General features: G+C 46.1%; 36 protein-coding genes and 1 long non-coding RNA gene across 71 annotated transcripts; 28 read left to right on the forward strand and 9 right to left on the reverse strand.

The window, feature by feature from the left end:
- The first annotated feature begins 1,758 nt into the window (after positions 1-1,758).
- RAD54L2 (RAD54 like 2) lies at positions 1,759-69,569 on the forward strand. 6 transcript variants are annotated; one of them, XM_051627392.1, is made up of 24 exons: positions 1,759-1,864; positions 16,951-17,059; positions 24,972-25,178; positions 46,811-47,009; positions 48,416-48,555; positions 50,228-50,359; positions 51,118-51,350; positions 52,087-52,269; positions 52,458-52,591; positions 53,868-54,064; positions 54,596-54,938; positions 56,576-56,753; positions 57,327-57,578; positions 58,240-58,358; positions 58,669-58,784; positions 59,496-59,595; positions 59,925-60,130; positions 61,101-61,276; positions 62,001-62,197; positions 62,304-62,500; positions 62,990-63,079; positions 63,630-63,722; positions 63,930-64,394; positions 67,017-69,569. In XM_051627392.1, exons 3-24 carry the CDS (start codon positions 25,028-25,030, stop codon positions 67,082-67,084), a joined length of 3,969 nt encoding a protein of 1,322 aa, XP_051483352.1. In that variant the 5' UTR covers positions 1,759-1,864; positions 16,951-17,059; positions 24,972-25,027; the 3' UTR covers positions 67,085-69,569. The 6 variants fall into 6 exon arrangements, with proteins under 6 accessions (XP_051483352.1, XP_051483345.1, XP_051483348.1 ...); XM_051627385.1 differs by having other exon boundaries at positions 63,930-69,569; XM_051627386.1 differs by lacking the exon at positions 1,759-1,864 and adding an exon at positions 16,023-16,099 and having other exon boundaries at positions 63,930-69,569.
- On the reverse strand, positions 66,937-90,765 carry LOC127388180 (semaphorin-3D-like). Of its 3 annotated transcripts, XR_007890331.1 has the most exons (19): positions 90,616-90,765; positions 79,917-80,122; positions 76,263-76,423; positions 75,477-75,539; positions 75,120-75,239; positions 74,696-74,798; positions 74,204-74,332; positions 73,724-73,869; positions 73,348-73,462; positions 73,127-73,196; positions 72,613-72,757; positions 72,308-72,530; positions 72,099-72,187; positions 71,674-71,715; positions 71,297-71,454; positions 70,971-71,035; positions 70,598-70,728; positions 68,568-70,513; positions 66,937-68,091 (listed from the first exon to the last, which is right to left on the reverse strand). XR_007890331.1 is itself a non-coding variant. In XM_051627394.1 (18 exons), the coding sequence occupies exons 2-18, from the start codon at positions 80,038-80,040 to the stop codon at positions 70,097-70,099; spliced, it is 2,298 nt and encodes a 765-aa protein (XP_051483354.1). In that variant the 5' UTR covers positions 80,041-80,122; positions 90,616-90,765; the 3' UTR covers positions 66,937-70,096. The 3 variants fall into 3 exon arrangements, 2 of the variants coding, with proteins under 2 accessions (XP_051483354.1, XP_051483353.1); XM_051627394.1 differs by having other exon boundaries at positions 66,937-70,513; positions 71,297-71,451; XM_051627393.1 differs by having other exon boundaries at positions 66,937-70,513.
- A 3,448-nt stretch (positions 90,766-94,213) lies between these two features.
- Positions 94,214-152,098, reverse strand: RBM6 (RNA binding motif protein 6). Its single transcript, XM_051627360.1, has 23 exons — positions 152,041-152,098; positions 147,072-147,181; positions 143,546-144,890; positions 142,705-142,794; positions 141,656-141,725; positions 129,365-129,438; positions 111,096-111,170; positions 109,275-109,335; positions 108,129-108,197; positions 106,802-107,053; positions 106,120-106,280; positions 105,298-105,395; positions 104,766-104,808; positions 104,141-104,201; positions 103,106-103,197; positions 101,498-101,650; positions 100,669-100,758; positions 99,814-99,903; positions 99,079-99,348; positions 98,043-98,117; positions 97,546-97,643; positions 96,167-96,278; positions 94,214-94,521 (listed from the first exon to the last, which is right to left on the reverse strand). The coding sequence occupies exons 2-23, from the start codon at positions 147,113-147,115 to the stop codon at positions 94,396-94,398; spliced, it is 3,549 nt and encodes a 1,182-aa protein (XP_051483320.1). The 5' UTR covers positions 147,116-147,181; positions 152,041-152,098; the 3' UTR covers positions 94,214-94,395.
- A 242-nt stretch (positions 152,099-152,340) lies between these two features.
- On the forward strand, positions 152,341-157,369 carry MON1A (MON1 homolog A, secretory trafficking associated). The gene is made up of 6 exons (XM_051627869.1): positions 152,341-152,543; positions 153,568-153,709; positions 153,978-154,445; positions 154,630-155,395; positions 155,495-155,642; positions 156,100-157,369. The coding sequence occupies exons 2-6, from the start codon at positions 153,583-153,585 to the stop codon at positions 156,238-156,240; spliced, it is 1,650 nt and encodes a 549-aa protein (XP_051483829.1). The 5' UTR covers positions 152,341-152,543; positions 153,568-153,582; the 3' UTR covers positions 156,241-157,369.
- Positions 157,370-159,996: 2,627 nt separating this feature from the next.
- MST1R (macrophage stimulating 1 receptor) lies at positions 159,997-167,271 on the forward strand. Its single transcript, XM_051627876.1, has 20 exons — positions 159,997-161,220; positions 162,364-162,552; positions 162,635-162,760; positions 162,838-163,008; positions 163,214-163,383; positions 163,477-163,654; positions 163,734-163,879; positions 163,977-164,138; positions 164,493-164,586; positions 164,690-164,917; positions 164,998-165,144; positions 165,214-165,373; positions 165,459-165,551; positions 165,627-165,848; positions 165,929-166,009; positions 166,101-166,282; positions 166,352-166,461; positions 166,567-166,732; positions 166,815-166,951; positions 167,031-167,271. The coding sequence occupies exons 1-20, from the start codon at positions 159,997-159,999 to the stop codon at positions 167,269-167,271; spliced, it is 4,227 nt and encodes a 1,408-aa protein (XP_051483836.1).
- Positions 167,272-175,842: 8,571 nt separating this feature from the next.
- CAMKV (CaM kinase like vesicle associated) lies at positions 175,843-180,497 on the forward strand. Its single transcript, XM_051627877.1, has 11 exons — positions 175,843-175,922; positions 177,165-177,273; positions 178,470-178,601; positions 178,692-178,766; positions 178,848-178,986; positions 179,066-179,186; positions 179,458-179,533; positions 179,614-179,750; positions 179,830-179,908; positions 179,989-180,076; positions 180,240-180,497. The coding sequence occupies exons 2-11, from the start codon at positions 177,179-177,181 to the stop codon at positions 180,495-180,497; spliced, it is 1,200 nt and encodes a 399-aa protein (XP_051483837.1). The 5' UTR covers positions 175,843-175,922; positions 177,165-177,178.
- Positions 180,498-181,358: 861 nt separating this feature from the next.
- On the forward strand, positions 181,359-201,244 carry TRAIP (TRAF interacting protein). Its single transcript, XM_051627878.1, is given in 18 exon segments — positions 181,359-181,456; positions 182,015-182,094; positions 182,472-182,526; positions 182,528-182,645; positions 182,648-182,725; positions 183,952-184,035; positions 188,049-188,088; positions 190,680-190,807; positions 193,523-193,617; positions 194,223-194,336; positions 195,254-195,341; positions 196,825-196,914; positions 197,128-197,216; positions 197,972-198,127; positions 198,328-198,376; positions 198,917-199,042; positions 199,572-199,622; positions 200,459-201,244. Coding segments are annotated over 18 exon segments (1,668 nt in total). The 3' UTR covers positions 200,588-201,244.
- Positions 201,245-203,176: 1,932 nt separating this feature from the next.
- BSN (bassoon presynaptic cytomatrix protein) lies at positions 203,177-291,396 on the forward strand (the record flags this gene model as incomplete). Its single annotated transcript, XM_051627879.1, is given in 15 exon segments — positions 203,177-203,256; positions 223,172-223,571; positions 247,135-247,917; positions 275,758-275,970; positions 275,972-276,214; positions 277,294-281,751; positions 281,753-283,936; positions 284,667-286,607; positions 286,609-286,777; positions 287,072-287,808; positions 288,137-288,230; positions 288,352-288,495; positions 288,684-288,738; positions 288,826-288,922; positions 289,450-291,396. Coding segments are annotated over 13 exon segments (11,487 nt in total), but the record flags the coding sequence as incomplete, so codon positions are not given.
- An 880-nt stretch (positions 291,397-292,276) lies between these two features.
- On the forward strand, positions 292,277-296,955 carry LOC127388128 (acylamino-acid-releasing enzyme-like). Its single transcript, XM_051627229.1, has 22 exons — positions 292,277-292,313; positions 292,991-293,120; positions 293,214-293,340; positions 293,422-293,521; positions 293,616-293,691; positions 293,764-293,927; positions 293,999-294,136; positions 294,225-294,316; positions 294,393-294,433; positions 294,517-294,638; positions 294,804-294,864; positions 294,957-295,054; positions 295,137-295,188; positions 295,275-295,363; positions 295,437-295,575; positions 295,657-295,740; positions 295,815-295,895; positions 295,997-296,085; positions 296,197-296,387; positions 296,458-296,560; positions 296,628-296,734; positions 296,803-296,955. Exons 1-22 carry the CDS (start codon positions 292,302-292,304, stop codon positions 296,906-296,908), a joined length of 2,202 nt encoding a protein of 733 aa, XP_051483189.1. The 5' UTR covers positions 292,277-292,301; the 3' UTR covers positions 296,909-296,955.
- Positions 296,956-297,036: 81 nt separating this feature from the next.
- LOC127388126 (acylamino-acid-releasing enzyme-like) lies at positions 297,037-301,911 on the forward strand. 2 transcript variants are annotated; one of them, XM_051627227.1, is made up of 22 exons: positions 297,037-297,270; positions 297,386-297,494; positions 297,574-297,700; positions 297,823-297,904; positions 298,003-298,078; positions 298,209-298,351; positions 298,479-298,616; positions 298,688-298,779; positions 298,882-298,922; positions 298,997-299,118; positions 299,243-299,303; positions 299,422-299,516; positions 299,601-299,652; positions 299,726-299,814; positions 300,266-300,386; positions 300,508-300,585; positions 300,658-300,738; positions 300,818-300,906; positions 300,986-301,176; positions 301,254-301,356; positions 301,430-301,536; positions 301,613-301,911. In XM_051627227.1, the coding sequence occupies exons 1-22, from the start codon at positions 297,172-297,174 to the stop codon at positions 301,749-301,751; spliced, it is 2,235 nt and encodes a 744-aa protein (XP_051483187.1). In that variant the 5' UTR covers positions 297,037-297,171; the 3' UTR covers positions 301,752-301,911. The 2 variants fall into 2 exon arrangements, with proteins under 2 accessions (XP_051483187.1, XP_051483188.1); XM_051627228.1 differs by having other exon boundaries at positions 301,780-301,911.
- On the reverse strand, positions 301,898-306,717 carry MST1 (macrophage stimulating 1). 3 transcript variants are annotated; one of them, XM_051627231.1, is made up of 18 exons: positions 306,607-306,717; positions 306,094-306,229; positions 305,850-305,962; positions 305,626-305,740; positions 305,288-305,424; positions 305,095-305,215; positions 304,875-304,993; positions 304,628-304,790; positions 304,415-304,545; positions 304,242-304,344; positions 303,884-304,020; positions 303,727-303,762; positions 303,543-303,654; positions 303,383-303,460; positions 303,166-303,312; positions 302,977-303,083; positions 302,219-302,358; positions 301,898-302,136 (listed from the first exon to the last, which is right to left on the reverse strand). In XM_051627231.1, the coding sequence occupies exons 1-18, from the start codon at positions 306,656-306,658 to the stop codon at positions 301,975-301,977; spliced, it is 2,109 nt and encodes a 702-aa protein (XP_051483191.1). In that variant the 5' UTR covers positions 306,659-306,717; the 3' UTR covers positions 301,898-301,974. The 3 variants fall into 3 exon arrangements, with proteins under 3 accessions (XP_051483191.1, XP_051483190.1, XP_051483192.1); XM_051627230.1 differs by having other exon boundaries at positions 304,628-304,793; XM_051627232.1 differs by lacking the exon at positions 303,383-303,460 and having other exon boundaries at positions 304,628-304,793.
- A 314-nt stretch (positions 306,718-307,031) lies between these two features.
- DAG1 (dystroglycan 1) lies at positions 307,032-356,291 on the forward strand. Its single transcript, XM_051627226.1, is given in 4 exon segments — positions 307,032-307,116; positions 340,993-341,401; positions 353,797-355,995; positions 355,997-356,291. Coding segments are annotated over 3 exon segments (2,691 nt in total). The 5' UTR covers positions 307,032-307,116; positions 340,993-341,119; the 3' UTR covers positions 356,207-356,291.
- A 1,284-nt stretch (positions 356,292-357,575) lies between these two features.
- Positions 357,576-361,744, forward strand: NICN1 (nicolin 1, tubulin polyglutamylase complex subunit). The gene is made up of 7 exons (XM_051627881.1): positions 357,576-357,672; positions 357,985-358,058; positions 358,603-358,776; positions 359,132-359,245; positions 359,671-359,742; positions 361,051-361,155; positions 361,292-361,744. The coding sequence occupies exons 1-7, from the start codon at positions 357,576-357,578 to the stop codon at positions 361,331-361,333; spliced, it is 678 nt and encodes a 225-aa protein (XP_051483841.1). The 3' UTR covers positions 361,334-361,744.
- Positions 361,745-361,868: 124 nt separating this feature from the next.
- Positions 361,869-364,109, forward strand: AMT (aminomethyltransferase). The gene is made up of 8 exons (XM_051627803.1): positions 361,869-362,182; positions 362,295-362,375; positions 362,494-362,622; positions 362,783-362,861; positions 363,020-363,165; positions 363,254-363,434; positions 363,600-363,755; positions 363,875-364,109. The coding sequence occupies exons 1-8, from the start codon at positions 361,925-361,927 to the stop codon at positions 364,051-364,053; spliced, it is 1,209 nt and encodes a 402-aa protein (XP_051483763.1). The 5' UTR covers positions 361,869-361,924; the 3' UTR covers positions 364,054-364,109.
- A 48-nt stretch (positions 364,110-364,157) lies between these two features.
- TCTA (T cell leukemia translocation altered) lies at positions 364,158-365,178 on the reverse strand. Its single transcript, XM_051627804.1, has 2 exons — positions 364,819-365,178; positions 364,158-364,324 (listed from the first exon to the last, which is right to left on the reverse strand). The coding sequence occupies exons 1-2, from the start codon at positions 365,148-365,150 to the stop codon at positions 364,282-364,284; spliced, it is 375 nt and encodes a 124-aa protein (XP_051483764.1). The 5' UTR covers positions 365,151-365,178; the 3' UTR covers positions 364,158-364,281.
- A 126-nt stretch (positions 365,179-365,304) lies between these two features.
- UBA7 (ubiquitin like modifier activating enzyme 7) lies at positions 365,305-373,599 on the forward strand. Of its 2 annotated transcripts, XM_051627812.1 has the most exons (24): positions 365,305-365,352; positions 365,428-365,593; positions 366,311-366,445; positions 366,512-366,618; positions 366,776-366,866; positions 366,971-367,112; positions 367,207-367,304; positions 367,416-367,562; positions 367,644-367,802; positions 367,912-368,019; positions 368,101-368,181; positions 368,259-368,414; positions 368,517-368,682; positions 368,759-368,955; positions 369,200-369,264; positions 369,395-369,578; positions 369,686-369,760; positions 370,277-370,463; positions 370,654-370,763; positions 370,874-370,960; positions 371,035-371,226; positions 372,880-372,981; positions 373,067-373,167; positions 373,417-373,599. In XM_051627812.1, the coding sequence occupies exons 1-24, from the start codon at positions 365,312-365,314 to the stop codon at positions 373,541-373,543; spliced, it is 3,024 nt and encodes a 1,007-aa protein (XP_051483772.1). In that variant the 5' UTR covers positions 365,305-365,311; the 3' UTR covers positions 373,544-373,599. The 2 variants fall into 2 exon arrangements, with proteins under 2 accessions (XP_051483772.1, XP_051483773.1); XM_051627813.1 differs by lacking the exons at positions 365,305-365,352; positions 365,428-365,593 and having other exon boundaries at positions 366,359-366,618; positions 366,796-366,866.
- A 103-nt stretch (positions 373,600-373,702) lies between these two features.
- INKA1 (inka box actin regulator 1) lies at positions 373,703-376,080 on the reverse strand. Its single transcript, XM_051627561.1, has 2 exons — positions 375,903-376,080; positions 373,703-374,611 (listed from the first exon to the last, which is right to left on the reverse strand). The coding sequence occupies exons 1-2, from the start codon at positions 375,951-375,953 to the stop codon at positions 373,742-373,744; spliced, it is 921 nt and encodes a 306-aa protein (XP_051483521.1). The 5' UTR covers positions 375,954-376,080; the 3' UTR covers positions 373,703-373,741.
- A 719-nt stretch (positions 376,081-376,799) lies between these two features.
- On the forward strand, positions 376,800-382,722 carry CDHR4 (cadherin related family member 4). Its single transcript, XM_051627882.1, has 20 exons — positions 376,800-376,857; positions 377,200-377,220; positions 377,360-377,556; positions 377,629-377,791; positions 377,878-377,963; positions 378,102-378,197; positions 378,660-378,763; positions 378,836-378,972; positions 379,047-379,212; positions 379,303-379,453; positions 379,673-379,775; positions 380,035-380,250; positions 380,321-380,460; positions 380,542-380,686; positions 380,757-380,959; positions 381,043-381,182; positions 381,267-381,302; positions 382,271-382,337; positions 382,435-382,465; positions 382,611-382,722. The coding sequence occupies exons 1-20, from the start codon at positions 376,800-376,802 to the stop codon at positions 382,664-382,666; spliced, it is 2,316 nt and encodes a 771-aa protein (XP_051483842.1). The 3' UTR covers positions 382,667-382,722.
- Positions 382,723-384,053: 1,331 nt separating this feature from the next.
- Positions 384,054-418,001, forward strand: IP6K1 (inositol hexakisphosphate kinase 1). Of its 8 annotated transcripts, none has more exons than XM_051627066.1 (8): positions 384,054-384,138; positions 384,634-384,682; positions 386,961-389,200; positions 408,469-408,814; positions 411,089-411,299; positions 411,882-412,066; positions 414,321-414,496; positions 415,364-418,001. In XM_051627066.1, the coding sequence occupies exons 4-8, from the start codon at positions 408,592-408,594 to the stop codon at positions 415,871-415,873; spliced, it is 1,305 nt and encodes a 434-aa protein (XP_051483026.1). In that variant the 5' UTR covers positions 384,054-384,138; positions 384,634-384,682; positions 386,961-389,200; positions 408,469-408,591; the 3' UTR covers positions 415,874-418,001. The 8 variants fall into 8 exon arrangements, with proteins under 8 accessions (XP_051483026.1, XP_051483027.1, XP_051483025.1 ...); XM_051627067.1 differs by having other exon boundaries at positions 386,981-389,200; XM_051627065.1 differs by having other exon boundaries at positions 389,101-389,200.
- A 177-nt stretch (positions 418,002-418,178) lies between these two features.
- On the forward strand, positions 418,179-420,403 carry GMPPB (GDP-mannose pyrophosphorylase B). The gene is made up of 8 exons (XM_051627079.1): positions 418,179-418,355; positions 418,439-418,519; positions 418,596-418,644; positions 419,033-419,334; positions 419,409-419,487; positions 419,581-419,708; positions 419,894-420,076; positions 420,210-420,403. Exons 1-8 carry the CDS (start codon positions 418,227-418,229, stop codon positions 420,339-420,341), a joined length of 1,083 nt encoding a protein of 360 aa, XP_051483039.1. The 5' UTR covers positions 418,179-418,226; the 3' UTR covers positions 420,342-420,403.
- A 90-nt stretch (positions 420,404-420,493) lies between these two features.
- RNF123 (ring finger protein 123) lies at positions 420,494-469,737 on the reverse strand. 3 transcript variants are annotated; one of them, XM_051627076.1, is made up of 40 exons: positions 467,701-467,731; positions 466,986-467,098; positions 465,342-465,535; positions 464,222-464,306; positions 461,632-461,711; positions 460,977-461,074; positions 459,844-459,898; positions 459,450-459,535; positions 458,609-458,695; positions 458,019-458,086; positions 457,035-457,160; positions 456,201-456,315; positions 455,555-455,659; positions 455,306-455,431; positions 454,034-454,126; positions 453,767-453,840; positions 453,188-453,305; positions 452,630-452,729; positions 451,664-451,725; positions 451,511-451,582; positions 450,592-450,712; positions 449,796-449,897; positions 448,523-448,629; positions 447,779-447,980; positions 447,051-447,196; positions 446,769-446,852; positions 446,023-446,130; positions 443,202-443,379; positions 442,108-442,182; positions 441,603-441,690; positions 441,285-441,372; positions 441,076-441,160; positions 434,186-434,325; positions 433,800-433,988; positions 432,685-432,760; positions 431,763-431,847; positions 421,665-421,807; positions 421,236-421,330; positions 421,022-421,107; positions 420,494-420,916 (listed from the first exon to the last, which is right to left on the reverse strand). In XM_051627076.1, exons 3-40 carry the CDS (start codon positions 465,421-465,423, stop codon positions 420,817-420,819), a joined length of 3,930 nt encoding a protein of 1,309 aa, XP_051483036.1. In that variant the 5' UTR covers positions 465,424-465,535; positions 466,986-467,098; positions 467,701-467,731; the 3' UTR covers positions 420,494-420,816. The 3 variants fall into 3 exon arrangements, with proteins under 3 accessions (XP_051483036.1, XP_051483037.1, XP_051483035.1); XM_051627077.1 differs by lacking the exons at positions 466,986-467,098; positions 467,701-467,731 and adding an exon at positions 469,698-469,737; XM_051627075.1 differs by lacking the exon at positions 466,986-467,098 and having other exon boundaries at positions 467,701-467,764.
- AMIGO3 (adhesion molecule with Ig like domain 3) lies at positions 423,239-425,307 on the forward strand. The gene has a single exon (XM_051627078.1). It carries the CDS (start codon positions 423,771-423,773, stop codon positions 425,274-425,276), a length of 1,506 nt encoding a protein of 501 aa, XP_051483038.1. The 5' UTR covers positions 423,239-423,770; the 3' UTR covers positions 425,277-425,307.
- A 930-nt stretch (positions 469,738-470,667) lies between the features above and the next one.
- On the forward strand, positions 470,668-492,824 carry SHISA5 (shisa family member 5). Of its 2 annotated transcripts, XM_051627756.1 has the most exons (6): positions 470,668-470,751; positions 472,940-473,108; positions 473,455-473,529; positions 486,333-486,448; positions 487,528-487,746; positions 489,655-492,824. In XM_051627756.1, the coding sequence occupies exons 1-6, from the start codon at positions 470,697-470,699 to the stop codon at positions 489,732-489,734; spliced, it is 714 nt and encodes a 237-aa protein (XP_051483716.1). In that variant the 5' UTR covers positions 470,668-470,696; the 3' UTR covers positions 489,735-492,824. The 2 variants fall into 2 exon arrangements, with proteins under 2 accessions (XP_051483716.1, XP_051483718.1); XM_051627758.1 differs by lacking the exons at positions 470,668-470,751; positions 472,940-473,108; positions 473,455-473,529 and adding an exon at positions 474,228-474,248.
- Positions 492,825-497,101: 4,277 nt separating this feature from the next.
- ATRIP (ATR interacting protein) lies at positions 497,102-509,263 on the reverse strand. Of its 5 annotated transcripts, none has more exons than XM_051627686.1 (13): positions 508,934-509,263; positions 508,689-508,771; positions 507,055-507,225; positions 506,279-506,394; positions 505,801-505,961; positions 504,356-504,451; positions 503,451-503,580; positions 501,602-502,333; positions 500,833-500,975; positions 500,142-500,233; positions 499,182-499,265; positions 498,693-498,942; positions 497,102-497,659 (listed from the first exon to the last, which is right to left on the reverse strand). In XM_051627686.1, exons 1-13 carry the CDS (start codon positions 509,229-509,231, stop codon positions 497,592-497,594), a joined length of 2,424 nt encoding a protein of 807 aa, XP_051483646.1. In that variant the 5' UTR covers positions 509,232-509,263; the 3' UTR covers positions 497,102-497,591. The 5 variants fall into 5 exon arrangements, with proteins under 5 accessions (XP_051483646.1, XP_051483648.1, XP_051483647.1 ...); XM_051627688.1 differs by having other exon boundaries at positions 498,693-498,814; positions 499,138-499,265; XM_051627687.1 differs by lacking the exon at positions 499,182-499,265.
- A 533-nt stretch (positions 509,264-509,796) lies between these two features.
- LOC127388282 (uncharacterized) lies at positions 509,797-512,784 on the forward strand. Of its 2 annotated transcripts, none has more exons than XR_007890348.1 (4): positions 509,797-509,885; positions 510,592-510,713; positions 511,491-511,538; positions 512,517-512,784. It is a non-coding gene; the product is annotated as an uncharacterized LOC127388282 (long non-coding RNA). The 2 variants fall into 2 exon arrangements; XR_007890349.1 differs by lacking the exon at positions 509,797-509,885 and adding an exon at positions 510,043-510,086.
- A 1,063-nt stretch (positions 512,785-513,847) lies between these two features.
- LOC127388219 (protein BTG2-like) lies at positions 513,848-515,057 on the forward strand. The gene is made up of 2 exons (XM_051627495.1): positions 513,848-513,985; positions 514,095-515,057. The coding sequence occupies exons 1-2, from the start codon at positions 513,868-513,870 to the stop codon at positions 514,463-514,465; spliced, it is 489 nt and encodes a 162-aa protein (XP_051483455.1). The 5' UTR covers positions 513,848-513,867; the 3' UTR covers positions 514,466-515,057.
- A 9,519-nt stretch (positions 515,058-524,576) lies between these two features.
- On the forward strand, positions 524,577-555,154 carry IPPK (inositol-pentakisphosphate 2-kinase). Its single transcript, XM_051627277.1, has 13 exons — positions 524,577-524,716; positions 537,865-537,912; positions 542,603-542,698; positions 543,467-543,533; positions 544,696-544,817; positions 545,250-545,339; positions 545,905-545,963; positions 546,333-546,405; positions 547,351-547,630; positions 548,747-548,897; positions 550,278-550,380; positions 550,796-550,875; positions 551,814-555,154. Exons 1-13 carry the CDS (start codon positions 524,636-524,638, stop codon positions 552,037-552,039), a joined length of 1,476 nt encoding a protein of 491 aa, XP_051483237.1. The 5' UTR covers positions 524,577-524,635; the 3' UTR covers positions 552,040-555,154.
- Positions 554,907-665,890, reverse strand: CENPP (centromere protein P). Its single transcript, XM_051627283.1, has 9 exons — positions 665,382-665,890; positions 663,310-663,464; positions 662,376-662,533; positions 661,936-662,024; positions 660,021-660,109; positions 656,198-656,294; positions 557,815-557,894; positions 555,635-555,726; positions 554,907-555,299 (listed from the first exon to the last, which is right to left on the reverse strand). The coding sequence occupies exons 2-9, from the start codon at positions 663,444-663,446 to the stop codon at positions 555,178-555,180; spliced, it is 864 nt and encodes a 287-aa protein (XP_051483243.1). The 5' UTR covers positions 663,447-663,464; positions 665,382-665,890; the 3' UTR covers positions 554,907-555,177.
- ECM2 (extracellular matrix protein 2) lies at positions 577,270-595,468 on the forward strand. Of its 2 annotated transcripts, XM_051627276.1 has the most exons (11): positions 577,270-577,303; positions 578,047-578,126; positions 581,554-581,859; positions 586,993-587,181; positions 588,256-588,735; positions 589,035-589,150; positions 590,108-590,243; positions 591,181-591,338; positions 592,969-593,108; positions 594,235-594,561; positions 594,821-595,468. In XM_051627276.1, the coding sequence occupies exons 3-11, from the start codon at positions 581,577-581,579 to the stop codon at positions 595,023-595,025; spliced, it is 2,034 nt and encodes a 677-aa protein (XP_051483236.1). In that variant the 5' UTR covers positions 577,270-577,303; positions 578,047-578,126; positions 581,554-581,576; the 3' UTR covers positions 595,026-595,468. The 2 variants fall into 2 exon arrangements, with proteins under 2 accessions (XP_051483236.1, XP_051483235.1); XM_051627275.1 differs by lacking the exon at positions 577,270-577,303 and having other exon boundaries at positions 577,918-578,126.
- ASPN (asporin) lies at positions 603,500-619,520 on the forward strand. 2 transcript variants are annotated; one of them, XM_051627280.1, is made up of 10 exons: positions 603,500-603,747; positions 607,767-607,864; positions 608,119-608,157; positions 608,523-608,787; positions 610,649-610,761; positions 612,878-613,091; positions 613,449-613,559; positions 615,530-615,623; positions 617,011-617,149; positions 618,341-619,520. In XM_051627280.1, exons 4-10 carry the CDS (start codon positions 608,547-608,549, stop codon positions 618,536-618,538), a joined length of 1,110 nt encoding a protein of 369 aa, XP_051483240.1. In that variant the 5' UTR covers positions 603,500-603,747; positions 607,767-607,864; positions 608,119-608,157; positions 608,523-608,546; the 3' UTR covers positions 618,539-619,520. The 2 variants fall into 2 exon arrangements, with proteins under 2 accessions (XP_051483240.1, XP_051483239.1); XM_051627279.1 differs by lacking the exon at positions 607,767-607,864.
- OMD (osteomodulin) lies at positions 634,039-637,750 on the forward strand. The gene is made up of 2 exons (XM_051627278.1): positions 634,039-634,972; positions 636,423-637,750. Exons 1-2 carry the CDS (start codon positions 634,039-634,041, stop codon positions 636,740-636,742), a joined length of 1,254 nt encoding a protein of 417 aa, XP_051483238.1. The 3' UTR covers positions 636,743-637,750.
- Positions 642,693-654,561, forward strand: OGN (osteoglycin). Its single transcript, XM_051627281.1, has 7 exons — positions 642,693-642,864; positions 643,483-643,725; positions 647,917-648,001; positions 649,795-649,953; positions 650,557-650,759; positions 651,338-651,433; positions 651,901-654,561. Exons 2-7 carry the CDS (start codon positions 643,543-643,545, stop codon positions 652,069-652,071), a joined length of 897 nt encoding a protein of 298 aa, XP_051483241.1. The 5' UTR covers positions 642,693-642,864; positions 643,483-643,542; the 3' UTR covers positions 652,072-654,561.
- Positions 665,891-666,202: 312 nt separating the features above from the next.
- Positions 666,203-677,415, forward strand: NOL8 (nucleolar protein 8). 2 transcript variants are annotated; one of them, XM_051627762.1, is made up of 16 exons: positions 666,203-666,510; positions 666,672-666,734; positions 667,606-667,684; positions 667,992-668,139; positions 669,055-669,123; positions 669,441-671,387; positions 671,669-671,785; positions 672,444-672,563; positions 672,906-672,990; positions 673,248-673,392; positions 674,401-674,484; positions 674,669-674,946; positions 675,308-675,434; positions 675,869-675,939; positions 676,930-677,012; positions 677,335-677,415. In XM_051627762.1, exons 1-16 carry the CDS (start codon positions 666,369-666,371, stop codon positions 677,386-677,388), a joined length of 3,612 nt encoding a protein of 1,203 aa, XP_051483722.1. In that variant the 5' UTR covers positions 666,203-666,368; the 3' UTR covers positions 677,389-677,415. The 2 variants fall into 2 exon arrangements, with proteins under 2 accessions (XP_051483722.1, XP_051483723.1); XM_051627763.1 differs by having other exon boundaries at positions 673,251-673,392.
- Positions 677,416-690,993: 13,578 nt separating this feature from the next.
- SLC25A26 (solute carrier family 25 member 26) lies at positions 690,994-774,027 on the forward strand. Of its 5 annotated transcripts, XM_051627157.1 has the most exons (11): positions 690,994-691,149; positions 692,887-693,043; positions 694,592-694,701; positions 708,064-708,168; positions 709,551-709,598; positions 747,329-747,373; positions 759,115-759,184; positions 767,261-767,325; positions 768,739-768,812; positions 770,973-771,013; positions 773,550-773,641. In XM_051627157.1, the coding sequence occupies exons 1-10, from the start codon at positions 691,117-691,119 to the stop codon at positions 771,004-771,006; spliced, it is 741 nt and encodes a 246-aa protein (XP_051483117.1). In that variant the 5' UTR covers positions 690,994-691,116; the 3' UTR covers positions 771,007-771,013; positions 773,550-773,641. The 5 variants fall into 5 exon arrangements, with proteins under 5 accessions (XP_051483117.1, XP_051483115.1, XP_051483116.1 ...); XM_051627155.1 differs by lacking the exon at positions 770,973-771,013 and having other exon boundaries at positions 773,550-774,027; XM_051627156.1 differs by lacking the exons at positions 768,739-768,812; positions 770,973-771,013 and having other exon boundaries at positions 773,550-773,858.
- Positions 774,028-776,678: 2,651 nt separating this feature from the next.
- LRIG1 (leucine rich repeats and immunoglobulin like domains 1) lies at positions 776,679-867,015 on the reverse strand. Its single transcript, XM_051627153.1, has 19 exons — positions 866,737-867,015; positions 832,175-832,246; positions 827,294-827,368; positions 808,577-808,714; positions 807,403-807,546; positions 805,060-805,203; positions 804,086-804,229; positions 800,424-800,567; positions 796,474-796,554; positions 791,025-791,096; positions 789,654-789,725; positions 787,310-787,473; positions 785,369-785,689; positions 784,444-784,725; positions 783,453-783,872; positions 782,065-782,187; positions 781,312-781,458; positions 779,890-780,198; positions 776,679-779,693 (listed from the first exon to the last, which is right to left on the reverse strand). Exons 1-19 carry the CDS (start codon positions 866,910-866,912, stop codon positions 779,482-779,484), a joined length of 3,240 nt encoding a protein of 1,079 aa, XP_051483113.1. The 5' UTR covers positions 866,913-867,015; the 3' UTR covers positions 776,679-779,481.
- A 104,620-nt stretch (positions 867,016-971,635) lies between these two features.
- On the forward strand, positions 971,636-979,601 carry KBTBD8 (kelch repeat and BTB domain containing 8). The gene is given in 5 exon segments (XM_051627701.1): positions 971,636-971,762; positions 971,765-971,899; positions 974,241-974,451; positions 975,057-976,171; positions 978,691-979,601. Coding segments are annotated over 5 exon segments (2,034 nt in total). The 5' UTR covers positions 971,636-971,653; the 3' UTR covers positions 979,155-979,601.
- A 14,724-nt stretch (positions 979,602-994,325) lies between these two features.
- On the forward strand, positions 994,326-1,024,285 carry LOC127388252 (monocarboxylate transporter 2-like). 2 transcript variants are annotated; one of them, XM_051627562.1, is made up of 5 exons: positions 1,000,090-1,000,201; positions 1,000,580-1,000,812; positions 1,013,197-1,013,340; positions 1,018,119-1,018,982; positions 1,021,641-1,024,285. In XM_051627562.1, exons 2-5 carry the CDS (start codon positions 1,000,617-1,000,619, stop codon positions 1,021,931-1,021,933), a joined length of 1,497 nt encoding a protein of 498 aa, XP_051483522.1. In that variant the 5' UTR covers positions 1,000,090-1,000,201; positions 1,000,580-1,000,616; the 3' UTR covers positions 1,021,934-1,024,285. The 2 variants fall into 2 exon arrangements, with proteins under 2 accessions (XP_051483523.1, XP_051483522.1); XM_051627563.1 differs by lacking the exons at positions 1,000,090-1,000,201; positions 1,000,580-1,000,812 and adding an exon at positions 994,326-994,350.
- Positions 1,024,286-1,118,793: the final 94,508 nt, after the last annotated feature.

The following is a 1,118,793-nucleotide window of genomic DNA, read 5'->3' on the forward strand; positions in this document are numbered from 1 at the left end:
ATATCTGATTGCAAAGGTTCATTGACTTTGAAAGGTAACGGTTAGATATTTGTAGAAATTAATAATTTTCTAGGTCTGTTTTAGCTGCTTTAGTTCTTTAGCTACTTCATAGAAATCATGAGAAGGTGCTAGCTACTGGAGTGCTCACAGCAGCCCTTGTAGCAGCCATCCTTACTGAACCATGCTTGTCAGTGCTATTGTGGAGAAAATCCCTGAAACATGACATTTATTCCACATTACAACATAACAAAAAAAAAAAAAAAGCCAAAAAGAACTCCTTACTGCTCTGCTGGGGGATCTTCTGCCTGCTATAACTTGCACTTGTTCCTTTCTGCCTCTGAGGCCTTTGCCATCATCCCTCTCTCTCTGAGCATCTCCTCTGTGTGACGGGCAGGGAAGGAAAACCTGGAATTTTGTGTCAGGTTTAAGACAAATGTCCTATGGATGATTTGGATGTATCTAGGTGGGGAGAAGAGTGAAGGCTTTCTGTGGTTCCTCATGCCTTTGCAAAGTCCCCAGGGGCACGCTGTGAGATGGCTCCCATGGTGTCATGGTCCTTTTGCTCTGGATCAGCTCTGGCTTCTCTGAAATCCAGGAGAGCCCTGAAGGACAAAGGATTGAGTTACACTGACCATGCCCAGGCTGATGCTACATAGTCAGAGGCAGATACCAGGCTCCCACATCTATTCTTCATGCTCTGCATATTTGAGTGCGGGCCTGAAGAACCAGACAGGCACTTTTTGCTGGTCTTGCTCTTTTTCTTCCCTCTAACAAAGGGAACATCAGGCCCTGCTGCTGCACGGGGTGTGGTGTCAGCACCGGGTCCTGGCTGCCACCAGGGCTGTAGGGTGCTGGAGATGATCCATGAGCTCCCCTTCGACTTGGTGCTCGCGCCATCACATCTGAAGGGCTGCGCGCTGGTTTGTCCCCCCGTCCCCACACATGGAGGAGGTGAATTTAAGCGAGTCCTTAAGTGGAGGCTGTGAAAGGGCTGGGCACAGCAGGCTGAGGGGGCAGGGTGAGATCAGCTGCAGAAGGGCTTGGGTGGGCTCGGTGGAGGTGGCCCGGTAGCTGTGGGGAGGGCAGGGAGGCGGCGGGGCCAGGCTCAGGCCAGAGTAAGAGACAATGGCTGTAGGTGCAAATGGCTCTTGTACCGGACTGGACGGAAGGGGACAGATCTCCCCCGCGAAGCCCCGCGCTGGGGCCGGGGCTGAGAGAGGCCGGTGGAACTTCACGAGAGGAGGGTTGGAAGCTCTGGCAGGACAAGGCCGGGAGCCGAGCTGCCTTGTTCCCGCCTCGGGCGGATGGTGGAGCAGAGACCCCGGGAGGCTCCGCAGCTCCATTCCCGTCTCGCAGGGGATCGGCGCAGTGACTCCCCTGGCAGCCGCCGGCACCGGCAGAAGCAGCCGAGGCTCCCTCCGGGGCGCGGGGCGGCCGCGCCGCTCCTGCCGCCGCTACCGGCCCCGGCCCTGGGGGGGCTCCCGGCCCCGCTCCCGGGCGGCGAGTGGGGCCCGCGGGACTCCGGCGGCCGGGAGAGCCCCGGCAGCTGGGAGCAGCCCGGTCCCGGGGCCAGCGGAGCCCGGGGGCCGCCGAGGGGAGCGGGAACCCCCTGCGGGCCGGGCGCCCCGTTCCCGCCGCCCCGTTTCCCGCCCTGTGGGGCCAGGGGGAACCTTTCTCCGCCCTGCGGAACCTTTGCGGCGGAGGCGCCTGTTGCTGCCCGGGGGATCCTGCGGCTGCTCCGGCGGGGGGTGGGGGGGCCGGACGCTGGTGATGCGGCCCCCGAGCGGCGGCTGAAGCGCCGAGGCCGGGACGGAGGCGGCCGCCAGCTCCCGGGGCTCGCCGCGCCCCGCCGCCCCCCGCCGAGGTGAGAGCGCGGCGGTGCCGTGCGGAGCCGCCGCCGCCACAACGGGAGCGCGCTGGGGAGGGGCGCGCCGGCGGAGGCCCGCGGCCGCCCGCCCCGCCCCGCCGGGGGTGTGCGGGGAGCAGCGTGGGGCGATGGCCGCCCGGCCCGGGGGGCTGCGGCGGTGGGCGAGCGGGCTGCGGAGAGTGTCGGGGCGGCGGGGAGATGCCCCCCCCCCCCCGAGGAGGGCATGGGGTGAACACCGAGCACCCCCAGCGAGCAGCCGGGCTGGGCAGCGCGCCGGGCTCGGGGGCCGGTTCCCGGTGCGAGGGAAGCCGGGAGCTGCGCGGCTGCCGGGCCCGGGGCTGAGCCTGGGGGTGTGGGTCGGGCTGAGGCTGTACCCCCCGCCCGGGGCCCCGCCGGCTGCCGTGGGAGCGGGACGACCGGCGCGGGGACCGCCGAGCCCCCGGGCTCCGGGAGCGGCGGGGCAGCGCGGCTCGGCCCCCTCCGGCTCCCGCCCAGCTTCGGGCGGTGCGCGCCGCGTTTCGGGGCCTAAGCGAGGGTCTGGGTGTGGGCGGGCCCCTCGGGGGGCTGCGCCGAGCTCCTCGGGGTCCAGCCGTGCTGCAGGGAGGGAGCCGGGGCACCGGGGCGGGCACACACGGTCCCGCTGTCCCTGAGACTGTGGGACTGGCAAACAGACGCGCCGAGTGATGGGATGGTGGTGTCTGTGTGGGACTTGGTGAGCTTCGGAGGCAGAAGGCTCGATGTGCTGACCTGCTGTCTCTTCTCGCTTGATCCTGCCGCACTGCTTTAAAACTTGCTCCCTCCGTGGAATAGTTTATGGGTTACTTCTGGTGGTGGTTACACTGGTGACTGGGCGTTTCAGTGCTCATGTTTATGAGGCGCTCGTAAACTCCATTGATTTCCCCTCCTGCCCCTTTATCGATTTGTACAACACTGGCGCTTTAAAAAGTTCTTAGTGGGTTGCTTTAGACTATACGCAGGTGCGGGATTTTAATTGGAAAAAAAATTTTCAAAGAAAATAATGGCGCTCTTTTCCCCCTTTATTATGCCAATAAGATGCTAATGATCAGATTTGCATGGCTTTTTAACTTTCTTAACGTTGGATATTCTTTGTGTGCTTATCCAAGCATTGTGCCTACCAAATAACTGCTTAGCCTATAGCAAATCACTGCAGAAACTTCTGTGTTGGTTTAAGATGTTCCTGCTGCCTGGCTGGAGGTGGTAGCTCCTTTCCCTGACTGAGTGTAATGGACGTTGTGAGCACTCTCTGTCAATGCAAAATCAATTAGTTTTAAATAAACAGCCTTTGTTTTGGTAGTTCTACTCTAGGGGCAGTAGCACCCTGCGAAGGAATGAAAACTAAGCAGCCTGCTTAGACCGGGCAGGTGGTTCTGATGGGAGCTTTGTGGTGGTTTTATTGGTTTGCTAAGTGAGGCTTTTTTCCCTTGTTGTGAAGTTGTACATCCTGAATATACATGGCAAATAGAGTAGCTTCTTATCCTGCCACCTAATCAGCATCAGAATACAGGGGTTGTTCATTAACGGTGGGTGCTGAATGTGAAATTTCCAAGAAAAAGGCAGTTGCTGCTTTAGGGAGGAGCTGTTGTGGATGTATATTTTCTAGGTTAACATCACCTGAGAGGAGTACCACACTCTCCTCTTCTAAAAAAAAAGCTGAGTGTTTATCCACTGAGTTCTACTTGTATGAGGTAACTTCTGCATCCCTAAAATCTCTTGAAATTCCAATTTTGGTATTCAAGTGTATTGCAGATCCTGGACTGGAATGTCATGTGCTCTTTTGAGAAAGAACCAAACAAGATGTTTTCTGTCTCATCTCAATAGTGGTTGCATTTTAGTGGATATTTGAGAGGTATAGTCTGGCATAGAAAATTGTACCAGGCCATTATAGTGCTCTCTGGGATCCAAGTTTGTGTCACAGAATAATTCAGGTTGGAAAAGGTCTCAGGAGATGTCTAGTCCAGGCTGTTACTCAGAGTGGGATCAACACCAAGTGCACACTAGGGCTTTATTCATTGAGGTCTTAGACCATCCAAAGATAAAGATTAATCAGTCATATGTTCTTGTTCAGTGCTTGACAATGTTCACAGGAAAAAGCCTTTTCTTTATGTTAGGTCAGAACCTCCTTTGTTGCAGTTTGTATCTCATTTCCTCCTGCCTCACCCCTCTGTGCTCAACCTTCCACCTTGCTAACCTCCAGGGCTGGGCAGCCTCAGCTCTTGCAGCCTCTCTTCATGCAGCAAGTGAAGCGTCTTGGTAGCCACTCAACTCATTCTGGTTTATCTGTGCCTTTGTGGTACTGGTGCCCAAAACTGGACGTGGTGTTTCAGGTGGGTCTGAATAGCATTCAGTGAGAGGGAATTATGAGCTTGTGTGGTCAGCAGGCTGTACTCCTGCTGATACAGCCCAGTGTGCTGTTAGCTCACACCACTGCCAGGGTGCACTGCTGGCTCATTATTAGCCTGCTGTCCACCATGCCTTAGGTTTTGTGTTTGAGTGTGCATATACATGGGTGTGCATATATGGATTTGTACACCCACACACACAGCTGTTGGCTCTCATCCCCCTGCCATGCATCTCTGGAAAGAGCCTCATTACCGTGCATGTGTGCACATACATGACACACGGCCACATGCTTCAAATTACACCTTCTGCATGTTGAGCAGCAGTTTTTCTATCCTTCCCCCACATTCCAGTTGTCACCAGTGGTGGCTTTTGACTACCTGGCCTTTCCTAACTCTTCTGCTCTCACCCATCCCCTGCCTGGCTGTGCCTCCCAGCCCCTGCGCCCTGTCACTTTGTTTCTCAAAAATTGCATTGTTTCAAATACCTCTTTGAGTTGTATCGGATTACTGGGTTAAGAAGGGAGTGGCAGGGGAGTGACATTTCTCCCGTGAGGATTGAATTGAATCTCATTTGATCAAATAAAAATCCAGACATTAATAGCGTAGGAAGCGTGTTTTGTTGCTTGTATTTGTGAGTTAAATGAAACATTTAGATGTAATATTTTAAAGAATGCAGTTAGTTGCAGTGTGATTACACTCATGTCACTTCTTTGAATTTGTTTCCTTCATGTGGTTAGAAGTTTTTGGGAGATAATACCCTGTAGGATAAATATCCTCTGCTGACAAAGTTTCCTAGTTTAAACTTAATTCTGGAGAACTTAGTGTCTATGTTAAGTACTGTTTGATATTCCTAGATACTTGGCACAAATATAATTTTGAGATGTGTGCTTTATGTTTACACAAAATAATCTCTATATAGTATTTTTTTTTTTATTCTCAAGTATGTTAAGTTGATTACAGCTGGGTTTGTTTCAGAGAATGCTTATTGCAAGCTAAGGATTTGTTGTGTTTAAGCAAAATTTGTAGCTACATAAAACCAAAATAATTTATAGAGCTGCAGTTTTTCTCCTGCCCCCCCAGTCAGTGTTTATTAAGTATTTGCATCAACACAGAAGAAGTAGAAATCAATATTTAGGTTCAGACTTGTAGAACAGCATTTGTAGAATCTGGTATTTTGTTAATTTGAAATAATGAATGAAAATTTCATTTCTTATTCACTTTTAGAAACCTTTAGTGTCTAGGGTTTTATGCTTAATAAGAAACTGAATTGTGAAGATGAAGGGGAATGATAAAGAAACACTTTGTTATTTGAGAAATGGGCAGAATTAGTTGATAAAATCAAGTATCATAACATACTGTGAGAAGGAAGAAGGTGAAATTACAGGTAGCCGTGGAAGGGGAAAATTATTGAACAGGCACCTTTAGAAACTGGTCGGACTTCTGAGAATATGGTGGTGGGATTTTTGTTTTGTTTAAGTCATTGTTCCAGTCAGCTGATGACTTCTCATTCAGAGTAATACCCAGAAAGTTACCAATCATTATTAGCAAACACTAGTTTTGCTAACAAAATTAGTATATCTTAAGGTGAAACAAGTTTCTGGGGGAAAAAAATAGGTACGAAAGTATATATGTTGCTTTCAACTTATAAGACTTAACAAGAATTGTTGCTTTGAAAAACACCTGAAGGTATAGAAAATAGGCTTTTGGAAATTCTTGAAGGTCAGATGTGCCATTGACTCAATTTTATGTCTGAAGTGGAATAGCAGGATGTCAGTTTAGTCCTGCAAGCGAGACTGATTTGGTGCTTTTGTAATCTTGGAGCAGGTGTGATAATTTAAATCTTATCCTTGCTCAGCGGTAGTGCTAGAGTTGGGGTCAGTCTGACACCTCCAAACATATTGTGGCATTTGGGAGGTATCTAGAACTCACTTAAGGGGAAAAAAAAAAAAAAAGTTACATCACTGAAATTCAATAACAGCATTTTCAGCATGCTCTAAAATGTGTAAGTAGAGGCAGTGATTTGAAGCACTCTGTGGTGGCCTGTCAGCTTGTCCCAAAGCTGCTGTTCTGCTGGTGTATCCACAAATTTGATTGCAGAAACAAAGGAAGAATGAACCAATGGAGGTATTAGTGAGACCTGATTATTCACACATCAGAAAAGGCATAAAGGCTGGTACCTGTCCAGAGGAAGGATTGATTCTGTGCTCGAGAGAAGTGCTGAATAACTTAATGGCTGAAGATATCAGCCAAGGGTGCAGAAATCTTAAGGGGCAGACTTTTAGCCAGTTTGTTCCAAAGGAGGCTGAAGAAATGTGAGATGTTATCAGCACGGCTTGTGGTATAAACATGGAGCACAGCATTCAAACCTTGTGAGCAGTGCCCTCTGCTACTGTCCTACGTTCTAGGAGGAGTGTTTGAGCCGTGAAGTACAGTTACACGTAGCTTCTTGAGCACCTGTTTGGTGAGATGAACCAGCTTCTTGCTGATAGGACTTGATGTGACACTGTCCTCCTCTACATGTGGTGGTACTGGTAGAAGTCTTAGGAGATACAATACACTGGCACAAAACACTTTCTACTGCTATAACTGATTCTAGCCAGGGATTAAGCATATTAACAGAAGCTCTCTTGTGACACTGTAATTGATGCTACACTGGTGGACTTTTGCTGGCAAAGAAGTAGAAAATCAAAGCTGGAAAAGCTCAATATGCCCACATACTTTCTTGTGTTACAGATACATCAAAATTTATACTGAACGAGAGGACTTTGATCCAGGCTTAAGGTGCAAAACAATGCGCTTTACATAACAAGAGAGCCTTAGGAAAGGCACTAAACTTATAGAAGCAATTAAAGAGGTTTTGTAGTGATTTGGCAGATGACAGACAGATAACTTTACTCTGGCATTCTCTGTGGAAAGCTAGCTTGATCTAATTAACAAAGAGCAGGAGCTCCACAAGGGCAGAATTGATTAACAGACACTACAGTCTGTTACTTAGCCAGTATGGGTGGCCAGGTATGAAGAGTTTGTAGGGCAAGGGCAGTATGGGAAAGAACTGAAACATGGTGGAGGTAATAGAATCATGACTTGTGTCTTCTTCTCTTGGCAATGAAAATTTTTACCTAACGTTTTACTTGCAAATAAAGCTGTTCTGGCCCATCAGAGCCCAGGAAATAACGTTTTAGAGAAATGGTAATTCATCAGAGATTTTTCTGCAGTCTCTGAGAAACTCAATCTTATCCAGGATTTCGGCATCAATTAAGTATGGGTTGTATTTGGAGTTGTTGAATTCAGAATAAAGAAGTGCTTTACAGTTCATCCATTTCAGGGAAGTGCTGTAGTTGTGTGTTGCACCCAAAGGCAAATACACCAACCAACCAAACACAAAAAAATCTAAGAACCTGACAAAGAGGGATAATGGGGTGGAGGTGCTCGTGCAGCCGGTTGACTCAACATGGAAAGTGGAATGCTGCTTAAAAAGGAGTTGACTGGGGAGGGCTGGTGGTAGGATTTACTCAAAATTAGTGAAATAAAGGAAACTGCTACATAGTTGGTGACTGTCAATGCTCTGGAAGATCAACAAATTGTAATTAAAACTCCTGGATCAAACATATACTTACATAGTGGATTTGTGTGATAATTATATTCCCATTCCTCTTTCAATGCTAATCAATAAGGATATTGTTGCAAAGTGAATCTTGTTCAACTGGTACAATTTCATGTGTGGTCAGTGAGTCAAAACCTAGATTAAAAATAGGATGTGGGGAAAATAATATGAATGGAGGATTTTTCAGGGATTTGTAGTAGTCTAGTGCTTTGTAGTATTTTGATCAGTGGCCTGGAAGAAAACATGGAATTAGAGCTGATCAAATTTGTGAATTATGTAAAGGTTGCATGCGCTGAGTGGTGAAGCATGAAGAAGGAGTGACAGCTGTACAGTGGCCTCTGAATTGTTTGGGTAACTGGGTCTAATATGGCCAAATGGGTTTGTATAGAGCTGGAGCACAAGGTTATACATGTTGTGGGAAAGACTGGAGGCTGTGGGTCTAGAATAAAGAATCCTGCTTCCAGGAACCAGTGACCTTGGAAAGGATGGCAGGAGTGGAGCAGATCTGTGACAGTCCTTAGAGTAGCACTGTGATATGAAGGCTATTAAATAAGCTAATTACTATTTAAATACTAAATATATCCATAATAACAGGAAATGCAGAATAAGGACAGTGTGATCAAATCAGTTGGGGTGTATTTTGACTAGGTTTAATGTTAATGTTCTTAAAGAAATATTCAAAAGCAAGGAGGATGTTGTAGCATTCAGTGTTGCTTGAGTAATTAAGTCACTCATTATAAAACCTTTCCTTGAAGTGCTCAAATGGTTTAGCTTATCATGAGGCATTTTAAAGTTTCTCAGTTTTCTGTGGGCAAAATAGGCTGTGTACCAAAGGGCTCTTCAATTTGCTGGAAAAATATATGAAAGCAAACAGTGCCTGGAAATTAAAAGATTATTTCAAATTAGGAAGAAGGCACAGATTGTTAAAAATGAGTGTGATTAACCACTGAAGTCACTGGGAAGATGCTTTTCACTGTTAAGGGAAATTAGGATGTCTCCATCTCTTGAAGTCATCAGGTCAGGATGAAATCCCATTTGAAAGATATGCATGAGGATAGTATTTACACAAGTGCCCTGTGCATGTTATTGTCTATGTATGAGTGTTCGTGTCGCCGTACAAGTACAGGAGTATTTGTACATGCCAAACAGATTCACCAGGTCACCCAGTTGTGTTCAGACTAGGTCTCTTCTCTTGCCCAAACTGGACTTAGTCAAATGATCTCATTACATTGTTCATTTATAACACTCTTTGAAATCTATTAACTACACATTTTGTGTCAAGGAAATAAATATGCTTGTATGAACCATGCTCTTATATCAAATGTATGTGACCTCTTCTTTTGGAAGTACTGTCATTTTTGAGAATGTGGAAGGTAAGGGACTGTAAGGGGAAGGACAGGGGTGGCTGTTTAATTTCCTGAACAAACTGAAATATCTGCCCCAGTCTTCCCAAAAATCTGTTAATGTGCTCTTAAGAAGTCTGCTCACCAGTAGTGAGAGGTAAACTTGTTATTATTGATGTTGGGGGCTAAGTAATTACATTCTGTAAAAATTACTTTGTAACTGAGGGAAGAAATGGCTTGAGCTCAGGGTGGTGGAGGTAGTTTTCACTGGGAATGGGTAAGGATACATTGTCTTTTGTTTCTCTGCCAGTGTGAAATCAGTGTGTGTCTTGTCCACCAAAAGAAACAGTTTCTGTGCCTTGTCTGCCAAAGTGGTGAAAGACATACTGCGGAAAAAAAACAACAAAACTGCGAGTACAAGCTGGAGAAGTGGGCCCAGGTGAATCTCATGAGGTTCAACAAGGCCAAGTGCAGGGTCCTGCACCTGGGCAACCAGAGATATGAATACAGGCTGCAGGAAGACAGGCTAGAGAGCAGCCCTGGTGGAAAAAGACCTAGGGGTACTAGTGGATCAAAAGCTGGACACAAGCCACCAATGTGCAATTGCAGTTAAGGGGGCCAGCTGCATCCTGGGCTGCATCAAAAGAAGTGTGGCCAGCAGATCGAGAGAGGTGATTCTGCCCCTCTACTCTGCCCTGGTGAGACCTCATCTGGAGTGCTGTGTCCAGCTCGAGCCCCCAGCACAAGAAGGATGTGGACCTGTTGGAGCATGTCCAGAGGAGGGCAACAAAAATTATCAGAGGGGAGGGCGGGAGCACCTCTCTTGTGAAGACAGGCTGAGTTGAGGTTGTTCAGCCTGAAGAAGAGAAGACTCTGGGGGGATCTTATAGCAGCCTTCAAGTACCTGAAAGGAGCCTATAAAGAGGCTGGGGAAGAGCTGTTCACAAGGGCATGTAACAATAGGTAATGGTTTCAAGCTAGAGAAGGGTAGATTTAGGTTGGACATTAGGAAGCAGTTCATTAATATGAAGGTGGTGGATCACTGGGAAGGGTTGCCTAGAGAGGTGGTGGTGGCCCCATCCCTGGAGACATTCAAGGTCAGGCTTGATGGGGCTCTGAACAATCTGTTCTAGTTGGAGATGTCCCTTCTTATTGTTGGGGGGTTGGACTAGATGACTTGATTCCTCTCCTGCCTTGGCTGTTATGGAAATGATTGATTGTCTGTGGGTCCTCTATGGCCTATTAGGATGGTTTGTTCGGGATGTTTTCCTAAACTCCTGGGAATGTGATGGGAACTAGTCTAGTCCTGGCAGCAGCTTACTCCTGGTAGGCAACTTTCCAGACATCTTTTCCCCCATCAGAGGACGGGTGCCTGCCAGGCATGTGGCAGAGGAGCAGCCCTGGCAAACAGTCTGCAGAAGCTGGATGCTTTGCTCACGGCAAATTGCTGCTAAACTGCCTCTTCCCCGGGTGTTCCCTCAGCTTGGGTAGGAATGGGTGGGTACACCAAGCAGCTCCTGTGCAGAAAACACATTTTCAGCAAACATCAGATGTATGTTCAGTAGCTCTGCTTTTGGGAAAGAGAATAACTTCCTTATCTCTGAAAGAGTCTGTCCTGAAAGAAGTTACCACCTCAGAGCATTTTCCTGCTCTATTGCATGTTTTATTATTTCATCAAGACAGGCAAGGTCTTGAGTTATTTTCGTTGCACTCTTGGGCTGCCCTGTGCAGGAAGACTTAGAGATAAAGTTCTTTTGTTGAGGGAAGCTGTTTATATCTTAATAATTGAATTTCCTTGCCTCTTGGAGGGGGTGTGTTTCTCCTCTGTCTCTGGCTCTCTTTAGTGTTATCTTGTCTGACCATTTTGGTGACAAGAGAGGACAATGAAGAGAGGCAGAAGTGGTTATAAGTGAACAGTTTCTTTACTTGCAGTCTTACAATGACTTCATTTTCTTGATTTGTTGTTTGTTTTTTAAAGTAATCTTTTGACTTCATGGTTACTTCTGCTCTAGGAGTGTTTTAAGTTAGAAAGCACTTCCCATGTGTGTGTTTCTCTCCTTGCCAGTGGCTGTTGAAGGCAGTTGCATCACTAAAGGGCTGGTGAAGTCTTGCATCTGGCCTGGGGTCTCATACCTCAGTGCAAGCTTTGCAGACTTAATGCAACTAGTTGTGCAGCCCCGAGCTTCTGGTGGTTGGCAAGATCCAGGCAGCAATGATTAATTATAATCCTAGTCTAGACAACATTTCTGAGCTCTGTATATCATTCTGGAGGGCTCTCAGTCTCCACAGCAGAAAAGGCTAGGGAGGACACAGCTGAAATTCGAGGCTTGTCTTTGCTTTTTCTCTTAATCATTGTAGAATTATAGAATGGTTCTGAAAGTAATGATCTTTCTCTTTCTAAATCTACTGCAGGTGTCTTCCAGTTTTTAAATATTTGGAATATACATTTCCTTAAAACATACTGTCATGTGCTTTTAATGGAAATCTCTAGTTTTTCAAGCCTTGCTGCTTTAACTACAGCTATTATTATTGTGCAAGGATTGCACCACAAGAACTGGAGTAGAGTGACAGATGAAGAAGCTGCAGTTCAGCTAACCTTTTTTCCCTGATTTCCTTAAGGAAACTCCTAACTGGTACAAGCCCCCAAACTTTCAATACAGATGCTGTTTCTACATTTCCAGAAATAATTAATTTTCCTTTTAAACCTCAACTTGTATTTTTAAAAAACTTAATTAAAAAAAAACTTTTCCTTATAGAAAATGAATATGAAAGTTGAAATTTCTGATGTTTTTTTTCCTTGAATAAAAATAAGATTGCTGTCTTGACTTCATATTTTACTGTATTTAGATGTCAGGTTAGCCAGGTTGTATTTGTAATTTGCTAGCCAGAAGAAAATCAAACCTTCCCTTTCATGGGCTTTTTGAACTCTTACAGATTCTAGTTTTTGTTTTCTTCATTGGTGGCTTTTTATTTGTGTGTGTTGCCTTAGAAAGTAGAAAAGCACAATAAAAGAAGGATGGGGCAGGAGGGAAACAAATGGATTTTGGCAGTTGTTCTGTGAAATCCCATCAGTTTCATGCTGCTGCTCCCCATGAGATTTATCAACTAATTCCTCTCCTTATTTATGGCAGGGAAGACTGAGGATGAATGGAGTTAATGGTTCAGGAGTCCAGATGAGGTTTTGGGGATGCGGGAGTGATTGTAGAACTCAGGAGATAAGGATTTCAGTTTTCTTAACTTAATTTTGTCCTACTGTGCTGGAACTTCTACATCCTGTATCAGACAGGTGTCTTTGTTAGGGCTGCTGAGGGGACCCATTTCTTCTCTCCTCACCAGTATCTTCACTTGTCTGTGACATTATTTAGTCAGAGGCTGTAAAATGTGGAGGGGAATACCTGTGGCCTGGGTCAGAAAATGGAGGCCAAGAGTAGTGGTTTCTGGAGTGGCAACTTCATTTCTAGCAGGAGAAAGGATGAGAAGGCTTTTAGGACTTCATGGTGAAGGTGATTATGCCTCCTTGAGCATTTTGGGGCAAGTTCAAGTGTTGAGTGAAACAAAGCCACAAAGCAAGGAGGGAACGTGCAGGAGAGGCTACGTGTGCCTGTATGTATGTATGGCCAGAACTCCACAGTGGTCTTTGGTTGTGTAGGGTGGGTTGGGAGGCCCCACTCTTGTTGGAAGGCTAGTCCTCAAGTGGAGAAAGCAGTGCATGCCAGGAGACATACTTTAAAAGTATAGTGTACACTGGGATCAAAGCAAAAGTTTCTGAAAACAAGAATAAAATATTGATTCCCTCAAGAAAGTCTTGGGAAAAGTTCTGTGTTCTACGACAGCCCAGGAATATCTAATTATCCCAGACATAGTAAGACAGAATATGAAAACAGAGAAAGGTAGAGGACTGCAGGAAGTGATTTTCAGGTATTAAAAATTAGCCCATGATCTCAGGCAAGGGCATAATGGCTAAGGCAGATTTCTCTTCATGAGGTTGAAGAAAGTACCCGTGTGTTCTCATGGTTCAGATTGCATTACTTCCCTCTGTCACCACACAGAGGTGTCCCTTTCACAAGTCTTGCTTGAGTGCAATTAGGAGAGGACCTGCTCTGACCTGGAGAAACTTTTGTCAGTGCTAGTTACCAGTTTCTCTAGGTCAGGGCAGCTTATCTTCCTGCTCCCTAGAGCAGATCCTTGTCCTTTCTTTGCCCCTTTAATGCCAGTACCCACACGTAATTGCAAGGACCTGTTCATAGAGGTCACCATTAAATATGTTAAAAGTTAAGGACTTATAGTGGTGAGGTCTGTTGATATTTTGCTTGGAGCTCTGGGCAGTATGGAAGTATTTACTGTGAGGAGAGAGATTTTAACAGTGCACAGCGAGGGTCTGAGAGAGGTGTGATGGATGGTAATTTTGCCCTTTGAGTGGCAATTGCATCGATTTTTCAATTTAAAAAAAGTGCCAACAAAATGAACTTCAGAAATAGATACCTCTCCACACAAACCACAGAATAATGCCATGACTATTTAAAGAAGGGGACAAATGAGAGGATTAAACATGAGAATGTCCATGTCTCATCTCAGATACATCCACCATCCTTTTGATCAGTGTTTGTAACAAAGGTCAGACAGTTTTTTTTTCTCAAGGACCATCTCACTTTCTCAAACCAAAATGCTGTCCTCCCCCTGTTCTGAAGCACTATTTTGACTGCTCAGGGCATGGTCCTATGGACAGGCCATACCCAGGGCTGCTTGTTCCCTCCCTCTGACGGTTTGTTCTTTGTGCCCACACAGCTGTTTGTGCAACTTTGTATTAAATTACATTTGGGAACTGAATTTTGTTTCTGGGTTGTTCTTCAGCTGAACCAGTTTGCTGCCCAACCATGCAGATAGTTGTGCTGGCACAGGGCAGCAGGGCTGTGCTAGTGGGAAAGAGCAGCTGCTGCAGAGAGGGTGTCTGAGGCCTGAGAAAGTGCAATCACCGAGAGAGGAAAGGGGTAATTTATTCAAGGCCAAATGTTTATTACCCTTCTGATGTCTGTGAAATCTGAAAACTGTCTGTCAATGTCAGAGCATGGTCACTGTCTCTCTAATTGGTAGGATTAGCATCAGGTTTTGGTTGCCATCTTCTGTTTATCACTCTCTCCTCTTTCATTTAGTCTTTGCATTTATTATTTGCATCACTCACTGATGAAAACAAGAGAAACAGCATTCACAGTGTGATGTAACTGTCCAGAGGTTTAGATGACTCTTGCAGCATCACTACTTCACACTTGTGGGAAAAGGTGGCTGGCTGTGGCTTCTCCATTCCAGAAGTAGTGCACAAGCTGTATATTCCTTCCATTAAAAAAGTGCCAGGGTTGTGGAGTGCACCTCAGTGACCAAATAGAAGCTTCTGGGTATAGGAAATAAGAAAAGTCAGATTGTTTTTGCAGAAGATGTTGGGGTGTGGGAGACAGCAGGAACAAAGAATATCTTCTTAAATGAAAAAGTTATTGTAGGAGTGGTGTAGTTGGTTGAGTTTTCAGTTGCTTGTCCGTAGGTGTCAAAAAATTGAGGGAACAGGACCAAAAATTAAACCTTACAAAATCAGTGCCTTTCAATACTTTGTGTTGGAGTGTATCACAAGCTCTAAACAGGGTGAAGTGATTGCCTGGAAAACTGGATGACAAGCTGACTGTGGCAAAAAATGGAGAAGATTTGAGGTTGAAGAAGTTAGCTGCTTTTGACATGAGATATTTGGGGAAACATGTTTATCCTAAAAGAGGTTTGTTTCTGGTTTTCCTTCAGTCCGGTGATGAGGTCCTGTTATCTCTGGAGAATACTTTCCTGGGGAAGCTGGGTTTTGTAGTTTTTGTTGTTTGGTTGGTTTTTGTTTTGTTGGGGTTTTTGTTTGTTTGTTTGTGTTTTTTGGGGGAAGCTCTTAGCTCTGGACAATGCATGGTAAGATTTTTCCTAGCCAGCATTTTAAAGTTTCAGTCCACTGTAACTTCACATCCTGTTCTCCAAGGAGTGTTGGTAGCTAAGGCCTTTACTATGTGATCTGGATTTGTTTATTCTATAACAACAATAGTTAACTACTTGAGAGAAATATGATCCAGATAATGAGTAGAGAACACTAAGGGAATGGAGGATCTGCTTAGTCATGCAGGTTTTTTTTCTGATTCTTCCTTAAAAAAAATAGAGGTGCCTTTTCCTTCCTCCTGTACTTACCATAGAACTTGTGAAAAACAGGAGAGATCTTATATTTCAGCTAAATCAATACTTCTGGTTAGTGAAGTGCTTATTTTAACAGAATGAGATGCAGAGCTGTTAGGCTTTGCTGCTGCTGTGAAACCTGGTTGTGAATGTATATATGCTTTTATTGTGGTGAAAAGGTGCATCCTCTAAAAAGTCTCCTTCATTCCTAACAGAAAGAGAGCTATGAATGAAATTGAGTGAGATATTACAGCATTTCTGGTAAATCTGCTCTGGAAGTCCCGTGAAACTAGTTTTCTCTGTTAAAGAATGCTATGATCTTAGAGGTCCTTTCCAACCATGATGTTTCCGTGCTTAATTATGCCAATTAGTTGCACCAAAAAAAAAGTTACAGTTACTATTTGAATTTGTAAGTTCAGCCCAGATCAATAATGATCAGGAATTCCTACAATTAGACAAACTGATATTTTGAGTAAGATGACTTGGCAACCTTGATTCAAGACTAATAATTCAGTAATTTGACTAATACTTCAATAACCCAAGTAATAATTCAAGAGGAGGAGAAACAGAGATGGGACAAGAAGTTTTGTTCCTGGTATATTTTGGTGGATAGCGGCAGCTGAGCATAGGGATGTTGACTCTTCCAGCAGAGTCTCCTTTGCTCAGGATGGTGACACATCAAGAGGATGCTGGAAGAACTGGCTTCCCTGTAGTTCCTTCTGGACCTGCTCGCTGGGTACGGCTGCCGGCCAAGCAGCATTTGCAAACACTAAATGGGCTTGGATAACAAAAGTGGTCACTGGGGGAAAGCAAACTTCCACTTAACTTCGAAAGAAAGAGTACCCAAAAGGTTATGGTTGTTTGAAGATCACAGCTGAATGCCTTTTATCATTCTGCTTCTGAATCTTGGAAACATAACATTTGGATTCTGCCTGGCTATGAATATCTATGCAGTGTTGTCTGCTCAGTAAGAACCAGTACTCCAAAAGACATGCTAGCATTTATGGAAGTTAGGGGAATTTATACATTTTGGGGGGAGATAGTGACATTTTTACTCTTTTAGAGTTGCGTCTAGTAGCCAGCAGCTACTTCTGTAGATCACTGTCATGGTGCTTATTCACCATACTGTGTTTTTTAATCATTTGCCAATCTGTTCCTTTTCAATGGCACCTTCCTGTCCTGGCACTGGATATGCTTGTGCATGTTCATAAGGGTAATTAATGTTCTGTTTAATGTATGTTGGGACTGGACAGTTGCGTATGTTTACCAAAAGGGTATGGTGACCCACAGGATATATTATCTTTCTGTTAGTATATGCGTATCTCCTTAAGCAAACTTGTTTTGTGCTGCTTTAAAGCTCTTTTGAAAACAAGGTCAAGTATGTAGAGGTCATACACTCACAATTTTATAAGCTAAAAATGTAATATGTATATCATGAGATTCAGAGCTCAGTTTCTTTTGTGAAATAATTCTTATCTCTAATTGTGGTGGGTTTTTTGTGTGTATGCAAATGATCCCCTGAACAGTGTGTTGGATTGTTTGTGCTGTGTGGTGAGAGGCAGTAAGCTACATTCTTTTTCCTTGCAGGCCTGTCCAAACCATTGGGAGGTTTTGAGCCAGCGAAATGCAACCAAAGAGGAGCTTCCATTACTAAGGACAAAACCACAGGAGGCTTTTTCATCCAGTTGCTTTCCATGTGAGCTGCCTATAGAGTCAATCTTAAGTGTTATTTAAACATATGTATTTGTGCAAGGTAGATAAGGATCGGTGTTTTATTTTTACCTGTTTAAGTGGGAAAGGAAAAGATTGACAAGTTTTGATGACCTTGTTCTCAAAATCAGCAGAGAAGTGACCTTTATAAGTGGCACTTACCATAAGTTTTTCCAGCACTGTGCAAGTAGAATATTCTGTTGGAGGGACTGACTCTGAAAGAAACCCCTGTTTCTGACAGTTTTTAATCCTTTAATGGATTTATTTAATCTCCAGTGGAATCCAATAAAAATTAGTGTGATGTCTGGTTGCTTGACAGACTGGAGCAACTTGAGCCTAACATATGCTAAGGGTCATCTTCATATCATGTGAGTTTAAAACTGTTTATTTCCACTTCCTCCTACTTCAGGATTTTTTGGTTTTCTCCTTTTTTTGCTTATGTTCAAGTTTCTCTGGTAAACTGTAGGTGGCATAAGTAATGCTTTCTCAGGGCTAGTGTAATTACCATTGCTGGAGGTGGGGTAGGGAATAAAGAGGAAGAAAACCATGTTGAATTCTGCCTTTTTCTAAAAAACTGCATGAACCAAAACCTCATATTTCAAGTGCAGTTCTGAAGAGGAAGAAAGATGAGTCATCGGAAACAAACTCCAAGTTCTCTGCAATGCTTTGTAGTCAAATGCAGATGTAGACCAAGGGAAGAATTAAGTTGTGTTTACTTTGTGACCTATTGATGACAGTGTTCAACATGACTGGCATCTGTCTCACAGGGGATGGTGGGTTGTCCTGGATAGCTGCTGGTGGGAAAGCTTGTTTCCTGAGCAAAGGCACAGTCAGGGGCAGTGAATCATTCCCCCCTAATGGAAATGTACTTATCTGGGAGGCAAAGAGAGAAGAGTGTGTGAATAGGGTGATACTGAGAAAACAGTATAAATCAGCTAGGCCTTTCAGCATCAAAACATGCAGTTTTCCTCATTCTGAAGGATGCAAACGTTGTTTATGAGCCGTATGAGTCTGTTGGATGCTCGTCAAGGAGGTAAGCCCTAATGGTAGCATATCTCAGTGACCAAAGCCATAGCTTGTCTTCACAGAGTGACAGCAATTGATCTTTGCTCTAGAGGGGATTAGCTCTTTGCCTTCTCGCTCCTCTCTGCTCCACTGCTTCTGTTTATGTAATTTATTCTTGATTTATTACATAACTTCTTCTCTGGCACCTATGTATAAGAAGAGCTTAAACTAGTGAGATCTCTCAGTTATCTGGGTCTTCCTTGCTTGTGGACATTGACTCATCTCTTGACATAATTTGGGTGCTTACAAAGAGAAGGCTTGGTATACCTCTCCTCTGCTATGACCTGACTTTTAAAAATCTGTCCTTTAGCATTTGAGTACGGTTATTTTCAACACAGGGCGGGCAAATTTGCCTCAAATTAATCTGCTATATAAAATGCATTTAATATAATTTGGAGTGCTGACATGCCATGCCCCACTATTGGGTCTTCCCCGTAATTTGAAATCTTTTCTTGGGATTTTATTCCTCTCACAGGTAATGATTTTTTTTCTACAGTTATAGCACCAGGGACAAAACCTGTAAAACCACATTTGAAAGTGGCTTTTATGTTGAAATGCTGTTTGCTTTGTAAGCAGAAATAGTGACCAGAGAAGGAAAGTTTCCTTTTCCCAATGTTTTCTTTAGCAGGGAATGCAGGGAATGCAAATGCTATTTATACAGCAGTTGCCAGAGCTGAAAACATAAATGGGGATTCTGTAAAGTAAAAGGCAAAAATTTTGTTCATTTGTGATGGTGTTAATCCAGATGAGTATCAGTAATTACTGGAGGCAAAACTGATCACATGCTTCTTACCTCAGATAGCCTGAATTTCTGTGCAGTGCAAAACAAACTGCTCTTCTAGGTAGGGCAGTTCACTGGTGAGGATGTTTCTAGGATTTCAAAGGAAAGAGTTGATTTGTAAGAAGCCAGTTTCTATTTTAATATGATCAAATAAAATTGCTTTTAAAAGCAATGCAATGTTGTTTAGGCAAATAGTTGTATACACATATATATGCCAACACAAAAATAGTTTGTGCCCAACAAAGTCTAGGTGGAGGTGAGTGCTGCCTCTTCCTATTTGGGGTCGCAGAGGGAGCCAGGCCTTATATAATGTTCCAGCACTGTCATGTCAGCAGAGGGGAAGGATTAGCTCTCTGTTTTCTTTAGGGGTTGGTTTTAGGGGTGTGGTGGGGTTTTTTTGTTTTGTTTTTTGTTTTCTCCCACCCCTTCTTGCAGCAGCTTTTTTTTTTTTTTTCTGTCAGAGGACAACCAGTTTCATGCTGTTTTTAGTACTGTAGTGCCTTTTAGGAAGGAGATTGTTCACCTAGAGAGAATAAAAGAGCAGATCCCCTGCAACTCAAAGTGTTTTTTAACACCCTCTGTTATTCTTTCTCTTGATTCCTGCTCCCCACAAATCACAACGGGCTCCTTAATAGTTGCATCAAATGGGGGCAGAGACTAGATCCATGGTGTGTATGTTTGCATGAGGAGAAGCACACTTGCCTTCCTCAGAAGGGTGGTCCAAGACAAGAAGATGCCCCCCAGTTTGTGATTTTACAGGCTGCTGCTTTTTCCTTCCTTCTTCCTGTAGGAAACACATCACTTAGAGAGAAGATCAATGCCTCTTAGTTTTGTTGTGATTTGAACAAGATAAAATGAAGGAGAATTGTTTTCTTCCTTCCCAGCTTGCAGTTTGTGGCCACCAGTTATCCATGAGTCACAGCTGAAAAACTATTGCTCCAGTCTTAACATCCCAAGACTGCAAGGGAAGAAGGGATTTAAATCAGAAAGTAATCAATTAAGGGTGGCTTTAAATCCAATTTGTGGGAGTTATCACTGGGGAAAAGAAACTTGTGTTTGTCTTTTGGTTAACACTTCAGTTGGCATTGTTAAAAAAATAAAGGAGATCTGCTGAATTGGTCATTAACACTGGTAGCTCTTTTTTGACAAAATACTTATGCTTTTAATTTCTGCCCCTCCAGTTTTTTTACAGGATAATGTGAAATGCAGATGTTAATCTATTACTTAATGTGAATTAGAGAAGTTCTCATGTTTGTTAGAATCAATCTGTCCAAACCCACTGCTATCAGTTTTATTTCTTATTAGATTTTTAAATTGAATGGAAAAGTAGTCTCTGTTATCTTACAATAACATTGCAAGTTACTACTTAAATATGTTTTTTGTTATTTTACAAAGAATCTTAAGCTCATGACTTCTTTAGTGATCCATCTGTATGTTTTATAATGATTTTCCATGTGTTACTGAAGGCTACCTAGAGGATACCAAATCTAGCTGGCATGTAATCTAGCAAAAAGATGAGATTTGTCTCAGGGAGCCAGCAGTGACATTCATACACCTCCAGTTTGAAGTGCTGGTGTGTGAGCTGAGTGTGTAAGAGAAATCTTGTGGCCTAAACCAACCATTTTGCTGTTTTGCAGCCAAACAAGAAAAAAAGAGAAAGGAAATTATTATGAATATAAAACATGGCTGTAGAGCAGGAACTGAAGAGTGTTATGCAGCACTGACTTTGACATACCTGGTTTTATTAAACTGTCTGTGCAAATCCTCTTGTGATTTGCCAGCGTAACTGATCCTGTTTCTATGGCCAGGCACCACAAGGACCAGTGTGAAGTGTTGGTTACAAAACAGGCTTTAAGGGACAAATCTTGATGAGTCCCAGATATTGGGCTTGGCTGGAGGCTGGGGAGGTGATGGAATCCTCTTTACTATTCAGCCCTATAGTAGCATTAGTGTTAAACCTGCCCTTTCTGAAGGGATTTGTATGGGATGGGTGTGTACTGGGAATGAGCATGTCCTGTGCCTCAATCACGTGTGTCATAGCAGGCAAAGAGCTTCTGTAAAGCCATGCTGGCTTCTGTGGCTTCCTGGAGGTACAGGGGAATCCTGCTCCTCCTTGATCAGGTGGGGAAGGACTCCAGTCTGCTGTGTCCTGCATCCTTCCTTTTTATTTGTTTGAATTTGAATTAAGTAATGTGTCATCTAGTGGAAGTCGTGATGTTGTCCAGAAGTGGACAAGTCACCAGATCCCATTATGTTTGCTGTTTCACTTAATAGTTTGGCTTGTGGCATGCATGACCCTGTGGTGAAAAACTATCACTTAAAAGATGAAAAAGTTTGCTTTCACATTTCCCTCTCAATTTCATGTGTAAGAAGAAATGGTTATTTTAAACCTTTGCAGAGTGAAAAACATGAGGACAACAGAAATGTGTCCAAATCTGCGAATCCTTGAAGTTTCCTAGTCCAGAACTGGGCCTCCTTTCTGTGCAGGCTGAGGAGAAGGCAGTCATCACCACATGGCATTTACTTACTATCTGTAATGTTCTACCTTAAAAAAGCAAAGCCCAAAAAACTTCTGAACTATTTTTATCGTTGTTGAAAGACAGGACATAATACATGACAGAGGCTGTCTTCGATGTTAATTTGATGTGCAGTTGATTGCAGGAATAAACTTCCTGAGTAGGATAAACATGACAACTCTTTTCTGCTCCCTGAGTAAGCAAGACGAATTTTCAAAGTGTTTTCACCAAATACTCCACTCTGTTTTCTCAGTGGCCTCATGACTTACTTGTGTTGGAAGCTGTGGTGCAGCAGGTTGTTTGTTGGTGACCCTCCTTCTGGCATAGCTCTCCAGGGGCACATCCCCTTTTTGCAGCAGGGCAGGAGCCTCGTGGGACAGCTGGGAAGTCCAGATACGTGGTACCTTTACGTAGTTGAAGGTAATCTGTTTATCTCCCACAAAGTGCCCTTCCTGCAGCGATTACATGTAGAGCATGGTGCACCTGGTGTGCCGAGACAAGAGAATGGGGCAGGTTGGACTACCTCAGCCATCGAACAGTGGCAGCTGCAGTCTGCCCCTGTTGTGTAATTCCCCTTGGTGGAAGGCTCCAAACTGGGTCAGATCAGTGTGAGAAATGAGGGCAGCCCTGTGGCTGTGTAATGCCTACCTGCCATGTCCCTGCTGCCTGCCCAAGGTGCCACCAGGCAGGGCGGGAGCCCTTCCGGGACCAAGGCTGAGGAGGAGGATGGGAGGTGGGAAAACAGACAGCAAGCAGCAGAACAGTAAGCACAGAGGAGCTAACCATCTTTGTTTCAGCCAGCTTCTGCAAGATTTAATTAAGTCTTTTTGAAAGCTTCTGTTTAACTCTCCTGCATATGGCTGGGGCTGCTGAGCGGGTGTCAAGAGTTGGCTTATAAAGAGTGTGTACTTACTGCTCAACAAAAATAAAGCTTAGATTAGAGCCCTTTTGTACTCCAGCCTGAGAGATAGCTGCTCTCCACTGGGTTTGATTTTATTTATAGAAGTACACAGACCATATCCTTTCCTTTAAACAATTTTCAGAAGTGTTTTTTGGTGTTAGGGTTGGGTTTTTTTAAGGGTTTGCAACAAACAGTGAAACATGAGCGATGATACCGAGGAGGACAGTGATGTGAGAAACTGTATCATCTGTCGTTCTTTGACCTGGAGGGTTCAGTGGCATTACAGCACTTCTGCTTTTCCTGTTCGCCGATGAGAATTCATTCCTGCCATTTCAGTAGTGTTTGTATTTCTTTTTTCTGTTGCTGGTGGTGTTTTGGGTGTTTTTCCAGTTGGTGCTTATTGTGCTGGGATAGCAAAACATGGACGTTTTAACACACACTTCTGTTGATGCGGTTTCTCGCAGATAGCATGTGAGGTGCTTTCTAGCACAGTGTAGACAACATGGGAATAAATAAATCCCCTTGAAATCTGAGGTGACCTATGGAGATCCACCAAAGGTAACAGTAATGACCATATCCTTCTGAAATGTAAGTGAACATGAGCAGCTTTTCAGTTACAGGTTTGGGTACAACCTGTAAAGAATAAAGCAGTTTGTTTTCCTTAGGGCTGACTTTCAGCTGGAAGGGAACTTTGTTTCTATTTAAAAGTAAAAATAAGCTGCCATTTTGAAATACACATACACTTTAGCACAGTGTTTGTCAGGAAGAACTTCTGATAATGGGCTGCTTTGGGTCTGCAGTCCTTGGCTGAAGTCACTGGATGTCAGTGAGCAGGGCCAGACCCTGCAGTGCTGGGGGTCACCATATTGCAGCAGGCTGACAGCAGCAGATCTTGGTACCTGCCTACCAGCAGACCACAGAAGCTGAATGGATCTCTTCAGCTTGTATAAACTGGCACAGTTCCACTTAAGCTAATTTAGATTTTGGCCTTTTCTCCCATCTGCTTGACTAAGGCAACTTACTTTGTGTGACACATGTAATAGTGTAGGGACTTCAGTTGTCTCTGCCTGGTGGTGAAGTGCTCCTGGGACCTAGAGGTGAAATGCTTCCTATTCCAGTCCCAATCTTTGCAAATCCCCTTCCTCCCTTGTGATTCTTTTCTTTTAGACACTTCAGTGTTATTGAGGAGCTGAGAGAGGCAAAGCAGGAATTGATGACTTCAGCTAGAATAATTCAGCATACTTGACAGCCCTGCTACAGGAGTGTCAAGATGTGTCTTTAAGTTTCTGAGCTCCTATAGTTACTGCTGAAACAGAGCTGAAAATAAAATGTTTCTGTTTCTTGAAGAGTTTGTAGATATGTATGCTTCTTTATCTGCTTAGAAATTTCTGGAGTTTTTTTAAATGACTGATAAGTTCTCAAACATTTTATGGTGTACACTGAGAATGTGGTGTATGTAGGGGACAATGGAAAATGAATATTGAGGAAATATTTCCTTATTTATTTAAAGCTTTCTGGGGAATGTGTGGATCGTAATTCTTCTGATGCCTGATTTTTGGACTCATCTTTTACTTTATGTTCCTTGAGATCAAGGTGGCTTATTTATGTTCCTTTCTTGTTTTGTGTGTTTATTTCTTCTCAGCCATCTTACATAGCTCCCTTATGAGAATTCTTTGCAGATGGAAGTAGCAAGTCCAGATAGACATCACCGCCCAGAAGTGGTAGTGTATGATCTGAGCAGATAAACTTGTGTCTTGGTGATTGCCCTGGCCCTCTCTTTAGGCTTCATTGTTGTTTGGTGCCATGGTTTCTGCTGTGATGCACTGGAGTTGGCATAACAGAGGAATTATGCACAGGCAGCTCTGGTCTTGCCTTTAGAGGAAGGAAATGCAAATCTCTCTGATCCATCCTTCATGTTTGCTTTTCTTCTTACCCCGCTTTACAAAGGGACATTCAACCTTTAAAAACTGGATCTTCGTTGTCTTCTGTCTGTACTGTCATTAGGGCGATGCTGTCTCTGCTCTGTTGGTTGGAACAGAGACTTCAGACAGTCTGTGATGAGTAGCTGGGTGACCTTGGCAGCAGGTACAGCTGAGCCAGGAGGGTGGTTTCTGTCTGCATCCTGCGACCACTGCAATGGTGTTTGCAGTGCTCAGGGCTGGGGTAACAGGTATCCATGTGGGATTCTGAGACTGATCCTTCGTTTGTACTTCATGTTTGGACAGTAGTGTTCTGGAATTGTTCACATAATGTATGTATTTTTTATTTTTGTACAATCAGATATTGATTTTAGGAGTCTTTCTGCTGTGTACATGTCAGGGATACCAAGAAAGAGATGATTTTTTGACCGATTAGTTAATATATATTGGTTCTGATACTAAAGTGGTTTTTTTGAGTAATTAGTTAATATATTGGTTCTGATAATGCATGTACAGTGCTGGGCCTGTATCTTTATGATGCATTGCTTATGGCATCCATTTTCTTCACAGGATTTTGTTCACAGTCTGATATTACTGTTATTTAAAAGACTGATGGCAGATTTGTGTTTTTATATGCAGTAATCCTGCTATGATTTGAGCCTGGAGGCTCAAAGGTTGGGAATTACCAGGCTCATTATATGCCTCTTTTGTTGTAGGGCTGCCTCACGGTAGAATATGAGCAGGTAATGCACAAGGAGCACCACTGGGAATCATGTCAGACGAGTCAATCTCAGGGAGTGATCCGGACCTGGACCCGGACTTGGAGCAGGAGGATATGGAAGAGGAGGAGGAGGAAGATGAGGAGGAGGCGATGGAGGAGGACAATGATGGGGATGACGAGGAGGACTTACTTGATGAAAGTGGTAAGTGAACGGGGTGGTGAATCTCTGCATACATTTGTTATATCAAACTAGTGTTACTAATTTTGGTGAGTGACACCTTGGTATATAGCAGAAGGGTTAGGATTTGTCCAGCAGTTGATAGGTAGAAGTGCTTATGTGGGTGTTTAGCTTAAATAGGGATTTAATGTAGGTTAAGTTTGGACTCCTCGCCAAAAAAAATTTCCGTCATAAAAACAAGCCACAAGCATAAATTGTAAGGAGGATAGAATTTTTTAAATAGCTGTGGATTCTGGGGAAGCAATTATATAAAGAAGGAAATAAATCCATTTATAATTACTTGTATTATTAAAAGCATCCAGTGAAATTAAATAGATTAACATCACTAGCTTGCCCACAGCTAAACACTTTAGTGGATGCTATGGGCAATTATTGCTTACTTGCAATAATTATCTTTAACAACTGGAAAATGATCTTTTATCACAGCATACAGGTTGAGTTTGTTTTTGTTTGTTTGCTTTACAATATGAAATGTGTCAGTGCTAACTAAGTAAGTTGTCATCTTCTATCCTTACCTAGTTAGTTATAACTGCCCCACTCTCCTCTTCAGTTAGGACCAGTATAGCTGTTTGTGGACCTGTGCTGTGCAGGTTACATTTAAGCAAAATTAGGTAACTGTTCTGGTTCATGGCATGATCCTAGAAATATGGTGGTTAGTCCAGCAGAAGGGCTGGTATTGTAGGGCAGACAGGAGCACGTGGCTCAGGTGGGAATGCCTGGTGCTGTATTTGCCACCAAACTCCATGTATCATAAAACTACAGCCCAACCCTAAGGAGATGCTGTATTTGCTTCCTTTAAAATTGTGATTTTTAAAAAATTTCCAAGGGTGTGCAGATTTTTGAATGCACTTACTTCAACCTACTAAAATAGTTTTCCTTTTCTTGTGTAGAATGTGTTGAAGACAGATACTTCTCTCTTCTTATAGTTACTAAAGTGTTTTTGGTTTCATGTACATTGTTGTCCTCAAGTGTTGTTTGATTTGCAGTTTTTTATATTCTTTCAGCCACGTGCTACTTGAATATGCTGTTTTGATTTAAAATGCTTGTGAATTGTTTACACAGATGAATTTTATTAATGTGATGGCTTTTTCTAATGAGAGAGTGGCAGAAATAGAAGTGTCAGTTCAGGTAAGAAACAAGGGAATTCCTGGGAGATGGAGTTACAGGGCCACAGACTACTTTGTCTCAGAGAGACTGATGGTTACCTTGTCACTTTGTCCACAGGGACCTGCACCCAGCAGATAAGTAGAAAGCATGATGTTATAGATAATTTTTTATTATCAGAGAAGAATGTCTGTATGTCATGTCCAAGTGGGTCATTCCCCATGGTTATTTCATCATAGACCATATGTATGTTATCATCTACATCTATATTATTGTGGCTGAATACTTGTCTTTTGTCAGGATTGTTCTTTCCAAAACAGACAAAGTTAATGTAGGGATACCAGAACATTGCTAACCATAAATGACAGCTGCTTCTTTTCATATGAAAACACTAGAAACATGTTTATGCTTTGTATTTCTTTAGTGACTAATTAAAAATAAATTTTAGTGAATGTAGGAAATAATGAGGAAGAGTAAAAGGACAATTTATGTATAGCTAACATAAAACATGTTTATGGCTGTTCATTAGGTACAGGAAAAACTCGTACACAATCTGAGCAAACTAGATTGCCCCTGAGGCTTCAGATTGTTTCAGCTTTAATTCTGTCTGCCAGAATATCAGGATGCATCCTGTGTGTTCACCTGGATGTTGTTTTCTGTGGAGGTGTCCACTCTGCTTTTTCTGGTATGTCTTTACAGCTACATATTGCCTCAGAAGTGTAATTTGATGTCTGTTTTATCTGAGATCTAATATAAAACCAGTCTCCTGCTATTTGGCCTGTGAAATATGACTAGCTTCAGATTTATGGAGATCATTTTATTTTGCCATTCTGATGTTTATAGTCCTGTCTCTTTGTAGATGACCCTCATTTTTAAAAATCCTCTTAGGAACAGACAGTTGCTGTTACTCACAGGAGGGAAGTGTGTGCTCTAATGTGTATACTATGGGGCTTTATAAAGCTTAATTGTAATAATTTCTGTTAGAAGTTTGTTTTGTTCCCAGCTGTGCTGTTCTCCTCCCCTTATGGTATTGTGGTTGTTCTGTAGATGTTCCACTGAGGATCCTGGAGGTATCCTTCCTTTGTGGATGGGCTCTTGCTTATTTCTAGCACAAGATTTAGAAGATTATTAATCTTTCAGTTATTTCCTGGGAAGGGCGACAGGCTGCATTTACATTTTCTCCAAACTGAAATAGATTTTTTTGTTTTAAATAACAGTGATTATAACAATTATAAAACTAGTATTTTTACTGCTTGCTTGCAAAATAGTGGCTTTGTTTTGGGAACATAGATTTTCTGTGGTTGCTGGTGACTCAGATTCCTTATGAACCTTCCAGGGTTATTGTGATATTGTCCACACCTGCTGATGGTGGATAGTCTGGTCTCAGAATTAGCAGTGACTTGTGTTTTGTGCATTTAACCTATTTTTGTCTTTTTGATACAGGCTGTGTGTGGAATTAACACTTGTGGTAGTTCCAGCTTCAGAATTTTCTTTGAGTTCTTTTACATTCTGTAGTTAAGAGTGCTATCTTCAGCTGTGGTGCAGTTTTTCTCATTTCTGCTCTGAGAAGCTGAAGTTTTGTTTGCATTTGTATAAACTCTCCTACAGGTGTTCTGGAGTTCTCTTTAGCTTGGCCTTTTATGGTACTAACTTTCAGTCTTGATAAAAGCAGCTCTTTAACCTTTTTCCTCTGCCCTCAAGGAAAAAAAGAACACAGAAGGGTAGTTTTCTGAATATCTCTGAGTGAGTGGGAGTCAGTAACCACACAGCTTACATACTGACACAGCTTTCTGCCTCAGACTGGTTGCTTTGATCTCTTATCCTTGATGTTTAGCCGAGGCTGGTAGCAGGGCTGAGGAAAGGCACAGTCCTGTTGGAGTAAGCTTGGAGTAGAGAGGAGGCTCTTTTTGTGGATTGAAAGTGGATGAGTTAGAGAAAAAGGTGTGAAAACAAAAGTCAGGACATCCCTAAATCCAGAAAAGCATTGGAGACAAGTAGGAGGGTTCCTTTAATTTCAAGCTCCACTGTATTCTGTCTACGCATGGCAGAGTGGTGGGTGACGAAGGCAAGGTGGATTTCTTGGGGGGGGGGAGGGGGGAAGGGAAGAGTGGTGATTGACATCTTTCCATTTTGCCCTTTCCTATCTTGCTTCTTTTGTTTGGTTACTTTTGACTGGATGCAGCTCCCTCTAGAGTCCGTCAGTCTAAGGAAGCTAGAAGGGCATATCCTCTGCTAGAAGAGCAGACCTCTTCTCTACAGAAACTTTTTTGCCTCTGCATTTGGGCCCTGATCTTTGTAAGCCTGGGAAGCTAATCCATGTACCTCTCACCACGTAGATTTTAATGTTTGTAGTGACTTTTTGCAGACTGTCTTCCAAGCCAATAATTGTGTGCAGGGATGATGGCATGTTTGGTATCACAGAGGTACAAAAATAATTGCTATATGTCAAAGAATTTACTTGTCAATATCCTGCATATTGGCATATGTTTAAACTGTATAAAAATGTTATGGGAAACTGCATTACCTTAGAAAATTATCCTGGTGGATCAGAGTGTTTAAATATGCTTTATCATCTAGGTCCAACTGTGGGGCTTAACTTCAAGTCAGCTTGTTGTCGATAACTCAGTCAGCAAATGTACATCTAACTGCAGACCTTGGATGTGTTTCTCAGGTGGCTTGCTATAACTAAGAAGTTGAGGGATTTTAATTGTGTTCTCATTTCCTGAAAGGGATAAGAGCATCTCAGAAGTTGCTTTGTGTCTGTTAAGCATCCGCTCTCCGCCTCCGCAAATCTTACATTGGAGATTTGTGTTGTTCCCTAAGACCCAGAAAGTGAGGAGCTGGCTGCCTTCTGTTTCCACGAGGCAGCTGAATAAGATACAGAAGTTATTGTTAGTATCAGAGGTAAAAAGGGACTGATACTAGTGTTTTTAGCAATCCAAGTTACTGATTAATGTAGAAAGGTTACAGTGAAGTTGCAGGGAAGAAGGTTTGCCTCTCATTTAAGCAAAAACCCCCACTGATTTCTCTAGGAACTTTGCGTAGTTACAGACGGCTTCATATTTTACCCATTATTTTTATTCTGGCAGTTTCCTTGTAGTACAGTCTGTCTTTCAGAACAAATGGTGTTTCTGTCTGCAGTCTGAGGGGTTTTGACCTGCCCAGCACATTGGATGGGAGCTGCGACTGCCTGTGCAGACCCTGTGGCAGGCACCCAGCTCCCCTGAAATGGCTTTACTGGTATCACTAAATGGTGACATTAAAAAGTATAAATAAATCCTTTTGGGTGCTTTGCTGGGAACAGCCAGTACAGTATGCTTTGTTAGCTCCTTTTCTGCCGAACCCAAAGATGCAGATTGCCTTGCTGGGCATTTTGATTGTGTTAGGGCAGTTTCAGTTGTTGCAGGGTGATAGAGGCAGGTGGAAGTCCCTTTTCTACAGGCTCCTTGCCCATAATTCTTGGGGGAATAGAAGAAGGCAACAGGTTGGAGATGAGTGGAGTGTGGGAGGAGTGGCTCTGCAGCTTGGGGGATTTATTGACTGATTCCAGCAGTTTAACTGACCCTTTGAACTAGGTTATTCTCAGCAGGGTGAGGGGTGGCTTGATGGCTGCTGTGGGAGGGAAGGATGAGACCCTGAGGAGCACTGTCCCCCCAACCCCCTTCGCAGGGGGTTTCAGACTGACGATGGAGCAAGTCAGTCGCTGAGCCTTTGGCTGCCTGCCTGCTCCCTGCCAAAGTGCCGCCTCTGTCCCGGTTTCCTCTGCTTATCCTGAGCAGAGGGAAGCTCGGCATGAAACCGTTAGTGACTCCTGCCCCTCACAGGCTCTGGCAGCAGCTTCCTTTGCGAGAGGGTGGCACGAAGTCTGGCACAGTCTGAGCGTTATATAACCCGGAGTAGTGACTTGCTTTTCTTCTTTAAAAGGAGGTGATGACGCCAGAGCTCTGCTTCCTTCAGACCCACCGATCGGGCACAGGGCCTGGCTGAGCTCATGCAATGATGTGGTATAACCAGCTACACTTTTTTTTTTTTTCCTTTTTTCTTTCTCCTTCCCTTTGATCTATTGTGTATGGTGGAATATAAAATAGAAATCCTTCTCCACGATTCAAGAGCAGCCCATGTCCATGGCTCTCCACTTTCTATATATATGGATATGGATTATTTAAATTTTTTTAATTTTTTTTTTTTACCTTTAGCTACATGCTTTCTTTTCTCAAAGTTGCCATAAATGTGAGAGTAGCATGAATGCATGGGGAGCAGGGCCACTGAGCAAGCAGTTATTAGCTAAGCAAAGGATTGCTCCAAGTCTTCCATGGAGAGGAGCAGTATCTTGTTTGCTCCTGCTTTTCTAATAGGCTTTGCAGGATATGGGGGTTGTGCTTTATTGGCAAAAAACTTGCTTTTCTCTTTTCACAAAGCAGCCAGAGCTATGTACCACACCTAGTAGTTGTTAGTAAATACTGTACTCCGTCATCTACAGCTTCTGAAACCATGATACAATAACAAGGAAACACGTTAGCAAATTTGTAACATGGTATTTTCCCTCTTGAACAGGTGAGGAGTGGCAAAGTGACTTTGCCAAGGTCACCCCATGAGTGTGATGAAGCTAAAGTGAAAATCCTTTGCTCTGGATTTTAGGCAGTGTCCCTTTTATTTCCAGATACTGGGTGAAATGCTTCTCTGCTTTGCATTTGAGCTTAATCTATGCAAGGAGTTCTTCTAATTTTTCTTTAATTTATCTGATAGCATGCTGGTTTAAATGATTAAATAAAATGTGCATGTAGCTATATATTGTACATGTGTATTTGTAGCCAAGAAACAACAACCAGATTGGAAGGAGGGGGAGCTGTTTTAATTAATGTAGAAGTATTCCTCTGATTTTAAAACACAGTATCACATCATAGTTATTTGCTTTTTTTGTTGTTTTAATTTCCTGCTTAGTCTTTATAGAAAACTGCAACAATGAACTTTCAGAAATGTCTGGCTTGTTGTTTGGATCAAAGTGGTTTTTGATGCCATACCCATTTTTTTATTTTAATAAGAGTAGTTTGTGCTACAGATGTTGAAAATGTCTTGTTCACATTTTTTCCAACATGCAGTTCACTGACTCAGTCTCAAAAAAATTCTCAGTAGGAGTCAGAAGACATTATTTTCACTTGAAAATATGCAAATAGGGATGAGACAGGAGAAAACTACAAGATAAAATCTTTTTGGGCTAGATGAACAGAAATATTTAGTTTAAATCTCTGTCAAAACAAATTTTGCAATTAAAGCACCTGTAGCTAATCTTCATCTATGTAAAATATTTAAATACTTGGACTATGAGAAGCAATTTTAAAATAACACTTGTGTACTCTTAGCTTTTGATTTATGTCAAATTTGCACTTAGATGAATACTGGAAATAAATTAAAAGTTGTAGTGCACAAGTACATTGTGTCATCTTCAGCAGCAGAAATGTAGCAAGTTAGAGGAGGAGACAGGAATTGGTTTCTTGAATGTAACTGGGATTGTAGCTCAACAGATTTAGCTTTATTATGATGATGGTAAGAATCTATTATATAAATCCTTTGCCTTAAAATCATTGTATCTTGTATAATTAACGAGAATTGTTTTCTTCAATAGATTTAAACAGCCTTTGAAATCCTGGGACTGAAGTGTGAAGCAGTATATATTTTGCCATAGTGACAGTCTGAAAAGCATTTTCAGAAAGCCTTTCATCACTTACCTGTGTTTTTTGTGATTGGATTTTTGTTACATTATGTACAATTCCACCCACCTCCTCCCCCCTGCCCCTGGTTATGATTTAGATGAGTGTAGGAAAGAAAATACATCAAGATTTATATGAATACAAATAAAATGAGAAAAAAAAGATTGATTAAATTTTATGCCTTACGGTTCAGTCCAAAGCTCACTAAAATCAATGCAAAGATGCCTCTTGTTTTCCATGGTTGGTTTAGATCTTGCTCAAGAAGAGTTTTTATTTACAGTGTCGTGTTGGTTTAGAAAGCAAATGATTCTCAAAGCCCAGGAGTACTTAGTTGCCAACAAGTACTGTTGTGAGTTTGATTCTGTTTTAGGGATGGGGAAGACACCACACAGCCAGCGTGGAGCAGTCAAGGGTAGGCAAGGAAGGTCTTTTCTGTTCTGCAGGGCAGCAATGAGGGTGAAAGGCACGTGAAACTGTCCTTGGAGAGAAGAAAACCACCCCAGCTTGCAGGGACCAAGAGCACAGTGGCACATCACAGATCCACCACTTCTCACCCGTGCTGTTCTTGGTGGGCTTGGATCAGGTCAGTTCTGAGCAGTCCTGGAGCTGTTGGGCCTGCAGAGCTCAGGAAGAGGGAGCAGTGGGTTGCGAGAAGCAGGTTCAAGGTGGAGAACAGGCATAGGAATAAGGAAGGAGTTACTCCAGCTTGAAAGGATGGGGAAGGAGTCACTTCTGATATGTTTTGGGATATTTTGTTGAAACTTTTTAGTTGACCTGAGTTTAGGTTTCATTAACCCTTCCCCCTCTCTAGTGTTCTCTGCTATACAGAGCAACTAATGCCCTGAAAAACTTTTATCAAGCTTCTTGTCTGTGTAGGCAATTTTAGGTGTGAGTTTTAACCCTAATGAATTTGCTGCACTCAGGGATGCTGACATTGCTGCTGAAAAAACTTGCCAGTTGAATTAAAACCATGTTCTGATGGGCCTTTATCTTGATACTTAATGAAAATATGAACTTGACAGTGATTTTTTTTTAAATTTTTTTTTAAACAGAGGAATCTCTTATTTGCTAGGGAACCTCTCAAATGAAAACAGTTTCTTGAGAAGTCTTTTCTGATGTATAACGCTTGTGGTTTGAGAATGAGGTAGGTGAGGTATGACAGCTTGGTAAGATTTCAGACCCTGTAGGGGAGGGAGAACGTTATTCCTTGCTGCCAAGGCTGGCCTCCCAGAAAAGCTCTTCTGTAAATGAGCTTATCTATAACAAGATTACCTTCCATGAGGAGATCATTTTATAAACTGACTGTTTCTGGTAGATCTAATTCTTGGCTTTCTGAGTACATATTTATAATGGATAACAGTGATGGCCTCACCAACTCACAACAGGCTGTTGTGAGTAGAAAACCTAGACAATTTCCTTTCTGTTTTGCACACTAAGGTGAAGAAGGGAATTCCCCCCCTTTTTTTTTTCTTTTTTCTTTTCTTTTTTGGCTGTGTGTGTAAAGACACTGTTTCCCCCAGTGTATTGAACTTCCATTTTCCTCATGCTTGATTGCTGCAATAAGCATGCCTTGGAAATTACCCAGTTGTATTTACACAGATACTTGTCTTTAAATCTTTCTTCCCAGTTTCATAAATCTGTGAGGTCATGTTTGTTTATTTATTGCAAACCTACAAAGTCCTTATAAGGCTTCGTGCAAGATTTTTGCTGTGTGCTTTTCTTAATATATTTGTCCCTCTTTTCCCCCTTGATAAACACTGTATGTCCTTGTGTACCAGCCAGGCTGTTTGTATCTGTGACATAGGTGACAGGCTGTCTTGTTACAGAGCCTCTTAATTTTAGTACAGTATATCTTTTCTTTGGTAAAATGTATATGGCTGCAGTTGTGAAAATAGCATGTTGGGTCTGTTCCAAAGTTGTGATGTACCTGAAAGCAATGAGGATATTTTGATGGTAGCAACCATTCCCTGTCCCTCACCACCCTCACAAATGAAAGCTCTAATAAAAATGACTGGAGTCACACAAGGGGTGACAGGGCTGTGCCCTGGCTGTGTTTGCAGACCTTTAGATCAACCTTTACTGTTATGAGTGCAGCATGTCATCCTCGAGTCCTGCAGATCTGTGCCAAGGCTGTTCAGATGCAGCCTGCTTCCGGCTGCTTGTGTCTGTCCTGGTTTTCCCAACTCTCACTTGCCAGTTGTTTCAAGCAAAGAGCTGGCTTTGTTCCGGGGGCAAATGCTTGCTAGGAGTGAGCTGGTTTAATTGTGTCTATCAGCCCAGGTTTGCTGTGTGTTACTGGCATGGGCTGTGGTTGTTAAGGGAATCGGGCATGGAAAAAGTCTCTGTAGCACTGAAGAAGGCTAAACATGATGGTTAGCCTTTAGGGGTTCAGCCACAGCTTTAAAGTACTTATTCTCTCTTGTACTTATTCTCTCCTGTACCTGTCCTTCTGGTGCGGTTGGATGATGGGGAGGAAGACTTGCTTAGAATAAGTTTGCACTCCACAAATTCTGAATGGTTCTTTCCTAAAAGCTGGGAAATCTCATTCATAGCCCGTTTGCTGCACTGAGAGCCTCCTGCAGACCAGTGGTGCTGTAGGAGCTGCTGATTAAATGAAGCGGAGGGGAAGCTCTTTTGCCTATTATTGTGCAAACAGGTTACCAGCTCCCAGCCAGCTGCTCAGGTTTCAGTCTCAAATGTCCCGGTTCCTTAAAAGTTAGCAGGCATCGTGCAAATAGTCCATGAAATCACAGATACTGAGGTTATGTACAAAGCCAAAAAGGCTGTGCCCCTTTTTGCAACTCGCTCCCCCCTCTTTTCCTTTTGCCCTGTGAAACTCGGAAGCGGGGTTACGGTGCCCTCTGCCCTGATTGTCCTGTTGTCTGTTGGGATTCCCCTTGCGTGGGGCCCCGCCGGAGCTTGGCTGGTTATGTAAGGATTTTTATTTTATTCTCAGTCTTGGTCTCTGCCACTAGTTGAACTGGATCACAGGCTGAGTGAATAGGATCCGATCGGAACGGCGTGCAGCGCCGCTGCTCCAGCCGAGGGAGAGACCTCCCCCGTACACACCCACTCGGGCTCCCTGCTCTTCTCTGTTTTAGAACTCTTTTCCCAGGCGTAACCGGGGTTCCTCCCGCGGATCGGGAGCACGTACGGAAGCCAAACCAGCCAGGCAGCCACAGCTCCAGGCATCGGTCCGCAGTGGAGCAGCAGCTACCTCGGGCTGTGTTGTTTGACTCTCCAAACAGGGGAGGAGATAGTGACAATTTTTATTTAGGCTGAACACGAGGCATATTTAACTAGTTATATAACAGTGACCCTGGTCCGTCTCGGCTGGGTGCAGGGAGGATATATGTGTTCTGATTCCCATCGCACTGGCTGGGTGGATTCAAGCACTAGGAGCTATTTACCAAAGTTATTTTCAGAAACCTTAAGTGCAGGTTTCCCTGCTGTACCCTGGACTCTTTTATCAGGACGCATTTCCCGCTTGTGAACTGAACAGCCAGTGAGAGTGGATTTAGTGCTTGCTGGGCTGCCGGCAGAGATAAGGAGTTGTCGGGAGTCACTGGAATCGTTTGTCCTGAAGACCCTGAGGCAAGAATAGCAGAAGGGCTGAGAACATACGGCCACATTGAACAAGAGTTGGGGCAGAGCTCTTGCCCCGGTGCACTGGGCAGCATGTTACTCTTGGATGAGTCTCAGCAGTTTTCAGGTAGGACACAGGTTGTTGGGGGAGGGCGTTGTTGGGTTTTTTTCCCCTTTATTTTCGTTTCCCTTTTGCTTTCCTGTTACAGGCCATCCATTCTCCCACTCCTGTGCTTGACCCCAGTCAGTGGCTAGCAAAGTGCATCAGGAACAGAGACTCTTCTCTGGGGCTCAGGTTTTAATTTGCTACCTACCGGGCAGGGATGGAAATTCTTGAATGTTCAGAGTTTTGCTGTGGTTAATGGAGTGGATAAGAGGAAGACACTCTTCCTTTGTGCTTTTAATTCTAAAGACTTCGGTGCTGTGACATCCTGGGTCTGGCTGTTACTGTTTCAGCTGTCACATTGTAATGCTGCAAAAGTAATTTTCAGCAAGGAAGGAGGCAGTGGTTAATATCAGTATGACTTCATATCCAGTGTCCTCTTCCCTGCCTCCTTCAACTTTTTGTGTATGCTTTCCCCCAATGTCCTACATGATAAAAGTTTTGAAAGCTTCTTTTGTCAGTGAAATATTTGGTGTCTTGCTGACCAGGCAGCAGTTGGGGCATCAGGCAGAGCTGTTGGTGCTTGCTCCGGATCCCCTAAATTGTGCCTGATAGACTTAAGAGCTACTTGGCTCTTTTCCCTTTCTCTTTCCCCCCCTGTACCATCAAATGGAAGATGCTGGTGAAACCCTAACACCAGTTTACAGTTTTGGAATGGTTACTGCTTAGTTTGGTTGCTGGTGGGAGGGCATTGTGTGTTGCAGAATCAACTTTGTTCAGATTTGAAGAACTTTTAAAATTTGTAATTTAACTTGTTACTTTGAGGTCAAGCACTTGGGACAGCTAAGCTTCTTCCACCTTGTTGATGTGGCAAATACCTCTGAAGTTCATGCTCTGAAGGTAATACGATGGCAAAAAAATGGTCCCCAGGAGTTCCAGCCCTGGATTCCTGGTTTATGATAGGAGTTCAGTGCAGTGTGGTCTTTGTGAGGAGTTTTTATAGAACTGAGCCATGAATTGTTTGTTATCCATAAGTGGGAGGGGTTGATTCTAGCAAAAAAGAAAATCTGTCTTTTCTTGCTTTCTTAGTTCTCTGGTTGTGGTGACAGGACAAAGAAGCTAATTCTGGGAGAGTGTGAACTGAAAAGAGAAAGGAATTGCAATGCAAAATGAGTTTGGATAAATGAGGAATCTGGGTGATACAAATGGCTTATGTAACTCAGTCTAGATAATAGGTATAAAAAGAGAAGAGAGAGGAGGGGAAGATGCTTTTTTAAGTTAGACTGTAGGTCATAGATGGAGGGAGAATGCAAGGTTAGAGGCCTTCCAAAAGTTTGGGATGAAAAGGTCATTTTGAGGATCATTTGTACAAATGTAAGAAAGCAAGAGTACAAATTAACTCCTCCTTGTACAGCATTGCTCATCAAGTTGTAAAGTCTGGGTCAAGGTTTATCATAGTCTGGTCTACCAGTGGGAAATTGTCTATTTGAGGAAGCATTTTTAAGTGATCTAACATGGTTGTGTTCTGGCTGGTGGACCCAGGAGGGTCTTCATCCCACTTCTCCATAGCCTTGTTGCCCCCGGAGAGGATTATAATGCTGCACATGGTCACAGAGAGAGTCTGGGTCAGAACTGAGACATCATGTTGCTCTCTTCCCTTGTGCTTCCATTACTGGTCAGTATTTGTTTTCCTCTGGTTTACATGTGCCAGAACACTTCTTTGGGGCATTCAAAGTAGCAAGTGGGTGTATATGCAGCACTGCACTATCTCTTTAGTGTTTTATAAATGTTTCTGGAACATTAGAGAGCATTTTAATTATTTTTATGGTAGCATCCACCAGCTAGTAAATCAAGGGTTGTTGCAGTACACTATCTATGCCCCATTTGAAAAGAGTCTGTTGCCCTGCAAGAAAAATTCCTCTTATTAAAAAAGAGCCATGTCTCCTCCCCACATACACATATTTATTTATTTATTTATTTAACCATAAAGGTAGTTATAGTTTTAGCAGCTTTATGAAGGAACTAGTGCTTGTCTTTTTTTTTTCCAGGCTGTAATGAGCTGAGCTGTTGGAGTGTTAGGTATTTGGGATGGAGGTGTCCTTGTGACATCGTGGCTTCAATTTATGTGTGAGTCTGATTGCCACAAACAACTTTGCAGCCCTTTGTCAAACTCCTTTAGCAGCACACAAAGTATTACCAATATTTTGAAAAGAAAATCTAGAAAGAGATTGTTGTTTGAGTGATGGTGTTTCATCTTGGTCTTATTAGCTTTCTCCAGTGCTCTTGGTCACTCTTCTGGCTGCACTTGATGGGAGAAGTGCCAGTGGAATGTGGTGGCACACAGGCTCAAACTCAACAATTTGCATTTTTCTCCCAAGTGATGACTCCCTCATTAAATAGAGTCCTTAAAAATTCCTCTGAAATCACTTTAGAGACTGAAGCAGAGAAAGGGAATGCAGCTGGAGTTCTGTGCTTTGTTAGAGTTCTAAAAAAAATCCACAACTGTGTTTTGTTTTTCCAAGTAAGAAATTTTACTGTTGACCTGTTGGTCAGAGGATAGGACAGGGGGCCGAACAGCTTGGGAGTTACTCTGCACAGATATCTACCTAATTTCTTTGCTTCGGTTTCCTCCTCTGCAAGGTGGACATGAGGGTGTTTTGCAGGTTAATGTGAGGACTGTGTCATGCTTATGAACTCCTTTGAGACTGAACTAGAGTGCAAATGCCAGGTATTATAATTTTGAAATCTCTCCTTTCTTGTACCATTGCCACCATGAGCAACAACAAAGGAGCACTCAGATGCTGAAGGATGCTTTACACTGGGATTATTTCCCATGCTGCTCTTTTAAATTAGGAGCAAGTGTCAAATATCTTCTCCCCCTCCCTTTTAACAGGTCCTGAAAGAAGCTCTAGTGAGGGCTTGGGGCAGAGATTAGACTTCGGCTTGTGCTCATGGTTTGTTTGCCATTTTGGTGGCCTTGGAAGCGTGTGGCAGCAATAATCCCTTCTTTATTATTTCTCATTGCTCTGAGGGTATCCTGGTATAAAGCTAATACCACAACTCCCAGCTACCTAGTGTAAACTAATGCTTATGTAAGCATTGCATAATGCAGAATGCTTGCTCCCCTACTCGTCCTCTTTTCTTAGTCCCTGAAATTTATCACTTAGAAGAGTCACGGTAGCAGCCAGCTGGATTCACTGTTCTGGGAGCATGTCAAGCCCCCATATGCATCTATTTTCTCAAGTTGAGAGGGGAAATTTTTCTTTGTTACCTAAGTCTGTATTTATCCACCTTAATAGAACAGACCAGATTTTTTTCTTTTTAAGTTTTGAACTGTTGTGAAAATAAGGTCTGACAGTTAAATCTGATTACTTGTGGTTTAGATCCCTACGGTATTTTTTGTAATCTGGCTGGCAAAGCTATATTCTGGGTTACTAGTTAACTGGGATAAGCAGAAAGGGGAGGTTTCAGTTTCCTCCCGCGCGCAGCTTGTTGAAAACTTTCCAGCACTCAAGCCTGAAACACTTCCTGACTCTGGTGCTGTAGTTTTATGTAACTCGGTTGCTCTCACACACACACCCCCAGCTAAAGGACAAACGTAACCCATCCCTGCTCCACTTGCTGCCTTAATGGGTGCCTTTCCTGGCTTTCTTTCCCTGTCTTGAGGGGAGATGGGGAAGGGAGGGGAGGGTGTGCTCGTGAGGAGGAGGCAGTTTACATTTTAGGTTTAAGGACTTTCATTGGGAAGTTATTTTGGTTGTATACCTAGCAGAGGGATGCTAAGTAGCAGCATTCTGTATTTCTCCAGCTCTTACCATCTCAAAGCCCTGTGGAAATCTTTGATTTGAAATTTCACAGCCCTCCTTAGAGCACATCAGATCTGGAAACAGACACGAGATTGCCTGGTGCTCTGGAATAACCATCAGCCCCTCCTTCATGGTGCCCGTGAGAGGGAGGACAAGCTGAGGGGTGCCCCACCTGGGCTGCATTTCAGGGGCTTGTGCGGGTCCCGGGGGGCTGGGTGCAGGTGCCCGGGCGCGGGGCTGCCCGCAGCAGCCACCTGCGGTGTCACAGGGTGCCAGGGCTGCCAGCTGGGCCATACAATAGTTATATAAGTGCTCTCGGGTGTTTATGTAACCCGGGTCTCAGCACTGAGGCCCGGCCAGAACAAGAGCTCTCGGGTATTCAGAGCCTGGTTCTGCTTGCATAATCCCAGGCTAGAAGATATAGTGTCTGTCACCAAAGTTGGCTGTTTGATGTTTCAGTTTGCCTCTCGGCGCTTCTTGGCTGCTTCCTTTCCCTTTGGTTTCTGGGTAGTGTCCTCCTTGCTCCTGCCCTTTAGTGCTGCTGCCTTTTGCTCCTGAAGGATTCCTTCAGGCCAGGAAAGCAGTTTTATTCTGTAGCATAACTGTGTCAGTAACTGATATGCTGAACGACCTCCAAAAGAAAAAAAGAAAGGCAGTGCTGCCTTATAATTGATCTTTTAAAGTTTTCCATTGATGGGGGATTACTTCCTGCCCAAGAATGAGTCTGAAGATGGGTTTGGCTTTTTTGTGTTCCTGGTCTGGCTCCCTCCTTGTGCTCTGGCCCGCAGAGCCTGTGCTGGTGGTGTTTTCTTCAGAGCTGGTTTCATGTCTCTGTCCTCTGGTCCTGTGCTGGGGATGGAGGCAGCCTGCCATCCCTCACTGGCAGCCTGCAGGTTGCTTGTAGATGTCTTGAACCTGCAGTGACTGATGGCTTTACAGATACCTCAAGAAATGAAAAATGCCTTACTCAGACTTCAAGCAGTGCTGTTAGTTATACCAATATGACAGCTGCTGTGTCTGGTTACAGTGACAAGTATGAACGTCAAACCTGAGGTGGTTAACTCCTAGATAAATCAGCAGCAGGAATTAAGATGTTAGAGCTGATTTACGTGCCATTTGACAGGCGAGGGAAGCTTCCTCTGGGAGCCAGCAAGCTCTGGGGCTGGGCAGGCTCAGCCCAGAAGATGCCTTTGTGTCTCACAGCACCGTGGCTGTGACTCAGCAGGACACCAGCAGTGGAGCCAGGGCAAGGGCGATGATGGAAATCCATCATTCCTCGGATCAGCAGGCTGCATTTTGCTGGAGTTGAGTGGGGACAGGAGGCAGCGAGGGGCTGGGGGCTGCAGGTCCCACTGCCCGAGGTGGGTGGCGTGGCTGCCCGCTTGGCTGGGGCACAGCACGCCAGGCCTGGGAGCCCCCCGCAAGGAGAGGACATTCACGAGGGGCATCCAGACAAGCACAGGAGTACCCCGTGCACTCAGGAAACCAGGGGTGTAGACGGAAGGCTGATGCTGTCTCTCATGTTGTCAGGAGTGGGTGGCTGGAGAGGGCCGGGCCCTGTGCTGGGCCCTGTGTGGGGAGCGCGGGGGGGCAGGTGTGCCGGGTTATAGAATGCTTATATAATTAGGGCTTTGTTAAAGAGTCGAGGCGGGGAGGGGCGTCCTGCCGCTGAACACTGAGCCTGATTATTTTCCAAACAAAGTCTCATTGGTAATTAGCTGCCCTGATAGCGGCTGCAGGGGGTGGCCACAGCCTGGGGCCGCCGGAGGGGCTGCGTCCCCTCGGTCCCCCCTGCAGGTTGGCTTTCCGGGTGCTCCAGGAGGAAGGAACCAGGTGGCCATGGGAGGGGGCCTTGTGGAGGAAGGGAGCCTGAGCTTCCCCCTTGCTTTTTACACTGTCTTTGAGGGGTTTCACAGGAATTTCCTGCCTCCAGCCTTGGGGTGCTTGAGTGTTCTTGCCATGCCACCTCTATGAGAGGGTGCACTCTGCAGACACCTCTCCTTCCCTCTTACGTGACATCCATGCAACAGCTGCACACAGAGAGAGAATGTTCTGAAAATACTTTGTGTCCTTCTTCAGCTGAATGCAACAGGATGAACCAGAGCGCTCTGGCTGTTGCCAGCCTCTGAGATTACTGCTGTGCCGCAGTTAAAGAACAGTTGTTTTTCAGGTGCCAAGTACAGCTGAACTCTGGCATCACCTACACACCTCTCCAGTGCCCAGTGCCCTGGGAAAACATCATGTAACCTTAGAGAACATCTTCCAGCCTGTCAATGCCTTTGCAGTCGGGCTCACTCTGCAGAGTCACTTCTCTAGCCCTTGGCACTGTTGTAGTTCAGTGTGTCAGCGACTGCGAGTGTTGCAGCTGGAGCTGTGCAATTAGTCTTCCTTCTGCTACCCCTCAGTGCTCCTCCCATTCTTGCTTTGACAGCTCAGTACCGGCTGTAGTAGTACTAGCTAGTACTAGCTAGTCTCTGACAAGCTATTGCCCACAAACTCCATGGAAGTTCCCACAACGCCTGCAGTAATATTTAACAGCTCCCTGCTCTTTGTGTGGGACAAAAGAGAGCTCTCAAAGCAAGAATTAACTCCTTGCTGCTCTGCATACAGCTACCTTCCTCACCATGTGTGCACATCCCTATCCTTGGAGTAGGAAATAGAGCCCAGAGACACAGCAAAAGAATGCTATTAGGCATCCTGAGTTTCTGCAGTCAAATGATTTTAGAAATAAACAAGTGTCTGGTTTTCAGTGGTATGCCTTCCCTGGAGTCATGGCAGTTACCCTGGCAGAGAAGTTGGCCTTCCAGGAGGAAGGTAAACCTCTACTTAGCTGCATTATTGAGCTAGTAATTGAGCATGCAAGGAAGTAACCATCTTACAAATGTTTGGTCTGTTGAAGGGTCTCTTGCACCTTCTTGTGCAACAGCTCAGGTAAGGGACTTTTGGGTCTTGTCCTGAATGGCAATTTCTATACTCCTGGGAGTGCTGGACTTCTTGCTAGAGCTGTGGATGTGTGCACAGATACTTGGAGTGATTGGGGTTTGTGTTGCAAATTGGATGTAGCTGTAGTGCTGTTTCTCACACACCTCAGTGTCAGGAGAAGACTCTGTTAGTTACAGAAATCTCACGCCCCAAAAAATGTACCTGCAGCTTTATGGCACTTCACAGCACCCTGCACCCCCTTGCAAAGCAGACTCTGTGTGCCAGGAGCAACTCACCACTGAGTCAAAGGTGCTAGAGAATATTTTCCAGTCTGCATCCCATGCTGTTTTACAGGAAGCTTGCGAATATTCTGCAGAAAGATGAGCTGGGTTTTGTAAGCTTGGGTGCAATAGGAAGTGCCCCACTGTGGGACAGATCTTTGGCTGTGTTATGCATCATGAGTCACACCTCTGTGTGGTGCTTAGGGGCAGCTCTGACACTCATACCACAGGGGAGCATCTGAGCAGAGTTACAGTCTCTTCCATGCAGAGACTTCTAAACTGTAACACACAAATTGGTTGAGAAGCCAAACACCTCCCCCTGCTTATATGTACAGCTGGGGGTGGTGGTTCCTGCAGGTTAGTGAGCAAAGAAAACTAGCAACCCCTGGTTTGCAGCACAAACCAGAGCTGTGCTGTGATCAGATCTATTTGGTTTTGATATTGCAGGCATATTTTAATCATCTGAAGTGCATGAGAAAGGCCCCTCTTGGTGGTGTTCAAGGTACCTTGCAGGATGGTATGCCTGGGTGTGTGCAGATGTCTGCAAGAAAGGATGGGTGCGAACTGCCTGGGGACCTGTCAGCTGGAGAACTGTGATTCACCTGAAGGGCAGCTGCTTGACAAGCTTGTAGTCTGCATTGGTGCTGTCACCACTATGCTCAGCAAACCCTCTTTGTGCCTGGTCTGGTGAGCACAGTGCAAAACATGCAACAGAGCTGGTGTGAACCCAGTAGCTGGTGTTTCAGATGATTCTTGGTGACCACAGCGTGTAAGGGTGGTGTGGATGGATTTACATCCCTGTTGGGGACCACGGCTGTCTTCTGCTGAGTGGACTTGGGCCTGCTCTTGCCCCAGCTGTACTGGTGTATATGTGGCTGATCTCCCTGTGCAAGGCTATGCTATCCGTGGGCTGGTGGCAATGCTTTTCTCATTGAGGCAGTGTGGATAACTGCCCAGGTCTTCCTAGAGTGCACCAATAATGGCTTAAGCATGATCAGGCAATTGTGAACATGCAAACATGGCTGGGGAATTTTTGTCTTGTGTAAAAAGCTACATGTATAGCCATGTCAGAGTAGCGTGTTGAGTTCTTGTTACAAAACCATAATTGCCTTTCTGTTGTAAATGTAGGCTTGGAAGAATTGGGGCAGGAATTATTCCACTGATTACCTGATGGCACCTGCTTTCAACCTCTTCTTGTACAAAATAGATTTTTGTGTGTGTAGTTACTGTTTCCTGATGTATTTCTGTTTGACTGTGGGTCCCAGTTACATGGCTTGGAGCTCAACCATGCTGGAGCACAGCCACATGAACGCACAGGGAGCCTTGCTTTCCGTATGCAGTAAGATTTAGGCTGTGCACACAACCAGGAATTCAATGTAAAACAGCAAATCAATTCCTGGTAGTAACTGCCAGCTTATGTCACAGGTGTGGTGGGACCCATTGCATGGTTAGATGGAAGTGACTCTTATTTTTACCACTGTGTTAGTTAAGCTTTGGGAAAAGCAGCTTTATTCATTGTAGTGGCAAGGACGGGACCAGGCTCAGAAGCTGGCTGTCCTCTGAATCCCATTGCAGCTGAATCAGTGAGATGTTTAGTAATATCACCAGTGTGGAAGAGGTATCAGTATCTGGATGCATGTGTCAGGAATGTGGTCTGAGGCACAGACTGTGTTCCTCACCTCAGAACTTGTACTGGCAGGACAAACACTAGCCTGAGCAGACATGGCTGTGGCAGATGACGGCCTGTACTCAGTGCAGGGCCAAATTTATAATCAGATTTTAGGCTTCAGGCTCCTGCTCAGATGAGAATTCTCTTCTTAAAAATACCTGTCTGATCTGACTGCATGTATGTTTCACCAGAGCTTGTATTACACATTGTTAAGGGGAAAGAAAAATAAAATGAAGAGGTGGAATGAGTATACCTAGGGCTTGCGTAACAAATATGAAACATGCAGAAAAGAGATGTCGTGGCCTCACCTTTGGGCTTCTGAGCCTTTTGATTCTGTTAGCATCACCCTTGTCCTGAAGGCATCCTTTCATACCATGCTGCAGGTGGCAGACTCACTGCTGAAGGTGATGTGGGTGATTGCTAGGGTGTGGGGGGAAAAGTGCTTCCTCTTCCAAACAAGCATGACTTTGTGTTCTCTGATGCCTTGTCAAGGTCCCCTGGGCCCAGGGTGAGATGGCAGCAGTGTAACCATGGCAGTGTTTGTCTCCGGGATAGTCACTGGCTTAATGACTCATCCCAGAGAATGTGATCACGTGTGCAGCCTCCCTGCTTCCCTTTGCCCTATTTCATCCAATTTTTTGATCTAGTTATATAACCAGGAGTCGAGAGGGGTGGAGGAAGAAAACAGTGCTGAAGAATCACAGGTGATGTGACCAAAATGTGTCTGTAGCTCAAAGAGCAGAGCTGTTGTCTGGAAAGCCTGGGAAACTGGGTTTATTCCCAGCACAGTTCCCTGTCTTCAAGTTGATGTGATTTGTGATGTCTGAGCTTGTAAGTTTAAGCAGATATGGTAGGAGGACAGGGCTCCAAGACCTTGGCTGTGGTAGGAGAACTACTGACTGTAGCAGCAAACTCCTTTGCCTTTATCTTCACATGCAACATAACTCTTCCCTGCATTCAGCAAGAGCTCTCCTTCATCACATAAGTTGTGAGGAAGACGCATACCTCTATCTGTCATATGCGTAACACTTGCTGGGACTCATGTTCACAGAAGTGTTTGAGCTGCTCTGCTGGCATTGACCCATGGTGTGGTGAGCCCTGAAGTCCTAACTGGATTCTGACACAGGCTTCAAGCAAGTGCTGGGACAGGTCTGGTGGGATGTGTGGAGAGGAAGCTTACAAAGATGGTGCTTTTGACCAAGTTGTGAATCTAGTTCTTGTCATCTCAATTCTAAGATATGGTATTGGTGGTAAGGTTAATTTAAAGGCATTAATAAATCAATGTGGCAGCTGTAGAGGTGCCTGTACACACACTGTGCTGGACTGGAGCACGTTCATTTAAGCTCCCAGCTTTTTGAGAAGGGATGTTCTTTGTCTCCAGATCCCATGGAGTCACAATGTGATGCTTGTTGGTTCTGTATTACTTCATCTGCCACATTCTTCTATGCTGATGTCTTCTTTCCTTCCTTCCTTCAAAGTTCTAAGTGTCATTTCAGTTCAGTCATGAGCTCAGATACACAATATGTATAAGCAAGAAAGCTGCTGATGAGATGAGGTTCAGAGTATCTCTTTGTCTGACACAGGGACAAGATGCTTCAAAGCAGCTATTACAAGACTTGTCAGAAACAGTTTATTTCAAGGGAAGCTTTTGAACAGAAACATTTCCTTTCTGTGCTCTGCAAGCATTAGCTTGGTCACTGGCAGCCTGTTGAAGAGCAAAATGTCACATAGAACAAGGTGTCATTTCATATAGTGCTTTAAGAGTGAAACCAACCATTAATGCAAGTCTGAAAAGAGAATAATGTAGAGAAAAAGGAGTGTGTGTGGTTTATAATGTGGAAAAGGTATTGTCACTTATTTTTTGTTTTTAAAAAAGTTTGTCTGAAATTACCATTTAAATCATGAGAGTGGAGCCTGGTGACAAAACCACTAAGTTGCCTGCTAAGCCATGACCCAGTGTTTGAACCAGCTAGACTCTTGCATGGTGTGCTCTGTTAACTTGGAAGATGGTTACACAGGTGTCATCAATTTCTGCCCACTTAAATGTTGTGAAACAAAGTAAAAGTGATTTGATCTCCTTGTTTTAGTTGGAGCTCATTTGGCCCCTGTAGGAAAACAGGCCCTTGGAGACAGCAAATGCTCTATGTGGACTGAAATAATTTTGCCTTGTTTTTTCTTGGCAGGACACTTTTGGGCTGTGTTGAGTGACATTAGTCTTGGCTTTTGCTGGGAGCAGACTCTTAGCGTAAAACTTTTTGGCACTCTTTGAGTGGCACTATCAGAAAGGACCCGGGTTTTGACCCTCAGAGAAACGTGCTTGCAAATGATTGAGAATGGGGATTGTTGGCTGATGAATGCTTGTGCAAAAAGCAGGTGCCAGCCTGGCACAGTTGTGTCAGGACCTCCCTGTCTTTTCAGACCAACCCCAGGACGCCGTGTTCAGCGGTGACCATGTTGAACACGCCGAAGATGGAGAATGGCAGCGCTCTACTTCAACTACCTCATCTCAGAGTGAGCGGGCAGAGCGACTCTCGCAGAACCAGCACAAGAGCCTGGCCTCTGAGGACACCAAAAAGAAGAGGGCTCAGAAACCGTCTCACATGCGGAGGAACATAAGGTCAGTAGCAGCAGGACAGAAGGAGTGAGGGTCCTGAATAGCCTTTTGGGCAAAAATGGAATCTCTGGACTTTTACTTCTGAGCTGCATTTTGCCACTGCTGGCAAACCAGATGGCTTTTCTTTTCCAAAACCTTAGGATTTCACCAGTGGGAGTAGTATGATCTCAGACTGGAGTGCTGCATGTGGGTGCAGACTTGTTTGGTATTTCAGAAGAGCGAATATCTGGTTATGGAATATATTGCAAAAAAACACTGCTGGCTTTTAAGACATGTAATTGAAAAACAGCACCACCATTAAGTAAATGTCCAGTTTCAGATAGCTGCTGCTGAGGATCCTGCTACAAACAGCCTAAAATGTAGTCCTTCCCTCTACTATCCTGAGTACTTGCTGGCAGGAATGCTGATGCTGTGACTGGTGACTGAAGTGTTGAAAACCAATTTTACCTGAATTTTATAAAGCAGTAATTATTTGATTATGTAAGTCACCACATACATTCTGGGAGAGGTTGTGAGGTGGTAATTCAAGATGAAATTTTGTTCAAGGGGATCTAAAATGCTCAGAGGAGTCATAGTGGAGCAGAAACTCCTATGGCGGCAAGTGGCTCTTTTGCCCTGTGTGCTGATGGTCTTTGGTTCATATTTAAGCTTGTGCAGATTGATGTTCTTGGAATGAGCATTCAGTAGGCCTTGGAAAATGAGACTTCATTGGGATGCAGGGGATGTCCCTGCAGTGTAGCGTTGGGTGGGATAAAGTGTAGTTTGAGGCAGCTGGATTTTGCCCCTGCTTGTACTGCACCTCTCCTCTGGCAAAAGAGCCTTCATTTCCAGGGCTGCAAATGTGAAAGTGAAGCAGAGAAAAAGCAACTTTTGGAAGTCATGAAAACTACCGGTAAAAGTAAGGTTCTTTGGGAGCATCCTTTGAAACAATTGTAAAAGCCACTAAAGGTCCTAATTCTGGAAAATACTATGTTGGAGAATCAGGGTAATGGCTTTTTGTGGGGGAATTGATGCCTTTTCTTCCCATACATCTTCTTTGTATGATTTTATACATTTTCTCTTTATAAACTGCATAGCAATAAATAGGATCCATCCAGATAGAACTAATCTATGATAACCTAGCTTAAATATATACTTACCCACTCAAACTTTTCCTCCTTTCATTATTTTGATTCTTTCAAATTTTTACTTTTTCTTGACTGCTGGTCAACCTGTAGTTGGGAAGCACAGTCTTGAAATAGCTGTAGAGTTTGTCTGTAGCTTTTGGTGAGGATGTTCCTAGTCTGTGTAGCTGACAGACTACCTAGAGCTTGTCAATCATCTTTTGAGCTAGCTATACAGCCATTCAGGTTTTTGGAAGAAATTGAGTGTAACCAAATCCATGTTTCTCTGTGTGCTCCTATGTTCAGAAAGCTGTTGCGTGAGGACCAACTGGAAGCCGTGACAAAAGCAGCCCAGCAGGAGGAGTTGGAGAGAAGGAAACGGCTAGAGCAGCAGCGGAAGGATTATCCAGCCACTATCCCAACTGTACCCCTAGAGTTTCTTCCTGGTAAGCGGTGGGAGATGCCACCTGACATAAGATTCTTAAGGATAGAGGCTGAATAAAGAAGGTAGTGCCATGCTTGACCATGGTAGGATAAGGGATAATGATTTTGGACTCAAAGATTCAGACTAGATATAAGGAAGAAATTTTTTTAAGATGAGGGTGATAAAACACTGGCCTAGGTTGCCCAGAGAGGTGGTAGATGCCTCATCCTTGGAAACATTCATGGTCAGGTTGGACAGAGCTCTGAGCAACCTGATCTGGTTGAAGGTGTCCCTGTTTATTGAAGGGAGGGTGGATTAGATGGGCTCTAAAGGTCCCTTCCAAACCAGACCATTCTAGGATTCTATGCTGCTCTTGGACTTTCGAGTGTAAATTCTTGAAATAGCAGTTCCAAAGCACTTGTCGGTTCAGTGTGGCCAATTCCACTTCTGAGCTAGTTCAGAAACAAGATGCTGTGGCTGCACAGTGGAAGGTGCCAGCTCACTTTTTTTTGGAGATATTTTGACAAGTTAATTGTGTGGAAGAAAAGGATGCTGGAACAGGTCTTTCTTGCCTTTCCAACTAGTACGAAAGCTTAAACCAACAGACTTGACAGAAGTGCCATGTCCTTGGTCCAGATCATGTTTGTACTTTGAATGGTCTGATAATAAATGGGTCAGGCACTAGGGACAGTGGAACAATAGACTGGGTGTACATATGTTTATGATGTTAGACTGGGTGCACGTATGTTCATGATGTAACCTTGTCCTTTCTTGCATGTTTCAGCAAGCAGAGAAATAGCAGGCAGTATAAATGATTAAGCATCACCCTTGTCTTCCAGTGAATATGTCATCTTGCATTGTCTTCTAACCTGGATCATTTCAGTGATCTAGTTTATAGCATAGCCTCTCAGACTGGTGTAAAGGGCAGAGAAGTGCAGTTGGAAGTTGTGTCAGTGGTAAGGAGTTCTTGAGTTGACTTTGCCTCTTGAGAAAAATGTATATTCTCCCTTAAATGCAAGTGTTCAAAACATTTTTGCACGGGGGGAGGGGAGCGTGGAGGGGGGGGGAGATACAAGCTATTAAAAACACTAACTGTTGCAGAGGAGGTTGCAGCCCCAGAAGAACATCGTTGCTTTCTGAGTCACTGCAGTGGCTCTAGTTTGGCCCCATTAGCTGGGCTCTCTCCCCACATGGCAATATTTAAACACACAAACAAATGGTCTGGTTCAGCAAAAGTTGTTTATGATATGTGGGATAGAATTATTACAGTGTCCCCACTAACAAAGGGTAGTTATCCCTTCAGCAGTTGGTACTTTCTCTGCTGGATGAAAACCAGCTTTTACTTCTGAGACCCAACCAAAAAAGAATTAAAAAGAATTAAAAAGAATTAAAAAGAAAAAAGGGGGGGTGGGGGTACTTAAGCATGTCTCATGGTCAGTGTACCCCAGCCAGGCATGCAGTAGAGAGGGTGCCATCAGCAATGGGCTATTGTTTTGGCATATTGAGAAAGGAGGAGATTGTGACCCAGGAAGCTGAGTCATAGGAGTATTGTAGACAGTGAGAATCTGTTATGGAAAATTCCAGGGCTAAGTTATTGGAGCAAAAGTGGAAGGAAATACTGTCTGGTTTCTGAACAGTTTTGTCTCCTTCCCCATTATTATGAATTACTTATTGTTTGTAATTTATGTTTGTAGAGGACATCGTTTTCAGAACAGCAGAGGCTACCCAGCTCCCCCCTCAGGTTCTGGCTGAGGAAGTGATCTGCCTGGACAGTACCAGCAGTGGCAGTGAAGATGATGCTAAAGGAAAAAATAGCATTAAAGATGGTAAGTGACCAACTGCTTCACACTGGTCTCACAATATGCTGTTTATTTAGCCTCAAGTCTCCTGTTTTCATCTAGTCAGATGCTCCAGTAGTGAATCACTTCAGATTTTTGCAGGCCTGTTGGTTTCCAATTACATGGCTAGTTCTGACCTTTGAGTCCAAACTGACATTTATAACTTGGCCTACCAGGCTCTCTTGTGAATTTGTGTATATTTCTACCTTATAAATGCTCTTAAGTCTGCTCAGTGCTCTGCTGAAGAATGCTTGCATGAGGTGAGACATCATCTGCTGTGTATAAAAAGAGCATCTAAGTATTCAGATCTGCAACTGAAAGTGCGTTTTGTGTCCTTTGACCCGAATGGGTCTAACCTGACTCCTTTATACCACTCTGGTTGAGTACTTCTCCCTGATTTCCTTGGTGGTCCTTAGTCAGATAAAATGCTTGTCTGGATTTGGGAGTGAAGAGAACACATGAAGGAGAACATAAAGCACGTAAAACTGTCTCATGTTCTGTTTGGATCAGCCCAAGTTAATGTTCCCTTAAGCATGGGAAACTCAGTCTTTTACATGCTGGCCTGGGGAGCCTGATGTGTGCCTGTGTTGTGCCTGCTTGCTCAGAATAGGTCATTAGGCCATTGTGGAACTGCAAAATATGGTAGCCTAGTTTTCCAGATATAAGGGTTTTTTTTCTGTGCATAATCAGTCCTAATGTCAATTTAACCTTTGCCCTTATTCCCTTTTGCTTTGGTTACTTTACAGAAGTGATTGAGCTGAGTTCAGGAGAGGATGATGCCCTCCAAATTGTGGACAGCAGTGACTCTGGCAATGAAGGGGAGGAGGATGGCAGTGAAGAGAGCAGTGGCTCTCATGTGAATGATGACTTAAATCAGTTGGATGCTCTGGGGCAAGTCATTGTCAACATCAATCATCCACCAAACGAGGAGGACATTTTCCTGGCTCCTCAGCTTGCACATGCAGTAAAACCCCATCAGGTAGGCTTTATTAGCCTTGAAAATGTTATGAGTTCAGGCAAGCTGGCCTTGTAATTACAGAGAACTTCTTTGCTGAGGTCTGTGATCAGTCTTGTCGTGGTGGTGGCTGTTGTGGACAGTGAAGTGATAGGGACAAATTAAAGGAAGGCCAGGACTGTGTGTAACTCTGGCTGTTGTTATCATATCATAACCAGAGTAGTTATTGAAGTATTAGAATTTAGAGAAATTCTTATTTCAAGAACCCAGTACTGACAAAATAAAAGAGATGAGAATGTACTGCTTGTTTCTGGCTGAACTTGTAACAGAATTCCTTCAGTGCTCAAAGGCAAAATATTTTATAAGAATTAGAGTTTATTGTCATGCCCAAGAAGTTTTTTACCTGAGTGATGTCCTGGTAATGGGCAGTGTGGTGATATCTGGCACAGACAGGAATCTTTTCCTTTTTATCTTTAGGTGAATATTTTAAAAATAAAAAAATACTTATAAACAAACTAATTAACCCCAAATCACATTCTCTGGCTGCAAATTAATTTTGATTTATTGTTACCGTCTCAGGAAGTTTTATGAGTATCTAAAAATACTGACTTTCTGAGCCTTCCCTAGATTAGAATATAGTAGTGAGCTTGAAACATCCCCTTCTCATGCAGTCCTGACGTGCTTGCCACTCCATTCTGCAGATACACACCCATCTTGTTTTCTCCCACTATTCTAATACCTTTTCTACTTTTCTGTCTAGATTGGTGGGATCCGATTCCTCTATGACAACTTGGTTGAGTCCTTGGAGAGATTTAAAACCAGCAGTGGGTTTGGGTGTATTTTAGCACATAGCATGGGCCTGGGCAAGACCATACAAGTCATCTCTTTCTTGGATGTTCTTTTCCGGCACACGGAGGCAAAGACTGTTCTTGCCATTGTACCTGTAAGTAGCTCATGTGACAGGCTGACTGTTACACCCTTGCTGCTCTTCTCCCTCTTTCATTCCCTGTGTCCCTGAGTTTGCATGCCATGGTCTGTTCCTTCTGCCGGACCCAGCTGTCCTAATTTCTGCTCTTAAAATCCTGGGTGACTCAATTTGGTTTTTAATCCTTCTCTGGCTAACTTTTTCAGGTGAATACGCTCCAAAACTGGCTAGCAGAGTTCAACATGTGGCTCCCAGCACCTGAAAATCTTCCTGCTGATTATAACTCCAAAGAGGTCCAACCCCGCACCTTCAAAGTCCACATCCTGAATGATGAACACAAGTAGGTGCCAACAAGAGACCTTTTGAGCTCTTGGAGGACTTGATCTTATGGATCTGTTACTAGATTTGCTGTTGCAGACTGTTTAGTTTGGACTAATTCTGTGCCCTCAACTCCCAGATCTTTCCTACGCTGTATTTATTGTGGATACTGTCTTGAGTGGAAGATTTTGGTACCTGGGAGAGAAGTACTGTCTCTTTCATTGAGTTTGTAACTTGTACTTCCTTCTCACACTTCTGATGCACCTTTCTGATCTTCCACATACGCTGAGATCAGGAACCCAGTTCCAGAGACAGAGCTACTTGTGCAGGGAGGAGCAGAAGTGCTGTGGTTTGTTTCTGGTGGTACTGCTAGTCCTGTCAGAGTCCTGGGACTCATAAGGCATGTGCCCCCTATACCACATGTCTCTTGTATTTTGAATACTGTGGGTTTTTCCTGAGATTTTTCACACACTTAGGGATTACTGTACCTGACTCTGTGACTTTTCGTGAATTGTGTTGTCCTTGTGGGATTCTGGCAAGCTATATAAAACCCCCTTGTCCAGAAAGGAGAAATCAGTGGAGTTACAGCCTGGTGTGGAGTGTATTCTTGGTTCGTGGATCTCTGCTTCATTCTGGGTCAGCTCTCTGGTACAGATCAGGACAGTGTAGTGATTGTAGGAAACTCTCAGTTCATCAGCTGTGTTCATATACTTGCCTGTTGAGGTCTTTACCCTCTGAAAGGAATGTACTTTGAATCTGCTAATGCTGCTCCATCCAGGTGTTTACTGTTGGATGGGATCTGGTGTGCTCTGGCAAGACTGAATGGGGACAGTGTCTTGACCTGAACCAATTCTGTGCAGACTAGCAGGGAAGGAATAATTGAGGGACACTAGCACTGAAAGAGACAACAACAAGGCATAAATGACTAGACTGTTACGACTACATACATTAGCAGCTCATTCTGAAAATGGGTTTTGCAGAGGCAGTCTCCTCAACAGATCTTTAGAAAGGATCCTCTTAAGTCTCATGTGCTTTTGTACATGACAAACATCTACAGCTCCTGTGAGGATTTCTCATTCTTAACCCTGCTACCCATTGCATGTCAAAGGCTTTTTTCTTTTCCTCTGTACCAGATTGTCTCCTGAAGAAATTTCACCATGTTCCTCTGTCTGGTTTGATGCAAGAAAATGCTTTATGTAATTGAACGGGTCTTTTTTTGTCAGCAGGCTCCAATGCAGTGATTCAAACTGAAACTGGAAAGAAAGCTTAACAGTTCATTTGGTTGGTTTGTTTTGCAGGACAACAGCTGCACGTGCAAAGGTGGTGAATGACTGGGTGATAGAGGGCGGTGTGCTGCTGATGGGATACGAGATGTACCGTCTCCTCTCACTGAAGAAGTCCTTTGCCACTGGCAGGAAGAAGAAAACAAAGAAGCAAGCTGGCCCTGTTATTATTGACTTGGATGAGGAAGACAGGCAGCAAGAGCTTCTGAAAGGTAGGAGACCAGTTGTCAAGAGAGAGTGATCCTTTTGTCCAGCTGACTATCAATTGTGGCAGCACAGAGAAAGAACCTAGAACTTGCTTTTAGCATCACTGACATAACCAGACTTCGGTGGGCAGGATTGTATCTTTGGAGGCAGAAGGTTGTTGAGCTTTGGTTGAGGCTTTTGTTTCTTGCAGTAGCTGCAAGTAAGTGTGGAAGTTAGTAAACTGAACTTGGAGGTTTGTCTGTATGGGATTTACCAATCTGGTCTGATTTGAGACACTGAACTTGATGCAGAGCAGGTCATTGAGCAGAAATCAAGGGACAGTCATGCCTGATCATTACCACATCATGCTAAATTGGAGCTATTGTCTAGTTATGTTTTATTTCCTGCATCAGCCTTGCTCTCTGCCACCCATGAATACTGCTTTTTTTGTCTTTCAGGGCTACCCCTTTTTTTCTTTTTGTGAAGTTGGTGACCATATAAAACCAGAACTTTATCTTACTCATCTCTGACTAACACTTAATATTCCTTGTCCTCAGGGATTGAGAAAGCTTTGTCTCGCCCGGGCCCAGATGTGGTCATTTGTGATGAGGGACACCGGATCAAGAACTGCCACGCCAGCACCTCGCAGGCCCTGAAGAACATCCGCTCCCGCCGGCGGGTGGTGCTGACTGGCTACCCTCTCCAGAACAACCTCATTGAGTATTGGTGCATGGTGGACTTTGTCCGACCTGACTTTCTAGGCTCCCGGCAGGAATTCAGCAACATGTTTGAGCGCCCCATCCTGAACGGGCAGTGTATTGACAGCACCCCTCAAGATGTTCGCCTCATGAGGTATCGCAGTCATGTCCTGCATAGCCTGCTGGAAGGCTTTGTGCAGCGGTGAGTCCACAAGGAGTTCTTCGTGGTGTAGCCCATGCAAACAGCTCCTTCATCACAAATTAACTTTCTTGTTTGCTGAGTTTGTGTAGTACAGCTAATCTTGCTGCCTTAGAGAATCACAGAATCATGTAGATTGGAAAAGACCCTTAAGATCGTCAAGTCCAACCGTTAAACTACCACACTGCCAAGTCTATGGCTAAACCATGGCCCTAAGTCCCACATCTACATGCCTTTTAAATACTTACAGGGATGGTGACTTAACCACTTCCCTGTTCCAGTGCCTGACAACCCTTTTGGTGAAGAATTTTTTCCAAGTATTCAATCTAAAAATCCCATGGCACAACTTGAGGCCATTTCCTCTTGGCCTATTGCTTGTAACTTGGGAAAGGATGCCAGTCACCTCACTCCAGCCTCCTTTCAGGTAGTTGTAGAGAGCAAGATGATCTCCCCTTAGTCTACTTTTCTCCAGACTAAATATTCCCAGTTCCCTCGGATGCTCCTCATAGGACTTGTCCTCCAGACCTTTCACCAGCTTCATTGCTCTTCTCTGGACACGCTCCAGCCCCTCATTGTCCTTCTTGTACTGAGGGGCCCAAAACTGAACACAGGATTCAAGGTGTGACCTCACCAGTGCTGAGTACAGGGGGACAATCCCTGCCCTGGTCCTGCTGGCTACACTGTTTCAGATACAAGCCAAGATGCTGTTGGCTGCCTTGGCCACTTGGGCCCCCAGGTCCTTTTCCTCTGGGCACCTTTCCAGCCACTCTTCCCCAAGCCTGGAGCATTGCATGGGGTTATTGTGACCCAAGTGCAGGCTCCAGCACTGAGCCTTGTTGAACCTCATACAGTTGGCTCATTGGTACAGCCTCTCAGGCTTGAGTTTTAATCATGCACCTATCTTTGTGGGAGGATCTTAAGCATACAGAGAAAACCACAGGGGAGATCCTTGAGTTAGCAACCATATTTCTCTCAGAATCTCTGTCTTGTTCAATCTGTCAACTTCAGAGTGGTCCTTATGGCTCTGTTTTCCCTTGGGAGTAGAAGGAAAATTGGTTTGCTTTGGTACCACAGACTGATAATGGAGAACACTACCTCCAATGGCACCGGGGTGACCTCAGGCTTATTTTGATGTCTTAGTAGTTAATTTGGATGTGCACTTTCTTACATCCTCTACCCCAGGATCTGAAAGCATTTCAGAAACCCTCAGGAAAAGTGTCAGTGTCTCTACCATTCTGGAAATGAATCAGCTTTGTTCTCAAATGAGGGTTCTAAGATGCTGGACCAGTAATTTGGATGGAGTGTGTTAGTCATTGGCAGAGCTAAAGAGAGACCTTAGGTCTTACTTCTGCTTTTCAGCTACCATGTAAAGCAGGACTTCATCACCCTCTTAACATTGTGACCTGTACTAGAGCTTTGTAACATTTGAGATCTCTGTAATTGTGCTTACAGCTGGTGTTTGGCTGCAGGGAGGGTGTCTCAGAAGTGTCATGCATTAGAGGAGCATGCAACTAGAGCTCTTTCTCTCTGCAGCCAGGTGGGCAAGAAGTCAAAATCTTACCCTCCAGGCAGCCACAGAGAGATCAGATTGGGAAAGTCCCTTCCCTCTTTTTATCTCTCTCTCTTTACTTCCTCCACAGGCGAGGGCACAATGTGCTGAAGGTTCAACTCCCATCTAAGGAGGAACATGTCATTTTGGTACGGCTTTCAAAGATCCAGCGGGCCCTCTATACTGAGTTCATGAACCGGTTCCGAGATGCAGGCAACAGTGGCTGGCTGGGACTGAACCCACTCAAAGCTTTCTGTGTCTGTTGTAAGGTAGGTTTGGGCAGGAGCTGCAAAGAAATATTCTGGCATGTAAGGGAGAGGCAGAAATATGAGTGAAAATAGGACATAAAAGTATGGTTAACCAGGAGCATCTTCTCTCCTCAGAGTGCCCTGCAGTGGCCCAGCAGAATTGTTATCCCCACTTGCAGAACTGGGGTGCAGGGGTGTTAAATGTCTTGTTCAAATTTGTACAAGAAACCTGCAGCCACCAGATGGACTGGGCTGATACTGTAACCATTTTCCTGCTGCAATGCAAACAAGCAGCTTCCTCTGCATTTGTGCTGTGAGAAGTGCATAGTGGCCTTCTGTTTTGTTCCCAAGGAAGGAATTCAGCAGTTATAGAGTCAGGAGAGCCTTGGTTAAGATGGTTTTTACCTTGTGTCATAGCAGAGTCATGTTTTCTGTTTTCACTACTTTGATAGACTGGCTTTCTCTGCAGTACCTTCCAGTTCCACGTGGGGTGGTGATGAGTTGATTGAATTGCTGTGGGGACTTTCAGTCCATAATTTTTAGTGGGCATCAGGCCAGTGCAGGTCTAACCACTTTCTTTTCTTATTCCTTCAGATCTGGAACCATCCAGATGTGTTGTATGAAGCTCTGCAAAAGGAGAATCTGGCAAATGAGCAGGATTTGGATGTGGATGACCTTGGCACAGCAAGTACTAATTCCCGCTGCCAGCCTCAGGGAATTAAAGTCAAAACAGAGAGTAATGCTTTGGCATCACCAGTTGGAGAAGCTACCAATAGCAAGTTTCTGCAGAGTGTTGGCTTCAACCCCTTTCAGGAGAGAGCAAATCAGGTCGTTACTTATGAGTGGGTGAGTACCACCTCTGGAAAACTCTTCATTTGGAGAGTTATGACAAACATAGACTAGATACTTACTCTGAAAAGACTGCACCTTTTTTTGTTGGACAGTTTTCTGAACTAGGGCAAAGAAAATACTCTTCTGTTTAAAAGCTGGGGATTTCTCATCCAGTTTCTTTACCACAGAGCATCTTGAGAAGCATGTCTGCATGGCACTGGGTAGGGATTTTGGAGCTCTTGTGGAGCTGGAGTCCAGGCAACACTCGTCTGTACCATTGTTTTCATCTGACCAAATTCTATAAAAAGGTGTTTGGGTGAAGTTTAATCTAGATAAGATGGGGGTAAATCTAGTGGGTTGGAGGAGAGGTCTTGAGACAGGGTAGAATGTCTTGAGAGGTTAAGAAGATGCTCATTCATCCATACTCCAAGAAGTTTGTCATTTGCAGCTTCTGGAATGAGAGGTAGCAGCAGTTTTTGTTGTTGCACTCGGTGATCTCAGAGGTCCTTTCTAGCCATGACTATTCTGTGAATTGGGAGTGACATTGTCACCTGGACCTGGCTGGATGTACATAACCTCTCTGCAATGACTTATTTCTCTCATCTTGAGACAGGATTGTTGAACTAAACAGGGAATGAGCAACTCCTCTTGTAATAGGTCTCCTGTTTCTCGGTAGGCCAAAGACATCTTGTGTGATTACCAGACGGGAGTCTTGGAGAACTCACCCAAGATGGTGTTACTGTTCCACCTAATTGAGGAAAGTGTGAAGCTTGGAGACAAGATCTTGGTCTTCAGGTAAGCAAAGTATCAACAGCTGCTCCTACAGTCACTTAAATCCTGAAACAGTTAAACCCTTCCTGGTACTAGGAGGTTGTTACATGGAGTGAGTGGTGTGGTAGTTCCTCTTTTCCCCTCTGTTGTATTAGATCCTGGTTTTCCTCCATGGATTTTACACTTCTGCCACTATCAAGTTTACTAGTGAGAGGTGTGCTGCCAGAAGCAGGGTTTGACAACTGTCAGTGCTGTCATGGCTGGGGAAGAGTTCTGACACTCCACTTTTGCTGCTGTGGGGGCTTTCTCCTGAACAGAGATCTTGGTTTTGCAGCCAGAGCTTGTCCACGTTATCTGTCATTGAAGAGTTTTTGGCAAAGAGACCAATGCCAAGCCCTCCAGGCTCAGATGGAGGAGTTCACAGCTGGGTCCGAAACATCAGCTATTACAGTGAGTGCAGCCAATTGTGTGTGAAACTGTTTGATCTTCTGTGATGGACTGAAATTCCTGAAGGGCACCCACCATCTTCTTCTGGTTGTCTCTGGGGGTGAAAGTGTTCTTCTGAAGCATTCTTCTGATGAAATCTCTTTCAGATGACTCTTACTTTAGTTGCTTGGGAAGACAGTGTCAGTTGTTCCTGGGTTTTGCAGAGCTGCCATAAGCAAGCTGCTGCCCAGGAACAGAGACATGATCCCCCCCTGCACTCCTTTAGACCAGTACTCGCTGTGCTCCGATCCAGTCTATGGGGTTTTGCCAAAGGCTTTCACAATTTGCTTTCTCTGGGTTCCCTAAGCTTCCAGCATACCTGAGGCCTCTGTGCCTGCTGCTCTTGCTTGCTCTCTGTCTTGCCTCATATGGGGCCCTAAGGAGCTCATTGTGTTGTAGCACTCCCAGTCTTGGCCTTGCCAAACATGAGCAGTGGTTTGCTTGGTCTTTCAGTTCAACAAATCCCAACCTGGCTGGCTGTATTGCACTTGCCTGGCTGGGCAAATTAGATCTACAAAGTGATCTGGTTGAGGTCCCAGAGTGCATGACTTGAGGAAGATCTAGAATTCGTTGGGAACCAGTGTCAAAGCTCAGTGTTTGGGAAGTGGGTTTTTTTCTGATGGGATTCCACCAAGCACAGAGAGCTTTTAAATGTGTCCTTAATTTCCTTCATAGGACTGGATGGCAGCACCTCTGCCTCAGAAAGGGAACGACTGATTAACCAGTTCAATGACCCCAGCAACACCTCAGTTTGGCTCTTCCTTTTGTCCACACGGTAAGTTGGCTGGAGCAGAAGGACGCAGGGGAGGACTCATGCTGGTGCTTGGTTTTCAATTCTTAACTGCCTTTGTAATGTGCTCTCAGGACACTATGGGGTGATGGTGCTATCTGCTTTTGAATTCCCTGGGGGCATAAAGTTTTAGCTTTAGTCCTTTGCAGCAACTTAACAAGTCTTGGAAACCAAACACAGGTTTGAAATTGCTGGTATGACTGGAAGGAACTTTCTGTAGACACCTCATGAACTCTTGGCTGTGATGGCTGTCCTGCCTGGAAGCTTTGAAAATTGGCCAGGACAGCAATTTGAAATTTGCCTTTAATTTCCAGTGCTGGCTGTTTGGGTGTCAACCTCATTGGAGCCAACAGAGTGGTGGTGTTTGATGCTTCTTGGAACCCGTGCCATGACGCCCAGGCCGTGTGCCGTGTGTACCGCTACGGGCAGAAGAAGCCGTGCCACATCTACAGACTGGTTTCTGATTACACCCTTGAGAAGAAGATCTATGACCGTCAGATCTCCAAGCAGGGCATGTCGGGTATGTGTGGATGGACATGGCACTCCACTCTTGGCTTTCACTCCTTTTAGCTTCCTTAAGTCCCGTTTCTGTAGCTTTTGTAACTTCTTTTTTCTAAGATTGAGAAACAGCCAAAGAAGTGATGGCAACACTATCCTAGGGCTATGTTTGTGCTTATGAGCTGACAGTAACATGAGACCCTAGAAGAAAATGGCATGAAAATCCATGACAGAGTACTAGGGGTTGTAGAGCCAGCATCCTGCAGCAGGGTTGTGCTACCAGTCAAATGCAGTGATGTTTACTTTCTTTGCTACTCTCCTGACTGCTGAAAGAGACTGGAGGCTTGGGGAGCGCTAATCTTGTTTTCCCCTGTGCCTGGGCATTACTTGTTAAATAGCTTTGTACCTCCGTTTCTCCACCAGCAAGAGAGGAAAAATAGCAAAATTAAAATATATATTGTGCCTTTGACTGATAGTGCTTGCTTAGGAGCCAAGAATATTTAATTCATTCCAGTTCTGACCTGCCCTTGTACCAAAAGTAACTTTTTGTGCTGACTTGTGCCAGCTGTCAGGCTGCTCTTGTAAAGCGTGCATCTGAGGGTTATGGTGACCCAAAAAGGGTTCTGCCTGTGTCCTTTGTCTCAAAATCCAGCTTCAGAGGCAGCAGCCCAGGGTGAATGGCTCAGTATGCTTTCTTGTACTTGAGGTGGAGTCCCCTGGCAGCTGGCCTGGATCCCAGGAGAGTCCAGGATATACGTGTTTTCTCCATGTGCTCCCATTTGCCCTGTGTGCAGGAAGAAATGTCCAAGGAAAACTTTCAGGTCCTTACAAGGCAGGGCTGGTTTTCTGAGATTTTGATTCAAAGGGGTTTTGTAAATTTCAGCACCTGGTTATTAATTTGAGCTCTATTAGGACAGGAGTGCAGGAAGGGCAGCAGGCAGCTGTACCTGTCTCACCCCTTCTCTGCTCACTCTGTTCCCTTTCTTTTCCAGATCGGGTGGTGGATGATCTGAACCCAGTGCTGAACTTCACCCGACGGGAGGTGGAGAACCTGCTGCATTTTGTGGAAGAGGAATCTGACCCTGCTCAGCTCTCCCTCAATCCATGCAAGATGAAGGAGTCTGTTTTACAATTAGCCTGTCTCAAGTATCCTCACCTCATCACCAAGGTAAGACCAATGCTCTCCCTTACTGACACCACACTGGACAAGCATGAGTAGGGCTAGAGGAGTCTGGCTGTGTGATGAGGACGTGGTGACAAGAAGGATGCATATGTGTACTGGTGGGAATAGGTAAAAAAATCTCTAGAGAGGGCTCTAAGAGCCCTTCCCTTTCCTGCGGTGTCTTCTATACATTTAGTGGCACTTCTGTCCTGGACAGGTTTGGGGACAACCCTTTCTTCAGTTTGATGCTGTGCCAGGAAGGTGGCAGTGGCATATCCCAGCTTGCTGCCAGCTCTCTTCCTGGGGTGGCTTTAAACCAAAGCTGGGATGGCCAGCACTTGCCTGTGAAGAGTGTCACTGGTAGGGTGGTGCTGCAGAGCAGGCCTGTGACCGGGTGCCATGGGGCTGTGTGACATCCTGGCAGGCCCCGTCCTTGTGCTCTTCCCCTGGCCTTTGGCTCGTGGGTTTTGCTGGGTGCTCATGGTAAGCGATGGCCTTGGCTGGGCAGCCTTAGCTGACGCTGTCACTCCTCAAGACGAGCCTTGGCTACACCCACAGTTTCCCCACGCTTGCTTTGCTGTGACCGGCTCTGTCTCCCAGCTCCCCTCTTCCTTGCTCCAGCCCGCATGGAGAGAGCGTGGATGAAGGGACCAGGTGGCAGCCATTTGGGGCATGTTGGTTCCCTCTTGTGGTGTGTTGGTGTCAAAACCTTAGTGCTGTGGGGTTGCAGGAGCCTTTTCAGCATGAATCACTGCTGATCGACCGGAAGGAGCACAAGCTGACCAAGGCAGAGAAGAAAGCAGCCAAGAAGAGCTATGAGGAGGAAAAGCGAGCATCCGTCCCCTACACCCGGCCGTCCTACGCACAGTATTACCCAGCCAGTGACCAGAGTCTGACGAGCATCCCTGCCTTCAGCCAGAGGAACTGGTGAGTACCTGCCTCTTCCCCTTCCTCCTGTGCTGTAGTCATGAAATGAGGGGGCAGAGGAGCTTAGCCCTGTCAGTGGGGGCACTGCACTTTCCTCTCTCACTAGGCGACCAGCTCTCAAGGGTGAGGACAAGCCGGTGGCGAGTGTCCGCCCAGTTCAATCCACCCCCATCCCCATGATGCCCCGGCACGTCCCCATGGGCAGCGTGGGATCAACCTCAAGTTCCAACACCACTGTCAACTTCCCCATCAACTATCTACAGCGAGCTGGTGTCTTTGTGCAGAAGATTGTCACCACCACAGGTGAGTTGCTGATGGTCACAGGGACATGACCATCACAGAATTGTGATGCTCATGGTGAATTGAGGAGCAAAGTGAGTTGTTGATGCCCACATGGGCTGTGGTCAGATGAGCATCAGAGCCACTGAGACTGCCTCTCTGCATTTCAGTGGTTCCCTTGCTCTCAGAGGACTTTCCCTGCAGGTGTGCAAGGGGCATGGGCCTGGTGGGGTTTCAGGAATGAGTTCCCTTTGAAAGGGCCTGCACACTGTCACCAGTTGTCCTTTTTTGGGATAGGAGAGATGCTGTACCAGAGCTCCACGGTATTTGCCTCCTTGGAGCCTCTTACCTTCCTGTGCTGTTCAGAAATAAACCCAGGGCTTACTTCTAGCGCAGTGCACAGGAGTGACAGCTGCACTGCAAGCAAAGGGCTTTGGTGATGCACCTCTTTGATCCTGAATGTGCTTGTGTGTAGTTTCATGGACACTGTTCTCTTTCTTCCCTCACTGCCAGATATTGTGATTCCGGGTACAAACACATCCACTGATGTACAGGCAAGAATCAGTGCTGGAGAGAGCATCCACATCATCCGAGGGACAAAAGGTAAGTCTCTCTGTCTGGGTAAGAATTGTGGATAGGGTCCTAGCCAATGCTAATTAGCACGGAAAAGGAAATTAAAGCATGAATCCATCTCCTGAGAGAAAAAGAAACAAGAAGGGGAAGAGATCTGGACTCATCAGTGGCTCTGTTGCAGCCTGTGCTTTGAGTGTGCTGTTGTAGCTTACTCTTGAGGACTATTGCAGCAGTGGCTGCTGCTGCCTCTGAGAGGAGCTGTTGAACTTTGTGGCTGAGTGTCCCATTCTCACAACGCCCACTTTATGTACTGTGCACTTCCTGGTGCTCCCAGAGCAAGCTCAGTCCCAAGCATGAAGTTCCACATTTCCCACCGGCAGCACATTGGGAAGGGGTGAGCTCCAATCTGGGAAAGCTAAAAGGGTGGAAATGAGGAGGAAGGAGGCAGAAGCCACCCACTAATCTGCCTCCCTGCATGGTCTGTGGGTTGGCTTCCTGCAGCACTGCTGTCCTGTTCCTGTCTGGGCAGCCTCACGGGCTCACAGGAATCATGTATGAAGTTTTTCTGCCTCTATTCCAGGGACATATATCCGGACCAGCGACGGGCGAATCTTTGCTATCCGGACCACTGGGAAGCCAAAGGGCAATGAAGACCGTCAGACTGCTGCCTCAGGTAGGGGCTTGTGAGTGCTGTGTGAGGCTTGCTCCTGTGCTGTCCTACCGGAGTGTCTGGGACATGTTCCCTGGCTGCCTTCCATCACATCTGTGTTCAGAGCTCATCCCACAGTCTTCCCATAATATCCCCACCTTCCTTTCACCTTCCTGACCTCAGGTTTTTCAAGACTTTCCTTCTCAGCGTCCTCCATCTGCTTGTTTCCAGGCTCCCAGAGCTCTTCACTGGAGTCCACAAGCAATGGCAGACACAGTGCCTCATCACCACAGCTCCCCAGCGCTGAGGAGCTCACTCGGCCCATATCCCCCGACAGCCCCGAGATCATCAGTGAGCTGCAGCAGTACGCGGAGGCAGCGGCTGCCCGCGAGTCCCGGCACGGCTCTCCCAGCACCAACGCAGCGCAAGGACCCTCCGCTCGCACGGACAACGCACCTGGCCTGGCAGCCCGAGGAGCTGAGCAGCGTGTGGGCGTTCACTGCGTGGCTCCCTCTGTGTCCTCAGCCCTGCCAGCCACCAGCCAGCACGTCGATGCCCACTCGGTGTTGGACTTAAGGGGCAACAAGCGCAAGTCGACCTCGCCCTCGGCTCCGGAGGAGCAAGCCCGCAGGCAGCAGAAGAAGCGTCAGTTGCCATCGTCCGTGCAGCCCTACGAACACGGGTACCCCGTCTCTGGTGGGTTCGCCATGCCTCCTGTCTCTTTAAACCACAACCTAACCCATCCATTTGCCTCCCAACCAGGAAACTCCTTGTACATGGGCACTGGCTCCTCTTATTACCAGCTGCCCAATTTACTCTCAGACCCTCATCTGATGTTCCCTGTGACTACTGACCCTCTGCTGACAGCCGGCACCGCCAGCTCTTCTGCTGCTACCTCAGCCACCGCCAGCGTCCCCTCATTCATGCTAAACCCTTCTCTGACAGGGGTGCTGCCCAATTACTCGCTTCCCTTCACGCAGTCACTCCTGCCCGAGCCCAGGATGTTTGCTCCTTTCCCAGCCCCCGTCTTGCCTAGCAGCCTTCCCAGGAGCATGGCATCTGCCTACCCTGGCTACATGTCCCCTCACTCGGGTTACCCGGCCGGGGGCCTCCTTCGGTCCCAGGTGCCTCAGTTTGAACCCCAGGAGGTCCCAGAGGTGGGATGCAGCTCTAATGACGAGGACAAAGACGATGATGTTATAGAGATCACAGGGAAATAATGGGCCCAGCTCCTGCTCAGTGTCAGCTCTGCTAGGAGGCAAAAGTTTTGGGACCTTTTTGGGGGTCAGAATTTCCCCTCTGGGCTATGACGGTGGAGAAGGATGCAAAGGGTGTGGTGTGGGGGTTGTTTTGTTCTTTTCATTTTGTTTTATTGTTTTTTAGCTGTCAAGGATCTGAATTGTATTAGGGGCTGGGAGATGGGAGGGGGATAGAGTGGACCTAGAGGGAGGAGGGAAGCAGCAGTGCAAACCCTAGGAGTGCCTCCCCCTCCCTCCCACGCTCTGTCTGTCTGTCTGTCTCTGTTCTCTGTCTTGTCTGGAAGGGGGAGGCTTGATGTTGCGAGTCACTGCTCTTCTCAGGCCTGGAGACATGGGCTTGACCGCTGGCAGGGCCCAGCTCCCTCTCACATGAACTGCCTTATCTGTGAACTTCTCTCACTCCAGGAGGTGTGGGCCAGGGAGTGACTCCAACAGAGGTTGGGGATGAAGCATTTTTTCCAGGGAGGGACAGGGGGGCCTTCTATGTCGTGTATGTTGGGATGGGGGGGAGGGGGAATTGATGTAAAAAAGAAAAAAAAAAAAGAAGAAAAAAAAAAGAAAAAAAGAAAAAAGAAACAAAACACCCACAAGCAATTTGTCATCCTCTTCAAATTCACATGAAACTAGTGTGAGGGCTCCAGGCAGGCTCCTGCCACAGCAAGGAGAGCAGGGCTCTGCTGGGCAGCTTCCACAGGCCCTTTTGGAAGGTCTCATCCAAGGTAGGTTGGTCCCATGTGCCAGATGAGTGGAGCATTCCCAGATGTCTCGGTGGCTGTTGGAGGGGAATCAGGGTGACTTCCCGAGCTCCACGGCCCTGCCAGGCTGTGTGAAAGCCACACCTCACCCTGCCGTGGCCCACCAGATCCAGGGGTAGGTGGGCTTACTGCTGCTTCTCCGCTGCACCAGGCAGTGGAGAAGGTTGGGGGGGTACGCTGGACCCAGTGCCGCTTGCTGTTGAATCTGATTGGAGCAACTGCCCCCTGCAGAGAATCTCGACGTTAATTTATTTCATGAAGGCATAATATTTATTGTTTGGGGGACTCTTTCTTACTACTTTTAAATTAATTTCCATATTAAAAAAAAATAAAATGCTGGCCTCCATCACACAGTGGTTGCTTGTTGGGTTGTCTGTGTGGGAAGGAGCAGCTGGTTGACCAAAGTGTAGCCTAGAAGCAGGTCCAGCTGTGGAGACTGTCTGGATGTGCCCCATCGGGGGATCATGCCAGAGCAGGGAGGAGCTGCTCTGGGTGTTCTGCAGCAGCTGGAGGGAGGATGAAGTCCTCTTGTCATGTTGGTGCAGGTGGAGGAGCTTGTGTGGGAGCCTCCTGTGCTCTTTCCCAGTGATGAGGAGGTGCTGCAAGATGTGTGGAGTTGCCAAGGCAGAGCTCCTGCCAGGGAAGCCTTTCTCCAGGCAGGGAGTGGTGCCCAGCCCTGCTCTGCCCCACGGGTGCAGAGGCTGCCCCAGCCCTGGCAGCAAACATGCCACCTGCTTGCCATGGTGCCAGGGCTCCTGAGGAGGGGCTGGTCTACCCACACGCAGCTGGCCTGGTGAGTGTGACTGGGTGTGTGTGAACGTGCCAGGATGGAGGCTGGAAATCCGGGAACCTTGTCACGTCTGGGTATCAGCAGGCAGATGTGCTTCGTCTGTGTGGGATGTCTCTGGAGTGTGGCTGGGTCCTTGGAGCAGTGGTAGCTTGTAGGGGACCTACAGGGCCGTGGAAGCTGCAGTCACTGGTGTTTGCTGGGACCAACTGGATGTAGGAAAGGGCAGGATGTCCTGACATCCTTCATCAAAGGGGGTACTGGAAGATGGGGACCTCCCTTCCTGGGAGAGAGAGAGAGAGAGAGGTGTGTGTGCACACGTGTGTTACAAAAACATAATAAAAAATGTTATGGGGCTTTCCTAGTGTCTTTCTCTGTTTAATGGACATTGTCTGTCAAACATAACCACACCATTCATAGAAGCCTTAGATCAACAGTTTAGCTATGCAAATTATTTTAATTATTTTTTTTAAAAAACAAACATTAAAATAGTGCTTTCTTCTTTAACATATCCTAGGAGTTGAAAACCGAGGGGTTCTGAGCAAACTGCTGGACAACTTGTCTTTGGATGCACCATGGAAATAAAAATCAAACCCCCCCACAAAAGTAACAAAGCAAATTAACTGATGGTGTTCATGCAAGTTTCTCCAAAGACTTGACAGTGCTGCGTCTGTGAGTCATGCCCTCCTGTGCTCTGTATGTCCACCTCATGCACAACCGTGTGCCACTGATTGTATGACCAGCTTGCCCAGATGTCTCTTGCATCCCTGTGAGGCTGTCAGTTTTCCGGTGGATTTGGGGAACGGACCTAGGCAAGGGCTTTCCTTGTCAAGAGTAGCAAGTGTTGAGACCTGTGGGGATGTGGGAGAGGCTGGAGCATGAGTAGACCCTCACCAGAGCCTTGATCCTCACTGGTGGTGGTCAGGGTAGTGGAGCTCATCTGAAAGGCCCTCCTGAGTCCTCTCTGAGTGGGGCTTTTTTTGTGGCTGTGTGTTGAGACAAAGCATGGAGATTCGTCTGGGGACGGTTGGCACCGTGGCTCTGGATGTGGTACCCTTTGCCTTGCCAGGAGAGCAGGCCCTGGCATGTCCCCATGCTGCTGTCTGAAGTCCTCCTGAGGGTTCCTGGCATAGCCCAAGCCCAGTGGCCATAGAAGATGGAGGCATCGGGTGCTTGGCTGCCAGAGGGCACACACTTTGTGCTGGGAGCCAGCTGGAAACCTCCCTGTGTCAGGGTGAGAAGTGAGAGCTCTCCTGGCTCCTGTGTGGCTGTGGTGGCTTGGAGACCTCTGGCTGCCCCCCGGTGGTGGGGCTGTCCCTGGATGCAAACAGCTGCGAGGAGCTTCCTCTCCCTGGCAAATACCCATGGATGGGACAACCACAGCATGGTGCCCTGAGCACAACCCCAGCCACCCTCACTGAGTGTGGTGTGGTGTGGTGTGGCACTGCTCCACCCCACACACTGCCCCCCTTAACAAGGGGCTGGGTCTGCTCTTCTGAGAAGTGGTTGCAGAGTTAGCTGTGATGTCCTGACCATGGGGCTCCCATGGGGGCTGGCAGAGACTGGGGCTGCTCCAAGGAGACTGGAGGTACCTGTGGAAAGGACTTCCTTCACCCCACAGAACCTGTGTGGGTTATCCAGGGGCTTTCAAAGTCGGGGGACCTCTCTGAACCCCCTCCCATGGGTCTCCCTCTAACCCCTCATCTTCCCTCCCCCCCCAGCCTTTTTTCCTCTTCAGCACATGGCTCTTGTGCAGAGAATCTGGTCTTGATTTTCCTGAGCCTGGAACAGGGACTTTCACTGCACGGGTTAAATTTTTCTTTTGCTGCTGGATTTCTGTCTCCAAGTGACTGGACGGAAGCAGCTGCCAGTTCCCTGCAGGGCTGCGGGTGACAACAAGGAGAACAGTGCAGGACTCTCTGCTGAGGATTTTTGGACACTAAAGTGGATTTTTTGAGCACTAAAATGGAATTTTGAGCACAGCTGAGATGCTGGGGCAGAGCCACATGGGCCTCAGGTGAGCCAGCTGCCTCCTACATCAGCACCCAGCCCTCAGCCCTTCCCTTACCTGAGCGTCTCCTGCTCCTGGGGACAGTGGGGGTACTGCTGTGGGACATGGTGGCACGGGGAGAGCTGAGGCTGCTGTGTGCCTTGGTCTCTGGTCTTGTTGCTTGCCTACCCATGTGGCTTTTGAGGCCAGGTGGGGGCAACACAGCCCAGCCTGGCCCATGGAGGATCTGTTCCACTTTTGCCCCCAGAGTGCCTGGGAGGTTGGCGGCTTGGCTGTAGTTACTCACAGAAAGCAAATATTCAGGCAAGCAAAGGACGGGATTTCCATGGGGCTTCACCAGGAATTATGTATCTTTTGGCTAAATGATGTCAGCAAATGGTGGAATACAAGAGAATTGCTCTTGGTTTGTGGATGGCCAGAAGGAACAAGTACAGCAAATACTTTCACAGCTGGTGTTTCTCATCACTCTGGGATGAATTTTGTTAATCCAGTCTTGGAAGGACCAAGGGGGGAGGGCTGGGGTGGGGGGCAGAGGCTGAAAGGGGAACATAGTCCAGCTAGATGACAGTGAGGGTGATGGCTCCTTGCAGCTGGAGTAGAGCAAGTGCTCCCTTTGAAGGGCTGATGGTGCAAGCTCGGGTGAGCAGCCTCTGCCACCTCCCAGACCACCACCACCACTGCTGCTGCCTGGCTCCCACTGTGGTGGCACCCGGCTTGGAGCTGGAGTCTTTGGCAGATGCAGGGGAGCCTGAAGGAATCCATCGCTGAGTCTCATTTTGGGCTTTCTGTTGTCTTGGGGTGCTTTTCTGTTTTATTACTGCCTTAGTTTGTGGCCTGTCTTTTTGTGGTTGGAAAGAGGAGTCTTGCTAGCAGGGTGGGTCGGTTGGTTGGCCCCACGCATGATCATGTGCTTCCCTCTTCTCTCTGTCGAATGGGATGTGCTTGTCTGGTCTCCCAGAACAGAGACTTTGAACAATTTGTTGTTTATATGATGTATTTATTTTTACTTGTGTTTCATGTCATTTTTTAAAAAAAATAATAAATTGTAAGTTGGTATAACTGCCTGTTGGTTCTTTTTTTTTTTTTTCCTGGTAAAAAAAAGGTTAAAATTTTAAAAAGCCCTGTGGTTTGAAGCAGATGGGAGCTGGGCTGGGCATGGGCATCTCTGAAAATTGAAGGTGCCCAGTTGCTTCCAGAGGCATTTGGACTCTCCAGCAGCTTCAGGGGTGTCCATGGCAGGGCCAGGTGCTGCCAGGTGTTAGAAACCATTTGTGAGAGCTGGCTATTTCCCTTCTCTGCCTTCTGTGCTTACTGCTGCTGGTAACAGCATTAAGGGCTAGGGGAAAACAAGGAGAATAAATACTGAGCAGGGTGTAAGTAGCTTTGAGCCTCAGGGCACCAGAGCGGGCTGTGTGCCCCGCAGGTGCACGGGGAGGCAGCGGGGCTGGCAGGGCTTGAGGTAGTAACAGCGAGGCGTTTCTGCACAGGGAGCTGGGAGGTGTCTCGGAGCTGATGCCCAAGTGCCGGGAGGGCCCTGTAGAGAACAGCAAGAGAGCTGTGGGGCTGCTCCGGGCCCCTCTGCCCTCTCACAGGGGCTGCGGGTGCCTCCGCACGCGGCCGTTCTTGCTGTCCGGGGATGGGTGCTGCCACTTCTGGTGCCAGGCTCTCTGCCGCTGCCGCTCCTGCTGCCGCAGGGCATTGCAGTAGGCATCCAGGCTGGTGCCCGGCGCCCCCAGGGCCCGCGGGAACCCCTTGTAGCCCGGGTACAGGTCAATGTGGGGTCGGGGGCTCTGGTGGGTCCCTCCCAGCTCGGCCCCTTTGCTCCGTTTGTAAGGTGGCACCTCCATGGCTTCATGTCTGATGACTCTGAGGCTGTATCGGGTGAGGGGCCGGGAGAAGGAGCGTTCCACAGCCTGGCACTCGTAAGTGCCCACGTCCTCCCTTGCCAGCTGGCGGATCAGCAGCCCCTGCTCCAGCACCAAGAAGTGCCCATTGTTCCTGACCTGGGGCAAAGGCAGAGCACCGCAGGTCAGTCCCCGGGGACAGAAGCAGCCCTGCGCCTCATCCCCACTGCCATGTCCCCTTACCTCGCTCAGGGCCATCTCCTCACCGTGCTGCACCACCCACCGGATGGTCGTCTGCGGGGAGCGCGCCAGGCACTCGAGGAAGGTTGAGTTCTTCTCCACCCCAAAAATTAGCTTCTCCACAGCAGTGGTCCCTGCACAGGGGACAGAACAGAGGAAAGGGTGAGTACCTTGCACATGAGCGGGGTGACAGACAGGGAGGGAGGACAGCAGGGAGCATTCAGCACATGGTTGGTGGCATGGGGTCTGCAATGAATGGTGCTAGTGGACACCGGTTTCCCAGCACCGTGCTGTTGACCATCCTGGTCATTGCTGACCCTGAGCAGAGCTGGCTGCCTGCCCTGGGGCTACTGGAGGGGCTGGGGATGGCTCTCACCCTCTGAGGTGTCCTGGCACTGGCTGAGAGGGTCAGACTTCAGCACATCCTGGCAGCGGGCACGTCTGTGGGAGAGCAAACAGGGCTGTCGGATGGCACCCAAGTAGGCTTTGGGGTGGTACCTGACTGGGCTGTTGGATGGCACCACCCTGGGCTGTGGAACCCCACTGTGGTAGAGCACCCAGGGAGAAGGGAAGGGCTGGGAGACAGACAGGGTAGCAGTAGGGGTCTGGACTGATGGATAAAGCTCCAGGGATGGCATTTCCCTGCTCCAAATGCCATCCCTTTGTATAGGGACAACAGGGCTGGCTTGGGCAGATGCTTACCTCTTCTCGGTGAGCAGGTGAGGGGCACAGGTCTTGCTGTCCCAGGTGCAGTAAGGGTCCCTGGCTAGGCAGCAGTCCATGCAGGTTTTGCCATAGAGCTCGCAGCGGTACAGGGAGAGCTGGAGCAGCCCGTGGGTGCTGCTCACAAACAGCTCCTGCTGCTCAGGCAAGCAGAACAGCATCAGTCAGCACCCCCAAGCTGGGAAACACACGAAGTGGGGGGCAGAGCCTGCCACCCCCCAGGCTACCCTGGCTGGAGCCCATTCCCTAATGTCCAAGCTCTGAGGCCAAGGGACACAGGCAGAGGGGCTGGGGCCAGGTGCCCTCTGTTCCTTGTCCCTCGACTGGTTTAGAAAGAAGCAGGAGGGAGGACTCACCCTCTTCGGTGATAACTTCATGTCCAGGATGGGAGAAGGTACCTGGAGGGGAAGGAGAGGTCACTGCAGCTGTGTTGGCCCCTCCTGGATGCCCCAGCCTGCCAGTGTGGCTGGGCTCCTGGAGTGGCAGGGTGCCAGGGCCTGGCTCTGCTCCCTGGTCCCAGCTCATGCTTCTCATGGCAGCAGCCTGGGCAGCCTACCCTGTCAGCCCCAGGGACTGGATGGGCAGATGACTTGGCTGCCACCCCCTTGGCTCCCCTCTGTGCTAATGGCATCTCCTGCTGGTCAGGGCAGGTGGGGGCCACCAGCTGTGAGATGAGGGAGTGCCCTGATACAGGACAGTGACGTGCTGCAGGAGCCTGCATGGGGGATGCCACTGGGAGCGAGGAGGCTGCATGGTCCAGCCCAGCTATGGCCTCCCGTACCTTGGTGACGCTGATCTCCTCCAGGCTGATCACCTCAGTGCCACGGCTCACCCCACCAGCCAGCCCCACCTTCAGGACTTTACCTTCATCTGTAAAGGCAGTGGTAGAAGGAGCTGTCAGGGCTGGGAGCCACCGAAGCCAGCAGGACTGGTGTCCTTGATGAGCTGCCCGGTGGTGACAGCACCCTCAGAGCCAGGGCGAGTTCCCACCTGTGCCAAGGAAGAGCACGTCGTAGTGCCTGCTCTCCGTCTCCAGCCTGTGCACCAGCAGCCGCCGCAGCCGGTAGGGGACGTTGACCCTCACCAGGATGGGCTGGTGGCCCTGTGGGTACACGGGCTCCCACATCAGCTGGTGGCTGCGCATGAAGCTGATCACCTCATCGGGGAAGTCCTTGGTGGACCGCAGCAGGGGGTCGTACGTCTCGCTGGGGCACTGCGTGGCAATGCGGGGAGACCACGTCAGGGCCAGGCCAGCCTGTCCTCCTCCCATCCCACCCTGCCCACCAGCCCCTTACCGTGCCAGGACGAGGATAGGGGACACGCCCCTTGTATTCCACCCAGCGGTAGTCAAATCCCTCCTTGTGAGCAAAGGGGCCACTGAAGGCAGCTCTCACAGCAGCCATGGAGTAGATACAGACAGCAGAGCCACTGAAGACACCACTGCAGGGGGGACGTGGGGCTGTCAGTGTTCCTGCTGGTCCATGGGGGACAGGCACATGCACACCCATGACACTGTCCCCTGCCAGCCCCCAGGTTGTGCACAGCAGCCGGGGGGTGACAGGGATCCCCTTGGCACAGCCAGGCCAACCTCAGGGGCAGCTGGCTGTGCTGATGCCAAAGCTGGTGGTTTGGCAGACGAGCTGGTGAACCAGCAGCAGGGAGAGCAGTGAAATGGCTGGTGGCCCTTCTTCTCCCAGTTGGGTGCTCATCCTGCTCTTCTCCCTGCCCAGGGCTTCCCATGGGGAGCACTGTGAGGAGCTGGGGGCTGCACTGACCCACAACACAGGTGCTAGCCAGAGCTTTGCTCACCTGGAGACAGTGAAGAGGCCAAAGATGAGAGGATTCTGGGGGTCTCGGGTGCGGAGAAGGAAAACATCCTCTGCAAAGAGACAGGTGGAGGGTGAGACCCCCAGGATTTGGAGCACTGGTCACAGGGATGTGGGTGGACAGCCTTGGCTGGCCATCTGGGGTGAAGGGGAAGGAGCAGCCATGGCAGAGCAGTGTTGCTGCTGAGCTGGCTGTGTACTCACCCAGCTGCTCAAAGTGGGTCTCGGTGCCCTGGGGCCCAGGTATGGAGCACACCAGGCGGGCCTTGAGGAACGTGCTCCAGCGGTTGATGAGGCTGCGCTTCCCTCCTACATCGTTCTGCCACACACCAAGACCTGGGCTCAGCCCAGCATCTCCAAGCATCCCCTACCAAAGCCTTCCCCACCACCACATCCTACTCCATCCCCACCACCACATCCTACTCCATCCCCACAGTGAGACACCCCTAGACCTGAGCCCTCTGCTCTGTGGTGGGGGTGGTGACAACCTTATGTCTTGTGTTGCCCCTGTGGCCCAGAAGAGGTAAAAGCCCACCTGGTAGGACATCCAGCCATGGCATGCTGGCCTTTGGTGACTGACCTTGCAGACCCGGGCCACCCTGGCGTGGATGTGCCGCCGCTCCCACTGCCCAGCTTCCATGGCTGTCTCACGGAAGAAGATGTAGACCTTGTCATCGTGCGAGTTGTAGGTATCAGGGATGGCATAGGCGCCAACAAACGCGGGCTCTGTGGGTGGAAAGAGAAGCACATGGCCATGGGCCCTCTTCCAACTGTGTTGTGCTGCTCTTGGAAGCCCTTGGGAGCAGCATGAGATGCTGAGGGTACACAAGGTGCCCCATGGAGACCCCACTGCCCAGAAGGTAGAGCCCACATTTTGGTGCTCAGGCACCAAGAGAGTGTGCTGAAGCATGGGTCCCACCAAAGGCTTCGTCTGAGCTTCTCCTCATAGAGGTGAAGGCCTGAAAGCTCTGCTCTGAGCTCTGGCTTCAGTACTGGCCCCAGGCTCTCCCCAGCAGGCATGAGAGCCTCTGCATCCCATGGGTCCTGCCTGTGCTCATACCATGTAGCCAGTGGTCCTGGTTCTGCTCTGTCCGGATGTAGCTCTGCTCGGCGCCGTGGACCCAGGTCCGGAAGAAGGCAGCGCTGCTGCCCATGAAGTCACTGGAGGTGCCCGAATAGAGCTCCCCATCTGTGTAGTCAGAGGGGAGAGTGGGTGGGTTTGGTACCACTGCTGGAGGTACCCCGGCACACTGCTCTGTCCTCAGAGGCTTGGGGAGGGTGGAGGTGGCACACCCTGGCTGGGAGCCTCCTCCAGACCCATGACCCAGCACAGCTTCTAGCCACCATTCTGCCTCATCAGTCCACAGTGGTGGGAGCAGGTGGGTAGGCTGGTGGCACCACACCCCCCATGTGCCTTCAGAGAATCAGTTTTTCTGGTTGGAAAATACCTTTGAGATCATGGAGTCCAACCATTAACCTAACTCTGCTGACTCCAGTGCTAAACCATGTCCCTCAGCACCACATCTACATATCTTTTTAAAGAGCCTCTTACCAACAAGAAGTCCTGTGAAGGGTTCATGGGGGCTGTAGGGGCACCGTCCTCGCCCTGATTCCAAGGAGTGGGTCACTAACCGCATGGCTGGAGCCCCAGGACCCTGATAGAGCCAGAAGGGAGATGTCAGCCCAGGGGGAGGCTGGAAACAAGCTGGCCACGTGGAATAGGCTGGAAAGGAGGCTGGTGAGCTTAGCTCTGCAACCAGACAGTCCCCCAGGGGGGCTGCCAGGACCCTGTCTCTTCCCTATGGGTCACACTGGCACTGCCAAGCCAGGGATGGTTCTTGCCACACACAGCAAGGCCACGGAAGGGTCAGGGACTGCACTGGGCTGGCTGACCCCACTCCCCACACCCTGGGGCTCCCTCTGTCCTCCACCCTCTGGGGTAGAATCTTGCCACCTTCTGCAGTGGTGCTCCTCACCTTCCCCCTGGCTCCCAGCTGGATGAAGGCACAGACAGGCTGGTAGGAGCCAGTCCCACAGGCGAACACATGGGTCCTGTTGAAGGGCTGGAGGAGGCGGATGAAGTTGGCACACTCCGTCTGCTCGGGGGGAGATGGTTGTGAGTGGGCTGAGCTCAGGTCTGGGCACTTGTGCCCAGCCCCATGGCATGTCTGCCAGGGATGCAGGAGCCTGGCCAGATCCTGCCCTGGCCAGGTAGCAAACTGACAGCCTTATCTCAGTGAGCTTCAAAAGCCCCCTTTCTGGGGGGATGTGGGTGTTCAATATTTATAGTAAGCTGCAAAAGGCATGAGCCAGGGGCTGCTAGTCCTGCTTACCTCCACGTTCTTCCCCGCCAGCTGGCAGTGTTCCACCTGCTCCCTGGAGGCTGGCCAGAAAATCTGCAACACAGAGTAGAGACCCCACCAATGCCACCCCTGCTGTCCTTCACCTCCTGGGGCAGCACTGGTAGGAGTGGGCTTGGCCAAAAGGCACTGCCAGGCTCAGGAGGACACAGGGCTGTTCTGCAACTGGTCTGACACCTTTGGGTCCCCACGGCCCACCCAGCTCACTGGGCAACCTGCCAAATAGGGTCAGATCAGCTCTGGTGTGGGGACAGAGCCTGGGTGGGACACGGCACGCCCAGGAGGCAGGCAGGCTCCCTGGACCCCAGCCCATGGGAACACCAGGCTGCGGCGCCTGGACGGGCTGTTCTTTTGTTGGGCCTGGGCCAAGCACCTTGCCAGCAGGATGTCTTGGGATGACATTACTGGGCTGGAGTTGTTCAAGTTCTTGCAGCAGCAGCAGGGACTCAATGTGACAGCAGGGCTATGGGCACTGCCCTTCCACCTTGCCCAGGGTCCACCCAGGTCTCTTCTCCTGGCCAAGCTGCCCTGTCCCTCCCTGGTGTCAGCCCATCCCCATGGGGCTCAACACCGCCAGGGATGGGTTGACCCCACTGATTGGGACATCCTGGTGTAAATGTGTCCCTGGTGACACTAGAACAGCCCAGCCGGGAGCACATCCACCTCCACGCCCCGGCACTGGAAGGAGGAGCAGCTCCCGGGGAGGAAAAGAACAGCCTGGCCAGGGTCACACTCACACCCTCCTCCCAGCACACTGACCTTCTCAGGCTCTCTGCTGGGATGGTCCAGGTGGAGCAGGAAGATGTGGTTTTTTGCTCCCACCATCAGCCAGGCTCTGTCTTCATCCACCAAGAGGGCTTGGAAATCCAGCCCATCCCCAGAGGCCAGCAACAGGTGAGAGCTGTTGGATTTCAGCAGATCTGAGGAGCACAAAGTAGGAGAAAGAGAAACCAATCCATGAGCAACTCAGTGAGCAGGCAGGGGTCCTGTGCTCCCCCTCACCAGGACAGCTCTGCCTCCCCAGCCCTTCCCCAAAGGAATGCAACTCTCCTGCCCCTGCCTCAGCAGGAAAACACCACCCTCAGTGCCCCAAGCTCATAATGAAGCCTCCTCCCGCGAGCCATGCTGGAGAAAACTGAGTCACTCTACAAAGACAAGAACTACCCTGGCCTTGCCCTGGGCATGGGGCAGAAGAGAGGTCAGCCCTAGAAGCCTGGGCTGCTCAGCTTCCACCTGCCTGTCAGATGAGCTCTTGAAGGCCCAAAGCCTCTGCACCCAGAAATCACAGGGAGAAAGCTGAGAACACAGGAGACTGCCCCATCCCTGGAAGTGTTCAGGACTAGGTTAGGTTAGATGGGGCTTGGAGCAGCCTGGTCTAGTGGAAGGTGTCCCTGCCCATGGTAGGGGATTTGGAACTAGATGATCTATAAGGTCCCAACCCAAGCCAGTCTGAGATCCTGTGACTTTATGAAAATCACGTGGATTGAAGCAGTGTGCCAGGAACAGGAGGAGGGAAGCTGTCAAGGGGAGCTGGTGCTGGCTGGTGTGGTTGGGATCACAGGTGGGTGTGCAGCCCCAGGCACAGGTGGGGTGTACGTGGGCACGGGCAGGACTCTGCTCAAAGGGGCCCGGCTGACCCGGCAGATGGTGTCTCTCTTCCTTCCCCCCAGTTTCCAGGGCAGAGGGGAAGTGGGGCCAGTGCCTGGAAGCTGGAAATGCCACTGACGTCTGCTCATCCCCACGGGGGAAGGAGCTGCTGGGCTGCAGGCGGCGGGCAGGGTCCCTGCCCGGATCCAGGCTGACGCAGCCGGGCTCGCTCCCAGCCAGCGCTTCCTTCTCCCCTTCCGCCAGGGTCAGAGCTCCAGTTACTGTGAGAAGCAGATCCTGCTCTGCCAGGAGACTCTTCCAGATGTGTTGGGGAGTTCCTGGCATTCCCACAAAAATTGTGCACACCCTCACTTCGCTCCCTATTATTCCCAAGGGGTGCCATGGATATGGAACAGATTTCCAAACCTTTTCCTACCAACTAAATGGGATTAGCAGCTGCATTCCTGTCCCTACCTGGAGGCCATTGTCACCACTGGGTGTTATTCATTGCCCACCTTCCTGTACCTGCCAGTGCTCCCAGAACCTGCCAGGCATTTGATCCAGCAGCAGCTGAGGGGTGGCTGCACCCGTGAGCAACAAGCTTCCTCTCCTTTGTCTTCATTATCTCCCAAGGTCACGGTGTTTTTCTTTACTGTTGGGACTGCTATAACCGCCTCATCCCATCCATCATCTCCGCGTGCCCCTGAGCCACAGCATCCTCAGTGCTGGGTGACCCTGGGCTTCCTGGGGTCACAGCCCGGCTGTGCTGGGGGGCTGCCCTCTCCCCTGCCCCCAGCCTTCAGACAGAGCAGACCATACAGGAGATCCCTGAAGCTCAGGGGAAGCTTGGTGCTAAATTGGGTTCCAGCCCCTCACTGGCCGCTGGCTGACAGGACATGTGCCAGGGCAGCTTTTGTTGCCAATAACCAGAGACCCACCAGCCTCCCACACTCCTGAGAACTTGCTGCATGGTGATGGCTGCTGGGTCCTGCCTGGCTGGCCTGGCCACGGGTGATAGGCTGGAAGAAGACCCATTTGCCACCTCCTGGCTATGCCTACCCAGAGTTATGGCTTGAGAGGAGGTGGAAGGTGCGTTGGGGTTCACTGCAGAGCTGCACTGCTGCCTGGCCTGAGGACACAGAGGCTCAGCTCGGGGCAGTGCAGGGCTGACCCAGCTCACCTGCAGGCTGTGAGTGCCTTGTTATAAACCTCCTCACCTCCTCAGCAAGATGGGAGTTGCTGCTGCTGTTCCTGGCCCTGTGCCCCCTGCCCCATCCTTCCTTTGCTCTCCCAGCCTTTGGTGCAGTCACTTCCTTCTCACGGGGCTGCCTGCGTCTCCTCCCCTGCCCCCAGGGCCCTGCCTGCCTCCCCCATGCTGGGATCTGAAGGCAAGGCTGAGCCCATAGGCAGATGCTCAAAGGCCTCCTTTTATTATTTATTTTTTCTAAGGGTTTTTAAACCTAAACTTCTCAAGGCATTGTGTCCTTGAACCTGCCCAGAGCTGTCCGTGAGTCACATCCCCTGCCATTGTTCACATTGTCCTTGAGCCCTTCTGAGGCTGGGAGCTTCCTCTCCTGCCTCTGCCCAAGACTTGAGGGCTTTTGGCATGTCTGGCCCCAGCACACAGAGGGGCTTTGAAGTCAGCAACCCCTCTGTACCCTGTCTGCCCCAGTAACTCTGCTCTGCCTCCTCCAGCTCCAAGGAAAGGCAGACCCAGCCCTGTGTTTCCGAGTTGGGCTATCAGCAGGGACCATCTCCCTGCAGGGATATCCTGCATCTTCTGGGAGGTCCAGCCCCCTCCAACCACAAGCTGGGGGCATTTTTCCACTGCTCGGGGAGCAGCTTCCCAGGGTGATGGAGCAGAGCAGGAGGCTGGCCCCAGAGCTCTGAGCGCAATGCCCATGGGAATGCTACACTGCCACCTCAGAGATGTGGAGGTTGAACTCTGCCAACTGCCATGTTCAGGGCAGCAACAGGAATGTGCTGAGGTCTCTGTCCTTCAAGCCACTTGCTCTTTTTCACATAGGAGAAGCTAAAAGCAGGTAAATTGGCTAAGTCCATGCTGCAAGTCCATGGCAGGATGACCAGGTGCTGGCCTAGCAGGGCTCTGCTCTAACTGTTCAGGTCACTCCTCTGCAGAGACCCTTTCCCTGAAGATTCCCTTTTTGCACTTCCCTGCTGGGACACACACTGTGCTACCTGTCAGTCTGCTCCTGTTGCATCTTTAGATGGCTGAGAAGAAGCTCTGGCCTTTGCATCAGGCATGAGAAGAGCAAACTGTGCCTGCCCTGAGGAGCTCATAATCTAAACAGAAAGACAAGTGCAGGGGGAAGAGTAAAACACAGCAGGAAAAAGATCTGTACAAGGAATTAGCCTCTCCTCAGCAGGCAAAGAGGGGTGAGGGCTGGAGGGTTGGTCTGGGGCTGGACTGTGCTGGTGGGAGGCAGGTGAAGGGGCCGGCAGCTCAGTCCCCATTGCACAGTGAGTGTGAAGGCTGCCCAGGTCAACTCCAGCCCAGGACACGTTGTGAGATGCCCAGAGTGACTCTGAGCCGAGGGAGGCATCGCTGCTGACCCGGCCTTGCACTGAACCAGGGCAGGGTGTTCCCTGCTCAGCCCGCTCTGCTGCCGGTGCCTCCCCAGGGGCCGCGCTCGGGGCCGCAGCCGCGAAACATCCCAAGGGCCCAAGGCGTTAAGATGCTGCAGCCACCACGGCAGGGCTGCTGCCCTGCTCCCCAGTGCCCTGGCCTCCCGCTCCGCTCCCTGCCCGCGGGATGCTCTCCCAGCCCTCCCAGGCAAGGTGCAGCCCCCAGGGCAACCCCCTTACCTTTGTACGGGAGGCGAAGGCGCGGGACGTGCTGCTTCCAAGCTGTGCTGCTGCCCGGCTGCTGCAGGAGGAGGCAGAGGAGAAGGCTGGCGAGGGGCAGCCCGCGGCCGGGGGGCACCTGCATCCTGGGGCTCGGCAGCGGGGAGGGGGCAGCTGGCCCCTCACAGCACCATGGTCCAGCGCCGAGATGCCACCTCTGATACCAGCTGCAAGCAGAAAAGAGGAGAGGCTGCACCCCAGTGGGCTTGGGTGTGGGTCAAGACCCCCCCCGTCCCTCTGGTCCCTGGCTAGGCAGGGTGCTCCAGGGATGACAAGTGGTGCCTCAGCAGGTCAGCTTGTCAACGGAAGACCTAAAGCCAACCTCCTCGTGGAAAGGAGCCACCAAGAGCAAGTGTCCAGCCCCTCACACAACCACAGCACTGCAAAAGGAGCTGTGGGTGCTGTGCAGCCTGCTTGGGGAGGGGGGGGAGGTCACAGCCACGGCCAGCAAGGCAGAGGCTGGGGATCCTGCAGCCCCTGTCACAAGTGCCTGGTCAGGGTTTATCTGAGCAGAGAACCCACTTGCTGCCCAGAGCCAGGGCCACCCCTGCCTGGGCAGTGCAGGCTCAGGGGGACAAGCTCTGACTAACTCCCCTTCTTGCTGTGTTGTAAGTTCTTTCAGTCCCATGGCTGAAAGATTTAGAATGAGCTTTTTGGCTCATTCCTGGCCAGAGCCTCTTGGCTCAAGGAGTGGGGTATTTCTGCCACCCTGGTGAAGCCCATGTAGGAGGGAAGGTGCAGCCAAGCCTTTCCAGCTGCCTTGGTCTCTGCCTTCCACAAGAAGGAGCACTTGGCTCTGCTTTGGGAGGAGGTTTTGGGCTGCTGGAGTTGGGGTTTGCCAGCAGACAGGAGCCAGCAGCAGCTGGTGCCGGGGCATGGGAGCAGCTCCTCTCCTTTCCCTTCCCTTCCCTGCCCTCTCATCACAACCTGCAGTGCTCCAGAGCATCCCTCCATCCCGGAAGACCTGGCACCACCCTGGGGCCTGGATGTGACCTCAGGGTGGAGGCTGTACTGTTTTCTGTCTGTCCTTGGCTTGGGACTGCTCTCTGAACCCATCTACCCCTTTCCTGGGCAGGAAATTTTTGACAGGCCAGCCACTGCCTGGGGAAAAAAATCAAACCAAAACCAAACCAAAACACCCCACAATCTGATGGGTTTATCTGGGTTTAAATCGCTTGTTGCTTGACAAATTGATCATGGAGAGTGTGGGTTCCCAGGTAAGAAGTCCACCAGCCACCCTGGGGACCTGCTAACAGGCAGTGCTGCCCTCCCTTCCCCCACAAACACCTTCCAAGGCAACTTTCCTGTGCTGGGGATGCTCCAGCAATAATTTTAGCTCTTCCCCATGCTCAGTTGTCTGCAGACAGGTCTCCCAGACCCATTCTGCTGCTGGTGACCATGCCCAGAGTGAGCACTGCTGTCCTGGGGGTCATCACAAGGACGTGCCTGGGATTTGACATGGAATATTGTTGGGGTTTTTTTTGCCAACATGCATTCAGTTGCCAGAAGACTTGGGAAAATGCTGGCCTTTAATTGCAGCTTTCTATAAATGGAGCAGGGCCTGTGCTAGGCTTAGGTTTGGAGTAAGCTGGCTCTGGGAGGAACCTTTCATGACCCGGTGCTCCAGGGGATGCCAGGGCGGGTCAGGATTCTGCAGATGGCAGGCAGGGCACTGCTCCTGCCTGTGGGACATGCTCCTTCTTGGCCATGGGGCCAGCTTTAGGGATGCTTTGCATGCCAGCAGGAGGGGCCAAGGCAATGGGGGAGCTGTGCATGCTCCCACGGACAGCTCGGTTGTACCCGCGCCTCATCTCCTCACCCTGGGGCTGCCAAGGGCAGGTCGGATGGTGGCAGGAGCAGCAGCCACAGCAACCCAGAGCCCTGGCAGACCTGGTGGCAGGGTCAGAAAAAATTAGGATCTTGCTTGAGGGGCTAATAGTGGCTAAGCAAAGAAAAAAAGTCAGAGGAAATTTTCTAGTAAGGCTTACACCAAGCCTCCAGGGCTCCCCACAGTGGTGCCCAGGCAGTGGTGAGGGACTTGGCATGTCCATCCCAGCTGAAATCCCAGCAGCAGCTCCCACCTGGGCTGTGCCTGCAGCCCCTGGCACAGGAGCATCCCAGTCTGTGCCAGTCAGAGCAGGGACAGTGGGGGAAACGTGGTGGGGTCATGTCCCCTGCCTGTAAACCTCTGCCTGAATCTGCCTGGAGGTGAAGAGCTCAGGAGAGTCTGAGTTTACACTCAGAGGGGGAGCACGGGTGTCTCCTGGATGGAAACAAGCTGCAGATGATGAATCCAGGGTTAAATTAAACACTCCCGACAGCTTTAAATAATCAACTGTCCGGAGCTGCAAGTATTTCTATCTCAGTTTGGAGAGGGAAGTGCTGATGAAGGCAGGCTGCTGGGTGAGGGGATATCTGGGGGGTTAAGATTTCATGCTCTGGGCACCATGGGGCCTGGGGGGAGCGTGGGTGATTGCAACCCTGTTTTGGGAGGCTGGCAGTCACCAGGAGTGCCTTGGTGTGGGAGGCACAGGTGGTGACAGCCACCTACAGCACTAGGCTGACTTTGTGCCAGCTGCCCAGCAGATGCCCTGGTTCCAGTGGTTATCCTGTGCCCTCCCTTCTCTCCCCTTCCACCAGTGCCCTGCAAAAGTCCAGCAGGCTTAAGACACTGGGCTGTCATCTAGATTTACCATTCCATGGCATGGCACTGAATTTTTCCTTCAGAAACAAAGTCCCCTGGAAGGTCTTGCTAGAGCAGCCCAGGGAAGAGCCAAATCCCTCCTGTTTGAGACATGTGGGTAGGGGAGGAAATTGCTTTATCCATGAAAACACCAATTTCCTCCTGATAATGCCTGGTTGCTGTGATGCAGCAAACAGTGTAAAACAGCCCGAATTTCAGAGGGGGAAGGGCCCTGGCAGTGGATTTCTCAAGCTATGCATTATCTCCCGAGAGGCAAGAGTATGCTGAACTCCAGCTCCTCAGCCATCCTGCAGCTACCAGCACCCTTCGGCAGCTCACCATGTGCTTCACCACTTCCACAGCCCCCATTGTGTCCCAGCTAATCCCCCCAGGCTATTTGCAGCCTAGTGCCTTCTTCAATTACAGGCAGGGCTGGCTGGGCCATGGGCAAGGGGTGAAAAGCTGACTCCTAACAGCTGGGGCACCTCAAAGGATCAATAGGGGGGAAGGAGAGGAGCTGCACCCTGTGTCATTCCTTTGTTCATGGACTGGCACTGCCCATGTCTCCAAAGAAGCCAAATTCTGGCTCCCAGACCTGAGCCTCACACTCTTGATACTATTCTCTCCCAACAGAAGCCCTGGGTGTGGGTGATCTCCTCTCTGCCACCTTTGGGAGCTGCAAGAAATTAGTCTCCAAAGCAAAAAAACCAAAACCTGAACGGCAAAGCCAGGCAGCCAGCAAGGGCTTCAGGCAGGCAGGACAGCTGTGCCCTGCCATCAGGGAGTCTCTTCCCATTCCATGCCTTCCCACAGCCCATCTCTGCATGCACATCTGCACGTTGGGTGTCTGCACATGGTGTGAACACCTGGAGCTGTGGGTCGTGGGCCTTGGCACACGCCTCTGCCCATGGCTGTTCCTTTTCCTAGCACCCTGCCTGCCCCTCCTCCTGTGCTCAGGCAGGCACAGACACCCTCCCTGCCCAGCCTGGGGCTTTGGCTGCTCCCCTCCAGCCCTGCAGGATGATGGATGTCCCAGCAGCTGCAGGGAGAGGCAGCTGTCATCCTTCTCCAACCAGGGGGGGCAAAGCCACCGAGTGGGCTCTGCTCCCTCCCTGCCTTCCCCCAGAGCTGGGGCAGGCCCGACACCAGGAAAAGCCTGTGGTGCTGAGCTGCTGGTGGGACAGGGATAGAGGTACAGGATGCTCCTGAAGTGTGTCACACATTGGGACCACAAAAGCCAGCACCAGAGCTTGAGTGGCACTGGGGTGTCACGTTGTGCCCTACAAAACGGATGAACCGCTCAGTAACACAGGCCTCACGAGCTCATGCAGAGCCCCAGGGATGGAGGGGGAGCCAATTTGGAGGGTTTGAAAGGAGGAAGTGTTCAACAGCAGAGCAAGGCTGAGGTTGCTCAAGCTTGGCCCATGTTTCTCTGCCACTGCAGAGCAGGGCTGGCTAAGGGGCTCCCTTCCAGCCAGGACATCTCCCAACAGCCTCCCATGCTCCTGCATCCTTAGATTAAAGCCCATGATCACAATCAGTCCCTGCTCACCCTTCCTTACCAAGCTCTGTGAGCAGGGAGGAATGAGTTCCAGTTGCTGCTGGTACACTGCAGCCTGTCAGCCCTGCCAGGCTGGGAATGGCAACGGGGCAGGGACAGCTCTGTGGGATGGCTGGACTGGGGGGACTTCATCACCTGTGGTGACACAGGTGTGACAGCTCTTTGTTCCCTTTTTCACACATGCTGGTGCGCAAACACTCCTGATCCCTGAGACCTGGTGTCACATTAGGCACACTCCAGCTGCACTGCTGCACAAACAGACCTGAGCCTCTGCAGCTGACTGTCCTCCTCCCCTGCTGTACAGACAAATCCATCTCCATCCCAAGCTGTGATCTGCCCGGCCGTGCTGCCCCAGCAGAGCCCAGCTGCCCCTGTCCCTCTGCAGACAGTTTTCTCTCTGCTTGGGGCCTAGGCAGGCTCCTTAACTTTTCAGGGGGGGAGGGGGGTAAACCTTTATGTTTGGAAGGGCAAATACAGCACCTCCTCTAATGGTGTTTGTCTCCTTGAAGTTTCAGTATCTTAAGGCACACTCCAGTTGAGACCACATCCTTTGAAAGCAAGTGGGGAATTGCCAAGCTCAAGGCTGGCCAGGATATTTAAAAACTGTTTATGAAGGGATAAGGAGCTGGCTTCACTTAACATCTTGCTAATCCCTTCCTCGGGAGATTGTTGGCTCAGCCCCTACCTTTCCCTTGCTACTGAGAGAGAGGTGAAGCCTGCTCTGGCTTGGCTCTGGGTCTTGGGCTGGGAAGGTGACCCAGCAGTTGGTCTTGTCTCACTGCATGGTGAGACAGTGACAGCACAGTGCCTGGCAGGGTGCTGGGAACAGTAAGGGGCATGCTGACGGGCTGGATGGGCCCATGCTTTCAGGCAGCAGGTCCCACAGTGCTTTTCTGTGTTCCTGAACATCCTACTTGAGCCAGGCAGTGCCAGTTGAGTAACCTCCACCATTCCTGCCTCTGGTTCACCCCAAGGGGGTGAGGCATGTCCAATGTTCAGAGAGAGCTGAATGGAGAAGCAGAGCAATTGCACCCTGCAAGTCTCCTCTTATCTAAAATGCTGCCCAAGTACATTTCCAGTGCCACTGAACTCAGCAAATATACCTTGGGAAAAACCTAGGCAGCTAGGGACGCTGTGCACCCTCCTGCTCTCTCCTTGCCGTACCACTGCCACACTTCAAGGCCTTCACGTCTGCATCCCTGGTACAGAGCCTTTTCCAGCACCCTCACCCAGAGCCTGTTGCCACCTTCAGCTGCCAAGGCATCTTGCAACAAACCTGCACCGTTTCTAACACCCATTTCCTTCATTCACAACAGGATTCTTTCTCCTGGTTGGAGACATCATGTGGGTTTGCTCAGCCCCTCTCAGAGACCTGCTGGCTTCACCACATTTCCCCAGCTACGATCCTGAACCATTCCAGGTGGGAACAAGCTGCGAAGCACCTGCTCTGCTGCTCAGTGACCTGGCTCATCCCGTTCACCACCCCCAGCCAGCGACACGGCTGCTGGTCACCCTCCCAGGGCCTCTGTGTCACTGTCCCAGCCAGGCCACGGGCCTCCCCTGACACTTGAAAGCTCCGCAGTGTTTTCTTTCCATCCCGGGATGCCGGCCCCGGCTGCGGCGCTAATTGGAACAGGATGGGCAGGCGTGGGGGTTGTTGCTGGAGAAAGTATTTTAATGAGGCTGGAGGGTGGCTGCCCTGCTATCTGCTTCTTCTCAGAGCCTCTTGGCTGGGCTCCTGGATAATCACTGCCAGGATTGCCAGGAAAGCTCTCTGGATTGCTGGCCTCAGACCCCTGCAGAGCACCACGCTCCGGCAGCCGGCTCCACGGACCACCCTGTGCTCCAGCGCTGCTGGCGTGGGGACCACAGGCGTGTCCCTCAGCCTAGGAAACACCCTGCACAGGGGGTTGCCCAGGCCACGCTGCTGCCCCTGTGCAGGGTGTTTCCTAGGCTCAGGGAGGCTGGGGACGATCACCAGGACACTCACCCCACCCGGCTGCTCCCTCACTCTTGCCCGGGAGCCAGCGGGTCAGCTCCAGGCTGAGCTGAAGCTTGAAGGCACATCTGGCAGGGGCTGAAGCAGGTCAGTCACCGATCGGCTGCTGTAGCTTCGGTGCGAGGGGAGGTGGGGGAGCTCTGCAGGCAGCAGCACCCTCCGAGGGAGGCAGCTCCCCTTGCTGCCTGGGCAGCACAGAGACAAACCAGCCCCAGGGATGGTCACAAGTGGAGGTACCTCCTCACAACATGGATCCCTCTGCCAGTGTCTCCAGCTGTCCAGCATGGCCCAAAACCAGCCACCATCACACACCACAGCCAAGACACTCCTCGCAAGACATATCCTGCCTGTCCAACCTCCATTTCATGTGAAGGCCTCTCAGTCCTCCATGTACTCATCTGCAGTGCCTCACTATGTAAGACCGCTTTGGTTGTCAGCCTCCAAGTGTGGAGCTGAGATGTAGATCAGAGAATCACAGAATGGTTTGGGTTGGGACCTTAAAAATCATCTAGTTCCAACCCCCCCCGTCATAGGCAGGGACGCCTCCCACTAGACTAGGTTTCTCCAAGCCTCATCCAACCTGGCCCTGAACACTTCCAGGGATGGGGCTTCCACAGCTTTGCTGGGCAGCCTGGGCCAGTGTCTCACCAGCCACACAGGAAAAAATTCTTGCTAATATCTCATCTGAATCTCCCCTCTTTCAGCTGGACTCCGTGACCTGCCCGTGGCCAAACAGGAACCATAGCAGGGCAGGGATCAACTCCAAGAGTCCCACCTTCTCCAAGTAGCAGAGCATCCTCCTGCAGCACAGAACAAAGCTCTGAGAAACCTTGGTGCTGATCCTGACCCTACCACCACCCGTGCACAAGGGAGCACGTAGCAGCAGGTGGTGGCAGAGCTGTGGGATCACACACCGTGGGAAGACCAGCTCTTCCCAGTGGACAATGGACAGATTGAAACCAAAAGTCCTTTTTTTCCCCCCCCTCCCCCGTTTAGCACCACGAAGTGCTCCAGCCAAATGAGCTGACATCAGTGATCTCCTCCTGGAAAATGGGGAGATCAACCTGAACTTGGCGGTGGGAGAAGCCGGGCGGTTCCTGCGCACAATACATGGCAGCTGGCCAGTGTGCAGGGCAAGAACAATGACCCCACATGGCTTGTGAAGGGCATTGTTTTAGGGGAACCATATCCTAGGGAGGCTCCCAAGTCCATAACTGTGCCTCGTGCTGTATCATTCTGCTGGCAGAGCCAGGTTGTGCCAGCCCGGAGCACACACATGGCATGACTGCAGGTACAGCAGAGCTGGGGATGGACTGGGGAGTACTCAGGGTCTCTGAGCATGAAGTTGGCAGAGTCCAAGTGTCCTACTGTGCTCACATCAGGGAATAATAAAGATTTATCCTGGCTAGGGATATGGAGTGGTCCCTCCCAGGTACCAGGAAATCTCTGCCATTGTGGAATCCCCGACTGGTTTGGGCTGGAAAGGAGCTTAAAGATTATCTAGTGCCAACCCCACTGCCATGAGCAGGGACACCTCCCACTAGACCAGGTTTCTCCAAGCCCCATCCCACCTGGCCCTGAACACTTCCAGGGATGGGACAGCCACAGCTTCTCTGGGCAACCTGGGCCAGGGTCTCACCAGCCTCACATGAAAGAATGTCTTCCTAACATCCAATCTAAATCTCTCCTTTCAGTTTGAAATTGTTCTGTCATTCCTCGGCACCTAGTTACAGGTAAATGGTGGATTGTTACAGCAGATGGAGAGGCCACGGGGAGCTTGCTGGGACCAGAGGGGCCCAAAGGTGAGACCTGGGCCAGAAGAGGTAATGCTGCTTATTCTCCATCCTGGTGCAGCAGCTCCTTGTCCCTTGAGCAGGGTGAAATGGGTCCCCCTGGGCAGAACCCCTTCCAGGGAAAGGCTCCTCAACAAGAGCAGGTGAGGCTGGGTATGTCCCCCATTCCCTAGCCAAAAGCCATTCCCAGCTGCCCCCAGGGCCAGGGGGTTACTCAGCTGACTGGTCTCTCTGTCTTCACTTTCAACACCAGGTTTGTAACTGCACGAGCCAGTGCCCCTGAACACCTAATTACCCCCTGCTCTCAAAGCTGCCTCTCACTGTAATCCCAGCTGGAATGGGGATAGACTGAGCTTGGAGGAAGAAGCAGCTCTGACAGCCCAGCAGCCAAGGTTTACAATAAATCTTCATCCTTTCTGTAAACAGCCCCTGAGAGGGTGTCACAGGAGCTCAGCAGAGATGGAGGCAGCCAGAAATCCTGGCTGGCCAGAATATCTGCCAGGCTTGGTTAGAATATCTGGCTCAAGGGCTTGGTTTGGCAAAGAGCATAATTAGCAGTAAGTCCTGCTGAGGACCCCAGGCTTGGCTCCTGCTCCCTCTGCTTGGCAGCCTCCCTGCCATCACATCTCCTTCAGCAACTTGAGATGTCAGCCTGTGGCAACCCCTCTCTGACCTCCTCACACAACCACACTGGTATTTAGGAGAACAACTTACATCCTTGGGGGTTTCCTGTTTAATTCTCAACCTAAGGAACCAGAGACAAAAATCCCTGTCTGCATCCTTGTGGAATTCAGTGAGATTAGATTAGGGATGAATTCTTCCCATATTTCTTATAGAGCTGATATCTCTGCCCTAGCTTTCAAATTGATTTCCCTATCCCCAGCTCATAAATCACACAGATGTTTGAGTCTCTGTCATTTTCAACACCATTAACTCAGCAGGAGAGACCTATACCTTACAGCAACCCACCAGGTCAAGTCAGTGACCCACCAGGGCTGCCAGACCCCCCCTCCCTTTGAAGGCTGTGTGAGGACTGGCTGGTGGAAAGCTGCAACAAGTTCTGCTGGGCAAAGGGAACACTCCCGGTGGCTTGTGGGCAGGTCACGTGGCCACCATGCATGCAGGATGGCTGCAATTTGGTGACCAACTCTCCTAGAGCACTTCCCCCTCTTCCCTTGGGCATGGGGCTGCATAAAAAATTGCTGGTTTCCAGCTTAGCAGCAATTCTGTGCTGATGCTCAGCAGCCAGATTAATGCAGTGGTTCCTTATGGGCAATAAAACACTTACATATAAGAAAATACTTCTTTACTCTGAGGGCAACAGAGCACTGGAACAAGATACCCAGGGAGGTTGTGGAGTCTGCATCCCTGGAGACATTCAAAACCCACCTGGATATGTGCTTGTGTAATCTGCTCTAGGGGGTCCTGCTCTAGCAGGGAGGGTTGGACTAGGTGATCTCCAGAGGTCCTTTTCAACCCTGACCATTCTGTGATTCTGTGAACTGAACACAGCAGCAGCAGCAACCCGAGGCCTGGGGCTTGCACCCTGCCTGTGAAATGCCTCCCAATGATCTCCAGGGGACAGTGCATCCCCTGGCCAGGCTGTCCTGTGCCATGCACACTGGCAGGAGTCACAACTCACACCAGAAGCAGTCTTATTTCAAGGATAGGAAGAAACAACCCTCTTTGTCTTAACTGAAGTTCTTCAAGTGCTTTGTTACTTGCTTCTAGACAAAAACAAACATTCAGGCTTCTCCCACCCTCACTCTGAGCATCACAACCCCATTGCACTGAAACAAGGCTCCTGACTCCCAGCCATCTGTACCCAGGCTCTGCAATGCTTCCCAGCAGAAGGATCATCAGTCAAAGGACTCCTTCAGAGAGCACCCAGCATTTCTCAGGCTCTGTTTCTTTTCTACCTGCTATATTGGACATCCTGAGCTTTCTGAGAGCTCAGGCATTGCAGAGAGGGAGGTTTAACATGTCCCAGCTGATTTCAAGAAGCCTGACCTGGGGACAATTCCCCCCCGTGGGCTGTTTTTTCTCCTCAGACCAAGGCTGTCACAACTGCTTGGAGGCAGTTGATTGATGGGTGGATGGAAATCTTACAAAAGCTGTCTTTGAGCAGTGGAAAAGTCCCCACCACAGACTAGGCATTTAGTGACAATCTGGTCAATATGGGCTTTTGGGCAGTTCAACCTTAGGAGCAAAGCAGACCATCAAAGCCATCGAGCCTCAGAAAAACCAGCCCTGGAGACAGGGAGCTTTTCCACAGTGGCAGAACCTCCCACAACTCAAGTTAAGGCGTTAATAGATAGAACCATAAAAGATGATTACCACAAAATTCTCATTGCATACTATGGCAAACTGAGTGGCAGAGTAAGCTTTGCCATCTCTGTAAGAGCTGGGAAAAGACCAGTCACTCATTAATTACTGTGTGCATCGATGCAAATGAAGCAGCCTGTGGAAGCAGACAAGTTTGTAACGGGTCAGACCCGGTTCTGCCGCCCGGACTGAGCGGCTCCCAGTGGGAAGGCCACCCCAGTTGGTTGTCCCCAAAGCAGCGTGGTCCAGCCCGAGCTACAAAGCTGATCAACAATGAAAATCCCCTCTGGGCTACTCACCAGGCACGGAGCAGCAGGTCCCGGTGGCCAGCAGCCCTCCTTGTGGCCAGCCCGCAGCTTCCCCGCACAGCCCGAGCCCCGCAGCCTGCAGGGAGGAGCCGGGGGTGGCAGCCGGGGGTGGCAGCGGGGTCAGCCCCTCATGGATGAAAGCAGCCCAGGCTGCCGGCAAGACCTGCGTCCCGCTCCCCGGGGTGCGGGGCCGGATCCCGGGCAGCCGGTGCCATCTAGTGGCACACGGAGCGGTGGGACCGGGGCTTCCCGGGAGCCAGGGCCGAGTCGGGCGGCTTCTTGTGGATCTACCAACACAGGAAGGACACGGAGCGGTTGGAGCGAGTCCAGAGGAGGCCACGAAGATGATCCGAAGGCTGGAGCTCCTCTGCTATGGGCACAGGGTGAGAGAGCTGAGGTACTTCAGCCTGGAGAAGAGAAGGGAGATCTGAGGGCACCCTCAGTGGGTACAGCAGCCATCGCATCGTGAAACAGGACAGGGGAATAAGGAATGCCCTTGGGCTACTACAGAAACACATCTTGAGCAATCTTCATGTCACAAATACAGAACACGGTTCTAAACTGAATGAGAGCAGATTTAGACTAGATTACAAAGATCTCTCTGCTCCTGAATCTTGTTTCCTCACTGGAGAACATATTTTCTTCAGACAGAAGCAGCTGTTGCTGCCTGGTGCCATCGTGTCCTGGTCCTGGTCAACTCCTCCTCCCAGCAGCAACTTGGCCAAACCATATCCCCTTCAAAATATGCTGGGAAAAAAAATAATCAATATACAATTTGGACAAGGGCTTGTGTCTGTGCTTATCTCAGCTGTTCTGGTCATTATGTGAGTTATTAGAATCTCATTTATCTTCCTTTGAATCTTTGTGCTATTGGATGGAAGTCTCTGAAAGTAGTTTCACAAAGATTGCACTTGTTGACATTCAAAAGCATAATGTTCCCAGTGCAAGGAACAAAGAATTGAATGGTATTTCTTTCATTTATGGATAAATGCAGAAGTGTATAACCTACACTGAAATGGGGGCATGATGTGAGCAACAACCTCCTCTGAACGTTAAGCTTCCCCGTTAGAACATTAAAGGAGTAAACTTGTTCATGATACTCACTGGGTATCTTGCCATGTTTAACTAGGGGCATGTCCCAATGTTCATTATGTCTCTCATTTCAGAAAAAGAGAAGGCCTATGGATTTGCTTGAAAATACATTAAAAATGGCTTATTGTAACATGTTCACCCCTAAAGATTTGACCAGTAGAAGAAATGTTGCTCACTCCTGTTGTGCTGGTGTCCCTGTGCTTTTGGCGGTGTCCTTGCAGAGCTCTGCATGCTGAGGACCTGCCTGAGTGCCAAGCCCAGCCATGCCTGTACAAGTGTGCAATGCCCTTCATGTCCAGCAGTGGCTGCACTTGTTATATGAGGCAAGAAATCCCCAGGGCTGAGGTTTTTGTTCACTTGCAGCTGAGCGGTACAAACCCAATTTGTGGAGCATCAGGTTTTGGCTCCGTTTGAGAAAAACAGGGGGTGTTGAGGCCACAGTGGCTTGAGTGGGTGTGCCAGGGCTGCAGAGATGTGATATTTTTCTATGCCAAACTATGTGAAGCATTTCAGAGGGGGTCCCCAAACAGTAAGGGAGATGCAACCAGCTCTGGTCTCAGTCTTTGCAGTACCCTAGCATTTGCTCTTTCAGGTTCCTGTGGCAGGACAGGTACCTCACCCCTTGCCCACCCCTTGACTGGTTTTCAGAGCCATCTTTGCACACTCCAGCCAGAGCTGCAGCCAGTGTGCAGATCCTGCACCCATGGATCTGTGAACATCTGCTGAGGAGCGTTTGTTCTGCTGCTTCACTCTGCTCCCTGCAGCCCGAGTTCCCCTTGGTCTGGAGATGACCCCAGTCTTCCTCCTGTGGATAATGTCTCCATGGCCATCAACTGCTCCAACACAGGACTCACCTTGTCATCTGTCCCAACACTCTTTACAGTTTATATTTGGAAGGTCCTGATACCTTCAGTCATACCCATCACCACAGGATGACAGGCCAGGCAACAGGCTGTACATGGCAACAGCACCCACACAGTTGTGAAATACAAACTAATTATAAGATATAAAGGTAGTTGCAATAGAGCTGTGGCTTTCTGTGACAACCCTTTAAAACATATTAAAGACATCAAAACCAATGATAAATAGTTGGGGTTTCCACAGCACCACCTATGTTGGTGTTTTCCTACGAGAACATATTAAAACACAAGCAAGATTTCTGATCAAGTATTTCTAGGATTAATGTAACTAATGGGAGGTAGATCTGCCTTCATGGAGAGAAAAAGGATTTATCTTGATTGGAGACAGATGCACCCTGCATTTAGATTTTTATAATTGATTCTTTTTCCTCTTTTCACTGCAGTCTGTTCCTCTGCTCTTGTTCCTGACTGGAGCCCTGGTAATTGGCCTACAAGAAAGTGTTGTCTTGCCTCTCCATCCACATATGCACATCACACTGACTACAAGCGAGCAAGAGAACAGCCAAGCCAAGGAACATACATTATTTAGTGAGGTCCATCTGTACACAGGAAGCTGCTCTTACATTTATCTGGCTTATTATCTTCTAATTAATTACTTATCATCAGTCCTTAACAGGTTTTCACTAAGATGGATGTACCCACTTAGTAAATTAATAAAATCAGATAAAGGGTTCCTGCAGTTGGTGGTTATGAAGGCTCCCTCCTGTTTTGTTTGGGAAGGAGGCCCTGTGGGTGCTCATTTTACATGGGTGCCTGGTGCACCCTGACACAGGACAGCCTGTGCAAATCTGCTCCCAAAGTCCCCACTTCCCTCCAGTGCCACTGAAAATGAAGTCCCATCACCATCACCCTTCTTTCCCCTTTGTGTGTGAATCATTTCCAGACCTGAGAGCACCAGCTTGCTCCTCCAGACCTCACACCACCACAACTGCTCCTTTTCAGGGAGCTCATCCCCAGGAGCCCATTGCCTTCCCTGTTCTTCCCCCATGTGCCCTGGACTCCCAGGAGAACCAAAGCCCTGGCCTGCCACCCAGCCTGCAGAACTGCACCAGCAGCACTTGCTCAAAATGGCAACACAGTCCCTTGCATGCCACTACTGCCCTGCCACCCTGGACCAGCACAGCCATGTCTCCACGAGGGTCCCCAACAACACTGCCCCCAGACCCAGCCCTCCCCCTGCTCTGTGGGGAGGAAGGGAAGGGGCTCCAGGAAGCCCAGATGACACCCAGAGTTAGACCACCTTTAGCCATTAAGCTCTTGCTATTAATTCAATCAAATTGTCCTTGCTAACAGCCAGGATGAATCCCACACAGGTCGTTCCTGCTCTTGCATTCCTGTCAGGACTCAGGGCTGTCCCCTGCTCCCAGCTCACATCCTGACCTACAAGTACATGGCACCAGGAGCATTGATCCCTGAGCCAGCAGGGAACAAATGGCAGCACAGTGACCAAACCTGAGCCAGTCCCACTGACACAGCCACAATCCCCAGGGACCTCATCAGCAGAAAGCAAAACACTACAGGAATCTTCCCAAGCATCACCTGCTTTTAAAACATGCCACTTCAAGCAAGAAACAAGCTCTGACGAATTTTCAGTTTTATTAAAAAAATTCTAGCAGCAAAACCTGTAACAACTCAAAAAAAAAACAACAAACAACCAAAACAAAACAAAAAAACAAACAAACAACAACCAAACCCCCAAGAGAACATAACACAGAGAGAAAGAGACAGAGAGAGACAGGCTGGCAGGTTTCTCCACCATTCACTCAAGTTCCTTGTAGCGGGCAAACATGACTCTCCTGACGGCATCGCGGTAGGTCTCGTTGGATTGCCTCTTGGGGGGCTTCCCTTGGGGCCCCAGGCCAGGGCCCTTCTTCCGATTTTCTGCCTGAAAACACACAGCTTGTGTTAGTGATTTCTGCTCCTCCCCTGCAGATCTGGGAGAGGAGAAAGAGCAAGTGCACTGTGTTCCTCTGAAAGCTGCTTGGGAGAAACCATCGGCCCTTGGTGGGCAACAAAAAGCCAGACAGCAAACGCCTGGTGAGATCAAACCAGAGGGGTGGGCTGTGGAGACCAAGCCCAGCACACGGAGGGTGGGAGAGGGCAGCCAGAACCAGCAGTGAGTGAGGACTGAAACAGAGCAACAGAAAGTGCCAGCAAGAGAGCTGGGCTCCCGGGGAGCTGTTTGCAGTTAGTCTGCATTTACACAAGCTCAGCTGTTCTCTCCTCTAATAGAGTTCCCAAGGGCTCTGGTAGCTCACTTTGAATTTCAACCAGTTTTTAACGACTGGCTTTTGCTGCCAGTGCCTGAATTATTCAGTAATACCTGCCCAGAGTTGGCCCAGGAGAGCAGGCCCAAGGCAGGAAGTTTTTCTTAGCTTTTATGTCCAACTTATCTCAATGTCAGTGATGTGATCAATTAGGCCAAGAGATCAAAGTCCTGTGGGGCTGAAGTGGGCACATGGCTTTGCCCAGCATGGCTTGGAAGTGGAAAGAAAGCACATCTTGAGGGCTCTTTTGGGAGCCCATTGTAGGAATTGTACCAGGGCTGTGCTTTGCAATCAGCTCCCCACGCTGGTGCAGGGAGCCCTGATGGGAGGTCAGGCCTTCCAGGGAACATGGCTGGAGCTGGCTCTTCCACAAAGCCCGTTGTATGGCCACAGGAAACTCCATGAGGACCGAGCAACAGCTGGGACTGGTCCCTGCTGTCTGCACTGAACAGGGAATCTCGCCTCGTGTGCGTGGGCTCAAGCAAACACACATCACGAAGCCTCAAATATCTGCCTTTAATGATATACTGGACTGCAAGCTGAATGTCACAGTGTGAGCTGCACTGCAGGCTGCCTGTGCCCCTCAGCAAGGCGCTGCCACCACAGCAGAGGGGACAAACCCACCACCACAGCAACTGCAGCCTATCTTGGCACTGCTCGCGTGGCCCTTGGCAAGGGGGAGCTGTCCCTGCCCCAGGCCACTGGCCAGATAAACCCCCTCCAGCAAATTAAGGTCCACGGAGAGATCAGCCTGCCCCAGAAGCTCTCTGCCAATGGGGACTCTGCTCCTCATCAGACAACATATCCTGGTATTCCCTTCCCAAGTCCAGAGTCCAGAACAGCAGCGAGAGCCTCACAAGCAGAGCAGACAAACAGTACCACATGCCCTGGGGCTCTGGATGTGCTCTCAGCTCCCCAGAGGAGGTTCACCTTTTCCCCCAGCTCGCATGGCTGCAGAGCACTGAGCAGTGACCTGCTCAAACCCCCACCTGGCTTTGTGCAGGTATCAATCAGATGCTCACACCCTCCCTGCTCACTGTTCCTCTCTTCTCAACCCCTCCAGATCCATACAAATTCTAACCATTTCTACTGCCAACACATTTGCAGCCCTTCCCAGCCCGCAAAGTTAATCAGGGCACACATATCACTCCATCAAGTGGGTGCAGCCCAGTGACTCTTGTTCCAACTGGGAACTCCTTCCAGCTGTCTTGGGAGACATTACCAGCTGCAGGATCACGATGTGTTTGGGAAGGAAAGACTCACCTCCATTGGTGATGTTGTGCCCTGCTGGTTGTGGCCAAAGCCTTTCTTCCACCCCGTGGATTGCAGCATTCTGTTCCCTTTGTTGTTACTATCAGTCCTAGAGTCATAGTCACTGCAAAAGAGGCAGAATCAGTTTTCCAGTTTTGCAGTGCTTCAAACACATGCCAGGGATTTTTAGCCCTGCTAACAGCACCTGCGCTGACATCCCAGCTGCTCCTGAGGGATGCCCAAGTTGCTTGCAAGAAGCCCCTCACCCGAGGAACCAACACAGTGGATTCTGTGGGCAGGGCTCAGACACCTTTGACCGCATAACTTCTTGTCCCACCTCAGGGGAAAACACACCAGGGTGCAGGAAATGAGCTCAGGCTCCAAAATATTTACAGTACAAACAAGCCAGGAGCGTTCTGTGCCTGCAATTCTGAATCCAAATTTTAGCAATAGCAAGAAAGTGAAGTCTAATCCCTGCTGCTCTCTTATGAGCTTTCTTTTCTCTCAGCACTGTGGTCACTGAGTTCAGTAGATGCAGCATTGATCCAGACACCCTTTGTCCCACCTGGTCATTACTAATCCAAGACTATTAACCAAAACCCATAGGTTTGAAAACTGCTGAGTGCAAAACCAGCTTCCTTCAGGCAACTTCCACAGTCTGGCTGCTGATGAGACTGCAGACAAACTGCTTTAGTTTATCCACAACTATTCCAGGAAAACAGAGGGAAGAGAAGATGTGGATTTTTAAACTGCAAGACATGGAGGAAAGGTCTCCTTCTGAGGTGCTGTACCAGAAAGGAACATAACCAGTTTTGTCTCCAACACATGCCAGCAGCTCCTCAGCCCACTGGAACACACAAGCTTGCAGCAGGCACAGGCCTTCCGAGAGCTCTGCACAGCACGCACTTTCTTCCTCCACCTACTCTGAACAAGATGGAAACAGCTCCCAGTGTTCCTCTGAGTCAGTGGAACAGATGAAACACAGCTTTGCTCTTTCTTTCAATGGCTAGATGCCAGGATAAGAGGACAGTAAGTGCCTTAAGGATGAGGTGGATGGGAAGAGGCTGCATTCTGCTACCTGTGCCTGGCCAGGCCCACTCAGACCCTACACCTCACCCCTCCAGTTTGTCTCTGCTTTCCCCTAAACCCTCGTGTCCATCCCTGCACTACACACCCCTGACCCTCTCCTGCCCTCTCCAAGAAGTGCTGCAGTTCAACAGGCTCACATTTTGGGGAACTCTACCCACAGAAATCACAGCTTTCCTGGCTTTTACACTTGCAGATCTATCCCACTGGCTGCTCCCTGGCCTTGGGGTGCCAGCAGCACCCAAGTACCCTCCCAGCAGCAGCAGCAGCAGCAGCAGTGAGATCAAACCAGGAGCAGCCATTACCTCTCTGAGTCCCGGTCGTATCTGAGTCGTTTCCTCTCTGGTGAATCCATCTGCTGGAACTTCTCTCTCCGGTCATTGCCCTTGTCTTTATATCTCCCCTTCAAAACAGAGAGAACAAAGTAAGTCTGGGAGCTACCAAGGATTCAACACTGCACAGGAGACTGCTCTGCAGCCAGGTCTTATTTAATCCTTGGCTGGCTGGAAATCTGACCTGAGAACCCACAATCCCTGGATGTTTCTGGGACCCACAATCCTCTCATTCTGTCCTGACAGCATCTGTTTGGCTGTCCCAGACCTGTGGTTGCAGCCTTCCAGCAATGGCACTGGGAGTAGCTCTGCTACCTTCCAAACAAGGAACAGGTACAGCTCTCCCATTCCTGGCCAGATGGTAGCAGCCCATACACTGCTTCAATTTTAGATGGAAATCTGGATCCCACTTAGTCCAAAGCTGGCTTGCAGGACCACAAACAGGAGTCTGCCCACCACCACAGACCCACCTCACGTTCTCTCTTCTCCAAATATGCCAGTTCCTGCTCAGATCGTTTGATCTTCATATGTATCTCCAGGTTTTGCTGGAAGGAGGAAAACAGAAGACAGTGTCAGCAGAGGATACTGCTGAAAGAGCTGCCAGGGCCATTTGCTCTGCCCGTAAGGGGTACAGGTAAGCAGCATGCTCCTACACCTGCACTATATCAGATGCAGCAGCTTCCCTTGCAGCCCTCAGGGGCCAGGAGCCCCTTCTCTCCACATTAAGAAAGTCACCCAGTCCTATTTTAACCGCACGCAGTTTGGCCCTCCTAAAAGCAAGAGCTCAAAGGCAGTGCAGAACACAGGGAAGCATGTGCAAAGTTCTTACTGCTACCACACTTGTGTGCCGGCACCCTCCGCTCCCCAAGACTTAGTTATCTCACAATGGCTTAAAAAGTCACACCTTGATGTTACAGCACTGCCATGGCAGGAAGAAGCAGCTCACACAATGCTCTGAACAGCTCTTTGATGGGAACTTTGCCTGCTACTGTGTGAAACAGCACAGCTCTTCCCACCCACCCGCTGCACTTTTCAAAGAATGGAATCCTAGAATGGTTTGGGTTGGAAGGGATCTTAAAGATTTTCTAGTTCCAACCCCCCTGCATGGGCAGGGACACCTTCCACGAGACCAGACTGCTCGAAGTCCCATCCAACCTGGCCTCGGACACTTCCAGGCAGAGGACACCCACAACTTCCCTGGGCAATCTGTTCCAGTGTCTCATCACCCTCACGGGAGAGAACTTCTTCCTAATGTCTAAGCTAAATCTCCTCTCTTCCAGTTTAAAGACATTAACCCTTCTCTTGTCACTCCATACCCTTGTAAAAAGTCCCTCCCCAGCTTTCTTGTAGGTCCCCTTCAGGTACTGGAAGGTGCTCTAAGTTCTCCTTGGAGCTCTCTCTTCTCCAGGCTGAAAAACCCCAACTCACTCAGCCTGTTCCCCACAGACCACAAGGCTGTGTAGCCAAAGGCAGCTTGTGACACACGCAGCCCCCAGCCCTCATTACCTTGTGCAGGTTGGAAAGCTGCTGGTGCTTGATGAGCACTTCCTTGTTGGGAAACTGCCTCCTGCAGAGCAAGCAGGCCAGCTTGTTCCAGTCAGTCAGCTTGTCATCGTTGGCCTTGGCCTTCCTGGGCTGCTCCTCACGTTGTGCTGGGGGGTGGGGAGGCGGCAGCCACTGCGCCGGTGACTGCTCCTCCTCTTCCTCCTCCTCTTCATTGTCACTGTCTCCTCCATACTCTCCCAGAAGTCCTATCAGAGGGTTCACCACCTTGGGCTGAGGGAAGAGGCAGAAAAGCATGACAATTCACAGCATCAAGCCTTGCCCTACCATGCAGAGCTCCCATTCCCTAATCAATCTGTTGGTGAAACCCTGGCACAGGTTACTCAGAGAGTAGAAGCCCTGTCCCTGGAAACATTCAAGGTCAGGTTGGATGGGGCTCTGAGCAACCTGACCTGGTTGAAGACATCCCTGATGACTGCAAAGGGGCTGGACTAGATGGCCTCAGTGAGGAGATCCTGCTTAAATTCAGGTATCAAATTTTGCCCATGCTAGAAGCCTGCAAACGAGCTCAGAGTTATAAAAGAAACTACCTTTGCCATTCCACCTCCAGTGCTGCCTTCTCTGGCATGAAAAACCTGCACCTTTGCCACCCAGGGTCATGGCCAGGCTTTGGTGACCCTCCCTAGTCTTCTACCCAGGTTCAAACAACTTAAAAGGCAATCCTATCGAGCCACTTACTGGGGCTGTGCTCTCATCCTTTTTCACAGAGGGGGGTAATGGTTTTTTAAAGACGTCTTCTGCAGAGAACTTCTCCTCTCCAGTCTCATTCTGAAACAGTCAAGATGAAGTGTTAAGACCACCATAGCATGGACTCAGTGCACAACAGCTAAGCACCCATTTAAGAGGCCTCCAAGGAAGACAGTCAGTTGGTAAAAATGAGGTGGTATTTCTGATGGGAGATATTCCCATTCTGGGGAATTCATAGTTCTCCTGGAGCTATGTCCATGTTTCAGAGACAGCTGCAGCAGCTCCCCATGCTGTCCCAGTCTGCTCTACTTTCTGCTGGACTGTGATGCTGATAGCAGCCCCAGCCCTGCTTCAGAGCAGTGAGGGAGCTGGGGAAAGGCCAGGTCATATCTGGACACCCCTATGTGTACACAACATGGAGATCACGTGAAAGGCCACCCCCACAGCCAGCCAGCATGGGGGCAGAGAAACCCACCTCTCCAGGAAGAGTTACAGCCCTGCTCGCCTGTGAGACAAGGCAAAGTATAACTACTGTAGATGGGGAGGGGAACAGACAGCACCAGTTTTCTCTGCTGTGTCTGTGGCACAACACACAGCCAGGCTCAGCTAGCCTGGTGGTGTTTTCAGGATCTTCTTGATACTGGACAGGGAACACCAGAGTGCAGTCCCCCAGCACTGTGGCAAGATGAGCCTGCAGTGCTCACTCATGCTCAGCAGCACAAAGTGTAGGCTGGGGTGAAGCTTCACATCGATCTGGTCTGAAGCCCTGGACATGCTCTCATTTAGCAGTTCATTACCTACTCATGCTTGACTGTTGAAGACAAGTGCTGCTATGGAACATCTTACCAGGCCTGCGCCCTCGTCCTTTTTCACAGAGGGAGGCAATGGCTTTTTGAAGACATCTTCTGCAAAGAACCTCTCCTCCCCAGGCTCATTCTGAAAAACCCAAGATTAGGCATTAGGCTACCAGCAACACAGAGGTCAGAGAGTGCACAGAGAAGCCAGGAAGCCACTTTGGGGCATCCACTGAATCTAGGCAGCCCGGAAAAACAATGGGAAAATTTCTAGTGGAGATGTTTTGACCCCCCCCATTCAGACAAGACCGTGTTTCTCCTAGGTCAGTGCCCTTGAAAGCAGGCATCCTTCATGCCAGGGAGTGGGCTCCGGGAGGGACTGTACAGGACCTTCTTCACAGGCTCCTATCTGCACTTGATCTCGTTTTACCTTTGGAGTCCACCTCCACCACCTTCCTGCCTGCTTCTGGTGTTTGGAGAAGGCAGGAACTGCCATTAGGGGAGAGCTGAGTCTCAGTTGTTATCTGACTTGGTGTGTTCAAACATCTCTGCTACTTTTCTGTTGGCTCTGTTACAACAGCTGGGTGCTTTCAGCAGTGGGACTGAAATGTGTGTCTCAGCTACCTGATGCTTCTGAATGCTTTACCATAAAGAAGGGATGAGAAGCTCTGTCACAAGAGGAAAATTTCAGGAACTTGCTCCCACCTGGCCAAACAGTAACCACATTCCTGGCCTGCTGGTGAACCCATCTATTTCATAATTTTCTCTCACTGTCCCTCTCTTTCTGAATCCTCTATAAATTACTCTCTGTTTCCTAACCTCTCTTACCTCAGCCTCCTGGCCTCAGATCTCTGATTGTTCTGATGCCTGGAGGGACCTACCTTACCAGGAGTACTTTTCCCTTTCTCCTTTTTGTCCCTGTTGTCCCTGCTGTGTGGTTCCCTCCTTTCATTTGTCCGCTCTTGGCTCCCGTGCCGCCGCCTCCTGCTCTCTGTGGGTGATGAGCAGGCTTCTCGATCTACTGTCACTTCTCTCTGAAAGAGGCAGTTGGAACAGATTTAGCAAAACCTCTAAGAAGCTGCTTCTTTGGCTTATTGTCCTTATTGGGCTGGGGAGACCAGCAGAGTAGGGACAGCTGAGAGCAAAGGCTTCAGGACTTTGCTAGGGCAGAAGGTCACCACAGTCAGGTCATCAGAGCACTACCCTGCTCACCCAGAATATGAGCAACCCCAGTGTCAAGAAAAGACAATAGTCCCAGAGAACCTCTGCTGATGGCTCTTTTTTGGCATCCTTGTAACTGTTGCTGGCTGGAGTCAGTGAGCAAAGAGACCACAGATGAAAACTGAGCTCTGTTGACTGTCTTTGAATACAAAGAGTCATATATCACACATCTTCAGTAAAATCTATGAAGTCTACTCAGTGAAGAGGGGACCACAGAGTCATAGAATCATTAAGGTTGGAAAAGACCTCTAAGGTCATCAAGTCCACCTGTCATCCCTACGCCCGTGTGACCACTAAACCACCTCCCAAAGCACCATGTCTACCATTTTTTGAACACCTCCAGGGACAGTGCCTCTACCACCTCCCTGGGCAGCCTGTTCCAAGGCCTCATCACCCTTTCTGTGAATAAATTTTTCCTCTTATCCAATCTGAACCTCCCCTGGTGCAACTTGACCCCATTTCCTCTTGTCCTATCACTAGTCACTATGTAGAAGAGGCCAACAACTGCCTCACTATAACCTCCTTCAGTTTAGAGAGCAATGAGGTCTCCCCTCAGCCTCCTCTTCTCCAGGCTGAAAAGCCTCAGCTACCTCAGCCTCTCCTCATAAGACCTGTTCTCCAGACCCCTAATCAGCCTAGTTGCCCTTCTCTGCACCCTCTCCAGCACCTCAATGTCCTTATACTGTGGTGCCCAAAACTGCACACAGTGCTCGAGGTGCAGCCTCACCAAGGCTGAGCAGAGGGGCAGGATCACCTCCCCAGTCCTGCTGGTCACACTGTTCCTGATGCAGGCCAGGATGGTGTTGGCCTTCTTGGCCACCTGGGCACACGATGGCTCATGTTCAGCTGGCTGTCAATCAGCACCCCCAGGTCCATCTCTGCTGGGCAGCTCTCCAGCCACTCCTCCCCCAGCCTGTAGCACTGCCAGGGGTTGTTGTGATGGAAATGCAGGACCTGACACTTGGCTTTATCGAAGCTCATACAACTGGCCTTGACCCACCAATCCAGCCTGTCCAGGTCCCTCTGCAGAGCCAAAGAGGCAGCTACAGTAGCTGGTTCAACACAAGGTAATGGGTTCCTAGCTTCTCATTAAGTTGATATTTTGGACCATGGATCCCTTCTCTAGAGGCCACAAGACTGAGTGAGATGAAGTCACCCCTGCAGTGTCCTAAGCTGGCCTGTCCTCAGGGTCTAGCTGCTAAATCTCTCCAGAGATGGGTAGTTTGCAAGAACATACAATGTGCAAAGCTTTCTTCCTATGCACTCACCTGAGTCCTGGGGTCATAGTATGTCCCAGCTATGGGATCATAGTAATTCCCAGTTTCAGGATCATAGATGTATGTGGACACATCTGATGGAGCTGAACAGAGATACAAAAGTTAACACCAGAACACCTGCCTTTTACAAAGACAAAGCATGAGCAAATACTACACTGATGAAAGGATCAAGAGTGGAAAAAAAGAATTTTTCTCTCCTGGCAAAAGAGGTATGAGTATCCTCACATCATTCAACCTTCATCATATTTTCTTTAAGGAGTAAAAAGGGAGACAGATTTTCACAGTTCTTCTGTTTTAGGACTCTGGCAAAACTTCCACATCAAAACACACAGGGGCTGTGCTGAGATCACCAGACCACAAGCTTGATCAGACAAAGACATGAAATTCAGTAATTTCCCTAAGAATGGGGTAATGAGTACCAGGATCTGTGTCCACCAACCCGTGTGAACAAGGAGGATCTGTGCTCTTTCAAACACTCTCCTGTTTGAAGTGATGACACTCCCCACATCCCTACTGCCCCGTGGGTGCATGAAAGCTCCTGACTAGAAAGGGGAGCAAACTGTTTCTACAGGAAAAGCCAAAGGCTTTAAGGGCAGGTCCATAATGTGAGGAATACTTCTCATTTCCAAAGTGGCATTAAACAGAGCTCAGGAATACTACATGTAAGTCAGTAAAACAATCAGGAGTGTTCCTCCAGCTACCAGCATTGCTGCATAAAGTGTATTTTTTTCTGTCTCATCTGGTAATTGCTTGGATCACTCTATCCCACCAGTTTACCACAACAAAGAAAAGCATGCAGCAAGTTTCCTTTATCTGCATGTAGTTTCGTACAGTAAGAGCAGATAGAAACACATCATCAGATAGGAAAATATGACTAAACAAAGTTGGCAAAGAAACGCAGAAGTGGGTGTAGCAAACAAACCTACTCTTGGCCTTTAAAAATCTTTTTGGGCTGATTTCTACATGTCAGTGCCCTTTTAAGGAAGAGAAGTCTCCACAGGAGGAGTGAGGCAGAGCTTAACTTACACTGTGCTCTGGTGCGTCTCTGTGATTCGTTGCCCCTCCTGTCCCTCATGCCTCTTCTGCCCTGGAGTAAATGAACAACACAAACAGATCAGAGACCCTTTGACAAACATTATATTGCTTCTCCTCCCTCTCACAGGCCCAAAGTTCTGGAAAACAGCTCATTTAGGTACCCTAAACAGAGCACAAGCAGACACAGTTTTCCACAGAGCAATGGACAGTGTTGCAAAGCACGAGACCTCTGTAGCTTTCAATTGAAGCCTCCAGCCCATTGAGTACAAGAAAAGCCCTGTAGGCTAGTAACAAGCACTAGAGAAGAGACATCCACCCCAGGAACTGAGATCAGTCATCAATGAAGTCACTCTGTAAAAGCATGGTAGAGATTAACCCAGCCCAGAACTCCCCCAGACAGCATCTGTGCTCTGACTTGCACTTCTGTGCACACTATAAACACAGCCCCAGGGGCACAGGAGCAGTGAAGAGCACAACTGAGCAGTATCATCCCATCTTCAAACACGTTGAAAGTTCATTTCAGCAGCCCAAAGGGAAGAAGTCAAAAAAAGTCAGGCCTCTCATCCCAGCCCCCCCTCCCTTTCCAGCTGCCTGCAGGGAAGCTGTGCAGACCTACCGGGCCATAGTAGGAATTGTCACCATGCTCCCCATAGTCATTCCTGTTAAGAGAAAGGTTACAGGTTAATGTCAAGCTGCCTTCACACCCAGCATACTCAAAATGATCAGCATGGCCAATAAAGGCAGAAAAATAATCTTTGCTGGCCACATGTGGGATTGTGCCCATCCCAGGAGACGAAGTAGCTTTGCAGGTCACTGTCTCCACAGGAGTTAGGATCACACTCTCTCCTGTGTTCATAAAGATGAATCTCTCCACTTGCTTTTTAACAGCTGAACCCATCAATTCCTTCAAAATGGGATCTGATGGCTGGACAAGAAGAGACCATGCAATATTATGATTAATTCCACAGTGCTTAATCACTGAAGCTTCTTCTAGCTCCAATGCCTTTACCTCTCCAAGACATTTTTAGGTTGTAGGAACAGATGTGCTAATTCATTTTGCCAGCCTTTAGGCATCTGGTCTGATAACACAGCTCTGGCCTCGCAGTACGTCACACAAAGGACAACCCCGCTGCCTCATCTGTCTATACCTTCTCCTCCCTGTGGCAAGATTCACTTCCACCGTGCGTCCATCAATGCAGATAGGGGGATCCAGGTTCTGCAGGATCTTCAGCAACCTCAGCGCCTCCTGTAAAAGGAAAGGAGAATTTCACATCCATGAGAAGGAAACATAAGCCCATTTCCCAAATCCAGTCTGCCTGAAAGGAGGGCCTCCTTTGTTTACACAACGGCTGCAGTAGGACAGGAAACACAACACTTCAGTCCAAATATTAGTGAAAGGTATTTAAGATGCAACAAAAAGGACATATGCATTGTTAGGTTCTGCTTGTCCTGGGGCCATTTTCAGGAGCCAGCTTGGGACTATATTCTCCTAGGGCTCCTAGACAATGCAGCACTATGGCTGCTGCTGCTCCAAGGAGCTTTGGTGAACACCCTCTGGACCAAAGCCAAAGCACAGCTATGGAATCTGGGAGTCACTCAAAAAATGTAAACCCTCCAACATGGAACTGTCTGTTGATTAAGATTCTTGCCTTTTGCAGAAACCATTGAATTCAAGTTCTCTGCAAACAAAGTATCTGTGCAAGAAGTGTTCACGTTTAGGATCTACAAAGAAAGGTACTGAGGCAAGAAACTCAGTATCACAGCTTGTGGTAACAGACAATCTTTGGCTCCTAAGGCCAGAGAGCAACAGCTGTATCTGACATTCCCTGTACCCAGCCAGTGTAGGAGAGGATTCCCTCCAGGACAGCCACCTCACCAATACAGCCATTTCTTATATTCCTGTAGTTTCTCCACTTCTACAGGCTCGAGATGCCAACTGGGGGAGCATGTGAAAGCAGGAACCTACTTACAGCATGTGAATCCAGTTCAATGAAGCCATAGGTCTGCCCCATCCGGCCTGCCTTGTTCTTCATGATGCGCACGCTGGATGTGGAGAGACGCACGTACGGGGCCAGGAGCCCCACGATCACTTCAGGTGGGGTGAATCGAGTTATACGCTTCAGCATAATTGCTGTGGAGCACACGAGGGAGGCGGCCAGGGAAGAAAAAGTAATAAAAAGAGAAAATGATTCAGATCTAAGTTTATTGTAACAGCACAGGTAAAACTAAACCCACTCAAAGCAGCAGCATGGCTTCGGGCAGTTGAATCTGGAAGCCACCATTGGTTTTTATCTCCACACTGCAAGATGTTCAAAGTACAGCCTCCAATTGCTGGACTTTCCTTCCCAGAAAACAAAGCAGGAAGCAGGCTCCTGTTAGGAGGAGCTCAGCCCAGGGAAACTCCTAGACTAAGAGACTTTTGCTGCTGTGCTAAGTTAGCTGCACCATCCTGAAACCAGCTTGCCCTGAATTAGCTTTCCTAAAGGCAACTCTCCAGCACCTTTGGAGCTGGTAGCCCACCATTACTTGAGGCCATGGTTTGCACAACATGGAAACAGCGTCCAGAGGTTTTAGTGAACTGCTGCCCTTCCAGCAGATGGCCTCATGGCCTGCAAGCAAGAGTAATCCAAAATTGGACCCTATGTCACTCACTTCTGCTTCCTCCACCATCCTGTGGTGTGGCTTCCTCTGCTTCTCTCTGAGAAGGCAGCTCCTGGTGCCGGTCTATGTCCCTTCTCTTCTCCTGCATGGGCCGCCGCTCTCTCCCTTCATCTCTTTTCCTTGGCTCCTGTTCCTGAGGCTGACACTCCTGCTGTGGAGCAGGAACTGAGGGCTGCATAGGCTGCTTTGGAGATCCAGGTTGTCCTGATAACTCTTGCTCAGGTTTTTCAAGCTTTGTCTCTGCTGTTGGAGAGGAGAGACAGATTCAGCATGTATTTTTCTTCTGCTATTTTTTGGCCACTGCAGCAGCACTCCTTAGGAAAGGCCAACCTGCTCTGCCCTTGCATAATCCGAGTCCTAAAACTCTGCAGACACAAGGTGTGTAAAGGACAAGTTAGGTTCTGCTCATCTTTCCATTGTCTTGTTTCATGTTGGGCTCCTTTACCTGACCTCTTCTGTCATTGACGAGCGCCTTTCTGGCCTCTTTTTGGGACGGGTTCCTGCCTGGGTAGAAATGAATCAGGGATGGGTTTGGATATGTCCCTCCCACGTCCAGGACAACCTCCACAGCAGCAATATCCTTACTATGCCTGATGTATTCTTGAACACCCACAGCTGAGCAGTGTCAACTATTAACTGTCACCCTTTCTCTACGCTAGAGGAAAACTGGGTTCACACCCCTATGATCACAGAGTAAAAAGCCTCATAACATAATCTCTGATTTTATCAGGTCCCTGCTTCCCACAGGCAAGGCAGATAGGACATGGAAACACGCTGCCCACCAGCCTACCTATGCAGCACAGAGAAGAAAAATCCCATTAAGTTTCTGTGCTTGGAGGCCTCTGACACATCTGGCTTCACTTCAAAAGAGATCCCTACCTGAGCTTCTAAAAATGTTGGAAAGGAAGGCAAAGCTGTGTGGCTGCAAAGCCAGACATCACCACCCCTGTGGCTGCTGCTGAAGCCTCTTCCCACGAAGAGAAATAAACAAGAGTGCAAGACTTGGCACAGCAAAGCTTCCCTCTTTAATATCCCCTGGAGCACCCTCGTTCTGTTTGGGAAGGGCAGCAGGGCAGAGCACACGACCACTTTGCACATAGAAGTTGGGCAAGCTGCAGGCTGACCTGCTTGGCTGTCAGCACAGCCCATGTTGGACAGGGCTAATCTGTCTGCAGAGTCCTGGCTACACTTCATGAGCAGAACCTCATGTCAAACTGGCACATGAAACAAGTCTGCACGTGCAGCTGCGAGAACTGCCCGTCCAAACCACACAGAGACAAGCACAAAACCCCACAGCTGGGGAGAGCAATTCTCTTACTGAATTCTTGCTCAGCTGATGCATCCTCTCCCTCAGAACCACCTCGGGACTCAGGGCCTGCTCTGCTCCCTGCAAGAGAGGCAAATTAAAGTCCATTTCAAGACCATCAGTCACAATGCACACAAGAACTCATGCAAAGCTGCAGTACCAACTGTATATACCTAGAGAGCTGTTTTGTTTCACCCAGCAATTAAAGGATGGGCGTACAGAGGTTACCTTATTACACACTTTCACAAGCAACAAAATCAGGCCAGTGAGAAACATGCACCACAATCTGTCTTCACAGCATCTTAGAGGCTCTGTTTATTTTGCCCCTGGGCAGTTTATTGCAGCCCACAGCTGTTCTGGGCCAGCTATGCAAATTCTTCCTAACACTGACAAAGGAACCACGGTGCAATGAGAGCAGAACCACAGGGACAGTGCTTCAGTAAGCAGAGCTCTGCATCAGCAGTTATTTTCATGCTCTTCTGCCTGAGGTATGCAGGTAAGAAATGCAGAATGTCAGAAATCTGCCCAGAGATACAGAGCTGTGCCTGGAATACCTGCTAATGCCAAAGAAATCAGTTCCTCCTGGGAACATGTTTTGGCTTTTGTGCCCTCCCACCCCAAAAAGCAGAGGTGCTGGTGGGGTGAGGAGAAGCTCCTGGAGGAGCAGAACTCCTTTCCATGCACTTCTTACGGTCAGCAAGGTGAGTTCAGCAATTCAAATCCTGGATTCACCTCTAAACTGAAAGCCCTAGAAGAATAAACCTATAAACATGCAGCCACATCTCTCAAGGAAGGTGTTGAGGAGGAGCCATCTCACCTACAGCCAGCAGTACTTGCTCACAAGCCTGGAGGACACACAACCTGTAACTCCATGGATGAAGGACAATGCCAGAGTAATAGGAAGGAAAGGCTTTGTGTAGTAAGACACCCCTCCACCAAGCCTCACAAGAACAGAGAACCTGGTAGCAACACATCCACATGTAACCTCTTTCGTGTGGACAGGGAAAAGGGTCTAAATGAAGCAAAACTAATAAATCTCCTACACAGTGCTCAGCTAATCCACCAAGAGGGATGCCACAGGAAAGCCAGAAGAGAAACTTACTTGTCAGGGCAGATGAAACTTTTAACCAACCAAGCACAGGGACCAGATATACTCACCATCTCTCGGGAGCTTGCAATAGGAGCAGGAAGATCTGTAGCCCACAGTACACACCTTACACTGCAATGGAAGATGGACAGCATGAGGAAGTCCTGTTTGGAATGCAGTGGATGCAACCTACTCCAGAGCACGAGGCTGCAGTGCTTATGAAAGTAACAGCCCCAGAAAAGTTACAGCAAGAGCTTGAGTGATGGGCTGGAATGGAAATGCTCATATGGCTCAGCACTGGGATTGCCTTAGGAACAGGATTTTCACACAACTTCTGAGCACAGGTTTGTTCACACCATGGATGTACTTCACTAGTGCTTGAGATGGGACCCTTGCCCCTCTAAAGTGACAATGGGTCAAAAGGCACCATGCTAGGACTCACACTCCTGGCCACCCTGTTGTTTCAAAGGATCCAAAATTACCTTAAGCTACCTTTGTATTCTCTAATCTCAACTCACCCATAAAGCAGTGACAAAGTCCTTTTCTGGGCTAAACTGCAGATACTGATGTAATCTGCTGCCTGCAGAGTCCACGAAGAGGCAGCTGCTGACCAAGAGGCAGAGTTGCACAGGCTGGGGTGGATATCCTGCCATGGAGAGCAAGTGCCTTTTCTCCACAGCTCTCTGAACACAGCACTCCTAACTTCCTCTTCAAGCTCTCTATAAAAGTGTTGTTTCTCTTTCATACCATTTTTTCCCTCTAACTGAAGCCCTGCAAGTGCTTTGGGGCACAAGGAAGCTCTTTCAGGCCACGTCTGTGCACAGCAACAGTAGGGAGATACACTCCAGATACTCCTCTTTGCACTGAAAGATGCTGTGAAACCCCACCTGAAGCTACTGTCTCTACTTGATCTCTGGAGCACTGCAAGCACAGGCAAGGCCCCAGACAATGGCTCTGCTGGCAACTGGAGTGCATCCCATTAGCCTGGATGAGGGGCTTTGTAGCCCAATGTGATCCAGTGGCCCAGGTGTGAGTCTAACCAGAACTGGTCCTTTCCTGCCCTGCTGCAACCTCTTGATCTGCACTCAGTGGGAATGCAGGCAGCAACTCTGCCCTTTACTCTAGCTCCCCTTCCCTGCTTTCTGCAGCTGACAGCACCTGTTCTGGGAGAACCGTGGGAAGGGCATGGGAACAAAACCAACCCTGGAGCCACTGTACCTCCCCAGAAACAGGACAGTTTCAGTCTGGACCAACTGCTGCCTTGACTTGGACTCATTTCCACACTGCCTTCCTTGTTGCACTTATTACACTCAAATCTAGAAGGCAGGATCCTGCGTGAGACAGAGGGGTGGTTTGCACTGTTAGGCTGGAGAAAGGTCTGGTCACCTGGGCAGTGAAGGCACTTGCTCTTTACATGAACCAGAGTGCAAGCCTGTTGCATTTTGGTTGGCACAATCACTGTCTCATGTTGGTTTTTAAGGAAAAAGGATACACACACTATTTCCCCCACAGGTTAAAAGGGAAACACTGCACAGGGACAAAATTGTTCTGTGCATAAAGCACTTGCTACCTGTACCAAAGCAACATGCACTCGTAAGTATCAAAACCAAGGTAGAGAAAGCCACAGAAGTGTAGGAGAGGCAAGAGCTTCAGGATGGATGTTACTCTTAGGGGTCTTCAGGATCTCTCTGCTGCCACTGCCATGTCTCCTTCACTGGAGACATTCAAAACCCACCTGGACGTGTTCCTGTGTGATGTGTTCTAGGTGATCCTGCTCTGGCAGGGGGGTTGGACTCGATGATCTTTTGAGGTCCCTTCCGACCCCTAAGATTCTGTGATTCTGTGAAAGCCAGCAGGGGAAGCACAACACAGCTCTCTGGTCACATACTTACACGTTTGCAGCGCCAAAACTCTGGGCATGGAGTGTACTCAAGGGTCACTTCTTTGCCTCCGATGGAAAGAGTTCCCTGTGGAGACAAGGGGGTAAGTGACCCACGTGCCCCGCACACACCCATTACTCAGAGGCAACAAAAGGGGTTAAAGCTCTGGTTCCTAAAGGTTTTGCAAATGAAACGGGATGAAAGGGGGAGAAAGTCTCCCAGTTCAGTTAGCAGGAGCTTTGCCATGGAAGTGGAAGGGAAACTGCCTCTGCCCTGCTCTAGCACGGGGCTACAAAGCTGCATGTTGGCTCCAGAGGAACTAGGCAGAAGAGGCTTTGCTACTTCTCAGGAGGAGCAGAGACAGAATCACCAGAGGGTGAGAGGGAAACTGCTGTCACCAGCTTTTGTCCACGTGCTGGAAAGGGGAAGCTGGGAAGCCTTCTTCACACCAGCCACCACCAGGCTGGCCTCAAGGCAGCTCCTTGAGGAAGAATACAAGGAAAAATACCACCAAGGTGAGAGAATTTTCATACTTGGGTTAGTCTTCACACCGCTTATAAAACCCTGGCTGTCCTTCAGAGAAGGCTACCAGAACATGGCAAGGCCACTGGCTCCATGGCCAGCAGAACTGCTGCTCTGCAGCTCATCCTTGGTGGGGCCTGGCCTCCAGTGCTGGTTCAGCAGCAACAGAGGATCCACACTGCCTAGAAAGACACACTGCTCTCAGCTCCACACATGATAGTTTGGAGAGATGTCAGGAGACCAACAAATCTACAAGCTTTGCTGAAATGCAGATGATTTAAGGGTGAAATGAAGACACAGGCGTAAGTCCCCCAGCTCCTGCCTGGAGCAGCCCATAAAAGCACTGAGCAGCAAGGATTCCTGGTGGTTCTCATCTGCTGTGGACAACGTGCCTGGGCATGCAGGGTGCAGGCTGAGCCACGAAAGCATGGAGCCATGAGACACCTCATGTCATTGGAGGCACTGCCAGACCACGCAGTCTGTACTTCCCAGTACCACAATATGAGATTTGGAGACAATAATGAGACTCAGACCCAGGTTTCCCAAGCCCCAGGAGAGCAGCTGCTCTTCTGGCCATTCCTGGATGCTGCAGACAGATGTCAGGGAGCTGAACACTGCACCAAGCTATTTTGGGTATTTCAGGTACTCTGACCCAGCAGCCAGGTCACACAAGAGCTCCCAGAGAAAACCATGAGCTTGAGAAAACATGTTCCCAGAGTTATTATTCAGAAGTCATGATACACCCATGCATAAATTGCTGTGCAGAATGTGAGGGAGATGCTAGGGAGTATGTAAAGTAAGAGGCAGGAGTTCATGGGAGGGAATCACTCTGGAGTGGTGCAACAACAATCCTTTAACCTCTACAAAAAAACGCTGCAGAGAAAGTTGGAGACCAAAGACACTGCCCTGTCACATCGGGTTCCACCACCTCACCTCTCCACAGCCTGCCTTTTGTGGACCAAAGTCTGCAGGCCTGGAACACTTCAAGGGTTTCCTTCCTGCTGCCCAGCTGCTCAAGTGCTGCTTTCCAGCATGGATTTGCCTTTGCCTCATCCAAAGTTCCTAGGCCTTGCTGAGGGCTGGCGTGTGCACCCAGAGCACAGTGCTGCAACCTCAGCCACAAGGAACCTCCTAGGGGGTCCGTCCACAGCATGGAAAACTGCCTACATCACATGTTCTGGAGAAGATCTGCACCTTCTTTAAGGCATGTGAAGAAACACAAGTAAAAAAGTCGGGGAGGTGGAATCAAGGCTGTCCCGCAGGGACTGCTGGTCCCTCTGAGATGGACATGCTCCCTCTCCCAGGCAGGGCACCCATCACATCACATCATTCACTCAAGAGATTGGCAGTGCCAGGAGAGCAGGCTAGAAACACCAAAATCTGCCTCAGGACCCACTGAGCACAGGCAGGGAGAGAAGGCAGGGTGCACATCCTCACCTCATGGAGCTGCAGCCACCCCATGGGCCCAGAAAGGGCCTCAGAATCAGCAGCTCCTCAGCAGGCAGTTGCAGCCCTGCCTGTGAGCTGGGGAAAGAAGGACAACTAGATTTGAGGACACTTCCTCTGGTAATCATACAGCTTCATCCTCCTACCAGCCACTGAGGAAAAAAATTTGCCAGGAAGCCTTCAGACTATTTTGGGGTTTATGGAAAATGGTTTTTAAGTGCATGTGGTGCTGGTCTCCACTGCAAATTCCGTTCTTGGAGACTGCAAAGAGTGTCACTTGCATAATTACTCCCTAATTTCCTTAACACCCTGCTGATTGCCTGCTCACTTTTCCAACAAGCTCTCTTACTGATTTCTTCTTGATAAAGTAATTTTCATGGTTGCAATCATCATTTAACACACCAAAACGAGTCCTTCATTTAGGACACACATTGTCAGAATGTAGTGACTTTAAATTCCTCATTCCTCCACTTAGTTACAAGATTCCATCCCAAATATTTTCAGAACCTTTATTTCCTCTAGTCTCTGTCACTGCTTATTCTTTTTCATCTACATCTTCTTCCTTTTCTCTGCAAAATGTTTTGGACAATACTGTGATTTTCTGGCCACTGCTTTCAGTTGAGTAGAAGTTCTGAGAATTTCAGGGATCAGTACTAGGGGGAGGAAGAAAAAAAGGCAAGCCCAAGGTCACATGTACTGTCTGCTACCCAGATGGTTAACAATCTCTTCCCTATTCAGGCTTTTTATCCTGGACCTCTTTCACAGACTCACGTGCACCATGTCCATTAATTCTCCCCAGGGATTTTCAACATCCTATATTTTGAGCTGCTCCTCATTTTAAGCAGCTCAGCCTTTTCTTTCTACATCAGAAATGCTACAGAAATGTCTCTCGCCCTCACAACCAGCAGTAAATACACAGTTGACTCACCAGTGAAGGGTTTAAAAGGCAGCACAGCTCTGCAGTACTAGAACACTGAGCTCTCAGCCATGGAAACACCCAGATTTCCACAGGCACAAGCAGATTCTACTGTTTTTTCTGAGCTTCCAAATTCATTAAAACAGAGCGTCAGGACTTTACTGCTGGGAGCAAGGATTTATGCTACTGTTTGATATCTTTCAAACACAGTTATGTATGTTTTTTTGCTTAAAGGTCTGTTGGAAATGCATTACTGGATTCTAGTCTAAGTGATCCAATTCAGCTAAAGCTAAAAATCTGCATCATCTGGAATAACAGCCGATGGCCTAGTATGCAAATATTACTGGCAGCAGACTCTGTTCGACTGAGTGATCCCATCATGAGGAGGTTTTAGAGAGTGATGCCACAGAACGATAAGACCTGTTTGCAGAAAGTACATCCAGCAAGCAGCAATGCCCCCAAGTCCCTCCTTGAGCAGGAATAGAACACACAAGAACAGGTTACTTCAAAAGAGGGAAAGAAAAAGTGAAAATGCCTTAGCTGTGACATCCATGGGTGATGAAATCCTCCCAAAAGGCACTTTGGAGACTGCATGTCAGCTGGGCACAAGGCTTCAGCAACAAAACTCCAGTTTTATTGGAACAGTTTCCATGCTCTTTGTCACCAAAGGCCATTACACCGGAAGCATTCAAAGAATATCAACAAGATCCAAGTAGTAAAGGATCTTGTTGATACTCTTTTAATATTTGTATGGAAAAAAAAACAACAGACCATGCTCCAAGCACATGAAATGTCCACTCACGACGTTGGTTTAAAATCATCTCTAGTTTAACCTCTTCTCAACTGTACTGTTTTAGCACGGAAAGAACCTAGTTCCTGCTCCAAAAAGAGCACAGCTAACCCATGTGGGCAGAAGAAGCTGTCCATGCTACTGAGTAGAGTCCATGGTACATGAGCACATCTTGCTGTGACCACGCTTCCTAGGGAAGCAAGGCAGCCACTGACAGGGCCAGGAGACAGCCTGCTGCAGGTCAGGCATGGCACGAGTTACCCCCTTCAGCTCTTCTCTGTCAATTAGCATTTACAGTTGGCATGCTGTATTTCTCATGCTTGTTGACAGCCTTCTAATGATGATAACTGGGGGTTGAGGAGGGGGAAAACTTGCCAAAAAAGAATCTCTATGCTCTCCAAGACTGACATGACAGAAGAATAGAAATCATCAATGTCAAAGTTTTTGTTAACTGTTTCTCTGAAAAAAATGTAAGGCATCAAAGAGTGACCTAGAAAATGTGAAACATGGAGAGATTTCAGAGCACGACACACTCTCTCAAATCTCAATTCAGAGCCTCTTAACAATTAGTTATGTGGATGTAGCAACCAGTGCCACTGTGGATTGCTGCAGAGGACATGTACTCTGACTTGTCCAGGGGGATGACAACCACATGCCATTGTCCCTGGTCACAAGAAAGGCCATGGGTAGCTCAGTGGGATAGAAACTATCAGTCTCAGTTTTACAGATTACACACATGGAGTGGTGCAGGTCATTTCTGGAACAAAACCAAGGCTCAGCTCTGCAGCCCCCAAATCCACAACCAAGGGTGTGCAGGAGGTGCCTGCACCACAAGCCAACCATATTCAGATCTCCTCCAGCCACTGGCTCCTGCACAAAACCAAACAGCACTTCAGCTAATTATTTCCTTACATTGTTCATAGTTTGATTAAATGGAAAACACCCGTGCCATTAGCTGAACGGTTCTGGTATCCTTCTTGATAAGTAATAACCAAGTCAGAAGACTGACATGGTTCCACACGTTAAAAATTAACTGAAAATATCATTTGCAAACAGATATAAAATGGCATCCAAAGATTACGACAAAAGAATGCTTAAGGGCAGCCCAGCAAAGCAGTCACGCTAAAATACCAGAATTAACCTTATTTACATGATGTTAATTCAGCCCTCTTATGCATATTTACTACAATTAAGATGGTTATTCAAAAATCATTATACATCCATCACTTAAAAATTATTTAAGCCAATTAATGATGAGTGTTTATTGCCTGGGGTAGGCTCAGCCAGCCCCCCAGGAGGCAGGCTGGGAATGCAGAGGGAGCTCACAGTCCCAGCAGCACTCCCAGCGAGCTATTCCCATCCCCAGGGTGTTTTCCAGTCCTGGTGTCCAAAGGCACCGGACAGCACAGCATGGAGAAACAAATGGCTAAGAGCACAAGTTGGGTTATCTAATTGTAATAACAAGCCCGACTGCTTTCAGGTTCTTATCCTATTTAAATATGGATTATAAAAGCAGATTTAACAATTCCAACCCCAACGCAATGCAAATGATGCAATCACATCCTGGCACGGTGCTCATCCCTGTACAGAGGCTGGGGGGAAGCTGGCAGGGAGAGCACCAGGCTCTCTCCCTTGTGGTATTCTTCTTTGGATAAAGCAGGAAGATGGGGTCGAACACCAAAGGTCCCCTCTACCCACACATCCCCAGCTGCCCATGGAATTCAGGAAGCAGCAGCTCCTGGGGATGGAGCAGAGGCCCAACACCAAGACACCCAGGAAGACAAGAGACCAGCTAGATATATTGCAAAACAAGATGATCTCAGCCACAGAAACTGGCTTCTCATCCCATTTTTTCCATATGCTGAAGTTTTTCTCTCAGAGCTCCTTGGCAGCTGCTGTATAAGGGACTCAACTCTACAGAGCATCAGGCAGTACATCTGCTTACCTCTGACAAGAAGCAGATGAGAAAAGCTGTGAACCCACAAACCACAATCCATCTGTAATTAAACATTTAGAAAACAGAGTGTGACATGGAGAGATGAAGAAATGAGAGTAATCCAGCATGCTGCAGGGTATTGCAGCAATCTGACATTCCCTACAGGAAAAGTAACTACTAGCAAATTCCTAGTGTAGAGGGACCTTCAGCCACCTTTCTCCAGCTCCCTAACCATTTGCAGCACAGCACTTTTTATTGGCCTGATCTGTCAGTGTCTAACACTCTTCTGCTGAGCAGCTGACAGTCAAGGCAGAAGTTTCAAGATACAGAGGGGAAAAGGATGGTCCAACAAGCAGTGGATCCCTGGGAAAGGGTTACATCAGTAAATGATTCCAAACAACTTTCCTGTCTATTATTATTACAGGTCTTTATCAAGACTAACATGGAGATGCAAGAGCTGTGTTAGTGGTCACCTGGAAAGAATGACATGTGGCTCCTGAGCACCAGTGATGCCTCAAGCTCAAAAGCCCACTTATCACTTTGAACCATCCAGCACAGCATTGAGGCACTATCTCAACAGTGATCTGATGCTAACCAGCATGGCACACAAAGGGCTCAGGGTCTTCTAGATCAGAGGGGGCCCAAGACTCGCAGCCCACAGGTGTCATCATCAATCCTGCATTAACAGAACATAATTTCAAGCACACCACTGACGGACACGCTAAACAAAATTGGCACTAACACACAACTGAGACATCAGGAGGATAACTTAGAAAGTCCTAAAGCTGTAGTAGCTAAATACAGATTCAGATGCTACATAAGGATTATTTCAACTCAGATAGCTCTCGGTGCCTCTTTTTCAAACTCCTTCTATACAAAACCCATTACCCACTTGCATTGGGACCATTTACCATGACACACAAGTTTCCATTTGTACTTGCTCCCAGACAGCCCTCCTCATGCCTCCCTGTCTGCTTCATTATCCAGGTGATTTGTGCTTTAGCAGAAGGTGCCAGTCTGCATCCTTTCACTGCCTTATTTCCACAGACACCCCTTCTAGCCTGCTGAGACACCTCCAGTTTTCTTCCTACAATTTCTCAGTTTCTTGGATACCAGCCATATTCTTTTTAAGCAAGTCCCAGTATCTTTCTACAACTCACCTCCCTCCACCAACATCCTTTTCACAAATATACACAGAAATTGCCTTTCATTCTGTGCCAGCTCTCTACATTTAATTGCCTGAATTCTCAACTTCAGTTCCACATTAGGACTCTCAAAGTGCTTATTTTTTAAAGGCAGCATTTGCTGCACTTGTCAGCACTCTCAGCCCTGCTCTGAGAACACCACCAAAACAGTTGGTACAGGCAAGCTCCCAATTACAGCTCCAGGAAGGGCAAGAGCGATGTCACAGCTTGAGAAAAAACATACCCTGTGCCTTGGCCTTCATATGCTCTAGGGCCAGCTTTAGGTAGTAGGTGATATGAATGGCTTCTGCCTTTCATGTCTTAAGGGTATTTCAACAAATCTGGAAGTTTTCTTTGATCCAGTGAAACAAAGTAGACTGTTCACCTGCCACTGAAAGCCCCATGTCTCCCAGTCTGGCTAATTCTAACCTCCAGCTTCCCTCAACCCTCTGGAGAGGGCACCTTAGCACATCAGCATTATAGGATCACTGGGAAAATGTGGACATTTTAAAATTAAAGCCTTTCCTATAAAGTACCAAGATTTCTGAGTTCAGACAGTGAGAGTTTGGAGGCATCAGGAGGTAACAGCTCCAAGGGGCACACGTTCCATGCTCTAGTGTCATTGGCTGAGCGCCCATTCCACAGCTAAATAAAAGCACGGATGGTTAAGGACTTACACCAAGATGTAAGCTAAGAAGGTCATGCATACCAAACACTTGTTCCCATGCCCAAAAAAGTATGAATCAGGTTGAATCCTCTATTTGAAAAGTACACTTAAAACTATGAAAACTGAAGAGTCTTTAAATATTTAGCATATTCACAGATGGCTCTATGGAAGGGTCCACATGGCTCTGCCTCATCCATCTTCCTTTTCTGATTCATCACCATCTACTGCCTGGATACTGTGCTTGAACAACAGCTGCTTCCAAGACTCCCTTTGCTCCCAATACAAGGGATTTCCCTTCTCCGTCCAAAATGCTGCCCTAGTGCCTGGACATATTTCTTAATATTTTTTTATATGGCCACCTTCTTCCTCAAAGGTCATCTCATCCCATAGTGCTGTTAAACAATATAAAGATTAAGGACATTAGCACAATGCACTAATCCACCCCAGGACCTTCCTGTGCATTTCCCCAAGGGGTGCTTTACAATTAGCAATGGCCATAAGGAAGCTGGGAGAACAATGAGGAAAGGGTCAGCTCCTTACTCATAGATCGAAACACTATTAAAACACTAAAAATCACACTGGAAAAAAGTCAGGCTGGAAAGCTCTGCCTTGAAGGGGGAAATTTATTCCTAGACAATTCAGCCTGTTTGATTAAGCATTTCAAGGCCTCACACCTAAACAAAAGCATGTCCTTTTGCTGAGGCTTGTAACCATGGGATTACATACCAATTCCAACAGGGCTTGATGTGTGTGGTTAGCAGAGCACAGGATGTTCTGTGCAGCAGCAAACGCTCTCTCAGAACGTGTCAACTGTAAATGGGGAGGAGAGCAGTCCAGAGGCTTCTCAGACATGAGTCCAAACTCACTTCTGCACCCATGGAATTAAGCACTCAGAGCCTCCACTAGCAACACTCTGTCTGCAGGTAGTGCTCAGGAAAGATCCCTGCAGGACAGCCTCTCTACTGAAAGGAAAAGACCCAAGAACCCTGGGGAAAGGGAGCAGCTCTGTGGATGAAGAGAGGGTTTTGTCCTTGGAGACATCATTTTTCAACATCCCTAAATTCCCAATGGATGTCAAAATTAGGTGTCTGATACTGACTCCCAAAGGATGTCAGGAAGAACCCAGCCAGCTGCCAGAAGAAACACAACAGCAGCACAAAACTCACCTGTGCCATCTCAGTGATGATTCCCAGCACATCACTGTGACCCTGTCTGAAAGCTAAATCTAGATCCTGAACAATCACACCTGGACAGAACCATGAGGCAGCTGGCACATTTTCAAGCTGGCACCTTTACCCATTTCTACATCTGAGCAGGTGCAACCCCTTAATATAGCTCTTCTTAGGAACTGCTTTAACCTCTTTGGTCAGTATTTGCCCATGAAACCTGGCATGATGTGAGAGCAGAGCTATGGGAGCACTTTGGAAGGAAGCAAATCTCTCCTGCCAGCCCAGCTTGGGTGCAATGTAACACTAGTGGGTGTTACAGCTCCTCAGAGGAACTGGCAGCTCCTCCTTTACAGGGGCACTGAGGCATAAGGGGTTCATCCAGGCAGCTGCACTGCACAACATCCAGAGGTACATCCAGATCCCTCCTTCCTGGAAAATTCCCGGAATTGCTGAAGAACGAGGCTTAGCGCAGGTGCAAGAGGCAGCAGCAATGGCTCTCCTATATGGTTATCCGGGCTCCAAAGCCTGGAGCTGACCTGAGGTCTCCAAGAGAGTCTAGCCAGAGAGGTGAGTGTGCAGGAGTTCAATCCCTATGATCACCCTACCACCGAGGAAGGAAAACAACACGACTGTGTTGTGCTCCAGCTCATCTGAACCCCTAAGGGATCCAGAAGAGGAAAGAGCATGCAGAGACATGTCCTTAGACTGTCACATCTCAGCAGCCAGTTGCTCAGGAATTGCCACTTGGACCTCTTCTGGTACTCCAGGGGATGTATCAAGGCACGCAGCGAGGCGCAGCCTTGCACAGAGCCCGACCTGCAGCGCCTCATCTGCTGCCTCTCCTCTCTCAGCAACCACCAGAGAGGTGATGCTTTCACCTGTTTCTCTCCTTTATTTGTCACTAAGAGATGTCTATTAAACATTTTGAAAATAACTTCTTGCATTTAATGGCTGGCCCAGGACATACCAGTAGGAAGAAAACCAGACAAGCTAAATTAGTGCAGTGGGTGGAGCAGCAGGCGGTGGGAGGACAAACAATGATCTCTCTCACACAGACCAGGCAAAAAGGAATGTCTTGTCAGGGGAGGAAAAAAAGCCCAAACCACCTCAGCTCTCTTCTCCAGTGGTATCACAAGTTGGTAAGAATCAATCAGGCTTTCAAAAACCTAGGACTATGAACACTAAAATACCTTAGTCATTAATGTACAACTTCACACCCATGAGACAGCTTCCTAGTGAGACTTCTCAACCTGATTTTAAGTGTAAGAAAACACACCTCAGGATTCTGAAGACTTAAAACTACTTTCTCTGTTAACTCTGCTCCTGAGATCCTTAATAGAAAAGTACGTAAAATGTCTGCTTGGGCTTTTATTGCCATCCTGGATCAAACCTGGTACATGAAGCCCATCTGAATGTTGCTCATTTCCTACTAAGACATGAACTGTGTATCACAAAAATTAAGATTTCCCCTGCTATGATAGCAGGAGAGAAATACTTTCCTCTTTCTACTCTAAAGACGACCATTTCAGAGACTTAAATCTCATGTTTACAGCTTCACAGCTTTGACCCTCATTAAAAACATGATTCATTGCATGATGCACTTGATTTTAGACCGCTGTCCTTTGGGGAATCTGTTTCTGAAAGCTGTTTGTTCATCCTGTGGAATACATAACTAACTGAAACTCTAGGTGCCCTGAAGTGATGGAGATACAGGAGGACACTTGGGTTCAACATCTGTTGATTGTCAATGCCTACACACAGTGCAACAGTGCAGGAAAACAGGTCTTCAGGCAGAATATATTAGACACTTCACTGCAACAAGTCAACAGCACATTGTATGGCTTCTGGCACTGCAGAAGTCAGGAAGAACTTCCCACTTCCCTCCTGTGGCTCTTTGTACAAAGCAGCTCCAGGATTTTTCCTCACTGCCTTTTTCTAGGAGCAGGCATAGCCAAAGACAAGCAACTGAGGTGGTACTGAGGACCTCTCAGTTGCTGCCCCATTCACACATGCTGGGCTCAGCAGGTCACCAGGTATGATGCCAGAAAAAAATCCCCCTCTCTCAAACGAGAGAGGATTGAGGGAAGTTAGTGCCTGGCCTCAGACGTGCAGAGGGCTGCTGTCTGCCAGCTCCCCCTGTGCTCTTCCCCCTAACATGCTTTCCTGTCCTGCACTGATGTAGAGTGACAGCAATGCTCCTGATCCCTGCTCCTGTAGCATACAGTGATCTCTGTAGGTATTAAAGCTTTAATAAGAGAGTCTTGGAAGTGCCCTGTGGCTTGCAGGGGAATGGGGTGGGTAATAGCTCTGTGTCCCTCTGTGTTAAATACCTGCTTCATTGTCGCCTGTGATTGATGGATAATGACACAATAGCCCATTCAAGGCCTACCAGCCCCCCTTTTCCACTGAAATTATGTTTCATTTCTAGTCAAGAACATTAGCAGCTCTGTTACAGTCAAACGGAAACAAAAACTCACAAATAAAAGTTGCTGACTGTTTGCCATAGCTTTGAATTTCCATCTTCAAATTTTAAACATCTGAATTTAACCTCTTCATCGTGTGATTCTCATAACCCAAGCAGGAAATAGCAAAATCCAAGGTACTCTTCTTGAATGTACTCCAATTCAAGGTACCCAAACTTCCACAATTTATATTAAAAAGGTGTCACACAAACTCAGCTGGGAAGAAAACAGATGAAAATCCACATCTACAGAGAATTCCAGCTCGCTCTCACTGTCTATCGTAGCCATAATGCAAATCCAAGAAGTTTCTGCAGAAAAGCAGCCTGACCATCACCCTTCTCAGAAAAGGAAACAGAGCTTCTGCCTTCCTTAACCCCTGGGAGTGTGCAGTTGGACTTTTTTTTTTTTTTCCTAGGCTCTAGACTGAACCTTTTACCTTCCTGCTCCAGCAATCCAACATCAACAAGTGCACCAAGGAATGAAAAAGCAACTGCTGCCAAGAGAGCACAAAAGCATCAGGGAACAGTTCTGAGGCTGCAGCTGACAAAAACAACTCACCAAGTGGAAGTTGCATCAACATTTTGGTGTGCTCCCACTTATCAAAACAGCCCAGAGGGAACCTTATTGCTATAAGTTGGCTCATACCTGATGCCCCCCTGACCTTGCTGGGGTTGGGTTGAGAATGGCTGCCATCCCTTTCCCAGTGGCAGGTCTCATGCAAACCATAATGGCAAAACCCCCCAAAAAAGGGTCTTGCTCTGGAAATGAAAGTTACGGTGTGCTCACTGAGATGCTTTTGTGTAAACAGAGCCCATACAGACATTTCCCTCTCCCTCTCTCTGTGTCTCCTTTAAGTAACTTCAATCGGTATCACCAGCACCATCCACTTCCCAGAGTATAGAGGGAATTTCTGATAGTGTATCTGCAGTTTACTGAAAGGACCAGCTTACTGAAAGGACAACTTCAAAAGCATCAAAGCAAATAAATTAGTGGCATGAGTCCTGCTAACTTCATATGGGAGCCTGATGAAGGGATTTTACGTCTTAATCCAAAACCACCTTCTGACCACATACACAATCAATTGTAGCAACACACTATGTGTCCTACAGCTGATTTCACCTTACTCCTCTGAAGCTCTTTGATGCTACAGTGATAAACACCTTCCAAATGGTAACACAAGAACATACATAGAGTTTCTATAGATCTTAACAGAAAATCAACCCATCATGAATGTAAACACAATAAACATACAATCTGAGAGTAAGAGCAGCTCAGCAGTAAAACTCTTACACTTAACTCAGCAACACTCATGGATCAAGTTATTCAAACAAACGTCAGCAAATCACAATTATTCCTTAACATTTGCCAGCTCAAGCTCCTGGCATTGTAAACAAAGCAACTATCCCAACAGAGAATTACTTGATTAACAAGGCATTTGAGATCTACAGGGAAAGAAGGGGCATTTCAGAGATATATCATGATATTAATGTCAGCTGGCAAAAAACCCCAACAAACTCATAATCTGAACATAAATGCCCAGGGCCAGAGGCAGAGCAGTTTCATTTTGGAGTAAGGAAGGATGCTTTACCTTGAACAATCTATTTATACAGTAGCCCAAGAGAGCTTCAGCGCATGAAGTAGGTAATTCTGCAACACACAATAATATTTCAGTCCTGAGATAACCCTGCTGGGCCATACGTCCCCAGCAGCAACCAGGGACACTAAGGAGGTCCTGCTTAAACATCTGCTCCATGCTCCAAGCAGCTCACTTAGAAGCTGTCCTCTGAGACAATCCCATTACTGAGCAGCACTACAGCAGCAGAAACAAGCACACAATCCTCAGCACATGGGTGAGGCTGAAGAAAAAAAGGACAGGATTTTGGAGTAAGAGCCAGAAGGCAGAGGAACACGGCAAGCTGGGATCACGCAAGCAGAGCAAGAAGACACAGCTTCACAACTCTTCCAGTTAAAAGTGCATTTATTTTAAAATGTTGTTTAGCATGGTTTGCTTCCTGAAGCAAGGCAGGACAGCACTGCCAAAAATGTAGTTTTTTATCCAGATAGGGCTAGAAAAAAAACAGCTATCATTGGCTGAAGGAAGAGTGTGTGAAGTCTTTGGCAGAAGATCTCTTATGACCTCCTGTGCTAAAGGAGAAAAGACTAAGAGGATTCACATGGCTGGAACAGGTGAGATGACCACAAATGCTTAGGTGACAGAAGAAGGTATTTTCAGCACAAGAATGTTTTGGCAGTTACATTTTGCAACAAAAGACACTCTCTTCTGAATGAAGAAAGGTCTCTGTAGCACACAGGGATGTAGTCAGTCCTTCCGAACAGAGAAGCAGACAGTGCAGTTATCACAACATCCCTGCAGGACAGACACCCGAACACCCACGCACCCAGCCCTGCTGCCGGACATCGCAGGCAGACCCAACTGCTTGCTCACAGGCAAACCTCTGCCCAGCACAAGGAGCCTCCCTCTGCAGGCTTCCCTATGGATCTCAGAGGCTTACAACTCCAATTACATGATGGTATGATGCAGTGATTAGTGACACACAAGTAGGAATGAACAAATGATTGACTCAACATGTCAAGCCTCAGTGATGTAAGCCCCAAGTGAGCTCGTGACAAGGTCACACCCTGAATCAGACACAAAAAAACCCACCCAAATCAGCTCTGCTGCCTGGAAATCCACTCATTTCATTACAAGGTAGCCTTTGGAGAGAACATTCCATAGGTCACCTGGATCATAAAAATTACTCCATTACAACCACATTTCCCAAACCATGAAGAAAATGACAGATCCCACAACTCAGCATATCCTACCAAAAGGAAAACAATTATCTTTGATGTTTGGCCACACATTTTCTCTTACAGATTGCAACACACTCCTTGCACCACAGGCTTCAATAAATACTCCAAGTACAGGTCACCGGAACAGAAGCATTCCCAGGATAACCACAAGCTCCTTCAGTATTTAACTGGGAAGCCACAGAGAGTTGTGCCTGGCTACTGCAAATGTTTTCAGGACAGAAAGTCTTAGGCTTTGCCTACTTGTCAAAGCATCTTGTGGATCTTAACACCAGCAGTGAAAGGCCTGTAAAGTCTGATCTGTACCAGAGCTCTGCTCACACTAGCTGCAGGAAAGTGCGGCAGGGAATGGATACGAGGGAGTGGGCTCAAAGCAGAAGAAAAACACAGCTGCTGTTTCCAGTTGCATGGTGGTGGGATGTACTCAAGCACAGAATGTGCCTCTCCAACAAGAAACAAGCAGGGAATTGAGGTATCACTGTGCTCAGCAAGCTGAAACAGGGGAAACCACTCTCTGAAATGTGCCGGTTTCGGTGCAGGAAGGCGCAAGGCTTGGAACAACTACTTCAGCACATGTCTGGAGAACTCCACAAAGTACGTATTTTTGAAAGTTCACGCTATAGCTCTCCCATTTCTGCCTTCTCACTTAAGAAACAGGAGGGAAGGATGACAAAGATGCTAGTTTATGCCAACAAAACCCAGGCCATGGTCACACTGCCAGTGTTTCTAAGTTCGAGGCCTGAGAGGATTTCAAGACAATACTACATAGACCATCAAGACTAATAATTTGCTCCTAAGTGTAAAAGCTGCTTCTGCTTCCATATGTATGACAACCAGCTCCATACCTCAACTAAAACAGTAAAATATCCAAGCAGAAGAGACAGGATCTCTCCATTTATCCTCCTTCACCTGCTTTTATGACACGTGGCACCCAATTTTCTTGCACCCTGTAACAAGATTATGTGTGTCTCTTCTACAGATGAACACGAAGTGCAAGACAGATTTCAGATATATCAGCAGGATACGGAAAACAAGAGCTGTGGGATGTATTCCCAATGTTTTAAGAAATGGTGGCCCAAGACAGGAACACTACACCATCAAGCAGCTAAATCAACCCTCAATGCAAAGAAAATGCAATAAGATAAATGCCACACCACATTACAACATTTCAAAGTGAGAATAAAGAAGGGAATGATTCTTTTGGAGAAACTATGTGACTTGGCAAACAGAAACCCCATTTTCCATTACAAATCCTTGTGCCTCCCCAAAGGAAAAGCAGCTCATCACAGACAGAAAAGAGGTCTCCTCTCATAAAACAACAGCCAACTTGTAGCAAAAGACCAACAGGAACACCACAAACATCAGGCTGCAACAAGGTTCTGCAAAACAACTCAACAGCCCATTGGTCCTACTGGGGCAAAGAGCCTCCCAAACCAGCAGGACAGCTGGCCCAACCTACCCCCAACACCTCTGCACTAGCAATAACCACTATCCATCACGTTTCACAGACAGTAGATAGGACCTTTGAGCTGTAATAAATTGCCAAATCAACAAAGGGGAGTATCTTCGTTACTTTAGCTGTGGCAATTAACACAAGTGGAATGAAAAGCCCCTACAAAATTAGGGCAGCACAGAAGATGGATGCTTCTTTATCATGATGTAGTTACTACAAAGCCCCCTCAAATGGCAGCAGTCACATACACATGCTAGACCTACTGAATGGAGGCAGTTGGACCTGGTAAATCTGTAGTTAACAAATTTGGGAATGATCTGAAGCGGGTGCTGGTCTGTTTAGAGTAAAACAAAAGGACTTAACAATATAGGAATTCTACAAGATAGGGAAATAAATGATTGTTCTTCAGGCAGGACAGTTAAACAGGCACTAAGCACCATCAGAAAATGTAGTCTCTGCAGAAGCTATTTATTCCCAGCCTCGAGATGACTCAGAAAGCAGGTTGACTAGCAAGGGGCTAGGATGTCACTGTGGGCTGACACTGTTTTGCTATTTACGCTCTCACAAGCGAGTGAATTTGACAGGGATAGCTGATAAAACTTCTGAAAATAACTGAACTATCAAAGAACCTTGGTCTTAGCTAACACAGGTTTTGGTTTTTGCAGCTTGTAAAACTGCAGATTAATTCTCAGCCTAAGGAGATGATCTTGCAGCTCTACCCTGGAAGATCTTAAAATGGAATATCTGTTGAATAAGGACAACCAAATTGCATAACCGCCTTTCTAAAAATCTCTATTTGGCCTTTACTGAGAACTTAAAAGTCAGCTCCCTCCCTTGCAGCAGGTCAGATACAAACCTTACTACTTCTCTATTTTTTCTTATTTAAATAATAAGAAGGCCTTTTTTTTTTTTTTTTCTTTCCGTGTTCAATCAACAGCAACACAGGGAAATTAACTTATGTGAGCCAATCCAGAGGTTAAAACTCTCCCTGTCAAATTCATACAGCTTGGGTCACCCTGAGCCAAAAAGCACATTTCTTGCTTCACTAATTACAAACTGTTGCAGCTCTACTAAAACACAGTGAAGACAGGCACATGCAGGTTTTGGAGATGGTCTCATCTAACCCCTCTGTCTTCTATGTTTGCTCTGCTCACACAAAGAGCCATGCAGAGCAGGAAGGAAACCAGGAAGACTCCATACCCTATCTGTTTTTAACACATAGAGAACTGAACTGGGACCATCACCCCATCGCTACTAGGGCTCTGGCTCTGGCCCAGGATGGGCTGCACCTGAAGGTCTAATATAACTTCTGCTGGGGAGGGTCAACATAAGCCAGCCAGCTCCTCCTCATGTGCCTGTGTGTACAGAGATTTACTGGGCACCTCTAGGCACTCAGTTCAGTTTAAGAACTGGTGCTTAAATGCTCTTTGCTGTAGGAACAGACCCATTTTGATCAAGTCAAACACCTGTCCAAGTACATAGGGATGCTCCAAAGAAGGGGCAAAGCAGGTGTCAACAACAGGTAAAAGAGGAATCCCCAAATTGCCAAGTATTTGGGAATTGCTCTCATGTGGGGAGACATTATTTCATGTGAGGAGAACTGGGGAGAGAATATGGAGAAGCATTTGGTTAAAAGGAGTGTCACACATAATTACAGATCCCTCAGTGACAACAAAATAAATTGAGAATTGTAGCAACACTGAAGGGGAAATAAAAGTTGTCACTGATGGTAAAAGCAATAATTAATTCTGGAGCCTCCTCTCCCTGCTCCCCACCACCACCCCAGTGGGAATGTGCCAGGCTCCTTTCCAGCAACAGAACTATCTCTGTAAAACATTTTTATAAATTGCAATACCTCTGTAACTGAAAATAGAGGCAAATGCGAACACTTAGAGGGACCTTTGAAACCCCAGCTGTGAAGACTCATTAACTGTAAGTACATTTTCACAGAGGCACAGCTCTGAATCTGACTCATGCTTCTCCTCCCATGACAGCCAGACTTGGGATTCAGGTAAAAAAGGCTTTAGATAATTGATATGGATTCTTACTCAGGCAAATTAGGAGGAAGAAGGCAACGGAGAGGAGACTTAAGGGATGTAGTGAAGGAAGGGGCATCAGTTGTTTAGTAGTTTTTCTTGGGTGATCCATCACCTGCAGTTCCAAGGGGTGGGGGCTGTGAGGGGGGAATCTCTGTTTTTCCTAACAAATCTTATGCTTCTTGCTTTTGTATGGTGGACAACAGTCCTAGCCTCAAACATCAGGTCAGAGTAAAGGCTGCCTTTGGGTACCTATTCCATAGGGATTTAAGCCATCTTTGCATTTTAATGGCTGGAAACGTTCAGATTTACCAGGCACAACTGCATGTAGGGTAGTCCTCATGTTTGCAGCTCCAGTTTCCCGAAGGATAGGGTAGATATGGGAGAGATGCACAATCAAGAATCTTGCCCACACACCAGGCACATGGAAAAGGGGAGTGTGCAAGTCACAGTTGACTCAGAGCTGCATACCAGAGGCTTCACCTACAGTCACATGTGTATGTGTGCACACAGCCGGAGGAGGCATTTAATGCTAGCAGAGCTCTTCCCAACTGTCTTTCAGTGTGAGCAAAAAAGCATCAGGCCAAAACCTGCATGAGGAGTCTGTCAGCTACCAGCCTCTGACTCAAGCCAGTGTGTGGACACAGGCCAGGGAGGAGGGCAGACCCTTTGGTGTCCAGCAGCTCCTTCACACTGGCATTTCTAAGCCTTTTACAGGTTTCTGGAAACAACATTTAAACCACAGCGTTATGCATTATACAACAGATCTTCCTTTGAATGGTTCAAGAAAAACTCACTGGCTTTCCACCACCCCACAAAAAAAAAAAAAAAAATTAAAAAAAAGTTTTAAAAAAATCTTCTAGCAGCATTGACCGAAGTGTAAAGCAACCTGGTTGGCTTCCATGCATCCGATGGCCTCTTCCAAGAGTGAAAACTCCACGCAGACATAGCCATAGTCGTAACCTGGGGACAGCATTTAAATACAGACGGGAGTCATGTTAGTGCCTTGTCATAAAGAAAGCCACATTAAATATTCAATTTCCCTTTCCCTCCAATGACAAACCCTCTAACCACCACCCCTTTATTCCAGAATGAAAAGGAGAGAAATCAGGGACTAGCTGGATGATGATTAACTGTGCAGTTTATCATGAATGTTAATAGTACAGTGTTCCCACTTCCCCTTACACAACCAGTGACAGGCACACCCTTCCTTTGGCCAAGAAGTAATTGCTTTGTGGTTTTTTTTAAAGGCATAGTGATTTTCCATTGCTAGTTTCACATTCTGTGCTACCTTGGAGGCTGTGTTCTCCAAAGAAGTGTGGATAAATCATTTCTAAGTACCTTGCTGCAAATGTATTTTACAAGAATAGCCAGCATTTTAATTGGGCAATATTTCAGAAGGAACTAACATGATTCCTTTGCCTTCACTATTCTTCCTTCAACACAGCTTTACTTTTGAAGTCCAATCCCTTCTATTATGAAAAAGTGCAGTGGAGCAGGAATGAGAATGCCAACTTTCTCATTTTGGTATAGATGTTATTGCACATGTACCAAGAGTGTGTGGGAGCTTAAGCTTAGATGTAAGAAGTTAGGGAGCCTTTACTCTTCTTGCTCCTTGGAAATCTGTCGTCTCAGCCAGTGGCAGAGGGACATACTGATTCAACCATGTACTCCAGACCCCTGAGTTGAAACGTTGTGTCTCACAGTAAAATACAGTGCAAACACTACAGAAGCTAAGAGCATCCTAAGAGTCATCCTTGATGTTGAAAATAGCTCCAAGAACTGAAGTGCTGAGGAACAACCTCAAGCCACAACCTCACCCTTCACACGCCAAGGTCATTCACTCCAAATCAGTGTTTTCCAGATGATCATGGGCTGACATGCTTCTACATGGACAAACAGCGAGAGGAAAGGCTTGGTTCCCTCCTCCTGCTGCTCTTTTGGCTGGTTAGGAGCAAAAGGAAAGCTGGTCTGCACATGGTTTGTACCATTTTAGGCACCTAGATGTCCTGGCGAAGAGCTTGTCCTCTCTTAAAGATGCACATCTTAACACTGGTACCTTCAAACCAGGTACATATCTGTTCCTAGCCCCTCACCTTCCACAGGAAGGTAACTCCAAGTGCACTTCTTAGAGGCAAGACATTCCAGTCTGCTGGAAAACAGCCCCTATCTCCCCTGGAGCCTATGGTGAAGAACACATGTTGCACCCTCCAATTTTTCCTTCTCTGTTTCTTTACCATCTTTGTACTTAACCATATCAGAGACAAGGCCATACAAAAAGTATTTCCTCACCAAACCTACTGATTTTGATTTGTTATCATTCTAAGAGCTCTTTGCACACTATTCTTATGACACAAACCTGGCTTTATATATTTGCCTTCATAAGGAGACTTCTATTTGAACCTAGTTCCTCCTCTACCTCATGCAGGAATTTATTCCCCCTCCCCATATTATTTTAGTCAATACAGTTACACTAGAGGTAAATTTCTGAATCTGGGTGCTTTTCAGTTGAGTGACAGACCACTGTCTGTGGTGGAATGCAGCTAAAGCCACTCAACATTCTTACATGAAGTGGGCACCTGGACGTAGATGTACAGTTTCAGCTGGCAGAATCGACAGAACCAAATTGTCCCAGCTGTTCCCGTAGCGTCCACCCTCTGCAGTTCCACACACAGTAAATCACATTTGCAAATGAAGCAGTCCCCCCCATCTCCGCAGAGAAGAGCTGCTCTCCAGGAGCAGTGCTGCCCCTTGCTGGGAGCCTGTTTTGCATTCTGGGCAGGCACCCCTGCTACTTCACGGCGCAGCATGCAGGCTCACACGGTACATTTTAAAGTCTTATTCAAATCCAGAACTCGAGTCACTTCACTCCGTCCTGTTCAGAAAAAGGCGGCATGAATGATATTTGTCAGCCTGCAAAGCTCCTGATTCCTCTTCACAGGGAGGATTTTTGAAAGCAGTTATAATCAGCAAGCTAGGATCAGAGTGTTATCTTATTTCCATGTGCATAGGAAGCAGGGGGACTCCTGACAGACAGAAAGCTAGATTGCAGAAGTTTCCACTCTTTGCTCTACAGTGATAGGCAGTTTACATCCCAGTCCTCAGGAAGTGAATGAGTGGTTTAGCCATGGATTTAATCCAGCATGACACAACTGAGAGTGCAATACTGAATATTATACCCGCATACACAAGCTGAGATACTTGGAGGAACATACACTAGAGGATTGTTCAATTACGTGGTGACAGTTCAGAGGAAGACCAGCATATTTCTCCTTGCGCACTTTCTCACCTCTGCCCACCCCCTCAAACACACCTCCCCTCGCTTAGCATAGCTGCAATAACATGTACAGTGAGAATCAAAACCAGAAACTGTGGCCCCATATCCTGCCAAAAAGCCGCTTCAGGCCAGATGTTCAGCTCTTGTGGTCAGTTTTCAGAGGGGACACAGTGTTCTGCAATTCACCGTGAGCTGTCTTTGTACACATAGCACCCAAGCAGTGATGCAAGAGGAGAGCAGCCTGGAGCTGCTGCTCTGCCCTGAACTGCTGATGAAGATCTGGGGGGGTTGGCTTTTTCCCCCATGCCCAGATCCAGCCCTTTGCAGAGATCAGACAAGCAAGCTCAGGATGTGAGACCAACAGAGTAACACCAGCCTTAGATGGTATGGTCCCCCTGCCCCCAGCTCCACCAGAGCATCCTTCCATTTTAGACCATGATGGAAAGGCCACTGGAATGAAGGGCTGGAAACAGAACAATGTCACTGCTACAGAGCACCTTCCAAACGCAATGTATGCTCGTTTTTCCATAACTTGCAATAAAATCACACTACCTGGGGCACAACACTTGAAACAAAACCAAAGGGAAGCAGCTAAAGAGGCTCCTGCCACCAACCGCTGTCCCTCTTCCCTGCCTCCTCTGTGGGGCTGGTTCAGCTCTTTGTGTCAGCTGCTGAACTTGCATATTTTTATTCCTGAATCCTTCATACAGTTTCCCTGTCAGAATGCAGCAATTGAACTGAATTACCAAAAGCAAGAGATGGGGTTTGGACAGAGTCACGGGTCCAGGCCCCTAAAGGCAGGAATTGGTTCAAGAGGCATCCCAAGGTAAGCTGATGTCCCCTGGCAGTGAGAACTCTCTGACACCCACTGGCATCCTTCAGGTCATAATAGGAAAACAAAAGTGATCACACCAGCAAAACAAAATCACAGCTGAAGGCTACAGGATGGTGGTTCATATTTTTCTTTGACTCAAGGTGGCCTAAATCCATCTGCAATGTTTCACATGGAGACACAAAACATGTTATCTTCTTAATTTGATCCTTTGCTTACTGATTAGTTCAATGCTAGTTTTGGGATCCACCAAAAAGCAGAACAGAGAAGTGCTTTATGCTTGGGCAGAAGCATATGTGATCCACACAGACTCTGTCAAAAAGGAAAGAAATCAGTATTTCCTCCCACGCAACCTCTGAGCACACACAGTTACACTGTCCAAAGGAACTTTCCAATAGAAACAGCCCTCCAACACTTAAACTCAGCCAGATTTTGGCCCTAGCACAGTCAGAAAGTATGCATGTCCTCATCTCCCCCCAAGTTTTAGGTCAACCACATAAAAAGGACTTTTGTACCTTATTTAACTACACCTCAGCTGTGGGAGTTTACAGTACCACATGCTGTATACGACGGGTGAAAGCAGAACACAAGGAAAACATGCACATAAAATTCAGAAGACTTCTGTTTTCCCTTAAGTGCTTCTGTGTATACACAATGCTTTATGGATGTCCCCAAAGCATGCTCAGTTGCTTTCCGCACTGAAAGTGGGCACAATTGCTTAATACTTAGGATTAAGAACATATTTAGAGCTCCAGGAAGCTCCTCTGCAAACACTTGAATAAGGAATATTTTGCCTCTGAAACAGAGGTGTTTTAGTGAAGTGAAATCTGACAACAAATAGCAGGTTCCTGTTAGCATGTCATGGTTTGGCTAAAAAACCCTGAAAACCTGACTTAAAATTATTGTTCTTTGGCTTCAGATAAAAAAGATCAAAGACTTGGGTTCTAAAATAAGACTTGCTTCTATACTCACACAGTTCCTACTGAACAACTGACACACAGAAATGTGTTACTTCATGATAGTTTGTTATGTCAAAGATCTAAATAAAGGAAAACCATAATGCTGTTCTGATAGGGCTGTATGTAGTTTGAAGACTTTAAAAAAATATGTGTGTCTGGAATTTTAGGAGGCCAGATGAAAAGATCACACAGAGACAGCAGCCCTGCCTCTGCCAAACCAGAGATACTTTTGGACAGAAGGCATGATGGCAACATGATAAAGGATCCAATCTGAGAGGTGACCCAGCTCCTTGAGTCTAGGAATGAGTCACTTTACTGCCTGTCCCTATAAGCTTAAGGCATGAGGTAACTTTAAGTCCATGGTGAACCATTGCCTGCCTTCTCCAAAACGACTGCCACAGAACCCGTCTGCTGTGGTGCAATACAAAGACATTATCCCACCTCTGGCCAGGAAGGTTAGAAGGTAGCTCCCTATTAAAGTAATTCTATATAACACGTTGCCAAAAGACACTATGCCAAACTGAATGTGGTGGAGGTCCCTGCATCTGCCAGGTGGGGCCGAGCAGCCTGAGGGCAGAAGACACTGTTGATGGCATCTCCACAGGCAGAGAGCTTCTCAACCATCCCAGCAACACTTCATTCTTGTTCATTCCTGTAGGATGAGTCAGAACTACCACAGAAGAAAAACATTTGCAGTTTGGAGAACTTGTAGAGCTCAGAGAGACAGCACATGGAAGCAGAGCCATTGCCAGCCTTCTGAAGCAAGGACATTCTTGCTGCTTGCTCTCTCCTAAGACAGCATGGCAGAGCTGAGAGCTGCTGGGGAAATCCTCTGTAGAGTTTCATGCACATTACAGAAGACAGTTCTGTTGCTTCATAGGCAATTAAAGCATGAAGTATGGAGTGAATATGAAGGACTTCCACATGCCCATCCCTTGAAAGAATCTGCAATCTCACACACTGATCTTTGCACAGCTCAGGAAGGAGAAAGAATTTTACACACTGTTCTCAGAGAATCCACAATTCCTTGGTTGACAGGAAGAGCTAACTCATCTGAGATGACATACAAGTTGTCCTGTTTCCTCCAAGGAAAGATGCAGATGCAGTTCATCCATACTGAAGAGAGAATACCTTATAACAAGAAAAAACTGGAAAACTCTGGATTTTCTATCTCTGTGCTATTGCAGTGTAATACTATTAGCAGACATAATATGCTCGATGCTTCCAAGAAGCCAGGAGCTCCTGAACTTGCACAGTAGTGGCTGTACCTGTGCTTCTGCAGCAAGGACAGGGAACAGTGTAGTGCATTCTGTGGTGAGCTGGGAAAATTAAGCTGTGTGCACAGCCTGAAAGCTTGGAGGCTGCCCTGCAGCCCAGCTGGGAAGGGCAGCAATCTATCTGGGCTAACATAAGCTCAGAAGCCAAACCCGGCAACTCTCTTGGTACCAGCTGGTGAATTCTCAGCATCCATAAATTTGTCAGATCTCTTTACTGCACAAATAAATTGGTCTTCAGAGCTACTAAAGCTGAAGAGCTGTACCAGAAAAGCCTGCTGTTGAATACTAAACAGGATGATCTGCAACAAGCTGTAGCAGCAATTCCTTTCAAAGGGTGAGCATTTACAAGCCACACCTGGCTGCTGGGAAAAGGCCTGTCACTTCATACTGTGCCTCTGCGTGAACAAGTACATCCACATGCACTCACTCCTGACAGCACTGCACAAGAGAACAGCACTGAAACCACAGGGTATGAAACAGCTACATGCTGAAAGGCAGAGCACTACAGACCATTCTCCTCCCTCTATCCAGGAAGACAAGATCCAGAAAAAACTGCCTGAGATGCCTCAAGGGCAGCCACAGGTACCTCCATGACATATAGGAACAATAGTCAGAGCCCCAGTGGCTGTCAACCCTCCTTGGCTCAGAAGGGCAGTCTGTACACCAGCACAGGAAGGGGGGAAAAACCCACAACACTAGGATCATACACAATGTAGCTTTATTAAAGACAAAGTATTAGATTACACTCATACAGAAGGCTGGGACCACCACAAAACCCTACAAGAGGACTGCAAGCTGCATACGTGGGAAAATGTCGCAGACAGGAACTTGGTTTTAAAGTGCTGCTAAAGTGAATGTGGTCTCCAGGACATCTGCTCTGTTGCTTGGCACACACGACTCTGTGAAAAGCCCTCAAGCTTTGTGCTGGAGATGCAAAAAAGGTTGAAAGCATTTGTAAAAAGGGTTACAGAGAGAAGGATTTTGCATGTTGAAAAGGCTGTGAGCACGTTTTGTAGATGAACATTGCTGTCTTTTCTGTTGAACTGATCTTATAACCCTGAACCAAGGCTGATCACTACCACAAACACTGGCTTAAAACAGACTTGTACTTCCTATTTCCTAAGTAACCACATCACAGATGAGCAAAGATGGGCAAGAATGCCTTTTGCTTCCAAGAGACAAGACACTACTGCCCTGCCATCAAGCAAGACAAGCCAAAAGCCCACTGCCCACACAGCTGGCAAAACTGGCAGGGACTGGTGTCAATGACCAGGGACAATTCCAACCAAGTGCTTTTTCAGTCCTTGTTGGGCTGTTCTGGCTACAAACAAGAATCCATTGCTTCCCAGAGATCAGCACTGGAAATACTTCCCCAGCTTCTGAGAGGTGAGCCTCTCCAGACTGAAGAATCCTGCTGATGAGTGGGTGATCTGGTCATGCCTTGAGAGGAAACTCCATGTGTGCTGCATCTTGTGAGCTCATGGATGATCCCTTCAGGTCTCAGCAAGAGCCCAAGGTCTGCATGCCTTTATTTGTGGCTGATGCAGCAGTGGGCCACACAGTCTTCACTGTGCAAAGCACTAAACACAGCAACAGGAGATTGTTCTTCCTGTGCTGCACCACCATAAGCCTTGAGGGTGAGCCAAGTTGTCTTCTGCGTAATTAGCACAACAGGCAAGATGCACCTCTGCACCACAGCGTGTACCAGAGATGATTCCAATCAACCCACAGCAAACCAAAGAATACAAGTCCCTGTGGGGCCTAATCACACTCCACAGGTTTGGTGCCAAGCCATCTCCATGAGGTGGCCACCAGCTGCCCACAAATCCACCCTTCAGAGGGGTTTCCCCAGGGTCACTGCATCACTCCTGGAAGGGAACAAAAGGTCTCAGTTTAGCACAATTCTGCTGCACACATCCAGAAACATCCCCTCCTCATGCAGGGCAGTTCAGCTCTCCAGCCCTCCCCAAGGCTGGAAGCTGCAGCACAAGGGGCACTTCTGGCATGCAGGAGGTGGGGCAAGCTCACTATTTCACCAGCACCTCTGACCTCCAGGTGCATCCCTAGCCCAAAGCCACCACACAGACAGCTACAGTATGGGAGCCAAGACACTGTTCTACGTGGCCCAGACAATGCAGAGCCATGCCCACCACAACAGGAGCTCTGCTTTAAGGGAGAGATCTCACTGCCTTCAGCTGTGGAAAATGGAGAGCTTATCCCTAGTATGGAGAGGTGCACCAATAAAAACCTGCACTAATTTTTCCATCATTAAGTTTCAACTTCTGGACCTTATGAGTTTTAGCAAAATGCAACACTAAAGAATGCAATTAGAAATTTCAGAGGCTTCCTGAAATATTCCTGTGATTCACTGCTCTGATATACAGGACAGACTGCATTGGAGAAAAAAAAAACCAGTATGTTTTAAAGGTTTATCTAAGAACCTTATTAATATTTAACAGGGCACCAGTGTGAGAGAGCTTAGTGAGAACAAGCAAGATAATCCAGTTTCTTCCAGGACTTGGCCAAGGCAGTTTAAGTTTAACAAAGGGAGGGATAAGGGGAGCAGTTCCAAGCACCACATGAGGGCCAGGTCTGGAGAAACGAAACAAGAAATAAATGCTACTGTAAGAAGGTGGCTAAGCAAGCAGCAAAGTACCTTTGGTGCCAATAGTACTTGCAAAAACAAAGGCTTTTCAAAATGGAGCAGGCAGCTGCCATTAAGTAGCTGTTAGGTTAGTCACATTTTTAGGTTAAACTATGTTTCCTGCAGATCTCTCCAGCACAGGAGGGTGCCTGTCCTTTAGCATCAGTATGTAGACATCGCTCTGGTCCCAAGCATTACTGCTGCTCAGAGATACTTCCCGTCCATCATCCCACTCTCATGGGTGCTTTGCTCCCCAGGGGTGCAGCACTGCATTTCCACATCAGCTCCCAGGGTTCAAAAGTGAGTATTCAGAAGAGGGCTAACAAGCCCAAATCTCCCAAGTTCTGAAGTACTGCACTAACGTAAAGGGTACATAAAGGGGCTGGGGTAGATCTCACTGCAATGCAGCTCACCTGGTCCCTCCAGGTCCGTGCCACAGAGCTCCTCTCCACTCATGCTGCTCTCCATCATGGTCAGCGTGTCCACTTTCCATCGGGCTCTCCCAGCTCAGCAAAAGCTCCTCTCAGTTCCCCAGATGGGCTTGTAGAGTAAGCTAGAAAAGCTTCATGGGCTGCCAGCAATTTCTCAAGCTCGCTTTCCCAGAACAGCTTTTCCCAGCTGCTGGTATTAACCCTAACGTGAATCCTGGTTGGAAAACACATGTTCTAAGCTTGTCCCACTGCAGACTGTCCAGGAGAACAACTTGAACAGGAGACTAAGAGTATGCTTCATGTTTTCACTTATTACTTGGACATAACCTTTTAAGGGTGAACGACACATCATAAAAAGCCCTTTCAGATAAAGATAGCTCCAAGTGCTCTCTTCTCCAGGGCACATGTGTGTTCAGCCAAAGAGTTCTGTGCAGGTCAGACTTTGCTTATGTTTGACATTAGTCAGTAAAGTGGAAGTAAAGCTTGATGAGAATCAGACAGGAGATAAGTTGAAAACACAATCAAAATCCAAACCAGGAGAAGGTGTGTTCACGTTAAACTCCTCAAAGGTCAGGAGGCATGGGAGTGAAGTTCCTGGCCATCAGCACCAATGCAAGCACACAGACAGTAACAGAATGACAGACATAGTGCCACAAGGTGCCTGGTGCTGTCACATGCTGGACAAGGTGACAGCTCCTCACGGGGAGGTCCACACTGTAAAGCCACTTGACCCCTGGGAGCAGGGGCAAGTACCTTCAAATAGGAAAGGGCAGCTCACCAGCCATTACCGAGCTGCTGACAAGTCACCGCCAGCAGCTACAGAGGCAGCAGAACATCCATGGCACTGCCTCCACATGAGGCAGCCAGAGGCACCAGGAGATGCTGCAGACCTTAGCAGCTGATGGTCTTAGAGAAGATTCCACTGTCACCTCAGGGTTTATTCTTTGTAATGATTAATTGAACAGACATGACCAAACACACTTGAAAAGGCAAGCTGAAAGATAAGCAAACAATCTAATAGTTATTTCTGCCCAGGCTTACACATTGGGTTGGAAGAAGCCCTCTTCCTCCCACAAATGGATCTGATCCTTTCAGTCTGAACATGCAGGCATCAATTCAAAACTCTAACTGATGGAAATTACAAGTTAATATTCTGTAGGGTAATACTATAAAGTCTGACTATTTTATTTACACAGAATTACTATGTCATTTCTTCAGGTCTTTCCCTTCAATACCTTGTTTAACATCTAGCCACCATTTCAGTCTGTGGGCTTCAGAGACAAAATGATCTAAAGAATAAACAGCTTGAACGCACACCAAAGTCACACCAAGTATATTAAGAACAGTGTTCCATGCTCAGCACAACCTTCAGTGAAAATACAGTTCCTTTAGCACATACACAGTATGTAAAAAGAAAGGGCTTTATAGAGAAATTGAGCTGCTTTGTCCAAGAAAAATCAACCATATATTTTCCCCCAAAAACAGCAAGAGTCTTGAGAAAGATCATACAGTGGAATCATCACATCATAGCTGCTGAGATAAGCTTTATGGTAAGTGTTATAATTCTGTGAAACTGCTCTGAACCTCACTTATTTCGAATTAATTGTGTGTTATTTGTTATGGCTGTTATTGTTCTCCAACAGCTGCAGGCATTCTTCTTTCCAGCACACTCAACATGCATACTCATGATTAATGTTATTTTTAACATTTCTGGGTAGCACTCAAAAAACAAACAACCCCCTCAGACAGGCACCAGTTACTCCTCCAAGCCAGGCAGCAGCCGTGCCACTGCACTGACACAGCAAGGCAGGCAGTGGGCCCAGATGTATCCATGAGAAATCCCATAAGTTTGCTTGTAATTCTGGTTAATATTCACATACACCATAAAAGCATTGTTTAGCCCATGACTGGACTCTGGGTTTCAGAAGTTTGCATGAATTCAATTTCATACACTTCTCTATAGGATGACCTAATGTAAAAAGCTGAGCTAAATTTACTACCGCTTCTAGTTACCCACTTTCAACAAGAAGTTGTCACAATTCAGGAATTTTTATTGTCCTTAGACATACCCATCTTGCTCAGAAAGCTGTTTAAATTAGCAGCTGCATTTGCAGCCTCAGGACATAACACAAAACAAAGACATTGGAGTATCCATGTAACCTAGAATAAGGCTACACCTACTATGACTGCTCACCAGACAGGGTTAAACAACAGCTTTAAATAGCTCATAAAATATGAGCTAATTTTAACTTCATTCTTTCCCTCCTCACAATTGCTAGAAAAACTTACAAAAAAACCCCAACTTTGCAGCTGACAAGACAGACTGAAACAGAATGCAGTTTTTAAAAGTGCCAGCAGAAAACTGCAACCCCATATTACCAGTGACCACCAGCAGATACCAAGGCTTCTGCACAAAACCTCAGACACTGCATCTCATCCCGAGTAGCCTCTGAAATGGGAAATGGGAAGGAGGAGACAACCATTCTCTGATGAGGGCAGTATGTCCTCATAATGTACATGAGAAGACCTCCAAAGAGACTCCCAGTTTTAGGTTGCTTCATTACTGAAAAGAGATGTGTTTCAGGAAATAAACAACTGACAAATCACATCAGCACCAGTAAAGAAATGAGGATGTTGCAATTACTGGGTGCAGTCGGTGTGAGTGACGACCTCCCTGCTGTACTGCCCTTAGGAAAGAGGAAAGGAAGCAAGATTGACTTGCCCCTTAAGCCCTGCTTGTTGGGCCAGACCAGGTTATGTGACACAGGGGTGTTCTTTAGTTCAAAGGTTCACGAGAAGGTTGTGAAATCCTCTCTGACAGTTTCCAGAAACAAAAATATACTTGGGAAATACTCAACTGCCCCAGTTTCTATCTCCATCTACTAAACACATAGGAAGCCTTTATATAACATAATGACACCAGGAGCTCCAGCTGCTTCACGTGCAACCCATACTGGTAATAAGAAAAAGCACTGATGAAAGTACATGTTTCTGCTTTCCTAGGTTTAGAAAACAAAATTGTTTGTTTCCAAGTATTTTCTACCAGTATCAACAAAACAATCCACAGGACTCATCCTGAATTTCCTACCATCACACATCTTTGTTCCAGCACAACGTTCTCACAAAGCAGCCTTGTAAAATATTTCCTTCTTCAGAATCCTTTATATACTGATCAGAAGTACAGCAAAACTTTATTCTTAAAATGAGGAAAAGCATCTAGACCCAGTATTTGGGTATTTGCTCATAAAACTTACTTTTTCTTTTTTAACCTGTCTTCATATCTAAGGAGGGCAACAGTTTCATGTTACTGAAGGAGAAGTGTTAGGATGTACCAGGTTTCCTGAGGGCTATTCATGCAGGACATGTTCCACAGCAAGACCATCTCAGAAAAAAGATGTAGAATAAACCAGAAGTATTTAATAATAATTTAAAAAACCTGTCAGGAAATTAACCTAATGTCCCATGTCAGTCAGTATCAGCTTTACTCTCGATGGCTGTTAGAACAGTCTTACTGTTCTTCCTGCTTTTCCTACCTCTCTCTAGAGGCACCAGGACATATGCTTTACCTCTGAAGTAGCAGTGAGCCACCGCCATCAGTTTCGAAGACATGAGGACAAACAACTAAACTCAGTAGGCATTTTCATTCCAAAATACCTGCAATAATGGCACCAAAGACTTTAAACGAAAGTGCCTTAGGGAGTAGTGTGAAAAACACCCTTTTGTAAACTTGAAACCAGAAGCACTGGAAAAGCATTCTCACCTGAACTGTAATCTTTCAGTCTCAAGTCCTTCACAGGTGTCCCATCAGGCCCTCGGAAAGCATTGAGAATCTACAAAAAAAAAAAAAAAAATCCCCTTCAGGCTTCAGAATCAAACCTTGGAAAGTGAAGCACTTGCATTTCTCCCCCCCAATACTTCTTTTCCTTCTAGGTTAACTCTGTAACAAACTGACACATTTTCCTGATTAAGTTCCAGCAGTAACTGGATTATTGAGTTGGGGGAAGTATTTTTGGGTTTTGTTTAAAGAAAAGAGCAACATTCACACCATAATTCAGCTGTGCAAAGGCTTATCATGCTTCTTTCAACCAGACAGTTCACCTCTGATCCTTATTTAAAGTCAGACACATCTTAACTGCCTTTAAGAAAACCAAGGGACATGGGGTGACTGTTCTGAGTTTTATCATCCCCTGATGGACAACATTTTTGCCTGAGTTCTCCAGCATCAGGCCTCAGAAGCTCTGATCACATAGACAACCCCTGCAAAAACTGTTGCACGTAGGCATTCTTATGTCTGGAACTGTCACCAAAAAACCCATCCTAATTCAGAGTGGAAGCTTTTGGAAAGAGACCTTGTAACCTAGGTTATTTTTTTGGTTTTTACTGAAATCAGCAGTAGTAGCAGACATCTTTTCCATCTTTGTAAGATCTCATTTAAGCAGTTTCAAGTACCTACGAATGAACAAGTTCACCGAGAGACGACATGTCTCCTGAGCCCAAAATATAGTAATAAATTAATCAAAATATTTGGTATATATAAAACAATGCTGGAAGTAAGGCATGTTAAAGAGAGTCTCGAGTCAAGGGTTTTAGCCACCGATACCCCACACGTGACTGCAAAAAAACCTCGTCACTTCCAGACCCCCCAATAAACAGAATAATCAGATTACAAAAATAACATTGCTATCACTTCTAAATCTAGATTTTCCCTGAGGAAAATGGCAAACCAACTGAACTACATTAACCAGGCTTAAAAATGGTACATTTAGAAACCCCCGAGAGAATTTTCTGGATGAAAAACATCCCACTTACATCATCCTTTGTGGCAGTTTCAGGCACTCCTCCCAGCCGAATGAGCTTGCTTGGCTTCACATACTTGGTGCAGGTCCGGTAATCTTGGTCCTTGAGTTCACACAATCAAGAGGGTTTTTAAAAATAAGAGATGCCAGCTCCAAAGATACACAAACAGTAACAAAACACAACAAAAAAAAGCAAGGTATAATTCAAAGGAAAGGCCCATAAGCAGGCTGGCTCAAATCCTTAAGCACAGCACTCTTAGATTCAGAGAGCTCTGGAGGACTGGCATCCATACGCTCACTGAGCCTGACAATGAGATCTAGGTCCAGGAAAAAAAAAACAACAGGCAAATCACCTCTCTCTGCTTTGCAGCAGTGGGAGATTCAAATTTAATAGTAGTTATTAACTCAGTAGTTACCATTACCTTCAGATTTCAAAGTTAACTCTGAAGGAAAACAAAGAGTGCACGAGAACAGCTTTACTGCTCTACACAGGTCCATCTAGGGCAGCAGCTTCTCTCTGGTAGTGCTTGTAAGCAACGTCCAAGAGAAAACAAGAAGATAAGTTCTTCTGTATACTTCTTTCCCCCAACAACCTCTCTATGTTTTGGTCATTTTCAACTTAGGGGCTTTCTGAACCCAAACGCTAAACTGCATTTCTCGTGAGGAGGAAGCACTTCTGAGATAGAAAGGGGGTCTGTTAAAACAACCTGGAGCATGAGGATGACCTCAGAGAAGGACAGTGAATTAGGAGAGAACTGAAGTGATGGGATATGAACAGACAACTCCCTCCCAGCTCCTTCCATTCTTTGGCCAACACACATTTAACAAAAACATCAACTGACAAAGCCACCTACCTGAAGGTTCTTATAGGGCCTAGAATCTTTGCTGGGTTTTCCTTCTGAAAAGGACTTGCCATGCTCATAATCAAACATCTGGTGCCCTGGCAGCCGGTGATCCACATCACGATACTCAATGTTCCGGTAGTCAGTATCTTGCCTTCCAAGGAAATCCAGGCCACCTTCATCCTTCAACCCAAGATCAGAATCGGATCTTTGCTGTTCCCCCCCAGAAAGCTGCTGCTGCTGCTGTTGCTGCTTGTTAGCAAAGGTATGAGGTTGCTCCTCTTGGTCCTGAAGAGTAGGAAGAGGTCCACGGCTATTTTGGAAATTGTGTGAAGTGTCATCTTCAAGACCCAATCCAAGGGATTCCTCTTCTCTGGCTGGTGCTTCTGAATGTTGAAATTCTCCTTTTTGGCTACCGAAGGGAGCTCTATCTAGACCGAGTGCAGACTCCTCTCTCTTGCTGGTGCTTAAACCAGAGCCCTCTCTTTCTGCTAGAGGCACAGTAGATTGGTTGTGCCTAAAATCTACAAGGCTTTGGTCCACAGGAGGCATTTCCCTATCTGAAAAGTCCATAGGAGGAGCCACATCTCTGTTCCTAAAATCCTGGTCAGATCGGGACCTGTGCCTATTTCTGAAGTCTGATGATGGTGCATTTCTGTTTCTGAAGTCCAGATCAGAGGTGCCCATACCCCTGAAGTCCAGATCAGGTACATCTCTATTTCTGAAGTCTGAATAGGAATGCTCTCTGCCCCTGTAGTCTAACTCAGACACATCTCTTGCCCTGAAATCTGAGTGAGGTCCATCTCGACCTCTGAAGTCTAGATCAAAAGACCCCCGACCCCTGAAGTCTGATGGAGGTTCATCTCTGCCCCTGTAATCCATATTATGTGCTTCTCTATCCCTGTAGTTCATACGGAACTGTTCCCTGTTCCTATAGTCCACTGAAGGAACTTCCCCACCCCTGAAGTCCATAGGTGGCCCTTCTCTCTCCCGGAAGGCTCCGGAGTACATATCCCCACCCCTATACTCAGAAGAGGGTGGCTCCCTACCTCTGAAATCCATCTGAGACTCATCTCTGCCCTGGAAGTCAGATGGTGGGAAATCTCTGCCCCTGAAATCATGGTGCCCCTCCCCACCTCTGAAGTCACTACGTGGTCCATCTCTAGCTCCAAAGCTGAAAGAAGGTTCCTCTCTGTTGGCAAACTGAGGATTGAGGAGGCCTGTGAGTGCCTGGATATCAAAAGGAAGTGATTCTCTGCCAGAGAAGTTGCCAGAGTGTCTTTCTTGAGCAAGACTATCAAGGGAAGGAGGATATTCCCTGTTCCACCCGGGAGCAAACCTTTCTTCTTGGCTCCCACTGTAGAAATAAAGACAGTATTATTCATAACGTGCTTAGAGTCTGAAATCTACACAGCAGCACATTCTCTTCTAAACTTTTATAGAGTTGTGTAACAGTCTAAGATCCGCAGAAGATATTGATGTTTGGCAGTTTAAGATGAGGCAGCATACGACAGATGTGAGAAAGTAAACTTGGGTGCTCCCATTTCAGCACAATTTCCAGAAGCACTCAACAGGGAATACCTGCAATATTAATGGGTTAATGATGGTAGCAATCCACATAGTCCTGCACTGCACACAGCTCTGCAGCTGTTCATGGTTCCATCAGCTGGTGTGTTTGTTCGTTAGCATCACCAGCACATGCCTGTGAGGCACCGCTTGAGCTTAAGCTCTCTGGGCAGAATCACGAACGACTAACTTCACACGTCCTCCTGAGGCACATAAAAGCAGAGGTCACCAAACATTCTCTATTAATCTACTACAGAGACTCCTTTACGCTTCCTTGTGCTGGAGTCTCAGGTGGCAAAACACTGAAAGCCATCAGCTCAGGCTTTGAGGATGTCACACAGGAGCACGACAACAATCAATGTTGAAGATGATTCTGCACCTGTACCTCCAGAATGGCTCTTACACCAAGTTTCCAACACTACAGCTACGAGCACTCCTGATACCTGCATAAAACCACTCAGGGATAGGTTTCTCTTAAGACAGTTTTGAAAAACCCAACTCATTGGGTTTTCCTGAGATAGAGCTACCTGATTTTTCATCTAAGTGAGGCTCCAATACCATTTAAAAAAAAACAAAACAGAATAATGAAGTATCAATACATTTCAAAATAACACCAAATGCTACCCAAATCAGTGGACATTTCCTTAGAAACTACAGCAAGTCATGTTCTTTGAGTTTCACTACAGAATCACTCACCAACAGCATGCACACCTGCACAGTTAATCAAACCACACACAGATTTCCTAATCTACACGTCCTCATTTCACCACCATATAGAATTAAAACTTGGTTCAAGGTTAGAATCCTCCACCCAGTATAGTAAATAATTATGCCAACAAAATCTACTTAAAATTCAGCAGAACAGCATTATTGATATAATCGTAAAACATAACCATGTTCCTATCAATACCATTAGGACATATTCTGGAGGATACTGGTTTTTGTAGCTCAGATGTCACCAGCTTTCTCAACACATCACAGCTGGAAAATTATTTGAAGTATTCTTATTGCAGAAACCTGAAGCACTCCATGAGGAAGCACCTTTACCATGCTGATATTCAAGTAACTGAGGTGGACATATGAGTAAAGGATGAAAGGTTTATTTATGCACAACAGAGGAAAACCTTGGCTCTTGGTGCCTCCATTTTATTTCATGTTTAATACCCAGAACCCTCTTGCAAACAGGGCCTATTAACAACCAGAGGAATATAAACTAAGCAAAGTATGATGCCATGCAGGTTTATCATTTAAAACAGTTTCACTGACATTCAAAAATGTCTTATGAAGGCCAAGAACATGGGGATATCTGGTCTACTCAGCCCCATGGAGAGAACTAAACTCTTAGAGTTTTCATAAAATCCTGTGTGCGATGAAAGTGAAAGTGCTGGTACTTCTGAAGTTAAGGTGAGCACCATGGTTGAAGAGAATCAATGTCACACTAGTAGGTGCTTCTCTTCTGCATCTTAACAGCACATGGTCTAGAGGGAGGTGTCCCTGCCCGTGGCAGTGGGGTTGGATCTCCATGATCTTTTAGGTCCTTTCCAACCCAAGCCATTCTATGATTCTATGGCATCAAAATCCACATTGCACATAATCATCTTAGCTTACAACAGCTACACAAAGTACCGCTAGAAAAGGTGGTGTGGAGAAGGAACAGAAATACTAAAAGCAGCTCTTTCTAAAAACAAACAAAACAACAAAAAAAAAAAAACCACAAAAAACCCACAAAAAACCCAAACAAACAAAACAAAAAAAAGAGAAATAAACTTGACAGAAATGCAGAGTGTTACACTGTCACTTAATTTGCCCATTCTTTTGCAATCTAACCTAATCCCACACAGACCTCAGAACTTTCAACAAAGTAATCTGCTTATGGGAGACGTGCAGAAATACTGACAAACAGAATGGCTTTCCCATGGGTCTCTAATTTTTAAGAACGTTGCTGAAACAAAGGGTACATTTCAATACTTACCGAAAAGATCCCATTCTGTTGCCTTGTCGATGGTCTCCCCACATTTTGATCTTGTCTGGTAGCTTTCCAGAAAAGGATAATTCACTCTAAGAACACCAAGACAGCACAACCTGTTGAATAAATAATGTTACAATAATCCACAAGGCATGAAAATACACATCATGTAAGAACAGACTCTGCTAGTCAGGAGAAGAGGTATCTGGAACAACTGATCAGGATCCACAAATACACAGGACCACACGTGAAGGACTTAACTGTTGCATTTTTCCACATACAAATTTGCAAGCTTCAAATGACTTCTGAAATCAAACTGTCAATATGGGTGGGCAAACAACTCGATATTTGCTTTGATTACCCTAAAGCTTTCCAACATGCTGTGCTGTCTGACACTGCTCCGAGCACAACTAGAAATGTGAGAACACCACAGTCTATAAACAAGGGCCGTTACCGAACAACAGTTTGTAATTAATGTTTAATCCAAGCTACTTTTGCCAAAAGCTCTTTGCTGTTCAAGACAGTGATCACTACTGTTGGTCTGCTCTGCTCACTCTCCCCTCAAAAGCATGTAGATAACAGGGGGAACTTTGCCAATAAATCTTTACAGGCACTGTTCTCCAATGCTGAGTGTCACAAGTAACACTTGCCTCAACAGAAATCTAAATTGTCATCCACTTCCCCCCACCAGCGGAAAAGGCGAGGATTTCCTGGCAATTGCCAAAGCTGGACTTGGAAGAGGAAGAACTTCCGTCTTCCACCCAAAAAAGAAAAGGCTGCAGCAAAGAACAGAAAGAATAGAGCAAGATAAGGTAGATAGTGACCTGATGGTCTCAGACCTGCTCTGGCTAGTCCAGACACAGAGGTTCAGGAAGGCTGTTGTGCCACCAGACCAAGGCCAGGAGACCTGGGGCTGACGTGCTGCTACAAAGCAGCTTGACAGCAGGAACAAACAAACAGCAGAGATGAGGCAGAAGGCAGCACAGACACTGCCAGGCCAGGCAAGAGCAGCTCCTGTTCAACAAAAACACACAAGATCCTGTTCCTGCTGCCTTCCAAAGGTCAGTGCCAACATACGGGTGGCAGGTTGACAGAGCAGGTTATGCCAGACCTTACTCCAGGAAGCAATTCCAGATGTTAAGGAAGTAAAGGGAGTTGCCCTGCTGAGAGAGAACACCCACTCCTGCTGGGGTCCATGGGTAGCCAGCAAATGCTCCCAGGGCAGCAGGGATGGCAGCCCAGGCAGGTCTTGGCCCATGGGTATGGAGGCTGAAGAAGGCAATGTGGACAACCATGGCTGACCACAGAATCATAAAGGTTGGAAGGGACCTTAAAGATCACCAGATCAACCTCCCTGCTATGAACAGGGACACCCCACACTAGACCAGGCTGCACAAGCCTCATTCAACCTGGCCTTTAACACCTCCAGGGTGGGGGCTTCCAAAACCTTCCTAGGCAACCTATTTCAGTACCTTACTACCCTCATGGTGAAGAATTTCTTCCAAATATCTAACCTAAATCCACCCTCTTTCAGGGTACAATCTACCCTTTGTTCTTTCACTGCCCTCTCTGGTGAAAAGCCCCTTCCCAGCAGGCCCCCTTCAGGTACTGGCAGGCCACTAGAAGGTCTCCCCATTATGAAGAAACAGGCTCACTCAGCTTGCCACCTAAGCCCAAGAGCATGGTCTTACTGCCATTTTACAGGGGTCTCCATGAAATAAGCACGTCCCTGGTCCCAAGGACTTCCTCCACAAGCTCTATCATTTTTTTCTTTCTCAGAAGTGAATCTAAGGGAACTGACTCTGCACCCTCCATGGAGAGCCCAGTTGAGCAGAGATGGTTATGGCAGTCACCATTATGGTCAGCTGTTACCAGCCAGACCTTTTATCTGAGATCTTTTGCAGCCTGCAGACCTGCTGCTTCTTCTTCTTCCCCCTTGAATTTCCTTCCCTACTCCAGTTCTCATTAAGTCAACAAGCTTACTGATGCCTAAAATAAATAATAATAATAATCCCTTGCTAGCTGGGAACTGTTTGGACATAAACAGGAAAAAAAATACCGTTAGACTGGCACAGATCAGCTGAGCCACTTGGCAACATCCATGGGTGTGAGGCCACGGTTCAATAACACAGGCAGCAATCCCAGCAGGGACAGTCCCCTGCTCAGCCTGATACAATTTGTTCCCCCTGCTCTGCCTTTGGCAACGTGCAATGTGTTAGCTGAGCCAGCTTGTACTTTTCTGGGTCTGCACCATGGGTGACCCTCCAAAAAGAGTTATATTTAACCCAGGTCATTTCAGTGATGCAGTTTACTACACAGCCCCAGAAAACAAGGTGACAGCCAACTGCAGGACAGGGACAGACACTTCTCAGACTGGCTTTCATCAACACCTAGGTCTCCTGAAGGTATGCTCTACTACAACTGCTCCAGAAGGTGCACGCTGTGATGAGAGGCCATCAGGATTTACCCTCCAGGTAACAGCCAGCTCAGCTCCTACGCCCCTGGCTCCCAGCTGGGACATGGGTCAGTGTGAGTAAGGCTGTTTGCCAAAAGCACACCATCAGAGCCTGGGGCTGGGGCCAGGCCACCAGCAAAGCACGGGAAAAATCCACCCTAGAGTGCTAGGGATTCCACATCAATTAGTTTTGCCATGCCTGGTCACAACCACGCATCTGAGGGTGATGGCAACAAAGGACATCTCAGAGTGACACAGTAACACAGAAGCACAACATGGTCCAATTACTCTCATGGCCCGATTTAGAGTCCTTTTAAGACAGTAATTAGCTGCTACTATTATACTGAATATTCAGGAGAGCCAACGTGCATCCTGAAAGTAGTTGTTTTGTTTCCCTCCTCTTCTCCCTGCTGGCAAAGCCCCAGCTCCAGTGAAGATACAGGTGAGTCTCAAAGGATGGGAACCTCTTCTGTGATCTTAGTTCCTCCAAGGACCAGTGGTCCCACAGCCCTCCCAGCAGACAGGAGAGACTGACAGAGCTCCAGATGTTACCTGGCAACTATACCCAAGGGTTTCCTCAGCACCGTGGCCCTGTCCTCCCCAGAGCACCTCTGGACAGCCCAGCACCTGGCACTGCTGCTCAGGGGACTGTCCCCATTCTGCTCTCCAAATGCACATGCTAAGCCCAATGCCAGACTCTTTGGGAACCTCTTATTTCAATTTACATCTCACTATGGTCAAATAATGGCATCGCACATCAGAAGCATGCAACTGAGCCAGGCTAAGAAGCTGGCCTTTTGAAGGAATAATTACAGACTTCTGGCAAGGGGCAGAGTGAGAAACGCCAGCACAGTCCTCCAGCATCTACTCACTGAATCACAGCCAATTTCACACCTTGTTTTCCAAATCCAGGTGGAGAGAGGAGAAATTGGTCATGGATTAGGCAAGGAGAAGTTTCAGAGAGATGCTATTTTCAGAAAAATACTCTGACAGCCACAACTTCTCTCCAGACAAATTTTGCCAAGGCTGCCAGACTTGGCATTTAGAGACCATGAGGAATTCACAGACATAACTACACACCAGACTCTGGACAGAGAACAGAGGAAGTAATTTGCTGCAGAACAACTTTTTGCATCTACTAGAGTTTTACTAAGGCTGAAGAAAAGAAAAAGCCTCTGTAAAATTAAACTACTACATGAGGTACAAAAGAAAGCATTTCCTCAAGCTACAGAAACTGCAAATATCCAAGAAAGCATGTTACTTCCAATGTTAAAGTCTAAGTGAAGAAGTATCAAAAAAAGCATGTATTAGAAACCAGCAGGTGAATTTTCATCACTCCCCCCATCACTATCTTGACCTTGCCTGTCCCACAGGACTTCAAAATCCATTCCAAACAAGGGAGTGTTGTGAGAGACTTTCACACCACCAGAGCCCTGCTGTGACAGGGAAGTGGATTCCACCTTCAGCAGTAGTTCCAAAATTAACACACACATGAGCAATACCCCAAAACTCTTGTGGTACCAATTGTTTTAAAAAGCAAAACATGAGAACCACGATTATCACCCCCAGTAGCTCAGCCACTGCACCACCTGGCAGCCTCCTGCACAAAATGGGCCACATCCTGCTCCTCCTCAGCCTTTATTTACAGTCCAAAACCCGATCCAGCCCTTCACTGTGCCTTACTATCACCTAACACATCCCCAGCAACAGCTCCCATCACCTCTCTCTGCACCCCAAGTGTGAATCCAACCCGCTTTTTGTCCATCTCTTTTAAAAACAGAAGTGCCCAGAGACATTTTTCACTGAAACACATACAACACGGTGAGAAAAAAGCCCTAATTCTGACCAGGGCCTCAGAATACCACAGAGATATCCAGAAACACCAACGCAGAGGACAGGCCACAGCCGTGTGGGACACCCCTGGTGCTCCGGTACCGGGGACCAAGCTGCCCAAGCCGGTGGACACCTTCCACCGGGGCTCCGAAGAGCAGACCGAGCCTGCAGCCAGACGCGGGGCCACCCCGGGGCCCGGAGCCGGGACCGGCTCCCTCACAGCTCGCAGCTGTGAGAGTCCCCGGTGCGAGGGACACAGGGTGCCCCAACGCGACACACGCTACCCTCCCTGATCCCCACGGACCCCAGGGGAAACCCTGGCTCCTCCATCCCAGCGGCCCTTAGAGCAGCCGCCCCCGCACACCCCTTCTCCCGGGAAGCCCGACAGGAGGGAACCCCCACGCAACTCCGGGCAGCTGTAAATACCTCCCCATCCCGGGAGGAGCCCCGCAGACCCCCGCCGCGCTCCCCTATCACTGCACCAACGGGGACCCCCTCTTTATCGCCGGGAACACCCCAGAAACACCCCCCCCCGCCCCCCCCTTCCCTGTTGCGGTTGGCCGCACGGCAGGCTCAGCTCCCCGGGTGCCGCCCTGGCGGCCCCCGTCAGACTCCGCGCGTCTTCCCAGGCACGACCCGCCAGCTCCGCGCCGCAGAGCCCGCACCCGCGGCCGGGGCCGCCCTCACCTCCGCCACCGCCGCTCCCGCCGCGCCAGGCCCAGCGCAACCGCGGCAAGAAGCCGGAAGTTCCGCTGCCTCCCGCCCGCCGCACGGCACGCCGGGAAGTGGAGTCCAGCCCGCCCGGCCACCTCACTACCTGTCCCGCCATGCTCCGCGCCCCGCGGACTCCACTTCCCGGCACGCTCTGCGCGGCCGCCCGGGGCCTGCCGGGAGTTGTAGTGGCGGCGGGGCGGGCGGCAGCGGCGGGCGGCGGGCGCTGCCTACAGCCCCCGTGGTGCAGCGCGCTCTGCCCGGCCAGCCGCGGGGCGGGCCCGCCGGGGCGGGGTGCCGCGATGCCGCGGGCACCGGGGCCGGGACCGGGGTCAGGAGCGGGGGCAGGGCGGGAGGCGGCTGGTCGCCGCCGGCATCGTGCCCCCTGCCCTGCCTAGGCCGTGCCGGGGGCTGCTGAGCCGCTCCCGCCGCCGCGCAGTTCGCCCGGGCCTCCGGTGCCGTCGGGAGGAGCCGCGAAGGTCGGTCCCTGCGCCTTGTCCTTCGGGGGGTCCGGGCCTGGCGGTGCTCCGGGGCACGGCGGTGCGCCGGGAGCGGTGACCCCTGGGCGGGGAGGGAGCGGTGCGGGCCCCGCAGCCGGGCCGCTGGCGCCCCGGAGAGACCCTCACCCCTGGGGTCTCCGAGAGGGGCCGGGGCTGGCAGAGCCGGGGCCAGGAGTGGCCGGGCCTGGCCAGGACGGGTCCCTCATCCGGCCCCCTCCAGGGCCTTTGGGGTGGGCGTCCCAGCACCCGCCCCCCCGGGCTGGCGTTGCCCGCCGGCCGTGGAGCCGGGGGCAGGGGGTGTGTCCCAGAGCGCCGGGCGGAGCCGGGGCTCCCCGGGCCTCCCCGCCAGCTGCTTTCAGAGACTGGGGAGACTCCGGCAGCAAAGGGGTGCAGGGTCCCGGGCCAGCCTGCCTTCCTGCTGCTGCCTTCGCTTCTGTTCCCTTTGGGGAGGGAAGCTTGGGCTGGAGGGACGAACAGGCTCTGCCCAGGAGGGCTGACCCGCCGGGCGGGGGCTGGAGAGGGCACTCAGCTCCCCGGGGCTCACACCATCTGGGCTGCCGTGACCTCTGGAGGAAACGTCACCAGCCTGGTCTCATCTCAGCCACCTAATCCGGGCTGAGGAGAGCCATAAAACCCGCCCTTAGCAAACATCAGGCCCTCTGGAATCATCAGTGTGCGGGACCAGCCCCATCTAGGGCCAGCTCCCTTCCACCTGGCTGCTGGGAAGGCTGAGCGGCTTTCCCAGAGCTCAGGGGAAATCGGGGCCAAGCCTGGATGAAAGGTGCTGGGACTGGGGAGATGAAAGGAGCTTGGGCCATGGGGGTGGAGGAAATTCTGCTGGATTAGAGCAGCTCTCCTGACGTCTCAACAGGGCTTGGTGCTGCCTGCTGAGGCAGCACGATTGAGCCGAGGATGCTGGAGCAGCCCCTCTTGAAAGCAGAGCGTTTCGGGACCTATTTTGTGGGAAAGGGAACAGAGGGGTGAGGCTGTGGGTCACACGCAGGTCTTGCCCTGAGGAATGGCTGCAGATGTCCACAAGAAGAAAGGCTGGGAAGTGCCCAATGGGTCCCTGGCGCCAGGAGATGGGCAGCACACGGAGCGGTCCGAGAGCCCCACACCGGGGCTGGCGCAGGGGACAGAGCCAGGTATGGGGCAGAGCTCCTTGCAGGGGGAAGCGAGGGGAAAAAGCAGCTCCTCGTTATAGGGGCTGGGCCCTCCAAAGCCCTGTGGGCAGGGGAACACAGACCCACTGGTGACTCCCTACCAGTAGCACCTGCACTTCTGGGTGCTGCAGGATGGGGAAAGGGGGACAGGTCCCTTCCTGCACCCCCCTGTCCCTTTTGTCCCCTCTGTCTGCCTGCTGCCTCAGCATGGGGGACAGGCAGATGGAAGCTGCATGCCCGTTGTTCCCAGGGGCGGGCCAGGAGGGAGCCATGTTTGTGCACACCTGCTCCTATGAGGACTTGACAAGTCCCGAGGACGGGGCGGCCGCGACGCGGAGCCCAGAAGAGAGGCAGGGGGAGCCGGCTGAGCCGACCAGCATGGAGCAGATCAGCAAGGACTTCAGCGAGCTGAGCACACAGCTCACGGGCATGGCCCTCGACCTGGAGGAAGAGATGAGGCAGAGCCAGGAGGGGAAGCTGGAGCCGTCCCCACAGACCACCCGCCGCGACTCAGTGCTGTCGAGCAAAGAGGAGGAGGACGTGACCATGGACGCCTGGCGCATGCACCGGAAGCACGTCTTCGTGCTGAGTGAGGCGGGCAAGCCCGTGTACTCCCGCTACGGCTCTGAGGAGGCCCTCTCCAGCACCATGGGTGTCATGATGGCCTTGGTGTCCTTCCTGGAGGCTGAGAAAAATGCCATCCGGTCTATCCATGCAGGTACTGCCCAGGGGGTGGTGGGTCTGGGGGATGTCACAGCCTGCCTGTCCATGCCCATGCCACTGTGGGCCACATTAGGTCTCGCTGGGGGCAGATTGGTGGGAAGAGGGGAAGGCTGTAGCCTCAGGGAACCAGGCTTACAGATCTGTCCCCGGCTCCTCCCCGGGGACTCCTTCCCAAGCAGATGGCTACAAGGTGGTCTTTGTGCGGAGGAGCCCACTGGTGCTGGTGGCAGTGGCGCGGACCCAGCAGTCAGAGCAGGAGATCGCCCACGAGCTGCTCTACATCTACTACCAGATCCTGAGCCTGCTCACCTGGACCCAGCTCAACCACATCTTCCAGCAGAAGCAGAACTATGACCTGCGCAGACTCCTGGCTGGCTCCGAGCGCATCACCGACAACCTGCTGGACCTCATGGCCCATGACCCCAGCTTCCTGATGGGCGCCGTGCGCTGCCTGCCCCTGGCCGCCAGCGTCCGGGACGCTGTCAGCACCAGCCTCCAGCAGGCCAAGGCCAAGAGCCTGGTCTTCTCTATCCTCCTATCAGGGAACCAGCTTGTGTCTCTTGTGAGAAAGAAGGATCAGTTCCTCCACCCTATTGATCTCCATCTGCTCTTTAACCTCATCAGCTCTTCTTCCTCTTTCCGGGAGGGTGAAGCCTGGACTCCCATTTGCCTCCCTAAGTTCAACTCCAGTGGCTTCTTCCATGCCCACATCTCCTACCTGGAACAGGAGATGGATCTGTGCCTCCTGCTGGTCTCCACTGACCGCGAGGACTTCTTCACCGTCTCCGACTGCAAGCGGCGCTTCCAGGAGCGCCTGCGGCGGCGCGGGGTGCACCACGCTCTGCAGGAGGCCCTGCGTGCCCCCTTCTACAGTGTTGCCCAGGTGGGCATCCCTGACCTCCGGCACTTCATCTATAAGTCCAAGAGCTCTGGGCTCTTCACCAGGTGAGCCATCAGGCCAAGGCCATGGATGTGGGTTGTGGGGCAAGCCTTCTCCATGAGCCCCCTTCTCCAGGGGGCTAACAGGGTGCTGTGTTCCTCCAGCCCAGAGATTGAGGCACCCTATGTGTTGGAGGAGGAGAAGGAAAGGCTCTTGGGTCTCTACCAGTACCTCCACAGCCGGGCTCACAATTCTTCACGCCCTCTGAAGAACATCTACTTCACAGGCCCCCGGGAGAACCTTCTGGCGTGGGTAAGGACCATCTGCAGGATTTGGGTGAGCCTGTCTTCTCTGGTCCTGCATGGTGGAGTAAGGGGTGGGTGGCACAATACAGCATCAGCTTTCTGGTCCCCAGGGTGGCCTCCAGCTCATACATGATCCTTTTGGTGGCCAGCCTGCCTCTCTGCACCCCTGTGCCAGGCAGGGACGGGCAGGGATAGCAGCAGGGGGCTGGTGAGTGCCAGCGCAAGGCTCTGTTGTGAATTCCCCTAGTGCCACAGAGAAAACCCACTCTGGGGGCATCCCCTGGGCCTTGGTCTCCTGACTTATGAGCAAACCAGTTGCCAGGTATTTAGGGTACCACACTGGCAGCCCACATCCCTGTCCTGGAGCACCTGTGCCTGTTCACAGTGCCCATGGGGGGAAGATGCAGTGCCAGCCCCAAGCAGGGTGCAGATGTGTCCAGCCCGTACCCTGCTTTTTCACCCAGGTAACCAGCGCCTTCGAGCTCTATGTATGCTACAGTCCCCTGGGGACCAAGGCCGGTGCCATCAGTGCTGTCAACAAGCTCATGAAGTGGATCCGCAAGGAGGAAGACCGTCTCTTCATCCTCACGCCCCAGACATACTGACGGGCATCACCCAGGGCATGGTGCCAGCTGGGGGAGCCCCCACTGTGCTGGGGAGTCCTTCCCTTGGGGAAGCCTGGGCTGTGAGTCCTGGGGAGAGGGCATGGTGGGACCCCAGAGCACAGGGAAGAGACCCATCCATGGGCGTGTCCAACCTGTGTGTTCAAGACAAGGTGGACAGCTGCCTGTGGAAGGGGTGAGGACTTTCTCATCTGCAGGCAATGCCCCCCCAGCTAGGAGGGCTGCCCTTCCTCTGTGAACCCCTCTCTGTCCCTCCTTGTGGGGGCCCTGGAGCAGGGCTACTGGTACCCTGGGTCACTGGAGGGGAGCTGAGCCCCCGGGTCCTGCTGCCTGTGGCACCCTCCTCTCAGCCATCCTGTGGCTGTGCCAAGGATTGGGGGGTTCCCAGGAGAGACATGGCAGCACTTAGGAGGACCCTTTTGCTGCTGTGGCTGCAGAGGGTGGGTGACACCATCCAGGTGGGGGACAGGGCTGGCCTGCTCTCCCTGCCCTGGGGGAGCTGGACTCCCCATGTGCCAGGCAGCCCTGGAGCCCTGCCCTGGTGTATTTTACCCCTTCCACTGTGGCTGTCCCTGGGGATGCTGACAGGCAGGGTGGTGTGTCAGCCTGCCCTGGCCAGGGCAGCAGGGTCCTGCCCACCTCCACACGGGGACACAGAACAGCCCCAGAGAGACTTGGGGTACCAGGGTGTCCATAGGGGTGCTTGTGGGCTTGCAGTGATGGCTCCTGGGCAACAGACCCTAAAGGGGCAGCTCATGCACAGCCCTGAGCAGATTCTGCTGGCACAAGGCCCTGGTGCTCCCCAGCCCAAGGAAGGTCATCCGCTCGGTGCAGGGGCACCTGCCCCCCAATCCCAGCCCCTCAAGCTTGCTGCACAATGGCTGCCTCCTCCCTGACCGTCCCCAGTTTCCGGTGTGGGGCTGGGGCACAGCCTGAGCCCCTGTTGGGGTCTTTCTGGTGGGGTGTGCAAGGAGGGGCAGAGCCACCGGGGTGACACCGAGGGAGCTGGGAAGGACCTGGCAGGGCTAATGCAAGGACTCTGCTCCCGTATTTAAGCTCCTGCCAGAGTGTAATCACTTGTCTTTGCTCATAAACATTATCTGGACCCGAAGTCAAGTCTTGTCACTTTGTGTCTGCTTGGGCCGGCGCAAGTGGCCAAACCGGCTGGGGGGATGTTTTATCCAAGTTTGGGTACGGTGCAGTCCAGCTCCGGAGATCTGCTTGAGGGCCGGGAAAGCCGCCGGGAAGCGGTGTGAAGCAGCCGGGGCTGTGCTGGCAAGAGGGTGGGAGTGGCGAAAACCCTGGGACGAGCTGGCTGGGACCAGCTAATGTCGAAACGGCGTCGGGAGACGTGCAGCCGGGGGAAGGAGCTGTTGGGTAAGGCGTGGGGCCAGCCTAACCGCGGGCTTTGCACAACGCGGGGCTGGGGCTGGCCAGGTGGCCAGGCGAGGGGAGCCTAGTTTTGGTGTGTTCGGCCCCTCCTGGGACCAAAGTCTCCGAGGCAGCGTGAGGCAGCGCCCTGCTAGGCGTGAGGGGAAGTCCGTGTATGCGGCTGGAACCCGCCGCCCCACCACCCCAGGGCAATTGGGCCCTTGAGGGGCAAATCCCTGTGATACGCCGGCATGAAGCATCTTCTCTTATCCCTGGGAAGAGTAGCAAGTCCCGGCACGGCTGGCAGCCCTTGGTGATGGGGGGGTAAGGGACATGAGGCAAAGAGCAGGCACAATCAGAATAGCCCCCACGGCTCCCCTCACAAAGCTGCAGCTGCCCTGGCCCTGCTTTTGCCCCCCCGCCTCCCCGGGCTGGAAACCCCCGTGCTGAGCCGGCCTGGAAGTGAATTGCCAGTGCGGGCAGCTTCGGGGAAGCGGTGATTTCGTGTGCCAGGGTGTCGACAGCTCCTGCCGATGGTGGCAGCGGGGCCAGTGGGTGCCGACGTGCCCAGACCCTGCACTCACCCCGGGGTGCTGGCAGAGCCCTCCGGGCAGAGCCACCGGGACCTTCTGACAGCCACCCCTGTCTCCCACTTGGGGGTCCTGACTCACACCCGTGGCCCTCCAGGGCACAATGCTGACCCGAGCTTGTTCCCCTGGGGTACACAGAGTCCCCCTGGAACCGTGTCAGCCCTGGGCTCCCTGGGCACCCCAGGACCATCTCCCCCCCAGTTTCACCGTTCCCCGGGCACCCCAGGGCCGTGTCGTCCCGTCCCGGACTCTCCATTCCCCCCAGCACCCCGACCCCCCTTGCACCCCGGAATCGTGTTTCCTTTGGGCTCCCTGTCCCCCTGGGGGCCCTGGGACCTTGTATCCCCCGGACTCCCTGTCCATCCAAGCACACCGGTGTTATAGATTGTGTCCCAATAATTGACAGGAACCAGTCCAATTAATCAAATTTGTTTATTAAGCAAGCGGCAGCAAGCAAAACAGCGCTGGGCGGCCGGGGAGTCTTTGCTCCGCCAACGGCGCGCACCCACTTCCCGAAAGTAGCTGATTATATACTCTTCTGGTTCCCGTATATGTGTCAATCCTGGTATACTTTGTATCTCAGCGACGTATTGCTAGAGGATCGGTCTTGTCCCACCTCCTGATGGTCGTGAGGCTGAAGGCTCCTCATCTTTATCAGTGTCCTATGGGTGAACCTTTACAGCTTATCGCACAGCTTAGCTCTTCCCTTTGAAGTGTTAAAGAACACCAGATGCCTGTGATTTAGGTATTGAGGTGTCAAAGCACACTAGATATCTTGTGATTTAAGTATGTGAAGGGTCAAAACTTTGTAATTTTTCACCAGCCTTTAAGAAAGCCTGATTTGATTAACAAACATAATTTTATTTATTACACCGGGACTGTGTCTCCCCGGGATTCTACGTCTCCCCTAGCACCCCGGTCATCCCGGGCTGTCGGTGCCGCCCTAAGGGAGCCCCGCGCGGCCCGGGGGCCGGGCTCTCCCGCCCCGCCCCGCCCCGCCCCGTCCCATCTCGGCTGCTCCCTCCCGGCCCCACTCCGCCCCGGCACGGCACGGCACGGTCCAGCAGCGCCCAGGTGAGCGTCTTGTCGTTCGTCACGACTCAGAACGGCACCAGACGGAAACGAGGCGGCCCAGGGGAGTGGCGGGCAGGGGAAGCTGGACCCGACGGGGACCCCGGCTGGGGACAGGAACCGGCCCTGGTGAGTTGGGAGTGTGCCCGGCCCAGGCAGTACGTTGGGGTCCCTGGCCTGGGGGGCTGGCAGGGAACTCATCCCGGTCCCACGGGGATCTCCTGTGGCCATTGCTGGCCCGGGGGACTGGCGGGGTCCCAAATCCCAGCCCCAGGAGGCTCTCGGTTTTCTTGTTCCCAGGGGTCGGGGAACATGGGAACCCTTGGCAGGGTCCCAAGGAGGGCGGTGGTGTGGGGCAGGAGTGTCCTCGGGGTACAGGTGAGGGTGTCTGGGTAATGGCAGCTGGCAGGATTTGTCCCACTGCCATAAGCAGCTTGGCTTCACCTCCCACACCCAGCGTCTGGGAAAAGGTTTGGCATGGCTGATCCTCCCCCAGCAGCACCCATTGTTGTCTGGCCCTAAGGGACCCTGGCACCCCCAGTCCCACACAGAGCTGCGCCATGCCCCTCACCCTCACCTAATGCTGCAGGTACGACCCTTTCTCCTTTATTTTGGCAGATGTGATGGTGACCTGTTCTCTACCTGTTCTCCACCTCTCTCGGTGTTGAGCACCATCAATAACCCCATGCTGGTGGCACTGCATAGCATGGAGCTGTTGTGCCACATGTGCCTCTTGCTGGTGTTCACCCTGGTCCCGCTGGACGCTGGCGCCTGGCAGTGTCCCCGCATCCCATACAGCTCCACTAGGAACTTCTCTGTCCCCTACACACTGCCCAGCCTTGATGCTGGCAGCCCCGTGCAGAACGTTGCCATCTTCACCGACTCCAATGGCCCGGCTGCCATATTTGTGGCTATTCGCAACCGCATCCTGGTGGCCAGCCCCGAGCTGCGCCTTCTGTCTGTCCTCGTCACTGGCCCAGTGGGCAGCGCTGAGTGCGAGATCTGCCGCTTGTGCCCAGATGCAGCTGGTGGCCCCGAGGACTCAGACAATGTCCTGCTGCTGCTTGACCCACTGGAGCCATGGCTGTACAGCTGTGGCACAGCACAGCATGGGCTGTGCTACCAGCACCAACTGGAGGTGTGGAACGGTGAGGTGGCCATCACGACCACACACTGTCTGTATACAGCCACAGGCAACAGCCCCGTGTCTTGCCCTGACTGCGTGGCCAGCCCTCTGGGGACAAGTGCCACTGTGGTGGCCACCTCCTATGCCTCTTTCTTCTATCTCGGCTCTACCATCAACAGCAGTGTGGCAGCAAGGTACAGCCCGCAGTCAGTGTCTGTCCGCAGGCTGAAGGGCACCTTGGATGGCTTTTCGGATGACTTCCAGTGGCTGACAGTGCTGCCGCAATATCGGGACAATTACACCATCCACTACGTGCACTCCTTCACTGATGGGGACCACGTCTACTTCCTGACAGTGCAGCCAGAGTGGCCGGGCTCAGCGACGTACCACACGCGCCTGGCACGGCTCAGCACCCATGAGCACAACCTCCACCGCTACCGCGAGCTCGTCCTCGACTGCCGCTTTGAGTCCAAGCGGCGGCGGCGGCGGCGTGGCAGCGGCGAGGGGGACGCTGAGCGCGACATCGCCTACAACGTACTGCAGGCTGCCCATGCCGCCCGCCCCGGCACCCGCTTGGCCCGTGACCTTGGCATCAACAACACCGACACGGTGCTCTTCGGCGCCTTCGCTGAGAGCCAGCCAGAGAGCTGGCTGCCACGGGAGGACTCGGCCGTCTGTGCCTTCCCGCTCCACCTCCTCAACCAGGCCATGGAGGAGGGCATGGAGAAGTGCTGTGGAACCGGGCACCGGCCGCTGCTGCGGGGGCTCAGCTTCTTCCAACCGGTGGAATACTGCCCGCACAACGTGAGTCCCCTGCCCCAGGCTGCGTCCATCCCGGGGGCTCAGCTGGGATGCGGGGAGGTGGATCTGGGATGCTAGGAAGCACTGGTGAAGTGGGGGAGCTGAGGGGTGGGGTGGGCAGTGGGAGAGCAGTATGACCCTGGTGTGTCAGCCCTGCCAGCCACTGCTGTGCTGAGGAGGTGCTGGACATGCTCTCCACCCTGGGCAGCCCATGCTTACCTGAGCTGTGTGCCACAGACACACGTCCCAGCACAGAGGCATTTGCCATGCAGCATGCCAGACCTCCCTCTCGGTGTGGCTCCCCAGGGAGCACCCCATGGTGACCATCCCCATTCCGAGTTGTTGGTGGTCACCCTCTCCAGCTGTTTAGGGACAGGGAGGCTGTGGGGCCGTGGTGCTCCCTGGCTGGGATGCACGGGGTGCCCAGCTGCTCCAGCATTGCCCTCCCCCGGCTGCAGGGCCACCGCCTTCTCTGGGCAAATAAACTGCAGGCGGAAGCGCAATTAGTCACTGGGGTTTCTCGTCTGCAGCAGCCGCAGGGCAGGAACCCTGTGTTCCCAGGACAAGCCCCAGCATGGCTGGGACAGGGACAGGAGGGCGTGCTGGCAGGGCCCCTTCTGCAGGTGGGGTCCCACCAAGCACCCGTGACACAAGTCGTGGCATTTTCAGCCAGGCATGAGGCAAGGTGCAGCCAAATCCCCTCCTCTTCCCGTGCCGGAGAAGACAGTGAGCTGCTGCTGACTCACACAGCTGGCAGGGTGAGCCAGGAGGGAACCCCCAGCCCCATACATCAGTGGGGGGTGAGGGAGGACCCCCTAGTGTCTGGTGTCCCCCTTCATCCCCAGCCCTTTGGTGAGACCTGGAGATGGGGAGGGCTAGTTTTGGGGTGGTCACCCTGTGGTGCTGATCCAAATAACCACATCCAGATGGGACGGGAAGGCAGGGCAGGATCTGACGCTGCATGCGGTGGCTGCGGGAGGGGCCATGGATGTGTTTTTTTCCCCAAAATTTTTCCCAGCCTGGAGGGAAGTTTGAGCAGTTGGGCACTCCCCCAAATGCCTTGGGGCTGGAGCTGCTGCCCACCTGTGAGAGTATGGACATCTTGGGGTGCTGGCTTCAAGGCACCCACCCTGTGTTTGGCTGCAGGTGAACCTCTCGGCTCCGGTGACTGATACCAGCTGCTGGAACAAGCCAACCCTCATACCTGCCGCCTCCCATAAGGTGGATCTGTTCAACGGACACCTGACCGGTGTCCTCCTCACCTCCATCTTTGTGACCGCCCTGGGGGATGTCACTGTGGCCCACCTGGGCACAGAGGAGGGACGTGTCTTCCAGGTGGGATGGGGGGCCAGGTTGAGGTAGAGGTGTCCTGGTGGGACAGGGGCTGTGCTCAGCCCCTTGCTCTGTCTCACTGCAGATGGTGCTTCAACGCTCCAGCTCCTACCTCCTCACTTTGGCCAACTTCTCCCTGGGGGAGCCAGGGCCAGTGCGAGGTGCCATGGGGCTGCAGAGCCACTCACTCTTCTTCACCGCCGGCACCAAGGTAAGTGAAGTGTCCAGGTGACACAGGGCAGGTGCTGAGCCCCAGGTGCCCCACTCCCCTCTGCTCTCTGTCCCCAGGTATGGCAGCTGAACATCACCGGCCCTGGCTGCCGCCACTTCTCCACATGCCAGCGCTGCCTGCAGGCCGAGCGCTTCATGGGCTGCGGCTGGTGTGGGGACAGCTGCCGGCGCCAGCACGAGTGCCACAGCCCCTGGATCCAGGACAGCTGCCCTCCCCACCTCACTGACGTAGGTCTGCGCCGCCATCCCCCTGCACCCCACACCTCCTGGGCACACAGATGGGGTGGGAAGTGACATGTAGGGTAGCACATGGGGGGACCTTGTCTGGAGGCCCCCTCCCCAGAATGGGTCTTGTACCCCCTGGGGAAGGGGTTTTCCGGACCTTTGATGGTGACTTTTGGGGCTCAGGGTGACGTGGCTGCCTGTCCCACAGTTCCACCCCCGGAGTGCCCCATTGCGGGGCCGGACGCGGGTGACGCTCTGCGGCATGACTTTCCGCTCCCACCTGGACCCTGACCCCCACCACAGCCCCCCCAGTGCCTACCGGGTGGCAGTGGGACAGCGAAGCTGCACTGTGCTGCCAGAGGAGAGCAAGAGCCACAGGTGGGTGGCAGTGCCAGTGGGGGGGATGGCAGCAGAAAGGGCTCTGGGGCTGCCCCCCAGGCCCTGGGGCTGACCCCCATCACTGTCTCACAGACCCCTGCCCACCTCCCGCCGCAAGGAATTTGTGGATGTGCTGGTGTGTGAGCTGGATCCAGGAGGTCCAGCAGTGGTGGCGGGCCCAGCCGACGTGGTGCTCACTGTGGAGGAACCCGCTGGACCCTCCAGCTTCCGTGTGCATGGCTCAGCCACCCTTGGTGGCTTCTTCTTTGTGGTATGGCCCTCCACCAATGGTCACTCTGGGGGGGTTTGATGGCTCACTCACCCACTCCTTTGATCCTGTCTCTACCCAGGAACCCCGTGTCAGTGCCTTGCACCCCCCGTTTGGCCCCCTGGGGGGTGGCACCCACCTCTCCCTCCATGGCACCCACCTCTCAGCAGGGAGCAGCTGGCAGGTGATGGTCAACAGCTCTGAGTGTCCCCTGACTGAGCAGCCCAGGTACGGCCCTGTCCTGCCCCCAGTGGGCACAGTGGGGTCCCTGGCATGGGGATGGCACAGGGACCCCCCTGTGGTCCCACTGTCCCCATGTCCCCAGGCAGGGCGACAGGGCGATTAGGTGCATGGCTCCAGCTGCCAGTGGCTTGGGCACAGCCCAGGTGTCCCTGTGGATCGATGGGGAGGAGTTCCCTGCTCCGCTGCCCTTCCAGTACCGTCCCAATCCCTCCGTATCTGCCATCGTCCCCAGCTGCAGCTATGAGTGAGTATGTGAGCTCCCTTCCCCTGGGGGGGACAGCCCTGGCCTACCCTACCCTGTCTGGGCGCGATGATGTGCTGGGAACTGCATGCTCCCCAGGGGCCGCAGACACCCTGGGGACCATAGGCACTCCAGGGAACATCTTAATACTGTGGGCTACATGTACCTGGGGAGACCAATGTGCACCCCAAGGACCATGTGCACCCTGGGGACCGTGTACTTTGGGAACCACATGCACCCCAGAAACCATGTGCACCCCACAGCCCATGCCAACCGTGGGTGCCACATGCACTCTGGGGACTGCATGCACCCTGGGGACCATGTACACCCTGGGGCCCTGACCCCTGCCCACCGCAGGGGCTCAGTGCTTACTGTCATTGGCACCCACCTGGACTCCGTGTATCACGCCAAGATCCGCTTCGAGGCCGGTGGCGTGAGGACTGAAGCCATGGTAAGTGCCAGGGCAGGAGCCCATCACCCCCTGGCCCTGCCCTGGCTGCCCCGATCCCCAGAGCACTGTGCCGTGCTGGCACTCAGCATCCCACTGCCCGCAGGAGTGCCGGGGCCCGCGGGCACCGGAGCGGCTGCTGTGCCACAGCCCGGCCTTCCCGTTTGAGAGCAAGGTGGAGACAGCGCTGGGGAACCTCAGCGTGCTGCTGGACAGCGCCACCGACCACTGGCTCTTCCGCCTCCGCTACTACCCCCGGCCCCAGGTCTTCCCCTTCGAGCAGGAGGGCGGGCGCCTGCGCCTCAAACCCGGCGATGACGAGATCGAGGTGCACGTACGTGGGGCGCTGGGGTGAGCTGGGGTGGGGGGTCCTGCTGCCAGGACCACCAGGCTCAGGGCACTGTGTCTGGGCAGCAATTGGGGCTGGACGCCGTGGCCACCTGTGTGAACATCACCATGACGGTGGGGGAGCGGGACTGCCACCCCAACGTGCTGAAAAATGAGGTGACATGCCGCCTGCCCCGCGAGCTGCACTTATCCCCGTCTGGGGCCCCCGTGAAGGTAAGCACCCCCTTGGGTGGGTGTTCCTCCTCTGTGTGGCCCAACCCCGCTGAGCCCCTGCTTCCCCAGATCTGTGTGAACAATGCCTGTGAAGAGCTGGGCTGGGTACTGCCTGCTGCCACCTCGCTGGACATGGCTGCCAGCCTGGCCCTCGGCACCGGTGTCACCTTCCTGCTCTGCTGCATCCTGGCTGCCGTGCTGTTCCGATGGCACTGGAGGAAGAGGGGGGGTGAGTGCCATGCTCGCCAGGTACCCCACTGCCCCCAGCCCCTGCTGTGCCATGCCACATGCATTCACCCCGCTGCTGCCCACAGGGACAGAGAACCTGGAGCTGCTGGTGCAGCCCGGCCGCAGGGACATCCCTGCCACCACCCAGCGCCCTGGCGTTGACTACAGGGAGGTGCTGGGTACGTGAACGTCATCAGTGGGTGGTGGGGTGCTGGGTGCCCACCCAGCCCTCACCCTGCCTCTGCCTGTCACAGTGCTGCCCACAGCAGGCAGTCCCGGCCCCGTGGGGCCCCGGGCACGATTCACCAGTGCCAGTGCTGGTGCTGGCATGGCGAGTGGCGGGTCCCCCATGCCCCTGCTCAGGGCCACATCCTACTGCCTGGAGGACCTGCGGCCAGAGCTGTTGGAAGAGGTGAAGGACATCCTCATCCCCGAGGACCGGCTCATCACCCACCGCAACCAGGTCATCGGCAAAGGTGATGCCATGTGCTGATTTGGCTGTAGCATCACCCACTCACCACGTGTGATGCCAGCTTCATTCTGCCTGTCCCCACAGGTCACTTTGGCAGTGTCTACCATGGCACCTATATGGACCCACTGCTGGGGGATCTCCACTGTGCCGTCAAGTCCCTGCACCGTGAGTAGTGCCCACACCCACTGCATGGTCTTCTGCTGTGGTCCCACAGCACGGCACAGTGGTGGGTGCCCCACGGCTCTGCTTTTGGCAGGCATCACGGACCTGGAAGAGGTGGAGGAGTTCCTGCGTGAGGGCATCCTCATGAAGAGCTTCCACCACCCCCAGGTGCTCTCACTGCTGGGGGTGTGCTTGCCCCGACATGGGCTGCCCCTTGTTGTCCTGCCCTACATGCGCCATGGGGACCTGCGCCACTTCATCCGCACCCAGGAGAAGGTACGGGGACACCCTGGGAGGGATGCAGTGGGTGGCTGAGCACCCCCATTTACTGTTGCCACCCCACAGAGCCCCACGGTGAAGGACCTCATCGGCTTTGGGCTGCAGGTGGCCCTGGGCATGGAGTACCTGGCTGAGAAGAAGTTTGTGCATCGGGACCTGGCGGCAAGAAACTGCATGTGAGTGTGACCATGACTGCCAGAGCCCTGCCATGGAGGCGGGCCTTGGGGTGGGCATGGGGAGTGCTGCGTGGTGGCCTTCCCCCCTGAACTGATGTCCCACAGGCTGGATGAGACGCTGACGGTGAAGGTGGCTGACTTTGGGCTGGCGCGGGATGTGTTTGGCAAGGAGTACTACAGTATCCAGCAGCACCGGCACGCCAAGCTGCCCGTCAAGTGGATGGCACTAGAGAGCCTCCAGACTCAAAAATTCACCACCAAGTCGGATGTGGTAGGCACAGCCCCTGTCTTCATCCCCCGCCTTCCCGTGTCCATTCCGCCTGCCCCCACCATGGTGGCTCTCTGCTTGACAGTGGTCCTTCGGGGTGCTCATGTGGGAGCTGCTGACGCGAGGGGCATCACCGTACCCCGGCGTGGACCCCTATGACATGACCCGCTACCTGCTGCGGGGAAGGCGGCTGCCACAGCCCTGCCACTGCCCTGACAGCCTGTGAGTGGGGCTGGGGAGTGGGCAGGGGGTGAGGGGGTGTCCCAGGTGGCTGCCAGCACTGACAGGGGTGTTGGGGCAGGTATGAGGTGATGCTGAGCTGCTGGACACCAGTGCCCGAGGAGAGGCCATCCTTCCTGGAGCTGGTGAGCGAACTGGAGCGTGTCCTGGCCACACTGGAGGGTGAGCACTACGTCAACCTGGCTGTCACCTATGTCAACCTGGAGCGTGGCCCCCCGTTCCCACCTGCCCCCCCAGGGCAGCTGCCCGATGGTGAGGAGGAGACAGAGGAAGAAGAGGAGGAAGATACAGCTGTGTGCTGATGGGGTGCCCTGCACCATGGGGGCTCCCAGACCCCCAACACATTCCCCTAGGAGGGATGCAGCGCCCTCCAGGTGCTATGGGGCACCCTCCCTATGGGAAGGGTGCTGGAAGGCAGCTGGGTGCTGTGGGGTGCTCTCTCACAGCTCATACCCAGACCCTGATGGCTGTTCCACAGGCCTGGCTCAGTCCTGCACTGGATGGGTGCTGGGGGACTCAGCCCCACACCAGCAAGGCTGTGCTGTGGGGCCCGGGACTCAGCCCCACACCAGTGGGGCTGTGCCATGGGGGCTGGGGCTCAGCCCCAGTGGGTGCTGTGGGGTGCCCTGGCCCATCCAGGGTTCCCATAGGGTTTCCATCCCCTTGAATTGTTCATTAAAACTTAATTATATTTTTTCCCAGGCTGGGAATGTGTCTTCAGTGGGGCTGTGCCTGGGCTGGCAGCAGCCTGCCCCCTGTGTGTGGGGCTCCCCACCCTGGGTCCCCACATCAGGGACACCTACCTGCTGGAGGGGCGTGGGGGAGTGTGCACCCATCATTCCCGTGTCAGCCACGGGAGGGCACCTGCACACCGGTGCTGGCACAGCCACCCCAGCAACCATCCCCCATGCCTGCCACCACAGGGCCACCCCATAGCCCTGGGTCAAGGGGGCACCCCGGCATCCAGGACATGAAGCTGGCACCGACAAAAAGGATTTTCCTGAAAGTCTCCCTCCCACTCTCCTTAGCTGTGGTTAAATATAGCCACAGTGAGAGCTCTGGCAGTGGGTGGGCTTGAGCCTATGGTGCACTGTGGGGTGCAAGATGTTTGGGGGCTGACTGTTCTCCTGGGATCCCACTGCCCAGGGTGGGGGGTATGGTGCCCTTGGGATCACAGTATGATGGGTGCTTGGGGCATGGGATCGCAGTGTCCCTGGGATCACAATGCTCTGGGGAGGATGACATGGGATCAGGGTGTCCTTGAGCTCATGAGTGCCAGGGATCACAGTTTCACTGGTATCACAGAGCCCAGATACACTGAAGTGCCCAAAAGACTGGTGCCCAGGCAGGACATGGGATCATGGTGGTGGACATAGTAACACTCAGCCCAAAGTACCCACCTGCCTGCTGCCTGCTCTGCCTGCTTGCACAGGGCACTGGGAGAGAACACCAGACCAGGCTTGGAGCTGCTGCATGGTGACCAAGAGTTGTTACCAGCCAGACCAAATTGCACCCTGATTACTTCAGCCATTGCCTGTGCAGAGGCTGGCATCAGGGCTGCCCAAAGGCCAGGGAGGGTGGCTGAGCCCCATACCCATGCTCACCTCCTGCTTTCTCCACTTCTTTTGGTGGCAGTGGTGGCAGATACCACATCTGCAAGGAGCTTGTCCTGATGAGAAGGGCCTCTCTGCCCCTGTTTGGGGGTAAAAATACCCTAGAACAAGACACTGGGAAAGAGGAGGAGGCCAGTGATGGCCCTGGGTGTACATCCAGAGCTGGGGGCAAGGGCAGGGCTTGGGGCAGGGAATGTGCAGGGAAAGTCCAGGACAGGCAGGGGATGCTGAAACATGCCCTAGTCCCGTGGTCACAGCCAGCTCGACTCCTGGGTCCATGACCGGCCACGCGAGCCCTGCAGCCAGTGTTGGCTTTAAATAAAACCTCCTCAGCTGCTCATTAGTTGGCGCCGGAGCCCGGGGCCGCGTCAGCTCCCATCAGCCAAGCTGTCTGTCTCCGCCGGCGCCTCACACCTGCACGGCTCCGCCTCCGCTCGCAGGAGGGTATTTTTAGCACGGTTGGGTCCTGGCACCCTGCAGTTGGGAGGTCTGCCCGGACTGTGCCTCAGTTTTCCCACGGTGGGATGAAACTGCCACCCTCACCCAGGTTTTGGGGTGGCCGTGCCCCAGGTGTGGGTACTGGCCCTGCCTGGGTGAGGCCAAGCAGCACAGCTTAGGCTGTGCTGCTGAGTTGCTCCGTCAACGGGAGGGGCCCGGCATGGCACAGTTATTATGGGCTGGATCAGAAACAGGAGGTGCTGGGGATGCTGCGTGCAAGGATGTCAGTAGGGCTGCAGCCAGGGTTGCCAGCTGGGGCGCTGCCAGGAGCTGGGATGCAGAGAGGGATGGATGGATGGATGGATGGATGGATGGATGGATGGATGGATGGATGGATGGACGGATGGACAGACAGACAGGCACCCTGGGTGTTGCCCTCCTAAGCACAGGGTAGGGTGGGTGCCCAGGATCCCAGTCAGGTGGCAGATGGGTGCCAGGCCCACTGTCCATGATGCAGTGGGTAGCCCTGGGGCACCCCACATGAGCAGGGCTGTCAGTGCCCTGCGGTGGGTCAGTGCAGTGAGTCGTGATGAGGCTGGCATGGTTATGGTGACATGCATGAGGAGGGCCCCTGCCTTAGGCTGACAACCCCCCTCCCCGCAAATGTGCTGGTGGAGATGACAGATTTCATGCTAATACGCATTTATCCTGCCCTAATTACGCTGCAGGAGGCGAGGAGCAAGCACTTGGACTTTAATGCCATGGCCCAGTCCTGCCTGTCCCTGCCTGCCATGCCAGCCGGGATTGGTGCTGGGGCTGTGCATGCCACCGTGGCATAGAGGACAGGTAGGGGCACCCCGGGGTGGCATTTCCCACAGCACCCAGTGCCCCTGGTCCCACCTGGAGGGCTGAGGGCATCTCAGAGGCACTGCTTGGGTAGGCACCCAAGCATGGGCAGCGGGTAGGCAACACCACAAGGTGGCTGGGCATGGTTGGTGGAGCACCAGGTCGACCTGTGGGCATGTGTGACCATGCCATACCAAGCTGTGCTATGCCACATCGTGCTAATGCTGCGCCGTGCCCCTGTGCTATGCTGTGCCCTGCCATGCTGTCCCACACTGTGCCATGCCATGCCATGCTGTGACACTCTGTGCCATGCCATGCTGTCCCACACTGTGCCATGCCATGCCATGCTGTGGCACTCTGTGCCATGCCGTGCTGTGCCATACTGTGCCATGCCCACCCACCCCGGCTGCGGCAGAGTAGCCTCTGTCCCACCCCAGCAGCGCGCTTTGCACACACAGCACTTTAAATGTTTTATTTGGGGAAAGTGCTGTCGTTAGCAGGGATTAATTATTAAAATCAGAGCCATCTATAAAACATGAGTGGCCGCGTGGGGGGCTGCGGGCGCGCAGGCAGAGCCGGGCAGGGTCGCGCTGCTGCCAGTGGCCGGGGACGCTGCCACGGTGTTTGCCAGTGCTACCGCGCTGGCACCTCGCTTTGGAGGTGACTTTGGGCTCCTTGCAGGGAAAGGGGTGCAGAGGATGGGTGCAGGCAGCTGGTGCTTCCCAGGCAGGCAGCCTGCCCCCCTTTGATTTCTGCTGTGACCCACCCAGCAGACGAGGTGGGGACAAAATTGTGCCAAATCAGCCTTGGTGGGAAGGGGGGCTCTGGGTGCCAGCCGGCACAGCAAGAGGTGGCAGGAGGCATCTGGCAGTGCCGAGGAGCGAGTGTGAGGAGCAGCCACAGAGCCATTTTTAGAAATCAGCAGGTTTTGCTAATGATGCTGGCAAGCAGAAGGGGTGCTGCCTGCACTCTGCTACCTCCCCAGCCCTGGCAGCCAGCCTGGTCCATCCCTGTCCTCCCCATTTGCAGCTGGCAGCCCAACCTGGGGGCAGCCACATTGCCTGTGACACCTCTGCACCCACCTGGGGCTCTACTGTCCCCTGAGGAGCTTTGGTGTTGCCTGCGGAGCTTTGGTGGTCCTGAGGGTTTCTGCTGGCCCCTGTGGAGTTTTGGTGGCCTGTGGGGAACTCTGCTGGCCCCCAAACAGCTTTGCTGGCCACTCAGGGAGCTTTTGTGCACTACTTTCATCTACACGAGGGCTGGCCACACCAGGAGCAGGCTGGCCGGTGATGAGCAATTGTGATTGGTGGTGCTCAGTCAGGTGAGGGGTGGCCCTGTCCTCACCCATGATGTGGTCACCGACAGGGATGGGCTCGAGGAGCTGTGGCACCACATCTTCTACCAGGAGCTGGTGGAGAAGGTGGCCAACCTTCTTTTTGAGGGCTCCAGTGTCCTGGCCGTGCTGGTGCTGCCCTGCTCCCATGGTGGTGGGTTCCTGCTGCTGGTGGGGGGACCATACCAGCACCTGCCCACTGAGCTGGGATCCCCTTGCCATCATGTGGCCATATGGCTCACTAGCCACCTCCCTCAATGTGTTCCAGGGTGCAAGGGTGCCACAGGACACCGACAGGGAGTGTGGCCCTGTTGCCATGCACCCCTGCTGCTGCTGACCCTGAGAAAGGCCTGCACCCCTTTTTTTGTGTCTGCACACACCCCCCCCCCAGTCCCCTGAAAGGAGGGATGGGGTTTATTTGGCCCCGTTGCTAGGCCGACACACGCAATTATCGCTGATTGCCTGGCGGTTGCCATGGCAATGGTGAGCACGCAGGGATGCAGTGCCGTGTGGCGCTTGAGTCACGGACACACTGCACCCCCCCACTGCACCCCACACCCTACTGCCCCCCACTGCACCCCACTGCCTGCCCTCCAGCACTGGGCTGCCAGGCTGGGCTGATCCTACATCCCTCCACCCCAGGCAGAGGAGTACAGTCTGTGCCCCCCACCCTATGTCCCCCAACCCCAGGCAGAGTGATAGGGCGGATGTCCCTCACCCCATGTCCCCCCCACCAGGCAGAGGGGTACAGCTGGGTGCCCCCAGCCCTGGCAGCCCCATCTCGGGCAGCCCAGGCTCACTCACTGCAGTGGCCCTGCAGGAAGTAACACCCCAGACTGCCCATGTCACCTGCACCTGGTTCTGGGCTCACCACAGGACAGTGGGAAGGGTGGTGGGTGCACAGGTTGGTGGGTGCACAGGGTGGGTGCACAAGGTGGTGGAGCAGGGCACATCAGGAACACACACCATTGGGCTCAGCAGAGCTGATCACCCCAAAACGGGGCACAGGGTAGCCTGGGAACCCAGGCTGAGCCGGTGCCAGGAGGGGAGGGCTGGGCAGTGCCAGGAGGCTGGGGCTGTTCTGGCGCAGGTACAAGCCAGGCCGAGGAGCGATGGAGGCGTGTGCCCATCCCTTGTGCCGGAGCCGTGCCGGGCGGTGGTGAGTTACGCTCCGGGTTCCCACGAGGTGCCAAGATTAATAACGGTGCTGCACTGCTGCCAGCAGCTCTGATTAAAAACTTGATTAGAAGCTCAAACTACAGTGCCCTGCTAATTCCCCTGCTCTCACGCGCTGTTAATTACCTGGCACGGGTGATGGTGGGCCTGGGGCTCAGTGATGCACAGGGGACAGGCACAGGGGTTGCCCTGAGATGCCTCTGCCTTGGGGTGCTGGCCACTCTCCCTGTGCATGGAAGGGAGGTGCTGGCTTTGGGGAAGGGACCTTGTTGTCCCCCATCTGTGGCTGGGGTGCCTTGCCTGACCTGGGGGGGCTGTGTGTCCTGGGAGACCAGAAGCATATCCCCAAGGGGGCTCAGCACTGCATGGGCTGGGTAGTTTTGGGGAGCTGGGGTTTGGTGGGTGCTCGGGTGGGGAGGGAGGAAAGGGGGTGCAGCTGGGAAGTGGCAGTATGTGGGCTGCAAACAGTTGGGAGCCTCCAAGCACATGGCTGTGCTGCCTGAGGAGTGAGGAACTCCAGGGCTGGGGGAAGAGGCTAAGGGTCCTGCTGAGTCCCCAGAGATGTGCTGGGTGCCCAGCCCAGGCTGTGAGAAGAGTGAAGGGTATTGGGTTGTCCAATTCCTTGCTCCTTTCTTGCCCCTTGGCCAATGCCATGAGGCACAGACAATCCCTGCACGTGGGGAAGTGAAGCCTTTGGTCTCACAGCTGGGGAAGGAGGATGAGGGAAGTTGTCTGGTTCCCATGGGATCACGGCATGGAAGCAGGACAGCGTGCCTGTCCACCTTTTCATGCCGCCTCTTTGTACCCTTTGGAGATACCTGTGACACCAAGCCCACATTCAGCACTGCTAATAAGCTGCTCTCGTCCCATTCTATTTGTCTCATCCATCCCACCCCATCCCATCCCATTGCATCCACCACGTTATCCCACCCATCCTGTCTATCCCACCTCATCCACTCCACCCCATCTCTTCCTGTCTCATCCTAAACAGGGCCGGTGGCCATGGCACAGGCCAGGGGACCCCGGCTGACCCCAGTGCTTTACTGGGGACTTGTCTCAGTCCCCACCACCTGCTGTGACACCACAGCTGCCCCTGCTCTGAGGGCTCAGCACGATGGTCCCGCCGGGCGCAGCGTACCCAGGGCGGCCACTACCCGGGGCGAGGAGCTCGTATGGGGACAGCGGGGGCTCAGGGGACACAGGCAGCAGGTCCGTCTCACCCGGACTCAGCAAAGACCCTCGAGCTGCTGCCAGGTGGGCGACGGCGCGGGCTCCGCGGGCTCGCTCTGTCCCCACGGCGCAGCAATGCCCTGACCCGGCTTCAGCGGCTTTGCCGCGAGGGTCACCCCGGGGGACACGGCGGCCCGGCCCGGGAACCACGCCAGGCGCGTGCCCGCCGCTCCCGGTCCCTCTCCCGCGACAAACGGGCGGGGCGCGAAGTTTGGTGGTGACGTCAGGAGCGGGGCGGGGCGGCCCCGGGGGCGGGGCCACGCGGTCCCGTCCCCCCAACTTGCCGCGCCGGGCGCGCGGGGCCGCGCCGGGACGGACCGACGGCTCGGCAGGGCTGCGCTCCGCTCCGCTGGGCTCGGTTCTACTCAGCTCCGCTCGGCTCGGTTCTATTCGGCTCCCGTCGGCTCGGTTCTCTCCTCTCGGCTCCCTTCAGCTCCTCTCGGCTCAGCTCGGTTCGGCTGGGTTCGGTTCGGCTCGGCTCGGCTTGGAGGAGGGAGGGGCTTGCGGCCCCCCCCGAGCGGCGGCCCCGGGCCGCGGCCCCCCTTTGCGTTCGGAGAGGCGAGCAGGTGAGCGCGGCTCCGCGCCGGGACAGCCCCGAGACGAGCCGGTCCGTGCCGTGCCGGGGACGAGGGGGCCGGGCTGTGGGTGGAGGCGTTACAGAGATTTGACACCTGTTGGCCCGGGGGTGCCCCCCACTATACCCCCCTGCCACGGCGGCCTGGGACACTCCGACAGGGCCGTGCCGGTCCGTGCCCGGCTGCCTGTGCGCCCCGACGACTGCCCGCACCGCCGCATCCCGCGTCCCGCACACTCGAGCTCCGACGGGCGCCGCGGCCAAGGCGAGAGCCTGGTTTCCCCGCGCTCCCTGCTCGCTCCCCCAGGCCAGCCCCGCGTCCGACGGCTCCGTGGCGGGGGATGCTGCCGACCCGAGCCCCCGCCGCCGCACCACTCCTGCTCCGCTCTCCCGCAGCTCGCTCCCTTCCCGCTGCCGCATCGCTCCCAGCCCGCCACGGCGGAGCCATCCTCCGCGGTGCGCGGCCCCCCCGTACCCTCCCCGGGGCTGGCGGTCGGTGGGCTCCGGCCCGACCCTGCGGGGCAGGGGGGCTCCCCACACCCTGGGTCACTCCTGCGGGCAGCGCGGGGCTGGCGCTGTCCCCCCAACCCCCCGCTGCCCGCCTGCTGTCCGCACTGGCAGGATTTCAGTCCGGCTCGGCCCAGCTGCGTTTTCTGCCTCTCCCCGCACATCCTTCCCCCGGGATGGGATTCGGGGGGTGGGATGGCAGTGGGATTCCCCCCCCCCCCCCATGGACACGTCCAGGGTGGCTGCAGGTGAAAGCAGGACCAGAGATGGGGTGCAGGACGGTGGCACCCCACACCATGGGGCAGACCCGGGGTTCAGGGGTCTAGGGGGACTGAGGGGACCCCGCTGGGGAGGGATGCGCGGCTGCGTCATCCCTCCGTGCCATCCGCACCCAGCCACCCACTTCTCTGCTATTGTCTTACACCCGCTGTTGCTTCTGCTCCCAAATTAGATGCTTTGGGGAGGGGGGGGGTTGGCTGCATGCGGGTGTCAGTGCAGCACCCAGGCCCCCACCCAACCCAGCACCACCAGGAGGGAGCGCTCACCCCTTTGTCCACCCCTTGCCTGGGTGCCCCTGCCACACCAAGGAGGTTTTCACCCGTGGGGCACAGGTGCTGGTCCTGATGTGGGTCTCAGTGCCCACAAGCCTGCCTTGTGGAGTATCCCAGGTGTGCTGGGCCCCCCCCCGAACCAGCCCAGGGCAGAGGAGAGTGCTGGTGCTCAGCATTGGCAGAATGGGTCCCTGCTAAACCAACGGGAACTAATTTTATGAGCTCAGATTAGCTGAGGGCTTGCAGAGACAGCAATAAAATCCCAATGTATCATCCCACCCGGGTCCCCTTCCTGGCTAATCCTGGCATCATGCTGCCAGTTCTGGCAGCCTTCCCACCTGCCCACAGGCCAGCCCCGGCCCTGCTGGCCCACGGCACTGAGCCCACCGCCACGCCAGTGCCTGCCAGGACAGCACTGGCACCCCTTGGCAGGGCATGGTGGCACAGCAGAGCTGGCATCGCATGGTGTGAGGTTGTAGGGATGAGCCGAGCATGGGCTGGAAAGCCTCACCTGGTCTGCAACACGGGGAAAAGTGTCCTGTGGGTGCTCTGCTTCTCTTCCAGGAGCAAGTGCACCCTGAGCGGGACGGGGACAGGTGGTCTTTCCTGGAAGGAGGGTGCCCAGGTGTCACGCAAGCTGAGGGCACCCATCTTGCAGGCATTGCTTGGGCAGACACAGAGGCAGGTTAGCCCTGAGGCATGGAGGCAGGAAGGAGCATCCCCCCATTCCTCAGCTCACCATACCCATGTCCCACCCCAATTTGGGGTCAATCACCCCAGGGAGCATTTAGGTGCATACCCTGGGTGCTGCAGGCTGGACCACGCTCCCCTCAGGGCCCGTGTGGTGGGGGGGGGGGGCCGGGCACCCGCAGGTGGGTCAGGTGCTGCCCGTCCCTGCCCCCTCCAAAGGATGTGCCGCTTTCCGCATCTCCAGCTCCCATTGCCATAGCAACAGGCTCGGTGCTTGGGTACCCGCCATGCCGGCTCCTGCATCCCGCACTCCCATCCTGCCCGCTGCCCTTGCCACCGAGCCCAGGTGCTGCTGGCACAGCGAGGCCGGCACGGCGCAGCGCGGTGTTTCAGGAGCTGTAGCAGTGGGTGATGGGTGAACTCCAGCATCGTGTCAGCATCCTGGGGCAGGGTCCTGCTCAGGCCCAACCAAGAGGGTTGGGGGGACCCAGGGAACCCTTTCTCCTTCTGAGCCATCAGAAAATCATCTCAGTTGAAACTTTTTCCTCTGCAGGGTGGGGAACAGAAAAAAAACAGAAATACTTCATGGGGTCAGTTTTTGGCTGGGAAGCTTCTGAGCAGGGTTCAGTTTCAAAGGGTTCCCAGCAGGAAAGGAGAAAAATGGGATTATTCCTAAAGCAGCAGAGAAGCTGGTGTGTGCTGGGGCCAGTGTCCTGCCTGCTGCCGGCAGCAGGAGGGCAGGCACTGCTGAACTGTGTGCCCACCTGCCTGCGGCTTGTAAGGAATGGGGAGCTGAGGCTGGTGTAACTTGCTGCACATGTGATGGTGAGTGCAAGTGCTCTGCTGGGGGAAGCCCTGCCTATAGAAATGTCACCATAGGGCAAAACTGGGCTAAGGAAGGGAAAGGGGTCCATTCACCTCTGCTTGCCTCCCCGGTGGGTGCTCTATGCTAGCCCTGGCTACTTAATGAATCATTAATGATCCACAAATGAAGGCCGGAGGAGTCAGTTTGTGGCTGCCCTGGGTGGCCTGAGCCTGGGCAGAACATCTGGACACCACAGCAATGGTTGCACGTTGGTGTGGCTGGGCATGTGGTGGCTTGCAGCAGCCAGGGAGCAATAGCAGCCGCTGTGCTTCGTCAGGTCTTACATTAATTAGCGCGGCTCAGGGGGGGTTGGTGTGGCTCCAGGGGGGCTGGTGGTGCCAGGGTGCTCATGGCCTCTCCCTGCCCTGCCAGCACCGGGCTCTGCGATGCCGTTTGGCTGCGTGACGCTGGGAGACAAGAAAGATTATAACCAGCCGTCCGAGGTGACCGACAGATATGACCTGGGCCAGGTCATCAAAACGTGAGTTGGTCCCTCCCCGGCACTGGGGGTGTCCCGGGGACCCCAACCACTGGGTGCCCCAGGCTGAGTGGGACGGTGCTGCCCACAGGGGATTTCAGGGTACCGGTCCCTGGCTGGGACAGGCAGGGTGTATTTTGGGGTGTCTGTCCCCTCATTAATCTCCATGGCTGGTACGTGGGGGGATTCACTGCCAGCTCTGACGAGGGCAGTGAGGTTTTGGCTGCAGCCAGGCAGCTCCCCATATCCCTCCCTCCTCCCTGCCAAGATCTGCAGGAATTGCAGCAATTCCACACGATCCCAGCTCGCCCGAGCACTTCAGGAAGAAGCAGGGCTCTGCTCCAGCAAAGGAAAGGGCAGATGTAATGGGTGGGGGGGACAGCAGAACGCTGCTGCTTCCCCCCAACTTTTCTTGCCATGCTGGGGGACCCATTAGGAAGTGCTCCACAAAGGCAGCCCTCAGCCCCAGTGAGAGCAGTTTGACCCCGTAACACCTGCCAGAAATTTTTCCATCAGCCACCAAAAGACAGGGGCTGCTTGGCTGTGGGTCTCACCTGGTAGGGTGACGCTGGCACCTTTTTGGGTGCTCTCAGAGCTTCAGTCCATCCTCCCAGAAGCCTGTTCCAAACCCCATGGGTCCCAGCTCCCCTGCACCCGGGACAATGGCCACCAGGATTTTGGCATGGCTGGGGCAGGGGTGGGGTTTGAAAAGCCAAAGGCTTTGTTGGAGTGGTGCTGAGTGCCCCCTGCGAGCTCCCCTGCGGCTCCTGCTGGGCCGATGGGCAGGAGCACCATGAATAATAGAACAGAAATATTGCAGCATCCCCTGGCAACTGGCACCTTTTCCCTTCTTTCTTCCCGACCGTGGTGCTCGCATCCATGTCAGGAAGTGCTGCTGTTCCACCTCAGCATGAGAGGCTTCACAGGGGGTCCCACCCCAGCTCCCATGGGGAGGGGGCTTTTAAATCAGCAGATACTTCCCCTTCCCTATCAATTTGTTTATTCCATATCAATTCCTTCTCTCTGCCTGTTTCTGCTCCCCCCCCGACTCTGGAGGGGTTTTTAGCCAGTTTCCTTCCACCCTTGCGGCATCTCCTCTTGCTGCTGAGATGGGAGGATGTTGGTGGGTCTGGGGACCACCTGAGTGTCCCAAGCTCAGCAGTCCCCTGCGGGGGTGATGGCTGTGGGCACCCTTCCAGGGAGGAGTTCTGCGAAATCTTCCGGGCCAAGGAGAAGACAACGGGGAAGCTGTACACCTGCAAGAAGTTTCTGAAGCGGGATGGGCGGAAAGTGCGGAAGGCGGCCAAAAATGAGATCATCATCCTCAAAATGTGGGTGCTGGGGCTGGGGGGACTCCCATGCCACCAGGCAAAGCAGGGAGCCCCTGCTCACCCCCCCCCCCCTCCCGCATCTCTCTGCAGGGTGAAGCACCCCAATATCCTGCAGCTGGTGGATGTCTACATCACCCGCAAGGAGTATTTCATCTTCCTGGAGCTGTAAGTTAGGGGGGCATGGGGGAGGTCTGGCTGGGGGTGTCCCTGCTGGGGGCGGGGTCTCGGCAGAGCTGCTGTCGGCAGGGCCACCGGCCGGGAGGTCTTCGACTGGATCCTGGACCAGGGTTACTACTCGGAGAAGGACACCAGCAACGTCATCCGGCAGGTGCTGGAGGCTGTCGCCTACCTGCACTCACTCAAAATTGTCCACAGGAATCTCAAGGTGGGTTGTGGGGAGGTTGGAGCACCCATGGGTGCTGGTATGCCCCCCGTCCCGGTGCTCATGGCCCCTGTTCCGGCAGCTGGAGAACCTGGTGTACTATAACCGCCTGAAGAACTCCAAGATTGTCATCAGTGACTTCCACCTGGCCAAGCTGGAGAACGGGCTCATCAAGGAACCCTGCGGCACCCCGGAGTACCTGGGTGGGTGAGAGCCAGCTGGGCAGGCACAGGGCACCCCCTGCTGGGCTCCAAGCATGTCCCTAATGTCCCCTGCCAACCTGCCAGTCCTGGGGGCTCCCATCAGGTCCTTCCTCATGGTCATGGGTGCTCCTGGCAGGTCTCTCCTGCTCCCCATTACCCCAGGGCTGATCCTGGGTGCTCCCGGTGGGTCCCTCCTGCTCCCCATCACCATGGGGGTGAGGGGCTAGGGGTTGAGGACCCTGAGGCAGGGTAGTTCTCCTGTCCCTTGCAGCTCCAGAGGTGGTGGGGCGGCAGCGGTATGGGCGGCCGGTGGACTGCTGGGCCATCGGTGTCATCATGTACATCCTGTGAGTGTGGGATGAGGGTCGGGGTGGCTATGGGGGCCAGGGGCTAGGGGCAAGGCTGAGCCCCCTGTTGTCTTCCCCAGCCTTTCTGGGAACCCCCCCTTCTATGAGGAGACAGATGAGGAAGACTATGAGAACCATGACAAGAATCTCTTCCGCAAAATCCTGGCTGGGGACTATGAGTTTGACCCACCATACTGGGATGACATCTCGCAGGCAGGTGAGTCCCACTCCAGAGGAGATGCACGGGGTCTCATATTGTCCCCCCTGGTGCTGACTTCCCCCCCCCATGTCCCCAGCCAAGGAGCTGGTGACGCGCCTGATGGAGGTGGAGCAGGACCAGCGGATCACGGCGGAAGAGGCCATCTCCCACGAGTGGTGAGGGGTCGTGGGGGTGGGCAGGGTACCGGGGTGGGGGGGAGGCTGGGGGTGCCACTCACTCCTCCTCACCTCCCCAGGATCTCTGGCAATGCCGCCTCTGACAAGAACATCAAGGATGGTGTCTGCGCCCAGATTGAGAAGAACTTCGCTCGGGCCAAGTGGAAGGTGGGTGTGGGGGGGACCCGTGCCTCAGTTTCCCCTCTCAGCTGAGCGTAGCTCGGGGCTGTCAGCCTCGGGCGCGGTGGGCTGCGAGCCTGCAAGCCCCCAGCAGAGGGGCCCAGGGGCGGGCAGTGCCCGCACCCCACGGTCTCCCGCCTCTGCCCCGCAGAAAGCCGTGCGAGTGACCACGCTCATGAAACGCCTGCGGGCGCCTGAGCAGACAGAGACGGCTTCGGCCCCGGCCACCACCGCTGCCACCACCGCTGCCACCGCCGCCACGGAAACGGCGGCCCCCGCGGACTCCAGCCCGCCGCCCGCAGCCGCGCAGCCCCCGGCCCCCGCCACGCCGCCCGCCACCACGTGTAACGGGGACGGGGCTGCTACCGATGACACCGCCACCGAGTCTCCCGGCGAGCAGACCGGCTGAGCGGCCCCCGCACCCCCTGTACATACCCCCGGCATGGCCCCCCCCGCCCCTGCCTGCGCCCCTTTTCTACGTGCCCCGTTGGAGAGCCGGCCGCGGGGCAGAGCCCTGCATGGAGCCCGTCCTCCCGGCCCCCTGCCCCCCCGGCGGCGCTGCCGCTCGGTCCGTCCGTCCCGCCCCTCCGCTCTCTCAGTCTGTCCCCCGCTGCCGTCCCCCTCCCCCGGGGATGCCCAGAGATACGGGGCCGCGCCCCACTCCCCCTCCACCCCCCCCCCCCCGGCCGCCCACCCCGCCGGGCTTGGGGCGGTTGCGCGGGTCCTCCCGGGACGCGCGTGCACGTGCGGGGCCGCGGGTGGGATGGAAGGGGGGGCGGAGCACCGGGCACCCCTGCTCCATCCCGGGGCTCTAGGGCGTGGGGGTTGCAGGGTGCACCGGGACCCCTTTCCTGGGGGGAACCACCCGGCCCCCCACGCGTCGTGTCTGGAGGATCCCGAATGCCCCGGCCCCGCCGCCCTCCCCGCAGCCGCATGCCTGCAGGGTCGGCTCTGCCCGCGGCCGCCGCCGCCGCCCCCCCCGCGCTGTATCTCTGGCAAATAAAGACCCCGCTGAGGACACACTGGGACAGCACCAGCGCCGCCTGCCCTGTGTCTCTGTGGGGCCGGTGCCCGCGCCCGGTGCCCGCGCCCGGCGGCTCCGCAGCTCCCGGGGCGCGAGGCCCCGCCCCCCGGCCCCGCCCCCGGGCGGGGCGCGCCCCGGCGTCCTGAGGTCACTTCCGCGCCGGGCCGGAAGTGGCGGGAGCGCGGCCGGATTTGAACCGCCCGTTGCCGCGCGCGGCCCCGGCCCCGGGCCCCCCCCCCCCCCGCCATGCCCATCCGCGCCTACTGCACCATCTGCTCCGACTTCTTCGACAACGAGCGGGACGTGGCGGCCGTGCCCTGCGGACACACCTTCCACTGCGCGTGGTGAGCGCCCGGCGGGCCCGGGCCCTGCGCGGCGCCCGTGCGGCTGCGGGGTCCCAGGGACGGGCGAGGCGGGGCCCTGTCCCCTCCCCGCCTCCCTCCCCTCCGCCTCCCTCCCCCGACGCCCCCGTTCCCTCCCCGGTGGCCCCCAGGCCCCGGGTGTGTGTCCCGCCGCCAGGCCCTGCTCCCCTCTCAGGGGCTCCGAGTCCCCGCCGTGCCCTCCTCGCTCGGGCCCGTTGCCGAGGCCCTGGCAGCCGCCGCGCTCTGCTTTGCAGGCGTTTCTCGGAGCTCCTCGGCGTTGCTGTCGCTCCTCTGCCTGCGGCCCCGCTTCCCCGGGAGGGCCGGTGCCAGCAGATGGCTCCTACACAGGGTGTTTATCTGGAAGGAGCCGCGTTAGATTAGAAGTGAAGCCTCCCAGGCGATTTCATGCTTTTGCTGGAACTGTTTTGTGAGTGTTTGTGTTGGAAGGAAATGGTTCTTCTGAGGAAATAAACTCGGCGTGTGTGGGAAGGGGGCCGGCAGCTGCTGTTCTGGCTAACTAACCTGGGGGGGAACTGGCAGGTGCCACAGCCGTTTAGCCAGCAGCAGCGCCCGGGCTCACTTCGCCTCCAGCTACCGACAGAGGAGGAAGAGCTTCCAGAGTAACCTGCCAGCTCCGGCTTGCTGCCTTGCTCCAAAAATAAACTGTTCTGAGCCTGGCGTGATGGCTCGGTTGCAGGATGCATTAGTAGCTTTCCTGTGGAGCCCCACAGGTTTGCATTCATCCCCTCACAGAGCAGAGACCAGCCCGGTCTCCCCGCAGCGTGTCCGGGGGCACCGGCGCCTTTCAGAGCTGGTCAGACTGGGCTCTCATGTCCTGCTGTGGCAGCTCTTGTGCTGCTCTGCCTGTGCATCCCTTCACTCCTGCCATGCTGCAGTTGTTCAAACAGCCTCTCCCAGGGAGATCTGAGCTCTCTAAAGACTCTGCCCTGGTAAAGATAAGCTGGTGTGCTAAATTCAGCTGGGAATTGTCTTGGAGGCGAAGGTAGCGTGCGCGTGCTGGAATGCGGCGTTCCCGTTAGCTGCACCTCTGGGTAGGATTTGTGGATTTCTATTCTTAATTTCTAAGGAGTGGTATCCTGCTGTCCCCTGGTGAGCTGGGGGGTGGCCCCTGGGAGCAGCGCTCCTGGGTTTTAAGGATTCACTGTATGTTTTCTTTTCTTTTCCTTCCTCAGTCTCATCCAGTGGTTTGACACAGCACCAAGCCGGACTTGTCCGCAGTGCAGAATCCAGGTAAAGCCATCACATCTGTACACATCTGTGCTATGGCACAATGCTCTGCTTGGCAGCACTGAGGAGCCATGGTCTGCACCAGTGGTGAGGCCAGGACAAGGTTCATAGAGAGAACTTTCTCTCCCCCAAAATGTCTCCCCAAAGGCCTCAAGGGTGAAATCCCATGAGCCAGCCTTCTGATCAGAAGGAGTGGTGTGAGGATGCCCTGCTGCTGGCCACACTTCAGCTTCTCTAGGAAGGGTCATTGGGTTTTCATGGCTGAGTATTGGCATAATGGTGGCAAGGGCTGGAAGGAGTTAATCGGGACATCTGAATTGTGTTTCTGGAGTACCCTTCTGCTTCCCTTCAGGTCAGCAGCCCATTTTGCTGGTCTTTATATGGAATACCTGTTTGGCAGCCCTCAGCCCTTCCTTGAGGAAAGCAAAGGCTGGGGAGGGAAGGAAGGATGTGCTTGTCTTTGGAGATGGGAAGCCAAGGCTTGGGGATCCAGTGGCTTAATTGAGACCTGAACTTCTCTGAAGCTTGTGTCACTGGCCTTGAAGCCCCCAGCAGATGGGGGCTGCAGGAGAAGCTGCCTCATGCTCAGATGTGGATCTTTAGCCAGCTGCAGCTTGGGCTTGTTCTGTGTTTGTGCTGCTTTCCTTCTTTCAAGGTCTTGGCCCTTGTTCCTTCCCTGACTTGTTGATTCCCTCTGTTCTTCACTGCCTCTTACATCTCTGGGTTACCATGGAGTTATCGCGAAATAACATCTTCTGTAGCAGTAACTATGCAATTAGCTGGTGTCATGACTGTATATAATACTTAAAACACAAAGCTGTAACTGCATGGGGGAGGTGTGGAGAGCTATCAAATTCAATTACAGCACCTTCTGCCTGCAGAAAGCAGCACGTACTTCTGTCTTAGGATCTGGCACTGTGTTAGCTCAGCGTCAGCTGCTTGGGCCTTGGCTGCCAGAGAACAGGCTGCACTTGGTTCAGAAATGTCTGAGTCTTCCTGCTGCAGCTCAGGAGTTTGGTTGTGGTCTTACTCCCAAAACTGAGGGGGAGGTCTGCTGCTTTTCTGAGGATCCAAAGCAGAGCCTCGTAGCTGATGGTGTTGAGCACATGACCTGACTTGTCTTTCATGGCCTTGTCACAACATGGTATCTTCTCCTCCTCCACCTGTCTTCCGTATCCGTTGTGTTTCCATAGCTGTGCCCATCACCCTCTTCTGTCTTCTGTGTTTAGGTCAGCAAAAGACACATCATCAGTAAGCTGTTTTTTGATGTTGCCCCAGAGGAGCAGACAGCACCAGATGCAGAGACTTTGCAGGTAATGTAACTGGGTGGTTCATCCATTGTGTTCTGCTCCAGTATCTTGAAGAGCGGCCTGGGCTGCTTGTCCTCTGCCAACTGCTGCTTCTTGTGGTGGTGCTTGCTGTGCTGGGCTCGTGTTTCAGACCTGGAGTGTCTCCTGCCTGTCTCTGTTCTGCCTCTGGGCCCTGGCCCAGTCTTGGCTTGGTTGTCAGAAAGTCTCCATGCTGTGGGTTGGAATTCCCCCTGACCAAATCTCCTGTGGTGACTCCTCCTGATTCAGCACCAAATAAATATCCAGCTACTGCTTCTCACTAAGGTCTCAAAGCCTTTAGGGTGAGGCTACAGAGCTTTTCCAAAAGGCGGGAGAGAAGGAAATTCCCACATGCAGTGAACTGCTGCAGGTGTCTGTGGCTCAGCTGCATGTGAGCCCTGCTAACCCCTCTGGAAAGGAGGGGCTGTTGGAGGAAGTGCCACCTCCTTCCTTCTCTGCAGGTAGGTTTGTTTGTGTGAGGAAGCAGGGGCAGGGTGGTCATAAAGTTGTGCTTTCCCAAGAGAATTTAGGAGAGGGACTGCCTGAAGGTGCCCCAGCAGTGATGGACAGTGGTGAGGCTGGGGCCCTGGTGGGGGGGTCCTGGCTAGAGCTGGGCTGCTGGGTGGTGTTCGCCCAGTGCCACCTTTAGGTGTGGACAACTAGGGGTAAGAGGAGAGGACACAGAGAGGCTGTTCCATAGTCTTCTTAGTTTAGTGTGGCTGAAACACGGCTCCTTATGTCTTGGAGTTATCTGTTCCAAGAAAAGTCATAGGTTGACCTTGGTATAACGGGACGCTTGTACCCTCTTGTGTTTAGGATCAGCATGTGCAGCAATTACCATAATTAGCAGTTGCCATGGCAATGCTTTATGTATATCATATGCTTTTAAAATCAAGCCAGCCAGACTCATGCCTGTGGCAGCACCACTCATGAAGGAGCTGAAGGCCAGAGCCTGTGCTGGGGAAGTGAAAAGCCCCCTCTGGGCCCTTGGAGCCACGTGCCCCAGAAGCAGCGTTTTGGCTTGGGGCAGATAAACATGCCTTGAGTGCACATCCAGATCTGTGCTCACAAGTGTAAATAGAGGAGTGACTCAGAACTGGGCTGGCTGGAGAAAATTGCCCTAGAAAGGATTTTTGTTCCCTCTCCCCCCTGCCCCAGGAGCTCGGGTGGGTTCCTGCAGCCTTCCCCTCCTTCATCCCCTCATTGTTGAAGAGCTGCTCCCTTGCTTGAGGGCAGGACTGGAGCCACTCTTGCTCAACAAGCTTGATGGTACCTCATCCTGCAGGGTTCCTTGTGTGGCTGTCAGAGCAACATCCAGGCCTGAGTGTGCAGGCACTGAGGGCACTATCTAACAGGAAAACCAAATATTTTCTGTGTAGATTCATATAGTTAATTTGTATGGGCGTTTGCCGCCCTGTGCTCTGATTCAGGTTTACTGCTGGGCTGATGCTGGTTTGTCACCAGTTCCATGCTCTGTGCTGCCTTGTTTCTGGAGGACATGGAGTGCCTTGGGAACATGGGTGACCATTGTGGGTGGGATTTAATGTCCAGCTAGATTGGAGTTTTGTCTGCAATGGGGTACCTGCTTTTGGCCTAGGTGGGAGTTCAACAAGGAAGGCACATGGTGGACTGTCCTTGGGCTCTTTAGAAGCTGAGAAAATGATTGGCAACTTCCTGGGCCTGAAGTGATTTCACCTGGAAGAGCCCCACATCCAGGGATTGTTGCCATCCAGTGCCTGTTCCTCCAACAGCCTGGGCACAGAGCAGCACTTGACTGTAATCAACAGGAGCTGTGTCTGTGCAGCCTGCAGATGTCCTGAAATGAATATTTGGCCTCCTGCCATGAAAAGGTTGGCCTGGAGTGAGGGAGAGTGCTTCAGTGAGAAAGCTGTTTGTTGTCCTGGGGAGACAAGCTTGGGGTGCTGTTCTGAGAACAAGTCTTACACTCCCAGTTAAAAGTGGTTGGAATAGCTCCCTCATAATCTGAAACATATTCCTATTGTTGCAGAATTCTCCAAATTGTCTTTGGTGGTGTTCTTCACTCTTGCTTCTGCTCTGAAATGTGTATGATCAAAGGAGTGCTGGGGCTGCTCTGCTTCCCACCACCAGGCATCAGTTTCAGCTGAAACATGGGAGGGAATTGGTTCCCTGGAGCAGCTGCAGACCACGGGCTGAATGCTGCAATGTGTCCAGGCATTTCTGGGTGCCGAGTCTGGGTTTATCTTGCATTGCTCTTAAGGATGGTCCTCAGTGATCAGGGCAGTCTCCATGTTGCTGTTCCCAAAACAGGAAAAGTGAGTTTTGGGAGTAACACCATGGTAAAGCTGTCTGGAACCTGACATTTCCAGTCACTTGTGATCTGAGGAGCTAAGAGCCTATCTTCCAAAGGAGACTAGGAGCCTTCAGCTTGTTCAGCTTGGCAGAAAGGAGTCAGAAGGAGGAGGATTCCTGCCTGTAAACCTGCTGGGGGGGGTAGGAACCTGAGAGGAGAGCTGTCTGTGTGTGGTCAGAATAAACTCCTTGATCTTGGGAAAATGGTCCTGTAACTCAGGCTGGCAGTGAGAGGAGGGCTTCTGTCAGAGGACTGAAAACTGGGAGCAGCTTTCAGGTGCAGTGGTGGAGGATGGGGGATTTCAGATTAAGTTGATGAATGAGGTAATGTTACATAGCTGCCTGCAGAGTAGCCTGGGATTTCTTTGCTATCATGCTAATTAGCACATCTTGTGAGCTCACTAATCGTTCCTAATAGGACTCTGAGGAAGCTACTTCAGAATAGTTCCTGCAGCAGAGTTAATACCATGTCAGCCCTCCAGCTGTTGTCCCCCTGGGGGCAAATCCAAGTCAAGTCTAGGCTTTGCACTTAGTCCCCTCTGCTCACTAGGCTTTACATTCCACCTTCTCTTTCCTGTCTTTATTGTCACCAGCAGAGCTTTGCTCTGGTCCCCTCAGATCCATGGTCACTGGTGCTGCTATTCTCAGCTTAGATTTGCATGTAGCATTCTGGGTTGCACAGATTTGTGTGCTTTGCCTCAGCTCTGTGTTGGCATTTTACTGTGGTTTTATTCCACTGCAGTTCCTGCCTGACTTGTTCTGTGCTCTCTGCAGTTCTCTAACACAGCTTTTGAAGTCATCTCCTGTCGTCTCTCTCCTGTATATATTTTGTTCACTTTTTTTTTTTAAATATGTGTATTATATATAGATAGCTTCTCTGTGTAACCTCTCTACATTTCCTTTGGCTATTTGCCAGTGCTTATAAGGCAAATCACTTTGTTATCTAGAATTTAAACCACGGGCATTTGCTTCTTCTTGCTGATCCTTAGTGAAGGCATTAGAGACACTTGATCTCCCCCAGACCCTTGTGGCACCCAGGAGACGCTGCACGACCTCACTTTGGTGTAGACTGGTTGATCTGTGATCTGTTTATGGCCATTTGACTGAGCTGTTAGCTCATATCAGCATCCTGAACTGCAGTGACCTCAGTGTCCATCAGAATGCTGGCTGGTGCATTTTGATTATGTGCTTGGTTACCTTTTCAGATGCTTGGATGTCCTACTGTTTCTCACCTGCAACTGATTAAAGTTGACTTTGGTTCAAAGCAACTGTCAATCCAGTGAGTCTGGCAACATCTCTGCCTTATTGCCTTGTTTAGGTAAAATGTTATAAAAATTGTTCCAGTCTGATTTCCTGTGTTTCCTTGAGAGCCTTCCAAAATTATTCAGCTAAAACAAGATGACTGACAGTGTGAGAAACACAGGTTGACAAGGCTAAGACAAAACTGGGATATTCTCTTCTCCCCCTGAAGCATGCCAGTTGGAGGTGCTCTTTGCGTTCTCCATGATGTAGTTGCTGGGAATTTGGTGCTTGCTGTTCTTGTGTTCCCTCCTTAGCACCTGGTCTGTGCAGATGTCCTGCTCAGACACCTCTTGGATCCTTTTAAGATCTGGTGAAAGCTCCTCTGCAGGGCATTTCCTAATGGGGTTTTCTATGTTGTGTTTCAGAATGAACTGGACGAGGTGAAGGCTCAGCTCTCCATGAAAGGTGAGTTCCAGCTGCCTGTGGGGGATCAGTAGCCTGGGCTGTATCTGCTGGGTGCTTTGTCCAGGCCTGAGGAACCCCTGTGCAGAGCCCAGCCTGTTCTGAGGCCAGAGCGCAGCCTGCAAACTCTGTTGCTGGAGCAGCTTCTTCAGAGCTTTTTCCAAAGCAAGCTACCTAAAGCTGTACAAAGCCTGTGTGACAGAGCCAGAGTCCACAGCCTGGCCCACCTCTGCTGTAACAGGGGAGCTCTCTGCAAATCTAGAGACGTACATGCAGATTTTTGCCTCTCTTCCTAATCACAAGCTACAAAAGTGCAGCACAGCTATATCTGCTTTCAGTCAGCCTGCTTCAAAGCTCTTGGTTTGCTCACTGAGAAACTCACAGCTGTATGTGGTGAGGGCTTGTTCCTTCTAAGAGATGAGGGAGGTAAAAGTGGTGCCCAAGCAGCAGTGGGAAGGCTCTGGATTTGTTTGGCTGTTGCAGTGTCACATGTGTTGCGCGAAGAGCAGACGGAGTTCAGCGTGTGAGTTCCCATCCTTCCCATCTTTAATTTTAGAGGATGTTTGAGGGAGGCAGGAAAAGCAAAAGCCTTGGAGACTTGTCGATGGGTTTTAAGCATCATCTGTAGGCAGCCTGTCATCAGAACATGAGTCATGAGCAGCGCAAGGAAAATGTCAGTCTGAGTGACAGAAATCCAAAGACACACTAGCAGAAGTGGAGGGGGGGAATCTTTAAAGAATGCTGGGGGCTCACCCACGCCCCGGGAGCCGTCTTTCCTGCCTGCACGAGACAGGCATGAATAGCCAGGAGACTGAGGATTCAGTCCTTAGCCTGAGAGCAGAACTGGATGGTCTGCATGTCTCTATTCTGAGGCCTGTTCTCTTGCCAGCTCAGTTGAGTTTAGTGAGTTGGTAGAGAGCCAGATCTGCTGAGGAAGGTGGCTGGGATTCTTGCTAGGATGTTATCCAAGAAAAACTGCTCCAAGGCCTGCTCATCTTCTCGGCTTCTGGTGAGTAGAGGTTGGATTTGACATTCCCTGTCCCGTTCTCTGTTCGTATTGGAAATGAGAAGCTCCTTCCCACCTCCTGCCTCCTTTGCTGTGGGCACTCTGCTCTCTGGTGGTTCTTGTGTATAAATTCTTCATGTAAAGATGTGCTCTGTGCTGCATGCTGTAGAGGAGCTGTGTAATTGTCAGTCTTTGCTCAGCTTGCAGATGGCTCGAGAGGTGCGGAGCTCAGAGCAGACCCAGCAGGCTCTGTGGGAGGTGCTCTGAATGAGTTGAAAACTCATTCCTGCAGCATGGGGAGGTTTGACTCCTGCCATCTGCTTCTGGGCAACTGGGAGCGGAGGAGGGGGAAGCCCTAACTCTTTTGGTGGATGTGGAGTCCCTGCAAATGCAGGGGAGCATCTCCAGGCTGTGCTGCCTCTGGTGAGGAAGGGTTATTCAGATCAATGGAGAAAAAATGCTTTACTTGGAAAGAAATTTGTTTCCTTAGCCACTTGTGTGCTTCTGCTGGAATATGTTGTTCTCTTCTTCCCCAGTTCCACATGGCTCTTTTACTGTCTGATTGAGCAGTGAAGCTGCACTGCAGGTCATGCTTCCATGGGACATGGTGGCACAATGTAAATCTGCATTGTTTGGATAGAGAAACAGCTGTTTGGAAAGGCACTGACTGGCTCTCCTCTATCATCAGGCTGGAGCCATGGAAGTCTTTAGCAAAGACAGAGGATGCTGAGTTGAAGAGTTTACCCTGCTTTTCAGTAGGATTAGATGGAAAGGTTGCTGCTTTCCCTCGTGGCCCAACTGCCTCAACCTTTCCCATGATGCTGTCTGTTCCCTGTTTACAGCTGTCAGCTCCTGATGGTGTTTGTTGCTTTGTGAGCTGTTCCTCCCTTGTCTCAACAAAACACATTGAAATCCAGCATTGTTTTCCACCACCTTCTCTCTGATGGTCATGAGGCACGTTCTTTGTTCCTGGATTGCCTGAGTGGGGAGGAACAGGTTTTGTGACTTGCAAAAAGGGGCTGCTCTGGGGAATCCACTCAAGCTGTCATGTGTCCTGCAAAGGCCTAGTGTCTAGCAGAGCTCTGCTTCCCTGCTTCTTGCCTTTCTTTGTTGGTGCTGTGGCAAGGGTAGGTTCAGCAGTGTGGTGACACAGGAGCATGGTGGATCACTGCACACAGCTGCCCCACTTGTAAGGCTCCATTGGGAAGAGGATGGGCTGGGGGCTCTGCTCTCCAGCACTGGGACAGCTTGATGTCACTCAAGAACAGTTTTCCTTGTGCAATCCTGGCTGTGAGAACATGCAAGAGTTAAGATGCAGCAGCTTAGTGCTAGCAGGGCTGGCACTAGGAAGCTATTAAAGGGAACTTGTTATCTTTAGTAAAGAAAATCTTGAAGCCTGCTGGCACTGGGAGAAGCAATTGCTCAGCACAGACCCTGGTGCAGACAGCACTTAGGGAAATGAGTGGCCAACTCTGAGCAGCCTGGAGCCTGAGACTGCACATGGCATCTGTCTGTTGTGCTCCTGCTGCTGTGGGGCAGCTGCAGTCTGGGTGAACAGGCCATGACCTTTCTCTTTTTTTCTCCCCAGAGAAAGAAAAGCGGGAATGCCAGGCCATTGTGGATGGGCTGAGGGACACTCTGGATGTGCGCAATGCCACAATAGAGTCGCTTCAAAAAGTGCTGGGAGAGACAGAGGTGCTGTGCTCCTCTCTCAAGGTACCTTTCCCGTCCCCAGGAGGACTTCAGCACTAACCATTGTGCAGTCGGTGTTAGTTTTGTTGAAGATGTCTGCAGACTCTACTCATGATGTGATTGTGTTGGTTGAATTTTGGATCTAGTGCCTGGAGACTCCTGTCTCCTTAGTCTCTGGATGACAGCAGGGCAGTGCAGCTGAATTTCCACAGTGGGTTTGTTCAAACAAAGCCAGGTCTGGAGGTCCCTAGTGCACACCACCGGGAGGTGAGTCAGAGGCATCAAAGTCAGATGGGAGGCTTGTGTACAAGTGGCTTTGTGTTCAGAGCAGAGGTGGCCAGTGTGAGGGAGAGATGCCAGCCCAGCCTGGGGGACACTGGCTGAGCCTTGCTAAGGAGGTGGCAGTGCTGATGGTAAAGGTAGCAGTGTGAACAGAGAGAGGGAACTGGCCCCAGTGCCCATTGCTGAGACACCGACTCCCTGCAGAGGAATGTTCTTCTGAAATGGGTTTAGGCCAGGTGGGATTCAAGGAAAATTAGTTTCTTAATTTCACTAGAGGAGAAATCAAACTGAAATATATGGAGGAGGAGTTGCAAGCTTCAGTTGAGTGGGATTTGATCCAGCTAACTCTCCTGTCTCCATTTGGTTGCCAGGGCTTTCCTTAGGTTAGTAATGTGAAGTCCAGGGATCAAATATTCCTGTTGTGTTTCTGCGTGCTGTGACTCAGTGTGTAGTCATGTACTGTGCATAAACAGCAAGTGGAAGAGAGTAAGAGCAGGAGCTGCTTTGTTGGGATGACTTGTAGTGAGCAGAATGACTTTGCCTTGGAGCTGGGCTGGGCAATCTCTGCTGTGTGATGATGACGTGTCTGTCACCAGAAGATGGGGCTTGGACAGCCGGGGTTGGGAGCTGCAGGCTGAAAGGCAGGGTAGTGGTCACTTGCACTTTCCAAGATCTCTGCCCCTTGGAGTGCAGATCTGACACAATAGCCTAAACTGCATCATGTTTCTGGACCTGCAAGGCCAAGTAGCCCAGGGAGAGCTTGTAGATGAGTTGTGGGGTCATCTTGCTGTATGTCACCTGCAGCTGGGCTCTTCCTCAGAGGAAAGTCTGGGAAGCCTGCTTGACACTAGCAGTGTGGTGCTATCACAGGGCAGAGGGAATTAATGCCAAACAGGCCTTGCTGTGAGCCAGCACTACTGATTTTGTCTGACTATGGAATTATATCCAATCTGCTTGGGTGTGAAGGCAGCCTGGGTCTGTGCCATGCCAGAGATGCTCCTGGGATCCCAGCTGTAGCAGTGGCAGGACACTTCTGATGCTCCCTACTCCTGCAGAAACAATTACAGCAGCGGAAGCTGGTGCTTGCTGCTCAACTGTGCTGCTTCTGTGCTTGGCTTTCCTGCCTGGCACCTCAGGAGGAGGCTCTGTTGTTCTCTCGCCTGTTGCAAAACCTTCTGTATATGTTTAAGTCTTTCTAATGAAAGCTGGGCAGGGCAGAAGGATTAGGGACCTGGAGATATCTTTTCTGTGGTATACACGGCTTCCCAGCTGAATGCCAAGCACTGTCTTATACTGCATCATTAAAGATTAAAGCACTGAACTTCTGCAGTGAAAATACAGGCTTAACCAGCAGTGACGCAGGTCAAGCCCACAGGCTGTGAACCCTTCCTGTTTTCTGCTAGCAGCTAGTTGCTGCTGAACCTTTGTGTGAGAGTTTGCTGTCCTTCCAGCCTGTCTGAGGCTGGGGAGTCTGCTCCAACCTGGCACAAAACACTGCTTTGGAGATCTGACGTGGAGGGAGCTCAGGTCAGGAAGAGTCAAAGATGGGCTTTGCTTAAGCCAGAGCAACACATGAGCCTGCAGTGCTGACCCTCTGCAGAGTCCCAGTGGTTTCACAGCTGTTTGTTTTTTTTTCTGTGGCAGGAAGCAGCTAAAATCCTTTAACTTCTGCGTGGCAGGGAGCTTTCCAAGAGGTTGGTCTTTGGCCAGGCCTCTCCTGGCATCAGCAGTGTGCTGAAACCAGGCCCAGAACCTTTTGAAGTTGCTTTGCAAGGTCCCCAGGCACACACGAGCCCAGACACCACAGCCACATCCAGGCGGTGCTAATTCAAGGCAGCTTTCCTCTGTTCCCTGCCAGACTGCAGAGCTGTGCGATTTCAGCTCAGCTGAGGTTCTCGGTTGCTGCTGCCTCTGCTGGAGAGCCTGGGGAGGTGGTGGCTGTGATCGGCTTCAGCTTCTCCAGGCAGGTGAGAGAAGTGCCCAGTGGGTGCCTGGTTTGGCTGATATCTCCCAGAAGAGACCCATGGGCATTCCTGAGTGTGCTTGAAGCAGCTGATGGCAAGGAGAGCTGGACGGCTTAAGCAAAGGGATCAGCTGTGCACAGAGGAGAAATCAATAGCCAGGTTTGCTTGCCGTGGACTCCCTTGCTTTTGAAAAACTAATAGTGGTTATGGACAGGGTACTACACAACCCTATGAGCAGAAATGGAGGCTGAGACAGTTTCTGCACCAGACTTATCTTGTGATGAGCACAGAGACCCTGCTGCACTCGCCAGGAGCTGAGCGAGAGGTGCAGCGGGAGGGAGCCGAGCTCTCCCTAACCCTGGGCTGCTGAGGTGCTGATGGCATTAAGAGCCAATGTACCCTCCCAGCTGCCTGCAGTGCGCATAAGCCAGGATATTTCTCTAACAATCCCTGGAGCCTTCCTAACGGTCTGTGTGTGCTTGCTTCTCTGCAGAAGCAGATGAAATTCCTGGAGCAGCAGCAGGAGGATAACAGGAGTTCAAAGGAGGAAGCCCGTCGTCTGCGGAACAAGCTGAAAACCATGGAGCGGTGAGATCCTGGGCCTTGCAGGCTGGGCTGTGTGCCTCTCCCCTTCTCAGAGAGGGAGGAAGGGGTCCAGCTGTGCTGCTGCAACATCCACCTCCACAGGCAGGGTTGTCTTATCCTGTAAGGTTGGAAACTGCAGCATGAGCAGGCCTGCCCTTGCCTGTCCATGCGCTTGTCCCTGCTATGTCTCTAGACAGCTGCTCTTTAGACAGCAGCACGGCATGGTACTTTGTGCACCCTGGCCTCATCTCTAGTGCTTCAAGTTGTGGCTACATGCCATTCCTGCTATCAGGGGACACTGAGGCAGAATCTCAGCCCAAGAACACTCAACCACAGGGCTATGTGGCCCAAGAGCTGGGCCATCAGCCCTGTGTGCAGTACGTGTGTACAACTGCCCGTTCTCTAGTCTGTCCACTTGGTGCTACTCATCCATAGCAAAAAGCCCTGCTTGTGGTGGGGCAGTTGTCTCTCTTCCCCTGTGACACCCAGAGTGTATGCAGCAGGAGCTGAGCCTGCACCAGCTCCCTAGGGGGGATCAGGGCTTCAGTCTGTTTCCTAGCTCTGCTTGTGATTCATGAGCTCAGGGTACTTTATCTTTTTTTGTGCAGGATTGAGCTGTTGCTTCAGAGCCAGCGCCCCGAAGTGGAGGAGATGATCAGAGAGATGGGAGTTGGGCAGGCAGCAGTAGAACAGCTTGCCATCTACTGTGTCTCCCTGAAAAAGTAGGTGTTGCAGGCCTGGCACGGCCAGCTCGTGCTGTCCTGGGTGTGCCCAGGGGGAACCTTCTGAGTCCCAGCAGGCACACAGGCTCTGTGGGGCTCTTGCTGCTTGTTTGGGCCTCCAGTGGGTTTTGACTGACAGATCCTGGGGACCTAGATTGGAGCCTGTCACACTGAACTGTTCCTGCTGTCACTGTAGTAACATGTGTGTCACCATGGGAACGGGCTCCAGAGTTGTCAGTGCTCCTATGAGGAGATGATGATTATTCCCTCCATGCTCCTCTCGTGCTCAGGGGGGAATGAGTGGATGAGGGGCTGCAGGTTGTACCCTCTGCTCCCTCTGTCCAGCTGTGGCCTTGGGCACTCTCTGGCAAGGCAAATCCTCACTGCTGCCCTCCCGTAGCTGGAAATCCATCTGGTCCTGCTGGGCAAAACCATGGCTTCTTTGGGGCCCTTCTGATGGCAGCTGAATAATTGCAGCTTTGATACGGAGCTGTAATGAGGCAAGTGTCCCTGTGGTGTAATTGGGAATGAATGTGCACAGCCAATAGTCTGAAGTCTCTGAAAAGTCATTTAAAGCAAAGTCCTCTATTTGCTGCCAGCATGGAGGCTGCTCTGTTGTCTGTCTGTCTTTTCCCCTGGCTGTGTCTATTCTGCTGGTGAAATCTGTTCAGGCCCTGTTCTCAGGCATGGGATCCCATGCAGGTTTTTTCTCCCCTGTGGTGCAGGGGTATGTTTGATGTGCTGTTTGGTCAGTGTTGATAGATTCAGCTCTGTTCCCTAAGGGGCTTTGTGTCTCCTGGGTTTTTTTCTGGTGGCTCTGCAGTTGCAGACCTTCACATTAAGCATCTTGGCTCATCTCTGAGAAGTTCTAGCTTATTCCTCTCACAAACAGCACGACTTTTCTGGTCTCTATGCAGGGAATATGAAACCTTGAAGGAGGCTCGGAAGATCTCTAGTGAGATGACAGAGAAGCTGAAGAAGGAGCTGTTTTTGGTCAATAACAAGGTAAAGGAAGGATGAGAGGTCAAGGTGACATGTGGTCTGTAGATCCTTGTCAATAACTGTGGCCCAAGCCCTCAGCAGTGGCCCCCTCCCACACTGAACACTACGTGAGTAGATTGGGTGGTGTGGCAGTGTCAGGCTGGGATTTTTGGGTCAGGGTGTGATGTTGTGGTGAGTGAGCAGCTCCAAGGCTGTTTTCAGGAGTGCAGTCTCTGGGGACACTAGTGGGGCAACACATGCAGAGCCAGCTGCAGTTTGGCAGCAACCTGGACTAGAAGACAGCAACACACAGGGACTTTACTGCTTTCACTGGGCTCTGGAAGCAGAACTGCCTTCATCCTGCCACGTGGCCAAGTGTGAGCTAGCTCAGCTGCCAGCCTCTTGCTGTTGCAGAATCGGGCCTCTGGGAAAGGTGGGAAGGGGTTTGGAGCCAACACCAGTCAAGCAGGGCTTAGCCCTGGCTTGGCACAACCACAGTCACACCCAGCCTTATCCCTTCATCTGACTGAACTCGGCCAGGACTCCTGTGTGGTGCTGGGCCTGGGCAGGAGAAGTCCCCAAGTTGTGGTGAGGACATGCAGGTGGCTCTGGTGCAGAGCTTGCAGCTGCTGATACACCTCTGCTGCAGGGCTTCTCCTCCAGGTCTTGCTAGGCTTTGTTAGCTTGGGTTAGGAATTGCTTTCCATTGGTTCTGGAAGCAGGTCCTCGTGAAAGTGTGTGCACAGATGTTTCCTGGGACATGCCTGTCCAAGCTCACATTCTGGGAGACTGTGGGTGGGTTTGGCCTAACCATAGCTTTTGTGGTCCCCTGGAATGGAGAAGGAGATTCTGAGATCCCTGAGGTGCTCCCCAAGGAAGCTAACGCCCTCATGAGGTGCTGTTATTGGAATGGAGCTGCTTCTGGCTGAGTCCATGCCAAGCTGCAGTCACCAGCTTGGGTCAGGAGGATGCGAGTCAGTGCGCTGGGCTGATGCGGAGCTGACTGTACGGTCACTCTGTGGGCTGGCCCAGACCCCTGGACCCACAGAAGTCTCTGATGTGGTACCAGGCCATGCTTCCCTGTTGAATCAGGCTTGTCCCTGTCCCGGTACTGCTGATGCACAACTATCACCCACTCTGTGGTTCATAATTCCTGGGCTTTGGTTCATCTGAAGTCCCACAGGAATTCAGAATGCAACCACCAAGTGTTGCAGAAAGGAGAAGCTGTCACCACCAGGCATAAATGCTCGGGAGGGGCTTTAGGACGGTTTGTGCTGGGCAAGCAGCTCTGGAGATCCCTCTGCAGGCAGCTTAAGGAACTGGGCAGGCAATGCATCGGAGCTTTCAGCTGTTCGGGTGCAGGAGAGGTTGGTGAGAGGCTGCCTTGGGGAAACCAAACTCTGAAATGGGGGAAAGCAGCGGGTGTCACAGAACGTGCCTCTCCTGGGGGACCTGCGGCCTCCCCTGCTAACTGGTGCTCTGCTGTTTGGGGGCCTTTATTCTGCAGCTACAGAAAACAGTTTCAGAGTTGGAGAAGACAAAGGAGGAATTAAAAAGCACCCAGAAGGATCTGAAGAATGCAGACAAGGAGATCTTGGTGAGAATTACCTTTTCTCAGGTGCAGGAACTGGCAGCTGGCCACGGCTTGCAGCTGCAAAGCCAGGAGTTATGCTGGCTTTTGCTCAGTGACTGGATTACCCAGCCCACCTTACTTTTGTCTGCCCCACATCTGAGCTCCACCTTTATGGGAAAAGAGGTGAAGTATCTGCTACTAAATCTTTCCTTATTTCACTGTCTACTTTCCCTCCAGAGTTTGAAGAAGAAGATAGACATCCTGCGGGATACCCTGAAAGTCCCATCTGTAACCAGAGAGACACTCAGTCGACTAGTCTTAGAAAGGTGAGTGAAGTGCACCCTCAGGTACAGGCCAAGAACAGTGATGGTGGGTCCAAAGAAAGAGCTGACAGTTGAACTAGCTGGGGAAGCAGGAATGTGCTGGCCTGGCAGGCATTGCAGAAGCACAGTCATCTTGCTCCTTGTATCCTGTTTTCTGTTCTGTTTTCTTTGTTTTTCTTGTTGCTGGCAAGGTGGTGTTTGGTTTACCTGGAAGAAGCGTGTTTTGCAGGGTTTGTGTCAGGATGGGACAGAAGAGCAGACTGGGTTTTGACAAATGCTTTGTCGCTATGTCCTGCCAGGGAAATATCCCTAAAGCTGCTCTTCTGGTTACCTCAGAGTTGGCCTTCCAGTGAGGATGGCCTGGTGCATGGGGACCAGAGATCTTAGCCAGACAGAGGAACCTAGCCTGAAAAATGGCTTATTTTACGTTTTTATCAAGGCATTTTGTTTGAGGAGCCTGGGCTGCTACCCCAGTAGAGCAAACTGGGTTGTATACATGGAGCAGCAGTGTGCCAGTGTCTCTTTTGAGCCCGGGGTGCTACTCTTATAGCACAGACCACTTGAGAGGCAACAGTAGTTCAGGATATTGACTCTGGGATTGGGATTGTCCTTTCAGTGACTTGAAAGCAGAAGAGGGCTCTGATCCTGATCCCACTGCTGCCCTCCAGCTCAATAGCTGGCGTGCAGCTCTGTCTTCCTCTCATGATGGGTGGCAGGCGGTGGCCTCCTGGTGGCTGACACTGTGCATGGCCTTGCAGCCCTGCTCCCGTGGACCTGCAGCACCCGAAGCTGCACCGCCCGGCCGACAGCGATGAGATCAATCTAGATGCCACGTTTGATGTGGACACCCCTGAACATCCACCCTGCAAATCTCTCCTCAGCCCTGCAAAAAGGCGGAAGGTGGAAAAAAAGCCGTGAGTTTTCCCTCCTCATTCTGCTTCTGAAGGAGATCAAAGTTTTGCTTCTTTGGAAGTTGCTGTGTGAGATCAGATGGCTCTATAGCTGCCTGATGTTGTGCTGCAAGTTTCGTCATCATCTGCTTGGCCTTGTCTGTCCTTGCCAGCTCCACTTGAACAATAAATCTCTGCTGATTTGCTCCTTGGGCTTCTTACAGGCCTCCTGTGGTAAATCTGGCGAAGAAAGTTCTGAAGGAAACAGTGGAGGTAAAAGGACTAATCTTGAGTTTTTGCACCATCTCTTTGATTCTGCTGTTAATGAGCTTGGGATAAAGGACCCATTTTCTCCATGCAGGAGATGCTGTGACCATAGACCAGCCCATCTATAGAACCACATAGTACATGCTTCAAAGTGTTTTGCTTCACAGTCTCCTAGGAACACTGTATTGTTGCCTCAGGCCTCCTGGAATTGGGCAGGAGAGGGAGGGTGGGGACACACGTGCCTCTTGCTGATTATCCTGTGTCACATGTGCTTGGCAAACACGCTGTGGGGCTGACCATAAGGGTTGTGGGGTCACTGAAAAGAGGCTGTTCTCCCAGCCTTGCTGGATGCGATGTCTTGCCTCCCAGGAGCTGCTCCACAGGAGCTCCAGTGGGAGGTTTGAAGCTGCTGTTCTTTGGCCTGACGTGGTGTAGCAGTAGCTACTACCCTAAATACCTGTCTGTGTTATTAGTGCTCCCTGCATGTGGACTAAATTCAGCAGATCATGCTGGTTAAAGGGCTTTTCTTGTTATTTTGTGGGACAGAACTGGGCAGATGATCTGGAGGATGATGCTCTCAAAGGACTCTTTCCAGCGTTCATCAGGAACTCTGTTCTCTCCAAGAAGCCATCTTCGGGGAGCTTGCTGGGTCCCCACAAAAACATGGGCACTGTAAGTAGGACTGCTCATCTGGTGAGCCTGTTGAGGGCTGGCACTGCACTCCTCTGTCCTGAAGTGACCCTGCAGGAGAAAGGGAATCGGGCTTTCACCTTGCCACATACAGTGTGTGGAACATAAATCTTGGAGCGTGACCTGGCTACTTCCCAGTTCTGCAGAGCTCTAGGGATGACAGATGCTCATTCCCTTCCTGGCAGTAGATTAAATGGCCCTTCATGTCCCATTCCTCCACTTCCTTGGAGCTTTGGGTGTTTTTCTCATATTCCTCAGACCCAAGGGTATTAGTAAAGTTGGGGTATCTTGGGCACTTTCTGAAACAAGCCAAGCCTTCCAAGCAGCAGGATTTTGTCACTGAAACTGTCTTTTTCCAAAGGTGAGGGCTGAACACAAGTGCTGTCTCCAGGTTCTTGTGACCCCTCCCTAGAACTGTGGCCTGCAAGGCTTCCCCTTCCCCATTACCAACACGAGGAGAGGTAGCCAAGGTTCTGCTGCTGCTCCAGGCTCATTTCTTTCTCTCTCCTAGGTGAGGATGGGCTACAATGGCTTGGGAGGTAGAACAAAGTTCATACAGCCTGTATCCTTTCCTGCAGCTCATGTGGCAGCAGTGATACTATGGGGACCTCATCTCTGTTCCTCCTCTTCAGTCTCAGCCATCTTGGTGAGTCCTGTCCCCCAGCCAGAAAAAGGCTGGGATCCTCAATGAACCATCAGGCTTTTCTCTCTAACTCGGAGCAGGTCTGAGTTCAGCAAAGGTATCAAGGACCTGAACTTGCCAAGAGCATTATCAGGCTCATCCAGAGCAGTGATATCAACTAGAAATCACAATTTTCAGGGGCTGCCTGTGCCCTGAGCAGCACCAGAGTGCAGCCTCCTCCTGGATGTGTGCCCACCAGCCTGTGCAGCCAAAGCCTTTGTCATGACCTGCTGGGAAGCCTTGGAGTGCTGCTTCTCTGGCCTTGCTGGCAGGGTGGAGTAACCCAAAGGCAGGGAGATGCTTGAGCAAGTCTCTGGGGCCAGCTGTGCCCATGCTGCCAGCCTGATGTGGGTATGGCCTGTACCTGCCCCTCAGTGCTGCGGGGTGTCTTCTGTGTCTCTGAAGGGCATGGGAGTTAAAAGGGACTTGCTGCTCAAAGGGCTTTTCTCTTGGGGTTGCTCTCCTCCCCTGCACTACATCCTGGCTTTGCCACGCAGGGCAGATCTCGAAGCTCCAATGGATGTGCTTAAACACAGTTGTGTGTGCAAGGGGATAGCACAGACATGGGAAGCATTCCTTGACTCACGGGGAGTTCTTTGGGTGCACATGGATGGCTGGGCCCCCGGCCTGTGGTTCAGGCTGCTCTGCAGCAGATATTGGATCACTGGTGTTTGGGGACCTTGGTCTGTACTTTCCTTGACAATTTTTACCTTCAGACCAACCTGACAGAGATCCGTCCCTTAGCAGTGAGGCGCAAGAAGAAGAACATCTCCAGGCCAGCATCTGCAGCTCCCTCCACATCTTCCAGCAGCAGCCAAGCCCGGCTGGACGGTTTCCTGCAGTGAGACCCCTGCCCTCCCTGGGGAGCAGTGGGGCAGGGTGGCTGCAGGGCACAGTCCCTTGCCTAGAGCCTGGCACCAAGCTGGGCAGCCACTGCAGGGGGCTGTTTGCAAAGCACTGATGCTGCCATGGGGGTGAGACCAGCTGTCCTGGAGAGAATCCTGGCCTTGCAGCAAGCTGACAGGAGACCAAAACTCCGGCTATGCTTGGACTGATCTACTCCCCTCCTTTTACCCTTCCTTTCTCCTATTTTCATACAGAATAAAAAGGGTTTCTCATCTTCCAGCCTACTCAGAGCTCTGCAGTTGCTGCTGGGCTTTCTGACATTGGGTAGGACTGCATTTCTTGGATGCAGCTGCAAGGCAGAGAATGTGGGCAGGATGTCTGGGAGATCAGGCTGGAGCAAGAGTGGGGAGGAGGGACCTGGACCAGCTCTATACCTGGTGTAAATAGCTCCAAGACAGTTTCCTGGAGGAAGGTGTGTGCAGGGCAGACCAGTGCTGGCCAGCATTGCTGCAGGGGGTGTGTGTCCATCACCCAGTTAATCACCTTCCCTCTTGCAGCCCTGTGTGGGTTGGGCAGACCCACAGACAAGCCTGGGGGATGTCCTGCCATGCCCTGGTTTGGGCCATGGTGTCCCCTGCATTTCTGCAGACTTGGCACTGAAGTAGCTGACCTGGGGAGGAGGGTGTTGGGGTGACCCCCTGCCCTGCTTGGGAATTGGGGGGTTGGTGTTGCTGATGTGACCTCTGTTTTTGGCACGTGTTGTGAAACTCATTAGTATGAATTTCTATTTTTGTAAGAATTTGTAGATGTTTTTGTTCCTTTGAAGCTGGTTTCCCTGCTGCTTTGAGGGTTTGGAGAGGCCTGAAATACTGGAGAATGGCTCCAGGGGAGGTTAGGGAGGCTGATGGGCCTGAACCTGTCTGAGGTTCCTCAGCTGGAGACATGGGGCAGGAGCTCCCATCTTGCCTCATGGCTGTGGTGAGGTTGCTCAGAGAAGACTTGGAGATGCCTCACTACACCACTCAGCTTTACAAATCAAATATTCCCTGTTTCCCGCTGCTTGCCCTGAAGCCTCAGTTCCTGGGCTGGCTAAAGATGTGTCTTTGGGGAATAAACCAGACTGCTGTGTGCATTGGTAGCACAACTGGCTCCCGAGTGCTTTCCTCTGTTGCAGCCTTGATGCAGAGCGTGGGGTGATGGATGTGCCTGACCCTCATGAAACCTTTGGTGTCACCTCTGAGGAGATGGGCTGTGCGGGGGGGGGGGTGCCCATCCCTGGGGCAGTGAGCAGGGCCAACACCTGCCAAACAGGAGCTGGCTCTTGCCCACATCACTTGGGGCTGAGTGGTGAGTGACATGGAATGGGTGGAGAGTTGAGAGGAGTATGAGAAGGGTGTTGAGAGGGCTGGGGAGTAGGGTGGGGGACTTCAGGAAGACTCTTCTAAGGTGGTGAAGGTCTGGTTGTTGCAGGTGAGGGAGATGGGCTTCCATCCTGGGGTGCTGGAGAACTGCTGATGTGTGGGCAGGGCCAGTCCCAACTGGCAGTGGAGGGACTTGAGAGGGGCTCTTGGGGCTCCCCTCTGCTCTCACCCTGCTTTGAGGACCCGTCAGCTTCACTACAGCCCCAGCTCCCTGTGATCCCCTGGGGAAGCTGGGTGCTCATGGGCTGAGCCCAGACCTCAGGGAGAGCATCTGAGCTCAGGGCTGGGTCCCTGTGACATCATGGAACAGCAACACTGGTCACTGCTGAGTGCTGGGTGAGCTGAGGGATCTGTTGTGTCATCAGGGAGCCTGTGTCCTCGCAGCGGGGCCAGGCGCTGTGACTGACCTAGGACAGTCCCTGCCCTCAGGAGGCAGCAGGTGCTCGCTGGCCAGCGCTGTGACCCCAGGGCTGCCTGTGGCCTGCGGGGCAGCAGGGCCCGCAGCAGCTGGCAGGGTGTGACACCCCAGGCACCCCGCGCCTGGGGCACCCCGTGGCCTCGCGGGCAGGAGGCTGCTGATTGGCTGGCAGGGTGTGACGTCCTCCACAGCCCGTGACTTCAGAGGGGAGGGCGGCGCTCATTGGTTGCTGGTGTGTAACCTCATGCGGGAGCGAGCGCTCATTGGCCGTCGGGCTGCGACCTCCGAGGAGACCGGCCGCTCATTGGCTGCCCGGGGGCGAGCTCGCAGGGCGCCGCCTGGCGGGCGCGGCCGGTGCCGAGCTCCGATTGGCTGCCGGCCGCTGGGGGGGCGGAGCCTTCAGGCGCGCCCGCCGTCGCCTCGCGCCCCTATTGGCAGCCCCTGCGCGCGCCCGCCGGGCGCGGGGCACGTGCCGCCGGCGGGGCGGGGCGGGGCGGGGGGAGGGGGCGGGGCGGCGCGCGACGATTGGCCGGCGGGCGCGCGTGCCCGCGGCGGGGGCGGCGCATGCGCGAGGCGGCGGGGCAGGGCGCGATGGCGGCGCGGGGCTGATGGCGGCGGAGGCGGCGCTGCGCTGAGGGAGCGGTCCCGCCCGGGCCGCCATGGGCAACGAGGCCAGCCTGGAGGGCGGCGGCGGCGACGGGCAGCTCCCGCCCGCCGCCCCCGCCGCCGGGGCGCCGCCGCCGCCGCCCGCTGCCGCCGCCCCCGCCAGCAAGCCGCCTTCAGCACCGGGCGGCGGCGGACAGCTCCCGGGCAGCGCGCACGGGCCCAGGTCAGAGCGCGGGGGCGCGCCGGGCGGGAGCGGGTGCCGGGCTGGAGAAGGGGGGCTGGGTGCGGGCTGGGGTGTGAGGGTGTCCGGGGGCTGGAGCTTGGGGTGCGGGTTTGCGGGGCGCAGGGAGCGGGTTGGGGTGCGGGGGTGTCCGGGGGGAGATGGGCAGGAGCCGCCACTTGGGAGCTGGGGTGCGGGGTGCGGGTGGGCACGCGCGGGCCGGCGGGGCCAGGGAGGGGCGTGCCAGGGTGTGCGGCGCTGGGAGCGGGGGCAGGCAGCGGTGCGGGAGAGCAGGGGGCCTGGGGAGGGGGCAGAGGCACCCGGGGCAGGTCACTGCTGGGAGGTGCAGCCCCAGGGGAGCTGGCAGCGCGGGGGCACCCATGGGCGCTGGTGCAAGGCCAGGGTGTGGTTTGGGGCTGGGAGAGAGGGCATTTGGCGGGGGGCACAGTGTTTTGGGGGGACAGGAGAAAGGTGGGTGCAGTCCAGTGGGCAGAGATCCAACAGGGAGGGCCAGGGGTGGCCAGAGGGGGAGTGGGGTTAGGAGAAGGGAGGGATGTGGTTTGGGGCTGGGGGGTCCAGCCGGGGTGGGGGGGACAGTGTCTGGGAGTACGTGGGTGACAGCATCGGGCAATGCAGGTGGCCCAGCCAGCCATGGCCACCCCAACCAGAGCCAGCACCAAACGGGGAATGTCGTTACATAAGCAGAGGGACGTGCAGCCCTGCCAGGAATCACCGGAGCAAAACCTGTCGGGGATCCGTGCCTCTCTCCCTCTGCCAGGCAGCGCCGGCTGGCAGGAGGGAGGGGGATGCTTTGGGAGCAAGTGTGGGATTGGAGATATTCCTTTTGGGAAAAAAAAAAAAAAAAGAGCTGATCCTAAAATATCATCCCATCTAGAAAAAGAAAGGCAAGGAGCAGAAAGTTGTGTGGAGGGATGCGGGGGACCCTGCAGGCAGTTTTCCAAGAGCGTGTGGCCGAAGTGTTCCAGGCTCTGCCTCACCTGTCGACGAGCTCTGCTTGTGCTGAGGGTCCTGTTGTTGTCTTGGAGGGGGAAGATGCGGGCAGGAGGTTGTTGTCTCCATTGCTTTCCTCTCACTCCTGGCTGGCTGCAGTCACTGCTGGCAGGCTGCATCTTCCCATCCAGACGCGATTCAGGGACCCTGTGGGGCGGCCAAGCTGCTGGCTGGCTTCTCTTAGTAAAACCCCTGTTGGCTTTATTGCAGGGAGGGTGGAAAACCAGCCCTGAGTGAAATCACGCCCATTTTCCTTGGCATTTTTTGCGGTTCCCTTTGCTAAAGAGCCACCAACCCCCTGCTTCGGACTCTGCCGGAGAGAACTTGTTTGCAGACTGTTCGTAACAATTCAGAATTAAACCATTAGGGCTGTTTAGGCCAGTGGAACAAGATGAGCCGAGGGAGCTGTGTGGATCTGTCATCTCTGCCCATTTTTGGTTCTGCTGTGGGGCTCCCCCGTTGCTGCCCAGGGTCTGTGTTTGCTGTTGTGCTGGGGCTGGGGATCCTGGGGTCCTGGAGCTGAGTCCTACAGCCCTGGCTGTCTTCCCTCCTCTCCTGCCAGAAACACTGGGTTGGTTTTACTGACCATGCCCCAGCCCTGGCACACTGAGCTGATGCTCCTGCCCCTCCTGGGAAGTGCTACTGGGGAGCTGCCCTCCCTAGCAATTAATTAATGCAATTAAGGAGGTGGGCCGCACTGGGCTCTGCGGGCTGGTGGTGGAGGAGGCTGCTGCAGAGCGGTGGGAAGATGCTGATCTGTGCCAGGGCTTAAAAACCGAGTGTAGGAGGGGTGTGGGGAGCTGAGATATTGTTGGGGGGTTGTAATTAAAGGTAAAAAAGTGAAAACGAAGAAAAAAAGCAGTCTTGGCAAGGGAAATCATCTTTATGTGAGGCAGGAGCAGGCATGTAGGGTAGACCAGGTGTTGTAAAAGGTTTAGTGAAGCAGGGCTTTTGCTGATCCAGCAGCAGGTGTGTGCTGCTCCAGAAACCCCAAGTGATAAGGGAAAGTGAACCTCAGTATCTGGGTAGTTATTTTTTTTTTTTAATCTGAATTAAGTAACCTAAATCTGTGTGCAAGCCAATGAAAACCATAGTTATGTTACTCTTCTGTGTAGTTTTTCCCAACTTGCTCTGCATTACGCAGGGAAATAGTCTGGATACATTATATGCTAGACTGGATTACAGGGTCTGGTGTTTAAATTAATAATAATTGTTTTCAAGAAACTGTGTGTACGTTATGGAGCAACTGCAGGGAGCAGAAAATGCCCTACAGCAGTAAGGTCTACTCACCAGACCTACCACTATTCATAAGCTCTGGTTTTGGTGTGTGCTCTGGGGAGGTGTGGCAGGGCTGCAGGAGGAGAGGGGGACAAGATGGTTGGTTCTGCCAGTGGATCACAGCTCTGAAAAAGGCTAAAGGGTGCAGAATTGCATCAGGAGAGGCATTTTCAGAGAGAAGACCTTCCCCTGTGCAAGGTGCTGCTAAAATCTCACCTAGGGGGTTGTGCCTAGGTAAGGTGATGCTGTCAGAGGAGGGAGGGAAGAGTTGCCGCTCATCTGCCCAGACAAACTGTGGCATGAAAGGAGATGAAAAGATGGAGCGTTATTAACCCCTAGGACAAGAGGAGCACAAATTGGTCACAGATGCATTTGGTCTGAAAACTTTCCAGCTGCCTGGCAGCGAAGTCCTGGTCTGCTCCTCCAAAGATACCCCAGAAGCACAAGGACAAGCTCGTTTTACGGCGCAGTTGATGGACTGATGAAAAGGGATTGGGCGGTACAGCAGGAACAGTCCCATGTTTGGAAGCATAGCTTGGGGCACAGTGCTCTAGGTGGCTGCTTTTCCTGGTATCCTGAGGAGAGACTTTATTGCTGCTTCTGATTGTATTTGTCTGTGCCTGATTTATGCCTGGTTCATTCAGTTTTTTGGTCTGACTGCTGCTCACCCGTGGAGCTCGTAAAAGACTTTGTTTTGGCACTTGGATGCGTGAGGTAAGGCTGAAGGACGGGAGGGGGAGGAGGGTCAATCTCCTGGGAAGTGTTGAGGACCAGCCACAAGCCCCTGGCTCTCAGTGGAAGCAGAGATGCTTTCAGCATCCCTTTCCCTCCAGAGCCCCTGGGAGATATGTGTTGCAAACAGCTGGGCTGGCTGCCGGGCTTCAAGGTCAGGAGAAGGCTTTTTGCCACAGCAGAGACCACCTTGACTTTTGCTTCCATGATAAAGAAGTTTTTTTACTGAATCCCCCCAGATTTCTCAAGTCTCCAGGTAGGCTTGCTGCAAGTTGAGGGTCTTGAAGGGGAAACAAGAAGGGAAGTTTCTAGTGCTGAGCAGCTCCTGTGTCCCCGAAGCCTTCCCTTGGCTTGGGATGGCAAGTCAGGTGTGGATCCTGTTTTAGCATCAGTCTGTCTGGCAGGCAGCAGAGTTTGAAGATAAAATCAGGTGATAGGAAGGAGAATAGTGGAAACCAGACTGAACAAAGCATCCCTCCAAATTAGAGAAAATAAGCTCGAGTTTGGAAAAAAATGTTAGTGCAGATCAGATGCTCTGTTCTGCCCCTTTGGTAGCTCACTTATTTTTATTGGGTGTTGGCTTGTTTTCTTGTACCACCCAAGTACCACAGCAATAATAGGTAAGAAGTTTATACTTAAAAGTAATTAAAAAAATACTCAAGTTTGCCCATTTTTTGGTAAACAGGCATTTTCACAAGCTTGCAGAAACAAGCAGTCAGTGTCTGTTTTCACAGGACTGTGCTAGAAATAAAGCAAGGCTGTGTGATGGAAAGCCAGGCTAAGGACAGGGCTGGCAGCTCCGTGATTGTCCCCGTGCGCTGCTGTCCCCAAAGAGCCTGAGCCCTGCGCAGGGCTGGGCAGCGCCCTTCCTGCCAGAGGCACTGCTGGAAAACCTCTTCCTCAAATATTAAAATAGGTGTTTCCTGCTGATGTGCTGTGGCAAAGCCTGCTGTGCTCCCCTACTTAGGGTTAGTTTCTTACAAGATGTTTGGAGGGGAAGAACAGATACATGTTTCCAGCTTATGAAACTTCCATGAGCAAAATGAAAGGTGGAAGGAGGGGTGTAAAGTGGCTCCTTTGACAGATCAAATCAAAATATTTGCTGTGTTAAATATCCCCTTCTGGGGTTCAGTTCTTCTTCCCCTCCCATGTCAACTGCACCTTCCCTTTGGTGGTTCACAGGCGTTGGATAGCTCTGACAGCAGCCACCAGTCCAGTGAGTTTAGGTGGCACAGTCCTGGGTGCTTAAGTAACTCCAAAACCTTTTCTGCGAACATGCTCATCAATATTCAGAATGTTGGGCATCAAATATTAATGCCTTTATTTCCAAAACAAATACACAGATTTACAATCTGCTTCACAGGTTTCTCAGTGGTGAATCCAACCTGGATGTCACGCCAACAGCAGGCCACCTCACTGCTTGGTTTTGGGGCTCCTGGATGTCCCTACAGATGCTACAGGTTTCCTTCTCTCCAATGGCTGATGCTGGTTGAGAAGCTGGAGGAGTTTTTGGCTCCTCGTGCAGCTGGGGCAGGTTTCTGTGCCCTAAAGACCCCAGTGCTGGTGGTCAGCATCTTCTGCTGATGTTTAGGATGCCACAGCTCGAGTGACCACATCCAGAGGGACTAGAGGGTGCCTCCCACCCTTGGGTCATGTTGAGTGGCATAATAGGCTGGCTTCTCCTTCTCCAATGCACCTCAACGAAGCTGTTTCTCTTCTTTGTGAACTGAGCATAGCTTGGATGCTTCCCATCATGTTTCCAGTTCAGTGCAGGCAGATATCCTGTGCCATGGCATATTCCCATGGCTTGTACCAGCCTGGGGAGTAGCTTGGTGGGGCCAAACAGGCTCTGGTGGAGTTCTGGTCTTCATGAAATGTGGAATTATGATTCTCACATCATCTTTGCTGATGAGCTCTGCTGCTCCTGAGTGCTGCCAGGGGTATTTTTGTGGCTGGTGAGTGACAGGGAGTGCTGTGGTCACCCCGGTCCCACACGTCACAAAGTGTTGAGAGTGTTGCACGTATTTTCTTGAGCTGGAGATGGTTGCTGTCAAGCCATCACTGTGTTTCCAAACGTCTGTTTGAATGACAGACGTGTTATTTTGCATCAATCCATAGGCATGGCTATTCTTCTGAACAGGGTTTTTTGGTCTTTTTTCATGCCTGTGGGTGCTGAGCTTGGGCCTGACCCCGCAGCGCTGCTGTGCAGCCTGTCACTCATGGCTGGGCTTGCTGGGCAGCTTTCCATCTCACTGACACCAAATGTTTTTTATAGATACAGTGAAGTGACTCCTTGTTGAGTGCAGCCTGCACCTCCAGCGAGCTCTTTAGGATCCTACAAGGTGGGGGGAAACACCAGCTTAATGCTGGCCTGCGATTTACAGCTGCCTGGGGGGCGTGTTCCTGAGGCTCCTCACCCGTGCTCTGCTCGTATTTCATGTCAGAGATGACTTAACCACACTGGTGGCAGCATCTCGCTGGCTCTTGGCCTCTTCATAGCTTCCTAATGTGTGTTTGAGATCAAAGATAGACCCCCAACACCATTGACAGACCAGGGACAGTGGGTTGATGGGCAGGAGATAGCAGCTTCCTGATCACATGGAGCTCCTCAGAGGCAGAGTAACTTCATGCACCAGGTCAAGGAAAGCTGCTTCTGGATGCTTTTTCTAAAATTTAATCTCTTTTTCTTTTTTCTTTTTTCTCTTTTTTTTTTTTTTTTTATTCAAGTGACAGAGTTTGGCTGCAGACTAAAAGGGTTGTTGTGCCATCCAGCCTGGCCTCTGGCACTGGGTGGTAAAGGTCCTCACTATGGCTAACAAAGGTAGGCAGGAGTTTGGAGGTCCAAGCTAGCCAAATGGCAATGAAATATATATCAACTGTGTGCATGAGTGTAGCAGCAGCTTACCAGAGGGTGCAGTGAGATTAATGATCACACAAAGCTTAAATAAAAGCTTCACCTCCTGAAACATCCAATCCCCCTCAGCACAAACCTGCAGGGTCTGTGATGTCCAGCAGATGAGCTGTTTATTCTGCCTTTATTCCCCTCAAAGATGTAATTAAATAGTTTGGTGCATTCTCCTTTGTCAAGAATGATTTAGCTGTGTTTCTGGATCAGTGTCTGTAGAGGAGAAACACGTGTATATTAAATCAATTAAGTGTATTGAGCATCTTCTAAGAAGAGCTACAACAAAACCCCCTCTCCTGCCCAGCCTGTTTCCTGATGATCAGAATCCCCAGACTCCCCAGACCCGTCTCCTGTCCCTCTCCTTGGTGTCTCCTGTGGCAGCAGTGCTTCTTGCAAACCCACTGCTTATGGGTTGCCTTAGATTGCCCTCGTCTCACTGCCTGGCTGTTACCCCAGAGCAACCAAGGTGAACATCTCCAGTTGTTGGTGCTTGCTGGTGATGGGCTCAGTTGTCCAAGTAACAGGCTGTGTAAAGTACCAGTGGGCAAAGGTTGGAGCACAGGAATGGAGGAGGCCTCTGGGCCATTACCCACTTGTAGACACCATTAGTCACCCCATCACAGAATCCCACTATGAAGGTAACAACTAAGATCTCCAGGGCATCTCTGCTTTGCAAAGCCAAAGTGCAGCTTTGATTTGCCTGCAGCAGCCCATATGCAGATGAGGTTTAACTTCCATATGGCTTCCTGAGGGCTAATGACACTTTCAAGTCCAGGTGTGTTCAAGACTTGGGCCATCCTGGATGGCAGCACTGGTGACTGAGATGTTCACCCTTTTCTTGTTCTGCAACAGATGATGGGATATGTTGCATGGCCGGGACACAGCTGGGGCACATGAGTCAGGACTTGAAGCTGAGCTTTTGAAGATGATGTGGTGGTCCAACATGCCCCTCTTCTCCATGTTCACAGCCAGGCAGCAGGTGCAGGAGGTGAGGAAGCTTATGGGCACCAAGTCTTCTCACTGCATCACAGTTACCCAGTGACTTCCCAGGTTGCAGCAAGCACTGCACAGGCTCCTTGGTCCCTGGGGAAGCACCTTCCCTCCTCCCTGAAGACTGTTGAGCCCATCCCTGTGGTTCTCAGTGTTCTCTTATTCTCTGTGAGTTGGTTTCAGTGCTGTGCTGTGACTTCTGCCTGGGATGTCCTGCAGCTTCTTAACCACTGTGTAAGGTGCAGGCTGTCATCTCCTGCCTGTGACATGCTGCCTGTCCCACCTGTAGTTGCCTGAACCTCTGCTGCCTGAGCACACTTAGCTCTCCATGAGAAGAGCATCCCCTCTCCTCCTCTTGGAGGGTTTCCCCCATTTTTTACAGCTATAACACAACCTAGACTGAGCAGAAGGGGTGTGGAAAACCCAGCCATGCTGCTTGAGAAACGTTGCTGCATTTTGAGTGTCTCAGAGCAGGAATGACTGGCCATTCTTCTCTTGGCTCCAGGGCCTGCCAGGGACCACAAGCTCTCAGACGTGACAAAGCAGTTTCCTGGCTGAGCAGCTTTTGAGGAGGCTTTGATGGCTCCTCTGAAGGCCACAGAAAAAACAACAACAACAAACAAACAAAAAACCAAATCACCTTGGACCAAAATGCTGCTTGGTGCAGATGTGACAAAACCCACTGTCCAGCTGGTGTGTGGAGCTGGCATGTCCTCCTCCAGCCATCTGTGTGGGTACTGCAGAGTAGGGAGACTTTGGGAGGCCTGGTGTCAATAGTTGAGAGCAGCCTTTGAACCTTTTTTGTCTTTCTTTCCTTTCCTGCCAGTAGGTTATTGCTTTTTTAGCCTGTTTTGAGTCTTTGCTGGCAGGGGGGGCTCACAGGCTTCTCCAGTTGCTGACAGGGACGTGAGGCTGACGCTGAGCTCCAGTGGCTGTCCCTTTGCTGGACCAGTGCTCTTCTGAGGATGATAGCATCATGAATGTGGAGATTTGTTTTGGAATTTGGCTTTATTGATGGATTTTGAACTCTGTTAAGAGATGCTTGGAGTATGTGACCTCTTCTGACATGGTCTCAGGGTGCCCTGTCCTTGGAAATTGTACATGGGCATGAAGTCAATGTGAAATGTATCTTCCTCAGCTATTAAATGGATTCTAAGCAGTCCTGCCCCTCTCACCAGCCCTCGTGAGACCCACCTGGGTCTGCCATGGGCTTCCCAGTAAGAGAAAGTGTCAACTGGTAGCTCATGACCTTCCTCAATTAGCCTAGACATGAGGACCACAAAGAGGTTTTGCCACAGGTAATGTCTGTGAAAGGATGAAATTGTGTGTGGGAATTCCTGATTGACATGTTGTAGCTGTTAACCACTTTTTTAGATTATTTTTTTGTAACCAGAAAAAACAGATTGCAGCCTGGGAAAAACAGGATGGTGGGTTGTTGGGTTTTTTTTAATCTTTCATCTCCTAAAGAAAACATTTTGGTTACAGATACGTGAAGTTATGAGTTACAAAATGGGAATAGTTGAAATTGGGGAAATGTATAAGAAGTTTGTAATTTGCCTTCCTTTGGTGAAAAAAACAACTTAGCTGATAATACAAAACCTATGAAAGGCTCAGGGAAAATGCAGAACTGAACTCCAGCTTTTTCCACACTGACTCCAAACTGTACTTTTTCCTTTGGTGAAACATGAAATTACTTTTAATTTATTTTGTTCCAATCCTAGTTACATAAACTATTATTTGACTGTACAGCTGGACTAAAAAACTGTGGGAGGTCTCCATTTCAGATTGTGCTGCCTCTTTCTCATCAAGCCTACAGACTGATTTCTTTAAATGCACCTATTAATCTTCTTAGGGAGACAAATTGTTGTTTGGTTGGGGGTTTTCTTTCCTTTCTTTCAATTTAAACACTAAACTACCAGTTATCTGCTGGCTAAACGCTGATGGTTTGAAGCCTTTCCAGATATGTCTGCACTGCAGCTGGGCCTCAAGATGCTCATGGGTTGTCCTGGCTCGGCTGGGTTTGATCCACTTCAAGCACCTGAGGTGGTCACAGCCTAAACTCTTTTTGTCACGCTTGGCAATAACCTCCACATTTTTAGGATGGAGCAGTGCATCTTTTTCCATTTAAAATTTGCAGTGGGCTGTTGTGCTACTGACTCCCAAGTTTGGGACTTGTGGTGGGGCTCCAAGACTGGGACCTGTTAATGTGGGCCTTGTAGGACCAGCATTAGAATGCAGCCAGCCACGTGTTGTCCTCAAAGTGCACGGATCTTTCCTGTGTCTCCACTGGAGTGCATCAGCTTTGTTGTCCCCTGCCCACCAATAGTGACCTACCATATTTTGGGTCCAGACCAGACAGGTGTTGGTGGTGATCCTTTGGACTGCTGTCCTCATGGATCTTCTTTGCTCTCCTCTGCTGGGACTGGCTCTTGGGAGGGCGGGAGAGGGCTCTCAGGCTGCTCCCAAAGCACATCCCTGGCTGTGTCTGCTGTGCTCTGGACTTGTGAGATGTCTGCAGCAGATAGTGCTGGAGCACATTGTGTCGGGGCCAGGCGTACGTGAGCAGGCAGGGCTGGGTTCTGCTGCCATCACTGTTCAGTGGTCCTGCTGCTCAGCCCTGCCCTGGCTGGCTTTTGTCTGTAGGACAGCTCCGTGGTCCCCAAGAGTGGGAATTTCCAAGCCTTTTCCTTCTCCTCCCTGTCTGCAAGTTGTTGTGGATGTTTTGCTTGGGAATCCTGTTGCTGGGGAGCTCATCAGGACAGACGAGTTGTTTCTATGTATATGGAGTGGAGACCTTTGAGTATGGTGGTCTTGCCAGCACACCCCTGGCTGCTCTCCTGCCTCAGGCCACCCAGGGCTCAGCAGCAGGGGGGCCACAGGGGCCTTTGCTGTCCCCTCAGCCTTTCATGGTGCTGGTTTTCAGAGCAGGTAAAGCCCATTTACTACTGCATTAGCTTAGATTTTGAGTGGCTCCTCTGCAGTTATGGCCAAACATCATTCCTTGTTTGAGTGGACAAGGTGGCCCATGTTACTAGGTTGTATGTCACTAATTACCTCAGCTGGGCTAAAACAAGGCATCCAGAAATCACCACTCTGGGAGAAAACTCTGAAGTCTCCCCTTAGGCATCCCTTTTGTTCTTGATTTTATCTGTCTTCCTCATCCTGAAGTATCTCCTCGCTGCACTGGATAATGGATTAGGATGTGATTCCTACCCATTGATAATTACCAACATATTTTTGATTTATTATTAACTAAAAATACGGTTTCAAACACTCTGAATTAACATAATGTCTTTTTCTTTGAAATATGCAAGCTAGCTGCTTTGGGTAGTAATAAAATGCCTTCTACTTGTCAACTTATCTAAAATCCAGTTCCCTTATCAAGTAAACTTCTCAGCCTTAAATTTTAGCTGCTTCTGTTTCTGCCAAGTTCAGCCTTTCGATGGGACCACGAGGACAGATACATCAGATGAGCAGCAGCATCAGTCTCTCTGGGGACAAATGTTCTGGTCTGAGGTATGGGCAGGGAAATACAGGCAGTGACAAGGTGCCTCAGAGAGTTGTGGACACTGGAGAAGCTTTTTCCTTTGATCCTATAAAGAATTTGGCAGGGGAATTTCAGACTCAACCTATTTCAAAAGTACATTTAAACAGAACAGCTTGAAATATTGATGTTGATGTTCTTTGGGTTTGCTTTTTCTTTCCTGTTGTGGATAACGAGTTTTACACACAAAAATGTTTGTTCATTGGGAGGTCAGTTTGCCATTGGCAGCTGAGCTTCCAATTCAAATCCCTGAAAACCAGAGAGTGCAAATCTAAGACACACAAGCAACTGGATTGTCCCTGTCCTGTGCAAGGCAGCTGGTTGGCAGCCCAAGGGCAGCATCTCCAGCAGGCACGTGCAACCACGGGCTTGTCTCCAACAATGGACATCACTGGACCTCATGTGCTGGTGTGGAGAACATCAGGGATGGATGTTCTGCAGCTGAGAAGTGTTTCTGACAACCACAGCCTGATGTGAGGTTTTCATCCAACAGTGTTTGGCCATGTTGGATACTAATGTCTCCTCCTTGCAGGGAAGTGTGGGCTCATCAGTTTTACCACATACCCCTCTACTCTATGTGTGCAGTTCTTGGAGCTTCAGGGAGGACATGAGTTGATCCCTCAGTCCCTGCCCAAATGATCTTCTCTTGATTGCTCTTCCACACCTTAGATGTCAGCTCTCCTGGTAACCTGAGGCAACAACAAAAAATGTAATTAAGGACCTAAATGGCCCAGGGAAGGGTTAAGAGGGACCAAAATGCTGTGAGGTGCAAAGACACAATTGCAAGATGGATAAAAGTACTACACAAAAATATATATATTAGGTCTTCTGTTTCATTTGCTCAGGCTCAAACAAAGAGGGGTGCAGAGCCAGGGTTTTTCTGTTGCCACTTGCTGCCACCACCAGAAGCAGTTTGTCTCTTGGCAGTATGACAGTCTGATTTCCCCTCCTGGAAATTGCTGGTTTAACTGGGTTTTTCTTCTCTTTTTCTAAAAATACAAGCTGGTTTTGTTCTGGTCTGTCATTGCTGCCTCTTTTTTAACAGCACTTCTCCTTCTGATGGATCTTCCTATTTCTCATGCCTGGAATGAGTGTTGTTCCTCATTCTGGGCTGGGTTCAGTTGACTCAAGCTGGCATGGAGATGGATAATGATACTTTCTTTTTTTTTTTTCATCAGCTTTTAATTTTTGAGCTTGGGTGGAACTCATCCAAAAAAAATGGCCATGCTGTCTTCCCAGCTTCTTCATGGTCAAAGGCAAATGTCTTGATACCAGGAGTTTTGTAGCAGCATGGGGACCTGTGGGTGGTGTAGACAGGACCTGGATGCTCTCCTGGTGGAGCCAGACCCCTGGGGTTGACTGTTTTTTATCCCCCAGCAGCAAACTGCTCTCACAGGAGCTCTTACCCAGAAATTCCTCCAGCTCCTGGGCTGAAGCAAGCCTGAAACTCCAAAGGGAGCCTTGCAAAAGCAGACCTTTGTGCCACTCTCCACTGGGAAAAAAAGCCAGAAGCAAGTCAAAGGAATGGGCTGCTTCTGCTCTTCTCTTTGAATTGCTTTCCAGAATGCATTTTCCCCAAAATAACCTATTTGTCTGGTTTTCTGTAGATCATTCTATATTTGTTGCTGAACATTAAATTGACATTTTCTGAGGACTGTCCAAACTGGCTTGAAGAACTCTTTGCAGTATCTCATTTGGAGCCTATTGCTATGCCTGGCTATGGTTGTCTTCTCATCTTCTGAGCGTTACTCTGTGTTCCTTGACCTTGGATTTCACCTGCCATGGCATTTGCAGACATCCATTTCAGCAGAGCCTTCCAAAGCTCCTTGCATTCAGTTTTAGCTTTGAATACTTGGAATAAATTCGTATGGCTCAGCAAACTTGTCCCTTCATGATTCCCCTCCTTCCCAGGCTGTTTATGAATATATCCCAGTTACCCCATGGCAGGGTCCTCCTGCAACTCCACTTGTGAAAACCTCCAACCTTGACGTCCTGAACAGTGACCAGTTATTAACCCACAAGAAGGCTTCCCCTTATTTCACCATCTTTTACGTATTTTTTTCCTTCTTGATTTTTATCCTAAAATTTCTCCTCCTGACATGGTTTTTCAGACTAATCCTGTGTATGAAATGGTTCAGGTGTTGGAACTTTCATAAATTCCCTTAGAAAACAGCATGGCAAAGGTTGGATTTATCTTTTTTTTTTTTTTTCAGTCTTGCATTCCTCAAATATTTCTGTTGCATTTCAGTCTTCTTTCACTTTTCCAAATTCTTTGGCATATTTCCTCTTTCTAAAGTTTTAGAATATTTTTTTGGCCCAATTTATGAGTTATTCCTTAAGGGATTTTTATTTTTTTTAGGCGTTATCTGTTTTTTTTTATTTAATTTGCAAAACAATGGGTTGATTTTGTTTGTTTGTTTGTTTTTCCTCATCTAGATACAACTTGTACTATTGGAAGGATTTACTTTTACTGCTGTAGCCTAATTTGCTCCACTCTTTGCCTTGCCTTTTTATGGTCATGTCTGAAATCCTTTCTTGATAGTGCCCATTTTACCTGAGGCCCTAATATACCAACAGGTGCCATGGACACTTCCCACCACTTGCCACTTTTAATTTCTTTTTAACAAACTTCCTCACTTTTTCTGATTTATTTTTCCCCATTTAAATCTAAATATCCAAGTAGTCATGTGTATTTGTCTGTTTTTTCCAGTCCTGCTATAGACTGAAGCAGAGCGTGTCACGGTCACCGTTACTGAAAATTTCTGTCATCCGTTTTGGCATCTCAAAGCAGGACCAAGCCAAGAGCAGGTTGCTTTGTTCTGCATTGCTCTAGGGACTAGTTAACAACCTCAGCAAAAAATTGCATTGCTGCCAATTAATATCAAAGAGGCTCTTAAGGGTTGTGGGGTTGTTTTTTTTATAATCACAGATTTACAAGATGAGATTTCATGCACCATGTGCCATAAAAATTCCTTGGTCTATCTTTGACTCTGCTGGCATGTTGAAAATGCAGCACAGCCATTTTTGCTGTTAGCTTGAGGACAAAGGTCTTTGGTTAAACATGACCCTGACAATCAGCTCTTTTGCTGTTTAATTGCTAGAGTTCAATTAGAAGATGTGAGTGGAGGTAGGCTGAGGGGAGCGATTGCTCCTTGGTGGGGGTACTCTGCCCATCATACATGTCCTTTTGGTGCTGTATTTTCAAGATTGTCACAGCTCTTTGTAAATTATATCATTTTTAACATGCATAAATGGCTTGCTGAGAGCCATCAGTGGGACCTGGGAAGGATATGGAGGCCATGTGTTGAACGTTGAGGTGGAAATGCGATGGAAGGGACCCTGTCAACCTGCACCTCACCGTGACTGCTGGGGACATTCCTCCCCGTTTCATCCACCCCTTCCCTGAGTGCTTCCTGGCAGTGTTGGCAAGACACCTGTCTCTCTGGAAGGGTTCTTCATCATTTCTTGCAGACCTACCAAGCCATGTAGTGAAGAGGAGAAGCTCTGGAGGTAGCAGCCCAATTTATCATACAGCCTCCACCATCCCCCAAGTAAGGCCACCGGAATTACTGTGCCGTTTGTTGTGCTCAACATTGGGGAATTAATGAGTCCTACAGTTGGGCAGACGTGCTGAGCACCCTCCCCTTGGGCCATGTCCTGGACTACCTGCTTCCTCCCCTCCTGTCAGCCTTCCCCAAGGGCTCCAAGGCTGGTCTCCACCTGCATTGATGGTCTGATGTCCACCTACCCACTGTTGGAAAAGCTACTGTTCCTCCTTGCTTTGTAGCTTCCAGGTACTTCCTAAGTGCCCAGAGGGATGAGATATCCCATGGACCTTTCTGATAGCTCCACACTCACTCCAGGGCTGGTGCTTCATAGGAACAGTGAAGCCAGGGCTTCTTTCCCTCTGTGCCCTCCTGGCTCTCTGACAAGCATCTCCTGGCACTGCAAGCAAGAAGGGGCTTCTACTCTGTCCCTGGAAGATTTACATGTGGTTTTCTGCCACCACAGAGGGAACAGATTTCCCTTGGTGCTGAGGCCGAATGGATATGGGACAGCCCACTTATCCCTGACAGATTTTAATGCTTTGAAGTTCAAGATTGTAAATGTTCTCAGCAGCAGTAATGCCACTTGAAAAGGAGACCGGTTCAAATCTTTCAGTGTGCCTGCTCCTGTGGAAGTATCTCAGAAGAAATCTCTTTGATAGATGTTGGACTGAGATCATTACCTGCAGGCTTTTCTGTCAATCCAGTAGCTGGCAGCTCTAAGGGGCTTGACAGAATCTTGACAGTGCTGGCTGCACATTTTGGGTATCAGCAGCTGTTCTTAGCACAACCAAGGCCAAACTGGGTGCCAATTAAGTATTTATTTGCCACACAGCAAAATTTGTAGGATAGGGCAGGGCAGGGCAGGGCAGGGCAGGGCAGGGCAGGATAGGATAGGATAGGATAGGATAGGATAGGATAGGATAGGATAGGATAGGATAGGATAGGATAGGATAGTTCAGTCAAAAGGGATATCAGAGACCTGCATCAATCATCTCATCCAGTTTCAAATGATAATAATAAAACACTTACTAAATGGCAGTGTGCAGGAATGAAAATTAGCAAGTAAATGTTTAGAGCTTAAATCAGTCATAACCCCCCTTTGGGTACACGGGTTCAGGTCATGAGCTGGTGGATGCTTCTCAACAGCCACATGTTGGACAGCAGTGATGGTTGCTGGTTCTTGATTGAACAAGACATGCTGATAAGATGGGGAATACGTGGTTTGTGGTCGACTAAGGCTCTTCCTGATCTTGACTTTGAAGGAAGCACACACCTTTAGTGTGGCTGTGAACTGGAAAACTTCTGTTTCTTGTTCCCTTTCCTTGGCTTGTGTAAATCTTTGCATGTTAAACGATGGGTCAAGCTGGCAGCAGCACTTGGTGTGTGATCTGCTGCAAAAGCAGGGGCCAGAGGAGGGGTGGCACATGGTGCATGGTGGCAGCATCCTGCTGGGAAGCAGTTCCTCTGGGGAAGGTCATCAGTCTGGTGTGTTAAGTGCAAGTGACTTATGCCACTGCCTGCCTGCCAGCCCCTCCTTGGACCTCACCCCCGGTGGGGTTTTACAGGGAGGACTCTAGGATGTCAGGTCCCTCTATATTTATGAGAAAAGGTTTGGGTGGAGGTCAGGGACCCTGTGATTGTCCAGACAAGGTGGAAGCCTTGAGCAGGAGCTCAGATATCCTGTTCAGCAGCAGGAGATGCACCTTAGGGATGCCTCAGCCATGGGAAAAGTGCCTGTCAAAGGCTGCAACCCTGGAGCACAAAACTGCAGGGGAACGGGGTTTTTCCACTGCTCCCCAAAGCCAGTTGTTAAACACCGTGGTCTTTCACTGGAGTGTTTGTGTTGGCATCTAATAAAATACTCCCTGACAGTTTCTAGTCACCATTGCAGAGTTCCAGCTTTGTTTTCAGCTGGGTTGCATGCTCTGGTTTTAAACCATCCAGCAGACACATTTCCAGCAGGAACTTCTTTCTGCAGGGACATGAATGTCACTAAGTCAGAGGCACTCGTATTTAAGCAGGTGCTCAATTTTAATCCTGTAACTGCAGCTTTTTTTGTCAAAGCAGAGCCTGAAACAGGATTCCCCGTGTTGGCTGGTTTAGAGCTCTGAAGGGGCCACCAATAAACTCCCAAGCTGAGCGGATGCTTTAGCATGGCTAGTGTGAGATTTTCAGTGCATGTAGCTGAAACCAGAGGCCCTGCACATCAGACAGTTCCTTTTCTGTTTATTTATTAAAAGGTTGCAAGCTCTGTTTTCTAGTCTGCCTTGCTGATAGGCAGCATATAGCAGCTAATATTTGTCATTATCCCACGCAGTTCCCCTACCAAGCCATAAGCTTTAAGAATTACATTTTTCTGAGTCAAACCCAGTGCCATTTTGACCTAGAGTCCAACTCACTTTTTGCTTAGCTGCCTCTTTTTTTTTTTTTTTTTTTTTTTTTTCCCTAAATAGGTTATATTCAGTGATTTTTGAAAATCAGTCATGTGGATGTTCACATCGGGCTTCAGCAGAACCAACTAGGTCAAATCTCTGCTCATAGTTGAGCAGCTCTAATTCTTATTCCTTAACCCAGCCTCCCTCTTTCAGGTGTGAGTGTCTACACATCTTCTCTATTTTCATGCTCTATCTTGATTTTTTTGCTTCTCATACCCTTGGTTTTACTGCAGGTGAGATGTAATTTGCTTTCCCTCTTTTTCTACTAAAAGAAAAGTCTTGCTTGTCCCCATTTTCCTTGTTTTTGATAGGAATGTGAAGCCAGGAGCTCCCTTCCACAGACAAGCCAAGGTCTTCTTTGGAAAGCCTGAGCAGGGCCTGCTCCTTGGAAAGTGATGGTGCCATTTGTTTTCATGTTCTTTTTAATATGCCATAATGTAGTAATTAGATCAGCTGCCCAGCAAGCAGGAGACCCATTTAAGTATCCACCAGGCAGAGAGAGATATGCAATCCATATTTCCCAGTTGCCTAAAAGGGCTGCAGCTCCTGAAGGATTCACTTGGACAAGCCCCCATGGACTGAGGGGCAACCTCATCAATGTTTACAAATATGTTAAGGAGGATTGAGCCAGGCTTTTTTCAGTCATGTCCAGTGATAGGACAAGGGGCAATGGGTGCAAACTGGAGCATAGGAGGTTTCATGCAAATATCAGAAAAACTTCTTTCCTGTGAGAGTGACAGAGCCCTGGATCAGGCTGCCCAGAGAGGTTGTGGAGTCTCCTTTGCTGGAGACATTCAAAACCCACCTGGGCACGTTCCTGTGTGATGTGCTCTGGGTGATCCTGCTCTGGCAGGGGGGTTGGACTAGATGATCTTTCCAGGTCCCTTCCAACCCCTAAGATTCTGTGATTCTGTCATTCTGAGACAGGCCAGCTTGTGTCAGGGGATGGCTGAGGCACCTTGGATAATCGTAAAATAAATGAATGCAGTGATGAGAAGTGCACAGAGTGAAACCTCTGCTGGGGTAGGGATGGGGATGGTGCACAGCATTGCTTTCCACCTGGAAAGGTGAAGGGAGCCAGGAGGGAGCTCCATCCCAACCTGGGAGAACGTCTCCTGAGCAGCCCTGTCCCACCCAGTGATGAGTGCCCAACTGCCCTCCTCCCTCTTCTGCGCCAGAAATGGTGCTCGAGGCTGAATAACAGCACCTTGTGTATCTTTTTCTCATGGGTTTTTGCATTTTCAAGAGACCCACAGACTCTGGTTTGGGTGGGAGATGTAGGAAGCGTCTGTGCCTCGTGTGACAGCTCCCCTTGATGGAGCCCAGCTTCAGAGCTACTGAGCTCCTCACATTGATTAACTGCAAAAAAACTCACTAACCAAAACATTCACTATTTAAAGAAAGGTACTTGAACTAAATAAACAAGTCTGCTAGTACTATTAAGTACCAGCAGCAAAAATAGGTGGTAACTACTAATATATTGCCAAACACTTCCTCTGTGGGTAGCTGCGCTAAGTTTTTCCCATTTTTCACTGAGCTGGGAAGTGAAACCGTGGTTGAGTGGTATTTCTGTGGGCAGAGCTGGTTTGGAGTCAGAATTCCCACTTGGTGGCAAGCAGGTTTTTTTCATACGAAATGGGACCAAAAAATTACTTGATTTTTATATTTGCAGTGGAATAACCACTCTCTTGTTCCAAACAATAGTTATTTGACTAAATATATGTTAATCTTTTCAAATAATGTTTGAAAAATAGATGTTTCATATATATCTATGAACATATAAAATATATGTTATTTAATACACCATTAGGCTAGCCTGTGTTCTAACACATAAATGCTGTTTTATAAGAATTAAATTTAAGGGGAGAAAATGCATTTTGCATCGTGCCAGCACTTTCTCCCAGTGCCCTGGGGCAGCAGCTTTGAAGCCCTCAGCATCAGGAGGCAAATCCCAATTCTGAGCTCAAGGGCATCAGGGCATGAAGAGCAAGGTGTTCAACCCACACTTACTGCAGGGGCAGGGCAGTTTGCTCTTCAGGCTGGAGCAGATCAGTTACTCCCTCGTTGCTTTGCTCTATTATTATTGTGTGATTCCTCTTTCAGAGAAGTGGGTTTCAATCTGCAGCCGAGATGTATTCCCAAAGTGCTCTTTTAATATTTATTTTCACCTGACTTCCTATTACTGTGGCAACATGCACTTTGAATTTCATTAGTTTTATGCATTTAAGTTCCCTTTTTAAACCTTTATAAGGTCAGACCCCGCTTGGGTAAATCAACAATTTATTACATTTGAGATTCTGTGTAATACTTTTCCTTAAACAGCTGTAGATCACCAGTAGTGAGGGCATTAGGCTTCTGCCTTTTTGAGGAAAACTTATGGCATTACTGATAAGCATGTGCACAAATTATTCTGTAACTAGATAAATGTCTTCCACCGTAGCTCTGTCATTCTCATGGCCTTGTGGTCCACCAGCAGCATGTTGCAGGGTGCCTGCGCTGGAGTTGTGTGGGAGGTGGGGTGTGTAGGACCTCCAGCCAGGTTCTGCAGCATGAGAATTAAAAAAGCTCTTGCAGCTAAAGCTGCTCTGGGGACCACTAGACCCTCTCCCCAAGCTCTGGGGTGGCAGGGAGCACATGCTGAGGTGTCCTGAGGGTACAGGGTTGGTGCCTGAGCAGCAGTGGGTGTAATGTCAGTCTCAGTGTCACTCCTGGGGAGCTGGGGTTTCACAGGGAGGTTTCCTCACCCAGTCCTGGAGACAGAAAACCATCCCAGCTGGTTTTCTGCCCAGCCAAGATCCACATCACCCAGGAGAGGTTTCAGCTGGGGGGCAGCCAGCCCACCTTCCCCACCCTTCTGGCTTTACTAATGATTAATGAAGCAGAGCTGATTCCCCCTCTCTTAATTACCCTCTGCAGTGGAAACAAGCCCTTGGTTGCTTTCACCTGTGGCTCACTCAGGTGTAGCTCGGCAGACCAGAAGGTATAAGTAGTTTTCCTGCTGCCTGTGGGTTTCTTTTTGGTAGGCAGGGCTCTTCACTATCTTTTTCCTTCACAGTAACTCAGAAAAGTAGGTTGTGAGAAGATAGTTTAGCACATGTTGGCTGTCTCCTTGTAAACCATGAGTGCTGCCACCTCTTCCAGCACCTGCATGTGCTGGAGAAGGGCTGGGGGCCCTGGGCTAGCAGCATGCTGAGCTGTCCCAAGCTTCTCATTTTCTGTGTGACTTTCTGGTTAGAGTTCAACTGGGAATGCGGTGAGTGATTTGATTACATTTGTGCTGCTGGGTTAGACAAGAGAAAGCCAAAGTTGCCCCTCATTTCAAGAGCTAAAGCAAATCCTCCTGTGGACCTGAACAGTGTCCCCAGGTACCAGTGTGGTTGTGCTGGACTGAGCTGGGGCTTCGGGGGTGGACAAAGTGTCTGCTTTGGATGTTACTAAACCCGAGCTTATTGTGTATTTTTTTATGGTATTTCAGCACGCCGAGGAGACCGGAGCAGCTGGACCAGGCGCCTGCCCAGCGCTCGGCATCCCCCTCCCTGGCACAGCCTGCGTCCCGGTCCCCGAGCCCCCGGGAGATGAGGGGCCGAGGCCAGCCTGGCCCGCCGGCAGAGGGGCAGCGGAGGATGCTGCAGGTGGACAGCAGGACCCAGGGCCCGGGGAGGTCCCCCTCGGCCTCGCCGGACCGGGCCAGCACCCCCACCTCTCCCTACTCGCTGCCGCAGATCGCCCCGCTCCCCAGCAGCACCCTCTGCCCCATCTGCAAGACGACGGAGCTCACCTCCTCCCCTGGCCAGCCCAACTTCAACGCCTGCACCCAGTGTCACAGCAAAGTCTGCAACCAGTGTGGCTTCAACCCCAACCCGCATCTCACCCAGGTGAGGCCTCTGCTTCCTCCTGGTGGGTGGGGGGGCTGGCGGGGAGGGGGCCCCGCTTCTTGCTCTGTCTCCCCAGGAATTGCACCTTTGCTCACGGGCAAGGGCCCCGCGTGTTAGTCAGGGGCTAATTGTGGTGATGTGAGCTCTAATGAGATGGGGGAGGGAAATGACAGGATGAAAGGAAATGGCCTCAAGTTGTGCTGGGGAGGTTTAGATTGGATATTAGAAGAAAATTCTTCACTGAGAGGGTTGTCAAACACTGGAACAGGCTCCGCAGGGAGGTGGTTGAATCACCATCCCTGGAGGTGTTTAAAAGACATGTAGATGTGGTGCTGAGCGACATGGTTTAGCAGTGGACTCGCTAGAGTTAGATTCATGGTTAGACTTGATCTTGAAGATCTTTTCCAACCAGGATGACTCTGTGGTTCAGTGAAGTGGTAGACCAGCAGGCAGGTTCAGTCTCTGTGACCCCAAATGCTTGGCTGTGGTGAAGTCCACATACACAAAACTGCCCTGAGGTCGAAGGGCTTGACAGCAGGAGGGGAGCAGAGAGCTGGCAGCCCCGAGGTGCCCATCACCTCAGGCCTTGACTCCTCCCAGGAGAGGAGGTTTTGGCGGTGGATGAGGTTTCGACAGCATCAGGCTTGGCGGCAGGAAGGAGGTGCCAAGTCATGCAGGAGATGGTGCCTTGCTGGGGGAGCGTTTTGTGCCGGGTGGGATGTGTGAGATGGTGGTGCTGGGTTCCTGGAGGTGGATCCAGCAGCGCTGCCAAACAGGGGGTGCTGGATCATTGGGCTCCCGGGGCCCATCCGTTGGGTCAGAGACCTCTGGGTGGGAAGTCATGTGGGTGCTTTTTGCAGTTGTTCAGAACCAAGCCATGAGGATTCCTACTCTTGGGCTTAATAATAGCCAAATTGCCACTCCCATGCCCAAATCCTGTTTTCTCACACACTGACATCCCCTGGGTACCTGTGTTTTATTGCCAGTAGCTGCTTCTGGTAAGCATGCAATCCTTGCTGCAGACATAGACATTTCTAAACACTTGCTTGAGAGAGAGTTCTGCCTTCTAGCCCCTTTTCCTGGTGGAAAGAGAGTTGGGCCACTTGATACCCCTGGGTGCTGCTTTTGTACCCCTGTAACAAGGTACTGGCCCCTGCGATGATCAGTATAAGGTCTCAGACTGTAACAGAGGGCCCTGAGGTGGAAATTAAGGCTCCTGCATGGAAATGCCATGGGTCACACTCCTGTTTCACTTCTAAATTCATTTGATAAATGTTTGTTTTATTGTACTCTGAATAGTAGCAGTTAGAACATAAACAAAAAATACACCAATTGCTCAGTTTCTGGTTGGTCTGGACATGTCTTCTCTGCCTTGCTCCCAGAGCTTTCACACAGTGCTCCCTACCCCAAGCCTCTCTTATAGATACCCCAGTTAAAATGTGTGTGTGCATAGAGTTTCTGCTCAGTGTCTCCTGGCTATCTCTTAGTCCCTGGGCCAGCTTCTAGCATCTCTAGGTTTCTATGCCCTCTGAAATGGGACTGACTGCTGAGCATTTTTAAACGTTGAATGGAAAAAAATTTGGACCTTGCATGAAAAAAAAGATGTGGTTGTATATATATATTTTTTTAATTTGTTCTGTCTTTAATATGCAAGTACTACTTTATGACTTGTAAGTAGGTCGCTGAGGGAGCGGGGGGATGAAAGCAGTTGTCCAAGATTGCTGTCTGCAGGTTGTGTTGGCAGGCTGTGTGATGGGCTGGCTGGGGGAGCGATGGTGGTTCCTGCCTCTTTGAAGTGTGACTTGCTTTTCCCAGCAGAATCACTTGTGCTGCTATTCTCGTGTCACACAGAAAGCAGTCTGAAGCAGTCTGGTGGTGTTAAAAAGGGTTAACGAGAGGCAGCTTGGAGGTTTTTCTCTTTTTTGGTGGTAGGAACTGGTTGGAAAGGACCTTCAGAGGTTACCTAGTCCAGCCTCCACTTGAATAATAAAATCATTTAGGTTGGAAAAGACTGTTAAGATCACTGAGTCCAACTGTTAAAAGCAGAGATCAGGTGAGGGTGCTCTGGGCTCTATCAAGCTGAGTCTTAGAAGCTCCCAAGGATGGACCTGCCAGTCCCACATGCTCCACTGTCCCCACAGGGCAATGCACCCATCCAGTCTGGTCTCTCAGGTGCTGCAGAGTGGCTGCACAGTGCTGCTGCTGCTGAGGTGGTTTGTGGCTTTGCATTTCCTGCTTGCATTTCCTTATGAGTATATTTTCAGGTAAACAGTTGATGTTTCTACTTTGTGCTGCAGTAGATCTAGGTTTGTCACTTCTCTGTCTGGATTCAAGGCTTTCTAGCAGGATTGAATAATCAAAAATAACACATTATACAAAAAACAAACCCAAGAAAACCAAAATTGTGTTTTCCTTGGTATTTTCTCTCCTGCAGCCTGTGGGACTGCCAGAAACCACAGGTGTGGGGAGATGGGAACTCGGTACCTGTCTGGCATCACACAGCCATGTGGTTGACTTCTGAAACGCTTTTGAGAGCCTGGTGTTTATATAAGCTTGGTGTGTATTTTGCATTTTGATTTTTCTAAATATAGATATTATAAGATAACTTTTTATATATATCTTTTATATATATATAAAAAAATATTTCACAGCCTTACTGCATGAGCTTCAGTCCATCACACTCCATTCTGCCACTTACAGGTTGCAAGTGCAGATTTTTCAGAGAAAGGGTTGACTGTACCCCTTAGCAAAACACCCTCACTCAATAATTAGGTGATAGCTTCTGCTCAGAAGCATATGCATTCCTTTGAAAAATTATTTGTCTTTGTCTTTTATTCTTTTTTCATGTGCCTTGATGGTCATTTTATCTTAAAGGCAGGGAACAACTTTCCCTCCTGAAGAAGCAGTTGGCCTCTCTGGCAGCTGGAGCTGATCACTTGCAGAGAAAAAAAAAAAAAAGAAAGAAAAGAATTAATCTTCTTTGGTTCTTTGCTCTTTTTACTCCTTTGAGCACCAGCTCGTTCTTGTTTCACAAGACTGGGCAAACAGAAGTTCCTGTCTGCTGTCGGTGTCGCTCAGTGTTTTACATGCAGATAATCACATTCTTCCCTCTGTTCATCTCCATGCTCTGAAATAGCTGCTGTCACCATTTTCAGTTTGGTCGGGTGCTGGCGTGCCAGTTTTCCCATTCATTCCCTTATTCCTGAAGGTCAGTGCTCTTGCCATAGGCAGTTATTTTAAGCAAGGGAGATGTGAAGCAGGGAGCTATGATGGCACCATTGAAGAGAAGAAGTTATGAAACAGCATGGGGAAATTGAACAGTTTGTTTACACGCCTGGGCAGGAGACAGGCTTTTGAATGGATGTGTGTTGTTTTAAACGCAGTGTTGCAGCCTTAACCTTCTAGTAGGATTTTTAATTTCTTATTAAAACTTTTTCTAGTTTTCCTTTGTGTTGTCTTTGAGGTTTTTTTGGACAGCTTGTTCTGCAGGACCATGCCAGCAAGGCTGTCATCTCCTCCAGAGGGGAATAGCTCGGTTTCAAGCCAGTATAATAGGTTTTGAAAATCCTCTTTTTATACATCTCTCACTTTGTAATGCTGCTCCTGTGGCTTTCGCCTGACTGATCCTGCAGCATGTTCATCTGATTGGATTTGCTCCGTTTGCTACCATACGGAGTAACCTGCAGGCATCCTTTCTGTGCCTCTGGGGTTTGAAGTGCCACTACACATTGCTAATTTGAGAAATTAATTCCTTCTTCAGTAGTCTCTTAAATATTTTTTGGTTTCTTTTCATTCATTCGCTCTCCATCCTCAGTGCTAAATCGAAAAAAATGTAGGACTTGGTGTTGATTTTCATCAAGAGCAGTAGCACAGCATTGAAAGATGTGCTGTGGTGCTGAAAGGAAACTCAAAATGCCTGGCTGCCTAATAGGTTTGCTCAGAACCACTTTGGGAGTATAAAAGCCCTTTGCTTTCTTCCTTACATTTCTATTGTGCTTTTTTTTTTCCCCTTTGAAATTGTGTTCATCAGATGCAGTTTCTGATGCACACAAATAGATTTATTTTCCCAGAATGAAAAAAAGTGCATGTTTATACATGTGTGGTCTTTGCAAAATTCCTTTCATTTGTTGTTTTTTTGTTTTTTGTTTTTGTTTTTGTTTTTTTTAAGTCCCTGCTTTTGTCCCCAGGCTGTTGTGAATGCATGTAGTTGTGACTGTCTGAAGTGGTGAGACTTGTTAAATGTCAGTTCTGGCCCATGTTTTGAGGTTCTTTATTTTTTCACTATGAATATAATGTAATGTGAAAATATAAAATATTTAAAATATTTGAGAATAAATTTGTTCCTTGTGTGCTCTGTGCCATGTAAAATCATCACCAACCTTTGATCAAGGACCTTCAGCAAGTGAAACAAGAAGTCTCAGGCAGGATTAAAAACTTGCTGGTTGGTTTCCCAGCAGCAGTCAGGGTGGTTTGTCAGGAAAGGAAAACCTCTCAGCAGCTCTTGAGTTATCTGTAGTAGAGTATTTAAATTCTATTTAATATTTAAACTGTTTAAAAATAAAGTTTTTTTGGTAAATGGTTACATTTTATTAACAAGAAATAGACCATCAGCTGAGGAGGTGAGAAGGAAGTAGGCTAAGTATGAATGCACGGATAAGGCCATATTTATCCTACCATAATGTCACAGTAGATGGTTTTCTGCTCAATACTGTAAGAAAATCCAGGTACAGTGGAGCAAGGGAGGAGTTAATGGAAGCAGAGGGATGACACAGTGCTCAACAGATCATCTCTGCTGGCAGGAGCAGTGCTGGGGCAGGGGGGCTTGTTGGCACAGGAGGGGTGGCCGTGGTCTGAAGCCTTCTCCAGCCCCGCTCTGCCAGCAGCATCACCTCAGTCATTTACCAAATGACTTCTAAAAAAAACAAACTGAATGCCACAGGAATTTTGAAGATGTTAATGTGCTGCTCTTCCTAAGAACCCATTTCTCAGTTGGTTCATTGTCTCACTTTTATACCTTGCAGCATGTTAGTGTCTCATTTTCAGTAAAACCTGTTGTTGTTGTGAATTAAGGGCCCAATGTGAAGTATTTATGCTGTGGCTTGACTAGTGCCTGCTGCTTCAGTGGCCTGATGAGCCAAAGGCTGTGCTTCAGGGTGCTCGGGGGGGTCATTAGGGCTACATTCAAGCCATGGCCATAAATCCCCAATCTCTCCCATTCACCCCTCTCCTGCCGGTCACTCCCTGAACACCTGAACATTTCCAGGTCTCTGGTGCTCTTTGCATGAGTGTGGGCAAAAACCCCCCTTGGCATCAGTGGTTTTACCTGGGGTCTAAGAGATGCTGAAGTGATGTTGTGGGCATTGCCTGGGCACAGGTCCCTTGGGCTCTGGGCAGCCCTGGAGTCATTGGTGCATGACTGTCATTTGTTTCTGTGATTTGTGTCATGAAGCCACATTTTACAGTATGTAAAGTTTGATTCAGCTCTTTGCAAGGGGCCTGATGGCTGAGGAGGAGTTGTGAGATTTTGTTCACATGGTCTCTTCTCTTGCTGAATGCCAAAGTCAACAAGGTTCTCTCCTGCCCTTGGGACCTCACTGGCTATTAATTTTCCTGGCTGTGAGGCAGCCTCCAGCCTCAGCTCTTGGCATATTTGCAGTACTGTGTCCCAAAGGTGTGTCACTGTGCTGTGCAGAAATGTGAGGCTGTATTTAGAGATTAGAATTCCCCTCCCCTTAAAGAATGAGAACTAAGTCTGAGGAATGCTGAATCTCAAAAAGCAGATCCTGTAGTGGGATAACATTTAAAAAAATGAGTGTTTCTTCAGTCTGGCATCCCCTGGGGATGTGCTCATGGTGGAGGAGTGGGTAGCTGGGGAGGTAAGGCTGTGGAGCTGGCTGGGTCAGCACCAGTCCTGCCTTCTGTGCCCCTTCCAGCAAGTTCAGAGTGTGGTTTTTTTTTTCCTTCTGAGATCAGATCAAAACCCAGGATGCCTCTGGGCAGGCAGGATTTGTGTGCTGCTGTGGTGTCAGGCAGCTCTTCACGTGATAAGGTTGCACCCTATATCCAGCCAGGCTCCTGTGCTGCTGAGTCAAGTTGCCCGTTTCTGAATGATTCCTCTTTTGAGATCATCCTTCTTCACAATAGAGCTGTAAAAATAAATCTGTCATTAGCATCAAGTTGCAGATGCAGGAGAAATTTTCCATTGGACCAGGCTGCACAATAGGAGAGAAATGCCAGTTTTATTCCAATTTACTGTTTGTTTTTAGCAGAGCTTCACCCGGCAGTGACCTGTATGTGCAGCATATGCTGCTCTCTGCCTTCTCATAAGGATGCAGCCATTAGGGGAGGAGGAGCTCCCAGTGTCCAGAGGAGTTCCTGCCTGGGCAGGGATGCTGAGGCAGGGATGTTGGCTGGCTCTGCCAGCAGGCAGCTCCCCCTGCCTCTGTTTGGGATCCATCTCTGTGGTGGGGGCTGGCTGGGACTTGCTGAGGATGTGCCCACCTGAAGAAGCCCTACAGCTCTCTTCCGGAGCACCTCGTGCTGTGAGCACGATGGAAAAGCTCAGTACTAAAATTATGCTCTTTGTGATTGCAGTGAATGTTCTGTGTTTTGTGTTTTAGTTTTTTTTATGGTGCAAAAATATTGATAAGAGCCCTGAATTTCTCTCCCAGGACCAACAGGTTGCGTGTCTGTGTGTTTCCTGCATTTTAGTGCTTCCTCATCATTGCCCTTCACCTCTTAATCTGCTTATCCCTACACCGAGTATCCCAGCCCTCATTTCATCCTGTATATGCAGTGTTGCAGTGAAGGATGCTTCTGTTCTCTCTTGCTTAGACTTATTTTTTATTTATTTTTGCTCTCTCTTTTTTAAGTTGAGTGCTTAACACTGAATGAAGCAACAAATACAAAGCTGGACAGTAGCATACTCATATTGCTGAGCTTTTCTATGTGTAAATGACTTGTTTGCCATTTCAACCCCTACTGCAACCCAAGCAGGGGCTTCTTTGAGCCTCCTGCAGCAACGTGTGACTTCTCTGCTCGACAGATCACAATTGCAGTTAGAGCCAACAAAAAAAAAAAGAGCTCATGAATAATCCTGGCTGTTCCTCCCCATGTGCCACCTTTCGCTGCACTCAGTGAGGATGATTCAAATAATGCAAAATTCACTTGCAGAAAATGTCAGAAAATATCTTGGCTAAACTGTTCCTGGTGACTAAGAGGGGCTGGTGTTGCTGATGGTGGCTCTGGTGAGCCACAGCAGCAGGGACCTGGCTGCGGGGATGCATAATGGTCCACAGTGACTTGTTAAATTGTTTGGAGGAGACAGGAGAGTGTGGCTTCCTGCATGCTGGGATGATGCTGTGGTGGAGAGGGGCAAGAAAAACAGCTGTGAGGGAAGATGAATGCTCTGGAGAGATGGGAAGCGGCCGGCTTTCTTCTTGGCATCTCCTGGCACTCAGCCACCGCCCCCCGCCTCATCCTTCCCTTGGTACATGAAGTTACAGCAAAGCTGTTTGCTTGGACTAGACGTGGGTTTTCTCCAGCTCTCAGCTCACTTAGCACTTCATCGTTTCACAGAAAAGCAAGCTGAGGATGGGGAATGGCTGTCAGGTTCTCCAAAGCAGAGCGGGATACTGAGTCAGAGGCTCCCTGTGTATTTGAAAGCTTTGCTGTGTTGGCCACTTGCTTCAGACAAGCTGGGGAGCCACTTTTTTACAAGGGCAGGGAGTGATGGGACATGGGGGAACTATTTCAAACTGAAAAAGGGGAGATTTAGATTAAATATTATGAAGAAATCCTTTCCTGTGAGGGTGGTAAGACACTGGCCCAGGGTGCCCATCACCAGAAACCCAAAACCTGTCTCTCGGCCGTAGTCACATTTAGGTGCTGAGAGGGGATTTACATAGTGTGGAGGACTGAAAAGTCCCTGCTGCTGAATTGTGGCTCAGGGAAATCCCCTAAGTTGGAAAGAAGACTTAACATTGACTTCTTGCTTCCTACCTGCTCTGTCATCCCCTTGCTGTGTCCAAGCCATGGGGTTAGACTGGGTAGACCCTTGAGATGGAGACTGGAGTGGTGGGTAAGACAGAGTAAGTTTTGGTGCCCACTTACCTGCAGCTGCCCTCTCCTCCTTCTAACGAGCACAACACAGTATCCCCTGAGATGGAACCAGAAGCACAAATGCTTGGGCTCATCTCTTCAGCAAAGCCTAAATTATTCTGAATCATCCAATGTCCTTATCAGAGCGCTACAGACGCTGCTGCGTCAGTCACAGCTCAGGCCAGCAGAGCCAGTGGCAGTGCTCTGCCTGTTTCATTGCCACCAGCCAGCAGCTATTTGAAGCCCTGTCCCCAAAGAGCAAATGAGCTTGTCACTGCCTGTAACTTGGCTGTGCAGGAAGCGCGGGCTCAGCAAGTGTTCCCTGTTAAAAACCTGCTCAGGATACGAGTGTACAGAGGTGTGTGTTTAGTGAGGCAGCCAGCTGGGTCTGTTGGAGTGGGGACATGTCTGGGCTGGGCTCTAGGAATGAGAACTCCCCTTGTGATTTTAGGTTTTGGGGTTTTTTACCTCTTTCTGAATTGTGGAGTATCCCAACACCTGAAGATGTGAGGGGAAGCTGCTGCAAGGGAAACTTAGAAGGTCCATATCCCTCCAACTCCTTGGTTGAGTCTTTCCTCCAACACCAGCTTCATCGTGGCTCTGAGCCCCATGTGGGTTCTGCTCAGCCCCTTCTTTGCTCTCAGATGTACTGGGTCTTCTTTCTTCTCTGGGAGACATTCCTTGTTTCTCCTGATCTGAAAGGCCTTGCTGTTCCTTTCCCTCTGTAAGTAGAGCATGATGCCCGGTGGATAAAATACCAGGTCTAGTGGAAAGGTCTAGCTAAAAGCTAGTGGTAGGTGATAAAATCACTCTGGGGACCCGAGGAAGAGTTGAATTACCTGAATTTCTGGATTCCTCTGAAATAATGAGCATACTCTTCATAGGGAGAGCCTTGTCCTTGCACATGCCTGCCTCTGTTTTCCTTATGATGGGCTGTGCACACTCTTCATATTGCAAAACATTTTGAGAAAAGCAAATACTCTTGGTGCTGGATGAAGCACAGCATGCAAGACCAACAGTGCTGGGGCAGAGGAGGGGTCCCTCTCAAAAGGTGGATCCCCATTAAACTGTGCTGTTGTACTCAGATGCTGCTCTCATCCAGTACTGAGGGACCTTTGGCAGACTGGAGTGTGAATCCTGATGTTTCCTCAGTCCCAGGTCAGTGCTGAGATGCTGGGCCAGGCCAGCTAATGCCCTAAAGTTTGTTTTTACAGACTTGTTCTGACCTGCCATAATGAGATTGTGGCTTTCAAGTTGGAGAGTGCTTGGAGAAATATCTCCAAACAGGCATGCTGCTGCTGCCATCTGTCTTTGGGCTGCTTCTGGGATCCCAGTACTTGCTCCCAGCAGATGACCATTATTGCCTTGTTGAATTAGGATGAAAAAAAGTCCTGTGACCTCTGAAATACTTTTTTCTGTGACTAATTTCAGGTGTTTAAGTCTCGATGAGACCCAGGAGGTGTGTTGAAAAAACACTTTATGCAGATCCTGGGCTTAAAGATTTTACAGGCTTGCCCAGTAAAGTCCCCTGATCTGATTGTTTTGAAAGTTGTTTTATTTGCAGGGCTCCAAACAGCTCCAGTGTCACTGCATTGAGTGATCCAAGGCCATGCCACCCCAACCAAGAGCCAACATTGAGTGCTTTGTCACTTCTTGTAAGAAGTGAAGCCTTCATTGCTCTTCCTGATGGTTTTGGCCAGCTCAAGCTGTTGCCTCAAGTTCCCTTCTTCTACAGCCAACCCCTTATCCTGTATCTTCCAGCTGCTGGCACTTGCTCCATGCCTCCCAGCCTGCATCCCACCTGGGAGCAAAGATCTCATCCCCTGAGGTGATGCTGGCCATGCACAGTGTGCTGGTTTGCATCCCAACACCTGGTGCATGCCATCATTCAGACCTTCTTCTCCTTTCCTTTCTCCAGGGGCCAGCCCAGCCAGGCAGAGGGGTTAATACCAACAGACAAGGCTGTGGGCAGATAAAAGCTTGTGGGAAGGTGCTATTTATTTGGCTGTAAAATGTTCTTCTCCACCCAGTGTGCACATTCTGCTTCTTCCTGCTAGCCAGCCAATCCATCAATTACCTGCCCAATTTAAGGCAGTTTGGGTCTGATTACTTGAGGTCAGCAGAGCTCCTGTGTTCAGCTGAGGCTTTGATGCATGACACTTGAAAATCAGGAGTGAGGCCTCTCCAGCTGAACACCCAAGCATGGAGGGAGCAGCAGTGGCTCCTGCTGTCCTGCCTGCGAGAGCTGCGCTGTAGCTCTGAGTCAATCCTGTGCCTGGCAGGGACACCCAAGTCCCCTGGCTCTGCAGCTGGGCTGTGCAGACAAGATTTATTGTTTCTTTCCAAAAGCAGTTTCTAATTGGCATGGGAGCAAATCAAAGGAGGGTGAAATCAGTTTGAGTTGTGCAGTTTGCTTCTCTCTAGTTTCCTTTCTGTCTGGATGGACACGGAGCGTTGCCATTCCTGGAGCATGTCAGCTGGCACTGCCCATCACCCAGCCCAGTGTGCTCCTTGGCTTTGGCAGCTGCACCTGTGCAAGGCACCTGGTGGGGATGTGCTGGGCACATTCAGCACCTGCAGGCCATGGATTGAGCTATAGGGCTTGACTAAGAAATGTTTTAACTGTGCAGATCTACCACCAATGTCCTGCCAGAAGCATAGGGCAGCTGCCTGGAGATAGCTCTGTCACAGCTGGAGTGTTTTAAATAAAAAATACACTATTTACAAGTAAGAGAAGCTTTTTTTTTTTCCTTTGCCTGATAAGTTAATTTGAGATTTCATTAACCACTGGCCTGCTCCTGCACACCCAGTTGATGGCTGTGATGGCATGGATAGATGCCTGTGTTGAGGAGCTCTTAAATATTTTGTTCAAATGAACAACCTGATTTATTCCTCTGGCATTTACTGCATGCACGACTGTGTCCAATACTTCTCCATCTCTCTTTCCATCTCCTCTTTGCAGCCTCTGGTGCTGGAAGCGTGGCTCATCATCAGGAGCACAATCCAGGGGGATGTTCTCCATGCACCATGGGGGTGCAATAGCATTAAAGAGCTAAAGGCAACCTTAAAATAGCAGTTGACAGCTGCATGTTTGCACAAAAAGGGTGTTTGAGAGAAATCTTGCATGCTGGGTTTGGGGTTTTTTATGTGTTGACCCAAAGCTGCTGATGTTGGGATCAAAAACAAACTAAGAAGCCTAAACAAGTGGAGAAGTGGAGGAAAGATTTGCTGCTGGGGTATTTTTTTTTAAGCTGAGTAATTTCTATTTGAAAAAATGTCTTTTCTCTAACAGTTTCTGCTTTTGTAATCAATCCCCTCATTTGAGCAGAATGAAACCAGTTTTCCTTGTAAGCTTGCCCAGGGTTTGCTGCTGGGCTGTGGGGTCCTGGGCAGGTTGCTCTGTGGTGACCTTTTGAGCCCCCCATCAAGAGGGCAGCAGAGGCCTCCTCAAACTGGGTAATGTCATATTTTGGCTTGGGTGATTGGAGAGGAGGCAGCCTTTCAGACAGCAGGATTCTTACTGATTAAGAGTTTATTCACCTTCCTGGGGTGTATCAGTTTAGATCTCCATGGCAATCATTACTTTAGATCAGTGAGCAAAAAATCCTGATTTGAATGACCAATTTAAACCTTGCTTTGCAATTAGCAGTTTATTTGAAGACCCAGTGATTGCTGTAGCAGACTGGCTTGCAATTAAGTATCCTCTTCATAGAAGGTATATAATGAGTATAAAACCCAATTAACAGTGATGAGGCTTTACAGGTAGCTGTTCAAATTCTAATTGTTTGCACATTTTTCTGTTGGAATTGGTGTATTTTACTTAGCAGATGATGACTTAGGAGCAGGGTGCAGATGTGTTTGGATGAGAATAGGAGTTCCAACACAGAAGACCTATTCTAATCTATCAAAATAGGTAGGTGGTGACTGGAGTAGCTGTCTCTGGTGTTTATGGACATACTTCTCAGCCTGTTTTTGGTGGCAGGGCCATAAGGCCAAACAGGAGGTGGAACTGTAGGTTGCTTTGATGGGGACTGTGCAAGGCTGAGCTCCTTTCATAGCACATGGTCCTCCAAAGCTGCCTGAAACTGGAAATGTGGAAAACCATTAATTGGATCTGAAGGCCATGGAGGGACCATGGAAACCCAGGGGAGATCAAAACCAAGAGTTCTGCAGCATGAAGGTAGTGTCCAGTCACCTCTAGGAGGCATTTGCCTGTTGTGGTCTTGCTGGATGTGCTCCCCCAGACAGATGCCTTCAGCAGGGAAGCTGGTCCCAGGCTGTTTTTACTGAATAAAACATCTGCTGTTCAGTCTTTGTGGTCTGTTGGATGGAAAGTAATGGACTTAAGCTGCAAGGAATGTTTAGGTTAATATTTTGGGAACATTTTCTAGCAGTGAGGGTGGTTAAGCCAAAGCCCCTTATTCTCCCTTTTGCTGCCTACCCAGTAAATCCACAACTGATGGGAAGTTTAAAGACCAAATTAGACCAACATCTGATGGCAGCGATGTGGGCCTGTATGATCCTGCCCAGGGACAGAGGATAGAACCAAAACCTTTCAGGGGCCCTTGCAGCCCTCTCTCCTTGCTACTGCAGGACATGGGGGTGAAATCCCAAAGCCTTTCATATGGGTTTGTAGGAGCCAACCAGCGGCATAAATAAAACCCGGAGGCAGGAGCATCTATTGGAAAAGGTGGGGCAGGGAGTGGCAGTGCTGAGTGCCCAGGCTGGAGAAAACTCCCCCAGCACCTCTAAGTCTACCTCTCCAGGGAGTCATCTGCCCCTCCAGGTGCTCAAGGTTTACAATATAGAGCCCCAAACCTTGTGGAAAAGCCTTCTGCTCTTGACTGGGGTTCCTGGAGCCCCAAGGTGGTACCTGCCTCTCCTGCCCACTGTGTGGTTGGTACATCAGTTTTCCTAGGGCTGTTCTCAGGACTTTGGTTTGTTAGCCCTCTGAATAGGAAGGGGCTGCCTAGAGTGGCTTCATCACAGGTTTGGGATTAACCTACCATCTGGAATCCTTCCAGGTCCATCTCCAGGTCTCTCCTATCCATGTGTGGCTGGTCAGGACCTTTCATGCCCCCAGCAGTGCTCTGTTCCCCTGCCTCTATTGTTTGTCCCTTCTGATGGCATCCACAGCCTCCATCCTCCAGCACATTGTGTCCCACTGGCTCCCTGCAGCCCTAATCTTCACAACCATCTAATGAAACTCCTGGAGAAACCAGTACAGCCAGCTCCTGAGGAGGGCTGTCCCAGCACAGCCCATGAAGCAAAGGGGGGTTGTCCCCTCCTGTCTCCTCCTGCATGTACATCTGAACTTTGTGCCTGTTTAATTTGTTCAATATTTTGCATCCTCTGAGCAACACCCAAATGAAGGTACAGGCTGAGTGATTTCAAGCAAGATCAGACCTACCTTGAGCAGTTCATGCTGTTGCTCCTTTGGCCAGCATTTGGTAGCAAGCTGGGCTGTCCGAGGATCGTGGCATCTGCTCACTTTTCCTTTGCTGCAGCCATAGATTTATGTTTCATAGATTGTGTGGCTAGCTGGATTATAAATTATTCATGGCAGGGAACTTATCGTGTTTATCTGGAATAATTGAGCAATTAAATCTGTTTAGGTATGTAAAAAGATTGTGCAATGGCTTGTCTATCTTCATGCCTTAAATTCTACAAGAACATTTATTACATATTTAATCCAGAATAATGAAAAAAAAGCAGGACAGAAATTACATCCTGCTTTGATGTATTGATCTGCTCCGGTATGTTCATTTGCAGAAGCTGCAGCAGCCTCACTCATAAATACCTACTGACCCAGGATAAATGAGACCTAACTTGGCTCCTTCAGTCTGGAGAAAATGTGATAACACCTGGTCTGTGACTCTGTCTATGAAACTGCTTCAGGTTATTTGTTAGTAACAGGATTGTCATTATTGTTTAGAAGCTTCCACCCCAGAGGCTTTCTACCGGGTCACAGGATCACAGTCTTCTCCACCCTGGCTGCTGCTGTGCCATGGTCAGATGTTGTTGACAAGGTAATGCAAAGTTTGGGGCATAAAAGGACCTTCAAGTACTCGAGCATGTTTAGTCCCTGAGTTACAGCCATTAGCTCCTATTACTGTACTTGTCCAGAAGGATTCCCAGAGGAGCCAGAAGCATATGGGCAAGGCAGGGCCTGCTCATAACTGAATAAAAGTGGAGCCAAGCAGTAAAAAAATGATTATTTATTCTGTTATCAATAGGAAAGTGGATTGCTTTTAAATTAATCTGTTACAAGTCTATTTATTGAGAGCAGTCTGTGCTTTATATAGTGTTGCAGCTATGCATTGCATCTCTGCTGTACATGGTAACCACTCTGCACCCAGAGAAACCCAATGGCCTTGTGTGTTTCTGTGCTTTGGCAAGAGGTTCCAGTGAATGGAAAGTTTTGAGCTTCCCTGCTCCCTCCCAGGCTGCTATTTTAGTTCTGCAGAAAACAATGAGCAGGACTGGAGGCTCCTGTTACCCTGGACGTCCATCCTTCGGCTGGCAGAGGGTGCGGGAGCAGCAGAAAAAGGCAAATCAAGCTGTTCATTAGGCTTCCCTGGGCTGCTAGGGCTGGGGTGGGAGTCCCACATTATGGAGCAGGAGGAGACCTGGGGCTGCATTTAGAGAAGCTCAGGAAGTTCTGACCTGGGGTGAGCTCTCTGCCATCCTCCCTGCCTGAGCCCAGGGGACGGCATCCTGGGAGCACACACAGACATCCAAACCTTTCATGTGCTCCTGTGGACAGGGAACAAAGGCTGTCTAAACAGGAGCTAGTGAGGCAGCAAATTGCACAAGAAACCTTCCCTAATGAACTGGAAGGACTTGTCTCTTTGCCTGAGGCAGTGGCACTGCTGGCATGCTGAGCTAGGCAGCTTGCCTTGCTTTGGGGGAGGAACCTGCGCTCCGGGGGAGCAGAGAAGCAGCGCCAGGTCTGACACTGGGCACGTTTCCTTCTGCCCATCCATTGCTCTCCACCAGCAAGGGTGAGTGGAGAAGAAGGGGGGCACTGGCAGCTCGATGGGCACCTGGGCCATGGGGGATGCTGCTGGGAGAGCACCGTCCTGCCTGTGATGGCAGAGCAAGGTTAGTTGCAAAGCTCTGCTGCCTGCAGTTATATTCACTGAACGTTTGCTTCATCTTTGTGTCGGTGGCTGCATGGTGTGGGGAAAGGTCATCCAAACAGTGAGGTGGGGGAGCTGGAGGTGCCCTTTAGACCCCAGAGGGTCTGCAGAGTCATGTGTGCCTTGACAGCCTTTGAGGAGAGAAGACTTGGTTTCAGTTAGCGCAGGGGGGGGGCTAACCAGAGACAGGGAAACTGGTTAAGAAGTGACTAATAGGATGAAATGGCACTGTCTTATTCCACAGCTCAATTCTCTGGACAAACGTGGTTTCCCATCTGTTGTTTGCAGTGAAGGAGATGAGTTTGGGGGTTGGTTCCTCTTGCTCGCCAGCAAGCGAGCAAGTTGATTATTTTCTGGCAAGCATTAGCAGGATGATTACTGACAGCTTTGGTGGCTTCCCCTTCTGGGCAGGAGTGCTGAGGACTGGAATTTATTTGTATTGAGATGCTTGAAGATGAAGATGAGCATAAGGTGGCCTTTTTCAGAAGTGCCTTGCTGACCAATTCCCTTGTCAATTAAGTGCCAAAAGACTCCTAATTGCACAGTCCCTCCGGAGCCCTGGGTTGTCCTCAAACTGTGCTTTAGCTTTGGACCAGGAAGCTTCAGCCCACGCTGCCTGTGTGTTTGCATCCGCCTCCTCTCCACCTGGATGCATGCATGAATCTTGATGGTGTCTTGACATGCAGCATGGCCATGGACGTGTGACAGCTCCTGCACCCTGAGCCACTCCTGGTCCTCCAGAGGTGCCTAAGGAGACTTCATCTCCCACCATTCTCTGTTTCCCCCCCAGATCAGACCCTGGCTGGTACACCATGTTGCAGCCTCCCACAGGATGCTTTGCAGGCTTCTCGTTTCATCTGTGTGCAGGCTGTGCTGTTCCAAACCAAACCAGGGCTGCTGCTCCCACCCTCGCCGTGGGAGCTGGGTGGCAAGCTGTCCCTGCCTTGCTGCAAGAGCAATCAGCAATAGTCCTGCTTTAAAAAACAACCGCAAAACTTCAAAAGAAGCCATATATTTGTATTCATCCTACACTCCACTAGCCAGTTTGAGGTGATGCGGGAAGCCTTCTCCCTGTGGTAACTTTAGCTATTTTTCATGTCTCAGCAGCTCTTCCAGGATTTGCTGAGCTTTCCTTGCTCTCCTACAGCTGTTCCTGCCTTCCCAGCAGTGTCCCAGCTCCCCACCACAGCTTGCACTTCCTTCTGTTCTCTAGCCGAGGGCTGCCTTCTAGCACTGCTGCTTCTCTTGGATCAGAATGTCACTTTAATTGCAGGGAACGTGGCTTTGGCAGGTTTCAGTGTGACAATGTAGAACACAAGATGTGCCCCCTGGAGAGCTCCTCCAGAGCAGATCCAGGAGGCAAGGAGGGGAAGGGGTGTTTTGCTGACTGGCTGATTCCATGAGGCAACGGCTCTTCGTCTGCAGGCGGTGCTTGTGAAGTGAAGGCACGTAAGGACACTCTGGGGCAGGTCACTGACAGCTGGAGGGAGAGGCTAGGCTGTTGCTGTGTTCCTCCAGGATAAGCCAGTAGCACCCATTAATGAGACCCTTCTTCATCCCGTCAGCAATCCTGGCACCCAGCCTCTCTGTTAGCCTGATTAACACAGTACCTTCGTTACCCAATTCCAGCTTTGGTTATTTTTATACTCATCTGGTTCTGGCTGTAGTGGTGGCTGCAAAAGACAGAGGAGGGAGCTGTGACCCTGGCCTTGAGGTGCATCTGCTGGGGGTTGGCTTCATGAGAGGTGGCTCTGGGGCAGATCCCTGCCTTGGGCTCTTGGGGGAGAAGAGCTCCTGCCATAGGCTTGCTGTCTTGCTCTTCCCTGTTATTTCCTGTTCTTTTGGGGCATGTCCAGTTTTGTAGAATATGAAGTACACATTTTGGGCAACTTAGAGAAAACTCATGCTCCTTTTCTCCTCTGATTTCCTGTGAGCTTGGCTTCTCATTTTTAGCTAGTTGTGCATCCTGTTGTCTCATACCAGAGGAGGAGGATGAGTTGCACCTTCTAGAACACAAGTCTTGGGAGGAGCAACTGAGGGAACTGGGGTTGTGTAGGCTGGAGAAAGGAGGCTGAAGGGAAACCTTATGCTGAAAGGAAGTTGTAGAGAGGTGGGGATTGGTCTCTTCTCCCAGGTAACAAGTGATAGGACAAGAGGAAGTTGTCTCACATTGCACTATTGCCAGGGAGTTTTAGATTGGATAGTAGGAACAATTTATTCACTGAAAGGGTTGTCAGGCCCTGGAACAGGCTGCCCAGGGAAACAGCAGAGTGTCATGTAGACATGGTGCAGAAGGAAGTGGTTTAGTGGTAGACTTGGCAGTGCTGGATTAACAGTTGGCCCTGGTGATCTGAAAGGTCTTTTCCAACCAAAACAATACTATGATTCTGCTAAACAAAGCTTGTTTGCTTCGTCCTGTTCAAAGGGCCTCACCTTGGATGGGATTGACTGTGTTTGATTTGAGATGACTTGGGAGCTGTTCTTCCTTTCCAGCCCAAAATAATCACTTAAAACAAGTCAGATGAGCTGCATCCCTGAAGTGCCCCTTGGCCTCCTCTGTTAGAGGGTCCTATAGCTGGCAAGGTCAGGTGACTTTGGTGACAGTGAGGTGTTGGAAGTGGATAGAGCTAGAGAGGAACCATTCAGTCTGAAGTCTTTAAAGTCTTAAATCTGGCCATCTAGTGCTCTCCTTTGCCATTTGTGTTGTAGGAGAAAATCCTGGGGGTCACCTCCAAGTGATCCAAAATAACCAACCCTCAGCAGGGACAGAATTATTCTTCAATATAATCCTAAATTTTGGCTTTAAGAGATCTTGACCATTCAGTTCAGAAGTCCTTCTGCTTACAGCTCATTTTAAAGTTTCTCCTGGCTACTGCAAAGGCTGAACTCTATACTTAGGATACTTTCAGAGCTGTATTGTCTTACCTCAGGAGAACAAAACCACCTGCACATTACTAGCACTCCCTTGCATCTCCTGGTAACAAATCCAGGGAACGGACTGTTTCCACAGTTTCCTAAAATAGGTGGTGTTAGAATAACTTTAGCCTTGTAAGCTCAAGCTGTCTCTGATGTTTCAGATCATTTTTATCTGGGTGGTTTTCTGGAGGGATGGGTGCACTGCAGCACACAGGGATGCTCTCTGGTTCCCTGTGGGTACCTGTGGACAACCCTGCTCTCCTGTACTGCACCCCTTTGCAGAGGGCCAGGATCTGGCCCACCACACCTGGACCCACCTACAATTCATATTGGTGTTTAAATTCTGCCCTGGACACAGGCAACATGTGCTTTCTATGTTCCTACTTCCAGTTGTTTGTTGTTTTGTTGTTTGTTGTTGTTGAGGTTTTTTTTAGGGAAATGCTGATTTGCACGTTTTCATGCCTGATATGATTTGCAAATGGTCAGTGCTGGCAGCTGCAGGGACAGCATCCAGAGGGGGAGGCACATCTGGCAGCCCTGCATGGTCTGCAGGTTGCAGACCTGGCTACATGTTAGGGAATAGCAGGATTTGGGAAAGGGGTTAGAAGAGCAGCCTTGAATGTTGCTGGGGTCTGGTGGCGGTAGGTGTGTGGGGCAGGGCTGGGCTGGTCAGGGGTTGGGTGCAGTCATACCAGTGAAGACTGGATGGTTCAAACTTGCAAAGCTTCCAAGATCAAGAGGGGTATAAAATACCCTGTAGATGAAGGGCCTGTGAGCTTTACCTCCTGAGTCTTCTGCTGAGCCCAACAGCATGTGTATAATTTGCTGTAATGGTTAGAAACATCTGCTGTTAAAAGTGATGCTTAATATATTTGGCTTCCAGTTCCAGTCATTAGTTCTTTTCATGCCTTTTTCTGCCTAATTAAGAACCTTTTAGTACCTGATATTGTTTCCCCTGAATGTGCTGCTATATCGTAATCAAGTCACTTCTTAATCTTCTCTTTGATAAACGAAAAAGATCAACCTCTTTAATTCTCTCACTTCAGACATTTTCTGCATCCCTAGGATCACTCTTGCAGATCCGGTCTGTATCTCCCGCAGCGTTTTACTGATCTCTTTAAAATGTCGGTGCAGAACTGTTGAGGCTCTGGAAGGAGTCCCTCAGTGCTGGAAGAGGAGGCTGAGCTTCCTCACTCCTGCCTCTAGCTCTGGACTTCCCAGGTGGAGTGAGCACAGGTTTGCCAGGCAGCAGAATCTCATCTTCATTGATATTTATTGTTTTACGAACATCTGCCGCAAAGTGGTGGTGGCCACAGTGAGATCCTCAAGTGGTGCTGAATCCTTGTCTCCCAGCTCAGCCAGGTAACTGGTCTGAAACCCATTTTGCATCTTCACTATTATAGTGCTTTTTTCCCACCACCTCAGGCATTGCTAGGTCAAAACACCTTTTGGACATCGAGGATATTGCTTCTGTGCATCACCAATATAAAATGTGCAAAGAATCAAATCAGGTTTGCTTGCCATAACCTATTTTCCCTAAACCCACATTGACTGGCCTGAATGCAGGCCCTTCAGTGCTCTGCTGTGTGAGTCCAGTGCTGTCTTTCTGTCCCAGGCAGATGTCTGGCTAGCTGTCCCCTTTGGGCTGTACTTCAGCCTCCTTGGATATTCAAGCAGAAGACACTTCCGGTCTTCTAAAATTTCCTCTTAAAAGTGAACATCAGCACACAGCAGTTTTCTTAGCTCTCTTAGATCTCTTGGATGCAAAATTATTCAGATCTGCCAAATTTAAATCTTCTGGTGCTGGTAGATATTGTTGAATGTTCTTCTCCAATGCTAATAAGTTGGAAATGCTTCATCCTCGTAATGAGTGTTATCCTGCTTCGTCCCAAATGTTCAGTGACAGTAATTACAGCACTTCTGCCACATCGCTCTCATTAACAGCTTTCCCATCTCCACCCAGTGATGGACCTCTGTCCTTTCCAGGCTGACTTTTGTCCCTGATGCCCTCCATCAATCCTTCCTTGCTCCCCAAGAGAATTCTGCCTGAAGCTCCTTTGTTTTCATGTGGTTTAAGCACCTCACAACTTCTCAGCTGACCTTGGTATGCTGAGCTCAGATATTTGTGGATTTTCTATTTCTGATGGCACCTTTCATTTTGCAGAGCAGCCAGCTTCATTCTTAGCTGGCTTCCTTCATTCTTCATTGAGGCATCAGTTCAGTTTCACAGCTATTATCTACATCCCCATTTTCTTTCATTTTTCCTTATTTCCCCCAGTTATATTTCCTGGAGTGATGAAGATGAGCAGGCTCAGAGCAGCCCATCTCAGGCAATTCAAGAGCTCACATCTTTACCCCCCCCCCCCTTATTTTAGGGTATAACGATGACTTCAGCATTCCCAGAAGGTGAGCTGGGACTTGAATTTCCAGCCATTTTTGGTTTTTCTCTTCTCACTGATAGACATTTCATTTGGCTATGTACCCAGTCTGTTAGCAGCAATGAAGAAGCAATAGGGAAAATTATACTTTTCCTATTCTTGCCCCTATTTCTGTGCTGTTTTCTGAGCATCTTCCCCCTGTGCGATGGGTCTGCAGGCAAGAAAAGGAGCATTTAGAGGACAATGATGCAAGCCAAATAGTCCACCATTTTTTCTAATTCTATGTCTTATTTGCCCAGTTCTCCACCAAGTCAAAACTTTGAGGAGCTGATTTAGTAAAGATTTCATAGAATGGTTTGGGTTGGAAGGGACCTTAAAGATCATCAAGTCCCAACCTCCCTGCATGGGCAGGGATAACTTCTAAGTAGACCAGGTTGCTTAAAGTCCTGTCCAACCTGGCCTTGGACACTTCCAGGGATGGCACAGCACAGCTTCTCTGGGCAAGATGCTCCAGTGTCTCACCACCTTCACACTAAAGAATTTCTTCCTAATGTCTAACCTAAATCTCCCCTCTTCCAGTTTAAAACCATTACCCCTTCTCCTATCACTCCAAGCCCTTGTAAAAAGTCTGTCCCCAGATTTCTCGTAGGAAACTATAAGGTCTCCCCAGAGCCTTCTCTTCTTCAGGCTGAACTCTCTCAGCCTGTGTTCATAGGAGAGATCGGGCCCTCTGATCAGGCTCTACTGTCCTCCTTTGTCTTTCCTGGGAGAAGGATCTTTGGTGAGGCAACCTGGCCCTTCCTCTTTACTGTCTTGCCTTCAGGATTGTTTAAGTCATCTTTGATTTGTGTAATCCACATGTCATGTCATTGGTTGCATCTGTAGAGGCTGGTCAGACAATCTGTGATAATCCCAACCAAATTCACATTTCAAATGTGCACTCTTGGAGCACACCACCCTGCTGTGTTTCCTGCAGTTTTCCCTGCTCCTCAGGACAGGTGTTCCTTAGCAGTTCCTCACCAAGTCACCAAGGGCAATATGATGGTTTCTATCCCACCTGAAAGCCCTCTGGCTTTTTTCTGTCTCGGTCATGTAAGCCAAGTTTATTGTGGAAAGTGAGAAAGCTTCAACAACCATGTTGTTCCCCAGCTGCTGAGCTCAGTAAGATCTTGGTGGGCTTGTCCATGAGCCTCTGACATGGCTGTGGGACCTGGGGCCTGTATCCCCAGCCAGTGCCTGGGGAGCAGTTCTGCTGCACAAGCCTTGGCCAGAGCAGAACAGGCACCAACCATGGCATGGGGAGAGGAGAACCCGCAGAGCTGGAGCTGGGAGCTCTTTGGTATTCACCCACAGAGCTTGCTGCTTGTTAAAGCTGGCAGAGAGTTGGGAACAATCAATTGAATTCCCTCAATATTTTGTATGGAAGTTTATGCAGGAGAGAGGCAAAGTATTTTTTTCTATTCCAGAAAAGCTAAATCTAGTGTCAGGCTACAATAAATACAGATAATTCAAGACCAGGAGCATGGCACATGGTCTCTTGAAATCCAGCCCCCGTGGTGGGGCTGGGAAGATCTCCTCTTCCCCCACTTTCCACCTCGCCAGTGAGTCTTAAAGTGTGGGTGAGGAGATTATGTAGAGAGGGAAGATTTGCATTTCATGGATACTGGGAGAGAGAACCTTAACAGAAAGGATTGGTTCTCCCAAAATTGGAGCTCATGGGGGCTTTGCCCAGAGCTGATGGGATTCTGGGAGATACTCTTCTGAAATAGATGTGAAAGCAAAAATAAAGTGAGGAATTCTACATGTCAGAAGAGAGACAGCAAGAGTGTAAGGAATGCTAAAAACTAAAGCAATATTTTCAGGAACTAAATAAAATGTGGCTCATTTGGAAAGGCTAATGACTCTGTAGTGGGGATTAAGCTGAGCCTCAGAGGTGATCTGTAATACTGGGATGAGGAGATAGCTCCTGAAATGGAAGGCAGGAAAATCCAGCCCTCATGCGGTACCTGTTGGCCCATGGACACAGAGCCCCAGGGAGCACAGGGGCTGGTGGAGCTGGATCTCCAGCAGCCCACGCCCAGCTCTGGACCTGCTTGTCCTGGATGCTGCTCTGGTCTTTGGGAATGCTCTGGTCCTTGTTGCCACCTTAGTTGCTTGTCTCAGAGCAATCTTTTGCAGGCAGCTCCAGTTGTCCTGCAGCCTGTGCTATATATTACTATTTGTACAGCCACTGAGCATCCTGGGGATGCTCACAGCTCTCATATGGCCTCTTTGATTAACTTAATTCAGACATTCAGTCACGGGGAACATCTCTCAAGGGGAGGAAGTCTTTCATTTATCACCACTTAGCCAGGGACTGTTGTATTTTTCATTTGCATCTAGAAGTCCATCGTGGTGACAGCAAGGATCACGGGTTTGCTCCCAGCCGGCACTTTGCTTGCCCAGCAGTGTGGGTACATCATGAAGCAGGACTTGCTCCCTGCTCTTCCCTAGGGGGCTGCAGCATGAGATTTTGGGGTGGGATATTGCAACCCCCCACCCGGATGCCAGAAAAGCTGTCTTTGCTGGCCCCAGGGAAGCATCAGGCATCTCATGGTGGCTTTTCCCCTGGGACACTGCCAGTGGCATGGGCAACATGCCAGCACTGGAGAGCTGCTTTAAATGGGCTTTAGGGAGATGGTGGGACAGGAGCCCTGGGAAGGGTCCTTTACCCATGGGAGAGGCACAAACTAGGCTGCCTGCAGGCAGGGCCTCATGGCTAGCAGGAACTTTACAGCAGAAGCCTTGGAGGCAAACTAAGGCTAATTAAATCTTGCTTTTGCTCTGCCACGTTGTGCCGTGGGTACCTGTGACAGTTGGCGTCTGTTTGCCCTGACTGCAAGGTGCTTTGGTGAAGAACGTGGTACCAAAATGTATTTTGGGGGTTGATGACTTGTTCCTACAGCTATCTTGGGTTTGTCTGGGCAGCCTGACAGTGTGCTGGGGGTGCCTGGCGCTCACTGCCCTTGTCCTCTCCTTGTCTTGCAGGTGAAGGAATGGTTGTGCTTGAACTGCCAGATGCAGCGGGCGCTGGGGATGGACATGACCACTGCTCCTCGCTCCAAGAGCCAGCAGCAGCTGCACTCTCCTTCGCCGTCCCCCTCCCAGTCCCCGGCCAAGCACCCGCCGCCCCCGGCAGTGGATAAGTCCCCCCCAGCCCCCCGTGCCCCGCAGCCTGAGCCACCCAAGCCTCACCCCACCACGCCGCAGAGGGAACCGCACGGCCAAGGCCAGCCAAAACCTCCGGAGGCAGCCAGGTCCTCCCCGCAGCATCAGCAAGCCAAGCCTTCTTCCTCCGAGCAGAGAAAGACAACAGGAGACACGGGGGTGAAGCCTGCTGCCCCGGCCCCTGGGCCTGGAGCCCAAGAGCAGCCCCAGGAGGGTCTCACAGGGAAGATCTTTGGCTTTGGGGCATCCCTCCTGACCCAGGCGAGCACGCTCATGTCTGTCCAGCCAGAGGCCTCCCCTCCCAGCCAGCCCTCTCCTGGCAAAGTGCCTCCAAAAATAGTCTTCAGCGATGCCAGCAAAGAAGCTGGTCCCAAAGCCCCAGGGGCGCAGGGCCGGGCCGGTGCCGCCCCGGCAGCCAAGGCAGCCAAGCCAGAGCAGGGGGTCAAGCCAAAGGAAGTGCCGAAAGCAAAGGTCCTGTGCCCCCTGTGCAAGGCGGAGATCAACGTGGGCTCCAGTGAGCCCCCCAACTACAACAGCTGCACCACCTGCCACCAGCAGGTCTGCAACATGTGCGGCTTCAACCCCACGCCTCACCTGGTGGAGGTAAGGGGGCTGGGGTGGGTGGGCACCTTCCAAGTCACGGGTCGGTGCTTTCTCCTTGCTTAAAATGGAGAAAAGATGGTGTGTTTTCTTTCAAGGGTCTAAAAAAGCCTGTAGGAAGCTGCTGAAGCCAGTTCCCTCCAGGGAGAAGCCCCAGGGCTGGAGACCATGGTCTTCCACTTCTTGACAAAGACTTAGATTTCATGTGTGTACATTTATTTCATGCTGGTTTCACACAAGGTGTGGAGCAAGGGGTGGCCATTGTTTGGGACACCCTCAGCAGTGCCTGTGAGTGGACAGGGTGAGGAAACAGAAACAGGTCACACAGGTGCCAGAGTCACCAACAAGCATCCTCCTTCTGGTGCTGTGGATGGACGCTTTGGCTAGGCTTGAGATGGTGAAGGATGTTCTGCAGCACCTGCATCCTCAGATGGTGAGGGTGGAAGGAAAATGGGATGGGATGGGAAGGTGGCAGGACCTCAGCAAGAGGATTTTGAATCAGCTGAGGACACACAATGTCTTGTTGGAGTTTGCTGCCCTCTCCAGATGGCAAGGGCCCTGTGCTGTTGTGCCTGGGTGCAGGGCAGGAGAGGATGCTGAGCACAAGGTAGATGTGGAAATGTCCAGGTATAGTTTGAATGTGAATTGGCTGGGTGTCTTGCAGCCTGCTGAGATGGAGTGCAAGGAGAGGAGAAGGAGGTTGAGGTGGTCCAAGACCCACCCAGTCTCACCAAATGTAGTCAGAAGTTCTAAATTGTTGTGTTGCCTGCCCAGATCATCTTCCTAAGCACCAAAAGGTACCCTAGCCAACCTAGCTATCAATGCCTGGAGAGGAGAGTGATGCAACTGAGGCTGAGCTGAAGCCTCTTCCAGCCTTGGTAGCCAGGGTTAGAGATCTTCCAGACTCTTGGAGAAGGCCTCCATTAAATTCTAGACCCTCACCCCCTCCTCTACAGGTAATTGAGACCCTTTTGAGAAGAGGTCCAGGGCTTTCTTCTGGAAGTGCTGCATCTCACAGCCAGTAAGACACAAAGCAGATATCATCAGCACATGGAAAAGTTAATGAGAACTTTAAATGACCAGAAGTAGGATTGCTAATCTTGGCTCCGTTCCGCAGTGGATAATTACATTCTATGTCCCTAACTCCTCCCTGCAGTTTCAATTACTCCCAGTAATTTTCTGTTCTTCCTGAAGCTGCTGCTGTTCATGGTCACGTTTGTGGTGGAGGAGAGATGCTCTCCCAGCACATGGAGGTGTAGACCCATCAGATGGCCACCTCCTTGTCTGTAATGTCATTTTTTACTGAAATTGCTCTGCTCATTGCTCCTTCAGGGGGCCTGGAGGAGAAGAGAAGGTGTTCAAGTGCTTAGTCCCTTGGGCAGGGCTGAAGCCCCGTGTCAGCATGCCCCTTGGGCAATGGTGTTGTTTCCAGGCTTCAGAAAGCTCATGGGTTGGGGAAATGGCTTAAATGTGCTTCCTTTGGCACTGCCTGTTAATTAATTAATTACAGAATTAATTTGGGGTCAGGCTGTACCTGATAATGTGGAGCTCTCTGCAGGTATCACGGAAAAGGTGACCTCTCCCCAGCTCTTGTCTCCAGGGTCACTCACTGACACCTGGGATTAAATTTCAGATTTTAAAGGGCAGACTCTGCCTCGGCTCCTTCAGCTCTTGGCTGAACAACTTCAGATGCTCATGGCAAACTCTCCCCGTGTGTGACCATCTCAGGGTTTCTTGCTGCTGCTGATCATTGTGATATCCATGTGCCTTCACACAGAGCGAGGTCCCACCAAGGCTTTGTGGTGTCTTAGGTTTTGTTTGCCTTTACTCAGGATCATTATCCAGCTCAGAACAGATGGGGTGGTTTATGGGATTTTTTTTTAAGAGTTGAGGAAGAAATGCAGCAGTCTGTGAATATTCTTAACAAAAAAATTCTGAGGAAAGGAAAATATTGCAAGATCTGTTAACACAGTCAGGCTGTAGGTTTGCTTGATCTTCTGAGCAAATTGCTCTGTGATCTGATCCTCTTTTTGCCTGCAGCTCACATGAGCTTGTCCCAAGCCCCAAGATTCACTCAAATGCCAGAACAAGCTCTTTGAAGTAGTGAGGCTTGATCCATTAATTGCTTTATGAATTAGGACCTTGACTGTAAGCTGTCCTTGGAAGTTACACCAAAATTAATGAGCACATCTGAGCCAGGGTCTGGTACGTGCAGAGGAGCGTGAGCTGTGGGTGAGATGGATGGTCACCCTCTGTGTGTACCACTGGAGCCTGGACAAAGTCCACCACCAGCTTCAAACAGCCTGAGTCTCAGAGAGGGAGAGGGCATGGGCCATGGTGGCCTGGTTTTTGGAGGAAGGGTAGAGTTTTGCAGAAAAGCAGAGCTAAAATTCTGCAAATCTTTTTGTATCATCAATGCAAGCAGTCGTGGCTTCGTCTCCATGTTGTTGGTGGGCTGCATGTAATTATAGTTTCATAGCAAAACCGTGTAAACATCTTGAGAGGGGGAAAAAACTCTAAACAATGTTTGCATACTCATGCAGGACAAGGATTTTCACTAACTAGGCCATCTCCACTGCCAGTGAGGCAGTGATGACCTTGGGCTGAGGGAGCCTGCTCTACCTGTGTCACTGTGGGCTGTCCCAGCTTGATGGGAAGCATCACTCAGACAAACTGGTACTGAAATCCATCACTGCTGTTGAGGAATAGTCCCTGTGAGTGGTTGAGGTGGATCTTGGAGGGGCCAAGCGGCCAGAGGGAAAATGATGGGGAAGTATGGAGGAGATGTACGCTTAGGGAGACAACATGACATGCACTAGGCTGCTGGTGGAGGTGAGACCATGTTAGGCTGTTGCATGCTACTGGAAGCTAACCTCATCCCCAACCTACTCCTGATCTAAAGATGGAGTTGGAGGCTCTGGGTCCCTGTTGTCCCCTTCCACCCTCTGCAGCTGCCTGGGGAAGGTATCCAAGGAGCTGCCTCCTCCCCAGCACTTCATTCAGCCAAATGCACTCAAACCTAATGAAAGAGAAGAAAATACTAAAAGTGTTCTGTTGTGTTTTGTTTTTTTTTCCTGTGGAGTTACTGGCTGAGCTGTGTAGGTGCTGAGCCACCAAAAGAAAAAAGGGACTTGAGCTTTCCTCATCTTTGCACTGCTGTGGGCTGAGTGCTCGTGTAGTCTGATCCAAGAGCATCTCACCTGTGAGCAGCTGGGTAGTGCCTCCAATCTCCCATGGGGTCCATCAGCATGGCAGGTTTTTATTTGGCTCTGGATCTTGGTGGGCATGGTCAGAGGATGATGGTGAGGACTGGGAGCCTGGGACATTTGAGGAGTTCAGGTGCAAGCATAGCATTTTGGTAGTGCATCCTAGGAGAAGCATGTGGGCTGTGGAGGCCTGTGTCTCTGGAAGTGGGTGACCAGCAGAGTGGAAGCCCAAAAGTGCTCCTGACCTCCGCTTCTCTTGCTCACCCTGATACACGTTACCCAGCTTTAAATAAGTTGTTTATGTGAATTAGCAGAAGCACAGGTGCCTGCTGCTTCCTCCCACCTCATCACACCTCCTCCAGGAGCTGGCTCGTGGTGCTGTTCCCACCAAGTCAGAGCTGGCACTTTGCAGCTCTCCAAAATTCCCTACAGGCTCAGCCTGCTTATATGCAGGCAGGGAAGAGGTTGCTGCTGCAGAAAGATCAAATGCTGGGCCATTTCCCTGTGGATTTTAGCAATCCTACCTGTCCATGGAAGAGGTTGCTACAGGAGCAAGGGAGCTGGCAAGAGCTGGATTGCAGCCTGATTGCACTGCTCGGTGCTCTCCCAGTAACCCTGATTGACCCCGATTGACTCCAGGGGTTTTGTATTAAGGAACGAATGAACTATGCATGTTGTGGTGCTAAATGAGCATGTCAGGGTGGCCCTTTGCCTAATTATCCAGCCTGAAACAGGAGCCTTGACAAGTTCCATTGAAAAATACTGCTGCTCCTGGGGCACCTGGTCATGACCCCCAGCGAGTGCCTTACGCTCAGGAGGGTCCTGTTACAGATTTGAGATGCTCATCACACCACATCCTAAAATTGCATTTGTTTTCTTGCTTTCCCCACGCCTTATAAGAAGCATTCCCTTTTTTTATAGTGCTTGTGTTGTCATGGGTGTGCTGCTGCATCTCCCTGTCTGCTCTCCCCAGTCAGTGCTGAAGCATTCCTCATTATATGCATATATATTATATTGCCCACATCATCCTGGATGTGATATCACAAGTCAACAAGATGCAGGAGCAGCGTTCACTGGAGTCCTTTGTGGGACATGTTCCCCTTTTGCTTCTTGTGTACCTTCAGCCAGGTATAAACAAGCCTGTTCAGGTGGATTTCTTGCAAAGAGCTTGTAAATCACCGTATCAAATAATTTCCAGAAAGCCCTGGGCCTTTCTTTTCATCACACTCCAAGACCTCCCACTGGGAAAAATGGGACCTCAAGCAGAACAGCTCCCCGGGATCTGATGCTGCACTGCTCAGGTCCAAGATGCCATCACTGAAGCTGGGGCTGAGACTGCCCTACTTGCAGAAGAAGCTGCAGCAGCTCCTGTGCTCCCCTCCAGCTGCAGGGAGGAATGCCTGCGAAAAAGGGAGCTTGATTAGATGGAAAAAAACCTCTGTGAGATCAGGCTCTGTGCAGAACAGGGTGTCACTGATGGCAGCCGGGTATGGATCAGAGACAGAGGGCTGAGCAAAGGTTTTGTGCCGAAATTATTTCGGTGTCAGCACATAGATTTCATGGAAGAGGAACAAAGGGAGCAGGGAGGAGCACTGGGCTCCTGCCTCATCCGCCTTTGCTGCAGGTGGGACCTCTGGTGTGCTGAGCCTCCCTGCCCCCTTCCTGAGGGTCCATGCTCTCACCGGGAATGTCATTAGCTGTAGCTCCTGGCCAAAGAGGATTAGCTGGGTTAAGAGGGTGCCTCCAGCTCAGCACTGTCCCAGGGTGAAAATCCCAGCCTGGGTCTGGCATCTAGGACTGGACATGGCTCCTGGGCAGCTCTGCCACCTCCTTCCAGGGTGACAAGCAGGATCTGGTTGCCCTAAGGAAAACCTGCCTCCTCTGGAGGACGGGCAATGACCGCAGTGGGGATCCAGCAGCTCACCACCCTGGAGAGCCCAGTGTCCTTCATCCATGGGATGTTCTACGTCCCTTCCCAGAGAGCTGTCTGCCTGTGTGTGGTGATGAGGCGGGTGGGTGACAAGGAGGGACAGGCACTTATATTCTGCAGGCATCATTTTTCCATAGGAATCTGCTTCCTATTATTCATGCCAGGCTCAGAGGGCTGGAGCGTACCAATGGACAGGATCTGCAGCCCTTGGTGCAGCAGGGAGCAGCTGTTGCCAGTCACCCCTTTAAGGCTGTTTTCCATGACATCAGGCATCCTGTGGTGACAGCTTGGCAGGGTCCCCAGGGCTCAGCTGGCTGCTGAGATGCTGGGTCCCCTCTCCAGCGAAAGGAGGAGGAGAAGGATGCCATGCTGAAAGGTGGGTTAGACCCCAGTTTCCTACAAGAGGAGGAGATAGCCAGGAAAACAGGACACAGAGTGCAGCAATTCCTGGGTTTCTCCTGAATTTTTGTGCAGAACTCATGATTAAAAAAAAATAATAAAAATACCCCAGCCCCAGGGGTGTATATATTCAGGTCAGTCGCATAAACTTATCTAAGAGTGCTGCATATGACAGCCCGAGATGAAGTCGGCTTCGCCAGCGCGAGCCCTCAAATCCCTTTACAGATGGGTAATTAACAGCTCGCTGTGACTCAGGAGTTTTCTGTGCTGCTTAACCTGCTGTAATTAAGCCGGCTCCTGCCGCCGCGCTGGGTCAGGCTGGGCTCCCTGCCGGCTCCTCTGGCAAGCAGGAGGGGCTGAAACGGGGCGGAGGGCAGTGGGAATGGGTGACCCAGCAGACTCCTCCCAGTGGAGTCTCATCAGCCAGGTGATGCGCAGCATCCACCGTGTCCCATCCATGTTTCTATGGCTGTCACGGCCCTTCTGGATTCTGCTGTGGGTTTTTCTGCAGAACCCCATTAGGTGTTACCTCTGCAGACACTTGCCTTCTGCTGGTTGTGTCTTTGGAGCTTCTAGCACTGCTCTAGGTGCTGGGCTTCTCCTTGCTGGATCTGCTGTCAGCTTCTGGCCATGTAGAAAATGATCCTAAGAATCCTTGTTCCTTTTGTTAATGAGGAAAAAGGCCCCAGAGCTCCAGATTCCTCTCCTCCCTTAGATGCAATTATATTATCCTGGGCAAGTGTTGGCTGTGTGTGAACCCCACTATTGGAGCCTCAGGGGAAGCTGCTGCCAGCGCCTGCAGATTGTTTTCAATGGTTCATAAAACCAAGCTATATATTCAGAGGGGTAATGACAGTAGCTGAGTGAGGAAAGGATTTCCGCCTTCTGCACTTCTAAATGAAGATGTATTTGAAGTGAATGATGCTTCCCCGATGCCAGGCCTGGTTTTTCAGAGCATATTTGTTGTGCCCTAGGACTTGGAGCTGCTGCCTGTTGTTGTGTTGCTGTGCTCCTGGGCTAGCAAGCTGCCTGGCCAGCAGTGCCAAGGTGTTGTCCTGAACCGTCTTGCTGGGAAGGCCAGCAGGTATGGGCAAGAACAAAGCCTGAGTGCTCACCACAGAGCAGGCAGTGCAAATATTTGGGATTAAAACAGGGAGCCCTTGGGCTTTTGGGACATTAGTATTGCTGGAAGAGGGGTGGGTGCCAGATGGACGTGATACCCAAGCCTCTGTTGTGGATTGTAGCAGCATCTCTCACTGCCATGCATGGCAAACAACCCCCCCTTGCTCCCACAGAAGGCAGGGGTGTATGGGAGGCACTGGGGTGTGCCTGCCAGCCACAGGAAAGCAGTGACTGCCCTGGCTCCACAACAACAGGAGCTGATGGAAAAGGAAGATCTGCCGGTTCCTGCCTCAGTTCAGGCTAGGAATGCTACTGGTACAGCCCCATTAGGCAGCAGCGTAGTTTTAGTTCTGCTGTAGTAGATGATGAAACTTCATCTGTACAATATTGATCACAGTGTTTCCTAGAAAGGCCAAGGAATGGTTTAGGGAGGTGCTTTTTGCCCAGATAATGCAGTTAGGCCTTGATGCCAGCTCCTGTCCCCTGATGAGCTTTTCCCAGTTGATGTTTGTTTTGGTAGGTGCTGCAAATCTACTTCTAAGAGGTGTTGGTATGTCTGTGAAACTTTAATGGCACAGACTCATCCTTCAGAAACCTGCCTGAGCTGTCCTCAAGGAGACAGAGGGGACTGTGACCTTGCAGCAGGAACATGGAGACAGACATACAGGGCTATCGCTGCAAGAGGATTTGATATTCTCACGAGTTGAGTGCCATGAATATTAAAATTCACCAACCTGGGCAGGGCCTGAGTAACTTTCCATCTCCCGACTGAGGTTTCACAGTTCGGAGCCACTCTGGGAAAGACTGAGAGAAGATCAATAACTGCCCTAATGCACCTTGTTAGGGGCTTGCTTGACCTTGAGAAGCTTTGAAGAGTTACTGTTGTAACTGTGTACACATGAAAGGTTGAAGGCAGCAAAAATAGGCCAAGCAGCACAGAAAGGAAGCAGGACAAGCTAAAGCTGCCATGGTGTTTTATGGATGTGAGGAAGGTTTCTATAAATAAGTGCTGGAAAGCAAAGAAACCCAGTTCATTCACAAAATTCAAGTGTACCTGGATCTAGCACAGGATTTTCTGCCCTTGTTCATCAAGTCAGAGCCAGCAGCTGTGGTGTTGGAGCAGCCCTGGAGCCCTGTGCCTCTCTGCTGACTGGGGCAATGTCAGTGATGTCCACTGCAGGACCAACCCAGAGATGTCCTTGTAGCTCATCAGATGGGCCCCACTTGCAGGGAGTTGATGCAGGCCTCAGCAGACTCATTGTTCAGACATGCTGCTGGCTTGGCGGCAAAGCAAGAGGTTCCCCTGGAACCTCCCTGCTGGAGGACAGCAGGGGGGGAGCAGGAGTGTGATGTTACAGGGGAGGCATGGGGGCTCTCGGTGGGATGAGGACAGCCTGGACCCTCATTCCTGCTCCTGCTGGAATTATATTGAATGATCAGTGGCTAACGAAGCTCAGGAGCAGTCCCCAGCATGGGGACTGGCACCTAATCTCAGTAGGTTACCACCGTATGTGCCCTGGGAGAGGCAATGGTGGGCTCGGAGGGGTCTAGGGACACCTGGTGGCCCCCAGACATGCTACATATGATTACAAATTACTTCTGCCTTAGGGGTGGTGTCACTTGGACCTCATCTGCAATGCCCACCAAGGCTGGTGGGGGCTGGTTGGACAGTCCAGGGCACTGACCCTTGAATCTAGGCTTCTTGTGCCTGGGCATAGGTGCATGGGCTCCAGTGTCACGAGGCCTCTGCCCTGCCTAGTGCAGGGGCTGCTGGTGGAGATGGAGCGTATCTGCCTGTGGCAGACACTGCTCTTATCCAAACAAGAAGTCTGTGAAGGAAGTCAGGTTGGAGGGGCCCTTTTGAGCAGTGTCCTCTGAGCAGCACTGCAGGACTGGTGGGGTTGGTGTGCTGTCCTTGAGCAGGTGCTGGCAGCACAGGGCAAGGCTGGTGGGACCACATAAATCAGAGTTTCAGTCTGAAGGTGTGGTGGGCAGACAAGGAAGAGCTCTTTTTGTTGGGGATGTTGAGGGGATTTGGCTGTTCAGCCTGTTTCCATCCTCTGGGAGCAGGCACAGATTATCCTGATGTGCTTACAGGCCGTTACACAACCTGGAGCTTTCTTCTTTTTTTTTTTTTATAACATGCCATGTTAGTACTTGGGAACATGTTGGGACACTTAATCAAGCATTTAATTGGCTTTGTAACACTGGATTTCTGAGCGGGTTGAGGGGCGGAGGCAGCTTTAGGGTTGGGCTGCAATGGAGATGCTCAGTTTTCCAGCTGCAATGGGAAAGTCAGACTGACTTTGTTGGTGTTGATCCACCTTCCAAAGCACCATTGTTTCTCCTAGTGGACCCAGGGGTGTTTTGCAGCTGTAGCCCACAGTCTTTAGCACCTGTAAACGTCCATGTAACAAACTTAGAGTGAGGAAAGGTGCTGATGATGATGAAGTGTATGGGTGTGCTGGGCAAGAAGCCAGTGGTGATGATGGGATTACCAGCTGGATGTGCATGTGTTGGAGATGGGCATCACTAGCTCAGGCTGGGTTCTTGTGGTGACTTCCACATCAAAGTTGTTGTTGGTAGAGCCCAAGGGCAGGGCAGGCCCCTGTGGGCAGTACAGGGGCTCCTGGTGCTGGAGCCATGTTGTTTCCATCCTGCTGAAGCAAGCCTGAGCCTTCCTCAGCCACGTGCATGTCAGTGGAGGTTGTGTCCTTCTCCAAGGGCCAACAGGACCTGACAGTTTTATGGTATCTGCAACCCAAACACTGCAGTGTTTCACCCTGGTTTAATAATGTTTCACATAGTGGTGTTCCAGCCTTGCCATGTGCTGGGATGCCCTAATTCCTGATTACACGTGTGCTGGGGTGAGCCACGCGAGGGGAGGACTAGAAGATCCCATCTCCCAAGAAGTACATTGAGTGCAGGAGAAAATGCTGCTGGGCAAGGGAAGAAAACCCTTCAGAGAAATGGCATTATTGGTGTGGCACCAAGCACAGGTTCAGCTGGGTGCTCAGTGGCTTTCCCCCTGGAATGTCAATGGGGTTTTGCTGGAGAGACTCAGCCCCATCCCGTCAGGGTGGTGGGGCTGCCAGTGTCAGCCAGGGTGCCTCAGCCTCATGTTTCAAAAAATAAAACCTCACAGCATGGTAAAAAACAAAGAGCTGGATAGACCAAAGGGGGGTGCACTGAGTCAGTGGCTGCTTCCTCCTCCTCTTTCTTGCTGGGTTCGTGAGCTAGGGAGGGTGGATGGTACCAGCCTGCTGCAAAAATAAGTGCAAAAGTGGAATAGAAAAAGAAAGCAAGCTTGGTCTTTGAAGCACACCAAGGCTCTGGGCCCGGGCAGGTCTCTGAGTGGAGGTTTTGAGTGATGTTTCATTCCTGCGTTATTCCAGGCTGATTTTCAGTCTCAGTGGTGGCCTGTGGCCACCTCACAGCCACCTTTTGAATGTTTTTTCAGACACAGGGGTCAGTACCTGGCTGGAAACACATGATTAAAGCCTTTTTGGTTGACATTTGCTGCTTAACTTGGGAGCAAAGTGTTTCACAGGGATAGTTTGATTTCTGGAGGAGCGAGATCCTTGCAAAAGTCAGGTGCCCATGTGGCACCCCAGGGCAGGGGCTGCATAGCAAAATCCCTGATGCAAGATACTGGTTTGTTTATTTATACTTATTTTCTGCTCTCCCAAAGGAAATTCTTGGGATGACTCCTGGCATGCAGAGGAGTTGGATACCAAACCTTTACAGGCACTTTGACTGCTCTGCTGGGCAGACTGAAAGCCATGCTGCAGCCTCCCTGCTGCTGAGACAGGATTTCTTATAGATCCCTGTGCTTCCATAGTCTCTTTATAGTGCAAGGCTGTAAACCGGCTCCTTTCCAATAATCGGAAGTGTAGGAGGGATTAGCTGGGAGGTGCAGCTATTAATGTAAGTGATTGTAATTATAAGCCAAGGCATTAACATAGATGCTCCTGCTTGATCCTGAAACGCTTATGCTTTTTTCTGTCTTTCATTTTGATCCTGTTTCCGCTCCCAAGTGGGTGGGAAGGCTGATCCACTGCGTGGTGAAGTGCCTGGGGACTTGCAAGCCAGTGCCCGTTTTTGGGGCATAACCATAAAGAAATGAGGTTGACCCAGGGTGCCCTGGAGAAGGGGCTGATCACCTAGGCAATATTTAGAAGCCCTGGGGGATAAAACACTCCATCAAATGTGCCATGGTTCCCTGAAGAAATGGGGAATTTTTAGGAGAGGTCCTTGGAGAAGCTCATGAAGCAGAGGAGGGGCCAGCAGCCAGGCTGGGGAGGGCTGCAGGGCCTCTGGAGACTCGCACACTTTTTAAAGCTATTGATTGCTCTAATGCCCCATGTATTTCTTGCTAAAAAATTTTCCTGTAGTGCAAATGCCAGCCCCAAAGAGCAGAAAATAACCCCCTGTGGGACAGCTTCTGCCACCCCGCTGGGCTCCTCTGAGGCTTGCTAGCTGTGTCACGTGTTAACATGGGTACATCTGGGTACTGTCCTTCTCTGGGGTCTGGTGTATCACGGACTGTCTGTGGGTGAAACTGTAGATTCAAGGTTCTGTTGCATCCAAATTGCCTGTGGCATTACTTAGTAGAATACTTTTTTCTTGAGTTCCTTGGTTTTTACCCCATTATCCTTTTCTCCCTAGTTCAGGTGTATCTGGGAAATGTCTCTTATCCCTCAGCTGAGGTGTGGGGGGAATGCTGGCCCCTTTCCCTTCCTCGTAGCCCCTATGGATCTGCTCAGAGCCAATGGCCTCTCCAGCATTGGGGGTTGCTGCCTGTAAGTAGCATCACCGTGGGTGTTCTGCCACCCCACAGATTTTGATTTAAATGGAACAGAAAAAGTTTTAAGGGGAGCACAGCCACAGCTTTGCTCTACTCTACTCTTTCTGTGAGCTGGAGCTGTTGTGCCTGTGCTCTCAGAAAAGGATGTCCAAAATTATGAATTATTTTGTACTTTGTCGAGAGTTTCTAAATATGTTTCTTGCAATGGCACCTAGAGAAGTGAGATCTCCTGGAAAGTGTGCAAAATGGGTGATTATAAGTAAGCAACCCACAAAGGGGAGTGCTGTCACCTTCTCGCTGCGTCAGAACATCCTCCTTTGGGTGGGTGAGAGGTTGTTTGCAGCCTTGGTGGTGGTTGGTTTATATCCCTGGTGTGATCTGAAGCCGCCTGCTCTTTCTGGTGTTTTCACTCTGGGCACCCACAGAAGGGAATAGGAAACTTACTGTTGAAAAGTTGCCCAACTTCTTTATGTAGCAGAAAGAAATTGGCTGGACGGGGGTGGAGGGCAGGGCAGACATGTAGCCAAGTGCTCAAACCTCCAGCCAGAAGAAATGCTTTTCCCTTCCGAGGCTGTTCCTAGAGCTGGTATTAAAAGCTATTTAGGAGCTCCTGGAAACCATTTCCCAACAAAGCAAATCGTTTCAGCTAATTAAGAACCTGATGTGAAAGCCCCAAGTAATACTTTGCAACTTAAACAACTTTCCAAGGCATTTGGAAGAGAAACCATTTTAAAGGCACAGCTGTTGCAATTGTGTTTTCCGTGTTGGAAAGCACAGTGGAGGTGAAGATCTGGGAGGATGTGACTGGGGGTAGTGTTAGCTGCCTTTCCCTGCCATGCTTTGTCCTACTGGTCATAGTGAACATGGAACCAGGTGAAGGGGACAGTGGGGTGGCTCAGCCTTCATGTCCCCCATCAGGTCCCATGTGGATGGTGTGTTCTTTGGAAAACCTTTGGCACTGTCTCCCTGAGCATCCCAGCAGCTGGGCTGGTGGGGAAGGGGCTCTGGGTGGGAAGAGGCTGTGCTGCTGCTGGTTGCAGGGCTGCAAGGGACAGATGGAGGGTAAACCATCTTCTCAAGGTGCCCTGGAGAAAGAACTGGGGTGCTCTCTCCAGAGCATCCCCCACTTTTCAGTCAGGGAGGATCCTGGTGACAGGGATCTGAGGGATGTCCTGGCTCAGCCATGCAGAAACCTTTGGAGCACTGGGAAAGGGAATGGTCCTGGTTGCTCCAACTCTGTGGAGCCAAGGCACCTTCTGGCCAGAGGTAAGAGCCTCTGCCAGGGCTGAGAGCTTTGCCTCCCTCTGCTGAGGATTATTTCAGTTTGTTTGTGCCTCACCAAGACCAAGCCAGCGCCAGCTCTCCCTGCCAAGTGGTATTTGGGAACCAGGGCTGGCTTCTCTGTGGCTGGAGGTCCCCCACCAGCAAACCCCTGAGCTGCCTCAAAGCTCATCCTGGCTGTGACTGTCAAAATGCACCAAACCCTCTCAGCAGAGTGCAGGGCTTCATTTCAAAAGCCTTCTCTTTGCTTCTGCCTTCCCTCCTTATCTTCCCACTGCCATCTGCTCTGCCTGCTAAAATAAGGCAGTGTGCTGTGGCCAAGGTGGGCTGAGCCCAGGAAGCCCCTTGCTGCTCTGCCCAGGCTGCCCCAGGTGGCTCAGTACACCCTCAGCTGGGTGTCTTCTGCTGTGGTCAAGGGGAAGCTGCACCTGTTGAAGCAGGTCCAGAGGAGGGCCACAATGGAGGCACCTATCCACACTGATGGAGAGAGCAGTACCCACTGAGGGTGATCCCGTGCAGGGAGATCCCTTGGGTCCCTGCCCTGCCTGGATCAGATAATTTGCTGAGACCAGCTGCATAAACTTCAGACAGGTAAGTTAAACGAGCCTTAGGAGACCTTAAGTGGAGAACAACCTATGTCCTTCATGCCTCTGTCATCCCTCAATGCCCTGTTCCATGCTTTCCTTATGGAATAGTGACCACAGGGCAATGGACACAAAGCCAGCTTCTCCACTCTCCTCCTTGGTGTGTTGAACATCTCAAAGGTAGATTTTCTGGAAGCCCCTTGGCACCCAATGAAGCAAGTACTCAGGACAGGGTGGGATGGGGTTGCTTGGTGCCCTGCAGCAGAAGTGACACTGCAGCAAGGTCCTGCACCAGCTTTTATGTTTCCCCCAACACAAAATCAAGAAGAAAGGCAAAGCTGGGAAGCAGGGAGATAACATTTTTCATAGTAAGCGTGGAGACCCCATTGCCCTTAAAGCACTGGAACCCAGAGGGAGGATTTGGGGAAAATGAAGATGCCTTTAGGAGTGATAAGAGGGCTTTTTTAATTTACAGATTGGCTTTGGGATCTGCAGATTGCATCTCTGAATGCTTTGTGTGTTCCTGTGCCACAGCTAGAAGCTTTTGGCCCTTATTTGTGACTCCTATGACTGGGAGATAACTAGCAGGTTGTCTCTGATCTCTGACATGAGTTTTTTGGGGGTTGGGTTTGTTTTGTTGGGTTTTTTTGTTAGAACATTTTTAATTGTTTGGAGCACAAAGAGCACCCAGTTTCCAAGCCAGCTGAAGCAGAAAAGCATTGATTTTAAGTTGGTTTGCTTGAGTTGGAGAACAAATCCTCTCCAAAAATCCCCTAGTTTGGCAAAGAAATGAGCTATTTGGTCGGGAATAACCCCTGAAAGCAGGGATGTGGGTGTCAGGATAGGACCTGAAGACCTACCCAGGGCTGGACTGCTGGGGTGTGTGTGTCCGACGGGCATCCCAACATTCCCTGGCTTTGGCAGGCTCAGGCCAGGGGGCTGTGGAGGCAAATCCCACGGGCTGCTGGGAACAAACCCCCGTGCTGCACCGGGAGGGCTCACTGTCTGCAGAGGAGCTGTGAAATTCCCAGCTTTACATAATTTCCCGATTTACTCAGAGCTGTTAAGTATGACCAACAGTCATCTGTTTGCTGAGAGCAAATAGGACGTTGGGCAGAGAAGAGTGAACTGGAGCCAGGCAGCAATATTTTTAACAAATCTGGGTTTTTCTCCAGGCTGGAAGTCAGATGAGTGTTGCCAGCCTTCAGAGGAGCAGGTTTCTGCAGTGGCCCTGAATGACTCTTAAAGTGGAGCTTCTTAAATTACTTAAAAGGTTTATATGAGGTGGTTATTCTTGTGGCTCTGGGGAGCCAAGAGGTCCCACAGGCATCTGTCTGTCTTTGCAAAAAGGGCAGTGGGGGTAGGGAATGCCTCCACAGCTGCATGTTAAGCTGAGTAAATATTCCTGTGATTTAATTTTTTTTTTAAAGCAACCATTTTACAGGGACCTCACCATTTCATTTTGGTTTGGCATCTTTTGCTGCATTTACTCTTGAGATGAAAAATTTCAGCTCTTCCACCTGTAGCCAGTTCCTACCTCTTGGCTGCAGAGAGATGTGGCACCTCTGCTGGGAACATCCATCTGGGTTGGGGTTGCCAACTAATCACCTCACGGCAGCTGGGGGGGGGGGCTATCAGCTAGTTTTAAAACAAGTTTAAGTTAAATTCAGGTTTTGTTGGGCTTTTTTAAATAAGCTTAAGTTTTAAAATAAATCCTTAAGAGATGAAAATCATATTGGTCCCACCAAGGCATGTGCCTGTTCTGTGGGTAAGTCATGGGTTCCCCAAGCTGGGCAAGTTATGAGTTCCCCGAGCATGCCCTTACAGCCCAGATTTTAGGTACTTTGGTGGAATCAGGAGTTCAGGATATGAGCACAGGGAGAGGGATGCTGTCCTCATGAGGAGAGCTGGGAGCCTGACCTGGGTGGCTGGGAGATGGTGGCCATTCTGCCCCAGCTTTGCTGGAGGGGATGGATGCAAGGCACAAGCCTGGAAAGATGCTGATGTGTATAATTTGGGGAGTAAAATCGCTCATCCATCTCTGTTGTAACAACCCATGTTTCTAGAACGTTTCCCAGCCTTTTACTGTAATAGTTTATTGACCTGCACAGAAGCATGAAAGATTACAAGGGTTAATTTTTCAAGCTTATCACTTGCTTTATTCCATAAAGGTAGTTCATTTGATTAAAATATTTCTGCTGCTGAAATCAGGACTCAAAATCTTGAAGCCTGGAACAGGGTATATGGGCTTTTTTTTAAGCAGGTGTTTAATGGAGTCAAACAGCATTGTCCACAGAAACCAAAGCTTCCAGTTATCTAGGAATGTGTGTGTTTCAGGGTAAAAGTCCTGGTCCTGATAGAAAAAGATGAGGATGGAGAAAGAGAGGAAGGCAAAGGGCCAAAATAAGTGGGGTCATGGGTTACCAGAGGTCTCCACCTGTCTGCTGAGCACTGGCTGCTCTCCACACTTGGCATCCTATTTCCTGAGTGCTAAACAGGCAGGAAAGTCCAGACATGACCTTCATCTCTCTGGCAAGGCCTTGGAGACCTGAGGAGAACTGTTGACAGATGTCTCCTCTGGTGGTGCATCTACCTAACATGCAAGGGTCCTGAGAAGGTGGATTTGGTAGGTCTCAGTGGGGGAGCCCTGACTACCCCTCGCCACCTCCATGTGGGGTTTTTGTTCTCTGCTGATGTAGGGTTAGTGTTATAATTATTTTTAAAGTTTCAAAAGCATTATATGACTGTGTAGATACTGTGGGACATCAGTTTGGAATGTCCTCAGCTTCCAAGCTGTACAAATGATGGCTCCCCCAACACACTTTGAAAATGATCCCTCATCATTGTGAAATAGGTTCAAGCCCCATTTTCTGCTGCTCACTTGGTTTGGGGACTGAACAGCTCATAATGGGAAGGAAGGCAAAGCTCTTGATGATGCAGATTTTCTTCTGGTTTGGAAGTGAGTGGCTGCTGCCTGATAGACACTTGGGGCTCTTTGCAATCTAAAAGAGAACAATCAGACAGCTGCAATCTGCTTTTATCAAATGCTGAAAATTACTTGTTGGATGGCTGGATATTTTAGTCAACACTAGTGCCTATGAAAAACCAAGGTTTTGATTAAATAAGACTTCTCTGATAAACTTAGCTTTTCTTGGATTTTCTTTTATTCTGTTGAAAAAACAAATGGAAAGTTATATTTGTTTCCTGCAGAGTCTTGCCAGGTTTCTCTCTGCAAGCACTATTTTGATGGAAACTTGAAATCTTCTGCGTATGGGTTCAGTTTCTGAAGAGAGAGGAGGTTCTTTCAAGAAGGTTGTTTCATCAAACGTAAATGTGGAATAGCATGGACACAAGAAACACCTCGCACCTACACTGTGCTGGTGCACCAGGGGGAATTAGGGTCTGTGGTGACCAGGGAATGGGCTCTGCTGGACAACTCCTGGGTCTTGCTGCAGGGCTATTATCATGCAGCCAGCGTTCTGAGATCCTCCTGCTGCTGTTAACCTTGGCTGAGAAATATATCCTGATAATGGGGACTGTTAGAGATAAGGCTGCCTGGCAGGCTGATAAATCTCGTTAAGGAGCACTGCATCACGGGGTGGGGTACCACGCGCGGCCGCTTCGATTCAAACAAAAATGAACACTGTATTATTTCTTGATCAGTGAGGGAAAAATAGACTCCTGCCTCTGTGCAGGTGGGTTTCAATGCTGGATGTGGAGCTGAGTCGTGATGTTAGTGGTGGGGCTTGCTGAGGAGATGAGGTTTCTCAGTGGGTGCGTCCCTGGCAGTGCTGGAGGTGGAACCCACCAGGGTCCTCAGGGAGGATGCACTGGGAGCACCTGGTCTGGGTGGGGTGAGAGGGGATGGAGAGTTGGGACACAGTGGAGGGTGAGCACCATGTCCCTCTCTTCAGTGTGGTTAGGTGATGGTCATCGCAGTCTGGTCTGCAAGGACTGTAAGTGATCCAGATAGCTTTATAAACATCGTGTTGGAGCAAAATGGGAAAATCAGAGCTTGTTTTCCTTGGGACAGCCATAGCTAATCTTTGAAAGCCAGACCAAACCCTCTGCTGCTTTAATACTGTTGGCTGAATTTCATTGTGAACAGAAAATCTTCTTAATTCTTCATCTATTTGGATCCAGTCTCTCGGAACTGAGCTGGTAGTTAATTCAGCTCTTTCTCCAAGATAAAACAGAGAGAAATGCTAAGGCTCAGTGAAAAGGAAAAGCCCTTTCAGCATCTGAGACTTGCTGTCTTCTTCCTCCTATTTTCTCACTCTTTGTGATTTTCCTTTTTCCTAAATAGGCAGTGCTGAGTTCGTGTTTCCTCCTGCAATGGCACCTTCAGTTGCCCAGCCTGGACATGTTTGTCAACTTCTTTGGAAAGAGGCTCCATGTGGAGTCAGTCCCAGGCCAGGGGCAGCTCCATCTCCACCTGCTTACCTGCAGGAGGGGACATTAGGTGTTGCTCAAGGTAGCAGAAGCTGCATGGTGGTAGCCAATGGCCAGGGAAAAAAAGGAGCACATCCAGATTGGAAATATCAAGGGAGATAAACAAAAATCAAAGCTGCTGCCCAGTGGTGGCAACCACATGAGATCAAGGGTGTATTCTATCTGAACCAAAGTGCTGAGGAGTGATCTGGTGCAGAAGGGAAAACTTGGGTCAGAGTGAGGATGGGCATTTCTGGTGGTCACATCTGGCCCCAAAACTAATCTTCTCATCTTCAAATAGTAATGCAGAGGATAGCCCATGTCCCACTGAGGGGTGGTTGGCCTCCATGTCTCACCTCCTCACCATCTTGAGGCAAACCAGCTTGCGTTCATTTCCATCACCATTGCCATGCTGGGAGATGGCATCTCTGCTTCCCATTCCCAGTGGCAGCTGGTTTACTGCTGGATGTCTGGGCTATTGCAACAGGGTGGCAATGACACTGATGCTTAACAGACCGTTCCATGTGGGTGATGGATGCTCACCCACAGCCCTGGGAATCAGCCCTGTGGCCTAAAGACAAGCCCAAAGCATCAAAGTGCTCTCAATATCCTGCTGATTTTTAATGCAGTTTTTTGGGTTGTTGGGTTTTTTGTTGCCTTTTTTTTTTTTAATCTAATGAACTGGAAGGAAATATGTTGAGTGGGGAGGGATGTCTATATATATTCTGCAAAAGCACCAGTTTCCAAATTTTGGACAGCTGTGTACCCTTTTTTAGCAGCCCCTTCACACAACCCACACAGCACCCAGGCTCTCACCATCGGCTGGTTTGGAAATAGGCTTCCTTGATTGCAAAATAGTTTCAGTCTTTTAACTTAGAAACATTCTTGCCATTCGAGAAGATTTTTTAAATTATTTTTTAAGCTCTGAAAATACAGAAGGTGCTTCCTGCTACTGCAGCTGCCCTAATTGTGGAGGTGGTGGAAGATGGGCTGGGGTGAGCTAGGGGAGCCTGGCTCGTGGCTGTGGCCACACGAGGATGTGTGTGCTGAGGTGCTCTGTTCCTGGCTCTACCAGGAGCTGCTGGCCATGGGTGCTTCTCTGGATGGGTTTATTCTGAGGTCTTTGCTGGATGATCAGTCTCTTCTCCCAAGTAACAAGCGACAGAACAAGAGGAAACAACCTCTAGTTGCCCCAGTGGAGGTTTAGATTGGACATTAGGAACAATTTCTTCATTGCAAGGGTTGTCAGGCCCTGTCACAGGCTGTCCAGGGCAGTGGTGGAGTCACCATTCCTGGAGGGATTTCAAAGCCATTTAGATGTGGTGCTGAGGGACATTGTTTAATGGTGGCCTTGGCAGTGCTGGGTTAACGGTTGAACTCTAAGTTCTGAAGAGTCTTTTCCAACCTAAATAATTTATGATGCTACCATCCAAACTGGTTAGCCAGCTGGCTCCATGGTGTTCAAGCCAGTCAATGTGAGCTTGTTTCTCAGCTCCACAGAATGAAATTATTTGGTCCTGACAGTGAAATAAGGGTATAGAAAAGTAGTCTAAGCTTGGCTCTTAACACTGCAACTCCCTAATAATGTGGAAAATTTGGTGGTCTTCTGGCCTCTGTCGAGTCAGATTTGGGAAAGACCCTTGATGGGCATCCTGGGACAGCTCAGGAGACAGAGCAGAGCAGTGCATGCCCCCATCCTCAGGTCGGTACCCCAAAACACACATTGGTTTTCTGCAGATCTCCACGTCTGCCACCAGAGGGGCTGACCCCGGGGCACAGCTGCTGGGCTTTGCAGCTGGGCGAGGAGCCACAGGCACTCCAGGCTGGTCGTGCTGGTGGAAACCACATTAGCAGCTCTCCTGCTGTCCACGTCACTTTCTCCCCACTGTGGTGGCATTCGCCAGCCCAGCCATCAGCTGCTGCTGTGGAATAAGCTGGACTTGGCAAGAGCACAGCTATTCCTCGAAGGCGGGCGGAGAGGAGCGTTGCTGTTACTCATCAGGCAAAGACTTTCAGCTGGAATAATCCTCCGCTGGCTCTGCGCTGTGTCGGAGCACAGGGTGGGAGGCTGTGAGCCCCCTGGGGGAATTGCCTTGACCTCTGAGCTGTGGTGTGGAGGGCTGATGGATCCCTGCTGCCACCAAGAGCAGGGGATGAAAAATACCCCCAGAGTGAGGCATGTGTGAGGGGAAGGAGAAAGGAGAGGCAAGGGAGAAGGATGCTCCCGTGTGCTGCAGGACCTGTGGTGGCCACATGGGTACCTGGCAGTTGTACCAGTGCCTTCCCTTCCTGTGGCACTGGTAAAGGGGATGGGTGGCAGGAGAGACAACCCGGTTCCTGCTCCCAGTCCCCTCTGAGTAGTTTTGGTTGGCAGCTGGGTGCAAAGGGAAGGAGTACTGGTGTGGGACAAGGCATCTCCCCTGTGGCTCCTATGGAGCCAGGGCTGGGAGCTGCCACTGCTGTGTCCTTCCCTTCCCTCCCAGCATGGCTGACAGCAGCCTCAGCCATCAGATGCAGCTTCTCCCATCTTCTGTTTCTGTGTCTTTTTTTCCAACCAGGAGAGCTCCCAGCACAGAGAAGGGAGAAGGATGGAGTGGAGCAGATGGGAGGCAGAAGATGAGCCCTGCGCCACAGAGCTCATCCCAGCAAACTCATTACCCTGCACTGCTTTTAATCACATTATTGCAGTGTGAAGGCCACCAATACATGGCACACATTTAGAATAGAGCTGGGGAGTGACTGTTGGCTCCATCAGCCTGAGAGAGGCCATGGGAACAGATAAGAGTATGCTCGTGCTGGAAAACACATTGCTGGGTTGCTTAGTCAATTGCTATTTTTAGACAGGGATTGAAATAACTATGGTGGTTTTCAGCTGGGCTAATCTGCAAGCCCTGGCTGTACTAACACTTGCCCAGTTGATGGTAATGAAGTCAATCAGCGTGGAGCTGTTGGCAGCTGAGGAAACTGCTGCAGGAGCTGTGCACCATCCCCTCACTGATTTTCCCTGCCGATGGTCCTTTACCCTGGGGGAGCACTGGGTCTTTGCTGTGCTGCCTGCAACAGCCTCTGGCTGGGCAGTGGGCAGGATGCATAGGGATTCCCTGGGGAGTCTGCCAGATCCCTGCACTCCCCTGCCTGGGTTGGCATTGGCAAGTGGCCAGCTGGACTCTGGAAACACGACCTGCTCCGTGGAACGGCACGGGAGAGTTGCATTTAGCACTTCTCTTGTATTTACAGATTTTATATACATATATATATGTATAAAAGTATATATACATGCATAGAGGCCACATGCATATGCTGGATAAGTGCAGTTAGCAAGCACAAGTGCAGGCAGCTCTGCATCTGGCTTGAGTGGGATTTTGAGGGTATTTTTAGGGGACAAAAGGCTCGATGGAGCAGTGGAACACCTTGTGTGAACATGCTTGTGTGAACATGCTTGTGCGCCCTGCTGGCCATGCACAGCCAGCTCTGCCTGTCCCTCAGCTCTCCAGGGCTGCCCCTGTCTGCCTGCTGCCTCCAGTCCCCCTTGGTCTCAGTCCCCTTCTGGTGCCAGAGCCACCTGAAACCTCTCTGGCCTCTTCCCACCACAGGTACGGTTCCAATGAGCATCTCCTGCCTCTGCTCCATCTTGCCTCCCAATCTCTGGCACATTTCCTCACCCTCGTCTCAAATCCCATCACTGCCTCAGCCTCCTAGGAGAGATAAGGGCTGGGGTGGAAGTAAAACCAGGCCTGTGATTATTTGCTGATGGCACACGAGGTTGGAAATGCCCTTTTTGAACATGCTGGGGTATGCTGGGGTTGAGACCACGGTGTTTATCCTCCTCTCCACAGGGCAGCAGTAGGAGTGGTGTAGGTTGGCACACTCCCCCTTGCCTCCAAAAACTAAATCCAGGTGATTCCGAAGGGCTCGAGAGAGCTGAGATATGAAAATGAGCTGAAAGTGAGGGGAACAGGGCACTCAGGCAGCAGCATCTGCAAAACGAAATGACTGAGCACCAGGGCTGGCCTGGCGAGGCTGCTGGCAGAGAGCAGCTTTGCCAAGGGATGGGAAGGGCCCAGGAGCAGTTAGAAGGTGAAAAACCTGCCAGCCAGACCCAAGGCACTGCCTGGGATGGGGCTGAAACAGCTGTGGCATCCCATGATCAAGCATGACTCAGTCCCTTGCCTCTAAAGCTGTGCTAAAGCCTGTTCCTGGCATGGCCAGAGCTGTGGGGTTCTCAGCAGGAGGCTGCTGGGCACCTGGGAGATTGGGGATATCTCCCCACACGTGCAGTGCTGCTGTGGGATGGGGCATGGAAGGTGGCTGGGTGTTAGGAGCCCTCCTAAATGAGAAGTTTCCTTCAAGTGGGGCTTGGATGAGGGCTTGAGAAGTGATTCGGTGAGGTTCTTGTTAATTTGGAACTTGATTCAGATACCAGAAGTGTTTTCCATATTTTCCAGGCACCCATCTGTCACAGTGATGAGCCCTGCACAGTACTTGTCAGCAAATAAATGAAATATTCTTGTGAGATTCACTGCATTTAATGCTGGGAGATGAGATATGGCTGGCGAGATACTCCTACCTCAGGCTGCTTATCTTACTTTGTACAGATTTTTGTCCTGGTGTTTTAATAGATACCATGTTGATTGTGTAAAATAATACCCTAGAACATAAATAACCAGGCAGAGTCCTAGGGAGCATATTGCGGGGAGCAGTTTGTGCTGTGATGAAGACCAGGACTGTGCATCTGCCAGAAGTTGGAGAGGTTGCAGGAAGGGTCTCAGGACTGACAGGGGCAGTGGGACTGGCAGCCAGGAGCTAACCAGGGAAGCTGGGAAGCCTTCCGGGAAGCCTATGGCACTGCCAGCTCCCTGCTGAGGCTCCGAGCTGCTCAGCAGGGGGCTCATGTGCAACCGTGATGCTGAAACTCGCTGACACCGTCGTTAAAAAAAAGCCCAGTGGCACTGGGGGATTCAGTGTTTAATTAACTTGCCAAGCGGTAACGTTGACCAAAATTATGTGGGGAGATTTCTATTTTACTTAATTACAGTCCTGTTGTCGCCCATTAGTAAATTAAAACAATTGCAGGGTAAAACCTGGCAGAGGTTGGCGAGCACTGGCCACCAGCCAAGCGGTGCTGGAGCTCAGGGGGAGCTGGGCGGTCCCCCCATGCAGGCGGATCCCCGGGGCTCGCTGTCCCCGTGTGTCCCCCTCAGCAGCTCCAGGGTTTCCCTGCCAGCCGGGATGCTGCCAGTTGTCCCTCTCCCCTGGAGAGCAGCAGCCATCAGCACGGCACTCGCTGTCCCTTCAGTGGAGCGTGTGGGAATTGCTGCCCCATCCTGCATCTCCCAGTGCCGCTTGTGTGGTGCACAATTAAAAACTGGGATCATCATTACCACTCAGATGTGATGCCTCGAATGAAGCCTCTTGGTTGCTGACCAGGGCTGCCCCACACCCTGGGCTCCATCCTGTCCCTGATGACCACAGGAACACCATTTCTCTCTCTGGAAACCTACTTTTTCCAGAATTATTCTGCAAATCCTGAAGTTTTTGAGACAGTGAAGGCTGGGAGCCCAAGGGGTCAGGGTAGTGACCTTCCCAGGGGTGTAAGCTGATAATCCACTGGTCTAGGCAGTCCCTGGTGCCTTTCCTCCACCCCAGCTGGCCACTTTCCAGCTCTTCTTCTCTTAAGACGAGATCTCAGGCGCGCTTTGGTTTCATCCCTCTCTTTAATTATTGATGCTTTTCTTTTGCCTGGAGCCCACTCTGCATCCCGCTGGCATTGCATGTGCCCCAGCTCCCCATTGCCTGTGCTCTGTGCAGCTAAAACCCCTGTGCCCACCACCATGGTCCCTTGGGCAGCAAACCTGGGGTTCCAGCAAGCTCCTACCCCCATCCTGATGGGGGCTGTGGTTTCCAGCAGCTTTAAGCAGGGAGGCTCAGAGAGGCACTGCCGTGCCTTTGCCGTAAGCTTCTTGCCCCACCCCAGCAACTGGTGCCCTGTCTCCTGGGCCGCCCAATGGTTGGGTCATGTAAAGCACTAAATACAGCCTAATTATTATTATCTTCATGGGATCTGGTTAATCTCGATGGGGATTTACAAGCTGTTGGCAAATCAGCCAGTCGTCAAATGTTTACATTTTTCTCAGGGCAGCTTAATCCCATTGGCCATGTTTGCTGCAAAATGCCTGTGGCCAAGTCACACAGGTAGGGATGCTGCTCCAGAGCCAATCCTTCTGAGAGGGAACAGAGGTGGGGCAGGATAACTGAACAATGACAAGCCTGCAGGACCAAGGCACAAGTCACTTGTCACCAGCACAGTGTGGATGCTGGTGCAGAGCTGTGAGGTGCCTCAGATGCAGCATCTTCACAGAGTCCCTGGGTTTTTAGCATCCTGCAACATGGCAGGTGTCAGTGCTGGTTTTGGTGGGGCTGCAGATGTCCCTTAAAGACAGGGACTGATAGCTTGCATAGGTTTGCCAGCAATGTTCCTGCTGGGTGGGGGTGGCTTTGCTTGCCTTCCACGGGCAGGATTTCTTGTCCCCCACCCCTGTCCCCATGCACATGTAGGAGCTCACAGCTTCTGCTGCTGGAGGGATTCACGGCAGCGAGGGCACAATTGCGCATGCTGGGCTGGCCATGACACACTCTCTGTTCCAGCATACACATGGCCCTGCCTGCTGGCCAAGCTGGAGGTTCTCCCACAGCTCAGCAAAATTCAGTTATCCCTTCGCTGGCTTTCTTCCATCCAAGGATGTCGCCATGTAGTGGTTTTCCACAGGGGTTCAGACTAAAGCACGGGGTGCTGGACTAGCAGAAAGAAAAGCCAGGAAGGGAAAATGCAGACTTCAAACTTCTCATCTTGGGTGTCTACTGAGGCTTGGCCAGCACTTCTCAGGGCTGGTGAAAGCTGAGGGCCAGCTCTGCCTGCAACCTTCCATGTTCCTGCCTTCTCCCTGTCCCCGAGCCTTTCTGCCTGCTGTGAAAGGCAAAGCAGCATCTCAGAGTGCAGCTCCATAATCTTTTTGGCAGGGCTATTTTTACTGGAGATTGTTCCCTTATCTGCTTCCCAGTGTGATTCCACGAAGAGTGGAGCTGTCACATATGTGAGAGCAGGATGGTGGGGTGAGCTGCTCAAACTGGGGCAGATGCCAGGAAGAATGGCTGCAGAGCCAAGGCTGGGAGGAACCTGAGGGAGGGTGCTTGGACCCACCTGCAGAGCCATCAGATCCCTGTGGCATAGGGCAGTCCTGTGTTTGCCCAGTCTTGGAGGACCCCTAAGCCTCATACAGGTGAGATGGCACCAGCAGGTCCCCTCTGCTGATGCCTGCCTTGTGCCATGGTGGTGCCCTTTGCCCACATGGACTTGGAGAGGTGACAGTGGAGGAGCATGGGGTCTCTGGTCCAGCCTCCAATATAGAGTAGGGCAGCCACCAACACTCGGGGCTTTGTACAGGAAAATCTTGAGCCCCCTCCAAGGATGCAGGCCCCACAGGAACTGTCCTAGGCTGCACTGCTGCCTCAGCAAAGGGCCTTTTCCTGGTGTCCACCTGAACATCTGCTTTTGCCAAGCATATACATCTGTACCTAGGTAAACCCATACAAAAGGAGGTGCTGAGCTTTTGGAGGGTGTCCTGCTATGGTGGTTGTCCCAGGAGGGCACTGGCCAGAGCCTGTGTGGCTCCTGCCTCTCCATGGGCACAAGTGCCACCTCCTTAGACAGGACCTCAGTGGCATTTAGCATCTGCAGCTGGCACTTGATGGCCAGTGTTGGCCTTCCACAGTCACCCTTGGCTTGAGTTTTGCCCATTCCCTCATCCAGAGCTTCCCAACCACCATGGTCTGGCAGGGTTGGCCATCATAAGCACAGGCAATGTCCCCTCCAGGGAGTGTGTTAAGGGCCTGGACAGGGCAGGCTGGCTTGTTCAAGTTGGGCTGAGCTTCTCTGGTTCCTGCAGGACCAAGCTGGGAGCTGGCACAATGGCACGGCAGAGGGGGACAGGCAGGAGCTGAGTTGAGCTCTGCCCTGGCACAGCCAGCTCATCCCCTCTGCATCACACCTCCCCCTCGCTGCTAGCATGGAGGTGGGGAGCTCTGGTGAAGAAAAATGGGATTCCTGAAAGAAAAACGAAAGGCCACGCATTTCCATGAGGCAGGGATTCAATTTGTGTCACGCAATCACATTTCCTTCTGCAGTCTGAAATAATTACACAGCGGAGCGGGACGAGGAGATCTGATTCAGAGGCACGGGAACAAGAGCAAGTTCTGAAATAAAAGAAGACAAATGAAATCATTAAGATATAATAGGCTGCACTTGCCCCTTAATTAGACTTTCTCTTTGATTAAGCGGTAATTAAATATTACCATGCTGAAAGGGATTCTTTTATGGCCCTCTGAAGCCCTAATGTATTCTGAAGATGTTTCTGTGCAGAGCAGGGGTTGCTGCCAGTGGTGAGGTGGGGGGAGTATGTTGTACACCTGCCTGTTCCCCACAGGAGAAGCCCCTCTTCTTCCTGGGGAGTTTGGGCAGGATGGTTGCTTCTGGTCCAAGGTGCAGCCTGAGCCCAGAAGTGTCCCTGGGGAAGTCCCACAGCTCCTGGCCACCATCAGCTGCAAAGCATTTCCAGCTTCTCACCAAAATGTGAGTGTGAGCTCCTGGGTGTTGGATGCAGGTGCCAAACATGTTATCCTGCTGCTGCCTCATAGGTGCAGTTTTTAGAGTTGTGGAATAGAATCACAGAATCATTTTGGTTGGAAAAGACCTTTAAGATCATTGAGTCCAACTGTTAACCCAGCACTGCCAAGGCCATCACCAAACCATGTCTCTGAGCACCACATCTACATGTCTTCTAAATTCCTCCAGGGATGGTGACTCAACCACCTCCCTAGACAGCCTGTTTCAGAGCCTGACAATCCTTTCAGTGAAGAATTTTTTCCTAATATCCAATCTAAACCTCTCCTGGTGCAACTTGAGTCTATTTCCTTGAGACCATTTTGGTGAACCTCATCTTCTACATGGAGACCATGACCTCTGTGGCCCCAGGAGATGCTGTTGGCTTGCAACCTTGGTCCCAGGCTGGTCCAGCTGAAGACCAAGACCATCTCTCCAACAGCATGGCAGCTCTCCTGGGGCCAGCCACCCCCTGAGTCTGGCCACCTCGAGCTTTGGGAGCAACAGATCAACAAAAGAGGACTCTGGGGTACAGGACTTGGAGCATATCAGGCTGTTTGCTGCAAAACCAAAAAGTTTTTACACGATGGAACATCAAAAGGGAAGGAAATGTCAGGCCCCTATTCCTGGACATTCATGGGTGGGTAAAAATAGCCCTTGGACAACCTGAGTGGGGAAAGTGCTTCTGATCCCTTAATGCAGAGCCCCTGCTGTAGTCCTGTGGGCTCTGCCACTCACAGCCCCGCGTGCAACCTGCTTTTTCCAGGTCATGAAACGATGGCTCTTGCTGAGAATTTCACTAGATGAGATTGTCTTATTCTCTTCCTGTACAGCATGTACTTTGGGTAATATCTTTGGGAGATTTTTGTGTACTTGTGTACCCAGTATTTTCTGATAACTTAGGAAAAAAAAAGACCCGAAAGTATTATGATTATGCTATTAAACCTTTATTGTATCAAGGAGAACAAATCAGAATGAGAGAGAAGCTGCGTGGAGCACCAGGAGTGTTAAGCCACGGTAGTGATCTGCCCTCAGTGTTTAATTTCACTTAATTTTCACTTGAAATATCAGTGAGACTGGAGATTAAAAGAGCTGGTGATGCTGAGGTGTCATGGGTGAGAGTGTGAAATCCCTTTGCTGTAGCCATGGTCCTTCTGGCTGAACATCACTGAGGTCTGGACAAGGCTAGGGGTGGGTTTAAGCTGGATGGTTGGTCTCTTCTTCCAGATGGTTTGTAGGGTACGGTTCCAACACCGCACCCTGGCCTGCTCAGCACCTGTCCTCTCCTAAGCTGGTTATTTGATTTGGGTGGGCTGAGTCCTTCGTACCATCACCATGGGTCCCATCAGCTGAACTTCTCGGAGAGTTCCCTGCTGGGACAAAGGTCCAGGAGTTTGAATAGAACTTATCCTTTCTCTGTTTTGCAGAAAAACGAATGGCTGTGCTTGAACTGCCAAACTCAGCGGCTGCTCGAAGGCAGCCTCGGCGACCCTGCCCCGATGCCGCTGCCCGCCCCAAAGCAGCCGCCCCCCGGCTCCCCGCGGCACCAGCCCCCGCCCGCAGCTCCGCAGCCCCGAGCGCCCGCGCCGGCACCCGCACCGGCACCCGCACCGCCGCCGGCAGCCCCGCAGCAGCAGCAGCAGCCCCCCCTCGCCTGCCAGGAGCCTGCGGGCTGCTGAGCAGAGCCGCACCCCCAGCCCTGCCCCGGCGGAGAAGAAGCCCCCGGTGCCAGCAGAAGAAAAGCCGCTGCCCAAAGCTGCCCCGAAGCCTTCCAGAGCTCCTGAGAGCACCGTGCTGAAGGGTAAGAGTGTGACCCCCAAACCAGAGGAGGAGAGCAAGGAGAGCCGGGCACCCCCCGAGGCACCTCGGGCGAAGGAGCAGGAGGTGAGCTCTGTGGGTGCGTCCAGCTCTGAGCGTTCCTGGGAATTGCATCCACCCTAGGGCTGGGCTGGCGCTGAGCCCTGTGCTCAGAAGTGGGAAGTTGTTCTGAGTCAGAGCAGAAGCAGTGTTGTAGGGGCCATTTGCCTCGGGAAATGGCCTTTGGGGAAAGGGTGAGCTCCACAAACTGCTGTCTCTGTACTTCTGAAGCACTTTGGAACTGCGCAGGCTCCAGAGCAGCATGCTGGTATTTGCCATCTCTTTATTACAGTTACATCAATTTGGGCATAATGCCCAGGTCATCTTTGGCTTTTGGATTTGTTTTAAAAGAATATAAGGGCAGTTTAATTTGTTGTTCAGTGGAAAACTGGTGTCAGAACATTGCATTCTGCAGCAGCGGGCATTTTTCAAGGCCCCAGTCCCACCTTTTTTAAAATTCAGTGCAATCTGAGGGGAGAGCTTGGCTGTGTTGGGATGTTTTTCCCCCATGAGTAACTAGCACAGCCAGTGCAGCCCCCTATGGAGAGGGGATGCAGCAGGAAGTCCCCACCAGCCAGGAGGGGATGGATGTCCCTGGGGAAGAGGCTCTGGAGGGTGTGGATGCCCCCAGGGGAGATGGTCCTCACATCACTGTCTGCTGGCACCTCCAAAACCAAGTAAGGTCTGTGGTGCCTCTGTGCTGCTGGGGTCTCAGGCCCTGCTGGTAGCATTGGGGCCAGGCACGATGGCACGTTCCCCACAGCTCAGAGGCTTGTCCCTGTGCTGCCTAATTGTAATGTCAATTAAAACAGCCTGTTTATTTCTGCTGGCATCTAATGAGGATCCTGGGGGCTGCTGTGCTTCTGAAGGCTGCTTTGCAGAGCTGTCAGTCAGGGAAATTAAAGTTCACTAAAAGGCAGCCACAGACAAATTGCTGATGAGCCACTGAGGGGGAGGACATAGGGTGGCCCCCAACCTTGGTGCTGGGCTGGCTTCCAGAGCTGCCCAGATCTTCTGCCTGCTCCCCAGGGAGGATTTGGAGGGAAGCACTGGGAAGCAGCTCTGGAGGTGCTCAGGTCTGACACTCTGCTCTCCCTCACCCACAGGATGGGAGCAAGCCTTACCTCCCGGACCTGTCCCGCAGCCCCCAGAGCCTGAGCGACACTGGCTACTCCTCTGATGGCATCTCCAGCTCACAGAGTGAGATCACTGGCCTGGTGCAGCAGGAGGAGGAGAAGCTGAGTGGCACTGGGCTGGCTGGGCAGAGCCCCCCCAGCCCCTCTGAGCTCACCAAGCTGGAGAGCAGCATGCGGCCCCTCCTGGAAGGCCGGGGTGCCCCACCAGAGACCACTGAGCGTGGCAAGGGTGGCCCAGAGTCACGGGAGGAGCAGCGGCAGCGACAGCGGCCACGGTACCTCTCCATCACCCCTGAAGCCTTCGACTCAGATGAGGAGCTAGAGGACATCCTAGAGGAGGATGAGGACTCACTGGAATGGGAGAACCAGCGGGAGCGGCGAGAGAGCGCGGAGTCTTCGGATGAGTTTGGCAGCAAGCTGCGGCACGACTACGTGGAAGACAGCAGTGAGGGGGGCTTCTCCCCGGTGCCCCCCCAGCCCAAGGGCCGGGAGGCAGAGGTGAGTGATGAGGAGTTCATGCGAAGGCAGATCCTGGAGATGAGCGCAGAGGAGGACAACCTCGAGGAGGAGGAGGAGGGCTACGGGCGCACCAAGTATGGTGGCCCCAAAGCTGGGCAGAAGGCCGAGGTGGAGAAGGGCAAAGAACCAGCGTCAGCCAAACGGCGCCTGCCACACGGCCCTGGCAGCCTGTACAAGGAGGAGAGGAAGGAGGTAGAGGCGGCAGAGGGCGAGGACTTGAGCACAACCCAGGGGGGCCTGCGGCGCTTCAAGACCATTGAGCTGAACAGCACAACTGGCTATGGGCGGGAGATGGAGATGGGCCAGGAGGCAGACACCAGCCTGGACAGGGAGCCTGAACTGGAGATGGAGAGCCTGACAGGCTCCCCCGAGGAGCGCTCCCGGGGTGAGTACTCCTCCACCCTGCCAGCCACGACACCCAGCTACACCTCGGGCACCTCGCCCACCTCCATCTCCTCCCTAGAGGAGGACAGCGACAGTAGCCCCAGCCGCCGGCAACGGCTGGAAGAGGTGAAGCAGCAGAGGAAGGCTCGCCACCGCTCACATGGCCCCTTGCTTCCCACCATTGAGGACTCGTCTGAGGAGGAGGAGCTGCGAGAGGAAGAGGAGCTGCTGCGGGAGCAGGAGAAGATGCGGGAGGTGGAGCAGCAGCGCATCCGGAGCACAGCACGCAAGACCAAGCGCGACAAGGAGGAGCTGAGGGCCCAGAGAAGGAGGGAACGCTCCAAAACCCCCCCCAGCAACCTCTCTCCCATCGAGGATGCCTCCCCTACTGAGGAGCTGCGGCAGGCAGCAGAGATGGAGGAGCTGCACCGCTCCTCCTGCTCTGAGTACTCACCCTCCATCGACTCCGAGGCTGAGAGCTTTGACGCTGTGACCTCCAAGCTGTACAAGTCAGGCAGTGAGTACAACCTGCCCACTTTCATGTCACTGTACTCCCCAACAGAGAAGGGGGAAAGTGGGAGCCAGCCTGCCAGCAAGCCTCTCAAGAGCGCTGAGGAAGCCTATGAGGAGATGATGAGGAAGGCAGAGATGATGCAGAAGCAGCAGGTCCAGCAGGCCCAGCCAGCTGTTTCCTACGGCAGCACCTACCAGCAGGTCGGCTACCGTGGCACCGAGAGCCAGAATGGCTTTGAATTCCAGTACACCGAGGAGTACCAGTACGATGGTGCCCCCATGCGCCCCTCCCAGCCCAGCTATCCGAGCACCCTGACGAAGGCAGGAGCAGTGTACCAGGAGATCCTGCAGACCTCCCAGAGCATCTCTAGGATGCACCGGTCCTCCTCCTTTGACCTGGCCCTCGAGCAGGGGGAGAAGGCAAAGGGGCAGGTGGAGGCATACCAGGAGAAGCACTTCCTCAACGCCGAGAGCGCCTATGCTGACCTGATGAAGCAGAATGGTGGCCCACTCACCCCTGGCACCAGCCCCACACAGCTCTCCGCTCCTGTCTCCTTTGCCACCTCCGACAGCAGGACAGGCAAGGTCATTCCTGACGTCCGGGTCACCCAGCATTTTGCAAAAGAGGGGCAAGACCTGGCCAAGAGCACCCCAGCAGCGCCCAGCCTGGCATCCAAGGCTGTCACCACTCCTTACACCTACAGCAAAGACAGCAAAGGTGCCATCACGGTGACAACAGAGGCGGGTGGCCCCGGGAGCATGGCACGGAGCTACAGCTCCCCAGCCCCAGATGCCCCATCAGTAGGCAGCAGAAGCTACAGTCCAGCAAAGAGCACCATCAGCTACGGCTCACAGACAGAGGACATCAGCAGAAGCAAGGCAGTGGTGGAGATCAGTGTGCAGACAGCCAGGGAGAAGGTCCCAGCTGTGAGCGACAGCAAGCCCCCGCTGCCCAAAACATACCCCTTCTTCAAGAGCTCCAGCCCTCCACTCTCGCCCACCTCCCCAACACAGAGTCCCACCCAAACAGCAAAGGCCACAGCAGAATTTTCCACACAGACGCAGAGCCCCCTCCTCCCTTATGAGGGTCCCACCACTGGCGCCTCTTCCCCCATGGTGGCACAGGGGACGCAGACACCGCACCGGGCAGGCTCACAGCGCCTGACCCGGCAGCCCTCCTCGCAGGATGCCCCTTTCATGCTGATCACGCTGGCAGCCGATGCAGCCAGCCAGACCAAGCCGGTCAGCTCCAGCTCCCCGACATCCCCCACCTCGTCCCCCACCCGGCCCAGCCAGCAGCTGCTAGCGCACGGCTACAGCCAAGTGCCAGAGCCAGAGCAGCCACCAGGCACCTACATCAGGGCACAGCCGGTGAAGGAGCACACCCAGAAGGCACCCGCCGTGACTTCAGCTGCTGACAGCATCGCAGGGCTGTACAGCTGGGGAGCACTCCCCGCAGAAAACATCTCCCTCTGCCGCATCTCCTCCATCCCTGGCACATCCCGAGTGGAGCCGGGGCCCAAGGCGCCAAGCACTAATGCCGTGGACTTACGGACAGCGCTGAAGTCCGCCCCCATCATCATAACAGACCAAGGCATGGATCTCACCTCCTTGGCTACCGAAGCCAGGAAGTACTGCCTGACCTTGGACCACATCCCAAGCCGGCAGTCCACAGCCATCCAGCCCTTGATCATCAACCTCAATGCCCAGGAGCAGCCCCATGCCATCATTGCGGCAGCCAGCACTGCTGGCCTGGCCATCGCCTCCCCCATGCTCCTCTCACAGGCCAAGCAGCCCGTGGTCTATGGAGACCCTTTCCAAAGCCGGGTGGACTTTGGGCAAGGTACTGGGAGCCCAGTGTGCTTGGCACAGGTAAAGCAAGTGGAGCAGGGTGTCCAGACAGCTGCTGTGAGAGCCAGTGGGGCATCCAGTGGCAAGCCTGAGCCTGCCCCCCTGCCCCAAGCCAAGTTTGCGAGGTATGGCGTGCCAGGCCAGATGGTGAAGAAGGACATGCTCATCTCACAGACTGGGGGGGCACAGAACATTGGTGGTCTCCCACAGACCTTCCCACCAGAGCCAGGCTCGGAGCTGTACCGGGCAGTGCCAGTGGAGCTGAAGAGCCAGAGCCCTCTCCTTGCCCTGGGTGGCAAGAAGTCCCAGGTGATGATGGTGCAGATGGAGGAGGCAGCTGGCCCAGTGACCAAAGTGCTGAAGGAGGAGCCACCACCCAATGTGCTGGACCTCACAGGTGTGAAGCCAGAGAGCCAGGTGGCCTGCTGTGACGTGGTCTACAAGTTCCCCTTTGGTGGTAGCTGCACCGGCACTTTCAACCCCACCTCCAAAATGCCAGAGAAGAAAGCCGGGGAGGCAGCAGCACCTGGCCGGAAACCCAGTGGGCCCCTCTACAGCAGCAGAGAGCCAGAGCTGCCAGAGACCTTCCCTTACCAGGAGCAGCCAGCCCCAGCACCCTCGCTCTATGAGGAGCAGAAGTTTTACCCCACTGGCACCTTTGGCCGCCTCTACTCCTCCATGTCAGACACAAACCTCTCTGAAATTGGGATGAGCTACTACCCCATGAAGGGGGATCAGCCCTTCCACTCCCCAGCGGGTGATGCCGCCGTGGACCTCAGCACCATGAAGCACTCCTACAGTGTGGGCTTTGCTGAGGGGGGTTACCTGGGCCAGGGACTGCAGTATGGCTCCTTCTCTGACCTCCGCCAGCCAGCAGAGCTGCTGGGCCACCCACTCCCCATGCGGAGGTACAGCTCAGTCTCCAACATCTACTCTGACTACCGCTTCTCACCTCGAGGGGACCTGACCAGCTTCCAGGAGTCTAGCCTGGCCCACTACAGTGCCACCACAGCGCGTGAGATCAGCCGCATGTGTGCTGCCCTCAACTCTATGGACCAGTACGGGGGCCGGCACACCAACGGTCCTGACCTGCTGTCCTACGGCCCCAGCTCCGGGCCAGGAGGTGCAGGGGGAGTGGCGGCTCAGCAGCAAGGCCCTGCCCCCCCCCAAACCCAGTGGGATGTACAACCCCACCTTCCCTGAGGGGCGGCAGGGCTTGGGCAGCCTAGCACAGTACAATGTCCCCGGAGTCCGCCTGGGGACTGTCCGGCAGATGTTCCCATCCACCGCCACGGTGCGGGCCGCTGATGGCATGATCTACTCCACCATCAACACGCCCATTGCTTCCACACTGCCCATCACCACCCAGCCAGCCTCAGTGCTGCGGCCCATGCTGCGCGGCCTCTACAGACCCTACGGTCCGGGTGGTGTGGCGGCCGTCCCACTGGCCAGCCTGGCCAGGCTGCCAGTTGTCACTCCCCGTGTCCCACTGGCAGCACAGGGCCTCTACCGCTACCCAGCCCCCGGCCGGCCAGCCCCAGCGGCCTCACTGATGGAGACACCGGTCTACCTGGGCAAGGCCGTCAGCACGGCACCTGCAGCAGTGGGCACTGCTCCTGCTCCCAAAGCCTCTGCTACCCCCACTGCCCCCACAGGTGGCTTGCAGCGAGCGGAGCCAGCGGGAGCCGCTCCCCGAGCTGAGGGTCCGGCAGCACCGGCAGCACCAGCAGCCAGCAAGGAGGGTGGGCAGGCAGCCGTGGTGCCCAAGCCAGTGCCAGACGGGGCTCAGCGGGAGGAGCGGGAGCGGGAGGAGGAACGGCAGCGCAAGCAGCAGGAGCACGTGCTGCAGCTGGAGCGGGAGCGCGTGGAGCTGGAGAAGCTGCGGCAGCTGCGGCTGCAGGAGGAACTGGAGCGGGAGCGTGCAGAGCTGCAGCGGCACCGGGAGAAGGAGCAGCTGCTGGTGCAGCGGGAGCTGCAAGAGCTACAATGCATCAAGCAGCAGGTGCTGCAGCAGCAGCAGGAGGAGCGGCATGCACAGCTGGCACTGCAGCGGGAGCAGCTTGCCCAGCAGCGCCTGCAGCTTGAGCACATCCACCAACTCCAGCACCAGCTGCAGCAACAGCTGGAGGAGCAGAAGCGACAGAAGAGCACCTTCCCCGAGCCCACTGCCCAACCACCCGAGGGGCCTGCTGAGGTGCCACGGGGACCACCGCGCAATGGGCAGGCCTGGCCCCCACAGAGCCAGGGACCGCCAGAGGGGCCTCCTGGCTCCCGGTACCCCACACCACAGCGTCCACTCAGCAGCTCAGCCTCCGACATGTCACTGCAAGTTGAGGAGCCCTGGGAGCCCAGCCGAGGCATCAAGAAGAGGAACTCGATGCCACGGCTGCGGGACGCCTATGAGAAGGAGGTGACGCGGGAGGCCATTGCAGCAAGGAAGATGGCAGACAGCAGCGTGCAGACGGATGAGGAGGACGGTGAGGAGCGGTACCTGCTGTCGCGGCGGCGGCGGACGCGGCGCAGCGCTGACTGCAGCGTGCAGACAGATGAGGAGGACAGCGGGGAGTGGGAGCAGCCCGTGCGCCGCCGGCGCTCTCGGCCCTCCCGGCACGCTGAGGCTGGCGCTGAAGGCAAGGCAGAGGGGACGGCCCGTGCCATGGCCAGCGTGGGCATCCAGACCATCAGCGACTGCTCAGTGCAGACAGAGCCTGACCAGCTCCTCCGCGTGTCCCCTTCCATCCACATCACCACCCACGACCCCCGGGTGGAGATCGTCAAGTACATCTCAGCCCCAGAGAAGACGCAGAGGGGTGAGAGCTTGGCCTGCCAGACAGAGCCAGAGCCAGCCCCCCAGCCTGGTATCGTGGTCCCCCAGCTGACAGTGCCCACCACCATTACACCCTACTCCACCAACATCCAGATGGTGAGCACGGGCCCCCTGGACCCTCATGCTGTCCGGCAGCAGACCCTGGGCAAGTTCGAGAAGAAGAAACCGGATCCCCTGGAAATTGGCTACCAGTCCCATCTGCCAGCTGAGTCCCTCTCGCAGCTGGTGACCCGCCAGCCACCCCGCTCTCCCCAGGTCCTCTACTCACCCGTCTCTCCCCTCTCCCCCCATCGCCTCTTGGAGTCCTCCTTTGCCACCAGCGAGCGGCTGAACAAGGCTCACGTCCCCCCACAGAAGCACTTCACCACAGACTCAGCCCAGCGCCATCAGACACTGCCGCGCCCCATCAAGACCATGCAGCGCTCCCTCTCCGACCCCAAGCCCATCAGCCCCACCGCTGAGGAGGCTGGCAAAGACAGGTTCTCCCTCTACCAGCACCCGCTGCTTCCCGGCACCCAGGTATGTCAGTGTGGAGAACAGGCTTTTCCTCAGGGAACAGCCCCAGGAGGCACCTCAGGATGTTTCAGTTTCATTAGTGCTGCGACAATTAATATTTTAAAGGGCTGCGGATGGCAGCTGGCGGGCACAGATACAAGCAGCGAAGCTGGCAGCCAGAGGGAGGGCCCAGAGCTCCCCTGGCAGCAGGCAGGAGTTGCTGCTGGGTGACAGCATCAAGGCTGTCCCCTGTCCCCTGCCACAACCAGATCCCTCTCCTCTCCCAAGGAGCTGCCATGCATTACTCCATTTGGAGTTGCAGCAGCTCTTGCTCCAACCTTCACCCCCCCCAGATGGTGGTTGCCTTGGGCAGCCACGCACCCTGCAAAGAGCTCCAGGGGGAGCAATTCCTAGGGCAATTCCCAGCCTGGCCTCTCCCTCAAGCTATGCTGCCAAGGGCCCGAGGACAGAAAGCAGTTTTTGCAGCAGGCAGCAGCGTGCAGGCGGCCGGCCCAGCACTTGGCCAACTGCCACCCCCGGTAATTACTCACAGAAAGCAGCCCTGCCTGTTACTTCCATCCTATTTATCAGGCTTTTACATAAACGCTGCTTCCTTGGTGTGTGGGGAGACACGTGCACAGCGGTCTGCCTCACTGTAACCCTGGGGCATGGGAGGAGCTCTGGGTACACAGGGTGGGGGGGCACAGGCAGACACCCACCCACACCCCTGACCTGCTGTCCCTTGGCTTTGTAGGTGGGGGCACTGCAGTCGAGCCCGCTGGCGCGCAAGGTAAAGCGGACACTGCCCAGCCCACCGCCTGAGGAACCCCACGTCCCCCTAGCCAGCCCAGCCACCTCCCAGCTCTACCTGAGCAGCCTGGCCACCAAGACCACCGCGCCAGTCACCAAGGCCAGCCTGCTGAAGGAGCTGGACCGTGACCTGAAGTTGGTGGAGCATGAGGCCACCAAGCTGCGGAAGAAGCAGGCAGAGCTGGATGAGGAGGAGAAGGAGATCGATGCCAAGTTGAAGTACCTGGAACTGGGCATCACCCAGCGCAAGGAGTCACTGCTGAAGGAGCGGGGCCACCCCTACCTGCGCTGCCCTGGGGACCGCCGCGACTACCTGTCCGACAGCGAGCTGCACAGCCTGCGCCTCGCCACCTACGAGGGAGCTGGCCTGCACCCCACGCCTGCTGGGCAGTACCCTGACTTTGCCACTGCCACCGCCGCCTCCTACGGCGCCTACCCCTACCCAGCCCCACCGGGCCCCACCGCCTTCCCACCAGCACGCCTGCAGCCCCCCCAGTACCCTGCAGCCAGCACGACTCAGGATGGCTTGCCGGCAGCCCCGCTGTCTGCCTTCACCTCACCTGGCACCTTCGCAGCCCCCAGCACTGCATACCCGGACCTGGGCACCCCAGGCCAGCCAGGCTTCCGGCCCCAAAACCCCTACCAAGCCCCCATTACCTTCACTGGGGTGGCCAGTGTGCCAGCAGCACAGCCCACCCTCTTCCAGACCCCAGCAGACGTAGCTGGCGGGCACCAGAAGCCACGGCAGACCTCGCTGGCTGACCTGGAGCAGAAGATCCCCACCAACTACGAGGTCATCAGTTCAGCCACCAGCTCCTCCACCATTCCTGATGTCACCTTCAGTGCCACAACAGCAACCAGTGGCTACGAGCAGTACAAGGCGCCCGAGGCCCGGCCAGCCGAGAGAGCCGGTGCAGCACAGGGCCCCTCAGCTAGCTTCTCCTCCGAGTCCCTCTACACCAACCTGGAGCAGAACATCCCCCGTAACTACGTGATGATTGAGGACATCAGCGAGCTCACCAAGGAGAGCCCGGTAGTGGAGGGGCAGAAATCGGAGCCGGCAGGCACAGGCACTGACATTCGCCACGGCAGAGAGAAAAGCGACCTGGGGGATGCTGAGGGCTCCAGCAGGCCCTGCTGCTACACCAAAGCTGAGGAGGAGTCTGAGGAAGACATCTATGACCACCATGGCTCTGACTATCGAGGAAAGAACAGCTACCACCGGGGCATGGAAAGCAATGGCAGGGTGTCAGGGAGCTCCACCGGCTCATCCTACTACTATGGGGATAGTGACTACCGGCACTCCTCACGGGCAGACAAGCATGGCTCTGGCGTGGCACTGCCAAAGCATTCCTCCAAGAATCTGGCACCTGCCGTTGTCTCCTCAAAGCGCAGCAAGCACAGGAAGCAGGGCATGGAGCAGAAGATCTCCAAGTTCTCCCCAATTGAAGAAGCCAAAGATGTGGAGTCGGACCTGGCCTCCTATGCAGTGACAACCTCAGTTGGCAGCAGCAATGTGGCTTCCAGGGCCAAGAAGCTGCAGGATGAGATCACGTATGGCCTGAAGAAGAATGTCTACGAGCAGCAGAAGTACTATGGTGTTTCCAGCCGGGATCTGGTGGACGAGGAAGAGCGGGTCTACTCCACAAGCAGCAGGACCCGCTCCTCTGTCTATGGGGTGGAAAAGTCCTCTGGCCGGGAGGTGGGCGGCCGGAGCAAGTCCTACGAGCGGGAGGTTATAGAGCGCTCCCAGAAAGGCAGTTCCAAGCCCTCATCCCTTGGCATGAGCCAGAGCCGTGGGCGAGCTCCCATCCGCACACAGCCCTCGGAGGAGGAGAGCCCTGTCAGCCCCCTGGGGAAGGTGGTGGGAGGGACGCGCGCTGTGGGGGGGGCCTGGCCCTCAGTCGGCGGGGGACCCCTGCTCACAGTTCTGCTCCAGCCACTCGTTGCCTGATGTGCAAGAGCACATCAAAGACGTGCCAAGGAGTCACTCGTACAAGCACGAGGAGGGCTACGGCATGGACGATGCCCATTGCGTTGTCTCGGACAGTGAAGGTAACGGCTCCCTGTGGTGATCACCCCAGAGCATGGCTTCCCGGGGCATGCCTGTCTGCTCGTACGCAGAGACACTCTCACTGCCTCAGTTTGCTTGACACGTGCCTTCCTCCCCCTGCCCCGGGTGTTCGGTGTTAGCCGGTCCCACGTGGTGCCCTGCCGTGCCGCGTCCCATCCCCGCGGGCTGTTCCCCGCACGCGTGCCCGCTGCTTGCCTCTCCCACCTCATTGCATGGCTTCCGCCCGGGCGGCCTCGAGTGAGCGACTGACTGTGGTTTGTTTTTGGTTTCTGAAGCCTATCATTTGGGTCAGGAGGAGACAGACTGGTTTGATAAGCCCAGGGAGGCACGGGCGGAGAGGGTCAGGCACTACGGTGGCCACTCTTCCTCGCAGAAGAGACCCCCAGTTAAGCACACCTATCATGACTACGACGAGCCCCCCGATGAGGACCCGTGGCAGCACGATGACTACCCCCAGCACCGCGAGCACCGGCACCACGGGGAGTATGGGCGCCACACTGGCACCTCCCGGCACGCTGGTGACGAGCCCCCACGTCGCTCATCCAAGCAGCACCCACGGGAGTCCAGCCGCCACGAGTCCCGCAGCCATGGGCCACCGGCCACTTCCAAAAAGGCACAACAGCCCGAGCCCCGAGCACCCTATGGACCCAGCTCCTCGGAATACACCCCATCGTCCCGCTCCGCTGCTCACCACCATGGTGCTGAGCCCCCCAAGACACAGAAGCCCACCCAGCCTCATGGGTCGGCCACCCCTGCGCCGAAGCCAGAGCCCCTTGCACACCCGCAGCAGCCGGCAGGCAGGCAGCAGCAGGCAGGGCAGCAGGCAGCGCGGCAGCAGCCGGCAGCACGGCAGACTGTGCAGCCGGCGGGCTCAGCACAGCCTGAGGCCAGGGGCAGGGCACAGGGACCCCCATCGTCCCGGCCACCACAGCAGCAGCCAGGGCCAGCTCAGGCAGCAGGGAAGGCACCGGCCATGCACCATGCGCAGCCAGGCGGGCACCCAACACCGGTGGTAAGTACAGGCTTGGCCAGCGCGTCTGCCTTCCTGCCCCCAGGACCAGCCTGGCTGGCCATGGCCAGGGACTGGCAGGGGAAGGGTTGGGGATGGGAGCTTTGGGACAAAGCCTATCCCACTCATGTGCCCACCAGACCACCCCTGGGTGTCATGGGAGCAGCCAGTCCCTTGAGGGGACATCCCTTGTGCCCTGGATGACTCCCTTCCTCTTTTGGGGCTGTGGAGCAGGGGTTGGGAGTTTTGGCGTCACACCCCCAGCCAGAGCCACCTCCAGAGGATGCTCTGCTGGGAGGGCCAGCCCTGAGAGCTGTTTTTTCCATTCCAGCCAAAAGCAGAGCAGACGGACACACCCAAACCCACAGTGAAAGTGCCACAGCAGCCGGGGAGAGCGCCATCGGCACAGCCTCTGGGAGCAGCAGGTCAGTCAGCCCAGTGCACGGCGCCGTATCCCCCGTGCTGGCTGCCGGGCACCCCAGGGGCTCGGCTGAGCCACCCCAGCTGTCCTGTCCCCTCCTAACAATGGCTTTGTTTGTCCCCCAGCAGACAGCAAGGCTGGTCCAAAAGTGGCTGGGCCGCGTGGTCCTGCTGGCCCAGCCACAGGACAGCCCGGAGCAGAAGGAGAGAGTGTTTTCTCCAAAATCCTGCCGGGGGGGGCAGCGGAACAAGCAGGCAAACTGACTGAAGGTGAGGGCTGCTGCCAGAGACGGGGTGGGGGTGGTGGTGAGACAGGGTTGGGTGAGTAGGGGTGGCTGGGAGCAGCCAGTGGGATGGGGTGCTGCCACAGTCTGGGGCAAAAGCAGCAACTGAGGTCTGGGGATGAGCGGTGCCAGGGTGGCTGTGACATGCTGATGCTTCTCCTGACTTTCCTGCAGCGGTGTCGGCTTTTGGCAAGAAGTTCACTTCGTTCTGGTGAGAGAACGGCACAAGGTGAGTGCAGTCAGCACCAGGCGCTGTGCTGCAGGCTGTCCCTGCTCCCACTGTGTCTGACAACTTCCCTCTCCTTTCCACCACAAGGAGTTTGGGAAGCGAATGGAGATTGAGTTGTTGCAGTGGAAAAACCTATGAAGAACCCAGTGAATTTAGCACACGGCGCTGGACTCTGGGTATAACGGTGAGTGCCCTGGGGCAGAACTACACGCTGGTCTCCTCCACCACACTGATCCCCTCCATTGCACCAGTCCCCTCCACCATGCCATCCCTGGGGCTCCCACCGCACCTCTGTCCCCTTTGACACCCACTGAGCCCTGCCTTCTGCATTCCCAGCCCTCAGGGTGAGCAGGACACAGTGCAACCCCATCCCCTTCCCTCTGGGCCACTCATTCCCATCCTCATGGCTGAGCACCGACCCCAAGCCAAAGCGTGGGGTTTGGCCTTGTTCCCTGGTCTCAGCAGAGCCGCGTGGGCCGATGCCATGTGGATGCTGGTGCAGACCCTGGGTTTGCAGGGAAGGTTTGGGCAGCCCAAGCTCTGCTCTGGGAGCTTGTCCAGTGCGGGGGTGGCAGCAGCTGCTCAGCCGGCAGTGCCTCTTGGCTCCCCTCCGCCCCTTCGCTCGGGCTGGCGCTGCGGCTCGGTGGGGTCCCCTCCACAGGGTAATCACCACTCAGGCTAATGCCTCTCTCCTTCTGTTTCTGTCACAAGCTTTTGAAAGTAGGGCGATCCCTGGATGCTGGACCAAACAGCGGCCGAGCGGGGCCCAGCGGATGCCCTGGGGTGGACGAGCAGCTCCAGCATGGCAGGCGGCAAGCCCTGGCACTGGATGGGCAGACGGACCCTCTGCCCCTGTGGCTGCCCCAAGTGAATGGGCCTGATCCAGACCATTGGGTCAGGCCCCGTAGGTGGGCCATGGCCCTTTCTTAAGATTATACGCAGAGTTGCTCCCTCTGAACCCCAGCTCTAGCCTCTTCATAGGTTTTTCCCCTCACAAGCCGAGGGCTGGGCGCTGTGGGCGCCGCTTCCTCCTTCCCAACCCTGCCTGCCCCACTGGGGTCATCCCCGCACCCCTGCACTGCGGCCTGCTCCTGGCCCCACTGGGGAGCCCCCGCAGCGCCTCAGCTAGGACCTAACACTGTTTTCACTACCGAACTACGAGGCCATAGGACTCTGACAGGCAGCGCGGCGTCCCGGCACGTGGCGCCGCCCCGAAGCCATTGGAAGCATCGACAGGGCCGCGCTGGCCCTCGCCACACAGCCAGCGCACCCGCCGCCGGGCACCCCTTTTCTTTCAAGAACAGCCTTAATCATCCCACTTTGATTTCTGTGTATACCTCATCCACACCAGGGGGGGGCACGGGGCATCGTCAGGGGGGAGGAGTGTCCTTTTTTCTCAGTTTCTCTGGGTTCATTTTATTTTGAGTTGGGGTTTTTGGTTTTGGGTTTTTTTTAAACTTTATACCAAATCCTCTTCCCTCTTTGCTTTGTGCGATGAGTTAGCACACGGGCTGTCGTCTGTAGAAGCAATAGAGTGCAGGAGGCTACAAAAGAGCACAAATCCCATGGAACAAGATCAGGAGAGCTTTGCCTCTGGCAGTATCCTTCCTCTTACTGTGCAATCCAAGTCCTTCTCAAGCCATTTCGTGGGGACACGGGGACGGCTGGCGTGGCAGCTGGTGGCCAAAGCCCGCTCGCCCTGCCAGGAGGGGATTCCCGGGGAGGGGGAGGCAGACCAAGGAGGGGGCTTGCCAGCATACGGCCCACACCCCGCCGCCTCCCCACACCGGTGGCACCCCCCCAGTGTCCCCCGCGGCAGGCGGCAGCCGCCCTCTCGCCCGCCTGATGTTCTATGCAACGAAATAACACGACTCCAGAACAAGACCTGTGAATAGCTACTCGGTTCAATGTTGCACCTAAGGGTTTCATCGCAATGCCTGCCGCCGAGCGACCCCGTAATTCCTCTTTATCGACCACCCGTGCGTATGAATTCATGGCATGTTCGACCCACGGAGGGCCACTTTGCCAAAGGGCAGCCCTAGCGCCCATGACCATCTGTCTCGTCGTAGAGCATGGCTTGCTACTTCTCTGCACGGTTCCACCCACCTTTCAGTGCTTGCCGTTCTTTGCCTGGACTTTCTTTTTTTCTTTTCCATCGGTCCATTGCTGTACTGAAAGCTCTGAGCAGATTTATGCACTTGTTATTGGGGACCTGGTCACCGTGGGACACCTATGCCCCATGGCAGGTCCCTCACCAGGGGCTCTGCCTGTGCCCAAGGCTGGGGGAGAGGCCGACAGCTGTGGGACAGGGGGAAACGCAGCACAGAGGAGACCCCTGGCCCTACGCACACCTGCTCCCTCTCCCTGCCGATGACAAGTGCGTAGCCTGAGGGTGCCTCCTCCCGGCCCCCGCCGCTCCTTGTGCTGTAAATACTTGTACAGTGTGTAAATCACATGCGGGATCAAGACCTCCGCCAGGGCCTGTCTCGCCACCCGAGCACATTTGCCACCTCGCCTTCGCACCCCCAGGGATGTGTAGCCCACCCCGCCAGGGCCCCACCCAAACCGCACCAGTCTGCCGGGAGGGGTGGGGGGACAGTGGGTGCGGAGACGAAGGGCTGAGCGCGGCCAGGCGCCATTTCCAGCGGTCAGTGCGGTGCCGGGTGCGCTCCCTCTGAACATTGTGACGGTGTGCGTGTCTGCTGTGCTCTGTGCCACCTGTAGTGACCCTGTACCGTGCTGTACCGTGCCGTGCCGTACCACCCCTGCCGCTGTGTCGTGACTCCCTCCCAGAAGCTGCCCCCTCACCAGGTGTTTCTGTGGGAACAGAATAAAAAGGACTTGACACAAACCACAGAGTGGCCCAAATTCCTGCCTGCCTGCAGCAAGGGGGAGCAAGTGGGATCTGGACCCCCACCCCAATGGGTGCAACCAGGCTGGGTTGGCACCACACCTGGCCCATATCTGAGGCTGCTGGGCGGGGGAATCCCTGTGGCCTTCAAGGGCCTGATGCTCCCACCCTTGCAGGGCTGCTGGGCTGAATGGTCCCTATGGACTCCAAGGGGCTTATCCTTCAACACCAGGGGCTGCTTTTGTGGGGCGTCCCTGTGGGGCCCAATCCCTCCCACACTGGGGGATGCTGGGCAGGGGTCTTTATGGGCTCCAAGGGCCTGATCCTACACACATATCCGGGGCTGCTGGTCTGGGGGGTCCCTGTGGGCACCAAGCACCTGAGCCCCTGCACACAGAGCCCCTGTGCTGCAGCCACCTGCTGGGAAACAACTCCGGGGCGGCCAGGGGCTGCCGGACCGCGCCTTGACCCCTGGCTACGGCTTCCAAGGCGCCCGCGGATGAACCGGTGTCTCTGGGCCGGGGGTCCCGGGGGTCCCGGCCGGGGCGCAGCGCGGACTCAAACGTCGAGGTCTCCAGCAGCGACGCCACTCGCGTCCACCTGGGGGCGCCACGACGCGGACGGCGGCCCGAGCGCCGCCGCCAACGGGAGGTGCCGGCCCCGCCCCCCCGCCCCGGAAGTGCCGGCGCTGTCCCTGCCCCGCAGCCGCGCCATGGAGCCGCCGGTGAGGGGCTGGGGGGAGAGGGGTGCGGTGGTCTCACTGCCCGGGTCCAGCCCCACCGTCCCGCTGCCTCCCGCCCCCTGCCCCGCCGCCCCCTACCCCGCCATTGCACCCTCGGGACCGCCCAGACCCCCGGCATCTGCCTGCACCCAGGGCTCCGGCAACTGCCCTGGCCCTGCACCCCCGGTGCCCCAGTCATTGCTCTGGCACCTTCCTAATTCACCCATGCACACCCGGAACTGCTCCCGAAACTGTCCCTGGTACCCTCCTAATCCTCCACATGTACCCCAGGAACTTGACCTCCGGTACCTCTGTAACTGCCCTGCTCTGCACCCCTGGTACTGCCCCCAGTACCCCAGTAACTGCCCTGGTACCTTAATACCCTCCCTGCACCCCCGTAGCTGCCCCAGAACTGCACCCCTGGTACTGCCTTGATACCTCAGTAACTGCCCCCGCACTCCTGATGTCCCCTAAGTACCCCACTAGCTGCCCGCAGCACTTTCTGGTACCCGCATACCCACTAGTACCCTGGTAACTGCCTGCACCCCCAGTACCTCCCCCACTACCCAGTAACTGCCCCTCTACCCTTGGGCTGCCCCAGTACCCTCCCCATGTACCCTGGTGCCACAGTAACTGCACCCTTTGCTCCCCACCCAAGCCAACCCTGGTGGGTCCTGCAGGTGTTGTCGAGCACTGAGGAGGTGGTGGAGCTGTACCGGGAGCTGAGCCGGCACCCGGGGCTCAGCACCGCCTGCCTTGGCCCTGATGTCACCACCCAGTATGGGGGCAAGTACTGCAGCCTCTACACCGGTATGGGAACGGGGAGGGGGACAGGGGCTATCCAATGGGGCCTCTGCCTGCTGGGTGGGGATGTGGCAGGTGTCCTCACCCTGCTTCTCACAGAGTGGTCGCAGCGGGACCTGGCACGGGCTGAGAACATCAAGTTCTGCCGCCAGTACCTCATCTTCCATGACGGGGCCTCCATCGTCTACTCGGGGCCTGCTGGCACCTGCTCTGAGATCAAAGATGAGTGAGTCCTGTCCCACCCCCGTGCTGGTGTCCCCTTGGGCTGCTGATGGTGGGAGGCTGACGGGCACCCACCCACCCGCAGGCTGCTGAGCCGGGAGTCCCCCAGTGGGGCGCTGAAGGCCGTCCTGCGCAAGGTTCCTGGCAAGGAGAAGGAGAAGGAGAAGGAGAAGCAGTTCCTGGAGGTGAGGATGGGGCTGAGGGGGACTGGACCATCCCTGGGGCTCGGGGCCAGCTCCAAGCTGCATCTGGGGGCTGCCCCGGTGTCTGTGCCCCCAGGTCTGGGATCAGAACCGCAAGGTGAAGAGCATCGACCTGACAGCACTGGACAAGCATGGCAGCGTCTATGATGATGGTGAGGGGTTGGGGGTGCCAGGGATGGGGAGTCCTGGTGGGACGGTATCCAGTGCCTGATCTGTCCCCGTAGACCAGTTTGGCTGCCTGGCCTGGTCACACTCAGAGACTCACTTGCTCTACGTGGCGGAGAAGAAGCGTCCCAAGGCCGAGTCCTTCTTCCAGAGCAAAGCTCCTGAGCTGGGCACCTCTGACGAGGATGTGGGGCATCCAAAGAAAAAGGATGTGTCCTTCAAGGTGGGGTTCTCCAGCCCTGGGGCAGGCAGGGCCAGTGGGGCAGCCTTGGGGCTGATGGGGCTGTGCTGCAGGGTGAGCAGTTCGTGTACCATGAGGATTGGGGGGAGACTCTGAGCAGCCGCAGCGTGCCCATCCTCTGCATCCTGGACATTGAGGGCAGCAGCATCTCGGTGCTGGAGGGCATCCCAGAGCACCTCTCCCCTGGCCAGGTGAGGATGGGGAGCCCCAGGGAACTGGAGCAGGGAAGGTTTGGGGGCCAGCAGCAGGCTAAGACGCTCACCCCTTCTATCCCCACAGGCTTTCTGGTCCCCTGGTGACACCGGTGTGGTGTTTGTGGGCCGGTGGCATGAGCCTTTCCGCCTGGGGCTGCGGCACTGCACCAACCGCCGGTGGGTCCCAGGGGGGCACCCTGCCCCACAGCCAGGCCCCCCCTGGCCCCACCATGACTCCTGTCTCTGCCGGCAGGTCAGCACTTTTCTACGTGGACCTGATGGGTGGGAAATGCGGTGAGTGACAAGTGTCCTGACACCCCCCCCTGCCAATGCCCCAGCTCCTTGCAGCCCCTCACCGTCCCCTTGTGCCCTTGCAGAGCCACTCTCCGAGGACACCAGGGCCGTGTGGTCCCCGCGGCTCAGCCCTGACCACTGCCGCATTGTCTACCTGGAGAACAACAGCCTGGGCCCCCACCAGCAGTGCAGCCGCCTCTGCATGGTGAGCAGCACTGGGAGGGACACTGGGGAGACACCAAGGAGGTGGCAGGATGCCCGTGGCAGGGCAGGGGCTGGCAGGAGGGCAGTGGTGCCCCCTCCCTGGGATGCAGGAGGGGCAGGTGGGCTGAGACCCTGCAAAACTCATCCCATCTCATGTCTCCTGCAGTATGACTGGCACACCAAGCAGACCAGCACAGTGCTGGAAGCTGTGCCACGACAGGCGTGGGGTGAGTAGGGCCCGTGGGGGGGGTGTTGAGTGGGCACAGGGGGGTATTGAGTGGGCACACGGGGATGCTGAGCACCAGCCCTCTCATTACAGGTGCCTTCCCAGGCATCTACTGCGGGGCACTGCCGGGGCTGTGCTGGGCGGCCGACAGCCGCAGACTGGTGCTAGACACAGCCCAGCGCAGCCAGCAGGTGAGGACTGCTGGGCCTGGGGGGCTGGGGGAAGGCCAGGGCCAGGTCAGGGCTCTGCTGGACTCTGCCCTTATGCCCCTAGGACCTGTTCGTGGTGGACACGTTGACGGGCGCCACAACCTTGCTGACGGCCGGTGAGTGCCAGGCTGGTAGGGCTGTGCTGAGTTGGGGCTGAGAAGGGGGTGACACCTGCAGGTATGACTCCCCCCCCCCTCTCCAGATGCCCCCCGGGGAAGCTGGTCTGTCCTCACCATCGACCGGGACATCTTGGTGGCCAGGTTCTCCACCCCTAGCTGCCCCCCAACTCTGGTAAGGTGACATCCCACTCCCCAGCATCCACCATCCCCTCTGGGTTCCAGCACTGACCCTTCTTCCTGCACAGAACGTGTCAGTCCTGCCCGGCGCTGGCCAGGAGGCACAGGCACGGTGGGTCTGCCTGCAGGATGCACCCCCCGTGCCCAACATTAGCTGGGGCATCCGCACCCTGCAGCCCCCGCCCGAGCAGGAACACCCCCAATTTGGTGAGTGACCATGTGGCCAAGCTTGGCTCTGCCACCACTGCCAAGCTCTGACCCCCCTTCTCAAGCCCCCCATCTCTACAGGGGGCTTGGACTTTGATGCTATCCTGCTGCGCCCCAGTGAGGGCCCCGCTGCCCAAAAGCCCCCCTTGGTCGTGATGCCCCATGGTAAGAGCTTGCTCCTCACCCCACTGTGCCCCCTACCCTGGCTGGGCAGAATCACCCCCCTTTGCCTTTTGCAGGGGGTCCCCACTCCGTCTTCACGGCTGGGTGGATGCTGTACCCGGCAGCGCTCTGCTGCATGGGCTTCGCTGTGCTGCTGGGTGAGTGGTGCTGGGGGGGCCCAGGTGCTGTTGGGTGGCACAGCACCCATGGTGGGGCTGGGCAGGGGGCAGGAAGGGCTCTGATACCATCCCCCCCCCAGTGAATTACCGTGGCTCACTGGGCTTTGGCCAGGACAGCGTGGCCTCCCTGCCAGGCAATGTGGGCACACAGGATGTGGGTGATGTACAGGTATGACACTGGCATGTGGTCCTGACCCCGGGGCACCCCATGCTTCTGTGGGTGCCTCTGAGGAGGAAAAGCAAGGCCACCTGCCTCAGCAAGTGTCCCCCATGGTGGCAGCTCTGTGTGGAGCTGGTGCTACAGGAGGAGTCATTGGATGCCAGCCGGGTGGCACTGGTGGGGGGCTCACACGGGGGCTTCCTAGCGTGCCACCTCATCGGCCAGTTCCCTGACACCTACCACGCCTGCGTGGTCCGCAACCCTGTGGTGAACATCGCCTCCATGGTGGCCACCACCGACATCCCTGACTGGTGAGTACCGCTGCCTCCAGGGCCCCTCTGCCTTGGCACCCGCATGTGTCCCCATCCCTCTTGCCTGCAGGTGCCTGACAGAGACGGGGCTGCCCTACACAGCTGACACCCTGCCAGACCCCACCCAGTGGATGGAGATGCTGCACAAGTCGCCCATGCAGTATGTCAACCAGGTATGTCCCTGTCCCTGTCTCAATCCCCACTGGTGGTGCCAGCACTGAGGCTGTGCTGCTCCCGCAGGTCCGTGCACCCGTGCTGCTGATGCTGGGGGAGGATGACCGGCGTGTGCCCCCCAAGCAGGGGCTGGAGTATTACCGTGCCCTCAAGGCCTGGGGGGTCCCCACGCGGTGAGTAGGGTGCTGGGTGCCCCGTTGGATGGTGCAGGCATGGCACTTACCCACCTTTCCTTTTCCAGGCTGCTCTGGTACCCGGGGAACAACCACGCGCTGGCCGGCATTGAGGCCGAAGCCGACGGCTTCATGAACATGGCGCTGTGGCTGCTCAAGCACCTGCAGTGCTGACAGCCCCCCTGCCACCGCAGCCCCCCAATAAACAGTGTAGCTCAGCACTCCTGGTGTCTCCCACAGTGCTCCTGGTGCCTCCCACAGTGCTCCTGGCACCAACATCACTTCTGCTCCCAGCACCCCAGGGGTTTGGGGCCACTGGGTCCCCCTCCCTCACAGGTCGGCATTTGTGCCGCTGGGGACATGGTGTGGGCTGCAGGCGTGGCGGGTGGCACTGGAGGGACTGCAGGGCTGGCACCGGCCCCTCTTACGGGCTGCTCATGTGGTTTGGCAGCCTGCCCGGGCTGAGCAGCCAGCGCCGGTGGCCCAGCACGGTGGAGCAAGGCCCCATGGCCTCAGCAACCGAGCAGGGCATGGAGGTGGGTGAGGGGGTCCCAGGGACTGTGCAGGTGGGCACGGCCCTGTTTTTGGGGGGTGGGTACAGGCAGAGAGGTGAGTTGACCCTCACCAGCCTGCCTCTCTCCCACTGCCCAGGCGGCTGCCAGCCCAGTCGCCTGCTACCGGGAGCTGAGCCAATTCCCTGTCGTCACCCGCGCTGCCCTGGGGGCCACCACGGGGTTACAGACTTTCCTGCTCTACACCGGTGAGTCGAGGGCTCGGCTGCCCCGGTGCTCGCAGCCCATGGAGCCCGTGGGGCAGGCGCTGACAGCCCCCTCCCGCAGAGTGCAGCCGGCCCGACCTGCCCCGCCGCCGGCTCCTGCGCTTCAGCCGCCACTACAGCCTGCAGCGAACCGGTGATGGTGGCCTCGCCGTCAGCCAGACCGCGCTCAGCACCGAGATTCACCACCAGTAGGGCACGGATGGGCTGCGGGAGGGTGCGGCATGAGCGGTGCCCACGGCATGGCCGGTGCCCGCGGCGCGGCCAGTGCCAGCAGCGTGCCGCCCGCCGCAGCCCCCGCTCCCGCCCGCAGGCTGCTCAGCCAGGACTCGCCCTCGGGGCAGCACCGCGCCGTGCTCAGCCGCTGCCCGCGCCAGGGCCACGAGCTGTTGGAGGTAACACTGCGGGGCTCACCGGGGGAGCCGGAGCGCCCGCACGGAGGGTGGGTGGGTGCTGCAACTGTGGCTGGTCGGTGCTGACCCTCGGCCCCCAGGTGTGGGGCAGCGGCGGGCGCAGCCACAGCGTGGATCTCACGGCGCTGGGACAGCATGGGGAGGTCTACACAGAGAGTAAGCCCCTATCCCCACGCCCCCTGCCCGCCACGCAGGCCGCTGCAGAACAGCTGGTGGCCCCGGTGGCTGCCCCGTGCCCGGGCGTGCCTGCACCAGGTGGGGCTTTGCCATCCTCTTACCGTGCCAGGGCCCTTTGCCTGCCTGGCCTGGTCCCACTCTGAGACGCGGCTGCTGTACGTGGCTGAGAAGATCCGGCCCAAACCACGGCCCCCCAGCCCCTGGGATGTGCCAGGAGCAGCCAGGCCCGCCGAGGAGGATGACAATGAGGAGGTGGGTGCCATGTGCCCCAGGAGTGTGCCATGCACCCCAAAAGTGTGCCAGGCACCCCCTGAGCGTGCCATGCATGGAGGCCCATGCCTAGGGCCACCAGCCATGGGGCTAGCGCGCTGTGCCACAGGGTGAGCAGTTCGTGTACCACGAGGACTGGGGTGAGGCACTGAGCACCCGCAGCGTGGCTGTCCTCTGTGCCTTGGACATGGAAGACAGCAGTATCTCAGTGCTGGAGGGTGTCCCAGAGCACCTCTCCTCTGGCCAGGTCAGGACAGGGAGTGGGGGGAGCCCCGGGGTCCATGCCAGGGCTGTGGGATGAGCCCAGCTGTTGCACAGGCCCTGTGGTCGCCAGAAGACCGCGGCGTGGTATTTGTGGGCTGGTGGCATGAGCCCTTCCGCCTGGGGCTGAACGCCTGCACCAACAGGAGGTGAGTCCCCTGGCACCCAGTGCTATGCAGGGATGTCCATCCCATACCTGTGGGGTTCAGCATGGACACAGGGCTCCAGCCTAACCCACATCTCCTCCCCAGGTCAGGGATTTTCCACTTGGACCTGGCCAGTAGGCACTGCGGTGAGTACCATGGATGTGGGAGGTGCCCAGGGTCCTTGGGGTCCCCAGGGTGCTGACCCCCCCACCCCCCACAGAGCTGCTGTCGTCTGAGCATGGGGTTGCCTTCTCTCCCCGGCTGAGCCCTGATGGCCATCACCTGCTCTACCTGGAGGGGGACCTGGGGGGACCCCACCGGCAGTGCCTGCGCCTGCGCATGGTGAGGTGCACTGCAGGTGCCAGGCATGGCTGTGCTGCCAGCAGTGCCCAGCCACACAGGGGTGGGATCAGCCTTCCATCCTCCTGCCTCAGTTTCTCCATCCTCACCTGCTGGCTCTCCCCAGCTCACCTGGCAGACAAGGCAGACTGTGACGGTGCTCGACGTGGTGCAAGAACCCACGGAGGGTGAGGGCAGCACGGTGGCTAGAGTTGGGCGTTGCTGGAGGGCCGGGACCCCAGGCTGGGTTCTTGTGGCCTCCGGTGCCCATGACCCCATCTCACTGGTGCTCTGTTCCTCTCACAGCCTTCACTGGTCTCTACGGGGATGCCCTGCCACCTCGGTGCTGGGCAGCTGACAGCCGACGAGCCATACTGGGCACCCCGCAGAAGAGCCGCACGGTGAGACCTGGGGATGGGCAGGGACAGGGACATGGCCCCTGCCCTCTACAGTGACATGGCTGCCTGTGCTCTGACCCCTTACAGGACCTGCTGCTTGTGGACACGGAGACAGCCACTATCACCAACCTGACGGCCAGTATGTGCTACCAGGCTGCCTGCGGTGCTCCAGTGAGCATCCACAATCACTACTAGCCTGTCTCTCTTCCCAGGGTCATCCAAAGGGTGCTGGGAGCTGCTCACTCTTCAGTGGGACCTGCTGGTGGCCACCTGCTCAGCCCCACACTGTCCCCCCAGCCTGGTGAGCAGAGCCCTGGCACCACGTGGCGTGGCACGGTACGGCATGGCACAGCACGGCATAAGCAGGAACAGCACAACCTGGCACAGTATTGCACAGCCTGGTGTGGCACAGCCAGATCCACCATTGTTATTGCATGGCACATTATGGCAAGCAACAGCAGAACCTGGCACAGCATGCCAGGGCCGGGTACAGCATGGCACAGCCAAGGACAGCACAGCATGGCGCAGGGCAGTGTGACCAGGCACGACACGACACGGGCTGGCACAGCACAGCATGGCATGACACAGGGTGGCACTGGATGGCACTGCACAGGGTGGCACTGGCATGGCACAGTGTGTCGTGGCACAGAGTGGCTCTACAGAGCACTGGGACCGTGGCACAATGGGGTCGATTCCACCTCGGTAGGACCCGCTGCCCTGGGGCGGGGGTGCCACCTGCTGCCTGTCCCCAGGTGGTGGCTGTGCTGCCGCCAGCAGGCCAAGAGCTGCCGCTCAGCTGGGTACCGGTGGAGGACGCCCCAACAGTGCCCGGTGTCACCTGGAAGACTCTGACGGTTCAGCCGCCCTGCAGTGGTAAGCACCTGGGGGTCCCTGCCGCACCTGGGTGCCGGGAGCCGTGGACCCTCGGGTGCGGGGGTGGGTGGGGAGTGAGTGCCAGGTGGTGGGTGCTGACAGGACCCTTTCCCTGGCGCAGGCGCCCAGGCCTTTGAGGCCCTGCTGATGAGCCCACCGGATGGCACTGTGCCACACCCCCTGGTTGTGTGTCCCCACGGTGAGTGAGGGGACAGAGGGGTCACCGTGGTGGCAGTGGTGGCACTCTGGGTGACGTCCTAACTGGCCCCAGGTGGCCCCCATGCCGTCTTTGATGCCCGCTGGCGCCCAGGCATGGCTGCGTTGTGCCAGATGGGCTTTGCTGTGCTCCTGGGTGAGTGCTGGGGGACCCAGGGACATGTGGCATCTGTGCACTGCTGGGGATGTGGTACCTATGGCCTCTGTGTCCCCAGTGAACTACCGTGGTTCTGTGGGCTTTGGCCAGGCCAGCATCAGCTCCCTGATCTCCTGCATGGGTGAACAGGATGTGGCGGACACCCAGGTGAGGGTTGGGGGGCTGGTGGGTGCTGATGGTTGGTGATGACAGTGGGTGCTAATGGGTGGGTGCCCCATGGGTGCAGCTGGCAGTGAAGCAGGCCCTGTGCAGTGAAGCCCTGGATCCACACCGCCTGGCCCTGCTGGCTGGTTCCCACGGAGCCTTCATCGCTCTCCACCTCCTCATCCGTGAGCCAGAGCGGTACAAAGCCTGTGCCCTGCGCAGCCCCGTCTCCAACCTGCCTGCATTGCTGGGCACCTCTGACATCCCCGACTGGTGAGTGCCACCCCTACCCATGCCGTGCCATGCTGTGCTGCATCCCCACGGCACCCACCAACACCGCTGTGCCACAGGCGCTACACCTCCCTGGGGCTGCCCTACTCCTTCGAGCGGGTGCCCCATGCTGAGGAGCTGGCCATCATGCTGCTGCGCTCGCCCATTGCCCAGGCAGCCCAGGTAAGGCAGGGGCAGGGTGCCCATGGGATGCTGCGTGCTGGGCTCCAAGCACCCACCACGAGCTGTGCTGCAGGTGCGGACGCCGGTGCTGCTGTGTGTGGGCGCCAGGGACCGGCGTGTCAGCCCCACACAAGCACTGGAGCTGTACCGGGTGCTGCGGGCCAAGGGGGTGCCAGTACGGTGAGTGGGGTGCAGGGGTGTGGGAGCAGGCAGGGATGCCTGAGGTGCTGGCTGAGCATCCTGTCCCACCCCGCAGGCTGCTGTGGTACCCAGAGGGTGGCCATGCACTGGCCGGTGTGGAGATAGAGGCTGATGTCTTCAGGAACTGTGCTCGCTGGCTCCTCCAGCACCTGGGGCAGCCCCAGCAGGGTGGGATGGGCCAGCACAGCCCCTAGAACCTGTGGTGGCCTTGTGGTTGTGCAGGCCTAGGGTGACCACTGGCCCCAGAGACTACACCAGGACCAGGGGATGAAGTGAGCACAGCCAGGGCAGGACAGGATGTGAGTTGAGGTTTGCTGTTAAATAAACATGTGAGATCCCAGGCAGTGCCAACATCCTCTGCCATGGCAGGGCCTTTATTGCACAGCAGCAGCTGTGCCAGACTGGGGCTGAGCCAGCTCAGCCCATCTTCATCACCTTGTGGATCCAGTCGACGTAGAGGGAGACACGGATGAAGAGGGCAGGCTGGTCGGTGCGGGCACAGACACGGGAGGGGGTGATCACCCCCTCCAGCACCCAGCAGTTGGCAGTGAGGCAGGCCAGTGGCCCCCCATAATCTCCCTGTGGATTCCGGAGAGCAGCGGCATCACCCTGGTGCCAGTGCCCGGGGGCTCCCTGGGGTGCAGGCCCCCTCCCAGCTCACCTCGCAGGCCCCCACGCCAGCGCGCAGCGGGGCCGTGCACAGCTCGCTCTCCTTCAGGCGCCCACGCAGCGCTGCGTGGCACTCACCGTGGGCCAACACAGGCAGCCATGCCACGTTCAGCACGCTGCTGTCCCCTGTGCCTGCAGGCAACGAGCAGGCAGGGCAGCCAGTGCATGGGCACGTGGCACAGGGGCAGGGGGATGCATGGATGGAGGATGTTGTGGCAGAGGTGTGCCATGAGTGGGGGCGTGCCCTGGGTGGGGGCACACTGTATGCGAAGTGGGAGTGCCCTCACAGGGGGTACTTCAGGCAGAGGAGATCATGGGCACGGGGATGCTGTTGTTGGGGAATGGCATGGGCAGAGGGATGCTGTAGATATGAGGATACTGTGGGCAGGGGGATGCTGCAGGCAGGGGATGCTGATGCTGGACAGTGGCATGGGCAGGAGGATGTCCTGGGCAAAAAAATGCCATGGAAGGGGGATGCCATGATCCTATGAGCAAGGAGATGCCAGGGACATGGGGATATTTCAAGCAGCGGGATGCTGTAGGCAGGGGATGCTGATGCTGGACAGTGGCATGGGCAGGAGGATGTCCTGGGCAAAAAAATGCCATGGAAGGGGGATGCCATGATCCTATGAGCAAGGAGATGCCAGGGACATGGGGATATTTCAAGCAGCGGGATGCTGTAGGCAGAGGGAAGCCATGGCAGGGGAATGGCAGGGGCTGTGCTGGGCAGGGGCTGCCCACAGCTGGTACCTCTGGTTTCTCCCCAGCCAGCAATCTCGCAGGTGGTGCCAGCGGGCACGACGTAGCGCTCAGGTGGGAGGCAGATCAGAGCCACTCGCCCATTCAGAGTCGCCGGCCTGCAGTGAGCGGGGCACCAGGATGTGGTGCCAGCCCGGGGGGGCAGCGGGGCATGGCAGGGGCCAGAGCAGGACCTCTCACCTTGCCAGCTTCAGCATCACCAGCTGGGACTCGGAGGGGCCGCAGACAATCCGTGCAATGGGGATGGTCTGCTGGTCGGGGTCCCCAGGGCCAGGGTCCTTGAAGAGTGTCCCCAGCTGCACCTCGTAGCCTGCCAGGTCGGCATCACTGTGGGATGGGGATGTGAGGATATGGGGGGGCTTCCAGAACCCGACACCCCAACCCTTGGGGGTCCTACCAGGAGGAGAAGCACTGGCGCGTGCTGATCACCCACTGCTCCTTCACCAGGGACCCCCCACAGAAGTGCACGCCGGCCCTGCAGGGACAGGGGGTGAGCTCCCAGCAGGGGGTGGGGGGGACACCAGCCACACAGCGGTGCCAGTGCGGCACCCGCTCACCGGTTGCGGATGCTGACAGTCCAGGGGGAGTTGCCAGGCTGGCCACCAACAATGCGCCCCTTGCGCTGCAGCCTTTCATCCCGCTGGCCACACTGCTCGAAGGCCACCCCGTCTGTGAGAAGGGTGGGCATCAGCTGGGGACATGTCACTGGCACCCACCCTGTGACACCCACCTGGTACCAACCTATGTTCTCCAGAATGGAGGGCACTGTGCTGCCAGCTGCGGAGAGAAAGAAGAGGGTGGCACCAGGGCAGGATTCAGCTACCATGGGGGACCAAAATTGCCTCTGAGGGTGGCTGGGGACCCCCCTGGCTCTGCAGCGGTGTGGGTAGGGTCTCACAGCAGGGCTTGATGGCACAGTAGTCAAAAGGGGTCCGAGGGTCCATGGTGTAGCACCAGGGGCCATGGCTGTCATTATCGGGGTTGCGGCAGTAGTTCTCCTCCAGGTGTGCCTCAGGGTGGGTGACAGGTGAGATCCTGCCAGGAAGAAGTCACCATCCCCATCTCCATTTTCATCCTCATCCATATGCTCATCCCCATCTCAATCCATATCCTCACCTCTATTTCCATCCCCATCTCCATCCGTATCCTCATCCCCATCTCCAGCTCCATTCCCATCCATTTCCATCCCCTTTTCCATCCATACCTTCAACCCCATCTCCACTGCCATCCCCATCCCTGACCCCTCACACACTCACTGGGGCACATGGGGCTCCTGGGCAGCCCAGGGCTGGCAGGTGATGCCTTTGCGTGTCTTGCTGACGTGGCCATGGTAGTGCTGGCCGTGGCCGTGGTAGCACTCTGGGGACAGGCAGAGAGGGCTGGCACCCCCAGCAAGCACCATGGGGGTGGGTGCTTGGGGGCAGCTCACCTTGGGCGCCCAGCTCCTCAGGACAGCGGCGGATATGGAAGCAGAAGGCGATGCGGATGTTCGGGCGGGAGGTGAAGCACCATGGTGCCTCTGAGCCGTCAGGGTTGCGGCAGTAGTTCTCCTGCAGGTCCCTGGCAGAGGGGCCACATGGGTGACTCCTCCACAGCCCGCACCCATGGGGGCTGCCCAGCACATCCTCCCACACCCCCTTACTTGCACGGGTACTTCTCGGGCACAAAGTGGTGCTGATGGGGGTTCTGGGCATCCCAGCGCTGGCAGGGGATCCCTGACACGGTGATGTTCACCCGGCCCCGGTAACCTTCACCCTTACCCCTGAAGCAGTTGGTGGTGACATTGGGGGTCCGTGGGCGTTTCTCTGCTTGCAGGGCAGAGCAGCAGGGTCAGGGTGGCACCCGGGACATGCAGTCCCAGCCACGTAGTGACACCAGCAAGGACTTACTGCAGAGGCGGATGCGGCAGAATTCGCGCTCCCGGCCAGGGTCGGTGGTGTAGCACCAGGGCCGCTCCGAGCTGTCGGGGTTGCGGCAGTAGTTGTCATCCAGACCCTTGTCGGGGTACCTGAGCCGGAGACAGGGAGTGGTGGCTGAGGGTGGCACCACTGCCCTGGCATCTGGCATGGCCGGAGGGGCCACGTGCTGTCTGGGACTGGGGGCTGGTACTTGTCAGGGTGGTAGGGGTGCTTGTGTGGGTGCTGCAGGTCCCAGCGCTGGCACTCAGTCCCTGACTCTGTGTGGTCCACTGTGCCACGGTAATCCTCCCCATTGCAGGTCATGCAGACAGCTGCCGACAGCCAGGGCAGCTCAGCATGGGGGGGCCACACGGCACAGGGCACCCCCAGGCTGCCACACTCACCATCCTCACACTTCTTGATGCCACAGCTCTGGTGCCGGACGTTGGGGTCCATGGTGTAACACCACGGGCCCCGCTTGTCCCGGTCGGGGTTTCGGCAGTAATTCTCCTCCAGTCCATTGCGGGGGGATGGCAGGAACCTGCTGACAGGACAGGGGGTAGAAGGCCTGCGGGGAGCCCCTCACCCCTGGGCAGGCACAGCCACAACACTGTGCCACTCCTGGTCACTGCTATTGCCCCCACACTGTCCCCCTGTGCTGTCCCCAGCCCACTTCCCCATTGCCCCACACTGCCCAGGGCCACTGGTGGGTGCCACAGGGCAGCAGGGGGCACAAGGGCACCTGTGGTCATGGGGTGTGGTGGCTTGCCAGTGCTGGCAGCGCAGACCCTTCTCTGTCACAGCCCGGGTGCCGCGGTAGCTGCTGCCATCAGCCACGATGCAGTCCCGCAGGTAGTCTGGGCAGAAACGAGAACTGTGTCAGAGCCAGGGCAGCAGGGAGCCCTGCATTGGGTGGCATGTCCCCAGTCTCTGGTGTCCCCATGCCCACCCACAGCACCAGCCCACCTTTCTTCTGGTACAGGTCATAGTGGATGTTTTTCTGCAGCTGGACACGGGGAGTGTGCTGGGTCCAGGGTAGCAGCTGGCACAGCTGGCTCTGCCGGTCGTGGTGGAAAGCCCTGGGAAGCACAGGGGGAGCCTGGAACGGCACCGTGTGGGACCCAGGGGCACGCACATGGGCACCCAGCATCTGAGCACAGAGAGTGACCCCAGTGTCATTGCCCCTGCGCTCCTGCCGTGTCCCGCTCACCGGCAAGCCAGGCTGGCAGCGCAGCGCTGGGCACACTGCTCGGCAGAGCCCTGCTCCGGCAGCGACGGTTCCGCGGGCGCTGCCAGCAGCTCGGTGGCTCGCAGGCGCTGGAAGTCATTGAGGGGCGAGCGGTGGCCTGGGGAGTGTGGTGGGAGCTCAGCGTGCCCCTGGGGGCACAGCAGGGACACCTGGGCCTCATGGAGCAGTGGATCCCTGCCCCATAGATCATTGAGACCCCTGCCCCACGGAGCAGGGGATCCATGTCCCATGGAGTAGTGGGACCCCAGGCCCATGGAGTGTGGGATCTCTGCCCCACGGAGCAGCAGGACCCCTGCCCAATAGAGCAACGGGACCTGCCCCATGGAGCAGGGGGGTCCCAGCCCTACAGGGTGTCTAGCACCCACTACAGCCCACCCGTTCCTGCTGTCTCACTCCGCCCCAGGCCTGCCCAGGCCCCACACCCGAAGCCCCACGTCAGCCCCTCGACAGCCCCATAACAGCCCAGGGCCCTACCTGAGCCCAGGGCCGCGGCCAGGACAAGCAGGACCCCCAGCGCGGGCTGCATGGCGGCGGCCCCACGTCCCCGGGCTGCTGGAGCGCGGGGCCGGCCCAGGGCAAATATTAGCCCGGTGGCCCAAGGCCAGGGACGGCCCGGGTCACGCTGCGCTGGGGGCGACAGGGGGCGGGTCCGGGGGCGGGGCCACGACGAGAGGCGTGTCCTTCGCGAGGGTGTGGTGGGGCGGGGCCGGGGCGAGCAGGGCGGGACGGCGGCGGGGCGCGCGGAGGGGGGAGGCGGGGCCGCGCGCGGCCAGGTGGGGCGGGGCGGAGCGGGGCGGGGCGGGAGCGGGTGCCGGGCGGTGATTGGCCGCGGCGCGCTCGTGCCGGCCGTTGCTAGGCGCCCTGCGCCCCGCCCCCAGGTACGTGCCCGCGCGGGGTCGCGCTCGCGCCGCGCCGCCCGCTCGGTGCGTCGGGGCCGCTGGCGGCAGAGCCGGGGGAGCGGCCTCCGGGCCCGGCCGTGGCACGGTGAGCGGCGGCGGGGACGGGCGGGACCGGGCTGCGTCCGGCGGTCGGCGGCGCGGGGATGGGCGGCACCTGCCGGGCCGCCCTGCCCTTGGCCTGCCGGGCGGGCTGCGCCGGGAGCGGCGGCGCGGCCTGGGCTGAGCGGAGGCGGCGGCGGGCCCCGGGCCTCCCGGTGCACGGGCAGTGGGGCCACTCGGCCCGGCGGGGCCGCCTGTCGCCGCCTCAGTCCGGGCGGGCCCCCGCGGCCTTGCTGGGGCCGGGCACGGGCGGCGGCCCGAGCTGGCGGAGGGTCCGGTCCCCTCCGGCCGCCGGTCCCACCCTCCGCCGGGTTTTCCCGCCGCCCCGTGCCCGGGCGCCAGCCGGGCTCCGGTGGGCACCTTGCCCAGGGCTGCCTGGCGGGGCCGGCGCTGCCGGCGGGCGGGAGGCGGAGCGGGCCCGGGGCTCCGAGCGCCGCGGCCCGGTCGGGCTGTACCGGGCGCGGGGGCTTCAGTGCAGCCGCCTTGGAGGCGGTGGGAGCGACCCGGTGGCTGGAGATGGCGACGGGCGGTCCCGGGATGTGCCGTGGGGTGTTCCGGGGCCGGGCTGGGCCGTGCAGGGGGTGCGGGGACACGGCAGCTCTCCCCGCTCACCGGCGCCGTCCGGGGGGTTTGCAGGTGTCCGGGGGAGGGGGGGTCCCTGGGCGCGCTGCCCTGGCGCTCGCGGGCGGGGCTGTTGGGGCAGCCTCTCGGCCCTCACCCCCCTTCAGGACAGACCCATCTCGCCGGGGGCTCGGTGGGGCCCCGGGGGCTCCAACGACCCCACCAAACCCCTTGCAGGAATGACTAAGGGCAGAGGCTGTTCCAGGCACTACTGACCCACAGTTAATCGCTTGTCTTCACCAAGTCAGTGGTGTGGGTGACTAAATCTAAACAAGTAAGTTCTGTTGCACAAAAAAGCACGAATGCAGAATATTCCCCGTGGCCTCCCTGGCTCCTCAGAAGCAACAGGCTGCAGAGCTGCTTGCCCAAGTCTCCGTGCCCATCCAGTCAGCGGGTGTGAATATAGCATGTTTTGCCACCGGTTTGCAGGGTGTAAACCCCTGTGTGGCTTTTTAGAGCTTAGCCTGGTCTGTGCTGCTCACGGGAGGCGGACAGGAGCGCTCGGGCAGGGCACAGTCGCTCCCTGGGGTGGTGTGTCTCCCTTGGTTCTGGAGCTTTGGGCTCCTGAGCTTGGGATAATAGCACTGAACATTGCTCACCTGTCCAAAATGAGACTAAAGCCCTCTTTTTGTATGAAAAGAAAAAGTATTAATTTATCTTCTCTCAGGCCCCCCAGGCAGGGGCTTCTTCCCACTGCTGTCACAGGACGCACTGCTGGCGCTCTTCCCTTGGGAATGCTTTCCTTAACAAAAATAGTTATTTAACTTTCTCTATGGAATGCTGTCTCTTCCCATTGTTAGCTTTCCAGATTCCTCACTTCCAGAGCTCCTAGTTCAGCACAGGTCTCTTCACAGTCTCTGCGGCTATTCCGAGCATCCTAAAGCCCTTATTCATTCCTCCTGATGCTTGTCATTGCACTCTTCTATCCTAAATATAGGGTAGTATGCTACGGGAGAAGCTTGAGAGCAAGCTGAAGTGCTGAGAACACCACTGTTTACTCAGAGGAGTAATCAGCAAAGCCTGGCTGATTCCAGGTCACACCGTCTTCTTGCTGCAGGAGTTCACACTCACTTCTTTGGGAGCTGGCAGGAGTTCTTAAATAACTCGATGTTGTTGAAGGCACATGTTAGCTTAGAAATGGCCAGTTCTTTCAGTGTTGTGTAAACTGGTAGTCAATTCTGCTTAATTGTTGATACTGGGTCTGGAGAACTAGCAACAGCTGTGGGGCTGATAGCAGTAAAGGCGTTCTGCAACTCGCTGTGCCAGTAGGTTTTGAGTAGGATTTGTTAACCCCGAGCACTTCTCTGCTGTTAGAAATGGCTGGTACTCGTAGCTAGCTCGAGCACTGCTTACCCACCTCTTCCTCCTCTCTCCCTGCCCAGTGTGCTGGGCTCAGCTCCTACCAGAAATGCAGGAGGACATGTGACGGGTAGACTGAGACCTTTTGCCAGCTTCAGCAGTAAAGTGTGTGCTTAGAATTGGTTGAAAACTTCCTAAATTGTCTCCCACAGGCAGCTGGTCTGGAGGAATTCTGGTGTGTCCCATGGCAGAGCCGTGCTCTGGCAGTGAGGGGGTGAGGTGGGAGTGAGCCCTGCATCCCAGCTGCCACCAGCGTGCCAGCTGACAGGCCTGAGAGGTGCTCTGCTCTGGAAAACGGCAGCCCCACTCCAGTCTGATGTAGAAGAGGACTCTGTGGTTGCAGCAACAGGGTCCTGTGGGAATTCTCCTGCTTTAGTGTGCGTGGCACAGGTGTGAGATGCACCAGGAATGGTGTTTCCTTGTCTCTTCCATCTTAATTGGGGCGATACTAAGAGAGATTGTCCTGGAGAGGTAGCAGGGTGCTGTGCCAGCCTGGGGAGGAACTCCAGCTGACAGGAGGTGAGCTGTCTGTCTCATTTCAGTAATGACAGCTATCTGGGAAGTTTTGTGGAGAGGATGATTTTGGATGGTGTGTCCCTCTCCTGCTGTTAGCTGAGGAATAACGTGGAGGATTTAATTCTAGTAATGATTAATTTGAATAAGGAAAATGCAAACTCTGAGTTCTCCTTGGGCAAACAGGGGTCATGTAAATAACTGCCTCTGGCATTCTTTGTGGTGCTTGCAGACAGTCTACCAATTACTTCTGGTCTCTTGCTGAATCAGTGGGAGGCTGTCGCTCCTTGAGCTCTGAGGACTTCGCAGTGATTTGGGCGAAATACAAATAAACACAGTTGGATTGACCTAGCATATCTGAGGTCTTGGTATGCTGAAAATGTTTGTTCTTAGGATGTTTGTGCAGTCTGGAGAGCTCTGTACCTTCAACCCTATTTGCAGACAGCTGTGACCATGTGTAACCTGTGAAAAATAAAAGATCAGTCCAAAGAACCTGTGCTTTTAGGGCTGGTTCTGTGAAGTTAGATAGGTTTGAGCCAACTCCTAAGGTGCTGCTGGACAGAAAATTGAACACGTCGACCTGCCTGACTGCGTTAGGTAGGTGCACTTCCTATTCTAATGCATTTTCCTCTCCATATATCTCCCTGCATTTGCCTGTTGGCTTAAACTGTCTGTGGTTCAGCTTTTCTGGGGTAAAATTTTAGCTTGCCAGTGGGAAAGATGGATGGATATATTTGATGTTACTGCTCTTCTTTATTGTTGCATTTTTCATGAGCATCTGAGCTGCTCTGGTGCAACGCTGTCCACAGGAACTGGTCCAAGTCCTGTGGCCAGGCAGGGGAACCCCCAGAAAGCTGCTTGGCTCGGGTGCATGGTGTGTGAGCTGCTCTGGATGTCTCATGAGGAGAAGACAGGGCAAGGTGTGGGGTGTGGGAAGCCTCTCTCTTTCTTGCTGGTGACCTGCTTGAGTGGACAGATCTGTCTTGAAACCACCACCTGAATTAAAGCTGGAGCTTCTTGCCAGATGGTAACTTCTGCCTGAGTTGTTAGCTGGGGTGCAGGCAATACCAGGCACTTGAGGAATGCACCCTGCTTTCCTGAGTGCTGTGTCCTGCTCAAGGTCACCCAGCAGTGGTGGTTTCTGAGAGCCAGGTTTGATGCATGCTAGGAAATTCCCTGGAATCTCTGCCAGTGGTAGTAGTGCCAGACTTCTGGCTCTTCCATGTCTGGGTCTTGTCCCTGAGCAGCAAGCTGGGTCCTGAGAGCTGGAGGGGCCACTGGGCTACCTCTGCACCCGCAGCTCCTTTTGGTAGCCCTTGCACATGTTCAGCTATGGAGAGCTCACAGCAGCACCCCCCAGGCTTTATCACAGTGTTTTGCCATGTGGCCTCCTGAGCTGTGTCACTGCTGGCCATGTCCATCCCAATGGCAGTGCCACCACAGTTGCTGTGGGGTGAGGCACAGTGAGCCTCAGGACAAAGGGCAATGGGCACAAGCCGGAGCACAGGAGGTTCAAGATAAACATAAGGAAAAACTTCTTTTTTGAGAGGGTTACAGAGCACTGGAACAGGCTGCCCAGAGAGAGTGTGGAGTCGTCTTCTCTGGAGAAATTCAGAACCTGTCTGGACTTACTGTGTGATCTGCTGTAGGTGTCCTGCTCTAGCAGGGGAGTTGGACTAGATGATCTTCAGAGGTCACTTACAACCTTTACCACTCTGAGCTGCAGAGAGCAGTGTGTGGGACAGCTGAGCTGGTCTAAAGCTCACTACTTTTGGGTGGGAGAGGTCTGACCTCCAGACACAGTTGTGGCATTTGCAGGCTTCTTGCTGACCCGAACTGTTTTTTTTTCCCCCTGGGTTGACTTTCTGCAAATTAGTAACCTGAATTGTCCATGGAAGGAACTTGTCAACACCCCAGCAGAGCATGGGGAGAGGAATCAAGGCCCAGGATGGAGAAGAAGCAGTAGGTGGGCATGGTCCCTGTGCTGGAGAACTGTGGGTTAGCTCAGGATGAGTGGTTGCCTCCGCCAGCCTCATGGCTTGGTGCTCTCAAAAGGGCCCTTCTCCTTCCTTGCTCTCAGCTGTGCCCTCTCACCTCCTCCCACATGCCAGCTGTGGTGCTGAGCTGATGCAGTGAGAAACTGATCTTGCCAACTTGGAATAAAATTGTTCTTTTTTTTCAGCTAGACCCTTTCTCCAGTGGCTTAGTGAAGTAGTCAGGAGGTAAGCTGGACCATCTTCAGAGGCAGGGAGTGGATTTATCAGCAGAGCTCTCCCTTGGAAAGGTGCTCTTGGCTATAACTGATATTTTCCTCCTCAGGGTTGAGCTGTCCCCTGCAGTTTCACTGGCCTGCAGGTATCCTTTAGGCCTGGAGAGTGCTATCCTCTTGATAGGATTCAAAACACATTACCTCTGGCAGATCTTCACATGGAGCTTGGAAACAGTGGTAGAACATGTCCCAGCACTTTAGGTGGACAACGTTCAGCTTTGGTTTGGGTTTTGCTTTAGAAAAACAGGCTCCTTGCCTCATCTAACCTCTAAAGAGATACTTGAATTAAGGTTTTCGCTGATAACTTATCTTTTTTTCCCTTTTCTTATGTTGTGGTCTGACCACAGTGCTCAGCTCTGGCATGTGCCATCAGTGCAACCCCAAACAAGGACATCGTGTGTATTTTCTTGCTGTGCTCTCTGGGAAGGGCTCAATTCATAGACAGTTGCATGGGCAGCTTCAGAAATATTTTGGATCCTGGGTCCTCAGAGCTTTCCAACAAATTGGCTTAGAAGCCTCTTCATGCAATACTTGATTTTGTAAATGCTCCTCAGTAAGGACCTGACAAGCGGCATTCCTCCCCTCCCTCCTCCGGGGCTGAAAAACTGATTACAGGAGAGGTTTCAGTTTACTCTAGCATAGTTACAGGTCACACGAGTGCTGAATGCATATTGGTGATGAATTCACACTGGGTCTTTTCTGGTTTTTGAACTAGATTGTACATTTAGGCTTCAGAAAGCTTAATCTTCTGTGAAGTGTGTTCCTTAAGGGCGGGGATTAGCATTCAGTAATTTTGATGAGTTTCCCGTAGCAGATACTGATCATTTCGTATCAGTCCCAAGGGCTAAGAATTGATTTTTTGGATGAGCTTGAGTAAGAAGAGGCTGGGTGATAGTTTGAACTAGCAGTTTTCCATCTGAGTGGTGAATTACAAGTGATCTGAAAGCCTCATGCCACTGTCACAACTTCAGATGGTGACACGGGGGCTGGCTGTGCCTTTGGTTCCTCACTAGGGTGGCACTGCTTAGATGTCTTCCCTCTTTCCTGTGCAAGGTCAGCCCCCAGACAGGCTCTTCCAGGCTCTTTGGGAAACACACCTCTTACCAGAGCTCCTGAGGCCCCTAAAGGATTTCCTTGTGTATGTGGCTTCTTTGGAACTTCTCAGTTACAGAGGAGAGGGACCAAGAGTGGCAGACAAAAACAATCCCTGTCTCTAGTGCTCAGTTATTTGGCAGGATGTAGTTCAGATACTGCTTTAATCAAAATGGAAATAGTTGCTGAGATTTTCCAGTGTGGCTTCTGTTCCTCTCCCATAAATTTATTCTCTAAAGCACCCCCTCAGTACTGGTCTCTACCTGACAGTTTCCTCTACAGCAAGGATTTCATCAGGCCTCTAAATTGCTAAAATAATGTGTAGAAATGAAAGGTGAGATGTTTTATTATCTTTGTGGCTTCTGGGATTCCTGCAGGAAAGCCCTACACAGGTGTGGGCTTCTAGGTGGGTACCAGGAGGCGTTTGGAGCCAGGAGGCAGGAAAAGGTAGATGTGCTGATATGGAATGCTCTGGAGCTCCCTTTTCTTCTAAGGCAAAGACCTTTCCTCTCAGTCTGCTTCCTCTGAGGGTGAGTGATTTGCTTTTCCCAAAGCAAGGGATTCTTCTATTAAATGGTTTGGCACTCATCTACAAATACAGAGTTTGATGCCAGTGGAAAATCTTAACATTGGGATTGCAATTATACAAATATTTGAGGTTGCAGTGATTCCCTGTTTGTGTCCCTTGGACTTTCTAGTTAGGTCTTGACATCTGTGGAGTGTCTGAGCTCTGCTGTAGGAGCTGATTCCTGCATGACAGACAATGCATGGTGTTTTCCCATCCCAAAGGAAATATTTCCAGTGGAATTTTTATGAAACTGCCTGAGGCCAGCATTGGAGAATACAAGATGGTTATTCTAAAACCTTCTCTGAATTAATCTTTGCCGAATCCGATCAGGAAGACACACAGAGCCAGTGTAGCTTTGTCTCTGAAAAATTAGACTTCTACCTCTACAGATGCAGAGTAAAGACTGGCTGGGGGTGAGGGTGGGTATATTCCTCTAGGATTTTTTCTAAAATTCAAAATCCTTTTGCATATCTGCTCCCAAAATCTTTGCCATCTTTCCTTTCTCCTGCTTCCTGGATGGTTTAGACATGTTGTAAATTATTAATTTCAGTGGTGCTGGCAACAACTGAGCTTAATACGTGCAAACAACTTGTATCCTTGATTTTGTTAGTTCTCAGGCAGACTTCACATAAAGCTTCTGCCATGTAGTGTTTGTGGGGGAGATGCTTGGGGGGGGTCCTGTGAGTCTTGGTGTCACATCGCGAATCTGCCCATCCTGTGTGGAATGAAGCATCAGGAAAAGGGCGGTAAATGCTATTTTATTTAGTGTCCAGATCAGTTGCTTTTCAGGCTGGGCACTAATGGTGGTGGTGGCGGCAGGAATACAGAAGGGATTTGGACTGACCATCCCACGTACTCTGATGCAAAGGTCTGTACCATGGCACTGTACGTATTTGAACAGTATCAGTTTAGCTCCCTCTGAGTCAACTGTTTGGCCAAAATGTGAAACCTCATGTCCTCTGCGTGGGGAATTTTGTGCTTCCAGCAATGTTTGTGAAGCCAGCTCTTTGTGTTTATCTGGATGCCAACAGCCTTGTCCTGGTTGCTCTTTCTGGAAACATTTTATCACATCTTAGAATAAAATTTTTGTTTGAATATCAGGGGTCAGCCTTCAGAGAAGTAAGGAGCTTGATCTGAGAATAACAATTCTATAGTATAAGAATAGGGCTTTGTAGCCTCATGAAAACTTTGTTATCGAAGTGAGTGTGAAAAAGGGCATCATCTGCTACTGGCAAAGATGTAAAATTGTTTATTGTGGACTTAAAGCATTGAGAAGGCAGCAGTGTTCCCCTCTATGCTAATGGTGATGAGCCAGGATAAAAGTTGTGTGTGGTTTTGTCTGTTGAACGTGGCAGAGTGAAGCGCTCTGTGATCACTCCATGATTACCATGGCTAATTTAGGCGTGAGAAGGTTTGTTTAAAAGCCTTGATCAGAGGTGGACGAGCTGCTGGAATCTAGAAGCACAACTCCAGACCTGTGATGTGGTTCAGTCACCACCCTTCCCTCAAACCAGTGTCCCAGTGCCTTATTCCTGGAAGCTGGAGTCCCCACCCTCCTCTTCGATCTCCCCGCCACACTGGTTCTGTGCTGCTACACCTAAGCCTGCTGTGCTTCTGTAATATCTTACTCAGGCGGAGACGTGCAACTGGCCCTCTCCTCCTCCTCCTCCTCCTCCTCCTCCTCCTCCTCCTCCTCCTCCTCCTCCTCCTCCTCCTCCTGCTTTCCCCCTGCCCCAGCTGTGGCTGGAGCCAGGACCTGCAGGGACAGGTGGGGCTGTGCATCTCTGGCTGGTGGCTGTGTGGGTTTTGAACTGCAAACTGGCTGCAGGTCTGTGAGCTCAGCCTGGCCTCACAGCCAGCCCTGCCTGGCCCGTCAGCATCCCTGGGGAGAGAGGGTTTGTGGTACTGTCCTACCCTCATGGGGAGAAGCTGTTTCCTGCAGACCTCCGTGCTCCATTGCTGCATCCTGGTGCTGTGTGCTTTGCTCTGGTGTCACCCGGCTCAGCTGCCTCTGGCCCTTTTCTCTTCCCTCAGTTGCAGGCCCCTAAAGCTTCCCTTGGGGGGAATAACTTTGAATAGCGAGCTTAATCCTGCAGACTTCAGGTAAGCCTTTTTGCACCTTTTACAGTCTGTTCACACACTGGTTGAAAACCATTGCCTTAGTATGATGCTCCAGGAGATGTTTTGAGGCAGCTTCTCCCCTGCTTCATAAAGGAATTCAAAGAAGGCAGTGAGATTCTGGATTTGATTTTTCCTGAAGTTAAGACAAAAGCAGGGCCTTGCAGAGAGGGGCAGTTCTGCCCTTTGTACGTTGGCTGTACATACCTGTGTTTTGTGATGAGTTGGTTCAGGTGCTGCTGGAAGTGCAGTCCACCACCAGCATGAGGGAGATCACAGAGGGCAAGGCTGGGTGCAGAGCTCTTCCCTGTGAGTTTCTTTTGGACTGGTGAATATGTGGCTTGGTCACTCCAGCTGAGAGCCCAGGGAAGAGTGCTCCATGTGCTGAAGTCCTATTTTATGGTCATATATGGGAATTCAGGCTGGCTAAGCTGACTCCCAAGGCAAGTGTTTAGGGGTGGGATTCTTTAAGCAGTGACTTAAGATGATGATTCTTAGCGAGGTCTGTGCAGCTGACTCTAAGCCCTGTTTGGGACCAGCAGGCTCAGGCTGTGCCAACTGGAAAAGGTCAGCTGAAGCTGGGAGCGGCCTGGGCACATGGCTGGATGTCTGGTTTGGAGTGAGGAAAAGTCACCCTCAGTATCAGTAGAAGCCAGTAGCTCTGCTCTGCAGCCTTAGCTGATCCAGGAGCAGACTCACTGCGTTTCGTGGTATGTCAGTGTCTGTTCTGGTTCAAAGCAGACCCAGGCATGTACAGAAGCTTGTAAACGCACAGGTCCACATCTCAGCAGAGAAGAAAAGCTGTCTGCTCCCCATTGGGAGTCAAGGAATAGTCTTGATGGGAAACTCAGTGATGTAAATCTATGTTAAGGAGATGGGCTTGAGGGATCAGCTGGAGGAATTGAAGTGGCCAGTGTCATCCTGCTTGGGCTTTGCGAGAGCAGCCAGCTGAGCTGATTTGCAAAGCACTTTTCAAGGCAAACAGTTGTCCTGTTTACCTTGCATCTCCTCAATGGAGAGGAATTACCTGTGTCAGCAGATCTAGGAAGTCATTTTTCTTCTTTAGGCTTGGTCAGGAGGAGCATACATCTGGTCTGTTCCGGGTGTGACTAGTTAAGGACCCTTCTGAAGCAGAAACAAGAAGAAATATTGCTGCTCTCATCTGGGTGGTGATCCTGAATGGAAGCACAGCCTGTTGGGGAAAATGGTGCTGCTGCAGTAGCTGATGCTGCCGAGCAGACTGGGTTATTGCTCCAGGTTTTTATCTTAGGCTGGTTTCCTGAACTCCAACAAGTTGGCGATGCAGAGGCCATTTGTGCAGGAAAGAGGTCTTGCAGCAGCGTCTGGTTCCATTTGCTGCTGGCAGGCTTTCGAGCAGTCCCCTGCATAGAAAAGTCACATGAGAAAAGCATTTAATGTATTTTTAGATGTCTTTTAAAGTGGCTTAGTAGCTGAAAAGAAACCTGCGTCAGGTCACTCTCCTGCTTGCAGCAGTTTGCCCAGAAGTGCTGGAACGGACTATTAATGTGGAATAGATCCATTTGGAGACTTCTGCTGTAAGGGAATTTTGCTGTGTGCTACCAGAATGCAGCTGCCTGTGGGAGGTGGCCCTCGCTGTCACTTTGTACCGCTTGGATGCTGGTTAGGACAATAGTGGGAAATGAATGGGAGATGTCCAGCTGAAACTAGTTTAATTTATTTTTCCCTTTTTCTTTTGGAATTGTTTGGGTTTTCCTTGGCGACTTTATGCAGTGTTCTTGCACAGTGCTGATTTTTACAGGGTCCAAACCTGGCATGCTTGGCTTCTCAGCTGGTATTGCTGGCAGAAGAGGTTCTGCTTTTCACTTGTGTGGGTGCAAGGAAAAAGACAAGTGGTCTTGTAGACTACACGTCCACCCAGGAAGCTGAGCCAGATGGAAACTGTCCTCTTGCTTGTCTCTCGCTGGGTTTCTTTAGTGTGTATCAGTTCCCCCATCCACTTCTCTGTGCAGCTGTGACACTTGTACCAGCACAAAGGGCTGAGAGAAGTGGGATAGTAAAGGTGGAAGCTCTTCCTGTGGGAGTAGCACCAGGTTAAAAGGATGGTGAAGCTGGCCATGATGCTGCAGTGGGTCTTCAGGCAGGCCAGGGCACATCTGCCTGGGGACGATGTGTCAGGGAGAAAGGTCAGCCATTTCTTTCCCTGCAAAATGCTGAGTTTCCAAGTCCTTGCCACTGTGGGAGAGTGTATGCTGCTCATGGGGCCTGTGTTTCATGGTCTCTTGAGATCTTCGTGGGCCGTTGAATAGGAGGAGAAGTGCACTGGAGTAGGAAGGAAGCACAATGCACGTCGTCACCTTGCGTCAGGGACAGGAGCATCCTTGTGCATGTGTTGGGGGTGCTGCTTTAAGAGCAGCAGTATTTATCTGACAGCTAACACAAAATATTAATGTAAATAAGCCAAGCTGTGATTTTTACCTTGAAGCATCTGGCGAGGTGACTCTTTGGTGATAGTGTGTAGGCAGGTGGGACAAGAGAGCTGGAATGTGCCAGATCGCTCTGCTTGTTCTCTGAAATGGATTTGACCGTAAGCGATGAAAGTCTGTGTATAACTAGAGGAGGAGAAAGCCTGACCACACCTGGAAAAGGTGCATGTTTTTCTCATTTATTTGCTAGGGTGCTTAATAATGGGAAAAAATAGCTGGGGAGAGACTATGACTTTCCCATCTCTTGAAGTCATCTACTGAAGATTTGCTTTAATCAAGTGGGGAAAACTTGAGGGACCCGTGTAACAGATCTCGCTAGAACCCTTGAATGTGATGTGGGCATGTTTAAGAACATAATCTAAATTACAAATGTTGAGCTTTGCAATATGACCAGATAAACAAATTTGTTTGTCTTGTCCCTGTCACTTACATGGCTGTGAGCGTGGCTGTGCTAGGAGCTCTTCTGTGATGTCGCTGCCTCTCGCGCAAAGCCCAGATTGCTGCTTAATTTCTGCTGCCTCAACTTGAGCCCAGGTTTCCGGAGATGAATTTTGATGGCAAAAGCAGAGCTGGTGTCAGAGCGTGGTGTTTGTGGATGGGTGTTGGCAAAGGTGGTCCCCTGGGGCTGCCATAAAGCTGGTGCCCACCTCCTGGTGTCTGGGGCGGGTTGAAGCTGGGTGTGTGCTTTCGGGCTGCAGCGAGGCAGGAGAACGTGGCAGCAGATGGATGGCTGCATGTGCTGCTGTCAGGACGGCATGGCCTTGTAGGGAGATGTCCACAGCCTAGGACCTCCCCACCCCTCCTGGACCGGCTGCCAGCCATTTCTGGGAAGGCTCCTGGGGCCCATGGCTCCTGTGAGCTTTGCCTGCAGCACTGGAGACGCCCAGGGTGCATTTTAGTGCAGGTATAAATACCAGTAGGTTTCAGAGGCATTGCAGATTCTCCTCTGGTCCTCTTTTAAGCCCAAGTCATAAATAGGTTGGAGTCATAAATAGGTTGGAGTCACAAATAGGCTGGTGCTTGCTTGTGGGCCCAGCTGATCTGTCATTAGAAATGATGTAATTAAACTGAGTGTTGTGATGGCTTTCCTGCAGTGCTGCTCTCCTGCGTCTAGTTTTTCTCTTCTCTTCAGACCTAAGCATTGTAGGTGCCAGGTGAGATACATCTAGGCCCTGGAAAAAAGTTTAATTTATCAGAACTTGCTACGAAGTGATATTTCCTACCGCGAGCCAGACAGGCTGCAGTTTCTCTTCCCCTTTTGCTGCAGACGCTGATGGTGCTCACTCTGCTTCCCGGGGAGTCCGTCCCAGCTGCAGCACAGCTCTGTGCTGTGTTTTGTAGTTCATGCTCTTTGCAATCAGTGTCGTTTTAAAAGTATCCAGCCAAGAAAGAGCACAACATGTAATTCCAGTGGAGGGTTGTTTTGGTGAGTTTTGTTTTTTTTAAGGACAGTAGTTTCTATTAAAGGGAATTGGCAGCGCCTGGCCTTTAGCTCGGGAGGGAAAAGAGCCTTGAGGGTGGGTCCCTGTCACTCTGCTGTGGAGCCAAGGGGGCCTTCTGAACTCTGAACAGTGCAGAACTCAAATCAATACATTCCTTGCAGGTCTGGTATTTTTATAGTTAACCTGTGAAGTTTTTGTGTACGAAGGAGAGGTCCTGGGAAGGGATGAGAAACAAGCTATTTTTACTTCATCACAAACAGGGCTTGGCATGTTTAGTTTAGACTTGAGCCGCTCAGGCCAGTGTGGGTTTTTTTTATAGTCTTCTACTGTTACTATCAGATTAAAAAATAAACTTGAACTCTGAAAATCACAGGAAAATAGGGTGCTCCAGTGGAGCTCTGAGGAAGCTGCAGGGAGGAGCTGGTGGCATTGCCGGTGTTATGCAGCTAGTCTCAGGGTCTCTTGTGTGTCAGGGGAGGCTTTGCTGAGCCACCAGCTGATGGACTACATGGCCCTCTTGCATGAACTGCCCTGCAGAGCGGCCTTACTGGATTTTGCAGTCCCCATCTGAGGAGCTCTGGGAGGAAGGGCAGACCTTGGCCATGAGGTGAGCAATGCTGCAGCAGGTTTCTTGCCACCTCCTTCTCCAGAGAAGGTTTGAGTTGCCAGGTCACCAGCATAGCTTTGAATCTTTTTTCTTCTATTTCTTTTTTTTTCTTTTGCTGCAGAGTCCACCAGGCAGTAGGAGATGAAATTAATGAGACCAGCTCATTTTCCTGCTGCCACCCGAGTCTGGAAGAGGGAGGATGTAGGTCAGTCCTGCAGGAGGACCTGAGGTGGCTGTGTCCCCAGTCCTGCATGGCCAGCTCTCTGCTCCTGCTGACGTGGTGTGGTTGAGGAGAGCCCCTTTAATTGCAGGTGTGCCTTATGCAGCCACTTCAAACTTTTAAGCTCTTTATCCCTGTTTATTATTAGAAGCTATTAAAAGTGTGGCCAATGGTGTGCAGATGCCGTGGTGGCAGCGTGCACGGTTCCCAGCGGTGGGTCAGAGCCTCTTTGTGTCGGCCATTGTACAAACGTGTGACACGAGCAGCTCAGACAGCATCTGCCCACACAGGCTTAACCCAGCACTTTTGCTTATCCAAGACACCTAGGCAGCAGCAAGCCCAGATCTGGGAGAATCCTGGTAGAACCCCTGGGCTGATCCAGCCCCTGTGGGGTGCAGGCTGGAGCTGTAGCTGATCCAAGAGGCTGCAGTGTTTATTATGAAGCAACATTCAACTGAGAAACTAGTAGAGTTATTGACTATTTAATTGATTCACTAAAAACTACTGTTGATAGTAGTTTATAGTCAGAGCATTTTGCACTCTTACAGCTCTAAGGCTAGTAATTATTACTGCTAAATCTGATGAATTGCACTACTGCTGAATTGCAAATGTCACTCCTTCCCACTCCACTCGGTGTCCTGTGTGGATTTGTCCTGCTTTGCCCTCCCATGGCAGGTCTTTTGGATGCAAATGGAGAGTCTGGCGGGTCATCCAGGGGGGTTCTGCAGGAGCCTGGGAATTCAGTCTGCACACTGGAGTCAAGGCTGTCCTGAGGTGCCCCTGTTCCTACCACAGGAAGATTGACCTTCCTTTCTTGTATTACAGCTTATTCTCCATTTTCCCAACTCTGTTTCTGGACTCACCTCTTCATTGCCCCATCCCTCCCTGTCTCTGCCCAGACTCCCAAATAACAGCCCCTTCTTACTTTTTGCTCATAGTTTCAGCCCTGATCCATACCCAAATCTGGCATTCCTTTTACTTAGGAGAACCCAACCTTGTATGATACCATCACCATTATGGTCATGCCAGTACAGGTGGCCTTGCTTGCAACTCCCCAAAGCTTCCCTACAATTATTTGGCACATACTGGTGGCATGTTGAGTACCCTGCACCTAAGACAGATATCCCCTAGACAAATCACTTGACTTCAGCTTCAATGTCCAGTGAAGTACAAGCAGTATCCTTATGTGCAATCTGGATACCAGTGCAACAAATCAACATTTCCCACAGTTTTTAGGGTCATGCAACATCTTCACCCTACCCTGGAGCTGTTGGTACTGCTGCCATGGCTCCCTGTGGAGGTCTCAGCTAGTTGTGACCAGTGGTGCTCCACCAGGACCTCAAACTTGCAGCTGCCCCTGAAGAATTTAAAGCCTGAGCTGTAAGGATGGGAAAGGAGATAAAGGGTCATCTATCCTTGTTCCTGCTGAAGCAAACTGCTGTACCTTGGGGTCATGGAGCATGGCTCCTCTTACCTCATTTAGCTGATAGCTCATGAGGCTCACTGGCAAGCAACAACCTGCCCCAGCAGGCATGCCTGCTCCCCATCTCCCCAGCAGGGTTGGTAGAGGTGATTGCTGTACCCTGGGGGTGTTTTCCCCCTTTCAATAGCAACTATGAGCTTGGAAGAGGAGGACGTTTGTGGTAAGGGTTGGTATTTCATATTTTCATATATTGGTTGATGTCTGTTAAGTTGACTTAATAGTGGCTTTCAAAACTAGGTAAGGCAACCATGCTCGGAGTGTCTGGTCTGTTCTCCAAAAAAAACACATGCTTGGCCACAGCTGTGTGGTTTTTGGATTGAGCAGGCCTGGATTTATTTGCAATTATTAGTATTTTGTGTACTGTAAAGCACTGGTGGAAATCTATGGTCTGAAAGTTAAGCTGTTTTGCCAGTATCCCCAGTGCACGGGAACCCATATCCTGGGGTGGGGTGGGAGCTTGGGGGGTCAGAGCAACCAACAGAGCTGGAATGTGGGGTCTGCCCTTAGCCATACTGCTTGCCAGTGCTTTGGACCTTCCAAAACCACAACTTCCGTTCCTGGGTTTCCCTTTTTTGCCAGCCAGGCAGGCAGAGTTTGGTCTGTCTGTGAGCACAGTGTTTGCATTGCAGTGCCTGGGTCTGGAGCTGCTTGCAGGTCAGGGTGCAGGATGGTCCATTTTCCCTCCCCATGTTGCTTTGCCTTGTCTTGAGAGGAGAAGGGCCTTTGGGGAGCTTTGGCATGTTGGTGTAGTTGGCTCGTTACGTGCAGTACTCATGTCCTGGCAGTGCTGCTCAGAGCTCCCAGAAATCCCTGCCAGTTGTACATAGTGTGGCTTTGCCAATGACAAAAATACCTAGTTCTACAGAGAGTTTCTTTGCATGCAGAATTACTGGTGTATTTTCTTTTGCTTATTGGCCTGTAAAAAAGGAAGAAAAAAAAACCAAACAACAAAAAAACCAACTAGATTTGAAAATAAAACCAGTGTTGTTTGTGAACAAAGATGTGTTAATCCACAGAACTCAGGCTTGATGTGTCACTAGAGACCTAATGTTATAACACAGAATAAATGTGTTTGTGGAAAAAACACCTGAAAAAAACCCAAAGATGATCCTATGCTACATAACCTCAGTAACATGGTACAGTTTTAAAAATCAGCAGGAAATTTAACTGGCAGCCTACAGGTCACAAATTGGAAGCACTGCACTTGTCTAATACAATGTTTTGAAACAAAGTGACTTAAAATATTTATAGAAAATATAGTCAGGGATAGGAATGCAACTGTAGTAATGCTTAAAATATCCCTGGAAGAGATGTACGGCTGGCCAGTGTACATTTCCCAAACTGTATTTTGAACTCTTCCAAAAATTTCCATAGGTCTTTTGGGCAGCTTTTCCCTGGCTGGGAAAGCTAGCATGCCAGGAAGGCCCTGCTCTGTGCCCCCCGGCACAGGAAACCCACTACCTAGTGGTCCCAGAGCTGGGTGCTGGGGGGCCACCTGGCACTGCAAGCCCCTTCCCTGGCTGGCATGGGGTGGGTCCCTTGCCCCAGGACAGGTGCAGCTGCAGACTTGCCCTCCTTGCTCTGCTGGAAGAATTCAGCCCTTCAGCCAAATAACTCTCTCCTGCTTTCCTGGGATGAAGCAGCCAGTTCCATACTGAAACAGTTTTTCCCAGGATCCTCACTGCCAGGGGCTCTCCTCCCATGGCTCAGGGAATGAGCACCCCACCACGCACACTGATCCTCCTAATGCATCCTGACCTGTTTGCTTTATTTCTTTTCTTTCCCATGTTTGGCTGCACTGGCTTCACCCTTGCTTTTCCCACCCTCCCTGCTCCCTTAAAACTGGTGACTTGTCAGGTGCATTTTTATCACCAGACTATCCCTAACAGGCAACTCAGACCTTTTAAATAATCCTCTTGAGGAACAGGAAGCCAGAAAGGTTGGGGATCGTGCCTATAACCACCTTATCACTTGCAGACCTGGAAGGAGCTGAAATCAATGTGTTTGTGGCTCCTGCAGAATAAACAGCCTTGCAAGGACTTTGGCACTGGGAGCTGTGGCTTTCTTCCCGAGGCTGTTGTATAGTTTACTTTCTGGGACAAAGGCTACTTAGACATCTGTGTTGCTTTGGGGATTTTAGGGGAAAATATAAATTACTAGTTTGCTGTGTGAATGGAGAATGACTTTGATGGCTTTGCAAGCGTGTTCTTACCAGCTCACAACTGCATGGGCTAAATCCGTGTTCTGGTTCAGAACTGCAACTGCGGAGGCTGTTTGCAGTGTCCTGGGAACCAGGGGGGCTGAGCAGACCTTTCCTGACCTTCTGGTGCGTTGAGAAAACATGCTCATTTTATGGGCAGTTAATTTATAGAAAGTTCCTGTTTGAATTTCCTCCAAGAGCTGTAAAACCGGAGGACAGCTGCACCCATTAGTCAGCTAATCAAACCTGCTCTCCCTCCCCTTCCCCTCACTGCCCCTAACTTCTGGCTCCTTCCTGAGAGTGAGCACGGCAGCTTTGAGAAAAACCCAAAAAAACTGGCTGGGGAGCTGCTGTGCTCTGGTTTCAGATCCCAGTCTGAAATAAAAAGCCAGTTTGCATTTTGCTCCTCTTCCAGGCATGGGGAAAGCTGAATTTCTTTCCTACTGCCTTCTCCTTCCTTCCCCAAAGACTGGAAATAAGAAAAACTCGTTGACTTGTTTGCAGTTGTATTTGTACCTATTTCAGGGAAAGGAAATCACTTTTAGGAGAGTGCTGGGGCGGCCAAATTCCAGAAACCCTGTTTTGCCTTGACTCCCTGCAGCTACCAGGCTGGTAGGATTTCAGAATGGGCATGCGCTCTAATAAATTTGATGCTAATAGTTAAATTTTGATCTAGTTTGACAGAGAGGTCAGGATCTTAAAAGACACTGAGCTTTTAAGACTGCTCCTCAGTGCTGCTTTATCCTCTGCTGACAAGCAGGCTCATGTTCCACCCCTTTGCTTCAAGACCCCACTGTAGTTGCATGGGTTTATTGTCCTTCACCTTCTTACTGTGTTAAAACTAACTGGAAGAAAAGGAAGAGCTTCCAGCTCATGTCCCAGACTGAAAACCAGAACTAAATTCCTGCTTCTACACTCCCAGAAATATCTGTTGCTGCTCTGAACAGCTGTCCTGCCCAAGCTCCCTCCTGGCCATGCTCATCAGCCCTCTGGCATGGGGAAGGCAGCGAAGCCCTCGCCCCTTTGCAGAGGCTGGTGTGTTTTCACCCTCACCTCCCTGTTATTTGAGGGGTGGTTGACTAGTATAGAAAATTACTTTGGCATGAGCAGTTGAAGGGTTGAACTTTTCTGGAGCCTGTGCTTTATCTGCAAGGAGTAATAGAGGTATGATAGTAGGAATGAGCAAAGGGGAGTGTTTGGTAACACCCATTCTAAGTTTCTGAACCTGCGAGGGCTCCTGGAATAAACCCCTTCAGCAGGTTCCCTGGTCTGATGCAAGAAAACTGCCTGCTTGGGGCCTGAAATCTCTTTGTTTTGTTTAAGCTGGGGCCTGTTTCCCTTCCTTTAAATCTCCTCTGCAGCAGTTGATAAGCAGCTGGTCCCTTCTTGGAGAAAATGCTGCAGAAAGAAATGTCAGGAATGTGAACAGCAGGTGGGGACTGGCAGATGTACTTATCAATCAGGGCAGGCTGATGGGGTGGTTTATTCCTCTGAAGAGCTGTTTGCCTCCGGCTTGTTTTGTGCATGTTCTCTCCAAGCCCCTCCAGCCCTTACTGGGATTGAACATAAGAGCCAGGGTAGTTCTCCCATTGTTTCTGGGACATGGCTCACTCTGTGTGCTACACCCTGCTCCAGGAGGCCTGAAGGAGGGGCTGGTGCAGGTAGACCCTCTAGATGACACTGGAAGGGTGGCAGCAGCATACCCAGTAAATAACATGTCACATCTTGGGTACGTTTTGGGAAATCTTGGTTCCACATTGCCCAGATAGAAGACAGGCTCAGTTAATTGAGTTTGCTGCGCTGTTGCTTTTCAAAGCATGACTTCGTATCTCGGAGGAGTCTGGAGTTATTTCTATGGACAAAACCCTATTTTAGAGTGGTGATACTGTTAGAAGATCACCTCCATTGACAAGCGAGAAGACCATGTAGCTCTGGACTGCAGAACTGCACTTGTAGAAAGGATAGCAGGGCCCTCTGATCAAGGAGGAGGGTTCTGAAGGGGTTCGGCCAGGGTACTTGATTTTTTTCTACTGTTGCCCCTGATTTCATTTGAGCACTGTGTGCTGGGAATGCCTTTCAGTAGAAAGACAACCTGATTTACATGAAACAACAGGCTGAATGGTGAAAAGCCTTTATCTGTTGATCTCTAAGCAGCTTTCCCGGTGTGTTGGCAGGGTATGTTACAAGCAGAGCAAACCTGCTGTCACAAATGACATTAGGGATGTTTTTCCCAGCCTTTTGAGCTTTCATTCTGGTGGCTGTTCTTGTCTCAGAATCCGTGTTATCCCAGTGCTTCGGATCCACTCCAGTTCTGTGCACTGGTCCTTCCAAACCCCAGAATAAGCCACAGGCTTGTAGGTGATGTGATTAAACCTCTCTTTAATTGCCTGGCAGGTGGTTTGCTGGGCTGCTGCAGCCGGGGTAAGGCTGTTGCCTGCAGTGCTTCGGGGCACCCATCTCCAGTCTCTGTCATTTCCCTTCACAGGGACACTGCTGATGTAGATAGTCAATAGCGTTAAAAAAAATGAAGGCACATCTGCCCTGAGTCCTCTTACCAGTCTTTTCTTTAGATTGTTTCTTGGTTTTGTGAAAGAGCAGTGTAAGAAAGAAATAGCTTTCCCAAGGAGGAGAAGGGGTGGGAAGGGAGCAGGCAGCACTGCAGCACAGAACCCACACCTCAGGAATGTAACTTTTGGCAGCAACAAAATGTGATTTTTCAAACTCTGCTCAGAGTAAAATGGCTTGTACTTGGGAGGTGCTTCCTTCAGGGTTTTAAACCAGTTTAGATTCTGGAGCAAAGGCAGCAATGTGAGTGGTGATGCTAATCAAGGTGCCATTTGCATCGCTGCTGGTGGACGGGGCAGTGTCCCCCACTGTGTCGTGCAGCTCGGCTCCACAGCCCTGCCTGGCAGGACTGGTGACGGGTCAGCCGGGGAGTGATGCTCCCATGGAGATCCCTCCCAAGGGAATTACCAAGCAGAGGCCGGGACGGAGCAGGGCGTAGCAGCAGGAACCAGGGACCACGCACAGCCAGGTGCTGTTAAGCCTCTTAGCACATTCCCGAGAAGTTGCCTCCCAACTGCAGCGATATGGCTGGAGCTCCCTACTGCAGGACCTCCCCCAGTTAATTCCCATTTGGAGTGGATTCAGACTAAAACTCTGGGCGTGGGGTAGTTGCCTAAGCTGCTGTGTCAGTTCCTCCTCCACAGGCCTTCGTGGAGAAGCAGCGAGTCTGGGTGACACCAGTCACATCGTTTGCTGCAGAGACTGACATGAAGTTGCATTTAACTCTTAAACTTAATTGCTCGCTTTGGAATTTCCCAGGCTGTGTCCCTGCCTCAGGCTTTGTTTCAGATTCTCAGGAAAAGCAGTTCGGCCATTTCCAAGACTTAAAGGATTAAAAAAAAAAAAAAAAAAAGAAAAAAGCTTTAGGTTGTCAGTATGTAAAAACCCAAGCAGACCCTAACTGCTGGCATTGAGAGGTGCTTGGTCTGGCACAATGGCTGGAAGGTTGGCAGCCCCTGCTCTGATTGCAAAGAATGTGCCATCTTCTCTCCTAACAAAAATGCCCACTTATCATATGTATCTTATCAGTTTACAGGCGTCTGAAAGGCTCCCAGCTAACCAGTACTTTGTAGACTTGATCTGCCAAGTTAAAGGTTTTCAGATGCTGTCCATGGAGGGCTGGGGCTAGAGGGGCCGAATTGTTGCTGGGGCTGGGAGGGAGGTGCTGCCACCGGCCACCCCCAGCTCTAGGAACAGGGATCTGTCTGTCCTGTGCTGCCTGCTGTCAGCCACGGATGGGTGAAGAGCTTTGGCTGTCTCAGGACGAGGGAACAAAAAGCTGGAAGAGGGGTGCAGGAGTGAATTGTGGTGCTTGCGGTGACCAGCTCACGGATGACCTTAATTCTCAGGTATTCTGACTTTTAACTCATTATTTGCAACCCTGAGGTTTTGGGTACTGTCTGTATCGCCTCGAGTAACACCTTATGTTGTTGGGAGACAGGGTTTTAGGCTCAGCCTACAGCAATGAGCAGATATCCCAGCTGGCATAAGTCCTGAGGAGCAGAGACAGTCTCTCCTGCTGCTGCACTGGAGTGGGAGGCACCACTGTTACCTTTGAAAGCTTTTTCCCCCTGTTTTTTATGGAAGGTTCTGTAACCTAGTTTTGCTTGCTCTGGACTTTGCTGCAATAGAATTGTGTAGACCTTTGGGAGACAACACTGAACTTATGGTTACGTTTGAGAAGTCCCAAAACTGCATCATTTGCGATGATTCTCGCATGCTCCTTGCTGCAGCTGCTGACCAGCTGTTGTATCTGCTGTTGTTGTACATGACTTCGGGAAGTGCCAGGTAACAAAACTCTGCCTGAGGAGTTCAGCCGGTCTCAGGAGAAGGCTAAGATGCAGCAACACTGCAGCAAAGACTTTGAGCTTTAAGAAAATGTTTCCTTTGGGGAGACTTGGCAAGCGAGTCCTGGATATCTACTGGTTTAAAACCTGCCTTATGAAACCCCTTCGTGGTGCTGGGGAGGGCATCCTCTCCTGCCCAGCCCACAGCTGCTGACAGTGGTGATGCTGTGGTGCAGACAGAACATTGTGGTCCCCACAGAGGGGGGACCTGCTAAGTGAGGGCTTGGTGACTGTAACTAGTAAGGTTATTTTTGGCATAGCTTCTCTGCTTTATAAGGGATGGACTGAACTGCTAAAACCACGTTTTTCCACTACAATTTGTTATTAAGCCCAGAAGAGGCTCAAGTCCCAATCCAGAGTTGCTCTCCAGAGGTGGGCTGTTGGGGAGCTGGAGGTTAACCCTGGTTGCACTGTAACTGCTTTATTATTTTTAAACTTGAAGGTGAGGAAGCTGTGGTTGTGACCAGGCCTTGTAACTGGCTCTGCTGAATGACTTGTAGTCACCTGTCCACATCTGGACTGTTCTGCATCCCCCAGATGTGGTGCAATGTGCATCTGGGTCCTGTGGGACCAGCCTGATCTCAGGTGAGACCTTAGAGGTTGTCCCTGAACCTGCTGCTTTGCCTCCATTCCTGGGATTCTTGCAGAGGGAGTAGGTAGTCATCACGTGCTTCACTGTTGCTTTGCACGGGGAAATAAATCCATACAGGATCTGTCCCATCTTATTCCATTTTTTTCCCTTTGTGACTTAAATTCATGTTTTAATCTGCCCACTTGAGTCAGGAGGAGGATACATCTGACTGTATGTCAGTGTGCAGCTGTGAGTCCATGCTGCTGTCACCTGGGAAGCTGTGGGACACAGTGTCAGTGTGCTGGGAGGACAGGCTGCAGTCTTGCTTCTTCTGTGTAAAAATTGCAGTGGCAAGTCAAGGTAGTGGGTGCAGCCTGTGTGCACACTTTGAAATACGATAGATTTCATGTGCGGAAGTTAGAAATTACTGGATTTTTCTGCTGTGGCAAAACCTCAGGATTATTTTTTGAGGACTGAGGGCAGGCACAGTACTCACTAGTTAACTGCTGCAAATGTCACACAAATGTGGCTGCTTGTGGAACAAAAACATCCATTTTCCTCCTCTTGTCCATACTGTCTCTTTGCCTCCCCTTTTTCTTACATGTACTCTGCCGTTACCCAGGTCCTGGTTTTAAATAATGTGTCTGGTGGCTGAGCAGGTCAGTGTGATCCTGGTTTTTTCAGTTATCCGCTGCCAGCAGGAGAAATCAGGAGTCAACAGCAACACGCATTAAGTGTCTTTGCTGCCATATGAAGCCTTTCATTTAATTTAAGCTGAAACTTCTCACAGATGGATTTAAAACCTTTCTGGAAAGCAATTTTTTTTCCAGTCCCTTTGACTTTCTTCTTTGTGGAATCTGGGCACTGGCAATGGCAGGATGTGCTTGTGTTGGAATTGCTGCAGGGGGGTTGCTTGGAGCAACCCTTGAAACTTCTTTGATGTGGCAGGTGCAGTGCTTGAGGAGAGGGGCATGTTACCCTGCAATGTGTTTAGTTGATGGTGCTGGCTCTGTGCACATGAGCGTTGTTTCTCTCAAGGTAAGCCCTTTGGTGGCCAGATCCTGAATGAATTAAAGCAGTCTGAATGGTCTTGCATTGAAATAATTCAGCTTGTCTCTAGATTTCTCAATTCCTGAGGAGAGTGGGGAGAAAAGCTGGAGCTAGCTCTGTGTTGGACCTGTGATGAGCAGCTGCAGCCTTCCCTGCTCCTGACTGAAGCCAGGTAGGCCATGGTCAAAACCAGAGGAGGGTTATTTTTTAATTAGGCCTTGCAAGTAAACAAGATAATTTATCTGCAGTTAAACTAATGCTGTATGAATTGGATGCAGACTCCTTTAGTGTCTTGCCTTTCAGGGTGCTCATCTTTGCTTTTTCATTTAAATCAGTCTTGCAGCAGAGCAGTTGGGAAGCAGATGGACCTGGGAAGCCACGGACTGTCCTTCTGCCTCAGTAAGCTTGTGCTGTCGGTGATCTGCTGCTGTTTGATTTACTGTGTGAATCAAAGGCTGGCCAGCTTGGGCCAGAGGTTGTTCTGAAAAGCAGACAGTTTTACTGAAGCAGTGCAGCCCTTTGCTCCCTGCTCTCCACCAAGAGGAGAAAGCACCTATAAGAATGTGCACCTGCAGGGAGAGTTTATCAGTTTTTTGGGTTTTGGCAACTCCTGAATTTCTGCAGGTTTAAGAGAATGTGGTGTCCAGCTGGAAGCTACTGATCTTTAGGGAGTTGATTCCTCCTTCCAAAGCTTTCCCTGCCTCTGTGGCATGGGAGCAACACTGCTTCATTTTACAGCTTTCCCATTTCATGCTTGATGGTTAAAGTTGGAACACTTATATCTCTTTCTGCCAAGAAGCATTTAGAATAGTTTTCATTAGAAACATGGAAAGTTGCAGGTCCACAGCTGATGCCCTGGCTGCTCTGCATAAATCACTGGGTGGTAAATATCTTTAAGTGAAGAGCTGAGGCAGTCTTGCTAGCTGAGTAATAAATCAGGGCTGCGCAACTCTGTAAAGCTGAATCTTAATGCCTTGGCTTGGAGCTGTAGGGTGGGGTGGTGAAGCTGATGGGATGTTTCTAAATGGAATGTGCCTGCCCTTAGTTACGCTGCCTCAGAGAACATAAACGATGCTGCCTACGTAACTGAAGTGCTGAAAATGGCTTTTTGGTGGTGTTGCTGCCTTGTTTTGTGCATCCACTTAACATGGGCTGTTTGTGTTTTACATCCCTTTAGTAGCAGCAGCAGATCTTGCACCTGGCAGGTAGGGGAGAGATCCTAAGTCTTGCCTTTCAGTCCTGTGCTTTGTGTGTTATCCTTAGTGCTGTGACATCAGCTTATAGGAAATTATGGTGCTTAAACACTTTCAAGGACCCTCTTGAAATATTTCATTATCTGAGGAATTTTGTGGAATACCCAGGTGGTGATTATAAACGTTCAGAATGTGGCTGCCTCTCCATAAAGCAGTCCAGCCAAACAGCATTTTGAGGCAGCTCCTGATTATGAAACCTCATCAAGATTTTCCTTTCTTCAGCTTTGGATTTGGTTCCAGCAACCCTTGGGCTGTTTGTTCCTCATGCTGGAGGAACACCTGCCCAAGCTGCACACTCTTAGGTGCCTCAGGTGCTCCCTGCACACTCCATGTGGTGCCAGCAAGTCCTGGGGAAGCCTGAATGCCACCGTGCACAGGGCTCTTCTGGTGATGAAAAAATAACTCTGCTCTGCCATTGTGTGGCCAAAATGTGGGCAAGATCCTGCTGCAAGCCCTCAGGCCAGACACAGGAGTATCACCAGAGCTGGAGCCTCAGAAGGGTTTCCTTCAGAACAGGATTTGGAATTACGATCAGGTTTCCTAAGAAGGGGATTTGCAGGACTGCTCTGCTTGTCAGCCTGTCTTTCACCCATTCTAATAACTTCTGTTTGCTAATTTGATAGAAAAAGCTTTATACTCTTTTTATTTTAATAGAATTTCTTAAAAGGCAGCCAGGTAGGCGGGAGAGTTTAGGCAAAAAGCACACACCAAAGCTCACCACTCTCCTCTGTGCAACTTGAGCAATGTGTGATGAGCTCCAAAAGCCAAACCACAGCAGGAACTTCAGTGAGATTTCCTGCCTTGCTGGATGTGGGAGTTTATCCCTCAAGGTCTTTCTCTTTTTGTGTGGACTCTAGTACTTTGTAAGACAAAATGTCCAGTGGAAGCTTCCTCTCTGATTAGGATATTTGGCATTTCTGTTCCATGTGGATTCTCTGAAACCTCATAAGGGGCTTTTTTCAGCCTTTAATTCGATGAAGAGATCAAGCAAGGGATGCAAATCTTTTTACCCTCATTGGTTTCCGTGCTTATGACTATATCCAAAGAGAACATCTCCTGCTCAGTACTGCAGGGCAGCTTGGCGAGCAAGTATTTTTCCAGGCTTCAGCAGAGATTTCAGGTGCTGCTGGAGGCTTGTGGTTGATTTTGTCCCTTTGAAGCATGGGGTAGAGGAAAGACTGGCAGCCCCGTCTGTGACAGTGCCTTGGTTTAAACCTCTTTCTGAAGCAGCACCTTCGATGGAAAGCTGCTTTCCAGCCGGGTGACTTCTCTCAAAGGTCATTAGCTGATGTGAATTAGACTTGAGACAGCTGGTGGATGGTGAGTGATACCAGGGGACAGGACACACAGTGGTAACTGCCACACCAGCTGCTCTTGCACATGTCCTTGGGATCTAGCTGGGGAGCAACCTGCCTGCTGAGGAATACAAGATCAGGCTCTGATGTCTTGTAGACCTCATGTTTAAAAAGTGACATCTTGTATCTTGTGTCCTGCTGGTTCGTGCTTTCTCTTGTCCCGTGCCTTAACTGTACTTTCTGGCTAGAGCTGCTGAGGGGTCCTCTAGATACCTTGTTAGGCTGCCTTTGTTAGACAAAGTTTATTTTGATTTTTTAGAAATCATGACATGTGCCTTTCACAGAAGGGGGTGGCTAAGACACAGTCCGGGCTGTTCTTAGTATACCTGGGGAAGGCAGAGGCGGTCTGGGCTATCTTGGTACACTTGAGGACTTGCATTTTGGTATAGAAGTCCACATTAGTTTTAAAATTATATAAAACTCAGCTTTGTTCCTGCAAATTCACCTGACAACCAGCTGGGCCCTCACATGAAACGTTTCTAGAAATGATCTGGAGTCCTAAATAAATCTACTTTCCAATGTTTCTAGCAGTTAGTGTTCCTCAAATCCAAATGCAGTGTCTTGGGAACTGTTCTGCTGCCACACTCACCAGTGAGACAAGACAGCTTCTTTGTGGTCCAAATTACAATTGCTCTGATATTTCAGAGTGGTGCTTTGGTCTTGTCTGTCGGCTGCATCCCCAGGCACTTCTGCCAGCCAAGGTTTCATCTGTCCCAGGCTCTCCCACAGGATGGCTGCTGCTGAAATGCTTTTCTGTAATGCTGCTGCCTTCACTTAGGAATTAACTCTAAGCAAATTCAGCAAGATATGAAGATTTCTTGACCAGAAAAAAAGAAATCTAGAGTAAAAAATGCCTGCTTTATCTGGATGCCTTGGGTTCTGTTTTTTACTAAATCTTGGAAACTGATAAAGCATTTGTATGCATGTATATGTATACATACCTGTCATGTTTGTCTTCAAAGTATGCATTTTTACAGCATTTTAAACTTATGTAGTTTAATTTCCTGCAGATTTTAGTACTAGCTTTAGCTTACATTCCCTTAAACGTAGAATTAAATATTAGGATTTTTACACTCTGTTTCCAGACAAAGCCAGGAATTAAAAGTAGAATTTTGAGGGACTTTCCCTGGCTGGCTACACATAGTGGCCACACAAGTGAAGCCAAAGCCAGGTTAAACTGCACGTCCTGAGGTAGGGAGACCCCTGCTCTGCCCTGCTACAGCTGTATATTTAGCCTGTGTGCCCTTTCCAGTGACAGCCGGGAGAAGGAATGCGAGTCATCTTTTCCCTGAATGCTGTCCTGGGATCCTGCTATCTGTCATGAAGCTCTGCTTGAGCCAAAAGTGCTGCCTTGGTAACTCTGCCCTCTTTATAAAAATTGTCCCACCCTACCCTTTTTTTTCTTTTTTTTTTTTTTTTTTTTCTTTCTAACCCACATGAAGTTTTAACGTTCCTGTTCACAACCCTGTTGGGTCCTGGGGGAAACTCTTGTTTTGAGTTTTAGCCTGGTTAAGGTTTGCTTGGCTTCTGGTCTTTATTTGAGGAGCGTGTGGGCTCTTGTTCCCCATCACCTTCATGCCCCAGTGCATCCCACTTTGTGCCCTCCAAGCTTTCTCCAGGAAGGCTCCATCTTGCACCTTTGATCCCTGTCACCTTCTCCACCAGCCCTCCTTCAAGATGAGACTCACTCACAGGGTGCCAGCAGTGTGGGGCAGCACTGGTGAAGCTGTCCCCCTGCTTTGGCTGGTTGGTGGCTGTTTGTATCCTAATTTGCTTGCTGCCAGCCACCAGGAAAATGGCAGTTCTACATGCAATGTTTGTAATTACAGGGAAAAAATTATCTCTGAGGCCTTCTGAATACTTGGGAAGATCATATCTGAGTTTCCTTTCAACTGAATGCACTTGAAGATATAATCTGAGTTGGCTGTCTGGGAATAACAAAGTGGGAGGAAGGGATTGATTGTGGTTGCTGAAACTTTCATCAAAGAGTCAGAAGTCTGGCCCAGCCAAAATCTGCAGGTCCAGTCACTGCTGTGGGTCAGGGGCAGCAGTCGTGCGAGGACAGCTCAGGTGTAGGACAAGGAGCACACACAGGCTGTGGGAGTGCAAGATTGACAAGCAGGGGGGCATCAATATGGTCTTCTAGTGTAAAAAGTGCTGCAGGAGTCAGGTCAGTGTGCAAGTGCATGGTCAAGAGGTGCTTGTGGGTACTATCCTCATCCCCTCCTGCCTCCTCAGGGCTGCGGGAAGGTGTTTGTCTCCAAAAGTCTTAGTGTTGCACTTTGCAGGGGAAATGTGCTCTGCAGGGAAAGAAAAACAGGCTGGCAGAAAGGCTCTGGTGTTCTCTGGAGTGCTGCTCAGCATTGCCCCTTGCACACACCTCTGCAGGAGTGGCCATGGCTGGGGATCCTGGGGGGTGCTGGGGCGGCTTCACTCCCTGCCCAGCTTCTGCTGGAGGGAGGTGATCAGGAACAGATTCTCACCTTTTCCAGGGCAAGAAGTCTTCCCGGGAGGAGAGTTTCCAGCTGGGAAGAGCAGTAGTATAGCAGCCCAACTTCTAGACAGGCAGATGCAATACAGGGGAAGAAAGGGAAATTCTGCTTTTTGCATCTTTGCTCTATTTCAGGGCTGCCTCTGTGTTCCCTGGGCAGGAAGTGCCAGAGATCACACATCCTAATGAACACAAACCCTTTGGTGTCATGAGCTGCCCACAGCCGCTGTCTGTCAGTCTGTGTCTCTGCTCCCATGCTGGGGGAGAACGACAAGGAGCTTTTATTGGCCAAAGGGAGATGTGAGATGCAAATGAGAGGGCTGTGGGAAAGCTTTCATCCCTTCTTGGTGACACAAAACTGTACTTTTCAAACAGAAGGAAGAGGAAACTTTCTGCTGTCTTCCATCAAGCTGCAGGAAAGTTAAATAACTTGGTGCTTACTCTAGCAGAATAAAAACCGCTGTGAGGTGTCGATTGCAGTGACCACTTCCGTACAAGCCTCACCACGCTGCTTGGGGCATGTGTGACTTGAAGCAACACGTCAGTTACAGTTCACCACCACGTCCCCCAGCAGCAGGAGGCTGCTGCTTGTTTCCCTGCCCAGCACACATTTTTAGCTCTGCTGTTTTGGGTTTGGCTGGGTTCATTTTTTTTCCCCTTACATTGTTTTTCAGCATCAGGGTTTCCTGTTACTGACACCAGATGTGCTGGAGACGAGCAACACGGGAATGCAGGAATGGACAAAACCAAAAACAGCCTCTTTTTTTCATGTGGGTCCTTTGAGGTGTCAGTTCTGCCGGAGCTCCGTGTCCTTCCTATGTTGGGAGCTCCAGAACTGACCACAACATCCCTTTTACATCCCTTTCCATAACTCATCCCTGGCGCAGCTGCATCTGGAGCCTGGGGCATCATCTGTGAACGTACATGGCTGAAACCCCTGAGGCTGGAAATAACCCGTGGTCATTTGCAGTATGTTTGTGTAGCCTCTAACATAGGCTGCAGGAGGGGCTGCTCCCTTTGTTTCAGGATATATCCAGAGCTGGGCAATGCAGAAACTCTGACTTTTTCCTAAATTTCACATTGGAGTGTTCTTTGTGCATATAATGTATCAAGCTTGCATTCTTAGCCTTGAGGAGATTGTATCTCTTAGCTCATACACTTGGTGACGAGCTGCCCTGCCCAGACGTGCTGCCTCTGAGCTGTTTCTCCCTCCTCAGACTCCTTCAGCACAGTGGGGACGTGCAGGGAGCACCGGCCACCCCTGCCTGGGCCGTAGCAGGTACGGCAGAGTGCCATCTTTGTGGGCCATCTCTGCGTGCCCAGCCGGTGGCGCGGGGTGCATCGCTCCTCCCGCTCACTGCCTTGACACGCAGACGCACGGCAGCTGATGGGACTTGCCCAGAGATCCTCCTGTGGAAACATGAACGAGAGATCTTTGCAGAGACAACAGCTCTGTTTTGGAAAGTTGCACTGGCCCTTTTTAGCCAAGTTTGCTGCCTTAGAGAAAGGCCACTCATTTCATGCTTCCTTTAATGAGGACAGTGGTAAATAAGCAGTTGGGTAAATGAGAGTCCTCCTAACTCTCCTAAATACCTTCTTAACTGCCATGCAGTTCTCTACTCCAGATACCTGAGCTTTCTGCATGCCAGGCTCAGTGGCATTAATATGCTGGCAGTGATTAATTACCACAGCCCAGTGATGTGATTGTGTGCCTGAGCAATTGGATTAGATGCAGCTGGACGGAGACTTCACTTTCACTGGTTCTTGCAGAAGCAGTCGGTGGTGTAATCAGCCACAGAGGAGGAGTGATTCCTAGGGCAGCCACACTCCTGCTGCCAGGACATCTCCCCTGGCCCAATGCTCCCAATTCTGTGGTGAACTGAAGAAAAAATCTCTGGAAAGATGTGGGAGTCGCTGCTTTGTCCTGCTCTCAGTCCTTCCTTTCAGTCCCATCTTCTGTCTGCACTATTCTGCGTTCCTGGGTAATAAGGCAGAGCATGTCCTCAACATGTCAGTGGGCCTTGTAGCTGCATGGAGAAGCAGCAAACTCCAGCATTGTCTTGACAAGTCAGCATCATATCAAGCGCAGCATCGTATCAACAACACTTCACTGAGCAGGCCCAGTTCCGTGTCTCTGAGATATGGGGTTTGGCACTGGAGATAAGGCATCCACATTGGCACGTGCACCGAGCACTAGGACTGAAGCAGATGTTGATACTGGCTTTGATGTTTCATCCAACACTCTGGAGGCTCAAAGTTGAGACCAAAAGAGTTTTCACAGAAGCAAGAGGATAAAGAGAAAGTCTCTTCTTTCAGAAGATCAGACGGAATGAAACACCCTGAAATTCAGGACTAACCTGAACCTTTTGTGTTTGTGCTGCCGAGCTGGGCAGCACAGATCCTGCTGGAAGGAGTGCTGTGCCACATCGAGAAGTTGGGGTGATCTAGCCTTCCCATTCAACTTGAAAGTGCTCAGTCAGCCCTACAGCCTGATGCTTTCCAGAGATCAGCAGAAGACCACCTGCAGAATGCCATCTGCATTTGGGTTTTGCCCCTGTTTTGAGCTTGGGGGAAACTGTGAAGCATTGAGTCCCTGAGAGCTCCAGCCCCATGCCACGTGCTGCTCATGGACAATGACCCAGAGCACTGACTTTTTCCATATGCAGCTGGGATGATGTCTCAAGCGAGCCTGGGGTTTGCCCATGGTAGTACCAGGGAAGTGATGTGGGCTCCTGAACTGGACAGAGGCCCCATGTGGGTCCCCAGTGCTTTTTCAGGCCTTGCTGCACGTAGTGGTCACTCTGTTCTGCATTGACACCTGCAGGCTGGTGGTCAGCAGATTTGCTGAGCAGGACCACTTGCTTTTAGGCAGAGGACTTCCTGTCCTGAAAAGCATTCTGCCTTGAAGCAGTAGTCCACATGGAACTCAGCAATGTGGGGCAATGCCTTGTTCCAGCTCTGTAGAGCTGTACCACCCTGCCTTTCCTCCTTAGCACACAGTGTGAGAGTCTGGCACCATTTCAGCTTCTGTCATTTGTTTGGTGAGGTGGAGCCGTGTTAAGAGATCTTTTGGCGGTGCAAGTTTGTTCTCAGCTCTTCTGTTTTTTTTCCTTTTCTTATCAGCTACTGAATTCCTCCTGTGCCTCCTGTGTGCTCCACTTCCATATGCAGAGACTTTTCTTCTGTAAAACCCTAAAATGAAATTCTGCATTTGTATGACACTCACAGGTCACACAGATCTTCGTGGCCGCTGCCTGAGTTGCTTGGCTGAGGAGCACGTAGCAGACAGGCACTGTTTGTTGCCTGCTCCCATAATTGTTTCTGAAATGAGTGATGACTTCATCTTCCTCCTGTGCTCTCCACGGTTATCAGGAACCAACTCCTTTCTGCCCAAACACTCCTCTCCATCCAACAAAAAACACCCCACACCATGTTATGCCACTTGGCTGTGCAACATGGGGCTGCACATTGGCAGCTGTGACAGGTATGGGGCTGGCCTGAAGACTGAACCTCTGCAGGAATCTTCACAGCTCCATGTGGTCATATGCTGGATGTCTGTCTGTCTAGTTGACTGGGGTGTTTCTCCTTGGCTTGGCTGTGGAGGCTCAGCAGAGCTGTGGGAGGCAGCCATGTTTCCATGCTGATAGCATCTCAGCCATGGGGCTGCTGAGTGCTGCTGCATTCCTGTCCCAGCGAATCTCTGATCCTGCCTGTACTTGCTGGGCAGGTTGCTGTCTAGTCCCTTGCACAGCAGGACTTTCCAATAAGCGGGCTTCAGGAGAAGTAGCTCATGGACATGGCATCATCGCTGTAGTGTCCATACCCCAGGCTCCACAGAGGATGAAGGTGGTGGTTCCTCTTTCTGCTTATTGAAGGCACTGTGCAGAAATGAGAGTCCCTGCTGTGATGATCACTGGACTCCTCAGGACCTCTTGCAGAAGTCTGCTCCATTTCTGTAGCTTATTCACACAGTCTGGTGGATATTCTAGACCAGACATCTGCTGTGGTAGCCATCTACTTGCTGAGGTGATCCCGGGTTCATCCAAAATCAATTGGTGTATGTTGGATCATCCTCTGACCATGCAGGGAGCTGGTGGGAGAGATGTGCCCTGTAGGAAGTGTGGCTGAGTCCTTAATCACCCAGCCACTTCACCTTACATCATGATAACCTCTGGAGAAGCAGCTCAGGCACCTCCCTCAGGGTAAGGACCACCATGCACTTAGTTGCCTTTGGGTAGAGCCTGGAGTTGGCTTCCCTGTTGTTCTTGTTTATTCTTGTCCCAGTTGGATCATGCAGTCAGAAGGACAAAAGCAGCAGGGGAATGGGCTGTCTTCTGGTGCTGGCATCTCACCAGCCATCCTCCCGTCTGCCTCGTGGTTTCCAGCAGTGTTGTTGTGCCTCTGCTGTTCCTTTTGCCTTTCACTTGAGACAGGCTTTCTGCACCAGACAGCAGTCAGGTCAGATATCTGCCTCGTGGATGCTGTAGCTGGAGGTTATTGCATTCAGCTGACAGTTTCTGCTCCCCACAGCTCTCTTTGCTGGCTGTGGTCCTGCTCTGTGGGTCCAATACCTTGGAATGGGAGACATCAGCCCCCCTGCATCAGCTGTTGTGAAAAGGCCCATCAAGGGGTGAGGATGTGCTAGTCCTTGCAGCTTCTCTAGACTGTGGGTTTGAGGGTGAGCAACCAGATCTTATCTCTGCTGTCATTGCTAGAGCCTGTTGTGGTGACCTGGGGCTTGGCTGCCTGTGTGGACAGGCCCTCTGCCTGCAGCTGCCAGCCCGAGGTGGGCCATGGGAGCTTGCTGGACTGCAGCACAGCAGGACAGCTGGTCCAGCTGTTTTGCTGCTTCACCAGCTCTGCAAGGACAAGATGCAGTGGGATGTCCCTTCCCACTCAGTCTGGCTCCAGGAGCTCTTGGGACAGCCTGATGTGCATCACCCAACACAGCTGGAACAGGCTAAAATAAACAGAAGCTGTGATGAGGCCTGAGAGCCAGCTGTGAGCAGCTGGGCTGGGCTTGCTCTGGGATTTTGGAGCCACTTCTCTCAGCCTGGAAAAAAAAGAGTTCCTTCAAGATGTGCGAGTGTCTAACCTGAGAAGGCCCAGTCTCCTCTGCTCCTGGGGCTGAGCAGCACATACTTGGTCCGTGTGTCTGTCCTCCAGCCCTGTGTAACCCACTGGTATCCACTGGTGCCCCAGCCTGACTTCAGCTTGCCTTGGAAGGTCACCTATCACTGCTGTGCTCTCAACTGTGGTTGTATTGGAATGATCTCAAGTTGCACCAAGGGTGGTTTAGCTTAGATATTAGAGGAAACTTCTTCACTGAAAGGAAATGGTTCCAAACACTGGAACAGGCTGCCCAGGGAGATGGTTGAATCACCATCCCTGGAGGTGATTGAAAGACATGTAGATGTGATGCTGAAGGACATGGTTTAATGGTTGGTAGAGTTAAATTATGGTTGGACTTGATGATCTTAAAGCTCCTTGTAGCTATCTTGGGATGCTGTGGCTCCAGAGCAGCAGAAACATGGCTGTGTACATGGAAAAGCAGGAGGATCTTGTTTCTCTAGGGATGCTGTATGTCAGAAAAGGAACTGAGAAGCTCTTGTTCTCTTTACCAGTGGTGTTAACTCCTGCAGTTAAAAAACTGAACCAAAAAGGATGGGGAGGCAGGAAGGCCTCTGTCCCTTTCAGGGAGGGCTGTATGTGTTAGCTGGCTGGCCTGGGTATTGTAATTAATGTGCTGATTGGGTTTCCTTTGTTTAACCAGGTTTCCAGGACTGCTAGGATGAGGCTGCTGTGAAGGACCAGCGGATCCCCTGCCTACGCTGCGGTGCCCGCGGATTCCCTCTGGTCCCTTTCCGGCTGGAGCACCGCTGCCGAGGCCGCCAGGAAGGATGACTGTTGGATGCCCACTGCAGCCCCCCTTTCTGGGGAGGACTTGGCTCCCCGTGCTGCTGCTGGCAGCCTCTGCTCACTGCCACTGGCCCAGCGAGCCAGCAGAAGTGGTTCGGGACTGGGAAAACCAGCTGGAGGCCTCCATGCATTCCGTGCTCTCGGACCTCCGGGAGACTGTGCCAGCTGTGGTGGGCATACCGGACAGCTCGGCTGTGGTGGGACGCTTCTTCAGAGTCTCCATCCCCACGGATTTAATTGCTTCCAATGGAGAAATTGTCCAGGTGAGAAATGCCATTCCCCGAGGCTCATTTTCAGTTATATTCTTGAGGGAGTCGAGCTGGTCACACCACTAATAGTCTGGAGCACCAGGATGCTGTGAGGCAACCTTGAGGTTTTGTAGGACTATGGGAGAAGGATTAAAAAAAAAGTAAAGTCCTCATCTCATTGCAAAGTTCATTACAGAAGAGAGGACACGTCTTTCCTTGGGGGTGATCAGTGGATTTCTTGGCAGTATTTAAATTGTGAGATGCTGTGCCACTGGAATGCTGGGCACATTCATTAGGAGATGTTGCTTCGGGATCTGGGGAGCCATGAGTTCCCTGGGACTGCTGCTCTGACGTCCAGGGAGTTTGCTTCACTGTGGTAACAAAACACTGCTAGACAAACAGACCTTCTTCAGCCGGGTTGGCTCTGAGCTGCCTTTGACACAGTCTTTCCTGACCTTGTCCCAGTGTCCTCTTGAGAAAGATAGGAGCCTTTCTCTTTAACCAACTTACCCTCATGCTGCTGGCACTGCAGACATATGAAAACAGTTTTGGAATAAGTCCTGAGGGCAAGAAAGTGTCAGAATAGCCTGGAGGAGGGTAGGCATGCTGCTGAACACGCTCATCTTGAGCCCTTTCCTGGGAGAGGGCAGAGAGGTTGTCTTAGCATCTGCTTTCCAATTACTTTCCAATCTTGGATCTTTTTTTCAGAGAGCAAAATCAAAAAATAGCTTTAAAAATCCATTTTAAGAGAACATTATAAAAAGGCAACCTTCTGGTGTGTCTCAGAAGATCAGAGGAAGGTGGAGGGCAAGTTGGAAGAAAGTCTGACATCTCAGCTTCTCCTTGAAGGCAGGTTTGTTGTAGCTCTGCGTTCTGTCACGCAGTTCTCTCGATCCAGAGCCGTGATCTTGCTGGCTTCAGCCAGGGTGCCAGGAGCACGAAGTGCCAGTGGTAGGCAGAAAATCTGAAGAATGCATCTGTTATGGACTAACGGTCAGATGGGGAGGAGGAAGGCAGTGGGTGAGCCCCCAGCCAGAGGACTCAGAGAAGGGGACAGGCTGGTTTCAGAGCAAAGGCTGTGACATTTAATTGCTTTGCAGCTGGGGAGACAGGCTCAGACGGTAACAATGGTGCCTGCCCTGGTTTAACCACATCCTGTTTTCTGAGCACAGGGCACCTGTGTGGTAGTAGGCTGCAACAGTCTGGACATGAGTGGTGAGCCCAAGATACCTTGTGTTATGGAAATGAGAACTTCTGGTTTGGGGTTTTGCCATCAGAGTGGCTTGTTCTGGTGTGTCTCATGGCTACTTTGATGGCAAGAACAATTTTCAGTGTTTGTATAACACCACAGCTTCCTCTGTCTCCTTTTGCTGGCACAAAAGTCATCTGTGATAGCTCCAGTAGGTGCAGGAAAACACTGATAGGTTATTCCAACCCCATCTGATAGCTTCAAACAATACCTCTGGCACTTCAGTGCTGAGGCGTGTTTGCTCACACCAGCAGATGCCTGAAGAGCCACAAATGGACTGTGCTGGAGCAGGACCCAACAGTTGCTGGTGTGTGTAGTTCAGTGAACACTGAGAGCGATTTTCATGCTCGTCTGTGGGCTTGCCCAAGTGCAAATTGCATCTGTTCATCTTGAAATTGATTTCAAAAGTGCAGCAGGCTCTGGGGCACTGTGAGCAGCCTCACTTAGCTGGCGTGTCTGGAAGGTCTCTCCCTTGCAGAGAACGTGTCTTGGCTGCTGAGCACAGCTGACCTTTGCTATGGGGATTTGTTTCCTGGCTAGCGAGGACTGCGTAGGCAATTTTGGGTGCTGGCATGCATTTTTGGTTTAGCAGAAAGTTTCAGGACAAGTTGCTCGTCATTTTCTCAGGCTGCCTTGCATTTCCCAGCTAGAGCAGTAAAAGTGGAATACGCCTGGATTGTGCTAGCTGGTGTACTTAAACAGTAATAAGAGAGAATAAGGGCCATACCCTTTGAGATGAAGCAGTGGATCTGAGTTTACAATGAGAAGCAGTTGCCTATCCTCAGTCCCCTTACAAAGGAAATAGCTGTCATGTCATGGTTTGTTTGGTTTTTTTAAAAGCTGACAGTTGATGTCCCTAAACTTCCAGGAGCTTCCTATCTGGAGCCTGAAGAAGGTGTGATTTCCTCATTTCTAGATAATTTCCTCTGATTATTGCTAGGCTTGGTTTGTATTGTGCTGGGGATTGCCTTGAAGCTGCTTCTCGGGTCCTCTCCCTGCTTGTTAGCAGATTCCAGCCGGCTGTAGACAAAATACTTCTCTCTGCAAACTTGGTTGTGGGATGGAAACAACGCCAGGCATCTGCAGCGTGGCGGAGGAATGCCTGGCAGGGACACACTCCTGCACAGATCTGTGGGCTCTGTGCACAGGGCACGTATGTGCTCCTGGGAGCCAGGCACTCCCTGCCAACCCCAAGCTGCTCAGGAACGGTCAGATTTTATGGTGAAGTGCAGAAGCAAGTGTATTTGAGTGCACTCAGGGAGCTGCCATCAGGCTTTGTGACTGTCATAACTCATGGCTGGCAATTAGAAACCCCCTTCCCCTGTGCCTTGTCCTGCTGAGCAGGTGCCTTGGTCAGGCATTAAGGTGTCCACTGAACGTTGGTTGCAGCCTGCAGGTATTTCAGCTGTTGAATTTGGTGGCAGTTCAGTCCAGGTGCTGTCCTGCAGCTTCTTCATGACAGCAAGGCTGCAAGACTGCTCTCCTCACGTCTGAAGGTGTCTTGGATGTGAAAACTCTTTGCTGCACCTTCCCAGAAGAAGGGTTAACTGCTTGCAGCCCTTCCTGCTGCATTTGACACCCGTACTTTGGTATGGGTGACTTGGGTTAAAAGATCCCATCTGCACATCTTGAGCAAGCCCCTTGCCATGCAGACAGGTAGGGCGAGGGTGTGCAGGTTCCCACTGGCTCCTGGTAGATGGTGGCTGGGAGCAGGATAACCAGGGCCATCGGTGCCTATACCCCCTCCCCATGATGGGTCATGGATGGCTGACCATCTCCTTTACCCTGTTTCCACCAAAGACTGCACAGGGCCTGACCCTTTACCCATCAGCTGTGTCCTCTTGTTGAAAACCAGATCATGCTCGGACCAAAGACCAGGTGGACTTCCCGTTCCTGCCATTTCCATTTGAAGCTGCTCCAGCATTTGGCTGCTCTGATTAAAAATGCAGCTTCTAGCCTAAATTTAGAGATGGCTAGAAATATTTGTGTGTGCTGCCCTTTAGCTTAAATCAATTCTACCTTCATAATATTTACTTCCTTTATGTATTTATAAGTGACAGGCATATTTCCCTGTCTTGATTTTATTAGGTTAGGCAAGCCAATCTCTTTAGTCTTTTTCATAAAATAAGCTTTCTTTTCCTCTCCTCATCTTTGCAGCTGTCTTCTGCAGTTTTTCCAGCCTGAGTTTATTTTTCTTATGTTTGCCTGACCACAGCTACACAAAATACTTTAGATGAAATTTTACCGGAGCCTCATATAAAGGCATCAAAACTTCCTTTTCTCTTCTATAAATAACCTTGTTTGATACATCCTATGATTGTTTGCTTTTCTATGTCTGACTTTGGCTCAGACATCTTGCCATCAGCTGAAGTATCCGGGTCTGTGGTTTTTTCTGTTTCCACTTGGTGAGGTCACAGAAGAGGACGTTACCTGAGGTGCACAAGTGTTGATTGATTTTGCACTGCTGATTGTGGTCTCCATGAGGTTTGCTAGTGCTGTCTCTAAAGTTGTATCATTTTTCTTGTATGAAAGCCTGTGCCTGGCGTTGCTCTCTGGGTGACCACCCAAGGAGTCAGGGTGAGGATGGTGGCACTAGCACTGATAGCACCTCTGTCAGCTTTTGGGTTGGTGGCTGTTGAGGTAAGCATGGCGCTCTCCTCAACCCACCAGTGATGATACCCTGCCACAGATTGGGAAAGCTGACACTGGGCTTGGTCCTTGAAAGAGAAACCACTCAAAGGAGGGCATTTACAGGGTGATCACCTCCATCCTGCATGCAGGACGTTGATCTGGCTTGGGGCAGAAGCTGCTGTAGAAAGGACCTGGCGTCTCCTAGTCTGGTAGAAGGGCTTTCTGACTCTTGAGCCGTGGGCTGGAGGCTGTGACAAACAGGAGACAGCCGGACTGCAGGCGCCTCTCCAGAAACACCAGGCTCTGCACTGGATCCGAGTATTAAATACAGCCACTGATTGGCATTGCTCCTTTTCCTTGGGATGAATCCAGTTCTCTCCAGTACCGGTGTATCTGCAAGGTATTTGAGGCCTTGCACAGTCCGATACCCTGCATACATGTGCCCACAGTATATAAGGCATGCACTCTGATGGCTTTTGTTTAAAGGTGGGTCTGTCGAGTATGCTGGAAGGAGATAAGCTCCTGGTGTGCCCTGCTTCCCAAGGCACATCCCTGCACGAACAGGTGACTTGCTTGAATATCCATAAAGCTGCCAGTCTGCCTTTATCCTAGCAGTGTTAGGTATGGGCTGTATCCCATGGAGCAGATCTTCTCTGCTTAGCCGATGCTAAGGAGAAGCTTTCAGGTGAGCACAGCTCAGTCTTACTGTTCTTGGAAGTGTCTTGGCCCCTGATTGTTTTTTTTACTTAAGTCTCACCAGGGCTTTGTTGGGAAGGCAGATAAAACATGTAGTGGGAGCCCCAAAAAGCTGTTGCTGTGTGCAAACATAGCTGGCAGCAAAGTGATTAGAACAAGTGAATTAACTCACATAGCTGATGTACACAGCACAGCTACACAGTGGGTTTGGGGGCTTATCAGAGCCTTGGGTATTCATCTGGGCAAAAAGGAGTCTTGCTTCCCAACCAGGAACCTGCTTTTCCAATAGTGGTTCTACTTGCCCTCTGTTGGAGTGGCTTTTATTGAGCAGCTGTATTCTCACCAGCCTTCAGGGACCTTGTTTTATGAACGGGATCTGCAGAGATTGTATGGCAGGAGTTCTGACATAGAGTACCTGCTGCCAGGGCTGGGCTGGATGTTGGCAACCAACCTGCAGTGCCAGGGCACACTCAGCTTCAGGGGGGAAAACCACAAAATACTGATTTTTTTATTTTTTTTTTTTTTTCTCTTGCAATGATCCTTGTTTCAAAGTTTTAACTGAATATTACTTTGATTAACATGGCGTTTCTCAGAGGAGGAAGACAAGCAAAGAATGCTCCTGAGGGGCTGTGTCAGCAAGCTGGGTATGTTGAAAGTCTCTCTGTGTCAAAGCACATGAGCTTTCCCTCGCCCCTGGGGTCCCCAGCTTTCCTGGACTTGGACTAACCAGGAGCTGTAGCAACAGCAGCTATTTACAGGGGAGTGCGCTGGGATAAATGGCAGTGTCTGGAACAGGTCCAGGCACAGGACTTGTCGGGCAGGGCTTTGCCTACCTGTCATGCTGCTATCTTAGTGATAAGATGAGCTGATAAGATTTCTGCAGGGGCAGGGGGGGGCGAGGGGGCCACTTATCTTTTTCCTGCAATGAGACCAAGTTGGGGAATTTGGCATTTTCAGTGTGAGCTTAGTAACAAGCTCTGAATTTGGAGGAGTGGAAAATGTGACTCAATCTAATTATAAACCAGCTTTTCAGACAGGCTGGGAAGTTCCTTGTTTTGTTCTGCTCTTACGGGTTGTTGCCCTGTGCATCTGGGGAGACTGAGGAATGCGACAGTAGGGAGAATAGGGAGAATCCTGCGAAGGAGCCGACGTGAGGTTGCAGATCCAGCTTGCCTTTCCTTGCCGTGATCCTCAGTGCCAGTTTTCCAGCAATCTGCTGAAGGCAGGAATAAATTGCCGGGGCTGGTTAGCTGCGCAGCGGCAGCACTAAACCCCCAGCACTTGGCATCCCTGCTGTGTGGTATTTTTGCTTCCCTTTGGCCTTTCGCTTCTAAAAAGTCACGCTGAAAGAAGAGCCCGACTGAACTTTTTTTTTTTTTTTAAGCTGTTTGAGGCTTTTCCTGCCCCGTGCTCACCCCCCAGACAAGGGAGAAAGTGGGGCGTGGGCAGCCCGTGCTGACCCCAGCCCCGACGCAGGCGGGCTGCGCCTTCCCGCTCCAACAATAAGGCTAAACAAATCCTTCCAAGCTGCTTGCATGGACCGATGAAAGGAGGATTTCTTGGGACACTCAATGTTTTGTAGTGACCTCCCAGTGAAACAGCTGTTGTGTTCCCTTGCCCAGGCAGAGTGGGCCGCTGAATAGTGCCCTTATAGCGAGCACAGAGGCGCATCTGGAAAAGAAGCCGTCATGGTAGGAGTATGCAGGGATGGCATGAGCTGGGCGTTGCCGCTCCTTGCGAAGCCATTTTATGGCTCTGGAAGGAGCTGGTGACACAGAGCATGACTGGAGGGGCCACTGCCTCTGGCCAGCACAGACCTGGGCTTGCATCCACCAAGGAGGAGGGCTGCTTTCTGCATGTGAGGCTTCACTAGCCCATTTAATGGCTGGAAAATGCAGACAAGCAGCAGACATGTAAACTTCTCGTTCGGGTTTTCATAAGCACATAAAAGCTGAGCAGCTGCTTCAGGTAGCTTTGCTGCCTAGACCTTCAGGGACTGGAGTTTGAAGTTGAGGGCCAGGACCTGTGATGCAGCCTTGTCCCTGAGCTCAGCTTTCTGAGCTGAAAGGTTTGTTTTTTCTAAGGCAGCAGCTTCGGCGCACGGAGACGTGCAGGAAGAGCTTTGCAGGGCTTTAGCTGGAACCAGCCATAATGCGGGGTTAGTTTAACCATCCTGACCTACCCTGTGCACAAAGGAAGCACCAATTACCAGCTGTTCCCATGGAGCTTTCAGTCTCTGAGCAGTGGAGGTGAGCTCCTGCTGGTAATGAAGACTTGGGTCACCAGGGCTGACGTACTTCTGAGAGCCAGTGAAGTCTCTGGGCTGTTTTTAGACTTTCAGGGGCAGATGCATCAGCATGAAGCGTCCTGGAGCAGCTTGTTTTTGTCCATGAGGTCCTGTGCCTTTCATTTAAAGCATGCAGCAGCTCAGAAAGCACTGTCTGCTGAGGAGACCCAAAAGCTCTGGCAGGGTATCGTGGTCCCCTGCTTGATGTGCCAAGGAAATGCAACTTCCCTCAGTCTGGAGAAAAGGAAGTTGCCTTTCCTTGGCATAGCAAGCCATGGCACCGCCGCTGCACCCAGCAAGCAGGAGGCTCCAAGAGGTGCCCATCCTCCTTTCACCACTATTTTCTGGGCCGTGGGTTTCTAGGCAAGACCTGAATGATGTCCTGTTTAGCAGTTCTGCTGTATTTGAGGAAAGGAAGGAGATGTATGGCTCCTTCTCTCATCATCTCCTGGTTGCATATAGGCAAACCTCCCTGTCAGGGCTGTTCTTTGGCCTCCATCTTCACGTTGATGAAGCGCAACACAGTTTATGGACACATGGGCAGAGCCTGCCTCCTAGAGCAAGGACTCCATCCTCTGACTTGGAGCCTCGTGGCTTCTCTTGGCTCCAGGTTGGCTATACCAGCACCAGAATCATGGCAGTCCCCTCAGATCCAGGATCTGAAACCAGTGTCTATGCCACCACTTGTTTGGCCCATGCAGGACAACACAGCCCAAAATCTGCCTGCCCACGCATCTGGTGTGGGACTGAGACTGCCTGTTGCTTATGCTGACAAAACTGCCCAGTGCTGCTGTGTTAGCAGGGGGGTTAAGATGAAGCTTGGGCTTAGGCAAACAGCTTAGGCTTGACTCTTTCTCTGCAGCTATATTTGCATTTGAATTGCATTTAAATTTCCATTTTCTTTCCCCTGCTCAATGGTTAATTGCTTGCAGAAGCCTGAGCCCTGCAAACTTGGTTTAACACTGATGAGGTCAGTTGGCTTGACCACAGTTCAGCTTGCCTTCTGCTCAGATGGACAGAGGGCTCAGCCAGGGTGGTTTTCATTATTGGCCATGTGAGTCAGGATAATGCTGAAGGAGCAACCCAGAAGGGGGGGGTTGGTCTGTCCTACAGTAAATTGTCACCAGTAATTATACTCCAAATGAGATCCCTGGCATGGAGTCTGTCTCAGCAACAGCTGGACACAGGGAGGAGAATGGGGCAGTGAGAGATCTGGCAGAGCTGCAGAACTATCTGTGCTCACCCCTGCCCAAAAGCAGTCAGGGGTTTTGTAGGACTGATTTGAAAGGATGCAGGAAGGAGCCGACTCCCTGGCTGCTCCAGCAGCAGAGCTGGGGAGATCCTATGAGATGCTTCTGGGACTGGGAGGATTTCATACCAGACCTGTGGCATGATCTGATGGTGGTACCTGTCTCCTGGCAAAGGACTCCCTGCCTCCTTTTTGGAGAATTCATTCAGAGGAGGACTAAGTACTTGGAGGGTTAGAGGCCACCCTTGAAGGCAAGAATGCGGTTTTTGCCAGAAATCCCTCAGAGGCAGCAGTTTTGCACACTAGTCTTTTGCTTATCTTTGTCTTGTTGGCTACAGGGCTTTAAGATCCAAGTTTCAAAAAAAACAAATCAAACCGAGCTATCTTCTGTCATGAGCTGACTGCTCCTGCTGGCCTAAAAATAACAGGCCATGTATATCTGGAAGGACTTCGTGAACAAGGTCTTCAAAGCCAGCCAGACCACTGTATGTATTTATAATCAAGTACATGGCTAATTTTTTAATGGTCTTCAGTACACTGCCAGGCTTGTGTAATCTTTAGCCGATAAGCGTTCATTTACAATTATCTTGAATAATGGGAGAACAAAGGCAGCCTTTTTTCCTTGAGCAACGGAAGAGTTATTTTGAAACCAGACCCCTTGAGGGAAATGGCAGGGCTTAAGGCTGATATTGATTGTGTACATAGAAAACTGGGAAACTTTTTACAGGAAAACTAGAGATCCCAAATCATTAACTATGCACAGCCTTAACGGATACCCTTTGAAACCATATTTGAAGGGAAAATTGCAAGAACAGAGTCCAGACCTCCCTGCTCCCAGTGTCATGGCAGCAACAGTGACCAGGTCAGACCCACGCTGGTTAGTGCTCATTTCAGAATAAGTCTCTTGATTCAGCCCAATAGCTCCTTTGATTATCTACTCTAACCTTGTGGGGCTCTTCCTGTCTCATGTGAGCATGGATGAAGATTGCTGCCAGGGCAATAGCTGTGTTTAAAGCAGAGCCATGGCACTGAGGACTTGTTGCCTTCCTGAAGGTTTATCTAAGGAGACACAGGCCTCTTCATAGGCCTAACACACATAAATTTGATTTTCTGAATCACCTCTTGCAGAACGCTTAGAAACAGTCCACATCTCCTGGTGGGCTGAATACTGCTGAAGTAGCTCAGCTCTTTTTAAATCAAGTTTAAGTGGGTTTATAAATGTTTTGCATCTGTCACATCCCTGCTAGAACAAGCTGTCCCAGTAGGTGGGTGCCTGGCCTGTTTTTGTTTTTCAGGAGAGCCTGTTTTTTGGTGAGAATGTCTAGCTGCAGTTTTATTTTCTAGCATGGGCCCTTAAGAACGTGAGCTCACATGCAAACTGTAGGTTAGAAATGGTTTTCCAAGCAAAAATGTTCCTGTACCTCCCTCACTTTGCACATGGGGCTGGCCACCTTTTCTAAGAGAGTTTGGCTATCAGATGTAGGACATAGGAGTACATGTGACTGAGGAGAGAACCACCTTGTGACATGAGATTAAAGGTAACACTTAATATGTCTCATCCTTGAGTCTTGGGCAATGCCTGGGGAGGAAGGAGCAGCAGAACACCCGAGCTCACAGGAAAGCTGTGGATGGAGGGAGCCCTGTAATGGAGGGCTTCTGCAGCATGGTAGGGAACGTTTGTTCCAAATGGAGCCTGAAATTACACATTTAGTGTGCATTTAACCACTCACTATTAAAGTTTTTCTTCTTCTTGATTGTGTAAGCCTAAGTAACACTGCAGCTTTGTCCTGGTTCCCTCTGTTTCTGTTCCTGATGTGTGCCCTGCCCTTCCTCCTCTCCACTGGGCAAGCTGCAGTTAATTTTGGCAGAAGGGGATAAAGGGCGACACCAGCCAGTCCCTGCTCCATGCTGGATTGCACTGGGGACTGTCCTGGCATCTCAGTATTTAGAGGGTGTGATGAAATTACACCTTTTTAAAAGAAGGAACACAAGTTCTGGTTGGGTAGGATCAGACCCTGCCTTTTGTCTTCTCTTGGCAGAAGCCATGCCAAGGAAGGACAATGGGCTGCTTTGTTCCTGCATGCCCATCTCAGGTGAAGGGCTGGCTTTCCTTGGGGCTGGCTGGGGTCAAAGCAGCTCCTGTTCTTGCTGCAGGGGGGAGCAGGCGCAGGCAGCAGTAGCTTCCCCCAAAACCCACTGTTCTCTGCCAGACACATGGATGAAGAGCAGAGCTGAGTGGAAGGACATTTGGGTGGGATACGTCAGGGTGAGTGGCCCATGGGGCAGCTTTCTCTGCCTGGTGTAAACAGGAATCTGAATTACCTGCACTTGAAAACTGCTGCCAAGGAGTTAACTAAAAGCTATGCTGACAGCTTTAAACTCTGCTCTATAAAGTGTATCCAGCATGTGTCTCATGATGTGCTCTCCAGCTTGTCCAGGCTGGCCAAAAGCAGGGATGATCCTTTGCAGCAGAGAGGAATGAGGGTGTTGCCCCTATGGTCATGGCTGAAACCCTCTGTGGCTCTTGCACAGAAGCTTTCTTGTGCTGCTCTCACCAAAAAACTCTCTGGTCCTACATTACCCTTCAGAAATGCATCCAGACCCTTCACTGTGCCCACAGGCAGGGGATGGGAGAGGCACCCAGGATGCAGTCTGCCCAGCCCTCAGCTCTGGGCATCACTCCCTCTGTCCATCCTGGGACTTTCCCAGCAGGACCTGCCGCTGGGCAGGTCTGGTGAGTCCAGCCCCATCTCGGTGCCTGCTGCTGGGCACAAGGGCATTCCTGCCAGGCAGGTTTCCTGGCGAAGCTCCTCACCCTGCTTTGTGTTTGGATAAATTATGAAATATGTATGAGCTTTACAGAACTGCAGAGGAACCAAACGACCCTTTCAGGAGGAGAGCTGGTGTGCAGCTGTGCGTTGGACTGCAGCAAGCCCAGAGCCTCGACCAGTAGGCTCAGTCTGTCTCCATGGGCCTTAAAACATCCTGTTTCTCCTGGATGTGGGGGGTATGCCTCATGGTGAGCTCTGGCAGGCCCAGCCAGGGTAGTTCTCCAAGCCTGGGGGGGTGATGAAGCTCAGGTTACTTGCCCTGGGGTACCTGCAGCCCTGGGGAAGTGACATTTCACCAGCCAGATGAGCTGGCAGTGTCACCCCTTCCACCACACAGCCCAAGCAGCTCAGCTGCTTTGTAATCTGCTGTAGATCCCATCAGCTGGGAACAGGGTCCTGGGGAGGGCGGTGTCCACCTGACATGTATGGCTTTCCCCTGTCTGGGGTGAGGAGCACCTTGGCAGGTGTCAGCCGTGCTGGTGACGGTTTGGAGAGAACCAGCATCTTCTCTGCAAGAGCAAAATAGCCAGAGGACGCGAAGGGTCTGGACCTAGGCTAGCTGGGGAGGGGACTCGAGGCTGGAAGAGGAGGGTGGGCTCAGAAAGGCACAAATGAGTAACTTGGAAAGCAGAGGCAGCCGGTGAGGTTCCCTCCGGCTCCCTCCTCTGGAGCATATGGAAGTGCCATCCTTGCGTGTGTTGCTCTGTGCGGTTTGAAGGGGAGGCTTGTGCTCTTGGACTGCACGTCACTAATCCGTGCCACCAGTGCTGTAAAAACAAAGTAATGCATTGCTGTTGACCTAAAAGAGGTAATAACTAGTGCCTTGGCATCCTGAGGTGCCTGCGGCCTGTGCCAAAGCCTCCCTTTTTTCTCTAGCCCACAGAAGTAAGTTTGCTGACCCCAAGCCCCCGATTGCCAGTTTCTGGTACCTCCAGCTCAGCCTGGTGGCTGGGACAGTGGGACAAGGCAGAAAGTTGACAGAGAAAAATGTTGTGTTATGCTGAGCTGCTGGAGTAATGGGCTTGCAGGGTGTGATGAAGGAGGAAGGGAGTGAGATGGCAGGGATGGGAGAGGGAGTGAGTGGAGGGCAGTTGTTGGATCAGCTCTGCTGTGTCACAGAACTTCACCCTCAGCGTTGTAATTGTCCCTGTGACTTGAACTCCTCTCCTCGGAGAAAATGAACCACTTGTGCTAAAGTTGCACAGCAAGTGCTAGAAAGTGGGTGCCTGCAAGTAAGGAACCTTTGCAGGATTTGGTGACCTCCCGTGGCTCCTTAAGCCCCGTGGGACCAATGTACCCTGCGGAGCTTGTCCTTGCCACCGTGTGGAGAAGGAGACACAGGCTGTTCCTTCCTCAGTTGTTACACTTCAGATTTTTTTCTTAAAACCTTTAAATGAAGCATTATTACAGTTAGAACCTGTCCTAATGCTGTACTTCTAAAAGCACCTTCTCTTCCTTTTTTGATAGATCTCTGAAGCTGGAAAGGACTCCTTGCCTTCTTGGTTACACTGGAATGCAGAGAGCAGCTCCCTGGAAGGGCTGCCCCTTGACACAGACAAGGGTGTCCACTACATCTCAGTGACCACACTGCAGCCCTTCCCAAACGGGAGCTACGTGCCGCAGACTGCAAATGTCTTCTCTGTTGAGGTCCACCAAGAAGACCACAACGAGCCTCAGTCGGTGCGAGTGGCCGTCCAAGACACGGGTGATGCAGCCCCATTTATTTGTGGCTCAGAAGAGCCAGTCACTATCCTGACTGTCATTTTGGATGCTGACTTAACAAAAATGACACCAAAGCAGAGGATTGAACTTTTAAACAGAATGAGAAGCTTCTCAGAGGTGGAGCTTCATAACATGAAGTTGGTTCCCGTTGTAAATAACAGACTCTTTGACATGTCGGCCTTCATGGCTGGACCTGGAAATGCAAAGAAGGTAGTGGAAAATGGGGCCTTACTCTCATGGAAACTGGGGTGTTCTCTGAGCCAAAACAGTGTCCCCAACATCAGCAAGGTGGAGGCTCCAGCTAAGGAAGGAACCATGTCTGCCCGCCTTGGGTACCCTGTTGTTGGCTGGCACATTGCTAACAAGAAACCTCACCTCCCAAAGAGGATGCGGCGGCAGATCAATGCCACCCCTACGCCTCTGACTGCCATCGGGCCGCCCACCACTGCTGCGCAAGAGCCACCAACCAGGATCGTCCCCACCCCAACGTCGCCCGCCATTGCGCCTCCCACAGAGACAATGGCGCCTCCCGCCCGGGAGCCCATACCGTTGCCAAGGAAGCCTACGGTCACCATCAGAACCAGGGGCCCCATCGTCCAGACACCCACTCTGGGACCGATCCAGCCAACCAGGGTAGCAGAAGGCACTGGCACGGCCTCCGTGCCAATTCGCCCCACCATGCCTGGGTACATCGAGCCCACCGCAGTTATGACACCGCCCACAACTACCACCAAGAAACCAAGAGTCTCCACTCTGAAGCCAGCCACGCCATCCACAACGGATTCCTCCACAGCGACGACGCGAAGGCCTACTCGAAGACCCAAAACACCCCGTCCGACAAAGCCTCCGAGCACTACCAGATCCCCCATCTCCAAGCTGACAACAGCCTCCCCGCCAACCCGCACACGCACCACAGCCAGCGGGCTGCCCCGGCCCTGGGAGCCAAACGAGCCACCCAAGCTGACAAATCACATCGACAGGGTCGATGCATGGGAGGGAACTTACTTTGAGGTTAAAATCCCATCAGACACCTTCTACGACAAGGAGGATACCACTACTGACAAACTGCAGCTGACCTTGAAGCTGAAGGAGCAGCAGATGATAGAGGAGAATTCGTGGGTGCAGTTCAACAGCACCAGCCAGCTCATGTACGGCATGCCAGACCACAACCACATCGGGAAGCATGAGTACTTCATGTACGCCACCGACAAAGGTGGGCTCTTCGCTGTGGATGCTTTCGAAATCCATGTCCATAAACGCCCACACGGGGACAAGTCTCCAGTGAAGTTCAAGGCCAGGTTGGAAGGGGACCACAACGCAGTGGTAAATGACATCCATAAGAAGATCATGCTGGTGAAGAAGCTGGCTCTGGCGTTCGGCGACCGGAACAGCAGCACCATCACAGTGCAGGATATCACCAAAGGCTCCATCATAGTGGAGTGGACAAACAACACGCTGCCCTTGGAGCCCTGCCCCCGGGAGCAGATCCGAACTTTGAGCAAAAAAATTGCGGATGACTCTGGCGGGCCAAGCCTGGCTTTCTCCAATGTCTTGCAGCCGGAGTTCAAGCCTCTGAATGTGTCAGTGGTTGGCTCTGGCAGCTGCAGGCACATCCAGTTCATCCCGGTGACAAAGGACGGAAGGGTGATCTCTGAGGCAACGCCAACAGTGGCAGCGGGCAAAGACCCCGAGAAGAGCAGCGAGGACGACGTGTACCTGCACACTGTCATCCCCGCCGTGGTGGTGGCGGCCATCCTCCTTGTGGCCGGCATCATCGCCATGATCTGCTACCGCAAGAAGAGGAAAGGGAAGCTGACCATCGAAGACCAGGCCACCTTCATAAAGAAAGGCGTGCCCATCATCTTTGCCGACGAGCTGGATGACTCCAAGCCTCCGCCGTCCTCCAGCATGCCTCTTATCCTCCAGGAGGAGAAAGCCCCACTACCCCCCCCCAGAGTACCCCAACCAGAGCATGCCCGAGACCACGCCGCTCAACCAGGACACCATCGGGGAGTACACGCCGCTGCGGGACGAGGACCCCAACGCGCCGCCCTACCAGCCTCCCCCCCCATTCACCGCACCCATGGAGGGGAAAGGCTCCCGCCCGAAGAACATGACACCATACAGGTCCCCACCACCCTACGTCCCCCCTTAACGAATGGGAGGCTCTCGGGGGAGAAGGGGCCTCCAGCTCCACGCCAGTGCTGTCTGTGGGCCGGCAGCCCCCTCGCCAGCCGGGAACCCGAGACCCCAGCCCGCTCCCCAGCAGGCTCTCCCCGGCGGCGCCTGCCGCACCCGAGCGCTCGCGGGACTCGGGGGGACACTCGTTTTATTTTTTGCCTAACAAGCTTTGGTTTTATTTTATTCATAGAAAAAAAAAAATTTCTCGGCTCAAACGCGTCTTCCCCGGCCGCTGGGCTTCTGGCCAGGGCCGGGGCTGGGGCGGCGGGCAGGGAGGGGGGACGGGATGGGACGGGATGGGACCGGGCTGGGAGGAGCAGGCAGCACTGTGGTGGCACTCTGGGTCTCTGCTGTTTGCCTTTAACACTAACTGTACTGTTTTTTCTATTCACGTGTGTCTAGCTACAGGACGTAACATGAAAGGTAGCCTAAAAATAATTAAATTCAAGGGACTTTCTGAAGTTGATGTTTTTTAAGTTTTTACATTTAATCTGCTGTTTATCTAAAGTGGGATGTGTAGTTTTGGGGAGGGGGAGGGCAGCGCTGTGCTGCAGGCCAGCTCCTGGGGCAGTTCGGGGCTGGTTAGGGGCTCCCTCATGGACAGCCAGCCTCCTCCTCCTCCATGAGGGGATCGGCTTCTTGGGCCAGGGCTTGATTCTTTTGTTGGTTCTTTTTTTAATCAAAGAAATCTTATTTTTTTTCACGCATGATAAAATAGTCATTAGCTGAGTCAGCTGAGGGTACCTTTGGCCAAGCAGGGGGGCAACTGCCCACACCTTGGGGTGCAGCACTGTGCCAAGGGGGCTCATGGCCTTGCTCCAGGGTCGCTTCCCTGCTTTCCAGCAAGTGCTGGGGTGCTCTTCTTTAAGCAAAACCCCCTCCCCATAAGGCATTTTGGCAGCGGTGGGGTGTTCTCTCCATACGTGGTGCTACACGGAGCTCTTTGCCTCTACTCCTGGAGAGCAGTGCTGGAATGGTCTTGCCAGCCCCCAGCTCTGGGCCACACGCCTCCTCCCAGCTGCTCCGTGACTGGGCACTTTTGGAAAAGAAAAGTTTAAAAAAAAAAAAAAAAAAGAAAAAAAGGAAAATAAAAAGTGCCAGGAATAGTTAATAGTAAAAAAATAAATAAATAAATCGGTGAACTCTCAAATCTAATTTTTTTTACTAAATTTTTGATACAGCCTCAAATTGTTTTATTAAACATTACTTAAAAACCGGTGTGCCGCTGCCAGCAGTTTGTACCAGCTCAGCTCCCAGTGCCGGCCCCCGGTCCCCACCGGTCCCCGGTCCCCACCGCCCCGCTCCGGCCGAGCCGGTGGGGCCGCCCGTCCCGCCCTGTATCGATGTTCCTCTCCTCGCTCCCAATCACGTTCCGCGCGGGCTGGTTCCCCTTCAGTTTCCCCTGCGGGCTGCGCGTGGGGGCCCGGCGCGCACCCCCCGGTGCCCGCACGCGCGGGGCGGGCGCGGGGCCGGGGGGGGCGGGGCCGCGGGGGGGGGCGGGGCCGCGGGGGCGGCTCCCGCGCCGTGTCCCCGCGGGCCCGCGTGCTGGGACACCGGGAGCGCAGCGCCCCCTGGCGGCCGCGCCCGGCGCCGTGTGGCGCGGCCCCGCCCCGCCCCGGCCCCGCCCAGGAGGGGGCGGCCGCGCGGCGCCGCCATGTCGGGAGCGGCGGGGCCGGGGCCGGGGGTGCCCGCCGGGACGGGCCGCTCCCCGCTGCCCTGCGCCCCCCGCCCCGCCGCCGCGCTCCAGCTGAGCGGGGGGGGCCGAGCCGGCACGGCCCGGCGTCGCCGTCATCGACCTCCGTTTCCCCCGCGGCGCCGCCGCCGACGTGAGTGCGGCCCGGCCCGGGGCTGTACCGGGAAGTGGACCGGGGATGGTCCCTGAGGGGGCATGCTAGGGAGAAGGGCTTCAGCGTGCGGGAAGGGGATGGCTGGGGTGGCAACGGTCACGTCGCTGGGGGGAGATGGGGGATGGATGGTCCCGGGATGCCGGGGGGATGCTGGGGGCGGTGCCGGGCGTGTGCCGGTAAGGGGCGTGGTGCCGGTATAGGGGTGGGGGTGCCGGTGCTGGAGTATTGGCAGGGTTAGCACCGGTACCGGAGTTGGGGGGGATGTCGATGCCGGTTCCGGAATGGAGGGAGGGATGCTCGTCCGCCTCCCAATACGGAGGTGGGAGGGGGATGTCAGTCCTGGTGTCAATATGGAGGGGGGGGGAATGCTGGTCCCGGAATGGAATGCGGAGAGGGGGCTGGGAATGCTGGTCCCGGTACGGAGAGGGAGGATGCTGCTCCCGGTATGGGGAGGCTTTGCCGGTACCGGTGCGGGGGTTGCCCTTGCGGGTGTGACGCCGGGGCTGAGGTCGCCGTCCCGCAGGTGCAGGAGATCGTCTTCAGGAACTTCTACACGGCGTTCCTGAGCGTGCGGGTGCAGCGCCCCGGCCCCCCCGGCTCCCGCCGCTGGGTGACCTGCCTGCGGGACTACTGCCTGATGCCCTGCCCGCACACCGAGGAGGGCTCCCAGGACTACTTCTCCCTCCACCGCCACCAGGTTGGCACAGCCAGATGGTGGCTGTGGCTTCACCCCCGTGTGCCCGCACGCCGGAACGGTGCCTAGTCCCCCTGTGCTGGTCCCCCCCCGTGTCCCCACGGCAGCCCCATGCCCGCCCACCCCCCCGTGGTGCCCCTCTGGCCCCTGCCGGCCCTCCTCAGCAGCGAGGGTCCCTATGCTGGGACAGCCCGTGCCCTGCTCAGCCCAGACAGCCACCACGAGGTGACGTTTCCCTCGGGCTCCTTCCATCTGGGGTGGGGCTTTTTTTTGACCGAATCCCAAAAGCTGTCCCAAAGCAGCGCCAGCACCTGCTGTCCCCTGGCAGTGACAGGTCCCCACATCCCTGCCCTGGCAGATGCTGTGCGACGTGGACCAGGTGACAGCGATGCGGTTCATCCTGCGGCAGCCCTCCCCAGTCTGGCTCCACTTTACCATCGAGGAGCTGCAGGTTTTTCCCCCTGGACAGAAGGTGAGAGGCTGACGGTGCTGTCCTCCATGCCAGGCATGGGGCATGGGGGTCCACTGTCGCCAGCCCTGTGCCTGGCATTGCTCCCCACAGCTCTGGAGGCTTCAGAGGACAGAGGGGTGTGGCTCTGAGACCTTGTCCTTTGCTGGGACACTTGGGGGCTGGGGGAGAGACTGCTCCAGCCACCCCTAGCATAATCTGTTTTGGAGGTGGATGTGTCTGAGCAGTGGGACAGAGCTGGAGGTTGCAAATTACAAGTTACAAGCACCCATCCTAAACACAGAATTCCCTTTAATGGTGGTAAAGCTGTACTTGTATCCATAGCAATATAAATAAGGGTGGGCTCCAACCTTCAGCATGCTTCATGCCATGAGGGATGGAGGTAGAATTGGGGACATCCTTTATCTGACTCTCTGAATCTATTTCAGAGCCCCAAGAAGGATTTTCCCTCCTGGCTCTCCCAGCTGACCCCTCCGGAGCAGCCAGCCAGCCTGCATGGGGTGAGTGGTCCCGGATGAGGGGTACAGTGACAGAGGCACCTGTGTGGGGTGCTGGCCACAGGCATGAACATCCTTTGGGAGCCTGCCAGCCCTTCCTTCCCTGTTCCATCAGCTTCAGGCCCAGACCAATAATAGCTGTGGAGGCCCAAAATGCCCCACCTTGTGCTGCAAGTAGTTGCAGCATCCAGAAGAAAAACATCTCCACAGAGATGTGCCATCAGAGATGACACCAAAGTCTACCAGCCCTCTGGGGACAGGAATGTCCCTGTGGGACCAGCGGGCATGCAGCATCACTCATGTGACAGCAGGTGGGATGTGTGGGGACAGGGTGGCCTGGCTGGTCCCTGACGCTTTGTCTAGGATGTGCCCTGGGAATCACGTTCCCCAGCTGGAGCAGAGGGAGGTCACAGCCATGGCACGTGTTTACAGCTTGCAAGCCACATCTGCCCAGCCAGCAGCCTTCAGTGAGCAAAGTCCGGGCAGAGCAGGCAGCTGGCTGGCCCACAGAAACCTGCTGAATCAGCCACTGGCATCACCTGTAGGAGCAGGGATGGGCTGGGAGTGGTGCCAGAGGCCCAAGCTGCACACCAGGCTTCAGTGCCATGGAGCTCACATCACCATGGCCACAGGGATTCTGCCAGCCCTGGCAGGTCTGGGAGCTGCAGTCCCTACTTGAGCTCTCTGAAAGGCAGAGAACACCCGGCTCCCATGTTGACTTTTTGGATCATGTTCTGCTTGGCAAGGTGTGGTCCTGGGGAGGTGCCGGGGGTTGCTCTGTGCTTGGCCATTCCCAGCATCACCAGGAGGCACCCACAGGCAGGGGAGATGTGGCACAGAGCTTCTTCACCCTGGCCTGGAGAGCTGCTGCTAAGCCTGTGCATCCCACCTGGCTTAAAGTCCCAGGGGAACCAGTGTCTGTGGCTGAGTTTCTGTCACTGGGCCCAGGGAACACCCCAGAGAGAGGCTGTTGGGAAACTCTGGACTGTGTGATTAGGTTTTTAATCATTAGCCTGCAATCTGCTTTCTGTCCTTGCCGTGGACACCTGCCAGCAGGGACAGGCTGTGCCGGCACTGCAGCCCCAGCGCTCAGGGTCACCCATTTCCCCAGCTGCCTGTTTTCCTGGAGTGGGGCCCTGCTCCCCCTGTGTTGAGAAACCACTGGCAGGTTGGGAGCATGGGCACCATCAGGATAATGCCCGGCTGCCCAGGGAGCACAGCTACCCAGCCACACTGCTGCCTGAGCCCGGGGTGTCCCAGCCCATCCCAGTCATCCCTGCTTTCCACAGCATTGTGCCCGCTTCTTTCCAGGAGCTCCCCGACCCAGAGAAGGTGTCGACGGAGGTGCAGCAAATGTGGGTGCTGACGGAGGTGATCCAGGCTCGCCAGGCAGCTGCCCGCATCGGGCGCTTCGACGTGAGTCCCACCACCCTGCCACTGCCAAGGGAGCCCTCCTGGAGCGGCTGTTCCCAGTGGGATGGGGAGAGGGCTTGGGGCAGGGGGCAGCAGGTTGTGGTTCCATGTAGGGACTGATGGTGTCTCTCTTTTCCAGGTGGACGGCTGCTACGATGTCAACCTGCTTTCCTACACGTGAGCCCCGCGGCGCTGGCCAGAGGGAACCTGCTCCTCTGTGCTCCCAGGGCCCAAGTGGACTCCTGTGCTCCCACACTGGCCTTTATCCCTGCGGTCTCAGGAGGGGCTCCAGACCCTTCCCACCACCCTTTCCTGGCTCCTCCTGTGCTGGGTGGCAGCGGTGGGCAGTGCTGCTGTCCCAGAGCCCCCTGTGAACCTCTGCCACCCCGGTGCCATCCAGCTGTTGGGGCTGTGCTCTGGCCATGTCCCGTGCCGCCACCGGCAGAGCTCGGCTCTCCCCACATCTCTACCTTGAGGAGCAACCCTGGCCCTGCCTGCGCTGCCTGCGGGACCAGGCTCCTGCGGACAAGGGGGTGCTGGGGCCGGGGGATGCTGGGTGGACCCTCGATCCCGACTAAAAGCTGCTACCTTGGTCCTGCCTGTGCCTACCTGTCTCCTGGGGAGGGAGGAGTGGCTGTGCCCCGCAGCCAGCATCCCCCCGGCCGGGCGAGCGGCGGGGGAGGCGGTGCCGCTGTGCGGGGCGGAGCGGGGGCCGGCCGGACTCCATGTCCCAGGGGCCCCGGGGACACGGCCGTACCGGGAGGGAGGGAGGATGCTGCGGGCGGGCTGCCGCGCCGCGCTGCCCCGCCGCCCCCCGGGCTGGGCGCCGCTGAGCGGGGCCGGGGGAGCCGAGGAGGGGGCGGGGGGGCTGAAGCGGACCCCGCTGGACGCCCTGCACCGGGCCCGCGGCGGGAAGATGGTGCCGTTCGCCGGCTGGAGCCTGCCCCTGCACTATGGGGAGGGCCACCTCCAGTCCCACCTGCACACCCGCCGCTGCTGCTCCCTCTTCGATGTCTCCCACATGCCCCAGGTAGCAGGGGAGGGAGGGGGAGACTGGGGGTGGCGGGGCACTCTGGAGAGGGGTCTGGGGACATGGGTGGGACACCCACACCCCCTCACTTCCCCCTTCTGGCCCCTTTCAGACCAGGGTGTACGGCCGGGACCGTGTCAGGTTCGTGGAGAGCCTGGTGGTGGGGGACATCGCCGAGTTGAAGCTGGGACAGGTACAGGGCACGGGGGTGAGGGCACCAGGTATCCATCGGGTTTAGAGGCCCCCGAGAGGGCGGGGTTATGGGACGGGACAGGCAAGGCTGCCTGCACTCCCAAGGACCGTGTCCACAGGGCACCCTGACGCTGCTCACCAACGAGAGGGGTGGCATCGTGGATGACCTCATTGTCACCAACACAGCAGATCACCTCTACATCGTGTCCAACGCGGGCTGCACCGACAAGGACTTGGCCATTATGAGGGTACGCGGCTGCCCGAGCTCCCCGGGAGGTGGGGACAGCAGGGACATCCAGTGGGAATGAACCCTCCCACACCTTTTGCTGACATCCATGGCTGGGGGCACCATGTGTGGGGTGGGACCAGAGCTGTCCCTGTGCTAGCTGCCCACTGTTACCCCGGCAGGGCAGAGCAGCGGAGCTGCAGGCCACCGGCAGTGACATCCACCTGGAGATGTTGGACAACGCGCTGCTGGCTCTGCAAGGTAGTGGAGTCCCCGCATGGGCTGGCACTGAACATCACCATGGGAGGCTCGGGCCACGCCCTTCTCCAGGTCCCTGTGTGATGCATGTTAGTGTCCTTCCCACATCCCCCCACCCTTCCCCAGACACTGCTGTCCCCCAGAACCACCTGCCTCCCCAGGTCCCTCCATGGCACGGGTGCTGCAGGCAGGGCTGTCAGATGACCTGGCCAAGCTGCACTTCATGAACAGCGTCACCACAACAGTCTTTGGCGTGCCAGGCTGCCGGGTCACGCGCTGCGGCTACACCGGCGAGGATGGTGTGGAGGTACCTGGGAGCCGCGGTGGCACCAACAGTAACACCGTGCCCCGCTGCCCCTGCGCCCCACTGACCCTGCTGCCCCTGTCCCCCGCAGATCTCGGTGCCCGCAGCGCAGGCAGTGGAGCTGGCAGAGCGGCTGCTGGGTGTTGCTGAGGTGTGGCCGGCGGGGCTGGCAGCCAGGGACAGCCTGCGCCTGGAAGCCGGGCTCTGCCTCTACGGCAATGACATCGATGAGACCACCACGCCTGCCGAGGCTGGGCTGCTGTGGACCTTGGGTAGGTGCCATGTCCACCCCATCTTGTCCTCCGGATGGGCAGAGGGGCAAGGTGTCCCTAACGGGGCACAGGGGGGACCAGGTGGGCATCGCCAGAGTGGGACCCGATGGCACAATGAAGGGTGGGGAAGCCCTGTGCCAACCCTCGCCCATCTCTGCTCCGCAGGGAAGCGCCGACGTGCCAACATGGACTTCCCCGGCGCAGCCATCATCATGGCACAAGTCAAAGAGAAGCCGAAGCGCAAGCGTGTGGGGCTGACGTCAGTGGGACCCCCCATCCGGCCCCACACAGCCATCCTGGGCCCCGAGGGCACACCTGTGGGTAGGTGGGGTCAGGGGGGCTGGAGTGGGCAGGGCTCCCAGATGCACCCATGACATGGGTAGGGGCTGGGGCTGCTGGTCCCCCATCACCTCATTCCCCTGTGTCCCCCACATCCCCAGGCACGGTGACCAGCGGCTGCCCCTCCCCCTCCCTGGGCAAGAACATCGCCATGGGCTACGTGGAGACAGCGCACAGCCGAGCTGGCACCGCGCTCACCGTCGAGGTGCGGAAGAAGCAGCACCCAGCCCTCGTCACCAAGATGCCCTTTGTGCCCACCCACTACTACATGGCCAAGTGAGGCCGGTCCCTGCTGTGGGCATGGCCCCTGGCCCTAATAAACGCCCCCTGCCCCACTCTCCTGCCCTCCTCCCTGGTGACAGCGGTGGGTGCCAAAGCAAGGGGGGTGGGAGGTGAGGCACAGCACTTTAATGGTGCAGGACGTGCCCAACAGGTGCCAAAGGAAGGGGGAGCAGATGGGGCACAGCGCTGCAATGGTGCAGGATGTGCCCAGCGGTCCTGGAGCTCCTCACTCCCGGTGTGTCTTTGCCGGCTCCGCCGCTGAGCTGTCCCTGGAAGAGAAGGGGCAGTGTGAGCAGGGCAGGGACAGCACCCCAGCGTGGGGGGGGGTCACCCCGCCACCTGTGCCAGGCAGGCAGGGCTGGCGTTGCACTAACTGGGGCTTACTGGTTTGAGGATGCAGCTAGGAAGGCACAGACCGGGATGCACTGGCTGGGGGGCACGGATGGGAGGGAGCTCGCTGGGCAGTACTGGTTTGGGGCTGCAACCAGGAGGATGCTTGCGGGGGCATGCTGGGCTGGGAGGGCATTCACTGGGCTGGAGGTGCAGGTGGGGGTCGCTCACTGGTCTAGACTGCGCTGAGGGAGCAGCCAGGACGCTCGCTGGGCCATCCTGGGCGGGGAGGGGGCACTGACTGCGGTGCTCTGGGCCGGGGGCACAGCCGGGGGTGCTGGCAGGGCCGGGCCGCGGCGGGGCCGCTGCCGGTGGGGCCCGCGGGAGCCGGGGCGGGGGTTGCGGTTCGGACCCGCCGGCAGCGGGGACTCACAGGGGCAGGCAGTGCCGCTGAGCGGTGCCGTTGCGTCCGGCCGGGCCAGCGGGGGAGAGGGAGTGCGCGCGGGGCCTGGCGGGGCCGGGGCCGGAGGGGGGGCCGGGGCCGGGGGTCCGGCGGGCGTCGGGTCTCGTCCGGTAGCAGAGCTCGGCGATCACCTCGCCGTAGGCGCGCCAAGCCAGGTGGATGCCCAGCAGGCTGAGGCCCAGCCAGAGCAGCAGCAGCTGGCACAGCGCGGCCCGCACGTCCTGCGCCGCCCACTCGGCCGCCAGCTCCCGGCCCAGCCCGCTCAGCTCCTGCCACAGCACCGGCCACAGCCCCGCCGCCATGATGCGGCAGCGCCGGCACTTCCGGGCCGGGGCGGGGCCGGTCGGGGCGGGGCCGGTCGGTGCCGGGGCGGGGCGGGGCCGGTCGGGGGCGGGGCGGGGCCGGTCGGGGCGGGGCGGGGCCGGTCGGGGCGGGGGCGGTGCCGGGGCGGGGCGGGGCTGCCATGGCGCGCAGGGAGGCGGAAGCGCGGTACTCGCGGCAGCTGTACGTGCGGGGCCGGGGCGGCAGCGGGGCTGGGAGCGGTTTCGCCGGTTCCCGCTGACGGCCCCCGCTCCCCAGGTACGTGCTGGGCGATGGGGCGCAGTGGCTGGCCCGGGCGAAGGTGCTGGTGTCGGGGCTGCGCGGGACGGGAGCTCACGTGGCGGCGATGCTGGTGCTGGCGGGGACCGGGCGCGTCGTCCTGCACGATGGCGGCACCGCCTGCACGGCTGACCTGGCACAGCAGGTACCGGAGGGGCCGCGCGGGTGACACGGCTATAGGTGGGGGCCCCCAGAACCGGCAGAGGTATGGTTACTGAGAGGTGGGTCTCAGTAACAGGTAAAGCTGTGGGCAAGGGTCCCGGTAATGGGCACCGGTACCGGTGGGGGTCCTAGTAACAGGTACAGGTATGGGTGGGGGGCCCAGTAGCAGGCACAGGTGTGGGTAAAGGTCCTGATAGTGGGTGTGGATGCACCTGGGCTATCCCTGTAGCAGGTATGGGTATGGGGTGGGGGGTCTCTCAAGAACAGGTACAGGCTGGGGGTCCTGCTAAGGAGTGTGGAACAGGAGATCGCTGCCACGGGTGTGGCCTAGGGTACCTCTCATCATCATAAGCAAGGCCACAGGGGGTCCTGCGTGTTGTGGTTTGGGCCTAACACAACAAAGAAACAGCCCTGGGGCTGCTCACTCAACTTCCCCCCAACACACTATGGGATGGGGAGGACAGAGGCCAGCTAGAAGCTCCTTCCTTCTCAAGAAGGATTCCTTACAGTCCTCCCCTGCTTCCCCACATGGTCCCTCTTATGGGAGAGAGTCCTCCATGAACCAAAAATCCCACCAAACCAAACCAGCACACCTGTGTCGCAGTGTGGTCCTCAGCAGAGGGCCTCCCACCAGTGAGGGCAGGGCCCTGTGACAGCACCCCAAACCAGTGGGGTGCCCCACTATGTGCCCACCCCACAGTTCCTCCTGAGGGAGAGCGACATAGGCCAGAACCGCGCTGAGGTGTCCCGGTGGGCCCTGGCTGAGCTGAACCCACAGGTGGCAGTGGTGACCTACACGGGGGAGCTGTCGGAGGACTTCCTTGCCTCCTTCGAGGTGAGCCCATGCCCCTGTGCCCCAGAGGCCCCTTGAGTGGTGGCACCTGCTAATGCCCCAGTGTAGGTGGTGGTGCTGACCGAGTCCCTGCTGGAGGAACAGCTCCGCATTGGAGACTTCTGCCACGCCCACGGTATCTGCTTTATCGTGGCTGATGCCAAAGGGTTGGCCGGGTAAGAGTTCTCTGCTGCAGGGTCCTGCCAATGGCTCTGGGTCTCCTTGTTCCCAGAGCCTGCAACCCTGCTTGTTGCCATTCTGCTGGTGGGGCTGCTTGGCCTAGGCAACTTGGTGAGGTGGCTTCTCTGGCAAAACCCCATTGTTCCTCTCCAGGCAGTTGTTTTGTGACTTAGGGAAGCGCTTCATCACTGACAACCCAGAAGAAAAGGACCTGGCACTTGCTGCTGTGCAGCACATCTCCCAGGTAGAAGAATGACCTTGGTGGGCTCCCCAGAATGCCTCTGCATCCTCCAGTGGCCTTGTGTCACGTGTATATTCCCCTGTCCTTGTGTCCTTTTCCTTCCTCAGGGCAACCCAGGTGTGGTGACGTGCGTGGGGACAGAGTACAGCTATGACCATGACTTCTGTGATGGTGACCTGGTGACATTTTCTGGCGTGGAGGGGATGACAGAGCTGAATGGCTGTGACCCTGTCCCTGTGCGTGTGCTGGGTGAGTTGTCTGGGGGGACCCAGCTGCCTCAGCCCAGGGGACCTCACTGGATCCTCTGTGGTGACCTTGATGTCTGTCCCCATCTCATCCCCAGATGGCTCCAGGCTGGAGATTGGGGATACCAGCTCCTTCTCACCCTACCATCGTGGGGGCCTGGTCTCACAGGTTCGGCTGTCCCAGGCATACTCCTACGTAAGTCCCCCTTGGCCTCACAGTGCCACCTGGGCTATGGCACTGCCGTGCCACTCTGTGCCCACCCTGGCCCCAGAGAAGCTCATCCAGGCCCTGGCACTGTGCTGGCAGGAACCCCTGCGCCAAGCACTGAGGGAGCCCAAGATCCCAGTGGCAAATCCCGGGGAGCTGCCCCGCAGCCGCAGCCTGCACGTTGCCTTCCAGGCCCTGCATGCTTTCCGCAGGGAAAGGGGCCACCTGCCCCGCCCCAGGGCACCGGTGAGTCTCCGTCCTACCCCAGTTCAGACCCCTAAACCCCCACCACTCTGCCCAGGGCTGCCCTGTCCCCTCTGCCCACAGGCAGATGCCGAGCGGGTGCTGGAGCTGGCACGGAGCCTGGGGACACAGCAGGGTCCCCTGGACGAGGACCTTGTACGAGCCTTCGCCAGCGTGAGCGCGGGGGACCTGTGCCCTGTGGCCGCCGTCATCGGGGCCCTGGCGGCCCAGGAGGTGCTGAAGGTGAGCAGGCAGAGGATCCCCGTCCCGAGGGTCTTGCTGCTCGTGTCCGCGCGGTTCTCCTGCTGTATTTGGTGACCACGAGAGGGCACTTGCTGCCCGTTCACCCCAGGCCATCACCGGGAGGTTCCTGCCGCTGGACCAGTGGTTCTACTTCGATGCCCTGGAGTGCCTGGCGCTGGAGGGGGCCGCGCAGCTGACGGAGGAGGATTGTGCCCCGGTGAGAGCGTGTGCCGAGCCCCTCTGGAACAGTCGGGGGGCTCTGGCTGCCCGCGCTCACACGGCTCCTCCATCCCGGCAGAGGGGCTCTCGCTACGACGGCCAGATCGCTGTCTTCGGAGCCGCCTTCCAGGAGCGGCTGGCCAGCCAGAAGTACTTGGTGGTGAGCTGTGGTGGGCGCTGCGGTGCCGGGAAAGGCTGCGCAGCTGCCAGGGAGCTGCAGCGGCTCTGCCCCGGCAGGTGGGAGCCGGCGCCATCGGCTGCGAGCTGCTCAAGAACTTTGCCATGATGGGGCTGGCAGCAGGGCCAGACGGGGACCTCACTGTCACCGACATGGACACCGTCGCTCTCTCCAACCTTCATCGGCAGCTCCTCTACCGCTTCTCGGATATATCGGTGAGGCGAAGACTGAGCTCCCCCTGAAGGGCACCCTATGCAAGGGGCTTCCCAGGGCCGTGGGGTGGGGGAGAGCTGCCCACCCCCTCTCTGCCCTGCCAGATGCTGAAGTCGGTGGTGGCTGCAGCTGCCGTGCGGCGCATGAACCCCGATGTCAGGGTGACAGCTCACCAGAACCAAGTGGGACCTGCCACCGAGCTGCTCTATGGGGATCACTTCTTCCGGAGCCTGGATGGTGTCCTTAGCGCTGTGGACACGCTGGAGGCCCGTGAGTGTGGGGAGGGAATAGGGGCTGAGCTGGCAGCCATGCTTCCTGGCTGCCAGGCACCCCTGTCTCCCCACAGGCACCTACTTGGAGAGCCGCTGCTTCCGCTGCCGCACCCCACTGCTGGATTCGGGCACAGAGGGGCCACGGGGCAACGTGCTGGTCACGGTGCCCTTTCTGACCAAGCCGCCTGAACCAGCCAGTGCCCCTGCAGATGGCACCTTCCCCCTCTGCACCCTGCGGTACTTCCCCCTCAACATCCAGCATACACTGCAGGTAGGCTATGGCACCCCAGCACCACGCGAGGAAGCCCTGGCACCTTTGTTGTCCTTTTCTGTTTCCCCCTCCGGCCATGACTATGGCCATGGGTAGGATTCAGCCCCAGCTGCTTCCTGCCAGCCGTCTGAGTGCTGCCACCAGCCCCAGCATGGCCTCGCCCTCCCCCTGGTCTTGGGCTGGGGGTCGGGGAGGGAGGCAGGATGGGAATGTTCCAGTGCTCATCCCTGCTCTCCCTCCACAGTGGGCCTGTGACGAGTTTGAGGGGCTCTTCCAGGTGCCAGCGGAGCATGTCAACCTGTTCATGGAGTGAGTGAGCCTGAGGAAGCGGGGCTGGGAGAGCAGCTGCTGGCACCGCCGGGGTCCTGGTGGGGCTGGGGAGAGGTCCCATCCGGGGCACCCCATGGGATTGCTCCTGGGCCAGTACCTGATTTTGCAGAGACCCTGCTTTCCTGGAGCGTCTGCCAGCGAGGAAGGCCCTGGAGATCCTGAAGCAGCTGCGGGAGAACCTGCAGGAGCGGCCGCAGGACTGGCAGGACTGTGTGCGCTGGGCCCGGCGGCACTGGCAGCGCCGCTACCACGATGACATCGCCCAGCTGCTGCACATCTTCCCCCCGGAGCACGTGAGACCATGGGGCTGGCACCCTCTGTACCCTCTCCCCTGCGTCCGCTGCCCTACCATAGCTGGGGGCTGGCATCCCCAGACCTAACTCTGCTCTCCCTGCACCAGGAAACCAGCCCAGGTGTCCCCTTCTGGTCTGGGGACAAGAACTGTCCCCATCCTCTGACGTTCGAACCTGACAATGTGAGTGCAGGGGGGAGCCACAGGGTCCCCCAATGGGGACAGTGTAGGCTGGGGGAGAGCTGAGCCTGTGCCAGGGGTATGATGGATGCCAAATTGAAGAAGTTATCTCCTGTGAGGGTAGTGAGACACTGAGAGAGGTTGTCCAAAGAATCTGTGGATGCCCCTTCCCTGGCAGTGTTCAAGGCCAGGTTCGATAGGGCTTGGAGCAGCCTGGTCTAGTGGGAGCTGTCTCTGCCCATGGCAGAGACTTAGGACTAGGTGATATTTAAGGTCCCTTCCACCCCAAACTGTTCTGTGATTCTATCATTCTGTGATCATAGCAATGACCTGACATAGCCTTTCTGGGGCTGCCCAGTCTTAGGCTGGGTCTGTCCCCATTCCCCTAGTCAGTGAAGGCACTGCTGGAAACAGCTGAGGCACTTCCATCTCCACCTCGGGACAAAGTGGGCAGCCTTGGTCTGTGGGCTCATGGACCACCCTGGCGAGGCACCTCATGGCCCCTACTCTGCCCCCCAGGACACCCACATGGCGTACGTGGTGGCTGCTGCCCACCTTTTTGCTCTAGCACACAAGGTGCCACCATGCAGCGACTGGGACGCTGCCCAGACCCTCCTCCACAGTATGGTCCTGCCACCCTTTGCACCCCTGGAGGGGCTCCAGATTCCACTCACGGAGGAGCAGGAGGAGGCACAGGCATCCACAGGTGAGGGTCTCCGTGCTCCTACATCCCCTGGAATGTGTCCCTGGGTCCAGCCTGGTGGTGGTGAGGCTGTGGTGCTGCTCATCCCGCCCCAGCACCCAAGAAGACCTGGACCAAGACAGGGGGCGTCATGCCATGCCCCCAGCAGTACCATGGTGCATGGGTGCCACCCTGGAAATCCCTGTGTCCCCAGACCATAGGCAGTTGGCAGAGCTTACCCAGGACCTGATGAAGTGGAGACAGGATCTGGTAGGGGATAAGGAGGTGCGATTGCCCCTGATGGAACCCATCCACTTTGATAAGGTACCTGGGGCCTGACCCCATTCAGCCCAGGGGGATGGTGGCTGCTAGTACTATCTGTGGGACATTGGTGTCCTCGTGAAGAGCTGATGTCCCCACACTGTCCCCCACAGGACAACAACCTCCACGTGGACTTTATTACAGCAGCCTCCAACCTACGTGCAGAGAACTACAGCATTCCCCCTGCTGACTGGCTGATGGTGAGAGGGGCAGGCATGGGGTCAAGGGTCCCCATCCTGTGTGGGGCAGCCAGTGATGTGCCTCCCATCCTCAGACCAAGCGGATTTCTGGGCGGATCGTGCCTGCCATCATCACCACCACAGCAGCCGTGGCTGGCCTGGCGTGCCTGGAGGTCTACAAGCTGGTCTGGGGGTGCCAGGACCGCAGCTGCTACCGCAACAGTGACGTCTTCCCCTCTGGCTTCCTGCTGCTCCGCTTCCAGCCCCCGCCACCGCACACCTACAGGGTAGGACCTTCTCCCCCAGGGCAGGACAGGTGGGGGATGCCATGGGGTCTTGTGGTGACCCAGCTCCTGGTGGCAGCCGCAGTGGGGTGATGCCAGGAGGTTCCAGGAGCAAGGAGGTGGCTGTGCAGGAGGGGCAGCTCTGGAAATGGATCTGGGTGCCGGGAGTGCCACAAGGCAGCGAGGAACCAGCTCCGTCCTGCAGTGACGCCCTTGGCACCCAGCCACCACCATCCTGCTCACCCTGGCTTCGGGATTCTCCAGGGTGCCTGTGGGACTGAAGCAGCCCCACCACCCCACACTGGGCCCCACAGTGAGCCCCATAGCCAGCAGTCAGGGGGCCACGGCAGCCATGCACATCTGGCTTATGGAAACCAGCTGTGGCAGCCAGAGAGCAGCTGGCACCGGGCCGGGAAGGGCCGCCCAGGGGGAGTGAGGCCGGGGGTCCCAGCAGTGGGGGGCCAGAGAGGGAGAGCGGGGGCAGGGGCAGGCCCAGATTGGGACTGTCTGGGCGATAGAGGCCCCTTTGTCTGGGGGTTTATGGCGTGCGAGGCAGAGGCAGCCCTTCCGGCATGGCAGGAAGCGCCGATTGGAACCAGATTGGCCTGGGGGGCCCAGGGCCGGGGGCAGGAAGAGGGGGAGGGAGGCTCCTCCACCAGCTCGGCACTGCTTTGGGCTGCCCAGCTGCCCCACCGTCTCCTTGCAGGCAGCCCAGCCCTGTGCTGTCCCAGCCACTGTGCCCCCAAGTTGGCACTGTCCTTGGATGGGGGACGCTGCTGGGACTGGCCATGCCATGGTCCCCACAGCAGTGCCCACCACCTCTAAGTCCCACAGTGGGGACACCCAGCACGTCTTGGTCTGAGCGCTTGGCCATGGTGTGGGAACACACATCCCACCGGCCTGCTTGGCATGACCAGTGGTCCCTTGGGGGCCTGGGGAGTCCACCATGGGGGCAGCCTCAGCCTGGGGGGGGGGACGGGTAGTGGCCTCCCCTCTACCTTGGGCAGTCACCCTAGTGAAGATGGGGTTAAGCCCTTTCCATCCCGGTGGGATAAGCACAGGCAGCAGAAGGCAGGAGGTGAGAAGGCAGCAGAAGGAGGAGGAGCAGGAGGGGAGAGCAGCCAGGTGCGAACAGCTCGAACAGCTCCTTCCCGAGCGCAGCGGGGCCAGCTCCTGGCAGGGGCTGGCGCTGCCTGCGGCGAGGGCAGATGGCAGAGCGGCCGTGCCAGACGGCGCGGGGCCGCATCCTGCACTCAGCCCGGAGCTCGGCACCCTCGGGCCGGAGCTGGGGTCAGGGGGCCACAGGCGTGAGAAGAGGTGATTGTGCGGGGCTGGGCAGTGCTTCAATGGCTCTTTGTGCACCCGTTCTGGCCCCGGGCTGGGGGCAGTGCCCGGCCCCAACCAACCCTGGCCCCTGCTGTGCTGGTGGGATGGCTGTCCCCCCCACTGCCCCTAGACCTTAGCAGCGCTCTGGGGATGGATGACTGTGCCCCACATTGCCCCCAGCCCACCACAGTGCCCTTACCTCCACACTGGTCCCTTTGCCCACCAGCCTGTACACTAGCCCTTGTGCTGTGCCAGTCCCTGACCTGCAGAACCAGGCAGGGGGCTGTGGGGTGGCAGTTCCACTGCCTACCCTAACTCTCCTCTTTGCAGTACGGTGGGCAAGAGTGGAGCTGCTGGGACCAGCTGGAGATGCGAGCAGTCGGTGCAGATGGGCAAGAGATGACGGTGCAGGAGGTGCTGGACTGGCTGCAGGTGAGCCCAGTGCAGGCAGCACCCAGGCATGTCACCCTGGGAGGCACAGAGTCAAATCCTGACACACACACCCCTGCCCTTGCAGAGGACATACAGCTGGACGGTGACCATGCTCCTGTGGGGCCACACCCTACTGTATGACAGGGAAGAGGATGAGGAGACACGGACCAGACAGCTGGCACAGAGGTAGGTTCCCTGACTTCGGGGCCCAATCCTGGCCCGGGTGGGGGGGGGAGTGCTGTCAGACCCCTTTCCCTCCATCCTGAGCCACTCCAGCTGCAGCACAGCTCCCAGCCGGCTGCTGGATAAACATCCTGCTGGCAGCACTTCCCGTGGTGGGACCCCTGCCCGGCCCCTTATTGCTGGCCCCTGCATCTCCCCCAGCCTGGCTGGGGAACAAGCCAACATCCCCAAAACTCCCTTTCTCTGCTATAGGTTATCGGAGATCCTAAAGGATGCTGGGGTGCCATGGCAGCGGGAGCTGGAGCTGACCTACGTGTGTGAGGGAGAGGATGCTGAGGCCCAGGAAGCCAGTCCTCGTCTCATCTGCTCCTTACCCTGAGTGAGGGGGCCCAATCCCCCACCCCATGCAATAAAAGCTGCAGATGAGCTCTGGTGCGTTTGCCCTCATGGAAAAACCCCTCTGTCTGCCCCTGCCTGGAGTTGGGGTGCAGGCAGCTCCCCCCGCCCCATTAACATTGCTGTGTCCAAACTGTACAAAACCGGGGTTTATTTACAGTGGAGGAGGGCAGGGACAGGGCTAAATGTAGCCAATAACGTCATTGCAGATGATGGGCTGGCGGCTGCGGCTGTTCATGAGGGCGGTGAAGCGGTGGAAGTCCGTAGCCAGCTGGGCGATGTTGCTGTGGGACTGGTGGAAGCAGGCACCTTTGGGCTGCCCTCCTAACCCCAGCGGGCAGGAGAAACGCTTGGTGGCTTCACGGCCCCCTGGACGGGCACCTTCGGCCCCTCGGGGCCGGGCCATGTTGGCCAGTTTACGGCGTACGTTGCCCGAGAGGCTGAGCAGGAAGGCGGGGGGCTTGGCCAGCCGGCGGGAGGGCTCGGCAGGGCTCCGGCGCCGTGGTTCGGCACCCACCTCGGGCAGGTCCATCCAGTTCTCCACCAGGTCAGCAAAGCAGTTGTCACCCAACACCAGGGGCTGCCGGTTCCGGCTCTGTGACAGCAATGCCACGGTCCAGTCCCGTGTGTCGGCCGGCTCCAGGGCCCGCCACTGCTCCAGGCAGGCGTCCGAGGTGGATTTGGGGCGGGCGCGGCGGGCGGGGGCGGGCGGCGGGGCTGCCGGGCCGGCGGAGAGCCGGTGTGCCCGCTGGCAGGGCGGGGGGTGCCGGCGCCGCACGGGCACCTCGTCCTCCCGCCACGTGCCCCCCGACGCCTCCGAGTACCCCGAGTCGAACTCCAGGCTGCGCTCGCTGGCTGGGGGGGAGCGGGCGGCCGGGCCTCCCCCTTCCTCCTCCTCACCGCTTGGTTCCAGGCTGCAGGCTGAATCCGCCGCCGAGCCGGGGCGTGGGGGGCGAGGAGCAGGCCCCGGCGCCCCTCCGGGGTGCTGCGCTGCCTGCCGTGTGCCGGGCATGTGCGCCTGCAGCGTCGCCCCCGCCTTCCGCTGGCACCGCTGGGGGTAAAGGGCAGGTCAGCACCCTCGGCTCCGCTTCCCCCGGCCCGCAACGCGACCCCCATCCCACCCCCTGGCACCCCGCGCACCCCCAGCCGCGTCCCACGGGGGCTTCGCTGGCAGGGCCGGGCGTGCAGCGGGGAGCGGGGTGCAGGCTTCAGCTTGCCCGCAGCCCCGGGCCCCGCTTTCCCGCGGCTCCGGCGCGGAGTCGGCCGGCGTGCAGCGGCATGTCGGGTGAGCAAGCAGGCACCCAGCCCCGGCCGTGCCTGCGGGAAATGACACAGGGCCACGGCACGTAGGAGCTGGGCGCCCCGCTGCCTCCCCAACCCCCCACCCTGGTGGGACGGCAGCTGGGACGCTCCGCCGGCGGGACCCCACCGGGTGGCACGGGGCTGGCTGCTGCCCCAGGGCTGGCAGGGGTGCTGGGGTGGGGCGCTCCCCCCACGCGCTGGCTGGGCCACCCAACCCACCCACTCTGTGCCCTCCAGCTGGGGCCACCCCGGGTGGCATCAAGACACAGCCAGGCCTGCGCCCAAGGCCGGGGCCCCCCGAAAGCCCCGGGAGGAAGCGTGGGGGGCCGGGGCTGAGGGGAGAAGGAAGGGGCGGCTGGCTCCCGCAGCCGGACTGCTCCTCGCTCTTGAATTCCTATTGTCTAACCCCAAAAGCAGGGTGTTCCGGCCGCTTTCCTTTCCGCGCCAGAGCTGCGGGAAGCGAAGCGAGCAGGGGGGATCGCTCCCCGTTCTTTTACAACAGCTCCCTCCGTCTGGCCCCGACGGAGCTGCTGGCCCGGCAGCGCCCAGTCCCTGTTCTGTTCCTGTCCCCATCCCGGTCCCTGTCCCCTCCCTGCCGTCTGGGACCCCCTCAGCCAGCCCCGCTGGCGACGTGCCACCGCCCCGATCTGCCCTGTCCTGGCCTTGGCAGCGCACCCGGCCAGGGCGAGCGGGGCAGGCGGGCGGCAGGCCCGGGGGAGCCGGCTGAGCCACCCTGTCACCGCCGGTCCCTGCGGGGCAGCCCGGGCGGGCGGCAAGGGTGGCAGCTCCGGGGTGGCGGTGCCACTGGCACCCTGATGGCTGGGCACACGCGTCCCACAGCCCCCCAGGTGTCTGGGGGGATAGCCGTGTCCCCACCGCCACCCGTGTCCCATCGGACGCCCGTGTCCCCCGCGCCTCCTTGGCCTTGCGCGTGATGTCATCGCGCTGATGTCACTGGCAGTGCTCTGACATCACGGCGATGCCCGGCTGGCGCGGGCAGGGTGGTCCCGTCCCTTCCCGGTGCCCGCGCCGACACTCACCCTGTCTGCGCCGAGCTGTCCCGGGCAGGCCTCCGGGCGGGGGCTGTGCATGCCCGGCCCGGCCCCGCTGCCCGTCCCGCCGGTGCCGGTGGCGGAGCAGCAGCACAGCGCCCAGCCGTGTCCGCTGCCTCCCGGCGCTGCCCAGGCAGCCCCGCCCCGCCCCACCGCGGCCAATGGGGCCGCCGTAACGTGAGTCCGGCCCGCACCGGCACCGGCACCGCCGCCCCGGGGCCCCGCCCCGGGACACGCCCCGCCCCGCCGCCCCGGGGCCCCGCGTCCGCCAACGCCCGGCCACGGCGGGATCGGGCAGCGCCGGGAAGGGCGGGACCGGGTGTCCTGGTGGGCAGCACCCCAGCCCTGCGGGCACCGAGGGGGCCCGGGAGGGCTCAGCGGCTCCGTTACAGGGTCCCGGGGCCGGGAGGACTCAGCGGCTCCGTTACAGGGTCCCGGGAGCAGCACCAGCGGCCAAGGGTGGTTTGAGTGCTGGAGGAGGAACGGGTGACCCCGGCCACAGGGGCCGTGCTCTGCCAGCACTTATTAATTGGGAGTTAATAGAGCTTAATAGGAATTCCGGGAGAAGCGGCTCTGGTTTGCAAATGAAGGAGAACATGACCAAAAATTACCTCCCAGCTAATTTTCCCAGCTCCTGAGCGTGCCACGTGGCGAGGTGGCCTGGTGTGGTGGTGGAACCCCATGGAGCATTGCTGCCCACCTGCCCTGGGCCAGCTGGGCATGGCAAGGGGCTGGGAGCAGAGGGTGTGGGAATGGGGACACCAGGCCCTGTCTCTGCCCTGGGGCCGGGCTGGCAGTCACGGGTGGCCGGTGTGACGCTGGTCTAGGGTGGTGCCCAGCACCCGTGGCAACGGGCTCCAGCTTGTCCCAAACAGCCAGCGAGCCATGGACATGCACGGACACCTCGCCTTCCTCCTCCTCCTCCTCCGCTTCCATGCCCCAGGTAAGCACAGGAGGCTCCCAGGGTCAGGGGCACCCTTTGCCAGACCCTGGGGGGGAAATGAGAGGAGGGGGACAGGGCACAGGTTCCTCTTGGCATCCCCCATGTTCTGGGGGTTGACCCTAGGCTGGGCAGAGGGGCCAGCAGCTGCTGGTTCAGGAGGGGCCATGGCCAGGACATGGCCAGGGCATTGCCAGAGTGTCTTCAGAGCATTGCTGGGGTATCTTGGGTGCATATCCAGACACCACTAGGCATCTCTGAAGCATGAAGGGGGCATCTTTGGGGTCTCCCAGGGCATTGCTGAGGCACAGCTGGCAGGCTGGGATGACACTCTCCTCTTTGCAGGGACTTTCGTCAGAGCGACAGGTAAGCCCCACTGTGCCCAGCAGGCACACCCATGGCTGTGTGGGTGTCTGGGTGCAGGAGCAGGGCTTCCTAAGCACCGCTGGGCAGCCCTGGGTGGCACTGTCTGGGTGTGAGGTCATACCCTGGGGTCTCCCACTAGCCCTGCTTGACATGCCTCGTGTGGTGGCCCTGAGCGAGGACACGGAGCCGGGCACCCGCGTGGCCGAGGTGACCGTGTCCTGCAGCAATGCCAGTGGCAGCCCCAACGTCACCCTGCGTGGTACGGAGCCCGGCCACCCCTTCAACCCCATTGCCATCAGTGTTGACCCCACGGCTGCTGCCACGTTTCGGGCAGAGGTGCGTCTGGGTGTCGCAGAGTGGGGGCTGTAGCTTGCTGGCACCCCACTGAGCACCATGTCCCCTTGGCAGGTGACACTGCGTGCTGATGCGGAGCTCGATGCCCGCCGGGTGAACCAGTACACCCTGACTTTGTGGGCTGCCTGTCCCGGTGAGGAGGAGGTGGAAGAGCAGCTCTTTGTTCGGGTGACAGTGGGGCAGGTGCTGCGCTGTGACAGCCCCTTTGCCAGCACGGGTAGGAGCTGGGGGCAGCAGGTGCAGGGTGGCAGAGGCTGCGGGTGCCAGCCAGCCCTGGGCTCCCACGGCTGTGCTGTGCCACAGAGGGAGACATGGTACGGGTGTCAGCTGATGTGGCACCCAGGACACCCCTGTACGCGGTGCTGCCACAGCCACTCGGCGGGCTGACGGTGAGTGGCAGCTGCTCCAGGGGCTCGTAGCCCCCATGAGCAGGGGTAGCCTTGGGAACAGCAGGACCCAGGCATAGGGGTGGGAGGAGATGGGGACAGGGGGCTCCCACCCTCCTCCTGCTGCCCATCTCTCTGCAGTTCCAGCTCAAAAACCATGACACACCGCTCACGCTCACCCGCCGGGGCCTGGTGCTGGCGCCTGCCAGGGGCTTCAACCCCAGCAAGGACACCCAGGTGGGCAGCATTGTCCCTGGGCTGTCACAGCCACCTCTCAGCCTGCCTGGGCTTAGCCCCTCGCTGGCAATGCCCACAGCTCTCCGCATCCTGCTCCTTCTGTCAGGCACCCAGCTCCACCCCAGCTCTAGCCCTGTCCCTATCCTCAGCTCCATCCCTTTCTGCATCTTGACTTCTGTTTCAATCCTCATCCCTGTCCCTATTCCCCACCCCATTCCAGTCTCCAGCTGATCCTCATCTCCATCTCCACCCTTATTCCCACCCCTGTTCCTGCTGCAAGCCCCATTCTCATCCCTGTCCCTTTTCTCTTTCCTGTCTCTGTCCCTGGTTCTGTCCCCATCCCGTCCCTATTCCTGTCCCTGTCCCTGTTACTGTCTTAATCTCTGTCACCACCCCTGTTCCCACCCCTGTCACTGGTGCCACTTGAGGCTGTCCCATGGCCTCCCTGGCTCTGCCCCACAGACATTCAGGCTGGAGATCGACGTGACAGACCACCACGGGCACAACTGCAGTGGGACCTTGAGGGTAGAGGTGCTGCCATCACGCCGTCCCCGTGTCACCTTCCTGTGAGTGGGGCTGGGCTGGGCAAGGGGTGCTGGTGGCATCAGGCCATGCCACACTGACTGCCTTGCCTGCAGTGAGCCACAGCTGGCTGTGACAGTGCCAGAGGGCACCAGACCCTTGGAGGTGGTCACACAGGTCCAGGCCAGTGGGGAAAATGTCCGCTATGCCATCCTCGCTCCTGTGGCACCTGCACTTTTCACCATTGATGAGTGTGAGTGGGGTGGCAGGGGTCCCCAGGGCCACCCTGTCCCCAGGCCTGGCATGAGACTGTGCCTTCTCCTGCAGTGACAGGTGAGATCCGCAGCACCCGCCGGCTGGAGGTGGCCCATGCACTCCTCCGTGTCCGCGCTTACAACGCGCTGCACCCTGCTGACCACGCCACCACCACCATCAATGTCACCGTGCAGGGGACAGACCAGCGGGCACCCATCTGCACCCCAGCCATCTCTGTGTACGGTTTGGGGTGAATGTGGGGTGCAGGAACGCTCCACCATGCCCAGGACACAAGGGATGAGAGCTGAGCCTGACCACCCCACTGCAGGTCCCAGGTGCCTGAGACAGTGTCCCTTGGCAGCACCCTGGTGACACTGAGGTGCACTGACCCTGCTGGCACTGAGGGGGAGCTGCACTATGCCCTTGAGGCACCCCTTGCCTCCCGCTCCCACTTCTGCATGGAGGGGCCACAGCTGCAGGTGAGTGGGGCCATGAGCAGCATCCTGAACCTGTGAGAACCTGGCAGGACAGCGGGGACCCCCTGACACCTGCTGCCACACCAGATCCTGTGCTGGGGCTCTCTGAGGCTCACTTACCCCTCATTGCCTGTTCCCCCCTTCACTCCATCCAGCTTTTCTGGCATCCCAGCTTTGGGAGACACCCCGTCTCTGCATGACCCTCCTGTCCTTGCTTGGCAGGTCAACACCACCTTGGACTACGACTCGGAGGACGCATCCTTGGTGGGCTTCCAGTTCACAGTCACCATCGTGGTGACAGCAGGAGGGCAGCCCCCGCGGAGCAGTGAGTGCCCATGTTCCTGGGAGGTCATTGGGGGAGTGCAATGGGGGAGGTCACAGGGGGGAGTTGGAAAAAGGCCCCTCCTGACCCCAAAACCAGCAGATCACAGGGGAAACATTCCTTCCCTGCTGCTCCAGAGACATCCTCCCCAGGGGTGGTGCCACTGTCCCTGTGTCCCCCAGCCTGCCTGGTGGGAGCTCGCTCACCCTGGTATGGGCTGCATGGTGGTGCCAGCACAGCAGAGCCACCCTGTGCCACACAGCTCATGTGCCTGTGCTCGTGACGGTGACGCCTGTCAATGAGTTCACACCAGCCTGCCCTAACGGTGCCACCTTCACCGTGCCAGAGACGGCGGCTTTTGGCAGCTCTGTGGGGTTCGTGGCCGGCACCGACCGCGACTACCCGCCAAACAGCCTGGAGTACAGCCTGGAGGGGGGCACTGGCCCCACACAGCCCTTCTCCATCGACACACACACCGGTGAGAGCTCAGCACCCTCCCCAGCCCCTGCTGCACCCATGGGTGCCCAGCAGCTCATGCTGCCCCGCAGGCGAGATCCATGTGGTGGGACCCCTCGACTCCCAGCAGCACAAGAGCTACAGGCTGACAGTGCGGCTGACGGACACGCACAATGACCTGAACCCGGCAATGCGCCGGAGCCGCCTGTGTGACGTGACCGTGCGCCTGCAGGTGCGGGTGCAGGCCTGGCGGGTGAACCGCAGTGGGTGCCAGCACCGCGCGTGCTGTACCTACCACCTCGCCTCCCTGCAGGCTGTGCTGGACCGGGCACCGGTGTGCACCCCCGAGGTGCAGGAGCTGTGGGTCACGGCCAGGTTGGGCGGCCGCCAGCCTGTCACCCGCCTGGCTTGCCAGGGCAGCCCTGAGGGCACCGCCCTGACGTACACCATTGTTGGAGGTGAGGAGCGGCCAAGCCACAGCACAAGCCCCTCACCGCCACATGGCATTGAGTGGACCCTCTCGTCCAGGCAACGAGGATGGGCACTTTCAGCTGCAGGGGAACACCCTCTTCTACCTCTCTGATGACCTGCCTGAGACTCGTACCTTCGTGCTGCTGGTGGAGGTGTGGGGCCGCCCCAGTGTCCCCCGCCGCAGCACCATGATGGCGCTAGTGGTGCACATCATCCCCTGGAGCACCACGGTGCCACCCAGCACTACCACCTGGCACACGGTGAGCAGAGTCCACCGTGAGAGGTGCTCTGGAATCTGGCAGGCCCCCTGCCCTTGCCTGCTGCCTCACCTCCTGTTCTGCAGACCCTGCGGAAGGAGCCACTGGTGGTCACTCGTACAGAGGTGGCGTGGCACCCACCAGCCTGGTTTGTGGCCGTGCTGACCATCTCCGCTGCCCTGCTGCTGGCCACCCTGGGATGCCTGGCTTGGAGCCTGCTGCTCAAGTGAGCCCCAGCCCCCTGGCATGACATGGCATGGCACAATGGGCAAGGCCAAGGGCTCACAGCTGCCTTCCGTTCCTCCTGCAGCAACAGAGACCCTGGCAAGCTGCTCCTGAGCAAGAGGTGGGTGCTGCATGGCTGGGGCCAGGGCAAGGAGCAGCCATGCACATTGGCACAGGCTCCCATAGCATCCTCACAGGCAGCTGGGGACACAGCAAATACCCGTGTTTGGCAGAGGGCCACTGTACAGGGCAGCTCGCTCTGCCCCAGGGCAAGGGTGCAGCACTGAGAGTAGCCATGGGTGCAGAGATGGCGATTTGGCCAGGGGACACCTCTGTCAGTGGCTGGGCTGGGGGAGAAGCTCTGGGGTGGGCAGGGTGGGATGGCACAGTGCTGCTGCAGGGCCGGGTCCTGGTACCGGGGCCGGGAGCCCCAATTTGCCGGGAAAGGCACCTCGGGAGGAGGCGAGCAGGCTGCGCACAATCTCCCGGGAGGATGATCCAGGGGTGAAAAGCGGCGAGGGGAGAGCACAAGGAAGTGCTAGAGCCAGCCCAGTCTGTGCCGGGCGTCTGTACGGCGAGGAGGAGGCGGGCAAGCCTGTGGGCAGGGCACCAGCCGCCTCCAGAGGCGGAACCGCCCCAGGGTTGGTGCACGGCTGGATCCAGGTTCATTGGTGAAGTTGGGGACATGGTGCTCAGTGGCACCAGGGCTGTAGTGACCGTGAAAGGGAGGAGACTTGGGCTCAGCACCCGCAGCAGCGCTGGCAGCAGGAGGGCTCTGGGGCTGCAGTTTCCCAGCACAGCATCCTCTGAGCACCACAGCAGTGTGCACTGGCACGGGGAAACAAGCAGACCTCCTGGCAGCCTGGCTTGCATCACTTAAAGGTGGTGGTGCTTGTCCTCACTGCAGTCATCCAGGGCAGTGGCAGGGACACAGGGGCTGGGTAAAGGAATGATCAGGTAGGTGGAAATCTGCTACTGCACAGCTGGCAGTGCAAAGCCTGGCTGGGGACCTGCTCCCAGCAGCATGTCTTGGGGGCAAGGCTGGGGGCCCATCACCGACAGTGTGGCCTCCTCTCATCCCCTCTGCAGCTCCTGGGATGTGGCAGAGCAGAGGGGTGACAAGGAGGAGCAGGTCTGTTCCCACCCCAGCAGCCTGGTAAGTGTGTGCTGTGGCAGTGAGGGTGGGTGCCTCACCAGAGGTGTGGGCAGGCACCCTGGGGCCCTCCACACCCTCTCCGATCTCTCCTGGACAGGGGCAGTTCGACGGCCGTGCCCAGGACCCCCGTGAGTGTCCTGTCCCACGTCCCCAGCAGCCTCGGGCTATGTCCGTCAGGGCAGGGGGTACTGGGGGATGGAAGAGGCAGGCACTGGGTAGCAACGTCTGGGCAGCACCCACAGGCTGAGCGCTGAGTGCTGCCTCCCATCTCAGGCACCGGCAGGGACTATCTCTTCAGCAGCGTGACCGGGGCACGGCGCTGGATCTGACCCAGCGAGGGACGGGCTGTGACCCACAGCTCCCGCGGGCCACGCTGTGCAGAGCACTGGGCACTTGAGCCTGGGAGGAGGAGGAGTTCCCTTCTCCGTGCCCACGGGGTGCAGCCAGTCCCTGAGCTGCCCCAGCCAGCGTGGACCCAATAAATGATGACAGAGATTGCACCCGCTGCCGTGATTCCCGTGGGAAGTGTCGTGGCTGAGCGGCCCCACCGCTGGCCATCGCTAGCGCTGCCTCGTCAGGGATGTGGGTGGCACAACCCAGGACCAGGATGGCAGTTATGGCAGCGCCAGCCCCAGCCTGGGCTTGGCTCCACAAAAAATGTGCGAAGGGCTTTAGCAGGTTCTGTTCCAGTCACAGCAGCATCTCCATAGCCTCTGGATGTGACCCGGACGGGGCTGTTCTCTGCGGAGGGTGTGAGTTGAGGCAAGAAAACTCAATCACGGGTAATTTTGAGAAACTCAAGCCAAGCTCTCCCTCGCTCCAGCACTCCCAGGTGCAGGCGGGTGGGACGAGCAGCCGGTCGGCGGAGGCGCCGGGTTTCTTAATCGGGCGGAAAAGCGAATTAGCGGGCGCGGCTGTGCTGGGGGAGTTGGCAGGGCCCGGCGAAGGGGCGGGAGGCTTTGAAGGAGTCAGTCAGTCAGCACAGCGCGGGGAGGTGGGAAACCGGTTGTTTAAATTTCAAAGGAGCGCGCCAGGTCCCGGCAGCTCCCGGGGAAAGGAGGCGCTGGCAGGATAGGAGGATAAACTAATTTGGGGAGTAGGTGGTGAAGGGAGGGAGGGGAGGGCAGGAGCCAGCCGGGAAACTTCACAGGTAAGTGGGGTCACACTCCGGCGGGGGTCCCACGCCGGGGGTCCTCGGAGCCCACAGGAACCTTGACCGACGGGCGATTAAACCTTTATTGTACCGGATCGGTGTGCGAACACGTCGCCCTCGCTGCTCGGCAGGGCCAGTCTGGCGTGAGGAGCTGCCCGGGGCGCGGGAAAGGCGGCGCGAACCCGCCGGTCCCCGCAGGACCCGCCGCGCGGGGGGCGGGGCGGGCCCGGGAGCGCGGCCCCCCCGACCCGCGCCCATTGGCCGAGCGCCCCGCCGCGGGCAGCCAATGAGGCAGCGCAGCCCGCGGGGAGGCGGGGCCCTGGGGGGCGTCACGTGTGCCTAACGTGCGCGGCCACCCGGAGGCAGTCCCCGCACGGCAAGGGGCGGGGCGGCGCGGCGCTTGAGTGACGGCGGTTTCGACCTATCAGCGTTCCTAGAGCGCCCTGGGCGGGAGGGGCTTGGGTGTGGATTGGCGCAAGTGGCGGTGGGGCGGGCCTTGGCCGGCGCGGTTGCTATGACGGCCAGCATCGGGGCTCCGCCTCCGCGGCCGCCGCCATCTTGTTGTTGATTCGAACGGCCGGGAGCGGGCGGCGGGGAGCGGCGGGCTCGGTGCGGCCAGCCCCGGGCTGGGCAGGCAGGCCGGCTCTGGTGAGCCGCGGCGAGCGGGGGCAGGGGCGGGCTGAGCCGGGCATTCTGCCCCGAGGGGAGGGAGCGAGAGCCGGGCGCGCTGCCGTGAGGGGAGCGAGGGGAGAATCGGGTGCGGCCCCGTCAGGGGGGATGGGAGCGGGGAAAGCCCGGCGTGGCCCGATTGAGGGGTGAGCGATCCTGGCGCGGCTCCGTGAAGAGGCGGGGGGCCCAGCCCGGAGCCGTCGGGGGGTGCAGGCGCGGGCCCGTGGGGAGGGCGGAGGGGGGAGCCGGGCGTCCCGGTGCGTGCGGGGGGCGGCTCCGGGCGCTTGCCCGTCTGGGGCACAGCGGGGGCCGGAGGGCCGTGCCCCGGGGTGGGGAGAGCTCTGGGAGCTGGGCCCGGCAGGGGCAGCCCCGTGGGCAGCGCGGTACCCGGGCAGGGCCTGGCTGCCCCTGCTGGGGACCCTGCCCGGCCAGCAGATCGAGCGTCCCCTCCCTTTCTACCCTTCCCTCTCGCAGGAGCAGGAAGGAACTCGGCAAACCACGGTGGGAACATGAAACCAACATGGTGAGGAAGCTGGTGGTGTTGGGGGCCCTTCCTGCGTCCCGGTCGGTGGCCGCCCCGGCTGAGGAGGGGTGTGGGTGGGTGGGCGCTGGGGATGCTGCTGCCCCGGAGGTGGCTGGAAGGTGCCTGACAGTCCCTGGGGGCAGGTGTGCTCACGGGTCTGCAGACCTGGACTGGAACCAGCAGTTTTTCCCAGGGTTTCCAAGGAGTACTGGGATTAGGAGAGGTGGTACTGACTCCTGTTCAGTTTTCAGCTACTCTGATTTTAAACTGGTGTTCCTCCATCTTCAGGCTCTGAATCGGCAAGGCCCTGTTCGTCTTTCCAGCAATATGCTTTACTGTGTGCTGCCTTTCATTTCAGCCCATCTTGCTGTGTTTCTATTCCATCTGCTTTTCCTTCCTTTGGGTTCACCTGGCTTAACTTGGTATTCAGAGCTTCCAAAGCTGAATTCCAAGATTAGCCTTTGCTAATGAAGCACTGAATGGTGCCAGAACGGGGTGGGCTTGGGTCTCTTGTTAATTCTTAATGTAGTACTTACATAGTCAGTAGGGCCATTTGTGTAAACTTAGTTGGTACTTGTCTTGCAAAATAATCGACTATAATGTCTAGTGCAAGTCTTGTATTGAACTGTCATAACAGCTGATATACTCACCTATGTGTGTATGATCAGATTTTTGATGGAGAAAAAAGTACTGTATTCTTGTGATATGTCACTGAACTTTGATTTCCTTTTTACAGAAATTCTCTCAGGAGCTTGGGAGTGTTTTAGAATTGGATGTATTGGTTATTAGGTGATGTCACTATAACCTAAATAGGTCTATTAGGGACATCCTAGTCCTGTGTAACAGCTTCTTGTTATTGAGATTGAGAAATAGTTTTCTGTGGCTGGGTTGGTTTAGCACTGACCTCTAAGGTAAGTGCTTTGTTCTGGAGCTGGCAGGAAAGTCATATGTTTTGAAAAGACTGTGAACTCTGTGTATGGCCAGATAACATTGGGTTGTGGTTTCAACTGGTAATGTTTTGTCTTGTTTTGTCAATGTTTTGAATTGTCCTAGTGCTAATTTTGCTTCTGATAGCATTAGAGAGTGATTCTTACCCTTACCAGCTCTTGCAGCACAACCATTTCCAGGTCCATGGATGAACAGCACTCTGTGCCATCCTGGTTAGAGCCTGTTAGGCAGATCTGAAGTGTCCTTTTGTTTCCTGTCTAATAAGGGCTTTGGGAGAGCAGGGGAGGTGATCCTTGGCTCCTTGAGGGGGAAGGTGATGTATAGGAGGTCACTTCCATAGGAATCTCTGGTGACCAAAAGTGTGGTAAGAGTCAGGAATGCAGATAGACCTCCCTCTTAAATTGCATTTGTCTTTCCTAGGTTAGTTTCTACTCTGGTTATCCTGTAGGCACCTTGTAGCACATTTGCATGCTTTTTACATAGAAGAAGAGCAACTGAGCACGATTCACTGCTGGGATGAGAAAGGGGACAGTTTCTAGGATCTTCTTCCACCAGGAGTTTTGGTTGTGCCACTTCTGTGCATAGCTTCACAGTCACTTTAAGTTCGTGTAAGTATAGACTGCAACTAACTAGAAGTTCTTGCCCTGCTGCTGGTGCCAGCTGAGGTGTTTGTGCAGGTGGGAATTAGAGTTCTCTGACTTAGGAATTGATCAAACTGAAACCAAACTTTTATTTTTTTTTCTCACCAGCTTTGTGGGTGCTTAAATGATTTTGCTGGTGCAGGAGCAATGGTGGGAAAATGGGATTGGTGGTGGAAGGGAGTCTGGTTAAGGGTAGCCTGCACTGTGACAGTGAAACAATGCAACTACATGGCTTTATAGATTTAGTTATATAAAAATACAATTTTAAAATACACGTTTACATGTCTTTTAAAAATTGAACTTTAATGTCCATGCTTCTTTCCTGCTACCTTTGTGACTAATGTCATTGTGTGCTTCATCATCAGGAAGATGGTATTGGGCATGTCCTTATAAAAATATTCCATAAAGCAAAATTAGATGTGGAATTCCCTCTCATGGCAGACTGTGTAAGTCAACTGCTTGCAAGTTATTTTGTACTGCATGGCATGTAGTGAGAAGTCAAGGTTAGAATAGCAAGGACTCAGAGGTCAAAAAATGCCCAGGCTGAACTAGTACCTGTGCCCTTAATCAGTTAATTAGCCTTCTAAACAAGCATTATGTTTTCTTCTTAATCATGCGGTTGCATGCTGTTCTCAGCCCCTCTGAGCTGCCTAGTTTGTTTCTTCTCTCCTTTCCTCTCCCATATATAGAGCTTGTTCATTTTGCTTAGAATTATCCAGCTCTGAAAATGTGACCTGAGGAGTGCGAGAAGACGAGCCCTGCAGGAGCTTGGAGCTCTGTAAACCATCTGCTTACAGGACGTGGTCTGGCTCAGTGGGTGACCAAATGTTTGTAAAAAGGTTTGATCACTCGTCTTTCTAGATTTCAGTGTTTAGTAGATTTCTTTCTGTCTAAAGGTTGTTGTGGATCAGGTGAGTTCTGACTGGCACACGGGCACTGTCTTCTGGTTTCCACTGGAATCAAATGCAGGTGTTAAGTTTGAAGTTGAGTATTCCCAGTCTGTGCTCTAGAGAAGGTGCCTTTCTTACACCTATGGTTGAAATGCAGCTACTGAAGCTGTATAAAAGCTGACAGAGTCTTGTTTGGGCCAATACTGGGGCATTGCCTTGTAACCCAGGCACTTCACTTGCCGCCATTGGATTTCCCCCAGTCTGCCCATTGGGAATGAGCTTGTAACGTGTTGAGACATGCATCATGGTTGAGTGTTGATGCTGGGATTTATAGTCTTGGAAGTTAGTATCAACAGAAAACTGCGGCTGGATTTGTTTACTCTTGCATTTTACAGTGTCACACTGTCAGTCTTGGTGCTGGGCAGGGTTTAGATTTGAACTTGCAGGGTTTCTGTGTGGCAGCTCAGGAGAGCTGTGGCTCTGCTCTTGCTTGTTTATAAAATGTGACTTGCCTAGGAGCAACTGCTTTTACTTCTGACTTCTCAGTCTTCGAGAAGGAATGTGTCAAAACCAAACCTAGTAAATACAGTGGGTCCCCAGGGAGCTCTGGAATGGATGGTCTAGAGAAAAGGTGTGGAAGGAAAGAAAAAATGCAACAAACTTGTGTAAGAATCATGTGAAGTATTTGTATTACTTGCTGTAGACTGAAGGAACCCTTCAGATGTGTGGAGGAGCAGCTAGCAGTCTCCTTGTATATTCCTGATGTGACAGGAATGCAGAGAAGGGTGCTGGCTAGTGTTTAATCTCAGGTTTGTTGCTGCTGTCTAGGGTGTGGGGGGAGGAAGAGGAAGTGTTTGTGCGTGGCAGCTTGGTTTCTGTTTTGCAGGCGTCGCCTGTACGTGGTGCTTGTGCTGTTCTGGTGTGGCAGCAGCTGTTATTTTTGGCTTTCTCAGAGTGCTCTTTGGGTAGATGTACTTTCTGATGGATGCAGTTCCCTTAATTGTTGTGTTGGGTGCCTGTGCTTCCTACATAGTCTCCATCAGTACAAACTGCTCTGTAGATAAGGTGCAAGTAATTTGGTTTCCTTTATTTCTGTAGGCCCATCTATGTGTATTTTGAGTGGCAATAACTGTGTATAAAAGACAAGCTTCTTTAAGCTTTCTGTTATTTTGTGTAACCTCTGTCAGTGTGTGGTCAGTTTTGTTCACAACAAATGGTTTAACTGCCTTCTCTGGGAGTAAAGAAATAAGCTTTGCTGTTAATGGTGCCTCTGTATCTGTATAATGATATCCACAGTAGTTACCATTGGTGCAGTTATTTCTGTTCAAAAATAACATGGGTGTAGCTGCCATAATTATATTAGTAGGAGATCTGTGTCAACCAAATCTGATAAAAGCAGTAAAAAAGGTTATGAGATGTAATGGCCTGTCCTGGTAGGATGTTACTGCACGTGGTTGAGAGCTCTGATAGATAAACTGTCTCTGGCTTAGTTAGAAAGGTTATCTTCTCCACCAGCTGTCCTGCTTCTTTGCCAAACACTACTTCTATTGTGTCAGGGCCAGTTCAGCTGCCGCAGTTTAATATACTGCAGCCTTTCTTCATTAATACCTATCAGTCTTGTGAACCAGGCCAGCTGAAGAACAGGTACCCATCCTGTTTTATTCCACCTCCTGGCTGGTGATCTTCAGCTGAGGGGTGGAGGAGGCAGTTGGGCAGTGGTCCCTTCAGCTCCAGTGGTACATTTGGTCAAGAGCATCTATCAGAGCCCAGAGGGATGAGTGAGAGCATTTGTGTCCTGAAAGGAGCTCACTCTGAATGTTGGTCCCAGACTCAAGGGAAAGCATCCTCTCAAATATTCTGAGGTGATGAGCAAAAAAAAAAAAACTAAATAAAAGCTAATTTAGTGCTTGCTAACTCATTTCCATACAACATCTTGCAGGCTGACTTGCTTCTGGCATCCTGCTCCCTCTTGATTGTGAGAGGTTGGCTCCATATTCCAGTGACAGCTCCACAGACAGAGCTTGGGTGACATCTCTAAGGTAACTTTTCTGTTTTGCCCAGAATACACATGTAGCCACCTTAAATACCATGCAGAGAGAAATAAGCTGCCTGCTTTTTGCCTCTTGCTCTGTAATTTTACCCTTCAAGTCAATATATGTAGGTAGGATTTTTGCTCTCATCTTCAACAGATACTACAAGAGTGCCCAGGTAAGTGCCTAGTCCCGGTATGTATTTGTTAACTTTTAAGCAAATCACTGTCAGTTCTTTGTAATAAGAATTAAGCTTCCAAGATTTGGAAGCCAGCACTTATACTCTAGCACTTCTGGCTATTGAGGTGGCTGAGTTGCAGCTGAATTATCTTATGATGATTTCTGAACTTGATCATTGTCTGAATTTTAATTTTGTCTTTCTATTCTGAGGTTAGTTTGCTGAATTATGATAGGCTGGCTTGATAGTCTCCCAGGCTAAAAGCAATTACTTCGTGCTGTTCCACACTTGGAAGAAAGCCTGGCTTACCTGTTTTCTCCCAGTTCTTTATCAGCAAAGATAAGAGTCAGTAGTAGTTCCTGTGTCAGTAGTAGTTCCTGTGGTGTAAGCGTTTGTTTGCCAGCAGACTTGAATGACCTGGTTTTCTTGAGGGACCACGTGTTTACATGGTGGCTGTCACACAGTTCACTTTTCTGCTGGGGATGCCCCTGACTTGTGTCACTGGTGGTCTTTGCTAGTTTGAAGTTCAGCAGGTAATGAATGACCAACAATGCTGAACTTCAGAGCTTCCTTCCTGGGGTAGGGAGAGGAGGAGGGATATGGTGCCTTCTCTGCAAGGGATGCTCCTCTGTCTGCCACAGCTGACTGAAGTGCTGATCTAATGGTGAACTATTGTATAGTACATACGTTCTGCTGTGACATTTCTCTTTTTTTTCACCCCTGAAACTTGCTTTTTCCTGTTTTTTAAACTGCCAGATTGGGTTGATGCAAAATATAATTTAATCTTTAATTGGGATTAGTATTGTCCACTGTTGGTATCAAAGTATTGTCAAGCATTTCAGAAAGGAGTTCAGAAATCTTAGAAAGGCAGAAGGAGATAGGGCTGTGTGTTTGTCCTGTGTCCTTTGACAGTGCTGTCTAAGCAGCTTAAGCACGTGTGGGGAGACAGTCATGATCTCATTACAGCTAACTGTAGGCGATAAGCAGCTTCGAGCACCAAAACCAGTGCCCCAGTGAATGCAGATGTCAGGGAGTTATTTAAAGCAGGAAGGATTTGGGAGAGAAGCCCAGGGGTCTGCATAGTCCCGTGGCTTAGTCAGTGGCTGCATCAAACCAAAGAATAACTTCAGTGGAAATGTTGGAGCTATTGCAGAAGATGAAGTCTTAACTGTGCCCTTGTGTTGGTCTGAGCACTGCTCTGGGTTGTAAGCAAAACTGGTGAAGTCCTGGAGCTCTGGGAGGCCCTCGACACTTACTGCCTAGTGGAAGGTACCTTTACTTTTCCAAACTGTGGTCTTTGTGTCAGGCTACACAGCAGACCTGAGGAAGGTGAGCGCGTCAGATTCATGGGGGTTGGTTCTCTCATCTCACAAATGCCAGGGAAAAAAACATCTTTTCACTTCAGTCTTTTGAGTCTGCCCTCAAAAAATTGTTAAAGCAGACTGAAGCTCAGTTTGTGTTGAAATGTTATACGTGCAAGGTTTTTTAGATAGTTTCTCAAACATCCCTACGCCTTCCTCAATAAAATCCATATTAGGTTAATCTGGAATATGCAGATTTTGCTTAAATGTGATTTAAATGAAATACACAAAATTATTACAAATACCCTTACCTTTGCAAATTCTGGAAGGTTTTGCTTAATTCCCATTTGGAACAGGTATTGTTAAGTGGTTTTTCTTGTGTTGTGCAAGTAGCATTTACTTAGGTTGGGTACAAACCTTCTTTATGTAAGTGAGATCTTGAATATTTCACAGTTCTTACCACAAGTGTTGACCTGAATGCACTTATTAAAATTTCACGGTAAGCTAAATCTGAAGCCATAAGCATTATCAGGCTTGTTTTAGGCATCTTTTATTTTTACAGAACTGAGAGAAAAACTCTAACTCCATTAGTCAGACTGACTAACGTGGAATCTGAATAGTTTTCACCCTTCCTCAGGTGCTGGGCACACTGGTATTTTTTTCTTTTCATTGCAGCACTCAGGGTTTCTGTTTTTCCCCTTAACTATTCTTAGCTTTAGTTAAATAATATCACATTTTTCTGTTCTGTGTTCTGTTCATTAGCCACATAGCATCCTTAGGACTGATGCTTCAGTATGTATTTCAGCAGTTCAGAATACAGTGAACCTATTGACAACTTGGTTCACCTAGTAACAAACCAGTCATCTTAAAAATTAATCCTGGTTTGTAATTGTACCTTGACTCAAATAAGCTTAGTTAAAATAATTAAGGGTATTGTGTCATTCACCAGTCAAAAGTAAACCAAGCTCTTTATTCACTGCAGTTAAAATATCTTCTTAAAACCTGGCAATTAAAGTTGGATTGTGGAGTGTTTCCAGACTTCATGTTTTTGTACTTCATTCTATTGTAACATGACAACCAGGAGAACATTCAAATCCTTGTGAAAATTCTGAAAAGGTCAGAGCCCTGTGGTAGTGAGCTTGGCAGGTTGATTCTTCCAGGAGTGCAAAGCGGTTCCTATTAGGATTGCTACAATTTGCAGTTTTCTTATGATCTTCAGACAAAACTGCCTGTTACTAGTGCTTGTTGGTTTGTGTCTCCCTGTCTGAGAGGGTGTGTTTTGTGCTCCTGTTACCACACTGTATTGAACTGGAGAAGAAAATGAGAGAGTAAATTTGCTTCCCCTATACTGTATATGGGCCATGATGTGTTGTAAACCAGATGGCTGTGAGAATACAACTGAATTAGCAGACTGATGTTTTGTAGAAGGTGCAACATGGTCTTCCAGTATCTTTAATGGAATTTGCAGTGTAAAAAAAATCAAGGTAGCTTTTACACAATGTAGACAGATCTGCTATTAAAAGCAAACTTGCCACAGTCTGTGTGTCTTCCAAATGAATGTTTGATGTGCCTTTTTAGCACGTGGGACAAAAGTAGTGTATATTTTTTTTATAGATACACATGCAGGTGCTGCACTTAATAATTAGACACAAGGCAATTTGCCAGTACATCAGGTTTGACAAATTATTTTATTTTGGCTTTGGCTCTGCAGCTCTGTTGCCTAGCCAGTGGCCTCAGTTGTTGAACAAGTGGCACTCTAGAAAGCCTGTTGGAAAGAGCTTTGAGCTCTACTTCAGTAGCTTAACATTTAGATAAGATAGTGGAAATTTGTGACCTGTAGAGTGTTTACGAGAACTTGTTTGCGACTGCAGCGAATAGGAAGTTAAATATAGGCTTTGTTTGTCTGATTCTTCACTTCATTTGAAAAGGAGGAGTTTCTTGTTTCAGACCTTCAGAACAGAGTTTGCTGGTGTGATAGAGTATTCCAAGAGGCCTGTTGCCCAGTGTCATTGTATAAGGAGAGTAATAGAAGATCTGGAGTATTCAAGGTCCCTTTCCTTTGGAAGGAGCTTAAGAAATACAGTAGGGTGACTTGTGTTCAGGGTCTGTTACTTTGGCATCTAGGAGCTCCCTTCTCCTTGTACATTTATTTTTGCAAAGCCAAAGTTATACTCAATTACTAGGAAGTGTGAGGTTTCCTAGAAGAAGGCACCAAAGGATGGCAGTGCTGGCTCCTGGTCTGGTAAAATGATCTTGCAGACATTTTTAAATGCCAAGGTTGTTGGTTTTCTTTTTTTGCCCTTCAAAACCCATAGCATCTTGCCAAGCTGGAAGCTGTGACTAGCTGTCCGATTAATGTATCTTCTGAGAGGATAGCCTCAGGTTCAGATTGCCTTTCATTTTCACTGAGTGGCTGGGGGCATCTCTGTTAGTTCTTTACCCTTTCCCTTCCAGAGCACACTGAGCTACAGAGCAACCCCTGAGGTATCTTAACAGTTCTCAGATTTTCAGTTGGAGCGACTGAGAGTCTGGCAGATTATGCTGATCCCCACAAGAGTAACAGGATAACAAAAGGCCCAGATCAAAATCCTTTCCATGACCCTGAGTTGTGTGTCATGTATGTTTTCCTGTATTGGATTTTTGTAATGTCACAAGGGATGTGAGAGTATCCTTGTGAGAAATTCTCTTTAGAGTTGTAGCTATTTTCACACAAAACCTGCTACCTTAGCTTTAAGCGCCATCAGATCCTATATAATAAATTTTACTGAAATTATGGACTAGCTTGCGTGCACTTTGTAGTACATTTGGTATGACACAAGCTTTAATATTCCCTATTATAAAACCTCAAAGGCAAAATGTTGCGCTTTATCCCTTTCTTTTTGTGGCATTGGTTACTTTCTTGCAGCACCTGCTTGAGTTGCTGGTTTTTTTTTTTCCTAAGATGGAGCTCAGATTTTTCTCTTTCCTCCTTTTCTCTGTGTTTTTTGTTCGGTTTTTTTTGTGTGTTGATCATACAAGAGAATGTACTGTATGTGGGAATTTACATTAATTTGATACTTCTGTGTGAAAAAAAAAAAAATCACAATGAAGGAGTGTTCAGTTGGGAAGTTACAGCTCATGTTTTCTTGCCTGTGACCCTTAGGTGTCATCTGCTTAGGAAAATTAAACTGATATCAACAGGGGGGCATGGATTTGCAATGTGATTATGTGGCTTTAACTCCATGTGGACATGCTTATAAGGTCATTTCTGCTACAAATGCTTGGGACACCAGCATTAATCAACATGTGCATCCTTGCCTAGTGCAGCTCTGCCAGTGGAATCCCTTGATGTAGATACAGTTACAGTGGCAAAACTACACATTTTAAAGCTTTTTTTGCTGGGGTTATTGAAAAGGTAGACAGTGATGTGAGTGCTTTTTTTTAAAATTGTGACTAGCACACTGAGCTGTCAGCATTTTTGAAGGAAAGAAGGATTAGGTAGAAAAGTAGGGCCCCAAAATATATCTTTTCCAGCTGAATTAGTTTTTTTTCATCAGCACTGTAAAAATAAAAGGGGTTGCAGGAGGAGTGGAGGCCATCCTCTGTCAGTTGTTTCTCAGTCAAAGATTTTACCTATTCCTACAAATTTTGCTATCTTTATTGTCCACTTGGAATCGCAGGGCAACCTGTGGTTCCCTTTCCTCCTCCAACAAATTCAGCTGTGTCCTGAGCATTGATGTAATCCGGGGTACTCAACATCTGACTGCCCTGGATTTCTCTGCCTCTCTGACCTTTTTCAGATGCTTAAGGAAGCCCCAAATTTTGTTTAATGTCAGTGTCTCAGAACTACATTAGCAGAAGAAACCACTACATAACAACTGCTCCTTGTGCTTTTGGCACAAGAGTTTGTTTACCAGGGTGCAGTGAATTTGTTTCAGTCATCTTGCTTTTATGCTCTTAAGTCTCTGTGGAACTGATGTGCTCCTAGATTGTCCTTTGGTTCTTCAGCCAAACACAGCACCACACTCACTTGAAAGAGGTGCCCTAATTTAAGTCTGTATTAACAAATTCCGTTCTGTTGTTGATGGACTGGGATACATTTAAAAAACCTTGAGAATTTAATTATCAGGTAAGACTGAGTTGAAATATAGTTCAGGGGGATCATGGAAAATAAAGTGATCACCAAACTGCAGTCTTTTCAAAATGGCATAGAGGTACTTGACTATCCTGTTGTCCCTTCCTGAAATGCTGTTTTGCAGGTAGCTGAAGTACACCAGGGCTGAATGGTTTGACCAGGATCATTCAAACATTCAGTGGAAGCACCAAAACCAGTAGCCTTCTCCTAGTTCTTTTCCCTTTGGATGACCTCAAATAGATTATGATTCTCTAAAGAGTCTCTTAACTAAATCAGCTGAGCACTTTGCTGACCTGTTAACAATCAGCAGAGAGATGTAAGAATTGCTGCATTTCTCCTGGCCTTAAATGTTTTGATGGTGTTCAGACAAAAGCTGGGCTGTCTGGCAAAACTGCATGATGCCATTTGGGGCCTGCCAAATGAAAGTGATGTCAGCTTCCCCCTGTAGAAAAAGACAAATGTAGCTGAGGCAAAATGTTTGTTCAGCTTTATCTTTGCAGTAAGAGAGAAAATTCTAAAGCACATGCTCCTCCATTCCCTCTCAAAATCACTTCTGACTGCTGAAATGTCCTGCTATATCTTTGCCTGCATATGTGAGATTAAAGTCCTCCTGGGTAGTGAAATTCCAGATGGCATGAGGCTGTGAAGCTGACTGTCACTGCCTTGCTTTATGTGGAGGGGTAGGTGGAGCTTACACAGGCAATGTATTAAAGTCACAGCTTTAATATTTTTGTTCAAAGCTGCTGTTTGTGAAGTACCCACAGATTTGGCAGAATTTGCTCAGGTTAGGATGCTACTCAGATGTGGTCTAGTGGTGACAAAGCAGAGGTAGGACCCACGCTGTGGCTTGGCTTATGTTTGTTTCTGGCCACAAGTGAGAAGATGGGTGTAGTACTGATGTCTCCTTGTTTGGATCTTAAGCTCATTCTCTTTCTAACAGCACAAATTGTCCTGAATGGCCATTGATACAGATTTCTTGAAGGCAGAGATCCTGTAGTACTCAGTTCTTTAAGGGAGCCAATTGCTTGGAATCCCTTTATCTGACACTGTTCATGTCCATGTAATTAATTCTCAGACAGCTCAGAAAAAGGGCAATGTATAGATGTGAGGAGGAGATGGATCAGAGTGGTGTCAGAGCCACAGCATATCACAGCGTTTGTGAAGTTGCTTTACAGTGAGCTTGAAGCAAACCAAATTAAATGCTGGTTTTTTAAGGCCTTAAGGGTGAGCTTAACTTGCTTGTGACAGTTCTTCATGGCAAGTTTGTATTTGGCTTTGAGGCATAACTCTCTGACTTGATAGGTTTAAGTCTAGATGTCCTAATTCCTAGGAAACAAAACATTTGTGCTGCTTCCTGAGGACTGGAGCCAGTACTTCTGCTCCTTACCAGCTGACATTGCAAAGGGAAGGGAGGGCAGGGGACATGTCATTGCTTACAATGTGCTCTTTGGATAGAGTTCTTGGATCTCTGCTGCAGGGTCAGTCTCTTTAAAATGGGAGACACTTCACAGATCCTAAATGGCTCCTTAACCGTGGCTGTGCTCCATTCCTTGGGAAAGTCCCTTCCCCTTATTGCACAGTGGTATGTTAGCTCTGCTTCCCTCTTGAGTAGCCCCACAGGAAGAGTGGGCAAAGAGACAAAGGAAAAGTGAGTATCTGCTGAAGTTTTCTTAGCAGAACAGAGTGTTGCAGGTCTGCACTCTGGAAGTGAAAGTGCAGCTCTTTTTTTTTATTTTTTTATTTTTTTTAAACACTATGAAATGCAAAAATGCACAAAGAGTAGCACAGTGTTTTCCTTGTTAGCAGTGGGAGGAAGAGGCAAGTGGGAGAATTTTTCTTCTCTGTCCCTAATGAGGTCTGTTTATCTTTTGCATTTAAGTTCTCAAGAGAAATACGTGGGGTGGCAAGTCATTGCAAAGGGATTTGTGCTTAATTCAGGTCTCAGTTGGCAGCCTAATAGAATGTGGCTTCTGTAACTTGTGGAGAAGGTTTATGAGCATTTAATGCATATCATACAAGTTTTGGTTTAATTGCTGCATTTTCTTTTTGATTTTGGGGAAGTGAGTAGTGGGGGTACTGGGGTAAAGGACAGGGAGTCTGCATTGCACGTCTGCACTGTGATCTGAGAAATGAATCAGCTTAGTCATAACAGTTGAGCTGTAGTGCATTTTCAGGCCACTTTCTGGCAGGCATGCGTTTCTGTCAGTGGCTTCAGTGTATGGGTAGAGAAAATCCAGTTTGAGTCTCTCTGCTGCTGAAGGAGATGTGCTTAGTAATATCCATAGCTTTGCTGGAGGGACTCCTGCTTGGGGCAAAAGCTCTTTCTGGTTTTCTTTTGGTTATTTGCCCAAGTAAACAATTTTATCATTGAAAACAAATACTGAAGTCTTCAAATCCACCCTGTTCCCAGAAGGGGGCAGGGGAGACTTGCAGGTTCTGGAGTCTGATAAAATGTACTTTTGTTTCCTTGTGTTCCATTTCCGTGCTAGCTGTCGGGCACAGCAGGCACTGGCAGCACCTTGGCAGTGTGACCATGGCACAGGGAGATGCCTGCTTGGTGCCAGGAGCCTGCAGCAGTGACTGAAGCTGCAAGCCTCCTGAGTCCTTTGGTTCTCCTTTCTCGTGGGGAGCATTAGAACACCTTCGGGTTTTCTCCTGCTGTTCCACCTCATCTGAGACAACGAAATATATGCATATGAGAACCACAAGAATGCAGAGTCATTGTAAAGCATCTCCCTTTCTATACCTAGAGCAGTCTGGTCTAGCTGGGTAAAAATCTTAGTTCTTATTTCGTCATAGATTTTGCTTCTTAATTAAAGCTGGAGAAAAGGGTTCTCCGTGAGACTTACTTTGAGATTTTTTAGGAGGGCCTAGGTTTGCTCCTTAGAGCTGACTTCCCTTTGCTAAATTTCTCAGCCTGGCCAACAGTGAGAGGGAGGCTTTTTTTGCCAAATGTTTTAGAAATGGGGTCATGCAATTTTTCAGCAAGTTGATTTTACATCTGGGAAGGAGATCTGTGGTTTCTTGGACAACCTGGAATACAGACAGAACAAACTCAGCTATGTTAGTCTGCATTTCTGTCTGAGTTGTGGAAACAGCTACTTTCTCTCAGGACAGTGCTTATTACAACATCCCTGATAATTACAAGGTAATTTCTACCTCTGCATCAGCAGTAAAAAGACTCTGCTGAATGAGGTGGCTGAGTGAGTGATGGTTGTTGGCACAGGCTTGCTTTAGGTATTGAGTGCTTCTTATGCTGGTCTTCAGCAGTCAGGTCTCCTGGGGCCCTGTGTTTAGAGGCAGGGCTCAAAGAGGAAACAGCAATCAGAAACACAAGAAAACAGAGCGAGGGGTGACTTGAGAGTATTTGAGCTATGTGAGTCCATGGGACCTGATGGGCTGCACCCAAAGGTGCTGAGCTGGCAGTGTCATAGTGATGCCAGTCTTGGTCATCTTTGAGCAGTCACAGAGGTGCTGGCTCTGATCACTTGACAAAGGGAAAAGTTGCACTTCCAAATAGACCCAAAGGATAATTCAGGGACCTACAGGCTGGTCAGGACCCTTTGGCACACCTTTTTGGGAAGAGTCAGTATGGATTAACCAAAGGTAAATTATGTCTGATCCACATCTTTGTCTTCTGTGATAAAAAAATTGTATCTGTGGATGAGAAGAGCACTAGAGGCCATTTAGCTTAAGCTCAGTGAGTGCTTTGATGCTGTTTCCCACAATATTCTTGTATGCAAGTTGGGGCATCACAGTGTGGATGGGTGGAGCATGAATTCAAGCACATCAGGGAATTCTGAAGAGTAAATGGAGTTGGAGTAGGATGAACTGGTGATTCATAGAGCAGCTCTCTCCACACAGCAGGACAAGAGCTTCTGAAAGCAGACTCTTAGTCCGTTTTCCTCCTGAACATCATTCTTTGCCACAGTATGATAAGAATGGATGGAAGACAGTATTTAGGAGGCTGGTTAAAATTAATCTGTCTGGCTCGTTATCAGTGTAGTAGATGAATCTTTCTCTTCTTGGGGGAGTTGACATGACTGTTCTTCAAGATTACCTTGTTTTGTCTTTTCCTCAGCCATATGTGTGGATGTGATAGCCACTGAACTACAGTTCAGCACAATACATGGCTGCTTTGGAAATTTCAGTCATACCTGACTTAAACTGCCATGGAGGATGTGTGTGGAATGCTGAGAGGTTGTTTTGTAAAGAAGAAAAATAACCACTCAGAAATGTAATGTCCTTTTCAGCAGGTTACAGCCTCTCTGGGTTTCACCTACTTTCTAGTATAAAAGGTGAGCTGGATGTTTTTCCATCAGTCCAGATCTGCTCTGTACTTTGATTTCTCTTCAATTTTCCTAAAATACTGGGGAGCATCTGATAATCTTTTTAGCATTATCAGTCTGGAAAGAATACTGTTTCATTAGAGCTGAGCAGGTTCAGATATACCTTACGTGTGCTCAAGGAACTGTAATTGCAAAATCAAATATTTTATGCTTTGGATTTTTTTTTTTCCTTTCCATTATTGCCTTCCTGCAGCCAGTGGTAAACTTTGGCATTCTGAAGTCAGTTTAAGCTGCCTAGTGTGGTACTGTGCTAAATTAAGGTGCCAGTTAGAAGCAGAGCTTAATGATCTAGCATAACATTTGTCTTAAGGTTTTTTTTTAATTGCAGAATTAAAAATAGCAATTAAAAGTCTTGTTCTGTCCTAATTGTGGATTTTCCTCTAAACATGAATTATCTGCAGCAACTGACTTTTTTAATCAAAGTATTTTTTTCTGTTTTAAAAGCATCATCATTCAAAAGTCGAGAACAGATACTAAAACTCCAAGTTCACCGCAAGCTGCTTATGTTTGTGTTTCAGTTGGTCTCTTGGAAAGCTGTAGATAGTTCTTTATCAAAACTACTTAAGGACTGTAATTTGAGCTCCTCTGCATGTACAGCTTTTGTAATAATTCTTCATGGATTTAGCTCCTTGTGGCTTTTGTGCTTCTGTGGTTAACCCTGTAGCTTCTCTGTTCACTACTTGATTAGAAGTCTTAACTCTTGTCTTCATTTAGCAATTGTACTGTGTAGCCTGAACAGTCAGAAAGGTGGAGGGTTCTTACAGAGGCTTCTGAGAAGATCTGCTGTTGTGATAGCTGCATACTTTTTTTTTTTACTTCTGAGAATATTTTACCATTTATCTCAGATCTGACTGGCGTTGTCCAATGGAATCAGCTTGTATACGTGTGGAATCTCATCCCAAATCTCCATCCATGGGGATTCTGCATCCTTGCTGCCAATGTGTTCATACCTGTTGAGATTTCTCTTCATGTCTAGTCCTCACACTTTTCTTAACTATGGAATTGGTAATGCTTTTAAACTTTGATTACTGTGTGGTTTTGAGTTGTTCCTTGATGAGATGCCTGCTTCCAAGGGAAGTCAGTTTCCTGCATGTGTGGATAAGCTGAACTGGGATCTGAGCAGGGAAGCACTAGCAGACCTGTAGCTGGGCATGTGGTAGCCACAATGCAAGAGTCCCCACCAAACACCACTGGCTGTGGCTTCCCCTGCTTCCATTAGAGGTTCCATTTAAAGTCGTGATCTTTTAGCAGTGACCTTTATAAATTCTTCTAACTTCTCTCTGCTGATAAGTGTGAAGAGGCAAGACACAGTATTAATGTGTAGTATCAGTGGGCCAGTAGCTGAGCAGAGGTCTCCCAAGGGTAGGATTCATAATCTTCTTAAAAGAGAGGCAAGTCAAAGAGGCTTTGGGAGGTCACCTCTTGTGGGGTGAGAAACTGTCCCTGTCTAAAGCTCTGCCTCTTTGTGATCAATTTCTCTCCCTCTTCCATATTTCATCTTACAGCAGCTGAAAATAGGTCTGGATGAATCCTGCAAGAGTCTTGACCTCAGTAAAACTCGCACTGCCTCAGGTCTGCACAAGCAGAGGCTACCTGCCAGGAGACAGCTGTGTGTGAACGGGCTGATAACCTTGTGGGACAGTGTTAGGGAGTCTTCGTCTATACAGTCAAGAGACACTCATGCTTTGATCTAAGTGGGTCCACGGTGCTTCTGCTTAGCACTCTGCAGCTTCACCACAGTTTTACCTTTGCCTTGTTTTGTCTCGTCTATATTTTACTTGTTTTGGAGAGCTGTGAGAAATGCAGTCCTGAATGATGGTTTTACTGAATTCTCTTAATGTTGTAAAATCCCTTAGTGTGTGTATTTTGTATTTAAAGATCAATACTTCCAATGCTAGTGACTAAGTGTCAGCAGTCGAAAATTTATTAAGATAAACTTCTTGCTTCTGATTTACGATATTCTAGCGATTTGTTGCAACAGAGATGTAGCAGTTGTTCCTGCGCATAATGTTTTCTTTGAAAAGACCTACTGTTTCTGCAAGATTGTCCAAATACAGTACTGCAGGAAACTTGCTACTTATTCAAGAGGCAGCCACAGCTTTAATACTGAATTTTGGGGGAGACAATTGTGCATGAAAGTAGCCTGGACTGTTCGTTTTGCTGTCCTCCAAGTAGCAGCAAGATGAGAAGCAGAAATTGAATTTGCTGCACCTCTCAGGCAAAACCAGGTCTTCCAGGAATCCCTTACTTGATCAGTGCTGTGTCCAGAGTTAGATGTTACAACCAGCGACAAAAGCTAGCTACAGCAGATGTTTACCATGAGGAAATGGGTGTCAGGCTAAAGTAATAAAGTAAGTATACCTTACAAACAAGTGAAATTCTTCTGAGAAGACCCTGTAATGTCACAGCATCATGGTATGTGCAGAGCAAATGGTGCAGCATTTGGTCTCCAACAGATAAAGGTATGTACATGCTGCCTTCAAAGCTGTGTCACAGTGAGGCAGGGGACAAATTACTTAGTTCCAGCTTCATGTCACCTTTAGTGCCACTTCACCATGTCTGGTGAGACTCACACCTTTCTGAGTATGAATGCACACAGAGAGCTCTGCTATATTGATGGATAGCTACTCTGGGTAGTACCTGCACTTCAGTCATGCTCGTTGCTCCTGAAACCAGCTTGATGATGGGCCATTTCACAGGAGCTGCTGGGATGGTTTCCTACATAAAGCCCTTTAGATGGATCAGCTCTTAATTCCAGAAATGCTTGTTTGTGCAGAAGTGATCAGCTTTCTGAAGTGACTTTCTTAGTAGTTTAACCAAGGTAAAGAGAGCCTTGGACATAACCCAGGCAGCAGTTTCTAAGAATTCCTTGTTGTTCATGAATCAGTGTTGTTTGTATAATGTTGTTGTCACTGTTCCTCCTGGCTTTGCTCCCCAGGACTGCTTGCACATGCTGCTGCAGTTTGTCATGCCCTAGTTAATCACAACGGGCTGTTTCTCGTTCTCCCCTATATATTTTTAATAGCTCTCTTGCTCTGAAAATAATGCTGCTAACAAATAAAGATTTATTTTTGAGGAAATAGGGCATTTTAAGTATTAATGGTGTGTTGTGAAAACTTAAAACATGAGGAATTAGATCTGCTGATTTTTTTTTTTTTAATTTACAATTTAAATCTTTCCTACAAAAGCGGTTTTGTATTAAAGTTAGGTAATCGTGTTGTGATGTTTTGTCTATATTGAATAAGAGTGCAGCTTTGCAGTCACTTGGAGTTGAGCTTTAGCCTTTCCTTTCCTTGCTTTTAGTCACAGGTTCCCACCTCCTCCCTTCTTGTGATGCATGGGGAATTGTTGAAGCACATGGTCAGATCTTTTGGGGACCTGCTTTGCTGAAAACTAAGGGCTTGTTGTTTTGTTTTGTAAGTTGCTGTTTCATTTTCTCACCAGATCAGCTACTTAATCTAGCTGTCTGCAGGAGTGCTGATGCTGATGCAAAGAAGACATTAGGAGAGAGGTGAAAAAGCTGAACAATCTTTCTGCTGGGAGCAGCAACTCGTGTCTCTTCATAGTCAGGGTGAGCCTGTTCTCTGGGCTCGCGGTCTCAGGAGAGTTGAACCTGAATGAAATTGGCACTGCTGCTTTTCTGCCTGCCCTTGCCCTGCTGGATGATTCTCCCCTTTTACTTTCGTTGGGCACTGGCACTAAACCAGTTCAGGAAGCCACATTGGCAAAAACAACCCCTTTTTTTAATTCATTTTTCCGGGTTAGGTTTTTTGCCAGGCTGGTTTCTGAGCAGGATCAGGTGAGTGCCAGTGCTGACTCAGGATAGAGGATGGGTTTGAAGAGTGCTGACTTAGATTTATTCAAGCCATCATGGAACTATGCCCTGAGATGCGTGTTAAGGAGCAAAGGGTAGGATTTGCCAAATACTGACTTTTGTTAGTTTTCTGTGTCCTTGTGAATTGATTTGATGACATCTACAAAACAAGTCTGCTGAACATCTTGGGGGCTGTGATTTTTGCCTTCTAGAGCGGGCACAACAGAAACTGTAGAAATCTTGTTTCCTGAACCTGTTTCATTAACATGCCTCCTACCCTGTTCCAGGAGTCAGATCTTAATGGCTATTCAATCTTTTGTGCCTTGTTTTCAGTTTCAAGGCCTTGCATAATGGTGTGTGTCTGGTGTGGGTACCTGTCACAGCTGAAAGCACAGAACCGAGGACCAGGTCCTTTGGAGCAGGTTGCCAGGCAGCCATCAAATAGGAAGCATTTTCAGTGGGTTTTGTTTCAAACAGTATTTGAGCTGGTAATTTGGGAAAAGAACCTTTAGTATGTTTCTCTCGTGGTCATTTCTAAGGCATGCTAGCATTTTACCATTGCTTAGTTCTTATTTTGGTTTTCCAACTTTTTGTATTTTTGTGTTAAAATTCAGCTGCACTTGAAGAGGTGCCAAAAACTGCAGATAGATTCCCCTCTTCATGAATGTCACAATCTTCGAACAGTGGGAATCTGCACGTGATGTAGGCTTGAGTTTTTTGAATGGAAGATTACCAAGATAGTTAGTGGTTATGCAATTTCTGGGAGAATTTTGTTTCAGAACTTGGCCCAAAGCAGTTCATTCGCATCAGTGACTTTGTTAGTCATGTTTTTATGTTTTTTAGCATGCAGACTGCAAAAATGACATATAATTTAGGACAAGCAACAGCTCAAGGGAGCCTTACTTGTAGGACACTCATCAGTGTGACCTCATTTTGTCTCATTAAAGAGACCCTCTGTGCAGTTCTGAGCTGCAGCAATAAAGAACCCTGCATGTTCAGTTTAGTAAGTAATCCTGTTCCACAGCAGCCATGAACTAAGAGGTGAGCTGGGAGTGCAAGCGTTGGCTTTAGGCGCAAGGATAACCATCAGCAATCCAGGCACCTTGTGCTGATACAGCTGTTTATACAGCTGCACAGCAGTTGGAGGATCTGACCTGGGCTGAAAAGTAATCCTTAAAAAAAGCAAAACAAAATGCTGGTTTATTTTTAACTGCAATCAGTTCCCTAATTTGATTCATGGGGAGGCTGCAAACAGTTGTACCAGCACAGCAGAGTTGAGTGGGAGGGTGCTGCTCATGCTGGTGCAGCTGTCAAAGGGTTGCCTGTGTAGCCATGGACTGAAGAAATAACTGAAGGAGGAGTTAGAAAGTGATTTGGCTCAATCAGTGCCAAAAGAAATCTGAACATAATAGTGATTTATTGTATGTTGTGTTGGGTTTTTTTTAAAGCCAGTCATTTGGATGCGGTTGGTTTCATTGTCACTCACTTTAAAGAGCAACCTAGACAAGCAGTTGTCTTCTCCCCAGAAATCTGTTTCACCAAACTAGAGAGATGAATAAAATACCAACATGTACTTTTTTCTTGTGCAGACCAAACTTTTGATGTATGTTTTTGACTCTCTCATTTCCCTGTGAGAGAGCTGGAGGCCCAGCTGTTGACCCAGGTTTTCTTCTTTAATACAATGTTTTTACGCATTCCAAAACCAGAAGAAATTTGCAAAGTGCAGGTAGATTCAACTTTTTTGCTCAATTTTAAAATTCAAATAGATTTTTTTTTTCTGGGTAGTTCTTCCATTCATTTTTTTATTGTTTTTTTTTTCTTCCCCTTATTTTCTGAGGGTTCCTTGTAAAAGTGGTGGAGAGCAAAGAGCCAGAAAATATCACTTCTTCCTTTTCACTGGCAGCCCACACATGAGTGGGAGCTCTATCTCCAGAGGAGCTTGCACAGATGTAAGGACAGCATCTTTCCACCTAGGGTGCCAGCAGTTATTCCATAGGTGATGAGGCCAAACTGACTTCCTTGGCTGTGGCCTTGACATCTTGAGGCATTTGTAACCAGGAGACAATGAGGTAAGAACTTAGGAGATGTTTGTTCTGTCCTTCCCTGTTGTGGCACAAACCTGTGACTGTGCCACTCATCTGGTTGCTGGGGACTCTTTTCCATTTGGGGCTGCCCCACTGGCACTGACCAGTTCTCCCTGGTGCTGTCCTTCTCCCTAAGCTCTGTACACCTTACCACAAAGTCACACCTTTCCTTTTCTCTGCCAGCAGTGGCTTTCTGTGGGGTTTGTTGGTCTTCTGGTTCAGCACAAGCACCACCAGCACTGACTCACTCTCTCTAGTGTCAGCAGGTTAGCCTGGTGCATTTACCTGCTCATCTGTCCCACCTGCTGATGCTGTTGAGGTTGTAGAATTTGGTACCCACAGCTGAGATGAAAGTGCCTTGTTTCTGGACGTTGTCCTCCTCATGCTGAACTCAGCACAGTTGTTCCATCATCTGCTTGCTGGGAAGGCGTTTGGGTGGAGTTACCTGGATGACTCTGCAGTCCTTCAGGACTTTCTTAGGGATGTTGCTGGTTTATTTAAGCCTCACTTTTGGGGAGGAGGTCACAGTCTGATAGGCTTTATTACCAGCATTAATGAAAAATTTACAGATAGTTTTTTTTGAGGCAGGAGATGAAATTGTTCCCTCTGCTTATTCAGTCCAGCAGTTGAGTTACAAATTCTGAGTTGTAGAGCAAATTCTCTTCCAGTACAAGAGGTTTTTACTGGGGAGGATAATGGAGGTGTGGTGTGTCCTTCTGTAGTCTCCTTTGTTTCACCCCCCACCTCTCAGGAGTCTGGCTTGATGGGTGATGTGTCTCACCAGCCACAGATCAGTCTGTTGGAAGGGGAGATGCTGAACTAGCCTGAACGTTTTACTGCTGTTTGAGCTTTGGTGGTGGTGTTGGACAATGGCAAAGGATCTGCTTGGATGAACTGGTCTCCTCAAGCTGTTGTGGATTTGTGCACTGCATTTTACAGAATAATTGGAAGGACTCTGAATTTTGTAAGCCAACTAAAATAGTTGACCCCATGCCTTTGTTTGACAGGAGAAGGATGAGTAATATTTAGGCCTTCAAATAGATTTCTGCTTTATACTTGTTTGAAACTGCTGGGATTCTTCTGTGTTTATTTGTGGGTAGTGTCTGTGTTTAGTAATAACCCTTTACTTTGAGTTAGTCTGAAAAAAACTAAGCTGTATCTGAGCTACAAAGTGTCTGTTATTCGAGCTGTGTAGATAGCTTCCTCTTTAAAAATGTTGTCTCTGAAATGCTAAAGTATTATTTCTCATGTTCATTTGTACATGATAAAATAATATTGACTGTACTGCTGTTTATTCTTTAGAGCAAGTGGATGAATGTGTGGAGAAGCCATAACCAGGTTTGGACTCTATCCACACCTGGTGATCAGCTCCTTCTCCTGTGTCACAGCCACAGAACGTTTTCTTTGTGGCTGTTGCTTCCTCACAGGTGTGACTGCACATCCCAAACTTGTCACATTGTTTTCTTGGGAACAGTGAGCCTGGGGCACTGCTTGGTGGCTGCAGCTGATTCTTACCGCCATTTTCCCATGAGCACATGGACCACTTCAGTCATCTCCTGGATGTATCTCAGTCATGCAGTGAAGAAGGCTTGAAAGACTCTGCGGAGTGGGGTGGCTGCTGTCCCCAGGATAATTCGGGCGGCATATTCTTCCTTGTTGCTCACCTCTAGGAAAGGTGGCTGCTGAAAATAGGCCCAGAGTTCAAATCTCTTGCTCTAATGGCCAAGATGTGACTGTAGCCTATAGCTGAGGCTCTCCTAACTGGGAGAGCAGGCTGCATGGGCCTTGGGGCTGCCTTTGCCTGGGTGTTAGTGATCACCATTTGAAGTTAATGAAAGTAATGTGTCTGCTTAGATTATCCCCCTTCTCTAAGGCGTGGATAATGGCACTTCCTTTGGTCACTGGCAAAACTGAGACCCTGAGACATTTTGTGATTGACTTTCAGTGAAAAGTGGGACTGGTACCAGGCCTGAGCTTCACATCCATGTCTCCTGAGTCTGGCAGCTCCTCTTATCACACAGATGAATCTCGTCTTGCTCTTGTCCCATGAAGCTTAAAGAACAGGAAGGAGTGAAGTTAAACTTGTCCCTTATGTTGTTTGGAATAACTGAAAACTCTGCTTTAGTCATTGGCAAAATAAAAGGAACCAAATCCAAGACAAAGCTCCTTCAGCACAGGGATTTAAGTCTGAAGCATCTGTCTGAATCTGTGAAGTGCTGTTCTGTTGCAGATGCTGACACCTTGCTTGTTTTTGGATATTAACTGCCATTGAACCACTCTGCTGCTGAAATGTCTTGTTTATAAAGCAAGTAAGAGGAGGAGAGAAATCCACATAATGTTGTCTTTGTGGTATGATTTAGGCTCTGAGTGAGTTTAGGAGACAAGTCTTTGAAGGATACTTTGAAGATATTTTGAAATGAGTTGCTACAGAGAGGGACCATCACATGCTTCCTTTTTTTTTTCTCCTACTCCCTGCCCCCCACTTCAAAATCCAGTTAAATGTTCACATTGTTCCCCTTACACTGAATGCAGTTGTGTGGTCGTGTAACCACAAAAGGAAATGTTTTCCATTGGATCAGGGAGATGATTCAACTCAAATGTACGTACACTCACATTATCCCAACATCCACTGCGAGGGAGCCAGCAGGAAGGCGCAGACAGGGAGCGAGAAGCGTTGTCCTGTTGTGGGGAGTTCTTGGGTTAGATTGGGTTAAATGCATTATGAAGGATGGCCCCTCCTTTCTCTTGAGCTGCTTGAAATGGAGAGGAGGGAGAAGAGCCCTCCATCCAGAACTTCCCCCGGCCTGGCAGTGTCGTGTAGCTGTGGAGACATCCCGTGGCCAGATGAGGAACAACCTGAACCCTGTGTCCCTTGTTCAGCCCTCCAGGATCCCTCAGTTCTTAAGTTATTGCCCTCGGCTGTAGCTGTGGTGAGACACTGGAAATGTGATGAACTCAGAAACTGTAGTCACCTTATGGCCCTTGTACCAAAGCCTTTGGATAACTCCTCATGGGGAGGAAATCCTGTGGTGTTTTCCCCAGCAGCCTCAGGATTCAGATTCTGAAACTGCTTGTTCAGTCTCTGTTAGTTGTGTCACTGTTACTGATAGGCAGGTGTGGGCTTGGTTCTCATTGTGCTGTAGCTCATGGTTTTCCATTATCATGTTGCCTTACTGATAAACTGAAGAAAGAAAATATCTTCTTATTTCCCTGTCTTCTCTCACCCTGTTGGTGAAGCTGTGGGTGAGGCTGTGCTCACCAGTGGGTCTTTACCTGTAAGGTTAAAGAGATGGTGAGGAGTGTGCTGGAACAACTGGGATGGGACAAAACAGAAGAGGAGCAGTTCTGGATATAAATAAATAGCAAACCCTTTTCCTAGGAAATAAGGAGTAAATGCAAGTTTCCCCCATTCACAAGACTTTCCCTTGCTTTTTCAGATCATTGTGAAGAAGCAGATTGCTGGGATTTCCCCCCTGTGGCTGCCTGACCACCTCTGAGCTACCCTTCCCAGCCCATGTGGCTCTCCCTATGCTCCAAGAGTGCAACTGGTGCCCAACGCAATGTGTGTTTGTCAAACCATGGAAGTGGGCAAGTTCGGCAAGAATGCCACTCGATCCGGAGACCGGGGGGTCCTGCTGGAGCCTTTCATTCACCAGGTGGGCGGCCACAGCAGCATGATGCGCTACGATGACCACACTGTCTGCAAGCCCCTCATTACCAGAGAGCAGCGCTTCTATGAGTCTCTGCCCCCTGAAATGAAGGAGTTCACACCCGAATACAAAGGTGAGGCCTCCAGAATGCAGTTATGTTCTTCAAGAACCTCTCCTTTTCCTGCAGATACTGATGTCTTGCTGTCTTTTGCTGTCCTTTCCTTTGTCGTTTCTAATTCTTTCTCTTTTCTAGGCTAGCAATTTGATAGGAGCACTTGGAAAGTGGGAAGTCTTTTTGTAGGCATGCAGAGTTAATGTGCTTCTCTTTCTAGACAGAGAACTTGCAGCGTGACAGTTGCAGTCTGAACCTTAAGGTTATGGATGTGTAACTGAAGTAATTTTACTACCAAGTTATTGTCAATTACAGCCTCAGCCTTGAGCAGATGAAGTTAGATCATCTACTGAGCCGTTGCACATTCCAGTCCTATAATTTATTACTTCCTCATCCCATCTTTTTAATGGACCTGTATCAGAACACTGCTGAAGCAGGAAGTGCCGCTTTCCCAGTGCTGAGGTGAAGCCTTGTCCCTAGTCACTTTGAAGGAGTGGAATTTTCCAGTGTCTATCATTGTAGGAAGTTGGCAGCTCATCTGTGTCCTTCCGAAGCTCGATACACTTTTGGCCACGTGTGTTTTTATTCAGGATGGTGATACTGGTAGGTACCCTCCTTGGGGACTCAGAGTTCCTATTGCCTCTGCTTCTTTGTCACCACGTGGTCCTGCGAGGTGCTTCAGACAGCTGGGACCACCATCTGCTCAGGGTCTTGCAGTTCGATCTGGCTGCAGCCTGGAGGTCTCAAAGCAGTGTCAGCTTACCTACCTGTGTCTGTATGGAAACCATGAATGAAAGAGAGGCAAGCCATGCTGGGGCCATACCGTGCTCTTGTGACCCATCAGAAATCCCAGCTGAAGCCTGTGTAGTTACTGGAATTGATACAGTATCAGGCTTTCCTTGGGAGAGGTGTTTAAAGCTGATGAAGTTAATAGTCCAGATGGAGACCTGTCTTCTTGAAGTCAGATACTTCCTGGTAGCCTAAAAGGCAGAGGACATACCCCTCCACCCCAGTGTGGGATTTCATCTGAGAGTCCTGTGCAGTTTCTGATAGTCCCAGAAATTGATCCTACTGTTGTAGGAGAGAGGAATATTGGTGATGGTATTTACTTTCTGAGCACTCAGATGTTACTGTAAGATTGCCCTTTCACAGACATGTTTTGAGGAACACATTCAGGCAGCCAGAGCACTTGGAGTGGCATTTATGTAGTGATACGCTGGAGTACTGAGCTACTCTGAAGTTGTGTTGAGGCACCTGACCCCTGTTAGCATCATCACATGCAGATAAGGAAAAAGGAAGGACAGTCATGTGATGGCCTGCATCAGTGCAAGGTTTCCTCACATTTGTGATGAATCGTTTGGTGTGATGAATCATTTGGTCTGATGGATCTGGCACCAGGTATTCCTGGCAGCTGTTCAGTAATGGTGCCAAGCTAAGGAAAGCTTTATGTCTCTGCAAGTTAGGAGATGGGCTGATAGCCTTATTTTCAGGGCTGGGGGAATCCTAACTAAAGTGTCAGCTGTCCTGCTCTGTTGCTGGCCTGCTAGATATATTCAGAGTCTGTGCTTTGAAAGATCTATACTTTCCCTTGGACTATGGTGCTTTCCAGGAGCCTTCAGAAGGTAAAACTGGACAGGACACGAATGGTCCTGCTTGTCTGCACCTGACTGAGGTAGTTTTACTTCCAGGGCCTCTTGTTTTTATCACTAGGAGCCCTAGAATCTTGCAGATCCCTTTTCTGCAAGAGTTGTGATAAGAGTGGCAGGTGTCATCTCAGCCTCAGAGCTCTGTACTTCACAGCTCGGATCTGGAGAACTCTAGCAGGGAAAGCACATTCCTCCTCGGCCTCTTTATGAACAGCAGGAATGCTTCTGCAGGACATAGACACTTATCCAAATCAACCAGGTGCATATTTCCTATCCTTTGCCCTGCTTGGCATCTTGATAGACTGTGCTTGACTTTCTCCAGTTTGATGACATTTGCTGCAAGTCTGAATGGAAGGAAATACTCACACCCCTCAGTCTACCAGCTGCACTTGATTTCCTGTGGGTGGCAGAGCTTCCCCTCCTGCTGCTGACTGATTGCTCAGGTAGGGACACAGCACTATGAGGGGGCTCTCTGTGCTGTCCTAGCAACATTAGGGTTCTTGTAGGCTTAAACCTCCTTTCACTGCTCTGGATTTGCTTTGCCGCTCCATGAGCTAACGTATTCCTCTCCTCTCTGAGCATTTGGATGCCAGTGGTTGTGTATACTCTCCCCGGGGAGCAGAACTGACATGGCAGTTCTTTCTGGCAGGTGTGGTGTCCGTCTGTTTTGAAGGAGACAGCGATGGCTACATTAACCTGGTGGCCTATCCCTATGTGGAGAACGAGGCTGCGGACCAGGATGATGTGCCGGAGAGGGACCAGCCACGACGCAAGCACTCGCGTCGGAGCCTCCACAGATCAAGCAGTGGCACTGAGCACAAGGAAGAAAAACCTGGCCTGGCCAGTGACAGCACTGAAAGGTAAAACTTGGAAGCCCAGTGAGAACATGATCCAGGGGGAAATCTTTCTTCCCCTTTCAGCTCTGGTGCTCCCTTTGTTGAGAGCATTTTGCACTTCCATCCAGTCGGCAGGTAGGTGGCACTTGCTAGCCCAGCACAGGAGTGTTTTTAGATTCCAGTTGAACTCATCCACGTGAAGTGCTTCTGACCACAGCATAACCCTTGGCAGTTTGTTGGTTGTGGACCCAAAACATTTGGAGCAGATTCAAAGTCTCCTCAATCCACCTAGTTATTAACCCAGAGGTTTCTTCCAAGGGAACTTTGAATAAAGGTCTCTGCCCTCCCACACCAGGTAGAGCTCCCTGAGAAATGGATGTTCTGCTTACTCTACCAATTACAGCACAACCTATGAGAGATGTTAGACTAGATCCTTGAGTGTGGGTGCACAGCCCAGGGTGTTGGTGAGGATTTGCTGTTGGGGGGTTTGTATTGTGTGAAGTGTGCAGCAGGAGGTAGTGCTGTGCAAGGGGAGCATGTGCCAGCTGTAGGTATCTGGAAAATGCATGGTTTCTAATAGGCAAGTTTGTTTTCTCTTTATACCAGCAGCATCCAGGAAACGAAGAGTCCCAGGGTGGACTTGCACATCCATTCAGATGTTCCATTTCAGATGTTGGATGGGAACAGTGGTCTGAGCTCTGAGAAGATCAGCTATAACCCCTGGAGCCTGCGCTGCCATAAGCAGCAGCTGAGCCGCATGCGGTCCGAGTCCAAGGACCGAAAACTCTACAGTATCCTTTGGGAAGCAGAGCTAAGTGGGTCAGGTTGCTGCTGCTGCTCTGGCCTGAAGTATGTGTGCCCCAGGCAGCTTATTTCCTTTGGCTCTTTCCCATCAGTCACACAAGCAAAGCTGTATTGTATGTTTCTTTTTACTATTCCTTCCTGCTTCCCATACAGTGACACTCATGTCTGAGAATGATGCTCAGAGTTTCTGGCTGGATTCCATCTTCTCTTTCTTTTCTGGTTATTCTCTTTGACTTGTGTTTTGAACTATAGTTTTCCATGTCAGGCTTTGCCCAGCAGTAGATGCAGATTACCCTGCTCAGTAATCCTTTGGGAAGCAGCTGTCTTTGTCCTTGTTGCCTTCCTTGAGTTTCTTCCAGTTCTGCTGTATACTTTTGGAGATGGTGACCAGAACTGCATGCAATTTGGAAACTGCAGGTGGACCCAAGATTTCCACTTGTGGTTAATGCTGTGGTCTCTCCCCTCCGTTGGATTTTCTAACACACTCTTGCTCTAAGTGCTGTTTCGTTACCCCAAGGTCCCACTGCTGACTGCTAATAGTTGTCTCAAAACACTCTGCTTGATGCATTAAAAATCTTTCTCCTTACCTTGTGTGCTAACTCTAGAGAATTTTACCTACCCATTTTAATCACCAGGTCAGTATCTTGTGGAATTTTTCACAACTGCTCCTGCATTTGCAACCTTGAGTACCTTAGTACTATGAGCAAATTTGTCATCTTGCTGTTCAGCCACTTTTCTGGATCACTTGTTGAATGGCATGGATCTCCACACAAAGACCCTGCTGGTGACTGGCGTGAGACCTGTCAGACCAGTTTATAGCTGTCCAGGTCTGACAAATCAATGCTGTGGTGGCCCCCACTCAGTCTCCTGGTAGTAAGGCAGTGTTAAATGAATTACACATCTCTTGGTTTCTGTTCAATGTGCAGCCTCTTCTCTTGGCATCTCAGCATGAGAATTCTCTGAACACAGAGAGTTCTGGCATGGGAATTCCCTAAACTCTTCCCTGGTAAGTAAAGCAGCAAATACTAATCTTCTTTTTCTTCTTAGGGGTTCTCTTCACACACACACCCCCCCATCTCAACCCCTTCCCATGCAGCCCCTTTTGTACTTTGTGTCTCAGCCCTGCAGGCAGTCTGACTGGCTGCTTCATGTGGTTGAAGATGGATTTATTTTCTCTGCCTTCACAAATGACTCCTCGTGCTTTTGTCTTGCACTTGCCAGCTTGTGGGGTTTTTTGTTTCACCTGTGGGAGCTTGATTCTGTTCTCACATACAAACAACCTTACTTTTTAATAGCTGTATTCTTTATCCTTTTAACTATGTGGGCTTCCTTTTCCTATTCTCAAGCATGTGCTTTGAGCCTCCACCTTTTATTTTTAAATAGCCTGCATCACTTACAGAGAAGTAATTCTTTTTGGCTGCCCTGTTCTTTTTAATCACACTTCCTTATTTTTATGAAGTTCCTCTTTCAAAATCAAACATAGCCACTGATAGATTTTTCTGAAAGTTAAACTTCCTCGCAGTTTTAATCTGCCTGCACTCTGGCTGCCATTTCAGTGTCACATGTTGAACCGTGCCCTGCAGGGCTGTGTGGGGCAAACCTCAGGGTTGTTTTTTTTCCCCTTTGGGACAAGCTGCTGCACTGATTGTCCCCGGTTTGTTCTCCAGGCTGTGCCCTAATGGAGGGTTTGCCCTTTGTGCCTGCTGGTAATTGAAGGCTCCCGTTACTGTTCTGTTTCCTGCCTTTCTGGTGCCTCTCTGGTTTCCCTCGTATGTCGGGCAGTGCTGCTGTTCTGGGCAGGCCAACTGTGCTGTTGCCTGAGCCTTGAGGTTTCAGTCCATAGGGATTGTATTGTTTATCCATATGGCTGAATTGCTAATTTGATTAGACTAAGTTCTCCTTAATGTATCAGCAATTCTTACTGGCAGATGTGCTTTTCCTCACACTAGTCTTCTGCTCCTCAGGTCCCCCTGCAGAGCTTCCAATGTCTCTGCATGTGTTCTCTTTGCTTGCTGTTGGCCAATTCCACTTTCCAGGTTGATTTCTTCTACCAAGTGTCAAAGCCTGGGCACTACTGATGGGGATTTGTCCTTTTCTTCACCTCCCCAAATGGTTCATTCTGTCTGTTCTTTGGTTCCTGTTTGTTGCCTGACCCTGTCTCCTGCTAGCCCAGGTCCCTGTCTGTGGTGGCCCAGGGAGCTGTCTCTCTGCCAGGTGAGCTCTCCTTGACATTCCTCCCAGAGTTCCTGTTGCTGGAGAACGTGGTGCATCACTTCAAGCTTCCCTGTGTACTTGACCTGAAGATGGGGACCAGACAGCACGGGGATGATGCGTCTGAGGAGAAGGCTGCTCGGCAGATGAAGAAGTGTGAGCAGAGCACTTCTGCCACCTTGGGCGTGCGTGTGTGTGGGATGCAGGTAGGGACCCCAGGCTGCACGTGGTGCACGTTCCTTCTTGCAGCCCCATTGCACTTCCCAGTTAGTGTTTTCTGCTGAGCACTGAGTTACAGGGCCTTCCACTTGAGGTAGGTCCATAAGTGTTCATGGTATATGCTTTTTGTCTCCATTTCTAAGCCTAGAACAAAGGAACCTGCTTCTCCTGAGGTGTCCTGCTTTATCCAAAGCTATTTTGTTCACTGACAATTAGGGCATTTTTTTCTAATAAAATTATTTTTGTGGCTTAGCATTCAGCTAGAATCATGGTGCCTGGGGAGGGATGTGTTCCTCTGTTCCAGCATCAGCTGACCTTTGCTTTGATACCATGCTGGGAGTTCAGAAGTTGCTCCTCTCTTGTGCTGGCCTCTGCCCACAAGGATTTGCTGCTGTTGCTGTTGTGCAATGGTCCCTCCTTTCCCCACTCCCAGAAGGATCTTGGCATCCAAATCTCTGCCCACAGACTGAAACAATGAGGGCCCCTCATTAATCACATGCCACATAATAATAGCAACACATGCCAGCAGCTCCTGCTTCCAGAGGCTTGTCCCCGTTGCTGTAAGACTTGGCTTTTCAAGCCTTGGGGTCTGTTGCATCATGTTTCTTGAACACCTGCATTGGTGAGTCTCCTGGGAGAGAACCAATGCTTGAGCACCCTGACGGTGCCTGTGGGATGCACCCATGAGCTGCTTTGGGATTCAGGGAAGAGGCAGAGCTGTTTCCTGCTCCCTCTTGGGGCTGGTGGTGACATAACAAGTTCCTTCTGCCTTGTCAGTGCAGGGCAGCTCGGGGCTTTCTGTGTGTGGCCTTAACCTGTTGCTCCCACTTGATGTCTTCCCTTCGGATTTCTAGGTCTATCAGCTGGACACCGGGCATTACTTATGCAGGAATAAATACTACGGACGGGGTCTTTCCATCGAGGGCTTCCGCAACGCCCTCTACCAGTACCTGCACAACGGCATCGAGCTGCGCAGGGACCTGTTTGAGCCTATCCTGGCCAAACTCCGAAGCCTGAAGGCGGTTTTGGAGAGACAGGCCTCCTACCGCTTCTACTCCAGCTCCCTCCTCATCATTTACGACGGGAAGGACAGCAGGGCGGGGATGTTTGTGGAGCGCCGGCCGGAGATGCGCCTGAAGCGGGTGGACAGCTCCGTCCCGGAGGGCCTGCAGGATGGGGGCAGCACGGAGCCTGGCTCCTCCTCCCAGCCCAAGGTGGACGTGCGTATGATTGACTTTGCACACAGCACCTTCAAAGGCTTTCGTGATGACCCCACTGTGCATGACGGACCCGACATGGGTTACGTGTTTGGGCTGGAGAGCCTCATCAACATCATGGAACAGATGCGTGAGGAAAACCAGTAGTCCTGAGCTGCTGCCTATTACTCTTGTCCTGGTGGCAGGAGCAGACAAGACCACCTAGTACCACAGGAAAAAAGTGGACAACTTTGGTTTTAAACACCTGTATTGCTCCATTGTTTTTAAATGTACTTTGATAGAAGAGCTGAGGGGAGGCAGGATGGAAGAGCTCCTCATGCCACCCAGATGGTTCTGACAGCACTAGCTCTGCCAACTGGAGGAGGCTCTGTAGATGCCTGCTGGAGGAGGCTCTGTAGATGCCTGCTGGGCATTGGGTGTCCCGGTTCTTCACTCATCGCATGTGCGTTCTGGAGGGAGGACCTGGATTTAAAGAAGAGAAAGCTGGAGAGCATGAGGCTCTTCAGGGGGCTGGAGCTGTGGCATGAGAAGCCTCCTGCCTCAGTAGCCCCCAGTAGAGCCTTCCTGTTGAAATTCTCCTGGGTTATTTGGAAAGGGCACTCAACTAACAGTTGGCAGCATCTGTGGGGCTGAGGGTGAGCAGCACAGATGCTGGTCTCTGCGTTTGGTGTCCCTGGCTCTGCCCTGGGTTTTGCCACTGGGGCTTTGCTTTTGATTCTGCCTTTTTCTGCTGTTTGGGCACTGTGAGTAACCCAACCCAAACACAGAAATAAAATGACCAAATGCAACCCCTGGCAGGGCTGTGGCCAGGAGGGAATGCTGCATCCCTGGAGTTGTGCTTGAGCGTGGCGTCTGCTTGCTTCCCACTGGGGTGGCACAGACAGGGCCAGGCCATGGAGCTCGGCAAGAGTAACTGCCTTGGACTACTGACCAAGCAAGAACTCAGCTTGTGGGTTAGCAATATTATCTGTAGCAGTTAACTCCCCCCCCAGCACCGCAGTGGGGCGTTTTGGACCATTTCAACCCTTCCCCTCTTGTAATGTTGGTCCCACAGGCTACACTTGAGTATCTCCCTCCTGCCATCAGGCCCTGGGGCTGCAGCCCGAGGCTGTCCTTGTCCCTGGGGGTGTGAGGGGGGGAGGCCAAGGACTAGGGCTCACTCCCCTTCTCCCCAAGGGGCTTCAGGGGTGCAGGGTTGGGGGTGCCTGGCTGAGCAGTGCGTCATGGCCTGACTGTGAACTTTGCTTCACAGAGTCAGTCTTCGCCAAAACATGATCCATGTGTGGGTACGCTGAGATGCGCTCTGCTGCTTGGGCTCTGTCCTGGAGCTGGTGCTTTGTTAAGGCTTCCCTTGATGAGGGCATTAATGTTTGATAGTGTGGCCTGGTGGTACCGAACTGTACCCTGCTCTGCATTACCCTGTGTTTCTGTGCTGGCACCTCTGGTTGCTTCCCCTGAGTGTCACTGACTCATTCCATGGTGTTACTGTGCCCCTGGCTGCCTGAGACAACCTGCCTGGGTACCTGCCAGGGCTGGGTTGTTTTGGGTTTGTTTGTTTGTTTGTTTTACTACAGGAGAACTAGTTTGGGGCATACTCGCCCTGCATGTCGCATGTGTGCACAGTCTGTCTGGGCAGCCTTGGTGCTGGGCTGGTGGCTCAGCTGCCCCAGGGCTGTGGCACTGGCTGCCATGGAGTGTGGGAACAGCTGCCTTGGTCCTAAATTGTACCCCTCGGCCTGGTTCCTGGCTTGCCCCAGCCACCCATCCCCTCCAGCTCCCTGGACAGGGACCTTAATCCACACCACTCTGTGCTGGGCTCCTCCTGGGCTACTACTTCCTTGCTGCTGCCTGTTGCTGCCCCCAGGCAGGGCTCGGAGGATTTTGGGGAGCAAGTTGAGCAGTTGGAGTAGCAACAGGTGCTGCGGGTACCTGGAACCCTCCCTCCCTCAGCGCGGCCCACTGCACCCACCTCCTGCATGTCCTTGTCCCCGGCAGGTTGTGCTGGGGTGGGGGTGTGGGGCCGTTCCTCCCGGGGAGCACCCCTGCACCCCCCTTGCCTCCTGCTTTTCCACCCCCTCCCTTGGCCGCGCAGGGGCGAGGTGTCAGCCCGGGGGAGCCCCCTCTCCCCTTCCCCTCGGACCACCGCCGTGGGACTCCACAGCTTGTACATAGCCTCGACTGCCCCCCCCCACCCCCCCTTTTGTTTTTACATGGATAATCAACCCGTTTGTGCTTCACAGAGAACCAAAAACCATTAAAGGATCTGTTTTTTGTCCGTGCTGTGCCGTGCCTGCCTTGCCCCGCCGCGCAGCCCGCTTTCCGGGGTGGGGGGGCAGCAGAGCCGGGCTGGGGAGGGGTTTGAACCGGGCCGCGCCCCGTCCCGCCCCTCGGGGCCGCTCCCGGGCGGGGCGGGCACAGCGCCCCGGGGCGGGACGCGGCGGTGACGTTAAATGCGCGCGCGGGGCTGACGTGTCGCGGGGCGGCCGGGCCGGGGGGCGGGATGCGGGCGCTGATCCTGGTGGGCGGCTTCGGGACGCGGCTGCGGCCGCTGACCCTGAGCCGGCCGAAGCCGCTGGTGGAGTTCTGCAACAAGGCGGTGCTGCTGCACCAGCTGGAGGCCCTCCGGCAGGTGGGGGTGCGGGGGTAGCCAGGCTGGAGCTTCTCGGGCAGCCGGGGGGGGCCGCTCCGCTGACCCGCGGTCCCCCCGCGCAGGCCGGGGTCAGCCATGTGGTGCTGGCGGTCAGCTACATGTCGGAGGCGCTGGAGGCGGCCATGCGGGAGCAGGAGCAGCGGGTAAGGGCTCCCCCCGCCCCGACCCTCCCGCGCCCCCCGCCCCGCCCCGCACCTGCCTCTCACCCTCTGCCCGCAGCTCGGCATGAGCATCTCCCTGTCCCATGAGAAGGAGCCGCTGGGCACGGGTAAGGGCAGGGGCGATGGGGCGGGCAGGGGGTCTGGGGACACGGGGGGGCTGACGGGACAGTGGGGTGGGAACGGGCAGGGCTGGGGGCGCTGGGAAGAGACACCGTGAGCAGCAGGGTGGGTAGGATTGGTGACATTGGGAGGGGGGCAGCACAGACAGCAGGGTGGGTATGAATGGGTAGGGCTGGGAGGAGCGGGGACAGTGCCAGGAGGGGTGTGGGTGGGATGAGGGAGACCGGGGACATCGGGATGGGTACAGGAGGGCCTAGGGATGGCAGAGTTGGGTAAGGATCTGGGGGGACAGGGATGCTGGGAAGGGCACAGGCGGGGCCAGGACACCAGTAGTGGGCTCACCTTGTTCTTGTGGTGCCACTCACGGCGGGGCAGCGGGGCCACTGGCGCTGGCGCGGGACCTGCTGGCCGAGGGTGGGGAGCCCTTCTTTGTCCTCAACAGTGACGTGATCTGCGAGTTCCCCTTCGCGGCGCTGGCCCATTTCCACCAGCAGCACGGCGGCGAGGGCTCGCTGGTGGTGACCCGTGTGGAGGAGCCGGCCAAGTACGGCGTGGTGGTGAGCGAGCCCAACACTGGCCGCATCTGCCGCTTCGTGGAGAAGCCACGTGTCTTCGTGTCCAACAAGATCAACGCCGGGCTCTACATCTTCAGCCCGGGCATCCTGCGGCGCATCCAGGTAGGGTCCTGGGGGACTGGGCCAGGCTGGGGGGGGCTGGGTCCCCTGCTCAGCCCTGCATCCTGTCCCCACAGCTGCGCCCCACCTCCATTGAGAAGGAGATCTTCCCAGCCATGGCGCAGGAAGGGCAGCTCTATGCCATGGAGCTGCAGGGTAAGGCTCTGTGTGTGGTGCTGGCAGCACTGGGGTCTTGCCTGCACTGCTGCCCCTCTGCCAGGGGCTGTCACCATGGCTCTGTCCCCACAGGCTTCTGGATGGACATTGGGCAGCCCAAGGACTTCCTCACAGGCATGTGCATGTACCTGCAGGCACTGCGGGCTCAGCACCCCGAGAAGCTGCACTCGGGGCCTGGTGTTGTAGGGAACGTGCTGGTGGTAAGTGCCAGCCCCCAGCACACTGGCTATGGGCTCGTGTCACAGGCTCACCATGTCCTCTCACTGCTGTCCTCAAGCTGTGCCCTCGTGGCCCCACACTGGCCAAATGTCAGGGGCCATGTCAGGGGCCATGCCAACAGCTCTGGCTGCCCTCCTGGACCCAGCGCAGCCCCTCTTCCTTTCAGGACCCTAGTGCCAAGATTGGGGCAAACTGTGTCATCGGCCCCAACGTGACGATCGGGGCTGGCGTGGTGGTGGAGGACGGGGTGCGCATCAAACGCTGCACCGTGCTGGAGGGGGCCCGCATCCGCTCCCACTCCTGGCTGGAGTCCTGCATCGTGGGCTGGAGCTGCTCTGTGGGGCAGTGGGTGAGGATATGGGTGCCCACCCCCTGCAGGGGACTGGGGCTCAGCTCTTGCCCTCCCACCTCCTGGCTTTGTGGCAAAAAGGATGGAGGGATGTGCCAGCAGGCAGGAGCATGACGGGGCCTCTCTGGGGCAGGTGCGCATGGAGAACGTGACAGTGCTGGGCGAGGACGTCATTGTCAACGACGAGCTCTACCTCAATGGGGCCAATGTGCTGCCACACAAGTCCATCACCGAGTCGGTGCCAGAGCCACGCATCATCATGTAGCAGCCCCCGGTGGGCCCTGCACTCCTGGCTCTGCTTGGATTAAATATTTACATTTCCATCTCTCCCTGAGCATCATCTGAGCATGGCCCCAAGTACTGGGTTGCTTGCCATGGCTGGCCTGGCTTCCCCTCCCCATGTCTCAGGGCACCACATAAGGAAGAATAATTTAATGCTGTATTTCATGAAGTCAGCCCCCAGCCAGGGGCAAGTTCACAGCCCGAACATCCAGCCCGGCCTCCCAGTCCCAGCAGAGCCGAGGCCTCGGGCTCCCCTCCCTGAGAATGGCCTGTGGGGCAGAGGCTGCCACGGCGCTGGGCAAGGGGACACCAGCCCCAGTGCCTGGCATTGGGCTCCCTGACCCACAGCACGTCCCATGCTGGGCCCTGGCCCTGCATGAAGGGAGAAGACAGTGTGTGTTGGGGGGTGGGGGGAGCGCCCTGCGCAGCTAGGGGAGCCCGTGGTGCAGGGCTGGGCACTATGAGCTGGCCGGCTTGGTGAAGTCATCCACCCCTGTGATGGTGGCCTTGCAGAAGAAGCAGTCCTTGTTGTTCATGAGGTGCTGGTTGATGCAGGCTCTGGGACACAGGAAAAAAAGAGTGTGAGCCCCCCCCCCACCATGGCATGGGAGTGCCTGGGGCTGGAGATCACCCCAATGAGGGTCATGTCTGTGAGCTACTCACTTGCACGACTTGTGGGAGCAGGGTCTGAAGATTGCGGAGATGGGGTGTGCATAGCAGATGGGGCACAGGTCCTCCTCACTGGTGGGCTGTACGGAGGCAGTCACCAGATTAGTGGCAGCAGCAAAAAGCCCATGTCCAAAGCCAGGGCTGCTACCCAGCATCAGGAGTGGGCTGGGGAGTGGGGAGAGAGGGGGGGATGGTGGTTGGGACTCACCAGTGTGGTGGCAGCTGCCTGCTTGGATTCCTCACTCAGGTGGCTCAGCATCTTGTCCACCTTTGCCAGCTCCTCAGCACTGATGTATTCTGTGTCTGTGGGGTGAATGTAACCCTCAAGTTGCCCCAAAGCTGCTGGACAATGCACGGGGGCTGCAGTTGCCCTTGGGGACAAGCTAGAACAGGAAGCCTGGTGCTGGGGACAGCAAGGTGGACACTGGGTCCTGTGGTGGACAGAACTGCTGCCTGAAGTGGGCACAGGCCAATCCCAAGTGCCACCACTGGGGGACAGTGGGGAAGCCATGGCCCTCTGTTGCCAGGGCTAAGGGGACTGGGACAGACACCAGCAACCCTGACCCCATCCCAGCCATGGCTGGGAACCAGAGGTGGGTGAGCACAGCCCAGCTCCCAGCACAGTGCTGACACTTACAGGTCTGGAGGGAGAAATGGCGCTTGTCCGTGGCCGGGGCAGCAGCTGCCAGGGCTGAGGGTTCGGTGTGGCCCAGCAGGTACTGGATGGAGCGCAGCTGGAAGCAGGGGTCTGCCAGCAGCACCGCCGTCGCACGCTCGGCCCTGCAAAGGGACACAGTCAGGCCTCAGCCCCCAGCCCATCACCCCCAGCTGCGTCACCCACCACCCGGCGGTCAAAGGGCCACCAGCTCTCCAGGCCCAGCCCATCCTGGCGTGTGGCACCACACGCCCTGTGGACTGCAGGGACGCCGTGCCCAACGCCCCCCCCCCCCCCCCCCCCCCCCCCCCCCCCCCAGCTCCTGTGCCTCATGGGGATGAGGCCAGGGTACAGCCAGCCCAGCCACCCCATGCTCCCACCCATGAGTGGGGGAACTCACATAGATGCAGCCAAGGGACAGCCACGCAGCCCCAAACCGCTGCATGGTGTCTCTGGAGAATGATGGGGTGCAGCAGCACTTGCTGAGGGTGCAGCCATCGCTCTGGTGCCCGGCTGAGCCTGGGAAGCTGCAGGGCTGCCAGCACCACCCTTGCTCCATGGCATGGCCAGGGTACGTGGAGCAATACCATGTGGGAGCTGATGCTGGGGTGGGGGGGACACAGCTGTGTCACCCCTGCCCTGTGGGGACAGCTCAAGGTGCCCCCAGGGCAAGCAGGTGCCCCCACAAGGCAAGAAGGAGCAGTTGTGGCTCTCCACAACTTTAATCATCAACAGGGACCACCAGGACAGTTGAAGGGCACCTTAATGGGGGCATCTCCATCACCAGTACCGTAACCTGTCCACAGCCCCTGGCAAGGAGCAGTGCTGGCTCAGTGGCCAGCCCGGGGGCATGCACAGCCACCTTGGTGGTGGGGAGGTGAGGGAGAAGCCCATCAGCACAGGCTGAGCCGGAGTGCAGGGGGTTAATGGCAGCCGCAGTTGCCAAATTAGCTTTTTGCTGCCTTAATGGAAACCAATTCCCCAGCCCAGCCTTCTGCCTTTCCAGGCACTGGGTAATGACATTCCTTTGTGTCCTTCACCCTGAAGCCACCTCCTCCTCCCCACCCACAGCACCCCCTAAGCCATGGGGACCCCACCAGGTCCTGCAGTCCTCATGGCTGGGGATCCCTGCTGGCACACGCAGGGGTGATGGGGACAAGAGCAGCAGAAAGGACCATGACTGGGTGCTGAGCAGTGGGGGAGGAGGAGCTGCCTGTCATCCCTGCTCCCAGCCTGCATGCATCAGACATGCAGAGCTCCCAGAGGTGACAATGGGGTGAGTTTAGTCTTCCAGCAGCCTCACCACAGCTGGGCAGCCACGGAGCAGCCAGCACGGCCACCTCACAGATCACAGCCCGTTGAGTTTGCCGTTCTCCAGTGGGAGAGATGGTGCCTGCGCACCGGTGAGACCGGCGAGGCTGGAGGGTCGGCGAGGTGTCCCTGGGGGGGCAAGCGAGCAGGCAGTGCCGGTGCCAGCTGCGCATCGCCCTGCCCACTGGCAGGACGGCAAGGGAGGGCCACGGCCACCCCTGTGGCCACCACTCCCCACGCCGGGACCAATGGGATCCCGCCCGGCCCACACACCGTGCATCGCCAGCGCGTAAATAGCGGCAGGAGCGGGACGGCATCCCCACAGCCCGCCTGGCTCCTCGGGAGATGCTGGCCAGGAGGAGCCAGGCGCTGGACTGGATGGGGCTCACCGGTGCCTGGTGAATGGGAACGTGACACGGCAGCCGGCCCCGAGCCGTGAGAAACTTTGTGCTCTGGGGATGTGCGGCTCCGGGAGGCAGCGGGGCGTTCACCGAGCCCAAAACACAGCCCTGGAACGGAGCGTCTCAGCCTGCTGATGCCGGATGCCGGGCAGCCCAGCGCCGGCAGGAGCACAGGTGAGCCGCAGCAGAGCGGGGCAGGGTGATGCTGCCCTTTAACTCTTTTCAAGCCCCACGGCTGGAATCGGGATCTTCCTTTGCGGGGTGCAAAGGGGCGGATGCTCGGTAGAGTCCTCTCCCCACAAGCCAGTACAGGGCAGACGGGGGGAGGACCTCAGCACAGTTTCTCTCGCGTTGCATCTCGCTCCTGCCCAGCACCATGTCCCTGGGCTGGCAGTGGGTGGTGAACCTGCTGCTGCTGCTCCAGCTGTGCGCCCACGGCCGCACCCCCCGCGCCTCCCCACTGTCCCACCGCTGCCCCATCGTATGCATCTGCACCTCCGACCTGCTGAGCTGCAGCCGGCAGATGCTGCAGGATGTGCCCTTGTCACTGCCACCCACTGCCACCACGCTGGACCTCAGCCACAACGCTCTCACCCAGCTCCACGACCACTGGTTGGCTGCCCTCCCGCACCTCGAGGCCCTCCATATCAGCCACAACCAGATTAAGGACCTTTCTCCACAGGCTTTCCACAACGCCTCCTATCTGCGGCACCTTGACATGTCCTCCAACCGCCTGCACGCTGTGGAGACACACTACTTCAATGAGCTGGTGAGCTTGGAGGAGCTTCTGCTCTACAACAACCGCATTGCACGAGTGGATGAAAACGCCTTCGCCAAGCTGAGCGGCCTGCAGAAAGTCTACCTGAGCTGGAACAACCTGACCACCTTCCCCTTCCGCTTAGTGCAAAGGCTGAGCAGCTACAGCCTCCGCACGCTGGACCTCTCCTCCAACAGCCTGAGAAGCATCCCAGTGGAAGAGCTGGCAGCTCTGCCCGAAACCATCAGGAATGGCTTGTACCTGCACAACAACCCCATCAGGTGCAGCTGCCCACTCTACCTGATGCTCCAGCGCTGGAAGCAGCAAGGTTTCAGCTCTGTGAAGGATTTCTTTGAGGAACACACCTGCAAGGTGTCTGACAACGTGCCCCGGTCCCTGATCAGGTTCCTCAAATACAGCCACATGTTTGAGGACTGCTCGGCAGGTCCTGAAGACATGCACCCTGTGCCCCTCCCTGTGATGGCGGGCCAGACCCTCCTGCTCACCTGCAACACCAGCCTGCCAGCCGCGGCCACCACCTACATGTGGATTTCCCCTCACTACGAGCCCATCAAATACCCAGGGAACAGCAACCGCTCCTTGGAGCTCTACCGCAACGGCAGCCTGAAGATCGCGGTGACCAAGCCCTGGCACTCAGGGGTCTACGTGGGCTGGGCCATCAACAGCCCCCGCAATTTAAGCAGGCTGTGCGAAGTGAATGTGACAGTCAACTACCCCAAGCCAGACGAGACCTTCAGCACCGGCCTCACCACCCTGCTGGGGTGCATTGTGAGCCTGGTGCTCGTGCTCATCTACTTGTACCTCACACCCTGCCGCTGCCTGAGCTGCTGCAAGAAGCCAGCTCCCCTCAGCCCCCCACAGGAATGCAGTGCCCAGTCCTCCATCCTCAGCACCACCCCGCCTGCCACCGATGGGCCAAACCGCAAAGTCAGTGCCAGCAAGCATGTGGCCTTCCTTGAGCCCGTCAGGGAGAAGCAGAATGGCAAGATCCGCCTGGCCCTCGGTGAGGACTTCCCTGATGCCAAGCACCTCAAGGTCCTGCAGCTCAAGTCAGACTCGGAGTCCATCAGCTCTGTCTTTTCGGATACCCCCATTGTGTCATAGCAGGGCAGAGCTGGGGGGAGAGCCAGGGCCTCCCAAGAGCTGTTCTCCTCCATCACTGCTAGAAGCAGGATTATTGGGCACCCCAAATCCCCGGCTTGACCGCAACCCATGAGGGTGATCAGCATCACCCACAACTGCTTCAGCCATGAGCTCCCAGTGGGTTTTGGGCTGGGGGCATGTTGGTGCCTGGCAAGAGCAACTTGCATGAGCCACTGGCAATGTCCTTGTTAGCACAATGGTAATGCTGATGAACCCAGCATGTCTGAGCAATCCGTGCTTCATTTGGGCAGCCAAACCACCCAAACGTGACACCAGGGCTGGCAGTCTGCCACCTCTATGGGTACATAACCTAGTGCCACCTCCATGGACCCCAGGGCAAGGAACAGCCATGACAAGTGGGGCACTGTCCTTGCTCATGCCAGGGGAGCCCCTGGAGATGGTGATGCCACTGGCCTCTCCCAGCCCCTGCCAGTCCCCATCGGCATGCTGTGGCCAGGAACGGGGGAAGCGTGACCCTGTCACAGGGGGGTAGATGCCCCCTCCCCAAACACGGCCACTCAGGAGGGACAGAGCTCAGCGCGGGACCAGCCATGCAGCCAAGCAAATGTTACAAGCTTTTGCCTCCTGAGAAGCTGTAAATAGTGGAGGCAGGATCAGACGAGTGGAGCCGGCGCCCAGCCCGCATTGCTCAGTGTGCCCATGCCACCAAGGACGATGAGGGCTCAGATGCACCAACCTCCTTTGCTGCTTCTCCTTGGGGCGGACAAACGCGCTGCTACAGCACAGCTATTTAGGCAGTAACCTAATAAGCCTATTGATAAATGTGAGTAATCCTCTCCTCTCTTGGGTCGTAATTCTCTAGTTACATTGGAATAAAAATGCCTATTTTTTTAAGCTCATGCTGGGCTGGGTGTCTCCTTGCCCTTGCAGTGAAGCGGCACGGAGCTGCCCCACATCCCATGGCTGTAGGGGTGAGAGTCTGGGGGTCTGAGGGAGCCCCGAATTCCCACTGGCCCAGAACACAGAGCCAGGTGCCATGCACTGGGATGACAGCCTCTGCTCCCATCAAATGGGATTAGGGTGGCCTGGGCGAGGGGGTTAAATGTGCCGAGATGGAGCTGGTGGCCTGGGGCTGGTGCCAGAGGAGTGTCCAGTGTCTTTTTCAGGAGGGCAGAGGTCTCCAGGGAACCTGGGAGCTTGGGAGCAGTGCCAGCTGACAAGAGGGCACATCCAGACCTCAACAGGGAAAAACAGGGTTTTAGTGTGGGGGAGAGGCTCCCTGGGGAGCTCTGCTCCTGGTGGGACTGGCCTTGTCTCTGGATGAGTCCCAGCTCTCTCTGGGGAAGGAGGAATAAGGGTGTCCCCGCCCCATTGCTGGCCAGCACTGCCCCCCTCCATAGCAGGAGTACGATGCTGTCACCTGCAGCACAGGGAATGCCAGGGCCACCCTGCTGGCAGGGGCAAAGCTCAAATACACCCTGGGCAGTGCAAACAGGGACCAAGACCCTTTGGAGACCTCTCCCCCAACCTGCAGCCCCTCATGGTCATGCATCCCAGCCCCAACAGCTGCTGGCAGCCCTGTGACTAGTGGCAGGAGAAGGTCCCTGTGGCATCAGGACAGCACTAGCACCCATCCTTCTACTCCTTCAGTCAGGAAATAAGCAGTTTTTTTTTCCCAGCAAAAAGTCAACCATGCCCAAAGCTCTCATCAGAAACCCCTCACTACCCATCCAAGGAGGGGACAGCAGCTATCCCAAGCCACCCACTTGCTCCTGCAAACCTGCATCTGTAGATGAGGTTAATGCCTGAAGCTCAGGGGAAGCTCAGGCCACCGTGAGGTAAGAAAATCTCCCAAGGGCCTCTCCAGGGACACATCAGCCTGGAGAAGCCCAGGAGAGCTCTTCTAGGCTGGCTGCAATTTTCCTGTCCCTCCAGGAATGTGATAGCACAGCTGAGGTTTGGGTCAGTTCTGGCCCTAAGGACTCCCTACTGTGCCTACCCAGGACAATCCTGCTGTAGTTTCACACCTTCCTGGTGCTCAGGAAGGATCCCACACCACACTGCTGCTCTACCGAGCAAGGCAAGGCAGTTTGAACTGTCAAAGCAGTTCATTAAGCAGCCTGAAAGGCAAATCATCTCAGCAAGGAAAAACATAGCCAGGAGCACAGCCTCCCTGACAGACAGGAGTTGGGGAATGTAATGGATGATCCCTGAGGAATACATCATCCTCTCTCACAGCCATCTGCACCATCACAGCCCTGGCTTGCTGCCAAACTGGGTTCCTGCTCCGTGATTCCACAGGGCAAGTACCCCTTATTTTCTGAGTTTTTAAAGCAAGGTAGAATTAATTCCTTTAGACTGAGTAGTCCATGAAATGTCTACTCCTGAATCTTCCACTACAGCGCTCTCATCAATATGTGTGAAAGAAGCATTAGTGATTAAGTGATCAGTAATTACCATGTCCAACGGGACAACAGAGAACTACCATGTCCAGCAGGGACCAGCCAAGTGCTCGAGCACACAAGTGGGTGCCCAGGCTGAGTTTAGGGACCTGCAGATTGGGATATTCAGTGACTTTCCCCATGGAGTTGAACCCAAAACCATCTAGGAGTTGAAGAGAGTCTGCTTAGCCTGCTTCCCCCACCTGGCCTTGTGCCTCCTCACCTTCCTGCTCACCATGTTACTTCTGCCCAGAGAACCTCCCTGCTGCCAGTCCACCCATCTTTACTGTGCAAAGGAGGAGAGTGTGGAGATCCAGCCAGAATTACCCCAACATCACATCAGCCGAGTTCCACTCCTCCTGGCAGGTCCTGCTGGCTCATGCTCAGCATGCCACTGGCACAGCATGGTTGCTCCTGGCTCAGGATCCCTATCCTGTGCTCTGCTGGCTGGTACCACCATGTTCCTCGTGACCACAGTGCTCTTCCCACAGTCTTTTCTGTTGTTTGGGCAGAAGTCATTGGGAGATGCACCTTCAAAGCTGTATAAGTCTTTTCTTGTACAGTTGCCCTGCAGATGAGTTGACTTGCCACTTGCATGTGGCCCAACCCTCCAGACTCACCCTAAGAGCATCAGCCACTGGCAGGGCTGAGGAATGTGCTGCCTGGCCTTGCTCCTCCTGCCTCCAAGGGGACAATGTCCTGGGACATGGGAGAAGCCCCAGGAGCACAGCAGCAGCTGTGCCCTTGCACAACATAGCTCATCCCCTCTCTGAGATGGTCATCCACTTTCCACAAAGCCTGGTTCAACCCATATGCCCAGTCCTACATACAACCTGCCCTCACATGCAGGGGACCAAGAGCCTCACCTTTGGGCCTCACCCCTTCCCCTGCTGCTCACTCTTGCCAGGATCTTCCCACAAGCTCTGGCAGCACTGCTCCATTAGCTCATTCCAAAGGAAGCTTAATAGAAAATCTGCTCAATTATTTAGCAGGCAAACGGGGGGATGATACCGGCTGAGGACAGCCAGGGTCTCTGGCACAGACACAACGACTCAGCCCAACCCTTGGCTCAGCCTGCCAGATCTGCCTTCCCTCTCCTCCCTGTGGAACTAGGGCTCTGCTGCTTTAGGGTCTGGCAAACAGGCAGCACAAAAACATCCCTGCCAGGCATCCAGACTCCCCAAAACAGGGCAACTGCCACCTTCCTGTCTGGGATCTAGAAGACCCACTGCTGAGGGACCCCAGCTTGAACTAGCAGCTCCCCACCCATGCCCTGTACTAATTCTCCTTGTCTCGTTTGCAAAGTTTGTTACACCCAGCGAGGGTGTTACACCCACCCATTAAATCCCCAGGCCCTGCTACAAAGATGAGTAAGCCCAGACAAAGCAAGCACCAAAGCTTTGGTCCACCAGGAGCAGTACCCACCATCCTGCCAGACCCAATGAGGAAATGCATTTCTGCTCTTTCAAAAGCAGAACTGGCTCCATGCAAGGACTAAGGAACATGATCCGTCAACTGCTTCATCACATCCCAGCCCGGGCACTGTTCCCTTTTCTTCTGCTTAATGGCTCTGTTTGATGCCAGGAGTCCACAGCAAGAGGACTTGATGCCTGGCTGAGTGTCCTGTGTTGGGCAAGGAGCAGCCAAGGCATCCGACTGCATCCCGATAACGCGGTTGGATGAGTTGGCAGGTCCCTGGCTCTCCTAACTCCCACCCTTCCCCACTGGAGCATTTTGGCCTCATAAATGGGACCTCACTCCTGCACTCCCAGATTAACCCATCCTCTCTGTCCCGTGGAAAGGCTTGCAGCACCTTCCAAACAAGTGCCTGGGATAAAGGCAACCAGAAAAAAACTAGTCAAACCAAGGAAGTCACCTGAGGTCCTGTCCCCCATCCTTATCCGCTGGGGCAGAGCCTCCTCACTGGAACCAGGCAGGATAACAGCTAGTGTCCCAGGTGATTCCCACAGAGAAGTTCCTAAGTGTACGTGTGTTGTGTACAACACTTGCACCTCTCAATTCAGAGTGCCGCAAAGAAGGGGCGTGGCTCAGTTTTCCCTTCCACATGAGGCACTGTGCCCATGGCCACACTGATCAAAACTGTCAGACTGCCCATCCCCTCTGCTTGATGAGCAGGAGAGGGTCTCCCAGCCACCAGCCTCAGTTCTTTTGTCCTGATTGACCTCAATGCCTCCCCTGCAAGGTTTGCTTCTCTTTTATAGATCAGTGACGCATCAAACCTCAGATTTAGTGCAGGGCTTTGCAAAATCACATGGAAGCATTTTATTTTATGGACATTTTTCCCTGGGCTTCCTCCTGTTCCACCTTGTGCTTCTCCTGCTCAGCTAGGTCCCCCATAAGGACATGATGTTTTCCTCGCATCATTCCCCCATTTTGTATTAATTTCTGCTTTCCAGCACCCAAGGAGATGACTACAAAGCCCTTGAAGGTCACTCAGAGACTTGCCACTTCCCAACCACACACCCAGGACATGGCATCTCTGGTTATTGCCCATGCAGCCCATTGCTGCCCAAGGCACAGAGGGCGCTGGGGCAGGCAGGGGACAGCACCACTTGGTGATGTACAGCCCCTTTCACACCAGCTGTCTGGGTTTCCCTAACCCAAAGCACAACTGGCTTTTCAGGTCAAGGAGACACAGCCTGGAAGCTCTGTCTCCCCCCAGGACTCCCTGCAGGGTAGGAAAGGTGTACTTGTCATCATGCTACCATCTTCCCAGGATTCTTCAGAGTTCACATAACTGAGGGCCAGAGAAAGAGCTTTGCCTCTTTGATCCCACAAGTGACCTGGACTGGGACTGATGTTCAAGGGACAGGGAGCCAGGGAAGGACTTCTCATTCTGCCTGCAGGGAACTGCTTTATCACCTCCCTCCTTCCCTCCAGGAAGAAATGTCTAGTTGTGGCATCAAATTAATGATGTTTGCCCTTTCCACGGAGCAGGATTTTGGGGGTGAGCAAAAGCCACCCCTGCTCACAGTCCAGAAAGGCCACTGATCAATGTCCTTGCACTAAGCTCTTGGCACTGTCATACTGGGGTTGTGAGATTGGTGCAGCAGCCATGGGAGGCAGGATATAATTAGATATATTTGTGTATATCTTTGAGTCCTTGAGCTGAAGAAGCTGAAAGACTGGCTGCAGGGCTGAGCCGCTTGGCCAGATGGGGCTCTGCTCTCTGCTAAGTCAGAGACTATAATGTTCTCCCAACATGAAAACAAGCAGGATGTGCAGCACAGACAGAAGAGCCCCAACTCCTAGAGCAACCTACAGGGCACAGTGGCCAGGCAAGACACCTACAAATGACAGTGGGAGAGAGCAAAGGCAGGGCTGCAGAGGGTATTGGAAAAAGCTCATCTGCAGGACTCGGTACAAGCAGGCGCAGGCACACAGAAACCACCAGTTCCAGCCACATGACCCCCCCAGTGCTGTCTCTCTGAATAGCTGGTTACCATCAAGACAGGAAGATTTGCTTCATCTGAAAAACAGCATCATCTAAGTGCCCAGACAGGATTTGTCCCACCCTTGTGCCACAGGTCTGGGCAGTCAGAGAGCTCTGCTCCATTTTGATGCTTTCCTGAGATGGGTCCAGAGCCAACAAGCTTTAATGAACTCCCTTCCATCCATCACAGTGCTCTGCAGAACTTTGCCTGCTTCACCACCTCAGCACAGCTCTTTTACATGTGGCACTCACAACATCTGACAGCAGCTGCCCTGTCACCCAGCATGCCAGACCCCATTCCAAGGAGGGAGGTGCACACAGGCTGTTGGTACAGCACCTCACAGCTGCTTCCCACAAGGGCTTTCCTGCACTGCAGGAAGGAGTCTAGCACCCAGCAGCAGCACTGGGATGCTGCTGTGGCAGGGCCATGAGGCTCTTTGGCTTCTGCCTGCTCCATGCACACACACCCACCTCACCTTGCTTCGGTCCCCACACACCCACATGGCTCCCACAACCCTCCCCTGGCACTGCAGCACCCAAAGCTGTGCCACACACTGTGAATCTGTGCTGTGGAAGTCAAAAGCCACTCACCCCTGAACATCAGTGTCCACGAGCAGCCGGACCAGTATCCCCGTCACAGCCACAAGGATTGGGTAATGGTCCACACTCTCCAGCCCTGCGGAAGCAAAAGACAAAGATAAAGCTGCTGCCTCCACATGACAGGTGGAGCAGGGCTGGGGAGCACCCAGACTGGGTGGTGGAGCAGTCCAGGGAGCAGGCACCGTGGCTTGGGCTCTCTGGTGGGGACATGAAGGACAGAGGAGTCTTCCCCACTAACGTGAACCCCAGACTCAGACACTGCCCTCGTGATGGAGCATTCCTTCCTGTTCCAAACCTCAAGAGGAGAAGGTGGTCTATCCCTTCCTGTGCAGGCAGGAAAATCCAGCTGCTGTACAGGGATCCTAGAATGCCCATGACACAGCACCTGGTGCCAGTCTCTAACAGGCCCAGCTCAGCTGCCCACAGTCACCTCCATGAGGAAGAGGCTGATGCTGCTGAGAACAGCTTGGTTTCCCCTAGCAATTCCGCACACCCTTCACTAGATGCAGAGCACAGCAGCCAAGCCTGCCACCTGACCTGCAATCTGTCCAGAGCTTTGAGGCTTTCAAACAGCTCCCACCTAACCTGTGTCACATCACTCTCTAGCAAGACACCTCCCTGCCCAAGCACAGCATGGCTGCCACTTCTACCATGGACAGAGTCCCTGGAGGGAACCAGAGCTGCTGGGCAGGCGGAGCCTAAGGGCCTAGGAAGAGCAACAATGCTCATGTTTGTCTGGAGGACTTACCTCTCCAGACTTCTATAGCAGTCTGTGGGACCAGACTGGTTTCCCAGCCAGGGATGTGGCAGCCTGAGGTCTGATCCCACACACCAAGCCATCCCTCACTTCCCAGGAACATGCCTCCAGTGTGTTTTCAATGAAGAGGGACAGAGCATTACTGCATGGACTCACCCGGCAGACGGAGGTTGACCACTCTGTCAAACAAGTTCCTTTCAGCTGTCACACGGTTCAGCACCTGGTTCAAGAGCTGTGTAGGGAAAAGCAGAGAGGGTTTGCATTTTCTGGATGGGCCAGCATTCAAAGAGCATCCTTATAGTTTGGGGGTCAGTGCCTGGGAGCTGTTTGATGCCCAGAGGGAGGCTCACTGTTTGGCCCCTTCATGGAAGCAGGTGGCACCACACCACCTGGCACACCTTTGGCTTGTACTGGACCCAAACCTCCCAGAGAAGAGTCAGTCTGAGGTCAAGACCCAAATCTCAGCATATTCCACCCAAATATGAATCCCACCCACAAAAGCCGAACTGCTTCTGTCAATCACAGCAAGCAGAAGGCACAGTCCCTGGGACAGCCACAGCCTGTGAAGAGTGTGCTGGCAGCTGTGGGCAAAAGCAGTGTCACAGCAGGAGGAAGCACAGTCCAGGTCCTGCCCTGCCTGGAGCTGGTAGCAGGATGGACCTACCAGCTCTGAAGCACAGCATGAGCACAGAGAGCAATTTGCTGCTCTGCTTGACAGAGCATCACCACAGGCACAGATTTCTGTCTGTGACCAGCACACCAACTGCAGACACTTAATTAGCCAGCATTAGTGCTCACCCAAACCCCCAGTGGGTTGAGCAGGGACCACTCCAGGCTTGACACAACCACTGCAAGCTGAGCACCGCCTCTCAGATGCAGCATCCATCTTCCCAGGGCCCCCAGGCACAACGAGCACAGCACTGCACCCCTCTGTGGGCATGTTCAGCCACGGGGCACGGCTTACAGCAGCACCAGGACATGAGGGGGATGCTGCAGCACCCTGCTCTCCACTGCCTTGCTCTCTTGCAACCCAAACCACTCTGTGATTCCACGATCCTCCCTCCTGGCAGAAATCAGCTGTGGTCAGACTCGTTGTCAAGAAGGGGAGCGGCTGATGTTTTGGGGAGCACCACTTGTTCTTGAGCAACTGGGTTTGCTGGCAATACAGCATTTGCAGCAGGAGCCCTGACTGCACAGCACATCTGAAGAGAGGACAGAGGGGCCCCCATGCCCTTCAGAGGGGCTTCTTCACACCAGCTAAGGGATGATACCTGGGCAAGCCTCCGAAGCAGCAGCTCTGAGGATGGGCGATTCCAGTCGAGGAAGATCTCCGGCGCCAGCGTGACGGTCATCTCCAGCACCCTGAGCAGGCTCACTGACAGGTCAAAGCAGGTGGCACACACCTTCAGCTGGCGGCTGTCCACGAAGTTCCTCTCCAAGCGCTCTGCTGCCTGCTGGATCTGCCGAGCAATAGAGACAGCTTAACAAGGTGCCCCTTCCCAAAAGGAGGCCTGGGACCCCCAGCCCAGCTCAGCTCCCAGCCCTACCAGGGAACCACTGCACACCCAGCCCTGAGAGCTGTGTCTTGAACCTTGCTCTGTGTAGGACACGGGCACCTATGGAGCTCTGGACCCACAGCCCCAGGTGGCACACTCACCTCCTGAATCATGCCGATGAACTCAGAGAAAGCCCAGTTCAGCTGGTTGAGGACACTGTTGAGGAAGCTGGGGGCCAGGTCGCGGTCGCTGCAGAGCAGGTCTGCCATGTGCCGCTGCAGCAAGGTGGAGGGGCATGGCTCTGAAACCAGACAGTGACAGCTTCAGTGGTCTGGACCCATAATGGCCTGTCCTGGGCTTGGTAGATGTTGGCTTGCGTCTCGCAGTGAGCAGAGATAGCAGGGCCCTGGGAGCCAGGGTGCAATGACTATTTTGAGCAGCGATCTTGCCTGTTGGGCCTTCAAGTGCTTTTTTTGCAATGCCAGCCTTGATTAACCAGGGCAGGGCCCTGCTTGCTCACTGATGTTGGCACACACGGGAGGGCTGCCCTGCAGATGAGCCTCCTTCCACTCAGCTCAGCATGAAATGCTGCTCATACCACTGTGGCAGCAGCTGCCCAGAGCCAACACAGCCACCCTTGGCCTCACGCGGGTCTGTCTGTGTCCTGGAAAGAAGGTACCTGGTAAATCCCACTCCTGAGAGGCTTCTGCAGGGAGCTGGGGCTGGCTCTGCCCTGGGCAGATTCAGGCAGAGCTGCCCATGCTCCCCTGCCACATTCAGCCTGAGCACAGAGATGTCCATTTGGTATGTGGCACCTCACCTCTGAGCTTTTTCACAATCAGACCCAGCAGCTGGGGAACACAAGTCAGTGCTGTGTGGGCCACCAGCTCCCATGGATGGGCAGGGAAAGGAAGGGGACATAAATGGGACAGATGCTTCTCACCAGCAGAAGGACCCACCGCCAGTGAGAGGCTCACAAAAGCACTCAACACTACGAGGGAAAGGTACTGGAGTTCAAACTACAGGCTAAAATGCAGGGCTTGGAGAAATAAATTTGAGCAGATTTAACTGACATAGGAAAAAAACCCAATCTAACTACTTTTCCTTCTATGAGAAGCAGGTGGAAACCCTGGCAGCACCAGCACAGCGGTGCCCAGAGGAACAAGCTGTGCTGTGACTGCAGAAGGTCTGTGGAGTGGCAGCCTGCTCAGAAGGCCAGCACACGCACAGGAAATACCAAGCGACCTCCAGCATGTCCTCAGGGATGGAGAAGCAAGGCATAACTACAGGCAGATTGCTAGCTGGGATTAGTAAAGCCAGAGTGGGATGGCTGAAGATTGTAAACTCAAATGGGAACATGATAAATTATTCTGCAAACACTCACTAGCCAGTGCAATGAAGTTCTATTGTTATGGAGGACACAGGCTGATGTCTCACAGTGCATAATCACTCCAGGCAGGCCAGGGCCTTGGCTTTGATCCTGCCTAAAAGCACCTCCTATGGAGGGATTTCATCAAAACACTCGTCTTTGATGTCCTACTCCCACCCACAAGTACTTTCCCTGCCCTTGGGTACCCGTGGCTCAGGGACTGACCAAGCCAAACATCCTTTTTATGTATTCAGAGGTCCTCAGTGGATTTCTTGCCCAGTGTCCCCTGAAACTGTGTAAGCCTTTAGCATTTAATGTGTTCTGGAGCAACATTCCAGTGTGCGGCATGAGGAATTCAGATTTGAGCTTGGCTTCTACTTGCTGTATTTGATAATATTTCTTCTCTGCAAACCCCTCAATTCTGGTGGGAGAGACAGCGAGATGCTGCTCTCCAGTCACTTCCTCTAGCTAGCCATGATTTCAGATCTTTATGATAGTCTTTCCAATGGGAACAGCTCCAGCCTGTGCAGTTTCTCATACAAAAACTGTCACATCTTTGTTCCCTTCATCATCCCTCCTGGAGACTTGCCAGCTCTCCCAGATTTTCTTTGGAGAGGTGGAATGGGAAGTGTATGCAGCTTTCAAACCACAAGCACATGGCACATTTGCACAAAGGCATAATGTGGTTTTGTTTTGTTCTTTTCCTTTCCTCATAATTGCTGCTGTATAATTTGTTCCTTTGACTGGGTATATTTTCCAAAATATGACACCAGGATGACAGTTCAAGAATAGCCCTTTTGTAAGAACTGTAGCTCAAGATCTTCATGAACTTGCTGGTTGCAATGCACAAATAGAGAAGCTCAGGAGTCAACACGAGAACCCACCTCGTTGTCTTTACTGTCAGTGAGGGAACACAACACATCCTTATCAAATCTGCAGATAACATAGAACAAGGGGCTTCATTCAAGGTACTTGAGGCACTCTGAGAAACCTGAGGATTGGGAAAAAACCCAGCCTGATCCTATTCAACAAGAAGGATAAAATTCTGAATGACTCCAAATATCAGTCCTGGCTGAGAAACAGAGTTAAACTGCTGTGTTATCCTTTCCCCAGCCTCCACTCAATCTGCAAAAAGTGTTTTTTATTAAAACTGCATCCACACCAGCTCCTTCCAGCCTTTGAGTACCAAAGCAGTTCTAGGCAAGACTCACCCTTCCTCCTGGCTGAGCTCTGCAGGTTGCCCTGTTGATTTGTCACCAAAGCCTTTTTTATCCACGTTTCAAGTCAGGATAGATCTCAACACCAACCCCCTGGCCAAAGACTACTTCATCCAAAGGCAGCTTTGGCTTTTTGAAGGATGATCTTACGCTGTAAAAACTTGCTTTACCCTGATTTTCAGCCAATGGCTATTTCCTCATGGTCTTTTTCCAATAAGTGGCATGAATTTGCTCCAAACCTCCAATTCTAGGTTCTTAAATGCTTTCCCTGCTGCTGGCAAACACTGTGCCAGTCTATAAAAGCATTATTAAGTGGTGCTTCTTGTCAAACTTCTCCATGGTTACATAGGAGGTTTTTTTTAAGTTTTAAGCTAACACCAGGAAACAGGGGACTTCCTTGGCTTTTGTTGCTCCCAAGAGGATTTTGAACCTGAAGATGCTGTGATCACTGCTGCTCCTTGAAAGCAACATAAGGAACCAGCCCTGGGCTACAGCAAGAGCAGCTTTGCCTCTTGCATGAGTTCCCAGAGCAGGTTCTCCACGGGATAGTGATCAGTGGTATCTAGAAACTTAACCCTGTGTTCATCTTCATTTGCAAAATGTTCACACTTTTGCTGAGGCATCTCCACCCACCTCCCCCCCATCCCAGTTATGCTTCCCTCCTGGCTAATGGCACAGCCCTTACACATGCCATTCAGGCAGGGATGTCACTTCACAGGGAGTCTGTGGACACTCAATCATGTGGTTACTTTTTTTCTTGGCAACAGTATATCATTAGTGTTTTGAAAATTTGTAATTCCTTAATACAAAACCCACTCAATCTTGGATTAGGCTTCATTTTGACAGATAAAGATCAGTCATTGGAACAGAAATTGGTGGTTTCCAAGGCCAGAAATTATGACCTCAATACATTAAATGTGGGCAACAGAGCATGGCCCCAAGCGGTTATAGATATATCTGATGTTTCCACAACAGAAACTTCCCCACAAAAATATAAACAAAATAATTAGAGGGAAAAAAATCCAGGTGGGAGGGAAATAATGAATGAAATCAGAGAGTTCTTTAAGATTATTAGGCAGAAAACCCCAGTGCTACAGCAAGCATCTGGTTTAAAAGGTTCCCTGAGACCAGGATGAAGCAAAGACACACCTTAAAATGTAAAAGGTAAAGTGAACACAATCAAACACTGCCAGAGGCTGATGAAAACAAGTAGAAAAGGACTAACAGAAGGAGAAGTACATACAAAGTTTCTTCAACTATAGGAAAAAATTATAGCAGAATTCTTAAAAAAAGAATGGGAGAAAGTCTAACAGTAGCAGAGGCTCATTAATATATGGGAGTTAAAAATTAATAAAGCAGACAAAGTGGAAGCCTTCAATAAGTGCTCCTATTAGATAATTGTAAAGAAGCAGGGTCATGTACTTTCATCACAGGAAGATAATTATGTACTTTATAGCTTGCTAATGACCCAAGAAGATTTATAAAAGGGTTATATGTGAGCCTTCTTGGTCAGCAGCCCAAGGGGGGCTCCAGGTGCTGTAGCGTTCGCAGCAGAGCTGGGAGCATGGAGGAGGAAAGCCCCAAATGGAGCAGATTCAGAAGGAAAGCAGTTCCACCCAGTGCTGAGTTTTTTAAAGGGTCCAGATGCAAATGTGGAAGAGCTGCTGCTCAGTGGCTGTTGGACTGTGGGAACTGCAGTATAAGAGGTGAGGGGGCATGCAGGGATCCACATCACCACCCAGCTGTGTCCATTCAAAGATGTGTTTAGAGGGTACCAAAGGGGAACGCTGCAGGGTGAGGCAGGAGAGTAAGCTGCCTTCAGGGAATGAGAACTCCATACTGTGAAGAACAAGGCACCAGGGCAGCCCAGAGCAAAGCCCTGGCAAACAGGCTAATGCAGATTTTGGCTCTGTGACGAGCAGATCACAGAGGTGTCCTAGCCAGCAAGAAACTGGCAACTCAGGGGATGCTAAAAACATGGGAAGAGTGAACATTGGGGCTCACAGAGGAACAAAACCCCCTTTCTGAATAGGATACAGAGACTGCACTTTCTTTTCACCATTAAAAAAGACCAAGAAGTGAGTTTACCTTGGAATACAAGCACTTTTGAAGAAGAAAATGTTGTAATGTACAGAGTATAACCCAGCAGAGAAAGGCAGAGCAGTGCAAGAGAGAAGATGAGGTTAGGTACATTCCCACCAGGAAAAAGTGATGGATTTATTTCCAAGGGTGAGGAACCACAATCAGAAGGGCTTGGAGAGTTCAACTGCCATCAGCTGATGCTTTTGGTGTAGTCAGATCAACGACAGGATCTCTTCCTGAATGGTCTCTTTAGCTTAGACTTGGGATGGGGACACGGGTGAATCCTCTGGCCCACACTGCACAACAGCTCAGCTAGATGATGTCATGGTCCCACCCACCCTCCAACACTTGATGGATGCGTGGGCAGGAGGCCTGGGGCAGAGGAGCCCTGTGCTGCAACCTGAAGCCACCCTGCAGCTCAGTAAAAGCAAGACAGGCTGGGCCTGGCACGGGGCCACCGCTGCTCACCGTGAGCGTGCCGGAACAGCACCCGGCCTTCCCACAGCCACCATGACAGCAAAACCAGCTCCTGCAGCAGCCACCCACCAGAACTGCCCCTGCCTCTGAACAGAGCCCCGTCTGCTCCCCAGAGCCAAACTGGAGGCAGAGCCCTGCCCGCACGAGAGTTCTCTGGTGCCAGTGGAGCTAAGGAACAACTCGGGGAGCAGGCAGGAACATGTGGCAGGAACACACACCTCCCTTCTCAGCCTCTCCCCCTCCCTGGGCTAACCCGGGCAGCCATCTCATTGCTCACTGTTGGTGAGGAAGCATCCCCAAAGCAAGACAAGCCTGAAGCAGCATAGAAGAGGCAGTTGCCCAAGCTGCCTTCAGACTGGCCTGCAGAGGCAGACCTAGATAAACAGGGATTTCTTTCACCTCAGCAGTTTGTCCTGTGGTCCCTGCCAATGCTCAAATTGCAACAAGGAGATGACTGATGGGTGGGAAGGCGGGGGGGGGGGTTATCTCCTTTGCTGTCCCTGAGCAGCATCTCAAGGACACCTCTGAGTCCCATGTCCCTCTTCAATTAAATCAGCATTCATTATTGATTTGGTTGTTCCTCAAAATAGTAATCCCAGGAGCAAGTCCCCAGTAGCCAGCCCAGCCAACTCCAGGCTCAGACTGTGTGGAGCCACCCAGAGATGGATGGAGAGAGGCCTCAAATGCTGAGGAGCTTTGCTCCAGCCCCAGAGCTCCCCAGGAGAGGGGGAAGCTCAGTCACTGTCCCATGGGACTGGTGGCAGCTCCCTGGGGCCTGTGTGTGCCAGAGGAGGGTGAGAGGGCTGTGGCAGGGCTCTGGTAAAACAGGCACAAGAGCAGGTCTGACATGCAGTCTCAGAGACTGCCAGGTGGGCAGGGAGGTAACTGGGAAAAGCCATCACCCTGTGCAGCCCTCTGCCCCCCAGAGAAGGGTCTCTCTAGGCAGAAGAGGGGAAGGAGGGAGCTCTCTAAAGCTACTGCACCAGACAGGAGAGGGTAACACAACAAACTTACTCTGGAAACTAGCAACAGAGAGATCTCCTGGGCACCCACAGGCAGGAGAGAGAAAAAGAACAAGAGTGCCGTTAAAACCAAAACAGGCAGCTCTGCCCCCCGGGCAGGGATCAACACACACCTCCATCTGCTGCCTGCCCACCTCAGGCTGCAGCATCCTCTGTTCCCCAACCCTGAGCAGCTCTCCAGGAGCAAGGTCTGGCACAAAGCCTTTCCCACAGCACAGGTGGATCAGGAATATAACCAGACAAGCCCAGACTCTGCAAGGCTGAAGATGGAGACACGTTCTTCAGCTCACAAAAGGTACCTTTTCCTCCCCACATCCAGCTGCCACAGAGCCAAGGAACCCCTCAGTTTGGTGTACAGTGCTGAGACCCAAACTGCCAGGCCAAAGACAGGACAAGCTCTGCCAGGCTCTGAGATGTCTGATTAAAAGACTCCCTGCTTGCAAACACGTCCAGTGCCCTGCCTCCTCAGGCATCCATTCCACCTCAAGGAGTACGCACTGCTTGGCATACTTCCTGACTCCTCTCCACAGCAGCTGATTGCTGTGGACATCAAGAGAGCCTTCTCTGAGGCTTACATTTTGGGGTGAAGCTTTGGTGAGGGCTCCTCACCTCTCCCTTGAAGGGCAGAACCCCTTCTTGTGATGGATCTAACCCACCAACCAGCACACAAAAGAGTCACCAGCCAGTACAGAGAGACTGGGGATGTCCAGGAAAGGCAATTATGGCTGCAAAGGTCAGGCTTGGATATTTGGCCAGGAACTCCCTACTCCAGCAGCCATCTCACCAGCAGACCTGGTCCATAGTAGAGATGGCTGCTAGGGAAGAGGCCAGCCCTCCCTCACCACCCATCATGACCCCAAGTGCCAACCCTCTGCCCCACTCACTCTGCAGGCTGGGGAGGCTGGCATCCTCAGGCTTGATTTTCAGCAGGTGTGGGAGCCGGGTGTATCTGTACCCAAAGCCACAGCCCTGGTAAAAGAGATAAGATCTCAGAGGCTGGAAACCAGCTGGGATTTGCTGCTACTGGAAAGTGAAATGCTCAATGTCCACCCAGCCCCAGACAGTGAGAGGGGCAGGGATGCAGGATGCTCACCCGCCACAGCCTGACGAGGATCCAATTGGTTTGTGCCCAGGGTCGCTGCTCATAGGGAGCCAGGAGGTTCTTCATCATGGAGATCCGCCTGCCAGACAGGGATACAGGTCAGCTACAAAGGGACTGGGGGCAGGGGATTAAATAGGACCCAGGTAGCTGGGACAGAGCAAAGACTCTGGTATAAGGGTGAAGGGAGGCCCTCCAAACCAAGTCCAGCACCCTGCTCCTGGACCCTTGGCCCACCTGCTCCCCTCACCCAGCCTTGCCACCACCCCAGCCCTACCCCAGCTCCCCGGGAGCAGGCAGGGCAGCACTTACTGCTCCTCTGGGATCCTCTCTACAGCACGCAGCGAGTGGGGGTAGCAGACATAGCTGGCCAATGCCTGCATCAGGGAGTCCCGGATGTCTGTGGAGGAACAAGACAGGGCTGGGCCAGGCACCCAAGGGCAGGCAGCACACCAGGGAGCACCCAAACACTGGAGCCTGGCAGGGGCCAGCCCTCACTTACAGAGAGGTTTGCTGTCCCAGCTGAGTGGGGAGCATGCCAATGCTCAGGCAGCTGCAAGGTAACCCCAGATTTGACATGCAAGTAGCTGGAACAGGAGTTCTGCTCTCAGAAGGGCATCCCAGGTCATGTGTTTGACCCTGGAGAGGGCAGGTCACATTGGACAAGGGCAGTGCCCAGCCCTCTCTCTGTACATGGGGGCATAAAGAGCTCAACACATTCAGCAAATGGATCCCTACAGAAGTCTGGTGAGCCACCAGCAGTGGCACAGGCCAGACATGCAAGTTAACACCCCGAAGCAGAGGAGAGCAGCTTTACCTGTGCCCACGATCCTTGAGTCAGCAAAGTGCTTGGCCAGGATGGCAGCGAGGCGCATCAGGGTCTCCTCATAGCCTGCAAAGAGAAGGAGGGAGCAGGGGTCACACCAACAGCCTGGTGGGCAGCCCTTTGGCCCCAGCATTCCCATGGGCAAAGCTCAGGCTGCTGCAGCTAACTTTGCAGTTTTGTCAAGATGTCAGAACGGAGAGCTGGGAAAGCGCATTCATCTCCAACAGAGCCACTCAACTCAGTCTACAGAGTCTAAAATGGTTACTCAGAGAAAAATAAAACCATGCAACTGAGTCAGACAGCACGGGAGGGCTGCCTCGTGCAGAAGAGGTTGAGCAACACAAATAATACCCTAGATCTACACAGAAAAGCCACATCCAGCCTGCAGGCCCTTTAAAAAATCTGCTACCACTTAATTCTGCTACTCCCTTAACAGCAGGCACAGCTCCCACCTAATGGATGTGAACACTTTGGCTGTGTCTTACTGGTGGGAGCAGAAGCTCTTCTTACCTCCACAGGCTCTGGAAAGCACAGAACAATTTGCTAAGAACTTGCTGGGATCACTTGTCAGGAAAAGCACAGAACGTACACAGAGGGAATGCACCTCGGCACAGCCCCTTGGCATCAAGTGGGTGGTCATGACCAGGGGAACATATCCAAATCCCAGGGGGGTTTGAAAGCAGTCCCAATTCTGGCATTGATGGCACATCTCCTCCCACCCAGAGACCAGCAGACAGTGGCAGGCATTGCTGGGGCAACCACATCTTCCAACATCTCAACCCATTCCTGGTGCCTTCTTGGAAACAAATTCCATAGCTGCCTGTGATTTTCACTACAGCCAACACAGTGACAGCTTTGAGCAAGGCATGGGCTCCCAGTCTGAGCACAGTAATGGTCATGGTTCACCAGGGGGTACCTATTGGAGGAACAGCCCTCAGCACTTGCCCCTCAGCACACAGACACCCTGGTGGGGCACATTGCAACCAGGAAAGGACACAGAGGGATGATGTCCAACTGCCACTACTTCACCATAAGGATATGGCTTTATTTGGCCCTGATCAGGCTAGAAGTAGCAATCTCCTTACCTGGAAGTTCCTCCATGCTGTTTACAGGGCTGAAGTAGTTCTTGAGTGCACTGTAGCTGTTCATAGCCACGCTGAGGTAGAACTCCGGCATGAACGCGAACAGGGAGCCCGTTCTGTCGCCGTGTTCGATGGTGCGGATGCACACTCGCAGCAGCCAGTATATATCCTGCATCTTCTCCTGCCCAGAGAGAACACAACCATCCCCATTCAGTTTTGACCAGCTTCTCTTTGGCAACACAACAGTCAGCACCACACTTAGACTTCAGAAACATCACTGCTCTCAATTAATTCACCAGATCTGTGCCTTTTGGTCTTTTCATAGACCCACAGAAGTGCCACGGAAGAAACAATCTGAGATCTCTACACCAACATCAAGCCCAGAGCATGACCATCACCAATATGACATTGGACTAATTATGGATTTCTCACTGAGCCTTGAAGCCCTCTATGAAATACTCCTTGGTAGGGCATATCTGACCACACACGCAAAAAAGGCAGGACAGTTTTTTATTCCAAGTACACTGGCTGAAGGAAGGCAGGCACTGGCAAACCCGGCATAAATCTGCTGGAAAGAAAGTTGGTCCTTTGTAGGAACTAAGTGGGAACAGGCAGACAGCTCATACCAGCTCAGATCTTTGCAATAGGCAGCCACAGCCTTTTGGATTCTGTGCCAGCCATTCAACCAGATTTACTGTCCTGAGGAACATCAGCCTCTTGCTTCTCTAAGCAGAACTCAGTGGGTTCTAAATTAAACACAGGAAATTTAAGGACATCTACATAACTAAGCTATAAAAATCCACACAAACAAAGCAATAAAAAAAGGAAGCATTATTTCATACTCTGCAATGCCAAGAAATAGCATAAGCAATACAATTTGCATAAAAATACACAGGACAGTTACACTTCTAATTAAAAAAAACATAATCAGAGGTGCAAATAAGTGACTTAATTTGCTTACTGGCTTTTCTAAAGAATGTAGCTACCACCTTTGGGAGATTTATATGGATTTGTTCTGTAAATTAGACTGAACTATTGTAAATCAACAAAAGTTACTAAAAGCCAAACACACATCTCAGCTCAACTGTTGCTTTCAATATAAATTATAACATTAAGGTAAATAAAGCTGCATCTGGTTTTATTCAAACTTGGTAACTTCCAAATGTCAGCTCAGGTTTTGCCAAGCTAGAAGAAAGTCTACACCAAGAGGATACAAAGATGTGATTGGCCCCAGCATGACGGATAAATAGAATGTTGTAACAAAATAAGCTGAAATGATCTTCCCACAGGGATGCTTTGAAGGCTTATCTACTTTAAAACTAGGGGAGTTTTTAAGCTGCTCCCTTTCGTCTAACCTCCAATCCCTCAGCTCAGGACAAACTAGTGACTAATTTCCCTGAGGAAATTATCCTCTCCCAAGCTCCAACACCTCCGCACAGAGCAGGACTTCACCTCTGCACAGAGACAGTCTCTTTCTCACCAGCAGCAGTGCCCACAACATTCATACAGATGTGTCCTTCCACTGCACACAAGTCCCAATTGGGAAACTGCAGGGACCTGTGACAGCCATGACACAGAGCCCTGAAGGGACAGGCAGTATGGACAAGCTCCTCCATGCAGCCACGCTCCTCTCCGGAGTAGCTTGCTTGGCTCCTGGGGACATATCACAGCCTAAGCCAGCAAGTGAGCTGCTGTCCCTGATGCCAGGCAGGAGTACAGGGGGAAAAGGATGTAACCTTCACTCCGAGATGCTGCTGATTCATCCAGAAAGGGGACACTCATCCAGAAAGGTGACCCTGCACTCCTGAGGAGAGGCAGGCACCTGCAGTTCATATGACAACAGATCATCTAGAGACATAAACAGTGTTTCTGCATGGGCCATGGCAGCAATCCCTGCAATCCACTGGTAATGTCCCTCAGGCTTTCAAGAGCAGTCCGGGAAGAGAGGTTTGTTTTCTGGCAAGCAAGGGCTAGGCTGATGCAAGGGGAGCTCCTGCAGCACAGCTTTGAGCCTCGCAGCCTTGCTCCGGGAGCCAAGGAGGGGACGAGCAGCGTCAGGCTCAGCCACTGCAGCTCTGCCAGACCAGACTCTAGGAACTAACACTTCCCCTCCCTGTCTGCATCCTGAGACACATGCAGAGACTCTGTTGCCATCACATTTTTGGGGAAATGTGTCTTCTTCCCCAGTACAAGAAAGCTACAAACAGAGAGGGGCAGGGCAATGCACAAGGGAAGACAAGAGAAGGAGATGGCAGAGTGTAACAACAAAATTGCTCAAGAGAAAACAGACCAAAGACTTTGCTCTGGACAATGGTGAACATGGGGGAAAAGGGACATACTGTGCAAACAGTCACTGCATTACTAAGTCCAGAAAGCACTCTGTATGGGAACCAAGTGAAGAAGGGAAGACACCTGAAGAAAACCCCCTAGGCTTGGATCCTGCAGATTTCAGGAAGAGCAGCACTAGTGAGAACCCCTGTGACACACAGCACTGGTCACAGAAATGGCTCACAGGAGTCTCCCATCCTCTACACATGCCCTGAGAACTGAATCTCCTTTTGACCTGCACTCTTCTCTCCATGGTGCAGAGGCCTGATGCCCCAAGGGAAAGCTGACAGAACAGGCCAGGCTGCATCCTAACAAACACTATGGGACCAACCCTGGGACAGAATGGGGTAGAGGCCTAGGAAGGAGTCTCTCATGCCCAAGAAGGAAAAACCAAGCCCCACAGATCAGCAGCACTGCTCCAACACCAGGGAAAATGACACTTGTGACATGTGAGCCAAGCAGCACAGGTAAAGGCTCACATTATACTCCTGCCTACCTTTGAATAAATGGTGACATTTATCCAGGCGAGACGTCGGCTTAGGTGATTGAGCTTCTCAGAGAAGACCTTTTGGCTCTTCAGCAGTTCCTCATGAATGTCTCTCCTCTGAAAAGAGTGCAGAGATGTGAGGGCAGATGTCACTGCCATTTATAGGATCCTTTTTCAGAGCTGGACAAACAATGCAACAGCAAATACTACCTTGGGGCTAGCTAGGGAGTATTGGCAGGGGAAAGTGGTTAAAGGGCTTTTTGTGGAGGGAGTGGGAGTCAGGGCTTGTAGCACTTTTTAGTCTCAGCTGCAGCTCACAAGGCCTGAAGCAGACACTGGTCCAGTGTGGGAAGCAGCTTTAGGGTCAAGTACTGTCAGATTTTTTTTTAACACATCATCAGATGCACTCAGCCTCCTGCAGCTGGAATAGGACAGATGTCCCCCCAGCCCAGCACTGGAGGGTCTGCACCCCAGGAGACTGGCTCCAAGGTGTATGCAGCACATGGAGGTTTGCAAGATGTCCAGGCTTGTCTGGGAAAAGATGAAGCAGTTGCTTCAGCCCCTCTGTTCCTTGAGGCAGTGGTACAATGGATAGGAACAGTACAAAAAGCAGCTGCTAGCTCCAGGGATGGCCTACTACCCCATCCAAGACATGGGCTGCTCCAGGGCCAGAAATTACCCACTGAGCTTCAGGTTTTTTTACCAGATACTGAGGCTCTACCAGAAATGGAAGCTGGGAGTCCAGAGACACTTACCCTCTTTGGGCAGCGGCTGATTTTCTCCTCTGTGTCTTTCAGTGCCATGGCATATTCATTCACATCATCTGAAACACCAACCATCTGAAAACCAAGCAGATTCCAACAGTAAATGAGGGTATTTTTTTTCCCTAGAAACATAAGCATGCAACCAGATCCCCCCAGAGGGTTGGGATGAGAAGGAAAGGGCACACAGAGTCACTAAATAAGAAGAAAACAGAGAGTCAGTGTAGAAGCATGGTGGTTAGGAGAATGGATTCCTGCTTAGCATGTGCCATTTACCTTCCCAAGCTGCTGGTGGACACTGAGGTTGTACATCATCACTATTCCATCCAGGATTTCCAGGAGGGAGTTCTCTGTGATGGGCTGGTCTGGCTCCTCTGGGGGTCTGCCCAGTAAAAGACCTTCATTTCCATGGCTGCCTTCAACTGCAATGCAAGCCCAAGACAGGAGGGAAGTTCTCAGCAAGGCATTTTGTCACCTCTCTTTCTGCCTGAACCTCTCTGAAGCCAAAGCCCTGCTGTACCTCTGTAATCCAGTGCTCCTTCCCATGTGATTTGGTAGATATACAAACACACTATGCCCCTCCCTGTACCAGCTTGACCTGCCAGATCTGTTGAAGCAGAACCAGGCCATGCAAGTCCCTCTTCCTCAAGCCCTGTACATGCTTCAGAGGCCCTGACAGACCTAACCCAACAGCAATGGTGCTGCTCCTGCAGCCAATCAGTGTTCAGGGTGAGCGAGGCTGCAGCTGCCTGTGCAACATCTTGCTGCACTTGCAGGAACCAAGGCAGCATCTCCTTACACCCAGAGTGACAGCATCACCAGAGTCACGTTCCCAGTGGTAAAGTGGTTAACTGTGAACTTGCAGGTGTCAGCAAACCCTCAGAATGGAAAGGAGCAATACTGGCAGTTAACAGATTGCACTCCTCTTGGGAGTACTGGGAGCTGGAAGGCACCATTCTCCCAGAACCACCTGGGCCATGCTAGCAGGCAGCAAAAGTACTCACTGTCCTCTTCTGTCCGCTGCTCCACACTCAACGTGCGCACTTTGATCTTCTCCAGGGCACCAAGAGGCCTCCGTGGGTTCATCAGACTGACGGCTGCCGTGCTGCTGAGGAACCGGTTGGCGCGGCCCAGGGTGGGTGAGCTGAGCCAGCCAGGTCTGGCCAGGGCTCCACCAATGGCCAGGGCAGCTGAGGGACGCTGAGACTGGAAGAAAATTGAAGTAGAAACAGTTCTAGCTGTTTGCCTGCCCACTGCTCTTCCCTCGTCCCTGCAAGGGTGTTGGTATAGATGCACAGCAGCCACTGGAAGGTGAGCAGATACCCTTCCTACCATGGCTGCACCAGCACTGACAGGTTAGCAAATGGATATGCCTTCTTCTCAGGGCATGTGCCAGGTACAAACAGAAGATCTGCACAGTAAGAAACTGCTCTGCCTGCAGCTGCCTTGTAACCTTTCAAATGGAAGCACCAAGAGCTGCCATGGGGAGCAAGGGGCATAAATCAGTGGGCAGCAAGAGAGCAGAGAAAAGAAAATTCTGCTGCTCCAGCTTGGTGCATCCAGGACCTTGCTGCTCTCCAGTGGCCCTCATGCAAGCACAGCTGTTTGCTGTTGCTGGTTGCCCATGGGCTTAGTACAGTCCTGGCCCAGACACTGCCTTCCTTGAAAGCAAAGCTTTTCTAGCCAGTGGCTGAGCTAGCTGCCATGGCAAGTGGGGCCTCCCAGGTGAGAAACAGCACAGGACTCACCTGTGCTGCTGATGTTGCTGATTCCTCATCTTCATCAAGATCATCCATAGTCACTGCCTGCAGCTCTGCAGGGTCGATCAGGACATTGGCTTTCGCAGCCAGGTCATCTACACAGAGCACACCAAAGCAGCCATGAATGCAGGAGTCACCCTTTGCTTCCCATGAGGCAGCCCTAGGCTCATCCTCTTTCCTGCTTCTCAGCAGTCAAGAAGCAGCCAGCGATGTTGGAAGCTGCAGCAGAACAAGCTCACCTTCCCCCAGCAAGGTCTGCCCTTGCTAAGGCAGCAGAGACCAAGCAGCGCTGAGTGCTGCTCACCCAGCACCCATTCCTGCTCCCACCAGCAATGAACAGAATAACTGAAGAACCAGGAGAAAACTGCCAGGGCTAAACTGGACTAGCATAGGAAAGGCTGGGCCTGAGACCATTTGCTAAGCTTCCAGCTCTTCAATACTATCCCATGAGATGTCCCCAAGCCACTAGGACTGAGATTCAGACCAGAAACTACTCTCAGCCCAGAGGAAGGCTGCGTTGATGGCTGCACTATACAAAGCCTGAAAAATGTGTCTTCTAGTCCACAGCCCTACCTTTAAAGCTGGCCTGGAGGACCTTGGTGAGAGACCAGAGGAGACTACATGGTTCTCAAGTTAAGAACTCTAATTTTGAACAGCCAGGGATCAACGTGAGAACAGGAAAATGGTCCTAATCTTGCAAACACACTGGGAAAGAAGAAAGAACTAAGACAAAGGGAAGTGCCACAGCCAGAAACTAGAGACAAACCAAGTTCAACTGAACAGCAAGGGGTTCCTAACCCTTCCAAAAGGGAGGCTTTGCCAGAACAGCTTGCTGCAGACAAGCACACAGCTGCAGTAAATACACAGGGCTGCTACTACTTGCCCTGAGTGGTACAGCAACTAAGTCCTGGACATCCTTCACACCCAGCAGAGCCAGGCTGATGGTCAGAGCTTTGACAGATTCCAGCCCTCAGCTGTGGTGCAGCAAGAGCACCACACCAGAGGGTACTTCCAGACTACCCTTTCCCTCCATCAGCCACAGGCCCCATTCAGGGCCAGAAGGTGTAAACTGTCAACTTAAAGGATGCTCCACTCAAGAGGGATGGTGCCTTCTTCAGTGTAACTTGCACCTCATTAAAATTCATGTCACCTCTCCTTAAATTTAATCACAATTCATTACCCATGGTCCCCTCCCTGGGATGTCTCTTGGGTGAACTCCAGCCATGACCTCAATGCAGGTATTGGAAATGAGAGCACCTACCTTTCAGGGTCTTCTTAAGATGAGACAGGAGACCTCCAAGTCGCTGAAGGTCAAAATAATCCACCTTCCCATTATAGAAGAGTTGAGGAGGGACATAAGCTTCTGAAGCAGAGAAGATTTGGTGGTTTTGAGTCCCATGCACAAGCCACTAAGGCAGAGGTGATTTCCACAATGAACCAAGCATTAGATCCTCCCTGCACTTCCTCCCTCCCAGCCACAGTCACAAGGGGAAACTGGATCACTGGAAAACTCAGCTGCTCTCCACTCACCTACTCCAGCTGTGTCCCTTAGTCCCAGAGGGATCATAAAGCACTTATTGAGCCTAGAGAAAGGGTCAGCCTAAAGTAAAAAAAGGGGAGTCCTGAGCAGATCAAGGCAGGACAGGCAAGGCAGGGCTTGAGGGTGGGAAAGCAACTGGCACTGACTTGGTTTCCCCATAATCCCACAGTCTGGGAACCATGAAAACAGACAAATAACTTTCCCTAAACTTAGACTATAGGATCACTGAGCTACAGTGATTCCCCTACAGACCAATACTGGACCCTGCTCCAGAGCACACAGTGGGAACTACCAAACAGTACAGGTGACCCTTTGCATGCCTCAGCTCTGGACACTAAGTGGAATAGATCTACACACAGGAGTTTCCCAGGGTGACTGGGAACTACTGTCACAGGATGACTGAAAGCTCTAGCACCCACGGAAAACAAAAATTTCCAGCACCTTCGAAAGCACTACCAGGAGGCAAACCTTGTCCTAACCACAAAAACACCTTCAAAGCTTCTCCCCAAGGCCTCACCTTCACTGCTGAGCGCAGCCGGGGTCTTTGCCTTGTGGCCATCCCAGAAGAAACGCAGGGCGGCGATGAGGCGGTGCAGGAAGCACACCATGTACTCTGGTGGGCACAGCACAGTCAGGTTCTAGAGCAAGAATGAGAGTTCAGCCATCAGGGCAGGTGTAAAAGTGCATCTTGGTCCCAGTGTCCACACTGGGCAGGCAGAAACTTTGAACACTCAGCCCTGCTACTGTCTCTAGCTTCCAGCACTGGGAGAGAGCCCAGCCCTGATGGCAGGCAGCAGCTCACACCTCTAGAAAGTCCTGGGCACAAAAGCAACAAGCTGATCTGTCAGACAGGGTGGGTACCACATGCTCCACCACAAAAGATGGGGTTGATTGTGAACACAGAGATGTGGGTGAAGAAAGGGTTTCCTGCAACAGCAGATGCCTTCCAAAGCTGCAGGCCAACAGTCTGACCCAGGGCCAGAAGAAGAGTCCCCACCCAAGCAGTGATGGGGATGCCAAAGCCAGCAGGCCAGTTGTGACAGAGGACTCCAAAGCCATGCTTCCTGAGAGGCTTCAGCAGGATGTTCAACTCCCACCCAAGGCTGTTCACAAGGACCACTTTCCCATCAATCATGTTTAGATGTGCTGCTTAGGAGTATGGTTTAGCACTGGACTCAGCTGAGTTAGGTTGATGGTTGTACTCAATGATCTTAAAGGTTTTTTCCAACTAGAATTATTCTGTGATTCTGTGACAGGACTTGGATAAGCTGTCTGGTTTCTAGCCTCAGATCTCCTCCCCACTCCCTGCTGTATCTAGACTTCAGTTGACCAACTGCTGGAAGCAGTCTGGCCAACAGGGCAGAGCTCCCAGCCTGAAGGTCCCAGACAGCTCTCAGGGTGAGGCTTGCAGGAAGAAGGCTGGTCCTCTGACTTACCCCTCTGTTGCTAGCGTTCTCCTGAAGAAACTTGCGGAATTTGTTTAGGAAGATGTATCTGGAGGCTTCCCCCTGGCAGGAGGAAAAGCAGGTGGTAAATCTCTACCTTACACATCCTGTGATGTGGAGATACCGTAGCAAAAGAGCACTTACCCCTCCTCTGTCCTTGTTGTTCAGCAGCAGCTTCAGAATCTGAACCTGGAGACCTTCCACCACTAAAATAGGGACACATCTGCCATCAGAAAACAAGCACTAGAGAGCAACTACCCACATTAACCCTGCCTGCAGGAACCCGTCCCCAGGAGAAAGGCCACCTCCTCAGCACAGGAGGCCCAGGGAGGACCAGTGCCAGCAGAATGGCTGGCTGAGAATTCTCTTCTCTGCCACCTAGCAATAAATTCACCCACAGCTGATAAACAAATTTCGGTGCCTGTCCCATAGTGGGATGCTGCAGGTCTGTGCAGTGGGGTCCCAGCACTCATACCCCCCTAGGCATGGCTGGTCCCTGCCTCTGCAGCATGGCCTGTCCTGGGATTTGGAAGCAACTCAAGGGTTGGTGCCCTTGGAATACTACATCCAATTCTGAGCTCCCCAGTTCATAAAGGATAAGTAATTACTGGAAAAAATCCAGTGCAGGGCCGCAAAGATAATTAGAGGAATGGGGCATCTGTTCTGTGAGGAAAGGTTAAGAGAGCTGGGGCTGTTCAGCCTGGAGGAGACTGAGGGGGGATCTCATAAACACTTAAAAATATCTAAAGGGGGTGTCAGGAGGATGGGACCAGTCTGTTTTCAGCAGTGTCCAATGATAGGACAAAGGGCACAATGGGCACAAGCTGGAGCACAGGAGGTTCAAGTTAAACATAAGGAAAAACTTCATTACTGTGAGGGTAGCAGAGCACTGGAACAGGCTGCCCAGAGAGGGTGTGGAGTCTCCTTCTCTGGAGACATTCCAAACCCATCCAGACATGCTCCCATGTGATCTACTGTAGGTGATCCTGCTCTGGCAGGGGGTTTGAACTAGATGATCTTCAGAGGTCCCTTCTAGCCCCGACCACTCTGTGACTCCATGGCTGCACAAAAGGTCTGGGATCCTGGCAATTCCTCTCCTTCCCCACAGACCTTCAATGCGTTTCTTGAGCCGCTGGCAGCCTCTTTCATACGCCCTCCGCCTCAGTCTCTCCTCAGCACTCTCCTCCTTCACCTCCTTACTCTCCTTGCCCTGGTTGGGGAAAAGACATTGATTAGTTGGAGATCACTGCACAGGGAAAGTGTCTTGCCAAATGGAGAGCAGAAACTCCCTGAAACCACGTGTCAGTGTGGAACCACAGCTGGCAGCACACCTAAACACGCCTTCCCTGGCCTTGGAACAAGTAAGGGCAGGAGATCTTTTGAGGACATCCAAGTCAACCTGCAATTCCTTAGATGCTGTCAGGTTCCCTTCAAAATCTGTTGTCATAGAAAACCGTACCCCTCCCCTGAGCACCACACCCCAAATATCCCCTCTAAGGGACAATAAACGTGACAGGGCAATGGAGAGGCTACAACTCACACAGCTCAGCAGAGCACACCCGTGGTAACACAGCTGGAAACACGGGACATCCAGATTCCTCAGCCAGAAAATGATGGGGACAGCAGACCTGTTTCTCCAGACTCTTTAGTGGATGTGCTCTTACTCACCTCTTTGGTGAAGCGGTTTGGCCACCACGTGGTGGGAATGAGCTCCTGCAAACCAGCCTCCTCGACACGCAGCGGGCTCTTAATGTAGAAGAACACAACAGAACGGAGCACATCGAAGCTGTGGACAAGTTAAAGCAAGCACAGCAGCTATGTTGGGAGAAGGTACAAGGCACGTTTCCATACCTGTAGTGAGAGACTCCTTTCCAAACCACCACTCACAGCTCTGGAAGATCCAGAGTCCCCTTCCATGGGCAAAGCCCCATGCAGTTATCACCGAGCTGCCCAAACGCTGCCATGGCAGCTGGACTGCTCTGAAAGTCTTTTTGCTCTAGGGACATCAGAGAGGTCAGGCAGGAATGAAGCCCTGTGTGTTAATAGGATGTGACCTATACAGCACCACTCCCACTCCTCAAAGAAGGACTTCGTAGGGAATGGTGTCAGGCAGACAGAGGAGACCTGAGCAATTATAAATGACCTCTCAAAGATAGGGTGGCTTCTGTCCCCCAGAAGCTGCAGAGTCTACTCGGCTGCACTACTGAGGGCAGGGAGAACTGAGACCAGAGGAGGCACAAAGGATACAGAACATTGCTGAGCAGGTATTTCCTGGATTTCTCATGCTTCAGGACTGCAATGGTGAGCCGGAGGTAGTGAATCTAGGAACATGGAAAAGCAAAAGTGACTCCATCTACAGAAGAGGATGCAACTCTCCAGCAGGTACAGTGTTACAGAACTGCTATCTCTGGATCAAACAACTGCAAAATCCAAACCATTGTGTACCTTGGGACACAGGGACATAACAAAAGCTGGCTAATAAGATAATTCTGGGGACTCAGAAGTGCAACTCACTTGTAATCCCAGGTCTGGGATGATGGGGGAGAACCTGTAAGCCCGCAGCAGGGACATCAGCAGCTGCTTGAGGCACTCATGCACTTCATACTCCTGAGAAAGTAAGGAACACATTGAACAGCAACAGCATGGAGCTGGAAACAGCTACAGTTTCAGAGGGTGGCCTTGGAAGGAAGCATTCACTTCTGAACTGAAAAAGCAGCCACTCTGAACCTACCTACAGTGTTTGTCCATCTGACAGGATGAGAGTCTGAGCAGAAGTTGGTGCCATCACTTTGCCACATGGAAACAAGCTTCTGCTCTAGTCAAACCAACCCAAAAGTCATCTACAAAAAGCCAAAGCCCCAGGCCCATTTCGCTGGGCTGAGTCACCCATTCTTGTGTCCCCTGAACAAACGCAGTGTTGGCAGAACTAACCCAGCCAGTAAAAAAGTTACTCTTGTGTAAATGTGGTGATGGAAGAGGTGTCTTTTTGAGCCCAACTCATAGCCAGCCACCAGGATGAGCCAACTCCTCCACAGAGTCCTACCAAAGTCACTTCTAAGATGAAAAGACTGAAGGGGCCATGACATTTATTAATTACGCTTTTACTGACAGCTGGCTGGGCCAGTGCCTGGATCTGCTGTTACCCTAAAGGACAGACATGCTGTCTCCAAGCAGATCTCTGGCAGGAATTGGCTCCATGTAACCACTCCAGCACTCCAGCAGCAGCAGCTTCCCAGGGGCTAGCAAATCCTGCCTCAAACAAAGGTCCCAGGAAGGAGTGACCTCATCCAGCATGGACAGGAAGGGGCACAGGAAATTGGAGGTTTGTCCCCAGTGGTGCTGGAGGTGGTGAGAGCACAGTGCCCATTTCTACCCCAGTCCTGCACACTCTGATCAACCTCTTGGGGCATATGGCAGCACTTCAGACCTCCACATAAGCATTAAGAACATCCAAGAGACCAACTCATTTCTTATTGATGAATTTGATGTTCCCAGAACCAAGAAGTTATTCAACACCACCAGTTCCTTCAGCAGTAGAAGCTTAGCAATGCCTTGTTAGCTCTTTGCCAGTGTCACCATTTCCACTTACTCTGCATTTAACCCTCAACCCCTGGGTGTGAAGCAGCAGTCAGATGAGTTAGGTGACACCAAAAAAAAGGGATCTTGTCACCAGGAAGGGAAAGAAGCTGATCACTACCAGCATTTTCTAGGGAAGGCTTCTGTCCCCAGCACCTCCTAGGGTCTCCCTGTGATCCCTAGGGATGAACCAGCACCCTAGCAACTCACCTCCATAAGAAGCCACATGAGATCCAGCAGCTGCTGAATAAGAGGATGGGCCTCCACTGCCCCTCCTTGCTCAAGGATGCTCAACAGGAAGGTCATGAGCACATCTTCCACCAGGTATACCTTGCACTGCAGAGAGAGGCAGGTCAACAGTCCTCCAAGGCACTTCTCAGTGAAAGCTGAGGTTTACCTCCCCTTACAAACACAGTAAGAGGCACCTACAGAAGCTTGCAAGGGGCAGGCAAAACTCACCATGAGAGGAGAGAAATAATTGAAGATGTGGGCCAGTGTAATCAACACAGTGGGTTCTCCCTGCAGCTGCCACGTGGACATGTCCTTCTCCACCAGCTTCCCCTCCTGCAATAACAAACCCAGGAAAACGCATGGCTTGGATCCAGCCCAATCCACCTGCATGAATGAACTGGAGGCCTGGAGCAGCCACCATTTGCTGTCCCATGCCCAACTGCACTGAAAAGCCTGGACATGGGAATTACGGATGGCAAAGCAGCCAAGCTGTCTCTGGAGAGCTGCAGTGCAGTCCAGGTGTCAGTTATTATCAGCCACATGCAGGAACCCTGACAATCTGTTTTTCCAGAAGAGTTCAAGTGCACACAATAATTTGTAAATGGGAACCCCTAGAGAGGAGGCTAGCTAGTCAAGCAGGCTTCCATTCCAGCCAAGACCAAAGCAGATGGTGTTCCTTATGCTTTGGGCATAAACAGAACTATTAGGAATCCCATTTTGCAAGCCAACCAGCTCCCCATGCAAAAAAACCATGCAAGCCTTTGTAAGGAAACAGCTGTAAGGAAACATCTGAGCTGCCAGCAGGTGCTGAGAAGAGCAGAACCCCATTTCCCAGCATGGTGTCCCACAGAGCCAGCCAGGGACAGTAGCCTACCGTGACATCTATTCCGATATGGATCACATTTTTCAGGTAGCCCAACAGCTTGCGAGCCTTCACGAGGTCTGCCACAGGAGGATCCTGCAAGGGGCGGTAGCCTTCCACTGGATAAGTAGGGAAATGTTAAGGAAAAATGCAATCTGATCCTTTCAGGACTTCTCTGGTTTGTGCAAGGAAAAGACCGTCTCTCATTTTCTACCTGCGCTCGCCTCAGCCACAGTTCAAACCACAGAGCCTTCTAAATGGATGATCAGCCACAAGCTCTTATCTCCACTTCCTCAATATTGCAAGCAGCAAGGATTTCACACCACACTTCTGCTCCCATCAGAAAGGCTGACAGGAGCCTCCACTGCAGCCACCAACACGCACAGCCAGGACTGCCCTGCCAGGAGCTGCAGGTCTCAGCATTCCCACAGGAAGGCAGCAGGCAATGTTCCTACCACATCAGAGGTCCTGTGTGGCTGGGAAGCAGAAGAGACCAGTGACCAAGAGGCTCAGCAGCATTAGGGTTTCCCACTGGAGTGAGATCTTTGCAGGACATGAGTGCCTGGGAACAGCCAGCCCCAGCTGCAGCAGTAGCTGCTGGTTCAGGGCTGAAAGCAAATCTCATTTCAGACCTTGTCAGGGGCCAGAACTGCTGTTTGTGTGCCCTGCAGCTCTGCTCCAGCTGAGGGGGTGTCTGCTGCTTCTCTCCTCAGCCCTGCGCTGTGCACAAGTGCCAACAGAAGGAAGTGAAGTGCAGTCAGGTACGTATCTTCCACAGCCTCCAAAGATAGTCTCAGGACAGGCTCTGCTCCCTGCAGACCTCCTCTCCCCTCACCTAAAGGATATCGGAGTGGGCGGCTTCCGAAGTTAAACGCAACAGACTCTTTGAAGGAGAGGCTGATGCCAGGGAAGTAAGCCATTCCAGCACCCCTCGTGATGTTATCAAAAGCAGTTCCCAGAGATATGCCATTCCTGAAAGAAGGAAAACCCACCAGACTTTAGTCACAGCAGGAAGGTTCTGAGGTCAACCAGGCAATCCAGGTACCTGCATTCCCCTCCCAGCAACTTGCCAAACACATCTGTCAGTCATGCCTCCTGTCACTCTTCACCTGGGACACATGCAAAGGTCACAGCTTTGCTGATGACCAGCTGTGGGAAGCACAGCAGCACTCCCATTTTCATACAACAGCACAGGAAGGCACTCAAGCCTGCACAACATGCAAAGCCCACTCAGCTGCAAGGACAGTCCCAATCCCCATGAGATAACTAACCAGCAGGACATTTTAAAGGCAGGTGACATTTTTGGCCTCATCCATTTGCTGCTGGTGGAAACATGGAGCATCTAACAGTTATTAATTTGACCTGACTTGTGACAGGCTGTGGTTTAGGGCCAGGATACAATTCTTATTCAGGCTGGCCTCTGCTCGTTGTGCACTGGAGTTGGAGGCTGGAGGTCTGTCAGCCTTTCCACAGCTCCTTATGAATGCAGGACAGTCAAGGTCTACACCGACCACAACAGCCATCAGCGTGGCTCAGTCAACTGTAGAATTAAACATCACAAGAGATGCCCTCTTCTCCAAAATCCTAGCAAACTTGACAGACTTTGTAGCTTGGAAGTCTTTCTGCCAAATGCTCTCACCTGAACTTAGGAAACTCAACAGCCTTTTTAGATGGTTTCTGAACACGAAGCAGAAAAGCAAAGGCTGGAACTACCAAGGAACTTAAAGGGGACAGGGCAGAAATAGAGCTCAGAAACCTGCTGAGCACTGAGGAAACCTTTGTGTTACACAAAGACATCAACAAAGCAGGAAACTGGGCAAAGATGCTTACAAGCAGAAAGCAATGGTGCCCTCATCAAGGTCTATCAGACAGCTGACGATGTCTCCTGCTGCCCAAGACTGCAGTAAAGGGAAAGAAAAGGTTAACCATATATCCAGGATGTTTCCACATCAAAAGAAAGACTGCAACCCAACCAATCCCTTGTGATTTAGCATTGTAGACGTACTTCTCATAGCAGCTCACAAAGCATTTTCAGACACTTCTGAAAGCTATACATAAGCCACTGCTTGGGATCTTTCTTCCTTGCAGCACTAAGGACATGCATGGGATCAAACATACATTTATCCCAACACTGCATCATCCTCTGATGTGCTACAGGGAACCAGGGCCTTCCAAACAGCACCAGCAGCACTATGCTGGGAACCAGTCTGCTGGGCTGCTAAACAAAGCATCCATATAGCACGTCCAACACCTCTAAAGTACAAACATTTGCTGGCACACATGCTTCTGCGAGCAGACTGAAGCAGGGAGGACAGTCTGAGGCCACTTCACAAGGCCCAGCAGAGTCCAAAGAGCAGAAAGGAGCCATCTGCTTTCTTCTCCTGACTCTGCATCCCATCCCTAGGAGGACAGCTACTCACTTTGCCATAGTTGGTTGTAGTCACGTTCCACTTGCGCACCCTGTTTCCATCATACGCATATGAATCTGGTGTATCTCCAACCCCTTCCTGCACCAAAGTAGGAAAGAGGAACCTCAGACCAGACCAAGCACAGAGGATCACTCTCACTGCAAGACTGGCTTTAATGGGGAGATGAGCAGACAGGGAGTGCAGCTAACAGTATACATGCTCTGCCTGGGAGAAGCCCTTGCCCTAGGAGTGAATCCCATGGCCTGTGACCTTTGGTTCAGGAAAATACCCCACTTCCTACTCATTTTTTGGGTCAGAAGAAGATTAGTGGCATTCTACACGTCCAATTTCTGTCAAAGCAGCCCCCCAGGATACCCATCACTTCCCCTCTCGTGTTGCAGAGTGGCAAATCAGTGAAACTCTGCAGCTGACATCCCTTTGCAACATCCCACCCACAGCCTCAGAAGAGCCAGCCTGGACCTGCCACTCCTGGGCAAAAAAAAGCCCTGTAGCTGCTGAGGGCACCCTGAGGGACAGGCTACCAGCACCACTGACCCACACATCCTCCAGAGAAGACACTCCCTGAAAGTCAACACAGCAGTGGCTCCATGCAGCAGGAGCACAGCAAACCACCCAGTGTGCGAGGCTCTCACACTGTGTGCCAAGCTCTGAACGCAGACCAGGGAGCCCAGGAAAGGTTTTTAAAACAGCAGATCTGGTATTTCTAGCATGTGTGCTGAGCACAGACTGCCAGCAGGGCAGAAGCACAGCACCAATGCCATGCTCCACACTGACCTAAGAAGCCGTGGAGGATCAGGGAGCAGCCCTGTGCCACGGGCAGTGGTTACACTACCTCCTGATTAAACCTGCAGTTGAGAGTACACCAGCCAATCTGCATGAGTCCCTGGGAGGAGATGAGCACCTCATAAATCCATTTCCCTGAAAGAAAAAGAGATGCCACACCATAAATCTCTCTGCCTGGCTCACTGTTAGAAAAGCAGACCCTGACTGTGACACACAGAGGAGCTTCAGGACACCCTCAGCATTCCCCTCCCACCTCTTCACTCCAGCATCGCACAATCCCCTATTCTTCTGATCTCCTGGAAAAGCCAGTGGATGAACTGGGGAAGAAGGGGCTCAAGATCTGGGAATATTAAAGATTTCCTGAGAGAGCTCTCTAGTTGTGTACCTCTCCATACACTCTTCCCAGGGTCTTTTCTCAAAGCATCACTGGTTTATATCCTTACCTTTATACACGCATGTTGTGGCCCTGATGGACCCAAAGTTACTGTGGCCAATCACCTGGACCAACAAACAGAAGATATTTTAAAGTCAGGCAAAAAGGCTCATCCCTACCCATTCCCTCCATCCTAGCCCTCAAAACCAGTCTGAGATGGAAAGCTAGTCACAAAGATAGTAGAGGGAAGAGACTGGACATCTTCCCCATCCCAGCAGCTGTGCTTGAAGCTGACAGGTCCTGGGGAACCATCCAGGTCCTTCTCACAGCTCATCTGTACTCGACAAACCCCAGAGAAGCAAGCAAGCAAGCACAGCAGCAGTCCAAGGGCAACGTAGTGACAGATTCCCAGAGGGAATATCCCACAGGGATACAAAAGTGACTGTTATATAGGAAAGATGTCTGAATCCTGGACAAGTTAGAACAAAACTATAGATCCAGGGTGTCCCGACTCAAACCCAGGGACTGGCAAGTAAAAGGCTGCCCAGAAGCTGAACCCTGTTAGCTCCTCACTATCTCAGTTTCAGGTCAGACCATGAAGAGAGTAAGGCAGCAACAGGGGATTCACAGGCAAGCCAGGGTGATCCAGTGGGAGGGCAAGCTCCAGAGGAGCACGGGATGTGTGTGCTCAGTGAAGGGGTGAAAGGTGTGCAGAAAATTACTGACATAGAAAGCATTCCATTCAAGTGGATTCTTTCAGCTGATTTTCTGCATGAGGAACATCAGCTAAGGAGTAAGCAGGGAGCTAGTGGAAACAAAGGAAAGCCTCAGCTTCAGTCTCTTGCCACCACTGGAGAAGCCCAGAAGGAAGGAAAAGGCAGTCTGCTGGAGGGAGGGACAGGAAAGCTTTCTGCTGGCCTTTCCTCTGCTTAGAGCCAAGCTCTCCAGTGACCCCCTAGGCCAGGGTTAATTATTTGACTTCCTCACAGCTCCACTCAGCACCTGCTGAGACTTAAGGGTACTGCTAGACCTTTTCCTAGGACAGCTCATTTCCTCCAGGGTCCTGCAGCTTTCTGGGTAGACCCTGTTTACAACATGCTACAAAGCCAGTGAGAGGGATCTGTTATGAGGAGCAAACCAAGATGCCCAAAGTTCTTGTAGTCCCACAAGATCACTTTCTGCTGTACCCAGCATCACACTCACCCCAAGTAGGTCATCATCAACGAGCAGGAGCCCCTCAAAGCCGCTCGTGTGGTCCAACACCACAGTAGAGGGACCAAGCCGGCCCTCTGCTACCTGATCTGAAACAGAGGTGCAGAAAACCTGCTAGGGGAAGTTGTGCAGGATTTAACAGTACACCTGATGAGTGTCTCCAGTTAGACTGCAACAGCTCCTGGATTTTGCAACACCAGAGGGAGACTCCTGACTCCTTCAGGGAAACAGATGCTAGCAAGAATGCAGGCAACAGCCTGAGGCTCAAAGTGAATGCCTACAGTGGAGACCAGCATGGAAAAATTATCAACAAGCCTCTGTATTGTCTCTAAGGACAGCACTCCACATTGCTGGTCACAGTAATGGCTCTGCATAACATTGTCAGTGAACAATCTCCAACATTTACCCCCAAACTGCTTTTCTAGGCATTTTTGCTTGGAAATTTCCCTCCTCCATCTGCAAGCAGACATGTCCCAGGGCTGAGTGATGAGCTCCTCACAGGCAGGACTTAAAGGTACAATAAATTGGAGCACAGGAGGGCTGAACAATGCTCACTCAGGGAACTGCCTTTCATGATATGACTTGTCCTCCCAATTAAGCACTAGAAGCAGAAGCAGAAATTGGACAGACACTCAGGGTCTCGTACCTCGACTGTCTTCGGAGCCATTCTCTTCTGCTAGCAAGCGGTCAATGTGCTCCTGCAGGTTCTGGAACGTCAAGTGCTTTCTAGGGAATAAAAATACACAGGAGCTTTTCAGAAAACTCTGTCTCCAAGTTTTAAAAGAGTTGCAGCACAGACATAGGTGTCCACACAGTCCTGCACTGAGAGATGCGAACCAGGAAGTTCTGTCGATCTGCGTTCTTGTCAGAAATCCAAGGAATTTGCTGCCCAGCATGTTGGGGCAATGAATGAAATACAGCAAAGTAGTTAACAAAGCATCTTAAAGCCTTCAGTCTGCTCTGGAGCATTTTGTAGCAGTAAGAAACTGTACTGTGGTACAGTGGCAGTAAGATATCAGCTGTGCTACCAAAACAGTGGATGTCTTTGATGCAGTCAGCATCATACAAACATAACATAAGTCAGGATTCATTTTTTCCCCAAGTATTTAATAATAAAAAGGAAGAGAGAAGACCTCAGCAGCAGCAGCAGTTCAGACAAAGGTCAGGCTAGCCCAGCACCCTCTCTCTGACAACTGCCAAAAAGCATTCTGTTTTTGTACTGAGAAGTCTCTCATGCAACCCTTCAGGGCCAGTATTTTAGAGAACTTCCTCCCACTGCCCTCCCCTAGTTCTCTTTTCAAGGATGGTTTACTTGACTGTTCCTTGTACAAGAGCCATTCCAGACATCTGACTTGCCCTTCCTCAAAACCTCTGCAGCTCTAAAACACCCTTTTGGAGTTGGCGAGACTAGAACCATGTTATTCAAGATAAGGATAAACAACAAACTTATTCAGTGGCATAATGGTTTTCTTTACCCTTCATCCCCTTCCTAACAATTCTTAACTTCCTACTTTTTTACTTACTACAGACTTAGTATTCCCACCTCCATCTCATTCCTGTGCAGTAGAAATCAGCTCAGGGCCCATCATTTTATGCACAATGTTGAGGCTCTTCCCCTTCCAGCCCCTCACTTTGCATTTCCATACACTTTCACAGACCATTTCACTACCTGGTCACTGTCTCACAGCCACCTTACCTTCACTTTATTCTAAATAGCTTTGTAACAGCAGCGAACTGTCCCACCTCATCCTCTCTCCCTTTCCAGTTCTCCCAAGGATACATGCAACAACACAGGTCATGTTGCACATCTCTGAGGGACCCCTCTGCTTTCACCAAGAGAGTCACCAGTTGCTCCTATCCATGCTCTCCATTTCCAAAGTCATCTGTGGAACAACTTCCCACTTCTCCAGGACTAGGTGTTTACTTAAGACTGTGGTAAGAGACCTTTTGAAAACCTGATGGATGTGAAGATGCACAGAAGTGGAATCAAAGCACAGTAGCTTAATCAGCAGCTAGCACGGAGGAGGAGTTCTGGAAGGGGGTTAGAACAGCACGAGACAGTCAAGAGAGATGTCAGCAGTGGGCTCCTCTCGGAGGAATTCAGGCCACCAAAGACGTCATCGCATAAACATTGCTCTCATACAGCAAATGTTGTTTTCAAGACCTTTTTGACTGCTACTGGGCTTTCTACCAAATAGCCAAGTGCAGGGAAAAGGGTAGAAGGGAAACAAAAAAAGAAAGGGACCAGTCCAACAAACTACTAGCTCTGTGCTTTCAAGTCATTAATCACCAGGCAAAGAAATTAGAAATACTGAAAACCAAAATGCCTGGGCAGATGGAATATTCCAAGGCATGCTGGCAGGAGAGCTCATGGCAAAGAAACATGACCCACTTTGCCTCCCCCAGCCATAACCCTAGCTCACCAAGAGCAGAGAGAGCCAAGAGCTATTTTTAGCAGCTCTGAGCTCACATTTGAGCTGGCAGCACTAAGTATAGCCAGTGGAATGTGACTCCAGCCACTCTGCAGCACTGCCAGCCAGCAGGAGCTACAAGCTCTACAGGCTCTACTTAGTGCTACACCACTCTCTACCTACCCTGAACCTGTCTGACTTGCCTCAGACAAGAGAGTTAAACACAAGGGAAATTTTTTTCTCATCCAAAGCTACAAGTTTTTAGGCTACAACATGAAGAACTGAAAACAAACAGAAGAAAACAGATCATAAACAAGGAATTTGTGTTTCTTTTCCTTTAAAGACTATTATTAATAAAAGCACCACCAGTTCCACAGCCTAGGAAATGTATGATATTCCATGCATCACTAATAGCCTTGCCTTTTGTTTACAGGGTACTGATGACCTATTTTTCATCCTGTGCCTAAAACCCATGTATTCTGTGCTTCCTTACCCTTAATGAGGGAACAGAAATAATAAGGTAAATGTCTACTTGTCTATTTATTTCAGAAATATCACCGAGTGATTTTGTGTATGGTATATGGGGCTTTTAATGACAAAAAGAAAAATAAAACCAGAAGCTGAAGAATCCTTCCCGGCAAGCCCTGCAATTTGAAAAAGCCATTAAAGGACAGGACCTAAGAGTAATTTCTGTAACATGGTGCTGTTGTGCTTTTAGCAAAGATCACTGTGTGGCACTAAAAGATCTTTCCTTTCACTGCAGTGTTGTGCTTCTGGGGACTGCCACAGCATCTCTTGCCAGCTAGTGAATGAGAAGTCCAATACCTGTAAGCAGCTGCAGGCTGGTTCCCATCAGTGCTGGTGAAGATGCAATGCAGATAATCATTCAGCAGCCTGCTGTTCACAATCCCTTGTGGAAAACAGAAGGGAAAGAAGTTTAGGGAGTCAAGAGGTAAATGCAAACATTAATTTCAGGTACAAACACAAAAATCGGTAACGATGAAAAAATGATGCTCAAGCTTGTAGATCACCTCAGTGGAATACACAGCTTGAAGAAGTCATTTGTCATCCTACTGTCTCCACCAGCAGCCCTAGTGAAGTCCCCCAGCACATGGGGTACATCTCCACAGCAAGAGCTCCTTCCAGTTTGAGCTGCTCCATGATAGCAAACGGGAGGCTAAAAGCAGTTCCCACAGGTGGAACTACATCCTCAGGAACCCTTCTGTACCACTTCCAGATAAAGTAACTTCAAAAGCTGGAGATGGGAACCCAATTTCATTTCCAAAAAATAAAAATAAAAATCTTATCACTACTGCAATTCCTGATGCTTTTTTCATATCTGGGACATTTTAAGTACCTACATCTCTTAACTGCACTAGAAGATGCTGAGGCAGAGGGGCTTGCAGACACAGTTCCTCTTGCCCAGCCCATGGCCCCGTTCAATGAGGTATGCCTCACTTCAGCTTCCATTGTGCAAAACAATCCAGTGATGCAGTGTGCTTTATTTCTGGGTACAACAGTGCCCTCAAATGCCAGATTTGTGGTCTTGTAAGCACACTGCTGGACTGGCGAGTCCAAGAGAAAACAAACTGCCTAGCAGGTACCAAAATTTCCCAGAAAACTATTTATCTGCAGACTTGAGAAGCCATGAAACCTGGAAAGGGAATGCTCTGAATCAGATGGGACAAAGACAGCCAACATGACATTCTCCAGCCTCAAATAGCAGGGCTGTGTGCTGAAGAAAGGGCATCATGACATGAGTCCTTAGTACCATAAGAATGTCCTTCCCAAAAATCACATTTCAGTTCAGGGATTTACTCAGTTTCAGCCCACCACACCTCACATCAGCAAGGTAACTGCAACTGGAAGGCAGCTTGTGTCAGATGAGGCCAGGGGACCTCACCCACAATTGTCTTGCTTTTTCACTGCACATACAGGCCCATACCTGTGACCTTGGACTTCTCTGGCTCGGTGCTCAGCCTGTAGTTCTTCCTCGAGAAAGCAGTCCCAGCACCTCTCGACATCATTCTTCACAGGCAGCACTTTCAGAGTGGACATAAGACAGACAGACGTCTAGAACAAAACTTGCTGGAGAGGATGCTGCCTTTTGACTTCTCCCTTTCTTGGAGGTTGATGTACCTGGATTGAACAATAGGGATAAGCCAAAAAAATATAGTCAGTCCTTGCATTAATGACATCAGACAAGAGCCCAAAGCCAACTAACTGCCAGCCCTGCTCTCAGTCCCACCTGCCCAACAGTTCAAAATCCTCCCAAAGCAGACAAGGCATTAAGCCACACTCCAGACAACCACAGAGACTCCACTCCAACCAAAGGCACAGGCAGAGCCATTCCAGAAACACAGGCAACCTCTGCACCGAGTTTGAGCCAGAAGCACTGAGCCAGCACAGGACAGCAGCTCCCACCACTGCCAAACACCACCGAAACCGGCCACTGCACCACACTTCTCCCATGTCCCAGGAGACACTTCAGCCTTTCTCCCCCTCACTGTATTCTTTAGGACAGAAATATACACTCGGTTAATCTTCTATTTAACAGGTTATTAGATTATTCTGCTATCCAAAGCAGAGAGACAGATTAATTGAACCACAAAAGAATACAAAGCAAAAGACCCAGAGATCAGCTGTCAGTTTTACAGGGACAAAACCAAATACAGGTAGAAATACACAGAAGTGTTTACAGGTGAAAATCTACCACAGGACTAAAGATTCATGACCCTTCCTGCTATCACTACAGCACAAAGGATGCTATCAGAGCTGACCCGACAGGAGCCAGCACAAAAAGAATAAATTGAGGTTGCTGGTACCATCCACCTTCCAAATGTCTGTTACACTGCTCTCCTGTTTTGAATTCCCCAACAGCCAACCACCGCTCTTGTTCACTAGACAAACTGTTGTGTGACATGCAGAGCAGCAGGAAGATGCAACAGGAACAAAGGTTTCCAGAATTAAACACTTGCCAGCAATCTCATACAGAGCAGAAACTAAGGTGAACCCAGGTAAAGTCAGTGAGCTTGCCAAGTGATGCAACTGCCACAGCAGGTACACTGGCAGAAGATCACAGATCTAGCTTCAGCTGGACTCAGGAAAGGATTTCCTGCAGCCCCTTTCCTCAGGGCTACCCCAGCACCCAGCAGTGAGCTGCACTGCCCTCTGTCCCTCCTGCAGCACTGCCGAGTCAAATCATGGGAAGAAGGCAAAAAGCAGCCTGAGTGACCTGCATCAGAGATGCAAAAAGGGAATAAAAGAATTGAACTATAAGCAGGAACACACCATTTACTACCAGAGCAGACAGCACAGTTTATACTACCCTGAAAGTACACTAAACCTGAGAGACACAATTTCACCCCTGTCAGGACAAGTTATCAACACCCAAGGGAGGCAGGGAGTGCCCCTGGCTCTGCCCAGGCTGGCCAGCCTGGCTCCCATGCTGCTGGAGAAGACTGAACCACAGCATGGCCACGCACCATACCAGATGCACTGCTGCCGTGCCAGGGTTTGTTGTCGTTGTTGTTCGAGCAGATGCTACTTTCAACAGGTCAGGGAAAGGGCAGCGCAGAGGGACACACACCTGCCCCTTCGCTGCTCCCACGTGCCGTTCACAAGACTGGCCCCAGCAGCTCCGGCGAAGACACCCGGCTCGGAGCATGACCACGGTTAACCTCCCGTCTCTGGGCAGAAGGGCTGAACGAACAAGACGGGGGAAGCCAGGTCTTCAACGGAGGCCCCTGGGAGCAGGCCAGGAGGCCGAGAAGCTGGGCCAGCAGACACAGCTCTGCGGGCAGCTGCCGAGCGAGCCCCCGGCTCCCGCGGGCAGCGGGGTGAGGCGAGCAGGGTCAGGGCCAGGCTGGGCCCCCCGTGCCTCACCGCGGGTCTCCGTGGCACCCCCAGACTGACACACAGGGCAGCAGCAGCAACCGGCCCCCCCGGCAGGCACGCCCCGCGGCACCCGCGCCCGGCGGCGTCCCCCGACACCCCGGCACCCAGCGAGCCGGGCAGCGCTGCCTGCCGCCGCAGGCCCCCCCGCACCCGGGCGCGCCCCTACACTTGTCCACAGCCTCCAACGCCCAGACACCCCCTCCGGGCGCAGAGGCGCCTCCAACCGTTGCCGGCCCCCCGAAACCGGACGACACTCCCCGCGCCTGGTCGCACCCCCGAGATCCCCCTGCTCGGCCCCCAGCCTGCGGTGGCAGGGGACGCTGAGCCGGGCCCAGCGGGGGCCCCGCACTGCTGGGGTCGGGAACGGAGGAGCCCGGGGGCCCAGGCCCGGCTGCCGCCGCACTCACCCGGCCCGGCCGCGCCGCCGCCGCCGCGCTACGGCGAGCCGCGAGGCCCATGGCGGGCGGGCCGCGTTGCCGGGAGACGGGCGGTGGCGGCGGGCGGGCCGGGCCGCGCCGCGCCGGGCCGGGCCGGGCCGGGCCCCCCCCAGGGGCACAGACCCCCTGGGGCGGAGCGTGAACTTCCCCCGCGGATACTGAGCGTGTCGCAAACACAGATGTGCCCCTGAACGTCACGTTTAAAGAAAAATGACTTGGCCACTTTGGCAAAAATCGCCCTAACCTTGGGGAGGAGGATCGGGCACCGCCCGCCGCCCGGTCCGGAACGGCGCCGAGATGCACCGCGTCAGCAGCCGCTGGCGCCGGCGCCTGGGTTTGAGGGTGTGAGCGACGGGGCCAGGCCGGGTGGGCGCAGCCCCCATCGCTGGGAAGGGGCGGTGGCACCGGGCGGGCCGGCAGCCGGTGCCCTGTCACCCCGGGCTGCTGCCGGGGCTTGGGGCGCGAGGTTTCCAGCAGGAGGGGTCCCTCATGCAGTCCCCCGGGAGGGCTGGGGAAGCTGCTGCCCTCAAGCACCGGGGAGCTGCAGGAACAGCTCCTGGAACCTACAGAAACCTAAAGACCCTCCTGGAAACTGCTCAGACACATGGAAAATTGTCACAGCTTTAGCCAAGAACTTGGTGACACATAGTTCCTGTTACTCCCCCACTAACCTCCCAGGAGAAGATAAAAAGGGGAATGAGGGAGAGAGACTTTAAGGTTGGAAAAAAACCCAAACCACTAGGATAGGGTTAATGAAGTTAACAATCATGATGGTGAATTACAAATACATATGAATATGTAAATATGGAACCCACGCTCCACTCCTGCTCGGGTGGTAACTACTTCCCAACCAGAAGTCTCACACTGGACTCTGCAACAAATGGGGGTGCCTGAGTGCAGGGTCCCAGTGACAGTCCACAATGGCCTTGGAGCAGCCAAGCCAGTCCTACTTGGGGAGGCAAGAGAAGGTGACCTGTCTCAAAGAACAATGTTCTTCTACAGCGAGGGAACAAAACACAGGAACAGAAGGAGCAATGATAAACAGATCCCTACCTAACCAACACACCAGTCAGAGGAGCCAGGGGAAGGCTCTCCTGGGAACCCTTTTATATTGAGCCCCATGGGCAGGAACACTGTGATCACCTGTCCCATCCTCCCCTCCCCATGTGCACAGCAGCTTCCCCACATTGTACTGCCACAGCCACAGCCTGGCAGCTGCTGGCAGTGTCCCAGGCAGTCTCAGCTTTGCCTGACATCAGCTCCAGTGCACCCCAGACACTGGCAGGGATGCCCTCAGACACCTGCCAGTGACATGGCCACCATCCCACAGGGATGGCTGTTGGAAAAGACAAGTTCTGTCCAGCCTGTGTCTCACTGAAGAAGGAGAAATCTCCCCATTTCAGAAGACTTCCCTGTTATAGATGCATTATTTGTAAAAAAGTACAGGCCTGGCAGCAGGAGGCCAGGGTGGACTTTGCAGAGCCTCTCTGCTCCAGCAGCCCTGCTGCAGGATGCAGGCCAAATGGGCATAAGACCACATTCTATGTAAAAAAAAAATAAAGTAATTAATTCAACAACAAGGACATACCCCCAGCAACATCTGTCCTTAATATTTATTAATGCATGCACTCAATTATAAAGGAGACAAATCTGCTCTGTGAAGAAATACACATCTTCTCTGTTCTATATGTCTTTTCATGAACTTCTAATAAGCTTTTACTCTGGAAATAAAGCACTCCAAATATTTCTCAAATAATCTCAAACCAGCTCTGTTACGTTGGTCAAGATACGGCTTATATAGTCTCATACACATGAAGCTACCTGTTCCTTCTCAGCCCTGTCTTGGTTTTGTTACATGATCAAATTCTCAAAAGCTTTGTAAAGCAGGAAGTCACATTTAAATCATTAAAAAAAAAAAAAAAATCAGACATTGGTACACACACCAAATTGACACAAGAAACACCTACCTGTTTAGAAACAAAGTGTAAATGTCTTTTCCAAGAGTATTTCCTCTTAGACCTTTGGAAGACTGGAGTTTTGAAAGTAACATCCTTCTGCAGCTCCTTCCAAGAAGGTACATGAAACTTTTCTAAGCGATAGGATAAGAAAGGTTTATTGTTTTGCTTTCACTTTCCTCCTTGCATCCTTATGCTTCCTCTGGCACTCCTGAAAATATTAAAAATTTGACATAATATGAAGAGAAGTTTCTGAATTCTTGCTTGTCTCAAACACTTGTTTCACGTGCAGGAAAGTAACTGGTCCTGCACGATGCTGGGATGCAGTTATTTCCCTGGCTGGACATGGCAACAGGACATGATGCACACTTCTATACCAAAAATGTTTAGTTCTCTGGTCACGGTCAAGTTTCAAGCCTTCCACAAGGTCCTGAATTAATTTTTCATGCGCATGCAGCAAACAAGCAGCCGTGTTCCCTCCTCATGCTGAACTTTCGGCCGCAGTTCCAAGTCGCAGACGTTCAAGGACTCACCTCGATCAACACTCTACGTCTGTCTTCCCAACCATCTCTTTCTTCACTGAGGTCTGCTGATCTACAAAATAACTTGGGACCCTCTGCACAAAACAGAGACCAAATTGCCTGAGGAAGGCAATTAATCAAGAGGTTTAAAGAGCCTCTCATGTAAACCACCGACCTCGCCCGGCGGACTTGAGGTCTACACAGGTGATTCGGCCTGAGGAATGCAGAGCGTGATAAGGAAAAAACGAAATAAAGAAGATTAGCGGCTAAGCCCGTCCTGGGCAGTCGGAGCTGCCCAAACACAGCGGCCCCGGCCCCACTTTGCCGCGGGGAGCCTCCACAGCAGCCCCCGGGCCGCGGCGAGGGGCGGAGCCGCCTCCCGGAGGGACGCCCGCCCGCCTGCCCGGCGCTTTCCCGCGCTTTCCGCTGCCAGGCCCCGCCCGCGGCTGCGCAGCCCGCCCCGAGCCCGCCCGCCGGGCAGCAGCGGCGGATGGCGGCGTGGCGGGGCGCCCTGGGGCTCGGCCTCCTCCTGCTGCCGGCGGCCGGTGAGCGCGGGGCGGGGGCTGCGGGGCGCGGGGCGCCGGGCGGTGCCGGCGGGGGGGGGCCCGGCCCTCGGGGCGGGCTGGCGGCTCTTGGCGAAGCGGCGCGGGGGGCTCCTCGGCCGGAGCTGCGTCCCCCGGGGAGGTCCTGCCGACGTGCCCGCCCCGGGGAGCCCCCGGCTTCGAGCCGAGACCTCTTCACTCAGTTGTCCGAGCGGCGGCCGCTCCGGCCCTTGCCTGGGCAGAGGCCGGCGCCGGGCGCGTGGAACCGGCGGAGAGCTGCGTCTGGGCAGCGGTTTGGCTGGAAACTGCGGTCACGGAGAGAAAAGTCACGCTGAAAGCGAGCTGGGTGTGCGTTGGGAGCCGCGTGCTTAGGCAGAAGCAATTCATGCCCCGGTAATGACCGTGTGGACCCGACGGATGGGTTCTGGGACTCCTCTGAGGTGATTCAGGTCACTAACCTGAGAGAAAATCAACCGGGGCGTTGAAAAAAGGTCCCGCAAGCCCCTGGTCTGCTGATCAGCTGGAGAGCTGAATCAGTTGAGGAGGAGTCTCGGGGGTGCCACAGCTGATGGATGAAGAGAGGAACAAAGTAGAGGAGCCAGATTCTCTTGGTGTGCTCGGCCCTGGTCGGCTCAGCTCAGCCCAGACACTTGAGAACTGGCCCAGACCTTTGGTTTCTGCTGTCATTTCATTGTGCTGTCGTACTGCACTTCTGAGATGGAGGGAATACTTGTGTTGGCTGCTTTGTTTTGTATGTAATTTCTCAAGGTATTTTGGAATTAGTTTAGCTAGCTATCATTTCCTTATTGGTAACACAAGAAGAAAACAGTTGTCAGACAATGTTGCATGTCTGCAGAGGAAAAATTTGGTGAACCAGGCATAAGCATGTGTAAACACATTTGTAGAAGTACTGGAGTGTTGTTAGAAGAAGTAGAAGTTTCTCCTTGGTAGAAGTTCCTACTTGATTGTGTTTCATCAACCTGCAATTTAACTCCTTAGACCATTTTTATTTCTTCTTAACGTTGGCTGAAATATTCAGGTATGTCTTGGTGCCAAAGAGTCAAGACTGAGTTTTCAAATGTCAAAATCAGTTTAAATGCTCCAGGAAATTCCCCTTACATGTCTTCTGAAGGAATGTAATTTGCTGTCTTTGCCTCTTCTTGCTTGCTTTCTCCAAACAACTACACCTCAAGTAAATTGAGCTTCTTGGGTGGAATGTAGTTTAGGTGCAAAATATCAGGGTATGTCTTCTTATATGTGATAAAGTGACAGGAAGGAAAATGAGGAATAGAAACCAGATGATTGCAGCATTTCTTGCTGAATACTAATGATACTTGTACTAAAGATTCTTATTGGGAAATGCTTTTTGCCTAAGTTTTGAGAAGTATTTTCATGTGACTGTTGTAAACCTTTAATGTGCTGTTCTTACATTGCAGTCATTCAGGCTTGAGAGGGCAAAGAACAACCAACCAGTACGTTAAGTAATGTGTCAGTCTAATGCCGTGCTGAAAGCTTGGGATATCTCCCAAGAAATCCATCCTAGTACATGAACATCTCTGTTTCCTTACCACTGCGACTGCCCTGGTTGAGGCTTGCAGTGGGAAGACACTGTCTGACTGATACTAGTCCTAGCGGGCTCTGGTTTATGCCATCTCTGGTTTGTGCTGTGGATTAACAGGATGAGAGTTTTGCATGAAGTAACGCAACAGGTAGAAACAACCAAGTCACACAGAAATCCAAATCTACAATGAATGCAGTTGTGTTGCATCTTTTGCATCAAGTCAAATATCTCAGAAAATTTAACCTTTTTAACAGCTCTGGCTTGTAATGTTGCTCTTTGAGTCTTTGTAGTAGTAATTTGGTAGCTACTAGCAGGTGTAGTTGAAGAGAGTATCACCAGACAGAGCACCTCATATTTGCTTGCAGTTTAGTCCTTTATGTATGTGTGAACAGTTGGGGAGAGCTGCTTGATGAAGATTACATAGTTTGTGTGCACAGAGTATTTGCCTTTGGTGTACTCTGAAGGAAAGAATTGATTTGTAAGACCTAATCAAAATACTTGAAACATATTTAAATGTTAACCTAGGTGAGCTAGGTGAGTTATATTTAAATGGTAACCTAGGTTGGTATGAGAAGGAGACTTTCATATGATTATTTATTGACTAACTATTGGATTTTAACTTTTTTTCAGTATTGGGTGAAGATTGCCAGGCATATATTGATAACTATGGCAAGGTACAACCTGCAAAATCCTGTCCCAACTTCTGCTGTGGAAACTGCTTTCTTCGGTACTGTTGCTCTAATGAGCTCTTGAAATTTGATGCAGAAGAACCATTTCAGTGTGGTCTACTTCATGAAAGGTATGAGGCAAACGGTGTATGCAGCAGGTTATAATTGTATCATCAAATGACAAAAATACACGTTTTACTGGTTAAAAATTTACAAAGGGACCTGGCTCTGCTGGGATCTACATTAATGCATCCCCGTGAGATGGGAACAATTTGGCAGACAAGTCAATGCATGAACTGGTGTGTGTTTTCTTGGGCATTCTGAAATACTTTTACCCTATTTAGTTGGGGTTTTTTTGAGGATGACAAAACCTCTTCCTCTTTTTACTGTACATTACCTTGCATAAGCATTTGGAGCTCAGGCAGTTACCTGACTAAATTGTAAATTCAATTTTTGAGATTAATTCTCTTACTGCAGGACCTCTGATTTGAGCAAGTTGAATGACATGCAGCTTTCTTCAGACCCTGATGATTTCCTTCCTCCTGGTGGCAGGTGAGCCATGCAGAGTTTCAGCTTTTAAAATGGGATTTATTTGGAGGTTTTTCATTGCGTGATCCGTCCGTGCCAATAGAAGATGAAAATGGAAGTACTGATTTGTGTGCTGAGGATGGGGAGCGCTCAAACTTCCTGTACTTGTTTGGATATCTGAAGGAGAAGAGACAGGAGGAGGTTAGATGGTGCTGTTCAGACCATAAGGGTTACTGTGTGTTGTGGTCTGTATTCTCCTTGCCCAGAGGGAGGTTGCCCACTGAAGCATTAGCATGCTTGCTCTGTACTTACAGGTCGAGTCCATAGTAAGCTGCTTTTGTTCCAAGTATCTCCTTTTTAGCATCTTTTTCACTTAGTTCTAATCAACATCTCTTACTCTGTTACAACCTTGGGCAAAATAAATTATTTTAGGGGGTTACGAGAGTCCTGCTGTAGAACGTTTCTGTCTTCCACAGTCTGAAAGACTGCCCAGAGGGGTGAATTCTGGACGATATTTGATACATAAGTCCGAATGGTTCCTGCTGGCAGGGGGACTCCAGCCCCCCGCGGAGGAGCAGGCTGGCGGCGGGGAGCACCGCGGCCGTGGCTGCGCGCCCTTCATGGGGCGGGATGGAGAGACCAGGGGCGGGATGGAGAGACCAGGGGCGGGATGGAGAGACCAGGGGCGGGGCCAGAGGCGGGATAAACCAGAGGCGGGATAGACCAGGGGCTGCCAGCATGGGGTAAGCGGCGGGCCGGGGCCGGGGCTGGCGGGGCGGGAGCGGGCGGGCTTTCCCCGCCGGTACGCGGGATCAGTAGCCCTTGGCGAGCGGCACGGCCCCCCCCCGCCTCCTGGGAATGTCGTGGTGCGGCAGGGACCCGCTCGCTGGCGTCGCCGACCGGAGCATCCCACCTTGCGTGGCCGATGGAGATGCCTTCCTGCATCCGAGGGGCGGGGGAAGGAAGCCTGGGAGGTGGCCACGGCAGCGCTGCCGTGACGTGCGCCGGGGCATCGGCCTGAAGGGTGGGTGGGTGGGTGTCTGCGGTCTCCGTGGCGTTGCACAAGGACAGGGCTGGTGTGAAGACGTTTTGGAGGGGGGCTGCTTCTCTGCTAGGCTGGTGGAGCTGTGTTTGGATCTCTAGATGGCTCAAGTACAGCAGGCGTGAGCCTCGTGCTGCCATCAGCGTCTGATGCAGTTTTGGGTTGAAAGGCAGAAATAAGCTTCCACATCATCAGGGCTGCAGAGGTACCGAATCTGCAGGAGTAACAAAGGTCTATGATTCTATGAGATACATTTTTTTTTTCCATGCCAGCAGGCATGGTTATTAAAAAGCACAGGAAATGAAAAAATATGTTTTTTAAAAACAAACGAAACCCCCAGAACCTGCACAGTTCTTCAAGGAATTGTCACCCAGGCCTGTAGTCCACACAGGTGTATTTGTAAATGACAGAAAACATGTGGGAAGCAGCTAAGTTGCTTTAATTAGCTTTGTTTGCAGCTGTGGAATGTCTAAAAAGAGAATCATTGATGTCTCACCCTGAGAAAATGGGTTGTTAGTGATTTCTCTTTTTCCTTTCAGTTAAATTACAACTTTAAAAATCGATATGTTGTGCAAAGGCCTAGACTTCAAACTTAATTTCTGGTTAGGCAGTTTTCATAGAAAGATGGTAATTATTTACAGAAATATCACCCTGGAATAGCCACCTTGTCCTTGTTTTGGCTGGGACAGTATTCTAAAATCATTTGTCTGTTGAGAGAAACTGAAGTGTTGAGAGGCTGCAGGGTCCAGTCCTGTGAGAACAAAAGAGATAAGGTGCTCTGGTGTGCAGGGTTCTGTAGTGACCAAGGTTGAGGGTGGTGTTGAACTGTGCAGGTGCAGCGAGTCAGGAGGGACCACGCTGGCCCAAGCTGGCCAGCCCAGGTATTCCATTATCAGAAATGTCACCCTCACTATGTATCAGGAAGTTTGGGGGCCTGTTTTTTCCTTCTGCCGTGGTTGCCTTTCTGAGAGGATCCCACCTGTCTTGTCTGTTGTCCCATGCCTGAGGCCCCCTCCTCTGCTTGCTCTGATGGCCACATTCTCTCTGGAGGCGTCATGCTCACGGTGTTGGGTATTCAGCCTCTGCTGCTAGAAGTGCCCAGCTTGGGACTGCTATTTGGAGCTGAGGGTAACTTTGTATCTTACATTAGGACTGGGGCTAGTACTATTTCATCATTATTAAATCTGTTTTCATTTCAACCCGTGGATGTCCTTTCCTTTTCCTGATGGCTGCTCTCTGATGGGCTTAGAACAACTGTCTAAACTGCAACACACCCAGATGTGACTCCAGAGGAAAACCACATCCCAAGACTTTCCAAAGTGACTGATGACTTTGGGTGTCTGATTTAGGGTGTTTCAACTTCAGGAGTGAAAGTGAATAGGACTTTCTGTGACTGCAGCCAGTGGGATACCAAATGGGTTTTTATTTAATTACAGGCTTTGTCCAGGTTTTTTTGTGTTGGGGTTTTGGGTTGGTGGTTGTTTTTTTTTAACCAAGCAGTAAGCTGTATTCCTTCTGGAAGAGTTGTCCCTGGTTCTTGCCTGTGAGGTGTACTCCACCCTCTCGCTCCATGCTGATTTCTTTTAAAAGCAGACAAGCTTTACATTGTTTCTTGATGACTGTGTCTTTTTAATATTTTACTGTGTGGAGAGGAAGGCTGATTGCAGTTGAAATATGTCTTTGTATGTCCACCACGATGGGCATACTCTTCAAACAGGTTGTCGCAGAAGGTGAGGCAACAAAGGGCAGCTTCCTTCCTGTTCTTTCTCATTTGCAAATGCTACCTTTGACACTGCCCTTCAGAAGGAGGAGGTGATGGTTTCCTGGCAGCAAGGGCCAAAAAGCTTTTAGTTCCTCATTCTTGCCTGGGCTTATTCTTTGATCAAGTTACCACTTTGGCACATTGCTCATAAATCCTGGCTTTTTAAAAGAATTTCACCTCTCCGAGGGCTTGTCACAAACTGTGTGTGGACTTGCCACTGGGCCCAGTGAGCTGGGGTGTCTCTTCTCCCTGCTTGGAAAACCTGCCACAGTTTTGCTCTAATTCTGTGGGACAGTGTTAGGGGAGGGTTAGTGGTGATATACGTACGTTCTCTCTTGGCTTGTCTAGCTGAGGAGTTTTTTAGTTTGCTTGTGCTTCTGCTTTTTTATTTCCTGTGTTTATTTCTAAGCAAAGCACCAGTTTTGTAATAGCTTTCTTTGCATTAATGTCTTTAATGTTAATGTTTCAATATTTAATACTGAGTAAGGCTCTGCTGAGGAAAGACTGCAAGGCACTTTGGGCAACCATATGAAGTGTAGTTCACATTGCAAGCAGTTCATATCCTATCATCTTCTTTTGGGCATTTTAAAGACAACAAATTACATTCCGTTGGAGCATCTTAATAATCTGTATTCAAGTACTTGGACGCATTGTGCTTCCCAGAATACTGCATTTGGAAGCAAAAGTATAAAAGTTGATGTTTACTCGGATTCAGGCTATTTTCGTTGTTGATCAGTCCTTAAAGATTATTTAGAGCTTTTAGGTCAGAGTGTAGGCATTAGTTTCATATCACTAAACTTGTTAAATTTGCCATCATTTTTCCCTTGCATGTAAGACAACCACACACAATTTCTACACTCTGCTTCTAGCAAATACATTGTGACAAGGATTTACTACTGGGAGGTGTTTCATTTCCCCCCTCCCTTTTTAATTGGATTACTGAATTTTCCCCTGCTGTGATCAGGTTTCAAAGATGGATTGTGAATAGTAAGGTTAACTTAGTTGTTTTTCCCCTCTCATTCTGCAGTATGTACTATCATTGCTTTAAGAAACTTAAAAAAGAGGAGCACTGATCCGGTGGAACTGCAGTTGTCATGATTTGCACTGATAACGTGGTTATTTAGCCTTGGTATGCCAATTTTTCAATAGTGACCCTTACTGGAAAAGGAAATTAGATGACTCACAACCACATTTCAACTCATTATGAAGATTTGAGTGTTTAAGGAGGTGGAACAATTCATAACATCTGTATCAGAGTTACATAAGAAAATAGTGTGGTTGGGGCAGCTGATTGCAGTATTTCTAACAGAAACAAAACTTCAAGTTGTTGTTGTACACAGTTAATCAGCCTGTGTTTCTGAAATAATCTCTGCCTTGATGTTAAAGCAGATTGTGTAGATACAGATACAGTAATGCTTGAGAAAAGTTTGCAGCTCGTCCTGATGTGATGGGAAGAGGGAGGCAAGAGGGCAGCATTCCTGGGAAGCCTCAGCCGGCAGAGACAGGACAGCCTTGTTACACTGGGGCTGCACTTATTCGGGTCTTGTCCTGGGCTGATCAATGTGTTGTCTTGTGACTTGGTTCTCCTCTTGTGACGTGGAGAAAATCCACATCATTCTGCCCTCCCCTGTGTGGTCTGCTAGGGCTGTAAGTTGGCAAAACTGGTAGATTTCTAACTGTGGAAGATGTTTATTATCATAATTTGCTGTCTGAGTCTAGATGTTTTTAAGCATGTTTTCTCCATAGACAATGTAAAAAATATGGTGATACTGAACCCTACCTTATTTCTTCTCTTTCCTGATCTCTATCAGGGACAGTTTACATTTCACGGTGTATTTGGATACTCAAGTGTTTGTAATAGATTGCCAATGTTAAGAAAATAAATTAGGAAGATTATTAATTGGAAAATAACTTGTAGAAACGTAAGCAGTCTTTAATGAGCAGAGGATTTATTTTCCAATACTAGTCCTTAATATTTTCTCTAATTAAACTGCATACAGAGCCCGTTCTGCAAGGATTGTATTCAGACACAGGCTAATCTCACCAAGGGATGCAAGCTTCTTGTCTAGAAATAACTGAGATTTGAATTTGAAGCTATTTTAAAAAATGCCCTATGCTTTTCACTAGCCTGAAAAGTAAATACAAGCTTGCACAATTTGTAACTGTAACTTGCATTATAGAGCATTTGGTTTTGTGTTCACTCTTCTCAGTGAAGAAGCTGGTTAAAGCTGAAGGAGCTTACTGCTCATTCAGGTTCATTTCCTCTGAAACCAAGATGGAAGGAGAGATTGAGAAACAGTGTCCTGTGCACAGTTGGGTTAGTGTGCTCTTCTAGCTACAGAAGGCTGTTTCATGGCAAAAAGCAAGATGACCTGGCCTAAACATGCAAAGACACAGTAAGATTAGTCACTTGGATTATGTTCAGGAGTTCAGTTTTCTGTGAGTGGTGTACTTCATTGTCTGTGTCTACAAGGGTAGACTGCTCCATTTTCTAACTCTGTGGGCTCTGCTGTGCCTCTACACAGTGTAACTCTGTAAACAGTAGATTTTTAATACACAGGTTCACTCTGGAGAGTGTCTTCTGTGGAGGAAACAAGTGAGTTAATTTCAGAAAATTAGCAATTGGTCTATTGACAAAGTCTTTTTTTAGTAAAAACATTTTATACTGTTCATTTTTAATGTCATATTCCTCTCTGTGTTTACTAGCATGATCTCTGGTTCTCGATTCCACTGAGAGATGAACTTAAAAACTTTGAGTTTTTTCTAAGTTATGGAAGGAACCAGTCATCAAAGTAACTTTTTTTTTACTTTTTAGTTAATTTATTGATAATGTTACCATGTAAAAGGAGGAGTAATGGTCAGCTGGATGTGACCTCTACTGAACAGGTCTCTTCTTACTTGTGCAGGGATAGATTTTCCTTGATGATCCTCATTGTACTGGAGGAGTAATACTTCTCCCAAAGAGACAGAAAGTCAGGCAGCATGCAAGTTCATAGTAGAATAGGATAATTAATTTACCTAATTTAAACTTAACTCCTGCCTGATCACAGTGTTTCTAACTTTTATATATGTGATGACAAATAGGTAACGTGGGTAAAAAAAAAAAGGTGTTTTATGACAGGGCTGGGCTATAGGGTAAGCCAAGCTGGAGGGCATAACCTAGTCTAAACTTCCTTTGGTGGCAGTTTCAGTGTGTTTGATAAGTCATACACCATGTTGCAGAAAAAATTCCTTCGTTAAAAAAGAAAAATAAATAAAACTTTAACTCTTTAGCTAAATTAGTTTCTAATTAGTTGCTTAAATCTGCTTTCTAGAGTGGCACTAATGAATTCATAGTATTGCAGTTGTTTATGTGGGGTGAAGTTTCTGTGGTATGCAATTCATTTTTTTTCAGTTCAACTTGTTCTATTAATTCAGTTAACCATTTCAGAAAAAAACGTGATGTTGGTCCCAAATTTTAATTAGGGTGGGGAGGTAACATCTTGTATCATTGGATTGGGATCCTAACAGTAGGAGGAGAACTGAACACTTCGTTTGCCTTAAATACCTCTGCCTGCAATCAAGCTGCATTCTCTTTTAGTCACTAAAGGAGCTTTTTCAATTTATTTCTTGCCTGGAGAAGCAAATGCCTTATATTGTGTTTAAGGACAGGTTGGTTTTTATGCTGAGGACTTGTCTGAAATTGTCTTGTGACCTGCATGAAGCTGTGGTGTTAATTCTTGCACTGTTGATGTTAGTCCCTCTGCAGGCAGCTGTGCCTTTTCGGGTTCCTGTCAGGGGTATGTTTCTAATGGGCCAGCTGCCTGTAGCAGTTATACTCAGCTGTCTACAAAGTGTATGATGATAGATTTCCTGGGAAATTTCCCTGGAATATTGTATTTTTCGTATGTATTACAAAGGGATTTAAGTAAACAGACATATTTAGTACAGGTGAACTGTTTATAAACCAAGAAGAGATGCTTGTAGACATCTCTCATAATAATAACCTCTTGGATCCGGGTGTCGGATGTCTAAGTAAAACCACAACATCCAGGAAGTTCTCTCCCTGCCACTTCCCCTGTAGGCAGTTTCAGAATGTCTTGTTGTTACAAGTTACTTAAAAATACAGAGAAGTTGGTGTCTTTTAAAAAATAGTAGTAGGTCTTTGTGTATTTAATTAAAGTTTATTATTTTAGGCTTAAAGTAAACCCACATCAGCTTCCTATTGGGACAAACAGAAAAAGGACCAATCCAGTCCATATTTAGCAACCTTTTCCTCAAAAGACTCTTGCATTCTCATTTTCTAAAACCCTTTTGCAGTTGGTGGGTGTCTTGGCTTACCCTGGCATGATTGTCATTGCTTCAGTATGGGCTCTCATGCCAGATCTGTCTTGGCTGATGCTGAGGGTTGCTGGGCTGTGCTCAGCTGAGCAGGTTCATCCTGACTTCAGGGACATAGCTCAGGGTTGTTTAGGCTGCAGGTAAGCAGGGTTGTCCCAGGGATTGGTTAGGGGGGTGCTCTTACTACAAACTTTCCTTCTTTTGGGGATAACCAGAAGGAACTGTGGAAAGTTGGGCAAAGTTTTGGTGGTTTTCAGTGGGATGTTAATCTGTGTCCGTACTAGAGCAGTTTGGCAGATTGCAGTTAGTGGTGATTTGAGCTGGTACCACACTGATGGATGAGCCAAAGTGAGATTAAACCATTTTCTTCACATTAAGGAGCTGTGTGTGGGCAGGACCCTGGGAGAGATGCTCTCAAGTGGTTACTTGTGGTAACATTTGTCTGAAAGACATCACAGTTCCAGTCCATGCGTCACTGCATAGTTTATAAAATGACCTTGCAGTTACTCACACCTGCCAGGCTGATGAAAGTACCAAGATTTCATAATTTTGAAACCATTCTGTTTAGGCTGAGTTTTAAGTTGCCTGTTACCCACCACAGGAATCATTGCTCCCTTGTTTCTTAGGCACTAACCTCATTTTGGGGAGGTGGCCCTTGAGTAAAATGCCTGGAGCAGGTCATGGCTGGCATGGTAATCAGTGTGATTGCACCTGAACTATGAGGCTTAACTCTAGGGTGCATATTTTGGTTGTTTGCATGGGCTGTTCCATGGGCCAGCTGTGCTAAAATAGACCAGTTGTGTGAAAGTCATGCTAATGATTTCCTGTGAATATTAACCTCACGGGTCTTTCCTTTTTGTTTAACAGTAAATGGATGGTTTGGGTTTTTTTTGTGTCTCTAGCAAATTGCTTCTTATGTTTTGAATTTTCATGCTAAAATATTAAACTGAGGAAGTGTGTTGTTTGGGAAGCTGTAAAAACTAATTCCTCTGAAAGACCCTTGAGAACTCATATTTCTTTATCTTAAAAAAAAAAAAAGTTTGTCCTTTATTTTCCTGCCAAACTAGGGAGGCTGTATGTGGCATTGAGTGGCTGTTGCTAAAATGTTTGTCTTAGGAAGGCATCAGTCTGGAGACTTGTTTGGTCATGCCCTATAACTGAGTCAGGACAAACCTGGGCATTTACCATTCTGTCACATTTCTGGGAACTGCATCCTTTTCTGGAGCAGTAAAAAATGATGTGCCTATACTTTTTTTTTTCTTTCTTTGACTTTTAGGAACGGACTAAGTTCTCTTCTGAAGTATTTCCAGACCACCCTGGTTTACAATCATAACTCAGTATTTCTAAATGTTTGCTTTTAACAGCAGTCATGCTTTTGAAAAGTACCCTGCCAACATGTTTCTTACAGCATGGAATAAATCTTGGAATGGACTAAAGCTAGTGAAGTAAATAGGCTGCTTAAACTAATTATTCAGAACTAAGTGGTCTTGTGTACTTGGGTATTTTTTTCTATTTCAAAGAGAAAAGTTGCAGCGTGTCCCATTGTCACAAATGTATAGATATGCAAAAACTTTCTTTACAAGAGGGCTTACAAAATATGCCCAACTTAATTGATTCAAGCTATTAAGGCTTAAAAATATGTTACTGGAATTGAAACTTGGATATTTGAAAAGGCCTTAAGTACACTAAAAACATTTTATCTTTTTTCCCACTTGGCAATGTTTATAGATTAAAATCTCTGATATGAACAAGTGCCTTGAGAATTAACTTCTGCAATTAGTGCTATGTAGATCCTGGGCTTGATTCTCCCATTTTAATATGTCCTTTATTCAGTACCACAAGGGGTAAAACAGGCACTAATCATGTAACTCCCTTTATGTGAATGGATACATATTTTAAATAATTAGAAAACTTCTCATTCCCTATGCAATGTAGTGCTTTCCAGAGGTGAGAGAATGGGGATAGAAGTGAAGTAGTGCAAGGAAGGAGAGAGGCAGTGGTAGGAAAGGGCAGGGAGTTCTCCAGATTTTCTTTCCCGTGGATTTTATGTGAAGTTGCAATTTATCATTGCTGCAGTAAAACTGCTGTTAGGTTTGGGTTTGTTCTCTCTTGTTTTCTATTAATCTATTAGCAAAAAGTAGCTTTTATGTGAAGAGAAAGAAGCAGGAAGTGGCAGTGAATGAGCTCAAGGTATTTATGACAGGGTGTGCTGTATTTAGAGATTATATGGGAGTCTGGAAACCCCTGTTCAAACCATCAAACCATGACACCAGCAGAGCATTCTGATCTGGTGCTGTGGCCACCCTGACTTCTGCACTCTGAAGTTTGTTTGCGGAATGTAATGGGTAAGGTGTGGTTTTTTGTTTGGCTTTTTTTGTTTTTTTTTTTTTTCTTGGTTAGCCATTCAGTGGTAGAATCTTTAAACTAGAATCCCTCATGTCTATTCTTTTCTAACTAAATTAACTGACTAACAGTGGTTAGTTAATTATTTAATGTAAACATTTTTTCCAGATATTTTCAGAGTCCTTTTTAGATTTCAGGTGAAAGAAATTAAATGAAGCAATAGTCTTGTTTAAGAAGGGAGTTAGCACACTGCAAGAGAGTCTTTATCCAGTACCTGGTGTATCTTACCTCCTGCAGCTTAGAGAGCTCTCTGAGTATGCTGAGCACCATTCTTGCCTCACTCGAGTAACATAATCTATTACTGGTAGCCTTCCTGCACTTTTTCAGTAGTTTCACTGGTCGGGTATTACTGGGTGTTCAGGAAGGGGTGCTCAGGGCAGTGTTCCTGGGCAGCAAAAGGATAGACATCGTTACAGGAAGGTAGTGCCCAACCATTCAGATATTTCAAAAGACTATTGCTAGTTTTGACCATCAATAGAAATTCTTGGAAAGAAAAAAAAAATTAAAAAAAAATTGTGAAGGGCTCTGCTGTTGAAGGAGGGTGTTGATAGAGCAAGTTGCCAGTCAATAGCACATGCTGTTTGGTTTTCCCTAAGTGATGTTCTACCTTCTGCTGTTCCAGGGTGTTCATCAGTGGGAGCCAAAGCGCTGGCAGGAAAATTATGCTTCTGCTGTGAAGGAGGTGATAAAAATGCCTGCAGTAATCCAGTTGTGTACACTTCTTAGAAAACTCTGGGAAGGACCAACTCCTGTCTATTATTTTTCTCACTGGGCTGTTTCTGAAGGCTTGTAATTTTGTCTGCAGTAATCACACAGTATTTCAGTGGGCAGAACTGAATCACAGTGTTTACACACACAAACGCAGAACTGCACTCTGAAGTGCATACACCCAACACACCTGTACTTTAAATATGTGTCTCCATTTAGCTCTTTAAAAGAGGTTTGCAAAATGTCATCATGCTGTGGTTGTGGCATTTTAGCAAAGATGCAGACAAATGATGACAAAAAAGCAGAGGTTGTCTCTAGCAACTTGATGAAAATAAGGATACGGTGTGGTCTTTTTCACTGGGCTTTGCTTTTGTTGCTTCCTTTATTAGAAGCAGTAAATGGGCAATGAGATACATGCCTCAGTGAGCAGAAAACTTTATTAAAATAAGCAAATGGAGCTCATGCTTCAAACTGAAAAATGTTTATCTGTTGGTGGCCAGCCTGGCTGCAGATGGGCTTGTGCTGTTTTCTCTCTTGGCATATCAGAACTGAATTTGGTCCTGAAAGATAAGGGGTTTCTGCCAGTGTTCTGCTGTGCTGGTTTATTTTTGATGAGTATAAATTTTTCCATTTTGTTTCTACCATTTCTTAGGTTTCTTTGATTTTGCCTAGATTTTGCTAAAGTTCAGAGAGGTTCATAGTCTGTAGAAGTGAAGAATTTTAGTTGTCTTTGTCAGGCCTAATTTCTTTCCTTGACACCAGAATCTTTTTCCTTGACATAATTCACTAGCAAAAAACCAGAAGGGATATTTAATTTTTTTTATTTATTTTTTTATTTATAGGGGGGAAAAGACAGAGGAAGAACTTATAATACTCTATTGCTTTGTTGCCTCTGCTGATTTTGCTTGGTAATAGTGAATGTTAACTTCCTTAGTGACAGAGCTTTCTTAGAGTTGAAGAGAAGTGGGAATAAGAGCAAGAAAAATGCTGCTGGCAAGTAGCAGTAATTGTGGTTAAATGTTTGTCATCCTGTCATTTCTAGAGGTGCCCATAGTTTGTCACTGGCATTCGTGCTGTTTCTTGTGGACATTGCAATCAAAGTGGTTAAGTCTAATACATTAATCCATTGTGCACACTTCTCTGTCTTTTCCAGTGTATAAATTCATTTATATAATGAGTATCTAGTAAGAACCATGTATAATTAATCTAAATTCCACGGGTCGCTCTTTAATCTAATCCATTTCTGCATACACAAGTATGAAGCTTGTGTTTTCAAACCAAGGGGATGTGTGTTTGCTGGTGGCCTCGTGGAGAGGAGGCAGCCTGTGTTTCAAGATGTGGTGTCGTTGTCCATGTCTGTCTCTCTTTCTCAGCCCCTCTTGAAATTTGATTTGTATCTTCCTTTTTAGACCAGGCTTGAAAGAAGTGGGATTTTTGGATGGAGATGAGCTGGCTGTGAACTTAGAGCGCTGCAGTGCAACTAATGCCTGGGGAGGTGTGGGGAGCAGTTGAAAGCCCGTGGATAGGGATACATTTGCATCTGGAAGTCAGGGTGTGAAAAGCATCTGTAAAGGTGCAAATGAAGGTGACAAAGCATGCCTGCATCTTTACATTTTGCAGCTGTGTCGCTATCATCTGCTTTGCTGTTTCTGACCCAACTTCCTTGACTTCAGGAGGCTGCAGCAGTTCCTGCTTCCTGTTTTGTATGGAAATACTTAGATGCAGTGACCTTAAGCAATCTACAGCATTATAGTTGATACTTGAGGAGTACACACAGTGTTACATTCAGTACTTCACAAAATCAGTGCACGAGTTAAATACAATTACAGATAGAGAACTTGTTACACAGATTGTTGAAAGAGATTTGACCCAAGCTCTTTCTTCTGGCGGTTGCAGAAACAGAATAAAATTGATGTAACCTCTCTTAGGGGGAAAAAACGTGTTTTAAATTGAACATGGTTTATTTGTCAGTGTTTATGTTCAGTGTCCAGCTTAGTGAGGTGAAGTCTTCTGAATTTGGACTAGGGATAATACAGCACTAATTTAACCTTTCACTGTTGTTGATAATCAAAACCAATTTGCACATTTGGTGGCTGTTTGGTGGCCAAGTGAAAATTGCTGGACGTTCTGGAGATGTGTCATTTTGTTTAAAGCTGTTAACAGGAAGCTGAGCAGGAAAAAATCCTGGAAAGTTCTGTAGCCAGAATCTCTGCTAAGAGGCAAAACCAGGATGAATGTAAAATCAGCTCTCTGCTCATGATCTTAGAGCTTGTTGTTCATTAAAACTGACCTCCTGCAATTGTTCCCAATGCATCGTGCATTCTATGAGAAAGATGTTGGAGACTTTGGCTTCTAGGAAAGAAGGGCTTTCTTGGTTCCAGACAGTGGGAAACACGTAAACTAACAGTTAAAAGGGAACTGTCACTGGGCATGTAGCAATGCTTTTGGCAGTTGTTTCTTACTCAAATGTACGAGGGAGCCAGAGTGACAACTTGAGAGGCAGAGCAATGATTTGGCTGCTGAAGGTTAGGTTAAAGACTAATACATTTGTGTGAAAGACACTTACTACTTCTGGTGGTGTTTTTCTTGCAGTTTTGGAGATGCTATTGCGATTGGAATTGCTATTTTGGCAGTGATCATAATCACTATTATTCTGTGCCTCACATGTTCATGTTGCTGTTTGTATAAAGCATGTCGGCGACCACGGCGTAAGTACCTGTGAATTTAGTTTCTTTTTCATAGTTTTGAACAAGACTTACCTTTCCACACCCCCCCTCTCCCACTCCCCCCAGAGAATTTGGTTCATGTAAAAGGTGAAAATAATCTTGCCTGACCTCTCTGCTACAAAAGCTGTAATACCTAAAAATTAAAAATAAGGATTTAAGCTGCTTCAGAATGTGAGGTAACAGAGAGATGTTTTGGAATATTTTCTAAGCATTTAGAAGTTCTCTTTCCCCAGCCCCTCAGTGTGTGGATTTGTGGGTTTTTGGGTTGTTTTGTGTTTGGTTTGTTTTGTTTAGGAAAGCAGGAGGTAGAATAAGGTATTAATTTTTTCCCAGTCTCTTAAAGATATACCTGAAAAATACACCAAAGGCCCAGGACTGCAACAGTGCAATCTTGAGCAGCCTGTAGTTGTGGTATAAAGAAGGAGAAGATCTTGAAAACGAATTACTGCAGTTAATCAGGAACTGTTAATACTCTTATTCCAATAAAAGTTAGGAAGCAATGGACCAACATCAGCTCCTGAAAAAAATCAATGATTTAATCTGTATTTGCCTCTCTGACTGTTACTTAAAGACACACTAACACGTGTTAATGTGTAGGCACCATACGAAAGGAAACTCATTTGAGCAAGCATTGTAGGAAGCTCCTTACCTAATAAAGGAGATCTTTATCACATTTAATGTTTAAAAGCAGGTAACATTTCAAAATTAGTAGTTTGTCCAGTCTCATACCAAATAATGGATAACTTGGCTGCAGGGTTGAGTTCCTGGTTTTTGAACAGTGCAAGAAAATAATTCTTTGCTCTTTGTGGTTGAGAAACAAGGAGGAACAAGTTGGCTGCTCTCTCAGTACAGGAAGGCTCTCATTTCCACAGAGACGGATGGCAGGATATTTAGGGACACTCATTTCTAAATCTTTCATGGAACTTTGAAAGTGGAATTGCCCAGATTTTGAAGTGCAAAATTGATCTGAAGAGAAAATATGTTTTATGTTATTGTTTGCCTGTCCCAGGTGATCTGCTAGAGCCACCAGCACTAACTGTGGTCCTTTTGCTTATTTGTAGCTGTTGTCACCACCACTACTGCCACTACAGTGGTTCATGCTGCCTATCCCCAGCAACAGCAAGTGCCACCCAACTACCCAGTGGCCCCATATCAAGGATATCAGGCCATGCCTATCCAGCCACAGCCAGGAATGCTGGTGGCCCCATACCCTGCGCAGTGTCCTCCTCCTTACCCCATGCAGCCACCAGGACCCCCAGCTTATAATGAAATGGAGGCAGGTAAGGCAGCACTGAGTGTTTCTTCATCTCTTAAGTAGTTAAAGAGTCACTTCAGAGCCAATCTTGAATTATTTATATGTATTTTATGACTATATTAATATAAATGTAAACTTTGTAAAACTCAAGCTGTGGTTGATGCTGTAATTCACCCTTGCTGAATTTTCCCTAACACCATTTCTGTATTAAACATTGCAAGAGGAGATGCAGCTGAAGCTCTCTTGGCAGTTTGGTGCTATGTGGGATCCAGTCAGTGGATCCAGTAGAATGTTTTACTAATTCAGCTGAAACTTCATATTAAAATCTAAGTCCAGTTAACAGATGTATAGCAGTTGGGTGTTCTTATGTACCCTTTCCAACCTAATATTGTCTAGATGATTCAATCTGTACACAAATGGCATGCTGTAGTAGTTTGTCACTATGTTTATAGAATACCAAGTCTCTGATAAACTTCAGGCAAGTTTGCCAATGACTGGCAGTGGAATTATCACATCTGTTTTCTTCTGCTTTCCTTCTTTCCCAGCATTGTTTTCCTGCAGCTTTATTGTTGCATTAGTAATTCACAGTTCTGCTGGGAATAACTGTTCTCTGAACAATTGGCTCCTGACTGTTCAGAGAGGCCAAAACCAGCCTGTTGCCTGTCCCAGGATCTCCAAGCCCTCTAACTAACCACACTGTTCATCCTTCTAAGTAATGAGCAAAGTACAGTCCTGAATAGTGGTTGGTGCCCTTAGAAAGTTATTCTTTCATGACAACTCAAATATAAAATGGCTATTCATGGTCTTAAGCATTTGCAAACCAGGTAGAAATTGCACATTAGCAATGTGCAAACCAGCCTCCTGTGTGAAAACACTGACTTGGCAGGCCTGCTGACTTTATTTTACTGTTGTAAACTATGAAGAAGTTGTGGGGCTTATGGGGTTACCCCAAAGTGCTTTGGCTTCATCTTTATCATATGAGGGAGCCAGTAAACTAGTAATTTTGCTTCTCATACTAAAACTGTTGCTGGTTGGTTAGTTCTTAATTTTTTTTTTTTTCTTGGGAAAAATATCAAAGCACTTTGCATGTTGCCAGCTGAGAGTTTCTCAAAATGAGAGATCTTCCCTTTATTTCTCTTGCCTGTTAACCAAAGGGCAGCCTCTTAATTCCATCACATGCAAGGGAGAGAACACCTGCTCTGTCTCACAGGAGCCAAACCTACTCACTGACAAGATCAGTGAAAGATAACCACACTTGAACATTCCAGGGATCTGATCAGTGCTGCATTATTTGAACTAACTTGTGCTATTTGACAGACCTGAAATGAAGTTGTCCCTTGAGAGCAGATTGTCTGTCAACACTAGAAAACAAGGGTATCTTCCAAGTGATGTAGATGTAATTTATACGTCAAACTCTTGTGTGCTCAGTAGTGATAGGACACTTTTTAATTTCAATTTTTTAAATAACTCTGTTACACTTAACAGGAAAACGTTCTCCCTGAAGGAATCCTAAGATGCTTTTTCTAGTTCTTACTTTCACTTCTTGACATACTATCAGGTGTGTCCTGTTTGTGCATCTCTTGACTTCCACTGGCTGGTGGTTTGTTTTTGTTTTTTTTTTTTTTTGACCGGATCCCTTCTTTTTGGTAGACTATATTCTCCCCTGAAGACTAACTATGTGATTGTGGCTACCATAATACACGTGTACACTCAAGCATCAAAAAAACCCCACAAGAGCAAAGGTTTTATGTGATCTTTTAAAATGCAGATGCTTTATGAGTTAGCACAGACTGGTCTCGAGTCCAATTAAGATACTACATTAGTTGAACCTCTTAACTGTGTGCTCAAAGTAGAAGTTGCCATTATAGATGTGGAATTCAAAATGTAAATTTTACAAATATGTTGTTTTTTTTCTTCTGTTTTGCTTTTGCAGCTGGTGCTGGAGCCCCTTACCCAATCAGCCAGCCCCCTTACAACCCTGCTTACATGGATCGTCAGAATCCCACCTATTGAAAAGATCTACTATGTTTCTGCATACAAAACTTTTTAAAGTATAATTTGTGCTGGTTACACTGTGCAACTGTAGTATATTTTTCTGGAAGACAGCAATCTTATGTCTAAGTAAAGTAAAACTTGTTTCAGTATCTTTTTTTGAAATGCTTCAAGTATGAGGCAGGAGTATCTTTCTTGCAGAAGTTGTTAATTTATACCTCAAGCTAATACATGGAGTTTGTTTTACATACAGTGAGAAAAGCAGGAAGAAGGAGTACTTCAGAAATAAGAACCACAAGAACATTTGCTGTGCAATAATTTTGAAAGGAATAGTCTAGTATGAGCTTTACCTGACACCCAAAGCTGTAGCAATCTTTTGCACAGTATTAAAACATAAAAACCTAATCTCTGTGGAACTACCTGATACATGTTTTATATGTTCTGCCTGTTTTAAAGCTACTATTGTTAGGTAAAATACAATGTAATGCATTTCATTTACCATTCAAAAGGGAATTTTCCTTTTTTGAAACACATTTTGCCTTCATTAAGGGGTAGCAAACCACGTTTAATTGTCTTTGGACTAGTTGCATTTTTCTGTGCTAAGTAGTGTGAACTGATAATTTCCTTGTTTTCTTTCCTAATTTTGAGGCTTAAAACCTGTGTCTTTATTGGGTGTTTTGTCAGGCCATTTTAATTTCTAGCTAGAAATTAACAGCACAACCAAACTGTAGGTCACTTAGTGGAACAAACAGATAAAAAAGATTAAAACCTGAGAATTCTTAATAAAAAATTATTGGACAAATATTTGTTGTCCAAGTATTATTGGACAAGTTTACTTAAGTCATATGTTGTTGATGAGTTTGGAAGAGAAATTAGCACCTTAATTGTATGTTAAGCAGAAGTACCTGCCAGTGTTTAAAGGAAGTTTATTTTACAGAAGAGATGGGATGTCAGAAATAGGTTGGGGTTTTAAAATGCTGTGGGTAGGTCACTGTCTGTCTCTAGTGGGAAGTGTAGATGGCAGGAACCAAGGGATGACAGATGTTTATAAACTCAGTCTGTGTTTGAATAATAATATGGAAGAGGGAGGGTAAGAAATCCCAGCCTAACACACAGTAGAGATTAAATCTCCTTTTTGTTCTCAGCATCCCCATGAAGCTGAGCAGAGAATGAGAAGCTGGGAAAGGAAGGGTGGTAGGATCTGCTTGCAGTGAGGTCATGTATTTTCATGAAGGGGTTGCTTGCAGTCGTGAAACCTCTTGACAAGTCCTCATGACTGACACCAGTGTTTGCAAGGCTTTTGGCTCTGTACATCTTGTATTGATCAAACAAATTGTGGCTTTTTTAGTGTCCTTTAAAATTCTGTCTTTTCTAACGTTGAAATACAATTTGTTATTCCTCAGTAGAGCTGTCTAATCTGTTGTATGTATCACTGTGAATTAATTAGTGAAATAATTCTGACATATCTCATACACAGATGTTACTTTGTTAGAGAGGTCATTAATCCATTTGTCCTGAAATTCTACATTTGGGATATATAACCGTTTGAGAAATATTAATGGTGGATTTGTTTTATCTCATACGATGGATGGAAACTGCTACTTTCAAAGGCAGCCTTATTCTCTTCTTGATTTTTTGAGTCTATATCTGGGTAATTCCATTTTTTTTTTTTTCAATAAAGTCTTCAGGGCATTTCAGAAGAAACTTGTAGGGCACTTTTAGCGTTGAGATTCGTGGCACCTATGCTCTTCTGTGACTCCTCTCTGAGAGTGTTGAGGTTAATAGCATGAAATGGTGCCAGGAGGCACTAGGGGAGCACACACCCCTTATCTCTGTGTTCCTCCTCTTTCCTGGCCCATAAGGCAAGGAACTGGGCAATGCTTTGTTACATTGTTAGGAGCTGTGTAAGAACAACCAAAAATGGCCAGTGGCTTCTGAATGGAGGATGAAGTGTTCCTTCAAATCTGGAATTTTTATGTGTGGGAGGGCACTGAGTAACTGCAGAACTAATTCTCTTGCTGTAGATCCTGCCCCATGTGTTTTTATTCCTACTGAAGGAGGGCAGAGGCTCTCCCAGCACCTTGGTTAGGCAAGGGGCCTCATGGAGCCTCGCTGGTGAGATGCAGCTCTCAGGGCACAGGTGCATGGTGCCAGTGTTGGGCTTCACGGGGTTGTCACTCTGCACCTCTCTTCCTTTCCTCCATCTAGTGTGACAGAGCCTGCAGTTTGTGGCAGCATTAGTAGGGTTATGTTTTGGTTATGAAAGGAAAATCTGTGATTTCATGAGAAGTTGGCTCAATCATGGCAACATTAACAGAGGTCTCCAAATCTGAAGTTTTGGTGCAGATGTTGCACAGACCAAATTATTTGCCCTGAGCACCACTGCATGTGGGAGGAGATGAGGGATAGGGTTAAGGAGCCTGAAAATGTACACCTTTCCTTCACTGAACATATGGTAATGATAACTATATACAAGTGAAAAGATGAATCATTGATATACAAGGAGCTAGTTTAGTAGTAGTGTTACTGCTTGAGTCACAAAACTTGTTGAAAGAGGAGAAAATGGTCTGTTTTCCTTGCTTCATAATTGGAGCACTTAATCAGATCTTTCCTTATTGTTGGTGTATTAATCATCATTAACAATGAGGCATAGGACCAAATTGTATTTAGTTACTGCCATGCAACCCATTGAAACTTGTTTTCAGATAGTTAAGAGAATGGGATGGTTAAAGAACAGATGGAGAAGTTGATCCATAAACTTTTAGTTCAAGCACTGCTGATGTGTCAGTCCAAGGAGCTGTTGCCTTCACATCAAACTAGTTATCTGCAGTGCCACGGGGAAGGGGGAGTGGAATTACAGTTTTTAATGTTGAAAGAACGTATGTTCATTTATTTTTTTTTAATTCTGTAAGTGCCTTTGTTTCAGAAGTGTTTTGTGAAATTAAATACAGTAGTATATTCTGTTGTGCTGAATTTACTAGGTAACCATTGTTGATTTTATTACATACTGTAACCTAGCTTTGTATGTTGTTTGTAGTTTAAACATAAGTATACAGAAGAAGTGGCATAATCTCTATGCACCTTTGTAATAAATGCAGTGTTTTAAGTATATTCTATTGATTTTGTTTTCTTAGCCTCAATTTGAGTGTTATTTAGGAGTGTATCTGCAAAACTACCTTTTCCTTCATTGTGTTTGACAGCTGGTGTTTCCAAATGTTCTTTAAGTCCCCTTGTATCTTGAATATCACTTTTGGTATTGTCAACTGAAACCTAATCAAAATTACATATCACAACATAGACCAGGAACAATACTAGCTCCTGAATGATATTCTGACAGTTTGCTTCAAAGCCAATCTAAAACAGTTTCTTCCAAGGCCTTTTCTGGCCTAAGGAATAAATTCAGTGCATGAAGTTTGAATGCATTAGCTCACAAAGGTCAAGACATTTGAAGATAAGATGATAGACTCTGAAGAAGTCTATAATTTGATGAAAGTTTAGTATCTTCTCAACATGTATTTTGATTTGTGTGTTCAATATCCTGCCTCATCTATCAACTTGACAAATTCAACATCTGGTAAGTGATGCTTTCTATTCTCTGAAAACATTTTTGATGTTTTTGTGTACTTCAAATAGTCTTGAAAGAACGATTTTATAAGGTTCTATTCATGCCCCTGACTCAGCCCTTTACCTGAAAATATTTTTAGCAGGTCAAGAATGTTATTCTTAAGACACCAACTAGCACTGAATTGGTTGAGGGTGTTCACTATAGAATCACTATTACCTTGAATATCCAGCCAAGTTTCCGGTGTAGGATTTAAAAGAAAGGGAGGGGACTCCCCCCCACTTCTTCTGAAAGAGTTGTTTACCATGGAATAATGTAGTTTTGTAATGTTACTTCTTGAATTTGTTTGAGTTCCAGCTCCAGCTGATAATGTATTGCAGCTGAAGTGTAGATCATTTCACTTCCAATTTTATTTCTCTTTTTCTCAACAGAGTTTCTATTATTTAAGGTTCCAAAGATATCTTCACACTGAAAAATTGCATAAAAATGTTGTATAGGAGAGCAGACTGCTGAACTAAAAAGCTGAGAGCCCAGGGTCAGGTGAGGAATACTGCTAATTATGTTTTTGTCACATTTAATCAGCAGTTGTTTATGGTAATGTGAATTTTTCCAGAAAAAAAAAATTGGCATGCATCTTAAAACCCACAGCAGCGTTGCATGGAGGAACTGGACACAAAGGAGGAAAAAACTTTAGCAATTATTTCCAACCAAGCATTTGAAATTACTTTTGAATTGGTTACTGAAGACTTTTCATTCTAGTATTTCTTGCTCCTGCAGTTGGTTTTCATGGTTCACTCTGGTGCTTGGCCCTGCAACCAGGTAGGATCTGCTTTACAGCCTGTGGGACAGGTGTTGCAGTGAAGTGTGCTTTAAAGTTCAGTAGCAAAACAAATTGTTCAGATACACCCTGTGCCACTTCACTAAAAAATTTAGATTATTGAAGCACCATTTACTTCATCTCTGTACACAGCACCTGCTGTGCATTTGAATCCATGCAGGGCCTCAGGTCCTCAAAGCACCACAGGAAGATGCTTAGCAATGCAGTGGTACCTCCTGCACTGCAACTGTTCAGGGGGTAGTGTCATTAGATCTCAAAGTACAAGTAGTAGGGCTGTCATCCTCTCTACATCAAGTTGTCAGAGTAACGGGTAAGGTAGCAGAGGGATCTGCTTTCTTCATCTGGCTCCTGACTAGCTTTAGTCTTGTCTGCTCAGTACACTTCACTGAGGAGGAAAAAGCCAACTGTTCTTAGCTTTCAGCAAAGGGGAAACTCCAGTTGGCATCCCCATGGGCAGGAAAACTGAGGAATGTGATAATCACTGAGTGGTTTTTGTTGTTGTTGCTCAATACTCTCTTACTCAGTCTTTTGGCTGTGCTTGGTGCCAGAGTAAATTCCTTTCTCAGTTAATGCAGAGGCACAGCTTATCTAGGGCATGTTGGGAAAATACAAACTGGCCTTGAAAAAAGAGCTGCTATGCTGTGAATTCTTCAGGGAGTGTCTGATAAGAACAGTATGGTATTTTTCGGTGATGAAGATAGTAAACCAGTAGCCCCAAAATCTGTAAAAATGCTTGAGGGTTGATCAGCTGTTGCATACATGTTGGATCTCTTTCATCACAAGAAAAAAATCACAGGGGAATGTAAAAAGGAAATAAATAGTGAATACAGTCTTGCAATAATCCTCGCAAAAGACTGGTTGCTGTAAATGACTTAGCAAATAATAGCAGTTCTGTAGGTCTTCCTGTGTCTGCCTTTTCCCTTCAGGAGTGCAGCTGCATTTTTTGTTAGGAGTGTGAATTGTTCAGGTACAGAAAATGCCTTTACAAGCTATGGTTTAATGTCCTAACACCACACTGTTAACTGTTCTACAGTGAAGGTGTAGGGTTGGGGGGATGCTTGCTTGGATATAGCCTGGGCTACACCACTTTGAAGTCCAAAGTAGGAAAACAATCAGTGTGGAGATAGACATGTCAGGGAGTTGTCTGTTAGAGTAGGTGGATGGGAAGGGATGCAATTCCAGAGGGAAGTCAGGGGTATTTTCCTGGATTTTTTTTTTTTTTCCCACAGATAACACTGTTTATATAAAGTTTAGCACTAATACACTTCTCCATTTTACCAACTTGTCATACACACACCCTTTAGATGAGGCCAGGAATTTTTTAAACCACTTTTTGTAAATTTGGATTGCTGCAGCAACTTGGGATTCCTTTACTGGTTTTTGTCCAAACTCCACTTAACTGTTCATTTGGTTTCAGTTTGGGGTTTAAATGCGTCTTATCTCTATAAACTCAAATTATGTTTAGAGAAATGAAGTGGTAAGAACAGCATAGAGCAGCTGAAAAGCAATGATAGATCATTGAATTTTGGGATAGTGACTATCACATCTTTGTTAGGACAGCTCAGTTTGCCAGTCACAGCAGGCTAATTGCCAGGGATTGCTGTACCACCCCACAGCTCATGGGGCTATTTATAAATAATTTTCTTAATATTTATTTTGGCTTTGAGTAAGGAAGGGACTTTTAACTGGTACTCTCAAGATCTGCTCTCTAATCTTAAAGGCCAGGAAGTGCTGCATTAAGTGTGGGGGGTTTTTTGTGTTTTTTGTGTTTGTTTTTTTTTTTTTGTAAGTGGACAAGTCACATGATTTTGTCCTGCTGAAACTTTTGTAGTGTGTCTTGTCCAGTGCCCTAGTGGCAGTTCTAGGGTGGTTACCATGCAAGCACACGTGGACTCAGAAGGCTTTGCTGGTAGGTGCCTGTGCATCCTTCTTGGCTGCATGTAAGCAGGAAACTGGCAGCTCTCCAGGTGCTACAAGGGACTTGAAATCTGTTACTGAGAGGAGGGGTTGGCAGCTTGTGTTTCACAGTAATGAACAGGCCATGCCTGGTGGAGCTCTGCCAGCTGTTGTTCAAAGGGGAGGCTTATCCCTAGGCTGTGCTGGGGGAGGAAGGAGTGAAGCTTTGTACCTAGAAGCTTTGTCCCTAGGGAGATGCTGGATTATTACACTTGGTTATTCCTGCATGGCAGTTTCTGGAAAAGTTCTCTCTTCAAAATGAAAGCCAAGTCAAGAGCTAGTTCAGCACACTGGAGTCAAGCCCTTTGCCCAGGCACACCAGGGCAGGACATGGCTTCTTTGGGTTATGAACAGAGAACTGGTTGATTCCCAGTTTTCCAAGGGCATCCTTCCCACTGTAGTACTGTCTCCTCCTCCTGGTCCCTGGAGTCTGGCGTGTTCTCAATCAAGTATCTGTCAAAAAAATGAAAAAAAGCTTTCCAAATTATGTAAAAACCCATTTAGGCCCATGTGGGTTTTTTTGTGTTGATGGTTGGGCTTTGTGATCTGAGAGGTCCCTTCCAACCATGGTGATTCTGTGATTTTTAGTAGCACTCACACTTTCCTTTTTAGGGTCTAAGGTTCAGCTGATAGTAGCAGCTGAGTAGAACAGCAGAAAATCATACAAATGTGAAAGAGGAGAGTAAGAGTTCCTCCAGTATCAGTGCTGTGTCCTAGGAATGAGATGCTTGTTCATCTTCACTGCAGTACCTATCCAGATATGACAACCCAAAGAACATTCTGCACACATTTAAATACCCTTTAAATAGCTCACCTGGTTAAGACAGAATGCTCTCCTCAACATTATTATCTTATTCTTCTTAAAAACAAAAGTCACAAGTTGGGCTTGGTTTTTTTTTTTGTGGCATCTCCATAGCTACACTTTCAGCAGATTAATGAAATTGAGAAAAATAAGTGAACTCAGGTTATCATTACAGGGCTTTGAATTTCTTGCTCAGAACTGAACTGCCAACTAAGTTACTTCTAGAAAGGTTTTTAAAATCATAGTTAACTGTTTAATACCAACATGAATATTTTGGAAGTCAAACAACAAAGTGTAACAACTGCAAAAGGAACAAATATGTTCAAAAGACTTTCATGTGAACTCAGTGATCCCAAACATCTCAGCACATTCAGCATCATCAGTTCAGCTGTAGTCTCAGTGAAACAGAGAACACAATGGTGAATTTCTATTCACAGTAAGTTCATATAAGGATGAAATTAATAAACAGAACCAGTCATCAGCCAGAGTGGTTTTGCACAGCAAAACAGTACATTGCAGTATCATTCTTACATCAACATTTCCTTGCTTTTGGCTCTATTTAGATGGTGCTTAAATAAAATAATTGCAACAAAGACATGTGTCCTAGTTGTGCTGCATTTGAGTACAACTTCTAGATTATCAGTTAATTAAATAGATTTTAATTTCAGATTTACACTGGCAATGATTATTCTGATACAGATGAGGAAGGACAGGTGTTAGCTAGCTGGAGTCCATTCCTTGGTCTTCTGCTTCTGGCTCAGGAGGATACAATTCATCCAAAATCAGCTCTGCAACAACAACAAAAAAATCATGTTTCAGAGAGTAATTTTTTTACTTGATATAGTGTAATTATCACTGGTGTCTGTTTGCATTTTAAAACATACTGACCATAGAAGATTACAGCAAATATCCTTTAACACAGTTCAGTGCAAACAGGTCTTTAGATGTGCATTTTGTCACACAAACTTCTCCTTTTTTCATTAATGCCTTTTTAGCCATTAAAGGAGAGAACTATCTTGGACAGTCAATTAAGTTTAGCTATTAGTGGAAAACCAGAAGATGCTTAGCTGTTTTACAGCTGGGCCTGACTATCAAGTTTGAAACTTCATTTTTGCTAACTAATTTCAAAAAGCCACTAGGACAAAAGCATAGTATTTGGTGTTTTAAAGGAACAACTGCTAAGTACAGGTTTGCAGGAACACACGTGCAGCTTTGCAGCATGCATGTAAATAATGCCATGAGTGAATGAAGAAATGACATCAAGGAGGAAGGAGAGGCAGTTTCACAAGACCTAGAAAACTGGCACCAGGAGTGTGCAAAGCAAGGGGGGAGCCCTGATGGACAGAGGCTAGAGAAGCTTTTGGTGTAATGGAGGAAGGCTGGGGGTAGAGAGGGAAGAGGAAGAAGAGAGAGAGAGAGATGTTAAGGATTGCAGGGAAAGGAAAAACCCCAAGCAACTGAAGAGAGAAGGTTTAATGATAATTGGAGACTTAATTATTATTTATTTTTTTTAGTAAGGCAACATATAGTGCAGGTTGTTCTACTCAATAGCTGGAATATGGGATTTTGTTTGATCAGATAGTAGGGGCATGTTTCTGTGGTGACAAGAACAAGATAAAACTACTAAATAAGAATAGCAGAGTAGTGATTCAGTGTAATGAAGTCTGAGGAGCAAAAAACAATGGACTGCATTCAGAGGTCTGAGCAAACCCTCTGTGGTGTTTGGTACCTGGTACTTGTTAAATGACGAAAGGGTCAGAAGTGGAATTTATATTGCTACAGCATTGAAAAAAGCCAACATTCTAATTTGGCAGGTTTTACCTTCACATGCACTCAATTTTTGAGTCTTCTTGAGGATGGCTCTTATGCCTGGCATGGCTTGGTCATACTGATGGAGAACTTCCAAAGAGTGTTCATGAAACAGTTTATCTTTCTGAGACAGGCTGTGCAAGAGTAAAACAGCATCCTGTAAAAACTGAGTAATTTGTTCCTTATATGCACACAAGCTGTTCTCAGATCTTCTAATCTTCATCCACTGTCTATGTAACATTATAATTAGTGCCTTAACCACCTGCAAGAGGGAAAAAAGTGCTTCAGTATAGAAAGTAAAATTACAGTAGTGGAAAAGTTATTACTGATTCATCTCAAATTTCAGAGTATTTTCTATCAGACAGAAACCAGCTTCCTTTAAAGTACAGTACACTTCTGTTTCCTCATAGCTAAAAAAAAAAAAGGCAAAAAGCTGTTCCACCATCATTAGGGGTACCTGTAAGTTCTCAGTAGATGAGACTCAGCCAGGCAGTGACGTACCTCGAGGTGACACTGGCAGTCTGTGCCAGGTAACAAACCCCCTGGGCTGGGACCCCGCACACACCTTGTCAGGAGCCTCACTGTCTATTACAAAAACACAGGTTGCATTAGAATGACTGCTGGGGGTTCTGCAGTACTATCAGTTAAGCTGCAAATAGAGATGATAGAAATATTTCATTGCTAGTTTCAAACCCTGATTTTTCTTACCAGTTGATCTTTTATTTTTACCCCCAAGAACTGTTTAGGTTTTTTTCCTGTAAAGCTTTGCAGACACAGAATTCACCTTGCACAGAAACCTTTTCAACTTTCTGATGAGAAAAGCTAATGAGGTGCAGTGGCCCTTAATTCACTGCATACAAATAATATATTTACACTTAAGTAGGTAGGGAAATAATTGAAATGGTTCAAAAATCTCTCAGATGAGAGCAGAAGTGGAGCAAATGGTAGAACTTCTAACCCATTGCCACTGTCAGTACAAGAAATACAAATGAATTAAAAATGTGCATGACTACTACACAGCAAGCCAGCATTTCCACTGAATACAATATAATCCTGAGTCACTACAAACTGCCTTTTATATGTAGTAACTCATAAGATACAGTAATTAATACATTCAAAACGAATCACAGATCTTGCTTCCTTTTACTCCTCTATTGATCTAAAAGCAAAACCAAGTTTAAGTGTTCAACATTTACAGCCATCCTAGGATCTTTCTTGCTTTTTCATTGACCTAACTATGACTATTATGACTCGTGTTCCTTTAAGAATAGTTACTGTTTCAGATTCAAGCAGCTTCTCTTAGAATTCAATGTAATTCCTTACTGGAAGCCAATACTTTCAGTTTTCTGTTTCAACTGGAGAAAGGACTTGTTTTCTGACCAATAGTGCATTGCCCTGCTCCTCCCACTCCCCCAAGTGGAAATAGCAGGAAAAAGCCTGTGAACAAACAGCTCCGGTTACCTCTTGTTCCAGCTGAAGCCAAAGCCTTTCAGATGCTGATTTATCCGGTCTTGATGTAATATATGTGTACAGTGCAAGGAGAAGGCAGGTGTCTAGAATGGAGAGAACTTCGTTCTTTTACCAACCAGTCACTTGTTTCTGACAAAACTTAATTTTATCCCACAGAGGACATTTCAGAAAATGTGTAGTTTTCTCCTAGGACTCATGATACAGCTTCTTGCTTTACTTCAGACATCTTAAGCAGGGCTGAAGAAACTACTATCCATAAACTTCATACATACATTTGTGGTAATACTGTCCTACTTAATTCATAAAGAACCGGACAAAGACTATTTCTCATGCAGAGTACTGGGAATCCCTAAACTCAACAGTGTCATCAGCACAGATTAATTAGACTTCCAACTCCTCAAAATCCCTTTTTTCCTCATCAATCTTTTTATATAATAAACATTAAACTGGAAAGTAGTTTTAAAAATCCACATGGGTGTCAAAAGCAGTGTATATAGACAAATACAAGATAAAATACTCCTCAAACAGTAACTGGAAGGCTGCACTAGAACCCACATTTTCAGGTCACCCAGCAGACTTTTTTTGGGATATTAACACCTTGGAGCAAGGCCTTTTGCATTACTTTTAGTCATGCTAACTAGCATTCAACTGACAGCAGATCTCTGTTAGGCAGTCTTTTTACCTGAATGAGAACAAAGTTGAGCAACCAGAGTGTGGTGTTGAGCAAGAATAGACAACAGCCTCACGGTCAGAAGGACAGCAGGCAAAGGGGTCTCTGGACACAGACAGCAGAGCAGTACTGGGCTGTTCAGTAAGTGCTGAAAACTTCACAAGAAAAACGAGTTAGAAATGCAGACAAGTTGAAAATACACTTTTCCTTGTACACAGCAGCATCATTCCTGCCTTTTTAGCCACTCAGAACATACCTGATCTCAACTTAGGTGTCACAAATACAAAGTATACTGAAAAACATTTCCATTTTCCAGTTGCTGACACATTTGGCAATCAGTTTGCAAATCTTGCTAGGACTGTGTGTATTAGACCATTAGCAGATGAAAAGTCTCACTTTAGAGAGTAGCAATTTACCTACCAGAGTGAGATCCTGTGGTTTCATTTCTTAGGCATCTCCCAGTAATCACAGAAAACCCCAAATGCATGTTACAGATATTCTGATCAACTGCACTTTCAAGTGACAGGTACACAATGAGGCAACAGCATCTGCTTCGTATAAACACCACAAGTAAGTCTTGTTATTGATTTGGGTTGATTATCACATTCATTACCAGCAAAGGCAGTAAAAAGATCCTCAACTGCTTCTCAAAGGTGATCAGAAATGTGATATCCTCCCACACGTGTCAAAACTTCTGCTGTGATCTGCACAAATCAGTTGATACAGAGAACGAAACTACTAAACAGAATCTGAAATAATTTTAAAGCTATTACTGACTTACTTTATTAGCAAGTCCATTGTTGAATTTTCAGCTAATTTCACCAAAATTTTTAGGCTTTGGTTCATTATACTGTCAGTCTGTGAGCCTCTTGCAGCAGAAAAAGCTAAAACCTGATGCAGCTTTTTAAACAAAGAATGTTGAGCTTGATTGTTACTGGGAGCATCCAGCGGAGCTACAGGCAGCCCTCCCTGTGTCCTGGAATCTTCTTTACTGCCACACTGATTATTACACAACACGTTTTTGTCCATCTTGGAAACCTGTTCATCTCCAGCAGCAAAACTTTTTTCCACCTCAGTAGATAGCAATGTGTGGACAACATCCCAGCTGTAAAACACCAAATAGTAAAGAACACCCAGTGATAGAACTGTAGTTTCTTCAAGAGACAACCTGAAGTCCTCCTTACTTGACACCGTATTTGTGTTGGTTCTGGAAGAAACAGCTGAGTGGTTTCCACAAGAAGCATTTACTGACTTGTCTGCCAACTGTACCCCTTGGCAGTAGGCACCAATGTGGTGTTCCACCAAGGGCAAGAGGTACACAGCACCTCGGATCTTGCAGCATGTGAGGTGCAAGAACTCTCTCTGGCTTTCTGTTGGCCTTCCTTCAGACAGTCCTTCATCCATAGCAATCAAGTTCAAGCCTGTTATTGCAAGCTTTTGAACTTCTTGCAGGGATACAAGAGGAGCAGTTTCTTCTTGAGTTGTCCTGCCGCTGGGTAGCTGTGTGGACTTCCTATCCAAATAAAAGAAAGGAAATACTTGAAATATAGTTGAAATGTGAGTTATCCATATTCTGAATCAAATAATTAAAAAGCCGGAGCAATAAGAGATGTCTGTTCCTAAAATAAAATGTGAATTGGGGACAAAAAAAAAATCCTACTCCTTGAAACCTGCAGGAAGAGCCATTTCAAAGCATTCCTAGGTCTTGTGAAAATAATAGAGCTTACAGTTGAGTAACTTCAGAGGCTCATTATAAAACATTGTCTGAAACTACATTTCAAACACTGGATTCCTGGTTACCTGCCTTTGATAACCTGACATATATTCTTATCTTTCCCTGATGTTCTCTGGTAGCTTCTGGGAAGCAGGAGTCTCTGCACATTGTCCATCTGCAATATGCAGGTCCTTTAAAGGATTACAACAACAAGTTACTTTCTTGACCAGAGATGAGAGAGAGACTTCAGGTGCTAACTCACCAAACTGCAGCTTCAAAGCCAAACACACCATCTCTGAGACAGGAGCCTTGCCAGGAACCCAGAGAACACAAGAATTATCAGTAACATCAGAGAAAAGCAAAGGTATTTCAGGAGCTGCAGTCTAATTATTTAAAGTGAAAACCAAGTATAATTTATATCCAGTATTCATATTTCAGATGCTTTACAGGTCCTATATCTTGGAAAATTGCATATAAACTGTACATTACAAATTGAACATAGTTTATACTTTGAGGATGTGCAGCCTGTTAATTTCATCCCATTTTCAACATTTCCTTCCCACTTCACTCATGGTCATGTTTATGTGCTTCCCTCATTGCAATGCAAGTTTTAGGTCCTTAAGTGGTTATCAACAGCAGCTGCTAACAGTCACTTGCACGTTTTACAAAACACGTTTATGTGCCTTCCCCTGATATATAATTAACCTAGTTTATCTCTTAGTCTTTATTCCACTGTTTAGTATCTATGATCATCAGAGATTAATATTCAAAGATGCAGAATGATGTTCCACATTTTGCATTAATGGCCTAAGCCAAACAGCACTGGGCACAAGGAATGAGCTATCCAAGCATTTCTTAGTGTGGGCAGTGCCACTATACTGAGAGCAAGTCAGATACAATTTAACAAAAAACTCACCTGTCCACATAGTTGGGCTGGGATCCAGCTCCAGGCAGAGGCTCAGAGGGACTGCTAAGAAGATGGCAGAGTCCTAGTGATGACCCAGGGACAAGTGGCTGCTTCATCAGGGCATTTAGTAGGATAGAACCTGAAAGGAGATGCAGTTTTCTGCATAATCAACTGCAACATCAGCAAGTTAGCTAACAAATGAGTTAGCTTATTTCAAAAGATTAGCCTTCTTTGTAGTGCTCTCAACATCACAATATTTTATTCATTACAAATATTTTTTCTCTACAAGAGAGAATTCTTGTAGAGAATCATTCTTTAAAAGGAAATAATTTTCAGAAAATATTAATCTAAGGTATGGCTTAAATATTAACTAAATTATATTTAGAGATATTTTCATTACAATCTGACATAGCAAAGTATGTCAAGCCAAAGGATTGTATTATCCCAAGTATCCTGATGATTTGTCCTCCACATTCAGGTCCAGACATGAAAATTATGTGATGCAGTTCTGTTCTGAATTGGAAATAAAGCAGTACCCTGAAGACTTCCTGGTGCTGACTGTTGCAAATGTTGCTTTATTGTCTTTACCTTTATTTTTTTACATGTATGTTTTTCTTGGTTTTTATATCAGTTTACCAGAAAAAGCATAATAATACTGAAAGAGCCAGCCTTGTACTAAGATGCTTCTTGATCCCTATCCTTCCATAAACCAAAACCCAGGCAACCTTTTTTTTCTTAAATAGAAAACCATGATCAGAACGTTGTTGGGATACAAAGTAATAATAGGAAATGTTTCACTGCAAACCCACAGTATTCAAGGCAAGAAGTGAGCAGCTGAACACCACTCTGCTGGGCACTGTACCTAGCAGCTCCTCAGCACACTCACTATTTCTGTATTAACAGAACTCAGTTACCTTGTGGGTTTCGTTTATGTACAGAGTTGGAGGAACCGTTCTTGCTCGTTGCTTCATGCTTCACAGATAAGACTTCAGGATGGGTCATCTTACTGTCTAAAACAAACAGTAATTATGAGTCTAATGAAAATAACATTGCTTATAGATCTGTACTGATCCTTTACACACATGCAGTTAGTCATGGCTGGTTTATAGCAAGTAAACAGACAGGAAACTAGTAAAAAACATCTGTCTTGTATTACTCTGCCATGTCAAACAGTAGTTAAGAGTTGTGATGCAAGCAGAATTGCTCCCAAAACCAAATGAGGTAAGTGAATAAAATTTCACCTTCCTGGCAGGTGTTCAGTGCTATTGTACTCAACTTTTCTTTAAAAAAAAACCCCAATATCTTAAGTAAAATCCCCACTACTAGCAGAGATTCACACGGCTATGCTAGTTAAAAATGAACATAATGTTTTAACAAATAAAAATAAAATGGAGCATTTCATACTTTTTCAATCAGCTATATATATCACAATTAACAGGCAAACTGAAGCCAGAAGCCTTGCAGGGCTCAGAAGACAAATAATCAAGTGTGTTTTTCAAACAAATACGCATATTGCCTTTTGTTACCATAACAAAAAGTCAGGAGACTGAAAAAAATAGCAATACTAATGTTTTAAGGCTACTTTATTTTTCTTTTTGATGGAGTTCATGCTGCCCACACAGTTTCAGATTGAACACTGTAACTGACAGTAACATCTCAGATTTTTCTTTTCTCTTCCTGCAAGAACTAGTTGATGACATCCAAACTTCTTCTATTACTTATGGAAACATGGCAGTTGGCTGCTATAAAAAACTCCACCATTTTTGTTTCATGCTACAGCAATCTTCAAATACATTTGTGTATTAATTTCCTAAGCCTTACTCAATGAAATTCATTGAAACAATTTTGTGAAAATTGCTGCCCTACACATAAAAGTGATTCAATGTTTCAGTTGTGTTTTTCACTACAGCTGAATATGTACCATTTAAAACAAAATAAAAAAGGACAGCTTTAAAGCCAAACCCCCAAGAATACAAAAATGCTGACTAGCAGACCAATTCAAGAAATAAGCAAATAACTTCCTGTTCTTCTTCCTTCAATGAGAAAGGCAGTTAACAATTTGCTTATTTTAGTTCATCACAAATTAAAGTTTTTCATTACAGCCAACACTTTGTCATTGACATCTTGGCATCTGCTAGACAGGCACTGCTACCAAGGTGTGAATTAAAATGATCTTGATGTCAATTTCAATCACAACTGTTGAGAGTCAACTGGTATGAAATGGAAAGAAGTTTAAGCAAAACCAAAATAAAACAAATACTTGTTTTTTTCTCTACAGTAAACTTAGTGAAACTGTTCAGTCACATAATACAAAGATCCTTGTCTAGGGCAGAATGTTGGAAGTTATACATGGGTTTACCTTCTTTGATTGAAGTAGTTGGGGCAATTGAATTTCCTGAGGAACATGATGGTCTAGTGGACATTTCAGCATTGAAAGATTCCTTGGTAGGAAAGGATCTTTTTCCAGGCTGTGGAGAACATCCTTCTGATTTAACTTGTATTGCTATATTCTTTCTGGGACTAAAATAAAAATTGAACACTTAGATAAATCATTACTTCTTTTGTACTCATTTTATTAAACAATAAACAAGGTACTATTAACAGCTTTTGAGATACTGATGTTTTAAAGGTATTTCAGGATACACCCTTTGTATTTCTATCACAGAGACAAGGCAGACTCTTTTTGATCAAATTTCATAGAGGTCAACAGACTTTTTTTTGGTCCTATTTTTTCAAGAAAACAGAGCTAAGAATTACATGGAGAAAGAAAACATCTTTAATAGTTTAAGCACACATCCTGTAAAAAGCAACACAAATTGGTCACCCAAAAATCCTACCTTGACGTTAAAACCATCTGAGGAATGTGCTTGTTTCTTTCACAGCTCTGAAGTCGTGTTCTCAGTTCGTTCATCTCTGCATCTTTGAACTGCAGCTCCGACTGCAGCGACAGCAGCTGGAAGAGGAACGAAGACACAGTCTCTCTGCTGCCGAATGGTTCAGCAGTGTCACAACTGCAGAGCAACTGGTATTACTCTAAGATGTCAAGATCACCATCTACTTACTGTGAACTCTGCACAAGATCTCCATTTTTATGTATGCTAGTCCCATTAACACTATCCTAGAACCAAGTGCCAGAAGTTCAGGCAAGAAGGACATGACTTGTTTAGACAGACCAAGCGCCATGCACAGCATGACTACAGTGCGGCCGTTAACAGCAGAGGACACAGGACAAAAGCAGCCACTGTCCTCTTCAGGGCTTTCAGAAAGGTGACTGCAACAGGAACAGCAATCTGATCTGAAGCATAAAGCACTTTTCTGTCGCTTTCTTCCCTTTTTTAATACATTCCAATTTTTAGCGTTCTTGGAACTGCCTAAACACAGCAACAGGTACATGAAAATCTCTGCCACTTGAATTTTAGCCTCTTATTTTGGCAGAAGAAAACCATCAGCCAATTCTTACAAGTGCTTTCTCCTAGGTAAGAGAAAATAAAAGCCCACATAGGTTGGAAATTTCATGCAAATGTTCTTTCTTTGACTAGGTGGACCATTACGTCATTAAGTCCTAAGTTCAGCTTCTCCGTGTGATCTGCAGGGAATCAACATAGTTACAAACCTTTTTGGAGAACTCCTTTTCTTTTTCACTGAAGGTTTGAGATTTTTGCTGCTCCAACAGCACGTATGATCTTTTTTGCTCCTCCATAGCACACTCCATCTGCTGCATTGAGTCACGCAGAATTTTAATTTCTCCATTTTTAATAAGAATTTCATCCTGCATTTCTTTCAGCTGCAAACAGATGAATCCATTCAAGGATGTACATAACCAAAGCTACATGGTTGAAAATTAGGTATATTTATACTTCACAGGGAGAAAAATACTTCTCTAACCCAGCTGAGAAATTCTGCAATGTTGTTTCTAATCTTATTCTGATTAAATCAGGCTCAGCTACCGTGCTCTCTGGCAGGACAATAAACAACAGCAAAGGTCTATCTTCATACACCATCCTGGTGTCTCTCAGAGACCATTCTTCTCTTTCCCCTTCTCTGTGATTATCAAAAGTACTCCAAGTCACACACATCAATAATTTATTCATTATTTGGATGATAACAATAATTTATTTGCAATATTGTATGTACCATGGCAGCCAACAGGCACGCTGTCCTAAGACAGTATCTTCAAGATAGGAAGAGCCTCTGACACTCCCTGAGCCATCACCACTGAGAGACAAGACTTTGGAGAGACAATAAATGAGTTATTCAGAAAAGCAGGGAGAAAAAAGCAGAGAGGCACTTCTATGCCACTGTGTAAAACGACAATTTCCCCCCATGTTGAACACAGTGTACAGGCAGGAGCTTCCCCAGTAAAGAGGAATATAAGGGAGTTGGGCAAGAGCCAGAGAACAGCAGAAAGGGCAATGAGAGAGAGAGATAAGTAGAGCTTTTTCCACCAGGGAGAAAGCACAGCTGTGAGGAAACAAAGGTCTATATCGAGGTGTGAGTGCTGTGCACAAGTTATTCCTTGTTTCCTGCCTCTCACACAGCCAAGACTCAGCCACTGGCAACCACTAGGTGCAAAGTTCAAAATAAAATCAATGACATTCCTGACACAAGGTGGCATTAAGCTGCTGACCTCTTTCACTCTAAAAATGATCTAAAACCAACTACAAAGGCGTTTTAAAAATTCACTAAATACTATTAAATACACAAATACTATTTCTGAATCAGGAAGCATCTACATGAAATTTTTACCAGGGGCTAAATGACTGCTCTGGTCAAATATCATCATCAACTTGCTCAGGTCTTCTGTACCCCCTAAGCTGTGTGCCAAAGGGATGGACTCAGCTGGGGAAATTATGCCTTCTCACCTACTTCTTCCCCACAGCATCTTCCCATAGGGATCATCAGAAGGTAAAGTCACAGAACACAACTTGAAAGTCACTTTACTGTCTTAAATCATTAAGTTGCACTAACCAACTCTTGCTGTCTAGCTGACAGGCCAGAGGAGAAGGGATTTGCCAGGAAAATTTGACAAATGAGTATTTCCTAACCTGAAATGACCAAAAAATAAATTATTGTTTTCAATGTTAACGTTACTAAAGCTGTTTCTAGCACAACACTTCTAATAGATCCGTGGATTTCAAAGATTACTCAGCAACTTTATTAGCAGGAGATACCTGGAAGCAAACTTATCCCACCTCTCAGACAGCCCGATCGAAAAATGTAACAGTTAGAGGGGAAGACATCACGAACCTTCCGTTTAATTTCCTCATGCTGTGTTTGCAGCACTTCAAACTGGAAGGCATCTCTCATCAGGGCATCTTCTGTGCTGGCCCCTGCGCAGACAAACACCAAGGTCTGCTCTGAAGCAGCACGAGGTACGAGGTGGCTCCACACGCCCAGGGGGTGGCTGGAACGCGGGGGGGCCCGCCCCGCGGCCCCGTCACACCGCAAGCCCCGCTGCGCCCGGGCCGCGCTCCCAGCCCCGCCACACCGACCTGTCCGGGGCCGCCCCGCGTCCTCCCGCCGCTCGGCGCTGCTCGGGCCCCGCGCCCGGCCCGGGGGCCCCGCGGGCTCCCGTGACAGCGCCTGCGAGGCCAGGATGTCGATCTCCTCCAGCTCGTCCGCCGTGAAGTCGTCCCCGTCCCCGAAGGGGTCCCCCGGCCCCTCGCCGGGCCCGGCCGCCCCCGCGCTCTTGGGGCGCTTCAGGGGCGGGAAGCCGTTCGCCGCGGCCGGGGCACCGCACAGCGCCGGGCCGCCCCTCTTCCGCGGGCCCGGCGGGGGCTGCGCCGCCATGGCGGGGGCGCCGGGGCCTCCCCGCACCGGGCCGGGCCGGGCCGGGCCTCCCCGCACGGGCCGATCCCGCACCGGCCCCGCGGCCCCGCCCCCCCACGCGCTCTCCCGCGCGCGCCGCTCCACAGTCCCCTCACACCAGCGGGCACCTACGGCAGCCCCCGAGGGCCAAACCCAGCGCCCGCGCGCAGCCGCTGGCTGTAAGCGCCCCCGCCATTGGCCGCGGCGGCGCGCGCGCTGCCAGCGCCGCGCTGATTGGCCGGGCGGCGCGCGGGCGGGTCCCCTCAGCGGCGCGCGCGGCCCGGCGGTGCCGGTGCCCGGAGCCGCCCCGGGCGGGGCCTCCCGGCAGGGGGCGGGGCCTCCCGGCAGGGGGCGGGGCCTCCCGGCAGGGGGCGGGGCCTCCCGGCAGGGGGCGGGGCCTCCCGGCAGGGGGCGGGGCCTCCCGGCAGGGGGCGGAGCCTCCCGCCGGCACCGCCCTGCGCTGCCCGGGGCTCCCGGGCGGGGCTCGTCCCCTGGCGCGGGAAGCCCTGCGGGCGGGCGGACGGACGGACGGACGGACGGGGGTCCTGGCCGGTGTGACTTGTTGAGGCTTCCTTCGAGCGGACGTCCCGTGGTGGCGGCAGAGGAACACGAGGTTTTGCTTGGAGACACGAGACTGTAAGAAAAGGACATTATTTTCGCTCGGCCAGCTCGTGAAGACCAGAAAGCACTTGGGTTTTTCTGTTGCAGGCTCAAAGGCTGTTACAGCCTCAAAATATGTCCTTTTATTTTTTTTTTTTTATTCCTCATCTAGTGCGTGAGCCTGTAGCCATCACAACACTCCAGCTTGTGATACTTGCCCCCAGTTTTGCTGCACAGGTAGCAATCAGCAGTCTTCCTCTTGCTTAGCTACATCGTTGGCAGCCGTGCTGTTCACTGGTTACACGTTTAGCTGCTGTAGGAAAGAAAATGGGTTCTTACATAGGTGATTCTCATGATGAGGTTCTTGCGGATGAAGCCAGACTAGTAAGACATAATAGTGTCAGGGAAGTGCAATATTTGCAAAAATTCAGTACTAAAAACCTGATAATTTACTGCCATTAACTTTTAATAGTATCTTCACCTAGTCTTAGAAGCTGTGGAAGGTGGATAAAAAATACACTTTCCAGGGCAAGCTCTGTATGATGTAGGTGGGCGTGAGGTCAAGTGTGAGCTAAACCATTTTAAAAATAGGGTTAGCAACAATCTTTTGTGCTACAAATCAGTTTATAAATCCCTTTGTGGTCTGTAAGTGAAAAACACTGCTGATGGTATGATGTAGTTCCAGTTCAATCAGAGAATTCTGATTTCCTGTGTTCATTTCTCTGTTTCCCTCTATCTGCAGCAGCTGAAGTTATCAGTAGACTGTCATTTGCTTTATCTCTGCACTGCTCTGGCACAAGCGGTAGCTCAGCCAGAAGCAGCACACCTGTGGTCGGCCAGGAGGGGCAGAAGAAGGCCCTGAGGGTGAGTGGTCTCAGCTGCTCTGCCCGGGCAGGTGACCCCGCTGAGCAGGCAGCACAGCTGCATCTGGTCAGCGTGGCTGCACAAAGGGGCAGCCTCCGGGGGAGCCCACGTGGGTATCGCTTCGGTTCTGAGCTGCTGGCTTTGTTGTATCTCTGAGAAGTTGTGTTTAATTAAGTAGTGTGTCAAACTGGGTAAGTTACAGAGAGATCCAATGCCTAACTCATGGAAAGGTGCTGTTCTTTGTGTTTGAAAATACTCTTGTTTTCCTTGCAGTGGGATGGTGACGTGATGCTTGTCTTTGTGGTCTAGTGATAGAGGAGAGGTGGTTATTGGTTTTAAGAATGGTTTTGTTAGATTATGTTCAGAGAGGTGCTTCTACTAGATGGGGTAAACACAAAATTGCTTGCTTTGTTTAAAACTTTCTCTTGCAGCTTCTAGTGCTGTTTCACTTAGCTGTGTTTGTAGACACGTGCATTGAGATATTGAGAACTTAGATGAAGTAATCTTAAAGGAATTCTGTTTGGACTTTACTTGGTGTTAAGGCTGCTATTTTATTTTTTAAGGGCAGGTAAATGGATAGACTTGTAGTTTTATTAATATTATTACTTTTTATTATTATTACTACATTTACTTTTAAATAGCAATGTACTCCATAAGTGATAAAGCTTCAGTTTTACTTTCTGAGAAAAGCTGAGGAAAAATGGAATTCAAGAATCATACTTGCATGCACTTTAACAGGAGAAACCAAGATACTGACTCTGTTTTCCTCTATTCCAGGTGTTCCTGCTACAGAGACATGGCTTGCTGATCAACAGAACAAAAAACGTAAGTCTGAGTTGCTGAGCTAAAAAATTCTTTGTGGAAGAATGTGGTATGTATGGTAGCTGTTGCAGGAGTTACACAGCTGCCACCTGGTCCATATTAGGAATTATGCAGATCCCACCTCAACAGGGCTCGGCCCTCAGTTCCTGCTTGAAAAAAGAGGAGTTGCCAATCTGAGTAAATAAGTGGCTTATTTAGCCAACATGCAGAGCAGCTGGGCTGGGGGCCTTGGGAGAGGGATCCCTACTGCAGGTTGCACACCCCACTTATACCCCCGTGGACAGGTTTCCTGGCATGTACTGCCCAGTCCCTGAGTCCAAAGACTTAATCCTGGTCGGTGGCCTCTTGATTTCTTGCTGGTTTTCTTGGTCACTGGGCTGGCCTTCTGAAGTTGCCTCATTCCCTTGGAATTGTTTCCTCGGTCCTTCTTCGTTCTGCTCCATCTGCTGGTTTCAGCTGGTGTTGTATTTGCAGCATTAGTTTTATCAAAAGGTTACTCTTGGTGAGCTCTTCTGGCCAGGGGCTTCAACTACCTCAGCTTCCAGCGCTAAGCAAGGCTGCTAAACCTAACAGTTCTCAGCACCAGTGCTAACTGGTCTGTGTGGTGAGGCTTCTCAACTTCCAGCAAATGAAAAAAAACCAACAAACCCCCCAGCCTAGAAGCTTCTGGGTTTCTTTCTCTGTGTATGAGTAATTAAGATTTGTTTCTAATGAAAAGTGACATATTTCAGTGGCTACTGCTGAATTGTGCTGGTGCAGTGCTTCCAGATTGTTTCATTACCATCTCCAGTGCTGTCTTACTGGAACCCCCCCTGTACTCTCTCAAATAGCTTATCTATGTAATGGTTACTTTAGTAATTGGCAAATAACTAGTTTCTTGCTGAGCCCTCCCCAGTTTGTTTTAAATAGCACTGCCTGTGGCACCATTTTCTGGCAAAAGGTGAAAGTCCTGTCATTGCACACCTCTTGATTTCTCTGTAGGTTGCTTGTCTTGAGCCCTGACTGTGGAGCTCACCGAGGGGAACACAGGAAATCAAAATGGGACTTTAGTGTTACGTGGCAACTGTGGCATTTTTTTCATCTTGTAGCCAGACCTTCTTACCCTCTGATTTCAGTTGAATGGTTTACTTAGGACTATGGGTCCAGGTGCCAGATCTCAATCTAGGAAGCATTAATCTGTGCTAGCAGAGTTGTAACTCTGACTTTTAACTCTTGTAGTATTTTTAACTACCTTTCATTTGCTTGCTTAGCTTTTCTACTCTGATCTTTACTGGAGTTTCTGATGAGCAAGTTAAAACTAGATTGCTTAATATCTGTCCTGGCTTTAGCAGAATTGACTTAAAGTAAAATCAGACTGTCTAGAATTGGGAATTTGTGTGTGTATTAATATGGGCACATGCAGCTTAGAGGGGTAAGCTCTTTTGCATAATTAAGCATGAATTTTAATAACTTATGCCTGGATTTGTGCAGTTCTTAGTGCTGTAACAGTGATGCTGTGTTTGTTCTGAATAAGACTTTAATAACTTCAATGCTCATGTTGTTTCATTATCCACCATTTTAATGAATCTTCCTGCGTTTGTGATGGTGCTGTCAGGGTGTCAGTGGCTTTGCAGTCACACAGGGGTGATGTGGGGCAAGCCTGCATTTCGGGAAGGGAAGGAAGGGGTGGGAGGAATTGGGGAAGCGTTTGAGATAAGTACCTGGCAGAACATGCAGAATAAACCCAGAGCCTGTGGTAAAATTTGGTTGTGTGGGAAGAACGGTCCGGACCCAACAGCACATGGTGCAGGCTTGGTTTGTGGGGTTTATCGCCTGAACTAGCCAGCGGCGGATTGGCCGCTCCGACGCGGGGTGACAGTCCATGCGTTCCCGGGCGGCTTCACGGGCCGGGCCCGGAGCTGGGAGGGGATTTCCTGCTCCGGTTCTCGCATCACACGCGGCCCGGCCGGCGCCCGCGGGCTGCCCGCCTCTCCTGGCGTCACGGCTGCGGTGCCGCGGCGGGCGGTTCACCCGGGGGCGCTGAGAGCCGCGGAGGTCGCGGGCGGAATCGGCGCCGAAGCCGCCGGTGCGGGGCGGGGAGCGGGGGAGGCCGCGGGGCGGGGAGCGGGCGGGGCCCATCGCACCCGAGGCGCGGCGGCCCCGCCCCCCCGGCCGCAGCATCACCGGGCCCCCCGCTCCCGCGTCCCGAGCGTGCGGGGCCGGGCGGGGCGCCGCTCTGTGACGCCATCGCTGCGCGCCGCCGCCATTGGCTGCCGGGGCGGGCGCGGCGGCGCTGGCAGCGGGCCGGGCCGGGCCGGGCCGGGCGGGCGGGAGGAGCGGCGGGCGGGGCGGCATGGAGATCGAGATCTCGGCGGCGGCGGCCTTCATCACCCGCCTCCTGCGGGCCGCCGGCGGGATCGACGAGGAGCAGCTGCGGTGCTTCCGGGAGTGCCTGCAGGCGGCGCTGCGCGGTGAGCGGGGGCGGCCCGGCCGGGCCCGGCCGCTGCGGCGCGGGGGGCTCGGGCGGAGCGGCGGGGCCGCGGGGCCGCCCGTCAAGCCGCTCTCTGTTCCCTCCCGCAGAGCACTACAAGCACCACTGGTTCCCCCTGGTGCCCTCCAAGGGCTCCGGCTACCGGTGCATTAGGATCAACCATCAGATGGACCCCTTGATAGGCAAGGCAGCGGGCATGATTGGACTGAGCCACGAGAGACTCTTCCAGCTCCTACCCAGCGAACTGACTCTTTGGGTCGACCCTTTCGAAGTGTCCTACCGCATAGGTGAAGATGGGTCCATCTGTGTCCTCTACGAAGGCCCCCAGCCTGACGGGAGGGCCAGCCGGGCGCTGGAGGGCCGGGGCAGCTGCAGGGGGGACTGGAGGACAGGCAGGTCCAGCCCTTCCAAGAGGTCCATGATGACACAGTTTCTAGTTAAAAATTGCTGTTTCTTGTAGAGTGATGTGTGTATCCCGAAGTTATAGTAAACTTAAACGTAACAGATTTTTTTGGTTTTTAGTTGTTTGTTTGGGGTTTTTTCCACCCGATAGTCATGAAGGTTGTAGCAGTACTGCCGAGTTCTTTGTGGCCAAGGGCTAATGTATAAAGCAGGTCTTTACACTGCATGTTCCCTTCTGTGTCCTGTAAATGCACTGTACAGCCAGTTGATTGTTTTACACATTTATATTTTGGCTATTTGTAATAAAAAAGCAATATTGTAGCATTCTTTATGATGGATTTTAGTCAAGATTAACACTTGCTAAAACATTCCTCAGCTTGTAGAGCAATAACACGAAAGGGGGTGGGAAACAAATCTGCACATAAATCTCCAGTGATTTGTCTGCACAGACTTCTCTCAGGGTTGTTCAAGTTTGGCTGTGAGGCACAAATCACAAAAATAACTCTTATTTTTTCCCTTTTCAAAGCATGCATTTATTTGAGGGCCAGATTCCATCATGCCCCAACGTTTTGACAAAAATAATTGGGGAATTAGTTTGTCTTGTTATTTCCAGTCATTGGAGTAGAAGAATAAAGACTTGCTCAAACTGCTCTTGAGTCACTTTGTTATTTTTTTCCCCTCAGGCTTTTTGCATTGCTATAAAAGCTTCCTCTAGCTATTTCTGACTGTCACAGGTAGCTTCACAGTTAGAAAGGCATGGCTCTGAATGTTCATCTTTATTTCAGATCACCACAAAATGCTTAGCTTCAGTAAAGCTTGCTGGCCATGTGTCTGAGTGGAGCTGAATAGTCTGCAAAGAGCTGTGTGGCTTTTTAAAAATGTGTGCTGTATCCAGCTGAACTGAAGCAAAGTTCTCTTCTAACGTGCTCTGTTGCAGAACAATGTTTGAGTTTATTGGGAAATTAAGTTTGTGTTTAAAACTGCAACTTAAAACAGCCTTGAAAGCTATAGTGAAGTGTTGATTGTCAATACTGTTGCTACCTTGGCTTTTCTGGAAGGTAAAAACCTGCCATTTCAGCATTCAGCTGCATTGAGTGCCTGCTTGTTTTCTCAGTGTCTCTAATACCAGTTGGATAGAACTTCAGTGAAAGTATCAGATACAGTGGATTTGATGTAATAACAAAACTTTGTGGTGTTGGTTTACATGGAGACTCTTGGTATTGGTTTTCCAGTAAAGGATTCAATTTACAGATACTGTGATTCCTCTCCTAAGAAGCAGAGGTCTGCAGTCTAGCCACAGGAGACTGCCTAGTGTCCAGCAGTGCTGGTTTTTTGATAGCCTGGTGCTGGAGCAGAGTTGAATGCCTGATGAAAGGAAGCTTTGTCTGGTGTTAGTATGTCAGCAAAAAAAAGAAAATCTTGCACTGTGTCAGTAACCTGGTAAAACGCAGTGAAAAACAGGGCAAATCTGGGCAAACTGGAAAGGGCAGAACTCCAGCTCACGTAAAGAGGTTTTTGTACTTTGTGTTGGAAAAAGCTGTGGCTTCTTGCTGTTTGCTGCCTTATGTCAGAGGCAGGCTGGTCTGGTGGTGTTTGTTCTGATTAAAATGCACGGTGCAGTTTTCTTAGCAATTAGTAGTTGTGAAACTGATTGTGTGTTTCGAGTGTCTCTCTCCATAAATAAGTTTCTGGGTTACTTTAACAAATGGGTGTGAAACGTCTTGTGGCAAATTGCCTTTTTATTATACAAGATTGAAAATCAGTTCTCACGACATTGTTTTATTCTATTGGGAAGACAGTAACACTTTGTTTATATTTTTCTCTGATAGAATTACCTGCAGTGAACATTTATTTCTTAGGGTGTCTCAGAGACATGTTTGACACATTTGTCAGTAACTGAACATAACTTTAAATCTGCGGAAGGCGAGATCCCCTCAATTAAACTTCATTTGAAAGATACTGACCTTGCTGCACATCATAGCAGCTTATCTGAAAAGATATAGTATGAAGTTTTTAGCTTAACAGTGAATTTTACATGGCAATAAGCACTTGCATTGGAATGGAAGATGGTTTGGGACACAGGGTGTGATTTCTAGACACCAGGTGCAGTTTGACATGAAGCAGGTTTTTCAGGTGTTCTTTTCTTGCCTGGTGCCTGTCTGTAAGAGTAGACAAGAGGCAGGGTTAACCAGCCATGGTGAATTCTGTTGCTTCTTATTTATTACTCCCACCATATTCAGTGGGATATTTCATATGTTGTATAGTAAGAGTGTCTTGGGGATCCTACACTCTCTGCATGTTTTAACTTTATCACGGAACAGGATGTTTTTGTTAGTGTAATTTGAATTCAATTTCATGTATTTAAGCTACAGGCATAGCAGTAGAAGCTATTCTGCAGAGAAGCAGGTGGAGGAGGCTGGGGAGCTTGAAGACAGCCCACTGAAGCAAATAAAATGCTTGAGCTGCAAGTAAATACGCTGTAATATCTGTGACATCTAGAACTACATTCCATTGCTTTGGAAAAAAAGAAAAGTCAAAGACCTACTAACAGCACAAAGGCTGTTCTGAGGGAATAGAGCTCTTGGTAATAAGCCAAGGAGGCTGCTGTTTGGAGGAGGTAAATAAAAGTAATTTCAGGTTTTCCATGAAAGGTGGTAAGTTTTGCACTCTGCCATTGCAACAAACGTGCCAGAATCTTAAGGTGTTTAAAATTATGTACTTGTCACACAAGACTGACTGCATCTGATCAGTCATGATTTAGGGCAGAATGGCTTGGATTCTGCAGGAAGAAATACTGCATTCCAGCCTCCTTGAAGCAGTAAAAATATATGGAGAAAGGATATAGTGGTCTGTTTCATGCCTGTTTGTATGAGGATGGGTTAGCTGTTAGATAAATAAAGCTGAAGGAAGAAAAATTTGTAGAGGAGAAAACATACATTTGCCTGTTTCTCCTAAATGTTGCCTCATTGTGCAGACAAATAACATTTGTCTTTCTGAGTTGTAAAATCCAAAAGAGACAGAAGGTCCTGTTTATACAGCCTGACCACTTGAGTGCTGCAAGTCATGTGTATGGCACCCCTGACTGCACCTAAGGATTCAGAGGTGTATAGTTTTGAGCTGAAACTTCAAGATATAAGGTTATAATCTGTATTTGTTTCAGATTCTCTTACCTTTCGTTCAAATATGATTTTTCGTACATTTTTGAAGTTTAATTTCTGAACATTATTTCTTTATCCTCAAGATGAAAGTATGGCCTTTTGTGTGTAGTTCATGCTGCCATCAAATTAAGTCTGTTTTTTTTTTGTGGAAAGGATTAAAAGGATTAAGCCTTTTAAGTTTAAGCATAAATATTTTTCTTTTAACAGGGATTTACATACCTGCTTTCTGCAAACCCCATGTTTTTAAATACGTGCATGAGAATGTGTTCTCAAGAAATGAGGGCAGTGAACCAACTGATCGGATCAGACTGTTCCCACCCGTATTTGCCAACCCCAGCACTGACAGTTCTGTGATTTTCACTTTACTGAGAACAATGTAAAATTACTTTGGATCTAGTACTGACATAATTGCTAAATATGAGGTCTTTCATGAACTCATTTGTAATTCATGTGCTGCATTCTTCACTCTGTTTTTATTTTGTCCAGAATGCTGTGTGTTTTAGGCAAAGTGCCTTGTGGTGTTACTGCAGTTACAGAGACCAGGATAGCTTTTCTATAAAACCACGTTGACTGGCACTAGTGACATTTTTCTCTTTTTAATTGTACTTCTTATTATGAAGTGAATTAATACTTTATTAATAAACATACTTTTTACATTTAATCCATGATTTAAAGTGTTGTAACTCATGGTTTTTTTTATATTGGGACACCTGCTCTGGAGAAACTTCCTAGTTATTCCCACAAACACCAGAAATAGACATTAGGGTCCCACTAATATATGAAGGCAGTTCTCTTGGGCATTTTTCTAGATCTTGTGTCTGTTTTTCCTTATGAAATCCTAAGATCTTGATATTATCTGTTGCAGTCATAAGCATATTTGAAGTATTTCATAATCTGTTTCTCCTAGCTATTGTAACCATGGATTTTCCTTTCACATTTTAAACTTCCTTCAGATTCTTTTTAACATCACAATAATCCATGTATGTTGGCTTTTTTTCTGTTTCACCTTTTGTGGTGGTGTTTTTTCTTGTTTTCTTGCCTTCATAGAGCAGTTTTTACTGTTCTGTGACTGCACTGAGATGTTTGGGGTGATGCAGTGTAGGGCCTAGAAAAGAAAAAACTAAAACCAAGTATTAAATGATGCATAGACACCTGATAGTATCTCCTCAATCCAGCAGATGAGGCTGTTTCCCATTACATTTGGTCTGCAACACCGTAAGCCCCTGGAAACCTGTAACCATGTGACAACCAAAGTACTAACATTGATCCTCTGGGTTCTTACAGAAGAGCACCTCAGAGTTTTTCTTTTTCCCACCAGTACTGCTTTTCAGCCACCTAGAAGTAGATCAAGCAATTAAGTGAACAACATTTAAATTCCTTTTTAGAGTGCAAAGTAAGAAAATGGAAAAACAGGTGATTTTGTTTATACCAAAAAATACCTTGTAATAAGTAGTTTTGAGATATTTTTTTTTTCTCTGAGATTGATAGATTTGCTTCATAAAACGTACTTGTTCCTGGAGCCTCATGAACTGAATCTTGTTTTTTTTTAAAAAACACAACAAACGTTTGAGTCCATTACTTTTCCTGCTTTTGTCAGATTATCTCCTCTTTCTATGTACTTATTTCTACCTGGGGAATAAATATTATAATTTAAATTATTTTTGGTATGTCTCCACTCTTTGTTTGGTGTTGGGTAGCAAGATTGCTCTAATGGATTTTTGCAATTTTTTCTAGTAGCTACAAGTGTATCTTTTGTCCCTGATCTTTAATTGTAATTAAATGTCTATCTCCAGGTATAATTTTGTAAATGTTGTTTTTATTTTTTGGACTCTAGTATAATAGATTTATAAATAGGTTCAAAACCAGCCATCTAGTAGAACATCAAAGTATGTTTTTTTTTAATCTATAAATTCATGTTGTGTGGATTTGTGCATTCCAAGGTGCCAAGTCCTGTGTGAGAAGGGGCTCCACTGCTCTTAGCCCTGCTTCTGTTCTAAGAACCGTAGAATTTGATCTAGAGTTTACACTTGCTCAAGCATCTTAAATTTATTTCCTAAAAAAAGCCTGACTTGAGAGATGTTGATATCTGTATATATTTCGGTATATTTATTTTCCTGCCACTGTTAGGAATAGTTGTTTTCCAAGCAACTGGGATTTATTTTTTTTCCTAGAAATCTGTTGGGAAGGTGTGTTACTCATATTTATGCTTTTGTTCCAAATGAGATAGTTTGATAAAGATTTGTATTGCAATGGATGCTGTTTTACACTTGGTTTTGGCAAGTATTCAGTTAGGAAAATCTCATAATCACTTATAAAACATCATCTTCATTCCACCTTAATCAAGAGAGTTGTAGATTGTCACCTTTGTAACAGCAGTTTTAAATCCATAAAGCATAGTTTAGTGGCATGCTTTATCACTGATGCTCTGATAATGCAGATCACTTTTAAGCTCTCTTTTAACATGGGTAGATCTATTAGTAAAGGGATGGCAGAAATCTAATATGTGTTGGGGGAGAAAAATCAACATCAACCAAACAAACTCAAAAAACTGAAGTGACAGCTCAATGAATGAATGGTTCATTGTCCCAAAACGTTTCTTTGGTGATGTGCTCTCTACAGCTTTTTCAGAGCATGCCCAGAAATATCCTATGGTTCTGTGTGTTTTCTTCTTTCCTTGAAAGGGCCCCCCCACACTCCTCCTGCTGGGAGGTTCTGCTGAAAAGTACAATTTCATAATCAGCTTAATCTGGTCTGAAAATGAGCTTGCAACAAAATGGCTAATCCTGCACTCCCTGCTGCTTTGGGTTGTGTTCCTGTTCCCCCTTCAGTGATGGCTGGAGGACTGGTGTGGATATGCAGTGTGTCCCACTGGTTTGCTGAGTCCACTAAAGAACTTCTAAAAAATACATTAAAAGAATCCCACGTGAGAAAACTTGACCATTCATTTGTTGAATAATCTGCTGCAATGTGCCACAGGGGTGTAAGAGTGCTGAGGGCAGTGTGAAGAGGGCACGGGAATATGTGGCCAGGTTTGAAAAGGAGAACAAGATCATCCCTTTGAGATAGCATAGTGTTTGTATTGGCTGCTGTGCTTGGGGCACTGCAGTGTATCTGTGTTTATGTATTGGAGATGACAGGTAATCTGAGAATTTGAGAAAGTGTCTCTTGAAAATACAGGTTCTGCTTGCTGATTTCAATCGTGATGATGCCAGTAAGCTGAATTCTTCAAGGGTGGTGGCTGGGGGGAGCATTAATTTTGTATGTTGCCACTTGAATACAGAGGTCGCTCCAAAATTACTAGCACCACGGTCGATACAAGGGGGTGTGTATGAATTTAAGGAATTGCTTCTTTCAAAGTATTTGATAACTGAGTCAGGGAACATAAATCTGAATTTATCACTGTACAAAAGAAACTGCTGCTGAGTCCATCTGTGCCATTCCCAGATACTGTCGGGCAGTTCAGTGTGTCCGTGCATAAACAGAAACACAACGTGTCACCAGTTTACGTCAATTTGTCATTTATCTTCTGGGGACCTTGTACTCAGTGAACTAGAAGTTTTAAAAGGGAAGATTTCAAGGCTTTTTCACAGAAGTGCATTGGCAAATGATGGCAGTTTAGCTGGAAATCAGATTACTATACGTGTTCTCTTGCTTATTTAAGGGCTTGTGTAAAAAAAGTTTAAGACGTTCTTTCCTTTAACCATTAACAGGTCCAAGGACTAAACACAAGGTTAGGGTATGTTTATCATAGGAGACAATAAGGTGTTTTCCCAGGAGCAGTTATATGTTGCAAGAGGGTGTCTGATCATCAGCACATAGTATGACATTAACAGCAAGACATCTGCAATAAGAAGTGTTAGCCTGTCCTGGGAGCAGCAAAAATGCTGCTTCTGTGTGCCTTCTGGCCAGGCTACTGAGCCTGCTCTGGTACTTTGCTTTCACCTCTTTATGTAAAGAGCATTTTCTATTCCTGTCACTGGTATGTCACTTAATACAAGGCAAGACCTACAAGCTCTTTATCCTTTCATCTTTCCTTCCTTGCCCACAGGATTAAAGGCTGTAAGAACAGACTAAGGAGGTGCTTAGAAGGGGTTGGTCTTGTTCCATTCTGCTTTAATACCCTGTCAAAGCTACTAGGATTTAACCAGTGTTCTGCTTTAAAAACCTCCCTCCTACGGTTTCTAACTAGACCTGCTTTTCCTTAAATTTTCTCTTACTAGTCCCAGAAATTCCCCACAAAGCTGTTGGTTGTTTTTTTGGGTCAAATCCTCCAGGTAATTAGTTGTATTTTTTCTAAATAAACATTCAGGACTCCTGTGCATGGAAAACAGTATTTAATTGTGTTGGCAGTTCTTTGGAGTTATATATACTGTATAGAGAAGTTGTTATTTATGCTGTGTCTGTAGCTTAATTTCCTCCCTCATCAGACTTGTATGTAGCAATCAAACCTCTTAGTAGTTATAATGTCTATTTATTCACATCTGTGGTTATTGGTGGCTGGGTAGGTTTGTGTGAGCTCTTGTCTGTTAACAACATGTATGTGGCTTTATCTTCACTGACCTGGAGTCACCTTTCTTGCTACTTGTAGCCCTGTTCCTGAAGTAATTGATTTGCTTAGTTTCTGAACTATTTTATTGTGGTTCAGTGTCACACAGGCTGTCAAAGAACAAACTCCAGTCCTCTTCTGATCTTTTTGTTTTTTTAATTGGGTCAGTGTTTCTCAGTCTGAGATGGTGAAATAGCAGTTGGAGGATGATATTTCTTGCATTTCTAGTAGGATTATGAAGTTACATGAATAAACCACGGATTAAAGAAAAAACTATGGGAGGGGAGTCATGTTTGGGTGGGCTTTGGTGGGGTCATGATCTGTACATGACCCAGGGGAGCTGGGATGAGTATACTAAAGGTGTGAAGTCAGGGCCATAGTTAAAATGCCATTTAAAAATAAAACTACAGTCATGTGATAACAGAAGATAGGGAGGGAAGACATTTTGTTAGTTAATGTGTTGTTGTCTGTCATCTTCACGTAAAGAGACGGGGGCTATTTTATGATTTTTAGTTGCAAATCTGTTTGACAACAGTGTTATGTGTCAGTATTTTACTAGCTCATTCTTAGTGTTGTATGACCTGTGATCTCAGGCCACTTTTACTTGAGAATATCTGCAGTTAAGTATAGTATACCCACTGATTTCAAATTTATGGACTATTTGGTTTTTTTTGTATCCCAACACTAAATAGTGACAAGAAACAGGAGCTGTGACATAAAAGCACAGCCACTCCATGCAGTCACAGGACCCAAAGAAAGAGAAATGTTTTTCAGGCCTGTGGTTCTCTCCTGACTCCTTCACATCACACCAAAAAAGACCCAATGAAGGGATTAAGTGGGAGCTGTAGAACTGAAGCTGCGATTACTTCACATGTTCCTGATGCAGTTTTAAACCAGCTTATTTACATACTAAAATACCAGAGAGCATCTGGTCATCTGCTGAGGTCCTCAGGTGGCTTTTGAAGGTTGCTGAGCTCTGTGCTAGCAGTCCTCCAGGCAGCTCAGGAAAACCAGTCCTGGGATGTCTGCGCGGGCTGGAGTTACTCCACAAGATATGGCCCTATTGGTGGAATTCTAGTGAAGCAATATTTCAACATCATTAATGGCACAAAAGCTTAAGATAATTCAGTTCAAGCATGGTGTAGATAGTACCTGGGATGAGTAATGCTTAAAAACTGATAATGCAGAGGGAAATAATGTGTCAATAGGCTTTTGTGCCTCCAGTTTCCAGGGTTTTCAGAACACCCACACATGGGTCCAAAGAGTAGCTCATGCTCCGTGGAATGCTGGAGGGAAAGGTGAAGAGGGGAAGTGACCTGCTAGGGAGAGGGGCTGTGTTAAAACTCGGGTGTTCTCAGGGTGTTTACCCTTGCACTCAGAACCTCCACTTTTTTTTTTCTTCTGTAAATGTACGTTTTCCAGAAGTGGGAAAGAATGGAAAATGGATTGACTTGTTATGCTTGAGTTCCTTTTAAAATTGAGACAAATTAGTTTTGCAAGACACTATGTTGGTATTACTTGCCTTTGTGTTTCTCCATGTATGCCTAGTAAGTATCCACGTACTATTCCTCTGAAGTGCAGTTGATTTTTTAATAGAAGTATTAGAAATACCCCAGTCTTGCCCACAGTCCTGAGCAAAACTTCTTTGTGACACATTTGGTAAGTCACGACAGTACGGTAAATAGGTTTTGTATATATTGCATTTGTTGCTACACAACATGAGGAAACTTTGCAGGGGACAGGAACATACTTAAAACATGCCTCTGCCATTATTTTAATCCTTGATAAATGGTGAAATGGATTCACCTTTTCGTGTAGGTGTGTATATAGGATGTTAAATAGAAATGTCAGAGTGCTTGTCCATCAGTACTTGGGCAAAAAGGAAGCACGAATTGTTTAACCCCCTTCTAAAGAAAAAAGTTCTAGTGGCATTAGATGATCGATGATTTAGGTTGCAGCAGCACACACTTGAAAAAAAGGATCAATGACTCACTACAGACTGATGCAGGTTTTATTTTCAGCCTTCTAGGTCCATCTTCTCCTTTAAAATAAAAGGGGATAAATGTTCTGGGGTGTGACGCGCCGGGGCTGTGGCAGAGCCCGGCCCGGCCGCTCGCGGGGCGTTATTTACCTTCTGGGGTGTCCGTCTGGCCGCTGCCTCGGGCGCCTCCTGGGGAAACGGGGAATTCCAGAGGGAATTCCAGAGGGAATTCCAGAGCGCCCCGCCTGAGGGCTTGAACCCGGGGTGCAGGGATTCGTGCTGCCGCTCGGCCTCGGGGCGCCCGGGCAGCGCGGAGGGGGGATGATGTGCCCGGAGGGGGGAGGTACCGCCCGGGCCTCCCGCCCCGCTCCGCGATGGCGGCGCCGGAGCCGCCCGGAGCGGTCACGGCGGGGCGGGGGGCGGGACTTCCGGCGGGGCGGGGGGGCGGGGCTTCCGGCGGCGGGGCGCGCGCAGCCGCGATGCTGGCGGCGTGAGCGCGCGGGCAGCGTCCCCCGGGCGCGGCGGCGGCGGCGCGTGCCGGGCATGGAAGTGGAGAAGATGGAGGAGAATGAATGGAAGTACCACGGGGAAGGGAACCAGAGCCTCGTCGTCTCCCACTGCCAGGTGCGCGCGGCCGCCCCTCCCCCCGCGCTCCCGCCGCGCCGGGGGCTGCCCAGGCCGCGGCCCCGGGCCCGGGAGGTCCTGGGGGGGGTCCGGGGGGTTCTGGGGCTTCCCCCCCGGCCGCGGGGAGGGTCCCTCCCCCGGGGCGGCGAGCGGGCGGGTTCCCGGGTTCCCGGCGGGAGTTGTGAGGAGAAGCAGCCGCGTCCCCCGCCTGTGCCGGGCGCGGCGGCGGGAGCAGCGCTCGGGGCGCTCGGCCTCGCTGCGGGGCCCGGGGGCTGCGGGGCCCGGGGGCTGCGGGGCCCGGGGCTGCGGGGCCCGGGGCTGCGGGGCCCGGGGGCTGCGGGGCCCGGGGCTGCGGGGCCGGGCTGGGCCCGGGGCTGGGCCCGTCACCCCCTCCCTCCGCTGCCCCGGCGGCCTCGGGTTGGTGGTTCTGTTTTAAATGAAGAAAAAAGTCAAATAGAGTCAGCGCTTCGTTACCGGCGAACAGTAACAATTAAATGAAGCTGCGTCTAATCGAGCAGGTTCCGTGTCAGCTCAAGGAGCAGGTGTCGGTTTGGCTGCTGTCAGTGTGTTCCTGCTCCACTCCTGTGCCCGTCATTGACTCGGTGTTTGGGGATCAGGGTTTTGGCTGCTCGTGTCCCTCGAAAGGAGTTTAGTCTTCTTCTAAAAAGTACTTGCGACTGGTTTTTTTTTGGTATTTTATATTTAAATAGTACGAACTTGCCACAGAGAGTCCTTCATACTTCATAGATCTAAAAGCAGTGAAGCCAAAATGACAAAGTTTAGGCTTTATGTGGGAGAAAAATCTGCAATAAGACTTGAATCCTGAAAATCGTATGTTTTTTTTCTAATAATGGCTAAATATCTGTCTGAAAACACCGGATTCTTCTGATGTCTGTTTTCTGGATTAGAAGCATAAACTAGATGTAAAAAATATTAACATACCAGGTCTGAGAAAATGCTGGAAATCTTACGGTGCTCTCCAGATGTTAGCAGAGGCACTCCTGTGGCTGTTGTTTCCTCCTCTCTTCAATGTGACATCTTTTTTTGAAAGATATTTTTGCTGCAAGAAGAAAGTGCATGGTTTTGTTTGTCCCCTGTCTAAATCTTAGCTTTGAAAAAGACAGTCTAAAAAGTACTCAGTCACTGAATGATAGGAGTCAGAACAAGTAATGGAGTAATAGTGATGTAATTGTGATATCTTTAAAGACCTGGGAAGTGAGGAAGTTTGCCAGAGGCTCAGAAATAGTTGCTGAGAGCATCAGTTCTCTTTTTTTTTTTTTTTTTAACAAGATGTCAGAACTTGAAGAAAGAGTAAAAGTGAAATAGATACAATTTTTCCTGTACAGACGTTTTGAACTGGTAAAGCTTCTGTCTCACCACTTTGTGCCTGCAGATGGGTGAACTCTTGTAAAATTGTAGCCTATAAAATACTGTTGAGATGTTAATTGTTACTTTGTGCCTCTCACAAACAGGACATACTTGTATGATTAATCATCGTTCTTGTGATCTGGTGTCAAGTTATTCTCAGGTTTGTGTGAACAGAACAGCAGCTTAACTAAGGCAGTGAGTTTCATGTTAACTGTCCTTGCTTCACTCTGTATCTCGCCAGTTAATGGTTTTTTGTGCATAAATGCTTGTGGAAGGGCCAGTGATTTGGTTGTGGCAAAGGAGACGTGAATGGATGCTCAGATACAAGTGCTGGGGTTGTAAGTGAGAGGCCAGGGTGGAACTGTGTGCTTCTTGTTCCCATGTTCTCTTTTTTGATACGTAGTGGTGTTGTGGAATGTTGGGAGGAAGCTTGTCCCGACCTTCGTAGGTCTGAACATTTCTTCCTTGCTTCTTCAGGAAGATCTAAGAAGTTTTAAAAAACAAAGCAACAAAATAAAATAAAAAATGCCTCTGTCCTTCTGGAGAAGAGGGCATGAGTGTCTTTGCCTTTTATGAGGTGAGACCCAGGGAGTTTTGTTTCATTGTCTGCCCTCTGGACACTCTTTGAAGCACTGAGAACAGGTTGATGTATCAAGCACAGGGTGTTTGGGTGGGGATGAGCAGGCAGCCTGGATGGACACTCTTGTTCTTGGTTGTGTGGAGTGTGTCTGGATTGAGGATGAAGGGTAGGAGGGACAAGGTGTGTGTCATCAGCTCATGGTGCTTGCCTGTGTTTAGGGCTATGCTGACTTACTAGATTAGCTCCATTGCCTGTATCTTTCCCTTTAAGACAGGAACGCAACGCACTGTTAATCCAGAGTTAGTACAGTACCAAAATTAAAAACTTGGTCATAGAAGAGTCACATGCCCAACACAAAGCTCTGCTAGTGATGAGCTGATAAGCCCTGGAGACGCAGGCAACACGCAGACATTTTTTCCAGCACCTTTGAATGATGATGTGTAGACCAAGGTTTGCCAGACAGTCAGACGTTGGCATTCTGTGGAACGTGTTCTGTTGTGGAGGTGAAAACATTGTAAAGTGCTGCTTGAGGTGTTGGTTCCTCTTACCAGGTATGAATCCTGCAGAGTTGTGGGAGTGTGGGAGTCTCCCTGCGCTCCTGCGGGACACCCTACTGAAATGAGTGGCAGAAATCAGTGCATCCCTGCTCCTGATTCATGCAGTTAAGAGAGAACTTAGGCAGGGCTTGGTCTAGTAGTCAGCACATCTCTTCTTACAGTGATAGTTTTACAGAGTTACTTTAATTAGTTCTCCCGCACTTAGAAAGTGATCTGATGAATAAAGATGGAATGTCTGCGGAGCATTTCCAGTTACCTTTGTTATCTCTGGAGCTCCATGCTCGTGTGCTTGTTTGGTGCATACCCAACCTGCGGCTTTCACGGTGTTTTCAAGTTTCAGTTCTGATGAATCTAAAATTCTGGAAGACATACAATATTATGGTTCAAATCTCTCTGTTGATAAAGTGTTACCTGTTGGTTTAATTGCAGCTGTGATTAAGTGAATCCAAATTGAAATGGAATTGTGGTAAAAAAAGCCTTTGTGTAGCCTTCAGCCTGCTGAAACAGTAGAAAATGAGCAAAGGCAGTTTTTCTACCTCATGATTTTAGTGAGAAATACAACTGGCAAATCCATTTGGTTCCTGAAGACAGTGCTTGAGAAAGATCACTTCGAAGTACATAAAAGCTGCTGGTTCATCCAGGCATCGTTGGTTGCAATTTTGTATAGTTGATTGAATCATAGTATCCTCCTCAAGTAACTTGCTTGCCACCCCTCACTCTATTTAGAGAATTGTCTGGTTGCTCGTTCTAGATGACAACTTAAGAGATGCATGAAGTGCTGCAGTACAGATACAGCTCTACAAAACCCCAACCAAGAGCTGTCACAGCCAGCCAGGCAGTTTAGAAAGGATGCTTCCTACTCCCACCATTTTTATTGGAGTGCTGCTCCTTCCACATTGAATTTGGCTTCTGATTCAAATAGAGGGCTAACCTTGCTCTTGAGCAGTAGAGAGAGTTCAGAGGAACTGCTGTAGAACACTTCTCTTGCACCTGTTCAAGCTTCCTGAGGTGGAGATAGCTAGTTCTCTGAAGTGGGCTGGAAAATCCTGATTTGTAGTTCTGGGTTTTAATCCCTTGTTTGCTCTTACAGAGACACTTAACACTTCATTTCAAATGTCTTCAGCATATGTTTATAGAAAGTAGTGTTGAAACATGTGCTTGCAATTTCCAGTTTCTGCTTTATGAGATAAAGTGGGTACATTCCTCCCGTGTGTCACTGCTGTTGGTTTCTACCTTTTTTTTTTTTTTTTTTTTTCCTTTTTGCAGGATGGGATAGTATTGTAACCAAGTGCCTAATCTAAAAATAGATTTGAACATTAAGCTTGTGTTTCAGTGTGACTACTGAGAGGTGGTACAAGAAAAGTGTGGTTTTTTTCTTCCCCAGGTCTTTTTTCATTCAGTGAGATGGTCTGGAGGAACCTTGGTGTGTGTTTGCAAAAGGTTGTAGTTTGGATCTTCAGGTTCCTTGGATGTTAGTAACAATCTACTACTTGTCTTGGAGCACTTGCAGTTCCAACAGATATCCTTGGGTTTTCGTATGGGATGTAGTTAGTAAATGTGTAAACCATCTCCAGAGCATATGTAAGTTCATGAAATAGAAAAGGGGGAGGGAGGGTAGATGGAGGAGCTAAAAGAAACAGAGCTAAGGAGACTGGGTGAGGAAGTCAAGTCCGATAATCAGACTTGAAGAAGGTTCCTGAAGTTGATGCCTGTAGCAAGTGAATAATACCTGGCTCTTCTCTGTGATTTTTTTTTTTTTTTTTTTCCACCTTCAAGGATAGTAGATATCAGTGTGCTGCTAATGGCATCCTTCCTGATCCTTGTTTTGACTTTGTAGGGAACTGTAGAGAGCAAAGGTTGCTAGGAGAGAGAAAGGTGCCTTGTGTTTTAACAGTAGTCTGGTTTCGTGGTATCGGTAGCTGCTTCTGCTGGCAGCTGCATTATGGTGGCTGCAAAGTGTGTGAAGAAGGACACTTTCTGCAGATGGGGAGATGGATTTGGTTTTGGTTTTTGGAAGAAAATAATTCTACCTATGAGGGGTGCTTCAGGTCACATCAGGCTAGATAATTGTTCTTAATAATTCTTTTACAACATTACATTGTTTTCCTGTGGTTGGCTGGTTCATTTGTTTTTAAGAATAATGACAAATTATTCTTACTGGGAAATTTTGTCATAATAAACATACTTTGAGAGAGGACCATTAACTAGATGGTATGTTTAGACACAGGTGTTTGCCGAAGGAGTGAAAAGCTCATGGTCAGAATTACTAGTTAGCTGCAGCTTTTCTATTTGGTCTTGTTTGGCAGAAAGGGAGTGATGCTGATCGTTTATTGCTGCTTTGTTGAGAGAATCTTCTTGAGGCACTTTTCCTGTTGGTTTCATTTTTTGTATCCCTGAGGAGAGTATTCTGTTTAAATTCCAAACCTGTGCTAATTCTTATGGATGGATTTCATGCTCTGGATATATCCAAACGATTCACCAAGGCCATGTGATGTCATATAGGGAGGAGTTTTGCATCTGGTTCTGAAAAATTTTCTGGAGAAAGCAGAACTTATATGTGAATGAGCTGGACTGGGATCCCAGCATGCACCGTAATGGGGATTAAGGGCCCTTAAAACCTCTCTTTGCCTTTTTGGGTAGCTTGTAGGGATTCTTTGACCTGGTTTCTCCAGCATTCTGTTCTTTCAGGGATACACATATCTAAACATTGTCTAGCAAAAAACCCACACCTGCACAGCCTTTCCCTACTTAGAACAAGAACAATAAAACAGAATGATGACTAAACATAACATAGTGCTTTGCTCCTTCTTTCCTAGTTGTGACTATTTGTTTTAATTTAAAAAAGAAAAGCAAGTAGAGTAGCTTCTGCCCAAATTTACTTAAGCAAACAGCCATAAAAACCAGTGTAAAAGCCAAGTATGTGATCAGGGTGTGTCTTCAGTGGAAAAGAGAGGAGGAGATGTGTGCCTTGCTGTAAATAACAATTAAGTTTTTAGGAACAGGAGGCAACCACCAGTTTGAGTTGGCATTTGACACCCTTTGTGGCACCTGTATTGAAACTGTACGTTTCTTTGTGTTAACCTGGTATTTAAATACTCATCTATGGTCACTGAAAAAAAAAAAAAAGAAAAAAAAAAGGAAGACAGTTTAGTATTTGTATTTGGTTCCTTGGCTAAACTGGTACAACTGCAACTGGAGATGTCATAACTAATTGGACTAACTCTACTTGACTACAATCTACAAAGCGTTTACTGTAAATGAAGATTTAAAAGTTGGAAGCACTTCCAGTTCTGTGGATTAGCTGCAAAGCTTTTTTTGTCCCAAAAAAGTCAGCAGCTTGAGTCAACATCTATGTAGAATTTTAATTGCATATTGGGATTTCAATTCCATATTGCACTAGTAGAGTTAAATTTACTTTTTCCTTGGCTTTACTGGGTTTCTGCGCTGAAAAGATGCTCTGATGCTGTGCAGAGTAGTAGGATCTCCCATGAAGTGAAAGGGAAGGTGGTACTGGATAGCAAGGCTGAATGTAGAGAGGAGAAAGAACAGAAAGGCAGCAATGAAAGCTTTTCCAATCCTATTAGTGCCATAGGTTCTGTAGATGCAGATGGGAAAATGTAGCGTGTGTGGAAGAAGATGGGAGACAGAAGCACTGAAAAGCATCAGTCTAGTTCTCTCCTGTAATAAGACAATGATATTTGAACTGTAGCATCAGCATCACCACTCTCCTTCTCCCCCACAGAATACATATTTTCAGAGGTGTCTTTTTATTCTGCTAATAATGGAATGTTGGAACAGTCTTGTCCTCAGGCGACTTTCTTTGGCAATTCAAGCTTCACTGTATTCTTTTTTTTCCCCTCATTTTTGAGTGACTGAAGGCTGTATGCAATGAAAATGTAAAACAAATCCCAGTTTTGCAGACAAGCTTCGGAGCTAGTTAGCCTTGATTTAAAAAAAAAATAAATATATATATATATAATTTTTTTTTTTCTCTTTGGGTTATGTGCTAGTTTAATAGTTGATTAGATCAAGTCATTATCTAAAACGTATTTTTTATGTAAGTGTTTTTAAATGCAGGGATGGTAGGGTTCCAGAAGCTACACTTTGCCTTTTCTGTGCTGCACGTGGATCTTGCCTCAGTTGACAGTAGCACTGGGTGGGTTGTTTTGGTGGAAGTATCTTGGCTGACCCATAAGCTAGATAGGACTGGTCAGTCTGTTAGCCTTTTTTGTTCACTTCTTTGGTTCTTTCCTCCCTTCCAGCCTTTCACTGGGCATCTTTGCCTCAGTGAATCATTTCTGAGGTAGGCCATAACTCTATTCTGGCCTCCCAGTTTGCTCAGGAAGAATAGAGGCACTGCATTTGATGGGACAGTTGCCCAAGACTTGCTTAGGTTTCTTCTAGCTGGGGTGTTCAGGATGCGTGGAATTATTGTTCTGGCTCTCCTCTGTATTACTTCATTCTAATCCCTCTTTCTGTTTGACTTCTCATTTCCTCCCCTCCCTATTAGTATTTTCCTGAAACGCCTTGTTTCCCAACGCAGCAGCAGGTGACTAGGCAGCCTAATGCTGAAGTGTACATTGCTGAGAGGTGGAGGGCTAGCACAGTTTGAGGGAAGGAAGCCTAGTATGTGATTCCTGTTCTTGTTGGTGTAATTCAGCTGCTTGACAGAGGGATGAGGTACTTGTTAAACTGTTAAAAGTTAAGGACCAGTTTTTTCTTGCTTGTTTTTAACAGTCAGGGGGTCAGGGACATCTACCCTGTTACTTAGACTGTAGTCATGTGTGCTGAGCTGCAGTCAATAGGTCTTTTAATTCTGTTCTCTCCCTGGTATGTGTTCCCATGTGGGTGTATCTCTTGATACCATTTCAGGTGCCATGACTAGGTGGCTTAGCTGAAGGGCAAACATTTCCTTCTCATTCATGGCTAGTGCAATCATTAAATTCTCTTGGAATCGGTGCCACCTGCATATTGCAAGGTTATACAAAGCTTAGCTATAAAGTGAAACCTGAATTAGTGCCTAATTATCATGGGAATCTAGACCATCAGCAAGCAGGAGAAAAAGTGGAATGAGAACCTGAAGTCTGATGCAAACTGTAAGCTCAGTGCTAAAGAAAAAAAGTATGGTAGTGGTGTTTGCTTCCAAGTAATGGTTTAAGGCACTGAATGGTGTCAAGCCAGGTGCTGTGCCAGAAATTCTTTATTCATGGAGAGAAATAAAAGGATTGTTCTTAAGAGATTCCTATGCTAAATAAAAGAGTATTGTTCAGATTTTTGAATGCTTCCTTGCACTTTGTGTGAGCAATTGCTAAACTTCCTCTGTACTGGCAGGAAGTGTCGCTTTCCTCACTTTGTTTTGGGCAATCTTAACCACCTTAGACAGCACAGAACAGGGTTGGAAAACAACATGTGAACACAGAATTACTGTGTGTACTTCATTAAAAAGTGCTGATTTTTCCAGTGCTTAGTGTTTTTTCATCTCCCACATCCCTCCCATAGCACAACATGCTGACACCCGGGATGAGGAGACCTTTAGAAACAGCCTGAGTACCCTAAAGGTAAGCTTTGCAGTGCTGGGAACATTTTTGCTGAGTTTTGTTAGTTCTCAGAAGAAGGAACCTCTGTGCAGCTCTCTTCTCTGAGATGTGAAGATGACACCTCTTTGTCCATTTGCCTTCTTCCCAGAGATTGCATTTTCTGAATAGAAACCCATTGTTTTTTGTTTAACTCCCTCAGTCTAGAGTTGGAATTGAAGGGTTTGTGGAATGTAAATTTGAAATAAAAAATGTCTGAATAATTGTTTTAGTTGGCATATACTGTGTGCAGCTCCAATCTGCTACTGCAGAAATAACTTCGTGTCAGCAAAATAGTTCCACAGTTTGTATTTAGTAGCACTGAAGCTGTCATTAATGAGTATTTGCATATCACTGCATTCAAGTAGGGCTGGAATGGCAGTTTGGTGTAATTTAACCCCTCTCCCTCCCTTTGGTTGAAATCTAGATAGAAGGGACTGTTTGTAGGTGTCACTGGTGTACACGGTTGTGAATTCACTATGATTAGGCTGTGTTGAGTAACTGCAATGGTGGTAGCAGGTCTGGCACACCTAGAGCTGTGTTTGGTAAGTTCTTGATAGCTCTTTAGGTTCAGCAAAAGACAATGAGTTAAACAACCAGGTTTTACTGTATAAAGAAATAAAGGCACTTTCCAGGCCCCATTCTCTCTAGAAACAGTTCATGTCTTCATCTCCTTAGGTAGCAGTTGGTCATGTTGTGTGTGATTGGTTGCAACAAAGAGTATAGCAATAATTGTAGGGAAAGGTTTGTTACCCATCTTTGGGAGTGTTTTCCCCCATGTTGTTTATGATTGGAAGCTCTTGAGTTTTATATGGACAACTTAAAACCATATATGGACACCTTTAAACTGGGTTTTCTTGTTCTGCCTGTGCATTACATGCCTTTTCAAAATAAATGTATTGACAACAGAGTAGAGCAGACAGGTAACTTTGTGATGCAAAATTATGTACAGTGCTTACAAAATTACTGGTATTTGGATACCACTGTTTATGAGACTGTGGAGTGAAGAGGATGAGGGGAACTTTTGGAACTTAAAAAGTTGCTTCTCAAAGTACCTTGGTTTCTACCAGTAGATCTTGCATATATGAACACAAGTTGGTAATCAGCTAGATAAAATCTTTTCTAGTCATACTGGGCAGTTGCAGAACTAGATGTCAGAGTAACGCTTTGCCTCTAGACAAAAACAGTTAATACGTGCTGTTTAGAATAATAATAGAGTAATAACAAATGACGTGAACCTGCTTATTTGGAAAAGCAGAAGCTGAAGCGATGTTTCCCAGGCTTTGTGTTTGGACAGGCTCATTCTTCATACTGTCATACAGAAGCTTATTGTAAAAGTCTGTGAGCTGGGTGGTACCAGCAGAATAAGACACTTCTTTCTGTACTTCCAAACAATTTTACTAGCATTTGAGCTTGTTTTTATACCAGTTTTCCTTTCTACACTGGTTCCAGCTTGTAGATTTTGTTAATAATGTAGCAAGAGATGGAACCTTTAAAAACCTTAGTGATGCAAACGAGCTTTTTTTTTCCTGAAGGGGAACATCAAGATTACAGATTTGCCTCAATTGTTTTTAACTTGTGAAAACTCTCTAGCTAGTGAGGCCTGCATGCTAGCTTTATCTTATGACAGTGAAATTTAGAAGACATTTTTGGAAAATATAAGGCCAATATCAAACATCAAGCTGTGAAGAAATAAATGCAAGCTTTTATCTTGGTTTCATAACGCTGCTGCCTAATCCAAAGTACCTGGATTGATGCCAGTCATATTTTGGCCTCAACTAACAAAGATTACTTTGGTTTTGGATTTCACTAAGTGAGATTAAAATAATAGCTGTAGTAACTGCTTTGGAGAAGAAAAATTCTTGCAGATAACCTCCCTGGGGACTAAACCAGCAGACTACTTTCCCCAAGATACATTAGGACATGTGTGTGCAGGCTTCCCCATGGTTCTGTGATGCCAGTGACTTATTTGAGGCCATTTTTGCAGCCCCTCCCACAGCTTCATCTCCTTGTTGGCAACCATTAACTTCCAGTTATTATTTAACCCAAACAATTGTTTGGTGATAGGGTGCTGAAGAAGCGTTTGCCTTTCTTGGTGAGACCATGAAGTTAAGGCTGGAGTCTCAAAATGCTGTGACTTTAGATAGTGCTTTTCCAGAACATAGGCTCCTGATGACATCATCTCGGGAGCTGAGCAACTGTGAATGTGTTTTGAGAGACACAAGTTTCAGTATTCTTGTTGCTCTCCTTTATTTTGAGTTTCCTGTAACTATTGGAAATGTTTTTTTGTTGCAGCCCTAGTATGGTCCTGGTTGCCAGTAAGAATGTTGTTTGTTCGTTAGCTGTGCCCAAACTGCAGCACTCTCATGTGAGTCTCACTTCAGTTCTTTACTTGGAGAGTAACAGCAGTCATGTTTGATATTCTGATGTTGTGGGGTTTTCTTAGTTTTTTGTCACTAACTGGATACTGAACATGCTTGCAGACAAGAGGCTGCCCAATTAAAAAACCAACAAAAACCAGACAGAATTCTTCTTTTGAATTAACTATTTTTCTAGTTTGTCTTGCTTCTTCAAAAGATGTGAAGCCTCCTAGTGTTTCATGTGTTACATGTGTCTACTACCTCCATACATTGTTTCTTTGTTTTTTTTCTGTTTGATTTTGCAGCATGGGTTTTTTTTCATATTTTTTTTCTGTATGGGACTATTATCCAGTGAACTAAGCATTTTGGTGGTCATAGTGGATTGATGGAAGTGGTGTTAAGCAGTGGAAGGGCCTGCAGACGTGCATGTAGAGAATTAAATTTAGGGAGCATTAGGTTCTAGTTGATCCTGATTCTCAAAGTGCTAAGGAGTGGTGACAACTTCTGAAGAAATCTGTTCTCTTCTGGATTTGGGCCATTCTTTTGCATGCAGATAAGTTTGTTACATCTTTGATGTTCAAACTGTAAATATATATATAAAAAATCAAAGGCATTTAAGCTAACTGACAAAAAACCTCATGGCAACAACCACCCACAGTATTTCCAAGTAAAGGATCAGTCGAGTGAATCAGTAAAGCAGTAGCATGAAAAATGTGGGCTAGTATTTCAGTGGTGAGAATTCTGAAGTAGGTGGCTTTTTTCTTTTTCACACTGGTCATCTAATGACCTTACTGAGGCACAGTGTGGACTGACTGGTTGAAGGGCAGCTGTGACTGTTTTGTTTGAGTATTGCTCTGTTTCCTTTTGACATCTTTAGACAAGCACTGTGTTATTCTGCCATTTTGGTCATTTTATCTTAGCAGCCTCTTCAGGAATGATTTGGTGATGAACAAACACCACAGAGAGTCCTGTGAGAGCAATTGGATTTTCCAGAGTGGTGGTTGGAAGTTTGTTGGCTGGGAACTGATTAATAGATAAATATCTACAACACCCTTGAACTACAGACTCAAGTTTCTGAACTGGTTAGAAGAGATGATCAGATCACTCCACTGCTGATCCACTCATCCAAACAGTCGAAACTCTGTAAAAATAAGTCTGTCACCCAGCAATCTTGTCAAATCCAAGTGATTATAATTAGCTTCTAACTGTAACACTCATTCTATTTAGGTCATACAGGGCAAGTTGAATAAAAATCCAGCCAAGTATCCTTGTTACCTGAGAGTGTTTTCCACATCTAGGTGAACTGTGAGACTTACTCTGACTCGAGACTTTTTAGATATTGAAGGGGCTGATTCTAGGTTTCACTGGCAATGCCTGAATCTTGTTAATTTTGGATTACACATTGTCAGCTGCTTTGCTTTTCTCCTCTTTCACTTTCTCTTGGTGGTGGTACTTAAAGAGAACTGCAGCTCTTTCCTACTCAGCATTGTCCAGAGACCGCTCTGAAACATGGAGTATGTCTGGTGCTGTTGTACCATGGGAGGTTTTTTAATGGCAATTAGTTTGCAAGGGAAAAAGAATCCATAAACCTGAACTGCAGCTCTGCCATTCTGTCTGCAACCTGAGTGTTGGTACTTTTTGGGTAGTGCTTGAGATAGAATGTAATGCTTCTCAGTGTGTTTAGGAATGATTCAGAAAGTAGCTGTTCCCTCTTCCTACTGTGGTGCCCAGTTCTTTTGATCCACATCTTGGCTGAATAGGCTGAAGTACCTCACTGAGACTAAATACCTTGAGGATTGGCTATTTAGACTTGACTAATCTGAGGCAGGGCTACGTGGAACCTTGCCTGATAAGGCTGCAGGTTCCTTAATGTTATGTCAAAATTTGATTTTCGTATAAAAAGTCTATTAACCAAGTGTCACAGTTAATTACAGCAAGATTTCATTGAGATAAAGATAATTCAGGTGACTTCTGTGGTGAAAGACATTCTTCTAATAGGCTTAAGGAGAAGGGCCTGATTCACTTAGGACATCTACAAAACATTTTTATCTGAACTTTCAAAAATAAAGGCTGAGGATGTTTTTAGAATTTGTGTGCTTTGTAAATATGGAAGTCTTTTAATTGTTACAAAATTTGATAGAAATTGTAAAAATGACAAAAATAGTGCTGTTTTGTCTTTTTAAGGTAGAATATTCAGAAACCTGCTTCAATTGTCCCTGTGTTCCATGTTTACTTTTTGGAAGTAAGAAGTAGCAGGATTTAGTGTCTGGAAGTAGAGCTGTGAAGCTGTTCCTGGTAACTGCTACGTGCCTGCTTCATACCCTAATTCTGTGCTGATATTGTAAGCAGATGACATATAAGTGGGTCTTGCTTAGACCTCTGGCTCAAAAATGATAGGGTGCCTTTCTGGTTTTTGTTTGATATACTGTGTTTTACCAGGTTTTCAGACCTGTAAGCTAAGGGAGTATTTCCCCAGTTACACTTGGTTCCTGGAAGTGCAGAGTGGCTGCCTTAGTAAAGTGATGGCAAATCTGGGAACAGACATTGATGTATTTGATTTCAAGTTGAGTCAAATAACCATGTAAAATGCCTATTTTGCTTTTCTTTTTTTCCCCACTTCCATTTCTCAGATGGGGTAGATTGGGGAATCAGACAGTTGTGCTGTTCAGAAGTGATGATGTACACTAATCATATTCTTATCTCTCCTTAGCGCTGTGTGGTGCTGCGGTTCTTGAAGTCCCCCCCAAACCAGAATAAGGTAAGAATCAACCTGTGCTGTTGGTAAAAGCCCCAGGGTAAGCTAATAACCAGTCTGAAGAGAGAGAGGAAACCCGTGAAAGAACGGTGACTGACAGGAGTAAGACCAAGGGGATGTGCCTGTCTCTCAGAAGTTTTGGCAGCTGGAGGAAGTCTGAGGTCCTCTTATGTAACTCAGGTGATATGCCTGCGGATACTGAGACCTTTGTGCAGGAGAGATGTTCAGGCTGCAGTGTAAGAGGTGTGGCTGCTGTAGGGACAGCTGGGGCAGCAGAGACAGTGTCAATGTTGCACAGCAACCTACTGGAGTGGGGCTGTGCTGAGGGAGAAATGACATCTTTATGGGCTGTAGCTACGTGGGACAGAAGAGGAACGGGGCTGGCATCATGATAAAGGCCTGTTGTTGACTGCCTGCTCTGCAGCTAACAAGCTGTGGATGAAATATTCACAGAACAGCCTTTGTGAGTGAGTGGTTTTAGTGTCCTGTTGCAAAAAGAACAAGGTGGGACACAGTCTGCCTGCTTCTAGGACTGTGGCAGAAGGTTTTTCTGCTTGAGAAGGAGCTACAGTGAGTTACCTTAGATTTGCTTTAACAGGGATAAAGTTGATCAAGAGTCAAAGGTGGAAGGTGAAAGTGAAGTGTAAACACAGTGCTCCAAGGGGAAAGGTTCCAGTTCTGCCATTTCCTCAAGGTTGTGGGGAGTCTTTAGGCTGTGTTACCTGAGAGATCCAGGGAATGGGTTGATCCAGGGCAGGTTCTGAGGCACAGCTTTTGAGGCTCAGTGGCACTGTTGTGATGAGAGAGAAGTATAAAAAGCATCATGGCTGTTCTGAGAGCTGGGGGGACTCCTTAATTTAGGAAAAAAGAAAAAGGATGAATGTAAATGTATAGGAAGGGTATTTTGCTCTAAATCAAGAAGATGAATGTGAAATGTGTTCAGTTTAACAAGGGACAGAAGAGGAGAAGTTTCTGAAGTAGATCAGAGGAAATCAGAAGAAGGTAAAATCCATTATCACAGTGTTTACATGAGTTATTTGATGGCCTTTGTGCTACTGTTTGGCTTGAAAAAAAAAGTCTGGTAAAACTAAGGTGTGTTTCAAATAAGTTTTGATCTACTGTAGTGGCAGGATTTCAAAAATATGTCCTGTAGTCCTATAGTAGTCCAAGATAACAATATCTGGAGCTTTTTGAGAAGAGGGAAAGAACCCAGTGGGTTGGAAGAAAAGAAAGCAGTGTCTGTCTCAATGTGTAACGTAGCAGAGAGAATTAGTTCAAGTAAAAAAAGTCTATTGCCATTTATTTCAGAAAACAAAGCACTGAGTTCAAGCCTTTTTTTTTTTTTTTTTTTTTTTTTTAAAGTCCAAAGAGATTGTTGCACTGTAATTGTTTTTTAAAAATCAACATAGTATGAGAGAGTCACACAGGAAGCCAGGAAGTGACTCTTCAGTTACCCACCGCAGTGCCAAGCTGATAACAATTCCGAGGGCTGCTCTGGCACGGGTGGGGTGTTTTGGATGGGGATAGCAAAACACAAGTTAAAAAAATAATCCTGGACATGATGTTCTGTTAGTATTTGAACACTGCTCAGTTTCTTGGATGTTTTTATCCCTGCATAAACAGATTAATGCAATTGCTCAGAGCCCAACCAAGCAGCAGAGAGATGGCAATAGGTATTTCTGTGGGCTGATGCTGATGAAACACTGAGAGTTTGGGCTTCAGAGCTGTTAGCAAAGCTTCCATTCAGAGTTGCCCCAGACAGGCACCCTTCTCTTCTTACTGTTGTGGCAGCAAAGAGACTGTCTGTGGGTGCACACGGTGAGGGAGCACACCTCTGCAGGGCTCTTCTACACTCTAGATTGATAAATGCCTGAGCAAACTCCCCTGGGGCAGGTAGAAGTGCTACACCGACCGGGCTTGTGGCCAGTTCCAGCATTCTGCTTTTGCCTTGAATTGTGATTGTGTGGACTTCATGATACACAATTCCTTCTGGTTTTGCTCTCTAAATAGAAGATTATGTCATTTGAATATATTTAATTATTCTGGTGATTTTTTTTTTTTTTTAAAAAGGATTAGTTTTTCTTGGAGCAGAATGGGAGAATAAATATTTAATCTTCAGATCTATAAACAAGTCCTGGAGAATCAGAGTTCTGGGACAAACTTGGATATAACAACATGACAGCTGTGGAGGAGAAAGTGACGTTAGGGGCTGTATTCCTGACTGGTGCAGGATGGGTTAGATATAAAGTGTCACCTCTCTGTGTCTGACAGTGTAGCTCATCCAGCACAAACAACTCTGAAAGAAAGACTTGCAGCAGTATTTTCTAAAAGTATTTTCTAGTGAGACAAACACTGAAATTCAGATGGGATAAATGTGCCTTGGTCTCTCTTCCGCTCAAAATGGGGAGAAGTCTGGACACTGCTTGATTTATACTGTTTGGTTATGAATTTGGGACTAGATAAGCTAGTAGTCAAACAAGGTGGTGTTATTATTGCAAATTGCAATCTTACTGGTGCCATTCAGTGTTCTAATGAAAAATAGTAATGGGGCTTGCATTTCTTGAGTATAAATTCAAGTGTCAGGACTTGTGGAATAATTTTAATTGCATGTTGCTAATTGTTTCTTATTAGTGTATGTATGTCAAAAATACTTGCTCTTAAAAGGAAGTGAGCAGGTGTCATAAGCTTGATTTGTAATTTTAAAGTTGTATTGATCTTAACTGGCAAGTCCTTCCTTGTAGTGGTAGCAGCAGTGACTGTCCTGATTTTCCAAAGTGCCTATTTCCTAGCATGTGTGTATACTTATATATATATATATATGATTAAAAAAAAGTTTGTGGGTGCTGTATCCATCAGCAAACCAGGTCAGAATAACCTGTAAGTGGGAATTAGCTGAGATTTCTGTTACTGTACCAGGTGATGTGACATTCCTTCTCACCATTCACTTTGTATAAATTAGAGAAAGGCTATGTTGTCATTAGAAGGGCAGAAATCTGTTGCCTATTAATTATTTTTTCTTATATCCCCTTCTTAAGACCCAGTGACTGCAGTTGAGAAAGTAATTCAGGCACCTTAGTATGTGTTTTGTTCTAAGCCTGGAGCAGTGGGATGTTGCTGGTTGTGAAGAGGCTCCAAGCTTTTTGTGGCTCTCTTAGAAGGATTCAGGGAGAGCCATTCTGAGAAACAGTTCCACATACATTATGCAAAACATTTTATAGGATAAATGCTGTCCTGGCCTTTATGGAATGATGGAAATGCTGTCTGAGTGCTTTGGAAGAGTTGCACTTTTCCTACTTGCTGCCAAGTACTGGGATTTTGGTTGGTGTTTGCACACTGAAGCAGCAGTGTGTAGTGTGGTGTGTCACTGAGGGAAGTGTGTACTTTCTACCTTACTGGGGTAACTTTCTTTCCGTAAAGCACAATTGCACATTGCAGTAACGTGTGTTGCTGCTGCAGTCTGGAAAGGGAATCCTGCCAGAGGAAGAATATTAAACTTAGTATGTAGCCTTAGCAGAGCTGTGTTACAGTAACAAGCTCATTTTAGTCCTACACAACTCATGTTAAGTTTGTTAAGTAACAAATGGTTCTGGGTGGAGAAGAAAAAATATCTACCTATTGTGATAGAACAGAGCTAGGACAGTTGCCTGGTTAGTGACAATCTTTCTTCACCTGTAAACATCTCAGATTTGTGTTGGGTGTTGTCTCTCCTCCCTTCTCTAGATTGTGATTATGGGAGTGTTGTCCTCCTAGCATTTCATTTTCTCTTACTCTGCTGTTTATTTTTTCTCCTGCTTGTCTTATTTTTCCTTTCTGGTTTTCTTACTTGGACATGAGTGTTGCACTTTCTTTTCCTCCACTGTTACTTAATCCCAAGAGTAAACCTCTAAGGTTCAGTGCTTTGCAGTGTGCAGTGGTAGGCTAATTGGCTCGGAGATTGTCTGTCATAACAGCCACCTGCTGTGCAGAGCCAGTGTGTGCTGGAGTGCTGGGACTGGGATTGTGTTGTAAAGCTTCTCTGCCACCTCTTCAATGAGCAGCTCTGTCACAGACTGCACTAATGTTCCTGTCCTGCTTCCACTACTCCTCTCGCTCAGTTTCTATCTCACTTGGCATTTTTGTCTTGTAGAAGAACTTCAGTGTTTGTGTATAGACATGTAACAAAATTAATGGAAGATGACATTAGAGTAAGATGTTTTGTTGTCTGGGCCAGGACTTGGCAAATTCTGTAGCTGTTCATGCAGCAGTTTGTCATGTGGCTCAGTCTTTGTGGCCCAAACCTCTTCCAAACCTCCAGGTGAAGTTTTTAATAACCCTCGGGGCCTCTCCCACACTTCACCCTTGGTAAGAAGGTGTGCTGTGCATCTCTCTGGTACAGTTCTTTGAGCTGTTTTAAGAATAATAGAGTAAATCTTGACTAATCTCTCCCTCTTCTACCCTTTATTTTCTCTGTCCTTTTCCCCCTGAAACTTAAGAAGAATCATCTGTTCTGACCATTTTCCTGGTTTTCCCAGGCTCTCGGGGTGGGAGGGAAACAAATGTATCACACGTTTCATGTGTCTGTTTAATTTCCATGTGCACTGACTGACCAAACTCTAGAGCAATTAAGTTACTTTGCTAAATCTTTGACTAGTATGTAATATGTCTTAATGAGTATTATAATTCTGAGTTAAATTACCATGTTTTTGTCTTCCAGACTTCCGAGGAAATACTGCACCATCTGCAAAACATCGTAGACTTTGGAAAACATGTAATGAAGCAGTTCTTTGGGGAGAACTATGTTCACCATGGGGTAAATGTTTTCTTACAATAAATGGCTTACACACTGTAAACACTGAAGTATTTCAGGGAACACTGACTGCCAGTAAAAGGAACAGGGTTTGCAGATACTCTTGAGCAAGATACACAAGAAGCATTTGGATCAGAATGAAATCCTGCTCTGTACTTAAGAGGTGATTGGATTTTCTCTGTGGTTTGAGCTATTTCAACCTCCTGATGAGAAGAGGGGTCATTTCTTTGCCCTGAACACGTGGAACGGTGTGAGAAGAGAGATTTTTAGACTAAGTGCAAAACAAGGGGAGAAATCTGGTTCATGTGCATTGTCTGGGTTTCCATAACCTTTTTCCCTGCCACTTCAGGGTAGCCAGATCTACTTATCTGAACATCAGATACCTGAGAGGAAAGGTTACACCTTCTCCTGGAACCTGAGTTGCACAGTTCTGCCTTGGAAGGGCAGGATGTGAGACATGGGACAGGATGAAATGGGACTCTCATTTGTGAAAAGGGCAAAAAGATGCAAATTTCTTCTTGCACATTAAACTTGCACTGAAATTGCTTGTTCTTATGCATTTATTTAAATTCGTTCTTGGTTTTCATAGTGAGTGAGTATTGGATGTGATTGCAGTTACAGGCCTTCATGGAGACAGTTGATCAGAGGGAGAAGCTGCTGACTGTGTAGTTTAGTAGACTTGTTAAAATCCACTGAACCTTGGTAATCTGTTTTAAGACCCTCTAACTTTTTGTGTTGTGATATATGTTTTGTGTTTTGTTTTCTTAATAGGAAATTATCCAACTGCCTTTAGACTTCGTAAGACAGCTCTGTTTAAAAATTCAGCCAGAGAGGCCAGGTAAGTGCCAGGGATGACCTTAAAAGGGGCCTTCCTCAAGCTGTAAAGTACTGTACTTTATTGCAAAGTAAAAAAACATCATACGTCAGAATAAGAGGAACTTTTAAAACTATTTAGACAAAGACAAGTTGAAAATTTGTTGTGAAAAGTGGGTGTGTTCTGTATTAAAAGTTGAATCTGATGTTAGTTTCATCAATTGGTGAGAGGGATCCTCTGAGAGCCTGTGTGTATTGATTCTTGAGCAAGATTTCACCTTGATGTCCTCTACAAAGGTCTGTGAGGAAGGTGGAAGATGTGTCCTGAAATAATTGTTTCCATTCCATCAGTTTCCTCTCCCAGCCTGTGCAGCAGTGCTCTGGAAGGAAGATGGCTTCAGAAACTCCACAGGAAATTACCTTGAGTGTCAGTGTTTCACTTGGGGCTGAGCATCTTGCATCTTACGAGTCACAGCGCTCGGGCAGTGTGCAGCTCTACCTGCCTCCTTCCCATGGCTCTTTTCCTGGTAGCTGGCATGTCTCACTGCCAGGGACTGGAGTGTCCCAGCTGTGCTGTCACTCTGGAATATGGGGCTGTGCCTGATTTCTCCTGACTCTGATGTGTTGTGCTGGGGTCCCTACCCAGCAGTGAAGTGCACGTACAGCTTTTCTTGTCCCCTTGGATGGGGAGGGTTGAGGGGGACAAGTGTAGGAGGGTGTGTTGACCTTGTGAAACCTTTTGGAACCAGCTGCAAGACTCAAAGTTTGGCAACCTCTGATGTATTCCATGTGAAGTGCTATGCAAATGGGTTTAATCATCCTTAGTCAGGAACACGTGGGCCATTGTTCCTCGTGTGTGGCGAAAAGTACAGTGCGGTGTAAGCTTTAAAATGGGCAAAGAGGAGATGTCCCTCATGGTTTGTTCATCTTAAGTTATCAAACCTTCTTGAGAAGGGACAGAAACTCCTGTTTTAGTGAAGTTCCTTGAAGGCAAATGTGGTATCCAAGCAAAAAAGGAAATAATTAACATACAGTGAACATAGGACACTCTTGCTGTCTTGTCCTCCTCGCCTTTATGAGAAACAGTTCCACAGTGCCAGCAACCCCACCTGGTGAACAGTATAACTGCAGAGCAAAATAACCATCCCCACACCTAATGTCTGGTTGGTGTTGGTTTGCTTCCCCAGAGTCTCGCTGTGACAAAGACATGGACACTCTCAGCGGTTACGCCATGTGCCTTCCCAACCTCACCAGGCTGCAGACCCACCGGTTCGGGGAACACCGACCCATCCTCTGCATCGAGATTAAGGTACTGGGTAGGAGAAGATCCTGCTGGGGGGTTGTGGTACCTTCTGAAGCACGTACTGACCAGTTTCAAAGGGACACAGTGTGGGGGAGGCAAGGCGGAGTTCAACGCTTCCACGGTGACCCATAGGGTGTAAGATTCCCCGCCCCCTTCCAGTTCCTGATCTTTTGAAACTTGGGAAATTCCCAGGTATTACCAGGCTTTCTTACAGGCCACAGAAGTTTTGCCTGTCCTTATTTCTTAAGTGAGGACTCTAAAATAACAACTGGGAATAATATACAGTGACATATATTAAGTTTTTAAGTGTTTGCTGCTGAGTGGTTTGTTTGTTTTCTTAAGTTTCCTTTAACTGGAAAGATGTACATACTGTGTGCCCTTGTCCTCACATACAGAAATGCATCTGTATTTATAATCTTTTTTCTTTCTTTGTTTTAGCCAAAGTGTGGCTTCATTCCATTTTCCAGCCACGTTTCACAGGAGATAAAGCACAAGGTGTGTCGTTACTGTATGCATCAGCATCTAAAGGTAATTTTTTTCCAGTTGTCATCCTGCTTTCCCTTGACTGTACCGTCCTTTATTTGCTATTAAATCTGATATGACAAAGACAGGAGGTGGATTCACGTATGGGTTGCTGGGTGTGAATCTGTTTAGTGAGAGAACAAGTTCTGTGGGAAGCTGGAAGCAAACAAATACAGTATTAGTCTTTGAGGACTATTAACCCTGTTGATTGTGTAAAGTCCCATGTCAAATTTCCTGTCAGGTACAGCTCACCAGATGCACAGTGGCATTCCATAACCTCCAACAGCACCCAACCCACAGGGAATCCATTGGACTCATCCATTCTATGTCTGAAATGGTGTAACTGCCTCACTGTCACTTAGTGGGACCTTTCTCCATGTATTCCATCGGTGAATGCAGTCTGAGTGAACTGAGTGAGGAAGACCCCTAGAAGTCATTAAATGTTCGTTCAAAGGCTTTTCGATGTTGTAGAACTTCTAAAGACAGTGTTAGTGCCACACACCTGGCTGTTAGAATAACTGAGAGTAGTTCTTCCAGCAAATGTGAACAGCAGTGCTCTGGGTTTTCACAGGTAGCAAATGGAAAATGGAAGCGACCAAGTAAATATTGCCCGCTGGATCTCTTCTCAGGGTAAGGAAGTGTCTGACTTGATTCCTTTCTCAGATTACTTGCACAGACTTTCACTGCAGTGTTAATAATGATCAATGCCTGCTTGTCTGACTGTTACAGTGGGTATTCCTGGTGCTTTTTGCACCAGTTTCAGGAATCAGTAGCTTATCAATGTACCAGTGCTTTTTGCTACATAACATGAAACCTAAGAGCTATTTACTTTACTTGGATTAGAAGTTCTAGTTGCCAACAGTCTTTGTGGTGAGTTCAGCGTGAATAATGGGTGTGTTCACTTCAGGTGCCCAGTTCTGATTCCATAGAGCCCTCCAGGCAAGAGTGTAAACAGCTAAAAGGCTGTGATAAAACTTTTGATTTCTTTTTGTCCCTTAGAAATAAACAGAGAATGCACTTTGCTTTAAAGAGCTTACTACAGGAGGCACAGAACAACTTGAAAATATTTAAGGTAAGCAATCAAATCTCTCTCCTTGCCTTTTTTGTCTTGGCTTTGAAACTACTTCAGCATTTGAACAGTCAAGGTTCTACTTCAAACCCACCTCATCACCATTGGATTACACCAAAAGAAGAGAACAGGAACATTCTTAGTTAGATTTCCAGTTAGGACAGGTAAGCAATAATTTCCCAGAACTGATCAGTCTGAAAGAATCAACGAGGAACAACTAATAGAAAAGACTTGTAAAGAGGACCAAAGTTTGAAAACTTTGTGATTCTTCAGGAGGAAGAAGTTAAAGAACTTGCATATTGCTGCAAATATTTGGTTCCAACTATTGTTGCAGCCCCCATGCAAGCCAGATGCACAGCGTGCCTTGCTGAGGAAGGAAAAAGTTACCTTTCTGTGGTATTAATGTAGGAAGAATATAAAGCAGTAACTGATGGCCTCTTTTCAAACTAATTCTAGGAAACAGGATTCTGTACAATTTATTTCCAGTATTAAACCACCTATTTGTATTACTTAAACTGTACAGGGAACTATCCTGCCTTTTCTGTCCCTTTTTACAGCCCTCTTGTTTTCCAGTTTGCCTTTTAAAAGGCACATGGTTCCTTTTCACTATTGACATTCAGAAAGAAGTGACAGGAAAATGTGCCCAGTATCAGTTCAGTTTTATTAGTCTGATTACTTAGAGTTGATAAGTTGGGGAAGTAGCACTTGATTTAAATGGGCTTTTTAGTCCTAATTCAAAGGTCCTTTGTTACCTGAGGTGTCTGTTTAAACTTAAGAGGGCAAATTTGTGAGAGATGAGGAATGCGTGTGTTTGTATGCAGACTGTTAATCTAATAACATTTTTCTGTGCTATGTGTATTAAAATACTAAATCTGATGCTTTGATTAACTAAGCATGAATAACTGGGTTTCATGAAGTGCCTAATTTATTTTTTCTTCTAATTTGCAGAATGGGGAACTAATTTATGGCTGTAAAGATGACCAGGACTGTGTCTCTGACTGGAACGAACTTGCTCATCACTTAAAACCTTTCTTTTTTCCCTCCAATGGGCTGGTCAGTGGGCCACACTGTACAAGGACAATTATCAAAGAACTAATCCATGTTATAACTATGACGCTACTAAGTAGCACTGATGCCTGCAGGGCAGGTGATATGAAGACAGTTCCCATTTCACAAGGAAGAAGCTACTGTGAAGCAAGTGCTTTTAATAAGGAACTAGTAAGAAATGGTAAGAAATAATTTCTTGAGCACTGTTAATAATTAACTGTTATCAATCACAAAATGATTCAGATCTTTGCTTCTCATTGGCTGTTTAATGCCAAAGTGAGAATGGAAACAGTGGTGTTTTGGTGACATTTAAAAATTAAGTTCTGAGCTGCATTACTGCCAGATAGTTTACTTTTAATATGACCTTGTAGTGAGCACTGACAGCACTGTACCTACTGATAGGGATAAAAATAAACTTAGAAGGTGGTAGGGAAAATAAGGAAGAAAATACCAGTTTGATCTGCTCATCATCACAAGTATTTCAAATGAGTGGGGAATTTTTATGTTGTGTGTGCTTATGAGGTCTTTGGTTAGTTTGTTACATTACACCTATTTCTTGCCTCTCCCTGCTCCTCCTCTCTGCCCTCACCAGCTAGGGTGCAGATCATTCTCTTCTACTACTCTGCTCCTGGCAAAGAAAGAGGTATGAATACTGGAGGGAAAAGGAATGGGAAGTGAGAGTTGGGAAACTGTAAATCATGTTAATTGCTCAATGCCTAAGTTTTGGAATGCTCAAATTATTCAAGATGCTTTTAATTATCCTAATAACAGAAACTGCATGTTTCTTACTCTGCTTTTGAGGAAGATTTTTTTCATTGCTGATTGGTTTTGTTGTGTTTTGCTAGAGAAAGAGCTCTCTTACAGAAATGACAGCAAAGACAAATCTGTTTATACTATATGAAAAAGAACTAATATCTTTCTGCCAGCAGCTCATACTGTTGTAAGTGATTTGTGGTGGCTTTAAACTCATATAAAAATGTCTCTTGCAGACTCAAACAAGCAGACTGCAATGGAAGTTTGTGGGGTTTGGGTTTTTTTCAGTTATTTTGTAGAGTTACAGATCAGGTGTTTTATTCTGCATTCAAATATGTGCTGTTGAAATGTGCAGGTAAGTACATGCAGCTGGCACTTTAGTGTTTGGAAACACAAGTGGCTTGGTTTAATTTCTTTTCCCTTTTTCTCCCCCTGTGACTGGTCTAAAGAATATTTAATTTGCTTTGTGGAACAAGAACATATGTAATGTCAAAATGAAGACAACAGTCATGTTTGCCTTATTTGAAAATACATTTTCTTCTAGGTAAACATAAATTGGAAAGCTCTGGCTTACCGAGGGGTTGTCTCCTTTATAAAACCCTTCAGGCTCAGATGCTTGACATGCTGGATATTGAAGGACTCTATCCCTTGTACAGTAGAGTTGAGCAGTACTTGGAGGAATTTCCTGAAGAGAGGTAAGACTTGGTGGCTTTCCTTTTCAGTTCTGATTAAGGAGGTGTGCAGACAAGATTGGCTGTATGCAGACACAACCATTTTGTTCTCTTGTTGTGTACAACCTTCCTTCATGGTGTTGCATATTCTCCATTTCTAACTTGAAATGGCAGATAACACAAAATATGAGTTTTATTGTTTAAAGTTTTAATGTCAGTCACTTTGACCTGAATTTTTAGGTAATGAGTATGGGAAGTCCACAACATGGTAAGAGAGAAAATGCCCTGTTCCTTAGTAGCAGAGGGTGTATATTTGAGGAAAGATACAGTAAAGTGTATGGTTGGTTTCTCAGGCCTTCAGTACCTGCAGACCTAGGCCAGGGTCTGCAGTAATGATGACATCTTTACAGTAATTCTCATATCTTGGCCTACCTAAATCTGCCCCTAGAAGCCCCTGAGTGTGGTACTCAGCCTGCAAGGTCTTGCAGAAGGTGTGGATCTGCTGCTGTCCAGCTGAGTGTGACTCACATCACAAGTGATCCCATCACTCTTGAGGCACAGGAGTCTTTCTCTTACAGTATTTCTAGTCTGGTGAATAAATACTGGGCATTGCAAGCAGCTACACTTGTTCTCAGTTAAAGCTTATTAGTTGTAACAATAATCGCTATAAAAGACTTGGCTGGGCTGGAATGTGCCTGTAATTCGGCCGTTGCTCACAGGAGGGCACGCTGGCTTCACTGCCGAGACCCGTCTGCTCCTGCTCCTCAGCTCCCTTGGCCTCCCGGGGGAGTTGAAGGGGTATCTCATGCCGGTGGGTTGGCCTTAAGCTCTGCTTAAATAACTTGCAGTGAGGCTTACTTATGTATTTATACATTAAACCAATACATAGAAAAGTTATAGTTTCACCTGGGGGGTGTTAAGAGTGCTGCAAACCCTGCTTTGTCGGGACCTGCTGGAGTTCAGGGTTTACTGTAGGAAGGAAGGAGGGGAGGCCAAATACACGTGCCCCCTGCCAGTGTGCAGGTGGGCTGGGGGCAGAGCAGGGCCCTGGCAGGTCAGTGTGCACACCCAGTGTTTGCAGCAAGGCTTTCTGGGAGCTCCTGCAGGCTAACAGATTTTGAAACCTACCCATTTTTTTGAAAAATACTGTTCTTGTTGTGATACACAGGTGGCAGTGGATTATGAAATCTTTTTTCAAACAAAAACACAAAGCCCAAACCTTAAACAGTGTATCTTAACTGATGTGAGGATGAGGGACTGGTCATGGTGTTAGAGCACTAAACTGTTGCCACGTTTATCAGCATTACTGTTTCTTCTGAATATCTGGGCTGCTGAAGAAAGATCTCACTGAAAATCAGTAAATCATCTTGGCTGTCTCTAAATCTTCTTTTAATATTTATTTAGAAGTACATTACAGATAGATGGACCTTACAATGAAGCATTTTATGAGAAGCTGCTAGATCTTTCCACGGAAGATGATGGGACAGTAGCATTTGCGTTAACAAAGGTACTTCTGCACATGTTGTTGAAGCTTATTTACTCTGTCAGTTTCAGTAAACATCTGGCTACAGGAGCAGATGGACAGCCTGCTGGCTCCACCGCTGGCCTGGTGAAAGCTCTTAATTGTGCCAGCATGTACCTTAGTAGCAGAAGCAGTTAAAAATGAACATGTTTAGCACCAGATCTGGAGGAAAAAAATGCTGGTTATTCCCTTTCTTGACTGAGGAAGTATTTGCATGAACTGGTGCTACTTTGGCCTTCAAGAAAACTATCTGTAGGAAATAACCATCAATCTTATAACAGATGCTGTAAAACCACCTGCTCCTGCTAACCATCTGTTACTGACACCTTTTGTAAAGAAAAGCAAGCTTTGCTAAGGCAAATGCAAATAGAATAGAAAGTGTTATTTTTGTGTTTCACAGGTGCAGCAGTACAGAATAGCCATGACTGCTAAAGACTGCTCCATCATGATTGCCCTTTCACCCTGTCTACAAGATGAATGGTAAGAGACCTGCTTGTGAGTGACTCCTGCTCAGAGAGCAACTGAAGCTGCGTTTGCACAGTTGTAACTTGAGGGTGGTGGTGTCCAAATATTTGGCTGTGAGCATATTAATAAGGTGGAGTTCTGATTTAAGACAAATGTTTGTTTATGAAAAGTTTTAAGTTGATAAAAAGGGTTGAAGTTTTATATCTATTCCCTTCTTGGAATTTGACTATTTATAGTAGCTGTACACATCTTAACCAGGTACAATTTTTACATGAGAGATTTTTCAAGGTGAGTTGCCTTTAACTGCCCAATTAGATTAAAAGTAAGGCAGTAATCAAGAGGTGACATCTTTTGCTGTAAGGCAGGTGGCTTTGCCACAATATTATCAGTGTCAGCAGTAATAGTCTGCTCTTACATAGGGGAATTTGCTTTACCAAAGCCTTTGGGTTTTTTTAGAGAATACTGTTTTCTGCCTTTGCCCTGCAGCTCCTGAATGAAGTGTTCATGATGTAGATAACTTGTTATTACTAAGTCCTCCGTCCTTCATTATCTGTGGACACTTAGGTCTGATGCTACATTTGTATTACCTTGAGTTGCAGTGATTCTTCCTTCTGCTAGTTCTGAAGGCTATTACTGCCTTTTGTGCATATCCCCTAGGAACAGACTGGGCTTGGGCAGTACAAAGCCACGGTAACTGACAGTAATGTCTTGAGTTCAGATGTGTGGAAGCTGAAAGGAAAACAACTGGAAGAGGTGCCAGCAAATTCACTTTAAGGCTGGCTAAGCTGGAGCTATAGATTCCTAAATGCTGCATTAGCTGAAGTTTAATTTCTTGGGCTTCTAGAAAAGTTCTAAGATTGATATTAGAGTCACTTTAGTGAGGGGACTCGGGACACACAAATGACAAATGTTCATTCAGTGACTCAGATGTACAACATGGTTCTGTGTTCCAGCTCTGAGCAGAGACCTGTGGTACTAACGTCCAAATCAAGATTCACCTTTTCTGTTTCTGTCCTGGACCTTGACCTAAAACCGTACGAAAGCATTCCTCATCAGCACAAACTGGATGGCAAGATAGTAAACTATTATTTGAAGAATGTACAGGCCAAAGATGACCCAGTTATGTCCACTCTCTTTAAGGAGAATGAAGACTGCACATTAGTTCTCCATAAAGTGTAACCATTTCCTTAAAGTTATTTTTATTTGAACACATTAGAAAGTGAAAGATTAATGGAATACAATTATGGTGATTTTTTTTTTTTTCTATTGTGTTCAGTGCATTTTTCAGCTGTGAATGTTTTTGCTTTAAGAAATGATTTCTGATTGGTATTGCCTTTTCAAAGACATGGGATAGCACTAAGCAACGCATTTGCTATATAACCTTAATGAATGTATTTAATATGACAGAACAGATAATGTGCCATACCTTGGAACTAGAGGTCAGGTCAAATTAATACTAAAGTCTATTTCCTTAGAATTGAAAGAGCAGAGAAGTAAAGGTTTCCTGAAGTATTGCACTAACATAGAAAGCCTAATTACTAATGAAAGAATTGTCTTGGAGCTTGTGCTTTGAGTCTCATACCCCACTAGGAAGAGGGAATGCTCTGACACCTAATGTAAAACTTCCGCATTAAGTCCACTGAAAATACAACTGAAGGGGCTACTCAAGTGTTACTGATGTATGGAACTACTGTGTTTACTACAGGACACTTTGAAGTACTAGTGCATGAGATTAAGGACACCAGACTGCCTCCAGAAGTTTGGTGATCACCTTGTGTCTACTTAAAACTTCTGAAACTAAGTGGAAAGGGTTAAAAGTAAGCATCTGAGTTTGATGTGATAGCTGGGCTCAACTCACCTGACATACTGGTCTTTTATTTTTTATACATTATGTGCTGCTATTGAAGGTGAAACCACAGCTTGCTCTTACCTAGTTTAAATTGAGCTGTATGAATAATATAGTCTGAATTCTACAGGTTTGTTCAGGTCTTTCAGATAGTGTCAAACATTGTCATAACTTCACTGATAGCCCACATACTGTGGGCTTGAGCAGTTGCTTTCAGGCTTGTTCTTTTTCAGTGACACACAATAACAGTGACAGTACCTGATCTTATTTTCAGAAGCTGCAGGGGGGCAGTTTCTGAGGATGAGTGCTGGACCTCAGTTCCTATCACTACTTCAGCCATTGAATGATGGCTTCACTTCCTAAACATTGGAATGTGCAGCTGAAGTCTTGTGGGATGTTGCATAAAAGACACCCTTGAGGAAGGTCCTGAGCTGCAGACAGAGGATATATTCAGAAGTGAGGGCAGTAAGATGAAGGCTACAGCCACTTTCCCTGTACGCCTAGGGATTACACACCCTGAAATGTGCAGAGATGCTGCTCAAGCCACAGTTCACTGCTGTTACCTGGGTACAGCATGGGCTTACTGGTCATGGTGTTAAAAGTAATGTAGGTCAAGATTTAAAAAATGTATTTAGATTTCAGTGTAATGTTTGAATTGTTCCATTTTACCTGACAGTCGAAAAGCAAACTCAGAAAATCCTGTATATTGGCACAACTCATGGAAGACACATGAACTAGAGTAACACCACTCACAGAGCCGTGGGGCATTGCCATGGCAGTGACCTGTGTTAGCCATCTCCTGGATCCCATTGCCTGGTGACCCTGTGCCTCCTGGGATGGGGTCCTGGGCTGCTCTCACTGAAATGGGATACTACAACAGTGCAATAAGCTGGTAGTTGGTAATGGTATTAACCCTTCCTTTTCAAAGAAAACCTGGATGGAGAGCTATTTTTAAATTCAAAAATCCTCCAACTGTTGCATAAGGGGAGGAAGGAAGGAGTATTCACAGCTGGCAAGTTTTCAGGGTTTTTATGCTGTATCTTTACACACGTTTCATCTGCAAATAGAAGTGCATGTGCTGATCAAACAGCTCAATTTTCATGCAAGGAGCAAAAGATGAAAGGTCACACAGAACAAGCTAAAGCAGTAATGTGTCAGTGGATAAAGTAGCAATGAATTTTGCCTGTCTACTGGATTCCTAACTTGAAATTAGTCTGCCTTATATCTAACAAGATATTTTATTACAGAGTTGCTGTTCATCAAAGCTTAATCTCTGGTGCTGCTCAGCTGTAGATTCTGACAGAAACTGATCTCATCTGTCAGTTTTTCCTGACCTTCCAGAACAGTAGGAGGCTATTACAGTGATTAAATAGTGGATTATTAAAATTACAATATTACAAACATACTGTAGCTTTAGGTCTTGATTTCTCCACCTATTTCACCACTGCTATAAAATACTTTGACATAACTTATGAACAGATCAGGCAGTTGCACTGCTTGCATGGTTAGAGCTGCTGTGGACTTGGAAGTTCTTAATACTCTCCAGAATTCACAGTTCTTTTTGGACCCTTTTTGCTCCCTACCTAAGAAGGACATGACATTAAGTTGTACAGGTTTGGTTGTGGTGCTCGTGCAGAGCAGGGGCACTCCTGCAGAATGCTGAGAGTTCACAAATTACCTAATGCTACATCTGATGGCAGGGAAGGAAGATGACAGGACATCTTTCTAAACTGTTTTGTTTCTTCAGGGATGAAGCAATGAAAACAACTTTTGTAACATGTTACCTACTAGACTTTCCCTCTAGAAGTAGGAAATCAAACTGCAGCAAGCAGTAGTTAACTCATCAAAAAACTCTTACAAAAAAAGTCTATTGGTCCTTTCTTGTTTAGTTTAATGCTCTCTCAACACCTGCATTGTGGAAAACAGTTCCCTCATACAGTTACCCTTTTTTTTTTTTTTAACATAGTATGTCTTTGAAATCTTCAAATTGTCCACTCCACCCTAATTTAATGAGAAAGTTATTTAACTCTTTGTTCTAGGAGTCTCTTACTGTTCTCTTGTCATTTTAAAATCACTGTACTTTTACAGAGCTGTGAAATGAAATGGATTTTTATGGACTTGATTTTGACAGTGCATGATCTTTTAACACTTTCCAGGTATCTAGAAAATGTTAAGAAGATAAACCACTCTGGTACATTAATGATTCAGAAAGATAAATTTATAATGAAATCACGCTGTACATGTAACTATTTTATTTGGCATTTTTGTATTTAAATGGCTGTATTTATTTTCATGTCATGACAATTTATATATAACGTGCCATAATTGTACAGATAGCATGTTTTATGAGTATGGTTTCTAAATGGAAAATAACTTAATGTTTATATTCAATAAAATTATAGACTGTGTAACACAATATCCTAATTAAAATGACTTTTGAAAATGCTACCTGGTGTAAGCCATGCTGGTGTTCATTTGTGCAGGCCAACCACTTTGATCAGATTCTCAATAGCTGTCTCAATCCCAAACAGCAGCAGCAGGCTTCGGAAGCGGGTGGGAGCATTGTCAAGAGTTGCCATCTTCTGGTCCAAGACTGCAAGAAAACCAGAACAGTGACCATTATTTTCACACAGTTGTACTGTTCCTGAAAGCAGCTGCCAGCATTGCGTTTCTGATGAAATGGTTACCTGCTCTCAAGCAGGGGAAGACATACTTGTTTGGTAACTCCATTTAAATTATACAGGAGGTGCTTCCTATTGTTATACTATATTAAATTATACATTTAGCTGTTTGCTGAACTGGGATTGCTTTGCCTGGCTGGGCTCTGCAAGTTGATTTCCATTTTATCTAAAGAGATGCTGAGCACAAAAGGGGACAGGCATTCTACTTTGAAAGCTCAGGAAGAGTCTCTGAAGTGAATGGCCTTACCTTGCTCTGGTACTTTAGTTAGAAGGTCCAGAATAGGCGTAGTTCTCCCTTCTTGATCCATATGTATCTTCCAAACAATCATTAATTCAAACCTGTATCATGTGCACAGACACGTTAGTGAAGTGTTAACTAGGCAACTGTCTTCAAGGTTTCTTGAAAGCTGAAAGTACAATATTTGGGAGGTTCACACTCATGATGCTCTGAACAAGTGTCACCTCTACTAACACAACTCAGCCACCTCTGTATTTGGGAACCAAAATACAAGTATTTGAACCAAGGGAAAACTGGTAATTTATTGGCAAGGAAAGGGTCCAGGCACATCCAGATTTTGAACCCCAAGGATTTTCCTCTGGTTCTTGTAATTGTCTCATGAATGGCCAGTTTCCATAGTGCAATGGTAAAAAAAGCAAGACAGGAAAGAAAAGGAGAGTTAGCATCCCCTGCCCCACCCCTTACAGAATATCTGCACCTGGGGGCACGTACTGAGCTCAGATACAGGATGAAAGCGGGAATGTTGTTCAGAAGAAGTGTTTGCATAAATAGTGATGTTCTGGGTCCTGATATTGCTCATGTCCATTTCAGAATAACACACAGGGATAAATATACCCAAAACCTAGATTCCTGCATTTGTTTACTTTTAATTTAAAAAAAAAAAAAAAATCTTAATTACTCCTTCAAGAGTTTTGCTTTCTAACATCCCATCTGCCTTATTGCATTTTGTATTCCACTCTAGTCCCTGCTTTTAGCAGTATTCCTTATTGGAAGGAAGGGTTTCCAAATCCAAAGCTGGTCTGCACATCAATAAGTCATTGTGAGGAATAAGCTCCCTTTTCTTAGTGGTGTTTGACCAATCATGACTACAAGTTTCCTTTAAATACAATTTGTCAGCCTTTTGCCACTTCATTGTTAAAAATCCTTTAAGAATTTGAGCAGAGCTTGTTCAGAGATCTTGCAAACAGATTAATATGCAAGTGTATTTTTCTACCAACCCAATGAAATAATTTTCAATTCTTGCATTTCATAATTACAGATGTATAATGGAACTTGGCATCTGTCAACATGAAGAGAAACTAAAATAAACCATCTTATTTTCTAACTGTGATGGTCTAACAACAATTCATTTCAGCAACCTAGGGTTAAAGCATTTAGTTTCAACTAGTAGATTTGGCAAAACCAAGACAGCACTATCTATTATGGTTTGTTGCACAAATAAGATGAATGGAGCTGTGCTTTATTTCCAGTTGTTTCCATATAAATGAATGCGTGTTACAGCAAAGTTGTAATAGGAGAATCGGTCTGATCCCTTCACAAAATAGTTACTTTTCTTGGCCCTTAAAGAATTCCTGACAGGAACAGTTACAGTGTCTTAACATGCAACTTCAAGGACTTTTTTTCACTATTTAAAAACCCAAACCTGCCAGAACATGTATAGCAGGGAGCCCAAGCAAACCCAGCATGTGTGGTAACAAACATGTTGTGGTAACAACTAGCAGTGCAATGATACTATCCTTCCTCTGATTTCCTTCTGTATTTGCCTCAGTGACTTGTGCTCGTGGCACCTCTGACCACAGCAGGAAGGATAAGCTGTCACTGACAGGCTGCCACGCTGGCCCTGCCCGCGGGAAGGGACAAGCTCCTTCCCCAGGGCTGGAAAATCCTGCCTTATCTCTCAGAGGAGCTGCTGGGGGCCTACCCTGTTGCACTAAGAGGGACTTGGGCCTCAGCATCTGTTCTGCCCATGTAATGCAGAAAGAAAATCAAGATGGAACCAATACAGCTGAACCTGACATTTTCTGATGCATGAGAGGGAGGGGACAGCCCCCATTCCTGAACTTCTAATTTAGACTCTTCATTGCAGCATGAGCTTTTTTCACATAGCTTTTTAAAAGAGTGGGTACACATGGCAGCAATACAATTGATTGACTTACCTAGCAAGGCCACAAGCACACAACCTGTATATAGATTTTTGGGTTGTTTTTTTTTTTTCTTTTTCTCCTACTGTTTTGAATGTGTGGTTATAGCCCTAAAACTTAACCCATATCATCTAATCTCTGTGTTTAGAGGCATTATAAAGCAAAGAGTGATTTAATACTCAAGAACACTGATAATCTATACATTGTCAACATGGATTTCACAATCCTTTTATCTGCACAAATCAAGAAATGTAATTATTGTCTTACCCAGAAAGTTTGGGGTTCCTTAGAATCATATAGTCTCCCAACAGTCCTTCTGGAAGGATCACAACATCAGGATATTTGGCCTGTGAATAAACAGGTTCAAAAGAGTATAAATTAGGGCAGAAGAATCATAGCAGACAAGGTGGTTTCTAGCTAGGGCTTTCCAGATGGATTTTAATATGTGGCCACTTGTAGCCTGCATTTTTAATAGTTAAGAGTAACACTACTAATTGTTTAAAATTCTGACACATGCTTTGTAAGTTTTGATGGTTTGGTCTTTAAGTATCATTCATGTGATACCAAGAGATACTTAAATTTGGCCACCTCAGAGAAAAAAACCAGTATTGTACACCTCTACAAACAGGCCTTAAAGCCTTATGCAAGATGTAGGAAACCTTAAAATAATATTTTTTAACTAAAGTCTATTAATTTTTTAAATAACATTATAATACATCAGTTTAACAAAAAAAAACCCCAAACCCCTTATTAGCATACTCTGTTTAGCTACTCCTTTTGAGAAATGGCATCACGAAGTTCCATACAGTGCTTTGAAAGCATAAAGTAATAAAGGCAATGAGATACCTAAGTAACCACTGTTACCCAGATATAATGGGACAATGGAAATTAATAAAACATCTAAAACTACTGACTATTATTAAACTCCATGTTACTGGGTATTAGAACTGTTTTCAGTCACTAGAGTGTGCAAGGATTGATCATTGTTCAATTACTTTGTTAGTTCTTCTATTAATGTACAGTCTTCAACATGTACGTCTTGAATTATAACTTCTGCTGTAACTATTTTAAAAGCATGGAAAAGAAAAGCAGAATGGTGCTGAGGTATGGATTCTGTAGAAGTTCTGCAGTATGTCAGGTGACAGGTCCCTCAGAGTATGGGGAGATGCACACACATCAAAATACAGAGGAAGAACACAATTCCTGCATCCTGCAGGGACAGGCTGTTGCAGAAGAGAACAGAACCTAGGCACAGCCTGTTACTGTGAGGACTTCAACACTGTGACTTGCACTGGGTTAGGTACTGCATACAAAGCTGTGTTCCAAAACTTGCAGTTTATAAAGTGTGAAAAATCTGTCAGCCACAATCATTGTACAGCGCTCCCAGGGCAAGTAGTATGTCTCATGGAAAGGGAGCAGGAGAGCTTGTCTTTGAAAAGCACTGGAGAAAATGAGTCGGGTTTTATAGGATTACGCCTCATCTGGCAGACTGAAATTGCTACCAGATGTGACCTTGCTCTAGTTTAGGAATTTATGACACACTGAAGGGGGTTTGTGCAGAATGCCAAATGACATAAAACACATGGAATTTGCTGGTTTTTATTTCTACAAAGTAACTAGGACTGTATTTACCATGCGGATAAAGGCCATGAATTGTCCTGGGAACAAAGACACATAAGGGGCAACAACGTGCATGGCAGTTACAGCATGAAACCGTGGCTGATCTAAGGACTCTTGCATAGCAGAGCAGTGATCTTTTTTCAGCTTTAATCCCTATGGAATTATGCTCCTCTGATGGCAAAATAAAGAAAATTTTCACGCTTTCCTTCTCAATAACCTATGTCTTTGATATTCTCTAACTGCCCTCATTTGCCTGGTATCAGATCTCCTTAGCTCTAGGTTGCAAAATACTAGAAATTTAGGATTAGCTCATATCTAGTGAATACAACGCTTAAGTTCCTCATTTGCAAGAGATCCCAAGTATACCATTGCTAAACAGGTTTAACCTTCGTTCACCCAGACTGAGATCTTTGAGAATCACAGGAGAAAAGAGATCAGATGCACTACATAGGAGCTCCAGTGTTCAAACCACTGTAAAACGCACCCATACCTTGTTTGGGACTTGCTGTGTAGCTGCCATAATCTACCATCTAGCCATCTATCCCAGCTACTCGATGGTATTTTATGTTGTACAGAAACCAGAAGTATCTCAAAAGCTTCCTTGTACACAGGAGAGAGGATGTTGGTGAGCCCTGGGCACAGGAAGAGGTTATTCTGTGCCTTAAGGAAATGCCAGGGTTTTGGCGATCTATCTGCATGCTGTTATAATCTGATCTTTTGTGAAATTCACAGGATTTGGGATAAAATCCAGCTTCTTGAAAAGGAAGATCCTATTTTAGCAATCCAGAAAACATACTGAAAGCCAAAACACAAATACCTACATCTGTCTCCAGGTGTATTACATGCTAAAACTGGTGTCATAGCAGTGGCACAGAGTAGGACCTCACCCAGGCCCTGGTAAGGGGGTGTCTACCTGTCTCATCCAAGGGTGACTCCTTAGGGTGATCATGCAGTGGAAGCAGGAAGCAAAACTACTGCACCCAGGATTACACAAGCAATGTTAAAACATCCAGGAAATAAACCCCAGGAAATGCAGCCACACAATCTGCCCTTCATATTCCACATATACAATGTCATGTCCATACCCACAGGCAAAACGTGGGGATCTGGTGCCTAAATGAAAATACAGGCAGGTGCCCTGCACAAGCAACATCAGTCCTGACAGAACTGAAGTGCCCAATACACTTTGTGGGGACAAGATTATCACCTCATCTTCTCTGTTCTGCAAGAGTCAATGTTCTAAGGGAGGGGGAAAGAAAAGCTGAGCAATGACCAGGGCAACTGAATGACCTGATACACTGAAGGGTCCCTAGGGAAAGTCAGTAACTCCTACGGGATCTTGTAAAGTGGTCACCAGGCAACTGAAAGTTCTCACACCAAGTAGCACAGCATCAGATGGGAAAGATCAGCTGTGACTGCATTAGGCAAAACCTGACTTTAATAAAGAACTATCTTTCCTCAGATGACTTTTAAATGTCAGTCCATGATCAAAACCAAAAGCCCATGCTATTATTACTTCTGAGAGGAAATCGTTTTTCCAGCTCCTTCAGGAGTCCAAGCAGGGAATCTTATGGGAACTTTTGTCTAAAACAAAAATAGTCTTAAATCACAAAGGGACAACCATCATGATGGAATACACAGACTTCCCTTTCTCCCATGACAGATTTTACACACACACAAGGAGTCATCTGAGTGAATAAACTTGTAGTAATCTGTTTTTAAACAAAATACATCAATCTTCAGCTGTTTACAAACGCATTGCAATTGTCTCTGTACTAAAACTGTTCTAAGGAAAACCAGCTGAAGAGCCCTGACTAAGAAAGCAAAGCAAAACGGGCAAGGCAGAAGCTGTATTAAAAGCAGACAAATTTGCTTCTAACCCACTTATGAAGAACACAGGCTACTCTGCTCTTCATTGGAACAATAGGTCACACTTCCTACTAATTTTGAACTCCCACTTCGTAAGAAGGACTGTATTTGAAGAGTGCTAAGCAAGTTGTGCTGCTGAGTCCCTCCCTAGCTGTAAGCTACTTCTACATTTACCAAAGATGTTCCATTTAGGGTCTGATTCAAAGTGATTATATGTATGTTTTTCTCCACTGAAATCATACACACGGTGATGGCATCAAGGCCTTAAATAATTATATCAACATAATTTCAGGATTCAAATACAAAATATTTGCAAAATTGATTAAAATTCTAGCTACTGTAGAATAACAATAACGAGATAATTCAATTCCAGAAGCATTAAACAATCCAACCCACTGCCAACAGTCTGCTGCCCACTGCAAACATTCAGCTCCATCCCTTAGGCAGCCATCCAGTGGGAAGTCATCCCTGTGCACTGCCCTGCATGCTCCTGCTGGGACAGTCTGAGTTCAGGGGAGCTGTGCTCTCCACCAGCCTCCTTCTCTGGGTTTAGCAGCAACAGAGGAACATTTAAAAAACAATCTGGCCAGAGTTACACCATTACTGTCTACTGGATTTGGAGCAATGGTCTTGCTACTCCCTTCCTCTGAGTAACGCAGAACTGGGATCTCACTAAAAATCAGTATTTTTTTAATTTTAGTTTCTAGAGCAAGGAAGTTTTATCAGTGTCCCAGTTAAGGCAGTGTCTCATAATAGCATGCTTTGGGAATCAGAGTCCCACTCTTTGCTTTATCAGTCTCTAAGCATCATATGAGTTTGTGATAGATAATCACAGAATTTAATTTGAAAGGTTTTAAAGACCTTTAAAATCGAGATGAACTGTAAATCTAACACTGCCAAGTCCAGCACTAAACCATGTCCTTACGTGCCACAAAACTGCAATTACAATACAACCTATGACACAATATGTAATTGCTGAGGCAGCATTCTTTAAATAATTTGAATAACCAGGTTCAAGAAAAAAAAAAAAAGTCTCTTTCTAACTTCCCTCTATACTAAAGCATACGGAACACCAAAAACACTTAACATAAAAGACTATTTCCCTATGTCTCAAACTGTAGCTAGCCCTGCACAAAACCCACTCGATCAATTCCACCTTCTGCACTCTAGTATAATTTTACAGTTATCCCACAAGATACAAGCCTCCATTTATTGCCTATTCTCATGTAGAGATCTATTAATACTTAAAATGTTAAAGATGCTTTAAAGCCTAATAATGCTGTGTAAATTCTATTCACTTTTATACTTGAATTTAAAGAAAATGTACATCATTGTGAAGACTGCTTGGTCTGTGCTTGAAAGATAACAGTGTTGTAACCTAAAGCAAATGATTTAAATTAGAATAAAGGATGCCAATCTTTTCTGGAAACAGTGTGTTTAACTAAATCTCAGAGCATAAAACTACAAACATTAGCAATTCAGAGGTTAACTTTCATCAGATCATGATCATATGCTTAGGAAGATGACAACATGCTTTTATTTTTGGATAAGCACAAATATAAATTTGAAGCAACTGGGGTATGTAATAAATTACACCTATGAAAATAAGTTGTATCTACTACTGCAGGAGAAAAACTTTGACAAAACCGGTTCTTAAATAATAAAATATGAATTACAGAATTTTATAGAACAAACATTTTATAAATGTGTTCTTGCATGCTATATTTCTTTCATGTCTACACTGAAAACTGCCTGAAGTGTTTTGCAACGGCTAGGATCATAGTAGCTTTAAGTATTCAAAGAACAGCACCTTGAGAGTTCAAAGCATAAAGATCTCAAAAGTCACCATGAAGTTTCTAATTTTCTGCAATTAAAGGAATCAAGAAAAGATAATGCAGTTTTCCCCTTCAACTAAATTACATGGCATAAAAACACTGTATTTGTAAAATGGATTTATGAAACCTCACCACTTGTAATTATGTCTCAGAATAATCACATCTTCCACCTTCCCACCGAAGTAAACGTTTCACTCCAGTAAAACAGTCCTGCTGGTGATGTATTATGCAAATTACACAAAACCACAAGTGCGACCAGAACCAAAGAACAAGTCTGCAAAAAGAACTACACAATCCAAAAGCAGTTTTGTCTATATGGCAGTCATGTTACATCTTACAAGTTGCTCAGCTCCCTTCTTCTAAAACTAAAAGCCCAAGTGATACAAGCAACATCCACATTTCCTTTTCAGCAGAGGAAAGAAGAATTTTGGGGGCAGACTTGAGGAGTAACAGTGAACACCACCATGGACAGAATAAATCTTTGCAGTAAACATCTACCAGAATTTCCTTACAAGCTCAGGTTATGCCTGGTTTCCTCCAGCAGTAAATGTACAGTTGGTTACTTGAATGAAAATTGCTCTGCATCCACCTAGTTCCAGAACTGTGGGGTTTTTTAGCAGACCACATCTAACTCAAGAGTGAACCGAATTGCTACAACTCAATCTTACAGCTGTCTCTTAAAGGGTAAGTCACTGCTCTACACTAGTACCTGAAACCAACTGGGAGGAACTCTTCTTACTCATCACCAGCCCAATTAGAAAATTGCCAATAATGTTTCTTTGCTTTGTTCTTTTTTTCTTTTTACCCATCAGTTGATTACAGCTTCCCTTTTTTGGCCCCTACTCTTATTTTCATTGCTATTTATTTTCCTTCTTTCACATTTCCATAAAATTATTTTTCATGCTGGATTCAACCATGGTTCTACAGTACATGACTCAGTCTGTCACTGTTAATTTACCATAGTATTGTGTTTTCATTATTGGATTGAGGCTGTATGTCTACAGAAGAGCTAAACCAGCATGATGTAGGCCCAAGTCCACATACTGCTGTGTCTCTTACAAAGCATTTCCTTTCAGTATCACTTTGCCATATGGTAACCAGATGTTTATCTGCAAATTAATTACAGAAGACTGGGAATAAATGGAATACATACTAGAGGTTTATTTTTCCAATAGAATTAAATGAAAATGAAACCTTGGAAAGAACAGGAAGGGATACATAATAAAGACTTAGCAAGCATAGAAGTTGGCAGATGTTTTTCTTTAATTCCCCCCCCTTTTTTTTCTTTTTTCTCCCTGGGGAAGAGATGAGTCTTATCTCCATAATTTCTTTTTAAGATTGTTGAGGCAAAAGATTTTCTCTAGTTCATGAAAATTTGCATTCCTGACCAATGGTGGCTGCATAATTGCAAACCAAGGTTTTCTAAAAGCAAAAGCATGAAGTTACTTTATTCCATGTTTGTTTCTATAGTAAACAGGCATGCTGGAAATTAGAACACACTTCTTCAGAACAGCTCAAAAGACTTGCAGGCCTGTTTGCACTGCCTTCAGAGGCTTTCATATTTCTCCAAGGGACACCTTGCACTACTCCTGGGTTCCAAAATAAGCTTTACCAATTAATGCTGCTCTCTTGGAGACAGACACTGGCAAACCTGGAGGTTACATTTGGGCCATGGGCAAGAGGCTAGAAAGGAGTCAGGCTGACAAGAGTTGGGAATGTTCAGCCTGGAGAAGAGAAGGCTCCAAGGCAACCTCATAGAGGCCCTCCAGTACCTGAAAGGGCTACAGGAAACCTGGGGAGGGACTTTTTTCAAGGGCTTGCAGTGAGAGGACAATGGGTAACGGATCAAAACTGGAAGAGGGAAGATTTAGGCTAGATATTAGGAGGAAATTCTTTAGTGTGCCATATTACAGAAGAGCATGAAGAATCAACAAATTGGAAAGAAGTAATTGTGAGCCAGTTTTTCAATAATCTGAAGAAAGCAAACTAGAATAATTTTTTTTTAAGAGAGAATTTAAGTTTATGTTTTCTTCCATTACAACAGAAGCAAGTTGCTTTATAGATCTTTAGATATTTTTCTGTCTAGAAGATGCTGCAAGATCCTCTCTAAGCTTTTCTGATGCAAAAGGGTCTATGACTGCATAAAGTAGCTTAGATTTGAAATACCATAGAAAAGTTGATTATCAAATGTGACCCAACTTGCTTTTGTATGGTTTATATTATCAAACTTGCCCAGACAGCAGATTTTAAACATTACATAAATAAAAGCATCTGAATTTAGTTAATGACTTGGCTCTGAAGTTGTGTAAGTTTTCTTCCAAGTACTCAGATTCATTTGAAAAAAATAAATCATAGGACAAAATGAAGAACATCTAGTTCATCTGAATAACCTCAATGTTAAGCATTTACTTTTTTAAAAGCTTGATTTAAAAAGTTTTTCAACATGTTATTCAGCTTACGCTGATCATTCACTGTTGTGATTATTTCATCTTGACTGTGGATCAGGTAGGATAGAAGTGAACAGTTAAGGAAGGGCCAGAGTCAGTCAACTACTGATAACCAGTAAACTCCATTAATTTCTACAGTTAGAAGAACAGCTGCCCATCAGTAACAGTATCCCTACCAAGATAATGTACCTGTCAGCAAGTCAGATAATATAATCAGCCAGTACTCAAAAGAGACATTACCAGTTGCTGTGTGGCATCAATACTTACTTCCCTCCCTCTGCAGAAAGAAACTCAAAGCAAGAACAACGGGGACCTTCTTGACTATCTGGGCACACTCCTGGCTCATGTTAAGCCAGCTGTGCACCAGCACCCACAGGTTCTTTTCTGCTGGACAGCTTTCCAGCCACTCTTCCCCAGGCCTGTAGCATTGCTGTCACCTTCATATCTTAAGAAGCAAGCAGCTGTACTGGGCACCAGCGACAAAGGTGCAATCTGTGTTTGCACAAAACCAAGCAATCTTATCATGTGACTTGCACTCAAGAATAAAGATATGCTTCTTTTTTAGTTCCACCCAGTGGATAAGTGACAAAGTCCACAGCATAATTCCCTACTGCATTTACTACAATAATAATACTTTATCTAACAATCAGATTTTTTAAACTTAAAACATATGCAGATATGCATGTAAAATGCATTCTTATATAAATATTTATTTTCACACATACCATTGTGGTGGTGGTATTATTATTACTATTATTCCTGAGCATCAAAAAAAGTTAAACATCTGTATGACACGAAAAGTGAAGCGTTCTATAAAAACATATCCTGTAGATAGGTTAAGATCTTTGCCATAAAATGTCCTCTTTTAATGGTTCTACAAAGTATTACATCTTTGTAGCTTTCATTTGTCTGGTTATTAACAACTATCGGTTGCCTCAAATATTCTGCTTATGTGAAAATAAATATTACCATGAAATGCTGACATGCCTGTAGCCATTAAAAAGAGAAGGAGCCAGTCCAGCTGAAAAGACCCTGAAGGTTTTAAACCCATGAAATTCCTTTCATGCAGTACCCAAATACAGTTCTTTAAATCTGGCTGCCAAAAGCATGACATTTCAGTTTCTTAATATAAACAAGAGCGACACAGGAAATACCCTTGAGAAGACCCAAGCAAGAAGAGTTTTATAGTGCATAATGATGTTTAACAATTTATAATTATTTTATGTGCAAAGGTGTAAAGTTGTCAATCCACTGATATACAACAGGCTCATAAAAATGGTCAACTATTCTTAAACTTTGATCTACTAAATTACTTCCACATGAAAGCAGCAAAAACTCAAACAACAAAACAGAAAAAAATTAAGGAAGTACGATTACATTGAAAAACCTTAATGCTGTTCACTCTGTAACTCTGCAGTATACCTTAGACTAAAATCTCTCTGAAGAAGGATGATTTTGAGTAAAATATTTGTATACTGCCAAGTACAAAAGAATTTAGGGCAGTGATGAGAATTCTTTACTGTATCCACTAGGAGAAATCACATACAACTGCCAGGGAAAAACACATTCTTATGCTCCACCTTATTTGGTTTTTAAATGCCAAAGTTGCAGTCACCAGGAATGTACTGTGATGTGTGTGTATAAATATTTGTTTTATTGCTAGGTACTGCTACAACACCAAGAAGTAATACTAATACTGATACTAGCTGCCAGTGTAATTCATTCACTTTCAATGCAAATCTGAGGCATTTTTAAATTTTAATTTAAACAGTGGGCATTGCAGAAATGTTTCAAACAACCAGTGGTAACAAAAATTTTGCTCTTGTACAAGTCCAGCTGAAAGAAAACTAGCTAATATTACAGTTTAACTTTCTTTCTCTTTTTTTTTTTTTTTTTTTTTTACTACCTCAGTTTTTCAGACAGTTTAATTCTCTTGTAGATTTAAAACTCTAAGGAACTGAAGTAACACCCACATTACTGCACATAAACCTGCTGCATGTTCAAAGTTTTCCTTCTGGCAGCTGTGTACTAACAAGCAGCTAGAACTAACTTAAGCACAGAAAGCTGTACAATAATGCAGGTTTGGAGTGTGGATACTGGAGCTCCAGCCCCTGCCAGAATGGACTTTTACACTGTTGGATCTGAGGAAGCACAAGAAGCCTTCAGCCCCTCTTGTCCCTGGCTACACTCAGCCCAAATTCCTCTGAGGCAAACTCTCCCTGCAGCTACCGGCTGTTTTCCACACAGACCAGTGGCAAAATGCCACTATTTGGCTTGAGCAATTGGCCACTCCAGATGGAACGATCATGGATCTAGATTGCGGAATGACTTCAGGACTGTTGGAGTTCAGTGTGCTTTGCAAAAAGGACTTTATCATACGTTTTCAATACAAGCAACAGCGCAGACATTTCCAGCATTCTAATTCAAGCAGCAATTAATAAAGCTATAATTTTTTTGGGCTCCACTCCCCTCCAGGAAGAGGGTAGGTTTAGGGTAGACATCAGGAAGAAATTCTTCACTATGAGGCTGGTGAGACACTGGCACAGGTTGCCCAGAGAAGCTGTGGCTGACCCCTCTCTGAAAGTGTTCAAGGCCAGGATGGATGGGGCTTGGAGCAACGAAAACATTCTGTGATTCTATTAATTATTTGAGGTACATTAACAGGACAAAAAATAAAAGTCATACGAGAAGCACCCAGAATCCAATGTTTGATGTAACTGTATACACATGGTGTTAAAGAGGGAGAGAAGCAACAATAATGAAGTGAGTAGGAAAAAAGGAAAAGGGTTAAAAAGAGGCAAGAGGGGTACAAGTGAGCAAAGAGTAAGATCAAAAAGTTTGGAAGTAATGGGCAGATGAGTAAAAATAGTTCAAGAAAAAAGGAAACCAAAGCAACAGACAAAAGGAAAATTTAGCATTCCCAGTATTTAAACATGTAGTTATCCCCAACTTATATATAAAGATGAGATGTAACACTCAAAGACAGGCTCAATTCCAATCCCAGGCTGAGTCTCACAGCAGGAACTGTGAGGTTCACACACACAATCTGATTGCTAGGTAGGAAACATCTGAGAAGGAAGGCAAGCACTATAATGTTATTTAAAAAGTAGTTCTGGATTACTTCAATATTCATTTTTTCCCCTGTAGGAAGACCTCTGGATGACTCTTCCAAAATACACTAACATTGGAGGCCTCCAGCATATTCTTCATCTTTGGCCTATTCTATTTTTTTCCCTCTCTGTTATGGAATCAGTTCTTGTATTAGCATTTACTTGCAGTTGACATTGCCAGTGCAAAAGTAGCACTGTCTAGACTATGTACGTATTTATTCCTCTTAAAAATAATTCAAATGATAGATAACTCTGTAGCTACAACTCCAAAACCACCCTTCTCATTTCTAACATACCCTGTTGACCTATTCAGAATTACTGTCTAACAGTTCAATTCTTACTAACTCATAGGATCTTTCCTGCTAATTTGTAAGAGACAAAGTTGTGACATTCAAAGTACTTGTTGTGAAGGTACCTTATAAAAACTTGCAACTTTCAAACAAAACCAGCAAATGCTTCTGACAAGACCTGTGTGTTCCACCTTGTACAACACACGCTGCATAATATAAGGCCACAAAATACAGAAAAAGTAGTGAACAAAGAAGTAGGTATCAATCCTTTCTTCAAAAATAGAGTATAAAAACCACACACATTTGTGCTGTTCTATGACCTGCTGTAATAACCAGTGTAGTAGGTAGGGGAAAAAAAGCCTTTTCCAGTAAGTCAGTTAATACAGTTAAAATATGGTATCTTTTAATTAATTTTCACCACTACTGTTAGCCATGCTGCCTTTCTTTAAGCTAGCGGTAAAATATCAGTATTGAATGTAATTACATCTCCATTTTGCTATATAGATATATTTTGAAGACAATAGTTGCTTTTCCCATTTGTCTGTCTTGATTACTGGAGATTTAAGTTCATGCACTCTTGTAGAATAAGACAAATGCTGGTCTTACTCAAATACTTTGCAGAGCCGTACTGCTGGGGTGCTTGTGGTGCATCATCACAGGGAACATGCTGGGGCATTACAGCAGACAGTGCATTAAATTAGTGTTAAAAGGACCAGTTCTTTGAGCAGGGGAACACTTACTCCATTTAGGAACTGATTTTCATCCCATAAGAACCAATGCCAATAATTTCATTTTACAGCCCAGAAAGACAGATGGAAAAAAAGTGTTTCTTATTTGATTCAATTTTATGAGAAAAACAGGTTTTGCCTTGGATGAGAGTTGCTGCTCTAACCACTACACAGACTTGTCTGCTCTGACTTCCCCTAACTGAAATATGAATAAAAAAATAAACCTTTTCAAGATTTTAGGTAGTTTAAAAATATTAAATACTAAACTTAACAGTACTTTGCATGACACAGTGGCTGAAGAAATGTACACATTTCAGTGTAACTGAAAATAAAATAAAAATCAAACAGCCTGTGCCCTTAGCTCCCAAATTCTCTGAAGGTATGGTTAAAACCCCTATGATTTTAAATAAAAAAACCCTACAATTTTACATTACGGCACTATTCAGAGTTCCTAAGCTGACGACTCATGCTAAAATGTGGTTAGCTTTGATAGATGTTTTTTAACACCTGTTAATTAAAAAAAAAGTTATACTCTATTGCAAGTTGCTTCTTTGTTTTATGGCACAACTTTGAGTTAGCTTTAGTGAACTCAATCTTTTAAAAACATACTCATAAAAGGAAAAAGGGTAATTAAAGCATTTCATACACTTAAGCACTTAAAACACAAGCTACCTTGCAACTGATATGCTTGTAAATGAATTATGAATAAAGCAGTACAGAAGTATCAAAATGTTTTAAAGGAGAAAATGAGCAACTAGTAAAGAAGAAATACACAAACACAGCCAGAGCTGCTGCAAACATTTTTGAGTCTACTCCAAGTCTGTCACTGAAATAATAAACAAGTATCATAAACAATAACAAATACTATAAACTGTGTGGGGATGCATTAACTTTAAAGTATGGTTTCATGAAACAAGCATCCAGAGACAGATTAAGTTATTCCCATCCTCCCAGCACTCCTCCATTTCCTCCCTACCAGCAAGTTACTGCCCTCCATCTTTGCCAGAACTGCTTGAGTGGCTGTGCTGGGTGTCAGGCCAGAAAGCAAAATGTATGGAAAAAAAAAGGCATTATTCCTCTCAAGATGCATAACAGCACAGCCACAAGACCAGCAGCAGGATAACAATCTGGAGACGGCCCATCCCAGCACTCAGACACGAATAAATAATACCACCACCGAGATCTCATCTCCTCACTCTAACAGCTGCTGTACAGCTAACAGGAAGGATTAAAGAATAGCTTAAGTGCCTCTCTAAACACTTGAGCAATGAAACCGGCTAATGGCAAGTCCTCTTAGGTCAAAAAGTCTGCTCAACATCCATACAGGACCACCCTCTAAGCACTAATGCCAAAAGACAAGATACCTTTCTGAATAACGGAGCCGTCCATAAGAACAGTCACTGATATCTCTACAGAAGTGAGGCTTGTCTGAGCTGCCATCCAGACACAGGGAGTTTTTGGATAGGATATTAACAGAAAACTTTTAAGATTCCTGTGCTACACCAATATTTAAGTTCTAAAGTGGTTAATTTTTAGCCACATCACCATTTTTCAAAATAAATAACTTCTGGTCTTGAAGCAAAAAAGCCCGAGGCTATGCAGGCATTTAGACACAGGCTACTACAAGACCTAAACTAGTTTTGGAGACTCAGTAGATGGGATTTGTTGATATGACAGTAATTTCCCTTTCAGAGAGACACCCGCACGCACACTGTCTCTCCACTCCCATCCTCCTCAACTCTGAGCTTCTCCGCAGTATCTGGTATCATGTCAAGAAAACTCTACTTGTTCTTTATTATTTGGTGAGTCTTCCAGTCAACAACAGAAAGGGAATGCCAAGAATTTACTGTGAAGAACAGATAGAAATTACAATAAAAAGGTCAACTAGCAAAGTCATTCTAAGCTTCAGAAAAAAAATAACAATGCTGATGCTCTCCATCAACATGACTCCTTTATACAAGACAGACTAATCCAGATTAAGGTATTTCTGTTAAAACTGGGGTGTATTTTGTTTGTTTTTGCACTTCCCACCTCAAGACGACATGAGGAAATTTTGCACAACTTTGGCCAGCTTTTTGCAATTTAGCTTACAAATGGAAAGTGTAACCAAGCACGACCAAGTAAATGGAAAGCAAATCATTACTTTGAAAAGGGCAAATAGGATAATTAGAATACTTATATACCTAATTCTTAAAATTAATTCCAAACAATATATTTTCAGTATTTACACAGAGTTTGTTTTACTCCAATCTAAACTGTTCAAGATAAACACTCTTTGTCTGAGGATGATGTACATGCCCATTGAAGAAAATGGAACTGTATATAAGAAGCAATGGCAGGAGATGAAGGAAAGCCCGTAGGAGGCCTACACCTGTCTGCTAGAAATTTACTAAGTGTTTAGGTTGCTATGACCTTGAAAAGCCTCCTTTGAACCATCCTGAGTTGTTAATAATTTACAGGAGAAAATTATCTTAATGATAGAAATAAACAGATAAAATAACTTAAGGAGTATTTCTGAGAAGCTAAGAATGAAAAAGAGAACTTAAAATTTATCAGAATGACACTAGGAATGTGATGGGGTTTCCCCAAAACAGAAAAGCTTAAAGTGTCTGAATCAGATTTATATTACTGTAATTAAATGGGCAGTTCCCAAAATTAAGATCCAAGACTACAAACTTACAGGGATGAAAAAACATTTTCATAAATAGTTTGAGTACAGCAGAAATTAAAGATAATTTTATGTGAATCATGGCAAGGACAAAAAAAAAAAAATTAAATTACTCCATCCTTTGTATTTATGGTGCAAAATATGACTATCTTAGAAAAAAGTTAGAAACCTCAAAATTATATTGATGAGTAACAATACTCGGTACTGGCACATGAGAAAAACCAACCCCCAAACCAAGCTCATTGTGCTATTTTAGACACACAGAAGACATGCTCAGTAGCTAAGATGAATATTTTGGAAAAAACCAAGTCAGCACATAGTTGAATTGTAACTACCCGATATACAGGGAAGTGTTGACATTTGAATAGGAAAAATGAAGTGATCCTATTTGAAAGGAAAGAAAGAAGGACAGTGAAAATCTTACTGTTTGCTTACAACAGGCAGGGTTTAAAAGCTGTATTTTTCCGAGCTAGAGAAACAACTTGTACTGGAACATCACAGAACAGGCTCTAGACATTGAAATAATCAAAATTCTACTACATTTGTTCACTGATACATAAAGGTACAGGCAGTAGATGAAACACACTGGCCTCAAATTTTAACTGGTGGCTTCTACATGTTTTGGTACCTAAATGCACCTTCTGCCATTACTTAAAATTATTCATCAGAAAGCAGGTCTGGATGAGTAAATTGGATGAGTTTAATTAGTAAAATGACCCAGCCCTACAAAATACTCAAGAAAGAGCAGCAAGTAGAAATGGACAAAAACCAGCCAGTTCTGGTATAACCTGAATTTTAGGAAAAACCTCAAGGAAAAAAACCAGGTGAGATACCATCTGCACTGCTTAATAGTAAAAGGGTAGCTACCAGATAGAGGAAGGGTTTGCAAGTTACCTCTTTTTGTCTGTTCACTGGCATTTTAAATAAAATGTGAGAAAAACATCTCAGACTAATAATGGTATTCTATTGAATGGAAACACAACCACGAGGCATTGAGTTTTGGCAATTAGTTTCTTGAGAAAGTTAATACTAACGAATATTAATATTTGTATTTTTAGTTCACTGCAGTGAAGAACTGGAAGGGGGATGCAATTACAGTTGAAAAGGGAGCTTCTTATTTAAACAGATCCTAACTACAGACATGTCGGATTGCAAATTCAGGTTTATTCCCACCTAAAGGGGTACTCAAGGCTTTTAGCAATGTATTATTAGTATTTTTAAATATGTGAGAAAAATATGTTTTAGATTTCTCGTAAGGTTTCCCATCAACATTTTTTCCTTCTCCTATGTTTTTTCCTTAAGGATATTGGTGACCACTGATTACAAAAAGGAATGCAGTAACTGCTGTAGCTTTTAGAAATGCAATGCACTGCCAACCCCGAATTCCCCATCTCATGTTTTGTGCTGACTTTAAGTTATAAATTTATTTTTTTCCCCCACTATTTTATTCCAATGATAAACTTCTGTGTTTTCTTTTTAAAAAACATGTAAGTAATTCAAATGTTTGGGATTCCATCTTTTGATATGATCAAAATAAGCCACCAAATACAAAGATTCATTATGATGACTAAGAGTAAAGCAAAAATTCATTATTTTATTTTATTTCATTGAAAGGCTAAAAAAATGGTGGGGTAATTTTCAGTACTGTCTCTTATCTTTCAAATTTCTTAATAAAACAGAAATAGCTTTAAACTCTTAAATGCCAATGTGTTTTTTGACTCAGAGAAATATTATTTTAATTAGGAATAAATTAAATAATTAATCCAACTTCAACGTGGCCCTTCTCTAAATAATATAGTAAAAGAGGAGGCATAAGGAAATGCATATTAATAATAATGTGAGAGAAGGCTATTAAAAATAAAGATGGCTGTGCCACATTTCAAGCTACAGAATGTATTCTTTTCTTGGTACCAGATGGACATGGTAACATGTGATAGTGTACAGGGGGTTTTCTTGCATGCATGTGGCTACTGCTCTCCTGCGGCACCACTAGGAAGATAACACAAACAATTTCTGGATGCTAGAGATAATAAAAGGAGAGTATTGCATATGCAGGTGGCCCATGTTTCTAGATGGTATTTCTCACAATGAATTTATAATTGCAGAAAGCAGAACATTTCACATCTTGATGTCTTCCAAGGATCATCATGTTGTTCCTTTAATACTGTTCAACAAGACAACATCAACATGTAGCATAAGATCATAGAATCATAGGGGTTGGAAGGGACCTCGAAAGATCATCTAGTCCAAGCCCCCCGCCAGAGTAGGGTCACCTAGAGTACATCACACGGGAACGTGTCCAGGCGGGTTTTGAATGTCTCCAGAGAAGGAGACTCCACAACCTCTCTGGGCAGCCTGTTCCAGTGCTCTGTCACTCTCACAGTAAAAAAAAATTTTCTGATATTCACCTTAAACCTCCTATGCTCCAATTTGTATCCATTACTCCTTGTCCTATCACTGGTCATCACTGAAAAAAGCTTAACTCCATCTTCTTGACACTCACCCTTTACGTATTTGTAAACATTGATGAGGTCACCCCTCAGTCTCCTTTTCTCCAAACTAAAGAGACCCAGCTCCCTCAGCCTTTCCTCATAAGGGAGATGTTCCACATAAATACACATAAATTTTTACCTAAATACAGACATATGTAAAATACTCTCAGATAATTCTGGAATAACTTTAAAATAAAAAAGATAAATGGAGATTCATGTTACAAATAATGGTATTTTTGTTAGTTTTGGGGAAAGATATCCAGATTCCTTTTTTTGGGAGGGGAGGGGTGTTAATGTCAATAAAATTAAAAATCTATAAATGTACTCCATATGCACAAGTTCCACAAAAACTCAAGTGCTCAGTATCCATCACACCACAGGCCTATCAGTTTGGGCTCTTTTGTACAAATTACAGAAAGAGTCTGTCATTACTTGCTTAAAAAATAAGAAAAATTTAATACTGTTCGCTTTTACCATTTCCATCTTTTTAGACAACATTTGCTGTTTTACTCCAAATCACAGCAAGAAAAAAAGCAAACTCCAAAACTTGCACTGCCTTGCTACTGTATATGTTGTCTGAACCATCATAACTTGGCAACTCATCATTAGCAAGGAGTCGGCCCTACAAATAATCCTGACTCTACTTTGAGAGATCTCAGAGTCAAGAGCACTCAAAGAGTCAACAAAGTTGGCATGAAAACACCTTGTCTTCTCTCTAATCTTGTTTAGAATACATGGAATAAGAGAAAAAAATTATATATATCCATTTAAAGCAGCATTGATTTTATATTTTTTAAAGTGTATCTGACGGTCATCTTCAATCACATTTTATAACCAACCATGCTATATATCCTTCTGAACCACTTCCAAATTCCTTAGGGTTTGCTAACTATTATTAGAAGTAAGAAACTGGTTCTGCCTGGAGAAAAGACGGCTTAGGGACATTCTAAGAGTAGCTTTGCAGTATCAAAGAGAATCCACAGCACAGCTCTTTATGGAGGTATTTAAGTTACCAGCAGCTGTCTAAAATTAATGCATTTCCCCCCCTACTCTGACAAGCTAGGTTTTACCTACCATTAAATTTAAAAGCTCTAACATTTTCAAACATTACTGTTCATTGTAGGAAAGTATAATGTAATTTTCTTTAAGAGAGAGATATGTCTTTGCAGACCCCTCAGATTGTCTTTATTCCTTATTAAAAGCTGGGAAAAAGATAAGCAAGGGTCTCCTAGGCATTCTGTTTCATATTAATGGCAGGTACTACTAAGATCACAAAGCCACACTCGGATATCAAGCAACTCAAGGGAAGAAAGAGAAGAACAAAGTAGATTATTTGTTTAGTACAACAGGCTTTTGCTTGGATATTTTAACTTCAGTGTAACAGAAATGCCAGATGGCACCAGATACATACAGGAGAATGTTCATTTTGGCATGCATATTAAAGGAGAGCAGTGATTTAAAGGTAGCCCTAAGAAGTCTAAGCACGGATACCATCAGAACTAGGATGCCTCCTGGACATTAACTCACACATTAGAAGCAGTAATGTTATCAGGGGAAGTGCTTGTTACCAGTAATTGCTTTCTGTGCAAAACCCAGACTACAGGATACACATATAACAGATGAACAGATCACCTCAGATCCTTAAAATTAGCAAGCCTTTGTGCTTCACTTCTCATGCTAAAGTTTCTGTTTTAGAGAAGTCTATATAACAATTCATGAACACTGTAAAATATCCTTCAGGCTGTCCAGAGGATGTAGGATTTTCCCTGTATAATCTAGCAGGGGAGACAAGATGGTGTTCCACTCAGTTCTGGAAAGCTGCTGGAAGATGCTGACCTTTCAAAAAATATTGACATGACAAGACCTAGAATTCAGCAATCAAGAGTTGCCATACCCAAAGCAGATGCATTAAACCAGAGCTTCACATGAGCAAAGGCCAGCCAGATCCACTTTACTGGCCTACTACTGGGCAATCTTGTGTGCCAGGTAGGCAGGCTTTCTGGAGATGTGTGCCTGAACAGTATCAGAACATGGTCCTGAGACAGCGATCAGAAGTGTAAGAAGCTATATTTAAATATATAATGAAGTGAATACTGTTACTTTTGTCTCTACTAAATACACCATCGTTTAAATAAAGTCTTACCTGACATGCATAACAACGCGAAAATGATATAATTTGCTACTCTATTCCCCACTTTTGCTAGAACTGCTGTCCTGTTGACTCACCCTTCACAAATACACCCTTTCAGCACAGGTACCGAACCATACTATCTTATTTCAGATGCTAGCTCCATTTGTTGAGTATAACTGTCTCAATTCTTTTAAAACTCCAGGTAAACTACAAAAGTTTCATATTTCTTATTTGGACTTTGCAAAATAAAGCACAGTAGAAACTAAATGACTATTTTAAGAGACAATGTGTTTTCCCAGTATCTTTCCACCACACACGGGCTAACAATTATGGTTAACTCAATGGTCATACCATTCCATGACTATCTGTCTAAACATTCCTCAGAGCATGAATTCAAGCAAACAACAAATTTTTAATGCCAGAAGAACTCAGACAACTCCATCTACCAAGTACATTTGTCATTTCTGAAGCTGAGCAGACTCACCATCTCATCAAACACTGACACTCTGCAGAAGCTCTATCTGAGGATGAAGGGAAAGGCTCTGCTGGCATACAAAGGACTTGTGGTAACGTACCATTACTCCCTCCCTTCCCCTCACTCTCAGTTCTCCTATTTGGATTACTAACTTCACTGCAGCTTCTGCATAGCTGTGCTTCAGGATCATATTTCAGGATGTAATTAGCCCTACCATAAAACCAAAGGGAAAATGCTTCAGTTGTTTTATTTTCCATGCATAAACTACAACTTACAGTGAAATCATTGCTGTAAATGGACAAAAGAAAAATTTTCCATGCTAAAACTTCCACAAAAAGGTTTGCTGCTTATAGATTATAGGTTATATGGGTAAGAGCAGATTAAGAAAATATTAATTGAAGAAAAAAGTTATTATTTTAAGAAATGTTTTTCTGTTAAGGCTTCACTTGCCAAAATGTATTACCTCAGTAAAATAATAAATCTACATGAAAATCATGCCACCTGGAAACTAAATTTCTAAATACATAAACCAGAACTGAACAAAATACACAATTTGTCTTTCGAAAACACTCCATTTTGCTTTTCCTTATGAAACTGTAAGTACTGAAAGAGAATTTCCAGCTGTGCCTTGTCAGCCTCCGGACCGAACATATTGTGCTGCTTTTCATTTTCGTAAGTGAGCTTTTTAGTTCTCCAAGTAACAGTATTAGCTGCTGCTCTGCACACAGAACAGAACAGCTCTTTATCCCCAGGGGAAGAAGCTATTTCAGACTTAACTAAGGAATCATCTAACATGTTTCAACAATCCCTACTGTTTCTGTGTTTGTTTTAAAGATATCACTGTGATTTTGTTCCATTTGCAACTGGAGACTAAATGACACCAAGCAGAATCTGCTGTTAGGTTAGATTACAAGGTAAAATGTTTTACATTTTAAATTACTGCTTAAAGCATGGTGTTGAATGGCTTAAAGTACATGCTAACTTTGCAAATACGTATGAAATACTATTAGATATATTTAGCAATACTGAATAGAACTGCTTTTCTAGATAAAGCATGCAATATCACTTGATCTGCTTTTTGTTTGGTATGAATGTTTGCCATGCAATTCAAGCTTAAACTAACTGAAAGTGCAATTATTTTTGCTGGTGTGGCTAAATGTAGCTCATTTCTGTGCAGTAAATATAGAGAAGTGTATGTGACAAACATGGGTAAATCACTTTAACCCCTGTGTACCATGAGAAATAACCTTGACATCTTATAAACATGTTTGAATGTAGACTGAATAGATAAAGATATATTATTTAATAAATTCTGGTACTCTGCTATTTCTGATGTATTATTTAATACATTCTGGTACTCTGGTATTTCCAAGCAGTCACTACATTAAAAATTAACTATTCCATTAACATAATAGCAAAATGACAGATACTGAACTTACTGAAGATAAACATTTGAAAGCTACAGACTGAACACATTACACGAAAAGCAAAGGTAATAAAGATGCTTACACATACTATGCATGATCTAAATAGTTATGAGAAAATTAAATAAACTATTGCAATGCAGCCATGTTGAGAACATCTGGCCACACAGATATAATTTCATTGTATTATGTATCTATAATTTTACTTTGATATGTAACCACTTATTACAAAAGTCATGTGAGTTAAATAGGTTGAATTTTCCCCAAATTAAAAGCTGGCTGGCACTATATAACTATATAACTATATAACTGCCTAATAGATAATCTGAGGATTCCAGCCACAGACAGTAAAGGCCCAATGCATTTGAGGCCTTTTTTCACGTGTGACAGTCACAATTTGGGCCTTAAAATGTGAGACAGCACAAACCTAGAAATGTAGCTCAGTATTTTTTATTTTATTTTATTATTTTTTTTTTCCAACCTTTGGTTGAAAATAGCAGTATTAAGCTTTCAGTACTGAAGAGTTAAACTGGGTGTGGAAATATAGCATACAAACTCATATAAGAACAGGACTAGTTTATGATTATATTATTTGGGTGTGTGTGCGCTGTGTATTGTTTTGTTCTAATTTGTAATGATGAAGTGTTTTATGCAAACAAGTCTTACTTTAAAATAATTTCATTTACTACAGAGTTTTACTCTATACTGAAGGGAACAGCAAAACCCTGAGATATTGTTTGTACAGTAAATGTCACACAGTTCACTCTATACTATCCCTGACTTTTAAATAATCATGCACAGAGAATGGAAAAGTATTTCAGTCATGCCACTGTATGCCTCTGGTCACAGGAAGAAATGGTTAAATGTTAAAAAACCACAAATGTAATGTACCAGCATTGTAACTACATAGCTATGCCATTATTATAAAGTATACTATAAAAATGTGACCATAATTAAGATGTCACTAATTCAAGAGAATGAATACATGTGTTCAAGACTTTTCTTTGTATATGCAGTTTTCCCTAAGGACTCTTTGTGTGTTCCATTCAAACTTGTGGAACAGAAGTTTACTGTGTAATTTTATAGCCAGTCATTACCATGCAAGCCAGTTAGAAACCAAAAACATTAGGTCATTTCTACTGCAATCTAAGGTACTAAGACACTGGCACTTTCTGAAAAACACGACGTCATCAATGCAGAGTACAAGCTTCTGTATTTGTTTGATATGTTAACTAGCAGTAATTGCTATAAATAAAAGGCTAATATAAACTCTCTATATAATTTTGGAATAACTGATTTCTAATGAGGAGAAAGCAGTAAACTAAAGAGTGAATTAATTTCAGAACCCTGCTATTACCTGAGATGTTTTGTGGATTTGTATGAGACACCTGAATCTAAAATTCCATTTATATATGAATAAAATATTATCTTAGCTTAATAAAATCCTGCAAATTAATGTATCTTTGCTATAACATTTTAGAATAAAAATAATTGATCACAGAACATGAAAAAGAAAAAAAGCATACTGTTTTAAGCTTATTTACTGCCAAATTTCCATTTAAAACCAGAATATGAGAATTTTCCTGTGGAAAACATGAAAAATATCCAATCAATCACATGCCTTATGTTAAAGAAGAGTTAGGCAACTTGTATGAAAATCTGACTTATTATATAAATCAGAAAATGCCAATATGCACAATTTTTTAAAAAACCCATCGATTCAGGTAAAAACAGTTCAAGAAATAATACTATCCTGTATGTATACAAGTAACTATAAAAGGACAAACTCCAAAGTGAAAGATAAAAGCCAGACTGATGAACATTAAGAAAGAGCCTTTTTTTATCCCCTCAAGATTTCCTTAGAGAAAAACCATGGACATACTCTAAGGCTTGTCTTGGACACAATGATTAAGTGTTCTAAATCTCAAGTTCTTTACTAATTCTTAACATCTCAAGAGTACTAGTGTGTTCAGACTCTACCACCTCAGTTAAAATAGGCTGCAGGAAGACAGTGTTTCCTTTTTGAAAGAATTATGCCAGTGGCTATGACAAATCATTAATAGCTTTGGACATGCATAGCCTTATTTCCTCACTTGTATAGCTATTGCTGGATATGCTTTCTATGCATATGCCTGAAACCTTACTGCTCTGTTTCGGAATGCCACCTATTGGTGACAGTAAAGGTAATTTTTCTGTCAGAAGTATAAGAAGGTTTAAGATATATAGTAATTTTTAATTTCTTAGAAAGTAAATGCACACGTTATAGATCAACCTTTTTAGACGACCTATGCTTAATAAAAACTTCTACTAGAAAAGCAGATGTGGGATGTCACAAATAGTGCTACTGTGAACAAACTTCCAAAAAGTCTCCTCTACTGCAGAATCAAAAAGATTTTGTTAAGAGGAGGGGATGGTTAGTAATGGGAGCAAAAGCAACATCTCTTTTCATTTGTAGTGAAAAATACCTTGCACAGAAATCACAATATATGACAATATGACAGCATATAAGCAATGAACAGCGCATTTCTGTTACTTTGCCATTCCCATGTTCAGAAGTTACAATGACCTGGAAGAAATATTAGCAATCAAAAAAGTGAAGAAACAATTCACAGCTCTCAAGATCTCCCTTGCTGGAAGCAGGAACAATTACTAACCTACAAATGCCTGGTGGCACTGCAAATCTAAACTACCTCTTTAACTACAACCCCAAATACAAAGCTAGCACCAATTTGAATTTAAGTATTGTTCATACGGACAGAGAACCACAAAACTATAATTGCTTGCTTTAGCTGTCATAGGGCATAGTTTCTTTCAAGGTTATATTGACCTACCATGTATTGGTATGCCTGCTTTGAAAAGTGCACCATATGACTGATATAATACTAAAAGCCACCTAATTTTCCTCTTACCATTTCAGGATACTTTGAGACACATAAAAACATGCAAACTACATCATTAGCCTGTTGTTTCCTGCTTGTCTCTCTGTGCTTTGATTTTTCTCAAAATGAAACCAGTGCACCTCTCAGGAAGCAAAGGCGAAGAATGCGCTACAGAGGATTGAGGAGCTCTTCAGCAGGGCACGGGTCCCCAAGAATGAAGCTTCCAGCTCCTGTTGCTGTAGCACCCAGCATACCTCTTGTTAATTTTGATGACAGTGTTATGGGAGTATTTGACTCTCTCATAGGTTTGGGTGGACATGAATCTAGTTACAGTGTCTTACCAGGTAAGAACAGAGCTCCTCTACTAGAGTGAGTCAGTTTTTCTCTTGATTTCAAGTGAAACATATAAACTCATGAAAACTTAATCTTAGCTCTACTTGCAACATATCTTGAACTTTTGTTGCCTTTTATAATTATTTTGTGGTTAATATATGAAGCTGTTTAATTGTCTATGCTTAAGCCTTACAGAGAATGCTGCCTTGTCAGGTAACAGTAATATTCTCTGCAATTTTCCTACATTCTTATTTCATTTCAGCTAATAAAAACTTTGCTGGGATATTTTCATAACTTCAAATGTGTAGCAAGTTTGAAGGCCAGACAAGAATTTCTTGCTCAATATATCTCCTAAGTCAATTAAAATTTCACTGATAGCATAATACGAATACCACCAGTGTTATTTAAAATGTGTTTAAGTCTTTGTTATTGTTATTGCATTTTAGGAAAGCAGCATTCAAACTATGTCTACATGCAGTATTTCAGGAGTAATTCTTTATTTTTTACATAGATTAATAACACACCCTAACAGTTGCAATATGAAACTTACGTTATGAACAAGAACCTTATGATAGAGAAATAAGCTGAGAGAAAAAAAACAGAACACAAGGTCACCCTTATGCTCCATCTATATTAAGAACCTGTATTTATTTAAAAGAGGCTGAATAGTATTATTTATGTAAAACTTGTCTTTTTTTGGTGATCTAAAGGTTTTCACATTGCTGCACTAACACATTTTTTAAAGGAGATGTGGGGAAGAAGATATGTTGTCTTAAGAGACAAACAAAATGCAAAATTTCATGATCTTTACTGAAACCTGCCTTGGTAATCCTAACAGGCCTCCACAGAGAATACACAACTAGACAGGAATTGGGAACTGAGAGTTGTCAAGTGTCTCTTTGGTCCATAGCACAATAAAAGAAGGGAGAACTCCTGCTCTAGGATGCTCGTGATTTTTTGTTCAATGTTACAAATGGGAAATTTTAAACCCCCAGTTATTAACCAATTGAAAATTATTGAGATGCTATAACAATTTCTTTTCATAGAAAGAGGTTCAATGGTTGAAGAAAAGGCACTATGATGTTGTGAGGAACCAACAGAGAGTCACATCCACTCTATAGCTAATAAATATAAAGACATTAATACTTCCACTCCAGTACCAAGAGATCACACACTGGATAAAATCATCATCTGCAATTTTATGAATATAATGAAAACAATAAGAATGCTCTGATCATCACTGTTCCACATAAAAGAATAACAATCTATTTTTAGAAGTAAAAACTTAAGCCTTTTAGTGTGTCGTGTAAGAGACATAGTCACTAGGCTGATAGGTCCCAACTTAAATGGCAAAACATATTTTAGTCACATTTTCTTAACAATTACTAGTTGCTGTGAGTCCTTATTTTCAGAAAGGCTGAACCATTTCCTATATTTAAGAGATTTTAATGGGAAAACTAGAAAAACTCTTGACTATAGCATTTTTTGTGTGTACTACAATATTACTCTTATAACACATACTACTACTGTCAAACATGTAATTTAAAAATATTTTTTAAATTAAACAGAGGAAAATATCACATAAATAGCATACACTTCACATAAGATATTCCAGTCTCTGACAGTGACTATCAGTCATGCTGAAATAATGCATGGTTCTCATCCTCCCTTCCCCACCCCGCTTGCTTCTTTCTATTTGGATTTGCATCCAAAAGCTGAACTAAAACCACTGAACTCATTTTATTTGGAACTTCATGCTGAATTTACACCATATTTCCAAAGGTTAAAAGTCCTGTGCTCATCTGCCAAAGACTCGAACCACAAGGTATTTTGTAGTCTAGCTTTTAAAGTTCAAAATTTTTTCAAGTTAATGTCAGATTTGGAAAAACCAGAGCCTATTAAATAATAGAACACTATTATTAATCATGCTTCAGAATGGAAGAAAATGCAATCCTAAATTTTGTTTTCATTCTCCTAGTTACCTATTTTGCTCTTAGAAGTCTAGAAGCAATTTACAAATATCATACACCGGATGAAAATTAACAGTTTAACAGTAACTGGTCATATCTCCTTCCTCCATCTAAAAATCATGTGAACTATTTAAATTAAATCATCAGTTCACCATAATATAAAGATAATATGCAGTTCTTTGTCCTTTACAGTCTACAGTCTGCCCATTAAGCAGTGCACAATAGGATGTATGCTGTATAGGATGTAGATGAAGATGGTCCCAAGGCTGGAGCTCCTCTTCTACACAGACAAGCTGAGAAAGTTGGGGCTGTTCAGTCTGGAGAAAAGAAGGCTTCCAGGGAGACCTAAGAGCACCTTCCAGTGCCTGAAAGGGCTACAGAAAAGCTGGGGAGGGACTTTTTATAAGGGCAGGGAGTGACAGGACACAGGGTTATGGCTTTAAACTGGAAGAGTGGGGATTTAGGTTAGTCATTAGGTAGAAATTCTCTCCTGTGAGGGTGGTAAGTCACTGGAACAAGCTGCCCAGGGAAGCTGTGGATGCCTCACCCCTGGAAGTGTTCAAGGCCAGGCTGTACGGGGCTTGGAGCAACCTGGTATATAGTGGGAGGTGTCCCTGCCCATGCAGGGGGTTTGGAACTAGATGATCTTTAAGGTCCCTTCCAACACAAACCAGTCTGTGATTCTATAATTCTGTGACTGTCTCTCTTAAACCACACTTCTCCCTGCTGGTACCAGCACTCTGAAGTTTAAGAAGCACCTCAAAATAATCTTTACTTGGTCTCACAGGGGTTTTGTGAATTCCTGCAGAGTGGCCAATAGCAGTTCTGCAATACAGTAAAATGCTACAGAAAAGAAGATAATTTGATAAAGAAGTCTGCAGAGGCCAAGGCCTGATAACCCGTATCTTCATGCTTATCCAGACAAGATTTTCACCAACTTCTGATGTCTAGTAGCTAAATCAGAACAAAGAATTTAAGGAAGCACAGAAGAATTTTCATCTCAAGCCAGATGTTTCCCTGAAACAGCTGACTGTTATTGTTTAACACAAGAAAGTGTAGCGTTCTTTTTGTATTTCCTTTGGAGATGATTTAAAAGAAATATTGTGGCTTCCTAGCAAGCACATAAAAACCAAACGTCAGGATGCAGCAAACAGCTGGATCACAGATACCTGGGTAGAATGACACAGGACATACAGCCAGCTAGCATTTGGCCAGGGTTAACTCATCTCCTTCAGCTAGCATGGCTTGAGCTGACTAGAGCACAACTTTCTGTAGCTGAAAGTGTGCATACATATCCTGGATCTTCGGAAAAGTAAGATGCAACTGTTAAAAAAAATTAACTTCTCCTTTCCATCCGAGATTAAAAAAATCAAAAGGACATTTAAAAAAATATAAGGAATACAGAGAAGCATACAAAAAGGATGATTCTGATAGCTGATTTTTATTCGAGAAAACAGGTTCATATCCAATGTTTTTTAAATAGAAGGGCAAAGGAATACCTTCGTTATGAAGCTGAGAGGACTGCCTTGAAGGACTTTGCAAAATGTCTGCTTTTGAGTCAAATATTAATTACAGAGACATTTCAAACCAAATATTTGCAATAGTCTTCACAGGATATTTAGAGACAGTCCTGAATACTCTTCCCTTTAAAACTATCCAACCAAGCACAGACCATTGGGGAGCGTGGGAAAACAAACCCTGCAAACAATCCCTCCAAAGACAATTGGTCTGTCACAAGTGAAATTCTCTTGCATGGAAATTCATCTGAGAAAAGATTTTTCCACCATATTAAACAATCTTCATCTGATGGAGGAAGTCAAACCACATAGGAAAAGAGGAAATATTATTTCTACTTTCCTGTGAAGAAATTTTAAAGTAACTTAGAAATGGACTTCCAGCTTTCAGCAATGCATTCTTACATTGGTTAGGAAAAAGAAAGCCTATAGGGAGAACAGATTCTCACTGGATTCAGAGGTACCCTCAAAAACAGAAAAATATTTGCATGGAATGAAGAATCTCATTCGTGCGTTTCCTTCTTTCAAAAGACCAAATAATGATAATAAAGCAGCATGCTAAAGGGCAATGTTTATCCTGGAGTCTGGATGAGAACTGCCCAGGGAAATTTTTGCTGAGGTAGACTCCATCACTGGATGGAAAGGCAGACTTAGAATAGTTTCCTTCCCAAGCCTTTATGCTCTCCAAACTTGCCTACTGAATATCTAAGTATAGCTTACAAAATAAGTATCTTCTACATTTCTTCTGTAAATTTTTACCGGTACCCTGGAGTTTTTTGTAGATTCATGTCCAGAAACTTTGGAGACAAATTATTTATTAGCACAAGTTGTTAAAGTTTGCCACTTTCCTGGAAAAGAGATTTGTTTTCAGATAAAGCAAGTCACGGGGAAGAGATGTTTGCCTTTTTACCAGTCATTACAGAATGGACTGCACTTCCATTAAGACAATAAAGAGTCACTAGAAATTGACTGTTCTACAAAGCCTTAACATAACTTTCTCAGTTAATGATCAAGATATTGGAAAAGATATCTAGCACAAAAGAGAGAAACAGAAGGAGGTCTGGAATAAAAATATTCTCAAGTTCTGCCTGATTAACTCCTCTATGATGAAGAAAACTTTTCTGCTTTCTATTTGTAAGGATGGAGAGGAAAGAGGAGCTGCCATGCAAAAGAACCTCAGAACATCACCATCTAGATACAATTTTTCTATTTTATGAATATTTTTGAGCTTGAACAACTCAAGTTTTTCTAGAAGACAAAGCTGGAAAGGGTCGTCATCAGCTGGCTAGGAAGAGGGGGAAATTATTTTTTTGACAGCTGCCTGAAATAGAGGGAGCAGACAATTAGCGGGACAGAAACCCTCCCCCCGACTCAGTTCTCACTGGTAACAGCTAGATAGACATTAATTGTGTGCCTCCCCCTTGATTGTCTTCACAGCTGAGAGGCCAAGAACCAAACAGGAATTAAAGACGACTAAGCAGAAGAAAATATTACTCTGAAAATTAGAAAATAAGATCCTTAAAATAGTGTGCATTTTAAGTATTTTCAAAATTAAATCAAATTAGTAGTTCGTCTTTCAAAAGTTTTAAATAGACATTGTTGGTTTTATTTCAGTTTAAGTTACTTAAATTCAGTTTTCTATTTTATTTTATTTTCTTAGGAAAGAAGGGGCACTGCACAGCTAATGGGATGATTATGTATGATAAAGCTGTTTGGTCTCCCAAGCCCTGTGTCACCTGTCTCTGTTCAAAAGGAGAAGTGATATGTGATACAACCATGTGCCACCCTCTGAAATGTCCCAAAACTATTATACCTGAAGGAGAATGCTGCCCTGTTTGCTCAGATACTGGTACAGTACACCATAATTATTTTTACTATTTTAAACATACCTCATGCAAAACCTAACATAAATACTACATTTAATGATAGAATGGTTTATAAGGTACACATTATCCTTCTATAGAGAAAACAACTCCTGAATTACATAAGCAGTCTCAATAATTTCTACTTAATTTCCTTCAGTTTCTTAGAGCACATGGGCTATTACATTCGAGTTTGATATAATATTTAAAGAGAAGATGTTAAGTATCCAATAGTAAAAATAAATATATTTATTTTTTTATTTTCCCCTTTCTGCTTCTTCCCTCCTACTTTTAGAAAACTTTGGTAAATAAAATAAATACAATCTCATTACATTTCATATCCCACTTACATTTACAAATGATTGATCAATAATCACCAGCCATTATTATTGTTTTAGACATACACAAGACATATAATAAACTTTACAGGCTCATAAACCTGTTAGAAGCATGAAAATATGCAGCTATTTGATATAAAACAAGAAAAGAAAGCCAACTCACAAAAGGAACAACAGAACTACAATCTTGCCTTCTTCATAAATGTAAACAAAATCAGTATCTTTAAAAAGAAAAGGAATAGAGAAGATAAAGAAGAAATATTATTTCCTTCCCCCACTCCCAATATCCTATGTCTGCAAGATACTGAACTTAACCTCCTCTTACTGTAAAAATATTATTTAGCTTCATGTGTGTGCATGTATGTGACACACAGAGATGCACTGATGAGAGACATCATAGAAATTAACTGTAGAAGTCATGTTGATTAAAACAAATTCCTTTAAGTTGACTTTCCCCCTTTTTTTCTGGAGGTGCAACAAATTGATACCTCTCTACGAACTGTTCTGTATGTTTGGCTCAATCATTTCTCAGACAAAATATGTCTCTTCTGTCAAGCAGCAATATAAGACTGCATTTTCATTCTTTCAAATCATCTTGTAAGGGGAATACTACTCTTCTATAGTTACCATATTTTACTATAGGAGCGGAACAATGTTTATGAAAACTTTAGTTTCATATCCTCTTATGACACAACTTTTTTTATTCTCATTGCCTCTGGTTAGCCTCCTCTTTGGATTCAAGTATTATTTCACTGGATGACGTAAGTGAGTTGTCTGGTGATTCTCCAGAACCCAATGACCTTGACAATGCCAATGTATTGTCACCAGCACCTACTCAAACTAAAAAAGATGAACAGTTTGGAACAGAAGTGGTAGAGTTTAAAGAGAAAGAAAGTAATAAAAAAGATAAGAAAAGAAAAAGGAAAAGCAAAAAAAATCGACAGAAGTCTAAAGCTCATTACAGAGAAAAGAAGCCTATCACAAGAAAGGATGCTGCAGAAGAAGAAATACAAGATGAAAGTGATGAAGATGATGGTACTTTCAAAATGACATCTCATTTCCCAATTCCTGTTCCACCCATACAAGCTCCCCCTTTGCCATCTGGATGTTCCACCTCAGACACCACAGTAAGCTGTATTAATGCCAAACTTACACAAATCCCGCCAATCTCAGATCCAGATCTAACAAGTCTAGACCTTACAGGTAAGTAATGGGTGTACTTTGCATGATTTTTCTCATGAATTAACATTATCCATTGTAAATGCAGTTAACTGCTATTCCTTATCATAAAAATGTATTAGATAGAATTTTACAGCTAAGCCTTTAAACCAATATTAAACATGTTAAATTTGCTTACTAGTGTTTAAATACTAATATATCTACATGCAATTATGGTACACAGTACAACTATTTTAATAATATATTTTTTATGTACAATACAGTGCAACTCAGATGCATACTTTAATTTGTAACTCAAACTATTTTCTTGAATTCTGTCCTAGGAAATAGTATCACTACTATCTCAGATGAAGCGTTCAATGGGATACCTAATTTGGAGTGGATTGACTTGAGTAAAAATAATATTACCTCTCCTGGCATAGGTCCACAAGCATTCAAAGTAAGAAAGCCTAACTTTTCTGTGGCTATTATTCCTTCAAGGAAAGTTTGTTCTGCTTTTCAGTCTATGGATCTAAACCAGTTTGCACCTAGTATGAGTAACCATTGTATAATTACAATACAGTTAAACCTGGCTTTTCAAGAAATCTCTCATAATAATCAAGAATATCTAGAGATTCTTTAATAACATTCACCAAGTATTAAATGTTAAAGAATAAGAGAGAGAGAAGTGGATGGAAAAGACAGATCTGGAAAGTGTCTCAACAGTGAAATAAATTTTAGTGAGGCTTGTATCACACCAGGCAGTTAAGACAAACCTGGAGGAAAGAAGGCTTCAGTGGATTCAGTGCTAAAACAACTCCACCTTTTAAAAGCAATTCTCACTACTACATGATTACTGATCTGCATTTATCAAAATTCAGGTATGACAATTTTTCATACTAATTTTTTTAAGCTGGCTAAAGTCATGGCCACTGAAATTCGCTGTAATTATGTTGAGCAAAGTAAATTTGCTGACCTACAGAAAACCACCAATTTGCTCACAAGTGAAGGGTATAAACACAATTATTCATAAATGCATATATTTCGAACTCCTAAATACTGCAGTGGTGTAGTAAGGTAATGCCTACATGACTCAAAGCCAGCAGCAGTAATACAAGCAGTTATGACTGGATAGCTGCAGGATGGCTATGTGGAAAGTTAAAAAATCAAGCTCTTCTGCTTTCACATTACCTGAATTGGCACTTTTGTTAGTATTTAGCATAAAGAAAGCAAATAGTTAGGACTGACAGTAGAAAAACATTTTTAAATTCAAAACACTGTATACTACAGCATTGCTGCTGAAAATCTTCAAAAAGCTTGTGTTTAAAGGAAATGTTAATTGGGATTGTACTATATGTTTAACTATTCATTTTACACCTTGATAATTGAAGTTACCTTCTTTGTCCCTATGATTAAGAGCCTGAAAAAACTAAAACGTTTGTATTTGGATGGAAATATGCTGGTACATATTCCCACTGCATTGCCATCAACTTTGGAAGAAATAAAAATAAATGACAACCACCTTCATGCCATTGATGAAGATGGCTTACAAGGTATTTAGAAAACTAATATCTATCATATAAAAATATGAAGATAAATATGAAAAGCAGAATGTTTAACCAAATACATCTTGCTTGATATAACCAGACAAATAATCACTAGCTTTTAAGTGCCATGTTTTCAAAGGGCAACAAAAGCTGAAAGATTTGCATGACAAAGTTTTTTGAAATTACATTTCCCATTCTCATGCAACTGCTATTGTCCCAAAGCAGCTCATATTTAAGAATACTAAGAAGAGATGGATTTGATGTTGAAGATACGTACTGTCCTGACATGTAACCTGATTGTTTTATGTGTGGTGAAACTCTTAACTATTTTTAAAATTACGTAAAAATTAACAGAATTTGATGTGCATGAAAAATAAGGCAGAATATAATTGGAGTTAACCAATATCATGTAAAGCCAAGCCAAATGTGAACCTTTTAATTTAAAATCTTCAAACTACATTGTTAGGAGGAGCTATTGAAAGCTGTTAAAAAAAGCGCTATTTGGATTAGTGAATAACAAACTTGTTATTATGAAATAGTATTTCCTGCTTATATACATTATCCATTATCACGTAAGTGACTGGAGACCCATGGAGACCCCACTGGGCAACTGCACAAAGGTCAGCATCCACACAGTACTGCAAGCATCATCTGCACATAACCTTGAAGTAATAAAGCCTAAATGGCAGCACTAGCTCCAAGTCTTACAGCTGCTTTCTTTTCCATTCTAAAATAAAGCTCTAGGCAATCTCTGAAGTTCTACAAACTATTAAACAATATAATTCTATTATTATGAGATAATAAATTAAATTCCTTTCACTTCATTTCTTCGTTGCTGTGAACCAATCTGAGTAATGTTTAAGACAGTTAAATTTTAAACATGCATTTTAACAAGATATGAAATGGCATTAATTAACAGAAATAAACAACTTTTTCTTCCCAGATTTAAAGAACTTAGTCACCCTGGAATTAGAAGGAAATAAGCTTAGTGAAGCAAATGTCAGTCCTTTGGCCTTTTATCCTTTGAAGAGTCTCTCTTATTTACGACTGGGAAGAAATACATTTAGAATTATTCCACAAGGTCTTCCTGCCACTCTTGAGGTAAAACCAAAACAAAACAACTAAAAGGGAAAAAAAACCAACCCAAACAAGAAAGTTTTTTTCCCCCAGACACTTTCACTATATATTTTTTCCTGCTTACAGCCTTACTTACCATCTGGTAGAGATAAATTTAAATTTAATAAATTTGCTTTTAGATATACTAATAATTTTTATTCTCAAATCACTGTTTCTAGAAATTCACTTATATACCAGCTCCATCCCAGAATGTATCAAAGGTATCTTTTAAACCTGAATTTGTCTAGTACTGCCTCACAAACTAGTACAGCCTGCAACTTATGTCTGTTCACTTACATACCATTAACATCCCACTCCTAATACAGATAATGTTTTAGTGCAAAAATGTGAGCTTTGAGGTGCCACACAGAGTAAAGTTCACAAGACAGCAATAAGAAGAATGAGAGATCTAGAAAGGAAAGCCTACAGGAACCAAGATTGTCTAGTGTGAAAAAAAGGGATCCGTGTATCTAACCATCTTCCTTTTTTGGCTGGCCCAGGTCTCAATTTCCCTGCTTTTCAAACCTTTACTGAATTCCACTTCATTTGAGTAGGGACAGTGTCTGAATGGGAGGTTTAATTTCCTTCTCTGAACAGTTTCCTCATTCTCTGCTTACCTCAGTCTTTACTTCAAAAGGTAATTCTTGCTACCTATTAATTTCACAATCTCTTCTTGATTCTGTCTTTCCTTCTGCAAAACCAACAATATATTTTCTGTAACATTAGCTTCTTCTACAGCTACTATCTGCAGCTTTACTTCAGCCTCATGTTCTCCACTATCCACTCACACGTTAAATTTTTCTTTTTTTCCCCACTCCTTAATGAAACCCTAAACACCTACGCCAAGCTTATCGACACTTTATATGCTTTTGGAACATTTAATTTTAAAACAACACCTAATAAATTTACAAACACTGATTTTTCAGAATATGAAGTTGCTTTTCTCTTTTCCCAAAGCCTTTCTCTACAGGCCCTACATTCTTTCTCAGGTCCTATATGTTTTTTAGCCATTGCTCTGTTTTTATTTCACATTATATTTATCCTACATTAGAAGCTATTACCAGGAACTTAATCTATACAATTTTTTTATGTTGCAGACTCACAGTGTTATGTTTTTTAAAACATTAACATTTTATATTCCTACAAATTTTAAAGTTTCAAAGCTCACAAGTGACAAGCAAAAAATATTAAGAAAGCAAAACTCAGTATTTTTCTCAATAGTAATTTTCCAATATAACAAAATTTAACAACTTCTTGCAATCTCCTCACTCTCACATTATATACTCTTACACAAGCAAGTGTAAGAGTATATAAGCAAGACAAGATACAACTTGTCAAGCACGCAAGACAAACGATACAACTGGTTTTGTATTCAATATTCCAAAGCAATCTGTAGTCTCACAAATGAGAAAACCAAACTATTGCTTTGAATATGTTTCTGAAAGTCACACTACAGCTACAAACTGACTCTGATTCAGATTCTTATTTCTTTATCCAGAAATTAATGGATGTATCAGGTCATATGGAGGAAAGGTAACAGCTGCCTTTTGAATTTTCAGTGGGAAAGAACAGCATATTTTGCTTTCACACATTTTCTTTCCAAATACACTTGCAGGAGTTATACCTTGAAAATAATCAAATTGAAGAAGTGTCAGAAATTTGCTTTAACCATACGAGAAACATAAATGTTGTTGTGCTAAAGCACAACAAATTAGAAGAGCACAGAATAGCACCTTTGGCTTGGATAAACCAAGAGTAAGTATGGATAATTTAAAATATATTTTATTTTTCTCTGTTAGTAGTGAGTCAGACAATGGAAGAAATATTTACACTTCATTACTTCTAACTTGAAATCTTTCGATTTGCTTATTTTCTTTATCTAATTAGTCTTAATTTCCTTTGCTTAAATTGTATTACCTAGGAGTTATTCAGTCAGCTTTAAAACAGAAAGATCTTATACCTCCAAACTGTATCATATTAACATAAAAGTAAAAATATTTTTCTGACCATCCAATCAAAAACTGAACATTAATTATCAAGAATATGCCATACAATGATATGATAATTTGGTATTAATATATCATTAACTTAAAGGTAATTTAAAAATAATTTAATATTGTCCTAGCCTTATTTCCCATCAGATTAAAATTGTATAAGAAAATAAGATTGAGATGACTGTGCAGCTGCATTGTGCAATAACAGAATATAAGCAGAGCAAGAAACGAGAATGAAAGCAGCAAAAGATGCTGCTGCTTTTGATTCTTCCAGTAAATAATTTGCTAAGCTATGGAGTGTTTCTTCCCATAACCTACCAGCTGCAGCCCTAACAGTTGATTTCTGGATTTGCAAACTGCTTAATCTGAATACAACTACAATGTTACTAACAGCTTCTCTAGAAGTGAATCACATTTGAATTATTCTAAAGGAGCCATTCACAAAACAATTCAATTTCAAATTGGCTTTAGAATAACATTTAAAAATCCATGTCAATGGGGTAACCATAAAGTCCCAAGCTTAATACGTGCTTATCAGTGGAACTCATTATTGCAATTCTCCAGTGCTTATCAATCACAAATTAGTCCCTTGGGTTTCCTCTATGCAACCTTCTCTCTGTACTTACTACTGTAGATTTTTTTCCCATCAATAGAATTCACTGGGCTTGATTAATAATTAATGACTTCAATTCTTTCTATTCCCAGAGTAATTATGCATGACCATGTTCCAGAAAATGCATTCTGTTCCAATAAAAGAAACATATTTCCATTTGAAATTTAGTTTCCTTGTAATCAAATGAAGCATTATTTTGTACAGTACAGCACGTAGCATGATCAATGCAGTATGCTCTATTTTCATCCCATTTTTTTTTTCTCCTTTAATGCAGGAACTTGGAATCAATTGATCTCTCTTATAACAAGTTATATCATGTTCCCTCCTATCTGCCAAAATCTTTACTACATCTGATACTTATAGGAAATCAAATTGAAAGAATTCCAGGATATGTCTTTGGTCACATGAAGCCAGGATTGGAATATCTATACCTGTCCTTTAACAAACTTACTGATGATGGAATAGATCCAGTATCATTTTTTGGGGCATACCACTCTCTGAGAGAGTTGTTTCTGGATCACAATGAATTAAAGTCTGTGCCATTTGGAATTGATGAAATGAGAAAATTGCGTTTTCTAAGACTGAATAATAATAAAATAAGGTAATTTGCAAGCTCTTTGTTACACTAAGGACATTAAAATGTCACATGACATGCTTTGTTTTAATAACTTTTTACTTTTAAATAATTACATTTAATAACATTTCTGAATGAGAAGCTAAATCCTGCGTTTTGAGAAAACTTAGCGTACTGATTAAGTTGACATCTTCAAATGTCTAAATGAACAGCATCTCTAAAATAAATTATGAAGTTATGAGTTATCTTGAATAATCAAAATATAATTCCTCCCACAATGTCACAGGACTGTCCCTCCAGAACGCATCTGCAAGGCTCATATCATTGATGATGATCACGAGAACAGTGAAGAGGAAGAGAATGAAGAGTCACTTTTGGAACATGTTCATCTTGAAAACAACTATATAAAGACCAGACAGCTGTCACCACATGCATTTCCATGTATAAGATCCTATTGCAGTGTTGTTCTCAAACCACAAAAGAGCAAATGAAACCAAACTTTGGCATTGCCCTATTGTCTAGAAGTACAGCTTTATTTATTCTCTGCTACTAACTGGTCTGCTTACTAGTGATTTAAGCCATTCTTACTACCATAAATAAGATACAATACATTATATACTGAATTACGGTAGCAGTGTATTTCTCAACATAGATTCATTATAAAAACATTAAACGTAAAAATAAAAGTGCAAGATTATGTACTATTTTTTTATTTCTATTGACAGAAATCCTACACAATACATCAAACACCCAGATACACACTCCACAAGATGAGATTTCAGAAAAGAAGAATATAACTAAACCCCAACATGGACATGTCTTAATTAACTGAATTTAAAACATGCTAAGTGGTACCATCTGCTTTAAAAACTATACAAATAAGCTTGAGCTATCAACATTCTTCCAGTGCAATAATAAAATTTCTTCAAACATACATGGTACTGGATTTTCTATGAAACATTTTGCAGTGATAAATTCTCTTCCAACTGAAATGTGAAGAAAAAAAATATTGATTTTTTAGTTTTAAATGACCCTGAAAACTTTCCATATTCAAGCACAGAATCTAATGACTTAAAGAAGGGAGCAATTAATTTCTATGTGGATGCTTCTTTCCTTATTTAAAGTGTATTTGATTTTTTAAAAATTATTTTAAACTCAGAGTGGTAGGTCCCATTCTTTTGTACAATGGTTAGTTTGCTAGCTTTTCATAGTGTTCAGGATCAGGATCATGTTGCCCATTTAGGGGACTAATTAGAGTGTCTCAAAACTTTTAGATATTCAGGTAGTTGTTATTTGAAAACTTCCAGATAGTCATAATCACAACTTCAGAGAGAACATTGATAAAAGCAGTTTCAGTAATACATTTGATATAAATGTCTGCCTAGACAAGAGTAGTAAGTGTTTAAAAATACATCTCTGTTTCTCTAAAAAGGACTTTGAAGATTTTGAAGATTTTTTTAATCTCTGAGTTAAAAAAAAAAAAGCATGTTCAATATTGTGCTCCAAATGCTAATACTATAATCTTTCTCTAAAGTGGCCAAAAATTTGATTAAAAGTAGTTAGTATTTTTATTTTAAGGAACAATTTCAATAAAAAATGGAGGTAAATTCAAGATATTTCATATTTATCAAATTCTATGGTCCTCTCCTATGAGAGCAGGCTGGTAGTAGAAATTAATTACAGGTCACTGGCAAGTCATGATTCTTCATGTAACCTCCACTCATTTGGAGGAAATTGTACATAACAGTCTTACTGTCTTATTGAAAAGTGAAAAAGGGTATAAACATCCACCTAAAAAATACTAATAATATAGCATATATAATATATATAATATTCATAACAATATGTTTGACTTATTCAGTAGACATACATTCCTGTTTTCTAATGAACAAAAGAGATTCCTGCTGCTTTTGCTTGTGTAGTAACATTATCCTTCAATTACAGCTAGTTACTATTAAATCCCAAACTCTCAATTTCAAGGCAAAAGGCTTCAATTTTAGTTCTCTTGGCAGAGTGTAAACTGTTTTAAATGGGAAAAAAACAGCAGACGTGAAATAAGAGCTCTGATTTAATGTTGTCAACAACTTCTGTACAGTTGCAAGGCCCAAAATATCGTGGAAAAATGTTGGAATGCTTTTTCCATCTAAAAGTAGTAAAGACGTCACTTACAAAACTCTAAAATGTATTAAACAGATTTCCTTTTCCACATTAAGCAATGACAGTATGATCAAAAGGAATTCAGCTTTTTGTTTTCCTAATAAATTAACACATTACTCAGAAGTTTTATAACAATTCAGGCATCAAGCAGCCACACTCAAATGCTAGCAGGTACAATTTTAACAATTTTGTTACAAATGCTGCGATGAAATTCAATGTAAATACATTGCTTTAATGTTTCCAATCTTAGCTTTGATAAACTGAGTTATTAAGACCAGCTAATAATGTACTGCTTTCTACAAAGTGCTTTGATGCAGTTCGGTAAATGCAGGGAACTTCCATTTCAAGTGTGCAGTATTATGAGTATACATACAGAAAACTGTAGGTTTTGCATGAAGTTTTACTGAAACAAATCTATGTTTCTCTGTGGGAACTTTTCATATGATAGTAATTCCTAGGGAAAATATATAAAAGCTGACTTATTTTTTCCACATAACAAATATTTTTCTCAAAGGAGCAATACTGAACACAGCTGTGGAAATACTAGATATTCAACAACATTATCAAGCAAGACAATAATCTTTTAAGTGAGTTATGTAACAGTATTGTTAAAGGATTAAAATTAGGAAAAAGGATTAAAACTGACTTTATCTTTTTCACAATAACTTCTCCAAAATCCTGAAAGTTGGCTGTGCCATTACATTTTATCCTGTCGCCTCATGCATTCTGTTCCTTAATGACTTTCATAGTTAGGGAACAACTTCCATCAATAATATTTTGTGGTTCATATCTCCTTTTAAATGACTATTTTTTATAAATACATATGGCTTGCTTTCTTCTAATGGAAGATTGTTCCGAACTTCTTTAGTAAAACTTATTCACTACCAGTCTGCCAGAGAGAACTTTTTCCATTTATTTTCAGCAGTTTGGCTCTCCTAACAAAGAACTCAGGAAGCAAGACTTTTCCTCTTTCAATTAGACCAATTACTTTTTGGGTCTATATAAAACATTAAAATCTACTTTCTTGCACATTTACACAGCTGAACTATAAATATTTCATTACATTTGGTTTTAATCTGCCACCCACTCATTTCTTTTGTGTTAACCTAGTTTTTGCATTAGAAAAGGCAAAACAATTATTTTCTCATTCTTTCTTGAGGGTATATGGATTCAAATAGATCTGTATTACCTACATTCTGCACTTATTTTGAAGGCCAGTTTGATAGCCTCTGGTAAAACCTTAACATGGATTAAATCTCCTTTTCAGTTGAATTATATGTCTTTCCAATCTTCTGAGCAAAGAACAGCACATGGTTTTATGTGAGGATTCGTGCATCTTTTACATTAATTGTAAAACATATAGAAATTATAATAATGATGAAACAAAAGTATAGTTGCAGTATGAATCATATGCTGACAGATTACCAAAGATGTAGCTAGCTTGTTTAACAAAATAAAAGCTATAAAAAAGCTATTGTTAAGGAAGCTTACATTTTAAAATCAGAGATGCTACCTACTGCTGCAGGCAAGCCAAATGGAAATGACTCCTGGAATATAAGCATTCAAGAAAAAAAAAATAATAGCCTTTTCTTTACAAATTGTTCTACCAAAAAGCTCTCATTTTCCATACCACAAGTTAATATGCAATTATGACATATATTTTCTTTCAACTTACATAAGTATTTCCACTAAGTGGTAAAAGTGACTTCTATCATCTAGTGAACTTATATCTATGATAAAAAGTAATGCAAAACCATTCAGGGAACCAAACAACTAACACATTCTCTATTTCCAAAAAACATCTTTGAAAATAGTGTACTAGACTATCTGACTGACCATTTTAGCCTACGGTTTTTTATAGCTTAGCTTATAAGTTGTTTTTTTTCCACTTTCTTTACTTTTTCTGTCAATTATTCTGTTATAACACCTACCACACCACACCACTGCATGTGCAATGGTGAGGCCGAGTCCCCCTCTATATCCAACCAGCCAGTCTTTCACTGCCTAAACCAAAGCAACCATGTGTGTGGTCAAGGTTGCAGCACGTTCAACCCAGAGGGAACAATGCCAAGAATGTCTTTGCTACTTTATACAATCAGTTTGATTTTTTAATACGTAAGCACAACTGGTACCAACAGCTGCAGAACTTCAACATATTTTCACTGGTGAAAACAATAACCTTAACAGTATAGTTATTAGATCAGTTACGGTGCATCAAATGAATGTTAACAATCAGCAGAATACATTATGATATATAAGTAATAAAGCCAAATGCAATTATCTTTTTCCTTCTGTACTTAATGACTATGTTATAAATGTGGTATTTACTGCTTCCATTTCTAATAGTCTATCACAAACAGTCCAAGTCATCGTCTTTTGGATCCTTGAATTTTTAATGTAATATAAATTACTTTTGTTAATAAGTAAAGTTAGAAAAAAATACCAAATTAAATTAAACTATCTTTGCAGTCCAACATAACTTGAATTCTGGATTTCACTTTTTTCTGGCATCGGAAGGGCTGGATAGCTATGTTTCTTTTTCTTGAAACTACCAACTCAATGGCAATTGATGACACCTCCCACTTCAGGTGTTGCCTTTATGTTGTGAACAATATAGATCTAGCAAAACTGTCTGTATAACAACATGTATTTTACACTTCCAGATTATTCATCCTTTTTGTTAAAACAAATTGAAAAAAATCAGCATTTGAAAGTGATCAGGTTTTTTTTTTTTTTAAATTGCTAAACTTTGGCAGAGTAAATGCTTGATACTCTGAGGAAATGTGCTCAGTCCAGCTTGTATTCTGAAACAGAAGATTTTCCTTTAGAACTTATTATCACAGTGATTCAGTAGTTTGGCACTGGTTACAGAGTTTTTCATGTTCGATTTTTCGATTTTCACTGTTCGATTTTCCATGAAAGAATGTCTGCTGTTTATAATGCAGATGAATACCCATATTCCATAAAAATGCCATGTAACATTATCCAAACTTGTAAGTAGCATCAAAATCAGGACTAACAATTGACATGTACAGAAACTATTTTAAGACCTTCATTCATCAAGCAAGTTGTTCTTTAGGCAGAGCAGTTTCTGATCTAGTTAAGTGCACAGACCTTGAGACAGGACCAAGGAGATGAGCATGAAGGTGGAAACAAGCTAGCTGGGGACTTCTTAAATTAGCATTCCAGAACAGAGAAATTTGTATTAATCTGTAGCCTAAGGTAGAAAAAAGTTAACTGACCCTCCTAAGGTAACATAAACCATCTGTATGGGTGAAAAAATGATTCTTCTCCTCAGGTTATTATTTTGCCTCTCCAGTCATTCCTGATCACAACTTGAATGCATAAAACACATGATAAGCCTGACAATCACATGGATGCATGTACAGGAACACTTGACTTCATAGCTCTCCTTCTTAGTACAGCAAACTAGGAATTGCCCTTCAATATTGATATCTTGCTAATAAACATCAGGGACTATAGATTTTAACTGCAAATTGAAACTGTAATTTGTTGCAGTTTCTATGTTAGCTGTCAAAAACATGCAAAAAATGTATACATGTATTAACACAAGTTAATTCAACACATGGTAAAAAAAGTATTATTTTATATATTTACATATAAATACTGAAGAATGAAGATATACTACAGAAGCTAAAGAAAAGTTTTTCTATACTCAGCTCACTTAAATGGTGTTCAAGTTGGGAAGAGCCAAAACTTAGCTAAAAATGAAATATGTGACTGCACTCCACATGGGCTGGTTGTTCACATGAAAAGAATATGTCATGTTATTAAAATGTAATGGACTGTCTCCAAGACAGATTTGTACAGTTGATGTTAGATTCGTTGCTTTATGTAAACCACATTTATAAACAGTGACAGAAAATCAAAAAGTACTTAGTTTGCCTTACAAAAACAAACATATACAAGATCAGCTTAAGAAAAAAAAAACCTGCAATGTAAGCACTAGCCACATATGGCAGCATATGCTTGCTTGCTCTGACATATAATACAAAAATGGTAGTTTTCAAGAAAGAAATCAAGGTAGCATTGCAAAACACTGATGTGATAATCTTAAATATAAAACACCATCCAAATTTTTTTTCATTTGCATATTTCTCCATTGTGACAGTATTCTGAACCACAACACACTGATACAGTCCTATCCTTTGCCTCAGAAATAAATTTCCACTACTCATAAAAGTTACATTTGTATTTTAAATCAAGACAGAATTCTAACTTTCCACCAATTCTTTTACTGGTGGAAACAGAAGTCATTGAAAAGGTCTGAGCAAACAGTCTGACCTCACATAACCATTTAGTTGTTTAAACATGTAATATCTCCTAAGAAAATACACATACATTGGCTCGCAAGGAAAATAACTTCAGAATATTTATATTTAAGAGCATCTCTCTTCATTAAGACCTCAACATCATGTATTAAACAACTGTGACAGGCACATTTTTCCACCGGGCTATTGAAAAACAAACCCTCCCTATTAATGAAACAGCAGAAGCAATAAGATACCATTTTTTCTTTTAATAGCATCTTCACCCACAACCTCAAATCAAGTGCCTTACAGCATAGCCAAGAAATCAGCATCCTACCTCAAAAGGCTGCAGCTACAGCCTTTGAAGGGCTGCTACGTATTCTACCGTAAGTACAGTGTAGTCTTACCTAAAAAGTGAGGGAACATTGACCCAAGTACCTAGCAGCAATTCAATTGTTTGCACACTCCAACTTTCATTCAGAACTCCACCAACTGCCATACTGTACTGGCTCATGTAAATATATTGTGTCCAAAAACTGAGGTATGCTGGAAACAGTGATCCTGGAGAGAAATTCTGCTATAGTAGTTAGTTTTTAGTAAATTGGAAATATGCTGCAAGTGTTCAAAAGAACAGGCTCATAAACTAGATTGAGAACCACTGGTCTATTTTAGTTTTTAAGCATTGCTATCAACAGCTAACATCTGAAGTTCAGAACCTGGCAGCGAAGAGCCCTGTAAAGGGCTGCAATATTCCCAATCAAAATGCTAAATCTTTGTCTTGAGATACAAAATAGTTTCATCATAAGAACAGTACATCAATGTAAGCAATATTTATTTCTACCATATTGTTATTATACATTGTACAAAGTAGATGGGTAATGTATTATAAGAGGGTGACATTTTTCCAGATACTGCCACTCTGTCAGCTAGTAGTATGGCTATGACAAACTTCATATACACAGGAATGTGTTCCTACCACCAGAATCAACTAAAAAGAGACAACAACAACAACAACAATAATAATAATAATAATAGTAGTAGTAGTAGCAGCAGCAGCAGCAGCTAGTGTTTGTAAAAAAATGAGATGCTGGCTAAACATCAGGAACAACAGGGAACATTGCTGCAAAACTAGGATCAGCTGAAATTCCTGATTCAACAATTTACTACTGAAAGGAGAAGTGGAAAAGAAAAAAACAGTATATTTATATCACAGTCCTCAGGCCCTGCTCTCTTCCATCAAAGAGCCAAGAAAGCGTTGGAGGTTTTTTTTATACAGCAATTTAATACAAATTTGCTCAAGTAAATGCATCCAAACCAAGCCATTCAAAACACAGGGGAGTGTTTGCTTCAGAAGCTTTGGTTTCTAAAAGCAGACAAAAGAATGCAGATATAAGCAATTTGATATCTCAAAAAGTTTAAGATCATCATTCAGGTTTTCATGTGGGAATGTGATTGCTTTTGAAACTGTAATTTTATTCCCTGGGAAAAGTGATAGGGAGAATCTTTTTCATTATTCATCTATGCTACTGGAACTTGAACACATGCAAAAACAATGCAGCAACTAACACGAGCCTTATCTTGTTTGATATGGTAGCACCAAAGTGGGGGTTTTTGTTGATAGTATCTTTCTCTTTACTCAAGAAAGTAACTGTAGAGAGAATAACTTAAACCATCATTTTGCAAACAGCACCACGTTACATGTATATAAAAAAAAAATAAGAAGAAATTTCCAGGCTATTTTTCTGCAGCAAGACCAGCCTCCTAACAGAGAAAGGAGCTAATTAAAGAAACAGATGAAGTCAGATGTGTGTGGAATTGGACAGAAAAAAATTACTGTAAATTTAAAACCACAAACTGTTACATTGAAACATCTCTTTACGTAAACCCAATTTGTCATACATTTCTGAAATATACATAAACAGTCAGCCTACTCCAGGTAAACAAAGAATAACCCCATTTTTAAATATTATGACGTGGATGTCAGTACAAACAGTATCACTCAGGGCAAATTCTCAAAGACTTTGATTTAAGCTCACAACTTCAATCTTACCACATAACACTGCCTCTATTTTATTTCTCATACACAAAAGAAACAAATTCTATGGACTAATAAAAACTGATCTCCATTTTACATTCTTGAACCACCTTCTCCAGCCAGATAATTGCCTACTGAAAGCAAGAAGGTGGTATTTATACCTCACGACACAACAAAGTCCTAATTTTATAACCTTAGAAATCTTTGGCAACATGCTGATCACCTATAGGCTATTGGTTTGCTCTACCACTGGTTAAGATTTTATACCTTTATTCAAGTCACACTTTTTAGAGAAAAATGAGGCTAATGAAATCCTAAATAAGAAGTGTGATTCCACAGTAGGAATGACCTGAAATGGACCTCACTGTACTTCCAATGGCCTGATGTCAACTATTATTAAACTACAGGTTTTACAAAGTCTACCACTAGATGTCTAGAGTTAAGCCAGAAGTTTTGGCTGTAATACAGGCAGTGATGAAAAACATATGAGTGGTAACAAGTCATCTTAATATTATTCTTCAGTACTAAGATGGGCTAATCTGAAGCAGCACTTTAGTCTGGTATCACCCACAGTGCCAGGAGGATCAAGAACTTTGGAAGTGGAACTTTTCTTTATATTTACTTTCCATTTCACAGAACTCAGCCTAACTTACTTCTTCTCTCTTTTTTTTTTTAAACATGAAATAACTGGACATAAAGATCTCAGGTGGATTATCACACTGCTTCCAGAAGAACTGTCAAACTTGCAAGGTATGTCCACCTTGAATACCTATTCTGTTTAATTAGCAATAAAATATTAAGCAGCAGTTGTCACTCATTATGTGCAGATTAATAATGTTAGGTAATTTATAGTTAGAGGTACCACTTTTTAATGGAACATTTGAAAATCTACTCTGCAGCTGAAATAATTGTTTATTACATCTGAGCTGGAAGTAAAAAACTGTTACAGTGAATTATTTACCTATTAAACTTTTCAGAAAGACTTAACAACTGCAATGAATTTTTTCCTGTTGTTACAATCTATGAAAATTTATCCTACAATCACAGCAGTTCTTATAACTCAGTGTTAACTTTCTGTAATTGGGTATTTGAGGTTTTGGTGTTTTTTTTTTTATTAGATATCAGCAAAGTAATTAAAAATGACACATGAAAGAATGAACTGTATACGAGCTACAAACTAAAACCACTTATGGATGATATTCAGTAACACACAAGAATCAAACAGTGTTTTCCATACAAAATAAATACTCTCCAAACCTATTTTGTAAACATGCTATTCATTGTTATACTACATAACTTCAGTATTGGACTGTTCCTCAAGATAGAATAATTTCTCCAGTCTGACTGACAAAAAAAATTCCTCCTGTTTTTCTTAAGCAATTTAATTAAGTCAGTAGAGTAGGCAAAGAGTTAAACAAACTCCTCTCATTTCTGGAATGGGACAATGACTAATAGAACCAAAACTATTTTTAAATACAGCTTTCAAAACAGCTATGGTCTTGCCTTTCTTTGGACAATATCTGTGCACAGTGCAATGATTTGTGTTATTAATGAACACAGGGATTTTCCTTTGCCTCCATAAAGACCACCACTGAATCATTTAAATATTTCCTTTTCAGAAACAATGCCAGAGGAAATTTGCTCTGTTCACTGGTAACAGAAGTAATTTCTAAATAGAATTTAGTGTCTTTTAATGTCTTAAAACTTTATCTCCTTCAGTGTCATAACTGGTAAAGTGACCACATGCTGCAGGAGTGGCATGCAACTGCCAAGGAATCCAGACTTACGTGGTTTTTTTTATGCACACTTCCTATACTAACAACATAACATCTGTTCTCCCAGGAAGTGTTTTTCTTCCATTCATTAATGTTTAGTATTTTTATGTCACAGAACTATTGCACACTTAGGTGGGAATATCCCACACAATCCTTAAAAAGTTTTAATCATATTAATATCCTGTGACAGCACCTGCATTTCATTAGTTATAAATGCTATGCATTATCCTAAGCTAATAGCATAAATGTTCATATCTTCCACATGCTGTTTGGCAATATGAATTTTGGTAAAGATCATCCCATTAGGCTGAGTATGTTCCAAACAATTAATACAGTGATTTTAGGATAGTTACATACTTCAGGAAAGAAAGCCCAGACTTACAGCATCTCTACATGTAAAGTGTACCTTCCACATTCAGTTACTGCACTTCGGGGTGGCTAGTGTTCCAGTGAAAAGATGCTATTCAGAAGCTTTTTATATTGAAGGAAAAGCAGGATTACTCTAAAGAATGTACAATGGACAAGTATGTGAGCCCTCCTTGAATGTGCTACACGCTTTCTCAAACTCATCTTCAGTGTTCTTGCCTGTAAAAATGACAATTGACAAGGCCAGACTGTCCAAGCAGCAATCATCTGGTTCAGGGTATTAGTCAAGAAAACTGAGCCTAACAGCTTATACATGTCAAGAAGGGCAGTGGCATCTCTTCTTCCCTCTCCTTCCATTTAACATTCTCTCCCCCTAAACCAGGCTGTTCCACCCATTCCTTTGTTCTGGCTCTCATACTCAGACGGATTCAGATTGTTTACCCAGAAAGAATGTGTTGCATTTTCTTTCTTGCTCGCATTAGTGAGTTCAGTCAGCTCAGTGAACAGCCTCAGTGGAAAAGCTGGTAAGAGAGAACAGGTTTGTACCCGGGAGCAGAACTAGCCTCAGGTGGCAGCAGTGAGCCATTAATTAGTACAGCTGTATTCATCAGCTGTACTTTCTGAAACAAACATTTCATAAAATTCTCATTATAAAACAATGGAAGTATTTTCAGAAAGATCACTAGGATCTTGGATTTTAGGTTTTCATTTCCTTTTCATTGCCTTACTCTTGAAGTTAAAGCATGCAGAAAGTTTCAGAAGTTCTTTGAGATGAGCTGCAGAGTCAGAGCATTTCTACAGAGAGATATCAACATCTCTTTACTGTGAAACTCATCGAGCTCTTTGGAATCCTTTCTCTGACAGTTCTTTGGCCAATGCAAAACTGGAGTCAAACTTGATTACCACCCCTACCTACAGAGCCAAGTAGCACTAAGGATACATTTCCTAATGGCAGAATGGGAAGATGAAGTAAGAGCTTTCTCTCTGCCCTAAAAAAAAAGTAATTGTATCACAAGTCAGGCTTCCTCCTGTAACAGGACTTCTTTTCAGATTAGTATGTCATCAATGACATATTTCAGTGCTACTTTTCTCAAAATATGTGATCAACACATATTTTTCAGGAGTTCAGACTGGCCACTACTCCAACCACAGACTCAGCCTTTTTATAGTTTGAAATTATAATTAGCTTTTTTAATATCTGAAAGAAAAGATGTAATACATTTGCTACAGGTGCAAGTGTGCAAACAAATTTTTAAATTGTTTCATAAGACAACTTTCTAGCACCAGTCGCAGCAACATTTCAGGAACCTACAGGAAAGATTATCCTTTAGGTACACTAGAACTATATATCCAGGGCCTATCAGAAATACAAGTCAGCAGGGACTTAGAAATTGTATGTCCCAAGACATGATACGTGCTACAACACATGCAGAAATTGTACAAAACCACTAAATAAGGCACAGAGCGTTTTGTCACTTAATACCTAAGCAGGCAGGGGAAGAAGAGCAGTCTGAGTGCTCATCTGTGAAAACCCATCCCTTAAAAGCACTTGTCCAAGAATAAGAACTCAGAAGTCTGAAAGGCATCAGACGCCCCATATCCTAATTAATGCGATGACTGAAGTATTGAACATTTTTACTGTTTTGCTGAAGCTGAAATACAGGATTGAAAGGGCCAAATATTCTAGAGGTATACAGCCAGACATGACTGCAATTCTCTTCCAACAAACAAAGGTTCCACATCTTGTTGCCAGCAGTATTTTAGACTCTCAAAAAACACATTGTATAGGATTGCAAGTACAAGTATAAAATTCTATCTAGAAGCATTGAAAGAGAATGTTATTTTGAACATGAGGGAAAAAAATGGGAAAAATATAAGTGAAGACTCCTCTAAGAGACTGCTGAGTCAGTAAAAGATTACAGTACTCTAATGAGCATGCACTTGCAAGAACACAACAAATACTAAACTTAACAGTTGTATGCTGCATACCTGCAGGATACAAATGACATGCTTCTCCTTTCAGACATGTATTTGAGGGGAAGGAGTCACTGCATACTTTTCAGAAGGCTAGGTTTTATGTAATCTAAATACTTTTATCTTTTTATACACCCTGAAAGGTATACAATTACATTAGTAGCAGTGTGTGCAATATACAGTGTTTAATGCTGTTAAGAAACATATACAGGAAAGATCAAAATGACCTTGTATAGAAAAAAGAAATGCAAACAAATTCTCGGAATTTTGAGCAAGCCAAGGCCCATGTACAAACCAATGCAATCCTTTTCCTGTGATCAAGGACCAAGGACAAAATGTCTACATAAAGACATTTTTCAGCTATAATCCCATCGGTAAGCGTTTAATTAGGTGACCAAACAAGGACTGAAATCAGTTTAGTACTTCCCTAAAGTGGTCTATGGTGGTCTAAATAGAAACATTTTGAAAACAGGATATGCATAATACAATTCATGACAGCACCTCCTGGGTTGCACAGCAGTAGGATACAAATTACTTCCGGAATTAGGCTTTGGTGGGAAGCACTGTGGAGCTGAGGGCTCGATGTAGTCTTTTCTCACAGAGCTGCAAAACATCCTGCAACAGTTCTTATTATTCTCTATCCCTTTTGTCCAGTTTTACAGGACTGTTTGATCAAAAAATCATCTTTAGACTAAAAGCAGAGTATGTAGAAAATATCTAAGAGTTTTGACCTATGGATCATCATGACTCAGGTAAGAAACTATACTGTAGGACTGGTGTGCTGATTTTCCCAGTCAGGTGTGGATAAAAGAAATCTGGTAAAATTAGAACTCAGGAAGCTGAATGCAATGGAATGAACAGCTGGAAAGAGACAGTCTACCATATTTTTCTACAAACAAATCTGCTTCTTAAGTCTTCTGTAACTTGCGTGTTCTTCTGAACAACATCAGAAAAAAATAATTCTATCTATCTGACATAACCAATCCATCTTCTTTCTGTCTTCTAGACTGAAGAACTTTTGATTACAGAAGTAATCAAGTTAGAGGTAAGCTAGAAATCTGATTAATTTAATGGCATTTAATTCAAGCATGGCACATTTTGAGCTCCTTTCAGCTGGCTGTCTAGTTACAATGTACAGACCCTATGATGACAAAGCCAGGTTGAAAAAAAATAATTTAAAAAAATACTCACAGAGAAGTATTAGTTAGTATATAAGCACTATATTTTAAATAATATTTTTACTATTCATCCGTTATAAACTAATTAAACCTTAGTATTCATAACAGACAATTTTTCAGGACTACAGACTGTGGCAGTGAATGAAGTAAAAAGTTCAATAGCCGTATTTGCCATTTCACATTCACTAATTCTTGTGTTTGAGGTTTTTGTTTGTTTACTTTCCTCTTCAAGATTGACTATCCTGAATAAGAAGATATGAAGGAATACACACTCCTCTTCTTCTTGGCTTTGTGCTCTGCCAAATCTCTCATTGGTCCTTCATATTTGACACTAAAGAATATGATGCTCCAAGATATGGAAGAAGACGACGACGATGACGACAATTCTCTATTTCCAACCACTGAACCAATTATGCCACTAATTCCTTTTGATCTATTCCCAACATGCCCCTTTGGATGCCAGTGCTATATGAGAGTTGTCCATTGCTCTGACTTAGGTAAGAATGAATTTCTGTGTCTGTTCCCTACTGAACTCTACTTTGGAGGATTTTCCTCTTAGAAGATGAATTCTACAGCACCGTTCACATATTCCTATACTAGTAATTTTCAAAAGGAGCTCACATGTTTCCAGTTAGGCTTGCAAACCATATCTAGTCTGTGTCTAGTACTTTTTTAAACTTTCACAGTTTATGTGCATCAGTTTAGAAAATAAATTGCTACAGCCACATTCCATTAGCAATGACTCATTGATAACAGCACAGAATGGAAAGGCATTTTGAATATGTAACATATAACTGCAAAACTATTTAACAAAATGCTTCCCAGGGTTGTCACATGTAACCTGCACAGCTTTTTATCCACTAAGAGAACAGAGAATGCCAAAATGCTTACATTTACATTTTAGATTACACTTTCTCGTGTTTCATTTACTTCCAGGAAGTAATACCCAAACAGAGAAGGAAAAAACTTTGCTGAAACTTCCATTTGCATTAGACACTAGTCTCCCTCCCAAAAAAGACTATGGCTAAAGAAATACTTCATTCACAACTGTAAAGAAACAGGTCAAATGGCAAGCAAACATATCAAAGGAAAAAGAGGCCATAAATAAAGCACAAGGAAGTTTAGCATCAGCGCATAAATGGGTTGCAAACTATTTCCTCAGCTTAGTATCAGTAAAGTGAGCATCAATAGTAACATTTTAGCTAAGGCAAATCTCCAACTGCCACTGTTGCAGATTCATACTACTGCATAAGAATGAATTAAATATTAATTGTGTCAATTTGAATTTGTATTCATTGATGTTTTCCCATGATTCAAGGTAATCAAAGGACTATGCTCCTGCCACTAGCACAGTGACAATGACATTCATTCTAATCATAGCTCTGCCACCACCCTAAACTTTATCCTAGACCTGTCATGTCTTAGAAACAGTGAGTCAATACATAAATTGCTGGATTTTTAAAGAATGTGTCATTATTAAGGAATCAAAATTAGCTTTTGCTGACAGCAATAAGCAGTGATTATTGCATCTGGTTTACAGACTGCAAATTGCCTTATTTGAGTTCACACATAAAAAAAAGAACCCTATTAATAGACTTAATCTTTAAATAACAGTAACCTATAATTATGGAATAGTTCTTAATAAACTGGACCAGCATTGATGCATCAGCATTTCCATTGAAAAGAAAGTTACTATTCCTCACTTGCCTCTTTTGCTGATACAGAATCTCAGATGGCATGAACAGAAGTATTTTGTCACTGAACAATTAACTGGATTGGTGAATTTATACCACTGGTAATTAAAATACTGGCAGCTAGAAGACCATCTTCTGTCCACTTTTAGCAAGAACACATTTCTCAGCCCTGATGTTGTTACCTGGACAGCTACATAAGCAACCATGCCAGTACAAAGGATAGGGCAGTGCAGAGGTAGAAAGGAGCATCCAAGGACTGAGCAGAAATTCCCTAAAGCCACTGCAACAGCCCTGTTCCTCAACACAGACCCACAGCCCAGGTCCTCTGAGGGTGGCTTTCTCCAAGGACTTCATCACTACCTGTAGGACAACCACTGCTGAGGCCGCTTTTTTCAGAGATGCAAGGAATTGCCTTGAGCACCTCATTCAAGCTTTTTATGGTCAGAGGTAGAAGCAGTTCCACTGGAAACTATTCACACATTTTTGTCATTCGTTCTTACATAATTAGCTCCTCTTGTTATCAAACATACCCTTCTATCCTTTGCTTTATGGCTGATCATAATTACTTTCCCAACAATCTCACTGTGTTTTGCTGTTTAGCAGTTAATCTCTTTGGACTTATATACAGGCATGTAATGTTTCTGTTTGTCACATACTTAAATAGGTTTGACATCAATACCTCGCAACATTCCACCAGACACTCGCATGATTGACCTTCAAAACAATAAAATAAGAGTGGTCAAGGAAAATGATCTCCAAGGGCTCACATCACTTTATGTAAGCATTTTATTTTCCAAATTTGAAATCTTATTTAGCAATTTGAAATATTTTATACTTGTATAATATAAATGGTATTTTTCTTCTCCAATAGACTCTAATAGCTCCATATTTGACTGCTTCCACATAGTAAAGAGCAAATGTCTTTGAGCTGTAAGAACTCTGCTACTTCCTACAACACCCAGAAAACATACAATGAGTATCTCGCCAAACAGATTCTCAAGATTTATTCAGGCCTTAGCATTGACAAAACACTCTCTACATTTTAAAGGCTGCAAGACAAGTGCTCCTTTTTTATCTGCTTACCTGTAAAACAGCTGAAAGAACAATCTCACAGGAAAACTAGAACATTTTCTGAGGGTATTTTCAAAAGCACACAGCATATGACTGGCACATGCACCACTGAAACTAATGCTACAAATCCAACTGACTTGAACAGAAAACAGACCAAAGCAGAATTAATGAAAAAGTCAAGTGCTTTACTACTCTTTTTTTAACACACTCAAGTAAGCATATAGAGACAGCCTTTGAAGTAAGTATCACTGGCAACCAATAAATCTAGATATTAACCGTATACTATAATCTCTTTTTATAATGAAAGAATATAAGAGAGTCTCAGAGGCCTGGAAAGGTAGATTAAATCTATTTTGGAATACTTATTTCCGTAAGATGTCACTCCAGATCCAGTACCAACAAATTAACAATTTTAAAATTTTCAATGTAAAAATGACAGAACTGTTCCACAAGTTACAGCAAATTAACCTCATTTTGTTCCATCTTAGAAAGATATGAATAATTCATTAAACTAACATAAAACAAATCCTTTTCAGTTGTATTTGGTTTCTGAGCAAAACTGAGAATTTACCACATATAAGTGTTTATTAATGAGCCTGTTAATTATTATGGGTTAAGCTAGGATAGAAAAATAGGAACTATATAAACTCATTGTTTGCAACAAGGTGCTTCCAATTCCCCTCAAGTGTCTTGTGTCTGGGTACAGAACAGACTTGCCAGCAACTTGGGGGTAAACACACTAACTGTGCTTAATATTCAGTATAAAAGATGATATAGAAACTTATCTTCTATGACTGAGAAAATCACTGGAATACATCAGCAGTCACCACATTATACAGTAAACACTTAATTATGTGATAACTGAAAACTCTGAGTTGTTTGGCTTTCTCTTATCAGTTAATTTGCAGCAAGGACTAACAAAACCTTTCATGAAAGCAAAGTTTACTTTGTTCAGCTTCTCTGAGTACTAGTATGCTTAGCAAATGCACAGATGGCAACTTGGACTAGGAAGAAGCATTTCCTGTTTATTTCCTTAAGCTATTCCGATTTTTTCTTGGAAAAAAAGATTAATTCTGTTTTGCTCTACTTTTCCCCACAATTCCAGAAAGCAGACGAATTCCCAACAGCTCAGAGAAGTCAAAAAGGAAGAAAAATGAATAGTCAAGATATGGAAATGCAGAGATGTGATTTGACATGCAAAATAATTTCAGAGAACTAGTATTTTGTTGTCAGTAGTAATTAATTACAAGTTCTCTGATAACACACAGCAACCAAGAATAAAAAAACTGTCCCAAAAAGCATTAATATGTTGTATAGAAGGGAGTCAAATTCACAGGAGTGAACTAATGCAAAGAAGATATAAATTACTGTGTGTATATCAGTCATTAACAGACATGAATTAAAAAAAAAAACAACAGATTAAAACACTGACTTTTATTTTGCAGCATTATGCCAAAATAAAAGATGAAATCAAGTTTTGAAAACTTGTCTGCATTAAGGAACAACAAAAAAGACTGTATCTGCCATACCATCCTACAAAATGTATGAAGACAGTTCTGCCAGTTCTTCTCACTATCCATTGTCACTTTGTTAGCTCTGACTGGGTTTTTTTTTCTACCTTCTAGTTGATGTTCCACCTTTCAGGGTCTTTTTTGTTTTTCCCAATCAACTGAAATGCCCAAGTATATACAAAGTCCTAAAGTCTGGTATGATAGAAAAATAAAATATTTAGAATACCTAATTGTCAAATTATATTTAAAATTCATTACTTAAAATTCATAATCATAATGTTCTGGTATATTGCTCTTCCTATATCTCAAAGGCACTGGCTTTGAACAACAACAAAATATACAAGATTCATCCAAAAGCCTTTCAACCAACAAAGAGGCTACGACGACTGTATTTGTCCCATAACCAGCTAACTGAGATTCCAACAAATCTACCAAAAACTTTAGCAGAGCTCAGAATTCATGCTAATAAGGTTAAGAAAATCCCCAAGGATGTATTTAAAGGAATGAAGTCTCTACATGTTTTAGGTAAGTAGAAAATAAAATGTCTTTATAAAAAATGTAACCTACTATACATAACTTTCTTTTGAACATTTTCCTAATGTGCAATTTCCTATTAAGATAAATCAATGCTGTGGAAATTATCTTTTTCAATTTAATTTCCATGTGAAGTTGTTACACAGGCCAAGTTTTTGGTAACCTTGCAAGCCAAGTTAGAAAGCCTTTATTTGCTGAAAGCTGTGATGTCCACCCCTCAGAATAGGTAATCAAAGCCAAGCACTAAATAATACTTAAAATACCAGAAGTCATTAAAAAATGAAATGTTTAAAATGTACACAAAATTATTGCGCCATAACTACTTTCTTTACTCCCCTCCTTGAACAGAAATGAGTGCAAATCCTCTTTACAATGATGGAATAGAGCAAGGGGCTTTTGAAGGTGTAAATATCTATCATATAAGAATTGCAGAAGCTAAATTAACTTCAATTCCTAAAGGTACGCTTCATTTTACCTTTTCTATTCTGCCTATACCAGTTTACTCCTATATAAAATACTTTAACATCTATATGATAAAAATGTTTATAAATTGTTTTGTATTGTTCATTATTAGCAAGCCACTTCCTACCTTATTTTCCTTTTTGCACTTAGCAACCAATTTTACACCTCAGAAGTGTGCATTTGTGCCTGCACACACGTGATCTCCAGCCCCCTCCTCCTGCCTTCTCCCTGTCTGGCAGTCCACTCCTCTTAGTCATCCAGAGACTCTAAGAGAAGCAACATGAATAAAATTGTAACGTGATGTCGTTTCATATCTTTCACATCTGCCTCTCAAAAATCCTTACAGAGAAAGGTTAAACCCCTGACATTTGATCTGAGTCATGAGGGATACAGAATTCCCACTTCTTTTATGCACTTAAAATGAACCCTATACATTCTAACTTAAATTGTGCATGTTCCAAGCAACTCTGTTCCAACCATATGTTTTATCATTCACTAACTTACAGGGAGACTAGATTCCGGTTCCTAAGATACTTATTTCTGGATCATCCAGATAAATAATTTGTTTCTTATCAAATTTAATCTCTTCTTATAGAGAGATACATATACAACAGTATGCCTATAGAAGAGAGCACTAAAAAAAACAACAGATCAAATGAACTTACCCCAATTGTTCAGGGAATTTTAAGATCAAAAACTATCTGGCTGCCTACCTATGGTAATTCACCCCAACACAAAAAGTCAGCATTACTCTAGTATCATCATAATACCATCTCCTATCACTTATCCCACACACACATATATATACATGAAATTATTCAGATTTTGTCTTTGTTATAGTAAAATATCCTATAACACAGCATGAGGCCCAATATGTGGTGTCAAATACATAAACAATCACAAACAGGATTTTATGAACATGTTCTGTACAAATGGAAACTAAGTTTGTAGATGCTTCTATCTACCAATGTTATAATGACAAAAAAAGATTTAAAAAAATGTAGCTTACAAAATGCACTTAAAATCTAAAATGGACAGATGGGTAGTCTTCCCTCTCAATATTAGACACAAGCAGCACCCAGCAGAACTGTGAACTGGAACGTAAACTGGAAAAAGCCTACACACACACCCCAAAGCATGTCAGCTGGCATAAGGACAGACTGTAAAGCACACCACTTCCCTTCAGTATTGTAAAGCTGCTCCTGTTGCCATTGCTATTGGCTGTAGTGCTCCCCTAAGCCGTACTAGTAACACAAGGTTCTGGTTTGTCATACTTGGTGTCAGGGTGCCATCTAGACAGATGCTTGAAAAACTGAACATGAGACCAGCAAAATAGTTATCCAAATTGTGACTATCTTTGTCCTGATTGAAATGATATTGTAAAAAAGATTCTCCACCTCCTGGTCCATTCACTGACAGTTCTGAATTGGGACTATTTGGTACCACATGATGAAACATTCTGTGTCTGGCATGGAAAGGACCATACTAAATATCTTCTTTTGCTTAGAGAGTTCTGAAAGCTTTCCTCCTGTCTTAGGAGCTATAAGAACACAATTTCATATCATGTGGAAAAAAATACGTATCTACAAAATATGTATCTGACTACTGACTGTCACAATTGCATATAACATACAATCTACGTTATAAAGAAAGCTAGCAAAATTATACCAAGTTTTTGAACTCTGGAATCTTAACATTAGCATTTGGACTTTCACATATTTTTTTAAGTTACTATTTTCAATCAAATTGTGGTTGTTTTTTTGTTTGATTTGGTTTTGTTTTTTAAGGTAGTAACATACTTGTTTCTAATACCCATTTATTTTATGCAGATAGGCCCTTTCCCCAAGATTCTTCATCCAATCCTAAGCAGAAAAAAAAAAAAAAAGTTGTTTGGAACATAATAAGTATTCCAATAAAAATAAATTAACTTATTTTTCTCACACTATTTTTTTTTTTTTTTCCATCAGATTTGCCTTCCAGTCTGCTAGAACTTCATTTAGATGACAATAAGATCACAGCAATTGAACTTGAGGATTTTAACCGGTATAAAGATCTTCAAAGGTAAAATTCAAATGCAGAATGCTTTTATTTGATAAAAAGTCACACCTTTTTTACAGTATCCCATAATGCAATCACTGTAATATGCACTGCACATACTTCTCATGCTCTAAATACATACTGAATCTTTGTGGACACAATTTATCAACAGTATTGACCATTCTTCTCCAGCCTGTTCCTGATCAGGCCTAACCATTTTAACTCCTTGGTCAGTCATCTCACAAATGACACTCTAAAATGAGATATACAGCAAAACCAACTGAATTTTGTTTTAGGAACAGAATATTTTTTTTGGCAACTAAATTTATGGAATTTAAGAGTCATAATAGCTTTTTAATTCCAGAGAAGGCCTAGGTGTACTGGAAGGAGACACTCTATACACACTCCAAAGAAAAATATAAAAAAGATGGCAGGAAAAGGGAAATCTAAGTATTGTTTACACAAATAAATAGGAAGACAGGTAAATTATAAGAGAAGTTGCCTCCTGAAAACGAGCTTGAGATAAATACAGTAGCTGGTAAAGGAAACAACTTGGTAACTGTTTCCAAATGTATTGGGGGTCTAAGAAAAATGCGTATTTCTGAGGAATGGATCACTGCTGTAGGACAAAAGCAGGAAGTTCTTTCTGTAAAGCTCAGTTAAATACTCTGAAAATATGGCTGAGCAGCACTGCATTTTGGATTTGGTAACATAAACTACTACCAAAAAGGGGCTACTGAGCTCCTCTTAGATACCAACTTCAGTTTCTGAAGATATCAAGAAAGGAGAAACAGAGGGTTGCAGGATGTGTGGACAGAGCAATTCCAAACTGTCCTGTGCCTCCACCTTCTGAATCATCTTCCAAGTAATACAGGCTGAAGAAAAAAAAAAAAATCTAACTAAGGCCTAAATTAAGGAAAATGTGGAATTAGGAAAGAGGGGAATCCTGCTCATTTTTAAAATAGAAAGCCTTTGACTAAGATACATATATATTTCTTTACAAGACTTGCTCTTCTTTGGCTATTTATATATATAAACATATATATAACAATACTTTTTACTGTGTAGCTATACTACTCGATTAAAGGACATGATTTCTTTTACAACCAGATTGGCTGATGTTTATAATTTTAACTCTTGCCACTAAAAGTAGAAAAACTGCACGCAAAACTGGACAACTGCTCACACCAGGCTACCTGCTGTCCTTTAAGTGGAGACTAAATTAAGTGGAAAAAACATGTTAGATCAATGGTAGGGTTTTTTTCCTATCAGAGGTAAGATTTCATTAACATTACCCATTTTTTCCCCCTATGTCTACTCCTGTGTATTTCAACCTCCAGAAAAAAAGTCTGCTCTTCAATGCTGTTGTGAATCTCAATATTTAATTAAATGTTCCTTGCATTATTTCTAGGTTAGGCCTTGCGAATAATAAAATCAAAGATGTGGAAAATGGAAGTTTTGCCAACATACCAAGTATACGTGAAATCCATCTTGAGAAAAATAAGCTCAAGAAAGTTCCTCCTGGACTACCTGAACTGAGATATCTACAGGTCATATATTAAACTTACTAGAAAGCTCTGGAAGTTACGAGGTGTTTGACTTTCACACTGCCACAATTATTAGGTCATAATTAAAAAGCATAATTAACTGTCTTACTTAATTTGACATGACTCTCATACCAGGAAAACCTGAAATAATCTATGCTCTTTAAGAAGTAAACAAGATCAAACAGCAGGAACACTTCCTAAAAAAAAATATGAAAACAACATGCTACACCCAGAGAATGTGTCAGAAAGTTTGTTACAGATTTATTATAGTTTCCATATTAGCAAACCAGAGTGGAAATTTTTCCATTCCTATGCTGAAAAGCCCCAAATAGAAAGAAAATTATTTATGAGGCTAGAAAGATTTTAGAATTTGTATTTAGAAAGAAGTAAATTCTGCGATAGCAATTAAAATCAAGTATGTCTTATAAGATGACATATGCCTGAGGATAAAGAACAGTACAAAGCTTGGGGAAACAAAGAAGAAATGTGTAGACAGAGCACACAATAAGCTATTTGGTAACAGCTTTCACCTCTAAATTTAATTTCTTTTTACTTCTCATTTTACTTCCAACAGAAAATCTTTTGAGAATATATTTAAAAAAAACAAGACAAAACCAACAACAACCCAAACATCAACTTACAATGTAGCATAAAATTAGATATACAAACAAAAAAATTATTTTGTCAATATATACTATTTTACTTAGCAAATTATAAACTCTATCACAAGCCCTTTTTATTTTCACTAATTTAAGTTACACCACCACTAAACAGAAGTGTTCCTCTAATTGTACTGATAAATCTTTGCTCATAGCAGCTTTCCTAGAGTCTACTTTTAAAAATATATTAAAACACTGAAAATTTGAATTATGGTAGAACACAGTATTGCATCATTATAATTTTTAGTATAAGAGAATATAAAACTGCATTTTAGGAGAATGTTCTGCAAATATAGAGTCAAGTGATTCTGACAACACACTGATAAGCTATATAACTTCTTTTTGTAAGAGAGACTGTGGCAGGAGGGAGACATTTTTTAAAGATTTTACACAAATTTTTAATTCCTGTTAGCAAAAAGGTCTGCATCCAACTGATCTTCCAGCAAACCTCAGTTATTTACATGACAATGAATGTTTGGATGTTTTTTCCCATTACATACTAATTGTTCTATTTTACTGTCTCTTATTGCTGCAGGTGGTTTTCCTTCATTCTAATCATATTACAAAACTGGGAGTGAATGACTTCTGTCCAACAGGAAGAAGAAAGAAGAAAGCATTATACAGTGGCATAAGCCTCTTCAATAATCCTGTAAAATACTGGGAGGTTCAGCCTTCAACTTTCCGTTGCATTTTAGCTAGAAACAGTGTGCAACTTGGAAATTTCCTCAACTGATACTGAAGTTGGTAATTTCAAAAAGTAACTTGTCCAAATCAGTTCTACAATACTTGAAATTTGCAGGAAAATGCCAATTTTACACTACCTAATCAGTTTACAAAGTATTCATTATTTCAGAGATGATAATTAGAAACAATATGTTAGTAGAATCTATGGTATTATTTGACAATGTTCAACTTATATTTGAATAATTTAAACAAAAGCCTTTATATCTAATGGAAGGTCTCTTGGAAATGGAACTGGAAACTGTATTTGATGTTTCCTATTATAATGTTAAATGCTTTAATTAATTCACATAGTTTTGACATATTCTTTCTTTCCAATACATTTAAAAAATCAAGTGGAAGTGACTTTTTCCATGGTAAGAAAAGTTGCAAAACAAATTATCAGACTTCAAGGACAAATTCTTGTGATATTTTTGATAACCAGCAAAGATGCAAAGAAAAAAGAGGACTCCAAAATAGAATATATTTTTATAATCTATTAAGGGAAATAAAGGTGGGTTTCATATCATGAACTATCAGGCAAAAAACCTTTTAAAAAGTTTCTTTTTTTTTTTTTTTTTTTCTTGCAACTTTAAGAGGGAAAAGTTCTTCAATGTTTTGCTATCAATATAATTTGATGCACTCTGAACATTAAAAAGTAGGATTCAAGATCTATCATATGCTTCAAGCTTAATAGGAATGACTATTAAATTCCCTTTACGCCAGCAAAAACATTTTCTTTTAGCTATAACAACTGTAATAATGTTTTTCATTTAATTTTTTCCTGCTTTATATTTTGACATCACACGGGTTACGTACGAATCCCTCAACAATGTAAGTACCTTCACATTGCTGAATGCAAGCAGATAAGCTGGAACTCAACTGCCCTGACTTCTCATGTAGGTCAGCACACAGAATTCTCAATACTGACAGTACTGTATAAAATGGGTATTTTAAAAATCTATTTAGTGTATATTTGCTATTGGGATCCAAAATAAATTAAATAAACTTAAATAATACTTGCATTTGTATACCTGATTACATGACAGGTCATGTGAAAACCTTCAGATATTATAACCAAACAGTTTTCTGACTCTTCTCTAGATATTTTCTCTATTTTCCTTTTTCCAAATCTACACACCTTGCACATCATTTATCACTGCTGTTCTTTGCAAAGTTAAAACTTCAACACGTTATTTGAAGCAGCTACAGGAAATGGCACAGACTAGTAGTAAAAGAAAATACTACACAGAAATCAAGCAATTCCCATATGAGAAAAAGTGAGAGAGTAGGCCAGGAGAGGCTTTTACTGAAGAACAGTTTCTGTAAAACATTTTAAGGAAGAATAAAAACTGATTAAAACACCACACAAAACCCCAAAAAAATCTGCAGATCACCAAGCATCTTTCAGTTCCTAGCTTCTGAAGATGTTTATAAGGAGTGCATTCACTAGCAAATGTCATGGAGAAAGCAGTGATCAGTACTGAAAACAGTAGTTAGTGAGTATATTCTTAATCAGTTGGTCTAGTTTATATCATGGACTTTTTTAGCCTCAGCTATGTCACCACATATGAAGAGTTACGAAAACAACGCAATATTTTCAGTTGATTTTGCCACTAGAGAATTAATTACTACATTCATAGAGAAGACAGAACTGTTGATGTACGGTTCATTCCCAGCAAAGACACAGGCCGAGCCTCTCTCTATGTTGCACTTTAAATAAATCCAACAGTAATAAATCTAGTATGGCTACCAAGTGAAACAGCCAACTCTCTAAGTCACTTCTACAAGATTTATGTGGAGCATGGAAGAATGTTGAAAAGAGCAAGTAACAGAGAATGAGACAGCCTAGTAACATGAAGAGTAACACACCACACAGCTTAGTCATTTACCCTAAAGTAAATCATCATTGCACAAAATCTTTACATTCATACTAAAGCACCTACTGCTTCATGGTAACAGCCCAAGTACATATTAATATCCTCTGGAAAATATTGACCTTTTCTTAATGATAGGCTACCCTTCTGCATACTGCCATGGACAGCTCCTCAAGCCCACACCAGAGACAAAGCATCATCAGTAACAACTACCTGTCCAAGAAGAATGTGAAGATTTGAAATAAATGCCCATTCTTATCTAGGAACCCCTAAAAACCTGAAGTCCATAATGTTTCACAAAAAGTTTGCTGCTTATTAAGTTTAATAATGAAGTGATAGAGGAAAGGCAAGTAAAGGATAAAGCACAAAAATTTTTAGATGAGCAGAGGGTAATGAAGAGCCACAATATAATGGGGAAAGCCTTGTAAAAACATAGCAGGGTCCTAAAAAAAAAAAAAGGTAGAAAAATATATAGTGTTGATCTTATCCTTCCAAAGCCTTAAGAACTCTCTTGCTTTCTCATCCTTTCTCTTTGCCATGCACTCAGACTAAGAAACTCTTTCTCAAGTCAGCATACATGGATGCACGTAACATTAAAAAAAAAAAGTCTCCACACTATTTTGAAGATACTACCTCCACTGTCACACTTAGTAAATACAGGATTCTATCAACTGCTTAGCTTTTTCCTCATCTTCAAGGCAAATTCAGCTAGCTTTGGAGTTTAAAGAACTTTATCTGCAACTTAAACTACACTGGCAATTTTGCATTAAGAGGTAAGCATCATATGGTTCATTCTGACTGCCTCCTGGTAAGAGATATTTTTTGAGAAAAGCCAGTAAGTTCCTATCTCACGCTATATATATTTGTAGGATCTCTGTCACCTATGAGAAAAAAAAAAAAGTACAATGATCCTCTACTATTTCCAAATATCATTCTTCAGATAGCATTTGTGGGTAAAAATAACTAATAATTTGCACACCTTGTATCTTTGGCATACTTTAACATAAACTTGAATGGATGTCACAGTGACATAGATACTACCATATAAAATGCACCTTACACAGTTTTGCAATGATTTCTGAATATGGACAACAACTGAATGAACAGAGTAATTGCTAACTAATGATAATACACTGGTGTTCAATGGTCTTTCCATATAACAAGGCAGTTCTCCACAGATACCATGGTAAAAGGAAAGAGGGTGAAAGCAAGTTTTGATAGAAATCCTTCAATAATCTTCTCTTACCGCTTATTCCTTGTATAAGTAACTACATTCCTCTAATTAAAAATAATTTTTTTTTTTTGCCCATCTAAGTTTTCAAAACTTTAATGGATTTCTCTTTTCTGAAAATCTGTCAGGTCCCTGTTAGCAAGACAGTTAAATAATTTCACCAGAGGATGGCAGCCTATTGTTACCAATAGAAAGAAAAGTAATTTTTAAGAATAAGAGGACTGTTCATGCACGCTAACAGCCCAGTAAACTGCACAAAAACTGATTCAGCAGAGTAGCCTAATTGAGTACTAAAGTACTATTTCAGTACTTCCCAAGAGTGAGTTTTATGTCCTGCTCTGCGCCATAACTTACCGAAGAATGAATTAGCCTCCTCTCTTTGAGTCTTCCCATTTCCCCAATATCAACCTACTTAGTGCAGTACTTTAAAATACAGCAATACAAGAAATAGCATAGAAGTAACACAACATTGACAGACAAATAACAAACTTAAGACATTGAAAGTGTAAAGAATACAAAATACTAATACATAATACAGCTATTGCAACTGCATACCATGTAAATTAGAATGTATATTAAAACAAAACAGGATTTTTTTCATATCCATATTGAAAAGGCAAAAAACCCCAACATTTTGAAGTGTCAAACCACTTCAGTTTGTGATATGTTTGTTCTGCAAGAAAGACATCTAATGAAGGATATTTTTCAAAAGATGCCTATGCCATGGAACTCTCAGTCTCTCATCACAAAATCCCAGTCCACCAAGGGTCAATACTGGCTCAAATTCTGTCCAAGATCTTCACTGATGATCCAGGATTACCCTCAGCAAGATCACTGATGAAACAAAAGTGGAAGGAGCAGCTGATATGCCAGAGGTTGTGCTTTCATCAAGGGACCTCCACAGGCTAGAGAAACCGAGCAAGAGGAACCTCCTACAGTTCAAAAAAGGGAAGAGTGAAGTCCTGTAGCTGGGGAGAAACAACCCCATGCATTGGTAAAGGCTGGACTATCTGGAAAGCAGCTTTGCAAAAAAGGACCTGGGGGTCCTGGTGGACAAGTTGAACATTGCCCTTACAGCAAGAAGACTAACAGTATCCTGGGCTGCTTTAGATGGGCAAGGCCATTCTCTTCATTCCCAGTGCTGCTATCACTAAGTTATTCTATGAACAAGGAAGTTACAGAGACCTGGATTCCTATGTATTTGAGTCTTACAACCCTCAAGTTTTCCAACTTGTCTACCTCATACCACCACCTCAAGACACTCTCCTACAGCTATGTTCCACACCTATCACCTGTTTGGCTGGAAAGTGTCAGAGCTAAGAGTATGCCACAGGGTTAGTCAACATCCCTGCTTTGTCTGGCCATCTGGCTGCTTACTCTAAAAAGGACAATTTGTAACTGTCTTTTCCTCAGTTGAAGTACCTCTTTGGAGTGCCTTCCTCTGCCCAGCTGCTGTTTTTCACAAGTTGGAAACAAGTACATATATATTTTTCTCTAATCTGTGTCTAATTTTGTTGTAATTGGTAATAAGGATCAAAAGATTCTGAATAAGTGACAAAGGCTTCTTTTCCTTAAGAAATCAGGTAGTGAAACTTTGGATATTCTAAACATAAAGGAAACCTCCAAAAAACTTCAAAATCAGTAAGTAACCTAGCAGGAATTCCTGCACTAGCATTTCAGCATTTCCCAAAACTGAGGAAAATGCCTAAGACTTAGACCAGTAGAAAAAAGTATATTTAACACCAGCATGACAATAAAAGCAATGGTAAATAAGAAATAATGAAATAATGTTCTGAAGCCTAATTTTTTTCTCTTTCTCTGTGTTTAGAACTAAAGATTGCTTCTTGGGTTTGTGGGATTTTTTTCCCCTCCTTTCTAGGGAGACTACAGGTTTGAGAACAAAGCTGCTAATAGGAAACATATGGAAAAGCCCTGGAGTAAATTAAAATCTGACTCTAATTCCAATTGCCACGTATCACACACCACTGTCTTAAAACTATCTGCTAAGATAAATGTTAAGATTTACCCTGCATACTCAGTGAATCACCTGAGATGGAAGACACTGTTAAGTACAAAATAAACAGAAAGGCTTTCATGATATTTAAGTGATTTCCAAAACTAATCAATATTTTGAAACTAGTTGAGATATTTCTCAAAGCTTGTGTTAGCCAATAAAAGATTAGCTCAACAGAACATGCTGCCAATTGACAGACTTGTTGCAGTTCTTCATATAAAATACAAACAGTTCTACTCAACTGAACAATGCAATTCTGGATTTAACCATTATGCTGCTATGATTTCAGTGGGAGTACCATACAGCCAGGTTTTTCTATGCATGAACACTTTTTCTGTCTCAAATTCTTGTCCAGGACAAATTTGAAGACTATGAGATTCTGGACCAGCAGCACTGTGGATGCAGTTTTAACAGGAATCCCACACATTTCTACACACAAGTCTAAGTCTTGCCACGAACCCCCTGTGCATAAGCAGTAAATTTAACAAGCCTGGATGCACTAGACTAGTCCCATATATACAGATCATCTGTGCATCTTGTGCAGTATGTTTTGCACACCAGTGTTATTATGCATGCACTACCCACCACCTATACAAAGGTTTCTCTCAGAGCCAAGGGCAGCAACATTGAAATGAATATGCTCTCTTCACAACTACATTTGCAGTAACTGTTAAGGGCTTACATTCTCTAGTTATATTCAGAAGAAAATCAAGCATGGAAAAAATCTCTGCTTGCCATAGGATGCAAAATTTCCTGAGGGACACAGAAAGAGCAAGTCATTGACACAAACTGGTACTTGTCTCTTAATTGTTCAGCCCATGTTACTTCCAAGTGTTTTTTAGATATAAAGACCAATGAAAATATTTTCCTTCCAGAAACACTCTTCACATAATACCTTAATTCCTTTGTTTCTCACTTGTGGAAAATTGGCCTGCCTTTCTAAAAGATATTATTTCACCAAAATATATGGTCTATGTAGGCCACCAAGAAGAACATCTAGACAACATCTTCTTCTTTTGTCGGCTCTATCTTTTTTTATCTGCTTTTTATTCTACGGGATGAAACAACACGCAGACTGAATAAGTGACTCTTGGGTCAGTAATAGGGCCTAATTTTTTAGCATGAAGAAAGTGAAGAAGCCACTTATGTATTAACCTGATAAGTAGATGCTCAGATTCAGCAAGCAATATAATAACCTAGTATTCCATAAGAATAAAAGCAGCAACTGTCTCCTCATTTCTTCAGCATCAATACTGTGAAAAACAGCAGCTGGTTAAAGAAGAAGCTAGTGTTTGATTTGATAGTGTTAATAATTTCATGAAAGCTTATTTTGCTTTTTGGAATGCGTATTTTACATTTCTATTTTAAGCCAATATGTACAACTTCCATTTAGATGTTTCCCTGCTGTAAATTATTTCCAATATTTTCTATTTCCTTAAATACGAGATTTAACAGGGCAAAGAATTTAACTCAATTTCCAAAACGACTAACATAGAAAAAGAGTGCTAATTAACTTTCAGACACACAGGAGCAGGAAGTAAATGTATGATACTGTATAATGTATAAATGTATAAAACAGTATAATACTTTGCTCCCATATTCACTAACTGCATAATACCGTCGTTTAGTAACAAACAGCAATATCTTAATATAAGATCAATTTTGAGATTAAAGAATCAGAGTACTTTTAGAAGCCATTTTCCTTGCAACATTGGGAAGTTAATGTTTTTAAGTTCTACCTGACCAAACAATGTTCCTGTATACATGCACTATAGCTGAGGGGCTTTTCACCAGAGAGGGCAGTGATAGGACATGGGGTAATGGTTATAAACTGAAAGAGGTTAGATTTAGGCTAGACATCTGGAAGAAATTATTCACCATGAGGTGCTGGAAGAGGTTGCCTAGGGAGGTTGTGGAAGCCCCCTCCCTGGAGGTGTTCAAGGCCAGGTTGGATGAGGCTTTGTGCAGCCTGGTCTAGGGGGAGGTGTTCCTGCTCATAGCAGGGAGGTTGGAACGTGACCTTTAAAGTCCCTTCCAATTTGAACCATTCTATGCTTCCATGAAATGTTTTCCTTGAGCATGTTCCATTGGAGCATACATATGTAAGGCAATATTTCATTTATCCTTCTTAATTTATTTTCATTTCTCAGGAGCACTTTGCCCAAGCACTACCCAGGTACTACAGACACAGGCTGCTGCTTATTGTGCTCTGCAATTAGAACAGAACAGGTAACATGCTTCCTTCCCACTGTGACAGTTCCCTCCCAACAGCAGAATGCACAGGAACCTGAGGAGAAAATGTGAGCACGGAAAACACATCTGTTAAATGTGCAATTGCTTCATAAAGTAACTTCTCTGTCATTCTAAAGAGGATCTTTCCATTCAAACTTTTCATTGTGGGTAAACCTACTACCCAGTTCACCCATTAGCAGGTCTAAACAACATCACTACTCATCTCTCTGTGGCTGCTTTCAGAACATACAGACTTACAAGTCCCAGCAATAAGCCAAGTGTTTGGCAAACATGCGAAGGCAGTTTTGGACAGCTGTCTTGCAGTCATATAGAAAAGTAACATATTTAAAGGCAGGTACTACTATTGGCTCAATTCTAATAGAGTTCAAACTAATCACTCAAAGCACTAAAACCCATTTAGATTATTTTTTAAATTTATTTTTAAAAAGAAAGCATTGTGGATGTTTGTATTTTGGCTACAAATAGTTGCAGGCATTACGTCCACAAAAGTGACAGGACAAGGAAAGAGGAAAGTGTCAGAAGCATGACAAAAGGCAACAAGGACACTTAACTTGATTTCCACAGAAGATGTGTAACTAATGCCTAGACCGTATTATTCTCCCTAATGAAATGCCGGCCAACATGAATGCTGGTTTAGGTGTGAATCATGTTCAAGTCCTCACCAGAAGCAGCTGTAAAGGCCTTTCAAGAATCTCAGAATGGCCAATGACAGAAGAAAGAGAAGACTTCCTGCCACAGAGTGCTTCGATAAAATAACTGCGAGACCCTATCTCAGCTCTGCCAAGAAGCAGTTGTGACCCACAAATTATTCAAACATTTCAATGGGACTTCCTGACAAATCAAATTACACAATTATTTTATATGTCAGGTGGAATATAGGTGCATGTGCAAGTATCTTTCCCAAAACAGTGTTAATACTATTTAAAGAAAATCCAAACAAAATGGAGATTAAAAACAGAGAGTAACTGAAGAGTACAGGGATTATACCTTTCCTTACCAGAGAATATGCCAGGGTACAGATGAATGATGGATAACATTACTTGATGTTTCTGTAAAAGCTTCCAAGTGCAATTGTGACTGCAAAAAAAATGGACTACAGGCCATACATGCAATGCTGGCTGTGACACCAGCATTACAGAGTCTTATGGTAAAATCAGAGGATTTATTTTTTAGAAGAAAGAGGGATAATAAAAATAAAGAATGAGTTTAAGCATGCTTTCTAGATTCCAGACTACTGGAGAGAGCTTGAAGGCTTCCTGGCAAACTCCTTTGCAACACAAAGCAAGAGAGTTGTAAATACCTCTTGCTCTTTAAGTGTTCGAACAAATACATCTACCACAAAAAGAAACACATTTTACAGTGACTGTAAAAACAAGTAAGGATTTTATTTCTTACACACACACAGAGTAAATGGGAAGCACTTTCTATCACGTACAAGGGGAAAATTTCTGCTAATGCAAAATATTTTCCTATGCATGACCATTCAGGAATTCTTTGGCAGATAACTTAGACAATTATTTCTCATCCTAGCCTGAAAATGCCTACAGAAAAAAAGAAAGAAAGAAAAAAAAGAATTTATTATTTGGCAGCAAGCATATGATTTGCAGATTGGATACAAACACAGGAACAATCTGAAGTTGCAGGCCCATTTTCTCATTCTTTGTAAAAAAGTGCCTGACATTCATAGCTATGAATGAACAAAATAAGGTAATGAATAAGGTATTAACATAAATTATTAAGACAGAGCAGAATTCACATTTTCTCTTCCAGGTATCTATCAGTTTAGGGCTATGAAAGTACTAGTTTTGTTTGAACTGAGTAGAAGAGCCTGCCTTGGAAAAGACTCAAGGAATGAAGCTAGACAGTTAAAGTGGATGCTAAGAATACTCTCCCTTTACGCAGCACATTTCCAGTCAACTTCACATATTAAGATTTTGATGATTTCTTTTTTTAATTAAGCCATGAGAGTAATGCCTAAGCTGCTAAAGAACTGAAAGACCCTCTAATATTTTTTAAAATTGTGACTATAAAAGGAGTGTCTTATTATGCTATTTCAAATAAATAACACAGAATAAACAATTACAGAAACAATAATGACAAGTACCAAGGGTACTACTCTATTGGACTTACAAACATGGATTGACACTGCTCAAGGATCTCTGCCCTCTAAGTTCAGCTATATTACCTTTGTCAGTCTCCTCCATTACAAATCACTGTGTGTTCTTTGAGTTTTATCTAGAATGTTGATTACTTTTGTTCATTAATGAGTGCAAGACACCTGTCATGTACTATGATAATCTATATAACTTCATATAGGACACAAACCATGCAAAATAAAGGCTTTGTTAAAGTTTGAGGTCCAATTGCTAATACTCCTTCAAGAAAATGAATACACCCGCACCAGTGAACAGTGGTTGCAAGAGGAAGGTATTCCCATCTTACCTCAGTGTAATCTCAAATTTAGCAGGAAATATCCCACAACTCCTTGTGGGAGAAAAATACAGCCGAAAGTAATTTTAGAACAACCATAGTAGGCTGTATAAAAATACAAGTAATAAAGCAAAGTGTATTTGTTAAACTATTCCATAATTAAAAATGTGTCAGGTGACAACAGTGACTCTCCTCAGAAGAGATTTATAATTTCATACCAGACACTACTTGCTACAGATATTATTACTTACATGAATATTGAACTCCTTTTATTATGTCAGTATCAATTGTTTATGATTACTTGTTACTGTGGTAGTAGAAACATTATATGATAAGGACGTTTAAAATGCCTCTTTTAAACATAAGAAAAAACTTCTTTACAGTGAGACTGACAAGGCACTGGAACAGGCTGCCCAGGGAGGCTGTGAAGTGTCCATCTCCGGAGATATTCAAAACCCATCTGGATTCAGTTCTGTGTGAAGTGCTCTAGGTTATCCTACTTCAGTGGGAGAGTTGGACTAGATGATCTCTGGAGGTCCCTTCCAACTCTAACAATTCTGTGATTCTACATCTATCCAAAAAAATACACCATCCGTCCCCCCATGCAGTGTTACAATCATCTAAGATTTCTAACACAGCAATACGTTCAGAAAAAAGCTACAACTCTCCTCTTGCATTACCCTTTCAGTAAATTATCCCAGATTTTTAAAACTGAAAACCAAAACACATTGTCACAGCCTTTGAAACAAGAAGTCTTGCATGAATACTACTAAATTTAATCCTCTCATTATCCTCCATGTAAGGAAATTCCTACCACACCTCAAACCAAAACTAAGAGAAGATCAAACCACACAACTTGACCAAGATCGTAAAGTATAGTCTTCTTTATATCCAAGATAGCTCATGCAAAAAAACAGGAACTGAATCTCAATATATCCCATGGCTAGATCTGCATGATCTGCTGCAGTTAAATATGCCTTCAGCCAAGAGCTTTGCTACAGTTTTTCAACAGACTCATTTTTTCTGCCGCCATGGATTTTTAAACGCATCATCCTAATAGGGTAAGAGGATTTGGGACACAATCCATAGTTCAAAAAACATCAGGTATGCAATGAAAATTCTAATTTGGTCCAATTTTTATTTTTCAAAAAATAGCACTTTTTTGCATATTTAGAACTATTAATATAATGTACCCTCCAAAAATTTGCACCATATTCTTTGTCTTGTGCTTGAAAAACCTCAAACCTTATAGCAGCAAACAGCATTTTGCTAACTAGGATAACAAACCTCGTGAGTTTTTTTCTCTCTACCATTATAAATGTATCCTAATTATTTAAAAAAATCTGTTGCTTTTGTTGTTCAGTATGATTTGGGTTTAGTGGTAAAAGTATACAACTATTTACAGTACTTTTAATAGTGTTATATAGTTTTATTTTCTCTGTTTTAACCTCCCCCCTTGTATCCTGCATTCTCTACATAAATATATGACTGCTTTATTTTCCTTCCAGTGTTATCAACTCCTACAATACTATTTTTGCTCATGGCTGCTGGTAACTTTTCTTTATATCCCAAACATTAGAATCATGCATGATTCATCTTTTTAAAGAATATTGTTGTCCTCAGTGTTACAAAGGAAACCTGAAAAGGTCAAGAAAGTCATCAGCTTCAGAAAGCTCAAAGACAAAAAAGTGAACCTCATTATTGCATTATTTTCTCAAGTATGATTAGTCAAAGACATTTAAGCTTTTTAAGAACAAAATTGTTCCTTTTGAATAGATTTTGAAATAATGCATTCCTTTCACTAAACCAAAACCATAATTAAATGCTGTTTATAAATCATATAATTAATCCAGAACAGCATCTCACTTCAACAAAATTGTCTTTTTGCTCAATTTTTTGCTTGTATCAGTTAAGTACCACATAGCAGCAAAAGCAGATAACTGCCTTTTTTCCTTTATCTTAAAAGCTATGAAAAATATTTTTTCTTTAGTAGTTTATATCTTCTGTCATACTTGTCTTTTTCATATGAAGACTTATGCATTTTCTGTGCAACTTCACAAAAACGTATTAGAAATTTACTGTGAATCCTGAACTACACCTTTAAAACAACACTTAGAGGTAAAACACCAACAGCACAACTGCTTTGCAGGAATTAAACAGGATATATGGATTGTAGGGGGGAAAAAAAAAGTATAAAGTGGGAGACATGCATAAGAGCTTTTCTATAGCAAATGTTTTCCCTCAATCTTGATAAAGTTAATTTTTTATTATTTCTTAACTTCATCCTCCAGAGAACAAACCCTTTGCATAACTGAGTCATTGTAGTTGAAACCACGCTACGAACTATTGACCTCTGAAATATTTTTTGAAGTCTTAGACACTCCATTTTTTTAATGGGAACTGGTAACACTGAGATAGTCTTGCAAATAATGCTGAAGTGATTTTAACAAAAGGAGGGATTGCTTCAGACTTATGACACTGCATCTGCAGTAACTGGTGATGTGGCACACCCTTTTGTTTTTTTCACTGGCAAATCAGAAGAGGGGCTAAGGCTATTATTTTGCTTTGCCTTCCCACAAGGCTCCTCACCACAAAATATGGCTTAGAGAGATCTTTTGTTCCTCCAGCTGTGTTAGGTTATTCCTCAGATGATTTCACCAGCACAGTAACTTGCTGCCCCTCTACAACTTGAGATTCACAGACTTCCAAAGAGTAAGTTTTCTTAGTAAAGAGGAATAAACTGAAGCGATTGTGTTATTTTTGGAGTTGAGTGATTCATGCATGTTATATAATTTTAGCTTTCATCTAGTAAACTGCTTACAAATAATTACTAAGCTTTCAGTTTATTACAGATGGTAAAGAATCATTCTTTTAAGATTTTTTCTTTCAATGCTGTAAATATGCAGTTTATCCTATCGTGTGCCTCTGGCTTGCTTCCCCCATTATCTAGTTTCACCTGATTCTTTGTTTGAAAGCTATTTCAGTTCTCAGAAGTATTTTATGAAGTGTTAGTATCTCAGTGCTTTGAGACATGACCTGCAAGCCTAGCAGGACAGTTACTAAGCTACCAAAAATGCACTCAACTACAACCAAACTATTAAAAAAAGACTCTCAAATACCAGCTCCTCTCTCCCAGTAGAACCAGTGAAAGACTTTGGTACCTATTACTTATCATTCCATCTGAAGTGGTGGTAGTTCTTTTCACATTGTCTTCCTAGCAAGTATATAACTGCATGAAGGCCTAAGTAAGCTTTTTCCTCAGATTGAGCATGTCTTTCAGGAGTTCCTCCTCCTGGTTTCTACAGACTATCGTGGCATTGAGAATCAAAAGTAATAATTGGAAAATTCGTGACAGTGCTGAGAGATTAGACCCAGAAGGTGAAGCTAAGGTTTTGGATTGAAACTGAGAGGAATTAACAGGAATCAAAAGGACACCAAGAATGGGAAGTGGGCATGAGGAAGAGATTGTGTAAGCATCTGTTTACAAAAAACATAATCAAGTTAGAGGACTTAGAAACAGATTTTATATAGGTAGACACCACCAGGTCTGACTAGAAGAAATACAGTAATAAGGTATTGTCCCAATATACACTGCCTGAAATCTGAAAACTAATTAATTGCTTCTGAAGCACAGTGCTGCTTCTCAACCCAGCAAGTGTTTAGTGTAAAGTTATGAGAGTGGACTTATATGATGCTTGTAGTGCGAGACTGTTCTCTGTGTGTGACATTTACTTAGATTAGCTCAAACACCTGATGATGCTGTATGGAGACCCTGGATTTGCTGAGGACCTACAGTAGGGTTCCAAACAGCCAGCTCCCTTCAAACCTGTTTAAGATTTTTAATCAGTTATGAGATTTGATTAAAAGTGCATTCAAATGCAAATGATACAAAGTTAGAAATGCACATTAGACAATACAATAAGTTATTTAACTTGGTCATTGTCACACGAGCTGTCTGCAGCACAGGAAGATGAAGATACTAAGTTCCATGATTGTTACTACTTTTCTTATTTTATCTCGCTCAATTTGTAGAATACATCATGCATTAGGAATTAATCACAGCTATGAAGTATAGGAAATTAGCATTTGTAAGTCTCATCTCCTTTGTTATCGTCTGGTAAAAAAATAGAAAGGATCAAGAAAACAGAGGTCCCTGATTAAGAAACATGAATATCATAAAAAACCCCTGAGAATATCTGCCTTCCTCTGTCTCAGGCTTCCCACACTATAATTTAGTGAAGTTTCCTAAAAACTTGTGTGATTTACATGCTCTCACTTGCAATGTAACATTTTGAGTCATCTGTTGACGTTGCACAACTTGACACAACTCAACTCCAATTCTGCCAAATGCAGTTCCTCTGACTGCATAAAACACTCTAAAATGTTAGTCTGGCTTTGAGCATCAGAAATTTGACATGTACAGTTGTTTTTCACTGCATTAGTATTTCACCTCAGAAGACTACTTTGAAGGTAAATCAGTTCCAATTAGTTCCAACCCAAAAAGCACAAGACGACTATGAAAAAAACTTATCAATGAAGATTTTACATGTCACGCAGTACACAATGGTTGAATTTTATTTTAATTACATGATTGGGACTGAACAGATTTTTATCATTAATGGAGTGTACCAAGTCAGCCACGTTTTGCAGAAAATAGAAAAGCAATGAAATGCCACAGCACATACAATCACCAATGCCATGCAAATACCTATTTTACATAAAATACAATATTTTAAAGTAATGTTTTGCTTTTATTTGTAGAAACAATACTGTAATTCCCTCACCTTGAGAATATATATTTTTACCAAAAGTAACTGTTTAAGAACAAGGACAACAGACGCATGGCTTCAATGCTTAGTAAGACTAGCCAATTTCTTGACTAGTGTAGTACAACACTAATTTGGTTTATTTAAAGAAATGCTGAAATTCCAGCCTTGAAGATTGTCAAGGCTCAGCTAGACAAAGCCCAAGCTGATCTAATCCACTGTTGGAGATGAAAACATTGGATTACCAGGCTGGACTACATGATGGCCAGAAGCCACTTCCTAACAACGCTTCTATGATTCTAGAATCTTGACCTTGCACCATTTGTGCAGTGCAAGTTCATAGTGAGAAAAACTAAGATATTTGCAAAAAAAGTTTTCATCTTGACAGAGTTTAATAAGGCTATGTGTTTCCAGAGGTCTGAGGAAGAAACTTTGTTCAGGCATTCCATCTGCATCCATTTAAAACTGGCTTGTCAGGGTGATGCTTAAAAAAAGCAACACCTCAAATTCCCAATACAAACCTCAGACTGTACCACTTTCTATATTGTAAGTTCTTATATTGTAAATTTCTATTTCATAAATTCTTTGTAATAAATTAAAAGAAGAAGGGAATGAAAACTGGCATTTTTTAATACTCCCAACTGTTATGGTGTCCTTCAGTAACAAGCACAGCACAGGTAGCTGTTCCTTGCTTGATGTCAGAAAAGCACATGTACATTTACATCAAGAATGGTGTATTTGTTTATGGATGTTTTCTTGGAAGACAGAGATTAAAACTTGGTTTTGCTAATAATGCCGCTGAAAGGGTTGCAAAAAAAAAAGCATTATTCCACTTACTTTATATTCTCGCTTCTTAAAACTGAAACTTACGTATGATTTATTTTATTGCTACCTAATAAACTTTTCCTTCTCACCAACAGGATACCACATACAAACTTAAATATGGGGATTATGAGCCACCTATTAACCATTCATCTCCTCTGGGTTGCTATGGTCTTTTGTCAATACGAAGACTATGATTTTGAGGATGAGTATGATGAGGAGTCAGATCATCAACTTCCATATTATTTTAATCCAAACGCACAAGCTGAAGTTCCTCGCATTCCTTTTCCAGTTCAGTGTGCCAGAGAATGCTTTTGTCCACCAGCTTTTCCATTATCCATGTACTGTGATCATCGTAAACTCAAGACAATACCCAATATCCCAAGTCACGTCCAACAGCTTTATCTACAAAGCAATGATATTGAAGCTGTGCCTGCTGGACCATTCACTAATGTTACATTTTTGAGAGAAATTAATCTCAGCCACAACAAAATTAAATCTCATATGATTGACAACGGTGTTTTCGCCACACTTTCAAACTTAGTGCAACTTCATTTACAACATAATGAATTAGAAGAATTTCCATACCCGCTTCCCAGCTCTCTAGAGAGACTTCTCCTTGGCTTCAATAAGATTTCTCAGTTACCTGGAAATGCACTGGAAGGATTACCTAACATAACCATGCTTGACCTTTGCAATAACTTCCTTGATGACTCAGTACTCAAAGAAAAACCACTTTCAAACCTGAAAAATTTAATGCAGCTCAACTTATGCAACAACAAATTACAGACTATGCCTCCTGATCTACCTTCATCACTTAGGCAGCTCTCTCTTGAAAATAACTCAATTTCTTACATTCCAGAAAACTACTTCAACAGACTTCCAAAAATCATTGCTCTAAGAATGTCCCACAATAAGCTGCAGAACATTCCACGCAACACCTTTAATCTACCCAACCTACTAGAACTTAATCTTGGACATAATAAATTGAAACAGATATTCTATATTCCAAGAACTTTGCAGCATTTGTATATTGAAGACAATGATATTGAAAGTATGTTGATGGTTTGAATTCTTTAAAAGAAAAAAAAATTAGTAGATTTTGGCAATGGTTGTGGGATGGGGGTGAATTTGGCATATTTTCCTTATAATCAGAATTAACTTTTAGAATGGTCTTGGTTTAATGGTCAAGGCAAACCAAAACCCAGAGAACAGAATTGCCCTCTATTACTCCCCCTCCCACCACCTTCCAGGGGAAGATAAAAGGTGAATAAGGAAGTGGGACCTCAAGGTTGAAAGTTAAAGCTAGAACAGGTTCACTAGAACAGGGAAGGGATAGTAACACCTGGGGTAAGGAACAAATACACAAATACATATATAAAAAACCCAATCTCAATAATCACAGAGGCAAGTGTCCAAAAGTCCCCCATGGCAGAACAGACTCAGTAAAAAGGTCCAGGGCTCATCCCAGTACCAGATGTTGTCAGATCCTCCAGAGCACATGGAGTTGATAAAAAAAAAGAGCAGGATCCTCTCTCCAAGACCATCAACCACAGCAAGGAAGAAGGCAGCAGGAAGGGCAGATTTCCCACCTTCTTGGCTTTTATAGAGCATGGCAGAAAATGAGAGGGAATCCTGATCCCTCTGTTCTGTTGCCTGAATCCTTCAGGGTACTAAACACACTCTCTCTAGGTCCTTGTATTGATACCATAAAATTAGCTTGCTCCCCCTCAAACCCTAACAAGCCCATATAAAAAAAACCCCAAATATCAGAAACATCTCTTGCATCCTTGGTTTCAAGGACCTGCCCCCTTACAGCTTCCCACTTAGGTCATAAACAAAACACAGAATGCAGCAGTCATCTCAATGTGCATATTGGATAAGAGGTCCTCTCATGTCCCTTGCAGAGAGGTGGGCTTGAGCTATTACTGTTTGCAACTAACCAGCTGATAAGGCACTGACCCAGAGTTCACACACATTCTCTCTCTCACACACACAGAGTAGCTTTTTAATCAACTTTTTCTTTGAGCAGGAATATCATCCCATTTTCTTCAAGGCACAGTGTAAACACATCCTTGGTTAGTTTAGACCAAACAATGGTGAAATTAGAAGGGATTTTATTTTTGCATCTTACCCTTCGTCATTTTTTGTAAGTTCACACCAGTTTTTAATATGTAAAGCTAAAACCTTTTTGAAAGTTTCTTCTGATTAGGCAATTAATAAAAACAAATACAGAGAAAAGGAATTATGAAAAATATTCCATTCACATAATGTAGCAATTACCAATTGTACTGACAGCCATATTTGGTTTCCCTACAACCTTATACTTTGCAAATGCCAAAATTGTTATCACCATCATTTACAAAACCAATTATAACAAAGGGAAGGTTTATATTAATATTTTGCACTGCAAAAATAGTTTCCTTTTTCAATTTCAAAACACAAGTTTCACTTTTGCAATAGGTTTTAAATGTAACTGTTTTCTGTATTCTTTTTTCTTTCAGGCATAAATGTTACTTTGATGTGTCCATCTATAGATCCAATGAACATCAACCAATTAACCTACATACGGGTGGATCGAAATAAGCTTACAACTCCAATAAGCACATATGCATTCTTTTGCTTCCCTCACATTCGAACCATTTATTATGGTGAACAAAATGTTAATGCCAACAAGTCAACTCAGCTAAGAACACCAGTGTTTCGACGATTTTTAACACCAGAAGAATACCATGAAGCAGAAGATGATCATGAAACACATGATCATGAAACTGAAGATGATAATGAAGCAGAAGACAACTACTTTTATCCTTACTTTCAGTGAAATAACCATTATTGATGAGAGTATACAGAAACTTTTTCTTAGTTCGGGGGCATTCATATCCATTTTAGACTAGCTGGATAGTTCAGGGTATCTACATCCCTATCTACACCTATAAAGTGGAGATAAGATTTTAGCGTAGCTAAATGTCTTATTATTGGTGTGGTAAAAACCCACCATACTAGGAGCAAAGGGCACTCCCCTTACCATTAGATAGTCCAGTACATAACCTGGGTTGATGATGATGGAGTCATCCTTGCTTGGGCAGCCTAAGTTGAAAAAAATTACCTCAAAAAGCTTCAGTGTTCTAAAGTAATCAAACTTGCAAAATGACTAAAATACAAATCAATGTCATGGTCAATAGGAACAAAAGGATAAGGCAAAAAATCCATTCATATATACATCCTGCTACTGAAAGCAGGGGAAAATAGATACACTAGAGAAAAGAACAAGAGGGTAAGATCAGAAAAATATATCCACAAGGTTCCTCCAGCTGTTCCAGAAATATAGATACTTCATCTTTTGGTTTCTGATCTGACAAGAAAACCAACAACACTGAGTTTCAGATCCTACTCATATTATATTTGCAGTGTCCTGTCAAGGTGTATTAAAATACTTCTCAGCTTGTCCCTCAACTATCACAAATCTTTCAAGTGATTTTAGCTTATGATTTTAAAGGAGATTTTAGCTTATGAGTAATATAGGCAATAAACAACCTTTTGTCAAAGGTCTTAGGACCTAGGAAAAAAGATGTGCATTAATACAACTGACCCATTAGTATCTACACTTTACCTACACTTTAGCCTATATTAAGATAGAAGGCACATTAAAATTTAATGTAATCTTTTTATTAGACCTCATCATCAAGTAGAACAGGTACAAACAGCAGCATTCCAGGTTTTTTAAAGTATTAATAGCTAATATCAATTAACTATACTCTGCTTCAAAGTAGAATAAAAGTTGCTTAAAGCAAGCTAAAAAGTGCTATATACTATTTGAGTTATGCAAATTTTATTACATCTTATGCCTAGAAACAGATCCAAATAACTACAGATAATAAAATAGTGCACTTTTCTGCTTTTGTTTTATTTAAATTCTATACTTTTTAGCACTTCTTTCCTGATAAATCTTTGTTAGCTTTGAGTAAAGTTCACCATTTTCAATAAGATAAACAACTTAATGAAAGAAATGGAACCATACATCATACTACCATTTTTTTCCTTATACTCTAAGTGGAAAAAAACTAAAAAGACTACATACAATTTTGTAGGCAAGTTTGTATTATTTACAAAAAGTTTCAGAGAAGTTTGGTTTTTTTCCTTACAATCTCAGTTGTTTTATCAAAGCTTATCTTAGTTTATTTTGGTTTCTGATGCAACAACATCAGTATTTAAGCTATTTTGTCCAAAATTTACACGTCTAACAACCTAATAAATTTAAGGAAAAATAAATAACTCAATTTCATAATTAATTGCATAGATTCATCCTCTACAGAGGAAACTAAGTAAACAGCCTTCCTCTATTATAAAGGAAAAAACACAAGGGGGAAAAAAAAAAGGTAAAAATATGAAGATTAGCCATAAATACAGAGAGTAAAGTAGGTGCTATGAATAGCACATGGAAAAGGTAACAGAAGCACTGAATTAAAATACATATAGAGACAAATGAGTCTCAGAGCCCTGATCCTTGAGTCCCTGTAGACACAGTAATGGCTCTCAACAAATGATGACATAGCTGTAAGTAGTAATGATAATTCAGGAAGGAATTCTAAGCATTTTTAATAAATTGAAGTTGGTTGGCTTTTGATTCAGGATATAACTGAGAACTTTCACAGGGGTCTGTGTAGCAGACAGTACTTTTACTCCAGTTACCATTTGTGTTTGTTATTTGTAGTTTGATTTCTATTTAAAAATTATGCACAATAGTAAAATGTGCTTTATTCAATTATAACACAGCAACTGATACAAGGAGTCTGTTTCTTTTCCACAAATGTAAGGAAAAAGGGTAATGTCTTCAGCTTTAAAAAATTCTGATTATAAATCAGAAACATATGGAAGTACGTTCATACCATCACTGGGTCATTTTTCAGCTGTCTCTATCTTGCAGCTGGTGGCCTTAACAGTGACCCGAAGTTAATCTAATTCACCAAGCCTTGGAAATATTTGCAACATTTAATAAAAATACTGGAGTCCTGACACGTAACTATTTTATCTCCAGCACTTTTTTGGTTATTCTGAATCTTGAGGAATGTTTGAAGTTCTCTGTAAGATATGATTTTACATTTAACACTACCTCTGAACCCCCCTCCATCCCTCAAGGATGCCGAATTTGATAATTTGCCTAATATGACACAACTCTTCTATATTATCATCTTCAATCCTAGTTCTGTGCATTGCTCAAGAACATACCAGTAGACTGCCTCCTCCCTTTAGTGTACTCTGGCTTTTTGATCCCAGAATGAATGCAGACACAGTACAAGCACAGATATGAAACTGCCATAAAACTATTTTTAACTCCCTGCATTAGCATCTCAAAAAAACCCACAAAAAAACAAAGAAGTTCCATATCACACATACACAGCAAACAAAACATGCAGCTGTACCATCAAAGAGACAAAATTAAGAGGATAAAAGAAATCAGGCCACACAGTCAAGCAGAAAAGTTCTGCATTTTAGAAAGTAATGTAAAGAACAATGCAGAATACTTAAATTATTTATTTCAAGAAAATATAAAGACAAATACTGAGCTCAGTTTTTACACCCACTTCATGCCTTTGCTCTCTTTAACAGTAAATCTGTATTTCACTGCTTGCAGAGTATTTTGTACATATTATTAGGCTAGCTCAGTAATGACCTTTTACTCCATAAAATCTTTTCTATCTTTGCATGATTAATTTTCAAGGAAAACTTTAGTTTCTTTTCTGATCTGCCTTTCAAAGTATTAGTAGAAAGGTGAGAACAGACATGAACTAGTAATACCAAAGCTCTGAGCAGAGCAGAATGTATGAGGCCACTTCAAGTGCAGATAAACAGACCAAACTGAACATCGACCAGTTCAAATAATACACGAAAGCCACTCATCTGCCTGCAAAACAAAACCTTTTCTCAGTTCTTCTGGGGTATTTTCAGCTTGATTTTTGCTTTATCTGCTCTTGACATAGAAACACTGCTAAATAGGAGATTGTCACAGATGCTGAAGACTTAGTCAGCAAAATGCAGAGTTTGGATAATTACCTTAATTTTTGTCTTGTTCTCCCATACCTTTCCTATCTCTGCCATCCGTACCCATTCAACTTATTTTCCTCTTCTAAAAGCCTTTTATCATTTACTGTCCATCCTACTGGCTACAATGAGGAAAAAAAATTTACATCTGCTTTTCCCCTAAAGTTGAATTTTTCTGAAAGCAGAATCCAGAGAGCAAGTGCCCTTTTTTAGACTGACTTGGATTCCCTCTACTAGAAGTAAAAACACCTTCTGTTACATTTTATATCCTTACAAAATTGTAGGGAAATTACTACTGTTAAATGTAACCCAGGATTCCATTCCAGCATAATTAGTAAAAGAGCCATTTCAAATGCTTCACATTTAAGCTAAAAAGTATCTTGGAGGGAAAGACAGTGAAAATGAGACATCATGGGTCAAAAAAAAAAGAATGGCACACCTGACAAATCAGAAAGCATTCCAGAATCACATTATCAAGGCCCTCTTAAAAAAACTGGAGCTCCATTAGTCAACAACAGAGCCTGTTTCAGTTTTCAGAAAAGAAGACACCTTCTAACTACATAGATCCTTGTAACTAGAGTCCAAGAAACAGGTACCTAGATATCAAATGTTCAGCTCTAACAGTACCTAGAAAGCATGCTCTGCTTGCCAGGGTGAATACTTCATGTCAACTTCCCTATTGCCAGTGTGTATGAATCACTTTTCATTTCAGATTGGATACTGTGGTTGTTTCAAGCCATTTAAAATAAGAATAAAGCAGCAATACTATCATCTTTGTTGCAGCTCCTTGTGCCATCCCCTTTCCTTGTGGTGCTATGAGCATCTGCTACATGTGCAGATAAAAACTGTTTTTATCTGAAATTATTTTTTGCTGCTAATTTTTCTTCCTGGCACAAGGGATGACAAGCAGCCCAAACACAAGACAGGTCTACTACTTTGTTTGGCACTGACAGTTTAAAGGGACAGTAAAACTATATTGTAAGGTAAACCTTCATGACATCATGCCAAAGTAATTACTTAATATATCACTCTTCAAATGTATTTTTCAGTGTTTATGAGTCTATTCAAAGTGCTTGGATAACAAGTGGGTGCACATTACACAGCATTTTTGTGTAAGTATACCACTGAAATCCTGTGACCCTGATGAACACAGACTATTGGCAATGTGTTCTGCAGAAGCTGTTACTGAAGTCTTCTAACATTAGAGCCTCTTCTCCTCTTGCAGATCAAAGCAAGTAATAGCTTTCTTGCATGAAGACCCTAAATTTAAGGTTTATTTATCTAGCATTTTTCCCTCTTTTTAATTGTCATATATATGGAAAATATAGATACAAAAAATAGTCATATGGAAAAAACTAAGCTATTCAAGATATTCCATGTACAAAGCTGTGAAATCTAGGATTTCAGTACTTTCAAGATAAATTCTCATAAGACTGTAACACATACACTTCGTGTTTTATATCATCCTTTCAGTTTCAATACTTAATATTTTTTCCTTCAAATATGTATCCCTTGATTACATTCAAGCACTGGAAAAACTTTAATGCCACAGAATCAGATGAAATCTTAACCTGTATTTTTTTTTTGGGCGGGAGGGAAGCCTTGCAAGATGAGATGATGTTACTGACACTGCAAGATCATTATCCAACACCAAGCTCCAAGTCTGAACTATGACACTATGAGATAAATGAAAAGCATTTCTATAAAATCCTGAGTTCAAAAATACTGATTAAAAGCTGGAAAAAACTTTAGAGAGCAGCTGTAGACACTTTACAATTTCCATATTTACTACAGTCATCTGGTTTCTAAACAAGACAGCACTTACTCAAAAAAACCTACCTAAATAGGTCCACTGTCTATCTGCTATCAACATTACTCTAGCTGACAGTGCTATTGAAAAAAAAGTAATGGGAATGAAAGAGAAACGTATGTCTGAATCTATTCCAAATAGATTTTATTGCTACTTACTTTTTAAAGACTCAAATAAACTACTCTAAACTTTCAAGCTGGTCATCTGGCTCCCATTTGTACTAACTGCCAAAAATACACAATGAGGAAAAGGATGGGGGAGGAAGAAATGCATCCAGAAAACTGCTACTTATAGTTCAGATGAAAATTCTACACCTGGACAGTGTTTACTAAGTTACCTATAGAACAGATACAGAACTTGCCTCTAAACCAGTATTTATTGTGAGACCAATTTTTCAGTAAATTGCCTAACAAGTCATTCAATGAAGCATTTAGGCATTAATTATTTGTCTGAAGATCAACACACACATACAATTCTAAAAAGTACTTTTTCTTTCAAAAACTTTTCCGACTGTAAAGTTTCCATTTCATACTTAGGTGAAAACTTCTCTAAACATATACAACTTGTAATGAAACATTTTATTACTCATAGAACGTGACTAATATGGTATACGTATGTTTTGGCTCTACCTCTGTCTCAGAAAGCAGCTGCTTTGTCTCTTAGCTAAACCATTAAACAAAATGGGTAACACATGCTTTGTTATAGACCTCTAGTTCGCACAATTAATATTTGATTTACAGAAAAAGCCTTAGCAATTATAAGTTTTAAATCACCACAAAGCAGAAGGCTACCATTTTAACAAATAATATTAAAAGTAGGATGAGCTAGACAACTTAACATTTACAGACGTTATTCAAAGTACAACCCCCCTGCTCCAGGATATTACCTCTTACCCTAGGGAAAGAATGCTGGCAAAGCATTTCTTATCCCATGGAAAGCACTTTTATGGCTGTCAAACTCTGAAAGAGCATTCATTTAAACAATTTGGATGTAATTAATAACTTTACTCTTAATCAATCCACTTTAGCTTAACATATAGATAAGGATATATGGTTTTATGACAATTACAGAAGAACATTGAATCTGCTAAAACGGTAAGTGGACTTTTTTCATAAATGTATATTAGCCTAAACCTTAAATACAAAACTTAACTACAGTAAATAGGAAAAAAAACGCTGTATAAAGATTAAGTTACTGCGTGTATTTAAAAATGTTTTAAGCATTATGCTTGTAGCCTCCTCCCCCTGCCCAAAAAGTATACAACCTGTAAAATATTGGAGAGGTGTTATGTTCTCTTCTTTACTTCCAAATGTAAAGACAAAGATAATGAGATTATCATTACAGAGCATTTACATTTGAAAATAACTATTTTCACAAACAAAATGCATTTGAACCTCTCTCCTTTTGATTAGTTCAGCTACATACATGCCAAATGTTTTGTAAAATACTTAAAATCCTCTTGCTATTAACATAACACACTGGGAAACAAGCAAATGCAATTAGGATAATATTTTCCTTATTTGTTGGAAAAAATTTCTTCATTATTTCCCAGTTTCTTTTCACATTAAGAACAATTTATATAATGCTACAGTCTAATTAAAGGACATGAAGAGTTAAAACTTGCTCCATGTTCCTTATGCGTTAGAAACCCCTGCCAACTAGTCCTCTAGGCTTTAAATATTGTTTTGACGGGATTGCATTTTCATTTGCAGGCACAAAGAAAATATTCTCCGTAGTCAAACACACGAGCAGATCATCGCCAGCTCAGTGAGATGTTCCATGCAAGAATGAAGACTTTGCAGACTACTTTTTTTTTGTTTGTGTTTGTACCTTTGATAAATTCAGCACCACCTATACAGCAAGAATCACTCCAGTTTTATGAGTATGATACAGATGTTACCATGGGAAGCCTGATCCAACAAGATTATGATATGCAATCCAAGGATATAAGAAAGGTATTCTATTTATATTATCAGTTTAATATTTTTATCTGCTAAGCATTATATGACTGAGGTGTTACATGCATGTATTCAAGATTTATAGTAAAGTCTTATAATAATAGCAAACCATAAAATGGTTTCAGACATAGGGAAAGCCACAAATTAAAACCACAAAATTGCTACCCTTGCTACAGTTTGAGAAACTCAGAAAAGACAGGTTTTCACAAATAAAACTAAAGCATAATTTTTAACTATGTTGTAGTTATGTGTCTACTGTTGTAAGAGTTTCAAGAATGGAATATACTAGTATACTAGCTCAACAGTTTGAGTAACATTGTATTAATACAGTAAGTTAGTTACCGCTGATTTATTAAGGATTTTTTTTAATACCCAAGTAATACTTGAATTAGTACTTTTTATTGGACATAACCTGCCTGCATAAACCACAGGTTCTCTTTTGACTTACCAAATAACCAGGGGTTTTTTGCCTTGGTTTTTCAGGGGTGGGTTGTTTGGTTTTGTTTTTTTTTACAACTCAACATTTACCAGACCTGAACTGCTACAGAATGTCGACTCCTATGTTAGTCACCTACATTATTAACACTTTGAGAGTCTTAAAAGTAACAATAAAGATGATACCTCAGGGCACTCACCAGCACCCCCAAATGGTCAATTCTAAACTTTTTTTGCTATGTGCCTGTTAAGACAAAACCCAAGGACAATTAAATTAACTCCAACAGCCTGAGCTGACAGGGACAGTTAAAAACCTTACACCTCTGTTCAGACTGCCTCTGACTGGACCTAAACAATACACATCAAGGGAACAAGATACAACACTGACTGGGAAGCAAAACCAACAAACATTGCCCCAAGGCCAACCACCAAGGAAAACACCACATAACCAAACCCAGCAGTAACAACAACCAAGTATTAATAAATTCAAGGAAGTTTTAATTTCTATCAACTGTACTTGTTACAACGACAGTCCGATAAACAAGAAAAAGCTTATAGCAAAAGGTAATTGGCTTAAGTAAAAAAAAAAATCACAGCATATATATACAAAAATTCTGTAGAGCTTTTTTCCCAATTCCACTTAAATCAGAGCCTTCTGCTGCTAGAATAAAGACAGCACCTACATATTTATATTTAAAATTACTATTTTTAAATCTGACATCTGCCACAGTGATGAAGTAACACATTTCATAAACCTATGAAAAAGAGACTATTCAAGTGACTCTTAACTAATAGGTAGCTATACACAAATAATTTTTAAGAAAAATACCCAAAATGTTAACTTTAATCAGTTAGTCATAGCCTCTGATGATACTAATTACTAAAATTGTTCTACTAAGAATACACTACTGTTTCAGTATAAAGAACAAGAGGAAATATACGTACAAGGAAATGGTGCCAACACATGTGCCACAGTCTAATCAAAGTCCATACTGGCAGTGCTATAAACTAGAGGTCTCCTGAAGGCCAATAGTTCTGCTTAGGATAATTCTAGGAATGCAGTCAGTCATTATTTCCATCAGGTCAATTCTCCAATGACGTGTTCTCATTGCAAAATAATAAATTAGTTCCTTATGTGCAACAAATACATCTATACAAGTCGCAGTGTTCCCAATTTAAATCATGTGATGTGCAAACAAATCTTCTATTCATTTCTTGCACAAATTCTAGCTCCCAGAGTAAAGTGTTAACTGTAACTGAAATACATGCCAACAATTTTCTCAAACATGCCCAGTCTGAAATCTAACTTGCATGACAAATTTAACTCTTTACTATATGCTTGAACACACAATTAGAAAAAAATATTTTAAGTGAAAAGAATCAGGAGAAATCTACTTGTGTTAGCAATCAACAAAATTAAGTGAACTTTAGTCTACTACTAAGTAAAAGGTCAGCCAAGCAAAATTTATTACAATTACTTGAAAACACAGCCACCCCCATCTTGAATACAAATATTAGAAGCTTAAAAACATGAAATCTTAATTTCCACGGCAAAACTGAATAACCTAATTAGACACTGCCTCATATGTGGACTAATTCATTCAGTATAAACTATCAGTTTCATAGACCTTTGTGTGTTATAAAGATTATTAAGTACCTTGCAGAAGGTTTGAGATGCTTGAAGTACTTAGATGTAAAATTTTAATATGGTTTTATGGGGGCAATTTGTGTCTCATGAGTAAGTGCAAGACGCAGGTGGAATTTAAGTATGTAAGTAGGCCAACATTCCTTCAGTGTGTTCCCTACATATGTAAGTAATGAACTTTTGGTTGTTCTAATCCAAACAATCTTCTGCACTGATATTCCATGGCTAAGAATTTCTATAGCTGACCAAGAAATATTCCAGTATACTGGGGTTTTTTTGTGTGTGTGTTTTGGGCTGGTTTTTTTGGTTGGTTTTTGTTTTGTTTTGGGTTTTTTTTCTTCTTTCTTTCTGGGGGGGGCAAGGGAGAATCTTTAATTTTGTGGGTTTAACAGTACTCTTCAACTTAGTTTTGCTTTCGCTGACATTTCCCACTTGCAGAAATTAGTTGTACACTGTATTCTGCAGAGAACTCACATGCTTACTCTTTTCATAGATCACATCTCCAGTAGGATACTGTACTAGCAATTTACACCTGGTACAGATATGGTATGTCAAGAAACATGGTTTTCATATAAGCATATTAAAAATGTCCCTTATGAGCCAAACACACTGCTGCAATAGAAGTGCAGTAGTTTTAAGTTCATTTACACAGAAGCCTCTACTGGCATGGAAACCTCAGTGCAGGACCATGTCTTCACATGCCTCATCAATATACCCACGCAAGCTAAACATTTTTTGCAGAAGCCTTCTGTAAAATCTGCTGCTTGAGTCTAACTGTTCAGCTCATACCCCCAAGCTTCTCTACACCCAGCAATGCACAAGCTTTTATCTTACACTGAAGTTTCATTCTACAACTGCTAAGTTGTTGTCAGCATTCCAGCTTGGGTATGAAAGCCTTACTAGAACAGAGCAAGCTATCCCAAACTCTATACAAAAACAACAGACAAGAAAGAGCAATAGCCTGGACAGACAGCTGCAGGGAAGAGCCAAGGGATGGATGATTCACAGGCTAAAAATGGGTCAAAATGACAGAGGCTGGCCAAGATACTTGTTTCTCAGGCTTTACGTCAATTTCAGGGTTTCATTCTGCAGAATGCAATAACTTCCCACAGTAAAACACATGCAAACAACCAAATACTAAATAAAACAGTATCAAAAGTAATTTGACAGATAGTTCATCTACTAGAGCAATATGAAAGTAACACTGTGTGCCACATGCCTGAAAGGAGGGAAGGGGTTGGGGAAGATTTTTTTTTTAATTAAAAATAAAATAATTTCACTGTGAGCACTTGCAGTGCAAAACAAGATTTCTTCAACAGGAGTCTATACTCCTGCCAGGTTCTGATCCTTAAACACGTTTAGATAAAAACATCTTCCACACCTAATAATACACTTTTCTGTGTTTTCAATAGGGAGACAAAATGCATATTTGTCCTCCTCTGTCCTACAACTATTACCCATAAAAAAACCAAATTATGTTAATTCTGCATAAGAAAAGCAACCCAGGTGTTAGAACAGACTTAAGTACAGTTAATGGAAACACACAGTTATTTCAGCCAATACCTGAAAGAAACATATTTATAAACTAAGTTGTCTTGCAATTGAAAAGATGCAATTGCCATCTCAACAGGGAATTTGAGTAAGTGCAAAGTCAAGGTAATGATATTTCATGGAGATTACTTGGGTAAAAAACTCAACAAAATCATTTACATTCACAAAAATCCAATCAAATTTTGCATTATGTGCAAAATCTATCTTCAGAACTCCAGGTTTTTGTAGACACCCATTGCTTCCATATTCTTCCCCCATCGTGTAGTCTATATTTTCTATTTGTATTTTGTGTCTACTGCTCTTTCCTAAAGTGCTTTACTTTTCTAAAGAACACTAGTAGTCCTGCCTTCCACAGTGAAGAGCTCATCTACAGATGGGCTAGTATATCACATTCACCATCCAGTAAACAAATATATTTTAAAAATTCGATGTCATAAGGAGTTACATCATAGGAAGCTCATTTTTAAAAGACCTGCTATTTAAGATCCTTGTCATACTCTGTGTTTTTATGTTTGGTATTTGTTTTTTTAAAAACAACATTTGCTCTGGACACAAAGGATGGAACAAATGTTTCTCTTGACACTTCCCTCAGACTGCAAGGGGATGACAACGAACTCAATGTACCTCCAACAAAAGATACAGGTAAGTAAATTCATATGAACATCTAAGCTCTCCAAAAGAACATTTTAATAAACAAAGGATGACAAGGGATACAGAACTAATGTTATAGTTTACAAATATCTTTCCTATTGTCACAGTCCCATGGAAATTCTTCTAATGGAACAGACTGAAAAAATTTAAAGGATCCTCAGGTAAACTCCAAATACACAAACCACAGCTTACAAGAATCTCTACACACTACTCCAGTCATACTTGCTGTAGAGATGTGTCCAAGTTAGGCAAGACAACCAAGAAAAACAAAATAAACCTCATCAATAAGTTCCACAGTTTGTCCAAGTAAAGATGAAATATGATGTGCCTAAATTACTTAAATAGATTCCTTCAAAGAACTGGCTATTCTCAGTTTATATCTGATGATCAGGAAGGTCGATGTTTAAAATAGATCAGGAATATTCATCACTGGCCTAAGTTTCTATAGGCTCTGAGGTGTATTGTCCAGATTTCTCCTAACAAGTCATAACGCTTTCTAAATATGAAAGAACAACATGTCTGCCAAACAGAGCACTGAAAAAGATACATGTATATTTCAGGTGCATTTGTGATCTAAGGTTACAAAAGCAACCAATGATTCAGCAAGGCCACTGGAGTGTGAATCTCCAAATTTTTCATGAAGGTCAGTTATTGGCAAGTAACACCTGTCAACAAGCCCCCATCAAATGCAGAACAAACCTGCAGAGAACACCAAAGCTTGTAGTGGCAGACAAGCAAACAAACTGTTGCCTTCTAAACAGTGACAGTTTCATAACCATTTTCCATTTCTTACAGTCTAGCATATGACAAACAAGACACTAAATCAAAAAAGGCAAATGGAGCAGAACTCAAGTCTAACAAATAGTAATATTCACAAAGCTAAAGGTCAAAAACTCAACTCCATTCTCTGAAGTACTTCTATAAGGGAAAAAAAGAAATTACTGTTACACATACTGGGTTGGCTTCCCAGTACTAGCTGGCTACTTCTGCCACTCTTTATTGGTTGTGGAAGAGTCCATTTTGCTTTGTAGTGATAACCAACTACCCTGCAGTATGAGACTACTCTGCACTACAGACAGACCAGTTTGGAAGCTAACCAAAAAAAACACAATATGGAAAACTCAGTAGCTCAACGGTAATGACAAAACTGGACTAAAAGCCATATTCATTATATGTACTTCTGCTGTCATACAGAAATAATGCAAAGCAGAAATGAATAATGCTCTACTAATACTATGAGAAACTTGTCAGGCCATAATAGGCTTAAAGTGCATTAAGAGTTTCTCTCACTACTTAAGTTATAAACAACCTCAGTAAAAAAACAGATTGCCTAAAGTAATTATATAATCATATTTGCTGGAGTTTTTATAAAATTAAGATAGCAGGTAGGAATAACACAAGCATCATGACCCTGCCAGAAATGCTCCAATGCAATGTGTGCACTTCTGGATGTTTCCTCCTGCATGAATTTCCCTTTCCAAAAGGATTGTTCTAAAGATGAAATTTAACATAGCCACAGAGTTACAGAGTTGCAGTTGTCATATTCACAATGTTCTAAGCCAACTAAAGACTGAAACTGAACTAAGATCAGTTAACAGGATCTCATATATGAGAATACAAAAAACAGAAAAGTCAAAAAAGTTCATTAAGTCTTTTCAGAACTTGGTATCAATAGAATATTTCAAGAAATCTGATGGGAAATCTTAAGATGCTAGGAAAATTCTATTGTGAATATTCAAGCTCAAGTCATTCAACTACCTTTTCACCGTCTAATTTTCTTTCAGATTTACCTACTTGTCTGCTCTGTGTCTGTTTAAGTGGATCAGTGTATTGTGAGGAAATAGACATTGAAGCAGTACCCCCACTACCAAAGGAAACAGCATACCTTTATGCACGATTTAACAAAATAAAAAGAATAGCAGCCTCAGATTTTGCTGACATTAGTAAGTAATGTTCAGATTTTAATTTCTGTTTACCTGGTAGTATGTTTAAACGTCTTGTCCCTTAACAGTATACCAAGATTATCAAAATAAGATCTATTTTATACTTCATTAGATTTCATTATGTGTATTACTTATTTAATTCAATCCTTGTATTAGAACAGGAATTGTGGAGGCTAGATGGAAACCCATTTTGGCCCATGTATCCATCTTTATGTTCCCACAAAATCAGAGAAATAAGAGATTTATAAGAACAGAATTTAACTCTGCATCCCAGACATTCTTAAATGACCTAATATTTTTCCTTCAAATGCTCCAGTGACATCTCTCCCAACTACCTCACATGACAAATTCTATGAGTATCTGAAATCATGTTGTCTCTAAGAAAAACAGAAAGGGACCAGAATATCTTCCTTATATATGCATTTTTTTAAATTTAAGCCAATGAGGAAATCCAAATGTGGATTTTATTAATATTTTAATAGTGTTTGTAATAGTAGATTGCAATTAGGATGGTGCAGCCAATAGTGTAATATAATTACGGCATGTGAAATGCGTATGGTTGTATAAATTCAATACTTAGATTTTAATTTCTTTTGTGTAAAGCTACCTTGAGAAGAATTGATTTCAGTGGAAATAGGATAGAAGAAATAGAAGATGGAGCCTTTTCAAAGCTTCTGTTATTGGAAGAACTCTCTCTTGCTGAAAATCGACTTCTAAAGCTTCCTGCTCTACCTCCCAAACTAACAACATTTAATGCAAACCAAAATAGACTCAAAAGCAGAGGAATCAAAGCAAATGCTTTCAAGGTAAGTAAAAGACAAAGATTTAGGTAACCAAAGTAAGTAAAATTAGTAACCAGACTATCTAGTACACCACTAAATAATTCTTCTGTATTTTTGTAATCTAAGAAACAAACTATGATGAAGAAGCTTTCTAGCTTTTGTTTCCTTTTGGAGGTACTTTGGACTAACAGTCCTTTGCACACTCACTCATGTCATTTATTCAAGAAAATTTTCTACAAAATACCGCACCTGCTTTCTCTCTCTTAGAGAGAAAGAACAGCTCAACTCAAAACTTGTTGATGCAAATATAGTTCTGAGGACCACATTCATACTAATACACAAGGATATAGCTTTATAGTGCTCTCAAGTTTTATAACTAATAAGCTGACACTGAAATTTCCAAAACATAGAGGACCTGTCTGCGATTTTTTTGTTACAATAGAATTCAACATTCACAGCAAAGGAATGCTTTGTGTTAGATCACTTTACAAGTTTTCTACAGTATCAGAAAAAAAAAAATACTGGTGTCTTGTAACAGGCATAAGTTACTTAACCTCAAGTAAGTTACATCAGCATTAATAATCCCTCTTTCTTTATATTAGAAGCTGACAAATTTGGCCTACCTCTACTTAGGACATAACGCACTGGAATCTGTTCCCCTTAATTTACCAGAAAGCCTACGTATTCTTCACCTTCAGGTATTTTCTAAGTATTTCCTTAACATTTTATTACAAATAGCATCTTCACATTGCAGTTGTGCTACAATCATCTAATGCTTCTCCAAATAAAACAATTAACCTCTAATCTGTATGGCCACAAACATTCAGTATTCCAAAATGTTGAAGCTTTTGTATGGCAATTAATTAAACTGGTTTCTATATATCCAGGATAGGAAATGGTAAAAAATAATCAATAATCTTGTATCAACGATACATTTCTAACATCAATAACAACCTCAAACTGCTTATCAACTAATTGACTGGTTTGTAGAGACTTGATTTGACATATCTATGATATAGACAAATCAATCCTAATGACAATAAAATGGGATGGTAAGAGAAATCAAATTGAAGTTTGAAAATTCTTCAATATATATGGATACACGTATATACATATGCGTTTGTATTTATTATAAAAAGTATATAGAATTTGTTTTGTTTTGCAGTACAACAATATTACTACAATCACCGATGACACATTCTGCAAATCTAATAACACACGTTACATCCGCACGAGCATGGATGAGATACGGATGGAAGGCAACCCGATCGTCCTGGCAAAGCATGTTAATGCTTTTTCCTGCTTGAGAACACTGCCTGTAGGAACATACTACTAGCCACTGCTTCTGTAATTGTACATGCCAAAGCTTCATGGGAGCAACAGATATTCTTCTTCCTCTGTTTACAGGTTTATAGCCCTTCCCTTACTAATGCCATTTTCCTTGCATAACCAGAACCTTTTACTGTGCTGAAACGTGGTTTTCCTCTGAAACAACTATTTCAAAACAGCCACTTTATTAAGTAGTCACAATGTCACCCATGTTTTCAGAATTTTTTTCTGTTAATGAAAGTGTAAAAATACATATATGCACACACACATCTTCTCAACTTGTATTTCACCACCTTTGTGTGTAGCTAAAGATCACACAAGTAACTGTGTGTTTACATTCTTTACCAGTAGCCAGAACAATCACTACATGGTAATTTCAGGTAAATGCAAAGTATTCTTGGAGCAAGCTACAGAGGAAAAATTAAATCTATCTTAATCCCACTTTTTAAGTCTGAAATACAACTTTTTCAGCTGACCTTCAAGAGGGTATTGGAGGAAGCTACATACAGAAGAAAGTTATGTTTAGAAATAGAATTTCTCAAAGTTTAACTTCATTAAAGCTTCCTTAAAAACTTCATATCTGGCAAATGAGAATAATTCCTATTTAGGCTTTGTGTACCAAAAGCATAGCAAATTGAACTTTTCAAAGACGTGTTAAACATACTTCCACTATTTTGTGTTCAAAATAATCTGAACGTGTGTGTGTATTTCATTTTTACACAAGGTATTTTTAATTGAAATGCATAAATTCTGCTCAGCTCTACTAACAGGAGTAATTTTTGTTACGTCAGCTTCCCATTTTAGTACAATGGTCCAAGTACAGCACAGTATGACTCCAGGTATCTTTGCTCTTAACAGTTTATGTAGACCAAGTTCCTTGTTCCACTTCTTTTTCTTGACAAAGAAATGTGACAATACAATTAACAGTAAAGCTGTTTCTACCTATAATAAATAGAATTCCAGCTAGAAGTCAGTGAAGAGAAACTGAAGTACCCTTGTACAACAATACTTTCTCTCATTAGGGAAAAATCAAATCAGATCTTTAAGCTGGAAAGTTAATTCTCTAATCTAAAAATAGTGTTAGCTTCAAGAAAATTAAACTAACATCAAGTGACTCAACTACTTTAAACTATGCAGTATATTAAAAACACACTGATGTGCAAGGCCTCAGAAGTCAGTTCACCTAAAACTAGACATAATAGATACATTACACAATTTTTAAAATTACGTAACTATGCATTTCTGACATTTCATTTTCAGTCTCTCCCCTCATACCTACCACAGGTATAAATTTTTCAGATTAATGAATGCCAGAAGTGTGCTAGTTACTATTACCAGATCAACTTTGTACTAATTTCAAAGATAGTATAGATTCCTAATTTGTAGAAATAGTTAAGCATCAAATGCATGATGATGTATCACTACGTCTAGAATACTGATTTTACAAGATATTTTATTAGTTTTGTTTATCTTATTTAGCTAAACCTTGATTTGTTAGTGCTTGTGCTATGGGGAATTAAGTGCACACTTAATTCTGAACATACTGATGCTCTGTCACTAAGAGTGTTGAGACCCAAGTTACTTTTTGTCACTTTTTAAGTGCCTGTGTCAAGCATCATCTGTGGGCTCATCTTGCTAGAAAGAGGATGCAACTATGACATGCAGAACAAAAGTATTTTTGCCCTGAACCCATTACCCAAAGAAGAAATTCCATTGTTTTAATGCAACTGGGAGCCAATTAAGTCCAAAAAATAAGAATAATTTTCCCATGTAAGTCATAAAACTTTGATATTCACATGTTTTCAGCAAAAAGTAAAAAATAACCCCAAAGCACATAAAAAAACCATTCCATCTTCAAGCCAAATTTATACTGGGAAAAAAAAGCCACCAATTCTGTCATCCCACTTTTGATAAATGCCCAAGATAGAGAAAATAAAGCTAGAAGCGCAAGTGTAATAATATTACAAAATAGTGGTCTCATCTTATTCTCATCACACAGCATTTTACTAATTAAAGCTCTTTCCAGTATTAATAGGATCAGTAAATATCACTACAACTATTCCTATCAAAACAATTGTGTATACACAAATACCTGCTCATTTATGTAATCTATACACACGTGTAAGCATTCTAAGACATAATCACTGCCACGTTATTTTGACATTAAAATGTTGTATATAGTTTTGAAAAAGTACTAAATATCAACAGTAACATTAATTAATGTTCTTAATATTTTGTAAGCAAATCAAAATAGACAACTGGTACCTTGAGAATGCCTCATGCAGGCAATAAATTATCTGATATGTTTTAATTTACTTTTCCTATTCATAGCAAATTAACTCAAAACATTAAATGAGAAGGGCTTCAGTATGCAGGATTTCTTGCCTGTTTGTGTGACAAGTACTACTATGAAGCTGAATGTACACCATTTTGTTTACTTCTTATCACTCATTTCTGTTCTGTATTTCTAATAAAATTTGAATATTTCTCTTGTGTATCATTATCAGCTTCAATAATCTGCTCTTCCAGAAATGCCAACAAGCTTCAGTTGTTCAGCCTCACAGCTGACTAAGGATCCATCTAGATCAGAAAATTACTTGCTGATGTAAACCCATTTTTCAGATATAATATTTAATGTGGCAAGGTAGCAAGACCTGCCATTCAAAAGCCTTGGACACTTCACTCACCCCTTCGAAACGTAATTAGAACACTACCTTGTAGATTCTTTCCCTGCAGAATAGAGGAGGGGCAGAGGGTAGTAATGGTTATGCTCAACTCTTGTTTGCATGTGTGTGAAGCATAGACATTGTAGATTAAACCAAGCAAAAGAACAATGTCAGGGAGTACTGTAAGCAGAAAATGCTTACGACTTTAAAACTGCTTAAGAAAACACTTTAAAGGTAATCTCCAGAGCTATCTCCTTTCTATTTTTTATTTTTGCACTGCTTTTTAAAACAAGGAACATTTACAACAGTGTGCTGAATCACTGTCCTGGAAAACAAAGCAACTGCAGTCATGAAGCTGATCTAAGGCTCAGAAAGCATTAAGTAAAAAAAACCACAAAACAAAAAACCAAACAAACAAAACAACAAAACACCACACCACAAAGCCATAAAAGCACTATGTTCTACCTTCTCTTTGGAGAAACAAAAGAAAAATCCTTATACAATAAGGAAGATTAGACAACATCAGTTTTACAACTCAGCTGGGGACAGGTTTGGGGTTTTTTTAAACACGACCAGAAATCAGGACTTTTTTCTTTAATCTGGTTGACTAATTGATAATAGAAAATTATTAATCTAGCACAGAACTCTGAACATTCTAAAAGATTTAAAATATAGGAAAAAAGCACTTCCCACCTCATACTACAGTTGAACAGCCAAGACAATTCTAAGTTTAATGACAGTAAATGCTTGAGCTAAATAAAACTGAACTAAAAACCCACACACAATTAAGCAGCTACACGTCCTCCTCTAACATTAACCATCATAGAAGTAGTTCTGTGTCTGTAAGAGGTAAGGGACACTTGTTTATCTTCAAAGATATCTTTATACTCCAAGGAATAGTTGTTTATCATAAAACCAGTACAAAGCAAACAATCCAAGTACTGGTAATTTAAAAGTAACTTCAATTACTTTGAGTTAAGAGTGAGGAACTGTTCAATTACTATTCAAGATTTCAGAACTGGAAATCCTGTTGCCCAAACACATGCTGCCACATTTTCAAGAGAACAAATTAGTCCTTTACGACTAACATTTTAATGCCAAAGACTACAAATGTTATTTTAATTTCTTCCTTTGTGGCCCCCCCCCTTTTTTTTTTTCAAAATGAAAGGTAATACCAACAAAAAAATGTCTAATTCCCCACAAAAAAAGCACAGATAATCTTATTTTTCCCACAAGAGTAACACAATAATAGGATGGTAAAAATCTAGACAAATATCAAGCAAGGGTATTGCCCACTGAACACCATACAAAAATCTTTAGTTAATACTCTCTTTTCCACAACACACAAAATAAGGATTCCCATACTCTGCTAAAGAGTGTTAATTTCACCTCCATTGCTTTTTCTTAATCAACTACTTAAAGAATAAAAATATAGTACTGATATATAAATGGTTTGATAGACACTACCTTGAAATGCAGGAAGGTGCATCTACGATGCTCAAACCACTCAGCATAAGATGAAAGGCTTCTGAAAAATGTTAAGAGATTTCCATGTTCTTCAATGCTACAAAAAAAAAAATTAACTCAAACATGAGGCTGCACATCAGGAAAAGTACAGCTTTGATGATAAAAGCTACTCTTGATATGTAGATGTTATTATTCCTATTTAATAGGATAGCAAAACATAAAACTGGCACTGACACACAATGCACTTGGACAGAGATATCACCATTATTTTTCAGACTACAAGGTAGTAATGACTTTGCATGTAAGAGAAGTTGCAATGCATCAAACACTGGTGCTGGTACATTCTCTTATTTCACAAATTTGGCTGACAAAATAAAATTGCTAGAAAAATCCTAAATTATACATGTAAATTTGACTTTTAACATAATTTCTGCTTGAGCTTAGCTACTCTTTTTGGATTTTCAGAACAGATGAAAGCAGAAGCTTGAGACCATTAACAGAATATTACCAAGTCACTTTAGCCGTTCAAGGGAGAACAATCCAGCTCAGGTCTACTTAATATACAGGAACAGCAACTCTTAACAAGTTACATTAATATGAACTGGAAAAAATACATGATGCTCATTCAGATATTGAAAACGTAAAAGGAAATCCAAGCAAGTTTTATCTAGCCTGGAAAGAACAGCATAATTAAAGGAAGTTACAACAATAGTCACAGCTGCCAAGAATATCAGGCTAAGATTAAAAAATGTTGGCAGCACAGGCAAAACTGAGTTTCTGGAAGAACGTAGACACATACTGATTTACAATAGCTGACTAGTTCTTTGTTCCAGACAAAGACCCACAAGTCATAACTGTACATATAAAAAAACCTACACTTATTTTAGTAAAAACAGAGATTCAGTAATGACCACCCACATCTCACTGTCTAGTAAACGTGATTCTACACCTATTGCAATATGCTTTACTAAAGCCTCAGTTTGTTTTTATTTCCTTTTTCCCTCCCATCTCAGATTCATCTTTAGGCAATGTAGCAGACCAGAGAGAGGGATAGAGCAGAAAACACCCATCTCCAAAGCCAACATCCACGTAACACAGAAGTCATCCAAATAAAGCAAAAACATTTGGCAGAGAGTAACTATGTATCAAGTTAAAGTCACATGCCCTTCCTCCAGCACCCTTTCACAAAATAACATCAACAGAACACAAAGGTAAAGAAGAAAGAACTTAAGGCTCTTTTAATTTGAGAGGAAATCTATTTTAACTCACTGCAGTATGCAAGACTTCTCCCATTAGTATATAAAATAAAAAAATTATATAGGAAGAATTCATGCCTCCCCTCACTTCCAAAGTACCTAGCCTATGCAGTGTTCAATATAGTCCAGATATTTCATAAATCCTTCACTGAATTATAAATTCTAATTAGTAAAAAGCAGTTGTTTTCCAACTGTCTAAAAGCTCCTCCTGTTTGATTAAGAAATCTATACAAGATTTAACTAACCAAACAATTAAAGGTATATCAAGAAAAAAAGGAAAGAGACTGCAAACAAGATTTTTCATAAACATTCTAGTCCTCAACAATAACAAATCATAATGTGATAATTGGTGCAAAAAATTACTCAAGTAAAATCCAACAATAGAAGACTATTGTGATTCCATTTCCATATGTATTTTACTGTTGTAACATATTTAAGGACTGGTATACATCTCTTAAAAATAATTATATATTGCAGCAGTACCTGATTGAAAATAAATTGCTGAATTTCGCTTCTTTTAAAAACATGTTGCTCAAGTGTTCTAGCATTCCTCTCATTTCTTTCAAAGCAAGACAGGCTTTGGAATTATAAGTGAATGCCAAGGTTTAACTCTGGAGCTACTAAAGACCCTTTTCTATCATGCATTATGAAAAATAAAGCCAAAAAAAGTTAGAAAACTGAGGAATAAAAAACCCAGGCCAACGGAGAAAACAGAACAGAGCTAGACAATGGATTTGGCAAGACTGTGCCACAGAGGCAGAAGAGGGAAACAAACTGGTGGGGAGGCTGAAAGAATGAACAATACAGAAGACCAGATTTAGCTGGTCAAGAATACAGGGAAAGGCAGGGAAGAGGTAAGAATCAAGATTCTAAGAGCAGCTGGTGGGCTGAAGAATAAAGGGCTAGTCTGAAAAAATTCAAAACTGAACATGAAGAGAAGGGATTAGGGTTTGGAATAAGAAACAAGAAAAAGCTGAACAAGGATACTGAGAAAACAAGTCATAAAGGGAGAACACAGAACCAGATTAAGTCAACCTAACAGTGGGTTGCTGTTAAAAGAGACACTGTCAACATTTACTGCCTTAGATCAGCAACAAATATTGATTTTGCAGGACACATCAAACAGAAAAAAATGAAATTTGAAGGGGTTGGGGAAGAGAAGCTTCGGGTTCTCCCCCTCCCCAAATTATGTTTTCAACCAAAAGGACTACATTGATCCTATCTGCCACATGGCTTTGAGGGTATATACACCAACACAAGGACAACAGATGTTACATGCAAACAGACACTAAGGAGAAAGAACTGCTTTCTTTAACAGTGAAGCCTTAATTAATCTTATATCATTCATGAAAACTTCTGTTTACTTATGAATGTGTAATGTGGAAAAGGACCAGGGTAGTGAAGAGAGAGGGACAAGACAGCAGTGTTCCAGCCAAGATGAAGTCAAGTCTGCCACTACTTCAATGCATTCCTTTCCAGAATGACTAAGTCCCAGGACACGTCTGATGTCAGAAAACACTCATTAAAAAAACAGGGTAATTCCTCTTCTCAATCCTGCTTCTTGAGAGGAGTCAGCTACTATTCTCAGTTATACCATTTAGCTTTAGTAGCTTTATATGAAAATTCCAAAGCCTCTAAATGAAAAATTCAGCTCTCAGTACTGACTAATGAAGCCTGAGGTAACTTAATAGACCTTTCTTTTCACCCATCATTCCCTCCCCAACCCCAAGTCTAAAAAAAAACCGCTGTAAGACAACAGAAATCACTTAGTGAACAGTAATAACACAACTCCCCAGTAATAACTAATAATAGATTTGTTCTCAGAATAGTTTGCTAGCAGATTTCACAGTGGAATACAGCAGATTAATAATTTGATCATTATTCATCCAGTGTGCCACAGGAAGCTGACATTCCCAAAAAAAAATAAGTACCATTCAGTCATATGCTTAAGTTGTAGCATGCACCTTTTCTTAAGTGATTGTACAAATATACTTGTCTAGGCTTTTAAACTATATTCTTCTGGTTTATAGAATACCAGTGAAAAACCCTGATGCAAAGAAGAGGAGTGCTAAGCAGACAATTGGAAAGAGGCAAGTACTGGAGACAGATTCTGGATGTACACTTCAGCCATCACCCACCCACACTGCTCACCTGAGTAACAGTTAACAATTATGTTGATTACATAAATTAAAATGCAGTAGCTGAGATTACCTTGTTACATCTTTCTCTGAACCAAATAATTTCAAACAGCTAGAATGCTTGATAATCCAAAACCTGTTTCTATTTAACATGAATTTGTAATGGCCTTTTCAGGCCTTAAAAATTATGTGCATTTCATCTTCTCACCAGACTATACAAACAAGGGATTGGGAATGTTTAGGTTGGGTGTCCTGGTTTGAGCAAGGATGAAGCCAAATTTCCTTTTACTGATTAAAAGGCCTCAAACCAGGACACTGGGCTAACAGTACATTAGCAAAGAAGCTGCCAGCAATTTACATGAAAACTCAGTATTGCATTTAGTATCAGATATCTCATACAACAATTTTCCTTAAAAAGCTCTACCTTACCTTGACACAAACTTGCTCACATCTGAATCTTCTCCAGAATCCATTACAATGCTGAGATCGGTAACAACAACACACACATTCTCTTTATTCTGCATTGGAGAAGTAACAACACAATAGTTCAGAAATGTCTCTAGTGAATAGGAAAAAAACAAATCTATTTGCATATAAAACACACACAAATATATACAAATGCTGCTAAGTACTATAATCCTTAAACCGGTATTTTTTAAACTATATGTGGACATTTTCTTTCATTTCAACAGTATCAGTATTGTCCACATAACAAGGCTTTTGGAATAATACCAGAACTAGTCAGTATGGAGAATTTACAAGTATAAAGGAAGACTTATGATTGAGGATCATCTACTTTCTTTGATGTCACTTCCACTTCAAGATTTCTCCCATTTTCCAACACAACCCCTAGCTGCCACATATACCAGAAACCACAGATATAAGGTTTCATCTGAAAACCATAATAATGTAACCTTACATTAAAAAAAAAATCCTGTTAGTTTTCCTTTTTTCATTTTACAGCCTATACACCAAAACCTATATATTATGGCACAGTTAAAAACTGTACTCTTCATTGGTGTTTGCTTAACTAATTTAACATTTTCCATGACCACAGCCCACACCATATCAAAGCATAAAATATTGGCAATTCAAAGTTTAAGGTAAGTTGATACATCTTCTACATGGCATCTTACATTGTAAGTCACAGATGCCATGTACCCTTATTTTTAAAAAAAAAACAAAACAAGCAAAAAAGTAACTCCAAATTAGATTTATTCAACTGAAGTGTTGGGGTTTGTTGTTGTTGTTTGTTTTTTTTTTTCAATATAGACACTTGGTATTCTGTACATCTCCAGCGTACTCCACCAGCGCTGAAGTAGTACAACCATTAGGTAGACAAGTGCTGCCATCTCGTGGTGTAATAAGTTTAAGCAGCACCAGGGCAGCTATAAATACATCCAGTTACTCACCTGAGCTCCGTTGACACTAAAAGTATACTTCTGCAGGAGTACACAGGTAAGAAATAAACACTAACCTAACCAAGCTGTATGACCGATGCAGGCTACTGCCATGGTCAAAGCTCAATGCAGTTTTATACAAGCAAATGGGCAACCAGGACCACAAGTTTTGAGTCATGCGTGGACTTAAGCAGCTGCAGAATAATCTCATTCAGCTGAACTGCTGTTTCCAAATACACAACCCACATGTTACTACTTATTTCCTAAACTCATAATATGACTTTTCTTAAGATGAGGAAAGACATCTTTACATAGCAAGGCAGTTTTGAATATTACCAAGTCCTGAAAACCAAGTTTTCTTGAGAAGGAGATTTCCCGATGTCAAAAATACTATTACAAATTGGGGTAGCAGTTGCTTTCCACTGCTCATCATTTTGAATTCTGTGCTAGGAATAGATTCTTATGAAAGAGCTTCCTTTGCAAAAAAATCCATAATCATCAGCGTAACTTCTGTGCAGTCATGTGATGTGATGAAAAAGCTAAGTGAACAGAAACACAACAAAAGTAGAAAAAAACCCCCAAGTTTGTAGTGTTTTGGTGTTCTCTCAGCTCTCTCAGATACCTTGAGAGGTAAGGTTTGGAATCTTCCAGTCTCCAGAACAAGGTATCTGACTACAGGAGGACATGAGAATTTTGTGAGTGAATGTTGAACTTGACCTTCAGAACTATTTATGCTTGGAGGCAAATGGAATGCAAAAATTGGGCCCAGCTGTTAGAGTGAAAAGAACCCACTGAGGCTTAGATTAAGCAGACTCAGACAATCAAAATTACAAAATACCTGTTGAAGGTTTCATCTGGAAAAGGAACTATTGACATTTGTCCATTTACAGTTTGTTTTTTGTTGTTGGCTTGGCTTTGGTTTTTAAACATACATTGATCCTTACCTGCGTCTCAAGAAGCTGAAATTCCAACTGAAAAGACATGGAGTGGCAATTTCCTGATAATCTGTGCTTCTGCACTGTTTTGTTTTTAGCTATTAGAAAATAAAGCCAACAAAATACTTGATTATAATTCTGTTCAACAATTATTGCATTTCTTCCATTAGTCATATTTAAAGTACCAACTGATGGCATCCATCACATAAATAATGCAGTCAATTTAAACAAAAAACCACAACTAACTTCAAGGTAGTCTTTCACTTTCCCACTATGCAAAATACCATACTGACTCAGAAACTGTTTTGTCAATAAAGAAAATTCTATGGCATTTCAAAATATATAAGCCTTTCTATTAACATTGAAAGTAGAACTACAACATGCATTTGCTAATATAATGACCTGAAACAGTATGCTCAGTATAGCATCAGTAATAGACACAAGCTTACTTTTCTCCATTGTTTTCTTGGAATGACTTGTGAACTGAATACCAGTAAGTTTCATTAAAAATGAGAGATCTGTTTCTAGACTTTCAAGCTGAGCTTTCAGATCTGATGGAGATTCATGTTCCTTGGGTTCTGCGTGAAATTCTTTTTGGAATGATTTTCTAGAATTGAAAAAAGAAAAAAAATCAAAAGGGAAATAGAACCACACATAACAACATGTTTGGTCATGTCAGTTCAGCAATACCATTAAGTAAAAGGTAGTTGTAATATGATCTGATGATTTTCAGACTCACTTTTCAATGATTTAAAATTTCAGTTGGATCATACATCAGGAACAGTAAACTACTCTAACTTACATATATACTTTATGTTCACTGCCAGGCAGACACAGCCTTTATTAGAAGTCTTGAGATGCAAGTATCCAGTTTGATGAACATACAATAAAAATGAGCTATGATTCCTTTAGTCATCCAAATTACTTATGTTATCTACAGAGTATAGATTTACTCCAGAACATCAGTTAAATAAAGAAGATACTTTAGCATATAACTAGTCACACCAGCACATCCCCTGTTCCCAACTTTTTTTTAAGTAAATATGCACTGAACTGTTTCACAGTGTATAATGGAAAACATGGCCTTTGTAGTCAACAGCTTTGCAGGGCCTGCACAGTAACACACCTGATTATCATGCTCTGACTATGGTAGTCTTTTAAAAAAACAAACAAAAAAACCCTAAAAAACCACAAACTATCAACAAAAGGCAGTAAAAAGAGATAATCTATTATTTGTAATCTCTTACCATATAGCCCTTGTCTTAAAGAAAATCAGCACTGTAAAGAACATCATAAGGAAAGTCCTAACATAGAGGGAAAAGCTTATGCTAAACAATTCTGACACAGAAACACTATTAATCCAACATTTGAAAAAAGACATACATTGATGTTAATATCTCCTCTTCAGAAAAAAAGGTGGATTCTTGTTGGCTGTCTTCATACTTTTCAGTCAACACTTTAATTTCTTCTTCCAATGACTGGATTTCATCTTGATAAGCTTGAAAAATACTGTTGTCCATTTCCCAGAATCAGCGTTACTAGATTTAAAAAATAAGTGCATTTCTTAGGTAAACAATCTTTCAATTTACAAAATGTATTATTTTTATCCAAGGAACTGATTTAAGAAATCTAAGTATAGCATTAGGCCACTGTTTCTCCTATCCTCCTAAGTTAAAATAAAACATTCGTATAATGTGACTCTTAAAAACTGAAGAATTGGTACATACACTTTTAAACATCCCAGGTAGCTTTGGCAAGTACAATAATGTATATCTCTGCAAAGAATTCCAGGATGTCAAATACTTCTGTTTGCTATGGAAGATTAACATAAACCTTAATCCTCAGCAACCAAATTCAACAGGAATTCTGTCACCAGCGTGAAATCACAATTAGGCTTGCAGTAAAACTCCACTCTTCACACTGCAGTACCCCATCACCAATATAACTCCTACATAAACCTAGAAAGCCCACTTAGAAAGACACTGGTCTGCAAGTAGACCCTGCAAGAGCAGAGGAGCTGCTTTTTCCATAATTCTTAACATAACAAAGGTTCCTAAGAAACGTGATAGCTCATTCTGCTGTAAGTATCATGAACAGGAAAAATGCTACTTTCAGTGAAAACAGGAGGCTACTAGACATCAGCAAAAATATGACTAAGAACAAATTTCTGACTTCAAATTAAAAAAGGTTTCTCCAAAGTAGATATGTTTTTGAAAAATCACAGTTTTGATTCATTAGTTCCACAGAGACTTAACTGAATTCAAATGCAGTTATTAAATTAATTTCAAGACACAGATCACTGCCTAGCCACCAAATCCGTAAGTGAAATCAGGAATCTAACATAGTCAAAGGCTTTACTTAAGAATCTTTTAAACTAATCATCATTTCACCTGGTAGTGTATCCAGCTGTTTTACATTCGCTGTAATAGGACGAGCCATTCTGCAGACAGAAAGCAACCCTATTCAAATACAGAAATCAAATCCAGCTTTGACCAATTCACCTAATGATCCACCTGGTCAGAGTACAGCTGTTCCTACTCACACCACAGCATGATCTGCCTTTCAAGTAAACAGCAGTAAAGAGAGACAGAAAACCATGTCTCAAAAAAACCGAATTCAAAATAAATTTACACCAGTTTTAAAGAAAACAATTTTCTGACATTCAGCCTAGATGTGACATATTCAAAGGACTGTGGAGAATACTGTAGCTCCATACCAATGTAATAATACTTTCAACCAGTGAAAATGAAATACACCTAGTTTCATGTTTGTTTTTAAACAACCCCTATGGTATCTGCAAAATCTGTATTAAAACAGTTCAATAAAAAGGGTTTGGGGGAAAAACAGGATTTTACTGGTTTATTTCATAAGAAACAGCATGTGAATAACTTGTATCTGAATAATAACATTTGAAACATTTTGCATTAAAAAATTATTTAGTGAGTAAAGAAAGTACACACAAGAATCAATGAGATTACACCTAGTTTTGACTTCCTCTGAAATTTCAAATCAGTCTTATGTGATGTGTGGCAAGATCGGTGGGGACAAGAAATAGTTCTCCAATTCCTAATGCATCCCATTAGGCTTTTTGCAACTGGATACACTGAAGAACATTTTAGTCATAAACAAAGAGTGACCTGGGAAAAACAAAACCACTACAACAACCAGAACGTCACCCTAGATTGTTTGCTAATCCCTGTTCTAACAACTAGCTCCTTTGAAAACGGTAACAGAACACATACACTGCTTACAGCTCTTTTAACCCAAGTGGTTTTACTAGACTGAGAAGACTTAAAGACCAGTTATAACTTCAAAGAGGATTATCTCCAGAAAAAAATACCCGTACACACTTAATAAAGCATTACTTTAGCGACAAACAATCATTGCTCCTCACCCTAAGCGTACACATGCACCTATGCATGCATTAATGATGAATACTTCACATTGGTTCGTACCTGCCCACACACACCACTCGCTCTCGTGCTGCAGCAAGGCCTGAGACGGGCCCTCAGGCGCGTGGGAGCAGCGAGACCGGGGGAGCTCTGCGTGTCGCGGCTTTGCCTCCAGCTTCCACGTCCCGCCAGGCAGCGGCCGGAAAGCCGCGGGGCTGCCAGACAGCCGGGGCTGCCCCAGCCCGCCCGGGGCGGCTCCCGGGGCCCGGCAGAGCGACCCGCGGCCCGGCCCCCCCCGCGGGCGGCGGATCCGGGCGCTGAGGGGAGCGGGGCGGGGCGGGCACCTCCCAACGGCCGCGCGCGCGCCCCGCGCTTTGAACCGCGCGCCCGAGCAGCCCCGGGCGCTACCACCGCTGGTGCGGGGGGAGCCCGCGCGCCTCGCTCTTCCCGCGCGAGAGCACAGGGGCACCCGAAGAGCGGTCCCCGCCGTGAGGACCCGGCAGGGACAGAGAAAGCACGATCGGTTTAGTTATTTCCTTAATTGTTTTCGTTAATCGCTTGCGGGAAATCCCGGCCGGTTAGTTACGCCCAAGCACCCCGCGGTCACAAGACCTCGCCCCTGTGCCCGCATCGCACTGGACCGGCCGGAAACAGGAACCTGAAAGAGAAGAGGAGACACAGAGCCCGGCGGCTGCAGGAGGCGGAACCCTTTTTGTGAGTGAGCGCTGGGAAGGGCTGACGGGGGAAGGAAAAGCGGGGGCGCTGCGGGGCCGCACATGGCGGGGTGCGGGGCTGCGGGGTGCGGGGCTGCGGGGCTGCGGGGCTGCGGGGCTGCGGGGTGCGGGGCGCTCCGGGCGGGCAGGGTGGGGCTGTGGGCGGCCAGCGCCTCAGCCCCGGTGTTTTCTGATTACGGGAACGGAGCGGAGCGACTCGTTCCGGAATCGGGTATTGAGGTTGTGATCATCCCTCCGGTGTAAGTTACCGAACTGTCACGGTTTCTTAACAGAGAAGCGGGGGGTGCGACACGGCTGTGACACGGCTGGGCTCGTCATGATGGAGCAGGAGCGGGTTTCAAAGCGGTTGTACGTTGGAGGGCTCGGCCACGCCGTTACTAAGGCTGAACTGCAAGAAAGATTCGGCAAGTTTGGGGAGGTTTTGGACGCAGAGATTATTACCAGGAAAGATGATCAGGGTAACAGCTTCATTTCATCCTTTAAAATTGAATCATTTTTCGATTTGTAATTTGGAATGGAATTTTTGCTTCAGAGATGCTATTTTTAGGAAATAGTTTAATTTTCAGTTTTAAAGGAAATGCTGACATTCTATATATATTAATTGTTTATCGTTTATCAGGGAACCCTGTGAAGACTTTTGCTTACCTCACTGTCAGCATTTCTGATGCAGATCTTAGGAAGTGTAAGTACATTTTTATTTTTTTGTGAGTAATTTTGGTTTTGAGCCAGGGTACAGCACTGATCATGCATCTAACGTTGTAAAATCAGGCTGTGGTTCAGTTAGACCCTGTTTCATTCTGTTGTCATATTAATGCAGTTTTCTTAAAGCTGCAGGTTTTTGGAAGCTGCTTTACAACAGTTTTCAATAAGTACATGCAAGCAGATCAAAGAGATGCCTTGTGACTGAAATAGGTGATCTATGAGTTTGTTTTTCACCTTCTTATGAAAAGGTACAGGAAATGTGCTTCAAACACTTTCATCAGGTCCATAAAACATTGGAAGTGACTTGATATGAGAGGAAACCCAGAAGGAGAGCTTGTGTAAAGCATTTTCTGTTAAAGCAGTTTTACAAATCCCATGACAGGTGGGCTACAAAAGTATTGGCAGGGTTATAAAACCACCTGTGTAACATGTAGCAGCAGAATGGCAAGTAGAGATACTGACACCTGAAGAGAGGGATTGGTAATACATCCTTTTATCCGGGAAATGCTGCCATCAGGACTAAGAAGGCTGAAGTGCAGAAGTAGTTAAGTGGGGGAGAACCTCTCAGACACTAGTGTAGAAACTTCAGGGTATATGCATCTGAATTTTTGGGTTTGTAGTTGAACCAAATCATACAGACTTGAATGACTCTTGAAATCAGAACTTTTAATTTTGGATGTAGACCTTCTTGTGTAAGATGTGGATATTAGACCTTTCATAGACAAACTTAGATCAGGTGAGTAATGGAGTATAAGATCATGCTAAGAAAAACTTCAGACTATCACAGAAGCAGAAGGCAGGGCTAGGTCTAATGTCTATTTTTATTTATTTCCCATCTCCTTGTTTTACAGGTATGTCAATTTTAAATAAAACAAAATGGAAAGGGGGGACACTGCAAATTGAGTTGGCCAAAGAAAGCTTTTTGCACAGGTAAAAATCAATTTTTAAAATGTATGTTGTTGCTAGAGTTACCCTTTTTCTGTTTATCTGATAACATTATGGCTGTGCTTTCATCTGCTACACTCTCAGTTTTTCTAATTTTTATTGACATTGGGTGGGGCTGTCGATACATATTAGATACTGCAACACGTTCTGCATCATTATTCCCTTAAAGGTAGCAGATATGTTAATTCCTTAAGCAGCAAATGGCTACTGTTCTCTGGGAGAGGGTGACTGGCAACTATAATTTAGAGACAGGCAGATCTTTTTTTCATGTACAATGTACTTTTTGGTGCAGGCTCGCCATGGAGAGGGAGGAAGCAAAGCTGCAGAAAGAAAAGCCACAGGGACATGACAAAACGTGTCTGTTAGAATCACTGAAAAAAGCTGGAGTTGTAGACTTTCAGATGAAAGCAGTGCCAGGTACAGAGGTGCCAGACCATAAGGTATGGTGGGGGGGATATATATAGAGCACTGAAACAAAAAAAACCCACAAAACCATAATGAGGTGCAAGCTTACTACATCTAAATGTATGCCAAATCTCTACACTTGATGTAAAGAAATCTTTATGAAGTGTGACAGTGCAACTTGTGGAAGGTAGTCTAAAGAAATGTGTGGGCATGTAGAATGCTCCCGTCATTCTTTGTAATGACTGGAAATAATCTTGATCCTACTGTCCTCTTTGTTGTAGATTAGCAAATGCTTTGTTGCCTTTTTGTGTTGGGAATATCTTTGTGTCACCCTGAAAAGCATGTAAAGAGAATGTGTGTCTCATTTTTATACAGGATATATGTTTTTGACATCTGGTTTGTCAGGAACTCATCTCTGTGCTTCACCACATTCAGGATCAGGGTCTACACATGCTTACAAAAGTTAAGATTTAAAGTAAAATCATTGAATGTGCAAATTTAGGTAACAAAAACTATATTTATTGCAAAGTTTTCAAAATAATTGGCTAAGCACAGAGCATTTTGGACGGTGATTGGGAGACTTTAATTTTTTAATGGTAAGGGGGAAGGCAGCAAAAGAATACTGATCTGTATAGTTAAGACTGATAATTCATAAGCCAGAAACATTATATTAAAAATAGTACTTGTAAAGAAATTCAGTTCTTTATTGTCACTTTTCATTTGCAAGGTTGTAGAAATTTGGGGGTTTGGTTTGCTCTTTTTTTGAGAAGGAAGCTGGCTAAGTTGCACAGTATAAATAGGTCTCACTAAGTGCGTAGACATGAAAAGAATTAGTCACAGATAGTTCTCTATCAGTGTTTCTGTTACCAGAGAATACGCATCTTGTTTTATTCCAGGGTTACTTCCATTCCCTTTTTGTTTAACACTCATTATTTTATTTTTTTTTTTAGAAATGGATTGTTGGTAAATTTGGCAGAGTCCTACCTGTCCTACACCTTAGGAGTCAACAGAAAAATAAAATATCCTTTTCTTGTTGGTTTTCCAGAAGGACAGTTCCTTTCTTTCTTTCTTCATATGGGGATGCATTTGCTTAGTGGCTTTAATCTTGACTACTATGTCATAGGTGATTCCTTGAATCCCTTGAGTAAATCTTGCAGTAAGTTTGTGTGATTTGAATATATTTTTAGACTGGAAGTCTGTTGCCTAAAGGCTTACGGTTGTGACATTTTTTTAAAAAGGACTCTTTGCTGTCTTCTCATGCAGAATTTAGCCATAAAGACTGAAAGTCTGCTTGCTGAGAGAATCGTGTTATTTTAATTCCTTAACTCAGACTAACATTGTGAAATATGACCCATCAAAGTATTGCCATAACCTCAGGAAGCTGGAGCCAGACTTGGCACATGAAGTTCCTATATCCAAGCTCACCTGGTGCTTGGAAGGGGGAGATGGCAGCGTCATGCACAGGAAGCGGCAAGGAGAGCTCCCTGGGGCGAAGCAGCCACCTAAAAAACTGAGGCAACTGGGCAGAGAGGCTCTGAATGGAGCAGTGGTTCTCTCCTCTGGGTGCCAGTCACCTTCAAAAAACAGAAGCTCAGCACAGCTAGATGAAAGATCAAAATCCAAACCCAATGAGAAGTCTAAATTGCCTCTGTCAAGTGCTCTTTCCAGTAAAATATCAGAGAGGGGCTTACTATCAGATAAAAGCAACATTTCTGGAGTTACAGCTCAAAATCATAGGTGTGTTTCTGACAGTGACGTTGATTCTGAAGAGGAAATCAGAGCAATGGTAGAGAAAGAGATAGGAATGCAGAAAGCTGAAAATGTTGAGACTGAAAGTGACCCCTTGGAAATTGTTGGGGATAATTTTGAATTAAAATACAATAGTCACTGGTCCTTAAGCAATGCAGATGCTAGAAAGAAAGCCATCAAAGGAAGTGACAGAGAGAAAGAGACTGTGGAATGTGACAACAGTTATGACTCGGCAGATACAGATGAAATTATTGCTGAAAGTAAAACTCCAGATCTAAGTAGCAGGAACACTACAATTTTAGAAGATTCTAAACAGGTGAAGGTGGAAAAAAAAGAAATGCCAGCTACCGAAACCTGTGAGTCAGTGGATGACTCCTCGCTGAAAACTCGCCATTTAAAAGAAGAATACATTGAAAGGAAAGGGAAAATTAAAAAAAACCAACACTCTGTCTTGCAAAGTACAGCAGTTAACAGCTCAACAAAGGCAAGTGATAGTGAAAGCTCTTACTCAGAGCCTGAGAAAGGGGACTCGGAAATCAGTTCTGATTATGAGTCTCTGATGCAAAAGTGTTACCGCTTGGACCTTACATTAGATGACTTAAAAGCATTAGCTACTGAAAACGCTGGGGCACCAGCAGATGAATCAGATAGTGCACAGAGTTCTAGTCAGCAAAGTGTTGAAGAAAATCCTAAGGATAATGTTGTAAATAAACCAAAACATTCTAAATTCCACCCTGCAGTTAAAAAAAAATGTATCTGTCCTGAAGATGTAGTTGCTGCAATTTTAGAAGGGGAGGAGAATGCTGCTGAAGAAGGCTCCAAGGGACAAAACTCGTGTTTGAAATATCAGCCCTTCAGAGGAATTGGGTCCCTTTGTGAAAAAGAGGTAGCTCAGGAGAGCAGCGGTTCAAAGGTGGTGTTGGCAGAAGGTTTAGGTCTTGAAACTTGTATTTCTTACTGTGGGGAGGAATCATCTAAAAGACAGTCTAAGAAGCATCCATTGTATCCACAGGAAATAAGTAGTAAAAAGAGACAAAATATACCTTGTGAACAGCACAAGGAATTGTCATATGTTGCTTCCTTAGCAGCTGAGAGAGATCAGCCTGGTTCCAGGCCTCATTTACAAGGAAGGAGCAAAGACACAAGTTCTTTATCAGAAGACCAAAATTCAGAGTGTGGAGCTGCTGTTCCCAGTACTGATGAGAGTGGAGACGAGAGCAGTGATGTGGATAGGAGTGCTGCAGTGCCACAGAAACATGTTAAACAACAACTGAAAAGGCCAAAACTGCTTTCCAAAAAATTAAAGAGGGATGTAAGCAATACAAATCCAGAACATGAAACTAACAAGTGTGAGAATGGGAAGACAAGCCTGCTGGAAACTAAGGAGCTTTGTCATCAGGTTACTGCTTCAAAGGGACCTGATCTAGAAAAGAAACAGTTCCAGGATAACCAGAGGAGGCTGGCAGCTCTAGAAGAGAGACAGAAAGAGAGAGAATTACAGAAGAAACTCATTCAAGGAGCTCTTTCAAATCTGGTAATTACACTCACACCTTCTATTTGAATAAAATAAAAGAAAAAGGGAAATCAGTGTGGTTTAAGACACTTTAAAAATATATTCTGGAGTTTCTGATTCCCTTGCCAGTTTTCTTTTGAGTCTATACAAAATGATGCATACCCAATGCCTGGAATGTTTCTGGAGTTGCAAGAGCAATAGTAGACTCCTCCTTTAATGTCATGGGAACGTCTTTCAGATACTTACGTATGACTGCAACAAGTATTTAATCTGTTTGACTTGACAGTTTCACTCTTACCTAGGATAGCCAGCCAGCAGGCAAGCATAAACACATCATATTCAATTCAGATGTGGAAAGTGAAGCTGAAGGAGATGAGATGTTGAAGAAAGGGAAGAGTTTGGGAAAGAGGCATGAAGAAGTAAGTATTAGGGAAAGTATTTCTTTTTATTTTATTGGATTTTTTTTCTTCATAAACATAGTAAGATTAGGACCATTCTCTGTATTGAATTAAAACCTCCTTTTCTCACTTTTCCTCATGTTTAGCATTTTTTTACTTAAATCTCTCTCACCTGGTATTTAGAATCCCTGCCCTGTGTTTTCCCTTTTCTTCAAAAGAACCTCTGATTCTATGGAAAATTGTTTCCAAGCCACGTGCTTACCTGTTGTAATAATTGACGTTGATTAACTGATGTCAGTGATGTCCTAGAGTTTATGCCATAAATGAGGCTTGTTCAGAAAGAGTATAATTACATATTGATATTTTTAAACTGATCTCCCTTGAGGTAATCAGAAAGTTGTTTTTTTTATACTTGACTCCCTCATATTGTAGAACCTGAGTTACCCTTTCCATGGATAATTTGCTTATGCTAAAATTGTATAGTCATACTGTACTGTAAAACAGAATTGTACAAGGTGTGTATGAAACAGAAACACATGCATCAGTAAGTGAGCAGGTTGTTCTGGAAATCTGCTTTTTCAGATAAATGGGAAAGTACATGAACAAAGTTAATACTGATTTATCTTGTCAATGTTATGTAAAGGAGCTCCTTTTCTTGATTTTCTTCTTGTTTAACAAGGATGAACCTGCTCCCAAAACTTCAAGCAGACTGTTTGAAAGCAGTGAGGATGAGCAAGATGATACAGATGATGAGAGATTCAAAATTAAACCCCAGTTTGAAGGCAAAGCTGGTGAAAAAGTGAGTGAGCTTGTTACTGTAATTTTATTCCCTTCTAGGTCTCCATAATGCCACTTCAGGAGAACATAAGGTGTAGGCTTGCATACTTGCTGAATATGAGTTTGACAAACTTGGAATAGAATTCTCTTTCATAGAGGAAGAGCAGCCATGGAGGACATTGTGTGTTGGGCAGTGGGAAAAGTTTCTCAGATGTTGTCATCTTGGAATACAAAGAAATTTCTGGAAAAGGCATTAGGAGCTAAAGGTTATTAGGATGTTGCCATAATTACAGTAAAAAAAAGTTAATGAACATTGATGATTTTCTTCTCTAGGGCTTAACAGGGTCTGTTTTGTTTTGTTTAGCTCTTGAGATTGCAGTCACGATTTGGCACAGATGAAAGATTTCGCATGGATGCTCGATTCCTTGAAAGTGACAGTGGGGAGGAAGGTAAACCTGCTCCTGTTTCCTAGTTAATGGTAGCAAATTACTGCTCTAATGTTCACATGAAATAGATGCCTGTGACATTTCTAATTGAAGATTTTCTATAGTGCAAGGAAAAAACCCTCAACGTAGCTTTAAAATGAGCAAAGTGATATGTGGATAGGTGTGAGCTCTTCTAGTGCTACAGCAAGGTCATATATCGAGTATTACAGGCTTGCTCACGTCAGAGCAGGGAAAAAATAATGTATTTACTTGTTTGTTAGCAGAGACAAATGCCTTGAAGACAGATGAGGAGGAGGACCTTGCTGCAGAAAGAAAGAAGAATCTGCAAATACTGGGAAGCCTCTTGAATATCAACTTGGAACACCATAAGCCAACTAAACCAGCCACAAGTGCTAAGAAATTCAAGTACGAATCCTCTGTTACCGGAAAAGAGGGAATTGCAGGAAGGCTGAATTTTTGCCAGTGTTTCACAAGTACAGTTTCTGCCTAGCTGACTGAGAAGTCTTTCCCTCTCAGTTGTGTGCATTTGAAGTCAGTCTTTAATGCAATTTCCCAGCCTGAGTGTCTGAATAGATTATCCTACTGGTAATTATAATTATTTTAGGAGTTGCATCAATTGCTGCTGACTGCTAAATTCCAGTGTGACTGCTGCACAATCATACTTGATTCTAGGGCTTCTGTACAACTTTTCATGCATCTTCTAAAGAGTAAGCAGAGGGGGAAATAACTTCTGCAACCCCAGAGGTTGTCTTAAGAAAGTTTTGTGAAGGACTGTTCCTTAGTTAATGTTCTTCAGTTAATTATACAGCAGGGGACCATTTAAAAGCAGTTAATTTATGCTGTAAGCATTAATTTAGGAAGAGGAGGGGAAATAAGTGATCACCTTGCAGCATGGGCTTTGCCACACTAATATTTGGGTCAGTCTAAACCTTAGGGTGCTTTAGCTGATAGTCCCTGAAATGTTTAAATTTTGGAAGGTGGGTGTAATGGCTTTTGGTTTGTTTGTTCTTCTTGCTTTGGTGTTCTGTTGGTTTTTTTCCTTGGACTGTCTTAATTTATGCCATGTCTGGTACCAGAAGAGATGTATATACAGATGAGTAAATGGAGATGAATAGCTGTATTGATACAGCTTCTCAAAAGAGAAACAGACGCAGGTTTAAACTTCCTGCATAACATACACAGCTTGAGGTCTGTGTTTTATATGAAATATTAGAATTCGATTAAAGCTGCTTCTGTTTATCTCTTTTCCTGACACTGACTAGCAGGTACTTTCCAAACACCAATTAGGTTTTGGATTGATTTGGAGCTGTTTTGGTCAATGTGAATTTGAGTCTGACTCTTAAGGTTTAGGGTAGCTTTCAGTTGAGCATTTAGAATGTCTCATGGCTTTCCTTTTCCTTCCTGTGTTTACAGAGATATTAATGCCCTCCGCTACGATCCCACAAGACAGGACCACACAGTCTTTGAAAGGAAACCAAGTGCTACAGAAAAAGAGAGGTAACACTGCAGCTTGGTAACTGTAATTGTGAAGTTTCTTCCCCTGGAAAGGCAGCTATAGGAGAAGACCCAAATTTGAACTTATGCAGACTGCTAAGACATGAATAGCAAGATTGCCTCTTAGAGAGCCTTTCTTTTAGAAAGGTGTGTGCTGTGTTACTATCCCTTCACAATGTCGTTTCAGTAAAGCTAAAAGGAAGAAGAAGAGGGAAGAGAGTGAAAAACTCCCTGAAGTGTCGAAAGAAACATACTATGATATTGCTGTTGATTTAAGAGAGTTGTTTGGCTCTTCAAAGAGCAAATCAGAAACAAATCAAGAAGTACCCTGGGACAAAGCCACTGCAGAGGACTCTACCCAATCTGACCCTTTGGGACCTAATGCTGGCAGTAAGGAAGCTCAGGAGTCTGACGATTTCAAGTTTTGCTTCTTGGGAGACATGGAGGAGTCACGCATGAAAGAGGGTAAACTTGCAATTGCTCACTTTTCATGAAGTAGAATGTTCTGATCTTTTTCTTAAATGAAAGACTGTTTGTGTTTCATAGTCTGGTTACAGTTGGGTTTGGAAACTGCTTGATCTTGCCAGAGAGAGGCAGTACCTGAGCTGTCATCTCAGTTATGGTCATCCAGACAAGTCCTGAGCTTATACACCACTGAACTGAATTAGTATTTGCCCCTAGTGGGATAGAAAACCTGGGAGGGGAGGTTTCTGTCCTTCTCAAATCTCTTTTCCAAATAAGGTATTTGTCTGAAGTAGAAATTTTTACTGGCAAGTAGGGGAATAGTCTGATTTATTTTTTTTTAATTGTGATTTTATTATTGCAGAGCCTTACGTAATTGAAACAATAAAACCTGTAAAAGTCACATGGCAAGAAGATCCACGTTTCCAAGACAGCAGTTCTGAGGGTGATGATGAACCAGAGGCATCAGAAAGTGAATGGGACAAACAAATGTAAGTTGTATTTATTGTCTACTTGGTGGTAGTACTTTGATGCTATGAGAATATTGATAGCAGTGCTCAGGTCATGGGAGACTAACATTTTCATTCCACATCTCTGACCAGTGGAAGTCTTCTTTGGAAACCATTCTTTGCTGCACAGAGTGTAGTAGTCAAAAATCTCAATAGCACACTTGATTTGAAGTTGGATATAAAATCTGAGTTCCTAGTTGATTGCATGAAAACTGAGCTGGGTAGGGGGTTTAGCCAAATGTCAAATATAGATGAAGTTTTCTTTAGAAACTTTTTTTCTAGAAGGCTGTATTTGATTACTGTGGAGTAAGGCTCTTCAATGCATGCTATTTCTCTGCAGGCTTGCAGCTTTAATTTGTGTAAATGGAATTTGACAGTAACTTTTATGATGCTGAAATTCCTTTGTGTTTGTCTAGGTTTGTTTCTTTGCCACAGACACAAAGTGTGAGATTTTTCTTCTTCTCCAAAGATGATGAACGACTAAGAGGTATAGCAGAACTTATTCACCCCCTTTTTTTTAACTCTTACTGAAATAAAATACTATCTGGTTCTTAAAGTTTTGTAGTTAAAATACAGATGAGATGCTTAAGAGGGGAATGAATTGTGGTAGCACATCCCACAAAAAAGTCCTGGTAAAATAAATACTGAGCAACTATTTTGATTTCCTGTTTTCAGATAATTGGCTGATGTGGCTGGTCTTGTAAGGCTTTCCAAAAAAAAAATCACTTGACAAATTATCTCTGGACATTTTTGGATCCTTTCAGGCATATGTGTGATCTTTAACTTTTTTTTTTCCTGTATTTCTGGTGCTAGTGTTATGAATAATGAATATTCTTACCAGCCACCTAATGCCCACATGGTTCTTGATCCTAAACCATGTAGCGTTTTTTCTTGTGTATATAATGAATTTCATAGTTCAAACCAAACAAAATAACAAACCAAAACATAGAAACCTACAAAAAAATAAAAAACTCTCCCTGGGCCACCAAAACTATTGCTTTTGATATTTTATACATGATCAGGACAGACTTAAATGTTTGTGTCCTGAGGCATGTTAGGTAACTATCATTAAATGCACATGTAAAAGTTACTGTGTTAATACAGTTATTGCACTATAATCTTCCATCTTATCTGGGTTATAGTGCCCAGTAGAATTGAGCTACGAGTTGTGGCAGCCATTAAATTCCTTGGGAGATGTGGGATAATGGTGCTGAGCTTTTCATGAAACATGCTGTTTCACTGCAATCTGTATTTCGGCATGCTTCTTGAGGAGAACTGTTGTCTTTCATTGTCCTTGGTAGGCCAGGCTCTAATACCGAACATTTCTGTTTGAGTCAACCATGTCGTGGGGGCAAGAGAGGAATGTGGAGAAGAGGCCTTCTTGCCTCATTGCTGAGATGGGATGGACATGAGATTTACAAACAGCAGCGTTTTTAGAAGTGTTTCACCATATTAATTTGGTCTCTGTTTTGTGCAGAGGGTCCCAAGTTATTTTGTAGATCAGCAGACCTCAGTGAAGAAAGAGATGGCTGGGAAGACAGACGTAGAGTGTTGATCGAGGTGAGTCCTTGAACGTCTGTGACTTGGAACTGCGGCCGAAAGTTCAGCATGAGGAGGGAACACGGCTGCTTGTTTGCTGCATGCGCATGAAAAATTAATTCAGGACCTTGTGGAAGGCTTGAAACTTGACCGTGACCAGAGAACTAAACATTTTTGGTATAAAAGTGTGCATCATGTCCTGTTGCCATGTCCAGCCAGGGAAATAACTGCATCCCAGCATCGTGCAGGACCAGTTACTTTCCTGCACGTGAAACAAGCGTTTGAGACAAGAAAGAATTCAGAAACTTCTCTTCATATTATGCCATTTTTTTAATATTTTCAGGAGTGCCGGAAGAAGCATAAGGATGCAAGGAGGAAAGTGAAAGCAAAACAATAAACCTTTTTTATCTTACTGCTCAGAAAAGTTTCATGTTTCTTCTTCGAAGAAGTGGTTTGGGCCTAACATGACAATGAGGAACCAGCCCCATGGCTGCTCCACTGCCTCCCCAACGCGTGCACTGGGATGGGGAGGACAAAGGCCAGCTAGACACTCATGGGTCGAGACAAGGACACTCACCATTTACAGTCCCAGGCAAAACAGACTCAACTGGGGGAAAAATAATAATTTCACATTAATCGAATGCACACAGGACACAGATAACGCAAAGAGCAGGGCTTAAATACCTTACCCCACCCCTCCCTTCTTCCCAGGCCTAAATGATTTTGCTCCCAATTTCTCTCCCTCTTTCCCTCCAGCAGCACAGAGGGACAGGGGATGCAGTTTAGAGTCTGTGCACAGTCTCTTGTTCCCTGCTGCTCCCTTCTTCTCCGGGAAGTCCTCCCCCACCACCATGGGGTCCCTCCCATGGGAGAGAGTCATAGAATAGAATGGTTAAGGTTGGAAGGAAGGGACCTAAAAGATCATCAGGTTCCAACCTCCCTGCTATGACCAGGCTGCACAAAGCCTCATGCAACCTGGTGTTAAACATCTCCAGGGAGGGGCCTTCCACAACGTCCCTGGGCAACCTATTCCAGTGCCTTATTACCCTCATGGTGAAGAATTTCTTCCTGATGTCTGACCTAAATCTACTCTCAGTTTAAATTAAATCAGCTCCCGTGATGGTTTCAGCATCAAAAGCATTGTAAGGGCTCTTCTTGCTGTCAGTGGGTTAAAGGTTTTCTCTGAACTAGTGTTTTCGGTGCAAGACACATAATGAGCCTGGCACCGTGCAAGTCTGTCACAGCTCATTCGGTCTCTGCAATAAAGCAGAGCTGCTTCAACAGTCCCCAATACAACAGTTTTCCATTTGAAAATGATGTTAACAGCACATCGAAACTGGAAGTGGGGAAATGGCAAGATTTTAAGGCAACTTATATTGGAAAAGCACAAGAATTTTCATAGGTCAAAGGGGAACATCTCACTGTGGCTTTTGTTTTGAAATTATTTTGGAAAGTATAGAAAATAGTGAACAGTAACTCAAGTCAAAAGCTGGGAAAGGTGCTTTTTGTTGTTTGTTTGTTTTTTTTTTTAAATCATTCAGTGTTTTAGTGGCTTCTACTGTGTTTTCCAGACTCCCCTGCAGCAACCTAGCTAGAATAGTCATCTTCCCCTGCAGGCAGCCTATAGGGCTCAAGGAACACTTGATATCTCTGAACTCGATTTTGCAGGGTGGACACAGCAGGCAAAGTGCCACTTAATTAGGTTAATATTGCTGAGGTCACAGCTCCTGACTTAAGCAGCCAGGGCAACTGAGCAGCAGGGCTGGGGCTCAAAGAAGGCTCCTGGTTTGGGAGACCCATCTTAGAGGAAAACTTAACTCATCTGACATCTTGGAGAGGTTCTAAGCATGCTTATCACCCCCACGTCTGGAAGTGTGAAGTGTCCTGAAGTGTGGCTGGTCAGGCAGAACTGTTACGAGCTTCTCCAAGGAGAGTGAAAGTTGCTCCCAAGGGAGCAAAAGATGTCCTGTGAAGCACTGAGCTTTCACACTTCATCTGTGCTAGCTCTGTTGAATATCCCCAGGTGTGCTAATAAGAGCATTAATGTGTTGTCAATTTTACTAGACCTTTGGAAGAAAATTATGGAAACCAAACGTATCACTTAGGATTCCTGTGAGAGCTATTATTAAACCAGCTCAGTGCTTTTTTTCCCCGAGACCATAAGCTCAGTTGACTTTTCTATTCTAATTCAAGTGGGAAAGAAAGATGGCATTGTGTGGCCTTCAGACTCTCTTCTATTTGTATATGTGTCTCAGGAGATGAATTATTTATGACAATGTAATTACAGAAGTGAACAAACAAATGCATTGTACTTTTATTTCCTTCCCCAAAGAAGCCGCAGTCTGTCATCAGGACACTAGGTGGCAGTCTCAGCCCAGAAACAGTTCAATGGCTGTTAGGACACTGCACTGCCAGTAAATTGTGGCTTTTCAGTAGGATTTGCTCCTTGCAAGGCAAGATTTGAGGAGAATCAGTTGTGATGCGGAAACGTTACCCAAAGCGGAACTCTTTGCAGTTATTTTCAGAAGCTGGTAACCGATTTCCAGCTGACTTCCGGAAAAGGAGATCTCAGGTCTGCTAATTTTGTAGCTAACCATTACTGATTTACCAAAAAAACAGTGAAATCTCTACTTCTGATGGTGTGAGCACAAATTCTGATCAAAAGAGAAGCCAAATCCCTAGGTGACTGGAGTCAATGGGATGTGGAAAACATGATAGTTTTGGGTTATTTTCCTTTAGTTTAAAGCAGATGTCTGAGCAAGAGTCACCTGACACCATGAAGTGTCCTAGCTTGTAGGCTATTATGTGAAGTTGTCCTATTTCACATTTGGAATGGACAACTGTGACCCATGAAGCCTCGGGGTAATTTTATATCTGATTACATTGGTATCTTCTACTCTGTATAAATAATTAAATCCTCACTGACTTGCATTCTTTGTTAGGGCTCCAATATGCTTTCAGTTCAAGCCTGTTCTTTGAAGGAGGTGGGCTAGAAACTTTGATTTGTATTTTTCATGGCCAAGCCCCAATGCTCTGTAAGACATTCCCTTTCATCTGCTTCTCTTCCCCTGAAAAGTCAAAATTTTTAAAGCTTATGTTACAATCACTGCAGATATATTTATAAAAAATAAAATCCACATTTGCCATTAAATTTTCAGGAAGAGAATAATACAGAATAATTCAATAGCAGCACTGAAGCAGAAGAGATTTAGTTGGCTTCATTCCCTACTGACCAACATTCAGGGTATTTTACATGTGCTGGCTGGGGACAGGGTTTCTCCCAGCTCTCCCTTAATCAAACAAAAAGATTCCCTTTGACACCAGTGATGTGAAGGAAGACTCACAGCCGTATCTGTTCCTGCTCACATTAGTTATGTTTCAGAGTGAGGTTAATAAAAAAATGTGTGTGGGATGTGGAAATAACTGGTTTTAATTATTAGATATCAAATTGACTGAGAAATTAATCCAATTCTCACTCTGCTGAGGGACTGAGAATAGAATGCAAGGAGAAATCAGGCATATGTTACTCCTAACGTGACTATTTCGGTTTCAACAAATGGCAAACTAGTATTGATTTCTAGACATAAGCTATGAACAAAAAAGAATTACAAAAGTTCTCAGCAGCCTGAAAAGCCAATATCGACCAAACCAGAATGGCATTTAGGAGAGTGATGCTAAGCTGATGAAAATAAATAGCAGTAAAATAGCTTCTCACTTGTAATTTTTATCTAATATTGTATCAGGTCTGTGATCCTTTGCAAGTGTCTTCTAATGCATCACTGGTGGCTGCAGAAATGTGCAGAATTAATAAAGAAAGTGCCTGAATGTGGAATAGCTACCCACCTCCAATCTTCCTGAAAGGTTTCAGTTTGATGTAAAAAATCTATTAGTTCACAAAGTGAGTCTTTTTCTTGAGTTCCAGCAAAATAAGCCCTTTCCTCAAGGCCCCAGTTTCATACCATCAATTTGTCTTTATCCCAACATGCACCTTCAGCTGTGAAACTGTGGTCATGCTGTAGCACTTCCAACAGGAGTGGGAATGGGGTTGCAACACAAGGATTAGAATAATCAGGTTTAATTCTTTGCTACTTTTAAATACCGGAAGCAGAGGAAGAGAGTAATGGATAGTAGGTGGGTGTGAACTGGTAGGCTGCACTTGAAGGAACTCTAACAGGAAGGATATGGATGACTGGGATGCTGTGAAATAAATGGGCATGTCAAAAAGCCAAAATATGACATACATTCCCTAGAAGATGTGGGAGTGTTTCCTCTAGAGTTCCCTTTCTATTTTTTTGTCCTGTCCGATGTCATTGTCACAGCATATGACAAGCATCAATAGTTAAGGGAAATGGAAGGAGAAAGTCTTTCTCACTAACACAGGCAAATAATAATTTTGTCTTTAACAACCTTCCTTTCCTATTTTTTTTTTCTCTACTGTTTTACAGCAGGGAATTGAGAGGGTAGATGGGAGAGCATGGAGGGATGGAAATCAGCAGATGGGGGATTGGTCAGTTCAAACACACAGGTACAAACACACCTTCCCACTGTCATCCTGGAGCCAGAAAGAAAGAGCTCATGGAGCAGGTATTTGGTCTCTGAATGCACCTGCCCAACACTCAACACCTTTAATGTTCTGGTTGGAACTGGGACTCCTGGTCCCTCCTCACTTTAACAGGTCCCAGGTCCCCCTCAGGTTCAGCAGAAAGTGAGACCCAGAAGGGCGTTCCTTGTCTCCCTGGGACAATTCTCAAAATGCTGGACTCTCTTTTTTCAAGGGAATTTAGAGCAATCCATAGTTCCTTTGGTAAACTACTCCACTGAGATAAGAAATCTCTACAAAGCAACTGCCACTGTAATTTTTAGGTCCAACAGGTATGAAACAATTTGTTGTTCTGCAAAGATGTAAGTTCTTGCTAAACATGAGAGGCTGTTGCTTGTTGTTTCAAGTTCAATATGCACACTGCCAGCCTGAAACTTGAATCTTTATCTACTTGTGGCCAATTGCAAGCAAGAGCAGCTCAATCCCTTAGGTTAGAAATATTAGTTGGACTGGTGTCACAGTTTGAAAAGCAATTAAACTGAGAATTAGGTTTTGTGTATGACCAGATAAAGAAAAAGTTTAGGAAGCCTCCGTATCTTCAGATCCAGATGAACTTTGATAAACTTAGTTCTTAAAAAAACAAGCAACATTTTTCTTCCTCTTTTGACTTGCAAATTAAGCTAAACTTGCATAATTGCATCTGATTGGAATTTATTTTCAGTTGAAGAGTTCACCACAGACTTAAAAGACTAAAGCCAAAATCATAATTGCATATTGTGGACTGCCCCTGCTGCAAAAGTTTTCCTGATTTCAGAGCAAAATCCTACTTAGTAAGAGTTTTTTTGTACTAAATGAACAGTTGGAAATGCAGAAAATTATGTTTCTCATTCAAATGCAGAAAGGATCTTTATTCAGATCCCTCCTCCCTCCCTTTGAAATGCTATTTACCTACATCAGATTCTAATAAGGTTAATGAGTTAGAAGTTCCCCAGTGTAAATTGTATCAGTGGGAAGAATACTGCCTGAATAGAGTCCTCCAGCTCTATTCATTTGCTTCCAAAGTGTCAAATTAATTTTGCCACATGGGTAATAAAAGCTCTGCTTCTGTGTATTTCTGTAAACATCGTACAATTTAGAAAGTGTTTATGATTTCTTTCAACAATGAAACTTAAACTGTGCACAGTCCAATACCAGGGAGTAATTTCAGAAGTGACTGAGGCATGTAATTGAGTTTGTCAGTATAATTGTATTTTGGAATAGATAGTGGTATGTTTTTCTTAGTCGTTAGAGAGTCTCGTATTTAGTGTGCTGATTAATTCTATTAGAGAAGTTAATTTGACTGAGAAGGTGGGGGTGAGAATGGATACAAATCACTTTAAAGCACTGCATTTAACTCAGAGTTGATTATTCTGTGTACAGAGAAATGCCCCTTCTCCCTGTTTTGGACTCACGTGTGTGATTAGAGCTCATCAGTGCAGCCCCTGTAGCTGCTGACAAGGACGACGAGTATAGATGCAATTCTCTCTCGTATGAACTTCCAAATTGAGGCCCTGCAGGGTACAGAGCTGACCTGACTTAAAAACAATAAGCTCCTGTGCATACTCCATAATAATAAAAATAATAATTACAATCTCTGTGTTTCTGGCACAGCCTCCCCATATTGTTTCCTGTAAAGAATAAGAGGCAATAAGGAATAAACAGGCACCACGTAAGGGTACTCTCTGGCTTTGGAGAATGCAGAAGAGCTTGGCCTCAAGTCTTGGCATGAGAGATTCAGGTTTTCCCCTGCAAGAAGAGACTTGGATGCTGGAGGGCTGGCAGCTGCAATATCTGCCCTTGAGGTGCTTGAGTCTGGAGCTGAATGCAGAGTTCTGTTGGCATCTCCAGGCAGAAGTCAGCATGTCTTGCCCACAGGCAGCTGCATGGGCCCTGCCTGCACCAGAGGGGTGGGTGGTCTGCAGAGGAGTTGGCTTGTCTAGAGGAGGGAGCTGAACTTGCAGCTGCATTGAAAAAGATTCATAGATATGACCCAGGACCTGGGCTGGTGGTAGACACGAACCATTTTTGGAGAACCTCACCAGCCCTGGAGTGGCAAATGGAGGAGGATGAACAGACATTAATTCTCCCCAGCTGTTGACTGGGTGCTGTGCACAAAAAAAAGTACAGCCTTAGAAGTGGCCATGGAGGAGCTGAGGTGGCTCTTCATTTTCTGCATCTGACCTAGTGTGGACAAAGCCAGCTCAAAGTGTGGGCAGAAGACAGACTGAGCACAAGCCCTTCTACACCCTCTCCATCCCCACAGCATGCTCCAAAGCACTTCTAGGTGTGAGATGGGAGGAAAGCAGCAGGGTATAATTTTTGAATCACCTGAAATATTTCCAACTGGACAAACACAAGACACTGTGAGAAGAGCATTAAAACATACCTTGAGGTATTGTCTGAGCTGGATAAAAGTCAGGATTCTTTATAAACCAAATGTACTTATTGGAAGCTGGTGTAATTTTCTGGAAAACAGTCTTTTTGAACACACACAGAGGAAGGATACTGTCAAATGAAGCTGTGGTCAAGACTACACAAAACCCAGGTCAACAGCCTGTACATTTTCAAGAACTTGTGATGCTGTGTCAGGGAATTGTTCCCAGGCTGCCTGGTCAGGCTATTCTAGTGCTATCAGTTAAAATGCTTCTTATCTTCCAATTCCTTCCACATACTGATAGTGCAATTGTGGCCACTACAGGGCACATTTTAGTAAGATTCAGAGTGGTAACATCTGGCAAATTCACATGTCATATGCTTCTCCTTCCCCATATACAAACAGCCTATGTTCCCAAGCTTTTGTGTTTCCCTTAGATAATGGCTTTTCTGCAACAGAGTAAGAATGATGGGTTATCAGCTGGGAATGTCAATGAGTCTCACGATGGCATGATATGGAGGAATGATCAGAAACTTTCCCTGTTGGGAAACTCCACATCGGAAGCCAGCTCTGATAATCCTATTGAGAGGAGAAGAGCTGGGAAGTCTCTCTTGCTGCAAAACAGAAGGAAAAGGAAGAGGGCCCTGGAAAGTCACAGGAGGGTGAAAAAGAATCTGTTGCCATCAGCCTCCTTCCCCCACTCCTGGGAAGGAGCTCGTGGCTGCCTCTCACCAAAGGGTTGTGCTCCACAATGTCAAAGAAAACACAAAAGATTTCTCACAGCCAGGACTGAGATGAGACTGAACTGTACCAGTAAAGATTTAGATGTGCAGAGAGAGAGAGAAGACAGTGGAAGCCTCATCTAGAAGAGCAGCAGCGTGGCTGTTCAGGGGTGACATGTGCTACTGGGATACAGCAACATATTTTTGTGATGGCAAATCATGTCCTGACTATGTGGCTCAGCTGCTGGATTCAGTGGCTACTACAACAAAGGCCCAGGGTTTTAGGTGCACATAGATGCATCTAGGGATAGTCTAAAATGCCCAAGAAAATAACGTCTCTGCAGTCAAGAGGATTTATGAGCCTGAAAATGTTTAGGCGCTACTGAGACTCCCAGGATCCTGTTTTATCTCACCTTTGTATCACTAATCCCAGCCTCATTTTAATATTAACTCCCTTCATCCCTCTGCTCCTGTCATAGTAGCACTGTCATCCCTGTGTGGTACTTCTGTTTCTTTGTCATTTCTCTGAGTAGCCAAAATAGATTGAGAGAGACTTTTCCTTGAATTAGCTGATACTAAAAAAGAATTACATCAAGTACGCAGTGCCAAGCACACAGCACCATTTTTTAAAGCAAACTTGATTAATTTTACAGTTTACATGTAAAAAACAGTTGTAGTTTATGTGCTGAAACTCAGCTGTTCAAATAAGCCCTTAAGCCTCTTTTGTCAGTGGCAACTCCCAATAGGTAGATCATTTAAGTTCTAGATGTCATTGCAAACTCTTCCCATCAGCCATACTCCCTGGGAGCTGGAGAGGGAATTTAGCTGATAAAACCTCTGAGTCGAGCAACCAGTTGGCAATGGACTGATTTGCTAAAATACTGCTCCTTGTCTGTACAGAAACTATTTCTGGCAGGAGGCTGATGGAGCTGAGCAGTGGAGGTGAGGGTCACCCTTGAGCTGGAGCTACACACCATGCCCAGGAGACAGGGCCACCATTGCTGTGGGCACCGCTGCACTGTGGTGTTGGGATGGAGGATCCATCCATCCCCATGGAGCAGGGAGGGGTCAATGTCCGGCTCTCCAAAACCACGAAATTCAAGGAAATTCAATTTTACTTGAATCTTTCTTTACAAAGGCCCAGCAAAATAGCCTGAGAGGTCACACTGAGCCTCCACCAGCATGACATTAGTCTCCTACTGGTCCACACTGGCTGGAAGGGAAGGGACAGTGGGTCAAGCATTAATGGTGTTCCCACTCCTTCTCCTAGAAGGGACCCACCCTGTGTTTCATTAACACTGGCTGCAGGCTTTAGAAGAGACCAGGTCTGTTGATCCACTTTTCTAAACAAAGGAAGGCACTAAATCACCAGAAGAATGATTCAAGCCATTCAGCAGCTGAAGGAACCCAGTATCCTGGTTCCAGCTGCTCTGTGGGAATGACAGGGATGTTCTTCTGGGACCATTTGGTAACACACAACTGTCTGGTCAGCTTAGGGCCATCCTGTTGCAAACTTTTTCTTAACTCTGCTTCCTGAGTCAATCAAGTCATTGCATCAGCCCACAAAATGAGCAGAGAAAAGATGCGAGTGATTCCAGTGTCAAGGGTTTGGACTATAACCACAAAATAGGGTATAATTAAGATTTTCCTCCATTTCTCTTATGTGCTGAATGGAAATATTAGAGTAACTCAGCTGTGCTGTAAGACTAACTACAGAGAGTCACTGGAAGATGTGTTCACATGGAAAAGGTCGCTATGTTGCCACTGGATCTTTATTTGAGTTATTTCACCCAGTAGTTAAAATACACATTTTCTCTCTTTCTCAGACAGAGAGAATTGCATGGGCAGCCAATAAGGCAGAATAAATGAGGATGATCAGAAAGTTGCAGAGTTTAAGGCTTTCTATCATGCAAAATCTACACCTTCATTAATCACTTTTTTCTTAATGAATTTGGGGACTAGTGTTTCTGCTGCTAAGTACTCAAAGGAGTTATTAAATCTCTGGCTGTCTGGTTCCCCCATCTGTTTCCATTAAAAATTATTGCAATTAGTTTTTCAAAAACGTTTCTAAAAACTGCCAGATTTCTTAAAAACAGGGAAGGCTAGTATAAGCCTATGGTGTCCGAGTGGCAAAAAATTATCTAAACCCCACATTAAACCAGCCTTCCTCGTAGTTTGCAGGAAGGTTAAGGCAGCAAAAGGAAGACAGATAAAATGAGGAGAGGCTGGAAATACTGCTGCCTGTCTAGATCCAGCTGTCCACTGCTGGCTAGATGTTAGGATAATATTAAATTCATTTTCATTTTTCTGAAGGAGGCAGCTCCAGAAGCACAGGCAACAGCCAGGGAAGCAGGTAGAGGTCTGCAGCTTTCTACTCAGCATGCAGAGCGAGCAGATGATGGAGTGGCAGCTGGAGGTAAAAAAAGAGTCCTGGGGGCAAGTACTGACCACAGGACTCTGCTTCCTTGCATGAGAGCCCTTGGCCACTTGGTGTCAGGGGCCTCTCAGATTTTACTACACTGAAGTTGTGGCCAAGAGCACTGCTGCCCCATCCCTGGCAGAAATAAACTGCAGAATATAAGTCTGTGCTTCTGCAAAAGCATGGCAGAAGCCTTAGTGTGTGCACATGTCAGGCGTTGAAAGAGGCTGGTGACAATGGAGACTGACCAGTGTCACACCTTCCCAGTGCGTGGAGCCACACTGCTCTCTTATGCCCTGGCAAGGCCTCAGGGAAGGCTCTTTGCACTGGTTTCACAGTTCTGCAGCTGTTTGCAATAAAATGGGACAAACAAGTTTGTGATGGCCACAGGGTAATGTTTTGTTCCTAGACCCTGAATTAACAGGCATCCCTGGCATGCTGTGCTCCCATGGTGCATCAAAGCCTCTTGGGTGTTGTATGTGGCCATATCATCAATGTTCCCCCTCCAGATGGCCTTTCTGGCCCCATGATGTACCTGCTTAGTATCAAATTAAAGGGATCTCTGAGTCTTTATTTTTACTATATCTATGCCAGGATAAATTTTTGCAGCTGATAAATTTCCATCTGCTTTTAAGAACAGTGGGCTGGGCTCAGTTTCTCAGGAAGGAAGAGTTGCGGGGCGTTACCCAAGCTGAAGCAAATACAACAATGCGAGAAAGGCTGACACTCTGGAAGGGGTTGGCTCCACAGTGCCAGAATTGCCCAGGAGAAAGATAATAAACAGAATGAGGAGTGCAATTGCTTTAATAAATAAACTGGAACATGTGTGTGGCTGATACCACCAGGGGCTGATATATGCCAAGAAGTCTGTTTTTAACATCTGCTCTTCAGCAGCCTTAATATGTTATGACCAAATCAATGTATCTTCTGCTGCTGGTGTCAGACATCCTATAGGAGCTAGAGACTGGGAAAGGAAATACATGCCAGCAAGTACATAGACATACATACAGATCTACATACAGGCATCTTAGTACCAGTGGAAGGGTTAATAATGTGAAATTGATTCAAAATGGTACTTAAGTAGCCCTGACAAAGAAGACCCATCAGTGGCCAATATTTGTTCTCTATGATCTCTCTTTTTTGCAGAGTACAAACTAGAGGATTGTGATGTTGTTGGCAGCTCATATCTCACCCAGTGCATCCACAAAGAACAATATATTCTTTATTATACTGTAATTAAAACACTTTTCATCTCTTGTCAAGGCTTTTATATGCTGCAAAGGCCCGAGAGAGGCAGGTGAGGTGCTGTGGGCATAATGGTCATTTTTTAAAGTAGTCTTACCAGCCTGCAGCCATGGGCAGAGAAGGGCAGAGAAAGAGAGGAACAGGGAACAAAAGAAAAAAAAGAGATTACTCTAGTGCTGGCAGAGTCAGCACAGGTGGTGGCACAGACACAACTGTCTACTCTCTTCCCGCTGCAGGGTTTTGCACCCACAGTCCTGGGAAAAGCACCACGTCTGAGCCTCTCCAGCTTGCTCTCCAGCCCCTATGCTTCAGCCACAGCTGGAAGCAGGTTTGGAAGAAGCTACAGAACAATGAACCAGCTGAAAACAGGGTTGAGAGAAGGTATAGGACCATGAACATCTGTTGTTCCAGCACAATCAGGCATTTCCTTTGCCTATGCTGGGTTATTCTGCTCAGCCCACCTTCTTCACTTGCCGCAGAGGTGCTGGGCAGCACCTGAGGCATTTTCTCACAAAGAAAGGGCATGAGAAAACAGATCTCTTTCTTCATTCAGCTTACGCTGCAAGCTTGGGGGGAGTCCATCGGAGGATTTAGCACAAAGATTAATGTTTGGCCTGCAGCATTAAGCAGAACTTGTTCATGTAAGACAGTACAGTGGCTTGGAAGAAAAGGAGGTTGTGACCCCTCCAATGCAGCAGCGGTTCTTCTGACAGAAGGTGATAAATAAAAGAGTCACTGCCACTTACTATATCTGAAAGCTTTGCGCTGAACAATGTGAAAAATGCTTGCTATGACCCCAAGAACCTTTACATCAAGAGACCTCCTGGGCACATGTAAGGAATAAGGTCTCATGTTAAGTGCTGCCATCAGTGGGTTGTATGGGGAAAGCAGTAACTCTTAAAACCATGATTCATTTACTGATGCCTCATTTTTCCCTCAGCATCACTCCAAAGTACCTAATTTAATGACAGACATGGACTTGGAAGCTGAAGTACTTTCAGCTTTTGTGTTTATTTAGCCACTTACCAGAACACCAGCTGGAAACGGTAGATTTCAGGTGATATTTACTTCTGTCTGAATAGTGGGGTTCTTTCAGAAAGCCGGGTACTCCGCTGGGTGTTACTAGAATAACTGCTCACAGTCCAGCCTTTGCTGTATTACAGCTGAAATATGTAACTATGGCTCCCGCTTCTTCCACAAACTAGAGTAAAAGTTTTCAGGAACTAATTCCTAGGACAGCAAACTGGCCTGCCTTAGGCTTCGTGCACATTGCAGGCTTTGGAGGAAAGGTGGTCAGGCAGCCACGATGGGGAAGATGGTGTCAAAGCTGTCCACGTTTGATCATGTCCTGATATGAAACCAAGAAATGCTAAACACAACAAAGCCTAAAATAAATTAAAATACTGATAACCCACCAGGTTGTGATAAAAATTGTAACTCAGGACAAGAAAACCAAGGAGTTGCCTTAAACATCAAAGCATGTTGAGAAATATAATACATTTGGGTTCTTTCTATTTTTGTCTGTAGCGTTTTGGGCTTTTCACTCAAATGAAAAGGAAGACTAAATGAAATGATGACTCCTCTAACATGACCAGTCTCTGGTGACTGAGGCAGTTCAGAACAAAATCACAGCATTGCAGAAGAGCTGTAATAAATTTGCTGGAGTTGGCAACTCTGCTTTGATGTTGATCACTACGCTGCTGTGAGCAGGTGTTACAGGACAGGACAGCATGATGCTTCCCACCTGCAAACACCTTTAGCAGTTTGATGAAGGGGAGCTGAGCTGCCTGAAAGCAGTTACTGATGCTGGAAATGTGAGCCATCGTCACATCCTTGGCTGCTACATTGAAAGTCATCCCAGCTCATGTGTTTGCAGCCAAGTAAATCTGGAATTGAAGCCTGCTGGTTGTCTGGTTCTGCATGCACATTTCTGCCTCCCCTGGAATCATATTTCCCGTAATTTCAACTGAGGTTTCCTGCTGGGTGAGGATTATATGAGAACTCTGTGCCAAAATCTTTCCAACTTCTGAAACCCCTGCTGATTTGAACGCCCTTTGTGGAGAGGAGGGAAGGCCTCAGTGAGGTGCAAAGGCAAAAGATGACTTTTTGACACAATGGGAATGAAAAGTGGCATTTTCATTTCCAAGGAGAGCCAAACACCTGGGAATACTCAGGAGAGATTACTCTGGGCAGAAGGCTTAATTAAGCTCCCTGTGGATTGTTCTGTCGTTTGCAGGAAAGGCCTGTCTGCAGAGAACCTCATCCCACGCATCAGGTGTGTGCACTGCTGAATTGAGGAAAAACACCAGAATAGAAATGTTTTCTCCTTAAAATACCTTTATAAATTTTTTTTTCTAGTGAGTTTAGATGTTGCCTTCGGGGCAGGTACCAGCCGCAGGGGAAGGGCCCACACCTGCACCTCAGGGCCACCCGGACCCCGCCACACCTCAACAGCAGCAAGGCGCACCTCCCCTCCCTTTTCGGGAGCAGCACAGCCGCTGGCGCCCACCAAATCACCCCCCCAGTGCCAACTAATGAACGCTGAGCGCTCCCTGCCGCCCGCTCCCGCCCGCCAGCGCTGAGGGAAGCGCGAGCTCCCGGGCAGCGCCGCCGCTTCCCGCCGCGCGCACGCGCCGCCGCCGCCGCACAGGCGCAGTGGCGCCCGGTGCCCGCGGGTGGGGGCGGCAAGATGGCTGCGCCCGCCGGCCCGCCCGCGTAGTCCCGCCCGCGGCGGGGGGAGCCGGCCCGCGCGGCGCTGGGTGGCGGCCGCGTCTCGCCTCCCCTGCATGGAGCCGTGCGAGTCCTGGGCGGCTTTGGCGGTGAGTGAGCGGGCCCGGGCCTGCCCGTTGTCACGGCGGGAGGGCGCTGTGGTTCGTCTCCTCCTGGCTCCAGCAGCCGCCCCTTGCGCTGCGCCGCGGGGGAGGGCTCCCAGTGCCCGTAGCTCGGGGCCTCCGTGGAAATACCCAGCCCTCTCTGTAGGTTTGTGGAAAAACATGGACCCGGCGCTCTGAGGGGAGCGCTGCAGACCTGCGCCTGCTGGGCCAGGGCAGCTCCCTGCCATCCGTGGTGCCCTTGGAGTTAAGGCCTGGTTTGGTCTAAGAGTTTCATTGGAGTTAAGTTTCATGACAGAATGGTTTATGTTGGAAGGGCCCTTCATGTGAATGTCCAAGTACTGGTGAAGGTTTTTGAGGTGTTTGACTTAGGGTAATGCTGCTGTTACTGAAAGGTGAGGGAGAAAGTGCTTTTTAGTCGTGTCATTATCTAAAAACAATTATTTTCTGTAGATGGCATAAACACATAGGGATTGTCACCCTCTGGCAGGTGCTTTATTAGCTGCTTCATGAATTTAAATGACATTTAAGATACAGAGCTTTGAAAACTGAAGAAGCAATTAGTAACTTTTGGTTCATGTTTTAACAGATAGCTAGATTAAACCTGATCAATGTTATTTTGAGCAGATAAGGATTTTGATGAAAAAGAGTGGAGAAAAATCAAGGCACGCAAAATAGCCAACTAGATTAAAAGAGTAGTTAACTTATTGATTAAAACTTTAGTAGTAGATAGTGAACACCTCTCTGGATCCTCTGACCCTAGGAAAAAGATTCAGAGTAATGCATGGGATTAGTTTTCAGGTGAAGTTAAATATTTGCACAGCTGTTTCTTGTACTCTGTTCTTTGTCAGGTGGACTTCAACTATGCTTTCTGTTCTGAATAACTATGCACCTAAATTATTTCTCATAATGGATTAATGCTATTAATTTTTTCTTCTGAAATTAGTTTTTTCTATTTATTTCCATCTCCTCCTCCTGCTTTTGACAAATAATTATCTTCTACACATCAGCCATGTCATTGGGAAACTTATTTAAAAAAATCCTCTGAAAACACAGACAATGGAGAAAGACTGCTTTAAAAAACTGTTTTAGGGTTTGTTTTTAAGAATTACTTTAGATAAAGACCTTCCCATTTTTCTTTTTGCTTTAAAAACATCTTTAATGTTTTTTTTTTCTATAGGCTTTTGTCAGAAGAAGAAAATAAAGCAGTTCTACTTTAGGCTTTGTTCAACAAAGGAAATTAGGGGAGTGAACACTTTAAATGGAGAAATTTGCTAGAAAAATGTGAATATGCTTTCTAGAGGTTCTTGCTGGGGAAGCAGAATTGTTTCTGTCTTTCCCTGATGTTATCACCCAGATTTCTAGAGGTGCTGGTCATTCTGTGCTGTGTCATTTCAATAAGTGGTACTCACTGCCCTGCTTTTTGTGCCTGGGGGATAAGTGTTGCATTGCTTTGCTAGCACTCTTCAGAAAACTGAGATTGTCTTAAAAATACCTTAAAAATGGTTTAAAACTTGTAACATCTATTACTTTCTTTTACTGAAGCTTCCTTGTTAAGGCTATAGAAGCCATTGATGACAGTGTAAGACACTCAGTTCCTAATCTGACCTCAGAAAGGACTTGGCCAGTAGTGCTTGGGTTTGGATACCTCAGTTACTTGCATGAGCTCCACAGCTTCACCCCTATTAATATTAATGCACTTTACTCTGTGGTTCTGTCTTGAAGGCTGGTGGAGTTGCTGGTGTCTGTGTTGACTTGATCCTTTTTCCCCTGGATACTGTAAAAACAAGACTGCAGAGTCCTCAAGGATTTAGGAAGGCTGGTGGCTTTCGTGGCATCTATGCTGGTGTTCCTTCTGCTGCTATAGGATCATTTCCAAATGGTAAATTTTCTTTGGATTGTGCTTCATCTTCCTGAAGAGGGAACTTATGTAGTGTAGGAGACATCTGTGTCTATGGATAGTGAGTCAATGTCTAACTGTGAAGAGCAATTTCTGGAGTTGTACGGTAATTGAACAAACTCTTTCAGCAAGCGTGGAATGAAGGCTGCTGCATGCTTACTCTGAAAAGCAACCCTTACTCCTTGGAAGTGTTCCTGGATGTGTCTTACAGGCCTGTCCTTTGTTATAGGGGCACCCCAAAGCATTTCCAGGTGCCAAAGAGGGCTTGAATCTTGCTTGCCCAGGACACACTTGTCATGATCAATTCTTTCACAGCTTTGGAAATGAAACAAAATTCAAAGTTCTTGAGCACTGGAGGTCTTTGAGTTAGTTCCCCTGGGGATGCTTTGCTTGTCTTTTTGGAAACAACCACAACACTTAAAAGACATTTGGTGTACTTTTGAAACTGAAGCTTTAAAAAAGTAAATGCTTGTAGTCCCTGCAGAGAAAAGGCATCTAAAATTCCTAATGCCTTTGTCCATTTTGTCTTTGTAGGGAGGGATAAAAAAAGCAAGCTGTGCTGTCAGTAATAAATGTTAGGAGAACTTTGCTGACAAATCCACTGACACCTTCAGATGTTTGATGTCCTTCATAAGATGATATAAAAAAAATTCAGTTCTTTATCTTGTCTGCTCTGTTATCTCCTTTAGAGGTGATAAGCATCTTTTGATTAGCAGAAGGCAATTCACAAAGCCTTCTTCACAATTAAAATCTATTTCCCTGCAAGACATGTCAGTTTTTTCAGGATTTACATCTTCAAAATCTTGACTGTGGTTTTATCTTTCTAATGTATGACTGAGAACTGAAATTACCTTTAGGAGAAGCAGTAACCCTTAAGGTGCATGTGTCTTTGTAGTTGGCTATTGCAGTGCATCAACACAGCTCAGCTTAGTTTTATGTGTTTGTTCACTGCACAGGACTTCAGAAGTGTAGAATAACTTTTGTTGAGCTAAAGTGCAACATAATAAACTGATAATAGGAAGAAGTTAAGACCTGCTACTGAAACAGTTTTGCATGTTGCAGGCTTGTATCAAGTACATTAATTTTGTTTTTCAACTGACTGATTTGATTTGGGTTTTTGTTTAGTTTTGTGTTTTTCCTCACCAAATTTAAAGACCACCCAGTCAAGTCAACCAAATGACCTCCTCTCTATCCTTCCTATCTATGATTATGGAATATACAGTTTTTTCAAAATCCACTGGACATTCATGACTAATTAACACATCTTTCCTTATATACTAAATATGGCCTTAAGTCCTGTTATCTCTGTTATCAATGGGAGGAGGTTTGCCAGTGATAGGCAGGAGCATGAACTTCTGACGGAATTATCCCATAGATTGTGTTAATACTGTTGTACTGTTTTGGGGGAAGAAATATCCTGTTTTCAACTACAGTTGCACAATAATAGGTGACAAAATTCACCTCTAAATGTTTTTATGCTAGTTCTGTGATGGAGGAACAGTGAAGTGACTACGTATTCTTGAATTTCAGCTGCTGCATTTTTTATCACTTATGAGAATGTGAAATCTGTGCTGCATCCTGGCTCTGCATCTTACTTGTCTCCAGCAACACACATGGTGGCTGCCTCCCTTGGGGAAGTGGTAAGAGAAGTTTGTATGTTTGGTGTCTGTGGGAGAAGAGAGAACCATTCAATTATGAAAACTCAGGTTTGGTGTCATATCTTACTTTTTTGAGTGTTGACCATGTTTACACTTGTGACAGTTTTTACAAAATATTTTTAAATCAAGTGTTGACACTTGTAAGGATGGTTTCAAAGTCAATAAATGAGTTAGTAATAATTCTTAGTAGGTCTCTTAGCTGTTTATGAGTTTATTTGCAAACAAAAAGAGCAAGGTTGCTTTGGGTTAGCTGAATCAAATATATTTAAAGTTCAACAAAATATTTTCCCCCCAAATACTCCTTGTCTTTAATTGCAGAGTTGGTAGACTGCCTTGTCAGTGTTCAGGACTGGGTGTTCAGCTGTGAACAGTCTGTTCCTTTTCCTGTCTGTGCTGTCCACCTGCTTTCTCCTGCTTTTGTCACACTGGCACAGTAGTGGTGAAATGGGGTATGAATTGTGGTGTCCCCAGGTTTGGAGGAGAGAAACTGTATGAAACTAGCTTTTCTGGCTCTTTTACAGCTTCAACTTAGCTCATGAAAACAGAAAAATATAACCTGTGTAGTTCCATTTTCTGCTTTTATTAACTGGGTTATTTAATCTCTTGTGACACAGATTTGTCTCCCTCACAGGTAGCTGTGTATTTGTACTCTCTGTGGTGGCTTAGCTTGGAGGCCACCAGGAGTGCAGGGGCATCTCTGCCATTTTAGCTTAGCACCAGGTGCCTCACTATTGTAGCAGCACAGCCTGGCTGCTTCCCACGGGAAGCAGTTCAGCTCTTCCTGCTCTCTGTGGGTTCAGCTTTGATTCCCAAGTAATTTTTATTCTTCTGTGGAAAGGATACTGATTAGATTGAATGGGACTTAGCCAGGGAACTTAATATAACACACCAAGCATATGAAGATGGTGAATGCAGCACCTACCAACCACTCTGATAGTGGTTATAGGCAGGAGTAGATAGTGGGTGGTAGATTTAGGGCTGGGTGGGATGTTTGTGTTGCTGCCTCAGGTGGATTCTTCTTGATCTTGATTAGAACCTGTGCTGTCAAGTTATGACTTAAGGACAATGCACAGAGCTTGGAAACTCTATACAGGCTGTTAGGAATCAGCAGATTTTTCATCACTGTGGCAATGCATAGCCCTCAAATTCCTTGTTTGCCTGAAATCTCATGGAACAGCATATCCAAGATGTATTTTAAGCTTCTCAAGTGCTGTTTCAGAATCAAGCAAGGTGACAACTGGGCTCATGGAGAGGTGTCAGTGTTCTGCAATAAAATAACTGAAAAAAGTATTGTTTTGAGTGGGGCATTATAGAACACTACTTCTACTTGTGAGAGCTCTGAGAGAAAACTTTAACCTGGTAATTTAATAATCAGCAGCCAAAGAACAGTTGGCTACAGATGACTTCTTGCATGGTTACAGAATCTCTTGCCTGTGTCTTGAGATGGTTTGTAGTTTCATGACATGTACAACTCAGGTACTTAGTGCTTTCATTTTCAGGCTGATAAATGGAGGTGCAGCATAGTTAAATGAGTTGCTCAGTGCTATCTTGTATGTTTGGCTCTTGCCATTGTAGGGCCAGAGCAATGTATTGTGATAGGCGTTGAAAGGGCAGTCTGACTTTATGGTGTGGAAACTGTGATGTTGCAACAGCCATTTTTCAGCTAATAAGTCTCCTTTTTGCTAGCTCTTTTGATGGGAGAACTAAGCTGTAAGATAATTGAGATGGGGATTTAGAGACTTGCTGCAACAAAACTAATAAAAACAGCACAAAGCAAGATCTTGCATTAGTTTTATAGAAGTCTTAGCTGATCAATATAAATATATAAACTATTCCGGATAGCATTGGGGTGAAAGCTATAATCATAGCTTTATTGATTAGTCATTAAATTTTAATAAGGGCATAACCACTGGGACTATTACTTTGTCAGTAGTTTTTTTAATGTGCATTTTTCTTCCTTTGTATACTTTAATAATTATTATGATATAAATTGCTTTTAATTGTGAAATAATAAGCCAAAGACTGTCATGTTAGGAATCCCAAGACATTTCTATGCATTTCCAAACTATCTTTCTACAAAACAGAAATTAAAATTTAGACCAAGAAACTGGTGTTAGATTTCTAGGTTTGCTTTCCTTCACAGGGGAGCATAAATGAGTCAGCTACCTTCTTGTGCATCAATTAAATGTGTGTGCTAAGTGTAAAGGTATACTAATGCTGACTAATCTGTGTTTGAAATGTGACACATTAAAAATAGTAAAATGGTTAAAAAGGAAAAAATGGGAAGATTGCATCAAGATAAGTTAAAATATGAGAGGAAGTGGTCAAATAGGAGTCCTTAGTTCTTATAACAGCCACTCTTCTGTATTGTTTCTAGCCTGTGTAAATTCATGGGGAACAGTTCCTTGGAACTGGTTTGGTCTACTTTTCCAGTTCCAGATTAGGAGGCACAAAACCAAGCAGTAAAGGCAATAACTGTAGCGTGGTTGTGTGTTTCTTGTTTGGTTTTTTTTCCATTTTAGGCAGGAGAAATATAGGTGGTTAATCTCATCTCCCAGAGTGAGATAATGTGCATACAACATCTGACCCTGTTAAGCATAATTAATTTTTCATATAACTGAGTCTTGCTGTACAGGGACTCTGAATATCCTATAATACATGAAAAATTACTTAAAAAGACAGCCAAAACTCTAGAGGGTTGAGATATGGTGTATCATCTCATCAAGGAAGAAGGTTGAAGAATAACAGGAGTTAGCAAGAGGGGGAAAAAACCCTTATGATACCACTTGTGTAACTGAAATTTGGAGATAGGAAACATGCTTACTACATCCAGGGCTTTGGAATTTTCATCTTGACTCTGTTGCCCTGTATGTTTAGTCTGCCTGTATCTTTTCAGTGAGCTGCCAAATGTGCTTGGAAAACATGATATCATAGGGAGTGGAAAGGAGAACCAGATGTTCTAAAATTAACTTCTAATATTCTAAGGTGGTTTAAGTAACTCTTGAGAAGGAGTAGTACTTTTAACCTCCTAGTGCCCATCTTAAATAGTTGCCAGGTGTCTCACAGATCCAGAATTGGACAGCTGCAGATTGATTTGTACAGAATTTGTCTCTTTAAAATAAGTGTATACTATTAATTAAAAGTTTGATAAAGGGTAGTTTCCCTCTGAGCCTCCTGTAAATGCGGTTTTATGTGACAAGTTTAAGATTGTCCCAGTTTGACTGATGAGGTTTCCTTCATGAGTGCCAAAGTAGGTGGATTCAACACAGTCAATTTTACATCCTGCTGGCTTTTCCATGGAGGTGAGAATAAAGCAGCTTGGATCATGGTCTTGAGAAGCTAACAGCCTTTTCCATCTAATAGTTAGATACTGTTATGGTTACGATCTGAACTTTGCAAGATATTTAGTGAGTGTTCTGGGTTGTTGCTTGTAAATATCTTCCTGACCTTTTTGTTTTATTTTTGATTGGCTATTTTTTTGTGACATTGCCTTTTTTCCGTATTTGATAGGAAAGCAAGCTACTTTGATTTTCAGCTCACTTGTGAGAGAAAGTGGGGTGGAGTACTGAGGACCAGGATGGGAGGTAGATGTCCTGTTGTGTGGTGTGTGGTTTTTTTTTTGTTTTTTTGGTGGCTAGTGGTACTGACCATGCTGTGGAGGTACATGACCAGCTGAAGTTACTGAGCTGCTTTTGTGCTCCTGTAAGTTTCCAGAGTACTTTAGGTTTACAGTGCTGGAGATATATTGACTGTGCAGTGTATCCCCAAGGCCGCCAGATCCCAGGTTACTTGCAAGTGGTTTGTCTACAGAGCATGCTGTAGCTGTGACATTTTTAAGCTGATGTAGCCATGATTTTTCAGGTTGCTCATGTGGCATGCTTTAATTCTGCTTCAGTGCCTCTGCACTGTGTTCCCTTCAGCTGTGTAAATGCTGGACAAGCTCTGGATTTATAGAGGTGTTTCTGGCCTGGTTGCAAGAATGCTAAAACTTGAGCTACCTACTGGGCTTTGTTGGAGCACAAACATCATAGGAAAAGATGGAAACCCTGGCTGTGCTGTGAGACAGCCCTGAATGGCTAGGTAAGGATGGATTCCTTCAAAGATGATAGGCTTGGCTGTCCTCAGCAAGAAGGATTTTGGCATAGCCTCACACTTTTTTTCCAAAATTTGAGGAAGGAGGGATATTGAATTGATTTGAACTGAAACACTACAGAGTTTGTTACTACTCCCAGCAAAGGGGATCATGTGGCTCCACAGGGCTAGGTGAGTACAGGTATTTCAAGGTGAACTTCCAAGCTCACTTGTGTATTCCAGTGTGTTGCCACATAAGGTACTGTTGTGATAAGAGTAAAGTGTGTGGTTGATCTGTGATTGGCATCTGACCCTCAGTATTAATAACTTGGGAATTTTTTAATCTGCTGTTGGGATGTGTCAAATACAAAAGCTTCTTAATGCAGAAATTATCTTTCTGGGGAATTCAGCTATCTTCCTCTATTAGTTCTATCTTGTTTCTTAGAAGAAGCAAGCCAAAATGCAAGCAAGTTTACAGTTTGAGTCATGATTCTGTAGAATGACATGTTGAGTAGGCTTTTAATTCAAATAAAGGGGGAAATTCATGTTTTATTGTAGGCTTGGAATTTTTTTCTCAAAGGGATTTTAGACATCATAGACAACCACATGTTTATCTCTCTGTCCATGAATAAGCCCCTTCTTCCCTCTGCTCTGGCAATACCTTTTGAAACAGTTTAGTTCAATTTAATAGAAGACCAGAAATATCCAGAAGTGTTTGTATTAATTCCGTGAGAGTAACTGACTAGATCAAAGAAGAAAGTTGCTATTAATGCTTCTTCTGAGGAGAAGGCAGAAGCAGGAGTCAGATAAGTCCACAGAGGACTCCAGCAGGATAATTGGTCAGGGCTTTACAGCATTGTAAGCCCTAGATCAGCTTGCAGGAGCCCAATCTAATAGATGAAACGCTCATCAGATGTGGAGTTAAGATTTTACTTATTTGAAATTCCAAAACTGTCATGTTGGAAGATGCAGCTTTTCAGTTTTGTTAGTGTTGCTTCTAAATCAACAATCTTCTGCTGCAACAAAGTGATTCAGTACTTACTCTGTCTAGACTTTGGCCTAATGGCTTTAAATTTTAAGCTCTCCCTTTTCAAGAACGGAACTAATAAATGGACAAAACTGTTTAAAACCAAAAAAGTTGCATTTTCTGCTTTGCATCTTATCTCCTCTTAACCAGTGTAGTGGCTAGCAGACCGCAGTATTCAATGTAGTGTCTGCAGTTTGACAGAAGTCAGTTTGATGGGACCTCTTCCATGGTACTTAAGCTGTTTTTGCTCTTTTCATTGATCAGTGCCTGTCATTCTAGCTGTGACTTTTGTGCTGTGCATATCTGCATAGAGATGGGCATTCAGAAGGGGAACATGCTCACCCTGGCAAGATGAGTAATGCTGGGGAGTGCAGCAATGTAGGTAGTCCTTTGATTTAATCATGGTGGGTTTTTTAAATATTAATAAATGTATAGGAGGTCATGTCTACAGTACAGATGCTGCCGGATTTTTGCCAAATCTTTATGCAGAACCTTAGCTGAGCAGTGGTTGGAAAATGGTTGTGAAGGTGAGACTGCTGCCATTGAAAGCTAGTAGAGAAGAAGCATAGAGTGGATGGAAACTCAAATTTGAGCTGCAGCTGAACAGTGGTTGTAAATAAAGATGAATGGAGGCATGGATACACAAATGCTGCCAACAAATTCATCATACAATTAAAGGCTGGAACAGCAAATTAAGAACTGTCAAACATCTAACCAGCCACCCATGCTGATCATCTCTTATACGCTCTGTGTTAACTGCCAGTGTAGCCCCTTCTCAATCCCTCCTACATTGCTTTGTTATCTACTGAATTCAGGGCTTAGAGGACATAATGCTTTGCAGCAGAGTAGAAGCTTGATGGTTGTCGTATTTCTCTTTTCAATCCTATGATATGTAGCTGATGTAGGAATATTTGTAGCTCAGTGTCTACAGAGGAAAGTTAATTTCCATTAATGAGTATAAGTGAGAAATAAATAATTGTAATATTTCCTGGCTTGCAACATACTCTACCAGAGTCACTTTGGAAATCTGTGACATAGTTTAAGGTAAGTCTATTCCATAGTAAAATTCTGTACAGGTTTTGTCAGGAATAACTATTTCTGAATAGCTCCATATGTGCACAAGCCCATAATTCATTAAGTGAAAAGGCTGTAGGAAGGAGTAAGGGATCAATTAAAGGAAAATGTTTGATAAAATACAATGTAGTTGAAATTTCCATGTTCTGGGCCAATGCAACCCCAAGAGACTGAGCAAATTGTAAAATACTAGTTATCTTTCAACAGGAGACTTAATGTGTTTTTAGGAAATATTGCCTGTGTTCTCATGCCTGGAATCTCATTAACATTTGTACTCCTGTAACACAGCCTGACCCCACTTGGCTCTGTGGAAGCAGTTCTATGCTGGATGGGATGCACCATGCTACTTCTGCTGAAAGAAAACTTTGGCTAGTAGATATGATTAGTTTCTTAAGCCTTTTTAAAAGTTTAACAGACTATGAATGCTGGAAGAGTGGTTGGGATAGATTGGGTCGTGCAGATGATTTATGTTGAATTAAGAGTCTACTCTTCTTTGGCTTTAAGGCTCTGTTTAAATGTGGTAGTAATTTATGATTCAAGCATCAACCATGTTAAGCAGGATTTTTTTTAAAGCTGTTCAGTGTCTCACTTTTGCCACTGGAGTTTAAACCAACTGTACCGAGGAACTTAAAAGCATGTGGGACACTTTGTGCTGGAGTACAAGAGATGTGGGTAATAGCAGGCCACTGCCAAGATTTGGGCTTATTTTTGAAAAGGAAACAAAATGCTACATCGATTAAACTCTGAAAGACAAATTTTGTTATGCAAAGCACAGAAGCTTTCAAAACATCTGCAGTGAGAAGAACTTCTGTAAAGAAGTGTTTAGTGTCAGCCTTGTCAGCTTTGCAAACTTCTTTGCCTATTAACTGATACAGTTGGAGCGACAGTTTCTCCTTACTGTGAAGAGAACTCGGCACCAATTGCCACTGTTTGAGGACAAAAGATTTCCAAGGTATATCTGTTGTGGCTGATGGAGATGTAGGCAGGGAACCCAGAGCAGAAGCATGTAGCTGGGCAAGTAAAGAGCCGTGCATGGGCAAGGAAGTCTGAAAGAGGGGCAGAAGCCCATGTTGACAGAGCTACTGAAATGATGGATGCGAAACCAGCAGAGGACTTCAGACAGCTGGTGTGAAAAGGCTCAGACAAGATGGCTGCTGTGAAGGAAGAAGTGTATGGTGGGGCAGATGGTGGTCTGGAGTAGGAAGAGAGCTCTGGAAAGCAATAATGAGAAGCTTCTCACTTATGAAATAATGCTCTGCAGATTCCAGGTGAAGTCATCTAACGTGGAAACTTGGAGGAAGTTGAAAATGTTTGTGCAGAAGCTGTTTTTTCAATGAATTTTGACATTTGGTCCTTGTAAATGGTCTCATCTTGGAAAGAGTATGTTTTTAAGCTCTGGGAAGTGCTGAGATCTGAGGGATCTTGCTGGGTCAGATTGCTCTTTGAAGAATTATTTCTTGCCAGCATACAGGGGAGCTGCAGTTAAATTAATGAAGGCCCTGTTGTGTCACTTAGAGGAAAAGACAGGACAGAGAGCTTGGCATTGTCTAAACTTTACTGTCCAGAGCACATTAGACTTGTTCTCTCCAAGGGGTTTAAATTAGGAGTGAAGTCTCCTGTTCATGACCCCAGCATCTTTGCACAGGACTGAATTTAACTAGGCTGGTAAGGGGCACATCTGTGCTGTGCATGAATGTGGGAGGGGAAAATAAGATGATAATATTATGAGGGTTTTTTTTAATATGTACAATTTTCTCGGGCTGGCACAAGCTGAAACTGACAGTGGGCAGTATTCATTGGGTGGCTTGTTATCCCTGCAGACAATTTTCTCACTAAAAAAGGTGTTAGCACTTCAATTCTCCACTTCAATTGATCTTTAGCAGGTAGCACACAGCCTGCTAACAAGCATGTGTGGAAGGACTTTTTCACAACTTGAGTTCAGACTCACAGCAAGTTAAGTACCAAGGAAACTTACGGTTTTGTTCTCTCTTGGTCAAAGGGTCAGCAATTATTTACATGAGGGTTTATTGGTGTTTGAACTGTTGTGAGTCTGTGATTGCAACGGTTCAGGCTTCTCCATTTGAAGAAAATTTGAAATCAAATGACAAATTCAAGTGTCTCCACTTTATTTTTCCTGGTGGCAAAAAGGGCAAGGCAGTTCACCATCCACCTCCCCCACTAACGTTCTCAATCCAAGAGTTGTGACCAGACTTTAGAAACAATTTGGGGTATAAAATACTGTTTATGCATTATTATGAGATTAGCAAAACTTCCTTTTTCTCTTGGAGAGGGGAATCCTGGTGAGATCTGAAGAACCAAACAAACTTAAGAGTTTGGAGAAATATGGAAAATCATGGTGCTGCATTCAAGGTTTGTTAAGAACCTCTAACTTGAACCGAGAGGGAGATTTCCCCTTTTTCAGGATCCAGAGGAAATCAGTGCAACTGAAGATCTCTTAACTGTACACACCTATTATTTTAATCAGTTATCTTTGGAATGGAAAAGGAACCTTTTATGTTTCAGATGAGGAATATTAACTCCCTGCTTAGCTGAGAGCATCTCTCATAGAAATAGAGATGCTCAGATTATTTGTCTTACTAGCATATTTTGGGAAGCATTTTTTTGAATATAAAACCCAAACAAAACTAACAATACAAACCTGAGCTATAAGGTAGCTCTTGTCTGCAGGAGTATGGCCAGGGCTAACGCTAAGTGTACTTAAAAAACCAAAAAACCCTCCAAACATCTAAAACATCTTCATTGCTTCTTCTCTTTGGGGTTCTAGAGTTGCTTGGTTTTCCTTGCTCTTTCTACATTATAATAAAGCAGGCAAGCCTGACATTCAAGAGTGGGTAGAGACTAGAATTTTGTTACCAGATTGACTGCAGCCTAAACATATGTCCTCTGATAAATCAGAGCCTCTTTGTTGTCATCTTTGTGCAGCAGCTTTTTCTCCTTAATGGGTTAGTGATTATCTTGCACAGGTATTGTGAGGTTTAGTTTAAAGTCTGCTCTCTAGATAGAAAGTTGTATAGTGCCATAAACTATTGTTATTTGATTAAGAATAAACTTACGCAAATGACATTTAAGAGTAACTCTCCCCAGGTATGTTCCTTGAATTCTGTGTTAAGTATTAAATTATACTTATATGGTGAACATCAATTAAAGCTTCCCAGTCTACTCACATAAAATTAAAAATAACCTCCTGCTTGGGAAGTCTTAAATTAAAATCCTTTAGAAAGTGTTTTTAAGGGTTTAAAGCTGCAACACAAGTTTTTTGGACCTTACCATGTGTTTCTGTACCCAATTTTCAAATAGACTTAGCTTTGCAAGCCAGAGATTTGCTTGCAGTCACTGAGTACAGGTTCCTAAATTGCCAGCCACTAACATATTTCACAACAGTTCTCTGTCCTCAGACTATTGTTCTCCTGACTTGTAGCAGAATGGCTGGCTAATTACTAAGTGTAAAAAAATTGGTCTTGATCCTTGCCCAGGTTAGTACAGAGAATAGGGCAGCTGACAAACCAGGTGCCCATCATCTGCTGGTATCTCAACAGAATGGGCATTTAGGCTTTGCCTTTTGCCTGTCTTAAGAGCATGCCTCTTATTGAAGACCAGAAGTGCTCAGCCTGCATGGTTGTGGAAGCTTCTAAGAGTGTGAGTTGGATCTATCAGCTGTGCAAAGTTCATGCCAGGCTGCATAAGGAAATGCTTTCTCAAGCTGCTCTCCTGAGAGGTACAAGCTGCTAATTGTCGTGTACCTGCTGTGTCTCCAGTTCTGTCAAGAACCTGCCATGCAGCACCCCGATTATTTCTAGTCCAGCCAGCTACTTCAGATTCTTTGTCACCTTAACCACAAAGTCATTGGGGGGAAAAAAGATTTTTCTTTGGGAGTTTTCTTCAGCCATTTTCATGATTGGCTGTGTTTGCTGGTTTCCCAGGATGAGCAGTGAGCTGTGTATATCTCACTGCTTTTCCAGTTCCCTGGGTATTGAGTCATCAAGGACTGGATCACCTACTTGCACCCAGCCCCCTTGTAAGCAGAGTTATCCCCTCCTTGTTCTTTTTTTATGATGCTTTGTGTTATTGTCTAGAGAAAAATACTTGGTGGCCTTGTGCTGATGAATTACATGAATGCTGCCTAACTCTGAACAGCTGCTCCAGGTTTAAGTAGGATTGGCCCCTATGCAGAAGTTAGTGCCTTAAGATAAAGTGTTTTCAATAAACTGAGGTGAACCCATGCAAAAGGCTGTGGGAAGGTTCCTGGTGCTGTTTGCAGCAGATCTTATTTTCTGTTGGCTACAGCTACATAGGAAGAGGTTTCAGATATGCTGAAACTGTTCTGATCGGTAAATAGAAAGAGGCTTTGTGTCGATTTCAAGGCATTTTCGGGACTTTAATTGCACGGGGCATTCTTTACGACCATCAGCTAGAACCAGCAGGAACGTCTGGATCCAACATGAATCCGACCAGGAGATGGCAGCATTGATGCATGTAAGGAGTATCCAAAAGTTAAAACCACTTTTCCTTGAACTGACAAAGGAAAGAAATTACCTTCTTTTAATTGGAAGATGTACTGTCTTAGCAAGACATAGATAAATGTTAACAAAACAGTCCTATTTTTAGCTTTTGTCCCTAACTGGCTAAAACAAGTCAGTAAATTAAAAATGCGGTTAGGATTGTATCTAAATACTTGGGGCACTCTCTGACCTGGTAATGATATGAGACAAGGATTTTGAAATTCTGTGCTCTTTGTTCATCAGTGGTTATATTATTAAAAGGCTGGAAAGATAAGAGATGCTAATATTTTTATTTTTGTATACCTATTCTGTAAACTAATAGTAGCTTTGCTTGTAGCAGTAAAATTGGCTTTTGTTAAAGCTTATATCTAAAAATCCTTGAGCCTTTTTTTGGTGTTAGTCTTCCTGCCTTTATGTATACATGTGCACTGATGTGGGGAAGAGTCTGAAAACTAGACTTGTATTACCTGGTGTGGTAAATAGGGAAGGAGGACAGCTAATTTGTCATAGGGTCATCTCCAAAACTGGTAGGATGCCCAGGAATGGCCTGAGTTTGGCAGGCTGTATTGTGCCCTCCTCTGGCAAGCAACAGACTGCATCTCTGTAAACAGCCCAGAGATTAAGAAGCAATTTCTTCCTGGGTTCTTGGTGATTAGGGAGGTAAATGGGCTTCCACTGTGTGAGGTCACATTGTCTGTCTTCTGTGTCTATTTACCTGCTAGCTGCTGCAGTTAAAAGCATATAGGTAGACTGTTACTGCAGAGCAGCCACACAGTTACATCTTTCCCCCCTGCTTGTGTAATTTGCTTAGAGCTATCAAATATCTGGAAATTTTGGTATGAATTCTCTTGGTGCTGTGTCAAGCTGGTGCTGCTTGAATGTATTTAGTTAAGAGAGCAAACCATGGAGATGTGTGTTGTTCTTTTAATTTTAGCAGTGTTACCTGGAGGGTGCTGTAGTGACTGAGATCTGAGTGCAATAGATTTGCGAATTTTCTGCACCCATCTGTCCCAGGTTGTAATTTATTTTAAACCTTGTGGACTAAGGCAGGTGTGAGCTTAATCTTGTATACTTCCATTTAGGGAACTGTGTTTGACATCAAAAGACTGCTCGAATTGTTATTGATAGTAAGATACACATGTAGGAACAAAAAAGGTAACACATTGTAGATTCAGGTGCGCAGTGAAAATGTCACTGTTTGGTCTGATGTTGGCAGTTGGAGCTCACAGCTTTTTTAGCACCCGAAGTGCCCCGTGGAGTTGATCTGACAGCGCAGGCCGGGTGTCACAAGCCTTTATTTCCTTTCATAACAGCACAATGTAATCACTGTTTTTGTTCTTGTGCAGCCACAGATTCCCTTGTAAGTGCAAATTCAAATGGGAGAAACATCAAAGTTAATTTGGAATGAAATGCACCCCAAGTAGTCCTGGGGAAATGGAGACATTACTTTGTAGCCACCCTTCTGCTGCCAAAACTGCAGCACCCCAGATGTCAGGAAGCCATGCTGTGCTCTTTGTCTGGTCTTGATTGACTAGATTGTTTTCATCCAAGCCTTTTTAAAGCTTTCCTCCTGCCTCCATATTTTTAAGGAATAAAAAGCTAATATAAGGACATGGAGTGTTATGAAGCATGAAGTTCTATAAATATTTATGCTGAACTATCAAAAAACTTGACAGTTCTTATTTTCTTGACAGATTGGGGTCACTTGTTATTTTTGACCCTGAGAATTGAAGAGCATATGGAGTTAGATCTGTTTGTAATGACTTGGATATTGTTGTCTGGTATACTTGTAGGAATGTAACATAACGGGCTTCCCCTTGGTCTCTGTGAAAATGGAATTAAAGTTTGTACTGTTACCCACAGATGACTACTGCAGTTACTGTCTTTGTGCAATCTGGCAGTGAATTCTGGAACTTTCTTTGGCACATGTGGGTTAGCTGCTTGGTTTGCCACTTCAGATGGACAGCTTTCACCTGGATAGCTCTTGACTTGAAGTACTCAGTGATCACCTTTATGTTGAGGGACCAGGTTCATCACTGTGCTCCTGAGCCTGGTACAGGGTGGGACTGAGGCTAAAAATGTGGGAAGGGCCTGTTGTCTGTGGTGTGTTGCTACCAGTTCCAGTACTGCTTTAAGTATCTCTGGGGCCTAGTGAAGACAAACTCTTCTCACAAGTTTATGTGCTGATAAACAGGCATTTTCTAGAGAGATGAGAGTCTTGTAACTCTCCTGCACTTCAGGATCCTTATTCCTCAAAATTATGTGCACATAATCTTATCTCCTACCTGAAGTTTAGTGCCAGCTAGAGCTAGCCCGAGCATCTCTTGCTGTCAGTTACTAGAGGGTACGAAGGAATTACCTAGGAAAAAGTATTTCTTCAAGCCCTGACTCTCCAGTTTAGCTCTGTGAAAGTGTACGGGGTGAATTCTGGTGGCTTCCAAAAGACAGGATGGCCTTTTCTATTAGTACAATTTTGTGTTCAGAAAATACACAGCTCTCAGAGCAACTACGTAAAAGCTTTTAAGTTCAGCTTGCATAATTACAAAATATTTCCTTGTTTCTGTACTTGGAACAGTCTCCAAATGTGCCTGCTATATGGAAGAGTAAGGCAGCAAATGGAATTGCTCTTTGAACATGTGGTTCTTTTTGCAGGTTGCATGCCTCATACGGGTTCCATCTGAGGTTATCAAGCAAAGGGCCCAGGTTTCTCCATCCTCAACCACGCTCCAGATTCTGTCCCACACCTTGTATCATGAGGTGAGTTCAGAGCAAAATTTCAAGAAGTTGATTCATTCTTTCCATTCAGTGCACACATGTAGAGAAGCATTCCTGCAACCTTATTCCAGTTCTGTGCTCTCTCAGCACTTCCCCTTGTATTCTTCTGTGTCAGTAAAACAGCTTGACATGTTATATTTAAGGAAACGAAACCTTCACCTCCCCCATGTGCATGCACTTAGATCCATACTCTAAGCTCTTTTTCTTTCTCTGCTTATATGGGGTACCTACATTTAAAAAACAGATTTAGCTTTCTGGTTTCCAAAGCTCTGCTTGTATTTATGCAAATAGTCCTTGTCTGAGACAACAGGACATACTCTACGTAAGCAGAGCTTGCTGAATGATTCCCAGTTCTTGAAGAAGGCTTTGGAGAGGATGTCCTAAAAACACTATTTCAGGGAGGCTTTCTAGGAGCTCTGGAAATAAATGTTCATCCAGCATCAGTAACTTCTGAAAAATAAGGGCTTTCAGAAGTTAGTTACTTCCTGTAAAAACCTGTTCCCCACTGTTTTTACCGAGTCTCACAAGGGGTATTTTTCCAGTTGTATTCCATAAGAGAAAGTGGCTTTCGAAAAATACTGTGGGGAAAAATATTATACACATTTCTGTGTGTGAAAGCCAGGAGAAAGACGACACAAATATGACCCTCAAATGATCCAACTGATTTTTATTTGCTTGTAAATTAAAACTATTGTGATAACCCTGCGCAAGAAGGTCCCTGGGACTTCTTTCTGTGGTTTGGTCTTTCTGCTCTAAAAGCTGGTTCTCTCAAAACCATGTTTTTTCCTTTTTGTAGCTGGCCAGAGAACCATGAGATTAGCCAAACAGCAGAAATAACTGTCCTAGAAGATATTGAAGTGCATACAAAATTCATGTTTTAAATTTTCAATGTTACCAGCTAGTTAAAAATACAAAATACTGATCTTAATGAAAGCTCTGAATCAAGGCTAAGAATGTGGGCAAAGAAGCTGTCATTGCATGTGTTTTGCATGGGCTATTCAAATGGAAGAGTAGTAGTTTCAAATATTGATGGGGTAGTGTGTGCTTCTAGACCAAAATATTGGGCAAGCAGAGTTTGAAGTAATGTTTCTGTGCCTTCTTGCTCTTTTTAAGTGTAAGGTGCATTTTCTTTGTTAACTGATTATTCTGAACAGTGGTTAAATGATCTTTTAAACGAACATAAAACCCTCTGGCATTGTAAATCATGGAATACTGTGTACAGTGTTATAATCAATATAGTCAATTTGCAAGCAGTTCAGGCCTGACACTCGGGAAGGCTGTAATGCTTGCCTCAATCACCAGTAAATTGTGGTCTTTGGCAAACTAATTCCCTATAGCTGATGCTCTCTTTTATTGGTTTACAGGGTATCCAAGGACTTTATCGGGGTTATAAAAGCACAGTATTAAGAGAGGTAAAACACTTGTCTTTCTCTTTTTATTAAAAAAAATAGACTGCTTTGCCTCACTGTTTTCTAACAATAGATAGTACAACTGAGATCAATTGCTCTAACAATAAGCTCTAAATCCTAGTCTAGATAAATTACTAGTCTGTAGTTTAAATAGAATACTGATAATGTGCACTAAGAACCTGTGATACACGCGAAAAGTCATCTACCGTCCTGTATCTCAGGTCTGTCACTACTAACCCATAGAAGGGTGGAAATGTATTTGCTAGCATGATGAAAACCGTAAAATAAAGAACTGGAAACTTCCTCGAGTCTTGTGATTGCATCATGTGAATTATGCATGCCAATGGTGAACTGGTGGCATCAGTCCAAGTTTGGCACAGACAGATTTAGGCTTTCTTTAAATATGCTTCTCAGCAGATGCCAAGAGATTATCTGTCATCTGTATATAGGGAAGATTCTGCTCTTTTTTAAATGTGTGAAAGAAATGCTTTTAGTCACCTAGTCTGTGGATGTGATATGGCGTTACTTTAAATCAGAAGTACTTCACTGTTGGGGAAAAAATGGAGCTGAAAATGTTTTGGCCTGCTTGGCAGAAAAGAATTCCTAAATTAAAAATCCTTCATAAATGTACTGTGAATTACAGGATGAGTGCTATGGAAGTGTTTTATATGCTGTATGAGCTAAAGTAGAAAAACATACTGATGAACTTTCAATCTAAAACCATTTCAGAATCAAATCTCAGGAGGTCTTTTGACAAAGTAGAAGATGCAGCATGAGTATCTCAAAAAGATGAGGTTCAGTTCCTATGAAAGCATAAAAGCTATTGTCTAGGAGGGTTCTTTAATAAGTGTGGTCTGTGTGATGTGTTTGTCCTCTGCTTATGTAACTCAACTGAGTAAACTAGGTTTGGATCTTTACTTCTTTTGTTTTTTAAGCAGCATCAGAACTGGATGTGCTGCCACTGATAATAAAGCCAGTTACAACACTTTAAGCCTTCATCCACTAGCTCTCCTTTTAAAAATCTTTTTTTCACGCTGAAAACTGTTTTTAGGACAGTTATATCAGCCAGGTCTTGTTACAATAGGGAACCGAGATGGATATTATCTGAAATAAGAAATACCAAATCTAGTGTTTCTTAAAGTGCTGATGAATGACAATGCACTGCTATCTATTTTAGCAGGTTTGAGTGTTTAAAAAAATAGTTATTTGTGTAGAGATGACACCTGCTTTTCTGAAACATAATCCCCACCATAGCTTTGTCCTGTACTTATTTTCTGGCTCACTAAACAGGTTATTTGTTCAGTTTTCATTTGGAGATGGGCAAAAAAAGGCCAACGAATCATTTTAATTTCTCTGAGGGGTTCTGAATAAATGAATAAATTTAAATTCCATTGAATACAGATTTTGCATACTAACAGGTAGATAAAACATGCTTACTACTGGGTGCTATTCTCCTTAAAATTTGTTTTGACATATGTCAGTGTGGCAATTAATTTGCAGACTATATTAATGGCCCAGTGTGTGACTCTGCTGAGATAACTTTGTTTACTCAAAATGGCAGCACTTTGTTGGAAATTTAATGGGGGTCCTTTCCATTATGTATATTCATAAAAGATCCTTCAGAACTGATTTCAGTTGAAGTATTACTTTTTGGGAGAATCTGTCCAATAGAATGAAAAATAAATTATTACCAAATGAAATATGCTTTCTCTTCAAAATGAAACAAATCATAGGTGATGTTTAAAAAAAAGTCTTTGAATTTAACACTTTTAAAGCTGTTACATTTTCTGACACTAAATATGGCAAAGCAGTGTGCTCTCAAGTAGGAACTGTATATTGAACCTTCAACTGGGACATTTAGCCTGACACTTAATCTTGGTATTTTTCCATCTCTTTAAATACGCTCCTTCCTTCAGGCAAAGTCTTTATTTTCAGATAAAAATCCATATTAGTTCATTAGACACATCCAGGTAGCTGCATAGCATGTATTGACTGGTATCTAATTCCAGCTGAATTTTGTACTTACAGAGTTTGTTTCCATGCTTTGCTTCTTTACTTACACAAAATCCTTTGTTTAGTTACAATGTAGTGGGATTTTTGGATAGAAGGGCTTCAGTGCAATAGCAGGGGCTGAGAATATTGATGCTTATCAGATTATATTCTTGCACTGGCAAAATTGTTGAGCCAGAATTTAAGAAAGATTGATTTTGATTGTTGCAGTGGGTTTAAATTTAACTATTACATAAAGCAGACTTCAGCGTCTGGACAGATCTTCTTGTCAATTGCTTGGACTTAAGTGAAAATGAGACTGTAAGGGAGTGCAATGTTAATCTTTTTCCTATGGTGTAGTAGATCTTTTCAAAACAGACTTTTCTGCCCCATGTAATTTGTGTTAGCTGCTGTGCTGCTTCTGTGCTAATGCAAACTGGTGGTTACATCCTTCATTTTTGATTCTCATTCTTTCACTTACCCCCTTTATCTCTCATCAGAGTACTTTCTGTACAGATGCATATTAGAAGAGAAGGAAGAGGGCTAAATGTCATGCTTTTGGAATGCTTTTTTGAGTGAACCTCAATGTTTGGAAGTTTTGGCTATGACTTTTTCACCTTCTTTTTTGATGCCTCTTCCTTCACATCTCCATTACATTTTGGTCTTTACATCTTCCTTTGTTAGTTACGCTGAACTAGTCCTAAAATGAAAAGGGAAATGAGGTACAGTGAGCCATTCTTTTGGCAACAGCAGCCTGAAAGAGGCATCCGTGCTCCCAGAGGAAAGCTTTCATGGTAAAGCACAAAGTGGGAGTATGGTTATTAGGTTGCTGAATGAGACTGAATAAATGGCAGAAATCGGAGGCTGTGGAACAATGTGGAATTCCCATGATGTCATTTCCAAAGCAAATTCAAATGAGAATTGTCCTTTCCTGTGGTTGTGTACCAGTATGCACGGGTGTGGAAATTGGATCATGCTACTAAAAGCAGTAAATTAACAGGTAAATTTTTATTCCTATTTTCCACAACAGAGAAATTTGTTTGTAACATATCCAGCCATCTTCTAACAAGGCAGTATAAAACAAGGCAGTATAAATCCACTGTGAATCCTGTAGAATTTCTTAATGGGAATGTGGTTCTACTGCTGAGATCTTATATAAGCAAATGGAGCCAGTTTTTTAATTTCAGCATAATTCACTTTATTAGCTATGACCAAGTAGAACATCTGTTAGAATTCCATAAAGTTCAGTTCATGGGAAAAAGCGAGAAACCACTGAGTTCCCATTGGAGGTTTTCCACTTCCATTAATGTTACAGGACTCTAGCACATGTCTTAAAGGACTTTATTATGAATGAGGGGACAACACAAAAGAAAAGGAAGTTCTCTGAGCACAGTAACTCCCTGTACAGTGAGTTACTTCACCGTGTCTGTGTGCAGGTGGCAGCGTTGTACAAGCTGTGCTATGCTTAACTGTCCTGTCTGTCATGAGTTACTGTAGTTTGGAAGAACTGGGTGGGTGTTCTGTGTTCTTAATCAAACTTGTAACTTTTAAAAATATTGCAGATGGACTGGGCCCTAGTCCAGAAGTAGATTCAAAAGGAGCTAAAATGAATATTAAGCTCTTCTTTAAAGACACAGTCGATGAAGGACTACTGTCTCTATGTAATTCACAGGTTAGTTAAAAAGAGATTGAGAATCACTTTCAAATGTCAGTCTTTCTGCGGTGCAGGTAGCTCTTGGTAAGCTTGTTGTCCTGTGTATTGTCTTGTAGACATTTCAGAGACAGTTCAGGCTCCCTGCATGGTGGCCTCTGTTCAGGTAGAGGTGGCAATGATGCTTTACAGTGTTGTTTCAGAATTTATCTTAGGGCTCTGAATTTGAAGGAAAACTGCTGGTAAATCTGAACCCACTCTTGTACAGCATGCTGTGGATCTTACAGTGAGATAGCCTAGTCATCACTCCTAGGAGTCCTGTTTTTAAAAAATTAGTACAGTTGTGTTTTTTTTTTCTTGTTTTGTTTGGGGTTTTTAGTGTATACAAGTCAGAGCTCAAAGTGGATAAAGAGCTGTCTTGAGAGGGAGAGATTATTTCATTTTGGGGAAGAGGAGGAAGAGGACAGCTAGGTCGAAGTATGTTGCATTGAGTGGCAGCAGTGTGACAAATGGACAACAAATTCAGGCTTTTTCCCAATCTCAGAAAGCCAAGAACATCTGAGGAGGAGGAACTGTTTTATATATATAAAAATATATTTATATATGCAGCAGAACAAGCATCCTGTTAGAATGTGTGTTTGGAAAGGATGGATATGGAGGCTATGCGGTGCAGCCCTATGCAGATGAAGGAGCTAGCAGAAAAAACACCAACTCATCCCACCATAAATGACTGAGTAGCTGAGGGAGAGGATCTAAAGCTAACTGACAGAGAAATAGGGCTTAAAGGCACACCTGTTGCGATTTCCTAAATTTAAAAGGTCAGTGAACAAAGGATGCCGAGAAGGGTTTGTATAAAAATGTGAAACTCAGCTGACATATGTTAAAACACTGTTGACTGAGGGAGGGAGGGGATCTCCAAGGGCTGAGCTCAATGGGGAATAGTCTGCAAACAGGGAGCGTAGTTTGTTTATCCACTAGAGGTAGTTTTGCGTGCTTTTCTTTTGTTAGGACATCTTTTATATAAATATCCTGTCCTCCTAGCTGTTAGAGGTTTTTTTTAAAGTTTATCTCTTGTTGCTGTAGGACAGAAAGAATGTTATTAATACATTCTTTTACTTGCACAATTAAAGCTTTGATCTTGTATTATTGTCTGTTACAGAGCAGATGCTGATAGAAATAGGCAAATGGACACTATCTTAATACAATATTTGGAAAAATAAACATCCGCCTTAATGAAATATGTGCAGTAACTGTCTTTTGTTGTCTTCTGGAAAACTGAGCTGGCTTTATTTTATTTTGTCATTTTAGATATGTTAGTTTTAACCAAGGATTTGCCAGGCAGGATTTGTAACTTTTTTACTTTTACTGAGCAACCAGCACTTCTTTGGCTTGGCTGTTTCCATATAGAAAAACAACAGTTCCATGAATAGGATGGGAACTGTAAAATGAATTAACCAGCTGGTCTCTGCCATGTGGAAAATCACGCCGAAGTTGTGTGACATGATTAATGAGAGGAAAGGTGAAAAACAAATCCCAACTCTTCCCTCAGCCTACTTTGGAAAGCCTGTCACTGGAGTTTTATTAGTTGTCTGGTATACTTGTATCCTTCTAGGTATCTATATTCAAGGGATTTTCATTTTGGAAGGTATATAAGGGAGACAACGCTGTGCTGTGGGGTAAGGGCTCAGGCACATCTGAACTCATGACCTGAAACGCTGATAAATAGACAAAAGGAATAACTGTCCTTCACTTTTGTAGGTTATGCTGCTTCTCCCTACAAATAGGTTTTGGAAATGAAAATGGAGGGCTCAAAAAGCACTTACAAATTACTTCTACAGACCACAAAATAACCCTGCTTTTTCTAATTTACCAGATATGCCCGAATGACAAACTTCCTGGGGTGGACAGACATAAAGCAAATCCCTTGTTGAAAAGTTTGCGGGTTTTTTGTGTCAAGCATTGGTAATGACTTAAGATTTTCCTGTTGCATGCCCCCTCTCAGGTGAGGTGCAGTTTCTATATATACTGGTTAGAAGCAGAATGCAACCATCCTGCTGCCATTGATTAGCAGTTTTCCAAAGGAGCATACAGTTGTTTCATCTGACACCAGTGGATGTCTTCAGGTGAAAAGAATTTCACAAATGCAGAGTTTCTGTATTTTGAAAACTACAGCCTTGCATCTACAATCTTTGAACAAACAAATATTTTAAAAGCTATGTTCACTAAAAATGGCTTATGTGATAATGCAGATTCTTTCCAAATGAATGTATATGCAAGCAGAGTCTTGCAGGAGAAGTATTCTACTGCAGGCTTGAAACAGAGGTACTATTTCCACACATTCTCCAAGCAGCTTACTCAAGTGTTTTTGCAAGTGATGTTTTCTGCAGTATTCATGGTATAGGAATGTGGTTTGTGGGTCATTAGCAACACTGTGGGGCAAGAACTTGTTGGGAAGAAGAAAATGCTTAACTTTGTTCTAATTTTCTTTATGCTGTGGAAGAAATGTTTTAGTTTCTATGTTTGTTTTAAATTTTATTTTAACCTAAAAAATTTATTCCTTACATTGGTTGCTTTTGATTTTTGTTTCATAATGGTTTGAAGAGCACATCCCACATGCTTCCTCCAGTGGAGAATATCAGTTTTCTCTGCTCTATTTCCCCACTTTTTTCTGTAACAAGAGATTAAGAAGGAGTTGAAAATTCTTCCTGAAGGAGAGCACACAAAATGCATCCCTTACCCCAATGAGAAGGTGGGACTGTAACAAAAGGGAGGACAGACAAGAGGTAGAGTCCTCATAGTAAAAGAAGGAGAAAAGGCTTAAAATAGTAAAAGTAGTAAGTAGCAATTAAGTGATAATAAGGGATATTTTTAACAAAGATGTTACTCATACAATGACACTATCATACATCTTTAAAGCTTTCTAAGATGTGGGAAACAATTCTTCTTCCCCACTAAGTATCCTTGGAGTTTATGGAATAACTTTGAAGCTTGAGTAGTTCTGTAGCCTGAGAGCATGACACTGAAGTCAGGGGGAGCCACTAGATGTCTAATGGGATTATGCCGTTGTGCCCACTTCTGTAATATGTGGCTGGCATTAACACTTGTGGCTGCTTAAAAGCAAAAAATGAAAAAATCTGGCATTTTTGGCTGAGTGATGGCTTTTAGGTTTAATTCCACAGCTGCATTCTCCTATGGGCAACTGTATTTTGTCTAAATTCTTTCTGTAGTTCTCAGTGGGAGACAAGTTTTCCTGTTTTATTAAGTTGTAGAGTAATCCTGCCAATGGCTGAAGGGTTGCTGGGCTGTATCTGGTGAAGCCCACGTTGCATGTGTGGGTGAAGCAATTTCTGTATATCTCTGCAGAAGCTGTGTTCTCCAACCATAAGATGCGTGGTGTATGTTTATATAAAATCTGTACAAAGAGCATATTGATGCATGTATGTTTAAGATACGGTATTGTTTTTAATAATACTTTGTCAAAGGTCTTGCACTCTCTGAAGTAGCTAGTCTCATAGATGTGTGATTGATCTGGAGCAACAAGTAATTTAGCAATTTTCTAAAAATACAAGACTGTCTTTCAAGGATGAAACTTGCACTGCTTTTACAGGGGAGGACTTTCCCAGGCAGATTCATATTGCTGTCTGTATTAATAGCCGTTAACTGGTTTTCATACTTGGGCTGCCATTACCTCCTTTATCTACATCTGCAAAAAAACAAGTGCAGTTAAAATAGTCAGCGATCAAAAATCAAAAAGTTTTTCCCAAAATGCTTTATGATATCTCAACTAGCAGTCCTGCTTTAACACAAAGACTCCAGTGTCTGTTCTGGTCAAGAGAAGATGCTCTTCTGGACCTGAAGGCATAGTGAGAATTCTGGAGAGCAGGGCTAGCATGGGACCAGGAGTCCAGGCTCTTTGCTTTCTGCTTGCCCTTGAGCTTGGCAGTGACTGAGAGCCTTCAGCACTTGTGAGTCTCCAGACACAAATAGAATGCTGGCTGTCATCTCACTGTTATTAGAAAGGTGATGTTTTCAGAAAGATGTTTTAATATTCTGTAGTTTGTTCTTCACATCTGCATTTATCCCTAATAATGTGCTTGTCAGTGCTGCTGGCTCTGGTGGGAGCCTTACTACTTGAATTGCCATTTATGCAGATTTTCAGACAGTAGTGATCATGATCTTTCATCTGTAGGTACAACAGCAGAATTGGAGGGATATAGTTAAAGCATGTACAAGAGAAGAAATTGATTTTCATTTGGGCTACTACTGCTGAAACCATGCCTTCATTTCACCATAAATAATTCTACCCAACCCTGACATGTCACTAGATTTTTTTAATACACATGCATATATATTTACATATATAATAGTTGCTCTGTTACTTGTTTGCATATAATAGGTATTTATAAATAAGTACTATGCATCTACTGAGAAATGTGAAACTGAAAATTTGAATCTGAAACCTAAAAGTTATGGTGAAGGTGTGAAAAAGAAGCCACATCTGTGGCAGAGTTCATGCAATTGATCACAGGTGAAAACCATGTTTGGAAGTGCAGCTAGAGAGGAACTTAAGAGAATCTGCTGCAAGAACAGGTCTTCCAAGTGCTTAATACAAATCATGCTTCAATTTTTTTGAAAGACTAGCTTATGATCATCTTGAAAGAAATAAAAATTGATTCTACTGTTTTGAGTGTAGGAGAAGTGACCTCAAAAAAGAAAATACCAAAAGTAATACTTTGCTTCAGAATATTTTCAGGTCCAGATTTGTGGCTGGCTTTAGCTAATAAAATAGATGAAGCAACTCTCCTAGCTTGTTTAAAGGGGAATCTTGGGAGTGCAATAGCAATCAATCCTTATTGTAAACTTTGTGGCTAGTTAAGTGAATTTTTCTATTAAAAAAGTAAAATTGGAGCACAGTGACCTGTTTCTTCTGTGCTGTGGGCATATTGACTTCAGTCCTACAAACTGTCTTACAGTAGAGGGCACACAGTGCTTGCAATTGCTGCAGTGCCAGCCCAAGTAAATGCCTGTTGCATGGATCTAATCTTAGGATGACCTGTGGATCTTGGAATTGACTTTGCTTTAATCCTGCCTTTCAACTCTGTTTCAAAGGAAACAGAAAATTTGAAAAATTATTCATTGTTTGACTTTGGGGACTAGTTCCATTGAGTTTCCTGGGACTAACTTGTGTGAGTAAGCTGGGGGAGATTTAGTTTGGGAATGACTTTATGGATTCCTATTTAACATTGTCTGAGTTTTCATTTAATATTAATTGATTAAGGTCTGTAGCATTCCCCATGTGTTCTTGCCCAGTGGAATAGTGCCTGTGTGATCATGAAGAGAAAGGAGGTTGTGTGACCATGACACATTATGGGGTCTATGCTGAGACTTCACAAGTTACACAATCAGCTGTTCTAAACTTAATTCTAGTGTCAGTTTTTTGCCATGATTCTGCATTGCTTTATCTTATCTGTTTTTAAGAAAAATACAATAAGACAAATTTTGGGATAATCCCCATGTAGTGGGGACCTTAATTTGAGAATCTCATGTAATTGTGTATGTAGTTAGAAATCCATGTGGGAGATGGAATAGGAGAGGTGGGTGATAATACGGTATTAATTATTTTTATAGAAATGTAGGCAAAGCAGGCCTGGTGTGTATATTTCAGATGGAAATAGTGTTATTAAATCAGGCTCTTATCTCAATTTTACTTTTCTGTTCATTTTGTAGAAGCCAATAAAGTGTAAGTTTTGCAAAGTTTTATGCTGGTTGAATGTGAAAATGAGTTCTTGCTTTCTACAATAGAGCTTTGCCCAAATGCTCTGGCCTCATGCTGCAGATACAGCAGTGCCTGGGTCACTCTGCCAGATCTGGCTATCCCAGGCTTGAATCATTCCCCTTTAATGGCTGCTAGTGATGCACAGTATGTGATATGGATGAATTTCTGTCATGAGTAAACTGAAGCCTCTCAGTGCTCTTTCAGACAAAACCCCCCCAAAAAGAGAGAAATGTAAGCCATGATACTACCCCTGTTTTTCATGGGAGAGGAGCTAGTACATTGTATTTTCTGTTTGCATTTGGCAGCCTACAGCCTCTTAACATACAAAGAGAAGACCACATAAAGAAGTATCCATACAGATCAGAATAAATAATGTTCATGCCTCAGTGGGAGGTTATATTAATTTTCTTTTATGATATGAAATCCTAAAGTGCAAGAACATCTTGGGAGTGTCCTGAAGTATTAGACCATGAGGTACTTTAGCTGAATCTTGTTTTGCTGACTAAGTGTACTGAATGCCAATTAAACCAAAATTTGGCCTGGTATAATTTTGCCATTGGCTACACATCTCAAGTTTTGAGTGGATTTTTCCCCTTTTTCTCCAACCCTTCCAGTATTTTGCCTTCTGGCCTGTACAGCTGTGTTGCTAGTATACTTTCTATTTCTGGAAATGACCCATGTAGTTAGGTCAGTTTGTTTTAGCCTTGCTCCTTGTTTCTGAAGTAGAATAGCACATTTCTCCTGACTGCATGAAAGCCAGGGTAGACAATCTTGATGAATGTGATTAATGGGCCCCTTTGCTTTGCTCTGCAGCTGAAGGCTTCCTGATGTGCTGTGTCAACTGGGCTACAGCTACCCAAAACAATCTTTACATAGAAAGTATGCCTTAGGTTCCATTTTATTGTTACATGTATTTTTATTCACAACTTTTGCTCTGCAATTGAGATATACTAATTAGAGTCTGAAGAGTTTTGGCAGGGAAAGCAATTCATAGATAGGGGTGAGTTTGGATTTTTTTCCCTTCTGTCTTGTTACCTAGAAGTTTGTAGGTTGTTTTCTGTGGCTGAAGTTAAGTCTGGGGTTAGTGAAGTGTGTTATTCCATGCCCTGATGAGCAGGATAGTAACTGGTAAGAGATATAAGCAAGTGATGGTAGCTTTGAGTCGATTATAACCTGTCAGTACATGAAATATATTTGTCAGTTACTGTTATGTTTACTTCTGGTAATGTGACTTAAACATCATATAAAACTTGACAGAAAATGTTGTGTTGTCACTTTTGTCAGGAGGAAAAAAACAAATGAAGTATGACATTATCTTGATGAAAAATGCTATCCAGACACTCCAGCAGTTATGTGAGTGCTCATTCAGAAATGGAATTAAAGAATATCGGGGGGAAAAACCCCACATTGATGTGAGTGATAATAAAATGTGTAATGAGCATGAAGGAACATTCATCTTGCACCGCATTAGTAATTAGTGAACACTCACATTTGTGAGGCTACTCTCTGAATTCTCCTTAAAATTTGGAGGCCAGGCTTTGACCCTGCTTGTGTGAATTGCTGGCTGTGGTACAGGCTGACTCCATCTAGCTTTCTTGGTGGCTGCCATGCATTTGTAATTGCAGGAGCACATCAGCATTCTCAGCCATTGGCTACAAGTCTTAATAGCAAATAATCCTCTTGAAGTTGTTCTTCCCTCCACTGCAACCAAAGAAGAGCTTTGTTAAGGCATTAACTAACAAATTAGCTGCTAAATACTGGTAATAACCTATTTGCCATAGATTGCTTTTTAATTATAGCTTAAGCTTTAATTCTTGAAATCACTTATTTGGCAAACCAATGTTTGTGGTCATTTCCAACCACTGTAACTAATAGACAAAAAAAGTAATTTTTAAAGTCTTTACTGATGTGAGAACACACTTTGCATATATACCTGCTTGCAGAAATACTTTTGAGTGTTTCTTTTTAACTGTTATTAGTATTTTAACTTATATATTGAGCTGTACTGTGAAATGGTTTTAATTTTACTTTCATTTACAATAGATGTCCTCATTAGATTTTTAGATAGCATAGGTATTTTCCACTTAACTGTTGCAAAAAAACTTTTCCTATAGGGGAGGAGAAATTAACCAGTTTATTTTTACATGTATTGCTTAATGCAAACTATTTTTCTAATCTGTGTCAGCAACCATTTAGAAAAATAAATGTTTGGTTTCTGGAGGGAGGGGATATTTTTTTGTATATTCATTGCTTTCCCTCCCCAGATTTCAATAAAGGCTGCATGTCTTCCAATATATCATTCTGTTTCCCTTCAAACCTGACTTTTTTATAAGGGAGCACAGCCATCAAAATTGGCAAGCGTTAAGCTTGATAATTAGTTCAATATAGTGACCAATTCTGTGAATTACAAGTTCAAAGCAACATATGGACATGGGTGAAATCAGATTTTGGCATTTCTCACTTAGATTGTTTCAGGACACCGATGGAGCTTCTTTGATCTGTAAATAACAACTGCAGTTCAGTGCCTTACTTAAAATACATCAAATGCATTCATGACTTTTGCTTTTACATACAGACTTCACTTCTAGTTACAGTTTTGAATCAGATTAATAAAGTTATTCATGTTATGAGTTTTCATAGAGCTACTGAAGATAGCTCTTTTGTGGCTTCTGAAAAAACGAAGAATGAAATGTTTCTCTTAATGTGCACCCCAGACTACAGCAGTAGATGCTTCATGAAGATGAGCAAACACCTCCTGTAGAGCAGATCCTCTGCACCCTGATGGCAACGAGTGTATTCCTTTACTCTTTCAGCAGTGTGAAACAAATGAAGCAAAGATTTATTTTCACTGCACCATGTAGTAACTTACTTCAGTAACTCCTTTCCCTCCTCTAGTTTGCATATGGCAGCCTTTTTTCTAGTTCTGAACTTTGGTGGTTTGAACTGTGATGTGCCATCTAGCAGACAGTAGCTGGAGATAACCAGCCAGCCTCCTTTTGTTACTGCTAAAAGATACACACAGGTGCTGACCTAGTTCAATAAGCAACATTACCTTTTAATATTTGGTTAAATACCCTACATTTGGGCTTATCAGTTAGTTATGGAAGTGCTGTATGATTTTTTTGGTAGCATAGGAATGTGAGGAATTATGGGTTCTTGGTGTATTACCATCAGCTTTCCAGCTGGGTAACTCCATTGCTGCTACTTTAACTTCCAGTGTTTTGATCAGCAAAGTTCACCATTCAGCAGTCCTGCAATGTTTTTGTTTTATTTCTGCTGCATAGTTAGTGTAATTACCTGAGTTCTACACAAGCACTTAAGTGTTGTTTTCAGAGTCCTTTGGGGTCTACTGAGATACAGTTCATCTCCTATGCAACCCCTTAATAAAAGTTTTGTTCTCAGTGAAAATTAACTGCAATCCTCCATCTGCACCAACAAAAATCCATAAGCTTAACTCTGCTGCAAAACAAGCTGCTTCTCTCAGCAGCCCTGTCGCTTTTTTGTTGTAGTCCCTTGATGCCACCTACTTCACACTTGGAATGTTTATTTCTGTGGGTGGCAAATGAGACAAGTAAGACTTTGCCGAATGGGGTAAGGCCCATGCTCAGTCCACTATCTTGCCTCTCCTTGGGGCTAGATGTGAAATCCTTGGGGAAGTCAGGAGGTAGGAGAAGAGTCCTGCTGTGTCTCAGGCTCACAGCTGGCAGCTGTTCAAAGGCAAGCAAGCATTCAGTCTCCCTATAGTGAGTCCTTGTTCTTACCAGCACCCCCAACAAAAATGACTGTAGAAGCAGGTACTCAAATCCCAAATTTTTACATTAACCTTTTCTAATGGATGCACACAGATCAGATTTGTTGCACCAATGATACTTTTTTTGGGGTAACATATATTTATTATCTGGGAAAACAAATGATCCTTCCTCCTTATTTCCTATTTATCTTTCTGTTCAAGACTCCCTCTGGAGCACCCTTATTTGTTTTTATATCCTGCCTTGCAAAATGCAGATAAACTCATAATCTTTGTGGGCCAAATCTTGCTCCCATCAGTGTTTTCCTCTCCTGGCAGAATTGTGGGTCAACAAGTTGGAGCATAACTCAAGACTATGTGCTTCTCAGACCTGTGTGGCAGAAGCTCCTCCAGGGTGACTGCCTGGTGGTCCCTCACCTTTGCTGAAACAAACATTGCAGTTTGTTGTCTGAAAAGTATTAACCAGAAGAATAGCTAACAAAGCTATGAGCAGAGAAAGTTGGTTCAGAAAGAAAATTCACACCATGAGAATTCTTTGCAGCTTTGAAATAATTTAATCCCACACCTCCTGTGCTTGGAAGAGGATTTCACTTCCATGGTGGGGGTGGAAAAAGCTGTACACAACCAAAGAACCCTGAGGTATGTTGATACAGTGTGATATGAGAGAAAGGGTTCACATAAAAATTCACCTGGAGCTGTTAGAAAAAAAGAAGACAGCAGCACAGGACAAGCAAAACCTGAGGGGTGGGAACAGTCAGAACACTGAGGTGCAGTGAAAGGAATTTGCGTTCTTAGTGTTGTGCAAGGTCTTGTGTTTAATTCCTGACTTGGTCAAAACCTGTGAATTTTCAGCTGTGATTTTGTGCTTTCTTATCTCCATTTATTTCCCTTTGGGAGCAGTGCAGTTGCTCATGGACACGTGAGGGTTCTTTGTGCGCTGGCTGGCTGTAAGGCCTTGTGTTTTGCAAAGGGAATGCCCTGCAGAAAGGAAATGGGTAGCACATGAAATTTTCAATATGATAAAGGATTGTGGATGCTTTCACTGTGGTGTTTTTGTCTTAGCAGTTCTAAAGGTCGTTGGTTTCTGTACCAGCTTTTAAAAATTAAGAGAGTACACTACTGCAGGGACCATCTATCTTTGTATTTTCAATTCTTTGGAAGTTTTGATAGACTGTACATTTTCTAAGATAAATTATTTAGTGGAATTTTCCTCTTTAGCTTTAATTTGTAGTTTGTATTGTTGAGCTTCTTAATTTTTATTTGGCTTGTCTGTTTGTTCAAGCTGAAGATTCTGGCTTGACCAGCTGGAAGAGATGAGCTCACTGGCCTTGGAACTGGCTAAGAGAGTATGATGGAGAGCAGAAGTACAATGAGGGCTGCTTTGAGAAAATAAAAGGGTTGCCTCTGTGAGGGCTTTGGAACTGAATTTCAGCAGGATTTGTTTTCTGAATTAATATGTGAAACTTATGGGATTTGGTAGAATTAGATTCTGAAGAATGTTATTACTCTTTCAGTTGCCTCTAATATTTGTATCAAAACTGTAAGCTGCAAGATTATATTTTATGCATCTTTTATTTATTTATTTTTTCTTCTCAATTTATTTACCCTTTCTAATGCTCTGAAATACACGCATGTTTTTTTTGAGCAGGCACTGAGAGTATTGAGTAGGAATTTTGTTTTGGATTCATAGCTCTGTCACCAATGCTCCGTGTTGTTTTTTCACTTTGGTTCTAAGCCTGGATGTCTGTTTAATCTGTTCATTTTGAATTTTAGATAGTTGAGAGATTATTATTCTCAATATTTAACGGGACTAACCATTATTTTCAGAACATGTAGTTTCTGAAAGAATGCAATTAGAAACTAAGCCCAGAAATTTCTGTGGCAGGTCAGGCACTTCTGGCCTCAACTGTCATTGACTGGAAGAAGAATAAAGCTCACAGTGCCTCTATAAATCACTGAAGCATTCCCTTCCTTGATGTTATGATACATGTCATACGCTCTGTTGAGAGATAATGTGAATGTGCATGGTGGATAAAGTTCTTTGGATAAACTTGGATGTTACTGTGTCTTCTCACTGGGCTTTTCATGATCCACATCTTTCAGACTGATGTGAATATGCAAAATATGAGCTGCTTTTAAAAAACATAAGTGTGTATACATCTAACAACCATGGAAAAAATGTTTGAGAAGTGAACTGGATGCTATGGTGAGTTTTCAAACACCAGGCAATCAGAGAGCTCTGATGTGTTTGTTGTCATTCCTGTACTTTTTAGAGTCTTTTTTCATGATTGTTGATGCTTGATCCAGATTTTTAGGAGGGCATTTAAAGAACGCAGTATAGTTTTATGATTTAAGAGGCTGATGAACTTTCATAGTCTCTGTGCATGGTGACTGAGAGGAAACTCACCTTGCTTAGGTATTTCAGATGCCTTTGAGAGAATAAATAAGGGAAAACAACAATTTGTGTGAGGAAGAAATAGTTAAAAGTAAATGTTTGAGGTTGGCAAACCATGTGCAGACAATTCTGCCCAATATGCTATGGGGCCATGCCATGTTCAGAGTGGTGAAAAGCAAGATGCAAAAGATCTTAAGTCCTTTGTTTTACTCTAATATCAACTCAATATGTTGCACAGATCCATAGGTCAGGTGAACATAAATTGCACTTTTGGAATTTATCCGGCCAGTAACTTAACCTCTGACTCATCCCGGCAATGGTACATACAGCATTACAAATGTAGTCTTCAAGGGAGGATGAACAAATTTCTTAAGCCATTGGGCACAAACAAAACCTTCAAAATCAGTCAAGAATATCTCTTTGTTCCACTGCTCTGTCACCCCTCATGCCCTGGGATGTATTTATTGCAGCTAATGCCAGGAAAATTCAATCCATCCAGTTGTGTTCTGTGCTTACAGTGACTAAAAGTACCTTTCCTCATTTTGTCCAGCTCATCCTTAGTTCTGTGTCCTTTTAAACATTTTCAGACCACAAAGGATGATGACTTGAAGCTAAGCATAGGAATATTTGTGGTTTGACAAACTTAACCTCTTTTGTTAATTTATTTCAACGGAAGGGAACATAAAGAAGGGAATGCAAAAGCATGGTTTTCTTGACAGTTCAGGAATTAGCTGTCTGAGGCCACAGGTATCCTGTGTAAGGATAAAGGTCCCAAAAAGAAGGTGTCCTCTCTCCTGTAATTTCTTTGTACCTTCATGCTCTCCCAAAAACTACCACATGTACAGAGCTCCCACTAACAGTGGAGAAGGAGCTTAGTACTTCAGAAACAAATAAGGCTGCGTAAGTGCTTAAATCTGGTCTGGCTCTTTTAATTATTAAGTATATGAGTTGGAAATGTCTCTCGTGTGTAAGGAAACTATTCCAGTTGCTAAATTGCCTTTCTCTGGAATTTCCCTCCATTTTTAATTAAAAAAGGGAGCAGAGCTGGATAACATTGGTAGGAAGAAGCCAACTCAAGGATCTAGTATGAATTTTGTGGGAAGTAGGTGCTGGAAGATCTTGCCTGTGTTATGGGGCGACACTAAAGCATGAGACCACTTACTGAGGTTAATGTTTGATCTCTCAGTCCCCTTGGAAACTATGATCTTGAAATGGGATGGCCTAGAACAACTTAAAAGTATTTATTTTCCCAAGGCCCTTGAATTGCCAACACAGGGAGTACTTTTACTGTAACAAAATACTGTGTATTTAAAGAGAATTCCTTCTTTCTGAGGAGGAATGTGACCTTGATTAAATTATTTCTATTTTTAATCAACTTTTAAGGTCCCTGGAACTTCTAAAGTTCTCAGCAGCTGTTCCTCAGATGTCTGCTGGCCTGTTGGCCTCACAGATTTCCCCATCTTCTTAGGAGGACCAAGGACTCTGAACACATCCTAAACAGCCAGAAATAACGTTTAGTGGCCAAGAAAGACTAAGTGGTGCCTTGAGCTTGGGACACAGCTCTGTAAATGGTCTCCAGAGCCTCTCCACAGAGGCTATGTGTTGGAGAACCTCGCTAAAGTGCATTTCAGCTTTAATAGTTGTACACAGTTCCTCAAACACTGGATCTTCTTTCTGCTGCCAGTCTTCGTTTTCTGCATTATGTTTCCTTTGAGAGCAGAATACAGGCAGAATCTCGTAGGCTCTTGGTTTCCTCTTTAATCCAGCACCACAAACCAGAAATCCTTGGGGTTTAAGCAGTTTCAGCATTTATTTACGTAGGTCTGCAGTGGCTTTTTGGTTTTTGTTGTTGTTTCATCTGTGGTTTTCCTCCTACTGTATTTGGGATGGTTCTGTTTTCTGTAGGTAATTCTGCAAGGCATTTTATCTGCATGGATACTGCCTTCCCTGTGCCTTCACCAAGTCACCTCTGCACATGGTGCAGTACATGAGTAGCATCCTGTTCTCAAAGCCACCACCTCGTGCAAGCATGAGCTGTTGGTTGAGCAGGTGATAAGAGATGCTGGGGCACTTCCCCAGGTGTCCATGTGCTGGTTGCCTGCCTGTGCATATCCACTGATTGCCTGGCCAGCAACCACACAGAGAACTATCCAGCTGCTTCTGCAGCCTTTCCTGAGCAGTGGGGTTGCCCAATTGAGTCTCTGATCTCAACTGAGATGCTTAGAGGTGGATTTGAGATGTTTGTTAGATGTTCACAGAGGTTTTAGGAGCTTTTTCCCCCAGCTGTTTTCTTTGCCTAAGATGAGTTCAAAAGCTAAAGAGAGGGGGAAAAGAAGGCAATTTCATGTACTGCTTAAATAGCAAACTAGTCTAAAAATGTACCTCCATACAGGCAGAGATAAGATGTCAGTAAATATCCCACTGAATGGCTTGTGTTCCATTAGTTACTGGTACAGCAGTGAAATAACAGTAATTTTTTTGAGCCAGATTTTAAGCATATGATGGAGATCGAAACCTTAGTACTGATTAAGTATTATTATCCAAATGATTCACTTAATTTTATCATCCAGATATTGTGTAGTTGGAGCTAGTGGAAGGTAAAGCCCAACAATGTCAGTGAAATTTGGATCAGGACCATGTTATGGTATTAATAATTGACAAAGGCACTGAGTTTTACTGTACTAATCAAATATTGTCATTTATCATGTCTCAGGTACCCACTGAAAATATGTGGGCTACAGTCCAAATACCTGTGGAGATTAACAAGTTGAAGGTTTAGTTCAGGGCACTCCTGAAAGAACTCATGTATTAAAAATGAGGAATACTTCTTGGGATAAAATGTCCTCAAACTTCATTAGCACATAACGTCCTTTCAGTAGTTGTTGGGGATAGTCTGTGAGCAACCAAATCATGACACAGGCCTGAGGTACCACTTTGACTTTCCTGGTAGATATGAGACTGTAATTGAAAGTTTAGTTATGGAATTTTCTTTCTATGAGCAGAATTCCTTAGTTTATTATAGTGGAATTCCTGAAATAGCACAAAATAAAAAAAAAAAAAAAAGAAAGAAAAGAAAAAGCCTATAAGGGCAGATGAGGGAGTTTAAAGTCAAGATACTAGAATTGCATGGTGTTGTATGTGCATTGTGTTGTATTGACCCTTACCCAGCATGAATCAGACTTGAAAATCCTGTATGTTTGCAGCTGTGGAGTTCTGCTGTTGCTGGTTTATTTTCAATTAATTCTATACATACCCGATAACTGCTTAGAAATCTTTCTTTTGAGTTGTCTGCTGCTTGGCTTCTTTTAAGCTTTAGCACTGGTAGTCAGGTTTTATGTAAACCTACGAGTGTTATTTCTACCATTGGTGGTCTTCTGACTACAAGCACTACTTTTTAATTCTGTCAGAGGTGTTGCTGTAATTAAATTTATAGTGCAGCTTAATAACAGGTCAGAGAGCATAAAGCTCCCAATGTGTTTTAGTTCTATTTGAAAATGGATACCCAGGCACATTTTGGATCAGAGACAGTAAAACTGGATAGCATTTAGTGAGCCTGAAGCTTTTCTTTTCAATCACATCTTAACATTCCACATTACAGGAATGGAAAAGATTTTTGTACAAGCATGTTTTGAAGTATTTTTGTACAGTGAAAAAAAATCACAATAAAATAGAACTGTTGGCATTTCTGTGTTCTAAGAGCTGTTCTGCTCTCCAAGCTCCTCTTAAGGGTGAGCTGCTTGAATGAAATGTTTGCAGGGTCAGGCTGCTTCCAGGCATCTAGATGGAAGATATCCTGGTTTCTTTACTTGATGAAGCATGTTGAATTAACAGGAAATTACTAGTACCTCATCTCTCTCCTTGTATTTTTCCATGAGAAAAATCAGGACATAAAAGAAGTCTGCTGTGTAACAGAAATGATCAAATGGTCCTTTGACAGTAAAGAAACCGCTCCATTAGAAAGTCCTGACCAAAAGCATTTTGCAGGTTTTGGAAACTGAAGTATTATGAACATAGGCACAGTGCAGATGCCACAGCTTGAATAACCTTTCTGATCAAGGATGCAGGTGTACCTTTTGTCGTGGGATGAAAGAATGTGGAGTTGAACATCCCTCCCTTTTTAGCATGTGCTTTACCCCAAACGTTCCTTAATGCCTGTGCTTAGATTAACAGAAAACCTTTTGAATACCAGTGCCTATAAAGAGATCTTCTGAATGTTTTAATATAAGAAAGTACTGAGTATAGATTGAGACCATGCATATTTTAAAACAATTGTGTCTGTAAACTCCATTTGAGTGTTACCTGTGCTTTGAAGAACTTACTTAATGTGTCTACAGACATCCCATAAATTCTTATTCTTCCCACCTGTCTCATTGTGCTAAGTTCCTGCTGTTACAAGTAGATCTTTGATAAATATTTAGATTGCACTATAAAGTTTTTTCCTTCGAAGATATGGATTTTCCTTATGGAAAAAGCTTTGTTTCTGTTCAGAAACACACAGGAGAAAAGGGTCAGGTCAGGTCTAGAAAGACTGAGTGCTTTGTCTGAGGTTATGCTCCTAACTTCCTGTGCAGTTGGGGAATTCTCATTGCCAGACCAATTTCAGATATGAAAGACTATCCTACTGCCTCACTTAAGGGTTTTTGTTGTGAACTAGTAACAGTTGGGCACATATGTGGCATTTTGCAAGGTGCTGAGGGTTGAAACTGCTACACTGGCTGACTTTGCTAACAGTCTACTCAGAAATTCAGTGTACTTACATGGTGACTTCTCTCCTGTTCACTTTTGAGCCCCAGAATAACACAGCCCTGTAGCTCAAGCTTCTGCCACCACAACATGCCTCACACTACACAGGCTTGCACAGACTCTTAGTTTTATACTTGTTTCCCACAATTTTCTGCGTGTTTGTCTCTAAACGAACCATAAAATGATTCAGTGCCTGCATGTGGTTTTAATAGCAAGCGTATGTGGACAGATGAGAAAATACAGAATGTTTGACTGGAAGTTTCCAGCATAAGATTAAAATCGAAGGTTTGTAGTACAGTGTTTGTCAGAGCTGGTTAATTACTTTTGGGTTATTTGACATTTTAGATGAAAGTTCTCTCTATAACCTTGTAACAACTGTTGAATGGTGGAAGGCTCCATACTTAATTGAGGGCAGATTTGGAGCAGTAAGCTCTGGTTTGAGCTTCACTAGAATCTGGTTGTTTTTCTGGGAAGTCTGTGTGTTATTGTTGGGTATTTAGTTGTGCTGCTGCTGTTCGTTGTTTTTTTTGTTGGTTTGTTTTTGTTTTGTTGTGTTCTTCAGGTTTGTTTTGGGTTTTTGTTGTTTTTTTTTTAAGAGAAAGTGCAGCAAGTTGCTTTGTGATCTTGTTTTAGCTGAGTTATGTCAAGGGCTTATGCTTCTTTAATAGAAGGTCACACTAGGCATACACATCTTGAAAACTACAACTGCTATAGATAGATTCTGGCTTCAGGTGGTCTTTTCAGAGTCCAGAACAATCCCTCCCTTTGCCATGTATCCTCAGCTTTACAAAATGCTTCTGAAAAGATTTTGTCTCTTTCATTATTACTTCTTTAGAGAGCAATAAGTTCTCAGATTTTCAAAATCCAGTTTTCTGTTCTTTTCTCCCACCTAGACGTGTTCAGCTCTGATTTTCCTTCTTCCATGCATACTAAGGGAGATTGTGACATCCTACTAGCCTGAAATCGGAAGAAATCTATTACTGTCAGATGAATCACTCGTAGGCTGTTGTGACGCTGTATTTTCTTTTGCTAGTTTTGTTAGTTTAGACTTAACCAGCTTTTGCTAACAATCTGGGTTATGCTTTCTGATAAAATACACAGTGAGAATTGTCTATGGCAGTCTTTGAGACTGATGTCCTTGTGCATGAAAGAGAGGAAAAGCATTGGAAAAGCTACAGGGAGGAAAAATGATAAATAAAGACAAGTAATTGAAAATTTTCTGTGAAGGAGAAAAGAAAAATCTGTTCCTATGCCTGTGATGAGAATGTGAAGAAGTAATGACTTACATTGCTCTGGGGAACTATCCAACAAAGCAGCATCTGAGCTGATCTGTACAGTCCATCCATCAGGAGAGACTGTTTAATAGGTTAGACAAACATGTTGGAAACAGGCCCTGCCTTGGTCAATGGTGTTTAGATCTCATTTTCTCCATAATACTGTAATTCCTGGGAAGGCAGGTGTAGTTGTAAGAGAAGGGGAACAAAAAACACAAGGGAGCAGGATTGTTCTTGTGACAGCAGTTCTTTAGGTATCATGTAGAGTAAGGGACTTAAGTAAAACACGTGGATAAAGCCTATAAAATGTGCCAAACTGTTTTTCCACTTGCAAGACTGTAAGAGTTGCTTTTCTATGGAGGATTTTGCAGTATCTAAATGATGTGTCAAAGTGACTGGTATGTAGAGGTATCTGAACTTGGTGCATAGGTGTGTGGATAATCCATGCTGGCCTGTATTGGTTTCTTCTCACTGTGATCTTTGGGCACCAAACTTGATTGCAAAGAAGAGTTACATGGCACATGTATATAGATCTTTTTGCTGCCTTGTGAAGAACGTAGGTCTGGTCCGTGTAGAAGTCTGAAATGGCAGCAAGGAAACTGTGGTAAAATTTGCTATAAATCCTACCACCTCTGTAACTGACTTACATAAAAGTTACAGAAAGCAGTTTTGGCCCAGAAATTTTAAACCAGTTGTACCTGGTCCAGGCATATAAGCTGGAAAAAGCCAAGTGGTCTGTGTTTTGGGAGTGCAGGAGATTTTAGGAACACACTGAGGGTGAGAGGAGAGTAGCTCCCTATGGCTGCTGCAGATTTCTGCCTCACTGTGGAAGGGGACTCAATCATAGGCAGTTGATGGGACTTCTCACAAAGCAGGAGCTGTAGCATCAAGGCAAATATTTGCATGTTCTAGGTGGGAAACGCACTTATCTGAAGCACAAACATCCCAAGGTGCTGGAGATGATAACACCTGTATGCAGTTATTTTATCTCTGGGCTTATCGGGCTTTAGGAACAGAGCCATATCTTAAAGGAGCTGTCACAGCAATCCTTGTTTGCCTCCAAGGTGTCTCCTAAAGTGTTCCTGCAGGTAATTAATCACCTAATAAAATACATTCTTTGACAGCAGGTGGAATTTGGAAATTAATTTGCACCTCTTAAATGAAGCTTCTAAAACTATAATTATCATGAAAGGAAGAAACGAGCTGTGTCAGGTGTATAAATGATTCATTTATCAAGAATAAACTGTCACCAAAGTGGCACTTAAGCTTGCAACGACTGTGTTGCATTTCTTTTAAGTGAATTAAGCAATGACATTTGCCTTCCCTCCCGTGTTTGCACATCCTAGGGCAAATCTTCAGTTGTTTGTGAAGTGCTTGGTACAAAAGCGGCCTGCAACAAAGTTAGAGCTGCCTTCTTCACATTCTTTTTCTCTAGTGTGTCATCACTTCTTGCTGTGCCATCACTCCTGGCTTCAATGTCTTATCCCCAGAAGAGCTTCTGTCCTCCCTTGAGGACAACACAGAGCTTGTGCAGCCCAGCTGGCCAGTTGGATTTCTCATTTTGTCTCCAAATGGTGGATTTTGTGAGTTGAGTATGGGGAGCATTAGGAAATAGAAAGGGAAGGAAGTTAGAGCTAGTTGGCTGGACTGCATGTGGAATAAGAGGAATAAAAAGGAAACCAAGATGTATGTGTTGTTGTTTTTTTAATGATACAGGTTTGGAATGCCCAAGACATCTATTTCTGAAGGTAGTGAGAGGGTAATTTCCTTTTTTTAAATACAGAGAAATGCGAGAATAGCAACATTCTAAAAGTGAATAATATACACAAATATTTACCTTCAAAACTGAGCAAATATCCCACTAAAAATGTGTAACTAAAGCATCTGATGAGTGCATGAGAGCATGTGAAGACATATTTCAGCTATGTGGGTAAAGGGGACATGGACTTCACTGCAGCCTTCACTGTGTGATTGCCTCTAAGAACTGTTCCAGTCACTACATCTGAAATGTATTTGTGCTGACAGTGTAATTTGCTGCCTTTTAAAGTGTGTGTGCTGTGCTGATACAGTAGTTTGTGGGACGTGAAAGAAAATTGTCTCATTATTACATATTAATCTTACATTATAGGTGCATTAATTTCTGAAAAAGCCCAAGAGAATTTCTCTTCATTTGTGTCAAACTGACTTTACTAATGCAGAGCCTCTGGGAAGGGCCATGCCTGATTATATCGCCCATACTTGTTTGCCTGAACTGAAGTTGACTTGAAAAAGGGATGAGGGTGCTCAGCACCACTGGCTTGATTCAAAAGTCTTTTGCACACAGTGAGATTTCTTGAGTTAAGGTCCCATGAGAAAAACTGGAGTAAGAGTGAAATAGTTTACGGTCCCGTTTTTATTTACATTTTTGTAATGTTGTCTCCTGTACCAGAAGTGGCTTTTGCTGGAAAGCATCACAAACACAACAAAATAGGTTGCCATTCAAAAAACCCCATGTGATGCTATTAGAATGGAAACGGCATATTTTAGTTGTGGAAACTGACACATGAGAAACAACTCCTGTGAGGAAAAAATACTTGTGATTCATACTTTTTGCTTAGGAGCCTAGGCTGGAATAATACGATGCAAAAACCTTTCACTATAAATACTTTTCTTCTCCAAAGCTTTACCACAAAGTAGTTTTACTGGATTGTAGAATTTTTTGGAAGTATACTGGAAGTATACTTTTCATGAAAAGCGAGTGGCAAAAATTAAACACTCTGGAATGCAGCTGAAGGGGCAGTCCAACTACCCTGAGCATGTCCTGGTTTGCTTGAAATATGGTTGCCCTTTACAGGCACTCAATTCATCTTCAGGCCAATTTTAACAGTGCACAGTGCAGAAATGACTAACTGTTATGACATGCCCTGAACCAGCTCCAGTTCAGCTTGTGTAAATTCTACATGTGGGGTGCTTTTGGAGCTGACAGGTGGAATTTTATTGTGATTGTATTTAACTATTCCACCACAGAAAAGGCTTTTGTCGTTTATCTTACTGAGTTGCTACGTGTGGCAAAGCAAAGGCATGAGTTCTTTACTTTTACTTTTTTTTTTTTTTCTCAAATAAACACATTTCATAAAGACTTGCTCAGGGTGGGATCTTCCTTGTGTTCAGCTATGCTTTCCAAATGGGTGCTTACCAGCTGGTCTGCGGGCACAGGGCATCATGCCAGAATCTTTCCTGGGATGACCAGTGCGGGCGCATTGTGGTGGTAGTGGAAATAGCTCATCCTTGGTTTAAGCCTGAGAGTGAAGTCAGCCAATATTGTATGTTCCTTAGGCCATATGCAGCTGTGCTGAAGAGGTTTCAGCTCCCTGTTACTAGTTCCCATCTTTAACCTGGCTTATTTGGCATGAAGCAGTTATGTGAGGAGCCAGACCAGCACTTGGGAAGGATAGAGACAGTAACATGTGACAGGGTTTATGAAAAGCATTTGGGAGCAGGAGAAAAGTGGTAATCAACCCCTCCATCCCCATGGTTGCAGCTGGAAGACCAAGTGCAAGCAGACAGGTAGAGCTTATTTGGACTCCGATTCTTTTTCCTACTCTACTGGAAATTTCCCTCCAGTGTAACAGGTTGTTTTCACCATATCTATCAACATTGCAACTTGAATTTGGGAACCTCCTTCCCACCCAAGATTAGTCCTAGGCCTAAGACACCAATATATTCACTGCAGGACTTCCAAACAAAGTTGGGTGATTTATTGGATTCACGTCACCTGAGCCTTTAAAACTGTGTGTGTGAAGGCAGAATCTGCACACTGGTCTCTGCAGGTTTCTTAAATCTTTTCACCATCCTGAAAACCACTACCAGTATTTGGTGGCACTATTTGAAGAAAGCTCTTAGTGGTATTATATCTTTTGATTGAAAGCCACAGTTGATTTTTGCTGTTTTATTAATTCCACAGATGTTGGTTGTTTTGTCTGAAGTGGTTTATTAGTACTTGCACTGAGATAAAATTTGTGTTTTACGTGAAGAAAGCATTCTGGCACAAATTAGAAAATCCCAGGGAAGATAGATGAAAAATTTCATTAAAATGCTTTGAGGTTGAAACATTATGGGAAATGTAATCTATAGCTTGCTAATCTCATTAGAAAAAATCCTGCTGTAAGTCACCTGGATATTTTATGTGCTGCTAACACCAGTCTGTTCCTTTTCAGCCTGAAAGATTACTAACATTACACTGGAAAAGGCATTTGCTTTGAAATCAACTCATTCTTTGTATTATGCAACAGCATTTGCTTTCTATCCTTTTTCTTTGGTCCTTAACTTGCTTGCTAATTTTTCACTGCACTGCCTGTTGCCCACTTCTTTGAGTCCAGCTATGTGCAGTTCAACCTCAGGGACACCATGTCTTTGATCAGGATCAGTATTTTTTTCTTCATATGCTGCCTCACAATTTTGTTGAGCTAATTTGGACAGATACATCTCAGGCAGTCTCAGGGTGAAAGGAGTACCATGCATGTGTTATGGGGTCTGTGGGTGGCACCCAGAATAAAGCATCCAAATGCTGCAAGAACAAACAGTTCTGGTGACCTACCTAAGGGCAGGTTTCTCAAGCAGATGCAAAAATACTGTCCACTGAAAAGGTAACATTTTTGGAGATTCCTCATGGTTAGGGAATGTCTGGTTATTTTGCCAACCAGTATTTTTGTGTTTGATTTTTTTTCCCCTCAAGTAATGCCTCTTAGCATGAAAATTATTTCGGTGCTGATTTTCTGTTTCCCAGTTAAAAAACAACTAGGAAGACAAGGGTTCAAATAATATATATGTACATTCTACCTGCTGTGTATCAGAGACAAAAGCCCATACCAGGCAATACGACTTAAGCCATTGCACTGTGAGTTTTATGACTTGTACCCATGACAGCAGGGAATTGGCAAATATGCCACTTGGCTGTGATGGACTTTAGACATGGCTGCAAAACCAGTGAGGAAAAGAAGTAATCTCAGTGGAACCTTCTGGATGCAAAATGGCCTTTAAATGAATTAAAGCTGTGAGGGCAGCATTTCCTATCCCTTTCCCTCTGGAGGCCACGCTGCAGTGGGCGTGCAATTTGGCTTTCTCCTTTTGGTGTCGATGTTTTTCACAGAAGTACATTTCTTAAAGGGCCCATCAGTGCAACAGATGCTGCACTCAGACCAGCTGTGTGAGAGAGGAGCGTGCTGGAAATGGTGGGATCTGATCACATCACGGGACCCTTACAGTTACATTGTTCTGCTTGGATTTTTCTGCTGTTAGCTTGATGCTAAAACTTCTTGGTGGGGCTGCAGTTGTGTTGTTACCTTAGCTTATCCTCTGTTGGGTGTTTGAGGTCACTTTGAGTTCTTTATTGTGTATCTAAAATAACGCACAGAGAAGTTTAGACTATTTTCTTTGGCTTTTCTCTTCATTCACCACATTGGTTGCAGCTCCAAATTAGCAGAAAATTTTGTTTAGGCGTCAGTTCAACAAAACACTTTGGCCCAACTCCAGCTCTGGAGGAGCTTTTAGATTAATGGGGAGTTGGGAGCGTGAAGAAGAGTATGGAGTCTAAGAACTTGTTTGGGTCTGGTCTTTAATGTTTTTAAAGCACAATCTTGTTCCTATTCAGCAATAGTGAAAGTTAAGCATGTGCTTAAGTGCTTTGCCAAGCAAGGAGGGGATGATTTATACTGATAAAGTGGAAGCCTAATTGTGTCTACTTCGCTGATCACAGCAAAGGATTTCAGAGAACAAGAGTTAGCTGCAGTTGTGCCTCTGTAGTTCCTTTCCCATCAGACTCTGAAGACAGCCCAAACCTATAGCTGGGATGTGTGAAATAAAGAAAATAAGGGGGTTTGTGTGTGTCTGGGTGTTCCAGTTGTTTAGTTTGTGCCCACCAAAGCACCCTTGTTCCTCTTGATCCTGTTCCATGCTCTTGTAGTTTGGCACACTTTCCTCATGTCCAAGCTGGGTAACTGAGTGTGAGAAATTGTTTTGGTTTAGCTTCATGGTATAACTTTGGGGCTATGATAGATCCTGTAGGCAGACAGAAATGAGGTGGCTGTATAAAGACATGTGAGGGAATTCAAAGGCTTATGGTGGAACATTTTTCTCCATAAATGAAATTTAAAAAAATCCTTGAGAGTCATGGCTTTTATTTCCTCAGGTCATGCAGTGCTGGTTCCATTTGTGCAAGCAGGGTTAGACTCCTTTGAGGTAGCCTGCAAAGAGGTTCTTGAAAGCAAACCCTCCCTGTTCTCTGCATGCTGGATCTGTGTGTGCAGCCAGACCCTAAAGTTTGTTCCCATCTTGCTGACAGGCAGGAAGTTCGGGGATGCAGGCAGTGAGACAGCTTTCCCAGGGGCTCAATTGCTGTGAACAAGCCTGCAGTTCCACACCTGGGAGGGCAGTAAGTCCCAGGTGGCCCTGCAGTGTCTCATCCGACATTGCACAGCTGCTACCTTTGGGTGGGGGTGGAAGAAATGCTCCATTAGGAACAGAATAGCTCTCCAGCTGCTTAGGCAGGGAGGTCTGCAGCGTCCAGGGGGCTTCCGGTTTAAGTAGTTACAGAGTCTGCAGAATTGGTTAAACTGTCAAAAAAAAAAAATGATAGAGGGTAAAAAAAAGAATAATAGAGGAACCATCCTTCCTGTATCTGTACGTGCATTGTCTAACTGTTCATGTGGGATTGATCAAATGCTTGTTGCAATTTTTCAGTTCTCTTTAATGAGTTTTGGATTAGGTCTTTTGTAATGCAGAATCAGATTAAAGATTGTAGAACTGTAGCTGCAGTTCAGGAAAGCTCTTGCTTGAATACATAAAAACTAGGAAAGATCATTGTCATAAGGTAGTAGGTCCCCCTACACAGGCAAGTCATCTCACTCAGTAACTTCTACAAGACCATGTCTTGCTGTTGGGATAAAGCAATTCAACTGTTTATTAAAAATTTAAACAAGTAGGTGAGGGAGAGAAAATAGTCCGGTTTTATTTCAGGCACACAGGGATAGCCAGACTATTAAGTATAGGACTTAAGGTACTATTTATCTGCTCCTCTGTAAAGATGTACAAATTAGATGCATTTTAGTGCTTTGCAGAACCAGCTAGTATCCAGCTAACAGCAACAGAGATCACACAAGGCAAACTATTTCAAGGATTCTGTGAAGATCAGTCCTTTAGCTCCACGTGTACTGACTTGCTCCTCATGACAGACTTCTCAGCCTGGCTTGCTGAAGCTTCCTCCCCATTTCCCCTCAGTGTTGTTTTCCTGGGACCCATGGGGCCACTGCCTGTGAGGCTGTGAGCACCTTTGCAGGACAAGGCTGCTTATTTGACCTGTGGTGTGCAATGCAGATATGGCTCTTCCTACATAGCTGAAAATAACAGTCACAGAAGGAAGCTTAGCAATGCCCCATTTGGTGACATACAACATTTTGTGAATGTGTACGTATAAGATAAGTAGAATACCTTTACATTAATAACATTTCCTAAATTGGACGTTACTCTGCATTTTTTATCTCTGCCACATGATGGAGATAATGGTGTAAGATACATAAACAGCAGTGCGTGAGTCATGCACTTCAAAGAAAGAAGTTTCAACTTGTTGGTATATAGTAGTTGTTGCCTTATTGTTGGTTTTGCACTAGCTTTGATGGAGTAGTTTCCTCTTAGTATCTGTGGGATGCTTTGTCTTGTTCTGGGTTGTTTTTTTTTGTTTTCCATGAAAGGCAAATACGCAGGCATACCCTTACCAAATCATCAGGGCTATCAATGCAGCAAAACACCAAAGTTCATATTTGATAAAACATTGAAAAGAATGTGCATAGCTTGCATTAACTTTATTGAGATTTTAAGTTATACTTACATGTACGTGGCTTGGGCTCAGATACAACTACTGGTAGGGCAGTTGTGTGCAGTTCTGTAAAAGCAGAGAATTTGCAGCAGTTCCTGCTTAAGAAGTTAGAAAGAGCACATCCTAGATCCTGCTCTCAATTTGAGTCTGAGTCTCCGCATCCTGGGAAGGCCATTGTAGGATCCTTGTGCTTTATGTTAGAACCCTTACCTTCCCCTCTGTTCTCCAGTTTGTGTCCTGATCCAGAAGCTATCGAAGCCTCATGTGCAAAAATCCCAGAGATTTCAAGCAACTTTGGATCAGGCCCATTTGCAAAGGCAGAGACAGATTTTCCCATGGAAATTTTTTTAGTGACATTCAGAAACATCCTGGTGAGAGATGTATTGGATTTTGATGGTGAGAACTGCTGTGTTATATTTGTAATGACAATGTAGAAACAAGACATTTATAACAAAACTGCTATAAGTTAGGATATAGCCAGGAAGAGAAAAACAGGTTTCTTCCCAGTCTGTTAATGTTTTTTGTGGCTTTCTCCAAGGACAAGGGTTCCTATGCTGATGTTAGTACAATTACAGCTGCAGTGTTGTGAAGTTTCTTTGAATTTTGCTGGATGAAGCAGTACTCTCACTCCTCTCCACAGATCCACCTGCCTTGTGAATAAAACATGCTGCTTGTTTAATTCCTTGTACTTAGGTCCTTGTATCTTCTGTAAAATTCTCATTTGAGCAACTGTTCAACTCTGTCATAATGCAAATCTGTTCAGTCCAGTGTCTGCCTGTGATTTTTTTGTTTGATTGGAGTTTAAAAATTTGCACTTAGAGGCTGTCCCTTGATAGGTGCCTTTCATAATACATTTTAGTAACTGTACTTGCATTTAAAATGTATATTAAAATACCTTCAAAATTAGCAAACTGACATGCTTCCCAGACCATGCGTGTATGTGTGCACCCACGTATTGATGTAATGCTTTCTCCAAATGTTAGGGGTTTTTCCTCAGAAGACTTATTGCAGAAATGCTGCTCTCTATGCTCTAGGGTTCTGCTTCTATGTTTTTTTCATGAGAACAAAGATTAGTCCTTCATGGTCTTAAACTCAATGCATGTGCATGACTTAAAGGCATTACCTACCAATAAATAGGAGATTAGCTGCGGCTTGTGTATTTCCTGATCAGTTCAGGTTTTTTCAGATGGCTTGTTGTTATCCCGTTTCCTTTAACGATGGGACACTTTAATGAGTTTGCCATCTGACATACATCTGCTTCCTGTTAAACAATACCTTCATTCTTCTAGAGCTGCTAAACTCATCTTTTAGCCTACAAGATTTTTATCTGGGCCTTGAAAACAGCATGTACAAAATCAGTGTCAGCATATTCACTTTCTGGTTGAGGATTTTTTTGGTATGTTGTTTTTGAGAAGGAGTAGCAAAATGGGCATCTCCTTTAGTGCTTGTTTGTTGGAAAATGGGAGAGCATGGATATTATTTGTCTAATTAGGGGGTGGTCAGTCCAACTACTGTTTGAAGTCCAAAAAGATTGACTTCTGTGGCTAACATTACACAAGTTGTAACAGTTATTCTGTCCTCCCAGCAAAGTAAGTGACTGGTGCAAAAGGGGAGGGATCGTGGAGGCTGCTGGTATTGTTTCTTTGAGGAAAGAGCCTTCAATAGCTGGATGATGGTCTGTTTCACGCGTGTGCAAAGTTAGTGCTCTGTAATCATCAGGCTCTCTTAAATCAATCCAGCCTGCATTGAGTTTGTGCATCTGCCTCAGTGCTTCCCTTTTTCCCATGTGTTGGGAACATGCAGTCATGCTGATCTCTGACTCTGTATTTCCCCTTCATTGATCAACATTGTCCCTCCAAAAAACCTTTTTTTGTTTGGTTTTTTTTTTAATCATAAAACCTTTTTCTAGTGGAGAGAAAACTGGATATAATTTTTCTCGTATTTTTCTGTCTGTATGTAACATCCTTTAAAAGTTTCTTTTATAAACAGCAGTGCAGTTTAAAAGAGAATCCTGTTGTATGTGAAGTTCTGCCATACTGATCCAAAGGACATCCGTGAGAATTGCTTTGAACCAAATTAAGCAACCCGGTGGGGCACATAATATTTTGTCTCAGAAAGAAATTCACTTCCAAACATTCACATATGCTAGGTGACAAGTAGAAATACTTAGATTTTAGATCTGGGAAAACAAAGGAAGCAAAGTGCTAATATTAATTTTAGGGCTAGTGGATGCTTGAATTTGAATAATGACTGTGATTCAGGACTTTTATATTTTTTCCATTTATAGCTTTCAGTTTTCTCTCACCTCACACAAGTTTAACATTATTCACTTGAAAATAAGGGAATTGCTGATTACTGCAGGTGGCTGATGGTGCATCACCTGAAACCTTTGTTTTAATGATGCTTTTGGCACTGTTGAGACCAGTGTTTCCACCACTGCCAACACTGTTCCTTTGGCCCCAGCAGTGCTGCAAAACCACAAGTTCAACACTGAAGAGCTGTGAAAAGTCGTCTGCTGTAAATGTGGCTTGATACTTTTATCCATGATGGCCCAGGTTCCCATGGGGTTCCACCTCTTTGGCTTTTGTGCAGCCTTACACAAAGGTGCTGCATGTAGACTTTGTGTTTCACTGTGTCTGTTGTGGAATGATGCTGAGAGAAGATCTTCTCTGATCACTGCTGTATCAGCATTGTCATGCGTGCCTGGAGAGTTTTGTTTCTAATTGCATCGGTGTTTATTAACAAAGCCCTCTGTTTAACTTATAAGCTAGTCCATTCTTTCACTATGCTCACACCTTTCATTTCTCAGAGCTGCAGGAACATGGCTGATGGTTTTGACAGTCTTTCATTCATCTTAAGACAACAAATTACCTTTGTTAGGTTCCTTGTGGAGTCTGCAATGTATGGAGGAGGATCTGGGAGGAAGTATTAATTGAAGCTTTGCAAGAAAATCAGTCTACTTTTTCAGCTTTGGGGCATACCATCAACGATGGCTGTGCTGAGATTGTCTACACCTTCAGTCAGTACTGTGGAAAACCATAGGTCTTCACAAAGGTTTCTATTGCTATGGCCTCTGAGATGTCCAGAGGAGAGGCTTTCCTAATTTCATGCTGTCTTTTCAAATCCCATCATGGAGAAAATATATTTTATAGCTGGGACATGAGTTTATATAATCCAGATGTATTGGGCAAGTGTGTGAAGCATTTCAGGAGGACAAGACACTGAACCAGATTTACTGTATTAATGGGAATGCTTTGGTATTAACTCCAGTGAGCAGACAGGATTGTTTTATTCTACTGTAACTTGAACCTATTTGAAAAGAACCATCTTTTATAAGAAGCTGATTTAAAAAAAAAAAAAAAAAAAGAATGTAAAAGGGACTTAGATAAAGGAAAGATTGTTCTCCTGAAAATTGTGGCTTATGTATTTTTTGATACTCAGAAAAAGGATTTTAGACTTTTCTGTGTAATTAAGATGGAGAGGGCACAGTGTGGCACCTGCAGCTCAGACACTGGGGTGGAGTGCTCCGTAATAAATGCAGGCTTCAATGGTGATAGCATCTCTGTGAGCCTCATCAAAGTGTGAGCAAGTGACAGGTTAGGTGCCATCTACTCCATGATGCCTGCAGCATATTCTCCCTGAAGGGCACAGATGTCCTTGCTGCTGGTCCTCGTGTGGTCAGTACTGTCAAAATCCTCTTCATAACTGTTGGCTTTTCTCCCATTGCTGTTAACGTAGGGAACAGTGGTGGAGGTATGGGTGAGAGCAGTTTCTGGGGTGGAGGTACAGTTTCAGGGGCACTGAGAAAGCTCTTACAAGGTGAGCCTGTTTCCTCCTCTGCCTGTTTATGCCATTCTGTCCTTTAGTATTTACTCTAACGTTCATAAAAACACATAGCTCTTCTGGAGAGCAAAGCTGGAGACAGAGAAAACCTGAATAAACAAACATGTGCCACAGATTAGTAAGAACATCTTTGTATTGTTTTGAGAACACATACCACAGTTTTTCATTTCTTATGCTTTCCTAGTTTTTATCTTTCTTTCTCTCCTTCTTTTTAAATATGTTGCTAATAAAAGTTGGAGGTAGAAGGCACAGCTGGACTATGCATGACATGCCACTGTTTAATTTCTAGCTCGGAGGATGAGAAGAGTAGTTTTATTGTATCCTAGAAGAGAATAAAGCCACATGCAAATTCCAGCCATGGACATCTGTTTCCTCTTTGTGTGAAAGAATTCTCATATTTGGAAGGGAATCCCAGTTCTGAAGAGGCTGATGAGGGTTTTTTTTCCCCCTTCCTTTCTTTTGGTTCTTCCCCCTCTTCTTTGCCACTCCTACAGCATGTTCTCCGTGCTCCCCAGCCTGTGTTTCTTTCAGAACAGTATCAGTTTGCAGTTTAGCATCAGATATTGAACAAGTCAATTTTGAGTTACTTTAAAATGCCATCTTGTAGTTACGAAGAGTACTATTAAGGTCCTCCTTAAGTTTCTTTTGTTTAATTAAACAGTATTTGGTGGGAGAACTTTGTCATCTGTTGATATTTCTTTAGCAGTGGAGATGTGCACATCTGTTGCTTTGGCTGTGAGGTGCAACTATAGAAGTAACTTATTAAAAGTAATATTTTAAAATCCTTCTATGTCAGGGTAATTAAGTGGATCTGTAGAAATAAGAATCTGCACTGTCCATTACATTGTTAGGCATCAGGTGCTCAGGACTGCAGGGACGAGAGTAAATGATAATTTCACAAACCTATAAAACATTTAAGAATAATGATTTACAGCTGCAAGGGGAGGCTTTACATTTTTATTTATTTTTGTTTGTTTTTTGGGGTTTTTTTGTGTGTGTAAGAGTTGACTCTGTTGAGCAAACAGTTACATAACATTAGGCCAGACATGAGAACTGGTGCTTTCTGTCTGTATTAATGCCGAATGAGAGGCTGGTGGAGCTTGCCAGGGCTTCATATTTGCTGGCAGAAAGTTACCCACATGTGTGGACCACATTTTTATTGTTGCCTTAGCCTATTTCAGGCATAAATATTGCTGCCTGGCAGGGTGTGATTCAGTTCATTTCTGAAGAGTTTTTCTTTTAAAAGGCAAAATATGAAAAGGAATGAAATGCTATAAACATTCAAACTAAGAAGTGTTCCCAGACTGCAAGATTTTGTCACATCTGTCCTAGAAGAGGAGTAAAGAGCAAGAAGCCACTTAAAGTCTTTTTCACTGTTGGATGAGTTACCATTGCAGAGCTATTTCTTTTTGCATATATTAGTCCTTCTTTTGGGCGTGGGCAGTTTAGTCTGGTCTCTTAGGGAAACAAGGCTTATGCAAACAGGGTGTATGCACACATGAGGACGCAGCAGCCTGCGAAGCCCTTGGACATGTTGGCCACGGAGATGGGAAAGGGCAGAGGCTGTAAAGAGTTGCTGTAAGTTCCTCTTAAGTTTCTTGAAAATGTGTGTGAGAACAGAGTAAAGGTGATTTAGTAGTTTGAGGGAAGGCTTGCAATAGGAATGGAACTTTCAACAGGGGCTGTGGAATAGATGTTCAGAGGAAATGTGATGGAGGTTCCTGTCGTGGGAAGATAGTCGAACTCAGCTTGGAAATTATTTGGCTTCAGAGAATCTCATGACAAAAAACAAATCCACAGGAAGCTAGACTCCCTTTCATTCCAGTACCCATGAAATTGCTTGCATGAGTTTTGTTTTTAAGTCAGGATGTTGTCAAACAGGCTCCAATGGACAACTGTAAGAAATGGAGGACATCTCGTTAGGATCTTCTTCGTGCAAAGGTGCTGCTCTGCTTGTTTTTGTTGGTGGTGCTTCTTAGTTTGTTTTTTGCAAGTTCTCAAACTCTGTTGAAGATTGATGAATGTTTAGGCCCTTATCCTGCAGGCATCTTAGAGGGGAGGGAGCCCAGTGGCTGTGAAGATCCCACTGACATACATCCAAAATCTTCCCAGTTGTTTTGGTAGCATCTCGTGGGGCGCACGGGGAGAAGTGAAACGGATAATCCCCATCCAGTTGTGGTCCCCACTGAGTGAGACACAGAAAGCTAACGCCACTAATGCCAAAAATCAAACAGCAGTCATGAACAAATTTCCTCTTTGATTGTAATGCTTCTAGCTAAGAGATAAAAAGCTGTTTGTCAAAAGCTTCCCTTGTTGTCTTATTAACAGCTGCATAATTTTACCACTCATTTATGTGTATAAAAAAGCAAAACTTGGAGACTGCATTTGAAAGCTTGTTTTGTTTGGTGTACAGCTGGATACAGAGAGTTTCTCTCTCTTTAACAAATTTGAAGCAAATGTAGTGGGTATTGTTTCATTTTTTTTCTATTTTTTGGTGTAGATAATAGAGATTATGTTGCTTTTCCCTTTACATTGCAAATAATTCATGCCATTTAACTTCAATTGAACAGTGATGCAGCAGCATATGGAGAGAGATACATATATCTATATATCTTCTCATAAATATATTACCAAATATTACTGTGAAATAGTTGGACTTTTTCACCCAGTGTTAAAAACAAAATATAATTGCTACAGTAGAGTTTCCAGGCGCTGATAAATAAGAACCATGTCTGACCTTTATTGTGGGCTCTGAGATGCCACCAGGGATATTGCTCATTGTTCAAGATGACAAACTTCCTCTGAGATTTCAGTTTGTCAGCTCAATGTACAGCAGTGACATTGATTTCTTCTCACTGCCGTTTCCTGCCTGAATAGATAACAAATTTTCTGTGGCAGGTGTCTGTCAAGCTTACTTTTGCCTGGTAGATTAACTTAATAGACTCATTTATTAATCATTAGTTGCAACACAGGGAAGCAGACAATACTCTTTAACTCCTGTGGTGTCAAATGGATGTACCATTTCAGATTCCTTTGTGTAGCTTGAATTTGGATTTAATTAGCTGTTCATATCTCTGGTAAATATTTTTACCCTGACATTGCTTAGGTCACAAAGAGCAAAAGTTTATCTGTTAGGTAAGCAGGACCCATTTTGTGTATGTTCTACTTTTCATGGCAAAAGGTGCATAAGTGCATGATGCATGAACTACAACATCAGTCTATGTAAGGGGGAAAACTAATCTGGCATGCATCATGCTTGGGGAAGGAAGATAAGAGTAGGAGGAGAAAATAGATTCTTGGAGGAAGATTTGAAACTGGGGCTGACTGTGTTGAAGTGGAGGAGATAACTGCTGAAGCATCTAGGAGGGGGCAAAGGAGACCTGCAGATACAAGCTCTAGGGCAATTCTGGCACAGGCTAGTGTTTTCATAGGGACTCCTCCCTCCAAGATGTCTTGAGATACATACCTGGGCTGAAGTTGGTACAGGCAGGGTTGATACCAGTGGTAGATATTGGACAGGGCTTGTCAGAGGTGGTAAAGGAGGAGGAAGAGCTGTGAGAACTTAGTGGAGAGATTGGAGGTGGAAAAAACTATAAGGGAATGCATAATCTTGCAAGGTGATTCTTCTTGTTAAAAAGAAACACTGTTCATGTTAAGAACTGTCTTATTACATGTGTTAGCCCTGCACAGCCTACAGGTCTGAAAGAGACCTGTGTTTGCTTTTTTCCCAGAGTGTTAAGAGAGTTGGTCATGAGGCATTTATCAGGGCAAGATCTGTAAAAGAGCTGCTGGGGACACGTGGAGCAGGAATGAACCTAGGTAGAGGTACAGGCTGTTGCTGGACAGAAGAACCTCTCATTATAGGTGATGAGATGACAACCACCAAGCATCTCCCTTGGGTTTTGGGTGCATTGTGGTAGCTCTTCACATCCTGCTTTTAATTCTCTAGGGAGCCTGTTAATGTGAGAGCACTGGCAGATGTTTCAAAAAGTTTCTCTCTGCAGCTGATGCCCAAACTGCAAAGCCCTGGTTGGAGTGCAACTTTTCAGATCAACATTTGAGAGTGTGTACTGCTGAAAATGTTTTTTTGCCAAGCTGTGTTCCTGGGCTTGTAACTGTGTTTCTTGAACCATCCTTATGGCTTTCTTGGCTGAGTGTCAAACCAAGACTGTCCCTGCACTAGATCATACTGCTTAATGCTCTTCTAGGCCACCCTGGTAACAATACATTAACCTCTCAGCAGGGAATGTGATAAACAAAGTAAAACTACTTTAGTGAAACCAGTTATTTAGTGGCAGTGTACATAAAGTGTCCTTAAAGATTTGTAAATGTAATAAGCTGCAGTTCACTGAGTGAGTATAACTGTTCCTAATTTAGCCAGTTGAGAAACATGCCAACCTAATTTGCCTTTTGTAACTTTATGTTCTTGAATTTTGTTTTTCTTTTTCTTTTCCCACCTTTCCAGATTCCTTTCTCTCTGGTACAATTTCCCCTCTGGGAGTCCTTAAAGGTAAGTCCTCTTTAATGATAGAAATATAAACGATACATTTTGAAAAAGCTTTCCATGGTAACTTATCTAACTTTATTATCACAATTATTGGCACATAGAAGAATCAGTAAGTATGTACCACCCTACCTGTGCATGAGAAAGATAATTTGCTTGAATATCTGAAAAATAACAGGGAACATCTAACCATTGATATGTGCCACATCAGTGCCAAATTTTACTCCCCAGCATGCCAGAAATCTTACCTGCTACCCTAGCTATTTTTACTGATTTAGAGTGGGAACAATCTTGTGTTGTGTGGTTCTTTTTTAAATTATTTTTTCTTTTACTGTTTCATTCTTCAAGGTAACAGGTAATTGGAAATTATGCAGATAAAACTGATTGAGCCTGGGTTTGTAGACAGGGAGAGACTCCAACAGAGTTGGATTCAAAGTGATGTAATTTCTCTGTCCCTCTGTTTTTTCCTTTAACTCGCTGCAGAAGATGAAGGAAAGTCAGGGTTTTTCAGGTGCTTTGAGGTCCTAGCCTGGAAGCATAGAAAATGATTGCAGATCATTAAAAACATTGCAGCAAAATATATTATTTGTGAGAGAGGATCTAGAGAGAGAGTAAATTTCATCTTAAGGGTGCTGGACTTCTGACAAAGCTTGGCACTGAGATCCAAACTGGAACCTAGAGGTACTGGGAAGAACCAGGCAGGATCTTCCTTGCCCATTGATGCTTTTATTGAGGCAGGAGGACTTATGTTTTCCTTCGTCCTTGTATGCTTGATTGGTACAATGGCTTGTCCTCTCACTGTGTGTCAGTAGCTTGGGCTGTTGTGGAGAGATGAGCCCACAGTGTGAATGTCTGCATCTAGATGCTTCAAGGGAGTCCACAGGCAGAGAGAAGCATGAAAAACATCAAAAGGTTTCACAGAACTGAGCTGTGTTTCCTAGAGGATTCTGCAGGTACTTTGTGAACTTGGCCTGATGTGGTGTCTGGGTATCATCCCATTGCACAGAGTAGCTTTGGCTGCCTTATTAGGAATCTGTTTCCCTGCCAGTGTCTAGGAATGGCTTTCTGTAAACTCTCGGGCAGCAATACTGGTCTGACCTGTGAATTGTTAGTGCAGCAGCCATGTTTGGGAGCAAGCGGTGGCAGTGCTTAAAGAGAAGTGCAATTTTCTTGCCAAAACCACATAAAACAGCAACATTGTGTGGCTCTTTGCAGAATGTGAAGTTGTTTTAACTAATGTCCGTGTAGCTGTGACAATAAAATGCATTGTTTAGATTGCAGGCTTTAAAGAAGACAGTTTGAATTTAGCTAGCTACAGGAGTGAGTCACTTGGGAGGAGACATCATGTTTAATCTAAAGAGGTCAGTGCAGATCTGAAGAGAAACAAAACTGGGTTAGTTTGTTCCATGGACCAGTTGCAATATATTCTTCTGACTGTGGAACCAAGAGTAGAAAATGGCAAAAATCAGTCTTGCGTGCTCCAGTGACTTTGGCTCAGCACATGGAGAAAGCTCAAAGTTTTGTCACATCAAAGCCAGACAGCAAAAGCAGAATAGGTTTTGTTTATCTGAACGAAGCTCTTTAAAAAATTGCCCTGACAAGTACAACAAAGGAGAAAAAACATTGTGGTCCCATCAACAGGCTGAATGTTGCCAGTAGATTCAATAGGAGTAGGATTCAGGCTAGGGCTTCTCACGGGTGCATGAAGAGACAGTAATTAAGAAGAGTAGGAGTGCAAAGGACAAGAGACAGCCTGAACACAGAAGAACTGACCGAACCTGTTGGTTAAATAATGTCTGTTGGACTATTCTGGACTGTATTAATGGGGTTGCTTGAGAAAGTAAATCAGGGAGCAGTTGTATATGATGTGTGTGGATCATCTTGTGGAAAAGGAAAAAACAAGTGCTGTGGCTGTGTCATTTTAAAAAACATTAGTACAAAGTTACATAAGCGGATGGATGATAGACTCAGTCCTGTAATTCCCCAAACAAGTTAATCACCATAAAAATTAGGAAAAATATCTTTCCACTGTAAAGAACAGTTAGTGAGGCACATGGAAGAAGAAGAAAGTTTCCTTTTCCTTCAAATATGTGCTGGCTGCAGCCAGCAGCAGGGTGTTAAACTCAAAGAAGCCTAATAAAGTCTTGTCCTAGGCAGCAAATCAGGTGTTTCTATATCCCATTTTCTCTATCTGCTTTGCTCCAGGCTGCTATGGTTACTCTTTCTGCTTCCAGCTGGCTTCAGCCACATAGTTTACATGCAGTTTTCTTCTGCCTGTGAATGTAGACCAGCTGTCCTATGTGAGGGAAAACTTGTGTAACATGCACTAAACTAAGTTAGAAGAGAGAGCATTGCATAGATTACTAAACTATAAGGTTATGTGCACTGTGGGTGCTGCTAAAGGGGATATTGCAGTAATTAGCAAGGAATAGATATTGCAGTAATTAGCAAGGAATAGATATTGCTTCAAATGCAAGCCTTACTTCCAGTTACTCAGGTGAACACACAGTTTTGAAACAGTGAATAGATGGCAACAGGTCAAGAAACAACAGTAAAGAAATGATGGTGATTTTAATTTAAAAAAGAAAAATAATCCTTTTTTTGGATGTAGGTAGCATCCACTGCTATAATGTATGCTGAATGTCCTTTCCCTTTCCAGTTCCTTATTTTTTTATATTTTGATTTAGACACAGGTTATTGATACAAGCCAAAGGGGAGAAGGAATCTCTGTTGTGATGTATCAGATTTCAGGACAGACATTCTAATCCTCTCCTGGAGTGTGTCAGTGCTTCTCTGTCTTTTTATCCCAAGCCTTTACAGCTAAAACGATTTTTAATTCTCCGAGTTGAGGAAAAGAGGAGGCGTTTAAAATCTCATTTGCTGTCTACTACGCCAGCCCTCAGAGGAGCACCATGGCTGATCACTGTGGCAGTTTTACCAGATTTAGGTTCTTTAAGGTGGGGCTGATGCTTCTAGTCTTATCTGAAAGCCAGCTGGCTGTTAAGAAAGGAAGAAGAACATAGCTGTGGTGTGCTTCCCAAATGCCAGCTGTGCACACTGACTTCCATATTAGTTGAAGTTTTGGAATAACGTAAGATACAGTCCTGTTGTATATTGCCCTGGAATTTCCAGTGTGCCTCTGTAACATGCTTTGGAAGTACTGTATGTGTGTTCTTCATTGTGAGAATTTCAAATTACAGAGCTGCGTATTTGGCATGAAATCATTGTGGGTTGCAGGGAGTCTGGTGCAGCTCTCTTGCTTTCACCATGCTGCCAGGGGTGTTTAGTCTCCATTCAGATGACTGTAATACTGTGGAAGTTCATCCCTTCTGTATTATCTGCTCTTCTGCTCTGTTCAGGCATTTTATCCAGCTCTTCTAATCATCATATTGGAGTATCTACCAACAGCATATAATTTATTTATCATTTGTTTCATGTTGCATTTTAATCCATATTTTTTCTCTTTTAGACCTAACTGAGAAAAAAAGACAACTTTAATTTCTGCTGTGGCGATATTGCAGAAATACAGGGCATCAGGTTGTTTGTTTTGTTTTGGGTTTTTTTAAAAAAATAGAGTTTAAACAAACCCCACAAAATCAAGAGCCTCTGATTAGGTTTGAGTCCAGAAACACCTTGCCAAAAATGCCTGTTTCTTATGGCTGAGTGGAAATGGTCAGTGCCCTCAGAGAACAGTGCTGTGTGTAAGATAAAACTGTCTCAGGTGAAACAAGACTCAGTCCTCTTGGGTTTTATATTTCGGCATCTTGGCTGCACTTCAGAGCCTCTGAGAGTTACTCCAACACAGCTGTACATGGAGAATGCTCTCTTTATAGACCAAATGTATTGTATGTCTGGAGAACAGGCTCTGGTAGCCAGTAAGGAGGGGAGAAACAGGCAGGACAGGAGGACATGTGTCTCAAATGAGTAGACTTGAAAAATAAGGGTTTTTTTGTTTGCTTTGTTGGTTTCTTTTTAAGGAGGGAAAATAAGCCTACAGTCCTGGGAACCTCTTCTGCTTTTTGTTAGACATGTCTGATTCTGAGATGAGACACTTCAGGTTGCTCAGACTATGTAATATCAAGGTCAGGCTGACTTCACCCCCCAAACTGTGTGTGTGCCAGTGAGTCCTGCTCTTGCACACACAGCCTCTCTGGGAGGGCTGGCACAGACTGTACTGCTCTGTTGACACAGGACCTGCAAGGAAAGATAAACATCTTGGACTGACCATGCTCAAGGGGTGCTCTGGTTATTCTGGCACTCAGTGTGACCAGGATTCCCTCTTTGTCTTGGTGCTGGGCAAAACCTAAAGCTTTTAGACTTTCTGCAGCTATAGTGAGCCCACATGTTGTTTTTGTCACTGGCTTTAATTTTCTCATATCTGTTAGTCTCACAAATTAACAGGTAATTTGGTTGGACCATCAGAGGCAGTAACTAGAGACAGGGAGCTGAGATACACGGGCACATTTCTCTTGTGGGATTTTGTAATGACTATGGTGGTATGTGATAGTGCTGCAAGATACTGAGCAATCAGAGCAATGCTTTGGTGGCTTCAGGAGAAGGTAATAGTTTGAAGACCACACACAGACATATTTCTACCTTTTAAAATAAGTGGGGTATGATAGTAAAGAGGATGGAGAGAGATCAGCTGTTCACCTGTGTGGCTGAGCAGTTTGAGAAGGTTGGTTGGGTCAGAATAGAAGTTCCCCATGTGGATTTTGCACACGATGAAGAGCAGGCTTGCTTGGGTTTACACTTGCTTAGGTCCCCTGTTCTCTGTCACCTCAGGCACAAAGTACTTGTGTTGAGAGGAAGAGAATTTGGGAAATCTGCTAGTGGACTGAACTATAGTTCTACGTGAAAGCATTGGCACGTGTCTTTGCTTGATTCTCTTGATTTCCCCCTCCAAAGAGCTCATCTTCTAGGGACTGGTATGGGCAGTATGGTGTGTGAACAAGCCTGGCTCCAGGGTGGGCTCAGCCTTGCTTTTAGTTGTCAGTGCAAATACACCTTTGAGACATACCTTGAAGCCTGCTGTGCAAAAACTGCTTGGTAGGTTTCTGTGGAGAGTGAGGACTCTAATCTTGTTGGAGATCATTGCAACTGATGTTTAAAGTTAGTAAGAATGAAAAGCTTACAGAATGCTTCTGCCCAGGCAGCTGGGCTTCTCGACATTAATACGTGTTTATAACTCCACCATTGAAACAATAAACCACATGCTATTTCCTTCCTAAAATTTACAATCAAACCTGTTGCTGTTTAACAGGAGAAGTAGAAAATAGAGGAATGTAGCCAAAGTGGGCCTAAAATGGCTCTTTTCTTGCTCTGTAGGTAGGAGACAGCTTTCCTTTTTTTTTCCTAGAGAAGCAGTCTAGTGTTTCTTTTCTGCTGTGCTCAGCTGCATGTAAGTCGAGAGTAAATGAAACCCAGGTTCAGCTTTAAACCCATTTCCTTGCAGGCAGTGTAGTAAGTGTTCTACCATACCTTGCTCCCTCTTTGAGTAACAATTGGGCTGATTTAGAGATTAAGTCCTAATAGTTAAATAATGCTAATGTGTCTGCCATTTGCTTAGGTGCTGGGTCAGGAAAACAGATTTTCACAGCAGCATTTTGGGGCGTGATGTAACTTGTGGCCAGTGCCCGTGCATGCCATTAGCATAACGGCTGCATTTTTCTCACAAAAGAACAATGTACCCAACAGCTGTTCAGCAAACAGCCCTCGCTTTATTAGTGTCACAATAAGTGTCATTCACACAGTCTTGAAGCACAGTTGAAGGAATGCTGTACGCCATCTGCACCAAAGAGAGAGAAACAAATGCAATCCTCACTTACAGCGCTGCAGACACATTTGAGAAAGTCACGTGGTCTTGGATCATCAATGCAGCTTTTAAAATGGCAGAAGTAAAACAGACTTGGGCAGTCTGTAGGTAAAGAGCCAGATTATGATGCTCTTGGTCATGCTTAGCCCACAAGCAGTTGATCAGACATTGCTGAGCTTGCCAGTGGGATGTCTGGGGACATTTGGTAGAATATAGAAGTAATGTGAAGGGCTGACCGTTTGATTTGGACAGTTGCCTCTTGCTGAGGAACCTTAAAAGACTCATGTAATTCTTCCATGTAATTTATTCACACAAATCTGCATGAAGCACAGATTTATTAGCAGGCACTAGCAGTGCAGATGCTCAAGTAAAGCCATCCTAACTCCGAAGTAATTTTTCAGAAGTGCATTTTCCTCCCCAGACACATGTATGGCCCTTCACGCCATGGAAACTAAGTGTAGCTGTCATATTATGTTCTGCCTTGCCATGGGAACAGTTTCGAAGACATTTTCTTTAACTAGGCTTTTAGCACATCCATTTTGATTTACATCCAAATGGGTCACAGACATCAATGCAGTATTATATGGGGAGAGAAAGGGAATGAAATGCTTTTAACATGAAAAATATGCTGTTGCATGTAGGCCAACTCTTGTTCTTTTTCTTTCAGTTTATCTAGGATTTGGGTGGGTTTAATTCTAGTGCCAAATTCATTAGTGGCATAAGCGAGTCCATTAGTGAAAATGGAGTCTCAACATTTATGTCAACAGTGAACTTAGATCATTGAATTTTTCCCATGTTTGGGCTTGCGTGTTTCCTGCAAGATAATATACACGTGTACTTACACATGTGTTGCACATATGCACATAAAAATTCACTGGGGAGGATGTTTGGCTCAATGATCTATGTTTGACTGTACATATAGAAACTGATCAGCTTATGAATTTTTTGCTTATCCTGTAGTTAATGTGCCATGCATCTGTAAGGATCAGCCATGCAGAATGCCACGTTACAAGTAAAATACCTAGTAGCAAAGGCAAGCGTGAAAATTGCTTTTCTTTCCTCAGTCTGCACGTGCACACAAATCTGTGTGATTAATTCAGAGAGATTTTTCTCCCCTTGGTTACTATGAAGTTGAACACTGCCTTGAACAGAGGGGTACGTAGAAACACTACAGATGCTTATCAGTGGAGGGAATTGTAATATTTACTCAGCTGTAGGCCTTGACTTAAGTGTATGCCATGAGTTCTGCCTGCCTTTAGTACCAAAGGCAAGGCAGAGATGTCTTGTTCTCTCTGATGCTTCCTGCAGCATTTGGGGTGTTGGTCTGGTTTGAGAGAGAAGCGAGTGTTGTGCTCTCCTGGGGTCACCATAGTTTAGGTGTCCTGCAGATAGACCAAGACCCAACCGTGTTGGGAGCACAAAGCTGAGGGATTATTTCTGCCCCGAACTTTTACCACAAATGTACAGCAAAGGTGACAGGAACGCACAGCTAAGGAGTTGTGTGAACTAGTAAAAGGTTATTGGCCATCTGGAGGCCAGGTGTCCACAACACGTGAGCAACCCACATTTGTGGGCACCTTATAATTCCCTCTCTGTATTTAAAGGTGATGGTACTGTTTTCTTTTCTTTGTTTTTCTTCTCTTTTAGATTAAAAGGCCTTTAGTGTATTCTGCCCCTCTACTCTGCTCTGGTGAGACCCCACCTGGAATACTGTGTACAGTTCTGGTACCCTGAGCACAAGAGAGGTATAGACCTGTTGGAGAGGGTCCAGAGAAGGGCCACCAAGATGATCAAAGGCCTGGAGCACCTCTGCTGTGAAGACAGGCTGAGAGAGTTGGGGCTGTTCAGCCTAGAGAAGAGAAGGCTCTGGGGAGACATTATAGTGGCCTTCCAGTACTTGAAAGGGGCTACAGGAAAGCTGGGGAGGGGTTTTTCATCAGAGAAGATAGTGATAGGACAAGGGGCAATGGTTTTAAACTGAGAGAGGGGAGATTTAGGTTAGATATTAGGAAGAAATTCTTCACTCTAAGGGTGGTGAGGAACTGGAATGGGTTGCCCAGGGAGGTTGTTGATGCCCCATCCCTAGAGGTTTTTAAGGCCAGGTTGGATGAGGTTTTGTGCAACCTGGCCTAGTGGCAGGGTCCCCTGCTTATGACAGGGGCAGTTGGAACTCGATGATCTTTGAGGTCCCTTCCAGCCTCAATGGTTCTATGATTCTATAAATAACTTTTCCAGTGTCCCTTATGACCAGCAAAATGGGATGTCCTTGTATTCTCAGTATCAAAAGAGCTAAATCATGTTTGTAGTAAGAAAGAGAGGACACTGGCATATGGGACAGTATGAAATGGGATCATTAGGAAGAAAAGTAAGGCTCTGCCCACAGAAAAACTTGACCCTTCTCTGTGAACATTATCCCTGTGAATAACTGGAGATCTACATTCAGTCTTCCCACTGTGCCCCATCCCTTGAGGCCACACCCGCTGTATTGCTTTACATGGTGCAGCAACGCACAGTGAGATTTACATATATATCACATGAAAGTGTTTACAAAAAAAATTAGCATGTGTTTGAGCTGGGAAGCTGCAGAGAGCCTCAACTGTATGAGTTTCCATGCACTTCAGCCAGAAGATTTATTTCCAATTTGTTATTCATAAGGGAAGAGCGAGAGATTGGGATGGGGTCCTTTGAAGTCGAAAACAAAGTCTTCTATTCAGCCTTCAGCTTAATAGAATACACATGACACAGGCTTGGCATGGCGGCCTGCTTTCATGTAGTGTGCTCCTTGTCATTTTGCTTTCTTAGGCTGTGAATACTGGTGGGAATGGGTCTTACTCTGGAAAAGTCTCATCTCCTGCAGCCTTCTGCAGGAGGAGTACAGTGTAAGCAGGTAGGAGCTATTTGGTGACAGTGGTGGGAAAACCAGGCTGATCTGATTGTTGCTGTTGTGTTGCTCATAATTCCCAGTTTATGTTTCATATTGCAAGAGCATGTCTAGAAAAAGCAGTGTAGTTGTTGGGCTTCTGCAGGCACTACACGGGCATTTCTGCCTGTTTGGAGACCCTGAGCAGGGAGCCATCACTCATGCATCTGAGCCTGCCTCTGGCACCCATCTTTTGCCTGACCTGAGCTCTCACCATTACCCCCTCAGTGGAAGGCTCTTCTGAATTTGTGCAGCATCTAGGATGGCGGGGTGTGATCTAGGCACTGTTTCACTGCAAATAACCAACAGTTCTGTTGGTGTTTGTGGGAGATATGTATATGAATGATGTATTTCTTCCCAGGAACAAGGCCCCAGTCTTACAGTGATCTGCAAGCCACTAGTGGCTTCTGTGCTTTGCCCTGTGTTAGTAGCATTAAAACCGTGCCTGGTGCAGCACAAAGGTGAGTGTTTTGAAGAACTCACAAGCCCAGCTTACCACAAAGGCCAGTCAATTAATGGGTCCATGGGCCGTGAGAGAAAACATGGGTGACCTTCAGCATGTGAACTTGGCCTGTAGGGTGAGTGTGGTTAGAAAGAATTTGGACCAGAGTCCTGCTGGTCCTCTTGGCATTGTGACACTTGTTCCTCTCCGTGCCCCACATCTCTCTTGCACTTCTGCATGTTCAGGTTTGGAGCTCTGGGTGAATCACTGAAATCAGAGATGGAAAGAAATGCATTAAGTCATCACATCCTGCCCTTGCCAACACAGGATTATTCCCCACAGTACAGTCTTGAGTGCCTTCTCCAGTCTATTTTTAAATGACTCAAAGGAGAGGGCTTTCCTCTCCTCCCTGGGGAGGCTGGCTCTGCTGTTCGGTAGACCTCACTGTTGGGGAATTTTCTTCCTGTTCTCCAGCCTCAGTTCTCCTTTTCCCTAATTTAATTGAACTGTTCCTAGCTCCACCCTTCTGACCAATTTTCCATATTGCATGAGTGTTACAAATACCTGTTGTCAATTTGCAGGCATAATGGATGGGTATTCATTACTGTTTGCCTTGCTTGGCAAAGGCTCTTTGTGCAGAACTGCACTGGGAAGCCAGGCTTTATCAGAAACTAGAATTTAGAGCTACATGCCAAGAAATAACAATGACCTTTTCCTACTTTGGACAATGTCATAAACATAAAAACCCATCATGACTGAGAATAGGCTGGACTTCTGGCAAAACCTTGAATATCTGTATTAATGTGCTGGTTTTCCTCTTAGTCCTCCAGCAGATCCTCCGTAGGACTTTTCTTCATGACAGAAGTAACTGTTCTGAGTTCTTGGGTTTAGTTGTAGAATTACAGATACTTGGAGAATGTTAAATTTCTTAACCCTGACTTTCAATTTGAGGTTTCTTAAGCACCTCAAGTGTTGCAAAAATGGGTTTTGAAAGTGGGAGTTATACTTTGACAGTACCTGTGTGCTTTGGAAGGTAGTACTTTTTGTCTTAAGGGTCTTGTGTCCTTCATTCAGCAGGACTGAGCTGCAAGAAAACTGTGTCCAAAGAATGTAAATTATTCCAGAAATCATCTTATGGGTTTGAAGGATTATGAATCCCCATTATTTATTTATGAGATGAAAATCAGTATGTGCTGTGGGTGACAGCAGAATAGAAGCCTATACTGAAAACACCAGGAAAAGAATGGCTAGCATTAAAGAGACTGAAATCCCCTTAGTGCTTTCGTAGAACAGAGCTGCAGCTATTTAGCTGTGGCAGGGTACCAAACAACATTGGTGGCTGGCCATTGTTGCTTGAACAGTTTGATTTTTAAAACATTCAACTGAAATATAACCACCAGCCAAGCTGGAAGAAGCGAGTCACAAGAACAGTGTGTTAAATGAAGAGTCAGCAAATGAGGTAAATTAGTTTTTTCACCCCAGTGGAAAGTGGCTGTATTGCAGATCAGGAGCCCAAGAGCAATATCTCAGCCTAGCACAGCTATCAGGGTGCTTTTAAGAAAATTTTATGGTATAGAAGTAATACAGCTTTAAAAAGATGAGATGGTTCCACAGCTATAAAATAAAATTACTGATTTCTCTGTGACAGGCCTCATAGAGCCATGAATTCCATCCCTTTTTGCTCAGCACTGATCCTCACCTCATAAATGAGAAACCTCTCCTCCAGAGAACTTCCAATCTTAAGTATTTCAGGAGATGGGGGCGGGGGGGGATGGAGCAGAGTGGAGAGAACAAAGTGACTGTAGCTGGCACAATAGAAACCATTCCAGCACTAGCTGGCCTTTGTTGCTGATACTGATCAGACTCATCAAAGTGTTTGTCTCGATTCTTGGTGTTTTTTAGAAGGCATCATGCTAGTGTTTTTAAATGTGCACGTGCAAATGATGTTGTGAGTTAATGAATTGGAGCATGGTGTGTGGGAACAGTGGAGAGAAGGGTGTGTGGTCCCAGGTGACACCAAGTGAAAAACAGACACACCTCCTTTGGGATATAATGGGAGGGATAAGAGTAATTTCTTAACCGTGGGGTTTGGAAGTGTGAAAGGAGGGGTTGGTTTAAGAAACCTAAGAGGGGCAAACAGGTCTTTCCTCTTACTGTGCTGGGGACTGTTGGTCTTAAATGGGTGTGTTTGGTACATCTGGGCTGAACTGGTACTGGTTCATGCATGCTGCCTCCCTGCTCAGTGTTTTGCTTTGCACTGGTTTATCTGCCAAAAAGAAAATATATTCACAAAATATTTGCAAAGTTGCATGGCCACAGGCTTAAATACATACATATGAAATCCCTGAAAGCAATTTGCTTCAAGCCCTCCTATGTTCCAGACATCTTTCTCACTCCATCTGCTCATTCAAATACACAAGTTCCTTGAGAAGAATCACTTATTACATCACTGAAAAATGCCACAAAAATAGCTTTTCACTTAAGTTCCCATCCTCGGAGTTAACTCACATGGGGATCAGATAGATTCAAACATTTAATAACTTTTTATTTTCCTTTCTCTTTAAACACAGGATCTCTGGTCATGGAAGCAGGGTCACGTGGTGGATTCTTGGCAGTCAGCAGTCTGTGGAGCTTTTGCAGGTGCAAAGGATTATATGTTATACTGGGAAAGGCTAAAGAAGAAAGGGAAAAATGTGCAAATCTATTAAGTATAGCAGAACAACATTCCTTTGTAATTCAAGTTTGTTTAGAAGAAAACGGATCCAGTTGTTTGGAAATAGGAGAGACAGCAAAGGAAAGAGAAGGAAAAAAAACAAGACTCAGGGTGTCTGTTTGAAAGACAACCAATTTGTTTTTGACAAATTTCTGTTATTTAAAAACCAGGGGCCTGTCAGTCAGGCTTTGCGATTATTTCAAAGTTGGTTTGTAAAATCCTTGTCCAGGAGAAACTTTGCTTGGGTGGGGGTTTGTGCAGCTGTCTGCTCTGAGCACTTCCCCAGGGGTTGAAGTGATTGCAGCGAGAGGCCATGATTCACCATTCATGTGACAGCTCTGACAGCCATGTAGATTAACTAGAGTCAGGAGAGCAGAGGCCAGCACTGCACAGCCCCGAGGCAAAAGCCTTCTGCAGCAAGGAAAAAAAAAAGAGAATGAAACATCTGGGCAATCTCCAGACACTAGGTCAAGAATAAAGAGTGGCAGAATACAATACTGCACTATTTATTACCAAACAAGCCAGAAGTTAATTGAATTCTTCAGTAGGCTTCTTACTTGATTTTAGCCTACTGTAGTTGTTTCAAAAAAAAAAAAAAAGAGAGAAAAAAATCATTTAATGACTCATCAGTATAGCTGACAAGTTTTGAGGGAGGAGAGACTCAACTGTCTTAATAGAAAAAACAGATTAGTAGTTAAGAGATGGATAGCCAGAAGTTTTCCCCAAGGAGCTAAAATACATGTTGAGATTCCAAACCAGTAACAGAATATGTGGAAAAAAATATATCCTGTTTAAAGAGAAATTATAGCATTTCTTGAAATAGAGATTATCAAAAGCAAAGCTTGTTCTTTGATGACTTACAAAATCAGAGCCATTACATCATACGTAATTTTTAAAAAATAAGCTCTGTTAGGGGAATTGAAGTATTAATAGCAGCAGAATTCCAGCAGAGACTGAGGCTTTGTTTTGATGGGTGCAGTAACTTCACAACTGGGAGAGGGTGCGTGGCTGTAACTGCACAGTTTGGTAGATTGGGCACCTGAGCTGGAAGGGAATGGTTTAGGTAGAATTTGATTCCATTTTATGGCAGAGGGGATATTTTAGATGATCTCTTGTGGTCTTGTGGATCTAATTCTATGTTTATGTAATGGGAAGGGAGTTTTATTCTGCTTGAAATTCTGTTTATTGTTGGATTTAACACTGACCATCAAACCAGTGCAAACAACATCAGAGCAACTGAAGGAAATGGTTCTTTTTTGTTTTAAAACAGAACAAACTATGGGACTGAAAATGCTTTTGAATGCAATCTGTACGTCTGCAGGTGTGATATGGGATCATTAATTTAGCTCTGATTTCTTTATAGTCAGATTGATACAAAAACTGTGTTCGGGCATGTTCAGAGAGCTGGAAAGGTTATCTGATTTACCCAAGGCCTTGTGGAGTAATTTCCTGAAGTCCATTTTGGTGCCTCAATTGGAAATCTAGCCCAGTGCCTCCACTTCCTTCTCTATAATATCTCCTGATTCTCATGAGTTGCACTTGGACTTGCTACTGTTTGATGGATGTTCAGTAGTGTCTGCTCACTCTTGGGCAAAAATAATAGTAGAAGCAGCTTGTAGAAGCAGCTTGCAGAAGCACAGTTGTGTATGAGTGTGTAGCTGTCCTTTGGCAGATGCTGGGAAGACCTAACACTTTGTTCTGGAGGAGACATCAGGTCACAGAGACTTCCAGGTCCATGGAGGTGGTAGGTGAGACAATTCAGCCTTGCTGCCTTCAGAGGCTGTATTACCCAAGCACAAATCCTTCCAGAGCTGGAGTTTTGTAGATCCCATTTTTGTAGATGTTATGATTGGTGATGATAAGTACTCTCTGGGTTATCCTTCCAGCTTCACTTCCTCCAGCCTGGTTTTCCTTCTCTGTTCATTTCCGTGTTCTTTCCTTTTTTCCAGCTGTATTTTAAACTTCCTTTCTCATGTGTCCTTTGAGGACCTGCTTTAGAATGCATGAGGTTGAACTCTTGGGATCAGAACCTTCCCCTTCTGTCTCTGTTGCCTCCCTCTGCAGACATGTAACAGGCAGGCTCTGTATTGATCTAGTAATCCATTCTGTTTCACTGAAAATATTTAGCTTTTTTGATGAATGGAGGCAATGGAAAAATAATTTCCTGCTTTCTGAAGAAAGTATTCCATGACTAAAAATTATTAACTACCTACATATAGCTGCAAACAAGGGAAGAAAAAACAGACCAAACTCTTTATCCCTTTCCACCCCAAAACAAAAAAATCAAAACCCCACCAGTGTGTGTGAATAAACTGAGATGGATGTGTGCATCCAGGTGATTTAAAATCATCATGTTATAAACAATACAAGGAGAAGATTATATAAAAAACAACCTTTAAAGACAGATGCTATCAAATGCCACCATGATGGTAGTGGGTTGGTGAAATCACACAGATAGGCTTTTCTCCTGTGTTCTTTGCTTGAGTTCAATGCTTTCTAAAAATATGTTAGAGGTCTTGAGGGACCGGGTAATAAGCTGGAACAAACTGAAAGAGAAGTCCTGTTTGGCTTCTCTTTATGGCACACACATGTGTATGTCTCTGTGTGTTGGTTAGTTCCTAGTTAAATCACAATTGATTATTTGGCAAAGACACAACAAAGAGCAACAATATATTCAGTTCCATCCCCAGTGCCTGTGAAACGGCAGCGATTTCAGCCAAAGTGCTGCGAGGGGCCTGACTTTGCCTCATTGAGTGCACCTGTGTAAGATGTATGTATGCAATCCAGGGGCTTTTTATAGAACCATAATAGGCATGAGCATAAATATTGGAAATTTGGAATCCTCTTTGACTCATCTGTTAGTAATTTAATCCCTGGAGGCCTTGTCCAGCTTTATCATCTCTGGTGTCTTAACTAGAGGAGATGTTTGGAGCAGTCAGGGAGTGAGAGAAGGTGATGTCTGAGCAGCCAGCAGGGAGGCACCCAAGGGCAGAGCTACAAGGTATTTTAAATCTGAGGTTGTGTTTGAACCAAACCTTGCCTCATGTCTGAGTTGTTTGGACACCAGCCCAGATTTGGGCATAGGCTTTGTCAGGCTGGAGGCAGAGGAGGGAAGCATGTCCCCGTGCTGCGGGCAGACCAGGTGTAATTGTGGTTGCACTCCATGCTTGAGTCTTCTTGGGCTGCCTGGCTGGACCACTGCACCCTAGCCCTGCACTGTACCAGGGCAGGCTGTCCCAGAAGGCTTCTGGGTCAGTTTTGTGTGTCCTCCATGGAAGTGGGCTGGTGGCAAGGAAGTCCTGCCATCGGGTATTAGCTGTTGGGAAAACAGATCACTACCCCAGAGCAGCAAGGCAATCTCCAGCTTGTCAAAGAACCTGAGTGTCCATTTAATGCCATTGAAAATTGCCTCAGTTAAAGATGCCTTCTTTCTCCCTACCATAACAAAGGTGTGGCTTAACATTAATAATTACTGTTATGTGGTGACAAAGTCACTGAGAATGGAGGTGCAAGTCTAGTGAATAATGAAGCACTAACAAGCTTTTTGCACGTTAACAGGGAAGAGTTCCCATCACTTTTGCTTTGATCTAATCAGCTCTGACAAGGTTCCATGCTGTGTCTAAAAGCCTCTGTAACTCCATAGCTTTGAATAAATTTTTGAGTCATTCTCAGGATTTTCCTGCAGTGTCTGCTTGGACCATGCTTCTTACCCTGAACTGGTTAAATCACTGGAGGAGCAGTGCTTTGCCTCTTGGTATTCCTGCTGAAATCCGAAGAGGTTCTTGGGTCACTTTTCACTACCATTGGCAGGTGTTGTTCTCACAGTGATAAAGGTCCAGATTAAACTTCCTCTTAAAAAAATTACCATCATATCAATAACATGAAAGTTTGAATAAGAACTGATTGAAGAGTTCCGAAAAAGACTGAGAACTTGGAAATCTATCAATGTAAGAGGATGTGTGGTTTAGTGTTGGACCTGTGCAACTCAGTTTTTCAACCTAGATTTGGGATTCAATCCTGAATCAGCCTTGGGTAACCTTCAGATGTTAGCACAGAAAACAGTAATGAAGACAGGCCATTAATACAGTTCAACCTGGATGATTTTTTTCTGACAGTGTGCTAATTCAATGAAGGACATTAGTCAAGTACAAGTTCTTGTCTCCTGAAATGAGCTTGACCTACCGAACTAGATCGAGAGTGCCAGATGACAGAAACACAGAAAGAGGAGGAGCCCCTGTGATGGCCAGAAAGGTTTCTTGGACTGTTTAGTAAGCATGAGATGTTGAAATAGTACAGAAAAGGAAGATAGTACAGAAATAGTACAGAAAAGAAAGATAGTACAGAAATAGTACAGAAAAGAAGGACTTCAATAACTTGTCATCTTTCGTAGGATTTTATTTGAGGAGTGTTTCAACTCATGAAACGTTTTCCTGTAGCAGCAGCAGCAAATTCTGCAGGGAGCCCACCTTACTGCAAGGACTAGGGTTATGTGTTGTTCTCAGGTGAAGTATTTAATTCTTTTCTGATGCTTCTCAGTTTTTATTTGCATATGGCAGCTAAAAAGGGTAGTAGACGCCAGCAGGAACCTAGGGGAATATCTTAAGTCTTCAAGACTTTTTATTCTTACTGCCAAATAAAGGTAAATCATTGTGTGCAGATGTCTATCACGACCACTTCTGTCAATAACTGGTCACTAGGAATGTGTGAGTAGCAGAGAGATTTCCAGTTTAACACCTGAGGTTGGTAAAGTTTAGCTGCTCAGCTGATGGTGTGAATATACAGTGTCCATTGTAACTCCTTGGGTGACAGGTGGTGAATTTTCCACTACTGCCTGAAGTTTTATTTTGACTATAGAGGAGCTTGTCACCCTGCTAGAAGTATTAACAAGCCAAGAGCCTTCTCCCATGTGAAAATCCATCTTTATGCCTACTTACTGAGCCCAAATCATCACCAGATCCTTCTAGGGCAAGGGAGAAAGGAACCTTCTCCAGTAGTCAGTTGGTGAGTCTGTCTGGACACAGGCTGTCTGCAAAGATGCCTTTTTGTCTGTCAGCTCTGCAGAGAAGCCAGAAGGATTAGGAGTGTCTGGGCTTTTCTTGCCAACCTGATACTTTGATACCTGTTTTTCCTGGTTGCTGACTAGTTGAGCAGACTCCAGCCTTCTGTGACAGCTCTTGAAGAACTCAGTGACAGGAGGAATAGACTAAAGAAGTGACTTAAAGATCTGTGGGGCCTTGCTGTGAAGTAGACAGTGCAGTGCACAGTCCTGTTTCAAATGAGTAAAGTGGTTGCACTGGTTTCTATCTGCTGTATTAATCTGATGATTGGAAACAGTCATGTTTCAAGTTGCTTTATCCAGCTAGAGTAGGTGGGACTGAGTAGTACCTCACTAGTGCTGTAGCCTGTTCTTGGGTACCTGTGTACTAATGTTGAGGAGGTCACTCTAAAGTTGCACTGGATGTTTAGCGTTAAGACTGGAGCCAAATTAATTTTATCGAACTCACTGCCTTCAGTAAAATGCAGTTCCCAACAAATGCTAGCTTTAATCTTGTTTTGTCAAGCATATATAAACTTGCATTTAATTTAGCTGCTATCCTGCTGTTTGTTGTGCTTATGAAGCATTTTATTGTTGCTGTTGTCATTTTAAATTGACTGGTAAATCTGTACCAAATACTTTCCAGTGATGGAAAAAAAACAACATCGAAATGTTGATAACAAAAATATCTGAAAGATCCAAATGTTAGCTGGGGAAAAAATGAAAACCAATCAGCCTTGATTAAACTTTTCAGATAAGAATTTGGGAACATCGTGTCAGGATAAATTGTTTTTTCTAATCAGCCAAGATTGAAGCTTCTGCCAATAAGAAACTCTTAGGAACAAATGCATAAAATATTACTGGGATTGGATAAGGGAAATAAGTTAGACTGAGTAAAGTGTTACTGTCAACTCTATAGCTGAGTAATGCAATGAGATTTTTTTGCTTGATACAGGCCTGAGAGCCATGTGGTTCACTGTTTAATTTTATCTTGGTCTGCGAGCAAAGGAAGGTCTGCTACATCCAACCTTGTAAAACCACTATTTTCCATGGAGATTATTTTTACTGTTCTAAAAATACATCACTGACATGAGTACCAGGGTTTCTATCCAGACCATTCTCTCAAAGCCTTTGGGTCACTTACTCAAAAACTGGCTCACAATAAAGAGATTTTTGACCTTAAAGAAGGTCCAAGAATGGCCTGGAACTTAGTTTAACTTGCTCATAGTTTCTGCTTTGGCTTCTTGAATACAACCCCTTTTTCTGCCTTTTAGTGAGGTGTCACTGTTAGATAGAAAGCTTCCAGCAGAGTGGGCCGGATGGGCCAACCTTGTGTGAGCAGAAACTGCTGCTGAAGCACAAGAGTGCTGGGCTGTTCAGTACCTTGGCTTGGCTGCTGCTCCTGTTTGAGATCCAGGGGAATGCACATGTGCTTTACAGTATCTCCTGAACTGTCATGGGACATTCCTTGATTAACTGTCAGAAGTCAGCGTTGGGATGCCAGCTGGCCCAGCCTCCTTTCTGACATAAAGCAGGGTTTTAATATGTTAAAGCTAAGGTAGTTGAGAGAGAGTTGCAGGTAGAAAGATGAGCCAGAGGGGAAGATGGATTTTTTTCATTACTATACGGGTTTTAGAGGAAATGCTTTCCTCCCCTCCGATCCTAAGAAAAGAAGGATCAATTTTTATACATTCCATAAAACTTGGAACAGAAAATAGATTATTTTTAGCTTAATCCCTGGATACTTTGTAGGCTTCAGTCTTTGGAGTCACTTTGTTCCCTGCTGTAGCAGATACAGAATTTATACAAGCTTCAGAGAAAAAAACAGGAGGAAGAAGGAGATTTCAGAACAGGTCTCTCTCTTTTTCCCCACTCTGTCTTCCTCTTTTTTTCTTCATTTACTGCTGGACTACTCCTGCATTTTAAAAGCTTCCATCACTTTGGCTCTTCCTCAGCATGAATTACTTGCTTGAAATATTGTGAACCAAGGAAGGAGAAAGAGATTAGAGTTAATTTTAGGATGGGGAAATAAGGCAAAGGGAATAAGATCCTGGGAGAAAAATCAGCAGATCTGATTCCCTAGATAGCACAAGGGACCAGGCTGTAGCCACAGGGTTAAAATATGGAGACAAAGACACGTTTGTGGGTGAGACATGCAGATGGATAAGCTGAAGATGTCTGGCTTTCAGGCAGAAAGCCACAGCTGAGTTGGCTGTTCCAGGTGAAGGAAATGAACTCCAAGGGTGAAGTCTGGGAGTTACTAGAGCAAATAAAGGGAAGATGGCACTTGTGGCAGCGGACTTGTGACAATTTTGAAAAAACCCTTGGTCACCTTCACATTGTTGTTATCCAGAATGGGCTGATTTCATTTGCTGGAGATGAGCTCCATCCCAAACACTGGCTTGTCTTTTTTCCTTGAAACAGAATTCCAGGTCTAACAATTGAAGGCCAGACCCAGACATATGTATCTCATGCATAGCTTTGCCCTTGAAGCATGTGTGTTTCAGATGCAGAGCATCTTTCTTTCTTTACAGCATTTGAATGGTCAGACTTTAATTCTCAAGGCAGAGCACAGTGTGACAAGCTTATTTTCCAATCTCTGCAAATGAGTGAGGAGGTTCCTCCTTTCAGACTTATTTGTAGGTGTTGGAAGTGGAATCCATTATCTTTACGACCTACATATGTTCATGTACGTACAGTGTCCAAAACAAAAGGACAGTAATCTCAATGGGCATGTTTGGATTTACAGTTAACTAGCATAGGGCTGTTTTCTTTAAGTCAACACACAGGAATAAAACACTCAGTGTACAGACCCTCAACAAACGTACTTGGACTCTGACGTGAGGAAACATGCTGTAGGCATTAATAATGGAGCAGTGTTGACCACAGCCATGGGAATTATAGGCAGTGTGGCATTCATATTCAACCAACAATGTCTCACTTGTATTTGGTATTTTAATTTGCTCAGGTGGATTTGCAGCTGCAGTCACCACACCTCTAGATGTAGCGAAGACGAGAATTATGTTGGCAAAGGTAAGAGCGAAGCGGCCAAGAGACACGCAGGTGAACAGCTTGGGTAGTTCCAGAGTTCCTGCATGGTCATTACAGAATGAAACCCAGCATCTATTACTAATGATCCTGCTCTTGTCCTCGAAGGCAGGATTAGATATGAAGAGATACCGCATGCAGAACTAATGAAATGGTTGTGTTCCTTTCCTTACATTGCTCTTCTGGTCCTTTCCCAGAGGAGCCGAGAAGGACCTGTGCTTGTGCTAGACTTCCACAGCCTCACACGGGGTCTTTAGGAGAAAATCCTCAAAGTTAAACCTTCTATCAGGATTTTATTCCTCTGGCTTTTTTTAATAATGATTGGGCTTGAGTGTGTGTGTGTGTGTGTGTGTTTTCTGAGAAGAGTTCAGCACTGGATTTTCTGTCCTAATTTTTTAAGGCATAGAGATTATGGTGTCTTAGATCTGCCAGCCAGGGCAGAAGGAAGATCAGTAAGTTTAGTAAGTAGTTAAATTGCTAATAAGTCTAGTGTTCTTGTCATCATCTTGCTGACCCCAGAGCAGAGCTAAGCAGCCACATAGCTCAAAGTCCTTGGCCTTTCCTTGTCCTGAAAAGAGCTCTTGTTTTGGCAAAGGTCAGGCATCCTGGAGTTTCTGTGAGTGGTTTTTACCCCATTGCTCATGTCCCTCAGTGCAGGGATGTTTGTTGTTGATGATGTGCAGCTCCTCAGCTGAATCACACACATCAGCACTCACTGTTCTGCTGTGTTGTGTATCATTGCTGCAGGTTGTCCCTGCTGCATCTTCTTTGCCTTTGCATAGTGTGGGTGATAAAACTGTAAGAACTGGGTTTCATTTCTGTCTTTCTGCCATGCTGAGCAACCAGGTCAGCATTGGTAAGGGAATGATGGTGCTGTGGGATGTTCTGAGACCATTCAGACAGCAGCTTTATATTAGTTATCTCTCACTAACTAAATCACACATGTAATTTAATTTTCTGTAGTCCTGCTGTTTGTCCTCTTGTTTTGCTCTCAAGGCAATTTTCACATGCAGTATGCTATTAATGTTTTTTTAAAGTAAATCTTAAGTAAATCCTGTTGCAGTGAGCAGCAATGTCACTTGGTGCTTTGAGAGTGTGTTTTTATTAAATTCTTGCTCCAGTGTCATTTGCTGGATGTAGGGCTGAGTGTATTGCAGAAAGGACTGGATACCCAGTTCTGAACCAACCAGCTGTGACCTTGGAGTGATCATTTTGTTCTGTGCCTCTGTTTCCTTTTCTGCCCTTTATTTCTGGACACAAGGAACCTTTGCCTGGGGTAAGAAGGTCGTGAGGATGTCTGTAATTGCTGTAAAGTAGCACTAACCAGGGACAGGGAGCTCAGTAAATAAATAAGTCTCTTGGCCAACAGTTTCCAATCTCTGTCTCTCTGTGGTGCAGGCTGGTTCCAGCAACGCTAGTGGGAATGTTCTGGCTGCCCTCAGTGGCATCTGGAGGACACAAGGCCTGCCAGGGTAAGGACATGCTCTGTTTGTATTGGGTGTTGGGAGAGGATAGGGTCGTCTGCTTACGTTTAAATCCTGTCATACTGAAAAGACTTTTAATTGCTGTAGACAGGGCCAGGGAACAGCTCTCCGGTAGCTAGGAACAAGAAGGTCCCTCCAGCGAGGCCTAGTGTGCTTTAGCACTGGCTGTGAGTGCTGACCAGGGAAGAGCACAGAAATGGGGCATTACTGGGGATTTACCCATGGTTTGACCTCTAAGCTTAGTTTCAGGCTTTGGAAGCAAGGGCTTCCCATCAGGCTTTGTGTTTAGCGGACTTTTCTCCATGGATGTGTGCATTTGTGGTTTGTATCCATTTCAGCTTTGGGCATGCCCTTTGCCTTGTGGCAGTGAGTGCCACGGATGGATCTTGAGGTGTGCAGATCACCCTCCTGAGACATCAGGGAAGGCCAATATAGGAGCCATATCTCTATGGACACTCTTTTCCTTCTCCTGGCAATTTCCTACTGATTGGAAAATGCCAGCAAGGTCTCATCTGTTTTTTATATTCACTGTTCTTACAATGAAGCCTGATGGGAGGATGAGATGCCAGTGTGGTGGTGGCAGTAGGGACAAGCCAGAGCAGAGTAAAGGGAGCCGTGTGCTCCCTGACTTGTCCTTTCAGCCATCAATGTATGCCCACTTGGATTTCTCTGGTGAGGCACTTGTTGCAAAAATGTTTTCTTGAGGCAAGCTTGAGTGCAAGGAGTTAAATGTGAGCAGCAGCAGAGCTCTCTGGCTGCTTCCTCCTGTGAGTGGAGTGTAGACACATTCTGGGCTTTCTGCTGACTGGTCAGAGAAGTCTGGGGTGCTGTTGATCCAGTCTCTTTGACTGTCTCACTTTACCCTCACTTTACTCACTTCTAGCCTTGAAGCAGTGTTATGAACAAAAAGTCCTCTGCTAGCATTTGTAGAACATTTTTTATAAATGGGTTTATAAATCATTATGGATTTTTACAGACACCTATTTCATTTATGCCACCTTGCCCTCTTTGAGTGCATGATTCATACCAGTTATTGGCCACGTGTGGTGAATATATGTCTTAAACAACTCCTCCAATCCATGAGGTTCAGCCTTTGGTTGGGCTTCCACCTGCCCTTGGCTGGGATGGGAAACTGAGGTTTTTTGGAAGCTTTATTTGGGGCTTTTCATTGTAATTTCTCATAGGTTTTTAATCTACTTGATGTGGCCAGTACTTTCAGGGTGCTGTTTTAACACTTGTGAACTGTTGCTCGAAGCAGCATACACATCACAGCTTTGCAGGAGACAGTTTTCTCTTAACATCTGATCTCAGCTCACACAACTAATAAAAGTTCAGTCCTCTTTCTACACGTGGGAAATAATTCAAAACAAATTGCAGGAAGTTCCTGAACACCAGTTCCAGGAAGATGTCCAGCTGTGCCCCCTGGCAGTGCTCAGAGATGGGTTATCTCAGGTTTGCTCTTTGAGATGATGAGGTGAGATGGCAGTGGATGAGTTTTGAGTCCTATGGGACTTGATAGACTCTAGGGTATGTTTTGAAAGGGACTGGGAGAAGTGAGGCCACGTCTGCTGCTAGTGGAAGTTGAGCTCTGAAGGGTGTGAAGAGGCACAGATTTTGGCTGGGGAAACCTCCCCCTTCCCCAGCCAACAGCAGAAAATTAAAATGTATGTTTGTGTTCTTTTCAGGGTATTTCAGCAGTGCCCTTTCCTAAATAACCCAAAATTAAACTCTGCCTAAAGATAGTACCCGTGGACTAGGACCAAAGGGAACACAATTCAGTTGAAATCAAAACAATAAGTGATCTGGAGAAAAAGTAACATGTAAAGGAGGCCAAGCTGCTTCAGCTGTGAGGAAAAGGAAGAAAGTCTTGGGAAAAATAAACGCAGAGGTTGCCATGTCTGCTGCCAATTATAAATCTATTAATCAAAAACAATAAAAACGTCAGGCTTTTTTGGCCAGTTGTAACATTAAATGATTTATGGGTCCTCTAATAAATCTCATAGTTGAAGAGGAGGAATTCTGAGGGCAGAAAGACGCTTTGCTTATTGCCACCTTATTAAAACCAGAGCGCGGGGCTCAGCTTCCTGGTCTGCACCTAGTAAATCCCCTTGTTTCATGCCAAGAAATTTCACATCCCTTTTTGTCTAGGAAGAGCCAGGCCTGCGGCGGGGCGGTAGGATAGAGACCGGGTGAGTGGATCCCTGCGCCTTTTCTCTCTTGCCAGCAGGGTAGAGGAACCATTCAGGTTTCTGTCTTGTCCAGCTGCTTTTCATGCAAGGAGCTGGTGGTGTTTGAAAGCCGTGGGTGGAGCTTCACAACTCATTGGTGAGAAAGATGAGTTGATAGATCTGGTGAGGTGGCTTGTCCCTGTTAGTGTGTAGCTGGCAGTTTGCACTGGGCATCCGGTTCCTCAGGTGAGCTCCCAGGTTAGGGTGGGCATGGCACAGTGGGCACTAGACACTGCTCTCTGAAGCCTATTGTGCCAATGAGAGTGGTGGAAGGAGCCCCTGTGCCTTGGGCTTGCTGCTTCACAAAACATGAGCTGCCTGCAGGAGCGAGCGCAGTGTGAACTGTAGTCAGATAAATCAATGGCTTTTCTCAGCCTGGCCATGTCTTTGATCTGGAGCATAATATGGAGGTTTTGTGGCTGAGCACTCTGGGCCTTTTTTAGCATTGGCCCCTCTCTGCTGTGTCCAGGCACTGCAGTGCCTTTTCTAAAGGGTAACTTCAGGTGTCCTGGTTGGTCTCTGTTGAGAAGGAACTTGCTTTGCATTGCCCAGTTGTTGCCCAAACATGGGATGAGGTGTATTGTTAGGCTGGGAACTCTGAAATGAAGAGCTGCACCCCAGAGGATGTGCACATGGTCAGGGAGGGCACAGAGTGTGAGTTTCACACCAGCAGCCAGGCCTTGCCCTGGGGTTTAAACGTGATTCCCAGCTTTGTGACTTCTGCCAGGCCATTCCTTGCAGGGCTGGGGAGAGCGGGATGTGTCGGTACCTGAAAGCCTGTTTGGTCTGTGCCAGTCCCTGACACACTGTGCCTTGGCTGCAGCTGTTGGTGATGGAAAGGCAGGGGTGACCTTGGTGTTGGATCTGACCAGTAACTGGGAGAGTTGCTGAAACAAAAGGGAGGACCCAGGCAGGGAGGGAGGAGAAGCAGGGTGCCAGGTGAAATCTGTACAAACAGATAGCAAATACAAATAGCCAGCAGACCTGTGCCCAATGGGGTGGTTTCTAAAGGGGCCAGCAGAAAAAAACTCAATTGATCTCATCTGCTGATGGGAGCAGATGTGGCCCAGGGAGGACCAGTCTGGACCGGTCCTGCACCAGAGCTCAATTTTCCAGATTTGGGGCAGTCCCAGAGCTCTTCAGCTCTGCCCTTCTCTAGAAGTGAGCCCATGGGGGCAATGTGGGTCAAAGGTGGGAAAGGGAAACTGGGGGGAGCAGAGCTAAGATTCTTGGAAGTGATGGTTAGTAATAGAGGTTGCCAGGGATGCAGCTTCTGGGTAACTTAGTTATCTACCCCTGTTTGTGTAATAGCTGTGTCTCGAGTGGGCTGTTCTGTAGCTGAATAACTGCCACTGCTCCTGTAATGAGGGCTGCTTCATTTGGCAGGAGAAGGATGGTGCATTTTGAGAGGGATGCTGCACAGTAGGATTTACCCTATCAGCATTCTGTCCGTACATGCCTTGTACAAATTACTCTGTTTTAAAGCTGTCATTATGGTAATAGACCCAATTGCTGTCTAGTAAAGCCATAAAATGTTTCCATCTGCCTGTGTGCTCCAGGCTCCTTAGCAAAGCTCATTACAACGAAAACCAGTTACTGCAGCCAGAGGTTTCCCCAGCACAGCGTGAGTGGCTGGGCAAGGGCAGGGAGCAGAGAGCTCCTGAGAGCCCTGGGAGTGCCTGCATCTCCTGCACAGCCAGGTCTCACTAGGAATTACCATGGACATATAGTAAGGACTGTGCAGCTTTTAGTGCCACAGCTGGAAACCTGAGGACAGCAGTGTCTCCAGAGAGCTCAGCCAGAGCCTGTTGTGAAGGGCGCCTGCTGTGCAGGCGATAGATCAGTGGGGAGATGCCAGACAGAGTCGAGCCTGATGTTTAATCACTGCTTGCAATGAAAGAAGCCTGTAATCCTCTGGGAGGGTACATTGGCCTAGCCTGAGATTGTTAAACCTGGTGTTAGCTTAGATGCATTGAGCATCTGGCTTTGCACAAATTTTCTGTTAACTTCCAAAAACTATTAGGATCAGGCACCTCAAAATCATGGTGGCTGAAGGTGCAGCTGTTCCTGCTCCCGCCCTGCTGCTCCGTGTTGGATGTTAATGGGAATGAGCCACTGGGGTGAGCAGGGCTGTCTGTGGGGTAGAGAGGTTTGTGCCAGAGAGAGGGGGTCCCTCTGCTGAGACTGGGTAGGGGTGGTGGAGAGTGGGAGGCTTCCCATCTGTCTGGAGCCCTTCATGGGGATGTGTCTGAGCTCTTCTTTCCACAAGGTGGCCCGTAGCCTCCTACACCTTTGCTTCTGCACCTGAGTGTGGGGAGGGGTTAAAAATCATAAGGCTTGGGAGTACTGTTAGGGAAGCCCAGGCAGGTTCCTTCCATGAGCAATGGGGTGGGATCTAAGAAACCAGCAAGAGAGTTATTCTTGGCTTTGTATTCCAAAGCCCCTGCTCTATGCACTCTCCGTTCATCCTCTGAAGCTGCCTTTCCTTTGCCTTCAGCTTGTTTGCAGGCGTTGTCCCGCGGATGGCAGCCATCAGCCTGGGAGGCTTCATCTTCCTTGGGACATACGAGAAGACTCGCCAGCTGCTGCTCTGACCCAGCCGGGCTGGTCCTGTCGGTGGCCACCGAAGAGCTGCAGAAGCTGCTGAGCTGGAAGAGGATTCTGCCCAGGAATGCAGCCTTCCTCCTGCCACCCCTCGCAGTGCCGGAGCAGCTGTTCAGCCTTCTGAGCGCCGCTTTCACTGTTGAAGAAAAGTAAATCCTCCAATAATCCAATTTCCCAAACATGAAATTTTCCTGCATGGAAAGTGAGTGAGGTCATTGTGAGAGTCGTGCCAAAAAAGTCATGTTTGGGGGGTAAACAGCTAATTACGGTGGCTGAGAAAGGCGTTATTAGAACTCCTGCAGGGGAAATGTTTTCTAAACCTCCAGATTGTGGGCTGAGAGGGGAGGCTGAAATAAAGCGAGTTTTCATAATCCAGTGGCACCTGCCTCATAACACAGGGAGGGTTTTTCTGGATGGGGAAGGGGCTGATAGAGTTACAGCCTGCTGCCCTCCAGCAGCACTGCAAGTATTCCAGGTTGGGAGAGCTCTTTGTAAAAGACAATAATCCATTTGTTTCTGATTTGAGCTGTATTTGTGAAAGTTTATATTCCTGTTTATACCTACAGGTGCTCAGCAAGCATTCCTGTGTGGTAGCCAGTGCAGCTTTATTAATTAGACTCATATTTCTCCAGTAAAAGCATGGGTTGTATTACTTTACGGCTGTGCTTGTGCAAAGATACGCAGCTTTGCCTTCTTTTGGTCTTCCTCCCTCAGCAGCTGAAGGAGCAGGAGGTTGGAAATGCTGAAGCCCAGGAGGGAGGCTGGGAGGGCGAAGCAGGGAGAGCACACAAGTTCTCCTGTGATGGACAGATGGATCTGAGGGCTCTCAGGGGGCTGCTGGCAGGCAGAGCAGACCTCTGCTCTTGCTCTCTCAGGAGAGAGAAGTTGCAGTGGCCAAAATGGTGCAGGGAAGAGCTTGGTGAAAAGGCCTTATTGAAATTACTCAGATTTATGACCAGAGTCTGGGCTGGGGGGCCCCAAGTTTACAGCAACAACTTGGCTAAGTGGTGCTTGAAAATGTTTGGATGTGGAAGGTGTTTGCGTGGGGACACCTGGGCAGGCACAGCTGAGCTGCTGTGGTGAGTGTCTTCAGCACGCACCAAACAGACCCTCCTGGGGCTGCATCAGCGTGGGGGGGTAAAAGGGCTGGATCAGGCAGTGGCAGCTCACACTTTTGGGCACTTGGAGGCTGAGGGGCTCCTTGCACATGGGGGTGAGGAGGTGGGTGATGGCTGCCACAGGCACTGTGTGGGGTGAGTAGGGGGGTTATGCCTTGGGAGCAGGGACTCGATGCACTGAGTGCCTGGGGTCAGGCTTGAGCGAGGCAGCAGGGCTGGCACAGCCACAGCAGCACCCAGGCCTTTGGCTTCAACCTGGCGGCACCGCTTGGTCTGTGCCTCCTGTGCAAGGGCACAACACTTCTGCACTGCCTGAAGTCACACCTGCGATGACGTGCTTCCCTGGGGTGCTGGAATTCAACTTGGAGGTGGTTGTTCTCTTTAGGAAGGCAGAGAGGAGAAGGGAGGCTGGGCCCAGGGAGAACAAATGCCAAACCAGGTTAGTGCAAGAACGGGGAGGGGGAGCTGAAGCTCACACAGATGGGGCTTTACAAAGGCTGGGGGTTAATTACACTGTTGTCAAGACATAGTAACAAGACTGGGTTTTTGAGCCCAAAATTTAGAAAATAATTGGCAAACAAGTAAAACATGCAGAACAAAGGACATAATTCTCAAAAATAATCCAATTAAAATGGGGAATTTCAGCCAAGTCCCAAAGCGGCTGGTTAATTCCACCTGTTTCCAGGGCACAGTGTAGCAGGGCTTCCTGCCACTCTTAAGGTTGTCTCTTTTATGAAGTTATATATAGAGCAGACCCAATTTTGGGGGGTGGGGGGGGGTGTTAGATTTATTACCCTGTCTTAAAAGCTAACATATTTTCTATTAAAGCTCTTTAAACATGATGAGAGAGTTGGCGGGTCCAAATGCTGCATTTTTGTTACTTAATGTTTGCATAATCAGTTCTTGTCATCACTGCATTTTTAAAAAATTTTATTTTAAAAAAACCAAACTTGAATAACCAAATCAACTAGTAAAATTGTTTTAGCAATCCTAATGGGGGTGGAGAGCTAGACCCCCAAGTGCTTCCTTCCTCCTCCCTTGTGCTGATGGATGGGCTCCGCACCCCAGACCTGTTGCGAAGGACTCGGTCTCCTGGGAATGGCACCAGGCAAGTGAGAGCCAGGGCTGTTCTGAACACTGATTTGTCTAATCCTGCTGAAAAATTATGCTGTTACAGGACAACAGGGGAGAAAGATGTAAAAATGGTGGTGGGTTGTTTTTTAATTTCTCCTACTGCCTGTTTGCCTTGAACTTTAGCAAAGTTTATTTCAAGTTTTGGTAAACTTGAAAAATTAATTTTAGCCCATTACTTGGGCTAATATGGAATAACAAAGCTTGAATCTTAAGATGAGGTACAAGGCTCTTAATTTTTAATTTTAAAATACTTTATCTGTGTGTTAAGGGATTTATCAGCATAGTCTCAGAAAACCTGCTTTTTACCGAAAGTTTTAATTTGGAGGAGGAAATAGTTTTTTTTTTTAATATCCAGAAACTGATTTGCAATTCTTAGTTAAAGCAAGAATTCCAGCTGCCTCTGGAATTTCCATACAGGGTGGGGTTTGGTTGGAAAAAGTCAGAGGTGTTCACAACTGCAGCTGAGCCTGGTGCTGTCCTGGCCCCATTTTTCTTACATACTTACACACATGTGCACACACCCCCTCTGTTCCATTCTCAGTGCCAAGATAAGGGTACTTGCCAGATACTTAAGCAAGTTGATACATTAGAAATATATTTCTTGTGAATTCTTTATTGTATCTTTCAGTACAGCCCCCAAATTCCACCCTATCCACAAATCAGGTTGCCAGTGTCTCATGCTGATCTACAGCATCTTGTGCTAAATTAGAATTTCAGGAGTGAGTATTTTGGCAGGCAGTCTGTTTTCATCAGAGAAAGACAGAAAGGAGTAAAGCAATGGATTAGAATTTTATTTAGTTTTCAACTGAAACTCCCGAAAGCTCACTCTCAACAAAACAGCTGTAATATTATAAATGAACCTTTATTAAAGACACTTCAATGCCATTTGTTAGACACTTCAATATCTTACATGTTTTTCAATGTACAACATTGTACCAAATTTTCTAATAAATAAATAACTTTGTACACAAAAGTAATACTTCCTCTTTCACATTGCCTCTTAGAAGCAGCAAATTCACATATTTAGTGGAAGTCATAACATTAGGCAGTTAACTTTATTCAGTAACATTATTTTCAAATGTTAATGTGGCAAATATGCTTTGTATCTGCAATGGTGATGACATTTCTGCCAGCAAAATTAGTCCATTAAATGATTCCCATCTCCCCAGTTCCACTGTTTTCACCTTGCAATTCAGTTCTGAAACATACTTTTCCTTTGAGTAAAAGGAAAATTATGCTCAGTTTATAATTTTCTTAACATCCATTTCCTTTGCTTTAAATAAACTTGGCACTCATAGAATCACAGAAGGGTTTGGGCTGGAAGGGGCCTTGAAGATGAACTAGACACCGTCCACAAAACCAGGCTGCTCCAAGCCCCATCCAACCTGTCCCTGAACACTTCCAGAAAAGGATTTCTTCCTAAAAATCTGATCTAATCTAATCTGCTATCTTTCAGCTGGAAACCATTCCTCCTCATCCCATCACCACCTGTCCTTGCAAGAAGTCCTCTTCACTCCATAATCCGCCACCTGTCTCAAAGTGCAAATGTGTCCATAGTCAGGAGCTGATACAGACAGGTACAGGCTGAATTATGCCTTGCTCTATCAGGGTCAGCTGGACAGTCTACAGTGAAACTCACCAGCAGCTACTGGGCAACAGCCAGAGGTATTTCCCTCACAGGAGGTGGTTGCTCCTCAAGGTAAGGCTGGACAGGACACTAGCACTCAGATTCCCAGGTCATGGATCTGACCAGTTTCTGCCCTTATTTCTGGTGCTTGTTCTGGGCCATGGTACTAGCAAAGGTGCATTTCCACCATACTCTGCTTCAGTGGAACTGGCATTTGAGTTGCTTCTAAAGAAAAAAGTGACAAAACCCCAAATAAACCTTTCCCCGAAGTAGTCATCACCAGAGTTAGCAACCTCATGTTAGCAGAACTCAAATTACAAGTAACTGGAAGGGAGTCCTCCATCCACAGGTACCAACACCAACAGAAAGCAGCCTTTGTATAAATAAAAAAGCATCATAGTGAAGTTATAAGTGACAAATATCTGTTTGACCAACGTGGGCATTTCTTCCCCCCCCCCCTTATTCATGAATGAACTTAAAAGACCACATACAAATACCTGGGGCATTTCCATTTAACGGAGTACTTCCAACTGTAGTTTCACTTCGAAGTGAGTACCTTTCTGAATAGCCTAGAATTGCTACACAAAGTAGCAGAATTCATTTGAAGCAGGTATTTTCTGGCTGCAGAGGGGGGGTAATGGTGTTCAACAAGAAAGCAGAATATTGTGTTGCAGGAAAAAAAGAAGTACCAGAGGAATTAACAGTACAGCTGTCAGCTTAAGAGTACGATTTTAGTTTTGTTGTCAAAACAGCTCTATGGTTTCAAGCCCCCTCCCGAACATATTTATTATTTGGGGGGGGGGGGGGTGAAAATGCACTATAGTGGCACGGGTTATTCCTGCTAAACAGAGCTAGGTTGTTCATCTTTATATGCACCTTATACAGGTAAAGCTACATGCATTTGGGAGGGCAAATTTTTGCAATCAGGTCTGTAGGTGATCTGTGCTGTAACAGCACTTATGGCCAGGGAATGCCTCCTGCCATGATGTTTTTTTGGAATGGTGCAATGTATGAGACCACCCCACAGTTTACTGCATGAATTATTTATTTTGGTAACGACTGCTCACTAATCATGACAGCCTTTTTGTCTGGTTGTTTTGGGGCTCTGTGCTGTTGCTGGGTTATGTAGTGCCTCTTGTGTGGTCCACTCATATCACACACAGTTGAAATCCTAATTTTGATGCAGTTTTGAAAAGTAATGGAATTTAAGTTCTTCCACCAACAGGAAAAAAAAATCAGGTTGCTATGTAATGGCTCACTGTATGTGGTTTTTTTCCTATCAAGTTCATTTGAAACACTTTAAGATCTCTGTTTAAATGTGTTAAGTGCAATAAATTTCAAAGGGGAAGGAAATTTGTGCTAAGTAACCCAATTGATACTTGATTTAAAGGAACTTCCATGAAAAAGGGACAATCCCTTTGGAACAGTCTGGCTTTTAAAAGTTCTGCTTATGCATTTAAGGCACCAGAATTATTTCTCTCACAAAGTTTAACAGCAACCTGATACTGGAAACAATATTGCCAAAATTGTAAAATTTCACTCAGTTTTCCATGCACTAAAGATTAAAATAGCCTCTGTAAAAGACATATATATATATTTTTATATATATATATATTTATATATGAAAACTCTTATGTACAATTGTATCAAATACTTTTCTCTTTACACAATAATCCCTTGCATTTATGTGCTTCATATGCAAGTCAACTTTTGAATGCTTCATACTTCTCAGGGAAGTTTTAAACTATATACAAACAGATGACGCTCGAACAGGAGTTTGTTCCCCATACAAGCTTGTTTCTCATACCTCAGTTATTTGCCTTTGACAGGTCATCAGTTCAAGATTTGAGGTAGAAGTAAGTAGCCTATATACTCTGTGCAAAAAAAAAAATAATTAAAAAACCATAATAGCATGTTTGTTAATTTGCACATGGCAGCCTGTCCTCTCAGTCCAGCGATCTGTTGGGTGGCTTCACCTCAGGAAGGGAGTTGCAGGGCTGGGATGCGTGGCCGTTGGACAGGAGGGCCTGTTTCACTTCTGCTTCACTCTGCAAATCCAGTAGTGTTGGGGAAATTTCAGGAAGCACATTCAGTTGCTTTAATGACCCTCCTGCCGGTGAAGCTCTCACCAAATTAAGGTTGTTAAGCTCTGAAGGCCCTGCAAGAAACCAAAGAACCAACGTGATTAGCTGATGCTCAGCTTGCCCACGCTCCTCATAAAACTAACCCTGCCACTATCATTCATGACCTTGAGCCAGGTAAAAAAGCTCACAGGAGAAAGCAGGGCTCTGGTATAAATCAGATGGTATTTTATGGCATCTGGGGAGAAGAGACTTCTCCAAGGGAACACGTACCATGTTGGTCTGCAAGCAGCGGGCTGGTGGTGCTCACGGCTCCTATTCTGTCGTGGTTGCTGGGGTAGAGGGTCCCGTCGGTTTCCATCCGCTTGCCGCTGGCAATCCCGTTGCGGGGCTGAGGGTGAAGAGGGCTGGTGCCTGCACCCCTCTTCCTGGGGCGTTCCTTGCTGCTCAGTGCACTTGGGTAGGTATTATCCATAGTCTTAAGGCTCTCAGAGTAGAACTCTGAGTCCTTGGGGAAAATATGGACGTTCATGCTGTCTGTGCTGCCACTGCAGTCCGTGCACACGACTGGCAGCCCATAGCCTGTCAGGGAGGAAGGGAAACAGCAACAAATGGAGATGAACCAGCTGAAAAGTTGTCAGCACTGAAGCACAGGACTTGCGGAAGGAAAAGGCAGCTCTGTTTGGTTCATCTGTCCCTCAGCAGTGTGGGAATCTCTCACTAAATAACACGGACACTTCTTGGGTTTATACAGGGCCAGTAAATACCTGTGTTTTTCAGAACTCTGTAGCTATCAGAGTTGCAGCTCCAATTAATAAGGTTTAGTATGTTTGGGCTTTTTCCCCTACTTTTTTTTTTTTTTTTCAACAAACTGTGCATTTATTTCCTTTCCCAGATTTTTCTATTCATGGTAGAAAAAGAAAGTAGAACTTTCCTGTACCTGCTTTAAAATACCAAGTTACCTTCTTTATTTTTGTGCTGCTGCTTTACAGAGATCACTGTCATCTCCCATTGTTACTTCAAGATGTTTTGTTACTGTTAGTGGTAGTAAGAGCAGAATTCAAAGCAGGAAGGAGTTTCTAAATGTTGAAAGTTAAGTTTCCTTAGAGCACTTGACAACTTTCCATAATTAAACTTTACAGTTTTTCCTAGACAGAAAATTTGCTTCACTGGCTGTTTTTCTGTGGATGTTACAATACAGCATGAGAACAGGAACTGCATCCTAAAAATAGAAAAGTTTAAGTGCAACACTCAAGAAACTGGCAAAGAGCAGAGGCAGGTGTAGTGACCAAAACAACCTTTACATTTGGGGGAAAAAAAAAAGGCAAAAAAAAAGCTGAGCTTTGAAGTCAACAGCCCCTTTAAAGAGCATGAAAAAATTATAATATCTTCAGTCTGAAAGTGCTCTCACGTTTTAGGGATAGCTCAAATCAAAATACCAATCAGCCAGCTGCAAGGAATGGCTTTCATGAGCTCTGGTCCACCTCTTTCTGATGGTTCCTCAAATTCAAACTATCCAAGTTTGACAGAGGATCAAAGGAACCAGCAGAAGGTAAATTTACTGTGCTCACACCTGAGAATCATTCTGGGTTTTTTTTTCTTCTGAAGGTAACAGTTTCTTAATGCTGTCTGACTTGGAAGGCTTTCTGATCTGTACAAACATGAAATACCTTTCCAGATTAATGGATTTTGTACCTGTCTTATCTGGAACAAGCATTCCATCAGCCATGTCTTCGGTTTTCCATGTGTCCTTATTATAGCTGATACACAACTTTGGCTGTCTACAACCTACAGTGGGAGCTTCAACATCTGGACACCTTCCAGCATCAGTCTGACACATACCTGCAACAAACAAACCATCTGGCTAAAGATTACAACCATCTGCTCTCAAGTTAAATGACTTGTGAAGACTAACAAATTAGAAATAAGACCATTTCTACTGTAAAAGCTGTGAAAGGGAGAAAAAAATAGCAGCAGAGATAAATAGACAATTTTAAGGCAATGTGCAACACTCTCAGGAGAATCTTAGTTCAGAATGCTTAACTTAGCCTTCCTAATATGCTGTGTTTAAATACTGTAAAATCACAGCATTAAATTTCTATGCCTGAAGGCAGGGCCAGGCAATAATGCTAATGTATTTTCTACTAGAGCTTAACTATGGGTAGCTCTGGTGCCAAAGAACTAATGCAAAATTAGCAAAAAAATAGTCCTTAAGGCCTGACTGAGCAGCTTCTGAAGCAGCCTGCTCATATGGAACGCTGTCCTTACTGGGAGAGGATCCCTTTGGGAAGTGAAAGATTCTTGTTCTGCATAAATGCAGTAGATGGAGAATTACATTGTGAAGATCTCTCAGATAACTCGTAACAAGCACAGAAGTATTTTGTACTCTGCTTTCTTCCTCCCTCAAGTTCAGATGCAGCATGACAGAAAAAGGAAAGGGTTTCTCACCGTTGGTGTCTATGTGCCCGTTGGGCTGCGGGGGCTCCGCTCTGACGGCCACTTCCTGCCGCTCGGAAAGGGTCCCTTGTGAGGACAAGTAGCTTGGCACGTCTGGAGGCACAATAGTCTCATCTAGAGCAACGGGAGCAAAGAAACGTCAGGTCCCAGTAGGATATAAAGGCATCTGTTTTCAAAGGCATGTAAAAAAATCACATTTTTCAAGAAAGATTTGGGACCAAATCTACAAGCGGTATTTTTCTATAGATGCAATGGAAACCAAACTGCCTACATACTCCATTCCCTCAGGAGCCCCACTCCTGATTTTCCAAAATTTAAATGTGTGAGAGAGAGTGCTGATAAAGCCATTTTGAGTGTTTGCATTTGGCACAGCGAGTACAAGCCAGGTGATGGTGGACCTGTCTCTTCAGAACAAATCCTTCCACTTCCCCTGAAATGGAGAGGACCTCATTGGACTCAAGTTCTCTCCCTCTCAGTCACGAGTGACAGACTTCAGGAGAACTGATTGATTCACTTAAGTAGGCAAGGCAGTCTAAGCCCCTCAGCCATCCCTGTCAAACAAACACCAAGTGAAACGGAATTATTCAAGGCATGAAGCCTTAGGTTTTCAGGAGTGAAAAAAGGGGGAATAAAAATTCCATTGACACATTACGCTGGTCATACGGTATCCAAGATGTCCTACTGAGCCTATGTATTTAAAATCGTATGTTGTACTATATCGAAATGTAATATAGGAAGACTGGGAATCCCAGCAGGGTGGGGAAGCCTTAAGCTGGTTCTTCCATACTTCTGTTCAGAGGCTGCATAACACTGACAGCAGCAGGAGGGTTTTTTTCTCACTGCACCACTTATTTCAGCACCAAATTATCCCCTTTGACTATCAGGAGGAAGCCATAAACACTGCTTCTTCCTCTAACAAGTGAGGGATGTGCCTCATCAGCAGGGCTACAACAGCTCTTAGAGGCAACATGGAAAAAAGGGTTTCCAGCCTCAGAGTCTCATTTTTCAATGTTTTCAATACAGTCTTGGAAAATACAGATTCCCAAGAATAAGGTTCCCAGCATTGTGGACATAATCTAGACTGTCTCAAGAGTTATCATTTATGGTCATGGAAAATCAAGGTAGCAAAGCAATGGATGAAACTACTGCCAAGTGGAAAAGACCTTTCTGAAGAGCCAGCCAAGAGGAGAAATGCAGCTCTGAACATGCTTCAGCAGCAAGTGAAAGCTGGTTCCAGCTTTGTGAGCCAAGAGAACCATGAAGTAAGCCAACTGCTTTTCCAGTGTGATGGTGTGGTACCTGTCATGCCAACTCAGGCTCAGTGGGAAGTCTGAAAGCAAAAAAAGTTAGAGAAAGCCATGGCAGGAGAGCAGAGCTACCTGTGTTGGTGACGCTGTATTCTTCACTCTTCTTCCTGGTTTGGTAGATGATGCAGACCCAGACCAGGGAGGTCAGCACGATGCTGCAGACCACAGCAATGGTGATGATCCCCACAGTGGTACGGTCCTTCCTACAGCCAAGAGACTGCAAGATGCTCACTTGGCTGTGTGCACGCTCTGTCCCCAGGGTGTTGGACATTTCACAGGTGTATTTCCCAGCATCTTCCAAAACAACATTCCTGATGATCAGAAGCTGGTTGCTGGAGGTGAAGTGATGCCTTTCTGTCATGACCAGGGGCTGGTCACCTTTCAGCCAGGTGATGCGGGGAGGTGGGCTCCCTGTGGCTTTGCACTGAAGAGCCACAGTCTCACCTACAGACACTACATGGTCTTCCAGTGGGTGAATCAAAGATGGGGTCTCTGCAGGAGAATAAACATGGTAATTAAGACCTGAGGACAGTGTAACAACAGATTTAACAATATTGAACGTAACTGATGTTCCTGATGAGAAATACACAGCAGGCATGCACCATGCCAAATGCACCAGGCAGCCATGGGGCCAGGAGCATGGCAGCTGCACACCGTGACAGAACTAGCACAACCAAGGCCTTCCCACAACCAGCTGGTGTTAGGTCTTCCCAAGAAATAAACCCCTGAGCACAAGAGGCAATGGCTGACACACATGAACTGTTTCATAGGGCAGAAGAGATGGAGTGCAATTTCCTTTTAAAGTAATTTTGCCAGGCAGGAAATAAGGTGCTTGGAGGGGCTTCCTTGGCACAAGAGGAAATGCAACTCATGGCTCCTTCTTTTAATTAGCAAGGGAATTTTCATTAGGTAACTACAGTGTAAAAGAATGAAACAACCAACACACAGCACTGCCTCCTTGTCTCTTTTCTGCATCTGCAACTCCTGAAGAGCTTGAACAGCAATCCCTTCCAGTTCCCACTTCTAGACCACTTGGTCTCTCGGGGGCACTCACGCATCTTACCCAGCACAGTCAGGGTGGCATTTGCAAGCACAGACCCCGCAGAGTTCTGTGCTGTGCAGCTGTAGACACCCATGTCTTCAATCTTCACGTCTGTAATGAAGAAGACGTCATCGTCGGGCATGACGTGCATGCGGCGCTCCCGGGCCGCAGGGAAGTCCGTGCCCCCGTCCTTCTGCCAGGCAATCTGTGGGGTGGGGTGTCCTTCAGCTGCACACTCCAGCCGTGCCGTTGTCCCTGTCCGGCTGGTGATGTCGTGGGGAGTTTTGAGAAACGAGGGCAACACTGATAAAGAAAAACAAGAAAAAGGGATGAGCAATTCCATGGGGGAAACACCATCTTCTGGGCAGTTCTAACTGTTTACCTTGCTAGGCAGGAGATGGATTTGATAATCACCAGAGGCAAGAAGATGGCAAGCTACTCTTGCAGGATATAGCTGAACTGCTGAGGCCTAACCCTGTGTTTCTACAGCATATACCTCTCTGCAGTGTCCAAAACTCCACCCACTCAGGAGCATTAGAGCTGGTATCAAAGGTAATTTTCTTCTGCAATTAACCTGGAAACAAACCCCATTATCTCTCCTACAGAGAACTTACATTATAGTCCCTCTTTTTGGTATCCTTTTGTATTTTCATTGCCTTGTTTCATTGGGCAAAGACTCTACTGGAAGAGCCAGAGAGGTGGCTCAAGCTGTTAAGAACATGCTCAAGTGCTTGGCTGGATGGCAGCCACCACAAGCCTGGCACGTGCTCCTCCCATGGCATTTCTCAGCAGCCACACTGAGTTGCAGGCAGCTGGTGTGGAGAGTTTAGGAGCTCCTCACCATCAGGAATGGACCCTCAGGAGTAACTGCCTGCCAGAAGTGGGTCCCAAAGAATTGTACCAATACAGGCTGAGGAAAGGAATGAGAAAGCAGCTTCCTACTCACCATTAACAGTGAGTCGGGCCTTGTTGGAGTAGGTAGAGCCGAAGTGGTTGGTGATGATGCACTGGTAACGCCCTTCGTGGGTGAAGGTGACATGCCGGAGGTGCAGGATGGTGGTGTACTCCATCACCTCCCCACCCTTCGCCCGCACGTGGGCAAAGTTCTCGATCTCAGCATTGTGCAGCATCTCGTTGTCTTTCTTCCATGCAAACATCATGGGGGAGCTGCTGCTGCTGGCAGCTGAGCAAGTGAAACGGATGTCCTTCCCAAGGACGGCCACTGTTGTCTCAGGCTGGATGATGATCTGTGGCTTGAGGAAATCATCTAAGAGGAAACAGAAGGCATAGTTAGTTCTGGACTATAAGGAAAGACTGGAGCAAGCAAAGAGATGCAATGAGAAAGGAGCAGTGGAGAAGTGAAAGATGACACTGCACATCTGCTTTGACAGCCACTGCTGCCTACCCCAGGAGAGGAGCTTGCTCTTGCAAAGTTCTCCAAGATGGAGACTGGCTCTGCCATGCAGATGTGCCATGCACAACTCCACTGAGTGGCTGGTCTACACTAGTTCCTCTGGTGCCTTCTGTAATCCTTGGACTGAGATGGTCACTTGGAGATCTCAGACACATAGAATATACCTGTCTCTCTTCACCAATGGAGTGGAACCTCAGAAGGATACTATGATCTAAAGAAAATATCCTTCCTTGTACAACCCATGCAGAAGAGCAATACTGAACTTAGAACTTCACATTCAGGCCTGTATTAGTGTGAAGCAGGAGGGGAGAGCATAAGGACACTTACAGGGTGGAAAGTGCCACCTCTAGGGATAGAAGCTCACGAGCAAGGTGACCGCAGCACGCGCTCTCAAAGCAGAAGCAGCTGTATTTGCCTGTCACCCGTCGGGGGTGGAAAGCTTTGCACACTCTGTGCCCTGAAGACTGTTGGTTTTAGCAAGGTTCCAAGCAGATTCATTTATTAGGTTTCTACAAATGGTGTAATTTAATATTTGACTAAGGTTTAATTAAACAGCCAGGCCTCTGGAACCAGAGTACTAGTGCCTGGAGGACTTGGCAGGCACCAGAGAAGCAAAGCTGTCTTCACTTTATGATGTTGCTGTGGGGATAGAGCCTTCACAATCTCCTCTTCCAGATGAACACAGCCTCCCAGGCTTGCTCAGACAGAGGCCACCTAGGCAGAGCCCTATTGCTTGGGGATCGAGAGGGATGTGGGACAGCAGCTGGAACAAAGCTTTTGCTCTATGTTCAATGCAAGTCATGCATTCAACTTGGTTAAACAGTGTTTTTGAAAGCTCGTTTTTCCTTCATCAGACAGCCATGTGTAGCTCCTCCCAGGATCCACACTGGTTGGCTCCACAGCACAGAGCTTGGCTTACCAAACCAGGCCTTTATTTTGCCCAAAAGCTGGATGCATGAACAGCATCACTTTGAACTCCTCTGATCATTTTTATGTAGCTGTGATGGAGTGAGTCTCCTCTGCTTTTTTTTTTTTTTTTTTTTTTTTTTTTCCCTCTGTTATTTCTAAGAGGGAGAAAAGACAAGTGAAGAACACAAAGCCAGAGAAGAAGCTCAGAACACTAGAGTGAAAAAAAATTATAGCTGCAGTCTTGGCAGTATCAAACCAAGAGGACTGGGGAAGTCTCTGCAGCCCCATCTGGAACTGGAACAAGCATTAGTCCCTTTTGATTTAATACTCAAGGAGCACTGTAAGGAACACACTAGATGCAAGCAATGTGCTATGTGGTTTTGGTGGGAAATAAATTGTAGCCAATGACAAATTTTAAGACACAGGCTTGGGCTCCCTTTGATCCCACTGAGTAACAAAACAAAACAGGAACCCTCTCGTAATAACATGCTAGTAGTCAAAGAAAATGTTTCCCAAGTGAGTCCTACCCTTCATACAACCTCAAAACACACAGGCAAGACTTACCACATACAAAACTTTCTGGCAGGATGGCAAAAATGCTCTTGCTTTTCAGTGACTCAGGATGGGCGCAGGTGGCCACCACAAAGGATTGCAGCTCTTTCTCAACTAACCACTGGGGCAACCATTTCAGCTGGCAATCGCAGAGGAAGCTGTCACTGTTTATGTGGCTGCAGGGAAACAAAACCAACATGAGCCTGCTGTGAGTCCTGCAAGAAGAGAAGGCTGGAAAACTCACAGCCCTTTCATGTTAGACACATTCCTCCCTCCCTCCCAGCATGGGTAGAAAGAAAAAAAAGGACCACGGGGCTGTCCTCTAGGCACTAATGTTAAAGACATAACACATTTAACAGCATTTCATCTCCACATAGAGCAACCCACTCCTGTCCTCCAGTGACACTCCTTAGTACCTTATATTTGTTAACCAACTTCCAGAGTGATCCCAGGAACAGACAAGCAGTGAGAGAAACCAAGGCAGATCATCTACAAAGGAGACCCGCAGCAGAGGCTCAAGTCAACAATACAGCCCATCCTGCTCCCATTTCTCATATCTAATTACCACTCATGCTCCTTCTCTGCCTCTGTGGTTTGAGCATCTTTGGTGGGGAATGAATTCAGGGCTTAATTACTGAACAGTAAGAAGATGCCAAGTTCCTGCCATAGGATGTGTCACTCCCTCAGTAGCCAACACCAGAGGTTTAAGTGGAGAGGCCCCTGCCTGCCTTCGCTGCTCACACACCAGCATCACCAGGGCAAGAGGTGTAGCTGAGGCTGTTTACTGATTAACTGAAGCAGTGGGAGAGAAATGATCAAAGACATTTTGTAAACCCAATACAAACAGAGACTAGTTTGGAAAGAAAAACACAAGACTTTTCAGCATCTTAACAGTAACTTAGGACCTCCTGTTAAGGGAAGAGCTGTGAAAAAGGGCCAAATAAAAGGGGAGATTCAGGGTTTATTTCTCTGAAATATTGTAGGCCAAATTTTGGCTCAGCATAGCTCTGAGGCCAGTGAAGAATTGTAAGTTTACACCAACAGGATTCAGACTTTGGTCTGGTTTGGTCCAAGATCCTAGGAAACCCAGTCTGATCCCTTAAATCAAATATGAGACACTGGGAAAATGGCCCTGGACAGAGAAGTCCTGTCCTGCAATACCACAAGTTGTGCAAAAGCAGGATATCAAGCACAGCAGAATCCCAACTCTAGTGTAGTAAGGTGTGAATTTCCTCCCATTTTTCTACCTGATAAACTCTGGAAATCCTGAAGTTGGAAACTAGCCAGGAAAGGAGAAAAGAAAGAAATGGACAGGAGAGGGAGGGAATGAGGGAACACAGGGATCTAATTTTCCACTTTGCTGTCCTTGAAAGATGTGTAACCCCTAACACATGATGGCACAACACTGCTGGCAAGCTGGGACCGGGCAGAGAGACCCTTAATATTTAAAACTTAAGTTCAAAGCATTCTGCATGCTTATGTCCCCTATCTGAAAGCCACCTTCTCCATGGTGTAAAGGTTCCTTCACGATATTTGAGATCCCACAAGCTCTTCTCTAGTAAGATCAATATTTCACCTCAATTTTGTTTCAAGAGCCAGTGCAAAACCTAAGGTGGTTAAGCAAACAACAGACATGCAACATTTATCTTTTTCATTCCCCAGACCCTGGTATTAAATGTCACTAACGTCAACCATCTGACTCCCGTTTCCAAGTCAGGAAGAACCTGAACTTGCCCAAATACCAAAGCAGTCATTCCTTGTTCCACAGACATTGCACTAGAGTGTAGCAATGCACTGACAGGATTAAATATTGATGGAGAAGAAGAGAAAAGGAAACCAGGCAAGACTGGAAACAGTGTCTGATAACAGTGCAGAGCCTCTGCCTGGAGCACAAGCAGCTGCTCTGATAACACATCTGTATTTTTACACCAGAAGGCTGGATGACAAGTGGATCCAGTTCAAATGGTGCTTATCACTGAAATGTCAGTAGGGGAACCCTAAACACAGGTACAGCAAAGGAACAGGTGGGCCACTGGGAATTAAATCAGTGGCAGCATGAGAAGGAGAGATGGCTAAAAGGACCAGGGCTGGACTTCCTGAGCGGAGATGAGTAATTGCACAGATGTGAACCTGCTGGAAGAACCTGTTCCCATGATCTAATTTCGCTCACTATTAAATGCAAGACATTCCCCATGACATCTACTCGTGTAAAAATACCCTGCAGAGGAGGACAGAGGGGAGGAAATAAATGAGCGGTAATGTGAATAACACCCCATTGGAAACAATGTGCTACTTCTCACGTCCTGGGCAAGAGGATCCCTGTCTCCCCAATGGTGTGTATGGTCCAATTACTTACAGCTGCCGCAGGCTCTTCATCTTGGCAAAAGCATCTGCCTGAATGGAGCGGATGGCGTTGTCCCCGAGGTTCCTGCAGGAACACAACCAAAGGCACTGTGAACGACAGGGATGCTGTGGCTCAAATAAAGTCTCTCCATATTTAAACAGGGACTCCAGCAGCCAGTGATTTGGGAGCTCCTCATTAAGGCCATGTCCACTTGTGGTTCACAGAAATGGCTTTCCATGAGTCACTTTAATATTAAGTACTGCTGAACAATAATCAACCAGCAAAAATCATGGGAATAAGTCAGTAAGTCACTCCATAACCCATCTTCTCACTACACTTTCTCAGTCTCAGCTACCTCCATTATCCATAGCACAGAAATTCCTCAGCCCCCACAATAACCAAAGATAGTCAGGAATGTCGTATCCCAGGCTAGACCTTCAGCAAACATAAAGAAAGCAAATACTTGCACTAAACGGCATCCGAGAAGCTATTTGGAAGTGACTTTGAGAGGACATCAATGTATCTGAAAAACACAGCAGTGCTTCCAAAGAAGGTATACTTAAAAGTTTCCCTCACAACTATTGCTCATTAAAAATTACACTTGTCCTCTGAAAAAGAAGAATGTCAGATTAGAGGCTGAAGTTTACCAAGTGCAGTGGAGTCCTGCTTGCAGAGGAAATCTCAACACAGCATCAATAAGGGGACCTTTATCTGGGAGTGCCCCCCCCCCCCCCAGTCAGGCAGCCTGAACCCTTCAGAATGCTCTCAATGGTCATAACATTTCATATGCTCAACAGCCAATAAAACATCTAGAGCAAAATCACATATACTTTAACTTGTCTTAATTCAGAAAGGAAGTTATTCATGAATCACTGCTGGAGTCATCAGCCTTGGGACACAGAAAAAAAATTACGTAGTGGCAGCCAAAATTTCCTTCTTGCAAGTTGCTCTGAGGCAGTTGTGCTGAATGGGGAGGTTTGGTGCCTGCATCCTGAGCAGGCATCTGCAACATGTGTCACTGCCAGAGCTGAGATTTAGGAGGAAGCTGGGGCAAGGGAGGAGGAGAGAGGGCTACATCTGAAGGCATATTTTCATTGCTAACAGCCTGCAAAGAAGCAATGTGCAAGTCAAGGCGATATTTATCCAAGAACAAATAAAAAAATTAAGAGCATGCAGATTTGCCATATGTTCTGTAACTTTGTTCCTGGCACAAAAAAAGGCCAAAGTTGAGGCAGACTTATAATGAGAAGGAAGCAGGTGGCCCCCACAAATGGACTGGCTTCTCATTTTACAAAGACACTATTAAATTGCTAGCAGATCTCTCAAGCAGCTACTTTTGGCAGACCCCCCTCCCCAAACTCCAAGGCATGGTGGGTTACTCACAGGTGCTCCAGGGCCTCCAACCCTGAGAACGCTTTCTTGGCCACTGACTTGATCTTGTTTCCAAACAGAGTTCTGCAGTTTCCAAACATCCAGTTCCAGATAAACAGAAATAAAACAGGGAGAGGGGGGCAGAAAAAGAAGAAACACAATTAGTGTGGCTTTATCTGATATACACGCTCAGTGTAAGTCCCTGGAAATCTGAACTGTGTGGAGATTAAGAGGGCTGAAGTACATTCACTTTCCCACTCCTGAAATTAAATCCTTTTATCTGTATTAGAATTTAATAGTGATGACAGCACAAAAGAGAATGTGCCGTATCACATAGAAAGGCAGGTTTGCTCCAGTGCTTGGAAACCATCTTGCTGAGTAACAGAAGGTCCCCTCTATTCTTTGCTGCCTGGCTGTGGACAGGATTAAGTGCAATGACAATTTAACAAGATTTCGGCCTCTCCCTGCAACACTTTTCATTTCTGACTTCTCCCCAGATAGTAAGAGAATGGTAATTTAGTCACTGCTACTTGGCCTAAAAAGACACACACAAGGACTGAGGGCTGTCTCTTGCCTGCAGATTTATACAGCAGCGAACTGAAGCAAGTACTGACTTCCTTCCTTGGCCTATTATAAATGTAACAGCAGAGTAATATAATGCAGTAACAGCCGAGTGGTAATTTCACAGGGCAAAAGGAAGAAAAGGTTATCTACAGAGCTGAGGAGCCTGCTCACTTGTATTTTTGACCAGAAAGCACTTCTCCAAACCAGCAGGCAGTGCTAGGCAGCAGCAAGGGGGCCTCTGAGCAGGCAGCAGCCAGCTGGAACAGTCACAGCCCAGCTGCCATCTGCAGAGGAACAGTTCTCTAGAAACACTGACCAGTGGTGATCAGGCAAGGCTAGGGTTCACATAGAATGGATTGCCTCCTCAACTGTTCTAATAAAACATCAACCCATGTCATTACTTAGGAAACACTCTCCTTGCCCAGGTTTGCTCTAAGGTTTATCTTCCAGGTGCATCTTTTATCACCACCTGCTTCCCACAGTGTCCAACACAAGTCATCACTAGCACCTCAGGTAAACTGACACATCTGGTGCTGCACTTGAGTTTCCCTTGAAGATTTCTGCTTCAATATAGTGTGCAGCTTATATCTGCACCCTCAAAAGGCTCTAAAACTAGAATGCTCCCACTGCTTGCTACAAGGGAGGCTAGGGTACAAAATGCAGCATGTGCAGCCATTACATGGGCAAATCCATTTGCAGGAGCTTGTCACGGCTTTCCGCAAAGCACCCTTCAAATGTCAGGTTGTTCTGGTGTCTCAGCAATGGCACCCAGCAGGTCCAGTATCTGTGTGGATAAAAGCACTGGATGCCATACTGGATAGAAAGCAAAAACAGGGCTGATCACGCTGATATGGCAGTGAGGACTGAGGCTGTATCACAATCAGTCCTTGCAGCCTGTTGTCTTTGGAGGGAATCTGGGTGCCTGCCACTGGGCAACCAGCACTATGAACCCCAAGTAGGTCCTCACAAAATCAATCACCCTGAAGGTGGTATTGCCAGATGAGCCACCACTCTAATCCTTCGGTAGACAGGAAAGGCTGGTTACTCCCATACAAAAGGTCTTCGAGCCCAGAATTACAATACCATTCCAGAGCAAAACACAATCAAAATCTTTGGTTTCAGGCAAAGCCACCTCCCAGATCCCACAGTAAGACATGCACTCAAAGTCCTTTCTTATGGGCAGAGTTAACTTCATACAAAACAGCAGCTGAATTTTCAGAGCTGAGTCCCTTCATTAAGTATTTGAAGGGGAGAACAGAGACAGCTATCGTAGGCATGTTGGTGGCTGATGAAAGGCTCCAGAGAGCTGCAACCTGCTTTATCAACAGTATTATTCTAAATATCTACAGTGAGCTTTACTGAGGTCCTTTTTACAGCACCAAAACCAGGTATCAGAGGTCCTGTTTCTTGCATGAGAATATGTGTGACATTTGCTGTGGGTGAAGTACCCCAAGCCCCAAAGGATGTGTGCAATCAGGTGTACCATCATTTGGGAAAAGGGATGCTGTATTAATGAAGGCTTTGAAAAATCCATTAGAATGATTAATATAGTAAATAATTTACTATATGCAGACTCTGGTCATATGGCTGCATTCAGACATGCTAATTTCTGGTACCCGATTCCTAAAAAGGGTGTTATGCTGAGCTTGGGTTTGAAACTGGAGATTTTTGTTTCTTGTTTACAGTGGATCTTGGATTTTGAAAATTGAAGATACTGATTAAATCAGTTTACTCATCTGTGCAGAGATAAGCAGCATGTCTGGGGATGTGACTACATAACGTGTACACCACTAGTGTAAGTGCATACAATTTTATGGCTAGACACATGAGAAATCCACAACACCCTGGTAGCAATACCATGCCCCAGCACACTCATTAAAATCATTAGGCCTTTCAGACCTCAACTAACCACTTCTCCAACTCCAAAATGGTTTGAACCCAGCGGCCCCCCTTCAAAGGGCTGTGGCAGGCTGGAATGCAAACGCAGTGGTTTGCAGCCCCACAATGAGCCTGCCTGCTGCACTCCAGAAGGCTCCTCCGCTGCGCAGAGCGAGGCACAAGCAAGATCTCCTAGTGATTGCATAAGTATAATTACACGCTAGGCACGCAATTCATTAGAAAGCAGCATTTTCTCCTCCAGCCAGTTTTGCACCTGCAGGAAGATTTCAGTTGCTGAGTGAGCCATCAAAAAAACCCGTTACATTTAGCAGCTTGAATAATTAGGAAACTCCTTGTTCCCCAGTGATTCCAGTGATGCTTTTTATGCTTCGGTGCTTCTTGACTGCCTCTTTCTTGAAGCAACATTTTAATTTAGGCCTGTGCTCTTCATCCTGGAGAACTTCATATATAATTCAGAGAAGGCTAAAGTGACTGGCCTCCCCACCTCTCCATTTAACACCTTCATTTCAGCAAACAACCCTCTCTGTGCTAAATCCTTTCAGAGGCTAATCTGTGCCAGATCAAAGGGGAACAGCTTTTAAGGCAATCTCCACAGAGCTGAGGTGATTATTAATTCATTGGAAGGTTGCCTCTGAAGTGCCCATTTTTTTTGGTATGCTAATGCATTTAAAGCTGGTTGACAGTTTAAACACAGGCCCTAAATCACACAGTGAAATGTTTGCTGTAAAGGCTGAGATTTTTAAATTTATTTACAAAAAAATCCTGCCAGCAAGAATGACATTCACTTCATACTTAGATTAAATTACAAGTTTGGGATGTATGTCCTTGATGAGCTACAACAGACCGGAGCAGCTACCTTTAAAACTTCCAATTGTCCCCAAAACACCTCAAGAAATATAATTAAACAATCTCATATTCTGAGGGTTTTTCTAGCCTTAAACTCTGGCTGACAATTAATGATCCCAGCAACCTGTCTAAAAGCAGGTTGGCTCTGTTAGGTAATTAAAGCAGTCCTGTCTGTCCAAGACCAACCTGCTCCACATGCTCTTCCAGGCTACGACATTTGCTGCAATTCTCCCCACAAACCACAGGCACATGTCCTTCCCTGCATTCCACCAGACCCAGAACTGGCCCAAGTCTACATGCAAAGGAAGACAAAGGGTCAATGATGTGAAAAAAGGCCAAACCTGGCTTCTTAAGATTTGTGCAAGCCCTTGTTGCATCCTTTGCTAACGGCAGACAAAACCTTCTGAATCAGTTCCCTGTGCCAAATGATAACCATCAGATCAGGCCATGGCTATTTCAGCTGCTCTGCCCAGAGCTCCAGACAACTCCAAGCCCTGCAGGCTGCCTTTGCTCCCTTCCTTCCTCTTCCTGCTCCTTGCTGTACCTCCTGGCCTCTGCCTGACCCCCACAACTCATCAGTGCTCATTTCTCTCGGTTGCTGAATCAATCCTTTTGCTGAACTCTTTCCCTCAAAGCTTTCTCCTCTAACATTTTCATCTCTCTCCTGTTATCTGCACCCAGCATTTCTAACATACCCCAATCACTTGACACCACCACTTTTGCTCCCATGCCAGTGGCCATGTTGCAGGGATGCCCTACAGTGGATGTCCCACCAGGACAGCTCTTTCTCTCCACTCCTTTCTTCCACCTTCTCTCCCTTGTCAAAGCAGCACTACAGACTCACAATCCTACAGCCTGCAAATCCCTCTGGACAAAGCCTCTGCTCCCACTACTCTTCTAGCCACTCACATAGTTTGACTGTTTTCTTCAGACAAAACAAAAACCTCAGCACAAGCAGCCGAGGACTCTCCCATTCACCACATCTGCTCCTCTGCCTTTTCCCTAGCAACTTGTGGGAAGATTTCCCCACTCCACATGCACAGCAATTCCTACCAGCCTCTCTCTCCCCCTGCCTGACTGCCTGCCCATCCTTAAGTCTTTCTCTGCCTTCTCACAGCTTCGACTTGGTTACCCTCTTCTTGGATCCAGTGACTCCCCTCACCCACGATCAAATGCCCTCTACGTCTGTGACTCCCAAAATTTTTCTTCTCCACCTAAGCATTATGTCCCCACAAATCCTGCCATGGCCCTTCCCACTCCCCCAGGAGTCTCTAATGAGATCGTGACAATATACTGACTGCCAGGATTCATTCCAGCCATCTGCTATCCATCGAGGTGCTTTTACTGCACCTCTGGCTGTGCCATCTCAGCATCAGAGACAGCGTGATGGGGGGTGCTGAGAACTTAAACAAAGGCAAGACGTAACGATTAGAAAGACTCTTGATTTGTCACAAGCCATCAGAGACTTCTCTGACAGGGCTGATTTATACAGCTGATTTCAAATGGAACACGAACAAGCACAGAGCAATGTGAAAATACTTGCAAAGGCCAAGCAAGCTATAAACATTTGCAAGGCGCATGCTTGCCTTGGGTTTCTTTTTATCTCTTTAAGAGCCTGTGCCCTGTGGTGCCTTTTATTGTCAGTGCACATGGAAGCAAGCCCAAAAGATCACTCTCAGACAGTATCCCACAGAAATGAATCCTGCTTCAATCCTCTGTTGTAACAGGAAATGGGGAGATTTTTCTCTTCTGTTTATTGTTTTTTGCTGCATCAAGCAGTGCTTCACTGAAGATTGCAAGGGGTCTTCTTTGTTGCTGACTGCTTTAGAAGCAAGGAACAGTTGTGCTGAATCTTATAGATGAAAACAACTGAAGTTTCTCTCTCCTGTGTCTCAGCACTACATTACATGGCACTGTCAGTTCATCCCTTTGGGAGGACTATGATCACCTCATATCTGCTCAGAAACACAAGTGCTTGATAACCACCTCTGCACTCCTACAGTGAGCCTGCAACTCTGCAAGTCAGATTTTCTGTTGATTTTTGTCTCGTTCTGAAGGGAGGAAGGAAGGCTGTGTCAGAGGGGAGAGACCCACCCCCATACAGGCACACCACACAACTGCTTTGCAGAACTTCAAACCCAGGGATACTCACAGCTTGCTCAGGTTTTCTAAGCCTGTAAAGGCTCCGTTGGTGTCTTCTATCATGCCTGAGATGTCGTTGTGGTCCAGTTCCCTGGGGAGAGGACAAGAGAGCACTCATAATCAGTGTCTTAGTCCTAGGTTCATCATTAAAAACACATGGAAGAAAGTTTGAGGATGCAACATGAAGAGCTTCCCATTTTCTTCTGACAGTTATCAGAAAAAGCAGAGCCCTGCAGGAAAGCAGCACTAATCACTTTTCCTGCACTGATCCATGCTGACATGGTGCATTCCAAGAAGAGCACTGGCTTCTTCCTAGCTGGAACACTGGGTTTCTGAGACAGCAGCAGTAGCAGATAAGCTACTTTTTAACAAGTAGGTCTCAGACTTTTGCTAGTTCTGTGCATCCAAACAAAAGAGAGGAAAAAGAAAGTCTCAAAACTAAGCTGAAAGAAACAGCTGTTCTTAAATACTACTATAATGAATGAAGGTAACTTCGGTATTCCAATACATGCATGAATTTGTCTATAGCTTTATCTTCAAAAGATGATTTGGTGTATTTTCTATGAAGTTGCATTTTTTTTTCTGGCAGTGAACTTGGAAGCTCAACAAAGGAAAGCACAATCATCACTATACAAGCCTAACTCTCTGTGTAACCACTTTTTGAAAAAGAAATTAGTAAGAATTCCTTTTTCTGTTAGCTTCTCTTGGCTTTCAAATTGACCATCAATTACATGAGTCAAAAGGGTCTGAAGAAAAACAAGCACACAGAACAAACACAGAAATCCACAAAAGCTGTTTAAACAGTCTGTTTAAAAATCCTTCCCTCCTAGCTTTAATTCCAGCTAGCAATGAATACCCAGCAATACAGACAGAAATTTATCATTTCTATTGTTGAGTAAAAAGAAAGCAAAAAATAAATAGGCTTTGTTGGTTTTGTTACATCAGTCTGATTAAAAACCTACCAAAAACCAACAATAAAGCAAACTGAACCATCCAGATAACCCCCAGCACCCTCAGGTATCCCTTTAGCACCTCTTGAAGATGATTATCAGAACATTTCCAGTTCAAATATACAAAGACCAGAAAAATAAAAATATTTCCAAAACAAAGCCCCCTGCATTTTGCAACATCCCAGACACAGTCATAGTGCAGCTTCTGGGCTATGTGGTTCAAATACAAACTAACCCAAAACAAGAAAACAGAAATCTAAGAAAAAAATCCCATGGTGTCAGTATTGGCACGATTCTCCTCAGCTGAGATGGGGCTGAGACTCTTGCTCTCAGCACCTAAGCTGGCTGCAGCCTTGGATGGTTTCTTGGCTTTGCTGTGTGAACAGTGTAAAGGGAGATGGCCAAAAGCCACAATTCCTGTTTTTCAGCTGCCTTCAGCGTGAGACCCAAATCTCCTGTCCCTGGGGAGCCTTGGCCTCAGCCAGCATCACTGTGGATGTCAGGGTGATCAGCCAGCAGGTCTGTGCCAAAGGGATGGATAAAAACTCAACAGCCCTACAGGATGTGGGCACATAATGCTGTGGTGGCATAAGAGACAAGTCTGGGAGAGCTGCTTTGATGTGCTGGCATTTTCAGCGCTATCATAGTGGGGCAGGAGCAAATATATCCTCCTGGAGCTAAGTTGCCACCTCTCCCCTATGGTTGCCAAGCCAATGCTCGTGGTTCTGTTTGATTTTTAAGGGCAAATTCCTTCTCAGACAGTTATCCTCTTCAGTTCCACCACGGGCTACTAGTCTTTGGACCAGCAAACTCTTTCCCATGGCAGAGACAGACAAGTGGGAACAGCCTGTAGGAGCTCTCTGACACAGGCTTTTATTAATTGACTGCCACACATTGTGTTTTCTTGAAAAAGGAAAAGAAAATGGTATTGCTTGTTCATCCAGAGGCAACTCAAAGGTTTAGTGTTAGAAAGGAGGAATAAAAAGCTTTTTAACAAATTAGTGAAAATAGAAAAGAAAAAAAGAGTGGGGTATTTTGGCCTAGCTCTCTTTGTATTCAAACTCCTCTCCCAGCCCCTGTTGCCAATTTCCTATTCTTTCTGGCTGGCTGAGCTTGAATGCTTGCAGCCTTGTTAATCATTGTGCTCCGAGGTCTCTGGGCCTGACCTCTATTTGAATAGCTCCACATTTCAGCAGTTTCACACCCACCAAAGGCTCCCCAACAATAGGCTGTAATTAAAGCATGCTCGGGTCTTTTTCACCAGGTGCAGGGCCCAATAGGCCTTTCTCTTTATTAAATTAGAGCTCACTCACACACTCCCTCTCTGCCTCCCCCCTCACCCCAGACATAAAAGAGGCTCCACATTCACTGCAGAGCAAAGAGAACTACCAGCTCCCCTTCCCCTCCATTTTTCTTTGGAAACCTTTAGTTCCGGTCTTGACAGCTGCCTCAGAGAGGTCCCTTTCTGAATGCCCCGTGGCTGAAAGACTTTGGCTTAGGTTTTAAAACAGGAAAAAAAAAGAAAGCAAACAAAACCCAAACTCACTTTCCAGTAACTTCCTTCACTGTCAACTTCAATAAAGGAAAAGAGTAAGATGCAAAAAGTACTGTAAAGAGGGAAGATCTTTCTGTTCCCATTTCCTTTTAATTACTCAGGCCATAATGGGCTTCTGAAGAGGAATAATAGTATCCAAGTCTAGATTTTTCTTTTGCAGGAAGAATTAAATCAACCTGTTGAACTAAACCAGCCTGGGAGCTTGGATGGTGCTAACACAGGCTGTGAGAACTTAGTACTGTGCCAGATGAAGGTGCTGAGCCTGCAGCCTCTGAAGAGGGGAGGAGAGCTGCCAGAAGCTCTGCTGGGACAATTAAGGGAGACAGAGGGAGCACAGCTGCAGGAATGGACAACTGGACTTCCCATCCTCTGATGGTTCTAAGGCAAGTCCAAACATACCTCAATCTAATGCAACTCTTGAGTGTATAAATGGTGCAAATCTATAGCTGGCATCCCTGAGGAGGTCCAGTGGTCTATATTAACCCTAAAATCCAGAAGCTTCTAGATGGCAAGCTCATTTCCAGTGTGACATTTCCAGGTATTATGTTGTGCCAGTGACTTTTCAAAAAAAGTCTCTGATAAATGGCTATAGCCACCACTGGATGGATCATTCTGCAATACAGTATTAGGGCACAGAGCATGACAACTTTTTTATTGTTCAGAGGTTACCATGAAAATCAGAGCAACAGAACATTTAATGACCCAAGTGAGCCCAATTCTTCATTAAAGAAAAAGACTTCTGGTTCCTTTAATGGTGCCTGTAGCAGCTTCCTGCACCCATGGTTCAAACCAAGACCAGGTAAAGCTTCATGTGTTCTTACACTTCTGGTATAATTAGATCCCAGGCCCACTCTGAATTTGTTTGGCCAGTTTTTTTTTCTTCCTAGCAGCATCTTAGCCCAGGATGTTATATTTTTATTCAATTAAAAAACCAAAAGTAACAGTATGCAAAAATGCTCACTAGCACATTTAAGAGGATATGTAAATTTCCAGAGCTGTCATTAGAAAGAATCATTCCCTACTCCTCCTGAGTGCAGAATGACCCAACAGAAACTGTCTTTTTCTAAGAATTTCAATTAAAGTCAATATGATGGCAAGAGAAATTCAGCTATTAGCTGAAGGATCAGAGATTTTTGCTCAGCTGTGCCAGACTCAGGATCCTGTCCTATGTTCCTGTAATTTTACTCCAGAGCCCTCTACTCTGAAAGCACCCTAGAGCACTGAGCAGTCCAACTGCAATTCTCCTGACTACTCTTAATAAAAAAAATACAAATTAACTGACGTGGAATAGTGGGATAAACACAACAGCTGCTGAAGACAACCAAGCAATGTGTAGGGGAGTTTGACACTGAGGACACAGGCACTCAAAGCAACAGCGAAGTAGAACAGTTTGACAGAACAGAAACTGTGGAGGGAAGACAGGTGGTTAGTTGACAAAAGCTGGGGGTAACTTACAGGACACGTAGGTTTTTGAGTCCCTTGAAGGCACCTTCTGCAATATGATTGATGGAATTGTGGCTCAGTCGGAGTACATGCAGTCCCCCAAGGTCTGCCAAGCTTCCCTCATCCAGCCTGGTTAGGTTGTTGTAAGAGAGGATTCTGGAAAAAAAACAACAGCCCTTGTCAGTCCAACCAATATTTTCCAAACTTCTCTGTGCCAACCAGTGCCTGCCTCCCACAATCATGTTTTGAGAAGCAATGTGTATGGGGTGGATACATAATAGCTTGATTAGGAAATAAGACTGCAGTCTGCAAATATTCCCAACAAGATACCTATGGGGCAGCCTGGGTAATCACAAGGGAGTAGGAGGCATTTGGTACCCAGTTATAAGGAAGTCTTCTTGTGCAGACAACAGAGAGAGTCCTCCAGAGACGAATGGGAGCAATGAACCAATACACATGCTGGCAGTCATGGTGGGGAGAAGCTACTGTTTCTCCATGGCCTGTAGAGCTATGTTAGGGCCTGGGAGCACCACCCTTCCTCAATCCCACAATGTATAGGTAACACTCAGGTATCAGTCCTGGTTGTGTTTAATCCTCACTCCTATTTGGACTCCCTCTGTGTCTTTCATGAAAAAGGAGACCTCTCCTTCTGCACACCCTCAGAGGTGCGGAGTGATGTCAAACAGATGGATTTTGAAGTTCACACGAGCTCTTGGCAAGGTCCAGACTTCTGTGTTCAGGAGGTGTCTTATCGTTCTGCACTTGTGCACAGCAGGCCCCAGGCATCTGGGTGTGGGTGTCTTCATAGCCTGCTCCACCCCAGTCAAGAGCCAAAAGCATTTCACCACAAGGCAATTGAATGCTTCCCTTCATGCACAGGAAAGAGGTATCTATTGTAAACCAGCCACCTTCCCTCCCGCACCCCTTTGTCAAGGAGCACACAGCCTGTTTGAAATCTTCTCCACTTACAAGTGACTAATACTGGAAGATGGTTGTTTTCCTAGTTTTCCATCCATCTCTTCCCCTTGCCCATACTATCTGTAGGTATGGAGACTTTTTTTTTAAGTACTACTCCTGTTGCAGTTTGGAAGCTGGTAGGAAGAAAGTTGTTCTTCTCTCTCAGGCAAGATGCAGATGAAGCTACTGAGATTTGACACCAAGGGCAGGGCATGGGAAGCTACAAACCACTGCAGACACCTCATGCAAGACACAAACACCTTCTATGCATGCAGCAAGGCCACAGTGCTGCAGATGTTGAAGGCCAGCTTGGCTCATCAAATGAGGGATCTCCTGAGGTAGCAGCAGGCAGTCACTAGTCAGTGATCTTCAGCCTGAAGCATTCACCCACAGCTCCCCGCTGCCAGTATGTTCTTCCTGATCTCTGGACGTCACTGCAGTTGGGTAAGCCCTGCAGGGCTACTGGCAGGTGAGTGTGACCAGCAGTAGCCTCAGCTTTAAGTTGCCTTCACACTGACACATGGGGTATAAAATGTAGCATTCCACTACATGCCACTACTCACATTTTCTCAAGCTTATCTCTTCACGAAGGGCAGTTGCATAGGATTTTCAAAAATACTTCAGTGACTTGGGAACACAAATCACTTCAAAAGATGTGAGGGTTTGAGCTGCTAAACTCTTCAAAAAGTAAGTTATGCAGCTTTGAACGCGCACTGAAATCCTTCATTGTACAGACAACAAGAAAATGTACTGAGTTCCAAACCTCCAAATTCCTCTTCTAGTACTGCCTGTTAATGAGTCTGCTTAAAAATGTGTCTGTGGCTTGCAGGAAAGTCACTGCAAAACCAAAACCTAAGTCAAAACAGACACATACTCTGAAGTACTGAAAGTGTCATTTACTTGGCAAACGAGCTGTCTATCTTTTAGCTGTGTGAGGGGGCAGAGGGCAAACTTTGGAAAAAAAAATCAGCAAAGATTAATGGGTTTGAAGAAGGTATGGGACAACATACTTTCATTCCTAAAGAAGCTGTAGCATTAGTTATGAAGAACTGGCATCCGGTCAAAATTATGTCCTCACCTGCGATTAAAGACTTTGGCTTTTAAAAAAAAACAAGTTTCAAAAGTAATCCTAAACCTGGCTGAAAAAAAAAAATCATTCCTTTTGATTCTACACAGAAGAGTTCCTGCCACAACTGGTGAAGGCATGTTCCCCTCCATTCGTCCTGACATCACCTCAAGATGGACAGACAGAAGGATCTTTGAGGGCTCTCTTAAGAGCTGCAATCAGATGGAAGGTCTCGAGAGCTAAAGCACCTGGCAGAGGCTTCCTTCAACAAGCAAAGGCTCTGCTTCCTGCCAGTGGGACAGCTAATTTGCAAAAGAGTGTGTTCCCCTCCTCAGCAGTTTGGATTGTAGGGGTTGAGAGAAGTCAGCAGGTCTCTGCTGCTTCCCCTACCTTCTCATCTCTCCAGCAGTGAGAAATCACTGGAATGAACAAGTGGAAACATCTGTCTACAACCTGGCCTGGCAAGGAGACAGGAGAGCAGCACACAGAGCAGCAGCCAAAACTGCCACAGAAAAGGGTTAACCAGAAACCTGTTGTGCTGCTGGGACTCCTGCTGCCAGCCAGTTCTGGACCAAGTACATCTAACACATTTCATTCCCATTGACCAAGCTATAGGTAACAAGTGAAAAGAAGGACCCAGCAGCCAAGCCATCATTTACCTGGGATGAATCTTATGCTCCCGCTGTAGATTTTTCCATTATTTTGATGCCCTAGCACCTGACTGGTGAATACAATCAACCCTTTCTCATGCCTTTCTCAAGCCCTTACATCAGACAAGAGCCCTGGAGTCACATTTTCTCTGACCAACTCAGAGAGGTAACACATCCTTCAGATGACCATCTCCTTCCTTAGCAGAGATAAGCAGGGGTCTGATCACCTCTCCTTCTTCAGTCAGGGACTTAGAAATTCATTCTTTGTACAACCAGAGACAGTGTCTTCTGGTAACTGAAACCCACTGGATGTAGCAATAAGGGAGGTGAATAAGGATCTTTTAATAAAGAATGAAACATACACATTCAAAGAAGTACACAGAGGCAGTCTAGATGTATCTAGTGCTTCCTTTCCTCACCCTTCAATTTCAGAGCAGGCCTCTCCTACAAGTACTCTTTGGCTGTGGGAGTTTCAGTTGAGAGGATCTGATGGCTCCCTGCAGCAGCCTTACCCTGAAGGCAACACCTGCAAGAGCTTGTACTATTTTGCAGAGATGTGTGCTAACACCCACACAATCACCTTTCAAATCTCAGCTACTGTGGTCTCTGGCCCTACACTGTAGCACAATCCTGTCTGTCAAACCAAGCACACCCCAGTGGCTCCTACCACCTCACACCACCAGGCTCTACAGTCATTACATGGAAAGCTGTGCATGTCTTGCAACTAGCAAGCTAAAAAGCATTGGCAAGCAGCAGATCCCAAACTCTCCAGGTCTTTTGACACTATATACTTTTAATTTCTGGCGCAAACATATATTAATCAGGTGCTGTGAAGGTCATAACATCACGAATAATGAGGGCATCACTTAGGAATCTGCAGTTCCTGCATTTCTACAGGAGCTGTAAGCCGTGTGATTGAGAACAATCCTTACTTCCCTTTCCTGGTAACCTCACATTAGCATCAAACCCTGCCCAACCCACCACAACGGAAACCAACTTACAGCTCATGCAGCTTCTGACAGAAGCTCCAGCCATCAGGGTTGATGCGGGATATGGAATTGTTACTGAGGTGAAGCTGGTGCAGAGATGAAAGACCATAGAGAGAACCACTGTTGACTTCTGTCAGGCTGTTATACTCCAGGTGGCTGTGGAGATAAATCAGAAGGAATTGACAGATAAGCAGCACTGGTTAAATTCTGAAGAATTTCTAACAATTACTCGGATTTTAGCCATTCCTACACACCCTTCTATATACCCATGTGGATATGTGCGTGTCTGGGCATTTCCTGTGCAAGTGAAGGATAGAAATTCAAGGACAACCCAAAGGAAGTGCCCAGAATGAGCTGTGACTGCAGAGATATGCTCCACTGCAAGAAGACTGGGCTAAAAGCATCCCATTCAAGTTTGTATTTCCAGAGTTTCAGTTGTGTGGCAGCAGTGCCCAGAAACATGCTGCCTTGATCACCTGCAAACACATTTGGAAGCAAATCATGTTGGAAGTTTCAAGCATTTCTCTGCAAGGATTATTCAACTTGTTCTCTTGTATGGAAAGAGCACACCACTGAGATAGGCCGGCTTGGTTTCTAGGTATCCCAAGAGGCAGAATAATCAGATCTGCAACACACAGTTTCCATGTGTCAGTCAAAACAAACTTGCAGAAGCCAGATGAGCTTTTATTTAAAGACCAATTGAGATCTTACTGAATGTTCACACTTTCAAAGGAATACCACCACAGTTTGAAAAACAGGACTTTTTTTTATTGAACACCTGGTAAATCAGTGAGCTTTAGTAATCAGTGGCTCGACTAAACAAAAGCTGCAGAGCTCTGTGCATGCAGGACACAGAAAGAAGCAAGAGGACCGGCACGGGCGCTCACAGGTCTGTGATGGGACTCCTTGCTAAAATGGAGAGAAGGATATAATAGCAGGTGAAGTCTAGACTGTTTAAGTGAAAAGAGTTCATGTCTCCAACTTACAGAACTTGCATCTTGGCTAGACCCCAGAAGGCCCCATCTGTCAATTTGCTGATGTTGTTGCGCTGGAGTTTCAGGACTTCCAAGCTGTCCAACCCCTGGAACGTCAGGCCTTCAATCAGGCGGATGCGATTCCGGTTCAGCTCCCTAAAATCACCAAGGCCATACAAGTTCATTAAATCCCAGGCCATTCTCACAAAATCATCTGTGCAGCATACAATGGGGACAGCAATGCCAACAACTCCTCTGTCAACAGTTCCCAGGAGAGAGCAGAAGCCCACCGGAAACTTTCGATCCCAGAGCTAGCCAGGGAACTCAGCTGGGTGTGATGGCTTAAATAAACTCACCCTGGGACAGACTTTCACTTTTCACTTTAGAGAAATAACAAAGTGCAGCAATTCCTCTTCATCCCTCCTCTCTCTGCATTTCTTTTAAGCCATTCATCCTTTTCATCAGTTTTCACATGTCATCTTTTCTCAGAGGCACCAGTTGAACCAACACAGTTAAAACATCAGCACTATTTCCCTTACAACCCACTGTTTTTACAGGACCTGGAACCACCCAGTAAAAATGTGCTCTGAAACAAGCTGGTGCCATAAGAACTGTGAGCCCAAGAGGAAATTTTATGACTAACTTTGAAAGAAAAGCTTTCAGTTCCCCTGACAAATTTCACATTTTTTCCTATTATAAGAAACTAATAAAGAGTGAAGTAAGTTGTTTCCAGTAACAAGGCAGTCTTAGTATTTTGTGTGTACAAAAAAATCTCCAACTTGGTTCATTAAATTTATTTATTTTTTTCCCCTGGGTGGGGAGGGACTCCTGAATTTTAGGAATACTTTTTTTCTGAATAGCAATATGAACAAGATTACAGCATACTTTACAAACCCATATCAAGCAGTCTTATGGGTTGCTAAAAAGACATCCCAGGTGAAAACCCAGTTCCACAGTCAGTGGAAAACTTCATTGAAACAACACACTAGAGCTGAAGATAGAGATTTTAAAAGAGATTTTTCAGTGGGTACCTTTCTGCCCATACAAGACTAACCAAGGTGTAGTTGCCAATTCAGTGTTTGTGTTGAAGAAAATGGTGGAGGTGACAACGTCTGAACTTGTTTTGGAAAAGATGAGGAAGCTGAAGAAACTTTCAAATTTACCTTTTAACTGCCTAAAAAAACCAATGTTGAACTTGCACTCCAGTTACTCAGTAAGCAATTTAAAAGTCTGCAGGCCTAAAGACTCTTGCCTTACTGCACTTCCTAGGCTATTAGTGAACTATGCTTTGCCAGAAAAACAACTGTACACAAATTCTACAACACATCAAGTCCGTAGAACTTGCAACTAATGTTTATCCATAGGGTTAAACAACCAGATGTGAGACTGTCTTTAAAATTACTCCAACTTTCAGAGAAAACTGTGCCCCTGAACAGATTGAGTTGACCCTCCTTTTTATTACAGTTTTGCACATGATGCAGACAAACACAGTGGATTACGAGCTCCCAGTCAACAGACAGTAACCTCCAACTGAGAGACAACAGACTTTTCAGATGCATGTGCTACCATGTCACACTGTTCCAATCCCAAACTAGCTTTGAATCCTACGTGTATCAAGCACAAAAACAGACCCATTCCTTAGACACATCTTGGCTTAAGGATTTGTCCCTCAGTCAAGAGGTTTCCATTTAGAGGTGTGAGTTCTGACAGCTTTTGTTAACAGAGGTTGACCTTTTGCCTATCAAATTTGATGGGAAGACTGTAGTGGGCCTCAGGCTATGCCCATTTCTCCAACAGGAGCAGAAGGGAAAAGGTAAACCATTAGTGCCACTATTTTACACATAAACCATATTTATAGCTGCAGATGTCTGTGTCCCCACACAGCTCCTGCCATACGGACCACAGGCAGGACAACAACGTGTGTGTTAACTCATCTACAGTGCTGTTTTCTCTGCCCAAATATCATTGCACAGTTTAACAACCTTCCGTCGTTGCTTTTTTATTGCCACATAAAGACACCTGTGTGGTCTTGAAAAAACTAACATAGGAGGCTGAACTTTCAAGGGAATAGATTTGTCTTAAGCTGTCCAGTGCACAAGGCATGGATGTCTGCTGCAGCATCCCTCCCTTCCCACCTGGTCGAAAGAATGGCCTGAAAAGCCAACAGGTACAAAGACAAAAGGGACCCTCTCCCAGTATGTTTTACTAGGTGCTGGCAGAGGACTACTGCATAGTCTGCTCTAAGTTTTATAGATAGCAGGTGAGGAAGGGTGACATTTGGTGTGTATATCCTCAGGGACATTTTGTTTCCATAAAGTGTGGCTGAGTTTAATTAAAGTGCACATTTCTACTCACAGTTGTGTTAGCCTGGGTAGCCTGAATGCCTTGACAGGAAGCTGAGTGATCCTGTTTTTACTCAGACGAAGTGTTAGCAGGGACCGTGACAGACTATCAAAAGCACCAGGCTCCAGGGTGCTGATTCTGTTGCTCCCCAGGTAGCTGCAATAAATCACAGCAAGAAAATGAACATTTCTGTCAGAAATCACCTTTTGTCAGCATTTGGTCTTCAGACAGGCTGGTGAAATTACAGACTTCAAATCAGCTGGATTTCTGACTGCACAAAGTGCACAGTGTCTTGCCCAGAGCCATGTGACAAACATGGAGAAGTGCTGTGCACTTCCCAAGAGCTCCTTGATACTCTGCTACTTCTGCTAGGCTATGGGGAGTGGAAGCCAGAAACTAAAGAATATTCCAAGTGCATGCAATGAACCTGTTCATCCCCCATTTTCTCCTCAACATGTGCTCCAGGGCTCTTCTGTACACAGACATCTTAGCCACAGAAATTGTTTTTACTGGGTATCAGGCAACCATCAGTCATGTATCTATCATATCGTCTGACAACCAAGGGCAGAAACTTTGGTGCAAACTTGAATGCATGCAGATTTATCTCTCTGCACATCTTCCAAGGTACCTAAAACAAAGATTATTTTGTATTTCCCTGAACAGGTAAACTTCTCTATTGGGAGGGCACTACTCTGCTTAACTCTTCATTTTCTTCAAATAACCAATGAGAGATTTCTGTTCTTAACGTTCAGTAGCCATTTTAATGATCAATACTCATTCCTCATTCCCTCTTCCAGATGCATATGGGCTAATCTAGGAAACATCAGATACACTTCGCACTGGGAAAAGAGACAGACAGTTCTTCTTACTTCTAGGTTTACAGCTCTAAAGACACCCATACCTGGAAGACAGCAGGATACCTTTTCTCTGTTCCAGCATTCCAATGCAACCCAATTAATAATTTGCATTCTTAACAGACAAATCAGAAAACAAAAAGATAGAGCTCAAAAAAATAACCTGACAACAGGGACAGCATCCTACCTTCTAGTTTTCCTTTGATTTTAAAATCCTGACAAATAACCTCTTACTTTATCTGTTCATTCCCTCTCCTTTTTCTTAAAGGTTTGAGGCCCTTTTCTTTGCTGCAGTAGCTCAACAAAGGCTGTTCTCAACAAGAAAAACTCACAGCTCCTTTATGTGAAGTCCCTGTGGAAAGCAGCCGTTTCGGATTTCCGTGATGTCATTGAAACTCAGGTCCAACGTTTCCAGGGTAACGTAGGGCTTCAGTTGACTTGCTTCAATGCTACGGATCCTGTTGTGATGCCTGAAAGAGTCAGGAGGAGAAATGGAGAGTTTAGTTGTCTTAGAAAAACAGGAAGAATATCCAAGGCTGCAGGAGGCCCACAGGTTGGCCCCTGAGTTCACACACTCAGACTTACAGTCTTCAACAGCTGTCCAGGGAGAAACCCACACCAGAAAGATCCTCCCTAATCCCCACACTGTTCCTATGGCTAGAAAGACTCACTCACAGGTATCTGCAAGCTTCCAGACTCTTTCTGGTAGGGTGCAAGACTTTTCCCTTCCACAGAGCTATTGACGCCACTCATCAGTTTTTCTTCCAGTAATTTGGGCTTAGTCTCCTACAAGCCCACACTTCCAGAATGGATTTGTTACATGTAAGGACTGAGGTTCTAGATTTTATTCCTGCAGGAAAGGAGTGCTGATCAAAGTTTTAAACAACCTGCCAATGTTTTCCAGAGAGTATGGAATTTTCAAAGCAGGAAACAAATAAGTACATATGATCTCAGCAAAAGTTCTAAAACATTGTTTCCTTAATTCCTCAGGATTCTTCTGAAAACTCTGAGAGCTTTGAACTATGTTACAATGATTTGTAACGAAGAGAAATGCTATAAGGGAGCTTGCAAGCAGTCTTGCAAACGTTTCCTCATCTTTTGCTACCTTTGTCCCATTGTGCAATTAGGACAACTCTGCAGTACCAGTGCTTTGCCCAAGCACCAACTGTATGATCAGACGCTATAATGACAAGCTACATTTGCTGTCCTACCAGCACCAGTCTGAAGGATTAAAACTAGGATTTTTCTTTAGAGAAGGTACTACAAGCTGTCCTCAGGATTTCCACAGCCATCGAACAGTTAAATACCTCTAGATCTCATCTGTGCTCAACAGTTGAACTAAAATCCTCCCCCCCCAGTCCTTTCCTCTGACTCCTTTCTGGCTTGAATCAGTAGAGAGAACAGTAACCAATTAAAAAATAATACACTGCACATTAGTCACAAGAAGGAGAGCACATGCCTGATGTGAATTTAGACCAGTCACTGCTATTACTGGCAAGGCTGAGAGTGAGGCACTCCAAACAGAGACACTGCTCACCAGACACTTGAGAACTTGCTGAATAATAAGAGATAGCAGAGAGGGTTCAGACAAGTACTGTGCCTTAATCTGGCCAACTACCCACTGAGTAACCAGAAGAGGAGAAAGCAGCCAGTGAGAGCACTCTTGAATGCAAAGCAGGACGTTCCAGCTCTCCTGACAAAGCGTCAGCTCTTTGAAACAAGAATCTGATGGATGAGCTGACCGCAGCCTTCCAGACACTGAAGCTGATGGGTGTCTAGGAGCCCATCTTCTCCAGCTTCATCCCCATTTCAGGCTCTCCCAGGGGTGCAGACAAGCCCCTTTCAAATAAAACCTTTCTCCTCCAAAGAAAATACCAATAGTGCACAGCAAAGGACCTGGTCCCGCAGGTTCTGCTCCCTCATCTGCAACTTTATTCTCCCTGTTATTAAAACTAGATTGTTTCACTACCACATTTACCAGTATCTGTAAACAGAAGAGGGTAAAAACTGCATCCTCAGAACAATTTACTTTCTGGAGACTTACCCTTTAAACAGCCAGCACATAACCCTCTCTGGCACTGGGGAAACATTTGCCAAAATGCTGCTTTTGACTAATGCTTCTTTGACTAAAGAGTTTAAATGCTACTTAATTCAGTGGAGGCTCACAAGACATTAAGGACAAATTTTACACCACTACAGCAATGTGCTGCTGCTACTACAATGCAAAAATGTATTAAGAAAATAAGTAATAACTTATGTTCCCAAACTGGTTCTTCCATGGGTTACAGGCATACAGGTCTCTACAAACACAAACTGTATAAAAGGTAATGATATGGCTACTATCCAAATGACTGATATTCATTTACAGGTACAAATAAAGACTGGATTTTCACATCCATGCACACAGTCAAACAGAGGCCCAGTGAACTTACACTGCAGTGAGACTAAAAATACAAGAAAATTCACTCACAATTTTGTGACCTCCATCATTTAAAAACATGGACAAGTTTCTGTTCCCCAAGGACTAGTTTCTTTTGCAATGAACTTGATCAGTAGAATGAGCAAGTTAAAACATTTCAATCTTTTTTCCTTCTCAAAAGAGAGTCTATTAAACGTATGTGTGACCCTGATTCAGAAAAGTACTTCAACACAGGCGTAAGTGAAAGCAAACCCCAAGCATGTTTTCTGGAGCTCTCCTGAAACAAGGGCTGTGAGTTCAACTCTGATCTCATCCAGGCTGTGATGGACCTGGCTGTAAATTAACAGGAAATGAAAGCTTGTACAAATGAAGGTGGAGAAACTATAAATTACCTGACAATCCCTGCACAGGGCAGCTAAGTCTGCAAGGGACTAGGAGCATAGAGTGAGTTTGGACATGAAGTGCTCTTCAGAAGCCAATGTTATTTTTTTCTGGAATATTAATATTTATGTGTTTTAGTTGCTCAACATATATCCAATCTGCCTGCCTGCCAGATCTCCCAGCCTGTCCCAGAAGACAGACTTTAAGAAGGGAAGAAAAGGACAGGAAAGAACTATTTTGTTTGAGCCATGTTCACAATTTCCAGGTGAGTTCTGTCCACGTGCCTCTTGCTTTTCATGTGCTACAGCTGGCAGATTAGATGGATGCATTACTTCACACAAGAAAAAAAACAAAACAGGCTCCTTTCTCTCCCTCTCTCTGTCTCCTTCAAACATGGGCTGACTCCAAATGTAACTCTCAGCTCCAAACACCATTCCCAGCCAGTCCCAGCTGGGGAATGTCAGACAGTTTGCTGCAAAGCACTGCACCCTCTCAAAGCACTGCACTTCAAACAAAAGCAACCCAACTGACTTTTCCTATACACAGCATGTGATATGAACACAACATAGTCCAAACCTTTTACTAGCCTGATTACATTTTATTTTTCATTCTTTCACTAAGAGCTGAAATGCGATTTAACCCTTCCTGTTACTACTTGGATCCTTTCAGCTCATCTGCCTTTGCTCCTGATCTCACTGCAGGGGTGTTTTACAGTAAAAAGACCAGTGACATTATGACCTTACCACTCCTCTTTAACAGTGACTGGAAAAGGGTTGGAGTTTTCCCAACTAGCTCCTTAGTTTACACTTTGTTGGCCTCAAAGGTGACAGATCAGATTTTAGTACCAATCGTCGAAACCAGGCTTTAAAGTACAAATTATCAGTGCTTCCACAACCGATTTGCCTCCAAGTAACTTTTCCTCTCCCCACTCCTCAGGTATTACAGCCTGGAAACAGCTTTCCCTGTCTCACTTTAGCCAACCTTACCTCAAGAGTATACGATGACAGAGCTTCAATGTGAGATTGAGCAATTAGAGCCTGGAGCAGGAGCCAAGTCTCTTAGTTTCTATTCCCAGCTCTGGCACTGACTCATCTGCCTTGGGCAAGTTTCTTAACCCCTCTCTATCTCTGGTTTACAAATCTGTATGGGATTGTAATACTGTGCTAGGACGATGCAGCACTTCACTGAGAACTAAGAATTTGGATTGAAAGGAGTTCAAGTGAAAAAAGAAATCATAGGAACTAAGGAGCCTCTCCCAAGTCCATTTGGGTTTGCTCATGAATATGGGTGGATCTGGCTGAAACAGTTGAAATTCCCAGTTCATGTCCAACCTCATTCCCAGAGACACCCCATTTACAGCAGATCTTGAATGGCAACATTTGAGTGCCAAAAAAAGGTAACTCCAAGTCAGCAATGGATTACTTTCATGCTCTGAGCTGCACACATATGACATGTGTTCAGGAGCTGCTTCACCCTCAGGCCAGCACCAGCTACAGCTGCAGATGGGGAGAGGAGAGCTGAGGGCAGTCACCCTCCAGCCACTGCTGCTTTACCTGCCTGCACCCCAGGTCAACACCCTGAGGTACTGCAGCATTTTAGCCCTTGCACTTTGCACCACTCTTGAATAGGCCCTTCAGGATTACAGGAGATTTAGATTAAGCTCAGGCAGCTCTTTGCTGAACCAAGCCTGGGAGGACCATGTCAGGAAGCGAACGTGTGCTCTGCACTCCTCTGGGCTGCTGCAAGACAGAAAAACAAGCAAAATGTCTCAGCAAAACCAAAGCGTGTTTGGGTTTGCTCTAAGTCGGGAGGGAGCCAAAGGGGGTGGCAGGAAAACAACAGGTGGCACAAAGTCAAAAGCTTGCAGCATTTCCAGGAATCTCAGCCTGTATTTTAGAGGTAAAGTTACACTTTAATCCCGGTGGGTTTCCTCGTTCGAAGCGTCTTTGTGAATATTTATTTGATAAACAGGCTGTGAAACGGTTTCCACTAGACTTAAGAGGAGAAGAATTCACCTTCCCCTTTGCAGCAAGGCTGTCCTTTGGAGAACACTAATCAATTTAATTTAGACTGTGGCTTCAAACTACTTGTGTGAAATGGATGCAGAGAGCAGTGCAAACACACTCCTTTGTTGTTGGAGCCACAGTCACTTCCTCTCAGCAGCTGCCCCTCAGAAAGCTGACAGCGGAAAATCAAAGCAAGCAGCCCCTCAGATGGGAATGTTTGAGGGGCTTTGGCTGGACTGATTTAAATACAATCAGCACAAAACCTCCTAGTTTAGACAACACTTGAATTAAGGCTGCCTTGGCTGCTGGGAGTCTGCAGCACAAATGTTTGGTGTGAAGCGAGGCTAAAGGCAGGGAGAAGTCACATGCTTGGCCTTCAAGTCGTGTCAGTTTACAGAGCTGGCTGGGCTCAGGAAAAAAAAGCAAGCAGTAATACAGTAAACTAATTAAACCAACACCTGTTACAGGCATCAAAAATAAAATTGAGCTTCAAAAGAGAGGCTCTGCACCTCGGGTAGGGTTCTATTAATATGTGAGCACACTTTAAAAATTAGCATATGAAGGAGATCATAAGACCAGAAAGAAAGAGATTTAAAAGTTCAGGGTTTGGTTAGTGTTTCCATACTGGGAAACTACTGAAGAAACCAAATCCTAAAGCTAGAAAGAGTTATGGGGTTTGCTACTGAAGGACAGGCAAGGTTTGGTGTCAGAGACAGACCATGCAAAGAGAGAGGGATCAAAGGCCCCGTAACAGAAGATGGATCACATACGCTGTGACTAACTGATGCCTGGAAATACCTGCCCTCCTCCTCCACCACCTTCTCAATTCAGAGGAGATGGAGATTTAATATTGATCCTCCTAGAAACACTAGAGAAGATTCAAGACATGGGTTGCTACACACTCACCATAGGTGATCTGCCATCTGATTTTAGCCCATAACTCACTACACACAAAACCCAGATTTTTTGTTTTTAAAAAATCAGAGTCTCAGAGCAGAATGCAGTGCCTGAATTTTCCTGACAAGATGAAGGGGAATTGATAACATGGAAGATGTGTTTGTGTTTACAACAGCAGTAACTTTTACGTCCCTGCTTGTTCCAGTTACATTGCTACAACCAATAACTGAAAATCCAGCAGAAGTGCTTCTTAACATATGGAAAAAGGGAAAGAGGAGTGTCATTGTGACCAGCTTTGTTCACATTTTTTTTGTCATTGTCATCATCTCTGACTCAAGTTCATACAGTTTATCAACACTCACTTTCTCACATTATTTTAACTTATTACCTGTTACTTATAACATTTTTTTACTTCCAAATATTTTTATTTTGGAAACATTCCTCTGCTGTACTGGAATTTGTGAAAAATCTACTTTGTAGCAGCGTAGTTATCTCTGCAGCAGAAGATAATGTGAGCAAGCAGGTGACACGATGGCAATCTGTGGCACACTATCCCTTCCCTAAGAGGCTGAACTTCCTGAAGTAAGTCATTATGCTCCCCAACTGCTCTGGAAAAGCCACACTAAAGTTGTCTGACACTTGGCACTGTCAAGACACCGGGTACTTGCCAAGATAACCCATAAGGTTCAAGATTTTGTACCATCACAAAAATGTACATTTTTATCCAACATGTGTTGAATTTGCTTATGGGAACAGCTCTGCTGTCCTTTCAGAGTAAGGCTGCATGGGTTATTGTCCAGGCAGGATGCAAGGAATCAGCCCCCACTTTTCTCAGATGCTCTGAATCACTCCTTCCCTGAGGAATCCTAGTGAATTCCCAGGCTGCCACAGATACAGCTCTGTTTGTTCAGGTGCTGGCTGCATACACAAGAGCAGAGCAGTGGCAGTGCAAGCACACCACCACCCCCATAAGAAAAAAAACCCTACAAAAAACCCCCACCAAATAAAAAATACCCACCAAAAATGATTGTCTAATTTTTACAAGGATCTTCTATTTTTCTTAAAATTTTACATGCTCTACCTAAGTCTGTATGTGAGCATCTTCCCTCTCCCTACTACTCCTTCAGAAGAAAGCCTTTCCATGATGCAGCAGACAAAATCAGTGATCATTTTACGCTGTTTTAATTAAAAAGTGCCATATGTAAGTATAGGACAAGAACAGGCTGAAGGTCTCAAGACATTTCCCCATCTGCTGTACATCAGCTTCAAAAGTGATCTATCTCAGGGGGCTTTCATTCATCAGGTTATGTTCTTGCCTTGTGTTGGTGGGTTAGGATGGACAAGCACAAAGCAAACTGCCCACAGATATATAGGCTGGGACAGACAGCAGATTCCAGAAAGTTGTTTTATTTTTTCTCTTTTCACTGCATCTGCAGCTTTGTTCCAGGTCATGTACATCTGAAGTCAAAAAACAATCTGGGAGAGGAGATTTGCTCATTCATTCCTTTGGACCTGAGAGCAGCAAGTCAAGTCAGCGACACTACAAAGGGCTGGGTTATGAACTCCTTATTCTCACAAACAAACTGTTTCACTGCAGTCAACAGGACTATTCTTGTGAGACCAGTGTGACTCAAGAGCCATGTTTTCATTTCATCATGTTTTCATTTCATCATGTTTTCATTAAGGGCTACCCTGTGGCTGTCCACTGGACCACACTCATCTGCCTCTCACATTGATGGGCTGCAACCATCAACCCTGGTGCATGCAGTCCAAGCATGGCCTCAGAGCATCCTCAGGCCCTGGGTACCTTACCACAGGCAGATGTTATCCTCCTGCCAGGTACACTGACATAACTCTTTCAAGAGGCAGCCACACAGATAAGAGACAGATTAAGCACACTGTAGAAGCTGGCTTTCAGAGCAGCTGGATGTAACCAAGGGCCTAGATTTGATAAACATTCATTAAGAGCTTTTGCCAGGTTCAGTATGAACTGCACAAAGCTTTTCTTTTAACGTAACCAAAACCAGCACATCCTGCAAGATACATATTCTCTTAGGATATTTCTGCACTAGCAATGTTTATATAAACTTTTACTCATTAGATGACCTTATGTTTTGTGTTAGATCCACTGAGGTAAGTGATGTAATTTTTAAAAGCTCTCTCCCTCACTTTCATCTGCGTTTACTCTCACTAGACTTTTTTTTTTTACTTGCCACCATATGACTTTGAATATTTGCAATGCCTTCAGCATTCAATCCCATTAGCAGAGTAGAATGTGTGGGGTAGGCAGGATTAGAAGTTACTCATTTTTAAAACAGGGGTTGTGTTATCTCCTTGGCAGATTGCACAACCTGTTATGACAAAGTAATTAAGATTCCTGAAGACAAGACAATCTGTTATGAGCACAGCCCCCCCCATCAGCAACAGGGTGGTTCCAAGAGGACCCGAGTTTCTGCTCCCTTCTGGTTACATTGGATGTTTCATGCCTCCACAAAGGCTTTTTAAATGATGCATTCAGAAAGGGCACAGATTCATTAAAAAAGGCTATGCAAAGAATCTTTCATCTGACACAGCTTCTCAGCAAGGAAGGTGCTTTCCTGAACTTCTGTGAACTCAATACCAGAGCCCAAGCTTTATTCCCCGTGTGCAGCTCTGCCTCAAAATATTCCAGCAGGTCAAGAAAGGTGATTATCTCCCTCTACTACAAACCCAAATACAGCAAATGTTGTGTTGGATAAAAGTAAAAATGTACATTTGGTTTGGGATGGCATGGAAGGAGACCACCTATAAGTCATTAAGCATAATCCATGCCAGTTTTAAAACAGCCCATTTGTCAACACTCATTCATAACTGTGCTCATCTTTTACCCCCTTCTCTTCCAGTCCAAATCACTGCTAGTCACCTCTCCATCTTCTCACATTCCCTAGCTTCCATCTGGAGCAAGCACTGAGAAAGGCTGCAAAGGAGAGGAGAGGCCCTGCTGAGTGCTGAACTGTAAGAAGAACTGTCCTATGGGAATAGAAGGAAGACAGTCATGTAAGGTAAGTGGCAGTTTTCATACAAGAATGCAGGAAACCACAGGGCTGTCTGAATAAGGTTGTGAGGTTCAGCAGAGCCTCTTTGAAGGAAGGGCTGCATCAGTATGTGAAAGGGGTCACTCAGTTGCTGGCAGATGACAGTCAGCTCAGTGTTTCTATGTTCAGAATCTTATGCCTTTGGTCTGCTGGTCTCTTGCTCCACCACTGGCTTTTCCTCTTCCACTTACACTTCAAGGGCTTTCTTCTGCTGATGAAACTTGCCAGCCAAACTCAATTTTCTATCACAAACTAAATACATAAGTTAGTCCTTGAAACCAAAGAGCCCAGCTTTACTCCACTGGTTTGGTGCTCTGATGAGTTTCTGCTCTCCACAGCCTTACACTTGCACAGCCCCCCAGCACAAGGAGAAGCTCCATGTCAGGGCTGCTGCCTCAGCCCCCCGTCCTTACCACTGGCCTCAAAGATGAGTCAGGTTTGTGACAAGAAGGAACAGACGCTAAGAACCAGATCCAGCCCAGATGTCAATTTAAGCAGCCCAGAGCAGAGGCTGGAGCAGCTACCCAGTCCCACTCCCAGAGACAGCAGCCTGTTTTCATTTTCATTGCAGGCAAGTTTTGTGCTTCTAATCAACAAGGACAGTATTTCCATTTGAAAGCCAATAGGGTCCAGGATCACAAGGCATGTAGGCACTTTTATCCTTAAATCCTGATGCTGATTTTAGTTTCTCTTTGTGTAATAAATGATCAAAGTAAAGAAGATCCACCACAGCCTAGTGAGTGCATGTGTTTTGTGGGTGGCTTTGTTTTGCTTTTGTCTCTCCACAGGAGTGAGGAGGGGAAAATACACAAGCCAAAAAGCAATTAAAGTGCAAACCAAATGTAATTACTCTGCCCATGATGCTGGGACATTAATCCAAACTGTAATTACAAGCAGACTACTTGATAGCATGCACTGTTTGGGCCTGGAAGCCATGATGTAACACAGGGATTTTTCCCACCTTTGACAGAAGCACAATGAAATCAGGTGGCTTTAACTACACAAGAGCTCTGTGGCCCTGATACTAAGGTAGGTAAATAAAGGACAACACATGAGTATGTTTACTCTCCAGAGCATACTATAAAGACTCATGGAACTTGCAGAAGAAGTTGCTAAAGTATTTGCCCCTTGAAGAAGGCAGCAGTTGCAGAAACATTTTTGACTGGCCAGTCAAACTCCCGTTAACACTTTAGAGATGTAGATAGGCTGGCTGGTTAGTCTGTTCCAACATGACACACACTTGTGCTCTGTTGAAAGGGCTTATCTGTCTTGTCAGCAAGGTCGCTAGAACAGGGATAGCCTCTGGGTAGACTTCACTGTCAGCACTGCTCCCTGAGACATTTCAGCCTGCAAGAAGGAATAGCTCTGGTGTGGAAAAGCAATGCTCAAAGAACACATCTCTTCTCAACAAAGTCTAGGCCCCCGGTTATTAATACAGCATATCAAGCAGGAAGGATGGTTTCAAGAAACTGCAAAACAAGGTGTCAAAAGATCTAGGAAACAGAAAATTTGAGCTCAGGAATAGAACTGCTATTGTGCTAAACCAGGCTAGTGTAAAACACTATCTGTTCAGGCTTCCCTAGAGCAGAACTTGTGAAATCAGTGGCAAGCATTTACCACCACTTTGCCAGTAAGTTCTTCAGAGTTCTTTAATAAGACCATTTACTTCTTCAGCACTGCTTATTTTTAAAAAGATGACAGCTGTCTCAAGAACATGCCAAAAAGGTATTCCTTTTCCAGGGCACCTGAAGAATTCCATAAACTCCAATTCCTTTCCCTGGTTGTGAATGCTAATCAACCCTCCATTCAGCAACTGCTTCCACACAGCACGTACATGGATTGGACTAGAGAAGATATTTTAAGTCTAAAAGCAGGCCATTCATAGATTCTTTCTTTTGCCAGCAACTCTTAATTTCTTCCCCTCTGCCCAACTTTTTTCTGTGCTCAGACCTGACCACTAGAACAGTTGTCTTTGCACTCATACACCTCTACATTTCTGTTGCACTTTTCAGCTGCCTTTGCTATTTTCCCTTATGTGCAATTGAACATTAAATGGTTTGACAGGCAGAACATGTACCCACCCAACCACTTATTCCCTATCAATATTTACGTGGAATTCCTGTTAACAAGCAAGAGTTATGCAGACACTTGGAAGGGAGGGTAACCTCTTAAGTGATCACTTCATCTAAAGGTATGACTGATCACTTTCTCGCTTACCTTAACCAGAAATCAGATTTTCCACCCTGCATACCCCCCACAGGGCTGGTTTTGCAAGAGTAAGATCATAACTTTTGATGTGATCTCCATTGTCTCTGCAGTTACTTAAGGAAATAATTAGGGGTTAAACATAATTGAAAACCCAGCACACAGCCAGCTCTTATTGAATTAGAAGTGAGCTTTCTAGAGATTTTTTTTTTGCTAATATTTTCCAACCTAGACATGGCAGGGAACTTCAGGGAACATTATTCCTACTAGGGTTTCTTTACCCTGAACTACATGCTATTTCTAATGGTGCCAGTGGAAGCATTGATGGAAGTGCTAAGCATTATATGGAGCAGAAGGTAAATGGTAAAACTTTGAACCCCATGGGCAGGATTCATTTTTTAAACACCTTTCCTAAAACAGCTTTAGCCTTGTTACATGCAGAGGAACTAAAAGACAATGCCTGCTCTCAAGACTTCCAGGACCCTTGAAAGTAAGCAAAATGGAGACATTCTCAAAGTGCTGTATGGCACCATACTTGGAAAAAAATCATGACAATCTAGCCCCACCCATGTTCTTACTCCTCCCCAAGCATCTATTTTCAGCTGGTGCTGAAAGGGAATTGTAGGCTGGGCAGATGATGATCTGAGCAAGCACTGCTGGTCTAACAACTGGGATAAGCTAAAGACTCATAATGAGGACTAACTGGGCAATCTCAGTAAGGAGGAAAGCACAGAAACAGGAACACATACTGACAGTTTCCCAAGTCTGTGCTATTTTGTTACCAGACTGAATCAGCCAAACTTTGAGAGAAAAATTGAGAATTCTACCCAGAAATAATTCAACTTCCTTTTATTGCAGCTGCAACTCTGCTTTTACTCCCCCCTGAGCAAACTAAATTGCCATTACTAGTAGTTTTCAGGCAGGAAATTCCAATATGCTAAAAAACCCTTACAACTCAGCAAGTTATGTTTGAAATCTGCTCAGTCTGTGAGGACTAACAAAGGAATTGCTTTTGTAGACATGTGCTTTATTTGCTATATGCCATTAAATGAGACAGTCAATCTACCACAGATATTAATAGTAAGTTTAGGCTATTCTAAGGCTCAAATATGAGGCTATTTTTCATAATGACCTTAACAAAAGATCATGGTCATAAATGACCCTAACAACTAATCTAAGCTTGGTCTGCAGAGGGAGAGAACTTGGAAATCTTGTGCATTACTCATGACACACACCTGCCCTTGGACAACACAACAAAAGACACTTTTACATTCACAAATTACAGCTGTCCTGGGGCCATACCTGCTTAGAAGCAGCACACTTACCCACACAGAAACTTGCTCAGTCTTGGGGTATAACAGATAAGTAGAACACACAAGATACTGTTCCAGTATTCCAAGTCTTAATCTTGTGTTCTGTCCCACAAGACAACTTATGCCGTCTCCTTCCTCCAGAACCAACACTTACCTAGCATGGCCTACTAAGCAGCACTCAGATGTCAAGAGCAGAAGCAGCTGCCATGGCTGCACAAAATAGTTATCCTCATTAGTATATACATAAAATGGCCTCAAGGAATAACTGGTATTCCATGAGCTGCCACCAGCTTTCACTGTCTCTTTCCTCTGGCCAATTTTCACACTGCTCTACATGTGCCCAGACTGCTTTCTGATGCTCTTTTGTTGAGTCTGAGGACTACATGCTTTCCTGCTGTTGCTTTACTAGAAGAAATGATTACTCACTCCCCTGGAATAGCCTCAGATCATTTGCCATTTCTATGCACTCACATTGTAGGTGAAAGCTTGAAGAGGATGGGCAAATGATTAGAACAGTTACAACAGCCCAAACGAGAAGTCAAAACAGCATCTCTTCTGGAACTTGGGAGCACATGATTAATGAGAATTTCCTCCACTGGGAAAGGCTCTTGCAGTCTTTGGCCTTAAAAACTAGCAGACTTTACACACCAGAGGCTTACTATGAACTCAGAGCAAAACAAACAAGAGAGGTGGATTTTAGAATATTTTATGCCGCTATGTTGTTTGCATACTGAGCAGCCTGCCTGCCAGCATTCTTTCTGTTCACCTCACCACATTGATATATCCACATTCAAAACCAGAAGCTTAGTAGTGTAGCCTGTAGCATGGACAAAATACTCAGAAAGCAACACACTCTCCAGCCTCTGAGATGAACTGCCTGAGTAAACACTGGAGAATTGGTCCCTGCAGATATTACGTAAGAACTGATGCAAGCTGGGGCTGGGGGTGAATCTGCTCCCACTGAGGGATCTACACCTGCATACAACACTTCGCCTTACTTGGCAGAGAAAGTTTTCCTTGTGAAAGCAATTATGGAGCATGGCAGGCAGCAGGGTTTTCTGAGCTGCCCAAGACACATCCTGCACACAAGCAGAGCCTGCTGACTTCAACAGGACCCTGCACACGGCTGTATCTGAGTCATCTGTGCTTTGTGCTTATGAGTACAAAACCACTTGCTGTGACCCAGATGGAATTAACTGAGCATTCTCCTTATTTCTAATTGTTAGATCATCCCTTTTATAACTCCAGCAAAGATGACTTGCAGACTAAGTCTCCTGGGGGTCAAGGCAGTTGTTTTGTTTGTACAGCAATTAGCACAGCAGGATCCCAGGCCACAAATGGCTTCCAAGGCTACATCTATGCTATCGTGTTAGTTCAAACCTCAGTTCTTCATTTAAGCCACCACCTACATGGAGGTTTATGCTCTAGCCCAGTCAGTAATGTGAAGTGAGCTCACACCTCATGTAAAGACCAGCTCAGGCTTGAGTGTGCTCTATAAACAGCAGAGATGCAGCAGTTTCAAGCTCTTTTCTCTAACGGGGGTCACCCAGAGAAGCTGCCATAGGCAGGAACTGAACCTGCAGTTCTGATTCTCAGCTGAGTCTTCACCATCTTCACTTGAAAAGCAAGGATGAAACTGGAATCACACCTCAACATCACCTCATCCCCTGGGAAAGGCTTGTGGAAACAAAGGTGTATTTGCTAGATCACACTTGGATCAGCAGAGTACAGAGACTGCTAGCATTGATTCATCAGCTAACTTTGCAAGACATGTTTGTCTTGGGTGAAAGCAAAACAGCAGCTCAAAGAATCTAATGGACCACATGAGTCTTTAGAAGGAGGCTCTGCAAACCCCATTTGACAACACTAGTGAAGCAGTGCAAACAGCACTGAAACAACAATTGTTTTCCCAAGCCTTCACTAAGAAAGCATCAATAGCATGATCCTGATTCTGCCATGTCAGGGATCTCTAAGACCAGTCAACTCTAATTCTGTACAAAGGTTAGCGAGATACAATACAATTTAAAGCAAAGGTCAGACAAGAAACAAGGGTCACTAAATGTGAGTAATTTAACCAGAATTATGAAATTCCCACTACTTAGAGGAAAAGCTCCCAAAGAAACCATGCAATTCAAATGGAAATGTTACTCCTGATGCAGAAATTAGACTGCAGTATTTGACTTGTCTTACGCCTGACATCTGGACAGAATACCAGAATACTCTCCTTTTCATGAGGATCATGCTGCCCCGAATTGGCATCAGAGCTCACTAGTCCTTTCAAGCAGACTATGTTCCCTACTACTCCTAATTTCAAAATCTCCATATATTTAGTTTTGAAATTTTACATGATATATTTTGCCCATGGCACAGTGGATCACTTATTCTTCTCTTATTAGTCAGCCCTCTGTTTAATTACATTTTAATGTGAATTGATCTTTACATTAATGAGTCTGTAAAGAAGATTGATTTTCTTCAAGAGACTTTTATGCTCAGTTTGGCAGCAGACTAGTCCTATTGATTTCGCTTTCCTCAGTAAATACACTGCAGAGTGTCATTGCATCCTCTGTGAATCAGCTAATCCTATTTCACACTCTTTTGCTTCAAAAGTCCCTATTCTGACTTCCTTGTTATCTGTGTTTATCCAGAGCAAGATCATGGGGCCAAAGCACCTCAAACAGCTTTGACTAGTGCTAACATACAGCTGACTGCCATGGGTCACTGTCCCCTTTGTTCCTAAATGGTTGGGGGCTTAAAAGACTTACAGTGAAAGAAATGAAAGTTATTTTTAAGTGTTTAATCTTTCAACTTCTTTAATTCCTAGAGAACTAAGGATGTGGCACAGAGTGTGCTCTGTTCACACTTGCTTCAGACGTCTGGTCAGCAGGCTCTCCACTGAGCTCTACAGCTGTGTAACAGCCTGTGCTGGCATGCCTGCATCACTAGATGCTGACTGAAGCAGGTTTCAGAGCTAGGGCAGAAGACAAGGATCCATATCCATCATCCCATGCAGAAATCCCCCAAAAGCCCTCCAGGATACTGGTAGATGAAGCAGTGGCAGACAGGTCTCACAGTAAGGGCTGAGCTTGCACCTGCACAGAGGTTAGTGGGAAATCTGTAGTAAAATGAATGCAGAGCTGACTGCAGCTTAGGTCCTCTTAGCTGGCATGCTAGCAAGGCTCAGAGACTCTCCATGCAAGTTAGTGCAGAAGCTGGATATGAGCAGGCTGAATTCTGCTGCAAATAAATGGTTTCTTCCATTCTCCCCTTCCCCACTGGATCAGGGAGCAGTCTTTGAGAGCCTACAGAGTTAATAAACACACTTGAGTTGCAGCAGAACATTGGAAAGGGAAATCCTCAGCCAAGAGCATGTCAGTGAAAACATCCTGCCATCAACTCCCAAATGTCCAAGTCTAGGAACTGTAGCTAAATTACAAATGCTGTGGGAATTTCAGGCAAGATTCTCCTCTCAACTACTCCGACATAATTTCGGAATGAATCCAGATTCAGTCTCTCCCCCTTCCAGCTGAATTTCCTGGCTTTTCTTTGCATTACCAGATGTTTGCATTTAATGTCTGTCTTTATTTGGTAATCCATACATAGATTATTTTTCCCTTCTGTTCCGTTAAAAGCCTTATCAAGTCCCTTATGTTTGCTCTTGTTGAGATGGACAACTTTGGCAGTATTTTCAACCTGTAAGGCAAACAAACTGACTCTTCAAGGAGTAATTAAACTGAACTCAGCTTTATGGCAGTATATTAGTGCATAGCATGTTATGCCTGCATCCATCTGCAGCCTGAAGCATCTAAAGATTTGCAAGAAAGTCTTGAGAATTCTCTCTCCAACAGATTCCCACATGCTTACACATATACATAACTGACCCACAGTCCACACACATGTGGGGTCAAGCAAGTTTTGGATGATGGAGACAGGTGTGGGAAACTAAAAAGACAGGGAATGCAAAGTGATCAGGCATGACAGATTCTTTCTCCCAGCACCAAAAGGAGAAAAAGTCTTTTCCAGTTTAGGAAGAGTAGGAGATAAAGTAAATCATTCAAAAGGGCTGTTTTGAGTGACAAATTTGCAACCCTTGTTTTTATAATACATTCACAGCCCTTTGGAAATACTTAACCACATGCAATATACAAAACCTACTTCAGAGGTTTGTGAGGTAAACACACTTCAGACATTTCTAAACAGTGGAAAAAAAAGGAAATATTTATTTTTCTGTAGCAGTAAGAATACACTGTAACACTATATACTTAAACATAAACCAGTTTCTCAATACAGTCTTCATCATGAGTCTTCACCATGGGTTTGGTTTGGCAGCCTCCCCAGTTATTACCTCACAGATTTGAAGGGCCAGAAGAAACCAGTATAACCATATAATCCTTACACCACACAAGGCCAAATAACTTTACCCAACAATTTGCATATCAAGCCCATTAACCTAGAGTTGAACTAAAGGGCCATCTTTTAGGAAGCCATCCAATTGATTTAAAGACTTCCAAGGATGGAGAAAGCTTCACTTCCTCAGCAAATCATTCCAATGTGAGTTAGTCAGCAACATCGATTAAAGCAGTTACTTTAGAACATCTTTCAGATTATTTTTACCTCTTATAAAAATTAAAAGGAAATGCAACAGGGGGAAAAAGTGGCATTCTCTGAAACAAGCTAAACAAAGAGGTCCTTCTTGCAGAGGTATGACAGCAGCATTACAGATCCCACTATCAGTTATTTATGTGTAGCAGCTGAGGAAAGCAATACAGATTTCTGGAAAGTGATACTAAGCAGGTCTGTTTAGAATACCGTCCTTTTATCATTTGGCTTTGTACCTTACCCTTCCTTCTGCACCACTCCAAGATTTCAGAGGAGCTGTAAATCTACTGCCTTCCACCAGTCATTATTCCTCCTTTCCAAACTGCTTATTTCATTTCAGGAATTAAAAAAAACCCCAAAGCTCTAGCAATTTGGTCCTTTGCCAAAGGCTAAATTAATAGCAAAAATAACAACAGGGGCTTGTGAAACTTGGATCCTTTATAGACTTTGTGAGAAACAAAAGCCAATTTGGGGGGCCTAGAACTATATCCTGGATGGCAAATTGTATGCAAGCTTTCCATCCATAAATCAGATTTCTGGAGTTTTTTGAATCCCAATGCATAACACACTGGGTTGTGCAGCAGCCTGGTAAGCTCAGTTCAGATGGCAGACAGATGGTCTCTCATGTCAAGGGATCGTGTCTTAAACGAGGGACCCTGCTTGGAGGGAGTTGCTGCCCTGCTCTGCAGCCACCAGCCCCCAGGTCACACATCCAGCCCTTCACACATGGTCACACAAGCAGGGAGAGGCTGCAGCAAGAGGCAGAAATCAAACAAGATGGTTTCACACCACCTGAATGAGACATTTAAAAGGTTTGATAACTGCTGAGACACAAACCATCCCCTCCCATGCAGGAGCTGAAGTGGTTACTTAGGCATTTAACAAAGACACTTGCTAGATCCAGCACTGATGATAGAGGTGCACTTTGGCTCTCGAGCTCTGCAGGAACATGGTACCCCATGAATGAGATCAAAGGCTCTACATCAAACTAAACTCACTTCACACCAGGAGTGAGATATGGACACCAATTTGAAGCTAAGATCCCTAAATTGAATTAAGACAGTGAGGGAGTTCTTCCGCTTTGCATATGTTAACACTGCCTAATGGAAGAGCAGGAACAGTGCCAGTTCACTTCACTCTATTATGTCCTTGATTTAAATAACAGGAATATACTTTTAGTCAACAGATTGTCTTGAAGCTGGAGCCCCGTGAGCTCGAGAGGCCAACCACCTGGTGGTATGGACATGGGTACTTTCCACTACAAGGAAAAGTAAATCCCTAGTAAATAGGAACACCTGCCTGTAGATGTAGGCTGCATTGCCATGCACACTGGAAGCCATTGCTTGAACTGCTCAAGCACATTGCTGGAGCGCACATTAGCTGTTACCACTTCCCCTTCCCAGGAACTTGGGATGTATCACACATACCTCAGCAAAATTCCTTCTCGGTGTGCATTACAAGCACACACATGCAAAAATAATTTTAGAAATCCACACTCTTAAGGTATAAGAAGTTTGATATTATAATGTCTTTATTCCCTTCAGCAGCATTCCCAACCTGAGACCCTCTGTGGTAGATACAAAGACTCAGGTGTCTTAACACTTCTGCAGGCACTTAAACTACCAAAGTTAGGAACTTCAAAGCTTCTGCAGATGTAGCATTACAATCACCTATCACCCTCTCAAAAGAACAAGAGAAAAAAAGAATTTAAAAGAGACCATAAAAACGTGTCTGGAATGAGCTCCCTGAAAGACTAAGATGTGAATAGTTTCTGGCTTTAACAGAAATCATCAGAACAGGGCCAAGGGAAAAACAAATATAAAAGGTAAAATTGTATGCTCTTTTAATAACACAAGTATGACAATGATTGAAATCCAAAGGCAGATGAGAAAAAATAACTTACTCAATATATAGCTAACCTGTGAAGTTTGTTGACAGGTTACCACTGACCATAAGCACAACATTAATTCAGCCAAACCTCACACAAACCATATTAGTCCAGAAAATGCTTCTTAACTAAGGTGCAAACAAGCCTGATAGAAAAATCTGCAGAGTCAGCAGAAATAGTTGTGCCACACGTGAAACTCTGTCAGTAGCTACTAAACCTACACCACAAACAGTCTAAAGTCAAAAGCAGAAAAAGGTGGCAGCAACTTACAGGTAGAGGAAGCGGACACTGGAAGCAGCAGGTCCCAGGGAGGGAATGGCAGTCAGCTCATTGTTGTTCAGTTGCCTGCAACAAACAGAAATTAGTTGTTGAAGCAAGCAGTGTGAGAGAGCAGGGGATAAGCATGTTATTTCCTTACCCGCCCCCCAGCTCTCTGGGAACACTGGCATTCTGGTAGAGGCCCCTGTCTCAAGGGGTTTGTCCAAGTCTCTATGACAGTCTCACCTAACCCTCCCAATAGTTTAATAAATGACAGCCACCATAACTGGTCCCACAATATCCTCTTTATGGAAGCAAGGCTTTTTTTCCCCCCTTCTACCCACTCCTTTAAGCAAAGCCAAGCACAACCAAGGAAGGCACTGTGCCACAGGCCCCCATCAGCCTGAGTCTCCACAGATGATCAGGGATCCAAAGGCTATAATTAGAAGACTGCACCCATCACCATGAGGCAGCCAGGCCCCACTGCCTCAGCACAATGGATTTAACTCCCTCCCCAAGCAGCAGCTCCAGCTCAAAGCTCCAGGCCAGGGTGTGATGGCCCAGCAAGGTGCCATGGCCGCCTCAGGCCTCCTCTCCACGCCAGGCCAAGTCCTGGAAATCCTGCAAGGGGCAGCCCTGCAAAGCCAGCAACACACACACAAAACAGGCACTTGGTGCTGTAATGCCACCCAAATGAGGTGACCTGCTCCAGCCAGCCAGGGAGCACCATGCAGCCCCCTGAGGCTAATGGCAATTGCAGACAAGGCCTCACTCCTGGAAAGGCCAGTAGAAAAATGTCCCCCTCAATGGCCTAATGTTTGAAGTGTTTTTCTGACTGAAAACAGATCCGTGTCATGTGACAGGCTCTTCCTTAGTTTAAAGAGCCCTTGTTTGTATGGTGAATTAGTCAATTAATTACTGTAACAGTCGCTTGTCTGGCTGCTTGAAAATTACCTAATTTCTTAGCCATCTTGCCCGCTCCCCCGCCACCGCACACTGAGGCCATTAAAGCCGAGCCCCTGCCAGGCTGAGCAGCCCAGGGCAGCTCCCTGGGACCTCCCACCACCCTCGATGGGCTATCGCTCCAGGCAGAGCCTGGCTGGGTCTCTCTGCTGCCTGTCTTTAAAGTGTTCCCCTTCTGCAAGGGGAACTCGTAAAGATGAGGACTCAGGTGTGTGAAGCAGAGCATCCCACAGCCGGCACAACGGCGGAGCGCGGTGCAGCCGCAGCACGCCAAGCCGTGGCATGAGGTGGGGAAATCCTAAATCGTGTTTGCTTGGTTTTTTGCTTTCCTTTAAAACTTTTTTTGCAGGTGGGAGAGGGCAGCAATACATCCATCCCAGAACTTCCTTCTGAATCTGCTGAGAGCAGGCAAGATACTTGATTTCATAAGGAGTTCCAGGCACTACTAGGATAAAAGCTTTCCTCAGCCTCAGCTCTGCCTCTGACATTATACCTGTACCATAAATGTAAGGGAAAAAAAAGCCAGCTGCATTGCTATTCAGCAAGGAGCTCCACTTTACAACTAAAAGCTTCTTGTTGTTCATATATAGCAAGGTCTAGAGCTTTCAAAGGTACTACTAAGCAAGCAGGAAAGAGCATTGAAATGCTCCTATTTGTGCCCTGTTTTTATTAATATCCAATTGAGCACCTTTTGGAAAGGCACAGGAAAAGAGGATGATAAGCCCACCTTCCAATAGCCTGGCTCAGCTCTGGTTAAGCAGCTCCAACATGAACAAACATCTAACAACTGCTCAAACCCTCCTCTGACATAAGTGTGATTTTCATATATCACCCTCCTGTCAGGTCAGAAGTTGTTTTCCCACCTCATTTTCTCTCATACTCACAGGCACCAGTTGCTGACAGAGACAGCCAAGCTTGGTATTTGCCTGGGATTTCCCTGTCATCTTCCCCTTCCCCCATGTAAAGGAACAAAAAAAAAAGCAATCCACCCCCCCAAAAAAACCCCACAAACCCAGAACAGCCAGCCTTTAAAGTTTGAGTCTCCTTTCTCCTCCCCTTTGACGACACAAACCTGCTGCCTCTGGGTGCAAAGGCAGAGGAGGAGGGGGGCACCCATATAAAATATTTACAGCCCAGCTGCCAGGCTGGTGTCAGGCTGAAATGGAGCCTACTCAAGAATAGCACAGCTCTCCAGAGCTTTCAGTGAAATGCACTTTAGAGAAGAAAAGGTGAGTTGTTTGGAGAGGAATTTTAGCACAGTTACTGCTGTTTTGTTATAAATGAGCTTGGAAAACCTAAGAGCCACACAACCTGTGATCCATATGACCTGAGGAAACCCCAGAAAGGACCACAGGGCCTACCCCACAGCACCACCCTCCATCCCACACTTTCAACCAAGGTATGAGAATGGATGGACCTCAGAAGGGTGTAGTTAGAGAGAACCACTAAAGGGGCAATAGAAAGCATAGGTGTCCTGAAGGAGGAAAGCAGTGTCACACTCAAGCCCCTTCCATCTAAGACTCCATCAGCACAAAGATACTTATTTGACAGCATGTTGGATCATAGAATTTCATATAATTTGGAGCTACTAAATTTCACCCCATGCAGAGAATCTTTTAACAGAAAAAAGCTTCTTAAAAAAACCACAACTGCCTAAATCCAGGGAAATGGAAAAATGCAGTGTAAATACAGATATTACTTCATTACCATCTTAGTAATGTAAACTAGAGAATCAAAGTTGTTATATGCTCAAATCTTTTGGTTTACAGAGATTTTCTTAAAATTAAGATAAAACAGGTTTTTTCAGAATACATTTGTACTAATTATTCATATAGAGAGAAACAGAACTTTAAGCCTCATCTCATGCTCAGGAACCACCAGCACAGTGTTTGAAGCATCATGGGAGGTTTCAGGTCTTATCAATACATCTATTATTTGGGGCAATCTCTTTCCCTGAGGCTGAGTTGGTTTGCCCAACACAGTGTGCAGTCTTGCTCTCAAGACATGCCACAGCATGATGCTTATTTCATGAATGTTTGTAAAGTGCTTAAAAAAAACCTCAGAGAGGAGATGCTCTGGCAGTGCAGATGTGGTTCCCTTTGTGAAATGCAGTTTATTTCAGTGGTCTGTGGTTTAGCTGTTATTCAAAAGCAACCAAGATTGGTAGATAGGAGGTTTAATAGAGCTTCTCCCTCACACTTTCCAGAGCCTGCGTTCCAGGCTCCACTCCAGACCTCTGCCTCCCTTTCAGTCACCCATTTCTGACTGCTCTTTCCCTCCTACTCACTCTTCTCTCCCATTTCCCTAACCCTGCCTTTCTGACCCAGCAAGCAGCTCTTATCTGTACCATTACTTTGCGGGCTGCCTGACTTCCCTCCTCCAAACCCTGAGATCTTTTTTTAGCAGATGACTGTTCAGTGCAGGATTAACCTGCCCTCCACGCGTGCAGCACTTAGCCCAAGAAAGCTCCCTACCTAAGGAAGCAGAAGCCACATGTTCCCCAGCCCCACGATCCCTCAAGTCACATGCCTAGAGGCACTTCCACAAATAAAAGCTATTGCTAAGCCACAACCATGTTAGGCTAATTATCAAGCCTCATGGGATCAGGGCTGTGATTCTCTTCTTTAAGCACAGAGCAATTTAAGGCTTCCCACAGTTTAAAGAAAAGAAAACAGATCCTATAGGCGGTGTTTTCCCACTTGAATTGCTTTCTCTCTTCTCCCTTACTGCTCTCTAGGATGATCAAGATGAACTGATTGCAGAGCACTGTGGTCACTCCTGATGCATATTCCTTACTTTGTCATGATTCCTAACAAGTCTCTACTATTAGTGTAAGCAGGGGAACTAGGGACAATCATTCAGGGAAGAGAGAGATGCTACATTAATCCCCACAGTCCAATCTTGCAGACTTTAGTCAAGCATAACTCCCACATATGGCACAGTGGTTTGTCTATTTAAGAATCACAGGATCTGGCCCCTCCATGAGCCTGAGAGCCAACACTTAATGAAAACAGACAGAAGACAAGAGAAAATGCATGATATACACACAGCACTGTATTGTTTCTGAAAGGAAATGTTTTCTCAGTTTCCCATGAGGCATCAGTAGCTCTTCAAACAGAGCCCAAACCTCAAGTATGCCAGCAATTCAACATTCAAACACGAGCTCATTACCTCAACCCACCGCTTGCAAGTTTAGTCACTTTCGTTTTTCAAAACCCAAAATCAGAGCTCCGGGAATCACTGTGAATAGCTGACAAGCACAGCTTGCCAGGCTAACTGCTGAGCATTTACACAGATCAGGAGCTCCAAAGCCCTGCAGTTCCCCAAACAATGTTTCTTTTACCAACAAGGGGGGTTCTGGCATGGCCACTGAGACCTTCACTAGCTCCTTCTCTTCCCCCAAAGCAGAAGACAGCTCTGCTGTTTTAGCCTCTCCCAGCAGACTTCTGAGTTTGTTCTGGTTCCAAAAGGAGCACAAATGTCAGAGAGGAAACACAGTTAAGTGCTTTGTTATCCACTACACTACACCTTTGTTTCCTGGGAGATTTGGGTTAGGTTGGCATCAGGTATCATGATCCAGACTGTTCTGACTTGCTTCAGGGTTATCCTTTCAGCACAGAGCTTTGTATGTATGCTCAGGTGTGTTAGCTGAACTGCTCCCCCGAAGCATTGCACAAGACTGAAGGAAGCAAACTCCAATGATTTCCAGTAACAGCTATGCTACTTTAATTGGGATGTTGTGTTCTGTTAATTGATTTGTTTAAAAAAACCCAGCACAGGTACAATATGGAGGAAAAAAAAACTTCACACCAAGTCAGATGTGCTCATTCAAGTCAGCTAAAGGAAGGTACTGTCTTAGGAAACTATATACAATTTACTCCTGGCCCATAAGTTGCAAAATACAATTAAAACCTTTGAAAGAATACTTACACTTCCTGCAGGTTTGACAGCTCTGCAAAGGGAGAAGGATCAATCTCTGTCAACTTGTTGTAGCTCAGGTTTCTGTTAAAATAAAAGACAACAGCATCAGCATCCTGCAGTTACTGTGCTCAGCAAAACAGGCCTCTTAATTATTCCAGATTGCACTGGGAGGGTGGGTTTCTTTTTAACAAGAGCACTTAAAACATAGCAAAGCAGGACTTTTCTGCTGAGTAGGAGTGAATGAATTTAGTTTCATGATCAAAACGTTATCTAGCTCTCCCCAGCCCTTCTCTTTTGCATTAGTGTGGTTTTAATTTGTCTTTATATTACGCAATTACGTTTATTATTCTTCTATTGGTTATTCACAACCACAAAACTAATGACAGATGAATAGGATATTTCCTGACAAATTAAAGTCTGAACTGAAACAATCAACAAACCGTCTGCTAAATATTTTATAGCCACATTCACACAGGGCATTTTTTATAAACCACTGTGTACTACCTACAAGCAAAAACAACAGATAGATACATACACTTACTACATGTAAAACAGGTATATTCTACATTTTCTTAACAAGATTGTTATTGTGTCATTAAATGTTGGGCTTTAAAAAAAAATCATTATGATTACTGCTTTCAGCTACACACACAGTAGTACATGCCTTGTACTTCAGCAAGTGGCTTGGTGAGCACATCCCCCCCACCCCCCAGCTTTTTCAGCACTCCTGGGTGCATCCCATCCAGCCCCATAGATTTGTGCACATCTGTGGAGTGGAGCAGGTCACTGACCATCTTCTCCTGGATTGTAGGGTGTCATTCTGCTACTGGTCCTCATCCCCGAGCTTGGAGAAGCTCAGTGTAACTGGTCCCATTACTAAAGACCAAGCCAAAGAAGTCATTAAGCACCTCAGCCTTTTCTTCATCCTGTGTTTCCTCCTGCATCTAATCAGGGAAGGAGGGTCTCCTGTTCTTTTCTTTGTTGTTAATTTATAAAAACTTTTGTTGTCCCTTACTAAGGAAGCCAAATTAATTTCTAGCTGGGCTTTGGACCTTCTAATTCCCTCCCTGCATAGCCTCACAGCATTTCTGTAGTCATCATGAGTGGTCTGCCCCCTCCTCCAAAGGCCACAGATCCACTTTTTCTCCCCAAGCACCAGCCAAAGCTCCTTGGTCAGCCAAGCTGGTCCTCTCTGTTGCTGGCTCACCATACAGCATGTGGGGATTTGCCTGCTCCTGCACCTTCAGGACTTCCTCCTAGAAGAGCATCCAGCCTTCCTGGACTCCTATACCTTCAGAACAGATTCCCAAGGGATTCTGGCAATCAGGGCTACTCAAGTTAAAGTTTGCCCTTCGGAAGTCTAGGGTGGCAGCTTTGCTGCCACGTTTCTGTGACAGCCACTACATCAGTTTTCCTGCATCATGGCTTCCAGCTTCCCTTGCTTGTTGCCTACACTGCAAGGATTGCTAGGGACAGCAAACAGACAATATAATGCAAATCAAGTACTGACTGAAAACCGCAAGCAAGATCTTTGCCATGCTCTGCTGCAGTATCCTGCAGCACAACAGTAAAGTTTTCCCTCCTACATTTGCATTATCAGCACACCACACACAACAGGTCAAACCTGCAGCTAGGGACTTACCAGGAGAGCACAGATCAATTAAGACCAAGTGACTAACGATGCACAAATTAACAAATGGCATAATTAACATGATGTATGCAGTGTTGGCATGTTCCTGTGAGTGTGTAATCTGAAGGGGGAGGAGGCAAATTGGTGGGTGGTAGCAAGAAAAGCAACCACAAGAAGTTGTAAGGAAAGTGAGGGGAACCTACTTTAATTTTACCCCGCTCCACACCCTCCTCTAGGAAGTTATCCTGGTAAAATTGAACCCTCCTGTCTCCTCTGCAGGGAGGTTACACCCTCTTACTGCACCTCTGAACATGACCCAAAAGATTCGTGGCCTGATTTTAGATAAGGCTTTAAACATTCAGCTGCTTATTCAAACCACCAAGCCAGTCTGACTAGAAAACTGGCCAATCTTCCCTGTTTTGTATATTTTCTTTGTTTTAAAGCTGTGCCCACATACCTCAAGGAGCTCTGAAGCCCAAACAGGTAAACAGAATCTACATCACCCAGGCACCTACTGAACTTTTACCTATGCTATGAGGCTAAAAGATTAAAAAGGTACCCAAGAGCTAAAGGGACACAAAAAAAGGGGCAAGTGCCAGGAGAGCACTGACAGAGACCTGTTTCAACAGCTTCTGCTTAACCCACTGCACTTTGTGGTAATGCAGAGAGACATCTAGGTCCACAGCAACACTGAGAAAACACCAAGACTCAAAAGACTACACAGCTTACCAACTTTGCACCATTGTTAGGAAGTGACAAACACCTCTTCTGAGCTAAAAAGCAGTTATTGATCACCTGCTCTCCTACAATACATTTATAGGAAGTCCTCAAGGCATTCCTCTGGATGCAGGAACTATTCAATAGTTCTCATACACATTCCCCATCATTTCAGAGCAGCCAGCTCTAAAGACAGCTCCTTGTACCTTGCAAGAAATGTTCAATTTTTTGCCAATACCTGCTGTGAAAGAAGGCTCTACAAATCATCAACACATGCTGGCTCTTAAAAGAATCTAGACTTGAAGCTACACAGGAGTGAAAAACCTAACCAAGCATCCAGTTTTAAAATATGCTGTCCTGTAAGCCCCCACTGTCTTTTAAAACACTCAAGAGACCTTTAAATCAATACCAGCCTACAGCAGATATCCATTTCACTATGAACTCAAAGGCATTTATCTAAATAAAAGTCAAACTGCAGTTTAAACTCAGAGAGCATTTGAAAGCCAAGTCCATATTCATAGCACAATTACGAATTAAAGTGCAATTTGCCCACAGATTACATTACTACTACCTTTTAAAAAAAAAAAACAACAAACCACCGCACAGCAAGATCAGGTTGGAGCTTGTCCCTGCCTGATGTACAGGCAAAAAGAGAAAATACAACAGGTAATATCCTACAGGCTCAACATAATAAAGATAAAGCTGACACAGAAATACCAGTGACAAGCTGTTAGGGGGAAAGACAACCACAGTCACAACCATGCATGAATCTGTTTCCATGTATTTCTATGCCTAACACTGCAAATCTTTGTATTTCTTAATGTATTTCATCTCAAAACATTCCTCCACTATTTTATGAATCAAGCAGTGAGAATCACCAGCACCAAACTGACCATCCTACACTTGTGTGAGGGACCAGATCCCTGGCTCAGCCAGTGCTCAAGCACTAAGTGATGCTGACCTGAACTTCAAAATTCCACAACTGAAAACACAAAGGTCTTCATAAATTAAATAATGTAATGGCCACAGTTTATCACCATCCAAAGTGACATTCTGATTATTGTTGCTGTCATTCAAGAAGTTTAAACATAAGTCATAACTCAAGTAGCTGGCTCTTCAGCTAGTGCAGTCATTATTTTGCCTGTTGCAGCAACAGAAAGACTTTCCAATAGCTGCTGCAGAAATTCAGCTGAACAGCTGAACCTTCTTGTATGCCAAAGTCTTCAATTCTCCCCACACTATCCACTCCAACTGCCAACTACCCTCACCAAAAGTACTACACACTGTTCAAAAATCAGTGGGAAAGTAAAATATAAAAAAATACAGAGTCAGTCCAAAACAAGCAGGATACTTGAAATTAAATAGATAGACCAAAATAAACAGTTTACTCCATTTCTGAGACGAGCTCTATTTTAACTTACATTAATATGCTCAAGGATTTCTAGCCTGAAGCATTAGCAATCAAAGGATGTGTTTCCCAGAATTCAGATCCCCTCACTAGGCAGTGTTTGGCATGCTAGTCACAGCATTCAAATGGGAGAAAGAATTAATGTGCTCCAACAGATAGATCATTGGGACTGGGAGTCAGGACACCTCCTTCTATTCCTGGCTCTCTTAATCTCCTGCTGGGTGACCGGGTCATGTCACATCACCTCTCCAGAGCTTTTGTTTCCCCAGTCACTCTTTGTCTGTCTTGTCTATTTAGACTGTAAATAAAATTGAGGTAGTTATTGTCTTGGTTTGCCCGATGCTGATGAAAAGAGGCCTCAATTTTCGTTGGGCTCCAGTAATGCAAATAAAGAGAACTCAAAACTTGAGGTCATGGGTGTATATGACACTCCCTCACCGCTAAGCACAGGGCCCAGACGTACAGCAATGCACGAAGCACTCGAGGGGCTGGAACATCCCCTCCCTCAGCTCAGCCTCTCCAGGCCAAGCAGACTAGCAATGTAAACTGGTTGGAGATGCCAAGCTTGGGGGCACAGCTGTCCTGTTGCTGGAAAACAGTCACATTTCTGCTCTCCCATAGCACAATGTTCCTTCTTGAAGAGCTGCTTGGTCTGATGCCATGCAATAGTGTAACGGCTCACTGCACAGACGTTTCTGCCATCAGTACTCTAAAATGTCCTCAAAATCCCAAGCCAAAACACTGTCCCTTCCCAAATCAGCACTGCCCTAAGCCATCTCAGGTGCTGGGCATCTCTTCAAAGTGGCAGCTTATATAGCATCATTTACAGTGTTTCATACCAGGTCCAAGAGCCCATGCCTTTGGAGTGCAGCCAGCCCATCTCCTGGCACCTACATTCCACAGACCGGGTTAGCCCAGCCCAAGTGTGGGCATATCCAGGCAGAAAGCAGATTGCCCAGTGTCCTGCCTGCTTCTCTGCATGGGTACATGTTTCTTTTGAGCTACTCATGAAATAGTATTTTGATTCCTCCAAGGCAACTGTGGAAAGAAAACATAATTCAGCAACAACCAGCACAAATCCTGGACAAGAGCCTGGGCTGTCAGTTCAGGAAAGTATTCTACAAAGGTCAGAAAATTCTACAGACAGCTGAGAAGACAGAGCAGAGCCAACAACTTAAATGGCCCCTAATATTCATATTGTTTTTTTCCCCCCTGTTGAACAGAAGTTAAGGTTCATGGGTTTTTTTAGAACTTTAATTGGGCTTAATGGCATGAGAAATGCTCTGCACTTTATCCTTCACATACTACTTTACGTCTTCCTTGTATTGGCTAATACAACAAACTAGGGTTTTTCCCCTCCTGTCACTAAGATGCCCATGATCAGGAACTGAGAGCCTGTTACACAGATATGGGAAGGGCCCCATTTTGTCTATTCATTCATTCCAGGCCCTAGATGAGAAAGCAGTGTTTGCCTTTAGTTAGCATTGTGAAAATGGTACTGTGGATCACTGAACATTGCAGAGACTGAAAGGAAAGCCTTGTCAAATATAAGCAGGTACATAGTCTGCCATAAAACCATCTTCAAAATGTAATAATGCTGTCACAGAGACCTGCTTGCCAGCGAGGAGGGATCAGTCAGCTCTTTGAACCATGAAATGCCAACCCTGCCTCCTTGGGCAAGGTATGGGGTAGAGAGGGAGTTTACATAGAAGTTTTGGCTCTGCTTTGGGAACTTGGCCAACACAGAGAACACCTCTTTTGAAAACAGGTGCCTAGCTGACTTGCCAGACAAAGGAATAGACAGACATGTGGCTCCTAGTCTCTGCTTACCATGATGATGGCTGAATTCTGTTCAGCAAGGTGAAGGTTTCTGATCATTACGTCAAAACCATTTATCTGTCATTGTGGAAGATTTTGTCAAAAGTGTTTCTGCACCTTTTGATGACAGGCATTACAGAAGAGGAGGATGGCTCAAAGTTCTACCACTGCCAACTGCAGCTTTCATTAAACACTTTGTCAACCATTGTCATAACACAACTTTTCATTGCTCCAGCACAAAAGGGAGCTGAGGGCCCAGAACAATCGAGCCCTGCAATAGAAATTCCTCTGGCTAATCTGTTGAAAGATAGCTGCCTAGTCTGCAGCCTCCTGAATAGGCACCATCCTCTTCCCACATGTTTGTAGATGGCTTTACAGCACTGGAATGGAGGCCCCATGCACACTTGATTGGGTATGAAAAGCATGGCTGCAGCTGAATTAACTTGGGGATGGGGGCCAGGAGAACAAGAGAGGGAACACAAAGTATACAGCTGGGCAGGGAAGAAAGCACACTCAAAGTTCTCTTTTAAACAATCTGGTGAACTCCTAGAGAGATGGCAGAGTCCTCATAAGCAGCGATATTCAAAGCGTAACACTGAAGCATAAAGCCATCAAAGAGACTGCAAGGATTCAGGTGGCTGTGTGGACTTTAAGGACAGAAGGAAGCAGCTTTTGTCTATTTTTTATTCTTGTGCAGAGGACAAGTGAAAAAAAAACAGTACTCCCACAAGTCAAGAGTAGCCAAACAGCTCCTGCAGCTAGTGCCAGCCACCCACAGCTACACTGCATGGCAACACCTTCCCTTACATGGGATTTTTTTCAATTCTCCCTAAAACAAATGGCCACTAAATGGAGTTGCATAAGCTACGCAGCCATGGGAGTTAGAAGAATCTTCCACATACTAGACACACAGTCCTTAATTTTCTTCTGGAGGATTTCTTGCAGATTACTTTGAAGTGGCTGATGCACTATGAAGCCTAAGAGGGGACTTGGGGAAATCACTCACCCAACCCACCACAGGCCATCCCTGGTTTTCCTTCGAATCAGCCTGCTAAACTGATAGAAAATCAGATTCTTATACCCCTTCAGCACCCTCATCACTGTCACCTCTCTTCCACCACTCACAAACTCAGTGTAACAGGCCTACAGTCAGGAATGACAAGGAACAGAAATACATCTTTCCTGAAGGATGCACTGAAAGGCTCTGTGCACACCCTATGGCTTATGGTTCAGCCAGCCTCAAGAGTGAGTTCCCACACTGCTGAGCAACACCTGGACTGACTGGACTGTGCAGCCTCTGGAGTGCCCACATTCCTGAGGTGCCCACAGCTGTGATAAGCTGAGCCCCTTGTGGTTTCTTTCACAGCTTACTCCAGGGAGCTCTGCCTGCCTGTGCAAAGCACCCAGCTTACAAGAGGAGGATGCTGCTGGTGTACAGAAGTGTCCCACAACAAACACCAGCAGGTCACCTTCTAAAAGGAGGTAAAAGCTGTAAAACACAAGGCACCAGAATGATGAATGTCCCAGCTTACTGCTCTAAGGGCTGTAAGTGCTTTGGAGAGAAAGGGAGTCTACAGGACATGAGAAGGACAAGCAGCAAACACAAGGGTGAAGCTGTGCCCCATCACTGAGAGGTCCTGCTAGCAGCTAAGCAAATGTGCTCACTCAAGCTTTACTTATGCCCTAGCTCAAATTAGCAGCAGCAGCATCATATTAGCTTGGGTTAATAGCCTGCTCATATAAGGGGCTTTATGTGCAGAAGGGAGTCAACTTAAGGGCAACCCTCAAGCCATAATATGAGCTAATTTGACAGTGAAGACAAACATTGAGAGGTCATCCAGACACCAAGAAAACTGCACCATGAATCACTCTCAGTCATGGCCAACACCACTATCTAAAGGAAATTCCTGTAGCATGATGGACAAAGAATCCATACCATGGCAATTCCAGCAGACGCATGTGGTCATTAATGCAAAGAATACTAATTAAAATGACATCACTGAGAAGCATTGTGCCAGACTACAATTTAGTTTAGAACATGGCTGACATAGTTCAAGGAATTGGGGAATTATCAAGTAATTTTCAGGGACACATTTTCTGCCCCGGCCCTTCCTCCTGTTCTGACACTTTCTGCTCTCAACTGCTTCTGCTCACAAGAGTGCAGAGATCACACATCTCACATGTAAAGACACCTTCATGCCCAAGCCTGGTAAGCAGCCACTAGAGCTGATTTGCTCACATGAGGCTGCAAACACAGGTATCTCTTATTGTTGGCTCCCTGGCTTCAACAGGCAGCATGACAGAGACTACACTTGGTGGCAGGGGAAGGGTAGAAGAGTCCTTTGCAGAAGCACTGGTAACACCACGCTGCTGCTGGGGCTTCTATATCTCCTACAAACTCTTACAGGCTTGTCTCTTTAAAAAGGGCAGTGTCAGGTTATTTTAGGCCCTGTTCAGTTTACACAAATGTGTTTTGACAAAACCTAGGATCCCATTTCCTCCTATTTGAATAACCTTAGCAAAACCAAAGTGGAGTTCTTTTCTGCTTTTTTAAGTTTTCTTTGGAAGACCACTACCTCCAAACACCAATTTTTTTTTTAAAAAGAAAAATATATTAGCTTCAGCTTAATCTACATGATCACACACATATGCAAGTACACCACAATGTATGTGCAAAACACTTGGGTAACTCAGGTGCTTACAAACCTCTTGTCTCTGCAGCATCAGGAGAGACATGAGGACACTCAGTTCACCAGGGCTTGGTCCTGGACCACTCAATTAAGAGTTCTCAGTATTGCAACTACTCTATGCTCCAAAAAAAGTAAAGCGAGATTTCAAGAAGTGAAGTAATTTTAAAGTCATCCAACAGCCTCCACGGCAGAGGGAGGACTGTGAGCCCTTGTCTTTGCACAATGCTCCACTGGCCCCAGTGGTGCTGGTGGCTGGGGACACAAACTAGCCTTCCCTGCTTTTGGGGACATACACTAGTCTTCCCTGCTCGAGGAGACATGCAACCAACCTTCCTCAGCAGCCAGTAGGGACCAGAACCAACAGAAGGTTGCAGGACAAAACAAGCACGAATTACAAGGTATTCAACACTTTCTCTGCTTCTGAAAAAACTCCCAGCAGCAGCCACATGACAGGCAGTTACTGAGGCCACAAACCTTCCCATTAGGATCCCATGTTACTCTGCTCCTAGTAAAACAGCCCAGTCAAAGGCAGCATTGTACTGAGGGAACAGGGGATGCTGCAAGGGTTAGAGCAGATATTTAATTGTCGCAATTTTTCAATTTATTTGCTGCTTCTATTAATTTGCACTGCCTGAAGGACACTGATCCTCTCCAAAACACACTGAGCCATCAGCCCCAAGGACTGCCTCAAAGCAAACACACATTTCAAAGGAGGCACAGACATTAAATAAAAATACCTACTTAAGATAAAGTAATGTTGGTTTGCCACCTGTGGCAGGTAAGAAGCTGGAAGGAAAAAGGTTTGTTCTGAGTTTATTGCTTTAATTAATAGTGCTATCTACTGTAATGAAAAAGACATCCTAAACCCCAAACCCTGCAACTTGTTTGTTCCACTACATAAGAGCAAACTCACCTTTTTGTAATTTGATGGCAAATTTCTCAGCCATTCTGCATTTCCAAGGCAAAGCACACTGTGTCTTAGGCCACTGAAGCAAGGGCTGGTGTCCTAGCTCATACACAAAATACTTATGAAACAAATTGCTCCTGTTTCCATCACCACTGCATTTATCCAGTAAATCAATAAAGGCCATGACTTCTTTACTAACATCTTCAATTAAGGTTCCCCACTGTGTATTCAACATACTAAACCAATTTATTGAGGATTAACAACTATACATGTCTAACTTAGAACTGCTAAGCCACCATGAACCCGTAACAAGAACTACAATGATAAATCAGCACTAAACACTATTTAGTTTCAAAAATGGCTACTTCTACAGAGCAAATATTTTCATCTGAAAGTTGTGCCATTTTTCCCAAGTACTCACAGCAGACAAACCATGTTAAACCTCTGGCTTTTTTCAGATGCTTGGGAAGACCCACAGCTACACATTCAACTGCTGACAACCTAACCCTCCCATCCCATGACTCTGCAAAATCCAGCTGTGGGTTACAAGTGCACACGGAAGAGATAATTTAGAAACCTCCCTGAATACTGTTCAGAAGTTTCCATGACTTAAAAAACCAAACATCTGAAGTCAACAATCATTCAATAATATCCAGTAACTCATACTTCAAGGCACATTTTCTCCTAAAACACAGAACTGCAATGTGGTGTGGTCTCTTTGGGGATGCAAGTGGTTCCAACCATGTCCACAAGTATTTCTGGTAAGCTCAGAGTGCTCTACTAGCTGAGAAGACATTTTTCCACCACTCTTACCACCATAGCTCACCAGGAACTCTGTGTAAACACATCAGCAGGTACAGCTCTCAGTGCCACTAACCAGCAGCACTGCTTGCATACACTGAACCCAGTGCTTTCCCAGGAAGGGAGAGCACCAAACCTTGATGCTGGAGCTCCAGCACATATCCAGCTTCCTTGATGGAGCCCACGGTGAGCAGGACTCAGCTGTGCCCAGTCTCATGGCAGGGGGGTGGACAGCATTGTCCAGCCACTGAGCCTGGGCATTCATTAATGGTGGTCAATCATTAATGGTGGGGAGAGGGCAGGCAACCTGCTCCTGAGGTGTCTGTTCAGAGCTTCATTCTCTCATTGTCCTTATTAATAGTTAATCAGGAAGGACTGATCTTCTAAAAAAACCCACAAACAAAACAACCCACACTCTTAGAAGTGGCACACAGGAATACTTGTGCACTGGTTAAAAGACATCAGGCAACAAGTTGGGAGGAAAAGTCTTAGAAAAACAGCATGGAGACCTTCCCTGCAGCTTGGACATGGGGGCTCACAAGCTTGCTGTTTTCTCTTCTGCACCCAGTGGTGCAGGACATTTTTTTGGCATTGCTGAAAGGGAATGCATCCCCTCCTGCCCTCAGACAGCAGAAAAGTGCAGAAGGGAAGAGGCATTTCCCAGCAAGAACTGCTGGTCTGTTCTCCACTAGCCCAGGCTGGCCACACTACAGCACTGGTTCACCTGTGGCTGCTCCTCATCAGCCAGTGCATCTGTTGTGCCAACAACTAAGAAAAATCTCAGCACATATGTTGACTTGAAGCTGTCTCAGTAGATGTGCTGCAGAGTTTAACAAGTTGAGCAGGGCCAAAGCAGCCAACTCAGCTGTACCTGCTGGGACAGAGGCAGTGGTCATTCCTCCTGACTCTGCTTTCCCTTGTGGCATTAACTCCAGTCTCACAAAAACACTGACAAGTCTGCAGCTTTCTACAGTGGAAATAAATGTCTTTCTGATCTTAGTAGCAGTCTGGGTGGAATTATAGCACTGGACTCGTTACTATGCCCACCATAAACTTACTCAGTTTAAAATTCACCCAAACAAGGGCACTTCCAGGACTTTTCAATGCCATAGACTAAAATGAAAAGCTTGACTAAATCCAGAAATCTTATGCATGAAAAGGAATGATGTATATAACCTCACAGCATCAGCTAAAGGACTTGTTACCTACAGGGCAGTCAGCAGCTGGCAGCGCTGTACATCGCTGGGCCAGCTCTAACCTCTGGAGGTGTGGAAAACACATTGCAGACAGCTCTTCATTTTCAGTTTAAAAATAGTTCTTCTAATAAAGACCAGCATTTTAAAGGCAACACAGGCACATTTTAAGCTAAAAAACCTAAGTTGGCCATCCTGGCTGGAGGTGTGTGGTTTACACCAGCATCCACTCTGTCTCCTTTCAAGTAATCAATGTCCAATCATAATGCACTTTCATTCCAAGCACTTTAGTATTGCCAATAAAGCACCAAGCAATTTAATGGATTTCTAACCCCAAACTGGAAGCTGTACTGCATCCAACTGACTCAATTTGTTCAGTCTTAGAGGAAGTCTTGGAACAAAATGCTAGAAATATAACCACATGCAATGGTAACATTACAGAAATAGATATACCAAGAAGTATATGTTCTGTCCTTTGTTTTATCTGACCTCCAACCTGTTTTAGTTGACCTTCAAGATGGAAAGGCTGCATTTTAAAGAAACCATTTCCACCTAGATCAAGAGAAATAAAAGCTAAGCTATATATATAAATGCATTTGCTGTGAAACAAGGCAAATAAATCTACCAGGAAACTACCTTTCACTTGACAATGAAAAGCAAGAAGAGACTTTCATGTTAATTTACTCCATATTTAGGTCCTAAGCAGAGCTACTTTTCCTAAAACTTTTCTCTGCACATGGCCTGAGAACAGAAGATACCTTCCTCTACCCTCACCTTATCTACAGCACTTGATGGCAGACAGCTGTATTACCATCTTTGAATAGCAAGAGGCTGAAAAACAGATCAGATACAATGACATGATACAGGAGATTCCAAACAGTGGTCCACAGTATGCCTTGTGCCAGCAGAAAAAGAGGGAGCAGGTCAAATACTGTTTTCTCAAATAACTTGCACATGCACATTTCTATTTCAATATGTGAATTTACAGATGCTTGTGAAGCTGCAAACATGTACACATCCATATATGCACAAGGAAATACATCTACAGTGATACATACAAGCAGAAAGACTTTATCAGGAGAGTTGGGGACACCTGTACAGCTTATGACTGAATTATGAAGAGCACTAGTAAAAATCTTTATTACATTCTGCCCCAGCACATAATGCCACATCTTTTAAAGAAGCACTGTTAAAAAAAAGTTTGAGTTTTACAGTTTTTATTGGTGCTATTTTTCAACTCCTTTCATTTATAAATCCAGACTTCTTTATTAGTACCAGCAAACTGCAGCAAGACTCAGAAAGAAAGTTATAGCCAATAAAATTTTAGAAAGTTCTTCAAATGAGCTTGCTCTTCCTGAAGGCTGATATCCTAGGACTTCTAGGATTAAAAGACAGCCCCTGTTTCCAGTGGCTGCAGCTTTCTGCTCTTCAGGTCTCTTAACCTTCAGGAGTGCTGAACAAATGGGGCTGTGGGCAAAGAAAAGATGAAGCAGCAAGTTAATGAACCCACCCACACTTTCTCCTGCTCTCCACACTCCTGGTTGGGGCACTTGAGCCAAACACAAACCCTACATTAGCATCAGTCAGATGCCAAAGCTGAGCATGTCTTGCCTTTAGATCAGGAAGGTATTTTTTCTTCTGCTTCAAAGGACTACAATGCACTTTGCTGGATGGATGCCTTGATTTATTATTCAATGAACTCTCAGATTTGTGCAATTTCTCAGCTAAAAGCACCACAGCTAATTCAAAGGAGGGTAGATGTTATTAAGGTCAAGTCAAGGAGCAAACTTTCTCTTCTATAGATTTTTCCATGTTGTAGAGGGTAAGACAGATAGGAAGGGGAACAGTTCCCTATTCTTTTGCTACAGGATGCAATTAGGGATCCAATCTCCTGCAAAACTGCTGGATTCAGAAGGCATTTGAATAAGCTAATTTAATCTTCTTTTAACTATGATTACTGGAATCATACTGCTCCACTTGGCATCTGATATCAGGTTTTAGTTATAACTATCTGGTTTTGCCCACCAGAAGGTGTGCATATGCTACCAAAGGCTCCAGTCCTAGCTTCAAGCACAAGGAACCCCTTCATCTGAACAAAGGCTAGATCTAACAAATCCTGCAGGAAGACATTAAAATGCATCCAGATCTTTCCCTCTTGCTTCAAACTCATCCGACTGGGGCATGACCCAAGGTAGATGCCATCTTAAAATTACCTAATGAACTCTGAAAAATAAAAAAAAGTCCTATAACACAGCTCCATGTGGGTAGCCACCTGGCTGCACTGAAAATAGAAAAGCTAACACTACAATTAGGCCAAGAACAGAAACACTCTCTCCCTCTTCCAAGTGGTCCTCCCAAGCCTGGGCACTGTGCCAAGGAGATCACCATTCATTGCTTGCACTGCACCTCTCATGGGGCCAAAGGCACATTGGCTTCACACCAACACCTCACACTCCAAAAAGCTATTACTTGAGAACCCATGAAGCAGAAGGTGCTCCAAAGGCTTGTTACTGCACAGGGAGGGCTACAGGTGTGCACGCCACTTGGAGAATTCCAATCACATCCTTTTGAGAGTCAATAAATAAACCTCTATGAAGAAAATAAGGAGAAGGAACACTTCATGCTAAGCAGAAGGAATTCCCAGAGCTCATGGAAAGCATTGCTCTCAGCAGATGGCAAGGGAAAAGAAGCATGGCACTTTGCACAAGAGATGAAGAAATCGTGAGACAAACCATGGAGAATCCAAGGCACCCCACAAGAGGGGTTACGAGATGATAGAGGACACATCCAAGGAGACCAGAGTAATAGCACATTACATGGTTGAAAAAGTCACAAAAAAGATACTTATGCAACTCACTGCCACATTTGTGAGCCACCAAGAGGAGATACTACTTCTCCTTCAGGCAGGTCACAACCTGGCTATTAGTTCTACAACTTTCTCAGTCCTTCCTCAAATCAGGCACTGTCAGAAGCGGGATCCTGGGCTAGAGAGGCCACCAGCTCTTGGCAGCATGGGAGCATGGGACACTGTTTTCCAAAGCCTGGCTCAACTACAGTAATGCCACATTAAAAAACACATTTTCCTCAATTTGTCACAGCAAGTGAGGTATGAAATAAACTTTCCAAATCTTCCAAACACAGGCTCCCCCCCTCTAAAGTCTTTTGCAAAACAACAAAAATAGTGTAAAAATAAATTGTAGTCCATTTTATAGGGGAAAATAACTCCACTGCAATTGGCAACACAATCTAGCTTTTCTCTAACAAAGCCTACAGGAAATGGCTCTGCAAAAGTTAACTAAGTGATACTGAACTTTCTCCAGAGCATTGTATAGGAAATAACACTGCAGAAATAACTGCCTGATTTAACCTTTTGTCCAGACTATGCTACAAAACCATACTGCAGAGGTATCTGGCTGATGTTAACAATCCTCTGGTGTATTCTCTAGAACTGCACCAGAGAAGGCAGGTTATCTCACATGCTCAGCAAAACACCCTCACCACAGCACAAAGCCCAGACAGCCAAACACTGATGGAAGACAGAATTGTGTGTTTTTCCCTTTCTGTGGCTGTTAGTTTTTATTGTGTTTTTAAAGATGTGAAGTAGTAGCAGCTGTCCCGCAGTGCAAACAGCAGAGCAGATGGGTGCATCCCCTGCATTCAGATCTGCACCAGATTGGCAGTGCAGGCATATAAGGTGTCCCATCTCTCTCCTGCCTATCAGACCATCCATCCATTTGATAGAGACCTCACAATGTGATATTGCATTTTGGGGTGAAAATCTGAGCTCCTACCCCTTTACTCACCACCTCCACCATCCAAAGAGGGGCTACTTCATGCAACAGCAAGCACCAGTGAAAGATCTTTTACTTCCAGGGCACCTCAGGAACCACAAGTCTGCCAAGAAATCTGGAGTCAATATTTGCCTGGAGCTCTGCAATGACAATTACACAAACTGAGCCAGGCTGCTCTTCCATCTTCTCTCGCCCCCAATCCACATGCTCCAGTGTGGAGAAGGCATTGCTGCACAGACCTGAAACAAGTTTTTCAGCCTTTATTTTAGTCAAAAAAAGGAGCTACAGCTCACAGATATACCCTATCTACTGAATCCCCAACACATCAGTCTGTGCTTTCCATTAAATATGCTGTATGAGAAAGAAAAGTTAAAGAAACCAAGGCTTTCCACATTCCTACAAAGCTTGGGTCCCCATGTAATTAATCAGGACAGAGCTCAAGAGCCATGGGACACATTTACAGCTTGATCAGGTTAGCCAGCAGGAAATCATTTTATTTTTTTTTCCCCAGCAAATTCAACACAAACACCAAGGTTGCTCCCAGACAAAACACACATAGGGACAAGAGCCAAAAAAGAACTGGTCTAGAGCAAGAACAACCTTCAGTTCAGAAGGCTCACAATAAAATGCCCCACACAGAATGACACCAACTGCCATATACCAAATTGCCCACTGGGAGGAAAGCCAATACACAGCAATACAGCAATTGGCCTCAGGAAGTGGCTCTAGGAGCTGTTTTTTTCCTGCAGCCCCATGCTTACATCAAGCCACATGACTACAGTTAGATAAACTGTACCTTTTCCATGAACATCTTCTCTGGGATAAAGGTTCTCCACATAAAAACTCTCTCCACAGGTTTATAAGCTTTAATTGCTATGTGAACACAAAAAGTGTCCAAATAAGTCTATTTAATGGTTACACATTAACTATCACACCTCCAGGCTTGTGTTATCCACCTATTTGCTAGATCAATAAACTGCTTGTGAGCAAACATTTTTTTTAAGTGTGTTGCTGCTGCTGAAAAGGTTTTGTTCCTGTTCACTAAGAACTCATGAAAGTAACTGGAAACTCCTACCTATATCAGAAGCTTTTTGTTAGCTATACTAGGGAAAAAGCAAGCAGGTTTACTGGACAAAGACTCAACCATGTATCCTTCTCATGCTCAAAACTGAACGCTGGCCCACAAAGTAATGCAGGGCTTGGGTGAAGAAAAACACATGCATGTGTGTGCTTGCAGAGACAGAGCTTCTTCTAAACCCAAGGAGAAGAGGCCTCTAGAAAACACCAGAAGTTTGAACAGCCAGAAACAGGGAAACCATGTGCATGAGGAGGATGAAGCAGCAGCAGCAGGAGGTTTTAGGAAAGCATACAACCAAAACACTCTAATGGGCAATTATAAATACAGATGCATTTACAGATGCCTTCATGTGCCATCAGTCCACTGACACAGAGTCAGCAGCAGGGGCATGAGGCTGATTCCTGTTCCAGAGGAGACAGGGGAGAGGGCAAGCAAGACTGAGCCAAGAAGTCAGAGGGATTAAGTGTTGATCAAATCCAACTATTTCATAAAGTTGCTTGTACACTCAACCAGCTTCAATCTTTCAACAGTGCTTTGCTAGGAAATTCCCATTATATTTATGAGAAGTTTGTGAACTGTTCCTTTTCCCTCTCTCTTTATAAGAAAAATGCATAATCTGAAACTCCAGAGATGCACTTTGACATCCCAGTGTGCTCCTCCAAGCACCCACTGAGTGCTCTCAGTGCAACCAAGGCCACCAGGGCTCCACATCTCATGACTTGCATCCTTCTACAAATGGATAAAACTGCTGTTTTCCTCCTCAACCAGCTCCCCTTTCCCAAGGCAAGGAAACATCCCACATTGCCCTCCCAGCCCATCTGGGGACCTGGTTCTGCAGGGGGCAGACAGAGAGCGGGCACTTCACACCTCCCCACCATAAACCTGCCCAGAGCAATTACCCAGCCCTGCTCCAGCAGGGAACATGTTGCTGCCTGATTTATAGCAGCAGAGTCACAAGGGCAGCAGGCAGCTGGCCCTAGGGCCGGGGCATGCATGGAGAGAAGCTAAAGCCCCACAACAGCAGAGGAAATACAAACACAGGGGGCTCCCACTGCCCACTCCCCCTGCCTGCCCACCCCTATTAAAAAAAGTTAATCCCAACCATAAAAGCTGGAGTACAGCCTGTGTTACAGACCAAACAATAAGCAGAGGCCTTTATTTATAAAGAATCACTTACTATTCAGAGGGAGGGGGATTATAAAGGTTATTTAAATTAAAAACAAACTGCACAAACAACTGAAGCCTGCTGCCCTCCCCCCAGCCGCTGCAGCCCCAGCCTGTTCTGCACATGTTATCTGCAAAGCCATTCCCTGTTCCACACCGTTTCACAACCTGCTCGCTCTGAACCTTACACTACGTCAGGAATTAAACAAACATTTCCTTCTTCTCCTTCTTTGGAGTTTCCCTCTCCCACCCCCAGTCCAGAGCTCAGCTCCAAAGTCCAGCCAAGCAGTGGGCATGGGGTTGAGATGTAACTGCCAGCTCAGAGAGTACAGCACAATCCCCACCATATCCAAAATCCCCCCAAAAGTGTCCACAGGGGTGGCTGGTGATGATGATGGGGCACACCAAGCCCGTGGGATCAGATACACTCCCAAATACTCTAAAACTGGGCTGAGACCAGAAGGGTGGGAAGGGGGAGTGAGCCCCTACTGGGCTGCAGAACCCAAGTCCAACAGGGAGCCTTTGCCCCTGGGCTGGGATCACCTGGGACCATTGCTACGGGAAACAGGCAGCCCCCACACTCTCAAAATACATCACAGACAGCCGGGAGGGAAGGAGGTAAAAAACTCTATGCAGACATAACAGGAAAACTCTGCAAAAGTCAATTAAAACTTTAGTCAGCCCTGGAGACAGAATTCCTCAGGAAACCAGACTTCATCTGCCCCTTTCCACACAGATTACTGGTGATTACAAGTAACTGCAGGAGAACAATGAAAAAAGTCTCTCAATCCGTCCATATTTCCAAACAGGTTCATGTTACAAATTCAGGGTTTGTCTGCTGTGGAAAACACTGCAATAACTATAGCAGGGAACCAGCAGAGTAAGAGCATGAGAGAAACCAAGGGGCCAAACATCAGAGAACCAAGTCAGGTTGGTTGAATTTGTGTGGTTGCTGCTATTTAATGGCAATGCCTCATTAACTTTTGGGATAAAGGATGCATTTGTTAATGACCTGCTTCTTCCCTCCCTCCTGAATCCTTCCTCAGGGTTTTGAGATCACATAATAACCCTTCAGGAGCTTGGGGTTTTGTTGGTTTTTTTTTTCCCCCCAGAAAAGCCAAAGCTGACAAGACTTGACATTCCTGAAATATTTAAATGGGGGGAGGAGAAAACATTTTTTCAAACCCACTTTCTGCATCAGAGACAAGCAAAAACAAACACAACACTTTAAAAATATTTGCAAGATCTTCAATACTCCCAACATTCCCAACAGAACAGTCCCCAGTGCTGCAGAAGACAGGCCCCCACACCAAATACTGCACATTCCTAGCAGGAGCTACAGAGTGGAAAGACATAATCAAGACAATTGACAACCCACTGCATGTGAGTGCTGGACTGTCCCTGAGTGCCCAGTGGAGACATGCCACCACCAGCACTCACCCACAGCAGGTCCTGGGCTTGGCAGTGAAGCCTCTGCAGGAGGCTGGAGGGGACCGGTCTCCCTATCCAAGCCCTTAGAAACACATCACAGGGGCTTGGTAATGAGCTCAGGCTTAAGAGAAACCTGGCTAATGAAGAAGCAAGAGCCAAGATATCAAATTTCTGCCAAATACCAGGAAAAGCATGCTACTATCAGTAACCATTATATTAATTAATACAGCAGTTCATTTAGTAGCTTTTTCCAGGCTGGGATTTCACTTACCTGATGCTGCAGGACAGAACTGGTCAAGGACAAGGGTGCAGATGGAGCACTACAGCTTGCAATAAAATCCACTGAAGGGGATTCAAACCAGATGTGGACAGTAACTCCAGACACTGAGAGGTATTACAGCTTCACATGCCAGCCACAGCACACTGAACACTCAGGAGCCAGCATCCATACCACAAAAAAAACCCCACACTGGAAGAGTGGGGAGCATTTCAAGAGGGGGGTGAAATAGGTTAATGGAAATCCACCAAGCTTCACCCACCAATTTTTCTTCCTAAGTTTATTACCACAGAAAGTTGGGCATTAAAGAGGACCACAGTGTTCCACTTGTGCAATAAACTCCTTTCACCAACATCACTTCACACTTTCCAGAGTGCAAAGTTTGTGCTGATATTGTTGGCTTTCTCACTCTGCATTTTGGCACTGTCCTGCTGGCTTGGCTGTTCATTAATATGCAATCAGTACATTAAAGGGTTTGTTCCACAGTCCCAGCTAGGCTGTAACAGGCTTTTCCAGCAAGTGCTGTCTTATGGAGGACAGAAGTGCAAGTGTGTTTAGTTGCTCCCCAATACTCAAAATACTCATGCTCTATATTCCTATAAACTGGATTTTACAGAATAAGGGATTATCATTATCAATACAAATAATGTTCAGAGAAAACCTGGAAACCATACTGAATTTACTCAAATTAGGTTTAACTCCTCTATGCACTAGTTACACTACTAAGTTTTTGCACAATTTATGGATTGACTGATTCTAGCTAAATGGCAAAGGATGCCTAAATGCAGTGGCAAAGAGAAAATCTCCACCATTTTTGTTTAAATGATTGCTAGCTGGGATACTGTGAGAAGTCCCCTGAAAAATCCCACTTTTTTCAGGTATTCTCTAATCTTCAAGATTTGAGCAGGCAACAGGACAGCCCTGCCTCATTTGTTGTCACTGTGGTTGCATGGAAATTTGTGTCACTATGGATCAAAATTTCTGCTCTTTTGGGAGCACTTTGTGAACAGCTTCACTCCCCACATCCCTCTGCCCCAACCAGTTCCATCAATGCTCCATCTCTCCTAGGCCAGAGTGCACCACTCATCCCACCAGGGAACACACTCAGCTCAAGACTGTTGTTCTCTCTATAAAAATAGACTATCAACTGTTGGCTCATAAGCTCCTCAATTAAACACCCAGTATTTACTTCAGCCTCCTCTGCACCTGGGGTTGATCTTTTCAGTCTCTGGTCCAGCCTGTCCCCTCCTGACCCATCCAGCATCACCTCTTGTCCTGCTTTCCAAACAGGCAGAGAACTTACTCCAGCCTCCCTTAATATATTATTAAATCCTGACTTATTTTTCATCCCTAGGAGACTAAACATAGGTTGTTAGTTCAATATAAAACTAAGTAAATGCTTGAAAGACAGAGAACAAACAGTTTAATTGTAAGGAGTATTAAAAAACCACTCTACTTGTTTTGGGTCATTTAAAGCCACATTAATAAGGTTCTGCCCCAATCTTTCAAGACTTGCTTATGATGGAGATGAGCCCAACTGGAAAACCAAAATCAAGAATCCCTGAACTCTGAAGGAAGGTTTATCTGAGTTTGGGCCCATATCTGTACTGAGTGCAACACAGCCAAAAACATTTTTCCATTACTTTTTATCACTAGTGCTTTGTGTTCTCCCCCCTTGAGTACAAGGTCACATCAAAATTTCTCCAGGCAGCCCCTGGTCCCATAAATTGTTAGAGATCTGGATTTACATCAGTAGGATTACATGAGATCAGCCAAAAGTGCACATGCTGGAGGGAGAAGAGAACAACACAGCACTTTAAAATTGGAGAGTATTTTTCATTTATAAATAGTTTACATTTTTTGGATCCAGTGGCAGACAACCCGCTCAGTCTGTACTGAAACCAAAGAAATATCATGTGTGAGCACTAACCACAGTGTAACAGAGATAATAAACACCAGACAGGCAGCCATATGCAATGAGGCTAGTGCTTTCGGCAGGGGAGGCAAATTAAAAGGAAAATAAATACCAAATTCAGCAAACATCACGCTGCTAAAAGATTAAATTTCATATGGACTCATTTCTCCAAGTTAGGCTAGAGGAGCCACCTCCACAAAGAAGCCAGCTCCCTGCCCCCTGCTGTGCTTCCCTGCTTCTGGCTGTACTGACGGTTTTAGCATCTCTCAGACTTCAGCAGCCCACTGTGCCAGCACCACGGAGGATGAAAGCCAGGTGCCTGCAGCAAGGAGGGACAAAAATGTCACACGAAGCATGCACATCACACTGAGCATGGGGTGGCCTCCAAGCCCCTGGGCAACACCCTGGGTTGGCATGCACAGAAGCAATTCAAATTCTGGTCCAAGAATGACCTGGTGCACTCTTCTAACACATATAGGCAATAACAATATGAAACAAGAACCTTAAATATACTGCTCATCCTGCAAACCATGCACACTGTTTTCACACCCCATGAAACAATGTTTGCAAACAGCACATGCTCAGTATCAGGCATGTAAGGGCTGCTACCTGCAAAGCACCTGAAGTCCGCTGGCCTCCTCAGATGCCTCCAGCCTCATGGTCTTTGCCAAGAGAACCAAACAAACTGGGTAACAAACTTCCTACCCCAAACTCCGCTTTCACACCAAATAAAATTAAATGCTGTTATCTTTCATACTCATACTTTTACAAGTGTTTTTGATATGTCAAACGATATCCTATATCTCACAGAAAAGACCAGTCTTAAAAGGAAGCAGGACAATTCTGCTTGCCAAACAGGAAACTGGACTTGGAGCATCTCTATCAAAATCAGACTGCCACAACCAATTTGATGCTTTCTGTTACTGCAAGGAATTCCACAAATACACTGGTAACTTTTGAGTACCAGTGCAAGTTGCTAGGTAGGAAAAAAGCCTTCTTAAAATACACACTTTGCAGATTCTGCAAACATTTACCAGATGTAAGAGAATTCATGGACAATTCATCTGCCATGAAAAGTGTGTAGACACCAAAATCTAGCAGAAGAAATTGAGCACCCATCTCTGTCAGGAGTGAAAGCTACAGCCAGATATGCTTGGCTGAACAAAGGTTTGTTTTCAATTATATTTCAGATTCTTCTGACAACAACTGTATGGCATCTGGCACCAACAGATCTGAGCCTTTGAAGTGGTTCTTGACTTCAACGGGAAGAAGGGGGGAGAGCAAAAAAGGGAATCAATCAGCAATTTTTGTTTAAGTCAAACCTCCTCTCTTATAGAGAAAAAGTTAATACCACAATCCCTGAGCACTCCAGAAGTGTGCTAGCTAGCAGCAACAACAAAACACACTTGGGTCAAACTAGCATTGGGCATGCACTGAGGTTGCTGCTTTCACCTTCAGAACTGAGGTTGAGATGTGGGTCAATGGTCCCAGACACAGGAGCCTTCCTCCCTCCCAACACCTCCCCAGGGCTGCCTCAGGAGGTGTGACACTGCAACCCTTTCCCAATCACTCATGCTTACACCTGTAATAAAGCACTCACAGGAAAACACACAACACCTAAACCCCAAGCCCCGTAAACAGCAAAAGCACAGTTTGTTCAGAGGAGGAAGGCAGTGAGCAATTTGCTGCATGTCCCCCATTCAGAATGCCACTGCTGGCCTCCCAGCCACAGGGAAGGGACAGCACTTCCACTTTCTTATTTCTGGGAAAAAGCAGCAGCTCCTACTGAGTTCTTCCACAACAACTCATCATGGATGTACATTTGGAACATCTACAACAGTCCAGGAAAGTAACAGATGGATGTTGTGGGGTCTAGAGTAAGGGGCAACCATGAGACAGTCACTTCTGGACATGCTCAGAAGAACACCCCCAGGAGGGGTTTTGAGCACCAGTTCACAGTGGCTGCAGGTACAGGAGCTGCTGCACACCCTTACTTCCCTTTAAGTCCATCTTTAGGTATGTAAACTCTTTTTCAGATCCAGCCCTAGGTCGTATTGCTAGGATCACCAGGGAAGTCAGTGCAAGAGTAGGGCAACAAGCCTCAGTTTTAAAATGCAGATCTTCTTTATCTGGCTTGTTCAGATAAGCACTGCTGAGGTTTAACAGCAACAAGGTGGCAGAGTGCAACTGCTCCCCAGACCAGGGACAGTGGTTTTGATCAGAACAACATTCATTTGAAAGAGGGATATAAATGCCTTATTCATTTTTCCCAAGCCATGCCCAAGCTCTCCTAACTTTTTCATTAGGTCAGGCAGTTTCTGGAAGCATCTTCTGGCTCAAAACATTTGCAGAATTTCAAGAATCTGCTCCACAAATCTTGAGGTTGCTTTGTTCAGGAATGCTGACATGTAGGCTAAGGGAAACCAAACTGTTCCCTTGAACACTGAGAAAACTTTAAAGTCTGCCCAAGATGGAAAATGCAAGAGTCAAAACTCCAAAGGAAATGTGGGGTTTCTACTGCATTTCAATTATCACCCCAAACACACTCTTCCAGCACAGGGACATGATGGTGCCAGGACAGCCCGCATGCCTCAGCAAGGCTGGTGGTCTCCATGTGCTCCCCTTAAAGCAGGGCTGGAGTTAGGAATGAATAAATAAAACAGACTCTCAGATCAAGTTCTCTTGGCCTTTACAGAGACAATCACACTATGAAAGCACTCCGACCAAAGTGTCTCTTCTCCTCAGACAGAACCCACTTCCTAATGCCTCTCCATCCACAAGCACCAAAGAGCAAGCCTGCACAGCTCCCTAGACAATAATGGAGTTGTGCTCTGGGAATAAGCACTGCATTCCACAAAAGTGAGAAAACTAGACCTCTAGCTTATCCATAAAGCCTAACATTTATACATGTCTACTAGTTCAGAAGGATCTTCACTGCTTTAATTACAGGACAATTGTCAGGCCAAGGAGTCCTGCCCAAGTCAGCAGTCTGCTGGTGGCAGCAGAAACAAGACCCAGCTCTTGCTGTGACACTACTGCTGCTGCATCAGCTTGTCATTTATTTCTGTCCTGCTCCCCAACAAGTCCCAACAGACAACAGGAGATGAGGACTTGAAGGATGCTTTCAACTCCTGACTGCCACACTGCAGGACACTACTGTAATCGTCCAACAGCCACATATTGCTCCCAAAACATCAAATATTACACATGCCCAGAGGGGATGTGGTTGGTTCACCTTGGCTTGAAAGATCTCAGGGGAGGTAGTCACTGTGAACAGGGAAGGAGCCAGCAACTGAAGGCCTGGTACTGGAGGATGCATTCCTGATCTGTCCTCTGCTCTTGCCTTCCATGGACCCAGACTTACACAGGCACCCTACAGCCATCCCTCCCACACCACAGGAGTGCCAGAAGGGCCAGCTCTGCTCCTCCAGACCAGGTGGCTCCAAAGTCATCCAAACAAGCCAAGAGGCACTTTGCATTTCAAACAACAAAAAAAAATAAGAATCAGGAAAACCACCAAAAGGCATTTCAGCTGTGACAGACCATATCCTCCCCAAAACATTTCAAGGCACATTTTCAATCCACTCCCAATCCCACCCCAGTCCCACGAGGGCTTTGCTGTTATTGTCTATCACACAGCAGCATTAGGAAACAGATTTCCCAGAGGCTGGAAATTTTCCTGCCTCTGGCTGCAAACTGCACAGGGAGCCCAAAGGGAGGGGACAGAACAATCCAGGGAAGCTGTGGGAGACACAAAGAATGATGCATCCTGCAATGGCAAAGCAGACTGTTTTATAACAAGCAGTCAGAATTATTCAGGAAACCATAGAGGAAGCAATTGGAAATTGTTGGACAGGGAAGCTTCCCCATTTTGTTTCCAAATGTGCAGGCCTGTAAGCCTGCGCTGAATTCCTCTTCTTTTAGCCCTGCTTCTTCTCAAGCAAAGCAACACTAGTTAGCACATAGCCCAAAAGTGTTCAGCTGCCACCTCCTCCTCCCCCAAAAAAGGTGGATTTGTATTGTTTTGACTTTAAAAAATATTTATGACAAGTCTAAACAGTTTAATCACACAAAGCCTGTTCCTCAGCAAGTCCCATGCTGGCATTATGACTTGCACATGGGGTGCCTGAAAACCTCACCTTGGAGCTGGCTTGAGTATTCCCAGCTGGAGGGTGATGCAAACAAAGCAAATGGAACCAGAGGCCACTGGAGCACTGGCAGTTCAAGGCTGCAGAAAAGGGACTATCACCTGAGGATGAAGTGGGCAAAGGGGCTCACTGGGAAGGTGTTGGAAAAAGATCACACCATCTGAATAGAATGCCCCAGGCAGCCATCCCTGCCCTGCCACAGTGCTGCCAAGGAGATGTGGACACCCTAAGGCCACTACTTCCCACCTATAGTCAATTGTTGGAGGCCCATCAGGCCACAAAGGCCTCTTCTTCCTGGAAGCTCTGCTCCAAGGGGGAAGCAATGAGTCACCAAAAACAATTCCCAGCTGTGGCCACAATGGTCACAAGGGCTCACTGCTTTGGCTGAGACACTGCACCACCACACAGGTGGCATCATTTTATACAGAGATAAAAGGCTCCTAGAAGCCAGGGTTTGGGTACTGCCTCCAGAGCATCCCCTGCTCATGGGGTAACCCAGCACCATCCCAGCAAGACTGAACCTCTACTTCACTGGAGCTCCTGGAAGGGGTTCAGCTCACCAAGAAGCCAAAAACCAAGCACCTTTGCTGGGGAGCTGGGCTCAACCCCACAAAGATGAACAGATGCATTTACTCCAACTGTGGGAGCTGCAGTGAGGCCCACACACATCCCCGCAGACCCTGGAGGCAGGCTGCTGGCTTTGTGTTCAACAGGCAAGAAACCAAGTGACACCACTTGAGATGAAAGTGCAGGAGTGATGAAGTAACTGGGTATGAGAGAAGAGGGTGGGGAGCATCCAGGTGCCACCCAGATCAAGTGATACCTCTTCAGCCTTCGCAAATTACAGAGGTCACTGCTGACACAGGCCACTCATGCATCCCTTGCCACCTTCACATCCCTTTTGGGCTGCAAAACCCAGTGAGAAAGGAGGAAACCCCATGAATCCATGTACCTTCCAATCCAATTAACCACCTTGTGCTGAGGATGAACTAAACTCACATTGTCTGCTTATGGCCTGGGCTGCCGCAGGAACAGCCCATGCTGTCCAGACTGCTAGAGGATATTCTTAGGTCTGTGTTAAGGGAATGCTTTGGGTGTTTTTTCACAGCTCTCAAGCCTGGGAGGATTGCAGCTGACTGAGGTGCAGCAAAAAGCAATGAAAGGCTGCTCGGGGCTGCCCCCAGGCAGCAGCACTGGAGAGCCAGCTCCAGCCTCCTCTATGCACACACGGGAGGAAAGAGAGGCACCCATGTTTGGACAACTGGAACACATTTTGGGGACAGTTTTTCACAGGGCCTCCAGTCAGGCAGTCTCCTACAATAGCTGTTTTGTTACCTATGATCTAACCCACAGGACCAGCAGTTCCCCCTCCACAAGGTCTCCCACCACCACAGGACATCAACAGCAAGCCCCACCAGCAGATCATCTATACACCCAGGACACCTTCAGCATTGCATCCCTAAATGCAACCAGAACAACACCCAGTAAGCCTACCATCTTCATCAATCTTCCACCAAGCCCCAGGCACATCCCATTCAACACCCTCAACCCTGGCACCTATCTGTGCTGGCAATCAAACAGCACCAGCCCAGCACTGCCACATACACTGCAAGCACCATCCCACTGGCCAGCCATCACTTTTCAGAGGGATTTTCTAGATGATAGATAACATAGGAAACCTGTGTTTATATTGGCACACAGCAGGATAAAACAGACCTTAAGTGCAGTTATTAAACAGCCCCATCTGTGCTGGCTTGGCAAAATGTTTCCAACTTGCAAGGCAATAGTTGGAAAGAAGTTCATTAGTAGCTGGTGTTGGTGGCAAACTCTCCAGAGCAAAGAAGTATTCACAGCACCAAAAGAGAACAGGGTCCCATCCTGGTAGGTGTCCATCTCAAAAGTGCAGGCTTTGGGCAAGCAGGGACAAAGACACCAGTGGTGAGGATGGACCCATGTCCCTGCATGGGGAAGCAGCATAGCCCTAGCTTTGTTTTTTCCATCTCTCATTTCCTTCTTGCTCCTGAAGGCTTGCCATGCCCTTCTGCAGTGAATAAAAAACTGCCAGCTGGAGGTGGTGGTCTAGGAAAAAAGCATCTTACTTCAAGATTTCACAGCCAAATTTCCACTGAACTCAAGGGATGCATTTGCTAATCTGAAAGGATTCACTTAAGAATGTTTTGCTTTCAATGGATGTGCTTATTTTTATCAACCCTATTTGGGAATAGGGTTTAAGAAATGCATTGAAGACTGCACCTCTGCAGATTTCCAAAGTTAGTAAGATTGTCCCACAGGGTCCAAAAGACACTAACAGAAAATTCGTAAAAGTTACTGCTTCATTATGAGCAGCAATATTGAAACTACCTACTCCCTCCCAAAAATGCATGACAAATTCTGTTGCAAACAAAAAAATTTAGCTCCAGAACAAAGCTCTGATGAGGTGATAATGCAACTTGTGCAAGACACCAGAATATATAAATCTGTAGCTCTGTAAAGTTGTTCAGTTGTCAAGGGCCTCCGATACTTTTCCTGCTGAAATTCATACAAAGCCTGTGCAGCAAGCTACAAAACTGCCACAACTGCAAATAACCAACCATCCTACCCACATATCCAGCATGGTTAACAGTAATGAAAAAATAGGTTAATGGCTACAGTTTGAGACCTGGTCCTTCAATTCTGACTCAAACTGAAAACACAACCATGCTCCTGGAGTTAGGTTGTGAGGTCTTTAGAGGTGCCCCCAAAATAGTAGGGCTTGCTTTTAGACTTCTCCAAAATTATATGGCTGTGGCTTGAGTGACAACGTGCTGAAAATATAATGAGGGAGTATAACATATTACACATGTTGTGGTCCTGCTCTGAAGCTGGAAGAAGCTGGGGTTGAAGGACTTGGGCCGCAGTGCAGGACTTGGTTAACTATTAATGGATGACTCAGCTACAATAATAATATGTATTTTGTGTTTTGTGCTGGCACAATGGCATCCTGGGCCTTAATTTGGGCCCCTGTGCACAGCAGGAAAAAAATACCACGTAGCACATCATTTAATAGCTGAATGTACCAGGAAATAGGAAAGAGGGTTTATTCACCCTTTGTTTCTTCCAACAGCCTCACACTCTGCTCCTTCCTTCATGTGGCACTAAAACCAGCACGGGACCTCAGAAGAGAGCTGCTGGCAGGCACCCAGCCTTCCAGGCTTGCACAAAACCAACACCCAGATCAAGGGGTTATGTTTATTCACTGATATTCACCAAAGCCATGCTCTATGCTAAATCCCTACCCTCACCCTGAACGAGGTGCTAATTCCTGCCCAGCCCTGGTCCTGCAGAGCTGATGAACCTGGAGCCTGGATTTTCTGCAGACAGCCCTTCCCAGCAGTGTTAGCCTAAATTATCTCTCCTCCATTCACCCACATGATCCCATCCAGCTCCACGTTGCAAAACAAGGGAGTCACACTGGGCAATTAGGTTAGCAGCACAGAATGATTATGTTAAAAGCTGATGAGCTGGGATAACTCAATCCAAGGTGTCTTGCGGGCAGCCAACAAGATCAATTAAAAGCCCTGGAGCCCTAATTAAGAGTTGCTGGGTGCAGCTCACATTCAACTCAGGGATAACACTCAGGTTCTCAGAGCTGGCTACTGAGGAATGAAAGCCATCAGCCAGTTTTGTAGCCATTCAGTCTTCACGACAAAACTTTAACCCCTCTTCAAGAGATCAAAGCAACCAGAAACCAAAGGCAGGCACAGCCAGGGCCTCCTGGCACTCAGCAATTCCCAGCCACCCTGCAGAGCCAGCAGGAGCTGCACATGTACGTGGGAGCCCAGTTACGCACAAAGTCAGGAAGGTGTTTCTTCAGTGCCTGGGGGAGTGCCTCAACATGAAGCCACTTCGAAACCTTCCAGCACACTCCACTGACTGGGGAGCATCTTTCCTGTACTTCAGGACTTGTCCGCACCAGGAGAGGGACACATCAACTAAAGCTGAACTCCAAGTGCTTCTGCATCTGCCTAAATCTCTGTCAGAGACAAGACTCCAGCACCAGGTTAACTTTAAGCAAAGAAGTGAAATCTCACCCTTTCTCAAGGAAGCATTTAAGTACCTGAAGTGCTTTACCAAAGTGTCTGGGCTCCCAAACATACAGGGTTTACCATCTCTGGCCTCTTGATGTCAACAACTGAGTATGAACGGCAACCAACTTCACATTTCCTCCATCCTTTAAAATCCACTAGGAACTCCTGCAAAGCTCAGCCACCCCCAAATCTTACACTCACAGAACTGCAGAGCAGTTTACACAAGCAAAGAAAAAATATTAAGCTGCATTAAACACATAATAATGGTTGATTTTCCTAGAGAACAATTGATGGTGTGTTCGTTTTTTCGGCTGCCTACTGAGATGCTCATTCCCCTGCCCTGTGAATTCTCCCTCTGCAGCTCCTCCTCCCGCAGCTCCCAGACTATCTATTCTCCCCTTTTCAAACTGCACCCATTGTAAATAGCACTGAATATTAACACAGCCCATTGAGCACTTGCCCCTTTTGTATGGGACCCCTGCGTCTCGAATTGCAGTCACTGAGGAGAGGAAAAGCCTCGAAGTGATTAAATGCCATGAAGTTTTTCAAAAGGAGAGAAGAATATGCAGAGGATGCTGAGGGGGTCCTAGAGCCATTCACTTGAAGCCAGGGGCTTCTGCAAGAGCCAGAAAGGTTTCTTGGTAGGGATATTTTATCCCATTCAGGCTTCATTACGAATCTCACATGCATTTCTAATCTTAGTCTGATTGAGATAATTTCTGCCCCAGCTGTGGCTCAGTCAGGGATTAAGATGAGAAAAATCACAGCAGTTGCAAAGGGCTTGCTGTTAACTGCTGTTCTCCAGCAAGCACCAATAAATACCACAGCATGTTGAGGGTGGTCAGCAAATCCACCGACACATGTTCACAGGAAGGGTGGATTTATTTGCAAGCGCATGTATTTATTTGTGCTTAAGCAGCAGGCCCAGAGAGGCACTGCTTTGAAAGGAGGCTTTGCTGTCACCCCACCAGGGCCAAGCTCCTGAGCAGCAACTGCAACCCTGGAGTGTAGAGCCACCCCACAGCCCCGGGGCTGGACACCTTCCCCCATGCAGAATCCACTGAGGAGGTTCCTTCAGGAAGCAACAAACCCAAGTATGTCATTAGAAGCTGAGCACGACTTTTCACAAGCACGACCAGCTTCCAGCACTGTCCCACTTTAGCAGGAAACCTTTTCCCAGACTGCCACCCAGGAGGGAGCTGCTGGCCTTCCATTTCTTTCTGTTTCCACTACCTTTCACTAGGAGGAGGGGGCAGGGGGGAACGACACTAACCACCTGCACCAAATCACATCCCCCTCTCCCAATCAGTTCTTTCAAGCCCCGTGGCCTCCCAGGCAGCCAGCACACAGTGAGGACTTCACAGCTGCACAGGGCCAAGTGCCACAAGCCCAGGGTGATGATTACTTAATCTTTCTTCCATTATTTCAGCAGGGCTGGAAGTGAGACATGCAGAGGAGGAACTGCCAGCAGCACTCCCCCCCTCCCAGTATTGTCAGCAGGAGATTCTCTCCCCTCTTTTCTTCCAGCATCTGCAGATGAGTACAAGTTACTCCGGAGCCTGAGAGCAACCAACGTCCACCTCCAGGGAGCACCACACACCCCAGGCAGTGGCACTGCAAGTACTCTGCAGAGCCCCACTCTTACCAAGTACACAGAGAAGCTATCCTAACATGTGAGGGCACAGCAACAAGACCTGACATATTAAAACCTCAGTTTAGCAACAAATCTAATAGGCAATTTTGAGCACATTTAGTTCCATTGTGCTCAACAAAATCTGTGGGCATACACAGCATGAGTCTGATCCTAACTCCCAGCTCTTCCAGGCCCTAAAACCATTGACAGACACCCACAGGATTTTTCAAAAGCACCCACCTTACCCAGCTCTCTCCAGAGAGCAGCAGCATAGTGCTAACAGCAGCATCTGTGCAGCTGGTGCCTCCGAATAACTTATCCACACAGCCAAACCCCAGAACCTCCCTGGGAAACAGAGAGCAACTCTTAACCCAACTCTCCTGGGCACTGCCAAGGACTCTGCCTTGTTCCCAGCCATGCCAGGCACACACACCAACCCAGAGACAGGAGGGTCTGTGCACAAATGCCCAGTATCCCAAAAACAATGTAGTCATTTGGGTGAAAAAACCACATCTGGTTAGGAGAAAAATTTTCATTCCTCTAGACCACACCAACACTAAATTAGCTATCCAGCTGCACCTCCACAGCCCCAAAACCCTCCCACCATTAAGGTCTCTACCCAACACTCTCTAAAAAGGAAGAACAAAACCTATCCCATCCATGATGCCTAGAATCAATCTCTATTCTACCACTCCTCAAAAATTAAGATGCATGGAGAAACAGAAACAGAGGACAGGCTGTGTGACCAACACAGCTGGAGAGCCCTGCATCCAGCTTTTCTGGGCACAAAGCATTTTGTACTTAATCTCAGCCCTCAAGTTTATGTCTTATATTACACTCTAATGTAAAAAAAAAAATCTTCAAACATCAAAAAGCATGAAGCATCCCCAGCAGCTTCAACATCGGATGCTGCAAAGAAGTCCTGCACAGCAACTGCTCAGCAGTTTGATTTTCCTGGCATCCCCCTCGGACCAGAGAGGTTTCACAGCTGCAGAGCTCGGAGCTGCCAGGCGCTGCGGCTCGGCCAGGACAGCATGGGGGTCATGCCAGAGTGTTGCAACGTGCCCTAAACAGGGCTGCTCAGCCAGCCAGTCCCACACGCTTATAGAACTGGCAGGCAGTACGGAGCTGCCTGTTGCTTTTTAACATAAAAAAAAAAGCAATCTGTGCCACTCTGCATTAACTGTGAGCAACTGCAGCGCACCAGCCCTCCCGCCTATCAGTCACGCCTTCAGAAAGCTAGGGAGAAAAATTACAACTCCAAGCTCTGCTGCCAACAGAGAAATAACAATAGCTTCAAAAGCTCCCAGTGCTTTTCCTCTGCACTGATAGTCCTATTGACAAAATACGCGGCACAATTAAGCCTGTTCCAGAACCCTCCCCAGTGTGCGGAGCCGCATTTCCAACCCTACAAACAAAAGCTTTATCTCACAGGCACTGAAAAACCGACTCCAAGCACTGCTTCGGCGTTGAGGCACTCATCAGGCATAAAAGATAAACGGCTAAGGAGGGACTTTTCAATAGCACTTTAACTTTGTTAAAGCACAGCCAGCACGAGTCACTGAAAACAGGATTTATCTCGTCTCCTGTTAGGAATCGAACATGCCCAAGCTTATCACCCTGGGGAAGCAGAAACCTTAGGTGGGAGATACAGCCTGCCCAGAAGCGACGGAGCAGGGGGACACAGCTCCAGTATCACCCATGACACCCCAGTTTACAGCTGGGGGACCCACAGCCTCAGACCGTGCTGCTCCACCAGCCCGGGGAGGCTGCAAGCCTCCACCTTCTGCTTCTTTAGAAGGGCGCATTAAAAAAAACCCAACGCAAACTCACAAGAGATGGCTGCAGAAACAACTTTTTTGGTGCTTTTATAGAGGACATTAAACACCTAAAAACTTACTTAACGATTCAGAAATTAACATTTATTATCCTACTAAGCATGAAAAATGGGCTTCAGCTTTGTGCCCCTAAAATGAAATAAGCTATTTAAGTGATATTAGTGATCAGAAACTATATTTTTTTAAAACTATTTGCCATAGCTTAAATACCTGCTTTTTTGTATTAGATATGGAAAAGAAAAAAACCCTTAATTTCACATTGTCATATAAATTTCCACTTTTAGCTAATTATTTGGTTAACTTACAGTTTACAAAATGACAAACCATATTCTGTCTGAGTGGTTAAAAGACAAACAGCCCACAGGTCTATAGGAGGAAATTTATACATGCTATTACTTTACCAATAAAATTTAAACTGAACTGAAGACACAAAAATCTGTTCCACATGACAAAGACAGTCCTGAGTATTAGCACCCCCGAAAAAAACAAACAACAATAAATTTGTTCAGACTGAGCTATTAAAGTGTTTCTTCCCTGCAGGCACAAAAATATGCTGTCCTATTTTGAGGCATGCATTGGGCTGCTGGAATTCTGTGAAAAAGACTAAAAGCTTGCTCTGAAAGATGTCCAAGGCTGAAGGAAGGACTCTTCAGAGAACAGAGCAACAGGTGAAGAGGATGAGTCAGGGTTTTAATGCAGAGGCCACACATTCATTCTTCTTGGTGCACCACCTGATAACTTCATGTAAAACAAGGCATTCTGCAGCCCAAAGTGAGTAATACCAGGAGAACCTGACAAACCTCTAGTAATTCTTCTTAATAAGGAGCTGGACAATGCCTAACAAAACTTCAGCAACTCTTTTCTCTCTTGGCAGAGCTGAAGTATCTGTTACAACCAGGAGTTGTATAGATTCAATAATCTATAAACCTGTTCAAACAGCAGAAAGGCCCAGGAACAGAAGCACTGAGGCACTTTTCCCTCTCCCTTTCTGGACCCTTATTCCTCAAGGTTAACTAATAGCGAGGACACTTATTTTTACAAGTTTGAGTGCACACACACAGCCCTGCACCGTCACTGTCAAGTGAACTGAGCTGTGGAAGCCAAGCAGTTTTCACCCTGGAACTCCCCTACTTCATATGTCTGATGTTATATTTCAGTTATTAGGTCAGAGAAGCAGTTACACAACCCAAACAGACCCACTGCAGTTTACAGGAAAAAGCAATCACGCCGTCCCGCACTTGGACATGTACCTGAACACTATAAACCACAAAAAAACCAAAAGCCACAGCACAGAACAAACCACCAGATGCTGGGCTCTAAGCTCAGCTGCCACCCCGGACGCAGAACATACTGCAGGTTAGTAACTCTGAGAGATGGACAAGAACCTAGGGGCTTGCAGCCAGCCACGCAGACTGTTTTTAGAAACCACCACCAAAAGCTCCACGAGAGCCAACGACTCAGTTTCGACCCACGCTTGTTGCCCCACCGGCTTTCACACCTTCCCAGCTCGCAGCTCCAAAAGCCCATATTTGGGTCCATATTTGGGCACCTGGGCTGGGGTGCGATCCTGGGGCGCGCCCCGGTTTGGAGCACCAGGCCAGGCTAGGGATGGATGTCCTAATAAGGATTCGGGAGGCCAAGCTGGCCGTTACCTCCAGCAGATCCCATCGTTAGGGACCAACCCCATTCCTGGCTCTTTTTCCTCCCGGATACCCGCCCCGAGGAAGAGGAGAGCAGCCAGACCTGCGAGGGACCGGACAGGGAGCCCCGAGCTCCTCTCGGCCGGGACCAGCATCGCAGCCGCCGCCTCCATCCCCGCCTCGGGATGACACCGGGGAGATACCGGGAGAAGTTTCACCCCGCGCAGCTCAGCGCTACGAGGCGGCAGACATCACTCCGCTTTTTTTTTTTTTTAAAAAAAAACAAACCTCAACTTTAAGATTTTTTTTTTTCCCCTCTCTTTTTTTCCCCCCTAAGCTCCTCGATACGTTCCCAGCGGAGCTGCGCAGACCCCCCCCCCGCTCCGCCCCCAGCCCCGTCCCGCTCGCCCCCGCCCGGTACTCACACGTGCCGCGGCCAGCGGGGCAGGTCCCGGGGCACGGCGGGCAGCGCCAGCCCGGCGCAGCTCAGCAGCTCCCCGCCGCAGGCACAGCCGGCGGGGCAGCCGGCGGCGGCGGAGCCCAGCAGCCCCAGCAGCAGCAGCGCCGCCGCTCCGCCGCCCGCCCGTGACGGCACCGCCATTTTGTATCCGGCACCGGAGAAGGTCCGAGGCGGGAGGAGGCGGCAGGAGCAGCCCCGGTGCGGAGCACAGCGGTAACGCCGCGGGCTCCCGCGAACGCTCAGCGCCGTTCCGCCGCCCGCACCATCGCCTCGGCAGCCGGCGGCGCGGCCCCGCGGGGCGGTCACGGCACCGACATCCACCCGCCGGCGGGCGGGCACGGCCGGGCGGGCGGGTCGGGTCCGCTTCCCCGCTGCGGGAAGCGCCTCCTCCTTCACACCGCACGGCTCCGGCTCGGCGACCGCTGGAGCGTCTCCTCCCGGGTGCGCTCCCTGGGGCTGAGAACCGCCGCGACCGCCGCTCCCCGGCCCCGCCGCTCCCGCCCGGCCCGAGCGCCGCTCGCCGCGGACCCACGTTGGCGACCCCGCAACAAGTAGCCGCGCCGCCCCCTGCGCGCGCGCCCATTGGCTGCCGGGCGGGCCCGCGCGCACGCCCATTGGCCGGCCGGGCCCCCCCGCGCGGCGCCGCGCGCCCCATTGATGCCGGCGGCCCGTCAATCAGGGGGCGGGGCCCGCCCCCCGTTCCCACTCCAGGTGTGAACGCGGCCCCCCCCGCGCTGCCGCTCTTAAAGGGGCCGCGCTCGCCGCTCCCCTCAGCGCTCCGCCGCGGGCAAAGCGCTTGGAAACTCTCGCTGGCCTGGGGAGTTTGCTGCACGGCCGGGGGTGACACCCCGATGTCCCCTTCCCACGGGACGCTCGTGTCCTGCCAGCGGCCCGTGGATCGATTATCCTCACGTCTTTCAGAAAAAAAAAACAAACCCTTGGCGGCTCTTCCGCTTCTCAAATGTAGCCCTGGTTTTGATGTAAGGGAGCACACAGGCCAAAACGAGTTGAAGTATGACTCATTAGATAGCTGCAGCAAGATAATTGAGGCCAAAATTAATCTCAGAGTATCAATACATTCCAAAGATTGAACTTGAGAGGCTGCTTCTGAGCTGAGTGGAGAGCATCCAACTGGCTTTGGTCAGGTTTGACTGAGGCCTGCACAGCATTTAGGGGAAGAAGCTTTTGGTGTGCTCAGTGTGGGTGGGAATGGGATTTAACCCCTCGCATCGGCACAGCCTTGTGCCAGGAGGGATGTGGGGAGAAGGTGGTACGTTATTTTAGGGACAGAAACACATATTGCGGCCCAGCCCTGCTTCCACTGCCTCTGATTAGATTTCCAACCTTCTGCTGCAGATCTTTCTGGGATGGAGTCATATTTCCCTTTTGCCTGTCCTGTCAGGATGTTTATCTTCCAAGAGTTGTGCATCCCTTCGTATAAAACAGCACACGCCAGGGGGATTGCACTTGGGTGGCTTCAGAGCAGTACCCAAGCTGTACAAACAAGTCGCCTCCTGCAAGGTGGCAAACTTGAACTGGTGGCAACCAGAGAAATGATCTGGTCAGCCTCAGAAACTGGGTGTGATGTTGAATTTGCTGATAAGCCCAACTGATCAAGTTGGGTTTGGCCCACAGGTTCCCCATGGGCTGTGGCAAAGCCTGAAGTGTCTCTTCCCAACAAGGAGTTTTGCCAGCCCCCAGAGTCTTCCAAGGAGCACAAATTCACATCTGCTGTCCATACCCATGTGTGGGAACCTGCAGTATGGAGAAGAACCACTTGAAGTACCATCATCAACTGACAGAAGAGGAATGGAGATGACAGACCAGCCTTTCAGAATGAAGAATTGAGGGGTTTTAAGGCTGGGCTTCAGTATTCCTGCATGTGGTCCCAAAGCTGGGCAAAGACATTGTGAGGCCTTTCTCCTCTACTGTGGCATTGGTGATCATGACAATGATGCTACTTTGATGATAACGGCCAAGGTGTGAGAGAAGACATGTTTTTGGAAGCAGAAACCTTTGGGACAGCTTTGAACGTGTCAGATTGCAGAGATTAATGAAGATTGGAAAACTCGATCTCTGCAAAAGCTTCTCCCCACTCAGCACTGGGCTGGCTGGGACTTTCAGGCATCCCGTCCCACAGAGTCACACCTTGCAGGGACCACATGCCTGGCGTGCCAACCCCAGGTGATGCTCAGTGGTGTTGGTGCCTTAGGCAGCATGGCTGGGACCACAGCTCTACCCTCACCACACAGCCCTGTGCTGGGTCATAGAATCATAGGGGTTGGAAGGGACCTCTGAAGATCATCGAGTCCAACCCCCCTGCTGCAGCAGGAACACCCAGGGCAGATCACACAGGAATGCGTCCAGACAGGTCTTGAAAATCTCCAGAGAAGGAGACTCCAAAGCCTCTCTAGGCAGCCTGCTCCAGTGCTCTGTCACCCTCACAGTAACTTAAGTTTTTCCTCATGTTGAGATGGAACTTCCCGTGTTGTAACTTGGTGCCGTTTCCCCTCATCCTATCACTGGGCACCAATGAAAAGAGACTGGCCCATCTCTGACATCCACCCTTCAATATTTATAGATATTAATAAGGCTCCCACTCAGTCTTCAGCACAGACACTGCAGATGCTGTGGGGGCCAGCCAGAAATATTTCTGGGAAGAGCCAATAGGCATTATTTATCAACAGAGACACTGGCTGGTCATGGGGTTTCCCATGGAGGCAGATATCCAAAAGCCTCAGATAACCTTATTTAAAAAGACATCTAAAGGCAACTCTCCTGGAAACCAGGCTGAATCACCTTGCATTTGCACAATATTGTTGTGCACTGAAAATAATTCAGCGAGGGCAGCTGGTAGGAAACGAGACTTTTCTCACTGTCGTGCTCTCTCTCCTACCCATGTCAAAGCCTTTGCTAGAAAGGAGTCTGTGTACAGCTTGAAGGATGTTTCTTCCTCATTAAATCTAATTAAATAGCTTACAAAAGTATTTATGAAAACAAATTTTAAAGCAGCAAAGGCTTGCCAACAAGGAAGATAGTTCTAATTCTGCCGGTGTCTTTTTGTGGATTTGGAGTCAGTTCAGAAGTGCACATTTGGAAGGTAATTGCTGACAGCGTGCAGAATCCATCAAGCTATAATTAACACTCTACTATTATTCTAATTGCCTCACTCAAGATTCTGTGTTTTTTAATTGTAGAGCAATTTGCCAATATAGAATTTAATTGCAATACATATTTTATACATTTTGGGACAAAGTACCATTATTTCCACTTCAGCAAAAATGTTCCTCAGTTTTTAATAGCTTGCTTTATTCTTTTCTAGGATTTTTTTTTTTTTTCCCAATAGAGGAATTTGATTGCAACCTCTTGTGAAATTAGTAATGATACAGGAGCGCCCGGAGGCTTCAGTTTGGATCATGACTCTATTAAGCTAGGAACTGTACATACATGTAGCAAGACACAGCCCTGAGGAGCTTGAAATCTAAACAGAGAAGACAAACTGAAGTGAGAACAGAAGTATTATCCCTATTTTACAGCTGGGGAATTGGAGCCCCAGATGACTCACCTTAGGTGACCCCGTGCTCCTGGGGCGCAGCCAGGCACTCGCTCCAGCCCTGAGCCCAGGGCACCCTTCAGCTTTAACCTGAGCTTATTTCTGTCTCCTGGCTCCTGCAAAACTATAACTCTGTAATTTGGTTTGCAAGATAGAGCTTCTAAAGAACATTTAACCATCTAGGATCTACAGTTCCTTTTCCTGAGTGCCTTGGCTTTCAGAGCAAGTCCCAGTGTTGGACAGGAGCCCTGGTGAGGCTGCAGATTATCCAGCAGATGTGACACACTGGATAGATGACAACAGCAATGCTGTCAGGCTTCCCGAGGGATATGTTTGACTCATCCTATGGCAGGCTGAAGATTGGAGGTAGTGAAATGGAAAAGGATGGACCTTATCTCATGTTGATCATCCTTGCATTTCACAATTTTCCTTCAGTCCATCTCGGTGCTTCTATCTGCAGGGCCACAAATCTCCCTGCAACACATTCTGTCTTCTTCTAGTAATGCTCATGATGGCTTTCTACCGAACACTGATGGTGCTAAGGTTTGTAAAACATCTGATATCCATGGCTACAATCCTTTATATTGTCACCCTGGTGCGTTGATGTGACAATCAATATGATTACGGTGACAAATGCTTAAAAGGTTACAGGAGGTGTGTTGTGGGGAGGAGGTGTAAGATCACAGTGATTATTCAGCACAGCAGACACCACATTTATAGACAGCCGGCAGTGGTCTTTGGTATCAGCTGCTCACAGCAAGCTGCATGGTTTGACTCCTGGCATCCAGATTGCAAGAGTTGGTTTCTCTGGTATGACCAGATCAACCAAAGCATCAGCATTCCTGAGGTTTATTAGTTGATCTGGTTTCACCAGATCTGCAAGGACAATTTTATGGCGTCTTGCCACCCAGAGCTGGTCTCTGTCTCTCTTGGATCCCAACCCTGCTCCTCAGAGCTCGTTTTGTTGGAACAACCTGCGAGTTGCGTGACGTGATCCAAAAGTGCCTAGCAGCAGTGACTAATGATAACATCACTTCTCACTGCTGCAATGGGTGAAGCCGATTCAGCTTAGCAGGAGGCAGCATTTGACAGTGGGAATTCAAGGAAGAGATGAGCAAGTCAGACTTCAGAACAGGGTCACTAGCAGCGCTGACATGAAAGTTTAGCTTGGGTTCAGGCTCCGAAGAGTTTGCCTTGCCATGACACATAAACCTTTTCTTCTCTTTAAATTAGAGACCAGTGCTTGAACTCTGGTCCTCCAGGAACATAAAGTCTTTGATCAAGACCAGATCATGCTTCATTAATGTGAAAGTTCACTCAAGTAGCTGCTGTCATTTCATTTTTCACAGGCAATGAGTTAAATTGCTTTCCCAGGCTGGGACTGGCACAGGCAGTTAGCAAAAGATGGTGCAAATAGCTAGACCCAATTAACTAAATCCGTGTTCTGTCACAACATTGCCACCTCTGATCCTTTTTTTTATTATTTTTTTTTCCCCTCCTGAAGGAGTTGTTTTAAAAGTTTGGTGTAATCGTATATTTATTTATCTCCTCCTTTTCAAAGTAGACTATAAGTAAAAGCATGACAGCAATTTGCTGTCAAGACAGAAGGGGGAGAGAAAGCAGACGGTTGCCACTAGAATGTAGCCTACCATTTGGAAGGGAAAAAAGCACCTAAGAGAGAGGCTGTGGATGAAAACCTGTGGAACTTGAACCTTAATTGCTAAAAAGCTTGTTTTGTAGACAAAGCCATAAACTAACTCCAAGAGCAGGAAGAAAGCAGGTAGACCTGAAGGCTGAACACCATCTGTCTGCTTGGGTCACACATTTCAGTATGACGTTACTCTCCCCATATCATGTTTGAGATCCAAAATCCAGAAGTTTCCCCAAACCCAGGCAGAGGTCTGGCCTCGTACGAAAGCTGGCAGGTCTCAGGGTTTGCTCTTCAGATCTGAGCTTGGACTCAGATCTGTGCCAAGCCTCTGACAGCGAGAGAAGAGCTGGAAACACAGCTATTCCTGACAGTGACTAGTGCTAATAGTGTTTATGCTATGAAGAGATCTATTAACTGGCATAATAACTATAATTATATGGTGTAACTTCTTTTCGTTGCTTTCACCTTTATGCTGAGATGGAAGCATGAAGTTCTTGCAGCCCCAGAGGAATGTGTTAGATGAAATCATGCAAATGGAGCAAAGAAACTGCAATCCAGTTACAGCTAAAATGGGAGTCACCTGCCCCTGCTTGGAGAATTATAGAAAAAGGTTTAGAAATATTAGAGGAGGAAGAGTTTAATTTCTCTTTCAGAGATGTTTAAATCAAGACATTTTTGTCCCTCTGGACAAGACTCCTCTAGAATGGGTAAGACATTTCAGGTGCATCTGAAAAAATAACAAATGCTTTATTTTGCCACAAAACCTTGCCTCAATAGAAGTGAGGAAATGAGCCACCAGCTGGCTTAATAAAACTGACAGGCTTCAAAGCATTTCCAGAATAAATCTGGTATTTCCTTGCTGATGGCTGTTGACTTCTGGTGACTTTCACAGCAAGCAAGGCAACTCATACTCTCCGCAAAACAACTCATACTTCTCCGTAGGCTCAGAAGGTTGATAAGGAAAAGCCAAATGGACAGAGAGCAGGGTGCCCTCTCAGAAAGCTGCCAAGCTGAGCATTTAGTTAATAGCTCACTGTCAAGACTTCACACTCCAGATGAAGGACGCCATCAGCAAGGGTGGTCTCTGCCTGGCAGTATTTTCAAGGCCAGTTTAGTTGAAAGTTGCACAAGTTATGGCTGTTCTCAAAGGTCCAGATCACACATAACAATTAAAGGATGATTGCAGAATGACCATAGCAGCCAGACTTTGGAAGGATCTGGCAAGCAAGCACTGTCTTGCAGGTCAGAGCTAGTTTTTTCCAACTGCTGTACTTGATCTTTATCCATACTGGAAATGGGGCAAGATACCTTGTGACAACTTTTATTGGTACTCAGTTACTGCCTCTGTGATTAGCATGGGCTATTACTACCGAACTGCCTCCTGTTGCTTCATCTGGCTGGAAGATATTAGGATTTGTTTGCTGCTTCATCAGACTTTGATCCCTTGTTTAGAAAAGAAAACTGTTTCCTTGCTCTTGTGTGCCTTGTTATTGGCTGGGGACTGAACTGCAGGCTGATATTTCTGTTTGGCCCTTGAAGCCAACTATTAACCACACTTCTTGTCCTGCTGGTACCACCCAGGAGTGCATCAATAGTGCAATACAAATGGCACAGCATCATTATATGAAGAACAAAATATGTGGCAGGGCCCTGCTGTGGCTTAGAGGCTCTGAGAAGAATCTCTCAAAATATCTTAGACATCTGCCATGTGTAAAATCTCATGATTGTTCTTCAGATTCTTCTGTGGATACAACAGCTTCTCCTCTGCTTCTCTCCCTGTCTCCCTGGATAACGCATGTGCTTCTTGCCAGCAGTGTGTGACACAAGGGTTGTTTTCCTCCACAGTTATTCCATTTATTCAATACCTGAGGTCATTATCCGCCATTTAGAGACATCCTAAATCACTTCCATAGTGCACAGTTGGGATGACATGAAGGATCATGACTTCATGTGGGAATAAGGAGGAGCAGATGAAGACTTAACAGACACAGATCCTAGTTAACGCCAATGCCATAACTAATTAGAAACAGGGGGGGAAACAAGTAGATGGGAACTGTCTCAAACTTCTCTCAGAGTTTGCCATGCCATATGAATGAGTCTTTAGTATCATCACACCAACATTTCAGTAGCTGGACAACTTTGTCCGCAGATGCAATGGTAGATGTTTGGGCTTTGTATAAGCTCTGTGTGGCTCCAGTGACATCCATTTCTCATTTTCTTCATCTCCCTGCAAGATGTGAGTGACCATGGAAAGTTGCAGGGATGCACAGTAAACGTTTCTGTTATATCCCAGGAGGATTATATTCCTTTTTCCTTTGAGATGAGGTTTCCATCAACTTGGCAGCAAGGCACACTAATGTAAGAGCTCAGGCAGAAGTAATGAGGTTGGATCCATTACCAACTAGTGGTCTGGAGACAGGACTGTGTGAAGAAGCAAAAGATGCCTCACGTTCCCTGCCACCCGACTTAAAAAAACTAACAAACAAAAAAAACAACCCCCAAAGCAACAAAAGCCCCTCCCCAGTATGATCTCATCTGTCTCTTGGGTTAAAGGAAACTACATAGAGCTTTCAGCCTCCCAAGTGTACTACTCCAGAGAGGAGCTAAATTCAACCAGGATTTCTTTTTGCTTTTTAGCTTCCATATTTTTCTCCAAGAGGGCTAAATTACTTCCCTTCCATCCCAATTGGCTGAACCATCTTTGTTCTGGTTACCCTGGACTATATCACCATCTATTCTGTTTTGGAAGATCAACCAGCTACCTCTGCCTCCTCCCCTAGCTAGGGCAACATGAAACATCAGCTAGTCCTAGGGCACCATGAGTGTGTTCTTGGTGAGGACAGCCCAGAGAACAGGAAGAAACTGCATATGAGAATGTAAAGGCAAAGAAGAAGAAAAAAAGAAAAGCCACTTTTGCCTTCTGGTTATTCCTCTCTATTGAGGTTTTTGCAGTCCCTGAATCCAGCTGGCAGTGATGCAGTAAATAGCCACATCCCCTGTGCACAGGCTTGCTGCTGTGGGCAAGCACAAGCTTGCTGAGAGGAGGAAGGGGAGCTGAGCTCCTTCCCTTTCACTCCATCAGCACTGTCTGATGATACACAAGACCTTGGCTGTGCAACTTTTCCCTCTGAGCCAGGGCTCTCTGCAGCAGAGGTACCATCTGCTCTTCCCAGCATCTCTGGGGCTATGGTGTCTGCATGCTGGGGTTCCCTGGCTCTTTCAGATGGGCTACACCTGTGGGGAGAAAATCAGCTGCAAGTTATCTACTGCCAATCTCACTTCCCAGGTGCCATGCTCTGCCCCAAGCTTTTATATTTGAAGGGATCCAGGAGGGTGAAACAGCAGGGAAAAAAATGGATGCTATTTTTCATGGGCTGGCTTTGCTGGCTGTTTTGCCAGAACCACCAAGACTGTCCTTGTGGTCACTCCTTGCTCCTGGCCCTAGGACTTGTCCTTGTTTGTGGCAGAAGAGAATGTCTCAGGGGTGTCCTGGGTGCTTTCATGTGCATGGTGGAGCTTTGTGACACTTGGAATATCTGTGGTGGTCCCAAGTTGCAACATGAAGGGTAAGTGAATGAGAATTGTTTCTCTTGCAAAATGATATTTTATCTAGTGCTGTTTTGTTTTGTTCACCTCCAGTTGTGACTAGTAATGGCTGGGTGACTCTGAGTTACTGCGTTGTTTGAATTGGTGCCTCTGTGAGAGGTGTTTCCTTGGAACTTCAGATACCTTCTCTGCTGCCTTGTTTTGGATGTGTTCAGGAGGGGTAGCTGGTTCCAATATCTAGGGAGTTTCAGATGCTTTCCATAAGGACTGATGGTTTCTCTTGGCTCTTTGGCTGATGGCTCTGAGACTGGAACAGTTGTCCTTCTAAATGTCTTAATTTACCCGCTAGGTGGAAGGCAAATAGGTAGAAAGCAGAATAGACAGGAGGTCTGTAGGTGCCACCATGCATACAGGCAATACAAAGCCCAGGCTTGTCTCCAAGATACCCGGATTGCATAGGTTCCAACAGCTTCCTTCCATGTGGCAGCCTGCAGGTGGTTGGAATCCTCTAATAGATCATCCCTGATTTAATAAAAGTTAAGTGGCTGTATTAATGTAAGGCAACACGTTGGAAGAAGCCATTAATCATAGTGAGTCTCCATGGCTGCTGAGTCCGCACCTGCGAAGCTGGAGCCTTGGGAAATCGCATTTTGAGCAATCTGCGTGGCTTTGACAGGATGCCTGTAAGTTTTTCCCATTACATCATAACTGGGGCCAACACAAAGGCTATCTGGGTTGCTCAAGGAAGTGTATTGTGGAAAACAATCCTACTTTGATGACTGATCCAGGCATTTATTTAGGCAAAGCAGAAGCAGTTGCATTGGCTTATTTGATCTGTGCTGTTAATAGGAGACAGCTCAGTGCATGCTTTTGTTATACTTGCTCTTGCTTGCATAAGTTCTTGAGATTATTTTTGTAATGAACAAAACTATCTATCCCTTCACATGGCAATCATGCCAGTGTCACAATCTTAACAGTCACTCACATTTTCCAGATAGGTTTGTTTTTTTTCCAAAATGTGGCTCAGAAGATTTTGCCCAGGTTTAAAGAAGTCACTCAATATCATATTGAACAGCTTAAAAAAAATTATGTACACAACAAGAAAAAAATAGAATGGGATGCAATGTGTGTAGGTACAGGGTAAAAATAAAGCAGCTACTTGATTTCTAGTTGCATGTGTTGCTTTTGTGCTGGGAAAACGTCAGTAACCCTCTATCATTTGGCACCAAGGATGCAAAAGTTACGGGTTCCCTGAAAGGGAAGGAAATCTGTTACACAAGTCAGACTGACCTCTGAGACTGTAGTTGGGGCACCTTGCAAACCATTTACTTATTTAACATTCATTCTCTGTTAACATTTCTGTTATGTTAGTGCCTGTTATTAAAGGCTTGATAAATGGCTGGAATGACAGATTTGCAGAAATGGCCAATTTGCCTCTTTGCTATCAGACTTCCCAACTTTGTGTGCTCTTTATCCTACATATTCATTAAATAGAGATAAACTGACCTGAAAAAATGAGTAGGACTTTCAACAATGTCATATCTGAAAATAAAAGGTGGAACTTGGTGGGGGAAGCTGACAAATGGGCTGTGTTCTTCTCAGGTCTGTGCAATGTGATAAAACATGGTGTTGCCACAGAATTTTTCTGGATTGTAGCAGTTTCATGCTCTCTTAGCTCTCTCTTAAGAGTTAATATTTGTCACCCCCAAAGCTGTGGAAGTGGGTGACAGGGGTTTTCAGCTGTGCCTTGCTGGTGAGAGAGGCCACAGTAAGAGAGCATTGCTGATCAGAATTGCAAGAACATCCCACTGAGGGGAAATCTGCTTCACCCTCTGCCTAAGGTAAAGCCAGTGACAATACATCTTTCCTCTTAAGCCAGTATTTAAAAGATTCAGCAAGACTTGACCATAATGATTTTTTGCATAGTAAGTAGTAAACTGGATGTCCAACCCTACACTCCCAGCACCCTGGGACAGCTCTGATGGGAGCTAGCCCTGTTATTTCTATTCCTGCAACACATCAAACAAGCAGTGGGCACTGGAAAGTCTTTTGGATAAAGTTTCCAAAAAACTGGAGGGCAGACCCTCAGCACACCTTTCCAGGGCAGAGCCTACAGGCCCTTCTGCACACCTCTCCAAAAACTGGTCTTGGGACAGCTGGAACTTGCGTCTTGTGGGATAATGAAGTGTGCAGACTTGCACCACTGTGGATTTGATCCAAACTGACTGTCTAGCTTGTGAGGATTCTGAAGGAGCCCATGGCAGGGATTTATCCCCATGGCATCCTCCAGCAGCAGAGTCTTTCCCATCTGTTGACATTTGCTGCTAGATTGTTTGCCTGCTTCAGGTTCTTTGCTTTTGGCTAGGAATGGCACATCACCAACTCTTCCTAGTTCTTGGAATCAATTTTTCTACAAATGCTGTAGGCTGTGTCTATTTATCTTTTTAGTTGGTCTTGCAAAATGGGTTTTAAACTAGTTTTAAAGAGACCTCCAAAGCCTGCTTCAGTGTGAAGCTGGAGGAAGGCAGAGCTGCACACATGCCTGTGTATTGCCTGCACACACCCATCCCTGCAGCTACTGATTCCTTCTTCAGGCAGCTGAGAGTGTGACAATAGCATTTGGATATCATCCCATTTTCTTCTTACCCCCTTAAACATGAGCTTTTTCTTCCAGGTGTTACAGACATTTTTGAAGTCAAAACACGTGCCAACTCCAATTAAACCTGTGGTTTGCAGACAAATTGGGAGCTGGCCGGAGAGGAAGCTGGGGGAGAGCAGCTTTGCCTGTGTGTTCCAGGCTCCAGGACATCTGCGTTTCCATAGGTTTTGTGCAAGTAGGGAGCAGGGCAGAGAAGAGATGGTCTGTGCTTTACCTCTAATAACAGAGACATAAATGCACAGTGGTATTGTCTGCAATGAAGGACTGCAGAAGAGCAGAAACACCCTTTGATTAGGTAGGGTGAGCAAAATGCTGGCTAGGTTAGGTTGTGAAATCAGAGAACTCCAGTTCCATTTGTCCAGCTCGTGGTCCAAAAGCAGAGTCTGAATGGCACTTCTCTAGGTGTCCTGCCTGCAGGGGCACCAGCCCTTGGCTGCAGTGGGCTAGTATTAAGCTTTGCTCATGCTCTGCAGTACCTCTGTTGTTTTTCCTTCCTTCTGTGTTTTGCTTGCTTCAGTCATTGATTCTTCCTTCTCCCTGAACCAGTTCTGGATTCCCAACTTATTCTCTGCAGGACATGGTTAGAAGAGGGCTCACATACTCTTACCTCTTTGCAAATGATTTCTGGACATTTGAGGTCTCCTTTCATGTGAAGCATTTAGTCAGAGATGTCTTGATGCCATTTGTAATGCATGTCTTTAAAATGGACTGGGAAATAGTTTGTCCAAACTGGAAGTATTTTAGACACCTTTGAACAATGTAATTCTTAGATTATGTAGAGACCAAGTTGAAACACCTGAGTTTTGGGGGAGCAGGAGGGGAAGTTATTTTGATTCCTTTTCTACTTGCAATTTTGGGAATGGATGCATTTCAAACAGCAACATAAAAAAAGACCTTCAATTTTGGCACTTGCCTGAAATGGGACACTTGACCTGGATTGAAAAAGTGGATTAAAATGGCCTTGAAACAAAATATTTCCTGCAAAAAGAAGGTTGTTTTTACAATTTATTTTTTTTCTGTGGGAAAATAGTGTATAGTGAGGAGACTGCTCATCAGTTCTAGCATTTGATACTATTGGAGAGGTCTTCTATAGCTTAAAGTATTTTGTTTTTCATTCACTCTGCCAGCCAAAGTGGAATCTGAGAGCAAAGTCAGACACAAAACCAGGAGGAAAAAGCTTATTAGATTGGGGGTGACTTTTGCAGTGCATCTCACTGTCTGTTTTAGGGATCTTTCCAACCTGACTGGCTGCATTGCAAACACATCCCCAGGTAACTTGTCCCTGGCATTGCAATGATGTTTCTCCCCAGCATCCTGGTGGTTCAGCAATGGAGGGATTTCCAGCCCTCTTGCTGAATTTATTTGCTGTTCTCTGGCTGAAAGAGCTACAGTTATCTCCCAAAATGTCCATGTGCCGTTGCCATGGCCTTGTGTTACACCCTTTTAGATTTTGCTTGCTGCACCCTGTCTGCCAGGCACCACTTCCATTTACTGCTCTTGCTACACCCATAAAAGCTTTACACTGGTGTCTCTGAAAGCCCTAAAGTAATCTGTGCTGTAGAAGAGAAGCACTTGATTGCTGTTGTGAACGTGAGGATAAGAAGGATTGGGGAGTAGTGCCAACTGACCTTTTGAAAATCCTATGCTTGCAGACCCTTGTAGAAAGCATGTTTGGTCCAGGCCACACTGGGTCATTTTGGAGGGCAGAGCTGGGAAGCTGGAGACCCCCAGGGAGGTCTGTGGCTCTTTGATCCCTGGAAATGAGCCTGTGTCCACCATTGTTCCCACCAGTGAGAGCTGTGGGGTGCCATCCCTAGTTTTGGTGGCCATATGGTGTCCTGGGTGGCCAGGCAGCATCCAAGTTTCCAAAACCAGCCACTATGAGTGGCCCCCAGCCCCTCATCCTGTGTGCAAGACCTATGTCCATCACACCATGAAGGAGGTGCAGGTCTCCATGGGGTGACAATTTTGCCTCCTGGAAGCGTCTTTCTTCTCCTGCAGCCTTCTTCCTGACTGCGTTTCTGTTTTTCCTCTTGACTGTTTCTCCATCCTCCACCTCCCCCTCACCTCCATCTGGTTTCTATCTGGACTAAACAGATGTTTTTCCACTTCTTAAATGTCCTGTGCGCTCACCTCGCTGATGTCTAACAGTGATTGCTCATTCTTCTTTCCCCAGGTGTAAAACTTGAAAAACTGGAGGGGCTGGGGGAGAACCAGCTTTTCATAATACCTTTGTGTGCATTTACTTGCTGGATGGAGAGATGAGGGAAACCTCTCCAGTTGTTCACCTTGCAGCCTAGAACCCTGCAATTCCTTCCAGGCCCCCTTTCCTTTGCCAGTGTACACAGAGGATCAGACCTGTGATTTATGCCAGGGCAGTGTGTATAATTTTCTCACATTCATGTCATAAATGTTTAACAAATCCAAAAGGTATCAAAAGAACTTGTGGAGGAGGTTTGCTAAGAAGGGCTTGTGGATAAACCTTTTGGACTTGGCTGGAAAGCAGACATGCACAGTTTACTGCTTCCCCCTACTGCAGAGTGACAATAGGTTAATCGTAGATTTTTCCTTAAAATAAAATTTCCTTGCTTGGCAATTCAATCAAGTGGTATCTGTCACGCAGAGGTCTTGTGAAGGATTTATTCCCATTTTAAGTAATGTTTTGGAGGTGCACACTCCATATGGAATACGTTAGATAGACAGCAGCAAGGTTTGCTGGCATGTTCCTGGGGCTGGGGAAGGTACGTGTCCTGTGGGCACTGGGGCTCGGTGCAGGGGATATTCTGCAGTTCAGCAGGGATCTGGTTTCCTCTCCCCCTCTCCTTTCCCCCTTCTCTGAAGGTCTCTGAGGGAGGTTTTTCCCAGCTCCACCATGAAGGGTCTGGGAGCATCATGGCAGAAGGGTCTCTGCCCATTGCCAGGTGCCCAGCAGGAGAAGGACCACTTCTCCTTGTCCAGCAGAACAGGAAGCTGTGGGCTCTCCTGGTAAGCATAGGGCAGAGATCCCAGCTTGGATCCTTGGGCTGGTGTAAACACTGCAGTCCTCAGTCCTTGTGGGGCTTGCTGGGGCTTCAGAGATTCTCTGGGCCACTTTGGGCCACTACTGGTGGCTCTTTCTGGTCATGAAATTGCCCAGCTCCTAGACTGGGGAGACTGAGGATGGAGCTGAGGTGAACAACCACTTCCTCCCAGACAAAAACAACTCTCTTCCGTGATGGGAACTGAATGACTGGGTGAAATAATGTCATTTGGAAGCTGCTCTCTGCTTGGCTTTTATAATTATTTATTTTTTTAGTTGGCTGGTCTCTTTCTCCTGTAAAAAAAATAAACTAGAGATGGGATAAGTGAACAAAACACTGGCAGGGCAAGTGCCTGTTGGGTTTGGATCTGGGTATTGCAGTCCTCAGCTGCCAGGAGCTGCTGGTGGATGGGGAGGTGGATGCTCGCCCCTGGCCTCTGGGGCAGCCCCTCCTGCTTTGCTTTTGGTTTTGGAAACTGTCCTCCTTAGAGACCATATCTGCAGGCACTGGCATTTTCCATGCTGCCTGCCAAGGGGGGCTATGCAGTGTGGATCAGCCACCGAGCCTGCCTGGCTCCTTGCCCCAGCTCTTGCTGGAGCACAGCCTGCTCTCCTGGGGGGTTTGGCTTGTGTCACATGCTGGCCACTGGGTCCAGAGCACCCACATTACTGCTCTGCAGGTGCCCCAGCTGCAAAGGCTGATTTGCTCTGCTGCAGATGAGCTGGAAGTAGTTTCTGTGGTGCACTTGGGCACTGGTGAGGAGCAGCAGGGAGAGGGAGTTCCTTCTGCTGGGAATTTGCTCTTGTTGGTGCCCTCTGTAACATCCATGGTGAGGTGAATGCACCAGCTCCAAGCAGGGGTGAGCACAGTGCTGTGCCATTGGAGGGGCTCAGACCTGAAATGAGGAGCTGCGTGGAGTTAAAAAAAAACAAACACAAAGAAAAAGCTACAAAATGAAGAACTTGAGGCCATTTAAATCTAGGTCTACCTGTTCCACCAGCTGTAGCTTTGCAGCACCATGCACCCTGGCACTGCCTCACTGTGCTGTGTCTGGCTGTGAAGCCTGTAGGTTCCTTGGGACTGTGGGCATTAAAGCACATTCCTTGTGACTGCTGCCAGCCCCAGAAAGAGTAAAAATATCCCCATACAGCCCAGAGGAAACCCCATCATGGAGAGGCAGAGGGAAGAGAGCCAAAAGTAGCTTTTCAATTACTTGTATGAAAGTACAGTGTAATGACAGAGAAAACCCAGCCTCTTTGGCCAGGGAGAGGTGGGTCTCCATTAGGCATCTCAGTATTGCACCCATGTAAGGTCTTTTGGGAGATGGGACCCTTCTCTGGGTGACATTGGTGGCCCTCTGCAGCAATGCTGGTGCCCTGTGACACCTCTTGTTTTTTTTTACATAACAAATCTCCCTAAACTTTCTGACCTTGAAGTTTTCAGCCAGAGCTTTGGTATTTCATGTTCCCTAACCCCATGAAAGATGAACCTTGGTGCAGAGTGGACGGGGCACAGCAGGCGTGTTACTAACGTGATACGGAAGTGCCAGATGGTCCTGAAAAATCACTGTCAGTGAGACAACGTTGAGGAGCCTCCCCTCAGAGGAGAAGGGGGGGGAGAGGCAATTAATCGTCTTCACCTCCTAATAAGTGTGTGAGCTCTCTTACCCACTCGTACTCTTGTTGGAGGAGGAGAACTTCAAAGAACTCGGTGCCTTGTAGCCCAACTGATGCACAGGGTGTTGCTGCTCATCTCAACAGTAGTGTATCTGGGGCTCTTTGCGAATGTGTGCTCCTGGGGTTTTCCAGCTGGAGAGCTTTCATTTCTTATGAGATGTTTGAGGGGTCTGCAAAGCAAGGAAGAATTAATCCCTGTGAGCACTTCACTGCATTGGCCTCATGGGTCTGAGTCCCTGTTGGATCAGTTGCGTCAGTGCACTGGTCAAGAAGTATGTCCCTGAAGCCACCATAAAAACCAATGCTCAGCCTGGGGAATGGGCTTTGCTGGGCTTTTTCAGATGTCTGAGCCTGAAAGTGTGTGTGCATATGTTCTTCTCCCATTGGTCCACTTTTCTACACGCAGTGCCTCTCTTTTGGGCCCAGGAAGGCAGCACCACAGAATTGGTGGCTTTGATTTCCTTTATCTGGCCTGGTGTATCTGTGGGGAAAGAAAGCATCCATCTGATGAGCATGGTCATGTTGTCAGTCACAGGGAGGCCCCCAGAGCAGCCAAACTGGAAACAACTGATGCTCTGACTGGGTTTTGGAGACCTCCCGCTCACTGCGGAAGGGGACACGTGGGACTTGGCTGAGCTGCAGGGTTTCAGTTGGGAACTGCAGCAGCAGTTACATATCCAGTAATCTCTGGCAATCCACTGTATCCTAAAAATGTTGTTTCATTAAAGCTGCTTTCTGAAGCCCTCTTGGGTCCCAGTGAAGGGAGGTAGGCCGCCCAACCAGCTGTGGGGTTTTTGCTGGTTTGCTATACTGGAGTTTTAAACTCCACTGCTCAGTTTGCCAACTGCTGTTCTTTCTGATGCTACCCAGTTGTTTTGCATGGCCTTGAAGTGGTTTCCCAGCTATTTGAACTCCCTAAATGACAATGCTTCATTATTGTCTGATGGAGAAGTGGAATCTTCGGTTTATATGTAAAGGTTCCCCTCCTTCCCCCCTACCTCCCTCAACATATGCAAAGGCACTGCAGAAACTGGAACCAGATAAAAAGAAGAAAACGGGCTTTTAAAGCAAGTTCTGAAGTGTAAAGATGTGAAGGCCACTGAGAAATCATTGCCTTGCACTTTGTCCCACACTGTGATTCATTTGGTCCAATCCATCATTGATTCAACATGCTCATCCGCCAGAGCCTTCAAAGACAGCTGTGTGTCTGCTTTAGCCATTCATCAAGAAGGAGCACAAAAGAGAAGGGCAAAAGAAAATGTATTGCCAGCTCCCTTTGGTGCTGTTTAATGGGTGTGAAAAAAGACAGTGGAGAAGCTTGGTTAATGAAAGCCAGGATGGCTGAAGAGGTGCCCCCGGGACATATATTTTTCAGCCCAGGTATGGACCTTGCTAAATTTGGTTCTGCAGAGGAACTTCAAAAGCAGAGCAGGAGAGCCACAGTGAGGTCAACATGCAGAAGAATAATCCAGTGCAGGTGGATGCTCTTCTCCAGATGTGACTGCCTGGCCTCATGTGGACACTGAGGGGAAAAGGGCTGTGGCCCCCTCAGCCCCATTTCCCTCACAAGTAACACAGTATTTTCAGGGAATTGGTGGTTTGCTGTTAGAGACCTCCCATAGCCTGATTCCTACAGAAATGGCCTTGTGCATTTTCTTTAGCTAAGAGATGTCAAGCAGTAAAACACAAAGATAGTCCTTGGCTTTTGGGGCTGCTTGCTTAGCTGCAAACTGTGGAAAGGTGAGTCTGCCAACAGTCCTCTGCTGGCCAGGAGCCACAGAGCCAAGCCCAGCTGTGTTGACTCAAATGTCCAGCTGTGGACACATAGCCATGGAGCACAGACCAACTGTGAGTGCCTGGGGTATCTGAGCATCCTGGCTCTGTGTGAGCACAGGCATCTGCTCTATGCTCTGCTCTGCAGGGGAGATGTATGGCTGGGTAACTCCTCAAGCAGCACCACCACCTCTGACCAACCCAATCTGGTGGTAAATCCAAGTTCATTATAGGCTCCAGGGGAAGTCTCTTGTCTTAACACAACCTGGAAGGTATTTTGTTGAGCTTGCTGGGCTTGTTTCTCATGTAATCTGTGACCCTGCTGGGCTGTCTAGTGATGAAGTGAGGGATGTTTTACCTCATGTGTTTCTATTTATTTTCTTGTCTTCTCGTATTGTCTTCCTCCTGGCCCTTCTTCACCCCCCATGGTCCTCCCTCATTCTGTCTGTCCTTCCTTCTCATGCACCCTTCCACATGTGGAATGGAAGAGAAGGAAAGAGATGGCTGTTTTTTTAGGAATAGGTTTGGCACTTGTTTGTTCACCCTGAAAAGCTGAGAATGTTGGATGGAAAATATTATTTTTGGTATTTTCTAAGTCTGTAGGAAAAAATAAAAGGAAAAATAAGACAACCTGTGAAAGTATTGTGCCACCTGACTCCACAGCCTCACGACTCTCCAAAAACACACATTGAAACAATGCCAGTGGACAACAGTGAGTGAGACAATAGGAGAACAGACATGGTCTCTTGCCCAAGTGGAGTCATGCCTGTGCAGGTGGGAGGTGGCAAATTTCTGGGAGGTCCTCAACATTTGTCATGCTGAAGCCAGAGTGCCACCAACTGCACAAGGAGGGAGAAGTCACAGATGACCTGAGTTGTCCTTGTGTAACATCTCCTTTCCTACGGGGTATTTGAGATGTGACTGTGCTATCCTTAGCATAGACAGGAGTTAACACTGAGAGGATTATTATTTCTGCCTGGCCAATCCCAAATTTCTGGGCCAGCCATCCCTCTGTTGAAAGGAAGAGATTTTTTTTGTCCTTTCATGTAAGTTCATCTTAGTGGAGAAAAGTTGAGTTGCCAGAGGAAGAAGGGCATTCTATATAATAGGGAAGACTTGGGCAACTTATTGGCTCATATGGAGCAGCAAGTGATAGAACATGTCTTGCAGTTAATTATCTCACTTTTGGGGAAGATTGAGGCCTCCTCTGGTGTTCTCACATTATATTATTTATCACTGATGTTACATTTTTTTTCAATCAAAGATATTTAGCCTGAAGTTTTAGGAATAGAGCTTCCAAGTAGTTGAGCAACAATTTGTTCTCGGAATAAACCAATTTGCAGCTGGGGCCTGAAATGCTTTGAAGAAGATGAGTTTATACTTGCAGGCATTCTGCTTTGTACTTATCTTGATTTGGCCTTGCAGATCTTAGTCCAGATTTATATCTGAGTGCAGTCTTCTCTTCAGCCTCAGGATGGGGAGGGAAAGCACTGTGCTTCCCAACAGCATGTGAATATGGGTCAGCTCTTCTCCAAAATCCTTCCCCTCTGAACTAAATAGAGCTTCTGGACTTGTGCTGGCCAGTGCTTCTTCACTTCTGTCCTTCCCATACTGCAGGATGTAGATGGAAGCTGGTATGAATTATTAATCTCTGTGCTTCAGTTCTGTAAAATGAGAGTGGAGCTTACAGCCTCCCTTGGAAAAGAATGGAAACTGAACAGGAAAGCACAGTGAGTTTTTTAACTTCACCTATCACAGAAGCCCTGCTATATCTATTTACGTGGTTCATCTTTCAGGCCAGCTGTATAGATTTCCTTTCTTTGGTCTACATACTGCAGGTTGGGATTTGCTTTTCCTGGCTGTCTCCCCTTCAGGCTTCCTTATTAATGCCCTTGCTTTAACTTCTTGTTGTTGATTTTCCTTGTTTTCAGTAAATTTCGAAGCTTTAAAACTAAGGTCTGAGAGATCCCTTCTCATTTGCTTGCAGCTTAAATCAAATACAGCAACTCCTCTGTGCAAGTTCAGAATTGTTATGGAAATATAATAATTCATTCTTGTGAGGTTTGAGTTTGCTAATGAGGAAAGGAGGACAATGTATGCTGCTAAATGAGTGTATTCATGTTAAAAGGCTCTTGGTGGGAATTTGGGGCAATGAAGTCATATAGCCCTAGCCTGGGTGTGGTCAAAATTGTGAACAGACATCGGGTTTAGATAAAAAATTGTTCTAGCATTAGTGAGCTTTTATAGAAAGTCAGTAGCATGGCTGTTGACCTTATGTTTGGCAAAAGCTGACTACCCAAAATATGTATGCAAGGCAGATGGGGAATGCATTTTAATTAAAAAAGAAAATATTATGATACTCTGAGAACAAAGTGGTAAAATCTTCTGGCTGTGCAGGAATTTCTTTTGAGAAATGGAAGGCACTGAAAGGCTGGATGGGGAGGAGATGGGGTCTGAACTGTCTTTCCTCAGTGGGGAGGAAGAACAATCCCAGTGTATTTGGCTGGCAGCAGGGTTATCAGTGACTCTCTGGAGCAGAGATGGCTGGAGAGCTTCCAAGCACATTTTTCCATGGGAAGGTGCCAGCTTGCTGGAACTGAGGCACTTTGCAGAAGAGGGTTTGATTCCAGGATGATAGCAGGATGGCTCCCTGCCTGCTGGAGCTGGCTGCTGCTGGCACCCCCCAGCCCCACCTGTGCTGCCCACCTGTGCCTGCATTGGCCCTGGGGCTCCCCTCAAGGCCCCTGGGTGCTGTGCCAGAAGCCTTGCACCCACTAAACCTCAAGGTACCAGGTGATGTGATGAGGAGGTGGGAGCTGACCTGTGTAAACAGGAAAGTCCTCCACCCATCAGTGTTCCCCTGCATCTGGGTTTCCCTCTATTCCTCCAGGACATCTAATAAAGACCTGGAGCCTGGGATCACTGGCTCCCAGCTCCTTTACTCTTTGCCAGGCAGGCAGTGTGGAGAGAAGCCCTTTGAAGTGCTGCTGCAATGAGGCAGGTTTTCAGAACCAGGGAAGCCCTGCAGGAGGACAGCTGTGGAGTCCTCTCCTGGGGGGAATGACGAGACCCTCTATTCCTGCAGCATGGGAGAGGGCAACAGAAACCTTGACTTGTTTCCCCAGTGTCTTGCAACCATGCTCTGCTCGCTGCTGTAAGTCTGCTCCTGCCTGCCTTTATCTCATCCAGAGATGAGCCAGGGAGATGAGCAAATAGATTTATGTGGGGCAGCTGCAGCCCATGATGGGCAAATCAAATACCAGGGACTTTGCTGGAAGGAGGGATTGCAGCCATGGGGTCTCTGCCCTGTGGATCCTCTTGCACATGACTGATGCCACTCTAGAAACTGGAGCAGATTGCAGAGTGGACAGGGATTCTGGAAATCAGGTTTCTGAAAGGGCTTTTGTGTGGGTTTGAGAACCTCCAGATAAGCACCTGCTTCTGAAAAACTGTGCCAAGGGCACCAGTGGGAAAAGCTCATGGAAAAGTATCTGCATGTTTGAATAGGTCTGGGAGTGCCAGGGAAGAGCAGGGTCCCAGAGTCAGAGGGAACTGGTGAGGAGACAGTCCTGGGTGCAGGTACAAGGGTCACTTCTTTGCCCAGGAGAGAGGTTCTCTGGTGGCTGATGGAGAGATGCCTCAGCCTAGGCGGGACCTCCCTGTCCATGGGACTGCTCATGTAAGACATCATCCCTGCTCACAGCATCAGCCACCACTCTGTGGGTGGCTTCTGTCATAGGCTCAGCCCTTCAAGGAAAGATCTCCTAACCTTTGAAGATCTGGTAATCATCATCCACCTCTTCAATGACCCCAGAGAAGAGTGAGGAGGGTCCTCTAACCCATGATCCAGGCCTGTTCCCATGCAAAACCTGGAAGCCTTCAGCCCTGGCTCTGGGGTCCATGGGGACAAGGGCAAGCAGGTCTGGCTGCAGCATCAAGGTCTTCATTTGTAAATAAGCACCTAGCTGCTATGGTAATGCTTATTTAATTTAGGCTAAGTATTTCTGCAGCTGTTCTGTGGCAATTATACTGCTTTGTGCTAAATGTTAAGTCTTGGCTGCTCACAGCTGCAGCTGGGTTTTGGTCAGGTGCAGCCCTAAGGACAGGTTCTGCTGGGGGGTGAGGCCCAGCCGTGTGGGCTGACCCTGCTCTGGCCTTCATGAAAAATGCCAGTTGCTTTTCAGGACTCCTTGCACGAGCTTGCACAAGGCAATGACCAGCACACATCTGTTCTAGCAAAGCAGGTTGTAAGTTGTAGGTTACCTAAGGCATTTTTAAAGGCAAATTATGCCAGTCTCCTATGACACAGGTGCCTTTTAATTTATCTACCCTCTGCCCAGTCACACTATGTTAGATTTCATGCTGGGTTTTCCTGCTGCAGTTATGTAGGGCTGAATCCCTCCTCGCTTCTTACCCAGGCTCTGAATAACCAGAACGGGTCAAAACATAGAAACCAGGGGACAGGCACCAAGCATGTGGCACAACTGCCTGCCAGCCCAGGGTTGGCATGTTGTCAGTGGAAGCAGGGAACTGCTGGGGATGGTATTTGCCTTGGAGCAACCATTGGGGCAGAGCTGAAACCTCTCCCAGCCATGGGATTGATAGACTCCAAGGCTGAAATGCTGCCAACCCATCCTGCTGTAGCAGGTGGGCCCTGCTGGTGGGAGGAGCTGTAACCAGGGCTCAAGGCTCTTAGCCCTGGCTCTTCTGGTGCTGGGAGCAGCTGGGAAGCTGCTGCTGTTGGCCAAGTATGATAAAAGTCTCTCTGCAGCCTCCTCTGGGCTTGAGGGGGGGTTTGGAAAGCCTGGCTTAGCTTGTGCTGGGGCTGAAGGTGCACCCTGCAAAAAAGCAGGTTTTTAGGGCATGCTGGTCTGCAATAAACTTTCTGCTGATGGTGTTTCAGAGCAGGCTTTGGGGAGTGGTAGAGTGGTCTGGAGCTGGCAGCCTAACCTTCGTTCCAAGAATGCCATGGACCCTGAATCAATGCTCAGGTGATGCAAAGCTTGCTCTTTGCTTTACATCACCTTGTTGATGCTGGGTCCAAGCATGCTGTGGACCTAAGATAATGGTGGACCAGGTCCTAAGCCCAGCCATGGTCCCAAGCTTGCCACAGACCTAAGACAATGCTGGTCTAGGTGCCAAGCTGGGCCATGGTCCTAAGCATGCCACAGACCAGCATCATCACAGGTGATGCAAATCTTGCAGAATTACTGGGTCCATGGTGTGGCTGGACCCAGCACCAACTCAGATCCATAGCATGTTTGGACCCAGAGTCCTCTCAGGTGCAAGCTTTGCACCTCTAAGAGGGTGCTGGGTCTGTGTCACACTGAAGTCCTGCTTTAACAGGAGCCTTTACATGGGCTATCACACAATCTGTTTACAGCTCAGGATTGTCTTTGACTTTAAACACTGCAGAGAGGAGTAAACGAAGCAAGCCCAAGGCAGGTTTTGTTATGACATTTTGTTGCAGGCAGGAGGCAAGCTCCGGCTCCAATAACAAACACCCAGTGTTATGACACTTCTACCTTTCCAACTATTTATGTAAGCACAAATATTTTATTTTAAAGTTTGAGACACGCAGTTAACATAAAGCAGTCTCATTCCTTTCAGTGCGGCCTGGTTTTCACTTGGGGAGCTGTTGTTTAATGAAAAGGTTAATTGTGTTTTATGGGGCTGTATCACTTGCCTACCAGTTCTTGGCTTGGAAGGCGGTGAGGTGCGGCTCCTGGTGCTCCTGCCAAGTTATGGGCTGTGAATACAGGCAGCTCCTAGGAAGAAAGTAAAATGCACGACAAAAAGTAGCTCAGAAATCAAGGATTTTGGTGGTGCAAACCCGAATAATACATTTCAAGTGAAATGGTTTCCAACAAGGCTACCCCATAATAACACCCTGTGTAGTGGAAGGTGAGGAAGGAGTTTCAAAGAATATGAATTGTTTTTTGCTCTGCAGTAAACATGCTCAGCCTTTCCCTTCCATAGCTGCACCACGTTAAATCCTGCATGTGTTTTTCTCTCCTGAGATTGAATTAATTAACTGGAAATTTCTTCTTAACAGCACATAATGAGTGGGGAGAGCAGAAGGAACCGAAAGTTTAATCTTGACTTGTCAGCAAATTCCTGCTCCAGCAGCCGAAGGAGAAGCAGCCCTGCACTTGCATAATGCCCTGGTGCTGCTGCTGGACTGTTTTGATTAAAAGGATTCTGGGGGTTTAGGAAAACTACAAATTTTATAGCTATGGTGTTCTTTGCAGAAGTGATGTAAAATGTCATAAAGCTGCCAAACTACCACTGTGGTGCAGGGAATCCTGCTGGCCTCCTCTGCAGCACTGATTGTCAGCCCCAGAAAATGCTGTTCAGAAGATATCTGAGATGGAGTTGGTGGGAGGGGGTGGGGGAAGCTTTGTATGTTGCAAACTTTTATTCCCTCTTTCTGAACTTTTCATGTCTTTTTCTCCGAGCCACTGAGAAGCTACATCTGAATTTGGCCCAGTGTTTGAATCAGACACTTGTGAGCCAAGTGTTTCTCTGCTGTGGCATCAGTGATGGCATCATGCCTCGTCTTTCCTTCTTCCATTTCAAAAGAGATTTAATACCCTGGATCAGTGTACTGACTATTTCTGCCTTCAGGACCCAGGGGAATGTTACCATCTAAGCAGCCTAGTTGCAGAGCAACTCTTTGAAAGAAGGTGCTTGTGCCCCAAAACCCTCACACAGGGAGTCTTCCCCTTCCTCTTATCCTTCCCGTGGTACCTGAAAGCCAGATTAATCTGGCAGACCATGCTTTGTTCACTCATGAATGAGGTGATGGCCTGGTTTCCTACAATAGAAACAAACTGGAATATGGAGTCACGATGGGATCTGGGTCTAGGCTTTTGTCAGCTCCCCTCCTGGTGCAAAACCTGGCAGGCTTTGGGCAGGATGGGGGCAGCAGCACCATGCACCCTCCACAGGGAGGGTTGGTCTGTCTCCAAGCATTTAGAGAATGCTCCCTCTTTTGGAAAATGTTGATATTGGTTTCTATGGATTATAGAGATGAAATGCAGCTCTGGGTTTCTTAGGGATATTAAAAACTGAATTCCTGAGATCAAATTGATTGTGTTAAAATTACAGCTGCCCTTTCCTGCTCCCAGTGGCAGGTGGGTGTGCTGTGTATGACCCACGGTTTTAATGGCTGGGACCTAAATGTTTCCACATCCCAGGCCCTCCAGAAGAGTCAAATTCAGAGCAGAAGGGGAGAAAATTGAGCCCTGTTTGCTGCCAAAAGGCAGCAGGGAGGATGGACGAATGCAGAAACGTGTTCCTGTCAGCATCACCACTGAACCATTTCTTTGACTTTTTCATTCTTTTTTTTTTCCTTCTTTCTTGTTTTTTCCCTTTTCTTTTTCCATTTTTTTTATTGGAGCAAACTGTACTGCAAACAGCATCAGGGCAAAGCATTCAGTGGAATCAAATGAGGTTCTTGCTGCACAGCTGAGCTGAAGGAGTTTTGTGTGGTGGTTTTGTGTGTACACAGATCTGTGGCATGGACCAGGGGTTATGTGCTCTGCAGCTGGCAGCTCAGCCATGGTCCCAAGCATGCTGTTGGACCCAGCACCATCTCAGATGGAAATGAAACTCTTGTGTGGGAAAGTTGTGGCTGAATATGTTCTCTGCTTGAAGCTGGTGGGAAAAAAAATAGCATCAAAATACTTTTAAATACCTCTAAATGCATAAATGTAAGTTCTCTGAACCTGAAGGTTTAATTGATATTTTTTCTTCAAATAATGGACTGAAGTTGAGTAATTTAAGGCATTTTACAGCAAAGGCAATTGAATAATTGCTAATGGCTTTCAGCTGAATGTGTTTAAAGTCAGGTCACAAATCTGAGCTGATTTAAAGACCAAGGGGCATTCCTCTCCCTTGAAAAAGAACTAGATGACAATGGTAATTATAAGATGAGATTCAAAGGAAAATTGTAATTTGAGTATAAGCCTTGGCAGAGCAAGAGCAAAAGAACTGACCTGGTGAAGAAAAAGGGTGAACAACTATCCTGTGGGATGCTCGAGGGGAATAACACAAGGAAACAGAGACCTTCACATTAGAAATGTTAATAATATGCATTAAAGGGTGAAAATGGAAGGCTCTTTTAATGTGGTGTGGAGGTCAGGCTATGGCAAGATTTCCTGGGCTGTGACTGCACCTTGTATCCATTCACAGGCTGGAAAATGGTCTGGATATAGGATGATGGGCACCTTGACTGGAAGGTCCCATGGGGACATTGTGGCACACGGGGTGGTAGAGACTGATAGGGCAGTGCCTAGGGATGCATCCTAGGGATGGTGACAGGGTGAAGCCTTAAAATAACTCTAAAGCTAAGGAGAAATGTGTGCCCCCAAATATTTGTGTGGGTGTTCTCAGAGCAAATAAACCTCATGCTCTTCCGAAGAACAATTTATTGATACTTCAGACAAGCTGGGACTCCTGCCCCAAGTTGCTGTTGGGGCAAGTCATTGTTGTATCTGTTTGTTTTCCTGCTGCTGGCTCAGGAATGTGTTGGCTCTGGGAGCTGGCAGGTGTCTGTCCTCACACTGCTGCACAGCCACACGTGTGTCACTGTGGCAGCATTTAATTGTGGCAATGAGGGCTGCCACATCCTTGGTTCTGTGATGACAATTTACATCCTTCCCATGTATTTTGGATAATTCCTCCATTGATGATCCATTCATAGCATCTCTAAAATTGCTCCACATAATAATTCCAAGATGTAGCATGTGTGCCCAGCCCTGTGCCTGAGCAGTAATTCAAGGTGTTCATAAACATCTTACTTGCAGTGGCCTTCTGAAGCCAGTGGGGGCTTCAGATTGTGACATCTTACAACAGTAGCTTTCATGTCCCAGCTATGAGGTGGCATGAAACTATGCCTTTTGCTGTCCTCTGGACTGGTCTTGCTCTGGTAGCTCTGGAGTTGCAGGAGAAGAGAAATACCTCATCAGCTTTCTTCAAACAATAGAAAGTGGATTCCTTTGTCTCCTCCTTTTTGCTTCCTTTTAAGGTAACTTGTGCTGGCTCTTTAGAGTGCTGGCTCTTTTTTCTTGCCTCAGTGTTTGCTTGGCTTCTCTGAACTCCTCCTTGCCCTGCATCCTCCAAGGATAGAGTGTCTTGTAGCAGAGTGCACATCCCTGCTTATCTCCGTATCGCTCTCCATGAGGGAGTTTCACCAAAGCTTGTTGGTCACCACACCTACCTGTTCAGCTGAGGTCTTCCCTGTCCCTTCTGCTTTAGTGCTGTGGTCACTTTCTGCCCTGAGCAGTAACGTGAGCACCTCCCAGCATGTACAGCTTTGCCTCTGTCAGCACTGAACTTTGATTATTGTTGCTTTGTTTGTGTAAGGTGATAGTCCTGCCTCTGGAGCATAGCTGGTTGGGAACTTTTACACACTGCAACCTGCCTCCTGCTGAAATTTCTCTTTCCTTCTGCCAGCCACCACTTGTGGCATGTGGAGGTATGATCTAGTAATGCAAAACTGCATTGAACTTTAGGTCAGAATTATCCAGGATGTGCTATGGGTAGTTTTGCTGACTTAGAGGCCTATGACTTTTTGGCAGTTAAGCAGTGCCAATGAAGCATTCTTGCAGCCCTTCATCACAATTCTCATGTTTGCTTCAGGCTTTATAGCTCCTGGCAGAAGATCCTCCTCACTGAATCCCAGCTGTTCAGTGTCCTCAGCTGAGGCATCCTTCATGAAGGCCTAGTTCCTTGTAGATTCCCTTCTGGATGCTCCTGTTCTCCATCAGACTTTGGCAGTCTTCATCCTGATGTCATTGGAGCACCTCCTCATCTGAAGTCATGGCTACTCTTCACTTTCCTTCCCTTGCCCTGTTACTTGCTCCTCAGGACTCTCAAGGCATGAGTTAAGGAGAAACCAAAGAGCAGACAAAGCTGCCAGTGGAGTTTTAGCATCCCCTTGTCTTGGAAATGGTGCTGGGTCTTGTACTTTATTGTTTTCTTTCCTATCACCCAACTTTCCACCACACTCTAACATGGGAACAGTTAAGCAGCATAAATAGCACACAGGTTCACATGCCTAAGTACTTCCAGATGCCTGAGCAGGTAATGCTTTGAAATGTTTTTTAAATGAGTGCTGAGTTTTGACCTACAGGATAAATGCTGACTGGCATGACACAAATAATACTGTTCTGGAAAATTATCCCAAATTATCCCCACCAGTTGTAATGATGGTAACAGCTGGGAGACCTGCACCTTAATGAAGTGATTTCCTGCCAGGGCACTGCAGAGCCCTGCAGTTACTGTCACTGACTTGTACCTTGAATTACTATGTCTTTGCTAATTGTCTGTGCTTCCTTATCCAGGTCTAAACACAAAACCTTTGCTTTTAAACTGTTATCTGTTCACACATCCATGCTCCAGCTGTGTCTAACCTCTGTGTCCTCCTGCACTGAACCTAAGGATCTGAGTGCTATTTGTTCAACATCACTCATGCAGAGCTTTTTCCTTTGGTATGCTTTCCTCATGCAGGGATTTTGCAGCTGGTGTCTGCAGGACAGAGGTGTCCGTGTTCTCCCCTCTCCTGATTACAGATCTCTTTTTGAGGAGGATGATGCCTGTCTTACTGTAAGAGCAGCACTACCAAAGGAGTAATATATGTAGTTCAGTGGTGCTTAGATATCTCCATTATGACTGTAGGCTCCTCCTGTCCAAACAGCTTGGATGACCCCAGTACATTTAGGAAAATAGGACAGGGTGTGTTCAGAGTCCTTTCAGAAAGGAAGTTCTTTGGAACCACTGACAACTCAGACTTGAATATAGCCTGTAAATCAGAGAGGATCAGACTGAAGGTCAGTGTGAGAACATTAATTTTGCTTGTGAAATGGGGAAGAGAAGGTGGAGGTAAAAACCCAGATCCCACTTCTGGATCCTTTGGGAGGAATCCTTGTCCTTTAGAAATCTTGGTACCAAACCCTACCTCCTTCCAAATCCAATGAGGTAATGAGAGACAATTTCTATAGAAATTTTCATGATCTACATGCTCCAAAATTTTCTCAGTATGTTTCTTTTAGTGTTTTTTTGCTGCTGAGAATGAATATAATGTGTTCCACAGGAGAGAAATTAATAGGCAACAAACCTGAGGTCTGTGTGTGGGATCAAGCAGTGAGCTGGATGGCACTGTGCAGTATTGCACAGTACAAGCAAATCTGATTTCTAGTGACTGTTTACAAATGTGTGCTTCTTGGGAAAAGCTGTCTATACCTGGGCAAGGAATTAAATTATTAGTTTAAAATTATTATGAGAGAGATCACTTTGTCCTGAGTGATAACAAACACAACATAAATTTTAGAGCCCTTCCTCAGGCTGTTAATATTTAAAGTTTAATACCAAAATAAAATGTTGAAGGAATTATTCTCCCTTACTGCATTATGCCTGCTCCCACTTTCTCCTCTGATAGCTGTAGGAGACCTTCCCTAATCTTTCCAATTAACTTGGTATTTCCTGTCAGGCTGACACTGAAGAGGGTAAGAAAAGAGTGTAAAGCGAGGAAAGACATCTGTCAACTATTGGAAATACTTTCCATGTTAGAAATTGAAGGGAGCCCACACTGAAGCCAGATGATTCGGCAAGAAGAACAATTGCAGCGCTGGCTTGAAAAGAATGTGGGTGATTTGTTATAGCTGTCCTCACAGTAGGCACCCGGTTGTCATGTTCATATGAGAATACCTTGGAGATATGCTAAACACATATCCTGTTTCCATCAGGAGTGCTGAAGGGCCAGAACAGGCAAGGTTTAACTTGCATTTTCTGGAAGACATAAATTATCATTTGTTCCTCAATCTCCCTCTTTTCAAATCCTTCTCATTCCTCTCTGCTGTCCCACAACTAATTTAAAGCAAGCTGTGAAGAGTGTGTGTTGTGTAGGCAATTTAAAGTGTGCGTTTTACCAACTATTGAAAAATCTTGATTGACCCTTTTTGGGGTGAGGCTGTATGAAGAAAATTTGTAATGGTCTGGTTTTGACTATGAGCTTTAGATAATTGGTCAGTGGAGACTCATTTTGGTAACACTGCAGTAAAAATGTGCAACACTTTCTGGGGAGGAGAGACCAGGCATTTCAGCTGATTTAACACAAGCTCTTGGACTGTTGTTTGCTTGTTTTACTTTTTGCTTTCTTCTGAAGTTTGAAAATGGCTCCAGTGCATCCTGAAAATGAGCTGGAGCTACAGCTGAGCCTTGAGAACCAAAACACGTTTTAACAGGAGAATGGGTCTGCAGCTTCCAGGCTGTCCCACTGCTTCACTCCTCCTTGCCTCATCTGAAGTACAGACTTGATGATCTCAGAGATCTTTTCTAGCCTCAATAATGCTGTTATTCTGTGAAGTAAATTAATTCTAGAAGCAAAGAGAAGAACCAGCTTCATCTTCCTAAAAGGCAGAAAATGTTACTTCATTGCGATAGTTTTCCCACCATTTGGTGTCCTCCTCCCTTCCCTCATCTGATCCAAGAACAGCTTTTCAGCAGTTCCTCACTATCCCCATCTGCAAAAAGAGACCTATGAAATGGTCAGGTCAAGACATGGCCCCACTGGTTTGACATTATGCTCTTGTTTTCTTCTGCACTTCATTTTCCTCATTGTGCCAGGCTCCAGGAAACAAGAAGAAACTTCTCTGAACAGCTGGATTAGCTTTAAGGGCAGAGTATCACAAGATCAACAACTGGAAGTTTACATTTCATGAATCATGGGATTTACCCAGTCACCCTGGCAATGAGCCCAATAACTCTTATTCCAAAATGACCTGACAGTGAAGATGTCAAGGGATGGAGACTGTGTTAGCAGCTCCTCTGTTGTCTTTGTGCTTAGTCATGTTTGAATTTGTCTGTCTTCCTTTCAAAAGCTAATTCAGTCAGTTGTTCCTCTCTGAATTTTGGTGGTGGATGTTACTGTGGGATGGGGAAAGGAGAACTGTGGCAGATGTTGCTGCATATTTAGGTACCTCAGAGCAGCTTGTGCTCTGGATCCCATGGAAAAAGAGCAGCTTGCCCAAGGGACCCCAGCAGTGCCCAGTTGCATCCAGCTTGAGGCTTTGAACAAATCTAGGGTTACCCCTGAAAGCACCACATCTCCATAGCTGTGTCCTCCCTTGCTGGTTCAAGCACAGGGGGAGCTATTTTAAATAGAAAGCTTTTATAAAACTGTTCAACATGTTCAAAGGGTCAAACCTGTGTTGTCTTTTGGGCTTTTCCCCCTTGAGATGTCTCTCTCATTCTGGCATTTAATAGGGGTGGACCCAGCAAGGACAGGAATTGATGCAATGGTTTTGTCAGTGCACTGTGGCTTTTCCTGCTCTAGTCCATGCCTGGACAAAACCCTGTGTCTATCATGAGCAATAGACCCGTTCAACTAAACCTGTCCTATCAAAGTTTGTACCTTTTCCTGTGATTATTGCCTTCTTTCAGCCTGCTGACCATGGTTGGTCATGCTGCCCTGCACTGTTTGGTGGGACATCCCAGCCATGACCACTTCCAGCTCCTGCCTCCATCCTTGGGATTTAAACTCCCCCCTGCCCTGCATGTCTCCCAAGTCCAGCCTCATGACATATGTGCTATTTGCAGAAAATGTTTGTCAAGACCAGGTGGTTGAAAGTAAGAATGCCAGCAGATCTGCCTTTTGTAACTGTGCAAGCAGCTTGTTAAAATGAGTCCCAGGCTGAGCTGCAGCACATCTGTGCTGTCAGCTGTCCAGGGACCTTTGCCACCACCCAGCCCCACATGGGACCTGTGCTAGCACAGGCTGAAGCCATTCCTTGTGCCTTCCCCCCCCTCCCCAACTCCTGTTCATGAGCCTTTGCCCAAATTTAGCCATGAGCCTCCTAAGTGCATAAACATCTGTGTGTCCTGAGTTTCTGATGCCCACAGACAGAGCATCCCAAAACAAAACCTAGGAAATCTCAACATTCATTGGTGTTTGCTTTAGAAGAATTTGTAATTGGCTGTTCTGAAAACTTCCTCTTCTCCCCCCCCCCCCCCCCCCCCCCCCTTAATTAAGCAAGGGCTGTGATTTCCAAGGCCTTCTGTGGAGCGAGGTACGTACCTGGTGTTGGAGGTTTTATGACATTTGGACCCAGCTCCCTTTTTTTCCTTGAATAACCGCAAAGTGAAATTCCTATCTGGCTCTCTGCTGTTGTGCAGCTGTCTGTTGGAAAGCACCAAACCATCTGGTAATAAATTGCTGTCCCTGGTGTCGGGCAGGAGTCATCTGTTCCTGCTTTTCGTGTGGCACCCAGCACTGAGAGCCTTTGGGACAATGTTCCAGTGAGCACATGGTGCAGGGAAGTGCTGTGCCTTGAACCCTCTGCTTCCCCATCAGGAGCTGCCTTTGATGCCCATCCAAAATGCTTGAATTGGCTTCTTTGGATCCATCACACTTAACTGCTCTGTCAACATGTCCCACCATACAGATACATGAGCTGTTTGCATGTCTGTCCTCAGGCCAAGGGTCTCCCATTTCTGTGTCCTACCTCCAGTCACTTCTCCTGACAGGTCAGAACCAAGCCCTGTGCCCACCCTGCCTCTCATCCCTGTGCCCATCTGCAGGCACCTGGGCCCAACCTGCTCTGCTCAGAAACTGCTGCTCCTTCTGAAGCAAAGAAATTTGAGGCTTCTATTCTCCCACCCTTAAAACCAAGATTCTCCTGAGTTTGACCAAGTTTGCTTACACCACTAACAGCAACAGACCTAACAGTCCATGCTTGGGCAGGGAAGGGGAGAACATTGCTCTTAACTTTGCCCATTTCACAGTATGTTTGATGCTGACTTCCAGGCATTTTGCACACAATTCCCTGCCTGTGTGAAAGCCTCACATTGTGCCGGGAGGGCAGGAACACAGAACCTTTGTGCTCAGGGTATTATGCTTTCCCGCGCACAAGCTCCCTGCTCGCACACGCTGTCTGGCCAGCCCTTGGAGCTGGGGCTCTCGCATACCACGCTTTCCTATGGAATTTGGATTCAAATGTGAAAATTCTCCTCCACACAATAAAAGTGGCATTTCCATGCCCTTTAGCACATCAGTCTTTTCTTGTGAATAGAGCCCTGAGTTCTTTGGCTTTTGCCGTATGGAACAATTGATCCCTTCAGTTCACTTGCCAACAGTAATCGGTTTCTTCTAGCCATAAATTCTAGCCGTTCTTTTTATTATTTTTTTACACCCTTTTTGGGGGGCATGGAGGAGAATAAAGTAATAAAAAAAGACAGCCATAAAACAGGCAGCTGTTACTAGTCAGATCTTGGTCTGGGAAAGAAGCAAAGCAAATACCAGCCTGACTTTTACCTGTTGCTGTCTGTGGATGTTTGGCTATTGGGACAGGTTGCTCTATGATGGATCCCACCACTGAAGTACCTGCTGTCTCTACAATAACTGCCTGTGTGAATCTTTGCTGTATTTAAACTAAAGGAATAACCAATTTTAAGCTCTCTGTGGGCTTGTTGGAGAAAGTCAAGAAATTGAGTCTAAGCAGGTGAAGCAGCAGTGAGATAATAGTTTCGTTATGGGGGGATTTTTGAGTACAGCACTTTTCTATTTGGTGGTGTTTGTCTGTTCTTTGCCTTGCATTGAGAGACTGCTTGAGCATTTTACCGAGGCTTTCCTTCTCTGTGTCTTGCAGTATCTGTTTCTCCAGGAGGACTTTAGTGCTCCTTGCTCTGATCACAGTGAGCTGCTGGTTTCATGCTGGCCAGCACTGGAGAGTCCCTTCAGAGCACCACAGCATCCTAACATCTACCCAGCCTGCAAACACTCCTCCTTTCTCCACCTCTGACCTGGGGACCTCATGTGCATTTTGCTTTCCTGCTGTCTATAGTTAAGGCAAAAAAGGAATGGGAAATGCCAAGGAAAACTTCTTCTCCTCGCTCCCCTCCAAAGATTACTGCCTTAATGTGTAGCTTCAGGTACAGGATCTACTTTCTCCTAAACCTACAACATGTCTAGAGGATGGGTTTGTTTGAAATGTGTGTCCTTGAGGGAGATTTGCTGTCCATATGGCCCAGTACAGTAAGAGTTGTTTCACACTTCTGATTTACAGTAAACTGTGAGCACCTGCCTCTTCTGGGCTTGGGAAGGATAGAGCAGCTTTGGAATTGCTGATAAATTATTTCTGGAATTTGATCTTACTCAGTTTACTTCCTCTGCATGCTCATTGCACCATGCTGCTGGTATCAGAGGAGGAGGGTTGGGGACATCTGGCTTATTAGAGGAAACATGGCAGATTTAGTGTCTGATCCCTTGGAAGTACAAAATAAAACCTGCTCTGGGAGGGGGGAACATCCTACATGGAACCAACCTGCTCCTCTGCAGCTGCTCTCTGGTAACAACCAGGAGGTGTTAAATGGGTGTCTGATGGGGCCTGGACACGCTGGGTGACTTGCAGAGCAACTAGAAAACCTTCCTGCAGAAAGGGTTGCTGATCTGCAGATGTTTGCTTTCTCCCCAGAAGGATTTTTGATTCCTACAAAGTTTTTCTAAAAGTGATGTCATCTGGGCAGAGACCTGCCAGATTTTTCTGACCTTTCTGACTTCCTCCCAATATCCACATCCCCCAGGGACTCTGAGAGATGACGTGAGCTGTGGCCAAAGGCCATGGGGCTGCTGGCCCTTGAGCAGGGCACTCAGCTCACAGGCTGTCCCAGGAGACCCAGCCCCAAATCCCCACCCCAGCTCCCCCCCAGCCTGGCTAAATCCCTCTCACTGAAACCACTTCAATTTCCTAATAATACTCTACAAATACATTTTTATTTTGGAGAGCGCTTAGGTTCCTTATATGATTGTATTTATTTATTTGCCTTTTCAGCACTGTCCTTGCCTGTTTGATTTGTAAATCAGGTGCCAACATCCAACTGCACTATAGCTACAGGTCACCTTGTTTCCAGCAGTTCGGTATGAGGCATTACACCCTTTTTAAAAATTCTTGGATAAACCAGGGTCACCAAAGAGGGCTGTAGTCATGAGATATGTCATCAGCTGCTTTCTCTTGAGGATGTATCCATTTCTGTACCTTGTGTAATCATGAGTCCTATCTCCCATGTTAAATTCCGTGCTGGTGTTTGTAGTAATGCTGTGTGTGGCCCAGAGTCTCCCTTGGAGGACAGTGTGCATCACCAGCCACACTTAGAGGAGGTGGATGGCTTTCAAACACAAGTGTGAAGCAGCTGGACCAGCCAGTGTGAGCAGTGAGTCTAAAAAGCTCTACCAAAGGCTGGACACATCACCAAGGCATTGCAGTTGTCCAAAGGTTTGGGATTTCATGTACAAAAGCAGAATTTGAGACCTGGTTTCGGAATCCTGTTCCAGATCTTCATGGTTTGGAGTTGTCTTGGCTGACTGATTATTTTCTACCTTCAGATGCACAAAGCTTGGAGCATGTTTTTGAAGTGAGATGGGCTTTTCTTTTTCTGTCCATAACATGCATCTGCCTGCGTGTGAGGTTACCAGGGAAGCCACTGCCTTGTGATGATATTTGTGCAGGGTCTGGTTTGAGAAGAGATCTCCAAAATGCAGCTGACACCCGGAGATGAACAAACTCAAGTGAAAGCCAGAAATAATATATACAGCCCCTACTCACATTCTTGTCATGATCAGTTTAAAAAAAAAATACACATAACTGTGAGTCTACCACAACTGAACACAGTTGTATTATCTGCTCCACTTTCTGATTTATTTGTTGAAGTACAGCAGAGCACTTATGCCCTACACAGCAATAGTTGCTCTTTCACGAGCAGCAGAAATGCTTACGCATTCCAGTAGTTAAATGATGCAATATCCAGGTGGATATTTAATGGCCCATGGCAAATCTGGAATGACACAGCAGACACCATAAATATTTTCACTTGAACAGATAGAACAAAACCTTTTTTATGAAAGCTGTTCCCATTTTTTTTCAATGTGCTGGCCATATTTTAACAATAACCTTTAAAAACAGCCCGGGGAATTGTCCCTGTCCTCCCTTCAGCCCAATCCTTTCTGAGCTCTTCAGGACATGGAGCCCTTGGCACTGCAAACAATGGAGTTTTTCCTATCAAACAGGTACTTCCTGGAATTTTTACATTCAAGGAAAAACTTTCAGAAGTATAGTTGTGCAAATATGCCCAATTTGTTCAGTAAAACTCTCCAGAGCAATATACATTTTTGTTTTTTGCGTAACCCTGAAGGTTTATTTAAGCATGTGCTTCTACATGTAGGTAAGTGCTCTCTTGATTAGGGCAAGTTGCTGCAGGATGCCAAGGATGGTGGTCACTCATGGCACTGCTGTATGTGCTCCTGTGCTACCCGTGTCCTTCAGCAAGGAGAAGTCCTGCAGACACAAGCACCTGAACAGTGCCCACACTGTTGTGCCTGAGCATCTACTCTGAGTCTTGTTATCATCATGTTGCATGTAACGTGCTGCAAAGGTGAATCATGGAAGGGAAGGACACAATTATTTTCAAAATAAGGTTTTGGAATGTCTGGAGCTCCTGTGAACTGAGACTGAACTTGTTGCAAGTTTTTCTACTGAATCTTTTTAAAAATCATCCTTTGTTTTGTCCTTCAGACTTGAGTGTATTTTAGGCCAGCATCAAATGGAAATTTCAAAAGAGAAAAGTTTTTTGAAACACAGTCTGAGTAACCAAAAAGTGAACTAGACTATTTTAGTTTGATAAAAAAAAAAAATATTATGTGTTGAAGACTTCAGTGAAGTTTTTCAACTGATAGGGAGGAGAAGTGAAATATTCCTTTTGGTTTAAGATTAATAGATATTTTAAAATATTTTATTTAGTTACTCAGTGACTTCAACATTGATTTTCTTGGTTCTGTTACTCAAGCAGTGATGTGGCATTCTCATAGCTCATGGAGATGTCATCAAGAATGTGGTACAAACAGGTGACAGCTGGACCATTATCAAGTACATCTGAAAATTCTGATCTTAAAAAGGCAAAAAAGTGGATGATGGGCAGAGCAGGATGGAGTTAGCAGATCCTGCTAGCCCCAGTCCCCAGGGCAGTGCTGTTATGGTCCCAGGGACCCTGCTAAAGGGACAGGGATTTGTCAGTCCCTTGAATACACCTTGAACACTGGGGTCCCATGGTGAAAATGAAGGCTTTGGCATCACTTTGCATAGGATTTGATCCCTTGTGGGGTGCATGGCAGGCTCCACATGTAACTATTCCCAAGCAGGCTATAAAGATTCAGAAGAATGTATCTAATGCTACTGTCTGTGTTTATGGGCCTTTTTTGTGTACTTTTTTCCAAAACATTTAGAAAGCAGTAGGATTTCATTGCTGATACATGTGTGCCTGGGAAGCAGCTACTGAGACTAGTGGGAAAGTCATAATCTCTTAAAAAGTGCTTTGGACAATAAGGTATTAACTAATCCATTAGGTTTAACAACACATGCTGCTATGAGGTACCTTGGAGCTATTTTTCAAGATGGGCAAGTCTAAAATGCAGCCCTCTCAACTTAATGGACTATGCACAACTACACTGCTGCCCACACTTCTTCTCTCTAAAAATGTTCTTTATTCTTTTAAATACATCCTTTATTCATAAACAGTGTGGAACTTGTCAATTTGTCATGGTCTCTATATGCCCTTCTCTTCCCTCCAGTTAAATCCTTATTATAGGCTAATACAGCAGATTTTTATCTGTTCTTAACCACTTGCCCTTTCTGGTATTTTGCAGTCACTTTTAGTGAAACTCGTGTGTTTATTTTTGTTTAATCTCTAGTGTCAAAGCACTAGAAATCTCTTGGTCTTGAGTTGTGGGATACTTGTCTCTACCACAAATTAATAAATGGTGTAATCACAGCTGCATCTTGAACCAGCCTGCCTGAATATACCTCTGCAGTGCCCTCCAGACATGACCACCTTGCATTTGCCCTGCAAAAAAACCTGTGCTCAGGCCAAGCATCAACAGCAGAGCCTCTGAGGTGCACATGTGGACATGAACAGTTACTCCATCCAGCAAGGGTCTAGTGATGGCTGCATGGAGGGTGTACTCTAGGTCCCTGGTGAGGTACTGGATTTGTCCCAAGATGTTCAGAATGATGGAGAGAACGTGTGGGCTGCTGCTCTGCCTCCCCAGCAGTGATGCTTTCCTTCTTCTGGCTTTGAACTTGCAAACTCCTCTGTCCTCTGGCAAACTTTAATGTTTCACTTTATTGTATGGAAATGTAAGTGTTACTCTGTAAAACAGTGGAGATTCTTTTTTTTTTTTTCCCCTTAAACATAGACAAAACAACCCTGTTTTCCATGAGCTCATTCAGTGAAACACAAGACATTTCAAGTGATGTTTTCCCCCTAAAATGTAGACTGAAACAGATGCTCACTTGGAAAATTTAAGCCCCAATAGTTGATTTTTGGCAACAGCATGTGAAAAACCAGTGTCTTATCATGGAAAGCATTTGACAACTGTAACTAGTGAAAAGCACTATGTGCGATAAACCTGGGGAAGTCATTTAGCCTGCAGAGGAGGCTGTGCAAATGAAGGAAGGAGGATGGACATCCTCAGGCATGTGATTTTTCTCCCTGCTTTTGGTCTATATACAGTCTCCCAAGGGGCTGGGGGCTGCTGGGGCTGCCTGGCTGCAACCCAGCCACGCTTCTGTTACCCAGGGAAGTGTTAGTGGAAATGACACTTGGTGCACAGCCCCAGGCTTGGCTTGGGCACCATCCCATTTCCTCCATCTTCTCTGCAGTTAACAACTCCTCACTTCACTTCTCCTTTGAAAACATAGTTTCCCCGAAAAGAATCACCCAGGATTGCAGATGTGAAGTCACCTGTGTGCAGTTTGCTTCTGGGGCAGGCTGGGCACTGGCAGAGGCTGGTCCCCACTTGAACAGCCCCTCTGGAGCATGGGTTGATACCAACCTGCCCTGCTTACGCACGTCTAGGAGGGATGCTCAGACTTCCCAGGCCCCTCTGGACCAGCACAAAGGTGCCAAGGAGAGTGGCCAGGCCTAATTTAAGATATTTTTTTGTTGTGTTTTTTTTGTTCCCCTGGTTTTAGTGATTAGTTCCTTCACTCATCTTTGTTTTCTTCTCTCCCCGTTCCCTGTTAGTAACAGAGTGGCCCCTTCCTGGGGCATGTCTGCCTGGCTGGGAAGACTTGAATTTCCATTACTAATGTCCATCACATGTTTGTTAGGTCCTGTAGACAATTCTCCCTTTGTATTCCCAAAGTGTTAAACTGCATTTATTATATAGGACACCAAGAGAAAATTGGTGAAGCAGTTGATGGATCTTTGTTATTTCTTATATTTTCCCCTCTTTCCTCCTGTAGAGGAGATGGAGGATGATGGAAAGGAGGAGATGAAAAGACCTCTGCATTTCTATCTAGTTTTCCTCACGCTGTGACAGAGCTGTGCTCTTATTATTCACTCAATTTTTATCTTTTATGGCAAATAATTTAGGGGGGTTTTGGATATGAACTCATTTGTTCTGCCTTTGCCCTGATTAGCTCACATTTGCTTTTCTTTCACTTCCTGCAAGAACATCTTTTCCTAGAAAAACTCCATGTGTTTATCTTTAAAGCATTTTTTGTAAACCACCACCAGGTCTTTGTACTTAATCCAAAGGAAAAAGCCCCTGCATCTCCAGGAGATATTTGCAATTTGACCACAAAATGGAGTCCAGTATGTGGTCGGTGTTTGCATGTGCATATAGGACCATTCCCCAGGTCAGACCAGTTTAGGGACCATGGAGCAGATGCTAAGAGAAGTCATCTAAGGACAAGGCAAGAGTGCTGTGATACCACCACCTTCAGCATCATTTTGATTTATGGCAATTGATGGCTCAGGGACTTTCCACACTAAAGGTTGAGTTGCCTCTTGGTATTTAGCATCTGTGACTCTAGTCCCAATTTAAACAGTGTGATTAGTAACATTTGTCTGTGTGGTGGCTCACAAAGCCTTCTGTAAGTGGCTTTTTAATTTTTGTTAGCAACATTTTTTTTGGTTCCATAAAACATTTTCCTTAAAAAACCAAACAGACTAAATCTTGGTAATCTATCAAATTTAGCACCGTAAAAATCATAGCAATTCCCAAGCCAAGCCTGTTGTCTTGGCTTCAGCTCAGGCTCTTTGACAGCTTCCCTGAGCAATGGGAGTTTCCTGGGGTGCAGGGATCTCTGAGGGGAACCATGCATGTCCCATACAGTGACTTCTCCACACAGGAGCAAGTCTACATGTACAAAACCTCCCAGGGGTGGAATCACTTCAACAGCACTTTGTTGGAATTTTTCCAAGAAAGTGGATTTGACCAGGTGCTGTTTGCATATTCTCAATTGAAGGTGGTGTTCTTTGCCATGTTTTCTGTCTTTCTTGGGTGACCATGGTGCTCACCACCCCATCTAGGAGCTGACGTGCTCCAGGGCTGGCCCATGTCACCATACAGACCATTGCTCCATCCTGATGCTCATGTCTCCTCCTCATGCCATAGGGCAGAGCCAGCCTGAGGGAGACAGTGTCTGCACCTCCTGGTATCTCCTGGATGGGGATGTCCTTAGGGGGTGTATTAAACCTTTTCTGGTGCATGCATGCCCCAGACTGCTCTTTACAGCAACTCTTCACCCTGGGGAGTGTTTTTTCTAGGCTGGAATTAATTTCTTCTTGATTAATCAGGTTGTATTTCTCCCCTAAGCAAAATGTTACCTTCTGGTTTTGACTCTTCCCCCTGCGTCTCTTTTCTCCCTTAAAGCAATTTTGTTTCCAGGGTGAAATTTTGGAGTGACTCCTCTGCTGATTAAATTTCTCTACTAATAACATTGAATAAACCTGACCCTTGGCACAGCCAAAACCTCTGCACACCTCCTCTGCCTTTCCCTGTGGCTCTGCACACTCAGCCCCACCTTTGCCATGGCTGTAGGTCTGTGATCTCCAACTGACTGACTGATTGGGCCTGTCCCATAGCTGGAAACCAGCTTCAGCCTCAAAGGCTGCTCATGGAGGCCTGGATTCCCAGGGTTGGGAATCGGTCTGAGCAGGATGCAGTTCTGCTCATCTGGCGGAGCCTGATGGAATTTGAGGCTGCTCAGGCTCCTCTGCCTCGATCCACCCAGCCGGGAGGCTGGCTCTGCCGGGGGCTGCAGCGCCGAGCCGGAAAATCTCTGCTCCCAGCACTTGGGCAGGAGCCTGGTTTAGAAAGTTGCCTGGGTGCCTTGGCAGCTGCCGTTGTTTTCCAACCCGAAGCAAGCCATCAGGGCAACAGATGATGTTTACTTCATGTGACATAATACTCAAGTCAAATATTATTTAATAGTGCTTTCTTTCACGTCCTGACAATTCTGAAAGTGCCTCTGTATGACAAAAAGCTGTCAAACAACTTTTTGCAGCTTTGTCTTGTTTTGTGTGAGGAGTGAATATTTGTCTTTTCTTTGGCCAAGTCAGGCCGATCCCAGAAGAGCTACATCAGGTCAGACTGAAGACATTTGCATTCATTTTTACTAGCACAAGTTTATCATGTCCCACACTGGAGACTGGAAAAAGGCTCTGGTGGGTTTTGAACTGAATTTAAGGTCAGCTAGAGCACTCGGTGAAGTGGGAGGCATTATTAAAGATATCCACAGTGGATGACAGGGAAAAAGCTCAGTTTATGACCCAAATGTGTCGGTGCTTCCGTGCTGTGTTCAGGTGTTTGGGCTCAGGACCCTGGTCCTCCTGATGTCGTTCACTGGGCACTGCTGCTCTCTCACCAGGTCAGGGCTATGTAAATGTGCTGATGAGCACAGCTGACACCTTGTACCTGGGAAGGGTCAACACCTCCTTCAATGTGCCCAGCTTTGAATTGGCTAATGAGTGGTGAGGGTTTCAGTGGTTGCCTGAGCCTCTCCTCTCTTTGCTTCATCCTCAAGGAAAAGGGATTCTGCCCAGTGGGTTGCTGCAAGCCTTTTTGTCTCTGAAAGAATATGATAAAGCTTTTGTGGATCTGTCTGAGCTTCAAATGAGAGATGTGATAATTATAGCTAAGCACCATCTTTGGGACCAAGCCCAGTGTCCTCACATCCAAGTAGGAGCACATTTGAGGTGGTGGTGTCCAGAGACACTATATCTTCCTTGCAGCAGTAGCTGGTTTATTATCTCCCTATAAGCCAAATTTCACAAGGAAATGACACATTTTAGGGACAAAACCTGCTGCCTTTCAGCATAACAAGTTGACTGAATTTGAAGAGCCTTTCCTGCTAAAGCTTTGTGAATCCAACAAATTAAGTTCCTTGGCTGTGTAATGGCCATGATGTAAAGGATGTACCATTTCATTTTGGCTTAAACATATTTTATTGTCATGTTCACTGCAGAAAGTAAATACTATCTTTCTTGTTGAAGATGTTTCTTTGGAGATGGTAATTTCAGATGACTAAGGCTGACAGAAGGAAATGTAGCTGTTCTTTGCCTACAACAGGCTGTCTCTTTCAGAGTCAGCAAGGTTCTCATGAACAAAGTAGAAAAATCCACTGATTTTGCTAGTCAGAGACAATTTTCTTCCATTTTAACAGCACCCAGAGGACCTGGCTGAGCTCAGATGCCCTCCAAACCAGAGCTGATGTTGGAGAGGTACCATCTCTGTGAGAAAGGTAGTGCCCCACTTGCCATTTGGTCTTTAGCAGAAGAGTCAGTGAACCTGAAATTGTCTGGAGAGGTTGGTGCTTGCCCTGCGGTTTGGGATTGCAGGGATAAAGCACATCAGGGAGGACTGGAGGGTGCATCTTGGATTGAGGGTTGTGTTTAGGATTTTTACAAGCTGTGCGAAGTGTTGCAAAGTATTTGGAGCAAATTGGTGTTGATCTTAATTTATCAGTAAAGGGTTGATAACTCCTGTGTGAAGAGGGGAGCTTTTCGCCCTCCCCACAACTGGTTGCAACACTGATGGGAGAACTCCAAAATGCTGCCAATGGCTCAATGCCACAAAAATGTCATGAATATTCAGTGAGATTTTTACATTAATTTGTCTGAGTTGTGATCACACCCTTTTTATCCATTTTTTACTGATACTCAGTCCATCAGGTTTTACTGGCAGCAGCAGGCAAGCACTGAAGCCAGGATGTCATTGCATGAGTATTCGTAGAAATTGAACTTTACTTTCCCATGCAGGGGAAAAAAAGAAAGACAGAAATTTAAAAAAAAACCAAAAAACGAATGGGAAATATTCGGGTCATTGTTTAGCAACAGCTGGCAGGAAAATTTGGGCTCTTGGAGTTGAAGCTGACTTTGTTATGGGCTGGGATGCTGAGGTGCTGAGTACAAAACGGGTAATAGCCACCGAGATCAAGTAACGCTCAGTTCAGTCTTTGCAAAGCAGCTTCACTGGCTAGGGTGGGTTGTCTCTGTGTTTTTATGACCCACACAACTTTCCTCTGGACACCCTAAGCACAACTCTCTGAGCAGCTTCACAGAATTAAAACCATCCAGGAGTGTTACATATGTGCAAGCATTAAATCAGTTCTAAAGTTGCAAACAGTGATCTGTGTGCTCTTGAGTCCTACCAAGTCCTTTCTGTTTTCTTTAGCAGTGACTGTGTGTGGTAGTCCAGGAAAATAAACTCCAGCCCATGAAAGTAGCCCTTGCTAAGAACACTGGACCACTAGATCGTACTTTATCATAACTGAGTCACGCTTACAGCCGATACAGATCTGAAGTCACTAATCCTGGTGCGTTTGGAAGCAAGATGTTTGGACTGTTTTACGGGTTTTATTGTTTTAAAATGATGGATGTTGCAAAAAGCTTTATCATGCTGTCAGCAGTAAATGGAGAAGGGACACAATGTGTCCAGAGTCATGGAGCTGGGTCTCCTGACTCGCAGCTGTGTGCTTTCTCTGCCCGGCCACCCCATCTTCTCCAAAATCCTGGACTGCCATCAAATGCTCTGCTGCATTCCCACTCAGCAGCCAGCCAAAAGCCTGCAGGAAGGAGCAGGATGTCTATCAGCGACTCTGGTGGGCTCTGCTTTAAGAGCTTCGAACCTTGTGGATTTTCAGAGTGTTCTCAGACCCAGACAGTGTCCCAGGCTCCACTCGGGGCTTCTGCAGAGTCATTGCGGCCGATCCGACTTAACGTTTGGATTGGAGACAGACGGCGCGGTTTAATCCAGGAAAGATGGAGACAGAAGCTTTTAAAAAAAGACTGTTTATGAAAGATCCCTCTCTGCTTTAATGTCAGGAGGGACATTTTAGGAAGACAGAAGGTTGGGTATCTCTTACTGCTCCTCCCATCATTCACAACAGGGTGCAACCCTCAGCTCCACACACACACATGGACCTGGTGTGCCCGTATCCCGGGAGTCTGGTTTAGCAGAACCTGCCCTGCTCCCCTGGCACCCAAACCCGGTGTCCAGCCAGCTCTGAGGGGCATCTCTTGCTTTCCTTGCTCCCTGCCTGCTCTTATAGGGCAGCATTTTTCTGCCACTTTTGGCTGCGAGACAAGCTTTGTCTGAACAAGCAGGAGGGAGTCTTTTTTGGCAGCTCCCTATCTCCTCTCGTTTCTCCTGGTGTTTTGTCTTTTTCTCCTCTCTCTGTTTATTCCCTCAGGAGCCCAGACACTAGCAGAGCTGTTGCGACTCCAGCGAGGGTGCAGCAGTGGCAAACATGCAATCACATTTCACTGTGCAGAGACAGAAAAAGGGGAGATGCTAGATGCAGGAGCTGCCCCAGGGGCAGTGTTACTGGTACAGATGCAAAACTGGACCTATGTTGGCATCATGTGCCTCAAAAGTCAACCAGGACAGAACAGGTTGGTGGAGTCAAGCTCAGCAACAAACTGCAGTCATCTTCCCTTTTGGAAAAATGCAGGGCTAGCTTGGGAGCAAGTCTTCCCTGCAAGAGAGACATGGTGAAAACTGCCACCAGGAAAACCAGCAGATAAAACTGAGGTTCACTTGTGAAGTGCCTTTAATCCCTGTATTGCCTCTGAGTGCCTTTCCTTTTAGGAATGCAAATGTTGAATGCTCAAAGGAGAAGATGGAGTCTGGATACAAACAGATTTGACTAATTCAAGCAAAGACACTGAATCCTTACCCAGAACAACTAGAAACTGGAGGTGTGGAGGGGTATTATTGCCTCTCTCCTGACATACCAGGAGGTGAGGATGTTTACTTCTCTCCTATTCACCCTCAGCTCTTCAAACAGCTCTTTGGCTGACACAAGCTGTACGAAGGAACAAGTGCTGTTTCTTGGCTTACCCCAGCCCAGGATCTGCCTGTCCCACTTTCTTTTGGAACTTTTGAAATGTTTACTTTTCTCCTTAACTGCGCTTATTCCTGAAACACTGCAGTGAAACTCCAAATTTTCCTAAAATAATTTTCCCAGCAATAGGAATCCCTGCAACCCTGACTGTATCTTTCCCTGCCCTCAGCAGGGGCACCCAAGGCCTTCCAGGGAGAGCAGAAGATGCTGGTGGGTTGATCTCAGCCTTCAGAAATCTTCTTCTACAAGTCTAGGATGAATAATGACAGCTAAAAACTTCTGGTTCTCTAAAGTGAACTTGTTTGGTTTTTGAAAGATATTTCACAAGCTCCTATGGTAGGAGACTGGATTCAGAGGTCTTTTCCAGTTCTCTGTCCTTAAATCCAAAGGCTGTAACTTAAGCATTGATTTTACTCTCAGAGCCTGGTGTCCTGTGTTAAAAAAGGTGTTCAAAATAATTATCAACAATAATCTTTTCTCACTTTAGCATCTCACACAGGAGGAATGGGGCCAGTGTGATTGCCTTTGATTTATCCTCACCATGAGTGCCCATCGGCAGTGCTGAGGCAATGAGTCCAGCAGCCTCTGCAGAGAACCATGAGGCTCCTGGTGATGTCTCACCTATCACCAGCAAGACAGATCTGAACCCAAAGCCTCCCCACCAGGCATGCAGGAGCTCTCATCCTGCCCCCGTGGTTCTGCCATCCATTAAAGCATCACAAGGATGGCTTTGAACCTCAGTTTTATCTGCTGGAGCTGCTGGCTTGCCTGGCAGTGGGACCTCCATGGTCTTCCATGGGGACCATTTGTTATGGGGCCGATTCAACTTGAATGTTTGACTCCACATCTGGTAGGGTGGGGAAGGCCAGGTCCTCTTGTAGAATCACAGAATGGTTAAGGTTGGAAGGGACCCTTCCCTGAGCCCTTTCTCCAGTAATGCAGAAGATGTACAGAGCAGCTTTCAGTGCAGTCCAGCTTCTCATGGGATGGCCAGCTGGGAGATTTGAGTTCTTCACAAACCACCTACAAGCATTTCCTATGTGCTGTGTGGATCTGGGCTTGAGTCTTGGTGCTTTGAAGAGCAGGACCACACAGAAAGTCCAGCCACGCAACGATGGATGCTGCTAATTGTCTGTGTCTGCTTGGGTGTCTGGCTGCTGCTTGGCAGGAGCCACCCCTGCATGCTGAGCAAGGTGGGCTGCAAAAACACGGCCCAGGCACCCATGGGACACAGCCAGGGCCAGCGGGCTGGTTGTGGCAGCTCATGCTGTAAACTGCTCTATAAATAGCTGAGGAATTACCTTTCTATTTCTTTCAGGAAGATGTGCTTAACTAAACAGAGAGCACGGAGGGGTTGCTTTGTTTGTTGATACAGTTGGTCTCCATGCAGCAGGCAGGCTCTGCCAGGCTGGAAACCCTATCAATATTTTGGTGACACAGTTACTAAGCTCCTGTCAGACCTTGCTGAGAGAGGGTGCAGATTACCTCCCTGAATGCACAGCTCATCATTTTGAGCCCGTTTTTACATTTTATGGCAAGGTTATGCAATGTCCTTATCTAGTCCTACTTAGCTGCAGAGACAGTTGAGATCAGGGCCCTCTTCCCTTCCTCCTGGAGATGCTGAGCTGATAATGCTCCTCCCTACGATGCCCAGGGTAGAAGGTGGGACCAGGATACTAGAGGAGCCTTTTCTTTAGGAAACCCATTCCCAGCCTGACCTGGCTCCCCATCCTGGCTGCGGTCACACCACTGGGGTGGCTTTGCACAAGGCAGGCGAGCTGGGCTTGGCCGAGGGTTGGTTTTTTTGTTCTCTCCATGCTTTGACTCTGAGCCTTGGCAATCCCTGCTAAAATGCCTTGGGGTTAGAAAAGTCTGAAAATATGTTTGTTTCAAGTACTTGGCTAGGCTTTTTTTAGGCAAGGTTCCCAGCACAGGTGTGAACTTTTTTGGATGCTGGTTGTAATGCAAACAGTGAAGGAATCACTTCCATATTCTGCCTGGATTTCATAATGCTCCAGCTTGCTTTGCATTTTTTTTTTTTACTATGGCCCTTGGCAGTGTTAGTTTTATTCCTCATTTATTAATTTATTACTTAAAACTCACTCTCTCTTCCTTGCCTCCCTCCTAGTCCCAAGCCACATTGGGATGCAGATGGGGAGCGAGGGGAAGCTGTGGTCCCTTGGTGGCTTCATTCCCATATGGGGACACTGCAGGGGCTCTCATGCCCTGGAGCTATTTGGCTGAATCCATCCCTTTTGGGATTAAGGTGACTAATAGAAAGGGGAAAGATTGTTGGTTTTTTTCAGCTCTGCTAAAAAGGTGATAATTCACTGAACTCCCAAACTGGCATTTTGCCTGAGTCAACCTTGGGTGCATGGGGTGGATTTCTCTTTGAGAGATGGGGCAAGAAGTGTTCCTTGTTTGCTTTACCTTTTTCTTTTCCTTCCCCCAGTTTGATGGACCAATTGCAGGACTTGTTGAAATAGAACTTTAAAAGTCAGACAAGTATTTTCTTGACAGGCAAGAGGTCTGTGGTGCTGCTGTCAAAACATGACTCAAGTGAAGGGACATGGCATTCAGAGTTAAAATCATGTTTCTTTAGAAAATAATAGCGTGTAAAAAAACCCTATCTGAGTTTTGGCAGCAGAGCAAATGGATGTAAACAAGCAGAAAATGAGAAGGTTTGTAATACTGAAAGGATCAAGTCTGCTGGAGTTGCTGCTGGCTGGGAGACCAAAGAGGGTGGGAGGGATTCAGGAGAACTTGTGATGCTTTTGAGAAAGTGTCTGTGAAATATAAGGACTGGTGCTACAAGGACAAATAAGGTGCTCCAGGGGGAAGGAGTTCTTACTTCTTGTATCTCATTTATTAATCAGAATTTGTATCAACTCCAAATGCCAGTAAGTATTTCTCTGTATCTAAGCTCTAAGACAAGAGCCTTGTTTAGCTCCTGTGGGCTGATCTGTCCCTTTAAAAACTAGTATGAAAAAGTAATTTTCTTGGTAGAATTTTGATCCTTATTTTGTCCTGAATCATTTAGTCCAATCTGAAATACTGGGGAGAAGCCCCAAACCATAAAAGCTTGCAAAACATCCCCATATCTACTGAGCCCCACAACTCCAGCTGTTGGCTTTGTCTGCTTCATTTGCTTTTCAAAAGAAAACCTGGTAGATATTTTGATTTGATAAGAAAAAAAAAATATCAAATTTTAATAAAATAAGTGAAAGGGGGTGTCTGGGGATGCTGCAACCTCTGGTGTACCACAGGCCATGCCTGTAAAGGGAAAAGAGGATTAAATTAGCAGTAGTTCCAGCCCTTGCCCTGCAGCCTTCCCACCCCAAACCTCCTCCTAACTGCTCCCAGATTTGGAGCTATGCAAGGCCTCCTTGCCTGGCACTCTGAGGTGGGGTGGGAGGGTGGGGAGAGGTGCTAATCTGCTGGAAGGGAGGTTTCCTGGAAAATCTCTAATGCAATCACGGAGCCTGATACAATGCAAGGCGGGGATGGCAAAGGGAACAACACCCTTCAATGAAATGGTCAAGGGGAGAAATGCAAGATTGTGGCTGCTCTGCCATTCCCCTTTGGCCTCACTCAGGCACAGAGCACCTGGTGAGGACAAGGTATATGGCCAGAGTTAGGTTCAACCTGCTAAAGTATCCTTTAAATCTTCAAAGGTGGATCATGCTTTACTTTCTGCAGTGGTGTGCAGGGTCTGCCAGTGCCTTCCTGTGTCTTGCTTCCATCCAGCCTCAAAGCTGCTGGGAATATTAGCCCATTTTACAGATTTAAGGAACAGAGGCAGGACCAGCTCAAGTGGGGAAAGCCAGCCCCTGACATGCACCCCCTCAGCTCAGTGCCTTCTGCTGGTCGTGGGTGAAAAGCTTTAGGACTCTTTCTTTCTAAGTATATTTTGAGCTTTTGATAAAGGCTTCTTTAAAAGAGAACCAGTTCTAGCTCTTAATATCATTTCCTTGCTCAAGCATGGCCCAGAAGCTTTAAGTGCTCATGTTTGCTATCTGTACTTCATTTCAACTTCAATAATAATTCTTGCTTTCAATTTGATGCTGACTGGTTGTGAAACTGCATGTAAACCATATGGCACCATGTTTACAGTTTTACACCATCCCCATTTTCCAGCAGTCATATTGAATCATCCAGACATGCTTAAGGGACAACCAAAGAGTGGCATTTGTTTTTATAACCTTATTAATGCTTTATTCAATCAAGAGAAAGCACAGCAAATGCTGTGTACAAACAAGACTGTCCAAACTCGCATGAGGGCCAGTGGGCGAGCTGGAAGGAGGAGCATTTGGTAGAGTTTTGCACATCAGCTTTCCAAAAAACCAAATACTATCTTTGTCAACAAGGCCTGAGTAGCTCTTACTGAAGGTGAAAGACTTGATTTGCTCTGACTTGCCTTTTTCTGGGCTTTTCTGAGCCTAGTAGGTGCAGTGTGACAGGGATGGGCTGTGCAGATTGGTGTTCCGGCAGGCTGGTGTCCACCTTGGGATGGGCTGAGCATGGAGGAGTCCCCAGTTTCTGCCTCAGAGCCTTCCTGACCCAGAGGCTGTGGAATCCTGTCAGACCAAGGTGCCAGGAGCTGCTTGTACTCTGGCTGTGAGGGCAGATGTGTGTAGCATCCCCCAAGGGCAGGGGTGCCACGCAGGGTTACCCTGGGAGCTGCAGCATGGCCAGGCTGCAATTCCTGCTGGGCACAGAGCAATGTTGCCCATCACCCCAGCTTTGACTGCAAAGTGTGGTTTTGCAGTGCTTCATCCACAGCAGGCAGTAATCTTGAAACTGGGAGGGTGCATTTTGGCTTGCTGTTCTCAAAATCAGGAGTTCCAAGTTCCCTCAGAATCTGACAAAGGAGGGAGTAATTTCCCGCTCAACAGATGGAAATGACAACTCCCAGAGCTGAGGGCTGGGTGTGCAACTGGGCACTTCTAAAATGCAGCTTGTCCTTTTTCCTCCCTGTGTGCCTGTGCACGTAGGAGTCACAGGTGCTCAATATGCATGGCCTTGATTATTGGAGTTAGAAAAATAAAATAAACCTGCAAAGAGGCAGACCAAAAATGACAAATACCAATACTCATTGTAATCTCAGTCTTGGCAGTGTCTGGAGCCTTTTATGATATCCAGGCATCTGAGAAAACCAATGTATATTTAAAAGATTAGTTTCTTAAAGGTAAACTGCACATTCAAAATGAAAACCAGGTTGAGGGGAGAAATCACGGCTGGATGCCTCACTCTGACTGGGGTTGAGGTGTATGAATATGGTTTCAGCCTGGGGTTTGCCAAGATATTTTAGGGATGTAGTGCTTGGTTCCTATTAATTTCAAAAGCTGCTGATCACTCGCATCTCACGTGGCATTTTCCTTAGTGGATAAGTGATACTTGAGTTAGCTCCTTATAAAAAGAACGTTTTCTTTCATAAAGAGTTCCATGTAGATAAAAAGGATAATATATTGGATAATATAATATAAAAAGGATAATAATACAATGTATCTGGAATACCAGTAGTTTAAGTAATTTAATACTCAGTTGAAAACTTACTGAGCTTTATAGAAAAAAACAACAACTTACCAGTTTCATAAAAAACTCATCCTGTTTTTCCAAGGACCATGATAAACTCAATAGGGAACTTGCAGTTGGTGCTACAAAATGGCAGCAAACCAAACAAGAGTGCACCAGTCTGCTACCAGTATTAGAAGTGTCTTCTGCCACACTGGGAAATGAGTAATTATAAATGGTTTTTCCCTGAGAATTATTTCCTCCCTGACATTGAATTTCTACCTGGTAACAAACATAACATGGAATATACAGAAATTTAATACTTTGCATTATTGTGTGCACTCTTTCCTTCTAAAGCCTCACAGTTAAAAGGCAGAAAGTGAAAGCTAAACATTGGCTTTTCTAGAAGTGCCTTTGCAGTTGGACTTTACCCAGAGCAACTTCCAGTTCTTCAGCAGTAGGAAAGATTTGACCTGCAGGACTCAGTGAAATACAGTCTTTCTAGGAGGCTTTTAAAATCAAGAAAACTCCAGAAACAGTGAGGTTTTCTGAGCTGAATGACCATGATGCTCACAGAGGATGATGCTGGGGAGACCTGCAAGCTCCAAGTCGAGGGACGTCACGTGGCAATTAGGGTTTATCTGCAACAAGCAGCTGCACTTGTAGTACAGCACATGTACATGCTGCTGTCAACAGCCCATTCTCCTGGTTGCTCGTCTGTCACCACAAGCAGGTCCAGGTTTTGCTGAAGTAGCATTTCTCTGTAACCCTTTGCTTCACACACAGGTAATTATTTGCAATGCCTCTCCCGTGCAGCAGCATGGACAGGAGATCTCCCCTCCCCCCACCTCCTGCTGTTCTATTATTTTCCTTTAAGACAAAATAAAACACTACACAGGGAATTTAGAGAATATTTTTTCTTCCAACTATGGAAATCTCAGGGGCTTCTTCTAAAACACTGGTGAGTGCCCTGGGCCTGGCTGCAATGTGCAGCATTTCGCACTGGCTCAGCCCTGTCACTGGAAAATGTGTCACAACCTCTCAGGCAGCAGCTGGGGAGCAGCTGGGTGCTGGGTCAGCACCCACCACCCTAGGTGCTGGAGCAAGAGGCAGAGCCAAACCAAAAAGCAAAAGAGGGTTTCTGCATGGGTGGGTTGGTTTTTTTTTTTTACATGCATATAGAAGGTAACTTCCATGTTTGCATGTCCCTTTTCCTGCAAGGATGCTCATGGGCAGAGTTGTTGCTCGTCCACACTGTATCCCTGAACAAAACAGGTTTGGGCAGCTAGGTGGCCACACAGGTGGTGTTGCAATGAGGCAAGGCATTGCTTTGCTGGGGGCAATAGCTTGGCACGTGATGGAGGATGGGTCTTGGCACTGGGATGCTGGGCTTATGGTCTGCCCCTTGTCACTCTAAGCAGTCACTGGAGCAAGCCTGATATATTCTGCTGGGTTTTACCCAAACACTGCCTGCCTTTTTCACTGATGCACAGCTCTGAGCTGGGTGTTAATTTGGTTTCCATGTACAGTGATCAGGAATGGTTGTCTCCTGACTGTCGCCACATCTGCCTGATCTCCCTGGGTGGCCCCTTCTGCAGCTTCATTCCTGGGGCAGCCTGAACTGCCTGGGAGAAAGCTTCACAACCTCTGACCCTATCTCTTCAATTAATTTATGGAAAAATAAATTTATCCTCTTTCTGTAAAAGAGATCCAGTATTTGTGCATAAGTATTATCAGTCCTGAAGCTGAAGTCTCCCAATATAAAGACAGTGGACTCTCAGCGCAGAGTAAATCTGCACTGATTTATTTGACTTAACCCACAGGAAAACCAGCAGAATTTAGCTTATGTATAGATTTTTCTTTTTCCATATCAGAGAAGTACAGAAATAGATTTTAATTATTTTTAAAGGAGAAATAGTTAAATTCAGAATTGATTTAAGTATTTGCTTTCTGGTGGGAGCAAAGAGTCTTTTGAGGTCTCTTAGGTAATCTTCAAAAACACCTAAAAGTTACATGATCGAACCTTTGTTTTCAATTATTCATTTGTTTTCAATATCTGAAGGTCATACAACAGGCTGGGATGGAGAATGCAGCTGTCATTAAAAATTTACTTACTTTTTGTACTCCAATTAAACTTACAGATAATAGCAGATAAAAACAACCATACAATTGCTTTCCTGATGAAGGCACTGATTTATTGATACTGAGCTTGGCTTCAGTGTACTTACACCAGGGATGAGTTTTGCTGCAAAGGTTTGCTTCCATTTTAGGAAGAAAAAAATTGACAGCTGTAAAAGCAGCAGGATGTGATGCTGTCCTTGATGAGGATTTTTCTTGGCAGCGTGGTGTACGTGTCTTGCAAGACCATGACATGCCCCATTCCCCCTGAAGACATGGTCAGCTAATGCTGGTATGTTGAATTAGGGATGCAATCCCCTTCACCCCCTCTGCAGTCAATGAGAAATGGGGGAGAGCTGGATCTGGGATGGGGATGAAAGAGCTGCCATCAGAGTCCAGGCATTGGACCTCTCCTGCATTTCACAGGATCTATGATTTTTTACTACGTTAAAAGCAAGATCTTTCCTGAGAAACCACCTGCCTCTCATTTTGCTAGACTTGTAGGTTGGCATTTCTACAGTTTATTGTGGTATCAGCAGGAACAAAGTTATCCAAAGGGTAAGTGCTTTTGGAAATCCAGCCACGTAACTTTGGCATTTGAACAGCACCTCCTTTTATAAAAGGAAGAGGAGATGCTGCAGTGAATCGATACATCCTGCACATATCTTGGACAGACTGACTTATGGGCCAATAGTACCTAGAACAACTGCAGAAGTAATCAGAATATACAGCAACAATGCAACCTTATATTATATGTGATCTAAAAAAGAGATGAGACCCAGTCACATACACTGGCTTCTCCTGTCTGAATAAAGGCTGGATTTACAATGTATGTATCCAGCTACAGCCACCTTGGATATTCTTTGACAGCTGCACCACAGCAAACTCTCTAGCAATGACTCATCCCCAGTCACACTAGAATTATAATACATGTATTTGCAAAGGTCTGTGGACACATTAAAACTGTTTCTAATGTGGACAAATAAAAGAAAACCAAACCCCAAAGCCCCATTCAAAACTGCATTTGGAAGCTCCTGTAAAATGTCATGATTTATGAAGAAGGATCAAGACGAGAAAGTTGTGTATATAAATGAAAGAAGGAATTTGTTGTTATATTGATGTCTCAAGGCTCAGTATTTCCCAGAAAACCTCAGCAATTCTAAATGGAAATGAATCAGACCAAAGATAGTTGTACTGTTATCTGTAAGGCTCTCTTCTATGTGGTTTTCTATCTCTTTTTGTGGTATTTTTTTTGTCCCTCTCAAAACTATATCTGAGCTTATCAGTAATATTAGGGATTGATCTTGAACACTGGATCAAAGAGATCATTTTACTGTGAGATTTCTTGCTAGTGAGCTTAGATTTCTGCATAGTAGTTACCCCCACCTAGAGCCCTTGCTCCAAGAGGGAATTCATCATCCATGTGGGATAAAAAAATCAGAAACACTAGATAATTTGTTAAGTGATTTCATATAAAGCATGTGTCTATTTTGGTTAAGAATGCAAGAACTGATGCAGAATCTGCTTAGGAATGGTCACAGGATCAAAGGTCAATCTTAATTTTAATTTTTGCTATGAAGAGAACTGTCTTGAATGTCCCACCAGCTCTGAAGGGAATTTTAGAAAAGCTGTTAGTAGCAGTAAAGATAAGAGTATGACATTATATGTTTGGTTTTTTTGAGAGCAGGTTTGCTGACACTATAGGCAAAATATGCTGTGCAACATGTGACTACTGGAGACCAGAAGACTGGCAGATTGTGGTAGGAACTGTGCAGATAACAAGGTCCCCTGAGTTCTGTGGCTTGTGTCATTCTTACTGGACTAAACTTTCATCCCCTTTCTTAATGCTACTCCAATGTGCTCTTTAGAAGCTTTGAATTTCATGAAACATCAAATAAGTTATCTTCATGGTGCTTTCTGAAAGACTGATGGTACAGGCTTCCTGTCACCACGTTGTCATCTTGTCCAGAGTGGTTGAATTGTAATAAATTAAAGCTCTCGTTTGACCGAGGAAAGTCTCGGGATGCTTCTGAGGACAAGCTCCTGCTGTAAGCCTGTAAAATGACTAAGATGGATGAGGGGGGCTTAGGTTAGAACTAATCTTTAGGTCCTCCTTGTGCCTGTAAGTCTGACTGATACAACAATGTGCAATGAATAAGAACATTGGGCCTAAATAATGAAAACAGCTGCAGCAGAGGATGGCTCTTAAATCTTCTCTGGATGTCTGGGTGTACGTGCGCCTGTGTCAACCAGCTCTGTCCTCCTGCTCAGCATCCAGCTGAGTGTCCTTCCAGACTAAGCTCAGTGAACTGTTTTCAGCAAATTTGAGTGGAATTTGATGAGTAGTTTCAGCCGAGGTGTTATACAAGGTGAATCTTGTAAGGATTTAAAATGCCTGCTAAGGTGTTTTGAACAGAGAAATTTCAGTTTGTTATTTGCTTATTTTTCAACAATGTATGAAGCACTGGGTGGAGTAATGGGCCTTTTTGACTCTTCATTTAGATACATTTCATATAGATTGATGCCCAAGCTAAATATGCTCATCCCAAACTGTAATTTAAAGAATACTAGGGAGAATGTTGTTATGGCCATGGTGAAAATGTTAAACTGGCAAGAATAAGGGTTTAAGAAACATAACCACTGATCAAAGAAAAGCAGCAAACCACAGCTGAGACACTGAGCTCCCCCTTGGGGAGGACCTGGTTTTGAGATGGCTTCTTACCAGACTGAATGGTCTGGGGAAGACAGCCTGGATTGCCATTTGGTTTCCAAGGGGGGTTTCCTGTACCCAGACTTCTCTCTGCACATGAGCCTTGCAAGCTCATAAGGTCCATGCAACGCTCTACACTAAGGGACCTTTGTCTGAGGGTTGCAGCTGAGAGGAGGCTGATGCAGCTTCATGGAATATTTGCCCAGGACAGAAAGAAAACATGCAACTTGGTTGTTAACATGGACATAAGCAAGAGAGGTTTAAGGATTCTGTCCATGCACTTAGAATTTTTTTGTGGGTTTTCTGAAATGAAAATAAATTCTGGACTCTATTATTTATTTTCTTTCTGCTGATAAGCACTTTAATAAAAGGAATATGTTGTTATCCACAGAATATATACCATATAGTCAGGATTTTAAACCCAGTGTTTTTTCTTATTGGAAATTCACAGGAGCAGCCTGAGATATATATGTTTGTGAGTTTAGATAAAAAGATGAGCAATTTTGGTTTTCCTCCACTAGATTTTAGTGATGTGAAAAGTTAAAAACCCCCTTTAAGGAAAGGACAGTTATAGCAGAGGGCAGCTGAGAAGCCTAAGTGCTTGAAGCTAATTGAATTGATACAACCACATGCAAAAAACCCCTTTCTCTTGTTGCAATGTTAACATTAGCATATGTTTTTTCTCTTTCTGGGAGGCAATGTCACACTAAGCTGATATCTGTGTGATTAGGTAAATGTTACTCTTGCACGGATTCTGCCTTCGTGGCTTGTGTGTGTACATTTTTAATGATTGAGTTCTCCCTCCTATTAGAAAATATCCTTTTACACTTTAGCTAATGTAAAAGGACACAGCAAAAATATCCTGTGCTTGAGAAACACAGTTGGGAAATACAGGAATTTATCAGAATAAGTAGGTCCAAAAGGATAGTGTGGCTGGTATGAGGGAAAATCTTTCCCATAGAAAAATGGAAAAAGGCTCTGCTGGAAAAAAAAAAAAAAATCACACGTAGCCTGTTTTCAATTACTGATCTGTAAATTTTCTAGAATTTCTTGAGTGGTATCAGATTTCTGTTATTTGGCCTTGATATTTCAGGTGTGTATGACTTTGTTCACACAAGAATCCTCTCAGGTTCAGGAGCAGCAGATCTTCTGCAGAGGGGATCCTTTCCAGGTGGTCAGGCATGGGAGCACCATCCAAACCCAAAGGATTCAAATCCAAGCCACTTGTACATAGATACAGGACAGCACCAGGAGGTGATCATAATTAAACCACAAAACAAAATTCCATCTTCCAATCCTTCCCCACCTATTCCCTGCCCATGCACTCAAAGTAACTCTGTTCTCATGTGGAAGAGAACAGGAATCTGGGAAGCTGATACCGACTTTCAAAGTCGTTTTGCTGCTATTATGGTTGTCTAGTTACTGTTTCAACAGGAAGGTGTTTAATCAACACAAGGTAAAAGGCAGCAGAACAAGCTGGTGGTTTCCAGAAGGAGAAAATGTCAGGCTGATTAGAGTGTTTCTTTCTCAGGATGGAGTAGACAATACAAAGCATGTGATAACACGCCCAAGATATGCCTCAGGTCCCCACCAGCAGGATGTGAATGGATGGCACGTTTCCTATCACAGCTTTCACAGTCTGAGGCTGATAAGAAAAGTGGAGTGCGGCAGAGCGTGTTTGTGTGGGATCCTTGAATGCCCCTTTGCAAAACCTCCATCTTCTCTCAGGCAACAAAAGCATGAGAAGTCCAAGCAGAGGAAGTGGTTTCCCCTGAATTTTTTAGCTTGCAAACTTGCTATTTTATTAATTTTATTTTTCATATTGGATAATGTTCTCCAGGAGAACAGGAAGAAAAGAGGATCTTTCCATTAAGTTTTGATCTGGAGGAGTGAAATGTGTGCTTTCCAAGGGGGTACAATGTCTTTTTTGTACTTTAAAATTTGATTGACACTGGCAAAAGGGATGTATTGGGCACAAAGCACATGTAGCACATCATACCCTGCTCAATGTGTGAGCTGACGTTGTTAATCTCACCCATTTCCTGTGCTTGGCACTGTGTGCCAAGATGTTCAGAAATAACTAGGGATTTGGGATACTTTAACTGTTGGGTGTCCAGCTAAAGAAAGTTCTAAAGGTCTTGGTTTTCAGAAAGCTTTGAATAGCCATGCTCTAAAAAATTGTTTTGGAAAACATCTGTTTGCAAGTGGTTGGACTCAGTTCTTGGAGGTCTTTGTGGAGTACACATTTTCACAGTTGTAAGTTGGGCTTGCTGGAGCATCACTGGCATCCTAAGATGGTCTTTCATAGAGTACAAAGGCACTAGGGTTGGACTGAACTGCTACCTGCTGTGCTGCAGTAGTTTTCCTTGGACTTGTACTTGGGCAGGCCAAAGGGCAAATTTCCCTCTTGGGATAAAATTTGTGATCTTTAAATGTAAAATAAGGAAAAAAGAAGTACCTTCCCGATGTATCCTAATATTATGTTCAGTAGGATTCCAAACAGGTATGCCAAATCTGTGACTGATCTTCCTGCTGTAAGTTTTAGAGACAGAGGAGTGATGCCTCTGCTATGTATGGAAGTTACAAACATTAAGTTTAATAGAAATGTCAAATTCATCTTGCTCTAACTGGTCTTCCCCAACACCAGTTCCATTCCTATCCTATCCCTGTTTTCATCCCTACAGCCTCATGGCACCTTCTAGAAGTTGGACACATTTCATAGATGAACTCTAAGGTCAAAACATCAGAGAACAAACAAAACACGGAACAGAACCAGCATGTACAGCTTGTCTCAGAGGTACAGAGCTGAGTAATACCTGGGTAAACACAGCAAAAGCCGCTAGTGACAAATCGGCCACTCAGGAACCTGGTGACCTCTGAAATGCTGGAGCCCTGTCAAAGTCCAGCAGTGGCAAAGAATATGATGAACCACATATGTTTGAGAGTGAAGACATGGGGAGAGATACAAATTACATCCCAGATGTTGCAGTGTCCTGCAGCTAACACCTCTGTTATCTGCAGTGTGTGTATAAAGCGTACAATTACACACGCTTAATCTGAGGAATAAATGTCAAGGGAAAGCCAGTCTTCATCTCTGTGCTTCTAAAGCTGCTTTCATTCTTTAAAAATAATACAATACAAAATAATAAAATCTGCTCTTCAGGATATCTGCAGCCAGTGTGGCAGGTTCAGAAGATAATCCTTCACACCTTTTGGCTTTAAATAAATCACATTTTGTGTAGAGAAGAAAAGCAGCTGAAGCTCTGTTTCTTCCTTTGAGGAACCAGCCTTGTGCAATACCTCCCAGTTATGTAAATGCTGTGGTCACCATGCATACACATTTCTCGGGCAGGTGGCTAACGTATTTTCTTCAGTCTTGGGGACCACAGGGATAGGGTTTGTCCATTTTGCATGATTCAAAATAGCCAGTCTATTAATCCTTTGCAAACTCTTTGTGAAGGCAGAGAAAGGACACTTGTTCATGCAAATAAGCACCGTTGGATTGGCTTACAGAGGTAGGCATTTTGCCTTCATGGTCTCATGTAACGTGGAGGCCTTGCATTTTTCCTTTCCATATTCTGTTTCCAGTCTTTCCACTGCCCTCCTCCCCCTGAAGGCTGTCTCTCAGGTAGGGTTACTCGTCAAAGTGAGGGGTGCTCGTCACCCCCCACCTCCACAGGGCTCACCGGCTGGGGGTGTGCGGGTGGGAGCAATTGCTCCTGTGAACACTGAACAGCTGCAACATGAGCTGGGTCTCCTCCTGACAGCGATGGATGAGGGGGGCAATCTGAAATGATAGAAGATGCAGAGGTCTTACATGCATTTCTCAGGGGATAATACCTGCTGGTTGTGGTGTTTTTGTTTTTTGTTTTTTGTTTTTTTAAATCTCCATCCCCATCTTCAGGGATGAAAAGCTTCTGTATTCAGAAGAGCAAATTTTTGGTTGTAGGAAGATGCATGACATGATGATGATGGTAGTGGTTATGAATAAGGTTCTTGATAGGGAGAACTATGAGACGGGGAGGAAGCTTTGCCTCAGTACAGCTGAGGCTTCTGAAAGATGATTTTATGACCTCTTCTGTGCCAAGACCAGCTGAAAGAACAAGTCATGCTTAAGCTTTATGCAGACCATATGCCACTGATTTTTTTTCCCCTGAAACACAGCCAAAATCTTTCACTGGTTAGATGGAGGTGTGTGGATAACACATTTTACCAATACCATGTCAAGAGCAAAACATAGATCCCTTTTAAAGCAACTCCTCTAAAGATTTATTAAACACCTGCCTGTACTCCCTGCTTGATCTGTGGCTCAGCGCTGCAAGGAATCACCATCGATTCTGCTTTTAAGCACAACAGCAGATATTTTTTAAAAAAACTTAGTCTCCCACCAAAGGAAAAAAATCTCTTCCTCTTAAAAAACAGGATATTTTTTCTCCTGCTCTTGTGCAAACATGTGGCTGCTTCTTTCCATGTCCTCGCTTCTGGGCAGCTGCAGTTCACTTTCTCTGCTGAAGTGGGGTGGAAGAAGTGGCTCTTCAGTGAGAGGTTTTAAACCCTGGTTTGCAAGCCCACAGCTAAAAGCTCATCTTCCTCCCACCACTGTGCATGTCCTGGGGAGCCCTGTGCCCTGTTTCACAGTTTAGCTGTGGCTGCATGGCTGCTAATCTCATCTTCTCGCCCTCCTGGGGGGTTAAACCGTTTGACCTGTGACCTTCAGCTGATCTGAAACCTCCATCAATCCTTCTGAAAAGTTTTACTGGAACCAGGGCTTCCAAATGACCCTTTGCATAGTTCCTAAAAGGAAAAGAAAAGAGCCCTCTCGAAAAAACCCAGCCCTGTGCTGTTTTCTGTTGTTTTAGCACAAACCAAACATAACTCATAAAAACACAGGCAAGAAAAATAGAGCACACTGGTTGCCAGAAAAACAAATCGTAACAGAACATAGAGGGGCCTCTCGCAGGGAGGAGGCAGGGAAGAAACACCTGTGATTTCCATTGAAAATCCCCTGGTATCTGCATTCCCTCCATTCTGCTCCAATAAAAGCTCTCGCCTGCTCTATCTCTGACCCCAGGGCAAGGTCTCCATGCAAAGAGGTCCCTCCTTGTTGGGCCACTTGGATGCAGCCCTGAGCTCTGGACCAGTGAATCACAGGGTGCAGCTGAGGAGCACAGAGCGTGCCTGCCAATTGTCCTCGTGTCATTGCTATGGTTATCTTAAAGTGCTCTGCAGATGTTTGCCTGCTTAAAAAACAGAAGAATAGAAAAAAGAAGCAAAAAGAGAGGAAGATAAAAACAAAGCTTTAAATTCCTCCACCCCCCCAGCTGTTAGACCACAACTACTAGAAGCCTTGGACAGAGGCAGAGTTGTTGTTGCTGATTGGGATTTGAACCGTGATGGTCCCTAGAGGTCCTGGTGGAGAGAAGATGCCCAGATGGCCCTGCTGTGCCTACAGGGACGTGCTGAGCACACCCACTGACAAGTGAGTAGGGAGCAGGGATGATGCCCAGGACATGTGTGGAGCACATGGATGGACTCTCTTCTGCTTTGGCCCTTCCCAGAGCAGAGGGACAATCACCAGAGCTGTGTTCGGCCCTCCTTCATCCCCTCCACACCAGTTGGTAAATGTTCTTGATATAATTTTCCTAAAACTCATTAATTACTGTGTGAACTTTGTGCACTGAAATCCGTTTGGCCCAGGCAGCTGAAGGAGGTACCTCTGCACACCACTGTGGGCACAGATCCTCCTGGGAGCTCTCAAAGGTCAAGTGTCAGGGCTAGGAAGTGTAACTGCACCAGAACGGCTCCTTGCTGGATAAACAGCTAATGCAGCTGTGCTGCTTCCAGGGCCCCTCTTAGGACAGTCTGTGGTGTAGACATGCCCGTTGGGGTAATCAAAGCCCTGAGCTTTAGCACACAACTCAAACATCCAGTTTTCACCATTGAGTCATGTAACCCTGCCCGCAGGTTTGCTTTTGCAAGCACTGTCTCTTAGTTGCCTGGTCACGTCCCACGTTTGTGACTAGCATTCTCCAAAAGCTCCTTGACCAAGCTGCATGGGAATGGTGGGATTCGGAGAAGAAATCTGAGACTTAACAAGGACCTGATTGTTTGTTGTTGACATTTGTTGTGGTTGGTTTACAGCTTTTTCAGACTTGGTGTTTATAGGAGGCAGGGAGATAAATGATGGGAGAGATAAGTGCTGTGGATGTAATTTGAATGAACGGGCAGTTCCCTACAGAACTGTTCACGTTACATCTGCTGCAGCACTTGCACAGATATGCCCAAGTGCCATGAAGGGATGTTATAAGAGTGTCCAGATCTTCCAGGATCAACAGGAGATTTTTTCCATCAACTTACATGAGACCTGAATTACATTAGAAATGAGCTTACCCTCAGCACCAGCACCAGCACACTGGGCTTGGGGGTGTTGCCAAAGGATGTGATCTAGAGGCCATGGGGCGGAGAGGCTGTCCCTAAACCACAAGGGAAGAGAAACAGCCAAGGGTAAAAGCCCTCAGTTATTTCACGGGTGGTAGGTTCAATACACAATGTTTTCAAGAACATTTTGTGAGGCTTGGGGGGGCTAAATGTAGTTTCAAAATAATACAATTTCCTTTGCAAAATGTGGGGAGAGGGAAATCCTTTTTAGGAGAGCAGAACCCCACTCAGAGTTGAAGAGAAAATACTCCTGCTATAAAAAGCATCATTGCCTCTCTGTGGAACATAAGCCCATGCACATAAAGAGCTCGATTCAGCTGTACATGTGATGCTTCTCTGACCTGGGGTCTCCAAATTGTTTGCCTTGCTGTAGGACAGGAAGAGAGGCACGGCTTGAAACTATTTGACAAGCCCTTTCTTTGGAGCTGCCTGATTTACCTTCCGAAGGGCAAAAGAGGGAGCTCATGCTGCAACAAGAAGGCAAACTATACAATAGCTGGCTTTCTTCTCAGGACACGGAAGATCCTGAGAGCTCTGGCATCTGAAACTTCCCTGGTCTGCGCAGAGCTACCTGAGCATCTCCGCAGCTAAGAGGGGTTTCCATTGAAACAAATTTCTTGCAAAAGCCAAAGGTTGTGTGAAGATTTTGTTACAAGTTCTTGATTTGGGGTAGTTTTTGAAGAGTATCAATTCACTAAAGATACTCACAAGTATTTTTATTTCCTACTTCTCTTATCCTTCTCCCTCTATGTGAAAAACACCAACCCAGCTGATGAAAAGAACTGAATTTCAGGCAAGAGAAGAAATAAGGAAAAGTTTTGGAAGGTACTTCATTACACATTGGCTAAAACACTGAGGAAGTGGGTTTCTTTGCATCTTGGAGTGGAGGAAGTCTTTCTGATAGACTCTATTAAATGATTTCCCATTTTTGCACACACCATATCAGTGTTTTGCTCAGTGCTATGGGGTGTGACATCTTCAGGTCCAAGATAGATCAGATTAAAAATTACACTGCTCAGATTTTAAAAGAGGAAAAAAAACTTGAATGAGCACCTAAGATGCATACCCTGGTAATAATTCTGAGTAAATAGTGTGTAAGAGAGCTACAGTGTGGTCAGTGCAATACTTGTGCTGTATCAGAGTCAGACAGCGCGGCCTGTCCCTGAAGCTTGCAGAGATGTGGTGTCACCAGAGCTCCCCAGCTTGTGCTTCTGTGTTTGAGCTAACGTTACTACTAGCTGGTCATTTTGCCTTGGTTCTCCAACTGAGCAGATCACTGTCCAAAGAGGGATAAAGGGTTCCTTTCTTCTGGGCAACATCTGAAATCACAGCCTGGGCTTTGGTAACAGGACACTGGTGGCTTCAGTTCTTCCGATAAGGGGGAATGCTTCTTTTCCTTGTTGTTAATCCTGGGAGTGGAGATCAGTTGCAGTGCAGGTGTCTGATTTTCATTAAAATTGCAAATTGGACTGGATACTTGATCAGATAACAAAGACATCATTGAAACCATGTGTCTTCCTTCAGCAACAGAACAGGGGACAAGACAAAGAATCTCCCAGTGTGTCCACTTGTGCATGTTTACTGCAGAGAGAGAGTCTTAATACTTTGGTCATGGGTGAATAAATAGCTTCTAAGAAATGCCAACCCGATCAAACTTGCTGCAGCTTTGGAACAGCTTTTGAGTTGAATAGAAGAACTACAGTATTAGCCCTTTGAGGAAAATACAGGCTGTTCTCAAAGGAAATCAATTAACTGTACATCTCTTTGGTCCCAATTCAATGGATCTTCCCTTTTTATCAAAGCACTTAAGTGTTTTCTTAGCTTTAAGCACAAGCTTAAGTGCTTTGATGAACAAGGATGGACTTTCACACATGCTGCTGTCCTCTTCAGAATCAAGACCATGTGTTTTTTACTATGGGAAAGAGAACAAGTTAGACAGAGAGGTTCAACCAGTCATTCTGACATCATATGAAAAAGCTCATCTGGAGTAGGAAAGAGTGGAGACTAATGACATATACACACTGTTTGGAAAGGAAGTTCCTCATGCAATGTCCTCTTGGCAGCTAAACAAAGTGATTTTGAAGCAAACAAACATACAAACATTGCCTTTCTTAAGACAACATTTTCTGACACATGTCACTGCATTTATATATCTTAATTATGTCTTGGTTTAAATTGTTATTCTCTCCTCCTCTTCTTTTGGGGCAAAATACCTGTGAACTTCCCCTAGTAATGATGAAGAGAGCAGCTAAACAAAGGTTTGACTGACACTATTAGCTATCAGGCATCTAGGGTAGGGTCCATTATAATCCTTTAAACACTCTAGAAACTATGATCAATGAGACAGATTCTGAGCTGTGCTTAAACATAGGTGTGAATGTCTATTTAAACTCTGTCAGATGGGGAGTTTTCAGCTGTAATCTCTTAGGCTGGTGTGTGAAGAGCTTCTGAAGAGGGTATATTTAAAATTGAGCATGTTAAATGGGTACTTGGCATTAGAGAAACTCTGAATTCTCTGATCTTGGCCATCAGTAGGGTTAGATGCAGTCACAGCATAATGCTTACCTGTTTAGGGAGGAAAGAAACTCTGTTCCTGGTGCAGGAGAGCCATGATATCCTATAGTTAAAATGTGTTATTTGGAGGCTCTCTAGCAAGTCCACTCTGATCCATGGTAAATGTTGCAGGAGGACTTCCTCAGGGAGTTTAGACAGGTCGTAGCTTGGAAGGTAAAATAACTCTTGACTTTTACAATGACACAGTCATGAGAAGTTCATTGTGCTCTGCACACACAGTGAGCAACTCAACTTTTAAAGTAGAATTTGTTGTCCTGGTGTCCTTGAGTAAAACCTTCTCAGTCATGTCTGTTTCCAACACAAATCCCATCTCATCTTGTTGAAGGACATGACATAGAGGGTGGTTCCCCTGTGGCTCTGGCCATGGAAACAAAGTCAAGTGGGGGCAGCTGGCTGTAATGTACCAAGTCAGCTGTGCCTTGGGATGCCCTGGGTGTGCACCCTCATTTATGGTAAAATGGGCAAATTCAGATAAACTGCGCAACTCTGAGAAAGAGCTGAACTTCTTAACCCCAAAATGCTGTGAAAAACCCATGAAAAACATTTTGTTTTCCAAGGGGAGGGCATTATTTAAATACTACAAAAATATGCAAGGAAATTCTTGGGGACCAGGACACACACACACTACAGACATACAGACTGATGACTCTGACAGCTTCCCATGCAATAAGCACTTCACATTTACTGTTAACTTTCATCCCTTGGTAAATGGGAAGTAATTTGAAGATATTTTCATTCCTCTCAGAGCATCACTTGGGATATCTGCAGAATCTTTTAGCGTCACAATTCCAAGAAATCTGCCAGGATTACATTCTGAAGTTTGCTTTGGATAAAAAAGGACTCAAAAGGTCATAGATTATCCCAGGACATATCAAAACATCCATTAAAAATTTCCATGTTCTTGAACTCATGGTAAAAATCAGCCACATTTACTCAGTTTTGCTCAAGTTTAAACTCAAGGGACCTTATCTCTGCTTGTCAGTGTGTCAGTGCCTCGAGAGGGGAGGCGGGAGCTGCTCGCTGGACTCTGCCCGTGTCAAGAACAGGCAGTGGGGAGCATTTGGACTATAAAACATGGGAAACCACTGTCCCGAAATAGGGCTATGTCAAGTTACAGTGATAATTAGTGCAGAGCAGCAGCTATTTCGGCATCATTTATGACCTTCTCTTATGGCAGTGGAAATCTGGCAGGAAATTGCTTCCTGTGTGGATAAATCAGATGTGCTACGAGCCCCAGTCCTGGAGAGCAGGTGGCTTCAAGGACAGTGGTCATCTAGAAGCTGAACTTTGGGAATCAGCTGCTGTCATTGCTGTGGGGAAGATGTGGCTTGCTCCAGCAATGCTTTGCTTGAACATATGAACATTGCAGGGGCACCAATATCACCATCTTCACCTTTTGCTTTAACTTAATGGGGTTTTCAGCCCACAGCAGATCAGATCACCAGCAAAAATAATTGCTGCTTTCCTTCCTGCCACCTCTGCTTACTAGCTCTTCTATTGGGCAATAATCTCTTTTCACCAGTAAGGTGGAGGTGAAGCAGAGTGGCACACTGCAGCATGAAGACACTCCTGTTGTACCTACCAAATTGGTGTCAGAGGATGCTGGCATAGAAATAGATGTCACAGCATGTTGTGTGCTGACCACTCATTTAATTGTGTCTGTAAATCCCACCCACCTTCTGTTTCAGACATGTTGTCAGAGGATCTTTTCTAATCACAGAAGAATGGTGTCAGGAGGAAGATGAAATCATCACTGGGCAGGAGGTTACAACAGCAACGAGATCAGTCAAAGCCCCTTGGCCAAAACTATCTAATAAAGACGAGTGGCCAGAATGCCAACATTGGTGACCCTGAGATTGTTTTGGTTTTTTATCAGCTTAAATAATAATATCTGGCAACTCTGCTCAAAACAAAAGCAGGGTTTTCATGGCCATCCTCAATGCTTTTGCCTGCCCTGCAGTGGCAAGCCATGTTTCAGAGGGTCAGTAATGGATAACAGATGTTTAAATGTGTACAACAAGAAGCAAAAGAAGCAAGCACAAAGCCTGACATGAAAAGGAGTGTATCTTTGAATTGCAATAATAAAAGACCCATGTTCATGAAACACAGGGTTAGATACATGGCTATTTTTTAATTGTTGTGCACAGCTGCTTTCATGGCTATAAAATCTCAGTCCTTGTTATATATCTGAATCAGAACCTCATTTCAGCATAGCCTGCTCCTAGTTCATACAGGGATAAACTACTGCACAAGTAGTGCTGCAGGAAAGTGCTATGCTGCCAAAAAGACAATACAAGATTAATTGTTTGCCCAGCACACTGCTGCCAGGCTATGAAAAATGCTTCTATGTATTCTTTTAATTAAGACGAGATACTTGTACTGAGTAATGAAGAGACCTACTTTGAAATCAGAGTGATTCCAGTATTTCAAAATTAGGTTTTGTTCCAAGTTGAATTTCTAAAACATGTCTATGCAGAAAGTTTTTTTAGCGGTGTGAAAACATCCTGCAATTCCAAATATGTAGTTTCTGCAATATTTAAACCTTTGGTGAATATTTACAAATTATTACCAGGAAAAAGAATCCAAGTGCATAATGTTTCTTTTCCTTTAAACATCAGTACACCCTTTTCAATCTTGTATAGAAAACTGGTTTTTTTACACAAATAGTAGCAATATCTATGTGAGTTTCACTTTTATTTCTCCTCATCAAAAGAATGTAGTGTAAACATGAAAATGAGCAATATCTTAAAATGGACTTTATGGAATGCATATAAACATGCAGAGCTACAGCAAGACGGTTGAAAGAAATATTGGAATAGCTCAATTTGAAATGATAAAGATCATCTTATTCTTTTTCAGCCTGTCTCCCTGCTATTCTTGGATGAGGAATAAACGGTCTCAAAGTAAATGTTTCATTGAAATCCATTGAGAAAAAATTAAACTTTTATATTATTTACTGGGAAAAATGATGATTCTGCGAACTGACGTTAAGGGACAGATTTTCAACATTATTCACCCATTGAAAATAGCTCCTATTGTTCCCAAGTTCAAAAGCCTCTCTGGTTATTGCAACTTTGTCCTAAATATGTTGTTGAACAGTTGGGCTCAGATTCTAAAAACGCAATTGTGAAAACATGTGAGTTGCCAATGGAGTTACCGCCCGACGCATGCAGGGATGCTGCTTGCACCTTCTAGCCATGCTGCAGACACTGGATTTGAACTTGTGTTTAACAGGAGTGGTTTTGGCTACAGCAAGAGCTCAGAGAGGTTTTATGAACCTTCTTTTCTTCACCAAAAACTGGTCCTTGGCTTTTTACTGTATTTCTAAGTGTAACAAATGACATGTAGCTGCTTTGTCAGATCAGGCAGTGCTAGGTAGATTTGTTGCTTTGGAGCTTAACTCCTCTAGGTTGAGTGATGCTCTGTAGTTTGGGCACTGGGTCTTCCTGCTAGGACTTGTTGGAAGAGTCCTTTCACCAGATCATGTTGTATCTCCTTGCTCCATGTCGGTGTAGGTGAGGGGAAGAAGATTTTTAGGTTCTGGAATGCACCTATCAGCTCTCCCCTGAGCCTTCTCTTTTCCAGGCTGAACAACCCCGATAAAGGATGGCAGCCTTTATTGAGACAGCCCAAGCTGTGATCACCCAAGAGGCCATGTCCCCAGAGAGGAGCAAACCCCGTCCCCAGCCTGGGGCTGGAGGGCTGGGACAGTCCGACACGCTGGAGGCAGCGAGCACCGCAGCCCTGGCCAGCGGTGGTCAGACCCCAGCAAAATTTCACACGATTCCTCTGTGAAACTGAAGCAAGATAAACAAGATTTGGTATGAATTTAAACATAACACTGGTCATATTATTTGGGAACAAAACAGTTGCATAACCCTGTGGAAAAGCACAGCTGTTCGCACTGGACAGGCAGGCCAAGAGCTGTGGCCTCCCCTGCCAGCCCTCCATGGCCTCCCCTCCCCGCTCCTGCCTGGTGACACTCTCTCCCTGACCTGGGGGACAGATCTGCTAGCCCCCTCCTCTCTGGTTTCAGAAGTCACTTACTAATAAATGCTTAAAAGACATGAAATGGATCCCATCTTGTTGAACTGAACCACGGAGGCCGGGCCTGCGCTGCCTCTCGCCTCCCTTCTCACTCTCAGCCTGTGGTAAGTGCTCACAGCATGGAAATCTGATTTGCTGTGAGATTAGGGGAGCATGATCTCATTAACAATGACAAGCTCTGCTGGCCCACTCTGCTGCCTACCACATGTACCCACACAGTGAGCAGGGCCTTTGATTAACAGCTTACTGCAAAGATAAGAATCCTGCCAGATCTGCTGGCACTGCAGGGAGATCCCCCTTGGACCGAGCCTTAGGAGTCAGGCATCAGCACAATCCCGTGGGAGCCAGGTCTGTGTATAGTGTGATGGTTGATTTAGGGCTAGATTTGGTCCAGTCCCCTAGACCAAATGTCCCTGTAAGCAGTAGAAGACACTCTATCAGTTTGAAGGACCTCTCTGAAGGACTGGTCATTGGTTAACCCCCATCCTGGGGGACTCTTATGGTCAGCTTTTCACCAAATGGACCCCACTTTGTGTTCACCAAAGCTGCTCTGCAATGCAACAGCCTGCATGGAAAGGTGACTTGGGACTGTTCCAGTCCTAGACCAACACTGTCAAGCCTCTCCAGCTCAGTTATCTCAAATGGGACTTTCTACCATTAGTGCTAGCTGGTATGCCTGCATTTATGTTTGCAGACCACTTTCCAAAATATTATCGCTTTCCTATTATTTTCTTTTCCTTTTATTTTTTATGTGCTAAAATTAAAATCTGGAAGGCTTTAAATTGCATATGCAAAAGGAAGATCAACATGCTATCGATTACTTGTGAATGGTGCAGACACTGATTCTTACAGGAAAATGCCTGAGAAGGAAAGCCAGGACCCAAATGTTGCGGCAGGTACTACAGGCAAACAGCACTCTCAGTGACAACAAAAAGAGAAAACTAATCCTGCAGGTTTTCTGGGAGTTCATTTTTATTCACATTCCTTCCCTGGGCATTAGATGGAAATACTTCTTTAATTAAAAACTGCTCCCAAGCCCAAGCAGCAGGCACTGAGCTGGGCTGTGCACTGTGCTGTGTGCTCGTGCAGCACTGTGCGTCCCACTCTGCAATGCAGGGCCCATCCTCTTACTTCCATGAGTCCCACACATCTCTGGCATTTAAGGACAGGTTGTGGATCCCCCCATATAGGCAAGAAAAAAAGCAAACATGACAGTTTCCAAGGTGAAGGTGTGATCCCTGAGCCACCGAGGGTGCCTCTGCACGCGGCCGTGGCGCCTGTGCTCCGATGCTCTGTGTTCTTCTCAGAAAAGTTGCTCAAATACTTCCCTGAAATGCAAAATATTTTGGAAGCTAAAGATAGTTCAGGCGGAAAGGCAGACATCTAGCTGACACTGAGCAAATAAATACAAGTTATGAAGAATTTTTAGTGAAAATAAAACTGAGGAGGAATGGAGCTTGTTACTGAAAACAGGGCAGAAGGCTGTGACGATGGCAGGCTCCACTGACAGATGCTGGCTCCATCCACAGGATCTGTTTTGTAGCTGGGGAGTGTCCACAGTTTCTGTTAATGCCACCAAAAAATGCAGTAGGTGAAGGAAATAAAGATGCTTTCATATGTTGCAATGCACCTAGTCTTGACATAACTTGTGAGCAACGCTGGTGGCTTCCACCAAGCAGGGTGTACACTCCATGGTCTGTAGTAGTACTCTGAATGGGGTGAACTGGAGTTTTGCCTTTGATTCCCTCCCAGTCAAGCATTTTTGGCTGCAGATGGAGATTAAGATTCTTTCACAGCCAAGACATGCTGTGGGGCACATCTTCCCAGGTCATCCTCCGGTCACTTTTTGGTCAGGTTGCTCCTAAAGCCTGGTCCAGCACCTAGAAGCATCACTGCTCTGAAACATGCTTGTGCTGTTGCTTTTCCCACCAGACCCAGAATTGGGGCATTTCCCCTGGGTGTCAAAATTCCTGGGCTTCAAGGGAGAAGGAAGGGGAGAGAAAACACACTCTATCTCATTATCTTTCCTGGCTTGCCCCATTCTCTAGATTTCAGTGACAGTAGGTACAGGGACTGATGTCCTTTCTTCAAGCTTTATTGCTGTTGAGTGAGGATATAACAGAATCAGGTGGAATTTCAGAAAAAAATGTACAGTTTGCAGAAATTACCCTTCTCTGAAGCACAGAATCTTTTCCGTATGTATGCATTCCATTACTTTTATCTACTTCTAACAAAGACTGCACTGGATTGCTGCTATTGTCACCCATTGATGGTGGTAGGACAATGGTGCTAAGCAGAAGTTACTGTTACAAATGCTTTTGTTGGGTTTTATGTGTTTAAAAAAACCTGTCATTAGACAGAGTGATTTTCAAGGGTTACAAAGCAGAAACTTCAGAAGAGGCACTGAGGTGCTGGCTGAATCTCCTTTGATATCTTCACTTCCCAGGAAAAGGTCAGGTCTTGCTGGTGTTTGACATGAAGCCTGTAGTTGGGTGTCTGAATATGGGATAGAGGGACCAGAGGAGGACTGAGAAAAGATACTAAAGGCTGAGGAGTGGTTTTGCAGAGTGTGCATCCTCTTCTCTGATGTTTCAGTTGCGAGGTAGTTTGGTCTCATGGGTTGAGGCCTCATTCTTTCACCAGGTCATTGTTCAGTTCCTTGCCATGAGGCTGATTTCCTTGGCTCAGGGATGCTTGCTGATGCTTGCAGGGATATAATCATGGTCGTGTCAAGCTAAAAGCCTGTTTTGACCAACAAGGCAGTCCAGGTGGTTTCCCCTCACATGGTGCTGGGACACTGTGTTGAGCCTGGGCTGAACAGCTTCTCCCTTGGGATGGAGAGGCTGCCTCAACACACGCTGCCTCTGTCCTGGGGAACAAAGAAGGGCTCCTTTTTACAAAGAACTGATGAAATGATGTAAAAGACTGGCATGACCAGATGAGAAGAGCTCTCAACTACTTAACAGTGCCGATAGCTGTTGTTGTTTTTATTTCCTGGGGCTGAACTAGGCTATTTTGTAGAGAGGGGGAGTAAATCCCATACTGAAACAACCACAATAAATACTAGCTATTAGAAATGCCTTGATAGATAGCCTAGGTATAGCCACAGCAATCAAGAGGAATATGCCAGAGAATATTTCACTGCTCCCGAAGCTAATGAGCTTGTTAGAGGAAGACAATATTATTAGCTCCTGCAGATACTTGCAGCCTGCCTTGTTCAATGAACTCCTGCTCATGGGGTTTTGTTTCCAGTGTGGTTTATTGCAAAGCATGTGGCCCACATGGATTCCATGCCATAATGCCATCCTGCAAAGTCCAGGCTGGCATCCCAGGGGATGTCAGCTGTGACATGAACTGTGCTGCAGGCTCCCTGCACGCCTTCGTGCACCTATTTAATCTCCTTGAACTTGCTCTTTCTGCTTTTTCACCTGGCACTATAGGGACTGGGGGCTATGTTCAGCTACCCCCATGGGAAGATATTGAGAAAAAAACCCATAGTGGCTTAATTCCTTGGGCAACCCTGGACTGCTGTTTAACAGGGCTGTGGTCTCACCTGTTAATCCAGCCTTTGCAGATCTGTAGGTTCCTCATTTTATATTGTGGTGAGCAATAAGTGAGTCCTCTGGCCACACTGGAGTCATGTCAGCAATTTGCAGGTTGGAAAAGTCTACCCGTGAGCAGCACCGTATGAGGGACAAGCTCAGCTGGCAGGTACCACCAGGTGATGGTCCTTTTGCAATCTCTGACCACGTTTGATTTCAGGGAGGGCTGTACATAATGGCTCAGCTCAACTTGAAAGCCCCTGGATGCAAGATCATTAGCTTGCTCATTTGGATGAGGTAGGTTCATTTTTGGTAACGTGGCCAATGTTGCTGGGCAGGGGCAGCCAGGGGAATGAGATCAAAGCTGAGCAGCATATCTTCTGACTGGGCTCTTAAATAAAAGCCACCCAACCACCCTCTGAAAGTGCACTGGCCTGAGTGTAAATGTTGCATTATGCATGGAAAACACAGAGAGCAAATGCTTTTATCAGGGAGTGATCAGGGCTGGCTACTAGCTTAACACAGCACTAAAGAGGACAAAGTTGGGCCTGTTGATGCTGTTGAGAGAGGTTATGAGGTGTAATGGGTTTCCCTCCTGGAGGGGCAGGAGTGCAGCAGGCACATGGGCAGCCTCCTCCAAGGGCAGCAGAGGTGAAATGGGATCTCCAAAGAGGAATGGGATGCACAGCCTGGTTGGAGAAGCTCAGTTATCTCCAGCACTGTCAGGACAGCCTGGGGCTGCTGCTGCCTTGTTGCTGCAAGCTGCTGCAAAAACAAATGTGTGGTGCTCCCACCAGCCTGGTAAGGGTCTCACTCTGTGCCTTAATATGGCCAATACAGCAAACTCTGAGCACTGCTGTACACAATAGAGGATGCTTCCAGCCCTTTGCAGGTCAAATAGTCTGTGTGAAACAATTTGGCAGCAAAGGGAGCTGTAGCACCTCTGGAGGCTATGGGAACCAGGAGGGAAGGCTGAAACGTTGGGGTGAAATTGTGGACCTTTATGAGGCTCTTCTTGGCTTTGCTACAGACTTTCTGTGTGACATTAACTCTATTTGTTTTATTTATTTTTTTTCTGAAGCAATGGTTTTCATTCACTGAAGATGGGGTCCTTCATCTTTTCTGGTCTGGATTCTCTCTTGTTAGATGGAAAAAGTTTCCTTTTCTCTAAGGGGATCACAGGAAGCTTTTCCTCACCACTGAGGTGCTCACAGACTGAGGTGATGGGAAACCTATAAAAACAAATCCAGCTCTCTCAGAACTGAAGAAAATGAAATGGGAAACAAATGTTCACCCCAGATTAGAATAAGTGCAGCGGGATAGCTTGCTCTGTTGAAAAAAAAAAAAAAAAGAAAAAGAAGACTAATTCTGCACATTTTAGTCTCCATTTGGTGTCAAACTGCACAGCTGTGAGTACTCCAGGGTGAAATGACAACCCATCCCCGAGGTCGCTCTTAGGAATACTGCGCCTTCAGAAAGACGACAGTTTTAAACAATTTGTTCCTAATTGAAAGAGGTCACATGAGACTGACTTTACAAAGTTTACATAACAAAGAGTAATTCTGTTAAGTAAAATGATTAATTCCTGTCATTGCACATCAAACGGAGCAGTTACAAAACAGTATTGTCTATGCTCGCATTGCATTGAAAGCCATTTTTTCTCCAGTTTCCCATCCCATAAGGCAACCTTTTGACAGAATCTTAACTCTTTGGTGTTATTCAGCAGAGGAATTTGTGAATGGGAAGTGAGTAGGCTGCCATGGATGTGTGAGATCTGTTACACTGGTGTGGTGGCAGGCAAAAGACAACAGCTCTTTAGAGTGGACCCAGCTTGCCCAGGGACCCTGTGCGATGAGAAATGCTTGCCGGTACAATGCGTTGGCTGTCGCCCTTCCTCGGCACAATGAGGCATTGAGGGAGGATCACAACTCCAAAATGGCAGATTTTTTCTTTGAAATGCTTCCACGGTGTGTTGCACAGACGTGTCAAGGATCCAGAACAGAAAACGGCTGAGTGATTTGGTGCTTGGGTAGCCTGGGAGCACACGGGTGTCTTTGTGCCCATCACATTGCTTGCTTACAAGTCCATGGGGTAGCATGCTTGCTGTTCAGAGAGACTAGAAAATCTGGGGAGTCCCTGTGTGATATGTGAAGATCTGATATCAGAACAATACTTGGATTTGGAGCAATTCCCTGTTACTGCTATGGAACCAGATCCAGCTTGGGAGGCCAGGCTGTATATCCTGGTGCCTGCAGGAACACCAGAGGCACTAGCCTGTGCATGAGGAGAGAGGTCCTTTGTTGTCTTCAGGACAAACCCATGTCTCTGGGTGCTGGAAGACACCTTCCTGATTTGCTGGGCAAGGGGGTCGTCTTTGCCCCCCACTCCTGATGAAGACCATAGGCAGGCTGGGGAAGGTTGGGATGCACTGGGGTGCTCAGCTTTGCTGGAGAGCCATGCTGCAGCTTGGGCTGGGGTTAAACCCTCCTGCTGGGTTTTAGTATTGTGTCTCCCACACACCATGAAGTTTGTGGCTCTCATTTTCTTGCCTGCTTGTCCCTTTGCTCACCTTTTTAATTTCCAAGACAGTCTCTTTCTTGCCTGGTGAGAGGCCATAAGAGCCGTAGAGAAAGGAGGTGTCAAAACTTGTGAGGGTACAGGGGACAGATGACACAAATTTGTCCTTAATCAGGACACAGTCCTGCAATTCCTGAAATTCCTGGTTTGTTCAAATAGTTTAGCATTTGCTTCTGTGTAAATCTATCTTTGCCCAGTCTGTGAAGTGTAAGTGACTTTCCTGTCAGAACTTATTCTTGCTCACTTATTCAATGCACAGCACTTATTTGCTCCCTTTGCATTTTTTTCTCATTACAATCCCTTTTCTTCCCTTCTTCCAGCCTCCCCTTAAGTCTCTCCTTCCTTGCCTGCACTTCAATCCAAAGCCCTGTTGGAGCCTTCCATTCTCTTCTAGGGCTGAGTCACTGACTTTTGTCAGCCTCCCACCATGGATGGCAAAGGGGAGGGGGAAGAGAAAGAAGAAACAGACAGAAATTTCTTCAACACCAGCCAAAAACTGCATAAAAAGGCCCAAATGTTATGGCATCTGAAATAAAATCAAGCACAAGGAAGCTGTGCCAAATCTCCCTTGAAATGCTGGAAATCTGGAAGTGTTCAGTGCAGCTAAAGAGCAGCTTTCTAGCCTAAATGTCAGTGGAGGGGTCAGGGCATGTGTCCTGCTTTGCAGGTGGGATGTCCATCTTCTCAGTCCTTTCCAGGCATAGCCAGGCTCTGCATCCCTTCCCTGTTGTGAGGACATTTTCTCTGCAGAGAGATGATGCTGTGACTCTTGCCACAGTTTGGTGGCCTGGTAGCCAACATGCAGTAGAGCTGGAGTTAATCTGATATGCACACAGTGAAACAGTGCAGAGGATGGTTGCCCACTTAGCTTTCAGCTCCTGTCCTGCCCCTGGCTGGAGTCAAGGGCAAGAAAGGGTCCAGTCTGCTGCTACATCCTGGTGCTATCTTCAGCCTTGATTGTGCAAAGACCAAGCTTTGACTTGGACTTACATACGGATTTAGTCCTCCCAATCTGTGCCCAGGCTGCCAGACATGCAATACAAATATAACCCCTATACAAATCATCCAGTACTTCTTTTTTTTCCCCCACATTTTCATAGCAACTGATCTTGTTTCCAACTATTTAGAAATCTGCCAAGTCTAATTAATCTGTCTGGGATGATGGCAAGTTTCCCCACGCTGAAATCAGACTCCTTTTTCTAGTAGAAAGCCCTGGGCTCAGCTTGGCATCCAGAATCCCACAGTCCTTCTGCTGGCCATGGGCAGATCTGCACCTCACTGAGCATCTCAATCGTGGGTGTGAGGAGAGCTCAGACTTTGAAATCCCCACTCACAGAGGAGCTGAAACTCCTGCAGCCAGGCCACTCTTTTCCTGTTAAGATGTAAATCATGGAGCAAAAATTTTCTTCTTCTTCTGTGTCTACAGTGAGAACACCCACCTCTCACAGGTCTTTGCCTGGAGAAAGAAGGGTTGAAAGTTGCTCCACAAGGACATTTGGGATAGATTCTGTTCCTGCCTTTGATAACCTTCTGGAAAAGCCTGTCTATAGTCTCCACTGACTATATGAGCACCAATCTTCTCACCATCATGCCTCCTACATGAAACACCAACCCGCTCTGCACTAAAATCTCCTTTTACCATAAAAGGCTATCGCTGGCAAGTCCCAGGCATTTTCTACACCTCTTGCTATAAATCCAAGCAGTTTAAACTGTATTTACTTATTTATTTGTGCCACCAGCTAATCTCTTCTGTTAGGAAAGCAGATTTTGCATTGTTTGTCTTTTCACAGACATTTTTCCATCTCTTTCATGTGCTAAATCACAAGTTCTCTAATGTTGCAATCCATTTTTCTCCATAAAAGTGTTTAATAATGATCGATTAGATTGGCCCTTCTGACAGATTAGATAGGTTTTTAGTTTTGGCCTTTGATGAAATTACAAGGGAGACCATGAGACAAGTAGTAAAAAATGTCCTCGTACTGAAAGGTTTGACTTCTTATCTTCATAGATTAGCACCCTGCCTCTGCAAACAGCTTCAAGAAAGCTTAAAGAGTCTGTGGGGACTGGTTGTTATCAAGAATAGTTGCTCTCTTGGGACTTGAAGGGCAAGGAGCAGCCACTTTGATTTAATGAGTAAAAATATACTGTGCTGCCCACTGCAAAGGCCATTAAATAAAGGAAGCCATGGGCTTTTTACCTCTGCAGATACAGTGTCTTCTCTCTCTTATTTTAAAACATTTTGAGAAATCCCAGTGCAGCCAGTGAGATCAGGATGAGTAAGGGCTGCCAGTTTAAGTACCTGGTTCTGTCTGTAGCTGGGTCCAGCCAGCCAGGAAAGGGATGACAAGACCTGTAGTCTGGGATAGGACGTGCACCAGCAAACCAGTGTGATTTTCAACTAATAAATACAGGTCTGAGGGCATCATCTGTCCATTTACACCTCTCCCATGATATATATCCATGGCAGACCAACATGGGCTCTCTCTGCCTGTCTCCATGAGCTGTGTAGAAATTTCAAGAGCTGGGAGATAAACACACCCAAGTGCAGCCGTTGCTGTTACTAGTATTAAAGGGGAGTGGGCACAGAAGGATACCAAGTGGATGGGAAAGATGGAAACCAAAGCCCTTAATGGCCTTTTAAGCTGCAAAAGTGTTGGAAGGGCCTTAGAGAAAATGTTTTTCAAGAGAGTACGGTAGACAAAATATGCTTTAAGAATGATGCAGGTCAAGTGATCCCAGGAGGAGCAGGGATGTATGCATCATGGGTGAGGCACCATCCAGAGCAGTGCATGTGATTTAGGTCACTCGTGTTCAAAGAGTTGTAGCTGAAATGGGTGCACAGGAAGGCTGCATGATGGTGAGGCAACGGGGAGTCTGTCAGAGAAGAAGCTAAACCAGCTTGTTTATTCTGGCAAAGATGAAGGGTGAGAGGGTGGTCTCTGTAAACACACATTTGCAAAGAAAGGCTCCATATTTATTTATATTTTAATTAATTTGGCTTTAAAAGTGGGAAGCTTTTTTTTTTTTTTGATGCAGTAGTGTTCAAAGTGATTTTCACATCTCAGAATCCTGAAATTACCATTTTAAAGAAGTTTTCAAGTGTTCTGACTTAACTTTTATCTTATTTTCCAGAGGGCTCAGTTCACAGATTTCAGGAGGTGGTGGAGGGACCAGAGAGCTGGGTCCTGCCAGGGAGGGCCTGTACCTATAGGAGCTGTGTGGAATACAGGTGGTCTCCAGGTGCAGTCTACATATCTTGGCTTTGTTTGCTCCTTGATAGCCACATGGCCCAGTCAGCCCATCTCCCTGAGGCCAAAATCCTCAAGGCAGCCTCAGTCCAGCAGACAAGGGGCTGGACGTTGGTCAGTCATGGGAATATGGCCATTTTGAGGCCAAAAGAGGACAGTATCCTTCTGTGTGGACTTTTCTGATCCTCAAATCTGCCCGTTGCTTCCTCCTGCAGCAAAAGCATGGCAGGGAATGTCTTATGGCAGTTCCACCACAGACTACTGCTTTTATTTTTAATTAACTCAGAATGTTTTCTTTTCAATGAAGTGAAGCCAAGAAGGACGTCCTGGGCCTTTGCATTGTGGCTCAGTGCCTGAAGGAGCAGCTGTGCCTCGGAGGGGCTGCAGGGCTCCCTGCCCTGCAGGGGAGGGGCTGGTTTTCATCTGGCTGTGTGGTGTGGTGCCCTATAGAAGAGCCACAGCCCTGAGGACCTTCTATATGATTGAGCTGGGCACAGAGCTGCAAACACCACGGGGCAGCTTCCTAGGGGAGCACTGGGATGTCAAAAGGGCTCTCACAAAGTGCAGTAGGTGACTTTGCTGAGTGAGGATGCCACCTTCTCACCTCAGCAAGGCCAGTGTTTCTTTTTTTGGTTTTTCTTTGACCAAAAGTAAGAAAAGACCAGTGCAGAGTGTCTCACCCTTCAGCTCCCATCCAGGGAAATGCTGATGGGGTGTTAAGGCAGCCTCGTTCTCCCCATGAGGGAAGAGGAAACAGGCTCTGCTGTGACAGAGCCCTTGGACCTCCCCAGAAAAGGCAGATTCAGCCGTCTCGGTACACAAGTGCCTTTTTCTGGGGGAAGCAGCTGCTGTGCTGCACCCCCAGTCCAGATTCCAGCAAAACAACTAGCTGGTTGATTAACTGGTGAAAAAACTAGATGAACACCATCACCAAGTCCTGTGAAGTGAAGCAGCCTCAGGATTGAAGATTTGCTTTCACACTCCAGCCGAGTGTGAACGCTTTAAGATACCAGGTTCTGAAGTGGGATCCTTCTTGCTCCCAGATTAATTAGCAAAGCCTTCAAACTTTCCACAGGCAATGATTTCCCTGCAATTTTTTTTCAAATAAGCAATTTATTTTGGAAATAACACCTCAGCCTCAGGGAACTGTTATCTATGCAACTGTTTGTTATTAACTGCAGAGCAGGAATCCTAGGGGGTGAAAACAAGAGTTTTCAGGAAACTGTAATGCACTGCTAATTTGTACTTATTTATTTATTGTACAAAAGGCACGAAAACTGACAGGCGACCCAAGGATTATTTTAATCTTCTTGCCATACTCTGGGTATTGTTTGTATTCTGGGGAAATCACTTGAAATTTCTGTGCTGTCTCCTCACACAAAGGATATGTTATTAACATGCATATTCGTTGGCAGAGGCTCCGCATGTTTTTTGAACCAGGAAGGCATTTTTTATCTTGCTTGCATGTGAAAGGTGGAAAAGCTGTTTTTCCATTAGGGCAGATCATCAAGGGAAATACTTCAGGCTGGAAGAAATCAGTCACAGAAGTGTCAATTCAGCTGTACAGGGCCCCAGAGGAAAGCTCAGAGTTTGGCTCTGTCTGGACTTTATCTAACATGGCAAACCAACCAGGGCTGATGGCTTTTTGGTGGAGAGGGTTGATATCCAGGAAGCCTGTCAGCATACATGGTACTCAGTGAAAGGTGAGGCTGGTGGAACTGGGCTTGGCACAGAGAAAGAGAGACTAAAGTGCTGAGGACTTTTAGCTCAAGACACGTGCTGGCCAAGCCAGGCAGCAGGAACCTGGCTCTTCCTGGGCTGCATGAGCTGCTTTTGGCAAAGGGGATTGACTCTTCTGTCACCTGTAGCCCAGGCTGATAGGAGCTCCCTGTAACCCAGGCCAGCCCCATGGAGGTCTACTCTGCTTGAAGGCTTTAGCTCACAAACTGGGTATATCTGAATGAATTAATCTGCTTTCTCTTGACATGAGTGCATGGACTTTGCTGCTGCAGCAGGGGATGAATGTCAGTAGAGAAGCTGTTTACACCAGCCTGGCTGAGTCTAGAGGGGAATTTCTGTCCACAGGACAGGTTTGGAGTGTAGCAGTGAGGTCCCCACAGTGTGGCTGGGCACAGGTCCTGCACCCCCCTAGGGAGAGCTCTGGCAGGGCTCTGCCTCCCCTGCACTGCTGGACACCCCCCAGAATGATTTCATCTTTGGCCTAAAATTGGGTGCAGTTGTTTCCCTGTGTGCTTTGTGCCTGTGACAAACACGCTGCTAATGCCTCACTGCAGTTTTCCAGAACCATTTCTTCGAGTGATTTTGCACATCATCGTCTCCTGCCAACCTGATTTACAGCCAACAAAATTCATGGTCGCGGTGGGCTCAATTTCTTTTCCTAGAGAAGGGCACAGGTGAGATTGGAAGGTGCCAGCCAACAGCCAAAACGGGGTGTCCCGGCAGCCCAGCCGGAGATGCATCCCCCTTTTCTCACGGCGGGCAGGCACTGCCCTCTAGTGCTGCTGCCTTTGGACATCGCTGGGAATAAAGAGGAAAAATGTGCGAGCAAAGTCCCGTCCGAGCTGGCTTGGTGGCACAGACAGACATCTCAATCCCTGAGATGCTGTGCCAGCACCCTGGACATGGGGTGGCTGTGATTGCCTTTCTCCCTGGAGGAGCTTCAGTGGTGGTGGCCATGGTGGCCGCTGGTAAGGAGAAACTGGGGCCTCGGGGCAGAGGGGAGACACAGGAAAACTCATTTGACACTGGGATTCTTCTTTGGAGTCACAGGAAGAACTGGGACATGGACATGATGGGCCGTGGCTCTGCAGGGATGTCCTCTCCTGGTGGTGCTTCATGTACTCAGTGCAGCACTTCTCAACCAGCAGGTGATGCCCGACACACGTAGCTGAACTCCTGAAGAAACAAATGTCTTTGGCATAAATGGGCAGAAAAGATGAATCTGTTTGAATGAAGAAAACAGCAATGTTAATTTAGATTAGTGGCTACTTCTGTATCTGCTTTCCTTCTCTTTTTTTTTTTTTTTTCTTTTTTGTCTTGTAAGTGCTAAACATTTTATTGCTTCAGCTTCATTTCTTGATTGCACTTTGCTGTTGGCTCCCAGCCTGATTCAGCTCTGCTTTCCAGAAGAGAAAAATGCTGTTTTCTGGATGCATGTATGTTTGATGGAAAAAAAAAAAAGCCAAAAAACCCCATCCTACCTCTAGTTTGCAGGAAATTTTCATCAGTACCCTCAGGAGCAGACAAAAAGCTTTTCCATTAAAGCACAATGAGAGAGGAAATTTGCTCCATATGATTCACCACACAGCTCTTCCTTCTTATTTCTGGCAGCACCCTCAGAGGATGTCTTTTATCTTCCTATCAGCCTGACTGAAATTAGCCACAACCCATGCACTGCTCTCAGCATACTTGGGCACAACCTTGTTGCTGAAAAGGCCTCCTTTTTCTCAGCATGGAAGATGCCATTTATTACTTCTACTCCCCTAATCTCTGGGGACTGAGCAGAGAGCAGGTTTCTTTTGCATTAGCTGCTGTAAATACACACAATTAAAACATTTCCCACTACTTCTTGCAGATGGAGACAAATGGGAATGGGCCTACCCTTGGCAGCAGTCAATTAGGGAGGAACTGGGGACAGATGAGGTGGCAGCAGCAGAGCTGTGCCATGAAGAAACTGCCTCTTTTCTGCCCATCTCAGCTATGGGCACTGTGAAGACCACAGCTCCAGCAAATGGCCCCTCCACCCATACCACACAGGTCCATGCAGCTGGCTGTGGTGCCAGCAGTGAGATGTCACAGGTGGGGCTGGTGGGCCGCAGAGATGTTCTTCTTGGAAAAGACATGTTCTGAGAAGTGCCTTAATTCTTCTGAATAAATGCAAACTCAACAGTCAACTTTTTTCTCTTGTCCAGTTTCCAACTGACCTAATTGCCTGCACCAAGGCATCCTTTTTGAAACTGAGAGGACTAGACAACCTTTGGTTGACACGTAAATATCCTGGCATGATATTGGAGGAAGAAGAAGCACAGTGTCCCTCCCTGGGACACAGTGAAAACCTGGGGACAAGTGCTTTGTGAATTCCTGCTGCATTTGATACTCTGATACTTGATCCCCAGTGTAGTTGGTGCCTCATGAACAGAAGAGTTTGCAGAGAGCCACATCCCCACAACAACATCTTCCTTGCCCACCCAGAAAGTAACTCTCCTTCCTTTTAGTGAACTAAAGTTCTTTCTTAAGACTCATTTTTTCCCTAAATGATATTTCACTGCTATAGTAAATGATCAATTTCTGCTCTGTGTAGCCAAGGTCAGGTGTGAGAGAATAATAGTCTCCTACCCCAGCCTTGCACGCTGTGTAGAAATGATTTATTGCATTTCTAAAAGAGGATGCTTGACATTTTGAAAATGCAATGTAGCCCAACAGTAATTAAGCAAAAAGTAGACTGCTGAACAATTGATTGCTACTGTCAGCAAAGCCTGATTAACTCAGATGCTTGAAGAACTGTGTCTGCCACCTATGAATTAAAGGTTAGTAATTAAATTTATGGGCCATGGCCACTGTCTCTGGATGATACTTCACTTACAAGGGTCCCAATGAAGAATAATCAGATGGAAAAAATGCAGGTTGTTAATTCAAAGGCTTTTTATTGAGGGACAGAGTGAAAAGTTCCTGAGGACTGTGCCTGTCTCACAGAGTGATGCAGTGGTATCAGCCATTGGGTGACTTGCCTGAGGTGGCCACCAAAGGCTCATCTGGTAGGACTGAGGTCCCAATAGCATGATGGAGCCATGTTCAAACTGAGAAGCAAGAGCTTGGCTTGATCAGGAATTTTAATGTGAAGGGATCAGCATTAGTAACTTCTCTCCTACTTGGAGCCTTTAGGGTTGGTTCCTGATCCACCAGCTCAACTGCACAACATTAAGCTTGATGAAGAAGCCACTGGCTGAGTTTTAGTAGCATTCCAATGGTATTTCTACCATGCATGGTTACATTTATTAGGGTGGTTGGGACTCTCACACTGTTGGCTCTGGGACTTTGTCCTTGGGCTCTTCCTGTGTTAAACCTGCACTCATCTTTTTTTCTGCATCTAAGCAAGGGGTTGAACTGGTCTTCATTAAGAAAAAAAAAAAAAAGAAAAAAAAAGTTATTTTATTGAAAGGAACAGAAATAAGATGGGAAGACTTGCCCTGATTAACTGAACACGAGATGACTGGATGAGCCCTAAGAAGTCTAAGGGGTAAGGATGGTTATTACATGGGCATTTAAGATAGTAAATATTCCTTAAAGTTTCTTCCTTTAAAAAATATATTTGGGCATTGAGGCCCAGGAAGGTGAAGGAACATGTCCTGCATCAGGAGGTTCTCAGCTGTGGTTCACAGGCTGGTTGTGGTCCATCTTATGGGACTTCTGGGACTGCTCTGCCTGGTGGTATTTCTGGTGGAGCTCAATGATGAGCACACACAAGGCTCATCTCATGCCACAAGGACATGAAAGTGTCCCCACGGGGCAGAGGGGGGTGGCCAGGGTCATGTGGCTGGGGCAGCAACATTGACTCATGCAGCCTGAATGGGATAAAAAAGCAGCAACTCGTATTTCCATGGGTTCACACACATTCACGCAGCCACACTGAAAGGAGAAAAAAGAGTTATTTATGGTGTGTTCTGAAATATAAATTATATCAAAGTCAAAGCTCAGGATAATTGCTGCTGAAGTAGATCCAAAGGTTGGCATTATGATTAAATAGCACTGCTGCCTTTTAGGGGAAATCTAGTTACAGACAAACAACATGGAGGTCAGCAACAAAATATAATTCAATTCTTAGCTATGAATTAATGAATGTGTTTTAGATTAATTGAAATCCACAAAGAGACTTTGTGTTGCAGAAATATTCATTAGGAAGTTTACCAGATTATTTCTCTGGCAGGGCTTCAGCTTTCTGTGCTTCCTCCAGGTGAACCAGCTTCTCACAGAGCACTGGGAACATGCTGGTTTTCCTCACAAAATGCGCCTGTTTGGGTTTTTTGATGTTTTCCCTTCTTTCCAGCTGCCCCCTGCAATGCCTGTGGCTGCCCCAGCCATGCTCTGAATGGGATGTTTGTGGTGTACAATGATAGCAGGGTGAGACACTGAGGGTTGTTTGAGCTGAGCTCTGTTTGGTAGCAAAGAGATGATGGTGAAACGGAACATAAAGAAAAAAAAAAATAAGGCTGGAAATACCATCCATGGACCTGGATATATCTTTCCACCTTCTGCTCCAGGAGCATGACCTCTCTGCAAGAGAGCATAAGCTTCAGTGGGACTTAAGTGTACCTTTGACTGTTTTCTGGAATAATGAAGCTTCTTCCAACTGGTAGTTATGGGTATGTGTGCTGGAAATCTTTTCTTTTTGAGGATATTTGGAACCTCTTGTATGTGATGATGGCCTCTGGCCACCTTCCTAATCGTGCAAGGAAAAGAGCTGATGCAGCCAAGGACCATCCAGGGGAGGAAAACAAAATTCTTTCAGAGGTTGCAAAAAGGGATGGAGTGGGGTCAAGTCACACCAGTAGGTAATACAGCCCTGCCAAGGGGTGCTGAGCCCCAGCCCTGCCTCCAGGAATGAGACCAGAGTGAGAAAGGCCCTTCGACCCACCACCCCTTTCCCAGAGGGAGGTGGGGCCACGGGGACTGTGCTGGCAGGACATAAAAGTGGCTCTGACACTTCCTTGGCTTCACTGTCCTTGTCACGGTGGTGGAGGAGGGAGGGATGGACGGGCCAGAAGGCCACCTGCCTCCCTCCACCTCCTGTGAACTTCATTTGCTTCTTAGTGCTGGAAGAATTCATGATGTGTCTCTCTGGGAGCAGAAGGCTGCCTTGAAATAAGATGGACACATCACTCTGTCCTTACTCAGATCTTCTATGGCTTTGGATTGCAAACCAAGCCACAGAAAGTATATAAGGCATGGGAGAAGAGCAGGCAGCATCTCCTCAGAGTGAAATATTTGGATATTGAGAGCTAGGTCAGCTCATCCCCAAAAAGAAACTGCTCTGAGCTTGCTCCACAGCTGCTGCCAAGGCAGCCCAGGCTGTGGTACCTGCTTGTGGTGTGCATGAGGGATTTTTTGTCTTTGCTTCCCCATCAGCTCCTTCCCCTGTGTTTGCAGCAACGATGGCCCGGCTCCCTCAGCTGTAATCTGGTATTTGAGCAGCTTCTCTCTTTAACTGAAGTACAAGTTGTCTGAGCAATCTGCTCTGATTTCTGATCAGCTGCTCTTGACAGAAGTGCTTGGCTTTTGCTGTGCTCCTTGGTTTGTAAATCATGAGTGGCTGAGGCTCTGCCCATGTGTATTTTTTGGACATCTGGATTTTTATGACTTGGCATCCTGCTTTCTAATGAACAGCAATGTAATACAGCCTGTGGGGAACCTCCAGCAAGGGCAACTACTGCCCACCACAGCCACCACTTGCTCTTGCTTGTGACATTGGTCGGCGCCCCCAAAGCTCTGCACACAAAGCTCCACCTGCCTCCTAAGCTGAAACACTTTGCTCCATGTCCTAAACACACCTTGGTTGGTTGCTTCTTCAGTGCAATGCTGCTTTTTCTGGTTTGGGATTTTGTGTGTGTGTGTTTGGTTTGGTTGATTTTTTTAGCAGAACAATTTTTTCTCTTCCTGTGGCTTTATGTGGTTAGCTTCAGAAAGCTGCCCCAGCCCTGGGGAGCTGTACCCTTCCCAGCCTTCTGCTCCAGATGGTTTTGCTTTCCTGCAACAGCAAGATCTTCAGTCACAAAGGGCAACAAGTAGTAATTCATAGGCTACTTTTGGTTTCTTTTAGGTCACAGTCAGGAACTAGGGTGGAAATGCATTTATTATGAACAAGTTTTAGCCATAAAACTTGGACTTTACCTTCCAAGCACTGCAGTAATTTCTCACCCCTAAGTTTCTCTCTTTGCCTATGGTAGGAAACCAGATGCAGCAGTTTAGGATGTTCAGGATGTGGCTTCCTTCACCCTTGTGTATGCCCAGACCTCTGGGAGCAGGTGGAGGCTCTTCCAGATTAATGAAAGAGGATTTCCAAGGATCACCAACTCAGTCTTGGGGTTTCTGGAAGGCTCTCACTTGGCTGAATAGGGCTTTTTTTCCAGACACCATTTACACCATCCCTGGGGTCCCAGTACAGAGGTCACAGAAGGAAATCCCCTGTCCTGGAGTAAAGAAGCAGGTGGACTAGGGCATGTGTTTGTTTCTTGTATGGCAAGCTGATAGCTGGAGTTTGAGAACAAGATTCATTGCTGGCATGAAATGGTACAGCTCAAATGAACTCAGATGGTATCTACTTGAAATGAGATGCTGTTCCAAGCAGCAGGAAAGGCAGCTGAACTTGCTTGGCTCAAGTTTTAATTTTGAGCACTAAGGAAGCAGCAGAAAGAAGATGGGGAAGGCAAGTCTGCTTGCTCTGCTTGTGGGTATCATAGCTCAGATCCTCCCTTCTAAGATTTAATCCAGCTTTAATTCAGTAATGAGATCCAACCTCACTCTTTTTTCTGTAAGCTTTTTTACCAGAAGATTTCCTTTCCTAACCTAAATGCCAGGGTAGCATTTGAGCTGTGCACCTGCTTCCAGCAGAAACATTTCATTCCACTTCCTAAACAATAAGTGGATATTCTGGCACTCCCCAGGATAAGTGTGCATGTCTTCCTGTTATCAGCATGTATCTACTATCCATTACTTAAATTAAAGGGTCAGCATGGTATTTGTAACCCTGTCTTATAAAGGGCCCCACACTGGAAGGAAGCTCCTGTGTTGACAGTGTTGTACTGATGACAGAACTAGATGCTTGATTGAAACTGAATCTTACTGAGTCTTATTAAAATTGAGTCTTATTAAAAGACTTCTATAATTCTGAAGGATTTGGGACTAGACCCATACTAAGCAATAGAAGAAATCTATAACTGAAGCTCAGTTGAGAGGAAACATCAAGCACGTAAATATTTGAAATAAGTAGCACACCATAATAGGTTCAGGAAACAGATTATTTGAGCTCATGGAGAATCCTCAAAAGCTGTAAAATTAATGGAACTAGGAATCATGCTGGTGTCTCCAAGGAACAGATGCAGCAGAGAAATACTGACTGTGTAGCTGCCACTATAAAACTCCAGCCCAGTTTCTCTTCCCATTCCCGCTTCTGTCTGGAGGGCAACCTTCTGGCAGCGTGGAGGCCACCATTACCCTTACCAGGCATTGGATGTTGGGGCTCTTGCAAGTCAATTAACTGGGAGGTACAGAGAGAAGCAGAAAGACTGTCCAATGGCAAATGTGACAATTTGAGATGTCTCACCTGCAACCAAAGCATTCACCAAGTATTTAGTGCCTTTCTCCTCAAGGGCATATGGCATTTGGAGACCTTGGGTGAGATTTTCACCTCAGCTGCTGGCAGCCCTAGCAGGACTGTGCCCTTAAATTCTATAGCCTGGTTCCCGCGTGTTTCCAGGAGAAATTTTAATATTGGAGGATAACCAGTCAAACAGATGGGAAAGGCTGGAGCAGCTGCTGGTGCAGGAAGCACATCTGGAGGTCTTGCCAGACTGATGTGCTGCCAGCTCCCCTTGAATCAGGCCATGCTGATGCCTTGGTGCATCCCCCAATTGCATCTTGCACTGACCCTGGTGGCTGGGTACCTGGCAGCTTGAAACTGCCAAATGCTTCTTTTCAATAAATACAATAGTTTTATTGCCAGATCGGTAGATTGTGGGCTCTGTGGGTGTTCACTGACCTCTCCTGGCCAGACCCAGGATGCTCGCCTGGGCTGCACCAGGCATCTCCCAGCCGGCTGGAAACCAGGCACCTTGAGCACCCGCCCAGGGAGGAACTGCCACTGGGCAGACAGCGATAGAGCTGAACTTCCAGGTAAAAGGGAAAAAAAAAGAAAAAAAAAAAAAGAAAAAAAGCAGCAAGGCAGCTCTCTCGGGAAATGCAGGAGATTTTCAGTGATATCTTTAATTAAGAAACTAAATGTGTCTGTGATTGCAAGTAGAGCACGCCATGCAAGAGGCTATTGTTGCAGTAATAAATCACTGCATAGGATCCCAGACAAGGAAGACCTGGAAGCACCTGAAAATCCATCCCAATCCCACAGTCCTTACTGGATTAAAATTGGGAGTGAAACTAAGGGCTGAAAAATCAGGCAACTGGACAACCTTATAAATATTAAAGAAATGAGTGTAAGGAAGAAAGGAGACAATCTGAGAGATGAAGGGCATCCTCTGCTGAAGGAATCTGGAAGATCTCTTGACTGAACAGTGTGGGACCTTTTGTAAAAACCTGTATAAAAATTAGTGTTATTGTACAGTTTGTAGTGAGAGTTCAAATAAGCAGCAGTAATTTTCCTGACAAGATAAAAACAAACCCTTAGTGCTCAGACCCAGACCTCCCCTCTCAGCCTGCTCTCCTTTTTTTTTATTATTATTATTTTTATTTTTTAAATTTTTTTTCCTTTCTGGAAAACAAGGAGGATCAGCTAAGTCTATTATTTAAATATTATAATCAATTTGTGCTTTTTGATTTATTATTTTTTTTCCCCTGTGTCTTCTGCTGCTATGTTACAAGTGAGTTTTCTTTGTGTGAGAAAGCCTTTGTTTGCCTGAAACAGGTTTTCCCACTCCTGCATGAACAGCACTTTGAAAAATCTAATTGCAAAACCTGCAGTGTTGGGCTTTTGGAAAGGGAGCCTGAATGGCTCAAAACTTCACAAAGCTCCACAGTGTGGCTTTCATCTGACAGGCTCTTTAAGGATGGTTTGACCTCTCTCTTCCTTCACATGCTGGGAGTTAACTTCTCCTGTAAGTGTCCAGCATAAATTCTTTTAATGCAAATTTCCTTGTCAAAACTACAAACAGACAATTGATCAAAGGTCAGCTCTCCTTTGTGTTCTTGTTTGATATAGAAATTTCTATTTCATCTTTGACTGTCATGGTCAGTTTAGGGAACTGTAGCCTGATGGGGAATTACTGATGCATTTCATGTCCTCTCTCCAATGAGGCTTTTCCCCCCCGTTCATATCTTATGAGTGTTTTTAATTTGAATCTGTTTTCATTTTTTAATGGAATAGTTAAATTAGCTTTGAAAATGTAGTGATATGACACTGAAAATTGTCTGCTTTTTAAACTGAAGCTCAATTTACTGCTATTTGATAGCCTGGGAGCTGATCAAATAATTATTACTCCCTTACTGCTGGCTTTATTTCATGCTTAACTTGTGGGTATCTGTTTACGGGGCAGTGCCTGAAGAACAGGAATTGCAGCAAACAGAAGGTTTTGAAAAAAATAGTATTTACTTTGTGGGGTTCCTTGGCTCTGCTGGATCCAAAAGACTGTGGAGACCCCACTGTGGCGGTGGCACTGGAGCCCACTCAGACCCCTGAGCTGGGGATTCTGCAGGGAACTGGCCACACTGAGATTTGGGATGATACAGAAAGTAGCTAGGAAATGGAAGCAAAGCCTCATTTCTATCCACACCGACTCTCCCAGGAGATATTTTCTTCTTTTCTAGAAGCAGCTCCATGGTTTAACGACCCTGCAGCAGGTTGTCCAGGCTGTTTGCCTTTTCAGTGTCCCCAAAATCCATCTGTCTTTTGACTTACGCTTCCTCTTGCCCCCTTTGCTTTGCATCTGAATCCCATGATGAGAATGAACATCAGGCACCTTTGGGAGGCACAGGAATTTCATTTAACAGCTGTGGCCCTCAGGCTAAGTCTCCAGGGATGTAAAAGATTGACTCCCACGAGGTTCTGGACCTACGTGATTTAATCAAAACAGCAAAGGAGGGAACTGTACACAGCTCTTCCCACACCCCTGGCCAACATCCTAATCCCCATTTATCATCCTCCCACAGTTTTTTGGGGCTTTTCACAACGTGTAAATTCAAGCCCATGTCTAAGTCCTTGCAGGACTTTATTTACCCCTATGCAAGTGCACAGACATGTCTGTGTCATTGTGGGGCTGACAGAACCCGAGGGACAAGTGAGGTTTGAGGACCAAACCCCAGATTATGATTAATGTAAAGCTGTTCAAGTCTAGAGCCACTTTGGAGGTCCCTGCATGTCAATGAGGTCTGAAACCCAGCCCCTTTGGGGTTTTTGCTAATATGCACCATAATTGCTGCTTAAAAAAACAGAAGAGGAACCATATCTAATGAGTAAGATGGCATAACCGGGTATCACTGTGCCTCTGGGAAAAGTGGCCTTAAAGCAGATCTGTGCTGCAGGGGCTGAGACGGACACAGCCCTAGCAAGTGGGACTTTTTCCTGTGAAGCTGCCTGGACCAACAGCCAGGCCTTACAAAGGCTGTCCTGCACGTGTGCATTGCTGCTGACAGACTGGGAGGCCTGGGAGTGAGCTGGAAAAGTGGGCATCCGGGAGAATACAGGAAATAGCCTTAAACTTAGGTTTATTGGTTCTCCTCAGGAGAGGTCCTGAGGCATCTCTCCTGCTGCAAGATCAAGGCTTGGAAGTCGTAATCGTGACTGACCGAGTTGCTGCCTCCTCCTCCCCACATGGCTCCAGTTTGAGCTCCCAGAGCCCCAAACTTCCCCCTCTGCTCCGTAGCTTTGCAAACGTCTCCCGAGAGCATTTCCCGTGGCTCTTCTGGAGCAGGATGACAGCAGCTGCTGATCTGTAACTCATACAGCTAGATGGTGTCTCCTCTCAGCAAAAAGCCTTTTCAGCAATGTTTCTTCTCCTTTCCCACGTCTCTTTCTGATATCTTCAAGCACACAAGCTGCTTCCTTTTAGATGGAGCTGGACAGAGGCGGCTCAGCTGTTGGTGCAGAGCCGTCCTCTGCCTGGGAAGACTTTGTCCTTCCTCAGTGACTGGGACCAAGTCACCTCTCATTTATCCAGCTTGAGGGAACACAATTTCTCCAGCCTGCAACGTCCCAGCTCCCCTCCATCGGGTGACAGTGACACCAGATGGCAGCAGTGGCCTTCTGATGCCAGCAGCGCTGCCAGCTCTGAGTGAAGAGCGGGGCAGGAGTTCTCTGCACCCCGGATATTTGAAGGACAGCTTCCCTCCTGCCCTGGGGCTCACGCAGCACCCTCCTCAGCTCTGCTCCCAAAATCTAATTGCACCTGGTATGTATATGTTGTAGTTCTTTAGTGTGTCGAAGTGACAGCAAAGTGGAGGAGAGATCCTCACAGGTCAGATCTGACACAGGTCAGGTTGTATCTCAGGAGATTTTCAGGACATGTTATGAACCACACCAACATGCAGCAGGGCAAATATTGCTTACTCCTCATTTTTTCTTGAAATAAATCAATTGAAGAAAGTTACATTAATTCTCTGGGCTGCAGTTTATTCTCTTACTTCAAATGACCATGTTGTAGTGCCTTGATGTCCTGAATCAGTTTTGCTTATGATGAAGCCCAAATATGTATTGATATTTTTTATTGATTTGGGGGCTATTAATTTATCTGTTAGCCACTGGGTCACTCCAGGAATTAATAGTTTACCAACTGCAAAGAGAAAAAGAAAAAAACCACCACCACCAAACAACATAGATGATTGATTGTTCTGTGTGTTTGGGCAAATAGTGCCAGCAAAGAGCAAAAGCAGAGCTAAATCCTGTTGGTGGTGGGAGAACTTGTTTCTGAAGGACAAAGATGGAGAAAGCCAAGTGAGTGTTGCTAGCAGAGCTGTCTGCTCTGGACAGGCTGCCTGGCCATGCTGGTTCTGTGAATCTCTGAATGGTACCAATGACCAATTGAAATGGCCCTAAGGAACTCAAGTAGTGAGTATTTTAAGCAGCATGGCAGTGAGAGTAATTTTGTTGATGAGTGGAGATGGACTTTTTTTAGGTTAAATACAAGAAATAAACAGGCCAGGATTCCTGCTAATGCGCTGACTTTTTTTTTTTTTCTCTTAGATACTAACAGCTGCATTTTAACCTCTCTGCTACTCACACTGACCTGCTTTGCAAATAGAAAAAAAACATTTCAGCTTAATTTATGCCAGGTAGTGATCCTTAATTTCTTCTTCTGCCTTCACTACCAAATCCCAGAATTGTCAAAGTTGGAAGGGACCTCTAGAGATCATCCCGTCCAGCTCCCCTGCTAAAGCAGGATCTCCTGGAGCACATTACCCAGGGCTGGATCCAGGCAGGTTTTGAATGTCCCCAGAGAAGGGGACTCTACAATCTCCCTGGGCAGCCTGTCCCTGTGCTCTGTCACCCTCACTGTAAAGAAGTGTGCTGACTGCAGCTGGGATAAGCCTCAAGAGGCCAGGACAGACTGGGATGGCAATCCTGGAAGTGTTATACTAAAGCCTGGAACATGAAGCTCCTTCAGAAAGGACTGGCAGTGTTTCCTACATGCTAATATCTTGAAAACCTGATTCAGCTCACTAGATATCTCTGCCACAGAAATAAGCTACCATCTAGAGCAGAGTCCCCATTGTGGCAACCAGGCAGAGTGGGCTGAAGTCTGCTCGGGAGTTACCAGCTTTTGCCACTGGCTGCACAACCTGAAAACCACCGGCAGCCCATCAACAGAATTTTGAGTGTTCTCATCTGAGGCATGAGCTTGTGCAAGTTTTGGAGAGCAAGAGCCTTTAGGCTTTGCAACTTGGGATGCTAAGAAGGTGCTGCAGCATATTGCCTTGCAATAACATGAAGCAAAAGCTCAGCAGAAAGTCTGTGAACCAGATAAGATTGATTAAACAATTTCTAACCAACAGGGTTGCACATAAAAATTTTATTAAAACCTCAAGCACTAAATTTATTTCCTGGGTCTGTCACTGCTATTTTTTTTTTATTCAGTTGTGATAATTACTACATTAGAAATTAAATGAACCTCATATACTACATCTTTCAGACCTCCTAGGAGAGTTGTGAAAGTGATTTAGGGAAGTGAATTTGCTATTGTGCCTAATCGAGTTACAGTAATTGTCACCTATAATTTTAACTTGACTGCTATGTGTTTAATTGGAAGCTTTACCTTTAGTTTTTTTGTAACTGAGCTTTTCTGTGACTTTTTCTACTTTTCATCCCCTCCCAAAAGCCACTGACAGAAGACAAGTCATTGCATACAGCTGTGTGGTTGTCAGCATTGCTGTTTGCTACTACATCGGGTTCTTTATCAACCTGATGAATTGCAGCATCTGGTGATTTTCCTTGTGACACCAACACCAGGTTGTCTCCCTTGAGATTACAGTCACAGCTGTGTAGATCTCAGTGGCAATATAAGGGGCTTTCTGGGCCCAAGGGATCTTTAACAGGCCTGCAAGTATTTTGGTACTCTGGGGATCACAATGTTAAGGTAAGTCCTAGGACTGCCTTATGTGTTTAGTTCCCTGTTCAGTTCCCTGTACAGCTACTAAAATCTCTCTGGCTGTTTCTGAGGGTGCTGACTGAGCCAGGCTGATATGGCTCTGTGTGTGGCCCCTGGTTCTGTAGGTGTTTGCTTAGAGATGCTTTCAGGGACTTGCTGCTTTGCTCTCTACCTTGTGCTTCAGAGATGCTGGGTCACGTGCAGCCATTTTAGAAAAGATTATTAATTATCCCTTGTTCTGATTTCTGGCTAATCAGGCCACAGTTTGTTTCCTCAATGAGCTGTGTAGGGCAGCAAACTGCCCAGCAAGCCCAAAGATTTGCAGAACAGCATCAGAGGACCTGCAGGTGAGTGGTGAAGTTACAGCAGAGCCAAAGGCATCTCAATGCTTCTCAGCCACACCCAAGCTACCTAGCTTGGAAGCTGGGTCAAGGGCGGGCTTGTGGAGGCTGGTAATGCCTCCTCTGCTCCCAAACACTTATTGTGAGTTCAACTGGCATTTTCCTTTCTGTGTTCTGAGATTTAGGCAACTGCTCTGATTGCTCAGCTCTAAAACATGCCTGCTTGTTTCTCCTTCCCTTTTCTTCCTGAAAAAATGTATCTATGCATGTATATACAACTTCAGCCCTTAAGGAGAAAAAAGTTTCTTCTGGATATAGGAAAGATGGTGATGATTATGAGCATAGACTCTTTAAATGGTTCACCTGATTATTGGTCTTCAACCCTCCAGGATCAGACTGAGGAATGGGGCTGCCTCTGACCCTACCTGTTCAACATAAAGTCTCACTGGAGTCATGTAATATATAAAACCTCTTCACTTTAGACTGGGATCAAGACCTCCATTTTTGGAGATTCTGTGATGGATCCTTAAAGATCCAGAAAGGCTATATTAAGTTGATGTAATTAATGGAGGTGATTTGAAACTATTTTATTACTGTAACACTGGCAGAAATGATGTGCTTGTGTGGCTTTGCACTCACATTCCAGAACAATGTGTGTGCAATAGCAGTAACCTTGTCCCTGAATAATTCATGTTGTTTTGTCAGCCACTTTCTAAGCCTTTCTGCTTAACCACAGAAGATTAGCATTTTTTTTTTATTTTTTAATCAAAGGTTTGGGGTAGGGGGAAAGGAGAGTGTTTGTTTTCTTTTTTAGCTTACTTTAAACACTTTCCCAGGCTTTCAGTACAAAATTTAGCTATTCAAATTGGGATGTTTTGGCCTTAGAAGCATTTTAGCTTAGGCCTGCTACATTATACAACTTTCTAGTAAATCATGAATAAGTTGAAAAGCTATGGAGCTTCTCTCCTCATTTCTCAAAGGTCCTTTTACTACCTAATTTGTTTTCATCCCATGTTATTTACTGACTAACTTTAATCAGCTTTACTGGTATTGTTCCAGTCTGCAAGTGCGAAGGTTTGGCAGGTAATGTGTGGCAGTGCAGGGAGTTTGAAAGATCCTGGCCTTGAAATGAGTATTTTTAATATTTTTGGTTGGAAATTGGACTGCATTCATTACATGCTGGAGTTCTCCTGAGCTTTGCCTTAGCATAAGGATGCTCCAGTGGCATAAAACAGCAAAGCTTTGTTGAGGTTCTGAAGTGATGCTGAGTTGCACAGCTGTAGTTCAGAAATACTTTGCCTCAAAAGCAACAGGGTGGAGGTGAAAGCCAAAGGTTTGGCTCAGAGTAAAGTGAGAAGGGAATGCCAGCCTTGGCAAATGCAGGGCTAAGGGTCTCTTTCCATTGCTTCTATCTTCAGGCCCTGCAAAGTAGTGTTTGGCTTTTCATTTGTTTTCTGTTTAAAATAAATCAAAAGTTGAATCCATCCTTTATACCTCAGGGAAAGAAGAAAGCAGAGGCAAGACGAGGGGTTTGCAACACCACTATCTGTTGGGATGACAATAGGAGGTAGCTCACTGAAACCAGCCTGGCACCTTAACTGGGAGCTCCTTCTGACCAAGAGGTCACTAAACCAGTGACACAACTTTGACTGTCTGTGGATCCACACCAGCCCTTTGTGTCTGAGTAAACTAAAAGCACAGGCAAGCCACAGCAGCTCAGTCCTGTTGGCAAGAGTGTGTCACTGAAGGCAGGATGTTTGGGTCGTGGTGCTGAAAGCTTTAACAGAAATGTTGATGTGTGCAGAGAGCTCTATGGATGTATTTGGAGAAGGAGAGATTGGAGTGAGATCACTGCTGTAGGAAACCAATTCCCTGTCCCTGCAAGGCATCTCTCTTCTCCAGTGTCCTGTGTTTCCCCTGTATTTTCCATGCTCTTCCTTTCACTCTGAATCTTCCTCTGACAACCAGGTGAGGTCTGGCAGGGGATAGGGTGACAGAAGTCAGTACCTGGCCGCAACTCTTTGAGTGTAGAGCACTGTGGTGTGGCATTCACAGCTTCCTCTGGCACTTCGAGGTGGTTTATCTCCTGTTTGCCATTGCTACTTCTTTTCTTTCCCTCTCTATGCCATAACATTTAAGAAACAAAGCTGAGATGCTTTTGGAAAACCAAATGGATTTTAAAAGAGACTGCTGTGTTAAGCCCCAAGCTTTACATGCAAACTTCCCAGTCAAGCTAATTTTCCAAAATGCTGGCGCAGTTTCTCTTCCTTATTGATACTGTTCAAGCTTCTTCTCCTGGAACTGCAGCTCCTTCTGTTGTGTGTGGTTGCCAAAAGCCAGTCCACAGCTCCCTCACTGACATGTGGTTGAGATGACAGCTCCAGCTTTCACACCCTGGTGCACTGGAGTAGCTGGGGAGTTTCTCTGTTCCTGTAGCACTATTAAGTTTCAAACCTCCCTGCTGAGTAGCTGTCCTCGAGTCACATCAGGTAAGCTTAGCTATGCATTGAATTCAGAGAGTGGAACTAATCCCACATTTCAGCTTTAGACAGAGGAGAACAATGAGGTGGGGAGCTAAGCCTGGTCTCTGCCTCAAAGGTAAGGTTTTTAATATATTAAAAGAAACAGATGCCCTGCACTTAAGCATGTGTGTTGTATTTAATTCCAGATGTACTTCTGTGTAGCTGAATGCCAGGACTCTGTATTTGAGGTAAAGTGTGTACAATACATAGTGTACTACCTACAGGTCTCAATGATGTCTGTTACGTTTAATGTGTGCAGCTTTTGGTTCATTACTTGTGACAGAAAAGTTGCCATGTCAGGATCAATAGTCTGCACATCAAGTCAGGATTTTATAGAAAACTACTACCATTAGCAGAGAGGAGGCAGCCTCAGCAAATACACACTTTTGCTTTCCCAACTGTTGTTCTTTCTGTCACTGAAATGACCAAGTTCTGTCCCCAGGCTTCATTTTCACTACTCAGAAGTGACTGGTTCACAGCAAATTTTCTCCCATCATTCCCTCTGCCTCAAAGGGACATTTATATTGACTGTGATATATCTGGATTAATTTTTTTAATAATAAAAAGATGAATCTTCATTCGGTCCTGAGTTTATAAAACCCTTATTTATAAAGATTTGAATCTTTTAGCTGAAATGAGCAGATGTGCTAACTGCTAAAAATGGTACTGGATTGTCTTAGCGGGTCCCCAAAGAGCACTTGTTATTTTCTTTGGCAAATAGATGAAAGTTTCAATTTCCCCTCATTTGAAATGTAAAAAGTTTGGTGAATAAGGCTGAGTACCCTGAGATCTTGCCCACACAGTTGCATGCTAGAAACGAGAATGTTCTATGCAAGAAGAAAGAGGCATTAAAATGACTTTCCCTTTTAACAGTTACACTATTGCTATGGAGAGTAAAAGAACTGAGCTCTGAGTGTTCTTCACACCTAGGACAAGCAAGCATGATGAATCTGAAAAAGGAATGCATGTCCTAAATCATTTTCCCTGCCCTTCAATTCCCGTAGTCCTTGTGCCGCTGATGAGCTTTGCCTTCTGGTTGGTTTGGGGCAGTAGGTGTGATGAGCCATTTCCCAGCAGGTGGAGAAGCACTTCCCAAGCCAGGTCTTGGAGCTGCTGCAGATGGCCTGAAGATTGCACAAGGAATCAGGGTAGTGATATTTGGTGTAATTCATAAATGGTCAGATTTGAAATTTTGGAGACTCTTCCCCTTCTCATCCAATAACGAGTGAATGCCCTGCTAGCTCCAAGTATCGTATGAACCATTTTATCTTAACTATTTTTGCTTGGAAAGCTCTTCTTTATTCTGCTAGGCTAAAGAGCAGGCATGTTGTCTCAGCACAGTTAAATCCCACAGCTTATTACCATGAAATATGTGAGCTTAGAGGATATGAAAGTTTTCCATCCAAGAGGTTATGAAAGTGGTCTGCCCAGAGAGAGTTCAAGGCCTCTTGTATAAGGAACACAGTTCCAGGGTTTAAAGCTGTACTGTGTGTCAGGATGGCCAAAAAGGCAGTTCTTAAAATGGCCTTTTAAACTGGCAATTATTTCCCATATATCATCAAGAAAGACATTTAGAGGAGAAACAAAGACACTAAAAAGAATTCAGCTTGGAAGGGTTCCTCTGCTTCAGAGGTGCAATGGCAGGATGTCTGGGGACAGTCCCACAAGTTATCATTTGACTAACCCAGGGACCCAAGGGCAGCTTAAATCATTGGAGATTTTGGAGCCTGAATGGGGTAGCTGGTCTGTACTGCAGCTGGCATCATTGCAGCTTTACTGTTGCTAGGGTCTCCTTGGGCCAGATGAAAGCTGAGTGGCTGCAGTTAGACATAGTCTTACTTGGCAATTAAAATTAGTGAGCAAAACCTGGGGGAGAGTGAGGGTCAAATGAGGGAAGAACCCTCTTGTCCATCTTAACTGCTTTAGATTCCAGAATGAGTCATCTTCCTTTATTTATATTCTAACATAGTGTTTGCAAATAACTTCTAGGAATCCACTCATTGTCTGACTTGCAGTGATCTGATTTATTCCATTGCACAGACATTTTAGAGGCAATAACCTTTCATTCTTTTTAATGCATAACCATTAAATACACTTTTACAGTCGACAACACAGTAGGTATTCTCCCTGGACCTCAGCTCAGTGTCCCTTCATTCAATAATAACCCTATCGACCACAGTGAGAAAAGGATCTAAAGCCACAAACTGAAAATAAAAATTGCCAGTGCCCAGAAATATGTACACTGAAATTTTCATAAACCATCAAATATTCCAAATTGAATCCATGCAATAAAGATTATGCAATTGAATTTGGGTGGGTCAAGTAAATAAGGGCAAGTAATGAGATGTCTGTGTTACAGCTCATTACTTAAAAAACCCAGTACCATGTATTTAACTTATTCCCTTATAAAAGCTGACAGATGGGGCCTTTTTCCTTACATAAAAAAGGCAAATACAGGGCACTTATAAAAATATTCACACTGTGCTTCACCCTTTCAAGGATGTTAAGATTGTTTACGGTTGTCACCTTTCTGCATAGAGTGAATGGGTCTGTAGTGCCACACTGTCCCATCTTGTCAGGTATTGACTCAAAAATAGCCAGTAAGAGTTAGACATCTGAGAAACTTTTTCTTTTTAAGCATCAGGCTGTTTGAGTCATGAAAAATCTGTAGTGCTTTCAGCTTCCAGTGTTCTTCAGGCTGAAAGTATGAAGGGGAGAGATACTTTCCTTCGTGTTGTACTTCCAGAGATTGTCTTTTCCATACTTGGGTTCTTTAAAACACACACACCCAAAAATACTGAAGAGAGAGAGAACTGAAAAACACATCAGCTCAGAGTGATGACTTCAGAATGACCCAGGGATATAGGATGGTATTGAGTAATTCAAGTTTACTGTACTCTCCGTGAAAAGAAACAAATGTGGTTGCAGCTATGCCAGTTCCCCCAATTAAGAAGGAAAACTAGTTTGCTCTTAACCTTCTCTGCTTGTTCCAAGCAGAAGAGGCACTTGTTTTTGTTTTGCTCTCCCTTTTCTCTTGCCATCTGTGCTCTTTGGGAAGTGTCTGCACCTTTCCCACAGTTGAATCAGACTTGGACTGAATCCCATTCCTTGGCTGGATCAGTTTACTTCTACATTAATGCATTCAAGTCCCAGCTCTAAATTGTTGGATCTCTTTCTTTGGAGGTCAGTATGGGCTTTCCCATGCTCGCTGCAGAGTTCAAATAACACAAACACACACACACACGTAGGTAGAAACAGAAATGGATGGAGAAGGGGCCACAAGAAGTCATTGTTCTTCTCTGCTGTTAACTCTTCCACCATTGGAAGGATCTGTTTGACCTGGCTCCTCTGGAAGTAGAGAGGACATCACCAGCAGGGTTTGAAGAGGAGATTAAGCTATTTGCTGGCATCTGGTTCTGGAGACAAGATCAGAAATATGCCCCTCCTTATTCTGGAATGGGCACATTTCCCCTTCCTGTGTGGTTTGTTTTCCAGAGTGCTCAAGCAGCCTAGGGGTTATGGGTCAGGTTTGCTGGCAAGAGGCATTTCAGAGACTCCAGGTTTCATATGTTTGTTCTAAGTAGCTGGGAAGCCAGTTACTTTTTAAGTGGTGCTTTTAAACATGGCTTTTAGGAATAAGAAGTGAAATGCACAGCTGTGCATGAAATACCAACAGAAATACTTTACTTGCAGAGAGGCTAGAGTAAATTGAGTCTCAGTGAATGCTCTGGTAGTGCCACATTTTCTGCTGGCAACCAGGGCTCTGATGCACTCCTCTGAAACACAGCCATGAGAAGCTTGAGTGTCCTGGTGTGTTAAGGAGGGACCATCACAGAAATATTATTAGAGACTTGAGAAATTGTAACAGGGCTCATACTTTGAGACTGCTGGGACCCAAACAGGGCTGTTTCCTCTCAGATCATTGTTGGGTTGTATCTACTGAAAAATGAGGTTTCACTGGGGCCAAACTCAGCCTTCTCTTTCTGTCTCCTGCATAAAGCAGATCCAGTGGTGCACAGATTTCTCATCTCTAGGCAGGTACCCAAGAATTCTCTGTCAGGCTTCTGGTAATTGCAGATTGCTCTTGAGAAACTTTCTGTTGATAGTGGATGAATGGGTATTTTGTTCTAAAGTGACTGCTCCAGAATCTATCACTGTCACATCACCTACACAACACCAGTCACCCAGATTTCCAGTAGCTGCTGGGACTTGCTGGAAACAGTAGAGCCTGCCATTCTGAGATTAAGGAGGGATTAGCAGTGTGATTTCAGTCAGCCTTAAGAGAAAGGTTAAACACATTGGGAGGAGGAAGTATGTGTGCATGTGCACATGTGTCTTCCAAAACAACAGATGGTTTCAATAAAGTTTCTCCTGCTGCTCAGAAGTGGCACTTCTTGACATTAGCAGAGCCGTATCTCATCAGGGTTCTTGTTTCTACCAGCCTGCCTCAGCAAGGCCGAATCCACTGGACAGTATGGGGTAATCAGAAAAGGCACGCCAATATCTGCCCCATTAATTGCCCCCTGCCAGTCTTTCCTCTCTCCTGATGTAGTGCCCACTGTGCTCAGTATGGCAGGATCAATTGGTTTTGAAGGGCAACTTCCCTTAATGATCCACAATTCCCCCTAATTCAGCTGCAGCAAGAACTGTCTTTTTAAAGATTCTGCAAGAAACGTGGGATTTCTTGGAAGGGCTGAACAAAAACCTCTCTGCTTCAATCAATGCATCGATGTATTAAATTATTGTGCAACTAAATTAATGTGCCCCCTTGGTGACAGAATTGCAGAAAATGAGCAGTGTTTTATGCATTAAAGACAAACTGGTGAAAAATTGTTTTTCAAGCTTAGATTGTTCCACAGCAAGTATCAAGATTCTTCCAATTAAAATATTTGGGGCTTTCAGGGTGCAGTGGTATCAGCTCTATTACTTCTCACTGATTCACAGTTTGAATTTACAGACCAAAGGAACTGAAGAATTGTAAATATTCAGTAATGAGACATTTGAGGGATGGAGCAATTAGTTTTTTACTGGTATTGTAGTTAAATTTTATAGTTAAACAATTTTTCTGGAAATTAATGCCTTTTTTTTTTTTTTCAACTCAAGAGATTAATGAAAACTGAGCATTAAAAATGTTGCTATGAAAAACTGAGAAGTCTTCTTAAGCTTCTGCAAACCTTCTACTTCCCTTTGTTTGGAGATTGTGGCATGTGAAGGGTTAGGTTGGCCCTTTGCTTCATGACAGGGAATGTCCAAGGAAAAAAAGAAGCTTCAATGACCTCTTCCTTTAAACACAAGATACAAAATGAAAACAAAAATAATGTGGATTACAAATTATTCCCTTTTAAACTTGCTTGAAGAAACCCCTTAAATTTTAAATCAGTCCAGTTGCATTTATCATCTTCATGTTACCAGAAGGAAGAAAACATGGCAAGTCTTGCCCAGTACTGTGAAATGAGGTGCAGCCTCCAAAAGTGCTCTGTGCACCTTCACTTGTACAGCAAAAGCTCTGGGGATGGGTTGGGAAGTTCCCTACCAGATGACACAAGCCAATAATTTGCCAAAGTTATGATACTCTCTTGGTATCTGTGTTGAAGGTAAATGAGGCACAGTTTTCTAATTAACATGTTCTGTAGGTGTAATGAAGAAGACAAACATTTTCAATAGCTTCATTGTTTGTTTAAATATTTTTTTTTCCTGGTATTTTCTAAATTCTCAAATATCTGAAAAAGTGTGAATTTTGTTCATTTTCTCCTGAAGCTTTTTCCTTCCCTCTTTTCTTGCTTTGGCTCATGACAAAGTCATTCTTTGTTCTGAAGGCAAGAATCCCAGAATGAGCAGTGCCAGTTCTGAGTTCATAGTGGGGGCAATGTTTCTAATAATTTATAAAAGACAGATCTGGGCTCTGTGTTGCTCCTCATTTGATATGATTTAATTATTATTTTTGAACTTTTGGAATATCAAATGGGGGAAAAAAACCCCCAACTTTCTGCAGCTGTTTTCAGCTCTGTTTTCAAGCTGTATCTGCAAGAATGATAAAGTAACCATGAAATTAAATCATAAATTAAAGTGTCCCAGTCCCTCAATAACCAGAGCATTTTGGATTCTTGCAAAATCTTAAAATGGTATCATCACTTTCAGTGCATTGCTGGCCAGAAGAATAAAAAAAAAACCCACAAACAAAACCAAACAAAAAACCAAACCAAAATGAAAACATGCTACCAAAAATTATGACAATATTGATAAAGGAATTTACATCATTGTATCTCTAAGGGCTTCATAGCTCCTCATTATCTCGTGGGAAGACAAAATCCATAAAGTCAAATTATTTGACCAACAGCATGTAGTAAATTAGTGTAAGCAGCAAGCTAAGAACCCTGTTTTCTGAATTCTAGCTCCGTGCACAAATACTGGGCCTGCATCTCTTCTAGGCAACACAACAGAAAAGAGAAAGCACGTGGCAGAAGGGAGCTGGAACTCACTAAACATTCTGTCATTTCTGAAAGAATTGGTTCTGATCTTTGTGTACAATGCAAGTGCCATTTATAACACCCAGCAGTCACCTAGCATGGTGAAGCTACAGATTTCAGAGCAGCTTGCACAGGCAACATGTTTTGCATCTTGTACCCGAGAGATCCAGCAAATGATACACAGAGGTGGGTCCCCGGGCCTCCAGGGGAGCGCTAATGAAGGTTTCCAAAGAGGGGAGGGGGCAGTGGCATATGGCACTTGAGAAGGATTTCAGACTAAGAGAAAGTGCTGGTATCAGCGTCTCTCAAAGAATATTTAAACCTGTTTGTATGGCAATTTATTTGCTGCACCAAAAACCTCACAGAGGTAACTTATTCCCAGAAAAGCTCGTGCTCCGAAGTGCAGGTTCAATCCAGTATCTCTACTTAAAAACATTTTCCATTTTGCTCCTGCATTTTGAACACTAATCCAGCCCAGCCTGAGTGTCCACAGCACACCAAAGGAAATGAACTGTATCAGGCAATGTCATTTGCTAAGAGCAGAGATATTCTCCTTTTTTTGTTTTATATTTCTAGGGACAATTTCACAGGCCGTGCCATCGCTGAACGGGGAAATTGGAAAACGGCAGAATCGATTTGCAGACGTGAAGTTCTATTTTCTTTTACACCTCCTTCATCAGAGTCTCTATCATTCCTGTGTTGTGTAGCGTTATTATCGACAGCAGCCTGGACACCACTGATAATTGCTAAACTAGGGAAGAGCTTTGCCTCTCAAGTGAAAGTAAAACCACACTGAGTGCTACTATTCTTGCCTTTAAATTCACCTTCTGTAGGGTATTGGTGTAATGACTCCATGCCACGTTATTTCTGAGAGTTTAAAGGGAATGTATTCTACAAATATTATTTAAAATGGCCTTGCTTGCGTTTTTTTCTTAATAAAACGACCCAGCTAAAAGCTGCAAAGTTGTATGAGGTCTATTTTGATTATAAACCAGGAGAAAGATACTGGACTTCAGAATGCTTCCGTTATTTGTTGATTCTTCTTTCATTGTTTGTGCTTCACCAAGAAGCAGCAAAACGAACAAGACTCTTCCACAGCAAACTTGTGACCGTGGCTCGGGGGTGAGACCAGGGGCTAGTTGCTGCAGAAAGCTGGAGCAGCCGGTGGCCGTCAGCGGCTCCATCGCCGGGAAGGAGACGTTTTGGGAAAATAAAGGTCGTTTGCCACAAAACGGGGGTTTGTCGGCTGGAGATGTTCAGCCGCTCCCTGTGGAGGACTGGGTGAGCGGGCTGGGCAGCTGGGCAGGGCCAGCTCTGGGAGAAGAAAGGGCTCCCGACCAGAGGAGCGCTCAGACCCAGGGGCCGATCACACGGTTTTGTGACAGGTGGCTCGGGGTCCCGCGGCCCCAGGCCCTGCATCCAGGCCCTGCCCCGGCCGCACCGGGCACGGGGCAGGTGGTTTCTGCTCCCCCTTCCCAGCGTTTCCAGGAGCGGCCGGTGCTGCCCCAGCCCGCGGGGCGGCAGCTGCGGGTGATGCCGCCGGGCCCCCTCGGGGGGCTGGCCCGGGAGGTGCGGGGCAGCGAGGGCAGGCGGCGCAGAAACCGGGGCGGGGCAGGGCTGTGCGGGGCAGGGGTGTGCGGGGCTGGGCTGTGCGGGGCTGGGCTGTGCGGGGCTGGGGTGTGCGGGGCAGGGGTGTGCGGGGCAGGGCTGTGTGGGGCTGGGCTGTGCGGGGCAGGGGTGTGCGGGGCAGGGGTGTGCGGGACAGGGCGGTGCGGGGCTGGGCTGTGCGAGGCTGGGGTGTGCGGGGCAGGGCGGTGCGGGGCTGGGGTGTACGGGGCAGGGCTGTGCGGGGCAGGGCGGTGCGGGGCTGGGGTGTGCGGGGCTGGGCTGTGCGGGGCTGGGGTGTGCGGGGCTGGGGTGTGCGGGGCAGGGGTGTGCGGGGCAGGGCGGTGCGGGGCTGGGGTGTGCGGAGCAGGGCTGTGCGGGGCAGGGGTGTGCGGGACAGGGCGGTGCGGGGCTGGGCTGTGCGGGGCTGGGGTGTGCGGGGCAGGGCTGTGCGGGGCAGGGCGGTGCGGGGCAGGGCGGTGCGGGGCTGGGGTATGCGGGGCTGGGGTGTGCGGGGCTGGGGTGTGCGGGGCAGGGCTGTGCGGGGCAGGGCTGTGAGGGGCAGGGCTGTGAGGGGCAGGGCGGTGCGGGGCAGGGCGGTGCGGGGCTGGGGTGTGCGGGGCAGGGCTGTGCGGGGCTGGGCTGTGCGGGGCAGGGCACCACGGGGCTGGGCTGTGCGGGGCAGGGCGGTGCGGGGCTGGCACCGGCGCCCTGCCCGAGGGCCCCAAGATGGCCGCTCAGCCCGGAAACTACAACTCCCAGGCAGCGTTCCCGGGGAGGGACTACAACTCCCAGCATGCCCCGCGCCAAGCGGGCGCTCCGCCTCCCGCCGCCCGCACTACATTTCCCGGCAGGCAGCGGGGCCGGCGGCCAATCGGCGCGGCCCATGCTGGCGGGTGCCAGGCGCGGGGTTGGCTTCCGCGGGAGGCCGCGGCCGCGGGGAGGAAGCGGCGCAGGGGAAGCGGCGCCGGTGACATTTCCTTTCGGGCCGCCCCCCTCTCCCGCTGCCGGAGCGGGGCCCCGAGAATGGCAGCGTTAGGAGGTCGGTGCGGTCGGGCCGGCGGGCTGGGGGGAGCGGGTTGAGGCGGGGAGCGGCCTGTGAGGCGGGGTGTCCGGGGAGGGATGGCGGCGGAGCGGGTGCCGGGGCCTGCGTGCTGAGGGTGCCTCTGGGGGGGGCACATGGGAAAGGGGTGTTGGGACGTCTCTGCTGAGGGGTTGTCGGGGAGGGGGGCTCCGTGGGGGTGTCGGTGGGGATCGCCGTGTGAGGTGCGGGTGCCTGGGGCGCCTGGGCTGAGGGGTGCCTGTGGGGGGTGCCTGTGGGGGGTGGGTGGGACTTAGGAAGCCTGTTGGGGCAGGGGTGCTTGGATGAAGGGTCTGCGGGGCGCCCTGTGGGGCGTCACTTCTGGATGGGGAAGGTGATAGCAGGGGACGGTGCCTGGGAGGTGGGGCGGGAGGACGGGCTGTGAGGGGAGGGAGGTGTGCGATGGCACTGTGCTTTGTTAGGGTGGGAGGAGGGTTCACTGTGAGGGACACCCCTGCCCCTGGGTCTGTGAGGGGAGCAGAGCTGAGAGGGGGGAGTGGGGTTTTCTGTGATGAAAGGCTGCCAGGAAGGTGGATGTGCGGGGAGTAGGGGAGAGATGGTTGTCTGAGAAATTAATGTGGAGAGTATTTTGGGGTGATGCTTGGGAGAAACAGAGCTAACATTTTGAGGTGTAAGTGAAATTAATATTAATAGAGGAGAAAAATGCCTGGGGTGGGAGGGAGAAAGTGAGGGTGATGAAAATGACTGGGAAAGTGTTACAGGGTGAAAACTGTAATGTGGGTAATGTCAAGGATTAAATAGAAAACCTGGAATATGGGGATGAATGTTCCGGGTAGAGTCCCCGAGGGCTGGAAGCTGAGTGCTTTGCCTGAGTGACTGGCAGGATCAGAGAAGAACTGTTACAAAGTTCTTTTTCACTGTTATAATAACAAATGAAACACTTTTGCAACAGTAGCTTCATCAAAATTTTTTTGTAATCAAAGCTTTGCTAGGTAGGAAACCTTGTAACTGATATAGCGATGTATTATTTACTTGGAATTTGCTCGCTAGTGTGTAACATTGTTTCTGAACAAGTACAAATTCTCCTGTTCCCTAATGATTGGTTAGTTTTGCATGTTGGCTTTCAAGTTACTGTGATAAAGTAAACTCAACTATTGTAGATGTTACTTGTAAGTATTTACTATTGCCTTTGGAAAGAAATAAGTGTTTTGAAGACTTTTCCTACCAGTACTTTGAAGAGACATTGGCAATATTTGGCCCCAAGCCAGCCATGGGAATTGCATGCCCAACAGCAGATCCCTCCTGATTTAATTGTGACTGTGCTCAAAGCTGTGTCTGAATTCTGAGTAAGACAAAGTGTGACTGGTGTATATCACCACGAGTTAGAGTTTAAATCTCCTATTCATCAGCTGCATTGTTGTTTCCTATCCTCTTTGCCCCTTTGTGTTGCCCAAAATTTGTTGGAAGCATTCTCTGTGGCAGTCAGCAGCTTTACCTGATTTGCAGCTCTTACCACCTCATGTTTTTCCCTTTGAGCTTTCTTTCTGTTGTTGTTGTTGTTGCGTAAAAGTTTTGCTGCAGTTACGAAACACGTTTTTCTGTGCTTGAGATATTGCTCAATTTTCACTTTGGGATTTACTTGGTGAGGCAAATCACGTGGTGCTGAGGAGCATGTGCTCCACTTCATATGTTTTCACAATGATATGCAAACTCCTTCGTATGTGACTAATTAAAAATGGTAATTGCGCTTAATTTGCAAAGAAGAACATGTAACTGTGTATGCAAATCAATGTGAATTGAAGTTTGTTGCCCAACACACTTACTGGAGGGCTGTTTTTCTGACTCTGTGTAACTAACCATCACTCGTGTGATTAGTAGCCAGTTCCTGTTTCAGTGGGAAGTTAAGCACAAACACACTGATGTGTGATGGTGATGTAGGCTGGGGGCTTGTTTTATTCCTCTGCATTCTTTGTTTTCCCTGATTTATAAGTCAGTGAGCATTGTGATTCTTGACTGAGTTTACTTTCTTTCCAGTGATATGTAATAAATACAAACAATGAATGATATATTTTTTCCCCTCAATATTAATGGATATAATTTTATAGGTTAAACAGTAGCTTACATGTACATTGGGAAAAGGAGAAAGAAAGTAATTGAGGTATCTTTGTCTTTACTCACCCCTGACTTTTTTAGACTTGCTATTGATGGATGGTGACAGTGAGGAAGCATGGAATATTAATTTGTGCTAATTCTTGTTCATGAATGGGGCTTTTTTGGGGTGTGTGTGTGTTTTGAGGACTGTGGGTTTTTTTTGTTAAACAGTTTCAATTTTGTTTTGTAGAACCAAGTAAGTTTTCACAAACGCTGAACGGAATTCCTTCTGCAAACACAGTCAGCAGTGGGATGGACCCCTTCCATGCCTGTAGTATTCTTCAACAGCTTAAAACCATGTATGATGAAGGACAACTGACAGATATTGTAGTGGAAGTGGATCATGGGAAAACATTCTCCTGTCATAGGAATGTTCTTGCTGCAATCAGTCCTTATTTCAGGTACAATAGTCTGTTGTTCTGGTGGTGACCAATAGCAGAATTAGAACTTATTTTCATCAAATGAAAATTAGAAAAAAAATCACACCTATCTTAATATTCCATGTAATTATCAATAGTATCATGCACCTAGTAAGTGAAGATGATTTTTTTCTTAAAGTCGATGAATTATCAGTGTCTGTTTGTCAAAGGAGAGTTTCATTGAAAAAAATGTCATATGATTAAAAAAATACATGCCTCTAGTATTGAGGTTATCTTGAATACAGTAACTGCATAGTTAAACTGCTTGTTTCCTTTTTCAGGTTAAATATTATGACGTGCTAGAATGTGCGTATGAAATAACATGTTGAAAGTTGAGTGCAAAGACTTGGATATGCTAAGAGCTTTACTTGTACACTCAATTAATTTTAATATGGGGTTAGTGAGGTAATTAAGCAAGACATTACAGCTTGTCCCTTTTGTTTCAGTAAGTCTAGAACTCCCTTAAATTTAGGTACCCAAACGCTATTCATGCTGATACGTGGGCACGTGTATCTGGATGAGCTGTACAATATAATTTCATTCCTTAATGTAACCACAAATAAACTGCTAAACATTTTCTGTTGTAGATCTATGTTCACGAGCGGCCTTACAGAGAGCACCCAGAAGGAAGTTCGTATAGTTGGTGTTGAAGCAGAGTCAATGCATTTAGTGTTGAACTATGCATATACCTCCAGAGTAATGCTGACAGAGGCCAACGTTCAAGCTTTGTTCACTGCAGCCAGTATCTTCCAGATCCCTTCCATACAAGACCAGTGTGCTAAATACATGATCAGTCATCTGGACCCACAGAACTCCATTGGGGTGTTTATCTTTGCTGATCACTACGGCCATCAGGAACTCAAAGACAGGTCACAAGACTACATCCGTAAAAAGTTCCTGAGTGTCACCAAAGAGCAAGAATTTCTTCAGCTGAGAAAAGACCAACTGATAAGTATCCTCGACAGCGATGATTTAAATGTAGACAAAGAAGAACACGTTTATGACAGCATTATAAGGTGGTTTGAGCACGAACAACATAAGAGAGAAGTGCACCTTCCAGAAATATTTGCCAAATGCATCCGTATGCCTCTGTTGGAAGAGACATTTTTAGAGAAAATCCCTCCCGTGTTTGCACAGGCTATGGCCAAAAGCTGTGTACAAAAGGGACAACCTAGTGCCAATGGCTACACGCAACGGCTTGGAATGACCGCTTCTGAAATGATCATATGCTTTGATGCTGCCCACAAACACTCAGGAAAGAAGCAAACAGTGCCTTGTTTAGATTCGGTCACAGGGAGAGTGTTTAAACTATGCAAGCCACCAAATGACTTGAGGGAGGTTGGAATTCTTGTATCTCCTGATAATGATATTTATATTGCGGGTGGTTACAGACCAAGCAGCAGCGAGGTCTCCATTGACCACAGAGCAGAGAGTGACTTTTGGATGTATGATCACTCTGGCAATAGGTGGATCCCGAAAGCTCCTTTGTTGCGAGCCAGGATAGGCTGCAAATTGGTTCATTGCTGTGGTAAACTGTATGCAATAGGTGGTCGAGTTTATGAAGGAGATGGGAGAAACTCACTCAAGTCTGTGGAGTGTTATGACAGCCGGGAGAACTGCTGGACAGCTGTCTGTCCAATGCCTGTAGCAATGGAGTTTCATAGTGCTGTGGAATATAAGGATAACATCTATGTTTTACAGGGTAAGGTGGTTTGACTGACTCTATGGTGTTTTATTGCAAGTGGGGATTGTTCGTTCTGACTGTGCCCTCTCGAGCACCTCAGAAAAGCCCAGTTTTCTGGACATTTAAATGAGTGCCCTCGGGCAAAGAGATGGGAGGGAAAGCAAGGGAGAGCAGTGGGTGAGGAAGAGTGAGGTTGCTGCTTGAGTTCTTGTGCTCTGGGAGTGTGTCACTAAGTTGTAGTATTGAGTTACTGCACAAATGGCAGTTTTGGTGGTGTTCTAAGTCAACAGTATAATATTTTACTGTGAAAATTCTTCAGTGCATTTCACACAGATAAATAAGATTTAATAATGTTGAAGAAAATATATTGTCCTATGAAAAAGCACTTTGCATTTTGTTTAGCTAAACCTGTGAAAATTCCTGGTGTCTGTATTCTTGATGACTTGTGAAATTCATTTTGCCACTGTGGGCTTTCATTTCCCACCCTACCCTACTTTTTGAAGTCACCCTGGTAGCTAAGAAAGGTAATTTATCTCTTTCTAGTGAGCTCTGTTTCTTTGGTCAGTAACTGTAGTGCTGCCTTTACAGCCTTTCTTACAGTAAATTATTAGACTTGTTGGTGTATTAGATAGTGATTCTTAAATTAATAAAAAGGATCATAATAGGAATTGATAAAATAATTTATTCTTCCATTATTCATGGAGATCTTGTATAAAATAAGTATTTGTAAGTATGCAAGAGCCATATAGCAGTCCACACTTAAAAGTGCTGAGGCTGGTCCATGAGGCTGTAGTAATAGTCCCAAGAAGTGGAAAGAAAAGAGGAGGGGGTGTCTTGGTGATGTTTGGCTAAGAACCACCTCTGCAAATACCTGCAGAAGTCGGGATCTTAGATCCATACCAGCTCCCTCTTAGGGTCACTCTCCGTACAAAGGTAGACCACAGGAAAGAAACAGGATAGAAGGTCATTGTTAGCTATGAGAAGTGGCCAACTTGATTTCTTCACTTTGCATTCTTGCCAGTCAGTGAGGCTGGTGGGCTTCTGCATGATTGGGAGGGAGTTTTCTTCTGCTGTATGAGGCTTGACTCTGGTTGGATGTGGCTTTAAATAACTGTTACACTAGCAAGTTCTGTCAATCGGCCTGTTCTGTTGGGTCAGACATCTGCTTCAGGTGGTTTCAAAGGAACGTTGAAGAATATTTCACTCGGTAGAGTATTTGTTCATCATTTAAATGTTTCTTAGAACTTCTAAAAAGTAGCTGTTATTATAACCCTTCGAGTAATAATGCATCTCGTTTACAAATTTTAGCTGCATTAATTCTGTGCTTCAGTGGTTTAAATGACAACTCAATGCTCACATAAATAAACAAGCTGCTTCACTGTGCTAACCAGCAAATTGGAAAGATTTGAATTATGAAAAATAGGCAACTTTTTTTTATTCAAGTGTGGTAGATAAAACCTCGATTGAGTTGCACTGAAGTGGTACAAAAATGTTAACTTCCAATCATTTTTTTTATAGAGAAAGCTCATAATTTTGAAGTAGGCAATAACGCTTGATAAGAGTGTTAAAATGCCAAGGGAACACAAGTGTCAGTTACAGGAGGTTGCACTGTGGAACAAAAGAGAAGAATCAAAAAATGTATTACCTGTAACACTTAATATCTTAAACTGTGTTCCACCCATTTACTGTCTTATTACTGTATTCTTTGTTAACTTGAGGTGCTTGGTTACACAGCAGCTTGGTTACAACATTTCAGATTGCCATGTGGAACTATATGTGATTTGAATTATGCTAATGTTTGGCAAATGTTAGGTCTTTTTTTCTCCCTTGGCTTTACAAAAGACAAAGTGGCCTTTATCTGTGTTCTTTTCATGAAGATTGCAGAGCATGAGCTTTCATCTGAACTGCCATTATTTACAGTCTGTAGTTGTGACTCTGTGCAGTCAACAGAAGAGGGGTTTTATAATCTAATCACAAAACTAATGATGAATCAGTAGCTTCATGCAAGTGTTCACCTGACATCCTTTTAAACAAATCAACCCAAACGTGTAACCCGGCCACCTGACACGAGTAGCTTCAAAATCCGTGTGCAGTACAAGACACAATTACTTGCTCAGATTTAACAACTTGCAAGCACTGAATTCTGAGACTCCACAGTCTGTAGGTGTCGTGTTGTGAAGGTGTTAAAGAACAGACAAATATTTCAGACACTTCAGGAGTGGAATCCTGAAAGGTTTTGTCCAACATTATTCAGCATGGTTTAGAACATTGTATTTCTGATATGCTTCAAATTCCCTCTTTTTCAGCGGCAATAGAAACTCCCAAGTAGATTTTACTCATGCTACTAGTATTTTTGCAATGCACTTGGAGGAAAGCAGGTGATGGTGCTAGGTTTTTTCATTCTGGGATCAAGGCTTTTGAAAGTTGGTAGACCATTTCTGTCTGTGGAAGAACATACCTGAAAGCTTAGTAGCAGTGGAATTGCTGTTCTGGAAATGAAGCATAAGTTATGTTTTATTTTTCCTCTCTCTTTTCAGGGGAATTTTTTCTCTGCTATGATCCTCAGAAGGATTACTGGGGATTTTTGACCCCAATGACTGTGCCTAGAATCCAAGGCTTGGCAACTGTGTACAATGACTCCATCTACTACATAGCTGGAACCTGTGGAAACCATCAACGTATGTTTACCGTAGAGGCCTATGACATTGAGCAAAACAAGTGGACTCGAAAAAAAGACTTTCCGTGTGATCAGTCCATTAATCCCTACATAAAACTTGTACTCCTCAAAAACAAACTCCATCTGTTTGTCAGAGCTACTCAAGTCACTGTTGAAGAACATGTTTTCAGAACCAGCAGGAAGAATTCACTCTACCAGTATGATGAGGTTACTGACCAATGGCAAAAAGTGTACGAGACTCCAGACAGGCTCTGGGATTTAGGCCGGCATTTTGAATGTGTTGTTGCTAAATTGTATCCACAGTGTCTTCAGAAAGTTATTTAATTTAATTTTTTTTTTTTTTTTTTTTTTTCCAGTAACAAGCCTTAGTGATTTCAGTGGTAATCTGATGCTAGAGAAAACATGTCTTAAAGAAAACAAAGAAATTCTGTCAGTATTTATTGTAAGCTGAAACAGACAGTTTTTTGTACATGGGGATGGGTGCTCTTTAAAGGTTGCAGTCTGGGGAGGGAATTACTGGTTCAGTTTCATATTTACTGATATTTTCCTGAGAAATGAGGAGGTTACAAAGTGCAATTATCAACACTTTTTTTTTTCTGGTAAACACTTAATCATGCCATACTAGAGGGGTGTTTTTTGTGGTAAGAGCAAATTAAGTGGAAGAGCCAGGATAACTATGCACTACAGTGAAAGAAAATCTAGCATTAATAGCTAAGGATGTCCAAGATGCTTTGAAGTGACTTTTCTTTTTTTCTCTCTCTTTTTTTTTTTTTTTTTTTTAAATACGGGTAAAATTTGAGGCAATATCACTGATTTTGGTTTGGGTTGTTTGTTGCTTTGTTGTTTTTTTTTTTTTTTTAATTTTAGAATGAAGTTACATAGAGAAATGGTAGATCCTGATTCATAATGATTTTTTTTTGTACTGTTTTTGAAGTCTGCTAAGATGTTTGTGATGTTGTTTGTGCGCTACAATTTGGGAGAAAAACTCAAGTCAGAATTGGATCATGGAGTGACTTTGCCTCAGGTGGAGGCCTATTCAGAGTACTGAACCACTTCCTCACTGGATTTTTGTTAAAATTGAGCTTAATGGTGGAGGGGAGAAAAAAATCCCAACACCTAATTTTTGCCACTTAGATGTAGTGCTGTAAAAATTTTTTTTAACACTGCTCCAATCTTTTTTTTTCATCCCATAAAGGGCTTTAACCCAAAAGTTGATGGTGCTAGTACATTTTTAATACTTGTTTGTGTGAAATGGGCTAGCCTTATGCTACTGTTTAAGACAGCCTGTTATTTTTCATGGAGTGTGTGTCTGTCTTCAGGCCCTGTCCTGTCATCATATTGTCTTTTTTAACAGAACATTTTTACTGCAGTGGTATTCTTGCACAGAGTGGTGACAGGATATGGCCTTAATAATATGGATTCTTTTTTTTTTCTTTTTGTGTGGAGTGTTCATTCTGCCTCCACCAAAGTACAGTGCTGTGTGCAGAATTGGCACATGCTCCAATGATTTGGAAAAGTGTGGCACAACTTTACAAGTTGTTTTTCTTTTCTCCCTGCAATCGAGCCCTCAAATACCTTCTGTTTCAGTCTGATCTATAATGTGAAAATTTGCACTACTGAGCTGTCTTCATTATCCAGTGTATTAAAGCAAATTTGACAATAAGTACCCATGGCTTAAGTAATCCTAGATGGAAATATAGAATAAGGATCCAATGGATTGCAACACTTTTCTCTATGTATTTAACATTTTGCTTATTTTCAAAGAAGTAAATATGTTCAAAGTTCAGCCTCTACTTCAGTAGTGAAAACTGGATTTAAAAAGGAGAAGATGAATCCTACAACACATCAGCTGTAACTTGCCAGGTTTGATTTGTTAGAGCTCTCATTTTTGCAGAGCTGCGGTTACGTTACCTTACTCTTCCCTATTTACTTAAATTGACCTAACTAAACCAGTTAACTTGAAATGGCAGTGGCCATCACTGGCTGTAAGTGCTTACCATTATCTGGCTTAACAGCTGATATTTCAGGAAGCCAAATATTTAGCTCATTGTTTATCCCCCTGGCATGGCTGAGGATTTGGATAATGTTCGTTTACTATGTGGTCTTACTGTTCCCCAATGGAATCTTCCTAATACACGAAAATACTTTCCTGGTTCTATTTCTTAACTCTTGCACAAAATGTTTAAAAGGCAAAAACAAATAAAAAAAACTGTGAAATGAAAAGGAAAAAAATAAAGAAGCCTCTTTGCATTACATACCTCATCTTCCTGAGATTCACCAAACCACTTCTTTCCAATGTGAGCACCTGAATTTTTATTTTTCTTTCCTGAAGTTGACAATTCTTGCTAGGACTGCATTTTCCAACAGTGTTGAGGTGTGTTGTTTCTTTGCTTATTCTTCTGGATACTGTTTTACATAGATCCATAGCCAAGAATAAGAGGTGGTTTCTTTTAAAGTACAACTCATTTCGTTTTTCCAATTACCCTTGGTCCTTGGCTAGCTCTCCTTGCTCTGTTGTAGGCCTCTAGCTGCAAACTTTCTGAAGCACCCTCCCTAGCAGTGTTGCATTTGTGTGTAAAACCATTTTTTTTTTAATTTGCAAAGTGTTATGTAACTTTTTTTTTCCTTGGGTTTTTTTAAATTGTTTTTGTTTGGGTTTATTTTTTAAGCTTGTTTGAGTATTTACAAGAATTCTTGCTGCTTTTTGACAATCTTCTATATTTATTTAGTAGAACAAATTTCAATATATTACTTGAAACTATGAAATAGAATTGAGTTAGCAATTGACTGGTCATGTGATGTATAGAAGTACAATATGCTGTGGTTCATTCTGCAGTAGGTTTGTTAATTTTGTTTATCTGCACTAAAGTACGAAGATCTCCATTCTGTTTAACCATTCAAACTGAGGGTGTGATCCAAGTCTGTAATGTGTTTAAAAGCTAAATCCTGGAACTTGCTGTGGGAGTAGAATATACTGAATCTTTTGCATGAGGAGTTTGTTGAGACAGTAATGTAGCTGTGACATTTTGCCAATTCTTAAATGCTTCTACGTTTTGCTGAGAGTCAGATTCCTGGTCAAGTTTTGCTTTAGAGTCAAGCTTAGATAAACTCACACAGCACAAAACAAGACCTGATTGCACCAAAGGTACTGATAATATTGAAACAGCGATCTGTACATTTTCCCCACTTGGTATTTTTTCTGCATTCAGTTATTTCCCTTTATTAAATGAATTTCTAGCATTGTAAGGACTTATGTGAGTGTAAATCTCTTTTCCAAAATGATTAGTTACTTTAGAAGGAAACATTTTGTAATTTCCACTCAATTCCATCTGTAAAACTTAGAATAACTAAGAGCAGTTTTTGGTGCACCAACCATGCAGTGTGTGTATGTTCTACAAGAAGCTGAAGAGCTCCCTGTTCGTAAGGCCGTTTAGAAAAGGCATCCAACATTCAGTGCTCAGGTATGTTAGTAAGAAGTACTGTAGTCCTCTGAGGGCAAATGTGTGGATTTTTAAACATTTTGCCATAATTGCACAATTTTGCATTTTTACTTAATGTCATGTTATGTTTCTTAAAATAAACCTATTGTTGAAATACAATGGAGTTCAACTGGTTTTGTGATAAATCTCCTACGTGCATCTTAGTCAATTTCTGCATTAACCCAATGGTTTAACTTTTTGATTCTTGTTTGGTGGTTCTCTTCCTGCCCTTGTGTGTCTGTAAAGTCACTTCTAAGGCAGCACTGGGTTCTGGCTGGAGGTGGAAGGTGCTTTGAACTGCTTTTTTTGTTCCTTGTAGCTGTTCAGGTCTAACTTCTCATTTGCTTGCACACAGGTGGTATTGTCTTGTTCCTTCCTGTGCCTTTGGCTGGAGCTGACATCCCAGCAGGATTGTCAAGTAGGGCTTTCCAGTCTGATACTACTGTATATTGGAAAACCCTGAGACACTTTGTACTGAATTTCCCAGTGTTCTTACTTAGTAGGGAAGTTACTTCCCAGGTGGTAAAAAGGGAGGGAGAGAGCACAGTGATGTTGGCTCCAAAGGAGTCTGCTGCGGAGCTTGGAGCATGAGGCCTCCTCTCCCCTAGCTGTTTAAGCAAAACTACAGCATTATATGTGGCTTCTGATGTGGTGATGATACTTAGAAGATCTACTTGTAAATTATAATTTTTATTTGAGAACGTTTGTTCCCTTTCAGAGGCTGTGTAATGACTTTAGCAGTGATGCTGAGTCATTGCAACCTGGGGAAACAACATGAAGCTCCCTTGTTGGGGAAGGTGCTGCTATTGTCAGGTTCTTGCATGCATTATTTCCATCCTCCCAGCCCCTCAGCCTGTAAACTTGTCTGGGTATGATTTGAAGACTGTACCTGACAGTCTGGTCACAGCAGAAGCAATTCAGGAGTCTGGGCTAGTGGTGGTGGTGTGTCTTCAGATGAGCTCTGGCAGGCTGACGTGGCAGACTGCTCCTGAGCTCTGCAGTGTGGTACCCACCTTCCTGGAGGCTTCTGCATGGTGATCCCAACCTTGGGTGAGTTTGTGCTGACAGACCCACACTCACCAGTTCAGAATGGCACACTCTCCAGTTGGACTGAGCAAGAGTCTGCACCCAGGGGTCCCAGCCACTTTGTATACAACATGCACTGGACAATCTTTATCTTCCCTGTTTGCAGCTTCTTGTTGCTGGGAAGACTTCTCCAGAAAAATTACCCAGCAGAGTGAAGGTATTGCTTGCCTTCCTGTATTCCTGTCCAGATTTACAACTGCTCTGTGAAAAACGAACAACGTGTCCTCTTGAAGACCTAGCAGAAAAAGTGATGAAGCCAGCAAAGAGAGGTAGGCTTGCTGTTAACTTACTTTAGTGGGCTGAACAAATCAGCCCCACACACTGAACTGTACATGTTGTCTACTTGCTTCCACATTGGAGGACTCAGCTGGGACCATGAAATACTAATGGCTGCTGTTAAGCAGATCTAACTAGATTTGGTTGTACTTTTATGCTTTCTCTGTAATTTGCTAATAGTGGCTGAGAGTCCAAATTGTCCATCCCCAGTATGGAGATGGATAGTAAGAGCATCCTGACCCTCCCTGTCTGCTGTCTCCTCTGTTTGGAGAACTTTAGCACTGTCCAAAACCCTGAAATTATCCAGGAAGACCCTTGAGCGCCATGTGATGGTTCTGCCTTCCTGAAGACGGTTCTCTCTTCCTTAGAACAAATCAAGTCAGGGTCCACAATGTGGGCAAAGCTAAAGCTTCAGAAGCTAACTGGAATTATCTCCTCGTAAGTGTTTGTTTTTTTTTTTAACTGGAGAGGAAAAGAAACTGAACTGAGTAGTTGTATCAGAAGCCTTGGTGAGTGCCTTGCTCTTCAGAGACATCACTTGGTTCTTGTGCTTCACTGCAGTGCTCGTGGCTCCTTCAAAAACGTGTCAATGTGTCTTTGAGTTAACAAGTAGCTGTTGTCTGTTTTATAAAAGACATTTATGGAGAAGTCTGCAAACTTTCAGCTAAGTCATCAAAGTAATACCTGGAAGGCACTTCGGGTTTGGTCCCACAGGGAGTGGGACCTGAGCCAAAGCTGGGACAGCAGCAGTTCAACTGCATGCTTTGCTTCTCTAATTTCTCCTTTGCTCTAATGGAAAAGAGAATAGATAAATGAATTGGGCCCCAGTGCCCCACATTTCCTAGTAGCTCTTGTGAAATCCTTTTAACACTTGGCATGCATTGTAATGTGAAATAGTGCACAACAATGGATGAGAGAACTTTACAAGGTCAAGTTAACCTGGTCAGGTACGGGGAGGGCTGGCAGATAACTAAAGGAGCAGCTTTGCCAAAGGTTTCCAAATGATTATACCCTCTAACTACTGAAGAGGATTTTCCTTCTTTGAACACTACAGTAAATTCTGATCTATTTTTTTGAAAAGAGAAATAGATGAGCACTTGAAAACAGTTTCTGCCCTGGGATGGACGGAATTATTTTCTGGCTGTGTTGCTTTTCCTTTTGGGCATCCTTTGGGAAGGAAGGCATGCTATTCTGAAAGCATTTCCTGGAGGAACACATACCCCAAAATAGAGAAGCATTGCTTAAGTGTACAAATCCACCAGGTTTGTTCTGCTGCAGTCCACTTCCATGAAGCCATGCTCTGGTTCCTCACAGCCCTTACAGCTCTGAAGAAGTACACTCATATGTGCTCTGTGCAGAGGAGTGTCTCAGTTGCAGACCTGTGTGCAGTCAGTAAGTGGAGAAATAATCACCCAGTCATTTCTTTCTCCTTTTCTGTTTGCAACATGGACTCCCCTCCCTGTATCTCAGGGGAAGAGTTGGACCAACAGACCTTGAACCTCCCTGCTTTCTTAACCTGTAGGTAAGGTCCCATGTGCCTCACTGCTGATTTACATGTTTCTGTACTTTACACAAATAAGAATGCAAATATCCACTGCAGGAGGCAGGTATTTATTAACTTTAGCTAAGTTTATGTGATCAAGCTACAGTTTAACATGTTATTTCAGAAGCAGCAAAGCTAACTGATTTCTAGTCTGTATCTCTATAGGGGATTTTCTGAATCATAACAAAGGTGGTGTTTCCCTGAGGGGGGTGGCAGTGGGATCTCTTTCCTTTTTAGCCACCTGACTGCACACATAACTTGTGCAGACTCTTTACAATTTTGAAAGCTTTGGCCCTCCACAAAATGTAGTGTAAACCAGGCACCATCTCAGAAGTTGAGATGTGTGTGGATGCAGATAGGGAGAGTTATTGAGCACATGTACAAAACCCTAAATACTTTGTTTCCTCATGGAAAAAATGCTAAAAATCCCCACTAGGAGATCATGAGGCTGGGTTTGTTTTTGAAGGGCTAGGCAGCTTCCTGCACTTCATAAGCTTTGAGTAAACAAGGTATAGACGTGTCAAAGAGGAACAAAAGGGAAATAGATGAAGCGTGATGTTCTACTCTTTATAGTACCTGAGTGATGGTGAGGCCTTCCTAGCATGGAAGGACCGTTGCCATGTGGAATTCTACAAAAGTGGGTCACAGGTTTCTCCTCCACCCTGCTGCCTTCAGTGGCTGTGGACCAGGACTCAGCCTGCCCCACAGCCACACCAGGTTAAGGGGAGGGGGGACATGTGCCCTGACAACCCCAGTTACCGACTTTACAGTGTGGAGTCTGACCTGCTAAAAGACAGTATGTGCTTATTTAGATGTCTAAGTGTCACTGAGTGCTAGCAATGATAACATACCTGTAAAACATCAACCAAAATTGTACCAAATAAATCCATTTAAAGGAGCACTCTGCATGTTCCCATGTCTCCTTAGACCTGCACATGACCTCTGTTCTGCAGCTCTTACTGTCACAGAAAGCAGGCAATGTCCAGTCCAAATGTTAGAATGATGAACTGTGTGCTTAGTTTGTGCCAACATTTGATTATTTTTAAATGATACATATAGTTTTTAATTATTTATAAACTCAATTCTGAATTTCGTTAGATTGATTAATTTGATGTCAAGATGGTATGTGATACATCAGCTGCAGAAAAAGTATTTCCAGATAACTTTTGAATCACTTTCTACTCTTCCAGTTTGATTTTATTTGTATTACATCAGTAATAGATTTCTTCAAAGATTCTGAAAATTTCAGGAGCAGGAGTATTTGGTGAGCATCAAATTAACCTTGTTTCACTAAACTGTATTTACTCTGCAAATTTACATTTTGCTTTTCTTAAAACAAGTGAAAGATGGATCACATTACATCCAAGCTAGTACATGGAGAGCCAAGTGTTAAGAAGAGTCATCTGATCAGTCATTTAAATTTCAGTTTTTCACAGGCAAATGTAATAGTAACATTTCTTCTGCTTTTATCCATCTTAACCACTGACGGAGGTGACCAAGGGTTTCCAAAGTGATTTTGAAAAGCAGTCTCAGTAGCTTGAATTGCTATTGTGTCAGAAGCACATGCAAATGGTCACAGCCCAGTATCTATCAGCAGGAAACCTTCATAGTTTAGGCAATTGGTATTAACACAGAGGTGGAAGGAGGGACAACGTAATTTAACAAAGGCAAATTAATATTTTGATTTGGTAAAGCACCAGTCTAAAATGGCTCAGAGCCCAGGGAACTATCAAGAGTCTGCAAGCAAAGGAGAAAGCACATTTTTGGAAGTAAAAGACCAGCAGTGTAGAAGTTAATTCTAACACTCGAAAGGAATTTCACCTTCTGCAATGCCGTTAAGTTTTTGCAATAACATTATTCCTAAAGTTACCTTGGATGAATAATTTTTCCTCTCTGTTTACCTTTCTGCTGAGTTTTCTGCTCAGACTGGATGAGAACTTTACCTTGGGCCACCCACAGTCAGCTTCTTCCCTGTATTTTTCTTGTGCTTAAGTGATGTGTTGCAGCCTCTGGATTATAAACACGGCAGGGGAATGTTTTAAATCCCCCAAATGGGGCTTTGCAATGTAAGTCTTGTGGAAACATTCCTACTGAAACTGGATTATACAAACCTCTGCAAAGCATGGACTTGCTTTGAGGACATTGCCCACTCACTAGTCCAAGTCAACTGCTTGGTTACTGGTAAAAAAAGTTCAGGAACTTTCTGCATCCCCTTACCTCACTCCAGGGTGAAATTTACCCCTTGAAAAGTGTTGCTGTGGCCTGTGAATCCTTTCATTTGTTCTTGAGTGATGGAAGTAAGTCTGACTCAGGATTTTAGGTGACTTGGAGATCATGCAAGAGATTTCAGCCAGAAAGTTAAAATTCCCATATCAGATGGGCCAAGACAGGGGCTTTCTGTATGTGAGTTGCCTCAGAGGACGGCAAGAGGAGAGCCTGTGGAAACGTCTTGTGAAGAAAGAATAAGTTAATATGTGCAGGGAAGAGAGGAAGGGAAAAAAAAGGATATGTGACAAATAATTTATTAACATCCACAAAGATCTGAGAGAGGTCAGCATTCCGACTGCTGTAAAAGGAGTGTTCACCCTGAGTTTGTCCCTAGTGGGTGAGGGGCCATCCCTGTTCAGGAAAGGTTAGTTAATGTGGGATGCAGTTGCCTTTGGATGTAATTTGAGGGGTCGGGTGGCCGAGGGTGTTGCAAGTTACAGAAAGGTCTTGCATTTGAGGATACAGCCTCTGATCTCAACCTTTGCTCTCAGCTGCATCTGGGGTGGGGGAAGAGTTTAGCAGATGGCTTTAAAAGCTGAGCAGGTCACTGGCAGGGGAGCCAGCAAGAGGAGTGACTCCAGGAGGGAAGTGCGAGTAGTGCCCACCTCTGCCGAAGGGAGAGCAGACCCACTGCGTGGCGGTCAGTCAGTCTGTGTGTCTGGTGTGGTGGCTTGCTTGGCTTGAGGGCAACTTGGCACCAGGGACTCCTTGATCAGCAGGGCAACCTATGCTAGGCTTACTTTGGTTTTGTCATGGTGCTTTCAGCTAACAACAACAACAACAATCCCAACTGCGTTAAACAAACGCCGAAAATAATTGTATAGTCCAAGAATAGTCCCTGGTTGATTTGGTTATAGAATGGAGGTGGTTGTGTATGTGAATTCCAAAAGACGAAAGTTCAAAAAATTAAGCTGGCAATACTATTTGGATTAAGATGTAAGGGCCTTGATTGTGCAAGAGACCTGGAATCCTGTATTTTGAAGTTGTTGATAGTAGCCTCAGCCAGTTTCCTAAAGAGGAGGGCAGAGCAGTGGAACAATTGTGTCCCTGCTCATAGCAGGGAGGTTGAAACCTGATGATCTTTAAGGTCCCTTCCAACCTTAACCATTCCACGATAAAGAAGATCCAGATGTGACCAATTAATGACTAAATCTAAAAAAGTAACAGGAATAAACCTGGAAGCTTATTGGGAATGGTGGATGGAGAAATGGGAAGTCCAGATGTGTATGACTTCACAAAAAGGAAACAGGGTGAAATGAGAAAGATCAGAAGTCAATTTGTGTCAGACCATGGCTGTGAAAAGGCAACTCTCAGGGTTTTCCTGAGAGGGAATAAAGGAGGAATAAACAGTTGCAATGTTCTCTGAGTAAACCAAAGACAAAATCTGTCAAAGATGAGATGATCTCAAAGAATTGAGAAATTTAATTCCGTGTACAATGCAACTGGAGAACAACAAATTGAATGTAATGTCTCCATTCATTTAAATATGACCTGGAAAATCATGGGTTGGTAATTTTACTTGTGTTGTGTGGCAGTGCCTGAACAATCTTGAGGGGGAAAAGCCAGCATGGTCCTGTAAGTAAATGGACGTTGACATAAGTAAACAAGGGCTTTCCAGAGGACATGGAACAGTTTAGAGAACAGTTATTAAAAAAGGAAAATCAAACCTGAATAGAATTCCTTGAAGGGGATTGTGCAGAAGGAACTGCCACATGGTGACACATGGAAATTAAGAGCAAACCTGTAGAACAAAGCAATTATAAAACAGAAGTGAATTAACTTGAGGTAAGTGTTTTGTCACTAGCAACAAAAAGTGGGAGGCTCTGGGATGATGCCTTTTATCCACAAAGGTGCAGGTGCAGCTACCAGGCACCCTTTCTGGTGGGACATACTGCTCTCCCTTCTTGTTTAATGCCTTGACAAGAGGCTTGTGGATTAACTCCTGAGAGACACATAGGGTTCACTTAAAAAAAAAAAAATAAAATTTTTTTTTTAATCCTAATTTTATTTTAATGGCCAGGGAAAATGGGAAGAATGCAAATGAGTGAATGCCCTCTTTGATCCGTGCTGCTCCTGAGCATAATCTGCTAACCTGGCAGGCACTAGGCACAAGTGGAGTCGCTGCCCCTAAGTAGGAAGAAACTTCAGCCACTTTGCAAGCAGTTGTTTGCTTGTTCACTTGAGGGAAGTGAGTGGGCAAAAGAGCCTTGTCCCCCTGCAGAACAGGGGAGCTGGATGCTCTGTGGGGCCAATTGCCTGCTGCTCATGTCATGGGAATTTTTCTTTTAAGCAGGGATGACCTGAAATCCTAAGGTTTTCCACCCACATCTGAAAAATACAATGAAGCATTTACCCTAAAAAAGATACAACTGTGGCATCTGCGTCTCTCTGAGGGGACAAGCTGAGCAACCTTGACAGGGGCAATCTACAGAAGCCGTCTCCTGCAGTGAGACACTGAGCTACCAGCGGGATAGGGAGGAGGAAATGGAGGCATTAACCTCAGTTCTTAATGAGGTCTATCCCTGAACACTGAAGCCGTGGGAGTATTTTGAAGGTATGTATTTAAAATATGAGTGGGAAGAGCGGGACATGATTATTGGTGAGAAAAGAGTGATTTTGGTTGTGTTCGTTTCAACAAAAAAAACTATTAAGAGCCAGAAAAAGATGAAGGCTTCAAGAGCTGGTAATCCTCTGTACCTCCAAATAATTTTACTACACTTTAATATGATGCCTGATTACACAATATGCATATGTAAAACACACATATTCTTTGCTCTGCAGGACTCTGGGAAGTGGCTTTTGCTCTGAAACCTGGATTGACCATGTCTCCTCCAGTGCCTTCAGACCTGGGCTATGTACCCCCTGACGGCGGATGGGGGTGGGCAGTGGTGTTTGGAGCCTCCATCTCAGTTGGGTTTGCATATACTTTCCCCAAAGCTTTCACAATCTACTTTAAAGAGCTCCAGACTGTTTACAGCATCTCCTACAGCCAGATTGCCTGGATAACATCCATCATGTGTGCTACCACCTATGGAGGAGGTAAGTGATGCAAGATTGTATCTTTCTTTGGAAAAGAGGGGATCAGATCTCTACTCCAGAAGGGGAGGGGAGAGTATATATTTGTTTGAGAATGTTCTTGGAAAGCTTTTACTGCAAGTTGGGTGCTCTGTTTTCTGATGATGTACATTGGCAGAACAGTGAAGATCATTACTGCTGAGTATTTAATTGACAACATCTATGATGTCACCAATTCTTGTTATTTCATCAGAAATTGTGTTATGTGTGGGTGGAGTCTTGGCCATGGTGGAATTATTTGAGTCTTGGACAGTTATTTCTGCATATTTAGTATTGTGCTTTTCATTCTTTTCACATTCTTGGCTTTCTTTTTGAATCAAGAAATGTATTTCTTGCACGCTTGGTGGAAACTTGAAACCTGCAGTATTGCTGATGACCTGCCGTGGTAACATGCACATAACTCTTGAGATAGTCTGTTTTTAAAGATTCCCTATTTCTGTTGCTAAAATCTTGCTGTGAGTCATTATTAAGGGATAATTTGTTTTGGAATTCTCTCTGCAGAGTCTTTCTGAAAGGACAAATGTATCTGTTGTTTCCTTCAAGGTAGAACGTTCATTGAGTACTTGTCCCTCAGCTGCAAAAGTTGCTGTTGTAAAAGGCTGTGGGAAGGTTTTGCTTGTCCCCGTAATTAAATCACCACGTGGATGTTCTCAGAGGGATGTTTGTTAGAGATACTGATGCTAGGTATCAGGCTGCCACTTTGATCTGAGGAGCTGGTGTGTATTTTGCTATTAATGGTTAGGAGAGCACCATTTGCTTTTAGGTTGCTGGTTCCTGTGAGGTGCAGCTGCTGGGGTTATTGCTGGGCTCTCCGCAGACTCTTGGTTCTTCTTAGATTGTTTAGCAGGGGTGAAATGTAAAAGGATTAATGCTTAAGAACACAAGAATAGCCAGCACTGACTCAGATCTACCTAAGCCTGTGCTCCTTCTCAAACAAGGTCAGTGACACAGGCTTTGGGAAAGACTATTACAAACAAGTCATAGGTGGAGGGACCTTCTCGGTACCTCCTCACTTTCATGATGGTGTGGTTTGGAGGCTTCCTAGGTCACACTACAAATGTCAGGGTACACCCTGTGTACAGAAGTCACCCACACCCAACTCATGTACTTAAGGAACTGGTTTTACTTGGCAATAAAAAAAGAGCTGTTTTGTCATCCAATATGGGATGGATTAAGGTGAAAGGAGAACATTTCTACAAGGCTGACCTGGGACTTGGAGCAGCAATACATGTCCCTCTGTCAGTGCCCTGAGCAATGCCTGGTACCCTGTGGACAACCGTGTCTTGACTCTGCTGACAACTCATGCATAGTGTTATTGAGTGATTTCCAAGATGACTACATGCCTTGGAAAGCTGTTACAGAGTAAAACTTCTGGTTTCAATCACTGATCCTCCTCTTCTTTGCATAGAGACCTTTTTGAAGCCTTATTGCTGCAGAGCTGTCATGGTAAGGGACAGCCACATGTTCAAGAACTCAACTTTCCCAGGTGGCCCATGTAACAGCAGAAGGGTGTCTGCATAGGCAGGATGATACAAGATGCTGTGAATCAAGACAAATTTCCCTTTTCAGCACTGCATTTACCTTTATGGAGACTTTGGGCTAAGGAAGTGCTGGCATGGGGGTCCTGCCTGTCCCACCTTTCCTGGCATTTCACAAGCACTTGTATTTATTGCTGCAAGGGCACCTTTCCTCCCTGGGGAGTCTGTCCCGTGGTGTGGTAGCTGCTGCTCTTCCCCTTTAAATCACTGTGGCATCAGGGTTAAAAAGCCACAACAACAACAACAAAAACCCTGTGGAAGAAACAAACCTTGAAATAAAAGTCTTAGGAAGATTCCCTGTGTAATGATTATATATTCTTCTAGAATTAAGGAAGGTCAATTATCTCCTCTGTTCTTGCAAATGATTAATAATTCTAAATATTTCCCTGTCATGTTCTCATCCTTCGGTTTTTATTTCTAGTAAATGGTCTTGACATCTCCATAGATCTGAAAGCAGCAGCATGCCAGTAGTAATAGAAGAGAGAATGGCAGTAATAGCAGATTTAGGAGCTTCATCTCAGGGAATAAATATCTTTGAGTGCTTAAGTAATCAAATACTCAGTTTGATCTTCCTTTCAGCTATACCAACATAAATCTAGAGCCATTCTTATAGCATCCAGTGAAGCTGCTGTTGTGTTTGGGAGAGGAGTAGAACACCAGCAAAGCTTGCTAGAGTGGTTGAGGGCATACAGGGGATCCCTTCAGGGAGAATGATGCCTTTAAACTCCAGCTTTAGTTTTACAGTGTCCAGAAATGCTGCAGCTGACTGTGTACAAAGTGGTCTTTCAGGACAGCATGTGTTTTCTTTGCACTAGAGAAATTCAATTTTAAAAAAAACAGCTTCAACAAAAATTAACTTTGAATATTGTTTCTGGGTAAAAGCTTGGCTGCCCTAAAGTCAGCAGGCACCTTGCCATTGGCTTTAGCAGAGCCAGGATTTCATCTTTCAGCTGCAAAGTTTGATCTGCTGCTTTACAGTGCTGGAAGCCCAGCAAATTTCAGCCTGAGCACAGCATTTAGAGAACTGAATGAAATTTTAGAAATCAATTCTGTGTCAATTTCCCAAAGGTCTCCAAGAATGTTAAGTGATGGGGTGCCCCGTAAAGATGTCCTAGATAACAGGTGAATCTTTGAAGCCTGTCTTGTGAGGAGTGATTTCTGTGGCACTTTGGGGGCTTGGGAAGGTCAGTCTGTAAAGCCAGGATTACAGCAAGCTTGAACAAATACTACACTTGGACCAAAAGTCTCCGCGTTTTGATCTTGTGGGGTGACATGGATGCACAGTGTCAACAGTTCAACAAGCTCCTAAAGAACAACCTGTGTAAGACCTTGAAAGTTAATACTAAAGCATCGTCCTTGATCCACTGGACAATGGTCAGCCAGAAGGGCAAAGCAGCACAGAAAATGCAGGCACAGGAGCCTGGCTGAGTTTACCTACAGAAATATTGTAGGTTGCATCACCCTGTGCTAAGGGCACAGAGGCCTGATCAGCCTCCAGGGGTGTTATACCCAGCTAGCCACACTGCCTGATTCATACACTAATGTCTTCCCATGCTGGATTCTGTTTCTTGATTCCCTATCTCAGTGTTTAACTGAATTTGAAAGGCAGTGAAAGAGCTTGCTGGGTTTCCTCCACCCCATGAGGAGGAGCTGGTTAGGTGCAGAGCGGTTACAGACTTTCTCGTGCAGTCCTGCTTCCCACCCTGTCCCTTGCAGTGTCCAGCAGCCCCACTGGTGATGGGACCTGTGACTTACCAGCCAAAACTGGCCTCTGTTCAGGACATCCTTGTCCTTGAAACAAATAGGTGCCCTGCATATATACAGCAACCAGCAGTCCCTGCTCCCAGAACACTACAGTCCCAGAGGAAGATTTCTCTGGGGAACTCACATCAAGAGCAGAAGCCCTCCTGGAGTTACAATCAATCAACACAACAGTTTCATTTGATGGGGAAAAAAACCCCAACAAGGGCCAAGCTACCTCTTTATGATAATTTTCTGCAGCTTTAGTACTATGATCTGCAAACAGTGGTGTCCCAGAGACTACCTGCAAACTGGTGTGATGTCCCCCTGTCCCCAGGATGATGACCTGCAATCTAGGCTGAGATAACATTGTGGAACTCCAGCTTTTTGCTGTTCTGGAGTGGGAATTGCTCTTCATGGTGACCCTGTAACATCTCTCCTCTCTCAAGCATCAGAGAGTTTAATGACATCTAAAGTCCCCCACTTTGCTGAATCGTTATTCGTGTAGCCCTAAGGTGGGTAATCCTCTTTCTGTCCTGCTAACAACTACTTGAGAATTTATTTGTGTCAGGACAGCCTTGGAGTTGGGCTGGAGACAGCAGTGGCCTTCTTCTGGATGCAGCTGTGTGCCAGCTGCCTGGGGCCATTCCTTAGAGAAGATACTTGTGAAGGGGCTGAATGTGTTTGGACTCTGCAGCCACAATTTACTGGATTAGTTTTGACAGTCTAAGCAGGAGATCTTTGCTGAAATGAATATGGGAACTCTTACAGGGATATTTTCATCAGAAGCTACAGGAGACCTGTGGGCTTGGTGAAGGTGAGCCAAAGCCCACTTACATGGAGGGTACATCTACCACCTGGAAACTGTTTGCAAGCTGTGATTTTGTGGAGATCATTCAGGGTGAAAAATACAGTAGAAGAGCATCATAAGCAAACAGGTCTGAGATGCTTAGCAGGCTTCCTGGGGAATGTGTTTTGGTAATTCAAGAGCAGACACTGCTCTTGGAAACAACTCCAAGGATTTAAGTGGTCATTGCTTTTCTACTACATTACCACCACTTCACATCTTCCCAAGTGAAGGGATGCATGGGAACACAGGAAAATAATTATTTTAGGTAAAATTTGGATTATGAAGTGACTTTAAGTGTGTGTGAAGTGACTGGCTGAAAGTGGTAGGAGGTGGAGGAAGCTGCTGCTTCTGTTTCTGGTGTAAGCAGGTATCCCTGGAGGGATGAGCTACTCCATGACAGCATTGGGGATTTGCAGGGTGGTGCCTGTGTGACACAGTTGGTGTTTACCAGGGCTTCCCATCCTTAACAGGGCAGAAATGCAAGTGCTTTATTTTTTGTGTGTGCTTTTGTTGCAAAGTAAAAACAAGTAGGCAAAGAAGGAAAGGCAAACTGGAATAAGATGGGCTATAGCACTAATTTTACTCTCACAGCTCTAAAGTGCCTTTCTTCACTATGTGTTTACCTTGAGCAAAAATGTATGAACTTGTTATCCTGTGGTGAAACCTTACAGCAAGGAAAACAAGGCAGAAGTCTGGGAGTGGAGAGGCACAGGGTGGAAAGGCAGAGATTTCCCTCTGCACACAGTGTCCTCCAATAAAGGCCCTCATTTATTTTCAGTACAAATGAAAGAGTGACCTGCTCTGGCTAATGTGTAATTACACCTTCAACACAACCTTCTGCCCCAGCTGTTTGTTCACTCATGTTTGCATGCACAATCTGAAATGCCACCAGGCTCTGCATTCAGCAGTGTTTGAAAAAAAAACAAAACACAACCAACCAACAACCATGTTATTTGTTCTAATTTTCAGTCATTCAGAGCTTGGCATAGCCAGGCTTCTGCCATAAAAGTTAATAGCTAAATTGTTGATTCATCTTTGAATACTTCAACCATGTTATTTTTCCCTTTCTATACAGTCATTTTCCAAATAGAACAGAGAAAGATCCTACTGGGGTTAAAATGTAAATGAGCTGAAGATGCAATCACAAAGGAAAAATTTGTTTCAATTCCCCAGTGAAAACATTTCAGTTATTAGGTTGAGATTAATTGTAGCCATCTTTTTACCAGCACAAATGTTTTGGTTTGCGCTGCTGATTAAACTCCTGCAAAACAGGGGAAAAACAAGAAGTGATGTCACTGCTGAGTTTATTTTATCATCTCCAAGAAATCAGCACATCCAGCAGCAGCACTTCATGCACCTGGTTGGTCTGACAGCAAGGACGCAGAACTGGAGCCATCTAAGAGGTTTGTTGGCTCTGGAGAGAGTTATTTCATGTTGCATGAATCTCTCTGCCTGCCTGGCCTCTGCACTGTTAATACCAGGGCTTAGCAAAAAGCAAGTTTGACATTTCATAACTTTCTGTTTTGACCTCTCCTTGATCCCCTTGTGAAACATTATGCAGTGGGAAGCGGAGCCATGATGCTCTGCCAGTGTCCTGGGCGGGTCCTGGCAGCACCGACATCCCTTGGCTCCATCTGGTGTCACCCCACTGCCAGGCACAGGGACACAGGGGGCTTGTGGCTCTCCCTGCAGCAGAGCATCTCACATGACTGGAGAGAGGCTGAATGGAAACTAAAAGTCCCCCCAAAACAGCCATGGGGGGCTGTCAAGGGATGCAATTGATTGTGCTTGACCCACGTGCCCCATTTGGGGCACACGTGGGTGCCATGGTGGGGTGCTGCCTGCATCCCTCCTATTGCTCAGCATCCAAGGAGCTGCTAGGCAGAGGTAGTTTTCCTTTAATTAAAACCTTGAGCATGAAAATATTAGTGGTAAATCCCTGAGTGCTGGAGGTCTTGTGGCTAAACACTGAGGAATGTGTCGTATCAGCCCAGTCATGCTCAGCTGTGAGGGCAGGGGGGGATCCGGGCAACTCTGCACCCGCCGGGCAGGGAACTATTTACCTGTCCCCAGGCTTGCCTGTCATGATTGCAGCTGGGTGGGGTCCAGAATTTTTGCTGAATTCAACCCTTTTCCCAAATAATAATAATCTATATTACTATGCATTGATCCCATGGAAAAAGTTAAGAATATTATGAGGAACATAAATGTGTGTGTTTGGTTTTGGAGGACTGGGGTATCTCTCCCTAAGACCAATCACGCTGTGTACAGGAAAGGTACCACATCCCAGGCCATGGGTTTTGCAGAAAATTGGTGCTTGTAATCTCATTCATTAATTCAGAAGCTCCTTTTTAACTGGTGTTATGGATTGGGTTTCACTGCTGATGTTTTTCACGAGCAAACGGAAAATGACAACAGAATAGTTTTGAGAAATGTGGGTGTGTCCTAGAAGTGACAATCCCAGATGCTTTAAAGAAGAATTTGCCTCTTTAGGTCCTCACCCGCTGCTGTTTTCATGCAGCAGAGCTAGGTATGGATACATTTTTTTTATGTGGAAGTAATTTCTAAAGCCTTTAATTGACTTTAAAAGATTCAATGAAGGAAAAACACCTTTGGGGTTATAAAGTCATAGCTCTTACCTTTGGCTGCAAGAAAATGCTTTGCATAAAAGGCTTCAAACAGAATTCTTTCCAAATACCAAAGTACTCTACTGAGAATAAACAGAAATGCTTTCTATTCTCAGGAGAGAACAGTTTTCCCCCCTTTTCTTTTTAGGAAAAGAAAAAACACTCAAATTGTCAACACTAGTCCCTTTTTTTGGTGAGCTTATATTTTAAATATTGTTCATTAAACCTTGGGCTTCGATAAGTGAAGGACACTGATTTAAAAACCACATTTTAAACTAGCTGTGGGAACTGTCACAGAAAGCTTTGCAAAGATTGGAAAATGGGCCCTTCTGGGGAGAGAGGAAGAGTTTCAGGTTCTGCCTTGTTCCTGGCCTCTTTTCCTGCTTTGCCCTTCTTCTTTCAACAGCTCTGTAGTGGAGCACTGGGAATACAATAGCAGCTGCTTATTTATGTGGAGGGCTGTGATAGGGAAATGAGTCAATTGAAAAGGTATTTTGCAATTTTAATCAATTTTGTTGCCGCTTGCCAGCAAATTAAAAAACCTGCCCTCCAGGAAGCGTCTGCTCTCTGTGGATGAGTAAGCAGAGCCCAGCCCCGGGGGAGCCTGTGCTGCCGAAATGGAGGGGGAGCACTCACGTAGGCAGCTCCTGTGAGATCACCCCAAGTCTCCCCAGATTGCTAGGAAGTCCTTTTCGACCTCTGGAGCCCAGGATTCCTGCTGTCACTCCCACCCTCTGCCCTCAGGCTGTTGTGCTTTGTGAGCATCTCTTCAGAGCAGCGACAGGACAGCAAAGACTATTGGGTTTCAGACATCCTTAGGAACCGTTTGTTTTCTCCCAGTATCTCCTGCTGAAGCTGGTTTCCTGCTCCAGTTTAGAATTTGTCACCAGTTCTATGAACATCTACCCAGAAGGTGTCACACCAGGGTTTGCTGCAGAGGCCACTCTTCAGCATTACACCAATATCAGTGTTTTTGCAGAAGAAAACTCCCATCTTCCAGCTCAGGTCATGGCTGGAGTTGTAGTTGCTTCTTCATCCCTCTGCTCCCAGGGGTTTACATCTGCCCTTCCCTCTGCACTGCTGCTAAGGGTGTGCTGAAGTTCAGTCTCAGGTGTGTTTATTTAGATTTGAGCCAGTATTTTATTTTTGGCTGAACACAGAAAACAGCTGCTGAAACAAACTTCATTCCTGTTAATCAGAAAAACTCCCCTAATCCAAACCCTCATCACTCTGTAGGAAAATAAAGGAAAACATCACTTCATTCAGTTGCCAACAGGGTTTTTGTGCTGGAGAGACTTTTCTTGTCGCCAGTGATGGCAGAGTGCCTGCCCCTGCACCCTGTGCATCTTACAGACATGTTGTAAGGGGATCTTTAAAGCTCTAGATTAACTGTGCCAGGAAAACTTTTGAGTGAGGCACCGATTTTTTCCCCTATCTCTGTTATTACTTAATTGTGTATGTAGAAGAATGGGATTTACAGTAACACAGGGTCTGTTTTGGAGTATAGGAGGGTGGGTGGAAGTAAGGAGGAGGGGAGCTCCTCATTTCATCAGAGACTGACGTATTTGTACCCAAACCAGATGTGAAAATCGTGTTGTTAATTCCAAATTAGGGAAGCAATGCCTCTCTGGACCAGCAAGGTGTGTGGCCCTGTTCCTTGGGAAGGGAAGAGCTGTGCACAGACCTGGAAGGTTGTGAGATGGGACAGTGTCAAAGCCTTATGGAGTCCAGAGGTTTGCTCTTTCCTGGATTATCTGGGAAGGGCTCCTGGCACCCCCAATACAGGGGCTGTGGGCAGGCTGGGATCTTCTGGTTAAGGAGAGAGGTCCCTGTGGCATTACCACATGGGGACTCTTCTGCTCAAAAAGAAGGGGAGGAAAGGAAAATGTGAACAGCAGCAGTTTTTAAATACAGATTTTGAAAACAGCTAATTTCCACACACCTAACGAGAGCAACTTGTTTGTTGAATGCTAGGTTCTCTTTCCTGCAAACTGACTGCAGCCTCCTGGGAGTTTTGGGAAGGGTTGTTGTGAGCCTTAACATGCTGAGATGGCAAGGGGAAATGGAAGCTCTTTTAGGGGCAGGGGGAAGAAAGGGCTGGGTTTGCAGTGGAGGTAGTGTAGCTGGTTTGTATGAAAAATCTATTTAGCCGAAATGAGTCGTAAAATCTGCCCAAACCATAGCTCCGTCTTCGTGGTTAGCCAAGGAGGGAAGAAGGTCTCCCTCTCCCGGGAGGCTGGAGGCAGAGCAGGAGGTGACAGGGCACTGACACTCGCCTGCCACCTCCGTATGCATTTCCCTAAAATTGGGGCCGGAAGGGCAGGTGGCTGAATTCCTCCAAGACCAGAGGGCTGTTACTGAAGCAAGAGCGAGGCAAAGGTGAGCAAGATGCAGGGCTGGCGGGGGAGCTGCAGCTTCCCAGCAAGAGCAAACACTGCTCAAGTTTCCCTAAACGGACTTCAGTGCGGGAACTTAGAGTATACAGCCAACTGGTGAACGTGAAGACCAGGTGGGCAGCTGCAGGAGCCTGCAGAGGTGTGGTGGTAGGGACAGGAGAGCAGCCCGCCGCTTTGTGAGGAGGAGAAAAGAGCTGGGATGCTGGTGGAAGCACAGTGGGGAAAAACGTTTCTATTTAAATAACTGAGGCTGGTTTAATTAAATTCCGCGGGGTGGCTGGGTGCTGCTGCTGCCTGCCGCCGCGCGTTGGCTTGGGGGGGCGAGGGAAAACAAGGGAGGGAAAGGGAAAAGCAGCGAGGAACGTAAACCCCGAAGGAGGTTTCGTCTGTGCCCCGGGGCGGGGTGAGCCGGGCCGGGCTCTGGGGCGGTGCGGGCGGATCCCCGGGCCCGGCCCCTCCGACCCGCCGTATTCCGGGGACTGCGGGGCCGCAGGTGGGTGCTGCGGGGGCTGCGGGGCCCGGTGCGGGGAGGATCGGGGCTGTGAGGGGTGCTGAGCACACACGAGTGGGGCGATGCACCGGGTGGGAGCCGCGGTTTCTGATCTTAGCCACCTCCTCGGGGCACATTTGGCACCGTCCCGCTCTGCCCCCCAGCCCAGCACGGGCGCCCGGAGACACCGTCGTACATGACGTGCAGCTGATGTTCTTTGCACTGAGCGGCAACACGAAGCGGCAGGGCTGGAGGGCCAGATTCAAACCGAATAACTGGCTTGAAGCTGCTGTGCTGGGGCGATGCTGTCACCGCAGACGGGCGATCTGAGGGAGCAGCACCTCCGGGACTCACCCTGCCCCTTTGCCCTTTGTTTTTCAGGGTTTCCCGAGGAGCGCTGGGCTGGCACAGCCCGGTCATGTCACCCCCCGGCCCGCCAGACGGCGGCTGGGGCTGGGCCGTGGTCTTCGGGGCTTTTGTTTCTATCGGCTTCGCCTACGCCTTCCCCAAAGGCCTGGCCATCTTCTTCAAAGAAATCCAGGATTTCTTTGGCACGTCCTATAGCGAGATCGCGTGGGTCTCCTCCATCATGCTGGCCACGACTTACGGTGCAGGTGAGTAAACCTGCACCAGCCCCTGTGCCACGGCCTGTGGTGAAGGCAGAAACGCCAGAAATCCCTGCCCCGAGCCGGCGTTCAGGGTCCCTCTGCTTGGGCACTATCAACAGGTTTATTTTCTGGTCGTGTTTCTGATGTTGTTTAGGGAAACAAGTCATACATAGAACCTGAAGGGGCTGAGGGGCAGTTTGTTGAGGTAAATGGGTGTTTAGTTGGGGTTTTCTAACGGGTGCCTTCTGAATTTGCCACTCCGCTCAGCGGGTGCAGGTGCCCTTTGATCTCTCTGTCTGCCTTTTGGACCCGTGGGGGACTCTAAATGCCTTTTAATTGCTTTGTGACCAGTTTGGTGCTGACATCCCCGTTATTTCCAGCTGGGTTTGCAGCACCTTTGCTGCTTTTAAAAATAGGGCTCATATCACTACTCTGGGGGCTGTGTTACACAGAGGCCTTTATAAAGAGGTGCAGCATCCTCTGTGCACCAGAGGCTGAGCTGCAAGGGTTGTCCCATTGCTGGATCCCCTTCCCAGCCATGCTGCCAGCTGTGGGCTGAGTGGGGGGATTTATCTGACACCACAAACAAATGTGGCCTTGGCTCTGTCACATGGCACCTCTCTTCCTGTAAAGGCTGGAAGTTCCAGCCCTGCTCCTTGTATCCCAATAGTGAGGGGAGAGGTGAGCTGTTCCAGAGGGACACTGGCATCCTCCTGCCTTGCTTTGAGACAAATTGGTACCTTTGCACCCAAGAGGCTGTGAAGTACCAACATGGCCTGGCCCTGGTGTGTTGCTGAGAGTAGCAGTGGTGGTCCCTGACCCAGAAATCAGAAGATTACTCATTACCTAGGAAAAGCTTTCTGTGAGCATCAGTGAACAAGCCCTAAGAACAGGCTGGAATGAAATAGCTGGGCCTGGGTTGCAGCCAAAATTGAGCGTGGAGTACAGCAATAAAAGAAGTAACTGCTTGTTTATTGTGGCAGCTTATAATTACAGCAATGAAATTGCCAGGGTCAATAATTCATATCAGTAGCAAAGCAGTGCATATAACTTTGCTCTTTAAAAAATTATTTTGATATCACTTTTGTGACAATGAAAAAATTGGGGTGCCTTTGATTAAATCTGCAATGGGAAGTGGGCAGGAACCATGCTCTGTAATTGCAGGAAACTTCATCATTTTTTATCCTGGCTATTAAAGCAATCCTGAAAATATTATTTGTTTTTAAAAATGGATTTTTATTTTCCTTAATAACGCACTGCAGTGCTTTTTGGAGAGCTCAGCTGGTAATGAAAGTAAAGTTGCTTTGTAAAAGTTTGTAAAGTGGAACTGATGCTTGAATCAGAGCCTTTTGTAATTCACTCTGTTGTAACCCACTGGAAAGGCTTGGTCCTATGGAGAGCAGCTGTGCAAGGGCTGAGTTCCTATTGAAGAACCCACAAATGGAGCACTTGGAGGGCAAACCTCAAGCAGTGAGTTAGAAAGAGAAATCCTCTGCTTGAGTCAGTGCCATTATCCCAGGTTACCTCCTTGGCCTTGCTGATGGGATGCAGAGCCTGAGCCCTGGGGAGTGCAGCGGACTTCAGATAGATTTCCATGGGGCTTATTGTTAAAAACACCTTTGCCTCAGCCCTGGAAGTATAAAAAGTGGTCTGCAGTGAAAAAGAAACAGCTGGGCTCTGTATAGGCTGAACGGAGCAAGTGGGTTGTGGTGCTACTTAAATTCTGTTTTAAAGGTCTGGGGTAAGCTATGTCTCTGAAGGAGCCAGGTGGGAGAAAAGGAAAAGCAGGCAGCCCATGTCTTTAATGTGTTCAGTTGCCTACAAATGAGTGTCTAGAAAGATGCATGGTTTGGAATTCAAAGAGAGATGGTTAATATTTTGTACCAAAAGTATGTGGGTGAGTAGAGGCTGCTGTGAATTTCATGGTCTGGTATTAAAATTAGGACATGACTTGTTGGGAAGGCTGTGGTTGGGGTGAGTGTGCTAAATGTGAGCAACTAGTAGAGTAACTAAACCAGGTTATTACTGCCATATTCCCTTCCTTTGCCAAATCACTGGTGAGGTAGAGCTGTCACAGCCTGCCTGGAGGTGCAGGGGTGGGCAGGTGGAATCACACCAAGCATCTTCTTCCCAGTGCATCAGTCCATGGGTCCTGGGGTACAGAGGGGCCAAGGGGTGCATTTGCTACTGTAAGATTACAGCACTGAGAGGAAAGCCCCAAACTTGCCTCACCCCAACCCCCTCTCCCCTGCTCCAGCAGCAGCAAGTGGTCATGATTCAGAAGGTGGCCATGTAGATGAAAAACTTTCTCCAAGAGCACCCAGGCTCTGCCATGTGCTCAGTTGGCTTCAGGGACAGGCTGGTGTTCAGTCACGTCTCTGTGCTGTCTTGTGGCTCTCAGAGCCAGGACTCAGGGCAACAAGGCTGGCATCTGAGCACAGGGATGTCCCTAGTGAGGGCTGGCCCTGCATGGCTCCCTCTGTCCCCAGGAGCTCAGGGTGGCTGTGCTTCCTGGTACCTTGGCAGGGAGCAGAGGGTCTCACTGACAACAGCTTTTGTTAGTAAACATCCTGAGGAGACAGCCCCTCATTTCCTTGGCATGCTCATTGGTGTGGGGACTGAATTTTTAGGCTGTGCTGCTGGCTTTGTAACAGAGTTTATGTTTCCTTTCATAAATAATGCAGATGAAGGGTGTTTTCTGACAATGCTCGCATGAACTAACCCCAATCTCCACTGGAGTAGCAGTGTTGACTTTGACAGCATGGATGCAGATTTACAGTGCTTGCAACACCAGAACAGTGCCAGCTTTTCAGACTAAGACTGAATAATCAGCAGCTGACACTGTTTCTGCCCTTCCCTTTTTCCTGAATTCCCCATGGAAGCTGTTTTACACCAGCTGAGGCTCTGGCAATATATATTGCAGGTTTTCATGTGTCTTATCCCCCAGTTTCTTAATTTGAACTAGGTTGCAGAAAAAAATGCTGTCACTATAATACAAGTAATAAAACAGATTAGTGTGCAGCAAAGTGGACAGCCTGGACTTTATGACTTGCAGTTCTTGCCAGTGTTCATTTTCAGCAATTCCATGTTTCCAGTGGTGGAGGGCAAAGTGGGAGATTGGTGAGTGAGGAGCATGAGGGAACATTGCTTTTCTCTGGCCAAATGTCAATCTGATAAAGAAGGATTTCTCTTTTGCAATGTTTCTACTTTTTTTTTTTTTTTCCCTCTCTGGGCAAAGAACTCATTCTTTACCCCAAATAAGTGTTCGTGAGCAGAGTCTTTGTCTGTAAAGAGAAGACACCAGGATCCATCCCTTAAAGACTAGGGGAAATTCCTTCCCTAAAGATGTTTCCAGCTGCACCTCAGTTCCCAGTTATCCAGCTGTGGGGTTGATGAGGACACAAAGTATTGTCAAAATGTGGAACATCACAGGCTCCCACCATGCTGCTGCTTGCCTCTGGTGGGGTTTCTTTTGCAGCTGCCTCCTTGAGATACAATACAGAAGTCCAAGGCTCCCAAGGTCCTGCCTCATCTGCAGGGATGAGATTTGTTCAGGGAGACAATCTTAAATAATGTAATTGTAAAACCAAAAGCCTTTGACCTTCACTCTTCCTGACTTGGGCCATGTGCCTGTGTCATGTTCATTGAGCTGAGCTGCCCTTTTCCCATTTTTAAGGGTGACACATTTCAAGCTGGTGAGTCCCTTTTACCCAGGGAAAGCAGGAGGCAGTTGGGTTCACAGGAAAGAAAAGATAAGAAATATTATTTTGCTAGTAATTCAGTTGCCCTATTCAGCATCTGGGGGGGAGGAGCCTAACACTCTAAAAGTAAGAAACACTGATGCCAGTAATTTAATAGCAGCAATGTTCTTATAGGTGGTACAGTCTCCTCTAGGGCTATAAGGGAGGTAAAGATCTCAGGAAGAAGTAATGTCTATTATTATGGCCAGCAGTTAGAGTTTGAACAATGAGCCAGCTTTCTGGTACATGTGCCAGAATAGAGAGAATAATTTAACACTTAGGACACTATTTGCATTTTCGGTTTTTTTTCCCCTGCATTTTGTGTGTGCAAAATGATCCTTTTATCATTGTAATGAAGCAACATAAGTAATCTGAGTGAAATTCAGAGACCAGATCCTGACACAGACTCATTTCAGCTGATATGCTTGAATAGCTGGGTCTAGAGAAGGCTTTTGACATTTATTGTTTTTTTTGGTATCCTAATTTTGAAGAATCTCATCCCTTTGTAATTGCTGTGCAGCTAAGCCTGGTGCACGTTTGTATGCATTTTGTAGATGCACGTGCTGCTTCTGTTGCCCCTGGATATGTAAAAAGCCAAGTTGCACCAGGCCCATACATTGTTTTTATTCAGTATCTACTGCAGTGGATTCTTGGTCTCAGTCTCACTATTTGCTCCTGTAAAACTTCCCCAAAATCTCCAGGGTGCTGGTCTTACAGAACCAAATTTCTATTAAAATTAAGGACTCACCTTCTGTCTATATTCCAAGACAGATGCAGAGAGCCAAGTTTTGCAAACACAAGAGAAATGAGAACATTTCTCCAGTAAAAGCTTTATCCTGCAGCCAGCCAGTGTTTACTCCTCTTGTTATTTATTATTCATTATTTTGTAATTGAATAAAATGTCCGAAGATTTAAGTTTGGAGATGTTCCACAACTGAATCTTTTCTCTAAAATAACTTTCTCCCAGAGCCTGTAACTGCTTAATAGAGCATCTGCTAAAGCAGCAAGGAAGAGATTGGGAAGTTGAAAGTCGACTATTGACCTTGAACATTTAATCCAGAATTTTATAGCTGTATTTTATTACACTGCTAGCATGATAAATTGCAGTGACAGGTTTAGAAAGCACCTTACAGCATGCAGTTGCATAAAGCTATATTAATAATGAATTTGATTCTGCAGTTTTTAACTTAATCAAAACTGCCAATGTTCTCTTCTGGTCTGGTCTAAACTTCATCAAAACCTTCTCTACCTCCAGAAGGCCTCATCAAGGGCTTTCCATCCACCTCAAGTGGTTGCAAGTGCTTTCCACAACACTAAAATGGGGAGACTGTGGCATGGGAAGAGAGGTGTGGGTTGTTTTTCAGATAAGCAGCAAGTGAGTAAGAGAGCCCAGGCCAGGCCTCAGAAGGTGCAAGCTCTCTGGGAGTCACTTTTGGCTTAGACATTGCCTGATGGACCACAGGCACTGGGGCTGGATGAGCCTTGCCCAGTGGAGTCTTTACTGTGTTTTTTGCTAAGAGCTCAGTGATGGGGATGCCTGGCAGAGTTGTGTCTCATGCATTGCCCAGCATTTTGCAGGAGATTTTTTGTGTGGAGTCTCCTGCTATGGTTGAGTGCTGGGCCTCCTCCTTTCAATGATCCTCACCACTTCTTGGAGTCCCACTAACAGTCCATCAGCCTTCCCATGTCATTGAAGCAAGACGTCTTCCCACTCTCTGGAAATCCCTGGAGTAGCAGCACCATTACAATCATGGATTTTGTTAAGAAAGCCAGGTGAGGAATGATTTGATTTCTGTAATGGATGATGCTGCTGATTCATATACTTCTCCTGACTCTTACAGAGCACTCAAGTCCTGCAAGGTCACCACGTATGTGCTTATATTTTTTATTTTTTTTAATAGCCCTGTTCTACTTAAGAGCGATAATAGCACTATAGGTTCAGGTGAAATATTTCTGTGTTCGTGGACTTGGTCACAAAGCTTTATCATTTTGTCCTTCATTGAAGCTAGCAAGGTCACCAGGCAGCAAGTAATAGAGATGTGGTAGACTTAATAAACCCCAAGATTAATAAGAACTAGGAAGAAGAAAGCAGCGAGTTTTGGTTGGGGGTTGTTAATGCTTGGCAGACAAGTGTTAAGCCCAGGAGTAAATGATAATCCACTCCTCTGGGTGCAGTTCTAACATGTGAAAGTTTCTTCCCAGCTCAGCACCACGTTTGTGTGCTGCTGGATTAAGGAGTGCGAGAGCTTGGGTACCAGCCTGTCCTGCAGCATTGCACCTTTTCTGCCCCTGAATGGCTCTCCAGGGCAACTGGTCTCTTGGTCAAGTTTCACAGGGCTTCCAGGAGTTGGACAGAGCTCTTTGAAGAGCATGGCCAGGTAGGGGCTGACTCGCTTGTGGAGCAGTGTGTTAAGACCAGTGACAAAGGGCTGCTGATCTCAGGGAACAGGTGTTTCAGCTGCCCAGGGAACTCACGTTCTGTGGCTGAGCTTCAGGTGATGGAAGGGAATGAAGTCAGCAGACCTTCCAAAGCAGAAGGTTAGCTAAAAAATTCATGGGAAAGAAATTTAAAAAAACATGATGATGTGACCTTCTGAAGGTCAGTGGCTGCGATCTGCTGTGAGATCCAAACCAGCAGCCTGGGGAAACCAGCTGTGTGCTCAGCACCTGTGGTGCCATCCCCTTGCAGGAGCAGTTATTTAATTGCCTAAATACGAAGTGACACGAAGGACCTTGGCTCCAGCCCCAGTTTTGGAGCTGTTGGTCTGTGGCTTCTCCTGTGCCTCAAGAGCAGGGCATGTCAGGGAAATGGAAACGGTGAAGCACTGATCAGATAAGATGGCTGGGTAAGAAAGAGGACACTTTGTCTTTCTGCAGCTTGGGCCTTGTCTAGTTTGTTTTTCTTGTTTTTTTAAACATTAGGATGCTGCTGTGGCAAAGCCTGTATTTCTGATGGGAGGGTAGGGTCCCTGGTTTTCCAAGGACATGCCTTGAGTGGGGGCCAGGGAGGGAGGGCTCCCACAGCTTGCTTTTTGCACCAGAAACACCCACTGCCTTCTCAGCTGGATATGGGAGACCCAGCAGCCCAGAGCCTGGGCCCACCAGTTTGATGGCCTAGTAACATGTCCAGGCAGCCTCTCCCCTGCTTGGCTTATGCAACTCACAGGGGTTGTGTTGAAACTGCAGCTGTTGTCCTCTTTCATGTACAGACCATTTTCCTTACCTGTGAGGAAGAAGGAGAGGGCAGCTCCTGGTCACTGGTTTGCTGTTGGAGCTGTTATTGCACATGCTGGACTTCAGCCTCCTTTTAAAAAAGTGTTTATTTGCAGTGCAAAGTAAAACTAACAGAAGGCATCAGGGCAGTTTAGGGGTCACAGGTCTCTGGAAGCTGCCCTTTGGGGCCTGGCAGAGGGTGTTTGATACCATGGCTGTCACCTGGGGGGGTTTGCTCGCTACCACTTGTCCTCCAGCACTGGCGTGCCTGACCATTCTGTCTGCAGCACCATCAGAGGAAGAGCCAGTTGTGTGGGGCCTCCTCAGCCATTTCAGATACAACACAAACCATCTGAATCAAGCAGCTGAGAATATGAGTTCACTGCATTATTACCAGGTACCAGCCATTCTTCTCCTCTGGAGAAGACACAGGGCTCATTTTAACATGGGCCAGCTGCTGAGCAGCAGCTCTCCAAGCCTGGGTGACAAACACTTAGGAGTATGAACCACTCAGGTCCTGGACCTTGGACTTCTAGGAAGGGAAAAGACTGAAAGGCTACACGTTTTAACCCTCTTATGTTTTCTCCCTGCCTTTGTGACTGTCTTCTCAGGCCACATTCTCTCTGGGCCATGCATTGTTACTGGGTGCTGATTGCTGACACCAATCCCCTGCCCCGGGGGGCTGGGGGTGCTGACAGCCTGGTAATGACACGGGGGGCTCTTGCTTTCATTGGTGGGGTAATGAGGAGGCTGCTCTGTTACAATGGGCTGGTACCCTGGTGGATAAATGATGAGGCCAAAGGCAGTGTTGTTATTCCACTGAGGGAATGAGATTATTACTGAGGAAATTGCAGCCCTGCTCCTCTCGTTGTTTTACTACTAGTGTAATAATAGACTTTGTTTTATTAATATAAATGATTTTCACCCCCTTTCCTCCCAGCTGAGTACGTCTGCTCCTTCTTACATCCCCAGTGACTCCACAGTCAATGCCAGTCATGTCATGCTGAGTTCCTTAGCATTTATCTGTGTTTTCACAGCAGTTTGTGAAAATATTAACTCTTTGGGCAGTTCTTTTGCTGCTGACCAGTGTCCCTGTGTAGTAACAGCTCTTCAGAGCCACTTGTCACTGCAAAAGTAGTGGGAAAAGCTGGGCTGCATGTTGCAGCCCCCAGCAGTGGGGGCACTGGTGGTCCCAAATCTACCACCACTGGGGTCCAAGCAGTGAACTGTTTTTAGTGTTGCTATTTTATCATCTTCTTGGCCATCAAAGGGTCTTACCAGCAGACATGTGATGTTTGCAATAGCTCTGTGCTGCTTTGCACTGTCAGAAGGTCAGCCTTGTGAAACCTGGGAAAAAACCTAAGTTGCATGGAGGCCTCTGGGGTATGGGGTCAGTCTTTCAGGGTCTCAGCTCCTACCTGCTTCTTGGAGAGCCCTGCACAGAAACACTTCAGCAATGAAAAGGGAGAAAACTGTTTCAGTTACTATCAGGTTAAGTCAAAAAATGATAACCCAAACTTTACAAATAAGGGATACATATAAATATATATATATATAAAAAAATAATAAAAATACATATATATATATATGAGAGAAAAATGTTTTAGACCTTGTTACAATGCATTGGTGTTTTGCACCAACACTGCAGTCAAATTTTGCAGCTCAAAAAGAATTCATAAGGCTTGTTGAGGAAAACAGGCAATTCAGGTGTCCATTTTTGGAGCATTATTGTACTTGCAGGAGTTTAGGCCAGTCTGGATTGATATTTCTTGTTAAATGCCAACTTTGTTATGGATCATAGTTCAGAGGCTCAAAAAGAATAAATGACAAGATGGCCTAGCTTTGTGGAGGAGAAGAGAGGAGAGTCCAGGGTATTTTGCATTTTCTTTATGGCTTTATAATCTCCTCTTCAGGGTCCTTTTCACTTCTGCAAACACAAAACTCAAGGTGAAAAGTAATTGGACAAGCTAATAAATGAGTTAGGGCTTGCTGTATTTCCCACTGGTGAGTTGCTGTATTTTGCTTGCCACCAAGATCAGCTTCTTTGACATGGCCTTTCATGTACCAGCTAACAATGAATGGAAATCTGCCACAAGTATGAGAAAAAAGAGGCTTTGTACAGGACAGGCACTAAACCAGCATGATTTATATGGGCTGAGGGTGGTGCTTTAGAGTACATCAGTCTTCCAGGAGTGCCATGATTCCAGGCTGCATCTTTCAGGGATATTTGGTATACACTGTTGCTTTCCAGACTGTAGGGATTTACTGCTGGGCTGTGGAAGGGGCTGCCTTGTTTCCTAAGTCTGAGAGGGTTGAAATGCCACCCCCTCTTGCAGCGAAGCACCGGCTGCTACCACCTCCACGTCAGCAGCCTTGGCCTTGGAATGGAATGGGGTACAAGAGGGTTATTATATTTTAATTTTCTGATTAGAAGTTGCAATGCTGCCATGGTAGTGGGGCTGTGGGGACAGTGCTGGCTGGCTGACACCAACCCTGGCTGCTCTGGTCCCTGAGCAGCCACGCGCTGGGGATGTGCTCAGTTGCTGAGGTGGCTTTTGCTCCTGGCTGTGACTTTTCAGGGACTCTGACAGTATTTGTGTGGCTGCTTCTGCAAGGTCAAACCAGGTAAATGGTGGCTTTCTGAGAGCTTTGCCAGCTGTTTCTCTTGCCCTGTCCTCACCTGACTCTGTCACCCCAACTCCTGTTAGTTTCTCCCATCATTGCCTTGCAGGAAGGAAGGATGATTTAGTTTGGATGCCAGGACAGGGAGCCTGTGGTTCCTGCACATTTGACCAGGCAGGTATTAACAAGTACAAGTGCCTTGGGATCCAAGCTGCACACATTGTTACTGTAATTGGTTTCTGTGTGGTAATACACACCATCCTTATTCTTTTCATGCAGGCTGAATAACTGGTAAATGACAGGTCCTGCTTTTCAATTACACCGTGATTCCAGGGGCTGGCACACTTTAAATTTTTGCAGTAGCTGCAAGCAAAGCAGTAATCGTGTTTCCTATTTCCCACAACTGCCATGCTGGCTTTGTTGTGCCCTCTTCTTAATTCCTCAACCTTGACTTGAGCTATTTGATGTTTTCTGAAGCTCCCCAGAACCCTGCTGTTGCAGTTACCTGATGGCTAATTAGCCCCCTACCAGAAACATGCTCTGGGTGGCCTGTGGCAGAGCAGGGCAGGGAGGTGCATTCAGACCTGCTGGGTGTGACGCTGATCACTGAAGACATCCAGGCAGGGTGAAGGTGGATGTGTCTCTGGTCCATACGCCTGCCCAAATGGGCAGAGGTTGCATGCTGAAGGGTGCACAGCTAAGTGACATATCACGTGTGCCAGTTTCTGCCAAGAGAGGGAAAGCTGTTGACAGGCTGCTTCACTACAGCCTATGGACACTTCTGTAGGTCCAGATGACTTAAGTGGAAGTAATTTTGGGGATGTGAGTTTGCATTTGCTTCAGTGCTTTTGAAAGGGCTGCACAGGATTATTACAAAACCTTCACCCTATGAGCAGCAGCTCAGGGAAGTTTGGTTTCCCAGCTGTTTGAGGCCTTGGGCTGGATTCTCTGGTGTCTTGTAAAGTGCAGGCGTAGCTGATGCTTTCCATGCAGTTTCATTGCTCACCATGGCCTTCACTGGGGCTTCTGCCGTGCCTCGATAGTTTAGTCCAGATGTTCTGCAGGGGAAAATCAATGAGAAAGGGGTCCCTTTCTTGCTGTGTTGATCTGACATATATATCTCCTTCCTCAGAACTCCTCATTGCATTCTGTAGTGCTCTGTGCAGGAAAAGGACACATGCATGTGAATCCAGTTACAGGATTAGGCAAAAAAACTCTTCACAAAATGATACACTCACAGAAGTGCTATTTGAATGGTGCATTTAATGGGACCAGACCATACAGTTCCAGGGGTGCTGTTAAGACTGATCTTGTGTGTGTTTCCTTTATGATTGTTTTGACCTTGGACATCCCATGGAAAGTATTTCACACATTACAGATGTTACAATTGTTACAAATGTTATAATTCCTGAGATTAAACCTGTCATACCTACTGATTTTTGCTCTTGCACAGTATAACAGCTGAGAACTTACTTGGATGCTGCCAGCCATGCTGAGGGGATATTGGGCTTTTTTTTTTTTTTTTCTTTTTTTGATCTGGCTCCTGTGCTGTGGTTTGCAGGGTCTGGAGAGAGCTCTGGCACTATTTCTGGCTGAGATTATTTCAGCAAAGGTAAATATCCTACTAAAGGGGTCTGTGGTGAGGCAGATCCCACAGTCAGACTCTCCAGAGATGCCTGTAAGCTTAAAATACCCATTTCCAGTAATCTGTGTGTGGACAGTATGGGCTGTTTGGAACAGCAGGAATGAAGGCAAATGAGCTCACTGGGCTCTGAAAGACCATTGCTGTGTGCTGAGCAATCATCCGGTAAGATAAGATACTAAATGCTGCCTGTATCCCCCTGCTTTATTTCCAGCATAATTTCTGCAGCAATTTGGCTCAGCTTGAGTAATTCTCAATTTGAGCAATACAGAATCTTTTTTTTTTTTTTTTTCCACATTTCATAGCCTAACTTCTGGACTGCTCTTTCCTGCTCAGTTTACTTTCTCTCTGATCTAACTTCAGAGTTGACCCTGCTTTGAGCAGGAGGTTGGTGCTGAGATCTTCCAAGTCCCTCTGACACATATTATTTGGTGATTCTGATTTTATTAGTCCTACAGCTGGTTGAGACTACTGTACACAAGACCTTCTTTCTTTCCTTCTCTACCCAAAGCTGCTGGCCTGTTCCACTTCCTCAGCTTTGAATGCATCCTTTCAGTGTGCAGTTTTTGTGAAGCTGTTTCTCTCTTTTGTAGTTTTGCACTTTCCTGAACCACTTCTTTACATAAATGCAAGACCAAACTGATTCTTTTGAGCTCCAGCTAATCCATCATCCCACATTGTTTCTACCTACATAGATGGCTATTAAGATTTAATTAACAACTGTTCTACTGAAGCTTCAGTCCTGGTCAGCAGTATTGGAATCGCATTAAATAGAGGTATGAAAAATGCAACAGTATTCGTTATATCAGCCTCGTAATATGAACCTGTGTGTGCCTGGTTTAGCATCATATTAAATCAAGAAGCTCCTATGTTGGGATCCTGTGTTCACCTGATTTATTACTGTGTTTGCCTTCTCTGATGACACTTGTAAAGTCCTGGGGGCAGGAACTGTCACTGACTACACAGCCACTGTGTGGCATGGGACGTGCTGCCATTTCCACACAGTGCGGATCATCCTTCTCTCTTTTTCCATTTTCTTGCTGAAGTCACCCTCGAAGCTTTCAGCAGAACCTCAAGGGTACTGATACTGCAGAATTATACCTGCTTTGTGTCAAACACGCCCTTCTGTCAGAAGATACCCACCTCAAGGGTCATTTTGTTCTCTTTCCCCAGGTCCCATTAGCAGTATTTTAGTAAACCGCTATGGCAGCCGACCCGTGGTTATATTTGGAGGCCTGCTCTGTGGCATTGGGATGGTGTCAGCAGCCTTCTGCACCAGCATCCTGCAGCTCTACATCTGTGTGGGCTTCATCACAGGTAAGAAGAAAGCATCTGCTTTCTACCCACAGCTGAGGTTCACTTCTGATGGCTTGGACACCCGCCCTTGTGCACCTCAGCCAAATGCAATGGGAACATATTGAGATAAAAAGCAGGTGGGACAGGGGTCCCTCACTTTTTAACTGCCCCAGTTGAGCTTTAGCAAAGAGAATATCCTCTCCTAGTGCTGTGTTCCTGGCTGAACATTGCGTGCAGGATCTTAGCATGGGATATGCTCTTTGAAGCTGAGTGATCTTGGCCAGAGGCACCAGTGGGGTTGGTCATCAGTGCCCTCAGCTCCTGCTGAAGTGAATGCAGGTTGACTGTGCTCTGCCCTGGGCAAGGAGAGCCTTGTGAGATACAAGTGTGAGTCTGAAAAAGAGCCTGTGCTCCTATATAACTGTGTTATATTCCCTCTATGAGATACATGAAATGAGTTTTCAGCACTTTGCTTTGGTTTACTCGCCCCTTTGCTTGGTTGTGAGGTTAGGAGATCTTCTATCTGAAAGGAACAACCACTAAAGTTGACTGAAGATGTGCAACATTATCTGTATAGAGAAAAAATAATCTGTATTTCCTTAATTAAGCTATAATTTGCATTTTCGGTATTGAAATATGAATTTTCATATTGGAAACTCAAAGAGGAGAAGTCATAGGCTCAGTCCAGCATCTTTAAAACCTGCAGGTGCCAGGTTATTGCTGTTAAAGGCAGATGGGTTGGACTTCACCTGTGTGAGTATAGATGCTTAATTGTAATAATTTTTGTATGATTATTTTGGCTAAGGTACAGTCAATGTTTCTTCCAGTGCAGTTAGGACATCTGCCCAAAAACATGACACAATGAGTTCAGAATTGGCTTTTGAAGTTGCAAGGTGTATGTTTTAATGAATGTTCCCTCTCTGCCTGCAGCTGCCTTAAGTGCTGCTGCTTTCTGAACATGAAAAGCATGAGCTCAACACTTAAAATCAATAAAACCAGCCACTGGCAAAGTAAATTGGGACAGAAAGTTTGTCATCCTATTCTCCTACCTCAATATTGCTTTGTTAGAGCTGGACAAAAGCAAATAAATCCCCATGTAGGATTCCCTCTCTTAAACGTTACCCTTTTTAAAGAGAGTCACTGTAATTAGATGAAACTGTGTTATTACTGAGTGCTGCAAATTCCTTGAAAAAGATTCTAACAATGAGAAATAAAAATAACCAGTGTCTCCCATGGATAAAATCAATATTTATTAATGCAAGAGCTTGCATCGTTTTGTGTTAAACAGGTGTCCTCTAGCAAGTTGAATAATGCTGGATTAGCACAAGAAAACCATAAATCCTTTGCTAAAACTATATGCATTTTGTTGAGGAGAAAGGCTCAGGCAAGGAGCAGTGCTGTAGGAAGGTACCAACTCCCATGTTCAAAATATTTGTCTATGAAAGTGCCAGGAGGGAAGTTTGTGCCTAACCCCAGTGGGTCTAAGATTTATGAAGACCCTGCTCTTTTTCAGTCCAAATCTAGTCCATTGCCCATGCCAGAGAGTTGATAGTATGAGCTGTGCTCAGGGCACACATGTAAGCCTTGTGCCTGTACAGTGGTACAGGGGCAGCCCGTGTCCTCCCCTGTCTTCAATGCTGTGATGTTTCCTCAGGAAAAAAGCCTGTTTTTTCCTCCTGTACATATTCCCTCCTGCTGGCTGAATGAAAGCAGCTGTATGGATGAGCTAATAGCCCATCATTTCCAGGCACAGTGTACCTGTGCTAGGGAAGGAATATTAATTTGACAGGGAGGGGAAGATGCTTGTAATCCTGCTACCATGCTTGATGCCTCTAATTATGCTTGAAGTGCTTTTGCTGGTCAGGTCTAACATGGGAGCATTCAAGGGCAATTAGGAAGCTGCCTGCTCGTCAGGCAGCTGAGGCAGCGCTGCTGGCTGAGTAGAGAGGTGTCTGTAAGGCTGATTTGCAGGGACTGGAACAACCTGCAAACTCCACGCTCTTCCTAGCCTCCTTCCCACTGGCCTGAAAAGGAAACAGACTGGCAGAAAAGACTGTGTCCATGTAATCCACAGGGATGGAGATAAAACTAAGGTTCTAGGAGGTCTCTGCTACAGCCCTGTGCCTTTGACTTATCAATAGCAATCTCTTCAGAGGAGGAGAGTGGGAAGTGTCTACTTGTGGTGGAAGGATTAGACATGGCAATCTCAGTGGCTTTCTTGGTTATGTGTCCTTCCAGCTGCATGCAGAGCAGGATCTGTTGGAGGCAGCTCTGTCCTTGGTGGCACTGAGCTGTGGGCTGCACAAGGCACTTTGCATATGCTGTAAAACCCACCTTCTCTTCCTCCTTGTTTCCCTGCAGCACTTAGAAAAAGAAATGGGGTTTGCAGGCTGTCACCCTGGGTAGATGCCAGCCTGGATGTGTTAAAAAGGTGTTTAGGCATCCAGCCTCTTCCTCAAGTCTGAGGTAGTAGCAGCAGATTTCAAAGCTAAATATGAGGTGTGAACGATGGGCCAGAGTTTAGTACAAGCTGTACCGATTAGACCATCACAAAATGAAGTGGGATCTAGGGTGAAGTGCATGGACTAATGAGACTGGACTCATAGCCTTAGCTGTTAATGTTGAGCATTGAAATACCTGGTTGGATCTTCCCTTGCTAATAAAGAAAGAACAAGATCAACAGGTTCACAGCTGACTCCAGAAGCACCACTTATTTCCTTCTAATATGAGGGAGATTTATTTAATCTAGGGAAGGATGCTCCTTCTGGCACAAGCTTGATTCTGCTCATGCAACACCACCAATAGGCCTTTCTGCCATATCCCTGGGGAGAAAATGGGGTTACTTGGGTAATGGTTTCAACCATGGAAAAGCTGCTGTAGTTTCTGAAAACTGGACTAAAATGGATATAAATATTTCCGACTAAAGTCAGCCAAGAGCTTAAAGTAAATTGAAATTCCAGTCATTAAATTTGAAACTCTCCAAATTTAATTAATGGGAAGAGCATGAGGTAATACTAAATTAGATTTGTCTGATTGGAAAATTAATGTTCACATAATAAAAAAATGGAGTTGAGTATTGGTTAAGTGGGTAGCTGGCATCCAGTCTGGTTTTCCATCTCTGCACGATGTGGTAGGTTCAGGCCAGGAATGATTCCACTGAAACGATGGTTCAGTTTCTGCCCTCACCTACTGGCCTAGGAAATGAGGAGTTAAAGCAAACTCTGATCCACTGTGCTGCATCTTCTCAGGTGAAAGAAGATGCATTCCTGTACCTGAGCACCCTCAAGGGTGTTCTGTGGTCAAGGCTGTGTTTTGCCTCCATAGTTCTCAGGTCAGCCCTCTCACAGGGATGAATTTGGCCCTTAACGCAGTATGAGCCATCTGTGCTTCCCAAAGACATTCCCTGCCAAATGCGTGGACTACCTAGAAAAGTTCATGCTGAAAATGTGTTTCATATCAACACTAATTTTAATATGTTGCTATTTCAATTTATTTTAATGTTGTAAACTTCCAAGTAATTAAAAAAAAAAAAAATCTTGGACTTGGCAAAAATAATAATTTTGTAAAAACATTCAAACTGAAGCCATCCAACATCAGCTGAATTCTGCTGCATCAGTTGGATTCTACTCTATCAGCAACTAATGATGGTGTTCCTTAATTAATTTTGAGGACCTGGACCTTTCTAAATTCTCTTCTGTAAAGCAATATGCCTAATTATGTACTGCACAGTTAAACAAACTAATTATATAGACTAATGAACATGAAGAAATCTGCATGACCCTATTTTCAGGATTCATGTTCTCTGGTATAATCACTTCAAGGATTACATTTCTGCTTTGTTCTAATGTGGCTCATTCTTTCTTGGATGAGAGGATGGAAAATGTGTGGCATGATATTCAAATGTCATTTTGATGGAGTTCTTAAAATTTGACTTTTAAAGGAAATACTGAAAGGAAATGTTTGAAAATAAGAGATTATTATATACTAGTGCTCTCAAGCAGAACCACAGAAAGCTGAGACCATCACAGCATTTGGTATCTACCTTCACAACTCACCTGTGCAAGAGAAGCTGGCAAACTGAATTAGCAATGCAGATTTAGAATATAATTTATATATCTAAATGCAATAAAAATAAATTTTTAATTAAATACTCTAGGGTCCTGTCTAATTAGCATCCTCAGTAGCTGTTTTCCTATGTACTTGCAGACCGTTTAATCTCCTGCATCAGTCCTGAATTGGTCACACCACCAAGTCAGTAGCAACTGATAAGGGTGATGGTATTTTCTGTGAAGGTTTGTCAACCTGGCAGCAGTGTTGGGTGCCCACCACCCATGAAAGGAGGTGCCAGCCCCAGCAGCATGTGGGAAGGCTGTGCTTTGGTGGTTAGCACTGTCCAAGCCAGAACAACCTTCCTCAGACTGGGAGTTGTAATTTTTTTTTGTTCAGTAGATCCATCCTCTCCTTCAACAAAGCAATTCTGTCTGGAAAAAAACAGCCAACATTCGTTGAGGGTGCAGTTTCAGTTTATTCTGAAGCAAACTCTTTGTGCTAGGTTTGCCACTCAAGAGCTTTGCAGTGCAAAAGGAAGGGGTGCTCTCTGACTGAAAGTGTCTTTCTGGGGTCTGATTATTCAAATGCAGCAGCCACAAGCTTAGGGATATCTCAAGCAGAGTTTGCATCCAGATGTTAAAGAGCCACCAGTGGACCAATTGTCTATGAGTTTGCCTCAAATAGTGAGCTGAGAATAACTGGATCTCAGATCTTCCGTTGTGCATCTCAACTATGTTTCTCTGTTCCAGGATTTGGCCTTGCTCTCAACCTCCAGCCCTCAGTGATAATCATAGGGAAATACTTTTTAAAGAGAAGACCCATTGCAAACGGCCTTGCTATGGCAGGGAGCCCTGTGATGCTGTGCACTCTGGCTCCCCTCAACCAGTTCCTTTTTGACAATTTTGGTTGGAGGGGCAGCTTTTTAATTCTTGGGGCAATTTTATTACACTGCTGTGTGGCAGGAGCCCTCTTCAGACCCATTGGGGCAGCCCCAGCATCAGTCAAAACCCAGGCAGTTGAGGAAGGGAAGGATGCTCTGAAAAAAGAGGTCAGTAAGGATGCCATGGGAATGACTAGTCCCATGGAGACCAAAACAGAAGAGGAAGGAGGAAAAGACTGCTGTGAAAAAATCAATCAGTACCTCGATTTTTCCCTCTTTAAGCACAGAGGGTTCTTGATTTACCTGATTGGAAATGTGCTTATGTTCCTGGGATTTTTTGCCCCCATTGTTTTTCTGGCACCCTACGCAAAGCACATTGGCATTGATGAATACTCAGCTGCTTTCCTCCTTTCCATCCTTGCCATCGTGGATATGATTGCCCGACCTACCACTGGCATCATTGCAAACAGCAAGTGGGTGAGGCCATGGATTCAATACTTTTTCAGCTTCTCCATCACTTTCAATGGTGCCTGCCACCTCCTGTGCCCACTGGCTTCTGGCTACACGGGGCTCGTTGTTTACTCCATCTTTTTTGGCTTGGCCTTTGGCATGGTTTGTGCCATGCTCTTTGAAACCCTCATGGACCTTGTGGGAGCTGCCCGGTTCACAAGCGCTGTTGGCCTGGTCACCATTGCGGAGTGTTGCACCATATTACTGGGACCACCTATAGGAGGTGAGTGTATTTTCTTCCTTTGCTTCCACTGGGTTGTCACTTAAATTTAGCCTCCTGCAAGCAGAGTTTGTAAGAACTTATTCTAAATGGGTTTTCTTTGCTTCCCATTCACAGCTTTTCCATCAGTAATTGGACAGGGAAGGCTGGTCCTAGGTGTCTCCTCCAGCACTACTTTATTCATTTCTATGTACTTCTCTAGTTGGAGTCAGGAGTTTGTAGAGTGACCAATTAATCTCTGATCCTTTCAAACACTTGAACTGAACTTGCAGATTGGGACTTCCTACAACCCTAAGAACTTTACACTTGGATGACTCTAGTTGAAAAAGGCTGGAGTCTACCACAATTTAAGCATAGCAAAACACAACAGTTCTATGAAAGCCTCTTGTTGACTCACCTTGTATTTGTTTCCATGTACAGATTTCAGTCATCTCAGAGAATCTGATAGATTTAAGGCTGTTCCAAAAATAGTAAAAAAAAAAAAAAAAGGCTTACTTTTGATGGCATGGTAAGAAATATCAAAAGGCAGAGACCATCAGAGGTCCACGCTGAGGAACACACCTTGTCTGGAAGACACTGTTTCACAATCTGGCATTTGGCTCTAGTACATTCCTTACCAAATCTGAGTCGTCAATGAATTAAATGACCTTATAGGTGACATTGTCTCAGAACATACAAACCATCCTGGCTATGTGAAGATCCCTGTCCTGAAATTTGCATTTCACCTCTAGGCAAGCTAGAATAACTGGTTTGGAAACTACTCATCTTTAGGTATGCTAAAATGTTTAATTAGGTTCTGTGTTCCATCTGAATTTGGATGTAGAAAAGTTGAACTATGATAATTCTTTTGATATGATAGTGTCATATAAATTTCAAGAATGCACAGAAAGAAGGCAGTTGAAACCCATTTCCTTGATTCAAAAATCGAGATCTGGCTACTACTCTGTATGACACATCTTGCAGAGCTGCTTAATTCTTCATATTGCCATGTAGCTCATACGGTGTGACAGAAGCAGCTGTATCTTCTTGCTGAGAGATTCATTATTTAATTAATGACAAACAAAAGAAAATACAATTTTAAAATGACCATTTTCTGAATCATACAATTTTCCGTGTGGAAGATTAAGTTAATGACCAGGGACTGCTAATGAAGCTAAAGCAGTTTTATGAAATAATCAGTAATATTAGTTTTGTAGGGTTTCCCCCACCATTTTAATAAGCTGCAAATTTATTGGTTCTTTGGCATTTTAATAACCTACTGCAGGGTTCTGCTTTAATGAACTAAGTAAATTGTTCCCAGCATGTTTTATGACTTTATCTTATTCTCAAAGGAAAAGAGGCAAGACTATCCTACTGTTGAATTTTCCAATACTCTCCTCATTAAAATTCTCATTGAAACCTACTTAGGAGACCTCTAGGCCATTGTGATTAGCAGAAAAGGAAGAATTGTTACAATTAGCATTTGGTTGATGTTTCACCAGTAACATAAAAAACTCAGTGCATTGAAAAAGGTGCACCAAGACATCTAGGAATGATTCAGGAAGAACCATTGACCAAAACCAGTAAAAAAATATTTTTGTGATCAAGAAATCTATCTGCTGGCCATAAAAATCCCTTGTTAGTATAATGCAGTGGGATAATTAATCATCAGCTTTTCCTCATAAGGGGTCAGTCAGAAAGTAATTAAAGGTCCCTCTTCTTAAGGAGGAGAACATGTTCCAAAAAGTCAGAGAGCTGATGGTGGGCCAGTTTCAAAGAGGACTATCTGTACTGTGAAGGCCAAGTTAGGAGTGGGTCTTACTTTAATTAGGATTTGGGATATTAAGAACGGCCTGTGTTGCACCAGCAAATGGGAATTAATGCTCAGGATCATAATCCCAGTAAGATTCACATTACATTTTGACATAAGGGAGAACACTGACATTTCAATTAAGCCATCTCCCTTCAATTACTCTGTACCTCTGCAGCAGAGGCATTAACCTTTGAAAGGAACCGGTCACATTTGTCTTGGCATTGAAATTATCTGACAGTGACAGCATCATCTTTGCTTTCCCTGGAACTAATGTTTTTCAGTTCCACGTAGTGCCCTTTCATCTTTAGATCATGAGTATAAATGCAGGAAGGGCAGTTGTGACCAAAAGCTGAGTCCCCTCTAATGACCTGTGATGGAATAAAAGTTGGAGGGTCTTTGTCAAGAGCTGAGACAAGACCCAGTGGCTAGGTGCCATCTCACAAAGGTCTTCCCAAAAGCTGCTGCTTTTGTTGTCAGCCTGGTTGACTTGGTTGTCAACCAAGTAGCTGATCACCGGAGTAAATGGAAAGACTATCTGTGGACTATGTGATCAGAAGACTTAGTTTCTGCATGGAAAAAATAGACGTGCCTCAAAAGTCCAGGCTTTGCAACGTAGGTTCTCTGTCCCCTTCTACTTAACTGTACAAACTATTGGTATTATTACCTATGTCAACATTAACTACCCACAGGCTGTACAGTGAAATACGTGAAGTATTTGCAGGATCAGAGCAGTTGGGGAAGAGATAAGAAGTACTGAGAATGTCCTATTTTATCCCAAAGCCACAAGGGTGTCCTTTTCTACTGAGGATCTGAAACAATATTCTTGCCTTCATCTCTAAGTGTCTTTTTTTTAAATATCTGTTTTACAGGAACTCTTATTGATACCTTTGGGGACTATAAATACATGTTCATTAAATGTGGAGCTGTGATGGTCCTGGCGGGAACCTTCCTGTTCATCATGAATTATTATAATTATCGGATGCTTGCCAAGGAGGAGAAGGAAAGAAAGGCAAAAGAAGAGGACCCAAAATTTGTAAGGACAGAAAATGAAGGCAGAAATAACTGGAACAAAGAAACTGTACAGGATGGGCCTGAGCTGGAACCTTTGAGAGAGGAACAAGAAGGACTAAAGAAGGAAGCGAATGGCACAAGTGAAGTTTGAACCTGTTCTTGTGTGCTGAATGGAAGTTAAGCCTAGGTTGCTTAAGGTGACACCAGCTGTGAAATCACACAAAGTTTTTAAAATTTTTGTCCTGTGTTGTGCCATGTATATCTTTGTTACAGAAGAGAAACAAGTCTAGTTTCTTATATAGTGCAGGGACACAGTGCAGTACCTATTTGCATTCCAAAGGTCCTGCAATGTATTTCTTCAGATATTTCCCATTTCCTAGAGGAGCTGACTAAGGGTATAATTGACCCCCCCTCCCCCAATTTTATTCCCTGTACTACAGCTCTACTCAGAGAAGAGGCCATCAGAGAAGAGTCAATGCAGAGCCCTTGCAGCAGCTTGAATGGGCTTTGCATTGAGTACTGTGGTGGCTGGATCTTCTCACCATGTTGTCAAAACTCTTGACTGTCTTTGACTTCAGCGTCAGAATTATCCCAGGGATTTGGTGCTGCATTCCACTGGAAGCTGCACTGTGACTTGCACCTCTGTTGCATTGAAATGTAAAATGGACCTTACACTCAAATACAACATGAGAGAGCTGCCTGAACAGAGGGAAGGCAGTAGATGCCTGTGGGTGAAGTGGCAGCAAGGCAGCCTGCACTTGTAGGCAGAGCATGCTAGGAAGGATCTAACCTGTGGTTGCTCCTCATGGCTTGACCAGGGACTTTCTCAGGGACCTCTGTATTTAGCAAAATGCCTCAAGAAAGGTGGTGTTAGGCCCAAGGCTGACATGCTGTAGGAATCCTTCTTCCAGGTCCTTTGGCTGTGCAGGGCAGAAACTTAGTCTTAAAGGGCTTAAACTTTGAGCAGCATACTAACAGTGTAAATTCTTTACAAAATCTTCCCTAGGAGGTTACACAGAATGTATTACCCAGTGTCTGAGTGCCTTCCTGTTTTTAGCATGCTTTCTCTTTACAACACCCTGGTGAGGCAGTAAGTGTTGTTAGTATTAGTTAATTTTACAAATGAAGAACTGAAGCACAGAGGAGGTATGGGCATCATTGCACCAGTGAGTAAACCTGAGGCACAGCTGGCAAGGGATCCACTGCCCTGAGTTGGGCTTCTCAGCCAGCTACGTGAAGGAAAACGTCACCGGCTGAGGAGGGGAGCTGGAAGCCTGTCTGCTGAGCACAGCACCTCCTGCTAGAATCACAGAATGGTTTGAGTTGGAAGGGACCTTAAACATGATCTAGTTCCAACCCTCTGCCATGGGCGGGGACACCTCCCACTAGACCAAGTTGCTCCAAGCCCCATCCAACCTGCCCTTGAACACTTCCAGGGATGGGGCATCCACAGCTTCTCTGGACAACCTGTGCCAGTTCCACCACCCTCACAGTGAAGAAACCAGAAAATACCACGGATAGTTGTGCATTAAACCACAGCCACTGTGGTGAGACCTGCTGACTTTGTGCTTCATAATGCTCAGGACTAATGATTTTAAATGGTGTCTTACAGCTACAATCTTGGCCCATATATTTTTATCTTGGTTAAGTTGCATCCATCCCAGAGGAATCCAAGCACAGTTATCCCCACCTTCTTTGAGCTGGGTTAGGCACCTTCCTGGTGCTAGCACAGCAATACCTGGTGGCCTCTTGCCATCCTGTTGCTTGTCTCCCCAGGTCAGTCATGCAGAGCTGGAGCTGAGGCCACGTATGAACCTCATACCCAGGGGTGATAATTTTGAGCTAGGAAGATCTGGACTCTGGTAGCAAACACTGATGTCTTTTATAAGAAGCAGCTGTTGCCCAAGAGCAGTGGATGCTGAGCTAGGCATCATGCTGTTGAATCATCAGCTTTTTGTGGATTTAGCTTCAAGTGACTGGATAAAAACAAGGACTTTTGAGGCATCTTACACAAATCTGAAGCTAACACCAGTCCAAGGGCTAGATTTCCTCTTTCTTTGCTTCAGTGGCACCCTTATGTGATCAGATAAAGGTTTTTTTTCATGACTTTGTCACTGAAGAACTGCATTTAATTATCACTTGTGTACACACTATGAAAAATGGCTTGTAAAAGTACCTCCATAAATACGCTATACTCTTAAATTTAGATCACTTGTATCTTGCATATAACCTTTTCTGTGAAATCTTTTATTCCACTAAAGAATTATAATCTTTGACTTCAGTAGAACTTAAAATTTATCCTTATGCAGTATTTTACATTTGCTCTGAAAAACAAAACCTATACAATATACTTAGGATTTTGTTGCTGTGTTTTTAAAATTCTTTCTTTCTGTCGAATATGGTATTTCAGTGAAAAAGTCATTGATAGAAGGTCCTGAACATTTTCCAATATGCTTTCTGGAAGCTTTAATATACTTAATAAAACTCTTTTAAAAAAAGGAAATGAGTTTATATTTGCCCATTGTGAGCTGTAGGGTAATGTTGCCTTTCCATTCAGTAAGGAATTTTTCCTCATGGGGTTTCTAGTCCTGGCTCCACGTACCTGGTAATACAACTTATGGTTCTAGCCTCATTTTCCAGGACCACCACCAGCTCCTTGCCACACAGTTTCTTTGGCATTTTCAGTGATCTGAGCCAGGCTGACCAACATGTCCCATTGTGTGGGCCCATATCAAGTGGGAAAGTAATCAGGAATGATCTGGCAAGGATGTGACAAGATGATTTTCATACCTTCCCACCAGGTTGTATCCATTAATTCTAGGAACAATGACCCAGATCCTCAGCCATCTTGACTGCAGGAGCTGATGCTAAGGCTTTTTGTCCAGCAGAAACCCAAAGCAAGCTTTTCAGTTAGTAAACCTTTGCTAATATTGATAACATTTTCAATGAAAAGGCTTTTTTGTTCAGCTATCAATGAAAATCCTCTGGAAAAGAGACACCTTTGTTAACCTGTCCCTGAGGGCAAAAAAATAGTACATTGGATGAGTGGTTCTTTATGGCTTCAGAAGTCTTCTAACATTAAGCAGCTACTTCACTTAACCTGTTCAACCTCCTGTCACAGAAACATATACCGTCCTTAAGATTATGGCAGTATTTCTATCACATAAGAAGCCAGACTATTTTAATACAATTTTGGAGATTATGGCTGGTTTTCAGCAGTGGGTGGCCTGTTTATTCCCTGTTACCCTGCCTCCTGTCCCCACTCTGGGTTCAAACCACAACATCTCACTAATCAATGCAGCAAAGCAATGCCAAATCCCTCTGTACTTTTAACCACGTGAGGAGCCCTAGAAATGCTTCACTGAACCAAATCCCATGAATTCAACACCTTGAAGGTGTAATCCAGGCTTGGAAAATTCTCAAACTTTCCTAAGAACATTTTCAGTTATTAAAAATGCTGCAATATGAAATATCCATTAGAAAAAGCTCTTGTGAAGGAGTAGAAGCTGCTTGTGCATCTAATTTAGTGATTTCCATGGCAAATTGAACACACTAGTCATATTTACATGCATGCTTAAGTCTGGAAACCACTTGTGTAGGAAAGTCAAGAGGTGTGAGTGTTGTACCAGAAATGTATGAACTAGGCACAAGAGGCATATTTGGGATATCAGAGGTGCAAGGATGATAGCTAACCCTTTCCTTCGAGTACAGTTATTAGACATCTTTTGTATTTCATTAGCTTGTGACCTTATTAGAAACAATTGCCCATTGTTTCCAGGGTTGCTTGAACAGAGCCTGATTTTGATGCTGAACCATTATTGCCAATTTAAAAAAAAAAAAAAAGAAAAGAATGAACCATATCCAGAAAGTACAGAGCAGGTAAGGAGACCAGAGGCTCTGGAATCATGAATGAATGGAAGTAACTTGGTAGTAACTTGGTAGAAAACAAGCAAGCAAACAAGCCAATGCAAAAATGGAATGCCAACCTGTATGTTTGAAAAAGGCAATCATTTTAGACAACACAGGATATTATTCAGAAGGACAGCTCCTGTGGCAGCTGACACCAAAATTATTTGGCTGTAAAACACCCAGTAGACAATACAGGAGCTTTCAGATTACACTGAGGAATGAATTTAAAAATGACCTTCGTGCCCTCTGCTGCAACAATGACATTGAGTATAAACCAGAACTGTTTAGACTTATCAGAACCGTGTGAGGGTGTTTTGATGACTGACACTCATAACTGTCAGCAAAGCCTCCCATCATGGCCGTGCAGCTCCGAAACGCAGAGTCAATTTGCCTTCAGCTTTGGCACCCACTGCACTATTGCTGTGCTGCTGTTTGTCTTTGGGGAGAAGCTCATTGACATTCTGATGCAAAAAAAATTAACATAAATAGGTAAATGGGATCTTCTGTGTCACCACAGTAAAGGCCTTGCTATCACAGGTAATGGCATCATGTAATTCCCTTTTAAAACAATGTACAACCTGTTGTCCTGCAGAGCCAATCACCTGTCAAGACAGGACCCTGCTGTGACAGTAGTGCCTGCCACTTTGGTGTGTCTGCAGAGGGTGAAACTTCACATGCTCAACAGTGCAGGTGTTTAGAGGTTTGGACAAACCTTAGTTTAAAGTAAAACCAGACCTTGGCCTCTATCTATCTGATAGTCCTAGTGATGCAAACACCTCAGCTGGTACTGCACATCGTCACACCACGATCATCTCTGAATGGTCCATTTTTCACTACCAACTCCCCAGGCCATGAATTTGGCATTTTTCACACCAAGCTAAATCCATGGGAAAAGAAACACAGAGAAACATGGGCTTCTCGTGGGCTATCTCAATGTTTTTAAGACTTCCCTCTGCTCAGTGCAAAGACTTCCCATCAGCGTGAGTCATGTGAAGAAATTTCCACCTTGTACAGTTTCTTGGTCAAAGCTATCGAGGAGGGGAAGATACCCATTGACCAACGACTTCAGCTTCAAGATCTGACTAAACTCAAACACATTGGATTTCTCCTGAATTCTGAATTCCCTTTGATGTGCAAAGCAGAGTCACTCAGTGCCTGCTGCCAGCGACAGGTAAACTGGTAAAGCTGAAATGAAATGGGGACAAGCACTTGCCTTGTACTGCAGGGCTTGGAATTCCCTTCCTGGACAGATGAGGTTCTCAAGTAGTTTTTAATCAGTCTGTAATCAGCCCCTGACATTAGTTATAGCATTTGAACAAAAACCACAACTCCAAAGAGAGATCCTTAGGATACCTAGGAGGATCCATGCATTATTAAGTGAAACACCTGCAGACTCTACCTACCACCCATTAACAGGGTGCACAATAAGTGTTTGTTGAGCTAACTTGCCAAGTCTAACTATTCTCCCAGCAGACTGTGGGAGGGGAGTTGGCAATTCTACAGGTCTAATGGAAACCACAGCAGACCGGATGCTACAGAGGTGGTGTGGGGGAGGAGGTGTCTCTGATACGCTTCAGACTTCTGAGATAACCCCTACCTTGCAGGCACATCGATGCACCCACACCCAGCCCCTCTCCAACAGATGGGAGGCAAGATCCACAAGATAAAGCCTTGCATGCAGTGATTCCCAGTGATGTCAGGATTGATGTGTTAGAAGACTGCAAGTCACTCAAATCTGGTGGCTAGAGAGATCCTCAAGGCACCTCTGAAGATACCAGGTGGGTCCCAGCCAGGTGCTAGTCACAGTGAGAAGCCAGAGGAGCTGAGCTCCTCTCAGTGTTGACTCCCAACCCCAGACCATAGCCAGGGACTGAGAAGGCAGCACAATTCCTCTCCATGGCTGGGCTCTCCTTTCTGCTCTTCTAAAAAGAACAATCTACATAATAAAATTTGCTCCCAAGTCATGAACTGGGACATGATTCCTGTTTCTTATTCCTTTCGACTTATTTTTCTAAGATCTCCTAGTGTTACTTCCAAAAGTCAATTTAACACTGAGATGATGGTTATTTATGTGGAAAGATTTTTGAGCACACATGCTCCTTCATGAGATGTGTTCTCCAGAAAGCCTGTCAAGAGTCGGTCAGACCGAAGTGCTAGTGCATTGATATGGAGAAGATGAATGAGTCCTCGTATCTCATCCAAGAAGTTAATAAAGATGAATGAGCTGATTAATTAAGACTAGAAACAAAACCTCCCTGCTGCTCAAAGGCTGGGCTACAGCCATGTGGGTCTTCTCTTGCATGGAGTACAAACATGTCATCTCCATTGCAATATTTAAACATAGGTTTACAAGGAGGAACCATTACCTCTCCAAAGTTAAGCCTCCATTTGGAGACCTCCATCAGTGATTTGGCTTAGAAAATCCCAAACATCCAGAAGGGTGGTATCCTTCTTGCTAAGCTCAACATTTTGGAAAACAGCCCGATTGTGTTTATCTTTTTCTCTTTTCATTTTGTTAGAAAACGATTGCCAAATTTATTTTTTTAAACAAGAAATATAGTGAGTGCTGTGGCTAGAAAGATACTGAATTAATTTACCCAGTAGGGTATTTGTCCTCTGACTTAACTGTTACAGATATCCTTCAAAACTCAGTATTGTGTAATACACTCCAGTATCAAGCATGAGGGACAATTATATCATGATTTCAGTTTTCAGCCAGAGAAGATCGTGATTACACACTATATAAATAGAAGAGCAGTGAAGGAGGTTTGTAATTGCAGTGTAACGAAGCTGTAGCTAATTTACTTGTATTCTGAAGGGTGTCTGAAGTTAGTAATTAAGGCCAGTACGTGATGAAACACTAGCAATACACTTACCTTCACATGGTGTATTATTTTTCACTCATATCTATCATGAACCTAGATATTTTCCAGGGATTAATGATAGGCTGTGAAGAGTTGATAGCCTGAAATTCAGCAGAGAACCATTAAACTGGCTTGGTCATTAATCCCTAGAAAATACTCTGCACCAAGGTTGTTAAAAGGTGAATATGGAAAATAACTTTCTATGCATGTTGACTTTTGTCTTGGCTGTTACATCTTTGATGGTGTGAGAAACAACACCCAAAGTGAGTGACTCCTCCCTTGTACTTGGAAGGGTTTCATATTAAAGGGGATGAAGCCTCCCCATGTCCACCTTTGCACATCCCTGAGTGGTGACAAGGGAAGACACTGAACAGACAGCTTCTATTGCAGCAAGTCTGTCTGAGCCACAGTTGTTTGGCAATGTTTGGAGGTTAATTTTAGACTGAACCTCCATTTTCTGAAATGTGTAATTCCAGCTTCTCTGAACTGAGAATCAACACTGGCGGCCAAGTAAAAATACCCGTTACGGGGGGGATACATAAAACCACGGTTCCATCAGTCACCCTGCTCACATGATCCCCTTCCAGAACTGAGAGTAGTAATGAAAGTAATTTAACATACATCTATAATTAATTTACAGCATTCTTCCTGCTGATGGCAATCATCTTACCTAGGAAAGCTCATGAAATTGATCTTAATGTGTAAAAATAGAGATGGAAAAGCATTAAAGGCAGGTAAATGTGATTTACTTCTAAGCGTATGAGCAGTTAAGCACTGTTTGGAGAAATGTTTTGGGGCTCATTTTGCAGGAGCTGTAACCTGTGAGAAATGGCCATGAGGGCACAAGCTGAGCAGATCTTTCCTCTTGACACCCACAGCTTGTGAGCATGCAGTGGGCCTTTGGTTCTAGAGGTGCTCCTGGTTTGCATAACGTGAACAGAAATGTGAGAGCAGGTTCAAAGTGGCTTTGCAGAAGAGTACAAAGTTGCTGGACAGGTAGCACCAGGGACATGAAATTCACCAGTTCACGGCTGTTACTGCGGTGCCATTTCAAGTTATGAGCCCAGGCTCCTGGCATCCAGTCAGAAGGACAACTTTGGCTCATGTGCAGAACATCCGAATGTACTTCAATGCTCTTGTAGCAGCTATATAAATATGTATGTAACTAAGGAGGCTTTTAAGTATGTCTTTCATCACTGAGACCTCCAAAGGAGCAAGTAGTAGCCTTATATGGATGGGGGGGTAAGAGGAAGAAGCAGCACCACTGCTCTTTGATGTTGCCTTCAAAGTGGAGCATAGCCTGTCCTGCAGGCACCATGAGGGGGGAAGGAAGCCCTACATGGGACACATCACTTCTCCTACAGAAAAGACACAAACAGCAAGGAACTGGGGCAGTGTTTTAATTCCCTTATATGTGCCTGTGCAAGAGAGCCCACCCAATGAACACTTGGCCATGTAATCTCTGTGGTCAGCATGGCTGGGCAAAGAGGACTCCTCAGCAAGGCTCAGAAAGATGCGTTTTGTACAGGCTGCTTCCTCTGAGTCAAAAGCTGTTGTCTGGCTTCTCCGTAGGGCCAGAAAGAGCAGGATGTGTCAGGCCTGTGCTACTGGAGAGAGAGGCATGAATCAGGCAAAGGACCCATGCAGATGGCAGGGGACTGCTGTGGGAATTTTCTTGCCTGTTGGCTGTCACACAGCTCCTCGTCACAGAGCAACAAATGCTTTCAGTGCTGACTGCTGGAGCTGAGAGAGGGACAGCCAGTGGCAAAATGTAAAAAAAGGCTCTGAAACCAGCAAAAAGCATTCAGGACTGCTTTTGAAATGCTGGGGTGTGAGCCATGAATATCTGCTTTTCGCAGTGACCCCAAGGCAGGAGCCTGGGAAAGCATCAGCTGCTCCAAAACCCAAGCTGGTCTCCACAGAGTTACCAGAAGGATGCCAAAATTAGGGAGCTTCCTGTCATAAGTTTTCCCTTCCAGTTCAAGATGGCATGAGAGTGGTTATTTGCAATGTCCACCCAGGAGAGCCTCAGGAAGCCCCTGTCCAGCCCAGCCCAACCCTGACCAGTTCATGGCGTAAACTACTATATTGTCAAGACCTACACCTCTTCCTCTCTTTAACACCAAAGTAACATTCAAGCAAACAAACAAACAAAACCCCAACACTGTAGTTAACCCTGTCATTATACACATGAAGGAAATGTCAGGACACAGGTATCCCATGGAAAGGCTGAGACCTGCCTAGACTTGGGGATGAATGGGACTTGCCACCATTCTCTTCAGGAGCAAGATCTCTTTCTTCCCATAAGCAATCACCATTAGAGAGGCCTGGCTGCTGGGGACAGCCCTGCTTTTGCCAACAAGGAAAGATTTCAGCAAGAGGTAGTGGAAAAAAATAATAATAAAAAAAGATTCCCTGGACTGAAAGCACAATCTGAGGAGTATAGCTCTGTCTCCTGCCAAAATACAGACATTGAGTATGGAAGCACAGAGGTCAGAGAGGAACACAGAGCAAGCCACTATCCTTGGGCAAACTCCACTACTGAGTGAGAGATGCCCTGAGACAGACTGATTCCTGAGCTTTTCAGATGTGGGGAACATCAGAGGAATTGTACTGACCTAAAATGTAATGCCATTGGTGGGAGGGGAATTAGACCAATGTTGGACACTTAAAGAAAAAAAACCCTTCTATACATTCCCACATCCCTCAGCTTGGCTCCTCCTCACTCCATTATGGTACGTGCTGATTAGGTGTTTCAGGGAACAGATCATGGGGTGTTAACTGCTGGACAAACACAATGAAAACTGCTTGGGATGGGATGGCTGTGATAGGCAAAGCATCCTTGAGTGAACTGTGCTAGATCATTTTGAAGGACTCAAAATCTTCTTTAGTTAATGGCAGGTAGTATTTTATCTGGGAAAAAAGTGGCCTGTTTCAAAGAACAACAGGTAGAATAATTCTCCCAAGTTTGTAAGCTTTTCTCTCTAGACTTATGCAATGTTCATCGGCAAATATTATTAAGCAACAATTGCTAACAGAGCATACAGAAATATACAGCAGTGCTGTGTGTTTTATCAGCTAATAAAAGAAAGCCCTTAAATTAAGGATATATGAGCATATATAATCATATAAGTGATGCTCTGACTGTGTGGTTGCTGCTTCAGTGACTTGTCAGCATTATGCAGAACACACATACGGGAACTGACAAAGCAGTGGTATTGACACTATTAGTCTTGCAGCTTGAGAGCAAGTTTTGGTTTTAGGTGGTACAGCACATCCCAGAGGGAAATGATGTCTCCTGACAAATCCAGTATTATCTAACCCTTCAAAGTAGATAGCACTCATGATTTTTGTCTATTTTGAAATATGTTTTGGGCTCCTTCTTTCCTGCTGGTTCCTATGGGTTGTGGCTAGAAGGTGGCTGATTTTCCCAGTTGCCCTTTCAGAAACTCTGAGTGAGAAACCAGAAAATGTGAGGCAGGCACTAAAGGACTGGTGCACATTTTAGCAGGGACTACTTTTTTGTTAGAACTAGGAAGAAAACTATTCCAAACAAATAAAAAATACTTCACAACTAGCTTTACCTCTCCTTTTTCCACCTTTACCCTTCCAGCAACCATATAAAAAACAAGATTGGTCACCACAGAGGAAGTAAAAAGAAGCCAAGTATTCAACAGAGAATGAAAAAGAAACAGTAGCTTTCAGCCAGAATCTAAAAAACTCCATCAAGGTCTAAAATAAGTGCTTTCCTTTTTAATCTGAACAAGTCTAGAAGCCCGGTACAAGAAGAAGAGCTCTGCTCTGAGCCATGGGGTAGTGCTGCCACAGAAACGGCTTCTCTGTGAGAGAGAAGATGGTCTGGTGTGCTACTTCTAAGCGAAAAAAAAAAAGAAAAAATGGGGGAATTTTTCTCCCTGCTCTGCAGCAGCCGCTGCCTTTGCCGCAGCCGCTAGAGATCAGCCTTGCCCTGCGCTTGGGCTGCTCCAAAACCCTTGGGCTGCCTTCGCCTTGCTCAGTCCCCCCCCGACCTTTGGCATCTCACATCCGACTTTTTTTTTCTTTCCCCCGTGCATCCTCTTCCCAGTGCATTTTCAGACTCCCGTGTGCTTTTCCCCCATCACTTTCAGCCTCTCCTTAATTACCCGACAGCACAAGGCGTGCATTTCCTGCAGCAGAAAGGCAGCGCTGCCTTTCCCAGGCTGTTTGCTTTGTTTCAGCTGGGTTTTTAAATACTATATACTCTGTTATAATCTCTCAAAGTTTTGATTTCCAGCCCCTAGACTCCTACGTGTTGTCAGATCTCTGTGTTACTGCTGTACCTTTAAGTAGCAAATTACCAATATTTTCCTTTCTTGGATACATGCAAATCTGGGAAGAGGGGGATAAAAACAGACAAAGGAGAAGGATATTGTGCTTTTCTACTCCCGTCCCAACCCACTGCCTGCTCTCTGGGATTGGAGGCAGCGGGCAGCATGACAAGCCCAGCACTACCCTGTATGCTTGGGATTGGGTTGGTGGGCATCCATCCTCCACCCCACCCCATGCCCACACCACTTCACACTGGGGATACTGGGGGCACCAATATCATACTGGTTGATATCCAAAGTGATAAAGCTCCATAAGGAACAACTGAGCAGGTGCTTCCCCTGGAGCAGAGCTCTTCCAGCTCCCACTTAGTGCCATGCTAAGGCTTAATGCTGCAATTAAGCTCATAGTTTACTGCTTTTGGTTATTTCAGAACATTACTGATCAGCTCTCCTTTTGTGTCTTGGAAATATATTGAACATGATGTGCTGACATAACCAGCCGTGACAAACTGTCACCTAGATGTGGGAAGTATGTGGAATACAAAAGGATACAATACATCAGGAGTTGGGCTTCAACTTGATTTGTGTTACAAGACCTTGGCTGGAAATTTGTCTCAGGCAGAACTGTGTTCAGCCTCAGGATTTGTCCCAGTGCTTTGCCAGATAGCTGGGATTTTCTTCCTAAATGAAGATTTAATATGCACGCCTGTGTGTGCACTTGGGTGCATCTGACATGATTTGCTTATATTTTGGGTACATGCCTCAATATTAAAATAGTTAATCTGCAATAAACAGTTGTAGTTAACCACAACCTCTTATGGAAAAATGTACAACAGTTCTTATTACACCACACTGCACTTCAGAAAGCACAGGAAGATGGCTAAAATTAATTTATGAATTCTGCAGAGAATCTAGTGCTCAGTTTTCTAGAGCTGATAATTAGTCTACATGCCATCAAATAACTCTTTTCATTCTAGGAAGACACTTATCAGCTGGCTCCTCTAGCTACATCAATCGTGAAAACCTAAAGTGCTAATATCCACCTCTTAGACTTGTGCTGAGCATGAAGTCTCCCCGAAAAGCCAGAAGTGACAGCACGTGTCTGCTGGACAAGGTAGACTAGACCAAAAGAGAAGGCAGCTACTCTGCAGGAACCTTGAGCTGCTGACCTGAAATGATCCCTGCAAAATGGTACAGGAGCTTGGGAGTCGAAAACAGAGTGGGGGGAGAGAAAGCTGAGAGAAGGGGCAACACTGCAAGAAGTGTCAGTCCAAAATAAACTTCATGGCTATCGAGACTGAGAGCTTTTTTCTGCTTTCACACACTGTATGTAAGCACATGTTATTCTTATGCATTCATTTCATGACAGCAAACTCCTTATGTCTGCAGGGGACAAGAGCAGGTCCTGCATGGGCACAGTACGGAGAATTTTACAAGGAACATGGCAGTATCTGAGAACCTAATCTCATTTGGAGAGAGAAAATAAGCAGGAAAACACTGGAGTGAGTCCCAAAAGAGATGTCATTGCATTTAATGTGTATTTATGCAGCTATTTAGAGGCAAACGAGAAGCAGTGATTATGTATACAATAAAATGGAACAACAAATTGAGATTGTTTTAGCTTCCGCTCTATCTGATTAGCCAGGAAGAACAACAGACTGATGTGCTCTGAACAAACAAAAAACACATGAAGCCTAAATGCTCTCGTCCTTGGGGGATTCATTTTTATTTACTGCATGAAACAAAGAGGGAGAACAAAAGAGATTTGTTTCAAATGAGCTGGGAGGCAGGGCAGCTCAGGCTGAGCTGGTCCTTCTGTGCACCTGTGTGCTGCTGAAGTTAAAGGGACTTCCCAGTGCTCCTTCTCTGCTCCTTGGCTGAGAAGTCATCCCAGCTAATTATAGCATTGACAATGGTACCTTTGCAAGTCAGTCCTGGCAATTGGTGGGAATACTGGCATGGCTGCAGCACCAGGTATTCCTCTCCTAAACATGTTTAACAGTAGAATATTAGGTTGAATAGCTGAACTTAGTGCCTCAGGGTCCCCGGCTCAGATGTCTGCTCAGTGCTGTGAGACATGAGCCAGATGCTGAGAGAATGAAAACCCATTATGGCTAGAGCCAAACAGAATGGAAAGCAGCGATTTACGAGGACAGGCAGGGATCTTTCCAAAGCCTGCACACAGCTATCAGGAGCAGTGAATCCCCAAGATGGCTGGCATGATCACAATGCAAGATGTAATTCCGGAGACTTCCAGGAGCCAGGTTTTAAAGGAGGAGGCAAAGTGTAACTAGGCATGAGCTCCTTGCTAGATTTATAACATGATATCTCAGAAAGACTGAAGTTACCAACCCAAAGCTTTGCCCTCACAGAGCCGTGACAGGCACTCAGAATGGGTGTATTTGTCTTGAACCGGAGCCATTGGAGGAACTCTTTGGAGTTGCAGGCTTCCTTCATCTGCCTTTAGCACATAGCACAGGATCACAAATCACTAATGAGGGTCATTGCTCAGTGCACCAGGTGATGTTACAGATCACCAAAGCTTGGTTACTACTTGGCCAGGGTAACATGCCTTGGATAAGCAGGGGAGTGGATGGAATAACCATTTTAACAGCAAAGGTGGAATGTAGCAAATAAAATCCTACACCAACAAAAGCCCTCGTGACCCAAGTAATTAGTAACACTACCAGAGCACAGAGTAAGGCTGCAGGGAACAAATATTTTGCGTGCATGCAGCCATCAAACAAACCTTTCACACAACTGGGGAGGTCAAGCTGAATTCTCTTTACCTCGTGTTCTTTTGTAGGGCCATGCTGGTGTAGGAACCCACCAGGGCACAATGAAAGACAGCAGCAAGACCTTCAATTAATTCATCACCCCTGGCCATCAGAGCCCTGCTCCCTCCCTGCTCTGCTGTGGGGCAGTGGTGCTGAGCACAAGATTAGAAGTCTGAGTATACCCCGAAAGCTGCAAAACAACTGAAATATGGCTTAATAAACTATAAATTTTGTTCTCACTCATCAAATTATAGGACACCAAGTCCCACAGTGCTTCCTTGTATTAACCTATCCCTGTCTTCTTAAATGTTTTCATAATACTCTTGCAGTTTCTCAGTTATGTTTGATGTGAAATGAGAAAGTGAGGTTTCCCCACAAAATGTTATGCTATAAATACCATTACAGATGCACTTAAGAAACAGTTGAATAAACACACTGTCACAGAAAAGGAAGAACTATCCCTACTTAGAGTCTGTGGTATGATTTTCAACATGCAAAAATACTCTGTTAAATATAAAGAAAGGTCAGCAGCATAATTCTTTGTTCCTTTCCCCCAAAAGGGAAAATTCATCAGAAAAAAAAAGCATCCCTATGGTTTCTGCAAACACACTTTAACAAATTTCTAGATGAAGAATGGCAATAGTTTTACAAAGCCTGGCATGGAAAAGGTCATTCGTGGAAAGGAGAGCCAGTAATGCAAAACCTGAGTGAAACAGAAGCAACTTAATAGAATATGTCAGAAAAGCCTGTTCAGTTGTGATAATAACAAAGCTTCTGCATTTTATTATTTTTAGCCTATTTTTCCAAGCAAGTGAAGTTCACACAATCACACTCCATGTACCACTGTCTGTCTATGTCTGTTCTCCCTGCGTAATTTTTGAATCCCCGGGGCTGTCTGCTCCAAATTTGAAAGGGAACAGCAATTGCAAAGGCAACTCAAATCCTCTGCCTGTCATGAAAACAGGCACTGCTCTCCCTCCTGGTGGAAAGGCTGCCACCAGATCTCATCCCCAGTCAGCCATGAAAAGTCCAAACAGGGAAAGCTGTTATCAGCACCCCAAACCCAGGAAACTTTTCACCTGGAGCCTGCCTCTTCCTTGCTACCAGAAAATCAAACTACAGAGTACAAAACTCTCAGAAACAAGCTTTTATTAGTCCCACTGCTGAAGGAACTACTCATTCAAAATTCAACTTTTCTGAGCAGGTTTTGTAAGGAGAAATCCTTTTTACTTCTTTTACTCACAGGTCTCAAGGCCATGGCAATAATCTGTTAGGGTGCTCGCTGCTGAAAGCCACATCTGGAGAGGACATGGTGGGAGAGTTACAGGCAGTGAAACCCTTTATGAAATTCATGGATCCCAGGGAGGTGTTTCACCCCTCAAGTTCACAGGTGAGACCAATCCCAGGGAGAGCTGCAGTCCCTCCTCTATCATGATTTCAGGAAGCCAACATGCCAGCATGTGTCCTTGGTGCCTTCTGAAAAACTACAAGGTTGTTTCTCTCTGTCCTAGGGGTGTCTGGAATACTTTGAGCTAGGTTTTTAAACTGGTAATGGAGCAGAATTTGGTGGAACCAAGTGAAACCCTATCCTTCACTAAGCTGGGGTCAGTGTACTGTGCTTCTTTCAGGTTCTAGGACCCAGACTACTCTCTCTTGGCAGTGCAAGACCTTCCCCTTCACTGGACACGCATTGGTCTTTAGACAAGTATGGGACTCTGATTTTGCATGAAGGAAGGGTGCTCTACCTTGTGACTTTGGATAGCTCAGTTCAGTTCTTCCTTAAACATGTCTCTTAGCTGTCAGGTTGCTTGTCAGAGAAACATTTGTATTTCACTGTTATCTGCACTGACACTGCTGAAGCTACTCTGTGATTACAGCCCAGCCCTGAGGTCACTCAGCTTTCCCCCGCTTAATGCAATTCAAAATACAGGCCAAGTTCAAGTGCAGCTGGGGATGCATGTCTCTGCTTCCCAGCAGGGTGTGACTTTGTGAGAGTTCACCGAGGAGAGGTCCTTGCCTCTCTTCCCCTCACCCCAATTGTCCCTTCTTCATTTCAAAGTTCACAACTGCACAAAGTGCTCAAGCGATAGCTGAGGGTCTCTGCTGTGTGATCCTTCGTTTCCCCGTGCAAACAGGCTTTGGGGTGAGTGAGGCTTGAATGCTAGAAGTCAAGTAAAGTGAAGCCTGTTCCTAAAGAGGCTCTCTTGCCATTCCCCAGGTGCCAGTCTGACTTGGGGGGGGCAGGGGAGCAGATGCAGGAAAGACTGAGATATTCAAAGACCACACCACAAGGCAGAGACAAAATCAGTAGACCAAAGACTCCAAGCAATTCCAGCAGTTCCAACAGAATAAATCCCAGAGCCATGTATAGCAATGCAAGCCTAGCCTATCTGTAGAGACCCTATTACAGGCTGGAGCCACCCTTTCTACAGGGTGTTGCATGGCTCCATGTAAAACTTCCCGTTCAAGTTCATGGATAGGTCAGGATTTGTTTTATGCTGTGAAGTACAGATATCCCTGACATGGTTCCCTTTGTCCCAGCTCAGTGATACCTCACCTTGACCTCCCAGATTTTGGAAGGATGAAGGCAGTTATCCTGTTAAACCATCACAGCACTTCTGTGCTGTCCTCTGCAGGTCAGGGGAGAGGGCTGGGAACGTTCTTTGCATGAGTAAGGAAGCTGATGGAATTGAGGAGTAGCATTTGCAATCCTGATTTGAGGAAATGACTGTGTTTATCAGGGCATTATACTCTCCATTTATCTGTCATCTCTTCCCTTCCTCAGCTGGCCAGTGAGGTTTTACATTGGCCATATTTGACAGGCTTCATTTTGTATATTTACTCTTCCCTCATCATCCCTGCAAACAAATGCACAGAACACAGAGACTAGTTTATCTGTGTAGCACATACAGACTATCTCTTCTGAACGCACCAAAAAGGTCAGAGCATTCAGCTTGCATTGCAAATCAGCAGCAGTTATGTGCTCTGACAGCACCAGATGTCAGCTCCAAAATGAGCTGCATCTGTTCAGTGGCACAGGAGGAGCAATGCATGTGAGGATGGGGCTGGACTCTGGAATGGCCCCTCAGAGCCAGGGCTATGGACTTGCATTGCAAATGCAGCAGCAAGTCCACCTGCAATGACAGGTCTGGACTTTGCTCCTAGGACTTGTGGCTCTGCCTAGGCTGAGCTGAGGACAAGAACCACTGGTGTGATACAGCAGACAGAGAAAAGAGCTGACCTTGGAGCTGGCCCAAGCATGGCAATTCTAAGTAGCTCAGGTCTGCTTCTGTGCTCCCATTGTTTCCTGCTCCAAATCCTGCTCTGCACCAGCCAGGTAGTGTTACAGGAGACTCCATGTTGCATCTACAGGAGCCCCTTGCTGTGCCTGCTGGCTGGAGTAGCTGACTTCTTTGCTAGGCTTTTGGAAGAGAGGGGGCTTTTCCACCCAAACTTTCCAACCTATTGCACAGGTGCCTCATGCCACATCACTGGGTGGTCAAGTTCAGCTGAAATTCAAAGACACTGAGTACATCAGCCTTTCCACCTCAGCTGCTTGTCCTCATAGTTCTGATCCTCCAGAAGGAAGATGGCTCTTTACTAATGGGACACTGGAAACACTTTGGATGGACTGGTCCACCACTCATCCACCACTGAGGTTTTCGGTCCATAGTATATTTGGACTCAGCTGGTTGAAGGGGTGCTTGGGCTACCCTGTTACTTGTGTGGGCATCTGGGCTGGGTTTTGCAGTGTGGGGAACCTTGTTTACGCTTAGTTTCAAGCAGAGTCTGACCTGACTGCATTGATGGGAGCAGGGTCAGGGTTTTAGCTGGAGTTATGAAGCTCTGTGCTTTGCCAAGCAACTCCTCCAATTAAAATTTGTCTAGTATATTTGTAAACCAAGTAATTAACACCCATGAGATATCCATGGTCCTTTACAGACTTCCAGCTACAGTAAATTGCTAGAAAACAGGTAACCACTACATTCAACAAGCATTTCAGAATAACTGCAGTAGCACAAAAAAAAGAAACAGTATCTGCTTTAACATCACTTATTCATAAGTACTAAAATCTTCCTGCATTTTAATATCTGTGAGACACTTCCTGCCACCCTATAGAAGAGGTATGATGTTATAGTCTCAGAGTGGTTTCCTTCATCTCATCAACTCAAGTAATATTTTCCTCCCAGTGCCAGTTTTCACTGATGCCAAGGAAGAGCTGGCTTGGTAGGGACTGAGCATCCAGCCTGGCAGGGCTCCTGAGAGTCAAACCTGTTGAGTTAATCGTGCCCCTCGTGAGGCTTGGCAAAATATATGTTCACTGCATATGATGAGGATAATTTGGCTTATTTTGTCTGATTTTTTTAAGGGCAAGGGAGGTTTTCCTTTCCTCCTTTGTGCGTTGCACCTGAAGGTGATAAATCTTAGAACAGTAACGAGAACAAGTTAGTATGGGACTGTATTTTCTCTTCTCATAATGAGTTTTGTCATGGAAATGGATTGATTTTATGTCACTTTCTGTTCTCTTTATAATTTTTATGCCTGGAACGAGGGAGCAAAGTTTTAGTTCTCATAAATTCAATCTAATTTTGCCTTTGTCTAGGTAACTCAGTGTTTATTTTGGCCACCTATTTCACTGCTCCCTTGTTTACCGCCCAAGAAAGAGGGGGGAATGGCCCATCAATCAAAATCTGGAATACTGAAAAGGTCACACATGATACCACTGTCCCCTGCAGCATTAAGCATTTCCCAGCTGCTGCCTCGCTCCAGATGTGCCTCGCTCTGTTTTCCCTGTAGTTTCCTCACACCCTGGAGGAGCTGGGGGAAGGCAGATCTTACCTAAAGGAAACCCAAGCACAAAGGATGGGAGGGAGGGTTTCTACCTCCCTTCCCAGCAGAGCAGATGTCCTGCCTGGCACAGGATGAGCAGTGCCCCGTGCTGCCGTGAGCCCTGCCACGCTGCTGTTACCCTGTCCCTGGCATTGCCAGCCCCTCCGAGGGAAAGTGTATCCACTATTCACCACTACTTCCAACTGCTCTTCCCTGCAGCCCCAAAGCTTGAGTCTGTGGATTGATTCTGAATAATTTCCCCTTGAATGCTGCATGGCTTTGTCCGTCCTCTCCAAATTTCTTGCGAAACACTTTCTTAATCCCCTTTCCCTCTGATTCAACAACAGTCACTGTAACAGAGAAGCAGTTTTCTCCCACGTACAAACAAAATAAACGAGGGGCCAGATTGTAGGTATTCCTCCTTGTAGGGCTAAACTAGGTGCTTTCATGTTCATCTCTCCTGGCACAGACTAATTGAAAATCAAAAATCCTCATTCAAAATGGAAGCATGGAAATAAACAGGGATTTTAATTGTGTTCAGCAGACTATCTACAAAATCAGCTGTAATGACTACAGGTAGGCCAGTTATTCTCTGATGTCTATAAGAGCAAAGCAGCAGGTATAGATCCAAGGATCACTGATGTGTACCACAGCAGGCTCAGTGTGTCCTAAGTAGTTGGGCTGGTTCCTACCAAGTAAGGATCTGGCCTTTAGAAGTCAAAGTGGATCAATAATTTGGTTTCATAATGAGCTGGCACAGAGCCAGAGGCTATCTGAACTCTCTGAAAACCATAACCCTTTGCAGTAAAACTGCCTGTTCCTGTAATAAGAGAAAAAATGTTGCTTAATGGGTTTTTGGATGATAACTCTTTCAAATGGGAAGACTGTATAGGAGAAACATTAAGCAGGGGAATTGCAGTTTTATGTTTTATGTGATAAAAACAATGGGGGGATGAAAGGAACATGTGGCTGCTATTTCACAAATTGAGTCATGGAAGCCAAGCTCCAGCTTTGCTCCCATTAAGGATTAACATCTGGAGATAAGAGTTTAAAATCCAATATTGCCTTGAAAATGATGCACAGACACAGCTTCAAGTCACTGTTTTGGCTGCAAAATTCACAGCTCACCAATTTTATACTCCTTGTTCTCCCCTAAATTATTCATCCTGAGCATCCTTTATATCATGTCACAGCTGGAAAAGGAGGAACACATCCAGCATGTACAGTAGCTCTTTTTGTCCCTGCTTTCACCCTCCAGGTGCAGCACATTTCCTACCTCCTTTGCTTCCCTGTGACCCCTCTGCTGGCAGGTTTGGGTTGCCTCTACCTTCTCAAACAGAAGAGTTTCATACCTGTCACATTAAGGCAGAAATAAGAAGCAGGCAGGTTTGCACACAAATGGTTGCAGAAGGCAATGAATGCAACGTGGATGGTGATCAGCTCAGGAAATCAGGCAGAGAGGAGCTCTTACTTCAGCTCCTCTCCAACCTGCATCACTCTTCAAATAAAAATGACACTCCTCTCCACCAGAACACAACATCCTACTTGATGTCAAAGACATCACTTGTGTACAACATCCTCATTAAGTGCTCCCTGCTAAACCACCAGGCAGTTGTTTCTGCTGTTTTGCAGTTATATCCAAGAAGTGCTTCCAAACATCCATCAGAAAGAGAAGTTCAGAATGTTTCCCCAAGCCCTCACGTGCCCTGCCAGGACACACACTAAGTGCAAGCATTTCAGAACCACTTTGCTAAACAGCCCCATCAAACTTGGCAGAAAGGGAAGGAAACTGAGACACAGATCAAAGGAATTCATAGAATGGTTTGTGTTGGAAGAGACCTTAAAGATCATATGTTTGTGGATGAGAATCTCCCTCTCTTGTCATACTCTTGTCCTTCAAGATCAACTGTCCTCTATCAGCACCTCAAAACCATCACTCTAATAGATGAGGGAAGAGGCCCACTCACTGCTGAGAAGGATTAACTTTTCTCTTTAAAGAGAAACTTAAGGAAATGTGGAAAAAAAATACTGGAGCAAATACTGATTTAAAGCACTGAAAAATTTTAAACCTCATTACATAAAGGGGAACAAGTCCTAGAGAAGGAGAAAAACTGTTTCAGCTATTGAACAATGCCAGCATAAGGACAAATGGGTATCATATTCCTGAAGGCATGAGCCTTGGAAATTAGAAGTCAGTTTCCATTGAGAGAGAAAGAAAGGAATATATTTAGGTCTTATGATACTAATATTAGCAGGTTTGCATCTCTTTTACTTCCCCAGTGTGACTGAACAAGCAGCCATTGATATAGAGAATAAGAAGCCTGTGATGTGTAACCAGTGTGTAAGAAAGAGATTTGACTGCATGTTACATATTCATAGCAGGAGAAGACAAATGAAGAATTCAACATACGGGATTAAAAAAAAAATCAAATTCCTTATTTTTTACAGCCAGCTGTGTCAGTTTACCTCAAAATTGTTGGGAATACTTGTAAATATAAATAAGGATTTTTTAGAACTAATGGAAGTAGAACAAAAAGCCTGAACCTAATAATGATTTTATGCCAAAGTCGGAGTTGTTCTTGTTACCATTGCTCTGAAGTTTGGCAAAGTAAAATGAAAAAAGAAGCAAAAACCTTCTAAATCTGTCCAAACACAAGGCTGAGGAGTCAGTGCAAGGGCAAAGCCTGGGGAGGTCCTTCTTTACCAAAGTTTGTTTTTACTCCTGAATCAGTCCTCTCACCCTCTCAAAAAGAAGCAGGGCAGGAAGGTGTGTGCTAAAACTCAACTCCTGGTTCCAGGAGTGTGACAATTTGCTGCACAGTGTTTAGCAACCAGCACATCAATCAGCTAATTGACAGCTGATTGGCTTGTCAGCTCAAAATATCCCTTTCTGCTATAAGTAGAAAGAGTGGGGGGAAAAAAGCCACTTGGGAGTCAGTGTAAGTTTTTCTGCATGCAGAGCTTTCAGATAAATCATCTTTTCTTGGCAGCTAATATAGAACTGTCCACAGAGCTCCTTGGCACAGCTCCATTGCTTAATATAGGGGCTCTAACATATTGTTCACATATGAATGGAGTTATGAAAATGTGCTGTGATTTATAGGCACCTTCCAATTTATGTCTGGTTTAGCTAGGCTGGGATTTGATTCTTTGGGGAGTTTTCAGCTGGCATTTGAAAAGCACCAGACTACAGTGAGTTGTAAAGGATTAGAAGCTCAAGAACAATTATTACTGCACATCTCTGGCAGGACAGAGCTCTCCGAATGAGGGCAAAAAGAAATGTTTGCCTTGCAAATGCTCTTTCAAATCCTCCTGCAAAAAAATCTAGTTCTCCTGCAGTATTGCTTTGTCATCTTAGCTTTACAGCTTGTCTGTAGGGAACAAGTCAGGGGACAAATCTTACTGTAGATATGTCTTTCATTTCCTAAATTGGCAAAATATCTATTATCCTGACTAAATACATCAGGAGGAGACAAAGTGACTTGTATATTGTCCTCTTTCCATTACCACGTCCTTGACTTTGCCATCTGCTGCCCAGCCTTTGCTGTGGGACAGAGTGGTCCATTGGCATATGTCAGACACGAGAGAGAGGTCTTCATTTGCCAGTGCTGAGCAACCTCGACACATTGCTTCTCCTCCTTCAGCTTGCCCATTTGGAACTGGAGGTCAACACTGATCTCCTTGGAAAAGCCCTTTGGGATTGATGGCTGATATTACTCTCAAAGCAGCAGAAAAAAACAGATGATGGCTTATGGATGGGGAGGTAAAGCACTCCCAGGGCACAGCAGTGTGCAAGGGTGGATGACAGGGTTTATCACACCTTCTCGCAGGGTCCAGTGGGACCTCTTGTGGCTCTGTCTTCTGAGCTGGTTTGCCTCAAGCTCCTCTGTTGTCAGCAATCCTTAGGGTCACACCTTGCAGAAGGCAGCAGGCGTGCTGTCACATCCATGAAGCTGGCTACTCACGTTTGCTTCCTCCGCCTTTCTCCTCTCACTGACTTGTGCTGCTCACTCAGGTCTTGCCTCTCTGCCCTGCCAGTAAGTGTTTCATGTTGGGGCCCTCCAGGGGAATGGGAGCACACACTGAAATCTGGCACCACAATAAATGCAGTATTAACACAAAAAGAAAAGAGAAAGGACTTTAACAGTGACCATGGAGCATTAACTTGACAGAACAGCCAATAACATGACTGGTTTTAGTTCTCTCTGCTGACTATAAGCATGAAGATTCCTCGTAGCTTCATGTCATCAGAGCTGAAAATGTAAATAAAACTTAAATCATTTAACACTGCCTTGAACATGGGTGACACTATTTGCCTTCTCTTTTGCTTTCATCAATGCCAGTTTTGCTGTTAGATTTGTTTGTTAATCCTACAAATGAAATTAAACCAAGGCTGTTATACATAAAGAGCTTGCACGGATTGGATCTAATAATGTCATATTGTGTTATTCTATACAAAACGATTAGCTGGTAATTGGTTTAATGGAGGAAATAAACAAACAAAAGCCTCCATGAAATGGACATTTGACATGCCATGCACGGCTGAAGTGATGCAAACTGTGCAAGTAGTATCAGCAACTTCATGCTGGACAGTCTTGTTCTTATTTGACTCAGCAGAGATATTCCGGTGTGGAGAGCACGCTCAGATGCTGTGTGTCATGGACCAGATACTAAGCAGTTTCTGTAAGTCACTGTGGTTTTACTGATGCTGGCATTGCTGAGCATATTCCAATATCAGAGAAGATAGTGATAGCACAAGGGGCAATGGTTTTAAACAGAGAGGGGAGATTTAGGTTAGATATTAAGAAGCAATTCTCCACTCTAAGGGTGGTGAGGAACTGGAATGGGTTGCCCAGGGAGGCTGTTGATTCCCCATCCCTGGAGGTTTTTAAGGCCAGGTTGGATGAGGTTTTGTGCAACCTGGTCTAGTGGTAGGGTTCCCTGCTCATGGCAGGGGGGTTGGAACTTGATGATCTTTAAGGTCCCTTCCAACCTTAATGTTGCTATGATTCTATAATCCACATGTGTTTTTCTGTTCGTGCATGTACCAACAGTCTCTACAGACTTGCTCTCCTCTGCCACAACAGCAGCTGTGATAAATGGCGGTAAACCTACAATTTTGGTTCATCACCTGATAGCAGCCCTAGTCACCTCCCCATGCCTCTGTGGGCTGCAATGGTTCAGGTCCCTCCTAGCTGTGATGTTCACCCATCCGCATCACCTTGCAGCTTCAAGTCAGTCCCAAATCAACTGAGCACGAGTTTAGATGCTGCACAACACCAGAATGAGAGCATAGGGGCAGTTAAGGCTTTTAAAAGAATCTTATATGTATAAAATCTTATACATACTGCATCAACATTTTAAGCATCATTCTGGTTTGGTGTCTGTTTGGAAATTCTACTCCATTCTTCTACTATCAATGGAACTATGTTAATTTCCCCCAGAAGAGGATTTGTCTCTTGTTTTGATCAGTGGCATGATCAGGATATTTGTGCATTTTCTGTCCTATTGTCAGAGTGACTTGATGACATGCACAGGCTATTATTTAACAATGATGTCTAAATGGAGCTATCAGAAGGGTTTTTATCAAGGTTCTTAAAAAGCAATTCTCTCTGCCTTCAGTTTAACCACGGATTATAGAGTTAACCATCATCTAGGTGAGGATGTGTGTATTAATCAAGAGACTTCCTATGATCTACCTAGATATCATGAGTCTGGATGAAGATTGATTTACTCTGCTCTTAGATTAGCACACAATCAACCAGGGGTGTTGAATGTCTGACCATCAGAGTTAATTCTTAATGCTTGGTAAACCATTTTGCAATTTTCTCACATCTGTTCTTTCTGGATGTGACACTAGATTTCTTTAAAGAGCCCAGAAAATGGCACATAGAGAAATGTTTGTGGTGCAGAATTCTCTGCTACCAAATGGTAACAGTCCTACTAAAATCCATTTCACTTCAGTGCTTTTCCAGGAGAAACAAGCCTTCTAGATAACAATATGCCAGATGCTAAAGTATGGGGCATGCCAGTATTTTTTTAGTAATCATTTGAAGGTAGCTGCACATAATTTCATCCTTATGCAAATCAGATTTGATCAGATAAGTTACTGTGAGCATCATTTGGTCTGAGTTACTAATGTAAGTGAAATATATTGAATTTCACTTCTTGCCTTGCTTAGGTAAAGGGCAGCTCAATAGTGCTCTTAAATGCTTCTAGCAAACCCTGAAGTGCAACACGACTTGCATCTGTTCCTGTAATTCTGTTGATCACAAGCACAGTGAGTCAGCTGGCTTGGGTCTTTTTTGCTGACTCTGCACTATCAAGGCAGACTTTCAGGCTTGGCAAAATTCTCACAGTGCTGTCAAGCTGGCCAGCACATCTAGTATTACATAGTTTCCCATTTGCTGTTATCATCATTTTCACAGGCTACACTTCAGCTTTGCTGCACGCTTCTAATGATTTCCATATTGCTTTTTGCAAGTGAAGAGACCACAGATGCCAAGAAGCAGACACGTCTGCTCCAGTTCCTTTCCCTGGCAGCCTGAAGATGCCATAATGAAAATTAAAGATGGTCACTAAAGGTGGACAGATTTCTCTCTGGTCTGTCCCTCAGTTGTGTTGTCAAAACAGTTCATTCTCTTTTATTGTCCCAAGAAGATGTCAAAGATGTGCAGAACAAATATGAGGGTGGATTTAATAAAAAGTTTTCTGAGAATAATTGCTTACCTAATCAATAAAAACTCTGGAGGCACAAACAGGGCTTTTGCACAGTGATTTGAGTACAAGGAGGTGAATTTCAACTAAATGGGAGCTACAGGCACATCATAGAGAGCACCTGAGATTCACCTTAGACTTCAGCTTTGCATGGCAGGCCCATAGTGTGCTGATGAACAACTCTATGATGTTATTTAAAACATTATTGTGAAGGGTCAGAGTTAATACTCTGATTTGGGATAGCTGCCAAGAGTGTTTGAGAGGAAGAGAAGAGGTATTTATATGCAGAAAGACATATTGAAAGTAAGAGTATTCTGAATTTCATACCATGCATGAATTCAGTAGCCTGGAAGCTAGAGTCATAGTAAATCAAGGAGGACCAACCAAAACTACTTCATTGGAAGCACATAAAAAACTGAGTGGAAAATAATCTTAAAACCCAACACCTGTTTATTGAATAATTCAGCAGTCAGACACTCATGTTTAGTTGCTGCTTCTGCTTATAAGGCAAAACCTAGGGAGACTCTACACCTCTGCACAAAGCACAAGCTTTGAAGAGCAGCACCTTGCTCAGAGGAAGTTTAGCTACTTTATTGAAAATATTCCTTGTACAAGTACCCTCCTTGTTACAAGAGACCTTGTTACATAAAGTACTTGGGGTCCTGCTTGCCATGTCTCATCCCCTTCTGCCAAGCCCAACACAGAGCTAATCACTTGTAGAAAAGCATCTTTGTCATGAGTCAGGAAGTACTTCAAGCTTCTGCCTTGAAATAGCCAATTCATCCCCTGAAAAAAATAAGGGTTTTGCACCCTTCTTTGCAGAGCTGAATGCTGAACACAGATATCCCTTCCTGCTTTAAGAATGAAGCTGTTAGATAAAAAGGGAACTCTTTCTGGAGCTCTGCTCTACAAGAGGATCTCTGTTTTTACAGAGGATTTAGCAATGTCAAGAGATGAAGAGCACCCAGACCACAAATCTCTCCAGGATCCAACCTTGTGAGAGCTACGAAGATGCCAATTCTGATGATGCTGTTAGGACAACTAATTTTAGATACATCTAGAAGACAGGTTTCAGGGAGTGCAGTTACTGAAGGCTTTGCTACATGAAGAGCTGAAGTGCTCAGGATGGACATAACTGGGATGGGGTGCAGGGTGTACGTGGTTTGGTTTTTCTCATCATCAGGGGTTGTCTGAGCACAGCTTGGCTCTGAAGTGGACTCCTGTGGCCTGATCATTTATGCCTTGTTATGTCTTAGTGCTGTAATTTACCAAAATAAAGAATAACATTCCTGTAACAGAGATTAATGGCTGTCAGGCTGAAAAGTAATTTTTCAATATGAAATGGAGCAAAACTTACATTTTTAGCACAATTTCCCAGTTCAGTGATGCACCTGGTAATAATTATGATTTACATTAACCATAACATCATCCTTCTTATATCAACTTGCCTTAGTGAAGAATGAAATAGGCCCTTGTTAAATGTTTCATGAAATAATTCAAATTGCATATGCTAAAATTTCCCAGCTCCCACTACCCAGGCTAAAAATCAACAAGAATAAAGATGATTTGCTGCTGCAAAGGCCATGATTCTGCTTTAAGGATTAGGTGGGTAGAGCCCTAAGAGCTCTCATGGTTGAGTTAATTATAACAACAGATGATGAAACCTTTAAGTCCAAACCAACAATGCAACTGCAAAACCCACTCTCTGCAGATTTTCCATGTGCTGAGACCATGCTCAAGCTAACTTTGACCTGTAAGAATTTGTCTGTAACAAAATAAAAAAGAAACAAAAAACCTACTGTCCCCAAAGTCAGCAAAGGTCAACCCTTCAAGATCACCTAATTAACTAACTTCCAGGCAGCAGAACTGTAGCAAGGCAAAGCAGCTCATAATTTGTTGTTTAGCTAATCTAGGGCCTGAGTGTGTCTCTTGTTCTCTAAAGCACAATGAAACACTTTCTTAGTGGATTTTCCTGCCAATATATAATAAACAAAGCACCTACAACAAAAACAAAAAATGTCTTTTCCTTGGCATCTGTGAGGAATGCAAAGCATTTACATGCTGAAACACTGTAGGGGAAAAAAGCACTGAAATAGTGTGAACTGTTTGCCTTAGAAACACAGATAAATGAAATGCAGAATTAATGTAGCTCTAAAGAGCAGGTAAATCCATTTGAATAACAGGATTATGATTTATGATTTTTCTATTTCAAGAATGAGTTTCAATTCTGCAGTCTTTAATTATGCACTGGCTTGCACAAAGCTGCTCAGTTGTTGTTCACAAAATATCAGAGGAGAGCTCGGGCACTGTGCAGAGACACAGCTTCAAAATACTCCCTTTCCTGGGGTCTGGCATCTCTGCTCAAAGGAGCAGTTTTACCAGGATTCCAGAGAAGTGCAGTGTTCACAGGATTATAGAATGGTTTGGATTGGAAGGGACCTTACAGATAATTTAGATCCAACCCCCCTGCATGGGCAGGGACACCTCCCACTAGATCAGATTGCTCCAAGTCCCATCCAACCTGCCCTTGAACACTTCCAGGGATGGGGCAGCCACAGCTTCCCTGGACAACCTGTTCAAAGTGTCTCACTGCCCTCACAGTAAAGAATTTCTTCCAAATATCTAACCTAAATCTCCCCTCTTCCAGTTTTAATTCATTAGCCCCTGTCCTTTTGCTACAAGCCCTTGACAAAAGTCCCTCACCAGCTTTCCTGTAAGCCCACCTTGCAGTACCTGCCTTGCAGGGCCTTGGCTTGAATCCCACACCAGATAAATACTGCAAACAGGGCTGTTAGGCAGCAGCACACATTAATGCCCACCAGCACTGTCCGTGCCATGGGTGCAAGGCTGTTCAGAACTGCCTGGGCAGCAGCAGCCCAAAGGGCTCTTCCATTTCCTCCAACTCACTGGTCCCTACCAGACCAGGTGGGTAATAGCTTGGATGTGCTGCCACTGCTGGAATAAAGTTCAGCACTGAGTCATTAATTAGGATGACTTGATACTCTGGGATTTAAACTAGTGATTAATGAGCCTTTCCAGCTCCAGCTCCATGTGAACAACTATCTAGTTCATGTTATATTTAATTTAGCTAAAAAAAAACAACCCACAACCCTCACAGAGGTAGTAAATCTTGCTCAGAAGAGTTAGTGGAGGAAGAAATAACACTCACACTGCATTGATAATGTTGATTGCAAATTTATATTCACACTCTCTTGCACTAATTCAAATGGCTTCTTCAGAAAGATGGCATAATTCATATTTTAGGGGATTCTTTGAAAATATTTAGAAATGGGAAATAGTGAAGGGGACATCATGATAGAGTAAGTAAAACTGGTATGGTAAATAATGCAAAATAATTCAAACTAAGAAAAAATAGTGTATTTTCTTAACCTTAACATAAAGCTCTTGTTCCCTTTGTGGTAAGACATGATATTCTGCTAAACTAATCAATCTCCCCACTCTTAATTATCTTACAGAGTAAGTCTGATTTGTACTATTTGCATCATGCTGAGACAACTTAGGTTTCCTAGTATTTTTTTCCCCCGTAAGCAAAGGTTGTACTGCAGAGGTACCAGACAAGTGCACTGGAAAGACAATTTTGAATTAATCCATTCAGAACACTAATCCAAGCCTAAACTGCTTTCGGTTCTGTACAATACAGACTAGAAAGCTGGAATCATGACTGCTTGAGCAATGCTTCCCTTCCATCTGCAGACACCATGAACTCAAAGGCCACCAGTCTTAACTAATTCCTCTACATATTCAGTGATCTCCCCACCAGGAGCCAGCCCAGGGTCTCTGCAAATTTCCATGTGTTTGAAGTTTTCCTCTACTCTTTTATCTTTGTCTGAAAGCTGTCAAAATACAGCTACGATTTCATAGGGTAACAAGGAAGAGATTAAGGAACATACACTTCTGTCACCTAAATAGGTACAATATACAATAAGGAGAACATAAATAAAGTTAGGATCCCAGAAATGCAAAGAAAAACAGCCACTGAATTGCCCTCTGCCCCCAGGGTAACCCCTGCACTCCAGCAGCACTGCCTCTGCAAGCTACAGGCCCACCCACAGCAGCTCCTGGGACATTTTTATTATGGCCAGGCTTGTGTGCAGGGATGTAGATGGGCTGGAGGGAGGGAAGTGGGGTGGGTAAACCTGCTCTCCATCCAGTTCACGCCCCTTTGCCAATGGAACACAACCTAGAGCCACTCATGTTGCTCCAGCAGGTCTTCCCTTGCTGTGGTTCATCTTTCATGCTGCTGAATGGAAAACACTGAATTTCATATCAGCTACAAAACCCAAAGCAGAGTCTTTATGCAGCAAATTAAAAATCCACCAAGGTTAAACTTAAAATATTGACATCTTGTCCTTTGGGATTGCTCTGGTGTAATCTCTGGAGACATCATCAACCCTCATCCCACATCTCTACAGGGCCTGAAGAGATCAGCCCAAAGGTGTTCTTGGACAGGAGAACTCCAGGTACATGAGGCATGTTGTTAAGCCTATGGGCCTGGGATGTCTGCACACCTTTCTCCACAGGAGGTAATGGAAATTGTGGAAAAAGGCTCATTTTCTTTAGATTTAAGTAACAAAGTCCTGGAAAAACTAATTTTCAACCTTTTTCCAGAAACAGTTAAACTCTTAAATTGGATCCATTATCACCCAAATGAAGACACATTCTAGTAAGCTAATTATGTTTCTTACCAAACTCGTGAATAATTAAATATTTTATTGTGATGTTATAATTTGTATTTATTATCCTTTGCTAAGGAGAAAAATTAAACATAATGAGGCCTGTTAGTGTCTCTCTTCAGAGATGAGCCCATGTTACAGGCACCTACATCATTTGCACCAATGGTGATTAATGGGTTTAATTTACTTGACTTGCATATGTTGGAATCTGCAAGGGGGAGAAAGAAGGGAACTCAGATTGTTAAAATCCTTTTAATTAGACTAATAATGCCAAGTTTGCTTGTGTTAATTAGGGTGTATTATTAATTAGTTTTAGTAGGCTGTTTTCTGAAAGGTGGCACTGTAGCATTTAGGCATGTCTTATGATCCCAGGAGAGCTATTAAGATGACAAACAGAGCATGACATTACACATAACTGCAAACAAACAGCCTTTAATCTTTCTGGATGAAGAATTGGGGGTAATTGATGGACAAAACACTTTCTGCACTATAGCTGCCTCTCCCTCTTGTTGCTTTTACTGGGTGTTACTCATTCAGCTATGGCACAGACTCTACAGAACTGTCTACGCTCAGCAGTGTGGGGCTGGAGGCTAGTTCTGGGTCTCAGGTCTGGGTCAGGAGCTCTTGTGCTTATACCAGGGACCCTCAAGGCACCGTCAAAGCAAAACTCACTATGTTATCTGCTCCCACAGGAGGGGCAAGCTGAGAGAATGAGGTTCAGATTTGGTCTCTGATTAGACAGCAGGTCATACAAAAAGCACTCTGCCAGGTAGGAGTTAGGGGAGGGAGGGAGAGATGTCACTGTTGAGGAGGGTGGGTGTTAAAGCTCTCTGCCATAATTTGGTTCCTAATAGCATGGAGGTAAACACATCTTTCCATACAAGTTAATTGCTGGTTACCACACTGATTTTCTTCCATCATCAATGGGAAGGTTAAATTACCTTGTTATCCTGTGCAGCAACTGACACCCTGACCTGTTTGCATCCCCAGCCCAGGGCCAGCATGCAGGACCTGAGCCAGAGCTCCCAACAGCACCTGGGTGGAGTACAAGCTCCCCAGTTTTTTCTAATCCATATTAGCCAAACTGTGCCACCACGAGCAGCCTTCAGGGTGTTCTCAGACCACAGATGCAATAACATTCCTGCCTCTTTACTGCTTATGAACCTGGAGTTCAGCTGCACTGTCAACAGGCATTTATGAGTGAGCAGTTTCACTGCTCATATGGATGTCTAAAGGACTGAAGATTTCAATCCTCACTTGGCTGTCTGTGTTCATATTAAATACCTGTCAGTGTACTAATATGTGGAATTTGCATCCATATCCGTGGAGACATCTTGAATGCAGTACAAGTGTGGATTGTGCAATAAAGATCCATAGTGAAGACAGGAACTGTAATAACAGAGGAAAAATTGTCTTTAGTCTATTCTTTCTGCAGCCCTGTCACACTGTCCTCAGGAAATATGGGTGAGTACGTGGCTTGAGTCTCTGTAGGCTGCAGGCTTACTCAGCTACAATGACAAAGGAAGCTTGCTCCTGCTTGAAGAAAATAGGAGAGAAGAGGTTTTGGCATATGTGCCAGGTCAGGAGTTTGGAAGCCAATATAACCTTGTGAGAAAGGAAAGATAGGCTTTATATCACCCTAAAGTCTACATGTATGGGAGGGGGTGGGTCTGGAGTTACCCAGTTTGGAGGATCAGCTCTACATGATCCAAGGAGAGGGCCCTCCTCCCCCCCAATAATCCTTTTTCTTAAAAAAGCTCTACTTTCATCACCCATGGCAGAGTCAGAAGGGAAGGGAAACAACGACCTTGCCTCTTCATTGATGTGTGCTGAGCTGAACACAGACACCTGGATAGGTTTGTTGTTCCCAGTTCTGCTGGCTGTGCTTAAAGAAACGTTATTGCTCTGGATATTTTGGGGTGTTGGTTTTATAGAACAGCTTTGAGCTGGCACCAAAACAAGCCCCTTTGGAAGCTGGAACAATTGGCAAGCACCTGCGTGTCAGGATGCCCTGAGTGCTGCTTTCTGCCCCAGCCAAGCACCCCTGAGCCATGGCACTGGGGCTCACTCACCCACACCTGGAAGATCTGCAATCCTGCCCACAGTTCCACACACAAGGCTGGTTAGTGCATCTTCTGGGGGTATTTGTATACAGGTAATCATTTATAAGTTTCTCATGTATTTGTCCTACCATTTACAAACATGCAACATAGATCAGAGAGAGACACTTTCTAGTCTCATATCCTCTCTCCAAAGTCTCCACTAACAGGTGTCCCTTCCCACAAAATAACTGCTTGGTCTTCAATTATTGAATGTTCCCAGCTGCTAGAAATCTGAAAGCTACAGATTCATTTAATGGCCTCCAATGGACTTGTCTTCAATTAATTTCTCATTGCTTATAATTGCCTTGGACCTGCAGCATCCTGTGGCCAATTGCATTATGTATTTCTTTTTTTTTTTTTTAAATAAATTTCTGTTTAACAGTGTCATGTGATGCCTCCCTCAGTATGTCACATCCATGAGAAATTGAAGGTAACTGTTTCCTGACATTTGTAATAGTAAAAAAGTTTTTTTCCTTCTCAAAGGAGGAAAATAGATTGTATCTACAATAAGATCAGTGACTTAGAGATACTAAATACATACTAATTATCTGAGTAAATAATTGGTTAAAGCATGTTGTTTCATTCTTACAGAAGTAGATACTGAGTTTTTGAGTATGGCATCCACCCAGGGATTCCCATGAAGTAAGTGATAGATTTAAGCATTTAGTGAAGCTCAAAAGCCAGAGATATCAAAAAACCCTTTTGATTAATTGCTGAAATGTATTGACAGGTTAAATAATTTCCTACATAACAGGAAGCCTATTTGTTGTTTCAATTTGTAATTGGGTAGCAAAAATACTGACTATATTTCTGCTCTCTTGATAGAGGTGTCTTAAAGATTCACTTGTTTGAGAGTGCCTTTCAGCAAAAGGGATCACACCAATTCACCTGAGTGGCTCACTGTACTTTGGGGTCTACAAATTAACTATTATTTATTTAATAACCTTTGATATACCTATAAATTAATGATGTATAACATTTTGCACCTTCTGCCTTTGCTTGCTAGCTGTCTTTAAGGTAAATCCTGGCCTTCTTCATCCATTTATTGGAAGAAAGTCTCAGTAAACCCAGGTTCATATATTGCAATAGCACTGCTATTATAGCTGAAGGTAGATCATGTTGGAGGGGACCAGTCAAGCTGTGGTCAATGCCATATTCTGCTTTACTTCAGCTTGCCCATTTAGCAATAATAAAACCAGAAATGCAGCAAACCCTCCCTCACACAAGTGCACAGTGTTTAAATTGAGCTCTTGCTCATGCTCATCCCTTCACTACCTGCTTCAGCTGCTCAACTCCAGTATTCAAAACATACTCCCAACCTCTGTTTGCTTAATTCCCACAAAGATCTGCTGAGTTGTTTTCAAGCTAAGCAAAGACAGATCAGGAAAGCAAAACCTCAGAACTCAAGCCTGAAAAAATAATCACATTCCCCCTCTCTAAAGTGGGAGCTAGGGCAGATACACCTTGCAAACTTCACAAGGACTGCAGAAAAAATGAAATGTTTGAGGCAGAGGAGTGTGTGGCTGGCAGAGCTGTTTGATCTATTTGCTAATCTCTCTGTGGCAGGCAGCCCTCTGCATCTCAAGCACAGGTTTTCTTGCATTCCCCCACCCCCATAATTTCATTATCACTTAGATGAAAGCTGGTGCTGTCATTCCACTGACCAACTGATATGCATTGCCAAGACAAACTCTTCTAAGAAACACATCCACATTTTTCAAACATTTCCCTTCACACTTTGTTTGCTTTTTTTCCTCCCCTGTGGCAAGTTATCCTGATTCAAAGTCCACTGAAACCAATAGGAAGGCTCCTTATGGTCTAGTCAAGATGAGGCTGATGGATTTATCTTCAGGCTCCAGGTGGAGGTAATGTTTTGAGAATGGAGCACCTAAACCCTGAGCTCATAAGTCAGCATCTGCCATGCATTAGAGATATTGGAACCTCAGCAGAAATTAGCAGAGGTTAAATCAAAACAATAGTCACAGAAAAGCAGAACTATAAAAAAAAAAAAGCTGGAAAAGAGTGGCAGGTGTAAAACAAAGGCAGCGTAGAGGAGATAGAGTACCAGGATGTTTTCAAGTCTCTCTTTCTGGGTTTCAGCCCACATCGGAGCAACTCCGTGCTGCAGCCCCTGGGAACCTCTATGGCATCACTCAGATGAGCAGTCACTGCACAGGGAAGGATCAGAGGTGAGCCAGAAATGCAAATCTAATTGCCACTTAAACCCTCCAGCAACACCTTATTTCATCTATTTTGAATGAGCATCAAGTGGCCATCAAGATGTTATCTGACAAGTGATGTGTCTAGGTGAGGCACTGGCTGTGTACTGGCTTCCTTTGGTGGTGAGTGGAGGAGTTAGTGGCAAATAATCTCATCCTTTTACCATTTACCAACTGCCAGGCTTTGAGCTGCCTTTTCAATCAGACCCTCTTGACCTAAATAGTAACACATCTCTCTGAAGTGGTGTGCTGGGATTTGGGAGGAGACACTGCAGGTTCTTCAGGGAAAATGGGATCTGGGCATTCATTCCTGTTACACCTGTGATGCTGTAGTTTAAACCTGGTGCTTTGCACTCAGCCAGTTTAAAATCTGCCTTGCAATGAGGAATGAACTGGCACATTTGTCCCACAAAATAAATATGGAGAAAAGCATGGGTTCTTTGCCCAGGTTCCTTGCCATGGCCATAAACAAGGTACCCACCACAAGAACAGATTGCAGAATCGTGATAAGCATTTCTGGCACACTCCCCACCTTCAAGTGGGGTATCTACAGGGTTTTTAATTTGAACATTTTGAGCACTTTGAGACATTTTATCCTGAACTGGGATAAAGTGAAGTCTAAATTATGCTTAGATACTAAGAAAAGCTTCAGTCAGCTGTTCATTGACCTTTATGATAAATTTTGGACTTCAACTCAAACAAATGGTGAATTAGCTCACAATTCAAACCATGATGTTATTTCACATTACAGGAAAAAAAAAATTACTCTTAAAAAATTGAAGTGAAAATCTGTACTTTTAAATCATCTTCAAATTCTAGTGACCCACAGGAATCACAGGAACCATCCCCACAAACTACATGCTGGACTCTGTTCTCCAGGACCTATTTCCCAACAGGTAAAATGAGAGAAATATCAGGTCTTTCCATATACATAAGCAAATATGCTTTTCCCTCCCCCCAAAAAATATAAAATTCCTCTTAGCAGGTAAAAAGTACTTATCACAGCAGGAACAAACACCCAAAAAAAACCCCAGAAGGTGGTTATGATAATAAGCTTATCTTCATTACAGGAGGATTATATTTTAAACCTTTGATCAGACACTTAACATTTCAGAACATGCTTCTTCGATCCTAGATTTTTAAAAGACAAAAGGAAAACAAGAAGAGAAAGTAAAGTCTTACTCCTGTGGGTGAAGCCAGTTTTGTTGCATGGAGAAGATCTTATTGTAAAGTTACTTAATTACATTCAGAGGACATCTTAAATTCTGATTAAGACTAGAATCAGGCACGTCTTCATTTGGGAAGTCCAACTGGAGTCCGTGTGTCCTAAGCACAGGCCCTTTGAAGCATTGCTAAGCAGGGTAATTTTATTGTATGAGTTTTCTTGTAAAAATTATTGTCTTTCTAGATGTCTAATTAAAATAAAGTTGTAATAAAGAATTGATGGTTTTAATTAAAGCATAGATCTTAAAGCAATTATAGTGTGATTAATAATTCCTTAACAGGCTTTCTTATACAAGATGAAGAAAAAAGATTTGAGCTCCATGAAAAATCAATATGCATTACTCAATTACATTAACGAAGCTACACAAAGCAGTCTAGGTCCCAATTAAATTGCTCCTCATGTTAAACTGGCAATGGAGTCTGTAGTTATTAATGAGCCTTGATCTATTTGTTTAGTCATTGTGGGTTTTTTTTGAATGATAGGGTCTGGGGGAGTTTATTGGAAAGATGCTTTAACAGAGAGGTGTCTGTGTCCTCATCTTGCCTGAAGGCTATTTCAGAGGACAGAGTGAACAGAATCAGCAAGACTGAGCACAAACCCTTTCTGCTTTGCCTTTACTTATATTGTGTGGCCCAAGGCACAGCAGAGGAGTGGCTCATCAAGACCAAACAGATGCAGTGCAAGGCACTGTGCCCCTTCCCAGTGTTCCCTGTTCCCCACACTTAGTGGAAGGGGTTCAGGGGACTGCCAAGACCAAGCCTGAAAGCATCCCCCTGGGCCAAATAGGCTTCTTCTCTTATTCCATGCATAAAGATCACTGTCAGGAGCACTGTAGGGCTGAAAGGACAGGACCTGAGGTGCACCCAGTGTCTTGCTCCACTGGCTGCAGCTCCAGGTCCTAAACACAGGCAGCATCTCTAGGAGCCATCCGCAGAAGCTCAGCACAAGGGAAGAGGGAGCACAAAGGGTCCTGTGCTACACCTGCACATCCAAATACTTCTCTGGTTAATGGTGAAAAGAAAACTAACTGGTGCAAAAGCCCTGGATCTGACTCAGGTGAGGACTTGACAACATCCTTAATTCTAGGTGCACAGTGGCCAACAACTTTATATACCAACAAATAAAAGTATCTGATAGACGATAAAGATCTACAGTGAATGGTGAAACGAAGGGAAACAGGAAACACTTCTTTCTTATTTCTCATAAAAGCAGCAGCTCTGGAGATGAAAATACCAAGAAGCAGGTATGAAACAAACCAAAGGAAATATCATCTCAAACAACATCCCTGCAAAAGTTTCCACCAAAAAGATATTGTAAAGGTCAAAACCCCAAAAGTTTCAAAAGAGTAACAGGGAAGTCACTCACTGATGGGGAGGTTTTCTCTTAATGGTTCAGATTCCAGTTTGGTGAAGCCCCTAAACCAGGGATGGCCCAAGGCATCAGAAAACACTTATATGCAGTATGGCTACTCTTTTCTTCCTTGGTTCTTTTTTTAGGTGATGGTTTGGTGAGTATTGACAAGAAAGTTTTGGGCAGATCAGGATTTAATGTACATCACTGAAATTTCTATAAAAATGTTTTTTACCTTTCACTAATAGCCTGGCTGAACCGGTAGAGCACAGACCTAGATAAATTCATATCTTACAGATCAAATTAACTTAAAAAAAAAAAATGTAGCTATATTTTCACTTCTGTGCAGACAGCTCCTCTGATCAAGCTGCCCAGCAGAGGAAGCCATACTAATTTAAATGTACTACAGTAGGAAAATGTTCTCTCACAAAACTTCTAATTTGTCATTCTGTAATATGGATTGTGGCTCGGAAACTTGCTAATTGATCATTAAGAACACAATGTCATAAAGCTGGATTTCTCAGTATGAGAAGAACAAAAACCCAACACTTCTGAAAGAAAGAAACCACCATTCCCTCCAAATGCATCTGGAGAACAGTGATGGTTCATTATTTTCAGACCCAGCTATAGCAGAACATAGATTTATTTTGGCCCTGTCATCTGGGGTGCATGGCTGCCTGCAGCCTGAGCCTTCCTTGCTATTTGGGAGTGATGCTGCCTTCCTGCAACAATGCACGAGGGTAAAGATGTTCTTAGAGCTACCTGCAGATTCCAGCATCCAGTGAAACCTCTGCATTCAGACATACTTATTTTCTTGAGCACAGCCTATGTAATTCCCTTTAAAAATGCAGCTTCCTTCAGCCAAATGGCTACACAAATTCATGTTGATTTCAAAGAGCTGATCGTGTTAAAAAAATTAAAGAATCAGTAATTGCAATGGGAAAGAGCAAGAACTATTTAATTTCCAAGTTAATGCTGTGATTTGAGTGAATGCCTGAGAGCTGGTTTCAGTTACTTGAAAATATTATTCTAAAAATCCTTTAAAACACTTCAAAAGGAGTTCAATGTTTGCCTGAAATTTTCCTTTCATGTTATCACTTCTCCTGTTCAACACCTTTGGGTTTTCCCAATACTCTGGGTCTGCAGCATTCAAGACACAGGACAGGGAGGCAGGAAGAACAGCCTGGGATAGCTGGCTAAGCAGTGTTCCTTCTCCTCTAACCATTAAGCCTGGGCAAATACAACCCTAGATGTGGGGATGCAGGTGCAGTGGAACAGCTTAGGGTGACAGCTGGGTTCTGTAGATAAGTGTGTAATGGAACTGAAGTAGGAAAACTCCACCTCACAGAGTAGGAAACTGGTTAAAGCCCAGCAGACAAGAAGGGATCGCATGGGTCCAGAGTTTGGCCAAGCAGCAGGAGCTGCCAGCACTTCATGCCTTTCAAGGCCACTTCCCAGTTACTGAAGAGATTTTTTTCAGAGGAAAACATTCTGCATCGAACACTGAGGATGACTCTGGCCAAGTCCTGCACTCAGTCTCCTGTCTCTAACACACACCTTCTTCCTGTTATTTGTTTTCATATCCCTTTTTAAATCAGGAAACTATTTACTTTGCCATTTTTTTCATCTTCTCATTTACATGTCTCCTGCAAGACTGAAACTCCAGCATTGATTTTACCACAAAATAATGTTAATAGGATCAATAAACCACAATGACTCTATCAAAGTGTCTGCTCCTCACTGTCCAGGACTGCAGAAGGTGCTTGAGTCTTAAAGTACATCTAATACACCATGTCTTACTCCTCTTGCCTACTCTTTTGCATGAGAGACTATCTGTCTGCCAGGTAGATAATAAATTATTAGCTTGCTGAAATAATTGAAATTTTAATACCACTTCAGGACATATAAAATATTACTGATGCAATTAAAAAATAGACAATCAGCTCAATGCATCTAAAAATGGGTGCTGTATGCCCTGACAGGAATTGAAGAAGTCTGTTGGGAAGACTATTATAAGTACAGATTTCTCTTTAACATAAAAAATTTCTCAGCTGGCAAAAATTAGGAGTCCTATTTCAGCCACTGTTTAACAATATTTCTAGGGGAAGATTGGGAAGGACACGGGTAATTTTCAGCAGAGTCAAGGAAGTTAGGTACTCTTCGGTTTCTTTTTTAGTTGTTCCATGCACAGGTTCTGAAGGATCATTTTTCAAAGGTCACAAAATAGAAATTGTCCTGGTTACAGGATGTGGCAAAAGGTTACAATAGAAATTTTGCTCTGGTTATATCAAGTCCTGTGCTGTACACCTGCAGCAAGCACTTGCAGGGTCCCAGATTGCTTATTGCAACCAACTGCAAAATCAGTGGAAAAAAGAGATGAATAATGTCATCTATCAATTGTAAGCAAAGTCTTTCCTTGTTCTTTTGATATTTTATTTTTCCTTCCTCTTTTTCATTCTTACCAGTGTCTGACACTTGAGCTCAGAGCATTTTGCAGACAGGATTAAAAGACCTGAAACTCAATCTAGTTATTTTTCTCCAAATCATTTGAAGTGTTGCAGTGAAACACCAATGACTTTGTTCAGCTTTATGATCAAAATAATTTCACATTCAACTACCAAGTCTTGTGGCGCTGGTCTTGGTACAGATGAAAGTTGGCCTGGGCTGACACCAAAGGGCATTGCTGTGTTGCTGTGAATAGGAACCAGGTTTCTACCTCAAATAACCAGAATCCTTTCACTGACTGATGAAGGTAAGCAGATAGTCGTGCCCCAGCCCAAAAGGAGCCTGCTTGCGTGCCAGGAAGGATGTTTTCCAGCACTGAGGAAGCTCCATGGGGAAAGAGCTGATCAAAGTAGTGATTAAAGGGGCATCTTGCAGGGTCAAACTGAGCTGCTTTGTTTGTTCTTCTGCCTTTTTTTTTTTTTTTTAAACACATTTACACTCAATAAAACTAGCTCTTCTCTTGAGGCCACGTTAGCAATTAAATGCTTGCTTGGCTAGCTAGACTGTCTCAGATTTGTTTTAGAAATATGGAGGAATGTGGCACATCTAGATTCTGGTAATCTGAATTCTCTCCATGTAATTCAGTTTGACTCAAGCTGTGGAAGTTTCACATTAAGGCATATTTCCAGAAATGTACTTGAAATAAGGCTGGATATATAGCTAAGCTAGTGAAAAGGTGCATTTCCTCAGCCACTCTTTTTAAACACTTAAAAAAATTCATTATGTCCTTCAATCAAAACTTCAGTAATCAAAACTCTAGTTACACCACAAGAAAATTCAATCCATAAAATCTTCCCCTGAAGCAAAAGTATCTGTTATGACCACACAAACACTAAAGACAAAAATAACCATGTTAATCTGTGCAGAGGCAAAGAACGAATTGTGATTTTCATAACAAATGTGAGTTTTTCAGTGCAGTCTTATTCATTTGACTATTCCATCACCCTGAAGATGAAGGAGAAAGAGCTTGAATCCAGTCCAGCAACTTTGCACTCTAAGAAGTGATTTTTGTTTTCCAAAACCTTTGCTTCCCAAACCAAAATCTTAAAATAGCTCATCTGGAACAACATCCTTCAAAACCATTCGCCCGAACAGAGCGCTTCTCACAGGACAGAGAGATCTCACTTTTGCTGCTCCACTCCACCTAACTGGCTCCTCAGGTTGACCCAGGCACTCAACTGCGGGACACAGGAGCCAGATTCTCATGCACAAATCCAGATTCTTTCCCACGTTTTCCAAATAAGAGCCCTTCCTACACAACAAGCCTTGCTTATTCACCCTGAAGTCCTGGTACAGGGCACATTACCACACTAAATCCCTGCAAGTAAACACACAAAAATTCCAGTATTTTCTAAGTTAGAGCAACACAGATTTTTTGTTTGGAAACTTTAACAAAGCAATTTTTTAGTTTTGCACTGAAGCATCTCAAGTTTTCTTTTCCTCCTTCTTGCTTTTTTGGTACCTTTGATGTAGCATGAAATATAGAAAGGGGCCATTAGCTCACACTGTTACAAACAATTAAAGAAAATTGATTATTTTACCCCAGTAGTTTTACAAAGAAGTATTAGCACCAGCTGGAAAGAGAATTTTTTTAAGCTACACATTAGTTTCAAGCTACCCCATGAAGACTTGGTTCACAAAATACTTGACAAGATGACAATGATGCCACATCAAGAGTCTGCAAAGGTGTTTGACCCAGTGATACCAGTTCCCCAAATGTTCTGATGTAAGAAAATAATTATTCTGAACAATATAACTATTCCCATACAGACACAATGCTCTTGGCATGAAGTCCAACTTGCATGTATCTCCAACTTGCAGTCTTTACTCATTCATGGCCTCCACAAGGTTGCTACCTCAAGTAAATCCATCTCTCAATGCCCACAGCTGAAAGCCATGTGGAGGCCAAGCAATTTCAATCACAGTGCTAGTAAACCAAATTAAAATCTCACCTTTTACATAAGAACTTGCATCTCCTGATGGTATCTCCATCATGCAGGAAGAAGTAGATTCAGAAGGCAGAAGCAAAGAGATGCAGACACCAGGCCAGAAGAGACACCTGACAGCAGAGCAAAAGCAACCACAACTCTTTTCAGCCTTTAAATAGCAAAGAGTAGTCAGGAGCTGCCTGCTCATTAGCAGAGTGAGTTGGCTGCACAGGATTGGTCAGGAGCAGGATGAGTTAGCCACTTGGGATTGGGCAGGTCACACATTGTTCTCCAGATCTCCGCCATTTACCACAAGCATGTGAGGGAAATTTGGAGTTAATGGCAGACTTCTTTTTCTGGCAGCAGTTGTGGTGTTGTCACTGTAGATGTAATAAGTATGAGCTGGCTCCTACCTCAAGAAATCAGTAGCAAAATTCCTGTTTCCTGAGGCTGCATAGGGTCAGGACAAAGTTGGGCAGGCAAGTGTCCTTGGTTAGTAGGCATTGCTGCAATTTGCAGAGAGGGGCAAAGAAATACCTACGAACCAAACAAGAGGCCTCCATCCCAAGTGACTGACACTCCCAAAATGATTCTGTAATAGGCTGTCCTAAAATGTCCTCTTTGTATGCTACTAATCTGTATGAAAGGCCTCATACCAGGCCAAGGGATCTTTTAATGGAATAAAGGCCTCTCCAACATAGATTTGCTGATGTATCCATGACGAAACCACAACTAGTGTCTAGAGAAAGCAGCCTTCTTGCAGCATGATTTAATTAAGTTCAATTAAATAAATAAAAGTTATTTTTCTCTCTGTTTCAGGTGCTAAAAAAACTTTGTCTATGGTGCAGAAGTGGGCCGTCCACTCCTTTTCCCCACCACATTAACATCATCAGAGGATCAGAAATGAAATGCCATATCTTGCACCCAAGTAATGCATTCTGAAAAGGAATCAATTAATTAATACCAAGTAATTTTGTCACAGGCTGATTTGGTGACACAGTGACTAATGCATTTCCTCCACCAGCTCATAGCTGCCACGAAGACACAGCAAGATTCCGTTTCATTGAAAGCAAATATTGAAACAACATTCATTACCTTTTCATGAAAGGGAAAAACAACTGTGACCTTGGCAGAATTTCCATTTCTCCTTCTCCCTCTTTCAAAACAAGACCAAGGCAACTTTCCCCCCCCCCAAGTCCATTAAAAGTCAAAGCCCCAGCAGAAAGAAGCAGAGGTTTTTTAACCACTGAAGGTACTTTAAGATGGACTTTTCCTACAGGGATTTCAGAAGCTCCATTGCAGCCTCAGTAAGCAAATGAAGCAAAGCGTGGGCCACCGAGTCAAAGAGGGAGTGAGAGCAGACACACTACGGGGAGATCCTTTAAACCATCGTCAGAGATCTGTAGCTAAGCTCTCCAGTGGCCTGCTTCTAGCTAAAAGGCTTCCACTTGAGTGCTTCAGATCATGTAAGTTTGTTTAAGATGCATAATTCATGAAGAGTACATAACATCATCCTTGAATAACTTTTCACTCACCACCTGATGGCAGGGAGAGAGCTGACAGAGCAGTGTGACTTCAGAGGTCTGACATTAGCGCGCCAAGTGTCCTGGGAAGGAGCAGGGATCACGCCATTGTCTTAACCCCTCCACTTCCCTGAGGAAGCCAATCGCAGCAGCTAATTCCATGACTGGGACTATTGCCCTCTGTTGTCATTACCCTTAAAAGAAGAGAAAGACAAGTGATGTGAAGAGTTGTAACTACTTACACTGTAGTCCTTGAAAAGGGTGTATAAAGAAAATATCTGTTTTTATAGGCTTTAAAATAAAAAATCTATTGCACACCAAAGGCCAAGTACAGCCATGCCTACTCCAGCTGAGTAGCTCTAATAGTCCCACTGAAATCAATTTGGGATTATATAATGCAGGTAAGGAAAGCACCACCTCATCTCTTGGTTGCAAAAGAAGATGTGTAAGGAACAAATCTTCAGCTATAATTAATGTGTTTTGCCTCGTTGTGGCTAATGGAGCTGTGCCCATTTATATCAGCCTGGAGCCCACTGTAACCGTGTGCCTGGAGTAGAGCACTTGCATTTTAATTACCAAGGGTAAATAGTACATCCTTAAACTTTATAGACCTTATATATTTGCCCTACTTCATTTTGTAGATAAAAGCCCAACTGTGGCCTGATAGGCAATTTAGGAATGATTTATGGACTTTGTCTGCTGTTAGTAACGGTTTGGAAGTTGCTGCGTGACAGAAGGGAAGGATTTTATTCTAATTTATTTTGGGAGATGACAGCTGGAGTGGAACTGTCATACGTTGCTTTCCCTTGTAAAACTGTGAATGCTTTTTTGCAGGGCTTTAGAAAAAGGGAAAAAATACAGGGCATCACAAAATATGAAGTGAACACTCGGCACAATAGGTGGGATCTAGTACACGGTAGAGGAAGAGCACTGCTTTCATAATTTATGCTGTGGGCCAGCTATTCCAGCAGTGAGCCTTGTTCTACACCCACCTGAATCCCAGGCTATTCTCCCTAGAACTCAATTTGTTTTGGCTCCTTTGTCACTCAAATGTGCCTCCTGCTGTCAGGTTTGATGTGACATTTAAATTAAACACAGACACTTTTCTGTTCCATTTAAAAGTCAGAAACAGCAAACACATGCTCACACAAACCAGGCCAGGTTACTTTTCAAAAGCAGAGTATATAGGGATTGTCAACCCCCTGTACACGTAGTCTCCAAAATAAACATTTCAAACAAAGCAATATTTTGCCTCCTGTGCACTGCAGAGCAGTGAAGTGAAGCAGGGCTTCCACCCTGGGCTCTCCAAGCATGCACCTTTTGAAAAGGAGGAGGTTATTCCTCCCAGGAGTTCAGAGAAGTTTTGTAAATGGTGGCTTGTATGACCCCACTGAGATTTCTGCTCAAAACCAGAGTGCTGAGACTACCTGAAAAGTGATTTGTAAGTCAGATAGAAGCAGCGAAATACATGGACCTGGTGTATTGACATGCACTTTATCCATCCTTCTGGTGCTCTGAAAGCTAGCATGGCTTCTTGCTTTTACAAGGGTCATCAGACTCTTTTATCTGAGTCAAATCCTGCTTCCTTCATGGCATATGAGAGAAATGACACTGAACATTATTCTCTTATCAAGGGAGAGTGTCCCTGAGACATGGGTACTTCCTTAGGAACAAAAACTGACAGGGGGAAAAAAACTGTCTGTTCCTCATGCTGATTGTTCCCTGTTTATGGAGACGTTATTTGGAGAGAAGTAAGTCAAGCAAACCTATTGATGTCATTATGTTGCAGCTCCCCCTGTGCAAATCTGAGCAGAAAGACAGGTGAGGCAGTAGGTACACACAGGATGCTTTGGCTCAGGCTTCCTTCCCCAGTGTCTCCAAGACTGACCTGGAAAGGGACACAGCTTTTGCTGGCAGGTATTGTGGGGTTCAGCCACAGTTGTGGGTTATGAAAACATTCCCAAAGGAATGGGAATTTATTTTGGGCAGCTGGGATAAGCAACGGTAGTAGACCTGGAGTTTAAAAAATTAGGGGCTGTTTTGTGCAGCAGAGCTGGACTGCCTCTGAACCATAAGCTAGAGGGGCAAGCTGGAGAGGAGGGTGGGAGCCACACTTACAGCTCTGTCAAGTTTCTGGGATCTGTAGGGGAAAGATCCATATTTCACCCAGCAATTGTGCTGCAAAGGGCCCACATCATCTTCAGCTGATTAGATTTATTATTACCTGCTTCAGTCCCTGTCCTTTTCCTGCCTGCCATTGGTTACCTGATTTAACCACCTGCCGAAGAGACTCAGCTCAAATCAAAAAGCTGTCTCTGTGCAGGACTAAACCTTCTCCCAAATGGGCCTGTTCAAATATATATTGAAACAGCCTTTAAAAGTTTACAGAGTATTAAAAGATCAGGAGAGATCTGGCCATTGCTTATTCATTGTTCAATTCAAGGAATAACTCTTTGGTAGAAAATGGGTTGGAGACCTAGGAAAGAATGACTTTAATGAGATCTCAGTGACCGATATTGGGAAATACATGAATAAGTGTCTTCAGTGCAGCACTGAGACTTCCCAGTGTCCTCAGGAAATGCTCTTGTGTTTCTTGCAGGGTAGAGACACTAGAGATCAGCTCAAATGCACCCACCCTCTGCTAAAAACAAGGGGGCTTCAGAAATGACTTAGCATGGTTATGCTCTTCGTTGCAGAACTGCATCTCACCTATTTCATTCCTTGCTCTCAGCAAGCTCACAGCAAATATAAACAACGTTGTGCAGTGCCATTCCACAACTGCATATCCAAACAGAAGGACATGTGGGAAAGTGTGTACTAAATAATTCCAGGTACCAAATCTTACACTAGCACACACAGATGCAAAAAGCTCTTTGTAGCCAAGATATGTAAAGGATTATGTGTTCAATCATCCAGCCAAATTCTGCAGACAAGGCATTACAAAACAAGGAAAGTGTTGATATGTACTTGTCTCTGGCATGAGGATGTGAAAAAAATTACATCTGTCCTCTCCAACAGGCAATTATTCATGATTCCTAATGGAAAGAAAAGAGAAAGCACAACAAAGTCCTGAAAATTCTGTGCTTTTCAGGGCTGATGGGAGAAGGGCTTTGAGCATGTCCTTTCTAATTGCCACTCAATCCTTTAGCTGCAGGATGGGTTAAAGGCCACTGTGTTGGATTTGGAATGTAATACGCAGCTCGTCCTGAGTATAAATTTCCTTTGTGACCATGAGAAAGGCTTGAACAGAGCTCACAGACAATTGTCAAACTAGTGTCAAATGAGAAAGGTTTGAGAGAGATTAGATCATCTCTATTTCCTGGGGTACATTATTCACTGAGTAGGCAAAAGCCAGTGTGCAAACCCATTTGATACAGAGATGTCCTACAGAAGAGAGCACTCATCCTTACATGAGAGGTTCTCCTGACCCATGTGGTGACATCAGTCAATTGACTCTTCAGCAGCTATATAACCATCCTACTGAAGCCTGTCAAGGTCAAATTTCCACTGTTGAATGCAGAAGAAGGAATAACATAAGTAAATAAGGAAGAAGTTCCTGCACACTTAGCTGCACTGAGCCTGCTGTTTGCTCCTGCTCCTCACACAAGCTGTGCCTGCAGATGTGCCCAGCCCATCCCCTCCTCTGCAGCAGGGGGATGGGAGGAATTGCTCTCCTGCTCAGCTGCATGGGAAGGAAATGAAGCCCAGATCTGTGAGTGCTGTGAGAAGTGAGGCAAGGCGAGACAAGCCTCCCTGGCCTCAGTAGGGCTCCATTTGCAGAAAGAGGCCAACAACATGGCAGGACACATGTTCTGCACAGAGCACCAGAGGTGCAGTAAACCTTGACATACAGCATATATCCATGTAGCCATAAAGAGGTTAAGACTCTCTTGGTAGGAACCAGTAGACAAGAGCCTCAGGAATGATTATTTTTCTTTCCTGACTGCCCATAAGAGAACACAGGGAACAATTCTTCCTGCCTCACTTAATGGTCTCTCCCCCAAGAGTTTCATTGTCTGATTGAGGACAATATTGTTGGTACAGGGATGCTGTAAGAATGACCACAGTTTTATGAGGAAGGAAGAGATGACACCTAGTCTCATGGCATCAGCATCCCAAGTAACAATGATGCAATTCAATCACTAAGCAGATACATATGGTATAGAATGTTCATATTTGTTATGCTCTATTCTTGGTTTGATTTCAGTCTTTGGTTCTTTGTGGAGGTTGCTAAAGATTTATGATTTATAAAAACATCAGGCTGCACTATGTTTCCTCAGGTCTAGTTAAGGGAATCCAATAACACAGGAGTTTTGTGTTTTGAGCATATATATATTTCTTCCCCTGTAATGTTAGGCCTGTCAAAATGAAACTGATCGGTTGGAAATGAATTTGCTGAGGAGAAAAAGGAGAATAATTTTACTAGACCTGGTGAAACCCATCAGATAAGTATCAGAAAGTAAGAACTGGCACAGTGTTATGTGCTGTTTGAGAAAGAAAACGAGCAGTGGGTTCTAACTAGCCAAAGAGTTCAAGACAGGTCTGCTTCTACTGACAATCCATTGAATGACCTTGCACAAGCACACTTTTTCTCTCCACATTTGCTTCTCTGAGTTTGTTTTGCCTTATCCATTCATATCAGAATCTATTAGGATGGACTTTGGCTCAAATGGAAGCTGAAATGGAGAGACCTTCATCTCTGCTGTGGAGCTCAAGGTTCTACAGGAATACAAACAATAATAAAAAAGAATGAGCATTACAGTATCAGTGCATGAATAACAGGGTACTTTTAAAGCCTGTTCTTCCTGCCAGATCATCTGTGTGCTAATAAGTTCTGTTTACTCAGGGAGCATTCAATAAATAATAAATAAAACCTCAGACTGAGACTTTCCCAGGCACAGCAGGTAAATTAGATGTATTGTCCATTAAAATTAATGCAAAAGGCACACCTAAATCCCTTTGCACTCTCAGAACATTCTTAGCTTGAATATTTAATTTCTAAGCTAGGCAACCAGCAAGGTGGTCTCCATGTTCAGGAGACAGTGGGGTAGAAATTGAGAGGAGTAGTGGACATACTTGAGTGCAGAGTTCTTACTCACCTGAGCAGCTTTACAGGTCATCTGATGGCTTTTGTTCCCCTGTAGTCCTGTGTGGAGTCTCTGGGGACTGATCACTATGTATCTAGAAGGGATAGGGCTGGGTGACTTTTTCTTCCTCTGGATTCTGAAGACAAACAGATGGGGTGAAGAAAGGAAGATGAAAAAGGAGAGCTCGTACCTTCTTTGCATGCAATATGCCATCTACCCACCTTACTCCAGCCTGAAATTTTGCTCTGGAGAGCACCCAGTGCTGCTCTTGCTTTTGGCAAGGGTCAGTGGGGACTCATGGTGTACCCAGCAAACAGGAAGTTAAAAGCAACTCAGAGCCACCTACGCTCCATTTCTCATCTCCAGATTTCTTAAACCAAGTGTAAGGGGGGAGGAACAGCACCAGACTTATTCTAAATGCCACATCACTATGTAAGACAGGATGGATGTGCTTCAAAAGGTGCTCACTGCAGCTTTGCTAGCTCACTCTGTCTCTGTCAGCATGACAGATAGCAGCCTCCAGACAGCTATGAACACATTAAAAATATACTTCCATCTCAGAGCAATCACACATCAGTGCAGTGCTGTCTCACTGTGGAGAAGGAGAGCAGGCTGGACCTCTGGGAGAGCTTTACAAACATCTATGTCTGCTTTAGCTCTGTTTTTCATGAGTGTTCCTTCCTGACAATTTTGCCACTCTTGATAAAACCTGAGCAAGAAGTAAAAATGAAATTAGTTCTTTCTGACGTGTGCGTATATATTGAAGCATTTCTGTCACTATACGTTAGACTTGCAGGCACTTGAATGATGCAGCTCAGTTCCTTGCCTCTTGCATGGCATCAGGAAGCAATATCAGGCTATGAGATTTCAGAAGCTGAACAAATCTCTTTCTTCACATTTCATATTGGCCATTAAATTATATTATCATCAGAATCACAGTGAAACAGCAGTTTCTGTAATTCTGTGAGGAAATGAGGTTGACAGCATCAGAACAAAACTCACATCATTAACAGAGCCTTGCTCTTAACACTCTTGAGCACACAGCTCTGAATATTTTTGAGGGACGCTGAACTTAACTTTGTCACTTCTTGGACTTTCTGGGATCAGAGCACTGAGGAAAAATAACAGGTCTCAGTGTTGCTGAGGGTATCCTTCTCTAGATAATCAAGGCAGAGGCAAGTTTCTCTACAAAACAGAGATGCAGACATGCATTTGAATGACTTATACCTCACTTTTAAAGAAGTGGATTTTGAATATTATGATGCCGGATTCATCATTAGAGGACAGACCAGATGGTGAAGGCTCAGAGTATAGTCTCATCCCTATGCAGAGGGATTTCTACAATTGCATATTAAATGTTATTGGAAGTTTCCATACACATGCAAATCCCTCTGTACTGGAATGAGAATATCCTTTAATGCAAAGCAGTATGTCCATTACAATAAGTAGCATGAATAGCTAATAGTCATTGCAATTAAACTGAAAATCTATTTGGCCTTCTGGCACTTTGAAAATAAAGCAGAGATTTTATAAATTATATCTTTTATTTTAAAAGCACCTTTGACTTCAGCGACACCTTCACGGATACAAGTGACAGGACAGCCTAGTTACATTTAGGTCAGTGAGCCCCAGATAAATCATGGAATCATAGAATACGCTGAGCTGGAAGGGACCCATCAGGATATTGAGTCCAACTCCCGTCCTTGTGTAGGGCACCCCAAGAATCACACCATCTGCCTGAGAGCATCATCCAAACACTTTTTGAAATGTTAATGTTCAGGATGTACTGAGAAGGCATCAGTACGCTGAAATGCAGTTAATAATACTAGCATCTCAAGTATGTGTAAGCTTAGATTTACCACAGTAGATTAAAAAAAAAAAAAAAAAGGATGTTTGTAAAACTCAAAAAACATCACTGCAGTCCCAGATGAAAATGCCCTAAGCACTTACCTTTCATAAAGAACCACCAAAACACACCAAAAGACTCCCAGCCTGATGCCAAAAATGTGCTGCCAAAGTGCTCAGTGGTAGTAGCCGTTCTGAGAGGTAAAGCCAATGACCACCAGCCTGGTCTAGCTAAATAAGTCTCTGAGACCAATGCTAAGCTGTTGGATCCATAGGATCATTCCCTGAAGGCAACCATTCACTGCACTGCAGAATTTTGCTACACTAGGATGAATTAAGCTATCCTGGAGAGTTCACCCATAATTCGGTATTAAAACTATGCCCAAAGTGAACTCAGAAAATACAAACCACAGAGATTATCTAGAATGCTTTATCCATTATTTGTCTTGGAAGCAGAACTGGTAAATATATTTTGCACATGAACTTAGTGTTAGTTCATTGGTTCTACTTATCCTCAGCCTCCCCTTAGCAGTATCCCTGGATGGAGCTCACAAAATATCCCTGCCAAGTGTATCAAGCCCATTGTTTCCGTTTATCATAACTGTTATGCTTGGAGCTCCCTTTCCATCCTGTCTGACTAAAGAATTTCATTAATCTGAAACAAGTAGAAATTATATGAACAGTGATTTGCTCTCCATTATTCACTCCTCAGAAGACAAAGACCTGGCCTCTTCTTTCAAGGAAGAATTAACCTCAAAGTGAATTTATGACACTGAAAATGCAAAAGTTGTTTTTTATGGAAAGTCCTGCAAGCAATTGAGTTTCTCCCAATAGTGCTACAACTACAGCCCTCAGGGGTGAAATGAAGTGCAGCCCTCTGCTATTCCTCCCCCAAAGAAGCTTAATCCTTCCACAAAGCTGTTACTTACAAAATAAGTAAAACTATTAAAATGCCAATATTTTTGCCGTTAAAAAAATTCTTAGACACAAATTGAATGTTCTGCTTACTAGTAACCCCACAGACAACAGTCCTATCAGTAAATGAGTTTTCCTGTTGATTTCCATGTATCATTAATAAAATTGTCAAGTCTTCTGATGAATCAAGGTTCTTAGTGTTCTTCCTTTGCCTTTCTTCTCCTCTGCTGTTGGAGGGAGGGCAGATGGACCCAGGGCTGAATGGACACATCTTCAAAGAGACCAGACATTCAGTATGTTACAAAGAGTGCAAAGTTTTTTCTATCCTTTCCTAATTAAAGACTGGGCTAAAGTCTGGGGGGCTTTCCTCTCTTTTTTTTTTCCTTTTTAAGGGAGCCTACAAATTCAATATCACTAGCTGTTGTCTTGTGAATGTGTATGTATGTGTGTCTATGTTCATAAAACGAGCTACAAACCTCTGTTTCAGTTTAAAAGAGGAAAGGGGAGTAAAAGCAGGGTCATTGTAGAGCTGTGCAGAAAATGGGGAAGTCAGCCAAACTGCCCGTTCAGAAATGGCAGACTTCCCAGCCTTAAAGTCTTTTGTGAAAAATAAAATATTCTATTACATTATTTTCCAATTCCAGCTCTCTCCCTCGTTGGGCTCCAGGGTGGTATAGTTCCAGAAGTTCAGAATATTTGCTGCTCACCATCTGCCTCAATAGCTGGACATATTGGACATCAACACCAGGACCAAACATCTGTGGCCCAAGGACACTAAGCAGTCACCAGAGTCATACCAGTGGGAATATCCGCGCTCCAAATCCCTGCAACCTCATAGACCAAACCATCATGGGCACACAAAAACAAACTCCCCTTCCCTACACCCTCCCTTTCCCTTCTTGATGAACATCAGTATAAAATTGTCTTGCCAAATGAGGATGAGCTTGGTTTTAAGTGAAAATGTTTTACTGTACTCTGAACTTGTGGAAATGTGGAGCATTGATTTCTTCTTTGCTCTGTGCAGAGAGTGCTGGATGTTTTCCTTTGTGGCGTGCATGCAGACCTCTGCACAATCTCCTTTCTGACATGCAACACTATGTACTTATTCTGTACATGTGGCATTTGTGCAGCCTCTTCCTACCATTCAAGCTCTTTCTCACAGAAATACTTTCAATACTGAAGAGCAAAAATATTTCAGCACGAGGCTGCACTAGAAGCAGACAACCAGCTTTGCCCTTGGCTTAAACAGGTCCTAATTAACTCATGCAGAGACCTGAAGTACCACACACCACCTCCTGCACAGGCAGGCAGTGCATTACACTCCACAGCAAAAGCCTTTGGTAGGGCTGGGCAAGGTAACCTCAGAATTTTCCCTAGAAATGCACATTTGGGATTAAAAAGGTAAGATGACCTATTTTGACATCCACAAATACTTCCTTTCTCTTCCTTTCCCAGCCACTTCTTTCTCCAACACACACACACGCATCTGTGAAAGAAACACAGCTGGTGGTGTTATTATCTGATGCTTTACATCCTGTTTTCTAATGTAAATATTTCTTTTCAGTTGGTGTGCTAGATATTGAAGAACACAACCAGTATTTTCAGATTTCACTGTTTGGGGAAGTGGAGTTCTTTCAGATGAGAACTAGATTCTTCTGATGCTGGGGTCCCCTTTAAAACATACCAAGACAGTAATGGAAAGGATAAGTATTAAGAACTATGTACTTTGCAGATCTCATCCTGGGACTTTATTTCCTGATAATCCAGAGGCTAATTTAGGAACAAATTTGATCAAACCGATGTTTACAACAGCAGATACTAAGCCAAAAGAGCCCACAACAACAAATGAAAACCACGATTCTTAAGAATTATGGAGGTGAACTGAAAGCCATGAATTTTATAAATACGTCAACATTTCTCTTTTCTCAGTTTGCATAGTTTTTTGTGAGATGTGGTGGAAAAACAATTCTAACAGCTAGACAGGCTAGGCTCCAGGGTGCTTTACCCAGACAACATGGTTTCATACCAATTATTTTGAAAATATTCTGACCTAAAACACCAGTATGCTTCAGGGCAACTTCCTGCTCTTCTAAAAGTGGATGAAAATATTCTCTGAATCTGGAGTAAAGCAGATGAAACATCTGAACTCTAGGTGTTGCTGTCCCACAGTTTCCTTGCTATGAACTCCCTGAATTTGAAACTATTTGCTCAAACCTCTCGTTGTTGGATTTCTCCATGACAAGCAGCACCTCTGCACAAAGATACTACTCCTTTCCTCTGGCATGCAAGAAATGCCAGAATAGGTTCATTCACACACATGTTCACCAGCAAAACAGCAGAACTGTGATCTACTGTGACCGCAACAGAAAGAGGCTCTTGTACTTCAGCTTGAATTGGAACAACAACCCTGACTTTGGTGCTTCAGAAAGGAAGGAAGGGAAAAGAAAAATCAGGTATGTCACCCAGTAATTTAACTGAAAGTTTTCATTGTTAGTTTGCTGTCTTTCTCCATAATAAAACACCCTTGGGATAGTTGCATATACATTAATTGGCCAAGTCATCTTGGAGAGGATTCTCTCTCCCATTGTCAGACTGAAATCTGTTGCAGAAGGAGCTCAAAGGATGCAGACGAACATTTCTCTCTTCATTTCAGAGGGGTTGCATTGTTTTCCATTACTGGAGGATCTGGCCCTGTAGGCTTGTCTGCACTCTGCTCAGAACAGAAGAAACAAGGTGGATTCAGGCCTGTGTACAACCATACTGAAATTCTATAAAATTACAGCTGTTGCTAGAGGATACTAACCATTAGATTTGAGTAACTGATGCAGGGAACATGGGGGAACAGCTAGTATTTTCAGATCAACTAGAAGCTATTGTGTTTGGAAGTGAGAGGAAAAAAATGTTCACATTGCTTTTACAAAACATGAAATTTTCCATCTCCCTTGCCATGCCTTAAGAGCTTAATTGGACACAGTTGATGTAGATACAATCTCTGCTCCTGTCTCAAGACTATATTTCCAAAGGTCACAGATTTCACACTGATCTTCTGCATTATGCTATCATTTCCACGAGAACCTGAGGAGGGGAACATTAATTGCCTGTGACTGTAATTGACTTCATGGTGGTTGTCAGGCCAGTGGCTGGGAACACACACCCCAGAACAGCTGTCAAACATGTAACCTGGCAGAAAGTCACCAAGTGTCAGGAGTGTCCTCTGAACAGGACTGACATTTTTTATGCCCACAGAGGCTCTGCAATCAAGGCAGATCTCTCGAAATAATGATTCTCAAAAGTGACTAATTTGAAATAGTTTCAGCTGATGTGATGTGAAGATGCAAAGCATGCACAGTCTGTTGGCAGCAAAGGCAAAAGTGCTCTCCTGTACCTCTATGTATGCAGGCCATGACAAGGTCACTGTAGTATCACTGACACTGCACTGAATTCCTTGTCAAGTGTCAGTTCAAAAAAGACAAAATCCAAGCAGGAAACCACTGGATAGTCATCAGGCATGAGTGGTCTGACTGGCATTAATATTAGACCTGGTTTCTCTTCTGGTAAGTCAAAACAATCTCTCCTTTGAAGCCAAGTAAAGCAACTCAGATCAATGAAAATATCATCAGACAGAAGTTGTGCTCTTTGTGTTACTACCAGAAATATCAGCTCTTCTCTCCAAGAACGCTGAAAAACAACTGTCCTTGATGTAATATGTACTAGAGCAGGCAGGTTTGAGTATGATTTTTAGATCTACATCTGCCAGGTATAAAACAGCAGCTCTGTGCTCTGCAATGAATTGCCTTTTATTCCTCTTGGACCAGCTTGTCTTCACCCTGATGGGATTCCTGCCTCAGAGTACCATGATGTGTACTCCCTTCAGAGCTGTTATAGTAACCATTTACTATTTAACAGAAAATTTTGGGCTCCACTGAGCTATGTGCAGGAAAGAATCTAGACTGAGTAGGTGTCCATGTCTCAGGGAGATGGCAGCCTAAATAGACAGGATGGACAGAGGAGGAAAGGGAAAGACAGCATTATCAGTGGTGAGCAGAGACATGGGCCATGAAAGGAACTGGCCAAGATTAAAAGGACAAGTCTGTGCTGGAGCTAGAGAAGTGATCCCAAAGCTCCACCAAACAAACCCAGGGCCATCACATAGAACTTGCTTTTCCACAAAGAAATACCTTTGGCAAAGTTCAGCCAAGAGAAGGATAATTCAACATGTGGTACGTCGTGAAGCAGTTTTTCCCATTTTCTGCCAAAAATGATATAGAGCAGGGACCGGTGGGAAAGACAGGACTCTGTAGCAGTCTTCTGGGTATTTGTTCAACTAGAAGAAATACGCTGATGCTTCAGCTCCTCTCTAATGGACTTTTTAAGCACTGTTCTCTTCTTGGGTTATTACAAGATTTTCCCTTGTTTTCAAGCAGTTGCTTACCACACTAATGAAGAAGATGAATTGAAAATGGAGCATTTAGTAAAAAGCCTTATTCCTGAAGCCTGGCATATGGGAAATTTGGTAGGAAGTCTATTAACAAAATGACCACATATGACCAAAAGGTTTTGGAAGGTGACATGTCTCTGTGGTCATGGATTTAAAGTTTGCTGCACGTTTCTGATGCAAAATGTAAGATAATAATCAAATGAAAATCCTCTCAAAAACACAGTCATAGATCTCAAGTGTCAAGCCCAAAGGTACTCACATGTACAATTTCAGAATGGCATTATGGTGTCTTCCAACCATAGAACACAGCAAAGTACATCCAACAGCTATGCTTTAGAGGTAATAAATGACCTTCCTCCTTTACACAGGTGCATATTTACACAATTACAGGAGAGAATGTAAATACACTAAACACACACCTTGCACGTGTGAACACAAATGCACCCTTGAAACCAGCTGCTTCCAGCACTGCAACACTAGAACATGAGAAGCACAGTAGCAGTGGTACACAGTTCTCTCCTGAGCCCCGCAAACTGGGTCATGCAAGGAAAATTACACAGCCCGAGTCTATTATGTTTATTACAGTGGCACCAAAACTCTTCCCTGTGTGTGCAGGGCACTGCTTGGAGCAGACCAGGCTAATCAATGTCACAGGTGTTGAGGAAAGGAACATACAGGCCCGAGCTTGCTTTCCGTCTCAGTAAAATTAATCTTAATTATAGCAGCTAGTTCACTACATTAATATGAAACACTGTAAATTACAAATTCAACTCCATTTATACCTGAAGCAGCTCTTTTCCACATGCTTAGGGCAAGTGCTGTAAAAGCATGAACAAAATGCCTCTGAAGCCTTTTTTCTCTGCCAGAAGAGCAGGAAGATCCTATGCTAATAAGCAAATAGACTCTTGGGCAGAGCTAACGAATTTGATAATGTACTGAGTGAAGCCAACAGGAAGACTCCCCAGACTGTAGATGAGGCCATGCATATATTCCTTTGCCATTTGGACCTGGCTTCAAACTGTGTGAGCTGGAAAACAGAGAAAAAGAACAGCACAGCCACTACAGTGACCTCCCAGTGAACCCGAATTGGGCAGCGCTCTGCTCCCTCCCATGCCTTAATTCATATTTCTGTGCTGACTGTAGTGCTGTGTACTGGCCCCAGCAAGAATTAAATTAAATATTTATACTTTGGTGATGAGATACTTTGTTACCCTGTAAAACTTGCACATATGGAACTCTATTAATTTATGCTAATTCCGTATTTCTCTAGAAGAGCCTTTCTCCTCATTAGCATTTGATCGTTTAATGCAACTTTACAGCACACACTAAATTGAAGCCCATAATCTTTTGTAATTGAAGCTTCGTGTGCAGTCATTGCCATTTTTCAAAAAAAAAAAAAAAAAGAGGAGGGAGGGGGATGTGCCTGGTGCTGTCGCCCTTGCGAGGCCCGAGGGCTCCAGGGGGATCAGCCCAGCAGGGAGGTGTTTGCAGTGCCAGCTGCAGGGAGCGAGCTACAGCAGCAAGGCTGGACCTGCCCTTCTTTGTGTTGAGGAAAAATTTTCTGTGGACCTCAACGAGAGAAGAGCCCAGTCCTCTGGGGTGCTGTCAGCGCCTGCCGGCTGTGTTTGGGGGTGGTGGTCAGCAAAGAAAGCAAAGGTGGAAATTTCAGCCCACAGAGCAGAGCTGCTGCAGAGAGAAACTGTCCAGCTCACCCCAAGAGAGCCTCCCTCTTACCTTTGTCTCCTGCTATGGCCCATGGCTGTTCTCTGTTGTCCTTGCTGAACCTTGCCAGTATTTTCCTGATGTTATTTTGAGACCTGGTAGTATTGGGGAGGAAATCAATATTTCTTCTATTGCCATAATGTTGCTCTTCTTTGTCCAGTGAACTAAATTCACTTTTACCTTAAGTCTAGTGAAATGAAGCAAAAAGCACAAACCAGTGCAGAATTTGTCCCCCTGGGCTCCATCTCTCCCCTGGTACCAGCTTCCCAGGATCATCTGTGGGACTCTTCTAATGAGAAACCTTGCTCCAGCAATCATTTCTGGCCATAAGCTGTAAATCAGAAGCAAAAGGAAAGATTTCCCATTGCAAGAATGGAAGACAACAGTGCTGTTTTTTTTCTTTCAATACCTGGCCTCAGACAGAAATCAGCAGGGAATGGTGGGGTGCAGTGCTGAGTTTCACACTGCTCCATCTTCCCTTTCTCTCACCTTGCCATTAGCAGCTGGGGATGTTTAGCACATTGAAGAGAGAGACAACTGGCCAGCTTCTGGATTTTTCTAGCAGCACTATATAAAAAAAGTCTTTTAAATTGCTAAAAATACCACAAAAATGTGTGATTTATTGAAGTAAGTGTCAAATTTATGTAATTGGGAAGTTTAGTGCCTCTTGAAATACTGTTTGCTTTATTTTCTTGCAACAGTGTTCACTTCATTCTCAATTTACGGAGACAAGATGAAACCTATCACTGCAACAAATCAGAGAGTATTTTGAGGTTTCCAGCACTCCCAAGTGTTTTACACCCAGTTGAATGAAGCTCAGCTTTATCTTGCTGAATCCTCTACATCAACTTTCATGAAAAGAGGAACTCACACATGATTTTGTCCAGCTAACCTTGAACTCGAGTTGATAGGAGTGTAAGAACTAATGCTTAAATAAAGCCTAGTAATGAGTTTCAAAATGCAGACTGCCTAATTTTACTAATAGGAGTAGTCTCATTGATGTTAAGACCTACTGATACACCAGTGTCGAAATTGGCTTGAGTTTCAATATAAGAGTTGTCAAGTGCCTGCAGACTGCAGTCTGGTTTTATACATCCCTGGCATTTAGAGCAGCAAGCTTTATGGAAAGGCACTCGGCCCCCATCAGCATAGCTGAGTGATAGTTCAAAGCTAGGGCAGGGCTGAAAGAGCAGAAGTCATCCAGCTGTGGGAGTTTAATAACTGCAATGTACAGAGGCCCCACTGCATCTTTGGGGAGGAGTTTGTGAGCACTACCTTAAAGGTATTCTTAGAACTGTATAGAGGAGATCACTGGACTGAATGTCATCATCAGTTCTCAGGGACACATTCACAAAGACATAAACAATGAAAAACTAAAAGTATCCATTGCCCCAGTTACAGGAAACATCTGCAGCCAGCAGAGCACTTAAAACTCATTTAGGTTAAAACATGTCCATTGACTCTTCTTCAATCAAGGTGTAAAAGACAGCATTGCTATATTTGTGCTTCCATGTTGTGGACATAAAGCAATTACTTCAACACCTAGTACTGTAGCCTGTGTAAACACATTGTACCAGCAATTTACAATCCCCCTTAACAAAGACTCTACATTTTTAAAGTTTAAATAGTTTTAATAAAACACTTCCTATTTAAATGCCATCTGCCTGCCCTGATGTTTATTTAAATCATCAGTTAATCAATGAAATCTATTTTAGCTAGCAGTACATCACAGCAAATCAGTGTAATCACCTTCATCTTTATTCAAGTTTAACTAGGCTCATCTCTCAATTCTGCCTCTGACCAGATGCAAGTCAGAAGTGTAAAACAAGAAGGATATTTTACCAAATGGAGTTTTGTATCCATGTTGCTGAAGTTCCTCCTTCTGAGGGACACATCTTCATGTTCCCAAAAGCTCACTTCTAGTACCTCTTTTCCTAGAGAAGGCAGAGGAGGAGATTGGATTACTCACCCAGAAATTAACAGCACATTCTAAAGCTTGTTTAAATTCTTTCTCAAACAGCTCTTCATGTTTCCTTTACACCTGGCTCAAGCCAGGAAGCAATGGTTACCAACGTGCCAGCAAAATAGGCTCAGGTCTCTGTTGAGGTGACAATCAGCTAATGAAGCCAGTATGTTTCAAATCAGTGCTCTCAGCCAGTTACACTATCTTTTCAAACACTGACCATAAAATTACATGGTAAGTGCCTTTTAAAGACAGTTACTACATGGTTATTGCTGCTTTCCAAATTAGATTGTCATCACAGGTGTTAAGAAGTGAAAGATGCAGGTAGGGAATGCATTAATTCCTTAGCTCTAGCAGATTGGAACTCCCAATGCTTATTCATTTTGCATTAGCAAGAAACATCAGAACATCTCAGCTCCCCACACCACTAGGTCAGTTATTTCTGGAGCACTGTACTTGGTAGCTTCAAGTTTAATTACCTTTCAATCTGCAGATTGTATTACTACTTTGTGGTTACTTGGTATTTTGGTTTTTTTCATATCTCTTTATATTGCCTAGAAAAGAAAGTGACATTGGAATGGATTTTTCTAAATTACTCCCTTGTATAGAGTTCTTCCAGTGTTTAAAAAAAAAAAAAAAAATTATATATATATATATATTCTGCTTTCAGTGAGTGTCTGTTGACTAAATCTCTATGGTGTCTTAAGAGCAAAACAGTAATGTTTTAACAAGGGACAAGGATTTTTGTATAAAGCCAAAACAGGTACTGCAGTTGATTATATTAAACTCATGGGACCAGAGCATGCATTTAAGAAAGAATTCCTATAGTTGCCAATGTGAATGTCAATTTTAAGTACTGATAGCTGCTCTCAGTTCAGTTTGGGTAGCATGCCCTGTTGGAGATAATCCAGAACAGGCTATTCTCAAAAGATACATTCAGATAATGAGTTTGAGTTATTTTATCAGTATTGTCTGTGATGTTTACTTTGATTCAGCATATTCAGCCATAAATATCAAAAAGCACAGACTGTTTAGTGGCTGGGATATGAAGTCCAAGCAGAGACCTGCATCCTTCTTTGTTCAAGAATAGGCCTCTCATCAAAACTTCCCCAGAAAGAAGAGTCCTATACTTGGAATTTGTGCCAAAGACAGTGTGTGAGTGTATTCAGAGGGAAGAATCAAATCCTCCCTCTTGTACAAGGACACAGCTCCATCACTGTGGAGAGATGCTGAGTTCCAGCCAAAGATCTGTCCCTCTGATTGAGGTGGAATGTTTAAAGTATAAAGATGTCTTTTTGAAAAAAGTATAGGAAACTACTGTAACAGCTACTGATGGCCAGTTCTGTGTTGCATTTAACTGCATAAATATTGTATAGGTTTTCTTAATGTACAACCCACAAAGATACTAACCATTGCAACAAAGAATGCATTGAATTAATATTTGCTGCATGGTACTAGATTAATGTTAAATCAGCTCGTTTTTTAATTGTGGAAGATCTCAGTGTGTTCTTAAACAGTATATAACTTCTTACCACATAAGGGAAAAATGACACATATTTTGCTTGCAGGTAACATCTTTAAACTTCTCTTTATCTTGGAATCGTTACTAAACTTTCCAATTAAATGTTACAAATTTGTAAAAGAGTAATTTTTTAATATATTTTGACCATTTATCTGGCTAAGGGAATAGTATTTTCCTTGTAATGATGAGAATTTCAATCAGGAAAAAATAATTTCAAGCATTTAGTAATGAAGTTAAGTATCTAGCTCATATAATGTCTGGTTTAGTTACTGAAAGATCTGATCACTGTGTTGGAGGAAGCCCTAGAGGAGAGATGTGAGTTCTTAATTGGGAACAGGGCAATGCATTGCATTTTTGTGTATAGAAAATTCATATTCCAACAGATTTAATTTCCTAACAGATTTTACCCCCTTAATTGTCAGTTTTCTTTGTGTCTTTTTGGATTACAAGAGTAATCTCCAATGTGATCTGCTCAGGAATAGTTTAAGCAGCAAGTAATTCACAGTATGTGTTTAGGGTGAAGCATGGAGTGACACAATATGATCCATCTTAAATCAATGACTGTGTTTTTCTTCCTTCCCTCTTCCTCCTACTTCCCCACTACTTTGTGAATCAGGAATAAACCCCAGATGCCCTTCACATCATGACAAAGGGGTGTACTTCTGTAAGCAGAATTTCTGAGGGCACAAAGCTTTAGGATTTCACTGGGTAAATCAGATGCTTGCAAGCAGTTGTGCTTACTTAGAGGTGCTCCTGGCTGTGCTATTTTCCTGAGAAGCTATACTCAAGGGTGGAAATTTCCACACCTGGTTGAACACATATATAGTAAGTACAACAAAATATGCACAAATGGAATCCACAATCATGACTTTCTGGGTAGAATGACAACAAACATTTTTGCTCTCTTAAGGTGAAGGGTCCTCAGTGTTTTTTACAAAACCAAAGGAAGCCTCCCTGTTGCATGCAGAACACTGCAAGGTCTCATCTCTCATATGAAGAAGAAATAGAAAAATAGGAATATCATCTTCATACAGCCTGATGCAGACTTACTTCAGGTGCCTGCTAATTGACAAAGTGAGCCTCAAGAGCCATCTAGAGGTTGTTTGGCAAGAATGATTTTCATTATTTTAAGAATGTGGCTTTTGCATGTCAGAAACAAATCCCTAGTTCCTCCAGGTTGTGTTCTCACGGTGAGTCAGGAAGACCTCTCATTATGTCACTGGAACTTCAGCCATGTAGAGATGGTGTCAGAGAAATAATTCCTTCCTCCACCAATAAGCTGTTTAACTAAGGGGAATCTGCATTCAGATTCTGCAAGACATAAGTATTACAGAAAGTGATATGGGAGGCATTTGGCATGAGGACTGTGCTCTTGTGAGCCCCAGACACTCTCCATAATAACAACTCCACAAGGAGAAAAGCATATTTAAGCAGATCTGGCACACAGCTGGGATATACTTAATTATGAAGCTATTACAGTCCTGATGGTATTATCTGATCTGTTCTGGTTTCCCCTTAAGTCTATGTTGAATCAAACCAAAATCAATAGTGCTTTGAACAGGGGCCAGAGTTTGCAGGAGCACGGTAGAGAGAGAAGTCAGAATAGAGGTCTGGGAGGTCACTCCCAATGTTTCTAGGTAGCCAAAACCTGCCAACCTTCAAGTAGAGATGCCTTCTCTTTGGATGGAATTGTGGGAGACTAACTTTTGAGATGCTTGTATGACTACTTAGAAATAAAGGAGAGAACAAAAGGAAGAGGGTTTGCAGCAGGCACAGTGGTGGGAACAGTTCTGTTCTAGCAGATGTTGATTTGCAGCTCCGCTCTTTGGTGGATTGCGTTTTTACTCGGATTTCAAGACATCTCCAGACACAAGGGCTTTTCAGTGCTACCAATGGAGCTAATTTTCTGTCTCTTGGGTTCACATCTCTGCCAGAAAACAGTATGAGCTTTCACTAAATCAGACCAAAACATCTTCCTGTTGCCCTCGATCCTCCAGAGAGAAGTCCAGCGACGTCCTTCTGGTGTAAGTTGCTCTGATGTTAATACATGCTCTATTTATATCAAAAAAGAAGGTTGAAAAAAATAAAAACTTTGCACTCACTTGATAAATACTAAGTGTACCTATTAAAATCTCTATGAGTAGGAAGCATGCATGTGTACAGAAAGTAACTCAGCAGGCATATTATGCATTCACTTTAGCTTAAAGAATATACTTTGGATTTAGAGAAATCTCTTTGATATTTCCTGTGTAATTAGTCTGCTGGAGGAAGTACTTCACTACCAGACTGGAACAGCTGAAGCACAGAGGGGGTGGACTGCTGATGTAACACCAGCAAAACTGAGCCCACAAAGATATTCAGGAGTCTCTGCTCCAGGGAAAGGACGTTCCTGCAGCTTGGGCTTGTTTGGATTTTCCACTGAGGCTGAGTTTCTTGGGGAGCATAAAACATAGTGAGCAGCAACACAGGTTGAATTTCAGGTTATTAAAACTTCCTAAAATGTTTCTAAAGTGATCACCCAGACAGCTGCCTGATGGATTCCCAGGGCTGCTCTTTTCAGGCCAGTGTGTGCACCTGTGAGATCTCTACACAAACACGGCCTCGAAAGCCACATCCCAAGTGCAGCTCCAACTTCTGCATTATGCATGATCCTCAGTGCTCTCACCAGATGTGGCTGGAGAAGGGAACTAATGCAGATGCTGCTGGGGTAATGGCAGGGGCTTTTTGAATCCTGAGAGAGGGAAAGAGAGGTTTTTATCAATACACATTATGAATGAGCTGAATTGAAATGTTTCCACAAGGGATTTCTGGCTTCAAGATGCATAAAACGGCTCGATCAAAATGAAGGTAGAAGGAGACAAAAAAGATAAAGGCTTCAGGGGCTCAACTTGTTTAGTGTATGTCAGCTCTTCCAGCTGTGTCAATGAACACATCCAAATAATGGAAAGGTAGAAACTGAAAATCACAGCTAATCAAGTATATTTGTCCAACACTTGCAAATACTTCAAAAAACCAGCTATTTCCACATTTGCCTATTTAAGTGGATCTAATAGATATATTCCTCACTGAAGAGAAGAAAATATTCTGTGAAACCCCAAGTCAGTGAAATTCTAGGCCTTGATGGATGAGCTATTAAAGGTTCTTTACTCCACATCCTCACAATAACGATGCCTGCAGATAAAATCCAACTGCCTCCACTGAGAATAAGCAAGACTGAAAAAAGTACATTTGTAGGTAATAAATTATTGAGAACAAACTGACACAGCATGTAAACAGCGTGTCTTTTAAAAAGCAAGCTTTGGATGCCTTTTGGAGGTTTCTCTAACCTAGGATAAGTTGTCCACAGTCTATTACGTGTCTGATCCTTTCTGACAGAGACACTTCTGCACAGACATAAAGAGCCTAAAATGCACATAAGTATCAGTGAAATGCAAGAAAGAAACACAGATAAGAGATTAAAAGGAGCACCTAGGGCTGGAAGTTTACTTTGATTTTTCTAGTGAACTTGCATCTATCTACAGCATGATCTAGGAGAGATGAGGTCAAGATTTGTATGTAACAGCAAAAAGCAGACTCTTTTCCCTACCCAGGAATCAGTATGGTTGTTCTCAAACAGTCCCACAGAAATTAATGAGATTCCTGCTGAGTCAGGGAACACTCAGTGTGTGCAGGATGCAGATGTATTTGTGTCCAATTTCAGAGGTAACTTTACCTCAAAATTATCAACAAAAGTGTTGGAGTTTTCCTTTGTGTAACACAATTTTAAGACATTACTTTAAAATTTTTTTTTGTAACACACTTGCAGCCCCACTCACCCCACAGAGAACACTGTGGAGTACATAATAACAGTAAAATTTCTGATATATAATAAAAATCTGCAGTGATCCATTGGAGGTATCCTTTAAAATTTGCCGTACTGCCAACTACACTTAGCTACATGCTTTACATGATGGAGACCAGCATGTACCTTTTAGAATAGCTATTAGTAAATACACAACCACATCCTGCCTGTAGACATTTGCAGTATGATTTTAGCTCATTTGCAAGTCCTCATGTTCATAAATTATAGGATAAGATGTCTAAAGCCAGGAAAGTACTTCAGAGCTTTGTTACTTTCTTTAGTTTTCATCTCTTGAAGAACAGTACTCCAGCTGTGAGCTCAAAAAAGATGTTTAAATTTTAATTCTGTGTAGCTGGTGGACCAAGACAGAGGAAAAAAAAATAAAATATGAAAATTTCAATGTATGTCAATAAATAAATGAAAAGATGTCATGACCCTTTTTCTAGACAATGATCTTTGTAACCCCCTGTTTTTGCCTCTCTGAACTGAGACTCCAACACTCCATCTTTCCCGGCAACATGTTTGCACCACACCTAGTTATCCTGCTGAAGGATTTTCATCAAATTCAGACGAAATTCAGATGTTTTCATTTGCTATGTTTCATCTGTGGCTGTGGGTTGTACTGCATTATACTGGTTTTTATCAGCTCGCAGTCTTGTTTGTCATGCAAGGAAACACAGCTCAGATGTACTGGAGAAAAAATCTGGCCAAAGAAATTTGTCAGGGAAGGTTTGTGCTAAGAACAAAAATATCTGAACCAAGACAGAGAGCTTAGGGTTTTTTTATGAGCATGAATTTTGGTGAGTGCTACACCAGATAAGTTTAACTTTCATGTTTCAAATCAATAGTTACTTTTTTATTTCCTGGCCCTGGTGCATCCATACACATTTTATTGTTCATTCCAGGCAAGTTTTTGCAGAGTTTAGCCTGTATTTCCATGCCTGAATCTGGTGATAGGATTGTATATTACAGGTATATGTATACATTGCAAGATTGTAATCCCCCCTATATATGAGATGGGATCCTGCACACAAAAATACTTATCATGTCAAATGTCTGGTTTGCGCAGCTGTTCTGTGCACAAATTATCCAGATTCATGGACTTAACCTACCAGACTAGTAACATCCTTCCCAGCAAAACCTGCCATGAGCATGAGCAACTGCAATCAAGTCAGTGAATTTCTTTGTGTGTCCAAATTAATTAATAAAACATTAGTGTTTACACACTGATAATGAAGAATTACAAATTTTAAATTCACTCAGAAAATAAGAGTTTGGAAGGAGGGGCACAGAGCTGCTCACCAGTTTGGTTTGACACAGAGAAATATTTTCACTTTCATGAAAAAAATATTTCTGAAAATTAATTTAGTTCCACTGTTTTCTCCTTAGAAATGGAATGCATTTCACTTTGATCTACTCATGTTTCATTTTGTCATTTCTAACCTGTGCTCACTTGTTTTCAGTTTTGATAGGATTTTTTTATTTTTTTCTGTAATATTTGATTTAATTGTTCTTGATTGAATAGCCTGAAAAGTATACACTGCTTTGGGTAAACTGGATCTTTTGAATGATTCCAAAATGATATTTCTTTTAGATTTCTTTTTTTGTTGTTTGTAAAAAAACCAAAATAATAACAAACCCCAGCCTCTCCTAGCTCAATCACCTCCAGATTACACCCACATTGAGGTTTTCATCTCGGCCAGCACTTTCCAAGGATACAGGTGAGCTGAAAACAAGTGAGGGTGTGAGACTTGGAACCCCTGAACTCAGACCTGGAAGGAGAACACTGATGAATTATGATGCACCAGTTCTACCTGTGAAATTTTTCCATTCAGATTACAGATACTAGAACTGGAAAAGGTCACTAGGGAGATCACATTTCTTACTGAATCAGTTCAGGGTAGTATTATTACCTAAACACTACATTTTCAGCCAGTTCTTTACTGTAGCTTTAAAGGTCTCAGGACAACAAAGGCTAACCTATAGGTGAGACTCCTTACTCTCTTACTCCTAATTTTCTTCTTCTGATATTCCCTGATATCTTTCCCTGACAGTCCCGCCTTTCCTTATTTTCAGCCCACAACCCCACAGACATAACCAGCTGTTTTCTGCCAAGACCAGAGCACATATGATAAGCAAAACATAATATTAAACACATTTTATCTATGGAGGGCCCTGGACTATGTCTCCTGAGTCTGGGCTCCTTGCCAAATCTTTTGGCACATCCTTACCTTTTGCAACATCTAGAATGAATTGATGACTGAGGCAACGTACATGATTGAGCTTACTGGAAGTGACAACTGTGTTCAGGTTTCAGAACTGGTGAGTTAGTTAGAAATCAATATTCTCTATTAGTCAATCAATAAAGTAAAGGCAGCTTAGAGGTCACTGGAGTAAAAATGTCTCCCCTGAGTCGTGAACTGAGATCACAAACAGCCCAGTAACCAAACCTCTTCATCCTCCCATTCTTGTAGTGCTCACAGCGCAAATAACCCCTTGGTCTGTAAAAATGCAACAAATATTGCAAGAGTACCCTGGGATTCCAAGTGAACAATCCCTGAAAGAACTGCAAAGAAAATATTTTATCCCATTTTTTTTTGCTCTCCAGCATGTCTTTCTACTTTATTCACAATAGTCTTTGCCCAGTACTCCCTTTTCATGATAACTCAGTTTTACCCACGTCAGGAATGGCTGACAACATGATGCAAGGGCAGCTAAAAGCAGGAGAGAGAGAGATAAACCCTGAGGCCTTTTGAGCACAGCACTTTTACTGGGTGAGATGCATGTAAAACACCTTCTTCTCCTGCTTCTTGGCAAGAGATTGAATTAAAGATTTTCTGAAACCAAGTCTAGACCTTAAAACCATTGCAGAGTCATGTGAAATGCACTGAACATCACAAAAGATCCATTTAACCTCCTTTATACTAAAGCATAGGTAGATACATTACTTCCACAAGTAAACTTAATCTTTTCATTTGATCTTCATGTCTTATTACTGTAGCTATGGGAGGTGTAATGGACACCTGTTCCATGTACAAGTAAAGGAATAAGTCTTAGTAAGGTGCAGAGGTAAAAAAATGAAATCACTCTTCTTACACAATAACCTGTCAGGAACGATAGCCCAGTCGCACCTGGAGAGGTCACAGTTTCCTTCACTAGCTCTAGAAGCCTTTTTTTTCTTTTGTTTTGGAAACTTACAGAATAACAGGGGGGGAAATAGTCCTACAGGAATCATTCTTCTGCACTGGTAAAAAATTACACCAACTGCACAGCAAACACTTAAGCTGCATGAAGGTGAATGGAGGGGGAAAAATGTCTAACATCCTCTGAAAGTTTTCTGAGGTTTTTAAGGAGGAATTTAAGTAGTGTATTTGTTAAAATATCTAGTGCTGAGATTAGTTTACCTCTTACAGAACTTCAAATGCTCTTTTTACCTTGTGCCAGGGCAGAAGTATTCACACACATCAGTTTTACACGCAGACACAATCAATTGCTGCTTTTCTGACAAAACTCCATCACTGTAAAAATGTTCCATTAAAGATCTGGTAATAACATTCTATAGATGTTCTGTTGAACAAAACAAGTTTCTCTAAGCCAAACTGCACACAGTGTACCTGTAAAAATGTGAAATAAAATGTTCATGCAATGAAAATATGTCTGAACCAGTAAACAAAGTTGTAGAAAACATAGAGAAGAGCTCAGTAAGTAAGTTTGATCCGAGCTATAAAAAGCTGCTGGTAATCAAGAAACGTCTGGTTCAGGTGGTTAGCTAGAATGATATCAGAGAGATTGGCATGAGGAAAGTGACCTTTGGTGCGCTCACTCCTTGAAAGCTGTGCTCCCTTCTCACTGTTCACTCTGTCAGTAGCTCAGCATCCAGAGGATCTGTGTTGGTACTTTTGGCACAATGTTTTTTCTTAATAAAAATTAATCCTTGACTCCCCGCCCCAAAATTCTGCTACTGAAAGTAACCTGGAAATATTTTTATTATCTCTCTGAAATGTAAAGATGTTCTGGTTTTAGAGAAAAAGCACCATGTTTTGCATGGGAAAAACTGAACCCATTTTCTAGCCAGTTGTCCCTATCAGCTGTCTTCTTACCAGGCCTCCCACCTTCCTGAGAATCAGGCTAGAGGGAAGTCATCAAAGCAGACAGACTTTTCTCTCTAGTTGCAGGAACTGTTTTTTCATCTTCTCTCACCCTATTGCCAATTTTCTAACAGCTATTTGAGTTTCTTTCTTCACCAGTCTTCAGTATTTTTACTGGTCTTTTCATTTATATTTTATTCATTTTGTCCCATGGTGGCTGTTATCTTGTTTTTTCCTGTGTTGGTCACTGAACCTTGGCTGTTCCATTATTTCTTATCTTATGCCTTTCCTTTCTACTGTAGTAAATTCCCATGTAACCTGTGAATCCCTGAGACAGAAAAAACCCAGCATCTCTGAAAAGGCTGTCACCTTTTGGGTTTAGGCATGTGTATAACCAAGTGATTAAATTTCCTGCTCTTTTCTAAAGTCTTCAGGTTTGCCACCTTTACCCCTATGCCCTAGTTTTAAAGGAATCCTTGACATTAAGTAACAAAACTCTGACTGATCTCACTGGGTAGGGTTTTTCATTATCCCTCTCCAAATCATGTAAATACTTTTTCTTGCTTTGAAAGTCTTTCCTTTTTAACTTAGCCCAGGAGAACATGGCAGATCTGGAGAGAATCAGAATGGATGTACTATATAGCTCTGAGAAGCTAAAGATTAAGTTCAAGGGGATCAAGGGAGACAGAGGGGACTGAACTGCTGGCTCTAGAAACGCCAGGCTTGAGGTGACAACTTAAACTAGTTCCAAGACTTCAGAGATTATTCTTCTGGATATTGTATAGTGCAACGGCCCAGGCTATGGAGCACTCCAAACACTTCTGTGTACTCAGCATATAAAATATACCTCTTGAGGCCTCACCTATAGCACAGACAAATCAGTTTTACCCAAAACATTTTACAACTTCTCCAAGGGTGCTCCACCAAAAGCCTCTACATTTGTGAAAAGAAAAATAATAAGAAAATGTGTCTCACTGTCTTACTTCCCATTTCGGAAGGGGGAGTACTCATATTTCCTTTCTTTTCCCATATTTATGCCTAATACCCTTTAAAATAGAGGCTGTACTGCCAGTGAGACTGCTCATGATATGCACAAGAAAAGCTGTTTTCTACTTATATGTACAATAAGAGTCCAAATGACCTTCAGTACAACTGACACTACACACCTTTGGAAGCACCTTTGAATTTGCTCTGGCTAGCGAGCCTGTTGGGGAGGAATTGCCTCTGTCATGCTCAGCAGCACGTTGCTCTGGATGGCCCAAGGCTATGACCATAGAGACGCATCAGGTTGCTTGTTCTTCCTCAGGCAGAAAGATGGCAATAGGAAATGTGGAGCTTTTTCCCTATGGAGACCACATTGGCATGTCCCCTCCCCTGCTGTACCCTGCCTTCGGCATGCACAGTATCACTTCTAAACACAGATTCAGGTCAGGGATGTTTGTAGGGGCCTTATGCAAGTGGCTGGTTTAGAAAATAAAAGCAGATCTGTAAAATGACAGGGTATAATATATTAAAAATGGAATAAAACTCTCAGGGGAATCTTCACTGAGTCCAATGGGATGATTCAGCTGAAAATGATGAATGGCTACTGCCCTTTTCTCCTGCCAAATAAACATTTCGTCCCTCACCATTGGAGCTGGGCAGCAGATGCAAAAATACAGCACAGAAAAAGAGCATAATTTGGCCATAAAAATGTTGCAATAAGTGCTGTTATATAACTGAAACACCATCTCCTTTAGTGCATCCACCCACTCATTTTACAACCAGTTAATATTTTTCTGAACTTTCATGTTGTATTCCATCCTGCCGCCTCTGCAATATTTTTGCCTATTTTTCTGCCAAAGCCACAAGAATAAAGCTGTCAACATTGCAACTAAGCCATCTTTCTTGTCTGGCAAATTGTCTAGTGGAGACTATAACCTCCTGGCTGCTCCACTGTATAACGTAAGTATCCTGTCTTAACAAAACAGAATTTAAATATTCTTTAGATACAAGATATCTGCAGGCATCTGTGCAGAAACAAGTGAAATATATTTCCCTGACATTTTTTACTTTTCTCCAGTGGGAATGGCACAGACATTCATATTAAGCTGAACACGTATTGACATGCTTAGAGAGATGTTATATGGCTTTTCAACTGAAATATCTCCAGGTATTTGAACTGCAATAATAAATATGGCTGCTCCTGAGGGAAGGAAGAAGCAGCAAGAAAATTCCCCAGAAGACTGTGATTAAGAACTGAAGTGAGCCAATGGCATACAGTAATTATGCTTTGAATGTGATTGGGATTTATGATTTCAACTAATGCTGGAGAACAATTTTAGAAAGTTTTTAGCAAGTTACTGTCTATACAGAACGTGGTTCGTTTGTGCACTGCTCTAGATTAGCTGCATTGTGCTGTTTACAAACACAAGGCCAGATCCTCTGTGGTGTAAACTGGTGTAGCACAGGCCATGGCTGTAGAGACACTACACAGATACACATGGACCAAAAATGTGGCCTCATCTGTATGGTAGGTTTTAGTGTGTTGAAGGAACTGTAAACATACATTCAAGAGATCAAACGAGAAATTCATAAGGGAAGAGAGACCAATCTCCTTTTCCCTGCCTTTCCATTTTGTGTCCCAGGAAGGCCCAAGGCTGTGTGTGCAGCTGATGTAAGTTTGCTGGATTTAAGTTACCGAGGACCTGGGATCTCCCAGGGTTCACTCACAATATAGAAACTAACTGAGGCCTGAACAGCTGCACATGCAGGCATATGCTGCATATATGTACACGTCTCAGCTTTCCTATATTTTCTATAGACACAGCTCTCTCCATCTGCCTCCTAATTTCAGAATTTAAATGCCATCTGTATTTGCTAAGGCCCTGTCATCTCTTATGATGTATATGCCAGCTCCCAGCCTCAGGCAGGGTGCTGCTCGATGGAGAACTCTACACACGGTGCACCCAGAGAGAGCCCGAAAGCTGAGGTCTGGGTCCTAAACATGTCTTGGCTCACTGAGCTGAATGAAGATACTCATGAAAGCAAAGAAAATCAGGTGTAAGCAGCTGAAGGTTGGAGAGTTAATGAAGCATTTGAAAGGGAAAGCAGCAGTGTGTTTTCAAGGCAGTCCTGCCCTGGAGAATTGGGGAGAGGCACAAATGCCCTCAAGTTGCTATTGCCACTGGCAACAATGGCAGCAAGTACAGGAACCTGTACTCCTTTACCTGGTTCACTCCCTGTCCCCTTTTTTCCTTCAGACCTCTGCTGCACACACTAGAGCAGTAAAAGTAGTAAAGAACCCTTACTTCTCTTGTATCACCTATTAAGAAATATTTATTGAAGACCGATTATGTAGCCAAGTCAGGGTAAATATTTTGGTTTCTGATGATGGCAATGTTTATTCTTCCCAAAAAGATCCACTAAAATCTCCATTTAGATGACGTCTTATGTATATTGTCTCTCCCTGGTTTTGTACTGTTGCAGAACAAATGCAAAGGACAACAAAGTTACATCTCCCTGTTTTCCTATTGCCAAGTCTGGAATATTTCCCACAGAGCAGTTTTCTGTGAGAAGCATTTTCCTTCTCATTTGTGTTGGTTTTGAACCTATGCTGTGGCTGCCAGCATGACTCCTAGCTACTTTGGCATAACAATATTTGCCCATGACTAGAAGAGAAAATCTCCATGATGTTTCAGAAGCAGCTCTGTGGCGAAGAGAGAGTAATTAACTTTTGAGCTGATTGTTTCAATTCATGCATAACAAAAGAAACCTTCCACCTGCAGGTCTGGTACATCCCTGAACCAAGACACCCAGGCCAAATTGTTTTAAACTTTGTGAATTTAAGTTAAACTACAGAATCCACAGCTGAGCAAATGGAAAAGAGTTTCAGCTTTCCAGTAGGATCTGTTCCTTGCAATGCCTGTGGGAAAAGTGCTGAAAAATAATCACTTGCTTAGAAATCTTGGTGTTGAGAGAAGCACCATAGCAGAGATCCTACCTTTTGAAGTCTTGCATTTGGTGAGCTTCACATGTGTCCAGACTACCTCTCAACAAGGCCCTTAGACACAAGGTTCACAATGCTGGGAGCTCCACTGGGGCTGTGAGCATGGAGTTAGCAGGGAGGAGGACAAAAGCAGCCCTGTTTGGCTTGGATCTCAGAAGTCTCCTGTGTGAGCTGCCTTCTATCCAGAGCAATGAGAGGTCCAAGACTGGGATTCTAGAGTAAGCTGAGAAATTTGCTGAAGCGTCTTAGGAGAGTTCACTGGATGTACCTCGTAGAGCTTCTGGAAACAGAGAAGGAAAAGAAAAACACAGTTTGTGAGTGCTTTTAAAGCCAATGTTAGTCCTCCATAGCCTCCAGCACATTCTTATTATTACTCTACACTATCTGTTTTATAGTTTCAGAAAATGGTGGGTAAAATGTTTCTGGCTTGTTTGTTTTTTCCATTTGGCAAAGGCAAAGCTTTCCCCTTTGCTTCCTTTGGAGCTCAAATTGACAAGGCTGGTCTTTAACAACTCATATAGCACGTTATCCTGCCAAGACATCTTTGTTTGTGGTGTACCAGCCACATCAAATGCAGTTAGTACAGGAAAGGGAATACTGCTTATTGGTTAACCACAGCTGCAGAACTAGCAGCTGGAGCAGAGCACAGTCTTGTTGAAGATCACAAAAGTAGTATCTATTGTTCTTTTATTTTTCCTTTTATTTTTAATCTGTTGTTTCTTCACAATCGAGTTGTAGATTTTGTTAGAGACTGCATTTGCTTGTACAGAAACCAGAGTATCCATTATATTTAATTACTCCCCAATTGTTTAAACAGTGAGTGATTTTATTAAATTGAATTATTTTCCTCTGCAACTTACATGAGAAAAGGGTATAATAATTGCAGTCAGGTTGGTATTTTAGAGTTATAACATTTGCAAGCTACAGTAAAAATTTCCAAAGCCCTTTAGAAATTACATGCATATTTAAAGGCTAAAAATATTTGCTCACATGAAGCCTTTAAAAATGTGTTTCTCACTTCTGTGAGCTGAAACTGAGATCCCAGCTGAGGTGTAACAGATCAAAATGACCGAGTGGCCAGCAAAAGCTGTTTCCTCTGAGAGCTCCCAGAGCAAAGCCAAAGGTGCAGTGCAGAGGAGACAGCAGTGAGACTGGGGCTGCTGGCTCTTACTTAGAACAAATCCCACTGGCTTTAGTTTCCTTCAGTAAAACAAACAAATAGAAAAAAAAAAAGTAAGAATTTGGTCTTGTCATTTCTAGCCTCCTGTCCAATGAAGCAAGTGTGCTGCCAGTGTTCTTAATCCCCACAGTTTCAAGTCATACCAATTCCCTTTGTCTAATCAACTTTCCCTTCTCTTTACAGTCATTGCAGTGGAGCCTCCACACCTCCAGCTTCAGTGCCCAGACCTGCAAGTTTTAGGAGAGATAAAATGAAGAGCCAAGATGTCTGTCTCAAGGACCTGCTAACAGAACTGCTCCAACAGCTGCAGTCTCTAAGCTGGATTTCATTGCCCCTTTCATTTTAACTGTGCATCCATTACTTTCTTTTCTTCAGAAGAAAAAACAAAGAGACATAATTGGACACCAATGTTGCAAAATGCTAAGAACCTATTGTTACATCTTACAGTGCACACAGAGCATTAAGATTATACTTACAGCCTACATTAAGAAATGAATTTTAACAGAACTCTTGTTCCAAGACACATCAGCAGCAGTATTAGGTCCATTAAGGATGGAAAATTAGTTCTTCTACAAATGAAAAGTGGATATGAACTAAAGAAATAACAGGGTGTTGTGATTTTTCACTGAGGATAACAGAAGAGTGGGGTGAATAAGGCAAAGTTTCCTTCTGGTTGATATATCAAAAGAGCTTTCTACACGCTGCTTGGGGAAAAAAAACAGAGAAATGAAGGCTGGGCTTGGCAGCACAGTCATGAGATGATGTGTCACTCAATGGGTAATGACAGGGATTTCCTTACAGCTCTACTTTTGCCTTGCTGCTTGCATTTAATTAAGACCCATGGGGCTCTTTTTACCTGTGCGCTGTTCTCCTTGTTTGGTCTTTTAGATGGAGACTGCAGGCAATGCATCTTTGTATGTGGCACCACCACAACAGAACACCAGCCTTGGCAGAGTGCTATAGAAACTACAAAAACTACCAAACCACACCCTCTAGCCTACTTAAAATTAATATGAACCCGAATATGAACTAACTCTGATGATGGTATTAACATATTCCCAAGATGCACCTTCACATAACATAGCATGAACAGACTGTACCAACAACAGCACACAGAGAGAATCTGTGGTGTATGCCACAATTTCATGACTAAGTCTGTCAATATCTCACATATCCAAAGAGCAAGTAACTTTAGTGTTCTGACTCCTCAACCAGACTAAAATGTTGGGAAATAAATGCCAAATGACAGCAGCCATTCTATCTACAGCCAGGGCTGAGTGTCTGTCCAGAGCAAAGACTTTATAAAACTGGAAGGAAATGAGGCGTGATGAGCAGGACTATTACAATGATGATAAGATTCTTCTTTGCCAGTTTGTAATTCAGCCGCTGGGCAAGAACCACTGAGATCAGTAGTGGGACCCATCTCTGTGGTCATATTTTATTACACTGAGATCTATTATACTGGTCAGGAAAAGCAAAGATACTGTATCTCTCTCCCCTCCAGAATTTCTCCAAAGTATCCCTTACAGCACACAGCAATCCTGAAAATGTGGTTCTGCAGCAGCTAAATGTGCCTCTATGACAAGAGAAACCTTTGCTGTCCATTTAAATCAGCTTAAGCCAGCACCAAGATACAGACCTTTCTCCTCAGAAAGAAAATAATATATAGTGTAGGTTCCTTCCATGAGAAGCATTTTTCTATCTGAGTGCATTGCTCAGCTTGAAGTTACTGGTATCTTGAAGAAAAGTGGAAGAGGTTTCCCAGATGCAGAATTGCTGGGAACAGCTAAGGTTGAGACTCTCTGAAATCAAGGCTCTGAAAACAAAGAATCACAGACTGCCAGCAAATACTGCTGCTCAGTACTGTTCTAAGGATGCTCAAATCCAGCTCAGGCAGAGAGTTAACCAGGGCTAAGGTTGCTTTGCTGTGCAAAATAACCTGACTGCACCTCTGGTCTATAGTGCACAACTTATCTCCAATATTAATGTGTTATTGATGCAAAGTTTCACACCAATTAGAGTAATAAAAAATGAGGATCTTTTATCTTTGATCAATTTGAAGGAAGAATGAATCCAGTATCTCTCTACCAGCATTACCTTGCACCATGTTCTCTGACATACACATTACATCTGAGTCAAGTGAAACATGAATCCCACAGCTGGCAAGAGATGGTTAGTTCCACAAACAGACTAAGGCAGCCCCACTCTAAGAAGAGGGGATGAAAAAATCTGCCACAGAGTATGAAGGAAAGATTTAGCCACCTCACTTTTATAGCTGGGAAACACCCCCAAGCAGCAGCTGGGCATAACCTTAGCTCTGCAGAACCTGATGATGACAAACTCAGTAGAAGGTTGGACCCATCCATCACTCCAGGATTTTTTCTTCTTGAAGAAACAGGAAGTTCTCTCAAGTAAAAAGAGGAAAAAAAACCAGCACCAGGGTCACAAAGTTGGTTAAAGAGTCGTGGAATTCAAGCACAGTGAAATTCCTTCTCCTTCTCCTCCCAGTGCAAATGTTTGCCACAGAAACTCTCAGCCTACATCTGTTTATATACTAACCTCTGTAACAGGAATTTGGTTTGCATTCTATCAACATGTCCTCAGCAGGTATGTCCAACCTCGACTTGAACAAAAGAATGCAAAAAAATGAATGGATTTATACTCAACTGAGAAAGAAGTCCTGCATTCTTCTCCCCACAAACTGCTTGCAATTGTCACTGACTTTCTAACCTTCTCTGTTTCAAGCCAAGAAGAGAACATAGTAGCCAGCAGTCGAACTACAAAACAATTAAGTAAGTCAGAAAAGTACAAGACATCCTTAAGAACAGAGCTTTGTATGTGACATATGAGATCTTTGAAGTCTCATTTTCATAACAAAAAAATGTGCAGTCCTAACATCATTCAATGTTGTTTCAATCCACAGATGAACTGTATGACTAGAATGATGAGTGCTGGCCACTTAACCTCTTCTCAGATTGGATTTCATATGAGTAACATAACCAAAAGAGTTGTAGCAATTTTCTCTGTAATAAATTGTTCTCTCTGGAACAAGCACATATGCAGCAGAAAAGGACAAATCCCTTCCATGTAGAAATCTGCCAACAATAGAACCAAAATAGTAACTTTAAAATTATTTGTGTTTTACTTCTTTGTCTATTAGGATCTCATACTCTTCAAGTCTTCTGCAAACTGGGTTTATCAGTTTAAAGCATCTCTAATTCAGGAATTCTAGAAACCAATCAAAAACCAACTCAGTGTCTAGGGCAGATAAATCTTAGAGGACATTTACAGAACTCTCTGCTCCTGAAATATAATCAGCTTATATATCCACATTCTAAAGCAGGCAACCATGTATCTAAAGTTAATGTGGTCTGAACAGTCAAGCTGGTGTGTTTTCAGATTAAAATAGTAATGTGTATCTGTATCTGATCTGGATATACAGATATCAGATATCTACATCAGCTATAGATACATGTAAAGAAACACACACACTGGAATTTATTAAATGATCCCATTGTTTTATACCTGCACAGTGTTATGTACATGCTCTGCAGAGCCTGAATATAAGACATCATCAAAACATTCTTTTAAAGTTTCATTTTTAATTTAAAAATAATTATTGGTAGTACACTTCACATGATTTTAAATAATTTAGGACATCAGTTTAAACTTCAGTGCTCTCTTAAAAGTTATAACTGCAGTAATTTATAAAGCATAAAAAAATAATAATTTGAAAGCTTTATTATGCTTTAGGTTCCCAAATACACTTAATTTCTCCCAGCAGAGGGCTAGAAAAGTCTGGGATGAATAAGAGATATGTTTGATTTATTGATTTAGAAGAACATTTATAAAATTGAGCTGGTGTTTGGCAACCATTCAATGAGTCTTAATATATATAACTTGGGAGCTAAAGTAAAAGACAGTAATATGGTTTAAATCCAAACCCAGACAGAGGAAGAAGTCCTCCATCTCCTTCAACATTGATCTTCCCTCTCCCTCTCTCTATATATAAATTTATATGTAAATTGTTTTTTTAAAAAAGAAAGAAAATAAAGAGTACATTATTATCACAGAGTTTGGAAATGAGTGTGCATGACATGGAAGCAGGAACTTGGTTGCTAGGAGCAGTCATAACCAGCCAGGGACCCAGACTGGCAACTGAGCACAAGCAACTGTACTGAGTGTAGATATGTCAGGCAGGTGATTGTTATTCTCATTGCATCCTCAGACCTTCAGGTTGAAAAGGGTTTGAGCCAATTTATAAATGTATTCCTTAGCACTTAGGCATGTTTTTGGCTACTTGGAATTGCTATCAGAGAAGGGAATCCTTGAAGGAGCCTTAAGCAATGTGGTCTTCCATACAGCCTGAATCAATGGCTCTGGGAAGGGAACTATCATCCTGTCACAGATTCAGTGGCAGATGCTTGGCTAATTTGCTCTTGAAAACCTCCAACACAAGAGAGTCCCATCTTCCCTGAGCCATCAAAACCCTACCTTTGTGAGAAGGAGGCTTTTGCTGGTACCAACTTGCCTGGCACTGATAAACCAAGGATTCTTAATACAACAGCACAAAGAACAGGTTATTTATTATAATTATTATTATTATTGCTTTTGTTTTGTTTTACCCTTATTACATATTTACAGCCTACTCTGAGATGTCACCCCATACATGCACCTGGATGTGCATCATTAAGCAGAGGAGAACTCTCAAAAAGTAACACAGTTCACCTGTTCCAAAGATGCTGCCTCTTTCCTTTTGCCAGTATCTGTCCATGTTGTGCTGTTTACAGATAGCCTGGGAGATGTGAATTGGCAGTAGCAACCCAAAACTTTTCAGTTTGTGCCATAACTTTAGCAGAGAACCTGCAAAAGGCTTAATTTTAAAGCCATTTACCGAGTCTTTTACTATGGGCAGTTCAAGAAAGTCAGGACTCTTTCAGGTGACTCAACCTGGGGACCCCAAAATGCAGATCTTCAGAATGACACATACCTCTGGAGAGTGTCAGCCAGGGAGAATGCAGTGTGTGCTCAAGGGAGTCAATGTTCATTGAGGCAATTAAATATCATGCTTTATATTGCTGTCACTTGTAATCTAGTTAGACTGGAAATGAAGAATGGGTTGTCTTTGCAATTGCTATGATACACATCACAGAAACTGTGTGGAAAGATTCACTATAAACCACTAAGTTGCTATTATCTGGATGGCAGGTCTGTCCTCTCACAGAGCGGTAAGTAATAACTCTTTCACATTTGCAAAAGAAAGCAATATTTGCACTGCAAGGATGTGTCCTGTTAGTTTGAAAATCATGTCAATAAGAGGCTCTCCTTAGAAACATCTCCACCATCCAATTGCTTCCCAATCACAATTCATTTACTCAAGGACTGCACTCTGCTAGAGAGAAGGCAGGATCCTGCTTTCATAATTACAACTCCTATGTGCAAACATTGACAGCACAAAGGCAATTCTGGCTGATTTAGCCAAGCAAAAGGTTAATGCTGGGTAACTGCAGCCAGAATATTTCTTCTGCAGCAGGTGGGTGTTCAGTGTGCAATAAAACCTCCCTGCCTGCTATGAAGCCATTGTGCCAGGTCTTTGTTAAACACGGATTCAAAGACAAAGCCAGTGCTGAAGCACAGGGCCACTCTGGATACTGCAAAAGAAAAGCTGACAAACTTGCATGGTAAAAATCCTCAGAAGTTCTGAATCCTCTTTTTGTGCTGACCTGCACCTCTCTGGCACTCCACCAAAAGGGATTTAAGATAAAAATAATTATGCTTTATCCACTGCAAGAGGAATTGCAGCCAGAGACAAGACATTTTATCAATTATTAGCTGTGACCTCAAATGCAGCACTCTCACAATAAGGTAGCTAGTGCATATTAGCTTAAGCTCTTCAAGATGATCCATCTAAGGGAAAGCACTCAAGGGAGTCAAGTTCCAAATGTCTTGATGAACAGTCGTTGATCTTTCTAAACTTTTAAGGAAACCCCTGGAACCTGTGGGGTATCTATCATGTCTGAAACATACTAGTTAAAAAGAATAAATGGAGTGATTTAAAGCAAAATACAGTAACCAAATTCTTGTGCTATCCCAGACTAAAAATAAGTTCAGTCAACAGTCATCTAGACAGATACATGCACACTGGCAGCACTCCCATACTACGTGCACTAGGCACAGAGTTATTTACATTCACACTAGAGCTATAGTAACCTGAGACCCACACTGAATTCCAACTGCTGACTTCTTAGGATGCTAGATACAGTCCTGGGCTCAGTGAGGTGAAGGATCTGTTGGGTATTTATTCTAGTCGTCATTTGTGCAGGTGACAGGTGATCTGGAGTTGCCCCACATGTAATGGTTTGGAGGAGGCTGAGAACATTATAGAGTCCTCCAAAAAAAAAATAAAAATCCTTGTATCATGTCTCACACTGAGCAGCCAAAAATGGATACCGCTGAGCCACTGCTTATTCCTGGTTTGCATTTTGAAAGGCAAAGGCTAAATCAAACACTGCCTCTGCAAGTGAATACAGGATGTTTCAAACAAAAATAAACAAGAGGTCTATTATTTTGCTACATTTATTAAAACTCTCTGCATCTTTTCAAGGAGGTTTTATTCTCCTTCGATAAAAAATAACTTTACTGTGATAGGTGTAGGTGGCCACCTGTTGTGTCAGTTGCTCTCTCCTCCAGTGAGATAAAGCAAAGGGAATTGAAACTGCTAATGATCATGCACATGAATACATTAGGCAGCAGCTAAGTTAGTCCTCATGTACATGCACTGCAGCACAGCTGTGAATAAAATGAGTTTGTTTGGCTTTTTTAACGGTAGCCCTATTTACTCTGTCATCAGCCCACTGCTTTTTTTATCATTCTTCCATAACCTCTGATAATTACCTAATATATTTTGTAAACTGCAAGTCCATTTTCAGAGCAGAAATGGCACTTAGACACGGATTGACTACAATTGGCTTTGCTGCCTGCTCCACAGAGGAACGGCCATCATAGGACTTTTAATCTCATATGAAACAAAAAGATTAAACTGTCAATATTAGGATGAGCCACCATGACGGCTGCCCTGATGGAATGGTGCTTCCAAACTGCTCCTAATAATATGTATGCAAGAAATAGATTTTTCTTTATAATGCATGTAATTAGACTACAGCACAAAATGTTCTGTTCAAATTCATGACATGCACAGCTAATAGAGAAGGAGAGAATGAGACCCTTGGCTATTTATTTGCATGAAAAGGCTTCAATATAGGCTATACTTTTGAGAAATTAGTTTTTAATCTGGGTGACTAGATGAGATTTTGACCCTGAACTGTTTTTGAGTTGACCTGGGAGAATTTATGCAGGAATAAATGTGACACCCTGGAAGTCAGATAGGTGTCACTTTTTTTCATTAATTTTTGAATGTCTTGTGTAGTCAATAGGAGCAGAAAATCACTCCTTTTAAAGGCTCACCTTATGTGAATTTACTTTGATGAAACACAATCAAAAAAAGCAGATAGAAATCTTAGCAGGAACGTATTCTTTCTAAATTTGGGCATTGAAGGAGTTAGATACATTGATTCAGCAGTGATTCCCCCTGCTTGACCTGTATAAAAGAGAAACCTACAACTGTAGCTTTCTATGAATACATTAAGTGGAGCAACTTCCTTTCCCAGCACAAGTCTATTACAGACAACTATGGTTCTACAATTTCAATAATAACTGAGCCAACAAGTCCTTGAAGGAGGGTTTCAGAACACCATTACTTTTTAAATAGCCTTGCTCATTTAATGGCCGGTATGAGAAATGTATGGGAACTGCAGGTGAAGAGTTTGTACTGGGTCAAGGTACAAACCCCAGAGCCCCAGGTAAATAGCACCCTGACCATGTCAGAAAAGGATCTGCATCTCCACAGCCTCACACCTGGATTAATCATTGTTAACAGTGTGAAGTAGGGACAACATTTATTTCAAGTGTGTTAGACCATTAAACTGTTCCTCTTTCTAGATGTTATTAGTAACTCTTAGCTTGAAATCAGATCTTTCAAACTATTTCTATAAAAAAGAAAAATTTCAAATAATGACCAGGGACCTGGGAGGCACCCTAATCACTGATGCTGGAGTTTAGGGTGTTGAGTGATTCACAGTATTCATCAGGGCTGTTATTTGCTTACCTGTTCATCTTTACCCAGTACTGCATATGAGACCCAGCAGAGACCCCAAACCCCACAGTGCTAGTCCCTGCTCAGTATCTCCTCAGCATCACACTGTTTGGAGTTAATAGCATTTTTCTGCTGAGGGGAGTCCTGGTCACCACTGGAACCAGGTGTCAAACTCCTTCAGACAAGGGAGGAGTAACATAATGAGGATAGAAGCCTCACAGCAGTAAAGGACATGGAGCCATAAATTATTTATGTAAAAATCACATTAATTAGGGAGAATATATATTTTCTTTATGGTATTAAGCCTTGAGGAGGGCAGAGAAAAGAGAACCTTTGATGGCTGGGGAAAAGGCAAGGGCAAAGTGTCTTCCAGTAGCTTGATGAATGAACAGGTCACTGCAGCAGTAAGGAAGTGAGAATTTCTGTTCTAGCTGACGAAAGGGTGTTTCTGTGAGCAATTGCAGAGGCTGGAGCAGGGCAGAGCCACTTTGGACTTTGCTTAAGGCTTGGGTAGTTTGAAAGACAACCTATCCACAGATTTCTGTACTAATTGCTAAATCTGCTTTTTAATTGTAAACCCGGCTTCCAGTCTTTGCTCTGCCATGATCTCCTGTGAAATGTAAGGCATGTTGCTTATGCACAGTCCTGCTTGCAAATATGCTAATAGTAGCTGTTGAATAATATCAGTAATAACTCACAGAGGTGCTGTGAAGTGGCAGGTGCTACAGTAATGGAAGGAGAGTAGGAAGCAGGGATCTCTTAATCCTGTGCTTCTTCATCTGCAAATGTTCTTCTATTTTTGGAGTGCATTCGGAATTCAACATCACATAAAACTGCTCTGTTCCTAATTACTGCTTGTCATAACTTTTGGTAAGGAGAGCTGGTAGACACACAGCTTTTTAGATGAAGCTAAAGGAGTCTCCCAACTCCCTCCTCTTCATCCCACAGCTATCACTGTTTCTCTGCAGTATTTGCAAGCAGTTTGATTTGCTGACATGCACACTTTTCTGCTAGCAAAGATTCTAGATTTGAACCTGATGTTGTTGCCTCTCTTTTCTCAGAACTGAGGCATCTTTTTAAAACCTTGGTCCATGAATCCTCTCCAGTCGATATCAAATAGCAAGGCAAAAACATGGACTTAAAAGAAATTGCACCCTGTTATTAATCAAGGTAAATATGGGGACAATTTTATAGCTGTGATATTTAAGAAGGCCTGAGGATATGATAAAAATAATTTACCTTGGGTAAAGCTTGGACAGGATTTTTGTTGCTTGGGGAAGTGCTGCCAGGCTGATGTCTCAGGTACAAGCAAAGGAGGAGGAGAGATGTGGAAGATGTGAAGAGGGAAGAGTCATGGAATGGGTTTTCTGAGTGAAAGAAAAGAGTTTAACAGTATGCATGGGACAGGTACCACCCTGCAGGTTGTAATGAAACTGACAGGCATTTTCCTGAGACCACAGTGTGCCCGCACCAGCCTGTGATGGGTAACATCATAGATGGAATGAAACACCTTCTGATTGCTGTGAAGTCCAGAAGTAAAGATCTGTAGGCAGCTCAAGAGGTTTTCTGAGTGCTGAGCACATCTAGGTAGTGTATTTTGTGCAGCAACCATGCTTGAGCTGCTTGATACAGTCAGATTTTTTTTTTTGTTTCTCTAGATCATGTTGGCTGTTGAAAATGGGAAATGCAGACAGAAATGCATTTAGAGAATGGTAATGAGGGGCCATAAAGAGTTTGCTAATACAGACTGTACATTCATTGTTTCCACAGCTTTCTTTATGGGCTAATTATTATGCAGGCTCATGTTTGGTTTCTGAGCAGTTGGGAAACTAGTTGGAAGGTGTATGCTGAAGCTACACTGTCTCATTATGCTACTTGCTTCCTCAGTTGGAAAAATCATGTCTGACAAGCCACTTTCCTGGGTGCAGAGCTCAAAAGACGCCAAGAGGCTTGGGGCTCGATGAAAGGTATTTGATGTCAATAGCATTTGACATATGCAGGTTTGATATGTTCCTGGCTTCTAAGTGATGCCAAAAATGCAGCTTATGAGAATAATATGAAGACAGAGGACAGAGATCTAACCTCCTACAGATAATTGCTCTGAGTTGTTACAAGGTGACCTTCATCCCCACACAGACAGCTTATTGATGGGAGTGCAAAAACACTTATCTCTCCCCACTTTCCATAGGTACGTAAGAGACAGTTAATGCTGCTGAGAAAGCATTGATGAACCTGTGTCTGCTGCACAGGTAGGTTAGATGGTAGCCTTTATATGAACAAAAGGGTAGCCACCCTCAGACTTACCAGTTACTGTTTGCAATGCTTTGTATGCACCTTGATAAGACCAAAAAAATTGGTTTGTAAACAGAAACAGTCCCTGCAGCATGAAACCTTCCAAAGGCAGAAACTCACCTCTCTTGTCAGCCTCCTTCTTCTTGTGTCTGGGCACCTGGGAATACAGAAACAGGTGCTGAGGGCCAGCACTGCTCCTTTTTCCTCAAAAAGCAGGAATCTTCCACAACTGTGCCCCATCCTTCATGCCTTGTAAAGTCCAGCTCATGTTTGCTTCCCCTTTCAGTATGATTTACTGTAATTAAATGAGTCTTGGACTGGGCCGTTAACTGATTACAGTTAAGTTAGAGGTGAGGCAGGACATTATTAATATGAACACACCCAGTGCCTGCGTGCTGAGCTGGAGGCTTGTCCTTCCTCCAGGCAGTCATGCAAAGACAACACTGACACCGGCATGAAGGGCTCCATTTCCCATCTCCCTCCTGTGGCATGGAAGTCACTGCTTCTCCCCAGGGACCAGCACAAGGCTGAGGAAACATGCTGGGGCACAGCATGGGAGGGGAAACTGAATCTACTCAATTTCACAGTGTTAATTAGCTGCAGGGGAAGACATCCTTCCCACCTGCCCTGGGTCAGCACCGCTCACCTTACCAAATGGCCCTGGGCAGCAGCAGCAACCCCCACTGCTGCTGAAACCATCACCTTGCCTATAGGTGGGAAGGAAGGGCCCCAGCTTTCTCCTACCTGCGTGGCTCCAGCCTCGCTGGTCAGGCAGCAGGTCCTCGGCAGCCATGCAAGTCCCTGTTGTCACGGGTGCACCTCTCGGCCTGTCAATCCGCCACGAGGAGAGGCCCTCAGGGAGCCTGAGGGAGGTCTGAGCTTCCCACCACTGCGCAAGGGGCTCTGCAGCAGGGAGAGAAACCTGGGGAACAGGTGTGTCCCCAGACCCACGTAGCATTTGCTATGTCACCATCCCAGTCCCACGCTGCTGAATTTCACCTTCCCAGTCCTCAGCTGCCTTCTCTGCGCAGCCGCGCGTGGTGCGCCTGTGCCTGGGACAGGCTTGAGCCCCTGCTCAGCAGACGACAGTGCCCAGCGCCCACCACAGGCCCTTCTCCTGTGGCAATTCCAGCAGAGAATCTCGTGACAGGAAAAATGAGATTCCTCTTGATGAGGAGGGTGAGGGACAGCTCAGGGCCTGCCAGGACAGCACGAGCTGCCCACCCAGACTCAGAGGAATTAATAGCTATAATAATATACAGAGGAAATCACACAGAATCTTGTTGTTTGGACATTTCCATGAAATTTTGCTCCAAGGTAAAAAACTGCTTTTCACACCACACTCTCAAATGTAGAAATAAACAAGAAAAGCAAACTTATTTTTTACTGATTCATTTTCCTGGGTGTCAAACCAGCACAGAGCCACAAGTTGGGAATATTCATGAGGCCATGTGTTTGAAGCTTAGGTCCCTTAAAATTTTTGAAAACCTCTGCCCTAAATCTCACAGCTAGAAGTCATGGATGGAGGCAGGACATGGCTGGGATGGCTCCAGAGCTGCTATTTAAAGCAGAGTGTAACATACCACAACACGCTTCGGAATCAAGTCCTGCACAGGCAAGAGTGTTACTGCATTCCCAGGGATATCTTGCTAAAAATCTCAGAACAGAAAATTGCTATTTTCTACCATAAAATTCTAAGCTCTGTCTGCCTCTTTCTAGCAAGCTGCAATTCCCATCTATTCAAATTCATGCCTTTTACTCATTGCTACAGTATTTTACTGCAAGCCTTTATATCCTAAATACTATATATAATCTGTTTGAATCCCCTTTGGGCTAGGAATTGTATGTGCACATAATAAGATATAATCTTGATTTGAAATACATAGATGGATAATTGGTAGCATAAAAAACTCCAAAGTTGGACTTTTGCACACAGTTTATATACTTCATGTAGGTATTAGAGCAGCTACACAGCTGGATATCCAAACATCAGACCTGAAAATCACATTTGAAAACACAGGCCAAAGAGAACGAGTAACTTAATAGAGACATAAAGGGAATCTGCAAGAGCACCAAGAACATGAGAAAGATCTCCCAAGTGAGATTTAACATGCTAGTCCTAAAACTCTCCCTGGTACAACACTACACATCTGTTTCTCTGCTTGCTTTCTTGGATATCTCATACCTGTTTATTAAATATCTTTTACTAACATGAAAAAGGAATAAAAAATATGCAGGTGCTTCTATATCTGAGTAAGAAACTTTCTTAGAAGTTCACAAGAACAAAAAAATCAATGTGTGTTCCAAGGCACAATAAGATTTCTGAGCAAGCCTTCTTTATTTTTCAATTCAAGCACAACTAAAATATATAGCTGTTTCAAATTTGGTTCCTATCTGAAGCACACCTTGTAGAACAATGTCTCTCTCTGCCTGTAATTCTAGCTCCACAACACCAGTGTTATTTGCCAGGCCTAGCAAACAATGATCTATCAATCTACGTCATGCATATTATGTCAAATTTATTATGGCAGCTTTTCAGCATATTTCCAGTCAAGGCTACATTCTTCTCACAGATTCTGCAAACAAACAACAGTTTTAGTTACAAATGCCTCCCCGTGAGGCAGCACTCCTGACAATAGAGCTGAACTTACTGTATTTCTGGCAGAACTGTGACACCTGTATAACCAATCATTATGACACATCGCTGAGAAACACCGTTTTGCTCTGTGGTTGATATATTCCCAACTCAAAATGAGCAGGAGTGATACCAGGAGTCATTCAAGCCTTGATTAGTACTTGAATAGATCAAGCATACATCTTCATGTCCTGATAGAAGACAACCCAAAGAATTAGCTGCCCACAGCCAATGACCTGAACCTTGAGAGAGGTTTGTCTCCAGAACAAATGACACATCCGTGGGAACACAGATATCAAATATGCACGGAGCACATTGTGTAACAGGGAGAACTGCAAAATGTTCTTGACAAATGGTAGCAGTGCTAATGAGTGTCTGGACTAAATTGTTATATTCTCTTTTTGATTGAAAGCACTTACAGATTTACATTAGCTGTGACCCAGTAAACCATTAACACCTGTTCATAGTGAGGCTCACTGACAGCTGTGGCAGCATCCACGTGCACAGAGATAAATGAACTGGAGTTTGGGAAGGAAAACGCCCTGCCTGGTTCTTCCCAGGTGGCAGGGCAAACACCTAGTGAACATGCCAGTGAAATCCTATTTTCAAATCAGGAAACAGAGCCTAGTACCTGTTTTGCAATCTGTGAGCTGTGAACAACTCTGCAGACACCAACTCTGAGCTGCACTGGGAATAAAAGAACAGTTAAAGCATCCCTCTGCAGCATTCATTGTCTTCTCCTCCCTGACCAAAGCTCTCTTCTGTGCACTTCTCCCCTTCCTACACCCAAGCAATGCAGCTGTTGTGGTCTTACCTCTCCTTTGGTTTTGCTTGCAGTCGAGCCTTGAGCCAGCCCCAGGGAGCTCTGTATGCTGAATGCAGCAAGGACAGCTGTGCCAGGAGAGCCAGGCAAAGTGAGAAATGTTGTAAAAAATTCCTTTTAATTTTGCTGAATGTTTGTTTAACTGTGGTTCCCCAACTTTATCAACTCTGCAAGCCTCACAGGCCATGCAAGTACAGCAACCCTGGATTTACTGTTGGCAGAGGCAGAGCAGGGAGCTAAGTGCTTTGGAGCATTGGTATACATGACATTTTCTCTGCTGCTCTCATAATCTGCTTCTCATGAAGAGCACAGGCCTTCTGTATTATCAGTATCAGACCCAGAGCAGGAGATGAATGTGATTAGTCATAAATGGACTGAGGAAAATTAATTTTGGAGTTCAGAGGAATGCAATTGGAGAACTTGCAAGTGCAAAGATATTGAGCATCAAATAGCTATTTAAACCAGTATGCCAGCATTTCTCTGCATTGGAGGTTTATACCAGAGACCGAATAAAGCAGGATTTAAATAGCTGTCAGAAAAACTGAAAAGGCTTCACAGCTCCATAGGTTTGAAAAAAATTAATGCAACAGCTCAGAGTATTTTTTACATCATGGACAAATGACATTGAATAAGCTAACAATGGTGAATTTCATACAGCAGTAAATAGGAATATCACTCTTCAGCCCTAGGTTTCACAAAAGAAATCAATGTCCTTTGGCAGATAGCAAACTGAGGTACAAAGAAATAAAAGTTTCTTTCTACTGCTCCCCCAGGAGATTGGCTGGGAATCACAAGAAAAAGGTAGGTCTCCTGCACAACATGTCAGTGCTTTTCTTACCAAGCAATGCTGCCCAACCACACAGCTTTGCACCTACCTCTGATGATGCCAGCCAATACAGCAGAGCTCAGCCCTGCAGGGCACTGAGCTCCTTCCTTGCCATTGCAGTGGGGTGAGACTGTCTGTCTGGTTTTCTGCCAGCTGGCAGAGCTCCTTCTTTGGAGCAAACATGTGGGCTAAGCCATTCAAGTGCTGACAATTGATAATTCCCAGCACTGATTTTATCTTCTGAATCCCAGTTGTCTCAGGACCTGTACCAGATTTTTCAACTCCCTGGAAGAATCACTGAGCCCTGTGGATGTGCTCTGAAGGATGCCAGAATAAGTGGAGTGTTGCACATTGGAGGACCCTATATTGTGAAGGAGACACCCCACCAGGTCAGGTCACCAAGTATCAAGCCTTGAGTGTAGCTTACCAGAATCAGTTCTCCAGCAAAAATAGCCCCAGGGCTTAATCTTAAAGCAGCAGGGTTGTGTGGCAACACCTAAAACTGGGCACAGGGGGACAAGGCACTCTCTTCTGGGGGGATGCAAGCAATAAACTCTTCTGCAGGTGTCTGTTGCAGTACAGCTGGAAGTAGGTGAAAGTCTAATAAACATCTGAGAAGAAAAAGCCAACTAACAAAACCATCAGCCTCCATCTATCGTTTGTCAGGGAACACAACTTCTGCTTTCCATCTTTGCTCATAGCACAGCACATGCTTAAGTGGTTTCCTGCAGAGGGATGTCTTTGCTGAACCGAGGCCTCCAGGAGCCATTGATCATTTCCCCTGGTAAACAACCTTGTTTTTCTCCAGGCAGAGAATACATGGATGCAGAAATGCAGGCTGTGGATGAAAAGGTTTTGCAGCAAGCCCAGAATCTCAGGGAATAACTCTGGCCTAAAATTAAAAAAGAAAAAAAAAAAAAAAAAGAAGAAAGAAAAAAAGAACAAAAAGTTTGGACTCTTCATCCCTCCAAAATCCCTCAGAGATCAACAGCTTCTTTTCCAATAAAGTACACAAAACAGCTGCTAAAATGGTACATGGATAGAGTACAACTTGTGCATCCAAAGCTTTCTTACCAAAACCAGAAAACATCCAGGAAAAAACCCTGATGTTGACTCTGCCATGGGAAAGCTCAGGATTTGTTGTGTAAATCAATCAAAACCAGCACAACTTTCCTTTATTTTCAGTATAAACTGTTATTTCCCAGCTTTCAGTGAAAAACATCCATTCCAAATTGCCATTAGTCTTCAAGTGCAAAACCAAATCTTCAACTCCAGTACTTCAAATGAAGATTATTGTTCTCAGAGAAAAACACCCCAGGTATTTCCTTGTCACCTGTGAATAAAATACTGTGCTTTCTAATTCTAGGTAGATCTCTTCTGAGCAGAAGGGTATCTGGGACTGCCAGGTTATGGATTCAAGGTGTTTCAGGGTTGGAATTATTTATTTATTTTTTGCTTTATATTTTTGTGGCCTCTAAGTGTGGTGGTGTATAAAAGACATTAGCATTTCTAATTAAAAACTCAATTATATAGAAATTAAAACAATTTCAGAGTCAGTAATGTTTTTTTATTTACTGAAGATAACTAGAATATTTAAAAATATTTTCAGTATGTGAAACACTGGAAATTTCTTGGCCTTTCACATGATTTGCCTCCAGTGGGATTTTTCTTTCTTTTTTTTTTTTTCCAGATTTATATATTTAAAAACTTATTTCCAAGGCTGACCAACAATACCCAACCTATGAGAGCTACAGGAAAACAAGGCCAAAGAAAATAGCTTAAATCAATATTTTTCATATAAATATATATATATAATTAGTTTTCTTAAATTCAAGTGAAAAAGCAGAATAACCTCCTAGTTGAGCAACTTCTCAGTGTTTAAGTGACCACCAACAATTTAACAAGCCAGTGCTGTATTTATCCCAAAATTCAGAGTTGCCCTTCCTGGGGGTTTTAAAGTTTTTTCCTTGACAGAACCTTTTTTTTAAAAAAAAAAAAACCTACCAAGGTGTTATTTTCTCCTTAAATTTCCTTTGAAAGTGTTCCCATCTGTCACTGTCTACGAGCCTGTTATACCCTAGGGAATGGATTGCTATGGCGGTGTTTTAGTTATCCCCAGTCACACCATAATTGCAACGTGTTTAAACAGAAAAACACTGTGATTTTCTGTTTCATATAGAAATTAGAACCTGTGCTAGAGCTCACCCCTAGCATTATGGCCAGGCTCTTGGCTAACTTGTTCTTCCTGTTGATGCCATGTCCCCCTCCCTGTAGTGGAGGTGAGGCATAAACGGAGAGAAGGAAAACAAAAAGAAAAAAATAAATCAGAAGAAAAAAATCACTCTCAAGGTTCTTGAAATGCATCCGGCCTTGCTTTGGGCTGGTTTTGATTGGCTTCTGTATAATTAGTTCCTGCTTACAGTTTCTGTGATAATTGCACTCTATTAATTGAGCATATATTGTACTCGATGCAGTCAGCAAGTGATGGAGCTGTCAGTATTTTGTTAGCTATTACACTGCCTGATTCTTATGGGCTGTTTGATACTGGTAACAAATTAGCCAATTTATACGTCATAAATAAGATTCAAAAGCCCTGCTTCATCAGCTGGAGAGAAAAATACTGCTATCTTGGTTGACAAAATGCTTGTACTAAGATTCCCAGTGCCTTTTGGCAGGAATTCATCAGAGCAGATATATTCCTTCTGTTGGGCACCATTTGGTTCAATTATTCTTAATGTTTAATGGCAGAATAATTGGACCAAATGGTAATATATACTCCAATAAAATACTTCCATCAAATGCTTTAATTGCTGGATCTCTATAATTGCAGTGCTGAGCTCTTTATTCTGCTTATTGACATTTGACAGACCGTGATCTTAGTACATTACTTTTATAAATCTCTTGATGAGCTTTATCAGAGGTGAGCACTAAACCCATGGAAGCAGGTCCTCTTCTGGCAAATGAGCTGGGGAATTGGAATGAATCGGGGGAAAAAAGCAAAGTGACATAAATCTGCTCTGACACAACCCCAGGCACTTCTGTGCAGCCACCCTTGGCAGGAGGAAGAAGGACAGGGGTGGCCATGCTTGTTCTGTGCATTCAAAACATGCTCCAAACATCTTCTTCCTGCTAGTGAGGAGCCAGAGACAGGGAAGAAGCTACTGGAAGTGGGTGGATAACTGTCTTGACTCCTTGCTGTGTGCAGGAAATGAACATGTCACTAGGGACTAAGGAGGAGAAGGAATGGCTTACAAGTCAAGGGAGGACTTCTAAACCAGAAGAGGATTGCTGGCTCTCCAAGGCATTGCCTAGCTTCTGTGTTGCTTGTTTGGATAATGCCAGGGTACAATGGGCCCTTGGGGCTTCTTGCTGCCAGACAAAAGACACAGCAATCCATTTATCATACATTCAGAAATGGCCAGAAGCCAGTGAGGAAGAAAATAAACCACCTTCTTCCTGCTTTGGGAAATTCTCAGGCTAACAAAAGTGACAGATTTTTAAACTGAGATGAAGAAAAAAAGCACAGAAATACCTGCCAGTGCTACCAGCTCTCACATAGCCATGTCCTCATCTCCACACCACCAAAATCACTGCAGACACCACCTTGGTTTCAGGAAGTGCACCAGCTCTGGGATGTCCTTGTGCAACCAGGTGACATCCCAGTTTCTACAAAACCAGGGACTACCCAGAAGGACAGAGAAGCAGAGAAGACAGAAAGAAAAGTGAGTCCCTCCTGGGTCCCCAAACAGCCCTGCTCTGCTGAGACACCTGCTGTAACTCCAAACACTGAACAAACAGTAAAGCAGTGCAAAATCCCTTCTGAAGAATTCTGCTGGGGATTGTTGGGAGATTAAACAGAGCAGAAGGAATGGGGAAGAGACGCATTTTTAAAGCTTCTCAATTAGTTTCTGATTGTTGGCATTCAGCCAGTCTGGAGTGGCAGGGAAGGGGTGAGAGCTGAGGGGCTGCAGCAGCTGCTCCCACTACAGTAAGTCCCAACATGAACAGAAAGACCGGGCTGCTCTGGCCATGAGGGCAACCTTCACCCTGCACTCCCACCATAGCTTAGGCCTGAGAAATGAACCATTATGGTGTTATAGATGAATTTACTGTGGCTAAATAATACATAGAATTTTATCAGAAAGTTGTTTTGTTTTCACCAGTCTGGTTTCTTGTGGAAAAGACAGAATTTCTCAGGAAAGAATGACCTGAAGACAGAATTGATGAAAACCAAAGGGGTGAAGTTTGTGCAGAAATCCTACCCACTGAAGTTTTCATCCCAATATTGCATTTATGTGTACTACAAGAAAAAGCAGGAATCTTCTAGGGATCTTTTAGCTCCCAGAATAAGTGAGAACAGTTGAAAAATGAAGGAACTGAATGTTGGCCAAGTTCTCACACTTGAAAATTTCCATTTCACCAAGAATCAAAATTTCAGGTAAAAGCTTTCAGAGAAGCATTTCCAATCAGCAGATACACCACGTCGTTACACCTGACTGTGTGGGTCAGAGAATCCTCCAAGCAGTCCCAATAACAACTCCATTGCTTCCCCTGATCAAGAACTTAAAACATGTCAAGACTTAGCTAATATTTACCCAAAATGTCTTTGCTGCACTGACAGCACATTCAGAGGAAACCTCACTGTCTGACCTACACAGCTGAAAGGTCTGGTATGTCCATTCAATAGCACACAACCAATTTCAACCCTGGTTTTCTACAGCACAAATACTCCTGTGACTTGAATGCAACCCGAGAACATACTGAAAAGGCATCTTTCCACAGTCTCCTGTGACAATGTCAGGCAGAAAGACCTGGCAAGAACACCTGCAGTTTAGAGGCAGCTCAGCTTCACTGAAAAGGGTGACACAGTGGGTCTCAGCCACCTGTCCCTAGTGCTAGGGCAGAGGAAAGGGAGCTTCAAACCATTGAAGTAGCACATACTCTTGAGTTGCTAAATTAATGTTTCACTGTGACTCACATACACTGATTTAGGGATGGGGCACCTGGAACGTCTGTAGGGAAGCTGCACAGCTGAGTCCTGAAGGCTAGGAGTGATACAGGCATCTTCTGAGTTACCTGCTCTTGATACCCATCTTAGAAGTGACTCGAACACAGTGTGTGGGTGGTTCTGTTACACCAGTAACAGACAGCAGAACAAAAGGGGCTACACATAAAAGTCCTGTTGTACAGGTTGCAAACATGGGCTTTGCTTCTGCTGCCATTGCTGCATTTTCAGATCCTTGCAAGATCTGGAAACAACCAGAGAAGAGCTCAAGCTGTGATGTGAGAAAACTCAAGCTTAACGATGAAACTTGGAAATCAATCATTAGACAGAGGCACAGCTCTGACATACCCCCCCGTGTCCTTTGAAAGCAAGACATTTTCAAAGGACAGTCTCCAGAGGATGGAGATGGGAATCTCCCAACTAGAAGAGCCAATGCAGCTGTCATGCAAGAACAGGCTGGCTTCAGCAGATGGAGCATGACAGCAAGAATTCTTCAGGCTTGTGAGAAGCAATTTCAACAATGGGTATAATCCAGAGGATAGTGGAAAAAATCAATAGATGGATAAAGTTAAGGAAATCAATAGGATTGAAGCTCTAACACTGAGTTTTATACATGGAGAACTGACACTGACACTAGTCTGCTGCTGTCCTCAAAAGTTTTGTCTTGATGAGTAAGCACTTGGCATTCTGGACGTCAGCATGAGAGCAGCAGCATCCTGCACCCATCATGGTGATAATGGAAAAGAGATTCATTCTCTTGCAAGTGACAATCTGCATTCCTCAGAAGATATACTCTGTGCTCTGGGAATTCTCTGACGTGAATTTAAGGACTGATTACCAGATGTTCAGTGGACAAGCTGTGGAGGTTTGCTGTGCCAAACATTTCACCAGGGCTGTAACACAATAGTTACAGAACAGTAAATGTATTGTTTCATTTTCCCTGTGGTTTGCATATACTTGTTTAGAGCACAACTCAAAGAGGATTAACATCTTCACATCTGAAGTGTTATTCCTCCTGCTGTACATGGGAAAAGCACTTGGGAACACAGTAGAAAAAAACACTGGTGCTGAGGGCTCTCCAGTACCTCAGGAACTTGGGATTTAGGCTGGCCAGTGGTAGCAATGAAGGTGAACTTCTATGAGGGGATGCGTTAAAAAGGTCAAAAAGAATAATTGACTTCCCAGTAAAAGCCCTTCTTTTCATAGTTCTTTCAGAAAACGGAAAACCAAAAGACACAGAGAGAAAAGCACCCCATCAGCCTCAGTGTGAGGGAAAAAAGAGAGTAAGTCCACAACTTGGCATGCCTGAACATCTCCAGGAGCTCCCAACACCAACCAACTTGGTCCCCTTTTCAGAGGTGAGTCAAGCACATCCTAACGCCCTATGCAGGAGCTGAGGATTTTAGGCCTAGTATCTTCTAATGATAAAGAAAGTACTTACACTTCCACAGTAAAGCTCAGCCTTGTCTGTACATGGCAGAAGTGCCCAAGAGGCAGGACTCTCGCTGGTCTATGCAAACCCCATGGTACCCATTGCTTGGTGGCAGAGGGAGGATGAGCCCTCTGATGTTCCATGGCAGTGCTGCTGCTCTCCTATTGCAACACAGCATGAATCCCACCAAAGCTGCAGGTGGTCTGTTTTCACAAACCTGGCTCTCCTACAGACTGGAAGATTACAACTTTAGGCATTGACACCACGCTGCTCCCAGCATCCTTTAAATGAAGCCTCTGGTCCTGCGTGGCTGGGGTAGAAGGTCAGTTTTGCTAAGCAAGCAGGCCAGGTACAGCAGGACACCAAATACCATTTGTTTCCTGAGCTGTGCTGCCTTGCAGGGCACAGTCCTTTAAGGGAAGCACAAGGAAGGAGAGTTGTTATGGGGACTGAGTACTGGCCAGTGTTTGGTCACAGAGCCAAACAGAGCCATGTTCCTGAACAAAACAGCATTTTCTAAACCCCTCTATTGACCTGTCTGAAACAGAGGAGGAACGTCTCTCCTGAGTACCTGCTGCAATGTCCTTTCGTGCCTGTTATTTTTTATTTCAGTGGCTGTAGAGCAGCAATTGGCATCTAGCTGTAAAGAGGCTGCCACACACAATTACAGAAAGAAAGTCTTGAAGGACACGGTGCCAAAGCAGAGAGACGTTTGAAATAAACGGAAAGGGAAGAGCGTTGTTTAGCCACCTGGCCTTTTGCTGCCTGCAATTCTTTATGTCGATTATAATAGAAAGATCAAATTTCTCATTTTCTCATCTCTGTATCTAGAGAAATGCAAAAACTCTTCCAACTGATCCCTCCAAGCCCTCCTTTCCCAGATTCGCTTGCCGATACTTTGTCACTGTCACCCCTGTGACGATGGCCTGCTGGTGTGCACGTGCACGGGCAGAAGAGTTGCTCTGGTAAATAAAAAGGACACAGTTTCCAAATCTCATGGTGCTGCACATCCTGACAGCACTTAATCTGTGGAATTACCTCTTTCTCTCAGCTGCTTACTTCTCTCCAGCCTTGGCTTCCTTGTTGGATTTCATTAAAAATTAGCCTGGATTTAATTGGGAATCAACTAATCAACATCCAGGTTATTTCCATGTTTGTGCAAGCACAAGGAGGTCCAGAACAATGTGTCTCCTGTTCCAAGATGATGGAAGAAGGGAAGACTGTCCTCATGACATTGCTCTTTGTGATGTGGGAGTACTCCAAGGACACAAGGAAGGCAGAGGTGGGAAACCATCACAACTCCAATGTGAAGCTTCTTCCTTGAAAGCAGCGTGAGATAGAGATGACACGAGTCTTCCCTGAGGCCCACTGAGGATCCACCTGCCATTCCCATCCAGTCCTGAGGGATCCCCCAGCCTTTTGCCCTCTGCCTGCCCATCAAGGCCACTTCATACTTAAGTAAACAGCTGGAAAACAGCCTGCATTCATCCACACACCAGAATGGAGTCAAGTCCTGTCTTCAGCCTGGCGCTGTGATCCAAGACTCGCAGAAAATATTTTCCCTTTTCAAAGCTCTAAGTCCTATAGAAAAGGAACTGTCCCAACACACGGGGAGCATCAAATGTTATGCAGTGCTCTACTGTTACTGTCCCTACACCACTCAGCACCCAAGAACATGGGCAGAACAGGGAAATGCAAAAGGCCAAATTCACAAATGCACTAAAGATCCTTGTGCAGGAACAGGGTACCAGGTCTTGGATAACTCAAATCTTATCTCATAGTAGTTATCTCTGAGGAATAACATGCAATAATCCATGTATACTTTTATTTGTAATCTTTTGCTAGTACTTTGTAAGGCTGAACAAAGACACAGACGTGTTCAGGATTCTACCAAGGGTGCATCTGTCTCTAGATGAAAGGATCCTAACATCAAACTGACTGCAGCTGGGCTGGAAAAAGTTTTGAATCACTGTGATCAACACAAGTTTTGCACCAAAGTACAAAGTACACACCATGATTTCCTCTGGGTGACAAGACAAATCCTGTTATTCTACTTATGAATGGGCCTCATTAAGTAGAAAAAAAAATATGTTGGTGCAACCTGTTCCTTTTTAAATTAAACATATTAAAGTTGATATATACCCCTAATTCTCTGCTCAGTCTTTTATGCATTGCAATAACACTGCTCCCATTGTTAGAGAAAATCTTGAGTTTGCATAATCTGCTTTTCATTTCCCTGGCAGCTGCAGATCATTCTTAGTTACTAAATTAAAAACAGTTTATTTCAAGAATCCACCAGATCTGTCC

Source organism: Apus apus, chromosome 9, assembly GCF_020740795.1.
Source record: "Apus apus isolate bApuApu2 chromosome 9, bApuApu2.pri.cur, whole genome shotgun sequence".
NCBI lineage: Eukaryota > Metazoa > Chordata > Aves > Apodiformes > Apodidae > Apus > Apus apus.

Excerpts from the sequence above, each read along its gene's own strand:
- RAD54L2 (XM_051627385.1), top strand. The coding sequence starts at position 25,028 with ATGTCAGACGAGTCAATCTCAGGGAGTGATCCGGACCTGGACCCGGAC. Across the intron at positions 48,556-50,227 it reads ACCCCTAGAGTTTCTTCCTG|AGGACATCGTTTTCAGAACA; the intron begins GTAAGCGGTGGG and ends TTATGTTTGTAG. Across the intron at positions 59,596-59,924 it reads CTCTTCCTTTTGTCCACACG|TGCTGGCTGTTTGGGTGTCA; the intron begins GTAAGTTGGCTG and ends TTTAATTTCCAG.
- LOC127388180 (XM_051627393.1), bottom strand. The coding sequence starts at position 80,040 with ATGCAGGTGCCCCCCGGCCGCGGGCTGCCCCTCGCCAGCCTTCTCCTC. Across the intron at positions 73,463-73,723 it reads GGGTGGCCCGGGTCTGCAAG|AACGATGTAGGAGGGAAGCG; the intron begins GTCAGTCACCAA and ends GGTGTGTGGCAG. Across the intron at positions 70,729-70,970 it reads GTGCCAGGACACCTCAGAGG|GGACCACTGCTGTGGAGAAG; the intron begins GTGAGAGCCATC and ends TCCCCTGTGCAG.
- RBM6 (XM_051627360.1), bottom strand. The coding sequence starts at position 147,115 with ATGTGGGGAGACCATCGACAAGGCAACAGAATGGGATCTTTTCG. Across the intron at positions 141,726-142,704 it reads AAACTGCCACAAAGGATGAT|ATTCTCAATGCTTTCCGAGG; the intron begins GTAAGTGGGATG and ends TTTTTTTTGTAG. Across the intron at positions 99,349-99,813 it reads AGGATGAGAGCACAGCCCCA|CCCAAGGTGGTGAACCCTCT; the intron begins GTAAGTGGCTCG and ends CTCTTCCCTCAG.
- MON1A (XM_051627869.1), top strand. The coding sequence starts at position 153,583 with ATGGCTGCAGATGTCCACAAGAAGAAAGGCTGGGAAGTGCCCAATGGG. Across the intron at positions 154,446-154,629 it reads CATCCGGTCTATCCATGCAG|ATGGCTACAAGGTGGTCTTT; the intron begins GTACTGCCCAGG and ends CTTCCCAAGCAG. Across the intron at positions 155,396-155,494 it reads AGCTCTGGGCTCTTCACCAG|CCCAGAGATTGAGGCACCCT; the intron begins GTGAGCCATCAG and ends GTGTTCCTCCAG.
- MST1R (XM_051627876.1), top strand. The coding sequence starts at position 159,997 with ATGGAGCTGTTGTGCCACATGTGCCTCTTGCTGGTGTTCACCCTGGTC. Across the intron at positions 163,880-163,976 it reads CCCCTGACTGAGCAGCCCAG|GCAGGGCGACAGGGCGATTA; the intron begins GTACGGCCCTGT and ends CCATGTCCCCAG. Across the intron at positions 165,849-165,928 it reads CAACCAGGTCATCGGCAAAG|GTCACTTTGGCAGTGTCTAC; the intron begins GTGATGCCATGT and ends CTGTCCCCACAG.
- CAMKV (XM_051627877.1), top strand. The coding sequence starts at position 177,179 with ATGCCGTTTGGCTGCGTGACGCTGGGAGACAAGAAAGATTATAACCAG. Across the intron at positions 179,534-179,613 it reads GGTGTCATCATGTACATCCT|CCTTTCTGGGAACCCCCCCT; the intron begins GTGAGTGTGGGA and ends TGTCTTCCCCAG. Across the intron at positions 180,077-180,239 it reads TCGCTCGGGCCAAGTGGAAG|AAAGCCGTGCGAGTGACCAC; the intron begins GTGGGTGTGGGG and ends TCTGCCCCGCAG.
- LOC127388128 (XM_051627229.1), top strand. Across the intron at positions 294,865-294,956 it reads TGTGCCACGACAGGCGTGGG|GTGCCTTCCCAGGCATCTAC; the intron begins GTGAGTAGGGCC and ends CTCTCATTACAG. Across the intron at positions 295,189-295,274 it reads CACAACCTTGCTGACGGCCG|ATGCCCCCCGGGGAAGCTGG; the intron begins GTGAGTGCCAGG and ends CCCCCTCTCCAG.
- LOC127388126 (XM_051627227.1), top strand. The coding sequence starts at position 297,172 with ATGTGGTTTGGCAGCCTGCCCGGGCTGAGCAGCCAGCGCCGGTGGCCC. Across the intron at positions 298,352-298,478 it reads AGGAGGATGACAATGAGGAG|GGTGAGCAGTTCGTGTACCA; the intron begins GTGGGTGCCATG and ends GCTGTGCCACAG. Across the intron at positions 301,177-301,253 it reads ACCTCTGACATCCCCGACTG|GCGCTACACCTCCCTGGGGC; the intron begins GTGAGTGCCACC and ends GCTGTGCCACAG.
- MST1 (XM_051627230.1), bottom strand. The coding sequence starts at position 306,658 with ATGCAGCCCGCGCTGGGGGTCCTGCTTGTCCTGGCCGCGGCCCTGGGC. Across the intron at positions 304,546-304,627 it reads CCCGAGAAGTACCCGTGCAA|GGACCTGCAGGAGAACTACT; the intron begins GTAAGGGGGTGT and ends CCCCTCTGCCAG. Across the intron at positions 303,313-303,382 it reads CGCCAGTGCTTCTCCTCCTG|TGATGCCGACCTGGCAGGCT; the intron begins GTAGGACCCCCA and ends CCCATCCCACAG.
- NICN1 (XM_051627881.1), top strand. The coding sequence starts at position 357,576 with ATGTTCCTCTCCTCGCTCCCAATCACGTTCCGCGCGGGCTGGTTCCCC. Across the intron at positions 358,777-359,131 it reads TCTCCCTCCACCGCCACCAG|ATGCTGTGCGACGTGGACCA; the intron begins GTTGGCACAGCC and ends CTGCCCTGGCAG. Across the intron at positions 359,246-359,670 it reads TTTTTCCCCCTGGACAGAAG|AGCCCCAAGAAGGATTTTCC; the intron begins GTGAGAGGCTGA and ends AATCTATTTCAG.
- AMT (XM_051627803.1), top strand. The coding sequence starts at position 361,925 with ATGCTGCGGGCGGGCTGCCGCGCCGCGCTGCCCCGCCGCCCCCCGGGC. Across the intron at positions 362,376-362,493 it reads CCGAGTTGAAGCTGGGACAG|GGCACCCTGACGCTGCTCAC; the intron begins GTACAGGGCACG and ends CCGTGTCCACAG. Across the intron at positions 362,623-362,782 it reads AGGACTTGGCCATTATGAGG|GGCAGAGCAGCGGAGCTGCA; the intron begins GTACGCGGCTGC and ends TTACCCCGGCAG.
- TCTA (XM_051627804.1), bottom strand. The coding sequence starts at position 365,150 with ATGGCGGCGGGGCTGTGGCCGGTGCTGTGGCAGGAGCTGAGCGGGCTG. Across the intron at positions 364,325-364,818 it reads CAGCGGCACTGCCTGCCCCT|GGACAGCTCAGCGGCGGAGC; the intron begins GTGAGTCCCCGC and ends CTTCTCTTCCAG.
- UBA7 (XM_051627812.1), top strand. The coding sequence starts at position 365,312 with ATGGCGCGCAGGGAGGCGGAAGCGCGGTACTCGCGGCAGCT. Across the intron at positions 369,579-369,685 it reads ACATCTTCCCCCCGGAGCAC|GAAACCAGCCCAGGTGTCCC; the intron begins GTGAGACCATGG and ends TCCCTGCACCAG. Across the intron at positions 369,761-370,276 it reads TGACGTTCGAACCTGACAAT|GACACCCACATGGCGTACGT; the intron begins GTGAGTGCAGGG and ends TCTGCCCCCCAG.
- INKA1 (XM_051627561.1), bottom strand. The coding sequence starts at position 375,953 with ATGCACAGCCCCCGCCCGGAGGCCTGCCCGGGACAGCTCGGCGCAGAC. Across the intron at positions 374,612-375,902 it reads GACAGCTCGGCGCAGACAGG|CGGTGCCAGCGGAAGGCGGG; the intron begins GTGAGTGTCGGC and ends CTTTACCCCCAG.
- CDHR4 (XM_051627882.1), top strand. The coding sequence starts at position 376,800 with ATGGACATGCACGGACACCTCGCCTTCCTCCTCCTCCTCCTCCGCTTC. Across the intron at positions 378,973-379,046 it reads ACTTTTCACCATTGATGAGT|TGACAGGTGAGATCCGCAGC; the intron begins GTGAGTGGGGTG and ends CTTCTCCTGCAG. Across the intron at positions 379,213-379,302 it reads TGCACCCCAGCCATCTCTGT|GTCCCAGGTGCCTGAGACAG; the intron begins GTACGGTTTGGG and ends ACCCCACTGCAG.
- IP6K1 (XM_051627066.1), top strand. The coding sequence starts at position 408,592 with ATGTGTGTTTGTCAAACCATGGAAGTGGGCAAGTTCGGCAAGAATGCC. Across the intron at positions 408,815-411,088 it reads GTTCACACCCGAATACAAAG|GTGTGGTGTCCGTCTGTTTT; the intron begins GTGAGGCCTCCA and ends TCTTTCTGGCAG. Across the intron at positions 412,067-414,320 it reads CAAGGACCGAAAACTCTACA|AGTTCCTGTTGCTGGAGAAC; the intron begins GTATCCTTTGGG and ends CATTCCTCCCAG.
- GMPPB (XM_051627079.1), top strand. The coding sequence starts at position 418,227 with ATGCGGGCGCTGATCCTGGTGGGCGGCTTCGGGACGCGGCTGCGGCCG. Across the intron at positions 418,356-418,438 it reads AGCTGGAGGCCCTCCGGCAG|GCCGGGGTCAGCCATGTGGT; the intron begins GTGGGGGTGCGG and ends CCCCCCGCGCAG. Across the intron at positions 419,335-419,408 it reads GCATCCTGCGGCGCATCCAG|CTGCGCCCCACCTCCATTGA; the intron begins GTAGGGTCCTGG and ends CTGTCCCCACAG.
- AMIGO3 (XM_051627078.1), top strand. The coding sequence starts at position 423,771 with ATGTCCCTGGGCTGGCAGTGGGTGGTGAACCTGCTGCTGCTGCTCCAG.
- RNF123 (XM_051627077.1), bottom strand. The coding sequence starts at position 465,423 with ATGATGTCGAGAGGTGCTGGGACTGCTTTCTCGAGGAAGAACTACAGG. Across the intron at positions 464,307-465,341 it reads AGAGAAGTCCAAGGTCACAG|GGATTGTGAACAGCAGGCTG; the intron begins GTATGGGCCTGT and ends GTTTTCCACAAG. Across the intron at positions 456,316-457,034 it reads TTCGGAAGCCGCCCACTCCG|TTATCCAGTGGAAGGCTACC; the intron begins ATATCCTTTAGG and ends ACATTTCCCTAC.
- SHISA5 (XM_051627756.1), top strand. The coding sequence starts at position 470,697 with ATGGCGGCGTGGCGGGGCGCCCTGGGGCTCGGCCTCCTCCTGCTGCCG. Across the intron at positions 470,752-472,939 it reads CCTCCTGCTGCCGGCGGCCG|TATTGGGTGAAGATTGCCAG; the intron begins GTGAGCGCGGGG and ends ACTTTTTTTCAG. Across the intron at positions 473,530-486,332 it reads TTCCTTCCTCCTGGTGGCAG|TTTTGGAGATGCTATTGCGA; the intron begins GTGAGCCATGCA and ends TTTTTCTTGCAG.
- ATRIP (XM_051627686.1), bottom strand. The coding sequence starts at position 509,231 with ATGGCGGCGCAGCCCCCGCCGGGCCCGCGGAAGAGGGGCGGCCCGGCG. Across the intron at positions 500,976-501,601 it reads ACAATGGACTTGCTAATAAA|TTTTCAGCACTTACTGAACA; the intron begins GTAAGTCAGTAA and ends TTTCTTGTGAAG. Across the intron at positions 499,266-500,141 it reads GGCTTCAGCTGGAACAAGAG|ACAGTGAGGCTCCTGACAAG; the intron begins GTAACCGGAGCT and ends TTTTTGTAATAG.
- LOC127388219 (XM_051627495.1), top strand. The coding sequence starts at position 513,868 with ATGGAGATCGAGATCTCGGCGGCGGCGGCCTTCATCACCCGCCTCCTG. Across the intron at positions 513,986-514,094 it reads CCTGCAGGCGGCGCTGCGCG|AGCACTACAAGCACCACTGG; the intron begins GTGAGCGGGGGC and ends TCCCTCCCGCAG.
- IPPK (XM_051627277.1), top strand. The coding sequence starts at position 524,636 with ATGGAAGTGGAGAAGATGGAGGAGAATGAATGGAAGTACCACGGGGAA. Across the intron at positions 548,898-550,277 it reads GAGGAATTTCCTGAAGAGAG|AAGTACATTACAGATAGATG; the intron begins GTAAGACTTGGT and ends ATATTTATTTAG. Across the intron at positions 550,381-550,795 it reads TAGCATTTGCGTTAACAAAG|GTGCAGCAGTACAGAATAGC; the intron begins GTACTTCTGCAC and ends TGTGTTTCACAG.
- ECM2 (XM_051627276.1), top strand. The coding sequence starts at position 581,577 with ATGCAAACTACATCATTAGCCTGTTGTTTCCTGCTTGTCTCTCTGTGC. Across the intron at positions 590,244-591,180 it reads TGATGAAGATGGCTTACAAG|ATTTAAAGAACTTAGTCACC; the intron begins GTATTTAGAAAA and ends TTTTCTTCCCAG. Across the intron at positions 594,562-594,820 it reads CTGAATAATAATAAAATAAG|GACTGTCCCTCCAGAACGCA; the intron begins GTAATTTGCAAG and ends ACAATGTCACAG.
- ASPN (XM_051627280.1), top strand. The coding sequence starts at position 608,547 with ATGAAGGAATACACACTCCTCTTCTTCTTGGCTTTGTGCTCTGCCAAA. Across the intron at positions 613,560-615,529 it reads ATTAACTTCAATTCCTAAAG|ATTTGCCTTCCAGTCTGCTA; the intron begins GTACGCTTCATT and ends TTTTTCCATCAG. Across the intron at positions 617,150-618,340 it reads CTGAACTGAGATATCTACAG|GTGGTTTTCCTTCATTCTAA; the intron begins GTCATATATTAA and ends TTATTGCTGCAG.
- OMD (XM_051627278.1), top strand. The coding sequence starts at position 634,039 with ATGGGGATTATGAGCCACCTATTAACCATTCATCTCCTCTGGGTTGCT. Across the intron at positions 634,973-636,422 it reads TGAAGACAATGATATTGAAA|GCATAAATGTTACTTTGATG; the intron begins GTATGTTGATGG and ends TTTTTCTTTCAG.
- OGN (XM_051627281.1), top strand. The coding sequence starts at position 643,543 with ATGTTCCATGCAAGAATGAAGACTTTGCAGACTACTTTTTTTTTGTTT. Across the intron at positions 649,954-650,556 it reads CTCAGATTTTGCTGACATTA|CTACCTTGAGAAGAATTGAT; the intron begins GTAAGTAATGTT and ends TTTTGTGTAAAG. Across the intron at positions 651,434-651,900 it reads TACGTATTCTTCACCTTCAG|TACAACAATATTACTACAAT; the intron begins GTATTTTCTAAG and ends TTTGTTTTGCAG.
- CENPP (XM_051627283.1), bottom strand. The coding sequence starts at position 663,446 with ATGGACAACAGTATTTTTCAAGCTTATCAAGATGAAATCCAGTCATTG. Across the intron at positions 662,534-663,309 it reads GAGGAGATATTAACATCAAT|AAAATCATTCCAAAAAGAAT; the intron begins GTATGTCTTTTT and ends TTTCAATTCTAG. Across the intron at positions 555,727-557,814 it reads AGGAACCCCAAACTTTCTGG|GTTTGAATTAATGATTGTTT; the intron begins GTAAGACAATAA and ends CACATGATACAG.
- NOL8 (XM_051627762.1), top strand. The coding sequence starts at position 666,369 with ATGATGGAGCAGGAGCGGGTTTCAAAGCGGTTGTACGTTGGAGGGCTC. Across the intron at positions 666,735-667,605 it reads TGATGCAGATCTTAGGAAGT|GTATGTCAATTTTAAATAAA; the intron begins GTAAGTACATTT and ends CTTGTTTTACAG. Across the intron at positions 668,140-669,054 it reads CAGAGGTGCCAGACCATAAG|AAATGGATTGTTGGTAAATT; the intron begins GTATGGTGGGGG and ends TTTTTTTTTTAG.
- SLC25A26 (XM_051627154.1), top strand. The coding sequence starts at position 691,117 with ATGGAGCCGTGCGAGTCCTGGGCGGCTTTGGCG. Across the intron at positions 694,702-708,063 it reads CTGCCTCCCTTGGGGAAGTG|GTTGCATGCCTCATACGGGT; the intron begins GTAAGAGAAGTT and ends TTCTTTTTGCAG. Across the intron at positions 759,185-773,549 it reads AGTCTGTGGAGCTTTTGCAG|CTTGTTTGCAGGCGTTGTCC; the intron begins GTGCAAAGGATT and ends CTTTGCCTTCAG.
- LRIG1 (XM_051627153.1), bottom strand. The coding sequence starts at position 866,912 with ATGGCGGTGCCGTCACGGGCGGGCGGCGGAGCGGCGGCGCTGCTGCTG. Across the intron at positions 832,247-866,736 it reads CCCCGCTGGCCGCGGCACGT|AAACCTGAGCTACAACAAGT; the intron begins GTGAGTACCGGG and ends TTATTTTAACAG. Across the intron at positions 787,474-789,653 it reads ATGAAGAGCCTGCGGCAGCT|CCACATAAACAGTGACAGCT; the intron begins GTAAGTAATTGG and ends GTTTCCCTGCAG.
- LOC127388252 (XM_051627562.1), top strand. The coding sequence starts at position 1,000,617 with ATGTCACCCCCCGGCCCGCCAGACGGCGGCTGGGGCTGGGCCGTGGTC. Across the intron at positions 1,013,341-1,018,118 it reads CTGTGTGGGCTTCATCACAG|GATTTGGCCTTGCTCTCAAC; the intron begins GTAAGAAGAAAG and ends TCTCTGTTCCAG. Across the intron at positions 1,018,983-1,021,640 it reads ACTGGGACCACCTATAGGAG|GAACTCTTATTGATACCTTT; the intron begins GTGAGTGTATTT and ends TCTGTTTTACAG.